At 43.5% G+C, this 822,500-nt stretch overlaps 1 protein-coding gene across 1 annotated transcript; it reads left to right on the forward strand.

Annotated features, from left to right (window-relative positions):
• Positions 1 to 3,554: 3,554 nt before the first annotated feature.
• Positions 3,555 to 515,155, forward strand: LOC147711877 (inactive heparanase-2-like). Its single transcript, XM_086919553.1, has 5 exons — positions 3,555 to 3,893; positions 5,614 to 5,771; positions 275,787 to 275,948; positions 514,853 to 514,930; positions 515,130 to 515,155. The coding sequence occupies exons 1-5, from the start codon at positions 3,631 to 3,633 to the stop codon at positions 515,153 to 515,155; spliced, it is 687 nt and encodes a 228-aa protein (XP_086775679.1). The 5' UTR covers positions 3,555 to 3,630.
• The last annotated feature ends 307,345 nt before the right edge of the window (positions 515,156 to 822,500 follow it).

The following is an 822,500-nucleotide window of genomic DNA, read 5'->3' on the forward strand; positions in this document are numbered from 1 at the left end:
TATGGTTTTTACTGTACTTAACATTCCACCATTAAAGGAGAGCAACTTAACCATCTCAAATTATGAACAAAGAGCTGAAAGAGAATATCAGTCACCTTGCATTATAGACACTGCTGAGCTCCAACTTCCTTGGGAACTCAATACTGTCCTCAGTCAGTTAATGCAACCTCCCTTTGAACTAATACAAAAGGTGCAATTAAGATTTGTTTCATGGAAAACAACACTTTTTTCAGCACTGATTTCAGCAAGGAGAGTAGGGGAAATGCAAGCATTCACTGTCAAAGAACCTTTTCTTCAGTTCAGTAAAAACAAAGTCATCCTGAAAACAAATCCTAAATTCATAACCAAGATCTCTACTGACTTTTATTTGAATGAAGCAGTCATTCTACGTTCCTTCTTCCCAAACCCAAGTATGTCAGCAGAAAGATCATTACATTCCTTAGACTTATGTTGATTACTCAGATTCTACATTCAGAACATAAATGACATTCTCTCTTTAAACCAGCTATTTGTGTCTTCTGGAAAGGCAGGAAGGTTGCCCCTATAAAAACAGGGGATAGCACATTGGCTCTCAGATTGCATTACTTTCTACCATAGTAAGGCTAAGTGTCCACTAAAGTGAAAAGGCAGGGCGCATTCCACCAGGAGCCTGGAGGCAACTGCTGCCCTCTATAATTATTATGATAGTTCTTCTGATTTAAGCATGTGAATTTACACAAGATTAAATGTTAGTGAGGAAATTCCTTACTTACTGGCGTCTCCAGTTCTCCAGCAATTGAATCTTCATATAGTCACATGCGACCCACCCTCCTCCCTGATCTGAGGCTTATTCTTTTCACACTTGCGCTTTTAAGTCTGAGATATAGTGGCCTCTAGGGGGAGCAGGAGAGCTGTCACTTGGTTTCAACTCATTGGCCGAAGATCGAGTTGCTTCAAATGAGGTGGGTGTGCTACTAAACAATGATTGTTGTTCAGGCCTATGGCCATTATAACACTTGCAGCTATTTAAGATTTCCATTTACTACCACTCTCTTGCAGTTACATTTGCTTATCCTCAATTAATGATACTTAATCTCATTCATTCTCACTCACTACCTGTCACTCACTCTCTCTGACTCACTTTCACTCACATGCTCAGACAAACAGAAAAACACTGACAAGCATACATTTTCTCGCTCACACAAACACTCACCCACACAACATGCATTTAAAAGTATTTTCTTTTACTTACCTCAGCCCCCAGCAGAGGTACCTTTCCAACTCATTGTGCTCTACCATTTTTTTACAGTAATAGTGAGCAATAGGCTATTATATGTACTGTTTCTTCTACCCTGGATAATGAGCAACAACTGCCACAGGAGTGGACAGGGTGTGCACTCCCTGCAACAGTATGCATGAGCTTACCTGTAGTGCATTAAATGTTGGATGAAATTAGGTATTTTGTGTTAGTAAACAGGAATGAGAGCAAAGAGCGGTCATACAGGTGAACAGGCAAAACAGAGGATTTTGTTGGTCCATCCGAAGGGTAACTATCTCTATACACAGTTCCTGGCTGTCAATGTAGTTCCGCTGTGAACTGAAAATGCGTTTGTAAATGTGTGCGTTGGATGACTTTTACGCTGCCTCATGCCAGCTGCTTGTGTCAAATTGCTAGTTTTGTACACGTTCGCTTTTTCCGGCTGAGGGGCTTTCAGTAAAATAACAAGTATAACTCGGTCAATCACCCTAAATAGTCTTATCGACTTGTCGGTGTCTTCGATTTATTCTAGCGATAGGGAAAATACGTGGTCTGTGGAGGGGGGGGGGGGAGATAGGAGTGAACGGAGTTACGGTTTTTTAAACAGTGAAGTTGCCACGGGGGAACTTGTCATATTGAATAATCATGAATCCGAAATATTATCTGAAAGTAGGCCATTCAAAAAAAAAAATTAGAACCAATGTTTTAGTGGTTGTCGTTAATGTGAAGTCCCAGGTGCAAATGTCAGCAATGTCTGGTGATGTAAATTACTCAGTTGGCACGCTATAAAGAGCTAGATGAAAGTGAAACGAGACCTCATTTATTTCTTGAATAGTTGTTATTCATTCTTTTGAATCTCACTTGTATGAATACTTACATCATATTAACTTTTCTAGTGTGTGTGTGTGTTTAATCACTTCGACCGACATAGCTGCCTTTGAGAACGCTTTTATGCTCAGATAAAATCTGCGAGTGACACCAATATGATATTTTCATTGGAAAACTTGACATCATTCAGTCCCATTTAACAGGAGGAGTAAAATTGGTCCTCGTTAGTGGTGATTGGGGGACACGTATATTTTGCAGCATGAGAAATTTAGAAAAACTGGTGTATATACTACTAGTGTGTGGCAAGTTCCAACGTGGCTGCTGGTCATAGTCCAACGCTAGAAAAAGACAATAAATAAACAAAATATGGTGGTTTTGTGGGTACGGTTGTAGCAGATACTGTAAGTGTTATTTAGAGACAAGGTTGAATCTTGGTAGAAAGGTGGTTTGCCAAGGTGAACAACTGATTGTACTTCTCATCATTAAAGGCGACAACAGCTATGCCCTTCACGTATCACATCACATATTGACAAAATATTAACGTCTGTTTATACCCAAGTATCTAAACAATGCATAATAGAGGTTGTCGCCTTTTATTATAGAGGCCAAGTTACCAAAACGTTAAGTATCTTTACTCAGTTGGGACCAGTAAACCCCGTAACAAGTACAGTTGGGCCCTTTTACTGGAAAACCACCCAGTGCCCTTCATGTTGGAGGAACTCGGTTAAGCAGGACATGAAAAGACAGACGTTTTCGCACAGTGCTTAAACAGAGCCGGTGGTTGCAGGTGGGGACCGTCAGAAGTAATCTTTGGGAACCTGCACTTATTGTCCTCATCTGACATTGACCTAGATAAAAAAAAAAAAGAGAAACACTAAATGGGGAAAGAAAGGGAGAGAGAAAGATGTAAAAAAAAAACTCTAACGAAAGGATAAACCAGGGATGAAAAAGAACCTGCAAGAGTGAGTTACAGAGGCTGGTGGGGCAGTAAAGAGGCATGAGCTGAAATCAAGCCTACGGAGCCTCGGTAATTAACACCCCTGTCTCTAATAGCTCAGACCGCCGGCTTCTGAGCAAAACAGTGCACCGCGGCAATAGTTCTTTTAAAATTAAGCGTTGGACGCTGCTGTGTGTGGTTCAACATGAAGGAAGGGGAACTGCTCTCTTTACATTTGTAAGTTTAATGCCGTCTGTTCCCTTCGATTCGGAGCCATCACTGCTCGAAGTTTATGTCTTCATTCTGGTGACCGTAAGAAGAGCCTGAATCAAAAAGTTTGGGCATGCCACTTCATCAACCTGTCAAAAGTACTATGCGGACGGGTTAAAGAACCACTGCTCCTTTAATAAGGAAAACTGTCTGCCGACAGGACATCTTAAAGGGGCGGCGCCGGGCGGGTAATTGGGACTTTTGGCACAAATTGCCGAGGGGGGTGGCTAGGGGCGTGAACTCCGTCCACTAGGACCACAACAGTGCATCACTTCAGACAAGGGCAATTACTTAGCAACTCCTGCGAGGACTAGCGCGAATTTCAGGGTGTTAAATTCGGGAGTGGACGCTGCACAACATGCCCGGGATCGGCCGCTGCACACCCAGATTCTCCACTCTGCTGGCTTCGGCGATACTTGCTTGGATGGCTTTTCACACCCTTGCGTCCCGAGCAGGGGAAAGGAGGACGCACTTCCCAGGCAAGCCTCAAGGTGTAAAGGGGAGGACGCTCATCCTGCTGGACGTGAACACCAAGAGCCCGATCAGGACGGTCCATGAAAACTTCTTGTCCATCCAACTGGACCCCTCAATCATTCATGATGGCTGGCTGGATTTCCTGAGGTAAGGCATGTCGCTTGAAGTTATTGCACAGAGAAAATCAGACCTTTTCCCGTCGGTAAACTGCGGCGTCCGTCTGGGATGCGAATCTATGCGATTGATTCACTAGGGGTTTCTGGCGAGGTTTGCTTTAAAAGGGAAATGTTTTCGATTAAGATGCACATGTTTGCAAAGCGGAAAACATTTCGGAAACGTATCAGTTCTGACTGGAGCATGCTGTGTTTATATATCCAGAGCAACGAGCCCTTCCTTTGGAATGGAGCGTGCATGTCAGCTACGAACTTTGCCTCCTGTAGCTGGGCTCTCATCTGGAAAAGGTGGGATTTTACAAAGCGGATTGTCCATTAACTCGTCGAAATACCCGAAACCTTTGGATGCTTCTTTTGATGGCTTTTGTAATACCCTCGCAATGTTTATGTTTCGGAAGCAATGTGATTGTCCTCTTCCTATCCGTGAAGGTGAAACAATTCCTTTGTGTTCACCTTTACAAACAGAAATCTGCAGCTGTCGAAGGTGACATTATCTTGAGCCTCACTGTGATATCTGGAAACAACTCCATTGATTTTGAAATGCTAGCTAGTTTGCTGCAGGCGTGTGCCCCTCAGCACTCCGTGCACACTTACAGACATGAAGTGTGGTTAGTGTTAGAGTCTAACTCAGAGAACTGCAGATTCCAGGCGGATGTGTGTGTGCCTTCACAGTGCAGACTTCCTTGAGTAGGATGGTGTACGCAATGCTTCAGGTCGTTCAGATCCTTGTCTTGGTGTCGCGCCCCAAGGAGGCGAGTGCTGTTCATTCACAACCCTCCCCTCCCAGTGTCAGCGGCTCACGGACCTCTCAAAACTGCCAGGGAGCTGATGTTTACAGAGCGTCCAATTAGCACGCGATTACAGCGCCGCTTCAATAGCTTTCTGCCATCGGGCTTTATTTACCATCTTGTCAGAAGGGTTGGCGTGCTTCGCCTAGAGAACAATTATTCGATCACGTGTGTGCAAAGGTACCGAGCACACCGGAGATCAGCGCAACGCAACCCCCGAGGTTGATCCACTCTTCCCGGCAGGTTACTGACATTCGAGACATCTTTAAGCAATCACTTGTAAAGAACCAATCCATTGTGAGCTAAATGCACATTTCACGAGAGCCGCCTGTGTCAAAAAGTTCTTACATCAAGTTCAGCTGTTGGCGTTTGAGTAAGTATATGTTTCTGTGGCTGCTCCGACTTTACGAGGCTTCTTTCTCACCATATCATGGTTTCTTGGTGGTGTGTGTGCCCTTGAGCGATCTTCCAGTTCATCGAGTTTTCTGTTTACTGCTATATTGCGTCCCGCAGTCACATTCGACTATTCCGAGGGCATATACTTATATATATATATATAAGGCACACCGAGCGCCCGAACGACCCACTTTATTCCCTTTTTCTTGTTCAGACCCTTTGCCAAATCTTTCTTAGAAATCAGCAAACATCATCACCGGATTAACCGCTCCACACACGCCAGTGTATAAAAGTTGTCTAAATGAATGGTTGAAATAGTTCTACTTAGCAAACTGGACGCTTATCAAAGGTGGGTGCAACTAGACGATGCAAGTCTTTCCCCGGGTTTATGAATGCCATGTGCTTGCTAGAGAATACTAAATGTTGCTTCGCTGTTAAAATAAAACAACCAGACTCTCACAAAGGTGATCTAACGCGAGTCTCCTGCTTTCCTCCCCTGCTTGTCTGTAGTTCCAAGCGTCTGGTGACATTGGCCAGGGGGTTGGCCCCGGCCTTCCTGAGATTCGGAGGGACAAGGACAGATTTCCTGCAATTCCAGAATCTTAAAAATCCCGCTAAGAGCCGAGGTGGCCCAGGGCCAGATTACTACCTGAAGAACTACGAAGACGGTAAGTCCCACTTCCAACCTACCCATTTGGGCAGTGCTTTCGCCATGGGCAGTGCACAGAACACGTGTAGATCTATAACTGTAAATATAGCTATTTACAGCACTCTCTCGGAGAGTGTGTTGATGTGTGTCCAGTTTGAGGTATTAGGAAAAAAAGACGGGTCTTCTCCCATCCATCAATTGCATACTTTACATTTATTGTACAACAGCTTTAACATCAGGTGTAGTAGCCAGTCAAACGAGAATAATACAGAAACAGGAATGAAAAAAGTGGCGAGCGAGCGAAACACAGCAACCACATCGAATGCCCGTGATGTGTAAATATCATCAAATGAAGCGTGGGACCGTTTGTAAGTTTTACACTACAGGGAGAATTTAGTTTCAGTATGAGAGTGATTGAGCAATGGAGGAGCGGGTTGCTCACCCACACGCCTGTAACTGCCCCAACAACCTGGCGTTTAAATAACATTACCTGTGTGTTCATAGCTCAGGGCCGGGGTGGATTCCTGTTAGCACAATAGTGATGCAGAAGACTTGAATGCCTGGCCTGCTGTCTATGTCCTATTAGCAGTTCCCAATGTTAGCGTCGCAGTTTTTTTCTGATCTCTGGTCATTGTCTAAAGTTTTGGCATTTCGTTGATGTCCTTTGGTGTGCCACAAAACAGTTGCCACGATTCCAGTGACAGTGAACGGATACCGTGCATGTTTCTAACGGTGCCACCAGACCAGAGGCCACCTCAGTTGTTTACAAGTGAAGTGCAAGTGTGCTAAGTATTGGGCAGGTGTAAAATATACAAACATGACTTATTGTGAGGCAGCGGATCTTGATGAATGTGAAAAATATTTATCTTATTGTTCGAGCTATATTTGCATTGCATTATACGCGAGTGAATGGTTGTGCAAATGTGCCAATAGCTTCTTTTAACTAGATACAGCTCTGTACTATTAGTCTCAGTTATACAGCTATTGGTGTCTACTTTAAATGAAGCATTTTAATGAAAGTTACAGTTGACAGCAGTGTTTTTTACCAGCGCAAGAATATTAGGCATTTAAAAACTATATCAAGGCCTGAGCTATGTTTGAGGCTTGTGTCTAGCTGGCCTCCACATCTGGGTCAACCCCTCGAGGCATCTAACCCTAGTGTACACGTCCCTCATGAATGAGAATGGATTCACTCTTTTATCATCCAAAACCAATGATTGTTTTAAATGTGCTTCGGGTTACGCTTAATAGAGTCTACACATGTCTAAACACATTGAAACGAGCAACTGCAGAGGGCACCAGCGGTTAGCAGCTTATAATACTGCCGCGGCGATTTCGCGTTATTATTTAATTTTTGCTCAAACAAAGGAGGCACGAGAACAATATTTTCGTCTACTGTTCTTGTTGTGTTAAGGGGGGGGGGGGGAGAGGTCACGGTAAAGGCGTGCTCCGCATAGTTTCTAAATCACTGTCTCTAATGTGATCAAGTTTACTTTTGGACAGCAATAGCCGACATTGTGCCTGTTATCTCAGCACTCTTTACTGTGACAAAGTTGCAAGGTCCGAACGCATCGCAGCGCTTTTTGCATCCATCACCGTTTCTTAACCAATGTTCTCAAGCGTATGGTGACGCAACTACGTTTTTACGACATGGCTTTCAGGCCCTCTCATTTCGCTTCTGTGGACTTCACAGACAAGCTACCTGAAGCGGCGTGCACAGCTTGTTTGAACTCACTCGATGGGTTACAGGCTCTGTGCGGAAAGCATGAGCGCAGCGCATGGAAGAAGCTGTAATGACAGATCTGACCCTTTACTGAAACAAAGAATGCATTGTGAAAAGGGACCCTTGTGGTTTATGATGCTAACCAGCTGCATCTCACCTGTTTTGTTTATGCTGGGCAAACAAAAGGTAAAATATTAACACTTTACACCTATGTATTTATTTATGGATCTGGAATTCTTCCATTTTATGTTTTGACTAGGGCTTGCAAATAGCACATGCGAGCAGTCAGTGCTGTCGACTGTCGGTCTCATGTTGAGTGATTAAGATCTATGCTGTATGTTGACAGATAATTCACATCCGCCAATTATTATCAATCTTTTAAGAACGTATTACATTTTGTAAATTAGGTTATGCTGAAGTGAGAAGAAAAAACTGAAATGAGCATGTTTCAATTCTGTGATGTGCATCACGCCGAGCAATTCAGGCTTTCTGCAGTGTAATTTTATGTATTTGATCTATTCTTACAAGACAGTATGCGTGGTGATTCATTCTGAATAGGACTTTAGTGTGTGCGCACCACACACTACGTTTTATTGGAAATTCATTCCTGTTCTTCAGTTAAGGGTCATATTTCATATTTCCACGACTTTTTACACTTTAGGACAGAGTATGGAGCATTTGTGGTTACAGAGAGCAGTTCTTGGTCTGTGATTCATCTCCACAAACTTTCTCCCCCGTGCTTCATACACAGTAAAGGTGCTCTGTTTCAAAAGCACAGATTATGAGCTACTCTGTAGTGACATTGCTTGATCGTCCACATTCTGTGCTGGGGGAACACCCCTTCCTACAAATGTGTCCTCTGTTCCTTGACCAAAGTATAATTGTATTGTATGCGGCACCGGGCTTTAACACTTGAATAAATACAACTATTGATCTTCTTGCTGGATTAGAAATTACTTTCTGTGGGTGCGTGTCCGGATATTTTAGGGGCGTGTGCGCCAGTTTCTCGCCTGATTAAACATTGAAACAAACTCTACCGTTTACCATTCCATTTATTGTTCGCCTTCCAGCAATTACCCGATGTAGTAGATGTGATTGGAAGAATCACGGTGAATATTCACATTCTCTTTATTAGACACACCCGAAAGGCGTTTACGGTAATGTTTCAAAGCCCATATGAACCAGAGCTTCAAGGGTCCTTAAGACATTTAAATAGTTAAGGCTACAAAGCACATTCTAAATAACAGTAGCACCCACCAAAAGTGGGCTATTGTACTGAGGACATTTCCCAACAGAAAATCTCAACTCTTGTTAAACTGTTTTCTCAAATTGCATGCTTCAAGCGTGTTCAGTGGTGTTCATAAAACGTAATGAGTTAAACGTTTCTAGGGGCTCAACCAACATCGCAGTAACTGAAATCTACTATGGCTTCTTTTGAGACCAGTTCGAAGCAGAAAAGCACGGACAATCGTATCTCCCCTACGGGGCTTTACAAAACAAACATTAATTTCCAGAGCATACCACGCAGGGAATGAACACGACAAAAGCTTGTCCAACCAAAGTGCAGTGAAAATATGTGTCACTTCTCACAAACGTGTACAATAAAAGAGGTCCGTTTTAGAGAGTTGTTCTGTCCTTACAAGAGTAAATGACGAAACTCTCAGCATTTAAATCATATTCCATCTGTGCAATAATTCATTATGCGTACCACTGCGAATCCCTTTAATAAAATTCATTGTGTTTCTTAGATCACACGAACATAGACAATGATACCCATTTTACTAGGGCTAATTACATAGATTTGCGCGAATGCATGCCAGTTTTGTACCAACATGTGAACTCATATAAATTCAAATTTTGCCAATCAGTTTGTGGAAATGCTTTTGTACAGGTTGGTCCCATGAATATCACAGGGTTGGGAGGGTCGGAGACAACTGTCGTGCTTGTCTTTGGTTCCCGCAGTTTCAAAGGGACTACAGGTCTGTAATTACTGTGTAGACAAGGGAAGCCAGGGGCCATCATAAACACAGTTTGCTTTAGAGGGCCTAGCTGCTGATGAGGAATTCCAATATGAAAGAACACTATCCTTTCTGAGTGGGACTCTGCTGCAACTGTCTCATTTAAGATCCATTTGTAACTCAACAATACTGAGAGACATATGGGCTGGTGTTTCTTTTCTCTTAAATATTAAAATCTTTGAACATAATAACCTGTTTATTTTTATTTTTTTGCTGCACCACTGATATTGACAGAGACACTCTTTAGTTTAAAGTTCATCCTTCACTTTTTGTATAATTTGTTTGTAATTCTAGCTAATTCATCAAACAAAATGCTCCAGCCTGGAAGTTATGTATACCTGCCTCAGTGAGCATCAATTGTATGGCATGCTGAGATTGTCTCTCCCTATAACATGCCTGAGACTGGGGATATTAACTACTGTTGTTTACCTATATCCTACGTGTGAAGCAAGGACATTTAGCAAACGGGGAGATTAGGCCTATTTGCCTATCTCTGTGGGAGAACAGTAGGGAAACGGATGCTAAATATTAACAAGCTATAGGTTTTTCGTAACTCCGCAGTTAGGACAGTAGTTAATATTGCTCCTGGGTAATATGCCTAACAGGCTTGGAGGGCCGTGATCTGGCTGCATTGTTCAAAGTTTGAACAATAATTCATAAGGTAGTGGTTCCCAATCTGTGCGCCATGGCTCCCTGGTGCACCATCAAAACTAGCCTGGGGAGCCGCGCACTAAGCACTTAAATGCATTTAATGTTGAAGGGTTTGATGGCTTCAGTTAAACTAATTAGACTTAAACATATGATGTTCATGATTTGTAAGTGACATGCCTTAAGCTGGATTTGTAGTGCTTAATTGATGGCATGTCGAGGGAGATGACCTCCATATTTCACTGGATCTCCATGTTTCAGCACTCCCAAAGTAAGCGGAAAATGCCTGATTAATTTTGTTAGACACGTTGAAAGTTTATTTTTTATCCTAATGCATTTTACACCAATGCAAGTTATCAGCAAAATAAAGTTGTCATGTCTCTCAAACACACTAAGGGGCATTTTCACAAGGAGCTATTGCCGAATTAACGTCACTTGACGCCTGTGCTGGCTGTGTGTGGGGTGCGTGTAAGACAGCCCACAGGGAGTAGCTGATGCTGGCAACTACACCGACAGTCATCAGGCACCCATAAATGCAATATCAGAACTACAAGGGGGGATGACACGAGTCGCACAGGGCTAATGGCCCCGGATGCACAGTGGGCGACATGGGCCCACCGCCATGGGACGCTGACTGGTGTGCAGTATCCGCGGGGGCACAAGTGGGGCATGTGTGTAGTCGATTGCCCCCAACACGGCCGGGAATCTGGCTATGGCGTAGAAGCCTTGCTTAGTCTCCAGCTGTTCTTGCGTAGTGTTGGGGAAGTGAAGGTACTGGGGTATGAAGCTGAGGATGGCATCCAGGACAGGTGTGATGAACTTTGATAGGGCTGGCTGTGAGACCCCTCCAACTCTGGCAGTTGTTAGTTGGAAGGTACCAGCGGACAACAGGTGCAGCACAGCCAGCAGCTTTGTCTGCAGAGGGATGTTGGTTCTCTGCTGCATTGGGACTGTCAGCCTGTGGTCACGATGCGCTGAATGGTTGTCCTTTTGAGTCTGTAGCGGGCAATGACTTCCTTGGGCATCAGGTCTGTGAGAGTGGTGCATTTTGGTAGGTCCGCTGTCTTACTCTGTGCTGCCTCTTTGATGGTCCGGGGGGTGCGGGTCCAGGTGGGTGTTGTGGCCCTGTTGGGGCTCCGAGCTGCATGATGAGTAACTCCATGGCGTTGTTTGTTCTTCGGGTGTGGCTGTGTGCGGGGCCTCGTTGCCCACTGCAGGTAGTTGTCCGTCTTTTCAACTGCTTGAGGTAGGTGTTAAATGTCTGTGGCTACAGTGGCTTATCGCCTGTTTTGAGTTCGCTTCGCGGATCTGTCAGTTTGTTGTGAAAGTGGTGTTGTTTTTTCGTGTGTTTCTGCACGGGAACGCCAACTCTGCATCTCATTAGCGTTAGTTGGTGGTGTCCGCCGTGGTGTTAGGTGTTGGGACGGGTATCGTGAGAATTCTGACGATGTCTGCTGTTAGCATCAGCTTGTGAATGGTGGGGTAAATTTATCACGACTTTGGCTGCGCTACTGGATTGGTGGACCAGCCATCACATTCTGCCGAACCAAGTATTGACTCTTTTCTCCCTGCACTGTCACAGGTGATCAAGGATATGCAGTCTGCCCTTGGATGATGACAACCCTCCGAGATCTGAACACACTCACCTAGAGGCAGTACAATGCCACCCACATACACACCAGGGGCATCGTGGAATGCACATTTGGAATGTTGAAGTCACATTTCAGGTGCCTGGACGGCAGAGGTGGGAAGCTCCTGTACAGCCGGACATCATGTGCATCATGTGCGTTGTTGCTCTCAGACTTCTCCATCTACCGCTGGGGGAAGCTAATGCTCTGCTAACCCGTTAAACCAGATTTTCAACCCCCGTGTGCACAGGACCTCTGCCCGTTGGTCTTTCGCTGCTCCTGGGGTGCTTTGGGCGGGCTCTGGCGGCTTCGGAAGTTGACGGAGTCTGACCCTCTGCGACGGAGCTCCGTGGGGCCGCAAGCCGTGAGCTGTGAGCTTCGTGTAGCCCTGAGCCGAGCAAGCCGAACGATCCGCCATTTCGGTATTAGAGCCACTGGGGGGAGCTCCTGCTTTACAAAACACTCTGCGGTTCTGTGACTTTTGGTTTTCTCTCTGGATATGCAGTGAGGAGACCCTACTGGAGTACCCTACTGAAGTAGCATTTTCGAAGCAAAAGTTTGGATCCTGGGACCCTGTATTGATTCAATATTGAACATTTTTGGGTGTGACTTTTGGTTCCCTGGATGTTTTGGTGCCCGGTTTCCGTGGAATTTGGCACAGTGACGGAACCTGCTAGAAACCTGAGATGGAGGTTGGGGGTAGTTGAGCGATTGCATCCCTTCTAGCCGTTTTATTGCGTTGAAGCGCGCAGATCACAAGCGCTTTTTAAATTTGTGCCGCATTGGTGTAAGCTGCGTTGATTTCTAGCGCCGGTAATATTCCCCCATCATTGCTGCTTTAATTTAATTTCGTTTTAGCTTGACTCTGCGCTGATTCCTAGCGCGTTAGTATTTCGCCACTCGCTGCCCTTACCTGTCCGTGTTTACGTGCTCTGTGCACCTTTTTCTCCTTTCATTTCCTACACCTGAGGCGGAAGCCGGGTGTTTTTTGGATCTATCGATTCCTGCTATCGATTCCTGCTGATCCTTCTTGCATTCCTCTGTCCGGTGGCATTGTATTGCGCTACACTACTTCCTGTTCCCATACCTGTACGGCAGACTAAGTGCCGCAGGGGCATTGTGGGACGTGTAGGCTTGTAGGCTGCATACACCATCAGCGGCCATCATGGAAGGAGCCAGGCACGCTGGTCGGCGGTCCAGTGGGGCAGGCTTCCTCACTTCCCCTGCCCAGCTATATAATTGAGCTGAAGTTCACCCCGGGCTGTTAATACATCCCTGCTAGAACCTGAGACGGAGGTTGGGGGTAGTTGAGCGAGTGCATCGCTTTTAGCCCTTTTTATTGCGTCGAAGCGCGCAGATCACAAGCGCTTTTTAACTTGTGCTACATTTGTGTAAGCTGCGTTGATTGCTAGCGCCGTTAATATTCCCCCATCATTGCTGCTTTAATTTAATTTTGTTTTAGCTTGACTCTGCGCTGATTGCTAGCACGTTAGTATTTCGCCACTCGCTGCCCTTACCTGTCAGTGTTTACGTGCTCTGTGCACCTTTCTCTCCTTTCATTTCCTACACCTGAGGCGGAAGCCGGCTGTTTTCTGGATCTATCGATTCCTGCTATCGATTCCTGCTGATCCTTCTTGCATTCCTCTGTCCGGTGGCATTGTATTGCGCTACACTACTTCCTGTTTACATACCTGTACGGCAGACTAAGTGCTGCAGGGGCATTGTGGGACGTGTAGGCTTGTAGGCTGCATACACCACCAGCGGCCATCATAGGAGGAGCTAGGCACGCTGGTCGGCGGTCCACTGGGGCGAGCTCCCTCACTTCCCCTGCTCAGCTATATAATTAGAGGCTTTCTTCTCCGCGCAGCGGACGCATAAGCGGGCGCCTTCATCGCAGCGAAGAGTTGCCTAAGAGAAGCCAGTCCGCGCCCAGCCGTGCCTATCGTGCCTATAACCAAGTTTTCTGGTAAAATGGCCTGGAATTTAATCACGTATAACTCCGTTGCTCTGCATAGGTTAAGAAAGATCCCTAACCCCAAATGCCTGCACCACACCCACCCCTTAGATGCTTCACTTAAGTGCGCATATTGTAATTGGAAACTACCAGGAAAAACCTTAAAGAGAATCCCCACCCACAGGACGTGGAAGATGTTCCTTCTCAATTGTAGATCACTACCCAAATATCACACCGAGCTGGCCCTTCTAATAGAGGAGTACAACCCTGATGTACTCTTCCTGACGGAGACTTGGCTCCATTTAGAAGCTGATCCAGCCACTGTATGGGCAACCCCACAAGGATACACAATCAAGAGACTTGATCATAATAAGGGTAGAGGAGGAGGTCTGGCCATCATTTACAGAGAAAGATTTAAATGCCGTCTGACACCTACATCTATGCCAACCTGCAAAAGCCTGTTGTTTTCATTAGAGCTATCTTCTACAGATTCCTTCACGGGTCTCTTGATCTACCGACCACCCGGATCGCCAGGTCAATTTACCTCAAACTTAGCAGACTTAGCTGCTAACTTAGCGATTACATCGGCTAACTTCACCGTCTTGGGTGAATTAAACCTTCATTTAGACGATCAACTTGACTCAGCAGGCAACAGCCTTCGGCTGAGCCTTCGAGCAACCGGCCTGATTCAAAAGGGGTTCCTCTCGACACACGTTAAAGGTCACCTCTTGGACCACGTGTTCAGTAATCTTGATGCCCTAAAAAGTGAACCCCCTATTCCTCTACCCTGGACAGATCACCACTTGTTACCCATTAACTTGGTCACTGGGAGCTCCCCCCCTGTACAAGAACCTAAAAGACACCTGGGTAGGAAGTGGTCAAAACTTCCCTCCATTAAGTGGGAATCCATGCTTTCAGCATGCGAGTTTCCGAGGTCCTCTAACCTTGATATAGCTAGTGCCAATTTTGATAATTGGATTGACAACTCCCTTGATTTAGCTCTTCCGAAGGAAGCTCTTCATTGTATAAAAAGGCAAAAAGTAGCTCCCTGGTAAACCCCCAGACTAAGGGATATGAAATTATCATGCCGCAAATTAGAAAGGATCTGGAGACAAGATCGGACACAGGGAAAAAAGGCAGATTATAAAGCCGCCATCAGACTCTATAAAACTGAAATTAAGGCAACTCAAGCCCAGTTTTATGAATCAAAACTAATTTTAGCCGCCAATGCCCCCAAGGAAATCTTTCGGATAGCGAAGTCTTTGATCACCCCCCCCCCCCCCCCCCCGGAGCAAATACCACTAGATGGGGCGCTTGCTCGCTGCAACAACCTAGCAACTTTCTTTTATCAAAAAATTCAGACCATTTATTCCTCTTTTATTTCTGATCTGACCGTCCTTTAGGCCGAGATAGTAGCAAGACCCAATACACCCCCTTCCTGTATTCTAGAAAAATTCACCCTTATAGACCCAGTCTTGCTAGACAAAATAATTTCTAAAGTCACCTCAGGCTCCCCCAAGGACCCTGCACCGCCACAAATCCTTACCTCAGCTATTGAGTTAATTCGCCCAGCCATTTTGGTCGTTTTATAATTCCTCTATCACCTCAAGCACCGTCCCAAAGTCCTGGAAATGTGCAGTGGTTAGGGCCTTACTAAAAAAACCTCATTTAGATCAGAGTAATTGAGCTAATTTTCGTCCCATCTCTCTGTTGCCATGAATGAGTAAGCTGCTGGAGAAGCACATTAATAACATCCTAGTGGAACATCTTGAATCCAATGATTTGTTATGCGCCTCTCAAACTGGATTCCGTCCTCAACATGGGACAGAGACAGCTCTATCAGCAGTGACTGAGGAGGCTAGAACAGTTTTGGTCCAGGGAGGAAAAGCGGCCATCATACGACTAGATCTCAGCGCCGCGTTCGACACGGTTAACCATGCCACTTTATCACACCGTCTTAGTGGCATGGGAGTGTCGGGCTCGGCACTGCTATGGCTCACCTCCGTCCTAGAGGAACGCTTCTCCCAAGTTTTTGAAGGGAAAGCTACCTCCGCCAAACAGCCACTCAGCTGTGGGGTGCCTCAGGGCTCGGCCCTGAGCCCCACACTTTTTAATGTCTATATGAGGCCCCTTGCACAGATCGTCCATCCATTTGGCGTCCGTATTGTCACCTATGCAGACGACACTCAGCTTGTGGTATCTTTGAACAATGCTGAGGGGTCGTCTAGCACTCTGAGTCCATGCCTTGAGGCTGTCGCCAGATGGATGGAAATTTCCTGTCTCAGATTAAACGGGGAAAAGACGGAAGTCATGCTGTTGGGTAAAACCTCACCTACCATCCTGACCCCCATCTGGCCTTCCTGTCTAGGTCCCCCTCCTCCCCCCAAACCCCAGATAAAGAACCTAGGCCCTTATTTATGAGGCCTTGCATCAGTTTTGCGTCGCCGGTGCATCACTTTTTGTGACGCACCAGCGTCGTAAAATATGCGCCTTGTTGCGCCATATTTAAAAAGTGACGCATCTAGGTAGATGCGTCACTTTTTAAACCCCTGCGCCACATTATACCTGCGTCAAGTATAATGTATGCAGAGGGGGCGTTCCCCCTCAAAAAGCCTCGTAATAGTGACGCAGTGAAATCTATGAGATTTCACTGCGTCACTTTTAGGATGCTGTTGCGTCAAAATCCTGCGCCTGCCTCACAGCACGCGTAAGACTGACGCAAGCCCTTTCACATGGGGCTTTCCCCATGTGAAAGGACGCATTGCTGGAGTTGCGTCACTTTTGTGACACACTCCAGCAATGCGTCAATTTTGTGCTTACAGATACGTCAGAAATACTGACGTATCTGTAAGTCCTTGCGACATGATGCGTCATACATTAAATATGACGCATCATTGGTGTTGCAAGGTGTGCGCAGTGAAAAGTGACGCATCGCTGTTTTCACGCAGCGATGCGTCACTTTTCATAAATGAGGCCCCTGGGAGTTTGGCTAGACAGTTCACTTGATTTCACTGTCCAGGCTACTAAGACTTCTGCCACGTGCTTCGGACTTATGAGAAGGCTCCAGAAGGTTCTCCCTCTATTGCAGTTCCAGGCAAGGAGAGTCATGGTCCAGGCCCTGATTCTCTCACACCTGGATTACGGCAATGCACTTTACCTTGGAGCCCCCCTTGCTACAATTACCAAACTCCAGGTTACTCAAAATTGTGCGGCCAGACTACTTTTTCAGATTCCTCACTGGCAGTCGGCCAAACCTGCCCTGAAGAAGTTGCATTGGCTCCCGGTAGCGTCCAGGATACAATTTAAATCTATGTGCCTGGTTCAGAAGGCTCTTTGTAAGTCAGGTCCATCCATCATGCTCCCTTTGGTCACTCCATATTTCCCTTCTAGAGCTCTCCGCTCCAGTGTGCTACATCTGGCCACCACCACAAAAGTAAAAAAATCCCCCTGGGGTGGTCGCTCTTTTTTGCACAATGCTGCAAGATTGTGGAATGCTCCCCTCCGTTGGTCTTGAGAGAAAATAACAACCTGACAGCTTTTAGAAAGCTATTAAAATGCATTTGTTTGCAAGAGCTTAGCGCCCTGCCCTGCCCTGCCTCCTGAATGGTTCTAGCTAAAGCGCTGCGAGGCATCAGGGTAGTTACGGGCTATATAAGTTTAATTTTCATTTCATTTCATTTCATTTCATTTCATTCAAGCTGATTGTGGCATATTGTGTGTTGCACAACATCTGTGATTGCACCAGCGCCCCATGGATCCCAGTCCCAGAGGTACCGGACAGTGATGGTGGTGATGGGGTAGGTGGGCCGCATCCCACTGCAGCAGTGGCCGGAATGGCCCGTAGGAATATCATCATTGACCCTTACTTCTCATGAGCACGTCACATTGTGACCATGCGTGGCAATCAAGCAACAGTAGTAAATGTCCAAATGCACTGCATGTTTCAGCTTGGACTTGTTCATTTTTAATGTTACTTTTCCCTGCGACTTCAAATGTGATTTGCCAGGTCGTGCACATTTGCAGAATCAGTTGTGTCCTGTGTTCAAATGTGGTGGGGTTGGTGTTTGTACCGGGATGTTGTCAATGTCGAGGTGCACTCCTGCCTATGTGCATATGCTGCACGGTGGGTGTGCCGCTCGTGCGGCTCTGATTTGTCTGCCACTGATCTCTTTCATGCGGTGTGCCTGTCGGTTCTGTTCTTCCATGGTGCTAGGTAGTTGTGGTGTACATGTAGTCCTCTGCAGTTGGCCAGGGTGCATCAGTGGTAATCCGCTGTTGTTGGATTTTGTTCAGTGGTATTTTCTGCATAGTGTTCTTGTCTTTTTACCGTATTTCGAGTGTGTATTGCTGCCCTCGCGCTGGTTGTCACTGTTTTCTTATTGCACTTTTGCCCATCGCAGGCTTTTTCGCGTTGGGGTTTGTGTTTTTATCTCTGTCGAGGTGGTTGTGTCACGGGTATTGGCCGCGGTGTCGGCAAACTATCGCATGCGACCGCCGTGTTGTGAATTCCACGTTGTCACAGAGTTGTTTTGCCGCGATGGGCTGCGATGTTGAAAGGTGAGCTACGCTACTCTTGCGGTAGTTATCACACTTTCTTGTGAATATACCCCTAAGTGTTATTAAGTACTGACATGTGTACTTGAACCATATGCACTTCTAGTACACATTTCTTCTAGTACACACACATTTCCAGACAGGCCTGCTCTTTCCATGAGCACAGGAAAGTAAAGGACCATATACAGCATAATGCCAGCATTTGGAAACAAGAAAGAGGAGTGTTAAAAAAAATCTGAGGAATTTATTTGGCGTGCATTGAATTGGTGGCAATTTTAGGGAAGAGACAGCTAAAATAATGCTGTATTTGGTTTAAAAAATAACACAGGTGTGTTGGCATGTGTGACATGGATAGAAATGGAAGTGAATGCAAATATTCTTAAAGTGCAGAAACACTTTGACAAAGAGGCCTACATGCATAGGGTGCTATTTAATATTGTAAGTGGGATAAAAAACATTTGAGAAGGTTCTCTGAAAAAGGCTTGGGCAAAGGAATGTAACTAGGAATATTTTATTAGAGATGCCACCTTAGTAAGAGGAAACACCCTGAGTTTATGATTATAATACCTTTATCAGCTTTATCCCAATTATTTTCAGGGAGAAAAATGGAAGTACTCCAGAGGCCCCCACTCCAAAAAAAAAGTATCATTGTTGGGAACAGCGGCCAACGGCAAATAGGTAAAGGGAGCCACGAATCCAAAAAGGTTGGGAACCACTGTCATAAGGCTACATTTGGTTAAGCACCAAAGTTTTTGAAGGATTGCCTGCCTCCATTCTGCCCAATCCGAAAACTGAGGTCAAACATCATAACCTTATTGTTCCTCCAAAAATCTGCAGAGAAATGGCAGGGAGATGGCGCTGTTCCAAATCGGGGCAAGCAGGCTTTGGATTGAGATGATAGGGCAAGTGCTTTGTGGGGACACCATCCAGATTTCAGAAATAGACTGAAAACATAGTTAATTATGTAGTCTACGTTGGAAAAGTGTCTACCCTTTTTACACACAAAGATTTTTGACTTAATAGTTTGATCAATATTTTATTGATGAGGATTGTTCTTTTATTCCCACTTAGATTTACAGGCCGGTGGAGAAATGTTACCTTCATTAATTAACTTTTAACAAAACTACAAACCCGCCCCCACAGCTATTCCAAAAGTGAGTGGCTTCTGCACTCTAACCATGTCGATGTTTGGCCGTAAACTGACGTTGGAGACCAAAATAAAATATGTTTTCATGGTTAATACCTACGTTCCCTCTAAGGCGCGCGCGCGCGCACCGCTCCTGACCTCACCGCGCACCACCTAGCGTGGAGCGCGCACATAGTCAGGAAGTCGCGCCGCCGGCCGCTTTGAAAGAAGCGAGCGGCGCGAATGCGGCGGAGCGGTCGTGAGGCGTGCAGGTAAGGAGGTGGGGGAGGGCTTGTGGCGCTAGAGGCTATGAGGGAGGGCGGGGTAGACTCTGGCCTTTTGTTTAAGTATTGCTGTTAATCAGAGCCCCTTCACGGGCTCCGATTAACAGTAATGCTTAAACAAAAGGCCAGAGTCTTCCCCGCGCTTTCCTAACAAAAGAGTAGACAGTTTCCAAACACACGCTGTGTTTGGAAACTGCCTACGCTTTTGTTAGGAAAGCTTGTCAACTGACTGCACCACAAGGGGCCTGTGATCTGATTCTGACGCGTCCACTAAGCTTGGTGCATGTTTAAAAACTCTCACTTATAATAATAACCTTAATTTGCTGGCTCGCCCATCTCTAGGGAATGTACGATGAAATGTAGCAACGGTTCGTGATCTGACACTGATTTTAGTGCTTGTGTATTTTACTGCACGATGTAATTGTGATCTGAAACTGGGCTTGTGGCTTTTGTACCACTTGTTTGTAATCTTGTGCCCTCCTGTCACTGGCTCGCTTCATGGGGTTATAACATATCTGAAGTAGGGAGGTGTGAACTCACAAGTTATTGGTGCTTTTAATTATGTACCAAATAAGGGTGCATAATTCCCATACGCAGTGCAGGGTTTGTAATTTGATAAAAAAAACACATCTTTATGGTTTTTTTTTACTCATAACGTGTAATCTTTTAGAGATTAGAGTAGACAGTTTCCAAACACACGCTGTGTTTGGAAACTGCCTACGCTTTTGTTAGGAAAGCGCGGGGAAGACTCTGCTGGCCTTTTGTTTAAGTATTACTGTTAATCGGAGCCCGTGAAGGGGCTCTGATTAACAGCAATACTTAAACAAATGGCCAGAGTCTACCCCGCCCTCCCTCATAGCCTCAAGCGCCACAAATTGCTATGTGTGCCATTTTCATAATTTCATTGTAATTTCGAGTGACATTTCAACAACTATGAGTGACACTTTATCGGAAGCATTCAATCCCTCGATAATTGATTGACAGCCCATACTGTCTGTTTGGGAACTGTGTCATTTTTTATCAATATATTTATTATTACTATTATTAATAATAATATAACCTATTTAAACATAGCTTTTTGTATAACATATCTACATCTTAAGGCGCTATATCAAATGCATTCTTCCAAGCACTGGTGTTGTTACAGATATATAAATCGCTCCAAGTTTGCCGACCTAGTAAAGATGGAAGGCTGAGCCTGCCTGCCTGGTGTGTCTGTTCCTGCGTGTGCATAGGCAGTGCCACTTTTTCTCGTGTTTATGTGTGTTGCTGCCACTGGCCTCTTAATCTTTATTTGGGAGTGTGTAGTTTCTTTCCACTGACGCACAGCAGGAGAAAAGCCTCTGTGGAGCAGTTATCAGAACCCTTTCCCAGCGTGAGAAGCTGGGTGGGGTAGGTGGGCAGTGGCGGGTAAGGCGGATAGAGGGGCCAGTTCCTAATAGCCGTTTGAAATGCTCTAGGGCACGGTGGGTTAGCTGATTCTCAGTGTTTATCTCGCTGTTTGTCTTTTTCCAATTTCGCGGGAGGGAGCTCGGGAGGGGGTCGAATCGCGGGCTTCCAACTCTGCCCGACATCCTTCAGAGTTTGTTCAAGTCAACTAACTGAACACGAGTCCATTGAGTAGTAATATTAAATGTTCTGCCGGTCTGTCGCCGGAGTTATCCGGTTGAAATGCGCTAACCAAAAGCAAGTGGGGCAGAGGGCAGGAGGGCACCAAAAGCGAGTGGGGCAGAGGACAGGAGGGCACCAAAAGCGAGTGGGGCAGAGGGCAGGAGGGCACCAAAAGCGAGTGGGACATAGGGCAGGAGGGCACCAAAAACGAGTGGGGCAGAGGGCAGAAGGGCACCAAAAGCGAGTGGGGCAGAGGGCAGGAGGGCACCAAAAGCAAGTGGGACAGAGGGCAGGAGGGCACCAAAAACGAGTGGCATTTGGCGCCGCAGACACGCGAGGTTCGGTTCCTGGCGCACATAGCCATGGTTGCAGCGCACAGAGACCCTCCACTGCCGCACACAGAGGAAAAAAATTAGAGGGAACATTGGTTAATACTATTACTAAGGTTATCGCAGTAGTCTGGGATGCCTTTAAACTAGGTCCGGGTGTGAAATTCAGCTCCGCTCGTGGAGTTTGCAGAGTTTATCCCACTCTGTGCTCCACAGAGATCCCAAAAACTCTGCAGAGCGGAGCTTTTTCCTTCCTTGCGCTAATCAAAGATTAGTTGACAGCGAGGAAAATCTAACTCCATGCCACCTCCCGGCGAGAGTTCTCAATGCGAGCGGTCGCGGATGGCCACTACCGTTCGCTTTGAGAAACCTTCTGTTCATATTGAATAAGTTGCTGCTGGAGTATCTACTCAAGCGACAGAAAGTAGCAGCACCCTCTTGCGCTGCGCGTGGTGTCATTCGCACTGGTTTTACAGTACAGGATAAACACCCAGCTCAAAAAATTAGCTGGAACGGCACAACGTAAAGCACACCTCTGCTTGTGAAACTGCACGTAGCGCGGTGTAGTTTTTTGGACACTTCGCCCAGGCCTACTTTAAACAATGTTGAGAGGTGTTTGCATCTCACTTACTGACATATCGAGAGCGAAGGAAAAAGGCAGACCTTTATACCATTCCAATAACCATAAGTAAAGCACTGGAAGATGCAAATCAAAATAACCCTTAGTGGTATTTTAAACATTGGCAGAAAAAGAGGTATGCATCAAAGGATTTAATCAAGGAAAAAGAGATTGTGATTAAAAAAAAAACCCAATTAATAATAAGGTGAATGAGGAGGGTGAACAGGTCAGCAGTTTTGTGGCATGTACATGAAAGGAGAGACAAAACCATAATTTGATTACTGAGTTCAGAGGTCCTCAAACTAACAAACTTACTAGAGAAGGTAGTGAAATACACATTTTGTACATTATTGTTCCTGACTATATGAAGATGCTATCGAGCAACCTGCTCCTTCAGAATTATATATTTTTTTAGATGAATTTAATCTTGCTGCTTGAGGCTCGAGATATTAGACTCTCTAGCTGCTCCGTTAATCAAGGGATCACACATCTCCCCTGTTCTAAATTTCCAGGGGGAAATAGTTTTTCATAAGGCTTATGGTAAGGACTTAAATAAAAACCTACATATGCTTTTTTATTCTGAACTACAAGGTAGAATGATCACGTCCTCCTTTAAAAAGGGATCGTTAATACATTTAAAAAAATGGGAAGGCAGAAATGGACCCAGCATCATATTGATCTATAACACTTCTAAATTCGGATTATAAAATCTTTACCATCATTTTACCAAAGAGAATAAATACAATTATGCACACGCTTATGTATCAGGACCAAATGGTTTTATTAAGGGAAGAACGCTAAGTCCTAATACCCATTTTTTAGCAGAAGCTATAGATATCGTCACTACAAACAATATTCTGGCAGCTGAATTATGCTTGATGCGGAGGAAGAGCTGGAGGGTCTTGTTTAAAATATTGGATATATTTCAGTTCCTTACCCAGCTCATAAGGTCAATCGCCATGTTATATCAGAGCACATCTGCTCAAGTGATTATCAATAAAAGCAGTGCAGGGATGACCTTGCCAAGCAGAGGAACAAGACAAGTTTGCCCACTTTCCCCTATTCTTTTTGTCCTTTTTGTACAAAACTTAGCCCATTTTTTTCAAATACATCCTTTGATTTTTCCTCCACGATTTAGTGGGGAAAAAATTTAACTGTTTACGCACAATGTTGCTCCATTCCTCTCACTGGTGACGGGCAATATCCAGATGGCCTTACAAGCCATAAAAAAGATACACTGCTCTTGAGGGCTACAAAAGTAATGACTCCGAGACAGAAACACTGGTATTTTATAGCTCCCCAGATATCCTACCTATTGTTCAGATCAATTAGTGGGCTCGTATACACTGAATTACAGACCCCTATTGGAAAAAGTTGAAATACTACTGTCCATTTGGAATTCTCTCCCTCTGTTTATGATAGACAAAATAGCTTCGCTTAAAATGTATATCCTGCCAAGATTTTTTGATCTATTTCATGTAAACGAAATTCGAATTCTTAAAATTTTTGGACCACATTCTTGTATCACTTGCCTGAAATTATAAAAAGCTCATTTTACAATAACATTTTTGCAGCTGATAAAAGAGAAGGTGGATTAGGAATGCCCAGTTTTAAACTGTATTGTACAGCGCTTCCCAATTTTTACAGGTACAACGATTTGCAAAGCTTACATTTCAATCTGATGATTAATTCATTTTAGTGATGTTAAAAAGTTTGGAAATAGTCATCTTATCTTGGGAAATCAAGGAACTCAATGTACCTAAAAAAGTTTCATATAAGCCTTTGCAATGTATATGAGCTTGTAGGCCACATTTCTTTCTTCAATAGAAGATTCCCATGATAAACGCTGAAACACCTCTCTAGACTGGAAACATCTTTCCTTCTGCTTATCGAATGATGTAATAAGAAAATGGCAGTTATTAAGATCACAAAAATAGCCGAATTTCTCACAGGTACTCAGGTAAAACGTTTTTCCAAATTATCGTTCATGGATACATCTCATAGATCTTTTTACAGCTTTTCTTTTAAACAAGTCTTTTCCGTTTTAAATACATTGGTGGCACCTGAAATGTTCTTTACAGCTGACCTTGTAAGAAAATTTGTCAACTTTCCCCTTCTAATCAATATTACCTTCTTCGATTCTGCAGCCTGGAATAAAAACAATGGAAGATAACTTGGCAATAGCAGATATTCTAAACGGGAGAGTCAAACGGGCACATTATTAGATAACAAAGATTGGCTTACATTTTTAATCTGGGTTACACTTCTTTGAGAGGGGCTTTTTTCATAGGATTTCTCTCTATGAAGTTTGGATGCTATATTACTCCCTCAAATCGGTTGAATAAAAGATATCATAATGCAAGCAGAAAAACATTTCCTGAATGTGGCCATAAAGGTGATCAGGTGCATATGGTTTTGTCATGTCCAGTGCAGTGCTCCTGGACTCCTCCCAATCCGTATTTTGAGCCAACCACGGAACCGAGACAGGCCTGATTGCAGCCACTGACGACATCAGGGCCCTGCTGGACCATGAACAAACAGCAGCCCTCATCCTCCTGGACCAGTCAGCTGTGTTTGACACCGTCTCCTATCACATCCTGCTCAACAGACTCCACTACATCAGGATCCAAGGAGATGCCGATTGCCTCATACCTCAGCGGTAGAACCCAGAAGATCCTTCACCTACCGTTCACCTCGGAGCCCAAGAAGATCATCTGCGGAGTCCCCCAAGGATTGTCCCTTAGCCCCATCTTCTTCAACCCCTACATGACCCCCCTGGCTGACACCATCAGATCACACAGACTCAACATCATCTCCTACGCATACAACACCCAGCTCATCCTCTCACGGTCCGAAGACCCCTCCACCACCAGAGCCAACTTCCACAGATGCTTGAGGAACGTCGCTGACTGGATGAAGGACAACTGTCTTAAACTCAACGCCGACAAAGTGGAAGTCCTCATCTTTGGGAACAATACCTTGCCATGGACCGCCGCATGGTTGCCCATGGAACTCAGCCCACACCCCCGACAGACCACGCCCACAACCCTGGCATCATCCTGGACAAAAAGCTATCTGTGAAGAAACAAGTCAATGCAGTCTCGTCTGCCTCCTTCCATATCCTTTACATTCTCCGAAAGATCTTCAGGTGGCTTCCAGTGAACACCAGAACGACCGTCAGGCAGGCCCTCATCACCAGCAGACTGGATTACAGAAACACATTCTATGAAGGAATCATTGCACGCCTCCATGAAGAGACTTTAGATTATGCATACCTCAGTGGCAACTCATCTTCGACCTCCCCAGAAGGACCCTCATCACACTTCACTTCAAGAAAGTACACTGGCTCCCGATCCAGAAGAGATGCAAGATCAAGATGCTGACCCACACTTACTAGGCCTTGCACAATGAAGGGCCAGCATACATGAACAAACGCCTGGCCCGGTACCAACAGATTAGACACCTTTGACTTGCTTTCCTTTCCCTCGCAGACACCTCATGGATCTGCCGAGCCAACAGCAGAGAACCCTCCTTCTCATACCAGAGCGGCCAAGGTGGGGAAAAACCTTCCCCTGAAAATCAGTAATGCACCATCACTCCAGCAATTCAGGAAAGAACTGAAGACCTGGATGTTTGAAAGAGCAACCCACCATGCAGCAGCCAACATTTCCAGCAGCTCAAGACCCTCTTGGGTGAGTTGCGACGCTCTATAAATGTTTGATTGATTGATTCATTAATTGTCCGACTTTTGGTAGGGATTTTTTGGGCAGTCAGTTCCAGAGATTGCACAACAATTATCCCCACAACCACCATCACATAGTTACATTTTACCCCTTTAGCCCAGGCTACGTCAGTGGTCAAGAATTTCAAAACTTTAATTTTTATCTTTATGATGATAGATCATTGTTTAATTATCCAGCATTGGAAGTCACCCTATTGCCACTTTTTTGCAATAGAAAACGAAAATGGTGAAGATCAGTAAGCTGGAATCTGATACCATGCCGGTATAAATACATTATTCATACATTACAAGATATGGGGCACCTAGGCATATAAAGACAAACTCTTAGCCGATTACTTGTTCGCCTTTTACCCCTTTAGCCTGTTACAATGCACTTAGCATGGCCACGTTGATGCCATTAAGAAGGTGAAAATTCATTTTAAGTATAAAATTGGAACCTGGCTGGATCACAAAGGGTCTTAATTGATGAACTACAATATTGTATTTTGCACTGTTATCTTTACAGTGTTCATTTATGTGTGGAATTATGTATTGACATATTATCTTTTTCATCTTGATCATGATTGTGCTTCACCCCGAGGCTGACTGAGATGTTTTATCGTCTTTGTTTAGCTGCCTTGCACACCAATTCTTTGCCTAATTTATATGTATTTTTATCAGTTGTAGAGTGGCTTTGTGAATTTACTGAGGAAGCAAAAATAAGAATTTATATTTAACTAGCTTACCCGTCGCGCGTTGCTACGATCTCAGAAGAAAGGACATTTAAGGAAACTTGTTATGATAACATTCAATTTACATTGTGTCATTTTTATTGAAACTTATTCATTTTAATATGGAAAACATTTTAAAGTGTTGTTTTAATTCTGTTTATTTATTCGAGTGCTTGTGGATACACAGTATTTTTTGTTTTTCCGTCTGGTGCGTACACAAATAAATCAGAATGTTTTCCGACGCGTGAGCTGACCACATACAGTTGTCCATGTGAGAAGCACGGATTCTCCAAATCTAGTCCACACACTTGCAGCGATTGTCCTGGTGCTTTGTTGGTGGTCATTGCAAAAGCGAGTCGCACTGTAAACGTTCAGTATTGGAAAGATTATGGGGGCCCTGGGGGGCCGGGGGCTGATATTTAACAAATCTTTCTTTTTTTTTTGCCAGAAACCTTCGCAGGAGTGTACTCAACAACTTCCCAAAGTTTCATGGCGATCGGATGATTGGTGTAGTAATGCATAAAGGACAAACAGCCATACTTTCATTTTTATATATATATAGATGAGGCTGTATATTTTTTCACTAAAAAACAAATGTTAGTGGTTAAGCAAGGGAAAGAAGGGAGTCCCTGTGCATCACCATTCCCCACAAACAGTGCCCCCATGCACTCACTATGTGCTGCAGCTAGTGGCCACCTGTGATGTTACCCTTGTATGTAATCTGTAGCTCTCTAAAATACCTGGGGCAAGTTAATGCCCTAAACTAGTCTGAGAGAAAGACTACAATATATTCACTGCACCAGTTTCATTGAAATCTTTTTTATGCTCAATAAATCCCATAAACCGTGTATCTAATTATTATGCTCCTGCATCCTATTTTGATCCCACAGTGCAGTAGTGGATTGCCTTGCGGCACACAACAACAGCTGGGGGACTGCATGTAAACCTGGGTGAGGTAAGCCCAAGAGAGGACAGTCATGCAGAAAATGGTAGACATGTACAAGAAAGTGCTGAGACCACTCAGCATTTGCAGTAGACGATAAACAATTTTAGTCCGTATTTATTACACATTCAACCAACATAAATCACAAAGTTCAACACATCCTCTTTTTACATATTGCACATACATTTTGATTACAGTTAACTATTATGGAATTGGCACCCAACTACACATTGAATCTCCTAATCAACATTTTACAAAGTCATGGTTGACTATTTTGCTGGCCCTTACAGCATCGGCTAATTGATTTCGGCCCAAATGAACCCCTGGACTCCCTAATAGGAAAGGGAGCATGAGTAAACATGTAAGCAGAGCCCATAAACAACCATGCTGGGGGCCAACCCAAAGGAGGCATTCCTCCTGGCATGCTTCAGAAATTGGGCTAGGCATCTGGACAATATGTTGGTCCCCTGACACAAGCACTAACTCCAAACATCCAAACGGCATGCAAAGGAGTATCCCAGAGGGCTAAGGGCAATCACTGTAGCACACATCCCTGGCCATACAGGCAGCAGTACCATTGTTCTGACTTAGGATAAGATTTAAAGCCTAGGCAGTATTGAATTCACCTGTTTTTTGTTCTTTTGCCACGGTGTACACCTGCTTTGCGGGCAAGCACAACTCTGCTCCTGCTGCTGGCTTGGAAGGGTAACTCACTATCTACTCCTTCCCCTCAACTTAGCCTCCTATGATTGTGAAAAATGGCGCAGCGCGAAAGCTAACAGAAATCCCATAAACATCTCACTGCCCAGAGCGACTGGATGAACGCCATCCCTGTGACAAAAGGCCTTGCCAGTCAGGAAACTGTGATGAATCGACCTTAGTAAAGTCATGTTAAGAAGCCTCCTCAAATTAGCTGTTCACATGCGTCACTCATTCATTAAGCACCCTTTAGGGATGACCAGACATACCTTCTGCAGGATAATATGTGACCATGTAATCACAGGCCCTGAGGGCTTCCTTGCTAACCAAGAGATCTCCGCCATCAATTTCTCAAAGAGGCCTTGTTAGAAATGGGATTTTTGGTAGGCTAGGGCGCGGGCCAAAGACAGGCAAGAACCACCACTCTAGTCAGGATAAGAGATTTACACGTCTAAAATAACCCCTGCTCACCCCCTTGGTAGCTTGGCATGAGCAGCCAGGCTTATATTAGATGCAGTGTGTAAAGCATTTGCACATAACCAACAGTAAGACAGTGTACGCACCAACAAAGGAACTCAAACCAGTTTAGAAAAATATCCAATATTTTTATATAATTAAAACAAGACCAAAAACGATGAAAATCCACAATACTATACTAAAAAGTTCACAGTTCAAAAATACTTTTGATTCAAAAGAGTTCCTTGTGTGGATAGCTCCGTCCGGGCTTCCACAGTGTCGTGGGCACACAAATCCAAAAATGGTTCTGGCTGACCGCGGGGTCCCAGTCCAGCTACTGTGTCGGGAAGACCCGCAAACATTACCTTTCAGAGATGCATGGCGATAGGGCCCTTGAAGTCACTCGCGTTGCAGGTCGAGCTCCTATTTGATGGGATCCAAAGTGTTGGCGCCAACAGGCGTCAGATGCTGCGGTGTGAAGCATAGCAGTGCAGCGTGCGATGCCCCCAGGTCGCTGTGCGAGCAGTGGCTCGGTGGCAGTATCAGATGGCGGCATGAGTGGGACCAGGGTTGTAGTGCAGGATGGAGGCGGTGCTCGTCACGGTGCTAGCAGGTCACGGTGCAAGCAGCGGCGTTGTCGTTGCTGAAGCGATGTCGTCGGCGGACAAACTAGAGCTGGTGACACCGGCGTCGCTAGGCCAAGGTTGTGGTGTGGGATAAGGGCGGTGCATCATGTAACTTACGAGCGGTGCCCCAAGCCACAGTGTAAGCAGAGGAGTCAATTTCGGCGGGAATTGGCAGCGTCGGGAAGGCCACGGCGTCGTCCGGTAGCGAAGGGGTGCAGAGTGCAGGCCCTCAGGTCATGGTGCGAGTAGCGGCTCGGTGATGGGGTCAGCAGGTGTCGTCGGTGAGACCAGGGTCCCGGTGCGGTGTTGTGGCGGTGCCCTCTGTGGTGCCTTCAGGACACAGAATCATCAGGGTCGTCGTAGATGTTGTCGAGTAGCCTTCTTCTGATTGCAGCACAAAACACACAGTCCCCTGTACTGCGGGTCGAAGAACCTTAAGTCTTTGCTGTTCCTGAGACTGTGTAAACAGGGGGCAAGCTCTACCCCAAGCCCTTGGAGAGTCTCACCAATTCAGTTGCAGAAAGTCCAGTCCAGGCCTTTCACTGCCCAAGACAGAAGCAGCCACTGCAGGTCAGACCAGCAAAGCATGCAGCAAAGCGGTTGTTCCATTTAGCAACTTCTCCGGCTCTTCTTCTGTACAGCCTTCTTGATCCAGATGAGTTCTAAAGTTCACGGTACACGGTACACAAAAATCCTTTGATCTGCCAGGCATAGGGTGTCAGTGTCCAGCCAGAACCAGTCGGGCCTTCTCTGTTGTGAATTCCTGGCAGGAGGTGGAGACAGCTTTGCCAGAGGCAGACCAGGCCCTTTGAGGTGCAAGGAAATCTCCTCCCTCTCACCCCCATCGTAACCCAGGTCTACTTAGCCCTTTCCTGACTTACCTAGCCTATCGGGAGCCAAACTGCTTCTTAGCCATCTGCCGTCCAAAAACCTGACAGGCAATCCACATTCCAGCAGAGGCACACAGGATGACCAAGCAAAATAAAACCCACTTTCTAAAAGTGGCCTCTACGAACTCCGAATGAAAAGGGCACCCTCGCTAAATGCTGCGTCTTTAGATGCAGAGTTCAGGCATACCAAACTTCATTAATTTATACCTTTTTCAGGCTACCTAAGTGGGTGGCACAATCTGTGCGGCTGGCCCATGAGTAGCGGTTGACTCACAAGCCCCAGCAACTGCAGTGCCCTTTACTGGGGACAGACAAGTAAGTCACACATCCAATCATAACACAATTTAACACAGGAGCACCAGCGCTTTACCACTGATCAGCAGTGCGAAAAGCGCACAGAAATGTTATACCAGCAAAAACAGAGTCAAAACCAGGAGGGCAGAAAGCAAAAACTCGGGAGAAACGCGTTAAAAGATGCCAAGTCTACCAGGCTTCTTCTCCCCAAGATCAGCAGATCGTTATCACCAATGTGGAGAATGGTGAGTGCAAGCTGCTGCAGCTCCTTGCATGCAACGTACTTAACAAATTGATGCAAGCCATCCAAATGAAGACAACTTCTCCCAGCCCAATGAATCTGCAACCCTGCCTTAACTGCTTGCCTTTGGAACCTGCCTTGCTTAAATACTGCTCCTTCCCACAAAGGAGTACAAGAGGAAACCATACACTGTCTTTTAGACTATGAGGTACATGTTTAGCATTAAACAGAATATTATTCTTTAAATAAACTTTGACTAATTATTTAAAAAAACAAGTACCTTTTTACATTTTGTACTGGAAATTAATGGATTCAACCACAGACATGCTATTTTACCAAAAGATTACTGATTGGTTGTGGAACTGATCAGTATAGATATGTAAGGCTATTACAATTGGAAATAGTTTTCGTACCTATTGGGGGTCTGGACTGGGCTTTAGGTTGTCAACGGAGCGTTTCATGATGGCACCAAAACCCCTGACTAGAAACGCGCAAAACTTGAAACAGACCGGAGCAAATAAAGCTGTGGATGATGTTGCAACACCGGCAGTAGCGTCAGCGAGAGCTACTATGGAAGGATTAGCACAAAAAATTCCAGACGGTGGGAGAAAGATAGGAAAACCGGAGAAAACTGGGTTGAATGTTAGTAAACCAACCCTGCCGCTTCTGGTAAAACCTAATTTGGCCCCCGAGAAGAGTGCTTTGAAGACAGCTGCTGGTGATTCTACAGTATTGTCAGACACTCCCGACTCCTCAGGTTCACAGTGCAATATTCTTGCCACCTCAATGAATGAAGAGAATAATATGACAATTACAGCATTACAAACGGATGCTGGTATTTCTAATGATACTGAGGAAATGAATGCTACACCATTAATCACACCATTAAAAGACTGTACTGCCAGCATAGACACTTATATTCAGGCAGAGGCAGAGGCTCAGTCAGAGACTTGTGATAACAGCATTCTCAACGTTAATCCAATATCACCTATAATGGCTTCAGTTGTGCTAACAGATGTGCTAATGGAGATATCAGAGGATCTTTGTGACAAAGAACTGACTGAAGATGAGCTGACAACAATGGAGGCTGGACAGGCAATAATAAGAGAGGAGATAATCAGGGAAGCTGATGGGGCAATGGAGACCACACATTTGGAGGGGACCGAAACGGATGAGGAATATAGCGACTCCCCTGACCTAGTTAATAATACATCTTCGTGTTCTGTTAAGGACAAAATCAACAGTGTTAAGAAAGGCAGAGGTAAAAGCAAGGCTAAGGTGAAGAAGATTATAAGTAGATCAAAATTCACTACGGCTAAAGTAATAGCAGAGAATAGCCATATAAGGAAATGGGTACAAGCTAAAGGCGGAGTTAAATCCATGGGACTGAGGCTCTCAGGGAACAGCCTCGCTGAAGCTGGTGTTTGGCCAGGGGGTATAAACTGCCTGGGAGATGTGACGACTCCTGTAGCTGTATTGGTAAATAGTGGTGATACCCCGACTACCATATTGGAAACAACGGAGACTTCTTCATCCTTTCCGTCTATCTCCCAAGTGGTGGTAAAGCGGATAACTCCTATTTCTAACTCAATACCCAAAACCTCAGGTGCAGTAGTATCGACAGATACAGACCCTACTCAGATGGGGACAGATAACATCAGTGATACACCTTCTTTAAACACTTCTAGTAATGATACACCTAACGATTGGAATCTTCAGGGGGAGGTATCCTCGTCATTCCAGATGATCCTCCAGCTACTTAGCGAGCAAAAACACGAAGCTCAGTCACACTATCAACAGATGCGGGAGGACGATCACAAGACTCAGTCAACGCTTCAGGAGATGTCGCGCAAATTAGGGGCTATGTCCCAGGAGATAGAAAAGCTACTACAGAGGGTGGTTGTAACAGAAGAGAAGTCAACTCATTCTGAGACTGTAGTGAATAAACATGAGTCTCAGATCTGTCAAATACAATCCAAATTGGAAGATTTGGAAAATCGACAACAAAGACAGAATCTCCGAATATTTGGTATAGCGGAAGGGGCTGAAGGAGCTGATCCCAGGGCATATATTGTTCACTTATTTCAGAAAGCATTCCCTGAGTTATCAGACTGGGATTGGGACTCACAAATACAATGAGCCCATCGACTTCCTCTGATCCAAAGAAATAAGGGCAGCCAATATCCGCGTCCCATGTTGATTTGTATCAGTAATTTTTTGCTCCGTCAAGCAATTTCATTGAAGGCAAGACCAAACACCCCTGTTACCATTGATTCAGTTACTTTTTTTGTTAGATCGGATTTAAGTAAACTTACAATGGAGCGCCGATGGAAACTTCGACAGTATATCGATCCAATAAAGGGATTAGGGGGGCAAGTCTTTTTGCAAGAACTAGCTAAGCTAAAGGTTTTAAAGAATGGTCATACATATTTTTTTTTTGGGAAGAAAGTGAGGTCGAGCAAATTATTCGCAAATGGAAAATGGAGAAAAATGGACAATGAATTATTTCATATGTCTAGACGGATGATGAACAATGATGAAGTATTTTTTATAAAGACTGAGTCATTTAAATTTGGTTTTTTTATGGTTTTTCTTTTCTCCTCTCCATCTCTTTTTCTTCTTGTTTTTCTCTTTTTGTATTTGTTCTTTTGCACGATACTGTAAAATGTGATACATGGTTATGAGCTTGTGGTATTGTACGGCCCGATCGTCATGGGCTGTGCCTTTGCTTTTTTTGCTGCCAATACAGCGGCAGCTGGATTAATGGGGGGACCTGCATGTAGGCACATAATTGGGAGGGGGTGGGGCAGAGAGCTGCAAGGTAGGGGTTGGGAGGGTGGGGAGGAGCAGGGTAAAAAATGCATCACAGGGACAAATAGTTGGATAAGAATAAGATATAGCAAGGCTGATCAGTTTTGGTATTTTGAGTTTAAGGACAGGAAAATGTATTTTATTAAATGTATCAATTAAAGTGTATGGTTTGGAATGTTGCGGATTTAAATAGTAGGATTAAAAGAAGTCTTGTGTTTGAGGAGCTGAAAATGTATAATCCTCAGATAGCAGTAATAACTGAGACTCATATAGCATTCAAAGATAGAAAATTACTTAAACAATTGGGTTATGACACTTTGGTCTGTACTGATTATAATGTTTCAATACAGGGGGTAGCAATCCTCAAACATAAGCAGTTTGAAATAGAAATTAACAAAACATTGTCTGATAAGATTGGCAGATGGGTAATTGCTCAGATAACAATAGAAGGGCGTAAATATACAATCTGCGGTATTTATGTGTCTAACTTGGATGAACCTAAAATTATTGATCAAATTAATTTGGAGCTGCTTAGTTGGGAAGGGGAGTTTATAGTATTGGGAGATTTTAATTGTTTATGGATTATAATTTAGATACAACGAGAAGGGGTTCATTTCAAAGAATGCGAAAGACTAGGGCGGCAATTAGAGATCTAGCAGCAATACATTTAATTAAAGATGCTTGGAGATACTTATATCCTAATATACCTGGCTACACCTATTATTCTGCTGCGCATAAATTATGCTCACACATAGATATGGCCTGGATTTCCGACGCCACTCTTGAAACTAGTACTATGGTGATATGTCCAAGAGTTACCTCTGATCATAATCCTGTTCTTTTATCATTTGATATAACCACTGAAAGACAAATCCCTCGCTCTTTTTCATTTCCCAGATATTTATTTCTGGGTTCTGTCTTTTTAAATTTATTAAAAGAACACATAAAAGAATTCATTGGTCTAAACATTCATTCAGCAGCACCAATGATAGTGTGGGATGCATGTAAAGCGAGCATTCGAGGACTTACGCAACAGTATATCTGGCGACAAAATAAGGAACGTAGGTGTGAGAATGAGAAAATGGTAGCTGATATACGTCATACTGAAAATGTATTGTCTGAAGCCCTGTTAAAAGGGGACAGGGTAGAAGAATTAAACTTTAAACTAATAGAACTAAAATCAGCTATAAAAAGCGTATTTAGGGAAAAAAGCATTATTAAACTTAAAAAATATCAACTAGATTAGTATGAAGGGGCTAATAGGATAGGTAAAATCTTAGCATACAAAGTGGCGGAAGATCGTGCTCAAATGGCTATTAGAGAAATTAAAGGGGCTAATAATCAAATATTCCAGGAGCCTAAATTAATACTACAGCAATTTGCTTATTATTATCAAGAGCTATATACCCCGGAATGTAAGGTCAGTGATGATAATATCAAAAGATATCTAAGGTTAAATAAAGTTACTACCATGAAGGAAGAACAATCGGATCAATTAATGTGTGATATTACATTGGCAGAAATCAGAATGGCTATTAACTCTTTGGCCTCTGGCAAAGCTGCTGGAGAAGATTAAATTCCTTTAGAATTATTTAAAACTTGTACGGAAGAATTGATACCGCTATTAGTTAAGGTCATTCAAACTATTGGTAAGGGGAACCAAGCGCTAAGGTCTTGGAATTCTACTCAAATAACTTTCTTTTTAAAGAAGGGCAAATCAGCCTATGAAAGAGGGTCATATAGACCTATTTCGCTTATAAACAATGATGCAAAAATATTTACAAAGATACTAGCAACCAGGCTGGCACCATTGATGTCACAATTAGTATCACCCCAGCAACATGGGTTTATCCCTAAGAGAGATACTACGGCGCATATTAATATGGCCATTATGGCTTTTGATGTTGCACGGATTGAGTCAACCCCACTCGGTATGATTTTATTAGATGCAGAAAAAGCATTTGACAGAGTGGGGTGGGACTTTCTCTGGGCCACATTATCTGCCTTTGGTATAAAAGGTCAATTTTTGAAATGGATCCAATCATTATATGATGAACCTATCGGTAAAGTCTGTTACATGGGCAAATGTTCTCCTACTTTTTCGATCAAACGTGGGACAAGACAGGGGTGCCCTCTGTTACCTCTGTTATTTGCCCTTATAATGGAACCCTTCTTGATTGCGCTGCAAAGCCAAGAGCAGATTTCCCCATTTGTAAATGGCGTAGATTCTCTTAAAATCACTGTTTATGCAGACGATGTTGCGGTTTACTCTTCTAATGTACCTGAAGCATTAAAGGGTATAATAACAGAGGCAAGGGAATTCGATCTGGTGTCGGGATACAAGCTTAACGCTGGCAAGACCCAAATTGTTATGAATTACAAATTACTAAAACCAGTGACAGGGGTTTGTGATGTAGCTACTTACCTGGGGGTTAAAATCTCCTCGAATATCAACTCAATACTTGCTCTTAATTATGAGTCGCTACTCAAAGAAACTACTGTATTATTTAAGAAATGGCACAAGTTACCCTTAAGTATTATTGGCCGAATAAATCTGGTTAAAATGAAGACACTGCCAAAATATTTATATCTTTTTCGATCTATCCCCTTACGGATTAATAATTCATACATCAATAGATTATATGGTATTATTAGCAGTTTTATTTGGGGGTATAAGAAAGCTCGTCGAGCTATTACACTGCTTAAACTCCCATTTAATCAAGGAGGATTATCTCTGCCGGACTTCAAATTTTATTACTGGTCTAATTTTTTGACTTGATTTCAAAGTCTGATCATTACTTTGAAACATTTGTATTTCCACAAATTTACGTTGGGCGAGGATGTAAATATGTTCCTTTATAGACTAAATGACCCTAATTACTCTAAACGCGTGAAATTTAAGACAATGCGAGATACTGTTAGTATTTGGCGCTCTATCCTTGTTAAGTGTAAAACCTCTCTCTTCCATTTTAGTACTCCCTTGTGGCTTAATCCGGGATTACCAGGAATTTTTCATGATACAGCTGGTCTAGCTTTGTCAGATTCTGGTATTAAAAAATTGGGTGACTTATATGACCATCAGGGGTTTTCTACATTTGAAAGGCTGAAGGTATGTTATAATCTCACAGAAGGGGCTCGATTTAAATATTATCAAATCAGAGATTATTTGGTGCGGAAATTAGGATTGACTAATATTTTGGACTCTGATCTATGGAATTGTATTTATAAAGAAGCTGACAAAGCATGGATTAGCATGGGATATAAAAAATGTTCTGGTTTTAGAAATGATGACTCTCCAAAATATCTGAGAAATGCAGTAGGAAGTTAGGTACTGATGTGACCCCTAACTTGATTACCTCATCTTTAAATAGTTTAAACCGTTCCGTTCATTCTTCTAGTTTAAAACTGCAGTTATTTAAAACTATTTGTCAACTTTACTACACGCCAGATAGGATTTTAAAATGGGCTAATAATAGTAGCACTAGCGATCGTACAAAATGTCCAAAATGCAATTTAAGTTCAGCTGATATTATTCATATGTTTTTCACGTGCCCGCAATTGAGTGACTTTTGGAATGGTATAACTAAAGTTATGTCTACAAAACTGCTATGTCCAATAGTACTGACATCTGTCGACGTGCTTATCGGCACCTCCAAAGTGAACCATTCCGTGTGTGATTCATTGAATATTTTAATTTCATGTGCTAGACTGATAATAGCTACGGTCTGGATTCAACATAACCCACCGACGGTTCAGGAATGGTGGAGTCTTGTAAAGGAAATTTATAATATGGAACGAGCCTTAGCAATAGCAAGAGGTATTCAAACAAAAAAGAAAGTGGAAAGGATTTGGGGAATGTTTATGTCATGATATGTCTGAAATGGCCAGGTGCCTGAGGTCAAGAGCAGGAAACTGTAGATTTGTGAGATTTTTAAACACTATTTTTTTTATGGACTCTTTCAGATGCCGGTTGAAAGTAGACTCTCTGGACAACAACTCTGTTCTGTAGATTGCCCCTGCATAACTCTGTGATCGCGTAGTCTACTCATGGCTGTATCATTTCTCAGTATTCTTTAGACAAGGCTCCTACTTGGGCTTTACTCTCTTTCATCGACTCCCTAGTTCTACGTTTGAGTACACATGTGCAGAGGTGGGTGTAAGTTTTGGTTTCTGGCATTCTTATTGACTGAAGTTAGCGTGGGCTATTGAGATTAGGGTTGGTTGTGTTTTGTACTGGTATTGGATACATTCTAGTGGGCAGTAAGACTAGGATAGATGAATGTATTCTTTCGTCATGAATTATTCTGAAAGTGGACAGCTTGATCCTATAGTGGCCCTGTGTGAGGAGCACTATGTTAATGAATGCATTTGCATAATAACATTACTATTAATTTCTTACAGCTTTGGTGAAAAGTGGTCCATTCCTTGGCTCAAGTGTTTATGTTTAAAGTGTGTGTGTATGTGTGTGCGGTATGTTTAAGATAACTTCTTTGGGATGGTTAATGTTGATGGGATGCAGATCTGTCCTTATAATTTGAATAATGTTTCAGTGTGGTGTCAAAGGCTTGGTTAATTAAAAAGTTTTGTGCTGTATTGTATGCATAATGCTGCTGATTGTTTATAATGTGTACTGTTAGTGTAGGGTCAGATGTTTGCATAACTTGATTAAGGACTGGCATTGAGGCATCAAACACTTAGCTGACTAGATAGCTATGATCTTTGTTGTGAGCACGATATTCCTGAAGTTGTGTCAGATGTATACAGCTGGTGTAGGGCTAAGAATGCATATGGTTTTAAAAGTGTGTGCAGTTGGGTCGCCTAGAGCCATGTAGTTCATGCGAGGGTGCTGGGTGTAATCCAACATGGACTGTTGCTTGGGAATCATGTGCTAGTAAAGCCTTCCTGAAGTGCTAATTGGATGGTTTGGAGCTGTGGTGAGCACATGCTAATTGTAGTGAAGGCACAGAGTCGGGAAAGCTGTGCTTAAGGTATTTCTTTATTAACAACCTCGTACTGCTTCGCCTTTACAGTTCCAGCAAGAGAGACATACAGCAACAACTCCTCAACATTCTACACACCTGTTTTATAGCTCTAGAACCTACCAATTTACATTCTAAATGACCTACTATAATTCTATAGTCCATATCTCACATAATATTCTTGCCCATTACTACACATCCTTTCCCTTTCATGAAAATAAAAGAACTAAACAAGTAGTTTTCGAAAATATAAAATAAACGTTTGCAGTAAGACAAGTTCTAAATAAAATTAAAACTAAAAAGCATAAAAAATATGTGTAGTGCACAACGGAAAACAGCACAATAGTTCTCTTCCAAGGGATCCTTACCAATTGTCATAAGCACTGAATGTTCCCGCCCATGTGCGAGGACCCCGTAGTACATAAAAAAATATATATGTATATATATATTATGAAAGTGAAAGTCCTGTACGCCCCTCACTTCGGCAAAACTCCAGGCACGGACCTCAATACTCCTTAGGAAATCACGAACTCCCACACAACATAGGTGAGTGAAGCAGTGTCAGTTTTATTTGTTATTTCAAAACCTCAATGATCACAGGAACAGTGCCTGCCATGACGCGTTTTCTCCTCACTGGATATATTAATATATCTATGTATATAGCTCTACAGATTTTTTTATTAATCTTTTTATTGCAAACAATATGCAGAGACATGTCTTTCTTACATCCAATTACATCATATACAATATCATTGTTGTCCTTGTAGAGTTAGTGCCACCTATCAAACCAATTCAGCACAATATTATACAATACACATCATAATGGTGCTGAAAACTGTCCAATGCTAAGCGTATTAATCTATAACTTCAGTACAAGCCTTGCAACTTTCCATGTCTACGATCACCACCCATACTCCAAATGACTTGTCCCAGCGCTATGTGTAATCTGTACATATCTATCCCTACTATTCTGATTGCCACTGCTCTTCAGGCTAATGCGTCAGGAGTCCCCTAGTGCCCGCCCTCAACCGCTCTGGCAGCCAAGTAAGCCTGGTATAGGCCCCAGAAGTTTTTATGTCAATTAAGGGGGTAAAGTAAGTCACTGTAATACTCCGTTTGTGTGCTACAGTACGTCATATCTTTGGACCAGCCTGGTGTAGTAGGGGTCGGACCTCTGGACCAGCATGTCGCTACTCTGCGTTTAGCCATCAATAGTCACATGACAACAAGCCGTCTAATCGCTTTGGGCAAGTGTAAGGAGTACTCCAGAAGGGCAAGCATAGGGTCTGGTTCTAGTGATGTGTCTGTAATGTCCCCCAAAGTTTTGAATATCGAAGCCCAGAATGCCGCAATGCCCGGACATACCCAGACTAGATGGAGAAAGTCAGTTGAGTCCACACCACAGTGGTCACGTTTTGCGGATTCTCTAAGACCATATCTGCAGAGCCTCTCTGGTGTGTAATAGACCCTGTTCAAAAATTTAAAATGTATCAACCTGTGTCGCCCATTTAAAGATATGTGTTTTGTGCTCTCACAGCAATATTTCCATTCTTTGTCTGTAATAGCTTTGCCCCAGACCGCCTGCCATGCTAACCTAGCTTTAGTATAGTGGTTCTCACGGTAACCTTGAGCCATATTATAAATCTTGGAGACATTTCATACAGGTGTGTCGGTTTTTATCAGGTGCGTAAGTGGAGTGACTTCAGGTGGCTCATCCAACTCACTGCCCTAGAGTTCTTTCAAAGCGTGCTTCACCCTGTGGAACCCACACAGTGGCTTACCCTCCGATTGTGTGGTCTCATAGTTAGCAATTTTATTGTTCCATTTAATTTTCTAAGTTCTTAACTTCGTTGCTATTATGCATTCCCCCTGTCTTAGCACACATGTACTGAACGTGCCCTTTTTCTTCGCTTTGTTCTCCACGCATCGCAATAAAGTTCCTTTCCCTCTCACGGGACCTCGCGCCCTTTTGCGTTAAGTGTCGCCTTGGTAACCATTAACACGGTCATACAAGGCTTCTGTTGGGCCCAACAGGAGTTTCTTCAGCTTCCTCAGCCCGGATTGGCTTCATGCCGGTGACGTCGGCATCTATGTGGCCACGCCCACAGTGATGCTGCGCTTTCACTCGCATGACCACTTTCGTCTCCTTTTTAGCACAAGCCGGTCCTCACGTCCGACTACCATCGGGGTCCGGTACAGAGGGTTTTTTGCAGGCACCAAGCAGGTGTGCTGCATTGAAGGCGTGAGTCCACTACCATCTCTGAATAAGATAAGTAATCTCTGCCCATGATACTTTGACCCAAATTTGATTACCTCTTGCTTTTTTACATTTCTAGGGTGTGCCACTGTTGCAACCCCCTCCCCTCCCGAGACCTATGACGTAGTTAGTGACTACATCCCATGTGAGATTTTCCTCGTTTTCTTTAAGTTAAGATCTATGCCCATTTTGCTCCATATCTAAATGCTTTGCTCATACCATTTTGCACACATTTTCGTGCTAGCAGGTATCATGCACTACAGGCATTTCATTGAATATTATGTTCTATTATACTCACCCAATAGAGTTCATTTTTAAGTGCACCCTTGATTCATTGCAGCACATAGGATCGAGTGCTATTGCTCATGTGCACTGCATGGTGCACCAGTTTTTAAATACGCGACATAGACATAGCAAAACAACCTTGCTTAACCATTGTGTGTTTGTCTTCTTTTTCCATGTTTGTCTATGTCTGTTACCAACTACCAGAATAAACTCGGTTCCTCTCAAAACACGAGGAATACCACATCATATATACATTTTTTATATACTGTTACCTTTTTACACCTACAACCTCTGGTTAGGGTGGGCCTTAGCGCGCCCATACCGCCGGGGTTACACATCACGGTCCTTACGAATGCCTGTTTAATACATAACACATAGGAAGAAACATGTTGACCACTTCCTAGTGGACTTCGCTGAACAATCTATTCAGCTTTATTTTCCCACACTTTGTTTTTAACCTTGTCCAATTGGCTTCTAATAAAATGTATTCTTTGACACAATTGTGACATTTTTAACACTCACTTGTCACTATTCACTGCACAAAAACTACCAGCTCCGCAGTAATTCTGGCATTGAAGCACACCAGGGTGGCATTCAGCCTCTCCTGGTGATGCCCGATGATGAAGCATGTCACCAACTAGGTTGGTGAGTGAGGGCTTTATAAAAAACCTATTTGGTCTTTCTCTGTGCTCTACCTTTATTGTATAAATAAAAGGCACACTCTTTTGCTGTTACGACAATATTTACTTTGGGGGACTGAGAGTGTGCCTATATTTACTCTTCCCTCCCTCTCTTGTTGTTTCCCAACAGCCCTGTAATACAAGTCTATATCTAGAGCTCCCAGACCACCCAAGCTAGTGTAGCGTAAGTACGTCCCATTTAACTCTAGCGTGTTTCCCAGCCCAGGCTAATCGTACTAATAGAGTAGTGAGCATCTGGAAAAAAGACCTTGGGAGGACCATGGGTATGTTGGCAAATAAGAACAAGAACCGCTGTAGAACCACAATTTTCATGATCCATACTCTACCCGCCAGAGATAAAGGTAAGCATATCCAGCGGTCTACATCGTCTTCCAATTTAGTTACTGCCCTCCCGTAATTTTCTTTAAAAATCACTTCTGAGTCTGTATGAACTTAAATTCTCAGGTATCGAACCGGTTTGGTCGTCCAGCTCAACGTGTACTCCGGTGTAAATGGTGTGGTAGCCGGGGTCAGTGGGAATATATTCGATTTCTTCCAAATACCCTTTAGTCCTGACACAGCACCAAATCTAATCACTTCACGCAATACTGGTGACAGAATCGGGTCAGGGTCCCTAACACATAACAAAGTGCCATCCGCATATGTAGATATAATCAGGTTATAGGTCGGAAAACGTATTCCCCTATGGCTGTGTTACTCGCGCAATGCACAGGCCAGAGGCTCCGCCACTAGTGAATATATCAACGGAGATAGCTGGAAACCTTGTTGTGTGCCTCTGGCCAATTTTGATTCTTGCAGTAGGGAAGTTGTAAAACACACCTATTAGTTGCAGGAACATGCCCCAACCCAGGTTTTGTCAGAACGTGCGTCATAAATGGAATTGAACGCTTTTTCCATGTCGAGGAGCACTGCAACTGTATATCTTTCCTGGTGTGTTGGTTGGCTCCAAACACAGTTCTCAGATTATAAGTTAGTGTGCGTACGGGAGGAATCCGGCTAGTTTCGGGGCCACAAGAAGCGGCACCAGGGGAGCTAGTCGATTAGCTAAAATGTTTGAAAATATTTTCGTGTCTACATTCAGAAGAGACAATGGGCGACACAATGAACATTCAGTCGGCGGTTAATCAGGTTTAAATATTGTGACAATTAGTGCTTCTCTCAAAAAAGGCGGCATCACCCCGCTTTTACTCATTTCCTCGTATAGTGTTAGAAGATGCGGTGTTAGTAAATCTCTAAACTCTTTGTAAAAGGAGACCATAAGACCGTCTACACCTGGTGCACTGCCTGATTTCATCCCTGCTTAGGCTGTGGGTATTTCTTCTGTCTCAAGAGGTCACATGAGATATTCCCTATACTCATTTGTCAGCCCGGGCAGTTTAATATGTGTCAGGTAATCTAGAAGGTCAGCGTCTTGGCACCCACCTCCAGAGCTATATATAGTGACAAGTGATATTGCTTAAATTGGGCATCTATACCCTGCGGTTCAGTAAGGGATTCCCCGTCCTCAGTGTGTAACTCTGCTACCTCTGCTATCGCTCTATGCTTCTTGAGGAGTGAAGCAAGGACTGAGCCTGGTCGCTCCTCTCCCCATACATGTGAGCTGTCGCATATTTGCCTAAGTGCTTGATTTTAGCATCAGCAGTCGAGTGGTACTCTTGTAGTGTGGTGTGGAATTATTCAGTAACTCTGTCAACTGCGCCTGAAAGCAATCTCTGTTCCAAAGCCTTTAGGGTGTTCTCCAAGTCTGAAAGGTGCTTGCGGAGGGCACAAAGTACCCCGAGTGTTTAGCCATGGCAATACCACGGATATACACTTCAAATGTTTCCCACACCATAGAGAAAGAGTCAACGGACCCAATATTAGTCTCAAAAAAGTTATGATGGTTTCCGAAAGTTCAGTCTTAAAGACGGTGTCAAGTAGTGACTATGGAGGGAATCTCCAAGTAAAAGGGGGGTATCCATATGTGGAGTATCCATGACGAGTAGCACCAGAGAATGGACGGAGTGTTGTAGACGAATCTAGGGCTCTAGTGTAATTTCCAGATGTATGCCCTTATATGGGTATAACTCATCATATCCTTATATAGGCATCAGAATCATAACCATATTTAGACACAGCCAATGTAGTTCGAATACGGCATGGCTACTTCCACAGATTCATAGAAATCACAATGAGTTCTTGGAGAGACCAAACCTCCAGCAGTCCTGGACTTTCCCCTGCTTCTGTATTGATTTGTCCTAGAACTCCTGGAGTCCCAAAAGAACTGCGAGTTCTCAGTGACGTATTATGTCCAACCTTACGTCAAACTCGGCACCTTCCGGTATAAATATACAAGCATCTGCCCTAGCAAAACACATGGTGATTTGGAGCAGATCGACTAACCACTTGCCCGACGCCCTACTGTAGTGAGTGCCGAAGGAAGTCGACCCTCTAGCTGACGCACTGAGAGAGACGCTGTCTTTTCTCTTGCCGAGAAATCCAGCTCCGGTGTTTCCCGGCTACCCTTGCGGGTTACTCGGAGATCGAGTCCTGAGAGAGAGATACAAGACCTCCTACATTCTATAAACAAGGTTCGGAGCCGATTAGATCCTTAGAGAATTCTTTGATAGATTCTTGGCAGAAACTATTGTAACTCAAGCTACATCTCACTTACTCCTTCCCATGTACTAGGCTTAGGTTAGGTACACCGTGTAGGCGTACCTTAGAAGCACCAGTTGAGTATGTTTAGTCATCTTTTATCATTCTATGTATTTTATCCATTTTAAGTATCTTATGGCTTAGAAACCATATAAATACTTTTACAGTATTTTTTCATAATACTCTTTTTACTGTACGCACTTTACTTTATGACAAGTATTGTGATTGTAGCAATTCACTTCTCTTGCATGAGAAAGAAGACTGCTCAATTAATAACCTTTTTTATTGAAAACGCCCGTCTCTCTATTTCTCTGCACTTCTGGTGAAACTAAGCATGCACGATTGACTGAGTGAAATAGCCATCTATTGTTTCTGCGACTCTGGAGATATATTCCTTATTCTTGGGGAACAGAGTGGTCCTGTTTTATGGTTGTCAGAAACGAATCCCTTCTTGTGTATTCGAGAAAGTTTCTAGTGACCTCTGAGCTAGCTGGCATTCACAAATTAAGTCTAACATATTCAATAGAGACCTAGTCGACTTCAGTCCTACGTGTAAACTATCGTTTATGTTATTCCAATGCGCAGAGCCTATTGGGAATATAGGAACTACACTACAGGAGAAGGTGCGTGGGAGTACCGTGCAATCTCAGACCTGAGTGTACAGAGCCCTTGAGACAAACAAGTAGTCGATTCTAGTGTGTGTATCGTGGTTTTGCTGAGTAGAGTGTGTACCCACCCTTCCCTGGCAAGCGTGTGCGCCATACATCACAAAGTTCCAGTTGGGTAGTCGCAGAAATATTAGATCGGGCCCCAGCTATGGGGCGGTGATCTGGGCCTCCCGATCTGTTGAGCTGAGGATCTAATACACAGTTGAAATCTCTGCCCCAGATCTGCAGTCAATTGCCAACCTCGCCCAACCTCCCAATTAAGTCTGCATAGAAGGATGGGTTATCATAGTTGGGACCATATAAATTAGCTAGTACAACATCCATCTGCTTTCCTCTGCAACGCGAAATGGCGAAACATCCCTCCAGGTCAATCTCTAGGGACTCAAGCTTAATTCGCGATCTCGGGTTCACCCAGGTGATCACCCCACGGGCATGGGACGTAAAACCCGCTGCATGTATATTGCCCTGCAGAGACCTGTGTTGAAGCATTTTACTAAGCAGGGGCAAGTGTGTCTCTTGTATTAGAACAATATCGATACCGCATCTAGTGAGAAATGCTATTACCTTCCTTAGTTTCCTGTGTTCTCTAAGACCGCGAACGTTCCATGCGATAAAGTTAGCCGCAACATAAACTTAGGTAAGTAACACCAATTTAGCTTGTACGCTGCGAGTGTGTATCTGTGGCCTATTTTCGCATAGGATATACTAAGCATTGTTAGAAAGGATATCACTGCACAAAAATAAACAAATAATTCAAGTCTCTGAACCTTCCCTCCCCCCACCCACATCATACATGACCCAACTTTGCATGAACGAAGCTCCCCCCGCACACTCTCCCTGTAAACAATAACATTACTAAAGGTGTGGTACACTTGGGGGCCAATGTTGCCATAATATTATTCTCCCTCCACCACCCTTGTACTACTCTTCAGCATATTTGAATTTTTGACGGAATGTCACTGTGCAGGGTTACCTCCCACAAGCCCTACTAACCTCTTGAGTATCTCTAGCAGTCCAGAGAACAATGTGAGGCCGCTCTACGGGACATCTGCAGCCAGGTTGTAAAAACTATAGGGACTGTCCCATGAACCTCTTCCAACCGTATTATAGTGTATCTGCAATACCACCTCGCCCTCTGTTTAAGCAGCCTGTAAGTAATCGAGGGACCCTTCCAATAGTCACTCTTCAGAGTCATTTTCTTCCAGAGCCCTCGGGAAGCCCTCCGTCCGTGCTTGAGGGGAACCTGAAGAACCTTGGCATTTGAGGCGCTGCTCCTTGTCTTTAATGAACCTCAGCAATGTTTTAGGGTCTGTGAAGTACTACATTTTGCCATCTATTTTGACTCTCAGCTTGGATGGGTAGAGCATGCTGTATTCCAGGTTTAAGTCACGTAGCTTCTTTTTTGCGGGAAGGAAGAGTGGTCGCGCCTCTTGCACTTGCATAGTGAAATCCGGGAACAGTGATAATTCCATACCTTCGTGACAAAGCGCACCTAGCTTTTCGCATGGCTGCATCTCTGTCTCTGTAATTTAGCAACCATGCTATTATGGGTCGGGGAGCCGCTCCTGGTACTGGTTTAGGAGCCAAGGAACGATGCGCACGCTCCACCACCAGTATGTCCGAGAAAGTTTGCCGGCCCAGTAGGTATACGAGTAGTTTTTCGACAAACTGCTCCATGTTTCCAATGTTGGATGACTCTGCAGCCCTCAAAATGCGAATGTTGTTATGACGGGATCTCGCTTCAAGGTCTTCAGCTTTGGACTGCAGTGCTAGCAAGATTTTATCCCTCATTTGTCTGTTTCTGCATCTGCCCGTATTATGTCCGCCACATCAGAGATACGCTGTTCCGTAGCGTCTAGTCTACCGCCATGTTTGTCCAATCTCTCTGACATCCTATCCATACAGAATGATAGTGCATCTATTTTACTGTCAATCTTAGACAGACTTTGTTGGATAGTACGAAATGCCTGCTTCATGTCAAGGTCTGCGCCAGCATCTGGGTCATCAGAGGCAGGATCCTGCTCAGCGAGTGTGGACTCTTTGGTTCTGGGAGTTTTTCGGAGGTTGAACTGAAGCTTGGGTTGAAGTTTATCTGTTTTGTCCATGGAGATGGTGCCAGAGTGACCCAGAGATAGTAATTAGGGCGTGACATCGACCCAGGTCAGATCTCGGTAGAATGCCCAGCACTACGCGTGAGTCAATCACAAAAATAGATAACCGGGAAAGTTGCCTGTGCCCTTTAATGCAGTTCTCTGGGCGTTTTGAGTAAGCGACGTTAGGAGGCCAAATGATTATGAGCAAATTGAGTCTGGTGCAAACTTCAGTATTGCCTCGCTCCCTGTCCAGACAAGTTAGCCACCTCGCACACCAGCACCTATGCGTTCTGCATTAGTTGCACTAGGATGTGCCTTATGTGTTCCAAATCAGCAAGGATCTCCAGTCACAACTCGCTTTCTCAATGAGGCCTACACGCCGCAGGGCTCAATTGTACTCCATGATGTTGAGCGACCCGCGGAGGTGCCAGGCCTAGCAATGCATGCGGTGTTCAGTCTTACTGCAATACTTGTCAAAAATATTGCCTCTTGCGGCCTTGCTCACTTCATAGCGGGTCATTTGGCAGTGTGTTCGGCTCTCCTCTCCTCAACTGAGCTTACCGCGGCCTTCAGTCTTATGGCCGCACGGGACCTGAGTCAGTCCCTGCGCTTCACCAGATCTAACACATGTGTTGTTAGGTTATGGCATGGGATTGTGTGACTGCGATCGCACCACCTCTGGGTTCCAAGAATATTTCCTCACCGCACTGCTATGGTCGTCAGTGCCCGGCAGGTGGAGCCGCTGCAGACTGCCTTGCAGCTAGGGCACCTCCCTTGCTCTGCCGCTTGAGGCGTGTTACAGGTTGTAGCTTCCAAATAACTGCAGCAATTCAGATGGGGCTTGGCTCAACTGGCAGCACAATTTCACCGCTGCAATATTCCCCCACACAGCAACATGTACTTGAGGATTATATGAAGGATAATGTTGGATAAGTGGTGGCGAGCGGGAGAGCGCTCCTAGGTCATGGCCATCTTGGTGCCAGGCAAGATCCGCCCCCTCCTATGTATCTCTACATATTTAACTTCCTATATATATATATATATATATATACTAGCAGCCCGCCCCAGCGGAAGGGGGCTGGAGGCAGCATCGCAGCAGGAGAGGCGCAGCATAGCGGCCGGGAGCAGCAGAGCATACTTAAAGTGTTTCCTTGCTCCGGTTTTGTTGCTACTGGCCGCTTCTGCCCACGCTCGTGTCCGCTGTTTCCCCGGATGTCCCAACTTTGAGGAAAAGGCTTCCGAGCACTTATGGCCCCCGCCCGTCCCTCCGCCCGTCCGTCGGTGCGCACCCGTGGCTGCTTCACTTACCTCAGCCGCCGCTCCTCCCCGCGCTACTGAGTTTACCGCTCCACTGCTCCTATGCTCCTCGCCGCTCCTCACCGCTTGTTCGCCGCTCCTCCCCACCTGTCCGCGCTCATGTCCGCCGCTCTTCCTCTTGCTCCTGAACGCCGCTCCTCCCCGCGCTCCCGATGTCATAACGCATGTCGCGGCCGACGCTACTTGCAAGGGACTACTTTTTTTTCTTCCTAAATTTTTTAAAGAACGTATGTATAGATTTTTTTATATAGCTTATGTCCTTCTGCTTGCCCTGAGGTTTTCAAAGATGTCTTGGGTTTTTGGATTGGTGGTGTACTTTTCGAGTTTACCTGGCTCAAAGGACACAGTTCTCTCTTTATAAAAGTAGTATATATATATATATATATATATATATATATATATATATATATATATATATACATATATATATATATATATTACCTACTGGCGGTCGCCAGTAGGTATATATAGTTAGGATTTTTTCTCTATGGGATTTTTGAAAATTCTATGTCTAATAACTTTGGCGTTTGTGGACGGAATTGGCTGAAATTTTCAGGAAAATGGAACATTTTCTTTCTGAGCAACCCCTGACAATTTGGGGGGGTTTCATCAAGGGGGGGCCGAGAAAAAAGGGGGGTCCCAAAACGCGTTTTTCCCATGTTAATTTCCATAGGGCGGTTGGCCTCACTTTTAGCTCGAACGGCTGAATGGATTTGCACGAAACTTGGCAAAATTGTAGGGACTGTTAGCCCGATGTGCCTTTGCTAGGTCTCAATATATGTGCTCCAGTGGATTTTGAGTAATTTAGGTTCAAACAAAGATATATATCTGGGCGGAGCCTAACCACACATCTGATCTGATTGGCTGTCAGCACTTCATCCAAGAAGTGTTGGCAGCCATCTTGGGATCAATATACATGATAGCACCTCATTAAAAAGCATTGTAGTTAATAGAGGGTTTTAGGACTTTAGTTACATTATAAATCATTTGTTGATGGTACCATACTCGTTTTAGGAATTGTGGTGGGTTCTAAGGTGATTTTACCATGTGAAAAAACCTTCTGCTGTGATATCATGAATATTGTTTGAAAGAAAACTAATATCTCATGATTTTCCCACAGTGGTTTGGAAGGGGATCTATAAGCTAAACTGAAAGCATATTTTCTGTAAATTCACATTATCTTTCTCAGTCATGTGAAAATGAAGTCTGACATTCTCAGTAAAACATGTACATCCAACAAGGACAGAGACTGTCAGTTGATTCCTTTGTGTTCTACTGCAGCCTCCTAGAGTGTTCTAAAGAACAACTAGAGCGCTAACAGTCCTACTTATTACAAAGGTATAGCACACCTGGAGCCATCGTGATGGGAATAAAGTGGTAACTCTTAAAACATTTAATTTAAAAAGGAACAAAATGAGGGGGTATATTATGCAATAGAAGGTATTATTAGTGCTGCAGAAAGAAAAATTAGGGCACATTTTGAGTGACTTTTCAAATCCTCTTCTATTTCATTAAAAAATTCGGACATGCAGTCTCCCAAAATGGCCACCACAGACAAAAGAGCCCAAATGTAGCCCAAATATCACCCAGATGTAGCCCAAGTATAGCCCAATGACAGAATGTCCCAGAGTGTTCTAAAGAACAACTAGAGCGCTAACAGTCCTACTTATTACAAAGGTATGGCACACCTGAAGCCATCTTGATTGGAGTAAAGTGGTAACTCTTAAAACATTTAATTTAAAAAGGAACAAAATGAGGGGGTATATTTTGCCATATGAATTATGATTAGTGCTGCAGAAAGAAAAATTAGGGCACATTTTGAGTGACTTCTCAAACCCTCTTCAATTTCATTAAAAAATTCTGACATACAGTCTCCCAAGATGGCCACCAGAGACAAAAGAGCCTAAATGTAGCCCAAATATCACCCAGATGTACCCCAAGTATACCCCAATGACAGAATGTCCCAGAGTGTTCTAAAGAACAACTAGAGCACTAACAGTCTTACTTATGACAAACGTATGGCACACCAGAAGCCATCTTGATTGGAATGAAGTGGTAAGTCTGAAAACACTCAATTTAAAAAGGAACAACATGAGGGGGTTAATTTTGCCATAGAAAGTATGATTAGTGCTTCAGAAAGAAAAATTAGGGATCATTTTGAGTGACTTCTCAAATCCTCTTCTATTTCATTAAAAAAATTCTGACATGCAGACTGAAACATGCACTTTGAATACCAGCAGCAGACGTCCCTGGTGAGCAGTAGCTTTACTACAGTGATCTAATGTGCAACTAGAGTGCTAACAGGCAGAATTTATGGCAAATGTGTGACACATCTGAATGCCTTCTTGATGGAACCAAAGTAAACAAGCATTGAAAATGCAATAGATCTCGCCCTCGTTTAAGTTAAAGCCATTCTGTTTGTAATGAGGTGGCTTTTTAGCTTTGCTTTTATTAGTGCTTTTTCAACTTTCATGTAAATAACATGCATCTGTATGCATATAAGTATATGTATGCATGCATTTATGTTTGTATTTATATAGATATACAGATGATATATGTTTATATATGTATGTATATATATATATTCACTGAAAAAACCATAGGCTATAGACCATATATAGTTAGGAATTAGCATTTACAAAACCTTGAAAATTCACTGAAAAAACCATAGGTTATAGACCATATATAGTTAGGAATTAGCATTTACAAAACCTTGAAAATTCACTGAAAAAAACATAGGTTATAGACCATATATAGTTAGGAATTCGCATTTACAAAACCTTATTTTACTCACACAAAACCATTGAAATTCCATATATAGTTAGTTGCACTAACTATATATCGCGCACCCGCAATCCACTGCTGATGATGTCACATATTACATCATTCATGACATGGTCAGTGACATCACTGATGACATCACTGATGACATCTCAAATGACATCACTGATGACATCACTGATGACAACATCCAGTGACTGTATGTTTCTGTAAAGTTAAAATATGTCTTACATATTGAAGAATGAGGGGATGTATAAGTGTCTGGATGAAGGATTTAGTAGGTGCATGACTGACTGTATGATTGAGTGATTAAATGTGTCTCACTGAGTGCATGGGTTAGTGACTAAACTGTCTTAATTTGTGCATCATTATATCTGTTGTTCTGTAAACTGTTGGATGTGTTGATAAGTAGCTATATGAGTAACTATATGGGTTATTGATTGGTTGCCCAAGTATTTGTATGGGAGACTGAGTGTGTGTGTGGGTGGCTGGGAGGTGTATGACTCTGTGCATAGATGTGTGAGCAGTTGATTCACTAGATGTATGGTTTCAAAAGTGCATGTGGAAACAGCTGTATGGGCGGTTGACTGTGTGCATGAGTGTATTGGTGAGTGAATGGATATCTCAGTGCTACATGTCAAAGTAAGTACATATGTAAAACACAGTACATGTGAGAGTTGACATATATAAATAACTGTGCATAAGAGCCAGTCAATGTGTGAGTGGCTGTATGGATCATTGTGAACTTGTATCAGGGATTGTATAAGAGAGTAAATATGTGTTAGTATATGTTTGAATAAGTAAAGTTTGTATAACTGTATAGTTGAGGAAATGGAGGTGTGATTGATTCTTTGCATGACTGACTAGGTGTGTGAGTAACTCCATGGATGAGTGACAGTCTGTGAGTGTCTGTTTACACTGATTGTATCTAAGGTTATATTAGAGTCTGAAGAGGTTCATCGTATTATCACATGAATGATAACATCAGTGATGTGATCAGTAATGTCAAATGAGATGTCATCAGTGATGTCATTTGAGATGTCATCAGTGATGTCATTTGAGATGTCATCAGTGATGTCATCAGTGATGTCACTGACCATGTCATGAATGATGTAATATGTGACATCATCAGCAGTGGATTGCGGGTGCGCGATATATAGTTAGTGCAACTAACTATATATGGAATTTCAATGGTTTTGTGTGAGTAAAATAAGGTTTTGTAAATGCGAATTCCTATCTATATATGGTCTATAACCTATGGTTTTTTCAGTGAATATATATATATATATATATATATATATATATATATATATATATATATATATATATATATATATGTTTCTCACCAAGCACAGCGGCCACTGTGCAAATGCACTCCCACTCCAGCCTTTCACAAAATCTCAACGAAAAAGCACATGTGCTCAAGTTGTTGTTTATTTCTTCATTTTGGTTCCAGCATGTCAATACACGGTAAACACGGAACGAAAACCCAACGCGTTTCGGCGATTCAACACTCGCCTTGCTCACGGGTAACTCGTGTAACGGAAATGAAGCATTTAAATAAAGTTCATACTTTCAAAGTGCACATGTGATGTCAGTGCGATAAATAAACATAAACAAAGGACGTGGAACCTATAACATTGGCGGACATCTTATAACGTTGTTATTCACATGTAGATCAAATCTGTTATGTACATTCCAAGTGGATTGTTTACTCTCTGATTTGTTACATTAATAAATCCAAAAGTTAACACATTACTATTGTGTTATGAGAAAATTCATAATCATATTCAACATCATTATGCCCTATTAATGCAATTATATCTCTCGTACCTAATGGGTCTGTCCTGACCAAATAAGAAATGCAAAATATGCAAAATATAAATCAGCAAACTGTTTCAAATTGAAGGCCAAGTGACCATAGTCCATTAAGCAATACATTATAATGCCTGTGCACAGCATGATAACCCATAAATAATTGAATGCGGGTCACTCCACCCGTAATGACTGGACCTATTTCTACAACTTATATGCTCGTCAGAGACTCAAAACGAATGCTTATCTCTTCCCCAGTGGGATATTATAGGGCAATTTCCAAGGAATCTCACGTGTTCTCACAAAACAGGAATTCAAAAGTTATTTTCTTTAGGTAACATATCTTCATGATCCTGTACATCAGCAGGAAAAAACAAAAAAGAGGGATACAGCCTGTCAGATTTGTATACTCCATGCCAATACATTGAGAAAATGCCAATGTTTGTCCCAAATAATTTGAATTATACATCCTCTATCAGTGTGCTAACAGTGTGATTCTATAAAGAAAAAAGTTAAAATACCTTGTATAACAGGAGTCCTAGAGTATGTAATGTGTATCAACACCGTGCAGTAGTACTAGCATACTCAAGAACAATATTAAAGAACCATATTAAAATTCATAAGAGGTAGTTACATAACAGATAAGGAAAGAAAAGAGAAGAAGAGTTTAAGGAAAGAGAAGTCTTTCTAACCCTTACTCTCCGAGGTGCCAAACCATTTCTTCCTCAGAGTTGAGGCCCCCCGGAATCAGGGTATCCAGATTTATAATGTACCTGTTCTCAAGCTGTCGCTGCTTGCGAATCTTATCTCCCCCTCTCTTCATTTGAGGTAGTTTGGCAACTACAAAAAAATTTACAAAAAATTTGAGAAGGTTACGATTGCTGCCGTGTAGTTCCTCGAAGTGTCGAGCAACAGGTGAATTTTGTTCTTTGTTCTGAATAGCCCTCATGTGTTGTAAAATCTGGGTTTTTGCAGGGAACATAGTGCTCCCTACGTACGTCTTAGGACAGGGGCACGTTAGTACATATACACAGTATTCCGATAGGCAAGTAAGATGTTTCTCAATATTTCTTTCTTTATCTTCTACCGGATAGTATACTCTTTTTACATTTGTGCTTTTTCTGCAGGCTTTGCACTTCATACAGGTGTAAAAGCCCTGAATATTAGAGGTAGTAGATTTTGTCATGCTAACCTCATTTTGGCTTACCTTTCTTCTAAGTGTATCTGCTCTGCGATAGGTAACACGCGGCCTCTCTTTCAAAACATCATTCAGAGTAGGTTCTGTCCTAAGAACTTTCCAATGTTTATTCAGGCTTCCACGATTTAGAGTGGAAGGTGGAAATGAATCTAATAGTTTCATTTTCTTCACTTCCACTTTTCTGTTCAGGGGTCAGTAGAGACAGATGGCTAATTTTACTTGCCTTCTCAAATGCATGGTCTATGACACTTTGTTTATAACCTCTCTCCCTGAAACGTTCTTTCATACATTCCCCTTCCTGGACAAAATCTGAGTCCCTGCTGCAATTCCTCCGAGCCCGGAGGAACTCGCCAAATGGAATGCTTTCGATCAGTGCCCTGGGATGACTGCTTTCCGCATGAAGAAGTGTATTTCCTGCGGTTTCCTTGCGGAACAACTTCATCGCAAGTTTACCCACAGAAACTTCCACAGTTAAATCCAGGAAAATTGCCTTTGATTCACTGATTTTGCCTTCTAGGGTTAGGTTGAGGTCATTTCTGTTGAGCTCTTTGATAAATAGTTCAGCAAGGTTGCTCGGACCATCCCAGATGATAAATAGGTCGTCTATGTACCGCAGCCATATTTTCACTTTGGAATGATAATTATTTGTTTATCACACTGGACGTGTGCAGTTTGTACACATCAATCAAACATAGCAATGGGGTCGAGGCATGTCGTATGTTCCTGAAGAGAAGGTCTATCTCATATTTGGACCATACGGAAATGATCATTCAAATGATGCAGTTTTGCCTCGAACAGAACTATTTTGTCTTTAATGAGACATACTACCGCCAGTGTCAAGGAACAGCAATGGGAACTTGTTTTGCTCCCGGCTTTGCTAATTTATTCATGGCGGGCTGGGAGCAACAAGTGGCCAGGACCAATGCTTTGTACCGCAGCCATGTGAAAATATGGCTGCGGTACATAGACGACCTATTTATCATCTGGGATGGTCCGAGCAACCTTGCTGAATATATGCTGAAAATATGATTATGAATTTTCTCATAACACAATAGTAATGTGTTAACTTTTGGATTTATTAATGTAACAAATCAGAGAGTAAACAATCCACTTGGAATGTACATAACAGATTTGATCTACATGTGACTAACAACGTTATAAGATGGCCGCCAATGTTATAGGTTCCACGTCCTTTGTTTATGTTTATTTATCGCACTGACATCACATGTGCACTTTGAAAGTATGAACTTTATTTAAATGCTTCATTTCCGTTACACGAGTTACCCGTGAGCAAGGCGAGCGTTGAATCGCCAAAACACGTTGGGTTTTCGTTCCGTGTTTTCCGTGTATTGACATGCTGAAACCATAATGAAGAAATAAACAACAACTTGAGCACATCTGCTTTTTCGTTGAGATTTTGTGAAAGGCTGGAGTGGGAGTGCATTTGCACAGCGGCTGCTGTGCTTGGTGAGAAACATAGTGTTTACAGGGCGACCTCTACCCCTGGCATGCACCGCAGCTATAGGTCCCGGTGAAACGGAGGAAGTGACTTTATATATATATAAGATCAACAAATACAGTCAAAGTGCAATTGATGCACTGAACAGATTAGACGGACTCCAATTACGCTGGTGCTGACATATCAAATTTATTTTAAGCTTGTGCTTCCCATGGCGCCTTTCGGCCATGTACTGTGGCCTTGATCACAGGACCACGCTGCGTCTTTACAATACATTTAAAGGAAACCTAACCACCATGTGACTAGTGATGACTATCATAGACATAAAAGACATACTACTCCATTTGTCAAGAAAATAACAATGTGTCATTAATTATAGCAACTCCTAAAAAGAAAATAATAATAACGATATCAATATTTTGCAGTAAGCAATTGCTGTGAGTAAAAATGTCATATATATATATTGCCACAATCTGTAAACATCTTGGTAAGTTGTATATATGAAAGCCAATATGGACGGTTCCTTATTGCGTCTCAACTCAGCCGATCATATGGAAAAGGCATAAACACACATGCAGCCAAATGGCACACAGCACCTGATATGTTGAATCTGAAATATTCTCAGTCTATATATTTATCTCGTTGTGGCACACAATAATACGGTAGACATTGTGCTAACTTCAATAATATTGAATACCGAGGTGGTCAAATATGCAAATATCAAGTGACAATACGCAATATACAATATTCAAATATTAATACATAAGTGCTGGAATGCTAAAACTTGGCATAATCTCTGTGTGCATATGGACCTTCTACTTCTAGAATTATTCCAATTAATTACATAATACGGTATGGTAATAAAATGCCTGCATAAAGTGCTGTAGTTGATGACATGTGCAAATACGCAGATAATTTGTGCAAAATTCGCAATACTGTGTTTACATACATAGAAATTACATAATCCAGTACGGTAATAAAATGCCTGCCTAAAGTGCTGTAGTTGTTAAGATGTGCAAATATGCAGATATATTGTGCAAAATGTGCCATACTGTATTTAAACACTAATTTCAATATAAATATAGAAAGATAGGACATATTCGCTAAAAATTGCAAGTGAGTGTAAAAATTATCCTTTGTGAAAGCTAAAAAATTATTTACATGTACAAAAAAAGTATAAAATGCAAAAGTGTGAATAAGCTAAAACTGCTGATAGATTGACTAAATTTAAATCTGTTGTCTGTTTGGGCGAATCTGATCTCCTGTTAGTGTGGAATGCTAGGACAAACAACCAACATTAGATGTTAATGTATAGTGCCTAATGAGACCCTAATTGCGTAAAGAAGGTCAAATACCTTTCACACCTAATTCCGAGGAAGTCACAAGAGCACTGAAGACAAACATTCAAACCCTAGTTCACTGGTACTAATGGACAGTGCATATGTATGAGAAGACATGGACCCCCAATTGAATCTTTACAGATAATTGTACAAATCCTCACCGATGTTAAGGCCCATTGGGGCCTTGGTATCAAGTTGCATAATGTATTTTGATTCCAACTGCCTTAGTGATTTCTGACATTTACCACCTCTATTAGATGCCTGAACCACATCTATAACAAAGTATTTGATGCAGTTTAGATCATTACTATGAACAGCTTTAAAATGGCACGCTACCGGATATGTAGGGTCAGAATTCACTATAGCTTGCAAATGCTGCAGAATTCTTATTTACACTTGCAGCTTAGTGCCCCCTATGTAGCATAATCCACACTTACACTGGAGCACAATCACAGCATGATCTGTTCTGCGGGTGTAGTGACCGTTGAGATTTATCCTGTTTTGAAAGAAGGCAGTGATTTACGAGGTGACATTGACTCCGAATTTACAGGCTCAACATGTGTTACACTTAAAGAATACCTTCTTAGATGTGAGCCAACTAGTGGTCTTGCTAGTTTCAGGGCTACCTTTAACTAGATCGTTTCAAATGGGAAATGCCTTATGAAACGCAAACGTAGGTTTGGCAGTACGTACTTTTTTAAGTGTGGCATCCATGAGGATAATGGGCCATCGTTGGTTTATTATTGTCCTTATTCTGGTGGCTTTGTCTACTGTAAGTGGTCACTAATCTGATGCACGTCCTTTTTGTTTCAGGTGTGGTTGTACTAGGGAATGTTTGCACTGTATACATATAAAATGTTCCCACAAGTAAGTCAATGCAGCCGTAAAGGAAACAAGGCTAGACACTGCATTCATAAAAAGCATTTGTATCACTAAACATATATCCTGTTTTTAATTCTCTTGAATACACTTATAGGAAAAAAAACAGGAAAGCAAAGAGACACTCATAACTCTTTATTAAAGTGTACAATCTACAATGTAATGGGATAGTCATTGTTAGCTCATAGGCTGCATTGGAAAAACACACAACAACATAAAAAATGAAAGAACTGACACCGTGCCTTTTGGGCAGCCACAACCCCTACCTTCCCATCATGCCTCAGGGGCGACAGTTGACAGTTAGGTCAGTTGTTCATTGCAGAGATCCAAAGATCAGGGCACAAAGAGATGAATTGTTGATTGATCATTTGTCTGGGGAGGTGGACTGGTTGCTTATGACTTTGATGAGGATACCCCTGGAAGAGAACTAGGAATACAGGTAACCAACACAAACCATGAAAAATCTGCTTTTAAAAAACTTTCTATTTTACGTTCCTGAAATTATGAATATGTATATGATGCACAATTAAATTGTTTCTCTCAGGTTTCTCTCCATATCCTACTAATCATCAGTCATACCCACAGTTGGCACTTTTATGTCTTCTTGCACCATATTAATTGCTATGGAGCATTGCACTTCACCAACCGTCTGAGGGTGGCTCCCCGTTAGGTTGAAAGTGACACTGTTTTCTATTAGGGCCATGGCACACATTGAAATAGAGCGGACCATATTCTAATGACTGCGGCAGGTATGGGCTCGGACACTATTACGAGTAGTAGGATCCTGGTCTATTATTTCTAATCTCCGTGTTTTAACATTGTTTCATCATTTGCCATCTGCTCCACTGTAAATGTCTATTGTGTGTTGATGATTTATAATGTTCTGTATATATTTGTTGCACCTTGAAGATATTTGTCTGACGAGATGGCAGTGTTCCCTTACCGAGCTGGAGATGAATTTCCCCTTTTGCCTGGGGCTGAAGTAAACCGTGGAGCATGTTTTATTTTTGCCCCCAGTACTTTCAACATAGGAGGGTTAGGTTCGTTCCTTGTCATAGCTTGGGGGTCAGGGACCATCAAACTGTCTTAAGAATGTTAAGATCTAACGCAACACACCATAGTTCTTTCAGTTTCTCAGTTTTTATTTTACATGTGGAGGTGTAGAATGAAATGAGATACCTCTCCACATACAGTATAGGTCATGTGACTAGTTTTTACCATCCTTTTTGGCCAGGAGATATGAAATTGGCTGAAATTGTATGACTGATTATCCTACTCAATTAGGGATAGAGGTCTTTCCTCGTGTGTACGTTTCATCTACTTCTCCTATCCTAATTTATTAGGATTATTGGGGTCCACTTGCTGCTTATATAGCTCTATCATATCATCCTTGTGGATCTCCATTCTTTTTATAACCATTGTGATTTTTATTCCATGTTCTGATGTATTTTTCTGTTTTAGAATGATAGTTACTGTTCATTTGCTGCTTCTTTTTACTCTGCTTATGTTTGAGCTGTTTTCATGTTTTAATTTGTATTTTATGATATGTGCTTTTATGGCCCTTCGCTGAAATGAAGTTGCTATTGATTGATTGATATTAGTCTGGGAGATTTTTGAACATTTAAAAAAATTAAAAACACATGCACTATAAAAAACAGAGACAGGTGTGAGATCTTGGGTGTTGGAGTAAAAGTCTTGCCTACCTCATTGATGTAAACTAACATCATCTTAATCTGTACAAATATATCAAATTATATTTTTATCAATGTCTGGCGGATTAAAAATATGCTCTGGGTCATTTGTTTCACATTCTTTTTACAGTGTCCGCTGCTCGATTATCATTCCTGTTCATAGGATTATAATATATATAATTATCTATATATTCATATGATATACATCAATTGTCGCCGTGAGTTCTTCCTGAAAATTCTTCTGTTTGTTATCTCTGAATTTAGACTTGTGTAGAAGTTAATGGACAACTAACAATATATGTGAGATGCAGATGATAATATATACAGATGTCAAACTTACTAATAACATTGTATATTTTACGTTTGAATTCCTCCAACGTGACATTCACAGCGTATCAAATATTAGCACTTTTATTGGGCTACTAGCAAATGGAAATTATTATGGGCAGCTAGATTGATCCTCCAGCTCATGAAATCAAAATAGAAATAATAAAACATGAGTTCCAAATGGCACTCTTCACCATTTCATGTTACCTGCTACCAGCGCTAGTCAGAAACGGATGTCAATTTGCATCATGTTGTTAATGTTATGTATTGTACCTGAATTTTTTTAAAATACTGGCAGATTGACAGAGTAGACGTGTCATACGGAAAGTGCATTTGGTTTTCCAGTACATAATTCAATAAAGTACTGTAATTTTGACTCTTAACCTTTGTCTAACAAAACATGAGCATCCATACAGTATGACTGCAAATATTAAAAACAATGTTAAAACGTGCATGCTGAAACATTATTCTGTGTATTTCTAACAAAACATGAGCATCCATACAGTATGACTGCAAATACTAAAAACAATGTTAAAACGTGCATGCTGAAACATTATTCTGTGTATGTAATTTGCAGGCTGTTGGATAGCAGTATCATTTTTAAAGGTCTGCGATAGAAAGTGTATTGACAGCCGCAAATAGTTTCAATTCTAATTCAGATTACTTGTGAAAACAATTCTATATTCAAATTCTGCTGTAGTCTCAAAAGGTCAATTTAATCACTTTTTTATTGATTTGCCCCAAATGCTACCACATATTAGGTTCGCTAATCCTAATAGTTTCAAGAAGGAAGAATATATTTCAGGTTTCGTTTTGACAAACCAGTTAAAGTATGGCAGTCATTCAAAAAGAAGTTTTTCATAAGAGTTGTAACTACAGGTCTTAACTTTTCATCACTAAAATGTATAACAGAATCATTGCGATCGTTCCTGGAGGAGAAAGAAGGGACACACATGCTGTGCATCAGGAGTACTTGTAAATCAAAAAAGTGTGTTCGCTTTTCTACTTTGGAATGCGTCGGTCCTGGATAAGATAGGGTTTTCTATCAAATGAGCATACGATTTAATATGTACTGTTACTGAGTGGAACGCCAAACACATTTTGAAAAATCGTAATTGTGCAATACAAAATGTGATTTCTAACTGAAAGCAAAGTCATGAAAATAACATTCACAAAAATAACAAAGATGAAAAGTATGATTACTAACCCACAACTAGATAAGGCCAAATGTGAAGCCAATAAACTTTCCTTCACACTCCAGTGTGACAAATGTCAGTGAAGAACGCATTTCTTGCTCATGCAAGTTTCATAAATATTTGCTGTTGGCATGTGCGCATTTCTAGGTCTCGACAATAAACAGCTTCAGCTGTGTGCTAGCAAACAGATCTATTATATCAAATAAAGGCTTACAACGGGCCTTATATGCGGCGCATGCTCATGATTCAATTACTTTATTGTCTATCTGGCTTCCTTCTCCTGAATCAATGGTTTTGCTCCCTATACTTGTGGTTGTCCCACCCAAGAACCATATTGGTCTAACTGTTCGAATGAATGAATGTATCCTTCCACCGTGGACGTTAGACCTTGAATTGCACAAGGGAATATTTTCTCTCCATCTCTTTATATTTAAATGAGGTCCTGTCAGCTGGCAGTTGTCCCTTGCACTCCTTGCCCCACCCACTGCTGTATTGGCAGGTGGCCATTTTAAAATGGGGTTATCACCATTCCAAGGTGACCCACGTGTGTGCATGTCCTGTGGCTATCTCTGAATAATGTTTCTTAAACAAAAAGTAAAAACAGTCCAAGAAGGCCCCCATCCATGCAAACATATGCACGGTAACCATATTGTAATGGCTTTTCTTTTAGTTTAAGAAAAATCATTACAATTCAGCTACCGCATGTGCACATTCAAGTGTGAGGTCTCTCTAGAAGTGCCTTTTCTTTTAGTTTAAAGAAAACGTATTACTAGATGGACACTGCACATGCACATGTATGTATGGCAGCCATTGTAAAATCATTTTTCTAATTCAAAACCACAGCGAGGAGGTCTGTCACACATGTATAATATGGGCCCTGTACCCAAAATTAAAGTTCAGGAAATAGGAGCCACTTAAAGGCTTCCTGATTTTCCAAACAGCAAGTGATGTACCTAATAGGCTGTATATCCACTAGATCACTCAAACGATTAATACTTGATCTAGAGAATTAAACCACCAAATGTATCATTAGTTTTACTGAGTACTGTTGTTTTAGCATGGAAAAGAATGAGCAATCTGAACACCAATCCAAGCATTATGATAAAGAAGAACCATATAGTGAATCTCCTCTAGAACTGACTTGAGTGTAGTGAGTAAGAAACTCTTAACATAAACCCCTTCAAAATAGCTGGACTGGCATCCAAAACAGACAAGCAAGTAGGATATCAATTCAAATTTTTCAAATTTCAAAGCTTTAGGATATCCTCCTTTAGAAAAAACCTTGTTAGAACCAAAAATGGAATTTAAAGGAATTATAATATTCAGGATTCCTGCCAAAGAGAACATTATTTATTTATTTATTTATTACTTTATTTCGGCCAATTTGGCCATAAAAGTCACATACATACATAGAAAATAAGCAATCAAGCAATATGCATGGCAACAATTAATTAAAAATGGTACTTGGAAAAAAAAATAGTTTTTGCATTTTCATTTTAAAAAACATTTCATTTTAAAATTTGAAGATTTTGTAAACATATACACCTGTCCAGCTCAAAGTACCTGTCCTTGTTTCTTACGGATTATATAAACAGAATAGAGGAATTTACTTATGCTAAATACAATGTACTGGGTTGAATTACTTTTCATGATCCTATAGGCTATAGAGCAGGATCTGGTTCCCAAGAGGTTACACATTGGTTTTAGCCATTTCTTTCTAGCATTCATGTATGCACTACAAACAAAAAACATATGAACCTCGTTCTCTATGCAGGCATCGGAACACATAGGGCAACACCCCGTTTTAGCATTCAATTCTCCCAGTCTTTTTTGTGCCCATCGTTCTGTATTGTGGTTCAACATAAGTATCCCGTATCTGAACTTTAAATAGAGGGTCTTTGCGATGGGTGGCTCTATTTCGTCCAGGAATGATTCAAAATGGAACTCATCCTTAAATGACAAAAAAACCTGAACTGCGGACCCAACACTACTTCCATCCACTATTTTTCCACTCATGTGAGTCCAGAAGGCTCGCTTGACTATTAGTTTGGAAGAGGTAGGCATTTTGTCAGGAGTCTCCCACATTGAATATAAGCCCAGGAGTGTAAACCATTTTTTAATGTGCACTAGCCATTGTATGGAATTAAGAGAATCAAGAATCAACAGTTCTTGTAAACCATTTCTGTATTCTATCAGCTCCGGGGAGGTCCAAAGCCTAACCCAGAATATTAGTGGTCTTAAAATAGCAAAATAATCTGTTCTCCTAAAATTCAGGTCAAGTTGGAGGGGTAAAAGAGGTGTACTATTTGGAACTCTTACAGTGGCACGCATGAACTTATTGTCCATGCTCTGAAAACTATTTTTTGCCCAAGGGCCCCATATCTCTGCTCCATATAGGACAGCAGATTGAATTTTAAATTTAAAAAGTTCTAAAACAGGGGTTACACTTTTGCTTGTGCTGGCATTCATTTTGCATACGATCGGTTTGACATTTTGGGCATATGATATCTTACTTTTCTCGATTTGGGCCTTCCAGCTTAGTTTCGAATCGAGTACAACACCCAAATAGGAAAAGTTTTCTACAGTACCTAGTTTTTGACTATTCAAGGTCAAGAGCCCTCTGTCTGGTATACTGGGATTTAATGACATGCATTTTGTTTGGTCAGCATTAATTTCCAAGCCCTTAGTCGAGCAGTAGCAGCTGAAGGAGTTAAGGAGTGCCTGGAGGCCCTTTTTTGTTTGAGATATAAGTATTGTGTCATCTGCGAAGAGCAACGCAGGCACCCTTTCTCCATTAAGCTGCGGGGAATCATTGACACAGGCATTCAAATATTCAGGGACATCATTAATAAACAGAGAGAACAAGGTAGGGGCCAGGACGCACCCCTGGCAAACCCCGCGTTCAATAGGAATATTGCGTGTAAACTCACCATTAGGGCCCCACCTAATGTTTGTAAAGTTTTCAGCATGCAGCTCAACTATTTGGGCTAAGAGGCATCCCGGTAGACCTGCTTCGCTTAGAGTTTTCCAAAGCAGACTGCGCGGGACAAGATCGAATGCTGCCCTCAGGTCAACGAAGGCTACATACAGGTGACCTTTTTTGATGTGCACATACTTCCAGATCAAACAACAGAATCGAAAAATTTGGTCTATAGTGCTGGTCTTGCTCCTAAACCCAGCTTGGAATTTGGAGATTATGTTCGAGTCTTCCAGCCAGTCGTTGATCCGGAATAGCAGGTGTTTGGCATACAGTTTTTGGAGCGTGTCCATAAGACTGATTGGTCTATAATTAGAAGGTATCAGTCTATCCCCCTTTTTAAATATTAACACAACCTCCGCTGCACGCCAACTATCTGGAAAGCTGCAGTTTGAGGATAAGACATTAAACAGGCGGTTCACATAAGGGGCCCAGACGTCAACATCGTGTTTGTATAGATCCCCCGGTATTTTATCAGGACCAGGGGCTTTGGAGTTTTTAAGTTCGTTGATCGCCCTTACTGTCTCCTCCAGTGTAAAGTTAAGGGGTTCAATAGGAGGAGGGGACCATATGCTCCTGTTGTTGTCACCATCGTATTGCTTATAGAGAGTTGTAAAGTGAGTTACCCAGGTCATCTCGTCCAGGAATACATCTTTCACAACTCTCCCAGCATGCCCCCCATTTGCCACCAGCCTCCAGAAGCCAACATTATCATTAGTTTTTGCAGCAGCTAACATTTCAGCCCAAATCGATTCCTCCCAGAGTTTTTTAGATGTTTTTTGTGCACGTTTGTATTCCACCCTTGCGAGTTTAACTTCTTCCTTTGCCTTGTTTTTGATGGCAAGCAATAAGTTTCTTTTAGCAATCCTGCATGAGTGGTCATACCATAATTTTCCGTGATTGGCCACTCTTATGTTTTGTTGCTTTTCTCTTGGCATTTTTGACAGATATGTTTTTAATTCTTGGAAGAAGACATTGTGGAGTTCAATGAAATGATCAAAGTGATCAGGTAAGAAGGTATGATCAACTATATGTGCAAACGTTTGCTCAAAAAGAGAGTACACCGACGCTAATGCCTTACCATCCGCCAAAACGCGGGGCCATTTTACTGCGCGTCTATTATTGTTTATATGGACGTCCTCACACATGCTTCCATGGGCGTTCTCAGCTGTTGTTGAGATGGTGTCACTAACCATATGCACATTGATGTAAAGTTCCAAAGGATAGTGATCACTTTCCCCCCTACTTGTCACTTTCAAGTCAATCAAAAAGTGCCAGATGCTAAGAGAAAAGAGTACAAAATCTAGGTTGCTTTTAGCTTTGGGGAAGGTTGGTTGTTTTTGCAAGTCCGACGGGAGGCGGCCATTACATGCTCTAAGACCATGATCTACAGTTAGTCTTAGTAGTTGGCCGGCCAAGGTAGAATATTTGACAAATTTTGTGGTCTCAAGCTGGGGAATTTTATACGCTTGGTCCTCGTCTTCAAAAACATCAGAGATGCCCGGAACAGGTTCGAAATTACAGTTTAAGTCTCCTCCCAAAATAACCGGGGTGTCTCCAACTACGTTTTTCAAGAGGAGATCCAAGGCTTCAAGTGTTGGCGAAACCTTGGAGTGGCCGATCGGTCTGTTGTAGACATTGATGATGTAACATTCATTTCCATTGGGTGGAATGACCCTTAGGGCCAGAATATCAGGGGTGCCTGTATCAATAAATTCAACCTGCATGACCAGAGTGATTTTTAGCCAAATAATTAGGCCCCCTGATGGTCTTCCTCTGTCAGACTGGACTGCCTCGGTTCCATAAGTTTTATATCCAACCCGGTGTGGAACTTCAGTCGCCCAGGTTTCTTGTAACAGACAAATGTCACAGGTGTCAATATAGTCTGCCCAGTCGGGGTCTTTTAAGTTCTTGCCAACACCTGCGATGTTCCACGATAAGATAAGTAAGCGAGGTGGTAGGCTCTGGTCGTCAGGGGAAGGCTTGGTTACACGCTGGTTAGGTACACTGTCTAACTGAAAGTTTGGCATGTCTTTCTCTACGTCATTGGCTCTTTCTCTAACTACAGTATCAAATCCCCCGTCCGGACCACCCCTAACTAGACTATAGCATGCATTTCCAGCTGTTGGAGATAATTCCATTTTCTTATGATTTGAGATGGTCCTATACATCCTATCCTCAGTGACCTGGTCATCATCATACAATTGTAGGACATTTGTAAGATGGGGATTACCTTTATCCATGTTACAAAAAGTGTCATACAACTTAGAGATACAGTCAGGCATAGTTCCAAGTCAATCAACTGCATCTAAACAACTGAATCTATTGAAGGTGGGGATGCCAGACCACATATTATGATCACCCTGTCTGGCCAAGTTAGGTGCGTAGCCATAATACTGATTGACAGGGTTCCACTTGGGGCCGTGTTGAATGGGTCTAGGTGGAGAGTAAAAGAATGATAAGGGCCTGGCTTCAATGGGAGGAGTTGCACCGTACGATTTCCAATTGCAGATCTGTTCAGCACTATGGGGTTCCTCAAAGGATATAACAATGCAATCACCCGTGATTGATTTGGCCATGGGCCCTACCCACGGTACCCTCCGAACCATAAGGATTTTGCTTTTCATCTGGTTCGGAATGGGTTTGTTTGTATTTAGCCAAAAAATCACTTTATTTTTTAGGGATTGGAAGTTCTCTTCATATTGGCTATCCAATTCAGGCACCCCTGTGAGAACAGCTACAAATGGACTGGCGTCAGGTGGCAGATCTATATACCCTCCTCTAAAGTTACTGTACGTATGGCTAGTCTGAAAGTTTGATTTATAAGTGGTATTTACAAAAGATCTATCAGGTAAGGATTGATTGCTTGCAGGGGTGATATAAGGGTGTACAGGCGGATTTGATGGGGTTTTTTTTGGGGCCGGTGCACTCTGGATAGAAGAGTGGCTAGTGGTGGGAATTGGCAGTTGTGATGTGTTATTATGTCCGTGACTTTTCTGCGAGGGTTTACTAGTGGTATTTACAGTTGTAGAGGTGGAGGGAGTTGGATTTAATTTATCATTAGTACTAGTTGGCTGTTTGATGTTTGTATTTCTTACTATCCCCTCCTTTTTTTGCTGAACATTCGATGGGTTTGTATTCATTGATAAAACCGGGGCGGGAACTGGAGCTTGTTGAGGGGCCCTAGACACTTCAGTACAGTTGAGGCTTAAACTTGACAGGGTGATGACACTTTTCTCAACTTCAAGTAGCTGGTTCTCAATGCCAGTTAGCCTGACTTCTAATGGTCTAAGTAATCTCTTAAGCGTCTCCCACACTATTTTTAGAAATTCTTCCCTTCCACCATCTTGTTCTGTCATATCAGACGAGACTCTTTGGCCCTCATAGACAGAATGGTCAGCCATTACAATAGAGATTTGTTCATCTACGCTGACATTAGTGCTTTCTACAGTTACCGGCGCTACATCGTGTATAGTGTTATCAATTGTTACACTAGGCATACTTGGAGTTCCCCCCTTTGATATTATGGCTAAGTGCTACTTTTGCCTTTTTCCTAGCGTAGGCTGTTAGATGTTTGCGCTTTCTCTTGTGCTTTGATGGTACCTTAGCGGATGACTGACTTTTATTAGTCTCTGTATCAACCGGTAGCTTACAGGTCGCCCCATTTGTGTTATCCTCAGTACTCTCCATTGGAGAATTCAATGGTGGAAGACTTTCGGATTCAGCACTAATGGAGGGCCCACTGGGATCATGATTAATAAGAGGGGTTGTTTCCTCTACTGTTGAATGAACCTCGGCCAAAGTGATGATTGGTTTTGGGCCAGTAATGCGTTCGGGAGTTTTGGAGGTTGCAATGCTGCCTAAAGAAGATTTTTTCCTGAGTGCAAGTTCGGTTGAGAGCCTCCTAGCACACTCTAATTCTATTGATACTTTGTGCTGAAGTTTGGTTATTTCATTATCAATAGAGAGGCTGGTCCTGGTGATAAAATCATCTAGAGTGCCTGTAGCTTTTTTGGAGGTCTTTGTAGCCTTACTCCTAGTTTCGCGAGAAGACATTGTGTGGAGGGGATATTAAAATACTCAAAGCAGGGAAGCCAACAAAAGAAACACACAGATAAAAACCAAGAGGACTGGCCCGGTCCGGTCTTAATCGGTCTCTAACGGCCTAAAACGGCCCTGTCTTTGCCCAGTCTTAGCCCGGGCTGCGTCCCGCGCTGCGGGAGTGAGATGGTGTTTTGTATGTGGCGGTTTGGGTGAGGGGCGGGCCAGCAGGGAGAGCGGACCGGAAGCTCTTCCTTGGTCTCGCAGGGACTTCTGGGAAATGAAGTCCCTGCACGCTCGCAGCCCCGCTGGTGCCTCGCGCCCCTTACCGCCTTTCCGCCAAGGACCTCACGTGTACACCCACAGAGTTGCTGGGACAGGGGCTCACCAGCGAAGCGGCACCCGCGGAGCGGGTGCGGCGAGGAGTCAGCTGGGAGCCTCGTGTGCCAATGCCAAAGTGCGCTGTGCAGTTGAATGCCTCTCTCTCCGATCCTTGGACCTTTTTCCAAAAGTAAGTGTCCCACAGAGCAAGGGTTGCAGGTGCGCTTTTGAATTCCTTTGATGGGCGGGGGGCGGGCCAGCAGGGAGAGCGGACCGGAAGCTCTTCCTTGGTCTCGCAGGGACTTCTGGGAAATGAAATCCCTGCACGCTCGCAGCCCCGCTGGTGCCTCGCGCCCCTTACCGCCTTTCCGCCAAGGACCTCACGTGTACACCCACAGAGTTGCTGGGACAGGGGCTCACCAGCGAAGCGGCACCCGCGGAGCGGGTGCGGCGAGGAGTCAGCTGGGAGCCTCATGTGCCGATGCCAAAGTGCGCTGTGCAGTTGAATGCCTCTCTCTCCGATCCTTGGACCTTTTTCCAAAAGTAAGTGTCCCACAGAGCAAGGGTTGCAGGTGCGCTTTTGAATTCCTTTGATGGGCGGGGGGCGGGCCAGCAGGGAGAGCGGACCGGAAGCTCTTCCTTGGTCTCGCAGGGACTTCTGGGAAATGAAGTCCCTGCACGCTCGCAGCCCCGCTGGTGCCTCGCGCCCCTTACCGCCTTTCCGCCAAGGACCTCACGTGTACACCCACAGAGTTGCTGGGACAGGGGCTCACCAGCGAAGCGGCACCCGCGGAGCGGGTGCGGCGAGGAGTCAGCTGGGAGCCTCGAGTGCCGATGCCAAAGTGCGCTGTGCAGTTGAATGCCTCTCTCTCCGATCCTTGGACCTTTTTCCAAAAGTAAGTGTCCCACAGAGCAAGGGTTGCAGGTGCGCTTTTGAATTCCTTTGATGGGCGGGGGGCGGGCCAGCAGGGAGAGCGGACCGGAAGCTCTTCCTTGGTCTCGCAGGGACTTCTGGGAAATGAAGTCCCTGCACGCTCGCAGCCCCGCTGGTGCCTCGCGCCCCTTACCGCCTTTCCGCCAAGGACCTCACGTGTACACCCACAGAGTTGCTGGGACAGGGGCTCACCGGCGAAGCGGCACCCGCGGAGCGGGTGCAGTGAGGAGTCAGCTGGGAGCCTCGTGTGCCGATGCCAAAGTGCGCTGTGCAGTTGAATGCCTCTCTCTCCGATCCTTGGACCTTTTTCCAAAAGTAAGTGTCCCACAGAGCAAGGGTTGCAGGTGCGCTTTTGAATTCCTTTGATGGGCGGGCCAGCAGGGAGAGCGGACCGGAAGCTCTTCCTTGGTCTTGCAGGGACTTCTGGGAAATGAAGTCCCTGCACGCTCGCAGCCCCGCTGGTGCCTCGCGCCCCTTACTACCTTTCCGCCAAGGACCTCACGTGTACACCCACAGAGTTGCTGGGACAGGGGCTCACCAGCGAAGCAGCACCCGCGGAGCGGGTGCGGTGAGGAGTCAGCTGGGAGCCTCGTGTGCCGATGCCAAAGTGCGCTGTGCAGTTGAATGCCTCTCTCTCCGATCCTTGGACCTTTTTCCAAAAGTAAGAGAACATTAAAAGGGGAAACTGTGAAAAACAGTAGAAAAGGATTTATAGCTATCTGATCCAGAAAGCTTGCAATATTGTAATATGTAACCTGAATGGATAAATGATAGACCTCAAGTTATTGACTGATCTTTGTGGCAAATCAATAATGTTCAGTTCTTGAAGCTTGATGGCTCATCTAATATGTTTTTGAGGTTGAAGTTTGTCTTTTCCTTACTCCAGTATAGGATCTTTCATAGATTCATATGCTTGAAGCATTCCCTATCATCAAAATAGGAGTACAATGTTAAAACTAGAAAGCAGAACAATGTTAAACATTAACATATCCCTATCAGTTAAAAAAAACGAACTATAACCAATCAGGTTGCAGCATCCTCTAGAACACTCCCCCTGAGGCATCTACCTCTGAAATTTTCTACTGTGCATCCTGCGAAGATAGTCTTCCCGAGCTCAATTCAGTTGAAGTTTATCCGTACTAAAATACAGAGGAATAAAACATTTCCTAGCTAGCGTAACGGAAAGTTTCAATTCTATTAAGGACTCAGAGGCGAGAAATATGCTTTTCTTTCTTCACTTTATTTACAGCAGACACTTCAAAGTCAAACAACTACTATACCCATGAACCAAAGGGAATAAGCATAAAAAAACAACAGTGTGTCCACATATAGAGTGTCCCATCCAATGCACCAACCAGGAGACCACAGGGTGCTGATAGTCCTCTGTCTACATCCATGCTTCCTCTTTCGTCGCTCAGTCAGCCAATAACTCCACATCATGAGTATTGTTTATTCCAATCCCCTGGAAAAGTAAGAGAAGGCGTAAGCGACTGGAGTGGTAAAGGTTTAAGCCTGATTAAAGAAAAAGCAACACATGAACATGATCACAATAGTCACTTAGCACAGTACAGCCTTGAAAATGAACACCTTACTTACCCTATTATGAGGGAGGGAAGGCGACAACCAAGTTGTACCCTGGGTGGGATAATCCTCGCCTCCGAGTCCTTAATAGAAATAAGCTAAATTTTTGATTCTATGTCAATACCGGAGGCGAGGATTACGCTTGTTTAAAGCTTGCTCACAACCAACTGAGTCATGTCATCAGCCGGTTTGAAGTAAAACTGCTTAAAGGTAGAGTCTGAAGACCAATCCACTGCATTCAGGATGTCTTCAAGGAGAGCTCCCAGGGTAAAAGCTTTGGAGGCCAGAGCCCCTCTGGTAGAATGGGCTCCAAAGGCTTGTAAATCAATGGCTGCTCCTGCATAACCCTACGAACCCAACGGGCAACAGTGGGGGAAGACACTACCTTATGCGGTTTCTTGAGTGCTACGAGCAACTAGCGTTCCCCCGGAGGTTTCAACTCCTCTGTCATCTCCTCGTAAACCTTGAGGCAGGCCGCTGCACACAATTTCAGAGAGTCCGGGAAAGCAGGATAGGAGACTGAAGTCATCCCACATTTGGTGCGTCGACGTATGGTAAGCGTGACACCCGTGGCCCGTCGAGGGCCCTAACGTCAGACACTCTTCTACAGGAAATAAGACACCGCATCATGGTTAGCTTTGATGATAACTCTTTCCTGGAAAGGAATCTATTCAGAAGCGAGAGCTGTAAACCTCGAAGGAGGCAGCAAACCAGAGGGTGTTCCCCTATAGGAATGCCATCAACCAAAACGTGACCAGAGGAAATGGCGGACCTGAATGTATTGACGGTCCAATAGGCAAGACCGTCCTCAGCCAGGGAGGCCAAAAATCCAAAATATTGGTCACATCTGTTGCCACTGTCTCCAAGTGGATCGATACCGTTTGAGAGTGCTGTTGGCCCATGCCTTGGACAAGAAAGTCTCAGCCGCTCCCGAAAGGTCCAGGACCGCCCATCGGCCATTGTAATCTGCCACGCCATGAGAGTCAGGGAACCCTGTTCTATCAATGGGTGAGGACGGCCTTTTGGACTGAGAAAAGGGGGAGTGGGATTGGAAAACCCCCAAAAAGTTCCAGAAGAACTGGAAACCAAACTTTAGACCTCCAGATTGGCGAGATGAGCACCACGGTCACTGTCTGGTGGCGAACCTGGGCCGGCACCCGAGTTATCATTGTAAACGAATGAAAGGCATAGCCCGCTTCGAACAGCCAATCCTGGAGGAATGCATCTGTCTGCTCCGCCAGAGGGTCCGGCCTCCAACTGTAAAACCTGGGAAGCTGATGATTAGTTCTACACAAAGGTAAGGGTTGAGGCAAAGAAATGATGCACCTGCTTTCACCTGTGGCTTGAGAGTAGTAGTGATGGTGCTTGTGAATCCAAGGAACACAACCCTGTCTGTTCCGTCAAGGGTAAAACCCAAATCGCAATGAAGAATAAGGAATCAGCACCCATCCAAGAAGTGTTTTTTTCATTAATTTCAAAGGTCCATAATGCATATAAGAGTCTTGTGATAAATGAATCCAGATTTCAGTAAGATTTTCTTTTCCAAAGTTCTTTATTTTAACAATACAAGTCAGGAAAAAATCCAAGAACACATATGGATTCCCTTCTTAGCCGACGCGTTTCGTCTCACACATTGAGACTTCTTCAGGGCTCCAATAACGAGTAATAGTCAGCCGTCAATACATCTTGCTGTTATTTCTTGAAAGCAGCAGATTAAGCTAATTTCTTGGAGGCAGCAGAATAATCTAGTTTCTTTAAATCTTGAAGATGCGAGTTAACAGAAATGTAGCTCATGCAGGTTCAGTAGTCCCTGTCTATAACCTCCTTGGGCCTGTGCTGTTCTTGTCGTACTCGATCTTGTTAAACAGAGAAGGGCATGGTGGCCAGCACAAGTTTACACATCACAGGTCGGACAGCATCTCGTAAAACCTGGGAAGCTGATGATCCAGGGGAAAGGCAAAGAGGTCCACAGAAAAAGGACCCCAAAGACTCTGGAGATCCGCAAAGACTCCCGGGTGTAGCTTCCAGAGGCTCAGGTCGTGGAAGTAACGGGAGTGGTAATCTGCCACCTCATTGTCCTGGCCAGAAAGATATTCCGCAGTGACGGAGATGTGATGGTCCAGGCAGTACTGCTAAAAGTTTGCCACTAGATCCGAAAGAGCTCTCAAGTGAGTGCCTCCCAAATGATTGATATACCGGACCGCAGAGACATTGTCCATTTTGAGAAGAACACAGGACTGAACCGAGTCCTTGGTCCAGCATCTGAACGCAAACGATCCCGCCAATAGTTCTAGACAGTTGATGTTTGAGTGTTGTTCTGAGGAAGAACACACACCCCCTGTGGTGAAAGCGCCGCAAGTCGCGCCCCACCCGATCTGCTAGGGCTGGATCTGATAACGATATCTGGCGCAGAATGGAAAATGGTGCGACCATTCCATGCCTCAATGTTTGAGAGCCACCACTGAAGCTCCTCCCTGGTCTCCGCTGACAGACTCGCCTTGTAGGAATAAGGGGGGCTCTTGCAAAGATGCGCCGCTTTGAGGCTCTGCAGCTCCCTGTAATGGAGCGGGGCGGGAAAAATCGCCTGGATAGAGGCCCACAATCCGAGCCAACGGTCTGAGGGAAATCTGAGCCATGGTTAATGCTCTCCGAATCTCGTGGCGAATCTTCATTGTTTTGCGTGAGGGAAGACTGAGCGTAGACTCCACTGAGTGTATTAAGAAACCCAAGAAAACTACTTTCTGGGAGGGAGACGGTGGATTTGGACTCGTTTATCACGAACCCCAGGTTCTGAAGGAGGTCCACCGCTGTTTGCAGTTGGTGAGAGAGGGTCCTGGAATCCTGCACCATCAGCAGGATGTCATTGAGATAGACGATGAGACGCATGCCCGATGCTCGAAGGCGCTCTATTACCGGCCTCAAAACCTTGGTGAAACACCAGGGAGCAGAGGAAAGCCCGAAAGGCAGGGTGGTGAACTCGTAGACTTTGTCCCACCAAGGAAACTGAAGAAACCGGCGATGTGGGGGAAAAATGTGAATGGACAGGTAAGTATCCTTGAGGTCGAGGCGCGCCATCCAGTTGCCCGGCCTGAGAATGTCCCGAAGGAGGTGAATCCCCTCCATCTTGAAGTGGCGGTAAACCAGCCACTCGTTGAACTCTTGCAAGTTGATCACAGGACGTTGACCCCCATCCACCTTGTCCACCAGGAAGAGGTTGCTGCGGAAACCTCTGGGATGGGGCCATGATTCTACAATCGCTCCCTTGAGGATAAGGGCCTGGACCTCTTGGTCGATCAAAGCAGTGTCTACCTTGGAAAAATAAAGTGTCCGGGTTGGGGTTACCTGCAAAGGAGTTCCCAGAAACTCTATATGAAAGCCCTGTACAGTCTGCAGAACCCAAGCGTCTCTCGTGACAGAAGTCCGCATTGGGAGAAAATGCACCAGACGGCCCCCCACTTTTAGAAGGGAAGAAGGGAGAACACTCACCCGAAGAATTAGAGCTGCCTCCTCCTCTGCCACTGCGGTTCTTGCCACTTCGTCCATGGGTGGGATAGAAATTTCCAAAACAGGCTTGATCTTGGTATTGTCCGTGGTTGGAGCCTTGCTCTCTGTTCTGATTTGGGCGGCCAGATGAGCGGCCCCTACCTCGTCCGGCCCCCCGGAAAACCTGAGGGCAAAACACTTTCCGAATGGAAGTTTGCGCCCTGTCCAGGGAGGTAAAAGTGAGTTCCTTGAGAAAGGGCTCGCCAAAGAGGCCTCCCTGGGCCACAGGGCCCCTTTCAGTGTACGATGGGTCCCCAAGCTTAGGGTCAACCTTGATGAGAAGGGATCTGCACCTCTCAGTAGAGAGCACGCAGTTGGCGTGTCCCAGGAATATCACAACCCATTGGGCCCATGAGGAGATGTGCTCGGGAGAAATGAGGGAACCCAAGACCTTCACTTCTTCCGCCATATACAAAATGTTGGTGGCCGGCCCCAAGACATATAATAACTTATCTTGATAGGCACACCAGGACCTGTCAATACCCTTCTTTGGGTCCTTGACAAACGTTTGTAAAAAGTAGCCATTCTAGGATCAATTTCAGGAGATTTGCGCAACTTTCGCTTCCAGGGAAGGGCGTTGACACTCTGCCCTGAGGCAATTCCTAGTGGCAGGTTCGAGTGGGTGGCGGATTCTGCTGGCCACATATTGGGCGACTTTCTCTGAAGGGGCCCAGTCAGAGGAGCGTGGATGAAGGACATTGTCCGAGTCTAGCATGTCCGCACACAAATTAGTGTCACTGGCGGCAGATGCCGAATTCGAAGGTGACCAGGGACGGGACTGTTCAGGAGAAGCCTCCAAGTCCCCCAGACCCCGGGGTTCCCACCCACTGAGGTGTAGGGCATGGTGATGGAGCCAAAGGAGGGGTGGTTGGTGGAACACAACTGGCCAAGGTAGCCTATTTAAGGCTGGAGAATGCGTAAGTACTTGTGCTAGCATCCCTAGCCCGTTTGGGCGGAGGTGGTTGCGGGTCAAGGGCAGAAGAACCGGAAGAGGGACCTGTGGATGGGTTCTGTGGGGCTTTGGCCAACCGCTCACACGTCTGGTCTATCTTGCGTGACAACCGCTCCTCCAGAGGAGTCATGGCCTGCTCCACAGCCTTGTGGATAGACTCGTCAACAGCATCATAGAAGTCGTCACCCCAGGAAAGGGCTGCTAAAGGGTCCACTTCCCACTGATTATCTTGATAGGTATCGTCATGGGAGGCCTCCATGTCAGATATAGGAAATAAAACCCAATAGATAGACCTCAAATACAAAAGGCTGCGTGTCAGCCAGGATGTGAATGAGCAGTACTCACAATAGAGGCTCGAGGCCTGGGACCCAAACAGCCCTGGTGCTCAAAATATACAGAAATATTAATAGGGCAGCCTGCTCTTAGATGGTCCCTTTAGCAAACGCCTACAGACTCTGCACAGAACGTTATTGGCCTAAACAAATACAGACCCCCCACAGCAGAAAGATTCTGTAGCTCTGCTTCACAGCAGGTACAGATCCGAAATCGGGTGTTCAAGGGGGCGTAAAATAAACGTTTAAAATAAACGTGCCTGATAAAATGTGCGCAGACCCGAGTTGGGCATCAGAGCAGGCAGGAAGACTCCAGCGGCATTGCAGCACTGGGTTCCATCTGTTGACTTGAAACGCGGAAACCCAGACCCGCTCGCCGCGTCAGAGCCGCCAATAGACGCCCTCTGGCGGTCACAAACAAGCACCGCAAGCTGGCACCGAGATGGCCACTAGGGAGCCAAAGTACACCACGGCCCGAGCGGATTGCCGAGTAGCGGCGCTCCGCCAGTAAAAACCAAGAAATAAACAATCTGCAAGAATACAGCAATAAGGAAATCATCAAAGGCGGGCGACGAGCTTCAGCAGAAAATGGCGCGCGCCCCCGTTAGAACTGCGCTGAGGAGACGGCAAACAGTGCCGATCTCTACCACAGTGTAGCAAACAGCAACAAGGAAAATTCCAAGTCCAACACCAATGCAATATTACCAATGCAATACTCAGAAGATTAACCAGTAAAATATACATAAAATCACCATTATTAACAGGATTAACCTCAGTAAAATATATATAAAATCATCAATAATAACAAGAGAATAAAAGAGGTGACTCATCTTGGCTGCAAGCAACAAAGAAAGAGGAAACATGGATGTAGACAGAGGACTATCAGCACCCTGGGTCTCCTGATTGGTGCATTGGATGGGACACTCTATATGTGGACACTCTGTTTTTTTTAATGCTTATTCCCTTTGGTTCATGGGAATAGTAGTTGTTTGACTTTGAAGTGGCTGCTGTTAATAAAGTGAAGAAAGAAAAGCATAATCCTCGCCTCCGATCCTGACATAGAATTACCAATATTACAATCTGTACGCCTAACAGCCCACCACCTGCTAGAGCAATGTGATTGCCTACAATGCCAAACTTGGCTACAAAAGAACTTTTTAGGCCAGGTGGAACCTGTGGGAAAAATAGACTACAACGTGAAGATCAGCATAAGGACTACATATACTGTCCGCACCATTCTCACAAGGTAAAGAATTGTAAAATTAGCCATACTTTTCCTCTGAAACCTTAAAAGACAGAGAGGGGAGATTGTTATTCTGGCTTCAGAAGCTAAGAGTCAAAGTAACCCCAGTTTCAGAGGAAGATAATGGGGATTCTTCTACATCTACCAAAAAGGTTCAGAAAAGAGAGAGGTCATAAAGTTAACTGCCTCTAGAACCTCTAAAAAAAGGCTTTGAAAAAGACCTACCATGGGTCTCCAAAGGAGCGAAGTACACCTGAAAAATGCTCTCATTTTTTTTTCTTTTTTCAAAACAATTTTTATTGGCATTTCATTATTTCACAATAAGTAGGCATACAAGAAAGGCAGTTAATCAAGACTTTAAAATCATATTTTGCTGTTCGGTAACTCAGGTGAGATCCTGAGATCACAAGCAAAAACAAGAGGAAATTGGAATTGAATCATACATATCTTGCGGCATTGTGTGTGTCTTGATAAGTTTCAATGATTACCTAACAGGAAGGTGTGTCGTGGGATATAAAGACGGTTTGTTAAAGGGGAGAATCTACCTGCATGTGTGCCTGACTGGGAATTAGAACTTGGGGAATTCGGTCAGGCAACCTGGTTTGTCTGCTTTGTCCTTTAAGGAAAAAATAATCTACTTTGTCGTGTATTTTCTTAAGCAGGGGGGCATTAGTGGCTCTGCCAGGAATGCGTAAGCCATTGGGAATGCTATTCAGCCACAGTGTTGTGTGCTGCCTCAGTGTTCCATTCGGGATGGGGGGTATCGTCTGATTATGACTCTTGGAGCCATTGGGACTCGCCGGCTCCTGCTTCAAGAAAGGACCTGGGTTGTGCGGCACTGAAAAATGGTCTCATAAGCATAAGAAACAAGAATTTTCCTCCGAAAACTCTAAATCTGGACCTACCACCATACCTTTCGCTCAGGTACTGTTGAAATCCAAAAAACCCTTTTCAGCAGCGTCATTTGAGAAATCAGGAAGCACACCTGCAATGAAAAAATAGTTTACGAAAATCTCATAGACAACATCGACTATGACGCCAGTGATCACAGCAGCTACCACCAGTTTGCTGACTATAGGCACCTCGTCGTCGATGATGACAAAATTGGTGTCAACATTGGCATGCACGGTAAAGGTAGTGACTATAGTGTTGAATGTGACATAAACAAAATGTATATCCTAAGCTAACACCAATAAACAGATATAAGCAAACAATTGACAAGTCATATATATCTTTCTTCTTCTTATTTATTTTGATTTTTTTGCAGTGAACCTTCTCACAACACTCTAGCCGTGCCAACACGTGTTTCGTCCTTGGTGCTATTGGACCACAGACTTTTTCAGGGCTAAGCTGTATCCCAGGTGTCTCACTTATTTTGTATATAGTGCCGTACTTGACTGGAAATTTCCAAACTTTCCAGTAACCTTATCGATCAGAAATATGAAACTCACTAAGGAGTGTGTGTTTCCCAGTTCCGTCACACCGCATTTATAAATAAGAGTCCAAGCTCCATATATAAGGAGCGATCATAAGATTCACCGAAGGACGGAGTGCCGTCTCCCACGGGAATAGAAAACTGGCGTATATGAATGTGACATAGTCAAAGACAAAACCGACAGTACCGTTGACAATAAAACCTATGAGGAAATCATTGACGACACCATAGAGGAGGAAAATAAAAGGGGTAGAAATGGAAAAACTCTCTCACTGATTCCAGAGAATACATTTTCAAAGTAAGGAATCACCCCAACCCCCTAGTCATATTCTTAATCATGATGACTCAGGCAATGATTGGCTGGTTGATGTAACTCATAGTCCATCAGAACTACATGCCAAACACCAACAAGATGATGAGGAAAGAGATGATTACCATGGAGTAAGCATGAGCGAATTTTGCGGATCTCGCGTTTGCGAATTTTGCGGATTTGCGGATTCGCAATCCGCAAAATCCGCGAATTCCCGCGAATTTGCGGATTTTTATTTTTTTTGTGTTCGCCCGTGTTTCTGCCAGTTCGCGAGGGTTTTTACAATTTCGCAATTTGCGAACTTACCTGTCGGGTCGCAAGTTTTGCGAACTTGTTGTTTCTACGTGTCCAGCCTGTTTGGGACACTCTTCTTCATCACTGCCACTCTCTGTCACCACTGCCACTCTCTGACTACTCATGCCACCCTCTGGCCCACCCATGCCACCCTCTGTTTCATCACTACACCCTCTGGTTGTCCAGTGTACATTATTTTCGGCAAAGCAAAGCACACCTTCCCTGCCTCAAGTGACCTGAATTAATTTGGGGCTGATTAATGTGTCACAGAATATTTTTTTAGCTGGCACCTGCTTCCTTAGTGCGCCCTGATTAGTGATCTTTTGCACTTGCTAAGTGCTTTCATTGTTGCAAAATTAGTTACAACACCTGCCCTGCCCCAACTGACAATAATGAATTAGGGGCTGATTAATGGATTTTAACTTCCAGCCTGGCTCCTGCTTGTCTCCCTTAGCTGTAATTCAGGACCTTTGTGGCATATGTGTAACTATTCTGAGGTTCAGAGCAGGGTCACATAATAGTTTCAACTGGCAACTGAACTCTGGAGGGGCCCCTCAGGAAGCACTACAGGAAATGGCTACTAATGATGTGCCTGAACTTTTGAACCTGGTAAGTAGTTACTTTCAGTTTTGCCAAGATCGTATTTCTGCAATTTTGCACTTATTCGCGGGGCGCGAACTCACGCGAACAGTGCGAGCAGTGCGAGCAAAATCCGCTGCTCGCGGATTTGCGGATTTTGCGGGAAATTCGCAAATCTCGCGGATTGCGGATTTCCCGAAAATCCGCAAAATCCGCGAGCGGAACGGATTTTCCGCCCACGCCTACCATGGAGAGGAATATTACTCCTCTCAACCAGAGGTCCATGGAGTACAATATACGGATGAATCTTGTTAGACCTGTCAGCCTAAGGGTGGTCTTCCCCCAAACATTTTGCCTACTTACCTCCATTTTCCAGCTCTAAAGTGCTTGGTTTACATCTGATTGGCATATTCAGTCTACTTATAAGCTGCTTGTAGAGTAGTTTGCCTTATACCACCTGAGTGGGACGGGTATGCTCAGACTTAAGTCCAGTCCTCTCCATGCCACTGGAGTCAAGCTATCCTGTCTGATGAGGACTGAAAGCCCAGAAACTGTCCTAGGGTGCTTGTTTCCAGTCCAGGGAGGACCTGGCCTAGCAGTTCGGGCTGGACTGTTCCCATTGTGCACAGGGTCAGCACTGATTTGCATATGGCTAGGTCCCAACTGGAATGGCATGGTGAGCAAACAAAGCGATGGATTTAGGCCCAGATCTGTATACTGGGGTGAATGTATGACATTGTGCTACATTTTGTCCATCAATTGTTCTTTTTGCATTATACCCAGGGCCGGTAAATTAAATGCCACTAGTGAGCCTGCAGCACATTCTATGCTCCTACCTTAAGTAGCCCTTTGAAACATGTCACATGTCTGCTATTGCAGCCTGATTGGAGTTCTGAACTGGCAATTCGATTTATAAACAATATAACAATATAACAGTGGAGGACCATGCAGGTAAGAGCAGAGGGGCAGTGGGGCCATGTGGGGGGGGGAGGGGGGGGGGGGGGTTGACAGACGATAACTAGGGAAAATCACTTTTTTATTTAATTTTCCCTCATGGTCGTCTGTCAAATCCCCCAACCCAGCCCCACCACTCTTACCTGCACTGGATACGGCTGAATATAAACCCCTTTGCCAGCCAAGCCTTAAACTCCCTTTTTATTGCATATAAGTCACCCCATCTATAGGCCCTAGGGAGCCCATTGGACAGACTAATTAAATGGTTGGATATGTACTTTTAAGTTTTACATGTTCTGGTAGTGAAAAACTCCTTAATTTGTTTTTACTGTCGTGAGGCCTATCTGTCACATAGGATAACATTGGTTTGTCTTATTACATTTAATAAGTTTCAACCTTTGATTGAGGACAGAGCGGAATTACATGTTTCGTATCTATGAAACTGTATTTAGAAATCCTATTTAATGGTAATGTCAGATTTTAAGTTGAAATTTGGAAAATGCCACTTTTGGAAATTGTGTCTTTTACTTTTGGAAAGTTGGCATTTTCCTGCCCTTAGCCTTTTGGTGCCTGCAACCTCTCCTGGGTCACACGACTAGGTGTAACTAACAGTTAGAGTTTGTGAATTCCTCCCATAAAGTCACACAATATAGGGATTAGGTGTGCCTGAGTCGGCCATCTTCTGGCAGGATGGGGGGCGAAACTGGGCGCAGTCCCACTTGCAACTGAATGGGCTGTCATATGCCTTCACACAAAAAGTGCTTGTCACCTCCACATTGTCTCTGTAGCCAGCTTGGAGCCAGGTCATGGGAGTTAGGAAATTCTAAGCACTTCAAATTGAAACCTCTAGAAACTTCTCCCAAATTGAGAGGAGGCACCAGATATAAATTATGGTCCTCATTCCCACTCTTCAGTTCACTTTCTGGATCTGTGGAAGGACTCTCAGAGCACTGGCAGCTGCTGCTGCTGTGGGTGCCCTGGAGCTGTGCACTCCACAAGGCTGCTTTGCTGCACCAGGAAGGACTGTTTTTTTTCCAAGTGCCTACCTTGAACCCTCAGAGGCTAGCCCTGATGTTGGAGTCCTGTATCTTCACCTGAACCCAGGATTACCAGAGTGACTCCAAGTGGTAGCTTGCTGGCCTTCTCTTCAGAGCCACAGGTAAATAAAAGGTTCCTTCAGTCTTGAACACACACCTGGACCCAGTCTGAGTCAGTGTTGAATCCCCATGTGGTGTCTCATCAGTCCATGACCCTTGTTTGTGCTGCTAATGGTGCCCAGATATCCAAAACATTCTTAACTTGGGACTTAGACATTTTTTGATTAAAAGCTACTCTGAGGGAAGACCAGGACTAACCTGCTTGTCGATCAGTCTAAGGTGCGTCGATGGGTGGCCTGACTCCGTGACTGATCTCGCAGGAAATACTGTATAGCGGTCCTTCGCCAAAAGGAGTATCTGATCTCCCGGAACCATCTTCAGCTACAGCCTCGTACCACTGGAGATTTTCAACTTTAAAAAAAGTGACCAAGTCCAAATGTAGAAATCTTCACCGCAACTTAATCCAGACGCTCTCCGATGATGATGCCTCCTCCTTGGACACCGCCTGCAGCCTTGCCCCACAGAACTTTACCTACTCAGAAAATGTTAATTTTAATTTCTCTAAGTCCAAAGGTAAGCACCGACTAGACCCAATACATTCTTCTATCCGAACCACGCTCCATCGTGGTTGGCCAGTCTTTTTTAGCCGCTCTCACGTGGGAAGATGTCCACGGTTTGCGCTTTGATCTTTAAGGTGCTAGGTTTTTACTTATAACTTCAACAATTCATAACTTCAGCTCTACTGATTGGATTTTTGTTGTTTTGGTGTTAAATTATTTATTAGAATGTACTCTATGTTTCTAAATTGGTGTGGGATTTGTATTTTGTTGTGTTTTCACTTCATTACTGTTTGTGCACTTACTGCATGAATACTTCACAGACTGCCTTTCGGTTAAGCCTGACTGCTTTTTGTGCCAAGCTACCCAGGGTCAAGCACAGAGTAATTTAGTGACTTTTTGTGGTTCACCCTGCAATAGATTGTGGCTGTTCCATGACTGTGGCTCAAACCCCAGTCAACCCACAACTCAATTTTTCTCAAGTATCAATCCTGTTCAAAGCTACACCAAAAGGACGTGTTATGTGTGCCAAATGCAGTAGTCACGTACTTAAGACTCATGCTTATGGATTATTACAAAATGTTCCCCTTCCTTTTGGCAACAGCTTCACATAGACAAGCTCCAGTACTTTCTCAATCTCTACAAAAGCACCCACCAACTCCACAATGCATCTGAATTTACCATCCGGTACTTCTCAAAGGCACATACCACAAGCTAAAGTTATTCCAGAAGATGATAATCTTTCTACGGATGAAGAGAGAGAGAGAAAGGAGAAATAACAGAAAGGTTAGGTGCTGCTGCTGAATGGGATGACTGTTTAATTCCTGTGCCATCACCATCAGTGCCACACCCTTTTTTTCTCCACTGGAGGATATAGAGGAGGTTTAATAACATTTTAGAGAGTAGCAAAGAGGTTTGAATTACCAATAACCACGAAGCAATCAGATCAGAGTACTAGTTATATGATTTCAAAGAAACCCCTCACAAAAGAGTTAGAGAAATTCCAATTGCGAATTATATATGGAAAGAATGCTTTTAAACGATGAAGAAGCTGGCAACAGTCACGAAAGTCCTGCCACGATTGAACAAAAAATATAAAGTGTCAGAGGATTCACCAATCTACTTATTTGGACACAGAAAGCCTGATTCAGTGGTGGCACCAGCAGCTCAACGTCGGTCAAATAACCCATCAACACCAATCTCTGCACCACCTGATAAGGCAGGCTCCTAGCTAATATTGAAAAGCATTTTTCCTCTGTGTCAGCGATCACAGTAAGAGGTGCTGAACTTTTGTGGAGCAAGGGGAAGAGTACTGTTCTCTCATATGGGAGGTTATCAGCCGTATAAGTATCACACAAACCAACCTACACAACAACAGGTATAACCTCAATACCCATAGATACAACCTCCACTAGCAGCTTACACAAGGCAAACCCAGAGAAGAAAGTAAGGCCCACAGAGTAAAGACTCAGAAGTTGACAGAGACGAGGTAAAGGCACCAGTTCCCAAAAAAAAAGGTTTTCCCCATTGTTTCTTGGGGAACCAATTTCAAAGTACCCAAGGGAATGGAAATCAATGACAACAGACCATTGAGTTTTAGATGTTATTATTTACAGTCACACGTTGGAATTCATTCAAAAACTGCCCGACTCCACCTCAAAAGGCATCTCAAAGGCATCTTCAGCTTTTGAATTTGGAAATCCTAACTATGCTCTGTAAAGGAGCCATATATAGAGTCCCTTGCTCCTGTTTCTTCTTGATAAGAAAAAAGATGGGGGAATGGAGACCCACCATAGATTTATGAAACCTAAACAAATATTTGAACTTAAAGAAACAGACATTTTGCATGGTTACAATTCAAGACATCCGTCAACTTCTAAACCACTGAGACTATATGACAAAAGTAGATCGCCAGGATGCCTATTTCCTTATTCCAATTAACCAAAACCATTGCAAATTTATAAGGTTTGTAGCAGATAGTAGCCATTACCAGGTTGCAGAGACAGAATATCGAATCACAAATATCGAGTTGCACAAATATCGAATTGCAAATATTGAGGGTCAGAAATATCGACACAAAGAATATCATGGTCAAGAATATCGACTTAAGGTAAGTAATATCGATTTTAAAAATATCTAAGTGTTTAATATTGTTTACAAAAATATAAAAATATTGTTTGTTTATTAATTTTATGTATTTTAGTGTATATTTTATATGTATTTTTTGTAAAATAATTGTTTGTATTTTTGATATATGTGTTAATTTTGTCTAGTTATTAAAAAAAATGTATTTAAATTTGGCATTTTTAGTTCTATAGCGGGTTGTGGGTTTATAGGGGAAGAGGGTGGGAAGCAATTTAATTATATTAAATGAATTGATTATTTATTAATATTTGTTTAATTGAGATGTTATAGTGTTAAATGTGTAAAGTAATAATTTATTATTAATTAATTAATAATTGGTTGTTAATTCATTTACATTAATTAATTGATTATCAATTATGGTAATTGTGTAATTAATTTTAGGTGTGTGTTGTGGTATGTTCTCGGCGTTAAGCTTGGGAAGTAATTTATTTTTAGTTGATGAATTAATAATTGGATGTTAATTCATATTAATTAATTAATGGGTAATTCATTGTGATAATTGTAATTAATTTTAGGTGTGTGTTTAGGAGGTTAGAGGAGTAAAGGGTGGGAGGTAATTTGTATTTAAGTAATTGATGTATAGTTGTTTGAGAATACTGTAGCTGTGCACTACCAGCTTAATACAGCGTCAATAAAGAAGCTTGATCAGTGTCTTCATGGCAAAAATATATCAATCTTAATTTAAACAATCCATAGGATTTGTGCAAAAGGTCAGCCAACGCGTTTCTTTCAAAGATTGAACTTCGTCAGGGCAAGCGTAGCGAAAGGTGTGTATGGCAAGTATGGTGTTTGTGAAAGGAGGTTTCTGCGGGTCCAATCTGGTCCTGGGCCCTGGTCTCAAAAAATTACAGGCCTCCTTGATAAGGGCCAATAAGATATTCCTGCAGTCTCCTAGAATGGCGTCGCTGAGTGAGAGTACACTTGTAATTTTTTTAGACCAGGGTCCAGGACCAAATTGGGCCCGCAGAAACCTCCTTTCACAAGCACCATATTTGCCATACACACCTTTCGCTACGCTTTCCCTGATGAAGTTCAACCTTTTAAACGAAACACGTTGGCTGATGGTTTGCCCAAATCCGATGGATTGTTTAAAATAAAGATTGATATATTTTTGCAACGAAGACACTGATCAAGCTTCTTTATTCACGCTGTATTAACTTGGTTGTGCACCACTCCAGTATTCTCAAAGTTCTGTATTTCTGCTTGGCAGTTGGCAATTCTACAACGGTGGGTGCAGGAGCAGAGTGTGCACACCGACTTCCACCATATAAATAATCTGTCACTAAGGGATCACACCAAGGAAGGGCAGCAAATGGAGTCCGCCGTTGGTTCGCTAATCTCAAATGTATAGTTGTTTATTAATGTTAATTATTTGATATGTATTTTGAGTACTTGTTTATTTTTTTGTCTTTACTTTTAAAGGGTAAAGGGTGGGTATTAATACATTTTATTTACTTTATTATTAGTTGTTAATAGTAATAGTTTTTACATGTATAAATACGTTTTAATTGTGTTTTATTATTTTAGAGTTTAATTGAGGTGTTTGTTGTGGATAGCATAGTGATAAAGTGTTTGTAGTCAATTAATGTTTATTATATTTTTTAATTAATAATATTTTTTAATTGATTATTAATTGTGTTAATTTTGGAAGAAAAAAAATGTTGCAGTGTTTTGTTACTGGTGTGGTGTTCTAGGGTAGGAAATATAATAAATACATTTATGTATTAACCCCTTGGTGCGTCGTACTGCAGGAGGCCGTCCGACGCACCGGTGCTCATTTGCGTCGGACTGCCCCCGGCCGTCCTCTGGTGCGGGCACCAGAGGGATTCCCTTTCACCCCCAACAGCCTCAGGTGCTGGGGAAAAGCTTCCCCAGCTCCGGAGGCTGCAGCTGTGGTTTCCCTGAAATGATGATCAGCGCGCAAATCGCTCTGACGTAATTTCAGAGAAACCGAAACTGAAATGAGCCAAGGGGCTCATTTCAGTTTCACTGTCTACGTGCCCAGTGGGCAATATCAGCCCCCTGAGCACGCAGAAAGACAAGAGAGGTATCATTGGAAAGGGGGAATCTCCTCTTTCCAAAGGTACCCCTCCCTAGTGGATCCCTGCTTGGGGTAACCCCAGGAGGGCAGTCCCCAAGCAGAGATCCGCCCACTAGACACCAGGGAGGGGGGAAGCGGCCCCTTGGGCAAGAGCCTTCACTCCCCCCATAAATAATGGGGTACATTCAGTCTTCTACTACCCCCATAACCCAGTAGAAACCAGGGATTTTTAATGGCCATTTCTAATAGGGGTAGGGGCTGCCCAAATAGGCATGCCGATGCCCCCACTCCTGCAAAAATAACAGGGCAGAAAGCCCACTAGAAACCAGGGATTTTTTATCGCAATTTAAATTAGGGGTGGGTGCTGCCCAAAACGGGCATGCCAATGCCTTCACCCCCCTCGCTCTGAAATTACAGTATTTCTGCCCCCCGAGGGCAGAAAGCCCATTAGATACCAGGGATTTGTTTCAAAGTTGAATTAGGGGTGGAGGTTTCCCAAGATGGGCATGCCAATGCCCACCCCTACTCCTCCCCATGTGGGGGCAGAAAGCACCCTAGATGCCAGGGATTATATTTTTTATAGGCCCAGGGTGGGGGCTGCCCAGAATGGGCATTGCAAATGCCCCCACCATACCCCCAAATGTACCCCCTGATCTGCCTCCAGGGGGGTGCAGAAAGCCCACTACCCGCACATTATTTTTTTATATAGGTAGGGGCTGCCCAGAATGGGCTTGTCAATGACCCCACCCCAAAAAAAGCTACAGTCTTTCAACCCCCCCCCTCCCCGGGAGGCAGATGCGGTAAAAGCCCCCTAGCCACCAGGGATTTTTTCCCTTCCAAGTTCAGGGAGGGAGCTGCCCAAGATGGGCATGCCAAGGCCCCCACACCCCCAAAAAAAGCCACAGGCTTCTACTCTTTAAAGGAGGCAGATGGAGGCAGTAACCCCTGATCTGCACCCTGGGAGGACAGAGAGCCCACTATGTGCCAGTGATTATGCTGGCTTTTTTATATGTAGGGGTGGTGGCTGCCCAGAATGGGTTTCCCAATGCCTCCACCCCCAAAAGAATAGCCACAGTCTTTCTGCCCCCTCAGGGGCATATCAGGGCAATAGCCCCTGATTTCCCCCCTGCCCAGGGTGGCAGAAAGGCCACAAGGCACTGACTTTTTTTCAGAATGTGTCTACCTGTCTATTTTGGGTCCTAGCGCAACCAGCACCAAGGGAAACGTAGCAAACTGTATATTTTTGAAAACTAGAAACCAAGGGGAATCCAGGATGGGGTGATTTGTGTGGCTCTCACTAGGGGGCTCATTGCCACCATAACGGGGATGGGACCGATCGTCAGGCGTGCAGCAGTCCCACCGGCCTAATGGCGGGTGCATTCTGCCCATTTACCATTGCCGACGGTGCTGCTGGTTGCAGCACCGTCTGCAATGGTAAAAGGGCATACACAGCATTTCCCTGCACCACGTGGCAGGTACCACGTGGTGCCTGCCACCTGGTGCAGGGAACTGCAGGGGAGTACCATGGGTACTCCCAAAGCTCACCTCCCACACTCCCACACCCGAGGGCTCGAAATGGGCCCACAAAGCCAATCCCCACCAGCCTTAAAAATACCCACATCATAATATGGCTGAAAGTGCCTGCTAGGCACCGCCACTATAATACTGGCCCAGCTCCACCCGGCCGCCAATCATGACAATTGCCAACTGGCGGAAGGACATTGCATCGACCGTGATACCCACTGCCATAATAATATGGCTGGGATATTTCTTGTTACAATGGCGTGAAAGTTGCCACCACCGGCTCTGCTGTGGCAATCATTATGCCATCTTAATGAGCCCCTAGGTTTCAAACTTTGCAAAAAAATCCCACATTTTCCTCACATTTCTGCGACAGAAAGTTCTGGAATCTGCGTGGGATCACAAACTTCCACCTACCCTCCATTCTCCAATGTCTCTTGATAAAAATGGTACCACACTTGTTTGGGTAGGCCTAGTGCCCGCGACAGAAAACGGCCCGAAACGCAACATGGACACACCACATTTTCACAGTGAAAATTTACCCTTTTTTCCAAAGTGCCTAGCTGTAGATTTTAAACCCTAACTCTGCAGGTACCTAGGGAAACCTAGCTAACCTATACATTTTTGAAAACTAGATACCCATGGGAATATATGATGAGGTGACTTGTCTGGCTCTCACCAGATTCTGTTAGCCAGAATCCCCTGCAACCCTCAAACTTTGTAAAAAAAACAATTTTCCTCACTTTTCTGTGATGGAAAGTGCTGGAATCTGCGTGGATCCACACAATTCCACCCACCCACAGGTCCCCAGGTCAACCAATAAAAATGGTACCTCACTCGCGTGGGTGGATTAAGCGACAGACAAGGGCCCAAAACTTATTGAGGAGACATCAAAATTACCTATCACAAAACAACCTGTTTTTTCCAAGGGGAGTCACCTGGGTGTTTGGCCCGAGCTTGAGGGCATCCTGGGAAACCTACAAAACTCACACATTTCTGAAAACTAGACACCCGGGGTAGTCCAGCGAGGTATGGCTTGCGTGGACCTCTCAATGTTTTCCTACCCAGAATCCCCTGCAAACCTCAAATTTAGCTGAAAAAATCAATTGTTTCTCAAATTTCTGTGTGGGACAGTTCTGGAATCTGCATGGATCCACACATGTCCTACCACCGAGCGATTCCCTAGGTCTCCCGATAAAAAATGGTACCTCACTCGCGTGGGTGGGTGAAGTACCTGCGACAGGCAAGGGCCCAAAACGCATAGAGGAGACATCAAAATGACCTATCACAAAACAACGTGGTTTTGCAAGGGGGTCACCTGGGGTTTTGTTCCCGGGCTCGGCAGCCATTTTGGGAAACTACCAAACCAACACATTTTTCAAAACTAGACACCCGGGGGTGTCCAGCAAGGTATGACTTGTGTGGATCCCATAACGTTTTCCTATCCAGAACCATTTTTCTCTGAAGACTTTGGGGAATGCGGTGTGGGTGGAATTTGGTGGAGCCACGCAGATTCCAAAACTTTCCACTACAGAAATGTGAGGAAAATTAGTTTCTTTTGACAAATTTTGAGGCTTACAAGGGATTCTGGGTAACAGAACCTGGGGGCATATTATCAACAAGTAGGGTTAGTGGCAATTTTTTTATCGCCGCACATCATGGGATTTTATCGCTGAGATAACGTGATATTAGCAACGTTTATCTCAAAAGCGATAAAATTCCCAGCGTTAGCGGCAAAATCCGTGAATATCGCTGAGAATACATTATCGCTAACAGGGTCCTAGCCATTATATCCACCTCCCATTGGATATAATGGCTAAGAACTGGTCTGAGCAGGTGTTAGTTTTTGGAGATATTCACGCTTAGCGCGAATATTTCCATCGCTACTCCTGTGTTGCTAATAGGCAATAGCGATGTAAGCGACTGCTTTCAGTCACTAACAGGTTGGGTACGCCCACTTTGCATGTCATTAGCGATAAATATCGCTGACATGCAAAGCGGGCCCCAAACCGCTCGCTCTAGCCTACAAGCTGTCACTAACTGCTGTTAGCGACAGCTTGCTAATAGGGCGATAGTATTATTGCCGCTTAGCGGCCAAAAACGGCTGCTAAAGAGGCAAAATTTGCCTATCCCCCTCCTTGATAATATGCTCCCTGTTGAGAGCCAGACAAGTCACCACATCCTTGATTCCCTTGGGTGTCTATTTTAAAAACATTTATAGGTTAGCTAGGTTTTCCTAGGTGCCGGCAGAGCTAGGGTTCAAAATCTACAGCTAGGCACTTTTCAAAAAAGGGTCTATGTTTACTGTGAACATGTAGTGTGTCCACATTGCGTTCTGGGCTGTTTCCTGTCATGGGCACAAGGCCTACCCACACAAGTAAGGTACCATTTACTCAAAAGACTTTAGGGAATGCTGTGTGGGTGGAATTTTGTGGATCCACGCAGATTCCAGAAATTTCCACCACAGAAAATATGAGGAAATGTGTTTTTTTTAAAATCAATTTTGAGTTTTGCAAGGGATTCTGCGCAACAAGTCACCACATCCTTGATTCCCCAGGGTAACTAGTTGTACAAAATGAATAGGTTTGCTAGGTTTCTCTATGTGCCGGCAGAGCTAGGGTTAAAAATCTACAGCTAGCTACTTTGCAAAAAAAGGGTCAGTTTTCACTGTGAAAATGTGGTGTGTGCACGTTGAGTTTTGCAACAAACACAAGATGGTGGAGGGAATGTTGCACAATGGCAAAACATTCACTCCCAGTCACAGATCTGGGTTTAATCCATCTTTATTTTGCTCACCAAGCCACCCCAGTTCAGACATGGCCATATGCTAATCAGTCTTGACCCTGTGCCTCATGGAAACAGTCCAGCCCGAACTGCCAAGCCATGTCTTCCCTGAACCGGAATCAAGCATCCTAGGACCGGTTTCTGGCTATCAGCCATCTTCAGCCAAGATAGCTTGACTCCAGTGGTGTATGTTCTGACTCTGATCAACTTTTACAACGCAGTAAATCAGAACGGTGAGTGTAACTTACTGCCCTTGTGTGACTACTTGAGAGAAAATGCGGGAATTTTGCCACACCAAATACTGATTGCAGGTGATTTCAACACCCACCCCTGTGGGAACCCAGGAGTGACTGTTATCGGACAATTAGGATGTAATAGCCTGAAAGGCTTTCATTCTGATCACTCACGGCGTGGAACACAACTAAATACCCTGATGAATGAAAATAATTTCATTACAGCTATGACTGTGGCGGCAGAGCACACCCTTTATCCCGTCCCTACGTATAAAGGACACACAAATGGGTCATACATAGATCACATTTTATTATCCGCTGATCTTGCCAACTTCGTTTTAGACTTCTCCATCCAAATGAACATTCATAGTGACCACAATCCTATCTGCATCAAACTGGGTGGGGGAAGTTTCGAACAGCGTAAGTCACGTGAAGCTCCTGGGACTATAAGTGTATAAATGGAAAGCGTCGCCTAAAATGGACAATGGTGAACTGTGAAAACTTGTACACCTCAATTAATAACCTGTGCAGCTCTGAACTTTCTCTCTGTATGTCACCTGCATCATCATCACAACAAACCCTGGCTGCATTTGAGGGCGTTGTATTAACAGTAGGGTCATTGCTAATGGTGCAAGTTAAAGGGAATTCCGGCAGTAACCCAAAATGGTTTGATAATTCCTGCTCCAAGGCCAGCCGAGACCTTAAGATGGCCCTGAAAACAAAACCCAGAGACCCGGTTCGTATTAAGGCCATGCACATCAGGTATAACAAGTCCCTTGCTATACGAAAGAAAGAGGTAAAGGCAAGTGTTTGGGAGACTCTTTTAGACACTAAAACCTTGGGAAATAGAGCCAAGTTTTGGGAAATTATAAATAAACCCCTTTTCGACCAACCAAGTAATTTTGTCCTTGGCACAAACATCCCAGAGGAGGAGTGGGTCAACCACTTTAGTTCGATTTTTTAAAGTAATGAATCTCATGCAGAATATAGTTTTGTTGCTCCCAAGGAGAACTTTTTGCTCTTTTCAATAAAAGAGGTTGAAAAAGGAATCCAAGGACTAACAAGTAATAAGGCCCCAGGTCCAGATGGCCTCCCTTCGGACCTTTTTAAATCTTGTACATCGCTATGGGCTCCAGTTCTTACTGCTGTACTGAATGCAGCAGCGGTCTCTGGTTGCCCAAAGTCGTGGGGGGTCTCTACCATAGTACCCGTGTTTAAGAAAGGAGACCGCAATAGCCCCCTCTGCTACAGACCAATATCCTTAATTAATTCTGTGGTCAAAGTAGTGGGGGGAGTAATTTTAAACAGGTTAGTAGCATGGGCAGATGAAAACAAAGTAATATCCCCAATCCAATATGGCTTCAGGCCCGGTCATTCTACGGTCACTCAGTGTTCGAACCTGTATATGATCATAGGGAAATACACCATGGCCCGGCAAGGTATAATTCACATGGCGTTCATGTGTGGTAAATTTAATTTTACCTAATCATTTTTCCATATAATTATCAATACAGGACAGCTCATTCAAATGAGAGGCAGAGTCCGTGGAATCTGAGTCATACGGGCTTTAATATAATGCTTCGAAGCATGGGACATCGGGTTCCATCACCACTCAGGTTCAGGAAGGGACATTCTCACTTTTTATTAACAGTACACATTATATATAGCAAAACGGTACAATTGGAGCCAAAACAGTAGGCGTAACAGGTGAAAAAAGAGAGATAAGAACACATGTACGTAACAGGAGGTGTGTAAGAAGGCGTACACATGGGCGTACACTGGACATGTCAGAGAAACGTCACATAAAACGTCACAAGTGGGTGGATGCTTAGTGAAAGTTGCAGAATCAGCAGAAACTTCTAACCTATATGCGCGCGCAGCTGAGCATGACGTGTAACCGGGGAGAACTGGGGGTTTTGACATTTGCACGAGTAGAGGAGACTGGTGTCTGGGGTGTCAAAACGACCTGTACCTATAGCATATCTGATATCGTATGTTTTGAGGATGTAGTGTCTGGAGTAAAAGGTCTCTCGGGCAGAGGCCGTTCAACACTGAATGCGAGTGCATGCAAAGGGATCTTCATGTAGAGTGCGGGGGCCATAGGCCTACCATGGTAACGGGAGCAGTAAATTACTTGCATGGAGACAGGAAGGCAGGGCCCTTTGCTCTGCAGCCGGGAATATGTTTACCTATTTCACTAGACTGGAATGTATTTTCGAGGAGGCTGGACAGATAACTTGTAGGTAAAACATTATCTTGGCAAGCGAACCAGGCCGAGCCGGGCACCGCTCGTCTGAGGCAGGAAGTAAGGCAAGGGTCAGGGATGCATACAGCTTTCAGAGACAGGAGAGATGAGACTCGGGGCCTCGTTTAAGGGCCTAACTCGACTGGGCCAGAAAACGTGGACGAAAACGTGAAAGTGTACCATGTAAAGACGTTGGCACCGTAGGTCTAGGAACCTAATTAACAGGATATTTATGCATGGCTGGATAGCTGACATGTTAACGTTGGACGCAAATGTATTTGCGTCTCTCTAGCATGAACAGAAAAGAAGTTACACGACATACAAGGAACATGGGTGCATGGATAGGGTGCGAGTAGAGGGACACTTTGGCTACCTAAAAATTTCTATTACCTCATTCCCTCGTTGGCCCCTACCTCACCCTTTAGGATATATCTATATTCATGAGACCATCTGTCTGTTCATATAACATCATTTGTTCATCTTTTATCATTCGGGAACGGGAACTTGGACCTGGAATACAGGCTGTGGCGCACAAGCCGCAAATCGCTGGCCCACATTGCAGACATAGACAACAACTGAATACTATGACCAATATTATACCTAGGAAAAAGCGGATATCACACTCCAGAGCCAACCGGACCAAGTCCAGGTGCCTGGATTCTGGTGAATCAGGTGAGCTATTTCATGAAGCCTAGTAATAGTCTTATACACGGATGGCGCGTTATTAGGAATAAACACGCAACAACTGGATCCGATGACTCTACAAGCCCCGCCCCTATCTGCCAGGATGACGTCAAGGACAAGGCGATTTTGAAGAACTACGAGTCTCATAGCAGATTGTTCTTCAGTTAGGTTACCTAAGGCAGAGGTAGTTTCATTCACTACCGCTTCAAGTGTTCTGGTTAATTTGCGTATTTCCTTACTATTCTGTACAGGACCTACAAAGAAAAAGAATCCTTTATTGAAATCCGTATATTGTTTCCACGTTGTTTCAGTCTGATCGACAATTGGGGTCTTGATCTCTCTTCTATGTCTTACATTCACAAGCCGTGAATTTCTATGATAATCAGGTGGGGCTAGAAAAACAGGTGGCAGGAGGAATGCAATATAACACGTCCCATCCCAATCAGGGGGCAGATGAACATAAGCTGTATGTCCACAAATAAAATAAGAATGGCATGAGGCTTTGAAAGTAGACTTTCCTTTGTCACTGAATTCGACCACAGTATTACAATCACTGTGTCCTAGATGTACTGAACCATTCTTTCTGACGCATAATTCACCTTTCACTGGTAAAACTGAAATAGACGGCAAGTCCGAATTAGTCTCAGACTGTACATTCAGGATCATGAGGTTAAGTGTAAAATTACCTAATCCATACACTTCATTTTCTAGATCGGTCCCTGTCCTTTGGGGAAGACCTTCTTGGTCTGGGAAACATATTCTATTCATGACTGTATTCAGGTTCCCCCATATCCAATTACCTTGGAAAACCTTGGACTTACTATCTAGGGAAGACATCAAAGCAAACCATGCACCACATGAACCATTATGTGTGAACGGGTAAGGAAAGAGAGGCAGAGCCCCCTTGTATTTCTGGTAAGGTGGGAGTCGGCCACATACCCAACAGTTAGTGGCATTGCTGGTCTGGTGAGTATGATGTAACATACGAATGAATGTATTGTTGCGCATTGCTAATCGATAGGAAAGTTCATGGGGAGGCAGGTCGCTGAAAGTGTGCTCCACAGTGTCATTAGAGGAAGCATGTACATGTGAATCAAGAGGGAAAAAGACATGTAACATTAAACTTATGCATATTATCGTAAGACTCAGAAGAAACATGGAGAATAAGGCGATTATGCATCCGCTGTGCAAAACTTTACAGTGCTTTTTTCTTTTCTCGTTACGCCTATCTCTCTGACTACTTGGGTCTATCTTGTTCATGTCAGAAACCTGTCTAACCGCTTCACCCGAGGGGGACTTAAACAATTAAACGCTGTCTGACTTACTAGACCTCAACTTTAAACGATACTCCTCTTGGGAGTTTTCTCTAGCAGGGGAAGTTTAGAGTTAATGTCCGGGAGGGGGCAGTCCTTAATCACAGTATCTGGACACAGTCCATGAATCTTCTTTATGTGGCTGGAATGCACCCAGCCTTTTCTTCCTTCCAGCTTGACCGCAGTCCTCGTCGTCATTAAAACCAACTTAGGCTGTTTCCACCTCGGCTCCAGCGGACTTTTCCTATCGAAATTCCTCACGAGGACGTGTTCGCCGGGGACCACTTCATGCGGTTTCACTTGGGTGTTGTCTGGGAAGGCAGCGGCGACCTGTGAACGACAAGATTGTAGTGCAGACATCAAGGAGGCCAAGTAATCTGTCAGCATAGAACTGTCAACATCTGTGATTTTCTTTGGCATAGGCGTACCCCACATATTGGGAGGCCGCCCAAAAATTATTTCATAAGGAGACAATCCTGTCCTAGAATGGGCTACCATACGCATATAAAAGAGTGCAACTGGCAACGCTACGATCCAATCTACACCTTTCTCTGCACATATTTTGGCTAATCGGGTTTTCAGGGTCTGATTGTGTCTTTCGACCAAACCAGCTGCTTCGGGTGTCGTACGCAGTGGAACTTCCACTGGTAACCCAACCGGAGTGTTACCTGTTTCATGAGCTCGGACGAGAATGGCTGTCCATTATCTGAGTAAACGGCACGGGGCAAGCCGTATCGCGGGAAAAATTCACGAACCAACTGCTTGGCAGTGGTCGCGGCAGTGTAATCTGGGACTGGATATGCTTCTGTCCATCGGGAAAGGGCACATACAACTACGAGGACATATTTAAATCCTCTACATCTGTCCATCTGGATATAATCCATCTGGAGGACTTCAAAAGGATGATCGGGAGGGTGGAAACCACCTTGTTCCACGGGAACACCTTTGCCTGGATTGAACTGACAACAGATCATGCAAGTTCGCACTTTCTGTTTTGCTGCTGCTCGTAAATGTTTGTTGAACCAGAGGTTTTGAATACTGTCTAACATAGCTTTTTCTCCTAAATGTGCAGGACTATGTGCTGTATTAATGATTACTTGAACCATAGAGTCGGGGAGGAACCATGTGGCTCTTCCCTTCGTCATCCATCCCTGATCTGTGTGGATCCCTCCTTGTTCAGTCCATTTCTTTATTTCATCTGGAGTAGCATGTGTCTGTATGTCGAGTACGTCTAGAATGGGATCCTTCACTGTCATACAATGTGTCTGTAATAATACGTCAGTCTTTGTCATGTCCGTTGGGATGTCTGTCTGAGCTGTGAGTTTGGCTGTTCGGTCTGCCAGGTCGTTACCCTGGGAAATAGTGTCAGTAACTTTAGTATGTGCTTTGCATTTCATAACGGCTATGGCTGTAGGCAAGTGTATTGCTTCTAACAGAGCTTGAATAAGGGGACCATGTTGGATCTTGGTACCGTGAGAAGTTAGAATACCTCTTTCTTCCCAAAGAACTCCGAAGTCGTGAACGACTCCGAATGCATACTGTGAATCTGTGTATATGTTTACTTTCTTGTTCTTGGCTAGTATACAGGCTTGGGTCAGAGCGATGAGCTCTGCTGCTTGGGCAGACAGTGTGTCAATGCGATGTGTTTCGAAGACTTCAGTTTCAGTGGTCACTGCATAGGCGGCCACTAACTCTCCTGTACTTGTTCTCATACATGAACCATCCACGTAAAGTGTCAGGTCTGGATCGGGTAATGCAATGTCTGTCAAGTCTTGTCTGGGCTTCGTTACTGTATTGATGACTTCTACGCAGTCATGTGGTGTCGGGTCAATCGTGCTTGAGGGTAACAATGTGGCAGGATTTAGTATGTTGCAGCGTCTGATTTCTATGTGTGGCTGAAACAATGTCAATTCGTATCCAGTCAGTCTTGCTATGGTCAGATGCTGAGTCTGGGTTCGGTTCAAAAGGACTTCCACGGAATGTGGAACTTGTACTGTCAGGGGATGTCCTAACACTATTGCATCGCTTTGTCTGATCGCTAGAGCTGTCGCTGCAACTGATTTTAGGCACGCAGGCAGAGCCTGGGCTACTGGATCCAATGTACTCGAAAAATAAGCACAAGGCTTATGGTGTCCTGCTTGATCTTGTGTGAGAACAGATAATGCTGTGCCATCGCGTTCTGTAACAAAAAGTGTAAAAGGCTTGCTGTAACATGGTGTCGCTAAAACAGGTGCTTGACATAAGGCTTTCTTTAACTCGTCAAAAGCTTGTGTGTGTTCCTGAGTCCAAGGGAGGATAGTCGAAGTCGCTGCCTCCTGTGTTGTCAACTGTATAAGTGGTTTGGCTAGAAATGCATATTGGGGAATCCATTGTCTGCAGTACGAGGTGAGGCCAATGAAGGCCTGTACCTCCTTCTGTGTCTTGGGTTGTGGCAGATGTGCAATTAACTGGATACGCTCTGGTGTCAGTTGTCTCCCCCATTTGGACAGCAAGTGCCCAAGGTATACCACTTGCTGGGCACAGAATTGTAGCTTCGAAGGGGACACTTTATGCCCCTTTTCGGCCAAGAAACATAGGACAGTCAGTGACGCGTGCTCGCAATCACGTTCGGTCCGTGCAGTTATCAATAAGTCATCTACATATTGGAGCAGAGCAGTGTCAGCAGGCATGTGAATACTGTCTAGTTGTCTTTTCAGGGCTTGACTGTAAATACTGGGACTTTCCGTGAACCCTTGGGATGCACGTGCAAATTTAAAACTTCGGCCATTTAATGAGAATCCGAACAAAAATTGGCTTTCCGGATGAATGGGGACACTAAAGAAGGCGTTCTTAAGATCAATTACAGTAAAGAACGCAGCTTCGGAATCAATGGCAGTCAACAAAGAAGATATGTCTGGCACTACTGGGTACTGGGGAACGATGCATTTATTTAGCTCGCGAAGATCGATCACCAGTCTGTAGACTGTTGGTGCATTTGGGTCTGTTCGTTTAAGAATCGGGATGATTGGAGAATTACATACATTGGAGTCAGTTTCTATAACTACTCCTTGGGCAATTAATTCGTCAATAATTTTCAGTAAGGCCACTACAGCCTCTGGGGGCAATTTGTATTGTCGGATTCGGGGCAGTACAACACCTTGCTTGAGAGTGACACGATAAGGTGTGATGTGCATACATCCTACATCAGTTGGACCTTTTGCCCATAAATGTGCTGGTACATTTTTCAATCTTGGATCAAAATCACGTAACACATAGTGACCCTTAAAGTCACGTAAGAACAATCTCACTCCTTCCGGAGAACAACATATGACAGCTCCTAAGGCTTTCAACGTTTTAATGCCAAGTAGATTTTCAGGGCATGCTTTCGTAAGTAACAGGTCAGTAGTTCGGGACAATGGACCAACTTCAAGAGAAACTGGCTTTGATACTTCATTAACAATAGGCTTTCCTGAAAAACCCAGGGAAATATTCTGTGAGCCTGAGAGGGGAGCCCCTGGAACCTCGTCATGACTAATGGTAGTTCTGCTCGCCCCTGTGTCAATCAAACATTTTCTGTCTTTCCCTAATACCTGACTATGTACATAGGGACCATCTTGATCTACAGGAACCTCAATAAGAGGCAAGCCAACCTCCCTGTCTAGGCTGTTTCATGTATACTGCTGGTAATCTGGGTAATCTGACTGTGCATACTGATACATTTGTTGCGTAACATGTTGAGTGGCAGCAATAGGCTGTGGTTGCGGTTGGGGTTGGGGTACAGCTACTGTCTGTGAAGCTTGTTGTGGTGACTGTTGTGTATTCTGTGCAACATGCTGTGGGACGTGTTCCTGTCTAAGAGGACGCGGTCTCTCTTTCGTTTTACCGGTAGAAATATTGTGCTTCAAAACCAAACATTCATTAATATAGTGACCTGGCTGTTTGCAGTAATTGCAATTCCCTTTTACGGGAGCTGCAGACTGACCTGGAGGTGCTGTACCCTTTCTTTGACCGTCTGCTGGAACAGTCTGGGCTACTAGTACTTTCATTTTCGTGTCTTTTATACGTCTCTGTTCATGTTCATGTTCCTCTCTAATTCGGTTCTGGTGGTACTGTAACATTTGTAACATTTGGGAAGGTGTATTTGCTTGCCATGTGCTCTCGACTTTCAGGACTCTATTCTTAACCTGGGGTAAGGAATTCTCAACTAATTTGGTCACAAAAAGATGTGGATATGACTCGCTACTTGTTTTCAGGCCACTATTAATAATAAAACATTTCTCAAATCTGGAATAAAAATCACTAGTGTCTTCGTCTTGTTTCTGTTTGCAGGCTGAGATTGCATCCCAGTCTTCCTTTTTGGTTGTCAATAACCTCGGCAAAACCTGTACTAATAATCCTGGTAATTCTTTGGTTTTGTCCCCAAGACCTAAACCTGGGGTACGTCTCGTTTCTTCGTCTTCTAATTCAGTCCAGTTAATCTTTTTATCTCCCACCTCCCATTCTTTTTCTTTGAGTTTCTCGTAAATACCTGCCGGTAACAATACCTTTAGCATTTTCATAATATCGGGATATGTGTAATCGCCCATGAGTAATATGTCTTTTAATTCACGGTGGAACCCTGCTGGATCTTTATCATGACAGGGCACTATTTTCTTCATTTCCAATAATTCCATTTTACTTAAGGGTGTGTATACAAATACGCGTTGAAGCGCACCCCCTGGAGTCGTCTGTACGGGATGAACTTCTCGTAAGGGATTCTGTCTGTCTATGTGAAAAGGATGGCTTACTGGGGGTGGAACGGGAACAAAATGTGGAGTCAAAAATGTTCTGTATTTATGACGTTGTTCAAGAATCACATTAATCAAATCAGTACCTAGGCCTCTCCATCTATTCAGGAGTAATTCATCCAATATATTGTATAGGGGACCTGGATCAGAATGCTGACTCTCATACAACATAATGATATGCTGGATCATGTATATACCAGCTAAACGTTGTTCAGTTGGAGTAAGACTCAAAAATGTTTGCGCTACTGAATCATCTTTATATACACTGCTATTATCAGCCCACTGTACTGCAGACCATGCTAGTTCTTGTTCACGCATTGTACTAAGTTCGTTGTAACCTATTCTTTCTTTTAGGATTTTATCAGTGGCTTGGAACAAATGTTCAAGAGAACATTGCTCTGCTATCGGGGAAAGGAAACGTTTCTTGTTTTCTAGACGAATGGTTCTGTCAAAAGGTCTATCCAAAGAATACTGTTTAGGGAGTTTCACTCTACCTACGTACGCTATCCTGTCTGGATTCTCTATTTCTTCCTCCTCCGAGGATTCATTCTTGTCTGACTCGGCTTCCTGTTCAGCCTTCTGTCTGTTATGTATTGCTACTATTTCTTTACGGATCTTTCTGGTCATGGCATCTATACAAGTTTGTTTATCATGTTTACAATCTGCAATATTTTGACTCCATTTAGTCAGTACCTCCATCTCTTCTTGAACTACACCTGGCCGATCGTGTTCCCTTATCAAACCATTAATTAAGAATCTTAATATTAACCCTTGTGTCTCAACTTTCTGATATGCCATGGCCTCACGAATACATTCTGGTCTCTCCCCAGTTCTAATAAAATGATATATTTTGTCTAGATGGTCTGGCATTTCTGGTAATAGCAACAAATAATCGGTAACACGTCGTAGACGTAACGAGGCTAACATCATGTCTCCTTTCTTGCCAGGTACTGGATCATATCTACAATCAGTAATATACTGTTTAAGCTTTTCATGTGGCATCGCTTTCTGAGTACGCTGCGTTGCTAATTCTCTGATTGCCATTCGTTGTACTTGGGGCGGGGTGTGAAGGTGGCCTCCTGCGGCACCTCCTGAAGCAGAAGCGTGGGCATGACCTGACGCCATGGCGGGTGGAAAAGGTACATGTGATGGGGTTGGACTCTGGGTTGCATCTGTCGAAAAAAGATTGTGAGGACCAATAGTAGGGGGGCAGTAGCAGCAGTAGCAGCAGAAAGGGAAGTGACAACAGGCGTGGGAAGCGAGTCTTGGCGTGGAGGGGTCGTGGCTTGAACAGCCGGAACAGGCTGCTGTGCATTATTAACGGGTGGTACGGGTACATTGGTATATGCTGGAGCTACATCATCCAAATAGGAAGAAAGGAAAATGTCCGCTGCGGTCTGTTTGTGACGGAGTTTAGTCGGAACCAATGGTGGCGGCAAGTTACGTGGTACTTCCGGGGTCGCCTTGGGCAGGCCCTCGGCTAGAACTGGATACAGTCCTGTAATAAGTGCATTTCTCTGTCTGTCTTGTTGTTCTATTCGGACTTGTTCTCCTTCTTCTAGTAACTCTTTCTCTCTAGCTTTTTCGGATTCTTCTCTACTTCTTTCTGCTTTTCTGATTTCCTTTTCATTTCGTCTATGAGCCTCTTTACGCCATAATTCTATGGCATCTTTCTGGGATTGTCTGGCTTTCTTTTTCCACAATACTTCTTCTACTCTCATGATGCAATCTGCATCCCATGTCCCTGAGACAGGCCATCTATACTTTTCTTCCAGACCCTTAGTATAGTCTGCCCATAATTCTAGGTACAGTATGGCATCTAAGCCATGTTTATTATACATAAAATGTCCAGGAGTGTCCCTAGGCGGGACAGGAACTGCTTCTTCTAATATCCCTTTCCTAGTACCTATATGACGTAATTTTGAGAACAGCGGCATGGTCGGATTACTTTAATCGTGGACACAGTAAAACACAGTAATGAACAGTAAAACAATCATTCATACCACAACATTAAAACACATTAAAAACATGTTACCTAATACATAGAGAACACATAAAAGTGAGACTGAAACTCGAGTTGCAACCCTAGAATACTGAATCACTGGTTTACTAGATGCACTGCTAAGACAGTACAGACCGGTCCCATAAAGAGACACGTCGGACCGTATCCACCTAAGTGAACACGTACGGACCAGGTCTGTGTACCCAGACCTGTCTTGACCGGGAACAAATTAATGAACCCGTCTAGATGCGTTCCCAATAACGGTACTCACCGGGAAGCAGAAACTGAAGGCCTCGGAAACTGGACTGGACTGGACTGCGTCAGGTGACGATTCTCCTACGCATGCGCTTCGGAACAGGTGGGCCTCTGGACACCTCGGACTTTGCTCTCTCGGCTAGGGGCTCTGGTTGGGATCCTCCGCATTCCTCACCACCTCGTCTGGACGCCGGACCGCAGTCTCCGTCTCCCTCGTGGGCCCGAGGGAAGATAGCAGGAAAACCTGCAAACATGCACGGTTTCCATCGGGGCTGTAGAAGGGGTCAAAGGCCGCGTGACTTCACCGGCGAGTGGGGAAGGGGGTCCCTATTCGGGCGCCAAATTATGTGGTAAATTTAATTTTACCTAATCATTTTTCCATATAATTATCAATACAGGACAGCTCATTCAAATGAGAGGCAGAGTCCGTGGAATCTGAGTCATACGGGCTTTAATATAATGCTTCGAAGCATGGGACATCGGGTTCCATCACCACTCAGGTTCAGGAAGGAACATTCTCACTTTTTATTAACAGTACACATTATATATAGCAAAACGGTACAATTGGAGCCAATACAGTAGGCGTAACAGGTGAAAAAAGAGAGATAAGAACACATGTACGTAACAGGAGGTGTGTAAGAAGGCGTACACATAGGCGTACACTGGACATGTCAGAGAAACGTCACATAAAACGTCACAAGTGGGTGGATGCTTAGTGAAAGTTGCAGAATCAGCAGAAACTTCTAACCTATATGCGCGCGCAGCTGAGCATGACGTGTAACCGGGGAGAACTGGGGGTTTTGACATTTGCACGAGTAGAGGAGACTGGTGTCTGGGGTGTCAAAACGACCTGTACCTATAGCATATCTGATATCGTATGTTTTGAGGATGTAGTGTCTGGAGTAAAAGGTCTCTCGGGCAGAGGCCGTTCAACACTGAATGCGAGTGCATGCAAAGGGATCTTCATGTAGAGTGCGGGGGCCATAGGCCTACCATGGTAACGGGAGCAGTAAATTACTTGCATGGAGACAGGAAGGCAGGGCCCTTTGCTCTGCAGCCGGGAATATGTTTACCTATTTCACTAGACTGGAATGTGTTTTCGAGGAGGCTGGACAGATAACTTGTAGGTAAAACATTATCTTGGCAAGCGAACCAGGCCGAGCCGGGCACCGCTCGTCTGAGGCAGGAAGTAAGGCAAGGGTCAGGGATGCATACAGCTTTCAGAGACAGGAGAGATGAGACTCGGGGCCTCGTTTAAGGGCCTAACTCGACTGGGCCAGAAAACGTGGACGAAAACGTGAAAGTGTACCATGTAAAGACGTTGGCACCGTAGGTCTAGGAACCTAATTAACAGGATATTTATGCATGGCTGGATAGCTGACATGTTAATGTTGGACGCAAATGTATTTGCGTCTCTCTAGCATGAACAGAAAAGAAGTTACACGACATACAAGGAACATGGGTGCATGGATAGGGTGCGAGTAGAGGGACACTTTGGCTACCTAAACATTTCTATTACCTCACATGGAACTATCGTCGGCTTTCGACTGTGTAAACCGTGGTAGGCTCTGGGACGCCATGGCCAAAATGGGTGTAGCGCAGAACCTAATTAACCTGTTAGCAAATATGCACTCCGAGACGAGAGCAAATGTCCGGTACACACAAGATCTAAAAGTAACGAGAGACTTTGGAGTGCATCGGGGTGTCCGGCAAGGGTGCGTTCTAGCCCCGTTCCTCTTCAATTTATATATAAATGAGTTGGAAGAGCATCTTCTAAATACGGGAGCAGACTACCCCTATGTCGGACGGAAAGGTCTGCCGGTTCTGCTCTATGCGGATGGCGCAGTCCTGTTATCCAGAACTGCAATTGGTCTTCAAACATTGTTAAACTCCTTCCTTGCGTTTATGAAGTCTTGAGATCTGAGCATTAATAACTCCAAATCCTACGTAATGAAGGTAGGCCTAGGTAATAAAAAGCCAAACTCCCTCAATGTTAATGGGGAAAAAATCCCAGTAACAAAAACATTTTCTAACCTCGGTGTCCTGATCGATCACAAACTGAACTGGGGACCCGCGGTACAAAAGAAAAAGGGGGAGGTAACCCGCCAAATGCAGCAATACTTGACTTTGCAAGAAAAATGGGAAACAGCCCGGTGGCTGCACTGCTTCAACTTTACCAGGCCAAGAGCGTTGCCATCGCATGTTATGGTAGCGAGTTATGGGGGTACGCCTCACTAGGAGACCTGGAGGTAGTAGAAAATAACTTTCTAAAACAGGTATTGAGGGTTCCAAGGGGAACAGCAAACTTTTCTGTACATGAAGAGTTGGGTATGCCCTACCTATGTGACAAGATAGCCGTAAACCCTTTACTTTGCTGGCTAAACTGCTGGTTAAACATTGACCTACCTCTTACCCAGCAAATCTTGAGGGAAGCATTAACATGGGAAAATAGGCTTAAAGTTCCCTGGATTAAGTACTTAAGTAACTGTTTTACTGAATTAGGGCGCCCGAACTCTTTTTAAACCCAGAATCCATTACGAAATTGGATGTTATGAATGTGAAGAATATCTTTATCACATCTAGGTAATTAGCTCGGGAGGATGGTGAATTAAAGAAAGGCAGTGTACGGAAACACGTGCTACTAAAAACCTCCTTGTTTATGGAACTGTACCTGTCATGGCCCATGTCAGGTTACGACCGTTTCCTGCTGACGAAGTTTCGCCTGGACCTATTCCACCTATTATTGGCTGTACCTAAGGGGACCCACCGTGGTCAAGTGTTGCCGGCTTGCGGCTGCGACGATAAGTCTCCGCAAGATCAGGCACACTTTCTTTTTATTTGCCCCTACTACACTGTACCACTGAGGCTATACTTAAAACCTTGCCTCAAAAAACTGAACTTTGCACAAATCAGACCCGCACTTTATTACCTTCAGCTGTTAAGTTGCGATTGCACTTTATTTGTATGCAGCTTTTTAAAACTAGCACTTAAATTTAGGAAAAGCATGGAGGGGTAACGGTGTTACTGATAGATATATTTGTAGCTAATAATAACTATTTATATTTTTATACTATATTCTGCTTGTGTCTTTTTCGCTTTACCTTGCTTTTAAAAACCTTTTAAAAATCTTTTCGACTGTATGTGCTAATGTATGTTTTATGAAATATGCTTTTATGGTTGTTATTACAAATAACCAAATAAAGTTATATGATGATGATGACTCTATCTTGTTGAACCATTGAGCTTCAAGGAATAAGGGGACTGCCCTGAAAAAATATAAAAACCTAGGGAGTATTAATATTTTAATAACGTTTGTAGACCGACCAGGGACAGACGAAGATTATTCATCTTTGCCAGATCCAAACTCACTTTATTCAATAATGGTGTCAAATTGCGCTCCACTACCGTGTCTAAATCTGACGTAATCTCCACACCCAAATATACTGCTGCGCTAACCACCCGTGGGTCATTGCAGACGGCATGTGGATTCTTCACAATTTGAGTCTTGTTACTGTTAAGCTTATACCCCGAGATTCTCCAAAACCTGTGTGCCTCAACCTCTATTTCTATTATTGCAGAGGAAGGGTTAGGGGTTATTATCGCAACATCGTCCGCGCATGCTAACAGCTTGACCTGCGTACCTATTGTAGTTAGAGCTGGAATATTTGGGTTGCCGGACAGTTTGCGCAAGAAAGGATCCAAATAAATTGCAAACAGAAGGGGAGATGAAGGGCACCCGTACCTCTTCTTATCTGCACTTCCGTGGTGAGCCCCCTATTAATCCTAATCTTGGCTGTAGGGGCTATATACAGAGCTTGAACCACTCTACTATATCCTTCCCCCCAGCCAAACCATCTCATCAACTCCCATAAATTGTCCCAGGAGACCCTATCGAACGCCTTCTCAGCATCCAAAAATAGAGCAGCTATAGGGTCTCCCGGGAACTCAGTGGCATCGAACAAAGCAATGACCTGCCTAATGTGCTCAGTGGTGCCCTTCCCTGGGATAAATATATGCTGCTCCGGGCTAACCAGTCCCTCTATTACCTTAGCTAATCTTTTCGCGAGAATTTTAGAGAAATGTTTAGCGTCTGAATTCATTAGAGTGATAGGCTTATATGACCCCGGGCTATAGGTGACTTGCCCTTTTTAACACCTTGCGTGCTGCCCCGATTTCCCCCGTGCTGGACATTCCATAACTGGGTGTGGTCGTGACGGAACCATTCCGTCATCAGCACAGCTCATCCGTGACTGATGACGGAATGGTTCCATCACAAGCATCGAAGGGGTTAAGTAACACAATAACTTCTGCACCTCCCCAGGATGCTGGAATTGAAAGACCTTGTTGTGCCTGAAGAATTGTGTCTAATAAATCTACCAACAGAACTTCCTGAAATGTTTAATAAAACTCCAGTGGGATCTGGTCTGGGCCTGCGGCTTTTGCTGAGGGGAGTTCCTCCAATGCCTCACACACTTCTTCGAGGTTAATAGGCAAATCTAATCTTTCCCTCTCCTCCGCGGGGAGTCCATCTACACTGACTTGATTAAGATAATCTTTAATGTCTGTACTTCTTCCTCCCTGCTCTATATCATACAAATCTGAGTAAAACTCCCTGAAAACCTCCCTAACGCCCACAGGATCAGCAATCAAACCCCCTTGCTTATCTTTAATGCACTTAATATCCCCTGCAGCTATTTTCTGTCTTGTCCTAACCTCCAAATTATGGCCCACCCTCTCACTCATCTCAAACATTTTCTCCTTTTTAGCCAGATATTTAGCCGCAGTTTTACTAGCTATACCCTCTAGTCCATCCGCCTTTAATACCATAATTTTCAGTAATTGCTGTTCCAAAGGCCTACCCGCTCGAATCAGTAAGGCCAGTTCCTCCTCTGCTTCCATTAAGGTCCTGATCATTTCCTCCACCCTCGTTTTTTCTTGCCCTTGTCTATGCAGCGAATAATTAAGTGTTTCCCCCTCGGACCCCCGCTTTAAACGCATCCCAAGCAATGCCCGATGATGTGCTCCCCCTATTGATCCTCCAAAAGTCTTTAATCCAATTGCTCATCTATCATACACATCCCTTATCTTTAAGAAGGGCGCTCTCATATGTCCAGCAATATGGGTTAACAGCTATCCCTCTTAATTCAATTGTCAACACCAGAGGGTTGTGGTCCGAGACTACACAGGGAAATTTCGTGATTTGTGATCTAGTGAGTAAAGAGTGGGATATCAAAAGTAATCCAACCTTACCGTAATTCTGTGTGGGGCTGAAAAATAAGTAGTGCCATCCATCTGTGGACATAAATTTGCCCACGGGTCTATTAAAGTATTTTGCTGTGCCATATCCACTCGGGCTCTGTGTGACCTTTTTTTCCTCCCGCTGTAGCCTTGTCTCTTCTGAATCTCAATGCCCGAGGGACTATTAAGATTAAAATCTCCACAACAAATAATTGGCTCGGGCCAATTCGCCATTTCTAAATCAAGAAATTCAAATACATCTGGGTCATCCCCTGTGGAGCCATAGACTGAAATCACAGTAAACTGTTCCCCCTTAAAAACGTATTCAACGATCACCCACCTCCCCCACTGATCCTTGGACTTTCTCCACACTATGCATTCCCTATCTCTGCCCAAAATAGCCACCCCTCTTGTCTTAACCCCTTGTTTGGTGTGGGCTAAAACGGAGAACCCTAGCTGCTCGAGTAGATAACCCTTCCCTCCATCAACATGTGTTTCCTACAGACACACCAGATCAGGTTTCATTATCTTTTAAAATGCTGAAACTCTGATCCTTTTTTGTGCATCATTCAACCCATAGACATTAAGAGAAGCAATTCTGCAATACATTAGAAAACTACGAAAGTTTGACCCAGCTTCCCAACCAATCGCACAAAATACACAATTCTAAATTGAAGGTGCTCCCGTGTGTGCAGTGTGTGCCCCTTTACTCCACCCCCCATTCCCCCCTTCTAGCCCACGCTCCCTATCCCTCCCCCCTACAGGCAAATAGGCCACCCATGGCCTATTTGTGGACGCTTGGAATGCAGCTGTCGCCTCCCCCTCACATACTAATTCCAGAAACTTATAGAAGGAATGTATACCCCCTAAGGATACAAAGTAGTATAGTGAAGAAATCACCCCTGACTGATCCCCGAGCCTCATCCTCCCTTAAAACCCGGTACATCCACCATGTACTCCTTGGCCTTAATCTCCGAAAAGAACATTTTCACCACCCCCTTAGTGATCACTTTCAACTTTGCTGGGTACAATAAATAAGCTTCCGACCCCAGAGCCTGTATGGGAGCAATAAGCTGTCTAAGACTCCATCTGCGCTCAACAGTGACGTGGCAGAAGTCGGGCCTGGCAAAAAGGTTATATTACAAAAGGAGCGCTCAGACTCTGGCTTGGCTTTTTCCAGAATTAACTGCCTCAACAAAAAGTTGCCAATGTACATCAAAATGGCTCTTGGTCTTCCCTCTTGAGTCCCTGCCTGCCCTTTCCTTATCGTAAATGGGAAACGGTGTGCCCTCTGGATTTCTACCTCCCTTTGCCATGACGATAGCTCCGAAAGGGCCCCCTTTAGTAGGTTCACTACAAAGAATCTAACGTCATCCCCTTCCAAACCCTCCGCCACTCCGAGCAGTCTAATGTTATGCCGCCACTGGCGATTTTTGTAGTCCTCCAGCTTCCATAGAACATCATCTGCCACTTTCTACTGATCCTGTTTGAGAGTCCTGAGACTATTAAGGTCGTTCTCCAGCTTCCCAGTCCTTTCCTCAACTTGGGTAACCCTCTCATCCACCTTGTCAAACCGCTTGTTCATCTTTCTCAGAGTGTTCTGAATTTTCCTTGACTCTTGCCTTGGCCTCCGACTCTCAACTCTCGCCTCGCTCTGCATGGCAATAATAACTCCAGAGAGACTGGCTGGGGCGATAAGTGAGGAGAGGCTTGAGCACCAGGCAGGGGAGTGACGCCATCCTGCTCCAGGTAAGTCTGTGAAGTGGCTGAATAGTCCCAATCTAATTTCTTTGAGGGGTCTGCGGGGCTATCTGCGGGGGTGGGTCTCCTCTTGGACAATCGCTTTTTTTTAGTACTTCTCTTAGCTGAGGTGCTACTCCCTGTGTCCGTGAGTTCCCCTGAACACTCCTCCTCACTGTCAAAAGATTGAGAGTCTTCATTGACTGAAAAGAACCGGTCCGGTGATGCAGCACCACTGCCCCCCCCACTCACTGAGGTTGCCCTGATATGCGCTTAAATGTGGGGCACTGGTTGCTAATACATTTGCCGTAGTCAGACTGTTTCCCCACTCTCCCGGTGCTCCAGTCTCTTGTTCTCCTCCTTCAGCCCCCTCGACCCCGTTGTGTCCTACTGTCTGCGGTGACTGTACTGCGGCCCCTCCTTCTGAGCCTTGTCCATCTTCTCCCCCACTGTTTGGACCACGGATCCTTCCCCCGGGGCCATGGGTACTCACGGAAATGCTGGTCTCTCTAACCTCTGCCGAGACCTCTGCTCGAGCCTCTGAGCTGCTCTCGGGTTCCTGCCTCTGCTCCCCTGCCGCCTTTGCCGGTTGCTTAGCAACGGCAGAGCTGGCGTCCTCGAGGACGTTCAGACCGTCCAAGTCCTCTCCACGCTTCAGCTTCCCGACAGCAGCAACTCCAGCAGGTACGCTAGCGAAACTTTCCACCATTGTGGGCTGGCGCAGGTTGTTTTCTTTAGTTATTTGTTTAGGCAGCTTGGATCTACTAAGAGCGTTATCGCGCTGTGCACTCGAGGTGGGCAGTGCCTCGCTGCCTGCTTTTCTGCCCAAATGTTTCCCGGCTGCGCCCTTCTGTGTACCGGCTCCAGCCAGTGCTTTCGGGTCATTTCTTTTTTTCTCCTTCTCATTCTCCTTCCCCGGCTCTTTCAGGCCTGCTGCCTCCTTGCACCCTTCTTTAGCTTCGCTGTTTTTTACCCCGCACGGCGGCATACTGCAGGTTACCTTGTTCACTAGCGCGAGACCAGCCGTAAGCTTCCTTTGGGCCCGGAGTAATATTTTCTGAATAATATCCCCAGTATATCTCCAACACAGTATGACTGTCCAGCGTCTGGCCTTGCTGACTTGTATCTCCTGACCCAAAGACCAGGCATCTACTATCATCTCCTGGGGGTCACACTCCGCTCATCTAAGGATTGAGAAGGGGAGGAGGAGTGAGATGCGACTGCTTACTGCAAACCTTCAGCGGCCATCTTGCCGAGCCAATGAAAGGTGTATGTTCTCAATGAAGGATTCTTTCCTGAAATATTACACAAAACAGATAGACTCATGCAAAAAAAAGACATATAATTTGCTTTTGTCTCATATGTGTAAATGATTCACTTAAGCATTTAAATTGAAATATTGCACGAAATCAAGTATTAGATAGTAACTCACCCAGCCTTTTGTGGGAGTATGCCTCACCTCGCCTGGCAACTGCTCAGGTGATGAGGCCCCGTTCTAGATAAGGAAAAATTGAGGGGGAAAAGGAGAACTATTACAATGACCCTCTGCCTGTGACCAAACCTAAAAAGCATTGGTGCATAAGAAGGTGCTTAAATGAGGCAATATGACATGGTCTCAAGAAAACCACAATTACTAATATCAGCCTTATAAGTAGAACCATGAGTTCTTTCTGTGATTAATGGTTACTGGGAAGGCTGTCTAATTTTAGTGAGCACGGGACCCACGTCTGGGCATACCCTTCCCACATAGGGTGAACAGCTAAACACCCAAGATGATGGACTGAATGTTGCACAATGGCAAAACATTCACCCCAGTCACAGATCTGGGTTTAATCCATCGTTATTTTGCTCACCAAGCCACCCCAGTTCAGACATGGCCATATGCAAATCAGTCTTGACCCTGTGCCTCATGGGAACAGTCCTGCCTGAACTGCCAAGCCATGTCTTCCCTGGACCGGAATCAAGCATCCTAGGATCGGTTTTTGGCTATCAGCCGTCTTCAGCCAAGATAGCTTGACTCCAGTGGTGTAGTGAGCACGGGACCCACATCTGGGCATACCCTCCCCACATGGGGTGAACAACAAATCCACGTTGTGTTTTGGGCCATTTCCTGTCGCGGGCACTAGGCAAACCCACACAAGTGAGGTACCATTTTTCTTTGAAGACTTTGGGGAATGCAGGGTGGTTAGAATCTTGTGGATCCAAGCAGATTCCAGAACTTTGCACCACAGAAATGTGAGGAAACTGTGGTCTTTTTGACAAATGTTGAGGTCCGCAAGGGAATCTGGGTAACTGAACCTAGTGTGAGCCAGACAAGTCAGCCCACCCTGGATTCCCCTAGGTGTCTAGTTTCCAAAAATATATAGGTTTCCTAGCTTTCCCTAGGTGCCGGCAGAGCTAAGGTCTGTTTTTACTGTGAAAATGTGGTGTGTCTACGTTGCGTTTTGGGACGTTTCCTGTCTCAGGCACTAGGCAAACCCACACAAGGGAGGTACCATTTTTCTCTGAAGACTTTGGGGAATGCGGGGTGGTTAGAATCTTGCGGATGCAAGCAGATTCCAGAACTTTCCACCACAGAAATGTGAGGAGAATGTGATTTGTTTTACAAATGTTGAGGTTTGCAAGAGATTCTCGGAAAACAGAACCTGGTGAGAGCCAGACAAGTCACCCCATCCTGGATTCTTCTGGGCATCTAGTTTGAACAAATGTATAGGTTAGCTAGGTTGCCCTAGGTGCCGGCAGGGTTAGGGTTCAAAATCTATAGCTAGGCACTTTGCAAAAAAAAAGTTCAGTTTTAACTGTGGAAATGTGGTGTGTCCACTTTGCATTTTGGTCCATTTCCTGTTGCGGGCACTAGGCCTACACACACTGCGCTATCATTTTTCGCTGAAGATTTTGGAGAATCCGAGGTGGATGGAATTTTGTGGATCCATGCAGATTCCAGAACTTTCCACCACAGAAAGTGAGAAAAATGTGTTTTATTTTTCAAAGTTTGATGTTTGCAAGGGATTCTGGGTAACAGAACCTGCTGAGAGCCAGACAGGTCATGCCTTCCTGGATTCCCTTGGGTGTCTAGTTTTCAAAAATGTATAGGTTTGCTGGGTTTCCCTAGATGCTGGCAGAGATACGGGTCAAAATCAACAGCTAGGCACTTTGCAAAAAAAGGGCCCGTTTTCACTCTGAAAATGTGGTGTGCCCACGTTGCGTTTTGGGCCATTTCGTGTCTTGGCACTACACCTACCCTCACAAGTGAGGTATAATTTTTATCGGCAGAGCTAGGGGAACACAACATTCTAGAACAACTATTATTATCCATTGACTTCAATGCAGTTCTGCCTTCCAAATGTAAGACAATGAGTAAAAAAGATGTCACTTTGAAAAATTACCTATAATTCTCATGCTGGTATGGGTACCCACAATTTCGGAGATGTGCAAATAGCTACTGTTTCTAAACTCTATATTTTGTTCCCATTGCAGAAATACCTAGGTGACTTTCATACCGATGTGTCCCTGTTTATATTTTTCCAAATGAATTGCTATATACCCTGTACATAATAAAAAACAATTGCAAGGCACTGCTCGTTATTGGCTCTAGGTTTCTCGGGTTCTTGGAGAAACTACAAGTCCTATATATCCCCACAATCAGAAAATGTAATGGTATATTGCTTTCAAACATTTGTCATACTTAGTAAAAGTTACAGGTGAAAACGCTGGCACTATTTATTAATTTTTAACTCATTTTCAATTTGTACTATTTTCAACTGTTAATTTCTATACACAAACCTTGAATGATCAACCCAAATGACCCCTTGCTGAATTCAAAGGTTTGTCTACATTTCATAAATATATAGCTTTCCAGGATCCATCATTGCTTTCATACCCATTTTTACCATTAACTAGAAGGAGGTTGAAAGCACAAACAAATAGCAAGAATAGGCTATGTCCAGAAAAAATGCCAAAAGTGTGTAAACATTTTGGTTTTATGACAACAGTCTGGTTGTCCCTGAAAGCTTGGAAGATGGTGATTTCAGCACCACAATCCCCTTTGTTGATACCATTTGCAGAGAAAAAACACAGATGCTTTCATCTGTATCCCTTTCCCGATTTTTCCCCCAAAAAACAAAATTTGCTGTATTTTGGCAAATTTCTGGGTCCCCTCCAGGGGACTCAACAAACCCTAGGTACCTTTAAATTTTTACTCATCCGCTATCCAACAGTTATTCTACTGTTGCATTCAGTGGAGTGGGAGTTGTCATTTTTACCCCTCCACTATCCAACACTTTCCCTACTGTTGGACTCTTTGGAGTGGGAATAGTAATTTTTCCCCTCCCCATACAAAACTTTCCTTACTGTTCTCTCACTGGAGTGGGAATAGTCATTTTTACAAGGCCTGGGCGTAGTTCGTGGACTTTTGCTACGCTAAACTCTGCGAAGTTACAAAAGAAATCCACAAAGTTCCTCAAGAAACAGAGTGCAGTGCGAACTGCAGTCTGTGCAGGTATTCCTGCTGCTCGGGTAGAAATTCTACCCGAGCGGCAGCTCGCGCTGCAAACTTACCGTTCGCAAACTTACCGTTCGTGATCCTGAGCGGGGAAAAAACTCCGCTGCACATGAAGCAGAGTTTTCTGCACTCCTCGAACTCCATGGAGTGCGAAGTGCAGAAATCTCTGCAAACTCCACAAATGGTGGGAAGTCCACTTCCCAGGCCTAATTTTTACCCCTCCGCTATCCAGTACTTTCCATACTGTTGCACTCTTTGGAGTGGAATTTTTTATTTTTACCCCTCTGCTATCGAACACTTTCTCTACTGTTGCACTCTTTGGAGTGGGAATAGTAATTTTTACTCCTCCGCTATCCAACACTTTCCCTACTGTTGCATTTTTTGGAGTGGAAATAGTAATTTTTTCCCCTCCGCTATCCAACATTTCCCTACTGGCTCTCACTGGAGTGGGAATAGTAATTTTTACCCCTCCGCTATCCAACACTTTCACTACTGTTGCTCTTACTGGAGTGGGAATAGTCATTTACACCCCTCCGCTATCCAACACTTTTCCTACTTTTGCACTCGGGAAATGTAAGTTTAAATATTTTTTAATAGTTTCATGGTTTAATTTATTGTAGATTTTTTTATATTTTAAATTATTGATTTATATATTTTTATTTTATTTTTATATAATTTTTAAGTTTTAAAGTAAATAAAAGATTATAGTTTATTCATTATTTTAAAGTATATATATATATATATATGTATATGTATACATTATTGTTTCTGTGTTTATCTTTAATTTATTTTGTTAAAATTAATATTAATATTTAAAATATGAAATATTTTTTTTTTTACATCAATATTTGTGTACTTACCTGTTTAGGTATGGGAGTCGATATTATTGTAGTCTCTATTTTGTTCTCAATATTTTGAACATTGATATTTATGTCATCGATATTCTATCAGTGAACCCAATACCAGTTCAAAGTTCTTCCATTTGGACTAAAAACAGCTCCCTGTAGTTTAAAAAAATGCCTTGCTCAGGTGGCTGCATTTATAAGACAGAGAGGACACAAAGTCTTTCCATACCTATCGATTGGTTAGTAAAGGCACCTTCTCACCAGTCTGCAAAGAAGTCAACCAAAGCATGTCTAAATCTTTTCAACAAATTAGGACTTACTCTGAACCCACAACAATCAGTCCTTCTCTATTAGGAATGTCCTTATGTCTTAGTTTAGTAACATTTTGTCGTCTTCGAATGCAACAATTTCAAGAGGAATTGGAAAGGCAATGGTTCCAACTCAATGGTCTTTTGACACTTTCATGATGGATCCAGGAGACTAATCTATCAACAGGCTTGACTTTCATGCTGCAGGTCCCCAATTTTATAAGTACAACAGATGCCTCTCTAGAAGGTTGGGGAGCTCATCTTCAAGATTTGGAAATCAGCAACAAATGGAAGTCGAATCAACTAAAGTCTGCATATCGAATGTCTGAAGCTCAAAACCGTAGCGTTAAGTTTGCATATGTTATGTTATGTTATGTTATTTTTACTTATACCGCGCACAGCTGCCCCAGCAAAGGGGCGTCCTGGCGCTTTGACAAGGCAAACACAACACAACACTAAAGAAACTCGGAAAAATAGACCACAGAAAAAAGCTAAACAAATAAAAAGGTCTTGATGGCCCGTCTGAACTGGAGAAGCTCATCGATTAGCCGGATATGCATGGGGAGAGAGTTCCACCAACTTGCTGCCAGAACTCGAAAAGAGCGGCCACCAGCTCTACTCAATCTAAAACGCGGGACCACTGCATACATTCCTCCCGAGAATAAAACCGGTCATTGCTGCTCATTTGAATGGACAATACTACAATTATGCATAACATCAAAACACACAGCAGCATCATGTCTCTAACACAGTCTCAGGAGGCCCCAAAAAAATGGGAATCGTCAATGCAGCATCAGATAATACTCAAAGCAGAACATGTACCTGAAAGACACAATACTCTAGCAGACACTTCAAGCAGAATAAGGAGGAGCTGCCACATATGGGAAATAAACATAGAGGTCCTGGACAACGTTTTTGTCCAGTGGGGCAAGTCAAATCTAGACCTTTTTGCAACTCCTCAAAATCGGAAATACTGGTTCTACGTAAACTGGCATCCACAACCAGGGTTGTGGGGGTATGCGTTTTCGATAGCATGGTCAGCTTTTAGACTGACATCTATACTGCTGAGGTTTCTCAGAAAAAATGAAGAAGGAACCATGCAAGATAATTCTTGTAGCTCCAAAATGGGGAAGGCAACATTGGTTCACAGAGCTTCTTCTCCTATCAGAGAAACATAACATTCAACTACAACCAGTTTCTCTTCTAACGATGAATCAAGGCCAAGTACTTTATTCGGATCCGGACTCCTTGCACTTGCTTGCTTGCTCCTGAAAACAATTAATTTTCACATTTAAACATCCCAAAGGATTGTAAAGAAATTCAATACAGATCCAGAGCGGATAGTATAAACAGAACTTATAGTTTCAAAGAGAAGTGTTCTTGTTTCTGGTGTTAAAAATCAAAAATTCATCCCATAATGTCTACACCAGAGGAGATCCTATCTTACCTGTTACAACTGGCACAGATAGCTCTTGCTTGTTCCTCTATTGAAGTTTATTTGGCGGCCATATCCCGTTTCAGAAGATCTTTAACAACACAGTTACTATGGTCTAACAGACTCATCAAAGAATTTCTCATGGGACTTTTTAAAGTTTATCCTCCAATACAGTAGTCTCTTCCTCTCGCGCAATTGAATACAGTACTCTAATAATTAATAAAAAGCCCATTTGATCCTACTGCTGAGGCAGGAATTATATTTCTTTATTGGAAGATGGTGCTTTTGTTAGCACTGACTCCAGCAGGGAAAGTAAGCAAAATATAAGTGTTCACCATTTAAGAACCTTTTATGCAATTCAGAAGTGACCGAGTAATCTTAAGAACAAATCCAAAATTAATTCTGAAAGTGCAGTCAGAATTTAATTTAAATGAACCAATCATTTTGAAAACATTCTTTCCAAATCCAAAAGATATAGCAGAAAGTATATTGCATTTTTTAAATGTTAAAAGATGTTTGAAGTTTTGCCAACAAAGTACAAAGCAATTTCACAAGTTAGACCATCTACTAGTGACATATGGAGCTCTTAGGAAAGGTTTTCTCCTTTCTGTCATCAGAAAGCAGGAGGACCCTTGCAAACTAAAGTAAGAGAACATTCTACTACAAGTGTGTCGACTTCCACAGCTTTGTTGGTTGTTGTGTCTGTACAGGAAATTTGCAGAGCTTCAACAAGGAAGAATAGAGACACATTTACGCTGTGCTATTGCTACTATTCCACAGGGCTCAAAGATGCAGCATTGTGACAAGCGGTATTACACCTTCTGATGGATACATCTGCCAGTGGATTCCTCACCTTGTGAATATCCCCCTGCGCAGCAGCCAATCGGAAACTTTTGTAGCTCTCCACGCCGGCAAGGTCATGAACGACGTCACAGAGGGTATGACTCCGCTCGCGACCCCGCTGACGTCACTGGATCCATAATAGGGCCTCGTCGGCGTGATGACGTCAGTTCACTTTTTTCCGCGCCGTGGTCGCCAACGGATTTTAGGAATTCTCCGTAGTTGCTTTGTATTTCTACCTGTTTTCCTCTGTTTCTCTTGTATCTTTCGACGATGTCTGTGAGGAAGTTTTAAGCCCTGCAGAGAGTGCGGAAAGCATATATCCATTACGGACCCACACGAAGACTGTGTTTGGTGCTTGTCTTCCGACCACGACATCGATGGATGTCCAAGCTGCAGGAAAATGAACCCGAAAGCGTTGAAGGAGAGACAGGTGAAGCTTTTTATGGCCAGGATGAGGAAGGATAAGAAGGCAAGTAGGAGACGGTCGAGATCGAGGTCGAGGTCTCGTTCTGAATCCAGGTCAGGCTCGAAGTCGGCGTCGGGACACTCAAAGCCGAAGAAACATACGAAGAAGAAGCACTCTTCAAGGCATCATTCTGATAAAGAGGAGGCGCCGAGATCGAGCACGCCTCGACATCACAGAAGAGATTATGTCTCTCCTTCGTTATCGAATCCGGTTTCGCCAGAGAAGTCGGCTTCACCTGAAGTCTCTCTGCATCGATCACCGACCCCGGCTCCATCACCGGATTCGGTCCATTCTCCGGCTTTAGATCAGGAACATTCCGTGCCGTAAGAGCAGGTAGAATCAGAAGAAGTTCCGTTATCGGCGCCGGCTGGCTCGAATACAGGAACGTGGAGTGCAAAAAAACGATGGATTTGGGCCCAGATCTCTGTACTGGGGTGAATGTATGACATTGTTCTGCATTCTGTCCATCAATTGTTGTTTTCGCATTTGTCACCCGAGTGGGAAGGGTATGCTAAGACGTGAGTCTCTTGCTCTCCACACCACTGGAGTCAAGCTATCCTGGCTGAAGACGGCTGATAGCCAGAAACCGGTCCTAGGATGCTTGATTCTGGTCCAGGGAAGACATGGCTTGGCAGTTCGTGCTGAACTGTTCCCATGAGGTACAGGGTCAAGGCTGATTTGCATATGGCCATGTCTGAACTGGGGTGGTGTGGAGTGCAAAAAAACGATGGATTTGGGCCCAGATCTCTGTACTGGGGTTAATGTATGACATTGTTCTGCATTCTGTCCATCAATTGTTGTTTTTACAGGGGAGATATACAGCAGCTTAACTCAATTAAGAAAAACCTCCCCAGCTCCCACCTTTCGCAAGCCCACCCACATATATTGCAAATCAGACATCAGACATGGAGCGTGCCAAAAATGTGACGCACTCCTAAGATTTTAAGCAGTACTGCGTTTAGGGATAAACCCTGCCTGATCTGGTGAATGACCCGCGACATCCGCGAAAGAAGCCGTGCAGCCATGATACCACTGAGGATTTTTATGTCTATATTTTATAAGTCGATTGGTCTGTAGGAGTTGGATAGCAATGGGTCCCTGTCCGGCTTGGGGATAACTGCAATTAGAGCTTCTCTCGTGGTGGGTGGAAGTTCCATTCATTCCATAGCCTCATTATAGACCTCCGCTAGGTGTTCCACCAACTGAGGGGAATATTTTTGGTATCATTGTGCCGGAAGGCCATCGGCACCTGGACTTTTTGCTGTATTCAGATGCTGAATGGTCGCCAAAACTTCCTCCCACCTCACCGGGGCATTCAGCTCCTCTATTATCTCATCCTCATGTCGAGGGATTTCAACCGAGTCCAGAAATGCTCAAATTGTCCCCATTGACGTGGAGGATGGCTGTTCATACATTTGCATACCCTCGCCCCTTTTGACACAACCTGCTCTAACCCAGCCTTGCTTTTCTGCTTCTGACACTTCTTCCTCAAGTGTCTTAATTTCCTCCCATGTATCAGCTGTGGTTAGCAAATGGTTGTAATCGGTTTAATCTGTTCCCTCATTTTGATATTCACCATTGAAAGTACAAGCATTTAAGGCACAATGTCTGGCAGTCTCATTAGCATACCTATTGCCCACAGTTACATGATCATTCCCTTTGATGTGTGCAGAACAATTCACAACCACGGTCTTGACAGGTAGCTGTAGTGGCTCTAACAAATATGCACACTTTCTCCTTTTCTTATGGGGGACCCTGAAGAGATCATAAATCCTCATTGTGACCATAAAGTTCTAAATTCATGGGCAAAACCATAGCCATTCTGATTATCAGTAAAAATTGTCATTTTCTGCAGGTCTGAAATGCAGCATGCTCTAGTAAGAGCAATGAATTTGGCCAGTTGTACAGAAAACACTCCTTGAAGCCAGGAGGCTTGACCACACCTGATCCTATTTGTAGAGAGGGGGACACTAGGAGCTGATTATTAGGTCCAGTGACCCTTGCTCCCGAAAAGTAACTAGTACACAAAGGGAGTCACTGTTCCTTGTGGAGAAAGGAGGGAAAGAAACTTTTGTTGTGTGCTACTCTGTCTGTTGGGGACAGTGTGTTCTCATCAGAATGCCCTCACACACCCCAAAGGATGTCATGCTTCATCATTTGGGCTTTGCTCCTCGTCAGGCCGTCACTCCAATGCCCTATGGGTCCCCTGAAGGGTCTCTTTACCGGAGATCTTTTAATGAGAAGCCATTTGGGTGTAAGTGGCAGTGAAGTCTGAAGTAGTGTGTTAAAAAAATGACTGGATGGAGTGTGTGCTATTTATTAGGTTGATCCCCCTGACATTTTTGAAAAAAGTGTGTGGTGCTCTTCTAGGGTTTTTTATGTGCCTCTGTAGCTGGGTATATGTCCCTACTGGACATATATAATGGTCAACATGTTTTTCACTGGATGTGGCCTCAGAAGGAGATCCAAAGCACTTCTTCAGGACCAAAGGAAGTTCAATTAGAGTATCAGTGGCGGCCTGAACTAACAAGTGACATACAATTTGTAGAAAGGAGTAGCATTTCTGAAAAGAGAATAAATATAGGACAAACTTATAGTGGCATTAATATCTTGTCATGGTTGGATGTATTGCCAGGTCATCCATTGGAGGGCCTGGTGCTCATTACCCTTAGCGTGAACATTACACTATAGATTGGCGTAGGTGCATGTATAATAAGAGTGAAATTAATAATTAAAACAATTTTTCTCAGCAAATTGACAGACATACATAAATAGGTATAAGATCAATGATCAGATTGTGCCAGGGTTCTTTATTCATAGATTTACTCTGTCGTTCATACAGTACCCATAGATAAAACTATCCAGGTTGACGTGACTCTATAAAAAAGGCTCATTTATAAGGTAAGTATATGAACCATAGCTGTCTAGGTAAATAATACCGCAAAATGGGACTCACCATTGATGGCAAACCTCAAGACACTGTTATATGGATTTTTGTAAAATACATCATGTTTCTCACCCCTTAATATTAGAGTCAGGACCTCATGAGCTCAGTGAGGGTATTCGGGAGCTGTGAATAAAAGGAGGCAAAGTAAATAGTGTTGAAAGACTTCATTGTTCACGGCTGTTGTAGTCAATACATTTTAATGTTAAAAATAAAACGGAATCGCATTTGTTTTGGAACTAAAAGGCCGTTATGTAGAGTCCGAGGGTGATCCCCGCATATTTGAGGACTAACCCTGTATAGTTAGCAGGAGCTGATAGAAGAAAATAATGAAATTACAGAAAGATATCAAGAACTTTGAGAGAGAGAAGATATATCCTTACACGAAGAAGGATTATGTGACTAACATCACTGACACTTCATCTGACGATGGATCAACTACTTACGCCAGATCAAAGAGATAAAACAGCAATTCCAGCAATGGGAGCTAGAAGAACCATCAAGGCGGTCTAGGAATTCTACCAACTCCACCGATGTTCAATTACCCTATGCCAGGCTACCCAGTAGCACCGCCACCATGGTATCCTGGCTACCGTGCTCCACCCTCACCTCACCCATTCTACCAACAACAACAATACCCTATTTTTGGGAATAGAGACAGGGGCAGAGGAAGAGGCAGGCGAAAGAATGAACAAACACAAGTACAGTGGTCAGAGGACAAGGAATAATGCAGGACAATGGAACCAAACCAAGAAAAATTAGTGGTTAACCTGTCTAACAGGACCCTAACACCAACCGAAGAATCAGTCTTACAGAGAGGACTAGGTTATGTCCCTACTCCCGAAGAGGATCCATTCAGACTCAGTGGTAAATTGCACGCATTTTTCCAGAAATTACGTCTGAGATCTTTCTTCCAGGCACAACACACGAACAAGACAGACACGACCACGACAGACATAGGACTAGGTAACCCATCAAAATTCACGCCTACCACAGCAATGACTAGCACTGAGATACTGACCTATGACAAGGCAGTACTACAAGACATAAATAGCTTACAACTGAAAAAGGTCTATAACAACCTAGCTACAAGGGAGAGGAAAGCCCTTCAAGACCACAACAGTGATCAGACGATTACAATAAAACCTGCAGACAAAGGCAGAGCCATCGTCATTCTTAACACTGATGACTACAACAATGAATGCCACAAACAATTGGCAGACATCAGATACTATAAAAAAAAGACACTGATCCCACAGACTTCCTCACGAGAAGAATCATGATCTCAGTGACTGAAACACAAGGAAATGGATGGATTAGAAAGAATGAAGCAGAATTTTAAGTGAACTCCAAACCTACGACCCCATACTTCTAAGTCTTGCCAAAAATCTATAAAAATATCATCCCCCACCTAGAAGACCAATAGTGTCTAGGATCAACTCCATCCTCGAACCACTCAGTCAATACAGTGACCACTTCTTATGACCATTAATACAAGCAACAACGTCTTACCTCAAAGACACAAAAGAAACCATCAACCTAATTGAGCACATAAGGGGACCAGAGGAAATCACCCTACTAGTAACTCTCGAAGTGGAAGCGTTATATACCAACATACCACAAGAAGCTACACTGAGAGTAGTTGAAGAAAGTCTAAGGAACCATGACTCAGCCACACCACAACCAGTAAATGTCATCCTGAAATGCGCAGAACTAGCCCTGAAGAATAACTTCTTCAAGTTCCAAGATCAACACTACCAACAAATCCAGGTAACCTGCATGGGCAGCACCTTCGCACCGAGCTTAGCATGCCTATACATGGCACATTTTGAGGCAGAACACATCCAACCAGCTTCCAACCTCATTCAAACTAGAAATGAAAGAGTGGAAACAGTATATATAGACGATGTACTCATGCTATGGACAGGCACAAAATAACGCTGCATGGAATTCTCAGTATCAGTTTTTCAGTTTTTTAACGTCTTTATTTCGAACATTTCTTCATAAAAGACACAAATAAAATATATACAATGATACAGCATAAGGAATACGATTCCTAAAAAAATACAATCCATTCATTTATTACTCACTAAAAGATCAATTAAATAGTATCAAAAGACGTTTCAAAAATCTTTAGGAAATTACAATTTACATTTCAGTCATAAAAACTACAATGTAGTATGGTACGTTCCTACACTTATCTCAATTTTCACCTAATAGGTGTCTGGCTCTGATGATCCAAGCCCATCCGAGGAATTTCGCCATACCTATGGACATCCACTCTGCAGTATTGGATATTAACACTAACAAAGCTTCCTCACACACCCGTATATTAATCCTTCTACAGATTGATTTTAGCCATTTCCGTCGTGGTGCACTGTACGCTGGACATGCAAAGAGAAGGTGGCCAATGGATTCCTTTTGCTCACTACACCAGGGACAATGCATGGACGATTGGTTACGCCATTTATGTGTAAACTCCCTTACTGGTAGTGTGCCCACTCTAAATTGATGGTAGAGTTTCCTATCAGCGCTTTTGGTGATATTGTCCCAATAGGTCTCAGTATGAGGGACCACCTTGTGGAGCAAAAATTGACCTGTCAGATTAGAAGTTTGTGAAAGCAAGACGAGATCTTCCTTTACAGTAGCCCAAAACAGTAGTTTAAATTCCTTTTTCGATGGGAATACCTGATTTCCGGGATCTAACCACTGCAGACGAAGACCCATTTTAAGAAGTGTGGCATTCACAGTTTTAAACCAAGATAGATTACCTAACCCTAATATTGATCTCACATCCAGAATCTCGTTTGCAAACATAAATATTTCCGGGGTGGACCAAATACGTCGCCACAAGGCTACCATCCTATATTGGGCCTGATTTTTGATAGAATGACATCCCATATCTAACAAAAGGGGGAGTGACGGTGTTGATTGTGGGAGTCCTACCAGGCTACGGAGAAACTTGTTTTGGATCTTATCTAATGGGGCGAGATCTACACTACCCCATAAGTCCGAGCCATAAACGATGGCTGAGGCTATTTTTGCATTATAGATCTTTAGGGCTGGAAGAACTCTTTTAGTTTGGGAGCATCGCTGTTCTTTAACTAGGCATCCAGATAAACGGGCACATTTTAGACAAAGTGCCTCGATCTGCTCCTTCCAGCGCAGCCTATAGTCTATAACCACCCCTAGGTAGGTCATCACCCCAACTTGCTCCAGGATGGTACCATTCATTGTTACTTGACCCCTTAGCGGTTTGTTCTTAGTCAGGACCATAAATTTGGTTTTTGATACATTAATTTCAAAGTCATTTATTTTACAAAACTCCACAAATTTATTTATCGCAGTCTGGAGTCCCACCTGTGTTTTTGCTAAGATCAGGGTGTCGTCAGCAAAGATTAGGAGGGGGAACCTTGTCCCACCCAGAACTGGCGCATCGGTCGGGGTAGATGAAAGGAACTGCACTACTTGATTTATAAAAAGTAAGAACAGAGTTGGTGCCAAGAAACAGCCCTGTCTTACACCACGAGTCACTGGGAAGGGTTCTGTCACCTGGCCCTGACTACCCCATCTAACTCTGGCAAAATTTTGGTCATGCAGCCTGATAGTTAGCTCAAGCAGTTCGGGCGGCATTCTCATTCTCCTTAGGGCCATCCACATCTTCTCTCTAGGGACCAGGTCGAAGGCAGATTTAAGATCCACGAACGCTGCGTATATAGTACCTTCACCAAGATGCACTATCTTCCAATATATCAGAATAAATCTGAGCACTTGGTCGACAGTGCTTGTACTTGCCCTGAAGCCAGCTTGCAGCGGGGACAGGATATTTTCTTCGCTCATCCAAATCTGAATTCGACCCAACAGCATTCTGGCAATAGCTTTCTGCAGGGCGTCTATTAGGCTTATAGGGCGATAGTTCCCCGCAAGGGTCTTATCACCTTTTTTATATACGGGAAGGATTTCAGCCCCTTTCCAGGAATCTGGTACCCTTGCACCTCTGGCAATAGCATTAGCCAAGGTGGTTATATAAGGAGCCCAATTATCCAGATCGTACTTAAAGAGATTCGCAGGGACGCAGTCCATACCGGGTGCTTTACCTGCTTGGATCAACCTTAATGCATTCACTGCCTCAATTTCTTTAAAAACTAGGGTCCCACTGATAGCTTCAGGGGTGGGAAGCAAATTACTCCCCCCACATTATTTCTTCCCGTCACCATGCCGCAGAACTGGGCCGAGAAATACTCAACCCAGTCCTCTGCAGAGACGTGGTTTGCTGGGGTTTGCAGATCCCATGACCCTCCCCATTTTACTACCTGCCAAAATTTAAGCTGGTTAGTGGACAAGCTGGCCTCATTAAGCTCCCACCAGCGACGATCATCCCAACATGTCTTCGCATGCTTTAAAACCTTCTTGTTTTTTGCCCTCTCCACTTGGATATCCGATGTTACCCTAGTTTTAATTGGTAGCAATCAAGGAACTATGGGCCTTACGGCAGGACTTGTCATACCAGTTGGCACCCAAGGATTTTCTACCGGTTTTCACCAAATTTCCTAATGTTGAAAAAAAGGATTTGAGTTTAACAAAAAGTGACTCATGGATTGTGCTAATTTGCTCTAGTGACCCCATTTCATCCAATAATGACTTAGCTTTTTCCGCCGCTGCTGATACTTCTAATGATATTTTTCCGATGGTGGCTGGGTCATCCAGGACTCTACCCCAGCGAACCCTACGACAATCATTTGTGAGTACTGCCTCGGCTGTAATGCAATTTGTTGCATTTTTTCTAAGCAAGCCACCATCAACTTTCAGACTGATTGACAGGGGGTTATGGTCACTTTCTGGTCTCCCAATTATCTCCATATCCCCATGTAGATTCCAAAACTCCATTTTAATTAAGAAATAATCAATGCGGCTAGTACTATAGCCGTTATCAAATGTGGCACTTCCCGCCAAGTCAGACTTCGACCTCCCATTTGCTGCTCTTAAGCCCCACTCCAGACACAAGCCAAGCCACTGCAAAACAGCCTCAGTAACCTTTTTGACTGGTGTTATAGCGAGGCTGGGGATATTCCATAACTGATCTACCTCACCATTACGCACTTGTCTCCGCCAATGTTGTTCATTAGGAGGTCTAAGTCCTCCATGATTGCGGGACTCTTTCCTCCTGGTAGCCCCCTTGCGTATATATTAATTATGTACAAATCCTGGTGATTTGCTCTGCTAAGTTTTAGCCCCTGTATATCAGCATTTTGGATTGGCAACTCAAGGGGCCTATAGCATAACGATTGTCTAATCCAAATAACAAGCCCACCTGAAGGTCGTCCTTTTGTCCCTTTCTGAGCAGGTTTAAAGAAATTTAAGTATCCAAGACGAAAAACTGGATCAGTTGCCAACTTTCTTGGAAAATTAAGATATCATATTGCTCTATGAAAGCCCCCCATTCTGCCCCATCCATTTTCCCTTTCAACCCCGCAATATTCCAGGATACAATCCTAAGGCTGTGTGCAAGGACTACTGGTTCATTTACAGTAGATACAACATGCTCCCCGCTACTCTCTTGTGGTAGGAAACGATTTTCCCATCCACCTGCCAGATCTGTACCAATCGGGCCGTCTCCTACCAAATCCCCCAATGGAATTTCTGCAACGATTCTTGGGCTTTGGGTGCTACTATCCTCCTCTAGTGTGTGTAGGGAATGGAGGGACATTTGTATGTGTGTCAATCTAGGCGCCCTGTTTTTGTGTTCCACTAACCCCCTATTGAGTCAGTCAACTCCATCCAACCCACTTAATGGTGCAAATCGATTCAAGAGGTGGGGCAAGAACATGGGGTAGGTAGCCACTTCGGGAGGATATCTTCCTCTAGAGCTATTGTTATGATGAGATTGGTTTCGGCTGGGATAGTCTCTCACTAGGTTGAGTTTGGGGTAGAAATAATGCAGGGGCAATGTTTGAACATCACCCACGCTTCCAAATCTTGGTTCCCTGCTGATAAAATCCACCACCCATGGCTCCCTGAAGCTAATGACTACGCAGTCCCCTCAAGATCTTTTTTACTATACCCCACCCAATCCACTCTCCTGACATTAAGGATTTCTATTTTGGACATTGGTGGAAGAGGTCGATTTTTATTTAGCCAGAAATGTACTTTATTATGTAAATCTCTATGGGTTTCCACCTTTCCCTCCCCTGAGGGGCCACTCCTGTTAAGATAATAGTATAGGGCAGTGACTCAGGAGGGATATTCACACATTGCTTTCTAGATGGGGCTATCTTCCTAGCCTGATTAATATGATATGTTGGACGGTTATGTTTAGGTGATCCTCTAGAGGTAGGCTGTGATTTATTAGCTAAGTCTGCCTTATGTGATATAGGCTTTGCAGGTATATGCTTAGTTTTATCAGTAGCTAGCTTCTGCTGGGGAACGCTCGGGAGTGAAGGTACAGATTTTGCCTTTTGCCCCTTACTCCCATTATTGGTTGGGTTTTGCTGTGCACACTGTAGTTTGGGCCCTGTAGGGGTCATAGATTGTTGTATCTTTTCAGAGTGCCGACATTTTCTCTTACTAATGCCTCCATGAGGTCCATTTTATCGTTTAATTATCCTAGTCCGTTCAAATAGAGGCAAAAGAAGAGATTTGATCAGCAACTCGATTTTATCCAAGAGAATACCTTCAGCATCATTTGTGGGGGATTTAGTATTCACTGGGGGGTTTAATAGCGGGGCTATTATGGTATTTGTAGAGAGAGCAGAATTATTTGCTCTCAAGACCTTTTTTGTGCCCCCCTTCTGTGGAGACTCTTCCCGTTTCCTTTTACTTGATATATGTGTGGTGGTATTCTCCAGTGTTGGAGATCGGGTTTTGGGCTCTGGGCTTTGTACAGTACTAGAACTAGCCGTAGTATCGGTCTCAATATTAACAAGATTTTAGTATAAGGAACTGCCTTCCGATGAGTCTAAAGCAATAGCTGTAGCGTCCCCCTCTAACTCTTGGTCTATTGGTACGGTATCTGAGTCCCTTGCATTACTATCTATACATACCATTTTGGTTAAAGGAACCGGGGAAACAGCCTCACGGATTTTCCCTAGTGAAGAGCGCTTGCCTGTGACCAAATCAATAGATAGGCGTTTTTCGGTGAGGGCTATTTATTTTTCCAGAATGCAGGTAGTTCGTTTAAAAAATTGATCGATGGCACCTGTAAATACCCCATTTGATGTAGATACCTGAACCTGCCTTTCCTTACCAGAACATAGGGTCATTATGTTAATATACACTTGGCCACCCTTGTGGCAGACACGTTCAACAATAATAGACAAAAAACAAACAAGCAAGCACTATTTACCCAGAAGTCAGACCAGTCCATAAGTCCAATGAGCCTGAGCCGGAAAGAAAGAGAGGTAGCCCAACCCAACCGCGATCGGCCTCGGACGGCCGCAGACGGCCCCGCCTTTGTCCCGGGCTTCTCCCGAGCGCTCCCGCGCAGCGGGACTGGCAGAATACTGTTATAGGGCTTGAGCCTGAGGGGAGGTGCAGGCAGGGAGAGCGGCCCAGGTGCTGCTAATTCGGGCTGGCGGGCGTTCCTGGGAGTTGTAGTCCCGGACCCGCTGCACGCTCGCAGCCCTGCCTACAATCCTTCTTCCCAGAGACAAGGTCCGACGTTCACCACTACCGGTAGCCTCAGAACCGGCAGAAGACCCCCCACGAAGCGGGAACCGCGAAGCGGGTTCCGCGAGCAGTTGCAGGAAGAATCCAAAGGTACAAGGTCCACGGCTATAGTGATGTAACTTACAGCAGAGCGTCCTACACTTTAACCATTAACAAACAGGATCCTTTCTTAAAATTTACACTGACCCCCTCAAGGGAAGAGATCCCCTTTCTGGACCTACTAATCATCCTACAAGATGGTAAACTTTTCACCAACACATACAAAAAACCTACAGACCTAAACAGTGTACTAACTTATGACAGTCATCACACAAAAGCCTTAAGACAGAATCTTCCAATTGGACAATTTCAGAGGCTCAGAAGAAACTACAGCAACACCACGGATTACGAAACACAAGCTGATCCAGGCAACAACCTGGAACAGAGAAACTACCCGTGGAGAATCATAAATAATGCACAGAAACGTGCATGCAACAATCACTGGGAAGCCTTACAAGAAACTCTTGAAAAACCAAAGGATCAGAAAATGACATGTATGACAACCTACACATTACAATCAAATCAAGGAAAGAAACTCCTACTAAAACACTGGAACATCCTACAGGCAGGAGGAATGCAATTGGGGCGCCCAAGATTAGCCTTCAGACGTACACAGAATATTAAAAATATGGTCGTGCACTCAAGACCACAGGGTAAACACCTGGACAATCAAAGGACACTGTGGTACCTCCCAAAAGTCAAAGGACATTACTATGAGGAACCTGCAATATCTGCACCTTAACAACACATACCACAAATTTGCGTTAAACAACCAGTAGTGTACACAGAAGAAACATACAAATTGTAATACAAAAAAATGTGTGTACATAGTAAAATGTCCTTGCAACCTCCTTTATATAGAAATGACATCCAGAGCTGTGAGGACGAGACTGAACGAACACAGAAGTAATTTTCGGTGCAAGAAAATACCACTAAAATGAGCAGACACTACATTGAAACATGGCATACAGCAGATCAAATGACCCAGACTGTCTTAGAATCCAATCCTTCATGGTCTAATAAGACACTATTTCAAAAAGAACAAAGATGGGTCTATTGCCTAGGGACAAATAGCCATGGTCTAAACGACGATATACCATGGATTGCGGTAGTATAGCCCAATGACCACCTCACCATTAACCTCTCCTCATCCCAACTCTGCTGACAAATTACCACAATGATGTGTAAATTATCAAGACACAAACATGCATATGTTGTTTGCTTCAGAACTCAGGCCATCACAGATACTCCTGTTGCAAATAAAACCATGCACGCTAATGGGGCTTGACTATTTACATCTTACAGTGACAGACAACACATTACAAAACTACTCATAAATGGTGCCCATGGTCAAACAATCGAACTACCATCTACACCACTCAAAGATGGTGCTCGCGGTCTAGAAATCTATTTGCCTAAGATCAACGAGTAAGCAACTACCACCTTAACCACCAACCATCACTCAATTAATAATAATAAAATTCATTATAGGACACCTACCATTAACAATATCTTGATAACAATCAATATTGAAACACCAAGCGACTTGAACACCGCACTACAAGATGGCTCCCATGCATTACCTTACACACTTTCCCATTAAGGTACAATTAACTAACTGAATAATAACGCACCTCCGCTAGATTAGGGGCAACCTTCCCAGTACTGGCGGAGACAGGGATAGGTAATACTACTACAGGAGAACCGTGAGTAAAACAAAAAGGGGAAACATCTCTCTGATTTTAAAGCACGTAGCCTTTGGAAAGTATTGTCTCTTAAAAAACAAATCTTTTCTAACATATGTATTGTTGTTTTCTGTGTAAAACCTTTATAACAAGCAAATAAGGTCCTGTTTTACTTACAGTTCACCAATTCACTTCGAACTGCTCTGACATGATTGGCAGGGCACTACGAAGCCTCACACCTCGTTGCAGAGATTTTTATTGCTATTCACAGGTCTCCAGTCTCAAAGAACCTATACAAAAGTAAAGCATTACGAAGATTTACAACCCTGGGGACTATCAACTCCTGCTAACTATACAGGGTTAATGCCGCCAATATGCGGAGATCACTCCTGGACTCTACATAACAGCCTTTTAGTTCCAAAACAAATGCTATTCCATTTTGTTTTTAACATCAAACTTTATTGACTACAACAGCGGTGAACAATGAAGTCTTTCAACACTATTTGCTTTGCCTTATTTTTTCACAGTTCCTGAATGCCCTCACTGATCTCATGAGGTCCTGACTCTAATATTAAGGGGTGAGAAACATGATGTATTTTACAAAAATCAATACAACAGTCTCTCAAGGTTTGCCATCAATGGTGAGTCTAATTTGCTGTATACTTTACCTAGACAGCTATGGTTAATATACTTACCGTATAAATGAGCCTTTTTTATAGAGTCACATCAACCTGGATATTTTTATCTATGGGTACTGAACGAACGACAGAGTAAATATATGAATAAAGAACAACACTGGCACAATCTAATCATGGATCTTATACCTATTTATGTATGTCTGTCACTATGCTGGAAAACCCGTTTTAATTATTCACGTAACTGTTATTATACATGCACCTACGCCAACCTATAGCGATAATGTTCACGCTAAGGGTAATGCGCACCAGGCCCTCCAATGGATGACCCAGACAATATATCCAACCATGACAAGATATTAATGCCACTACACTTTTGTCCTATATTTATTCTCTTTTCAGATATGCTACTCCCTTCTACAAATTCGAAAGCACTGGTTAGTTCAGGTCGCCACTAATACTAGAATTGAACTTCATTTTATCATGAAGAAGCGCTTTGGATCTCCTTCTGAGGCCACAGACAGTGCAAACCATGTTGACCATTATATAAGGCCATCAGGGACATATACCCTGCTACAGAGGGACATAATATCATCTAGAAGAGCACCACAAACGTTGTTTTAAAAATGATAGAGGGATCACCCTAATAAATAGCACCCGCTCCCTCCAGTTATTTTTTAACACACTACTTCAGACTTCAATGCCACTTACACCGACACACCCAAATGGCTTCTCATCAAAACATCTCAAATAAAGAGACCCTTCAGGAGACCCGTTGGGCATGGCAGTGCCAGCCAGATGAGGAGCAAAGCCCAAATGATGAAGCATGTCATCCTACAGGGGGTGTGAGGGCATTATGATGAGGACACACTATCCCCAACAGACAGAGTAGCACACAATGAAAGTTTCTTCCCCTTATTTCTCTATAAGAAACAGTGACTCCCTTTTTGTACATGACCACACCTGAGACAGTACAAACTGCATAGGCCTCTTTCAAGCTTCCTTCATGGTCTCGTAAACAGGAACCATCAACAAACATACATAATCTGATTCCAGTAGCTTGGTGCACAATTCAGTAACAGCGGGACAGTCATGCTCAACTTCACCATCAATAGCAGCATTTCCAGGAATGTGCAACCAGTTAGCAGGATTCAAAGTGGTACATCTCTTCCAAGTAATATTGCTAGTAGCAAGTATGACTTGAGTGAGATAGTGAGTTCTGGCAAGGGTTAACAATTTCTCAACGGAATGGGGTACACAAATCAGAGGATGACCCATAACAATGCTCTTGCACTGTTCCCTGCTGACCCTTGTTGAGGCCACAGCTTTCAGACAGCTAGGCAAAGCACCAGCTACTGGGTCAAGTGTAAAAGAAACGTAAGCAACAGGTCTGTAAGCATTCCTATGAATCTGGGTCAGCACTAAGAGAGCACAGCCTTCCCTCTTACTGCAAAACAAAGTGAAGCACTTATTGTAATCAGGCATTTCTAGTGCCGGGCACAACAAATACTTTTTTCAACTCTGAGAAGGCACACATGTAAACGTCTTCCCATGGTACTGGATCTGATATGTCCTTGTGTGTCATTCTCTGCAAAGGCTTGGTCACTAGGGAAAAGTTGGGAATCCACTGTCAAAAGTAGCTCACCATTCCTAAGAATTACTGTTTCTGAGCGGTTGGCAGATTAATTTGCAGAATCGTCCAGACTCTCTCTTGTGACACCTTTCTTGCTCCTTTCCCAATGTGATGTTCAAGGTACAGAACTTCTCTCTTACTGTACTGCAACTTAGTTGGAGAAACTTTATGTCCATTCACAGCTAAGTGGTTCACAAGCCAATGGTGACTTGTCTTCAAGCTTCCTGTGTATTTGCCACCACCAGCAGGACGTCACTATACTGGACAAAGACTGAGTGACAGGGCATTACCAGGGACTCCAGATTATTTTTAAGGATCTGGTTAAAGATTTACAGGGCCTCCGTACACCCTTGTGGGACACGGCACAATGCCAAAACACAGCTGCTGAACCGAAATGTGAAGAGGAATGGACTATCCTCATGCACCGGTATGGAGAAAATGCTTGACGAAGATCAATGATAGTGAACCACTTCCAATTGGACAATTTCAGAGGCTCAGAAGAAACTACAGCAACACCACGGATTACGAAACACAAGCTGATCCAGGCAACAACCTGGAACAGAGAAACTACCCGCGGAGAATCATAAATAATGCACAGAAACGTGCATGCAACAATCACTGGGAAGCCTTACAAGAAACTCTTGAAAAACTAAAGGATCAGAAAATGACATGTATGACAACCTACACATTACAATCAAATCAAGGAAAGAAACTCCTACTAAAACACTGGAACATCCTACAGGCAGGAGGAATGCAATTGGGGCACCCAAGATTAGCCTTCAGACGTACACAGAATATTAAAAATATGGTCGTGCACTCAAGACCACAGGGTAAACACCCGGACAATCAAAGGACACTGTGGTACCTCCCAAAAGTCAAAGGACATTACTATGAGGAACCTGCAATATCTGCACCTTAACAACACATACCACAAATTTGCATTAAACAACCAGTAGTGTACACAGAAGAAACATACAAATTGTAATACTACTATAAAAATGTGTGTACATAGTAAAATGTCCTTGCAACCTCCTTTATATAGAAATGACATCCAGAGCTGTGAGGACGAGACTGAACGAACACAGAAGTAATTTACGGTGCAAGAAAATACCACTAAAATGAGCAGACACTACATTGAAACATGGCATACAGCAGATCAAATGACCCAGACTGTCTTAGAATCCAATCCTTCATGGTCTAATAAGACACTATTTCAAAAAGAACAAAGATGGGTCTATTGCCTAGGGACAAATAGCCATGGTCTAAACGACGATATACCATGGATTGCGGTTTTATAGCCCTATGACCACCTCACCATTAACCTCTCCTCATCCCAACTCTGCTGACAAATTACCACAATTATGTGTAAATTATCAAGACACAAACATGCATATGTAGTTTGCTTCAGAACTCAGGCCATCACAGACACTCCTGTTGCAAATAAAACCATGCACGCTAATGGGGCTTGACTATTTACATCTTACAGTGACAGACAACACATTACAAAACTACTCATAAATGGTGCCCATGGTCAAACAATCGAACTACCATCTACACCACTCAAAGATGGTGCTCGCGGTCTAGAAATCTATTTGCCTAAGATCAACGAGTAAGCAACTACCACCTTAACCACCAACCATCACTCAATTAATAATAATAAAATTCATTATAGGACACCTACCATTAACAATATCTTGATAACAATCAATATTGAAACACCAAGCGACTTGAACACCGCACTACAAGGTGGCTCCCATGCATTACCTTACACACTTTCCCATTAAGGTACAATTAACTAACTGAATAATAACGCACCTCCGCTAGATTAGGGGCAACCTTCCCAGTACTGGCGGAGACAGGGATAGGTAATACTACTACAGGAGAACCGTGAGTAAAACAAAAAGGGGAAACATCTCTCTGATTTTAAAGCACGTAGCCTTTGGAAACTATTGTCTCTTAAAAAAACAAATCTTTTCTAACATATGTATTGTTGTTTTCTGTGTAAAACCTTTATAACAAGCAAATAAGGTCCTGTTTTACGTACAGTTCACCAATTCACTTCGAACTGCTCTGACCTGATTGGCAGGGCACTACGAAGCCTCACACCTCGTTGCAGAGATTTTTATTGCTATTCACAGGTCTCCAGTCTCAAAGAACCTATACAAAAGTAAAGCATTACGAAGATTTACAACCCTGGGGACTATCAACTCCTGCTAACTATACAGGGTTAATGCCGCCAATATGCGGAGATCACTCCTGGACTCTACATAACAGCCTTTTAGTTCCAAAACAAATGCTATTCCATTTTGTTTTTAATATCAAACTTTATTGACTACAACAGCGGTGAACAATGAAGTCTTTCAACACTATTTGCTTTGCCTTATTTTTTCACAGTTCCTGAATGCCCTCACTGATCTCATGAGGTCCTGACTCTAATATTAAGGGGTGAGAAACATGATGTATTTTACAAAAATCAATACAACAGTCTCTCGAGGTTTGCCATCAATGGTGAGTCTCATTTGCTGTATACTTTACCTAGACAGCTATGGTTAATATACTTACCGTATAAATGAGCCTTTTTTATAGAGTCACATCAACCTGGATATTTTTATCTATGGGTACTGAACGAACGACAGAGTAAATATATGAATAAAGAACAACACTGGCACAATCTAATCATGGATCTTATACCTATTTATGTATGTCTGTCACTATGCTGGAAAACCCATTTTAATTATTCACGTAACTGTTATTATACATGCACCTACGCCAACCTATAGTGACAATGTTCACGCTAAGGGTAATGCGCACCAGGCCCTCCAATGGATGACCCAGACAATATATCCAACCATGACAAGATATTAATGCCACTACACTTTTGTCCTATATTTATTCTCTTTTCAGATATGCTACTCCCTTCTACAAATTCGAAAGCACTGGTTAGTTCAGGTCGCCACTAATACTAGAATTGAACTTCATTTTATCATGAAGAAGCGCTTTGGATCTCCTTCTGAGGCCACAGACAGTGCAAAACATGTTGACCATTATATAAGGCCATTAGGGACATATACCCTGCTACAGAAGGACATAATATCATCTAGAAGAGCACCACAAACGTTGTTTTAAAAATGATAGAGGGATCACCCTAATAAATAGCACCCGCTCCCTCCAGTTATTTTTTAACACACTACTTCAGACTTCAATGCCACTTACACCGACACACCCAAATGGCTTCTCATCAAAACATCTCAGATAAAGAGACCCTTCAGGAGACCCGTTGGGCATGGCAGTGCCAGCCAGACGAGGAGCAAAGCCCAAATGATGAAGCATGTCATCCTACAGGGGGTGTGAGGGCATTATGATGAGGACACACTATCCCCAACAGACAGAGTAGCACACAATGAAAGTTTCTTCCCCTTATTTCTCTATAAGAAACAGTGACTCCCTTTTTGAGAGAGAGAGAGAAACTCTGTTTATTTAGACCGTAGTCTTTAAACAATGAGATCCAAAGTAGAGCTGCGTCACATCAATAAACAAACAAAACTGTACACAATTTTAAAAATTATAAAATCGTTAAAAAATAATTTAAAACACATGCTATACATAATAAAATTGGAGATTGTTACATTTAAAATAGACAATTTTGATATGCTGCTCATTACAGTACTATCTGATGTCTTATGGGCTTGCAATCCCTCATACTTTAGTTTTTAGCTTCCTGCGCTAAGCGATTTATCTCTTTCAGGTAGTTACCAAGAGCAATTGCTATTTCTAGATTTTCCATTCCTATCAACAAGTTTGTTGCTTGTACACGTTGTCTTATGCCATGTTTTATGACTCCCTTTTTGTACATGACCACACCTGAGACAGTACAAACTGCATAGGCCTCTTTCAAGCTTCCTTCATGGTCTCGTACACAGGAACCATCAACAAACATACATAATCTGATTCCAGTAGCTTGGTGCACAATTCAGCGGGACAGTCATGCTCAACTTCACCTTCAATAGCAGCATTTCCAGGAATGTGCAACCAGTTAGCAGGATTCAAAGTGGTACATCTCTTCCAAGTAATATTGCTAGTAGCAAGTATGACTTGAGTGAGATAGTGAGTTCTGGCAAGGGTTAACAATTTCTCAACGGAATGGGGTACACAAATCAGAGGATGACCCATAACAATGCTCTTGCACTGTTCCCTGCTGACCCTTGTTGAGGCCACAGCTTTCAGACAGCTAGGCAAAGCACCAGCTACTGGGTCAAGTGTAAAAGAAACGTAAGCAACAGGTCTGTAAGCATTCCTATGAATCTGGGTCAGCACTAAGAGAGCACAGCCTTCCCTCTTACTGCAAAACAAAGTGAAGCACTTATTGTAATCAGGCATTTCTAGTGCCGGGCACAACAAATACTTTTGTCAACTCTGAGAAGGCACACATGTAAACGTCTTCCCATGGTACTGGATCTGATATGTCCTTGTGTGTCATTCTCTGCAAAGGCTTGGTCACTAGGGAAAAGTTGGGAATCCACTGTCAAAAGTAGCTCACCATTCCTAAGAACATCCTTACTGTTTCTGAGCGGTTGGCAGATTAATTTGCAGAATCGTCCAGACTCTCTCTTGTGACACCTTTCTTGCTCCTTTCCCAATGTGATGTTCAAGGTACAGAACTTCTCTCTTAATGTACTGCAACTTAGTTGGAGAAACTTTATGTCCATTCACAGCTAAGTGGTTCACAAGCCAATGGTGACTTGTCTTCAAGCTTCCTGTGTATTTGCCACCACCAGCAGGACGTCACTATACTGGACAAAGACTGAGTGACAGGGCATTACCAGGGACTCCAGATTATTTTTAAGGATCTGGTTAAAGATTTACAGGGCCTCCGTACACCCTTGTGGGACACGGCACAATGCCAAAACACAGCTGCTGAACCGAAATGTGAAGAGGAATGGACTATCCTCATGCACCGGTATGGAGAAAATGCTTGACGAAGATCAATGATAGTGAACCACTTGGTCTCTCTTGCTTGGAATCTGAATTAAATCACAGCTAAATTTGGTACTACTGGACAACAAGGGACTACAATGTTATTGATCTTTCTCAGGTCCTGCACTATGCCATACTTGCCATTGGGCTTCTGCAATCCCATAATGGGTAAATTACAAGGACTCCCCATAATCTCTTTCAGAATGCCTTGTTGAATCATTGAGTCAATCATAGCAGTAATCTTTGTAGTGGGTTCAAGGGTCAGATTATACTACAGGATTCTCCAGTGCTGCTTCTTTTATAGAGTCACATGCTTGAATCGACATGGTGGGAGCCCCACAGTATTTAAAACAAGCAGTTGCATGTAAGTACAATAAAAGACATAGGGAAAGTAATTGACATTGTTTACCAATTCACATTTTTAATAGACCCAAAAACTAGCCAATCAGAGGCAAGACCCTGGACCACTCTTCCCTTGCAGAGCCAACATACCTCAGATTTCTAAGTGCAAGGGAGTCTCCCTGAGATCTCCTCAGTTGTTATAGTATGTGAACTTTTGACCCTGTTTTCTGCTCTTAAGGACAGAAATATTAATCTGTTCCATTTCTGAGGAACTGTGTTATCAGTATGTTTTCTATCACCATGCCTGAAGGATCTAAAACTACACTTTTCAGGACATGCAATTCTTGTAGAAAGTCTAGACTTTTTTTTGAAGATACTCATAAAGAGTGTCTATACTATATGCATCCCAACCATAACTGTAAGGATTTCAAACTCTGTAGACCTTTTTTGCAAAGACACTAAAGGACAGGGAAGCCAGACTTGAACTATAGCTCTAGAAGAAGAAGTCCAGATTCAAATCTGGCTGTGATGAAGAGGAAGACCCAAGTCACTCTCCTCTTGAAAGAAAATGCAAAAAAGAGGATTACCTCACATGCTAAAGACACTAAAATAGTGAAGGATACTGGGAAGACATCTGCCCCAGGCAAATCAGCCTCTAAGGACTCCACTTCAAGCCATTCACAGAAAAAATCTACTGCATCCTCTTCTGTTACAGTCAAGGCTAAGAAGGATTCATCATCAATGAAAAGCTGACCGTCAAAGACAGCAGCGTCAACAACAACATTGTCAATGGCAGGTTCATTGACCATTCCCGCAGTAGGAGCGACAACGATCATGGCAGCAACAGCGATGACTTCATCGATGAAAAGACTGACGACCATCCTGTCGAGGACATCACCAGTGGCCATCCCGTCGACGATGACTTTTAAATCCCCATCGACAAGTTTAGTGGTCCATAAGAAAGGAGATATTTTTGATAGATACATCTGCCTGTAGTTTCTACACCTTTTGAATTACCCCTTGCACAGCATTCCACATAAACTTTTCTCCATATTTCTCCCACATCAATGAGGACGTCACAATGGAACAGATCCGCTCGTGACGCTACACGGTGTCATCGGAGCCATGGGAAGACCTCGTCGGCGTGCTGATGTCAGTTTGCTTTTTTCCATGCCGTCTACACATAAACAATTTCTCCAGGGCTCTCCGTTCCCGAGAGTTTTATTGTTGCAGTTTCTTCCTCAAATTGTAGCAGTGACATGGCTGCTCAGAAGAAGTCCAGTTTCACGCCTTGTAGGGAATGTGGGGGTCATATGTATATCACTGACCCCCTTGATGATTGTCTTTGGTCCCTCTCGTCGGACCATGACGTTGAGGGGACTCCATCATGCCGACGCATGAATTCGAAGGCCCTTAAAGATAAGGAGGCCAAGTTGTTCATGGCCAGGGTGAAGAAGCAGAAGAAGAGGCCAGAAAAGGACGAGATTGAAGTCTAAGGGGCACGTTAGAATAGCGGTCAGGTTGCCACCGCCCATATGGCAGTGGCGATCAGCCCACCAAAAACCTCTGCCGCTACTGATTTCCCCCTGCCACATTACCATGGCGGGGGGGACCCCGACGGACCGGAAGACCGTCCGCCGGTAGGCAATCCGCCCGATTGCCTACCGGGCGGAAAAGCAGTTTATATGGTGGCGGTGTCTGGTAGACACTGCCATCCATATTACAATGCAGGTGGGAACAGGCAGGCGGTGTTTGACATCAGGGGCATGTTGCGGGCTCTCAGGTACTCTGGGGGGTGGGAGGTGCACATGGGGGGCACCTATGGTATCCCCCAGCAGTTCCATGCACAACATGCCTTCCTGGCATTGTGGCGGGTGGTGCTGAGTGCACCGCCCCGCCCACCACAATGACAGGAATGCAGGATGCGCTCACCACTGTGGCAGGCTGATCGTAATAGCATCAACGGGACCCCCACCGATGTCGGGCGGTCCCATTTTCCAATGGGATGGCGTGCGGACTAAGTCTTTGACTACACACACCTCGAAGTCTTTGAGGAAACACAGGAAAAAGTGATGCCATGATTCCAACCGTCATTCATCTAAAGGTAAGTCACCAAAGTCAGGGTCCCGCTTGCTCCGGCGTCACAGAAAGCAGGAAGTCTCACCTTCCCCTTCGTCTCAGGTGACTCTGGCACACTCTCCGGCTTTGAGAGGTTCTCCGGCATCCAGGGAAGTGATGCCTTCTCCTTCGGCCACTCAACCCCTGGCTCTAGTGTCTCCGGCGCCGCACACGGAAACAGTCTTACAGCCTCCTTGAGCTGTCCCTGAACCAGCAGTACCGGATTCGTATCCACCCTTTCCGGCTCCAGGCACAGATCCATCACCTTCCTTGAATGTGATGTTTGTGTTCGCCAAGGCTGCTAACCCTTCTTGGGTGCCTGTTGGCCCCATGGGACCCCTACGTACTCCCTAGAAGGTTACCATCTCACTTTGCACAGGCACCATTCATGCCTTTTATGCCAATGACTCTATGGAGTTGGACTCTCCCGATGACTAGGGTTTCGATGCTGGTGCAGTCCTTGGAAGGAAGAGGGCAGTTGGAGTATTCTCTGACGCCGTCTGGCTCAGGTCCGGTGCTGTCTCGGCCTAGACCAGCGCCTTCAGCTAACCCTGTGGAGCCTCCATTGACGTTGGTCCCGAAGTCACCAGCACTGCCTCTGGCGCCACCGACGCCGATACCCAGGATTAGATCCAGTTGGGAAGCACAGAGGCTGCTGTAGGAGGAAGCGTACCAGGAGCAGCAGGAAGAGGCAGAAAAAGGGAAGATTATTGACCCTATGCAAGAATTTGAGGGACTGCAGGAGGCTAGTTGTTTGGATACATCTACGGAGTGGAACTCTATTTTCCGGAAAGGCCTTTCATCACAGAAGGTCTCTTCTTACCACTCCATATTGAGTAAGGCAGCTGATCTGCAGGAATTGCAATTATCTACTGCAACGCTTAATCCCAACATCCTGACGGACGTTCTTCACTCTCCTTCATCTATAACGGAGCCTCTGCTTCCTTTTAATGAGGCTTTGAATGAGCCCATTTTAGAGGCATGGCAGAAGCATACCCCTGCTGTGTCCAGATTGGTTGCAAGAAGATACAAAGTAGCACCTGGGGATTCAGCTTTCCTATCTGCGCACCCATCTCCTGAGAGCTGAGTAGTTCAGGTATCATGCTCTGCTGAGCAGTCTGCTGGGTACCTTCCACTCCTGGAGATAGGGAATCTAATAGGATGGAAAAATCATCTAAAAAGGTGTTGAAATCTACAAATGCAACGTGTCTGCTGGGAAGTTACATTCATGCATTGATGGATTCTGCAAAGGATATGATCCCCAAACTTCTGGAGTATGCTCAGGGCCATTTTGCGGAGGTTCTGTCGGACACTCAAGCTGCAGCCTGTCAAGTCATACAATATGGGCTTGATACAGCGGATTCTGTGGCTAGAGTGATGCGTACCTCAGTGGAAACCAGAAGGCATGCCTGGCTAAGGGGGTCTGTTTTTTTTTCCAAATGTGCAGGCCACCCTTTCGACTTGCCTTTTGATGTCTCTTGCCTTTTGATGTCTCTTGCCTTTTGATGGCTCTTGCCTCTTTGTTACTAAAGCGGACTCAGCACTATAGTACTTTAAGGATAGTAGGGCCACAGCTATTTTTTTTTTGTGTCCTCATTTGTGCAAACCTTGTTAGTAAGGAGTTGTCGGGCCCTTTTTTTTCTTTGTCCTTTGCCTTCACTGCCATAGTGCTGGTTTGTTTACTGCAGATTTTGCAGGTTTGGCAAGTCTCCTTCCTTTTGGGCCCAGCAGCAGCAGCAACAGGCGAATCCTCTGTATAGCTTATACAGGGGGAAAGGTAGAGGTCGCCTGCAGGGCTCAGCTCATCAGCTAGTCTCCTCCTCTTCTCCCGTTCCACCAACTATTACCGAGGGAAGCAGCTCTAGATACCTCATGTTAGAACATGTTTGTCTCATGGGAGGTCGGGTAATCCATTTAGTACGAAATAGGAGATCTGTTACATCAGATCTTTGGGTTTTGGATCTTGTAGAAAATGGATACGCCCTTCCTTTCTGGGAGTTTCCCTCTCCTTTCCCCCTTGCCAGGGCTAGTGTTCAGAGGACTATCAGTTGCTCCTGCAACAAGAGGTTCTCTCTTTGCTAAAGAAAGTTGTGATAGAGGTTGTTCTGGAGCAGGAGAGGGGTCAGAGATGCTACTCCTATATTTCCTGATCCCAAAAAAGAAAGGCGATTGAGACCGATCCTAGACCCCAGGTTCTTGAATTTTTACCTCAAACAGGAGAAATTAAAGATGTTGACCATAGCTCAGGTTCTTCTGGCGCTGCAGCAGGAAGTCTGAATGGTGTTGATTGATTTACAGGATGCGTATTTTCTCATTCCCATCCTGAAGTCGCATCGGAAGTATCTCCGTTTTATGGTTGGATCTCAGCAGTACCAGTTTGCAGTCCTTCCGTTTGGTCTTACATCCATGAAGGTTATGGTGGTGGTAGAATCTCATCTCAGAAGATGGGGGATTCCTTATTTTTCCTATCTGGACAACTGGCTGCTCAAGGAAAAGTCACCAGGCATGGTGATACATCACCTGCAGGTACCAAGGCGACTGTAGTTCGACTTGTTTTTTTTTATAAATATGCCCAAATCTCACCTGATGCCCTCTCAGCACAACCTGTTTATAAGGGCAGTACTGGACACTACTGTAAGTCATGATTTCCTGCCTCTTCAGAGGATTCTAGATATCCAGTATTTGATTAAAATTTTTCAAGATGGAGTGGCTGTTCCAGTCCTGAAGATCTTATGTCTGCTTGGTCTGTTTGCTTTCTGCATACTGTTGGTCAACACTGCACGCTGGCACATGAGGGCACTCCAGTGGTGCCTCCTGTGGCAGTAGTTTCAGCACAATGGGGAGCTCAGGGAGGTAGTCAGAATCTCCAGAGACACTGCAGCAAAGCTGTTTTGATGGAGTGTTTCAGACAACTTGCCTCCAGGGAAGCCTCCTTCTCAGGTGGCCACAGCGATTACGGATGCCTCCACTCTAAAGTGGAGAGCTCATCTGAGGGTCTAGATGCAGGGGCTGCTCCTCCACTAGGGTGGGTGGTTGGGGCGAGGCAGGGGAGGAGTGGTGTGCCCACTCCTGAGTGCACAAAGACTGTTTGGTCGACCCTCTTGGACTGCCCAAACCAGTCATGCACACTCTGCCCTTCTCCATGCAGGCTGCAACCAGCCTGCAGGGAGAACAGGGCCTACCCAAAGGTTCCTGGCTGGACGTCGCCCTGACCAATCTCAACATTGCTTGCAGCGTTGAGATTGGCTTACGGGAGGGAGCCTGGCAGCCTGCTTTCTGTTCCTGCCGGAGGCCGGAGAGCAGGAGCAGAGAAGACATGGAACCGGCCGGCAGAAAGGTAAGTTTAACTTTTTTATTATTATTAATAAAATCCCCCCCACAACCTCCCTGTGTGCCCCCCCACAAGCAATGCCGGCCGCGACTGCCTGGAGGTCATGGGTCTTTGGTCTCCAGAGGAAAGATTTATTCACATCAATCTTCTAAAAATGCGGGCGATATGTTTGGCGCTCAAGGCCTTTCTTCCCTCCCTTCGAGGTTGGTCAGTTCGGCAATGAATGTGGTACATACACAAACAGAGTGGGGTAGGGTCATATCGTCTCTGCGGAGAGGCTCTGCGACTCTGGTCCTGGGCTCAGGGCTATCAGATTTGTGTGATTGCTAATCATCTGGCCGGAGAGCTGAATGTGCGTGCGGACAGTCTCATTTGGCAGTACTCGCCGATCACAAGTTCCGTCTCCATCCGGTGGTGGGCGATCACATTTTTCAGATGCGGGGGTTTCCTCAGTTGGACCTTTTTTCCACACATGTGAACGTGCATTCTCCATTGTTCTACAGTCTACAGTATCCAATGCGGGAGCGTTGGGGATGCATTGGGGTTAAGCTATACTGAGGATTACAGCTTCTTTACAGGTTTCCTCCCATACCCTTGATTCCTCGAGTTCTGAGGAAGATTCGCCAAGACCGGGCCCAAGTCATATTGATTGCTCTGGACTGGTCAAGAAGGGTGTGGTATACAGACCTGCTTTAACTCATCACACCCTCCACTCTGTCTCCCTCTCCGGGCAGACCTACTCTCACAGTCGCTGGGGCAGGTCTACACCTCCACCTCCAGAGCTTGCACCTTCATGCCTGGAGAATGAACGGGCAACGCACGCTCTTTCTCTCTCCCGCCGGATGTGGTGGATGTTGTTTTATCAGCCAGAAGACACTCCAAGAAATCTGTCTACTCTGGTAGGCGGGCCAGGTTTGAAAAATGGTGTGGAGAGAGAATAATTAATCCTTTACAAACCCATTTCTCTAATATTTTCAGTTTCTCTCGTTTGCTTGCACAACAGGGTTGTTCAGTAGCAATGGTCAAGGGATACTTGTCTGCCTTGTATGTTTTTCTTTGCTTATATGAGCAACCCTCTTTGTTTAAATCTTCTATAGTCATGAAATTTATTAAGTGTCTCACTAATAAGTTTCCTCCCACTCCCTTTATAATGCCTCAGTGGTATTTGAATTCAGGCCTTACTTTCATGATGGGGTCTCCCTTTGAACCCCTGCATAGTTGTCCATTGAGATTCTTTTCTTAGCATTTAAGACAATATTTCTGATTGCAATTACTTCTTCTAGGAGGGGTTGTGAGCTGCAGGTCCTTAGCTCTAAGCCCCACATTTACCTCAATTCATGTGGATAAGACCGTTCTTAGGACCAGGACTGTTTTCCTGCCTAAGGAGGTCACTCCCTCAGGGCCGGCTCTAGGCTCATGGTGGCCCTGTGCAGGGAGCGTAGGTGGAGGCCCCGGAAGAGGGGGTCCGGCCGGGGCGGCGCTCAGGAAGGTGTTTTAATAATACGTCCAGAAAAGTCATTAGATGACCAGTACCTGCAGCTGCTCCTACCCCTCCGAATTCGTCTCAGAACGATACAATTTCAGCTACTCATACCAGTGTAGGGTGTCAGAGCACTTAACATTACACAGAGACAATGAGTTATATGTGTGTAAAGCAGTGTATAGGAAATGTTACATACGAATGGTGTACAAAAGGAGTCATAGGTCATTTAAGCTGGGCATAGTATAAGAGTGCTTGATCTGGAGAAGCAGAATTTCAGAATTTTAAAATGTGCCACCATAGTTGGTTATTCTTTTTACTATTAAGAATTGATTTCTACCCAAATGAACCCCTTTGCAACATTATGATAATGAAAGACTGGGGAGAAATCAACTCTTAAACCTATACCTTGCATTTTGCATGCAGCTGTTTGATAATTGTTTATAGCTCACTGTGCTACATTACGATTTTCAACTATTAAAGGTATCTCTCCAACAAAAGCAGTAAGGCTCTGAACTATTTTAATTATATGCATTTCTGTGAGGTGCACAGTGCTCGTGGTTTGCAGCAGGCATATTAACCTTTACTCTGTGTAAAATTTCTACTAGACAAAACTCTTAACAATATCCAGGCGCTCCATTAATCACGAGAGTTGCTGGAATCTTGGCATTTTTATTTTTGCTTGAAACTTGCTGGGGGTAAGGAACCTGTCTGTGCCATTGGAATGTGGCAGATATATCGGTGAGCGTGGGATATTGGCTGACATGAGGTCTGTGCCCCTCACCAAGGCCAGCAAATGTGCAAACTGATGTGGGTACATTACCACCGATCTGCAAGAAGACCCGGGTGGCCTACGGGGATGAGTCTGCAAGGCATTGGTTAAAACTCCGGTCAAATCATAAGGAGCAATCAGGTGAGCACAGAACAGCTGTGCACTGGTCATGTGTGATAACGTCCGTGTTCAAGCCTGCTGACATCTTTACCAAACATTGCTCTATCTGCGTAATTTGGACTAGGGTCGTGTAAATGACACAACCCTGTGCGCTGCAGTGCGTTTGTTGCTGTGGTTAACTTATATAGATCTATACCCCAAGGAGGCAGACTAACTGCATCTTCAGTTTTCAGTGCTCAATGCTGCTTTCCCTGAGATCGACCAGGCCCAGCTCCCGCCCATCTTCTCAAAGAATGCCCTGCTGTCTAGCTAATGCTCCATCTACCACCTGCAGCGCCTCCGATCGACCTAAATTACAGCGGGGGTCGAGCCCCTGCACCCTTGGTGTCCATCTGAACGCGGATAGACTAAGTAAGGGTGTCTTTACTGTTGGGCCTCACAGCTTGGACCCCCTCCTACTTTTGTCCTTTCACTGAACTGCTGCACTCCAAACACACACTAGGCTCTGTCTGCCAGCGCCCCCTCCCCCTCCCCCCCCCTGTCAGGGACCCTGTGAGCCTATATGCATACAGCGGGTCAAGTCACTGCCTCTCTCTGCCATGATCCCTGCTGCTTGTGTGCCTCCCTAGTACATCGATCGCTTGGATAGAGTTACTCACTGTGCAAGGCGAGAGTGGCACAGCAATTAAGTAGGACCCGCCTCGTCGTGGCCACAACTCCTCCCGTGGCAAACGTCATCCGGACTCCGGCATGATTCAAAGTGACTCTCAGCAATAAATAAGAGTTCCCTTGGCCGCCGTGGTCCGCGGTCAGCTCCGGACAGTATCTCTGTATTTTCATTTCTTTCAAAATTTACCACATCGATTTGAGCTCTGCCTGCCATTATCAGTTCAACCTCACTCCGACAACCATCCGCTCGCGACGGCGCTCTCACTGTGTGATGTCATCCATCACGAAAGCCGCGGCGCGGGTAATATTGTTACATTGTTGCTCTCGTGCTCTGCTGCAAGCCAGTCCCAAAGCCTGCCCGAAGCAGCACTGTGCATGGTACACTGCTGCTTAGTGCTAAATTAAACTTTACTTGTCTCAGTGTGTGCGTCTGAAAGCGGCGTGGCGCCAGCCAGGCACGACAGGCTGCCGGGCAAATAGATTTGTTACACTTACATTGAAACACTCTCAGCCACCCCAGAGCTGAGAGCAGTCTTAACTATTAACATACTGAGCCTAGCTGCTGGCAGAAAGTCTGCGGGGAGAAGCAGCGCCCACAGCGCGGGCTGGCACCCTGCTGACCTAGAGTTTCAGAGTGGCATTAAATGCGTGACAATGCATTTCAGTGCGGTGATGCGGATCACCACACTGAAATGCTGGAGCGTCACACCTGATCATGCGTGATACTTGACAGGCGTGGTGGCGGCCCCTGGGGTTTGGCGGCCCTGTGCAGGTGCACACTTTGCACATGCCTGACTCCCTTTCACCTAGGACAATCTCACTTTACTCACTTTCTATCCCTCCCTCATCCTTCAAGAGAGACTTCACTGTCTGGACTCTAAGAGGGCGGTCAGCTTCTACCTGGACAGGGGACTATGGACTTCAGATTGGATGGCCAACTCTTCAGTGGATATCTGGGCAAGATGAAGGGCAAGGCTGTCCACAAGAGAATGCTGTCCAGGTGGATCATCATTTGGATCAAGATCTGCTACGCCTTTTCCAAGAAGGTGCCTCCTGAAGGTATTCAAGCTCAATCCACCCTAGCTAAGTCTTCTTCTTCGGCTTTAGCCAGAGGTGCCCCTGTTGTAGACATCTGCAAGGCGGCAACTTGGGCTTTCCTCCACACTTTAGCGAAGCATTATTGTTTAGACTCAGAGGTGAGGAGGGACGGCCACTTTGCCAGTTCTGTGCTGCTAAATGTTTTGGTAGATGATAGGAGGTCACCCTCTTTCGAAAGCGGGACTGCTTTGTGATTCAATTCAAAACATGAGTAATCCACAGGCAGATGTATCTATTAGAAGAACAAGTTACTTACCTTTCATAACGTTTTTTCTGGTGGATATATTATCTGCCTGTGGATTCCTCACTGACCCACCCGCCCCTCTGTTGTCTGCCTTTTTATACCAGAAAATAATGGACATGTGATTCATGCATTTTATTTTGAAATACTTAGAATGATGTAGTATTTGTCACTAGGAATTGTCTATGTTTTAGAATTTCCAGTTTCTTTCTTGATTTCTGTATACTGTGCATACTTGTGAAATGTTGTGGGTTCACCCGTTCACCTCGAAGTCACGGAAAAAATGGGTGGAACTGATGTCAGCACCACGATGACATCATGCAGGGTCGTGACGTCCTTGTCGACGTGGGAGAACTATGGAGAAAAGTTTCCATGGAATGATGCGCAAGGGGTAATTCAAAAGGTGAGGAATCCACAGGCAGATGCTGTATCCACCAGAAAAAACGTTATCAAAGGTAAGTAATTTGTTCTTCCGTCATCAACAGCAGAAAAAGACGGCCCTTTTTACTGGAGGTGCCCCAACGCAATTAATTCCAGGCATGACCTCTCCTAGTAAGGTCTCCCCGCTGCCTCCAGCTCATCTTTTAGACACAGAAGAGTCTGGTGATGATTGACTTTTCAGTTCAGCGTACAGCCCCTCTCAATTGCAGGTAAAATGACAGAACACAGAAAATGAAGAGGAACATGACAAAGACACTTCTTACCTGGAAGGAGATTTTTCATTCACAGCTCACCAGCCAGTCTTGCCCCACAGGTACAAAACTTTCCAGCAGCACTACCCTTTAGTTACAGATCTGAGGGACATTCTTAATGATTATTATAAGCACATTCCACAAACAGCAGAACCAGGTCCTCTTGCTTCGGGTCGCACAGATGTACAGGATGTGACACTGCTGCCCAAAAGTCCAGTGACTATTCGCACACAAGAGTCCAGATTAGTGCTTCCTCCCATCAACATTAGGGATGAATACATAGAGAGTGATCCTGATGATCAACCAGAAGGTGAATTCTTCATTGTTGTCTACATCTGGGAGGATGGCCGGAAGTTGATGAAGAGCACACCTTTGGTCACTGCTGTGGTTCCACACATGGACAAGAAGTGCACAGCACCAGATTCTTCACCAAACTGCTTGCTAGGGCATCCACATCCAGACTCTGTGGTGATGCAGGTGATGCAGGCTGCTCAAAGCTGCTCCAAGAATCCATCTGCCCCCGTTCGGTGCCTCCAGACAAGGAGGAAAGAAGGCTTGACAATATAGGCAAGCGTATTGCAGCTATTGCAGCTAACTCCATCAGGGCCTCAAATGCATTAGCCATCCTGGGTCGCTATGACCAACAGAGGTGGTCTGACCTTGTTTCTCTTCTAGATCATTCCCCAGAGGATAATTAAAGAGAAGCAAGAGGAGTTTTGCATGAGGGTGCCAAAGCGTCCCCGAGACCTTAGACATGGCTATGGACATCTCTTCCATAGCTTTCAGGCAGATGGTGAGTGCTGCTGTTCTATGCCAACAGGGCTGGTGGAAAGCCACCTCGTTCCACCCCAAGGCTCAAGCCAAAATTTTAGATATGCCCACAATGGGGAAAATCTATTCGGCAAACATGTAGCTGATGCTCTTCAGGCAATCAAGGCTGATTAGGAGACAGCGTGCGCTCTAAGAATGCTGCAACAGAGGTTATTTCAGCCCTTTCGTGGAGGAAGAGGAAGAGAGCAGTATATATAGAGACCCTCTAATCAAACATACAGGTATCAGCCTAGGTACCAGCAAGGACATCTACCCCAGTACAATGGGCAACAACAGTACAGGTCTTCCTCATCTGAATACTTGAGGCAGCCAATGCGAAGGTGACCCCCGGCTGGGGGAAAGACCCAAGACTGTGCAAGAAGTCAGTGAAGTTTCTCAGGCATTGCCACCTTGTACCGCCATCAAAGCTTGAACCACAATCTCTCTGTTTGTTCCAGCCAATGGGAGTCCATCACAACAGAGAGACGGGTGTTAGAGATTATACATCAGGGTCACACCCTGGAATTTGTTTTTAAAAAAATACACATCATCCGCCTTCCAAGAGGAAACATCAACAACTTTCTCTCCTGAAAAAGGAGATATATCTGCTTGGATCACTGACAAAATATAGAACACAAAAATATAGAATACTAAAAATATCGAAGTAAAAATATAGAAAGCAAAAATATTGAAGTCCTATCTACAAACAGGTAAGTACAAAAATATCAAACAAAAAATACTGTAGGATAGCGGGAGGGTAAAATTTACTATTACCACTCTAGTAACTGCAACAGTAGGGTAAACGTTGGATAGCGTAGGGGTAAAAATTACTATTCCCACGCCAGAGAGTGCAACAGTAGGGAAAGCGTTGGATAGCGTAGGAGTAAAAATTACTATTCCCACTCGAGACAGTGAACAGTAGGGAAAGCGTTGGATAGCGTAGGGGTAAAAATTACTATTCCCACTTCAGAGAATGCAACAGTAGGGAAAGCGTGGAATAGCGTAGGGGTAAAAATGACTATTCCCACTCCAGAGAGCGCAACAGTAGGGAAAGCGTTGGATAGCGTAAGGGTAAAAATTACTATTCCCACTCCAGAGAGTGCAACAGTAGGGAAAGGGTTGGATAATGGGAGGGTAAAAATTACTATTCCCACTCCAGAGAGTGCAACAGTAGGGAAAGCGTTGGATAGCGTATGGGTAAAAATTACTATTCCCACTCCGGAGGGTGCAACAGTAGGGAAAGCGTTGGATAGCGAACGGGTAAATATTACTATTCCCACTCCAGAGAGTGTAACAGTAGGGAAAGCGTTGGATAGTGTAGGGGTAAAAATTACTATTCCCACTCCAGTGAGTGCAACAGTAGGGAAAGCATTGGATAGCGTAGGGGTAAACATTACTATTCCCACTCCAGAGAGCGCAACAGTAGGGAAAGCGTTGGATAGCGTAAGGGTAAATATTACTATTCCCACTCCAGAGAGTGCAACAGTAGGGAAAGGGTTGGATAATGGGAGGGTAAAAATTACTATTCCCACTCCAGAGAGTGCAACAGTAGGGAAAGCGTTGGATAGCGTAGGGGTAAAAATTACTATTCCCACTCCGGAGGCTGCAACAGTAGGGAAAGCGTTGGATAGCGAACGGGTAAATATTACTATTCCCACTCCAGAGAGTGTAACAGTAGGGAAAGCGTTGGATAGTGTAGGGGTAAAAATTACTATTCCCACTCCAGTGAGTGCAACAGTAGGGAAATCATTGGATAGCATAGGGGTAAACATAACTATTCCCACTCCAGAGAGTGCAACAGTAGGGAAAGCGTTGGATAGCATAGGGGAAAAAATATTACTATTCCCACTCCAGTGAGTGCAACAGTAGGGAAAGTAAATACTTCATATATTAATAAAAATAAATTAAATATTAATACTAATAAAAAATAATTAAAAGTAATTACCAATTTAATATAATATAATAATTAATCAATTAAAAATACAAATACAAATTAATTATTAAAATTCATTACCTAATTATACAAATTAATTACCAATCAACAATCAATTAATTAGCAATTAAAAATTAATTAACAATTAATTCAAAATAAATACCAGTAAATAAATTAAAATATTTAATCAATTACAATTAAATTACTTCCCATCCTATTCCCCTATAAACCCACAACCCGCTACGGGAAATAAATTTATAAAATTAACAAAATTATCAATTAATCAATTAATAAAAATTAATTACCAATTAAAATGTAATTAATTACCAATTAAAAATTATTTAACGATTCATAAGACATAAACACCAATAAATAAATTAAAATATTTCATTATTTATAATTAAATTACTTCCCACCCTATTCCCCTATAAACCCACAACCGGCTATAGAAAATAAATATTACAATTAAAATAATTAGCAATTAATCAATTAAGTAAAATTAATTGCCAATTAAAATGTAATTAATTACCAATTAAAAATTAATTAACAATTAATTCAAAATAAATACCAATAAATAATGTCAAAATTTAATTAATTATAATTAAATGACTTCCCACCCTATTCCCCTATAAACCCACAACCCACTACGGATTTAAATTATGCAAAAATTAAATAACATAAAAATCATTATTTGAAATAAATTATAAAATAAATATACACTTTTTACACATACACTAACATATAAAACACTTAAAAAAATGTGATATTATTAAAAATTCGATATATTTAAGACCTATATTATATACTTCGATATTTTGACTTTCTATATTTATGAAAATCGATATTAAATTACTTACCTTAAATTTGATATTTTTGTTGACTATATTCTGTCCTTTCGATATTTTGCCCATTCTATATTTTAACTTCGATATTATTGCTATTCTATAATTTTGATTCGATATTTTGTCTGTATACCATCATCTTCCCTTGAAGGTCCTTTCCAACAGCATGGCAAAGATTTTGATTCAAACTTCTTCCTCATAAAGAAAAAGTCTGGGAAATGGAGGCAGACTAAGGACCTCGAGCAGCTGAACAAAAACATAAAGAAGCATCTTTTCAGAATGCTGTCTCTGCAAGAAATTCTGTTGTTGCTCAACAAAGGGGATTTCATGACATCTCTTGTTATCTTAGACGTATATTTTCACATCCCCATTCACATAAAGCATCGACAGTTCCTGAGGTTTGAGGTGGCAGGGTGCCACTACCAGTTCAAGACCCTCTCTTTTGCCCTGCGATCGGCTCCCAGAGTTTTCACAAAGTGCATGGCATAGGTATTTGATTTCCTGAGAAGAAATGGGCACCAGGTATATCCTTACCTGGACGGCTGGTTAGTCAAGGGAATGCATGTTTGGCTCTGCAGAGGATTCTACAATGGCTTGTCAGCAGCTGTTCAATTCTCTATGGCTAAAATTAAATATGGAACAAACATCTCTCATACCAACAAGATTGTTGATGTATCTAGGGGCCATTCTGGACACCATAGTTGCCAAAGCCTACCCGACTACAGAAAGAGTCCACAAGATAATGGACGCTGCTACTTCTCTGGCAAAATGAAGGTCCATTTCAGTGACAATGTTCTAATCAATATTGGGGATGCTATCCTCATGTATATCATTAATTCTTAACTGTCACCCACAGCTGAGGCCAGTGCAGGAACAGCTGGATGCCCAATGGGTTCAAATTCACTGTTCGCTCCAAGATATAATCGACATCACCCCTACAATGAAGCAAGCATTGTCACAGTGGGAAAAGAAAGACAACGTCTCTCCAGGTTTCTCTTTCGAAGCAGCATAACCATGCTTTATAATGATCACAGACGCCTCCTTGGAGTGTTGGGGAGCGCATCTCCACAGATGCATATAAATCTTCTATAGCTAAAGGCTGTATTCCTGGGACTCCAAACGTTCCTACTCAGAATTCGCAATTCATCTGTCCTGGGAAGAACGGACAATACCACCACCATGTTCTACCTAGCCAAGCAAGAGGGGACAAGATCAAAAAGCCTCTCATCTCAAGCCCAACAAATATGGAAATGGTACTTGTAGCAAACATTTCACAGCCAGTCGAACATGTTCCAGGCATAGAAAATGAATGGGCGGACTTTCTCAGCAGAAAATCAAGTCAATGTCATGAATGGGAAATTAACGATAAACAGTTATCTGAGATCTTCAAGAAATGGGGTATCCTGAATCTCAATCTCTTTGCAATGCGTCGCAACAAAAAATGCTAAATATTTCCAAGCAGACTCCCTCAGAAAGGTTCTTGGGGGAATGCTCTTCAGATACAATGGACAGGAATATTCGCTAATGCTTTTCCACCCTTTCCTCTCATTCCCAGAGTGTTATTCATGCTATCTCATACTCATAGCCCCAGCGTGGCTGAGGCAATACTGGTACACAGAGCTTCTCCTGATGTATGTGTCTCCACCCATTCAATTGCAGCTGCTGGAGAACCTGCTTTCCATGAACAATAGGCAAACAATGCACTCTCAAAATAAGTCTCTCAATTTATTGGCATGACACCTCATGAGCATGAGTATGGATCTCTAACTATTCCAGCAGAATGCAAATCAGTCCTGGAACAGTCATAAGCCTTTTCCACTAGTAAATCGTAAGTGGCAAAATGGAGAGAGATTTTGCTTCTGGTGTTTCAAAAACAATAGACATCCTTTTCGCTCTTCCCCAGAGTAGTTGTTGCCATATCTCCTTCATCTGGTGAAGCCATGCTCAGCACACACTTCAATGAAGATGCAATTAGCTGCAATTTCAAGATTCAGGAGAAGAACGAGGACATTTCGCTGTAGTCCACTAGACTGATAAAGGAGTTCATCAAAGGCCTATTCACTGCTTTCCCACCACATCACCCTGCAATGTCCTGGCCGCTGAGTACGGTTCTTCCCAATATATTAAATTGCCTTTTGAACCACTAGGCAGAGATTGAATGTGGCTCATGAAAAATATCCCTTCTCTTGACCCTCACTTCTGCCAGAAAGATCAGTGAAATACAAGTTTTTACTGTCACAGAGCCTTTTCTACAGTTCAGAGACAATAAAGTGTTGTTAAGAACCAACCCTAAATTCACTCAGAAGATTCTGACTTCTTTTCACTTGAATGAACCCATTATTCTGCGAACATACTTTTAGAATCCTTCTGCGGTTGCAGAGAGGGCTTCCCATTCTTTGGATATAAACTTTTCTTCAAATGTATTATTCACTAAAGACTTTCAGAAAATCAGACCAGCTATTCATCTCTTTCACACCTCTGAGAACGGACTGCGCACTTGCAAGAAACATTATAGCCCATTGGGTATTGTCGGCGATTTACCTTTTTACCAGGAAGACTGCTATTCAAGAATGTTGCTGCACATTCAACAAAAAAGATGTCGACGTCCACAGCCTTGTTTGCTGGAGTATCGCTTCCAGATATCTGCAGAGCAGCAACATGGTTGAGCTCCCATACCTTTACAAAACACTACTGTTTGGATTCGGCATGGAAATCAGATGCTGCTGTTACACACAAGGTATTTTGTTTTTTAGAGAGTGTTTTTTGCCTAACCCTCCTCTATGTGTTCTTTTCTTCCTGCTAGCTACACTGATTCAAGAATGTGAATATATGAAATATTCAATTCTGGAGAAAGAACAAGTTACTTACCTGTACACTGTGCATTATACAATTCTCTTCCTGAGCAGTTACCAAAGCATTATCTTAGAATTAATCCACAAGAAACATCCAGATTATATCTAAACAAATCAGAAGAAATGAATCCAGTATATTTCAAAAACTTCTTCTTTATTTTTCTTCTTTCCAGTCACTCAGTCCCAGACTTCAGGTAGGACTGTGTCCCTCAGCTCTGGGATCAGATCATTGCATGTCAACATAGGGTACAGTCTGACATCTAAACTCTGATGTACAAGTTTGAAGACAGCATTTTCTTCATGAATTTGGAACTGAAAGCCCTTCCGCTATAGTAAGTTGAACAATTTAGCTTCCACTAAAGATCACATTCAACAAAACTTACAGAACTTGAATCACACACCACAAATTGGTGATGCCCCTCAAAAGACCATATTTTAACATGTATAGTTTCAGTAACAGGGCTGGTCAATTGTTTGTTGGCAACTCCTGCAACTTGGATTTGTTTTCCTGAGAGGGGTAGGTAGGGAACCTCTGCTGTTCTAATGGTAGAGCGGGTAGCACCAGTATCATTCAAGAATGATCCACAAATGGACCACTCTGGTATACCTTTAAGGTTGCCCAAGCATGCAGTTCTCCTCCCCCTCCGGCATTGTCATTGTGACAGGTCTGAACTGTAATCCTCATCTCCTTGTATCATCAGGTACTGTTGAGCAATACCCTGATTTAGAAAAGAGTTGCCATTTGCATTGGAGAACTGATTCAAATTATATCTGGAAGCATTTTCATTCAATTGTGGCATTGGGGCTTGTAGAACCTGCATTAACTGAGATTGGGGAACATGAAAGTTTTGTATCCTCTGCCACTGTACATGCTGTGTCTGAAGTGGGTTAGTATTTTAGGGTTAGATAAAGCTATCATTCTGATTTCTGAACCTGATTCCCAACATTTAGACGACATTCCGACTTCCAATGCCCCAGCTTGCCACAAACGTGACAAGGATTCCACATCTTCAAAGTTGCCACATCGGTCCCAATACTCGGATCAATTGGAACACCATGACCCCTACCCTGTTGTTGAAACCCCTTACCACCTTGCATTGTCGGAACTCCCTGTTAATACACTCCCTGCATAGAACCAACAATCTCACCAAACTGTACATTTTGACATCATTGTACAGCTTTCATCTGTGCTACCAACATATTTGCATTCAATTTATTCTGCTTTGTCTCCTATTCATCACTACACTATTTTGCATACCTCAAGATTTCATCAATTGATTTACTCTGCCAACAAATTAAATGCTGCTTAATCACCATACTAATTTCCGATCTCAATCCATGGACAAACCTTAAATATCTCATATCTTTGGTCTTAATGATCTCCAACCCACTGTACTGCTTAAATGCCTGCAGCAATGTCTATCAATAGGAGTGTATTGACTCTTTGGAATCTTGGGTCATTCTGTTAATCTTGACCCAATAAATGTCTTTAGGCAATATCATTGATGTCAAAAATGTAATCACCCGAAGATACTTTCTCATCACTACTTGTGACAGACCCTTTAAAATTGGATGTCTCATAGGTTCCTTCTCAGGCTAGTCCACAGCTATTTTGTATTCAACCCACAAATCACTTGGAACCACAGTCTCCCAATCTATCCAGAGTATCTTTGATAGTTTCCTAAACCGGTCAACCTGTATGTACCATTCCACAGTTTTGTTTTCAATTTCAGAAAATCATTTGTGAATGATGCAAGATCATTTCTATTTCAGGGCAGGTAGACATAGCTTCGACTACGCATTTCTCTCATCGGAAGGATTTGTACATCTTCCTCTGATCCAGACCGAGGCAATTCTAACCCTACTTTCTTTGGCTCTTTCTTCTTTGCCCACCTTCCTGCCCATCTATACAGCACACCCCACTTTTGGATATAGGTAATTAAGTCCCTGATCTGCATTTCATTCCTAATGGTCTCATACTAGTGAGGGCATGGTGATTAAAACTTAAAAGATAACGTCTCTGTAAGGCTTTGAATCTTTTCAAATCAATTTCACATTTAAAGCTAATTCAGGAAATCTTTCATGAGCCTTTCCAGCTTATCTTGTAATATTTTTACACATGAACAAGAACTCATTGTGTTGGTAGATAACTTATTGGGACATTTCAAGATTTCCAAGTATCATTTCATTTAATTCTAGTTTTTACTTAGCCACATCTACTGTCTATTCCCTCACCGAGGTTTGAACTGTGTTTCTACTTGTTCCCGACCCTTCACTTTCATTTGGGATGTCTATACCTTTAAACTAATGAGCAAATTCCGGGGAACTAAGACCAGGTTGCTCTGCGGGGTATTAATTATGATTTCTCCTCCAGAGATAACAGGATTTGCATTGGCTGGTGAATTTGGAAAGGACATGTCGGAATTTGGCGAACCCAAAAGTATTCATGTGCTGGGGGTACTTCAATTAGCACTTGGAGGTTACTTTGTGTTGGGCATGAAAAAGGATGGCGATCTTTGGGGAAACCTTCCATGCAAGGAAAGCCCTGTCTGATTTAATGTTGAATCTGCACTTGCAGCATGTGGAGTATTCACTTGTGTCGGGGCCAAAGGGATTTTTCTCACTGTCAAGCTCACAGGATTGTTACCTGAGGTGTCCATCTCAGTACAAACAGCCAAAGTATGTGTATTATTTCCTGCCAATCCAAGTTTCTACAAAAGATAATACAGGAGCAATTGTGACAGTAACGATCAATGCCTCTGGGGCATTTAAGACAGAGACATTTGGAGGGAATGTCATCCCTGAACCCTCTCCAATTAAATTCAAATTTTTATCTACTGTTGCTGTAGGCACAGTCAACTTCTCACTGGTTTTTGCATTACTCACTCTTCCACCTTGGGTCACATTGTATGGGAGTGGACTGTTTAACAACAATTACTTTATGAAATCCTCGTCTGAATCATTATCACTGTCCTCACCACCATTCTCACATCCCATCTATCTCTTCCATTTTTTTCTTTCCTTTTCATTTGCCTTTCCCATCTTCCTCACTCAGCAATGTAGGGTACAGTCTAGCTCCTTCGGTCATATCATTTCTCCATGTCTTCTGTACCGCATCGTAACCACCATCCGCACAAGTGCATATTGCTTTTTTGACCCTTCATTCATATCTTTCCTTATGTCTGAGGTGAGCTATGTGTTCCCCGAGCATTAAATGTTCAAAATTGTGCAGGCCTTGGAGGCAGTTTCATGACATACAGCTTCCTCCTTAATTGTTCAATGATTCTCAACTTATGTGTGCAATAGCAGGGAACCATCAGTGCACCCTCTTTTTCAGCAATGTTATGCCAAACACATGTGTGAAGATCCACGTTCACCAGAAAAAGCGTTACCGAAGTAACTTGTTCTTCCGTCATCTTCGGCATAAAAAGAAAGCACTTTTTGATGAAGGTGCCTCAAAACAATTAAGACCAGGCATGACCTCTCCAAGTAAGGCCTCTCTGCTGCCTCCAGCTCATCTTCTAGACACAGAAAAGTCTGGCGATTAAGGACTTTTCGGTTAAGCGTACAGCCCTTCTCAATTGCAGGTAAAATTCCAGGACACAGAGAATGAGGAGGACCATGCCAAAGACACTTCTTACCTGGAAGGAGATTTTTTATTCATGGCTCACTAGCCAGTCATGTCCCACTGGTACAATACTTTCCAGCAGCACCAACCATATGAAGAACCAGATGACGAAAAACAGAGCTTGCCATATAAGGACCTGGTGTCTTTGGGCGGTGCTTGTTCTCCCTTTCTAACAGGTATCACATCTCCCTTTATTATATTTTTTAGTGCTTTAAAGAATTTCATTTTCAGTTGAGATATACAAAATTCACAAATGACTTTTCGTTTGAACCAGGAAATTATTCTTCACCCACAAATCTCTGTCTGATGTCCACAACCAATACCAGCGTGGCTCTCTATGACAGCCATCTATTTCCAGTGTGGCTCTACACCAACCAGCCAATGCCAGCGCAACACCCTGTGTCGTCAATCTCCTTCCTTGCATTGGCTCAACCTTCTTTACAATTTTTCACGAGTGCCTTTTCTCAGAAATTCTTGTGCAAAAACAAGGGCAAGGCAACTTCAACTACTAACTTTGTCTGCTCCTCTGAAGAAATCAAAGTATTCATACACATGAAAAATGGTCCTGGTAACATTTTCCGACCTACCCTGAGGCACACTTGAACAGAACCCCGACCAGCTGGGTTTCACTCTGATTGCTACAGTTTGTCCCTGTGCACTGAGATTCACTATACCAACCATACCTCACAATCACGCAAAGCTAAAAGTCTGTATCTCAATTGTGCTGGTGATTACGTCTCATGATTTGCATTGCAACTCAGCAGACAACTACAATATTGTGTATTCTAAACTTTTTAATACCATCTTAGCCCACGTCAGACCTGATAACCACTTCAACTTCTCTGCAATACGCGTCATATTCACATAACAACTTAAAACATGTCAGCAGAACACCACACAATCACTGCAAAAAAAACAACAAGCTAAGTTTAAGCAATTACAACGTGCAACCCTATTAATACTCACACCTCTGCTGTTACAACTCGCTTCCAAAACACTGGAACAGCATCAATCTTCCTAACAAACCATGTGCTTTAGGGGTTTGGGCAATTTTTGAATGGAACATCCTAAGTCCCTCACTACAGTGACAAACCAGTGACAAACCATCCAACAAGCTAGGTTGAGCCAACGCTTGTCCAACCTCTTATCATTGATTATCTGATGGGTGTTTTCTTTGTTGACTGAGACGTGAAGGGAGTTAGCATTAGTCAAACACATCTAATTAACAGAGCAGCCCATTTGGCTACACAATAAGGGCCAGGAATCAATAAATAAAGTCAATAAATGTTATCACAAGTTAGCAGTTAGGTTAATGCAAATTAATCACGATGCCATGTTGTAAAGATACAGAATAAAAACGGAATGGCAGAACCTCCTAAAGAAGTTCAGGCGCATCAGCTTGGGACAAACAAGAAGTTCAGTCACAGCAGGATTAACAATAGAATCTGATGCTCAGAAAATAGTCTTCGATCCTCTCCCTTAAACATGAGTAATGTTTAAAGTAATTTAATTTAGAGCCTAAACCATCAAAGGTGAATAAATCAAAAGGGGTCTCAAAATGTTTGGGACAGGAAGAAAAAGAGGAAAATGTGGGAAGTTGTCAGCATTGCAGAAGCTCGGTGAAGAGTCTTCTATGGATAGGGTAATAAGTGTTAGCCTAAGCCACACTCAAAGAATCAAAAGGGAAAGCACAGAGGTCTGTACCTCCCAAGGTCCAAAGGTAAAGTTGCCAAAATCAACCTGTGAGAACACCAATTAATACCACACAAATAATCTGGGTACCTTGTTCACACCATTAGCGACTCCTGTGAATGATATCAACTTTGGGTATCTGCAACTCCTCGATACATTTCTGAATAGGGACTGTCAATTAACGCTCTGGCTCTCAATGTTCTTTTTAAAGGTCCTTTTCTATGATTCTCTATCACTAATACAGTGTTACATCTATTCCCAACTAACAGGCCATGTAAACATGCCTGTAAGGAAAAAGACACACAAGGAGAAATGGAAAAGCAGTATTTTATGCAGAATTAAATACAGGCCTACTAAGGTCAACTCTGACTGTATGCTTCGATAGTGCATGTTCAATAGGTGCTCATAGGTGCACGTACAGCTACAAATAAATGACGTCACAACATAAATTCAGCATTAGATTCAGGTTGTACTTTAAATAAATGCAATATAACTGGAAATACATGAATATGGGAGTATGTGAGAAGTACATTATGAATACAAATGTGGAAACATTAGTGCACATGTTTACATAAATCTTTCTTGTTTCTAGTAAACACCTTCTAATAGTGTGAGGATGGTTTTATCCAATCTCCAAAGGCTACAATCCCTTTTAATAAGGTTAAGGCACACAGTGTAAATGATTTTTTTGTTCTATAGTGAATGCACTTCAGTACTTGATTTAAGTGCAACACTTTATATTAATAACATTAGGACACACAATGTATGTAGTGCTAAGTGCATTATATATTGCGTATTTGTGATGTGCAAGGGTGGAGCCTAACTTACGCTGCTTTATCTCCAACAATGCTCCAGATATAACTTGAACCAGAAACATTTCTTTGCAGCAGCAACAAGCAGAGCAATTCGACCATGTGTCGCTGCTGTGACTGGGCATATGAAGTGCTACACTACAGAAGCGGCCAGTGTTTGACTGTTGGCATAAAGGAATGCTATGTTACGCAAAGCAAACGATTATATGCATGGCAAGGTAGTTTCTGTGACATTTATCTTAAAAAAAGCATTTTACTTTCTCGGTGCGTGGCCATTTTGAAAAGGGTTTGCCTATGTTCTCTAAGAAACCACAAAACAACAAAGATATTGCATATATAACATGATCTGTATATTGTCAATTGGTTTCTTTTTTATATACAAAGCTACGCCTGGTATCCAGGGTACAAATGTGTCAATCGGAACTTATTAAACCTTGTGTTTGAGTTTAGAGCTCATATTTCTTCATAAATCAGACAGTGGATGTACTGGGGTGTTCTTACAATTCTTTTCTGAATGTATGTGTGATTATAGAGGGATAATAAAATGTGCAGCGTAGAATTGTTGCCCTGTTTGACTAAAAAATATTCAAAGATGACTGCCAGTTGACAAACATGGATAGTGGCTTTGAAATGGTTAGGGACAATATTAAGTGAATTATGTATTAATAGAATATCAATTTGAGGGCCTCTTAACTCTGCATGGGGAACTGCTAGGTTTTTGCCAAACAAAAATGAAATAATTAAAAAAGAAACGTTTGTTCCAAGATCCCCAAAATTAAAGTGTTCTAGTTTCTGTGTGGATGACTACTTTTAGTAGAAAGCTACCACTCACACAGAAGTGAACCAATGACTGAAGTGGGCTGATCCATTCATTGCCCAATGCTGTATGCAGTGGGGCCGGAAGCAAAATATGAAAGACACCATATTAGACCAATGAATGACAAGATCTGACTAGAAATCCCTGATTGAATGTATGTACATGTTCGTTTTTGTTTTACATTTTTTATGATTATTAAAAAAAATGCAAAAATAAAATTTCTTTTCCAAAGGCAGCTTAATCCCAATATACATATTGGCAATGTTTTGACTTCCAATATTTTTCCAAAAACAATATTGTTCCCTTTATCAAAGAAAAAACTTTCCTCCAGTCCTGCATCGTGTCTCCTCTCTCTGCGCCTTACAGGAAGCAGACAGCCTCCCTCTCCTCCCCTAAGCCAATCACAATGCTGCAATGGCAGTGTTGTGATTGGCTGGGACGCCGATCCCACAGCCATCAATGGGGAAGCCATTTTCTAGCCTACATAGAGAAAATGCAGAGTGTGCATGACTGGTTTGGTTGGTCCTGAGGCCGAACAAGCAGTCAGAGCCCACAACAGTGGGCAAGTCACTCCTCCCCTGCCTGGAGCAGGAAAACCCAAATGCCTGCCCCCATCCAAACCCTGCATTCTGAAACATAAAATGGTATTCATAATACCATTTTATGTATCTGCTTCTCGGTCTGGGAGAAAGCAGTGGGGCGACGCTCCTCCGCCCACATGTAGGAGCAGCTCCAGGGAGGCAAACTAACTGACTTATTAAAGGCAAAATGCAAACCCATTCCCGGTCACAAACGGTTTCTAATATTTATTACATGACTAAACTCTCACCATGAATTATAACAGGAGTTCAGGAGAGAGCTGGTATATTACTTTCAAAAGTAACAGCAATGTAAACATTTTCAGCTTAGCTAGCTAATCTGCAAAAATCGTGTCTCAAATGTCATGGTACATTTCGCACTATCTCGAAGCCAGGCACATCTGATAAGGAGAGTGAGCGTGAGTAGAAAACATTGCCATTACAAGTATGTAAGTCATCAAACAACTTAATGTTTATCGAATACAACCCTCCCTGCTCTTCACAATCTTCTCTACTTTCCAAGATATCAAAATCAAACTCATAATCATCATAAGCCACTAAGGGGGAAATTGGGAAAGTTCCCTAGCCTTAGGGAAAACCTTTTATCAGGCAATAATCAAAAGAATATCATAGTTTTAATACTATGGTGCCAGCATATCATAGTGTGAAATTAAACACATGTATGCTTTACTATGGAAACGTATAACCCCCACGTTATCTGTTCATGCTAAATCTGCTTGCAGGATGTGACATCTATGAGGTGATGTGAGGTACGCCTTGGTGCGCGAGACATACATTATGCAAATTCGCATGCTCAGCTGAAATCTTTAACATTGTTTTACTTTTGAAGGCCACCTACCAGCTCTCTCATGATGCCCATCCTGGGATTCCTAGCATACTGAAACGGCCATATTAGCTAGATAAAGACACACATTTCAACTTTTGTTTCACAAGCTCATCAAAAGGCCTCCACAGCCAATACCTCATGTAGAAATATACGTGAGGGGCTAATATTTGTCCTGGTAGAGTTGGGATTCTAAAGAGACTCAATATCAAACCCAGTATTCCCAACTCATCCGACAAAATGGTAAGGGGTACCTTACCATGCCCAATTCAGACTCACATTGATCAAACTGATTGAATTGCTCTTTTTAATTCAAAGCCAATTCACCCTTGCAGATTTGCTACCTGTGGCTCTACCATGAACCTTTAGACTGAAACTACTCTAGAGACCTATTTGCAACCTGAAGGTCAGCAGAGGTGTGCAGCCACTGTCATTCTGGCAGGTGATCTTAGCACTGAGCCTGTGACTCCAACTTTACAGTGAACCAAGTTGTCATACTTATCTTTGAATTCCACACTTTGGGTGTAGTCCAATTTAACACTGCAGCCATTATTTTGCAAAAACGTCTTCCTGAACATCAGAGTCTCCTTTTAAAATGTCCACCAAGAGGAATCCAGCCCAGTGGGGCTGCCTCACCTATTATCAGCAGAGGGGACAAAGTGGAAATGAGTGGTTTACTGATTTAATGATTTTTGCAAAACCTTGGTCACAAAATTCATAGAGGAAAGCCCTCTTCCTTCACTAAATTAGATATTAAGGTATACATGAATCTTGAACATTTTGCTCAAGAAGCATCTTTTATTTTAACTCTTTGGAGGCCAGAAACACTTGTGCCTCACCATTCAGTGGCATATCAACACAATATTTAGAAAAGCTCAGCTAAAGACAAAACAGCCTTCTGGCAATCAAACCCAACAAAGCCTGTGACCAAGAAGTGGGCTTAAGCTATACAAATGCATTCCCAGTTTCAGGTTAAACACCCATGGCAATACAAACTTCAAAGTAAAATCTTCCTGCAGGTGTAGGCCCCAACCACAAGCTCCGTATGGCTGACTAACAGGGCTAGCTGAAGAGCTGATGATACTTCTCCCCTCCACCAAACTCTAATATGCTCATAGTGGAAATTTACATGCACATGTGCTCCATCAAGAACTCCACTTATAGGATTCAACGGTGCAAAATTCTGGTGGCTTGTACAACAGTGCCCACATATATGGAGCTCTTTTTCAGACTTTAGTACTATTCATCTTCTGACAAAGTGAGATATGGGCGGGTGCCAAGTACTTCAGTTGGCGACTATGGGTTGACAAAATCACTGGATGATGCTATTAAACTGTCAGCGCCGTGTCTCAAATTCTCATCTAATTGTGTTTCATATTTAAAGGTACAAAAGATACAACTTAAGATTGTCAAGGCCTGAAATGTCACCTTATAGGAGCAATAGACCATCACAATAAATTATACCGCCTTTTAAACTCAAATGGCTTGCAGCAGCACTGAACTTTATTTGAATTTATATAGCACTTTTCATACGCAGTCACTTTCACAAAGAATATATGTTCAATTGTAGATTCAGATCAAGACGCTCTCCTCTCTTGAAAACAGTTCTTAATTTGTGCCGGTGTTTTCCAGTGGTCAGCATTGGCATTCATTTCTAAACACTGGCACCGATCATGTGATTACACCATATGGTGGCACTGTGTGTCTATTCTACTGCTGAGTTTGTCAGTGCATTGTTAGTTTAAAACTGATAAATCTAGCACATAGGTGCTGCTGGTTCTGGCATTCGGCAGCAGTTGCAGGACTGTTGGTGTTGCCAGCTGCAATGAACTCCTTTGAAGTGCCTTGGGCCCTGGTTTTTAATGTTTTACAAATTAAGCAATGCGTGGAAGAATATGTATACATTGAATGCTAATTGGTTGTAGTAAATGTATGACTTTAAGTGTAGGCTATGCAATATTTCTCGGGAATCGTGGTTTCATTTGTTATGTTGTTGCCCGGCCCTAGATCAACATAGGAGACTCCTCCTAAAACCTATCTTGCTATAACTGGTGAATGTCAGTGTTTTTTAGTTTAAAACATTATGTTTTAACTGACATTATCACATAACTGTACTGTCACCTTAACCTTTGCTTTTTTCAGTAAATTCCTGGTTTGTTTTAAAGTAATTAACATATTATTACCAGACCTAACTATAAAATCACTGAAAAAATTTTTAAGGTGAATTTCTGAGTTTTTTTTTAACATAAAGTAACAATATAAAGGGGTGTGATTATAAGCAAAGCAGATCTACGGGCTTTGCCAAAGGGTCAGATTATCAACATATAAAATCATAGGAAAAATGACTATATGGCCAGCATCAATTGTGTATGCCAATTTGTTCTAGATGAAAAAATTCAACAAGCGTAACCACATCTAATAATTTATTGATAGACCAAAACTATGATTTAGTTATAAAGATATATTTATATTTTTCAATGATAGTTATAACTCATTTTCTTTTATACATATTCATAAATTTCTTTTTTTGATCCTTTTCATTTTTTAAAAAATTGAAAATAGTACAGTGTCAATCAATATAAACAAACAAAGGAAATACTAAATCATGTATATCCTTCACCATCATTACATAACATATTATCAAATCCATATATAAATTCAGTGGTTTCCGTCAAACGGCAAAAATTATGAATATACGGTTGATGTATCATTGATGGAAGCAATGCGGTAGATGGAAGCTACGCGCGTTTCAGCAAGCCTGCCTTCATCAGGGGACCGTCTATTGCAATAAAAACTATGTGAAACATAAAAAATGACATGAAAACACGGGTTACTATTCTATGTTATATACATAAATATACACACCTAGACAATTGGTCAAAACATTGTAGATCATCCAAATTTGATAGTAGTTATATTCAATAATTTAATTAAAGGCTAATTTCTCATTACACTTGAAACACTCAAATTCATTATCAAATAGACATATCTTATCATATCTTGCAATAATTCCTCATATCAGACTTGAGCCAATCTATACAGCCTATTAAAAAACGTTACATACTCATAGACCTCTATATATCTATTTCCTTATATAAATGTACTTAGCTGATAATTTCAGACATTTTTACAAACTCATATATCATTCATAAAAATGTGCAACTGAACAAATGATCACAAAATATTTGCCATCAAAAACATAAAGAGAAAAATAAAATAAAAAGCATCTGAATTCAGAGAGATTTTTGTTCAAGAAAAAAGGGAGGAAAAGAGCTAGGCCCAATTTTGGAATCCAATCATAGACGTAAAGATGTATTTCTATTAAAATATGCATTTAGATGTTAGCTATTGTTATAATTAATTGACCAAAGTTTAAATCAGGGTGAGCGACATGGCATCCTATGAGGAAGAGACCATCGGTCTTTACTATGAAATTAGATATTATACCAAATTCAAACTTACGGTTATTTCTGCAACTGCGATTTAAATGACTGATGGTAACGAAAAATCTTTTTCGACATTGGAGAAACAACTAAAAGGGAATGAACCTAAGATGTAAATTGCGATTATTTCAATATTTTATATATGAATATTGGTCTTGACTGTTTATAAGTAATAACAATACTTACTCAAGCAACTTTTACATATGTGTCCTTCTCCAGTATAGCTAATACAAGATGCTCGACATCAGGTTACAACCTTTGCCAGAATAGTGTCACTAACTTTAAAGTATTCTCTCTATGGGAAAATGATAAATAAGTGTAATTTGAGCAGCCAAACCTAGATGAGATCTTGTTTTGATCCTAGACTAATAAACAGCATACACACCAGTGCTAAACGCTAAATTATTCAATGCCAACATTTCCTACTTAATCAATGTTTTCAGCAACTAGAAATAGGTAGATATCTCGAGTTATCAATTGCTCATCGAGCTTTTATTAAGTTTATAAATGTTGCCAAGAGAGAACGCCCTTCTAACATAGGGGAAGGCTTTATATTTGAATGTGCTAGACCAGCCCACATAAAGCCTGTACATAAGCTGCTTATTTGATTATATGCACACGTTGTTAATAGTATTCTTTCATTCAATGCATTCTTTAAAATACCTTCAATGTTCTTGGAGCTCTAATTAAGACGAAGAGCATATAAATAATATTGTTAGCTACTGAACCAGCTAACTAGATCTATTGTCTATTGTTGCATTGAAAACAAAAGTTTTTTTGTAAATTCAAAATCACTTACACAAGCTCACTGCAGCTTCTTAAAAGGGCGTTCCATACTTCGACTCTTCTTCTTTACAATTCTTAAATTCTATAAGAAGAGCATATATACAAAATAAAATGGTTATCTAGAGGCCTCTAAATCTGTCTAAAAAAAGGGGGATCCTACAGATTTCCACCATCATATTTACTCTATCTAACAGAGCGCCGTACCTTCATTATGGTGGGGACCGCCATGAAAGAGCTGCCGCCGTCAGGTGTATCGCAATCTCACTGAACCCGCATAGCTCCCCGGACCCTATATTTATACCGATTTTGCGTGCCTAATTAAGTCAATTAACCAGATGAAACCGGTGAGTCCCGATGTTTATTGCCAGTCGCGCCATTTTAAGATTCGGTCGCAAGTCCATAGAAATGGAAAGCGGACTGTCTCCTTTTTCGAGGTAATTTCCCCTACGTTGCTTTTCGCTTTCTAGAATACCTAAACTACACAAAACTCGGGCGCCATCTTTGAGAAGGAACAGAGATGTCTCCGGACCAAAGACAGAAAAAAGGACACAAAATATTGCTAGATATTATTATAGACAATAATATTATAGAGTCCTCTGTCTATATATTGTATTCATAGATAATACAATGATCCGAATTTTGGTTGATTATATCAAATAGGCCTAATGCGTAATTGCAGACAAACATTAAGCTGTAAATTGAGTTGAATTTATGTATGATAGCAATGCAATTGGTCCTTCTTCTTTTAAATCACAAAATTACAATGGAGGCATAAAGTTGGTATTGTTCAATCCATACATAAAGACCAGTAGGATATTTTCAAAAAGTAAACACATCTTGTAATGTTTACTTAATTCAATAATTCATAGAGCTAGTCAATCACAGCTCACTATTCCGCGGGAACCACAGTAAAGGTAACCAGATAGGGCACTATTAAATTATTAAGATAGTATTGACAATTCAAGGGTTCTTTTATATAAAAATGAAGAACCGATCAACTCAATATTAAACAGACAACAAAACCCGTATTCAAAATTAAATAATGGCCTGTTTCCAGGGTATCTCTAAATTCAACCCTTTGTTTACTGTATCCAATGAAAACATCCAAAAAACTTCACATTTCTTCCTTATCTTGTCTGGACAGTAACCTTCTTTTGCATGAATTCGCTCTAAAATAAACCAGCAAATGTCTTCAGGAATATGGTTATTCTCAACACAATGAGATACCATAGGTGCAGCCATTTTTCTTGTCCTTATGGCTGATTTATCTTCAGTCAATCTAACATTGAGTGAACGTGATGTCTCTCCTACATAGCCTTTATTGCAAGGGCAAAAGAGCAAGTAAATGATATTCTTAGTTTTACAATTGCTCATGCCCTTCACAAAAATAGTTTATCCATTAAATTGCATTTCCTTGGTCTCTATTGCTTGTAGGCACACCTTATAGGTACCGCATTTGAAATTGCCTTCTATCGGATCCATGCCGTCAATACTTCTCTGTATTGGCTCTTTATATGTAGGCATGCTTGATCGGACCACCAGATCTTTCATATTTTTGTTTTTGCAATAGGCAAAAAGCGGTCTCGTTATTTTGTCATGCTCTGATCTGTTTACATTCAAAAGATGCCAGTTAAAGTACACAATAAGCCAAATTTGTTCATTCAGTAATGAATGACGAGTAACAAAAAACAATTTTGTGTCTTGTTTTTGATGTGAACCTTGCAGAAGATGTTGTCGATCGAAAAACCTTGCTCGTTTATACGATTCTCTAATTAACCTATGAGGATATCCTCGATTCTCAAACTTCTTCTTTTATCATAATCTTGCAACTTCGTACAATTTCGTCTTAGACGTAAAAACTGACTGAAGGGAATGCTGTTTTTTTTTGTTGTGGGGTGAAAGCTGTTATAATATAAGAGAGTGTTACGGGCAGTATAAGGAAGGCTTTTTAGCATTATCAGGTGGTCTGCACATCAACATTTTTAGCAGACCTATTTGCTTTGTCTGAAAAATAATACTTTACCAATAACCAAAATCCAATTTATTCCTCATAAGTACGCGTGACAATAAATAATTAGTGACACCATTAAAAAAAAAACATTAAAGCATAGATTTGTATTGAGTGTTTTATAACACTCTTTAGGCCACAGCATACAACCCTTGGCCCAGACAGAAGGGGTCTATACTGCTTCAGGTTAGGATGCTTAGGATGCTTTAAAAAACAGATGGTAAGCTGTCCTGGGGTCATATACGCAGAAGGCTTAATCTAATGTTTTTAAAATGTTGTTAGGGGGTTGCTACACTCCCTGCAGCCCCAAGAAAATTTTAAGAAAATGGTCGGTGGTGCCCCTTTTTGCTCCACCATGAGAAACAAAGAAAAAGTAATGATTAAAAGCCCTTGCAGGTCATTATGGGGCACTCCCGGACGGACCAGTGAACACGAAGTGAGCACCTACTCTTCTCATACTATATTCTTACCTTGTTGAATTTTTAATTTTTTTTAATCTGGGTGCCTTATGTCCACCTGGCAGGGGGAGGGGGGGCCCATGGCTTCCCAGCCACCACCCTTGTTGGTGTGCCTGTGCGTAGTCCAACTGCACTTTCTGATGCATCCATCCTGTGTACTGGCGGGAGCCATCATTTCTTTTTTTCCTGGGTCGGTACTCTGGTCTCATTCGGGGCACCCACAACATTTGCAGTCATTAGGGGCCCCAGGGGAGGCTCATGGCCCCCACAGACCCAATGGCTCTCCTTCCAGCACCCATTTTTTATGCCGGTCTGAGCAGGCTTTTCTCCCACGTTGCTGGGAGCAGCTTTTCTTTTCATTTCCGCCGGGCACAGGCAATCCTGTGTTTATCTGAGTACGCAGGGAGATACATTGGTGGTTCCACCCAGCAGGAACTTTTCTGCTCCCGCCGAGTGGTTAATGACGTCTTCTGTGTCCTTGGTCTTGTAGGCAGAGAATAGCATTGTCCTGGGGAATGGGTTCCTAGGGCCAATATATCGCTTGGGGAGGGGAGGCACATGCCCTCTTTCCCAAACAATTTCTAAGTTCAGCATACTCCAGGGGATACGGTCCCGGAGACCATAAAATGTCTCAGGAAGGGGGCACACACCAGCCACGTCCCCTTTTTTCCTGTTATTCGTGAATGCCGCACCGCCTGAGCATGAAATGTACCTTTAAAAAAACAAACTTTTTGGCCCACCAGATCTAGGGAGTCATCAACACGAATGACTAAACTGTTGTTGTCAACAGAGAAACAGTCAACAGCAGGTGGTCAACAAAAATCTTGCTGACGTAGTCGGTATTGCTTACGTCAGTTACAGTAGCAGTGACAACATCAATGACGCAACCACTGCAGCAACAGTCACCCCATCGATGATCACTTCCATTTTACAAACAATGATGGTAACTTGGCGAAGAAGCTTTTGATAGCACTGTCAACATCACTTTAGTATCAGAAAAAGGCATTTCTATGCCAGAACAGAACATACCTTGACTAGTAAGGTGTCACCTCCACCAACGAGTCCTTTATTGGATGTGAAGGATTTGGTTGATGATGGCCCCTTTGGCCAAGCCTATGGGTTAACAAATCTTCATGTTAATGTACCAAGAGGAAGATGACAATTACTGGTAGGCAAATATTTTCCTCCTCAGATCAAAACCATAAAAACATGCAAGGTTAGGCCTATACAGTACCTAAAACAAAATGAGCCATTTGAGCAAGGTGTTCAGTGCCAGAAGGAGAAGATGCAAGTGGCAAGAACTTTGATTAAAGACCTGATGTTTATGTTGGCGGATTATTACAAAATGTTCCCAGAGACATCATCGCCAAAATGACCATGCCTACATCCAACATCACCAGCTGTACAACATCCTACTCTGTGTACTCCTCAGGCTGTTCCTTCTTTTCCAAGTTCTGGATCACAACTCTCACAAACTCCATAAGCAAAGGCTGTATTATCAGTAGCTAGTGAAGACATCTATTCTGATGATGAAAGTCAAGAAGCTGATTCACCACTGAACAACATTGGTGACTTCCATGTATGTTAGAAAGAGCATCAAAATGGCCTGACTTCCCGTTCCCAGTCAAACAATCAAATTGTTCTCATTATGATTTAAGGAGCCTTCTCAGAGGTCTGTCAAAGTAATTACAATTGTTGACTTTACCTGGAATGTTGGTGTTAAAGTAATAAAGAATCCAGTAACAGTTACTGCTATTATTGTTCATCTGGATAAGAAATATAAAGCTCATAATGACTTGCCTTCTTATCTGGTTGGTCATCTTGTAGCAGACTCTGTGGTAATGCAAGCTGCCCATCATTGATTGAGGAATCTATCCATGCCAAGCTCAACTACGCCAGATGGAGAAGGAAGGCATTTTGGCAACATATGGAAAACCATGGCGGTAATCACTGTGAGAGTGCCCATATCAATTGCTATGATAGATAGATGTGGTCAGACCTAGTCTGCTGGAAGACAACAATGCTGAGGCAAAGAAAGACTTAATTAAGGGGAACAATCATCATGAGAGATGACTTATTGCTCAATCGATGTTGCGTGCACTGGTTTTCAGATTTTGGCCGGTGCAGCTGTTCATCAGAGGCAAGGATGGTTGAAATCCACATCTTTAAGGTCTTAAGTCCAAAGTAAAATTTAGACATGCCATTTGATGGAGAGGTGCCCTTCAGTAAGTACGGAGATGATGCCCACCTTCCGAAGAAGACTGAAATTGCAAGATCTGTCAATTTTTACAGCAAAGACGCCAGCCCTTTTGAAGATCAAAAGACGGAGGGCAATTCACTTTTAAATGGATATCAATCCTTTCAATATCAACCCTCAACAGGCATATCAGATACAATACCCTCAGCAGCAATACAGACCTCTGCCTTCACCTGCTAACACAAATCAAGCTTCTTGGAGGAAACAGGCCTCAGAATATGCCACTAGCGGAAGACAGTGACATAATAAAGGCACCAGTCCCAAAACACCCTTCCCAAATGCTGTTGGAGGTCTAGTTAGTGTACAGAGTGGGACATAATAACTACAGACAGTTGGGCGCTAGAGCTTATATCATAGAGTTACACTTTGAATTTCATTTTAAAACATCCCACTGCTCCACGTCATAGGAGGTCCCTTCTCCACCTCCATTTGTTACAATTGGAAATGTTTACCATGCTAAATAAAGGAGCAGTAGAAACAGTACATTTATCTCAGAGATATATGGGTTTCCATTGCCCCCTCTTTCTAGTAAAGAAAAGGTCTGGAGAATGGAAACACATTCTAGATCTGGGAAAATTTAACAAATATCTCAAGAAAGAATAATTTTGTATTGTCACACTTAAAGCATCCTTCAACTACTGAGTCGCAGAGATTATATAACATCATTAGATATCCAGGATGACTTATTTCATATCCCCATTCACTCAAAACATTCTAAATACCTAAACTTTGAAGTGGCCGACAGCCATTACCAGTTCAAAGTTCTTCCTTTTGTCCTACAATCAGCTCCTCGCATCTACACAAAGTGTCTCTTTCCAGTAGCAGAGTGTTTAGTATAGGAAGGTCATCAGGTATTTCCATACCGTGATGACTCACCGGTAAAATCTCCACAGTCAAGAGGTCAACAAAATCTTGTCTGCAATGCCTCATTTATTTTGGCCTTATTCTCAACAATCACAAATCTTCCCTCCAGCCATTCAGGAAAATGTAATTTGTGGGTGCCATTGTGGTCACTACATAAGGCACACCTTATCTGACTTTGGAAAGGTGTTCCAAATTAATACACCCACCAAAAAGATTGTTAAAAAGACAGTCAGTTTCAGTGGGCCTTTTCAAAACACTTTTGGGAATGATGTCATCATGCATTCATTAGTTCCATTTTCCTACCTACAAATGAGGCACCTTCCTGATGACCTGGACAAACAATGAATACAAACCCATGCTAATTTGATTATACAGTACATCACTCCACAAATGGAAACTGTTCTCCCATGGTGCTTTCATGAGATAAATATGTCAACAGGTATAACATTTTTAGCTCAGATCCCACAGTTTGTAAAAATAACAGATGCTTTTGTAGAAGTTTGTAGAGCTTACTTGCAGGATCTGGAAATCAGTGGAAAATGGACTCAACAAGAATGTAATCTCCACATAAAACTTTTAGAATTGAAAGCTGTGGCACTGAGTCTTCAAGCTTTTCTTCCTCGGATAACAATTCTTCGGTGCGGGGTAAACCAAAGATGGATATGTTTGAGGCTACTCAGAATCAGAAGTGCAGATTTCATGTAAGTTAGCATCAACAACCAGGTTCATGGGGAATGCGTTTTTGATATCATATTCAGGAATCTTTGCCTATGCTTTTCCCCCACTACCCTTGGTTCCAAAAGGCCTAAACAATAGGAAAGTGAACAATGTTGCTTACTATTATCTCCAAAAGGGCCCAGGCAATATTGGTTCACAACATAACTTCTATTGGAGAAGCATATACAACTAAAACAGATATCTGAAAGAAACAGATAGTGATAGATTCTTTTCCTTACAATTACCCCCAGGCTTCAGACTGGATCTGGAAAGTTTTTTGTCAGCAGTACCCCTGCGCGTCGGAAGGTGGCGTACTGTGGCTCTGTGTCCGTCATTGGCGTCGTGGTTTCCGAGATGGCGTAGGGGCAGCTACTTAGATGCCGTCCTCGCGGCCTGATGTCAGTTCTTTCTTTTTCCGCACCAGCAAGCGCAGATCCGGAGAGAATGGTACCCCCAGTCATTTTTTGACTGTGTTTTTGGAGGCTTTTGTCTCTGTTTTTTCGAGTCGATCGACTCCTGGTATTGCAGTAATGCACCGTTTCAAGTCTTGTGGGGACTGTCATCGGATGATGTCGATGACGGACCAGCACTGCTTGTGTCTCTACTGCCTGGGGCGCGAACACGATCCCAAGTCGTGCCCGACTGCCGGGCCATGGTGCCGAAGACTTTGCGGGAGCAGTCCCGAAAGTTGTTTGAGGTCGGGCAGTCGGCTCCATGCTGGTCAGGGTCCCGGTCCGATGGGAGGTCGAGGGACTGGTCGCAGAACCATCACCATCGTTCTTCAGGATCAAAGTCTTCGCACTCGTGGTCAGATAAGATGAAGCACAAGAAGTCGAAGAAGCATCATCTCTCGACCCCTTGCCCGTGGTGCGACGTGGCTGAGGGTTGCGTGTGGTACCTCCCCACGTGGCTCATGGGGGAGCCTATGGTGTTGCTGTCAGCCTACCAGCCCATCCAGGGTCCGTCAGCGACTCCAGCCCAGTGGCAGGAATTTCTGTCATCCATGGCCCACCTCTTAGGGCCGTCGGGCCTCGCGGGCCTGAATGGGGGCCCTCGCCCTTCACTGTCGGCGGTTCCTGCTCCGGCATTGCTGTTGCCTCTGGCCCCGGCCCCGGCGCTGCAGGGCCCCCAAGGTTCCAGGCCAGGATGACGGTTGATGCTGGTTGACCTTGTTACACCTCCACTGACGTCGACCCCACCGGCACCACCTCCGACGTTGCCCGTGGCACCAGACAACGTTGCCCCCGGTTTCAGCCCCGAAATAGCAAAGGAGCCGGAACGGTGTCGCTCGATGCCGATTCCGATGTCGATGGGGCCTTTCTACCCATATTTCCAGCCTCCTTCTTTTCAGCCTGTACATCAGCCTTCGGAGGAAGGGGGAACTGGGAGGGGTCCGAGGACCTTCTCTCATCTCAGTGTGAGTATGAGCCAGACTGGGCAGAGGAACTGAGGGATGCCAGTGGTCTGGACACCTCCCCTGACCTTGGCATGCTCACTCCTCCTACCGTGGCTACGGAGGAGGGTGCAAGTTATGCAGTGGTGTTGTGTAGGGCGGCAGAGGCTCTCAACCTCCATCTCCCTACAGTATTCGTCAGGACTAACCTCCTGACAGAAGTGCTTCAGCCAGTGGCTACCTCAGAGGAGCCACTGCTGCCCTTTAATGAGGCACTTTCTGAAGTTCTTTTGGGCACCTGGTCCAGGCCCAACACAGGAGCTCCTGTGTAAAGGAACGTGGCCCAACACCATCGCTCGGCCCCGGGTGACCCCATTTATCTCTCAAAACACCCCACTCCTGAGAGCTTAGTTGTCCAAGCCTCGACGTCCCACAGCGCATTCCCTACCGCACCCACGGACAGCGAATCCAAGAGACTAGAACAATTTGGGAAGAAGATTTTTTCTTCACCAGTTCAGGGCTGCGGTCTGTGAACACTGCATGCCTCTTGGGCTGTTATTCCCACTCTGTGTGGGATACGGTGGTGCAAGTGCTGCCCCAGTGTCTGGAAGAGGTGCAGACAGTGCTCTCTAAGGCTATTGCTGAGGGGAGAGATGCAGCCAAGTTCACAATATGATGTGGCCTTGACAACCCCGACTCACTGGGCAGGGCGAATTCCATGACAGTGGCTCTCCGCCGCCACCCCTGGCTGAGGACTACTGGCTTTTCGGGGATGTCCAGAACACCCTGATGGGCATGCTCTTTGATGGCATTTGCCTTTTTGGCAATAAGGCAGATAGTATGTTGGAGCGTTTTAAGGACTCGCGGGCTACGGACAAGTCCTCGGGCCTTTCGGCAACTCGCCCTCTCCCTTCTCCACATTCTGCTTTTCGTTCCTTTCATGGCCAAGGAAGGGGCACCCCAACAGGTTCGCTTCAGAGGCACAGGCCGCAGCAGCAGCTGTCTCAGTGTGGCCGCGGATGTGGGACCCTCAGAGGCAGTCAGGGGGCCAGCGAGCGGGTCAGTCCACTTCCACCCCGGCCACCACTGCCCAAAAACCTTCCTAGTCCTGTCTTTCAGGCCCATCAAATGCCAGTGGGCGGCAGGATTCCCCATCGCCTCCCCCAATGGTGCACCAACACTTCGGACAGGTGGATTTTACAAATAGTCTGAAGGGGTTCCTCCCTCCCCTTTAAGACTACCCCTCCAGCCATGCCACCCCAGTACCACTGCATGTCGGGGATCACTTGGCACTTCTTCAACAGGAAGTCGTGGCCCTCTTGGACATGGGGGCCAGCGAGCATGTTCCTGCACCAGAAGTAGGACATGGTTGTTATTCCCACTACTTTCTGGTGCCCAAAATGGACAAGGGCCTGCGTTACTATCTTAGACCTCAGGAACGCCAATCGCTTCCTCCGGAAGGAGAAGTTCAAGATGCTAACTCTGGCTCGAATTTTGTTTGCTTTCGACCCTGGAGACTGGATGGTAGCGTTGGACTTGCAAGATGCATATTTCCATATTCCCGTCCTGCCTGCCCACCAGCGTTACCTGCAGTTCCCGGTAGGCCACGAGCATTTTCAGTTTACCGTGCTCCCCTTTAGCCTTGCCAGCGCCCCTCGGGTGTTCACGAAAGTGATGGTGGTGGTTGCAGCACATCTGCGCAGATCAGGGGTTCCAGTCTTCTCCTATCTTGACGATGATTGACTACAGCCGACCTCCTGCATTTGCTGTGGTTCTCCATCAATGTGCCAAAGTGGCACCTGATTTCCTCTCAGAAGCTCCTCTTCATCGGAGATCTGGAGATCTGGATACGTTTTTGACCTATCCCCCCGAACGGCGAGTCCAGGATATTCAGGCCATGATTCTGATCTTTCGGCCTCTATCCTAGGTTACGGTCAGGATAACCCTGAGGCTGCTGGGCCTCATGGCCTCCTGGATCCTGCTGGTCAATCATGCCAGATGGCATATGCTGGCTATGCAGAGGGACCTGAATTTCTAGTGGGCGCAGCATCAGGGAACCTGTCCGATTACGTCCAGATCTTGTAGTGAACTGCACAGCAGCTGCAGTGGTGGCTCATTAACAGACATTGGGTCCAGGGCAGATACCTTTCCCTTCCCCAACCGAAGCACACAGTGGTGACGGACTGGTCCCTCCTGGGATGGGGGGGCCACATGGGAAAGGCGGAGATCAGAGGCCTCTGGTCTCAGGCGGAGTCCAGGCTCCATATCAGCCTTCTGGAGCTTTGGGCGATCCGACTTGCACTAAAAGTATTTCGGAAAGTGATGCAGGTGTTGCACCACCGCCATGTGGTACTGCAACAAACAGGGCGGGGTGGGGATGTGGACCCTATGTCAGGAGGCTCTGCGCCTCTGGACATGGCTGGAACAGCAGGGCATTTCCCTCGTGGTTCAACACCTGGCAGGTTCATTGAATGCCAGGTCGGACAAACTCAGCCGCAGGTGCATAATAGATCATGAATGGCGTTTTCACTCAGACGTGGCGCAAGGTCTCTTTCGACAGTGGGGGGAGCCTTGGTTAGATCTATTTGCCACCGAAGAGAACGCGCAATATCAGCAATTCTGCATCTTGGAATTTTTAAGGCGGCACTCGCTAGGCAATGCTTTTCGTCGCGAGTGGAGTTGCAGTCTGTTGTACACCTTTCTGCCTATGCCACTTCTGCCCAGAGTGCTGAAGAAGATCAGGCGCGACCATGCCCAAGTCATTCTTGTGGCGCCAGACTGGGTTAGAAGAGTTTGGTATCCCAAGGTACTCAGCATGGCGATCGATCTCCCGAGCCGACTTCCTCCTCGGGAGGATCTTCTGTCGCATCAGCAGGGGACGGTCCTCGACCCGATCCTGTCCTGTCTCCACCTCTTTGCGTGGAGATTAAGCGGTGGCAGTTGATTCTTTTTGACTTGCCTCCTGAAGTCTGTGATGTCATTCTGGCAGCCAGGCGTCCCTCCACTAAGTTGGTATACGCCTGTAGGTGGAACAAATTTGTGGCAGGCTGTGGATCCCTTTCTGCCCCTCTTTCAGACAGAAGTTCTTCTGTTTCTTCTTTCCTTGGCCCAGCAGGGCTCTGCTCTGGGCAATATCAAGGGTTACCTTTCAGGCTCCCTGATCAGCCCTCTCTTTTCAAGTCCCCTTGTTGTAAATAGATTTCTCAAAGGCATTACTCATCTTTTCCATCCTATTCCTTTCGTAATGCCAGAGTGGGACTTGAATTTGGTTCTTATGTATCTAATGTGAGCTCCTATTGAGCCTCTGCACAATTGTCCTCTTTGTCTGCTGACCTTGAAGACTGCTTTTCTGGTTGCCATCACCTCTACCAGAAGAGTGAGTGAGCTCCAGGCACTTTCTTGTAAGCCTCCTTTTCTATCTGTCCATCCGGACAAGGATGTTCCAGGACACGTCCATCCTTTCTGCCAAAGGTTGTCACTGCCTTTCACATTGGGCAGACCATCACTTTGCCCACCTTCTTTCCTCCTCCGCATCCTTCTACAGAAGAAGAGAGGCTCCACTGTCTGGACCCAAAACGTGCGCTATCGTTTTACTTGAACTGCACACAACAGTTCTGGGTGGATGACCAGCTCTTTGTTGTCTACGTTGGCGCCAAAAAAGGTCAGCTGTACGTAAGCAAACTATCTCCTGATGGATCGTCTTGTGTGGATCGTCTTGTGTATTGAAGCCTGTTTTTCTCTGGCTACACAGGAAGCTCCGATGGGGATGCGCGCCAATTCCACCAGGGCGACTGCCGCCACTACAGCATTGGGATGTGGTCCCCCTCTGCAAGACATCTGTCAGGCAGCTACGTGGGCCTCGCTGCACACTTTTACTAAGCACTAGTGCCTGGACAGCCAAGTCCGGAGAGACAGCTTCTTTGGCCGTTCTGTTCTCTGAGACTTTCTGGTGTGATCTTGGTTCACAGATCCACCACCAGGGTTGGTATTGCTGAGGTATCTATTCTAAGGTAAGGAACCTATCACTATGTGTTTCTTTCAGATGAACAAGTTACTCCCTTTGGTAACGATATATCTATAAGAAACATTAGTAGTGACAGATTCCTTACCGACCCACCCATCCTCCCCGTTCTGCGAACTGATTTCTATGGTTAAGGTCATCCCTTTCAGGGCCCTGGTTTCAAGGCACCAGTGGTCAGTATCTTGCATGGTTCTGCGTTTTCTGGCGCGGAAAGTCATGTACAGAATTGACGTCAGCGCACGAGGGCGGCGTCTAAGTAGTTGCCGTGACATCATCTCGGTGACCACAACGCCAATGACGGACGCAGAGCCGCACAACGCCACCTTCCGATGCGCAGGGGTTCTGTTGACAAAAACTTCCTGCATCCAGTCTCATGCCTGGGGGGAATTTTAAGGTAAGGAATCTATCACTACTAATGTTTCATACAGATATATCGTTACCGAAAGTGAGCAACTTGTTCTTCCAAACCGCTGACCCTACACAACAGACAAGTACTTCATCTGAATTTGAAGTCCTTACACTTGTCAGCTTTGCTCCTGAGCACAATGAATTCTCACATTCAGATATCCCAGAGGTCTGTAACAAATTCCTAGCTAAGGCCAGAGCAGAAATCACAAACAAAACATACAAATTTAAATGGAAGCCTTCTGTTTTTCTAGCGTTCATCCTAGATCATCTGCACCAGAACAACTATTGTTCTGGCTACTACATCTGGCATGAGCAGGCCTTTCTGATACATTGGTTAAAGGACATTTAGCGAAAGTATGACGCTTTGGGAGAACTTCCATTTACATCATCCTTGTGGTCATAAATGGACAGCTTAGAGCTAACAACCTCCAATACCCCTCACCCCTCCCCCAGGTAAAGCATCTCCTGACTCCATGGCTATTAAAAACAGTCACTTTGCAGTTGACGAAGACTTACTTTTGAACCCACTGACAAATTCCAAACTAAATTATCTTTTTCTGGAAACTGGCATTACTGTTGATAATAACATTACCCAAAAGAGAAAGTGGAATTTAAGCGTTCACCATCAAAGAACCTAATCTGCAGTTTAGGAATGATCTGAACATTCCAAAAGTCCCTTCAGTTTTTCAGTTAAATGTACTTCTTGTTTTGAAGACATTCTTCCAGAATCCATAAGATGTAGCAGAAAAAGCACTTCATACACTTGATGTTAGAAGATACCTTACATTTTGTATTGATAAATCCAATACATTCTAAAGACAGATCAGCTGCTAGTAGAATATGGAACCTCTTATAAAGGTTTTCCCTTTCAAAACAAAGCATAGCATGCTGGATTTCTGCCGCCATATTGTTCTTTCGTCCTAAAGCAGGAAAACCTTTGGGCATGAAAGGTAGAGCACATTCTATAAGAAGTTTTTCCAATTCTACAGCTTTGTTTTGGAGAGGGTTTGTGCAAGGCGCCTGCAGAATATCAACATGGAAGAATAGACACACATTTACTCAGAATTATTGTTTGCACTCAACAGTACAAAAGGACGCAGGAGTGGTACAAACAGTGTCATGAAATATATTCCAAGAAGGTGAGCCTCATCTTAATCTACTGTACCCACCATCCACAATAAACATACTTATCATGTTTCTATTGTTTAACTGCTCACTATTCTGATCCAAGCATGAGACTGATAAACTTTAAGCTTTTCTCTGTATTTTTCATTTGGCGAGCTCCTCTCTGATTGCGTAGGTCCCCAAAATATGCAGGACGTCAAATATAGTCATACATTGACTGCTAGTGTTAAATTAAAATATATGATATTTTTGCTGACTCCACACCCTTTTTAAAGGGTTGGGGATGTGTACATCAGCACTTCTAAGTAACTATTCACTTGTATTTTGTGAATAACCCCTAGTAGTAAATTTACCTTTGTGAATTGGCTTCATTTTGACCTCCATTCACAAAAATAAACCTAAACGTACATGCAGACATTTACATCTCTGGTTGAACATACATTTCCTTCTTTTCAGTTCACAAACATTCCCACTAGTATGCCTGGAAAGCTAAGCAAGGTAGTTTTTTAGACCTACTGCTGGTGTTGCCATGTGATCTCCAGGGGGATACTATTCCTCTTATGAGGAAATCTACTTAGCATAGTTTTAAGCACATATGGAATGGGGCGCTCTGTGATTTTTTTTTTTTCTGCGGGGGAAACATATTTTCCAGTGTAGGAAGGTCTTCCCCTTTACCCTTAGGAAAATCTGTGGGTGATCTGCACTCCTTGGATACCGAGCGTGCACAACATTTTAATTCATGATGAAGAGGGCAGAGGCTTGCTGAGTGAGGGGGCCCCTGGAGCGCAGAGCCCCCCCACCCCGCAACGCGGGGGCTGCAGGGGCCTGTGTTACGCCCCTGACTCCTTGCCATCCTAGAAACCCATGGCTGGAGTAAAATTCTGACCATTTCCAAGGTGGAAATGTGTTTGATCGGAGTATGTGAATATTGACGAACTTAACAAGGCAAGCGTGGCTTGTAGCACTCCCCCTGCTTGGGATTTTACTATTAAGTATAACTCTGTACTTGTGATGGAGAAACTTGCAGTATTTAATCAATTTTCACCCGCAGGAATCCTTTTGTTAATTCCTGGTTGGCAAACATTCGCATTTCACCAAAAATACCTTGGAGAATCGGTTTCAGTGTTTTTTCTTTGCTCTAGACAACCCTGTGACTTCTTTTTCAGTGGACCAAGTGGTCTTGGATGACCACTCAAAACAGTTTTCTCTCAATATTTTTCCAGAGTGCATAATCATGTCTATGCCATAATAATTGGACAGGACGAACCAGTTCGTGAAGATGTGTAACGATTTAAACGCTAGATATGCCACGGATTGCTATGAAAGAGGCATACAAGAGAACAACTGGAAAACATTTCATATAGACCTATTATTGTGAAATATTGTCTTACATGTTGAATAATGGAGCACATCATAGGTCATAAAAAGATAAGTGTTTTGAGAGCTTTGATTGTTGGTGAATTGAAACTCGTTTTGGAAAGTGTTTTGAACAGCCTTTTAGTGAAGCATGTTTGTAAGCCAGCAAACTTAATAGGCTTTTTAGATTTTGCTGTTGGCAGAGTGAACACAACCTAAGGGCTCATATCTTTGGAATACATATCTGCTGTATAATCGAGACACAGAAAATGTGTTGTTCATTCTCTCATTTTCTTGTTGAAAGCATATGCCAACTTTCTGCTGGTTTAAAGTAAAATGTGTATTTTTGATACCATCTTCAAGAGTTTATATCTTGTGGCTGGCTATATGTGATTATTTTTTGCAATGAATATTCAACCATTCATTCAAGTAATTACATTGTTTAATAAGTACTTTTATTCCTTTGATGCTTTGCTAAATGTACTATTTCCAGTATCAGTGCCATACATCTGTTTCATGAGAGATGAAGAAACTGTTGCTTACACATGAGATGCTTTTAATGGTAAGTACCGTTTCTTTCAACAATTTATCGCTTTTCTAATTCCTTTAACAAGTACAGATACCCTGTTGCTAAACATAGCTGTAAATTAGTCGCAGATTGTTCCATTGCATATTGTACAATTCTCTTATTAAGCGTGTGTTTTTAACATTTTGAGTACATATTTCCATCCAGTGAACGGTATTCTATTTTGCTTTTGAAATGTTCGAGTTCAAAAGCTTTTTTAAGGGCGATCGATATTTTTAAGAGGGCTATTTTAAACATTTTACACTTTTTCGTGGGAGAAAATACTTTCATTTATTTCCGCACTCCATAAGCTTTTAAGTTTAAACAGAACACCAGTTCATGTGCACCTTTTAACTTTGCTATCCACAGTTAAATCCTAAACTGCAGCAGAATAATAGTTACATTAATTTGGAGCCGAGTTTATTTTTTCTTGAATATTATATCATATTAAATATTTGAATTGTATATTTAGAGAGGATTTTTCAGCTGGTAATACAAATTTAATACATGGAAGCCTACAATCCCAGTATAAAACTTTCTTTAATTTCCTCGTTAAAGTCGAGTTGTGATGTCTCGAGTCAACTGTAATACAAAAAATGAGGCAGCTCAACCTCAGAATGCCTGCTGCCAGAAAGATTTATGGCAACATGTTTATTATTTGCACACAGTTCAGTACAAGAAAGAAATGATATCGCTGCATGCTACTGCTCATCTGATTACATTGTATAGAATCAATGGAAAGTCACTTTATTTATAATTTAATAACATTATTGTTACATTATGTATATGTGTAATAATTAAAAAACATGAATTTCCTATTATTTATTTCCCATGAGGTGTTGTTTTAAATCCCTATCTTTTATGGTAGTGGCTACGTCTTTTGGAATATACACACCACACATATCATTTCTAGTTTTATTTAAACCATTTAGGGGGTTACTTTGGCACTGCCCCTTATGTGCCAATGGGCGACAATTGCTCTCCCTAGACCCTTATGCTACTTCTCAGTTCTATGCCATAGGTTTCAGGGTTGACCCCTGCTTCCTCCAATGGCATTTACAACAGATAGGTGTCTGTTGTTGCAAGCCAATCAGAGCCCTCAATCCCCAGACCCATCTTTAGCACTATTGAACCCGACATGTACAATGGGTTCAAAAAGTCCTCTTGTCTAATGAGGAGCTCTTAATTTTTTGTAGTTTAGTTCTGCAGGCAGTCCACAAACCTGTGTTGAAGAACTGTCCATTGGCTAACTATTCAGATAGCTCTAGCTTTTTACCTTTTTAAATGATCAGTTTCATGCCAAGTTCATTGTATTTCAGTAGCAGAGGGCAAAGTTTCCTTTTGAAGTTAAATCAGAAGTGCTGTTTTTACCACTCCACCCCTGTTCCCCCTGATGGATTTACATGAAACTGAAAATATCAACAGTAAGTTAAACATATTATTTTTCTGCTATGTGCTGTGCAGATCCACACAACTGTGCCAAAGTTGTTATGAAAACCTTAGCTCTCCTCCCCTCACATTGGATCAGCATGATACCTGAGATTACTGTAATGGGCTGAACTTTCTAACAGGCAGCTGTATTTGATGCTTATTCACTAAACAACACTATTCTTATTAGGCCATGACAATTCTTTGGCCCCACTTTTCATCTTTTCTCCCCATGATGGATCTGTATGAATCTTACCATGCCCCCATATGACTAAACATGATACCTGTTGGCCAAATTCCACCCCTAGATGAATCTGCACAACTTTAAAGATATCTAAAGTAAGCTAATCATGCTAAGCAGCTGCTAGATTTTCTGCACATTTGTCAAAGGCCTCTAAAGTTATAGGCAAATATATACATATTTTTAACTGCAATGAATTTGTTGGGCACGTTATTGTTTTTAATCAATCAATCAATACATTTGTAGAGCGCGCTACTCACCTGTGATGGTCTCAAGGCGCTGAAGGGAGGGGGTGGGGGGGTGCCGCTATTGCTCGAATAACCCGGTCTTGAGGTGTTTCCTGAAGGTGAGATGGTCCTGGGCCAGTCGTAGGTGTGCGGGGAGGGAGTTCCATGTTTTGGCTGCCAGGTAGAATGATCTTCCTCCGGTGGTGGTTCTGCAAATCCTTGGGATGGTGGCGAGGGTGAGTCTGGTGGAGCGGAGCTGGCGGGTGGGGGTGTAGAATGAGAGGCGGTTGTTGAGGTATTCGGGGCCCATGTTGTGGAGCGCTTTGTGTGCGTGGGTGAGCAGCCTGAATGTGATCCTCTTGCTGACGGGGAGCCAGTGCAGGTTTCTCAAGTGGGCGGATATGTGGCTGTGGCAAGGCGTGTCAAGGATTAGTCGTGCGGAAGCGTTCTGTATGCGTTGAAGGCGTTTCTGAAGTTTGGCTGTGGTTCCTGCGTATAGGGCGTTCCCATAGTCCAGTCGGCTGGTGACGAGGGCCTGGGTGACCGTCTTTCTGGTTTCGGTGGGGATCCATCCGAAGACCTTTAGGAGCATGCGCAGGGTGTTGAAACATGAGGATGAGACTGCGTTGACTTGCTTGGTCATCGTGAGGGAGGAGTCCAGGATGAAACCCAGGTTGCGTGCGTGGTCCGTGGGTGTTGGTGCGGTGTCCAGTGTCGTGGGCCACCAGGAGTTGTCCCAGGTGGATGGGGATTGCCCAAGGTAGAGGACCTCCGTCTTGTCCGAGTTGAGCTTCAGATGGCTGTGCTTCATCCATTTTGCGACATCTTTCATTCCGTCCTGGAAGTTGGCTTTGGCGGTGAGAGTGTCTTTGGTGAGGGAGAGTATCAGTTGGGTGTCATCGGCGTAGGAGGTGATGTTGATGTTTTAATGTCAGAAGAATGAGAAATGACTACCTGATGAGTTATGTGCAGTGCCTGAGCACAGGACAAGAGGTCCTGTTCCCAACAATGTGGATAGTTAAGCACTGCTGCATACAACCTTCCTATGTGTGCAGCAGGAAGTGGCCATTGGATTCGAGCTACAGCAGAGGTATACACTTAGGGCCTTATTAAGAAATAGTACGAGTTGGGCAGTCGAACAGCCAGAGGATCTCCGCGGACCTAGTATCCAGCAGCGGTCGCTCAGCGGTCAGGGAGCTGCAGGATGCTAGAGGTGCAGCTATGGCACTGCTGAGCATATTACTAGTTACCTGTTCACCGCCCCTTTCCTGGCAGTGAGCCGGTCATGAAAAGGGTGGTGGAGAGGCAACAAAGGGGGCACTAACATGGCCCTCGTGCCACTCCTGGGCCTGGGGCTGCATGCAGGAGGGCACTTGTTGTGCCCCTCTGGAACTGCACCCTTGTTCCTCCATGATGTGGCAACGCGCTGCAGTCTCTGTCACAGCAGCTCTCCAATGAGCACCAGCGGACGGCGTGGTGGTGGCACCACTGGAGCAGTGGCGTAACACAGGCCTCCGCGGTGCGGGGGACCCAAGCTCTAGAAAGCCCCCTCCTCCAGTACTCTGGCCAGAGAGCTCCTGATTGCGTTCGGAGGGGGGCCTCCGTGTACCTTGCAGGGGAGCACCCTCAAGTTTCGATACGACAGTGCGCTGTAGGACCACTAAAGTCATAATAAGGCCCTTAGGATTGATTGCTTGTTCACCTATTACATATTGAATTCATTTGTTTACCAGTGTTAAAAAAAGAATAGATGGCTGGCAATAGTATGATGTTTATGAAATATGAAAATAGTTGCGTATTTAGATAAAGGCAACAGGTTATACAGCAATAATGACTTCACTAAGGATCAGTCTACAATTATAGGTATAACCCTGGAATTTCCTATCACAATATATGCCTGCGAAAGAGTCTTCTATTGCTATCTCTGTAAAATATAGTATACAATACAATTTGTCTACAGATGTTCAATTATGCTGTGAACCTAACACAAGTGAAATTAGCATAATTATATTAAAACGACTACTGAGGATGTTATACAGAAGAAATCACCTATTCTAAGACATACTCGAAATGTAAGCTTCTCTGATTATATAGCTCTTATGTGGCTCTTGCTCTTCAATTAGATAATGCAGAAAGAACAAGTGAAGTAGGTGCTGTAGGTCGAACTTCAGAGCTGATAAATCATAGCACCTCGACTCTAGATAGCACAATGAAGCAGTATAGACACACGGGTAAAGTGTTGAGTTCAGATGGTCCAGAGACTGAAGAGCTGGAGCCTGAATAGGTCGTGCTGCCTTCTGTTCAGAAGTCTCAAAGGCAAGCATAGAATTCCAGGCTGTGTCTAGCTTTTATGTAGAGTTACACCCAAGATCTAGAGCCACATCCTAGAGCTTCAGCCAGAGGAAATCTCACAGTCAAGCAACACATTTTATTGTAGATGTCGATTTAAAACTCAGTAACACCAAAGACCCATATGGATAAGAACATGACAGAGCTGCCTAAAATTGGTTGAGGCGTTAATCACTCTACTCTCAATTCCTGAAAGTTACGCCCCGCCCTCCCAACTAGAGGTTGGAAGAACAAGGTTTTTCCTCCACCTGAAACTCTGTCATCAGGGGAACTGTTACATGGCCAGCTAGAACGGTGTCCCCTCCAAGGCCATTCCTATTAGAGATTTTCTTTTCATGGGACACCATGTCCACCATGCTGGTTCCAGACATGGGAGACCATGTCCACAAATGTTACCTAGCAGCTGACAAAAACTCCCAATGTGTGAAATATTAATGTTGCTCCTCACACCATTATGCCTCTGTTTTTGGAAAGCAACACCTACTGAGAAGTACACCATGTCAGCACTGGGGGTCCCACAGTCACTGTTTCTTCTTCCCAAAACACCCACTGTCATGGAGATATGATACACTGTGGGGGGAAAAGGGCAACCAGCTTGTTTGCAAATTCTAGATGCAAGGGGTTGACTGCAGCTGGACTGGCGGAAATGGTATCCTGTGTTTTTACTAGGAAAAACAACATACCCATAAAAGCAATCTCCCCAGAACATCAAATGTGCTATGATAAAAGCTTAAGAACGATGGGAGATGGTGGGTTTTCCAGACATAAGCATTGTTGTTAAGATGCAGGATAAAGTGGCTGTTTTATTAATAACAGTGTGATGTAAGACCCCCAACATTGGAAAGGCCCACTAAAAAGGAAGCAGCTGCAGAGTGGACACTAACAACTGTGAACAAAGAAGGAAGGAATACAAAATGATATTAGATATTTATTTTTGCACCATTTGTATACCACTTGCAACCAATGACCCCTCAAGACTACCAGCATGGGGAAGAAAAACTTGACACTTTTAACAGGTTAGGGATGCTGATGAATATGGAGAAGATCTACTTAAAAATGACAGGATAAATCAGCTTTATTAGAAAGCAACTAACATAATTTGAGAGGCATCACAAATAAACTGAAATCTTTGGCCATTTACTAGCAGACTTTGAATAGAGAATCAAAGCACAGAAATATTTAGAAATTTAACAAGACAACAATAATAAATTCAGTATTAGTGTCTTCATTTCTGCCATAAAGTTTAATAATTACATTTATAATTTAGTGGCCACAGGCAGTTTATCAACTCTCAGCATTACCGTTGTAATCTCCTATTTTGTGGTGGTGGGCAAGGCCTGGTTAGATTTCTTTAGCCCCAAGTGGTAATGAGTGTCGCATCTCATTTAGAGAAAAGAAGATCGAATGGGGGTCTCCACTCTTTCAGAGTGTTAAGTTAGACAACCTGTTTTCATAGAAACTGTATGAACCCTCACTGAGGCCCCTGAAAACAGTAGACACGCATTTGTTGGTATTTTATCATAAGAGACTATTTATTATTGACAGTTAGCAAATAGATCTTGTGTATCAGATTTATGGAAATTATTATTGTAATCTCGATAGCCACTGTGTACAAAAGATAAACATTAGAAACCCAAAGTATTTTTCATTACATTTCTTTACCACCTGTAACTAACTGGTTTAATCTCATGATTATTATATTAACTGAAGGATTAGTATTTACTCATACAAATTATGACAAGCCGTGTACTTATTCTCCCACTGTAGAATGTTTTGGACCAGCAGTCAGATACTAGCTCTTTAGCATCCCCCACAAGCAGTCAGTCCTCATGTCTCTGCCCCTCCCAAAATCTCAAAACTTTATGCCCTTCTCCCCAGTGATCCTTTATGGAGAAGGAAAGTGAATTTCAATCCAGTCTATCGTATCTTTACTGTACAGAATGAAGAGTGTCTCAGTCAGAGATGTGTTTGAAAAGCTATAAATGTATTCAACTATCCTTCCTTCTTCCTTTTAGATTTGATCTATGGCCTTGTAATGCTAATAACTACATGTTGCTTTCCAAGTATCAGAATGGAATATTCCTCTATGCTACCTTTCTGTCATTTTTGTTAGCGCACCTAATGTCAAGCTGCTGCTAAAATGAAACAGCAATCTTGCACACTCTATTAGCTACCATTACCATCAAAGTGTTAGTTCTATAGGCCCTAGTCCTTGCATATACACACTCAAAAGAATTAGTGTGTCTCAAGTTTCTCATACAATTAGGCCTGATTTTGATGTAACATGAATGTGTTATCAGAAAGCCTGCTACATATGTCTTTACATCAAAAATAGATTAATTGGGTATCAATACAGAAGAGATGAATAATACAGCCAAACCAGCAAATAATTTAGCAAAAGCAATGCACCGCCTGGATTTCCAACAAATATCAATCAAGTAAATAACGTAGGATATGCCAATCCAACCATATGAGGAAAGAAGTGTGTGAACACATGCAGTATCAATAAGCACAGTGAAACAAGCAAAAAAAGAAAACAAGATGTAAATACCAACATATACAAGAACCCTCATTCTCTCCATTCTGACTAACGAGGAATTAGGTGTACAGAAAAGTCTGTCTTTCTGCCCAAACAGTTACCTTGGTTATTAAGAATACAGAATAAGACATCTTCAAATCCACTCAAAAATGAAACCTGAAAATATTTTCTGCTTCACGACCACCAGGGCCAGGCAAAAGAACACGTCTCTTTTACACAAATAAGAGTGTACACGATTTAAGTTTGTACCTCACTCTGAAACAATCCCACCAGTCTGAATATGTAGATTACGGTATTTGAATTAAACATAGAGCTATACTATGCTTGTATTACAAATTGATGTTGACAAAAGTGCTATCTGTAGACAATTTGTTTGACCTGTGTCATAGGCAGGCAAGGAAGAAACTGTAAACATTTTTGAGAGTATCTGGTCTTCAACAAGAACCAGTATAAGATCTATCTGACCAGCAATAGCAGCCCAACTAACATAATCATAATGATTCTAGGCCTTGACTATCATGTAAAAAATGTTATTCAACAATCAAATATTTTTCATAGACAAACAACCTGCAATATTATTTTAGAAGGCAGCAGCAGCCCCCTATTCCATAAATTAAAAAAGATACCCAAAGGCTAATCTCTAATGATCAGAAGTAACTGCACGAAGGATGATGTCTAATTAAATGGTTAAACTCTTTAAAAGAAAAGGATAAGATGGCAAGGCCATAAGAAAGTCTTTTGACACTATCAACAGAAGAATTGAGATTTTTAATCACCTTCCCAGAGGTGCATCATCATATTTTCTGAGTAATGAACACATACTGGCACATCCTCAAATCATATAACATACTAGGCATTCATCTTCCTAAAAGAATGGTTAATCACAACAGGGGCAGCCCGACTGACCCAGAACCAGGGACAATGACATTTGTAGGAATAGCAATGGTTCTAGGAAAAGGGTAACTTTTTCACAGACAATACATATAAATGCATTTGATTTGGGACACTCGGCGTCCCCATTGTTTGATTCCATAGCGAGCAATTTTTCTATCTCTATGGTGATTAGTGCCACTTAAAATGTCCTTCTTTTGGAATGGTCGGCGTGTGCATTGTTTGATCCCATAGCTAGTTGGAGACAAGAGGAATATACTGGATAGCATATTGCAGCTACCAGGTAAGTGCTGGACCCTATTCGGGGGTCATCGGCCATTCCAACACGGAACTGTGTGAAGCTGCGTGACAGCCGTTGTAATGCTTTTAAGGGTGTTCACTGGGTAATTAGCAGTTATGATCTCCGTAGCTAATTATGCATGACGTAACAGTGATTTAACAATGATGGTAGTTTACTGCTTGACATTATTTCTCATTGATTTGACTCAATGGTGTTGGTTCCTATTGGTGGGGAAAGAACTTTGCTCTGCCAGTAGAGTTTTGCACACTCCACGCTCCTTGCGGAGATCCGAAAAACCCAGCGAAGCGCCGCACAGTTTTTTCTCTTGCACAACTCGCCAATGCTAAGTTAAATTGGCGAGTGAGAGGAATCGTGTGCTAGGCCAACTCCCGGCGGGATTTCTGAACGTGGGCGGTTGTGGCAGGTTGCTACCGCTTGAATTGAGAAAGCTGCTGCTCACTCTGAGGAAGCTGCCACTCCAGTAGGAAATTTACACAGGTTGCTGAAAGAAGAGGTAGCCCTCTGGTGCTTCATGTGATGCTGGGATTTTACCGTGCAGGAGAAACTCTTGGCGCTAAAAATCAGTGCGAACAGGGCAACGCACCAGACTCCACCGCTCTTGGAACTCCACGAAGCACGGCAGACTTTTTTTTAGCACTTCGCGGAGTTCCGCATACCGCGACTCTGTGAAGTCCACTCAGGCCTAATTGGTTCATCGTTTCCATTTTTGTTTACCTTGCAAAGAAGTAATGTATTTTGGATTATGCATCAGATGCATGGTCGCATCAGCTGAAACACGTTGGTCGTTGTTTTTTTTAAAACTTTTTATTTGGAATTTTGCATATATTCAACATTGTTACATTAACAGTACACATGTCCCAATTGTCTTACATTCGCCGCAAACATTAACATTATGGCATCAATGTATGTCACGTGTGGTTAAATATTCAAGCGTATACATCAGATAGCGTTAGATACATAACAGTTTTTCCTCCTCATCTCAGCTCTTATCCAATATTCAACCACATACCTGGGTGTCTACTTATATTATTCTATATCAAGACACATCTTTCATTTCGAGGTAGGAATTATCTTTCCAATTCCACAGCTTATGCTTTGATCTTATTTGAATGATTTTCATCTAAACCTATGTTAGGCTTTATTTAACATCCAGAGGATGAGATAGTAAATTAGTTTTCAATGGGTCCTATATATCTTTTGGTCGTGATGTTGGTGGGAGCAGTTCCGCATATGTCAACGTTTGCTCCTGCCAGAATATCAGATCTCGGAACCAGTCCTTAAATTTAGGGGCTCGTCCCCATTCCCATTTGCAGACCGCCTTACGTTTAGCTAACAGTAGCCCAAGTGCTACATACTTCCTGTATTCTACAGTTATTTTTCAATGTGTCCCAGAAGAGCCAATATAGGGTCTGCAGGTATTAAAGTTGCTGTCATCTGTGTCGGCACTGTTAATACTTGCTGCCAGTATTGATTTATGGTATTACCGTTCCAGGCTAGGTGCAAGAAATCCGCCATTTCAGCCCCACATCCGTCGCATCAGTCATTATCTATAATTCGGAATTAATGCATTTTGGCCGGTGTATAAGATATGCAATGCAGAAATTTAAAATTAATGATGCGTAAGCGGCTACTTGCAGATATTTGCCCGGTTTGTGCACAAAAGTACTCCAACTGTTTTTCTGTCATTTCAAATCCTAGTACTCTTTCCCATTGTCCTTGTGCAGTGCAATGACCTGCCGCATGGGTAGTGTGAATGTTATGGTATAGTAGGGAGACCATATGTTTAGGTGCCTCTAATTGCAGTAGTATGGGAATGGGGGTAGAAGCACTGGTTCTAAGGGGAAGGATGTGTATTCGCTCTAATACTCTGCCTCAATCTTATATAGAGGAATATATCCATGGGCGTGGGGTGTACAATGTTAAAAAATTGTTCCATTGTGCGGAAATGTCCGACTATGTATAAGTCACCCCAGTTCTTTATGTTTGTCTTTCGTTGAATCTGTTTAAAGCCGGTTTCCTGTAACACTTGCATATGTGGGTGATAAAGGAGCAGTAATAAGGGAGAATATATCACTGGAGCTTTAAGCATCTCAGTAAAATGTTTTCATGCAACAACAGTGCTCGCCACAGTTGTGGGGTCTTTTTCCCGAGCTTTGGGAGTAGTGATTATGGCCCCTGCAAGAGGGATCGGATTGGTGTATCCCTGTTCCACTGTTATGTGTGGCATGTATGGAGGTGGATTAAACCAGTATGTCGCGTAATGGGCCTGCGCACATATATAATAAAGGTCTAAATTGGGAAATTCAAAGCCTCCTTGTGCATAAGGCCTGGTGAGCACATCCAATTTCAATCTCGGTTGCTTGCTTCCCCCCCCCCCCCCAAGTCAAATGTATCAGCTCCTTCTTTAGTGCGGCAAATAAGTGCTTACCAGGATAATATGGTATATCCATGAATAAAAATAATGACTGAGGGAGAATTGTCATTTTGATAATGGATGTTCTTCCCGCCAGAGACAGAGGCAGTGATACCCAACGTGTAACCCAAGTTGCTATTGAGGTTAGGTCCGTACCGTAATCAAGCCTCATTAGCTCTGTATGGTCTGCTGTAATGTGTATCCCAGGTATTTCACCTCTGATTCACACCACAATATTGGGTAGTCCATCAGGAATGGTGCTTTAGCCGCTGTCAATGGATAGATTTGTGATTTTTCCCAATTGATATGTACGCCTGAGATTTCCCCAAAGATAATAATTTCTCTTAGTATGGGGTTCAAATTTTGTTGTGGCTCTCTGATGTATAGAGTGACATCATCTGCATAGAGGAAGAGGAGTACTTGCCTCATGGAATGACGTAAAGCTCTGTCCCAGTGTTGCTGTCTTAGTTTGGATGCCAGGGGCTCAATAGCCAGGGCAAATAGTAGGGGAGACAGCGAGCAACCCTGCCTTGTCCCCCTAGTAATTGAAAACGGTGGTGATCTCTGCCCGTTAAGCAATATTCTAGCTGTTGGAGAGCTATATAGCAGTTTTATCCTTGAAAGAAAACCTATTGGCATTTCCATACGTTGCAATATCCCATATACATAATCCCACTCCACAGAGTCAAATGCTTTTGTGGCATCAAGAATAAACGCAGTCACCGCCAGTTCGGGGTCAATGTATTGCATAATAGAAATCAGGGTGCGAAGGTTATGAGATGTCACCCTCCCAGGGATAAAACCTGCCTGGTCTGGCAATACCAATTTCTCTATTAATATAGTTAGTCTGTTAGCCAGTACTTTGGCTAGGAGTTTTGCATTGTTATTGATAAGGGACAGCAGCCTATATGAATAACACTGGTCTGCTAGTTTGCCGGCTTTAAGAGCGAAGTTATCAACACCTCCCTCAGAGACTGAGGAAGAACCCCATTTTCGTATGCTTCTTGAAACACTTTTTTAATGTAGGTGCACGTTGGTCTATACAAGCTATATAGAAATCTATCCGGAGGCCATCTAGTCCTGGTGCCTTACCAGATTGCATCTGTATTATTGCAGCGCAAATGTCATCTTCCAATGGCGCTGCTAAAAACTCTTGCTGTGTGTTACCTAACCATCCCAGGGCTACGTCATCTAGATATGAAACTAGATCTATCTGTGCTGGTCTTTTACTAGAGTATAATGTGGAGTAGTGTGTTGTGAACACCTGGAGTATTGCAGCACTATCTCTGTGGGTGTTGCCTTCATTATCTGTGACTTCCAATACATAATTGGAGAAGCGAGGTCTCCGAATTTCTTCTTCAAGCGCTTTTCTGGGCAGTTCACCCTCTCTATAGTTTCAGGCTCTAAAGTATTTTCCCGAAATAGGCTCTCCCTATCTGCTGTTTCTTTATACTCCGTCAGCTAATACCTCAGCTCCTTTTGAAGGATACCATTTACCCTACTATTCAAATCTTGTTCCATTCTTTTCAGGTCTGTTACATCGTATGCAGTGTCTTACGAATGTCTCGAAGGACTCCGAACCCTTTAGCAATGCAGAATCCTCTTCTACAAAGGCGGTCTCTGCATCAACTGCTCTATTTGCTGGTGTACCTATCCAGGACATCTGCAGAGCTCTGACCTGGAAGAGTATCTACACCTTTACCAAGCATTACTACTTGGATACCCCAGTTCATAGTGACGCAGCAGTGGGCCAAGAGGTGCTGAGGAATCTGTTTTAGTGATGTTAAGCTCTCTCTTTTCACCCCTCCTTCCTTTTTACTTTAGGATTCTGCACATTTTTCATTTATAGCTTATATTCTTCTTTTTCCTTATGTTGCCTGTTACTTAGACTATGTTACATTGTACAATTCTTCTGAATACAATTAGTAGTTATATTTTTGCCATTACATGCCAAGTATAAAGACTAGGATTTAAAGTGTATCTTCTACTAGAAATACTTATAATATGGATTCTACACACTTCTCTTTAGACCAGAAAATGTGCTTCTAACTGCTAGCTACTCCTATTCAAGCATGTGAATCTATGAAAGTTCCAATACTGGAGTAAGAAATAAGTTACTTACCTGTAACTACAGTTCTCCGGTATTGGAATCTTTCATAGACTCGCATGCAACCCACCCTCCTCCCCTTAGAGACTCACCTTTCAGAATTTGCAGGTTTAGCGCTTGTAGAAGTGCTGTGAAAATCTGAGAGTCTGCACGTTCTCTCAGGAGTGTGCTAGAGGGGGAGAGGTTCTGAATGGTTGGTGGCCTGTGTTTGGTCTCTTTTACAAAACAATGGAGATTATTTACAAAACTGAAATGGGGCGAGCCCTGGTTTCAGTTTGTATTAGCTTTGCATTGCTATTTTGATGTACTGGGGACTCCCATCTCGACAACATGTTCAATGATTCAAGCATGTGAATCTATGAAAGATTCCAATACTGGAGAACAACAGTTACAGATAAGTAACTTACTTTTTAGTGTGCACATTGACTTAGACCTGGTCTTCTAACTATGACAGGTCTGGACATAGTCCTGTACTAGGAGGGCACACCAAGCACACCCTTATAATGAAAGGGGAGTACTGTCTCTATCGTGGTTTTAATGTGTAGAGAGTGGTGGTGGCAGCATACCATGGTTGGTGTATTATAGTTACAGGTTTTTCCGGCGAGACATGAATGCAAACTTACAGGCACAGTCATTTAAAGTTTCACTACTAATAAACCCGGAATCCCGAATGTGAGATTGCATGTGTTATATCTGTGCATGTATGCTAGACGTGATAGTGTGCAGTGTATGAATGATACAGCCATGTGGGTTCCATTTTGGAAGCCCACAGCTTGGACCAGAGTACAAGATGGTGGAGGGGTTGCTTTCTCCAGACAGCACATGTGCATTTCTGGCATCTCCTATATGGGAGAGTGTAGCACCAGACGCGTTTGTGAGAACAGAGGAGACAGGCTTTCCTTAGAAGTGTTAGGGCCCTTCCTGATACATTGGGCTGTAAGTAACTCTGACTGTGGCAGCCATTAAAGAGATGGCAGGGATAAAGGTTGATGCCTTCAGTATCTGTTGATAGGGAAAAGAGCCCTTTGAAGGGGGAAAGTGGCTTGTCTCTCTTATGATCTCTGTGTGGAGAGGTTATAAATAATAGAGTCCAGGCTGTTCCCACTTCTTTAAACGTTTGTGGTGGGCACTCCACCTGGAGACTGTCTGGCTAGGCAGGGCACCCTTGCAGATAGAGGAAGGACTGGATGGTGGCCGGGCTAGGACACATGAAAGAGAAAATTACCTAAACTGGTTTCAAGAAAGCAGACCTGGAATACACATCCTCCAGCTGCAAAACTGGTATAAACATGAAGAGGTCAAGACCAATTGTTGTTTTTTGTTGTTTCTTCTACTGAGGAGGGTGTACTCTATAGAGAACTTAGGGACAACTATATAGTCAATGGTTGCAATGACCGCAAACTCCCCTGAGGCAAGATAGCATCCACTGTAGTTTGACCTGAAGGAGGAACTACTGGAGTCTCCTGAGTGACAAGATATCCTACCTGTAAGCGAAGAAAGGAAGCACCAACCCAGCAATAAGGAGTGGATTGTGAAAGGGATTGCTCTAATTGACCCTGCTAAAGGGTCTGTCCAGCAGAGACTCGCTAATCAGGTGAGTCAAAGGACTTCCCGTACTGCTGGATCGGGCAGTGCGACCATCGTCATTTAGCCCCATTGTAGCCCCCAGGCATCTGGAGCCGTGTGCCAATGAGTGAGCCCTACCTAAACCGGGATATGCACCGGCTGGTGGGCTTGTGCCCACAAGTAGTCTGCTTGTCCATTGTACTGCTAGGTGTGTCATTAAGTTGGAGCTAGTTTGAAACATTAGGTGACTCGAGAGGTGACCTGGGAACGCCTCCGTAGGAATCATGTTTGTCACCTGGAGGCACTCTGTGCTGACAATAGCACCTGATGTTCGTCACACAGAGGAATCGTCATCTGTGCGAGTGTGGCTGTTGCGCTCAAGAAGAACCACCAACTATTCATTGAAGTGCTGGAAGGAGTTGTGTCATGAATCAAGTAACCACAGGAGTATCAGATCCAATCTGAGCTGGAGGAGGAAGCAATCGAAGACAGGATTTGACCTAATTGACCACTTCACTCGAGAGCAGTGTAGATGGAGGGATTGGGATGTGACCTGAGTAATTGCCAATGGCTGAGAATAATTCAAGCATTCCATCCATCAATTGTTTATATTCTTTATATTTGTGATGGAGCCAAACTCTAAATAAGGCCCTTGGTTTCTTAATGGAAACTGAAGAAGGTCACAGTGCTGTTTGGGGGAGGAGACAAGATGGCGGATTGACGCTGTCTCTGAGCACCAGCACACAGAGGAGCTCCTGAGGTTATGGAGTCAGAGCCTGATCTGTGATATGGAAAACGAGGAAAAGAGGAGAGATTTGGAAAAAAGTGGGGTGGTACAAATCCTGCTTATACGCTGGAAGCGGTCTGCTATTATGGCATTTTGCTACAAAATCACAGACTGGGAAGACTTACCTCTCCGGAGCTGGGAACCACTGGGAGCTGCCAAGCCTCCACACTGAATGCAGGCGATACCGCGAATTGGCCTGAAACGCCAGCCGTCCACGTGGGTTGATGTGTGTTTGGTGGCTCGGCGTTCTTTATTGAGGCTGTATCCTCGGCTCATACTGTGCTCCCAGGTACACACCACATTCAGTGTATTTTAGATTATGGCCCACCAAAGAGCACTGTGAGGAACACACGGGCAAGCAGCCGCCTGCCGGTAAGAGTCACAGGCGATGTGGGGGGCGATCAAGGCCCGGAGGCTCCGAGAGGTGAAAGTAGATCTGGCCAAGCTGCTGAGAAGCTTGGGCAACTGTTGCTGCAATTTCTACAATCAAAGCACTCAGTAGAGTTACTTTCGTCAGAGGTTGGAATGGAGCCATGCCCTGGTAACAGACTTAAGAGGATTCTGACACACGCTACAGACGTGCAACAAAGTAACACAGCACCGGAATCCCCAGGTTTGAGTATGATAAATGACACAGTAAAGACTTATTCAATCCAACACCAAGCTGCTGAAATAGACTGTCAAGATAGCAGTGGGGATTATATCAGGATGTCTGAGGATATGGTAGATATGGAGATCCAAGCATTTAGCCAAGCTGTTAATAGTCTTAAAAATCCCGAAAACTATGGAGGGAAACCGGATGGTGCTCTTAAGGCTGGGGACCAATCTGCTGAAAGCATAGAAATAGAACTAGAATCGGACTATGAATGTGGTGTGAAAGAGAAACAAAAGGCGGTGCCCTTAGATGCTAATATTATGGGGCTGGATAAGACAGGAAAGCTGCTGCTGGTGATTAGCACTATAATAACAGAGCCGACAGCTGTGTCTACCCTTGAGATAGAAACCTCAATAGAATTGAAGCCAATAGAGGGTAGCGGTCACTGCATTGAAGGAGGTACCCCAACACTGAATAGGCTACCTGAAAGCTTTTTATGCACCTCAGAAGAGAATGGCTCTTATTACTACCACTACTAGTAACTCTGCATTGGGTAATCATAATGTGCATAATAAACTTGGGAACCTGAGGGCGATCCAGGGCAGAAGGGACCAATTAATACTGTGTTGCAGAATGTAACAGGGGCAAGGCAAAAGCAAACCCCACGATCATGGGGTGGTAAAAAGAAAAACACCAAACATAAATCACCGAAGGATACAGGGGAGAAAACAAAGAAGGCCACAGTGGGTCAGTCATCTGGTAAGCAGAGATTGACGCAATTGAAAAATGCGGAGGTAGTCAGCCACATACGCTGATGGGTATAAGCTAAAGAGGGGTTAAAACCCTGATATCGAGACTTTTCGGATGCTGGACTGGTGAATGATGTTTGTGGGGCACTAAGATTCTTGGTGGGAGGGACGCCTGAAGGGACACCGGAGGAAGCATGTTTTCATCAAGCTGCTTGCACCCCCTGCGAAGAAGAAAACACCCAAGGCAAAAATACTCAAAGTGACGAAGTGTCGCTACTCTCATTAATCATGCAATCTCTCAATGATCAAAGGGAGGAAACATGGGAATTGTTCGCCCAGGTAAGATTAGATAATCATGAAATCCACCAATCATTAAAGGAAGTAACATCGAAAGTTGGAAGTCTCACAAATGATATAACAGAATTACAGTCAAGAGTAGTTAGTACGGAAGAAACAACTTCTAAGATAACAAATACGGTTCAGCAACATGATGACTTGCTCGCGATAATGGCGTTAAAAATTGAGGACATGAAAAATCGCCAGAGGAGGCATAATCTGAAAATTATTGGCATCCCGGAAGGGCAAGAAGGGTCATACCCTAGGGCAAAAAAAGGGAAAGTCAAAGGGAGTGTAATAAGATATAAACAGGTTAATACGGCAGTTGAAAACAATATTAAAGCAATCAAAATAGAGGTTATGGCTGATAGAGTGTTATATTTTATATGGATTGGCTAAAGTGCTTATCATGGAATGTGGCAGGATTGAGTAGTAAGATTAAAAGGCAATTAGTTGCAGAGAAATTAAAAATGTATAATCCCCATATAGTTATGTTGATGGAAACGCATCTCTTTCATAGGGATCGCGGACTATTAAAGCAGTCAGGCTTTGAAGTAATAGTGTGCACAGCACAAAGTGCCTCTATACGGGGGGTTGCCACATTAAAGCAGAAATGGTTTGCGGGAGTAACCTGCAAGACAATTGCAGATAAAAGCGGGAGGTGGGCTATGGCACAAATGCTGATAAATGGAAGGAAATATGTATTTTGTGAAGTTTATGGTCCTAACACAGATGACCCTACTATATCTGATGTTGTAAATGTAGAAATGTTAAGCTGGGAGGGTGAATGGGTTATGATGGGTGCTTTTAACTGTGTTATGGACTATGGAATTGACACAACACGATGGGGTGTATTCCAGAGACTGCGGAGGACACTGCCTGCAATTTGGGAACTAGGGTGGTTACAGGCCCTTAGGGATGTGTGGAGAACTTTATACTCTAATATACCTGGCCATACTTATTATACCACTCCACACAAGTTATATTCTCAGATAGACATGGTTTGGACTACAAATCCTATCGTATGTTCAATAGATATGGAAATCTGTCTGAAAGTTACCTCTGATCACAACCCTATTCTCCTTACAATTAAGACTCAAGATAAGAATAAGGTACCCAGACCCTTCTCGTTTCCTAGGTATTTACTGACTGATCAGGAGTATATGGGCAGGCTTAGGGGTCAATTGGAGACTTTTTAAAAAAGAAAATGTAGGATCCGATTATTCTATAGTAGTATGGGACACATGTAAGGCTGTTATTAGAGGGTACACACAACAATTTATCTGGCATCAAAATAAGGATCGAGTAAATGCAACCAAAGAGACTACACTAGCGATACAGGTGGCAGAAGACCCACATGCAGAGGCAGTCATGATGGGCACTGAGGATAAGGAACAATTGGGTTTAGCTTTAATTGATTTACGTTCAACACTGAAGAATATATTTAGGGAGAAAAGTGTGGCAAGGTATAGTAAATACCGTTTGTTACAATATGAATTTGGGGAGAAAATAGGAATGGTTCTTGCCTTTAAAGTGGCAGACGATCGGGCTACGGCTCATATAAAAGAAATTAAGGGGCCAAATTATATATTATAAGAACACCCACAACAGATACTCGAACAGTTTGCTCTTTATTATGAAACGTTGTATACCCCAACGATTCAGTCAAAACAGGAAGATATCTGTAGCTATATTCAGAATAGTTCTTTAATAAATATAGGAAATGAGGTATCTGATTCTCTCGATGAGCGTATCTCAATCTATGAGATAGAATTAGCAGTTGGTGCTTTGCCCTCTGGCAAGGCAGCGGTGAAAGACTCTATTCCTCTAGAATTTTATAACATTTTTAAAGATGTCCTCCTGAAACCATCTAATCAGGCAATATAGTTTGTTGGAATTAACGGTACAACATCAATTTAGATAAAATGTGAGGCCATAAGAGTTTATCGGGGATGGTGGGTGCATATGCATTAAAAATTAGTTAGAGGAATTTTATTAACAAGTAACAAAACTTAAGCCCATCTGCCGTCAAAATCTGCAACTTGGTGTAAGAATTGAATATCTAAACATTTGTGACAACATTTAGCTACACCATTTTGTTTGCCTGAAGCTGGGGATGCATAAACATGACCCACCCATTGATGTTGAAGTTTAGAAATGTGTTTTTGTCTGTTACATGAATTTCTTGAAGTAAAACTATGTCACCTTTTAATCCAGCAATGTGTGATAAAACTCCGCTTTTGATGGGGGGAACCCAAACCTTTAACATTCCAGGATATAACTTTTAATAACATTTACATAAGCAAACATTTTGAATAAAACTTAATATAAAATGCAAAAAGTAAAATATCAAAACATCTCATAGATTTATACCTAGGAAAAGAAACCAAGAAGAAAAATATTATTTATAAGGAGGATACAAAGAAGGTAGGAACATCATAGAGAAGCCAGAGAATAGTAATAGTAAGAAAAGAAGGAGAAAACCAACAATAAGTATTGAGAGGAAAAATGGATGAGAAGTAGAGTATAGCAATTGTATGAAAGGCAAAAGATAAAAACAAAGGGTTGAAAAGGAAGGATGAAGGAAGAACAAAACAATAGGGAAAGAACCAGAAATTGAGAATATAATCAAGAGAAGAAATCAGAAATGGATAGGAAGGTGAAAAAGTAAAGAAAAAGTAAAAAGACATACCACGTACATACAATGAGAGATGGAAGTGGTGGAGCCACATAAAGAAGACGGAACAGCCACTCGAAAAAGTCCAGGACGAAGACAGGAAAAGGAGGCGAACAACCAGACTGGGGAACGGTCATAAAATCAGGGGTCCATGGAAATCTTACCTATTTATAAAAAGAAAGAGAACACATAATACAATCATACGAACCAAAAAAACTAACAGTTAACATTTAACAATTTACAATTAGAAGGGAACAGATAACCAATTGAAACTAGAAAAAGATGAAAAAGGATGAGAAAAATAGGAAGTAACATTATCAACACAATAATCAATTAAACGAAGAATGAGGAATGTCCATATCTTCATCTCTGCAGGTATCCAGGAAGCTTTGTAGTAGAGCAGGGTCTTCATAGTTAGTAGTTTTGTTTTTGTATGTCGCTTTAAAGAGGCAAGGATGAAGCAAACCATATCTGGCATTTAGATTCTGAAGCGCAGGTCTCATATCTAGAAATTGTTTCCAATGGTCCGCAGTCATTTTTGCATAATCTTGTGCAAAAAACAGATTAGAACCTTGCCAAGACATGTTTCCTTTACATTTTGCTGCCTGTAACACCTTAAGTAAATCAGTATATTGCAAAAAGTACAAAATGACGCCTCTTGGTTTGGCTGTTGAGGAAGAAGCCTGCAGGTCGTGTCCCAAACGTTGTGCTCTTTGAATATTCAAAGGTGGAGAGTTTGGAATGTTCAGAACTTTTGGAAGAAAAGTTTGGAAGAAAGTAAGAGTGTCAAAACCCTCAAGACCTCCCACAAGGCCATAAATGCGTAAATTGTTTTGTTTCTATTTTCCAAATTCTCCACTTGAAGCTTTAAGCAAGAGATTTCCTGATGCATGGAAGGTACTTGATTAACAATCCCTTGAACAGAGTTCACTCTACTCTCCAAATGAAGGACTTTTTGATTGGTTTGAGACCAATTATCTTTGAGATTTTGAAGACGAGCATTTTTTTCTGCCATGTAAGGTTTGAGAGCACGAGTCTCTTCAAGAAGTTTTTCTATAGATATAGATGTTGAAGAACCAGAAGGGGAAGGAGGGTCTTTATTTACACGCTTTCCTCTTGTTGAAGTGGATGCAGAGGGCACCTTAGAGGCAGGCTTCAGCGCATTACGTGTAGTGACAGGGTGAGTAGATCCACTTGTAACAGAGGGAGCGGAGTTGTGATCATTTGCTTCCATGTTCTCTTGTAGAACATGGAAAGGATTATAGTCTACTAGAGTTGTAGGGCCAGTAGGAGAGAGTGCGTCACAGGTACCTTGTGCTTTCGCCATTAAACCTCACAGCAATAATATTCGCTCCTTCAGGAAATACCGTAAAAAATTTACTTATTGCAAAATTTGACTTATAGTATTGAGAATCTTGAAGAAGTATTGGTTAGTGACAGAGGGGAAAGGCAGTGAAAGGGAATATGTTGAGCACACCAACGGAAGTGCTAGGATATCAAAATTAGGTGAAACCAGCTTGACATGGTACACCAGTGGTGAGCAGAGAAACGGCAATTAAATAATCGCATCCCAATTAGGTAAAGTGAAACCACTACATGAACAGTCAACAATATAATGCCCCAAAGCTGCCATATAGCAAGGTATCAGACGAAAGGTTAATGGACCTCCTCCTCAAGAGAAAGACATGAATTTCAGTATTGCCAGTAGGATTCGCCATTAATAAAGTAAGGCATATGAGGCTGAGGAAAATATTTCCAGGATTCCAGAAACATATTGGCTGCAAAACAAATATAAAACATGACCAAAAAATTGTTACAAAGAGAAAAGGGAATATCAGTCAGTCATGAAACAGGGGGAGCGTACCTTTTTCTTTGGTGTTAGTGCGACCGCCAAACAAATGAAGTCAAAGACGAGCATTAGCGTCAGACAAATGATAATTAAGATGGCGGCCACAAGCGGAGCTGACTGGAACACAATCTGCGAGCAAAAGAAAGGAAAACACTCACCCCGACAGATTTAAGTGCCGCAAGGACAGCTTCATTTCAACTCGCTGTCACTGGGGCACTGTGAAAACATTGAGCGGCTGCATCTAAAAAACACCTCCGTTCGCGGCACAGCCACAGAGCCTCAGGGAGCAGCGGCCATCTTCAAAGGCGCCGAAGCCACGCCCCCAATGAAAGATACTATCTACAGTTAGAAAAAGGACAAAGCTCATTACATTGCATAAAGAGGTATTCTGAACTCCCTGTTTAAGTTCAAGCATCTTTTTGAAAGCTCAACATTCACCTAAGAAGGTTTCTTGTTGCTGAATGAAAGAACTATCTGGGCCTGTATGTTAACAGTTAAACAGATTAAGGTATTTCTCAATTGTACAATGAAGGGTTGATTATGAAGGTTGACAGACAGAGCATTACAGATTTTAGTTGTAATCAATGAATAGGCTCTTTCACCATATCTGAAGTTACAGGTTTTGGAAATCTGTAGGAGGTGTTGCTGATTAGATCTGATATTCCTGTAAGACTTATGCCAAGAAGTTTCTTTGCCATAAAATCCAGACAGTGTGAATACATTATGTTAGGTACTATAGTCACAGCTTTGAAAATGACTCTGAGTGGCTTGGGAGCCATTGTAAAGCTCTACTAGCTTGTATAACCTGGCTAAATGTTTTTACACAATGATATGATGTGCTGCTTTGTTCTAGACTGGCTGCAGTTTGCTATACGTATTGTTTGGGGCTGCCACAGGGATGCCATAATCCAATCTAGATCGGATGACTGCATTCACAGTTAGGACCCTAAAATGAGGTTCTATGCAAATAAATATTTGGCATAAGGATTTTAAATTAAAAAAGCATGACATTCAGAAACTGGCCACGTGAGTCTTGAGACCAAGGTCACAACGACATATACATCCCCACATTAAGGATGGATTTGGGTAGCGTAGGGGGACCCATCCATTACAGCCAATATAGGTCTAGCACACTAGTAATGGAGGAGGTTAGCAGAAGCTCTGTCTTGTCGGGGTTCAATTTAAGTTGTTTTTCAACATTCACTAGCAAGTGACTGTAAGGCTGTCAAACAAAAGATTTGTAGATGATCAAAGGCTCCTCTACATGAAAGATCATTTGTGTGTTAGAACTTTGTACCAATATGGTGAAGCAGATGTGCTTGTGGCCGCAAATAAATTTTGCAAAGGAGTGGTGCAAGCACAAAACGTTGCGACATACCAAACTCATTTGGAGTTGAAAAAATCAGTTGGTGTGAGTATCTTTTGTTTCCGATTGGATAAAAGTTACAGAATTGAGACAGTCAAGTTAGTGCAATGTCACTGTTGCCTATGTCAGATAGCCTATTGAGTGGAATACCATCATCTATAGTACTGAATGATGCTGAGTGGTCCAGGAGCGTCAAGGCTCCTGGGCCGCTGACATCCATCATCTTATGGAGAACACGAACAACCGAAACTACAACCAGCTCTGTATTCCTGCTAGGGTGGAATCCGGTTTGTTGGCTGGCTAAAAGAGCATTTGTTACAGCATACTTTTGTAGTTGCGAAAACACTATTCTTTCAAGAACATTTGAAAGAAAAGCTAGTAGTGCGATGGGGCAGTAGTTACATAGCACTGTCAAGTTTAAAGAAAGTTGTTTTAACTGGGCTCTTAAAATTGCTTCTTTCCAGCATGAAGGAACTCTGCCTTAAGCAAGTGAGAGAGAAAGAAAAAACTCATTGTCTGTCATGTGTGGAATCATTTGTTGAAAATATTTGGCAGAACAAATATCTACTGGGGAGCCTGATAGATGACTATGAAAAATAACAGTAATGAGAGCAGGCTCTAGGATGGAAAATAATCAATCCAATTTAGGGATTGTTTGTTGAAAGTGAATGGAGTTATTGCATACTCAAGTGGGTTTAGGCAAGACTGATGACATATGGTCGTATTTTCAATCCCTTTTTCTAATTTTCATATTTCATCTCTAAAGAAACAAGAAAAATGTTCACTTGGGCTTCATTCACCAAGGTAAAATTACACTTTCATGTAAGTTTACGATTTTTGGGTGATTCACAAAGGGATTTACGCGTAGTGTCTTTATGAGTACTAAGTTTCTGCAGACAAAAAAGGCTATCATTTTATGTTCAGAGGCTTCTCACTTGTAAAGGTCCTACTTGGAAATACCTTTGTAAATAGCAAACAATCGTAAACGTACAGGAAGTTTAAGTTTACCTTTGTGGATTGGACCCTTAGTGGTGGTAGAAGAGTCATTTTTGGTACAAATGAGTCAGGTTCATGGAGTTTATAATTTTAAAAGCTCTTTGTCATATTAAAAGCAGTAAGAAGCTGATTTGAAAATAATGTCTTTTTACTTCTCTTTTTTATGGTATACTAGCAGCCCGTCCAGACCTTGTCCGGGAGCTTTCAGGCTTCCCCCTACCCCCGCCTGCCCCGACATTGCCCAGCAGCCTGTGCCCCGCCCGCCCCGTCCCCCGCCTGCCGCCTGCCGCCTGCCGCCTGGCCCGACCCTAGCCTGGCCTGAGTCAATGGAGGTGTTAGTACTCGTCCCCCGCCTTCCTGGACCCCCGCCTGCCCCGACATTGCCTTTTGTAACTCCCCGTCCCCCGCTTGGCCCGACACCTGCCTGCTTACCTCAGCCGCCGCTCCTGAGTTGACAGCTCCTCGCTGCTCTGCTCCTCACCGACTGTCCGCCGCCGCTCCTCCCCCGGGCCATGCCCGCCTCTCTGCTGGTCGCACCGCCGCTGGCCTGTCCGCTGCTCCTCACGTGACCGCTCCTCCCTCGCGCCATGTCCGCCGCTCCTCTGACGCCGCTCTGACGCCGCTCCTCGACGTGAGCACGCACGTCGCGGCCGGCGCTACTTTGGGGGGACTACTTTGTTTTTAAAATCCATTTTTTAAATAAGGTTTATTTTTTAACTTTATAATGCCTATAACCATCTACACACCCTGACGATTTCTACGGTGTATCGGTTGTGTAGAATGGCGCAGTGGTTCCGCAGTTTACCAGCCTCAAAGCCTGAAAGTTTCTACTTTATTATAGTAGTATAGATTTTTGCTTGTGAAGGTATTACATTTTAACCTTTGGAGCATATGCCCTATGCCAAGATCTTTTTGCTCATCATAAGTTCTTCAGTGAACAATGGGTTTATCTTTTTATGGTAAGATTATTTTTCTTTAAATAGTTGAGGTAAGTCATTGAAAGTTTGATTGACTACCACATTAGGAGTAGTCTGAAGAACATCAAGTGTCAGTGTGGAAACTTCTACAGGATTCTTCGCAAATTGTGTGCAAATTGAACGGCCAATCATATTGCTGCGAAAGACTTTCCATGAACAACCGATGATAATATTGGTCCCTATCTTTGTCACAGGAAGAGAGGTTAATCCAAAACAATGGAATGGAATTGGGAATTGTGGAATGTTCTGCCCAGGCCATTGCAATTGGTTCTTTGATCTCTATATTGTTCCAATATGAAACAATTAGGTCAAGTAGATATCCAACTAGAGTAAAGGGGTAAGAACAAATAGGTTTAAATCAAAGGAATCAAGAGAATCCTTTATGTCTTTAGTAGGACTAATACGGGTCTCAGGCAAAGGTTAAGGCCACTCAGTGCTATCAAAGAGAAGTCTAAGTTCCTTTAAGATTAATCACTTAATGTTGAAATGGCATGTGAGGAGCAATGGATTAAAAGGAAGACAAATCATGAGCTATTGATCTCTAGGGTTACCACGAGGTATTGTATGTGAGCTGTTCTTTTTTTACCACAAAAGAGGGATAGATCAGGATTACTCATTCGATGCACCTCTCTTCGGGGTGCATATGTGATATTTATAACCCAGTGGGAGCCATGTCATCTATTGTGGGATGGCAGTGTAAGATGAGACATGTTTCAGTTAGTAAGAGAAGATGCAGGTCAAATTGTTCAATCAAATTATACATTTCCGATCGGTGGGCTCAAGCTGACAGCACATTGCATAGCATGGTGTTTGGAAATCAAGGGCAACATATACATAGGTTTTATTTTGCAAATTTCTGTGATTCGCAATAAGGAAATCACAAACACATATGTACAAATGTATCCTTGACACATTTAGCAATTCCTAATGGAATCGCAATTGACCTAACTCATTAATATTCATGACAGCAGACCACCATGTCTGTGTTTACTTTTAAATAAAGCAACAATTGTTTTTAAATGGCACCCGTTTTCCTTAAAAGAAAATTATGCGCGTTTCGCCCCAAACATTTTTACGTTTCAGTTTTGTTTTTTAAGAGTAGGCAGTGATCCATGGGACCACTGCGTGCTCCTAAAAAACTTTTTCGGAAGCATTCACAAGGGGGAAGGGGTCTCCTGGGGATCCATTCCTGTTTGGGACTGGGTTGCCACCTACTTGAAGTAGGTGGTAAAATGCAAATGTTTTGCAACCGCCTTTTGACTACATATTATTTGCACATAGTACTGTGAGTCGCTATTAGGAAGGGACACCCTTAACACACGGCATCCTAATACTCAATCACTAACCCATTTTGCAATTCTGTAATAGATTACTGAAGCACAAAATAGGATTCTGTATATACAAAAGGCTTTTTTGCAGTCACAAACGGCCCGATTCTGCGAATTGGACTGTGTGTGACAACAAAAAAGCATCCTACATGTGGCCCTAATTATTAACTGGACTGGGAATTGATTTGTTTCAGCACTCATGGAGGTGGCAGTGAAAGAGATGGTGGTAATTTCTGAGGCCTTCATGGTCAAAAGTCATTTGTTCAAGTAGGCCTGAGTCATGTGATGTGGGGAGTAAGGTCTACATGCTCTAATGTTGTTGCAACGTTATATGGAATTAATGGTTCAATCCTTGAAGCCAAAATCCCTGGTAGAGGCATGAAAAACTTGTAGAGCAGTCCATATTAAGTATCTGCTGACATCACTTTAAAATAAATAGTGATGTTTTTATAATTTCATATTATTTGTTCTGTATTATTCACTATGATGTTTTGGTGTGTTTAAACTTTATAAACTGATTTAAAGGTCTCCCCAGGACTGTTGGAGAGTACATTGCTGTTCATTGGGGGGAAAGCTGTTAAACCCCTTGGTGAAAGCAGTAATCTGTACATTTGTGAAAAGAAGACAACATTCAGAATTCAGCAGCGGATCTCTGGTGTAGATTGCTCATGGTTTTCTCAAAAAAATGTTGAATTTAAATACTACGATTAAGTTGGAAAAAATAGAAATAGGTGTCAATGTGTTCATCTATATTTTTTGTATCATTGCTTGATCTACAAAATGTTTATATAAATATCTATTTCAGACTCTTCTAGTCACAGGGATGTAAAGTGCTTGTTGGTTGTCCAAAAACACTCTAAACATAAAGTCATCAATCAAGTTGTAGTTTATAATTTTTCAGTGTGTAGTAACCATGCACTAATTCATAAGGTAAAGTCTTCTGAATAAAAAATGGGTATAAAAAGAAAAGCTATGTATGTTTTAAATGTGCCCAAGAATCTAAGTTTAGGAGTGATTATTCCTATGACTCTGATTTGCTCTGAGTTAGCCATAACATCATATGACTCAGAGGGAGTTTTGCAAAATGTGTTCCTTTTTGCTCAGTAACTTAAATTTGGAAACCAAAAATGGAGCATAATCATACATATAATAACAAACATTCTAATATTAGTGTTCTCACTCTTCGTTCAACAAAACAGGTCCTATCATCCGTGACATGAAAGTCCTCTAAAGCAACATGGCGACATCAAGATTTTTCTATTGATGTGGGTAGCTGCAGTATTGGGCCCAGGGTTGGGCGACATAGAGGGAAACCTATAGACCCTCGAGATTACTGAAAAGTAGGCACCTTGAAGGGTCCAGTGTGGTGTGGCCTGTATGGATCCCACTACATTTTCTGACCCAAAATGGCCTGCAAACAGCAAACTTCGGCTATAATTGTAGAATGTTTTACCTTTTTGTGGGGAAAAGTTAATAAATCTGTGGGGATCAACAAAGGTCCTACCACCCAGCATTCCTACTCTTCTCCCGTTAGAATGGGTACCCCACTTTGGTAGGTTGACCTATTACTGGTGAGTGTAAGGTCTACTAAATGCATCAAGGAACCATCAAGATCGCTCAGGAGATATGGGTAGCTGTTGTACTTGGGGATAAGTTCAGGTAGCACCCAGAGAATCCTTCAAACACCAGACACTTCAGAAAGATCGACACATTGGGGAGTCCGGGGTGGTGTGGCTTCCCACTACTTTTTCTTAACCAAATTGCCATTGAAATATCAAGCTTTTTCTAAAATCCCTGAATTTTCTCCCTTTTTCTGTGAGGGAAGAATTCCTACATCTCTGGATATCAACAAAAGTTCTGCCACTCAGCGTTCCCACACTTCTAGATATAAAAACGTTACTCCACCTGTGTGGATGGGCCTTCCATCGCCGACTTACAAGCCAACAAAACACAACAATAAAACATATACATTTTTCCACTGAAGTTCAATCTTTTGGGCGATGCAGGTAGCAACAGTATTTGGAGCCAGGGTTAGTCGTAACCAAGGGAAAACTATGAACCCTGGGCAGTCCATGGTGGTGTGGCTAGTGTGTATCCCACAACTTTTCTTACTCAGAATGCCCTGCAAATATCAAACATTTGTTAAAGTCACAGACCTTACTTATATTTTTGTGAGAAAAATTTCAGAATCTGCAGAAATTGGTAAAACTCTTACCAACCAGCCTTTCCACAGTTTGGGCCAGATGTATGACCGTTTTTTCCAGTCACAAATTGGCAATCGTCCCGTTTGTGACAGCAAAATAGGTCTGCCCTATGTACAAACCCTATTTTGCGAGTCAGTAACTTATTACCGACTCGCAAAATTGGGTTTGCAACTCCCTATTAGGAAGGGGTCGTACCAAGGGTGTCCCTTCCTAATAGCGAGTCACACTTCCAAGTACACATGTTTTGCAACCTCAATTGCTGTTTACCACTCATTTCCAAAGGGTGATAAGTCCCTTGCAAATGGCAAGGGGTCCTTAAAAAATGAAACGGAAACGTTTAATTTTTCTTTTTTAAATGCATCAAACTTTCCTTTAAGGGAAATGGGCTGCATTTTTAAAAAAACGCTTTATTTTAAAAGCAGTCACAGACATGGTGGTCTGCTGACCCCAGAGGGCAACCATCCCTGGGAGTGCTAGCCATTTCCAATGGGGTTGCAAATTGCACCTGCCTCATGAATATTAATGAGGCAGGCAATTTGTGACCCCATTGGGAATCGTAAAGAGTGACTAAGACACTGTTGTAAAGTCTGTTTTGTATGTTGGAAATTGCGAGTCCCAAACCTAATCAATTTGCAAGTCGCAAATTGGATGGGTTGACATTGGCCCTGAAAACAGTATACCCCACTTGTGTGTGTGGCCTTTTGCTCGCGACAGGAATTGTCAAAATGTAGACTGTGTGAAGCCAATGTAGTGTTAGTTCAGTTCAAAATGCTTTATTCAGTTTGTCGAATACAACCATATAAGCAGAACAATAAAAACACTACAGGTTTATCAGTATTAATAATTAAAACCATCATAATTCAATCAAAAATCTTTATTTCAATCATAAAAGATCATAAAAGATATATACAAAATAAATTGATCGTTAAAAATGCGTGTAAGACACAATAAAAGCAGTGTACAAATATACTATATAGAGTACAGTTTTAGAAAAATAGCTGTGCCAAATACTATATATAGTACAGTTTAAAAAAAGAAAAACAAATAGCTATGCCAAATACAAGGGAGGTGGAAGAGGTGTTTCACGAAATTGTAGTGTCCTTGATTATTCGTGCTCGTGCCCGCCACATTGCAGTCAGAAATTTTGCCATAGCAAACACTGTTGGCGATGATAAATACGTCTTTAGGACTCTATAAGCCGGAGCATATGTTCTGAAGCCCAAGTTTTTTAGATGAGGAACCAGCCAATGTCTCCTAATTCTGGTATAGGCTCCAAAAAACAGAACCACATGCAAGTCGCTCTCCAGTTTATATGCACAAGCCGGGCACGCCCCTGTCTCTGATCCACATACCCAAGCCTTTGTAAAGGACCTTAGGGGGAGAGACCCATACCTCCATTGCAGGAAGATCTTCCGTGTGAACACCGGTGTCATGCCATCCAGAACACATTCATGACTGTATGAGTCTTTGATTTTTATGTAGAGATCAGTTAAAGACCCTTCCCGGGTGGTATCCAGTGTTTTTTGAAGCATAAAGTTGTAAAACAAAGTGGACAGTGCTTTTCTGGAGATCCTTGCGGACGCACTTTCCGGATCTGACCATAACTCAGGCACTCCGAGAGTCACACACATTCTCCTTATGTACTTTAGCCAAGGAATTTTAGTGGCGTTGGGAAACTTGAGAAATTCCTGAAGCTCCACTCTATAGTTGACAAGGTCCTGGCTACTCCACAGGCGACGCCAGTAGGTCAGGGGTTTGAGGCCCAATATTTCCGTAATAGGTCTGAGAGCCAGGTCTAGTCTTAATGGGAGAAGTGGAGTACTTGGGGGGAGGGCAACCAGCTGTCTAATGAATTTGTTTTCTGTGGTTTGAATAATGTGTGTCGAGGTGTGACCCCACAGCTCGCTACCATAAATGATTCCCCCCCGAGCCTGAGCTTTGTAAATATGGATGGCAGGTGCCAACGGGCGAAGTGGGGATTTCCTAGCAATTCTCGTGATGCCTCCCACCCTCTGAGCTAATTTCGTGCTAGCTTGTTATGTGGGCCGACCATGTTAAATTCTGGTTTAGGGTTATTCCAAGATATTCTATTGTGTAAACCCTTTCCAGACATGTTGTGCCCAGGCGGGGATTTGGGTGATTGTTGGCCTTAGGGTTAAGAATCATAAATTTTCTCTTTACAGGGTTGATTTCAAGCCCCCTTTCATTACAGAAACCTAAGAAGCCATCTAGGACCCTCTGTAACCCCATTGGTGATTTGGACAGCAGCAGGGTGTCATCCCCAAACATAATCGCGGGCACCCTGCTGCCGTTCAATTTTGGTCATCGATGTTGGCAATCCTCCTCAGATGTTCTATCACCCTGTTCACAAAGAGAAAAAACAGGGTCGGGACTAGAACACAACCCTGCCTTACCCCTCTGCGAACGGGGAACCTGTCAGTCAGATTGCCACCTTTCCCGCATCTAACTCGGGCGTAGTTATCTTTGTGGAGTCTGATTAGGATTTCAAGCATGTCTCCCGGGACGCCAAGCTCGGCCATTACCTCCCACAGTTTTGGCCTGGGGACCAAATCGAAGGCGGCACGTAGGTCCACGAAGACCGCGTAGAGAGTGCCGCCCTCGATCAGTGCTGTCTTCCAATAAATGATATTTAATCGAAATATTTGGTCGACTGTGGAGACTCCTTTTCTAAATCCTGCTTGTAGTGGACTAAGGGTGTCGGTCTCGTCCAACCAGGTTTGTAGCCTATTCAGTATTAGCCTGCCAAATAGCTTCTGCGATACATCAATGAGACTTATTGGGTGATAGTTGGCTGGAAGCAGGGGAGATCCTTTTTTGAAAATCGGAACCACCTCCGCCCCCAGCCAAGTGTCAGGTAGTTCCATCCCCTCAAGAACTGCATTGAACATAATTAGAAGGTAGGGCGCCCAGATGCCTGGTTCCTGTTTAAATAAATCTCCCGGCACCCCATCCAGCCCCGGTGCCTTTCCAGAGGATAACCCTGCAATTGCCACCCTTACCTCTTTTTCAGTGAAAGGCTCCGGTGTCTGGCTACTTTGCATGATATGGGGTGGGGATTCCAACATTCCAGCCTCCGGGGCTTATAAAGACTGGTAGTGGTTTTGCCACACGCTCGGGGCAATGTTTGGTTCGATTGCCGATGGAAGATTTTCAGAACCATGATTAACTACACGCCAAAATTTGCGGGAGTCTCTAATTGCTAGTAGCTCAGAGAGGTTCTCCCAGTGTTGGAGATCCCACTCTATCTTGGCGTTTGCCACGAGTGTCTTGTACGCCTGCCTTCTAGCACAAATCTCCTCCAGCGATCCTCCCGCTTTGATAGTAAGCACAAGGTCGCGTTTGGCGTTTCGGCATGAGTTGTTAAACCAGGTATCTTTATGTGTTCCCCTGGTCCTAGAGGGTCCACTACTGAACAGATCCATCTCTAAAGTTTTAATTAATTGTTCATGTAAGCTCCGGAGGTGCTCTCTATTTTCCTGCGTACTCAATGGCGCCCACGAGGCGAATGCCTCAGCTAAAATCGGTGTGATCCTAGCATAGAGGATAGTCAAGTCAAGTCAAGTCAAAACACTTATATAGCGCACTACATACCCAGAGGGTTTCAAGGCGCTTAGGAAGGGGAGGTGGATTATTTGTCAAATATCCACGTTTTAAGCTGCTTTCTGAACGCTAGGTGATTCTGGGTGAGGCGAAGGTAAGCGGGGAGTGAGTTCCATGTTTTGGCAGCCAGGTATGAGAAGGATCTGCCTCCCATGGTGGTCTTGTTGATGCGAGGTACAGTGGCGAAGGCTTGGCTGGAAGAGCGCAGTTGGCGGGGGGGGGGTGTAGAAGGACAGTCGAGAGTTGAGGCAATCTGGTCCGATGTCGTAGAGTGATTTGTGTGCGTGGGTAAGCAGTCGGAAAGTAATCCTCTTATTGACGGGTAGCCAGTGGAGGTCTTTAAGGTGACCAGAGATGTGTTCGTTGCGTGGGATGTCTAATATGAGCCTGGCTGAGGCGTTTTGGATTCGTTGTAATTTCTTCTGGAGTTTAGCGGTGGTACCTGCGTAGAGGGTGTTTCCGTAGTCCAGTCGGCTCGTGACTAGCGCGTGGGTGACTGTTTTCCTTGTTTCGGAGGGGATCCAGCGAAATGTTTTTCTGAGCATGCGAAGAATGTTAAAGCAGGAAGAGGATACGGCGTTGACTTGTCTGTTCATTGAGAGTGAAGAATCCAGGATGACGCCAAGGTTCCGTGCGTGGTCTGTCGGGATGGGTGCATTTCCGAGGGCTTCCGGCCACCAGGAGTCGTCCCATGCAGAGGGGGATTTACCTAAGATGAGGACTTCTGTTTTGTCTGAGTTCAGTTTCAGACGGCTTTCTTTCATCCATTCGGCGACTTCTTTCATTCCTTCGTGTAGGTTAGTTTTGGCGGTGCTGGGGTCCTTGGTGAGAGATAGGATCAGTTGAGTGTCATCCGCGTAAGAGATGATGTTGAGGTTGTGTTGGCGGGCGATGGCCGCGAGGGGGCTCATGTATACGTTGAAGAGGGTGGGACTGAGTGAGGATCCTTGTGGTACGCCGCAGATGATTTCAGAGGCCTCGGACTTGAATGGTGGGAGGCGGACTCTCTGGGTTCTTCCGGTGAGGAACGAGGTGATCCATTCCAGTGCTCTTCCTTGGATACCGATGTTTCTGAGGCGTTGTAAAAGGGTGCTGTGGCAGACTGTGTCGAAGGCTGCAGAGAGGTCGAGGAGGATGAGGGCGACTGTGTCTCCATTGTCCAGTAGAGTTCGAATGTCGTCTGTTGCTGCGATGAGTGCGGTCTCAGTGCTGTGTTTGGCTCGGAAGCCGGATTGTGAGGGGTCGAGTGATTTGTTGGCTTCGAGGAAGGCGGAGAGCTGGTTGTTGACAGCTTTCTCGATGACTTTGGCCGGGAATGGGAGAAGTGAGATGGGGCGGTAGTTTTTGAGTTCGGTGGGGTCTGCTGTTGGTTTTTTCAGAAGGGCGGTGAGTTCAGCGTGTTTCCAGTCTTCTGGGAAGGTAGCGGAGTTGAAGGAGCAGTTGATGACGTCTCGGAGGTGCGGAGCTATGACGGAGTCTGCTTTGTTGAAGATGTGGTGGGGGCATGGGTCTGTGGGGGATCCAGAGTGGATGGAATTCATCAGGCGGATGGTGTCCTCAGTGGAGATTGGGTTCCAGGCGTTAAGGGTGTTAACGGGGGGAGGATGGTCAGCTGATGGTAGGGTGGGTTGCCTTCCGGGTTGGTTGTCAAAGCTGTTGTGGATGTCAGCAATCTTGTTGTGGAAAAAAGAGGCTAGGGAATCGCAGAGGGTTTGAGAGGGGGTGATGTCGTTGGAGTTGGCCGAGGGGTTGGAAAATTCCTTGACGATGTTGAAAAGTTCTTTGCTGTTGTGGGAGTTGTTGTCAAGTCGATCTTTGAATGCCGTTTTCTTGGCTTTTCGGATCAGTTGGTGATGAGTACGGATGGCGCTTTTGAAGGCGTCCTTGTTGCTGGTGGATGGGTCTTTTTTCCAGGCCTTTTCAAGGGAGCGGCACAGTTTCTTGGATTTCTTGAGGTCGTCGTTGAACCATGAGGCCTTCTTGAAGCCAAGTTTGTGTTGACGTTTTTTCAGTGGTGCTAAGGTGTCGGCAGTGTTGGATAACCAAACGGTGAGGTTGGAGGCGGCTTCGTTGGCGTTAGAAGAGAGGGCTGGGGAGGATTGAAGGAGTGATGTGGAGATCTGCTCTGTGGTGATTTTGTTCCAGTTTCTTTGCAGAGTTGGTTGGGGGTGGTTGATGGGTTTCGGCTTGTTGTAGATGAAGTGAACGCAGCTGTGGTCAGTCCAGAGGAGATCCGTAGTGTGGCTGAATGAGACATGGTTGCTGGAGGTGAAGATGGGGTCGAGAGTGTGACCTGCGATGTGGGTGGGGGAAGTGACCAGTTGTTTAAGTCCGAGGTTGGCGAGGTTGTCTAAGAGGGTGGCTGTGTTGCGGTCGTTGATCTTTTCAAGGTGGAAGTTGAGGTCTCCCAGAAGGATGTAGTCTTTGGAGGGGAGCGCGTGTGGAGTGATGAAGTCCGTGATGTCTTCACTGAATTTTGCGCGTGGTCCAGGTGGTCTGTAGAGGAGGGTGCCTCTGAGTGTGGTCTTGGGGTCGATGTGGATCTGGAAGTGAAGGTGTTCGGAGTTGGCGAGGTTGGCATCAGAGCTGGTTGAGATGCGGATTGTTTTCTTATGGACGATAGCGATTCCACCTCCTGTATGGTCGGTGCGGTCCTTGCGTGTGATCTTATAGTCATCAGGGATGGCGATGGTGATGTCAGGGGCGGAGGAAGCGTTCATCCATGTTTCCGTTAGGAAGGCGACGTCAGGAGAGATGGTGTCTAGTAGGTTCCAAAGGTCAATGGCGTGCCTGTGGACCGAGCGGGTGTTGAGAAGGATGCATTCTAGGTGGTTGGGGTCGGGAATCTGTGGTGAGGTCGTAGCGGAGATGTCGGTGCCGCTAAATTTGCAGGAGAAGCAGGAGAACGGTCCATGGGTGCGTCCAGGAGCGGCTTGGACGCAGTTGGGGGCGCGACCGGGGTCAAGGGCTAGGAGGGTGACGGCATCATAGGTAATGCGGGAGGGCTGTGGAGCGCGAGGGGCAGGGGGTCTGGCGTTGGGCGCGGTCCAGGCGCGGACGGGCGTAGACGGGCTTACCTTTGGCGCACCTTCGGCGCGGACGGGCGTAGACGGGCTTACCTTTGGCGCACCTTCGGCGCGGACGGGCGTAGACGGGCTTACCTTTGGCGCACCTTCGGCGCGGACGGGCGTAGACGGGCTTACCTTTGGCGCACCTTCGGCGCGGACGGGCGTAGACGGGCTTACCTTTGGCGCACCTTCGGCGCGGATTGGGCGCGGAAGCTGCGCGTGAACGCTGCGCGCGGGAACTACTGTCATATATGGATGGTGGAGGGGGAGGGGCGAGGGAGGGTCCGATGGGAGGCGGGTGCGTGGTGGAGGGGGCGGGCTCAGGGCAAGACAACAACAACAGCACAGCAAATGGCGGCTGCAACGCGAGGGCAGACCGGGTTAGGTGAGATGCGGAGGTAATTGGCAGAGGTATATTTAAACACAAACACACAGTGAACAAATACACACAGTGAACAAATATAATAACAGTTGAGCGCACAAGCAGGCAGGCAGGCACGTTAAAGCGCTAAGTGAGGCCAGCGGCGCTATGCAGGCTAGCGTGCAGATGTAATGGAGCAAGCAGTTTCAGGTGATAGGAAAGCTCACCAGCGTAGAGCACACGATAGCAGGCACCTGTGAGAAGGAGGCAGCGAGGGCAGAAGGGAGCGACCGTTCCCAACGAAGTTGAGGCGGTCACAGCGCTAGAGTGGACAGGGGTGCGCCAATACTCTAAGTGGGAGGGAGGGTCCGATGGGAGGCGGGTGCGTGGTGGAGGGGGCGGGCTCAGGGCAAGACAACAACAACAGCACAGCAAATGGCGGCTGCAACGCGAGGGCAGACCGGGTTAGGTGAGATGCGGAGGTAATTGGCAGAGGTATATTTAAACACAAACACACAGTGAACAAATACACACAGTGAACAAATATAATAACAGTTGAGCGCACAAGCAGGCAGGCAGGCACGTTAAAGCGCTAAGTGAGGCCAGCGGCGCTATGCAGGCTAGCGTGCAGATGTAATGGAGCAAGCAGTTTCAGGTGATAGGAAAGCTCACCAGCGTAGAGCACACGATAGCAGGCACCTGTGAGAAGGAGGCAGCGAGGGCAGAAGGGAGCGACCGTTCCCAACGAAGTTGAGGATAGCTACCTTATCGTCTCTAGTAGACAGCTTCTCCCATCTTATTCTCCTTCTGTTATTTTCTAGGAGATTTCCTTCCCTGGGCTTTTGTTCGTTTGATACCCTGTCCTCAGTACGGGGGATGACGTATTCCAGTTCTTGGGCATTGTGGTCGCTGTCTTCTCTGGGTATTACTCTAAAGTCTATAACCCTTTTCCAAGCGGATAATTCTACCAGGGATAATCTAATCTTGATTCTCTCCCTGTTTTTTTGTATGTATATTTACTCGGGATATCGGATTTGGCGTGGCCATTGCAAGCACTGAGGCCATGGGTAAGGGTGAGCATGTTTATCTGCACGGCTAGATGTGTCCATGCTCTCAAAGGGGGGCCTCTGTGGGAGGAACCTGCCAACTTGAATCCTCCTCTAGGGAGGGTCCATCAAGTAGGCCCGGTAATGGCTCGGAATGCGAATTGAAATCCCCCCCACTACATATGATATACCATCCGGAACGGCCTCCAGAAAAGAGGACAATTCTTCTATGGTTTTTGAGATTCTGGATATAGGGAGTGATCTGGAATAGACATTTATTATAAGTAGTTTAAGTGATCTGGGCCATTCCAGGAGGACGGCCAATATGTCTTCTGAATCCACACTTTGGCGTGTGGCTAGGCAACCCAAGTGCGATGCCACCCAGATTGCAAGACCTCCCGATGGACGGCCTCTCCCTCCCCATTTTGCCGGTATTGTAAATATCTCAAAGCCCCGGGAGGTGTGCTCCTCCCTTGCCCAAGTATCTTGAAAGAGACATACACTTTTAGAATCGGTTAGGTCAGCCCACGATTGGGAATCTATTTTATTGGCCAATCCAGCGACGTTCCATGACAGCAGCTTTAGCGTGTGATACTCTCTTGTTTGGGCGGCATGCTGGCTGCACTCTAGTGCACCTGGGTATATCGTTGAGTTGTTATGGTCTTTTGGGGATGTCCCCCATATGGGCCCTTTTCCCCTATGGTCATCCACTGGTTCTGGTGCCCTTTCTGCTCTCTTTGGGGAATCTCCTAGGTTTGTACAGGCATCCTGCTCTTCCCCCTGGTTAGTATTGCATAATATAGCACACGACTTGTACCCGCCGCCCCCGGTAATAATGTGTGCGGCTTGCCCGGGGAAGTGGGAATGTGCCCTACCTTCCAACTCGTACTGTCAATCCACCATTTCAAGGCAATCAAAGCGGTTGAAAATTGGAAGAAATGGGAGCTGATAGTATCTAGGGGGCCAGGGTGCTCCTCACTCTCGTCCGCCCATTCCCAACCCTCTCCTGGTGACAGTTTCCCAGCCCTCAGCCTCATCGTGTATCAAAGCATGGCCGAATGCCATTCGCCTTTGATGGTATGGGTTCCTCCTCCCTCCTTGATTGTCCCCCCAGTTTCCCAGTGGATCCTGTGGGTATCCCCATCTCTGTTCATTAGCTATATGGGTGTTTGATGGATAGAAGAATGAGAGGGGGAGCGGCTGGATATTATTCCCCTCATCATCCGGAAAGCAACCACAAATATAGGAGACTGTTCCTGGTTCTTTGAAACTAACCAGTATACAGTCGCCGCTAATTGTTTTGGGCCTCTTCCCTACCCATGAGACTCTTCTCACCATGCGAATATCGCTAGTCATGCCTCTATGGAGTGGCCTGAATGTAGATAGCCAGGTTATGACCTTGTTTTTTAACGAGGCACCTGTTTCGATGGTTGCTGGTTTTAGTTCCGGTACCCCGGCCAAAATTACAGTGTATGCAGCTACCTCTGGTGGGAGATTTACTGTTACTGTTTTTTGTGTCTTCTGTAATGTGGTATTGGGGTTTTGGGGATTAATTTGTGAAGGTTTAGGTAGTGGAGTGGCTGATGGCTGTGAGTGTGCTGTATTGGTGGATATTACTAGTTGCTGTGGGCAGGGGGAGGGGTTACTGGCGTTTAGACTAGGCACCTGCTGGGTAGCAGATTTTAGCTTTGGATTTGAGTTTAGGGATTTGGAGGTTTCTGTCCCCTTTTTCTTGATCAGGTTCTGGGACTCCACACCCTTCTTAGGCTTTGGGTCTACGCTTACTGTGGGGCGGTTATTCTCGGTTTTCCAACTATCCATAAACTGAGTGGTAGATTTCTCAAAGTTGGTCAGCCTTGATTCTATCTTGATCAGGCGAGCTTCTATGGGACTGAGCAATGACCTGAATTAGTTTCCTATATCTGCGAGTGTGATATCCTCTCCAACTGCCTCCAAGGTGTCATCTGTTGTGAGAGGTGGAGGTTCGATGGAAGCGTTAGCTAGTGGAGGAGGTTCAGTTCTGTCTAATATAGAAGTCTCCGCTCTAGTGTTATCAGGGCTGCCCTTATCTTGTGTGGTGCCTAATCTCGGTATTTTGGCCTTCCTTTCTCTATTGCATGGTCCCCCCATCTTCCTTTTTTGTATAGCCCCTTCCCTTACTCCCCTATCTCTACTTGGTGGATCTGCTGTATCTAAGATGTGCATTACCAGCGGGAGTTCCTCCCTGGGTGAATTAAGGGTTTGTTGAGGGGCTTCCTCAATGATAATAGAGGTTGAGGGTTGTGCGATTTGGGTCAATGGGAGGTTCAGTAGGCTTATGTCTTCGAGGTCGCTTAAGGTTTCCTCGGAGAGATCCAAGTTAGCGGGTGGCTGGTCGCCCCCACAAGCTCCAGCCAGTGATCCATTAACATTCAACCTTTCCTCAGGGGTCTTGGGTAACGCTAATATGCCCATAGATGACCTCCTGACCCACTCGATTTCCTGGGTGATGCGTCTTTCTAGGACAGTAATATCGTCGATCAACAAGGATCCCGCCTTTAGGAAGTAATTGTCTATTTTACCTTGGGCGGTTCCAGCCGTGACGGGTCCAGCCGCAGCCAAGTTTGTTTTGCTCCTGGTCTCCATTTTACTCATTGTGGAGGGGCTATTTATACAGGCTGGGTAAGTCCTAATGGCAGTATGCGGGCAAAGAGAGACTGGCCTCAAAGAGGGAGGGCCCGGTCCGGTCTCTGCCGTCCTCGAACGGCCTCAAACGGCCCGCTCTTTGCCCGGTCTTCGCCCCGCGCTTTGGCCCGTGCGCGTCCTGCGATGGGCATCCAATGTCCCTCTGTTATTGGTAGAGAGGAGGTGTGGCACCAAGGGGGCGGGAGGCGTGGTCAGGCGGAAGAGCCCCAGGTGCGGCTCCAAGAACGCCGCGGCTCCTGGGACTCGCAGTCCGCCTGTAGGTCTGCACGCCCGATGGTGATTAGCCCTAGCTACTCCGTTGGTGTGGAGAGTGTTCCGTATCCCGTAATATAACTGGAAGCAGTTCTGTATGTCCTCTAACAGCGACTCCGAGCGGCCCCCGCGAAGCGGGTGCCGCGAGTCGTGAAGTAGCACCCAGGGGGCGGGAGGCGTGGTCAGGCGGAAGAGCCCCAGGTGCGGGTCCAAGAAAGCCGCGGCTCCTGGGACTCGCAGTCCACCTGTAGTTCTGCACGCCCGATGGTGATTAGCCCCAGCTACTCCGTTGGTGTGGAGAGTGTTCCGTATCCCGTAATAGCAGGCAGCAGTTCTGTATGTCCTCTAACAGCGACTTTAAAAGCTGTCACAGACATGGTGGTCTGCTGACCCCAGAGGGCAACCATCCCTGGGAGTGCTAGCCATTTCCAATGGGGTTGCAAATTGCACCTGCCTCATGAATAATAATGAGGCAGGCAATTTGTGACCCCATTGGGAATCATAAAGAGTGAATAATTGCAACTCATAAGAGGAAGCATCAATAAGTATCGAGACAAAAACGTTCTTAAAACAAAATGCGATGCACTCCTTTCAGGCTGCACGTATATTCCAAATAGATACCCCCATTAAAATGTCTACCGTAGTATTACATTTTGTTATATTATGAGCACATTTTTGCAATAAAGTGTCAAGTGCAGAAAGTTTTGTGCAAATCTTGCTGCGTGCAGAATATATCATAAAAATGTAATATACAATATGCGTCCAAAATTGCATGCTGATCTAGATGGTGCAGTAATTAAAATAATTCTTCTATGGCAAACATTTGATACATAATTTGTGGGTGGTATAGAATCAATAAATTAAGTGCAAATTTAGAAATAGGGTGGAATATGCTATACAAATTCTAGACAAATTTGCTAAAGTGCAAGGGCATAAAAGTGCTTAGTACTCCTACGATTATACATATACAGACAGGAATAAGTTAGGCGCACCTTCTGCCATTGTGTGTTTAACCATAGGCAGTTGCATCAAAGAACTATTGATTTCCTGGCAGCTGTACATTTCAATATATATGAAGCAACATAAAAGCAAATATATGGACCTTTTAAGGATGATACTAACTTCATAGCCATCTTTGTGGATCAAACTTTATATATTAAAAAGATAGGTTTTATATCAAATTTTCTAAATGAGTGATAACATTTACAAAACAATAAAAAGTGGCGGCAACTTTGTCTTGAAATATTATCAAACAGGCATACAGAATTAGTACTAGTTTTCATGTGCGGTAATGCCACCAGGTGGTGTACAATTCCCAGCCTAAGACGAGTTAAAACAAATCAATGAGAATTCCGTGTAACAATAGATAAGTAAGCCTGGAAGCCATTATTAAAATTTAAATCCCGATAAAAAACAACGGTTGGTAGCTTCCTAGACAACCTTTCTCTAGTCTCCTTCTTGTACAATAAAAACCTTACTTTTAGCTCCTTCTTCGAAATTGATGCTGCAAACTCGGGTTCAGAGAGAATATTACATTCAAATAAGAGATTGTACCAATGATGAATATATTTAAGCCACGGAATACGGGAGAAATGATCAAGCCTCAGGCAGTCTCTGATGATCGCTTGTGTAAATAGTGTTTCAGTCTTCGACCAGAAGGAACGCCAGAGTGTCAGAGGACGTAACGCAGCGAAATCTGATATGCATTCAATTCTTACTTCCTTATGAACTAGTTCTGTTGACGCTGAGGGTGGGACACACAATAATTTCTTAAGGAATTTATTTTCATCGTGCTGCAGTGTTTTGCCACACTTGTGGCCCCAAACTCCCGCCCCATATAATGCAGATGAGACACATCTTACGTTATAAATAGCCATCATGTCTCTCAATCGTCTTGCCCTTAATTTGGTTGAAAATCTGAATATACTGTTGATATTCCTGCTCAATTTGAGGATAACATTGTCATGTTCATATGTCCATTTCCCATCCCCTGCAAATGTTATTCCAAGGTAGCAGAATGTTTTAACTGTTTGCATCTTAACATTTTCTATAAAGAAGTAGGGACTAGCTGACTTAGTTTTCTTCCCTCAAATCATCACAAAGGTCTTAGTTTTGTTTATTATAAGTTTTCTACTTTCTATAAATATTGTGAACTTGTTGATAAGTCGTTGCAGACCAATCTGTGTGCGTGACAATAGAACAGTGTCGTCCGCATATAGTAATATTGGGACGCTTTCCCATCTGTAAGCGGGGCATCTGCAGAAATCTGGCCTAGGGTTGAGTCGACTTGATTAATAGATAATGAAAATAAAAGAGGTGCCAAAACACAGCCCTGGCAGATGCCTCTTGTAACCTTAAAGAAAGGGGTACATTGACCAGATGGTCCATAGCGTACTTTGCATGTTAATTTCTCGTATAGCCTCACTAGAAAATGTACAATTTCCTTGGGCGCTCCTAAATCAAGTAAAATACGCCATAATATGGAATGATCTACAAGGTCGAAGGCACTGCTCAAATCCGCGAAGCAAAGGAACAAATTTCCCTCTTTGACGGTGGTGTATTTATTGATAAGAAGATCAAGATTAATACACTGTTCTAGTGTCCCCAACCCTTTTCTAAAACCATATTGTGCTTTTGATAAAATTCCATTCTCTGTCGCCCAGGTATCCAATCTCTTTAACATGATTCTACTCAATATTTTAATGGATGCATCTAATAAAGAGATAGGACGGTAGTTGCACGCCTCAAATTTTGATCCTTTCTTAAAAAGAGGGATAATTACCGACTGACCCCATGATGTCGGGAGGTGCCCTTCAATGGCCACATTAAAAAATCTTACTCAGATGGGGGCCCAGAGGTTCATTTCAGTTTTATATAGATTCACCGGCACCACATCTGGGCCAGGTGCTTTACCTCCTTTGCTGTTAATTAAACCCTCATATACCTCATCTAAACTTACTAACAGAGGTAGTGGTAGCGATAAAGAATCATTACACAAAGTTAAATCTAAAATGGACCTATGTGGGTAAAAAATACTTGTAAAATGTTCAATCCATGCATTACATTCTACGTATGAAGTTATTTCAGTCACGCTGTCATTCTTTAAAAAGGGGCTATTTATAGTCTCCCAGTACAGTTTGCTATTGTTCGTGTCTGCCGCTAAATTAAGATTGTTCCAAGCCTCGTCTTGGAGATCTTTCTTCCTGTTAGAGAGTGCCATTTTATAATTAGTACATAGCGTTTTGATAATTAGGTTGTCACGTGGTCTATTACTGAGGGCTTGTTTTAAATCATGTAAGGCCATGGTACAATTTTTGTCAAACCAACCTGAATTTGCTACCCTTTTTCCACGAATTCTTTTAGTAAATAAATCTTCTATAATTTCATTTATCTTAACGAAGCTATGGAACAGAGTTCTAGGGGTGGCTTCATCGCTAAGGCAGCAGTCTATCTCTATGCTACATTTCTTTACCACCTTGTTCATTTTCTGGGGATCAATGCCGGCCCATTTAATCCTCATACCATTTGGTCTGGTGGCAACCACATCATTAATACAGTCGTTATCATTATATCGCTTGTTTCCCCAGCACAATAGCGATATAGAAATACTATTGTGGTCACTTAATGCTTGTTCTTCGACCCACAGGTTGGAGTGTTCAGTGTTTCTAGAGAGCAGGATGTGATCGATATTAGTATTCGCATTCCTGCCTGTAAAAGTTGGGCAGTTTATATTATCCTTATTCTTGGTACAGCTTAATAGATCCAGGTCGAATTTTACTATCCATTTATTTAATGCTGTACCATAATTGCAATGGGGGAAATGTAAGTGGTCAGCGCCCTCATCGTTGCCGATCTCCTTCCTGAAACCACATGAATTACTCATGGCCAATGGACAGGATTGAATGTTAAAATCACCTGCCCAGAGGATAATGACCTGTTTACGCGATGATACCAGAGCCCTTTTGATTTCATTTTCAAGTGGATTTAAAATTGTTTACCTGGCGGCATCAAAGACATTATTATAGTAGGTCACCAGTATTAAATCTTTGCCTTTAGTAAATTCTAACCGCAACACTTGGCTGTAAGTGTCTACTGGGGTATAACTTTTGATTTTACAAGTAAACAATTTATTTGATATTAAGAGGAGGAGACCACCCTTCGCTCTTCCGGCTATAGATGTAGTGGCATTTAACCAATGTGAAGTATATCCTTCTATATAAATGGGCTCCTTGCACCAGGTTTCTTGGAGGCAGATAATGTCATGGCCTGCGCTAATGAAGTCCCTCCAGAATGGTGTATCCAGTTTCCTATGAAGACCTGCTATGTTCCATGTTACTAGACTATATCCTGCTTCTATAACTAGATTAGCTACTACTGGTTCATGTTGGGATACTACTGATGGATTATTTGGGACGATTGTCGGCACCATTACTAAGTTAGATTGTATTGATGTGGGTGTAGCCCTGTTAACTATACTAAGTGTATCGTTCGTAGCAGTAGTATAAATAGGTGGTTTGCGTGCTTCCAATACTGCTATTGATGGTACAAAAGATAGTTGAGGACAGTATGTCAATACCTCTATGCCTACGTTGTCTCAAATTTTCTGTTTAACCCCAGTGCTAACTTTTACCAGTGTTTTATCCCCGGTCAACGTAAGTCAATCGTTGTCCTCTAGGGAATCAAAGGCCTGGAATCTATTATAAGTTGGAATTGTAAAGCAGGGACGAGGCATTGGGATTGTTATCAGTTTGCCTATAGCAGGGTTATTGTTATCATTGAATTTAGGGTCCAATAGGTGCCTATAAAAATAACCTAAAGGAAGAAGGGCCGTATTAAACTCCCAAACTGATGGAGGTGGCGCATTGGCGAGGGTATTCTGAGCCCAGTAGGGGGATCTAAAATGTATAATTATACAGTCCCCCTCAACGTTTTTCCTAAGCGGACCCACCCATCCCACCCTTTGTGTTAGTATAATCTGGTTAGCACTCTCCATTGGAAAATTGCATTTGGTAGATAACCAGTGGAGGGTTTTATTTTTAAGTGTGTCATGGGTTTCCACTTGGTCCTTCCTTAGCTTGGGGATATTTACGAGTACCGCAACATAGGCACCACATTCTGGAGGTAAGTTGATAAAAGCAGGAATCTATCTTTCATTATCTGCTGTAGGATCTCTATTACCTCTACTGGTTTGTTCAACAGGTGCTGTTTTTTCTTTCCTGCACATGCCCTGAAGTAAAAGAGGAATTATGTTCTTTCAGTAGTTGGAAGGTTTTTTTTTAACTGTTTCTTGGCAGGTTGTTCATTTGCGGGAACTTTACTCAGACTTATTGCCTTGGGGGGGCTTTTATTAGAGGTAACTGTAGCTCTGTTAATTTTGTTATTTTTGCCTTTGTTTCCATCATTCGCTTCTAGGCTTGATTTTCTTTCTTGGTAGTGCCCCGTGCCAATATATCTCTAAATTGCCACTTAATTTGTGGACCTCTCTTGCCAGATTGTCCACTTTCTCGTCTAGGGTCTAATCAGCTCGATCAGTTTATCAAAAACCTTTTCAATGCTATAGCTACCAATGGGTGTGTCTGCATTTTGCTTTGCCCTTTTGCGTGTGGTAACCATAGCTCCAGCTATATTAGTTCTTTTTTCTCTTTTCGCCTTTAGACTGCCCTGTCCTGATGTTTTCTTTTGCCGGCCTACTGATTTGACCGGGGGGGAAGGTGACAGACTGGGGCTGATGTCTGCAGTAGGCAGTCTTGGTGAATTAGAAGGTGAATTAGAAATACCGTCATTACTATTTGTACCTTCAAGTAAATCTATCACCTGTTCAACTTCACTAGTGTGGCTGGGTGTTCTGCTTGTATTAACCTGTTCATCCATAAAGGCACTTGACCCCATAGAAAGTCGCCTTTCGGTACGGTCAATTTCTTCAGTGAGGACATTGACGGCTTTTACCAAGTAAGTATCAATGGTATTACGCGCATTTTCTAATAGTGGTTTGGCACGGCGTCTCGCCATAGCCACTTAGCCATCCAGCGCAACCCCTCAGCAAATTACACTATAAAACTAATATGGCACAAATTTCAAAACCACAAAGTCAAATGGAGAGTCAAATCGTAAATAGCACTCGTATAGTGGTCCAGACCTGGTTAGGGGGGTGGCCCAGCCCAGCCTCCTTCAGCCTCTGACGGCTTAAGACGGCCCCGCCCTTGTCCCGGGATTCGGGTGGCGTTCCCCGTTCTTAAAGCGCCTCCGGGCGCGTCAGGACCATCACTGGTGCGCCGGGGCAGCTGGGAGATGTAGTTTCCCGCTGTTGCTGGTGCATCCGGCGTGTGATGGAACTGCTGCTGTTGCCCTCACGGCATGGAACACAAAGAAGATGATGCCGTTGCCCTCATGGCGGGAATGTACGTGAGTCTATGCCATTGCCCTCACGGCGTGGAATGTACTGCGGCTTATGACTCCCATTGTAGTGTCAATGTGGCCTTTAAATGATTACTGCTTTAGTCCTTTCCGATGAGATTCATACTGACATACCGGGCCTGCGTTTTTGACAAGAGAAGTGTGGGAACGTAGATTGGTAAACCTTTGATCATTTTGTTGAAGTTTGAAATGCTTTCTGGGCAGAAGATGTGCTGGTATACAAACAAGCATCAACATCCTGTTTCCCCCTGGATTGCTAGGCTTCAGAAATGCCTATGGTTGATAGGGTTCCCGGTGTGCCGGTTGACTCAGAGGCTGAATGCTGCAGCCATTCTCCAGAGTAAGTGATAGGAAATTGGGATTTTTTGCGTGTAGGGTTGACATGTTAGCAGGCAGAGAAGTGGTAAACCTCACATCTGGCTCCTCCTGGTGGCAGAAATACTGTCTGGCGGCTGGGGAGTGGGAACCATAGCCAAGACAGTCCATCGCCGTACCCTATTCTCCTTTTTTTCCATGGCAATCTGGGGGCTTTATGCCTCCATGAGTTGGCAGATTACAGTGTTTCCAAACTATCTGCCCTTGCCCAGGAAGTGGGGGAGGGAGGCAGAAAGTCCACCAGCCCATCAAAAAGAAAATAAAGCGAACATTGAAGGAGGTGCAGGGCTTTCTAACCCTGGCACTGGACTGCAGTCCCCACCGCTGGCACCAATCTTTCTGTTCCCTTTAGGGTAGAATTTGACTGTTTGTCTTATATTGTTCTGCCCCAGGGGCAAAAAGACTACTAGAAAATAGGGGCTAGTCTGTCCTGGGGTACCAGATATTCTTTTTGCCAGCCAGGGGAGCCAGAATTGGGGGTTTCAACCTCTCTCTGCTGTTCTCTTGCATGCCATAGGGATAGCTGCTTTACCTAGGTTCTAGGCCTAAGAGGGGGCAGAACGGAAGCATTTTTCCATACAAGCGAGGTAACTCCCCCTTGAGACTGCACCCGTGAAAGATGTGCTCAAGCATCTTTCATATTGTAAAAAAGGCTGTGCAAGATTTGTTGCCCCTGCTAAAATATAAAATGTCTGGGGAGGGAGTAGAATTGAGCAGGTATAAATGCCCGGTTTATCCAACCCTGTGACACTTTCTATAACATGGCTGCAGGTGGAATCTGGAAAGACTTTTGATGCTAAGGAGTGGAAGGTGGGAGCCTAATTCCAGGACAGACCGTTTTTTTAAAAAACTCTGACCCTGATATCTAATGGGATTCCTGTCCCCCAAGGAATGGCAGATTGGGGGTAAAGCTCACAATCTACCAGCAGAAATACTGGTGAGTCTTTAGAAGTGGGTGCTACGGCCCGATGCCAGGCTCTTGCGCCATTCTTTTATTTTTAACCTGTGATATCTAGTAGGCTTTCTGTCTTCAGGAGGGATCTACCTCTCCCAATTTATCCCTGGGGTTTAACCCTTTCGATGCTCATGACGAGCTCAGCTCGTCATGATGCACAGCTGAGCTGTGCTGATGACGAGCTGAGATCGTCATGACACCAGCAAAATGGCAATTTCCAGCACAGGAGGGGAAAACACCTAGCAGCCAAGGTGTTAAAAAGACTGCTGGGCTTTTGGAGCTGAAATTACGGTCGGCTGCCAGGCCCCAACCGATTTTGTTTAAAATCTATACCTGGTATATAGTGGTCTCCCCGCTCCCCACTGCCTAGGAGGGCCGTTTGTGGATAAATCTGCCAAATCTCACCTGCAGGATGGACTGTTGGGAGGTACAGCCAAAAGCCAAGATGAGCCAGACCGACCTCCACCCGTTATTCTGTTAAAACATTTATCTATGGAGCCTGCTGTGCTATTTGCACCCACTTTGGGGGGCACAGATTGGCAGAACTGTTTGTCCGTTGTGGGTGGAGGTAGGGCACTATGCCAGGTCAGACCGGACCCCATACCTTTAACTTCACACCTAACAAAAAAAAAACATCTCGGGCTGGGAGGAAAGTTTTTCCTTCGAAGCTCGAATTTGGTGCTCTAAAAGTAAATCCCACCTTTATTTGGAGGACGTGATGTTTACTTTCTCCACACTGGAGAAGTAGTGAGGTGAAGGTCAACATCAGGTCCTCCACACTAAAGGGGTTAAGAGAGTACTGTTCCCAGTCAGTCCAGTAGTTTCTGGTGTTTTAGGTGCTCATATATGCCATTTCGGTGGATAATGTGCTTTTCATAAATTACAGTACCGCTAATATTAACCATATATTTGGGAAAATACTTTCATTTCCATGGCTGCAACTGCTTTAATTCACAAGCAGTGGGAGACAACGGAATAGTGCTTTTTTATTTCTGTATTCACCCGCGGAAATAATATGGTTATTCTTTTACATCGTTAACTTTACCATTTGTTGTATTTCCATGAATCATATTGTAAATAAAAAAGGAAGTAGTTTTTCTTCCTGGATCGCCCAATGTTGAGCTGGTAGGACAGCTCTGGAGAGAGGAAAGCAAGGCCCGACCCCCAGACCTGCACTTTCTGCACACTCACCCTCCTGAAAAAATGTGTGGACTAGAAAAACATTTTCAACAATTTAACCACTTCCTATTACTTTGGCTGAGTTGACATAGATGGCCAGCACCCACACTCTGAACATTGTTCCAGTACCACTGATGATAAACCATTTATTTTTCAAGTACGAAAAACAAATGAATATGTCCATTACCTGATTAACAATATCCTATATTTCATGCCTTAGTATTAAATTCAAAGCCCACTTCACTTCTTTAAATTCTTCATAACACCAAGTACTTATTTACCATCAGCAAGTAAACTATTTCGCTGCCAAAATATGCTGATCGGACTATACAGAAAGCGCAACATCATTCTCAAGATGGTGAAGCTTTTTAACATGAAGACAAAGGCAGACATGCCGGTTTAGTTAGCGCTTGTTAATCTGAACTCTTTTAAAGGAGTAGTGGGCTTTCAAGGGCATACAAATTATTGACATCTGATTGTCTTTACTGTCTTTGCCATGTCATATAGGGTTCTTTATTGGGGCTGTTGGCTTGTTTACTGCAGGAAATATTTCCTTGGCCTTTGAAACGTCAGGAAGCCACAAGGAACAATGTGCAGCATTCCAATAATTTAGCTGTTTTATACAAACAAATATACAAAGGTCTTTGGGGGCCTTAACTCATATGTTTCTTTTCTAGTTTTGAAAACATAACAAGTATGTATTAAACTAGCAATGTGAAACTTTATTAAATTACACACTCCATAATAATCTTCGTACAAGCATTTTTTCCAGCTGCACAGATTCATCACTTTTATCAGGAAATCAAAATGAAAACATTCCAAGAAAAAAATACATTGATAAAAGAAGGATGGTTTGATTACGAGCACAAAACTGTGAATTAGTAACAGTGAGAAAACTATACTTCAGAAGCACCCACTCTTTGATGAAGGATGATTTATAAAAAGATGATCTACGTTCAGAAGTGTACTTTCATTGCTATTACATTTATACAAGGTTTTGCTGCCAATATTTGGGATCTGAATCACTGCTATCTTGTACTTGGAAGAATGTAGGTGCATAGGTATATCGATGAGAAGGAGAGCCTATTTGCGTTAGGGTGTTGTGTTTTGAGGTTCTGAAAAAGAGCTCAATTTACACCCTTGTGCGGATTTAAATGCATAATCTGTGACTTGGATGCTAGGTACAAGTATATAGAGGCACTTCAGGAAATAATGATAGTGTTTGGACTCTAGTGAGGAGGCTTTTGATGGCTGAGTGCAGTGATGAAACGTTGGGCTAACTATCTCTACAGGTATAGTGCTTGAGCATCAAAGACATGCTCCTGTCTTTGCGTAAGGACTGCTAATTCAATCTGTATAATGGAAGCATGCATTTACCGATTAATATAAGTCACGTAAATATCACAGGTATATTTTCTAAAAAGATTTGTAGAATACAGAATATAAGTAACATTGTGCGATTTAAGTCAAAACAGAAACTTTTATTGTAGAATTTATATTTGTTGCAAGATAAAAGCCAAATTTAAAGGCATTCATCATCTAAACTCCAGCATGTCTATTTTGGAGATGCTGCAGCTCTCCTTGCACCCCTACTTCCTTCGCCTTTGGAAGGGTGCTTTCAATGTGAGTAAGCCCACTCCATATATAGAAAATATGCATATTCTGTTTTACAACAAGAATATGCATTTGGTCTACCGTGGTAGATTCTGTGTAAGCACCCAAGTGTGAGGTACGTTTGGCATAAGTAACTAAATTAGATATATTTGAAGCAAGCTTGTCTGGACACTCTGAAGGCAAACCCTTTTACTCTTTTCCAGTCATTGTTGGAAAGTCTTGTATATAAGCTACTTTTCTTTTGAGACTTGACATCGTCTAGTATTTTGGAATTATTCCCACTATAGACGTTGTTCCTCTATAGTGATGGTCTTCCGGTCCAACACTAAATCTAGGGGCTGATTATGATATTGGTCGGAAAGGCTCTGAATGGCATTGGGTTCATCGGAATCCGATTCGAACCCGTTTTTCGGACTGAATTGGAAAGCCTTCCACCGACAGATTACGGTAGTAAGAAACCGTTCTGACTTTCCGTCTCGGTTCCGAACAGCATTCGGGGTAACCAAGTAGTTCGGAGCCGACTCGTACAGGTCTATGGACCACGTTTCTGACCAACATATTACGATGTCCGATTCGGACAGCCATTTCAAACCAATTGCTCCAACAGGAATCAGCTGTCGGATTCTGACTTTGGTGGCCGGTAGTGGGCCCCCTTCACCTTCTGAATGGAGCCTTCTGAATGGAGCCTGTCGGGGTTCCCATGGGACCCCTCTTTAATACCATGCACAGTGTGGCGGGCACCATGGGGTGCCCGCGACAGGGTAACCAAGTTTCTCTACCCACCCCTTTCTTCAATTGGAGCCTGTGTAGTTGGTCAGAACACAGGTTCCCATTGAAGTCAATGGGAGTCCGACTGAACGGTGTTCGAAAACATCATAATCGGTCGGTCAAATTCCCTGAATCCGATTCAGCCGGAAACCATTCTGAGACTGAGTTGGTCAGAATGCTTTCTGACCAACATCTCAATGAGGCCCTAAGTGTCTGTATTATATGATGAAGGTGGGGGGGGGGTCTGATCTGATTTGTAGTCCCACCTACTTCTAGTTATAGACATAAGTCAATACTGATTTAGAAACTGTACAGCTGTTGCGGGCTATGCCTGTTGTAGATCAGCATTTGATATGAGCGTCCCAGATTTGAAGACGAGAGATATACTACTAATGTCTGTCCTTTCAGTATCAGTGACGCTTTATTCTTCCAGTCTTATCAAACTCAGAAAAGCACAAGAGTCAGGCGTTCTTGGCTCTCCCATCTGTCTTGCAACCATCTGCATTTTGTGTAGCTAAATAATAATATTCTATATCTGGAATTCAAAAATCACCCTCTTCCATGAGTAGCATCTTTTTTTCAAAGTACACTCTTCCTGTCAGGCCACCATATTATCTCAGAGAACAGGGTGATTCTCTCCCTAAAACGTTTATGGAGCAGTGATATTTGCAATCTAATAAAGGAGTCAATGAAGGGCAATCATTTTCGTCAAAGCTACTCTACCCATTATAGCAGATGTTAGGGTGTAACTTGGTAGAGTGGATGTAGGCCCGCCTAAATGGGAGAACACATGAGTCAGGGCCAGACTGGCCGTAGCAGGCACCAGGCAGTTTCCCTGTGGGCAGTATGGGCGGGGGGCGGTTTTTCAGCGGTACTACAAAATCGTCCCCTGTCGCAAAAGCGGCAGTTGTGCCCTAGACCCTGCCTCACCCCCCAGGCCCAGATCTTCTCAGTAGCACCCCAGCTGCCACACTCCTCCCCCTCCCTGGGCCGATCGAGCGGAGGTCCCAGGGCTGGTTTCAGTTCCCGTGACAAGAGTCTTGGTAAACTGGATACAGCAATGGGAAGCCCACAAATAGTAATGTCCTCTTGTGTGATTCACATGTTATAAGTTTTGTCTTTCCAGCATTCAGTTTCAGATGCATTCGGATCATGCAGTCAAGGATGGTGGAGAGGCAAGATGTGCATGACAGAGTGTATCCTAATGTTTCAGCACAATCTGTGTGCCATCTTCATAGTCCACAGTGAGCAAGCCACCCATGTCTGGGCATACCGGTTGCACTTATGATGTTGCAATGGAAAACAGTATATGACAGAATATTGTGAACAACAATATCAGCTGTTATAAAAATTGTGTTAAAATTATCAAAATATTGTGTTTCTATAATTATAATGTAAATATGGAAAAATATGATGACAACAATAATATGGAAGAGAAAGTCGCTAAAAAAAAGCAATAATATTATTTTGTTTCTTAAATTATAAGTAATGTTTTAATAATATGAAGTCAGTAAAAGATAATTTAAAATAAACACTCTTGATAACATATATATATATATAAGAACAGGACCCGCCTGCACTTGCCTGGTAAGCAGCACGGAGTATACCAGCAAGCACGGAGTTTTCCAGCGATCACTGAGCCCCAGTGCAAGTTGTGGGCGTGGGAAGGTGGAGCACTAGCGTGCAACACATTCAGCATCAATTCAAAGGCACAGGTTCACACTGGCTGAAGGCAGACGAGCGTTTTTTCCAACAAGGATGCAAGCGTGAAATGGATGCAAATTTCAGAACATTGGTCGACATGCAGCAAGACAGGCTTTAATTTCGAACCACTGGGTGTTGAAATGAGACATTGGCTAGAGTTCGACGTAATAACTGTGAGTGTGACTGACCCTGCACTACAGGTCCCAAGATGCAATGTGCCACGCCCACCTTGGGGCAGGACCTTTAAAGTGAATGGGTGGGAACACGAACTCTAGTCAGCACAAACGCCATTGAGAAAGAGAACAGGAGTTCTTGAAACGCGTCTGGACATTGTGCCTCAGATCCTTTATGAAGTATTTGCATTGCAGACCAAAGCCCAAAGGAGTGGATTTGACTTTTGCATACAGTGCTGCCACTTTGCCTGAATAAACCAGTACCTTGAATTTTGATGCCTGGTCGGCGTGCTTCTTTCCATCTGGTAAAGAAGGAGTGTGTGTATATATATATATATATATATATATATATATATATATAGATACTTACAAAACTTCAATAATTTACTTGTTTAAAAACATTAAATGTAAAATATTTACAATAATATAAAAGTAAAAATGAATAAACAAATATGTAAGGAAAAAATATATAAACCATATTAGAATTATTATAATTAACAATTAAAAATAGGTTTATAGCAATTAATTCAATATACAGAATTTAACAAACATACTTTTATATAACATTGTTTATATATTATTATATAAACATTAAAAAACAAACAATGATAGCCACAGTAAATAATGTAAATACAATTAAAGCAACAATCTGAATATTATTATTGTCCTGATCCTAAAGGAGCTGGGCCTGAAACAATGCCCTCCTGCATTGCTTGTGCTGCAGCACCTGGACAATGTACACATAGTCTGGAGGATAGGCATGTTTTTTAAAAAAAAGTACTTAGCCACAGGAAAACTATCATTTTATAATCATAGAAACTACTATGATTGTTTGTAAAGTTAAACTTTTGAAATCAATAACATTATGTTAAAAAAAATGATTGTTTGTAAAGTTGAGATTTTAATGTAATTATGCACTGTTTATAATATTTTATAGTTTTATTGAATACATTGTTTATATGTACTTTTTATGATTGTCTCAAAAAGCAATTGAATAAAGTCTCTTTGATTTGAATTGAATTGAATATTATTACACATGCCTAAAATTATATTTTGCATCCCCACGCCAATCTAAAGAGCAGTAGGGAAAGAGTTGGACTTCGGAGAAGTTACATTTACTATTCCCACTGTAATTAAAGCAATATTAAGGAGAGTGTTAGATTTCAGAGGGTTTAGTGTTACTATTCCCACTCTAATATAAACAGCAGGGAAGGTGTTGAACTTTGGAGAGGTTAGATTTACTATTCCCACTCCAATCTAAGTAACAGTAGCAGCATTGTTGGACGTCAAACAGGTTACATCCATCATTCCAAAACATATTCACTTTTTATAACAAATTTAAATATGAAGCAAAAGGTGACTAATACATAGTTACATTGAAATATAAATACAATATAGATTACAAAATAACACTTTCATTTTAAAAATCTCAAATATCTTAAAAAATAAATACTGTTATGTGAAACTTCTCTTCCTAATACGAAAAAACGTCTTAATAAAGAAAAATCACATCTCAATAAAACAATATTAACATTAAATTACTACTTAAATAAACAACAAATACAATTAAAAAGAATAATACATATCATATACATTTTAGAAAAATTATTATTCAATACACTTCTCAATCATTAATAATCATTCAATTAAAAAGTAATTACCATCCTAATAATGAATTACTTCATGATAATATTAACATTTATTTACCTTAAAATGTATTTAAAAAAAATATAATTTAACTTCCCACCCTATTCCCCTACACACTCATTAATCCACTTCTAAAATCTAAATGACTAAATAAATATTTAAGAAAAATACATTAAAGATCATTATTTATTCTGATTATTCTGTTGTTAATTTAAAAATAATAACACATTAATATTAATCCAATAAATATTTACATTACATTAATCAATCAATCTTTTAATCTTAATTCAATTATATATCAAAATCATTAAAGATAAAAACATATACATAAAAGCCACATTAAAACCTTAAAAAGCCTTATTAGACACAATACAGTACAATTCATTCTGAAAAACAATGTGTGAGCATTTAGGAACCTTGTAAATTTAGCAACCCAGCCTAACCTAAACAACATCATTTACTAAGCACACATTATTTTATTCCAGTGTTAGGCACCTATTAAATAACCAGTGACAGTTCAGTACATTAACAAATTAATAAACCTTAAATATATATATATATATATATATATGTAGTTTTGACACACAGACAAAAAACGTGTGCAGCAGGGGTCTTGTGCTTGCAGCAGGTTGGGCACATGGCATGGTTGTACACAAGGCGACCAAGCCGCACTGCGCACGGTCGAAGGCCATGGGCAGCAAGGCGTTGAAAATTTAGTTCACCATGGAAAAATAATGAAAATTAGTGAACAAAATTCAGTTAAAAACTAAGTTATAATTGTGGCTCTAACACTTAAAACCAGTGGCATTCACCAATTAATGTTATCAAAACATACATCAATCAATCAGGGAATTTGTATAGAGCGCTACTCACCCATTAGGGTCTCAAGGCACTGGGGGGGGGGTGGTTGCTACTGCTCGAACAGCCAGGTCTTGAGTTGCTTCCTGAAGGCGAGATGGTCCTGTGTCAGCCGGAGGTGGTGGGGAGGGAGTTCCATGTCTTGGCTGCCAGGTAGGAGAAGGATCTTCCTCCGGTGGACGCTTTGCGGACCCGTGGGACGGTGGCAAGGGCGAGGCTGGCGGAGCAGAGCTGGCGGGTTGGTGTGTAGAAAGCGAGGCGGTTGTTGAGGTACCTGGGGCCCGCGTCGTGGAGAGCCTTGTGTGCGTGGGTGAGGAGTCGGAATTTGATTCTCTTGCTAACGGGGAGCCAGTGCAGATTCTTCAGTTGGGCGGAGATGTGGCTGTGGCCGGGGACGTCCAGGATGAGTCTTGCCGAGGCGTTCTGTATGCGCTGTAGTCTATTCTGGAGCTTGACTGTGGTTCCGGCGTAGAGGGTGTTTCCGGAGTCTAGGCGACTGGTGACGAGGGCCTGGGTGACCGTCTTCCTGGTTGCGGTGGGGATCCATCGGTAGATTTTACGGAGCATGCGTAGGGTGTTGAAGCAGGACGATGAGACGGCGGTGACTTGCTTGGTCATCATGAGGGAGGAGTCCAGGATGAAGCCCAGGTTGCGTGCATGGTCTGTGGGTTTGGGGGCGGTGCCCAGGGCAGGTGGCCACCAGGAGTCGTTCAAGGCAAGGGGAACGGTCCCAAGATGAGGACTTCTGTCTTGTCTGAATGCAGTTTCAGGCGGCTGAGCTTTATCGATTCCGCGACGTCCTTCATTCCTTCCTGGCGGCTGGCTCTGGCGGTGTCCGGGTCATTGGTGAGGGAGAGGATCAGCTGTGTGTCGTCGGCGTAGGAGATGATGTTGAGGTTGTGTTTGCGTGCGATGGCCGTGAGGGGGCTCATGTAGACGTTGAAGAGGGTGGGGCTTAGCGAGGATCGTCACGTCGAACATGCTCAAAAATATCAATTTAACAACAGCTTAAGAACATAAAAACAGTTATCAGGGGAACAACATGGCTGGTGCTCTGAGTAATTGCACTTGTGTGTTTGCATAAGTGGACAATTTTCCCATCACTTACTCTTGCTAAAAAATCAGCTGTCACAGAATAAACACTAATTTTGGCTGTGCTGGATCCTGCTAGGGTGAAGTTCTTTCACCCACCTTCTTCTGTCTACACTTGTTCACAAATATGTGTTAGACATCAACACACAAAAGGAGGAAATATGATGGGATAAGAGTGACAAGAGATGCGTTGCCTTCATGGATTTATTGTTCTATATTCCACAAGTAGTCATTCTGAACTTATTCTATATGTCTGCGCTCTCAATAAATCAATAATGAAAATAAGCATCACAATGAATTATATTAACATTCTCAGTTATTTTGTGAAGAGAATTCTATCATTGATGCCACTGAAGTAGGCTTTCTTCCCTAAGTAGCCAAATAGGACTTTTGATAATTTGTTATTTTTTCAGAGAGAATTCAAAATAACAAGTGAGTGGCTAATTTCAATGGTTTAATATTGGACCCACATTTTATCTTAGTTTATACTAAACATCAGTTATCTGCACAGACTCGAGAATCCTCTAACTTGTAGTGTTTGAAACACCAAAAGCTGAAATGTAAACTTGTCAAATATTTCTAGCAATAAATTAATTTGTTAGTAATAATTGATGGAAACTAAACGAGATATATGTGTAGCACGTTTTTTCAGAAACAATTCCACAATCTTTTTTTGACTTTCACAAATTAGGAGACAATGTAGTTCAGTGAAAATGCCAATATACAGCTGCAGTTAGTATGGGAAAATGGTTTGCTTTTAAATACCAGGCAAGGATCTCAACAGTTGCCTACGTTCAGAAAGAAAAAAGCATTTTATACACAATATCAAAGGTCGAGATTTCCATCCGTATGTGCGGGATTGGCATGACGAATGCTGAGCTGATTTCAGAGAAGTCTTCAAGACACATGAAGATTCAGAAATTTGGAATTTATAGAATGTCAAGCATCATGCTGCTGCCGTAGGAATACTTCCTTATCGTGCTTCCGCTCATGGTGTTGAACTAGTCCCTTATCGAGGAGGACTGCAGATGCCTTAATACCAGAACATCCTGAAGGATTACAGCGAGGCTGCTGAAATTTCCATAGAGTCAACATAGTTGATAGAATTATCCAATTCGTAACAGATTCATCAGGACATACACATCGGAGGCAGTTAAAATGTTGCTTGACATTAATGTCGTTGTTAAAATAGAACTGCTGATAAGACCATAACACTACACTATTCCCAAAAACCTCCTCAAAGGTTTAGGTTTATCAGAAAATCTCTCAGGGAACTGGCAAACCAAATGTGGAGTGTGGACATTTCCGTTGATTTCTGTTGGACTTGGCCCTTTATGCAGGGTCATCCCTGAACTTTTTGCCTTCCTCAAAGCCTTTTTTCATACATGGTGTTGGTGGTTCTAGGACTCCGGGCACTTTAGCACTGCTCCCCAGTGTAAAGTGTGTGTGCTCTCTGTGGTAAACATGGTAATTAAGTATGGGCGGAAAATCCGTTCCGATCGCGGATTTTGCAGATTTTCGGTAAATTCGCAATCCGCGAGATTCGCGAATTTCCCGCGAAATCCGCAAATCCGCGAGCAGCGGATTTTATGGCTTGCTCGCACTGTTCGCGTGAGTTCGCTGATTCCCAGTTCAACTTCGCGCCCCGCGAATAAGCGCTAAATTGCAGAAATACGATCTTAGCAAAACTGAAACTACTTACCAGGTTCAAAAGTTCAAGCTCATCATTAGCAGCCATTTCCTGTAGTGCTTCCTGAGGGGCCCCTCCAGAGTTCAGTTGCCTACTTGCAACTATTATGTGACCCTGCTCTGACCCTCAGAATAGTTACACATATGCCACAAAGGTCCTGAATTACAGCTAAGGGAGACAAGCAGGAGCCAGGCTGGAAGTTCAAATCCAACAGTGACACATTAATCAGCCCCTAATTCATTATTGTCAGTTGGGGCAGGGCAGGTGTTGTAACTAATTTTGCAACAATGAAAGCACTTAGCAAGTGCAAAAGATCACTAATCAGGAAGCACTAAGGAAGCAGGTGCCAGCTAAAAAAATATTCTGTGACACATTAATCAGCCCCAAATTAATTCAGGTCACTTGAGGCAGGTAAGGTTTGCTTTGCTTTGCCACAATAATGTACACTGGACAACCAGAGGGTGCTGTGATGAAACAGAGTGTGGCATGGGTGGGCCAGAGGGTGGCATGAGTAGTCAGAGAGTGGCAGTGGTGACAGAGGGTGGCAGTGATGAAGAAGAGTGTCCCAAACAGGCTGGACACGTAGAAACAACAAGTTCGCAAAACTTGCGACCCGACAGGTAAGTTCGCGTTTGCGAAATTGTACAAAACCCTCGCGAACTGGCAGAAACCCGCGCGAACACAAAAAAAAAAATCCGCAAATTCGCGAGAATTCGCGGATTTTTGCGGATTGCGAGTTCGCAAATCCGCAAAATTCGCGAACGCGAGATTCGCAAAATTCGCCCATGCTTAATGGTAATATTGATATACACGTGTTTGCCATATTTAATTTAACAGTCAGTCCCTTGTAAAGTGTTAGCTCAGATACCGAGGGGCCAGTAAATTAAATGCTACTGGTGGGCTTGCAGTGCTGATTGTGCCACCCTCCAAAGTAGCCTTTCAAATCTATCTCAGGCCTCTGCCATTACAGGGCCTGTGCCCGCAGTGTTACTGCCATGGTGACGTGGCACCTAAAGTGTGTGCCACGCCTGTGACCCCCCCTTTTACTGCATGTCAGTCACCCCTAAGGTAGGCCCTAGCTAGCCCAATGGGCAGGGTACATTGTAGGTAGAAGGTAGGACATGTACCTTAAGTGTGTGACATGTCCTGGTTGGTTTCTCACTGCTGTGAGGCTGCCCTGGAATAGCACTGGGGATTCCCTGATAAGTGTTTCTATGGTAATTCCTGATATGAGAGGAGCAGCGTGGTCAAGCTTGGTATGGTTGGAATAGGAATAATAAATGCTGCACAATGGTGTGCGCAGATTTATTATCACTATTTTACAAATTCCACTTTTAGAAGTTTGCATTTCTGTGGGCTGTGTCTGCCTGCCTGATGTGTATTGCAAGTCTGGCACTGGAGTGACAGGGACTGGTGAGGTGTGTGTGGCTCCAAGGAGGGCGGGGTGAGTCAGTGCTTGGCTGAATTGGGGATCTGCATCTGGAGTGGCGGGAGGAGTAGTCCCCTGACCCTGAATAGGTCTGTGCCTGCCTGACCGAGGGCCCACCTGACAAAGGGGAAGAGGAGCCCTGTAAACAGAGTGCTCCAAAAAACCCCAGAACCAACTGAGGCTGGTTCCCCTAGCCCTGTACTTGGGGCATTGTGGAACCAAGAGGAGGCACCCGGAGTGCCCCCGAGGAGGGGGCTCACGGGGCATGTTGTAGTGAAGTCCCAGAGTGGGGTTTCAAACACACAGTGGTGCTGAGTGGTGGACACAGCCGCACTGCGAAAGAGCGGGCAACTGCAACGAAGTTGGCATTTTTTTGAGCTAGAGGAGCCCCGGGAAGGAGGGTCTCCCCAGGCACTTTTGGGTGCCGGTTTCTCCAGCTGCACTGCGAGAGCACGAGCAGCTGCACCGAGGGGGCAATATTTTTTTCATGATGAGGAAGGGGTGAGTTGCACCCCACACCCCCAGCGCATTGGGCACAGTGAGTTTGCTGCTTTTGGCAGCCAGAGGGCCACTTGGAGGATCCTACAGTTACGCCCTGATATTTTGGACAAATGGCATTTGAGCCCCAGAGAAGGCCAGTTGACCTGGGGTCAGTTTGGTGATATAGGCAGAGCGCCAGGCTCTACAAAACTGCATAATATGTTTATGCCCAATAAAATGGTTGCCAAATGTGATTTCTGCCCATGGTCTTTATGCATAATGTGTTTATGCTAATGTGATGCCTACAGAGAGTGCTTATGAAGCTTGGGCCTAATGTGTTTTATGCCTGCTGTGATACAGACATAATGCGTTTATGTTGCTAGATACAATGTTGAGGTCATTATTGTACCAGTAGTAACTGGTTGTGTTTTATTTCTACTGCTTTTGCTTGTGATGGTTCTGACAGTGGCCCAATTGGCCCTGTCATGTATATAATACCCCGTGAATATTTCCTAGTGCCAGGTGGCACAGTGTATATATGTGATTATGATTCTAATGTTTTTGATAATACAAAGGCTATTTTTTTATATAACCTTGTGTGGAGTGTCTTTTGCAGTGTGCCTGTGTGTTGCTGCTGTGTGTGTTGTGCAAACGCTTTACACATTCCCTAGCAAACCAGAAATCCCATTTCTAACAATTTCCATGACCTTTCCTCTGGCCAATGCCCTGTCTTTCTGGGAGATATATACAGTTCCCATTAACTCTTTTGAGTCAAAGAGATTTCTGACTTCATATTCTGGTGTTCCATCTATTAAAATAAGTAGTGGCACAGGTATCGGCTTGGTTCGTTTTACAACAGTGTGAGAAAGTGGCATTTAAAAAAAAAAGAAGAAGTGTTTATTGGCATTTCTTACTATATACATTGTATAACAAAACATAAATAACAGAACTATTTCAAAGCTAGTGGGTTGTGGAATGTGGGGGCCGACTCTGAGTGTCCATTGGATGGTTGCCAATTTGCCCTGCCTGATAGGGTCTCCAGGAGCCAAGGCTTGTGAGGTAGAACCTAAACCATTGTGTGGATGGAGTGGGGGGGTGTTGTAAGGGGAGTAAGGGGTGCCTCAGGATATTGGGCATTGATTGTCATGAAAGAGGAACTGGCTAATGGGTAGGGCCATTTCCAAGAAGAGGGCTGGGCAGTCCTTTTGGATGATGGGGGCACAATGGAGGGATTGAGTGCGACGGATTGAGGGACTTGAAAGGGCAGCAGGCGGTCTCAGCCACCAAGTCACTCTGTTCAGGGGTGCCCGTCTGCTTGGATAATAGTGCCTCACAGACCTGGGGAATCGGGCAGCGGCGTAGTCCATGCACCTCCTCTCTATGGAGAGATGTGGTCTTGGCTCTTGCCCACCGACATAGTGCCTGAACTAGGTTTCGACCGATGGAGGCACTGAGAGTTCTCACCTTAGGGTTATAGTACTTTTAGTAATAATAAGAGCGAGGTCAAAGAAATTATTTTAAGTCAACAAGGCCTATTGTATATCCCAAGAAGTACTGCCTCCCAGGACCACACCCCCTGTGCACCCATAGCCTTTCCCAGTTTGGCCAGGACATGGCCCCAGAAGGGGTGAAAGTGTGGGAAATCCCACAGCACATGCTTCATTTCCGCTGCTGGAGGGCCTAATCAAAGTCAAATGTTTGGAGAGAAAGAGGTTCTGTGAAACGTGTAAAACTGGACCAACTGGATCAATTGAAGCTGTGCATTCTGTGATATTTTCCTAGTATGCCAGTGCTCTGTCCCTCTCTCTTTCATGAAAGGAATGCTCAAACTCTGCCTCCCAGATGTCCCACAGGGGTCACAGTGCAGTATGCATCTAAGACAGCCGGGCTCCTGAAAGCCAGCTGATCAATCTGTGGCCACTGCCTAGCGTGTGAAGAATTTGCAGCAACTGATGGGTGGGCCAGTTTTGAGTTAGAATAACCACTACAGTTGGGTTGCCATGTAATAATATTCAAAGTTGGTGCTCCCAGGCCACTTTTAGTCAGCTGGAGCTACAATTTCAAAAAAGCCACTCTCCTACTAGAGTTGTCCCTAATTAGGTTACAAAGAAAGGGATATAGGTCCTGAGGACGACTTGGAGTTTAGGAAAGTAGGTCAAGAGGCAGGGGAGCATCACCATCTTGGAGACGGTATGCAGCTTATCACAGACAATTGACTGGACTGCCAGAAGGTCACCTGAGAACAGAGAGATGAGACCACTCCAGTCAGGTTCCCATCGAGCAGGTTCTGTGCCACATGGTAGATCCGGTTGCCGCGATAAAGGAAGGAGGTGATCTTCCAGTGGATTGGGCCATGATTTTTCCCAGCTAACCTGGAATCCAAAGACTGTGATGAATTCAGCTAGTAAGTCTGCAATAGGAGAATGGTTGGATGCTAAGTCCTTGAGACAGAAAATGACATTGTCCGCATATAGTGGTATTGGCTGGTGCTGTCTGGTAAAGGGATGCCCCACTCATGCCTGCCCTGGTCTAGCCCGCGTCGCAAGGGGCTTTGTTGTTAGAGCAAAGGGAAGGGACAAATGGGCAACTCTGCTGTTCTGCCCTACCCACTACGATGAAAACGTAAAGGAGTCCCCCAAATTTAACATGGATTTTGGTATATATTATTGAATTGAATAATACGTGAAGTAGACGGACAATGCACTCACCAAGGCTGAAGAGGGACAGGACGCAAAAAGGTAATCTAATGTAAGGGATTAAATGCCTTTTGGAAATCCAGCACAGGAGTGGTTTCTCCGGGCCATCGTCTTTGTGCCACTTTCATGATTCGGAAGAAATGCCGGTTGTTTAAAGATGTAATTCTGGTGGGGATAAAACCATTTTGGTCTGTGTGCTCTAATTGAGGAAGTGCTCACTGAATACAGGCAGCTAATAACTTGCTGATCATGTTATAATCCACGTTCAATATGGCGATAGGGCAAGTTGATGCTAGATCAGTCGGGTCCTTCCCAGAAGCAGGCCTAGCGAGACCTTCCAGATTGTAGCCGGGAGGAACCCAGCCTCTAACACAATTTCATACAACTTGGTCAATGTGGGCACCAATGAGGTCAGATCGGTCTGATAAAATGAAGCCTGGAAACCATCTGTTCAATGCAATTTGCCTATAGCTAGTCCCGATTTAGCCTCCCTACTTCCTGAATGGTGATTGGCGCATTTAGGTCCAATTGGTCTTCCTGGGTAAAGAAAGCGAGTTGTACCATTGCTAAGTACACCCATTTTGCCTTGGTTTGGGTTACAGGTGGAGGGTGATATAAGGTCTTGTAGTAGGTGGCAAAGGCCTCTTGTGTGTCTAGTTGAGAATGCAGGAGAGTTCCATCCATGTCTAGGATGGATATCACTGGAAGTTGTTGGATTTACCGGTTGGTCAACCACACCAACAAGTGACCAGGTATGTCTCCCTCTGCATATGTTTTGGGTCATGTTGGGTGTATAGTCTAAACAGCTGAGCTGTTCCATGAGCTGGACCTCCATCTCACAGAGTTGTGCTAAGGATAGAGGTCCTTGGTTGCCCTCTTTTTCAGTTCCCAAAAGATTGATTTGCTCACTCCTATGGCCGTGCCAGTGCATGCCCCACGGCTGACCACTTTGAAGGCTTTCCACTTGACTGCTGGTATGGAGACTGTGCCGTTTCTGTGCTCAAAGTAATTAGAGATTTGGTCTAGGATTAATTCTCTGAAAGGCAGGTCTTCCGGGGCAGAGGCCTGTAGGTGACATGTGGGAATTGGTGAGGGGATTCCGCCCCAACTGAGGCTCCTTTCTCAAGGAGCTGTTGCTAGTCTGCAAAGGAAATGGAGTGGCAAAGGGTAGTGGAGCAAATTAGCCCATCAAGTCTAGTGTAGACATTATGTACTGGTAAATAGTAGGAGTAAAGTTTAATACCTGGCTTCAGATGGTGCCACACATCAGTCAGAAATCACTGGTGAAGCCAAGCTGTCAGAGGTTCTGTACTTTGGGTGCAGTTGTGGCAGTCAGTAGCGGGGGTAGAGGACAAAGATGGGGCCCATTCACAATTTAAGTCCCCACTAAGGCACCAAACGATATGTGTCCACCTTAATAATCTATGAAAAAAGTTTGTCTGGTCGGATTTGGGGTGTAAATGCCGCAAATGAGGATAAGGGAGCTGCTAAGAGGAGTCTCCAAGAAGACTAAACAACCCTCTGGGTCAATCTTGTGGGATTGGACACTGTGGGAAGAAGGTGCCCAGGCATAGGCAGAGTAGTTTGTGGAGTAGACCTGTCTTCTCCAACGTTTCTAGAGTTTCACCCCCTCAGGCTGCAATATTTGTGAATCTTGTATCAAGGCTATGTACTCTTTTGTTTGAGGTAGTAGTGCATTCAATAATGCTTAGAAGGGGTTTGCATACCCCGAATATGCCAAGAGAATATATTGTAAAGTTGTGTGTGTCATCCCTCCTGGTGGTTATTCCCCTGTGTTTCCCGTGAGTTGGGTTGATGTGTGGATGCCTGGGCTGGCCAGGAGGGGTCCGTTAGGGTCAGGAAGGGGGAGGGGTGGGATAGGAGGACAGAGGAAAATGGAAGGAGGAGAACACAACTCATGAAGCCCAAGTGGATGTGAGTGTAACATTCAAAGAAAGTAAACTAGGAAACCTAGAATACTGTGGACAGAAGGCTAAGTGCCAAATATCCAAAACTGATAAAACAACCTTCCACCCAGTGACAGGGGATTGCAAAGTAAGACTGTTCTGGGCTGTGTGGTATGGCTTGTACAGATTGTGAATCTGCAGGCGGCGACCTGTGGCACAATGTAGATTATAGTAGGATAAAGGCTGGCGCTGTTGACGCGATCGATCTCTTTCCAGATGGGATTGTGTCAGCTCAATTAAATGACCGGCTCTGATCAAGCCTTTCAGCAAGCAGTTACTCAATGGGGGAGACCCGTTGTCACAGGAGTTTGTACCCTGTTTGGGGAGTCACCTGGGGGGTGAGCCCCAGTCAAGGCAGGAAGTGGAGACAGAGGTGTTGGCTTCTGAGATGTCTGAGGGGTCCTTCTGCCAGCCTAGAATGGCCGCCACCACTGTCGGGGCCAAGCACTGCTAAATCTTTATTTGTCCCAGAGAGGGTCCTGTCAGTGTTGCAGAGGTTCCAGTGGAACTTCTCCACACATGTCAATGGCAGCGAGAGCCCTTCTCATGGACCAATTTCCCAAGTGTGCAGCCGTGAGCTGCAGGCAGTGGGCCATGGCTCTCAGCCCAGTTTCAGACTTCTGAGGGATCTGTGAAGAAGGGTGCTTTGCTGTCCAGGATGGCTTTCAGCTTCTCTGGGAATGAGAGGGCATACCTAACCCCCAGCTCTCTTAGTTTTAGCTTGACACCCAGGAATGAGGTGCTCTGGCATTGAACCGCAAATGTGTAGTTGAAGAAATTAGAATGTGTTGACTGTCCCTAAGTAGCATACTATACTGCCTTGCCATCCTCAGGATAGCATCCCGATCTTTGAAATGTAGGATTTTGGCAACAATGGGTTGAGGGGGCGTCCCTACCGGGGGCACTAGGTGGGGAGGCTGTTCGGGGAGGATGGCAGGGCTTGGGATGCGAGATCCTGCATTGTCATTCAGAATGCTGCAGATGAAGGCTTGTGATGTGAGGTCCTGACCCAGGGATGCAGTGCGCAGTGAAAGTTCCAAAGAGCTGTGGTGTCCTATGTTGGAGGTGCATCACGCAGCAGCAGTTCCAATGGGGAGCTGGGAGGAGATGCTCCACTCTGCATTCTCCAAAGGAGATGAATGATGGGCTGGCAGAGCAACTTCAGGCCGATGTCTAAGGGTCCAGGATTGCTTGGGGTGCAAGACTCACAGCAGACAGAATCCAGGTGTAGTGTTCAAGGTGGCTGGAGCCTTTTCTGTCCCTGATGCTCTGATTGGGAAGTCAGCCAATGAGCCCTTGAGTCACTCTGGTGATCCTGGGTTCAAGATGCAGGTCCAGTCCTTTTCACTCAGGGATTGGGGCAGCAGAGTAGCAGTCTTTCTTGCGTCAGAGCAGCACAACAGTCCTTCTGAGTCTTCCACAAATCCAAAGGTGTACTGAAGAGTTAGGTCTGAGGGTCTAATATTTGTTCTTGATGCCAGCTTTGAAGTAGGAGAAGGTTTGAAAGGTTCTCACCCCCAGAGGTGTATTGAATTTCCTATCTCCCTGTCATGGCCTCACATTTTGTGGGGCACAAATACTAGTGTGAAACCCTTTGTTAGTGTGCTGAGGCAGAGCCTTTGTGATGTGCAAGTGTGGTAGGTAACAGCTCCTTCATATATCAAGTCAGAGATGGCCCATCCTGGCAACACCTTTCTCACCTTTGTCTCCCTGTCTGGGAGCAATGCACAAAGACCGACTGCCAGCTACACCTTCTCATGTGACCCAGGATACAGGCTACAGGCACCAGTTGATACGGATAAAAAAATGCTAACTTTCTAAAAGTTTTTTTTTTTTCAAAAAAGAATTACCTGGCCACCAGTTTTGGAACTGCTAGTTAATCATGCAGATTTGGAAATACAACGCATCACATCATTGCATTTTACTTTCACAGTTGTATTAATTCAACTTAATTTCAAACATCCTTTCATTTTTTTGAAGCATGAAAAGAATACACATTTCATTCATTTATACATTACTCATGAATAAATGTTATTAAACACATACAAAACTGGACAATTCAAAAACTTAAACATAACGACAATAAATTCAAATTTAACGATTAATTCAAACAATTACACCAGTCGGTGATTCAAACAATGCCTGTAGGTGCTATGACATTGAGTATTGTTCAGTTCGTTAAGCGCTTCAAACAGGAATACTGTGGGGACAACTTTCTCTGGAAGTGATTCGCAATTCCAATCCCCCTCTGCCTCAGGGGATTATATTCAGGGCTTAGACCACGGTGTAATCTAAATTAACAAATAATGAGATGTATAAATAACACACTGCATCACCCTTTCTTTCTATGCAATTAATAGGTAAAGTGGCCACTAAGTTTATCTGGTACCTTATCTTCTTTGCTGAAATTCAATCTCCTAATAGTATCCTCTTAGACACCTAAACATGGGTAAATAAATTGTGTAAGTGTGAGGTATTGAGTCTGATCATTTTCAGCAGGTATGATTCATTTTTGTCTAAATATATGAGACTTACTGGAGTCTTCGTGCTTACTTGCGATGACTCCCACCTTGTATCCTTATTTGTGATTTAAATTGAGCCAAAATACTTCATTGAGGGCTTTACATTCCACCCTAAAACACAATTAAATCGTGGTCATTTGGACAACCATTATGAACCAATGTTAAAAGCACAGGACAAGCTTAATTTGGCCTCTCCCTTACTTGTGAATGTTGTAATACTTTTTCAGGGGATTTCTGGCTCTTCTTAACAAGTTATGACTTCCTGATGGAACTGGAAGAATGGTAAGAAAGTCTGAGTTACTTCGCGGTATGTCACATTTTCAAGCTTTTGGTGTTTCTATTCCTTCCTTCGCATGTGCAAATATTTTCAGATTATATATTTAGCAATACCCCTCCTGGCCAAATGTTTTGGACTTGCGCTTTTAGTTTGTAGTTACATCTTTTTTGCAGGTCATTAACCTCAAACAGTTCATCACGTGGCTGCTTTTTTGCACTGGATTAAATTGTGCTTAAATGCTGCGCACATGTTTGCCATAAACCTTAAAGCCAAACATTTGGAGCAGTTCTCCACACTTACATTTGGGCGATATTCTTCAAGCTTTACTTAGCAAATGGCATTTCTACACAAACATTCATCACACGGCACTTGTGCTGACTCTGCTTATATGTTCTTCTTCCTGTTCCTTGTAGCAGGGTTTCTGGGACACGTAGTTTGATGAAGTTGTGATGAAACAATACCTGGTTTTTGGAATCTTCAAACGGTGCGCTTGTTCAGAATTAATTTAGTTCTGTCAGGTCATTCAGCCCATTAGTTTTGCAATGGAATTTAAGTATTAAATACGCTTCTTTTTTGGCCAACATGTTTTCCATATTGCCTCCACGCGGTGGTGGCTTAACGCAGGATAAAACAGTCCATTCAAATTCTTTTTCTGAATGGTTATGGTTCACAAAGTGTTGGACCATTGGGGCAGTCAGTACTTTATTTTTTATGCGCGATCAATGTTGCACAATCCTCTGATTGGCCTGTTGCATGGTTTTCCCAATGTACAGTTTGGGACATGGACATTTGATGGCATACACAATGTTTCTCATTTTACAATTTGTAAATTCACAGTGGGTCCATTTGATGTGGTCATGTGTAAACTCTTGCCCTTCAATAGTTATGCTGCAAACTGAACAATTTCCACACTTGCGATGGCCTTGTATGGGAGATAGATTCCACTGTGTCCGCAAGTCTTTAACTTTGGAACTCGTTGTCTCCATGTCTGCTCGAATTATTTTCTGGCCTATGCTTTTGTTTTTTCGCATGGCGAACAAGAGTTTCCCAATTGGACACTCCAACTGTGACAGGAGCTGCCAATTTGATGTAATGATTTTCTTGTACTTATTGGTGTGAGGGCCAAAGGTGGATACACAAACACGCTTTTCCATTGGTGGTTTTACCCTTTTGGTTAACAAAGTCTCTCGTGGGGTATACCACACTCTTTTTACAGCATGTTTCAGCAATTTGCGTGGGTAATCTCGATCCCTGAGTTGATCACAAAACATCAAAGCATGGGCCCTGGAGTCCTCTTTACGTGCAAATTGCGTCGGATTCTTAATAGTTGCCCGTAAGGGAGATTATTTTTTAGATTGTTGGGGTGGGAACTCTGATAGTGCAGTATAGTGTTCCTATCAGTCGACTTACGGTGTAGTGTTGTGGCCAATCTTTGATTTTCTTCAAAAACTTCAACATCATGAAATGTGAGTGTTGAGCGACTCTTTGTCATCGTGAACTTGATGTCTGGGTGTCTCGTGTTCAACCATTCGTAAAACTGTGATAATTGGTTCTCTCATCCACTCCAGACACACCAGTTACTCATGCAGATTTGGAAATACAACGTATCAGGTCATTGCATTTTACTTTCATAGTTGTATTAATTCAACTTAATTTCAAACATCCTTTCATTTTTTTTGAAGCATCAAAAGAATACACATTTCATTCATTTATACATTCCTCATGAATAAATGTTAATAAACACATAATAAACCTGGACAATTAAAAAAACTTAAACATAACGACAATAAATTCAAATTTGACGATTAATTCAAACAATTACACCAGTTGGTGATTCAAACAATGCCTGTAGGCGCTATGACATTGAGTATTGTTCAGATTGTTAAACGCTTCAAACAGGTATTGTAGTGTAGTTCCTATATTCCCAATAGGCTCTGCGCATTGGAATAATATAAACAGCAGTGTAGACGTAGGACTGAGGTCGACTAGGTCTCTACTGACTATATTAGACTTAATTAGTTTTGCCAGCTAGCTTAGAGGTCACTAGAAACTTTCTCGAATGTTCAGGAATGAGTTAACTCTCCGGAATTAGACAAGAAGGGATTAGCTTCTGACAACCATACAAACATGACAACTTTGCTCCCTCAGAAAACAGTGTATCTCTAGAGTTATGTGAAAACAATAGGCAGCTATTTCACTCAGTCAACCGTGCATACTTAGTTTCACCAGAGTGCGGAGAAATAGAGAGACGGACGTTTTCAATAAAAGGTGGTATTTATTGAGCAGTCTTCTTTCTCATGCAAGAGAAATGATTTGCCACAATTGCAATACTTATCATGAAGTAAAGTGCCTACAGTAAAAGTAGTATTATGTAATAAAACTGTAAAAGCATAGATGTGGTTTCTTAGCCATATGATACTTTAAAATAGATAAAATATATACATACATAAAAACATTGACTAACGTACTCAACTGGTGCTTCTAACTACGCCTACCCCGGTGTACTTGACCTAAGCCTAATACTTGGGAAGGAGTAAGTAAGTAGCAGTTTAAGTTAAGTTGGTTAAGATTGTTTTTGTCAAGGATCTGAATCAAGAATTCTCTTAAGGGTTTAGTCAGCTCCGTACCTTGGTAATAGAATGTGGGAGGGCTGGTATCTCTTTCTTCAGGACTCGATCTCTCAGGAACACCGGAGCTGGATTTTCTCGGCGTGAGAAAAAGTAGCTTCTCCAGCGCGTCAAAGGGGAAGGGTGGCTTCCGTGGGCTCTCGCATCAGCTGGGCTCTCGGGCAAGTAGCTAGCCGCTCTACTCCAAACCACTGTGTGTTTGCTTAAGGCAACTGTTGGTATATTTATACCTGAAAGGTGCCGTGTTTGACGTAAGGTTGGACATAAGACGTCACTAAGACTCCAGGAGTTCTTGTTCAAATCAAAACAAAAGCTGAGGGAGATTTCCCAGGCTGCTGGAGGCTTGGTTGTTTAAAGAATGCGTTGTGCTTTCTAGGAGTCAATGGGAGTAGCAGTGCTGTGCTTTGGACTGCATGGGCTATTACTGAATATGGATATGATTCTTATGCCTTTATAAGGATATCATTAATTATAACCACATAAGGGCATGAATCGGGAATATCGAATTAGGGTCCTAGATAGAAATACAACACCCACTCCACGGAATAATGTCCATCATTACTAAAAAACTAAGCAATAGTAAACATATAACAATGCATGTGTGTTTTCCAACCCACCCCAAAATACATATTTTGCATTTGAAATGGTATATGGTAAATACACGAAAATGAGTGTTGGTACTGTACGTTTTTCAAGCAGTGTCATCATTCAGTTAAATGCATATATATATCAGCTGAATGAATTGCGAAAATTACACATGAAATGGCTCTGAGTACAGAAAAGAAGGTCGAGACCATTCCATCACATATATATACAAAATGCTGTATATGTGTTAGAGGCTGAGGTAAAATATTGTCTCTAGTATCCTAAAAATATAAGCTCTGTTCTTTAAGAATACTTCTACTTCAAGCAGAGTACCATGTGCCCAAAACAAAAAAGGTAAATATTTTGGAAAAATTGAAAAAATAATTTCGCTTTCAGGGGAAAAAATAGTTCCAAATGTTTTCAGTAGCTTTGTTTATCAAAACTGAAGGCCGAATTCAGAGTTCAGGGAACGCTGTGTGATCATTGTTTTTAAATGTTATTCTCGTTGTTTATTTATTTTCGAAATTTTTATAGCGCAAACAAATACCCTGAGGTGTCTCGGCGCTTGTGGAGCTACTAGAAATCAGCCATTAATTTACTGGTTGAACAACCATGTTTTTAAAAGCCTGCGAAAACTCATCAGGTTCGGGGCAGTTTTAATAGCCAGTGGCAAAAGATTCCAAAGCTTTGGAGTGGCCACCAGAAAACGCCTGTCTCCCCAGGTGGCAGTTCTTGTACGAGGTACAGGGAGGAGATAGATGTTAGCCGATCTTAGTTGTTAGGAGAGAACATCATATCAGTCAGACTCGCAAAAAATTGGTCTACAACATCAGGTGAAAGTTCGACCAAGTTCGAAAATGCTGCAACTGTGCAGTTTGGAGCGTGATTGCTATCATCGATGTTTGGATCAGCAATGCTCACAGAAGGTTGTACCTGTTTGGTGCTGCTTTCCTCTTGTACCTCTTGTACCTACTCGTAGTGGTGAAGTTTCAACGAATGCCGTCATCAGAATAGGTAGCCGCTGGGGACAACACGATGCATGAGTCGTTACAGGACCTAGCAAAGTATCAATATCCTTTGGTACTGCTGATGGTAGTGTAAGACAGACGTCCAACACGCATTCTTCTCCGCATAGCAGACATCGAAGCATCGGTAAGATGCAATCCTGCCAGATTGGTCTGAATGAAAGAAACCAGGTTGTACTCAGATCTCTTAGCAGGGCCAATCCGAGGAGCTTAGTGATACGGTCTTGGTATCGTATTGCTAGGATCGTTTCTTCCATCGTTGCTGGAGTCTTGTCTGTGGATTGGCTTGCCATATCAGAGCAGAAGGAACAAAAATAAAATTCCTGCCACGAGTCCCAAGATGAAGGGTAGGCCGCCAAAGACAGAATGGACAAAATTCGGGAAGATGCCCTGAACTGTTTCAAAGGGTGCTAACAGTCCCGAAAAAACTGTCTTAAAGTCATGTGCGATGCCACTGGTATCAGACATGTTTAAGATTTGGCGTAACATTTCTACGAAATGCACGGGGCAGTTTGTAGATAAAAGAGAATGTATCTCTGCCGATGTCCTTGCCACTTGCAGATCATACGTGTCTTTGGATGATGTTAAAGGCACAGTTGTCTGTAAAAGAATAGACTTCATTCTGCTTAAAGTATCAATTCGAATAGAAGAGATATTCAAAGAAGGCCATAACGCAGCCCCCATATCTGGATTGCTGTGTGGATACAATACTTGCATACAGCAAACGACCCTGGAAGTTACGGTCACGAGATAAGCTTTCCCTGGCCCCATTCCACAACAGCTGTGGTCACTTATTAAAACGTAACTCCCGTTACAAAGTTGTCTAAAAAACGTCTCTATCTGTTTTGCAGGCGTGCCATGCAGGTGACATGAAAGGTTATTTGAAGACCCTTCGCAGGCTCGATGCAAGTTAATACCTTGACACAGAAGTGTACCTCTTAGTGATTTTTTACAATTGTTACCACTAAGGAATACCTCCTTTTTCCCTTCACTATAACATCTGTGTGTATAAGGTAAACCCCCGGTTGATTTGATGTATTCTTTACCCAACCTTTCATATTGGACCACAGGTATATATTCTTGGCAGTATTTAAACTGGAAAGTTGTTATCGGAATTGAGTTTTGTTCAGTGTATTATCCATTCAATGACAGGTCTCTCTGATATTGTCAATGGTAATCTCTCAAGTCTTTCAATGCTCAGAATCGTATAGTCTGCTCCTTTTTGTGCCAAACTGATTTGTTTATCAGTAAGGTTAAAGATACCGAATAATGACGTTGTGTTGATTAAACGCCATGGTACGTAGCCTGAACGCAGATTTTGCAACGTCCAACCAAGCTGTACAATAGAACGTAATTGAGACTGACCATGTTGTAACATTAGTAAGGCATTCTCTATTATATCAATAGCAGATGATACAAGCTGTCCAATAAATATATTCTGGAAGACAGAGTCGTTAACCCATTGTCCACCACAGAAAGTGATTTTTCCAAATGTATATGATCAATTTCTTGTATTTTTTCTGCTGTTTCAATTTGCATTACTTTCCAAGCTTTGTTGTACACAGCGTATATACCGGCCACCCTGAAACGTTTTTTTATGAAATCACGCAAGTCAGCACCGTCTTTAAGTAAAGTCAAGTGTTGCTTAATTTCAGCCAGTGAGGATTTCTGTAGCCACTCAAGGAATTGTTTCCCTACACTGTATGTTGTAACTATCCCTGGATGTTGTCTCTGGGAGTATCTTGGGTCCGGCCTGGTCATTTTGAACCCCTGTGTTTTGTTCAGGAATCTATCTTGACAGTTATTTGTGTCTGTTGGCCAGATCAACCACTTTTTCCAATCAAGATGTGTTCTGTTTTGGTGTAAAATATGGGATACGTCTATCTCCATATCTGTAGTGCTATCACTATCAGTTATGGGTTTCGGAATAGACTGTGTATTTAAGTCTTTTATCTTAGCTAGGCCAAGACAAGTAGTTTGTTGAATTGTGTCATTCAAGAATATCATTTGTTCTGGGATCATGCAGGCCCTAAATAATGCTTCTAGGCCTTGTACTTGCCAATCTTTGGTACCCCAGATCGTTTTTGTTTCAATGTTGTTTTTCCAAAATTCGAAAGCAAATGTAGACATTTTGTCATAAAAATTTTCTGAATAAATCAATTTAGTGTTTGTCAACATTGTTTTCATTCCTGTCCTAGTTAACATTTTAAAATAAAACGTTTCTGGATCACTGTTGTTAAACCCTGAGAAGTACTGGAATTTCTCATAAAATGTTTTCGAGCTGCTTTTGGCGGTGTTGGACAGTGTTCCCATTGGTTATAAGATAAAACATTTCTAGGCTGTGCAGTTTTATGCAAATAGTGATCACCAAAATGATTATAACAGTATAACTCTTCATAATTCGATGAACCCTGTAAGTAATCATGTTCAGTAAATTTGGCTGACATTACTAAATCTGACATCATATTATTAATGTTTTCAAAGTCCCAATCATCAGAGAAAGTACTTGGTGTCACAAAGTCACTTAATGAAACCTTGAACTGGTGTGGATATTTCAAGAGCTCAACCGGGCCAAAAATGTCATAATCAGTTCTGTCCCATGCTACCCCACCTGGTATTGGACTGGCTGAGATGTTTACTGATGACAGTTCTCTTTTCTCGATGTGGGAGGATGTGTGAGGCTTTAGGACCAAGTTGATGTTCTGACTTGCTGTGTCCATTGTACTATATTTTCCATCAATGAATTTTACCAAACATAGAACCATGCTGAGCCAAAGCAGGAGAGTAAGTACACCTAACACAATCCAAAATTCAATCCATGGTGAAATCAGATATGTTTCTTTTAGTTGGAGAGAAAGTTCAATTACTTTGTCTTTGAAAGTTTTTGTTGCAGGCGTTTCTTCATTCTCGCTCGGATCTTCAGAAAGGTCGTCGAAATTGATGAAGTAGCCAGATGCAGTTGTGTCAATTGTTGGAATTATTTCCGGATTTTCATTTGCTTTTGCATTTTTCTTTGTTTCATTAGCATTCTCTGAGGCTACATCATTGTAGACTGGTGTTTCTTGGCAAACTGTTGCAATTTGGGTTTCAAGAGGCACAAGTTCCATGGCATTATTGCATAGTCCTTTTTTATTCACTGAAGGTTTATCAAATGTGACTAGTCTCTCAGTATGAGCCTCTTGGATTGTAGCAAATTTCGGTATTCTGCTATTTCTTGGGAGTCCACTGGGCCTTCTACTTATTATTGGCCACATGATTGTGGTTTTACCTGGTCGATGGAAACAACTCGGTTCTCCTTTTTACCAGCAAGGGGCGGTAGTACAACTGATCTCGTTCCGCTGACAGCTAAGACAGGTACTGCTTTTCTGTAAGAAGGCTCAAATTCCTTCTTCACCGCGATCTTCTCTCTGACCAGATCCCCAATCTTTGGAATCCAGACAGGTCTTGCTGGGACAGATGGTTTTTCTTCAGTGGTTGTCGCCTGATGTTTCAACTTTATGTTACTCAGGCTTTTTCTTGTTTCATTTAAATCCTGTACAACAGCCAAACAGACTTTGATATCAAAGGATTTTTCTTCTACCACTGAAGTGTGACAATCAAGATCCTAAATGTGCATTCTAGTACCGAACAATAGTTCGTATGGAGTGAGACCTTTTAGAGAATTTCTTGGCAGATTATTAAGACTACGTTGGGCACTTGTTAAATGTTTGACCCACCCATAACCCGAACCTAATACCCTCGCCGTTATAGATTGCTTTATTTCCTGTTTTTATTCTTTCTACTACTGCATTTCCCTCAGGATGGAAGGGAGAAGAGTACCGCAATGCAATGCCCATGCTGTTCATGGCCTCTTTGTAAGCTCGAGAGCTAAACGCAGGACCCTGATCAGAATGTAGCATGCCAATTGCGTATATGCCGATAAAGACTCGCAAATCTTTTATAAAAGTTCTGGCATCAGCCGCGTGCTGCTGGTCTACATTTTTAAGTTAATTTTGTCCTAATAATCATGGGGACGCATTTCTCCGGTTGGATTTCTGCATTATAGATAGCCTGAAGCTTTCTAACAAAGATGTCCTGGCAATAGTCTGGTCCGGTTCAAAGCTGCGATCTCTGTTGCAGTCTGGACAATCCATTGCAAATTTGTAAATTTGCACGCTCATTCCCGGCCACCAGTACTCTGATTGTAATTCTATTAAAGATTTCAAGATCTGTTGGTGCCTCGGACCCAGTCCCATGTGTGCGCTTTCAATCAAGAAAACTCTTCGGTTCATGTTTGGAATTACTCTATCCCCCACTCCAGGGATTTGAGCAAAAGGAACGGAGTTTGCATTAATTATGTATGTACTACTGAGTGGATAGTTGAGAGGTAATGCTGCATAATCGCCTTTTAATGAGGCTTTCACCGCCAGCATGGTTTCCCCATCTATGTCTTTTTCTGAGTGTTTTTCAGTGGCTACGGTAGCAGGTTGAACCGCTTCCGCTGTGGCTGTGTTAGCCAATGAATGCCCTTCAAACGTAAACGCCATCATGTTGATGACTCAGTGCGTGTATCACGTGAGTCTTCTGTAGTTCTTTCTTTAAAAGAACTACTTGTTCCCAAAGCGTTTTATGCTTTATTGTGGCACCTGTGTCATCTTTGTAACCGTTTTTACTCCATGTCTGCATGTCCCTGTTGTAAGACTTGATGCAGAAAAGCGAATTGCACACTATTAGTGTTGGGAATTCATGATCAAACACACCAAAAGAGTGCCTCACCACCTACATTACAATCCACACTTGAGGAAAGTTAACCACGCAAATTGTCGTGATCAGCTGGGTATTTTTATTTATACCAACGTTTTTTTATCAATTAATCAAAGTTTGTCTAAAAAATCATGAATGAGAAAACACACAAAGACAGTTATCAACAATACATATTTACATTTTTGGGATGGTAGACACTAGACCCTATTTTTGTGACACTTCGTTATTTATAATAAACCTACCAGTGTAGGGGTTGAAGCGAATTCGAAAAAGAGCACGTTGAGTCTGTGAGTGCAGAAAAGGACTTGTCCTTATGTAGTCACAGTTAGGGCGGGGGCCACCTGGAAAATGAAAGAGCCATTAGACTGCTGGCCCCAAATTATTGTGGTCAATCGGTGGGTGGAGAAAGGTAGAAGCCTACCGTCAGCTGGAAAGCTTTAAGGAAAGCTGGCGACTGGCACTGTGTTCAGATAGTTTTCCATGGCGGAATTAGGAAAAGCCGTGCAGGGCGGGCACTGTAGGGGCAAGAAGGCATTTACATCAGGGACACGTTCAGGAGTCACTAAAATACGTTTGGCAACTCTCGATTGGAAACGTACCTGAGAAAATCAGTCCCGGTACTGAGTGGCCTCGTATTTTTCTATGTGTTCTTATCTTCGTGAATTCGGGAAATTCCACGGTAACCGCTGCAAAAATTAGCGGAGTGGTTTGGTGAAAAGCTAAGCCAAGCCGTGAATTTGAATGGCACGATAGGAGTAAGGAAGAGAGTATCGTACCTGTGTCTGCCTCGGTCCTGGTGAACGGCGTTCTGCGCTGGTTTCAGAGTGAAAGTGGGTGTGTTTGCCTAATACAAGCCCTCAGATGGAGAGCTAGGCCTTGTGGGAGACGTAGTTCTATGTACATCGGCACAAGGCAAGTGAATGATTCACCACAAATGCAGAATGCTTTGCATCGATAAAAGGGGTAGCGCCCCGTGTGTACAGATTTTATGGAAATTATTTTTTAATGAGGGACGAGGCAAGGCGATCAGCGGGGGCTGCTGCAAACAGCTCAGGCACTATGGAATTAAAGTCTTGCAATTTCTGATAGGCTGTTGAGGCCTTTTTGTACACTATTAAACTTAAGGATAAGATATGCCTCCTTTTTGAGGAGCATTCTGTCCACGTCTGCGTTACGGTGTAAGGATCGGAATGTGTGTAACACCGTCCATTTGAGGTCATTTTCGTCATGTTTGGCTTCCAAAAAATGTTCAACCATCGGGGCATTCAGGATTTTGTTTTTGATCCGGGACCTATGCTGGCAGATGCGAGTGTTGACTTGTTGTCTTGTTTTCCCTATATAGATTTTTTCACAGGGACATGAGACCAGATAGACAACATTCTTGGTCTTGCAGTTGGAGAATTCGGTGTGTTTCCATCTGGTCTCTCCATATTGGAACGCATCGCCTTCAATGGTATTGGGGCAAACAACACAAGTACCGCACTTGTGGTGCCCTGTGACTGGTTTGAGATTCCACTGGGTTAATAAATAATTTTTCTTTTTAGGTAGTGAAACATCTGCCCTCATGATTTGTTGTCCCAGGTTTTGATTTCTCCTGTATGCAAACAACGGACGAGGAAATGGACATTCCAGGTTGCCCAACAGGTGCCAATTCTTCAACACAGTTTTCCTCAATTTGTGGGTGTCTGGTCCAAAAGTGGTAACGCAGACTAGCCTGTCAAGTGCTGGGTTTGGACGCACTTGTAGCAGGGTTTCTCGAGGGGTAAAGCGCGCTCTTTTAAGAGAGTGCTTCAATAGTTGCTTAGGATACCCCCTTTCTTTCATTTCTTGACAGAATCTCTCAGCATGGGACGAGAAGTCTTCCAAGTGCAAGCAGTTTCTCCTGATGCGCAATAACTACCCATATGGGATATTTGATTTTAGGTTTCGAGGGTGGGCACTCTTGTGGTGCAAAATAGTATTTCTATCCGTATCCTTTCTGTAGAGGGATGATTTAAGTTCGCCATTCATACATGTTATTTCAACATCAAGGAATGTCATCCTTTCGTTGCTGTGTGCGATAGAGAATTTGATGTCCTCATGCCTATTATTCAGCCAATCGTGGAACGCCACCAGATGGGTCTGGCTCCCCTGCCACAGGTGCCAGACATCATCTATGTAACGAAACCACTGCGTGACATGTTGTTCAAAAGGGTTGTTATTGTAGATGAATTTTTGCTCGTATTGCGCCATATACAATACGGCCATTTCTGGGGCATAAGGGCACCCCATCGCGGTGCCCTTAACCTGCATGAAGAATTCCCCATTGAATGAGAAATAGTTCTTCTTGAGGGCGATTTCTGCAAGCTTGAGAATAAAGGCAGTAGGCACACAGTGTGGCCTTTCTCTCATCTCGAGGTATATCTCCATCACCTCTAACGCTTCTTCCTGTGGAATCTGCGTGTAGAGTGAGGTGACATCCATTGTCACCATGAGTTGGGTGTCTGGGTCGAATTGGGTACCCTCTACTTTAAGAAGAAAGTCCATAGTATCACTTAAGTAGGATTGAACCCTGGTCAAGAATGGTTTTAAAAAGAAGTCTACATATTGGGAAAGTGGTTCAAGGCAGGAGTCGCATCCGGAAACAATTGGACGTCCTGGGGGGTCGTGGAGGCTCTTGTGAATTTTGGGCAAGAGGTAGAGAACTGGAGTTCTGGGGCATTTTTTAAGGAGATAATCATGTTCCTTTTTGCTCAAAAAGCCTTCATCTAGCCCTTTTTGTAAAGTGTCAGAGATGAGCCGTTGGATTTCATTTAAGGGGTCATCTTGTAGGCGTCTATACCAGACTTGATTGTTGACTTGTTTACTCCCTTCTGCCAAATATTTCTCACGTGCCCAGACTACCACTGCCCCGCCTTTATCGGCCTGTTTGATCACAACAGAGGTGTCTTCCTTCAATGCTTTTATGGCTGCGCGTTGTCTTAGGCCCATATTTTGTTGCACAAAATGCTTGCTTTTTTCAAGTTTGTCAATAGATGACAATAGGACTTGCTCAAACGCAAGAACCTCTTTAGGGATGTTTTGATGAGGAACAAAATTGGACTTATTTCTTAAACCCGTTACTTCTGTATTAGGTAGTGGAGGATGGTTCCAGAAGAAAGGGAATTCATGATCGGCATTTTCAAGTGCCATCTTTAAAGATCTTATTTCAGCTCGCTGAGCTGAACAGCTTCTGAGTGATTCAGTTTTGGTAATCATCGGTTTGAATTTACCAGAGCGCCAGCGACCTTTAACAATCGCGCACGCTGCATTGTAGGATTTTTCCTCTACATCGTAGTGTTGTGCAAATCTGTCCATGTAGATTACACATGTGTACTGTTCGAGAGGCAGAATTTCGATTGGCAGAGGATATTCTTGTTCGTATTCTAGATCATCTAGTTTTTTCAGTTTCGGGTCAAAAAATAGTATTTCACGTCTTCTGTAGCAAGAGAATTTTCCCATTGTATCGATTTTGGATCTAATGCCACGGTATTCAGATTGCGTGGACTCGTTAATGCTTCAAGGGCTGATTCTGCAGTATAGACAGTTATTCTCTTGCCTTGAGCCAGGGCTCTTTCTTTTGCTACAGCAGTTTGAACCGCAGTCAGAATTTTTTCAGTAGAACTGAATTTTATTTCAGCTTGAGTGTACAAATGTGATTTGTAAGCTATAGGTACCTCCCTCATTAGAGGTCAGGTATGTGAATCCGCATCTTCCTGGGATGACTCGGATTACAAGATTGCGCATGTTTTCGCGAGTTTGTAGTTTTGTTTTAGCTAACATGTCTGTTTGCAATGATCTCAAAATCTCTGTGTGTTTCTGAGTCCAATTGATTGGTTTGAAATCTGGTTTTATTAATTCATAGAGAGGTTTAACCCTCGTCGGCATAATTTAGAATGTATGTTCTTCCGAAATTCAGGAAACCTAGTATTGATTGTAAATTCTTCAGCGTTTTTGGTGCTTGGAGTACAGAACATTTCTCTAAGAAATTGTCAGCTAGGCTCTTGCCTTCACTTGATAATTCATATCCTAAATACACAACAGTTAGATGGGCAATTTGTGACTTTTTAAAGTTGAATTTGTAACCCTCTGATGCAAACCCAAGTATTATGGTGATCACTCTTTTTAAGTGAGTCTCCAGGTCATCATCTGTGAGATAGATGTCATCGACATAGGATAATGCCTCATCGTCATATATTTTTAGTAACTCTGTTACCCTTGCTGAGAATAATCCTGGGCTATTCTTGAATTCCTTTGGGAGTCTGCAACATTGTTTTTGTGACCCCATTATTGAGAAAGCGGTCAAATACCTGCTTTCAGGTGCAATGTTTTGACAGAAGAATCCATTAGAGATATCTAATGTTGTTTTATATTTTTTGCGCACAATGTTATTCATTAGTGCTGAACTGTGTGAGTTTTGTACTGCAAATAATTTACAACAGGCGTTAAGGTGTCTGTAGTCCAAAACTAGAAGATATCAATCGTCTGGCTTGGAGACAGGAAACAAAGGATTGTTCATTTGTGAGGTGCATGTTTCAATCACCCCTTGATATTCAAGTTGATCTAAGATCTCCCTGACTTGCTTTTTAGCTTCTTGTTTAACTGGGTACTGCCTTTGTGCAGTGGGCTGATTTTTTAACTGGATTTTGTGGTGAGGTGAATCCTCATCCCATCCTACATAATTTTTATATAATGCAGGAGCTTGGGCTACTGCCCATTTTCTTGCAAGTGTATATTTTTTTATGAAATGGTATATGATTAGAGAAGGCAGGCATAATCATTTCTTCGCCATGAGGGCACTCCCTGACAAACTCTGGTGGCCAGTCTTTTTCAGCTAACAGGATGTCATAGCCTTTTGAAAGGTTATCCCAAAAGAGACCCTTTACTTTCCTTGTGTTGTCCCCCTCTATACGCAATGTTATTTTGTATATTTTATGAGGTTTGCTAACCCTGGTATCTACAGTTTCCACCTGAATGTATTCATTTGTGTCCACTGTCTCCAGATGATTCATCAGAATCTTGCGAGCTATGCTCACTTCTGCTGCGCTGTCTAGCATTGTCTGGGCCCACTCTCCGTTTTTCAGTTGTGTCCTCAGAATCCTTGGCATGTTTAATCTTAATACTTGCTACCTTCTTTCTGGGAAATTGTGATTTATTACTTTGATGAGCAGGTTCTTTGTCTTTGGACTTGACGTGCTCTTCTCTGTGTTCTGACCGTCCTCTTCTACCCGATTTCTGTGAGGAAGTCTGAAAAGATCGAGAGGGACGTGTATCAACATCTTGATATCTATCAGGTTTTATCAAATTATCCCTATTTCTAAGGTTGTATCTTTTCTCAGAGAGCTCCCTTTGGGGAGACTTGATTCCTCGTCTGGAGATTTTTCTCTCCATTGAGGAGACTTTCCTCTGGACTGGAATCGTTTTTCTCTGGGAGTGGACTGTTTATTACCATCCCAACTCCTTTTTGGAGTATTCAGATTATTTTTAATAAAGGTTTTTTCAGGATTTTCAGTTAGTTGGGGTTTTACCGGTTTCCCACCCAAACTATCTCTTCCTAGTTCTTCGTAGGATTTTTCTATGATTCTGGCAAGTTCAAATGGTTGGTCTGCTTTATCTGTCTCCTTCAATTTCTGGCGGATCGCCACAGATGCTGCTTCTCCTTTTATGTTGGCTAACAATATAGCTGAGACCTGCTTGAAGTCTTTCAATAATTTCATACCCAGAGTTAAAGCAGGTTCTGGACTGTATTCATTTTGAATCTGTCTTAGTACATCTGGTATAACCGCCATAAACGGAACACTATGTGTTTTTGTGTATATTGAAGCAAAGACTGTGCCCCTAGTGTCACAGTCTTCCACATGTGGTGCGATACCCATTGGAAGACAGATAGTCAGAATTCTGTGTTTCTCAGTAGGAGTAGTATCTGGAAATACTGCTTCTATTTGAGTAATTTTCTGTGCCAACTAGAATGGAATTTGTTCCCGTTTTGTGGGTACTTTACCAAGACATGATTGTATGTTCTGTGGTGTGATTTTGTTTGTGTTCCCCTGATGAGGGGTCAGCTGTGGAATATTAATTGTGGGTTGGACTGTTGAAGTCCGCATGACATATTGGACCAATTATCTATGTATTTTAATTAATAGTTTTAGCTGAGCTAAAAGTTCCCGGGCTGGCATTTTATCAATGTCTGGATGTGGTGTGTAGCTGGCTAGAACCGGCCACGTTGCTCCTGGTCTACCTAGTGGACCGGGCCTGGTGATGTGATTTTGATGTTTTAGGGCGCCATTAAACCAGAGCAGGTGCTCTTGGTAATTTAATGGGATTTCAACGTCCTCGAAAGGAGTGTATATATCCGGAGGTTCCTCTATTTTGTAATAGTGGATTTCTTTTGTTATAGCGTGTGCTGCTGGAAAATGTATCCATGAATAGAATACCTCTGTCTGTCGATATTCATGGGCCTCTACCACGAATATGACTGTACCACCTCTTGGTGATAGTCAATTCTCTATAAGTTTAAGAGTTATAGTTCGTCTTACATTTACCGGAATGATTATAGAATTTGGGTCATTGTCTTGGATGGTTGTGTCATCCTCTACGAGCTGAGCCGCTATTCTAGCTCTCTCTGCTTCATCGTCACTTTCCACCATTTTTACTGACAGAAAGCTCTTTGTTGCAGATCAAGTTTCAAGGAAACAAAGATTAGGTGCACAATATTTTGGAACACTGTATCCTTTAACGTTGACTACACCAAAAACTAATACATAGGAATCTCTTCCTACTAAGTTCCGGCGGATATTAACCTTTCACCCACTCCAGACGTCTTTTGGAGTTTTTACAGAAAAAGGGTTCTGTGTGAAAAAGCACGACTGAGATACTCTAGTGTCTTGCGTTAGATTATCGCCTTACCAAACGTTGGGCGCCATGTAGTGAAGTTCCTATATTCCCAATAGGCTCTGCGCATTGGAATAATATAAACAGCAGTGTAGACGTAGGACTGAGGTCGACTAGGTCTCTACTGACTATATTAGACTTAATTAGTTTAGACAGCTAGCTCAGAGGTCACTAGAAACTTTCTTGAATGTTCAGGAAGGAGTTAACTCTCTGGATTTAGACAAGAAGGGATTAGCTTCTGACAACCATACAAACATGACAACTTTGCTCCCTCAGAAAAGAGTGTATCTCTAGAGTCGTGTGAAAACAATAGGCAGCTATTTCACACAGTCAATCGTGCATACTTAGTTTCACCAGAGTGCAGAGAAACAGAGACACGGGCGTTTTCAATAAAAGGTGGTATTTATTGAGCATACTTCTTTCTCATGCAAGAGAAATGAATTGCCACAATTGCAATACTTATCATGAAGTAAAGTGCGTACAGTAAAAGTAGTATTATGAAATAATACTGTAAAAGCATAGATATGGTTTTTAGCCACATGATACTTTAAAATAGATAAAATATATACATACATAAAAACATTGACTAACAAACTCAACTGGTGCTTCTAACTACGCCTACCCCGGTGTACCTGACCTAAGCCTAATACTTGGGAAGGAGTAAGTAAGTAGCAGTTTAAGTTAAGTTGGTTAAGATTGTTTTTGCCAAGGATCTGAATCAAGAATTCTCTTAAGGGTTTAGTCAGCTCCTTCCCTTGGTAATAGAATGTGGGAGGTCTGGTATCTCTTTCTTCAGGACTCGATCTCCCAGCAACCCGCAAGGGTGACTCGGGAACACCGAAGCTGGATTTTCTCGGCGTGGGAAAAAGTAGCTTCTCCAGCGCATCAAAGGGGTTGGGGCAGCTTCCGTGGGCTCTCGCATCAGCTGGGCTCTCGGGCAAGTAGATAGCCGCTCTGCTCCAAACCACTGTATGTTTTCTTAAGGCAACTGTTGGTATATTTATACCTGAAAGGTGCCGTGTTTGACGTAAGGTTGGACATAAGACGTCACTAAGAACTAACAGTTCTTTCTGGACTCTAGGAGTTCTTGTTCAAATCAAAACAAAAGCAGGGGGGATTTCCCGGGCTGTTGGAGGCTTGGTTTGTTTAAAGAACGCGTTGTGCTTTCTAGGAGTCGATGGGAGTAGCCGTGCTGTGCTTTGGACTGCATGGGCTATTACTGAATATGTCTTATGCCTTTATAAGGATATTATTAATTATAACCACATAAAGGCATGAATCGGGAATATCGAATTAGGGTCCTAGATAGAAATACAACAGTATACTGCAGGGACAACTTTCTCTGGAAGTGATTTGCTCTCGGGGTATATTTCATGTAGTGGCACCCTCTCTAGAGCTTCAATTAATGTGGGTCACTCGCAGGCAAAATATTAGCGTGCTGATGCATTTCCAATCCCCCTCTGCCTCAGGGGATTATCATCAGGGCTTAGACCATGGTGTAATCTAAATTAACAAATAATGAGATGTATAAATAACACACTGCATCACCCTTTCTTTCTCTGCAATTAGTAGGTAAACTGGGCACTAAGTTTATCTGGTACCTTATCTTCTTTGCTGAAATTCAATCTCCTAATAGTATCCTCTTAGACACCTAAACATGGGTAAATAAATTGTGTAAGTGTGAGGTTTGAGTCTGATCATTTTCAGCAGGTATGATTCATTTGTGTCTAAATATATGAGACTTACTGTAGTCTTTGCCCATACCACTAGGATTCCGCCCTTATCGGCAGGTTTTATAATTACTGAATCTTCTTCCTGTAAACTCTTAATTGCTTCATTTTGTTGTTTTGAAATGTTCATTCTGGTAAACTATTTTTGTTTCTCTAGATGACAAATTGAGGACATAACGGCTTGTTCGAACGCCATTACATGTTTAGGCATCAGATGTGGTGGAGGGGTAAATGTTGATTTATTTTGCAAACTAGATGCTTCTTGATTTCCTTGGTATTCTTTTCCTGCAAAGAATAACTTCCATCTGATCTTTTTTTAAACAGATCCAGTGTCTCTATTTTTGAATTTGCGAAGTCTGTCCGTGTTGATGGAACAAATTTGATACCCAGCTCAAGTACCGATTTCTCTGCTTCTGTCAATGTTTCTCGTTGATAAATTCACTATGGAAGTGTTTTTTAGCTCTTGTAGTAATTCTTCTGCGCTCTCATCTCCCATTGTGGTTGGGGTGGTTTGAAGCGTACTCTGTTTCTCGGGTCACCTTGTTCTAATAAAAGGACCCTGTCTCTTTTATGTCCCCTCTCGTGGATTTGTGTCACCAGACGAGTCTGAGGATGATGGCTCAGAAAAGGTAGTGAACTGATTCTTTGATCTTCCTTGATACTGAGTTAATGCTCTACATGCTTCCACCTCTGAATAGTAGTCTTCCTAGTAGTCTTAAACACATGGTCACCCCATACAAAGCCTCAAGACCCCTTCGCTCCGACGCCAAACACCTTGCTACGGTGCCTAAATTTAGGAAGGCCCGCACCGGCGGTCGCCGCTTTTCGGTCAAAGCCTCCACAGCGTGGAACTCACTCCCTCTCAGTCTTCGCCTGGAACCCTCCCACATGGTGTTCCGCAGGAAACTTAAAACCCTCCTTAAAAAACCCCAAATAAAGCACCCCCCCCTACCCCCCTCTGTATCTTCACAGGTTGAATAGCGCGGGGATGCCTACGGGTCACCAGGCGCTTTAGAAATCGCAAAAAAAAAAAAAAGAAAAAAAGATAAGGATAGACAGTTTCTATGTTGAAATTTTTGGTGTCTTTTTCGAATTTGTTTGTCTTGAAGTTAATTGTATTATCTTTAAATGTCAGTATTTCTTTTTCAATTTTTTCCAACAACGCTTTGGCCACAACTGATACCCTCCACAGACACCTCAACAAGTCTAGATAGAGCGTCAGCAACCTTATTCCGCACACCTGGCAAGTACTTTATTGTCAAAATCCTACTCCTGTAAGGACACTCCCCACCTAGTGATTCTACCGGACACCGTGTCAATTCCTTTCTTTTTGAAGATTTGACATACAGGTTCGAATTTCTTTCCTATTGCCCTGCAACAATTTCCTCAACTTCCTGGTAGCCTAATGAATGGCAAGCGTCCTTCTCTTGATGACAGAATAACACATCTCAACACCTCAAAGACTGCGAGAGAGGAATAAGATTACCCTCTCAGCACCTTGGACCTCTTGGAGAAGGAGAGCACCCATTCCCTTGACGCTGGCGTCCGTAATCAACCCTGCCCTCCCTTGTCGATCAAATGCCCACAACTTGGGAGTTTTACTCAGTTCATCCTTCAACTGTTTGAACTCTAACTCGCAAGCTTCTGTTCAGACAAACTTCAGCCCTTTCCTGAGTAGTGTTCTCATGTTGTCACACAAACCAGCAAAACCTCTGACAAACTTGAGGTAATACTCGGCCATGCAGAGAAACCTAATTTATTCATCCCTATTACATGGGTTCTTCAAATTCTGTATGGTGTTCACCAACTCTTTTTAGGCATCACATCCTCCCCTGTAACAGTATGGCCTAAGTAGTCAATAGAGCTTCTACGAAACTTGCACTAATCCAACCCGATGGTGAGATTAGAGCCATCCAACCTTCTCAAGACCTGATGCCCCTCGCATCATGTTCTTCATTGTCCTTGCCAAAAACTAACACATCATCCTGGTATATCCTCACTCTGTCAAGTCCCTTTAAAACCTTTTCCAAGGCCCTCTGAAAAACAGAGGTGGCAGATACCGACTCAAAAGGCAACCTGACAAATTTGAAGTTACTGAACGGCGTTGTGAACGCAGTGAGATCCTTGGTTGACTCATCCAGTCTTATCTGATGGTACACAGACCTGAGATCTATGCTGGAGAAAAGTTTGGCTCCCTGCAAACAACATAAGCATGTCTGAAATCTTGGGCAAAGGGTACCTGTCTACAATTATACTTTTGTTTAACTCCCTCAAATCCACACATAAATGCAGACTGCCTTCCGCCTTGCCAGTAGCCACAACTAGAGCAAACTATTGTGTCCCCTAAATCTCTTCAATGACCCTGTCACTTTCTAATTTATCCAATTCTGCCATCATCTCATCTCTGACTGCCACAGGGACAGTGTGTATCTTCCATGCAAATGGCTTGGCCCCATCGTCCAACTTAATGTGGTGAACATAGTTCCATAGACAGCCAAGCTCCCCTCTAAACACTTGTGGAAATCTGGATCCAAGATCCAGCCTGAAATTTTCTCCTGCCTGTAGGTCAATCTCCTTAACTAGAACATCTTCATCAACACTATAGGTGGAACACTGTTGTGATCTAGCAAGACACCCAAGTCTCTCTGGTTAAACCAGCTTAGAATGATGTCACCCTTCTGTGATACATAGACTTTAGCATTAGTTAACCTGTCCTTATACTCCAAAAGACCCCAGAAGTATCCAAACAGTTTTATGGGCTCGCCTCCGTAGGCACATGGTCTAATGTCAGGCTTCTATATCTTAACTTTACCCAAAAGGTTGTTCATGTGAAATTATTTAGTGACAATGGTGATTTCAGCACCAGAATCAAATAACACATTTGTACTGCCACCTTCGATTACAACTTCATCCACAGGAGTGTTAGTATTGCACCCATAACTTGTACCACAATTTGCCAACAATCAAAATCCTCACCCACTTCGTCGTTGTCACCACACCTGTCACAAACTTTGTTGACTCCCTTCTTGCCCAACTTGGCTTCACAAACAGTTGCAAAATGCCCCCTTTTCATGCAGATGTTGCACACTGCTTTGCCGGCTGGACAAGACCTATCATTGGCTAAATGTCCAGCCTTCCCACATCTATAGCATTTGGCATGAAGCACAGTTTTAACCGGAGCACTGCTTACCTTTTTGTTTCTTGTCTTTCTCATTGGGTTCTTGTGTCACCACATGAACAGACTCAAACTGAACCTCATCTTTCTTAATGATCTCAACACACTTGAGAGAGTGTTCAATTTGTTTGGCAATGACCAATACCTCATCCAAGGAAGGATCATCCTTCTGCCATAGTTCGTCTCTTACTTTTTCAATGTTGTACCCTAGCATAAATTGATCCTTTCTTCCACCAACCCACCAAACTTACAAGAGGGTGCCAATTTCCACAACGTAGATACATAGTTCTCGACTATTTCACCTTCTCTTTGATTTCTGCACCCAAAATGGAATTGTTCTAATATGGTGCTAACCTATGGCAGATAGGGTCTATCTAGCTTCATAATGCACAAATCATACTCATTGAAGTCTTGACCTACAATCTCTGGTAGATGGTCGAAAACCTCTTGCACCTCTGTGACTAAGCAATGCAAAAGAAGTATGGTTTGGAGTTCAGCACTAATTGAGGTTGCACAGACCGTGTGCCATTTCTGCCAGGTAATTGGATGATCTCCAGGCGTAGTTTAAAAGATAGGGGGAGCTGGTACATTTTGCATGTTGATTACTTGTGAAGGTTAGTGCTGTGGGGAAATAGTTACTAATGAGTATAAAGATTGCACAATATGAGCAGCACAATGGAGGTTAAAATGCCGGAAGAGATGTAAACAGGAAGATATCAAATATTCATCCCAAAGTATCAACCAGTGTGAGCATCACTGTCAAAGTGTTGAACAATGCGCAGAAATAAAAAACGTGGGCATTACGGTTAAATATGCATATGGAAAAGCAAACATGTAGGACAAATCAAAATAGAGTAGAAAAAGGTCGAAAAATGAGTATCCCAAATCATGAAATAGTTTGCGCTTCACTGATGAGGTATTGAACAATGCACAGAAATAAATAGTGTGTCCATCACTGTAGGAGAGGCCACAATGAATGAAATGAGCTGTATCCAATGCTGCAGGAAACCTGAAATGTGCTGTTTCTGGTGCCCCCAAATCCACTCTTACCGCTAGGCGAAGTGAAGATGCACAGGTGCAGAGAGCGAATCATGAAGTTTGGCATGCGTATCACCGTAAACAAGAACACGCACGGTGAGAAACAATGGTAGGTAGGAACGTAAGAAGTATGATGAGCGTATCAATGAAACAGGTGTACGCACAGAAGGGTTGCGTAGCTTGCCTATCAATATTCAAGTGATCTGGTGTATGTATCATCGCAGATGGTTGCACCACCCAAAACAGGACAGTGACAAGAATCGGGTGAACGTTTCCCCTCATCGTGCTGAGGAATGCTGCAGGATATGTGTAAAACCACAAGATGGAGTCGGTGTCAACGTCGACTTCATGTAGAAAGCTTGGTGTAGTGCGTCACCATTGAGCACAAGTGCAGAGAAGTAACAATGCCCTGACTGACAGCACTAGATGACGTGCAGGATCGCAAGAATGAGGTGAGAAGCGCTTCGGCAATCTCTTCCCAAGTTGGAGTAACATCAAGTTGATTGCGATTTTCCAGACAAGGGGCCTCATTAGGATGGCGGACGGACCTGCGTCCGTCCGCCACCCCGAGGTGGAGGGACCGTCCGCAGGGGCAGCAGCGGTCCATCCGGTGCAATTAGGATGTGACCGCCACTCTGGCGGTCATATCCTGTATCTTTAACCTTGTGGCGGGAGCTGATTGAAGCAGCAGTCGCCGCAAGGTTAAAAATGCATGTTTAACATTTACATGCACAAAGCGGCAGGAACCGCGCGGTACCTGCCACTTTGTGCATGTAAATGCTGGAGGGTACCATAGGTAGCCCCCATGTGCACCCCTGACACCCTGGGGGCCCACAACGGGCCCCCAAACACCAAAGACCACATGCTTTTCCACGGCGGAAAAGCCGCCGTGGAAAAGCATGTGACGATGCACATCCTAATTTGGCTGACGGTATCTTGCAGACACCGCCACCAAATGGCGCTCCACACCCCGCGGATCAGTGGCGGACGGACCTGCCGTCCGCCGCTGGTCCCACCGCAATCCCACCGCCATCCTAATCTGGCGGTGGGGGATTCTGTGGCCGCGGTGGTGAATCCGCATCCTCCGTGCCGGCTGTGGCTTCCGCCGGCCCGAAGGATGCGGATTCACCGCCATCATAATGAGGCCCTAAGTTGGGTTAAAGTCACTTCTTCTAAGTATTTAGTGATCTTGTCCTCTCTTTCATCTACTGAGCTACTAATCTTCTCTGAATATAAATTAACAAAGAACTCTCAGAAGCCCTCTTGTATTTTCCTGGGGTCATTAGTCTCCTCTCCCGTTGCAAGTTGGATCAACGGTATTTCACTGCCAGCAACCTGCTGCCTGCTGGTTTTATTAGCCAAGTGATGGCCAATAAGGTCACTACATTTGTAGTTTTTTTTCTGCGTCGAGGCCCACTTAGCTGCAACCTTCTCTGCAAATACTGACCCAATTTCGGCTTTAATGAGTGTCAATTCATTTTGGGTAGACTCAGTATTCCCCCCTGCTTGAACAGTTTGAATTAGTTTCTCCTCTGCCTTTATCAAGTTTTCCGGGAGTTCACAGATCAGTAATTTTTCTTTCTTATTTTTCCTAATTGAAAACCTAAGTGTCTCTCCCTGAATACCTGCTTTTAATGTGTCCCATACAGTCATAATTGAGGCCGATCTCATGTTTATCTCAAGAAATTCTTGGACCCATGCTTGCATCTATGCCCTATATCCTGCGTCATGTAATAGCGCTTTCTCGAAAGTCCATTTCGGGGTTTCCCTCCAGTTCCCGAGTCTCCCAATGTTTAAAATAAGCGGATTGTGGTTTGACATAAAATGGGGAGCAATATCTATGGAGCATTCGCGGAGTAGAGAGGACGACACCCTGCTACAGACTCTATGACTAACCCTGCACCTCACACATCTCCCCCCCGAGAGAGTGCCCCCGAGGACTCGCTAATTGATGAGCCAACTACGCTGATAACTCAGCAAGGAATGTCCTCAGCTAAGGGAAACCCTGTAGGGGTGCAACACGCAGACATGGGGACAATGAGTAGACTGCAAAAAGCGGGGGACAATTCGACCACCCCTCCCTGTCTTCATGTAGGAAATGCTGGGCGACTGACTGCACAGGGGAACCTGGTATCCTTAACTCTTGTAGCCCAAAAAAACTGAGGTGATCCCGACCCCACGATAGGTACCATGGAAAATACATCCAAAACTCCTGAAGCAGGTATTATCAATTATATCCAGGGCCTAGAACCCACCTCTTACCCTCAAGTCTCATGGACACCGGAGACAGGTACTGAAAACTTTTATTCGGTATCGGATGGCACTGGGACCTCCTCGGACGAGGGTGGGTTTAACACAAGCGAAGACAAAAGTGAGGAGTCATTTAAATACACAGGAACAGTACAACTCCCTAGGAAGGCAAGAAGCAAGGCTAAAAAACGCAGCCAGCTCAAGTGGGACTATTCAGACTCACAAATGTCCTACCCTCTTGTAGAAGATGACTCTCACACAACGCTGTGGGAAAACACAAAGAGCGCACCAGAAGACACTACCGAACCCTCACTAGCTTCGATCTTAGCCTCTAAAAAAGAATTAGAAGAAGAGGTTTGGGTGGATAACCGCACAGCGAAAGGGGCTGCTAAAAAATTACAAGGGGGCATGAGACGACTGAATAAAATCTGCACTGACATAAGCTACTGTGTCACCATGGTTGAAGGGTCACTGAGTGTTTGGAAACAGAGGTCTCATCCTGGTGTCCTCCTCTCGGAGCTTTAATTTTAAAGCACATTCACAGCAGCTCCCCAGGAACTCTGAGGCATTTTTCATTATGTGATGTGGCCTCAAGCAACCCCAAGGTGTTGGAGCGCTGTGCATGAGTGCTGGTAACATTACACAATGGCAGATACATTTTTGGGGGCATTTTTATAGAGCGCAAACTTGACTGACCCAAAGATTTTAAAGTGCTTTACAAAAGCCACAGTTAAAGTACACAAGGTCAGGATCATTTTTTGTTTTCAGGTGCGTGGAGAATAATTAAGTGAGGTCCATGATGCCCCTGTTTATTCATTAGTTTGTCTCTACCTGACAAATGGGAGCAGCATTCTTCTCTTACACCACCTCCCATGTCACTGCATTCCCTCCCTGCTGTCTCTTCCTGTTGCCGTTCTTTTCTCAGTGCTCTAATCTCAAAGCACATTCACGGCTGCGCCTCAGAGACTGTGAGACATTTTTTATTTCATAATGTGAAGTCGAGCGACCCGAAGGTGTAGGAGAGATTTACAAGAGTGCTAGTTACATTACACAAGGTCAGATTAATTTTTGTGGTCATTATGATAGAGCTCACACCCGACGAACCTGCGGTATGGAACACTTTACAAAGGGCCAGTTACATTACATAAGGTTAGGTTAATATTGTTTTTTTTAGGTGTATGTAGTTTGAGTGATGCCAGCGCAATCCCTGTTTATCCATTATTTCTCCTCTACCTGACAAATGGGAGCATGGTGTTGTTGCTATGTCCAGGGCTTTTATACCCCATTGCCTGTGATTCTATTTCTGTTCTCAGATGAGCACTACAGTGTTTCTAAATGTGATGGCCATCTTGGAATTTTACATCACAGATATACTGTAGATGGCTGCCTGTTGCTCTTGCCCCATGAACTCCACCCCGCCTTTTATCCAAATGCCTTTAAAAAACATAAAAATGAAGACAGATGGCTTTGCCAAGGCTTGCTATCTTCGCATTATAGTATTTCTGACAGCTGCCTAGTTTACCACGGCACTTTAAAAATGGTTTAGAGTTGATGAATGGAATAATGACACCGATTGGATCATGCATGCAGGACCTTTTTACTGAGACTTCACCTGTTGGCAGTAGAATTACATTGGTAGACTGTATGTCGGCTACTGCAATTTTCTAAAAAACACAATAGATCCAAGTGAAGGGCTAAAAAATGCGAGGTATAAAGAGAAGCATATTTTTTTCTAACTCATGTTGATAAAATTATAGGGCCAGATGTATCAAGCGTTTTCCCGTTTGCAAACGGGCCAAATCGCAGATTCGGCACGTTTGCAAATGGGAAAACGCCTTTTGGGATGTATCATCTCAAAAGGCATTCGCAAAATAGGGAATCACAATTTTTGCGATTACCTATTTTGCAAATGCATTTAAGGAATCACAATTCCTTAAATGCAATGCAAGAAGCAAAAAAAAATGCGACCTGGCTTTAAGGAATTGCAAATTACCACCAACTTCAAGTTGGTAGTAATTTGCGAATTTCTCCCAAAAATTCACTTTTTTGCATTTTTCTAGGTGCCGTGTGGCGTACATACATGCCCTTATAGGACATGTATGTGCGCCATATATGCACACATGCATATTTCAGGAGTGCAACAAGGTGTCCATTTGGCACCCTTTCACCCTTGAAATTGCATGCACAATTTGCGAATACCTATTGGGTACTCGCAAATTGCACATGCAATTCTATTCATTTCTTTCTGCCTCCAGGCTCATAGGAATGGATGGGAAGCCCCATAGTTTTTGCAAGCTTTCAGCGGAGGTTACATGTAAAATGTTATTGACTCTACATATTTCTGTGTTTAAGTAATCTTTAACTCTTACAAGATGTATTAGAACAATATGTTGATCAGAAAAGACTGCTACTACTGGAGTGTTCAAATAAATTAATTTTAAATGTCATTATTTCTCCCTTAGATATTGTACGTAGTGACATATCTCTGGACAAGCAAAAAGGATGCAATATTGCTCAACATCCTGATACAATGCTGGAATTACAAAGGGAGAAAGCAGCTCAGATTCATTTGATTCTTCTAAAAGAACAGTTTTCAAACACCTATAGCAATCTGACATTAACAGGTAGGACTGCAAGGCCAGCTGAATATTGTCTGGTAGTTCACAAAGCTGTTGTTAAATAACAATTCTTCACTTAGCGTGAAGTACAAACTTATGTACACATACTGTTTTAAGTACACTGAAATGCTTTATACATACGTTGTGAACGTCGTGATGCTAGTTATAAGAGTTTATGCAAAATATCAGAACTTTTACGGAAACAAAAAAACTAAATGTGTCTAACTTTAATACATTGTGTGGATTAATTATTGAAAAATGATTTGCAATGCATTTTAAAACAGCACAGAGAAATGTAATTATATCTATATAATTATTTAAAAGTGAACTGTGGTTGTGGTCTATAAATTGATAAAACGCACAATATATCAAATAAAGGTACTCAGTGCAATGCTGTTACATTTTCAGGATGGTGTCCTATTGTTCCACTGGATGCAAAAGAATTAGTTACGTTTGTTTAGCTCTAACTACATTTGCTTTATCAGCACTTGCACTTTGTACAAATCTAATAATTATGTACGAGATAACCGTAAAATACCCGCTTCAGATCATGTTTTGAACTGGGGGTGATGTTTGATTTAGCAGGTTAGTATAGAGAAATAGTTTGAAATAGCTGATATATCATATATATATATATATATATATATATATATATATATATATATATATATATATATATATATATATATATATATATACAAATACATCAACACGTTTCACCCGCGTCCTCCTTCTACCAGTATCAGAAAGAACGACACAGGAGCCGTGGCCTCAGTAAATGGTGCAGTTTAAGGCTGATACAACGTCCGACGCGTTTCGGAGTAAGCCTACTCCTTCATCACATATACATATACATATACATACACATATACATATATATATAGTATATATTTAAGCAATGAAGGATCAGAGTTGATTGACAGATTGAAAATATTTCTTGTCATTTTTTGTCTTACTTGTAATCGTAGCTGTTATCATACCATATGTGATCACCAGAAGAACTTTCTGAAGCCGTACTGAAAGAGGGGCTGAGTCTCTTCCCACATGTTGACCTTCCTCTCTACCAGCTTTTTATTGTACAGAAGGTGTGTGCTTCTGCTTAAAAATAGTGCTTGTATTTCTCTTTTTGCCATGTGGGAAAGCTTGTGTTCAATACAGTAGGCCAGAGCTGTTATGATAACAAGCCAATGCAATGGATTCGGACCACAAGAATGACTGGTTCTTTGCAAACAGTTGTGTCTGATGCCATAGGTGTGATCAGTTTATTAGTAAAAGTTGCAACACAGGTAGTAGGCCTGATTTATTCGAAAAGCCTATTTTAAAAGCAAGAGCCCATCAAGGATGGATTTTTATTACACTCATTTTAATGACTGTAGAGAGGTATTTTGTTTCATGGAAGCACACAGAGTACTGTGATAGGTGAGGACTTTGATGTTGGTTACTCCTTCTATGACAAAGACTGTGGGTAGATTTGCAATGTCCTAATCCTTTCTTGACCTTTTTAGAAGAAGTTGTAAATCATTTTGTCAACTGTAATAGTTTACTTGTTTTATTTTGATGAATGTGCCTGGTGTTTGCCTCTTGGGAAACCTAAAGCTCAGTACACCATAACCTAAGTTGGTTGTGATGATCAGTCAATGGTAAAGACCAGAGCAGGGGTCTGCAACAATAGCTCGGAAGCTACTGGCAACTCACCAGTACCTTCAAAGTAGCTCTCTGAGGTGAAGTCAAGCCCAGTATCAAATTCAGAGAGTAGGTGCCTATTAAAGAAGGCAGCACTGATCATCTCAAGACCCTTAGGGTGACAGCCAGCCAAATGTATGACAGTGGCTCATACTAACACTAAAAAAATACTGTATCGGCTTATAGGACCTGCTACATGGCAGTCTGTATCCAATCTCAATATAATTGAGCCACACAGAGATTGACCATGTTGTAGTCCCTCCTTTATCAGTCACAACATGTGTGTGAACAGTACACCATCAAAAAATTATGGCAGCAGTAGCCTGAGCTGTAATCCTGTAATCAGTGCTTACCCACCAAAGTGCGGGACTGCAGGAGTCAGAGTGAAAATGTCTCACTTAGATGCATGAACAGCTCAAGACCTGAGGAGAACAGGGTATGGTCCAGACCAGAGAAATTTAAGAGATTCATCAACATTTATGTGTGTGTCCAAAATAAACACTATTGCTTCCTGAATCTATGGCTGGTGCCAAGAACTGCCACTTATATATGCTAGCCCCCATCATAAGAGTGTTGTCTTTGGCATAACTGTGTGAATTCCTGGCATAATAGTGCCAATGGCATAATATTGGTCATCCTTGACTATTTTAGTATTTGTGGTCTAGTTGTGGTATACTGGCAGCCATCTTAGACCTACTGAGAGCATGACTTCCCTATATGTACCTATTCCTGGCATATTAATGTCATGACTGATATATGATCTCATCCCTAATCCTTATGGGTTCCAGACTTGGCACAACTGTGGCCCTAGGCCTAGTATAATGGTGGTCATTACTGGCATAATCCAGGCATCCATGGTGCTATGGTGAGCATCCATGGCATGTGACTGTAATACCTGGGAATTCAAAGTAGTCTGTCTATACGAGACATTTGTACATGGGAGTGCATGATCAAAATGACATGCTGATGTTTTGAGACTCTGCATTTCTCAAAAACTGAAAACGGATATTTTAGAGGCAGTTTTAATTTTCAAAAATGGGGGTTCTTCTGGAAAATGTAGTTTGTTGTCCCACAGTGGAAAATTGTATTATTTAGAAAAATGTGCTTTTCAGAAACTGGTGAATGATAATTCGAGCTGAGCTGGGGTGACGTACTACTGTGCTTATGTCCTTTGTGCCACTGGGCATGTCAAGATTTGAATGTTACTTCATAAGTCAAGGGGAAGCATTTAATATTGATGACATTTTTCTCAGCATTTTTGCTGGTAACCGCACTTTGTATACTTGGGTGGTAACTACTGAAAATCTTGCTTTGGGTGGTCATAGGGTAGTCAATATTTTACAGTTATAAAAGTTGCTAGTAGCTCGGGAAGACTTTCCTTGAGCAGAAGTAGAAAAGGTTGGAGACCCCTGGACTAGAGGCTCAGTTTCTCATTTGGGGAAAAAAAAGTTATGCCAGGGGCCACAGGTCTGATCTATTTACTATGAAATGCTATGACAAAGGCAGTAGCTCTAAGTTATTTATTTTAAAAAGCATATTTTAATGGCACTATGCCTTTAACAGTGGATTGTTATTAAACTGTTTTAATTAATTAATTGAATCACCAACATTTTTCTCTTAGGCAAAGGTTTTGATATTGAGTAACCCCTCTGACAAACTCCAGGCTTAGACATTTTGTACTGAAATAATCCTTGTTAGGATTTCGTAGGAGATGTATATTGTTCAGGCAGCTGTAATTTTGTAAATATGTGTAAATTATTACTGTATGCCTGCTAATTGTCTTGCGGGAAAGTCTATTCTCAATATAGTATACCTGATGTGCTTATGATGGCAGACAAATGTTAAAGGCTGTAGGTCTGATTGATTCATTAGGAAAAGAAATGCCAAAGCCAAAGGACTGATCTATTTATTACGTAAAGTCATGATAAAGTCAGAAGTCTTGATTTATTTGAGAAATGCATGTTAAAGGTAATAGGCCTTTAAGGATGAATTGTTATTACACTGCGTTAAAGCCTATGCAGAGGTTTTATACTACATGTAATATCACGGATTTCCATATATGGCAGACTGTTTGATATATATAAACCTCCAATGTTGCGGTTAATGAATGAGATTGAGTCTGCTTATTGAATCTCAGTATGGCTTTCGATCTTTGGTCTGTAAGCAAATAGCTTTTACAGAGCTGTGATTCCCAGGCCAATTTTTTTGTCAGTCTGATGCCAAAATATTCATAGATATGCACCTTCTCAAGTTCTTTATCAGTGACTTCAACAATACTAGTTCTAGATTTGCCCTTCGCAAATATTATACATTTTGTTTTGGATGTGTTAATTTAAGTTCTAATTCCCGGAAGCACAGAAAGACAAAAACTTATCTACCAGGTTCTGGAGATGTATTGGAGTCTTAGAGGTGAGTAAGGAGCTGCCACGGCCTGTGGAGGGAGTTCGGTGGGGCACAGAGGCGCTATTAAATAAAACGAATTTCGTAGCGCGCACTGCATCGCCTTTTGCAATGCAGCTCGCGCTACGAAATTCGTTTTATTTAATAAATTGTTTACTTACCTCCAATTATCCATATTCCGGTGTTTAGTACCCCCCACCCTGCCCCTCCCCTTCCCAGCCTCTGTGCCCCACTGAACTCCCTCCACGGGCCGCGGCTGGTAAGGAGGCATCAGGGGAGAGCAGTATTGGAATTTGCTTTCCCATTTAGGACAGGAGAGCCATTGATGCAGTCGTCGAGTACACTAACCACGTTGTTGATGTATAAGGAGACAGTACTACTTTGGAGAAAAAGTTTGTATGAAAACCAAAGGTGCACTCCATGTACAAGCTTTTATTAATTAGGCAAACACAAGTAGAACTGTTCTGTACTGCTGGGCCCATCATGCTTCAAAAGTGAGAAACTATTGGCGAGACCTAACAGAGGGCATAATTCACCAATGTGCTAAGAGATCAGTGACCTGTGGCAGTTTGGAACCAGCCAATCAATTTCCTATGGACAAGGACTATGGTTAGTCCAAAACGTGTAAGGAACAATGTACATCATTTAAATGTAGCACCAGATTTCTGTTTGCCTAATTAATACATTTATATGGAACACTCTACAACTCCACCGGCACTCTAAAACTGCTCACCTTAAATGATTAGCATAGTGCCACCCACGCCAAGCTAGAAAAGTATTAAAGCCCTTGCCCATCTTTGCAGCAATCTTTAAGCATAGGATTAGCTAGTGCCATCCATGCCAGGCTGAAAATGCGAAAAGCCTTTTACCACTCCATGTACGGTATTACAGCTTTGGATTGGTAACATATCATCCAGTCCAAGCTGCAACAATTAAAAGCAGTCTCTGACTTGTGTTTCACTCTAATTAGAGCTTGTCAGAGAAACATAGCATTGTCCAGACACAAGGGAGCACCCAGTATATGTCAAAGCAATATTCTTTCTGGTTTGGAGTGCTACATAAATTATGCACAAAAGGAAGTAGGGAACCCTGAGTAGTTCCCTGTTTTAAGTGCAGAGTAGCTCCTTTATATGGAACACTCTACAACACCACGGGCACTGTAAAACTGCTCACCACAGATGTGTATTTTCTTACAGAGTTTTTAAGCATAGTATTAGCTTAGCAACATCCATGCCAAGTTGAAAAATGACAAAGCCCTTTGCCATTTTTGCTACAAAATCTTCAAGCACAGGTTTAGCTAGAAGCCAGCGAGGCTGAGCTCAACAATTGGCAAACACCTTTTACCACTCCAAAGCTATAATACTGTACTACCCAGAGTGCCCTACTTCGATTTTTGCATAATTTATGCAACATTCTAAGCCTGAAAGGGTGTTGTGTATACACACCCACACACACACATATATAGTATTACTGAAAAGCACTTTCTACCAGAAGCAGAACATATGTTTTATATTTATATATGTCTATATTTATATATGCTTTATATTTCATGTTTTCTACCATTGGAATATAGACTTAGTAAATTAAAGGAAGTGCAAAATAAATTGTTGTTTCCTGTTTCTTTTCATGGATTTTTTTTTTCTCCCTAAAAATATGTTCATGCTAAATTTACCCTTCTGTGAAAATCAAACATTCTAGTGTACTCAACCACACTTACAGCGTTACTTTCTTCTGTTTCATTAACATATAAAAAGTGAATATTTGTGCAGGAATAGCATTGGAAATGTTTGTAAATACAATAAAGTTGTAACTTTGTAAGTGTTGCAAGGACCACTCAGGTAACACTCACATTAGAAAAGCACATACTACTATGGGATTCCTGCACGATTAGCAAAAATATCAGTCATCACTGCTCATACAGTTATGCTGATTCTGATTTTGTAGATCAGGAATTTAAAAGCATACAGGGTCTGATTGTTAAAAGTATCTTCATCTTTTGAGTAGTTGACACTTTTGAGTATGTTTACAGGTTTTTGCTTATTCACAAAATTCGAGTGTTTAAGTTGCTACTGAAAAAACACAGCAGTAAGTTCAGCACAACACAACATGAATTTAGATTAATAGTTAATATAAAAACATTTTTAAATTTGCGTAAGATAATTTAAAAAAAATACTGTACTTTACCATAGGAATAATCCAAAGAAGAGGCGAAGATCTCTGCGTGGTAAAGTATATGAAAAAAATAAAAAGGTTTATTTAACTTTAAAATAAATATTTAAAAAATATTTTATGTTAAACCTTAGTGTAAATTAGTCTTGTATATTTATTTTTAAATGTATAACAAAATACAAAAATGCTACAGCACTATTAACTTTATTTTGAATTAAATCTTTAGTGAATTGAAATATATTAAATGAAATTGATTTTATTTTCTGAAGTTTAAATTAAAAAATAAATTTCCACTTAGAGAAAAAGATGCTTTTTAAATTATGTATTAGAAATTGTTAAAAGTAATGCTAGAATTAACTTAAATTAATTAAGTTATATTTTAGTAAAAATTATTGTTAAATTTTTCAAATAATCTCAAGGTTAGAAATCAAAGACTTTTTTGGAAGTCCACCATTAAGAGTGCTGGTGTTGGCCCTAGCTGTGCAGCAACTTTTTGAAGCTCCTGACCTGACCTCCAGCCCCCTAGTCATCACCTCCAGCAGACCTTATTTACATTCTGACATGGTTGATGCCTAATATCCTGGTTATAGAAAATTATACTTGCTATGCTGGCCGTCTGACTCTGTGGGATAGATAAGAGGACTTCTTTGGCAGATCTTTCACTGGGAAGGAGTGAGAGAAGCCACTAGTATGCCCATATACTTTCACCCACAATATGTGTTTTAAATTTACAGTTTGACTACTTGCACTGCAAACACCTTACACCTGACAGTTTCAATGTTATGTTGCACACTAGAGATCTGAGATGCCATAGATGCACTTTTGCTGATGCTGAAATCCTACAAATGCTGTGGGGCTGCCCGTTGGTGACAAACATATGGATACAGGCCACAGCTGACTTATGGCACACCCTGAATAGACACCAGTTGCACTGGGTGGATATCTGCCTGCTGGACGTTGATGCTCGGATGTTCCCAGCATTCCCAGGATCCCAGGATATGTTACTGGGTCTCCCAAATGTCCATGCCTATCCACTGCACTCAGCCAGGTGTAAACAAATGTTGCAATCCTGATGTGCCTTTAAAGCATTGTTACCCAGTGGGAGTAAATCCAAGTGCCCGATGTAGGAGGCTGGCTCCTTCAGCTATGGGAACTACTGGGCTTGAACAAGTTTTCAAGATCCCTGGAATGTGAGGTCGAACATTTGACAGACTGAACACCAGTTTCTCAGTCAACTTTTGTGAACTCTCATGTCCCATGTATCTGTGAGTATATTATGCCACAGATGCTTCGAAATTGAGGTGGTCTGTGCTTTTTCCAAGACATTTAGCGTAAAACAGGAAGAAAAGGTGTAGGCAAGGTAATGTCTTGGGACTAGATATAACTCTATCGAGCCAAGTCTAGGTGTTGGGAGGAGATTCATGAAGAGTTTTTGTTGGAGTTTGTTAGTTGAAACTGTGGGGCACATGCATCAAAATCAGAATTAGCGATTCCTAATTAGCAAAAATTAAGAATGAGCAATTTAGGACTTGCAGTCTGCAATGCATGACCCTCATAGCGAATAATTACCGAATTGGTAAAATTTGCAATCGCAATTAGCGAACATACAATAGAGACGCGCAAATTCCGATTAAGCTATTTAGCGATTTTGCAAATAGCAAAATTGCTATTAGCGAAATCGCAATTTAAGAAATCACAAATAGAGCATCGCATAGGAAGCATGATGATGACATCACAACCAGGAAGTCACCCAACCCATGCTTCAATCAGTACCCAGAGTCAGTGAGAGGAGGAAGCTGAGTGCAGGAGCAGAGCAGACTAGCACCAATTTGGCTTGCAGACCTTTCTAGTGCTCAATAATGGATCCACCAGCCTCAGTGAGCAGGAAAAATAAATTTAAGTTCAGTGAGAGGGAACTGTAAAACCTCATAGAGGAAGTGGCCAAGAGCCTTGACAAGCTCTTTGGCAAACAGTCACTAAAAGTGCCTGAGGCTGTATAAAGGAAAATATGACTTCGGATCAGGAGCAAAGTCAAAGGAGTGGGGGTCATAGACGAACTGAAGAAACGGTATGACCTGCGCAGCCGTGCCAAGGAGGGGATTGCAGACAGGCTGAATGAGGCCAAGAGAACTGGAGGGGGCCCATCAACAGTGCCTGGATACATCCGAAGCGGCCAGTACTTCACAAGGTAAGATGCATGTAACTGTACAATACAAAGCAAATATGCACACCCCCTCAGTTCAACCCCAGTGTACAGATACAAACTCCAGTCCACCTTTTCCCTCCAAACCCAAATGCATTATGGGGGTTACAGGCAAGTCAGGCAAGTGGGTAGTCAAACACAACATTGGAAAGTAAAACATGTAAACAATGCATGGTAGTCAGTGATTAACCCCTTTACTGCTAAGGCCATTTTACTATTCTCCTCTAATTTCCATTGAAATCAATGAAAAGTGCATGACGAGTTACCCTTGTCATTAGCAGCCAAGAGGTTAAAGTCAGTGATTTAATGAGACCCAAGTATGCTTAATGTGACACAACATTACACTCACCACAAATTATCATTTCACCATTTCACATCAAAGATTCAGCAGAAGGAGACACTGAGAACAGTGAATGTGGAGACATCCAGGATACTCCTGCAGAGGCTGTCATGGAGACACCTGTGGCACCACCAAGCATAGCCCCCGCACCCACAAAATGCAAGGCCCCAGTTGCGTCACTGCAGCCCATGGAACCTGACCTGGAGCCTGAACCAGCTCCTGAGACAAGCCAGCCTTATGTTAGCCCCACAACTACACCCCAGTCACTGGTCCTGCAAAGACGGAGGTGCAGGTGAAGGACCGGCATTACATTACAAGATAACCAAACTCCAAATGTGTGGGGTGGAGTGGATGCCCAGATGTTGAGGGTGCAGTGCCTGCAAGCGAGACATATGGGTCAATACAGCTGCAAATGAGCAAATTGGCAAGGAACATCACAGTCATGACTGATTGTGTGTGAGAACTCATTACAGCTGTGGTGGAGGGAAACAGGCAGACAAACGCAACGATGCAGGATCTGAACCAGGTGATGCAGGAGGGCCTGGACACACAGACAAGAAGGCATCGGCAGTTGATGGTGTGCTTGACTGGCTATACCAAGTCTAACCATCGCAGGTCTGTTTAAACATGATGTGTTGTGTCTCATCATTACATACCAAAGAAATAATGTGTGGTGTCTACACATCTCCTTTGCCCTTCTGCTGTGCTTGCCCTATGCGCTTGTCGTAGTTGTGCCGGTAGCTGGTTGTCCCCCTTAGACTCACAGTCGGACAGTTCAATGGGTATGCCTCTCCTGGTTGCAATTTTGTGCAACATGGCACATGCAGCCACAATCCTGCAGCAGGTCTCTGGCCGGTACTGCAACGCTCCGCCAGTTTTGTGGAGGCGTGAAAGCAACTTTTCATCAGTCCAAATGTGCGTTCAATTACATTCCGTGTGCTAATGTGTGCTGCATTGTACCTCTGCTCATGTGGGGTGGCTGAGTTGAGGTATGGTGTCAATATGTAGTTCGACACGGTGTACGGGCTGTCACCTACAGGATAGTAAGCACAGGGTTAGCAACAGTTATGCATTGCCATTTGGCCATTTAGGGGCTGATTAGGATGCGGAAAATCCTCTGCGGACCCACCAAGACCTACCGCCACATTAGGATGGCTGGTGGGCCCTGGTTTCCGTCTGCAGCTTTTCCTCTGCGGTTGGCTTACAACCGCGGTGGAAAAGCACTAATAGGGTGACGGTGTCTCTCAGACACCGTCAGCCAGATTAGGATGTGCTTGGAAACATGCTTTTCCGCGGCGGCTTTTCCACCGAGGAAAAGCATGTGTAACTTCACTGCGGGGGCCTGTTGCGGGCCCCCTAGGTGAAGGGGGGGTGGGGGGTGCACATGGGGGGTACCTATGGTACCCCCCTGCATTTGTATGCAGTAAGCGGCAGGCACTGCGCGGTGCCTGCCACTTTCTGCATACAAATGCAATGCGTGCATTTTTAACATTGCTGCGGGTGCAGCTTGAAGCTCCACCCACCGCAATGTTAAAAATAGAGGATTTGACCGCCACCCTTGCGGTCACATCCTAATCTGCACAGAGGGAACGCCGCAGCCCATGCGGACGTTCCCTCCTACTCAGGGGTCGCGGACGGACTCAAGTCCGTCTGCGATCCTAATGACCCCCTTAGTGTGGGGAATGAGTCTATGTGTTTACCAAGCAGATGTCCTTCGCCAAAATCAGCCCTGAGCAGACGGGTGTGTATGCCACTGTGTCGAAATATATAGGAGTCATGTGTGCTTCCAGGGAATTTCACCACCATGTCGGTTATGATATACTTAGCATTGCACACTACTTGTACATTGATGGAATGATAGGATTTCCGGTTCCTGAAAACGTATTAAGTGTCTGCAGGGGAGAAATGGCAACATGTGTACAATCAATGCAACCAATCACATGAGGGATCTGTGCTACCTGGTAGAAGTCCAGTTTGGTCTCGTTCAATTTCTGTGGGGTTGTGGGGAAGGTGATGTGGGTGTGGATCCTTGTCATCATGGCGTTCAGGAAGTACTTGAAGAAAAGGGAAAGGGAGCTTTGTTACACCCCTCCATCTACAACTACTACCTCCTGGAAACTGCCTGACGCATGTAGGTGCAGAGAACATAGGACCTGAACATGAGTGGGGATGGCATGGGTCTTACAGGTCTGGTGGGACATTAGGGGTTCCAATTCAGAAGTTAGGTCAAAGATCATTGCACCATTCAGCCTGTACTTGTCGTGGATTTCATCAGGTGTTTGTCCCAACTATGTGATGCACACTCCTGGATTCTCCTCCTACACTGAGCTGCAGCATGGATCCTCATCCTCCCCGCCATCACGAAGAGTGCTGCCATTGTGGAAAGGTTCAGAGGCCTCCTGGGGCTGTTTAAATAGGTTTCTGTGGGATTGCACCTGTGTGATTTTTTTAACTCATGTTTACCACCAGATTGTGATTCCCCTTAATTTGCAATCAATAAAATGTGATTTTTTTGGCGATATGCCATTTGCGATTTTACATGCATTGCTTTGCGAATCTTTGTGAGTGATTCGCTATTTGGTATCGCTATTAAGGAACTCACTAATATGGAATTGATAAATTGGCCTTTATTTTAGCGATTGCTTATATTAGCGATTTCCTCTTTTTATCGCTTTTTGAGTTCCTGCATCGGGAATGGCTAAATTACGCTCGCAAACTGGCTTTTTCAGCGTTTCACTATTTGCGAGCGCAATTTAGCTTGATGCATGTGCCTGCAAATTCCAATGTAATGCACTTGACAAGTTTCCTGGCCGGCCAATGGTTGTAGGGGAAGTTCCTGTATGAGTCCCAAAAAAATAAGATTTGATAGAAATAAAACATTGTTGGTGAAAGGGCCTAGCATTGAGGGACTTCTTTCTTAGGGCTAACCTCAGAATTAAAAGGTTGCAATCCCACAATCTGTATTGTATTGGATACCAAATACTTCACTCAAAGAAATGTGTGCCATATTAAAGGTTCTGTAGCAAGATCACTTTTCCACAATATCAATTTCTGCACCAAGGTCTAAGATAATAGGTAAAGCTGCATACTTAGCATCTTTCTTTTAATATGATAACTCAAAATAGCTGTGATACTTGAATTGAGCTTTCTCAATAGTCTGAAATATGCCTGCAGTGGGTACATTGTGTTGCTTGACTCTATGTAAGGCCTAACGTTGCTACACTGCCATCATCTATAATAGTTTAGATAATTAGGACACATTTCAATGAGATATGAGTTACCCATATCAGTTTGATCTGGTTCTGTTTTTTTCTGAAGGGCACACCTATATTGGCCAGGAACGAGGTTGATCTGAAGGAGAAATTAACGGATTATGCTATAAAAATTGGAACTAGTCTGGAGGAAGGTTAAAGACTTACAGATTGCGACTGGGCAAAGATCAAGAGCCCATTAGGATGGCGGGCGGATCGCCCCTGCCAGGCTGTCGGTAGCCACCGCCGGCCTGGTGGGGGCGATCCGCCCGCCATCCTACCCTGAATGACCCCCCCGCCATATTAGCATGGCGGGGGTACCGCGGCGAACAGAAAGACCATTCGCCGCTATCCCGCCCTGGTTGCCTTGCGGCCGGGGTGGAAAAGGGTTTATATGATGGCGGTGTCTATTAAACACCGCCAGCCATATTATGATGGGCATTTGTGAATGACTTTCCGTGGCAGCAATGCTGCCACTGAAAGGCATGCGGAGTCCCCCTGCGGGGGCCCATTGCAGGCCCCCAGGGACTCCGGGGCTGGGGGTTGCACATGGGGGGTACCTATGGTACCCCCTGCATTTCAATGCAAAACATGACAGACACCTCGCAGTGCCAGTCATGTTGTGCATTGAAATGCACAACGTGCAGTTTTTAGCAATGCAGCGGGCGGTGCTTTCAGCACCGCCCGCCGTAATGCTAAAAATGCGGGAAGCACCCACCACTGTGCCGGGCGCATCCTAATATGTACAATGGGACCCCTGCCCTTATGGCGGGTGGTCCCATTCACCAGTAGGATGACGGGCGGACAAAGTCAACCCGTCATCCTAATGGGGGCCCAAGTGTCATGCCAGCAATTTTACATTATTTAACCATTCTTGTAAATCGATTTTCTAAATCAGTCTTCTAGACAGTGTAAGAAACTGTGCAGTGTAGTGAGAGTTAGATTTAAGTAATCCTGTTCTAAAGCTTTAAAATCATGTCTATTTTTTGGGTCAAGGCCTTTATAATTATCAAGAGGATTCTGAGAAGGAGGAACAAACCTTCATGTCACAGCCATACTGTAAATTTCAATGAGATCTAAACAACTCTTACTGAGAAAAAATTGCAGACTTCTTTTGAGGAGTGGTTTATTGGTAGACTGGTGCATGATTCTTATTTCCTATCAAAGTGTTAAGATTGTTATGTGTAGCACTGAAATTTTGATTTCATTTTTGGGGGATTTGTCTCTGCACAGCTCTGAAAGGCTATTAGAAGTTTATATTGCATCAATACACTCCATGTTTGTACTGTTACATACCTTTGGCTGGACAATATTTACTCCTGCCATTAAGTGGACCTCAGAATCAGAAACATACATAGCAATCATTGGCAAAGCCAATAGTTAGCGATTATCACTGAAAGTGCCTGGATGCTTCTATTCACGCAGGACTGGTTCATCAGTACTAGACTTCTATCACTCATCATCTATGCGTGCAGTCACACATCCTCACACTCATGCACCTATTCATCCACACATTGACTCATTCTTGCCATCAGCAATTCCCCATCCACAATACCATACACACACACACACGATACAAACACACGATACAAACACACACAATCACCAATCAATATAAAGGCCCTTTCAGGTATCAGCCAGACCTAGTGACTTTGCTGCTAGTTTGTAAAGGGTGTGAGAGGGTGCAGAGATAGAGTATGAGTACAAAATATTGAGTTGCACAAATATCGAGTCAGCAAGAATATCGTGGTTAAGAATACTGATTTAAGGTAAGTGATATCGATTTTAAAAATATCGAAGTGTTTGACTTCGTTTGCGAAAATATAGTTGTTAAAAATATTGTTTTTTATTATTGTTATGTATATTACATTATATATTATATGTATGTGATGTATGTTTTTTTGTATAAAAATCGTTTGTATTTTTAATATATGTGTTATGTTTGTTTATTTGTTTATTTCGCGCTTATTTCATAGCGCGGGGACACGCCGAGATGGCGTCACCAGGCGCTCTATAAAGCTCTTTATTATTATTATTATTATTATTTGAATTGTGCGCTTTTAGTTCCTTGGAGGGTTATCAATTAATTAATAATTGGTTGTTAATTAATCTTAACTATTAATTGTTTATTAATATTGGTAATTGTGTAATTACATTTAGGTGTGTGTTGTGGTATTTATGGGTGTATAGGGTGGGAAATAATGTATTTTTAATTTATGGATTCATAATAGGGTTGTTAATTACTTTTAATTAATTCATTTGTAATGAATGTTGGTAATTTTGTAATTAATTTTAGGTGTGTGATGTGGTGTTTATAGGTGTAAAGAGTGAAAAGTAATTTATTTTTAATTTATGAATTAATAATTGGTTGTTAATCAATTTTAATTAATTAATGTTGTAATTGTGTAATTACTTTTAGGTGTGTGTTGTGGTTATTATAGGTGTAAAGGGTGGGAAACAATGTATTTTTAGTTAATGAATTATTATTTGGCTGTTAATTAATTGGTAATTAATTATGGAAATTGTGTAATTCATTTTAGGTGTGTATCGTGGTGTTTATAGGAGTAAAGGGTGGGAAGTAATTTGTGTTTAATTAATTCATATATAGTTGTTAATCAATGTTAAATATTTGATATTTATTTTGTGTAATTGTTTATTTTTGTGTGTGTTGTTTTTTACTTTTAAAGGGGTAAAGGGTGGGTATTAAATATATTTTAATTATGTTATTATTAGTTGTCAATACTCAATTTTATAGTTTAATGTACGTGTGTGTTATGGATATTATAGTGTTAAAGTTTGTGTAGTCAATTAATGTTTACTATTTTTTTATTAATCATATTTTTATTGATTAATAATTATGTTATTTATGTGAATAATTTTAATATTTTTTTAAAATGTTTTGGTATTGGTGTGGTATTATAGGGTAGGAAATAAAATAAATACATGTATGTTTTAAATGATGGTTTTGTTTGTAGATATTTTGTAGTTTAAAATAATTATTTTTATGTAAATGTATTTATTTAATTTTTTATAATATTTGTTGGGTTTTGTTATATGTAATTAATATTATAATATGTGTTCTTTTTATATGTTTAATATTTTCTATTTTTTATTGTTTAAATATTTTTATTATTTTTTTAATTTTTTATATATTTGTTTTTTAAGTGTTTGAGTGTGAATATTCATTTTTTATGCTATCCAACACTTTCCCTACTGTTGCATTTTTTGGAGTGGGATTACTACTTTTTACCCCCCCCGCTATCCAACACTTTCCCTTCTATTACACTCAGTGGAGTGGTAATAGTCATTTTTACCACTCCACTATCCAACACCGTCCCTACTGTTGCACTCCTTGGAGTGGGAATAGTAACTTTTACCCCTCCACTATCCAACACTTTCCCTACTTTATTTCTCAGTGGAGTGGTAATAGTCATTTTTACCCCTCCGCTATCCAAGACTGTCCCTAATTTTGCACTCTTTGAAGTGGGAATACTAATTTTTACCTCTCTGCTATCCAACACTTTCCCCACTGTTTTTCTCAGTGGAGTGGTAATAGTAATTTTAACCCCTCCGCTATCCAGCACTTTCCCTACTGTTGCACTCACTGGTGTGGGAATGGTAATTTGTACCCCTCCACTGTCCAACACTTTCCCTACTGTTGTTCTTACTGAAGTGGGAATAGTAATGTTTGCTCCTCCGCTATCCAACACTTTCCCTGCTGTTGCACTCACTGGAGTGGGAATAGTAATTTTTTCCTCTCCGCTATCCAACACTATCCCTACTGTTGCACTCTTTCGAGTGGAATAGTAAATTTTACCTCTCCGCTATCCAACACTTTCCCTACTGTTGCACTCACTGGAGTTGGAATAGTAATTGTAATTATTTTGCTATCCAAGACTTTCCCTACGGCTGCACTTATTTTATTGGGCAATTTGAGTTTAAATAATTTTTTTATAGTTTAATGTTTTAACTTATTCTGGAATGTTTTTGTATATTTTAAATTATATATAAATATATATATATATATATATATATATATATATATATATATATATATATATATATATATATATATATATATATATATATATATATATATATATATATATATATATATATATATATATATAAGGGAGGACCGCCTGAGAAGCCTCAGGTCATGGCAACCTCGCCAGGAATACAACAAGAAAAGCAAATACCAAGATGCAGAAAACGCAAGAACAGAAGATGGGGCAAACAAAAAAAACAAACAACAAAAAAACAAACTTACAGAGCGAACAGAAGACGATGAATGATATCATAGAACAGAACAACACAATAATTAATCTTTCAGATATGGCTCTTACACCAAAAGAAGAAGAGACACTCACATTACGTCTATCGTTCTGCAAAAGAACAAACTTTGACCATATACAAATCCGTATAGACCTATATCAATTCATCAGAAATCTAAAATTGCGCAAGAGTTTTATTAACACCCAAGAGAAAAGTATGAATCGAGACAAAGATCAAACCTCTGATAATGTTCGAGGCAATTGGACAGTGGCTGATATGGACTTTATACAAGAGATGGCGGAACTGGATAGGGATGGAGAAGAAGAGGGACACAATTGGAATGCAGACATTGCAGCACAACATGCTGGCATCAGCATCCACGAATCCTCAAGACCCCATTCAGACCGAGATCCACTTTTTGTCCGTTAATGCCAAAAGACAATCTAGAATTTTTTTGGGACAAAGTGATAAAAGATCTGAAACAATTGTCTCTGGAGAGTAGCAATAACTTTTTGCAAACAAGAAACAACGAGAGAGTCGAATTTGACAAAGTAATGGAAAAAATCAAGAAGAGAAAGGACATTATGATACGAATATCGGACAAGGGAGGTAATGTGGTTCTGTGGCCGCAGGACATGTACAACAAAGATGCTCTAATGCAACTATCTAACAGGGACTGTTATGTCAGTATCAGTGCAACCAATGTAGCAAATATACAAGAGAGATACCATCAGAGCTTATACACTTGGAGGACTGCGGGTCTGATTAACAAACATGAATTTGATTATTTAAAGAACAATTACCCAGTGACACCACATCTCTATCTCATTCCCAAAATCCACAAAAATGAACATTTTCCCCCAGGAAGTTCCATATTATCAGCAATTGGGGGACTTTTTGAGAATACCAGCAAGTTCATTGGCTATTTTTTGCAACCCTACGTACAGAAATTGTTTTCTTATATCAAGGATAGTGAGGACTTTTTAGCAAAAATGTATGATGTCAACTGGCAACCAAATTTTGTCTTTGTAACACTTGATGTGCAAAGTTTGTACACCAGCATTCGACACAGGGAAGGTTTACAAGCCATCAAACATTTCCTAGGAACCAGAGATATTGACCTACATCAGCACACTTCTATGTTACTGCAAATGATAGAGTGGTGCCTCGAAAATAACACGTTCATGTTCAATAAACTTCTCTACAGGCAAATACAGTGGACTGCCATGGGTACTTGCTTCGCCCCCAGTTATGCTAATTTGCATATGGGCTGGTGGAAGGAGCAAGTACTCATGGCAGAACACAGCACACAGATGTCAACAAATGTGGTGCAGTACAGTCGCTACATAGATAACATTTTCTTAATATGGAAGGCCAGTGAAGTGAGTGCAGTGGAATTTGCTGAAAAACTAAATGAAAACACTCTGAACTTGAAGTTCACATGCACCACTAGCAAAACATCTATTGTGTTCTTAGACTTGGAATTATTTGTTTCCAATGATAAGATCCAAACGAGGACGCATCGAAAACCCACTTCCGGCAAAACTATTTTACGTGCCGGGAGTTTTCACCCTCCAAGCCTGATTACTAGTATCCCCTATGCTGAGTGCCTCAGAATGAAGTGCAATTGCAGTAAACAAGACAGTTTTGAGGCATCTAAACAACAATTATTTAAAAGATTGAGCACCAGGGGATACTCTGAGAAGACTCTCAAAACAGCAGAGGTTAAGAGCAGGACCAGGAGTAGAGAAAGTCTTCTTTTCAAAGACACTACATTTATAACATCTATCAAGAAAACAGAGACACCACGCATCATTACAGGGTACAATGCCTATCACGCACAAGTACGCAGAATTTTGTACAGGCACTGGCCCGTAGTACGTAGTGACCCCACAATAGGAACATCATGTGCCAAATTGCCGCAGATAACATACAGAAGGGCCAAGTCGATGAAGCAGGAATTGGTATCCAACATTCCGAGCCAAGTTAGCAATACCAACTGGCTGCAAAGCAAAAAGTGATTCTTTAAGTGCACTAAGTGCAAAGCTTGCAAATATGGCACAAACACTAGCAAAGTGCAGCCACCACTCAGGAAGACACCATTAGAAATAAGAGAAAATTTCAATTGTAAAACAGACCATGCCATTTATGTTTTACAATGCACATGTAAAAAGCGTTATGTTGGTAGTATAATACATCCAGTGCATGTAAGGATTCTAAAGCACTTAAGAGCAATCGCTAATGACGATCAGACCTAACTGGCGGCTCGCCACATTAATGCTTATCACGGTGGGAGAACAGAAGACCTGCAATACTTTGTCATCGACAGTGTTAACAAAAATATAAGAGGGGGCAATAGACTCTTAGCACTCAGAAGGCTGGAGTGGAGATATATCATCATGATCGACACCAAGACTCCTAATGGCCTAAATTCAGATGAAGCTTTGAGTGTACATTTGTAATATAACACAAAAGAAGGTCCTATATCCGGAATCTTAAGGACATTATTGCTCCTTTTGATGCTCCTAAACCCACTCCTCTGAAAACTTTGTAACAAAGGTGCTTGTATAATTAGAACAGCACTATTAATTTGATTTTATTTTTAATTTATCACATTTAAGAACATCACCATTCGGAGCTTGTAGGTTAATCGGCACCATTAACTTGCACACATAAGTATATTAGCTGCAGCACTGAGACATATAACATTATGTATATAGGGCCAATAGATGGGACAATGTATTGTTAAATAGGAATGAGAGGACAAAAGTAGTCCATAGTCGGTTCATGATTCGTCCACGTGACAACCAAAGCCCACTGGGGCAGAACACACGAACCATAATTATGGAATGCGGTCTACTGAAGGCGATCCATCTTTGCCATGTAAAGTGCACAGTCTAATTCAGTACTGCAGTGTTTCTCACGTCTTTCACATTTCATTTGTTGTGCACATTTCATGAGTTTTCATTATGGTTCACCACTGGTCGCCTCCCCTAAAGAGAACAGGCAGATTTGCATAGAATATATTTGCAATCTGGAGGCAAGATGGCGTCCACGCTGGACGCGTGAGCAAGCCGCTCTGTCGGACCTCTTGGAGTATGTGCTGACCGTGATGAAAGACCAGAGCAGTTAGACCGGACAAACTAGATGGATGCGGGCTGCTGGCTGATGTTAGTTTACCTCAGTTGAGCCAAGCTGAGACGAGGGAGAGCCGAGGGAGAGAAGGAGCACGCTGAGGGCTTCCCGCTGGAGGTAGTTTATTTGAAACACCTGGAGCGCGGTATTCCGCGCTGTGCCGTATCAAGGGAGAGCCGAGGGGGAAAAGGAGTGAGGAAATGCTTGCAGCCGAAGGCGTTTCTTTTCGGACCCGCATGACTGATCTACGAACGGCGGCGGCGCCGGGAGCTTCGAGCACACTGAGGGCGTCCCGTTGGAAGCAGTTTACCCAAAGCACCTGGAGCGCGATATTCTGCGCTGTGTTGAATTGGAAGGGTGTGCAAGATGCTCTTTTGCGGCAGCGACAGGACACGGTTGTTCGGAGGATGGGGCCAAAGGGGCGAAGAGGTCGTGCTCAAGGAGCTCAGAGACCTGCTACCGAAACGCCGGAAGAGGCAGATGGTATAAGAGAGGCACCCCCAACAAGTAAAGCCATCGAGGGTGGGACAGTAACGGCTGCAGTACAAGCCAAGGAGGGGGAGGTTGCTAGCTCAAGGAAGAAAATACCTGAGATGTTTTCCGTTACTAAAATTAAGGGTGTTGGAAAGTTGCAGCATAGCAAAGAGACTGAGACTAGGTTAATGATTTCTGGAGACCAGGGGGTGGTTGCAGAAGGTATAGAGGAGACTGCTTCTATTCAAGCTACCATTGTTGTGACACCCCCTGTACGTGCACTTGAAATTAACTGTGAAAGAGTGAATGCTGAGGAGAACTTGAATATTTTGAGCAATGCCCCTTCCCTGGATGCCGCTGCCGTGGCTGCTACGGCACCCTCTATGGTAGATTCCAATGTTTCATTGATCGCCACGGAGGGTAATGATGGCAATTTGGCCACTGCATTAAATTTACTAAACAGTGATGGTACAATGTCAGCTGTTGGCGTTGAAACGGACTCTGCTGATTTTTATTCCTTATCTGACCAATCTATGTCATCTTCGAAGGATTTCGCTGAACTGTACGCCACTCGCATGAGCAAGGAGGATGGTAGATTGGATGAGGGTAGTGACCACAGCAACATGAATGCTGACTTACTGGAAGGCCCAGAGCCAGGTACTGTACGTAAACTACAACTGGGCGCAAAAGACAGGGTCAATGGTGCTCAAGAGGAAATTGAAGGCATTGAGGGTGCAGCGGCAGCGACGCAGCTGCTTCTGACTCCGAGTGGGAGGACATATCATTGGGTCTGATTTATCAGACGATGATGCAACATAGAGACGAGACCCGAGAGGATAGTTTGAGAGTACAGAACTCATGTAAAAAGTTACATAACTCAGTAAGACGCTTGGTGAAGTCACATTCAGAGTTTTTGGCGAGGGCAACGGAAGCAGAAGCGCAGATCTCGACTTTAGAAGATGAAGTTGCTCAACATAAGAAGACTATTGACATGCATATGGCCACTAAGGAGGATATTATTTGGAAACTGGTGGACATAGAGAATCGCTCTCGTAGAAACAATCTGAGGTTTTTGCAGATTCCTGAGGGAAAGAGGGGTCTGATACTCGAGGGTTTATTGTCACGCTTCTAAAAAAAAGCAATGCTAGGCGTTACTAAATGGGATTGGGATCAGGAGGTGGAGCGGGCCCACAGATTCCCATTTAAGGTTAACCAGCGTGATAAAAAACCAAGGGCCATACTAGTGGCTTTTAACAGCTTCCAGGCTCGAGAGGAGCTATTTATGAAGGCCCGACCGGACAAAAAATGTTATGCCTTAGATTGTGAATTTTTTGTAAGACCCGATCTGGGTAAACAATCTGTTGAAGCACGCTGGCAGCTACAGCAGTTAATAACAGAGTTTCAAGCTAAAGGGGTGCAGGCGTATTTGATGTTCCCAGCTAAATTGAAAGTTATACACAGGGAACGCACGAGATTTTTTACAACTGCCAGCGCTGCAAAGGAATTTTTGGGGTAATTGTAAGCTTTGAGAGATAAAAAACTATGACTGGTAATAGAAGGCGGAATGTAGTACAGGGTCAGTAGTAGGTGTATATCTTATATACTTTTTCAGGTATTTGCTTTTGGTCATCACCTGGAGTGGTGGGATTGAGTATGGTGCAGAAATGATGAGTGGTAGTTTGAGGGGGATGACAGAGGGATGGGGGGCACGCTCACATCACAGGACCATAAGTCCTAAAGCCTCTACAAGGGGAGAAGGGAAGGGAGGGGGTGGTTGGGTGGGCATGGAGGGTGGGACAGGGAGGGAGTGGGGGGCACTGGGGGGTGTACGTGGGGTAAAAATATGGGGAAAAAGAGTTCACAGTAATCTGCATGGGGAAAACTTGAAGGAAAACCAAAATAAAAAGAATGTTTTAGCATCCTTAACATTACTTTTGATTTTTTTGGATGAGCTGTACATAGACGGGGGGCAGGCCATGGATTGGGACAATGGTAATGGCAATGGCAAGTAAAGGGGTAAGAATTTGTTCGATGAATGTGTCAGGGCTGAATAATTATATGAAAAGACAAAAATTAGCCGTGGAATTGAGACATATCCGACCTGACATACTGTGTATACAGGAAACACACATACCTTGGTCAAAAAGGGGAATGCTAAAGGAATTAGGTTTCACATTAGTAGCCGCATCTGGCCAGACTAGCATGACAAGGGGAGTAGCTATTCTAATTTTGCAAATATTGGTCGGAAATTAGCGGATAAAAATGGACAGTGGGCTATTGTAGAGTGTAAAGTTGAAGGTAGACAGTTTACGCTCTGCGCAGTATATGGAGCTAATATGGACGACCCTGCTGCCTTGAATGAAATAATCTAGAATTGGCTAATTTTTCTCAACCAATAGTGCTTTGTGGGGATGTTAATATAAATTTAATGAACAGTGCAATACAGGATGGCTTTGGAAATTATAAAGGACGTAAACCAAAAGTGTATAAAGCTCTTGTGAACTTAGTAACGGATCAAGATCTAGTTGATGTATGGGGACTACTTAGGCAGACTGATAATGTGTTTACATTTTATTCACATCCACACAAGAAGCTGGTCAGGCTGGATTACTTTTTCGCACCAGAGAGCATATTGGAAAAGGCAACAACTGTAACCTACCCCAGGATTACATCTGCTCATTCTCCCATTGTTATGGAAATACAGGGGAGTGCTAAGAACATTAAACGTTCCAACTTTTCGTATGACCGAAAGCTGGGTCTTAATGAGGAATTTAAAGAATATATGGATAGTTGGATTACATCCTTTTTTAGTTATAACAAGGGGACTGCAAGTGTAGGCACAGTTTGGGATACATTTAAAGCGGGATTCCGGGGTGAGTGTATAAGCTTTTCGATTTGGCAGCAAAAAACATTTTAAAAAGAGTTTGATATACTGTATGATCAGATAGCTCAGGCTGAGACTTTATTAACAAGGGATGTAGTTAGTGGTAAGAAGAGCTATGGGCGGCTGAGAATAAGGTAGCAAAGGCTAGAGCTAACATTCTTGGATATTGGAGCGAAGAGATTGCAAGGAAATTTTTAACATCTAAAATGCAAAGCTATGAATTTGGGGAAAAAATTGGGAGAAGGCTTGCGGTCAGACTGCGGATGAAGGAATCAGCCAGGAATATTCATGCAATGAGGGACAGTCAGGGGGTCTCTCACTCGGAGCCTCAACAGATTCTTAATATATTTCAGAAGTTCTATTCTGATATATATACTCAGGAAGGCGGATCTGCTGAGGCTAACGAATGGAGTGAAAGACTGGAAGTGGGCCTGAAAGTTTTAGACCCAATGATTGCTGATCAATTGGACCTACCGATAACGATGTCTGAGTTAGAATTGGCAGTAAAAAGCCTGGCAATTGGTAAGGCGGCAGGGCCTGATAGAATTCCTGCTGAAGTTTACAAACTGTTTTTTAATAAAATCAAAGAAGAATTATTGGTTGCAATGCAGATGGCACAGCAGGGAAGCTCTCCTAGTACTTGGTCGGAAGCGGCCATAGCGGGATTTTGTAAGAAAGGCAAAGCCCCGGATTTGGTGGGCTCTTATCGGCCTATATCTTTATTAAACACCGATAATAAAATTTACTGAAAGATTTTGGCTAATCGTTTGTCCAAAGTCATAACACCTTTAGTTTCTCGACAACAACACAGCTTTATACCAAAAAGGGGTACGGTAGAACATATTAATAAAGTCAGCACGCTATTTGACATCGCGCCTGTGAATAATAGGGAACTTGCGCTTTTTCTCTTGGACGCAGAAAAAGCGTTTGATCGGGAGCTTTGGGGTTATTTATGGAGGCTCATGGCTAAAATGGGATTTGGTCAGAAATTTATGATTTCAATTAAATCTCTTTATTCTACACCAAAGGCCAGGATATCAGCTATGGGCTTACTTTCAGATTCTTTAAACATTACTAAAGGGACCCGCCAAGGATGTCCATGCTCTCCGTTACTGTTTGCTTTGTATATTAACCCCTCCATAGAACAATTAAATCAAAATATTCTTATCCCCCCTTTTTTTGTTTCTGAATATGTGTTTTCTGTATTCACATATGCGGATGATATTGCTGTGGTAACAGATAATCCAGGAACTGCCATTGTAGAAATTAAGAGGCTTGCAAGGGAGTTTGGAAGTGTAACGGGGTACAAACTTAACAAATCAAAGACTCGGATTCTTTGTGCAGAGGCTTTAAAATGGCAAGAGGAAAGAGTGGTTAAAGAAGTTACTTATCTGGGGATTTTGATTAAAGCCAATATGACGGAATTGGTTGACTCCAATTGGAATGATGTGTATGCAAAAATCAAGGGTTCTTTGGAGAGGTGGGAACGATTATACTTCACCATCATTGGGCGCACTAATATCATAAAAATGAATGTCTTGCCTAAAGTCTTATATTTGTTTAGGTCAATACCTTTGGAATTCCCCAAACAAAGGATACATGCTCTGCAATCCTTATGTGGAAAATGTATTTGGAGTCCTGGAAAGCCAAGGCGGGCTATGAAGCATATGATGTTACCTACTGAGAGGGGAGGGCTAGGGGTTCCGGACTTTTTTCTGTATTATGTAGTTTGCTTTCTTTTGAAAATGAGGATATTAATAACAGGGGGGGCAACTGAGCATATGTACAATTATCCATCAATTTTTTAAATCTTGTTAGGGCCCTGTGCAAAGCAGAGCCTGTTTATTGAAATTAATGGCAGTTATTATAAGCGCACTCGATTTAAGGTGCTATTGGGTGCTTATAAAGTTTGGAGATGGTTTGGAAGAACAATGGCTATTGAGATGTTTTCATATTATACACCTTTTAGAGCATTGAGGATATTGCCCATGATATTTTCGGACGGAATGTTACAAAATTGGCAGAAGAAAGGGGTGAGACGGTTGGGCGATATCTGCTCGGAAGATGGCTCATGTAAATCCTTTGAGGAGCTAAGAGAACAGTTTCTTCTCCACAGATCTTATTTTTTTACATTTTTGCAAATACAGGATTTTCTTTTAAAGCAGAAGCTAAGTTTACAAATGAATCAAGCTATAGAATGGATTGATAAGCAGGTGAAAATAGGGCCTTGTATCAAATACTATTGGGGGGGGAAATAGATGATCTTGAGAAAGTGAGGGCAAAGTGGGCTGATAACTTAGGAGATTCGGAAATAGTGGTTGAGGATATTCTTCTATTGTCAAAAGAGGCACTAATGTCTGCTAACTTAAAAGCCCAATTTTTTAAAACTTTCTTTGATTTATATTACACTCCCGCACATATGGCTAAATGGGGTAAGGGATTTGATGGCAAATGCTTTCGGTGTAAAGCTGATCATGCTGATAGTACCCATATTTTTTTCTCTTGCCCTAGGTTACATGATTTTATAGGAGGAATCGAAAAATTTATTTCTTTAGTTCTTAATATTCCAGTAACAATAACCCCCGCTATGCTGCTTTTGGGGAAAATCCCTATAGATAGTCCTTCTGAGAGGCTATATCCTTATCGTCATTTAATTTTTTTTTCAATGACAGTGGCACGATTGTGTATTGCTACTGAGCGGCTTCAGGAAAAGCCGCCTCTATATCAACAATGGAGATCTAGGATGTATAATTTATATAAATTGGAGTGGGGGCTTTTCTCAATTAGTGGATCAAGGAGGAAAAAGAGAATGGGTTTAAAAATCTGGGGTGCTTTCTCTGATTATTATGAGGATTAAGAATGTATATAAACATTAAATGTATTCTGTTAATAAAGAATTTATACGGACTTCCTACGATTATTTATTTGTCAAATGTACAGCTCGGATAACCCCTTCTTTTGATGAATTATACATTATTGTAAATACTGCCTATATAAAGTCTTGTACTTTTTTTTGTTGTACTCATGTATACCTGTGAACTTAATAAAAAAAAAAAGAATATATTTGCAATAGCGTCATTTTAAATGCAATTGTTTGAAAAGATCTTTCATAAAATGTTTTTTAATTGTGAAAGGAACTGCATACTTATGGGTCACATAAATTATTTTTCAAATGTCGTCTTTAATTTGATAGAAAGACTGTATGTAATGCAATAGATCACACGCTGAATCCAACATACCTTTTCTATGACTGTTTAAGGGAGGAGGCTCACCATATCAACCAAATCACGGCACAAACAAGCTCCAAAACTTTGTATATATTACACGTAGCACCCAATGTTAAGATGTTGTGAACAAGGCGGGTTCCCTGCCGAAACGCGTCGAGCCATTTGGTTCAAACAATAAAATAACTCCTCTTTGACAAGATTCCCACGGTGTCAGCGCCTTATTTCCAACAAAGAGATCAAGGATTGGACGATATATATATATATATATAATATATATATATATATATATATATATATATATATATATATATATATATATATATATATATATATATATATATATATATATATAATTTATATGTAATTTAAAAAAAAAAAATTAAAGATACTAGTTTATTAATTATTTTAAAGTAAATAGATATATGTATAAATTATTGTTTCTGTGTTCATTTTTTTAAATAAAGGTTATTTGTTATATTTAAAAAAATATATATTAAATGTAATTTATTTTGTTAAAGTGAATAATATTATTTAACATATTAAATATATATTATTATTTTTTTATATATAGGTAAATGAATATTTTTTACATCAATATTTTTTATTCAATATGTTTGTACTTGCCTTTTTAAGTATAGGAGTCAATATTTTTGTTGTCTATATTTTTTTATCGATATTTTTTACATCGATATTTTGTACATCGATGTTATGTCAGTAACCCGCGTGACAGTGCTTCTGCTAGTGTGTGACTTCTAGTCAAAGTGTTCTAGGTAGTGTGTATCTGTTAATTAGTGAAGGATGTGAGAGGGCATCTGGCAGTGACTTACAGCTAGTCTGTGAACGATATGAGAGTGCTGTTGGTAGTGTTAGATTGTGATAGGTATAAGAGTGCTATCAGTAATGTCAGACTCCTCTCTAAGGGCATTGAATGCTAGTCTCTGATGGGTATAATGAGGCTTCTGGTATTGTCTGACTGATGAATGTGGTAGTGCTGTTGGTAGAATGAGACTGCTAGAAAAGTAAGGGGTGTAAGAAGGCTTAATAATGGACAAGTGTTTGTCTTGAAAAAGTACTATAACAATGGACCTTAAGCTGAGTTGTTCCTAAGCTAAGTTCTCTTCCTACTTGTGACCCTTGATGGTCTCCCCTTCCAAGTGAGGCTGCATGAATATTGAAGGGGCATTAATAACCCAGTTTGGAGAACAGGTCCTGTGCACACGCACGTGTGGTGAAAAGTCCGGGTGTACGGACTAAGGATTCTACTGAGACAATGTACTTGCTTTAAAAAAGAATGTAGGATATCGAGATTTGTGTGAATAAAGTTTTTTATAAGTCATATAGTGAACAGTACAGTAAGATAGTAGCCAGCCGACACGTGTTTTGTCACACCGTGTGGGTGGTGTAACTCATCAGGGCGGTAAGGCACGGAGCGGCGGAATAATAATCCCCGTCCGTGTGTTTACTGAAAGCGAAAACGCTACGCGTGTCTGGGGTGCGCGGCATCCGGGTAGATTCCACCACCCGGATGCCGCTCGCCCCCAGACGCAAGTATCGTGTGCGCTCCTCCTCTGCTGCAGGTACCGGTCGAAGAACAGGACGCCACCCACCCTGTACTCTTCACCTCCTGCCTTAGACCAACGGGGGACCGAAACGTCGATTCACTACGCCGTTTTTGCACAAATGTTAAATCAATTGAAGTTCAATTCACCTAATGCATTGTGTTAACTCACGTAAATGTGGTTGAATCAACTGTCCATATTATATGAAAAAGGCGTTTTTCTTTACTATCATTGTATATGTATTCATCATAACGAATAGGTAGTATTTTGTTGCCAGACTTTTTTTTATGAGAAAAGCCAGTGTGTATACTGAGGATTAAAATCTATTTTTGATACAATAACAGTATCGTGCATGTAATCCCTATGATGTCAATGAATTAAGTGTTCATACCTATGATACCATTAGAATAAGTGATTGTATAATTGAATGTTTCCTTCCTGGACATTTTGCTTTTGAGATTAATTGAAGCACTCCATCCATCAATTTTTTGTATATCTCAAGCCCCGCAGAATCATTCCATTTGCTTTCTGTATTTATTATTTTATTATGTAATTGTGAGGAAGTATGCTTTTATTTGGGGGTCCAATTAAATTGTTTTACACAAGGAAGGACAGCACTAAAATGTTTGAAGATCATTGCCCTATGAGAATGTGTGGGACCTGAATGTTGCTTAACGGATGAGGAGCATATGGTAGTGCAGAGGTGCATTTAAAAAGAAAATAGAAGTGGTCATTGGTTGTAGAGTCCTGAACGCAGTGGCTTTCTTCTAATCTCGGTCTTGGTACCAAGACCAAATTTCATTCATGTTCTTTTTGGTTAGAGTGCATACGCTGGAAACCTCCAGGGAAAATATATGTGGTCGATGTTCGAAGCAAGATTTGTTGCCTTTTGACCTATAATGCAGGGAGGGTTTCGTCCAGGTCAGGGCACCGACATCGCCCTCCTGACAGCAGTGGAGAGGGCCAGAAGCATTCTGGATACGGGAGGATCAGTGGCAGTGATCCTCCTAGACCTCAGTGCGGCCTTCGACACTGTAGACCATCCCACCCTAATCCATCGACTGGGAGAGATCGGACTAAAGGGTCTGGCCCTGAAATGGCTAGAATCCTTTTTGACTGGACGCTCCTTCCAGGTGCGGGAAAACGACAGCTGTTCATCCATCATCCCCCTCCGGTGTGGAGTGCCACAGGGCTCATCCTTGAGCCCTACACTTTTCAACGTGTACATGGCCCCACTGGAGAAGAGGGTCAGTTCGTACGGCGTGTCAGTCATCAACTACGCAGACGACACTCAGCTGGTAGTTACCCTCTCCCACCCTCACCACGCCCCATCCGACCTCCACAGCTGCCTCTCTGAAGTCCACCGATGGATGAACCTCTCTTCATTAAAATTGAACGGGTCCAAGACTGAGATCCTCCTGATGGGCCACAATGGGCCCTCCTTACCATCTCACCACTGGCCCAGGTGCCTTGGGGAACCTCCCACACCTAAGGAAGAAGTCAAGAGCCTGGGTGTGTGGATTGAGAAGTACATGAGTTTCAGAACTCAGGCCAAAAGAACTGCTGGAACATGCTTTGGACTACTTAGAGCCTGCAGGAAGATCTTTCCCTTGCTCCCAAAGACCGCAAGGAGGCTCCTCATCCAGGGTCTAATCCTGGCAAGATTAGACTACTGCAACGCTATATACTTGGGAGCTCCTGAAGCCACCCTGAATTCACTGCAGAAAGTCCAAAATGCCGCAGCCCGCCTACTTACGGGCACACCTGGAAGATCTTCCGCCAGGCCAGCCCTCAACTCTCTCCACTGGCTCCCAGTCAGAGAAAGGGTCTTGTTCAAAGCCCTCTGTCTGGCCCACAAAACACTCAACAATAACGGTCCCCCCCTTCTGAGAGAACTTTTAATTCCATACAAAGCAGAGAGGGATCTCCGGTCTAATTCTGAAAATCTCATCGTAGTCCCTAGAGTGAGAAAAGCTAAGACCGGTGGCCGTCGTTTCTCGGTTCACACGGCGAAGAGATGGAACCAGCTACCTCGGAAACTTAGGACTGAACTGAACTATCTTCAGTTCAGAAAGACCTTAAAGACCTTCCTTTTCCCGCAAATATAATCCCATTAGTTGGCCAAAACTCCTGGAGAAGCAGATCAGCGCTGGGATGCTCTTCGGAGTTACTATGCGCTTTACAAAACCATTAAATAATAATAAATAATAATGATGCGGTACTAAGTTAAAGCATCAGAGAACATTTTCCCATGGGACTGCTTTAATCTTCTCAAGATCCAGATCTGTTCTAAAATACTTTCTGTGCTTCCAGTTGGCTTTGCCCTACAGGTCGAGAGTGCTCTGGATCGATTTATATTTATTTTTTGTAATTCACCTTTCACACCGAAACTCAAGTCTCACATTCAAATTGATGAGTATCTCCAGCTTTTATATCTCAATGTAGGATGATACACAATAACGTTTGAGGCTGATAGAAGTGTTCTTTCAAGAGTGTATGGAATTTCCTATACAAAAATTATACCAGGGTCAATAAGTAGCATTTGTAGATTAAAGACCAATTTAAGCGTAAATCCTTTTTTTCTGCCGCCAATGAAGCAGGCACAATTTTGAGAACACTTGGTCAAACGTCTTTCAACCATGTATCGTACAATCGTGAAATTTTTAAAGCATTAATAGGTATTTGCAGAAGACAATAATTGCTAGTAAGACACGGATTTTTGATATTCATCAGGTTCTGTGTGTAAAGCAGGAATCGAGCAGCAATCTTAGTTCTTCAAGCATGTGAGTGAGCCAGAACTACCAGAGAATAAAAAGAAGAGGAGCCCTGGGAGAGGCCCCAAGAAATAGGTTTACCTTCAGAAGAGCATGATACCACTTGCATGTGATTTTACAAAAATAATTCTAGCTAATGGAGCAATGTCTTGAATGGAGTCATCTAAGCGCTATTGGAGTAGGTATGGTCAACGGTGTTGAATACAGCTAACAAATATGGCAATATCAGTGCCCAACTCAGCCTCCATCCATTGCATTGATGACAACATGTAAAACTGAGGTTGTTACCATATTGGTACCCACACCTGGTGAACATCTAAGAGGACCTTTTCCTTAACAGAGTTCTAGACCAGCTAGTTCACCATGCAACTCTATAGACTGCAGTCATTGTGCAGGCCTTAGGTCATGCACAATTGTACAATAGGGGTTGGACACCGGCAGTGGGTTGCGCAGAGGGCCAACCCACTGCTGTGCACAGCGATCGCTATGGCAATTGACAGGGTTTAACACCCTTGAAAGGTTGGCCACCACTGGAATTTTGGTGCCCAGAGGGGGTTGGATGTTGGACCTTGCTGGAGGCCAGGCCCTGCAGCTAACCCCGAGCTGTGAATGGCCAACGGCCGTGTCCTGCAAGGGATTTGACCACAGGTTGCCTGAGGGGGATGATAAAATAAACAATAGAAGTCCACTGAAAACAAAGGTTAGAGTGACATTATAAGTAGATATTATGATAACTTCATAGCTTATGTTAAAAAAACAGAAATTCACTGAAACAGTCTAGGGTTAAAGTTATGTTATAGTTGGTTTTTGAAATGAGATAACCATTATCTTTAAAAACCACAGAACTAATGAAATGCACGAGTTATATTTTACTGGGCTGACTATAGCTTGTGCTTCTTCTTGTGCTTATTATTGTGCCGTTCTTATAAGCTCACATATTGCATCATTTATGACATGCTAAATGACATCATTTTCAGTAAATTTCTAAAGATTTTATAACATAAGCTAACATCTTATTACCGTACATAACTTTATATGATCACAGCAACCTTTGGGTTTTTCAGTGATTTTCTGTTTTTTTTTTGTAAGGCAAGATCTTATTAACATAATCAACTCTAATCTTAGTTGTTTTCAGTGAGTTTCTGTTTTTTTATTAATCATATTCAGCCAACTCCTCTGCTGCATGCAGCCTTCGGCGTGCGTATCACAGGTTTTGCCGCAGGGCCTGACTTCAGATCAAGCTCTGTACACAACCCCTCCATGACGCCCAACCACCCAGCAGGCACCGAACCTCCACTGCACACTGCCTTTGCCCAAGCTCTGCACCCAACCTCCCACAGACAGCCATCACCCACAGTTTTTATTTTTTGTATTTTGTGCGGGTATCACAGTTCAGTTCAGTTCAGTTCTTTATTTGTTTCGAAGGTTAAAAACCATCATAAAAATACATATTAATACATGATCACATAAAAACATACTGAACATCATAGTTTTGAAAAAGAGACAAATTAAAAAGAGTTTTGTAGATAATATAAACAGAGTGTAGGTGTGACAGGGGGCGCCACATGTCCTTTTAGTTTCATCCCCTTTCATCCGACTTTATCAGCCCCTTGTGTTTCTTAGTTTAAAAACAATTTTTAGAAAACTCATGGTAGCAAACAAAGTACGCATTTCAGTTGCTCTTTGCAAGAATAATAAGGCAGATTTAGCATGGATAATGTTTGAGTCCTTTAAAATGTCCACCAGGAATCTTTGACGCGGTATTTTATAAAAAGGACACAGTAATACAAAATGAAGGGTGTCCTGCGGAGACCTATTGTCGCAGCCGCAGGCACCCTTCTGCTCAATTGTTTGCGTGAATCCAGCCGGATAAGCTAAAATATTGTGCAACAAATTGAGCCTAAAACGAGTCATTAAAAACCTCTCGTGTTGGCTGTACATTAAAAAGAGATACGGTTCCATGCCCACTTCATTACACACAAGCGAATGAGCAACTACCGAGGGTTTAATAGAATCAAACTCCCTCCCCTACAATCATATTTTTCCAGTAGTTGCTTTTGTACAAAATGTCTGCTATATATGTCCACAGTTGAGGGGTCCAGAAATAACCTTTGCTGGCCAATATCCCCTAATGTTTCTTTAATATATTTCAGCCAGGGTATTTGGAGCCATCTATCTTTCCGTAGGCAATCCTGGATGATCTGTCTGGATAATACCGCATTGGGGTTTGACCAAATCTTAAGCCAGGACAGTATTGGTCTCAGTCTGATCAGGTCGGATATGTATGGGGTACCCAGCTCTTCGTGTATTATTGCTGCTGGGATGCTCAGCGGAAGCTTTAACAGTTTTTTAAAAAATGTATCTTCCTCTCCTTGTATCTGTTGTGCATCCCTAAAACCCCACACTTCCGCTCCATAGATAGCCTTCGAAATGCTAACCGATCTGTACAATGTCATCACCTGCTCAGGGGACCAGCGTCCCATTCGTCGGGCAAAGTTTAATATGGCCCCATTTGCTGAGACTAGTCTCCTAGACCGCTCCTCTATCAAAGGGGCAAACTTGATCTTTTCGTCAAATAGAAGACCCAAATACGGAAATGTGGTGACAGTGTCCAAGACATGATCCCCTAGTTTGAACAAAAATTTCTTATGAGGTTTCTTCCCAACTACCATAATGAAAGATTTTGTCAGGTTGACGGAGAGGTCCAAATTCCTCATAAAATCAGAGAAACCTTTAATTAGGAGCTGGAGACCGACTGCTGTTCACGCAAGGAGGACCGCGTCATCAGCGTGCAAAAGTACCGGCAGATGACGCGAACCTACCTTTGGACAGTCAGTCCCCAGTGCTATCAGGGCACACTCCAGGCCGTTTATGTAGAGGGAGAACAAGAAGGCGCCAGGATACACCCCTGCCTCACCCCGCCAGAGCACGGGAAGGGATCGGTACTCACCCCCCCGTACTATAGCGGACCTTGGCAGTGGTGTTCCAGTGCAGCTCCCTAAGAATGTTAATGAGATCTGGGTCAATCCCCAAGTTATACATAAGTGTCCAAAGTTTGGCTCTATTAACATTATCAAAAGCCGCTGCTAAGTCCATGAATCCCATGTACATGGTCCCATCAGTCGTCTTGGTGTATTTAGCCGTGAGGAGGTATAGGTTGAGGCATTGGTCACTAGTTGACCTGCCTGTTCGGAATCCGTACTGGGTATCCACCAGGATGTTATGAGTGTCAGTCCATTCTATTAAGCGGTTGAGCAGAGCCCTCCCGAGTACTTTAGCAGAGACATCAATCAACGAGATAGGTCTGTAACACTGCGGGCTGTCCCTACAGCCTTTCTTATATATAGGGACAATCACCACGGTGGACCACGATCTCGGAAGGCCCAATTTGATTGCTGCATTAAGTACTCTCGTTACTACTGGTGCCCATAGATCAGTGTTACTGAGAGATAAGTCTGGTGGGGTACCATCTGGGCCCGGGGCTTTGTTTCGTGTCAGCCCTAGGATTGCTTTTAGGACTTCCTCCAGAGATAATTCTAGTTGTTCTGCCCTGGGCCCCATCCATATTCCATCTCCAATGTCTACCTCCTGCTGGTTGTACAAGGATTTAAAATGGTTGATCCATTGTTCTGGTAATATGTTAGAACTAATGACTGGGGAGCTTGAATCATGAAAGCATGGTCTGTTTATGATTCTCCAAAACTGTGCATAATCCCTATTTTCACCTGCCTCCCTCAGGTCTGCCCAAACTTATTTTTGAAGGCACTCTTTCTTCTCTTTACCTGGGTTTTATAGTTCTGTCTGCAACAGGCAATTTCAATCTTGTCCCTTGGGGCCTTTTTTAAACTCTGCTTTAGTTCTCTTAGAGCCCTTGAGCATCTTGGGAAAGATGACTGTTTAACAGGCTTCTTGGTTTTCAATAACCCTTCTACAATTTTAGTTAAAGATTCGAAAGCCACAACCACTCCTCTGCCCTCTATTGAGAGATCTAAGCAGGTCTCTATATGATCTTTCCCTTCAACCACTAGTTTAGAATAAAAATCGTGCGGGTTGATCATTGACCACCTTATGCGTCTCCCTTGATCTATTGCTTGGATTTGGGTTTCATTGGCCACCACTGGATTTTTTCTAAGTAAGTCTTTATAATTGATTTCTATTGACAGGGGATTGTGATCACTGAAGGGGCTCCACTCTGTTCTTGTTTTTAGAATCTGCTCTCTAGAGCAGGCAGAGATCATTATATAATCTATTATGGACCCACCACCTCTCCCTTTAAATGTGGGTATAGGAGATTCCCCTGCTTTAAGTGCAGCTAAATCCATAACATGGGTGAGCGCGAAGTTATCTAAGAGCTTCATCAGGGCTGTGCCCTCTTTATTATGTACAAAATGGGGACCCTTTTCTAATGGGCAGTATGACCAATCGGCAGATAAAGGAAATAGCTTAGGGCATAGGTGGCAATTAAAGTCCCCCATCAGCAGGACAATTGGTTCTGGCCCCTTCAGCCTTAAATCCAATTCCTCATTTAATCTACTCTCCAGCTCTGCTAGTATGGGAAAATTCCCATCAACCGGCCCAGAATTATAAAAATTTAGAAAAAGTAGTCTCTCCCCCTGGTGTTGCAGTGAAACTACTTGTATAGTGTCTGACATCCAGTCTGGGTGTGACCAGGTGCCCTTCAGGTCTAAATCTACATATATTGCTAGACCTCCTTTTGCTCTCCCAGAATTCGTCCCTTGGGCAGGTCTAAAAAAACCACTTATAGCCTTCCAATTGACAGAGGTCCGAGTCACGCGCCCATGTTTCTTGGAGAGCTATAACATGAAAGCGCCTTATGAATTCTTTCCACTCCTTACTTTTTAGTTTGGCTTTCAGGCCTGCAATATTCCAGGATAACACGGTCAATCCAGCCCTATTCTCTTTACCACTAGCAGTGATAGATTCATTTGTTCTAACCTTATCCACTATTGGTGCATCTATGATGTCTACATTTTTGTCCCCCTGGCTCAGGTGTGGTTCTGACCTCCAGATTTGTACATTCCCCGCACTCCCGCATTTACCCCCTATTTCTGGGCATGAACTTTCACTGGTTACTAGGCTTGATCCAGAATTATTTTCTAGCGGAATGAGTCAATCAATGTCCTCAAGTGATTGAAAAGGGGCAAATCTGTTTCTCCACTGGGAGTAGTCTCGTGGAGGAAAGAACTGGTCGGGATGGCTTACCGGTCTTGGTCTATGTGTGCGTTGTGGTTTTCCAAGGATCCACCCGCCCTCATCATCAGCACGATTAATGTTCCGACTCCTTGGGTAAAAATACCCGAGTGGGAGTGCACAAATTGTGCTGGTTTGATTCCTATTAGGATTCTTCAGGATGTAATCAACCAATCTGGTGTCCCTAAAATTTGCGACTATACAGTCCCCTCTTATGTCTTTTTTTTCTCCCACCAAGCCAATTTACTCGTCTTACGTGCACTATCTCTCCTCTGTTCCCATTATTTAAGGGTCTGTGTATATTCAGCCACTTGGAGATTTTAGCGAGTAATTGATAATGTGATTCTCTCTCTGTAGGCCTAATTTCTGGTACCCCTGCAAAAACTATTACAAATGGGCTGGCCTCTGGAGGGAGATCTATGTGTGGGACGGGGCTGTTAGTAATATAGAAGGGGTCGGAGTCTGTGTGACAAAGATCGTAATCCCCGTCCCTCTGGGGGTGGTCTTCCTGTCTCCATTGCATTAGTGGTTGTAAAGGGGGTTTTTCCATATTTTTGGGGTTCGTGCTATGAGTGTGTCCCCCTCTTGGTTTGTCATTGGAGCCCCCTCTTTGGTTTTGGGAAGTTTTTGGAGCCTTGTGTATCTGGGCAATTGTGTGTTGAGTGTGACTAACACAGTTGTTGTTTTGCACTCTGTTTTTGTTTACATTGTCATTAGTGACCACCTCATTTGGTTGAGTTAAATCAGTAGAAGGTTTTGTAAGTGTATGTTCTAATGCCTTACTTTGTTTAGAGAGCTCACACATTATTTTGTCCACCTTGCTTATAATAGGTTTTAGTTGTGCCGCAATAAAGGATTCTAGCTGTTTTTTAAGATCTACTAATATTGTCTCAACCCATCCTGGTGGAATTGTTTCTGCTTGGGAATTATTTTCTACTAGTATATATTCTTGTCTACTTGTTGAGCGATTGCCTCTTACTGGTGCTTTCCTTTGTCTCTGTGGCCCCTTGGTCCTCCCCTGTCGCTTCATTTTTTCTGGTGGGTCGTTTCATTCCACCCAGAGATTTCTTGGCCCGGGGTTTGTGCACAAGGGACATCCTCAGTATCATTATTTGAGTGGGTCACGTTTCCATGCATACTTGGGCTATCTGCAATTGGTGGGTCTCTAGGGGGTGTTATGGTGATTGCATTAAGGTTGGGTGAGGAGGATAAACTCCGTTCCATACGTTCTATTTCCCCTGTGACCTTTTTTAACATTAAGTCAATTGCTGTGAGTTTGTTCCCTTTTGAAAGGGCACACTCCTTCGTTGCCGCTCGTGTTTGCTTAGGGGTCTCTCTCTTGTTAGTTTTACTCACAGCCGAACGTTAGTTGGGATGATTGGACATTTTTCCTTTTGGGTCTCCAACTTAGTCACTCAAGTGACCACAGAAACAGGTTTAGTTATCCTACATTAAGTTGGAAGTCCCACAATTGACAGATAACAAGCCAACTTGGTTCTCGGTTCTCTAGCACCCCTCTTCTTGCAGCCGTTAAATTAGTCAAGTTATTTGTCAAGTTATTTTGTAAAGGGCTTCGATGGGATTTAATTACTCCAGAAACTCAATGTGCAATACCTGGCTCAGTTGTTAGGAGTCCACTGGGGCCAAGGGGGGTGGCCCGTCCCGTCCCTCGTCGTCCCCGGATGGCCGCAGATGCCCCCGCCCTTGTCCCGGGCTTCTCCCGGTCGCTCCCGCGCGCGACTCGCGGGGGCGAGAGGCGTTCTGTCCTTTTACTCGCCTCCGGGCGCTCCCTTGTCGTCACTCCCGTGCCACCGGGGCACCTGGGAAATGCAGTCCCAGCCCTCGCGGCGGCGTCGGTGATGCTGGCGCTGGCGTTTGGTCCGCAGGAGCCGTTCCCCTCACGGCGGTGCTGAGGCACACAGGACTGGCAACACAAGCCGTTCCCCTCACGGCAACAGGTGGGTCCCAATGGGCGCTCAGCGCTCTGTCCTTTTACTCGCCTCCGGGCACTCCCTTGCCGTCACTCCCGCGCCGCCGGGGCACCTGGGAAATGCAGTCCCAGCCCTCGCGGCGGCGGCGGTGATGCTGGCGCTGGCGTTTGGTCCGCAGGAGCCGTTCCCCTCACGGCGGTGCTGAGGCACACAGGACTGGCAACACAAGCCGTTCCCCTCACGGCAACAGGTGGGTCCCAATGAGCGCTCGGCGCTCTGTCTTTTTACTCGCCTCCGGGCGCTCCCTTGTCGTCACTCCCGCGCCGCCGGGGCCCCTGGGAAATGCAGTCCCAGCCCTCGCGGCAGCGTTGGTGATGCTGGCGCTGGCGTTTTGTCCGCAGGAGCCGTTCCCCTCACGGCGGTGCTGAGGCACACAGGACTGGCAACACAAGCCGTTCCCCTCACGGGCACAGGTGGGTATCACAGTCCTCTTGCAGTACCTGCTGCTCACGCTTCTAGCTCATGGTACCATGGTAACGTTCAAGCTCCCACAAGGAAACCTGCACAGTACTGCAGTACTAAGGGGGTGAATTGAACCTTCTGTGGCTGCTCTCGTTGGTGTACCCTGGTACCTTACTAGAAGGTAACAATAGGTCCTGCAGGAATACCGCAGTACCTACTGCACAAATTTATTTTTTATTTTGCCGGTTGCGGTCCCCTTTATTTTATTTATTTATAAAGTTTAATATAGCGCGAACATGATCCCGAAGGATATCAGAGCGCTTTACAATTTGAGGGCGAGGAAGGTAATAGTTGCAGTACAATCATCAGAAGGAATACCAACCCAAACAAATATTACATATGCATATCAAATAAAAGGTTACAATCCAAAGGGATATATAGATAACCTTTGTTTACAGTCTCGTGCCACATAACAGAAGCGCTGAATCTAGTACATAAATACATGAAAAAGAGTTTTCATGTACCCATGAGCAGTCTGAATTATTACTACAAGCTGTGCAATTCCAGCTTCAAAATGCAAAGTTGTCACAGATCTACTATTTGTGTTGAAACAAAAAGCTGAAGAAAGGATTGCAATTTCTCTTTTTGCCCGCTCCAACATTGCTAAATAACTATTCATGCTGAATGTAATCAATGCTCAACTTCTGTAACATTCAATATGCGAGCGTGGACACAGGATGGACGTCTTATCAAAGGGCTAAATAAAACAATGGTTTACAGCAAATGATGGAATGGGGTGAGGGAAATGTATTTTGTGATGTAGAAAATGCGAGCTTAGACGATGTTGACAACCAAAAACATACAGATCTCAAACTGTGCAGTCAGCTACACACCGTTGCTCGTGTTTACGATAATTTACATAATAGCGGTTTGCATTATTGTCATCTTTCTGAGGTCATACATCTAGATCCATTACATTGCGTAATAGTAACACCTTTTATTTACCAAAGTTGTGAATGGCAGATGTGGCCTATAAACCAATATATAACAAATAATTCTTTTAATTACGATTCATTTAGGGATCGTCACTACTTGGCTAACATTTTAATACACTTTTTATATTGATCACTCATACTTACTCTGCGGTGGTTCCATGTTCACTTCTGGAGAAAGCTTTCATTTTGAAATCATGCCATTGTAACTAAACAAAAAGACCAACATAACATTTCAAAGTCTAAAACGCCATATTTTTTTGGGTAGGAATTCAAAATTTATTAAAGATATTGGATATAAAAATCGATTTTTATATAACACATGAAATCACTCACAAACACACACATATATGAAAGTATTTATTTGAGTACCCTCCAAAAGTGCCTATGTGTCGGGTGTTTCTACCCTCGTCTCATATACCCTATTTTTTAAACATGTCCAGGACAAGGGGTCCAAATCCCAGGATCCTTTAATGGCAGCATCAACATTGTCATCTCAGTTGGGACAGCCAATCAGATTGTTTGGCACAGCTAGACTGGTCCATCTCCTATAGTACACACATATCCATGGGTTTCATTTAAGGGTTAAAGGTTAAGAGTATATGGTTAAGATTTCAAAGTTGAGGGTTAAGGGTACAGGGTTCAGGAAAGAGCGCGATGAGTAAAGAGCTATGGGTAAAAATGTAATGGTGGAGAGTTTTGGTATAGGTATTAAGGTACAGGGTTAAGGGTACATCATTTAGGGTACATAATTTAGGCTACACTGTTGAAGGACCAGAGCACATGGTTATGAGAATAGGGTTCATGTTTAGGGATACAAAGTTCTAGGTTGATGGTGAATGTATAGGCTCAAAAGTAAAGGGAGAAGGGTTCAACATGAAGTGTACAGGGTTTTGGTAACAGGGTTAATGGTATGAGTACCAGTTTAATTATAAAGGGTATTGGGATAATAGTACGAGGCTAAGAGTTCTGGACTAATAGTATATGGTGAAAGCTACAAGGTGAAGGCTGCAGGGATAAGAGAACGGTCAGAAGGATACAGTGTGTATGGTATTGAGTAAAGAGTACAAGGTGACTTCTAGAGGTGTGCAGGGTAATAGGTACTTCTTAAGAATTTAGGTTACACAGTTTAAGATACAGGATAAAGGGCACAGGGTACAAGGCTAAGGTTACAGGGTGAAGGTTACAGTTTATATGGTGATGGGTACAGGGATAGGAAGACTGGGTTGCAATGCATGGGTTTAGGGTTCAGGGTAGTGGATTTTTTCGGTTAACAGTTTAAAGTTAATGATAGAATATGGCATGAAAGTAGAGCTTTATTCAAAGGGTTGTTTTGTTAGGTTGGAATAAATCCATTTAGTAGTTGAAATAAGCTTGTGCTAAAGGGTAACTACTTTAATATATTTCTGCTATTTAAAGCCACAATTCAGTGGATCAAAACTCCTGTCAATCACATTTGAAATTTTTGACAAATGTAAGTGACTGCTGAATGTCTCTGCAAAAAGCTTTTTTTCCACTTTGAAAACAGTTTTCGAATTGAAAGTTTTCAGTCTGGGGAAAAAATCCACAGAAAAATAAAGGCACAATAACAAGTGCTTGATACTTGACAGCGGTAGTGGGTACCCAGAGGCTTGTGAAATTTGAGTAACAGACTAAGAAAGAAAAATGTAAAGGTGCATATGACTTGCGACTGAAAATGAAAAGGCAATCACGAGAGATGCCATTTTAAATACTGAACTCGACAAACAATTTGTGAAAAATTGTGAATCAGATTCAATTGGCAACTTTTACAACAGGATATATAAAAAGAGAGAAGGGGAATGAGAGGGCGAGATAGAGAGAAAGAGGGGCAGAGAAAAAATGACAGACAAGGGGAGAGCCAAGGCTAACCAAAATTTGGGCTCTACTCAGGGTTTCCTACTTCCTTTTTGTGCATAATTTATGTGCCACTCTAAGACTGAAAGAGTATTTTTTTGCTATAGTCAATGAAAAAACATAGGTTAAAGTGACATTATAGATAGGTGAAATTGTCAGTTAAAACATGGGGGGATATTCTCAAGAACTTGTGATAACCATCGCAAAATTAACTAAATGCAACTTTCAACATCGCAGTCAAACACAGGAAAATAACGCAGTGTTAAATCAATATTCACAACACAGAGGCACCATGCGATAGGCCCCCAACAACGCATCAAATGTCCGCAGTAAAGTCAACCTGAAGCCTAAAAAATGCGAGACACGAAAGCAAAAAAAGTTGCGGTGAAGCCAATCGCAATACAAAAAGCAGAGAAAACCAGCGGCAGGCCTGCAAATCCCACGCGTCTGGCGGGAAAATGCACTATAAAAGCAACCAAAAATACACACAAAGAACATTTCAAAGTGCGTAGCACCATGGATGCACCCTGACCGAGTGCAGAGGTGAACGCGAATCACACAAGCCCCACTGACCACCAGCAAGGAACAACGGGCTCGGGGAAAGCCAAGGAGAAGAGGGAGAGGTACGGGGTGCAGTCCGCAGGAAAACAAGGAGGTGACAGAACACTACCATTGACTGATCCACAATTGAACTACCATGAATGCTGTCGGAGTGTCGAGGAGGTCAATGTAGGAGGCCAAGAGGCGTTGGCAGGATGTGAAAAGTTAAACCAAGCACAAACCCGCTGCCAACAGGAAGGCAGAAACAGTGACAGGAGGTGGGAGTCCTACCCCACAGGAGTAGCAGGAGTAGCTGGAGGAAATGGAGGCCACAGTCATCAGTGTGGAGACGGTGCAAGGAGGTGGGAGTACGGACACAGCTCAAGAGGACCTGACACAACATCAACAGGGTGAGTAACCACCAGGGACTTAGGGAATGGGGAGATGGGCACCATGACATACATGCCCAGCGATTTGTAGCACACTGCACACCCACAATGACCCAGGATTATGTCCCTGAACCCTGTGACACACTGCAGAAGACACACATAGCAATCACAGCACATCCCCCGACAATGTGGTACAAAGTGCAACATCGAGACTGCAGAACAGGGGACACAACTGGGTCCGCTCATGTGAAGAAACAGGCCAATCACATTGAAGAGAGAAGGAAACTGTGAGATGCATATATACGTGTACAACTTCACATCTGTCACATATTCCAAACTTCCACTGTCCCCCATGAAATTGCCAGCACTGCCCAAACATTCACAATGTACACAGTCTGCATGTCAACAAGAGCAATGTGCCAACATAAATGTCACCACAATGTCAATATGCATTTCCCCTTCACATTGCAGAGGGACAAACAAAACCTCCAGCAGGTCAGACCAGGCAACCCATCAGTGATGCTGTAGACGACCACCACACCTTCGAGACCAACTCACTACAACGGCTCATGGACATCTCAGGCAACCCACCCCCAGGAGCAGGGCAGCCAAGCTACATAGAGGAGACCCCAGCTCCTGCACAGACCACACAGCAGGAAGCACCCACCAGCATGGCTGACTCCCAGCACGTCACTGAGGCACACATCACATTCCAATGCCAGGTGTCAGAATGCCAAAAAGAGGTGTCTGAACAGGTGCGGGTGGGGTCAGAGCTCATGGAGGCCGAACTACATCACATACAGGAGTGTTTAAGTCCCATCAGGGACCACCTACACCCAGCAAAGGAGACCCACACTGCGACAGAGACACATGGATTTGCACCTTTCCTTTACTGAACCACGCCCAGAGCCCCACAATTACCATTCACACACCCACGCTGGTCTTGATTACGACGGCCCAGTACACCCCTCTTACATATTGAGTGGCTGACTTTTGTGATCAGTCATATCATCTGGCTCCAACCCGCTGCCTGCGATGACATGGTTTGCGTCCGCTGTACACAGCACAATGTAATGATGTAGGGCCCGGGACCCTCATGCACACATCATGACCACACGGACACATGCAGATAGTTTGTGGAACTGGCTACAGGCACATGCACCCAGCCCCTTTTTTGGCAGGCTCACATGAACAGTGACACCTGTGCTGCATGTGTGTGGGGGCCCGGATGCACAGTGACCGACATAGGCACCCCGGACGGGACGGTGACTTGCGGTGCACTGAGGTAGGGCCATGCGGACTGAGCGGGTCCTCATCGATGTCTGCGGTGAATGTGGCAGAGGGCTGCGGGGGACAGTGGAGGTTGTCCTCCAGAGCATGATGCAAAGGGCAGAAGCTGTCCAGAAGCAGCAACTGGAGGAGTAGAATGCTGCAGCCTTGTTTTCACCACCATTTAGGTATCAGCTACATGAGGATGATGACAATCCCCTGCCCATAAACTCACCCGCCACCAAAGCACAGAGTTAGTGCACCAGGGCAGTTGTCGGTAGTGTCCGATCACCTCCGTAACGATGATTCTTTTTCCCTCCTGACTCCAACGTGTCATCCTCTTACACCTCTCCTTGCGTGCAATGATATGTACTTTGCCATTGAAGAATCGATGCTCAGTTCCAATTGTGTGACCTACTCAAGCGTGGTGTACTCCAAGGGCAGTAGTTTGCGTGGGCACCCAGACATGTGTGGTTGTAATGCTATGCACAGACTTAGTGGCACCACATCAAAGGGAGTATAGTGACATAAAATGTACCATAAATAATGGTCTGTGCCATAGTGTAATCACGACTCAGTTCCAAATGTGTGACCTAATAGTCCGCTGTGTATGCCGGTAGAGTACGTCAACGAGAAAGGAGTACTGCGGGCTTTGCTTGCGGAGGCAGTACTGGTCATAGCAGGTTGCCAGGTTTGCCTGCCTCGGGCTTGGAGCTTGCACAGGGTGGGCCCACTTCCACAAATGCCGGTGTCAGCAGGTGAGCAGTGTGACCTGGGAGAATAGGGGCGGGCAAGTAGAGTTCGGAAATCAGCGGCTTGGGGTGCAGCCGGCACACAGGATCGCAGGCAACAACACTCTCGGTGATGGCGGCGTCCTCGCGGCATGCTGAGGGGCGCCACCCTGGCAGAGACATTCTGGAAGAGGACCACGCCCAGAGTTTCATGCTTTTTATTCACACCCCTACGCTTGCCTGGCGTGCACCAAGCCAGCCCACTCCGCTCATGCTTACAGGAGGACGTAACAAGCTACATTTCCACAATCTTCCCTAGTGGCTCGGTGACTTGGTGGCGTCCACTACACTTCATACACTAGCAGTGTATGTCATTATGGATATGTGTGTGGTCTACATACTGGAGTCTGGCCGGCACATCCACGCCACACTTGGCATTGTGTACATTCTCATTCATGGGTCAGTTGCCTCCTTCGCACATGCCTGGGTCCCACCTCTCCCCACATTCAGCTATTGTGTGGCTGGGGTGTCATGCCATTTGATGGCTTATGTACATGGCTGGCCCAGGTTCCCAAGGTAAGTTGTGCTGTTGTGTCTGGTGGGTGGGCATGTTGTTTGGCATGTTGTATGTGAGTTTGTAACGTGTGCATTCCCAGTGTTGTGTGTTGCGTAATTGTGGAGGTGAGGCGTGTGTTGTGTTAATTTGGTACTTGCCAATGAGCAGTGTATTTCCTTAGGTGCCATCCTGGTAGTGCTGGTTGCTGATGGACCGTCGGGAGATGTAGGAATCACGCACACTGCCAGGGTGGTTGTCGTTGACGTTAGTGGAGATTTCCTGGGGACCGCTATTGCCTGCACATTGATGAAATGCGTGTGCTTTCTGTTGAGGTTAGTGTGTTCAGTGTTGCCAAGGGGCATCAGTATGACATGTGTGCAGTCAATTGCACCCAAAACATGCGGGAAGCCAGCTATGGCGTATACGCCTTGCTTAGTCTCCAGGTGTTCTTGCGCAGTGTGGGAGAAGTATAGGTAGTGGGGTACCAAGCTGATGATGTCATCCACAACCGTTGTGAGGAACTTGGATTGGGCTGGCTGTGAGACTCCTCAGACTCTGGCAGTTGTTGGTTGGTAGGTATCAGAGGCCAACAGGTGCAGCACGGCCAGCAGCTTTGTCTGAGGTGGGATGTTGGTTGTCCCTTTGAGCCTGTGGTGTGTAATGTCATTCTCTAAAGTTGGGTCTGTGAGGTTGGTGCGTTTTTAGGGGTCGCTGTCATTGCCTGCGCTGCCTCAGTGTTGGTTGGGAGGGGGTTCAGGGGGGGTGGGGTTTGTTCCTGGGGGTGGTGACGGTGGGTGTTGTGGCCCTCTTGAGTGTCCGGGCTGCATGATCAGTGGCTCCATGTCATCTGTTGCCCTTCAGGTGTATCTCTGGGCTGGTCGCCTTTTTTATGGTGCAGGCTGTCCTCCGACTTTACACCAGGTCGGAGCAGGTGTTAATTTCCTGTTGCTAACGTGCCTTAACGTGCCTTAAAGCCTGTTTTGTGATCTTATCGCCGATCTGGTTGGTTGTTGAGAACGCCTACTCTGCATCTCATTAGCTATAGTTGCGGGTGTCATCTGTGGCAATATTTTTTGCGGCTGCTATTGCGGGTAAACAGGTGATATGGGCTGTTATCGCCAGCTTGTGAATAGGGCGTTCGTTTTATCGCAACTGTGGCTGCGATAAAGTGCCAACAATGTGGCGATAGTTCCTTGAGAATATGCCCCCATATGTTTTAAACTCAAAACAACACTGAAATTCACTAGTTATAGTTACCTGAATTAGCTATAACTTGCGTCCCTGCCATGCACTGTGTTGTCAACAGTGATGTTATTTCAGATGTTGGATTGATGTTACCAATAATGTCATAGAACATGTAATGAGTCATGTAAAATGTGAGGTAATAAGCACTGCATAGCAAGGGTGTAAGTTATAGTTACTTCAATTCCATAACCTGCACTGTTTTAGTTGTTTTTTAAAGCACTGGAACTGAGTCCTTGAGTCCTAAAATAACTGTTAAACATCTTAGTTGAGGAGTGGCAGCAAATTTGATCCTATCTTTTGACCTGCCAGTCTCACAGTAATCCCACATCTCTAGATATCTAACAATTTTGAACCTTAATTTCACAAAAAGCTACTTAAAATATTTATATCAAATCACAAAAAGAAAGGCTTCCAGGAAAAATCTAGCTGTCCGCCACTTTTGGTGCAATTCCGTTCAGCTGTTTCGGCTGTTGCGTGTTGAAAGTTACTATGGGAAATTGCAATGAGGAAAAGAAGTATTAAGAACCCCTCTTTTTTCTTAGCCTACTCCTTAATCGATCACCCCGCTTGACGGGTCACCCCGAAAGTTCCCAGGAAGGTGACAAGGTAGATGAACCTTTGTTCTGGAAAGTTTAGTGAAGGTTCATCAAGCAGCACCAAAAATGTATTTGTTATAGAAACTTGTTCCTCACTATAACTACACAGTGGTGACTGCCATATCTGAAATCCTGTACTGGTTTGTAGAGTAATTTGAACAGCAGTAGGTTTGATGATGTCAGCAGTGATGTAATTTGAAATCTCATCACTAATATCATCAATAATGTAATTGAACATGTCACGAGTGCTGTGATATGTGGGGTCAAAGGCGGGACATTGTGGGGTTGCAAGTTATAGTTAGCTCAGTAAACTATAACAGCTTTTTTTGCAATCAAAACGTGATGTTATGACTGACATTTTCACCTAACTGCCAGGTCACTTTAACCTTTTGTTTTACTGAATATCTAGGGATTAGTTTAACGTAAGTCCGATATTACCATTAGGTCTGGGCAGTGAACTTCGTTCCATTCACAAAGTTTGCAGAATTTTCTGAACTCCGCTCTCCAGGGAGCTCGCGGAGTGCAGAAAACTTCGCTGAGCGTAGTGCAGCTGAGTTTTTTCCCTGCTCGAGCTCGCGAATGGTAAGTTGGCAACCACGATCTGCCGCTCGGGAAGAGCAAAACTCTGCGAACTATGCCCAGGCCTGATTACCATACCTACCTATAATGTCACTGTAACCTTTTTTTACCATGGGTCTCTGCGACCTCCACAAGATTGACAACACATCCTATATCTTCTGGACCCCTTTTTCCCTTTAATGAGGCCTTAACATACACCTTGTTGGGGGCATCCACCCAATTGTGCAACACCATTGTCTTGTCCTGGATGATCCCACTTTTCTATCCCAGCACTTTTCCCCTAAAAGTTTGGTGGTGCAATCGTCAACAAGTTTGACCAATCCCAACATGTTCCCAATTACTCGCCTAGACAGAAAGTCAAAATGGCATTCAGGCCAGTCAATGCCAGCTGCCTGCCTTTGGAAATCAGATGTTCAAGTGGTTCAATAGCCCCTTTGGCCAAAATAGCCCCAGGTGTCCAAGAAGATCCCCAACCAATCCTTGCCATGGCCATTCAGGACGGACAGGATTCTGCCAAGTTCACGATTTTCTGTAGTTTGGACACCACCGATTCCATCAAATAAGCCAACGGCACCAGTGCTGCAATTCGCCATGACACTTGGCGGCTGTACACCAGTTTTCCAGATGATGTCCTGTCATCCCTCATGGATATGCCATTTGATAGAACTTGTAAATACACCAACTTCTCAAAAGGGGGGGGGGTCCAAGGGATATAGAGTTTAAAGACCCACACCTGGTTTTATCCCCAGCTCCAAATAGATATACACCATAAGAAACACAGGGGGTCTATTAGCTAACTATTAGAGCTATGCTATCACTACGGAGTCACCTAGATCTCAATGTGTGTGCAAAAGAATAAGGACCAAGTAAGAAAACAAGTGGATACAAAGGTGAAAAAGAGATCAATACATTATAGACTATTCATCAGTGGCTGACCAGTCCAAAAGAGTGATGTAGGGTTTCCATCAAAAAAGACTTTTGTGATCAGTCATATCATCTGGCCAAACCCTGGAGTGTGAACGGCTAGTCCCCTGATCAATGGGACTGAACCACACAGTGTTGATATCTTAGGATTTGGTCCACCAGTACTGATGAAACATCCGCAATGACTGCTCTATTGATGGTTTTGAAAAAGGTGCAACAAAACAGAAAATGTGACTTAAAATAGGATGGAATGTCCTCCTTTACGCAACTTTATTCTATGGACAAGACATGCCTCCTAATTAAAAACAGAACAGTGCAAGATGACAGTAACAAATATCTGTCTGTAAAGGGGCCAACATGTTTCTGCCTATTGGGTGTCTAATCCCACGGCATTCATCAGGGCCTCTGTTCTTATACTCGTTGCACTCTTACAAGTGAAAAAAGTTCACCTCCACCATAAGAAGAAATGGGAAAACTGAAAAGAGATGGTTCACTACGGTACAACCTGTAATAACCATATGTTGTCACTTTCCGACTCACTCGTACTCTAGTGAATCCATCGAAGGAAAACACATCAAACAATAACTATATATCTGATTGTATCGGTTCTCAATACACCCTATCCACCCAACATTAATGTGTGAAAAAAGTAGTAAATTCAATGCTCACCCCGACTGATGGGTGAAGCTACCTCACCTCGCCTGGACACTGCTCAGGTATAGGAGGCACCGCACTGGTATAGGGAAGAAAGGAGGAAATGTTGCATAATAAAGCTAAAAACATATAAGCCTATCACTATGTGTCAAACTCCTTCCTGTATTGCCCTATTTCCCAGAGTTTAAAACTGAAGTAGGTCCATAGCACTGGAGCTGCTATGGTTTTTTCCGCGAATGGTGAGAACTTTGGATTGATCTGGTTACCACTCATGAGAACGCGCAATGTCAGAGTGGAACTCAGGACTCCTGTATGCGTTTCCGCAGACACCAGTCCTGCCTTAAGATCTCAAGAAGATCAGGACTTTCTGGGCCTAAGTCAGCCCTAAGGGTATGATGTCCAGAACACCTGAGCCTCAGCATCTATCCGTCAATTAGGCTGCCCCTTTGGGCTGTCACAGCAACAGGGTAGAGTTTTGCACCCAGGCCATTGCAATCTCCACCTTTATGCCTGAAGCTTGAGTGTTGACCTCTGAATCCCTTTGACCTTTAATCAGAGGTGGTTGATGTCATCTTGTTAGCCAGGTAGCCAGGTAGCCTCGGCTGAAACTGTACACACCTGTTGTTGGGACAAATTTGTGACTTGGAGCAATACTTGGCAGATTGACACCCTTCAGACCAAGTACCCTTTGGTTTTTTCAGCTTTTTTGCGGTTGCCGGATCAGCCCTCTTTGTTTAAGTCTTCTTTTGTTATGAGATTTTTTAAACGTTTACATTTGTTTTCTCCCTCTCACTTCGTTATGCCACAGTGGAACCTTAACTTGGCCCTGATCTCTCTAATGTGCATCCCATTTGAGCTGCTTTACAGCTTTCCCTTGTGACTCCTCACCCTTGAGACAGTGTTCCTCATAGCCATAAAATCAGCATGATGAGAGTGAGCTTCAAGCCTTCCATGTCAACCCACTGTACACCATTTGTTTCCCAGATGCCCTGGTTCTGCAAACTCCGGCATCTTCTGCCAACATTGTGACACTGTTCGACATTGGTCAAACCATCACCTTGCCAGTGTTGTATCTCTAAGGAGAGGAGAGACTGCCTTGCTTGGAACTAAGAGAGTACTGAGCTTCAATATAGATAATAACAAAAAAAACAGGTGGACAATCAATTCTTTGTGGGGTTTGCTGGACTGAAAAAGGCGTTTCTGTGTATAACAGAATCATTTCCCATTGAATCTTCCCCTGCATTAAGATCTTCTATGCTGAAAACACAGCCTCTAGAAGGAATGAATGCTTACTCTACTAAGGCCAAAGCTGCTACCAGTGCATTATATTACTGTCTCAACAGTCAGGTTTAACGAGAGAGGTATTTAGCCTGCTAGGTCCTGCAGAACTTTCTGGTTTGAGTGCATTCACAGACCCACCTCCAATTAGGTATTGCTTTGGTATCTATTCAGAAGGTGAGCGATCTGCGGCTAGAAGTGTCTGTCAGAAGAGCAAGTTACTTACCTTTGGTAACACTATGGTAGAGACTCCATCTAGCTACAGTTACATTACCGATCCTCCAATCCGCCCATTGTAATTGGACTCTAACCATTGATAATATCCCATGTCTAGGAACCTGCACATTGGTTACACCAATTTGCTTTTGGGGCTCTGGTCTGGGGGCATGGACAGTCTCGAAAGCAACTGATGGCAACGCGTTGGAGTGGCACCTATATGAGCTCTGCGCGTAATTTCTGGAGAGGAACAAACTTGGTTCAGAGCCGCATAGTGCCATCTACCGCCACTCAGAGGTAACGCTGAAAAGTTTCCAGATCCAGTCTGACGCTTGGCCAATATTCGAAAGGTGATGAATCTGCAGCTAGAAAAAGTATCCATCAGAAGGGAAGTGAGTTTATGCTGCAGTTGATTGCTGAGTAAACTGACATACTGCTGCTGGTGTTGAAAATACATGTTTCACTCTGCATGTCACAATGTTTTACTAAAATGGACGAGGAAGATTTTTGAGAATATATAGAGAATGTGACCTTATTGTAGCGCTCTAAAACACTAACCATGATTTAATGACAAAAAGAAAACCCCTCATTTCTTCATTTACTGCAGTATCCTCTATAGTAAATGCTTTCAGTTTTGCAGCTGCTTTGATTCCATCTAAATGACATTCAGGTGTGCAATACATTTGTCAGAAATAGAGAATATTAGCACTCTAGTTGTTCATTAGAATATTGTGGGAAGCTGCATGAAAACGCTGAGGAGCTGTCTGATCGACTGCTTCTAGATTTTGAAAGTACGTTTCTGTGTTCATATCAGAATCTTTTACTTGAATGGATGAAAAAAGACTGTTTAGAACTCATAGAAAAAGTGTCCTCATTTTACTTTTGTAGACCACTAACCATAGTATGTGTGACAAAAAGAACCACCACATGTTCATTTCTAAAGGAAGTGCTTTAGGTTTTACAGCTCGGAGCTTCAGGTGTGCCACACATTTAACTACAGAATTTTAGCGCTCTCCCTGCTTAGTAGAACACTGGAAAGCCTCTGTAGAATACTGGGGATTCAACTGAAAGGCTTCTGCTGCTGTTGGAAGTACATGTAAACATAATATCATACTTCATTCTCATATCGCTGAGAAAGATAGTGTGAACTTCTAGAAAATGTGCTGTTATTTTTTTCTTCTGGAGCAACTTCCGTAACCTCTATGAGAAAATCACAAGAGAAAACCTTTTTACAACAAACGTGTTCATGAAATTCCAGCACAGGGTCAGCAGTTTTCACTGGGCAAAATTACCTGAGAACTCACCAGAATTGCTAAAATAAATGCAAAACCATTAACAGATGATTTGTATTGTAACTAAAACCTGTGATCACCCTTTATGTGTGCTCCTTTTTTTGACCTGCAAAACCTGACATTGAGTGCAATGCATTTCATTGAGTACAATGATCCTCAAGTCCTGTGATGGCTGCTACAACATTTTGTCCATGTTGTGGCCAGCCAGTGAAGGAGGATGTTAATTTGGAACCCCCCACATGACCGCGGGGTCAGCTGGCTCCTTATATGTTTTTTTTTTAATTTGTCCTCCTTATATGTTTTTTTTAATCTTCAGGACACATGGACCATGCCCCTGAGTCCTGTAAATGCTGCTACAACATGTTGTTCATGTTATTGCCAACCAATCAGACTTGACTAGTCCCCGTTAAAGTGGTCAACCAGAACATATCTGGGCACAAACAGATATACACATTTTACTAACCTGGTGCACCTTTTTGAATGCAAATTTCTTTAACACCTTGGCTGCTAGAGGTTTTCCCCTCCTGTGCTGAGCCTCATCAAACCCCATTGTTCATGACGAGTTCAGCTCGTCATAAGCACAGCTCAACCGTGCCTCATGACGAGCTGAGCTCATCATGAGCATCGAAGGGGTTAAAGGATTTATACAAACCCTGAAAAAGCACAGTATGAATAAAGTTCTAACTTTGCCAAATTTCATGTAATTCTGTTGAGCCTTGTTTTTCTGTATCTGTGACAGAGGTTTCCCATGGGAATTAACATGAGAAAACAAAGTTTTGGGACACCCGCTTTTTTCTTGGTCTCCATTTGATGGATAGTCATGAAACTTTCCATAAAGAAGTTGAGGTGGATAACCATTCTATTGGAAAGTTTTGCGCAGATTCGTCAAACGGTAACAAAGTTATTACTAAAACAAAATATGCTCTTCCTATAGAAACTCTGACATAACTAGAACTACACTCTGGCGACTACCACTGTGTACTATATAGACTTTTGTAGTTCGCGTAGCACAAAAACCGTCAGTCTGATTTTTACGAAATTTGAAAGGATTATATATCATGGTGGGCAGATGATTCTATGCAGTACTGCTTATTAGAAGGGTAATTATTCCATATGTATTAAATGTTTTTAATTTAGGTATATATGTGGCTGTGGAAGTACCACGCTACTCCCGAGGTATATAGCGATGACAATTCATTCGGTGATTGGCTAATGACTGCCCTTACAAAAGTGAAAGGTAGCCATCTAGTTTTCAGCTCAAGCTTCCCTGTGTTCTGCGTTGCACCATTCAATGTAGGTAAGTATTAGGTCTGGTGCTTTTCTCATACCTATTACCACTTTATTAAAATGGTAATAGGTAGGGAAAAATACTTAAAGTTTATATTTATTCAAAGAAATCAGGAGTACCGCTGTCACAGATAAATAAATACATTGGAAATACACTATAAGATGATGTATTTTAATAGTATAATATGCTAAATTATATATTTAATTATTTACATATTTAAATCTGCACATAAAAGTGTTTAGAGTAGCACAGTAATTACTTTTTTTTAAAAAGTGTGTAAAAACACACTTAACTGTACAGTGGTATAAAAATGTAGAAAAATGTATAAATGAAAATGTTAACCTTTGAAAACATGTTTTGGGCCATGCAGTACTCCCACACTACTCCATGGATTTTTCAAAAACTATATAGAAATGTATAACTATTTTGCTCTACCTATTAGCACTTTACTAAAGTGCTAATAGTTAGGACAAAAATACCAGACCTAATACTTACCTACATTGGAAGGCATTAAGCAGAACACGGGGAAAGTGCACCTACAAACAACATGTCTGCCTTTAACTTTTCTAAAGCTAATGACTTGTGATAACTATGTGCCGTAGTACTACAGCGAAATGCCCCCACATTCTGCAAAAATACCCCTATTACAAATATTGCAAACTTTCAATACATTAAAATTTAGAACATTATTGCATAACTTTCCTACACTACACAAAATAAACATGTGCCGTAACATGTAATCCTGCCAAATTTAAACAAAATACAATTTCCGGTTTTTGCACCACACATAATGTAATATTGTATTTTAAATATTCAATGTAAGCATATTTTGGGAACCCCATGTTTTCTTTACACCACCTTCTGCCAACCTTGCAAAACCTTTACTGTTCCAGAAATTAAACAGTGGAGGAAGTCTGCTAAAATGTACCCATTCCTCAAATGGGTGCAAATTTATTGAGGTATAAATGTTTTTTAAAACCATAGGTCGATAATAATAAATTGACTTTTCAAAGCAAAAAAGTTCACTGATTGCTACTTTGTAAAAATGTTAATAGGGTGCTAACAGCAATACATGTAATAATTAAGTATATGTTACACCCTAACCCAACAGTCAGGGAAACACTGACTGAACAGAACTCAAAATTGTAATAAAAAATGCATGACTGATTTCTACCTTTGGTAAACACAGCCATCAACCAAGCCCCATGTACTGCGGTATACTGTGAACTTTGCATGGTATTCTGTAGCACAGCATATAACTATGTTTGATACAACATATACGTTTACAATTACTTACACTATTTATATGTACAGCCAGAAATTTCACATTTATATATTAAATTTTATATTTTTGAGATATAGCATTCACATGTTTTCTCATCACTTTATGCTACCTTTCATATGAATTACACACTCCACTTTACACTGCAGTATACGCCAATAAATTGTACGCTAATCCACTTTACATTACTCCACCCACTTCCATTATATACCACTCCAGTCTACACCACTATACTATATGCTATTATACTATTCTCCACTGTATTCTGTTATACTTTCCTACATGCCAGTTTACTGGTCGACCCTATACTGTACTGCTCACAACTGTATGCTATTCCACTGTACGCAACTCCACCTTACGTTATAACGCTATATGGTATTCCTCTGTACCCCACTATATAGTACACTACTGGAGCGTACAGTATCCAAGTGCACGCTGCTCCACTCTAAGGCACTCCTTTCCTCTAATATGCAGTTTACGCCACTGCAGTGAACCACAATGTACTGTATGCTATTTCACCTACAAAACTACATTCTGCCCCACTCCACTAAACAACACTTCAGTGTACGCCACCAGAATCTGCGCTTCTATGATTAACCATATTGACTTCTATGACCCTCTAATGTATGTTACTCCACTATTTACCACTCCAATGTACGTCGCAAGACTTAACGCTAGTAAACTCTACATTATTACAGTAAACACTACCTAATTGCACTCTACTACACTTTAGGCTACTATAATATATGCCATTGCACTGTACCCAATTACACTGTACACCATTGTAGTGCACGATGTTTCGCTCTGCACCACTGACCTGTACGGCACTCCAATATGCGTTGCTGGATTTTACACAACTGTACTATACAACTCTACACTGTACGACACTCAAATTTACTTAAGCCCACCGTACCCCACTCCAGTGTACACTGTCCAGTTTACTCCATTCCAGTGTACTACACTTCACTGTACACCACTCAAGTGTACCCTGTTTTAGTATACAATATTTCTATTCATGCCCCTACTCTATACAACACTCTATAGCACTCCACTGTTCATCACTACAGTCTATGTGAATGAACTCTAAAATATTTAAAGGACGTAACTTCACTTTACCACACTCCCCACTATTCTATCCCAACGTATACTTCTGCAGTGTATGCCACTACATTTTATTCCACTGTAATATACGCCACTCTACTGTATCCGACTTCAATGTACGCCAATCCAGTGTATGCAACTACACTGTACTCCACTCCGCTGTATGCCATTACAGTGTATGCCACTCCAAAATACCTCATCCCACTTTATTCCACTGCAGTATACTAAAATGTACTGTACCACAGTTCACTTTACAACACCATCACCCACTTTATTCTACCACACTCCACTTAATAGCACTCCTCTCCACATCAGTAAACTGTACCAATATTACATATTTGTTACTAACATTATAATAACCATTGAAATTCACACAAAAAAACAAGGGTAAAGATAAGTTATAGTTAAGAAACGTTATTTATGTTTGGTATAGTAACCCAGTGTAGACTACACCAACAATATTCTACAGTTAGAGTTAAATCTTTAAATTATAATGTAATTACCATTTTCAAAGTAATACTTATAATTCCCATTTATATTTATGCACCACCTTAAAGATAACTTGCGCATCTCCATACACACACTTCTCACCTCACTCACCACACTGCATTAACTATAATTCACCCCTTCTCCATGCACTGTTTACACCCTTGCATATTACAGAACTTAGATCATGTGAAAATCACTGTATTATTAACAACACTTATGACATCTCAAATTACATGATTTTCCTGAACACAATACATGGTACAGTGGCGAGTTATAGTTAATGTAGTGTGGTGAGAGAGGTGTGAAGACTGTGTATGGAGGTGTGTGAGTTATCAGAATTCTAGGGTGGAGCGTAAGTATAAATGTGAGTTATAAGTATGACAAATAACGTTGTAAGTGGTGCTTAAATGACAAATTAAAGATATAACTATAACTGTAGAGTTTCTAATGTTTGTGTAAGAGAAGGGCTGTATAAGTGACTGAGTGTGTCGGTTAATGAGTGGATGTGTCAGTGGTATATGGTTGAGTAAGTGGATATATGAAAGTCAGTATAGGTGAGTGTTGGAGTATATGAGTGACTGTATGTGTGAGTGAGGGACTGTGATAGTGGCTGTATGGGTGTGTGAGTATGTGAGTATGTGTATGAATAAGTAAGTGATTGTGTGTATAACTGTATAGTAGAGTAAATGGCTGTCTGATTGACTAAATGAGAGAGTATGTATGTGAATAGCTCATTGAGTGGCGGATAGTGTGTAAGTAGCGGTATATCTGTATGAGTGGATTTATCAGTAGCTGTATTACTGAGTGAGTTGGTGTATGAGTGGCTGCATGGGTAACTGAGTGGATGTGTTTGTTGACCTATGAATCAGCGAGTGGGTGTGTAAGCACTGGTATGGGTATGTCAATGGTTTGAGAATGGTAGCATGAACGTTGGAGTGGATAAATGAAAGGTTATATTGGGGTGTGAGTGAGTACGTCAGAGATTCTGTGGATGATGTCACCAGTGATGTCATAAGTGCTGTCATTTGAGCTGTCATCCGTGATGTAATCGGAGATGTCTCTTACCATGTTATGTGTGATGTAATATGTGAGGTCATAAGCAGTGCATTGCGGTGGCGTGGGTTATAGTTAGCTCAGCTAAACTGCTGAATTTCTCCGGTTTTATATGAGTGCAATGTCCACCTAACTATAAAGTCCCTGTAACCTTTGTTTATTTCAGTATATTTCTTGTTTTTTTTTTTTATAATTCTATATCCTAACTGTAACGGCCCTGTAACCTTTGATATTTTCAGTGAATTTTAAAGTTTTTTAAATGCTTATTCCAAAATGTAACGTCCCTTCAACATTTGTTTTTTTCAGTGAACTTCTAAGGTTTTTTTTAATTCTATTTCTTAATTGTAACGTACTTTTTTTTAAAGTGAGCCTCTAAGATGTTTGTAATTTCTTTCTATAATTCGATATTGTATATTATACTTATATTATATACCACAATTTTTTTTATTTTGTATGTGTTTATCAGAATATACATTAATAACTGGTTTTATTTATAAGGATTTTTTGAGTCGGCACAACACTGTCGCATTTACCGTGGAGAATCAGTGGTCTGCAAATGTATTTCACATACTGAAAAATACACTTAATGACATTCTTTAAATAAAGTTTAAGTCTAAATATTTAGTAAGATAAAGGTTTTAACCTTTCTTTCTCTGATGAATTGAGGAAAAAACCATCTGTACAAAAATGTTTCATATTCCCAAATACTGACTTTGTTGCGGTGACGTCGGTAGTCATGAAGAGCGCTTGGTTTGTACAAAGTATAAAACATATATATAGACACATTTTACAGTATATTTAACAGCAGAGCTTTATTAGTGTACTTTTCAAACTCATATTTGTGTAGTGAGTTTCCGTAAAACTCGTCTTCAAATACTATTTTCCATTTTTGTGGTGACGCCTGGCAGCGCAATGACGTCAGTAGTCACGGGCATCGCATGTTTTTAGGAAACTCTAAAGCACATATATACAGATATTTTAATTAATGTTTGACACTAGTCCCAAACATGGGGAAAACATGGTGCCCGTATGATGAGCGGTAGCGCGCGTCCTCAGTGAAGCTCTCCTCTCCCACTCTTCGCCCTCTCTCATTGATGCAGGGCGGGTCGCGGTTTCCATTGAGCGGAAAGGAGCCGCCTCTCTAAATCTGTCCAGCGGATGTGTTTTGGGGCTTCGGACCGGGCCCCCGCCCTTGTTTCCGTTCCTAGGTTCTCCCTGCCGCAGTGCTGGGAGGCTGCAGCCGTGGAGCTTAGGCGTGGCCGCAGCGCAGCAGCTCGAGGACTTCTTCGGGGAAGTGCAGCACAGGCGAGCAGCAGTAAGGTGACGGGGGGAAGGGATTGGCATTTTCTTTCCCCTGGTGACTTCCCTATCGAAACCTTCTGTCCCTGCTTTGGAGCCCCCAAATACGACGGCGCCTTGTGAAGGTGAGCTGGCTGTTGTCTGTGTAGGTAACGGTCAGAGTGTTTACAGGGGAGGCTCGGGTGGGGCTGTTCCTGTGAGCTCTAAGAGTCCTAGCTCCGGTAAAAAGAAGAAAGGAGCCAAGTGTAAATCACGAAAAGGCAGAGGCGGTGGTAGGGGTAGGGGGTCAAAGGATAGTCACAGTACCCAAGCACTTCTATCGGACTGCGGCAGTGAAAGTGATTTGGAGGAGGGGAACTCTGTTGAACCGAAGGGACTCAGAGACCTGCAGTTAAAGGGAGACAAGGTGAGCTTAAACCCTCTCGCATTATTCCCTCCCTGCGCTCATTTTTTAAAGTTTTGCCCCAAGGTTTGACCATTCAGAACCCCCACATACCTGAGCAAGGCTGCCATTCTGTCCGCCCAGGCTTTCAAGAGAAAATGGCCTCTCATGCGGCAGGTCTTCCACCAATAGATACAAGCACGGCAGTAGATGGGTCAGGCAGTGATGACCAGACGGCAGAAGAAGTCAGGAGCGTGGTATTGGAATCTAACGGACCTGTCAGTTTACAACTTGTCCAAGACACTCAAGACAGTCCATCGCTAAAAAATTTAATATCTTCTGAGGTAGCCGTGAAACAGACATCGAGAATCAATCAGCCTCCGGTGCGAGTAGAAGAGGGAGAGTCTGGTGGTGGAGTCTTTGCTAAATTCTCTGAAAGCAGACATAAACCAGGAATTTGCGATCTCTGCCGAGAATCAAACAGAGATTAGGGCTGCCTGTGATGTTTTGGAGCGAAAAGTAGATCGCCTGAATGAGAGGACAGAAACCCTTGAAGGCTCGGTAGAAGAACTTAAAGCCAATTTAGGCTCTGTCCATGCAAAAATCCATAACTTGCAAAAAGAGGGAGACGCGATTCGCGAGAGGGTTGAGTCTTTGGAGAACTTTTCAAGAAGAAATAATCTCCGACTTTTGAAGATTCCTGAGGGAAGAGAGGGGAGCGACATAAAAACCTTCATCGTAAACCTGCTTAAAGACTCACTCAAGATAGAAGAGTCATCAGATATTTTGGGGAGAGATATCCAAAGGATTCATAGGGACCCTTTCCGTCTGAAACCTGGCAGAAAAAAGCCTAGGAAAATTCTGGTCAATTTTCTCACTTATTCGATTAAAGAAAAAATCCTGAATTTAGACTTAAAAGATAAGACTTTAAATGGTCCTGACTTTCCTTTTGAGATTCGTTCTGACCTGTCAAAAACCACCTTAGATCGGCAGTGGGAGCTAGGTCAGAGGATGGAAAAATTTCGTGCCCTAGGTGCAACAGTGCAGATGAGATTTCCTGCTTTTTTGCGCGTTATGTTTAACAAAATGCACAATATGAGATCTTCTTTTGAGGCGGACGCAATGTTGGAATCATTAAGGGATCGTTCCCGGGGAGGAGCAGGGATCTCTTAAAAAAAAAAAAGAGTTTAGATTGGCCTCCCCTTGTCATATTTGGGTCGTATGGCAGAAGAGACAGTAATCTCCCAGCCATTTAAGAAATTTAAATTGAATTTAATTAGAAATATATAAGGGGGCAAAGGAAATAAATTGCTCAGTAAAAATTTTTTAAAAACAAAAAATATATAAACAAAAAAGAAAAAAGAGGCTGGAAGTTTTCAAATTGGGTTTGTTTTAGAGTCACTGAAAGGTTTTTTCTTTTCTTTTGTATATTCTTTAAGAGGAAATACCCATGCCCCACCTACTATGCAGCTTGGGAGTGGAGGGAGGGGGGAGGAGGGGGGAGGAGGTAGAGGGTGAAAAACTGGCAATACATCTGTCCAGTATAGATAGGGTAGGGTTTTCCGGGGGGATGGTGTTGCACAGGGTGGTAGGGGTAAAAATAAAAAAAATCCTCAAATGTCTGAGCCCAAAGGGTACTTGTTTGTAAATAGCCTAGCCTATTGTCGAATATTTTTTGTCTCATGCCCCACAAAAATCAGAGCAAGATATGACAATAAGGTTGTAGGGAATTTGGAAGAGGTAGGGGGTGATGACTGCTTGAGGTAAGGACTCAGTTACATTTTTTATCCTGGAATGTCAATGGCCTGCGCACTAGGGGTAGGAGAGTAAAGATTTTTCAATACTTGAGAGACTCCCCGGCACAGGTCATAGCCATTCAGGAGTCACAACTCCTCAAGGCTGAAACAATAGAGTTTCTAAAAAAGGAAAAATGGGTAAACAATTTTACTTGCACAGACCAATCAGCAAACATTAGGGGGTGCTTTTTATTTTCAAAAAACAAGCAAAAGCACAATTTGTGGAATATAGGGAGGATAGGAGTGGCAGGTGGCTTATTGTAAGGGTTATGCTATATGGCCTTCCTTTCACCCTGGTCGGGTATTATGGCCCTAACCAGGACGACCCCTCCTATTTGAACATCCTACGAGATAACCTATTGGCTCTTCATGACCCAGTTATCTCATCGAGCCATTAATGATCGCGGACCAAACTATCTAAAAAAACGTGTTTCAATATCCCGGTCCATCAGATCTTTGAGATCCAATGACCTATGCCTTCTGATCTCTCCCCGCTTTAGACTGTCCAGAATGGGTGGCAGAGGGTTCAGTGTCATTGCTGCAAAACTATGGAACTCCCTGCCAGTCGATCTCAGATTCTGCCCTTCTGAATCTGTCTTCCGGGCCAGACTCAAAACCTGGCTCTTTTCTAGACTTTGATTTATCATGTCACTTCCCCTGTCCGTTCCTTCTTTCCCCTCTAGGATTCAGGTTCCAGCGCCGGGACACCCCTCCGGGGGTAGCTGTGCGCTTTATAAGCTACATAAAATAAATCTGGATGGGTGACTTTAACATCGTTTTAGACCCAAAATTAGATAAGTCTGCTAAATCTAGAGCCTGTGTTCTCTCCAGATCTAGACAGGATCTCCTAACAGTAATGTCACAATTGGGTCTTGCAGATGTCTGGAGGGAAAGGGCAGGGGATACGTTGGGGGTTTATTTTTGAAACTTTAAATACAAACACGTGTCTAGGATAGACTATGCTTTGTTTAGTTAATGTCTGAAAGACCTATTGATATATATTGCCTACCTTCCTTCACATCTCTCTGATCATTCGGCCATCTCATTTATATTGAAACTAGGACACAAACACAGTCATACTTCTTGGTCATTTGATCGCACCATTCTTTTAGAAAATGAGGAGGTCAATTTTCTTCGATCTGAGACCCGATATTTCTTGGAAGCAAATATAGATTCTACGGAAATCCACGTTATGTGGGATGCTTTAAAAGCCTTCTGGAGGGGGTGTATTACGAGCAGATCTTCTTATAGAAGGAAGAAATACAGAGAAAGTATTGAAAAGCTGGAGGGGGAAATGAAATCTATTGAAAGCATCTTGGGTGCCCAAATTAGATCAGGTGCAGACCACGAAAGATTTGAAGAGCTAATGTTACAACTAGAAAATATATTACAAGCTAGGGTCTCTAGAAGGTGGGAGGCGAGCAGAATCTCTCATTTTGAGTTTGGCGAGGTGGCTGGTAAAATCCTCTCTTGGAAAACTAAATCCGACCAAGCTCGAAACTACATCAGGGAGATTAGGGTGGAGGGAGAAGTTGCTCCTCGGATTACAAAGGACGAAATAGGAGGTGCTTTCCGGGATTTCTTCCTGGACATCTATAAAGAAGACACCCGGGAGGATAAGGTAGGAAGATAGGCCTGGCTAGACCAAATTTCCGTTCCAAATCTATCACCAGGGCAAAGCAGGTCGTTGGAAGAAGGGATTTCTGATGAAGAAATTAGGAAGGTTTTGGGGCAAGGAAAGTGGGGGATGGCAGCAGGCCCTGACGGGTTACCAGAGGAATTTTACAGGGCTCTTAAAGAAGAGATTGCCCCGGTAATGGCTTCTGTTTTCAATACCATCCTTTTGGAGGGGAGGGACCCTCCAAAGTCTTGGAACGATGCCACGGTGGTCTTAATACCTAAACCAGGGAAAGATCTGAAAGAATGTGGGTCATATCGTCCGATCTCGCTCCTCAACAGCGATTATAACATCTTTGCTGCTATTATGGCAACTAGGTTGGGGAGGGTGGCAAGCTCTTCAACTCACGAAGACCAAAAGGGCTTTATTAAGGGCAGACATTTAGCTGACCTCACGCAAGATCTGGTTGGGGTGATTGATATCGCTACCACTTTTTCTTTGCCTTTGGCTGTTTTTACGCTGGACGCGACTAAGGCCTTTGATAGCTTCAATTGGTCCTATTTGGCTGCAGTCATGGAGAAATTCAATCTGCCCGAAAATTTCTGCCGTATGATTTCACTTCATAATTCCCTAACAGAGCCTTTTGAAATTTCAAGAGGCACAAGGCAAGGCTGCCCGCTTTCTCCCCTCCTTTTCAACCTCTATATTGAACCTCTTGTATAGGAGGAGGCTACTATACCATCATTTAGCTTTGGAGGGTGGGATAAGCGGGAAGCCTTATATGCCGATGACATCCGCATTATGACATCAAATTTAGATCTGGTCCTTCCCTCAGTGATCAGGAGGGCTGAGGAGTTCGGCAAAATTTCCGGATATAACATAAATTCAGAGAAAACAGAAATTATGGTTTGGAATATCCTTAATACTCCGGTGGACGTAGTGTCCTCTATGCGCTATCTCGGCATTAGAATAACACAAGACATAAGTAAAATCTCCACTCACAATCTCGAGCGAGTACATAAGGAATCTCGAAAACAACTAAAGGCATGGAATCATCTCCCGTTATCTATCTTTGGAGGACAAACCTTATAAAAATGTCTATCCTGCCTAAATACACCTTTTTGTTTAAGTCTATCCCTATGGCCTTTGATGTCAAACAAATATCTAAATGTCAACAAGAAATTAACTCTTTTATTTGGAGGAATGGAGCCACGAGATTGGCTTGGAAAAAGCTGAGAAGAAGCAGAGAAAAAGGAGGGTTAACGTCACCAGACATCCAATATTATGCTTGGGCATTCCAACTATCCTATTCAAGAATGCTTCTAAAAACACCAGTGGATAACCCTAGGGAGAGGATGTTTCGAGCTATGTTGGAGGGGTCTGATCTTCCATCTGATGGCTTCCTTTTTAAGTTTGGGGACCAGAAATAAAAAAATTAAAAAATTAAAAACTCTTTAATCGTTGGCCAGTAGTTGGTCCACAATTAGGAAATGAATAGGGATGACCTATTTTTCCAACTTAGCACCCATGTGGGACTCGCCAGGCACTCCTTTGTGTCTTAAAGACAGACTGGCATGTCCAATAAAGGAAGCCGGAATTTCTAACTGGGGAGAGCTGATAGCTGGAGGCTCAATGATACCTTGGGAGGCTTTGCGGGAGAAATTTGGGCTAAGCTTATCTAGCTTTAAATATATACAGCTGACCAGTTGGGCTCAGGCATTGACAAGCAAAGGAGTCCCCCTGGGAAATTATAGTAATTTAGAAAATTTACTGGTGACAAGGCCAGGGAGGGAAAAGGAGGTTGCATGTTGGTACTGGGCGATCCTGGAGGAGATAGATGATGACACCAATCTCCCGGAGGTGTTATGGGGTAGTAATGTGGGTGAACAGTGCCAGTATCTGTGGCTAAACTCCTTTAGCCTACTGTATAAAATTGTGAAGCCAGCTTGGCTGAGGCGAAACCATCTATATACTTTACATCGAGCATATCTGTCTCCCTAAAAGCTAGCCAAATTCCAGAAAGAGAAAAAATGTAACAAATGTGATCTTGCAGGAGCCTCAGATGTGCACATGTTTAAAGAGCGCCCAGCCATTAGTCGTTTTTGGGAAGAGGTGATGGATGCCCTATCCTCTATTTTAAACACCACTTTGAGCAGTACTCTCCCTTTGATTATCTTTGGGATTGATGAAAACATCTTAGGACATGCCAGATCCTTCCTGTTTTTTGCAATTCTAATGGCAAAGAGACAGATCTGTAGATTTTGGGTGGATACAGCCCCTCCAACATATAAAGGATGGTTATCGTCCCTATATGAAGTTTCGAAAGTAGACTTGGCCAGATCCTGCAGCAGGAAAAAAGTAGCTTTTTGGGAATATTTGATACAGTGGAAGCAGGTTTCCGGGGTTTTCTTTTTCCCCCCGGGTCCTATGATTATGCCAGCTTCCCTGCTCCATGGACCTATAGCAAGGGTCTTCTCCGAATTTCTGGTCCAACAGGCTGAAATATGCCTAGATGGAGTTTTCTGAAGGTCACCCTCTCTGTGTGTGGTTTCTCCTTCTTCCGCCAATTTGTTACTCGGCTCTTGTGCAATTGTCCGCTGTACACTACCGGTTTTGGTGGGCAGGACAAGGTAGCACAAAATGGTGGTTAGCGGCTTCTCTTAGCACACTTAAGGGTTCGGCAAATGAGGACAAAAAAAATGTTTGACACTAGTTGTTTACTGATCTCCTGTATAAAGTTGTCTATCTATAATAATTATTTAACTAAATCACTTTTACTTTGCTTTTCCCATGTTCGCAATGACAACAGAAGTCCTGATGATGTTTTTCATCGCGGATACCGTGTGCTTTACAGAAACTCTAAAACAGATATATACACCTATTAAAATTCATATTTGACACTAGATGTTTACTGCTCTCTTGTTTAAAAGTGTCTGTCTATGGTAATTTAAAAAAAAAAAATCATTTTTATTAAGTGCCCGTGTTCCCGAAGACTGCAGAAGTTGTGATGACATCGGTAATTGCGGATACCGCATGTTTTATAACAACTTTAAAACATACATGTAGAGATATTGTGAACAGGTTGCAGTATAGCTGTTCACTATTATGATATTGAAAGTGATGCTTTTGTTTCAATTTATATCGAAAACCACTTTAAACTTGTATTTTGAATTTCCACTTTTGTCTGGTAACCGCAAAAATGTTGTTAACTGCAATTTTTTTTTTTTTTTTTTTGCATGTTCTTATATAGCGCTCGACTACCCGGAGGCATCTCGGCGCTTGCCTTGGGAACCCATCCTGGCTTTTCCCTGTGAGATAGCCCATAACGGGCATCCCCAAGGTGAAAGCCAGGCATCCCGCCGCGGGGGCCGTTGTGGAGATTAAGCAAGCTTAATGCCCAGAGTTGCAGAGTGTGAACCCATGATAAGGTCAGGCACCGAAGCGAGAATTATCGAGTCCGTGGACATTTGAGCTCAAGACCCTGCCGCGTCGGGAATTGAACCCTGGTCCCGGGTCTGACCTCTGCTTCAGGGTCTGCCTGCTCTAACCAGTGAGCCACACTTCTCCAATTATGTAAGTCACCGCGAATATCACATGACTAGGAAAGCAAGGAATACCATTGGATAATATAGTTTCAGCCAAATGAATAGGAAGTACATACCCACTCATCCTTCTTGAATCTTCTTTTCTACAACTTTATTGTGAGAAGGTGGTTGATTTTGCCTGGAGACTTTTTTTGGTACCAAAAATGGCAACACCGCAAGGAGATGGGGATCAGCTCCAAGAACAGCAGGAGCAGGATGTGGAGGAGGACGACACACAAGATATTGAAGATGAGGGACTTACCCAGAAGAGGGCAAGTGTGGCTTGGGATTTTTTGTAAATCCCATTTGGGGAAATACAAATTTCTGCAAAACTAGAGCAATGCACAATGTGTGACAAGACCCTCTCTAGAGGGATGAACAAAATGTATTCATGTGGAAAAACGCCCATGTTATATCATCTAAAAACCTATCATAGAAAATGGCTCCAACTGGTGATCAAGTAGAGGGAAGCTGGAGGACCACCTACATCAGTGGCAGCAGCAACAATTCCTGGCCAGAAAGTCCCTTCAGAGTTGCAGACTACTACAACATATATGGCTCCAGAGTTTTCAAGAATGGCCACTTATTGCACAGACTGTAGTTTTGTTATAAGTGCTGGTGAGCAGTTGGCAAAGCTGCAAAAAATACATTTTTGGCACATTTCTCAGTGCACATTTTTCAAATTCCTCCTGTCTCAGTTGCCATTTTTGTTACCCAAAAAAAGAACATTTAAAAAAAACTTAACAAAACCACTAAAAAAATCAAATAAAAGCAAAAGCAAAAAACAAAAGGTTTCTATTGGAACCACCTTTTACACATGTTTTCAAGTATGTTGGAATGAGTGCATGAATGGTGTATGGATGATTGAATGAGTGCATGACGAATGCGTGGGTGTTACAATAAGTGCAGGAGTCGTGCCTGGGTGAATCTATGAGTGCATGGGTAGTGCCTGGGTAATTGTATGACTGCATGGGTTGTACCTAGATGATTGAATGAGTGCATAGGAACTGCCAGGTTAATTAGATGAGTGCCTTAGTAGTGTCTGGGTGATTGGGTGAGTGCATGGGTAGGGCCTGGGTGATTGGAAGATTGCCTGGGTAGTACCTATGTGACTGTACGGGTGTATGGGTAGTGCCTATGTCATTGTATGTGTGTACAGGTAGAGCCATGGTGATTGATTGAGTGCATGGGTAGGGCATGGGTAATTGTATGACTGTATGGCTAGTGGCTAGGTAATGGGATGATTGTATGGGTAGTGCCAGGTGATTTGATTACTGCATAGGTAGTGAATTGTGAATGGATGACTGGAAGTGTAGTGACTGGATGATTTGATGTGTGTATGAGTAGTACCTGGTTGATTCCATGAGTGCATTGGTAGTGGTTGGGTAAATGAATGAGTGCATGGGTAGGGCGGGTGATTGGATAAGTGTATGGGTAGTGCGTGGGTGATGGAATGAGTGTATGGGTAGTGCCTCGGTGATTATATAGGTGCAGGTGTAGTGCCAAGGTGATTGGATGAGTGCATGGGTAGTGCCTGGGTGATTAAATGAGTGCATGAGTAGTGCCTAGGGGATTAGATGAATGTATGGGTAGTGACTGGGTGATTGGATGAGCGCATGGGTAGTGCTTGGGTTACTGCATGACTGAATTGATAATACCTGAGTGAATGTATGAGTGCAGTGCCTACATGATTGCACAACTGCAACATCCTGGATCATTGGATGAGTGCAAGTGCAGTTCCTGGGTGAATGAGTGCAAGTGCTGTACCTACATGACTGCATGAGTGCAAGTACAGTACCTGGATCATTGGATTAGTACAGGTACAGTGCCTGGGTGAACGAATCAGTGCATGGGTTGTGCCAGGGTGATTGTATGAGCAAGTACAGTGCCTGGCTGATTGAATGACTGCAAGTACAGGGCCTGAGTGAATGGATGAGTGTACATGTAGTGCCTGGGTGAATGGATAAGTGCAACTGTAATGCTTGGGTAATTAGATGAGTACAAGTGTAATACCAGGCTGAATGGATGAGTCCAAGTGAAGGGCCTGGGTGAATGGTTCAGTACAGGTGTAGTGCCTGGGTGATTGCATGACTACATGGGTAGTACCTGAGTGTATGGATGTCTCCATGGCTACTTCCTGGGTGACTGGATACGTGCCTGAGTAGTGTCTGTTTGAGAGATAGGATGAGTGTGAGTGCAGTACCAGGATAATTGGATGAGTGCATGTGCAGTGCCTGAGTGAATTGATAAGTGCTAGTGTAGTACATGGGTGAATGTATAACTACATTTGTAGTGTCTGGATGATTTTATGAGTGCATGTGCACTACCTGTTTGATTGTATGAGTGCAAGTGCATTGCCTGGATGATTTCATGACTGCATGGGTAGTGCCTGAGTAAACAGATGGGTGAATGGATGAGTGCATGTGCAGTGCATAGGTGATTGCATCAGTGCAAGTGCAGTGCCTGGATGAATGGATAAGTGCAACTGCAGTGCCTTGGTGATTGCATCAGTGCAAGTGCAGTGCCTGAATGAATGGATAAGTGCAGTGCCTGTGTGAATGAATGAGTACAAGTGCAGTGAATGGAAAAATGTCATGACTGCATGGGTAGTGCCTGAGTGATTGTATGAGTACAATTTTAGTGCCTGGGTGGATGGATGATTGCAGGTATAGTGCCTGACTGACTCTTTGTAGTCAAGGTTTTCCCAAATGTTTACATTTCCAGTACTTCCTGGTGAATTCCTAGTTTTGTACGGTAGTAGTGTCTTGAAGACAGGTTATCCTTTGACTGAAGTTAGTTGTAGCAGGTCTCCAAAGGCTATTAAGTGTTTTCCTCCAAAAAGGACGTCGTAGACAGCCTTTGATATTTGCTGCATTCTTAAATGTACAAAAGCTAGCATTAAGTTAGATCCATGCTGACTTCAAAAATAATTAGTAGCTTTATTTACTTTAATAATGTTCCCCCTTCATAACAAGCATCACCTGATAATTTGTTGTATTCTAATTTGTTATTGTGTTCAACTGGCAACATTAATAATCGATGATGGGTAACTCCTTTAACATTATGTGCAGCTAAACCTGTTGTCTTCTGTAAAGAACTTGTCAGTACTTTAATCAAAAAGCTTAGGTACAGTACAACTGATTTACATGTAGAATAAGCACATTCTTTTTTATCTGATACAGAAATCCATGTTCTATTTTACCTTTTACTTAATAAAAAATGACTTTCTGATCTGTATTCAATTGCTGTATTAGTTGTTCTAGATCCAGAGTTTCCTGTCTTGCTTGCTGCATTGCATTCTGCATTCTCAACTTCATTCATGGCTATTGCAGCTTCATTTTGAATGATTGGCTGTCCAAGAGGATCTCGACTTCCAGGTGCTGAACTTTGACTGCTCTGAGAACTCTCTCTTGCTATCTCAGCAGCAATTGTTTCTTCTTGTTCAATCAGTCAACATTTGAAGATACACTGGAAACTCCGAGCACTCAATGCTGTCTTTCACAGCGTTGCATGAGTTTTCATAACAGTCAAATTCTCCAAGTAGCTCGCTTCCAATTCTCCAAGGTTTGAACAACTGTAACAAGGCAAAATAAAAAAACTCTCTTTTGTCTGCAGTTTGGCAACTTAGCTTTCGATGGTTGATTAAGCTTCCTTTGTTATGTCTGACCAAACATCCTTCACATCCATTAACAGCAAATTTTCCTTCTTGTATGTTTTCACTGACATTATTTCTATATGTATAATATTGAAGTCTTTCATACAGACACATCCTTTCTAGATGAGGACTCCTTCTTGGATAGTACATATCCAAGCATGTTAGTCTTCAGTATATCTGTACTGTGTGGCTAAATTCCAAAAGATATTGCATTTCAGGAAAATATTTCAGTACTCTGATACGAGTATTAGCAAGCCCAAACTCACCCATAGAACTCCTCTAGATTTAGAAAACAAGCTGGCTGAGCTTAACTGGTCTGCAAATTCATAAGAGTCAATCTCTCTCTGAGAAAGCATATTCAAACTAAAACTGTACAATTTCTTTGTAAGACTCTTTTCTGCTTAAATCTCTTCCCACATCTCCTTCAAATCGGTTTTCTATGACTTTGTTATAAAAGATATGACATACCGAGCAACAGCCATTGAGTTATTTGCAACAAACTATAGATCTATATGTTCACATTCTACATCTTCAAAAATCACAGGATTATAGTCATTGATGTATTTTGAGGCTTCTGTTCTTATGAGGTTGTATGTGTTCTTTGGTGATTTCTTTGTGAGTGTGTGTCTGACTGCAGACAAAAAGCCATTAAATCTTCCTTCTGAGATCACAGGTCATGAAAATCCAAAATGAAGTCTTATATCAATTTTTCCTTGATATCTATATTTTCTATGACAGTATTTTCCACACCTACAGTTTTGGAATCTTAGAAATTGTTGTCTTAATATTTTATCAACACTCTCATTTGGAATGATGCAAGTGCAATACTGCTCTATGAGCGACAACACAGACTCATCAGTGTTCCAAACTTTGGAGCATCTTTTACCCACAGTATGTGGAGCACCTCTTGTTTGGTATTGTATGCACCCAAAAAAATCAATAATTTCACCAAGAGGTGGATTACGCTTGTTGCAGATAAAAGCCATAATTTCTTGGAATTTGTGGTTAAAATATCTGCAAACATTTGCACTGAGCAGAGTTCTCCTGGAGCCTTTAGATCAATGACTTCTATCTTTGAATTTGCCTCTCACAAGAATTAAAGCAGGTCGTACCATGCACAACTGAGTGTTAATCAACCATGTAGGCGCTCCTAAATTTCTCAACATGCATTTTAGTTCACCATGATGACGATACCAATATTCATTGGTCCTATGTTTACATGCCATGAGATTAATCAAGTTGTATTCCAATTGTTCATCTTTTCCATGGATTTTCTCAACAAATTCTCTTGCAGATAGGTTTTAAAGATTTACACCTGTTTTCAAAATGTTGTTTACATAAAAGAAAGCCTCAGTGCTTGAAGTCTGTATCCATTCACCACTGAAACCTTGTGAAAATGTATTCTATTAATACTTTTATTTTGGCTCTGTCTCTTCATAGACAACACTATTTTGTTCAGTGTCTTCATTCGATTTAAAACCAAGATAAATAGTTTCCTCTTCAGAGCAAACCCCTTATCAACTACACCTTCAACATATTCCTTTTGTCTGATTGCTTGTGTTCTTCTTGTATACTTTTTCATAGAAGCTAACAAGTTGCAAATTACTCTAGTTTGGAACATTCTACCTCTGATTTCCATGAACTGCCTCTGCCTTCTGCTTAGAGCCTCTCCTTTTTTTAACGACTTCTTACTTTTTACATCAGGACTTTTTGTCCTTTAGTACTCAGCGTTATAGTTTTCATCTTTACTTCTTTTCCAGTTGTGCACAAACAATTTTATATAATGTCTTTATCCTCTTACTAGCAAACCTTTTCTCTTAGACCATCTTTTCTGTATTTTGCCCCTTTTGTTTTGTAATTTTAAGGAGACTCTCTATTTGCTGCTGCTTCTTTCTTCTCTGACTTTTTGCTAGCATGGCAATTCTGTGTAGATAACTAGATATTGATTTCTGAAAACAAAAATAGAAAAGTACATTCATCACTTAATTATGTTGTGTCACATTACATATTTTGACTACTTAAACATTTAGTTTACATGAAGATGTATAACTTAGGAAATCTTCAGACTACATGTGTTCACTTTTAAGTATTAAGCACCCATCCTATTAACTACCAACAGCCTCCCTTACAGCTCAGTTATATGTATAGGAGAGTGAAAGATTGCTCATACATCTACTCACACACACACTTACTCACCCATAGAGTTACTCTCACACCCTCTCACTCACCCATACACCTACTTACACAGACATTAACTTAAAGGAGCATACCCTATTGACTAACTACAGCCTACCTCAGGGGATAGTCATATGTTGTAAAAGAGTACATTAAACTTTGACAAGAGCTTTACATATAAGACTTGAATGTGTCCGTTTTTCCACTTGTGTGAATAACCGTGTGAGTCCCTAACAGGAACTGATATTCCATGAGTATGTAACTTTTCCCATAAATAGATGTCTGTCTTTGCAATATCCGTGGTCCTCTGAATGTGACTGTAAAATATTGGGTTATTTAAGTATATGAACTGCCTTTATTAGGACAACCTACACCTCAGTTGTGCCTGTCTGTGTGAGATAATCTTTACATGCTTATTTAACTAACTCCCTGGGTGTTTCAGTCTCTGTCTCCTTTTCTACTTAGGTATGTCAGATTTAAGTCTAGGTGTAGGCTGGATGTATAATGGGCAGATACGTTTTTTTATGAGTGCACTTAGCTGTTTGAAACTTCAAAGTACAGCTCCCCGAGCTATGTTCTAGCTACAGCCTACCTTAGTGTTGACTTATATCAGATACAAGAACAGTTTACACATCTCTAACAGTAAAACTACATGCCCAAGCTCAAGTATACCAGGCCTGAAACATAATGCGAAGGCTAATTGTCTGCATGGTAAACTTGAAAGTGTCAGTTATTTAGCAGATATCCAAATAAGTTTTTTCAGTTTCTATCCGTGGCTGCGATTCCAGATGTATGTAAATCTTTTACTAAATCACTACCTCTCTTCATTGGATATGTGTGAGTGAATCTTTGCGTGCTTCTCTAACTACCTCACTAGGTGTTTCAGTGTCTGTCTACATTTGCACTTAGTCATCTCAGATTTAACTCTGGGTGTAGGCTGGATATATAATTGGGCACATATGTTTGTATGAGTGCATATAGCTCACTGAAACAACCAAGTGCATCTGTTAACTTTTAAGCAAATAGCTCCCTGCTTCATCATGGCCTAGCTACATTCTACCTTAGTGTTGACTTATATCTGGGACAAGAACAGTTTAAGCCATGTGTAGCATTTTTAAGTGATAAGACAACTGTACCAGTAAAACTACCTGCCCAAGCTCAAGGATACCAGGCCTGAAACATAATGCAAGGTCTACTTGTCTGCATGGTAAACTTGAAAGTGTCAGTTCTTTAGCAGACATCTGAATGTGTGTTTCAGTTCCTATCTGGGTCTGTGATTCCATGTATATGTAAATCTTTTACTAAATCACTGCCTCTCTTTATATGATATGTGATTATCTGAATGTGTCTGTAAGGGCCTGCATTGATTGCCTCCTGGGGGTACTAGTGAATATTGGGTTAGTGTGTGAGAAACTGCCTTTGTTACCACAAAATACATATGAGTTGTGCCTGTCATTGTGAGTAAATATTTGCCCTCTTCTCTAACTATCTCACTTGGTATTTCAGTGTCTGGCTGCTTTTCTACTTAGGTATCTCAGATTTGAGTCTGGGTGTAGGCTGGCTGAATAATTGGGCACATAGGTTTCTATGAGTGCATATAGCTCACTGAAACATCAGCAAAGCAAATAGCTACCTGCACTTTGGCCTTGCTACAGCCTACCTCACTCTTCAGTTATATATGGTTTAGGAAACCTTGTATACTTAGTGAAGTAGTTTTAAGTAATAAGATAACCCTACCAATAACCTTACATGCAAAGATCAATTCAGATTCATAATTCATATACAGCTGTAGTGCATACATTCCACTTTCAAAACTGAGTGTTGTATTCATCCTTTATAATGGAAGAAATAAGATTACGACTCCCAGAATTTGAATAAAAACATTAGCTATAAGCAACACATATCATATATATACATATAAAACTTTGATAGTATATACTACAAGATAATATAAAGGTTTAATCTAGCCCTGGGCGTAGTGTGCGTAGTGGGGATTCGCGGAGCTACGCGAAGTGGGCGAGAAACTACGCTCACCTCCGCACTCCGCGTAGCCCCACTACGCAAACACCACTGGCCGCCAGTCCCGCCACCCGCCTCCCTACCGCCCTCCCTAAATACTTTCAATTAAAGGAGTAAAATAATTAAAACGCACTTACCTTGCCCGCCGCTGCCCGCCGCGTCCCCGGAGCTCGCTATCTTCCGTCTTCCGTCTTGTTTACTAATGCGCATGCGCGGGCGGCCGCGCATGCGCATTTCTCACGAGAAAATGCGCATGCCCGGCCGCCCGCGCATGCGCATTAGTAAACAAGACGGAAGACGGAAGATAGCGAGCCCCGGGGACGCGGCGGGCAGCGGCGGGCAAGGTAAGTGCGTTTTAATTATTTTACTCCTTTAATTGAAAGTATTTAGGGAGGGAGGGCGGGAGGGAGGCGGGTGGCGGCCAGCTACGCTCCGTCTGCGGAGCGTGCGTAGTGCCGCCTGGCTACACCCGCTCCGCAAAATGCGGAGTAGGCAGCACTACGCACACTCCGTGCACGGAGCGTAGCTGGCCGCCCACCCCTAGTTTAATCCATTAGTGTGCAGAGTTTTTCCTCTTACCATTTCCAGAATGCAGTAAAGCAATACAAGTACAAAATTGACCTCAATGGAAACATATTTTAAACTAACCCCTTGACAGACATCTGATCTGCACCTGAGACAAACTATGTCTTACTTACTTATCAATAGATATACAAAAACTCACAATTTGATTTAGATATCATCCTTTCTTTTTTAAATAATTACATATGTATACATATATATTGCAAGATCTTTTTATTACAATATGACATATTTATATAACTTATTAATACTTTTTTGACCCACATAAAAATGTAATTAACATACCATAAGATTGACTTTGTTGATAAAATCTCTTTTTTTGCTCTTATTAGGTAGATGCAATATTCTCAGGGTTTGTAAACACTTAGAACAAGATTGGCACACCACTCTCATACAAAGGAATCATTAATGGCAACCTTTTGAAATTTACATTGCCAGATACTGCAAAAGTTAACAAATAAAAACATTGCTTTCATATTTCAGTCTTGTAACTGCATTTCTGAATACTTACTGTCTATGAACTCTTTGTGTCAAAACTTGCGGAGTAAATGCGATGTTCTGAGTGACTTTTCACAGCGACGCCGGGTGTCGCAGTGATATCAGTTGCAGTGACTTTGATTGAAAAAACGGGAGCCGGAAAACCTACTTACCTTAAAACATTTATATTTCCATCACAATACTACACTTTCTTGTATTATCCTCACTAGGGAATCTTACCTATCTTATAAAACAATGAACCTAAACCTCTCCAATTTTAAAAAAAATTGTACCTGTTTCTTTAACCCCCTTGCCCCAATACACCCTCTGCAGATTCTCCATAGAAACCCACTACAACCAGTAGGTTACAAGTTCACAACACATTCCAAAAGGACCATACTAGTTACAAAATGTACAACAGCAGGTGTGGTTTACTGCACATACTGTAAAGCATATCCAACTCTGTATTCAATATTGTTATATTTACGAGAGCCAGTTAAACATATATTTACTAATCATTTCAAAGTGCAACCTACTTTTATTCACCTGCATAATCCCTTCATCAGATAAAATTTTGATTTTTTTCAAACCACCAGCACACATGCATTTTCACTTTCTTTCATAGTACCAACCGTGATATTGAGCTGCAGACATGTCTTGTGTGCTACTTCTCTTTCCTACAAAATGCTTAGAGTGTGGATTGTGGGCCACAGCTATAGGTTGTATGATATTACCACGCCTTACTTCACCACGCACATCTTTACATAGCCAATTTTACAACACATGCCACTACCACACACTTACATTCACTCACATTAGAACACCTTCACCACGCATTCCACTACCACGCATACTTTTACCACGCTTCTACCAAAATTCTATCATTGTCTAACACCTAGTGTTAAAAAATTATACATTAAATCTTAATATATTTGATTAATTGGCCTTTCTCATTTACAGGTTTAGTACTATATTTAAAATGTTATATTTTTGGAGGGAATACCCCATAAACCACCTTTTTTAAATTGCCTTCAAATGCGTGGTTTTGTCTTGCGTTGTAAAGACTTGCGTGCCAACAGTCTTTACAATGCAAAAAAATTGTGTAAAATGTAATACGAAGTAAAAGCTTTGTAGTAAGAGCTGTTTCACCAGCTATGTCTATTGGGCTGCAGAGGGTGCAAAAAAAACAAAGGTATTGACAGGTTCTTGGGTTTGCCAAATGTGGAGATTAGTTAGGTTGGCCAGAGAGGGTTAAAGTTATCATTAGCTGCTGCCTTTGGTTAAAACCATTGTGGATTTCCAAGCTCCAAGCCTCATGATTGTGCACTGTGGTGGCAATAACCTAGGCACATTGACCTGGGTAGGGCTGGAAATGCTAATGAAGGATACCTTTGCAGAACAGATTTCTCTTTTCCCTCTCACTATCTTGGTATGCTCTAATACATACCAAAGACATAAGTGGAAGTGGTCAAATCAAATTCTGTCCACAGATTGGCAAAGCCAAGTAACATGTTAATAAAACTGTTTCTGCTTTCTTCAGAGATCTATCTATATCAACAATCTGCGTTTTGAAATGCATGAAATATATAAAGGTAATGGAGTTCACTCTACAGATGAAGGGAACAGGGTGTTTCTAGGCAACCGGAACCTTTGCATACAGTCTTATATGTAGCTGTCTTACACACACTCTCAACACAAAGGTTCTTCTCAGAGCCACACAATTATTATTATTTTTATTTAAATCACGTTGCGAAATTGCAAAACTAATGCAAACATTCAACTACCACATTCAAAAATTATAACTTAAAAAATTCATTCTAACTATTATAATACACACATTACTAACCACATCGAAGCTTTAAAAACACATTTGTACACATATTTTTATATTAGGTTTTAAGAAACTATTTAAACCCTACTTCCTGTTTTTGCGATTACACCGAGAGTCGCGATGACTCCAGTACCCGCAACAATCGCAGCTTTTTTAGGGGTGCAACTCACATATACGCACACATTTTACATTATTTTAGACACTAGGGCTTTATTACTGCACTGTATGAAGTCATATTTTCGTAGGAAGTTTTTATAAAAACAACCATTTAAACCAATTTTCCATTTTCGCGGTGACGCCGGGTGTCGCATTGATATCAGTTGCCGCAGTCACGGCGAATACATCGAGAAATTATAAAACAAATGCAGGCATTCAATAGCCACAACCACATTTAAACTGAAAAATGGATTATAACCAACAGGTTTAACACATTACTATTGAAATGACTGTTTAATAGCATGCACAACTCCCTTAATATCTCTATAACACAGTGCATAACTGTTTCAGTGTACTCTATGACTGCATGCATCACTGTATCAGTAAGTCTCTCATTCACTGTATAAGTATTTGACTGGATAGGTGAGACGGTGCATCAGTCAATCAATACTTCTATAACTAACTGGGTTTGTGGGTCTATGAGTACAACTGTGAGTGGGTACATGTGTCTCTGAGTGTATAACTGACTGGATGCATAAGTCTCTCATAAGTATGGGCGAAATTTGCAAATTCACGTTCCGCAAATTCGCAATCCGCAAAATCTGCAAATTTGCAGATTTTTGGTTTTTTGCACAGCACCCTCTGGTTCACCACTGCCACCCTCTAGTTCATCACTGCCACCCTCTGGTTCACCCCTGCCACCCTCTTGTTCACACCTGCCACCCCCTGGTTCAGTACTGCCACTCTATGGTTCACCCCTGCCACCTTCTGGTTCAGCACTGTCACCCTCTGGTTCACCACTGTCACCCTCTGGTTCAGGACTGCCACCCTCTGGTTCATCACAGCACCTCTGGTTCACCACTGCCACCCTCTGGTTCACCCCTGACACCCGCTGGTTCACCACTGCCACCCTCTGGTTCATCACAGCACCCTCTGGTTCACCCCAGCCACCCTCTGGTACAGTACTGTCACTTCTGGTTCACCACTGCCACCCTCTGGTTCATGACTGCCACCCTCTGGTTCATCACAGCACCTCTGGTTCACCCCTGCCACCCTCTGGTACAGCACTGTCAACCTCTGGTTCACCACTGCCACCCTCTGGTTCATGACTGCCACCCTCAGGTTCATCACAGCACCTCTGGTTCGCCACTGCCACCCTCTGGTTAACCACTGTAACCCTCTGGTTCAGCACTGCCACCCTCTGGTTCACCACTGCCACCCTCTGGTTCACCCCTGCCACCCTCTGGTTCACCACTGCCACCCTCTGGTTCATCACAGCACCCTCTGGTTCACCCCTGCCACCCTCTGGTACAGCACTGTTACCCTCTGGTTCACCACTGCCACCCTCTGGTTCACGACTGCCACCCTCTGGTTCATCAAGCACCTCTGCTTCACCACTGCCACCCTCTGATTAACCACTGTCACCCTCTGGTTCAGCACTGCCACCCTCTGGTTCACCACTGCGTCTCTCTGGTTCACCACTGCCACCCTCTGGTTCACCCATGCCACCCTCTGGTTCACCACTGCCACCCTCTGGTTCACCCCTGCCACCATCTGGTTCATCACTGCCACCCTCTGTTCACCCCTGCCATCCTCTGGTTCAGCACTGCCACCCTCTGGTTCAGCACTGTCACCCTCTGGTTCACCCCTGCCACCCTCTGGTTCATCACTGTCACCCTCTGGTTCATCACTGCCACCCTCTGGTTCACCACTCCCACCCTCTACCGAGACTGTTTGTGATGCAGTGGCAGCACAAAAGATACGCCATGGTGCTGGGTATTGACAACGTGATGCATCTGAGAGATGCGTCACGTTGTAAAGCCCTGCGCCATCAGGCGGCGTTCCGGCGCAGGGCAGGGCGTTCCTGCGCAGGAACGCCTCCTAAAAGTGGCTGAGTGAAATCTACAAGAATTCACTCAGTCACTTTTAGGCCAATGCTGCGTCATAACCCTGCGCCTGCTTGAAGCAGGCGCAAGGCTTGATGCAGCATTGGGGAGATAGGGCCCCCCAGCTCTATGCAGCTCCAGCAATGCGCTGCTTTTACGGCACAGATGCATGACGCATCTGTGCCGTTTTTGCCACAGATGCGCCGCATTGAAAATGCAGCGCACCATGGGTGGCGGAGGTGCGGCACACAATAACTGGCGCATCTATGGGGATGCGCCAGTTATTGTAAATCGGCCCCTATACATTTAGCCAACGAGGGAGCACTTACTGATTAGACATTAGAAAGTACTCCAGTTCAGTAGAAGTATTGCACAAAAAGGTGGCATCTTCTTGGACAAACACGCAGGGCGGGATTAATTCTGCCCCCTGTTAGACTCGTTTTTTGTGCCCTTCTGCCCTCTGTTAGACTCGTTTTTCCCTTGTTTTTCTGCCCTTCTGCCCTCTGTTAGACTCATTTTTCCCTTGTTTTTCTGCCCTTCTGCCCCCTGTTAGACTCGTTTTTTCGCCCTTCTGCCCTCTGTTAGGCTCATTTTTCCCTTGTTCTTCTGCCCTTCTGCCCTCTGTTATTCCCTTGTTTTTGTGCCCTTCAGCCCTCTGTTAGACTTTTTTTGTGCCCTTCTGCCCTCAGTTAGACTCGTTTTTGTGCCTTTCTGCCCCGTTAGACTAGTTTTTTGTGCCCTTCTGCCCTCTGTTAGACTCGTTTTTCCCTTGTTTTTCTGCCCTTCTGTCCTCTGTTAGACTGGTTTTTTGTGCCCTTCTTGCCTCTGTTAAACTCGTTTTTCCCTTGTTTTTCTGCCCTTCTGCCCTTTGTTAGACTGCTTTTTGTCATTTCTGCCCTCTACATCACGACATCATCACTCAGCGCTTCCCCAGCATCACTCAGCACCACCACATTATCACTCAGCACCACCACATTATCACTCAGCACCACCACAGCACCACTCAGCGCCACCACAGCATCACTCAGCGCCATCACAGCATCACTCAGTGCCACCACATTATCACTCAGCACTACCACAGCACTACTCAGCACCACCACAGCATCACTCAGCACCACCACAGCATCACTCAGCACCACCACAGCACCAATCAGCACCACCACAGCACCACTCAGCGCCACCACAGCATCACTCAGCACCACCACATCATCACTCAGCACCACCACATTATCACTCAGCACCACCACAGCACCACTCAGCAGCTCCACAGCATCCCTCAGCACCACCACAGCATCACTCAGCACCACCACAGCACCACTCAGAACCACCACAGCATCACTCAGCACCATCCCAGTATCACTCAGCACCACCACAGCACTACTCAGCATCACCGCAGCACCACTCAGCACCTCCACAACACCACTCAGCGCAACCCCAGCATCAATCTGCGCAACCATTCAACAACTGGTTCAAATATGTTCTCTCAATGTTTCAAACTTTATTACAAATGTCACAAAAATGTTAAAATTTCACTTCTGTTCTTGGATTTTCGTCACAATAAAATACACTGAACATAATCTTCACAAAAGTTATTTACAAAAGTTTAAGCTATTGCCATTATAAATTAAAATCACTTTTATTTAAGTATTAATTATTTTAAAAAATTGAAAGCCATTGTAATTTGTAATATCAATACAGCTAAGTCACGTAAATACAAAACATGTTGCATTACAAATGCTATAGGTGTCACATTTGCGAAAGTTATAACTATTGCTATTATAAATGACAAAGCTATTAATTTAGCTATTTTCAAAACCAACACATAAATAAAAAAATTGTCATTTACAAGACCAATAGCTCAAACTTTCCTAATGCGAGACCTATTGCATTGCAAATGCTTGTTTCTACATCTGTCAGTGCTTCCCGTTGAGGTTAATTTTCGTGACAGGCGCCTCATTGACTACTTGTAACTATTCTCTGACCCTGCTTCAAGGGTCAGAGCAGGGTCAGAGAATAGTTGCAAGTAGGCAATGAGGCGCCAGGAAGCACTTACAGGCTTACAGCAGCAGGTGCCCAAGTTGAAGTTAATTTCTTTGTAACACTTTTGTAAAAGGTTACAAAAAATTAGCTTCAACTTTTGCACCTGCTGCTGTAACCCTGTAAGTGCTTGGCTGAAAATTCGTCCCCGCTGATTTGCGGATTTTACCGCGATTTCGCAAGATTCGCGGATCGCAAAATTGTGGAAAATCCGCAAATTCCGCGAGCGGAACGAATTTTCAGCCCATGCTTAGTCTCTCAGTTAGTCTATGAGTGGCTGTGTGAGTGACTGTATGGGTGTGCGAGTGTCTGAGTAGGTCTGTGAGTGGATGTATGAGTGGATCTGTGAGTGGGTGTATGAGTGTCTGAGTGGGTCAGTGAGTGAGAGCATATGTCTCTGTGTGTGGGTGAGTGAATGGGTGTGTGTCTGAGTGGGTCTCTGACTGGGAGGGCGAGAACCTGGGTGGGTCTGTAAGTGGATGCATGAGCCTTGACTGGGTGAGTGAGTGGGTGCATGTATATCTGAGTGACTTTGTGAGTGGGTGTGTAAGTTTCTGAGTGTATGAATGACTGAGTCCATACGTCTCCGAGAGGGTCTGTGACTCAGTGTGGGAGTGACTGTATAGGTGTGTGAATGGGTGTATGAGTGTCTGAGTTGCTCTGTAAGTGGGCATATGAGTGTCTCAGTAGGTCTGTACATGGGTGTGTTACTTTCTGAGTGAGTCTGTAACTGGGCGCATGAGTATCTGAGTGGGTCTGTTAATGGGTGCATTAGTGCCCAGGTAGGTCTGTGAGTGGGTGTAAGAGTCTCTAAGTGAGTATGAGTCAATGTGAAGTCATGAAAAAGCAACCTGCTGACCTGAACCCTGTGCCCACTGGGACCTCAAAGCCGAGAGCTTCGAGGATACAGAGGCTGATAATCCGAGCGTATTGGGCCATCTCCAAAATGGCACCACCCTGCCCCTGTTGGACCTTGTAGCCGAGAGGGTGACGGAATGCGGGCCCCATACACATTGGTTTGGACCCCTCAAGTGGGGTGCCTGTCCTCCATGGTCTGTTGTGCTGCCACTCCCCCTACTGCCTGCCCAGTTATGTCATATTGTTGCCTCTGCACCCTCTTTGATGAAAGGATCTTATTCCCATATCTATTATGGTTAGTGCTCTAAACAACTAAAATGAGGACACATTTTCTAAGTTCTCAAATAGCAACAAGGCACATTTAAATAATTTGCTACCTTTATGTTTATTTTTATCCAGTTTATCACTTGATTATATGTTACATGTAAGGGAGAGGATGTGGCATTACATCCAGAGCTGCAGACTATGCAGACTTTGAAACTGGGGACCAAGTTTGAGCTTCAGCTTTAGCTCGAAATCCTGTGATTCTGGGCAAATCACTCAATCTCCTCATGCATAAAACTGAACTGAATGTGTCCATGTGTAATGCAACTGATGCTCATGTAAAGCATTCTAATACCTTTGGGTCAAATCTGCTCTATATAAAACTAAAACAAAAAAATTAAGTGTTTTGCATATTTCTGTCATTAGGCTATATTTGGGCAACATTTGGGTGAAATTTAGGCTTTTATTTCTGATGGCTATCTTGGGAGAGTTATTTGTTATAAAAGAGAAAATGTTTTCAGTTTTCTACTTCGATTCCATCAAGATGGCGTTTAGATGTGCAACACTTTTGGCATACATTCAGAAGGTTAGCACACTAGTTGCTCATTAGAAGACTGTTTTAATGCTGCGGATCGCCAGCAGTTAAGTAGCAGTGTTGAAAGTGCAGGCTTCAGTCTCCATGTTAGAATGTTTTAATAAAATAGAAGAGGAAGATATTTGAGAACTCACTTAAAATGTGTTGTAATTTTTCTTTCTACAGCACTAATCATAATTTCTATGACAAAATGAACCTAAGTCTAGGATAAGGCAGGTGGCGTGAGGAAACTGACCCCTCACCTCATCCTGAACTTGGAAAAGACTGCGGATATTTTGGGAGGTGCTTCGGCCGGGGACAGAGTGATTCTGATCTGAATGCACAAGCTCTGGGAGGACTTGAGCACAGGTATCAGCTAGTATTTTGCTTATAATTTTGTAGTCAGCCCTTAGTATAGCAATTGGTCTATTGGAGGCTAGCTGGGTGGGATCTCTGTGTGGTTTTGGGATCAAGATCAAAAGGGACTCGCGAAGAAAGTGGAGAAGTTCGCCTTCCTTCAGTGCAATTTATACATTGCTACCAGCAGAGGCACCGGGAGAGCTGAAAAAGTGTTATAGTATTCTAGAGGCAAGCCATTCAGACCTGGGGTTTTGGCCAGATCAAGAATTGCCTGCTTCATATCGGTTGGGGGGATCTCTACGTCTAGGAAACTCGATGTGAGAATGGGGATCTGGGTCAGATGAGGTCAGCTAGAAACTTGTCTATTAATTTTGGCTGGTCATTCAGCGGTGCCCACTATATTATGAAATAATTGTCACTGACATTTTGTAAAATGTCAGTTTGGGTACGGATTCTGACACCGGAGGGGGCGATCACTTCTGTAATGGAGTGGAACACTGAGACCTGGCAGATGAGCCATGGCAAGAGTATGCCAAGTCTATCGCCCTCTAATTCATCTTGGTGACATGGGCCTTAAAATTGTAACACCTCAGGTTTTTGAGGAGCGCAGCGTAGGCAGCCTTTGCCTCCGCCAACTGGGATGCAGATGCAGGAGTAGAGTCCGCTGCCTTGCTCAGGGTATGCAAGTTGTGCTCAGCTGCCTTCAAGTCTCTCTCAAGCGTTCTGTGGACCCCTCTATCTGTTGAATGCAGGTTCCCCTAGTAGCAATGTTAAAGGAGTCCCATTACAGCATTCTGGTGGATGCTGTGTTGTGATTTTCAGAAAATTAACGACAGATGCTGATCTCCAGCTCCTTGTGGAACCCCTGATCCTTGAGATCCTTGAGGCAATCACGTGACAGCCTCCAGACCGGTATAGGATGCAAAGGGGGGTCTCCACTTAAGGGTAGTAAAGTGCACATTGTAGTTAGAAATTACCCCACATAAATTGTCTGTATACTGGATCAGGAGGACAATCATGGGAGAGCAGAGAAAGTGGTCAAACGCACATAAAGGTTATGCGGAATGGAATGGAAAGAGTATAGTTTAGATGTGGGATGACGGGATCTCCAAGCATCCGTAAGTGACCAGTGGTGTATTCAGGTGCGGAAGTATTCTGTCTGCGTGTAGGTCAGGAAGTGGGGAAGGGGAGGGTAGGTAGTGTCTTTGGAGATGTCAATCATGCAACTGTAGTAAACAAGCAATTGGAAACCCCACCCCCTAGTATCCATTTTGTCACAGTATAGTGGGCCAATGTTCAAGAGAGGGATCTTCAGAATTTTCCCTTGTCTGTGTTGGGTGCATAGATACTATCTAGATGTACAGGCTGGCCATCCAAATGTTCCCCAAGGAGAGTGTACAGACAATCTGTGCCAACCATCTTGCGAGTGTCCTGGAAAGGGACCACGGGACGAGTCTACACCAAAGCCACTTGTGCCTTTTGCCGAATAGGTAGTGGCGCAAAAATACCTCTCCAGTGCTTATGTAGTTGGCCAAGTGCCCCCACAATTAGGTGTGTCTCCTACAGAGCTGGCGCTTGATGTAGGAATAGCCTGCATAGCTTTTGTCAATCAGTATGCATGCCTCAAGTGTTGAGAGTGAGAAGACGGGTGTCAGCGGAAGAAGCAATAGTGAGGTGATGGGAATGTAAGGAAGACATGCAAGGGAGCCCTTTCCCAATGGTGATGCACCTGTCCCTAGAGCCTGGTGTCACCCGACTGCCATAGTGCTGAGAATGGATGGATGAGAAGGGTAAGGAGAGCCAGTGGTAATTGGAGAGGGATTCATTCCCAGTACTGGGGGTCTACTGCAACTGGCGGTATGCCCAAACAGAACATGATGCCTATGCTCTATTGTATCGTGGGGGAGAGCTAAACATGCACCCAAAACAGAGAAGGTGACCTGCCCTTGAATTTCCAGTGTGAAAGGGAGCCGGTGGAATCGGGGATTCACAGAATCAATGCTACAATATTGCTTAAACTTCGGAGTAAGTGGGATATCCTGGATCAGTTATATGAGAGTATCTGCCGTCTGAGGAGTCACTACAGTAGGTGTTGGCGAATCATCCCGGGAGTTGCCAAATAGCTGGGGTTCTCCTCGGAAGTGAGGATGTGTGGACCCTTCTTGTCACACGTGGCCGCAGAGCTTGTATGGCTCACCTGCAGTCCACAATGTTTTGTTCCAGATTGGAGGAGCTAGTCAAGGACCCTCAAGGCAAGGACTTCATGCATAATTGGGTCCCCTCCTGCATTGTCACTTGATCCAGGGTCCTTAAGCTGGCAGGGTATGGTCTGTGTCCAACGACCTAATTTATTTTGAGTGCTGGTCATTCCAATCCCACGCCTCAGTGGAGTCAGTGAAGAAGAGAGTAGTACTCTTTGAGATTATCTCAAGGCGTGCTGGAAACAGCAGTGAGTATTGTATTCCACTCTGGCAGAGGAGGCATTTCACCTCCAAGAATAATGACCTTGGCGATGCATGTCGGGTATATAATTGGGGAATAGAATGATATGCCTGTTCTCCACTTGCAAGGGTCCTGCCTGCCTGGCGGGGCAAAGCTCTGAATTCCTGACCTTGAAGTGTAGAAGTTTCTCCAGAGTTGGATGAGGGGGGTGCCAGGAGGTGGGTGACATGCAGTGATGCAATGTACTCTCTCAAGGGAGGAAAAGGGTGTGTTTCTCTAGGTAAGCAATTGGGTCAGTGCCCTCGATTCCCTCCGGAAGTCCCAAAATTCAGATATTGCTCCTCCGGGAGTGACACTCCAAGTCATCTGCTCTACAGTCCAGTTGTGTAACACAGCCCTGAATGTCACAGATCTCTGCCTGATGATCCTTCATAAGTGGTTGCATGGCATAAAGGGTTTCTCACCATTCGCAACCCTATCAGGGAGCTTGCAATGGTAATCCTGGCGAAAGTTAAGGTTTAAGGTCAGTGGCCAAAGCTCCAAACCTGTCCTCTATGGTGACAATGGAGTGCCCTATGGCCTCCAGCACTCTGTCCAACTTGTTGGATGTAATGAGGGCCTGTGCACCCTTCTCCCCTCCCTGAAGGGTGCTTGAGGCCAGCTCCATAGGTCCAACAGGAGTCTCCCCCTACGGGGGTCAGGGCCGGTCAGGTAGAATCAGGGGAGTGTCATAGGAGAGGCAGGGAGGTGCAGGACCCCAAATCTCTGTGACAATCCTTGTGCCACGATTATGATGTGGATTCAGGGGCCAGGTCTCATAGGGGCTTCATTCAGTGGGCCAGAAGGAGCTCCCTCGCCACAGGGCCAGGGTCAGACAAATAGGGACCAAGAGAACACTGGGAGGAGGTAGCATAAAGCAGGGTCTCAGCTTTCCGTTAGTGATCCCGCACCTGCGCCTCAGTTATGGTGCTGAATCTGGGGCCAGGTGGAGGGCCAAAACTGCCAACCTCCTGCCGAGTTGCGCCATGGCACTCCTCACCTGTCGTAGCTTAGTTTATGGTGCCCCGAGGAATCACACTTACAGGATGGCCTCCCTGCAGTCCACCCCACTTCGGGCATCACTGTCAATGTTGGGGGATGATACAGCACTTTGAATTTCTCTGATGTGACTGAAGTTAGAGGAGGCAAACCGAGGATCCTGCAACATCATGGGGCCTTCATGAACTACCTCCACTGCAGCGCCTCATGCAGCTCCGAAGCTATCACCCTGTCCCCGGATCAGCATGTAGGCGATTCTCAGTGAGACAGCCATTCATAGTCCTCCACCGTACCTCAATCAAAGGTGCCGAAGCAGGGGCCTAAGGTGAGATTCTTGTCGCCAGCCCCCACACCCAATTTCTCCACACTTTGGGCCAAGAGCCCGATGCCGCCAATATCAGCGCCTCCCTGTGCTGGAATTACGGGGCAGGTAATGCACGGCAATGCACAGCGCAATTCCTGGATCTCCCAACTCAAAGCTGAGACCTCCCTCCGCTTCAGATGTAGCACTCTGGAGGGTAGCGCTGGCTAGTAGGGGCCCCTCCACACACTCAGAGCCCCCACAGAGGATTCAGGTTTGTTGTCTCAGCCCCCCACCGGGAAGAGCACTCCTCATCTACGCAGGCCAGTGGGAGCTGGCCACCACCATTTTAAAAACAGTCATGGGGCCCCGGAATGTCGGTCTCCTCTGCTGTGCAGATGCCAGGCTCAGTGCATAAGCGAGAGAGCAGTGTTTTGTGGCGAGCTCCCTGTGATGTTGTGTTGCCCCTGCAGTGTACCACTGGCCAGAAAGGGTGCTGATGGTCAGGCTCATTCACGGAGCATTAGGAAGCCATGTCTGCCATCTTGGCTGGCTCGGCCATGCCCCTCAAATGACATCACTGATGACATCATCCAGTGATGATGAGTGTTTTCTAAATGTTTATGATTGTTAAAGATATTTAATAAGATACGACAAAAGATAAATCACTCTACTTTGTGTACTGCTACTGAGTGATACTATTTCTAACATATATAATATGAGTGGCTGTGTGACTGTGTGTATCACTGTGTGGTGGATGTCTGAGTGACTGTATAAGTGTGTAAGTGGGTATGTGAGTGGCTGTATGGGTGAATTAATTATGTGTGTGTAAGTAACTGTATGGGTGTGGGAGTGGCTATGTGACTGGCTGCATTGGTGAGTGAATGGGTGTGTTAGTGGCTGTATGTGTGAATGAGTGGCTGCATGAGTGGCTGTATGGATCAGTGTGCAGATGTGTGAGTGGCTCTATGGATGAGGCAGTGGGTATATGAGTATCTGTAATGGTTAGTGTGTGGGTGTATGAGTGACTGTATGGGTGAGTAAGATGCTATATGGGAATGTGAATGGACATGAGAGTAGCTGTATGGGTGCTTATGTGGCTATGTGAGTGGCTGTATGGGTGTGTGACTGAGTATCTGTTTGAATGGGTGATTGCTTGATTGATTGGTTGTAAGATTGGGTGTGTTATAGAGTGAGTGTCTATGTGAATGTCTCTATGGGTGATAGAGTACACATGTGAGTTCTTGTATGGGTGTGTGTGTGGCTATATGGGTGGGTGAGTGGGTATGTGAGTGAGTGGGAATATGAATAGCTGTATGAGCGAGTGACTGGGTATCTAAGTGGCTGTATTGGTGAGTGAGTGGGTGTTTGGTTATGTGAGTTGATGTGAGTGGTTGTTTTGGAGAGTGAGTGTCTGTGTGAATGGCTTTATGGATGTGTGAGCAGATGCATCAGTTCTTGTATAGATGTGTTAATGTGTATGTAACTGGTTGTGTGGTACTGTGAGTGAGTGTGTGAATGGTTGTATGGGTGAGTGAGTGGCTGTGTTGAGAGGCTGTATGGGTGAGTGAGTGGGTATGAGGGTGGCTGTATAGATGAATAGGCGGATGTGGGTGTAGCTGTATGGGGTTGGGTATGGCTGTGTGAGTGACTGCATGTGTGGTTGACTGGTTGTTTGAGTAGCTGTATGGGAGAGTGGTCATGTGACTGGTTGTATGAGTGAGTGAGTGGGTGAGTGGGTGTATAAGTGGCTCTATGGATGAGCGAACAGTTGTGTGAGTACTTGTATGGGTCTGTGAATGGGAATCTGAGTGGTTGTGAGGGTGTGTGAGTGGGTGAATAGGAGGTTGTGTAGGGGTGTGAGTATGTGTGTGAGGTGCTCTGTAGATGATGTCATGAGTTATGTAATCCGCGATGCCACTAACCATGTCATGAGTGATGTAAATGTGAGGTGAGAAATCTGAGCCTAACCATAATATTCCTGTAAACTTTGTTTTTTAAGTGAATACATATATGCATATATACATATATACATATATATAATATATATATATATATATATTATATATATATTATATATATATATATATTATATATATATAGATATATATTTACATAGATGGGGAACAGTGTTTACAACACTGTAATTACATTGCGGTACTAGTACAACGCGGTCGTTACAACGATGTTGCTAGTACGTAATGCATTTACATTGCAAGCCATTACAACAACTTGCACTAAGGGGCGCTGAGGTATTGGAAATGAATTCCAACACCTTCCCTACTGTTGCGCAAACTGGTGTAGGAATAGTAAAGAATACTATTCTTAAGTCCAGCCCGCCCCCTAGTGCAAGTCGTTGTAATGACTTGAGATGTAAATGTATCACATACTAACAACGCAATCATTGTAACGACTGTGCTGTAAAAGCAAATGATGTAATGCATCGTGTTGTAATTTACCATATTCATATAGATAAATATATATATATATTTACAATAGACATTGTCACCCTCCGTGACTCACAATGTGGCGGAACCTGAACACCACAGACGCCGGTCTTTGCATGTTGACTATTCACCTTTATTTAGTTTTTCTTCATTTTGCATTTAATTTTTCATAAACAGTTCAGCCTTCATTGACTGCTCCCAAGATTCGGCATAACAATATTTCCATCCCAGGTTGACACTAACCGTAGGCGGAGAACTCTGCTCTGCCCACAGAGTGTGCGAAGATTTGCCTACTCCACATTATGTGGAGTACGCGGAGTAGGCAAATCTCCGCACACTCCGCGACGGAGAAGAGTTGGCCAGACCCCGCCTCCCACCCCCTATTAAAAATTGATAAACAATTAAATAAAATAACTTTAAAGTAAATTCACGCCACAGGGCATGTTTGCACACATGGAGAAGTGTGGCTCAATGGTTAGAGCGGCAGACCCTGATGCAGAGGTCTGGCCCGGGACCAGGGTTCAATTTCCGCCTTGGCGGGTCTCGGGCTCAATTTCCTCCGATCTGATAATTCCCGCCTCGGTGCCTATTCTAATCACTGGTCCCACTCTGCAACTCTGGTCAATAGCTTGCTTAATCTCCACAACGGCCCCAACAGCGTTGGGATGCCTGGCTTCACCTTGGGGTGCCCAGGAGTGGGCATTTCACAGGGAAAAGCCAGGAAGGGTTCCACAGCGGTATGCGTACAGTGCCAAGACACCTCAGGGTATAAGTGCTCTATACAAGTACGAATTCATTTAATTTCAAACCACTCCTGAGAAATGCACATGTGCAGGCGAGTGCGCATTAAATGCGCATGCGATGGCACCTGCACATGCGCAATTTTCCCAGAAACAACCATGGTGAGGTGCAGGGAAGCCCGGGACATGACAGGCAAGGTAAGTGGTTTAAATTTACTTTAAAGGAATTTTATTTCATTATCAATTGTTAATAAGGGGGTGGGAGGTGGGTGGCGTAGCTGAGCTTCACAGTGTGCCCCAGAGTTTGTTTCTGACTCCGCGGCACTCTGCATAGCCCTGCTACACACACTACACCCAGGCTTAGCCGACACATTTACTATTTACTTCACCTAAACTATTTTCTCAAAACATCTGAACTAAAACAACATGCTTTGTGTGCATTATCACTTCTTTTATTTGTTTTGTATTTTATTTTTATATTCACCAATTTGGTATATCAATTTGCCAAATTCACATTTTTAAGACCTTATGTACACAAAGATAAACAACATTCATATTTACATTAACAAAAATACAGTTTAAATATACAATTCAAAAAAGTGAAAGATTCAAACCACCATTCATTCATCTGACATACCACAACAAACAACAAATGGACCGGTGAAGGCAAATTCAGTGTCCTGTATCTTCGGCCATATCTAGTTGTGTGGTATGAGTATAGTGAAATTCTAAGACTGCAGTTGTATTTTGCATTACAGTTTAAACATTTCTGAAAGTTCATTCAATCCATCCAGAGCTGTGTTAAATTTTACTATTAACATAGCTTCACGTTTCGAAAGCTTTGATTCCAAGGACACTGAATTTGCCTTCACCGGTCCATTTGACCTCTCAGCCTCAGCGAACTACACGATCAACATAAAAAAAACCAACTTCTTTCAATCACAGCAGCAATTAAGATTGCTAAATGCCAGCATGGCCCGATACAAACAGCATTTAGCGGACCTTACTACGATTCATCTTGCCCGGAGTCATGTCAAAACTACATTTCCCAAGAATATCCCATATACTGTGTTTTTAAACTGGAGGATAAGTTTGGTATAAAGCAATATAAATAATTATTCCATCTGTAAATCCTCACTACAATCGGATTTTACGACTTCTGTCACATAATAATGGAATAGAATTTACATGCATATCGAGACCGCAAAAAACGTTTATATTTCGGGAAGAACCACAAACCACAACTCCCTTGATCCTTTGCGGACCCGCAAGTCAATGCGGTAGCAACGCGGCGTCTTCGAGATTGAAGGAGACCGGCAGCAAGCCCCGTGCCCCGTTTTTCTAAGGTACGCAATGTGTGACATCGGTAATTGTAGAGGCAAACTGGCAGATAGGTCTTACATTGATAGGAACCGGGAAATCGCTGACATCTCGTCTTTTTGTTCATTTGTTCCAGGCGTAGGCACAGGAAACCCGGACATAGACGCCTGTGCCCTCCCCGCAGGTAAGACCTTTCGTGTCTTGAGAGCCCCCCTTTTTAAACAAAATCCCACTCCACCGGTATTCATGTATTTTTCCCTTCTTTTAGGGAGTGGAGAGGCAGGGAACGGTGTAAATTAACACAACATGGACATATAAAATAAAGTAAGTTGTGAGCATGCGATTTCTGAAAGTGGCGTTACACATGAAGTATGGCAGGTTATGTCACTGTACGATTCTTTCCCCAGATAACTTGTACACGTCGGGGCTTTTCTGATTCCGTCCACATTCTGAAACATAAGAGGTAAGATAAGGAGAGTAATGGAGTAGGTAGCATCCCCCAGCAATCTTGCTTTACCTAAAGAAAGTTTTTCTCTTTCTTCAGAGACAACGGTCCTGATGAGAACTCCAAAATAATGCGAGTTTGAAACGCGTCGACCTTTCAATAAGCCAAAAAAAAGATTAAGGGTTCCAAGAATTGCAAAAATAGATCCCCTTTGAGAATACTAACTGTAGATGGCTTAACTGTGAATAATTTTATTCCAGCGCTCATTTAAAAAGCATATTGTTTTTGCTGTTTGTTGTGGTATGTCAGATGAATGAATGGTGGCTTGAATGTTTCACTTTTTTTAATTGTATATTTAAACTGTATTTTTGTTAATGTAAATATGAATGTTGTTTTTCTTTTTGTACAAAAGGTCTTAAAAATGTAATTTTGGCAAATTGATATACCAAATTGGTGAATATAAAAATAAAATACAAAATAAATAAAAGAAGTGATAATACACACAAAGCATGTTGTTTTAGTTCAGATGTTTTGAGAAAATAGTTTAGGCGAAGTAAATAGCGGCAGGTGCATCTCTTTTGTTCATTATAAATTAAATTATGAGTCTTTATTTAATTTAGCAGTGTTCATGCAAACACCAACTTCGTGTTTACATGATCTTTACAGTGTGTAGGTCAACTCTCTTGGCCTCCCCACCAGGCTCCTGATGACAGGAGGAGGAGGAGGAGGAGGAGGAGGAAGCCAAGGGGCCTGAGCGACGATCCAGCTACAGAATGTTGTTTACAAACACAACACTCTGTAGATGGATGTCTGGATTACACATGGGAGGGGCGTAGTTCAACTACGATCCTCAAACACGTGTGCAATCCTTTTCATTTAGCAGACATTCTGCGCCTGTCTCAGACAGCACAGTATGGTATATCTGCAAAATGTTTACTGTCTGGTGCACATCAGTGCATCCTTGAGGCAAATGAAGAGTCACACAGAGCAGCAGGATCCCCAGCACTGTCCCATTTTCTGATAGGGCTGTGCTTCCAGTCCTATTAAAGAGCTGGGAGAGGGCTTGAGGTGGGTCTTCCTCTTAAACCTGGCTCTGCTGCTCTGTCTGGCTCCTCGTTAGGAATCATGGCTTGCTTGTTCCAGTGTCCAGTGGTGGATTCCTGCTCTACTGCTGCCATGGAGTCTCTAAGTTGACAGCAATAAAGAAAGCTAAGTACAAAAATATAATAATTCAGTATTGTTTCTCTGTACATGTGGGAGTGAAAGTGTATATGTGAGTGATTGAGGGAGAATGAGATTGAGTGAGAGTGTGTGTTAGTTTGATGTTTTTGAGAGTATCAATGTGAGTGAAAGAGTGAAACTCAATGGGCCTGATTCACAAAGGGCCTTTGCACTCCTGTCAGATGCCACACACAGTCATGCGAGAGTCTCCACACTCGGGCGGAATCTTCGCAATGAGAATTCTCACTGCGGAGATTCCGCCCTGAGTGAGGAGGCCCTTTGGAATCAGGCCCAATGAGTGAGCATAAATAAAGGCAAGCAAGGGAGTGAGTAAATCACTGTGTTTTAGAATAAGTGAGTGAGCGGACGACTGTGAAAGGGAGCGGGAGTGAGTCTGGTGTGCTTGTATCAATATATTCAGTTGCACCAGGACACAAGGGCACTGGTGCAACTGCACCTGTTGCACTATTAAAGCTGAATATCTGTATTGCAGGAGTTCAAATCCGAACCCCTGTATGCCAGTAGTGATTGTGAAAGTGTGAGTTTGTGGAAGTGCATTTGTAAGAGAAACAATGAGTGTAAGTGAACGAGTACATTTGTGTGTGAGGGCACCCAAGATAAATTTTGAAACCAATGAGGTGAACCTCTTGCAAGTATTACGCCTCACCACTTTCAGGAATCACTAGGCATCACTGGTCTTGGTTCATAAATTCCTGACCTGATTCACAATATCTGGGTCTGCATACATTTACGAGCAGGGATATGAGTTATAGGTGGATAATTTCCACAATGGAGCCATTTAAAGTCGTATTTTAATGGGACATAGATGAATGTTAGACTGTTTCAGCAGGACTGATCGGCTGCTCACAAACTATAAAACTAGTCTCTTCGGATAGGTTGTGAATGGCTGCAGTGATGTTTTTCAGAACTGCACAATCCCAGTCCTCTCACAGCCAACACCTAATCTCGGATGGTCCATGACGGAAATGTTTCGTGGACAAAGATACACAATCATTGTTTTCTCTGTATCCGAGTACTGAAGCAAATCTGATAAACACCCTCAACGATTTGTTTTTACATCCAATAGACAGAGAACAAAATAATTACTTTCACTTACATGGGATGATTATGATGGCTAAACTATATTAATTTATTTGCATAGTTGTTGGTCCCCTTGCATTTTCCGCGTTTGACAGCCCCTCACACGGTTTTTAGATCATTATATGGCCACTATACGCAGTTACAGTGTAAAATATGTTAGCATCCAGTCTTCATAATTTTAAGTTGTAAACCTAGAGTAAAAGGGCTTTAGAAACGTACTGCCGATGTTAACACCATAGCAAGGAAGGAGTTAAAGCTTGAGTATCTTTAGTAGTTTAAGTTACGCTGCATTTCAGGTTTGCTTTCTATTTTTTGGTAACATAATCCTCTCGGATGTTTATCCCTAAGTCAAACAATTGGAGCTGCTTTGGAATCAACATTGTCAATTATTACCCTGACAACTTGTTTACGTTCTGCTAAATAAACGTCCTTCATATAGTAAAAGCTTGCCTCATCTCTGCTTGAGCAGATTTCTTCAAAGAGAACTCGGGCATTTTTCACATATTTAGCAAACTCGCTAAGTAGAGGTGGCAGATGTGATCACTTTTGTTGAATAACCTTTTTTCTTATTTCCAATATCTTTACTCTAGAGATAAAATGATCAAGGTCCCAGGTGTTCAAAAGTGTACAGCAGTATCGATTAATGTCAATGACGAAAATATTGATCTTTATTTTGAATTCGCTTTAATTTGTTACATGGTATTTTGTAGCTAGGAAAGAAAAATATAAACATGCCTTTTGCATATTTTTTTTAAAATAGGCACAATGGGGTTGCAATTTAAAACATGGAAACTATTGTATATTCAATTTGAGGATAAATCATATTATTGTAAGATTAAAATTAAAATGTCCCCGTTCTGTACTTCTTAGCGTTCTGGACTTGGGCACCGCGGATTAAGAGTATTTCTAACATCATGGTACACTGAACCACCATGGAAGTCAATTCAATACAAAGCCAGGGGTAGCAGAAGTTACATCATATGTGATTTAACTTTTACTTTCACGCACGCACACACAATAACTCACACACACACTTTCTCTCACGTAAACACACTCTCACCGCAAGCAAGCACACAACATACATTTAAAGGTATTTTTCGCTCACGTCAACTGGCAATTAGGGTCCTATTCCAGCTAACTGTACTTACTCCATTTTGTGTTACACTAATAATGAATGATATATTATTCACTATTATTGTAATAAAAAATGACTGAAAATCCGGAAAGTGGAGACCCAACTGACATCCATAAGGAAGAGCTGCCCCTGTGTTCCTGGGACTGACTTTGGTTCCTCTGAGGCCAGGGGTCACAGGGGTCAAGCCAGGGATCAGCTGCGACCCATGGAGACACATACATCACGTCCATGCCAACCACAAGCCAAATGTGAAGGCGCACCGAAGCCAATACTGCAAAGAAAGATTTTGACCTATACTTATGACGCTAATTCACTAAAAGCCATTCGGAAACCTCCTATGTCCGCTTGTGCTAGAGCCCATAACATCTTGGATCCTTTACTTTGCAATCATTGCAGTTTCTCTTTAAATTTAAAAGAAAGTGTGAATATATCTCACATGAACAAATGTAACACACTGACTACATACAAGATGATAAGTATCAACTGGCGCTCACTCCCTAAACATAAAACAAATATGTTTGATCTTCTGCTTAGTGACCAGCCTGATGTGGTCTTTCTTACGAAAACTTGGCTCCAAGAGAGCTCTGGACCAGATATAGCAGTAGCCCTACCCACCAACTACGCTATTATAAGAGTGGACAGAGCCAAAAAGATTGGGGGGGGGGGGGAATTGCGATAATTAAAAAAAAAAATGATTTGCACTCTAGACCAAATCCCGTTTACAGCATGTGAAGCGGCTCTTTTTAAACTTACTCTCTTTCCAAATTTTTGTCTCTCAGGGATACTTATGTATCGACCCCCAGACCAGACGGCTAATTGGATTCCTGTCTTAATGGAAGAAATCTCATTCCAGATAACTAATACGGCTAATTTCACCGTTCTTGGAGACTTAAATCTCCATTTAGAAGATGATACTTGTAAAAATAGTACTAGACTCATTTTGGATATGGCTTCACAAAACCTTAAGCTGGTCAATGCAGGACCAACGCACAGAGCCGGGCATTTTCTAGCTCCCATTTTCTCTAATCTAGACACTATTACCTGCTTATCAGCCGCACCAGTGATCTGGTCCGATCATTGCCAGATAAACTTCTCTCTGACGTCACCTCATGATAGAAATACATTAAGCACTACTAATAGTGCCAAGATTACACAAAGAAATTGGAAAAGGTTAGACATAGAAAAATTCAACAAATATCTGGAGGATCGTATACCATCCTCTGAGTTAGAGGTAGATCCCCTTGCAAATGCAGTACAAAGCTGGCTCATGGAAGCTGTTGACGTCTGTCTCCCCACCTCAAAATTTAAAAAAAACTTACATCATCCTCCAGCACCATGGTATAATGATTCCCTGAAGACGTCCAAAACTAGTTGTAAAATCTTAGAGAGAAACTGGAGGAGAAAGTATGACCATACAGATAAACTAGCCTATAAAACAGCTTTGAGCAAATACCACAAAGAATGTAGGCAGGCGCGTGCCTCTTTCGTGAACCTAACTATCTCCAAAGCATCAAATTGTGCAAAAACATTATTTAATACAGTGAAAACCTTGGCAGGCTCGGATGCAATAGCCAAACCTCCTATCCTGTCCCAAACGAAATGCGAAGACCTAGCAACCTTCTTTATGGATAAAGTGGAAGGTATCTACCAAGAAATTATTTCTCAAAACTCCGACCATGGAAACCCCTCGAACCTGATTACATCCAGGCCCGAGGTCTCCCTACCGCATCTGGTACAGGAACCTAGCCAAATAAAGGCCGTAAATGCATTAAGGGGTTGGCCCCTGTTAACAATGGATATTGTAGGACAGCTACTAGAATCTGTTAAATCAGGATCACCGAAGGACCCCATCCCAGCAAATATCCTTAAACAACTTAATCACCCAGTCATGTCAACCATAACCCATGTACTCAATGTATCCATTAAAGAATCCAAAATTCCATCTTCTTGGAAACACGCTATGATTCACCCACTTTTAAAAAAAACCAATGCAGACAAATCTGATATTAAAATCTATCGACCTATTTCACTGCTTCCAATTCTATCAAAGATCTTAGAAAAACACATTCACAAACATCTTACACAATATGTTATAATACATCAACTGCTTCATCCTTCACAGTCAGGCTTTAGGGCGGGTTTCTCAACGGAAACCACTCTCCTAGGGGGACTGAAGCTATCCACCAGAAATTAGATCAAGGGGAAACAGTGGCGCTCATCCGATTGGATTTGAGCGCTGCCTTTGATACTATATCACACAGGGGGCTTCTAAACACACTGAGTTACATAGGAATGGGCGGAGCAGCTCTCAAATGGATTCAGGCCTTTCTTTCTAACAGAGCTTTTCAAGTTTTATCCCAAAATGCCAGTTCAAAAATCCACGCTTTTACACATGGTGGTCCACAGGGGTCTATCCTGAGTCCACTTCTAATCACCCTCTATGTCAAACCTTTGGCAGAGTTGGCAGAAGAGTCTGAACTCTCGATTTATTCTTATGCTGATGATTCGCAAATTATGTTTTCACTCACGGCTCAAAATCCCAATGACACTTCTAAGATCAAATTAGGACTAACTAACATTGCAACTTGGATGAAAGTAAATTTCCTAAAATTAAACGGAGAAAAAACAGAGATAATAATTCTAGGGAAACAGAAACATCTGTGGAACCCACAACACTGGCCAGAAAAAATGGGCAACCTCCCTGTCCCGGTATCTCAAGTATGCAATCTAGGCATACTCCTTGATGATAATCTAAGTATGCATGCACAATCAGTTAAAGTTGCAGCCACCTGATTTTCTATCATTAGGTGGCTGTGGAAAATCTGCTGTATGCTCCCGGAGTCTACAAAAAAAACGGTAGTCAATGCCTTGATTACGTCCCGTTTAGACTATGGAAATGTCCTATATATGGGATCAAATAAATCAAATCTCCATCGTCTACAGATGGCCCAAAATGCGGCAATAAGACTACTATGCAAAGTACCAAAAAGGGAATCTGTCTCTGCTTTTCGACGCAAATTACATTGGCTAAACGTAAAAAACCGAATTAAATTTAAAGCACTTACTTATATATACAAAATAAAAGCCAACACAGCCCCCAAGTACCTTTGCACTCTGGCCAAAGCACACATTCCATCTAAAAATCTTAGATCAGCTACCCATGGCCGTTTCATGATCCCTAACGTTAAGTGAGCACGCATTGAAGCCAAATTTTTTGCCTACCTAGGCCCATTGTACTGGAACTCTTTCCCGATCTCATTGAGAGATGAACAAGCTACTCCAGTTTCCGCAAGTTGCTAAAAACCTGGCTGTTTGACAAATAAGCCATTCTTTTTTTCCATCTTTTCAACTGACTGCTCTGCGCCGGGAAACCCTTTCTGGGTAGCTGTTGCGCAATATAAATGCAAAAAACAAATAAAAATAAATAATATCATAGATCTTTATACAAGTCACATTCGGTGCTGATAGAGCTTGGTAGTGGTTTTGCCAGCATTGACGAAGTGCTATTTTGCTCCACGTCCTTCCCGAACCACTCATATCTCTTCGTGACCCTTGACAGGTAGAAAATGAAAGAGGAGATGGTTTGAATATTGTCTTACCCAGTAGTTTAAAAATAGGTGGACAAAACTGCAAGTCCTAATTTAAAAAATAAACAGCTGATTGCATCAAATGTAACCCTTTACTCGTTTTACACTGAATGCCATGGACTACATTAACTAATGATCTTGGAGGGCTCCAAGTTTCAAAATGTGCGGTATACGGTGAACCAAAAACAGCAGTTGCAACAATCTTTATACCAACGTCTCGCTGTACTGAGCTTACCAGGGTGGCAAAGAATGTCGACACTCAATAGGGAAGTGTGAAGGAGCCTGATTAGGACTGAATACCACGTCAGTGTTCCGATCCTCAGAAGTACTGTCCCCTGGGTATCCCTAATTGTGGTAGTTCCAAATTCGAAACGGAGAATCCCATTTGTTAGAAATGTGGGAAGTGAGCACTCACTCTTGTATGCATTTTACCGTTTTAACTAATTTCTTGTCCAATAGTAGGTGAAATGCCTTGGGTGAAAATATTAGGCATGTTTCTAGATCACTTTGAATCCTGATTTGGTCGATATCCGGAGTTACCAAATCTGAGTCAAGAGCAGAGCGGCTGATTAATTAGATGAGTATGGGGTAGCACAACCATTCACAAGCACGCACATGCTCACATACTCATATTCACAGTCTTCCATTCACAAGCACAGACGTGCACACATACACCGGTCAATTTAGAAGTTCACAGTCATGCACATACTTATACTCACCCATTCACAATCACATACATGCACCCCCGTTCACAGCACAAATGCACACATACACATAAATTCATGTATACACACACACCCATTCACTAAGACACCTACTGGGCCACGACGTGGAAAGTAGATTCATTGGGTGGCTGGAGGGAAAATCACATCTGCCCAAGAAAGAACTGTAGGTTTCTGGGAGGGAAGAAAATAACAAGCATTATTAATGGCATTAGGTTACGCCTATGTGATTAATGATAAGCTTTTTTGTTGTAAGTTGTAGCTTGCTGAGTAGTTGTACAATATAAGTTACAGACAGTCTGTTAAACTTTTGTTTATGTACAAAAATGCAATATATTGTGCTGTTACTAGTGGTACAGTGGGGGTAAGCAATAGTAACATTTTGAAAAATTAAATTAAAGAGGGAACTAATACAATTAATTGATGTAATAGCAACATTATGTGCTTAGATGAGTTCTTAGAAACGTTTGGCTCTGGTGCCCCTGCACCTGCAGCACAATTGAAATCATGGCCCCAGTGCCTGCTAGATAACTGCACTTGTGACTGTCTATTTTGTAGTAAAATTTAGCAATGTTATGCGTTTAGTGGGGTCCTTAGAGATTTTGGGCCCGGTGCCATGCACCTGCTGCACCGTTCAAATCAAGCCCCTTTTAACTGAAAGATAACTGCAATTGTGCCGGCCTGTATAGTAGTAAATTATAGGAGTAATAGGTGTTTAGAGGAATTCTGACAACTTTTGGGCCCGGTGTCACTACACCTGTTGCACCATTCAAATCATGACCCTGCTGTCTGCAAGGTGACTGCACTTGTGACTGCCTGATTAGTATTAAAATATAGCAATCTTAGTTGTTTAATGGGGTGCCTAGAGCTTTTGGTCCTGGTGCTTCTGCACCTTCTGCACCATTCAAATCATGACCCTATTCCCTGCTAGATAAATGCACTTGAGACTGTCTTGCTTAGTAGTAAAGTTTTGCAATTATTCTAGTATAGTGGGGTCCCCAGAGATGTTGGCCCTAGTGCCACTCCACCTGTTGCACCGTTCAAATCAAGTGTCTTTTAACTGCAAGGTAACTGCAATTATGACTGCCTGTTTAGTAGTCAAATATAGCAATATTATGTGTTTAGAGAAGTTCTGACAACTTTTTTGGTCGGTGCCACTGCACCTGCTGTACCATTCAAATCCTGAATCTAGTGCATGAAAGATAACTGCACTTGTGACTGCCTGTTTAGTTGTAAAATATAGCAAAAATCTGTGTTTAGTGGGTGGCCTGAGGCTTTTGGTCCCAGTGCCACTGCACCTGCTGCACTACTGAAATCATGAACTTAGCACTTGCTAGATAACTGCACTTGTGACTGCCTGTTTAGTAGTAGAATTTAGCAATTTTAGATGTTTAGAGGAGGTCTTGGGCACAGTGGAACTGCACAAGCTTCACCATTCAAATAATGAACCTGTTGCCTGCTAAATAACTGCGCTTGTGACTGACTGTTTATTAGTAAAATATAGCAATATGTGGTGTTTAGTGGAGTTATGACAACTTTTGACCCTGGTGCCACTGCACCTGCTGCATCATTTAAATCAAGCTCCTTTAAATTGCAAGATAACTGCACTTATGACTGCCTGTATAGTTGTACAATATAGCAATATTAGTGTCACGACTAACCTTGAGAACCGGTACAGCAGGAGCGATGTTGTAGCTAAGTTTTCTCCTCCCTAGATACGGTACCACAGACGAGTATAAGGCAAACACTCGCCTATGAGGACCCCACCCAGGGAAGGGGAAAAGTGGAGAAATAAAACAAAAAGGAGTGGCAGCCAGAAACCATCTACAGGGTTCGACAACAGGAGAACGGCCAGTGTGGATCTGTATGTAGATACCTGCACAGAGACACAAGAACATAGGAGTCACACTCTCATTCTAGGTACACTACCACTTCCCAATTATGGAATAGAAAGACTTCCACTTACATCATATGGCTCCCACAGTCATCCTGATAGAAAAGGGCAAAAATAGAAAAAATAAAGTAAAGTAAAGAAAACAGGGAACTGCCCAGGATCCCTACTTGTAGGAAAAAGGCCAGAAGCGTCTCTAGCTGTAATTATAGTCCAAGTGAGCTTGCCTCAACTCACGTGAAAAGAGTACTAGTTCTCCATATATATCTTTATCCAAGACCAAAAAGGATAACAGTTCTTTAATCCGAGCCTCTCAACGGCTCCCAAGAAACAAAAAATGTTCTGCAACTCCCATGTGCCAAAAAACATCCACCAAGGCAAGTCTGAAACAAAAACAGGAGGAGTACCACAAGAACACTCTTCCTTTGCTAGCACTCCGCTAGCCAAGTCAAAATGAGGAAACTTAGAAATGTGCTTTAAGGGCTGACATGATAACATTGGCCGTGAGCCCCGTGTACCTTGATGTTTGAGTCCAAGCGCAGCTTTCCTGCAGCGTCAGCACGGCTCCCAGCGCGATGTACCTTTCCGTTTCCAGCGCGGCTCTCCTCACAGCTGTTAGCGCGGCTCTCAGCGTGGCTCCCATACAGCATGAAACTCAGGACTTGCACAGCTAGCACGCTGTGTATTAACGGACAGAGAACGCCGAAAGTAAATGCGGCGAGGACAAAATGAAACCTCCGAGGTCCTTTGGTGAAATGAAGTAACCACAAGGGAATCAGCAGGAATCAGGATAGATTGGCTTCAAGTATTGACAGGCGGCATGAATACAGGTGACAAGCACCGCGTAAGGCATTCAGAGGACTGATATAGAGTAGTGAGGAAAAGAAGGTAGGAGACAGTGAAGAGAGACTACAAACTAGCATTCTGGGACCTGTAGTCACCCTCTCTGTGGCTGAATCGTGACAGAACCCCCTCTCAATGACCGACGTCCCGGCGGTCCTCCAGGCTTCGACGGGTATCTAGCATAGAAACGCCTCAACAACCCAGGACAATGCAGATTCCTGAGAGGTTCCCAGGAACGTTCCTCAGGGCCATACCCTTTCCAGTCTATCAGATACTGTAAAACCCCTCTCACCCTTCTGGAGTCTAGCACCGCTCGTACTTCATACTCTACATCCCCTTCTATTTCCAAAGGCTGGGGTCTTGCTACAACTCTGGTTCCCTGCAGATACGGTTTCAGTAAGGAGACATGGAATACGGGATGAATGTGCCAGGAGGAAGGCAACTTCAATTTCATGGCTACCGGATTAATCACAGCCAAAATGGGATAGGGGCCCACAAACTTGGGTTGCAATCGTGTGTTACCCTTCAACTTTAGATGTTTGGTGCTCAACCATACCCTGTCACCCACTGAATAAACTGGTTCAGGAGTTCTCTTCCTGTCAGCCTGTGTCTTGTCATGGTTTCTGGCTGACTCCAGATGCTCTTTGGCATCATGTAATACAGACTGGAGATGTGCATGATGTTGTTGTATGGTAGGATGAGATGAGGGGCTTAGCTGGTCAAATGGTAAAGAATTGGGGTGATACCCAGTAAGACAAAAGAATGGTGAGCATCCTAGCGAAGAATGCGTCGTGTTATTGTAAGCAAACTCAGCCAACCATAACAACGTTCTCCATTCCTCCTCATGCTGAAGAGTAAAGCATCTCAAATACTGCTCCAACGTCTGATTGAGTCTTTCCGTCTTACCATCCGTCTGCGGATGATAACTCGTTGAGAGCCGAGCATCTATCCTCATCACCTTACAGAGGGCCTTCCAGAATTTGGACGTGAACTGGGTTCCTCTGTCGGTGATGAGAACAGAAGGAATCCCATGTAACTGTACCACATTCTGTAAAAAGACCATAGCCAATTCTCCTGACGTGGGCAACTTAGTTAGTGCAATGAAATGACCCATTTTGGTGAGATGATCTACCACCACCAAAATAGTGTTGTTGCCGAAACTGAGAGGCATCTCCACTATAAAGTCCATCGATACTGTATGCCACGGAGAGGGAGGTGTTGGTATGGGACGTAGCAGTCCACTGCTTCTCTGATGCTGGGCTTTAGCTTGAATACATATAGGACATTTGGCCACATATTCTTCAATGTCCTTCCTCATCGTTTCCCACCAAAAGTGCCTGGAGGTAGTCTGTAGCGTCTTGAGCATTCCTGGATGTCCACTCAAAGAGGAATCATGGGTCCATTGAAGAACCGAGCTCTGAACTTCATGGTCTGGAAGGTACAACTGGTTATTTCTGAAAAGGAGTTTGCCTTTCTTCTTTCTAAGCATCGGTTCTTTAGCTAACCAATTTTGCATGTCTACTTGAGTGCTCTTTTCCTCCACTTGTTTCATGAAATCTGCAGGACAAGTGATGACTGAAACAGACTGCTCAAACATTGCTTCGTGAAGTATTGAGGGGGGATTCTCGGTTTCATTGTGTTCTTTCAATGCCGCTTCAGGTCTTGATAAGGCGTCTGCTTTGCCGTTCTGGGGACCTGGACGGTATTTGATTACGAAGTCGAAATCCGAGAAAAACAATGACCATCGTAACTGACGAGGTGTTAACGCCTTCGCACTCTTCAGAAAGAGGAGATTTCGATGGTCCGTAAAGATTTCGACGGTGTGTCTAGCCCCCAGAAGATGATGTCTCCATTCTTCGCAGGCTCGTTTAATGGCCAACAACTCCTTGTCTGATATGCTGTAATTAATCTCACTGGAGGACAGTTTTCTGGAGAAGTAGGCTACTGGGTGAAGTTGACCTGTATCCGGATTCCTTTGTGATAGAACGCCTCCTATGGCGAAATGAGAGGCATCAGTCTCTAGTACGAATGGCTGACTGGCATCTGGATGGCGTAAAATAGGTGCAGTAATGAAACAGGTTTTTAAGGCTTGAAAAGCCTGCTCCGCAGCGTCCGTCCACCTGAAGGTAGTTCCTTTCTTCAAGAGACCTGTTAAAGGCTGGATGATTCTCGAGAATCCTTGTATAAAACGGCGATAAAAGTTTGCAAAGCCTATGAAACTCTGCAAAGCCTTTACACTAGCTGGTGATTCCCATTGTGTTATAGCTTGAATCTTCTTGTGGTCCATCTGTAATCCATTCGGACCTATCACATATCCAAGGAACTCTACTTCTGTGGTATGGAAGAGGCATTTCTCCAGCTTGGCATATAGTTCGTGTTGTTGCAGCCGTTCCAATACTTCCATCACATGCTTAACATGCTCTTCTTGCGTAGCAGAGTAGATGAGAATGTCATCTATATAGACTATACATGACACATCCAATAATCCTCTTAACACCTCGTCCATAAAAAATTGAAATGCCGCCGGGGCGTTACACAGGCCAAAAGGCATGACTTGATACTCGTAAAGCCCATATTTAGTGCGGAAGGCAGTCTTCCATTCGTCTCCGCGACGAACCCTCACCAAATGATAAGCCCCTCTCAAATCAAGTTTAGTAAATATTGTTGCGTCTTTCAACTGATCCAGAAGCACTCGTATTTGGAGTAGTGGGTTCCGGTTCTTTCGGGTTACTCTATTGATGGCGCGGTAGTCAATACAAGTTCGCAAACCTCCTTCCTTTTTCAGGATGAAGAACAGAGGAGACGAGGCCGGAGACGTAGAGGGACGTATGAATCCCGAAGCTAGGAGCTTCTCCAAATACTTCTGAAGGTAGATGTTTTCTGCCTCTGTGAGGGCGTATATTCTGCTACAGGGAATGCTGGCCCCAGGTTCTAGTTCTATCACACAGTCATACTCCCTGTGTGGGGGCAACTTGCTGGCTTCTTTCTCATCGAAGACATCTTGGTATTTACTATACACCTCAGGAAGGGTGGAGATGGCGTTCACTTCCAGGAGTTTTCCTACTTGTGCCAGTGAGCCTGCTGGGGTTTCCATCCGTATAGTCTCATGGAGGCAGGGAAGGGTACAATGTTCAGCGCAGTACTTTGAGCTTAAAGTGATGGTACGAGCAGCCCATTGTACTACAGGATCATGTAGCGTTAACCAAGGCATTCCCAATATTAGTTTAAACTGAGGAGCGTCTATTAAGTCAAATGATATGTATTCGTGATGATTTTGGCCAACTTGCATAACCAACTGGCTAGTGTGAAAGCACACAGGTCCAGAGGTTAAATCAGATCCATCCACCGCCTTTACCGCTTCAGGGGTTTCTTTCTGAATACACGGGACTCCCAATCTTTTGGCGTATTGCAGATCTATGAAATTTCCCGTTGCTCCACTATCCATCATTGCATGTACCATCACAGGTTGTTCCCCTGGCCATTGTATGGTAATGCATAAGTTCATGTGGGGCACAGCAGGCTGCATTGTATTAGCTACAGCATGGTAGACCTCTTTTTCTGACTCTGGGCTCAAGCAAGGGGTCTGGGACTCACTTGAGCATTCTCGTTTCCCGAGACATTGAGAGGATAATCCACAGCAGACAGAGATCGAGCGCCTTTGGTTTTTGCTCGGCAATCTCTAATGAAATGTCCGGATTTACCGCAATACATGCAGAGTTTCTGATTGCGTCGTCGGGTTCGCTCCTCTGGAGTTAAGGGACCCCTTATCCCTCCTATTTGCATAGGTTCAGAGGTGTCGGGGGTAGTTGCACTTTCTGCTGCTTTAGGTTTGGATGTGGGAAACCGAAATTCATACCGGTGTTTATCTCCTCTTCGTTCTTGCAATCTATGATCCAGCTGCACAGTAAGGTCTATTAATTCTTCACACGTGGTAGGCAAAGTCACCACTTGAGCCAGCACATCCTTCAACTCTCCCCTTAATCCTTGATAAAACAAGGAGATTCTCTTTTTGGACGGCCAATCAGTTTCGACAACAAGACGATTGAAATTGGTTATGTAAGACAACAGGTCTTGTGTTCCTTGTTTCAATGTAATCAGTTCCCTGTCTAACGATAACATGTGTGCCTTGCGATCAAAGAGTTTACGCACTTCCTCACAAAACCCCTCAAAGTCATCCAATACGGGATCCTTTCTTTCAATGAGCGGAAACGACCAACTAGCGGCGTTCCCCCCTAAATAAGACAACATAAAAGCGGTTTTGGAATGATCGTCAGGAAAGACAGTAGGCTTGCACATAAAATGTAATCTGCACTGACCCAGGAATGTACTAAATTTCTTAGGATCCCCCAAGAACCTTTCTGGAGGTGCCAATGGTAACTGGATTGGCTGTACTACTTGAATAGTAGAAGGACCTGGCCCTCCCTGAGTAATGGGGGACTGAGTCTGCATCGGAGGAGGCAATGTAGCTTCCCTGATGTAATGGGCTCCCCTAGAACCAGTGGGACTGGATCGTGCTATTCCCGCTACTTCTTGTCGTAGAGTGCCCATTTCCTTCCTCATCTCATGATTTTCCCCTCTAACGGCATCTACTTCTACTCGCAAAGCGTTGAGGGCTTCTAACATAGACGACAGGATATTCTCGGTCTCCATCGCTCAGACTGTAGTAGACCTTGGGCTTGTCACTCTGTCACGACTAACCTTGAGATCTGGTACAGCAGGAGCGATGTTGTAGCTAAGTTTTCTCCTCCCTAGATACGGTACCACAGACGAGTATAAGGCAAACACTCGCCTATGAGGACCCCACCCAGGGAAGGGGAAAAGTGGAGAAATAAAACAAAAAGGAGTGGCAGCCAGAAACCATCTACAGGGTTCGACAACAGGAGAACGACCAGTGTGGATCTGTATGTAGATACCTGCACAGAGACACAAGAACATAGGAGTCACACTCTCATTCTAGGTACACTACCACTTCCCAATTATGGAATAGAAAGACTTCCACTTACATCATATGGCTCCCACAGTCATCCTGATAGAAAAGGGCAAAAATAGAAAAAATAAAGTAAAGTAAAGAAAACAGGGAACTGCCCAGGATCCCTACTTGTAGGAAAAAGGCCAGAAGCGTCTCTAGCTGTAATTATAGTCCAAGTGAGCTTGCCTCAACTCACGTGAAAAGAGTACTAGTTCTCCATATATATCTTTATCCAAGACCAAAAAGGATAACAGTTCTTTAATCCGAGCCTCTCAACGGCTCCCAAGAAACAAAAAATGTTCTGCAACTCCCATGTGCCAAAAAACATCCACTAAGGCAAGTCTGAAACAAAAACAGGAGGAGTACCACAAGAACACTCTTCCTTTGCTAGCACTCCGCTAGCCAAGTCAAAATGAGGAAACTTAGAAATGTGCTTTAAGGGCTGACATGATAACATTGGCCGTGAGCCCCGTGTACCTTGATGTTTGAGTCCAAGCGCGGCTCTCCTGCAGCGTCAGCACGGCTCCCAGCGCGATGTACCTTTCAGTTTCCAGCGCTGCTCCCAGCGCGATGTACCTTTCCGTTTCCAGCGCGGCTCTCCTCACAGCTGTTAGCGCGGCTCTCAGCGCGGCTCCCATACAGCATGAAACTCAGGACTTGCACAGCTAGCACGCTGTGTATTAACGGACAGAGAACGCCGAAAGTAAATGCAGCGAGGACAAAATGAAACCTCCGAGGTCCTTTGGTGAAATGAAGTAACCACAAGGGAATCAGCAGGAATCAGGATAGATTGGCTTCAAGTATTGACAGGCGGCATGAATACAGGTGACAAGCACCGCGTAAGGCATTCAGAGGACTGATATAGAGTAGTGAGGAAAAGAAGGTAGGAGACAGTGAAGAGAGACTACAAACTAGCATTCTGGGACCTGTAGTCACCCTCTCTGTGGCTGAATCGTGACAATTAGGTGTTTAGAGGTGTTCTGACAACTTTTGGGCCCTGTGTCACTGCACCTGCTGTACCATTGAAATCATGACCCTATTGTCTGCAAGGTAACTGCACTTGTGGCTGTCCGTTCAGTAGTAAAATATAGCATGGTTCTATTTTTAACATGCAATGCTTATTACAACATTTAGAATTTGATCATAATGACCAAATAGATCAGTTGAAAAAATCAATCTGATAATGCCTATAATTTGCAAAAAGAGGTACTGAGGCATGAACAGGAAATGCCACAAATGTTTTAAGGCTATAGTATCTGCTTTACACTACTAAGTAATAAAAAACTAGCATTCCAACATACTGTTAGAAGCTGTCTGCCTTTTCTGTGGGAAGAGATCTTATCTTGACAGTGGATGGGCTTAAACAGTGTGACCAGCTTTATTAGAAGTATCGTAAATGTGTGCAGGTAGGGTAAGTTAACCCAAAAATGTTCCAAACAAAAGTGTATGAACACAGTAATTCAGCTGTGGAAACTGATAAGTGACTCCTTTTAAGAGATATTAACATCAATAGATTTCACAAGCACAAAGCAAGCGATATAGAGCCAAACCTAAAAAGGAAGTTCCCACTGCCTCCTTTCATTTGCTAACCTTGTCATGGGCTAGGCAATGAGAGGAACACCTTCCCCAATTCATCATAGAGTGTGGTCGGGTCAGTAAGATTTGCTGACCCCAAACCAGTTTGTGACAAGTTGAGAAAGGGTGGTGTGAGGAGTCACCCTGATCATGAGGAGGAGGATCCTCATAGGGTTTTGCTGGGCTGATGATGTCAATGCTCTTAGGGCTGTAAGATCTTAAGCCCGGCAACCCTTGGCTCAAGCTGCCAGGTGCCTGTGCATTAGTGCATTTTAAACACCAGGCACCCTGACCATGTGTTCATGAGAGTCTGTCAGGCCAAACTTTGCTCAGGGTCACAGATGCATATTTTGCTTTAGAAAAGAGTTGGGGTGTGGAGCACTTGCATCATTACACCTTTTCCCAGGACATTCTAAATCATATTTTATGAATTAAAATATACTTGGAAGACAGAGGCTGAGAGAATTTAATACAAAGCTTACATCCTCCGGCCACAGAAAGCAGAGTTAGAAATATCTTATAGACTAAGCAGTTCTATTTATTCATAAGGTTACAGACACTTTACAGGTTCAGACAGCAGACAGGTTCCTTGGACAAGATAGTGTAACAACATGAAAAGCTTTGACAATATAAATGAGAAATAAATTCGGCATGAGCCACAAAAAAGACAATCTTAGTTGGATTAAGGGCAATCCATTAGGGCAAACATCATTAACAATGGGTTTCCTGAGATCAACATGCATTTTCAATTAAATATCAGCTTTAAATATATTTTAAAATGCAATGATTTTGTTCCCCAGGTATCATCAGCATGTACATTTCTGAAAATGTTGCTTTCAAACACAAGTTTTCATTTTCGAAAGATAAACTACATTTCTTAAACAAAAGCTTGTCATTGCCATCAAATCCTATTTTGGCCCCAAAATATCAGCCTTTCTATTTTATTTTGAGTAAATACGCATTTGGTCAGCAAATGTCAGCTTTTCATTTTCATCAAGTACTCACACTGCCACAAACTAATAGATTCTGCTTTACATGACCAAGTATCATGAGCACATGCCAGAAATGCCCATCATTTGAAATATATTGTCACCATTAAGCCAGGGACGACTACAGTGTGCCAGAAATGACAGATTCAACCACGGCCTTTATTCCAGGGATACGCTCCCAAGTGCCAAAGATACCCATAGGAGAACAAACATGAGAATCATTATATCAGGGAAGGGTACCATCATACCAAAAAGTGCCTCGCTATGCCAAGCGAAACCACCATTATGCCAGAGCATTGGTTATGTCAGGAGCTCGCACCATCATGACAAATTATGCTCAAAATAGCAACCATTATGTCATTATGCTACGTATTTTCTGTTATTGGTGGACTGCAGATGGTACAGGTGTCCTAGAGATGTGAGACGTGAGGTTTCTCTACAGTGAGTATCAGTTCCAGGCAAGGGGGACATCATATCAAACGCTGGAAATCACATTCACCCACATACACTTCTGCACATTCTCACACAAAAAGTATAAGGACACCCAGTACACATATCAATCAGCCTATGAAAAGAACCTGCCTGCTCTGGTAATTTGGGGTACGTGCTCATGATTTCCAATCCTATTCTGCTTTACTTTGGACACTGGATACTGTGGTGCACTACCTCTGTTCCACTTTTTTGTTATTTATGTTACCCCTTTCCTTAATGTCCATTGCCCTAATGACAACTTCCCATTAGCCTGAAGATTAGCAGCCATATGAGTATTAGTCAATGGTGTCAGCATTCTCCATAGCACGTGATGTTGAAAACGCCACAAGATTTGAGTCCTGGAGCTTAGTGTGACAGTCTACTGGCAAATGATTCAAACTTAAAGCGACCAAGACAGTTTGAATAGTTTAAGGGCATGGTGCCACTAATACCTGCAGAATTGAGACTAGCCTCTAGGCCTCTTGAGGGATTGCCTTGCTGCCCAGTATGCCATTTGACTGGTACTCAAAGCATGCCACAGGTTGAACGTGACGTTTTAGCCATGATACAAACAGGAAAACGGAGTCATAGACACCAGTCCTGATTGCCTGCTTCTTATTTCATCATGCTTCTTAAGTGGTAATTGTTTCTACGAACAGAAAAATAACATAACAGTCTGACAAAAGCCCAGCATCTTCAATGTTAGTTAAGTTGGGATTTTTTTTTCAATTTTTGCGGGTATTTTCACCTTGAACCGAACCGTTAAGCGTGATTTCTTAAAGCAAAATAGGCCTGTTGTTTTGAAATACTCTGTTGTTGAAGCTTGGGCAAACTGTGGAGGCTGACCACACGTTTGTGGCTGAATATGTTAACTGTGATAAGTTAGAGTGATAGATGCTGATTATTTATTAATAAAATTCTGTTGCTTTCTCAAGAAAACAACCTGTAAACTAAAATTACGCCATTCCTTGATGGGCAAGAAGTCAGTATTTCTTCCAGATCAGCAGTTTGCTGCCGAACTCAAATCATGTGCTAGAAAATTTGTTATGTAGGAAATGCAATTGTGACAACTACATTTAGGCAGTTTGTAGAATAATTCTTTGTCATGGCGGGGATATTGTGGTAAAGGCAGTTTTTTATTGCACTGAGGGTGAATACTTTGTATGTGTAGATGACAACTGTGCGAGTTTCGGCTGTTGGTAAGCTGTAGTTTAGGAAACTGTAGCATGGTACTGCATTGTTGTATGACTGGATGAATTGAGCATTAGGCTTGGAAATCCCTAGCTGACTGGCAAGGGCTTTAAACCTACATTTATTCCATCATATCACTGACTCTGCTACAGGCTCAGTGAAATGCGGAGGGGGTGCCTTGTTGTTTTCACCTGCCTGGCATTTCTGTTTGCTTTACACAAAACAGATTTTCTTCTTAGGCGTGGAGACCATTGATGGATTTCACCATCCAGAAAAGCCATGCCTCGCATGGTGACCCAGAGTGGGAAAGCTGGTCAAAATGGACTTGCTCAACAAAAAACACTGCTGGGCCAATGCTGACCCAGGTCAGGGGTTCCAATGGTGGAGTCAGCCGAACCTCTGCCTGTTTAAAATATTGCATCCACGTACTCTGAGGCAGACGAACAGCAAGTTTAGTGGGGCAGGATTTACAACAGGAATCTGTTCCGAGCACTAAATGACCCCTATTAATGTTGTGATGAAAGTTGTGAGACAACTTGACACTAGTGCTGTTTAATGGTTGCAATGTCTGGCTCTTGGACAAAGGATTAGTAGACAACCTTTGGCTCATCGGGTAAGGCATTTGATTCCTCATACAAGCAGTAAAGTTTGTTCCAGTACCGTTTAGCGGGGTGATGCGGAAGCAAAGCGTGTCCTTGTTTAGAGTGTCAGAAAATATGACACTGACCATGAGGATTGGTTACAAAGAGTACCATACACGCGTTAAATGGATGGTAGTTTGGAGTCAAATAGTGATATTCAAAAGAGAAATGAGAGACAATGTTGGAGAAGTAAATTACATGGCATGGCCAGTAATGGGCTGTTTGAGACTAAACAATCTGTATTGGGATTGGTTTTTAGATTCCTACCATAACAGTGTAAGCAAATGTATTAATTTAGGTCACCTCTAGAAGCTTCTTCCAAATATTTGATTTTAGCTTTTCAAGAAATTATCCAATTTTGGCTTCTCTTTAATTTGTGGCTATCCATGCCTACTTTACTTTTTCCATGTGGCATTGTGCATAGTTGTGTAGCTACGGCTGTGATATATGTTTCCTCGACTAACCATACACTTTTGTCTCCCATATGAAAAATTTGACCTCCTCATTTTCTTCTTCCAAGAATATACCTTGGTGTCAACGAAAAATAGGATTTTTTGTAGTGGCGTGAAACAAAATAATAATTGAAGCATAAATTACCTAAAGATAAACTTTGTAATAATTCAAATTGAGAGCATTAGAATCTTTTTTAATACTAACACATATTTAGGAGCAAAAAAGTAAATCACACCACTCACGTAAGTGGCAAAGTTTATAAGGAAGTTTTTAAATGTTTATAATTGGAATTTATATTTTTATTTGTAGTAAAACATTTGTTAGAATACAATCTCCCGAACAGTAAATTATTTCCGTACTTTTTACAAGTCTTTTTCGAACGCCATATCATGCTACCCAGCATCGCATAGCTTTTTTCTTTAATGCTCCAGGCACGTTTGGTTAACAATTGAAAATTAACATTCAATGTTTGCTAACCTCAACAAAATTCTTACAACTTCACCTCTGGTATATATCATGGCCCTCAGAAAAAACTCTTTTAAGACATTTCTAGGTCAAATGAGCTCATAATTGGCACAGTATAATACAGCGCATAATATTTTACATCCCCACCCCACTGCACCGCTAGAAGTAGTAGAACATGCTTTCATTATTGATCTGCTTGTCCCTTTATATTCAAACCTCTGTTTCCAAACAAAATAACAATGAATACAATCTAAATAAAATGTATCCATGAGGTGAGGTAATACGGTGCAGAGTTTCAACTATGCATAAGGATTTTATTTTCCTGGAGGTATTTGATGAAACGTTGTCATTTTATAAATAAATAGACACATCGTTACACGTATTAAATTATTACTGCCAAATCAGAGTGTCATAAGGATAAATAAACCAATAAACATTTCCAGCATCAGACTACCATGTCCCTTGACAGCATGCCACCGCCTATGACTTCAGCACTAGTAAAAGCAAGCTTTTTATGATGTTCTTTTTGCCACCCTGATAGAATAATTTGCTGAAAACCTGTTATTTTGAATATAGGAGTTGCTCCGATGTCCGCCAGTAAGCCTTATGAGCATAAAATATCCTCCAAAATAACTTCCCACACTACAAGGAAATGAGTAATGCCTCATTTGAGAGAATCTTAAAACATGCAACAGTTGCTTCGGTGGGATAATTTTGCATTTGTTTTTTTGCAATTACGACTTTCAATGAAGTCCTTCCTAGAATGTTTTCATTCCAATGCTCTTCCAAAAGACTTGGGGCCATATGTATCAAAAAAGAGTTTTGCGATTCTCAAATTGAGATTTTTAGCAAATCGCAATTAGAGAATCGCGAAATGCAATGTATGTAGGATTTGCTAAAAATGTTGCAGATCTTACATATTCTTTCTTTGTGAATCGCAAATTGAGATTCGCAAATAACGAATATCTTCCCATTCATTCCCACGGGCTAGGATGCCCTTAGAAATGAATGGGAAGACATTCTCAATTTGGGATTACCAATTAGAGATTCGCAAATTGAGAATGCCATTTTAAGGTAGCAAGGGTGCCAAAAGGACACCCTGTTGCACCCCTGAAATATGCATGTGAGCACATTTTTCGCACATACAGGCATGTATGTGGGCCAAATGGCACTTAGAAAAAAGCAAATAGGCGTTTTTTTCTAGTAATTAGCAAATTATTACCAACTTGAAGTTGGTGGTAATTTGCGATTCCTTAAGGCCAAATAGCAAATTTCTGGTGCTTCCAGAATTGCATTTAAGGAATCACAATTTGCAATTCCTCAAAATGGCTTTTTCCCATTTGCAGATGGGGGGATTCTGAGAATCGGCCCGTTTGTGAACGGGAAAAAGGCTTGATACATATGGCCCCTGATCATTGTACAAGTTTAGAGCCTATATATGTTAACACACAATATGGACAAAATCCTCAGATTCAACAATACATGACTGAAAAAGGGTGGAAACACAAGCCCAGTGGCCCTCTTTAGAGCCAGTATAGTACCAACCACTTCAACGACAGAAACTCTTACAGAACGAGCACCAAATAAAAAGCACAGCAATAATTTCCTGGACATTTCAGCCAAGGAAGCTAGAGGAACGACACTGTGAGGTCAGACATGATTTATGAAGATGTTATTTACCCTTAAACGCTAAGCATGGGTGGAAAATCCATTCCGCTTGCGGATTTTGCGGATTTTCGGTAAATTCGCAATCCGTGAGATTCGCGAATGTCCCGCAAAATCTGCGAGCGGAACGGATTGGGTCAAAAGTTCAAGCTGACTTTTGTAACTCTTTTAGAATGGCGCCGGCAAGCTGCCAGAGCCATTCTAAAATAGTTACAAAAGTCAGCTTCAACAGGAAGCTCTAATAGATAAAGTAAAGCAGGTGCTGCTCATATTCAGTTACACAATCATTAATCACCCCAAACTTGGGGTGATTAATGATTGTGTAACTTAATTTGACCTTCAACTCCAGCACCTGCTTTACTTTATCTATTAGTGGTTCCTGTTGAAGCTATTTGCAGCTATTTTAGAATGGCACTGGCAGCTTGTCAGCGCCATTCTAAGTGGGGCTGAGGGCAGAAGGGCACAAAAGTGGGACAGAGGGCAGAAGGGGACAAAAAATTAGTGGGGAAGAGGGCAGAAGGGCACAGAAACGAGTGCTACAGAGGGCAGATGGGCATAAAAAACGAGAGGGTGGCAGTGTTTAACCAGCAAAAAAAAAAAACAGCAAAAACGCAAAGCGCCTCGCGAACACCCACGAACACGCAAAGTGCCCCGCGAACACCCGCGAACTTGCAAAAATAAAAAAATCAGCAAATTCGCGCAAATTCGTGAATTTTGCGGATTGCGAATTCGCAAATCCGCAAATTCGCGGATTACGAATTCGCAAAATTCGCCCGGATGGCATTTGTCTGGTGGTGTGGCCTTCACAACAGGATTAGGAGGGTTTAAAGTAGGGACACATTTTTTTAATCATTTTTATTTTAGTTTTTTAGCCATTGGTATGAACCCTTACAAAACAATAAAGGAAAACATTAGCTTTTTCTTAACACTTAGTAAGATTGATACAATAATTAGTAAGAGAAAAAAACTGGAGGTATAGGGCACAGAAGCGTTACAACAACTAATAATGCTACATGAAAAGGTACAAAAAATTATAATAAGTATATGACTAAACCCATTGCAGGCTAGGCCAAACCCTATAAAACCTGCGGCATTCGCGAGGGCCTCTAACCTTAGCTAAGGCAAACTCGAATTCAAATACTTTATTTTATTTATCTTATTTTAAAGGTTTTATATAGCGCTGGCTAGACCCGGTGGTATCAGAGCGCTTTACATGAGCATCAGATCATAGTTACAGGTTACATCGTTACAAAGGTTACATAGTTACTAGAGCATGGCAACATAGTTACTTGTATGGTCGAGATAAACAATAAGCGAAAATGCAAAAGAGGAAAAGCAGGCAGGGGGAAAGATTCAGGGGAGGGGCAAGGAGCTGGGGAAGTAGACAGGTAATGAAGGTGGGAAAGAGGAGGGGAGGGTGAAGGACACCGCATGGAAAGAGGAGGGGAAGGGCGACGGGGACACAAATCAGTGGACGAGTCAAAGCAACGTCTAAAGTCCAGTAAGCTGTGATCCCAGGGGAAGTGGTATCACTTCCCTATCTCAGTCGCGGGAGGCTCCCTTTGCGCAGTGGACTCTCTCAGAGGGGTCTCTGAGACTCCAAGGCCTACATACTGGATCCTTCCCCAAAAAGGGGAGAGGGAGTGCTTTGGCAAGGGGTGCCATACCATACCTCAGCTGTGAGTGGCTCCCTTGGCACAGTAGACTCTCTCAGACTAGCAAGCAAGATGAGAGATTCAGAGGAGAGGGGATAGGAGCTAGGAGCTAGGGAGGTAGAGAAAGAGTACTAAATGGGAACAAATTTAATTAATGAGTTATTATATTGCGCTGGCTAGACCCGAGGGAATCAGAGCGCCTTACAAGGGGAACAATAATGTTGCAATTTACATCAGTTAAAAGTTACATAATTATCGAAAAAAGAATTTAAAGAACATAGGGGACAAGGTGAATGGAGCAAGGAAGGGTAAGGGGGCGATGGTAATGGGGTAGGAGGAAGATAGGACGTAGAGACGAGGGGAAAATCTGCCCAAGGACCGGCTGGGTAGGTGACGGCAGGGGGGAGTCCACAACCCATCTCCTCTTTAGCTATATGGTAGCTCCACCGAGCATCCGCCAAATCGCTAGCCTCCACAGTCTGGGGTAAGTTCCTTAACATTTGGACTGATAGGGTTTATCCATGAGCTAGCAATGCAAAGACGTACACAGACTATAACAATAGAGGATAATGCCCTCTCAGATTTAATGGCCTCATGCTTGAGCCCGAGGATGATTTCCTTTTCAGTAGGCTAGAACTGGCGACCAACTTGTGCAGCTAATGTTATGCAAAAACTTTCCAAAATAACCTAAGCATAGGGCAATCCAAAAACACATGCTTTAGATCTGCTGGAAAGAAACTATATTTTGGGCAGTACGACCTACTGAAAGATCGGGATCTTGCCCACTTTGAGATGAGGTTGGTGTGTAGTACAACATAAAAACCATCTTATGTTGTTGCAACTTTAAATTAATGGAGGAAACTGCTCTATCTAAAATATCTAATGACTCCTGCACTACCTCTGCCGTGATATTGGTGTTCAAGAGCCAACTTAATTTTGCTGATATGCGCAGGTTATAGTCATGAGCAGATGAAATGAGTTTCTGATACACTGCACCAATAACGCCCCTACCAGAGTTCCTGTATATTCCCACCAGTATTTAAAGTGGTTATTGTGCAGTTAATACTCTTCTTCCATTAAAAAAAAGAACCTCTTATCTGAAGATATTTAAAAAAGGAGCGATGTGGGAGCCCCAAACTCAACTTTAAGTGCTATAAATGAACGAAAACCCTGATTATCGTAGCCTGCTAATGCCCGAAGACTGCCAAATTCATCCAACAGAATCCTGGAATATATCGGGCAAACTTGGATTTCCCTATAAAACAGTATGACAGTGCAGCAAAGGACAAGAACATTTCTTGCAAATCTCGCGCCAGATCCTGGTTATATCCCTAATCACCTTGCATTTGACTCGCTTGTAGAAGTTGGGGTCAGAGGTCTTATAAAGGGTGAATCCTATAGATGCCCACAAGCTAATTGGTATGCCAGTGAAGATAGCCCTGCTTTCACCCCATTCAACAAGCTCCGCGCTGCCCAGCCAACACAGCCAGAAATAGAACTGGAAGCCTAAAGCCACTTTGTTTATATGGCAAATTAATGAGGTTGAGAGCCCTTCTGTCACGTCTATAACCCCAAATAAAGCAGCCTATCACGTTTTCTAGATGCTTAAAAAAGAGTTTGGGACCAAAAGAGGAATTGAGCGAAAAAGTCATAAGAAATTAGGCAAAATATTCATTTTTATTAGAATACACCTACCGATAATACTGAGAGGGAGTCAATGCCAACTGCGCAGTTTGGCCATGACAGATTTTAGCTCCTCTACACGACTTCTAAGACAAATACCTAAATATATAGCTGTGTTGGTAACTCCCAAAGATGTTGGCAATATGTCAGACTGAAAGTTAAGGTTTGTCTGTGTTTTTGCTGAACTCAGCTTATAACCGGAGAAGGAGCTCTGCCTTGTCTGTTATATGATTTAGCGCTTCAACAGGATTAACAGAATAGACAGCAATGTCGACTGCATATGCGGTAAACTGTATTTCTATACTATTCAGCCTGACAGGGGAGATCCCCGTATTCGGCAAGAGGTGTCTTATAAAAGGCTCGATGTGAAGTGCAAAAAGAAGGGGTGAGAGTGGACAGCCCTGGCGAGTGCTCCTTTGGACGGGGAATTGAGTAGATGACAAGCTGTTCAACTTAACAACTGCAACCGGATTCTTATACAATTTCTGAACTAGAGAAATGAACTGGGTCCGAATTCTGACATTGTTCCCTAAAGTGCCTCTCAGGCTACCCTGTCAAAAGCCTTCTCATACCGATCTGTGTTTTAATTTCCCGGATATGTTGAGGGATACTATGGAAGTATTAATGTGAGATGCAGTGTCTCTGCCAGGAACAAACCTGTGTTGTTGCACAGAAACTAGCTGATGTATGTTAGGGGCCAGATGCGCAGCCAAGGTTTTAGAAAATATTTTGGCGTCAGAATTAATTAAAGAAATTGGATAATAGGAGCATCTATTATCCAAAGGTTTTCCCTTCTTGGGAAACACAATGATTGTAGTCAAACTCCAAGAAGCTGGAACTTGCCCTCCATTAGAAATATGGGTGGTTAATTGTGTAAACTCTGGTACCACAATATCCCCCAAAACTACCTAAAGGCAGGGCCTTATTGCACCCTCCACCTTGGCTGACAATATGTCTCCTTGTAGTATCACTAATTCATCGGCGTAGAGTCGTGTAAGATGACTCTCTTGCAGATATATTGAAGCCTACTCTCATTTGAAACTGACTCTCCTTAAAGATTAGCATAAAAGACTCTGAATTGCTCTACTATGTCAGGCAGCTGAGTATGAAGCAGCCCACCCTCCGCCTTTATCGATTTACTATTCGATTTGGCCTCCCTGTCTGATATCTGTAAAGCCAATTGCCGACCAACCCTCACCCCATAATCGTACTGCATTGCCTTATATATATGAATATTAACAGCTATTTTCTCAGTAAGCCTTCTATTCAACACAGACCGTTTATCTAGAAGCTGTTAGTTGATCCTCTGTTCTTTTTGTATCCCTGGCCATGACTGCCTGCGCATGCAGTCCCTCTAATTTAAAATAATCCTGGCGATTTTGTTCCGTCTCTTGGGATAAATGCCTATTCTGGGCCAAAATAAACTGCAGAGTTGTCCCTCTAATGAAAGCTTTCATACAGTCCCAAACTATGTGAGCCGGTGCGGTGCCCTTATTATTTCCTAAATATTCACCCAACTTTGCTATATGGTGGGTACGATGCTCGAGGTTGTTAAGTAGATGCCAAGGGAATGAAAATACTGGTGAGCACCCCATACAATCTGCTGCTTCCATAATGTTAGTGCCAGGGGATTATGATCAGATGTTACTTTCAGAACAGATTTCAATGTGTGCGTTCTCCAAGATTGATCTCTTGACGAGTATCACATCAATGCAAGAATAATGTTTATGTGGGTTGGAGTACAACGTGAACCCTGGCAGCGCAGCGAAGAGTGTCCTCCAAACATCGTCAAGTTGATGAATATGCATAAGCTGGAGAATAGCTGCTTGGGTTCAATGCAATCTACCCAGTGTTTTTCTATTTGTAGTGTCTACCTTCTGATTAATAAGGCAGTTAAAATCCCACATAACAATCAGATTTCCATCCCACCCCAATAGTTCAGTACATAAAAAAATAAAAAATGTCGGGCTATCAGTGTTGGGACCATACACCAGACAAACAGTGAAGGTATGCCCAGAGGTCAACAGCTGGACTATGGCCCATCTCCCTTTGGAATCTGTCAGAGTTTGCAGTACTGAAACATGCAGATTCTTGGACTTCAACAAGGCAACCCCATGTATCGAGACTGACTGGGAAGGGCAAACTAAGACATCAAACCCTAATTGGTTAAACATAGACCTATGTTTATAGGCCAGGTGAGTTTCGGTTAGACCAAGTATCTGTGGCTTGAAGGCGAAGAGTTCCTCACAAACTAATCGCCGCTTCCTTCCTTGGTCTAGTCCCACAATGTTCCAACACATAAACTTTAACTGAGACATAATATAATCTTCTGTCCGCCACCTCCCATCTTTGGTCTGCCCTTTTGCCACGTCTCATCTAAATATAAAATTCCTACTATTCTCTGGCTATTTACCCTCACCTACCCACCCCCATACATACCAGATAAAATAACTTAATGCTAACATCTAGTGATGGCTCCCCAAACCCAACCCAGCTAGGCCCACCCACTAGATCCAACAGAAAAAGATCATCCCCTTACCAAGCTGCTGTTTACCGACAGCATACAGAGAGCCACCTCCCGAGGTCCAAGCTTTTCCGACCCCTCTACTCCTGACCCCACAGCCACCCCCAAACCCCAAATTAAACCGCCACTGTATAAAAAAAGAAAAAGATTTTGAAGTTCTCAAAAAAGGAGGACTATGGAAAAGAAGTCCATACAAGTCCATGTAGTCCCCCAAAATGCCTCCTAAAAAAAACTCCTCTCATTGCTATTGCTCCCGGTCGGGAAACCGAGAGCCCCCCCCCCGCCTCCCCTAGACCGGCCCACGAGACTCCCATCGAATAAGAGTTTGCTTTGTGTCTATCTCTGTATAAAAAAAAAAAAGACCGGACATTTTAAAATAATTTTAGTTGGGCAGGCTCCTGCAAGAATACTTGTGTACATATTATTTTGAATGAGTCTGTCAGCTGGCAAAGCCGCCAATGCCGGTCCATTGTGGCCTTGCAGAGATCCGACCAGCAAAATATAGACATTGAGTCCAGTTCAACAAGGGTAGTGGGAGGGGCTGCCGGTTTTCATGTCCTTGACCTTAGCCTGCAGGACCGTTATCTGATCCTCTTGATTTTTAACAGATCCAGCAGTAAAAGTGCTAGATTCTCCCACAGCCGTGAACTGCTACTGCAGATCAGAGATGTCTGATGAGAGTGAGGTAACCTTAGTGGTGCGGTCCATTAAAGCCTGTTTGAAATTGCAGTTGTCAGCAGTGGCTTTGTGATAGAATTCTTGAGCCTTCACTCTTTGGGTAGTTAATGTCTGCAGGATTTTAGTTAAAGAGGGTTCCTCATAGTTATCGGGTCTCATATTGTGGGCTGGCAACCCAGCCATACCGTCCGATTGATCCACAGATGCTAGAATAGGAGACGAAGGAGCATGGCTGGATGCATTGGGAGACCCACCCTAATTTCCTTTGTTGCCTTCTGATTGAGTCGGGCCTAACCTTGCAGTCTCATAATCAGTTCGGGAGAGTCCAGGTAACTCCCCCTCCTCTGGGGAGTGGACCGGGGTGTCTAATCGGCCATGAACAGACAAACTGGAAACTATGGTTTTAACCTTGCCCTTAGAAGACACCAATTTACGTAGGGGGCTAGCAGCACAACCATCCTTAGCTCTAGTTGGAGCCATGTTCATAGGACGCTCCGGGATAAGGAGACCAGATGTAGAGCCTCCCCGTCTTCACCCTCCTTTCCTTCCTCCTTTAGCCCCCTAGCTCCTTTAAGTCCTTTAACTCTTAAGGAGTTGTCTCCTGCAGGAGAGCTGCCTGGTGCTGTTTTTAACTTAGTTGCAACAATAGGCTTAGTTGATTCCACCAATAGATCTATTCGTTCTAGATCAAATTCATTAGGAGCATTCTGAGAGGCAGTCAATGTCAGGGTTGTACCCCTGGGACAAAATTCGAAATTATAACAGGCTTGAATGCTTTTGGATCTGGTGAACTTTGACACTCAGAAAGGACCAGTATATCAACTGCCTGGTTAAAGTTCATTCTGGCCAAACCATTATTACCGCCCTGTGACATTGAGCTTATACAACTTGGCTCTAATTGGGAGTATATAGCAGGTAGAGCTCTTGCCAGCAGGGGACCCCCGGCGATAGCAGGAAGTAAGTTAAAACTCACAGTCCTCTTGGGGGCAACATGCGCAGTACCTAATAAGCCAGTATAGTTGTGGCTTAACCCCTCTGTGGGCCTCTGGTCCTGATACTCAATGTATGCGGTAGCATCACCAATAGCAGGACTGGTTGGCAAATCAACAGAGGTACTCCAATCCCCCAGTGCTGCTGCTGGATTCAGTGCCTCAACCAGCTCATCTCCCGGAGTGGAGTTCGCGATCCCGATGGACTGGAGTAGCCTGTCGGCTTTCCCCGAACGCAGCAGCCATTGGATTGGTCTCCCTAGCTGAGAGTCCAGAGCTACCTCGGGTGCTTTTCCTGCGAGGTCAGCATCGTACTAAGCTGTTGCTTAAACCTCTCCACACGTTGTCATGGCCACAGGATCACCGGCTCGGCTGCATCCCTTCTGCGATACCAGCCGCTGAGAAGCCATGCCATGAGCAGGTGCGGCCGAAGCAAAATCTTGATGTGAGGCAAAGCCCCGATTGAAGCCGTGGAAGCTGCTGTAAACGAACCAAGTCGTGAAGCCCCACCTCGCCGCTCTACCAAGGTGGATATAGCTGCAGACAGGCGCAGAGCATAAACGGCACATCAGTGTTCAAGAAGTAAGTAAGAACAGCATTCACGCAAGCACTGTCTCCCGTGCAGAGGTGATATTATGTAATTGCTCGCCATCTGAGGGCCAGAGGTAGGGGGCCGGAGGGCCTGCAGGAGATGGTCCAGGTGGCACTGTCCCTGGTGAAATCAATCCGCCATCTTCCTTTCCCACTTTGTACATCCACGGTAGGCACAATCTATCCTGCTGATGGCCTCCTGTATGTGATCAAATCGTGGTTGGGTTGCAAAGAATGCTTGATGCCTATGCATTTTTGCACAAGGGTAAACATAAAAGATTAGTCTGTCCAAAAGTGAAACAATCTTCTTCAATAGAAGTAGTTTTATAAAGGTGATTTGGGTTTTTGGTGACACTGGATAAATAAAACCTTGGTATTATATTTTTTATTACATATTATATTTGATGATGCACTGACGTGAACATCATTTTTTAAGGCCAATAATCAGTCTATGGCTATTCGTACTAGTGCTTTATGTTGTTTAAACCATCTTTATAGTGGGTAGTTGCTGCAACCATTATCTATTGCCTATCATGCCAATACCACTGTAATGTTAACATATGTGACCCCTATATCGCTCACAACAACAAGCTTTTCAATTGATTCCTTAGAATGCTCAGTTTGGAGAACGTTATTAGGTTAGATATGGACCTTAATCCAGTTGGGTATACACACTAATGCAGATATTATCTTGGATGTTTAAGCACTCTCGGTTTTTTATTTTCATGGACATTTAGATTTTTACAATGCATAGGCCTTAGTTATACTAAAAAGGGCTGATCAAAGTCTCATGTGCTTTTTGTATGGTGTGCCTAACACATGAATTTGTTGGGCATCATTTTGATCCTACGGTAATGGTGAATCCTTTTGAATTGATGCTTAAAAGCTTAGGGGGTATATTCACAAGAACGTTTGATAACTACCGCAAGAGTAGCGTAACGTAACTTTCAACATCACCGCCTATCGCTGGAAAATAACCCCATGGCAACGTGAAATTCACAACACGGCGGTAGCATGCTTTAGACACCAAACAACACGGTAAATGTCCACGTGAAAATCAACATCACGCCGCAAAAATGCGATACGCGAACGCAAAAAAACATGCGATGAGGCCAACCGTGGCACAAAAAGTAGAGAAAACCAGCCACAGGCCTACAAATCCCACGCGTCTGGCGGAACAATGCACCATATAAACTACAGAGAAAATACACCAGAAACATGCCAAAGCACATAGCAACATGGATGCACCCTGACCCAGCGCAGAGGCTAACTCGAACCCCACAGCCCGCAAAGATCACCAACAAGGGACAACGGAGTCAGGGAAGGCCAAGGAGAAGAGGAAGAGGAAGACGGGGTGCAGACAGCAGGAAAACAAGACCAGCGTCACGTAGGTGATAGAACACTACCAGCAACTGACCCACGAGCAGACCACCTGGATTGCAGTCGGAGTGCCGAGGAGGCCAATACAGGAGGCCAATAGGCACCGGCATGACGTGCCTACCTAAACCAGGCACCAACCTGCTGCTAACAAGAAGGTAGCAAAGGTGACATTAGGTGGCAGTCCAGCAACACCGGCGGAGCTGGAGGAAACTCTGGCCACAGTCATCAGTGTGGAGATGAGGTAAAGAGTAGGCAGTACGGACACAGCTCAAGAGGCCCTGACACAACATCAACAGGGAGTGCAATGAACAGGGACTGGGCGGACGGGGGAGATGGGAACAATGGCATACATGCACAATGAGACGTAGCACACTGCACACCCACAAACACCCAGGATCATGTCGCAGATCTCCTTTGCACACTGCAACACACACACACAGCACGAATAGCACACCCACATTGGCGACACTGCCAAACAGAGGACACAACTGTCTCCGCACATGCACAGAAACATGCCCATTACATCTGACAGAGTCAGAAACTGTGAAATGGAAATGTACGCATACGTCCTCACATCCGTTACGTAGACCAAATGTACACTGTCCCGCAGGAGAATCCTGCACCTCCCAAACAGTCACAATGTGCATTGCCATACAGTCTGCATGCAAACCAGCACAATGCGCCAACATATATGTCAACACAAAGTCAAAATGCACCTCCCCTTTGCATCGCAGAGGGGCACACAACACCTTCAGCAGAGCACCGAATACAACACATCAGTGATGCCGGAGAGGACCACCACACCGTCGACACCGACGCCCTACAGCAGTCCATGGATATCTCACGCAACCATCCACCAGGACCCGGCCAGCCAAGCTACTCAGGGGGAACACCAAACCAGCAACAGACCACACAGCAGGAAGCACCTGCAAGCACAGCTGGCTCACAACACTACACCCACCCACACATGGCACCCCAATACTATGTGTCAGCACGACAAAAGGAGGTGGCCCAACAGGTGTGGGTGAGGGCCAAACCCATGGAATGTGAACCAGGACACATACGTAGGGGTCCATCACCCTTCAGGGTCCACCCATACCCCACTAAGCAGACCCACACTGCCATAGAGACACATGCAGATGCACATTCACAGCACATAACCACACCCAGAGGCGCTCAAATAGCAGTCACACACCCATGATGGCTCTGCGTACGATGTCCCTGGCCACTCCCCTAACGAATTGAGCGGGTTACTACTAAGCTACATGTCCAAGCTCCAACCCGCTGCCAGCGGTGACATGCCTGCATCCGATGTACACAGCACAATGTAATGTTGTAGGGCCCAGGGCCCACATGCATACTACAAGACCACAGGGGCACACACAGATATCACGTAGAACTGGCTATAGGCACATGCCCCCGGCCCCTTTATTGGCAGGGTCACATGTACTGTGACACCTGTGCTGGATGTGTGTGGGGTGAGTGTAAGCCATTCCGCACAGAATATCTGGTGCTGGCAACCACTTGAACATCGGACACCAGTGCAACAGAAACAGAAAACAAACGCAATACAGAGTCAACTGTTGAGCAACATGGAGGGAGCCAGAGAAAGTCCAGAGGACAGCCAACATGCAAACAGAAATGTCAGAGAGTTGCAGTGCACTGGGGTTTGGACACTAGAGATAAGCGCGCTCATGTGAAGAAATAGTCTTGGATTGTGTCCCTTTGACATATTCCTGATGCAGATGCAGTGGTATGTGTTAGACCTGCATCATCTTTCCCATCAATGTCTCAGGGCCCCCACACTGTTCCAGCTGAATTACCTGCACAACCGCTCCACAGCACAAAACGCAATCCGCAACGGACAATGGCCTGCAGTGCACTGAGTCACTGGCACTTGGAGTGCTGAGCTTGGTATCAGGCCGATAATGGTATCCAATACAGGCCTCAGCAACTCCGTCAGTCCGTCAGGACCACCGTTTCAACTCTGGCAGATGGCAGTTGGCGGTGGTCCTTGCGGTGGTGGCGTGTGCCTCCTGCGGTGATGCATCGTCCGGGCCGGTCTGGACTCGCTTTGGTGTGTGAGCCCTGGTGTGATGCATTTGGGCCCTGAGGCTGCGTACAGCACAAGGCCACAGAGGAATAGCATTGATGACCCCAAGGCCTATGCCTCAGGGGCCAGCCAATGTCTCCGGAGATGGGGTCCCGGACCTGACCAGCACAGAGTTAATGGCCCTAGTTTCTCTGTGGCCGGCACAGACACCCAGCCACGGGAAGGTGTCTTATGGTGCAGTCAGATGGGGCATGTGACCTGAGCGGGTCACCATCAATGTCCGAGGTGTATGTTGCGGAGGGTTTCGGGGGACAGTGGAGGTGTCCTCTAGAGCAAAACGCTGAAAGGTTTGATTTTATCCAGAAGCAACAAATAAAGGAGTGGAATGCAACAGCCTTGTTGCCACCACCAATTCAGTATCAGCTACATGAGGATGTAAACTGCCCCCTAATCCATAGACTCAGACACCACCAAAGTTTGACCAGAGAGTGTCCATGAATGTTGGGTAATAGACTTAGTGGCACCGGGGCTGAGTGGGGATGCAGTCTGCGATGATGCCGGTACACTGATATGTACTCCGCCATTGCAGAATCATGACTCTGTGACCTACTGGACTGCAGTGTAGGCTGGAGGTAGCATTCAGCACGGGCCAGTCACAGAGTGTCGCCGGCATAGGTTGGTGGCCAGGCCGGCCTGCGTAGTTCAGGGTCAGTGGTATCACGTGTTTGGTCAACTCTGTGACTGTGACCCAGCTTTCGTCGGGGCTAGCCGCAGCTTCCTCTTATTCCTCTACGTGCGTCCACTGGTGTGGACTCTACCATTCGTGAATGGCGACTAGATGCTGGATGTGAGACCTACTGGTACGCATGGTAGTCCTGGTCCCTCATCCATGTGTCGTCCAGCTGGCGTTGCACAGGGTTTGTGGCAGCACATGTCGCCTGCTGGCGTAGAACAGGGTTTGTGGCAGCATGTGTCACTGGCTGACGTGAACAGGGTTTGTGGCAGCATGTGTCGCCGGCTGGCGTTGAATAGGGTTAGTGGCACCACGTGCCGCAAGATGCCCATATTGAACTATGCCTCACTGATCGGGGGTCTAGTGATGTGGCCGCTGGGCTGGATTTGGGGTCACTACCATTCAGGAGCTAGGACACAGTTACACATATGTGACTCACTGGGCAGCGGAGGAGGCTGGTAGAATATGTCAATGAGGAAGGAGTAATGTGGGCCTGCGTCAGGGGGCTTGCAAGGGTCTGAGAGGCTGGCAGGGTCACAAGCCTCGGGCTTGGATCTTACACAAGAATGTGGTGGGCCCTCCATGACACACGCCGGTGTCGGATGCAGATCAGTGTGGCCTGGCTGCATAGGCTCGGGCCTGATGAGTTCATGGCCAGCGGACCGGGGTATGGCAGGCACACAGGATCTCAGGCAACTCCGCAAACGAGGAAGGTGTCGGACTCCTTGGGCTTTCCGGAAGAGGTCCATGCCCAGGGCTATGTGCTTTTTATTCACACCCCTATGCTGACCTGGCGTACGCCCGGCCATCCCACTCTGCTGACCCTTACGGGGGCATAACAGGCAACATTTCCGTGAGGACCCACAATGACTGGGGTAACATGATGGTGTCCACTGCGCTCCATACACCAGAGGTGCATGTCGCCGTGGATATGGGTGTGTTCTACATACGGCGGTCTGTCCAGCACTTTGCCGCCACTCTTGGCATTGTGTACTTTCCCAATCATGGTTCTACTGCATCCTTCACACATGCCTGGTTGCCACCTCTCCCCACATTCGGCTATTGTGTGGCTAAGGTGCCATGCCCTTGATTGCTCATGTTCACGGCTTGCCTAGGTTGCCATTGTAAGTTGTTGTATCGTGTGTGGGCATGTTTTTGTGCATGTTGGTGGTGAATTTGTGACGTGTGCATTGCCAAAGTTGTGGTTTGAATGGTTGTGGAGTTGAGGTGAGTGCGGTGTTCATTGGGAACTTGCCAAGGGGCTGTGCATTTCCCCTGGTGCCATACTGGGAAGTCTGGTTGCTGATGGACTTTCGAAGGGTGAAGGTATCATGCACACTGGCTGTGTATTTGGAGGCGACATTGGTGAAGGTCCCACGGTCAGGGCCAGACTGGGAACTGAAACCAGCCCTGGCAAAATTTGCCAGACCAGCCCCCGTCCGGTTCGTAGTGAGCGAGCGCAGCGAGCGAGCCCAACCACCACTAGGGGGGAACATTTTGGAAAACGACAGACCAAAATGGTGAATTTTACAGCACATTTTTCATTACGTATTCAAATTGTATCAACTTTCAAAGCACAGTAAATAGAAGATGATGACCTTAAAGAACATCAGGTTACCCACCCAGTCATATGTACCCATTTGCATTCTTTCAGAGAGCACCAAAAATAGACACAAGTAGGGAATCAGAGACAACAAAGTAAAAGTCAGACCAGCCCCCACATGGTGTGTAGCGAGCAAGCGCAGTGAGCAACAACTACTAGGGGGAGTTTGGGGAGTTGAACTTCTCCCCCCCAAGAAAATTTGGGAGACAGAAAGGCCAAAACAAAGCATTTTTCAACACATTTTTCATTACATATTAGATTGTATTAACTTTTAAAGCACAGTAAATGATTACCTTATAGAGCACCAGGATACCCAGTCATAAATCACAGACATTCAAGGAAGGGGAGAGAGAGAGGAAGACAGAAGAAGAAGAGAAAGGGAGAAGTAGAGGGAGAAAAAGAAGAAGAGAATGAGAGAGAGGAATGAGAGAAATATGGGGAGAGGGATGGAAAGAGAGAGAGGGAGCGATAGAGAGAGGGAAGAGAGAGAGGGTAGGGAGAGAGAGAGAGGGAGAGAGAGAAAAGGATAGAGAGAAAGGGATAGAGAGTGAGAGGAAACAAGAGAGATATGGGGAGAGGGAGAGAGAGAGAGAGGGGGGATAGAGGGAGGTAGAGCGTGAGAGAAGGATAGGTTTAGAGAGAGTGAGAGGGATAAATAGAGAGCTCGTGAGGGAGCGAGAGAGAGGGATAGAGCGATAGAGAGGGGAGAGAGAGGGAGGGAGAGATAGAGGGAGAGGGAGAGAGAGAAATACAGGGAGAGAAAAGAGAGAGGGCGGGATAGAGAGAGGGAGAGAGAGAAAAGGATATAGAGAAAGGGATAGAGAGTGAGAGAGGAGCCGAGAGAGATATGGGGCTAGAGGGGGATAGAGGGAGAGGGGGAGCGAGTGAGCAAGAGATAGGGCGGGAGGGCACAAGAGAGGGAGAGAGAAAGGGAAAGAGAGGGGGCGAGAGAAAGAAAGAGTGGGAGGGAGGGAGAAGGAGGGAGAAAGAGAGGGGGCGGGAGAGAGAAATAGAGAGATGGAGAGAGAGAAAGATAGAGAGAGATAAAGAGATATAGAGAGAGATAAAGTGAGAGAGATAAAGAGATAGAGAGAGATCACACTGTTTCCTTTTCTGTCCCCATTTATCTTTTCTTCTTCCTTTCATCTCTACACCCCCGACTGGCTCCGCTTCAGCCACCTATGGGGCAACATGCATGCCAGACAGAGCACAACTGTGCTACCTGTACGTCCCAATATTGACAGCAGGCAACACTTAAACCAAAAGTTCCATAGTCATAGAGACGTTTTAAGGTTACGGACATGAGATAAATCGGATGAATAATGAGTGCCCGCCGAACGCCGAACGGGAATACTAGGCTCTGGCAGTCTGTAGTGCTTGAGTTTCATAGTTCCTTGCACCGTAAATCTCTGTCCTTTACTATCCTTCGACGTGCAGACCTGCTTCAAGGTGAGTTTTCAAGGAGAAACAAACGGAGCCGTGCTGTACTCTGAGACATAGCCGCAAACCCAATCCCGGCCGAACTTCTGCTGGCGCTGTTATCTTTGGGCGGTAAAAGCTCTTAGAACTCCAAGCCGAAAGGGTTCAGAGCACGGAACTGGCTGACATCAGGCTGAGCGTGAGGTATCAGAAAAGAGGAATCAGCCTCTCTTTTGCCTCTCCCATTCCTGCCCACTGCCACAAACTCCACCGGCTGCATCCTGCATGCACCCCTGGAGGTACAAGGGTCTTGGGGGCAACGCCACTTTACCTGCACCGCAACAACACTCGGGGGGAACTGCATACCCCAGAGTGCACCACCCGCATACCAGCTGCCGTGAGTGAGGGGGAGGCGTGGTCAGTTTTAGCTTTTAGCGCAACCTCTCCTACCGTGGGACGGAAGCCTCTCTTTTTTGCCTGTCCCATCTCTGCCACAAACCTCACAAGCTGCATCCTGCACTCACCCCTGGTGGGACGAGGATCCCAGGGGCAACGCCACTTTACCTGCACCACCGACTTTAATCTGTACTGAGCTGAGTATGTTTCAAGCGAACTGTGACTGTATTCGCTTAAATAAATAGTCGCAAAGTGGTGGTGGGCTCAGGGGTGGCGGGGACCCTAGATGTGTTCCTTGTGCATGCTGAGTCTGCTCTGATGCACGAGATTGCATTAACCGAACGGAGGCTATCTCTGGACCCGCAGTCTCTTTTTGCACATCAACCTGATAATTATACTGTCAACGTTTTAAGTAACGGCCCGAAAACACCCATCGTCCCTCTACATACTGATACCACTGCTTGCTCATCAGGCTCCATTAGTAGTAAGAACCCTAATTTGTCGGCCCAGGACATGAGTCTCAATATCGAGCAAGAGCAAGACCCAGAGACACAGAGTATTAGTGTTAGTACTAGAGGTCAGAAAGCAACGAAAAACCAGGGGGGGTAAGAAGGGACTGGATCAGGGAACTAGAAAGAAAAGATGTGTGGCACAGAAACAAAACCAATGAGCAACACATCAAGCTGTTCCCAGAATAACCTCCCTGGTAACGAACAAGAAAGCCTGCTCTTCTATGGCATCATTCACTAGTAACGCCGCAGCGAAACATGGCAGGACTTGTAATGCTGCTTGGTCAAGTGAAGATGATCTTTGTAAACATTTGGAGATATTGATTACTGACCTCCTTGCCCCTGTGATACAAAAGTTGGGCAGCATTGAAGAAAGAATAATCTCACTTGAAAGGCTAGCAGACCTACAACAATTAGCTAGCTCTGTTGTCGGTGATGATAATAATAGCAAGGGTGCAGGGCCTATGCTCTCTAGAGGGAACGGTGCTAGGGATAAGAGTATAGCCACTACAACTTATTGCCCATATTCTAAATGTAGTCAGGCCTGTAGCCAAGCCCCGACAACCAAATTGCCCTCTAACTCAAGCATTGATCCTTTTATAAGTCCCCACACTCAGCAAACTCAGACAGACCAAGGACATAATATCCCATTGATTCGGCCTGGAACATCACAAAATGCTGTCACACACAATATGGGGGGGTGACCTCAGGGGAACTCGAAAGTAGATCTAGGTTCTATTCCACACAAGCAGTGCAGGGTGTATGAAGCCCCGCCCAATATGGTCCTAAATCTCCCCCCTGAAGTGACCCCGTATACAGTGGTCTTAGCAAATGTCCCTCCTGTGCTTGGCAAGGGTTTTGAACACTGGTCAACTTTACGCAATAAAGCTTGTCACTTTCTCAATACCAGAACAGGGCTAAATAATGCTCTTTTTAGGAAATTCAAAATGGCCAGAAGAGTCTCTTGGGTAGGTAAGTCAAATAAACGATTGCAAGGAGACTGCATCGCCCTATCATTTAGATCTCCAAATTTAGTACGGCACATTCTCGATAGAGCAGGAACCAGTGAGATTAATGTAAATGGTATTAATATCCTCCCTCTAAGTTTTTTTTATAACCCCATGACTAATGAACAGTCCTATTTCCAATAGCCTTTATTTTCTAATAGCAGTTCTTCTCGCTACCTCGTGCCAACCAGCAATCGTTTTGAAGTATTTGAGTCCTTAGACGCAATAGATTGACTGACTGATCAAGATTTTAGTGCATTGAATAAAGAGTACTTGCCCTCCCCAGCCCAAGGATTTATACGCAGTACGCTCAAACCATCTATCACTGATGACAATGTTAATCCTCCTAATGTAGAGAGTGGGCTTAACTGTGACACCATTCTCAGTCATGGAGCATCTCGGCAACGGCCATTAGACAGTGACCACAATCATTTATTACAGCCCTGTCACAACCATTTAACTATATTAGGAGTCACAAGCGTAAAAGGTATGCAACCTGTAATTTGCATTGATAACTTCTCTGCTTCGTCAAAATTACCAACATATATCAAAGACAACATAGGAGAGGAAACCCTCTGCAAACTTGTCTCATGGAACAAAGCAGGATTACACCAAAAATTGATGAATCCAATTTGGTGTGATTTCATCCAAAGTTATGATATTCTCTGCCTCCAAGAGACATGGGCTAGAGATCCACTACATATTGACGGGCATAGAACCGTACACACTGAGGCAAGAGATAGTAAAGGAGGTAGACTAAAGGGAGGCCTCTATACATATATTGCAAACACTTTGAATTTTAGTAAAATTTAACCCAGGTTAGATAACGCCTTTTTCCAAATAATTAATATTAAGATAGATAGCAAGCGATCAATAATTCTGATTAATTTGTACAATGACATTCCAATGTTTGAAGAAGAAGCAGTTTTTAATGAGTTAATAACTGACGTTCAATCTCTATGGCATAAAAGTGTCTCTGACACTAGGATCCTTTTCTTAGGAGATTTTTTTTTTCACATCCCTCCGGAACCTAGCCAGTGGGAGCACCAGGCTAGTATCATATTGTACCTTGGGATCCATTGAAACAAATATGCCCAGGTACCGGAACCCCACCGACTCCAACCTCACCGGGCAGTTTGCGGGGATATCTGGGGGAGCATGCTCAAAACAAAAAGGACTGACTTCAACCAGTTAATGGCAAAAGCCAGAATACCTCCCGAATATGGCCAGGACATCCAGAAATGCAATCAAAGAGTTCCGGGGGGTGGTCATGTACAGAAAGATGTCATCCGCATACAACGATATTTTATCTACCCACTCTGACGTCCACCTCAACCCCCTAATCGACTTATCCCAACGGACCCACGCAGCGAGTGGCTCTAGCGCCAGCGCAAACAACAGTGGGGATAGAGGACATCCCTGCCTAGTGCCCCTCCCCAAAGGAAAGTCTGCAGACCTGTGATTATTCACCACAACTCTGGCTAGAGGAACAGAATACAGGAGGCGGACCCAATTGATTAATTCCGGTCCAATGCCCCTCTTGCCCAGGACCGCGAAGAGAAAAGGCCACTCAACTCTATCGAAGGCCATGGTAGCATCTAATGATAATAGAACCGTTGGCTCATGTATTTTTGACGATCCACCCAGGATCCCATGCAATCGGCGTATATTAAGCACGGTATTACGGCGTGGCATAAAGCCGGACTGATCGGGATGGATCAGTGTCGTGATGACTTTTACCAGTCGGGTCGCCAGTAGCTTGGCTAACACCTTTGGTTCGGCATTCAAGAGTGAGATCGGCCGATAAGAGGAACACTCTACCCTCGGCTTGCCTTTCTTGTGAATTACAATTATATTAGCTACTCTCTGATCATATGGGAGCTGACCCTCCTCCCTTCTCTCGATAAACATTTCTCTGAGAAATAGAGCCAATTTGTTAGCGTGCACTTTACATAGCTCAATGGGGAGCCTATTCGGACTAGGTAGTTCCTATCATCATCTGATAGAGTGGGCATCGGACTTTCACGTATCATGTCCGCATTATCAATCTCAGTGTAGCCCCCTTCCGCTGTGTACCCTGCCTTATAATAGCTGGCGAATTCTTCCGCTATTTGTTGTGGATCTGTTATTCTACCCAAACATACTGTCAATAACGCAATCAATTTCCCGGCCTTGTCACCATGCTCATATACCCTACTCTGAGTATTTGCATGATTAATCTTAGCCCTATCTCTAGCTAGACTCCTGTACTCATCCCTAAGGAGTCGGAGGCGGTGTAGTCCCTCCGAGGTGGCGTCAACCGAGCAACTCTACTTCCACCTTATCGACCTCGGCCCGACTCTTCCTCTTTTTCCCAGAGATAATCGACAGTACTTCCCCTCTAATAACAGTCTTATATGCTTCCCATAGGGAGCAGCTTGAGTCCACTGTGCCGACATTATCCTGCAAATATCCATCCGTAATTCGTACAATCTCCTTCTTACTATCAGGGTCCCTCAGTCGCCAAGCGCTAATTGAAGCAACTCTAGCTACATCCCACTGCCCCAGCTAAACTCCAAGCCAGACTGGTGAATGATCAAATACTCCTCTAACCAAATGTCGCACCTCGTGGATCAATGCCGCTTGCGACGCCGGCACCAATATGTAATCTATCCTCGAGAGGGAATTATGTGCCGCCGAGGCATGTGTATATTGATGTTCACCAGGGTTTTTCAGTCTCCACCCATCCACCAGTCCAATAGTTTCCACAAAATCTGACAACCATCTACTGGATGGCAGCAAAGCCCGGGCTGGGTGTCTATCCGCTTCACCATCCATCACTGCATTAAACCCCCCCCCACAATTAATATCCCAACAGGCAATGTCAAAAAGATTTTGCACAGGTCTCGAAAGGTGTCGGACTGCAGGGCTGGTGGGACATATACAGACAAAAATGTGACAGTTCTCCCTTCCCACAACCCCGGGATCCCAATGTATCTGCCTCTATTGTCAGCCCATGTGGCCTGGATAGTTAGCGAAAAGGAGTTCTTCACCAATATCCCCACCCCCTTTGAGCCATTGGTGAACCCTGCGTGTGCCACTAGCTTTTATCCTCCTCTATGCAGCGCCATACAAAGCTTACCCATGAGATGTGTCTCCTGCAACAATACCATATCCGGCGAGTGCCTTCTGATCATCTGACCAACCATTCCTCTTATCTCCAAGCCCATTCACATTCCAACTGAGTGTGGAAATCCCTAATCCCCATCTACCGGAAGACACTATGGTAATACATCAATACTGAAGCAATCCGTGACACCCAATGCAAAAGAAAAAAACGAACATCAACAACAACAGAACATTCCCAACAACTCTTCATTACATGTGTTCCTCTACCCCCCTCCCTGCACGTCTGCATGTAGGTTGCGCTCATCCCCAACTCGCAGTGTGCCTGTCGCCCCCAATCTAATCTACAAATAACTAAAAGTAGAAAACAGAGGAGGACCAACTAACAGGTCCGCCACTGCATTTTGAAGCCAAAACGGAACTAGTTTAGCTCTATTAGGCAGGGGATGAGAATATATGCCCCCCTCAAACCTACAGCTACTTAATACAAATAGTCACCCCCTACGGCCTCATAGTTACAATGTCATTGTTCATCAGCCTCTGCCTGCTCACGGGTCCCGGAGCCCGGCCTCTAACTATGATCCAGCCAGTCCGCAGCCACCTCAGGATTGTCGAAGAACCAGGTCCTGCTGTCAATCTCCACTCGAAGGTGGGCTGGGTACATCATGGCGCATTTAATGCCCTTGACCGCCAGAAAGCCCTGCCACTGCTTTTGCACCAGTTGGGTGAAGTCCGGGAAGAACAAGAGGGAGGCGTTCTCAAATGCCAACAGGGCCGTCGCCCGGGCCGCCTGAAGGATCACATCCCTGTCTCGGAAATTACGGACCCTGGCAATCATAGTGCGGGGGTTTTCCCCCGGCTTAGGTCTACCGCCCAGGACTCTATGTGCTCGCTCAACCGGAAAGAAGTGGCTCAGGCCTTTAGGTTTAAGATAATTGAGAATGAGATTTTCTACAAACAGATCCAGCGCTGAACACTTCGACTTCTTCGGCACTCCCAATATGCGTATGGTATTGCGTCTTGCTCGCCCTTCATAGTCGTCAAGCTTCCGATCCGTGAGTTCCCTGGACGCCTTAAGATCACGCACCTCCTGCTGCAGCAGATTAACATGAGGCTGGTCGTCTTAACCTCCAGGGATTTGACTTTCTCGCTTGTCTTCGTGAGATCTGCCCTTATCAGACCCATTTCTATAGTGACGGTGTCCAGCTTACTGTCCATAACCTCCATTTTCTGACCCAGGGATGTCTGAACTCCTGTTATTGCGGCCATGAGATCCGTCAATGTAGGCTCATCTCTTACAGGATAGTGTTCCGAGCCTCCCGCGGGCCCCCTCTGCCCCTCAATCGGAGACCCTTTAGGTAGGGTATAGCGTTCCAATTTATTGGTTTGAACCTGACTGGCTCTCCTCGTGGACTTGGTGAGGGTTTATTCTGTTTCTGCTCTCGCCGCCATCTTACCCCTGAAGGACCTGTACGCTGTCCCACTTCCTTCGTTAAGGTCATGGTGTCACTGCCAACCCCAGCAGCGGCAACAGGTTGTCTCCCGAGTCACCACCCTCGTCCCTGTCCGTTCCGCACCCCGAAATCACTTCAGATCACCGCTCAGGCTCCGTCTTAACAGGAGAAGCTCCATCCACACCCAGGGCCAGACACCCTCACCAGCACTCCCCCAGCTGTGTATTAAGGTGCGCAGCACAGGGACGCAACCACTGACACCATCTGCTCCACAGGAATGGTGGCGCCCGCTTCTCTCCTCAATTCAGGCACTCATGGTGTAGCTCCACGGACTCCCGGGCGTGGAGAGTGTTGCAGCGAGTGACCCCCAGGCAGTCCCAACGAGTAGTGGGCCACACGCTCTGTGCCACCGTGCACCAGCCACCAACCACACTGCAGGGCCCGCTTGATCCCAGGCAACAGTGGCACCAATTCACTTCCACTAGGCCGTCCCACGCCCCGCTCAGGGGACCGAATCAATGGGGCGCGGTATCTCCGCTACTCGCCTGTGCCTTAGTCCAAGAATGTCAAGGAGTCTGCGCAAAAATCGGGGCCTCCGCCGCACCTCCAACCACGAAGGCACAATCTTCCAAACCTCTCCCGTCTGCGAGCGGCCAAAGTATTTCCACCGTAGGGCTTCGTCGCAGTGGCGCGTCGGACCCGCAGTCTGTTGAACTTGCAGGCCGACCTCCAGTAATCAATCCATCCCCGGGTGACAGCAGGGCGCCTCCCGGTGCACGCCTTCTCTCCTCCGGTGCCCCCAAGCCGCGGCATCTCACAACAACTGCAGAGCCCCCCCAGGGACTCGCTGCTAATTTCTGGGCCAACCTCTGACCGGACCGGCCTCACCCGACCCCGGCATTCGATGTTGTTAAACTCCGGGGCGGGCAGGCCGTCACTCGATGTCCCGGTCTCCCAGGCAGCTAGGCCGCAATCTTCCGGGCGGCTTTTCAGGGCGCCCAACCGTGGAGGAAGTCCTTAAGCGGCCATCTTGGTCGCTGGTGCAGCTCCTCCTCCTTCTTAGGAGATTTTCATTGTGGTTTATGTCCTATCGTTGATTCAAATGTGTGTGGATTTGATGTGGAGGAAGGGCTCATTGCACGCAATTTACTCAAAAGTCAGAGAGCGGTTAAATGAGATGTTATCAATCAATCAATCAATCAAGGCATTTATAGAGAGCCCTACTCACCCGGAGGGTCTCAAGGCGCTTGGGGGGGGGGGGGGTGCTGCTACTGCTCGAACAGCCAGGTCTTGAGCTTCTTCCTGAAGGAGAGGTGGTCTTGGGTCAGGCGAAGGTCGGGAGGGAGGGTGTTCCAGGTCTTGGCGGCCAGGTAGGAGAAGGACCTTCCTCCTGTTGTCGCTCTTCGGATGCGGGGGACGGCGGCGAGGGCGTGGTTGGTCGATCGGAGGTGGCGTTTGGGAGCGTAGAAGTTGAGGCGGTTGTTGAGGTAGCTCGGGCCTTGGCCGTGTAGGGCTTTGTGTGCGTGGGTGAGGAGAAGGAAGGTGATTCTCTTGTTGACGGGGAGCCAGTGCAGGTCTCTCAGATGTCCGGAGATGTGGCTTCGTCGGGGGATGTCGAGGATGAGTCTGGCTGAGGAGTTCTGGATCCGCTGGAGTCTCTTCTGGAGCTTGGGGGTGGTTCCGGCGTAGAGGGCGTTGCCGTAGTCCAGTCGGCTGGTGACGAGGGCCTGGGTGACCGTCTTCCTGGTCTCGGTGGGGATCCACCGGAAGATCTTCCGTAGCATGCGCAGGATGTTGAAACAGGACGCGGAGACGGCGTTGACTTGTCTGGTCATGGAGAGGGAGGAGTCCAGGATGAAGCCCAGGTTGCGTGCGTGGTCTGTCGGTTTGGGTGCGGTGCCCAGGGCGGGGGGCCACCAGGAGTCGTCCCAGGCGGAGGGCGAGGAGCCCAGGATGAGGACTTCCGTCTTGTCTGAGTTCAGCTTCAGGCGGCTGGTCGTCATCCACTCGGCGACGTCTTTCATCCCTTCGTGGAAGTTGGTTCTGGCGGCGGCGGGGTCGTTGGTCAGGGAGAGGATCAGCTGGGTGTCGTCGGCGTAGGAGTTGATGTTGAGGTTGTGTTGGCGTGCGATGGCCGCAAGGGGACTCATGTAGACGTTGAAGAGGGTGGGGCTGAGTGAGGAGCCCTGAGGAACGCCGCAGATGACTTCCGTGGCTGCAGATCTGAACGGTGGTAGGCGTACTCTCTGTGTCCTTCCAGCGAGGAAGGAGATGATCCACTCCAGGGCCTTTTCCTGGATTCCGATGTTGCTGAGGCGCTGCACTAGGGTGCGGTGGCAAACAGTGTCGAACGCCGCGCAGAGGTCTAGGAGGACGAGGGCCGCTGTTTCACCGTTGTCCAGCAGGGCTCGGATGTCATCGGTGGCAGCGATGAGGGCGGTCTCGGTGCTGTGGTTGGCTCGGAAGCCAGACTGTGTGGGGTCGAGGGATCCATTTGTCTCGAGGAAGGCGGCCAGCTGCTTGTTGACGGTCTTCTCGATGACTTTGGCTGGAAACGGGAGGAGCGAGATGGGGCGGTAATTCTTGAGTTCGGTGGGGTCCGCTGTTGGTTTCTTTAGTAGAGCGCTGAGTTCGGCGTGCTTCCAGCTCTCAGGGAAGGTGGCGATGTCAAAGGAGGTGTTGATGATGTCCCGCAGGTGGGGTGCGATGACAGCGTCAGCCTTGTTGAAGATGTGGTAAGGGCAGGGGTCGGTCGGAGATCCGGAGTGGATAGAGTTGGTCGTGCAGATGGTGTCTTCTGTGTTGATCTGGGTCCAGGCGCTGAGGGTGGTGGTAGGGGGCATTGGTGCGGTCGTGGGGAGCGTTGTTTGTGGGCTGAAGCTGTTGTGTATGTCAGCGATCTTGTTGTGGAAGTAGGAGGCGAGGGAGTTGCAGAGGTCTTGCGACGGGGTGATGTCGTTGATTCCGGCGTTGGGGTTGGAGAGCTCTTTCACGATGTTGAAGAGTTCCTTGCAGTTGTGTGCGTTGTTGTCCAGCCGGTCCTTGAATGCTGTTTTCTTGGTGGCGCGGATCAGTTGATGGTGCTTCGGGGTGGCGAGCTTGAGGGTGGTCATGTTGTCCGGTGTTGGCTCCCTTCTCCAGGCTTTCTCAAGGGCTTGGCAGTTCTTCTTGGAGCTCTTGAGTTCGTCGGTGAACCATGGGGCCTTCTTGCTGCCGGGTCTGCTAGGCGGGGTCCTCAGTGGGGCGAGGTCGTCTGCACAGTTGCTGATCCACTTCGTGAGGTTGTCGGCGGCCTGGCTGGGGTTCGCTGAGCTGGCGGGAGGGTGCTGGCTCAGGGAAGCGGCGAGCTGGTCTGCTGTGATCTTGTTCCAGTTTCTTCGAGCAACCTGTTGCTGGTGGTGGTGGATCGTGGATCTTCTGAAGGTGAAGTGGACGCAGCTGTGGTCCGTCCAGTGGAGTCCGATGGCGTGGCTGAAGACGATGTCCTTGCTGGATGAGAAGACAGCGTCGAGTGTGTGTCCGGCGAGGTGGGTGGGGGTGGTCACCAGCTGCTTGAGTCCGAGGATGGCGAGGTTGTCAAGCAGGGTGGTGGTGTTGCGGTCGTTGTTGTTCTCCAGGTGGAAGTTGATGTCCCCCAGGAGGATAAAGTCAGCGGAGGGGAGGGCGTGCGGGCTGATGAAGTCGGCGATGTCTTCGCTGAATTGTGTGCGTGGTCCCGGGGGTCGGTAGATGAGGGTGCCTCTGAGGGTGGTTTTGGGGTCCGTGTGGATCTGGAAGTGCAGGTGTTCGGCGGTTATCAGGGTGTCGTCAGTGTTGGTCGCGATGCGGATGGTGTCTCTGTAGATGATGGCAATGCCTCCTCCAGTCTGGTTGCCGCGGTCTCTTCGGGTGATCTTGTAGCCCTCTGGGATGGCGATGGCGATGTCGGGCGCTGAGGAGTCGTTCATCCAGGTTTCCGTGAGGAAGGCGACGTCAGGAGCTGTGGTGTCAAGGAGGTTCCAGAGTTCGATGGCGTGTCTGTGGACGGAGCGGGTGTTGAGCAGGATGCACTTGAGGTGGTTGCTGCTGGTGTTCGGCTTGGCGGGTGCTGGTGCGGGGCAGGTCCGGATGCAGGTGAACTTGCAGGCGTGGCAGCTGAAGGGTCCGTGGGTTCGTCTCGGGGTGGCTCGGTAGCATCCCGGGATTCGGCCGGTGTTGAGTGCGTTGTGATCATAAAATTACCTCCAAAGTGAGTGTTAGCTGTCAAATGTTCTAAAATATTTCTCAAAGTTCTGAATCATTTTTTTTCCAGAAAATCCCTCACCATTGAACTTTTTCCCAATTTGCTTCAGACTGTCATGCTTTGCTGATCAAATATATGTACTTGGCTCGCCAGCCATCCTAGCACAGTCTCAAAATTCATTCTCGAGCATGAATTGGTATTGAACATACGTTGTCTGTCACTTAAGGCTACTATAAAGAACTAGTGTTCACCGTCTTAAAATAGCTTTGTTTTCTAAAGTTTTGTACTAAATAATTATTTGGGCATTAAAACAGAAAAGTCTATTTGTAGCACAGGCTACCTATTCCAAATATGTTCAATCACATGGACTACATTTTTGGTATCATTTGGGGTTATCGTTTTAAGTTATCCAACAAAACGATCTCTTAAAGATATTTTCACCACATTTGTTTTAGAAAAATTACCTTTAATGAACATTCCATGATATTTAAAGAAGTGAAATTGGACAATTCCTATGCAAAGACGTTATTTATGTACATTTTGTTAATTTACAGTTATTGGCATATTTAAGCAAGCTCTTAATCACATGTGCAATGTAGCTGGATTTTCAAACAATATAAACTTGTATCTGTATTCCGACGTTTGTCAGAGGAATTCAGAAAAAGCATATGTTTCCACATAGTTGTAGTGACGACTGTTGAACTGATTCACAAAACTGTCCATCCTCACCATGTGTTCTTTCGATATCCTATACAAGAGACGTCTGGGCACAGAATAGTTTGCACATGCCCTGAATTCCCACTCACTGCACCTACATTGTTCATGTCCCCCCTACTGGCTCTCTCTTGTAGCAGGGATTCCATTCTCCTACAGAACTGTGCATAGAGATTTGGAACCTCAGTGAATTAGGATGGCCCAAAACTCACCTTAGTACCCAAAATCCCCTTACCGAGCTAGCTACAGTGTCTCATTGGTCATAACAAACTCCCAATGTTTAGACAAACCAGAACATGATCTTAGAATACCTCAGGTCACGTGGAACACATAGACACTCTTTCATTATATAATCATTTCAAACGAGAACCTGGAGTAAATGAGGACTCGTGCATATTTGAAATATTTATTTACTAATGCCGGGTTCTCAAACGCAGTATCTTAGATAATACAAGCAAACATATTATAAAAAGCAAACTTATTAGCATAGTTACTATTCCATAAAATGCAAAAGGTGACAACATGCTAAAATGTTGAAATGAATAGGAGTTAACAACACCTAATTCTCACCCTCCCTAACTACCATATTATATTATATCTAAGAAGGTCTCTTTGGGCTTTAGCAGGGCGACCCCATACCTCAATCTCTCAGTGGCAGAGGATCACATCATCTTCCACCCGCTCTCTGCATGCGAAGCACCATCAAGTGTGTTTTTGTGTTCTTAGCAAAGCAACACACCTAAAGCCAAATTTGGCAGCAGCTGCATTTATGTTATGTCTAGGGAAGTGCGAAGATCAGACCTTACAATAACACCGTGTTTACTTATCCTTCAAGGCTTCAGCACTCACTGTACAGACACCGTTATGCTAAGCAATGTTATCAGAGCAATAACATATTATTCTCGTGTAAATCACAACGCTCTTCTAGGCTGAAAGCTAAAGCAACAATTATGTGTGGTGTGCGGAAGCAGCAAAAGGTAAAATGGCGTTTAAACATTTAATAAACTCATGTTAACTTATCACGGTATATAGGAAAGCAGTAACTATATGACATCCCCCCATGATCCGAGCATGGATAAGATAAGATAAGATAAGATAAGATAAGATAAGATAAGATAAGATAAGATAAGATAAGATAAGATAAGATAAGATAAGGCACGGGGCACATCAAGAAGACAGAGTTCAAGAACAATGAGCCAGGCCAAATTATAACGTTTGATTGACAAAAATTTCGCATTTGGAAGTCAATTTAGAAATTTTTCATGTTTGCTCAAGTCAATAGGTCTGGGTAATGAAAAAACATGCATAATGTTCAAAAAAATTATTGCAAACAAGAACGGAAAATCATTCAAAAGAGTCGAAAACCTACAGGACAGGACTGAATATGCAAAATAAGCAGCAACAGCCTCCAGCATGAAGTCACTGTCATCATCCGAAAACAGTTCAGCCATCCAATTTAATAGTGGGAAAGAACATACGTGCTCTTCAAGCACCGGAGCCTCTAGCATCATCAGAGGACAACTCGGTTGGTTCTCAAGAAAACTACGTGCCAAGAAATTTTGTGCTGCTGCGAGTATGTTCCAACGACCCATTAGTCCATGCATCGCTGCCATGGCCATAATCCTTCCGCCACAACAAACCACCTCGTGAGTAATTATGGGACTCATCAGATGATTAAAATCGATGTCAGGAGACAGCGTGTTGCAGAGCCACAAATCAAGGGCCCAGTCAAAATCGCAGCTCAGGTAATGAAACACAGGCTGGAGTCGGACACATGTGAAATAGGAAAATCGAAACGATAATCCATATGCCGTGCTTAAGGTCGCAAGCGGCAGCGTGCCATAATATTCAAGCATCCTGTTGCGGAACAGTGCCAGGTGGGGCTGTGCGGCGTGTAAAACAGGATGGGCATCCATGTTTAATAAAACAAAATATAACCAGAACGCCTGCAGCCAGCGCCAGCAAAACAGGAAATCCACCAAATAAGCTTGAGAATATTGAATGGAAGAAAGCAGGAATGACTCCAAATATCTTCTGAAATGAAGTCACTAGACCACTGCTAACTAATTAAAAAAATTGCGCAAGGCCAGAAGTGGAGGACGCATTAAAGATTGAATGAATCAACTCGCTGAAATGCAATGGTAAGTCAGTATTCAGAAGGGCATGCACCGCTGTGCGGGTGTTGGCGATGTGAAGGACAAATGTTTCACGAGACGGACTCAGGGCCACTTGTTTTTGAGACAAAAGGGCTCTTATTCTACTCATTCCATTGAACTCTGCCTTCAAGGTTGGGATTCGCGGCCAGATGGAAACATCTGAATTCCCATGCGGAGGAGAATATAGAACCTTTTTGCAACACACCACCCGTTCAGATACAGTTACCCCATAAGCAATGCCTTTAATGAACCCACAACACTCTTCATTATCCAAAATTAAATAACTACCGTTTGCCAGTAAAGTGAAAGTAGGGACGATTGCGGGAACCGGTGTACCTTTTAAAACACAGGCTAAATTTGGACGTTCCTGGTTACAGGAACCATGTAATTGGATATGTCTACACATTAATGAGTGATCTGGTGTTTCGGTGCACTCCTCCCCTTTAAGATAAACCTCTTTCCCATCTGTTAGACATCTGTATGTAAAGGGAAGGGACCATGCCTTGTGCAGAAATGCACTACCAAGGTGTTCGTATCGGCCTATCGCAATATATCGCATACAATTTGTAAACTTAAATAAAGCAAATGGTAGTGTGATTAACCCGTGGATAAGCCGCGTTGCGGCAGTGTCTTCTGCTACAGAAAACGGTAAGGACTCCAGCCTTTCAATGTGTAACATAGAAAAAGACGCATCCCTCATTGAAAGTAAGCGTTGCTTCTCAGTTAAATTAAACGGGAAACCAGGGAGGACACGTTCATGTGATTCCAAGGCACTTTTCCAGACTTAAGTGTCTGCAGGGTCCATGCAAATTGCATAATGGAACGCAATTTATTTTGTCCATGGTATAACACAGATAATTCATCTTGCACAATATCAACAACAGAAGACACAATATTATCTAAAGTGTAAATGCGGGAAGAGAGCAAATTAATGCTATTATCTAACACTGCAAGCACTTTTTCTAGATTAGCCTGATCAATGGCCCTAAGGCGTTTTGTCGCCTCAATCTGTGAAGTTTTCCAGATTTCATTATAAATCACATATATCCATCTTTTTGATCTGCCACCACCCGGACCTTTTATAAAATCATTCAAATCCAATTCATCTATTAGCTTGGATAGATGCAGTTTAACCGATGCCAAAGTAGAATGTTTGAGCCAATTCTGACATAATTTGCTAACTGAATAAGTGGTGACAGAATGGTCAGTCTCAAAACGAGGATCGGGCCTGACCTGAGTAAAGCCATCAGCTAAACCCAGAAAACGACGTTGGCAGGAATCTGCACTTCTGTGCCACACCAGCCAACCCTTAGGGTTAAAATTTGATATATTGAATGATGAATTTTGCAAAAGAGTTTATAATTCTCTAATAGCAAAGTCAGTAGTATTACTCCAACCAGAATATTCTTCCAAATCAGGTATGGTAGGAGAATTTATTTTTTTAGAAGTAGCCAATCCAAAGCATGTGGTTTGAAAAATGTTAGAATTTAAAAACATATTATTTAGGATGAGACATGCACGGTGCAAAGCCTCAGTGCCTTGTACCTGCCAACTTTTAGAACCCCAAACTGATTTAAGGTCAATGGTTCCCTTTCACAACTCGTAGCCTTCTACAGCCAACTTGTCTAGAAAGGACTTCGAATATAATAATTTTGTATTGGTAAGTCGAACCTTGGACATGGACTTCTGTGTCATTTTGAAATAAAAAGACCCGGGATTGGACTGATTAAAGTCAGTAAAATAAGTGTACTTTTTCAAAAAAGTATCCGAACTACCTTGTAAAGGAGCCCGGCAATGCTCCCACTGTGTATAATTAACAGAACTTCTTCTGGAACTCGTTTTATGCAAAAAATGGTTACCAAAATGTTGGAAGCAAAATAAATCACCATAATTAGCGGATTCTAAGTATAGATCTTCAGCGTCAAAAGCAGCATACTATTTCAAATCAGAAAACAATGCCTCTACGGCCTGAATATCCCAATCATCAGAACGTATGTTTTGTTTAACTACATCCCCCATGTTCACTCTGAGCACATTAGGAACATTAACCACTTCAGTTGGGCCATGGATTTGAAATGTAACCGCATCCCATACAATCCCATCAAGGACAGGCCAAGCTGTGATGTTAACAAAAGTTAAGTCTCTCTTCAGTCTGTGAGCTGAATGCAATGAGGAAAGGGGGGCCAAAGTTCCATTTAGATGCCGAATCCATGTTCTCTCCTCGACATATTGTCCATTGACAATTCGAAAAAAATAAAACACAAAACCAATTGACATAAAAAGGTAAATTGAAAAAAGTACCAGCCAAATATATGTCCAAGGAGGGATTAAAAAATGTTTTTTAAATAGGGTTGCATTAATCGCAAAACGTGAGGGCTTGTTCAAATTATGTGAAACACTGTCAAATGAAAATCTGGATTCTGTGGCCAAACGTGTTTGCAAATCAGGCATAGATAAGTCAGTTGGGTATGTGTAATCAAGTTAATCAACGTTACTATGAGGCAAAGTACTTAATAAAGGACTGGAAATTGTAGGCATCTCAATGGCCACCTCTGGCTCAGGATTAGAAGCAGTGGCCAAAACAGAATTTCTCACAATCGAAGGACAGGAGATCGCCGGTGTCACGCTAAGAAGTATCGGCCATTCTGTGTATATTGACATTGTCAATTGAGATAAACCTGTTTTACTTGCGACCTAAAAGTGGTGGTAAAATGACTGTTCTTGTGCCCTTCACTCCAAGCACTGGAACCGGAGCTCGATAGGAAGGACCAAATTCTTTCTTGTTATCGATCTTCTCTCGAACCAGTTCTCCAACTTGGGGTAGCCAGCCAACTACTGGGATCTGCAACGCATCATCCGATGTGGAGGGCAAATGTTCCTTTGCAAGACTGTCTCTTGTCTTTTTTAGATCCTGTAAAACATTGCAATGTTCGTCTACGTCAAAGGCTGTGGCTTGGGCCACGCAATCTAGATTGTCAAGGTCCGGGACATACATCTTGATACCAAAGAGCATCTCGTATGGGGTCCGCCCACCCAGAGACCTTCTAGGGAGATTATTAAGAGCACGCTGCACGCCATTGAGATGGGCCAGCCAGTTTCTGCCAGTGCCTATAACTCGAGCTGTCAATGATTGCTTTAAGTCACGGTTCATTCATTCCACTACACTATTACCCACAGGTCTATATGGAGACGAAAACTTGACTTGGACCCCCATCGAAATCATGGCATCCTTGTACGCCTTAGAGGCGAAAGCCGGACCCTGATCCGAATGGAAGGTACCGCAGGCAAAAATCCCTACAAAGACACGCAAATCTCTTATGACAGTCCGTGAATCAGCGCTGCGATGGGGCCAGACCCACACAAAGCGTGTGCATGAATCAACTGCTACTAAGATGTACTTATACGCAGTATCAGAAGAAAAAGGACCACAGTGATCTAAATAAACGCAACCTAGCGGTTTATTAGATATGTACAACTGTGTCTGTGGCGGACGCTCAGCAGTCGAATGCATGATCTGCTGGCAAATGTCACATTGAGGGACATAATCGCGCATCTGTTTGTACAGTCCCCGCCACCAGAAATGTTGTTGCAACTGAGACACAGTGGCCGAGACGCCCGCATGCGCAGACGCCACACTTTCATGTGCTGCTGTAATCAATGTATTCCTGCGGTCAGAGTTAGGAATCAACCGATCCTCGACTCCAGGAAGTTTCCCATAAGGAACCTTTTCGGGACTTAAGTGGTATGTGTACTCCGAAGGGAAACCCGTAGGACATTTACCTCCCTTCTCGGTGGCAGCCACCGCCGCCAAGATGTCATCATCTATCTTACTTTTGGACCTTGTAACTGCCGCAACTAAATATGTAGATACCGCTGATTTTGCCGCTTCATCAGCAAGCGAGTTACCCACAGCGTGAACTCCAAAACGCTGGTGGCCAAAATTATGAATTACAAACACAAGTGGCAACCGGTCTTTAAGCTCAGCCACTCGAACCCATATCATTTTATGTTTTATTGTGCTACCTTTGGAATCACGAAAGTCATTTTGCATCCAAAAGAACAAGTTCTCATTGTAAGACTGGACACAGTAATAGGAATCACTCACAATAAGAGTCGTCACACTAGGATCCGCGTACTCCAATGCAAGCAAAAGAGCCCGTAGTTCCGCCAATTGTGCAGCGCAATCCCCTAGAGTCTGCGTATGCACGACTCTGGACTTGAACTCATCGTTCACCATGGCACCGACCACAATGGCGCATGCGGAAACGTAGGCATGTTTAGAGCTGCGCCGAACCATCAGTGTAAATGATGTAATGGAAATCCTCCAAAGGCCGCATAGCTAACGGAGCTGGATGAACGAATTCATACTGTAAATACTCCTGCGACCGTAATGAGGCGTCAAAAATAAACGTGACATCCGAGGACGTCAAGGAAGCAGCCCATTGTATCCACCGAGGGTGCAAAGCTTTTGAATTTGGTACACTGGCTTTTCATAACTGCCTCCAAGGCAGGACACGGGGTATTCTCAGATGTGAGACCCTTGCTCATTGCACCATCAGGATTCAAGCAAACCGGGCCGAAGACGGCTGTAATGCCAGAAACCGGTCCCCGGGAGCTTGTTTCCTTCCCAGTGTAAGAATTGGCTTCTGTAGTTTGGTTTGTCCTGTTCCCATCATGCACTGGGACAGGAACAGACTAATTTGCATACAGCCAGGTTCTGAAACTGGGATGGTGCAGTGAGCTAAAAAACGGTGTTGGATCTAGCCCTGATCTTTTGACTGGGTGAGAGCTTTCTGCTTAATTCAGAGACTCTGTCCCTCACCACCCCTTTTTGTAAATATTTTTGTCCACCCTAAGCGTGGAAGGGTATTCTCAGATGTGAGACCCTTGCTTATTGCACCATCAGGATTCAAGCAAACCGGGCCGAAGACGGCTGTAATGCCAGAAACCGGTCCCCGGGAGCTTGTTTCCTTCCCAGTGTAAGAATTGGCTTCTGTAGTTTGGTTTGTCCTGTTCCCATCATGCACTGGGACAGGAACAGACTAATTTGCATACAGCCAGGTTCTGAAACTGGGATGGTGCAGTGAGCTAAAAAACGGTGTTGGATCTAGCCCTGATCTTTTGACTGGGTGAGAGCTTTCTGCTTAATTCAGAGACTCTGTCTCTCACCACCCCTTTTTGTAAATATTTTTGTCCACCCTAAGCGTGGAAGGGTATTCTCAGATGTGAGACCCTTGCTCATTGCACCATCAGGATTCAAGCAAACCGGGCCGAAGACGGCTGTAATGCCAGAAACCGGTCCCCGGGAGCTTGTTTCCTTCCCAGTGTAAGAATTGGCTTCTGTAGTTTGGTTTGTCCTGTTCCCATCATGCACTGGGACAGGAACAGACTAATTTGCATACAGCCAGGTTCTGAAACTGGGATGGTGCAATGAGCTAAAAAACGGTGTTGGATCTAGCCCTGATCTTTTGACTGGGTGAGAGCTTTCTGCTTAATTCAGAGACTCTGTCCCTCACCACCCCTTTTTGTAAATATTTTTGTCCACCCTAAGCGTGGAAGGGTATTCTCAGATGTGAGACCCTTGCTCATTGCACCATCAGGATTCAAGCAAACCGGGCCGAAGACGGCTGTAATGCCAGAAACCGGTCCCCGGGAGCTTGTTTCCTTCCCAGTGTAAGAATTGGCTTCTGTAGTTTGGTTTGTCCTGTTCCCATCATGCACTGGGACAGGAACAGACTAATTTGCATACAGCCAGGTTCTGAAACTGGGATGGTGCAGTGAGCTAAAAAACGGTGTTGGATCTAGCCCTGATCTTTTGACTGGGTGAGAGCTTTCTGCTTAATTCAGAGACTCTGTCCCTCACCACCCCTTTTTGTAAATATTTTTGTCCACCCTAAGCGTGGAAGGGTATTCTCAGATGTGAGACCCTTGCTCATTGCACCATCAGGATTCAAGCAAACCGGGCCGAAGACGGCTGTAATGCCGGAAACCGGTCCCCGGGAGCTTGTTTCCTTCCCAGTGTAAGAATTGGCTTCTGTAGTTTGGTTTGTCCTGTTCCCATCATGCACTGGGACAGGAACAGACTAATTTGCATACAGCCAGGTTCTGAAACTGGGATGGTGCAGTGAGCTAAAAAACGGTGTTGGATCTAGCCCTGATCTTTTGACTGGGTGAGAGCTTTCTGCTTAATTCAGAGACTCTGTCCCTCACCACCCCTTTTTGTAAATATTTTTGTCCACCCTAAGCGTGGAAGGGTATTCTCAGATGTGAGACCCTTGCTCATTGCACCATCAGGATTCAAGCAAACCGGGCCGAAGACGGCTGTAATGCCAGAAACCGGTCCCCGGGAGCTTGTTTCCTTCCCAGTGTAAGAATTGGCTTCTGTAGTTTGGTTTGTCCTGTTCCCATCATGCACTGGGACAGGAACAGACTAATTTGCATACAGCCAGGTTCTGAAACTGGGATGGTGCAGTGAGCTAAAAAACGGTGTTGGATCTAGCCCTGATCTTTTGACTGGGTGAGAGCTTTCTGCTTAATTCAGAGACTCTGTCCCTCACCACCCCTTTTTGTAAATATTTTTGTCCACCCTAAGCGTGGAAGGGTATTCTCAGATGTGAGACCCTTGCTCATTGCACCATCAGGATTCAAGCAAACCGGGCCGAAGACGGCTGTAATGCCAGAAACCGGTCCCCGGGAGCTTGTTTCCTTCCCAGTGTAAGAATTGGCTTCTGTAGTTTGGTTTGTCCTGTTCCCATCATGCACTGGGACAGGAACAGACTAATTTGCATACAGCCAGGTTCTGAAACTGGGATGGTGCAGTGAGCTAAAAAACGGTGTTGGATCTAGCCCTGATCTTTTGACTGGGTGAGAGCTTTCTGCTTAATTCAGAGACTCTGTCCCTCACCACCCCTTTTTGTAAATATTTTTGTCCACCCTAAGCGTGGAAGGGTATTCTCAGATGTGAGACCCTTGCTCATTGCACCATCAGGATTCAAGCAAACCGGGCCGAAGACGGCTGTAATGCCAGAAACCGGTCCCTGGGAGCTTGTTTCCTTCCCAGTGTAAGAATTGGCTTCTGTAGTTTGGTTTGTCCTGTTCCCATCATGCACTGGGACAGGAACAGACTAATTTGCATACAGCCAGGTTCTGAAACTGGGATAGTGCAGTGAGCTAAAAAACGGTGTTGGATCTAGCCCTGATCTTTTGACTGGGTGAGAGCTTTCTGCTTAATTCAGAGACTCTGTCCCTCACCACCCCTTTTTGTAAATATTTTTGTCCACCCTAAGCGTGGAAGGGTATTCTCAGATGTGAGACCCTTGCTCATTGCACCATCAGGATTCAAGCAAACCGGGCCGAAGACGGCTGTAATGCCAGAAACCGGTCCCCGGGAGCTTGTTTCCTTCCCAGTGTAAGAATTGGCTTCTGTAGTTTGGTTTGTCCTGTTCCCATCATGCACTGGGACAGGAACAGACTAATTTGCATACAGCCAGGTTCTGAAACTGGGATGGTGCAGTGAGCTAAAAAACGGTGTTGGATCTAGCCCTGATCTTTTGACTGGGTGAGAGCTTTCTGCTTAATTCAGAGACTCTGTCCCTCACCACCCCTTTTTGTAAATATTTTTGTCCACCCTAAGCGTGGAAGGGTATTCTCAGATGTGAAACCCTTGCTCATTGCACCATCAGGATTCAAGCAAACCGGGCCGAAGACGGCTGTAATGCCAGAAACCGGTCCCCGGGAGCTTGTTTCCTTCCCAGTGTAAGAATTGGCTTCTGTAGTTTGGTTTGTCCTGTTCCCATCATGCACTGGGACAGGAACAGACTAATTTGCATACAGCCAGGTTCTGAAACTGGGATGGTGCAGTGAGCTAAAAAACGGTGTTGGATCTAGCCCTGATCTTTTGACTGGGTGAGAGCTTTCTGCTTAATTCAGAGACTCTGTCCCTCACCACCCCTTTTTGTAAATATTTTTGTCCACCCTAAGCGTGGAAGGGTATTCTCAGATGTGAGACCCTTGCTCATTGCACCATCAGGATTCAAGCAAACCGGGCCGAAGACGGCTGTAATGCCAGAAACCGGTCCCCGGGAGCTTGTTTCCTTCCCAGTGTAAGAATTGGCTTCTGTAGTTTGGTTTGTCCTGTTCCCATCATGCACTGGGACAGGAACAGACTAATTTGCATACAGCCAGGTTCTGAAACTGGGATGGTGCAGTGAGCTAAAAAACGGTGTTGGATCTAGCCCTGATCTTTTGACTGGGTGAGAGCTTTCTGCTTAATTCAGAGACTCTGTCCCTCACCACCCCTTTTTGTAAATATTTTTGTCCACCCTAAGCGTGGAAGGGTATTCTCAGATGTGAGACCCTTGCTCATTGCACCATCAGGATTCAAGCAAACCGGGCCGAAGACGGCTGTAATGCCAGAAACCGGTCCCCGGGAGCTTGTTTCCTTCCCAGTGTAAGAATTGGCTTCTGTAGTTTGGTTTGTCCTGTTCCCATCATGCACTGGGACAGGAACAGACTAATTTGCATACAGCCAGGTTCTGAAACTGGGATGGTGCAGTGAGCTAAAAAACGGTGTTGGATCTAGTCCTGATCTTTTGACTGGGTGAGAGCTTTCTGCTTAATTCAGAGACTCTGTCCCTCACCACCCCTTTTTGTAAATATTTTTGTCCACCCTAAGCGTGGAAGGGTATTCTCAGATGTGAGACCCTTGCTCATTGCACCATCAGGATTCAAGCAAACCGGGCCGAAGACGGCTGTAATGCCAGAAACCGGTCCCCGGGAGCTTGTTTCCTTCCCAGTGTAAGAATTGGCTTCTGTAGTTTGGTTTGTCCTGTTCCCATCATGCACTGGGACAGGAACAGACTAATTTGCATACAGCCAGGTTCTGAAACTGGGATGGTGCAGTGAGCTAAAAAACGGTGTTGGATCTAGCCCTGATCTTTTGACTGGGTGAGAGCTTTCTGCTTAATTCAGAGACTCTGTCCCTCACCACCCCTTTTTGTAAATATTTTTGTCCACCCTAAGCGTGGAAGGGTATTCTCAGATGTGAGACCCTTGCTCATTGCACCATCAGGATTCAAGCAAACCGGGCCGAAGACGGCTGTAATGCCAGAAACCGGTCCCTGGGAGCTTGTTTCCTTCCCAGTGTAAGAATTGGCTTCTGTAGTTTGGTTTGTCCTGTTCCCATCATGCACTGGGACAGGAACAGACTAATTTGCATACAGCCAGGTTCTGAAACTGGGATGGTGCAGTGAGCTAAAAAACGGTGTTGGATCTAGCCCTAATCTTTTGACTGGGTGAGAGCTTTCTGCTTAATTCAGAGACTCTGTCCCTCACCACCCCTTTTTGTAAATATTTTTGTCCACCCTAAGCGTGGAAGGGTATTCTCAGATGTGAGACCCTTGCTCATTGCACCATCAGGATTCAAGCAAACCGGGCCGAAGACGGCTGTAATGCCAGAAACCGGTCCCCGGGAGCTTGTTTCCTTCCCAGTGTAAGAATTGGCTTCTGTAGTTTGGTTTGTCCTGTTCCCATCATGCACTGGGACAGGAACAGACTAATTTGCATACAGCCAGGTTCTGAAACTGGGATGGTGCAGTGAGCTAAAAAACGGTGTTGGATCTAGCCCTGATCTTTTGACTGGGTGAGAGCTTTCTGCTTAATTCAGAGACTCTGTCCCTCACCACCCCTTTTTGTAAATATTTTTGTCCACCCTAAGCGTGGAAGGGTATTCTCAGATGTGAGACCCTTGCTCATTGCACCATCAGGATTCAAGCAAACCGGGCCGAAGACGGCTGTAATGCCAGAAACCGGTCCCCGGGAGCTTGTTTCCTTCCCAGTGTAAGAATTGGCTTCTGTAGTTTGGTTTGTCCTGTTCCCATCATGCACTGGGACAGGAACAGACTAATTTGCATACAGCCAGGTTCTGAAACTGGGATGGTGCAGTGAGCTAAAAAACGGTGTTGGATCTAGCCCTGATCTTTTGACTGGGTGAGAGCTTTCTGCTTAATTCAGAGACTCTGTCCCTCACCACCCCTTTTTGTAAATATTTTTGTCCACCCTAAGCGTGGAAGGGTATTCTCAGATGTGAGACCCTTGCTCATTGCACCATCAGGATTCAAGCAAACCGGGCCGAAGACGGCTGTAATGCCAGAAACCGGTCCCCGGGAGCTTGTTTCCTTCCCAGTGTAAGAATTGGCTTCTGTAGTTTGGTTTGTCCTGTTCCCATCATGCACTGGGACAGGAACAGACTAATTTGCATACAGCCAGGTTCTGAAACTGGGATGGTGCAGTGAGCTAAAAAACGGTGTTGGATCTAGCCCTGATCTTTTGACTGGGTGAGAGCTTTCTGCTTAATTCAGAGACTCTGTCCCTCACCACCCCTTTTTGTAAATATTTTTGTCCACCCTAAGCGTGGGAGGGTATTCTCAGATGTGAGACCCTTGCTCATTGCACCATCAGGATTCAAGCAAACCGGGCCGAAGACGGCTGTAATGCCAGAAACCGGTCCCCGGGAGCTTGTTTCCTTCCCAGTGTAAGAATTGGCTTCTGTAGTTTGGTTTGTCCTGTTCCCATCATGCACTGGGACAGGAACAGACTAATTTGCATACAGCCAGGTTCTGAAACTGGGATGGTGCAGTGAGCTAAAAAACGGTGTTGGATCTAGCCCTGATCTTTTGACTGGGTGAGAGCTTTCTGCTTAATTCAGAGACTCTGTCCCTCACCACCCCTTTTTGTAAATATTTTTGTCCACCCTAAGCGTGGGAGGGTATTCTCAGATGTGAGACCCTTGCTCATTGCACCATCAGGATTCAAGCAAACCGGGCCGAAGACGGCTGTAATGCCAGAAACCGGTCCCCGGGAGCTTGTTTCCTTCCCAGTGTAAGAATTGGCTTCTGTAGTTTGGTTTGTCCTGTTCCCATCATGCACTGGGACAGGAACATACTAATTTGCATACAGCCAGGTTCTGAAACTGGGATGGTGCAGTGAGCTAAAAAACGGTGTTGGATCTAGCCCTGATCTTTTGACTGGGTGAGAGCTTTCTGCTTAATTCAGAGACTCTGTCCCTCACCACCCCTTTTTGTAAATATTTTTGTCCACCCTAAGCGTGGAAGGGTATTCTCAGATGTGAGACCCTTGCTCATTGCACCATCAGGATTCAAGCAAACCGGGCCGAAGACGGCTGTAATGCCAGAAACCGGTCCCCGGGAGCTTGTTTCCTTCCCAGTGTAAGAATTGGCTTCTGTAGTTTGGTTTGTCCTGTTCCCATCATGCACTGGGACACGAACAGACTAATTTGCATACAGCCAGGTTCTGAAACTGGGATGGTGCAGTGAGCTAAAAAACGGTGTTGGATCTAGTACTGATCTTTTGACTGGGTGAGACCTTTCTGCTTAATTCAGAGACTCTGTCCCTCACCACCCCTTTTTGTAAATATTTTTGTCCACCCTAAGCGTGGAAGGGTATTCTCAGATGTGAGACCCTTGCTCATTGCACCATCAGGATTCAAGCAAACCGGGCCGAAGACGGCTGTAATGCCAGGAACCGGTCCCCGGGAGCTTGTTTCCTTCCCAGTGTAAGAATTGGCTTCTGTAGTTTGGTTTGTCCTGTTCCCATCATGCACTGGGACAGGAACAGACTAATTTGCATACAGCCAGGTTCTGAAACTGGGATGGTGCAGTGAGCTAAAAAACGGTGTTGGATCTAGCCCTGATCTTTTGACTGGGTGAGAGCTTTCTGCTTAATTCAGAGACTCTGTCCCTCACCACCCCTTTTTGTAAATATTTTTGTCCACCCTAAGCGTGGAAGGGTATTCTCAGATGTGAGACCCTTGCTCATTGCACCATCAGGATTCAAGCAAACCGGGCCGAAGACGGCTGTAATGCCAGAAACCGGTCCCCGGGAGCTTGTTTCCTTCCCAGTGTAAGAATTGGCTTCTGTAGTTTGGTTTGTCCTGTTCCCATCATGCACTGGGACAGGAACAGACTAATTTGCATACAGCCAGGTTCTGAAACTGGGATGGTGCAGTGAGCTAAAAAACGGTGTTGGGTCTAGCCCTGATCTTTTGACTGGGTGAGAGCTTTCTGCTTAATTCAGAGACTCTGTCCCTCACCACCCCTTTTTGTAAATATTTTTGTCCACCCTAAGCGTGGAAGGGTATTCTTAGATGTGAGACCCTTGCTCATTGCACCATCAGGATTCAAGCAAACCGGGCCGAAGACGGCTGTAATGCCAGAAACCGGTCCCCGGGAGCTTGTTTCCTTCCCAGTGTAAGAATTGGCTTCTGTAGTTTGGTTTGTCCTGTTCCCATCATGCACTGGGACAGGAACAGACTAATTTGCATACAGCCAGGTTCTGAAACTGGGATGGTGCAGTGAGCTAAAAAACGGTGTTGGGTCTAGCCCTGATCTTTTGACTGGGTGAGAGCTTTCTGCTTAATTCAGAGACTCTGTCCCTCACCACCCCTTTTTGTAAATATTTTTGTCCACCCTAAGCGTGGAAGGGTATTCTCAGATGTGAGACCCTTGCTCATTGCACCATCAGGATTCAAGCAAACCGGGCCGAAGACGGCTGTAATGCCAGAAACCGGTCCCCGGGAGCTTGTTTCCTTCCCAGTGTAAGAATTGGCTTCTGTAGTTTGGTTTGTCCTGTTCCCATCATGCACTGGGACAGGAACAGACTAATTTGCATACAGCCAGGTTCTGAAACTGGGATGGTGCAGTGAGCTAAAAAACGGTGTTGGATCTAGCCCTGATCTTTTGACTGGGTGAGAGCTTTCTGCTTAATTCAGAGACTCTGTCCCTCACCACCCCTTTTTGTAAATATTTTTGTCCACCCTAAGCGTGGAAGGGTATTCTCAGATGTGAGACCCTTGCTCATTGCACCATCAGGATTCAAGCAAACCGGGCCGAAGACGGCTGTAATGCCAGAAACCGGTCCCCGGGAGCTTGTTTCCTTCCCAGTGTAAGAATTGGCTTCTGTAGTTTGGTTTGTCCTGTTCCCATCATGCACTGGGACAGGAACAGACTAATTTGCATACAGCCAGGTTCTGAAACTGGGATGGTGCAGTGAGCTAAAAAACGGTGTTGGATCTAGCCCTGATCTTTTGACTGGGTGAGAGCTTTCTGCTTAATTCAGAGACTCTGTCCCTCACCACCCCTTTTTGTAAATACGGGGTAACAACCAACATGGCTTTCCCTGTGACAGAGCACGTTCCTTTAGAATCGCCATCTGTACAGCCGTCAAAACTTTTTCCACAGTGGAAAATTGCATTTCAGCCGAAATGTACAAGTGTGACTTGTAAGCAATAGGTACTGTGGCTCCTTCATTAAAAGTAAGGTACGTGAAACCCACCGTCCAAGGGATGATTCTTATCACCAGGTTGGTGTGGTTGTCAAGAGTCAGTAAAAATTTAGAAGCAAGCAGATCAGCCTGCAAAGACTGCAGAATAGCTGAGTTCTCAGGCAGCCAGCATGATTTAGTAAAATTTGGTTGTATCAAAGCATACAAAGGCTTGATACGCTGGGCATATTCCGGAATGTATGTCCTCCCGAAATTAAAAAAACCCAGTAAAGACTGTAATTTTTTCAGAGTTGATGGAGCGCGCAGTTGTGCGCATTTCTCCAGGAAGTGAGGAGCCAAACCTCTACCTTCATCATTGAGCTCATAGCCCAAGAACAACACCTTATATTCTGCAATGTGCGATTTTGCAAAATTTAATTTGTAACCCATGTCTGCAAAGCTACAAATTAAGCGATCAAAGCGACACAGATGCTCCCAAAGTTTGTCGTCAGTTCGTCGTCTGTGAGATAAATGTCATCCACATACGAGCATGCATCCGGGTCTACACTCTCTAGAAGAGAGACTATACGGGCAGTAAAAATCCCAGGACTATTCTTATAGCCCATAGGCAAACGGCGAAACTGTTCCGCACACCACCGCAAGTAAAGGAGGTCCATTGGGAACTTAGACCATCTAATCGATGGGCATAAAAACCATTGGAAATGTCAAGCGTGGTCTTAAAATGCTTACGCACAAGACTGTCCACCAAAGCAGAGCCGTGAGTATTCTGTACTGCACAAGTACGGCAATGCAAGTTTAAATGCCAGTAATCCAATACCAAACGATATGAACCGTCTGGCTTTGTTACAGTAAAAAGAGGGTTATTCATAGGTGACACACATGTTTCAATTGCACCTTGATATTCCAATTGTTCAAGGATTGCCGCGACGGAAGCCTTTGCTTCACGTCGAATGGGATATTGTAGTTGAGGCTGAGGCTGAGACCGTAAAGGAATCTCGTGGTTTGGGGAAAATTTATCCCAACCACAATGTGTACGGTACAGAGCCGGCGCTAGTGCCTTAGCCCACTCTTCTGCAAAATTCAGCGCATGCTCCTTCGAGACTGTGTGCGCGAAACTGGGGAGGATCACCTCCTCCCCTCGCGGAGCTGCGAGAACAAAAGGTGGGGGCCAGTCAGCCTCCGAAAGCAAAATGTCATAAGTAGACGAAAGATTTTCCCAAAATACCCCTTGTATGGTACGTTGAATGTCACTTTCAATAAGCAGGACTATTTCATAAAGTCTGTCAGGGGGAGCAACTCTAGTATCAGCTGTTTCTATTACAACATATCGATCAGTCGCTTTCACCTTCAGTAGTGGACGCAGGGCCTCCCGCACTATGGTAATCTCCGCTGCGCTGTCCAGCAAGGTCAGAGCCCATGTAAGATTCCGAAGCCGCATTCTCACTATCTGTGGCATATCTCGCTGTTAAGGCGGCGACTCTCATCTTCTGAAACTGCGGTCTTTTAGGCGTAGAGCCGTCCTGCTTTCCTGCACCTTCTTTCGGGTGGGGCTGGTCACGTCCTTGTTGGCCACCCCGACCCCTTCCGCCTCCTCCTCCACTGGTTGTTGAGGCCGATGAGTCCTGAAAGGAATGAGGAGAGCGTTGATCAGAAACCTGAAATCGATCAGGTGTTTTAATCGTCGCACGATCGTGCAAGTCATAGACACGTTCTGTAGGCGCAGGCAATGGAGACGCAGGACGAGACTCCTGTTTCTGTTGCTGTTGCTTTCCCTGTTTCTCTTTTTTAGGCCAATTTTGTTTTTTGGACTTGGGCTGACCGTCCGTTTCAGACTTCTGCCCTTGGGGTTGCGTTTTCTCCTTAGTTGAAAAAGGTTTGAGTCCCCTACTATTGCGATCTATGGTTTTATAAGCCGCCACAATAATCCTCGCTAACTGACGGGGTTTCTCGGCATCGGGAAGCGCCGCCAAAGCATTGGCCACCTGAAAGTTCACTGCATCCCCCTTGACATTAGCAAGAATGAGATCGCAAACCACATCAAAGGTGCCACACAGGCGCATACCCAATTCAACCGCAGCCTCAGGTCCGTGGTCATGTTGAACACGCTTAATGACCGTAGGCAGGACAGCCATAGACGGAGTGCCGTAACACCTCGCATAGACCGCCACAAATGTTTTACCCCAGGATTCACAGTCACCGATTTCAGGGGCCAAGTCTTTGGGCAAACTAATTGTTATAATCCTGTGTTTTTCACCAGGAGACGTATTAGGAAATACTGCTTCCAGATGATCAAACTTCTCGGCAAGCCAGAAAGGAAAATCATCCTTCTCCTTGGGACGCTTGCCCATCACAGCGTTGACCATTACGGGACTGAGCTTCATACCACCCTGTCCAGCCGGAAGTGCCGCACCCCCCGGTGGCCCACCTGGAAGGTTGCGGGTTATGTACTGCACCAAAGCTCGAATAACGCTAATGGAGACAATATGTAGTCGTCTTAACTCTGCCACGTTACATGCTCCGTGCAGAGGATGAGGAGTAAATCCAGCCAAAACAGGCCAACTAGCGCCTGGAATGGGCAAAGGACCTAACCTCGGAGCGGTTAAAGAATGGGGGAGGGCGCCACCAAACCAAACTCCATGCTGCCAAACATCTATAGGTACTTCCTGTGCCCTGTACGGTGTATATTCATTCGGTACAGGAGAGGGAGTGTAAGTGTGTAACACACCAGAAGTGCCGTCCACAGCCAGAAATGTCACCCACGAATAAAAGATTTCGTATGGGTAAGCTGTCTCCGCACTCACCACCATTATCACGGCCCTATTCATCCCCTGTGACATTGTAATTCAGCAAATGATTGCGCACCGCAATGCGACTATGCTGCGGAATGTCCACAGCAGCCATGACGGCACAGAAATACTGAAAGACAAAGTAAACTTCGTAGCACAACTGGGTAGTAATTCAAGGAAACCGTTTAGTAAGAATCAAGCTTGAAAAAGACCTATTTCGCAAACAGGTAGGTTTTTCCGACACCACCGTTTTCCAGAAACGACAGTGAAGGGGTTAAGGAATGAATGATATACTACTCAAGTGCCATGATATAAGACCACAAACGTACGTGCGCCATGTAGCAGGGATTCCATTCTCCTACAGAACTGTGCATAGAGATTTGTAACCTCAGTGAATTAGGATGGCCCAAAACTCACTTTAGTACCCAAAATCCCCTTACCGAGCTAGCTACAGTGTCTCATTGGTCATAACAAACTCCCAATGTTTAGACAAACCAGAACATGATCTTAGAATACCTCAGGTCACGTGGAACACATTTCGTTATATAATCATTTCAAACCACAACGTGGAGTAAATGCATATTTGAAATATTTATTTACTAATGCCGGGTTCTCAAACGCAGTATCTTAGATAATACAAGCAAACATATTATAAGAAGCAAAGTTATCAGCATAGTTACTAGTCCATAAAATGCAAAAGGTGACAACATGCTAAAATGTTGAAATGAATAGGAGTTAACAACACCTAATTCTCACCCTCCCTAACTAGCATATTATATTATATCTAAGAAGGTCTCTTTGGGCTTTAGCAGGGCGACCCCATACCTCAATCTATCAGTGGCAGAGGATCACATCATCTTCCACCCGCTCTCTGCATGCGAAGCACCATTAAGTGTGTTTTTGTGTTCTTAGCAAAGCAATATAAAACACGCCTAAAGCCAGATTTGGCAGCAGCTGCATTTATGTTATGTCTAGGGAAGTGCGAAGATCAGACCTTACAATAACACTGTGTTTACTTATCCTTCAAGGCTTCAGCACTCACTGTACACCCACCGTTATGCTAAGCAATGTTATGAAATGAAATTTGATTTGTAGAGCGCATGGCTGCCCGAAAGCGTCCCAGCACTTGCTTAAGGAACCCGTCCTGGTATTCCCCTGCGAGATAACCCATTACTGGGCATCGCCAAGGTGAAAGCCAGGTATCCTACTGCGAGGGGCCCTTGTGGAGATTAAGCAAGCTATTGCCCAGAGTTACAGAGTGGGACTCCATGATTGGAATAGGCACCGAGGCGAGAATTGTCAGGTCCGGGGAGATTTTGAGCCCAAGACCCGCCGAGGCGGGGAATTGAACCCTGGTCCGGGCCAGACCTCTGCATCAGGGTCTGCCGCTCCAACCACTTGAGCCACACTTCTCCACAACATATTATTCTCGTGTAAATCACAATGGTCTTCTAGGCTGAAAGCTAAAGTAACAATTATGTGTTGTGTGCAGAAGCAGCAAAAGGAAAAATGGCGTTTAAACATTTAATAAACTCATGCTAACTTAACACGGTATATAGGTAAGCAGTAACTATATGAGACTCTCTTCTGTTCATGTTCACCCCACCTGCTCTTCCTTCATTGTCCATGCTGCGCCTATCCACCCTCCCTCCCTCAGTTGTCTGTGTTGCCCTCCACCCACCACCCCCTTGTTCTCCGTATTGACCCCCTACACACCCTCCACTCTGATGGTTGTGTTGCCTATCCATTTTCTGTGTTGCCACTGCACTCTGTTGTCCATGTCTCACCCCTCACCTGCCCACTCTCTGTTGCACATGTTTTCCATAACCCCTCCGCTCTACCTCCATTGTCCATGTTGTGCCTGCTCCTCCGTTGTCTGTTTTTCTCCTCCACCCACAATAACAAAAAAAGCACTATAATGCTGGCGCTACTGGCTGCATCATATCACTTTTTTCTCACACCCTACATTGTCTGTACTGCCCTCCATGCCTGTCCTTCCTCCCTCATGTCTCTCTTCCTGCCCTACCTCTCACAAAAAAAGCACAATGTTGTATTGCTTTATTTTCTTTTTACTTTCAATCATGCTACCTTGCAGCCACGCTGCTGTGTGACATGGTTAAACAACGTTGCCAAAGCCAATACCTCTCACAGGCGAGATTGTCTCCATATTTCTCCATCTTGGATACGTTTAGTGAAGATGTAGATAGTGTCACTTAAATTGCCAGGTGTCATGTCAGGTATCATCAAGGGAGGTCGAGGCAGCGGCCTTGTCGGAATTATGATCATTTCGATATATTTAGCAAACTGGTTGATGTAGTGACCGTCGAGGTAGCAACACAGAACCATTGTAGGATGTTGTTTTAAACGTAGTATCTCAACAGTTCTACACATTAGGCTGTCTTCAGCTGTAAGTCAGATTGGTAGCATGAGCCCCGTCAAGAAGCGCCGCAGCCCCGAGCCCGCATCATGCTGGTTCAGAGGATCATCATGAAGGAGGCTGGCGCAGTGAGTGCAGGGGATGGGACAGGTGGGAAATAATAGTGAATACTGATGGCGATGGTTGGCACAGATGTAAGGGGTTGTGTTGTGCGAGTGGCGATATGTATCTGAGGGTGACTATTTTGTGTGTTTGTGCTACATTCATTATCAAGCGCTCAGATGCAAGCATGTCCTAAAAAAAATGTCTACTGTTTATGGAGCGGAGAACCATACTTCATCAGGCTGGGTAAGACCATGGCGGCCAGGTGAAGATAATGGGATCATTGCCTGATCCAGAGGATGTGCGGTCAGCTTAGGAACGGGTAGGGTAATTAAGCTCATTGAAGCAACCAAGGCTGAACAAGGCTCTAGCAGGCGTCGGCGAGAGGCCTCACATGTAACATACATGATACAGAGCTGCTGTGCTGTGCATATACGGTCAGTGGTAACGGTCGGATTGGAATCTCCAGACCACCACCACTGCGCGACGCCCGCAACACTGTTTGTGGCAATCGTCATTAAATTATTTGGTGCCTCCTGTTGTTGTTGACAGACACAGGGGGGCTATGTCGACGGGATAGCCAGGATAATTAAATTATGGCCACTCGGGTCTCTGTTCCTCTCGTCACCACAGTCATGCGCAGTTTTAATTGCCCAATGCGCATGCGGTAATTACATCAGCCGCACAATAGAGAGGCGCGCAGACGTGGCGGAGGAGGAGACAGGGCATAATTCTGCGCGCTGTGCACAGGCACTTCCCTCCTCCTCCTCCTGAAACGTTTGTTTAGGTTGCACGCACTTGCAGTGCACACGGGTCAGTCAGGCTTTCTGCTGGCGCTAGTAGTATAGCATTCAGGCCTACTACTTGGAAATCTGAGACTGAGAGTCTCTCAGACATGAGTCACACGACACCTGTGACTTCTCTCTGACTGAAGTGAGAGATGCTGTGACGGTTGGACTGAAAATCGGCCCCCCAGCCCATCCAGCCTACCGCAGGATTGCCCGGTGCCCGAAAGCACCAGTCCGGCCCGGGATACGCAGTTCAGGTATATAATATCTTTTGTGAATACCCAATGTTTAAGCAAATTTAAGGGGGTGATCAAAAATATATTGTGATTTTCTAATACCTTTGACATCGTTTGATGCAACTGCAAAACGTTTGGCATGTATTTAGCGCATTTAACCTTCTTTTAGTATTTGTAAGTTAGTGCACATCCACTGGCAGGAACGAGTTAAAAAGGGAGTAGGCCAAAAGGCATTAATTTGCTATTAAAATTTTCAATTTCTGCATGAATGTAATCTGCACATAATTTGATGCAAGCTAGGAAGTTTTGGGTGTTTTTTTATTTTTTATTTTTTATTTTTTTATTTATTTATTTATTTATTTATTTTTATCCTCATATTGCGGGTTATGCAAAAAGAAAGAAAGGCGTTTGGGAGACCAACAGTATCCGAACAAGATGTTTCACAAAGGCTGCCCCTGATCGTCTATCGGGGGGTACAAGGGGTATGCCTCATTCTTGATCTGATCAGTTCTCCTCCGCACACCTCCATCTACTCAATAATTCCTTTGTTTCGGGAGATCTCTGACCCTTTGGATGTTTGACAGACTTCAAGTCATGCCAGGAATTATTGTCCGCTTAATCATTGGAATCAAAAGAAAAAGAAAAAAGAAAAGAAAAAGAAAAAATAGGCAAAGGGACCTCTGACAAGGAGAGATTTTAAATTATTGTCTAGATTCGATGTAATTTTCCCGGATCTCCCAGCAATTCATCTTTTTGATTTGTTTCCCTTTTCTATCTAATCTACTAATTCTTATTACAGCATTTAACCAGCTTTCATGTGTTGGAGGCACTGGTTTTGTCCAATTAATACATATCTCTCTACGTGCTAAAAGGATCATAACAAATAGTAAGTTTTCTTGATGTTTATCTAACTTTATCTGATTAGGTTGAGTAGTACAGTGTATCCCAAAAATAATTAAAATAATACTCACAGTTATCGGTGTTGCCAGTATTGCAGTTAGAGTCTTACCAATTTCTTGCCAGTATTGTGTGAGCGAAGGGCACCCACCAAACATATGTATATCATCCGCTTTTTCCTCTCCACATTTGCTGCACGATTTTACTGTAGCTCCTTTGAATTTTGATAATTTTTTAGGGGTCCAGTACGCTCTATGTATAGAAAAGGTGATTCCTTTTTAATGGAGCGGCCTTTATACATAACCAACATTTTTCTACTGATTTTTTCCAGATTTGACAAAGGTCTGAAACTTCATTTTGTAAGTCTTTCTTCCATATTTTTTCAGCAATTGTTGGGTCTTCTTTTTCTGCTTCAATTAGTACCCAATACCATTTTGATACTTCTTTTTTTAATACCGTTTCACTCATCATCTCTGGTTCTAGGTTCTCCGGATCTGAGGCTCCCTTTGGAATGGTACTTACCCAGCTGCTCAGTTGATAATATTTAAACTTCGAGATTTTACGATCTGTAATTATTTGCAAATGATCCCATGATAACAAGGAATTTTCAGATAGAAGTTGTCCCCATTTTTCAATTCCAGCTTGTCTAAGTGGGTTTGATAAAGAGTCTTTTAAGCAGTCAGGGGTGCCTGGGGAATCCCATATTGGAGCCATGTTACTGTAATATGGAATCTGTGTGACAGATCTTATTTGATTCCAGATCTTAACGGCATTATTCAGAACCTTTAATTTAACTTTTTTGAAAAATTTCGGATGACCGAACTTGAAGAGGAAGTGATCTTCACCATTTGTCAAGTGTTGCAAGTATATTGGATATGCTTGATGTGCTTTTAGTAAAGCTCTGACATTTTTAAATTGGAAGGATCTATAGTATTCATATATATCCGGACTTGCTATACCCCCTTGTTCCTTCTTTCTCCTGAGTTTATTCCATGAGATTCTTGTACTCTTTGATGACCAAATAAAGCTAGATATTTCTCCTTGTATTTTTTTCAGGGCTTCCTTTTTAAATTCTAATGGAATGTTATTGAAAAGATAAGTGAATTTTGGAATAATTGACATTTTAATTATATTGGATTTACCTAAGAAGCTTAATGGCAGGCCTGACCAGATTTTAAGGAGCTTTTTCGTTTTGTTCGTAACTAGGTTAAGATTTATTTCTGCTAGTTTTCCAAGGTCTTGTGTTATGGTGATTCCTAAGTATTTTATTTTATCCTTCAAGAGAGGTGAAGTTAATTGTGAGTTCCAACTCATTACCTCCGTTTTGTCAATATTTATTAGGTAGCCTGAAACTTTACCGAATTTGTTCATTTCCTCATCAATCGCCAGCTTGGAGAAATTATAGTTGTCCGTGAACACCATTAGGTCATCTACGTAGAGCGCTACTTTTCTTGTCCAATTTGAATATCTGAAAGGTGTAATGTTAGTATTATTTCTGATAGAGCATGCCAGGGGTTCAATATATAAATTAAAAAGTAGTGGAGATAAGGGACATCCCTGTCGTGTGCCTCTCTGGATCTCAATATTTTCCGTAAGATTGCCATTAACAGCTACCTTCGCTCTTGGGCTCGAATATATTTCACTTACCATGTGAATAAAGTTAATCCCAAGCTTACTTTTCTCTATGCTTTTAGTTAGAAAAGCCCAGTTGACACGGTCGAAAGCTTTAGCAGCGTCATATGTGATAATTGTAAGAGGAAGCTTTTCATGTACAGCTATGTCAATTGTTGCTATTAATTCATGTGTGATTTCCTGTATCTGTCTGCCCTTTATAAAACCCTTTTGGTCCATATCAATTAATTTGGCCATAACCTTAGACACTCTTTTCGCTATTATGTTCATAAAAATCTTATAATCGCAATTTAGGAGCGATATTGGCCTATATGATGCGCAGTTCTTTGGATTTTTTCCTGGTTTTAGTAATATGCTTATCGTCGCGTCATTCCATGAGTCTGGGATCTTTTCATGTTCCAGGTATGTCTTGTTCATCGTTTCAGTTAAATGTTCAATTAGTGTTTCTTTCAATGCGATATAAAATTCATTGGGCAACGTATCTGGACCTGCAGCTTTTCCTTTCTTTAGATGACTTATAGCGCTCCTTACTTCTTCCGCTGTTATTTCGGAGTTCACAGATTTCGCTTCTTCCTCTGTCACTCGGGAGTTGGATCTTTTCGAGATAATTTTTAATTTCTTCTTCTGTTGGGTTTGTGTCTTCCTTATATATTGAAGTAAAAAATTTAAAGAATTCCTTCCTTATTGAGGCATCATCTGCGAAAATGGTTGATTGATCTTGGCTGTATATGTTTAATATATTGTTTCTGGACTGATCTGTTTTCATTTTCCAGGCTAGGAGTTTTCCACATCCTTTACCATACTCATGGTTTGCTAGTTTACTGCTCTCCCATTTCTCTTTGACTATATTCTCTAGATAAATTGTCAGATTCTCTTTTGAGTTACGAAGTCTTTCTTCCAGTTTTTCCTTTTGTTCTTGCGGAATATCACTTTCTAAGTGTAATTCATCTTCTTTGATTTCTGTTTCCATTTTCATGATTTCCTGTTTTTTTGTTTTGTGTTTATAAGCACCCAGGCTAAACAGTTTTCCTCTTATTACCGCTTTGTGAGCATCCCATGTCATTCTTTTTGATGTACTAGCTGCATTTTCTTGAAAATATTGTCGGGTAGTTGTTATAAGTTCCTCCACACATCGCTCGTCCCTAAGAGTTGTACGGTCAACTGTCCACCTGCTAGGCATTTGAGGTTGCGGAAGTGTTATATTTAACTGGACTGCAGAGTGGTCCGATAGGTGTGCGGGTAAGTGTTCAATACTTTTAACTTTATCTCGCAAATTTTTGTTTAATAGAAAGAAATCTATTCTTGATTTATGTCCTAATTTTTTATTGTGTAAGGTATATGGATAGTTTTTTATTCCTTTTAATTTCCACGTGTCTTCTAGCATTAAATCTTTTTTATAGATCCCTAGCCACTTCCTCATCTTCGGTAGATTCCATTGTTTTGTTGGTGGGAATCTATCTATTTTAGGATCTTCTATGAGATTAAAATCCCCTCCCATAATGATTGGAGCTGGGTATGTTAAAAGTTCAGAATATAGTTTTTTGAGTGGCTCAGCGTCGTCCCTATTGGGGCCATAGTATCCCACAATTGTGAGAATACGCTCTTCAATTCTGACTTTGGCAATTGCCCATCTGCCTTTGCTATCCACTTTGTCGACTTCTATTTTAGCGTTGAGAGATTTCTTTATGATAATTACTACCCCCTTTGTATTAAACTCTTGCGTTGTATGTGTGCTTGCTCCAATCCAGTTTAGGTTTTTTGCTAATTGAGACCATTCTGCATTTGTTAAATGAGTTTCTTGAAGGATAATAATTTCACTTTCTATTTCTTTCAGATATTCCATGATTCTTCTTCTTCTTGAAGGAGTTCTAAGCCCGTTAACATTCCATGTTAGAATTTTTATTGATCTCTCTTTTGCCATTTTAAGTTGTTTTTTTCTTTTGAGGCAGCACTGAACTCCCTTGCCAATCTTTTTATATTCCAATTTTGAGGATTTTTTTTTTGTTTTTCCCTACTTTGCTCCCTACCCGTGTGTATTTACAGTCTTGCATTTTGTGAGTTACTTTGGGTTCCCTCCCAGGGGAAGCCTCCTCTTTTCTTTTTTCAGGTGTTATTTCACCCGGTTTCGTGCTCCGTTTTCTCCAGGTAGTTTCTTCTTTTGGTTTAATTTAGTAATTGCTTTTCCCAATATATGTTCTGTTGTCTGTGTTCTTTGCCTCTGAGAACTTTTTGATTCATTCTTGTTTATAATATATCAAGTGTATCAAGTTTTATTCCTTCAGCTCTTGTTTTGATAGCTTATTCCTTATTTAGTTTATCAATTTCAATTTGGTCTTTTATTAACTGAATGAGGTTTTCTACCTCCTTTGGATCCCTTAGGTTATGCATTTTATTTCGCCACATTATTCTAAGGGAGGCGGGGAATTTTAGTTGTACGCTTGCTCCAAGTGTTTTTAGCTCCTGTTTTGGGTGTTGATTGGTATGTTAAAGATGAGCAATATTAAAGAGGGGGTGTCAAGAACATTTTCATTTGCTTACAACTTAAGCATTGTTTGATGTAGATACATCACATGTGGCAAGTAGCAGGTATTTTAGGCTTTGTGCAGATCCAAAAAGGTGATCAGAACATTTTTGTTTTACTAACTTGGCACTGTCTGATGGATTGACATGACATTTGGTAGAGATGTAACATGTTTATCCTACTCTCAATTTCATGCAGGGCCATTAGGGGAAAATATTCAAAGGGCACGGATGAAAGAAGTATCCAGCTGTTAATAAATGTGGCACTGTTTGATGAATCCACACAAAATTCGAAAGACATTTAGCAGGTTTGGAATATAGTTGACTAAGTTACGTTTTGAGCAGATCCGTGATTACATGTAAAGGCAATTAGAGTACGATTAATTGATAACTTTGGCTCTGTTCAACGAATCTGCATGAAATTTGGAATCTAGCAAATTAAGCCCGGTGCAAGGCCAGGCATGTCCTCTGATCAACTCCCACTGCACACAGACAAAGGTGGTTAGGTACATGGTCTGGCTGAAGCCTGTGCACAGTACAGAATGGGTATATGGTAGGTCATGCACAGTGAAGGTTGGGTGGCCGCTGGGGTTTGGACACAGGGCCTGGCCCTGAAGCCAACCCACATAGCACACAGACAAAAGACACACATACCATCCACTCAGCGGCCACAGTGGGTTGGAAGCAGGGTTTGGCCCGACCCTGCTGCGCAAGGCCAGAGGCCATGTACAGCAGGAGTTGAAAATTAACACCATCAATGCTGATGGTATTCCCCTCCTGTGCTGACCTTTGATGTTTCCCATTGTTCATGACGAGCTCAGCTCGTCATGAGTGTACGAGAGGTGTACCTCATGACAAGCTGAGCTCGTCATGAGCATCGAAGGTGTTGTATATCATAAAAAATTATGTTCATTGAAAATAACACAATTATGGTTCTGACTTCGAGTTATCAGGCCGCTGAAATTCTCCAGTATTATTTGATAAAGCACACCACGTGTTCCACCCGCCATGCTCAAACCACAACACACGTGCACATGCATGCACACACGTGTCCATGCATGCGTGCGCACACACACACACAAATATTCACTGAGAAACCCACATGTTAAAGTGACGCTACAGTTAGATGAAAATGTGAGTTAAAATGTAACATTTTTAACAACAAAAACACTAATATTCAGCAGTTATAGTTTACTGAGCTAACTAAACCTTGTGCATCTTTCTGGGTATAGATCTAGCTGTCTACCAAATTTGGTGTGATTCTATTCAGCCATTTTGACTGTAGCACTGCCTAAAAGTCCCTATAGAATTTGCATTTAAAGCTCTCCTTTTTATTGGCTTTTGCTTGACACATCACACCAAAACTGTCCAGGATCGAGTTGAGGTGGATGAATTTTTGTTTTGAGTCAGTGATGTCACTGACCATGTCATGAATGATGTAATATGTGACGTCATTAGCAGTGCATTGCGTGGGCTCGAGTTATAGTTAGCTCAACTAACTATGACAGGGGAATTTCTGTGGTTTTCTATGAGTGAAATGTCCAACTAATTTTAACGTCTCTGAAACCTATGGTGTTTTCAGTGAATTTTTAAGATTTTTAAAATGATAATTCCTAACTATAACGTCTGTAAAACCTAGGTCTTTTCAGGGAATTTTGAAGGTTTTTTAAATGTTAATTCTATATTTTAATATTTATTAAACCTATATTTTTCTAATTTTTAAAAATAATATTTTGGAACTCTATTATCCTTTTTTGTTACTTTAAAAATTATGTAATGTTTTATATCTTAAAAGAAAATATGTATATTTATTTTTTGTTGACAAAAGTAGGGCCCCGTACCGCTGGTCTACTAAGCTCCATCAGCACGCAAATCCTATCCGCCATATTGAAATGATGCGCATTTCATATCCAATGGGCTTGTGGCACCACGTCCAGCATAAGAATATATACGTATGAAGTCGCGCCAGCTGCTACTTTGGTATGCGACGGGTACGCAGTACCAACCCGCGTGTTACGTCATGTACATATGGGGTCGCTCCCGCTGCGCGTTGCGTATGCGACGAGAGTACGCTGCCAGGCCCTGTGTTACGTCATAGACATATGGTGGGGCATGGGTACGCCATTCTCTCATTTTTTTGGGATGTCTCAAAACTATATCTACATAACTTTAAAGTGTATATGAGAGCAAGCGATAATCTAAAATAATTTAAACATTTGTATATTTCCAAATGTAATAAACTTATATTATAGTGAATACATTTTCTCAAAATCGCGTCGGGTGTGGTCTCCTTGCGCGCTGGATACGCAATTGCCATGTGACCTTACAAAAAAGCATTTGATTGGTTCATAACATTTCCCATTGTACCAGTTGGAAAACACCACCCATTTCAGTCATTCTCTCTACAGCATTTGATGAAACACACCTTTTCTGCTTAGAGAGCTTTTTTGAAACCTTTTTGCTATGTACACATATCTTACAGTACACATAACATGCAACCATCATCTTCATCAATATTCATAGTCTGTAAAGTAGCCTTCCACCTGTGATAGGCACACACCTAAAAGTTACATAACTAAAGTTTTCCCCACTGCCAGAGGCAACATGGTTGCATACACTGTCCACAGCACAATGGAATGTGGTACGGCTCACAGGCAGTATCATGCATAGATAATGAACACATGGACACAGATAGATAGTGCAGGTGGGTACGGGCACGTGCGCTCGACACCTTTTTATTACCAGTGTAACATATCCAGTGACGTCTGTGCTGGATGCATGTGGGGTGAGTGTAAACTAGCCCTCAGGAAATGGTTGCTGCTAGCGTCAGCCGTAACAGTAATCATTGGAACACACACAGAGATTGAATAATAAAAGAGTCAATAGTTTGTGCTGCAGTAAGGTTGGGACAGTAGATGTAAAATAATACAGAAAAAATTCTATCATAAAAAGACCCATAACTTGTGCTATACTGAGACACAGGCAATAGTTCTGAAATAATACACAAAAAGATTGTATCATAAAGGTCCAGCATTTCTAGTGCACTCAGATGGCCACATCAAAAGCATTCAGCATGTGCACAACCAGCGATGATGTGTGCTGCGGGCGGGCCGTACTAGGAGCAATGTCTTTTGCCATCAAGACTGCATCATCTGCAATAGCGACTCAATCTGATTTGTGAACACTGCTGTCTGCAGTGTAGGCCAGAGAGAGCGGTCAGCAAGGACCCACAGCTACATAACGTGGACTTGAGCTGCCCAGTTTGTCATACATGAAGCAACAAGAAACGTGTGCGGAGCCGCGATGATGCGTATGCGTGGTGTGGACAGAGCGCACTGGAGCAATGTCATTTCATGCATCATCTACAATAACGACTCGATCTGAATTGTGAACACTGCTGTCTGCATTGTAAATTGAAGGCAGAGGCAGTAGTCACACAGACATCCAGGAATACTTTTTCTCACTTCCTCATCACAACATACAACAACATAAATTACAGAAAACTCTGCTATAAATAAATCAAAACAATTCGAATTACGATTTCTGCTGTCCACAGTGTAGACTATTGAGTGTTCCTTTGAACTTGCAAGATGAATTTCATCATTGTAGTAAACCTATAACTCATCTAGAAAAAGACCTTCAAGCAAGTATACTAAAAGGACATTTGGTAGATTTCAATAGACGTTGTAGTTAGTTGCGTACTGGATTCTGTAATTAAACAATCATCACTCAATCTGAATTGTGAGCCCTGCTGACCGCAGTGTAGGCCAGAGGCAGTGGTCAGTAATTCTTCACAGCCACGTGCTGTTGGATTCGGAAGCACGGACTTGGTTGCACCTGATCACAGGCGGTACACAGAAATCATCACAGACTTTAACTTCTGACATCCTTAATCATAGAATCAAGACCCCTTTTCACTGTTCGGACCTGCTGTACCACGGTGTAGTCCAGCAACTACAGTAAACAAAGCCCAATAATCCTGTACAGCAGTTAGCTACGGAAGCACAGAGTCTGATGAACCTCAATGGAGGGAGTTCTATGAAAACAAAGCAACAGGTAATATCGGACATCGCCCATTGTGGCATCAAGACACCATTCCCCTGTTGGGACCTAGAATAGGTTGCACCTGGTCGAAGGGTGTACCTTCATCTCCTTTCTCAGATGCAGTTCTAACATCGTCCATTGTGTGATCAAGACACCATCCCACCGTTGGGACCTAGAGTTGGTTGCACCTGGTCGAAGGGAGTACCTTCATCTCCACTCTCAGATGTAGTTCTAACATCTTCTATTGTACGATCAAGACACCGTTCCACTATTGGGACCTAGAGTTGGTTGCACCTGGTCGGAGGGGGTACACAGAAATCACCACAGACTTTAACTTCTGACATCCTAAATCAAGAATCAAGACCCCGTTTCACTGTTCGGGCCTGCTGTCCCAAGGTGTAGTCCAGCGACTACAGTCAACCAAGCCCAATAATTCTGTACAGCAGTTAGCTACAGAAGCACAGAGTCTGATGCACCTAAACGGAGGGAGTTCTATGAAAACCAAGCAGCAGGAAATATCGGACATCATCCTTTGTGGGATCAACACACCGTTCCATTGTTGGGACCTAGAGTTGGTTGCAGCTGGTTGAAGGCAGTACCTTCTTCTCCACTCTCAGATGCAGTTCTAACTTCGTCCATTGTACGATCAAGACACAGTTCCACTGTTGGTACCTGTCTAACGACTGTGTTAGTAGTATACAGAGCACTCCACATTGCTGGGCCTCAAGCTTGGTGTTGTGTACCTATGTCGGGGTAGGCAACGTTGATCTCAGGAGCCTTCTGAGCTCGCAGACCTGGGCCCAGCAGCTTCAGCTGGCACGTGGTGAGACCTGTTTCACATACGGCGGTGTTGAAAGATTAACTGTGCGGCATATATGCGTTGCAGGGGCAATGATGGTTTCTCGGTACCAGCACGTTGAGAGCATCATTCATGCAGCCACCTTTGCTCATGGGGTCAACCTCATGGCGGTGTAAGCTGCGCAGACCTGGCAGACATGTTGGCCATACCTGAAGAGAACCCCACCCAGAGAAACGTGCCTTTTATTCATACCCCTACACTAGCCTTGCGTACACTGAGCCAGCCCACTATGCTAAACTTTTGGGGGGAGGGGGTACATACGCGCTACGTTTCCGTAATCATCCCGTAATCATTCATTACTATGCAAGAATGTCAAACTACACAATGCGTCTATGCTTACAGTCCCCAATTGTGTGTGCTTCCTTGAAAGCACGCTAACTCCCACAATCAGACCAACATTCACACAGCTTTCTAATGGTAGTTATCTGCTTCCCAATAACATGCACTCTTATGGAATGTAAGCTGGCATTCCGCATGTCCTTACTGTTTCAAACCGAGTAACTTCCTGTGGCAATGTCTATTCCCACCGACACAAAGTAACTCCCAAATTTCAACTTGGCCTTCAATTCCTACTTTGAAAACAGATTTCATTAAAGTAACCAAACTAAAGTGCTTTTTTCAGAACAGAAGCGTCCCTCACTTCTGCAAAAGAAATTTATCGACTGCAGATAGCATGAACGTCCAGTAAAATATAGTCCCTTTTAAATTCAAACCTCCCATTACACTTTGTGAATTGTTACACAATTTTCAACACATCTCACACTCAAGGTCTGGCACACTTTTTTAACATGGTCTCCTCCGGCCTTCTCACAGGCTTTCAAACTGTTTTTGGTATAATACAAGACTTCATTAATTTGATCATCTCTGGAATAACAGGAACAGTGCCCATAATTCTCGCTCTCTTTGCGGCCATCCTACTACTTTTTTTGCTAGTAAAAAATGGCTGCACTCCCTGTGGTAACAAGCATGTCCGACAGAATACACCTCAACGCGAAGCTACATCAATACCGTGAAAAAATAGAACTACTTTACGGCTGCCTGCCCCTATCTATTATTGGAGCCAGCTAAAACATTTATTTACACATATGCAATCTGGGTGCAACCATCTTTTTATGCAAAACTTGCCCATTCGACTGGTGAATGGATCTATGCCTTGCCAACATCCCAACAATTGCTCCCGATATCCAGCAGGTAATGCAGTATCTTGAAAACCATTAACTTGATTATTCGGGCAGTAGAGCAATGGCGGATGCCAGGCAAAAAAGTATTGTGGCATATGGAATTTCTGCGCAGCCGCGAAAGATCTCCTGCAATGTGTGACCTTTGACAACAACGCAGATTGCCTGCCAATTCAAATTGCCACTCCAACATTTGAAGAACATTACTGTCCCTTTGAGGATATGAATTGGATCGCTTCGCTTTTCTCACACAATGGCAACAATGACCTCTTGGAACATTACGCATCTGAAGCCGCAGAAGAACTTCCGCACTGCAATCTCCCAGACTTGTAAGGTACTCCCCTTATTCTTGGATTGATTGTTTCCATCTTTTCAACTATTTCCTTTAAAAAAATGTAATACACTTCAATTGTACTACTTTTATATAATAACTTTATAAGCATGCTCACGCATTTGAACTCTGTTTTCATTATTGCTCCTTACGTCTCCACTCTAATCAGAGATCGGTGATGTATGGCCTATACAAATACGCTATTTACTTGCTAAATTAGCCTAAACCCGACATCCATTTTGAAACCATATCTATTGTTTGTCCACACGTCTCTCTGCCTGCCTGTTATCCACAAAGCCCTTTACACAAATTTACTCATCCTCAACCTCTGCTCACAAGTTGGCGATCAATATAAAAAAAAACGACATTGCTTAGGAACTAGTTGGCACAGTGTGGTAATCGTATGCTACCTTTTTTTTTCATTACAGAATTTACTCATTCATGTCTAATAGCTATTGTTTATGAAACATGGAAGAGTAACATGTAATACGGAATTCACTGTTGCAGGAGCTTCGAATTGAATACAGCAGAAGTGGTTGTAGTTTGCCTTACCTCTCTGCACAATAATGTTTTTTGAAACAGCTAAAGACAATAATGTATGGTTTGACGAGAAGGGTACCAAATGTGCTTCTCAGGAGCGCAATGTTTGTGTTCCTTCTCAAAGTTCTGATGTAAAACTATTACCAATTCTGACATGCACCAGATTGAATCTACTGTACAAGAGATTGCTGACTGTTCTAATGTTGATAATTTTGTGTTACAAAAAAGGAGTACCAGGGTACCTAAGAAGTTTGATGATTACATTTTGCAAATTCTTTTTGTTTGTTTTCTTAAAGTATACATGTGGTAATGGTATCCTACCTTTATTTTCATTATAGAATTTAGAGTAATTCAAGTGTAATAGATATTGTTTATGTCACATGGAACTGTAACATGTAATGTGGAATTCACTGATGCACCAGCTTACGTTTAAATACAGCAAAAAGCGATTGGAGTTTACCCCAGCTCCATGCCTTACCTCTTGCACCAGTGGGTCCATTTATGGCACTTAAATAAACACACATTTTATATAACTTTCAAACTCCATCCCTTTATTACACACAGCCACTTTCTTAGACACACCTGATTTCACCAATCACCTCCCGACTTAGACTCAGTTTCTTCCCGAGTCTTCAGAGCGGTGCCAGTGAGTAGTTTGCTTCAGACTCCCTCTATAGTTGAAACGTATACTAACACCACCTGCACAGCTATGCTATTTCAGCAAGTGTGCTACAGCCCCCAAAGCACATCAGTTTATAGCACTCAGCTCACGGTTTAGGCGCACACTTTCATCCCTGAGTTTACCAACACCTCACCTCACCACCATCTCACTCTGGGCAAAACAACACTTTCACACAGGTAGGGGTAAATACTTTGCTTCGGCCAGTATGCTACAGCGCTCAAAGCACATCAGTTTAAGCACTCAGCTCACGCTTTCGGCGCACGCTTTCATCCCCAAGTGTACCAGCACCTCACCTCAGCACCATCTCTCTGTCAGCAAAACAACACTTTCACACCGTTAGGGTAAATACTTTGCTTCAGCCAGTATGTTACAACACCCAGAGCACATCAGTTTACAGCACTCAGCTTACAGTTTAGGCGCCCGGACTTTGGGCAAAGCAGCACTTTCACACCGGTAAGGATGAATACTTCCCTTCGCACCCACTCTATAGTACACCCTAACCACCACACAGAGCTCACAACGCTCCTACCATCCTCTTTCCTAGTTTTTTTGCCCTTTTTTCCCCTTACTCACTTCAACAGAGACACAAAATGGCTGCCAAAACTTCCTAGTTGCAAACTTTCGCAGCGAATAAGCAACGCCTCTGCCAATCAGATGGCAGAATTCTCAAATATCGATATCTGTAAATTTCTATATTTCTCAAAAACTACTGAACGAACCAAAATAAACAAAAGCGTGCTTTCTAGACCAAGACCTTTTTCCCTGCCAAATTTGGGGTAATTCCGTTCACCCGTTCGACCTGTAGCCTTGTCTAAAGTTTCCTATGGAAATTAACATGGAGAAAACACGTTTGGGACCACCCTTTTTTCTCAGCCCCCCTTGACAAATTACCCCCAAACTTTCAACATAGGACCTGATGTGAACAAAGAATTAGTTTTGAGAATTTCATGGAGATTCATCATACGACGCCAAAGTTATAAGCAAAACAAAAATTGTTATTCCTATGGAAACCTGGTCCTAACTATAACTGCCTACTGGCGACCGCCAGTAGATAATATGTATATATATATATATAGACACACATATAAATATATATAAAACATACTGAAAACATACCTGCGATGTGAAGACCCTTGATGTAATGGCCATAATGTAATAATATCTGAAGTTACTCCTTCATTGTAATTGCAATATACACACTCTACATGTCAACAGATGTGTTAGATGAATGGTTTACATTTTCATCTATTTCAGAATTTCAATGGTAAACTGATATATGGTGTCACCCTTGATGTCACAGAAATGAGTTCATGTGTTAATTAATGAGCAGTATATAACAGGAGTAATTGATGAGATTAACAATGACTATTTTTTAGGTATGGGCGAATTTTGCGAATCTCGCGTTCGCGAATTTTGCGGATTTGCGAATTCGCAATCCGCAAAATCCGCGAATTCCCGCAAATTTGCGGATTTTTTTTTATGTTCGCATGGGTTTCTGCAAGTTCGCAAGGGTTTTGTACAATTTCGCAAATTGCGAAATTGTACAAAACGCGTGCGAACTTGCAGAAACCCGAGCGAACACAATGTGCCCAGCAGGGTATGTCCCTCGTCTTGTGTGAATAAAAGGTCAGAGAAAGATCAGTTCAGCAGATGAAGAGAAAGAAGCTCCTGGTCACAGGAACAGCACGGGTATTGCGCTCGTGAAAGTCAAGGATGCAAAGCCTATCCAGCATCACAGCTGATTTTCCACGGTAAATTTGGGAAGAAGGCACACCTGTCCAGCCTCGACGACGCTCACGATTGTTTTTGGGCTAATGAATGAGTCACTGAATTTGAGCATCAACTAGTTTGAGCGTCCATGTGTGTGTTACTATGCAATCGTCCCGAAGGGCGCAGGGGTCCCTTGAGTGAGCTGTGAGCTGTAACTATTTTACAATGGCGCCAGCAAGCTGCCAGCGCCGTTGTAAAATAGTTACAAAGTTAGCTTGCACAGGAAGCACTTAGATAAAATAAAGCAGCACCTGCTTTGTTTTATCTAGTGGTTCCTGTGCAAGCTAACTTTGTAACTATTTTACAATGGCGCTGGCAGCTTGCTGGCGCCATTGTAAAATAGTTGCATGAGTGGGGGTTCAACTTTTGAACCCGTTACGTTCGCGGATTTTTTTTTGCGGATTTTGCGGGAAATCCGCAAAATTCGCAGATTGCGAATTTCCCAAAAATCCGCAACATCCGCGAGCGTAACGGATTTCCCGCTCACACTTACTATTTTTTCAGATGTTTCTAGATTTTGACATCTGTCATAAGATCTCTTCAACTAAACTATTGAATGAGAATTTCATTTTTTAATAACAAATTATATTTTTTGCAATGTGAGCAATGAACTATAACTTCCTTCTAACAATTTTTTTTAGTGAATTGTTTTGGTTTAGTTGTGTTAATAGTTGTCTCTTTATCAGGGTATCCATGGTGGCTAGGAGATGGGTTTGGCTTTTGCCACACAAACTGCATACACTGGCTCTACCCAGAGAGTCCACTGGGCATAGGATAAAGCCTTGTTCTTTGAGCTCAGGACATACAGCCATGCCATAAGGCTGGTGGCCATTCCCCAGACTGCACTGTGGGTTACCTAAGGCTATGACAATCAGCTCTGAGCAGAGAGCAAGGCTCATTGACAGTTCCAATACCCAGCCATACAGTCCATTATGTATAATCTATGACTTTGCATAGTGGGCTCTGGGCACAGTGTACGGCCTTTGGACACACCCTATATCCAGCGGGAAATATCCTTAACATCGCAGTCAGTACACCGCGATGCTGCTACATCGCAGTCGTTACAACAAACGCGATGTAACCATGTTATGCCATTACAACGCAAGTCTTTACATCGACTTGCGCTAGATGGCGTGCTAACATTACAAATAGTGCGATTTACTATCCCAACACCTTCCCTACTGTTAAGTGGACTGGAGTTAGAAGAGTAAATTACACTTTTCTAATGTTACCAGTCCCTCCTGTTCTAGTCTTGTAGATGCATGGGATGGTGGTCAGAGAGAGGTCAGATGATCGGAGGTGTCTCTTGAGTTCATGGAAAGAGAGTCGGTTGTTAAAGTATGCTGGTCCACTGTTGCGGAGGGCTATGTGAGCATGGATGATGAGCTTGAAGGTTATTCTTCTTTTGATGGGGAGCCAGTGGAGATCACAGAGGTGTTGGGTGATGTGGTGGGGGATGTCTAGGACTAATCTGGCTGCGGCGTTCGGGATGGTCTGGAGCTTGTAAAGTAGTTTGTTGTTGATTCCAGTTCTGGATTCAGGTGAGATCCATCTGAACGTTTTCAGAGTATGTGGAGCATGTTGAAGCAGGCAGAGGATACAGCATTGATATGGCAGTTCATCATGAGTGCTGAGTCTAGTATGATGCTGAGGTTTTGTGCATGGTCCATCGGGGTGGGAGAGCTTCCGAGGGCAGGGGCCACCAGGGGTCATCCCAGGCAGCTGGGGTAGAGTCAAGGGTGAGGACTTCTGTTTTCAAAGAGTTGAGTTTCAGGCAGCTCATCTTCAGCCAGGTGGCAACGGCTTTCATCCCTTCTTGGAAGTTGTGCCTGGTGATGTTGGGTTCCTTGGTTAGGGAGAGGATGAGCTTGATGTCGTCAGCATAGAAGACTTTGTTGAGCCAATGGTTTCTGATGATGGTTAAGAGGGGGGACATGTAGATGTTGAAGAGGGTGGGGCTGAGGGAGGATCACTGGGCCTCCACATCTGGTCTCTGTTGGTTCCGAGAGGAAAGGCGGGAGTCTGACTCACGGAGTTCTGCCTGTGAGAAATGAATATATCCAGTCAAGGGCCTTTCAGCGGAAGCCGGCATCATTTAGTCTGTTGGCTAGTGTGCAGTTGGAGCACTGTAAGTATACAACAGTCTAAGACCAAATTATGAGACAGGTTTGACTAAATTATACGACACAAAATTGTAAATTGTGTGACACATTCTGTGGCAGTATTATCTTGCTGTGTGGAAAATCAGAAGCATTGTTCCTGCTCTATAAAGCAGTGTCCTGACCCCATTGGAAAATCATATGCTTATAGACGGGATGTCTATAAAAAGGAGTAGTCCATGTTGTGGATAACAAAGACTGTGCAGTTTTCAGGTTTTGCCTGTGAGAAATCTATTGTTTTTAATATAAACTTAAAGAAATACATCCTACCCCTCTCTTTCCTGGCTTTTCATTGGTTCCTGTACTTGCCCCTAATATTTCCTCCATTTCTATTGGCTCTAGCACATTTTCCAGCATTTACCAATGCTTGTTCCTCCTCTGCTTCTCTTATCAGTCTCCCTTAGCCGAAACACTGTTAACATCCACTTTGACGGAACTATTTTTTATAAAGTATTGCCTCTTTCTACTTGCAGCAGATTTATATTAACTCTGGGCGGAGTTCGCAGAGTTGCACTACGCAGAACTCCACAAAGTGCAAGCGGTGGAGTACGATAGAAAAATGCTGTCCGTGGTGATTACACAGTGCAGATTCTTGTCTGCCCTGTGCAATCATTGCGAACGGCACCATGCACAGTGCAAGCGGTCCCTGCTTTTCTTTTCTGCCGCTCGAGTAGATTTTTACTCGAGCTGCAGCTTTCTCAACGTGAACGGGCAGTTTCTCAATATAAGCTGTCACGAGCATGTGTGACCACTCGCAATCAGAAACCTGACACCCCCCACGTTGAGAAATCTCGCCGGGAGGTTGATTTTCCATGTTTGCGCTCGCCAACTTGATGTTGACGATCGGGAACGAGGAAAAATATCGCCGGAAGGTTGATTTTCCTCACTTGCTCTCGCCAACTTGACGTTGACGAACTCGAACAAGGAAAAAAACTGAACTCCGCGTAACATGGAGTTCAGAAAACTCAGCGAGCGGAGAGAAGTTCATCACCCAGGGTTAATATATAGGCAACTTATCACCCAGAAAGTTTAAGGCCCTAATTAGGATGACGGTTGAAATTGCCTCCGACCGGCATCCATGCAATTTCGAAACCGACTGACCTCAGGTCGGCGGTCCAAAACCGCTTTTACGATCCGAGCGCACATGGTGCGGTGGCAAAATTCAATTTCTTAATTGGAGCTTGTGCGGTGGTTGGAAACGGCCGCAGCACAAGCTCCCATAGAGAAATGGTAGTCACTGTAAATCCCTGCACTCTGTGCCAGGCTACCACATGGTGCAGGGATTGACAGGGAAATGCCCCCTCGGCCCCCAACCAGATGCCGCTGAAGATGAGGGGCCCTGCTAGGGGCCGCCAAAGTCACTTTCCAACAGGCTTTCCATGTTGCAAAGCCTGACATGGAAAGTCTGACGGAAACCCACATCATAATCATGATGATATGTTCAGAGGTGATACACCCATCTTTGCCCTTTGACCAAATGTCTCTGAATAATGTTTGGTTGATTATTGTTGATTTTCTCTAAAATGGTCATTTCAACGCAATGTAAACCAGGTGGACATGTGAGAAGGTAGACAGCATTGTAACTATTATAGTATGGAAATGTCTTTATAGGGTCTGTTGGTGCCTTAGGGGGGTGTCAGTGAATGGACATACAAAACATTTCCCTCAAGGAAATGATCCACAACAGTGAGTAGCTGCCAGAGTGTGGTGGTGGGGCTATTAAGAATTCTTCAGTATTTGATAATTGTTAGAAATTGGGGTGTTGGTTGACTGGGTTATGAGCCCTGGTCATGCAGCAACCACAATGGTAGTCACGGTAAGAGGCAGGCAACCCTAAATTAACCTGTGCTCACGGCCGAGTGACAGGGCGGTGTGTAGGGGGAATCAATGATGAAAATACATGAATTTTTTTAAATAACTTACTTGCAGTCCACCACATCACCATTCCTCTGCTCCTCTCTGGCCCCACACAGGCTCCCAGACTCCCCTACAGCCAATCCTGAGTCTGCTCTCAGCCTGAACACAGCTTCAGGATGGGACTGAGCAGCCTGTATGTACACTCCCAGAGACCCTGGGAGCCTGTGCCTGCTGTCTCCAACCCAGCAATGCAGCTCAGGTTGGAGACAGCACAGTGCGCATGTCGGTTTGGTCACCCTAACATGGCAGGCCAAACCCACAAGTGCACTGACAGCAGTGCAACAACGTCTAGACTGGCATCCCAATGTTTCCCTAAGACTCGGTTCTTAGAACTTGGAAAATAAAATTAAATTAAAAGTTTATCATCCTTTTATTTTCAACGTTTGAGGCTGCTGGCAGGGAGCCATGCTTCTTGGCCATAGCGGAAGAGCTACCACTGTGTGCTCACTCTCTGGTTGCTTGGCCTGGAGCAATCAAGCTTAACTTTAGAGGCTGTGTTTTAAAGTGTTTGTGCAACACTTCAAACAGTTAAACTGTGAAAATGTCACACAAAATGATTCCACACCAGTTTAGAAAAATAACTGATTTTAATGAATACAACCAGACCAAAATGACAAAAATCCAATTAGTTCAACTGGAGATATTGATTTTGAAAGTATATAGGAAAAAATAGCACTACAAAGCAGAAAGCTCTATTGGGGATATCTGGTTGTGCTGGATCAGGATAAAATCATAAGTTCAGGCCAACCATGATGGAGCACGTGGGTACAGGGGCCCAGTTAGGTACGCTGAACAAAGTACCTTAAATCCAGCCTGGGGTGTGTTTTGTGGATCCACTTCGAAGATGTATCACACAGCATAGGCAATGTGTCGGTTCTGAAATGCAACAAGGCTGTGGTGCAAGGTCCTCTTGCGTCAACGTCAAGGATGCTAATGACGGGGCTTGTGATGCGAAGTCCAGTATCGAGGATCCAAGGTGCAGCAGAGGTGATGTGTTGGTTCTGATGAGCGGTGAAGCTGTGATGCAGAGTTTCATCGTTGAGGCTGTTGTCAATGTGCGATGCGAGGAGCTTGCTCTGGGAAAAGCATTGCGCAGCAGCGGTACCTAAGGTAATTCATCAGTACGTTGCCCCTTTGGCAGAGATTATTAGATCATATGGGTTCTTTCCAATCTCTTACGCTGACGACACTCAGCTGTTGTTCCCCTTTCAGACCATAACACCTGCAGTTTTGAAATCCTTCCAAGACGGAATGAGAGCGGTGGCGGGTTGGATGGCCCGAAACTTCCTCCAATGCAATGTGTCCAAGACGGAAGTCATGTTGTTTGGAGGGGCCACCAGGCTCTGGTCGCCGGATTGGTGGCCACTCGAGCTAGGACCTGTCCCAGCGCCCAAACTAACCATTAAAAATCTGGGAGTGCGCCTGGACCAAGCCCTGATCATGAAAGATCATGTCAGTCAGGTTACGGGAACATGCTTCCGTACAATAGGTCTTCTACGGCGTATCTTCCCTTTCCTACCCAACACCCATAGGAAAACACTGGTACAGGCACTAGTTCTTGGACGAGTGGACTATTGTAATAGTCTACTCATTTCCGCCAACCAGGAACAACTACGCAAACTGCAGGTAGTGCAGAATACTGCAGCAAGACTCATCCTGAATGCCCCTCCCCGCACCCCCTCTCGTCCCCTTCTTTCCCACCTTCATTGGCTCCCGGTGCAACAACGAATAGACTTCAAAATCTGCTGTATCATGCACAAGTGCATATATGGGTCGGGTCCTAAATACCTAAAAGAGATTTTTCTTCCCTATTCCCCTGGACGTGCTCTGCGTTCCAGCAACACTATGCTGCTGCAAGTACCCAAAGTCACTAAAGCTAGGCAGGGGGGGCGAGCACCCTCCCTCAAAGGCCCCATGCTGTGGAACTCTCTTCCACCCCAACTGAGGCTGATCAATAACCTCTTTTCCTTCAGGAAAAAACTAAAGACTCACTTGTTCGCACAATAATAACCCGGCCATTCTCTCTCCCTATCTCACCATCACTACAATTTGGCCTATTCTTGCAGAAGCTACGCGCAGAGATACCCCTTCGGGGCTGATTCAGGCACGCTACAAGACCATAAATAAATAAATAAATACCAAGATGCAGGGGTCCAATCCACGCAGCAGCGGCGATGCGTCACTTCTTTTCGTGGATGTAGCCCAGCAAAGTGGAAGTTCTTCAGCTAGTTCTTCTTCCTGGCAGAGTATCCTCCAGTCCAGAAGTGTACTGAAGTGGTTGTGTCATAGATCCAGTACTTATAGCCACTGGTGCCTTTGAAGTGGAGGAGTCTTCAAAGACATGCCTTTGAAGTGCACAGAGGTCCTCCCTTCCTGGCTCCAGACTCACTACAGGGGTGGTATGCAGCCCTTTGTTTGTGGACAGGATAGAGCCTAATCAGGTATCAGTGAGGCTCGGCCCTGCTCCCCCTCCCATCCTGATGGAGACACCCCTAAGGTCCCATTGTGTATGGTGGTCTATGAGAAATACACAAAGCTCAACTGCCAACTTCACCCAGTCATGTGATCAGAGACAGACTTCAGGCACCAAATGGCTACAGCAAGAACATTTAAACTTTCTTAAAGTGGCATTTTCAGAATTGTAATTTAACCCCTTTGATGCTTGTGACGGAGCCCAGCCATCATGAGCCACGGGTGGCCTGTGGGCATGACGGCTGGGTTTCGTCACGACCCCGCCCGCGATTGGAATGTCCAGCACCGGACTGGAAATGCTGCCGCAAGCAACGTGTTAAAATGCGACTTTACCATAAATTAGGATTTAAAATTAGAAATTCCGGAGACACCAAACTTAAATCACCTATATCTTCTCATTTGGAAATTACACTTATAATATGTAATAAGATTGTCCCAATATTATCGTATGGGAGATATAGACCTTGCAGTAGTGAAAAACAAAGTTTCAGAGTTTTTTCACTACCAGGACATGTAAAACCTAAAAGTATATGTCCTGCTCTTTAGACATAGTGTACCCTGCCCTCTGGGTTGTCCTAGACCTACCTTAGGGGTGACTTATATGTATAAAAAGGGAAGGTATGGGGCCTGGTAAAGTTTTTTTTTGCGAGGTCGACATGGCTATGTAAACTGCACAGGCAGACTTTGTACTGGAAGGCCTGAGACATGGTTAAAGGGCTATTTAAGTGGGTGGCACAATCAGTGCTGCAGGCCCACTAGTACGATTTAATGTACAGGTCTTGGGTACTTATATTACCATTTTACTAGGGACTTAGATGTAAGTTAAATGTGCCAATTGGAGATGAACCAATACTACCAAATTTAGGGGAGAGAGCCCAAGCACTTTAGCACTGGTTAGCAGTGGAAAATGCGCAGACTCCTATACCCAGCAAAAACAAGATCAGAATAGTGGAGGAGAAAGGTAGACAGTTGGGGGGCAAACCACCCTAAGGCTGTCAGGTCTAACAACAATGATTTCTTTGAAATGATCGGAGGCAGGGGAGAATGTTGTTACACATATGTTCTTAACTGATTCTTGTTTAGTTACTGCCTCCCTGTTGTTGTTCCTAGTTTATTGTCTTGCTTTCTTTATAAACTTTTTTCAGTAGTTGCTGTCTTCTAACTTTGTGGTGAGGTTAGATTAGAGGTCTTCAAACATTTTTGCTTTCAATCTCCCTAATGAAAAGGTTTTGAAGTCAGCCCCTCTCCAAAACCTTATAGCAAGACTTAGGAGAGTAGGAGTGGTAAAAGTGAGCGCAGGGGGCTGGGAGTATAAGACCATTTCTGGGGTAAATTTCTGTAATTCAAATTCTGCACAAAATGTGAGCAGTATAAAAGGGCAAAAACGTCAGACAAAAACAATAATTGACCCAAAAACTCTGCCCACATAATTTGGCAGTTGTGAGCCTCTCACACTCCTGGTCCTCAATGCAACAGTAGTTGCTGCACTAATGATAGCTTCAGCCTTGAGTGACCTCTGCCTTTTCTCCATACCTGGCCATCATTCCCCGCCTGAAATAGACTCTCTGTCCCTTTCATAAACAATTGAGCCCCCGAATGTTGCTCCCACTTTGCAGCGGTTTGCTCAGCTCTAATGCTAGCAAGGACCTATGTTTCTTTTGGAAAGTAAGGTAATCATGTTTGTGAATCAAAGTGTCTCCCAACCCCGGGAATTCTGTGCGACTATACCTGCTTCAATAATCATAGCTACTTTCTTGTGAAACAGGTAGTCTTCTGAGCTTTTTAAAAAAAAAACACAGATCCTGATCTTAGGTCATACCCCTTCATCTCTCTGAGGCCCAAGCTAAGTTGTCTCCTCTGTATCAATATTCACCTCCCTTAGGCCATTGGTATGAGGCTAAAAGTACTGGCACAGCAAGGGTGCAGCGGGGACTAATGCAAACAAGGAAGGATAGTAAATTATAGTTTAGATGGCCTCACACACCAACAGGCATCAGTGCCATTGCACCTGCAGCACCAATGATACTTACAGTCCCACAAAACTGGATTTGTCCTCTGCCCACTACACAGAACTATTACAATTAGGCCTGTAGGCTATTTGCCCATTTGAGTAATAAATAAAAAAAGGAAACAAAGTCCCACATCTCACAACTCCTCCTTTCCCCATGTGCTGGGACTCTGTTCCCTGTGCAACATGGGATTTGGACCCTAGTTCTAGTAAAGGAAATTGAGGTGTAGTGGCCACTGCACACTCTTGGTCCCAGTGCCACTGCACCTGCCTCATTATTGGTAGTGCTGGTCCTTTCCTAAAAAAATAGCCCCAATATATTTGCCATATGCCTGTCCATTTGTAGATTGCAAAGTTTGACCACAAATAGCACCCCTCTTATAGGCCTCGGGCCTCATTTATGAGAAATGACGCATCGCTGCGTGAAAGCTGTTTCTTTTGGAAAGTAAGGTAATCATGTTTGTGAATCAAAGTGTCTCCCAACCCCGGGAATTCTGTGCGACTATACCTGCTTCAATAATCATAGCTACTTTCTTGTGAAACAGGTAGTCTTCTGAGCTTTTTAAAAAAAAAACACAGATCCTGATCTTAGGTCATACCCCTTCATCTCTCTGAGGCCCAAGCTAAGTTGTCTCCTCTGTATCAATATTCACCTCCCTTAGGCCATTGGTATGAGGCTAAAAGTACTGGCACAGCAAGGGTGCAGCGGGGACTAATGCAAACAAGGAAGGATAGTAAATTATAGTTTAGATGGCCTCACACACCAACAGGCATCAGTGCCATTGCACCTGCAGCACCAATGATACTTACAGTCCCACAAAACTGGATTTGTCCTCTGCCCACTACACAGAACTATTACAATTAGGCCTGTAGGCTATTTGCCCATTTGAGTAATAAATAAAAAAAGGAAACAAAGTCCCACATCTCACAACTCCTCCTTTCCCCATGTGCTGGGACTCTGTTCCCTGTGCAACATGGGATTTGGACCCTAGTTCTAGTAAAGGAAATTGAGGTGTAGTGGCCACTGCACACTCTTGGTCCCAGTGCCACTGCACCTGCCTCATTATTGGTAGTGCTGGTCCTTTCCTAAAAAAATAGCCCCAATATATTTGCCATATGCCTGTCCATTTGTAGATTGCAAAGTTTGACCACAAATAGCACCCCTCTTATAGGCCTCGGGCCTCATTTATGAGAAATGACGCATCGCTGCGTGAAAGCTGCGATGCGTCACTTCTCAGTGCGCACTCCTTGTGACATTCCTGATGCGTCATATTTAATATATGACACATCATGTCGCAAGGAGTTATAGATACGTCAGTATTTCTGACGTATCTGTAAGCGCAAAAGTGACGCATTGCTGAAGTGTGTAACAAAAGTGACGCAACTCCAGCAATGCCCCATGTGAAAGGGCCTGCGTCAGTCTTACGCCTGCTGTGAGGCAGGCGCAAGATTTTAACGCAACAGTGTCCTAAAAGTAACGCAGTGAAATCTCATAGATTTCACTGCGTCACTTCTACGGCCCTTCCTTGCGTCAATACGCCCCCCTTGCATATATTATACCTGGCGCAGGGGTTTACAAAATGACGCATCTACCTAGATGCGTCACTTTGTAAATATGGCGCAACAAGGCGCATTTTTTACACCACTGGTGTCTTTAATGTTATCCATTGATCTCGGTCTTTTCATAATTCTCCTGGGCCATTGACTTGAAACCCCGGGGTCTAGATAATCAGGGCTCTATTTCTAAAAGCGACCCTCTAGGCCTCCCTTCAACTTACCTGAAAGGACATCTGCATGACAAAGTGGGCAAGATTTGTGGGGAACGATGTGCCTATACTTTTTTCATTTCACAAAACCATTTCCCATACTGTTTGTTAAACAAAAAAGAAACAGCCATCCATGAATGGTTAATGTGGACCTTGCGGTGCGCCCAGAGTGAAAGGGAAAGGCGTGGGGCTCTAATGTGTTGTGAGGAAATAGGCCTTCCCACCAAGGTGCCTGCTACCCAAAAAAAATGTAAGGGCTCCTTGGGACGCAGTATAAGCCTTAATTGATGGAGTCACTGGAAGTTTAAAAGTGACGTAGGAGTGTTGAGTTCTGGAAAGTGTCTTTTTTATGGATACCTATAAAAATGCTTGTACTAGATACAGTCTGATTACCTTAACACATACAAGAATGGTGGCAGGGTATATCTTGCTGCACCAACTACCAGTGTTTGTCCAAAAGTGATCACAGCAGTATTAATATTTCATAGTACAGTTGCTTACAAGAATGCCCACTTCTCAAATCCAGCCCCCAACTATGGTCTCAAATACAATCTATGAGCACAAAAGATGAGAGAGGCATTATTGTAATAACAACACTCATGTGGTGTAATCCCAAAAACACAAAAAGAAGGCGATGACAGAAATAAACGTATTTTCTCTAGATGGTTTAGCAGATCCTTTTATTCATTATTTTATACTTAACAGCCAACACATTTCACCCTTACGGGCTTCTTCAGGGCAAATAAACGATCCACAGAACAGAAAAAGACATCAACAGGGTATTAGCCAGATTAGTAAACAGATTACTAAATTGATTCCTGATCACAGGATCTGAGAAAGAGTATTCTGTAAAATCCTGGAGGCACTGTTCACGCTAGTCCCAGTCATGAACCATGCCGCATAATGTATTGCACTAAGCCGTTAAGTGGCCATCAAAGAGACTCCTGTCAAATCGGTTATTGCTAGTAAAATTACATGGTTACCTATTAAAAAATGTATGTTTCAAAAGCACTTGTTTTATCTTAAACTGTAAAACCAGAGCCAATGGAATTATGCAATTGTATGGCTTTTTTCGCATCATTTTGGATCTCCTACACAATCCATCATCTGGTGCATCAATAGCAGAATTTAGACAAAAAAAAATTCTAACTCAAACTGATCAAATGTTACTACAATGTGGCGACATGTTCCCATGCAGTGGAAAGCCTTTCACAAAGGTTAACTGGTCACCTTTCATTAGCTTATTTCTGTGTTTGGTTATTTAGCTGGTACTAATGAGATAAAAGCCTAGCCCAAACAGTATTACCATGTGTGAAAAGAGCAAAATAATGAAGTGATAGCATCAAAAGTATAAGAACAGGGAGATACAGAGGTTCTAAACGAGGGATAGTCCCACACTGGGAAAATATAGAGAGGGGGGAATTCTCCCTTTCGGAACTAGGGCTCTCACACACCTAGCAAGCTAGGTGTCATTTTTCACCAAGGATGTACGTGTGTTTGGTGTATTGTATCATCACACACACATGCTCCACACCGTGTTTGGGGTGAGACTAGGATTTAAAAACTCATGCACAAGTGTTTATATTAAAAATCCCAAATGCTCAGGATCCATAAGGTGATCAATAAAATAACAGATAAGGCAGAAACAATATGGCCGGGATGCCCGTCACCCCCTCCCAACACAATCCCCAAGGATGGGAAGTCAGACGCAGTCTTGAACTTTTGGAAGGCGGGAGGGAGTCACCCTCCCGGCCGTATTTATTAAAATATGAAACAAAATTTAAAACATTAAATAAAAGTTTCATAATCATGTACAATTTTACATTTATTACATTTCGATGAAGACATGTTCTTTGGCTAACCTTAACAGATCTCTAATACAAAGGTTTCCTAGCCGAGTCTAACATCCTGCAAATGCATACATTCTAAATTAAAATTGTACATCCTAGCATTAAGGGCCAACGGCAAGGTCTTAACCGGTGTCAGATCCCTACTACCAAAACTCTCGCCCTCACCGTGTGAGTGGCGCATGCGCAGAGGACTGTACCCTCATTGCCAACTGTAATTTCCCTTGTCTTAGTGGGGGCCCCCCCTTTCCACTCGACGCCATCTTAAAGGTCGTCCAAGTTCCCGTGTGAGGTATCTGTAGGAAGGACAGCGTGGACTCCCCCCATCCCCACACTCTCTATCCGCCGTCGTGGATATCCGGCCCCCAGGAAATTAGTAGGAGGGGCATATAGCCGCATCTTCCCCTGGAAGAGACCTATGGCCGTCTCCCCTTAGGCGACCCATCCTTAGTGGGTGCCGCCTCCCCGTGGGAGGGGCCAATGACCGCCTCCCCCGGGTGCTCCCATCCATACTGGGTGGCGCCCCCCTCTAGGGACCTTGAAATTACTGCTCACCGATCATGACCTTACCGCCACAGGCCGGATAGTTGACCGGCTATCCGGCCCCCCAAACTCCTCCTAAAGGTCATGCTTCCTCAAACCCCTTAGCCATGCTATGAAGTCTCCTATGAGTAAAACATTCCCCTCCCGGGACAGGTGAACCCCATCATTCAGATACATGTGATCACCCCGAATACACCCATGAGGAATGCTATGCAACTGCGCAGAGCGAAAGAATCTACCAATTTTATTGTTTACCTTCTTCACCGAATGGTTCAGTGCTGACACCGAAAGGCCCCCCGCCATACTTTCCTGGGAATCATGTGGGACCAGGCAATCGTGCACCCCGGGATTCTTTTTGCCAACCAGCTAACAGCAGACAAAACTTGCTCAAGCAACACTCGTCTACCCAGTGTCACCAAGTCATTGCCCCCCAGGTGTACTATGACTACAGATGGCGGTGACCTTTGCCGCCCTAAGAGACCCTCAACAAATGACTCCAATTGGTCAAAACAGAGCCCGCCCTTCCCATGGAAGGTCACTCTGTACCCGTATTCCCCAGCTGCGCGAGTCGCGTCACCTGCTTTGAATACGTCTCCGGCGCGCCTCACGTATGAGTGGCCCACGACCCATACCTCTCTCTCTCTAGACGGTGATCCATGACCGCTGGTCTCCTGGTACTGGGTCGACTGCAAATTCCGCCCCGCGTGACAGGCTCGCGAAACTGTAATTCAAACAAAAGACAAGAAGCGTGAGTGCATGTCAATTGACTTACAACATGTGCAATCGCACATACCTTCTGAAGCAATTCGAGGGCCATCGTCCCAACTGTTTCACTTCATCTGCACTCTGACCCCTGGCTGTAGCCTCAGTAGCAGCCCCTATCCTAAAGGAGTGGGTCCCAAAATCGCACGGGTCCATGCCTGCGGCAGCGATTGTCAGTGCTAGCACCCTCTGGAACTGAAACCTCATCAGAGGGTGCCATCCTTGTGCCTCAGCAAACTCCCCCCCCATGTAGCCGCCCTCAGTGCCAAGTATTCCTCTATACACATTATCGGGCACGTGGGGGACCCGCGCATGCGCTGCACAATAGCAAAAAGAAAACTACGACCAATTCAAATGTATAGTAATAGCAGTATAATGGCAATTCACATGTAGGACCTAGGAGGAATTAGGTATGTGTGTTTCAGCCAGAAAATTAATGCATGTATCCCATGCAGTGAACTGCGTGATGAATCAAAGGTTAAGTCATCAATGTCAGCAAAGTAGCAAGAGGCAGTCTGTGCAAAAACGAACCTCATGGGCTGAAGTGGAACTGGTCGATACCTCCAAAGGTAGTTGATAATAAAAAACGTTGCTGTCAAGAGTACCAGTCAAAGACTGTGAGTTCACATATGGTGTGTTTACGCTGTTAGCAGTAATAACAGGAAGTAGTAGAACTTCAGCATGTGACATCCTCTGCCGGGGAGTAGCAATTTCTGTTTTATTTAATGATTGTACAATTTCCTGTATGGGGGTGAGCGGAAAAATGTAACTTCCCAAGAGCCCTTGTGGCCTACTCTGTAGGACTGGCCACATTTGGTTTGATTAGGCCAATGGTCACAAACCGTTTCTTTCTACAACCAACAAGCAGTGGTATGATCACGATTCTGCTACCTACAATACCAAGGACTGGCACCAGTGCACTGTATAATGTGTCAAACTCCTTTTTTTCAAAAATCTTCTCTCAACCTAGTTCTCCAACTTTAGGAATACAGACAGGAGTTGTAGGTTGCACCTTTACTTCTTCATTGGCAGAACGTTTAGTAGTTGAATTAGAGCGGTCATCTCGGCAGTGTTGTTCTTCCAGTAAGACAGCCAAATGTTCATTGATGTCAAAAGGTGTATCTGCTGCCACTGTGCCAGGATTATCAAGTTCTGGAACGTGCAGTTGGACACCGAACAGTACTTCATAGGAAGTCGGGCCGTGCAAGGATCTTGTAGCCAGATTATTTAAAGCTCCCTGAACTCCATAAAAGGGATGGATCCAAGTATGACCTGAGCCTAATACTGTCACTTCTAAAGACTTCTTTTAGGTCATGGTTCTTCCTTTTCACCATCAAATTTCTCACAGGATGATAGGAGGGGGAATAATGCACACCCAGGGTTCCCACAGTGTTCCATTAAGCCTGAGAGGCAAACAGTGGTCCATGGTCAGAGTGGAATGCCGATACTGCATATGTCCTGATACAGAATTGCAGAGCTTTTATAACAGTTTGATCATCAACAGATTGTGTGGCCACACCCATATCAATCAATCAATCAATCAGTGGTTTCTAAAGCGTGCTACTCACCCGTGAGGGTCTCAAGGCGTTAGGGGGGGCTGCTCCAGATCAGCCAAAGAGAAAGGTCTTGAGGTCCTTCCTTAACCTGTGCATGGGTCGGGGAGCATCTGATGTTCACAGGGAGCTTGTTCCAGGTCTTGGCTGCGATATAGGTGAAGGCTCTCTCGCCTGTCTTGTTTCTGCGGATGGGGGGACCTCAGCCAGGGCGAGGTCGGTGGAGCGGAGGTTCCTCTTGGGTACGTGGAAGGATACTCTCTTGTTGAGGTATTTGGGCCTGATGTTGTTGAAGGATTTGTAGGTGTGAGTGAAGAGTTTGAAGGTGACCCTCTTCACGACCGGGAGCCAGTGGAGGTCTCGCAAGTGTTGGGTCATGTGTTTTTGATGCGGTGTCCAAAGGGCGAGTCTGGCTGCGGTGTTCAGGATAGTCTGGAGCCTGTGTAGGAGAGTTCTGTTGATTGTGGCGTATAGGTGTTGCCATAGTCCAGTCTTTCTGGTTATGAGTGCGTGGGTGATGGTCCTTCTGCAGTTGGGGGGGGGTCCATTTAAAGGACTTGCGGAGGATGCACAGGCAGTTGAAACTAGTGGAAGCGACATCGTTGATTTGGTGGTTCATGGAGAGGGAGGAGTTGAGGATGATGCAGAGGATTCGTGCGTGGTCTGTAAGGGTGTGTGGATTCCTGAGGGGGGAGGGACACCGGGTGTTACCCAGGCTGAGGTGCCGGTTCCGAGGATAAGGACCTCGATCTTCTCTGAATTGAGCTTCAAACAGCGTCTTTCATCCAGGCTTCCACGTTCTTCATTCGTGAGTGAGAGGATGAGCTGGGTGTCATTGGCGTAGGATACGTTGCTGAGCCCATGCTGTCTGACGATGGCAGCGAGGGGGGCCATGTAGATGTTGAAGAGCGAGGGGGTGAGCGATGATCCTCGGGGTACTCCACAGATGATATCGGTGGGTTTGGAGAGGAAGGGAGGGAGTCTGATCCTCTGTGTTCTGCCGGAGAGGAAGGATTGGATCCAGTCGAGGGCGGCTCCTTGTATCCCCACGTCATGAAGTCTGGTTGCGAGTGTTCGATGTGAAATGGTGTTGAAGGCTGCAGAGAGGATAGAAATCTAGAACTTGAATCCACTGCCAATAAAATAAATTTAAATGACCTATCCGAATTTAGAGGTCCACAGTGGTGTAGAGAGACCCTTGCCAATGGTTTATTTAAGACTAACAGAGTTGTCTGCGGAAGGCGAGCTGCAGTGGAACTTTTAACTTGCTGACAAATGTCTCAGTTAAGGACATATTGTTTTGTCTGTTTGTGGAGACCATGCCACTAATAGCATTTCTGTAGTAAGGAAACAGTAGCTGCCATACTTGCATGGACAGACAGAAGCTAACCCCTCATGAGCAGCTATTAATAATTCTGGTCTGCAGTCTTGATTTGGTATCACTCAATTCACCACTCTAGGAATGCGAGCAAAAGGTATGTTTTGGGCACTCAGTAGTATTTTGTTGGAAAGTTTTTTAGCTAATGGTGAGCCAGAGCGTGCAGCATTGGCAGCAACCATGATGTCGCCATCCATTCTTGTATGTGAACAAGTATTTACAGCTACTACATCAGTCTGGACTGCTGCCTTTGTGGATTCATCAGCCTGTGAATTCCCTGCAACATTTGTTTCAACACGTTGGTGAATTACATGAGCCCATGCCAAACATTCTTTAAGATGTGCCACCTTTCCCAAAGCAATTAATGTTTGATAGTGGTCTCTTTTGAGGTTCTGAACAAGTGTCAATAATGTAAATGGTCATTGAAGGATGGGACACAGAAATATCAATCACACACCATGAGTGTGGGGAATTCAGGATTGGTATTTTCTAATGCCAGAATTAGATCTTTGAGTTCAGCCAACTGGGCAGGACAATCAACTAGAGATTGTATAAAGGTTTTTTGAGGGTGGAATTCTCAATTCCACATGGCTCCATGTACTGCTGCACAAGCGAGGAAGCATTGCTGTTTAGTTCCAAAAGCCGGCTGGGCTGAACCATCAGTATAGACAATAACGTCATACTGGTCATGAGACAAAATGTCACTGGACACAGGGTAATCTTGTTCATATTGGAGGAATTTGTGTGTTTGTAAAGTGGGGTCAAAGACATAGTCTACATCAGCAGCTGTTTAGGAGGTGGCCTACTGTATACATCTAGGATGTAAGGCTTTTGCATTAAGAATGCTGGCCTTTCTGATAGCTTCTAAGGGTGGAATGGAAGTAACCACAATTATGCATTTTCCTTGAGCCAAAGATCTTTCCTTTTAATAGCTTCCTAAACTGCAGATGGTATTTTTTCTGTAGGTGAAAAACGCATTTCAGCATTTGAGTATAAATGTGATTCATATGCATTTGGTACAGTATCACCTTAGTTGAAAGTGTCATATGTGTAGCCAGTGGCTCCCATAATTATGCAGATCACCATATTTGTTATGTTGTCACGTGTATGTAAGTATCTGGATGCAAGCATGTCTGCAGTTTCCTCAGAATTTGTGTATGGTCTGTGCTTGAAAAGGCTGGATGAATTAGTTCATAAACCAGTTTGCCCTGTTGGGCATAATCTGGTATGTATGTTCTATCAAAGTTGAGAAAGCCTAAAAGTAATTGTAATTTTTTTATTGTGTTTGGTGGTTGCTGGATTTCACACTTCTCTAGGAAATGTAATGCAAGACGTTTGCCTTCATTTGACAACTCTTATCCCGAAAATAGGACATTGAGATGAGCAATTTTTATTTTTGGGTAGTTGAATTTGTAACCATGTGCAGCAAATCTTAAAACTATGGAATATATTCTGGCTTGGCTTGTGTTTAATCCATTATCCATAAGATATACGTCATTGATTGTGGACAATGATTCTGAGTCAATTTCATGTAAAATTGATGTTACTTAAGCAGAGAACAGACCAGGGCTGTTCTTATACCCCTGAGGAAGTCAACAAAATAGTTCTGACTCCCTAAAGAGGTAAATGTGTTTAAATCCCTCCTTTGAGATGCTATGTTTTGGCAGAAAAAGCCACAGGAAATGTTCAAAGTTGTTTTGTATTTTCTGCGCACTGTGTTACTTATTTGTGCTGCACTGTGTGAATTTTGTCCTGCAAATGTACGTGTATGACTGCTTAAATATCTGCTGTCTAAGACTAGATGATTTGAATGATCTGGTTCCACTAGAAACAAAGGATTGTTCATTGGAGAGATACAATGCTCAATGATGCCTTGATGTTCTAGGTCTGTTAGAATTTCTCTAACTGGGCGTTTAGCGTCATGCTTAATTGGGTATTGTGGTTACACTTGCGGGCTGGGCCTTATAGGTGTGATGTGATAATGTGAGTATTGATTCCAGACTACATGACTGAGGTATAATGCTGGGGCATGTGCAAGAGCCCACCCCGTGGCATACTCTTGTTTGAAGGCTTCAGAACTAGATGGAGAAAGATGGTATTATTACATCATCTCCTTGTGGGACTTTCCGAACAATCTTTATTTTTTGGTTTAGCCCCGCTATAAGACTAGGATGCGAGTTTGGTTTTATACTTTTCAGATGTACCCTTGGGATGTGGCTTATTTGGTCTGCTCCTAAATTATCTTGACTTATATAGGTATAGGTTTCAGCAATAATTCTGGGTAATTCATGCTCTTGGTCCACTAAGGGAACATGTACTAGTTGTTGGCATACTGCCAATGCTGCTGCTTCTCATTTTATGTTACTTAAAATGATAGAGGTGACTGTGGCATAATTGGCAATTAGTTACATTCCCAAATCCAGTACGGGCAGCCAAGTATTCTTTATGAATTTGTTTTCCACCACAGGCAAAACAGCTATAAATGGTGCACCATGTGTTATATGGTATATATTGCAGCAAAAACTGACTGTGCTCCAAGTGCACATTCATCCGATGGGAGAACCATACCTAGTGGTAGGAACATCATGGAAATTCTCTGTTTGTCTTGCGGTCCCAAATAGGGGAGCTTCAGTGTGCTTTTAATATTCATAAATATGGTAATATTTATCACGGCAGGTCCAGACATGAAGGACTGCACCACTCGAAGAAAGCAATGCGGGCGCAGGATTTCAGAACTTTTCATTTGCAGCAAGCAGCGCAGCAGTAAACAAATTAAGAATCTGTGCAGTTCGCATTCTGGAGCGAAAAGCACACTGAAAGTTCACAGAACCCACTGGAGGGTAAAAATCGGCGCAAAATAAACCACAAGTTCCAGCATGCAACTTAATTGGACTCAATGGAAAGGCACAGCAGAGGCCTATAAAATGTAAAGCATGCAGGGAATGCTATGAGCAAACATTACTGTGACCTTCAGTGTTCATTGCCTATGTATAAGGGGCCTGGATGCTCCGAAACGCGTCAGGCAAAGGCAGAAAAAAAAGAATGGAATGGCACTTTCTTTTTCAATAAAAGGATTTTTACAATCACCTGCTGCAAAGTACGTCCTCATTTAAGGGTGAAATATGGTAATAGTTATCATGGCAGATCCAGCCATGGAGGACTGCACCAATCGGAGAAAGCCATGCAGGGTTTCAGGATTTCAGAACTTTTTATTATCAGCAAGCGGCGTAGTAGTGAACAAATTAAGAATCTGTGCAGTTCACATTCTGGAGACAATTGGGGGGCTTTTTATGAATATTAAAAGCACACTGAAAGTTCACAGTACCCACTGGAGGGTAAAAATCGGCGCAAAAGAAAGCACAAGTTCCAACATGCAACTTAATTGGGCTCAATTGAGAGGCACACCTGAGGCCTATAAAATGAAAAGCATTCAGGGAATGCTGGGAGCAAACATAACTGTGACCTTCAGTGTTCGTTGCCTATGATTAAGGGGCCTGGAAGCTACAAAACGCGTCAAGCAAAGGCAGAAAAGAAGAATGGAATGCCAGTTTCTTTTTCAATAAAAGGATTTTTACAATCACCTGCTGCGGAGTGCGTCCTCATTTAAGGGCGGGAGAAATATATATATACATGATCAAGGCCTCTGGGCAGGCCGAAACGTCATGCTGGCAGGGTGCGCTTTTGTGTAATAAACACCGAAATTGCTCACCTGCATTCCTGGGTCTACTCTAGTTTCTTGTCTTCGAAACGCTCCTTGCACTGGGGGGGCTCGGTGATTTGGATTGAGTCTGCGGCATATATATATATATATATATATATATATATATATATATATATATATATATACCCCTACTCCTTGCCAGGACTTACAGCATTCATCACAAGAACTTACTCTATGGCTCCACACACGGTACTTACCGGCATACTGCATCATGGGAACTGCAGTCCTACAAACTGCAGTCGCATCCTTCAAGTAGGTGGAGCCAGCTGACCTCCTCTGATTGGGAGGGCCTGTGAATATCAAGGTGTAAGGAGGAGTGTTCCCAGCCAAAGCTTGCGGCATCCGAGGAAGGCAAAGCGCCGAAATGCATCATGCCATTCAAACAAGCTGTCATTAAAAGCGTTCCCGAAAACTCCCTGCTGTGTCCTCTGGCTTTCTTCACGGAGAGGTCGTCTGTTTCATTGTTTGCGTGCCTGCCGGCAGCACGGAAAGAGGACCCGTTCTTCAAAGTGTCCTGCGAATGCTGGCGATTTGCTGCTAATTACCCGAGGTTCGGACTTTGCAGGACCGCCTCACGTTCAAATTCAGGCATGTGGCTTTCTGTACTATTCAGCCCGTGACTTCACGAGGGAAGCAGGATCACTGTATCCTATGTTTCAAGGCTCGGTCGGAGTTTGGAAATGAGGTATGAACGCGTGGGGACCCGAGGAACTGCTTGGACTCTTATTCACGGAAGCACTCCGCTTCGACTCTACCCCTACTCCTTGCCAGGACTTACAGCATTCATCACAAGAACTTACTCTATGGCTCCACACACGGTACTTACCGGCATACTGCATCATGGGAACTGCAGTCCTACAAACTGCAGTCGCATCCTTCAAGTAGGTGGAGCCAGCTGACCTCCTCTGATTGGGAGGGCCTGTGAATATCAAGGTGTAAGGAGGAGTGTTCCCAGCCAAAGCTTGCGGCATCCGAGGAAGGCAAAGCGCCGAAATGCATCATGCCATTCAAACAAGCTGTCATTAAAAGCGTTCCCGAAAACTCCCTGCTGTGTCCTCTGGCTTTCTTCACGGAGAGGTCGTCTGTTTCATATATATATATATATATATATATATATATATATATATATATATATATATATATATATTACCTACTGGCGGTCGCCAGTAGGTAGATATAGTTAGGACCTAGTTTCCATAGGAAATCCGCAACATTCTATTTGGATTAACTTTGGCGCCGGTGGACGAATCTTTGCGAATTTCTCAAAGAAGATGGCTCGGTCTGCTGCGCTCCTTCCCTGAAAGTTTTGGGGGGATTCGTCAAGTGGGGGCTGAGATAAAAGGGGAGTCCCAAAACGTGTTTTCCCATAGATATATATATATATATATATATATATATATTACCAACCGGCGGTCGCCAGTAGGTATATATAGTTAGGACCTAGTTACCATAGGAAATTCCAAACATTCTATTGGGAATAATTTTGGCGCTGATTGAGGGATCTGCCTGTAATTTTCCTTAAATTTGCCTCGCTGCGCTCCGCTCCTTCCCTGAAAGTTTCGTGGGGATTCGTCAAGCGGGGGCCAAAAAAAAGGGGGGGGTCCCAAAACGTGTTTTCCCCATGTTAATTTCCATAGGGACATTCTGACAAGGCTACAGCTCGAACGGCTGAACGGAATTACACCAGATTTGACAAAATGGTAGAGACTGGTATGCAGCAGTGCCTTTTGTATACTTGGTGTAAATCCCTCCAGTAGTTTTTGAAAAAATTGAATGTGAAATGTAGCCCAATGCAATTTTCCATAGGACATTTAGACACGGCTACAGCCCGAACGGCTGAATGGAATTACACCAAACTTGGTAAAATGGTAGGAACTGGTATGCAGTAGTGCTTTTTTATATTTGGTGAAAATCGCTCCGGAAGTTATTGAGAAAATTGAATTTTCCCAAATTATATATCTATGAGTGGGACACCATGAGTGCACGTAAGCTTACTGTACTCTGTACCTTCCCGAGTATGAGCTGCATGCTGATTGGCTGCCACTGTCTGTCAACACTCCAAAACAGAAATTGTTGGCAGCCATCTTGTGCCTCGGTAGACTGAGGCACAGGAAAGCAGAAAAACAAACGTGTAGAACTCAAAAAGGAGGCAGGGTAGAAGCACCCTGACCCCCTAGGCCTGCTCAGTGGGTCCCACAAGGCCCCCCAGACCCCCCCATTTCGTTTTTTTCCCAGAAAATCGTGGGGGTACGCGCACCGTACAGAGTACAGTAAGCTTACAGTAAGCTTTCTGTAAGCTTACTTTACTCTGTATGGTACGTGTACCCGGCGATTTAAAAAAAAAAGAAAAAATAATTTTGGGCCTGGGGGTCCTTTTGGGAACCCCTGAGCAGGCCTAGGGGGTCAGGGTGCTTCTACCCTGCCCCCTTTGCGTGTTGTGCACCTTTGTTTCACTGCTTTCTTGTGCCTTGGTTCTACCGAGGCACAAGATGGCTGCCAACACTTCCTGGTTTGGAGTGTTGACAGACAGTGGCAGCCAATCAGCATGCCTTTCACAGGAAAGCAGCATGCTCATTGGCTGTCAACACTTCTAACCAGGACGTGTTGGCATTCATCTTGTGCTAGGTAGACCGAGGCACAAAAGAAGCAGAAAAACAAACGTGTAGAATGCAAAAAGGGGGCAGGGTAGAAACACCCTGACCCCCTAGGGCTGCTCAGGTGGTCCCACAAGGATATTAACATATTAAACATTATGCGGTAATAGAATTAGCATTTAAAAAACCTTGCAAATTCACTTAAAAAACCATAGGTTTCAGGTCATATATAGTTAGGAATTAGTATTTAAAAAACCTTGTAAATTCACTGAAAAAAACCATAGGTTTCAGGTCATATATAGTTATGAATTAGCATTTAAAAAACAATTGAAATTGCTCCTATATGGTTAGTTGCACTAACTATATTTCGCGCACCCGCAATCCACTGCTGATGATGTCACATATTACATAATTCATGACATGGCCAGTGTTATCACTGATGACATCACTGATGACTTTAGCACAACTAACTATATAGGAGCAATTTCAATGGTTTTTTACATGCTAATTCATAACTATATATGACCTGAAACCTATGGTTTTTACAGTGAATTTGCACGTTTTTTTAAATGCTAATACCTAACTATATATGACCTGAAACCTATGGTTTTTTCAGTGAATTTGCAAGGTTTTTTAAATGCTAATTCCTAACTATGTATGACCTGAAACCTATGGTTTTTTAAGTGAATATATATATATATATCTATACTAATATAATAAAGGGAGAGCCCAAACCTTTGAGGCGGGTAATCTCAGGAACCACAGCACCAATCACACCACCCAATACAGCGTGGGAAAGGACAGTTGCAGCAGAAGGACATAGGCTATGCAGACGCCCACCATATACATTTAAAAGGTAAAAGAACCGTGCCAGCAAAGTAGTCCGTTGTGGGCGTGTCTGCGTTGTGCTGTGGGTGTGTGCTGGGGGCGTGACAAATGCTGGGGGTGTGTGGTACGTTCTGCCCTTCAGGCCATGTCTGATATCGTGTGCTGTGGGCGTGTGCTGGGGGCGTGGGAGTGTGCGGGGCGTGGGATAATGGAGAAAAAAAAGCAAGCGTTGTGCCCAATATTTCATTATTTTTTCTTCCCATGTTCTGTACATTCCAGCTCCGGGTTTACACCCTGCTACCTTTAAATACCCCTGCACCCCATAATCATAACCCACCCTTACTCCTTAAAATATCCCAACACCCTTAAACACTGACCCATCTTAACCCTAAAAATACCCTGGTACTCCAAAACCCAAACCTAGCCCTGAACGCTAAAATACCCCTGTACCCCAAAACCCAAACCTACCCCTGAACCTTAAAAATACCCCTGTACTCCAAAACCCAAACCTAGCCCTGAACGCTAAAATACCCCTGTACCCCAAAACCCAAACCTACCCCTGAACCCTTAAATACCCCTGTACCCCAAAACCCAAACCTACCACTGAACCCTAAAAATACCCCTGTACCCCAAAACCAAATCTAGCCCCAAACCATAAAAATAACCCTGTACCCCAAAACCCAAACCTACCCCTGAACCTCAAAATACCCCTGTACCCCAAAACCCAAACCTAGCCCTGAACCCTTAAAATACACCTGTACCCCAAAACCCAAACCTAGCCCTGAACCCTTAAAATACCCCTGTACCCCAAAACCCAAAACTATATCTGAACCCTTAAAATACCCAAACACCCCAAAACAATACCTCAGTACCCCAAAACATATACCCATATAACCATACTTACCTTATCCAAACATAAAATAAAAACCATGCTTTTACCATTCATGCATTTACAACAAATTTCGTTGTAAATGTATGCGTGGTAAAAGCATATCAAATGTAATGCCATGCGTTATAATGGCATTGCGGAGTCATGGTACTTTCGTAATGAAAGTATGCGGAGTGATGGTATGCGGAAAGAAAGTTGCGGAATAATGGGTGTTTACCCTCCCCCAGTAAGTACATTGGTGGCACGGCGGCCCACATCTCCAGCAACATACTCATATTTTTTCACCACTGATTTGAAAAATGCACAGGTCTCTCTCATTGATGGCCAGCACCGACATACACATTTAGACACACCTCCTGCCACAAGTTCTAGAATTGCGAACTTTAGAGCTGGGGAGCTACGCTCGAATCTCGGCATCAGCTCAACATCCTGTGATTCCAGACAGATCACTTTGTCTCTCCGTGCCTACCACAAATGAATGTGTTCTTCTGTAATGTAAATTGTGCTCAAGCCATGTTGTTGAGTTTGCGCTATATAATATTGCAAGGAAAAAAAAAGTAGGGAAACTCGATTTCACACACTACTGAACGCGCACTCTTAAGTGCATCAGCAGTGCACTGTGAATCGGAGCGTTTCACAGGCCCGTCACAGATAAGAAATGCTATCAAAACGAAATCCTACAAAACAATATACTACTGGCCGGCAGCAATTCATACCCGGACAACGTCGGGACGGGCTGCTAGTATATATATACTAGCTGTACCCTGCCACGCGTTGTTGTGGCTCGGGCTGGTTAAATGGAAGAGAAAGAAAAGAGTAAGCACACGTTTCTAATATGTTTAATCTCACAATGCTTGTGGGCACACAATATGTTTTTGTGACTATTGTCACGTTGTGTATATATAAACACGCACTAATGTTGCAAAGTGAACCAACTCCTCCCCGCTCCCTCCACCCACTTCCAGGTCTGCCATCCTGACACCAACTGTTCATACTAATATATGTAGACTATTGTCTCTATGCATCCTTTCTTAATGTTACAAAGTGAACCAATTCCTCCCCCCTCCCTTCACCCACTTCCCGGTCTGCCATCCTGACACAAACTGTCCATCTTAATATATGTAGACTATTGTCTATATGCGTCCCTTGTAGTTGTTGTGCAGCAACAAAATCGAAAGGGTCTGTACGGCCTTTTGATTAAAAACATGCGCGTATTGGACACGCGCGTATTCGAATCCAACGTTGTGTGTATATATAAACACCCGCTAATGTTGCAAAGTAAACCAAATCCTACCCCCTCCCTCCACCCACTTCCTGGTCTGCCATCCTGAGACCAACTATCCATCCTAATATATGTAGACTATTGTCTCTATGCGTCCATTCTTAATGTTGCAAAGTGAACCAACTCCTCCCCCTCCCTCCACCCACTTCCCGGTCTGCTATCCTGACACGAACTGTCCATCCTAATATATGTAGACTATTGTCTCTATGCGTCCCTTGTAGTTTTCAATTAAAAACACGGGCGTATTGGACACGCACGTATTCTAATCCCACGTTGTGTATATATTCAAATCAATCGGTGAAGAACTTTTGAAGATTTAAGATTTTGAACAAACGAACATTGACATTTTTATGTGTCTGTTCGGCTTTTCGATTAAAAACACGCGTGTATTCGAAATGAGTGTATTGGAATACAATGTTGTATATATAAAAACACGCCCATATTCGAATCCAACGTTGTGTCAAAATTTCAAAGCAATCGGTGAAGAACTTTCGAAGATGCGCGATTTTGTACAAACAAACATTTACAATTTTATATATATATATATGCTCTTTTTGCCATTTCAACCAACAGCCCGTGAACAAGGAGCGCAGGGCTCCGAAACGCGTAGGGCGGAACATAAATACCTGATGTCGAGCCGGTTCAGCCTAATAAAGACTTTGAGGTGGTCACAGAGTCTGCCTGTTCCTGTGTGCATTCTTGAAATTGGGACGCTCGTAATTGGATTGAACACCGGCCTGTCCAGGTCGGGAGGGTGCACCGCCACATTAACAAAGTGGACTGTTACGGCAGATATATGGCAACCGTTAACAGAGGGACAGGAGGCAGTACATGAACTGAGGACACTGTCGGGGGCCCAAAAAGAAAGGGTTTTAAATGTTGAAATAATGTGGTGATTTGGCGAAATTCATTATGGATTTAATTTGGAGCACTACAAGTATGTATATATATATATTACCTACTGGCGGTCGCCAGTAGGTAGTTATAGTTAGGATTTTTTTCAATGTTAAATCTCAAAATTCTATTTAGAATAACTTTGGCGCCAGTTGACAAATCAGACTGAAAATTTCCTCAAAATGGCCTCGCGGCGTTCCGGTCCTTCCCTGAAAGTTTGGGGGGGATTCGTCAAGCGGGGGCCGAGATAAAAGGGGGGTCCCAAAACACGTTTTCCCCATGTTAATTTCCATAGGGCGGTCGATTTCACTTTTAGCCCGAACGGCTGAATGGATTTCAACCAAATTTGGCAAAATTGTAGGGACTGGTAGCCCGATGTGCCTTTGCTATGTCTCAAGATATGTGCTCCAGTGGATTTTGAGTAATTTAGGTCGGGCGCGACACGCGAGGTGCGCACGGAAATCTGATTGGCTCTTGGGTGTCTGTAAACATTCGAAACAGTCCGGAGCGGCCGCCATTTTGTGTCTCGGTAGTATCGAGACACAAGAGGTGGCCAAAACAAAGGGGGAAATGACCATACGGGGGCAGGGTAGATTCCCCCCTGACCCCCTAGGTTTGATGCGGGGGCTTAAAAAGGGCCCCGCGGGGCAAAAAAAATTTTTTTTTTTTGTTTGGCACGGGGGGCGTGCCCGGTACGCGCACCGGGGAGCGGACCGGGGAGCGTACCATGAGGAAAAATGAATGATAGTTTTTTAAAAATGTTGCCTTTTTTTAGAAATTGGAGGTAGTTCTAAAAAGAACTGGTTTTTTTCTTCTTTTTGTTGTTTTATATTGTTTTTTGAACATTTTGTACTTTTTTTGGATTTTCTGAACAGTTTTAGATTTTTTTTGTATTTTTCATGGGGAAAAACGAAAAAACAGGGAATTGAAAATGGCTGAACTGGAGCAAAAAACTAAAAGAAAAGAAAAAATTTGGGTTGATTGGGGCATTTATGTTTGTCCCCAGCAAGGACGATGAGCTTTACGCTCTGTTCTCCGTAGGAGATGGTCTTCCCACAAAATTTACAGATAATTCTGAAATCTGCAAATCGGGGCTGAATGCACAGCATCGTCTCACTTTCCTCTGGTGCAGACGCAGTGGGGTGTTTCCTTTTTGAGCTGGTTATTGTTGATCGGGGAGGGTTGCTGGCCAGTTCCCTCATTTCTGCAGCAGAATAGTTTATAGGATGTTTGCGCTGCATGTGGCGTATCATTGTGTAGTTCCCAAATGAATATTTTTTATTTGGGTTTCCCCTGGAAAGTTCAATGCCACAAATTTTGCAACTGACCTTGGGTGCATTTACTTTTTTTTCCCCTCTGGGATAGTAAAAAACTCCCAAATAATGTGTGGTCTTGGCTGGTATGGGGTATTGTGTTCTTCCAGCCATCTTGAAGTCCCCTCCTCCTCCTCCTCCTCTTCCTCTTCTTGAAGACCACCAATGATATCTTGAGGAGGTCCTTTTGGTGGTTGTGGTGGTGGTGGTGGTGGTGCAGATGCACCAGCTGCTGCTACTACTGAAGCCATAATTTTGAGCAAAAAAGAAGAGAGAGCTACAAACAGGTCTTCCTAAGTCAAAGGACAAAGTCAAAATAAGGAAAAAAGGTGGGGTCTTTCATCCTTTTGAAAAAAAATGTATTGAACCAATGAAAAGTGTTATTTTCAGGTCACATGACCAGGGGCTTCATCATTATGAAACCAAAACTGTTATGAACCAATGAAAATTGTTATTTTCAGATCACATGACCCGACGCGATTACGCTACGCGCCCCGGGGCACATCGCGTTAGCGCGTCGGATGTTTACGTTGCGCGATCGTATTCGCTCGAGTGCTTCTGGGTGCGTTTACGCCGTGCGTATCACGCGGACGCGGCTACGCGATACGTCACGATCATGTTTTCGTTCGCGATATTGCCGCTTACGGGACGCTCCCCGGAGCGCGCCCCGGGGCGCTTTAAAAAAGTACGCTTTTCGGGGCGCTCCCCGGGGCGCGCACCGGGAGCGCTCCAAAGCAAAAAATTAAAAAAATTAAAAAATTAAAAAATTGGGAAAATTGTAGGGACTGGTAGCCCTATTCTTAAGTGGTTTTTACGAAAATTAACTTTGAAAAAATATATATTGTGCTACATTGGGCTATATATATGTTAGAGCCAAAATGTAGCCCAAATGTAGCCCAATGTAGCCCAATGTAGCCCAAAGATGGCCACCAGAGACAAAAAAAAATATAGCCCAAATATCAGCCAGATGTAGCCCAACTGTAGCCCAATGACAGAATGTACCAGAGTGTTCTAAACAACTAGAGCGCTAACAGTCTTACTTATAAAGTGAGACTTATAGTTAGGAATTAGCATTAAAAAAACCTATGAAATTCACTGAAAAAAGCATAGGTTTCACACCAGTTATAGTTAGGAATTAGCATTTAAAAAACCTATGAAATTCACTGAAAAAACCATAGGTTTCACACCAGTTATAGTTAGGAATTAGCATTTAAAAAACCTATTAAATTCAATAAAAAAAACCATAGGTTTCACATCAGTTATAGTTAGCTGGAAATTTTACTGGCATAAAACCATTGAAATTCCACGTTATAGTTAGTTGGACTCAATATAACTTGCGCGTATAATGCACTGCTGATGACGTCACATATTACATCACTCATGACATGGTCAGTGACATCACTCATGACATCACTGATGACACCATCCAGTGAATGTGTGCCTTTCTGAAAAATAAATATGTTTTATGTCATGAGTGATGTAATATGTGACGTCATCAGCAGTGCATTACACGCGCAAGTTATAGTGAGTCCAACTAACCATAACGTGGAATTTCAATGGTTTTATGTCAGTAAAATTTCCAGCTAACTATAACTGATGTGAAACCTATGTTTTTTTTAGTGAATATATATATCAAGGGCATCCGCCCGAAACGCGTCAGTCCGCTGCGCACTTCCTGAGACTAGTGCAATAAAAAACATCTTTGCCTTATTTTGGGACTCGCTGGTCTTTGTTCGCCACTGGTTGGAGGTTCGAGATCGTGCTATTGGATTTATATATATATATATATATATATATATATATATATATTCAAAGAACTTCGCTGCATCCTCTGCTGTCTTCAGGAAAAACGAAACCGGACCCAATCAGGTAGTTTTATTTGTGCAACACAACCACCGCCATGATGCGTTTCGGGCCCTTGAGCCCTTGATCACATGTCGTAGTTAAACATACCACCACCTTTTAAAGTGCACTCACGAGTCATCTCACCACTGGGCCTAAGAACATAAACAACAGACTACCGCCTGATTTCAGTAACATTCCGAGGAGGAATAAGAACAATGTTTACGGAAACAGGGTTGCCTGTAAAAAGATTTACCACCCTACAAAAAAAACGCTTTTACAAACCGCATAATGTCACTTCTGCTATGCATGGCACTATGAATTCCCTTTGCAGTACATCCTAATAATATGTGCAAATATCCGCAAATGAATAAATATATATATATATATATACATACATATTAACTACTGGTGGTAGCCAGTATATAGTTATAGTTAGGCTCTAGTTTCTACATAGGAAAAGCGTTTTTTGTTTCCCCAATAACTTTGGCACCATGGACAAAACTTTGCGAATTTTTTAAAACTAGTGGCTTGCTCCGGTCAGCTCCTGTCTTAGAAGTTTCGTGGTGATTCTTCAAACAGGGGCCGATAAAAAAGGGGGGTCCCATTGGAATTTTCCATAGGAAACTTTAAACAAACCTACAGCCCGAACTGCTTAACGGAATTACACCAAATTTGGCAGAAAGGTAGCCCTTGGTTCAGAAAGATGGTGTAAATTCGTTTAGTGGTACCTGAGTAATTAGCAAAAGAAAAAATATTGATATCTAGGGCAGCGGTGGGTACGCAAACACACCCGACCATGAGCTTCATTCTAATTGGCTGCCAACACTCCAAACCAGGATGTGTTGGCAGCTATCTTGTAGAATTGAGTCACAAGAAAACTTTAAAACAAACATACAAAAAGAAAAGGGGGCAGGGTAGAAACACCCTGACCTCCTAGGCCTGTTCAGGAGGTCCCACAAGACCCCCAGGGCCAAAAAAAAGCATTGAAAAAAATTGTCCGAAATCGTGCTGGGGTCATGAATCCGGCTGAGAAAATAAAAAAGAATGAAGCGTGGGTTCCCGCGCTTTGTTGTGTTTAGGACCCCTAGAGACCAGGTCCCAGGTGCACTGAAATAAATAAGTGGGGGGTCCTAATCCCCCCATGCTGCCCTGGTGACCGCCACCTCCCCAGGGATTCAATTATGAGTTGCCGGGGGCACGCAGCCCCCCTGCAGCCCAGGGCCCACCACCTCCATAGGGCTCTTTATTTAACTAGTAACAAATATGTGTGGGGAGGGCATGAGCCCCTGTACACACCCTGGAGACCACCACCTCCCCGGGGAACTGTATATTTAGATTTGGAGACCCCCAAGCCTTGGGGACCACCACCTCCCCGGGGCATTGAATGTTAAGGGAGGGGGGCTGTGCAGCCACCCCTCTAGGTGCTCTTGATGGCCCTGGGAACTGCCACCCCCCAGGGCCGGCTCCTGCAGTGTCCCGGGGTGCCCATACCCAGGACACTGTTGTTTACTATGACTAAGCCACCAGGTACGTCCCGTAAGCGTAAGGGGCTTGGCCTCAGACAACCTCCCTGCAACGCAGCTCTGTAGCGGTTACTGTAGGTACCTGGTGGGCTAGTTGGCCCCCAGGGACCCTCAGGATTCAAGGGGAATTAATCCCCCAACTTATATTTCTGCCAAGGGGCGCATTTGCACAGTGGTAAAGGGAGGGGGCTGGGCCTGATGTGACATGTGTGTACTTATGCAATCACTTCGTCAAAACCCAAACACTTATAAATTCACCATGCACTCTTCTTTCAGCACTCTAATCATCCAGTCACTACCCATGCACTCCTGGAATGACCCATGCACTAACTCATGCACTGCTACAATACCCTGATCACTACCCATGCAGTCCAGCCATCGCCTTGTCCCTATTCATGCACTCCTCCAATCACTCAGCGAACACCATGTACGTATCCAATCACTCTGCCAAAACCCATGCACTTATAAATTCACCATGCACTCTCCTTGCAGTACTCTAATAATCCAATCAGTACCCATGTACTCATGCAATGACCCAGGCACTAACATATGCACTGGTATAATCCCATGAGCACAAACTATGCAATCCAGCAATCCCCCGTCACTACCCATGCACTCCTCCAAACACCCATTCTGCATCACGTACTTATCCAATCACTCCGCCAAAACCCAAGCACTCTCCTTGCAGTACTCTAATCATCCAGTCACTACGCATATACTCATGCAATGGCCAAGGCACTAACTCATGCAGTGCTAAAATCTCCAGAACACTACCCATGCAGTCCAGCAATCCCCCTGTCACTCCCTGTGCACTCTTCCAATCACTTCACCAGCACCATATACTTATCTAATCACTTTGCCAAAACCAAAGCAGTTATAAATTCATCATGTACTGTCTTTGAAGTACTCTAATCATGCAGTCACTATCCGTGCAGTCATGCAATGGAATAGGCACTAACACACGCACTGCTACAATCCACAGAGCATTACCAATGCACTCCAGCAATCCCTCTGTCACTCCCTGAGCACTCTTCCAATCACTCTGCCCGCACCATATACTTATCCAATCACTGTGCCAACACCCAAACACTTATAAATTCACCATGTACTATCTTTGCAGCACTCTAATCATCCAGTCACTAACCATGTACTTATGCAATGACCTAGGTACTAACAGAGGTAGTGCTACAATCCCCAGTGCACTACCAATGCAGACCTCTAACCACCTACACACTACTGATTCACTCCTGCAATTACCCAGGTAGTAGCCATGCACTCCAGCAAGCCTACTGTCACTACCCATACACTCCTCCAATCACCCAGCCAGCACTATGTACTTATCCAATCTGTCTGCCAAAACCCAAGCACTTATAAATTCGCCATGCTCTATCCTTGCAGTACTCTCATCATCCAGTCAGTACCCATGTACTTATCCAATCAGTCCGCCAAAACCCAAGCACTTACAAATTCACCATAGACTCTCTTTGCAGCACTCTAATCATCCTGTCAATACCCATGCACTCATGCAATGACCCAGGCACTAACTCACGCACTGCTGCAATCCCCTGAGCACTACCCATGCAGTCCAGCTATTGCCCTGTCACTACCCATGCACTCCTCCAATCACCCAGCCAGCACCATGTACCTATGCAATGGCCCAGGCACTAACACATGCACTGCTACAATCCCCTGAGCACTTCCCATGCAGACCTCTAACCACCTACACACTACTGATTCACTCATCCAATTACCCAGGTAGTACCCATGCAATCCAGAAATCCCTCTGTCACTGCCCATGCACTCCTCTAATCATCCATCCAGCATCATGTACTTATCCAAACACTCCTCTTAAACCCAAGCAGTTATAAAATCACCATGCACTGTTCTTGCAGCACTCTAATCATCCAGTTACTACCCATGTACTCATGCAATGACTAAGGCACTAACTCATGGCAAAACAGAGGAGGTCATGCTAATCACTGGGGTACCCCCCAACACATAGTGTTCCCTAGTGTATGTAGTTGTTTTCACTGTATTATAAGTGTCTTTTAGCATAGCACTGACTCTAGGCCTGGTTAGTCAGAGTCAGTTACCAACAGTACCCGTCAGCAAAACGTTTGGGGCACAGGAGGACTTTCTGCTCCTCTGTTGGTTCTTCCTGCAAATCTCTTGCTTCTTCATGCACTTTTCTTCATCTTTATGGACCTCTGTTGTCTCTTTCTGCACTTGTCTTGTTTCTTTCTGCACTTTTCTCCCTCTTTCTTCACATGTCCTACCTTTGTAGGCATAGTTAGAAATTAGCATCTAAAAACCCTTGAAATTCACTGAAAAACCATAGGTTTCAGGGACGTTATAGTTAGAAATTACCATTTAAAAAACCATAGGAATTCACTGAAAAAAACCACAGGTTTCAGGGACGTTATAGTTAGTTGGACATTTCACTCGTATAAAACCAGAGAAATTCGGTTCAGCTAACTATAACTCGCGCCCCTACAATGCACTGCTGATGACGTCACATATTACATCATTCATGACATGGTCAGTGACATCACTGATGACATCAGTGATGACATCTCAAATTACATCACTGATGACTTCACTGCTGACATCATCCACATGATGATCTGATGCACCTCCTCATACTATAATATAACCTTTGATACCCCCACTCTAAAATACAGATTACCATTTACGAAACCATAGACACACCAATACCAGTTAGTACATACCCACTCACTAATTCCTAGGTCTACACACACATCCATTCATTCACCCATACAGTCACTCATACATGCAGTCAACCATCAATACAGCATTATCATATGCACTCACATATCTATACAGACACTCACACATGGCCACTGATCCATAGAGTTACTCACACACCTAGTCAGTCATGCAAAGAATCAATCACACTCTCATTTACTCACCTACAGAGTTATACATACACCACCTCACTTATTCAACCATATACTAACACATACTTACACTCTCATACGATAATTAATACAAGCACGCACTGATCCATGCAGCCACGCTCACATCACTCACTCTCAAATAGATAAAACAAAGTATAGAGAGGCACACAACAAATCGCATATAATATGCCAAGAATGATGAATATTCACAATCTTCGATGTGGAGACTTCTTTATTTTTTCAAAAGGATGAGGGATACCCACAGCCAATATGTTTCACCCCAACGGGCTTCCTCAGGGCTAAATCCAAAACAAATTGCACAATAGATCACGGACTGGTTTTCGTTCTTCTATCTTTTATTCAGTACTTTTACTTCAAGAATAAGTACCAGGTCTTAGGCAAATTAATAATCCCATTAACGAGACAAAACTGTGCTTGATGAGCTTGGAATGCACAAACGTAAACACCAAGCTCAGGCTGTCGTTACCGAGTAAAGCAAAATGCCGGACTAACGAGTAATCAGGTCCTTCCCAAATATAGTCATTTATACACTCCAACACTCACATATACTGCCTTTCACATATGCAGTTACTCACACATGTACCACTGATCCATCCATTCACTCACCAACACACCCATACACACACTCACCCACCCATACAGCCCTTCACAGATGCACTACTGAACCCATACACCCAGTGAATCATCTACTCACACATCTATGCACAGAGTCACACCACCACCCACCCACACAGACACTCAGGCACCCATACAGATACTCGGACAACCAATCAATAACCCATATAGATCCTCATTTAGCTACTCACCAACCCATGCAACTGCTTACACACCAACTGACAAACTAAACTGTGTGAATGTCTGTATCAGTCCCTAACCCATGCATTCAGTAAATCACATTTAATCAAACACTTATACAGTCAGTCACACACCTACTAAATCTTCCTTCCATACACTTATAAACCCACTCATTCTTCACTACACCTTGGCATATATAAATCATATTTAAACTTTATAGAAACACACAGCCACTGGATGATGTCATCAGTGAGGTCATTTGAGATGTCATCAGTGATGTCACTGACCATGTCATAAATTATGTGACTTCATCAGCAGTGCATTGCAGGGGCGCAAGTTATAGTTATCTGATCTAACTATAATGGCAGCATTTCTCTGGTGTTGTACAAGTGAAATGCCCAACTAACAATAACGTCCCTGAAACCTGTGTTTTTTTCAGTGAAATCCTATGGTTTTTTAAATGCTAATTTCTAACTATAACGTCACTGAAACCTATGGTTTTTTTAGTGAATTTTAAAGTTTTTTTTAAATGCGAGTTTCTAACTATAATGACCCTGAAACCTATGGGTTTTTCATTGACTATATATGTAGAGCTGGCATACATCATGGAATTTATTTTGGCACTTTCCAGATATGTGAATGTTGGTGGGTTAGGCATTTGCCTTATCAAATTTGATTTGCAATCTAGAAGCGCGGGTGCACAGTAAGAGTATTAAGACACTTGTCGTAGATTATTTACCATTACTTTATGTATTTTGCACCTTATCACTGGGTACAATGTATCCATGGGAGCATTGCGACCTAACGAATCAGGGCAGCAATATCAGCACGCCACAATGTTTCAGCACATAATGACATAAAAATGATGGAGGAAAAAAGTAATGAGCACCTCTTGAGCACAGATCAACAATACATAAAATATCCATCTACCCTACCTCGAGTGATTATTTAACTCGATAGGACGCATTAGTTATATTTTTTTAAACAATAATATTGAAAAAGAAAAATACAGTAAAACTTTCGTAAGTATGTCATCCATGCCATTTGAGCACATGATGTAAAAGAGCCACTAACAGAGATGCAGTAAATCTGTGTGACCAAGGCTGCTGTGCTGGCTGAAACGTGTAATGGCTGCATCCTAAGAAAAATACAACAAGGAACTTTGAATCGCATTTGTTGTTGGCTCTGTTTGTCTTTGGAGAACTTCTCAAGTGCCTGTTCAATATATATATATATATATATATATATATATATATATATATATATATATATATATATATATATAAATATATATATATATATATATATATATATATATATATATATATATATATATATATATATATATATATATATATATATATATTCACAGAAAAAACCATAGGTTATAGTGGATATATAGTTAGGAATTTGCATTTACAAAACCTTGAAAATTCAATGAAAAAACCATAGGTTATAGGCCATATATAGTTAGGAATTAGCATTTACAAAACCTTATTTTACTCGCATAAAACCATTGAAATTCCATATATAGTTAGAAGCGCTAACTATATATCGCGCACCCGCAATCCACTGCTGATGATGTCACATATTACATCATTCATGACATGGTCAGTGACATCACTGATGACATCACTGATGACATCTCAAATGACATCACTGATGACATCACTGATGACAACACCCAGTGACTGTATGTTTCTGTAAAGTTAAAATATGTTTCACATATTGAAGAATGAGTGGATGTATAAGTGTCTGGATGAAGAATTTAGTAGGTGCATGACTGACTGTATGAGTGAGTGATTAAATGTGTCTCACTGAGTGCATGGGTTAGTGACTAAACTGTCTTAATTTGTGCATCAGTATGTTTGTTGTTGTGTAAGCTGCTGCATGTGTTGATCAGTAGCTATAAGAGTGGCCATATGGGTTATTGATTGGTTGCCCAAGTATTTGAATGGGAGGCTGAGTGTGTGTGTGGGTGGCTGGGAGGTGCGTGACTCTGTGCATAGATGTGTAAGCAGTTGATTCACTAGGAGTATGAGTTCAAGAGTGCATGTGGAAACAGCTATATGGGCGGTTGACTATGCATGGGTGTGTTGGTGAGTGAATGGATTTCTCATTGCTACATGAGCAAGTAAGTACGTATGTAAAACACAATACATGTGAGAGTTGACAGATATAAATAACTGAACATAAGAGCCAGTGAATGTGTGAGTGGCTGTATCGATCACTGTGAGCTTGTATCAGGGATTATATAAGAGAATAAATATGTGTTATTATATTTTTGAATAAGTAAGATGTGTATAACTTTATAGTTGAGGAAATGGAGGTGTGATTGATTCTTTGCATGACTGAGTAGGTGTGTGAGTAACTCCATGGATGAGTGACAGTCTGTGAGTGTCTGTTTATACTGAGTGTATGTAAGGTTATATTAGAGTCTGAAGAGGTTCATTGTATTATCACATAAGTGATGTGATCAGTGATGACAAATGAGATGTCATCAGTGATGTCATTTGAGTTGTCATCAGTGATGTCATCAGTGATGTCATTTGAGATGTCATCAGTGATGTCATTTGAGTTGTCATCAGTGATGTCATTTGAGATGTCATCAGTGATGTCATCAGTGATGTCACTGACCATGTCATGAATGATGTAATATGTGACATCATCAGCAGTGGATTGCGGGTGCGCGATATATAGTTAGCGCTTCTCACTATATATGGAATTTCAATGGTTTTATGCGAGTAAAATAAGGTTTTGTAAATGCTAATTCCTAACTATATATGGCCTATAACCTATGGTTTTTTCATTGAATTTTCAAGGTTTTGTAAATGCAAATTCCTAACTATATATCCACTATAACCTATGGTTTTTTCTGTGAATTTCATTGGTTTTTTAATAGCAAATATGAAAAGCTTTAAAATGTCAAGTACGTGATAGATAAAAACATTTTCGTATTTATGCACGCTGATGTGCTTTGAACGCTGCAACCCCCCCCCCCCCCTCCCCTCTTTTGCCTTAGTAGTACTCTCTCTTTGCAGATACTGAAGGGTAGTTAACGCAGGCCTTTACCCCCGTTGTAATCCGTCGTGCCTCCTTGTCTCTCCATTTGATTGATTGTTGTCCAAGCATTTACTGTTTTAGAATTGGTTCTCTTTGGATCATTCTCTATTTACAAACAAGCACAAAGTCGCAATACTTTGTTTAGTCTTTGCAGATAGTGAAAAATCGTGTAAAAAAATAAAAGTAATCGAGCAAAATCAGTAGGCCACTAATTGGTTCTCTTTTTGACCTCGCTAAAATAGAAATATTAGGAACAACCCTTCTTGAGAAATACGAAAATAGTGAGATGAACTGAGCTCCACACCATGAGGGCTGCAAGACAGCTCGGCTCCATCACCCATCCCGCACAAAATAACGACAAACCCTATGCAAATATTAAAAATATAGACAACACACCAGCAAAGAAACAGGGTAAAACATTTTAATAAAAAACTATTTACATAACGTTGGTTTATAAGATGATGTCAGTAGTGGACCGATGTGTGAATAGATCGAAAACAGCACAAGGCTCCAAGATCCAGATAGCAAGCTCCTGGATGTTGGGTGCCATAGTTTAGAGTTCTGAATTTCAGCCTTTTTCAATGCCTGTGCTTTGTTGAATCAAAATGGCGGCTTGACACAAAGCTGACTCAAGCGTTGTTACTGATGCTATGCAGACCAAAACTGGTTTTCAGTTTGTACATTTTTCTAGATTTTTCAATCCAAGTTTGGTTGACTTTGTAGAACGATGGCTTCAGATTTTCAACATACGGTGTGGTGGCGCTGACTGGGAGGGGGCGCTTCGCTCCTGCCCCCTCCCCAAGTAAGATTTTCATACGTGAAAGTACGTTAATGGTTTTGGTCCCTGAGATGCTTCGATGTTACTACCATTCTCAAATAGCATAAGTTCTGGATGTTGGGTACCATAGTTAAGAGTTCTGAGCAGTGCTTGTAACACTGTCTGAAGCTTATTTCCACCTACTGCAGCTTCACTATTCTCAAAGTAAGTGAGTGTCGTTTGTGGACCTGACTGCATTAGAAAACAATGTGATATGTTACCTTCCTAAACAGCTTGACGGAGGCCCCTGAGGGGCGGTGTGATGGCCATGGACTCGGAGAAGACGCTTGGCTCCGACACCCTCCCCAAGTCTTATAGCACTGGTGTAGCCTGAGATCGCCCCCGACATAGGCGGCCGGCTCCCGGGGTCCGGCGGAACTTTTTGCCTTTTGATGACTCTTCAATTCTGGACCTTGTCCCACAATCCGTTTGACCTGAAGACAAGCTGTAGTGGGGCGCCCCTTTATCGTTTTAGTTGCCATTCCGCCCGCTTTTGCTACACTGTGCCTCTTCCGCCATTCAGCTGTTTACCGCCCGCTCTTGCGACTACAGCGTCTCGCTCACCATGTAGTTGAGATGCGCCCGCTCTTGCGGTGCAGCGATAGGCGGCTGCCACAGGACTCTCAAAATGGCTGCCGGCTCTTCGGTTTTGGGCCTGGTCCACTAAAATGTCCCTGGGACACCTTGGAACTCGGACGCTTGTCTGCTAGGGCTTGGGTCCCATTCTCGAAAAGCGTCCCCTCAGCCGTGAAGATTCTACAAAAGTCTTGGGGGCCTCCGACTCCCGCAGGCTTCTGGTGGGGAGCGGCTGCCATGTCTGCTCGTGGAATGGCCACGACGCAGTTACGAGATGGTAGTGGTCTCATGCTGACGCCAGCTTTAGTCTGAAACATCCAGAAACACTGTAGACTACCAATTCGATCAGTTCCGGTAGCGCCCCAACATGACCCGGAAGAGAAGAACTTGCCCTCCCCTCTTTGACTGATGGTTCTTGTTGCCTGTCCCCTCTGTTGTCATTTAACAGAACTTTTTGGACTGCTGAAAGGGGTTGTGTTCTGAACGCTGGTTGGTGGAGACATTTAGACTATATTCTTGACCTACGTTGTCGCGTAATGCGTTTTATGACACGCCGCGTTAGCGCACCCGGAAGTGATCCGAGGCGCGGCGCGCAGCGCGTAACGTAAGCATAACAGGTCATGTGACTTGTTAATAAAACTTTTCATTGGTTCATTTTACTTTTGTTAATTTAATGATGAAAAGCTTGGTCATATGACCTAAAAATTACGCTTTTTATTATTTTCGAACAATATTTTTTTTTCAAACATATGTTATAATATTCCAGGCTAATGTACTTTCCCGGAAAATTTACAACTGTCTTGCAAGTAAAATATATTCCTTTTTCGAGAAAAAGGGCGTTTCTTCCTTCCATGACGGAGCCGTTGAGTAAAAGAGATTCGGCCTGCTGTCTTAGTCGCCGATACGCCTGATTATCAGATTCTTATCGATCACTTTATGTTGCAGACATGAAAAACACAACTGCCCTTGACCATTTATCTTTACTGCGTTCCTACATATTATACCTTTTATCCGTCATGTAATTGGACTGCTTTATTTCACTTGCCTTTTACTGATTCGAAAACAGTCACTAAAAGTAAAAACTTTACAAATGAAAATACTACTACCGTGTTTTGTTTTAAAAACCTTTATTGTGAAAATGTCAGTATACAAATACGGGCCTATAACCACGTGGGCCGGCCACGGAGCAAACTGAAATCGTATATGATGAGGAGACATTTACACTGTAGAAGAACGTAACGAGCGGGCCATTAGGTGACAAGAACAAAGGTGTCTAACAGTTGCGGAATCGGTGGACGTACATTTTGTAATTAAAATACGACAGGGCCACTTACAATAACATTTTCTAGATATACATTTGCGGGCAAGGAGTTACGAGTCCCATTTATACCGGCGCCATTTTGGGCGAGGCCGGGCAGGTCCAAGATATAGTCAAAATGTCTCCACCAACCATCGGCCAGACCAGAACCCCTTTCGGCCCTTTATGCTACAAGATGGTGTCTTCCATTCAGAAAATATTGGTGGCAGCATTTTGAAAGGAAACAGAAACAGCCGTTCTCGAGTTTCACATTGTTACATTTAGGAAGAATGTTGAAGAGTAGTATGTGGAAAATCTGAAGCCATTTTTCTACAAACTCTCAATCAGACTTGGATGGAAAAAAAAAACCTGAAGAATGTACAAACTGAAAACCAATTTTTGTCTGTATAGCACCAACAGTAACGCTTGAGTCAGCTTTGTGTCAAGCCGCCATTTTCATTCAATCAATAGCGTCCCCCTGCACACATTCAGGGACCTGGTCGTGTCTTCAGATGAAACGCATTGTAGGAAAAGAAGCAGAAAAGAAAAGGCAAAAAGTTCCGCCGGACCTAGTGAAGCTGCAGCAGGTGCAAATAAGCTTCAGACAGTCTTCAACTTACTCTGATTCTTATAATAAACTTCAGATAGTCTTACAAGCACTGCTCAGAACTCTCAACTGAGGCACTCAACATCCAGGACTTGCCATTCGGATCTTAGCGCCTTGTATTTTTGTTTTGTTCTTGATGGAGGGGAAACAACAAAAAACAGGCATTGAAAACGGCTCAACTGGAGCAAAAAAAAAATTACTTCTTGGGTGCATTAGGGCATTTATGATTTTCGAATGCCGTATTCATCAGGTTGATGCTCATGTTGCCATAGGACAGCATAGCATTCACCTTCTTTGATCCAGGAGGGATGGAGAAAAACTGCCAGATGAAACTTGAAACTTGGCCATCCAGATCTCGGCGCGTTCGACTCACTGTACCGCAACAGTGACCGCAACTCAGCTGGACACGCCGTCTTTCGGCGCAGCATTGTAGGATGGCCACACCAGTGCGGCAATTTGCTAGACACCACCTCGGTGCCATCCGGATCTCGGCGCGTTCGAGTCACTGTACCGCAACAGTGACCGCAATTCAGCTGGACACGCCGTCTTTCGGCGCAGCATTGTAGGATGGCCACACCAGTGCGGCAATTTGCTGGACACCACCTCGGTGCCATCCGGATCTCGGCGCGTTCGAGTCACTGTACCGCAACAGTGACCGCAACTCAGCTGGACACGCCGTCTTTCGGCGCAGCATTGTAGGATGGCCACACCAGTGCGGCAATTTGCTGGACACCACCTCGGTGCCATCCGGATCTCGGCGCGTTCGAGTCACTGTACCGCAACAGTGACCGCAACTCAGCTGGACACGCCGTCTTTCGGCGCAGCATTGTAGGATGGCCACACCAGTGCGGCAATTTGCTGGACACCACCTCGGTGCCATCCGGATCTCGACGCGTTGTGCTGCCTTCGGCCTATTCGCACATCGGTCCGCTACTGACAGTGACCGCAACTCAGCTGGACACGCCGTCTTTCGGCGCAGCATTGTAGGATGGCCACACCAGTGCGGCAATTTGCTGGACACCACCTCGGTGCCATCCGGATCTCGACGCGTTGTGCTGCCTTCGGCCTATTCGCACATCGGTCCGCTACTGACGCCGCCTCACGTGCCAACGGATTTTCTACGCTTTTTGTAGCCCTATGCCGCAGAACAAGTCATGTGACTTGTTTATAAAACTTTTCATTGGTTCATTTTACTTTTGGTTTCCTAAAGATGGAAGGCTTGGTCATATGACCTAAAAATAACACTTTTCATTGGTTTAGAACATTTTTTTTCCCAAACGATGAAAGCCCCACCTTGTTTCTGGATCATTCAGACTGAAGCTGGCGTCAGCATGAGAGCACCACCATCTCGTGGCTCCGTCGTGGTCATTCCGCGAGCAATCATGGCAGCCGCTCTCCACCGGAAGACTGCGGGAGTCGGGGGCCCCCAAGACTTTTATACAATCTTCACGGCTGAGGGGACGCTTTTCGAGAATGGAGCCCAAGCCCTAGCAGGCAAGCGTCCGAGTTCCAAGGTGTCCCAGGGCCATTTCAGTGGACCAGGCCCAAAACCGAGGAGCCGTCCGCCATTTTGACAGCCATGTGGCAGCCGCCTATCGCTGCACTGCAAGAGTGGGAGCAACTCCACAACATGGTGAGCGAGACGCTGTGGCCGCAAGAGCGAGCGCAACTCAGCTAGATGGCCGCCACCTGGGGAGGCCCGTTCACGCCGCCTCCCCCCCCCCCCCCCCCCGGGCCGCCGCACGCCAATTTTCGGAGCAGCATTGTAGGATACCAAAACCAGTGCGGCAGTTTACTGGACATCACCTGGGTGCCTGTCGTACATGTTGTGTCAGCCATGTGACACTGGACACAGACCGCTACTGACGAGGCCTCCCCCCGCACCACCCGGGACGCCCCACGCTGTTTTTCTGTGCTGCATTGTAGGATCCCTAAACCAGTGCGGCACCCAGGCGACATCACCTGGGTGCCGTCCAGAACTCTGCACGTTGTGCTGCCTTGGGACTATTCGCACAACAGACCGCTACTGACGAGGCCTCCCCCCGCCCCACCCGGGACGCCCCACGCCAATTTTCGGAGCAGCATTGTAGGATCCCTAAACCAGTGCGGCACCCAGGCGACATCACCTGGGTGCCGTCCAGAACTCTGCACGTTGTGCTGCCTTGGGACTATTCGCACAAAAGACAGCTTCTAACCATTGTTGCTTTTTGTGTTAAGAAATGTTTAAATGTTTTTAGTTTTTGTTCTGTTCATTATCGTTAAAAGTTAATAAAGTTTTATAACCTTAATTTGTTGGAGTGTTATCTATTTTTTGAAAAACGGGTGAATGGGGCCTTGAATCGGGTTATTGTCATGTGTGGGCTTTGGAAGTGTGCTGCTGCAGGATCGGACATTTCAAACTCAAATGCACGTTCTTTTTCTTACCTTTCCGAAGCATGGAGCGCAATAGCAGGCAGAGAAAGGGTGATGCACGTGTTGAACACTACCTGACCTGGCAAGTTGCTGGCAGTGCCCCCCCGCCCGCTCCTGAAAGAGGGCACACACACACCGCCGCCCCGAGTACTTCACAAATCTTTAAAAGACCATGCGCTTGTTCATGAGGCTTAAATGGTTTATCACCTCTTCTAGAACCCCTGCATCGACCCTCTGACGTTTCATGGAAAAATTACCATGTAACACAATAGCAAGCCCTGTCGGCTGAAACCCCCAAGGAATCGTGGGGCATATTATCAAGGGGGTTTATCTCCGCTTTTTTGGCTTTAAAAGCCATGAAAGCGGAGATAAAATTATCTCCCTATTACCAAGCTGTCGCTAACACCAGTTAGTGACAGCTAAAAGGAGATAGCGACCATCTTGGGCCCCGCTTTGCATGTCAGTGATATTTATCACTAATGACATGCAAAGTGGCGTGCCAAGATGTTAGCGACTGGAAACAGTCCCTAACATCGCTACCTTCTATTACCAACTTTTGGAGATATTCGCGCTAAGCGCGAATATCTCCAAAATCTAACACCTGCCCTGAGCAGTTCTTAGCCATGTTATCCAATGGGAGGTGGATAACATGGCTAAGAGCATTAGGTCAATAATACATGAATATCGCTGACTTTTCTGCGATAATAGCAAGGTTTATCTGCGATAAAAATCGCCGATGTGCGGCGATAATTTTTGTCTCTAAACAAGTTAGAGACAAAAATTATCGCTAGTTGTTCGTAATATGCCCCCGGGTTTTTGCTTGCAGAAATCGGGAGGCGGGAGACTAGCACTGAAATCAGTAGTCACACGCCTAAATCAGGAGGATTGGCATGTCTGAATTCTCTACAGCTGGGGCCATAAACTACATCCGCAGGGTTAGGTGATATCCTGGGACCAGCCTGGCATCTAAAATGGCTGCCGTGCACGACAAAATTGTGCCATTCGAAAAAAAGGCAAGATGGCGCAGCCGCTGGAAGAGATGTATCAACATATATCAGCCTCCTCAGCCACCCTCAGGAAACATAGGGGATTAGGATACGTCTCCCGCACCCCCTTATACCTAGTAATTTAATTAACGAAGCACAAAATGGCGAATTCCCGTTTCGCTACCAGTTTGCGGCCCAGTTCGCGGCCCGTGAAGCGCTTCTACCGTGAAAAATCATTTTTTTTTTTATGTTCCCCACGGGACCCTTTAATAACCCCAACAACATTCCTAGGGGGTGAAGAGGGGGATACCTTGCCCCCTTTCATTAAATTCCCCCTTAGTTTTTCACCTTTTCTTCTCTCTCGATCCTACCGAGAGACAAGATGGCGGCCGCTCCGGACTGTCACGCAGCAAAAAAAAAAAAAGCTCACGCACAGCCGCTGGAAGAGATGTATCAACATATATCAGCCTCCTCAGCCACCCTCAGGAAACATAGGGGATTAGGATACGTCTCCCGCACCCACTTATAACTAGTAAGGGGATTAGGATACGTCTCCCGCACCCCCTTATACCTAGTAATTTAATTAACGAAGCACAAAATGGCGAATTCCCGTTTCGCTACCAGTTTGCGGCCCAGTTCGCGGCCCGTGAAGCGCTTCTACCGTGAAAAATCATTTTTTTTTTTATTTTCCCCACGGGACCCTTTAATAACCCCAACAACATTCCTAGGGGGTCAAGAGGGGGATACCTTGCCCCCTTTCATTAAATTCCCCTTTCGTTTTCCACCTCTTCTTCTCTCTCGATCCTACCGAGAGACAAGATGGCGTCCGCTCCGGACTGTTTAGAATGTTGACAGACACCGGAGAGCCAATCAGCTTTCTGCGCGCAAAGTTCCGATAAGCGAAAAGTAAGCGGACCGGATCGCTGCCCAGAGCGCTGTTACAGATATATATCTTGGTTTGAACGTTAATTTCTCAAAAACTACTGGAGCACATATATTGAGACCTAGCAAAGGCACATCGGGCTAACAGTCCCTACAATTTTGCCAAGTTTCGTGCAAATCCATTCAGCCGTTCGAGCTAAAAGTGAGTCCAACCGCCCTATGGAAAACTCAATGCAAAAAACGCGTTTTGGGACCCCCCTTTTTTCTCGGCACCCCCTTGACGAAACCCCCCCAAATTTTCAGGGGCTGCTCAGAATCAAAATGTGCCATTTGCCTGAAAATTTCAGCCGATTCCGTCCACAAACGCCAAAGTTATTAGACATAGAATTTTCAAAAGTCCCATAGAGAAAAAATTCTAACTATATATACCTACTGGCGATAGCCAGTAGGTAATATATATATATATATATATATATATATATATATATATATATATATCTATAGTAGGAGCAAGACGCCTTTGTGCACGTTTCGGGGCCAGAACGCCGCTTCCTCATGGACAGCCACACAAACAGGCTAAGGAACACCTTCAGAATTCAAACTTAATTTATTTGAACTTTGACACCCTGAGTGGGTGTGCTTTAGCATAGGTGAGCTCACTGGGAACTCTGGTCCTTGTAGTCTTTGAAGGTGAGCAGGGATTAAAACCTTGAGTAGGCAGCATGATTTGTGACCATATTGAAGTCCTGATTACACCCTTAAGTAGGGATGGAAACTGGCTGCAGGAATTGCAAACTTGCTTGGGGGTGTCACGCTGATGAGGCACGAGAGGGTAATCGCACCAAAGCCTCCGCGTGTCGAGACATCCTGTCATCCGCCAATTTACTCAGTGGTCTGTCCAGGCCGCGGAAAGGGCTTCACTTCCCTACTTAAGGGACTTACACCCTTCAAAGGAACTGCGAAGGAGTGGGGCCCACCATCCAACCTGGTTTGGGGCATCACCTGTAGCCTGAGGGGGTGGAGTGCGAGATGTCCTGCAACCCCGTAGGTGGAGGAGGGGCAAGTAACCACCTGACTGGGCGTGGCCACAATAGCAGCTTAAACATCAGCAGACCCCCAGGACATTGTTTTAACTTTGAAACGGGCACTGAGTAAGCTATTTATGCGAAACACGTCTGCCTTGCATTTCAAGGTTGCTGTGCACAGAGCGCTGAAACTAATAAAAGTCAGCAGCAGTTTATCCCGGAGATGTCTCGTTCTTTTGTCCTTACCTGGAGAAAGACTAGCTGTCGTGTTTTGCGAGCTTGCAGGTGCTGGCTTTAGCGAGACGCCCTCTCGTTCTGGCAGTATCGTGGGACACCTGCAACCCTTGGTTGAAGTATTGTCTACACCGCGATACCCCCCGACGCTCTACATTTCCAAACGGAGGTTACCGGCACAACGGGAGAGAGGAGGCAAAGCTTTTGCCTGAAAAGGGAGACTGGAACTGACTTACACCCCTCAAAGGAACTGCGAAGGAGTGGGGCCCACCATCCAACCTAGTTTGGGGCATCACCTGTTGCCTGAGAGACCCTATTACTGTATGGGCACTCATGGAGGACTCCAACTCCTAAGATGCAGCAGCCGGGGGGTGGAGTGTGAGATGTCCTGCAACACCATAGGTGGAGGAGGGGCAAGTAACCACCTGACTGGGCGTGGCCACAATATCAGCTTAAACATCAGCAGACCCCCAGGACATTGTTTTAACTTTGAAACGGGCACTGAGGAAGCTATTTATGCGAAACGCGTCTGCCTTGCGTTTCAAGGTTGCTGTACACAGAGCGCTGGAACTAATAAAAGTCAGCAGCAGTTTATCCCGGAGATGTCTTGTTCTTTTGTCTTTACCTGGAGAAAGACTAGCTGTTGTGTTTTGCCAGCTTGCAGGTGCTGGCTTTAGCGAGACGCCCTCTCGTTCTGGCAGTATCGTGGGAAACCTGCAACCCTTGGTTGAAGTACTGTCTACACCGCGATACCCCCCCGACGCTCTACATTTCCAAACGGAGGTTACCGGCACAAGGGGAGAGAGGAGACAAAGCTTTTGCCTGAAAGGGAGACTGGAACTGACTTACACCCCTCAAAGGAACTACGAAGGAGTGGGGCCCACCATCCAACCTGGTTTGGGGCATCACCTGTTGCCTGAAAGACCCTATCACTGTATGGGCACTCATGGAGGACTCCAACTCCCAAGATGCAGCAGCTGGGGGGTGGAGTGCGAGATGTCCTGCAACCCCGTAGGTGGAGGAGGGGCAAGTAACCACCTGACTGGGCGTGGCCACAATATCAGCTTAAACATCAGCAGACACCCAGGACATTGTTTTAACTTTGAAACGGGCACTGAGGAAGCTATTTAAGCGAAACGCGTCTGCCTTGCGTTTCAAGGTTGCAGTACACAGAGCGCTGGACCTAATAAAAGTCAGCAGCAGTTTATCCCGGAGATGTCTCGTTCTTTTGTCCTTACCTGGAGAAAGACTAGCTGTCGTGTTTGCCAGCTTGCAGGTACTGGCTTTAGCGAGACGCCCTCTCGTTCTGGCAGTATTGTGGGACACCTGCAACCCTTGGTTGAAGTATTGTCTACACCGCGATACCCCCCGATTCTCTACATTTCCAAACGGAGGTTACCGGCACAAGGGGAGAGAGGAGGCAAAGCTTTTGCCTGAAAAGGGAGACTGGAACTGACTTACACCCCTCAAAGGAATTGCGAAGGAGTGGGGCCCACTATCCAACCTGGTTTGGGGCATCACCTGTTGCCTGAGAGACCCTATCACTGTATGGGCACTCATGGAGGACTCCAACTCCCAAGATGCATCAGCCGGGGGGTGGAGTGCGAGATGTCCTGCAACCCCGTAGGTGGAGGAGGGGCAAGTAACCACCTGACTGGGCGTGGCCACTATATCAGCTTAAACATCAGCAGACCCCAGGACATTGTTTTAACTTTGAAACGGGCACTGAGGAAGCTATTTATGCGAAACGCGTCTGCCTTGCGTTTCAAGGTTGCTGTACACAGAGCGCTGGAACTAATAAAAGTCAGCAGCAGTTTATCCCGGAGATGTCTCGTTCTTTTGTCCTTACCTGGAGAAAGACTAGCTGTTGTGTTTTGCCAGCTTGCAGGTGCTGGCTTTAGTGAGATGCCCTCTCGTTCTGGCAGTATCGTGGGACACCTGCAACCCTTGGTTGAAGTATTGTCTACACCGCGATACCCCCTGACGCTCTACATTTCCAAACGGAGGTTACCGGCACAAGGGGAGAGAGGAGGCAAAGCTTTTGCCTGAAAAGTGAGACTGGAACTGACTTACACCCCTCAAAGGAATTGCGAAGGAGTGGGGCCCACCATCCAACCTGGTTTGGGGCATCACCTGTTGCCTGAGAGACCCTATCACTGTATGGGCACTCATGGAGGACTCCAACTCCCTAGATGCAGCAGCAGGGGGGAGTGCGAGATGTCCTGCAACCCCGTATGTGGAGGAGGGGCAAGTAACCACCGGATGGGCGTGGCCACAATATCAGCTTAAACATCAGCAGGCACCCAGGACATTGTTTTAACTTTGAAACGGGCACTGAGGAAGCTATTTAAGCGAAACGCGTCTGCTTTGCGTTTCAAGGTTGCAGTACACAGAGCGCTGGACCTAATAAAAGTCAGCAGCAGTTTATCCCGGAGATGTCTCGTTCTTTTGTCCTTACCTGGAGAAAGACTAGCTGTCGTGTTTTGCGAGCTTGCAGGTGCTGGCTTTAGCGAGATGCCCTCTCGTTCTGGCAGTATCGTGGGACACCTGCAACCCTTGGTTGAAGTATTGTCTACACCGCGATACCCCCCGACGCTCTACATTTCCAAATGGAGGTTACCGGCACAAGGGGAGAGAGGAGGCAAAGCTTTTGCCTGAAAAGGGAGACTGGAACTGACTTACACCCCTCAAAGGAACTGCGAAGGAGTGGGGCCCACCATCCAACCTAGTTTGGGGCATCACCTGTTGCCTGAGAGACCCTATCACTGTATGGGCACTCATGGAGGACTCCAACTCCTAAGATGCAGCAGCCGGGGGGTGGAGTGTGAGATGTCCTGCAACACCATAGGTGGAGGAGGGGCAAGTAACCACCTGACTGGGCGTGGCCACAATATCAGCTTAAACATCAGCAGACCCCCAGGACATTGTTTTAACTTTGAAACGGGCACTGAGGAAGCTATTTATGCGAAACGTGTCTGCCTTGCGTTTCAAGGTTGCTGTACACAGAGCGCTGGAACTAATAAAAGTCAGCAGCAGTTTATCCCGGTGATGTCTCGTTCTTTTGTCCTTACCTGGAGAAAGACTAGCTATCGTGTTTTGCCAGCTTGCAGGTGCTGGCTTTAGCGAGACGCCCTCTCATTCTGGCAGTATCGTGGGATACCTGCAACCCTTGGTTGAAGTATTGTCTACACCGCGATACCCCCCGACGCTCTACATTTCCAAATGGAGGTTACCGGCACAAGGGGAGAGAGGAGGCAAAGCTTTTGCCTGAAAAGGGAGACTGGAACTGACTTACACCCCTCAAAGGAATTGCGAAGGAGTGGGGCCCACCATCCAACCTGGTTTGGGGCATCACCTGTTGCCTGAGAGACCCTATCACTGTATGGGCACTCATGGAGGACTCCAACTCCCAAGATGCAGCAGCAGGGGGGAGTGCGAGATGTCCTGCAACCCCGTATGTGGAGGAGGGGCAAGTAACCACCTGACTTGGCGTGGCCACAATATCAGCTTAAACACCAGCAGACCCCCAGGACATTGTTTGAACTTTGAAACGGGCACTGAGGAAGCTATTTATGCAAAACGCGTCTGCCTTGCGTTTCAAGGTTGCTGTACACAGAGCGCTGGAACTAATAAAAGTCAGCAGCAGTTTATCCTGGATATGTCTCGTTCTTTTGTCCTTACCTGGAGAAAGACTAGCTGTCATGTTTTGCCAGCTTGCAGGTGCTGGCTTTAGCGAGAAGCCCTCTCGTTCTGGCAGTATCGTGGGACACCTGCAACCCTTGGTTGAAATATATATATATATATATATATATATATATATATATATATATATATATATATATATATATATATATATATATATATATATATATATATATATAACAATTCCAAAGACGACTGCGGACCCAAGATTTAAGGTGCATTTTTGTTTATTTGTGCTTCAAAACCCCGCACCTAGCCATGATGCGTTTCGGGCCTCCCTGGCCCTTGATCACATGACGCGCTACGTTGTTCATTCACCATATTTAAAGTGCAAGTGCATATTACCAATGACAGCGTCATAATGGACATAGAGGTAATACTATGATATAGCAGTGTGAATACAAGGTTATAAGTAAAATCATCAGTAAAATACTTTTATAACCTGAAAACACTTGATAATCAAATATAAACGATATATATAAAATCATTTATAAAATCAGTAATTTAAGACCATAAAATCCATATAGCTAAAATAGCATATCACTATTTGGTTATAAATATTCAAATACAAAAAACAATAATTGTAAAATACATTTAAATTTCTTTAGGAAAACAAGCAAAGGGTTTTTTTTACCAATTATTTGTTGACTTGTCTTCAAAACATTTGATTATCTAGCAGTACTGTAATGTTTAAAACCTCAATAAAGAATGACGCAAATGTACCAAACTTTGATGTTAAAGATGTTATATGGAGTCCGTGGTAATCTGCAAAATTGTGCATAATCAGAAAAGTGCAAGAAAACCTATATATATTCCAGCTCCGATTCCAACCTTAATGCGCGGTTTACAGCACTTCATGACGGGTGCGGTACAACGTGGTGGCGGGACCACGTAAATAATGCTGCTCACACTCCTTTCACAAAAAAGAAGTTACCGCACTCACGGGTCCATCAAACATCTGTTTTATTCACAAATGTAAATGCTCTGGTTGGGACGTTTTTCGGCTAACGCCGTCCTTGGCCACAGTTTGTTTATCGGCGATGCGCACCATTTTAACATTTTATCATACATGATAAACTTCCTTGACCTGAAAGTATTTTATAGCTGATGGGACTATCTGTACTTCCCTTTATCACAAACCAATAGCGGGAAACTCTATTTTGGATGCCAGTAGCATTCATCCAACCCCTCTAATCAGAAGTTTCCCCTATGGGGAATTTCTGAGATTAAAAAGGAATCGTAGCAGACAAATAGATTTTGAACATTCTGCCCAACAAGCCTGTCAGAGATTTTGAAAAAGAGGGTACTCAGATGAGTTGATTAATTCTGCCCTAGAAAAAGTGGAGAAACTCCCAAGCAAGTCACTCCTTACAAAACGAAAAGATAGATCACAGGTATCAGACAACTGAGAACCTCGTTTGATTATGACTTTCAATGAAAAGACTCAGGATGTGGCTAGAATGATCAAACACAACTGGCATATTTTAAAAACAGATCAGATAATAGGTGACGATTTATCTACTTTTCCTAAGATTACCTACAGTAGAAGCAGGTCATTGAAAGACAGTATTGTGCAAAGCCTCTTAGAAATTAATAAAAAGAATGCTTGATTAAGTGATGTAATGGGTTTCTACCCATGCACAAAATGCAAAGCTTGCAAAATCTGCAAAAAATACTGTCCTTTGCAGTACCACGCTTGAATACAGAAAGAAAAATCAACAAATTTATGACATGCAATATTCCATATTGTGTATACTGCCTCTCCAGTCCCTGTAACCTGTTGTATATAGGGAGCACAATTCACCCGACTAAGAAGCGTATTTTAGAACATGCATGCGCCATAGAGAAGAAAGACCCCACACACCCAATTGCACGACATTTTGCTGAATCTCATGCCAGCAATAGAAATCTCTTGAGATTCTTTTGCATTGATCATGCTTTCCCCAGTGACAGAGGAGGAAATAGGGAACTCTGTTTATGGAGGTTAGAATCAAGATACATAATCGATTTGCGAAGGAGAACCCCAGGAGGGTTAAATATAAAAGAAGAACTGTCTATACATGTAGGTTAATCCTATTTGCCTCTCCATGCACTGTCATTATTGTACAGAATTCTGGTTTTCATTTCTAATATACTTTTTTTTGTTTGAAGTGCTAAAAAGCTCATCCAGAGCTTTATGAGTTGAGGGTTCAGTATCTGTTTATAATGTTGATGAGAATAAGAGAGGATGAATTGTTTGCTCATCTAGAGCTTAATCACGATTGTCACCGTACATTTTATGTTTGCGTAATTTGATGCAAAATTAGTTCAAACGTTTGTTTATATACAGTGACACAATCGTAGCAATTGATGTGAAATTGTATGCTGACTGAACCTCATTGTAGTAATCTAAAAATGGCGCCCGCAATGTATTGCTGCAAGCAGGCTCTGGGAAGCCGCTTTCTGTGTTGATGGAAACATGCAGACTGCACATGTATGATAAAATGTAAAAAATGGAGCACCTCGCCGATAAACAAACTGTGGCTGAGGAAGGCGTTAGCCGAAACGCGTCCCAAACAGAGCATTTACATTTGTGAATAAAACAGATGTTTGATGGGCCCATGAGTGCAGTAACTTCTTTTTTGTGAAAGGAGTGTGAGCAGCAGTATTTACGTGGTCCCGCCGCCACGTTGTACCGCACCCGTCATGAAGTGCTGTAAACCGCGCATTAAGGTTGGAATCGGAGCTGGAATATATATGTATATATATATATATATATATATATATATATATATATATATATATATATATATATATATATATATATATATATATATATATATATATATATATATATATATATATATATATAAAGCATCTGTTGGTCACCAGTAGGTAGGCATAGTTAGGACCAAAGTTTCTATTGTTTTGCCAATAACTTTGGCGCCGCTTGATGTATCTTCAATAATTTTTTTTAAAACTTCCCTTTTTTGGTTTAGCTTTTCTGTTGATAGTTTCAGGGTGGACCACCAAGCAAGGGCTGAGAAAAAAGGGTGGTCTCAAAATGCGCTTTCCCCATGTAATGTCTGTGGGGACTTTACATTTTTTAACACAACCCCTGCCCGAACCGCTGATTGAAATGTAAACGCAAGTGAGAAGTTGGACCTGTGCTTTTTGTGATTTGGTGTAAATCTGGTCAGTAGGTTCAGAGATATTTAAGTTGAAAAAAATATAGATATCTGGAACGCGAGTCCTTGCAGTGGTCTCGTGGATCCAATCGAAAGTAAGCTTGAAGCTGAGTCCCACAAAAAAGTCAAAAATAAAGTAAAGGGGGAAGGGTAGAAATTACCTGAGCTTCTAGATATGGTGGGGGTCCCTCAGGGACCCAGTCGGGGGTTAAATGTAGCTTTTTATTTAATTTTGCTGCAGATTCACAGGTGGACCCATGGATCTGCAGCAACATTTTACAAAAAGATTTACAGGCTCCAGCTGGTCTTTTTTATGAAGCCCCCAGGTGGGCCAAATCCCAGTGGGAGTGTTTATTAATTAGTAGGTGTGCTCTGCTGGTGGAGTTTGCAGAGTTTAGGCCCTCCAACGCTCTGCTTGAAAAGTGGAGTTTGGTCAACACCGCCTTCTGCCAGCAAAGTTTTACTGGCGCATGCTGCTAACTTGACCCTATGTGCCTCAGGTCCCATAATGCCTCTGCTACACAGAGGAGCCAAAGACTTCGCTTAAAGATTAAGGAACTGGACTGCTGACCTCTATCAGACTGTCTCTGTTGGCCTGCTGGAGGTGAGAGAGATTTTTTTTAATAGGAACTTTTGGAGCACAGGGCGGAAGTGAGGGCATCATAGGGCACCGGAAACGGGGAATAAAGTAGTGCGTGTCGCGTCCTGTGCAAAGCGGGAGCAAAATGGGCCTTCCCCTGAGCCCTCAGGTGCCAACTTCCAAAGAGCACGATTGCTGTGTGACAGAAGTTGCATTTGCAGCATGGTGTAAAGAGGGAAGTGGCCTCAGAACACCTCTCAGCAAACCCAGCTCTGTGGCGCTTACTGAAGGTACCTGGCGGGCTTGTTGGCTCCCAGGGACCCTCAGGATTGAAGTGAAATTAATCCCCAATTTACAATGCACTGGGGGCGTGTTTGCACACTTGTTATATCAGGCCCCACCCCTTCCCTGCAACACAGTGCAAACACACCCCCTGCATTGTAATTTGGGGGATTAAGTCCCCTTGAATCCTAAGGGTCCCTGGGGGCCAAATAGCCCAACAGGTACCTCCAATAAGCGCCACAGAGCTGAGTTACAGAGTGGTGTAAAAGGGGCATGGCATCGGACCACCTCTCTGTTACGCAGCTTTGTGGTGCAAACTGGAGGTACCTGGTGGGGTAGTTGGCCCCCAGGGCCCCTCAGGATTCAAGGGGACTTGATAGGGACATTATAGTTAGAAATTAGCATTTCAATAAACCTTAGAAATTCACTAATAAAACATAGGTTTTATGGACGTTATAGTTAAAACTTAGCATTTAAAAAACCTTTGAAATTCACTGAAAAAACCATAGGTTTCAGGGTTGTTATAGTTAGAAATTAGCATTAAAAACCTTTGACATCCACTGAAAAAACCATAGGTTTCAGGCATGTTACAGTTAGAAGATAGCATTAGAAAAACCTTAGAAATTCACAGAAAAAACCAGAGGTTTCAGGGACGTTATAATTAATTGGATATTTCACTTGTGCAAAACTAGAGAAATTCGGCCGTTATAGTTAGTAGAGCTAACTATAACTTGCGCCCCCGCAATGCACTGCTGATGACGTCACATATTACATCACTAATGACATGGTCAGTGACATCACCGATGACATCACTGATAACATCTAAAATTACATCACTGCATTGCTAACAATCCTACTGACATCTCAAATTAAATAATTAATAACATCACTGTTCATGTGTTTAAACGTTCTCTAAGTGATTTTAAGCAACTTTAATATGTATGCTTTTGCTTACGTGATTTTAAGAAGCTTTGAGCAAGTGAGGATGAGCAGTTCCAAATAGTTTAAATGTCCTGCAGATGTTTTCTGTATTTTTTACATGCACTTTCTCAAATCTCAAACCATTTGCAAAGATTTTTTGTGTTATTCAGTCAGATTTGATTTTTTTTATTTAGTTCCTTGGACTAGTACAAGACAGCTTAGACAGCTTAGACAATATTTAATGTATCTTTGATTACGCTATCTATCTTGAACAATCTGAGGTTTGTAACTACTATACATTTATTTTCGTAGGAGGCTACTGTAATTTCATGAATACATTAAATATTCATACAATTCTCATAAGCTTTAATTCATTCTAATTTATTTAGTGATACAGATTATTGCTTTTTAATCTTTTTCTAAGATTGCATGATATCTAATTTACAACCACAGTAACATTGTATTGCATTAACCCAACACATGTTTCGCTGCAAAATGGGCTGCTTCTTTAGGGCTGAAATAAAGAACATCACTTACTTTCTCTCAGATTTATCCTCATCTTATTTTTATTACAACCAATTATATTTGCTTATAACATTGTTTGTTTGTTTCATTGTTTGTTTCGCCTCATTTGTAGTTACAACAGAATGAGATCACTAAACATGCAAGGCTTAAATAATTTCAACATGCACTGTAAACCCAACACTGAATTATTGTCAATCCCTGTGCAATCATGTAAAAATTTAATTGAATAGAATTTGAAAATACAGAAATTGACAGAACTATGGGAAATCTTCCTCATAAACTAAGGGAAACAGAGGATCATGTGAATTGTCTAATTCAATTTTTGCAGTTTTAGCTGCAGGCAGTTTGCGGAGAAAAGAGGTATGAAAGTGATTGATGAACCCAGAAAACTGTACATTTCTGATAAGAAGACATAATTCTGGATTCCACAATGGGTAATTGGTGTGTATCTCCTGTGGTTTTTCCAAAGAAACAAGCTATTAAAATGAAAAACTAATGAATGCAAGTAGGAAAAATTGTGGGTAACAATGTTTCATCTCTACTTTTTTTGCACTAAAGGACAAGCTATACATTGAATATGCTGTTACATCTATGAGACTGTTCCAGTCAGAGTGATTGATAGTGTTTAATGGTTGCCCAAAAACACACAGTACCCAGAACGATGATCTGATCTGCCGTTTAAAATGATTTATAGTTATCTACCGACCACATATTATTTCATAAGGTAAACTCTTATAAATGAAAAACATGTATGAAGGAACATTATGTATTTTTAAATGTGCTCAAGGTTGTGAGTTTAGGAATAATGATTATTCGTACAACTCTAAATTTGGAGTTACCCATAACATCATGTGATTCAGAGGGCATTTTGCAAAATTTCAGTTTTTATTTGCTCACTAATTTACACTGGAAAGCCAAAAATGGAGAAAATTCTATAGATGACATCACATGTTCTACTAGTCAATATTTGGACATTTCTTCTAGTAAAAAGAGTGCCCCAGTTGTGTGGGTGGGTGTATCATCTGCAATAGGAAAAGCCACAAAATGCAACATTGAGATCTTTCTGGGTATGTGGGTAGCTGCTGTATTTGAGTCCCAAACTTGCTGATTCGCAGGGAAACTTAGCAACCTCAGACATTTTTGAAAACTAGACAATTGAGGGAATCCAAGGTTTGTGGCTTGTATGAGGGGCACCTTCTTTACATACCCAGGGTGCACAGCAAATGTACAATTTGGGCTAAAATCTTTGGGTTTTCCTCACATTTCTAAGAGGGAAAGTTCTGGTATGTGTAGGGATCAAAAAACATCTTACCACTCAGCATTCAAACGCTTCTCCGGATAAAAACTGTACCCCACTTTTGTGGTATAGCATATCACCCATGACAGGCAAGGCCAAAAATGCAACGTGTATACATCAAGATTGTTCTATTCAATTTAAATTTTTTGGGAGATTTGGGTAGCTCTGGTATTTGGGCCCAAGGTCTGTGAGCAGCCAGGAAAGCTACCAACTTCAGACATTTCTGAAAGCTAGACACCTGATTGTATTATAGGGTGGCGTGACTTGCAAGGATCCCACTACTATTTGTTAACCAGAATGCCATGCAAACATAAAACTTTGGTTTATATCACAAATACTTCTCATTTTGTGAGATGCAACTCTGACAAAGGTCCTACCTCTCAACATTTTCCACACTTTTCCTGATTAGATTTGTACCTCACTTGTGTGTGTATGGGCTTATCACCACCGACACAAAAGCATTGTGAAGACATCAATATTTTTAAATTTCAATCTTTATGGAGATGTGTTTAGCTGTCACATTTGGGCCATGGGTCAACCGGCACACAGGGAAACCTACCAACCCAGACAGTTGTGAAAACCTGACACCTGGGGCAGTCAAGGGTGGTATTACTGTTCGTGGATCCCCTGAAAAAATCCTACCACTCAGTCTTTCTACATATCTGATAAAAACAGTACCCACCTTGTGTGGGTGAGCCTATCTCCGCTGATAGGAACCAGTCATAACTTGCACTTTGTCAGCCAGGGGTATTTCCAACTGTAGAGCCGGTAGAGACTTTGCTATTAGGAAGGCCACTCCTCCCATGCCCTAACAGGCAAAGATGGATGGACAGGGCTTCTGATTTTTTGGCAGATATGGATTTAGCACAAACGTCTAAATCAGGTCCTTAATCTTCTCACACTTTATACCTATCTCCTCAGGCTGCAACAGTTTCCTTCAGGGCAAACTCTATGAAAAAAAATTCTGTATTTCCTTTAAACCTTTAAACTGTATTTTGTGTTCTGCATCGTAGGATCTTCATTGATAGGCATAAATGCTTGGATAATACCCTGCTATTTGCGCAGACTCTGGAACACTATTAAAAAGTTCATTCTAATGGAAGATTCATCAAATAATTTCTTGATCCATGAATCTTTGAAGTATATCTGTTGAATTGAAGACTGTAAGCAGGTGTAGTTTTTCATTAATGTTCAGTTAAAAAAACTCTCATTACAAATATAGCGCTACATTGTAGCATCTTTCAAAATAAAATATGCTACAATGGCAATATGTGGTGAAGAAATTAAATGTAAAAATCCAGCCTGTAGGCTTACATTTTAAAGAGACTGACAAAAGGAGCCTATCACTTTAAAAACATGGGATGCACCCTTTACAGCATGCCTTGTTCTGGCAGCTGCCTCTCTCACTCAGTTATTTTTCCTGGTCTGTGGGAGAATCTTTAGTATAGACTTTTTTTACATTTTTTTTACCTTCACTCGAAGTTTATACACCTCTTCTGTTGAGTGAACCATTTTCCCAGCAATTTCGGATAAAATATTCAGTCACAATGCCATTGCTTTTTTCAAAATCTCCTTCTTGTGGGAGGAAGCTGTGATAGACGCACATAGAGTGAGTATATTTGTCTACATCCCTTTCACGCTGTCACAAATTGTGATATTTGTAAACAAAAATACCCAAAAGGACCCTAGAGGACAGAGAAGGCCTTCACCTAAGAGGTGTGCTTGAAGACATGAGGAAGGGAGAAAAAAATAAAAAGGCAAAGAGACTAGAAAGATATGTCTCTCAACCTATTTCCTCTAAAAAAATATCATCACAGAGGAAGATCACAAGAAAAAAAGACTAAATCATTCCCGAAGGCACAGATCAACGATGTCAAGATTTACGACAACGCAGTCAAAGCCATCTGCGATGACCTGTTCATCATCAAATGAGGAATTCACATTGTCACATCACCGACATTGAAACTACGACTCCATTCATTGTAGATAGCAAAAAAAACATGATGAGTCCACAGCACAGAAATAAGTAGGCTCCACTTGCTTACGCTCCAAGCACAGTTGCATAGAAATGAGTTACAAAGCACCCTATCCACAGAAATTTATAGTGATTAAGAACTCCACTTGAATCACTATAGAAGTCACATATAGCAGCGACAAAAGGCTAACTGGTCCTCAAGTCGAACAAAGGCTGCTCCGACTACGAGCAAGTGTACGCGGCGGGCCAAACATTAATTAAACGGCCCCACCAGTAGAACCAATCTGCTCTAACTTCGAGCCAATCTCTACAAAGTGCACCATACCAGTCGAGTCACTTAGGAGCATTCATAGATAGAAAATCAGAAAAAGTGTATCCTTTACAGGAGAGAATATTACCTACCTGCCATAAATGTCTCTCCCTTAAGAGTGCCTCCTCACTAGTGCCCATGGCAACATGCATCTACCTAGTCTTGAATGTGAGACTACTTATGTGGCCTCTCCAACAGTGTTTAGAAGACCAATGGCCACCGAAGAAACAATTGGGAAAACCATATTCTTCTAATGATTCAAGCAAAACAATAAATAACTTAGTGGTGCAGCAGAATGAATCTCATGGAGGGGGTATCCTTTCACTTGAAAATCCCAAACACTGTGAGAGTAACATATGCCTCTGGAACAGGCTGGGGAGCACATCTACGCACTCTTAAGACTCAAGTCAGTTGCTCTCCAAGTGAACAAACTCATCAACTCAACCTGTAAGAATAGAAATCAGTCCATCTTGCCCTTATAGCTTTCCTGCCATCTTTAAGATCAAACAACATAATGATTCAAGCAAACAATACCACCACCATGCATTATGTAGACAAACAGGTACCAGATCAAGACACCTGTCCCTCCAAGCACAAAGGATATGGTGCTGGGCTATAACAAGACTAATTGACCTATCAGTGATTCATATTCCTGGAAAATGAACCAAGTAACAAGTTTTCTCAGACACCACAAAGAATATCACAAATGGGTCTTAAACGATGAAGAACTATCATCTATTTTTCACAAATGGGGATTTCCAACGTTAGATTTATTCACCACAAAACAAAACAAAAAATGTCAAGATTTTGCATCCAGGGCTTCAGAACACAATTCATTGGGAAATGCTATTTTGATAGACTGGTAGACATCATTCGTCTAAGCTTTTCCTCCAATCCTACTAATTCCAAAGCTTATTTTAAATTGTACAGAATCCAACATCAAGATGATATTAATAGCTCTTGATTGGCTACGACAATGGTAGAACCAGGATCTTATGGACCTTTCATTAATGAAACACTGAAGATTGCCGTACGTACCAGATTTCTTGTTCGGATTTCAAGATCATATCTACTACCCAAACTTTCAATCATTGAATTTGCCTGTATCGGTTATGAAGTCAGGCAATATTGGCACTTAACTCTTCCACAAGAATGCATGCACATTTTAAAAGAAGCAAAATGCCCTTCAACAAAATCCTGTTAAGTGTTGAAATGGAAAATATTCTGTATATGGTGTTAATCTAATGTCCATGACCTGATTTTGTGTCAACAGGAAGTTCTTATTCTATATTTTCTTCATTTAGCAAAATCAAAACTCTAATTTTCTTTGCAAAAGGTTAATCTAGCTGCTATAACGGCACATGTGAAATCACCTCATCAAAATTATTTTTTTTAACATTTCCTGTTGTCATAGACTATCTGGAGGGAGTCAAAAAAGTATTCCTCCCTTGAGAAGTCCATCTCCTTTATGGAAGCTAAATCTAGTTCTTTAGAGATGTGTGAATCCTGCTTTTGAACCAATTCCAAAGAGTTCATTACAACATCTTTCATGGAAAACTACATTCTTAATTGCTGTCACATCAGCAAGAAGAGTTAGTGAACTCCAAGTTTCATTTTCAAGAGAACCTTTTGGGGTTTTTCATTCCACATAGGGTTGTTCTTAGAACTCACCCTGCTTTTCTATCAAAAGTAGAATAATCAATCCATTACACTTCCAACTTTTGGCCTAATCCATCATTCCCTGCTGAAAGTTCATTACACTCTCTAGACAGGAGGCGTGTATTGCATTTCTATCCAGATAAGACAAAAGAGATGACAAAAACTTAAAAGCTCTTTGTCAATTATAACCACATCAGACAATGTGTAGCCACTTCAAACAGTTTACCGCTAGCTTGTATTACGGTATGTTATCAACTTTCAAGCAGATCTTTCCCAGGGAAATCAAACACTCTTTCTACAAGAGGGAAATCAGCTACCACAGCATGGATTAGCAATGTTGCAGATAGTTGTAAAGCTGCAAATTGGAACATAACTCACACTTTCACTAGACATTCTTGTCTAGAAACTGATACCCTAACTCAAGCTGCAGTTTGGCAATAGTCTTTCAGGAATCTCTTTAATGAACCTATTCTGGATTTGCTTTTTGTTTTATCTTCATGAATATTTGCCTTTTTTTCAGCTGTCTATACTTGTTCTTTGTGTCTTCCAGAAGCTGTGTTTTCTATATACTAAGTTTGCTACTCTATTCAAGCATTTATGACTATCAATGAATATCCTACAATGCAGAGGAAAAGGTTACATACCTGTATTCCTGCATTGTAGGAATCTTCATAGAAGTCACAAACAACCTAAAGTTCTCCATGGTTGCTGGTATATACTGACATATAGCGATACGAAAGGTTAGATACATCCTCTCTTCACTTTCACCCTGAACAAACAACTGAGTGAGAGAGGCAACAGCCAGTATAAGGCATTCTGGGTAGAGGTACCTCCCAGGTTCTTAAAGGGATAAGCTCCTTTTTCAGTCTCTGTTAGAGGGAGGCCTTCAGGCAGCATTTTACATTCATGTCCTTCACCTTATGGTGCCATTGTACTATGTTTTCTAATGAAAAATGCTACAGTGCAGTTTTATATCTGTAATGGGAGTTTTTAACTGAACATTCATAAAAAATGACACCTGTTTACAGTCTTCCATTCAACAGATATACTTCAAAGATTCATGGATATAGACATACTTTGATGCTGTTTCCATGAGAATGAACTTTTTAATGGTGTTCCAGGGTCCACGCAGATGGCGGGAATTAATCAAGCGTTTATGACTTCAATGAAGATTCCTATGATGCAGAACCAAGGTACAGGTATGTAACCATTTCTTTTCCTGCCAATATTGTGAAATCCCTATGGGCTAATGCTTAAAGATCCGTAAAGGTCAACCTTTTACTTTGTACTTGAGGCAATTGATTTTATTCTCATTATTTCACCTTTATATTTGTACATTTTCTCATGTTTTGAGGATAAGCTTATTATTTGAGTCAGTTTTTGTAAATTATAAAACAGATGAAGGTGAAGGCAGACACCCGTAAGTATCCTCTTGGAGATGACTGTGGTATGGTTGGCAATGTGGTAAGTAAATAGATTTGTTAAGGAACATTGTGATGATAGGTATATATAAGAAGAAGCAGTGGTTGGGGTGCAAGGTGTACATTTAAAGCAGGGTGAAAATTAAAAATTTTAGAGAAGGGTGAAAATGAGCACTTGGTGAAGGCATAATAAATAGCTACTCTTGCTCTTCTTGGAACTAGTGCATTAAATCAGTGGCTCACCACCTACATTTCTCTCCTTTGATTCTCTACTTTGAAAGAGAGTGTACAAGCACTTCTCAAAAGGAAAGCAGCACACTTGGCAATTACAGGCACATCTCAGGTGCTCTGGGATAGTGATTACTAGCACTTGGATGTTTCCATTTCAATAATCTTTGTTGCAGAGCAGGGTAAGGTCTGGGGTCAAGAGTACTTGTATTGCTTCTGAGATTAATGTTTCATAGGACATTTGTGGGATAAGTGATCAAAGATTGCAATTAGGTGGTCAAGCTCTTCAAAATAAATGCAGGCATTCGCCACAGGAACTGGCTGAGGACCATGTTGAGGTTGGAGGGGTACTAGAGGAAAAGGGCCAGGTGCTCTAATGATGAGGGAATGATGTCAGAGTTTAATAGTTAGTAATAGAGAAGCACGATTTCACAACAAGGGTCCCTTGTTTTTTTTGAGTTATGCAATGTGGATATAGTTGACCCTGAGGTTTGGGGGACTGCCGGATTGTCAGGATGATGGGCCTAAACTAAACGGTTTAAGAAGAGAGCAGATTCTTTGAGACAAGTACTTCATTTTCGGGAGGTCGACTGGTGTTACTGGAGCAGTAAGTGGTGGGTGGAGTAGGGGAGGTAGAAGTTCTGAGGAGCTGCAATAATATGGGAATATGGGAATATTAACGAATCTGAATGCATGCTGATGTTACTAATGACATGATAGTGTGAAGAGACATATGGGAGATTTAGATGGAAGAATGGGGTTCTAGAATAATAATGTTTTAGTGCTATAGTAAGGAGTGGAAATAACCACTGAGGTTACTTGGGACAGAAGACTACATTACAATGCATTAACCATCCACAGCCCTGCTTCCTCTCCTCTTACTCATTGACTTTAAGATTGTCTTTGGCCATGCACACCACTCCATTGTCTTTTGGCTAGGGTTGCACTATAGAAATACAATATACATACATACGTATCATATGCATGCAGGTTTTTGGCAGAAAAGGCAGCTTATGTAAAGTGTTGAAAGTGGGAATGTTGGGAGCCACTGTGGCAACCTGGCTAAATGGGTAAAAGTCAAGAGATTTTGAGCAGAGCCATAAACACCAATGGCAACAAATGGAAAGTTCTCCATCATTCGATTTTCATTGATAGTCATAAAGAATGAAGTAGTCCCATCCGGGTGTGGGATCCCAGAACAATTTTTTAATTTATGTTCATGTTCTACTTATAAAAAGGTGGGTATTTTAAATTCAAATAAATACTGTGGCCTATCTCATGCTACTTGGCTTCCTTTAAAAATGTAGCCAATTAATAAAAAAAAAATACTATTAAGTAAACAACACATTCTAGAAATTAACATGCTGCTGTTTATATGAAAAGATGAGAACAAATGAGGGAAATAGAGGGCCCTGAGTACAAGTATAAGTGTTATTTATCTCACCTGGTAAATAACAATACCACTGGGTTTATTAGTTATCAGGTGTGATAAAAATGACCTATTATGAGTTTCTGGGGAATAAGATCCATATTTTGGTGTTTAATGTGCCAAACTCTGCATGAAACAGTAAATACTGAATGCCATTCCCCAATAACATTTGACTGGTTTGACCTGCCTAAATTTACTGAATGTTGGGTTATTTAATACATCTGATAGTTATAGGATGCGCTAAATAAAACCAAACTCATAATTCAGATCCATTCCTAAAACATGGGTCATAATTTAACAAGCATCTCGTAATCAGGGTCAGAGTGTTCAAGTACTTAAAATTATCTTGCAAGATCTCATGTTGGAGATGGAAATGTTGATACACAGAGGAATTCTTTGGTACATATAGGAACTCAGGCTAACGAAATGCCACTGTAAGCAACTTGATACCAAACAATGGGGTTTGCCCTAATCATCCTACCACATCTTTGACCTTAAATGTCAGAAAAAAGTTGGGGTGATGTGGAGGAATCAATAAAGGACTTTGAGGAGATAAAACTTGAATCAGTCCTTTCTCCTCAGTAAAAAGTCCCAGAAATTAATACAACTGTATTTTTTACATACCACCTTCAAACCCAACTGAAACATTTTTTCAATATTCTTTTATGATTTCTTTACTTCATTATCTTTTTAAACAACATATACAATACAAAATCACAAAACTACAACATAAATGAATACCCATTCCTATAACAATTGGATGCTACATAATTTTAAGCAATTAAACTATGAGGTAGCCCAATACACACAAGAGGGGGACAATCGACCCTCTACTCCATTCAAACAGTGTGTTACCAATTTCTTTATTGGTAGTCAAGTTACGTCGGACTCCTCGCTTCTCTGGGGTCAACGTGTTATGTCCCCAGTGTTCGGGCCTCATCAGGACATGGGAAGAAAACACCTACAAAATAAAATATAGTAGTGTAAACTTACACCAAAACAAAGCTGTTGCCTTATCCAAAATGTACAAAAATGTGCTCACTATGCAAAATGTGTAAGCAGCAGATTTGCAGACATGCTCGGAACCACCATGCACTAAGTAGAAACCCACCAAAGTGTACAACATGACTAAAAAGCTGTGCAAGAAAGGGACATCTGAATCAGGAATACCCCACACTGAAAAACAAACTGAAAAACAGCAAAGACCTTCACTGCTCATGCATGGAAAACTATATGGCAAAACCAAAGGGGATGATGGACGGAGTGTTGAACATTGCAAGCACTCACCCCCAGTAAACTGGAAGGATGCTTGTTTCCGGTCCAGGGAAGACATGGCTTGGCAGTTCGGGCTGGAATGTTCCCATGAGGCACAGGGTTAGACTGATTTGCATATGGCCATGTCTGAACTGGGGTGGCGGAGTGAACTAAAGAATGATGATGGATTAAACCCAGATCAGTTGACTGGGGGTGAGTGCTTGCAATGTTCAACACTCTGTCCATCATCCCCTTTGGTTTTGCTTTGTTAGCCCTAAGTTGGCAGGGTATGCCCAGACGTGGATCCCTTGCTCACTTTGCCACTGGATTCCAGCTAGCCTGGCTGATGATGGCAGATTAGCCAGAAACCGGTCCCAATATGCTTGTTTCCGGTCCAGGGAAGAAATGGCTTGGCAGTTCGGGCTGGACTGTTCCCATGAGGCACTAGGTAAGACTGATTTGCATATGGCCATGTCTGAACTGGGGTGGCAGAGTTAGCTAAAGAATGGTGATGGATTAAACACAGATCAGTTGACTGGGGGTGAGTGCTTGCAATGTTCAACACTCCATCCATCATTCTCTTTGGTTTTGCTTTGTTCGCCCTAAGTTGGCAGGGTTTGAATGGACGTGGATCCCTTGCTCACTTTGCCACTGGATTCAAGCTAACCTGGCTGATGACGGCTTATTAGCCAGAAACCAGTCCTAGGATGCTAGTTTCCGGTCCAGGAAAGACATGGCTTGGCAGTTTGGGCTGGTCTGTTCCCATGAGGCACAGGATCAGACAGATTTGCATATGGCCATGTCTGAACTGGGGTGGCGGAATGAGCTAAAGAATGATGATGGATTAAACCCAGATCAGTTGACTGGGGGTGAGTGCTTGCAATGTTTAACACTCCGTCCATCATCCCCTATGGTGTTGCTTTGTTCGCCCTAAGTTGGCACTGTATGCCCAGACGTGGGTCCCTTGCTCACTTTGCCACTGGATTCAAGCTAGCCTGGCTGATGTTGGCTGATTAGCCAGAAACCTGCCCCAGGATGCTTGTTTCTAGTCCAGGGAAGACATGGCTTGGCAGTTCAGGCTGGACTGTTCCCATGAGGCACAGGGTCAGACTGATTTGCATATGGCCATATCTGAACTGGGGTTGCGGAGTGAGCTAAAGAATGATGATGGATTAAACCCAGATCAGTTGACTGGGGGTTAGTGCTTGCAATGCAACACTCCGTCCATCATCCCCTTTGGTTTTGCTTCGGAAAACTATATGAGCGTGAATCCATAGGCGGAAAAAGCGAAAATGAGAGGAAGATCTCTGATCCATGTGGAAAACCAGGGAGGGGATAAAAAGTAATATACACCTCCAGGTGGAGAAAATTATTTTTCATGTGGAGCCTGGGGATAGCAAACTGGTTGTCTAAAGAAGAGAGCAACATATACACCGCTAGACTGTACACTGTAAGAAATTGGAGCACAAATGGAGAGCAAGACAAAGATAAAGTCATCTTCAAATAAGTCCTAAGACTCTACCAATAAAAGATAATGAACACAAAGCACACAGCTTTTGAAGATTGTATAGACGCTGGCACTTATAAGAGCAAGGAAATCTTCGCCATCTTCAAAGATTTCACTGCACCTCCTGCCGTCTCTAGCAACATCTCAGAAGACCTTTGCAAAAAACCCTCAGAATTCTTATGAAAGAAAATCATGTCCATAATACAGCAACCTTGACCCTTAACCAAACCCTGTCACCATTGCAGCTAAAACTTCCCATCACAGCCGTTGAACAAACCCTGACCTCGTGGCCCACCATCACCACCATCAGGGTATGGGATTCCAGAACACTTTTGTAATTTATATAAATGTTCTACTTATATAAAAAAGTGGGCATGCATGGGCCGGAATTTAACTAGCAACTCATAATCAGGGCCAAAGTGCACAAGTGCTTCTAATTATCAAGCAGGATCCATTTTTGGAGAAGGAAATTTTGGTACAAAGAAGAACTCAGGCTGACAAAATGCCACTGTAGGCAACTAGAGCGCAAATGGAGAACAAATCAAGACACCACAGATAAAGACATCTTCAGATCAGCCCTAATTCACTACCACCAGCAGATAAGAAACACCAAGCATACCACTCCTGCAGATCACATCCATGCAAGTACTAACAGCAGCAAGGAAATCTTCGCCGTCATCAAAGATTTCACTGCACCTACTGACGTCTTTAGCTACATCACCCCCTTTGCACCAACCTTTCGGATTTCTTCTGTAACAAAATCCACTCCATTATACAGCAACTTTGACCCTTAACCGAACCTTGTCACCATTGTAACACCATCACAACCAATGAATGAACCCTGACCTTGTGGCCCATTGTCACCAATGCGAAAGTTCTGCTACCATTAAGAACATCCTCTCGAGGGCCCCAACTCACACTTACCCCACCACTCCTTCACCAAAAGACTCCTTCCTATCAGAGAATCCCTAATAGCCATCTTCAAGACTTCCATTGACTCAGCCACAATCCTGGACACCTGGAAACCTACCACCATCATGCCCCTGCTCAAGAAACCCTCTTCTGACCTCACTATGCCTTCCAATTACAGACACATCCTTGACTGCACAATGCTTGACAGAGGAGACATGGCAGCCCTTACTCTCCTGGACCTCTCTGCAGCATTTGACACATTCTCATAACCCATCCTCATAAGGTAGCTGTGTGAGATTGCCACCATGGACCCGCTGTCTGCTGGATCTACTCCTTCTTAACGGATAGAATACAAGCTGTCAGGCTGATTCCTTACTCATAGAAAGCCTACCAACTCATCTGTAAAGTGCCTCAAGGTTCATCACTTAGCCCAGCTTTCTTCAACACATACATGATCCCCCTGGCCAATGCCAACCACACATACAAAATCAACATCCTCTCCTGAACTGACAACATGAAACTCATATTTTCCCTCTCGGACAACACCCCCAATACAAGAAACAAGTTTACCTTCTTTATGACCAAATTCTATAACTGGATGAAAGCAAATTGTCTCAAGCTCATCACTGACAATACAGTAGTGATCTTCAGCAAACACACCTCACCATGGGACTCCAAAGAGCTGCTGGCCAAACTCAGTCCCACACCCACACACAACACACATGCCAGCAACCTCAGAATACTTATCGTCTGCAAACTGGACATTACACCACACGTCAACACTGTCACTGCATCCTACTTCCACAACCTGAAGATTCTGAGGAAGATATTTAAATGGCGTCCGAGCAACACTAGAAAAATGTCAGTTATGCCCTAGTCACCAGCAAGTTGGACTATGGGAACACCCTCTATACTGAGATCACCAAGCAACCCATTTGAAAACTACAAACCATCCAGATCTTGGTAGCCAAACTCATCCTCCCACAAAGAACTCACATCCCACCACACCTCAGACTGCGCCACTGGCTCTCGATACACAAAAACCTAAATTTCAAACTTCTCACATACACACTTTGGAGCTGATTTACAGAACTAACTTAAGACAAAATCCTAAACTTACTACTTTTGGTATTCACAGAAGGCATTCAGTAGTAGTAAAGTTAGGATTTTGTCTTAAGTTTGACTTAAGACAACCTTAAGATAGACTTAAGACAGACTTAAGACAAACTTAAGACAAAATCCTAACTTAAGTCTGTCTTAAGTCTGTCTTAAGTCTGTCTTAAGTTTGCCTTAAGTCTGTCTTAAGTCTGTCTTAAGTCTGTCTTAAGTTTGTCCTAAGTCAAACTTAAACAAAATCCTAACATTACTACTACTAAATGCCTTCTGTGAATACCAAAAGTAGTAAGTTTAGGATTTTGTCTTAAGTTAGTTCTGTGAATCTGGCCCATTAAAAGCACTACCCAACGTAGGCCCCATATCTCCTCTCAAGAGGACTGCCACTCGCACACATTTCGACGCATAGACAGAGCCAGATGAGGAGAAGGGTCTTTCTCTTACATTGCTCCAAAAGCATAGAACAGCCTCCCACTCCACATCAGAGCCTTTTCCTCTCTTTTTGAATTTCGCAAGAAGCTGAAGACTAGGATTTTCAATTAACCAACTTACTAGAGGTATTGCTCAGCACACACACCTGCTCAGGGGATAACCTTGTGTGTAATAGTGCACTTTACAAATGCACATAAAATAATGTAACACAACGTAACAATTTTACTGACTTGTAATCCTAATTCTCCAATGCAGGCATCTTCCTTGAACCCATACATTACCCATTCTCCTCCTCAGCAACCCCTTTAGTATGGCAGGCCAGGACAAGGTATTATGGTGCTTGGAAGCTGTTGGGCCCCTTATTTGGACTGTGTAAAAAGTCTAATTCCTTCAACTCATGCCTCTCTGGCAACTTTACCTTTGTTTCTTCGTTTTTTTTCATAGAAGGATCAGTCCTTTTAAGGCTGCTCTGTTTGCTGTAGGTTAATTGGACATGTTTCTAAAGAAAAACCAATGGAATTCAGCATATTTGTTTGCATTTAATAAAGATCTATAGGAATGTAAGGTTTGTATCACTTTGTATCACTGAAGTGTTCTGGGGACTCGCAAATATTCTTTCAATGCGGGTATACATTTATAAATAAATAACTTTACTATTTGCCTCGTCTGTGTGCAGACTCACAGGAGCACAGCAGTCTTAGTTCACACATTTGTGATATCCAACTAGTCCGTACATGGGCAACAGGCTTGGTGAAACTGATCAACTGCTTGGTCAGTGTAAAAAGGGATTAGCTATATTCTTCTGTCAGTTTCGCACCTGCTTCCCACTCTATTCCTTTCTGGAGTTTTAGGGAAGGTAGGGAGCTTAAGAGTGTATATTGGTTCGAAGTGTGAGGTCCAGATTTAGGAAATAACTACAGAGACATTTCGACTTATTTAATAAATTGTTTATTAAAGTTGTTTGTAATGCACTGTTAAGCTAAGCAATCCGTTTTACAATCCTACTCATGCTTTGATGCCTGTGTGAAGCCTAATTTAGTACAGCCATCTACAGTTTCCCACTGAGTGGCTTCAAAGGTGTGCCCAGTAATAACATGAGACATATTAATTAGAAGTAGCACTCTGATACTGTTATGTATCATTTCAGGACCCTATTGTAAGTTTCCAGATTAATGCCCTTATATAGGTATAAATCACTATATCCTTATAAAGGCATAAAAATCATAACCATATTCAGGCATAGCTCATGCAGTCCAAATACGGCAGGGCTACTTCCACTAGGTCCGAAAATCCACAACGATTTCTTGGAAAACTCCAGCAGCCGAGGACTTCCCCTTGCTTGAATATTGATTTGTCCAAGTATTCATGGAGTTTTCAAAGAACTGAGACTCTTTGATGACGTCAATATGTCCAGCTGTACGTCAAACTCTACACCTTCAAGGTATAAATATGCCCATACTCGCCCAAGCAAACACACAGTGGTTTAGAGCAGTTCGACTATCTACTTGCCCAATGCGCCCTGCTACAGCAAGTGCCGAAGGAAGCCGACCCTCCAGCAGATGCACTGAGAGAGACGCTGACTTTTCTCCTGCCGAGAAATCCAGCTCCAGTGTTTCCAAGCTACCCTTGCGGGTTGTTGGGAAATCGAGTCCTGAGACTGACCTTCTCCATTCTAAACTAAGGTACGGAGCTGATTTGACCCTTAGAGAAATCTTGAGCAGATTCTTGGCAAAAGAATACTACATTTATGCTACACCTCACTTACTTCTTCCCTCGTACTAAGCTTAGGTTAGGTACACCGGGGTAGGAGTTTTTTAGAAGCACCAGTTGAGTACTCTTAGCCTCTGTTATTTATGTATGTATTTATATATGGTTTAGGAACCATACAATGCTCTCACAGTATTATTTTATTCTGCTATTTATACTGTACGCATTATATTTTACAAACAGTGGTACGATTGTAGCAGTTCATTTCTTAAGCTTGAGAAAGAAGACTGTTCAATAAAACCTTTTATTGAAAACGCCCGTCTTTCTACTTTCTCTGCACCTCTAGTGAAACGAAGCATGCACGATTGACTGAGTGAAATATCTATCTATTGTTTCCACGACTCTAAAGATACGTTTTATCTTGGGGAAACAAAGTTGTCATGTTTATGCGGTATCAGAGACTAATCCCTTCTTGTGAATTCGATGAAGTTTCTAGTGACCTCTGAGCTAGCTGGCACACACAATTAAGTCTAGTATTTTCTATAGAGACCTAGTCGACCTCAGTCGACCTAGTCAACTTTATCGGCAGGAAACTGCTGATAAAGTGGCGATAAAGGGCTTGATAATATTCTCTATAGAATTCCAATAGAAACCCAGGTTAGACATTTAACCTGGGTTTCTATGGGAACTCTCTAGGGCATATTATCAAGCCCCTTATCGCCACTTTAGCTGCAGTTTCCTGCCGATAAAGCAGCAATAATTTTAACGCCACTCTTGATAATATGTCCCTTAGTTTTTAAGAGTGAGCATGAAGATTACCATGTGAGTCAAGATCACAAAACATGTTTGACTGGCGCTATTTGATTTTTGTGAGAAATTGGGTGGTTGGTTTATTGGGGTGTGAGCCCTGGTCAAGCAACAGCCACAATCCCTGGCAAGGTGAACCACAATAAGTCACCAAAAACCTGTGCTTAACCATGGGTAGCATAGCACAAAAAAGCAGTCATACTTAACTTAGACAAAATGTGTAAAGTATTTATGCAGCACACAAACAGTAATAAAGTAAATACACAACAAAAGAAAAGCCCCACACAAGTTTAGAAAGATAGAATCAATTTTAATAAATAGTTTGATACCAAAATGACAAATATCTAATCAGTAGAACCGGTGTTATGAAAAACCAGCATCAGAAGATTGCAAGAACCTTTGGCTTTGAAATTATATTGTATGCAGATGACACACAGCTTAAAATCTCCGTTGAGAAAGATTTATCCAGAGCTTAACAAAGCTTTTTAGCCGGGATGACAGCAATTGGCACATGGATGACAGAAACCTGTCTCCAGTTGAATGCGGAAAAAACAGAGATTATGCTGCTTGGCAAGGCACAACAACTATGGACTGCTGACTGGTGTCCTGCAGAACTTGGTATTGCACCCACACCCAAGCGGGTGGTTAAGCACTTGGGAGTCCGCCTTGACCAACTTCTTACCATGAAAGACCAGGTGATGTCAACATCTGGCTCCTGTTTCCAAATCATCTACCTATTTAGAAGAATATTCCCCTTCCTTCCACTCTCAGCAAGGAAAACGGTGGTCCAGGCTCGGCAAATGAGATTTTATTATCAAAATTACAGGTGATACAGAACAATGCAGCATGCCTCATTTGCAATCTGCCGGCAGGGGCTGCCTCTGCTCCCCTTCTGCATACCTTGCATTGGCTCCTGGTATGGAAGAGAATCATTTTTAAAATGTGTTGTCTTTCACATAAAGCCTTAACTGGAAATGGCCCTTATTAGTTAGCAACGAAACGTAGATGCTCCGCCTGCTGAGATTCCTGAGATCAAGTGATAAAGCATAGTTAATCATTCCTCAAGTCAAAAAGGACTGTTCTTGCAGCAGGTTTTTTTCTTACCTGGCTCCTTATTACTGGAACAAATTGCCACACTATATTCAAATCTGTTCAGATCACTTTTGTTTTAAGAAAGTTCTTGTTCTGATCTAGCTGCTCTTGATGCTTTGTCTCTTGGTTGTGTCGAGATACCCCTCGGGGTGATTTGAGTGCATTACAAAATTAAATTAACATAACAAAATTAAATTAACATAACAAATCATCAAAGCACCAAAAGCGTACAGCTTGTCGCATGAGCGTGAGGCAAAGGCAAAAAATATGGCCGAACGAGATGGAGCGGGTTGAGCCCGGTCAGCGCTTACCTTTGGACTTAAAAGAATTTTCAAGATTTATTTTTTGAGAAAGTCAAGTTTCACGTGTCAAGGCTGAAGGTGGTGTCCGAGTAGGGAGCGAGGTCATAGCGGAGCCTCTGGACGAAGTTGGTGTGAAGATTTCTAGTTGTTAGTCACTTTTTGGGGAAGTTGAAAATCTCCAGTGGGACAAGCAGGAGGCTACAGCCGAAGAGAGTTCCGGAAGGTTGGACACCCATTTGGCATGTTCCAAGTCCCACATTTGGGATTTTGGCTTTAAAGGAACCCTTTAGCATGGCCATCATGCACCCTGGACTGGTGGAACACCAGTTTGGGGTTCAGGGCACATTCAGGTTGGGTTCAGGTTTGGGTTTGGGTATGTCCCCGTGGCTCTCAGGAATCAAGCAAATTAGCCCTAGGAGTCACTCTAATAGTACTGGGGTCATGTGAAGATGCAAGGCTCAAACAGCAGGGCAGGCCCTGAGGGTTCCAGGCAGGCTCCGCACAGCAAAGTAGTCCTTCCAGGTGCAGCAAAGCAGTCTTGTGGAGTACACAGCAGGTCACAGCAGCAGGCAGCTCTCTATGAGTCCTTCTGCAGGTCCATAAATTAACTAACAGTGGGTCTGAAGGCCCTTTTTAATACCTGGTGCCTCATTTGAAGTTAAGAAAAGTTTCTAGAAGCTTATTGAAGTGCTTGAAATTTCCCGAATCCAGTGCCCCGGCTCCAAGCTGGCTTCAGAGACAATGGAGAGGTGACAAGTGTAAAGACAGAGCACAGCCTATTCAGTTGCAAGTGGCGGTGTGCTCAGCTCTGCCCCCATCCTGCTGGCAGATGACCCTTTCAGGCACACCTAATCTCTTTCCTGTGTGACTGTCTGGAAGGAATTTACAAAGTATGCCAGTTATACCCAGTCATGTGACCCGGGGAGGCTACAGGCACAAAGTGGCTAATGCCAGAGAAGTTTCAACTTTCTAAAAGTACCATTCAAAAAACAAATCATAGAAACCAATCATAAAATGCTTATCTATCCTCAATCAAATGCTAGACATAATAAGGCAGCCCAATGTTACCCTATGGGACAGTAGTGAGCAACAAATTTAGGAGTTTTTCAGTACCAGGACATGTAAAACTTAAAGTACATGATCAACATTTTATTTACAATGCACCCTGCCCTATGGGCCACCTAGGGCCAACCTTGGGGATTGTTTATATATTAAAAAAAAGGGATCTTAAGGCTTGCCAAAAGGGTTATATTGGCAGGTCAAACTGGCAGTTTAAAACTGCATTCAGGCTGCAGTGGCAGACCTGGGACACGTTTTAAGGGGCTACATAAGTGGGTAGCCCAATATGTGCTACAGGGCCACTAGAAGCATTTAATTTACAGACCCTCAGTATATGGTATATTACTCTGCAACTGAATTATAAGTAAACTAAACATGCCAATGAGGTGTAAAACAATGTAAACATGTTTAGGGAAATGAGCACAAACACTTTAGCACTGGTCAGCAGTGGTAAAGTGCACCGAGTCCTACGGCCAACATAAAAGAAATTTCAGGAACAAAAATGGAGGTAAGTAGGCAAAAGTATGGGGAAAGACCACCCTGAGGCTGCCAGGTATAACAATATCCTTGGTGGTAAATTAATGCAGTGCTTGGGGCAAACACCTTTTATCACTGTATTATGAAATCAGGTTTCTGGCTGTGGTAATGTGTGATCAGAATGTTTTGTACATTAGTTGTATTACTTTTTATTGTGCCATGGATGGCCTGTGTTGTTCTTTGTACTGTTGTGTTTCTGTTCTGCATTATTATAATGGGTAGTGTTTTACTGTGGTTGTTGTGTTGCTTACACATTTTGACTGTTTTGGAGTATTGTGCTTCTCATATTTTAATGATTTTGCTTTGTATGTGTCATTGTGTTTAACCCTGGGAGAAGCACATCGCTACACTCGAGTAGTTTGCGCTACTTCGCACTACGCTAATTGCAAGTAGCACAGTGCAAACATGCGTAGAGTAGCGGTCTTTTTTTGTTTGCTCACGGTCCTTAACCTCAAGCTGGCGACCGCGAGCGAGCATAATGACATCCCGGCGAGACTTTTTCCTGGTTCGCGATCAGCAACATCAAGTTGCCGATCACGAGCGTGGAAAATAAACCTCCCGGCGAGATTCTCAATGCGAGGAGGTCAGGTTTCTCATTGCGAGTGGTCGCATATGCTTGTGACCGCTTGCGATGAGAAACCACCAGTCCGTGTAGAGAAAGCTGCCGCTGGAGTAGAAATCTACTCAAACAGCAGAAAACGACTGCTTGCACTGTGCAAGATGCTGATTGCACTGATTGCACAGTGCGGACCAGCATCCATCACTGTGCAATCAGTGCGAACAGCATTTTGCACAGTGCACTACGCAGTTTACTTAGCTACGCGTAGCTCGCATAGTGCGAAGTGCACTTCGCGTAGCTGCGCGTAGCGCTACTACGCAAACTACGCCCAGGGTTAATTGTGTTGTGTTCTTTTTTTACCTTAGAAATGTAACTTAATGTGTATACATTTCCAGCTAAATGCAACTCAAGTTTTTAAAGTTCCGTTGACAAGCAACCATTTCCAATTGTCTTTTTTTTAAACTATTGTATCTGTAACTAGTACAAAGGTCCTATCACATCCATCATTTTTAAGCACAGCTTGTAGATATTCAATTCTGTTCTACAATATATTAAACAAATGATATTATACACTAGAGAATGGCTACAGGTTATATAGAACCTAGTTCTGCTGCAGCAGAGCATCTGTCCTCCTAGTTCAATAAATATATACGCAGGGTTTCCCAAAAGTCTTGAGATTTTTCTGTGGGGTGAGATATTGCAGTATAATTTTCAACCATATTATTGAATATATTCAGTCCTTAAGCCACGTGTTGTGATTGGGTGGAATGGCGCCCATTTGTACACGTGTCTTATAGTGATCAACATGCCATGGAAGTGAATTTACATAATGTTTTGGGTAATTCCTGTATATATGCCAGTAAGGTCTTCAGTTGGTGCATTTCTGTGTGGATATTTTTCATAGAAACACATACCTCACGCCAACAACATGCACTGAAGGACAGAGCCAAGCCACATGCATGAACAACATATTTACTTCCTTGCATTGTTTACGCTGTATTTGGCCATGTGAAGCAAATGTAACCATTTGTTCTCCAGCATTTGATCTTACAGATATACACATTCTTGAGACATTCCCTGTCATCAGGCCGGGAATCCCTTGCAAATTTAAATAGTATTGGACAATATTAAAGATAGTCATATGCCCCAACAACACTGTATTAGTAGCACATCCACCTCATTTGAAATAATCCAAACTTCAACCAATGAAGTGGAAGTGGGAAACTGTCACTAAAGGCTACCGTAGCTCAGATTTCTACAGCACTTAGTGTGAGAGGGAGTTCCCAAGAAGAGATCTGCTCTAAACTCTCAGTGAACTTATCCTGTTACTTTCCGTGTCTACCTTGGATTGGACCAATCTTATCATAGGCTTTCAGACTAATTTTTGGGACGATCTCCATTTTCTGGGTTAGGGAGTTCTCTGATCTGTCGCCATCTGCCTACATGACTAACAGAGATAATCAACCACTTCAAATCCTGGTCAACCTGTGGACAGAAAAAGACCTATACTGATGAGATGATCCACTTGGGCAATGTATTTCTAGCCTTTATCCACACACAAGGCTTCACAGTGCAACATTTATAAATGTTTTCCATCTGATTGCCCAGGTCACAGAGGTGTCGCAACCTCTACACTTCCCCAATCCCCAGAGTTACTCTCTTGACTTGGGACTTACTTTCTCGATATAGTTGTGAATTCATCTCCCCAGAGTCTGATACATGGAAATAGAGACTCCTCCCCCTGGGGTCTGGAGAGATCACATTTACAGTAATTGATCACAAACGGCTGGTATCAACTTTGAGATAAATATCATAAGGGTGTATTTGTTCATTTGAAGACATCAAACTGACATACCATGTGCCAAATTACTATTTGCAGATCAGGCACTAGTCAGGATGTCAATGTATGTACTAGGGAAAAAGAAATAACTTCCTTCTACTGTGGATGCTGTCCTCATCTGGGGATGATTTTGTGAAAAGTGCTCTGACAAGCAATTCCAAAGCTGAACTTACAAGCTAAAGCACTAGCATCCATCTCCTTACAGGAAAAAACTGGAATTTCCTCAGGAAAACTCAGCAGAAAGGACGAACACTAACCTGAACGAAAAGCAGTGCAAAAAGACTGCTACCTTGACCACCTGTCTGAACCGCTCTTCTCAATGGTAACTTTAAAGTCATCCATGTCAATGATGAAGAAAAAGTTACCGTCATCAACGACCCCGTCAATGGCGTTCCCATTCTCACCTATAAGACAGGTCTTGTGAATCCCCATGACGAGATCATGGTTGACGATTTTGCAATCAGTAATCAGGCTGTTGTCGACAACAACAGCTCCTTCAAGAGCAAGACCATCCTCAACAACCACATCACCCTAAGGATGCCTCTCCTTCTGCTGTCAACAACAACCCCCCCTCGACGATGTCTCATCTTTCACAGTCAAAGGCAAATCCAGGAATGATGTCTACTAACTCATCGATGACACTGACCATGACCTCATCAATGGCATGTTTTCTACCTTTTAAGCCATAAAGGTGACAGCAAGATGACCCACCCAGATTCTGGACTCTGATCAAGAGGCAGATCTCAGCTACCAGGAGTCCTGGGAGGTTTCCTACATTCCAATGCAGAGGAATGTGGATTATGCACCTGAGCTTGAGGAAGAAGCCTTAGATGAAGGTGCAGCCTACCAGGAGTATGACAGCCAACCACAGACATGTGTAGTTGTAAAGCCTCCTCAATCTTATTGACCTCATTGTTACAATTAGTAACCAGGGGTCCTTCTGGTGCCTGTTGAGATTTTGTCAACTTTGCAGCAGATGAGGGATACCTTTGAAAGATTATTTCCTCAGCAACCTGACAGACAGCCCAAGCCCATCCTGTTTCTGCCTTCAAATCCACCACATATGCCTCCTCATTCCCCCCACCTCCTTCATCTTCTATAGGCACACCTTCCAGAGCTGTCACACAACCACTGGTACCGCCAACTCCTAGGAACATGTGGATCGAAGACTTATCGGATTCTGTGTATTTGGATTTGGAATAAGAAGGTGAACTCCCACTAGGCGACAACTAAGGTAATGATAAAATGGATGACTAAAACATACCCAAGGAAGGTCACAAATTCCCCATCCAACAAGAAATGCCTCCAGGAGACATTGCCTGCTGTTATGCTCGGATGGAGGGAACAGTTCAGAAGTTCAATCTTCTAGTCTTTGGTGGAACAAATCAGTTTTTGGGGGAAGGGGAAAAGCTTGGAGCATTCTTGTTCTTTTAAAAGAAATCTGAATGATCATTTAGTTTGTGCATATTTTTTAAATGTGTTGGGGTTTTAGGTTTTTAAATCTGTTGGGGGCTAAAGTCATTCTTCAAGGGGATTTTTTTTATAGTACTTGTACTCTGGTGCCTTTTTGCACTTTTTTCAGTGGCATCTTGAGTTCAGACGCGCACTAGTGCTCCTGCTGGTCCCTACAAATGTAGGACGCAGCGCGGATGCGCGTTTTTAACAAGTCAGTTCTTGGGGGGAAGGAGAAGTATTTGGAGCATTCTTGTTCTCTTAAAAAAGAATCTGAATTATTGTTTATTTTGTGTACTATTTTTAAATGTGATAGGGTTTTAGGTTTTTAAATGCTGTTAGGGGCTGAAGTCATTGGAGGGAATCTTGTATTAGTACTTGTACAATGGGTGCCTTTTTACACTTTTATTGGCGCCATCTTGAGTTCAGACATGCACTAGTTCTCCGGCTGGTACCTACAAATGGAGGATGCATCATGGACGCGCTACTCAACGCACTAAAGACAAGCCAGTCTGTGCCAATAGGCATCCTTCTGGGGCCAGGGACCATGCCCCTTCCATCCAAAAAAAGGTAACATTTACAGCTACTCAGCTATGGGCAGTGCAAGTCCCCATGGATGAGTCGTGTTCTCACTCTCTTGACCCAATTTCCCCCTTAATCTGTGATCACTGTGGTTTTTCGTCCCGCCCAGACTCTGTTCGGCCGTGATATCCTCCTCAACCTCTGCATATAACAGGTTCTTGGTGAATTGTCATTCCTTGACGGCTCATAAACTTGATATTTATAACTTTTTATTTACGGAACATTGGCTACACAATAGTTCTTCCCCAGATGTAGCCAAGCTCTACCTCCAGGCTATCGTATTTTTATGCTAGATCGATCTGATAAGGGCAGAGAAGGTATAGCCGTTATACATAGGGACATGTTAGAGGGTACGTTCTGACCCCTTATGACTAAGAACTGTGAAAGCCTCCTATTTTCGAAATACCAAGCTCTTTTGGGGATATTATTATTATGCAGACTGCCTACCCCTACTCCATTTTTCACAGAATTTCCCTGATCTGGACGTACGTTTGTCCATACATAGGGCTAATTTTACAGTGCTAGGTGGCTTTAATTTACACAACGATGACTCTTTCTGCGCAGCTTCCAAGAATCTGCTATCAGACCTAGCATCACTCGATTTGACGCAGTTACTCATGGGACCTATTCAGGGGAAAGATAACACTATTGATCTAGTCTTTAGTAAATTAAATAGATTCCAGGTACATAATACAATTCTTCTGACCTAGTCAGATCACTTTATGCTCCCTTTGGTGCTAACAGTGCTCACTTCTCCCATCAACACACCTTTGGTCAGCCGGTTTGAAAGATGTTGGTCGAAGCTAAATATGGAGGATTGGTCTGCCACCTTACAGATTATGAGACCAGGTTTGGGAGATGATATTATTTCCTCCACATTTAGCTTTAATGAATGGATTACTAACTCTTTAGACTCAGTTCTACCTGTGAAATGGATCTCCCAACTAGAGAAAAAGTAACATTGATTTAATACTAAACTGCTGGCTTTAAAAAAGAACTATAAACATCTTGAAAGGTGCTGGAGAAAAACGTACAATGTAGCCCATAAAGCAACTTACAAGAATGTAGTTAGACTTTACCACATGGAAATAAAAGCCATTCAATCAGCTTACTTCTCCTCAAAAATTGAGGAATCCCCTAATTCCCCTAAGGAGATTTTCTAGATCCTTAAGGACAGAACCTAAATCTCCCAACCCTACCACCATCTCGCCACACATAAAGCTCATTCCTGATGAGAAAAGAGAAACTGCAAAGGCAAACAACGAGAAGGGGGAATAATATTTGTAGCCTTTGTTGATACTGCAATGGACATATGCAAAACGGGCTTCCATCAGTGGGTAGGAACAGCTGTTTTGAGAAGGTGGGAATGACTGTGGTCTAAAGCTTGTGTTCAGAGGTGCAAACAAAGATCCTGGACATGCCATTTGACGGACTCACCCTGTATGGAAAATACTTGGTTGATGCCCATACAAAACATTTGAACAAATATTGATTGAACCTTGGGAGTTCTGCAATATAGATGTGCTGGCTCAGCGACTTTTCAAGGTTTGCAAAGATCTCGCACAGGTGAGGTTTCAGTCAGTATGAGGTCAAGACAAACCATATTATCCCCTACAGCAGTTGGTATAAAACCAAAAATATATATTCGGAAGACAGGAGTATGGCAGATCGTTCGGCCGGAGAAGAGAAGTGCCTCTCAAAAGTGATTGCAGAACAATCAAAAGAGAGCTTGACTCCACGCAGCTGCCTCCTCCACCATTTTCATCCCAGCAGGTCGGGGGAAAAAATTCCTTTTTGCCCCTACATGGCAGTCCTTAACATCAGATCAATGGGTGTGGCAGATTGTACACTGAGGACATATATTGGGGTTTGGACAAATATCACCGGCCTTTACATCCACTACAAGAAGGAACATTATTTTTCCTTGGGGGAGCTAAAACGTGAAAATGTTATTCTGAAGGGAGCAAAACAGATGATTTGGAGATCCCAGAGAAACAAGGCATTTTATTCCAAATTATGTTTGATAAAAACAGAAAGTGAAACAATGGAGGCTGATTCTAAAGATCAGGGAGTGGAACAAGTTCCTAGAAAAACAGTCTTTTGCATATTTATGCTCCAAGAAATTCTCCTGATACTCCAAGGGGGAGATTACTTGACCTCTCTGGATCTTCAGAATACATAGGGGCATAATAACAAGGGCTTTATCTCCACTTTTTTGGCTTTAAAAGCCAAAGAAGCGGAGATAAAAATATTGCCCTATCGACAACAGGGTGCTAACATGCAAAATCGCATGTTAGCACCCTTTTTCCTTACGCTTCCCTTTGCATCTCTAATGAGATGCAAAGTGGGTGTTCCAGAGCAAAATAATAGGAGAAATGTCGCTAAGCAACATTTCTCATATTATCAAGCTTCACGCTAACCCTGTTAGAGACAAAAAGAGTAGCGCTAACCACGGTTAACTCTGCTTTTTTACATCTGCTAATTTTCAGACTTATCGATTATAGATAATGGGGTAACCCAGTAAGTCAACCGGAAATTTTCAGACTTTGCCATGTAATCCAATGGGAGGTGGGTTACATGGCTAACTCCACCATGGGCTATCAACAAGGATATCACTATCCTTTTAGTTTTATCGCTGCATTACCAGCGATAACCTCCCAAAATGCCGCCATCACTGGATTTTTTTATCATCTATGCGGTTAGCGTTGTTAATAGCGCGATAAGCAGGCGATATTATCCAGCGATAGCGGACATTAAAAACATGAACGATAAGCGCCCTTAGCGTTAATTTTCCCTGTTCCTTGTTAATATGCCCCATAGTTCCACATCCTTATACACCAAAAACACTGGAAATACTTTTGCGCTCAGTGGTGGGGCAGCACAATCAATTGAAATCACCATCTCAGATATTCAACAAGTGCCTAGTGCAAGATGCTGCCTTCCTTACACAATGTTGTGTGAGGAAGGCAGCATCACCAAAGCATGCAGTGCATCTCATCTTCCTAAGAAATTCTAGACTGCAAGTTGCTCTGTCTTCCATGCTCTCTTAGTGTAGCGCATAGAAGTAGATAATAGGGAGTTAGGTTCTAGACGTGATTTTTACCAGTGTTGGAAATGTTAATTTTTTTTCCCATTATTTAAAACATGCCTTCTTGCTGTTTTTATAATATTCTGTGTAGTTGTTTTACACATACTGAGAAACAGATTGTTCTTGTAGTAATAAATATTTTTACTTTAAAGTGCTCCTTTTTCTTAGTGCGGTGTGTGTGTGTGATATTGTGAATAACCCAAATGCAATAACTCTTTTTCAACAATACATTGAGGATCACCACATGTACCCATACTTGGATGACTGGTTCGTCGAGGTTCCATCAAGGGAAGAGGCAAAGGGTTCCTCAGCTGCCTTCTTCAATTCGTTTCACAGGTTAAGACTGACTCTAAACATTGAAAAGTCCTCTATGTAACCAAAGAAGAAGCTTACATTTTTTGTAGCAATACTGGGCATGCAGTTGGGAAAGGCATTTATTTTAGTGGACAGAACAATAAGCTCCAGCTACAGCAAAGATCCACTCTGCCAAGAAATCTGTCACAGTCAGGCAATACAAGTTTCTGCAGGGCCTGAGGTCATCCTGAATAGACCTTATATCCTTTGTTAGTGTCTCAATGGAAGCAAATTAACATCTCATGGACTGACAGTACAAGTCACAAGACAGCTGAAACAGACTATGCTATGGTAGGGATTCCATGCAAATATAAATGCAAGTCTCCCTTTCCATCCTTCATCAAACAGAGTAGTACTATAAATGGATGCATCCATGGATGGCTGGAGAGTTTATATGCAGGAAATGTTGACCAGAGACCTCTGGACAGATGTGAAACGATGTTCCTTATCAATTTCATGAAGCTACGTGCCAGAAGACTGGGCCTACAATAGTTCCTCAAGAGACTGGGAGATCAAGTGATCCTCATCTGATGTAAAGCCGCTAAGGTCTGACTCCTTTTTATGAAGGGCCTGAATCCATCCTAGATAATGGAGGTCGCAATCTTTCATGATTTATGCAGACTCAGTGTCATGTCTGCCATTTGACACATATGTCATCTGACCGCATCTTTCTAAAAACTGTGAAAGTTATGTCATTCCATTTGAATAATGACATAGATATAACACTTGATGCGACGTTAGTCTGGGACAAGTGTCTACTTTTCACCATGTCAAGGTTAAATAAAAACAAATACAGACATATAGCCGAAACCTTATGCGTTTATAAGAAACGTCTGGAATACACACCTTGATGCACATAATCTATGTCAGAGATTCCTAAACTTGTGTCAGAAATTCCAACTTCTGATAAGTTTTAATACATATGGACCGCCACTTAACAACTCGTCAGGAGAGGTCCTTCACCCAGATTATCACACGAGATTCTGCCAGAGACAGTATCACCTACTGCCAGCACACTTGCACTTTGTATATGCTACATCTGTCCTGAAGCTGATAAAGCTGAATCACGGAGGAAAACTGTTACTTCAGTGCGTGTTTGCTGTTAGCAGGGAACACTGTCTTCATGCCTCTGCTGATGAAGATAGATTTGTTGTTAACAAAGCATGCAGTGCATCTCTTCTTCCTAAGAAAATCTAGACTGCAAGTTGCTCTGCCTTCCATGCTCTCTTAGTGTAGCACATAGAAGTAGATAGTAGGGTGTTAGGTTCTAGACATCATTTTAACAGTGTTGGAAATGTTAATCGTTTCCCCATTATTTAAAACGTGCCTTCTTGCTGTTTTTATAACATTCTGTGTAGTTGTTTTATAAATACTGAGAAACAGATTCTTCTTGTAGTAATAAATATGTTTACTTTAAAGTGCTCCTTTTTCTTAGTGTGGTGTGTGTGATATTGTGAATAACCCAAAAGTAATAACTCTATTTCTAACAACACATTGCGTAGTGTTCTGTTTGGCAACAATAACCTGTCTTTCTCATTTATGGTTGGTACATTGAAAAAGTTCACCTACGTCACCAATTGGTCGGAAAGGAAACCTTGTAGAACTACGCCAACTTCATAGTTTATGTAACATATCAAGACAGACAATACAACAAAGATGTTTCACATTGCCAGGAGGGAGGGAAAGAGGTCCTAACCTTTGTTGTAAGCGGCTCAACTCTTTTGGGTTTGAGTCATCTCGTACCAGGTCCGCATCACTGTGGAACATCACAAAGACACCAAAACCATCAAATGGAAGCACTCAGTCAAACAATATTAGACTGCTATTAGTAGGAGCTTCACTAGGATCAAACAAATTACATCTTCTACATGTGGGCTCATCCTACATGGGACTTCTTTGCTACCCAAAGCAACAAGAAATGCTCCTTGCTACACCAGCAGGGTTTGGCCGCCAGAATTCCTTTTTGGTCAAATGGTCCGACGTCTTTACATACGCCTTTCCTCATTTCTCCTGATTCTTAGGGTACCAAGGAAGACGAAGGCAGATCACTGTACCCTGTTTATCTTTTCCCCAGTATGGTGGTGTCAGCACTGGTACAGTGAGCTCCTGAAGCTATTTTCACTCCCAGTGATGCCTTTGAGAATACACTCCAGACTTCTCTCCAGACACAATGGGGAGATACTCAAGTCACTGAGCATGACAGCATGATACCTGACCCCTAAGAGTTTGATCATTTGGATTGGTTGGCAGAAGGAAAGAACATCCTAGCACAGGCACTAGCGTCAATAACTACGAAGACATATAACACCAAGTGGATGCATTTCTGCCTTAGGGACAGAAGCAAAGGATTTTAATCAGTGTCTATACAGCTCCCCCATATACTTCCATACTGGCTCGACCTAGTTGAGAGTGGTCCTAAATGCCCATCAGTATGAGTCTATCTAGCTGCAATATCTGGATGTAAAAGAATAGAAGACACTTTGTTAACTCTATTCTCACAAACAATCATGAAACAGTTTATGAAGGGACTTTTCAGAGCACTTCCACCTGAACGGCACCCTCCGGTGCCCTGGGAGCTCAACACTGTCTTTAGCCAGCTTATGCTGCCTCCCTTTGGGCCAATCCAGAAAGCACATCTAGAGTTAATCTTTTGAAAAATGTAATTTCGCCATTAGGGTAGGAGAGATGCAACCATTTATTGTGAAAGAACTCTTTTTCTGTTTAACAGAATACAAAGTCCTCTTAAGGACCAACTCTAAATTCATGCTTAAAGCCCCTACTGACTTCCACCTGACAGAACCTGTCATTCTATGCTCATTCTTCCCAAATCCCATGTCACCAGACTAGATAGATGTACATAGGTATGTAAGGTTTTATATGGACGAGACAAAAGACATATGTTCATCAGACCAAGTGTTTGTGTCTTTCAGACAGCCAAGAAGGGGGCAACACCTTTTCAAGCATGGAATAGCACATTGGCTGTAAGCCTGCATCGCCATCTGCAAAAGTAAAGTGAAGCATCCGCTCCAAGGAAGAATGCATACCATGAGGAGCATGGCAACGACTGCTGCACTGTAACCTGGTGTGCATTCACAAGACATCTGCTGTGTAGCTACCTGGAAGAGCATGAGCATTCACAAAAGCACTACTGCCTATACGTGAACGCTGCACACAACTCAGCAGTGAGCAAGTTGCTTTTCCACATTTATGGTAAAGGTGAGCCTGGTTCCTGCTTTATTCTAAACTATGTAACGCTTACTATGGTGATTCAAGCATGTGAATATATGAAAGAACCAATGCTGGAGAAGAAATAGTTCCTTACCTGGAGCTCCAGTTTTCCAGTATTGGTATCTTTCATATATTCACATAAGTCCCTCACTCCTCCACAGTCAGAGGCTTATTTTATATTAACTAATCTGCTCAAACTTTCGCTATGAAATCTGAGATGTGGTGGCCTCTAGTAGGAGTAGAAGAGCTTAGCACTTTCTCTTCCTTGGCTGAAGTTTGAGTTGTTTCAAATGATGTTGATGTGCTACTAAATAGACACTGTTGTTGAGGACTATGGCCATTTTAACACTGTTTATTGCTATTTAAAGTTACCAGGGATTTCCAGTCTGATGACTTAGAATTATTCAATCATGAGAATATATGAAAGTACCAATGCTGGAGAACAGGAGTTACAGGCAACTAACTAATTTATTATTGTGTAATGTACAGCTGGTATCACAATTTAACATGTATGAGTTTATTTCTTTAGTTAAACAATATCTCACTGACATTTCGTAATATTATTCTAACACCTACCTGAGAGTGGACATCCCAATTCTACCTTTAATTTGCCACATACTCTTTTTTTATTGTAGATCTGATGATATCTGCATTTAGAAAGGAGATAATTTAGCCCCCCCCCCCCGCCCCCAATAAATCATTTTAGTGAAAGGGACAATTATGATGGCAGTAGTGGGAATATCAGCCATAAAGTTTTAGCAGCTAACCACACTTAAAAATGTAGCAGAATTGCCAATGGGGTTCTAGGAAATGACCATCCCTTGCATAATATTCTCCAGAATTTTGCCTTGACTGTTTTTGTTGGCACTAGAACTCTGCACACTATTTCCCCTTTCTAACCAGGGGTAAAGTGCCTGTGCTCCCCCTTTGAACATGATGAAATTGGTATACAGCTGATTGTCACTAGTGGGCTGCAGCCCCCATTGTGCAACCCACTACGGTGACATAGCAAACCTAACCCCAGGCCTACCATTGTAGCATAAAAGTGTGGTTTAAAGCTGTCAAGTCGACCTGTTAAAATAAAACCTTTTGACAGGCTTAAACATTCCTTTTTAATAGCTATGTCACCTACGGTAGGCTTTAGTACCAATAATGTAAATGTTTAATGTTACACGTGCCCTTATAGTGAAAAAGCCTAAGCTATTTTCACTGTAGCAAGGCTAGCTGCTTCCATGTGCAACCATAAATTATATCATTCTGTTGTATAATGCTAATTTTAGGTTGGTAAACACTAAATAAAATTTCAATGACTTTTTTTAATAGTTTGACACAATCCAACGTAATGGTAAAGTTTAATTTAATATAACTATTTACAGCTGTGGCCAGTGCAGGTAAGAGAGGTGGGGAAAATGAGGGGGGATTTCAACAGACGACAACGAGGGAAAATCATTTATTTAATTTTCCCTCGTGGTCGACTGTCCAACCTGGCTTCATTGCCCCACGGCTCTTACCTGCACGGGTACCGGCTAACTATTTAGGAGAAGTTTTTTTTTTTAGAAAATTACTGTTTTCCAGTATCTAAGACCTTTCTGTATTTTAACTATCACCTGGCAGCAGACAACTCCCCTTTAGTGAGATGTGAATTCCTCCCAGGACAGGGACAATGGGCCTTAGGTGTGGGGAAGTGTTGCCCTTGCCTTGACGAGATGGCCAGGGGGCTGTGCTCAAGACCTTGATTAACTTCTAAGGATGCCTACCCAGTCACAGTAGATATATCCGACACTTGGGCCTGCCCCATCAAGTGTCATTTTAGGCAAACCTGCACTAATCCCTGTTGGAGGGGGAGCTGCCCCTGAACTGGTTTAAAGTGACCTAAGTTGGACAAATCGCCCATTTCCATAGACACACCTCTTGGGGGGCACAATGAGCTTTGTTGAGGGAAGGAAAGGTTCTGCCATGTTGGAGTGAGGGAGAGAGGGGCTCTGTGAGATAGTTTACAGTAAATAAAACTGGAAGGGCTGCAAAAGTGGGAAGCGTCACTCACATTCATGCAGATCAAACAGGCTTCACGCCGGAATGCAACACAGCCCTAAACATCCGGAGGGTCACAGCACTCTTGCTAGAAGTGCAGTACTTGAATCCAGAAGCGGTAGTTATGTCATTAGACATAGACAAAGCCTTCAATAGCCTGAATTTAGAGTATCTGTATGGGAATGATGGGCCTGGGCACTGGCTTTATTAACTGAGCAAGACTGTTGTATTCATCTCCCATAGAACAGGTGAAACTAGTGGACTGATATACGATGCCTATTGTGTGGAGTAGCGGATGAGACCGGGGTGTCCCTTGTACCTGCTACTTTTTACCATCACGGTAGAATCTTTAGTGTGTGCAGCTAGGCAGGGGATTCATTATACCAGAATTGCAGCACTGGGAGTCGTACATCCTATAGCACTGTATGCCGATTACATGCTTTTGCTTTTCCTCAACAATAAACAGGATGATATTGCTGCAGTTTCCCGATTTTAGACGACTTTGATGCACTATCGACATTATGGGTGAACTGGATTAAAACCTGCTTTTTCCCATTGCGGCCTACAGATGAGAACAACACAGACACCGGGAATCCCAGATGGGAGCAGTCCTCATTTTGTTACCTGGGAGTTCAACTCTATAGAAAGAAAACGTATATCCTGGAGGGCTACATAGGAAAGGCGCTTACAGCTCTCTGGACCAGTATAGGGTTCTGAAAGTCACTTCCTCTTAATATGATGGGTATGGTCACAGTGGTGAAGATAGTGGCTTAACCCTGGGTTTTGCATTTGTGTGCCACTCTCCCCACAGTTATCCCCGGTTGCAAATTCAGGGAACTCCGCACCCTTCTGACTAATCTAATAAGGGTAGATGTATGGTAGTGCTCACGATACTCCACTGCCCTATCCTTGATGGTGGCCTTGTGGTAACAGATTTTGAATTCTATTATTTTGGTGGTGCAGATGCAATGAGTGACACAATGGGTAGCGGCTAGGGTTCAGAATAGGGAAGGGTTTGGGGCAGATACCCCATCTTCCCGTGGTTGGCCCAACTGCTTTTAAACACTAGGAAACGTAGGACTCACCCTGGTAGTCTACAAAGACTTGCTAAATACTACTGAACGTGCTGCCTTCAGAAAACTAAAACCGTGACCCCCCACTCATGGGCGCAAGGCATAGCTGGCTATTGGTCTTCTTGTCGATAGATGCACAGCCATACTTAGTGAACTAGGCAGAGCCTGGCATCAAGACGCTCGGTGACCTCTACATTGGTGGGCAATTACAAACAGTTGAAGAGCTGCAACTTACATATGACCTACCTGCAGGCAGTTTTTGCTTTTGGGTCCCTTTCAGCAACAATCTGTAAAGTATGGAGAGAGGAACAGGATGAGCCCAAAGCACACATGAGCTGTCACATACTATGCAAGGCCTTGAGCAAATGCAAGGCCATCACATGCCTTTATAACACACTACAGGAAGACACAACTGCTCCCCTCCATGGTTTTCAGGACAAATGGTCAACGGATAGTGAAACCCAGTTCACAGAAAGGGATTGATCAAAGGTGCTCACCACCGCTCCCCGGGTATCAAGTAATGCCTGTTTTAAATTGATAAATTTCAAATACCTATGCAGAGCATATCTCATACTGCCTAGGATTAACAAATACTTCCACTCTACTCAGGCAGTGTGCCCCAAATGATGTGTGGTTTGCACTGAAGTATTACATATGGTCTGGGACTGCCCCCATCCCAGTGAATTCTGAATCGAAGTAATGGCGTTCCTTGGACAGAATATGAGAGCATGAACCTTCAGTGGGATGCCAAGTGGGGTAAGGTCCAATTGGAGATGGCCTGAGCTTGGGAGGGCCTATTGGACAACTTTAAGCAGGAAGATGCCCATGTCTACGAGAGTTTTCACACTGTCTCGTTTACAGTACCCCAACATTACACACATTGCCCTGGATGAGCGTGCTGCCTGGCTCACCTCTGTCCCCAATAGGGCTACTGCATTAGGGCTACTGCATACCGCTCTGAACTGTCTACGTCTTCTGCCATAGAGCACTCCACTCCCTCCTCTATTTTACACGCTGTGGATGGGGTATGACCTTATTTTGTATAGCTCCTGTTGGGTGATAACTGGACTGGGTTTTAGGATTGAAATGTTGGGATTGTTCTTTTGACTCCTTATGAGCCCAGTGGTAATGATGGCACAGAGTGCTTATGTTGTACTTACAAACATGCAGTGCTGAGTGGAAGGTACCGAACCCTGTGTGCTTTTTCTGTCATCTGCTTTGTAATTGTGGTATTGCCACCTATGTTATGCTCATTGTACGCCACGTGTTACCGCCTACAGCATTGTATTTAAAATACCAATTAAATATGTTTTTTAAAAAGTGGGTAGGGTCAACCATGGGAACTTTTACCCCATTTCTAGGGAGTAGCCAGGAGGTGCCCAAACCCACAGGTTAGCACTGTGCATACTTGTTGTATCATCAGTATGCTCTTCAAAACACTGCTAGGCCTGAGAATGAGGAAGATTAAGAAGAGGACTAAGAGCAGAGAAGACCAGACCTGATCCCCTTGTACCAAGGACTCCAGAGGTGACTCCAAGGGTCAGAAGGCTGACTTCCTGTTTGAGCTACAGGGACATATCAAGCCTCAACAGGCCTTTTTCCTGTATTTACAGCAACTGGACCCGCTCTGGGCCCTGCTGCTGGCCACTGCTGGAGTGAGCATTGACCCCCAAGTGCTGTACCCCAGGTCCTAGGTCATTGGCGGTGATCAAAGTGTACTCCTCCAGACCTAACTCTAAAACCTGGGGCTTAGAAACGTTTTGACTACTCTTTACTTGGAGAACCATTGGTAAACCAGAACCAACCTGCCCAGCTAATCCAACAAGGGTGCATCACCACTGGGCTTGACTTAGCTCCTGCTACATTTTTCCCTCGATCACGGAACCTGTCAACACCAAGCCCTCTTTAGCTCCAGCTTGCGGCCTTGCCCCGTTGAGGAAATCCACACTCCTGAATAATTTCCAAGACATAGAAAGCCTCACCGGAGCTGAAGGGAATTCAATCAGTGCCTGAGGCCATGGGGTGACAAACTTGAACTTTTCCTGCTTAGAGATTTTCCAGCATCGCTTCACAGAGACTCCGTCTGAATGCCGGAATCCATCAATGTCCAGCCCCTTATCTCTGCTCCAACCTACTGCCTGGCCCCACTGAAGTCTTTCACCATCCATAAAGTTTATAAGTGTGAAGGTAACTTTTTGACCAGGACAATCCCCATCCTTGTATCCAATCTACATTCCATTGCGGTCGACCTTAAAACTCACCCTCTGTCCGGTCTCATACAACCAGGTGACCCCCGTGGGCACTTAACACTTTTCAGCGCTAATATTTTCCGTAAAATTTAAACAATTCATAGCTCCTCTTCTACTGATTGGATTTTTGTCATTTTAGTTAATAAAAGATACTCTAGTTTTCTAAATTGGCGTGAGATTTTTCTTGTGTTGTGTTTTTAATTTATTCCTGTTTGAGTGCTACATAAATACTTTACACATTGCCTCTAAGGTTTTTTGTGTTGTAGTTTAACTTTATTCCTGTTGAGGACTGCATAAATGCTTCCAAATTTTTCACTAAAGTTAAACCTGTCTGCTAGGTGCCATAGTTACTAGAGGGCTGAGCTCTGGTTTATTTAGTGACCTTTGTGATTCACCCTGATAAGGAATGTGACTATTATTTGAGTCCGTCTCTCACTCCTTTCACTAATAACCTCAGTCTCTTACAAAGGCATTCCCTCACCTTCATATATAGTCAGCCAGTTCAATAATGGACCCCTTCTGGGAAAAGGTCACACATAACAGTGAAAGTCAAGGCCTGTGGTATTTCTGCATTTACCTTTTACAATAAATGTTTCAAACAGGTGTGACAATTCAATGACATTAAAGGTGAATAAGGACAGTTCAACCCCAACCCTTCAGACAGCCTTCGCCAGGCCAGACAAATAGCTCCACATGTATCTGTGGTGGTTCTAACAGAGATGGACTTCTTATTAAGGACCGTTGGAAAGGAGAAGGGGTTGAGCCTGTTAGGCTAAATAATACAGATATGGATTGAGGACTTGGAGTTCTCCATCTTCCATGGGTTTCCCTAGAGCCTCACATTTGATGCAAACATGTTTGCCTTTCCATAGTAACTCAGCAGTAGCTGTTGGAGTTTACAGAAAAACTCCATGAGGACAGCTGCTTATAAACGTTGCATTAAAGGAACTTAGATACAATAGTCAGTTTGACAACCGAGATTCAGCCCTTCATAGAAGTAGGAAGTGAGATCCATCTATCAATCTGTGTTCTCATTTTTTCTAGTGCAACAATTTCTGTTGTATTTCTGGTACGTTTCTAGATACATGTATGCCAACGCATTTTACACATTCTGGAAGGGAATCGAGGAGATACACTCCACTGTATTCTTTGGTGCTATCAATTATTTGTGGGGCAGAACAATCACCAAGTCTGATGACGTCCAGGATAATGTGAACCATATTTACTTCTGAAATTTGAACGTATAAAATAATATTGCCCACATATAAGGATATTAGGAGTTATTTGCCCTTTATCAACGGGCCCATTGGGATTGAAATTTCCTCAACCGGCACGCCAGGTGTTTAGTGGATAGAGCAAAGCAGAAATTTGTCTAGAAAGGGGAGCACCCTTGCTGAGTGCCTTTCTCAATATGCATGCTTCAGAAAACAGATTGTTTACTTTAACTGATGTCATAAAGCATACATGTAGCAGGCTAATCATATTAATAAAATATTTACAGTATCTCGTGCCTTAGGGCACTAATGAAGTAGGCTAACCTTATTAATAAAATATTTTTTTAAGCTACTACATCGGACGAGTTTCGTTAGAAAAGGCCATTCTAGAAAATCGAACACCTTTTTGGCATCTAAAAGAATGAGCCGGTCAAGCCTACCTGATACTGAATGGCCATCATGGTACACAGATTACACAATGTTGATCTTCGAGGAATATACCCTGATTGATCCAACATAACTAAATGGGTCCACATTGAAATGAGGCAACAACAGGTATGAAGAGTACTGCTGTGGATCCTTTCCAAGTTTTGGCAGCCCCCCTATAACATCAATAGGAAGTATGGGTAGAAGTTGACCCAACTCCATGTCCGCATTATAAAGGTCTAATAGTCACGAATCCTAGAGGTGAGAACATTCTTCATAAAACTCCACTGGTAGGCCATCTCCTCCGGGTGCATTACCACTCGTTAGTTCACCTATGGCTGCAGTGATTGTTGTAAGCAAAACCTCAGCTAGGCCTACTTAGTGCAAGGGGTTCGCCCTTCTCTGCACGGAGTCCTCAGACCTTAGGAAGAAGTTGGCAATGAAACTTGAAAATACAAAAGCAAAGTTTATTAAACCTTTAAAGGTGGTACTACAGTCCACACAACACTCTTCAGTATTGTATCGAGTAGCACACCGAACTAAAGCACATGGCCCCTTTTATACACAATGAAGGGGCTCAAAGAAGGCGGTACAGAAGACAAGAGCAGTTTCATGAACATACAAGGACATATTGGAAGGCACAATCGATAAGTGGGCGGAGTTAACAGTCTTAGGAAACTAGTAAACACATTCCTATCTGGAACTAATTAGTAAAGGTCATAGACCCTACTGCGCATGTCTGGACATGCTGGAAGCGGGGAATGCTAAATATAGCCTGTTGCCGGGCAGACTTATGGCGCAGTTAACAAGGAGGTAGGACAAAGCACATGACGAGCTCATGGCGATGTATGCCATACTAAATGGCTGTTGCAAATGCAAAATGGAGTCGGTACATTTATCACGATAATGGTCAAACACAGCATGTCTTCTGCTAATGCTTAACCTAATCGCTGTTGATTTACAACATGATATCTTCAAGTGACAGGGAACTGTTTAGCAACTCCCACATATAACCCATAGTATCATTAAGGTAATCGGTTATATGTTGGGACAAATACAAAGAAAAAGGTGTGTGTAGTTATTTACAGTATTATGGGAAAGCATCTAAGATCTTCACCAGGGAGGAAATCATTCTCCAGTTGTCAGTGAACATGCTCACCACTTGGGTATTGCTTAATAACCCATATAGACCCAAGCTAGTATCCCATCGAGTCTGTCACCATCCCCGAATACTCTAGACGGGCCATTTTTTCCCAGATATAAAGTCTTCTGATCCCCAACCTCCCTAAACGTTTTGAGTGTAACATGTATTTTAGTGAGTATGAGCTACTCTAACCGTGCCTAACCTTTTTTTGCCAACTCCTAAGGCTCTGGTGAGGAGGGGAAGCACTATTTGTTAACATTACCGGGGAATGATCAGATAACATTCTGGGTAAGATAGTATTATTTTAGACGTTACGCATCGTAGCATGTAATAACAACTATAGGTCTATTCAGAAACTTGTATTGTGTACTGAGGACTAGTACATGTATTATCTATCATTAGGATGAAGGACTCTCAAAGCATTCACTAACCCGCACATTTAGATGACATGTTTCAGTGAGAGGCTCACTTTTGAAGTCTGCCTATCTCTTTGTGTAGCTCTGTCTAGGTGGGAATCCAGTGCGATATAAAAATCCTTCACACTGTGTAGCCATATCTGTACAACAATTACATTTGTTCGTAATAGTGTTGAAATTTTGGTGAGTTAATATTGGGTCATGCAATGTACAGAATTAGCATTGACAAGAAACTATTTTGAATACAAAAACCAGTTGTATCTTCAGGTGTCTAGGCCTTCTATGGGGGCCACATTGGCTCCGAGCCTGGCCTGCATTTATGTGGGCCAGTTTGAGGTGAATGTGATCCATCATCTAGGCAATCCATTCAGGGAGTATATTTCCCTGTGGCGGAGGTACATAGACAAAGTCCTCTGTATCTTGTCAGGTACTGAGGACCATCTTCTTAGCTTTTTGACTTGGCTTTACCAAGCTGATCATTGCCTCAGGTTCACGTGGTCAATCAGCAACACGTCGGCTGTATATCTTGATGTGGATATCACAGCAGTAGACGGGAGACTGGCCACTAATGTCCACCATAGGACAACTGATAGGAATTTGTTGCTCCACTACCGGACTTTTCATCCCCGAGCTTTAAGGGATAATCTCCATGTAGGCCAATTATTGCGCTATCGGTGCAATTGTTCGACCACTGAATCCTTTATGGAACAATCTGAGGAACTGGTGAACAAACTGGTAGAGAGAGCTTACCCGATGAGAGTAGTTAAACAAGCCCGCAAGCGAGCATTTAACACTCCCCGTGAAGCACTCCTGGAAAGGAATACCAAGGTAAAGCAAGATTGCATACCAGTGGTGACGACCTTTTACCCCCTTTCGACCAAGATGAGGCAAATTGTAAGGAAACACTGGCCCATTCTTGAAACTGCCACCAGCAAGATGCCACCACCACGTTTTGCGTTTAAAAGAGCCCCCAACTTGAAGGATAAGCTAGTCCATACCCGGACACCTACAGCTCCTTATGTGAGTTCCCTGCCAGTTGGGCACCATCCGTGTACTAGCTGTTCAGTATGCAGTCTGACTCAGACAACTAAAGAGGTTACTTTGAGAGATGGGAGAACTTGGTACCTTACTAAATTTAGTAATTGCAACACAGTAAATGTAATTTACAAATTGACTTGCAGCTGCGGACTTCATTATATCGGTCTGACTTCAAGAAAGGTGAAGGTCTGAATACAGGAACACCTCAGCACCATAAAAGCTAAAAAAACTCTCTACACGCTTGGTACAACACTTTAGCGATAAGGGACATGACCCTAGGGATCTTAAGTGGGTGGTCCTGGAGAGGTTGCTGGGTGAAACCCATAACATTGAAAACATACTGGCCAGGAAAGAGGCAAGATGGATCTATCAAGAACAAGTTGACAGGGATGGATTGAATGATTCCATTGAATGGAACAAGATCAGTAAGCGCTGAATTCGATAGACAATCCAGTTTATGAACAACACTGTATCACCCTTTTGTGGTGAGTGATGGGCAGGCCTCTTTATACCTTTCCTCTTGGGCGTGTGGAGTAGGTCACTTAGGTACGTGAGAAGCACGGAGGGGCATAGTTGATAGAGGTTCTGTCATCCCCTATCACTTTTTACATACATCATGCTGGGGGTGACAATCTATTGGACCTAAAAGAACGAGTGAACTACTCAATTGTCTGTAAATAAGGGAAGGTACAAATCAAGATATATCCACCCTTAGGTGGAGTGTGTAATGGACCGAGATCAGGGTCTACTTGTTAAGCTGTTGTGCATGCTATAAATTTAAAAAAACTTTATTGATGTTGTGATCCTGTCCCAATATGGCCGATAAAACCATGTGACAAGCTTGAGGTGCACAGCAGGAAAGGTCTCACACACTAAATATGAGTGCACATGTGCACATTTATGGGCGTGTGGTGTGGTATTGTTTAAGAAATATGTTGTGGCGAGCGATGTGGTGTTTGCGGCCGTATATATCCCGCTGATTTATGATAAAGAGATTGACTCATGACACGAACATTGGTTTATCTATCAAGTATAGGATAATAATAACTACCTTGTGCGGGCACTTCCACGTGCATTGCAGAGATTATGGAATTTCAAGTAATGGAAGCAGCAGGGTTTTGCAACATTTAAAGATGGCCGCCACACCCGTCCACCGCTGGGCACAGTGTGCGATGTGGTGCCTGCCGTCTTTGTTTCTTTTTTTCTCCCGCTGATTTCCGATAAAGAGATTGACATATGATACTTATACTTGGATAACCACCAAGTACTAGGCCGTAATAACTATTGCGTGTGGGCTTTTTAGGTGTATTACATAGATTATGGAATCTCAAGAGATGGGCGTAACAGGTTTTTGCTCCATTTCCATATGGCCGCCACACGCGTTCGCCGCTCCTGATGCCTAGTACCATGTGACCAGGCGCACGCTTGTGGTGGGCGTACTACATGGAAAGTTAAAAACACGAGTCACCGGGAGCTCCGAGTCAGAGTTTTCTAACAACGCCGGTGGGACTCGGCATTGGTAAGCGGCTCTATACTGGTTGGTAAGAGATTTTAGTAAATTGGGATTCTGTGAAGGTGAGCCTGCGGAGCAGGTTGAATGGTTGTTGGCCCCCTTCTTTCGCCGTAGCATAAGATTTGAAAAACACGCCATATGCCGTGTGTTACTATGAGTGCACGTTGTGGTTTTAGCAGACTAAAGAGACTGAGAATAGATACGACATTGTGGCGTTTCAGCACATAATAAAAGGCAATTATATGCATAGTTGTGAAGGATGCATTTTACACGTAATACTCAAACACTGTCTCTGTGTACATCTACAGAAGACCAAACTGCAGTTGATTTTCATAGGGACACGTGATCGATTGACACGTTTGACCCAAGGAAAAGGTGTGCAGGTATGCTGTAACATCGCAACCCATAGGTAATTATACCTTAAATGATCTAAGTGCCACTTTATTGCATTTCCATTTATTAAGCCGGGGCTGTTGGCACAGGATGGTTTAAATAAACTGGTTCAGTTACGTTTTTATGTCATTTTTTTACCATCACAGGTGTTGTAACTAAATATAAAAGTGAAAGAATGAGAAGATGAACCCCTGTTAGCCCTGATGAAGTTGCGCAAAATACAGCAACGAAACATGTTGGCAGTGGCAATAAAACACTAGATATGGTTTAGTATGAACCATTTTTAATTTGGAGAGCTTGCAGCCCAGAATAAAGTGTGAGTGGCCAGTAAGCCCTGCAATTTTAATGGTGAGAATCACACTTATTATTTCTCACTGGGGTTCCGTTGGTATATGTATATATACAATTGTAAGTGTTGTCTGTCTTGGCTTACACGAGCGACCATCACTAATTGTGGTTTTCGTGAAGGAGAAAAAGCACTGTTGTATTGTCTTTTTCTTTCCTTTTCTCTCATTTCCTTTTTCACTATAAGAGAGAGAGTTACCTATGATGAGAAGTGGGTACACTGGTAATTGTCAGCCAGCAACCCCGTTAACGGTTCTACCGTGAGGGACTCTCTCTCTTCTCCCACATATTTTTACTGGATGAAAGGTGGGGTGTCAGGATGGTAGTTAGCATTTTTTACATTTTCAATGAAAAAGTGACACTGTTACTTAAGTAAACAGTTGGACCGCATACACGTAAGGGTATTGTGAAAGTTTCTGCAAACCCTAATTTTCATCACAAATAATAAAGAATCAGTGTCTAGAGGGTGGGGCCATATTTTGTATATTATGTTTTGAGTGGGGTGCGGCCTCTATCCTCTATTCCCCTTGGCTTCTACCACATTGACGAGTTAATGTTGTGCCCATATATGCAGACTAATATCATTGAATCTATGATACGGTATATTGCCACAAGCCAATCCTGTGTGTTGCATGAACAGTCATGCAATCTGAAATCAATTAATTTACAGATCAATGTAACTACACTTCTGGCATAAAATGAGTAAAATAAGTTTCTATGTGGACCCAAGGAAGCTACTAAGATATAGTAATCACTGGATTTAGATGTTTTTCATATAGCAATGCTACATCAATCCCATGAAGAGCTAAACAGGCCAGAATCTGCTGTCCTTTAAGGGGGTTAAAAAGTCCTTGTATGTTCCATGTTATAATTTTCACTGGGTAATTGCTTAGGGTAATAACACCTTTTTAAAACTAAAATGAGGTGAATATAGTCATGCACTTTTAAGTGTATTTTCAAACTGACTAATGTATTCTCAAACTGACTAATTTCCCTGCCTGGGTGCCATTATGAAAAAAGCATAAAAATCAGAAAAATATACCCAATCCTTACACCCAGCCAACTCGACCTGAATTCTTAGAGACAAGTCTGTCCGAACTGAAATTAATATTGTCAACCACCCATCCTACTATAAATCCTGCACAACTGTGCCTACATTTCCCTCTACATTGGCACTATTGTGTTTTGACTGAGATTTTCAAACCATATATAACTTCTATTATATTAGACAAGTATCTTTACAATGGCACTCCTAACCAAATGGCTCAGTATTTGACTTTGTCATTAGATATATGCCATTGTTACTTCTGACATTTAATACAAACATTTCAAGTAAGGTAATCATTCATTATCACTTAGAGTAGCAGTATTTTGTGGGGATGCTGCATGATTAGATCTGGGGCAGTTAGAGCCGGAGCTCATGTCCCTACTGTGCATAAGAAGGACCTCATTGTCATTGACTGTAGGAAAAAGTGGGCTATTCCATTGTATTTCAGCTTTAGTTTTACAGGGAGCCTCACTGCATATTTGATAGCCTTCAAGCCCGGCATGTTTTCGACTTTAACAAAGACCTTCTAGCCTCCTGTATGACAGATGTGATGTCATTATAAAATGATGTAGGGGATCCTTCATGGTGCAAGTTGGGATTCACTATTCAGCCAGAGGATGGTGTCTCTATTCCTATAATTTAGATTTGCAATCAATTATTTTTGTTCTTGGACTGGGTCTTGGTCGCTGACCCAGCAATTTTTCTGCACACTCATCATCGAACGATGTAAAAAATTAATCACAGGTAAACATTTTCTCCAGTAATTGATCACAATGCCATTTCAATTATCCTTACATTATTTTGTCGTGACTGTCCTTTCAGATCTTCCTTCTTTGCTTTTATCGCTTTGAGCTCTCTTTCAACTTTGATAAGTGCACCTGTTGTTCTTCTCTTTGAGTCCTCAATGTCAGAGATTTTGGACTCTGCTCTATTTAGCTGCATGACATGTTTGTTAATTTACTCTTCCGTTGATCCAATCTGATAGTTATGCTGTCCATGATGCCATCTATAGTTGCCAGACAACCTTTCATATCTTTTCAGTGTATGACCTACTCTTGTGTGGAATATGATGTTTGAGTTGTCCTCTTCTTTAGATCAAAATGAAGTTTCTTCTGCTTGGATTCCCAGTTGCCCATTGTAGCGTATGTGCAAAGCTTGTTGACAGTTATGAGGCACCCAGGCAAAGCATCTTCTTTGGACAAATTAACTCCCTCTCTGTGTCTTTGATGGGCTCACGCTGTAAAGTTTTGGCTGCAAGCCATGTTGAATTCCACTATGTCTGAATCCTTGGAGGGCTTGGTATCAGGGCAGCATTCAAAACCATGTGTACTGGTGTTTGTAAGCAGCTATTATCATAGTGGTGCTGGTGAAATCACAGTGGCTGTCTGCAAACATTTACTTGGCGTTGGTGTTCTCTTGCATCCAACTGCTGCAAGGAAGACTATGGGTGAAAAGCAAAGCCTAGCTCCCACATACCTCGGTACCGCACTGCCACTACTTCCCATGTCAGGTGCATTCTATCACCATTGGCACCATGGACAAGCACCAGGCCAGGACCACTTTGTCCTTGCTGACACTCTCAGTGCAATCATCTGCCCGACAGCAGACCCAGGCCTGAGAGGCGGCAGCTCTCTTCCATTCAACCACTTAATGCTCCACACCACTCAATTCATTATGTGTATATCTGCCACTGAGGCCAGTTTTTTCTCTCTGTCTCTGGCTTCCCTGTATGATGAGCAAGTTTTAACCACCAAGCCATTAGATTTCTGGGATAAGCATGGGCCAAGCCTGGTGAGCATGCTCAGATGAAATAGTGAACTACGATTACTCTTTCAGCAGCTACTTTGGCCATAAATCACATGGCATACTCCTGTATACACTCCCACTTCCATGAATATACTGGCTGCTGTCAGATAGGTGGTGTAGTAGTAGTGATCCAGCTGAAGAGGTGGGAATTTTTTTATACACCTTCACAATTATCTCCACTATCATGTAATGAAACTTTTATTACATCATAGAGTTCGAACCCATATAAACTCAATAACCACTTACTCAAGTCCTCCGATAGATCTTTGGTAGAGCTAATAGGGACTTGATAATAAGAGACGGATGCTATTTCCATCATTAGGACCAATAATGAAGGAAAAGCCTGTCCAGCAACAGTAGCCAAAATATACATATGTCTAGTTATTCATAAATAATGATAAACTATGATTACTTCTGAAGTTACTTTTATCTAATATTTCAAAATATAAATGGTCAATACACAAGTACATAGAAATACCAATTCTTCATTATTTTGTTATTACACGTAAAGTCACATTAAGAAAACAAGGTTTAGTGACAATTACATCATATAATTAATAACAGCATGTGAAAGGAATGAGAAAGAGTAAGAAAAATAATCATTGCAAATCAGTATGCAAATCAGAATTTCATACAAACCTAGATCAGAGAGATAGCTAACACTTCTGCTGAAAAGGTATAGCTTGAGGAACATCTCCAGCCGATAAAGTGCAAGAAAATCAGGTTAGTCCCACTCAGGAATTGCAAGGATAATACCCAGCCAGAATAGCATAGAGAGTGCAGCAGCAAAAGCTCTCTTCTCGTAGAAACAGCTACTGCTAAGTTCTTTTCTCATGGTAATATTTTCCACCAAATGTTCAAGTTAAAATTTCCTTAAAGTTTATATTCCATAGTTTCACGCGAATATCACCTCAGTCAGTTCATCTGGATTTTCTCTGTTAAAGTTCTTTTTCAGAATAGGTGTCATCATCGTTCTTCGGAAGTAGGAAGAACATTAGATAGTTTCTTGTCCTTTCACTCACTTCCACATCAGCTTGCAACATTAGTTGACACAGTTATTCATTGTAAGAAATACTGTAACTGTTGGAAGAGGAAAACCTAGTTATACGCTAAGCACAACTAAACAAATAAATCAGCTTTTTAGAAATAATCAAAGACAAAATACATTATTCTGTGGCCTACTTAAGGAAAGGACAAATATTGCAGCAGAGTTTGAGGCATTAATAGAGAAAGCAGTAAAAGTATTACCTTTTCTGAAAAATAAAACGCATTTCCGTTGAAGGGAAACATAAAGAGAATAGAGAAGAAAATCAAATTGAAAGTACATTATTCTATTAATTATAATTGTTTTAAAGAAAGGATAAACATCTTACGAAACATTTTCTAAAAGTGTTTCTATTATTTCTATTTTTTATTTCTACGTGTAAGTCTTTAAATGCATATTTTTATTATAGTCTCTCTCCCATCACATGTAAGAGCATTTTCATAAACTTTTTCATGCTTTCAGCATGTAAGAACATAGCAACTTCTATTTTATGAAACATGTCGTGATTGCACATTTTCATGTTGTACTTTCATATATTCTCCATGTACATAAATGTTACAAATCACACCATTAGTCATTTGTTTTGTTAATAACACAGTTATGAGCAGATCTGATCAAGCAAGATTAATTCGCAAAAACCATGCTTCATCAATCCCCAATTTGATGGCGATTCAAGCCATCACACAATCTACAAAAATCTGATTACGATCTGATTTGCTTCAATACGTAGTTGTTCTCATTTGTTTCAATGTAACACCCTCTATATCTTTCAGTACTTCATAGTGAGCACCCTATTTATCTTCTGAATCTATTTAATCTCTTTTCCTTTTTCTTGCTCTCTGTTGTGTGTCTTGTGCTTTACATTTGCATTTACAACATTTATATATTAATATTACTATTAATATGCCAGCAGCAATAGCAATTATTGTTGTTAGTCTTCTCCCTAATAAGCTATAACTTACTATTTAAATGTGTAATGTGACTAATATGTCCCTCCAGGTCTTTGCTTTTGTCAGGGATATAAGTGCAACATTGTTGAATTTTCAGCATACTACAGACCCTGCTCTCTTATGACGATAATACGTAAAAAGCATGTGTATTTTGCAAAACCATTGATTTCATCCCAACCTTTTCAGTGTCAATTATCAACAACTCACCAGCAGTGTTTTTGTTGATAAACGATCAACCACTGTAGACAATTTTTTAATCCTATATGTGTTCATAACCACTCCCACTGAAGGTATTATTGGACTAAACATATCTCCCAATATCTCTGCAGCACTAATTACTCTTTTACTCCATGTTAGTTTCTGTTCATTGGTTTCATGTTTTTCATACACATGGTAGATTTTGAAGAAAACTATACCCATGTAACAACACCCATACCAATGTTGTGGAAATCTATAATAAGCTTTTTTACCACACTAATAATAAACTCCTAGATAAACTGGATCAGCACCACCTCTTAGTCCCCAACCCCATGTAATTAGGAAGGTATGTTCACATTCACTAGAACCAATTAGGTAATTGTTATATTCAGTCTTTTGCCTTAGTAAGCAACGCCCCCCCTTGTAATGCCAGTCCAGAGTCATTGCAGCATATGACTCACCTTTCTTGTAATCACCCTCCCTATGAGCCCATGGAGGAATATTAGTATTTTGTTCTGCAGCTTTTCTCTTACACTCTTGTTGCCTATCTTCTACATTATTTATATCTATATATAAGTCAAATTAATGTGATGTGCATACACAGTATCTATAGATTTAGTAGTATGGAAAAAATCTCCCATGTAGTCTGCATTTTTTGCATTGTTTATTCTTCTTAATAGGAACTTCTGAAAAACAAAGTCATAATTAGAATAAAAACATTGGAATTGCTCTTTGCCTTAGAATAAACATGTTAAAACACTACACGAAATTCCATATATTAAGGGAAGGAGATGATAAGTCACCCCTTCTGACACAGACAAGGGTAATTGCATGCACATAATAGCAATCTCTTTCATCCATAGTATCCACATACTCGTAGAGAAGTTTTGTAAAAACATTTAACGAAAAATCATTAATAGAATTATCTTGATGTAAATCACTCCCTGTTAGTTTTTTTAATATTAGTCTCTGGATCTTCTTTTAGAACCTTCTTTTCATCGATTAATGTATTTACATCATTATTAGTAGAATTTACATTAATAGGGTACATAAAATAAGGCACTACCAAAATTAGTATTAACCAGACAAACAACATTTCAAGAACACATATAAAGCAAGTGTTAAAACACCTTTGCCTAAATAAACCTTGGTTTCGATTACCAGTCTCAGTTTTATCCATTTTATATATTTTTTTAAACTAAAAAAAATCTGTTTACAAAATTTGTTTTAGCAAGACAAGATCTATGTACCAAATTTAGCAAGACAAAATCTGTGTACCACACAGTTTCTAAGCTTCTGAGCCCCTGATCACGGCCTTATTTTCAAATCTACTCTCTCTTTTTCTGCACCCCTTTTCTTATGCACAGTTCATTTAGGGTGTCTCATATGATGAGTTATCCTTTTTTATATCAACAAAAGGAGGAGTATTACCATTGGATCAAGGGATTGGTCCTAACGGGGTGCAGGGAGATGGAGAGAACAAAAGAAAATCATTCTTTTGTTAGAAGACCCCTCACTCACCAACCTGGTTGGTGACATGCTTCATCATCGGGGTCCCAACCGGACAGCCCAGTGCCATCCGGGTGTGCTGCGACACCTGACTATAGTGGAGCGGGTAGCTTTTTGTGAATGTGGTGCAAAAAAGAAAGTGAGTTTAAAAATTGGCCATGTATAACATCTAGGAAAAGTTATACTTGGCCAATTTTTAACCTCACTTTCTTTCTCGGCTGTCTGGGTGGGACCCCGAGGATGAAACATGTCACCAACCAGGTTGGCGAGTGAGGGGTCTTCTAACAAAAGAATAATTTTCTTTTGTTCTCTCCATCTCCCTACACCCCATTAGGACCAATCCCTTGGTCCAATGGTAATACTCCTCCTTTTGTTTATATAGATTAGGGTTCAGGGGACCAGGAGTACCTCCCTCCACTATGTGGAAAATCCCTTACTCTCTTTTTTGGTACTATATATGTTATCCTTTTTCCTATTCATTTGTTGCAGCAGCCAAATATGTCCATTCAGGTGCTGTGCACTTCTTAATTGGTATTTGTGCTCTTTTTTCTGTGTACTATATTTTCTTCTCCTTCAGTATTGCTTTGTTCAGATTAGCTAGAAATTTCAATTATAATGTGTGGAATTTTTCCATTCAAAGTATATTTCACTTTTTTTACATTTTGTTTTATATTTTTATTATTTTATGATACAACATCAAACAATTCAGCAGGTACATCTCAATCAGTGTCCATTAATTACAAAAGACAAGGCTTACAGTTAGTAAGGATACAGAATTTACAGCTTTATGATTGTCTTCCATGACCCCGTAATGTCGCCCACTCCTTTTGTTAGACACCCCTCTAGTCCCTTCAATAGATGTGCGCCTAGTATATTTCACTCTTTTAACACCTCTAGGCCACTTATCACTTTTTCTTGTTCATTTTTCAAGAACTGTGCCTACTTCATTCGACAGGAATCACTTGATATGGCCCACGCCAACGAGGTTCCAAACAAGACTCTCTCACATGCTTCTAGATGAGCACCCACTCTCCAGGGCTCAAATCATGTGTTTGTTCTTGTTAAACTGTAGTTGCAACATCTCCAACCTGGTGATACACAGAACGTACTACATCAGCCAATCCTGTGCAATAATCGGACACTAAATCATCAGTTGTGTTCACAAGATGATTTGCTGGGACTGTTGGCTGCCTCGTAGCCCCTCCCATTACAATTTCGTGTGGGGACAGTCCAGTTCTTCTCTCTGGAATACTTGTCAAACTCATCAACACCCATGGTAATGCATCAGACCATTTGAGAGTTGTAGATGCACAGACTTAAGCAAGTCTCAACTTTATTCTGTCCTTGACCTACTCAACCACTCCAGATGCCTCAGGCCGATAAGCACAGTGCAATTTCTGCTCGTTTTGTTTTGTCATCTTTATTCGGTTAAAAAATATTAGACCATAAAAGCACATTACAGCTAGACATACAAATAGCATAAAAATAAAAACCTTATCAATCCTGTTGCATGCCACATTAACTCGTCAGTGTAGTACAAAATACCAAGAACCATATATCTTAAAATAATTCATACCAAATCAGTTTAAAAACCGTTTGAGCAAATATATTTACATATGACCGCTTAGAAAAAGATGAACAACGTCTATATATAAGATCATAGAGCAGTGTACAGAAGGGTAAGAACCTTAATTAGTGTCCGCCATTTAATCTTGTGCTGCTTGCCCAGTCCAAAGCATGTTTGTTAAAATTAGCTATACAGCGACGTTTAATTAACTTGTTCATTAGATTAGAGGACCCTTCTTCCTAGCATAAAAAACACTCCATAAAAAGGATGACATTCGTACATAGATGTCGATTGTCGGTAGAGACTGTTAAAGCAAATAAGCCAAGCAGCATTGATCGAAATCTACATGCTTAAATAATTTAGTATATAAAGTTTCCTCCACTTTTTGTATAATTTGCAAAAAAGTATGGTGTGCAATGTCATCTGTTTTGAGGCATTATCACAAGGACAATATGGTAGATTAGGAGACCAATCGTTTGGTTCCGGGAAGGTACCCATATGGTGGAAAATGTCCATCCCAACAGAATTTTGTAACAGTTCAGCAGACATCCTAATGTTCTCAAGATGAGTCAAACATTCGGCCTTTAGGTCTTTCCTGTTTAGTTCGACTAAGAAATAAGGATTCGTAAAATATTCTGGGTGCCCCAGATCCTGGCAAAAGCTATCTAGGTATGTTAACCATGGGATTTGTGCTTACTGAGTTGAGTTTAGATGGTCCCCGATGACAAGCCGATTTAAAGGGGTGTGGTCCGATGACCATATTTTGTGCCTGAGCAGGATCGGTTGGGTCTTAATAAGGTCTGCCAGAAAAGGAACTCCCAGCTCCGTATGGCAGACAAAAGTTGAAGTGGAGTTAGGGGTGGCAAGTAAGAATCTTAGGAATTCATTTTCCACTAGTTGTATAGCCATACAATTTTCATGACCCCATATGCCTGCCCCATATAATGCTTTGCTGACACATTTTGCCTTATAAATGGTGAGCGTTTCCCGCGATGGGTTAGTACCCAATATAATGGCAGATTTGCGTAGGGCCATGCAGGCATTTCTAAAGAGCAGCAACCTTGTTTTAATAGCATTACTCCATTTGCCATCTTTGTCGAAAATTACACCAAGATGTGAAAAAGTGTTGGTCTGTTCAATGTTGGAGTACTTGATTCTCATTGCCTGCCAATTACCTGATTTCCTCCCACACTTCATTATAAATGTCTTGGCCTGATTCACATGTAAGTTGAGATCCTGGATATAGTTAACAAAATCATTAAATACCAACTACATGGAGTTTGGAGTGCGTGCCAGCAAAATGGCGTTGTCAGCATAGAGTAGGATGGGCGGTGTCCCACCTGTGCCAGATCTTTCAATTGTAAAGTCAGGGCAGTCCCTACGTTGTTGGTGTAGAAGGAGAATAGAAAAGGTGCAAGGACACAGCCCTGCCTCACCCCACTTTCTATGCTGAACGGCTGGGTGCATATACCGTTTATTGCATACCTGATTCTAGCCTTGGCTCCTGAATACAAGTCCCTCAAAAAGGAGATTATCGAGGGGTCCACTCCCATCTGACTCATGATTACCCAGAACTTTGAGTGGTTAACATAGTCAAAAGCAGAAGAGAGATCTACAAAACCCAGCTACAGGTTACCGTCTTTGATCCTTGTGTATTTCCCTACCAGGATGCGCAATTTGAGGCACTGTTTGATGGATCTCACCCTGGAGCGAAAACCATATTGTAAGTCGTTCAACACCCCCTTGGACTTAGCCCACTCTTGAAATCCGCATAGAATTATTCTGCCGGCTATTTTAACTAACAAGTCAAGAAGTGAGATCGGCCTGTAACAGGCAGGGTTGTGCCTATCCCCTTTTTTGTAATTGGGTACTATTGTAGATTCTGCCCATGTCGGAAGAAATTCTGACGTCCAACAGGCTTTTAATACAATTGTTAGAATGGGCCCCATAACGGGATGTTAATTTGGATAGGTTCACAGGAATATCATCAGGGTCGGGTGCTTTACCCCCTTTACTAGCACTTATTGCATCAATCACTTCCTCTAAGGTAAATGGGGCAATACTACTTGACTGTTCTAGATTTAGAGTGCTGTCAGTGGCATCGGGTTTGGGGGGCTGTGCTGCATAGATTGCAGAGAAATGTTTGACCGAGTCAACCTCAGGATTTGCGACCACAATCCCAGGTCCGCTATTTTCTCTCAACGGGGCAAAGTTTACTATCCTCCAAAATGTGTTATTGTCATTCATACTACTTGCTTCCTTCAGTGCTGCCCAGGCCTCATCTCTTAGCCTTGATTTCCGCTGGCACAAGGCCTGCCTATATTCAGATCTACACTGCTGAACCTCGAGTCTACTCCTGGGGTTTCTGTGAAGTGCTTCTTTAATCCTCTTGTTTGCCTTGGTGCAGTATGTATCAAAACAGCCTTTCCTAGTCTTGTTCATTTTTGGTGTGAATTGCAGATTCACTTTCACAGTCTTGGTAATAACCAGGAAGGAGTTTATAATCTCCTTTGGATGTGCATTATCATCCAGACAAGTCTTGTAGGCATCACCTGCATCTCGGATTAATTTTCCAAGGAAGCCCTCTGGAGTAATCATATGCCAACGCAGTGAGAAGCCGTTAAGGGTGGCCAATTCTATGTCACCACTACAAGCCTCAACAGGCACATTAGGGTATTTACTTACTGGGGACTTTTCTATTTGTACCGATTGTGTGTAGTGATCACTTAATGGTATGGAGTGAGTTTTAAAAAGAAAAACCTGAGAACTCAAATTGTTAGAATTTAAAACGTAATCAATAGTACTGGAGTTATTACACCCATTAAAAGTACATTTATAAAGAGCACAAGGTAATGAAATTTCATTAGAAAAGGATAAATCCAACATATGTCAATTTATTTAACTTATCACCGTAGCTGTTATGAGTAAAGTGTGATTTACTTGAACCATCCAGACTATTCAAACCGCAAACTTTCTCAGCATAGGAGCTAGACAGTTGAAGATTAAAATCACCACCCCACACAATCGACAACTTTTTCTTATAGCTATTATCCAATTTTTCCAAGTACTTAAATAAGTTATTCAGATGAGTTACCATGTCACAATTTTGGGTGTTGGTAAATAGATTTACCAGTGCCATCCTGGTCGGACCTGATCCTTCGCACATAATCACTTGGTAGTAGGGATTTATACATTCTGTGAGTGATTCAACAGATGGTAAACCATTGGAGCCGAAAATAAATAAATCACCTTTGGGTCTACCATGACTCAATGGGACAGCAAGGACAAAGAATGTGCTAAAGCCGATCGTGTGAACCGGTTTTAATAAAGTTGTGGTCTACTACTAAATCTACCCAGTCTTGGTTGTAATTTTGTTCCTGAGCCCTGCTACATTCCAGAACATGAATCCAATATGTTAGTTAGTGGGGTAGGGGGATCCCCTGTAGCTGGGTATTGTCTTGAATCTTTGGTGGTCCTAACCATTGCCATGCGGGGTCGGTGCCCGGTAGTTTAGTCGTATTAATAGTAGCTAGGCTTTGCCCCAACCCTCCTTTCAGAGTAATTTGGAACATTTGTCCCCGGGCATCTCTGTTCAGTTCCCTCACAGTTCATCCCTGATGGTCAATCTATATCCTGTAGATTTCCTAGTCCCTGAAATCTGTTAGAAGTTGGAACATTATAAGGCCAATAAGTAGCAGGGGGCTGGATGCATGGGGGTGTAGACCAGTGGATTGGCTCTGTTGTGCCTGGTTATAAATATCCCAGTGGAAGTGCTGAGATCAAGTTTGGGGTGATATGGGCCTTGTTCTATTTAGCACATTCTGCACAAGTTTCGGTGTTTTAAAAGAAAGTACAATACAATCACCTGGTAGAGTTTTTCTTGATCTGCCTACCCATTTAATACATTTAGCCATCTTAAAGTTGGCAAATAGATGTTCAGTCGGTGCTGATCTTACCCCCAGCAAATTTAAAGACTTATTTTTGAGGGAGGATTCTGTGGTGTTTTGATTTAGAGGCGGTACATTGGATAACACTATTACGTATGGGGTGGCAGCAGGTGGAAGATCTAGAAACTGTGTTGTGTGTAATAATGGATCAGCTGCAGGAGTAATGTTGACCTGAGGAGGCAGTGAGCTGACAGGCATAGTAACTTCTTTTGCTGGCAGGCATAATTGATCTTGTGTGGTTGTGCATAATGGGCTGTGTGTGTGTAGGTTATTTAATTGCCTCTCTGTGTTAGTTGTAGTTAAGTCACTGTCAGCTTTCCCGTTCCCAATGGGCTTGCTTACTTGTCCGGGATTCAATTTGTCCAGGCAGATCGAACATTTGCCTTCTATTTCTGTTAATTGGATGTTAATACTTTCTAGGCTATTTTTCAAAAATAGCTCTAGAGATTTAACAGCTACACACAGTGTATCCAGTTTTTCGTTATTTAGGTCACCACTTTGCTTGGATTGTATGATGTTAGGTGTTGTGAGTCTCTTCACGGTCTTACTCTGGAGTTTGGCCTTTTTACTGTTGGGGATTTCTTTACTAAGGGAACCAATTGTAGTGGTAGTTGTAGTACACATGTGCTGTTTTTTTGGCCGTTTAGCGGAAAGTGGCTAGTCTGATTTAGAAGATTTAACGGGTTAGTGGGTGTCTGGTTTTGTTCTCCAGAGACAAGTAATGACTCCTTAACATTAGTAATCTGCTTTTCTATTGCTCCCATAGCCTCTGATATAAACTTCAGTAATGAAGTTTGTGTTTGTCTGAATCTGTTCTGGTGAGTTTGGCCTTGCTTGATCTGGACGTAGTTTCCTTTTCCCCATGATTGGTTCCAATGGCCCAAAAGTATAGAGTATACAATATTACAGTACATATATATGTATATATATATATATATATATAGATCTACCTCTATTGGTCCCTGTCGTGGGCACGAATACTGCATCAGTAGCAACCACCTTTAAACCCAAGTCTAAATTGTGTCCCATGATGCTTAAAGACAATGTTGACCTCTTTCATGAAAAAGTTTCCCAGGAACTGAAAACATTGTTTTTGAAAAGAGGTACTTTTTCCCCAAAACATTATTATCGGAATCTTGAGTACCATCAACTCATGAAAAAATTGCACACAAATCCGAAAATTGTAATTCGGCAATCCAATAAAGGAGGAAACGTTTTTCTTTGGCCCCTGAAAATGTACATGGAAGTTGCACTGGAACAACTGAATGATCGAGCATGCTATCAACGAACAGATGCCAACCAAGTTCAACAAGATAAGGGAGATATTTATTCCAAATTGATGTCATGGGGCAGTACAGGTATTATTTCAATGGACAAATACAAGTTCATGAAAAAGGAAAACCCTGTAACACCTGTTGTGTATTTCATTCCCAAGATCCACAAAAACTGTGTACTTCTACCTGGTCGGCCTATCATCTCTGCATGCAATAGTATTTTAGAAAACGTGAGCAAATACGTTGACTTTTTTTTGCAGGAGTTTATTAGGGCCTTACCCTCATTTGTATTTGATACAGGGGACTTTCTGATTAAGATAAAAGATGTTGAATGGAAACAGAGCTACTTGTTAATTTCACTTGATGTAACCTCCCTATACAGCAGCATTTTTCACAGGGATGGCTTGAGAGCAGTCTAACACTTTCAAGACTCAAGACCAAGTGGCTTAACTGAGCATACACGCATGATTATTTCTATGATTACCATGTACTTGGAGAACAACTTTTTCTTATTCGGCAAGCAATTATTCCAACAGATGAGGGGTGTCGCAAGGGGGCCTGCTTCTCTCCCAGTTATGCCTGTTTGCATATGGGTTACAGGGAGGAGCAGGTCCTCATACCAAGTTACACTGCAATTATGCACACTAAAGTTGTAAGGTGGTTAAGGTACATTGATGACCTCTTTATAATCTGGGATGGGTCAGCAAATGAGGCCAATGCTTTCATTTCACAGCTCAATGTAAATAATTTAAACCTACAGTTCACTGCACAGATAAGCGAGACAACCGTGTGTTTCCTGGATGTAGAGGTTTTTCCCAGAGGGGGGAAACTAGAAACTAAGCTATACCGGAAACCAACTGCTGGCAACAGTATCCTCCATGCAGGTAGCCATTATCCTGCTCATCTCATCAGGAGCATCCCCTATGGGGAAATGCTCCGTATAAGAAGGATATGCAGTGCAGAAAGAGATTGTAGGTCAGCACAACTAGCCTGTAAAGCTAGATTTTTGAAAAGAGGATACACAAATGATTGCATAGACAAGGCCATGAGTAGAGCATATTCCAGAGAGAGAACATCATTGGTGTATAGTGTGACTCAGAACAGAACCATACCTTCTCCAATTGCCAACAATGAGACCCGACTTATCTTAACATTCAACAACCAACACTTGGTCATTAGAAGCATAATTAAACGCAACTGGACACTAATTTCTAGTGACCCGGTGTTAGGTAGTCAAGTTAAGGAAAGTCCCAATATCACTTATAAACGAGCCAGAAGTATGGGTGATTGCCTAGTCTCTAGCATCCCAGAAATCAGAACCACAACATCATGGCTAGATTCTAGTAGAGGTTTCCGCAAGTGTGCCTCTTGTAAAGCTTGCAAAAATTGAGTCAGTAGGAAGGAATATTCTACTCCATTTAGTGACAAGCCTACTGCCATCAAATGTCAATTAACATGTCGTACAGAATATGTGGTGTACGTGCTGTAATGCCCGTGCGGTCTGCGATATGTTGGCATTACGAGACCGCACGTATACAAACGCATTCTGCAGCCCCTCAGGGCCATAACTAACGGTGACACTGCTTACCCTGTGGCTAGGCATTTTGAAGAGGTGCACAGCAAGAATCCCTCAGAACTAAGATATTTTGTAATTGATACGGTGCCCCCTCAGAGGAGGGGAGGAGACCGTGAGGCCATGTTGCGCAGATTGCAGACTAGACACATTATCTTCCTCGACACCAAGACCCCCAATGGTCTGAATGCAGGGGAAGACTGTCACACTTATTTGTGAACATGATTTTTTCACATTAATTGTAAATTGTAAACATACTAATAGCCCATTTTTATTCCTAAATTTTCTATCAAACAGCATTGTTTTTAAACACATATTTTTTAGCTAGTCGCACTAGTTTACACTTAGTAGCACTTAACTTTTATGCCAATATTTATTGCTAATTTTTGCACATATGCCTGTTTTAGCTCATGATATGTCAGTTGTTGTCTCATTACTTGGGGCAACTGAAAGGAGGTAAAATCTGAGTTTATATCAGAAATGGTGGAGCAACATTGATTTTATTATGGCTCAGTATAAGAATGTTGTTACTCTTATGATTGCTGCTATATTTATATTTATATTTATATTTATGCTCAAAATTCATATTTATTTTAATATTTATATTTATAATTATTTATTTATATATTTATAAATGTATTTATATGAGTGGCCGCCATTGTTTACCACTGTATTCATACAGTAATGCCTTTCGGGTTCTCATGAGTTATTTCTAGAATTGACAGGCTCGTGGTTAATTGCATTCAAGCATTAACAAGTCAAGACAGTATGTTGTTTATGTCTACTACTAGCAAGGTTTTTTTCATTGGCACTAGCACTTTAAATTGAGCACATACACCCCTACACGTTGTCATGTGATCAAGGCCGTGGTCGGCCGAAACGCGTAAAGGTGGTGTAGTGAAGAGCAGAATAAAATAACCAGAACCAATTCCTGGGTTCGCCTCGTCATTTTTCTGCGTGACTGCTGAGACGTTTGTATGCCAAAAATATATATTATATATATATATATATATATATATATATATATATATATATATATATATATATATATATATATATATATATATATATATATATATATATATATATATATATATATATATATATATACATATATATATATATATATATGTATATATATCTATATATATATATATGGATATATTTTTAACAGAACAATGAAACATAATGTTTTTTTAAAACAGATCCTAAAACTTATTTGAAGCCTAAAATACAATTGTATAATCCTGGAAGCTAAATGGGACGTCCAGCCCAGCAGTTTAACCTGACAGTATCAAAGTTGATCTTTTCAAAGGTCTGGGAATAAGGCACTGAATAGTTCCTTTTTGGCGCTTTTCTACTATTCTACTTTTAGTATCAATCACACGCAGACTAACCTGTGCGGCACCTCTGTTGTCCCATGCTGATCATTTGTTCCAGCTGCAAACTACTAAGCAAAGGCTGGTTGCTTTCTCAAAGCCCACGTTTAGCTAGTTGGTAGTCGCCTCTTCTAGCATTTCCTTTCACCCGTGAGACGGCTATCACTTGGAAGCTTCTTGAGGCGTCCTGACAGAGAACCAAGAGGCGTGGCCCTACCCTGCCTCCTCCAGCCTCTGACAGGCGCCGAAGGGCCTACCTTGGCCCGGGCTTTGCCCGGGTGCGTCCCAGGCACGCATCCCGCGCTGCGGGAGACCCACGCCAAATTTGAATGCCTCCTGGCCGCAAAGGGAACTGAGGGTTGTGGTCTCTCTCCCCCTCCATGCAGCTCGTGATCACTGATGATGCTGGTGCTGCAAATCAAGCTCCTGCGCTGCGGGAGACCCGTGTGGAACTTCAATGCCTCCTGGCAGCAAAGGGAATTGGGGTGTGTGATTTCTCTTCCCCTCTGAGCTGCTGGTGATCACTGGCGATGCTGGCGCTGCAAACCAGGCTCCAGCACTGTGGGAGACCCATGCCAAATTTAAATGCTTCCTGGCCGCAAAGGGTACTGGGGGTAGTGGTTTCTCCCTCCTCAAGCCGCTGGTGATCAATGGTGATGCTGGTGCTGCAAACCGGGCACCCGGGCTGCGAGAGACCGGCACCGAATTTGAATGCCTCCTGGCCTCAAAGGGACCTGGGGGTTGTGGCTTCTCTCCCCCTCCGAGCTGCACGTGATCACTGTTGATGCTGGCGCTGCAAACCGGGTAATTTCTGCTCAATTTGTAATGCTGCACAAATCATTCAAATTATCTCATTGTTAAAATTAGTTCCTCTATCAGATTCAAACAAGACTAGAAATCCAAACCTTGGAATTGTCTCTCTAAGAAGCAGTTTAGCAACTGTTAGGCACGTCTTGTTGGATATGCCTCGACCCAATGAGAAAACAGAGACGCAATCACTAGTACAAGTTTCAGACCATGACAAGGAGGCATGTCAATAAAGTCGACCTGCATGCGTGTAAATGGACCTGCTGCTTTTCCAATTCAACCCAAATTAACAACTGCTTTCCTCCCTGCATTCTGTTGTTGACAAGTTATGAATTTTTATCAAAGACTTTCTGCAATGACTCTAAACTTGGGATTAAACCATGTCTGTTTCAAAAGTCTAATCATAGCATCTCTACCCACATGTGTAGGACCATAGTAGACTCGTGCCATTTGAGATAACAGACTATCTGGCAATATTGGTCTACCATCGGTGTAAATAATCTGCCCTGCGTGCACATCCTGCTTTGATCCACCCTTCCCTTTCTGCACCACTAGCTGCATCCTGTATTTCTCTAATTTCTTCCCATGTTTCAACAGATGAGAACATTAACCTGCATTTTGCTTGATCAGATCTTTCTTTCAAATGTTCCCCATTGATCGCATGTTTATTTAGAATACAAAATCATGCTATTTTATCTGCATATCTGTTTCCCACAGTGACATAGTCACATCCAGATTTGTGTGCTGAACGGGGAACATCACTTACAACGCATTTTTTACAACGCACTACCATTACATCGCAACCATTACAACGCATACCATTACAACGCATTGCGCTGGGGGCGCTCTAGGATAGGGAATATATTTAATTTACTATCCAACACCTTCCCTGCTATCCACGGGGACTAGAGTTGGAATAGTAAATTAAATAATTCACTATCCAGCGCCTAAAAGCATTATGCGTTGTAATGGACTGCGTGGTAAAAACCGTGTTGTAAAGGCATGCGATGTAAAAGCATGCGTTGTAGTGACACCAATCCGTGCTGAACATTTCACCACCCCAATTTGTGCTGGCAATTGTAGTGCCATCAATAGATCTTTTACCCACTCTTCGTTTTGTATTGTGGAACCCGAAGAGGTCAAAAATCCATTTTGAGACCACAACTGCCCAAAATCATGGACAACCCCAAAAACATATTGACTATCAGTAAATATGGTTACTCTCATTCGTTTTGTAAGGTAGCATGCTAACTGAGCTGAACTCGCTCCTTTCAACCATGATGCTTCAATGACACTTGCCACTGTGCAAATCACATATGAAGCTCGCAAGGTACCTTCTATAGCTCACAAGTTTGACCCATCCACAAACAACACAAGGTCAGATTTAGGTAATGGTATATCTTGTATGTGAGGCCCTGGTTTTGTACACAACTTTGTAATATCCACACAATTATGATCTGATTCATCCACCAACACTTCACAGCTTGGACTCAGCAACAGAGTAGCTGGATTTAGATTTGTACATCTTGCCACTGGCACTTTTTCAGGTCCCAATATCACTCAATCATATTTTGTTAATCGACAGCTGGTAAGATGCTGTGTACGAGTCCGTGTTAACAAAATTTCAACTGAATGTTGCACATACACTTTCAATGGATTACCCATTACAATCGATTCACTCTGTTCCAGACTCATACAAGTAGCATCAATCCCTTTGAAACAACCTGGTAAAGCTGCAGCCACAGGATCAAGTGTGGCTGTAAAATATGCCACTAGACGGCGTCTTGTTCGATGCATTTGTGTTAGAACTGAAAGTGCACATTCGTCACGTTCACTGCAGAATAATGTAAAATCTTTATTGAAATCTGGCATTTCTAATGCAGCTGCTCGACATAAACTGTCTCGCAAATCGAGAAATGCTTTCATGCATTCATCATCAAGATGTATTGGATCTGACATGTCTTCAAGCTTCAGTCTTTGTAATGGCTTGGCTATCAGTGAAAAACCAATGATCCACTGCCTGCAATATCCAACCATTCCCAGAAATATTCAAACTTCTTTATGTGTTCTTGGCGCATTCATTTGCATAATAGCATTGATCCTGTCTTGAGACACTTTTCTCATTCCTTTCTCAATTTGGTGACCAAAGTAAAGAACTTCCTTTTGATTTTTTTAAAAATTTTGCTGGTGACATTTATGCACACCTTCTCCCAAATGTTTCGGTAGAGAAATTGTATCTATCACACAAGCCTCTTTTGTCTTTGACGCAACCTATAGATCATCTTTACATTGTACAAGGACCAAATTATTAGGCATTACTAGTGATTCCAAACAATTCTTCAATATCTGATTGAAGATTGAGGGGCTCACTGTATACCCTTGAGGAACTCAGCACCATGCCAAAACACAGTTTCCGAACCGGAATGCAAGCAAATATTGGCTATCCAGGTGCAAAGGTATTGAGAAAAATGCTTGACATAAATCAATCACCGAAAACCATTCTGCTTTACAAGGAATTTGATAGAGAATCACAGCGGGATTTGGCACTATTGGACAACAAGTTATTACTATTTGATTTATTTTACGTAAATCCTAAACTATCCTGTATTCACAGTTAGGTTTGCGAATTACCATAATAGGTGAATTGCATAGACTCCCTAGAATCATTTTTAGGAGACCTTGTTCAATCAGTATTTCAATCACAGGTGTTACTCATGCAATTGTCTCAGGACTCATTTTGTAAGCTGGTGTAATCCTCAACTGCCCTCGGGATTGGGTTATGGTTCCTAGACCATAAGTAAGCACAGAACAACCCAGATTAGTTAAATGTATTTATTAAAGAAAGTCGAGCTCCGGCAATTGACCAAGTCTTGAACAAATAATAAGTGGGTTAAGTCACCCCAGATTGCGAAGCAACCTACTGCATCGTCCTCCGCATGAATGCCAGTCCTGGCATTCCCCAACCGAGGGCACTCGAATTGAACAGTCTATGAAACCGGAGAGCAATAAAGTAACAGGCAGACCCGTTGAAGGACTGGGTTCTGTAGGACCCAGCGGTGCCAGGGCACAACACCTGAAACCTTCGTGGGTAACCTGCTCCGGCGTACGAATGACAGAGACACGGGACACTTCCTTCGGCGTCAAAGATTCAAGGTTTATTTGCTGCAGGGAACACAGTAGTCACGACAAGCAACACACGTGCAACTTGGGGAGACTGCTTCAAATTGGTTCTGTGGATCGCTCCTTTTATACAGTTTTTACCCATAAGACAACATGGCACACAAAAGTTTACAACCCGGTTCCCACCATCATCCCCCAGAGGGGTCGCTTTGGTCACTTTAAAACACACAAGGTCCGGATCATAAGTGCGGAAACATTTGGCGGTTCCCAACTGTAAAATCCCATCTTCCCAACATTAGTACATTCCAATTGGCAGTAAAACAGATCGGAATAGGAACAAAGACAGGTGCAGAGGAAGACGGAGACAGTGGGGAGATCGGAAAGGGTGTAAAAGGGGAGGTATCGGGAAACACGAGATACAGGCATCAAAGGGACGAGCCTAATGAGATGCACGGCTGAGACAATAAGTCCGTGCAGCAAGATGAGCCTTGAGCGGCGCCATCTGCCTTACAGTAACATCCCCCTCGTCATAAAGACACTTACAAAGGACATGTGTCTTCCGCAAATATCTTGGGAGCCCCAGGGTCGCGAAGCGGACAGCGTCCGTTCGCTGGCTACTTGAGGGCAAGAGACAAAATGGATGCTGTATCTAAGATGGAACCCGTGGGTACAGATGAAAAACCCACATAACAAACGAACGGTTTAAGTTAGCACAGCGAAACTGCGCACACTTACTAAACTCGTCATTTGCGGTTCATAGATACCAGACTCGACCATATTCGTGCGAGTCAAAAACACCACTTACAATTGTCACGGAACCTCAGACGCTCCTTTTGCCCTCATGTAGGCAAGCACTAGTCGGAATCATAATCGATATTCATCAGACCATCGAGATGTTGCTGTAGCATAGCTCTGTCCAATCGAGTCCCCTTGGTAACAGGTGGCTGTCTCATACACGTTGTAGCACAGAGGCCACATAAGGCAGGACCGCACTGTACACAAAGGCAACACGTGAACAGGAACACCACAACGACTCCGATGATCATCAGAATCTTCCAACCCCAAGTCGACATCAGGCCCCAAAACCATCCAAGTAACGTCCAATCCCCTACATCCACGTGTATGGATTCGGAGATCTTATGCAACCTCGAGATGGCTTGATAAACAGTCGGAGCATTATCTGGAATGAAAATGCAGCAGCTCGAATGGATCACCTTACATACCCCACCTCGATCTGCTAAGATGACATCTAATACCATTCGGTTTTGCAACGTCATAAGTCTCTCCGCCTGAAGTTCAGTGGTGATATTACCAAGGGCACTGGCAGTAATATTAGCTGTTGATTCTACCACTCGAGTCAACTGTCTCAGGTTCCTACTATTAACCATAGGTCCCCAAAACGGGAGGAAACCCTTGAAAAAGTCTCCTGCCTCTTGACCGGCAGTATCCTCTTCGCTGATTACGCCTCTCACAACTCTAGTCTTGTGATAATCGGCATCTACAGTGAACGTCGGAGGCAACAGATTTGCAATGAAGCATGAGCCCATGAAGTCAGCGGGCAACCATGCGTATGCACGATCATAGCAGATAAAGTACGTACCCTTGGCAGCCAGAAACACAGGGGACGAGAACATTGGCAGAATGTAATTTTCAGTGCAAGCACTTACTCCAAGTCGGGCTTGTGATCTTCGGCCACGACCCATAAGACAAAAATTACCAGTGTGGGGTACGACCCATATTGGAGGCGAGCTTTTAAGCTGCTTTTCGCTCGTGAACGCACTATATTCACCTCTACTTAGGACCCTATAGGCTTGTACCTCTTCTTCGGGAATAAGCGAAGGATCATAGATATCGCTATCTAAATCCTCTATTGCTATTGACAAAGGTTTTTGATACGAGGTAGGACCAGAGTAGGGAGAACGTGGTTCTCGAATGGGGTGGAAACCCAGTGCGCTTCGAAACATTGTTTGAAATGCTCGAGCAGACCCTTGGGAACTATACGGTAACACCAGATATGGAATTCCCTTATCCGTAGTATGTGGCATCAACCCACACACCCAACAATTAGTAGTGTTAACCACTAACTGATGTTGATGAAGGAGCTGAATAAAGGAATTGTTGCGGAATTCTACACGTCTAGCCTGCTCATGTTCCGGTAACATATGAAAGGAATGAGGAGAAACAGTAGAGGTAAGGTTAGGGTCAGAAGTAGGAGTAGGTGTAGCAGAAGGTAAAAAGGAGGACATCGTGTAATACACCCCACCCGCCAAAAGTGCAGAAGCAGTCAAAAACAATACAAACAGTTGGAATATAAAACATTTGGTACGACTGAGTTGTTGCAGCTTGAATCTATGAGCTTGTGCTCCTTTCAAATCGTTCAGCTTCGAGAATGCCATACCCTACGACCGTCCGCAACGTTTCTTGACGCACTTCGTTCTGTGTAGCAATAGTCAATCCCTAGGAGTTCCCAGGAACCGACGGCCCTTAACCTAGCGTCAAGACCTGCTATCCAGAAGGAAGTACGCGCGCGGCCCTACGGCCTTCAATGCACAATATGTATGCAAAAACAAAGTCTCTCAGCTGTGGAAGCAAAAAGTATAAGGAATGAAGCTTAATATATATATATATAGGAATAATTACAGTAATATAAATGTTCAAAACTGATCACGGAAAATGGGATAATGCAGCTGTCAATACAACAAAGCAGGATCTTTTATTAGTTCTTAGTACGAGATCGCAGAAAGTATCAGGTTTTCCCAGGACGTGTCTGCTCGTCGAACAAAGGATCCGTTGAAGAGACAGCGTCCTGCTGATCAGTTGAGTGTTCTGGTCTTGAGTCCTTTGATGACAATTGTTCAACAGAGTCTTTCTGCTGCGCTGAGGATTCTCCAACGGGCTGCGCGTCGCTGAAAGGTACAAACGCTGGCAATGCTTCGGTTTCAGTTGATGCAATGCCTTCCCTTACCCACGGGTCTGCCGGCAAAGGGATAGGGACCTTTTTGGTGTGGGTGGCATGCACCCAATTCTTACGTCCCTCGAGACGAACGGCAGTCCTCGTGGCCAGGAGCACCTGATAGGGTCCAGTAAACCTCGGGTCCAGGTTATTTTTGCGTGAAAAATTCCTTGTCACCACCCAATCTCCGGGCTGGAGCTGGTGGCCTGGACCCTCCGTCTGCGTCGGCAATGCGTCGTAAACCTGTTGGTGAATTAACCTCAGTTTAGCAGTCAAGTCATGTAGATAATCGATCAACATTGGATACTCAAGATCAGAGAACATTCCTGGCCTAGGAACCCCCCACACATTCGCAGGACGGCCAAACACTATTTCATAGGGACTAAGCCCTACTCGGGAGTGTACAGTCGCCCTAGTTGACAGTAATGCTAAAGGTAAAGCGTCAGGCCACGAAAGACCAGTCGTAGCCTGAATCTTCGCTAGCTTTAGTTTAAGGGTGCCGTTGTACCCTTCAACCAAACCAGCTGACTGGGGATGATTGGCGCTATGGAATTTCTGATTAATTCCAAGGCCCTTACACACACTCTTCATCACACTACCCACGAACTCACTTCCGTTATCTGACCACACGACTCTAGGCATTCCGTACCGAGGAAAATATTCCTTCAGTAGGATTTTCGCAGTAGACAAGGCAGTATTGTCTTTGAGAGGATAGGCCTCGATCCATCGGGAGAATGCGCAAACCACGACTAAAACGTATTTCAGGTTATTGCATCGCTCCATATGGATGAAGTCCAATTGTATCACCTCAAAGGGACATGAAGGGGGAGCAAAACTGCCAGGAGGAGTTGGGGTTCCTTTGCCAGGATTGTACATCATGCACACCATACAATTCTTCACCAGACGTTCAGCACATTTCGTGATACCATCATTCTTCCATACAGGGGACAGCAACTTACAAATACCTTTCGCGCTAATATGTGTTAACCCATGCGCCATTGTCACAACGGCCAGCACATACGCATCGGGCAACAACCATCTTTTCTGATCCGACAAATCAATCCAACAACCATTCGTATCCAACTTTCCCGTGCTTTCTTTCCACTTCGCCTTTTCAGTCTCGGTGGCCTCATTCTGAATTTCTTTCACACTCTCAATAGTGTCTTCACACATACTCGATTCTGTAGGCCACCTAACCGAACTCGTCACATACATTCGAGTGCTAAGGTTCCGGGCAGTCTCCTTGGCAATCTCGTCTGCAAACGCATTACCACGACCAACATCATCCATCACCTTACGGTGCGCACTACATTTAACAACCGCTACTTGCTTAGGCAACGTCAGTGCATCCAAAAGATCATTCACAAGCTGTCCATGCTGAATCTTCGTACCGTGCGACGTCAAGAAACCTCTCTCTCTCCACAATCGTCCAAAACTGTGTGCGACGCCAAATGCGTATTGGCTGTCGGTAAACACATTCACACGTTTCCCTTTTGCTAACACACATGCTCTAGTGAGAGCAATCAATTCTGCAGCTTGGGCAGAATTCTGATTCAACCTTGCAGTCTCAACAACAGTATTCAACGTTACAATAGCATAAGCAGTAGTCACATCACCATTTGGCAACTTAAAACATGACCCATCCACATACAATGTACCATCCGGATCATCCAATGGGGTGTTTTTAAGGTCCACTCGACCTTTTGTTTCTTCTTCGGTCCTCAAGTAGCAATCATGTTCTGCTACTTCATCTGACTCTGTGCTAATTGGTAACAAAGTTGCCGGGTTCAGAACATTACAACGTTTTATCTGAATGTGGCTTGCCAACAACGTCAACTCGTACCCAGACAACCTCGCACTCGTCAAATGCTGAGTTTTCGTACGATTCAAAAGAGTATCGACTGCATGCGGAACCATCACCGTAAGCATATTATCCATGACCAATCCTGCTGATTGTCGGATGGAGACCGCAGCTGCCGCAGTTGCTCTCAAACAACTCGGCAATGCTCTAGCTACTGGGTCCAAGGTCGAGGAAAAATATGCACATGGACGTTGCTTACCACCAAAAGGTTGCGTCAAAACACTCAAAGCACAGCCTTCTCTCTCGTGAACATATAATGTAAACGGCTTGCTATAGTCAGGAGTACCTAACACAGGAGCCGAACACAATGAATCACGCAGTTCAGAAAAACTTTTCTGACATTCTTCCGTCCATGGTAAAGGAGTTGAAACATCCTGCAATGGTTTCGCTAGCAATGAAAAATTAGGAATCCATTGCCTGCAGTACGACGTGATACCTAGAAAGGCACGTACATCTCTTTGGGTTTTTGGCACAGCCATTCGCGCAATCGCTGCAATTCTCTCTGGGGTCAACCTCCTTCCCTCCTTTGACAATAAGTGACCTAGATAGGTTACTTCTTGACAACAATATTGGAGTTTAGTAGGTGACACCTTGTGATTTAACTCACAGAGATGTTGCAGCAACGACACTGTAGCAATTTTGCAAATGTCCTGAGTATCAGCGGCCACCAATAAATCGTCGACGTATTGGATTAAGGCCGCACCAACCGGCAACCTAAACGCATCCAGTTGACCCTTCAAGGCTTTACTGTAAATTGATGGACTCTCACAGTAGCCCTGAGGAGCGCGTTTGAACCGGAAGCTGCGTCCACCGAGAGAGAAACCGAAAAGGTCCCTGCTCTCTTCGGCAATCGGGATGCTGAAAAACGCATTTTTCAAGTCAATCACCGAAAACCACGATGCAGAAGCTGGAATCAGAGTCAGTAGCGCCGTGATGTCAGGCACAACAGGGAATTGAGGAACCACAATTTTATTCACTTCCCGTAAATCGATAACAAAACGATAAACAGGCGGTTTGGAAGGATCCGTACGTTTAAGAATGGGCAGCACAGGGCTGTTGCACACGTTTCCCCGAGTCTCTTCAATAACATCTTTCTCGATCAGATCATAAATGATCGCTAACAATGCTCGTTCACCATCAAGGGAGATACGATACTGGGGAATACGTGGCAAACGCACATTAGATTTCAACTGAACAACATAGGGCGAGATATCAAGTAGGCCCACGTCATTCGGACCCGCTGCCCACAAAGACGCAGGAAGAGAACTCAATTCCGGTGGGAGCTTGTCGAGAGACAAGTACATGGGAGAGACAACCCTTTCTCCTAACGTAAGCTTTACACCCGCCGGAGAACAATACAGAGTTGCATACAAACGTTTAAGCAAATCCAGGCCCAAAAGGTTTTCACCACAACCAGTAGTCAAAATTAACGGAGCCTGAAACTCACGTGGCCCAATTGTAAGGGGCAAAGGGCGCGAAACTGGATTGCTAACGGGGGCGCCAGAGAATCCAACGGAAACATTTTTTAAGCCAGACAAAGGTGCGCCAGGGAGTTTCGAATGCTGAATGGAACTTTTAGCTGCACCAGTGTCCAACAGAAAAGGCTCAACGACGCCCGATGTAGCAACTGCGACGTAAGGCCCTCTCTGATCAACCGGAACTGATACCACTCCCTCTCCTTGTCTTTGGCTGTCCTAGTAATTACTGTCGTCAGTTCCCTGATCGACGTAATAATCGTCTACATTGTACTGCGCAGATCGTCCTTGCGATGATCCACGTTGATCGAAACAATTATTAGAATTAGAGGAGTTATCGGAACGATCATTCTGAGCTCCACGACCTCTACCACGTGATGCCTGCTGCAAACCACCACGACCTCCTCTAGATGAGTTACCACTATTACGTTCATTCAAAACAGGGCAATTGAATTTAATGTGTCCCTCCTGTCTGCAATAAGCACATTGATTGTACCCTAACGATGACCTTTGGGAGGAGGAATCATTACGTGGCTGTGATCGATTCGATTGCGACTGCGACCTATTCTGTTGGGATGCATTCTGATTTGAACGCGGAGGATATGCTTGTTGAAGCAACACTTTAGTTTTCAGTTCTTTCGTCTTTTTATCAGCACGGTCGTTCTCCTCTTTCTCTCTATTCTCATAATATTGTGCTGTAGCCAATATCTGAGCTGAGGTAGAAACGGCCCATGCACTTTCCGAATTCTTTAATTTATTGCTCAAATCGGGCAATAAGTTTGAAACAAATTTATCCACAAACAATCGCTGACCACCCTCGGTACCCATATCCTGTCCACTATGGTCAATGAATGCTTCCTCGAACCTCGTAAAGAAGTCGGAAACACTCTCGTCCTTCTTTTGCTTACAAGCTGACAATTTATCCCAATTTACCCTCATAGCTGGCATAAGAGTTTTCATTAATGTTATTATTCGTTGAGGAAGAGCAGTAATCATCTGCTCAGGTTTAGCCCCACCAGTTTGTAACCCATCCGCCGCCACTATGGCAGCCCAATCACCACCTAATTCATTCGGATGATTTTCCTGCCGAATCTTAGCCCAAACAGGTTGCGGTACGACATTGCCGAACAACATATCAATATCGGCAAGATTCATTATCGTAGCGTCTACAAGCTGCGATAATTCCTTGTAATACCCTGTAGGATTTTTGCGAGGGTCAGGCAAAGATTGCTTCACCTGTAACACTTCTGAGCGTTTCCATGGGAGATGTATCCACACTCTCTGGAAATGTGGCAGAATCGGCGGTGCTCGGGTGGCATCACCTGGCATCCATACCGGTGGCACTTCGCGCATGGGAAACTGACCAGATTCATCTGGCAGTCTTTCAATATCCTCGATAAACAATGCATGAGGGATCGGAGCGGGGCGAAAGGATAGCAACCGCTCAACAGCGCGTCGAACATTAGTATCCACTATCAGTCCATTTGAGAACTGAAGCTGAAGATCAGACAAAGCGGCCAGCACCTCGTCAGACGCATCAGCCGATATCTGATCGCGAAGGAATTTACACATTTCATCAAACACGTATCTTTGGGTTGGTATATTGAATTGACAAAATGTTTCGAGTACAACACGGGGCGGATTTCTAAGAGGGTTTACCATCCAACCCATCGCCATATTATATAGCGCAACACGTTCTCTGTTTCCAGGAAGCTGACTACGTCTCTGAGGACCATCGGAGCTAGCGGACCCATGAACAGGTCCAAGCGAATGAAAGAAGCTAGCCGCTAGAGGAGTAGTACGAGAACGAGTCGAGGGAGAAGTATAGGACACAGGACTAACAAGTGAAGGAGTAGAAACAGTAGCAACAGCAGGAGTTAACAAAACAGGAGCAGCAGCGGGAGCAGGAGTATGTGGGAGTGGGGGAGCAGTAGGGATAGAAACAGGCAAAGGAGCAGGAACAGTCGGAAGAGCGGGTGCAGGCTGAGGAACAGGCTGAGGAACAGGCGGGGGAAGAATAGGCGGAAGAATAGGTACGGCAGGAACCACAGGAGCTGCAGCTGCGGTACCCTGTACGTACGGAGGTGGCGACTTCATGAGATAAGACATTAAAGGATCCTCAACTGGCTCTTCCTTCTTTTCCGACTCCGTAGGCAACGCGGGATAACATTTATCTATGGTCATACGCTGTAGTCTGTCAAACACTTCCTTGTCCTTATCCTCCTTATCACGCTGAAACTGCTCTGCTTTCTTCACTATAGTAGCAACATTATCTCGCTGACTACGTTTATTCTGTCTGATCTCCTTCTGTCGGGCTTCTTTGCGCCACAACCGAAAGGCATCAAACATGGCCGGCCTTGATTTTCTTTCGAACAGTTTAATCTCTAAATTATCTAAGATCGGGGCCTCGAAGCTACCATGAGGTGGCCAACGAAGGTCACCGTCCTTCTTCGTGTATTTAATCCAATAATCATTAAAGGTAATCGGGCCTAGCCCATGCTTACTATATAGTTCATAAGTGGGAGTTCCAACCGGAGGTATCGGACACGAGTCCTCCAGTCGGGAATCCGTACCACAAGGTCTGAAACAACTAAACAAAGTACTACGACCAGGCATCTTGCACACTAGCCGAGTTTCACAAACTTCAAGGGTTACGGGATTTACCAAGTCCCAGCAAAGAACAAAAACCCTCGGTTTTTGGCGGCTGCAGTCGTCAAACAACACAACAAAGTACGCTAGATAAGTGTCACCGACAAAAACACTCACACAGCGTTAACAACAAAAACACTCGCTAAAGTGTCAACAACCAAGAACTCTGGGAGCGACCCACAAATACTTAACTCAAAGATCAATGGCGTCACCAGGAAGGCCCGTCTATCGTCTCGCTCTACCAAGGTCTACGCCAGGCGCCAAAACAGGTCTACAGTCAGGGCAGCAGTCCGTCGCAGCCGTCAGGAGGCGGGAATCTTCGCGGGAAAAGTCTTCGGGCCACTTATTTCGACAACAGGATCGATGAAGCGGGGTGCACCTTCCCTCGGAGATTTCACACGAAGTTCCTCACGATCGTCGGGCTTGGACCGGTACCACTGATGCAGCCCCACGTTGGGGGCCAACTGAAGGACTGGGTTCTGTAGGACCCAGCGGTGCCAGGGCACAACACCTGAAACCTTCGTGGGTAACCTGCTCCGGCGTACGAATGACAGAGACACGGGACACTTCCTTCGGCGTCAAAGATTCAAGGTTTATTTGCTGCAGGGAACACAGTAGTCACGACAAGCAACACACGTGCAACTTGGGGAGACTGCTTCAAATTGGTTCTGTGGATCGCTCCTTTTATACAGTTTTTACCCATAAGACAACATGGCACACAAAAGTTTACAACCCGGTTCCCACCATCATCCCCCAGAGGGGTCGCTTTGGTCACTTTAAAACACACAAGGTCCGGATCATAAGTGCGGAAACATTTGGCGGTTCCCAACTGTAAAATCCCATCTTCCCAACATTAGTACATTCCAATTGGCAGTAAAACAGATCGGAATAGGAACAAAGACAGGTGCAGAGGAAGACGGAGACAGTGGGGAGATCGGAAAGGGTGTAAAAGGGGAGGTATCGGGAAACACGAGATACAGGCATCAAAGGGACGAGCCTAATGAGATGCACGGCTGAGACAATAAGTCCGTGCAGCAAGATGAGCCTTGAGCGGCGCCATCTGCCTTACAGTAACATCCCCCTCGTCATAAAGACACTTACAAAGGACATGTGTCTTCCGCAAATATCTTGGGAGCCCCAGGGTCGTGAAGCGGACAGCGTCCGTTCGCTGGCTACTTGAGGGCAAGAGACAAAATGGATGCCGTATCTAAGATGGAACCCGTGGGTACAGATGAAAAATCCACATAACAAACGAACGGTTTAAGTTAGCACAGCGAAACTGCGCACACTTACTAAACTCGTCATTTGCGGTTCATAGATACCAGACTCGACCATATTCGTGCGAGTCAAAAACACCACTTACAATTGTCACGGAACCTCACCGTCCCCCGCAAGAATGCCTGTCCAGGCACTCGCCAACGTGGGGTACAGTAGATGCGCAGTTGAAGGCACTGCCACTGGGGAAGAACACTGTCTTCACAGGATAGAGCTGAGCCCAGCTCCGCATCAAATAACAACCTCGGGTCTTGTACAGAGTACGTGGTTTCTTGGGACAAGTGGAATGCGGCTTGAAAGGTAGGAATCCACTGTCACGGGCAAGCGCTCGTTAGGGAAGCCTCAAGGAAACAAGCGCTATGGCAGAGACTTGTTAGTGCTAGCACCCAGCAATACTAGGCAGAGCGTAGGAAGGGTACAGATCGGGTCGCGTAGAGCAGCCGCTCTTGCACAGAACACCTGTACCACAAATGTCAGGACAGGAAGCAATACTGGAACGCTATTACCTACCTCGTTGAGGAGACTGGAATCGTCGGCTCTCGAATCGAAATATCTGACGCTGTCCCTGTCGGCTGCCATCTTTTTAAGTTCCGCGCATGATCGTGCACAGCCTCACAGGAGTTGTAGTTTTTCCTGCTGCCTCTGCTGGGACATGTAGTTCGTGTCCGCGCTCTGCGAGGTTCCTTTGCGCTGCTGATGCGTTCCGTATTCCGGGTGACACATGACAGCTGGTGTCCTTGGACATTCTGCATTTGGTTTAACTGTAATCTCAATTGGAGCTACTTCTTTCATCAACCCAATGTCTTTTCCTGAAAAATCCCACACATCAGTCAACACTGTATCTCCCAACTTAACAGGCAAATCACTCACTGTAAATAGAGGATATAAATCATTCACCTCTGTTCCCTGCCTCGCCCTTTTAAAAATGGCATCCTTATTTTTTGTATAAAATGCTATTCTATCTGGTGTACAATAGATAGAGCAATTCATCTTACACAACAATTCTCTTCCTAATAGATTAACTGGACTTGTTTCACACACCACAAATTGGTGTATATCTTGAAATCCTCCAATTTGTACATTCATTGGTTTAATTACTGGTGTCTTAATCAATTTGTTTCAAACTCCTACAACTTGGATATTTTCCCCAGAGAGGGGTAGGTTGGGAATTTCCACAGTTCTCACACTAGAAAGGGTAGCATCAGAATCTACGATGAACTTAATTGCATTTCCGTCAACCTCACCACCCACATAAGGACCAGACTGATTTACCGTCTAAGAATGTGCCAAGAACGCACTCCTCCTCCCCCCTCAGGCACCATCATTAAGATGTATCTGAATCATTTTCTTCCCACTCTATCAAATATTGTGAAGACACCGGTACATTTGAATTCACTTGATCATTTGTATGAAAACCCACATTGGCATTGTATTTGTGTACTTGACCATTCACATTCTGAATTTGCATGGGAGCTTGAGGTATCTGCAAATTTTGTCCTCCACCAACTGTCATTTGCTGGGCTTGATTCTGTTAATTCATATGTATTTTATTCAGGCCATTTACTCTATATCACCTGTGTTTACCTGTAGACTTCTACACTCGTGCTTCCAATTCCCCACTTTTCCGCACACATGACAAGGAAACTTCTTTTTTAATTCGTCTCTATTACCTACCGAATCCTTGTGAGATCGGTATCATTTGAGTCACTGTTTTTCCATTTGACACTACACCTCTCATACCAGTAGTGGTCTGTCCATTTCCTTGATAAGCTTCTGTAAAATCTATATTTAAAAATCCTCTTTTCTTTACTGCTTTTATCTGAGCTAACATTAATTTCTGCTTTATCTTTCTGTTTCATTTTAATATCATCACCACAATACTTTGCATAACGCAGAGTTTCATCAATCGTCTTACTTTGCCAACAAATTAAATGCTGCTGAATCATAGCACTAACTTCTGGTCTTAATCCATACCAAAATCGATGCACAAAATGTCCCATATCTTTCTCAGTAATATTTTCAATGCCACTATAGTGTTTAAACACCTGCAAAAGCAATTTTATAATAAGCACGTTCTGATTCGTTCAACTCTTGAGTAGTCTTGTCTATCCTTACCCAATCTGTTTCTTTTGTTGAAATTTTCCCTTTCAAATACGTGTCAACCTGGTTGTATTTTTTCATAACCTCTTCAGATGGTGCTCCTTTTTTTTGATCTCTTGGATATTTTTTTGGGGCCAATCTATGGCAATTGTACACTCAACCCACAAGTCAGCTGGAACTACAATATTAAACAAGCCATACAAATCCTTTCACAAAACCTTCACAAACCTTGCTACTTGTTTGTACCATTCCACTGGTTTTTCTCTCAATCTCGGGAAATCCTTTTTAAATGATAACATATCCTGCCTTGACCATGGAATGTGGACATATCCACCTCCTGGTACTTCTCTCATGGGATATATCATTGCATCAGCTATTTCTGCTCCTGTCTTCCTCACAGGATATAACAGCAAAGCCACTGAAGTCTCTGCTGTATCTTCTTTCTTTTTAGCTCATTTTCCTTTCCATCGATCTAATGCACCCCATCATTTTAATGTGCTAATTAACTCTTTAATCTGCAAACGTTTTCCTGAAACACTCAAACTCTCTAAATCCTTATCACTAAAATCAAATCTATATGTTTTTTAAAGGGCTTTAGACTTCTCTACATCAATTCCATATGTTTGTGGAATTTCACCAAATTCTTCACGTAGGTTTCTCGCTTTCCTTGCAAAACTTTTTACACAAAAAAGAAATTCTTCTTCTTGATATTTTCCTAATCTATCTGGGCCGATTGTACCAAGAGAAATGTCTTCCAAATCTGCTTTTAACCTACTTACATCTACACTTGAAGTATTATTCTGCGCTCTACAACCAGGTGCTATTTCTTGTATCCACTCATCTAATTCCTTCGGAGAAGGACCTAATGAATTCTGAATATCTTCTCTCATCTCACCATTTGACCCTTCTGATGTAAGCGTCACTCTTCTCTCATTCTGCAACAATCTCTTTGGATCCATGTATATACCTCGCTTTGGAATTTCAACAACTCTTTCTGGAATATTAATCAGTCGTTCTATTTCTCCCGTACCTACACTCACATTTCTACCATTAGCAATCAATCCTTGATTAGTCTCATTTATTTTCCTATAGACTGTCTGAACCCCATTCATATTTTTATCTTGCATCGTTAGAGCATGTACTCGAGAAACTCCTTGTACGTCATTGTATAATGGAAAATTCGGACCAATAGTCACTGGAACTGACAAAACCTCTGGATTCATTGGTGTCATTATTCTTGACAATTCTTCTCTAAATACATTTTGATTTTTGCTTATGCTTTCAGTATTGTTCTCGTTAGGCACTTCTATTTGAATTAATGGAGCGCTTGGTAATGTATTCGTCTCTACTCTATTCAGTTCTCCTTGATAAGGCAGAGGTTTATTCAACAATAATTCATTGAATAATTCATCACCTTTATAATCAAATTCCTCAGTATTTTCAGTATTTCTCGATTTTGGAACCTCCACACTTTTCTTTTTCACTTTACATGTTTCTCCTTCTTTTGTCTCAGGTACTATACCTGGAAACATTTTCACTCCTTCTGTCATGGTTCTTCTCCATATTTTCTTTTGGGCATCCCATTTTGCTTCTGAATATCTACTGTAAGTATTCTTGTATCTAGTCTGATACCTATCTCTTTCTCTCTTGTTTCCATCATGTTCCCATTCTTCAAGAGCTTCATACTGCATAGGTCTAGGATTAGGTACTGAAATTATTCATTTGTCTCCTTAAATTCTCAAAAATATTGGTATTAAAAGTACCATTCTCTGGAAATGCTAAAGTACCATCTTGCTCGGTGTATTTCATCTAGTTTTCTAACCAGGTACACGTATGATAACCTCTTTCTAATTACATATAACCAGCAGGTTTTCCTTCAGGAGCTCCAGGAATTCCTTCTCTAATGGGTATCGGCTCATCTTTACTAAATAAACTTTTCAACAATTTTAATAACTTCATGATTTTCTACACTAATTACTAAACTATGTAAGTACCAATCTTCAATAGTTCCTCTTCCGTATAATGATTTTCTGCTACCAATCTAAAGTAGTCAGTCTGTCCAATCCCAACGTGACTCACATCAACCAACATATACCAGCACAGCACTTTCTGTGGCGATTTCTCATCAACTGATCAATACCAGTGCGGTATTCGGTGACGTAAGTTTAACTCCTGCGACTGACCCTCTCTTTACAAAATCTGCGTCACAGTCTTTTTCAAAGTCTTTACAAAAATCAAAACTACACAACAAATCTGCTCCACTAAAAGAATATATCGATAGAATGCTATACTCTGAGCATTCCCTTCACTTCCAGCAAAATCTCGACCAATGCAATTTTACCCACATTCAAGTGAAACTCTCGGGACTTCCCCGGATGAGCTTTCTCAAGTTTCCCAAATAAATCTCCTCTGTTCACTCTTTTAAGATTCCCTGTCCAAGTACCAACAATACAACCATTGCTCAGCACTGCATCAACTGCAGACAACGGAGACTTGCTTAGTGTATGCCACACTAAGACTGCCTTTGGGCTTATCCCGGGACCTTAGGCCAATGACGGCCTGTTACTTCCATTAAGGTCAACGACCGACCAAAACATAAAACATAAAGGTACATAGTCAATACAATATCTGTCCTTAATTCCCTCTCTTTATTATCTAATATATTTAGTCTAAATTAACCAGCCAATGGCGCTACCAGAAACTGATCCAGCGGAAGCAGTGGGAAACTTTTTATACACCTTCACAATTATCTTCAACATCACATAATGAAACTTTTATTACATCAAAGAGTTCAGCCAATATAAACTCAATAACCACTTACATATATCTGGTCCTCTGATAGATCTTTGGGAGAACTAATAGGGACTTGATAATAAGAGACAGAAGCTATTTCCCTCATTAGGACCTATAATTAAGGAAAAGCCTGTCCAGCCACAGTGACGAACATAAACATATGTCTGGTTATTCATAAATAATGACAAATTTGAATTACTTCTCAAGTTACTTTGATCTAATATTTCAAAGTATGAATGGTCAATACACAAGTACATAGACATGTCAAATCTCCATTATTCTATTATTACAGGTAAATTCACAATAAGAAAATACAGTTCAGTGACAAATACATGATATATAAATATGCGCATGAGAAAGGGCGGAGAGAGACAAAGAAAAATAATCATTGCAAATCAGTATGCAAACCAGAATTTCATGCGGACCTAGATCAGAGAATACTAATGCACAGCGTGCAGAAGACAGAAATAGCTAACACTTTGAAAAGGTATAGCTTGAGCAACATCACTAGCCGATGAAGTGCAAGATAATCAGGTTAGTCTTGCTCAGGAATTGCAAGGGTAATAGCCAGCCAGAGTAGTATAGAGAGTACAGCAGCAAAGGCTCTCTTCTCATAGAAACAGCTACTACTAAGTTATTTTTTCTCAGTACTATTTATACCCCAAATGCTAAAGTTCCAATTTCCTTAAAGTTTCAGTTCCATAGTGTGAGAAGTTGAAATTGAATTGAATTGAATTGAAAACTAATTTATAGTGCGCAGAACAATAACCCCCAGGTGTCAAGGCGCCTAACAGAAGATCAGAGGAAGATCAAGAAAAACTTAGGACCTTAGGCATAGGCTTGCCTGAAGAGAAGGGTTTTTAAGGCAGTACGAAAATTCTGAAGGGATGGGAGAGATCTCAAGTCCAGGGGGAGTTCGTTCCACCATTTAGGGGCAAGGGTGGAAAAGGCTCTACCTCCCCACTTGGCTCTTCGTACACGAGGGGCTATCAAAAGCAGTTTACCAGAGGAGCGCAAGTTCCTTTGGGGCGCATAGAGGGAGATGATGGATCCTATTCCAGTGTCACTCTTTTTAGCGATGGCTCTATAGGTCATACAAAGGACCTTGAAGCGGATTCGATGCTCCATCGGCAGCCAGTGCAATGTTTTCCTGGCTGCAGTAGCCGAAGAGCGTCTGGGTAAATCCAGGACAAATCTAGCTATGGCGTTTTGGACTACCTGTAAGCGCTGCAGCTGACCTTTATTAAGTCCAGCATACAGCGCATTACAATAGTCCAAACGCGAGCTGATGAGAGCCACAGATATCTGTTTTCTTGCCTGGAGAGAGAGATATTTCCTAACCCTACGCAGAGTGTGGATCCGGCCCCAGCAGGTGGAGACAGTTCTGCTCACCTGATTGCCTAGGTCGAGGGCGGGATCTATTAACACCCCGAGATTTTTAGCAGAGGATGTGGGGGAAGGACAAGTTCCTAGGGAGTCAGGCCACCAGTTGGCTGACCAGATGTTTTCTTTCCCCCCAAACACCATCACCTCTGTCTTCTCCCCATTCAGTTTCAGAGAGTTCTGGATCATCCATTGACCAACCGCCTCCATACAAGATCTAAACTTGGAGGCGATTAGGTCATCTGAGCGGGGAAGAGAGACGAGGATTTGAGTGTCGTCTGCGTACGAGACTACCTCCATCCCAAATGATCTTATAAGTTTGGCTAGTGGGGTAACATAGATATTAAAGAGGGTCGGGCTAAGTGCCGACCCTTGAGGAACCCCACATAGCAAAGGATGGGATGGAGATAGAAACTCCCCAAGCTTGACTCTTTGTTCCCTCCCCGTGAGGAAGGAGGTCAAGAGATCCAGAGCTGCGTTCTTCACCCCGACCTCCCTCAGCCGAGATGTAAGTACTGAGGGGGAGAGGGTGTCGAAAGCCGCAGTTAGATCTAGCAGGACCAGGAGAGAGGTCTGGCCCTCATCTACTGAAGTGCGGATCTTATCAAGCACGATGGTGAGGGCTGACTCGGTGCTAAATTCTTTCCTGAATCCGTGCTGGGAGGAGTCTAAACATCCCGAACTTTCGACAAAGGCAGCAAGATGCTTGTTAAGATAGGTTTCAAGCATCTTAGCAGGAGCAGGGAGCAGGGAAATGGGCCGGAAGTTTTTTAGGACCCCCGGATCCAAAGAGGCCTTTTTCAGAAGGGGTTTCACTACCGCCTTCTTCCACTCTGCGGGGAAAACGCCATCTCTAATAGCTAGATTCGTTATCTCTAGCAGCGGTGGTAAAAGGGTTTCCCTACACAATTTAATGACCTTCAGTGGGCAAGTATCCATAGGTGAACCAGATTTAGTCTTGGCTAACAAAAGCTCTAGGTCTTGCAAGGCCAGCGGGGGAAAGGTGTCCAGAGTGCAAGAAGGGGAGAGTTCATTGATGGTCGGACACGTCTCTACGCTAGGCATAGGCACTATTCTAGTGGGCATCCTGTATCAGTCCAAACAACCCTTATGGTGATGGTTGCAAAGTCAACCTTATAGACCAGCTATCCTAGTGGTAGCATGGACACAGCAGTCTTAGGCTAATACTTCAGAGAGCATGTGAAGCCAATTGTTTTACCAATAATAACCCCTTGAATACCAAATGAAAGGACACCACACAAGGTATATATCAAATATATATGTATTTATTACTAACACAACCCCTCTGCACTCTTTATGAGGTCAGAGTTCGAGATACAGCACAAGTGACTCAATAAGCATACTATACGTTGCACAAATACAATTCTGCCCTAGGGGCCTCACGAACCATATACTAAATAAGTGGTATAAGAACCACTTCAGGAAAAGTGAAAAGGCCTAGGGCCTAGGGAATCGCTGGGACTACACTGAGTAACCAAAGGTTAGGAAGCAGGAGTCCTACTGGATGCGTGTGCAGTGTCTAAATACACACGCAGGTTCTCATAGACTTTCAATGGGAACGTAAAGTTAACAAAGTAGTTGATTTCGGCCAAATCCGGGTGGACTACGGGAAAACCCAGTTAAAGTAGGACACTTGGATAGTTATTACCCACGGGAGCACCGGAGTAATCGAGTTTACCTCACCCAGGGAAGCCGTGTGCATAGGTGTTCTTTCGTGTCGGGTTTCGTCGTCGAGTCCTATGGAGAGCTGCACAAAGATGCTGCAGGCGACCAGGAGGAAGATGTCCGGTTGGATCCAAGGGTGGATCGGAGCAGTGAAGAACCTGAAAGCAGAGGGGACAGAGTCTGGGTCACTAGCCAGTGACCAGGAAGGAACCAGGCGATGTTGAGCTGCGAACAGGTGAAGAAGTGAAGCTTGTCTCTGCAGCCACGTGGACCAGGAGGTGTCGACGATGACCAGGAGCTGGATATGGACTGACCCACAAAGGATCTCGCTGTTGGCGGTGTTGGCTTCCGGATTGGAGACAACAAGCCTTGGAAAAGGCAACCCACGCAGGAAGGGAACATCGGCTTCTGTTCAGACCAGCAAGGTCTGGGGAGCTTCCCCTTTACAGGAAAGCAGGAGCAAACCCGGAGCAACCAGGCAAGCAGTGTTGATTTGTAAAGATGTCTTCAGGAGGGCCACTAGCCAGCGGGCTAGCAACCGTAAAGACGCATCAAGGAGAAATGCAGGAGCAGGCCCCACGCGGCACTCGTGGAGCGTGGAGGGCTGAGCTTCAATGTCCTTATGGCTCAGGGTTGGGGCTTCTCAAGTCCCAATGCACAACTTCGAGGACGCCTCAGAAGATGCACAGTTAGCAAAAAGCAGGTACTGCAGGTAGTCCGGTCCCACGTCTTTCGTGTCCGCCACGGGTCTCAGCTTTGCTGTAGATGTGGGTTGGGGTCAGAGAAGTCTGAAAGTCTAGAGGCTGTGTCGCTAAGTCTCTGGGCTCCAGCGGGAGCGTCGACAATGCAAACTGGCAAGTCACTGATGGTGCCTGTTTGCACAGGGTGGTCACTCCTTGACCACAAGGGAGATTCTTCAGTCTTCTAGTTGCAGTAGAATGTCGATGGTCCAGAGTTTCATTTCAGAGTTTCAGTTCAGGAAAATCTAAAGTTCTAGACTCAGCTCCTATCTTCATATTAATCTAAGGGGCTGGATTACCTGCTAGGTCCCGCTTATGGGTGGAACCTGGGAAGGGGGTGGTTACACCACTTTCCCTTTGTCCAGTTTCGCGCCAGAGCTGGGGCTCGTGTGCCTCAGCAACTGGTTTGAACCGGGTTATGCATGGAGCACCATGTGTGCCCAGGCAGTGTCTCATTTCATTGAACCCACCCTGCCCCAATACACTATAGCCTGTCTGGGGAGGTGCTAGCACCCCCCAAGGCAGGAAATCTATTGTCCAGGCCTCCCTCGCTGGAAGGGCTTCCAGCTGCAGGAGGTCAGACTTGTGTCTGTGTGCACCAGCATCCATTTTGTGATGCTGAGGCTCTGTTTAACGTTAACCGGGTAAAGCTACAACTACATGTCTTCTCCCTCTAGAAGGGTGGAATGCTACCCCCGCCGCCAGGACTGCTGGGGGGGGGGGGGTAGTATTCCAAAGTGTATGACACCTTACACAACATGTTTTGATAAAGCCAAACCAAAGTTAGCATTCACCGCGAGGATTATAATGCACTTAAGAGTATATGGTATGGCTATATCATAGAACCTCCGGGTGGACGGCTTTCCCGATGAGAAGGTTCGAAGGCGGGGAGTCGCGAGTGTGACAGACTGGACACCGCGTGAATAATGCCCGAGCCGTCCTGTCCCCAGGAAGTGATTTTCCTTCCGTTTGTTTGTATCCTTGGCTGCTGTAACTCACAGCGAGCCTACACGGGCAATATACGTGAGTAATTGCACCTTAAAATATTTTTTGCTTGATTTTTCACACTAAGTGCCTCACGGGAGGGTGTGCCTTAGCGAGCACATACCACCGGAGAGCAATTCTTTATTTGGTCCTGACGAATGCTGTGCGATCCTGCTTCCTAACAGCAGAAACATGTTGACCTTTTTCTATTAATTAAGGACACAGGTCTCCTAATACAGAACCTAGGATTGTCCGCAGTTCACGTTTTTAACCTCAATAAAGGTTGGCCCGCATTAAATATTCTGGTTGGGTTCAAACTGTATTTTTTAATTCTACACTCACATATTTTTTACTGTTTTGAGTTATACCACTGTTACACTCACCACCAACCCGCTCCGCTGTAAATCAGGCGTTGTAGCACGCTGGGGGGGCATTCGGCCACCCCAGCGCGGACCCAATGATGAAGCATGTCACCAACTAGTGGTGAGTGAGGGTCCTTTTCAACACAGAGGTTGACTTGCCCTTCCCTGCTGGTTGTGATTTCTCTGCCATCTGGGTTGCAAATCTCCTGGTTAATGAGATTATTGTTATGCATAATCTGTAATTTATCTATACCGGATGGGGGCTTTTTTGCTAAACCTGACACTCTCACTTTTATTTTTTTCACTGTATGATTCTTTTGCATTTCATTGAATCACTCCTAAGTTGTTTATGACACAGGAGTGGTTACTCTCGCCCTTTCTCACTTGTTGATTTTGCTCTATATCATAGAACAGCTATAAGGACGTGGTTCCGAAAGCTACAGACAGGCTCAGCTCGTGCTAGAGCACCATCTCACATAAAACCAAGCACTCTGCCTTCAGGATTGTCACGGCCTGCCATAGGAGTGACTTATAGGTATATATGTGTCAATATGTAATGGTAGGTATAGGGATACTATACCTAAGCAAGGGGTGATTACACAACCTTGCCCCTAACTGAGTGATCAGCCAGTTGTGTCAATGTGGATGGCCAGCCAGGGGTGGCATAATACATGCTGCAGCCTCTGGTAGGCCTTGAATGCACCTATGCCCTGGGTACCTATGGTACACTGTACAGGGGCTCATAAGGTGACCCAATATCCAATTGGAGATGTACCTAAAGTACATGGAGTCCATTTTACAGTGAGAGCAGATAGCCTGTTGCCCTGATTAGCAGGATCCCAGGCCAACTAAGTCAAAAACCAGCTAAACACTAGGCAAAAAGTTGGGGTAACCACATAGTCAGATATCCACCTTCCTACACATAGTTTTACGCAACTTCATTGGTCCAAATTATGAGGTGATCGTCGCCTCAGTCAGTTCATTCGGATTTTCTCTGTTAAAGTTCTTTGTTAGAATGGATGGCATGATCGTTCTTCGGAAGTAGGAAGAAAATCAGATAGTTTCTTGTCCTTTCACTAACTTCCTCAACAGCTTGCAACATTATTTGACACAATTATTCATAGTAAGAAATACTATAACCGTAGGAAGAGGAAAACCTAGTAATACGCTAAGTACAACTAAACAAATAAATTAGCTTTTTAGAAATAATCAAGGGCAAAATACATTCTTCTGTGGTCTACATTAAGGAAAGAAAAATTACTCCAGCAGAGTTGAGGCCTTCATAGAGAAAGCAGGTAAACCATTACTTTTTCTGAAGATAAAACACATTTCAGTTAAAGGGAAACATAAAGAGAATACAGAAGAAAATCAATTATTCAAAGTACATTATTCTATTAATCATAAATGTTTTACAAAAAGGATAAACATTTAACGAAACATTATCTAAAAGTGTTTCTATTATTTCTATGTGTGTCTTTAAATGCATATTTCTATTATAGTCTCTCTCCCAGCACATGTTTTCATAAAATTGTTTATGCTTTCAGCATGTAAGAACATGGCAGCTTCTATTTTACTGAACATGTCATGATTCCACATTTTCACGTTGTACCTTCGAATATTCTCCATTTACATAAATGTTAAAAAAACACACCATTAGTCATTTGTTTTGTTAATAACACAGTTATGAGCAGATCTGATCAAGCAAGATTATTTCGCAAAAATCCTGCTTCATCAGTAGGATTCAGTCAGATGTGTATCTGGGCTGGCGGATCACAGCCATTAGGCGGCCATCTTAATGTGCAGCTCACTGGCATTTGCCACTGTCTAATTGATAAAATAGTGCTGCTGCTCTCTGGCTCGTCTACTTGAGACACCAAATAGCCCAAACTGTGCCAGAGATCGGTCTAAAATTAGCACTTGCAGTACTCTCTTTTTTATGTGGTCTCAGGAGTACTACTCTCTGATCGGCATAGAATGCAAGCAGAGTTGTAGCATATTTACCCCTCATTCTTACTACAGCTGGTGGTGCTGGAATATTACACAAACTTTGAGTCTGAAATTAACTACAATGCATAATGGTATTACTTTAGGGCTGTTGAACTCTTATCTCAAATGAGAGAAATGTTGACAAATTGCTTGGCTTCATACCTGACGATAGTTGGAGTTTGTTGACACTTGAGGCTATTGCATTGACATTAATTATGACAGGTGATATAATCTTGCAGCATTGTCAACAATAGTAGTTATATTACACTTGAAATAATACTTGTAACCATCAAGCCAGTGTTAGCCCTTCACTGTTACTTGTTAAATGCATTGCTGTGTCTTTTTGACATCAACAGGTTATAAGAACAGAGAAGGGGTTAACATTAAAACCAGAGGACTTGCAAGGTCGTTTCTCTCTAGCCTTGTAAAGTACAAAACATATGGAGTTAGCTAACTCTGAGTAGCTCACCTGTGTGCAGCCCAGCCTACTAAATTAGAAAGATTTTGCTTGGTTGAAATAATATACATATAAAGAAATTGAAATTATACTGCACTAATAATATTATTAGCTGTTAATGTGTTTTATTGAACATAAGTAGCTCTCAGGACAGAAAAGGTTGGAGACCCCTGAGTTAGACTAACACATTTTAGTGATGGTGTCTGCCTCACTGCACTAATTTACTAACATCACACAAACGAGCTCCTAATATACAGTGGAGTAGCTAGGAACTCTGCTGCCCGTGGTGGTACCTGCCTTTCTGGCCCCGTGGTGGCTGTAAGCGTGGGGGGTGTAGGTGCGATATTCCTGCAATTGCCACCCGCGGCGGGCGGCAAACACATGGAAGAGCAGGGGAGGGAGGTACTACTGCCCCCTAAACTTGTGCACCCTCGGGCGGATCACCCCCCCACCCCTCCCCCCCTTGCTACGCCACTGCTAATACATGACAAGGCACTGCAGTCAGCTGTGAGGAGATGGATACATAAATAAAGCAGAAATCGTGCTTTGGCGTATTATGCACAGCTGCTCCAGGCAATAATAAGCTTTCCCATTTCAAAGCCACTTATTTTTACTTTCCAATTTTCTTCACAATACCAAACAAATTAAACTGTAACCAGGGTTGGATTGGGATTGAAAATCGGCCCGGACATGCCCAAAAAAAAAAATCGGCCCACATTTGCATAATCACTCCTCAAATCACTGCTATGGCGTAATCATATAAAAAAAACTTTAGGAGGGGCGGGGGGGGTAAAAAAAAATGCACGCGTTAGTTTACAGTGGCGAAACCAGTTAGGCCACTTCTACTCAGGCCCCCTGCCCTCACTCAGTATGTGCACACATTAATGGGCTGGCCAGCGAGACAAAGGGAGTAACACTTCTTGACTGTTGCTAAACGGAGGTAATGAGCGCCCATATGCCTCTAGAAAGGCCACTCAGACACCTACTGGGCCGCTGGCTGTATTCAAACAATGGAGACAGCGCCCAAATGGCCACCCCAGACTGCTAAAAAAAGAGGCCCACATCAGCACTCGGACACCGGCCCCTCGGGCATTGCCCGAATGCCCGTGTTACCAATCCGACGCTGCCTGTTACCTTCCCCGTATGGTGCCTTTTGTTCTACTCTGGGCCCAAGGTTGTTGATTGGGCAGTACTAAATTGTTTTTTTTCCTACTATTCCCCTCCCAGTGGTCTGCCGGGAATCACTCCTCCTTAACCCCTAGGTCCCTTCAGCTGCCTGGACATTTACTCTGATTCAAGTTGAATCAACTGTCTTAGTCGCATATACATTTCTCTGGTCACCTGGCACGTGTGCAGTGGAGTCCCCTTGTCCGGTCTGAACAGCCGCACACTTTGGAAGCACTGCACCAGCGGCAGCCTGAGTATCGGACTCAGAAAGAGGCAGCTCGGGTCCCAGTAATCACAGTCAGTAAGCAAGTCTGATCATGAAGCGGCACTAACAGCTGGAGCACCGTCCGAGGGCAGTCACATGTCAGGTCTTCCCTGCAATTTTCAGCACCTCCTGGTGGCCCCGACCCTGGCCAGAGACACCCTGTGGCTCGGCTAGGCAGTCACTGGGATGGCAATTCTTGGCATAGCAGGCGAGTTCAGAACTGCAACACTGGGAAGCTTTAGAACTTTTAATACTCAATGATCTATTTTTTTTCTTTTATTACATACTTTTTTATTGAGGTTTTCAATTGCGGCTGTATAGTGGAGAAGTGTGGCTCACTGGTTAGAGCAGGCAGACCCTGAAGCAGAGGTCAGACCCTGGACCAGGGTTCAATTCCCGACGTGGCAGGGTCTTGAGCTCAAATGTCCATGGACTCGATAATTCTCGCTTCGGTGCCTGACCTAATCATGGGTTCACACTCTGCAACTCTGGGCACTAAGCTTGCTTAATCTCCACAACGCCCCCCCCGCGGCGGGATGGCTGGCTTTCACCTTGGGGATGCCCTGTAGGGGCTATCTCACAGGGAAAAACCAGGACGGGTTCCCAAGGCAAGCGCGGAGATACCCTTTCGGGGGTCGATTCTGGTGCTATATAAGAAATATAATAATAATAATAATAATAAATAATAATAATTGCAAGCAGCTTAGCGGGGTACATATGACATTTGTAGAGGCCCACTCAATTTCGACTTACTGTAAGTGCACTTATTTCAAAACATTTTCAGATAAATACAGAAAACAAGAAGAGTAACGAGGAGCTGTTGCCCGTTTTGAATATAGGCACATCTTAGGAACGTGGGAGAATAACAGGTCTTGTCATGAGCAAAAGAACGAGCAGAAAGGAGCAAATACTGTGTGAAGTCGTTAAGATGCGGGTTGTGGGGTGGTGAGAACAGGCTAGTAGCATCAGAGCAAGTTGCAGTTGTTAGCAAGTTTTATTGGCCGAATGGTTGGTTAAGAGATGGGGTGATTGCCTAGATGGGGATAGAATATGGGCGACCTAAAGTTGAGACAGCCCGGGTGGGGGGAGGGTGGTATGAATCCAGCGGAAGGGGGAGATGCCTGAAGGGTGCCAGGAGGGATAGTGGCATGTCAGCAGACTAAAGGTGTCTTAAAGATTCTGATTTATTCATTGAGAGAAGCGATCATCACTGTGGGCGTTTTTGAAGGTGGTCCAACTTTCACCAGAAGGTAACAAGCAGGTGCTTTATTGCCCCCTAGTTTCTTCCCTGGCTGCGAGGGCTTTACTTTCAGCTTGAACCCATTGCATGAGCGTGCGCCTGCAAGTCATTTTCGAGAAATAAATTGAACATATTCAGATGAAGCGATTGTGAGAGGTTATCTTCAAAACGTATTGGTCTGTATTGATTTCGCAGTCAGACAAAGTCTCGATTTTCTTACACCTCAAATTTTCTTTTTTAAATGAAGCACTTCGAATTTGAAAAGGTTTCTGAGTTATATATTGGTTAACAAAGTATTCAATACATAAAAGCTTCTAAGAACAGTAAAGTAACCCCCCATGTAAATATGTATCACAGCCTATGGGACACTGGAACAGAAGTATGATCCGTGTTGGAGTGGTGATACCTGAACGATGCCTCTGCTTCTTAGTGTTGTAGGTGCAGAATCACGAGATCATCAGGCTTACCTGTTGTACCAAGCCTGAAGAGAGCAGCAGTGACATGCATGACATTGAGGCTTGTTGGTCAGTAGACAGTGGGCATTTGATGGAGACAAGTCAGTGATTTCAACACTACTTGAGAGAATTCATGGTAAATGGGACTAGATTAATGTCGGTAGGTTAGTGGCCTTCCATTTTCGTGATTTTACAAAAGATTCAAGCCTTTTTAGAGTTTTTCGATGTTCAAAAGCGGATACTTTTTGATATGTCTCCCTTTCCATGGATTTCATTGCTTGATTGTACTTGCAAGAAAGCATCTCTCGTATGTTACACGTTTGGCAATCGAACATTGAGAGGAAATATGGGTTATTATACGATGTGGTTGGCGACCTCGCCGTGTAATAATTTCACAAACTCGTACAAGGTTTAGTCAAAGTAGTTGGTAAAATCTTATTAGCTCAGTCCTGGATAACTGACTCAGACCAGTCAGACTTTATCAAAGGAACACGTGTAAAGAAGAAGTACCTAAACGGTTTAGTAAGGAAAAAGCACAACACAGTACAAATCTGACACCAATTTATAAAATAAGGTTGTATTTTGATCTTTAAACAGACACATACAAAAAAAATACTCCAGAGAGTTCCAGAAATATGAATTGTCAAAGAAACAATAACTCACTACTTTTCACTGGATGCAGTTAATCATTGCAATCTACCATGATTTTTGTTTTTGGGTTAGCCACAACAAGCAACTTGAAAACAGCGATATAGGGCAACAATAAACACATTTTGAGATTGTGCCATTGCAGATCCTTCAACTTTAAAATCCTTGGGGCCTGATTTAAATGTTGTCCTATGGTGTTAGCATCGTTGCCATGGCCGAGTACTTTATTTCCGCCATTTCGAGGGTACTCTGTTTGCCACATTTAGAGATGTTCGCTGGCCCAGCGGACATCTCTTGCATTTTACATGAACCACCATCATGCAATGCAATGGAAGGGCACCTTACTACTCTGTTAGCATGATGGCGCCGCATGGCAGACTCATTTTCTTTTTTCTTTTCAAAAACAAAATCACACAGAGGAATTTTGTTTTTGAAAATAAAAGAAGCAACGTCCCTCTCACCATGGGAGTGGTCTCCCATGGTGTGGGTGGTCATTGCAAAGTTTTTACTTTTACATACTGCCACGTTTTAGGTGACAGTTTTTCAAACCTGGCTATTTGTCCACCCACTCTAAATTGGGTGGGCAGGCACATGGCCAAACCTCCAATCGCCCTTACTCTGTCAGGCCGTCGGAGTGGTACGTAGGTGGAGGAGACAGAATAGTCTCCTCTGTCCACATACTGAAGGTCCGCCTGAGAGAAAATCAAGGGAGCGAACCTCAGGTTGGCAAAAAGGTAACAAAGTACCATTTCCACCAACATCTGAATCAGGCCCTGCATTATTTCAGAACTAAAAACAAATTCACGCAAAAGTGTAGAATGAAACCTATCATAAATTACAGAATTCAAGCTACCAGCAATAGAAACACTGTTTAAAATGAGTCGCATTATCCAGAAAGATTTAATGAGGGAAGCAGTGATAATGACTTATGAATTTGCTGTATGAATCTAATTCGTCAGTAAATCAAGAATACATTGAATGAAATTTCACGGGGAAACCAAGATGGCGGGCTGAGAACGCCACTGAGCGGCAGCAAAATCGGAGGCTCCCTGCTCCCTGATTAGAAGGAGAAAAACTTCGGGAGTTCTCTTTGCGGGGATGCGCTAAAAAAGAAAAAAAAGAAAAAAGTAAAACTGCCAAGAAGGGATCCTCTACCTACGACACACGAGCAGATCGGGGAAAAAAGCTGCATTACTGCATTACTGCTCCTATGTTACTACCTTCTGGAGGATAATCTGGATGGCAGCTGCTAGCCGTTCGACTCTCTCCTACCTATCCGTGGAGCAGCTGCTCTGGGCTCCCGCTGCTGGCCGCTCTGTCAGTCGTCCAGAGCAATTGGAAGACTACCACCACCAGCCTCTATCAGACCCCCCTTTCTGCTATACTCCATGGCGCCCAAGAACGCCCCACGATCAACGCAAACCGGGAAGGGAGCCTTGACGGATAGTCTCGCAGTCACAGACGAAGGAAAAGCTTTACTCAGTGCGGCGTCCGCGCTGAATACAGCGGCGAAGGTTTCAACAAAAGCCGTACCTCTACCTCCATCTGAGCTATGTGAACAGTGCGAGCAATTGAGGGGTAAGAAACTAGTCCGCGCTCCATTATTTACCATGGACAAAACGCCAACACTTAAAAACCGGCTGGGTAATACTGCTGTTGTTCTTAATAAAGATCCCTTGCTGCCAACGTACCCAGAAGCAGAAGCTGGTGATATGGCTGACGGCAAGGGGAGCACTGCAACAAACCCAAAAGCAGATAAAATCTGTGTTAATCTTGTGAATAAGGAGAATAAGGAGGATTTTGCTCTCCCTTTAGAGGATTTGCCTAATAATGGTGTGCACAGCAATGAAGAGACTCCATCAAAAACATTGAGAAATCAAGCCACCATTGGCGACATGAATATAAAGGCAAATGCAACAAAACCAATAGCAAATAATGTTTTGCAAATAACTGGAGCTGCTGAAGGTACCAATATGTCCTACTCACGAGAGAAGGATCTTACTGAAGAAGACGCCCCAGATTTTTTTTTTTCAAAAACCTTTATTGCACCTTTAAGTTTACACAGCTGCTGGCCTACAACCTGTGGGGCTGGCCGCCATCACAATACGGTAAACACAACGCATTAGTGTCAAGATGTAGTCAAATGTCACTTTTTCATAATCCTTATTACTATATCAAAGAAAAGGTACAGTTCAATCATGATTCGCAAATTAAGCCATGTTTTTGTTTTTTTTGTTTCCCCCCCCCACAAAACCATAACAAAAACACAAGAAGTGTAAGGATTCACAGTGCGGTCTTTCAGTTTGGTCATTGGTCACATTGATTGGGTGACTACTAATCCCCTCCGTGTAGCTTCAATCTAGCTCCTACCTAACTGTGCTATGTTGTGGAAGTGTGAATGCTCAGGCCCTCCCAGTCTCTGTCCCCCCGACAGCCCCCCAAGCGTCCCCCCGGGGTCCACCCCCACTGTCGGTCTATCTTATGTCATGGCTATCCTTCTGTACGGGACCTGTGAAATCTGTTAATCCTCCTCCCTTTCCTCATCTGACACATCTTGATCGTCTTCCGGCAAGGGTTCACAGATCTCCCCCCTGTATATGTTCCACTTGGTCCATATTTTATTCCATTTCCCCAGGCACGCTCGGTTAGAGTATACCGCCCTTTCTGTCACCATTATTTTGTCCATGTTGAGGCACCATTGGGTATTCGTTGGTACTTCCGCCACTCCCCAACGCTGCGCGATGTCGCATTTTGCAACTATCATGCCCAGCGTGACCCATAGCTGACCGTGTCTGGACAAATCAGTAGCTTCCCACACATTTAAGAGGCACCTCTGTGGTTCAGGTAGCAGAGAGATATCTAACGTCTGTGATATTGTTCGTAATATTTTTTTCCAATATTCCTGGATACGGGGGCAGTCCCGTATAGTGTGAAAGAACTTGCCTTCTTCCCCACACCCCCGTAGGCAGTAAGGGTGTTGTGCTCTGTTAATGCGGTGTAGTGTAGTCCTAGTGTAATAAACCCTATGTAAAATTTTCAGTTGGACGAGCCTTAGTCTGGCGGAGATGCTGACTTCCTTAGGCGACGCCATCGCCTCATTCCAATCTTGCTTGTCCATTTCATGAGTATCGTTCTCCCATTTCTCCTTCAATGGAGCCATTGGGTCCGGCAAGTTGTGCAGTAGTTTGCGGTATGTGAGTGACGTCGCCCATTCTACCATAAAATCTGTAAGAAGGCGGTCTTCAAGCGGGGCCGATTCCGGCAAGTCAGTGTCAGGGGGTATGGCAGCGAGCAATGCATGCCGTATCTGAATATATCTATATAACTCCCTCTCTCCCAGGTCATATAGTTCTCTAAGCCTTTCAAAAGGCACCACGTCTCCCCGTTCCCATAGATCCCCCACTGTAGATATCCCTATTGCATCCCAGTGCGAGAAGCCTCTGCTGTTCCTCATGTTACCTAGGGCTCTTGAGTCCCATAATGGTGTAAGCTTGGTTATTCTTCCCTTCCATCCTAGTGCCGTTGTCGCTGCATGCCATATCGTCACAGTGAGTTTGGTGGGTCCTTCCAGTTTATGCAATTTCCGTCTGTCATACAACGGAAGACGCCCCAGATTTGAATATGAAATTGACTTTGGTGCCTGAACTTGTGTGTCATTCTGTGGAGATTGTGGACCTAGCCGGTGCAGAGGATAAGGTGGATCTAGCTGCATCGGTCCGCCACACGAAACATCCTTTTGTTGGCACTAATGAGCAGGAAGATTACCAGGGGTTGGGGGCTCGGTAGCAGGCCAAGAGGGGTAGGGTTCGGGGTGGGGTTCAACTGTTGTGGGGTTAAAAAGGGTAACATTTCAGCGCGAGATTCAAAAATGCTAGAAATGGCAAAAAAGACTATTACAATTATCTACACTATTCTACAGAGAAGACAATGTACTCTCTACTAAGTTATGTATTTTTTTAGGTGTCTTACCTGGAACTTGGCCGGTCTGAATAATAAGACTAAGAGGAGGCTGGTTCAGGAAGAACTTAATATGTACAAACCCCATTTTGTATTACTTTCTGAAACCCATATCAAATTTCAAGATAAGAAAATATTAGGGCAACTGGGTTATGAACTTATCGTATGCTCTTCTTTAAATGCCTCTATTAGGGGAGTCGCAATACTGAAGCAGAAATATTTAAATCTTAAAATAAACCGTACCGCTGCCGATAAGGCGGGTCGATGGGCAATAGCACAAGCAGAAGTAGAATCTTGTAAATTGGTACTATGTGCAGTATACGGACCCAATATCGACGAATCATCAATCTATGATCAGCTAAATATTGAACTATTAGATTGGGAAGGAGAGATACTAGTTATGGGCGATTTCAACTGTGTCATGAACTATGATATAGACACCACTAGATGCGGTACCTTCCAGCGAATGCGTAAAACTCGCGCTGCGATACTAGAACTTAGTCATTTGCATAATTTAAAAGATGCTTGGCGTACTATACATCCTAATCTTGCCGGGTTTACTTATTATTCGGCACCACACAAACTATGCTCTAGAATAGACTTGGTATGGGCTACAGAGAATATCTTGAATTCTAGTAGTGTTGAACTGTGCCCAAGAGTAACATCAGATCACAATCCCATTCTCCTAGAATTTTGTCTTTCTACCAGGAAACAGGGCTTCAGGCATTTTACGTTTCCAAGATATCTATTATCTGATGCAGCTTTTATCTCTCAACTCAAACCTCATATTTCGGAGTTTATAGAGATTAATTTAAACTCGGCTGCAATAACAACTGTGTGGGACGCTTGCAAGGCTAGCATAAGGGGTTTTGCCCAGCAATTTGATTTTAGAAAGAATTCAGAACAAAGGAAAGAAATGAAGCTTATGACTTCAACAGCTTTGTCTTTGGAAACTAAACTGGCAGAAGCACTTCAAAATGGTGGATCAAGCATTGATAATTTAAAAATGGAATTAGTGAATCTCCGGACTGCTAATAAAAAAATCTTAAGGGAGAAACATAGTGTGAAACTACATACATTTCATCTTATACAATATGAGAGCGGAGATAGAATCGGTAAAATGTTAGCTTACAAAACAGCTGACAAAAAGGCTAGGACTCTAATTAAGATTATAAAAGGAACTAACTCTGTAACTTATAGCCAACCAGATCAAATTTTAGACCAATTTGTTAAATACTATAGGCCTATATATACTCCAGAAACTACTCCTACTAATCAAAACATACTATCCTACATCAATACTAATATGACCGAACAACGAGAGATAGAAGGAATTGATCAACTTGATGAAAGTATCACATCTACTAAGATCCAGTCAGCAATTGCTTCTCTCCCATCGGGTAAGGCAGCGGGAGAAGATATGCTTCTTATTGAAATCTATAAAATATGTATTCAGGAATTTCTTCCTCTCTTTAGTGTAGTTGTAGAATCGATTTGAAAAACAGGCAAAGCCCCAACATCGTGGAATACAGCCAAAATTGTTTTTTTTCTTAAAAAACATAAACCTGCAGACAAGTGTGGGTCGTACAGACCCATCTCGTTAATAAACACGGATGCGAAGGTTTTTGCAAAGATCTTGGCTAACCGACTCGCCCCCTTTATGCCAGAATTGGTCAATTTACAGCAACACGGATTCGTGCTAGGGAGGGACACGACTCCCCATGTAAATACAGCTATAACTACTTTTGATGTTGCCTCCCGTTGCTCCTCTCCACTCGGAATGGTCATGCTAGATGCTGAGAAAGCATTTGACCGAGTTGGATGGGGCTACTTATGGGCTGTTTTGAAGGCATTCGGATTTCGGGGGCAATTTCTTGGATGGATTCAGTCCCTTTACAATCAACCTACTGCTAAAATTAGTTATGCTGGTATGGACTCATTAAAGTGTCCTATAGCTAGGGGCACTCGGTCAAGGGTGTCCTTTATCACCCTAGTTGTTTGCCCTTTCCTTGGAACCGTTTTTAAATGCTCTACAGAACTAAGCTGATATTATTCCTTTCCAACATGGGGTAAATGTTCTAAAAATAACCGCGCATGCTGACGATATCGCGATTTTTACCACAGATGCGGCTAAAGCCCTCTCAGGGATAATTAAGGAAGCAAATACATATGGGGATGTCTCTGCCTATAAATTAAACCTAAACAAAACTCAGGTCATAGTTAATTATAAGCCAGATAATACACTCCAAGGTATATGTAAATCTGCTATATATCTGGGGGTGAAAATCTCTGCGAATATAGGAGAACTAATAGTGCTCAATTATGATCCTTTGTTAAAGGAGGTAGCATCTTTACTTAAAAAATTGCATAAGATCCCACTCAGTCTAGTCGGACGGATTAATCTAATTAAGATGAAAGTCTTACCAAAATTTTTGTATTTATTTCGATCAATTCCCATATGGCTCAATAATGTTTTTTTCAAAAAGCTGGATAGTATTTGTAGCAGTTACATTTGGGGCTACAAGAAACCCCGTAGGTCGAAACAAGTACTTAAACTTTCAATTGAAAAAGGAGGGCTAAATTTCCCGGACTTTAAGCTATATTTTTTTGCAACCTTCTTCAGGCGTTTCCGAAGTTTGCTTAAAACCGGCAGTCCGCTATTTTCTTTTCAAGTTATGTTGGGCACAGATAGTAATCAGTTCTTGGCTAGAGTACACGACCCAAACTACTTTAAAAGGGTTAAGTTCAAGATCGCTAGGGAGATGGTAAAAATTTGGAATTCGATTGTTAGACCTGGCACCTTGGCGTGAGTTTCCCTTCCACTTTTTGCTGATGTGCCTCAGATGTTTTGCTGGTGTTTGATGCTCAGGGCACTGCGCCACGGCCAATCCGTGCCGCAGTGCAAGTGCTTCCAATGTAAAGTATATGTGTAATTGATTTCCCCAATTGGAATATTTGGTTTACTGTTAGTCCCCAGTAAAGGGCACGAGGCGTGCCGGGGCTTGTAGATACAAATGCTGCTAGTGGGCCTGCAGCGCTGGTTGCGCCACCCACAGAAGCGGCCTCGGAAGATATGTCTCGGGTGCGCCATCGCTGATCCCGCGTACGGTCTCGTACTGTCACACTGACTGTGCAAGTGTCCACACTTATCAGTCCCAGAACCTTCCCTCACCTTCATATCAGTCACCCCTATGGTAGGCCTACGGGCAGGGTGCATTGGAAGCGTAAGGTAGGACAAGCCTAGAGTGTGGCATGTCCTAGTAGTGAATTACCGCCCTTTCTCGTTCTTCACTATTGAAGGGCTACCTGTTCTCCTAGGCCAGATGAGCTGTCGGAGCTATTACACGCTATAGTCCTGGCAGGCTCAGGGAACACGGTAGCAAGTCGAGTTTAGTATGCCTGAACTCATAATAATAAAATACTTCCTTTAGTAAGGTTTATTTTAATATCCTGTGTTTGCAAATGCTACTTTTAGAAAGTTAGCCTTCGCACGCCTAACTGTTAAGCCCGCCTCTGCGAGGATGTGTATCTGCTGTCTGGGTTTGTGTGAGTGACAGGGCTGGGAGATTCCCGGGGATAGTCGGGTGCTCCAGGTGGTGAATGGGGTGCTTACACCAGGATGGGTTGGTGGAATAGTCCTTGACTCTGAATAGGGTTGTGCTCCACCACCACCATGCTAGCTCCACCTCCTGCGAAGCCTCTGATGTCTCTGCCCTACACCCTGAAAGAAGACGGCAGCGTCCTGTCAACAAAGTACTTCAGAACCGGGTTGAACCAGACTCAGGCCCCCTGGCCTGCAAAGACAAAAGAAATGCAGTATAAATATAGGAGCTCCGCTCCCTACAAATCAGATCCAGTTTTGACCACGACAAACCTCTGCCTGACTAGAAGGACCAAGAGAAACTGAAGGACGGAAACCAGTCTGTCTCCTGTTGGACTGGCCTGTAGTGGTGCCTTGCTGAGAACGGAGAGGAAAGGACCAGAAAGGACTTTGTAGACTTGTGCCTGAAACAATCTCCAAGGGCTTGATCAAGAGCTTGCCCCCTGAACGGAACCCCAGGACTATTGGGTTCTATCTGCTTGTGCCCGTCTGCTGTTCGGCCTCAGTTCTTATTCCCTCGCCAGAGTTGTGACTCAGGTGCCTTCGACCCCTCCCAGGTCGTGAAAGCTCAGAGCTTGGCTGCCCCGCCGTAGAGAGCCCCGCTCATCCCTGAGTCGCTCTCCGCTTCAGTGCCGGGCCGCCTGCTCTCCTGTCATCTCGCCGCTTACGGAGCGCACTGTGTACCTCTCATCTTCTCCAGCCGGAATCTGCACGGAGTGCATTTCATAGCCTCAGACGGTCCATATGTCGTAACGTACCCGACTGTCTCGCTTTGCGCTCCTGCATATCCAAGGCTCGTGCCGCACCTCAAGAAAGGCCTCCCCGTACCGTGGTACCCGTCTGCCCGAGAACTCAACGCCTCTCAAAGATCCATGAGTACGACCCGGCGTGCTAAGAGGTAGTACGTCCCACAGGCCTGAACGGCGCCTCGCCCCGTGAGCTGCATCGATCCCGGATCGCCGCAACCCTCCACAGTCTAGCTCCTTCACCTCGCTCCTCGAGGGGGATTGGGCCGGAGAGATCCTCTGGAGAACCGTCAGCCTCGTTCGGGGTCCGCCCTCACAAGTAGCCGCGCCTGAAACCCCTCGGACTTCCACCTGCAAGGTACACTTGAACTCCGTCCCGAGTTCATATCGGATCCAGGGTCCGCAACGTTCTTATTTCCCTGTCATCGTACCTTGCTAAACAACGAACATTGAAAGACTAAGTTTGCCTATTGTAATCTGGTGACCTCAATTTACTAATCGTTATTTGGTCTTGTGATAATCCTGCTTGAATCTATCTTTTATATAAAGTATACGTATTTTTGATACAACCATACGACTGGTGTCCATTTGTGGTGGGTCAGTGGGTTTTCTGTGTGTGATCATGAATGCCTAACTTACTATCGCCCTGAGCATTAGCCTTGTCTGCTCGCGCCACACTACCTAGAGGGTGAGCAGGGGTTATTCGAAGGAGTAGTTCCCTTGCCCTGACGTGGAGCTGAGGGTCCTTGCTTGTCACAAGTGCATACCTGTGCCAACCAGAGACCTCCGGTTCCAACATTGGTACCAGCGGTGAGGATTTCGGATTTGCATTTATGATTCATATACAGTGAATTACTGATCACCACGTAGTGAGAGCAGACCAATAACGCGACCAGGTTACATTCTTGCCGAGAGATCTCCAATCTCCAAAACCAGGCCTGGTTCACTTCCTTCAAGAGCACTCTCTGTTATCTCTGGAATCGACGATGTTGACTGGGAAGGGCTGGAAAAGTGCAAAGCCGAGCACTTGAGAGCCCTATGCGAAAAGTTCTGAGTTTCTCAAGCAAACTGCAAAACCCAGCTCATCACGGCACTGAAAGCCTGGAAAGAGTCCAGAGAGCCTGAAAATCAGGTGGTAGTTGATCCACCCGATAGCCTCATCGAAGTGCAGGGAGGCCCGTCGGCAGAAGATCTGGCAGACAGGGCCGCAACCAGAGCGCATGAAGTGGAGATGGCCAGATTGAAAGGTCAGATGGCCATGGAGGAGAAAAGGCTCCAGCTGGAGCACGAGATACGCTTGAAAGAATTGGAGCTGAAAGCAAAGAGCTTGGACGCAGCTCCTGGTGGCAGCACAACGCCAGCCCAGGTAGAGTCAAGGGTCTATGTACCGAAAGATGTGGTGAAGGAGTATTTTAAGGGAGATGATATAGGGCAGTGGTTCCGGGCCTACGAGGTAGCCATGTCTTCCCACCGGGTCCCTGAGAAAGACTGGGGAGCGGGGTTGTGGGGACGGTTCCTGACCGAGGGGCGGGATACCCTGCTAGATCTTCCTTCTGAAGAATCCATTTTCTATCCCCACATGAAAGATGAACTGATGAATCGATTTGGGTTAACGCCTGAAATGTACCGACAACGGTTTAGAAAGTGTGTGAAGATTCAAGGGGGTACGTATGTGGAGTATGTGACCTTTTTCTGCAGAGCACTGGATGGTTGGGTGAAGGGCAGTAAGGTAAATGATTTTCAAGGGCTGCTTGATTTGATGGCATGGGAGCACTTGTCGGATAATTGTTTTCCTGAGTTACGCCAGCACCTGATCGATAGCAAGCTGTCCAACCCGAGGAAGCTTGCTGAGGAAGCGGACTGCTGGATCTGCACCAGGGTCCACAAGGGTCCAGTGGGAGACTCAGCCAAAGGTGGGCAGGGTCCCCAGCAGAAGAGTGGGGGGACAAGAGAAAACAGAAAGGATTTTACAAAGGTCCCCAAAGTAATCCCCAAGGGAACCAAGGGAAAGATTCTCAGCCTCCCCACCCCCGAAATCAACCGGGGCCCCGACAGGTAAACCTGTTCCAAAGGGGCTCATCACCTGCTTTAGGTGTGGCGACATAGGTCACGTTGCCTCTGACCCTAAGTGTCGCTTGTTTGCAAAACCCGCACCCACTGGTGATCCACCCCGGCAACTAGCTAATGTTAACTTTGGGGAGGAAGTAGCCGTCCCAATGGGTGGGGATCCCGTGCAGATGACCCTAGTCTCGCTAGGAGATAGTGAGATGGTTCCTGAGAACTACCTACCCAGTAACACTAAGAAATATGGGCAGGTAGTAACCATCAACGGTAAGAAGGCGGAGGCTCTTCGAGCTACAGGAGCCAGTGTGACTGCAGTGAGGCAGCACCTGGTGTCTCAAGAGCAGGTAGTGCCGCACGCCTACTGTAAGGTTGTCAATGCTGACAATTCTGAGAGCCAGTGCCCGATGGCTCATGTTCCCTTTGAGTGGGGGGGGGGTCTCAGGTACTCTTCAAGTTGTTGTGAGGACCTCCATGCCTGTAGATTGTCTGCTAGGGAACGATTTGGAGAACTCCCCTTGGGAAAAGGTGGAGAAAATGGCCCATCTGCGGATGGTGGGTCTACCCGATTGAGCGTGCGTGACCACGTGGTCCATGGCAGCCAGTAGGGGTGTCGAAGAGGTCCTGGAGCCTGAAGGAGAGGCCCAGGAACCAGCCTTAAAGAGGAGGCACCGGGGCGCGGACAGCCGGTCCCCGAAGTTCCCATGGCCCAGGAGGAGGCAGACCTCAAGGGGGATGCCCTGGAGCCTACTGGGGAACAGATCGCCGAACTGGGAGACTTGCCTGAGCTGACCCATTGGCAGCAAGAAGGAGGCCCCTCCAGGGAGGAATTCTGTGAGGAGCAGAAAACGTGCCCTTCTCTCGTAGGTACGCGGCAGCAGGCTGCAGACCAGGCCAATGGCGTTCGGCCCAGAAAACACTTGGTCTACTGGGAGAACGATCTCCTGTATTCAGAGCCTAAGGCTGCTGAACCTGGGTCAGCCCGTGTGCTGGTGGTACCCCAGAGGTTCAGAGCCTTCCTACTGGGTTTGGCTCACGATGTGCCTTTAGCAGGACATCTGGGGATGGACAAGACCTATGACAGGCTTGTCACCCACTTCTACTGGCCCCAGATTCACCGGAGCTCAGACGCTCACTGCAGGACTTGCCAGGCAAGTGGTAAGTGTGGAGGGAAGAACAAGGCTCCTCTCCAACCATTCTCCATCGTCAGTACACCTTTCCAGCAAGTGGGAATTGACATTGTGGGGCCTCTGGACCCCAAGACAGCCATGGGCAACAGGTTCATCCTGGTCTTGGTGGACCATGCCACCCGGTACCCTGAAGCCATCCCTCTGAGGACAGTGACGGCCCCCGTGGTGGGACGAGCACTGATGGGAATTTTCTCACGAGTAGGATTCCCTCTAGAGGTGGTGTCTGACAGGGGCACCAATTTTATATCGAAATATATGAAGTCCCTTTGGGAAGAGTGTGGTGTAACGTACAAGCTCACCACCCCTTACCACCCCCAAGGAAACAGGTTGGTTGAGAGATTCAACCGAACCCTGAAAGGCATGATTATGGGCCTAGACGGACCAATGAGGCGTAAGTGGGACGTCCTCTTACCATGTCCACTGTTTGCGTACCGAGAGGTGCCGCAGAAGTCGCTCGGATTCAGTCCCTTCGAGCTTCTGTACGGTCCCCCGGTCCGAGGACCTCTGAGTCTGGTTAGGGAAGGCTGGGAGCAATCTCCCAGGAAACCTCCCCAGAATGTGTATAGCTACAAGCTGGCCTTCCGAAACCAGACCAGGGGATTCAGGCAACTTGCTGAGGCAAACCTGGAAGCCAGCCAGGAGGAGGAGATGAAGGAGGAGATGAAGCGGTGGTATGACCAGAATGCCACTCTGGTAGAGCTTCAGCCTGGACAAAAGGTGTGGGTCATGGCCCCAGTGGAGCCCTGTGCACTTCAGGATAAGTGGATGGGTCCATTTGAGGTTGTGGAGCGCAAGAGTCCTGTCACCTTCCTTGTGAACTTGCAAACTCCCAGGAACCCTTTGAGGGTCCTACATGTTAACCGCCTTAAGCCCCACTTGGAGAGGTCCGAAGTGGGCATGCTGTTGGCAACCGATGATGGAATGGAGGAGGAGACCGAACCTCTTCCGGACCTCTTGGTGGCCTTCGAGCGAGATGGGTCAGTGGATGGAGTTAACCTCTCACCCTCCCTGACCCCTGAGCAGCAGAGTGATTGCCGCCAGCTGCTGGGGCAATTCTCTGACTTGTTCTCCCTGGTTCCTGGTGTCACAGATTGGTGCGTCCATGATGTGGACACGGGAGACAGCTTACCGGTGAAGCATAAGGCTTACCGCGTGACTTACAGGGTACGAGCCTGCATCAAGGAGGAAGTCTCGAAGATGTTTGCTCTTGGGGTGATTAAGTCCTCCAGCAGTCCTTGGGCCAGCCCAGTGGTCTTGGTCCCAAAGGCTGCGACGCCGGGAGCCACACCTGAACTCCGGTTCTGTGTGGACTATCAAGGACTCAATTCGGTCACGAAGACTGATGCACACCCCATCCCCAGAGCTGATGAGCTCAATCATCGGTTGGGAGCTGCTCGGTACCTCAGTATGTTTGACTTAACGTATGGGTACTGGCAAATTGCCTTAACTGAAGGGGCCAAAGAGAGGTCAGCGTTTTCAACCCCAGATGGGCACTACCAATTCCGGGTCATGCCCTTCGGGATGAAAAACGCCCCTGCCACCTTCCAGAGGTTGGTAAACCAGGTGTTGGTCGGACTGGACGCGTTCAGTGCTGCCTACCAGGACGACATCACAGTGTTCAGTGGAACGTGGAAGGAACACTTGCGGCACCTTTGGGAAGCGGCTCTGCGCAAGGCAGGCCTCACTATCAAGGCAAGCAAGTGCCAGATCGGGCAGGGTTCGGTGGTGTATTTGGGACACCAAGATGGGAGCGGCCAGGTGGCGCCCCTTCAACCCAAAATTCAGACCATCCTGGCTTGGGACGCGCCCAAGACCCAAACGGAGGTGAGTGCCTTCCTCGGACTCACCGGGTAATACAGGAGGTTCGTCAAGGGATACGGCACCATCGTTGCCCCCTTGACGGAGCTGACTTCGAAGAAGCAGCCCCGGAAAGTGATCTGGACCGACGCCTGTCAGGAAGCATTCAACACCCTGAAGAAGGCCATGTGCACGGCGCCCGTGCTCCTGGCTCCTGATTTCTCCAAAGAGTTCTTAGTGCAGACAGACGATTCAGAGCATGGGATAGGGGCTGTCCTGTCACAGACGACTGAGGAGGGCTGGGATCATCCTGTGGCCTTCATCAGTCAAAGGGTACTTCCATGGGAACAGAAGTGGAGTGCGATTGAGCGAGAAGCTTTTGCTGTGGTCTGGGCCCTGAAGAAGCTAAGACCCTACTTTTTTAGGTCTCAATTCCGAGTTCAGACGGACCACAGGCCCCTCAGATGGTTGATGCAAATTGAGGGGTGAGAACCCGAAACTGTTGAGGTGGTCCATTTCTCTACAGAGTATGGACTTTACGGTGGAACACCGCCCTGGCATAGACCACGCCAATTCTGACGGTCTGTCAAGGTTTTTCCGCCTTAGTGATGAGGAACTCCCTGGGGTAGGGAGTTCTCCTCACCTTTCAGCTGGAGGGGACACGTGTTAGACCTGGCACCTTGGCGTGAGTTTCCCTTCACTTTTTGCTGATGTGCCTCAGATGTTTTGCTGGTGTTCGATGCGCAAGTGCTCCCAATGTAAAGTATATGTGTAATTGATTTCCCCAATTGGATTATTTGGTTTACTGTTAGTCCCCAGTAAAGGGCACGAGGCGTGCCGGGGCTTGTAGATACAAATGCTGCTAGTGGGCCTGCAGCGCTCGTTGCGCCACCCACAGAAGCGGCCTTGTAAGATATGCCTCGGGTCCGCCATCGCTGACCCCGCGTACGGTCTCGTACTGTCACGCTGACTGTGCAAGTGTCCACACTTACCAGTCCCAGAACCTTCCCTCACCTTCATATCAGTCACCCCTATGGTAGGCCTACGGGCAGGGTGCATTGGAAGCATAAGGTAGGACAAGCCTAGAGTATGGCGTGTCCTAGTAGTGAATTACCGCCCTTTCTTGTTCTTCACTATTGAAGGGCTACCTGTTCTCTTAGGCCAGATGAGCTGTCGGAGCTATTACACGCTATAGTCCCGGCAGGCTCAGGGAACACGGTAGCAAGTCGAGTTTAGTATCCCTGAACTCAGAATAATAAAATACTTCCTTTAGTAAGGTTTATTTTAATATCCTGTGTTTGCAAATGCTACTTTTAGAAAGTTAGCCTTTACTCGCCTAATTGTTCAGCCCGCCTCTACCAGGATGTGTATCTGCTGTCTGGGTTTGTGTGAGTGGCAGGGCTGGGAGATTCCCGGGGATAGTCAGGTGCTCCAGGTGGTGAATGGGGTGCTTACACCAGGATGGGTGGGCGGAGTAGTCCTTGACTCTGAATAGGGTTGTGCTCCACCACCACAATGCTGGCTCCAGCTCCTGCGGAGCGTCTGATGTCTCTGCCCTGCACCCTGAAAGAAGACGGCAGCGTCCTGTCAACAAAGTACTTCAGAACCGGGTTGAACCAGGCTCAGGCTCCCTGGCCTGCAAAGACAAAAGAAATGCAGTATAAATATAGGAGCTCCGCTCCTTACAAATCAGATCCAGTTTTGACCACGACAAACCTCTACCTGACTAGAAGGACCAAGAGAAGCTGAAGGACGGAAACCAGTCTGTCTCCTGGTGGACTGGCCTGCAGTGGTGCCTTGCTGAGAACGGAGAGGAAAGGACCAGAAAGGACTTTGTAGACTTGTTCCTGAAACGATCTCCAAGGGCTTGATCGAGAGCTTGCCCCCTGAATGGAACCCCAGGACCATTGGGTTCTATCTGCTTGTGCCCGTCTGCTGTTGTGCCTCAGTTCTTATTCCCTCGCCAGAGTTGTGACTCGGGTGCCTTCGCCCCCTCCCAGGTCGTGACAGCTCGGAGCTTGGCCGCCCCGCCGTAGAGAGCCGCGCTCATCCCTGAGTCGTTCTCCACTTCAGTGCCGGGCCGCCTGCTCTCCTGTCACCTCGCCGCTTACGGAGGGCGCTGTGTACCTCTCATCTTCTCCAGCCGGAATCTGCATGGAGAGCATTTCATAGCTTCGGACAGTCCGTACGTCGTAACGTACCCGACTGTCTCGCTTTGCGCTCCTGCATACCAAGGCTCGTGCCGCACCTCAAGAAAGGCCTCCCCGTACCGTGGTACCGGAAGCCTGGTGCTGCACCCAGACGACCCGGAGTGCTAAGAAGTAGTACGTCCCGCAGGCCTGAACGGCGCCTCGCCCCGTGAGCTGCATCGATCCTGGATCGCCGCAACCCTCCACAGTCTAGCTCCTTCACCTCGCTCCTCGAGGGGGATTGGGCCGGAGAGATCCTCTGGAGAACCGTCGGCCTCGTTCGGGGTCCGCCCTCACAAGTAGCCGCGCCTGAAGCGCCTCAGACTTCCACCAGCAAGGTACACTTGAACCAGGGTCCGCAACGTTCTTATTTCCCTGTCATCGTACCTTGCTAAACAACGAACATTGAAAGACTAAGTTTGCCTATTGTAATCTGGTGACCTCAATTTACTAAACGTTATTTTGTCTTGTGATAATCCTGCTTGAATCTATCTTTTATATAAAATATATGTATTTTTGATACAACCATACGACTGGTGTCCATTTAGTGGTGGGTCAGTGGGTTTACTGTGTGTGATCATGAATGCTTAACTTACTATCGCCCTGAGGATTAGCCTTGTCTGCTCGCGCCACACTACCTAGAGGGTGAGCAGGGGTTATTCAAAGGAGTAGTTCCCTTGCCCTGACGTGGAGTTGAGGGTCCTTGCTTGTCACAAGTGCATACCTGTGCCAACCAGAGACCTCCGGTTCCAACATCGATGATGGACTTCAGTAACATCTCCTTTTTTCATTCTAAATTGCAGCGTTGGGGTAACCCGGGACTACCTGGGATTTTTTCGGATGGTGCCGGGCAACTATGGGCTAGCTGTGGTATCAATACCTTAGGTGACTTATATGGCTCAACTGGGTTCCTTGAATTTACAACACTTAAATTCCTGTATCAACTGAACGATTCTATGCATTTTAAATATATGCAAATTCAGGATTTTCTAGTCCAAAAAATGAAAATCAATGAGGCTGTAGACTCTGACATTATGACATGTCTCTATTCTAGTAAAACTAAATCACTTATCAGTGATGGATACAAATACTTAAATCAATCTAAAACTGATGACTGTATTAAACTAGCCCGCCAGAATGGGTGTCATATAGTCCCAAACCAGATATCAGCCTCTTTGTGTAGAATTCATCAGTCTTCTAGTCTAAGACTCCAGACATATAGAACTATCTGCCAACTTTATTATACCCCTCAAAGTACCTCACGTTGGACACCGAATAATTTATATAATCTCCATTCCAAATGCCCCAAGTGTGATCTGTTTGCAGCAGATCTGGAGCATATGCTCTTCTCTTGCCCCGCACTATCCGAGTTTTGGAAGGGAATAGAACGTATTCTGAACGAAAAGCAGATCATTTTCTTTCCCCTTTCCTCTAACATGGGTCTGTTAGATCTGCAGGATATCAGTGGACCTCATAAAGATCTATATACTATTCTAACTGCTTGTGCAAGATTGACAATTGCAAGGGCTTGGATCCCTACGAAACCTCCACATGTCATGGAGTGGTGGTCTCTAGTCAGTGAAATATATACGATGGAATCTGCTTTAGCTCAAATAAGGGGCCTGCGCTCTATGAAAAAGCTGGAGAGAATTTGGGGTGTCCTATTCCATTCTGAGAATTAACTTTACTTTCGCTTAAGTTCTTGTTAAAGCTACTAGAATCATACATCTATGGGACATCTGTATACTATATGAACTGTTTTATTATAATTTATATCTCTGTATTTATGCTTGATAATGAACTCTTCTTTTTTACCGTGCCTGAATTGAATGGTTCTATGTCTTTATACTCTGTTTCTGTCTCTCGCAATGTTAATAAAAATGTTTAAAACATTTTTTTTAAAAAGAAAGAAATTTACAAGTTGCACTAAAAAAGAAATATTTAAGATTCAGGCAACTTTATATGCCAATGTTTGAGTCTGAGGGAAGCTGGAATCCGAAACGCAAAGGGAAGAGTGTTTATTGCCTCTGTCTACATTGTATCTATCCAAAAATGCTGACACCATGGAGACTGGTTGGTTAACTACCGTTTTACAACTAAATCTCATTTATATCAATAAATATTACATTTTTTAGATTAAATTTACTGCATGCTGGAAACTTTTTACTAGTCTGTTTAATATTTTTAACCACCAAGGCTGTTTTAACAAATGTGTATTGTTGTTTTAGATGTAATGTGTTTATTGTTATCAGTTTGATCAATACAATATATTTAATGCTACTGCTACTTTATGGGCACTCTAAGTCGATGGAGAGATCCGATAGGAGCCAGTGACAGGAACTAGTCAGGGCCAGGGGGATAGTTACCACTTGGTTTAAGCATTCTCCAGTCCAGTTTTGAGTCCTGTGGGTGAACTGATATACGTCAGTGGAGTAGTCCTAATGTAAAGAATGCAGGATGCTGAAGATGCTGAGCCAGTGTCGAGGATCATCCTGTGGCCACCTCTCTTTCCATGAACTTGTATGGGCGACTTTGACCTCAGGGGTTAATGTCCCACAAAGTCTGGTGATTGTCAGCACAAGACTAGTTGCTAATGGGTTCCCATTGAAGCAAAACTAACAGTTCCCTTTAATATGCAGTAACTTCTGTGCTAGGCAACCAAACTGCACTCTGACAACTCTCCTTGGTCCAGCAGACCCTTGTGCAATTTTTGAGGGTCAGGTCTTGGTTACCCAGGCTGCACATCGGCATTCAGTGGTGACCAGGCTTCTTTCCTCTGTGATCTGAAGGGTGCAGGCTTCTCAGATGTTATGTCTCTGTGGCTGTAACAGAGATCAGCCAACTGACCCTGAAAGTCACCTTCTTTGTCTGGGGCTCATTGGGAGTTTTTCCATAAGAAGGGCACCGCAGACCAGTCTTTCTTGAAACCTCCCTATGCTGGGTTCAGGGAACAGCAGGGCAGTCCTTCTTCTACCCTCTCTCCAGTATAGATGTGATCTGAGGCCTGGGTGTCAGGGTTGTGACTGGTGACTAAATAGGTAGTGGGCCACCAGGTCCCTTCCCACTTCATGATAGCTTCCTTGGAAGTGTTGAATCTATCTAGGCATGAATGCACTTTTCTGCCCACTTCCAACGTAGCAGAACTCTTCTCTTTGTGTGTGACGCCCCCTAGCCCAACCCAGAGGTGTGGCTACCTGTAGGCAAAACACCATTTGAAAAAGTGGTTTGGCAATGGCTTTTCCCTCTCTGCCCGAGATTCCAGGCTGCCTGCGAAAACCAAAGAGCAGCCCTTTGTTGACTACAATGTGCCATTCAAAGGCAGCTTCATCTTTAAACCACACCTTTTGGGCTCACATCCACTCTAGCCATCTTGTCAGGAGGAGGTCACACCTCTTCCCTTTGCAGAACCTTTGTTCCTGAGTATCATTCTCCTCTCTTCCCAGAAAGGCAGCAGGATGTCTCAAGGACAGCAGCTTGTGTGTAACTTTAAACAGCTATTGAAAACTTTGGGCACCAAAGTGCCAACTATCGATAGTTGCCATTTGTATAAACATTGCATTAAGCTTGATTTGAGCGATAGTCTGGTGTAATGCAAAGATTTGTTTGATACCTTGAAGTATCATATTTAATAAAACACATGCTCTTCCTTTTAGTATGATGCATCCTGCTTTAGGGATCAGAAGGCCTGCCTAAGTGGTAACTTACAGATACTAAATAGCAAGGTTTGGGTACTACCCGTCGTTTAGATGGCAAAGATGAGTTAGCAATTTAAATACTGCTGTGCCAGCCTGCAGCGGCAGGTCGTCAATTATGCTTTGCTAAATTTGTGGTGGTACAGTTAGTGCTGCAGTGTACAAGGGACACTTAACGTACAGGCCCTGGGTAGTCCTGGTACCATGTACTACAAACTGATAAGTAAGTTAACTTATGCCAATTGAGAGTAAACCAATTAGACATATACCATTTTAAGGTCTGGATGCACTGACACTAGGGTCTGTTTGGCAGGACCCCCAGTGCACCTTCAGTGTTGAAAAACCAGCAGTGTCAGTTCTAATGTTTGGGGTTGATCATGCGATGATTGGCATTTCCTAATCACTGAAAACGTAGCAGTTATGTCTATCTGTATCAAAAAGGTATTTAGAGGTTGTGAAAATGTAATAAATTGAAGACGCCAACTCCGTAGATGTGCTTCACACTATTTATTAGTATCAGAGATAGAAAGACCCCACACCGCCAGCCAGGTATATCCAACAACCACAACTGCCATCTGGCTCCTCACCTCCTTGAAATCTTCACGTCATAAACAGAATGTTGCAATGTCACAGTAGTCTCAACCTAGCTGACACTACCTAAGTACAGTATGACAGTCATTTGCTTTCTTCTACAGGGTAACAAGCTCCAGAAGTCTTATGAACTTATTTCTGATGATTAATCACACTGTATTATCATGACTAGATGGGGCAGTTTAGGAGCTGACATATTAGTGAAGTACTGAGGCCTATAGCAGGAGATCAGGTGTAGCAGGGAAGAGGCTTGTAGTGCATGGGTGACATGATAGACATGTGTATTGTTCCCTTGTCATTCCTGTTCTACTAACTAAGCAGTCAATAAGAATATGTGGCACATTGGTGAAGCATTAGAGTTGTGCACATCACTTGCAAAGCACAGCACATGCATTGGCAGTGGGCAGTCAGACCAGAAGGTCTAGGGAGCGGTGATCTGAGGCCTTCCATTTACAGTCACCCAGAGTATTTTACATTTCTTTACCCTTCGAAAAGCTTATATGGAGTTTTCTATACTGATGTGGAGAGTTTGAAAGGAACACTTCAGTCATGATGACTATTGACGATTTCGAATAGTTGACCCATGATATGAAGCCGTTGAAATAAAAAAGGTTGTCACTTCTTCTAACCTGAAGTAAATGGTTAGGCAAAACCAAAGGGGTTGAAGGACGGAGTGTTGAACAATGCAAGCACTCACCCCCAGTCCACTGATCTGGGTTTAATCCATCATCATTCTTTAGCTCACTCCGCCACTCCAGTTCAGACATGGCCATATGCAAATCAGTCTGACCCTGTGTCTCATGGGAACAGTCCAGCCCGAACTGCCAAGCCGTGTCTTCCCTGGACCGGAAACAAGCATCCTGGGACCGGTTTCTGGCTAATCAGCCATCATCAGCCAGGCTAGCTTTAATCCAGTGGCAAAGTGAGCAAGGGACCCACGTTTTGGCATACCCTGCCAATTTAGGGCAAACAAAGCTAAACCAAAGGGGATGATGGACGTAGCAAAACCAAAGGGGATGATGGACGGAGTGTTGAACAATGCAAGCACTCACCCCAGGTCAACTGATCTGGGTTTAATCCATCATCATTATTTATCTCACTCAGCCACCCCAGTTCAGACATCGCCATATGCAAATCAGTCTGACCCTGTGCCTCATAGGAACATTCCAGCCCAAACTGCCAAGCCTTGTCTTCCCTGGACCGGAAACAAGCATCTTGGGACCGGTTTCTGGCTAGTCAGCCGTCATCAGCCAGGCTATTGAATCCAGTGACAAAGTGAGCAAGGGACCCACGTCTGGGCATATCCTACCAATTTAGGGCGACCAAAGCACAACCAAAGGGGATGATGGACAGAGTGTTGAACAATTCAAGCACTCATCCCCAGTCAACTGGGTTTAATCCATCATCATTCTTTAGTTCACTCCAGTTAGGCTACAGGTTACGGAAGAGGAAAAGACATTTATATTTATTGACACACTGCCTCCACTAACTTGCCTGCATTTGAAGAGAAGTGTGGGACAGTGAGTGAGGACTAACCAGAGGAACACTTTATGCTAGGGTATTTGCAATACTATAGAAGGGCAGTTATGATTTGTCTCTCATAATATGCTCGAATGAGACATTTCATAGATTGTTTCTGATTGCATATTTTGCCTTTCCAGTGGTTTCTGTGTAAACACTCAGGTCTTCATTACCGGTGGCTGTTTAATTCCGATGAGCTACTTGCTCTAGCATGATTATCCATGGGGAGTACAAATCCTATAGGAACACAATTGATAGGGAACTGTGGAGTAACTACAGGAATCAGGTGCAGTGTTCCACATTCCCCCAGTATTTGTCATCCAGCAGTATTTCCCCTTCCCCATAATTACCGATTCCTGTGGTATCAGTAACTCTGGGTGCATATAGCTAACAGTCGCGGCCGGTACAGGTAAGTGCGGTGGAGTGATAGGACTATGGCGCGGGGAGTCGCAGGGGTAGTCTAGAGATGACAGAATAGGTTTTATTTATTTACTTAGACTTATTCCGTCACATGTCGACATTCCCCCCTCCAGCCCCACCCCACCGCGCTTGCCTGCAGTGGCCGCTGCTGGTAGCTATACCAGGTTGTTTCATGTACATGGGGTATCATGGGTTTTCAGAACACTTGTGATTCAATAGAGAATTGGAATGTACAATAGTAAGACCAGGATAGGTCATTCTTGTTTTCTCCAGTAATTTTGTGAGGTGTCTGTTGTAATTATCTAGGTTAGCTATAGAGTGTGGAGTGCTGTGTTTGGTGCATTCCACATTCCTAGAAGGTTTGCGGGTTCTACTTTGTGGCAGTTGCAGACGGACCAGCCAGAGGGACAGCCACATATTAAAGAAAGGGATTAGCTTTAACTGAAGTGTCAGTCATCAATTGTGCTTTGAAAACATCAAAAAAAATATTTGTGATGCAGAGATTTTAACACCCTTTGGCACAAGACTACAGTCTGTACTCACTGTTGATGCAAGTGCAACAGGCTTTGGAGCAGTCTTAGCCCAAATTCATAATGGCAAAGAGAAAACTGTAGCATTTGCATCAAGAACACTAACGAGTTCTGAAAGAAACTATTCAGTAATAGAACGGGAGATGCTAGCGGCTGCTTGAGCATGTGAGTACTTTAGGACCTATCTGTGGGAGATAAAATTTACATTGAAAACAGATCATGAACCTCTCATAAGAGCGTTGTTACCTGGTGGTGATGCAAAATGCTCAGCCAGATTGGCTAGATTGGCCTCTCGCCTTCAGGAATTCTGTTACAATGTAGAATATATTCAAGGGTGGAGAAATATCCAAGCAGACTGTCTCTCAAGATTGTCACTTGATTGGGAAACAGTGGACAAGGCTGCAGTGTTGAAAAACAGAATGAAGGGGCAGTTCCTTTTGTACAAGACGTTTTGAGTGTGTATGAGCCTCAAGCTATTACTAGAAATGAATGGGTCAGTGCTATGTCTGATGACAAGTCTATGCTAGAACTTAAAGAATTGATAAAGAAAGGTTGTAAAAGAGAGAGCACAGTTTCTATCACTAATAGACCATTTGTTAAAATGTTAGACGAACTATCAGTGTGTGAGGATATAGTTATCATGAGAGGAGATATGTTTATTCCTCCAATTTCTTTGAGGGAAAAATTGATCAAACTAGCCCATGAAGGACATTTGGGTCAGACTCGCACTAAACAAAGATTGAGAACGAACTGGTGGTGGCCAGGCATGGATACCGAAGTAATATTGTATGTGACAAATTGTGAAGTTTGCAAAGAGAGTGATAAACGTTTGAAAACTGGTTTACAAGCATCTTCTGAGCATATTACTGATCCAGGATTACCGTGGCACACTGTATGTATGGACTTCATTGGCCCAATGAATAGTCTTAAAGAAAACTCACGGTTTGGAATAGTCTTTGTTGATGTTCACACAAGATGGTTAGTGAACAAATTTACTAAAGATATTACAACTGCAACAACTATCAAGGCTATGAGGAATATTTGGAGAGATGAAGGCATACCCTCACTATTGTTAACTGATAATGGTACTCAACTAACATCTCTTAAAATGAAGAACTTTTTGTCTAATTGTGGCATTAGGCACAGCCATACTTCTCTATACAATCCACAAGGAAATGGAATTGTGGAAAGGTCTAACTGAATGATCAAAGGAGTTATTCAAATGGCCATCTCCAATGGTTAAGAAGCAGACTCAATGGTATCACAGATGGTATGGGCATATGGCTAAAGTGTACATAATGTCACTAATAGAACACCTTTTGAGATGATGCGTGGGAGACCAACAAACACGAAGTTGGTCCCTACTTGGATTAAAGACATTGTCACAAGAGAAGTAATTCCTACTAACAGTACCTAAGTCATTCAACGTGGAAGTGGGAACTATAAAAAACAGTCTGGAAAGAGAATTTGTTCTGGAGACTGGGTAAAGGTACGTTCAGGTAAAATAGAATCTTCATTTAGAAAATATTTTGGTCCTTTCAGAGTCAAACCTACCTTTCCATATTGTGTGGATCTGGACAATGGCGAAAAATGGAATTATAAGAGGGTAGCTTTATACCAGAAAGGTGGTGTGAATACAGATGTTGTACTTAAGAACAATAGTAGTGATAACTTAAGATAAAATTGTTGAACAATTCTTAAACAAAATCAGGTATTGTAAAATTGAGAGAAATAAGATTTTTTTTTACAACAATTGAATACTGGATATCTTATCAACATACATAAATTTGACAAAGAATAAATTATTGAATGGAAAGAACAAAGTGAATTATTTGCAAGAATAATCCTTTAGATATTCTGGGGGACAAAGTTCCACAGGAATCCATTTGCAAATAATTCACTTTGTTCTTTCCATTCAATAATTTATTCTTTGTCAACTTTATGTATGTTGATAAGATATCCAGTGTTCAATTGTTGTAAAAAATATCTTCTTTGTCTCAATTTTACCATACCTGATTTTGTTTAGGAATTGTGTAACATTTTTATCTTACATCTTTTGTTTATTTAAGGGAAGAAGATATGTTGTAATTATCTAGGTTAGCTATAGAATGTGGAGTGCTGTGTTTGGTGCATTCCCCATTCCTAGAAGGTTTGCGGGTTCTACTCTGTGGCAGTTTCAGACGGACCAGCCAGAGGGACAGCCACAGATTTCTACCCGACGTATGAAAAAATATTTAACTCTTGTTTAAACAACTACTTTCTTTGGAGCATTATTAGTTTACCACAGTGTCCTACAATCTTCTGTTTTCTTCTCTCATTTAAACACATTTAGTACTAAGCAAAAAGATGTCAAACATGTTGAAAAAAGTTAATTATACCACATGGGCAATTTCTTCGTTTACCCAGATACCAGCGCATCTGGTTCTGGTATGTGTTCAATGCTTTACAACTTCAAATGGTGACTCAAGCCATGGATGAATGGTGTTCCAAATCTCACAACAGGTCACAAAAGGCACAATGCAAATCAGAAAGACTTTTCTGGCTTTTAAAGTACCATTAGTACATTGTGTCTCATGATTCTGTGTTCACAAAGCCTGATATTTTGTGAATCAATGATTCTGCAACCGCAATATTAATTCCTGCTGAGGCAGAAAATTCCAAAGCAAAATCTTTGGTGCGATAGATAAAGCTTACCAGGCCCACGACTCCATCATGTTTGACTTACAATAGTATCCATTTTCCATGCTCCATCAAACATTGGCACTAACTAGCAATTTCAATGTCTTGGCACTTTTTCCTTAAACCTTTTAAAATCCATATCTTTAATTTCCTTAATACATTTGTAACCCTATTTTGTGAAATTTAGCTTATATTTTCATATTTTTCTAAACAGGTTTACAAAAAAAAATTTCTAATGTTATTTGCTACTGTTTATACCCATGATTAATTTCTCTGGGGGAAGGTTTGCCGTGTGCTACAGAGGCTTGAATAGTGTTTGCTCACTGAGCTGTCTTGTAACCTAGCAAAATACTGCCTTGTTACTTTGGTGGGATCAACCCTCCCAAATTAAAAATTCACTTTCTAACAGGATAGCATTGTTGATCACTAATGCATTTTATTAAAACTATATGCCTACCAATGGTTCTAGCAATTGTACGAGGTTCAAAGGGAAAACAGGCATGGTTATTTAAGCTAATTTATTTGTAACTGCTCTCAGTGTGTGCACTGGATAATAGAGCACAAAACTCGTTATCCTCCAAACATTTTATTTGGAGCAAGTTGAGATCACAGCTATGATAACCTTACTTCAACCTAGGCTGCACAATATAAATGTCCCTACAGATGCATTAACAACTAACCTGCCCCCACCCCCACGCTAATATCTTCCCATCAATTAGGATTCTAAAGCTCTTCTTCCCTTAACTTCAACTTCAATTATCTCTACACATCCTATTTTCTATTATTGCTGGTTTTATAGCTTTATTTTAATCTTCAACACTGAGAATATTTTCATCCAGCCTGCCTACACTTGCTGAAGACTGACACTTATTACCCCATTTGAATCTTTCTCACCTCTGCATTCCCAATCCAAAAATCGTCCCTGCTACCACTTCAACTAATCAGAGCTCTCTCTTAAACACCATACAATTCCTTTAAATAGGCGTTCTTTCTCTTCCATTTAATAATCTCTTGCTCCATAAATCTTCCAGAACCTCTATCAGCTTTACTACATACAGCTTGTTAACCAACAAGGAAAAATACACCCTGAATGCACAGAAAGCACTGTTAAATTATAAACCATATCTACCCGCTTGACCACCCCTAAATTTCTTGAGTTACAAAAGCCACAACCATCCCTATTCACCTCCTTGTTTGCTCTTCTTTTGGTAGCTGGACTCCTGGCCCCATGCCTTACCCATCTTGGCAGAACCTAAGTTAAAAAAAATCTCTGCTCTTTCCCATTTGTTCTGTACCACCTTTAAGTCACGTTAAACCATCGTAATGAGTTCCACCACAAGCTCTGAAGAAGGTCATTTTACTCAACACAAATATTTATGACATCTGGTCTTGACCTTGCTTCACATAGCACATAGAATGGCTGCAAGATTTGTCCACCTCTCAAAACCCCTTTTCCAAACCAAATCATCCATATTTTCTCATTGTCTAATCAGTATGGCCCTGATTTAAACTTTGGTAAACGTCTGGACGGATCCTCTACCTGCCAACATTTTAGATTTTCGCCCAGTGGACATATCTAGCATTGGCAGAAACTGCTCTCACAGCAGTTCCTTTCAACGTATTGTAAGTTTGACAGACGGTTCTGTCAACATGACAATGTATTTTTTTTTCATTTTCCAAAGCATTACCTAAAGTGGGATTTTTCCTCATATTTACTTTGAGCTCTACTGCCAATGCCTTTAAGCTTGTCCTCACTTATCCCCAGCATAAATGCAACACATGGCTGTGATCTTTCTGAAGGAATGTGCACAATATTGACTGGCCACTCTACCTCTCCCCCTTTAAAAGTATTTTTGCATGACACCCAATGTTTGTCTGTCGTAAGTCACTTTTCTGCGGACCTCATGTTGAAATAAATATGTATCTCTGTCCCTACTCTATGCATAGTTTCAAAATACCCTAACCGGGCATACCTCTTTATGCCCTGAGTTCCTCAACATCATCCAGACCCATACTCTTCACTGTCACACACAGATTGCGCATGTGTTTGTGACTCCATCCGCCAGAGCAGTGGCTCTGGTAGATGTGTTGAGCGCCATCATGCTACTGCTCTGTGATCTCCAACCTCCCTGGACCTGGGAACCCAGTGCCTGTTGCCCCGTTTTGAATATTAAAGTACATTTTTCTCTTAGGATGCATTATTGAAAAATGAAAGTGGGCCAAAGGGGCACTGAGTACATATACCCTTGTACTGTGATTAATAAAGTTTTCTTTCTTCAGTAAAAAAGGGTCAGTATGGTAGATTAATTTTAGGTATGCCTATTTTCATTGGAATGTTTTTAGCATTGGGTATTATTTGCATATGTGTATATTTTAGATATGTATTTGCATGTTAGCTGATTTTGACTTTATATATTTGAATATCATGTTTAAATCGCATCAAATGTCTCCTTGTTATGTTGATACTATTTATATAAATGTGTAGTTGCTGTCAAAGCACAGGGCATCAAGCATAGGCAAAATTATTTGTCTCACGGTGAAGCACAGCATCTTACAGAATATGAGATTTAATTGTAGAACTCTAATAGGTGTTACATCCAAATGTGAATAATCATAAACGCTACACTGATCATTCGACACAACTTGGACTTACGTTTCTGGGTTGACTTTAGTCCAAATAAAAAGTATGCATGTTTTTGTCTTTGTCAATCGATGTCTAAGTTCCATGAACTTTCTTTGATTTTTCTAGCAAGGCTTATCTGTTGGGTACATTCAGTAGCTCATAGTTTACTTTTATGACCTTACTATTTAGTTTATCAAGTGTTGCTGAACTAATATGTTAACTGAGCCCCTTCCCATTTGAGATTTTCCAATCAGTCAGTGAACTCATATACATTGCTTTTTTCCTCATTATTGATGCGGAGGATGGCTTTCTGTTGCTGCTTGCTCTGTTTAGATAAAGGCTATCTCACATATACTGCAATCTTCCGGTACTTGAATTCTGACAGGGGTGACAAGGGCAATGAGAAACTCAGGCCCCCTTCTCTGTCTCTTCCAACAGGCAGAGGCTCTCCATGAGGGCAGAGATGCTGATTGGGGGCTTTGTGGCTTATCTCCACGGTGGAAGCCCTTTCACAAAGATGTCTGGCAAGCTCTACTGAGAGGCATACGGTAAGCAGGGCCTGGGAGACAAGTGGGCATAATCCAGAAATGTTAGTCCCAGGAAATTGGGCGTAAATTCTACATGAAACGTTGCATAGGAAGGAATAATGTGCATGCCCTTTTCTGAGGATGTTATGTACGAGTTGCTATTGGAATGTAAAGTAAGCGTACCGGGAATTGATGTCCTTAATTTACTAGTTGTGGAGTTCAGACACTGCTGTAATATCAGTTCTTGTTAGGATTGCCTACTCGACTTTAAACTAGAGTCAAACGTTCTGGATATTTCCCAATTTTGAAATTTTGGATGAGGCCAGAATGCCGCTTTTTGATCACGACCCAAGAATGTAGGGCTTTTGCTCATGCCGGATGAGCTGATCGTTTTTTTATGCATAGTTTTAGCCTTTACTCCAGTACCTGCATGCCTGCAATAAGAGGACAGCCACATGGACACCATAATGACCTACTCAATCTGAAAGCAGCAGTATGTTGAAACCCCTCCACCCCTCTTTAGCATTACAGCTGCTGTTATCTTGGCCAAATTCCGTGATGTCAATAAGTCGCTCTTCTTACAAAGGTCCAGACTGAGGCAGGCAGTGTGCAATAATGCTTTGAACAATGACCTTGTAGGATAATGGTCCTTCTAAATGGTACAACGGCTGTTGACTAAATTTCGTGTCTTCTAGTGCGTGCTGTTCTCTGTTGGCTTCTATAAGTCAGTCATTGGTTTCCTTATTATTTGTATGCACCCTGAATACCAAAGCCAGTATATCAAAGGAGGCAAATTTGGAGGACAAAATGTTGAAAGGTAGGTAAGTGTAGATTTCCTATACCTAATTCCATATATGTGCACCATGGTTAATACATATCTTCTAGGTACATTCGTGTGGAATTAGGAATAATATTTCTATACTTCTATATGCAATCACCTTTCGATATTTTGGAATTCGTTATTTTCTCCATAATATTCTTTTGCCGCGATATTCATTGCCTCGATATTCAGGAGTACAGTCCTTATTATCTGGGTCAGCATAATAATCTAGGGGATTTGTTTTAGTGCAGTCACACTCCTTATATATTTTTAATAGAGTTTATTGCTTAAAATTTTCTTTTTGTTGTAACAGCATATGTTTAATGATCTAAAATCTTTAATTTCACACCTTTCGGCTATTGCACATTAGTATCTCTGAACATGGATTGCTGCTGACTTTGTGAGTGATTACTTAAGGGGAGTTGGTGATTAAGAACTACATTCGCTATACTGGATTCATTTGATGTGGACCGCTGACTCCAGACTTTTGGAATACAGTGTATTCATAACTTCTTCCCATGTATTACCACAGCCTGGTGGCGACATGATATAACCTATTCTTAGTCAACCTTTCTGGTCTCTCCAACCATTGACCTGATTGGACACTTACCTATTTTTTTCAATTTATTTGAGGTATTTTATAAATAGAATGGACCTAGTCACAAGGGACAAGGTAGCGCTTTACAGATACCATGTTTCTGTAGGAGCATCTAAAACATTTGCTGCTGTTAATAGAAGGGTATGGTTACATGAAGCCATCTATGCCAGATTTTTCGCTAATATATATTGAAAAAGAAGGTGAGATTTAGCAATGTGGACAATACTTTGTCACTAAATATTTATATTCCAGTCATTACCATTTCAAGGACCTCAGTTGTCTCGGGTAGGTACATGCCTTTTCCCCACTAACAAGGCTTTGGTGTCTGAACCATATAAAGTAATTGCAAGGAGAAATACTGACACCCACCTGCAGAATCTATCAAAGTAGCTTTTTTGAATCGGATTGGGGTTAAAAAGGTAGACACTAAAAAAGTAACAAGTATCAGAAAAAGGGTACAAAGTTCCCAATAGGAATGCAAGGATAGAGTGAGTGTGCAAAGTAGAAGAAGGAAAAAAAAGAAAAAAAAGGGAAATTCCCTTTTTGGAACTAAAACCCTCACACACCCAGCGAGCTAGGTGTCATGCTTCATCATATGGGTTCTGCTCCTCGTCAGACTGGCGCTGCAATGTCTGACGGGCACCCATAAAGGGGCTCTTTATCGGAGATCTTTTGTTCCAGCCATATGGTGCATGCGTGTGAGAGGGCAAGGGAAAGTGTAGTCGTGAGGTGAAGGTGAGTTAAAAAAGATGAGTCAATCCACAATATACTTTATCAAGGTGGTAGACTCCCTTGATTAAAAGGGTGGGAGGGAAAATATAAACTATAGGTGAACATGTTTCTTGCCGTCATGGCAATTCTTCAGGACCTAAGTGTTACGTACTACACAGTGTGAAATATGAAAAAGAAATTACAACCTCATCCAGTGGGTCAGTAAAGGGCAGGCCAAAAGGTCCTACTATAATCAAGCGACCTAAAAAAATGTAAAAGCAATAGAAGAATTCGGTCAGTGTGAGGCGCTATTGCTTATTAGATCGCAATTACTTCTACATGTAACACACACACAATTAAAAACAACAATGCATAAGGCATCGTAAGAGTAAAAACAAGCTCAATTGAGACTCAGGACGAAGACATTAAAGAGACACGGAGCTCGATCCTTACCCTGAGGGGTGTCCTAGGGTGCCCCGCAGTCTGCTCCCGTGGGACCTGCACAGAGTTTAGTAAGGTACCTAGGGAAAAGAATACGCCAGGTAGGAGGCCAGTCATGAGGACGGTTGAAAGGGCAAATACAGTGGAGCTGATCTCAAGGGGCTCGTTGGCAACAACACAGGCAGATGACCGCCTCGTAGATACTCCCAAACCAGCTCTGCGTAAATAAGGTAGTTGCCCCGTAGGCGCACTGTGATAGTTGAGGCCATGTGTACTGATAGACACCGCCAACCCACCGATCGAAGCGGCCCGCGAACACCGGACCCCCGTCAGAGGAAACCTGCGGAGGGAAAGGCGGACGCGGAACGACCAACCCCACAGGCCAGCAGCACCCACCGGTAGACATCCGTGTGCTTTACGCAGACAGAGGCGTCAATGCAGTACTGCTCACGACAGTGGAGGCACTGGCGCAATCAGGGAGGGAATGGTACATGCTGCCAGAGCGTTAGCAGCGTGATCCAAGGAGCGGCGAATTGGGCCACCAACACACAGCTTACCTCAATGGCGTGCGGTCATTACCGTCTACACCTACCCCCACGAACAGCGCCGGGTCAAAGCGTGGGGCAGCTGGTGGCGTACTCCATACCGGTACAGAGAATATGAAGTCCACTTTCTCCCGCCATGTCAGCGCTGCGGGTGGGCGTGGCGGATAGAGCATCTGACTGCGCATGCGCCAAATCAGCTACTGAATGCGGGATAACCACTAGACCGTGCGAAAGGTCTGAGGGGTAAATGTGGTGGCCATCTTGGGTCTTATAATGGTCTGGGGAGTGAAGGTGGACACCCATAAAGGGAGAGAGAAAGCCAAGCCACTGTCAAAAAAGTACGGGCAGAGTTGAATTAAAGATAAAGATTAAAGCCCGAAAGTCAAATGTGAGATAAGCTTAATATATTGATTAAATATATTGATTAAATAGCCCGCGTCAAAAATAACCGAACCAACAGTCTGGAGCGGTTAACTCTGTGGTAGGCACTAGAGTAATTGACAAAATTAGTAAAGGACTGTTCAAGGAGAACGCGGGGTTATCTAATTGGATGTTGACGTTATAACGTTACAGCCAAGATCTAATGGACGCTAACATTCCCTGCGGGTATGGGACTAAAAAAGTAACAACAAACAAGTTCTTCCTCTGGTCAGAAACAAGGGTAGCAAATGAAGGCGGTCATGCTGGCATAGCAATCTTGATGATCTTCTAGGATGCTTGACTGAGGTGCCAGAAGGAACCAGAGCACAAAGCAGCTTTTTAAGACTAGATTGCTTCTGTTACTGTAACAGTTCATAAAAACCTCTAGAGCATAAAATGAAATCTGGGGAAACTAAATGTCCATAGAACACTGAACACCCCAGGAACACAATAGGACCAACAGTTGGTTATAAGGACCCGGAGCTCCACTACAAATGTAACAATATAATAATCCAAAGTTAAGAGAAATAGTGCAGGACTGTTATGCAAATGTGCTGTCACAGCTTCTCTGATGACCAAAGATGTTTCCTCATTTTAGCACTTAAGGTCTGTTTCACAAAGGTATTTGCAATGTTATAAATGGGATTTCAGGTTGGCTAGGGCAGGCGCCTAAGCCAGGCAGAAACCACCACTCTAGCCAGGGCATGGGAGTTACACGGTGAAGATAACCCCTGCTCACCCCCTTGGTAACTTGGAAAGAGCAGTCAGGCTTATCCCAGAGACAATGTGTAAAGCGTTTGTGCAACACACAAGCACACAGCAGCAACATACTAGGTACACCACAAAAGAAACTCCACACAATGTTATATAAAAAAATAGCCTTTGTATTATCCAAAACACATTAGCATCATAATCACACATATACACTGTGCCAACTGGCACCAGGTAATAATTCAATGGGATTATATACATGACAGGGCCAATCGTGCCACTGTTAGAACCATCACAAAATGAAATACCAGCAAGCAAAGTAGTAAAAATAAAACACTACCAGTAATTACTGGTACAATACTGTACTTAGCATTATCACCTGTAAGATAAGATAAACACATTATGTCTGCATCATCTTAGGCATAAAACACATTATGCATAAACATCCTGAGCATAAACACATTATGCAATCTTTGTAGGCAAAACAAATTATGCAATATCTGTAGGCATAAACACATTATGCAATATCACATTAGTAATGCACCACAGTACACTAACACGGTGCATTCATCCTCTTTGCGCTCCCACCAGAACACAAAATGACCAAACATGACCCCAGACCAACTGGCCTTCCTCAGGGACCCAATCTCTTCTGTCCAAAATGCCAGGGCGGTAAGCAGCCACTCGCAGCAAAGACAATGTGTACAATGCACTGGGGGCAGGGGAGTGTATCACACTCCTTCCTCATCAGAACAGAATATGCTACACTTTGCAGCTGCCCGCACTCTCACGGTGCAGCTGTGGCAGCAGCGCTGGCACCACTGTAATGTAATGTAATGTAAAAATTATTTATATAGCGCACGGACACCAAGCGGTTTCATGGCGCTGGGAACGGATGAGCAAGAGTGGGAAACGACGTGCAGATGTTATTCATAGGCTTGGCGGAACAGATGAGTTTTCAAAGTTTTCCTGAAGGAGGTGTAACAGGAAGTAGACCTGAGTCCATATGGAAGAGAATTCCACAGTTAGGTTGCCAGAAATGAAAACCTCGGCCACCGTTTAAAAAGAGGGACGGAGAGAAGGTTGTGGTGTGAGGAATGGAGGTTACGAGATGGGACGTACCGATGAATCCTAGATGCAAGAAAGGCAGGGCCATGACCAGATAATGACTTGAAGATGGTGCAGCCAAGTTTGAAAATACAGCGTTTTGTCACCGGTAGCCAATGAAGCCTCTTCAGCAAAGGAGAGACATGTTGATGTTTAGGTTGATGGAATATAAGTCTCGCCGCTTGGTTCTGAACCAGTTGTAGTTGGTGGAGCTGGTAAGCTGGAATTCCGACATAAAGGATGTTGGCGTTCGCGAGACGGGAGGTAACCAATGCCATGATGACTAATGTGAGGGCCTCAGTGGTCAGGAACCTGCAAATTTTTCGGATTCTCCGGAGATGGAAGAAGATTGAGGAAGTGACTGCATTAATCTGGGGTTTTAAAGAGAGGTCCTTGCTGATGATAAACCTTAGACTCTTCACGGAGTCTGCCGGGGAGGAAGAGGAGCCCCAGGAAGGTGGCCAGAAGTTGGGGTTCCATGGATTGAGAGACCCTCCAGTTAAGACAAGCTCTGTCTTATCGGGGTTAAGTTTCAATTGGCTTTGACATATCCATTCACCAATGAAGAGCATGGTGGACTGAAAATTGGTGATGGATGTAGGAGAGGAATCAAAGTTAAAAACCATTTGGATATCATCAGCATAGTTGAAGATGGTGGTTGGGCTATTACATAAAGAGCGGTTCAGAGGTTGCATATACAAATTAAATAAGAGTGGCGATAGGGCAGATCCTTGGGGTCAGTTTCATGGGGGTGGCTGAAAAGGTGGACAAATGAACGGCCTGGGAGCGATGATGTAAGAAGGATCTGATCCACTTAAGGGCCACGCCTTGGATGCCGGCGCTGTTGACACGGTCAATCAAGAGATCATGATCGACCGTGTCAAAAGCAGCCGGCAAATCCAAAAGAACAAGTGCCTGGGCGATGTTATTGTCGGCTCCCCTCCTGAGCTCGTCCATGACGGTATGCACCTGTTACAACGCATTTTTTACAACGCACTACCACTACAACGCAGGCATTACAACGCATACCATTACAACGCATAGCGCTGGGGGGCGCTCTAGGATAAGAGGTAAGTTTAATTTACTATCCAACACCTTCCCTAGGGTCCACGGGGACTGGAGTTAGAATAGTAAATTATACTTACCACTATCCAGGACCCCAAAGCGCTATGCGTTGTAACGGTATGCGTTGTAAATACCGCGTTGTAATGGTATGCGGAGTAAAAGTATACGTTGTAACGTCATACATCCGTCCATGACAGCCACAATAACAGTTTCAGTGGAGTGTGCCGGGTTTGGCCAGTACCCGATCTGGTTGTGTGAGCTCATTAACGATAGAGAAAACATCTTTGGACTTGGACGATGAATTAATGATTTTGTGACAGAAATATGCCGTTTTAGTTTGAAGAATTTGAATTTTTATAGTGTTTTAACAGGGTAACATAAGTACTTTTCTCCTCAGAGGTGTACTGACGCCGCCAATGGCGCTCAGCCTGCCGAAGGGCCAGTTTTTCCTTTTTTAATTCTTCAGAAAACCAACGCTGGGCATCGTGGAGGCGTTTGGTTTTGATTTTTTTCAGAGGGGCGACCTTATCGCTAGCTGATTCCAACCAGCTAGTTATACTGGACGCTTGATCTGAAATGGAAGCCTGTACCTTAGGAGCAGAGGAGGTCAGGAGCCTATGAAATTCGTCCTGGTCAGCCTGCTTCCAATTTCGGACTAGAAGATTATTAACAGGGGTCGGTGGAACATAAGGGGTCTGATAATGGCAAAAGAAATGAAAGAGTGATCAGACCAAGAACAGGGGGAAATTATGGGGGGGGGTAATTGCAGTGTTGGCAGTCCAAACTTGATCCAGAATGTGTCCCTTAATGTGGGTGGCTTTATTGATAAGTTGAGAGAAATTCAAGCCGGTTAGAAGGCCTGAAAATTCTACCGACAGGTTACTTTCACATGGGTCTAAAGGCCAATAGTTAAAATCGCCAATGATGATTATCCTGGCATAATTAATGACGAGTTGAGAAATCAATTCTCCAAAAAGCTGGGAGAATAAAGGCATGTATGTGGTCAGGGGGACGGTAAAAAAGGGCACAAATAAAGGAAAACTTTGGGGAGGAGAATTTCAAGATGAGGCTATCGACTCGAGGGAGGCTAACCCTTTCTAGGATGGTAAATATATGCTTTTGATGAATGATAGCTGTAACTCTGCCGCCTATTTTACCCTGGGTTCGGTTGGATTGAAGTATATAGTATCCAACAGATATCGCGGCTAAAATAGCGGGTGCTGAGTCATCCATTAACCAGGTTTCTGACAGGAGAAGAATGTCAATATTATTGGCGTCAAGTAATTGGAAGATCTCCAGTTGATGTTTCACCATCGAGCGTGTATTTAAATAAGTGATGGCCAGAGGGGCTTTGACAGAAGGTGTCGGTCTAAGAGGACAGTAGGAGATCTCAGGGGCCGTAACAGATGTCAGTCGCGTGTGTTGACCAGAACAGGTAGGTCTGGAGACAAGAATACCTGAGTTAAGTGCTGCCAGCCAAGCCTGAGGATTAATAGATTCCTCATCTTGCAGCTTATGGAGATCAGACGAGGTATAGGTTATATACTGGGCATTATGACTGGCCCCTGGTCCCGGCCTGGCGCGGACGGGCCCAGATGGGCTTGCCTTTGGCATGCCCGCTGCGCACGTCCACTGCGTGTCCTTCTAAACTCCATATTAAATAGCCCACAAGGGGGAGGAGGAGGAGCGTTAACCCCTGGAAGTGAGGGAGGAGGCCGGAAGTAGTGTTGCTCGTGAGGCAACCATCCGCTCAATCGGCACATTGCCGCGGCGGAACGGGATCTAGAGCAAGCAGGAAGCAGTTGAAAGGTAAGTTAAAAGCACAATCAGTACAGCAAATGTTAAAAAATCACTGGTTCCTTAATTGCACACAAAGTAATGTCAGGAGCGCAATGCGCGTCTAACGGCCACAATCGCTGCGTCCGCTGCCAGACCGCCTACCAGGTCCTCTAGATATAGCCTGGGCTCTGTGGAATCTAGAGCGCTAACCCCCGGAAGTGAGGGAGGAGGCCGGAAGTAGTGTTGCTAGTGAGGCGACCCTCCGCTCAATCGGCACTTTTCCGGGCGGAACGGGGTCTAGAGCAAGCAGGAAGCAGTTGAAAGGTAAGTTAAAAGCACAATCAGTACAGCAAACGCTAAAAAATCACTGGTTCCTCAATTGCACACAAAGTAATGTCAGGAGCGCAATGCGCGTCTAACGGCCACAATCGCTGCGTCCGCCTGGGGAGCCCCTCCTTCCCGGGGCCCTACTCGCAATCAAAATCAGCCCTGGGATCAACAGTGCTGGAGGAGCCCTGTTCACCGGACTCCTTATCTTGCAAGCACTCAGCCCCCTCTGGCTGCGGTCTCAGCCCCACTCACTGGGGCTACTCAGGAGTATTCTCTCTCTTACACAAGATGGGGGGCGGAGATGGAGCCCGCAAGGCCAGTATGGGAGCCCCGTCTTACCTCAGGCACCGGGGTGCCTGACTTCTCTGGCCGTGCTGCGATTGGCGGCCTTGGCAGCTTCCTCTTCCTGGCCCAATTCTATTAGTGGGCTGCAAAATAGCCCTGCCCACAACCAAGCACAGGCTTCTGCCTCGCTTCCGGGCGCCGATTTTGTCGGCAGCTTCACTTCTCAGTGGTGATTTCCAATGGAGGGTGGGCTCCCCCTTTTAAATAACCACCACAGTGTGGGGTAGGCTCCTGCCCCATGAGCACACAAATGCGGGGTGGGCTCCCGCTCAGACGCACCAATGCGGGTGGGCTTCAGCTTCCAAGGCATCACTGTGGGGGAATCCCCCCATGGGGATTCCTTCCAAATGTATTGCAACTCAGTGCTGCAAAGTCCCAGCACTCTCCCCACCCTGGGAGAGATATATCACGCTACCTAGGCGCTCAGCAAAGTCTCAGGGGCACAAGGCTGGGCCCAGGCAGGCCAGCTCACAGGGACCTCCGGCAGCAGCAAGTCCCCCCCAAGTAACAAGGAAGAACAAGCACACAAACCTGGGGTCACAGCCGGAGTACTTATAATACATTTTCCTTTGTTCTGCCCTGGTATAGGGCTGGGGGAACCAGCCTCAACTAGTTCTGGGGGGTATTGGAACACTTTGTTTACAGGGCTCCTCTTCCCCTTGGTCAGGTGGGGGCTGGGTCATCAGACCACCACAAGGGGCGGAGCCAGCATTCACCAAGGCAGGCACAGACCAACTCAGGGTCAGGGGACTACTCCTCCCACTACTTCAAATGCAGATCTCCCATTCAGCCTAGATCTGACTCACCCTGCCCTCCCTGGAGCCACACACAGTTCACCAGCCCCTGTCACTCCAGAGCCAGACATGCAATACACATCAGGCAGGCAGACACATAGCATACAGAAATGCCAACATCTAAAAGTGGCTTTTTTGAAATAGTGATAATAAACATGCGCACACCATTGCGCAGCATTTATTGTTACTATTCCAAACATACCAAAATTGACCACGTTGCTCCTCTTATATCCGGAATTACCATTGAAACAATTGTCAAGGCATCCCCAATGCATTCCTATGAGAGGGCAGCCTCACAGCCCTGAGAAACCAAAATGGCTGGTTGTCACTATCAGGACATGTCACACCCTTAAGGTACATGTCCTACCTTTCACCGAAAATGCACCCTGCCCATAGGGCTAGCTAGGGCCTACATTAGGGGTGACTGACATGCAGTAAAAGGGGGGTCACAGACATGGCACACATTTTAGGTGCCACGTTACAGCGGCAGTAACACTGAGCGCACAGGCCCTGCAATGGCAGAGACCTGAGACAGGTTTGAAAGGCTACTTTGGTGGGTGCCGCAATCAGCGCTGCAAGCCCACCAGCAGCATTTAATTTACTGGCCCTGGTTATTTGAGATACCACTTTACAAGGGACTGACGGTTAAACTAAATATGCCAAACAGGGGTAGACCAGCCTTACCATGTTTACCACAGAGAGCACTCACACTTTACACAGCACAGCAGTGCTAAAGTGACCAGAGTCCTAAAACTACCAACACCATGTCATAAAAAAGGCTAGGAGGCAGGCAAAACGTTCAGGGATGACCCTGCAAAAAGGGCCAAGTCCAACATGCATATTAAAGTTGCACTTAAAGTAATTTACTAATAAGTGCATTGTACTATTATCATAGAGTATTATATGTGAGCACATATTCTCACAGAGTTGATTCTGTTCCTTCCAGACAATGTTGCATGAGCAAGATGGTGAGTACTCATTTCCTTCCTGGATATGTTTGGAAATGTATTCCTGCAAAGAGGAGAGATATAGCCATACACAGGGAACACATGGGGAGGCTTTGCCACAAAGATTGAAGGGGTATACTTTCTGGAGCCTAACCAGACACAGAACAATCTAGCTTTATTAGCCTGTGCAAGTATTGGTAGAAGAGTTACTAGAACAACAGAGCAACAATGTTTGACAGGGTAGACTGTTATCTCAAGTCTACGTTCTCTAAAATAGATGTTCACATTCTTGGGCTTTGTATTCAAAGGGGCACCCCCAATGCGAGGTATGCCAGTCTTATGTACACCACAATAATTTTAAATACATACATACAACACTTACTCATAAACACATGAGAGTTCCCAAGATTGGCCATGTGGATTTACTAGTAAGGATTATTAGGCAGGGTTCACAATTTTGTGAAAGTATATAACTCACAGTTTTTAACGAGCTGTCACCAACTGTTTCTCCTGTAATGCCTAAATATCCTGTAATGTATTAAAATGGGTACTGAATACCAGTATAAGTGAGTCCCATATCCAGCAGAGTGAATGATATACATGCCCGGTATGACGCCCTGCAGATTAGATCTCACTCCTAATGCTTACTATGCACAGCCTTGGTAGTCATTTTTCGTGTCCATGAGTACTGGGAACATTAGATTATAATTCTAGTATAATGTGATGAACTGTGTACTTTTACTTGACATCAAGATGTGTGTATGATTGTGTTCATGACTCCACGGCCTATTTTCACAGTCAATAAATTGATTTGTACTTAATTTCCAAATTGTTCTGGGCGTATTTTTCATCTTGAGAAATGTTTATATGAAGCACAAACACGTCGTTTTTTAGAGGGCACAATAAATGGCATTACCCAGTCTGAAGTAATGGGGTTTCATTAAGGGGTACATGATAAAAAATAGGATGAGGCCCACAAGCTGCCGCACCAACACCAGTGGTTGATGTAATCTGTGTAAATTGTGGCAGCTTTAGAATATAAACTCAGTACAGGGAGATAGTTTCATATTAGATAATTAATACAATAAAGTGGACTAGATAATCAGATAATGAATAAAGACAATAAAGTGGACTAGATAATCAGATAATTCAGAAAATGAATAATTTAAATGCAAATGTACTGTTTTCCAATGAATTCCTAGTACAAGATACTATTGGTCATCAAGGAGGACTTTTCTTGTCTTTATGTACCTTTGGTAACAAATAGAATGTTAGTACAATGGGAAATCATATATCAGAAATGTATATTCTTCAAAATCTAGTGAAACAATTCTCAACAGATACAAAAGCATAGTCATAAGTAGGTATTTTGTGCAGTTTTATATTTTCACTAAAGTCCTATATTTCTTTGTACATTTTGATAAAAGAACAAAAAGTGAAAGCATAAACAGCGTGAACAAAACTCCTGTTCACAGCGTGAAGGCTCTGCGCTCTACTCGAATAGGCACACATATTTATTGCAAGGGAGCCAGAAGTATAAAGTGACGATACAGAAAGGTATGGTAATACTATATTAGCTTCATGTTAAACCCCCCCCAGAAATTCACTGAAAAAAACATGTTACAATTAGCTCTCTCAGTATTTTTTGGTATTTAAACTTCAGTCGTTATCTCATTTCAACAACTAACTATATCTTTACTTAACCGTTTATTTTGTCAGTGAAGTTCTACTTTTTCACATAAGCTAAAACCTTATGCCTTTCCTAAACTATAACTTGCACAACACAGTCGTTCACTCTGGGAATTAATCACAATAGAGAAGGAAAAGTTGCCTTAATAATTTGCAAGACCAGACTCTTATCAATCTACCAGGACAAGCAAGAACAGGCAGATAAACAACACTGTGTTGCAAATAATTTATTCATTGCATATTTTTAAAGTATCTCAAACTTTTTTTTGGGAGTATAGTCAAGATCCAGAGCTCACATATGAGTGAACAGAAGTGCAGTAATTAGTATGTGATAAGAAAAAAGTGCATTATATAAAAAAAAAGACATTTGACTCCTTTAGTTAGTCTTATATATTAGAAATGGAATCGGTCTATGTCTGCAGTATACAGCATTTTGACCCCTAGAAATGTGAGGTCATCATTTGGACGGGGTGTGGCGGCACCCAATATCCGGTAGGAGAATGGGAATGAATCCGGCAAAAAGGTACTCCCAATTTAGGAGAAGGCAGTGGAATGTGCAATCAATTGGCCCAGTGTATGTGTGAGTATGCACATAGAGGGTGTTATGATTGTCTCTTGTCCGCTTACGGACACTGTACCTCTGCCTTCCTACGTCACCAGTTGTCATCTCTGGAATGTTGACAGTTGACAGCTGGTGGGTGACTGAGTGAAGGCGTTTGTTGCGCTCTGATCTTCACGGAGCCTGTGTTGGTGCATTACTGATTAAAATAAGTTATTTCCATCATCCTTGTGTACTGAAATTCTTTACAGAATTTGGCGACGAGGCACCAACACCCGAACCCACAGAAGAAGCATTCGCAATAGTAAGAAAAGCTGAAATTAATAAAAAGAATTTCTAAGCGAAGCATCTACTATGAACAATAATATTTGAATTTAAAGAATATTAATACGGATGACCAATAATTAATGGGAAATACATCTTAAGCAGATATCGGTGAGTATCCGTCGTGTGTGAGAAAAGAAGACTTTGTTTTGCCAGTTCACTGAGAATGACAGATTAAAATTGAAGAACAAATTACAGCGTTAGAGAGTGTCTAGCGTAACTGATCCTAAGAGGTGTGTCATGTGAAATCGAGTGGGCACAGTAATTTGAGGAGGGAACAGTGACAAGCATCAAAATGTATTGTCCAACGGAAATAACTGAAAAGTGCAACTGTCATCTGTGCACGCGTCATTAGCAACCGGCACTCTCTGCAAGTGAAAGAATCTACGTGCCTACGTCACGCGCTGGCGGCCATCTTAGGACATCCAAGATCAGCATTTCAGCCTACATGATGATGCCGCATCGGGTCAGTCTGCCCCCATCTTGTTACCAATAAGGTACTACGGAAAATAAAAGAGCTCATCACTGTACTCAACAGAAGCAAGGTACAGGCTGCAAGCTCAGATCAACATCTTGCAATAAAACGAACGAACTTTAAAAACAGTAAGCCTTATTTAAAAACAAATTAACAGGATGTTAAAGAAAATAATTCACGCATGATAGAGAATATCAGCAAAAATACAACAAATAAAAACACGTGGAGCTTAAATACATAATAGTCTATAACTAAAGAAACAACAGTTAAGAAAAAATAACTGGAAAAAATGGCTTCAGGGTACCTGTGGAACCTAACACCTCCACAACCTTTCCTTCCAGGTAAGGGTGAACCTGAAATAAAGTGGGAGGAACGGAGGGAATATTTTATGAACTTTATATCCAATTTTGAAGATGATGATGAATTTAAAGCAGACAAAAAGTACAAAATATTGTTACATAGTTTGGGTGCAGGAGGTATAAAAGTATACATTAGCATTAATAAAAAGACTAGAGGAGAAGGTGAAGGAGACGTGTTTGTAAATGCTATTGATGACCTAAACACCTATTACAAACCAACAGTCTGCATAGGAATGGATAGATATAAATTCTCCCACAGAAAACAAGGAAAGGAGGAGACAATAGACGACTATGAGTTAGAGTTGAAAAACTTAGCACTCAACTGCCGCTTCAGGGATTTACATGCCGAGTTCATGAGGGACCAGATTGTAATGCAAGGGTCCAACAGTAACATCCAAGATAATTTGTGGGCAAAGGTTGAGTAGCCACTACAAAATATAATAGACATTGAGAAGAAGGCAGAACTTACAAGGACGATGCGCAAAAGCTGTCATTGCTGAAAGCAATGAAAAGAAAGAAGGAGGAACGGTAAACAAGGTGACAGACTCTAAAAAAATAAGTAAACAGAACACTAATGACAGGAGTTACAAACCCATGCAGGGAAGAACACAGTACATCGACGGACGGCGCTGTTATAGGTGCGGGAGTACAAATCACAGGGCTGATGACAAAAAGTGCCCAGCACGGAATGTGAAATGTACATATTGTGGTGTAGTTGGTCACTTCCAAAAAGTGTGCCACATTAGAGGCCCTGGCTCAGTAAAAATGGTAGAATGCGAGGAAAAATACAATCTAGACACATCTGATGACGAAGATGTAAACATGTTCGTGTTAAATGTTGATGATGAATGCGTCTCAAGTGTCGATGTGGCAAAGAAATCTAGGACCAAAAAACCTGTTTGTGAAATGACAATCGGAGGAATTGAGATCAGTATTGTGGGAGACTCTGGCTCCCCGTACACAATAGTGAACAATGACGTATGGAAGGAGATATTTGCTCCTCAACTAGGGGAACAGTTGGATAAAGCAGACATCTCGATCAAGACGTTCACTGGGGACCCCATCGAGGTATGTGGATTCGGAAAATTAAATTTTGCCTTCAAAGGAAGAGAGTCTGTCTGCAAGCTCTATGTGTCGGCAGTGGGACCCTCCGTATTGGGGTGGATGGACTAAGGGGATCTGGGAATAAAGCTTGAACCTAGTAGGTCAGACCCAGTCCTTGTCATACATGACAGTGATAATTACAGCAAGACCTTGTTAAATAAATTTCCTAGTGTCTTCAACAGAGAAATAGGAGTACTTGAGGGGTACACACACAAAATACTAGTCAAGAGTGATGCCCTGCCAGCAGTGCATAAAGGGCGCAACTTGCCATTTTCAGTGAAGGGAGAGGTGAAGGCACAACTAGACAAGCTTCTCCAGGATGGAATTATGGAACGCATCAAAGCATCCGAATGGGTAGCACCATTGGTCGTGGCCAAACGACCAATGGCAGTTTAAGACTGTGCATCGAGTTGCGAGATCTAAATAGAAATATAGTGGTTGAACAATACCTATTGCAGAGGATCAACAAAATGCTAGCTAAAACAAAAGGGTTGAAATGGTTTTCGACAATTGATTTGAAATCCACCTATCACCAGGTCCCCCTGCATCGGGAGAGCAAGAAACTGACCACGTTTATAGCGCCTTTCGGATGTTACCAGTTCAACAGAGTCCCCATTTGGATTGGCGTCTGCGGCCTCAATGTTTCAGAGACTAATACAAAACATCTTTGCGGGCATTCCGGACTTATTGACGTTTTAAGACAACATCCTCGTCATGGGAAAGTCTAGGCAAGAGGATGATGAAAAGGTAAACCAAGTTCTTGACATACTTGCAGCAGAAGGCTTGACAGCTGAATACAAGAAGTGCGGATTTGCTTGCCGCAAAGTTAACCATCTGGGGCATGAAATAACAGGAGAGGGAATTTGTCCCTAGAAGGAACTTTTGGAAGCCATCAACAAAGCGCCTGTGCCAAATAACAAAGAGGAGTTACGATCCTTCCTAGGATTGGTAGAATTTTATGGCAAATTCGTAAAGAACTTCTCTCACAAAACATACTCACTTAGACAATTGTTAAAATTGAAGAACACATTTATATGGGATGAGGATTGCCAGAGCACTTTCAATTCTTTAAAGTGTGATTTGTGTTAAACTGTTCCTTTGCAAGGTTTTGACCCTCTACTTGAGAACATAATTACAATGGACGCTAGTTGTAGAGGATTGGGTGCTGTCTTAACCCAGAGAGATGCTAAAGGTAATGAGTGTACCATAGCCTTTCCCTCATGTTCCTTGACTCCGAGTGAAGAAAGATTTTCAGTCATTGAGGGTGAGGCACTGGCATGCTTATGGGCCCTTGAACACTTCAGTTTGTCTGGGGTGGCAAGGTTGTTCTACGCAGCGACCATAAGTCGTTGACAAAAGTGTTTACCACTAAGGGATTATACGCTGCATCACCTAGGCTGGCACGCAATCTGTGTGATTGTTTGAATACAATTATGTTATAGAATATGTCCCAGGGGTAAAGAATGTAGTTGCAGACTTTTTAAGCCGCATGCCCTTACCAAAACGTGAAAAACATGATGAGAGTGAGGAACTGTGTATTGCTAGTGTAAGTGAAGCGCTAGAGGGAATTTCTATAAATGAGTGGATCTCAGAACAAAACAAAGATAGACACTGTGTGAAGTGATTGAGATGGTAAAAAAGGGCTGGAGTCCAAAGAAAAACTTGCCTGAGAGATTGAAACACTGGGAGGTGAAACATGAACTCTCGCAGGAAAACGGATTGCTGTTAAGGAGGGGCAAAGTAGTTCCACCCAACACACTAAGAAGAAAAATGCTTGACATCTGCCACTAGGGGCATCTGGGCATCTCTAAAAAAGTCAAGAACAGTTATTCGTGGTCCGGAGTAAGTCTAGAAGTTGAAAGAGTAGTCAGGGACTGCACCTTATGTCTTAACTCAGACAAATCGCAAGTAACTTTTAGGCCACCGTTACAACCCATTCCCTGCCCATCCATGCCTTGGGAGAGGGTAGAGGTGGACATTATGGGGCCCATAATGGAAAATGGAGAACATGTGTATGTAATTGTCCTTATCGACCATTTCTCCAAATAGCCCGAGATTAAGTTTGTCACTCAGTCGGATTCTTTAATCGTGGTGAAATTTGTTGATGAAGTCTTTACAAGCAAAGGACTGCCCAAAACCATAATCAGTGATAACAGGCCTCAATTCACGTCAGACACCTTCAAGAGCTACACCCAGAAAAAACTAAGTCTGTCACAAAACTACCTCGGTATACCACCCCGCTGGAAACGGTGCCGTAGAGAGGTTTAACAGAGTCATCAAGGGCATTGTACAAATGGCTAAAAGCAATAGAAAGGAATGGAAACAGGAAAAACGCAAAACTGTGTGGGCGTACCGCATCACACCATGCGTTACTACTGGCCACAGCCCTTTTGGGCTGATGAAAGGCAGGACTCTTTTGTGCAAGGATAATGTAGGTTGGGTCAAGGCAGCCAAAAGGGTCAATTGATCAACAGAGCAAGTTAAGGAAAAGTTGAAAGCAGCACAAGCTAGCTGCAAGGAAAAATATGAATTGAAACATGGGTGCAAACCAGTCAAGCTTGAGATTGGGGACTCTGTCAAGGTCAAGAGAAGCGGTCATGTTAGCAAGGGCAGTGACAGATACACAGAGCCCCTTTCTGTATGCAAGGTGTACTGCAATTCAGCCTTGCTCAGTGATGGCAAGGTGTGGCACTTCTCAGTCCTTTCACAGTTCAAAAACCCCCCAGTTGACCTTGACAGTGGCACCCAAACACATACCCATGTCTTTGGTAGATCATTTACCGGATTGTCAGACGAGGAAATGGACTGTGAACCTCAAACAAGCAACACAGCAGGGCATTCCACTCAAGAGCTAAACAATGCCTTTTCCATCCACAGAGTGCTGTGTGCTATAAGCATGACTAGAACTAGTAGAAGGTTACCTCCCACACCTGCTTGCAACACTGCCTCAAACCTTGTCACCAGTAGGGTGGGGAGGAGGTTATTGCCACCTGTGAAATTGTCAGACTATTTTTGTGAGTAACATATTGTTAAAATACCCTCACCAATTATTTCCTTGTTATGCCTCACTCTATCTTTTCTGGAGGATGTGTTATGATTGTTTCGTGTCAGCTTGCGGATACCGTACCTCTGTCTTCCAACGTTATCAGCTGTCATCTCTGGAATGTTGACAGTTGGTGGCCGGCTGAGTGTAGGCATTTGTTGCGCTCCGATCTCCATGGAGCCGGTGTTGGTGCATTATTGATTAAAAGAAGTTATTTCCATCACCCTCGTGAACGGAAATTCTTTACAGTGAGTATGCACGTAGAGAGTGAAGGGGTGTAAGTTGAATAAAACCAGCCCATCGGAATGTGAATCTTCGTGGTCGTGTGACCAGGAGAGGCTGGGTCCATTTAGTTCTTGCCCAGAAAGTGTAACAGTGTGGTATTGTCACTCAAAGACAATGTGGGGTACACAGGAAGGTTTATTCCTTGAGCACAACACGGAGCATGAACGCCACCTTCACCAGCAGCAGACCTCAGCCGCAGACCAACTGCTGTCCGTGTAATCTTGGTGCACGGGGTAGAACGTTGGCAAGGAGAAGAACAAGCACTGCTGTAAGCAAGGGCACCTTACAACAAACAGCAGTTACACTAACTGAGGGTCCATTTCATGTGGAGTGCCCCCAAGGGTGCAACTAGAGTCCAATTTGGGGGAGGGGGGGTGTAATAAAAATTTCGGGGGTGGGGCTCATTCTTCAGCAATGGTAGAGTGAAGATGCAGGGGCTCTAAGAAGGCATGAAAGAACAAAAAAGCCTTGTTAACAAGTAAATGGTCTTTTTAAGACCTGTGAAGTACTCAGGTGCGGCAGTAGTATGACGGACGCCAGACCGCAACAGCTCAAAAACTGTTGGTGTGTATGCCCGAGAAGCTGTCTCAGCACGGGCTGACACACACGAGAGGGGCGATCTGAAGCCCTTTGAGCCCAATGGGTGTTGAACGCCTGAGTGCCTCCTACTCCTAGTGCGCCCAATGGACGGGTCAAATCTGGAATTATGCATGGAGGCCACTGAATCCAGAATCTGCTGTGAGTGGCTGAAGTTCATTCACGGTTTTCTCTGGGTAGTTGAGATTCTGGGCATAGGGAAAGATAGGAGACGATATCCGGCACCCGGAGCCCAAATATAATTTAAAAAGGGGACAAAATATAGAACAGACTCAAACAATTCAGTGAATGGTCTAAACTAAAGTGATCTTATTATTTTTTATTAAAAAAATGGAAAATCATAACAACTGCCATAAACATATTTTTTTGAAAGGCTATTATTGTTATGAGACATTTGAAATTCACCAGGTATTGTTTGTTGATTAAACGTAACTCTTTGAAGTCGCTGACATGTTGGCACAGATGACCTCACAAATCACATCATGGGAGATATCACTTGTGACATATATCACATCATCATTGATATCATTGATTGCAACATTTAAGTGACAAAATATTGTTCTTTTATGTATTTTTGACAGAAAAAACAAGAATAGCACTGTTGCTAAAGGCATATTTTAAAATCACTAAAATGCCAGACAGTGGCCATGCTCACTAGGCTATGGAGCACATGTGTGCAGCCCATGTTTCTCCCACAAAAATCAATGTTTTCTATTTTGCATTTTTAACATAATGCTGTATTTCGATATACATGGCTTACATTTTTAATAACTGTGAGAATGTACACATTTCTGACTTCTAGCCGCATATTCCTTAGCTTTTCAAGGGAACAGACTGGATCCGGAAAATTTTCAACAGTACCCTGGGGCGCCATCAGGTGGTGCTATGCAGCTCCAGACTGATACCTTCATCTCCGGAAATAATGTGCAAAGCAATATATGCAACACCCTTGACATCATTTACTTTCTTTTAGCACCACCAGAAAGCTCCCTTTGTGTCTGTGAGAGACCTTTACCTAAAAATTCTTTCTGTGTTGTAAGACATATCATCTGCTAAAACGACAGCTTTCAAGCCTTATAGGGACTGATACAAACAATTGTCTGTAACGGATCTCCACGAGATATGCCTGTGGTATCTGGAGTCGGTCTACCACTTCATGCATCATGTCTATAGTATGGTTCCGTTCCTACTCCTTGAGGCGCCAGATTAGCTCGAGAGGCTGTTCTTCATCATTATCCAAATCCCTAGGTAAAATAAAAAAGAAGCAGAAGAAATCAAAGCAGGATTACGCTCACTCGAGCCCCTCACATTTTTCTGAGAGGGGGCGGTGCCATTCTTCTCAAGCTTGCTTTAGAGGTTGGCTCACTTTGGAGCCAATCCTACAACTAGTGCTGACACAACCTGAGTTTCGGTATCTGTCGGCCACCCCTCATCAGATTGAAGTGTTCTGCACAGGCATGCTCCAGTTCTTTTGATCCGTATTGACTCCCTCTGGTGCTCCTTTGGGCCCCAAGGAGCCTAGAGGCTTCACATCTAGAGTTCCGCCAGAGGATTTACCATTGACGCAAAGTAAGCCCTTCAAGCCCATCTTGCCTCTAGCTCTAGTTCCGAGCCCTCTTCCAGCCTCATGACCTACACCGGGCCCTTGTGCTTCGATGTCATTGCTGACTCCATCGACAGAAGAGGAGGAAGAGGAGGAACTGATGGTTCTCTTTGACCTAAGTTGCTCCCATATCTGCCCGAGGCTCCATTTACCCCATTGGATGTACCACCTCTACAATGGAGGCAAGACACTCTGCCTTCCCTTTTTGGAACAGACTCTGACAATGAGTATGACCTAGGTGATTAGTTCGCTTAACCCTATCAGAATAATCATTGGTATGACGACTTACAAGATGCTAGTGGCTGATTCCTCACTGGAAACATGTCTGCTCTCACCCCATGGAGAAGCTACAGAGCAAGCCACTTCTTAAATCACTGTAGTTCATAGGGCAGCCAAAGTACTTGATCTCTGACTCCCCAGATAAGAGGCTAGAACAAATGTATTGACAGAAGCCCTCCAACCAGAATAAACATCTTCCCAGCCCAGTGTTGCCGTTCACTGCCATGCGTGGCTGCAATCAACTTGCTTCTTAGGTGATGCCCAGGCCTCCCTGATGGACATGCCCTTCGACTCACCTGTTCAGGGGGCAAGGCTGATTCTGCTCTAGAGTGATTTAGGGAGGAGCAAGGCTACCACTTGCTCACTGGGAATTTCCGTCCCACCCCATCAACTGCAAAAGTTCCACCAGTGATTTTGCAGATTTCACCGAGGTACCTCATAACCCCAGCCAAGTAAGCATCCGCAAGGAACCCAGCAGGTATGTGGTGGAGTTGCCCACTGCCCATACGGCTAAGGTAAAGGAGCTGACTAGTCTACTGCTCCACCTGCAGCCCCACCTGCCAAACCTCCTTAGCATGCCATTAAGGGAGCACAGCCACCCAGTGGGAAGCAGAATCCACTGATTCTACTGAGGATGTCAGACAATAACTTCGGACGGGTGGGTTCTGCAGATCATCTGCAGAGTTACGCATTACCCTTCCTTGCTTCCCCACTGCACCTGCCGTCATCTCCCCAGCCACTAACGGAGGACCATCTCTCCAATTTGCAGCAGGAAGTGCAAGCCCTTTTGGCCAAACGGTCTATAGAGAAGGTGCCTGTACCAGAAGTGGGTTGTAGGTGCTCTTCCCTCTAATTTCTGATGCTCTAGAAAGATGGAGGCCTGAGACTTATTTTAGACATGCACCCTGTCAATGCCTTCCTCAAGATACCCTTCCTACCATCTCATCAGCTAGCTGGCATATGTGTAGGGACTTCATGAGCACTACCTGCGTTTTGTGGTGAGCAGGAGCATTTACAGTTTGGGTTCCTCCCCTTTGATCTCACCATGGGGTCCTCCCCTTTGATCTCACCATGCCCCTTGGGTGCTCACAAAAGTGATGGCAGTAGTGGCAGATCACCTTCTGAGGTCAGTGTGGCGAGTCTTTCCCATGTAGATGACTGACTGTTGAAGTCAGGTTCGCCCCATGCATTTGTCATGGGCCTCTAGGCTACATCAAACCTCTTGTCATTTTCGGGGGTCACTATCAATAGGCTGAAGTCACGCCTGACTCCTTCTCAGATGCTCCCTTTCATTGGTGTCATTCTGGACATGGTCCGGTTTTGTGGCTTTCCCCCTATGAAAGAGATTCCAGGGAATTCAGCCTTGGGCCTGGAATTCAGTGAGGTTGGCTCTGCGGCTACTGGGGCTGGTAACCTCCTGCATCCTGGTGGTCGAGCATGTGGGTTAGTATATGATTACTCTGCAGTGGGATCTAAAGTCCCAGGGGCCCAACATCAAGCAGAACTCTTCAACGCAGTCACATTTCAACTGCAAAAGACCTGCGGTGATGGTTGCTGGACTGCGAGTGGGTGAGCAGAAGACACCTTTCCATTCCCTACCCGGAAATGACTTTAGTAACCAATTTTTCACTTCTGGGCTGGGAGGGCAACTTGGGAAAGGTGTCGATTAGAGGTCTCTGGTGGAATCCGGACTCAATATCACCCTGCTGGAGCTGAGAACCAACCACTTGGTATTGAAAGCCTTACTGCCCTCCATCAAAGGGAGGCTAGTGCAGGTGCTCATAGACATCTCCGCCTCGATGTGGTTCTGTAACAAACAGGGTGGGGTGGAATTTCTGGAGGTTTTCCACCTCCAGAAATGACTGGACCATCAGGGAATTTTCTATGTCAAGACCCACTTGTCAGAATAATAAGTGCCAGGGAGGACGAGCTTAGCCATTGAGGCCTAGGAGATAATGAGTGGGAGCTATACCCGGAGGTAGCGCAAGGTCTCTTCCGTGAATGGGGAGAACTATGGTTAGATCTGTTTGCCACCACAGACCACACAAAATGTCAGTACTTCTGAGCATTGAAGTTTTCAAGATGTCTCTCGCTCTGACTCAAACCCAGGACTCCTGTATGCCTTTGCGCCATTATCACTCCTCTCTCAGGTTCTCAAGTAGATCAGGGTCCACCAAGCCCATACCATCCAAGTGGATCCAGATTGGGCACAGAGTGTATGGTAACCAGAACTCGTGGGCTTGAGCACCTGTTCTGCAATCAGGCTGCCCCTCACTGAGGACCTGCTGTAGCATCAACAGGTCAAGATTCTGCACCTAGGCCTTTGCAATCTCCAATGTCATGCACTGAGATTAAGCAGCAATAGCTGACCACATTCGATCTTCCTCCAGAGGTGGTTAATGTCATTTTGGCTGTAAATGCCTTTTGGGACAAATTTGTGGTTTGGTGGGGCACACACCAGATTGCCCCCCACAGGGCCAGTTATCTGATGTTCTATTGTTTTTTTGTCCCTTACTTGGCAAGACTTTGCTTTAACCCCTTGCATGCTTGTGACAGCCAGGAGCTGTCACACGTCACAGTGGGCGTGTGCACAGGATGGACCCCGGCCGTCAGTATTCCGCCCACTTAGTAAAACCCCTGTGCAGCTCAAAAACTCGTGCCGCACGCTAGGGGTTAAGCACAGTTAAAGGTTATCTTTCAACCCTTTCGGCCTTCTTGTGATTGCCAGCCCTCCTTGTTTAAGTAACCAGTTGTGATTCAAATTTTGAAGGGGCTCCAAAATATTGTTCTCCTTCTTCTTTTGTTATGCCTCAATGGGACCTCAAACTGATCCTTACTTATATGATGTACACTCTATTCGAGACGTTTGACAACTGCTCCTTATAGCTTCTTATCATCAAGAAGATGGTCGTTTTCTCCATCACCTCAGCATGGCGCATCAGTGAGCTTCAGGCTCTTTGAGTTGATCTACCATACATCACGTTCTTCATGGCTGAGTTCCTACATAGATTATATCAAAGCACACCAGGATGACGAGCAGCTCTCTGTGAAGTTTTCCGGAGCAAAAATAGACAAGGCCATGTAGAAGAGAACCATCACCCGCTGAATCGTGCTCTGCATGAACATATGATATGCAATGGGTAAAAAGCAGCTTCTAGAAGGGCTGTGTTCTCATTCTACCAGGGCCAAAACTGCTACCACTGCATTAGCACGTGAAGTCCAAACACAAATGTCAGCCAGGTGTGTGAGCATCTCTCCATAAGTTCATGAACCTGGATAGCCAGGTTTGCTGAGAAGGGTACTTTGCCTGCTCTGTCCGGAGACTTTCAGCTTGAGTACATTCAGAGACCCACTTCCAATAGGTACTGCTTGGGTATCTTTGAAAATGGTTAGGAACCTGCGGCTAAAAATATCCATCAGAAGAACAAGTTACTTACCTTTGGTAATGCTGTTTCTGGTAGAGACTCTATCTAGCTACAGATTATTCACCGACCCTCCCATCCTCCCCGTTCTGTGATTGGACTCTACACATTAATGTGATCACAAGTCTAGGGGCCCGATTCACAGAATGAACTTACTACTTTTGGCATTCACAGAATGAACTTACTACTTTTGGCATTCACAGAATGCACTTACTACTTTTGGTATTCACAGAATGAACTTACTCATTTCGGTATTCACAGAAGTTAGGACTACTAACTTTAGGACTCCTAAATGCCTTCTGTGAATACCGAAAGTCTTAAAATTAGGATTTTTCTCAATTTAGTAGTAGTAAAGTTAGGACTACTAACTTTAGGACGCCTAAATGCCTTCTGTGAATACCGAAAGTCTTAAAATTAGGATTTTTCTCAATTTAGTAGTAGTAAAGTTAGGACTACTAACTTTAGGACGCCTAAATGCCTTCTGTGAATACGAAAGTCTTAAAATTAGGATTTTTCTCAATTTAGTAGTAGTAAAGTTAGGAGTCCTAACTTTACTACTACTAAATTGAGAAAAATCCTAATTTTAAGACTTTCGGTATTCACAGAAGGCATTTAGGAGTCCTAAAGTTAGTAGTCCTAACTTCTGTGAATACCGAAATGAGTAAGTTCATTCTGTGAATACCAAAAGTAGTAAGTGCATTCTGTGAATGCCAAAAGTAGTAAGTTCATTCTATGAATCGGGCCCTAGGAATCTGCATGCTGCTCACAACCAATTCGCTATTCAGGCTCTGCGTCTGGGGACGCAGACAGTATTGAAATCAACTGACTTCAGCTTGCAGGGATGGCGCCTATATGGACCCACATATCATTTCTGGAGCAGAATGGTTTTGGTGTAGAGCTGCACCATCTGGCAGCTGTGAGGTACTGCTGAAAAGTCTTTGGATCTAGTCTGAAGCCTGAAGAATTCTCAAAATGTGAGGAATATGCAACTAACTAAGTAGAGTCTCCACCAGAAAGAACGTTGCAGAATATGAGTAACTTATTTGTTTGTTCCAAAGTACCGACCATGCCCAACACGTTACCCTTAATAGAACATAATGCAACGTTCATGTTGCTGTAAGTTAATAATGTTTAATATTTTCCATATAAGGCTTCAAGCATTTTAAAATACAATAAATAATCTCTATATTTTTCCAAAATATGTCTCAATAATATTGTCTCTCTGAGCCTGACCTAGATGAGTGAAATTAATACTTTCTCCACAGAGGAATGAATGCCTTAACTAGGTCCTAGACATCAATGTACAGGTCTCTCTTTATTGTATTGTGTAATGTGCATGTAAAGCATGGCACTCACCATTATGACTTTACAACAGGTTGTTGGATTGTATATCAGTGTACCAACTGACTGATGGATTCATTTGAATCTGGAAAATAGTCTCCCAAAGACATGTTCAATCACTGTCTTGGTTCTGAATAGGGGTGGGCGCAATACTTTATTTTGCCTGTGGAATTATGGTCACTCCACGTTACTCTTTAAGCGTCATTCCAGCCAAATTTCTGTAATTGCCACATGGCAGAATTTTCCTCCCTACAGGCATCAGTAGATGTGAAGTTACGAGGGTGAGTGAGATTTGGTGTCCCCTAGCATGACTTTCTAACACAGGTTGTCACAAGCGGTTGCAGTCAGAGAGTTGGCACTCGAGTAGATTTGCTGCCGCTTTAAGTAGATTTTCTACTTGAAGGGCAGCAAAATCAACTTGAATGGAATCGAACGCTTTCAGCGCTGCTCCTCTTAATTTGCAGCACGAGCTGCATATTTCCTGCCCGTTGACAGAATTCTGCAAAATCTCATGGAGTTTTTATGTAACTCTGTGGAGTCAATCTCTGTGAGTTCCTCCTACCCCTAGTTCTGATACATGCTGCTTTGCAAAGTTTGTCCATCTCTGTCTTGGTGTGCTGTATGAAGCAATGTTTTTAATTAAAATGTTAGCAAATTTAAAGTGCATATTCATTTTCACCTGAGAAGTAAAAACCTGTATTTACTGGTGGCATACACCACATTCCATATTTGTTCACAGCATATGGCATGTATGTTTACCATTACACTTAGTCCCTCATTAAGAGTTTGACAGATGTGTCCATCTACCAAAAATGACTGATGCCCAAACTGCCAAAGTTGCAATTCCTCAGTTCATATTTAGAAATGGAGAAAATACACGGTTTCCAATGCTGAGCCTCAGCTGGCTTTTCTACCAGAAACAATAGATCTGATAGTCAGTCTGCTACTAGGTAGCCAGGTCATAGTGGCTGTCACCCCACCCTTTTACACTGAGGCGACCATCACTAGATTTCTCTGAATGGACCCACCAATTGATGCATGGGAGTCCCAGGTAGAGAAATTACCCAAAGTCCTCCATGGCCAGGGAGAACACTCCCTGCATGGCAGTGGAATTGATAGTTGGTTTTCAAGAAGAAATCCCACTTTATTCTTGAAAAAACTATATATATTGTCCAGTGGGTACAACAAACATTGTGATTTTGCAGCACAGTTCTCAGAGCAACGGTTATATTGGCCTTAGCTCTGGAGCCTAGAGAGCACCGGCAGGCACTCAGGGATCTCTAAACCTGGCAAGAGGTCCTCCATCAGGTGAACTGAGGCTATGGCCTGCTGACCTCATGGCTCAATGAGATATTCACCACTCTTCAACTGAGTCCTAATCACTATCTACCAATTTCTGTAAGTTACATATGTTCACTCTGCACAGAGGTTATATTTCATAAACATAAAGGAGTGTTGATCGTTCCCTGGGTTATAATGTTTCTTTCAAGACCCATCATTCTAGTGATTATGGAAGTATGCATTCTTTGATTTGTGTATAACTATCTGATTTCAACAGAAGTCTCTTGGATGTGGGACCAATACACCTCACTAGTTACATTAGGGAAACCAACAATACTGTGAAGACTCTGATTGATCTTAGAAGGCTTGCTTGTGTGTGTGGAAATGTAGTATTGTTATTGATCGATTGTAACACTGTGTTCATCTTAACATTGTGTTCAGGGATTTATTTTTTTTAAAAGGTTTCATGTAGCGCTGCTGGACCCAAGAGTATCAGAGCGCTTTACAAGCATGTGATTGGGTCTTTTTACATTTTAGTCTAGGGGGGATCAGGACAAGGGAGTTAGTGCTCCTCAGGGACCTGGAGCACCCTGCTTTTTGTAGTTTGCATGAAAGGTAAGAGGGGGGTGTTTTGGTGAAGAGCTTTGTGTGTGATACAAGCTATCTTGTAGTTGGATCGTCCTTCAATTGGGAGCCAGTTGAGATTTTTGAGGACGGGAGAGATGTGGTCAAATCTTTAACAATCAGAAATAAGTCTGGCAGCTAGGTTGCAGCTAGGTTGAGAACAGATTTAATCGGTGAAAGATGGACTTTAGGGGTGCCAGCAAGTGTGGCGTTACCATAGTCAATCCTGGAAAGTACAAGAGATTGGACAATGATTTTGAAATCATCAGCTGGAATGAAAGGTTTAATTTTTTTGAGTTGGTGAAGGGTGAAAAGAGCACTTTTGGCTGCATTTTTAAGTGGGGGATGAGATTAATATTCTGATCAATGCTGATGCCTAGGGATTTGACAGAGTTAAAGGTGGAGAGGGAGCAATTAAGTGCTTTAATATTGTTGATCCAGAGTTTAATGGGAAGGGAATTGTTTTGGGAATGAAAATTATGATTTCAGTTGTTTTAGGATTCAGTTTGAGATGATTAAGATGGAACCAGGCTTGGACTTTAATCAAGGTATCATTGAGGTGAAGGATGTCTTTGTGGGATTTGGTCTTGTAGTATAGTTGAGTGTTGTCAGCATAGAGGTGGTAACTGATTTTAGCTTGTTTGAGAATGAGGGTGAGTGGTTCCATGAAGAGATTGAATAGGGTTGGGGAGGGGATAGATCCTTGAGGGACACCGAGAGAGACAGGTTGAGGTTTAGAGAGGCAATGACTGAGCTTAATTTGTTGTGATCTATTTTGGAGGAATGAGGAGAACCATTTGAGTACAGTGCCTTCACAACCAAAGCGATCTTTGAGAGTGTTAAGAAGGGTGGGATGGTGGACAGTATCAAATGCAGCCGAGTGGTCAAGGAGGATTAGTAGTGAGGATTCCCCTTTATCTAAAGAGCGATGAATGTCATCTGTAATTTTGAGCATAGCAGTTTCGGTACTGCATCCCTTTCTAAAACCGGATTGGAAAATGTCAAGGAGATTGAAGGAGACGATATGGTTATCTAATTGAGGCAGGACACATTTTTCAAAAGCTTTAGAGAGGAGGAGAAGGTTAGAGATAGGGCAAAGATTGTTAAGGTCATACGGTCTGCAGGGGTGTTTTTATGAATAGGGGAAATTTGACCTAGTTGAAGGGAGGCAGGAACACAGCCAGTGGAAAGAAAGGAGTTTATGATATGGGTCCATATTGGGGCAATGATGTGTTTGAGTTCTTGAACTAAATGCCGGGAAGAGGATCTTTGGAGTATGAGGATGGTTTAAGTTTAGAAATGATGTTGATGATAGTGGTTTCTGATACTGGACTAAATTTGCTCCATGAAGCACTGTTTTTAGCAAGGTGACCCGTGAGGGAGGAGTCAGGTTGGGGGAGAGCAGGGATGGTTTGAGAGGGGTTGAGATGTGGGTGGAAAGAGGACAAAAGTGGATTAGGAATGTTAGGGGGTGTTGGCTGAAGAGAGGTTGGAGAGAGAGAGGGGGCGAGAGAAGGATAGTTCGATTATGTTGACTTTATTTGTAAAGAATCTGGCAATTTCTTCGCATCTTTCCACAGAGGCTACTAATTTAGGAGGGCCAGAGGAAGTTTGTTTTTTAATGATGCTAAAGAGTTCTCAGGGGCGGTTTCTAGCCTGGTCAAGTTGTGACCGGAGAAAGGAGACCTTTTCATTAAAGATATGTTTTTTGTACTGGGCTCTGTTAATTCTCAGGAGAGCCAGGTTATCAGCAGTGGGATGAATCCTCCAAGCACGTTCTGATTGCCTGAGGGCCCGTCTTTCAATATTGAGTTCGGAGTTGAACCAGGACTTGGGAGGGATGTTTTTTTGTTTTTTGAGTTTGATTGGGGCAATAAGGTCGAGGGCTTCAAGAATAGATTTATTGTAATGATCAGTAAGTTTGTTGGTGTTGTGAGAGGAAGGGGGGAGAAGTAAGCGAGTTTTAATTGTGGATTCCAATTTGCCAGGTGGAATCAGGTGAAGGTTGAGAGTAGGTTTCATAGGTAAAGTGCTGATAGGGGGTGGCGAGCAATTGGGCTATTCAAGGTGAAGAGGATAAGGTGGTAATTAGACCAGTCAACGGGAAGTATGTTAGAGAGAGAGGCCAGATCCTTGTTCGTCAAAATAGCATCTAGGGTGGCACCTTTGTTGTGAGTGGGGGCATGGCAGAGTTGGGTTAGGTCAGTGATGTCCAACGCATCTTTAAATAGGATGACAGCAGGGTCATCATTTTTGTTCCAGTGGATGTTATAATCACAGAGGAAGAGATTCTTGGAGTGGGAGAGTGATGCTTGAATAATAAGATCAGACATCTCTTCAGTACAGGCAAGACAATTTCCAGGGGGGTGGTAGATAGTGTGAAGCCGCATGGTGGGAGAGCCAGGAATAGTGAGATTGGCGCAAAGGTATTCAAAGGATGAAGGGTCTTGGGGATGGACAAGTGAGATGTCAAGTTCATCTTTAAAGATAAGGGCAAGGCCTCCTCCTATTTGCTTGATTCTATCGTTCTTAATGATAGAATAGCCTGGGGGAATGAGCAAGTTAAGGATAGGAGTGGAGTGGGCGTTGAGCCAGGTTTCAATTAGGGATGCGATGTCTATGCTTTCACTGAGAATGGTTTCGGCGATCTTAGTTGCGTGGCGGTAGGCGGATCTGCAGTTTATCAGCATGTAACAAAGGGGAGGGGGTCAGGTAATTGAGTGGGAGGACAAGGCGGGATAGGTCTAAGTAGTTGGGAGGGTCTAGGTGCTATCGGAAGAGGGGGGGAGTCTGTTCGTTCCTAAGAGAACTGGGATAGTAGATTGCCAGATAGGGGGGTAGTGGACGAGGATGATGAGGGAGAGACAGGGGAACTCCTAGAAAAGTTAGCTCTCAAGGTTAAAGGGGGTCAGGTAATTGGGTGGAGGGACAGGGGGGACAGGTCTAAGTTGTTGGGGGAGTCTAGGTGATGTCGGAAGAGGGGGGAGTCTGTTCGTTCCTAAGAGAACTGGGATAGTAGATTGCCAGATAGGGGGGATAGTGGGCAAGGATGATGAGGGAGAGACAGGGGAGTTCCTAGACAAGTTAGCTCTCAAGGCTATGGGGCAAGTATCAAGTTGTGGAGGGGAGGATGTGTTGTCATTGCAAGGTGGGACAATTAAGGAAGGTTCAGCGTGTTTGGATTGGGTAGTGTCGTTACAAGGGGGGGAGGAGTGCAACGATGCGGTGTATTGTGATGAGATCGATGTGTGGGCATGATCTGGGGAGTGGGTTTTTACAAGGAGTGAGATATCACTTCTGAGTGAGGAGAGTTCAAAAGCGAGGGACGAGAGCAGAAGTTCAACCTTAAGGAGAGATTGTGTAAGAATTGAGGAGTAAAGTGGATCAGTAGTTTTAAGGATGTTGGTAAGGTTAGAGTTATCTAGTGGGGGGAAAGTCTGGGGCAGAAGGGGGGGAAACCTGGAGGAGGGAGGCGGGGGAATTGGAATGTGGGGGAGGATCATTATTGGGGAGAGGGGGTAAACCGGAGGTAGGTGTAGGAATGGCATTCGTTTTAGTCGAACAGATAGGTGACTGAGGCGGAGGGATAGTAAGGGTTGGTGCACCTGGTGTATTGTGGGTTATTAGATCGAAAAAGGGAGTGTGAGAAAGGGGTGTCGATGGAGGATATGAGGGAGCTGTTGGGGGTTGTGGGGGATGGATAAGCGAGGGTGGAGTGGGTGAAGTGTATTGGAGGGTGAGGGGCCAAAGGGAGGGAGGTGAATAGAGGAGAGAGCATTATTGGAATGGGGGGAAATGAGGGGATAAGTGGGGGAGGCTGGAGGCATCGCTGAGGAGTAGAATAAGGTGGAGGATGAGGGGAGATTGTTCAAGAGGTGATCAAAAGGAGGGGAGCGTTTAGTCAAGCATAGGGAATTAGGGGTTAAAGAGGGAGCCAGAGAGGGCATGAGGGTAGCAGGGAATTAGGCAGTTGAGGGGAATCATGAGGGGTGGGAGAGTCATAGGTAGAGGAGGATGGAAGGGAGACATGTGTATTAGGGGACTGGGATACATTAGGGGACTGGGAGAGAAGGGTGTCACAACAGGTTGTAATGTTGAGAGAGAGGGTGGTAAGTAGAGATTGAGAATAATCAACTTGATTGGTAGAAGAGGAGTGGGAAATAGTGAGAGGGGATAATGGTGGTAGGAGGTGAAGGGAATCAGAATTTGAAATAGTGCTGGAGATCGGGGAGGTCAATTGCGGTTGGGAGAGGATAACAGTGTTAGGTGTAAGAGAGGAGGAAGGTAATTCAGGGAGAAGAGATAGGGGGTGGGAGACCCGATGGGTGATGAAGGAACAAAGATTTGGGGTACATCTGATAGAAAAGACAGAGGGGCCGGGGACAGGATGGGAGGAGTTGTGTTCTAGGGGTTGAGGGGGTGAGAGGGAAGGGATCAAGGATTGTGCTAGGGATTAGGATAGAGCGCTGAAGTGGTATTCAAAGATGAGGACGTGGTTTTCAGACGCTTGGATGAGAATGGTTCCCGATTTGAAGATGGAGATGTCTATTTCACGCAGAAAGGAAGGGGAGGGAGTGGTGGAGAGTTTCAGACCGTAAGGGATATTGCGGGAATTAGTGATAGGGAGGTGTCAGAGAAATAGGCTTTTCCATTTAGATGTGCGTTTGGTGAAGAATATGTAGTTGGTGACAATGGAGGAGTTAAGGCTATTGTGGTGATCAGCAAATAAGGTTTCTGGGAGGAGAGAGAGAAGTTTGTGCTTGAAATTTTTCTTACCATGTTTGGAGAGATGGGAGGGGTAAAGGATAGACCAAGAGTTAGTGCAGAGTTTAGAGATGGGTGAAGCTGAGATAGAGGGGGGAAAGTGAGGGGAGGCATGATTAGGAGAGTAGGGAGCAAAAGTAGGAGCAAACAGGTTAGACCGTACAAACCCAGAAAACAAGAATATAGAAAGCGGAAATGGGGGAAGAAGGAGTCAGGTAGTGTATAACCAAGAAAGACTCAAACCGTGAGTGGTGTGGGTGAAGCCAAACTGAAGGACATCATGAGGTGGGGCAGCATAATCAAATAAAATATACAGCACAATCTAAAAATTAACAAACCAAAGAGAATAGAAGGAGGAGCTAGGAAAAGGGGGAGTGGAGTTACGTTAAGCCAAACGCAGGTAACAGGGACAAGATAAGAGAGTGAACCAAACAGAGGAACATCAAATGGAAGTAAACAGATACAAAATACACAGTAAAATACAAAGTACAAAACGAAAAAGGGACAGATTATAAAGTACATTAAAGAATTAAAATTAAAAATGAGAAGGATGTAAAACAAATTAATAATGAGAAATATGTGAATCCGAAAAAAAGGGAATAAACGCCGAAGAAATAAGATACAAGCTGCGAAGTTAGCGCAGTGTAGTAAACATATGTAGAAGCAAACAATATGAAAAATAAAGGGGAGGTATGCAAAATTAGACCACAGGGTATATTAAAATAACAAAATGTGTTGGGCACGACAAAAAGAGGGGGAGTAAAAGTATGTATAGCCAAGGAAAAATTACGAAAATAAGAACTGGGGTTGCGCCATGTAAAACGACAACATAAAGGGGGAGAATATTGTCTGACAAAGAGCACAACAGTAAATAGCAAATCAAAAAAAAAATTATAAAGTGCACAGAATAACGTAATACAGTGTAGGACTAGGTCGATGGGCAGCCAAGATGGGGGTATAGTTAAAAAGTAGCATAAAGTGTAAGGCAATAGTCAATAAGGAAGGGGGTAGAGTTGAGAGGTAACATAGAATAGGGCATAAGTGGGAAGGAGTAGTAAGCAAGTAGTAGTAAGAAGGCAAGTGCAGTAAAAATTAGGTGAAAATGGATAAAAAAGATATAGAAAAGTGATGGGGAAAAGAAGTAGAGGGAAAAATGTAATTTAAAGTGACGAGATAACAGGCTGGAGCTACATAAGGCAAATTGTAATCAGTGCTCCCATTCAAAGATGGCCGCCGATTTAGTGGAGGAGGAGCGAGTCCTTTCTTAATGTCTATTTTCCAGCAAGGCAAGGGGACAAAAACACCAAAATAAAGAAAGGCAAAATGGACGCTCATTAAAAATTGTCTGTGATTTAGAGTCTCAATGGGCACCACAAGTTCAAAACCACGAGGAGAACCAGCCCCAGACCACATAAAGCCATGAGGAGAAACAAGCAGAAAGAAAGACAATCCCAGAGAGCAGCAACATAAAGAGTCCAAGAAAATCGAGCAAAAGAAAAAAATAGCACATCACCATCGTGTCAGGCTGCAAAAAGTCACCTCCAGTTCAGTGCAGGGTTGGGTGATTAACAGCCGAGTGAGGGGCGACCTGCCGGGACAAATCCGATCTCCGTGAAGTCTGCAGGAATAAAGAGGATCGGTGAGCTTAAGCATCAGTTGATGCAGTGGCAGAAGCATGAGGGACCCGAGGGACTGGTCCGTACCATGTTAAAGCAGCCTCAGGAGTTAAATGGATGTAGAGAGCATCGCAGGGCAGCGGGGACCTCGGAGCTTACACAGGCCCTCAACCCGAAGTGCCGTTGTGTGCGCGATATCGAGTCCGTGCTGGAGCACTCGGACTCGTGTCCTTGGTGGACGCCATCTTGGAGTCAGGCACCGCCGATTTATCAAACCGGATCAGTTTAAGTAAACTGCTAATTCCAAGGAAGCGATCCTCACTGGAAGGAAACAGCTTTTAAAGCTGCTGCTGCTGCTGGAGAGCCATTTCAGGCCTGTTTATTGAGGGGTTGTGAATATCCCCGATATGTGCCATGTCAGCATAAATGGCGGCGATCGAGCGACCCGCAATTGCACCCAATTTCCTCACCAAATCACCGGACGGAACTCACGCCTCAGGCCACCCAGGGGGAAGGGCTGCTCCGAGCTGGGGTCTCTGGACTGGCATCAGATTGTTCAAAGATCGGAATTCCACCACCCTTGTCCTCGGACCAGTCTCTGTTCAGGTCTGCCGGGTCTAGCGGGGGAAAGCCACCCACCTGCATCCACGGCCCTCCAGGGTCGAGATCACCAGGAGTGAGGTTCACCAGGATGAAAGCAATAGTGAGGCTAAGGTGAACTAAGGTGAAGCACTGCCTCCTTTCCGGACTCGTCTTGTCTCCGTCACCGGCTGACCAGGAAGGGACGTTGGCCTGACCATCAGGTTTCAGGTGGGGATTATTTTCCGATCGATCTTCGTTGTGGTTGCCTTGAAGGAGTCTATGCGTTGCTGCGAAGTTCACCCGTGCAGGGATGTCTGGCAGGAGGATGGATTAGGGGCATAGCCAGGGATTTTCACAACCTTGTGATCCCAAGCCCCGGAGCTCCTTAGCAGAGCTCTTGCCCAGCGGCCATCTTTTGAATGATCGATTGTAACACTGTGTTCATCTTAACATTGTGTTCAGGGATGCCCTGATAGAATTGCACAGAGTACCATTGTTCATTCCCTCAGCCGCTGCAAGCAAGATGCCTGATGGTCTATTAAGCACAGGAACTTGATATGCATTGGAACTTAATTGCTCCTGAGGGAGTGAGACACAGGCATGGTGTTAGTTCCATAATGAGATCTAAGATGGACTCTGTTTTGAATCAGTATGTATGGTAGAGTGCTTCCTCTGTCAGAATATGGTTATCAAGGTACATAGAGTGCTCCCTCCTTTGTACTCTCAGGACGCCCTCTGACTCCAATCTTCTTTTTTCCTCAAGCTGTCCTGTCATGATGTTGAGGGACTGAGATTTCAACATTAGGCCAGAATTTTAAATGTTTTGCACAACGAGAGCTTATTGGGAGGTGGATTATTTGGGCTTAATGATATTTTTTCAAACATTTTCATAAATGTGGATATTTAATACAGACTATTTAGTATATTTTCCTAATGACCTGAGCAACATGGCTGATACCTGATGGAGTTGCTAGACAACTATTGAGGAGATTGGCCCTGGTTTCGCCCTCGACCGTACCCAGCCGGACATTGGACACAGTTCTTCCTCGTCTCCCTGCTATGGCTCCTTCCTTCCCTCCTTTCCTATACATTCTCTCAACCTCGTTGTGTGTTTACTGTACCTTACTACGCTATTGTAACTGGTGTAATTTGTAACGCAGTGTTCCTCTGTTATAGCGCTCTGATACCTACAGGTAAAGCCACACTTTATAATCCTTTTGATGTACCTTCTAATGCAACGTTCCCCTGGTTTTGCGCTCTGATATCTCGGTGTCTAGATAGCGCTATATACCCTTCGCAAATCAAATAAACTAAAACCTGATTTTTCCTGAACACTGAGACCTGAGCAACATGGCGGATGACCGGTGGAGCTGCTTGACAGCTAATGAGGAGATTGGCCCTGTTTTTCCCCTTTACCGTCACCTACCTAGCCGGACAGTGGGGATTGTTCCTCCTTGTCTCCCCGCTATTACTCCTTCCTCCCCGCCCTACTTCGAATTATTGAAACATTGTTTATGTGTACTGTACCTTACTATGCTCTTGTATCTGATGTAACTTGTAACGCACTGATTGTAAATGTAAAGCGCTCTGATACCCTCTTGGGTCAAGTTTGTGCTATATAAAACTTTATAAATAAATAAATGTATCGCAGTGTAGAGATTTTTCACTGCAAAATACATTTGGTGAGCAGGGCTGAGCATTGTGTATATTCCTACACATATACTGCTAAGATTCCGCAAAGGTGCCACATTTCAACAATTGCATTTGCACCATTTGTACATCCACTTTGAGGTTCTCTGTAATTATATCACAATCTACGCACTTAATCATTCCCAAATTCATCAACCTATAATATGGGTAGTACAAGATGCAAAAAAAATTTAAATGTGACATAAACATAGAGTTGATATTATGCTTTAAATAGCCACAAATCCCTTTAGGCACACATGTATGCTGCATTTTCCTTGTAGTTTTTTCGATTTCGAAGTTCAAACTATTGTTTATTAAAGTGGTCAGAGTAGGGAAATGCCAATTTTTTGCTGGATTTTGTTTCTGTTTTTCTTTTTGCTCTACACACCGAGACACTGCTGTCCAGTGCCCAGTATGTGTGTTCTGACATCTAAAACATGTCAAATATGTATTCGCCTGATTGGCATATTTAACTTACCTCTAGGTCTCTGGTATATGGTACAAAGGTGTAACTAGGGCCTGTGAGTTAAATGACACTAATGGACTGCAGCACATGTTGTGCCACCACCTACTGACAGTGCAAAGCATGTCTCTAGGCTTGCCCCTGCAACCTGGGTATGCAGTTTTGTAAAGTAAACATTTTTACCAGTCCTAAGCTTTCCTTTTTAATACATCTAAATATCCCCAACGTTGGTCTTAAAATGTCCATAGGGCATACAATTAGGACTCGTATATTTTAACTTCCACATGTCCTGGCAGTGAAAATCCTACAGTGTTATTTTTCACTGTGGCAAGGCTGGCTCACAAATAGAAAACACTGGGTTACATTATAACAATTTATAATACCTATCTTTACTTTGGGAGTAGTCAGAATAATGATTCAAGGACTCATTTAAATAGTAATTTAAAATCCAACGTAGTAGTCCCGTTGAATTTTATATTGGTATTTTGATAATAACTTTTTTAGAAAGTTGTCATTTTCCGACCAGAGCCTTTCTGCCAGTGTTCACTGTCACCCAGGAGCTGAATGGCTCCTTAATTAGTTGTGAAGTGGCTTCCAGAGCGGAGGCAAAGTGTGTGCAGCTAACCCTTCCCTTGACGGAATGGCCATCTGAGCTGTGCCCATGAGCCTAATTACCTTCAACCGCTTGTGAGTGATCACAAGGGAGAGTTTGCCCATTATCATAGCCACACCTCGGGGTGGACTCAGGGAGCTCTGCATAGTGGACGAAAGGTTCTGCCATGTTGGTTTTAGGTAGAGAGGGGTATTGTGGGATAGTTTACTGTAAAACGCATAGGAAGTGCTGCAAAAGTGTGTAGGATCAGCCCTGGGATCTTTTATCCCAATGGTTAGAGAGTGAACAGGGGTTTCCTCACCCACACGCTGACACTAAGCATAAATGTGGCACCCTCAGTACCCCTTTCAGAACACTCCTGGACCTGAGGGTGAGATATAAGAAAGACTTCACCTGCTGTTGTGACCTGTTAGGAGAACCCTAAGGGTTGGACCTGCTCCCACTTGTATCCATAACCAAAAAGTAGACTCCAAGGGCAAGTTGGCTAGTGTTTGAGCAAAGGGAGCACAAGTGTCAGAATGTACTTCTGAAGCCTAACTCTAAAAACTAGGACTTATACAATTTGTAAAGAATTTTGTCCATGGAAAACCAACAGAAGACCAGGGCACACCTGCTAAGTGAACCCAACGAAAGCACATTGTTGGTTGGCCAAAGATTCAGGTTGCTCCCACTAAGAGGTTCTCCGCAGTAGCAAATTAGTTTCAGCAGGATGTCACAGAGAAGGTATCTGGCCTTGCGGAGCCCTGTTTGGCTACAGCTTGCAACTTTTACCTGCTGAATGAATCCATGCTCCAAAAAAGTGACTAAGACCGACAGTAGGAATCTTCAACAGGTGAAGGCACCATAAGTATCTGGTAGTGAAGGACCTTCTTTGACTGCAAATGTTCACTTTCTCCCACTTCAAGCTTTCCCGCCACAGTCATTGGCTTCACCTGGACTTCATCCAGAGGCTATTCAGCCTCTAGGAACCCATCTTGCCCACAGACTGCTGTCTCGTTCCGAGGACGATTTTTTTACTTCCTTTTCCAGGACTAAGGGACCGATTCATTTCCTGGCAGACAGGCCGTTGTTCCACTAGGGTGATGGAGTAAATTACTCTGTTGCCCTAGTTGCTGTCACTAATAAATCATTTGCAGAAACCGTTGTCACAGCAGTTCCTGTCAATGGATTTTGCTTGTTTGTTTCAAGGCTCCATTAACATCACGGAGGCTTGAACCCAACTGATTATTTATAGTTTCAAAAAGAAAATCCAGAAGCGAGATTTTCTTTTTGAAATTAAAAAAGGTAATGCCCCCCTTGCCATGGAAATGATTCAGAAAAGGGGGTGGTGATGAACAGAGTGTCTGAATTAAGCAGACCACTCTTACCCAGTCCAAAGATCAGGGCTTGATCCATCACCGTTTTTTAGCTCACTGCACCATCCCAGCTCAGAACTTGGCTATATGCAAATTAGTCTGACCCTGGCCCAGTGCATCATGGGAACAGGGTAGACCAAACTACCAAGCCAATTCTTATACTGGGAAGGAAACAAGCTACCGGGGACCGGTTTCTGGCATTTCAGCCGTCTTCGGCCCGGCTTGCTTGAATCCTGATGGTGCAATGAGCTAGGGACTCACATCTGAGTATACCCTTCCACGCTTATGGTGGACAAAAATGATTCAGAAAAGGGGGTGGTGATCAACAGAGTGTCTGAATTAAGCAGACCACTCTTACCCAGTCCAAAGATCAGGGCTTGATCCATCACCGTTTTTTAGCTCACTGCACCATCCCTTTTCCATGGAGTCATCTCATATGGTGAGAGGGGCATTATTTCTTTCTTATTGTCCCTCAACGACACGGTTTCCCTGACGTAGGCGTATAGTAAAAAAACTGGTATATATCCGCCCATCCTAATTGGGAGGACGGACATATAGCCAATTCTCTGACAGCTTGGCCATGACGGTGTTGGAGTAATGGCCTGCATCAAAATCAGGTGGGCGGATCACTCTTTTGAAAGGGAAGGAACTCTGCAGCTGTTGTGACAGAGATCTCTCTCCGCCAACACATAAATCACTCCTTAAGTCAGAAAGTGAAATGTGCAACTGGGGCAATGTGGTCCCTGTATCCGACCCAAGGTCCATAACAGTCAACCATAACCTTAACCATTTCCTGGTCTAGAGCAACCTGTTCCATGTGAAGGATGCTTTGCACTTTTTTCTGCAGATTTTATGTAAAACTAACTAAAAATTGCTAAGAAAATCTCCAAGGACTGGAAGAGTGCCAGTCTCCTGCTGAAGTCACAGGGCTAAAGGACTTCATCTGCTTAAAGTGCTACTTGCTGGAACCTGTGAATCCAGCACCTCTGAAAGAGCCAGCAACCTCGACGCCGACGGACGTCGCCGAATCCAGCTCGACGTAGTGGGTAACGGCCCCAGTGTCCCGCTTCCTCGACGACCGGCCGCCAGGCCCGACCGACGCCAGCAGCAACGCCAGTGAGTGGGAGTACGGCTCCAGCTCCAAGGGACCTCGTGTCTGCACCGCTGCTGATCGCATCGCCCTCATGACCTCTCGACGCCGTGAGCGCTGCTCACTCTGTGCAACCGCATCATCAACGACGACGCCTGCGGAGGCCTGATCGACACCGAAGACGCGACGCCGGATTGCTCGACGCCGCTGATCATCGTGTGCTTCATTATCCAAAGGTACTGTGCTGTTGGGGGTCCGTGTGACTCCGGGCTCGACGTAGCGCTCCTCGCGGTCGACACCGAACCTTTGGATTAACTTTGCCTCGACGTCGTGTAGCCCCCGTGTGGGTTACCCTGTTGCTAAGAACTGTATTGCCAAGAAGAAGATTTGCTTTGATACTAAAGACTTTTGTGCTAAAGAAGAAACTACCGTTGAACTATCCTTTTTCCCTCCCCAGAGTATTTATTAAGATTGTGTACATTTATGTCGATTATTTGGTCTTGTGCTAAGCCTTATATAAAAATACTTATTTTTATAATACTACGGTGTCGTGTCCATTTGTAGTGTATTCACTTTATTACTGTATGTGGTCATAAATGCTTAACACACAGCCTCTGAGATAAGCCTGTCTGCTCTGCCAAGCTACCAAGGGGGTGAGCAGGGGTTATCGAAGGGTGTGATCCCCTTGCCCTGACTAGAAAAGGTGTGTCCCTATTTGTCAGAAGTGTATACCTCTGCCAACTAGAGACAGCCGGTTCTACCAGCCTTCCATAAATGTAAGAAACCCTGAGTTCTGTCCTATCTTTTTATGTGCAGAGTTCTCTGCCCCGTGTGCAGAGTGTTTACAGTCACAAAGTTACTTTTAATTTGTTTCTTTGTGAATATCGAAAAAGAGTAAATGTACTCAAAAGTGTAAGCTTAGCTTTTTCAATGGAGCCTTATGTGCCAGTTGCACAACTATTAAGATATCCTCTGGTGGGAATAATTTATCATAAATAATATGATATTCTTTACAGGTCATAGGAAGAAATATTAAAGGGCTGAGGTAGATACACAAAAAGCTTGAAGCTATAGTACAATTCTGAGCTCCAACTGACTAAGATGTGGCTATTCTGGAAAGCCTGGATGTCTTAGAGCCTGATTAGGATGTCAGTTGGAAGGTCTCCGACCACAGTTCGGAGGCTTTCTGACTGACATCCATGATTTAAAGTCCGACCGCCCAATTACAATGTAGGTGGTAGGAGTTTAAACTGACCATTTAGACCGACTGGCATCCGACGGGCTCAAGGAGCCCGTCGACCAGTCGAAGGCCGCACATAATCCCCTAGAGACAGCGTTTCCTCCGTGGGGATTATGATGTTGGCTTCAGATAGACTTCTCATGTCGGGCTTTCCGACATGAAAAGCCTGTCAGAAAGTGACTTTGTGGGGCCCTAGCAGAACCTCCATACCTCTGCAGCCTCCGGTTAGGGGCCTGGGTAAATCCCTACACAATGTGCGGTGCAGGGATTTACAGAAACTCCCATTTTTCTATGGGAGCTTGTGCTCCTGCCAGTTTCTCCCTTATGGAAATGGGAGTTTGCGGCCGCACATATTACATTGTAATACGGTGTTCGGAACCACCGGCATATGGTTGGTCGGTTCCCACACGAGACGTGTTGGTTGGAGGGAACTCCGACCGGCATCGTAATTAGGGCCTTAGTGTTTAATGTACAGCCCTGACAAATATATCATATCCACTACTAAGTAAGTTAAAAAAGTAAATGCATACTTACCCATATAATTTAATGATAGGCGATGTAGTGGATTTAATGTTTTATAAGTAATTATTGGTGACCTCAATATAGTGACATACAACCGTCAAGTAGATATGGAGGCAACGCTCTATTACTTCCTGTGAACAGATAACACACACAATATGTAGATCTTACTAACCGTATTACAATGTAACATGTGCCATATTAGAGTGATTTGGGTATATGCTAACTAATGATTTTCCTACAAAACCTTAATCGTTCAACATCATTAAAGATAACTGGATACTACTGGAATGGCAATAGCTGTACCTTTGATTAACAGAAGTGTTTTAGATGTAGGCTAACCCCTTCGCTTTCCGAAGAACTTTTTGAGAGTTGGAAAGATGATTTGGGAGTGGACTTAGATAATTCAAAAGGCATCTGTAAGGCTATTGATTCTGCTAAAATAGTCCTGCCTTTCAAATACATTCAGCAGAATCTAGTGTTTTAGCGTTATTGGACTCCTTAAGGATCGGGTGTCATTGTGGCATTTAACATTGAAATCAACTTGCTGTGCCATTTTGTGGTAACATAGCAGGGTGAACGTTTTGCTCTGATATACTATACTTGCCCTATTCTAAATTAAGGCCCCTTCTCTTGTATTATTTGCTGTGGCACCCCATTCTCGCTGCAGTTATCTACTGGACAAAAACTGGGGGGTTAAGTTAAAATCTGGGTATTAAAAAATCAGTTCGGATTTGAACTGAATATGCATTGTAAATTGTGTGGCATTCTGTGGTGTTTACTGTGGTTCCACATGCATGACCCTTTACAGCTGATTTTGCTCTACAAGAAAAAATAAAATAATTCACAGGTACAAAGTCAGTGCAGGCCCAGTTTTCCTGCAAACAAAATCATGGGATTGAGGTGCATTATAGCATTCAATTTCACATCAACTTGTCCTAGGCCTCCCATATTCCAGGATAAAAAAGTGCCCCTGGGATTACCTTTGCCTCACTGTATGCATTGGATTACTGCTGAAGCCATTCAGTGCTTCTGCTACCCATCTCCATTTGTATAACTCATCTCCCTGCCCAGGTCCCCGAGGACACAACTCTACCGACTCTAAGATATTCATAACTCTCCTCCTGCAACCTAGTGAAACAGTTATATCCTTAAATTTACAAAGAGGGAATAATTTAGTGTGCCCCAGCGATACTGAATCTAGAACCTTTTCCTGACTGCTCACCTTAGCCGTGTTACGATCAAACTCTACCTCATGCTCTACACAGGTTACATCGATACCCCTTTTAAGGAAATAGTCAACATTTTCCAAAATTAGCTTTACAATAATATTTGAGCTAAACGTTATTCTAGAGCTAGGCAGCAAAGCAGATGGGTGCATATAAACATTTTAAATGTTGCTACTTGTCACCATTTTCAGCGCCTCAATTTCAGTTTAAGATTGCAGGATAAAGTGTTTATTGAGAGGACCCAATTCCTGATTAAACAAAATAATGAAATCCAACATGTTCGATTTTTGGATCTGTTTCTGGACCTACTTGGCCTCCTTTCCGATTATTTAACTTTAATTCACTTCTACACTCAAGGTAATGTGATATAGAGCAAAAAGGATTTGCATTCTCATTTAGGGGTCTTTGAGGCCTTTGATGGTTTTCATTTGGGACTGCTACTGCTATTGATAACCTCTCTTCCATACCCCACCCCTTCAAAGGGACCCAGTGGGGATCAGCAGCAGCCCCTATATCACCAGTGCTTTTACCCCCTGTTTTACAACTGCCATCGGGATTCACAACACTTTACTGACGACCAGGGCAGGATCGCTAATGATGCAGTGTAACAACAACCCCCTTTTTGGGCACCTCACTCTTATTCCAAACTCTTCCACCTTATGGAGCAACACCTGCAGAACAGTATTTTTGAGCAACCAGGCGCTGTACCCAATAAGATGGAGGCATGGACCAGCGTATTACTAAGCATTATCTGAATCAGATGCACTTGCAAATTGCAATTTTTTAGATCTGGATTTCATAATTCGGTGTTTCTTTTTTGCTTTCCCCTCATGCTTATTAACCCCTGGACCCTTTGAGTTTGGGTTAGAATTCCCCACCCCTATGTATCATTAACTGACCCAGACGAGGAAACTGGTGCAGACCCTGAAGAAGAATCCCACCTGTATGAGTTACTGCTTTTCTGAAAATTGGGAAGGTATTTACCGCTGCCTAATCCTCTGAGACATCTAAATTGCTCCCCCTGAAGAGAGATTTTAGGGAATATTCCTGCCTCTTCATGTGTTCTGATTCTTTCAGTAGTTTTCTTACACGAAGGACCTTCTATCCAGCTTGGCTTTCCAGTTTGTATACTAACATATTTAACCACACGGTTAGCTTGAATTGCTTGCAATTTTAACTCTTTCCAATTTTAAACTATCGTTTGACACACCCCGGGGGAAGTAAGACTTTGAGCCCCCGATAAAATGTAAGACAACACATCCAAACATGATCATAATTACACATAGATCTTTCAAACAAAGATAAAATAGACGATAGAACTTTCATCAATACAAAACCTTTCTGTCTGCCTTGCAGCTGAAGCCCGTGCTGCCATTATCGGTGTGGAAACAGCCTGGGGAGATTTCCGAACCCTGTGGAATCTTTACAGCTTGTCTCCCGCAGCCCAACGCTCTGTGGTCATCTGAGCGGGGCTGCCGAGCGGAGACAAGCGAGGACTGCACCACAACCCCCAGAAGCCCCAGCGCTCTGACGCGTCACCTGCTAGCGCCAGGAGGCGCTCAAAAGCGGCATCATCTCCATCGAGTGGGGGAAACCTTTCTGTCTGCCTTGCAGCTGAAGCCTGTGCTGCCATTATCAGTGTGGAAACAGCCTGGGGAGATTTCCGAACCCTGTGGAATCTTTACCGCTTATCTCCCGCAGCCCAACGCTCTCTGGTCATCGGATCGGGGCTGCCGAGCGGAGGCGAGCAAGGACTGCACCACAACCCCCAGAAGCCCCAGCGCTCTGACGCGTCACCTGCTAGCGCCAGGAGGCGCTCAAAAGCGGCATCATCTCCGTCTCGCGGGATGCAAGCGGGACGCCCGGGGCGAAGCCCGGGCAAAGGGCGGGCCCTCTACGGCCCTTAGAGGCCGGAGGAGGCTGGGCTGGGCCATAGCCCTAACATACACTACAAGAGGTGAGCGGGGGGATAATCCAGCATGGGGAAGCGAAACAACACGCCTACGGTGCCTGCTCCAACGTCTTCCCCCAACCCACCTCCCTCCTTTGAATGTCTACTTGAAAATGCACTAATACTGGTCCAGGAGGAAATAGCCAACACAGAAAGGAGGATGTCTTTGGGCTACAACAACACTGTCTTGCATTCACCCCAAGCAAGCCCTCCTAACAACCTACCGATTTCTCCTGTAATTACCATCATGAAACCCTCCACCACACTGACATCATGGAACGGCAGCCTGGGGAGAGCAGTCCGGTCATAACTATTGACTCACAGCCTGACTGTGCCGTACAGCTCATAATTTCACCCCCGCCCACGAACAACAAAGTTGGTGAGGGTAAAAGGAAAAGGGGCCCCTTGAAATCGATTGTTAATAAAAGGAAGCAACTTGTCCGTAATAAGAACCAGCCAACCCCGCAAAGTATGTGGACCAGAGGGAAACAACAACAAACTGGGGATCAAATCGACAACATTGATACACCACAAACTGATGTACTAGCCCCCCCATAACCATTTCTAGTGATGATCACAATTCCCTAGGCACACAGACTGAGTTTTAGACTGACAGTATTATTCAACCCAAGCCCAATGGGAACCTCATTGAGACAATCGTAGATACTGTTTTTGAACAATTGGAATGTCAAATGATAAAGCAATTTAATATTGTTTTTAAAAGGCTAGATAAATTAGAAAATTTAATTAAAAAGGAAGAGGTTAAAAGGAAAGGGGTGATTAGCCTTGACCAGCTTAGGGGCGACCGCCTTTTGAAGGACCTGGAGTCTGTTAGTAAGGTTATTCAGTGCAGTGCGCCCAGTACCAGCAGTAGCAGCACGAATGAGGTTCCCAAACCTGCTAGCAGCACCCCAACAGTCAATAACACGCCGGGCAGACTAAACCTGCTACTAAAGCGAAGTCAACCCCTCCTGTAGTCGTAGGATCTTCTAACCCTACTATCACCTCTAACAGCACAAGACAGGAGGGTCATAACACAAGTATCCCCTCTGTAAATCATGTGGTACAAAACAGCAATAATGCCAGGAACGCCCAACCAATAGCTAATAGACCCAGAAAATCTCAAGAATCCACCCTCCATTTACCACCTGACGCCTGCCCTTACGTTTTAGTATTGGCTGGCGTCCCACCTCTTAAAGAAGGACAGGGGGAATCCTGGGTCCAGTTGAACAACAAGTGTATTGATTGGCTGACCAAACACAAGGGGGTAGGCTATGACATCAGGAATGAAATTCTGTCTGCCCGTCGTGTGAGTTGGATTGGTCCCTTACGCAAAGATTTCAATGGGGACTGTATCGTCCTAAACTTCAGGCACCCTGGCACTGGTAAATACATACTTAACCATACTAGCACCAACACTGGACCTTCAACTGTTGTCACTCTCTTGCCTTTGGGTTATTTTTATAGGCCCCCACCTATGCAAGCCTTTTCTGCCCCTCATCCCTTCCAACCTTTTCCAGCGCAGTTGCCTTTCCCACTTTTAACAGATTCTCCGCACTGGCAGACACATGGAGTTTGGACTGACCATTAGATACCCTTTCTTACACCTCAGCTAATGATCACACCAACAATGAGGCCCTTGCTGGCAACTTCTCCATCTGTCCTACTGCAACATTGTTGAATTCCCCAGATAGGTGTAGGATGTCACCTTGCCCCAAAAAAGGAGTCCCTGGCCAAACCCCTATTACGGACCTTGATGAATTTTCCGTTCTGAGTTGGAACATTGCCGGCCTTAATGCCAAAATGAACATAAAATCTTGGATTGATTGGGTAACAAGCTTTGATGTTCTAATGTTGCAGGAAACTTGGTGTACAAGATCTTTACTCCTTGAGGGTTATAGCTGCCATAATTTGATTGTTCCATCTCCCCCCACTGGTCGTCCAAGTGGAGGCTTATCAATTTGGGTCAAAATTACTGCTGGTGTTAAAACTGAACTACTGCCAACCACTAACAAAAATTTTATGGCCTTGAAATATTATGGACGGTTAAAGTTATGCTTTATTAATTTTTATAATAATGATTTTGCAACCCATCCTAATATAAATTTTCTGGATTTGTTTACATTTATTGATGAAGTAGCCGATGGTCAAAAATATGGTAGTTTTGATGGCATTTGCCTAGGAGGCGATTTGAACGCACACATTTACCATAGTTCCATGCCTTGCAGGAGAGGTGAGGAACTATTAGACCTGTTAGCAACACGTGACTTAGTTGATGCTATGGAGAAACTGGATATGGATGTGATCTACGCACCCGCCCCTACGTACACCGGCCGTGGGAGCTCCACCACTATTGATTATGTTTTCATTTCATCTCTCCTTGAGGATCTCCTTTTGAAATCTGAGGTCATTACGTCTCCATATAGCGACCACTATCCAATTTTAATTTGCCTCAAATCAATTAAAACATCAAAAAACAAAATAGAAATTGGGGCAAAAAACTTAACAGTATCAACAGACAGGTTAAGGGTGGCTTGGAGGGGGATAGACAACCAAGGAGTCTTGGCTAGTGTCATTAAAAAACATCCTACTCTAGTTTCAGTATGCCTATCAACCACCAACACGGGACCGGACATTGTTAACTCTTTTTGTGAGCTATGCAAGGTAATAAAAGAAGAAATTTCTAAACCAGTTCCAGCCCACACTAATGCTAATCCTAGGTGGTTCGACACCGCTTGCTCCAAAGCCAACCGGGAACTCAGGGCTGCCCTTACTGCAGTACCACGAGACCCGTCTCTGGTAAGGACCTTGAGACTCAGATATAAACTTTGTCTAAAAACTAGATCAGACGAACTATTAAAAGATCACTGGGATTCCCTTGTTCGTACTGCAGCCCTACGAGACACTGGAGGATTCTGGAGGGCTGTCAAGAATCTCAGGTCACTGGGCTCTAACATCTATCCCATTAATTGTAACATCACAGGGGATGCGTGGGTTGACCATTTTTCTAAGATCTATGACGCCTCTGCGACTGGCAACCCAATTAAAACTATCCCTACCACACAGCCTTTAAATATTCTGTTATCTGAAGTCGAAGATGCAATCACTGAAAGCGCTGGTAACAAAGCTCCTGGCCCAAATGGCTTATCCATCGATCAAATTAAATGCGAACCTGACTTCTGGGCACCCTTGTTATGCAATGTCTTCAATAATTTAACTACCACTGCTGTCCCGAAAACATGGTCTTGTAGCACCATCGTGCCCATATTTAAAAAAGGCAACAGACTTGACCCTGGCTGTTATCGCCCAATATTATTAATTGATAATACTTTAAAAGTTTTAGGCAGGGTTCTTTTTAATAGAATTAGCACTTGGGCAGAAGAACATACCATCTTACATCCCTGCCAGCTAGGGTTCAGGAATAAAGTGGGCACGGTGGAACAGTGTTTGAACCTTAACCTACTTATGGCTAAATATACAATTGCCAAAAAATCACCCATATATTTTGGTTTTATGGATTTAAGTTCTGCGTTTGATTTCGTTAATCGCTCCCGTTTATGGTCAGTTCTGTTAACTTATGGTTTAGATGAATCCTTAGATTATTTTCTGGCATACCTTCATAGCGATTTGAACGCTTGTGTTCGTATAAATAATGATGGTGAAGTCTCTAATGATATTTTAATTGGTAGGGGGGTCAGACAAGGGTGTGGTCTGGCCCCCCTACTTTTTATTCTGTATATAAATGATCTGAGCATTTGTCTGAGCAAATTAACTAATGATGTTCCGCAAGTTAACGGAAATTCAGTTCCGGCATTGCTCTACGCAGATGATGCGGTCCTTATGGGCCGCACCCCTAATGCCTTGCGAATTTTAATTTCTGGCTTTGTTAAATTCATGGCAGACTTGGGCCTTTGTACCAACTTTAAAAAATCATTTATAATGTCTTGTGGCCCTAAAAGTTACAAAATAAGCCATATTCAATCAGGGATGATATTTTAAAATGCACTTGCACTTTCCCTTATCTCGGTCTGTTATTTTCCAACACTGGCTCTTGGCAACCCCATGTAGCCCTGGGTAGGAATAAAATCAGCAAGGCTATCAATTCTTTAACCTCCCTTTGCCAACCCAAACAAGCAGACGTGATTGTGTCACTTTTACAAATCTATAGAACACAATGTCTGCCTGTGGGCACCTATGGTGCCGAGATATGGGGTTATTCCAACAGCACACAATTACAGTCCGAAGAAAACAGATTTTGTCTGAAGATTCTAGGGGGGGTCATAAGTGCACCAACTTACATTTGTCATAGGGAACTAAACCTCCCTTATTTTGAAGATTTTATAAGATCTAGACCCGCACTGTTTTGGATAAAAATTTGGTGTAATTCCGCCGCTTCCCTGTCACGTGATATCATCAGGGATTGGTTTAGGGCTGTAGAAAACAGTTTATCAAGTGTAGGCCTGAGTCACCTTTTTACATCCCCACAATTGATCGATCAAACTCATAAGAACTTGACAAAAAGGGCCCTCTACGAATGTTATCGCAAGGAGAGGCTAAGGCGTGACCTGACAAAATCTTCTACAATTAGATATACCGCCTTTATGGAGTCATGTGAAAAACCATCTGCCCCGCCTCAGAGTTATTTACGCTTAAAACTAGGCAGATGGAATAGGAGTTTGCTATTCCGATTCAGAGACGGAAGTATTATAAATTTACTTTGTTTTCCGTTAGGTTTTAACAAACGTGTGGAAAGCATAAAATGTCCCTGTAATCTCGGTGGTACACAAAGTCTGCTCCATTTCATTTTCTTTTGCGGTTTTTACAGAATGCACACTTTGCACTTTATAATGCCGTATTGTAAGAAAAATGCTCTGACTGATTTTAATCTAGCTTTTAAAGATATTTTAATGTTAAAGACTGATGAGGCCATCCTCAGAGTGAGCAGCTTTCTTAAAGCAGCTGTACGATCACGTGCTTCTCTGCTAATTGATTGAAATATTTGCACTATGCTTATTCTTTGCACATTTGCTTATTGACAATGCATATTTTTGCACTAAGAATTGTACTTTTGCACATGATTACATTGTATGTTGTTATGTGTCTGTATATGTGGGATGGAACTTGTGTTTTATATTATTGCTGAATTTTAGGCTGTACTTTTATGGATGTTTTACAATCCGAATAAAGATCATTTTTGACTTGACTTGAAAACAATATTTTGGATGAAGCTTTTCCTCCTCAAGTTTTTAATTGAGCACTAGAAGAAATAAGTGATTCACAATTCAATAGTCCAAGGATGGCCTCATGGAAGGCAGACTATCAGACAGGCAGGGACAGATGACTAATCAGACTTTGCCAGAACTGACCCATCCCGCACTGACCAGGAGCATCAGAGGACTTTGAACATGCCTTCAACAGCTGATTCCTTCTAGACAGTTCTATGTCCAGCAAAGTAAAATTCTCCATCATGACCACCCCCTTACTAGCATCCTTTATAGATTTTGCCAAGGGAATCGCAACACTTGACATTAGTGCTACTGCCTTCGAATAGAGATGGGGGCTTCTATACCTTTTCACATCAGGACTTTATCCCTGCCCTATGACACGGCAATGATAGACGTTGAGGTGTCATTCTCCTCCAGAAAGGAGCCATCTGTTGCTCAGCGATACACCCTGATGGATTTCTCAGCAACCTCTTCTTAGTTGACAAGGCCGATGGGGCCGAAACCAGTGATCAACCTCGCCACTTCAAGATGGAGGGTATCCATCTCCTTAGGGACGTGCAGTGGCGTCCGATTGGATGGTTGGCCTAGGCCTGAAAGATGCGTACCTGACGGTCCTGATTTCTCCCCATCACCATCAATTTCTCCAATTCATCTAGTGTGGCCAAGAGGGCGTCTTTCGGAGCTCGACTTAGCTTGTCAACCCAGAGCAGACATGGCCAATGCAACACCTAAACCCAGCAGAGCAGACTCTGTATAATTTCTTTCCAATTTGGAGAACACAGCTGATTGCCAACATCTCTGACATCTCCCCAATCCTCTTTTAGACCGGACGACCTTCTTAACACACTGTCTTGACAAGAAGATTTGGGAAAGCTTAGGCCCCCAAACTTGATGAAGCCAAAGCGGAGCCCCAAATTCTTTATGCTCTCTAAAACTTAAGTCCATATCCATATCTTTAGCCAATTATTTACCAAAAGCAGAGAAAACGTTCAAGATTGGAGGATAAGACTCAAAGTTCAGTAGCTGTGGTCTTTTCCCAGAAATAGATTTTTTAAATGTAATATTGTTTGAAGCAATTAAGCAGCCAGAGCGCAATCTTACCAATGTCATCTTATCCAAGCTGTCCAGGGAAGGTTTGGAATGTTCCACAACAATGTTAGGCATGCACAACTCCTACTGACTGGTAGGCAGCCTGCGGGCAGACTTGGTGCTTATAGTTGATCAATAGTAGATATCACCAGCTGGTGTCAATATATAATGAAAGATTGTTACTTTGTGCAGTGGTGTATGCAATAGCACTCAGTTGGATAAAAATATTACAAGTTTTCTTAGAGGAGGTGCAAGCCACACCATGTCCAGCTGCCCCCCTCTTCATCAGTTTGACCAGTTAATGTAAGAAAGACTGAAAAAGAGGGCTTCCTATCCCACTCACAACTCTCCACACATTGCTGATAGCTCACTTATTGGAGGCAGTAGGCCAGAACACATAGTATTGTACTGTGGTGTGGTTTTGATGGATCCTTTATGTCTCTATACCACAATATGAAGGCAGCAGCCAAGAGAAGCAGGGAGGCTCAGGGGAGTACGAGACAGCGTGAAGGAGGCTGTAAGAGGAGTAAGGGCGGACCAGGTAAGGCTGTGCGTCCGCACATGCTGACAGCCCTAGAACTCAGTGCAAGCCGCATCAGCCACTAGGCTGGCACTTCTGCCCTCTAAGGTTAGGGCTGGTATGCCTAGTGCACTGCAGATTGCTGGGTGCTCGCTCCCTTTGATTCCACTTTGGACATGCCCTTATGCTGCCTTGCACGGCTCTGCACCACACCAACACTGCTATGCTACCACGACTGCCGCCATGCCCACCTCCCTGACCAGAGCTATGCCAGTGGCAGGAGAAGTCAAGTACCAAGTCACCTCTTCTTCAACGGCGTAGCAAAGGGGCTGCAGTGGCAGAGGTGGAGATTGCAGTGGCATGACGCAGGTGGAAGGTGGCTGTCAGACGGGTGGGTGAAAATCCCGTGGTTAATGACATCACTCCGACAGCTCTGGCTACTGACTGACTGACTCCTCCTCCTGCATCGCACATAAGTAGCGTCATCCCAAGGTTCCACGCTCACAGCAGTCTGTAGATCAGTACTAGAAGGAATCCTCATAAAGATACAAAGAAGCTGCAGAAAGTTATGCATCTTGGAAAGCAAGAAGGAAAGAGGTTCTGGTTAAATCCTCATCGCAGAAAAAGGAATTCATATATGTATCTTGACAAGAAAGCGATATAGGAAAATAGTAGATAGGAAAAAAACATAAGAAAGGAACCTTGAGAATAAAGGATTTACCGTACTCGAGCTCCGTTCGGGAAAATGACCTATAAAAGAGAAGACAAAGGGAAGAAACCATTACTATACCGTTATACTAACTGCACTGCCAACTCTAAAAGGAACTGGGAAAAAGAGACAGATAAGTGAAGAAGACTAGTGTTTTACTCATACAATAAAGGACATTGAAACTAACCCTGGGTGAAGCACTACGCTACGCTCGCGGAGTTTGCGAAGTTTGCGCAACTTCGCACTACGCGAGCTGCACGTAGCACAGTGCGAACACGCATAGTGCAGCGTAGCGTAGTGCAGCGCTCATTTTTTGCTTGTTCGCGGTCCTGAACGTCATGTTCACGACCGCGAGCAAGCAAAATTACATCCCAGCGAGATTCTCAACGCAGGGAGGTAAGGTTTCTCATTGTGAGCGGTTGCGCATGCTCGCGACCGCTCTCAATGAGAAACTACCAGTTTGCGTTGAGAAAGCTGCAGCTCGAGTAATAATCTACTCGAGCAGCTGAAAACTACAGCTCGCACTGTGCAAGATGCCGTTTTCAATGATTGCACAGTGCCGGATGCTTGTCCGCACTGTGCAATCATTGAAAACACATCTTGCACAGTGCGAACATGCTACTACGCAGCTCGCGTAGTGCTTCGTGAAGTTCGCGTAGTGCGAAGTGCACTTCGCGTAGCTTCGCGTAGCGCTACTTCACGAACTACGCCCACCCTTAATGAAACTTGATACACATTGTAGTGGGGCTTCGGTTCTCACTCAACTACCTCAGGCGACCCATTTCATTGGATTTTAGTCTCCCATAATTCAGGGCTGGGGAAAGAGATAATGTGAAATTTCTTGAAGAAACTTACAGCAGTAGGGTACTGCCCTTAACTACTGGCAATCTTCTACCAATAGAGTGGTGTGCACATTTAATTGAATTTGCTAACATATTAAATGGCCCTCCTCCTTATGCGGGCAAATATATTGTATGACAAGTGCTAACACTAACAGCCCTAAAGTGATATTTCTGCCCTGAAGGAATCTGCTTTTGCAGCAAGCATTTAGGGCATTACTTTGCAGTTGTTATTTTCAATATTTTCAATTTGCAACATTTGCCAAGGATTTAACTTTTAGACCCAGTTCACCATAAACAAGCACAGAAAACTAAAACAAGCAGAAATTACTGTGAGCATAAAGTAGACAAACATAGATATAAAATGTGCAATATTGACAGCATGGAGTACAGCACGTATGATATGTTTTCAGTGTCACTAGATCTTGCGTGGCCCCAAGAAACACCTGCAAGATTGTGGAGAGGTCCAACCTGCTCTCCTCAGAGTGAGGCCAACATAGAGAGACTTCGATAAGAACTGGTCCCCCAGGTACTCTTCTCACTTGAATCATATATTGCTGGAGCTTTAGTCTTGCTTATGCTAATACTAGGCTAATTAAAATGGAGAGCAAAATCTGATAGCAGCAAAGTGGACACATGAGCTTCGTCACCGTGGACCGTGGTAAAGAAGAATAACAATGTGAATTGTAGGCTAGTGAAGGGTAATACAGCCCAGAAGTCAATTCGAGCTCGTGGAGAACCACTTATCGCTTGCCTACCTGAGTATCATTGGGTTTTCATCAGGCGCAGAAGAAATAGAAATAATATAATTTTAGATGGATGGTTAGAGGAACAAATTGCTTTGAACAGGAAATATTCTACTTGGAGATTGTCAATAAATCAAAGTGAAAATGAGGGCAACGCAAAGGGGCCCTGTGGTTTCACATTCCCAGTTCTGCTCAGCTATGAGTCTACAATGGAACATGTTTTGAGCAGGGTTTGAAGAACGGGGAGGTTCACAATCAATGCCACTTAGGTCCTAAATTTCCACGATGTGAGCAGCAGCAGTAAGAAAATTATTTCTAGTATGTGGAGCAAAGGCGGTAATATGGTGTCCTGCTGAACAGAGTCTTCAGAATCGGCTAACAAAAGTAAGTATTTTGGTTTCTGGACATAGCTGAAGACCTGTTGCAGAAATGGCGGAAAAATTGAACGGGCTCTTACCAGGAAGGTGTGTGGGGTGGGGAGTACCCGATATAGTGAGTTGTGGAGATGTGTTTGATTGGAGTTGCCCACGGCTGAAGTTAGCTAGATACAGTGCTTAATTTGAGCAGGTGCTTTCAGGTGCTCAGCACCAGCACTTATTTCACTGGGCCTGGCTACAATTTCTGACCCTGCAGGTGGTGGTCTCAATATTAATTGCTTAAATTCAAAATAAAAAGAATACCATACATTGCATGGTGACTGGCTGGTTAATTTTCATAGACAGGCCAGCATACTCCTGTCCAGGCAGGCATGATTGTGTATCACCATGTTAGTGATGAAGTCATCACGCCGATCACAAATCCAAGAAGTCATCAACAAACTATGGCTTGCATTCTATTCCCCGAGTCTGCTGCACCCTGCCACTTCCTGCGCCTAAGCCTCCCATTGGATAATTGTAGCTGGGGGCTGGCTCATGATGGAGTTGAGGCAAGGACGCTGTGAGAGCCCATTTGGAACTTGGAAGTAAGGGCTATTGAGAAAGACTAAACAAAAGTAAGTGTTGGCTTTTCACTTGCTGCGTAGCCAGAGTAGCATATCCTGCAGCCCTGCATTGCTGCTATCCTCAATGTGCTCGATGCGGCTGGGGACCTACCCAACTTTTGTGCGCCATGGTGCCACCTGTAGAATCTGTGCACTGCACCGCAGCATGGTAATTGCTGCATGTACGTGAGCCCAGTAGGCCATACTTACCGGCATTGGCAGCATTACGGCTGGGGACAATGCCTGTGCTGTAGCAGGCAGGGTCACAGCAAGCTGAGCAGTGGATGTGGATGCCGTCGCCATCCTTAGACCTAGTAATTACAGGCAGCACAAGCAGTGACATCACTTGCTGTGCTCGAGCAGCCGTCTGTTCTGCAATAAACCCAGTCATACCGCACTGATTAATATATGCAAAAGAAGCATTTTCATTTGATGTACATTTTGTTTTTGCCCTCTGTGTAGGTAAGAAAGTAAAACACGCCATCTTCGACTTCTTTAGGAATGACAACAGTAAAACGCAGAGTTCAAAATAGCAGGGACATGTACAAGCTGACGACAGGGGTCACAGGCAGCAGCAGTGTTATAGATAAAAGAGAGAGCAGGAGTAAAGAAGAGGAAGAAACAACAGGAGAGGAGAGAGATAAGACGGAGCTAAGTAGAGGAAAAGGAGAGCAAATCAGATACAAAGAGAAAGGAGCCATGATGTGAAGAAGAGAGCATTAAGAAGAGATTCAGATATAATGAAAGGATGTATAGGACAGGACAGAAGAAAAAAAATAAGACACATGATAAAACGGAGACACAGCTAATCACTGCTAGAAGAGTGATAGTAAAGAGCCAAGATCGAGGGGAGAGAGAGCAGAGCATGGATAAAAGTGGAGAGGAAAAAGGGCAGGGCTAGAATGAATAGGGGGCAAATCAGAAATACAGGGAATAAGGTAACACACCAGGTGTGACAAAGATGATAGAAAACAGTTAGAGAGGTGCGAGGATAGACTCTTAGAGCAAAGACTTAGGGGACAGACAACAGATTAAGGTGCCCGATTCACAGAACTAACATAAGACAAAATCCTAAACTTTCTACTTTTGGTATTCACAGAAGTCATTTAGTAGTCTTAAGTCGGGATTTTATCGTAAGTTAGTTCTGTAAATCGTCCCCAAAGTTAGAAGATAGAGACTGAGGCACTGAGAGTGTTGAGAGTGGGGCTCCCCAGAGGAAGGAGTGAGCAGTGGCCTCCTTAGCAAAAATTTTAGCACCTGCACTTCCTTTTTTACAAAGTAAGCACTGGCTAGATAGCTTGCTACGCTGCCAGTTCTTATGTCATTTTCAGTTGTAGATGACAGTCCGAGTTTCTAGATAAACAGTTTAGATGTGAAGTGAATTCCAGCCAGAAGTGTACAAGCGTACAAGCTGAGCTTTTTGAAGTGATGTAGTTCGGTGTTCCCTTCGTGAACTTTTGTCTTTGGGGGATTATCTCACCTATTGAGGTATTTGCTTATTTTCAAAACGCGATGTATTAACAAACATGGGAAATCGAAAAACATCTGTATTTTCTAATACATTCATTTGATCCTTTTCTGTTGCCATCTTACAATGAATGCCGATGTGTAACTTTGAACAGGTACAAATCAAATGTATAGCAAAATAGTTAGAATTATGAATGAAAATGTTAGTTACAGAACAGCGCAAAACAAATGAGTATATGAAACGGATCACTGACAAAATATCGACCTACAAAATATCGTCCTACAGGAATATCGATGCAAAAATATCGAAGGCAAGAATATCGACATCCTATCTACAACATGGTAAGTACAAAAATGTCAAAAATATAATATAGATCTAAAAAATATCGATGTTAAAAATATCGTTTTTTTTCTGTAAAAATATAAATCTAAAATAAAGTAAATGACACAAATAAATAAAATCAACATAGTTAAAAATATCTAATAATGTTTAAAATTAATAAATAATACATATATAATAATAATACATTAATTAAATATATACAGAAAATATATAATATATATGTACTTAACAATAAGTTGTAATAATTATTTTACTAATTTATAAATTAATAAAAAATATTATAAATTACAAATACATTTACAAACATAAAACAAAAAAATAAATAAAAAGTAAAAAATAAAAAAATTAAATATACTTTTCATATTTTTAAAATTAATTATATAAAACGTTGGATAGCGTAAGGGTAAAAATTACTATTCCAACTCCAAAAAGTGCAACAGTAGGGAAAGCGTTGGATAGCGTAGAGGTAAAAATTACTATTCCAACTCCAGAGAGTGCAACACTAGGAAAACCGTTGGATAGCGTAGGGGTAATAATTACTATTCCAACTCCAAACAGTGCAACAGTAGGGAAAGCATTGGATAGCGTAGGAGTAAAAATTACTATTCCCACTCCAGAAAGTGCAACAGTAAGGAAAGTGTTGGATAGAGTAGGGGTAAAAATTACTATTCCCACTCCAGAGAGTGCAACAGTAGGGAAAACGTTGGATAGCGTAGGGGTAAAATTACTATTCCCACTCCAGAGAGTGCAACAGTAGGGAAAGCTTTGGATAACGTAGGGGTAAAAATTACTATTCCCACTCCAGAGAATGCAACAGTATGGAAAGCGTTGGATAGAGTAGGGGTAAAAATTACTATTCCCACTCCAGAGAGTGCAACAGTAGGGAAAGCGTTGGATAGCGTAGAGGTAAATATTACTATTCACTCCAGAGAGTGCAACAGTAGGGAAAGCGTTGGCTAGCATAGGGGTAAAAATTATTATTCCCACTCCAGAAAGTGCAACAGTAAAGAAAGCGTTGGATAGCGTAGGGGTAAAAATTACTATTCCCACTCCAGAGAGTCCAAAAGTAGGGAAAGCGTTGAATAGCATAGGGGTAAAAATTACTATTCCAACTCCAGAGAGTGCAACAGTAGGAAAAACATTGGATTAGCGTAGGAGTAAAAATTACTATTCCCACTCCTGAGAGTGCAACAGTAGGGAAAGCGTTGGATAGCTTAGGAGTAAAAATTACTATTCCCACTCCAGAGAGTCCAACAGTAGGGAAAGCCTTGGATAGCGTAGGGGTAAAAATTACTATTCCCACTCCAGAGAGTGCAACAGTAGGGAAAACATTGGATAGCGTAGGAGTAAAAATTACTATTCCCACTCCAGAGAGTGCAACAGTAGGGAAAGCATTGGATAGCGTAGGAGTAAAAATTACTATTCCCACTCCAGAGAGTGCAACAGTAGGGAAAGCGTTGGAAAGCGTAGGGGTAAAAATTACTATTCCCACTCCAGAGAGTGCAACAGTAGGGAAAGCGTTGGATAGCGTAGGGGTAAAAATTACTATTCCCACTCCAGAGAGTGCAACAGTAGGGAAAGCGTTGGATATCGTAGGGGTAAAAATTACTATTCCCACTCCAGAGGGTGCAACAGTAGGGAAAGCGTTGGATATCGTAGGGGTAAAAATTACTATTCCCACTCCAGAGAGGAACAGTAGGGAAAGCATTGGAGAAATTAAATATAACAAACTTATAAATAATTGTTCTAAATAAAATAATTAAAATATTTACTTTTAAATAACTACATCATTTGCTAATCCCCATTGATAATTACTAAAAACATAATTACAATTAAATAATTATTTAATAATAATAATAATACAGAGTTTTGTATAGCGCGAACAGCTACCTCACGAGGAGGTGTCCCGGCGCTGTGAGAACAAGATGTTAAGACCGCGGAAGCTAGAGAGGGTAGCATCTAGCGTGGCTGGGCAAACAGCCAGGTTTTCAGCAACTGTTTGAAGCAGGCTTCATATGGGGCCTGTTGGAGAGTAGGGGGCAGTGAGTTCCATAGTGTCGCCACATTGGCCGATAAAGTTCGTCCGCCCAGCCGGGCTCTTTTTGCTCTAGGGACTGCAAGTCGGACATGGTTATTGGATCTGAGAGAGCGGGATTGAGAGTACCTTGGTAGTCAAACTTTCAGGTAATTTGGGCAGTTTCCGTATATAGATCTGAAGGCCAGAGTAAGTGCTTTAAATTTTATTCTGCTAGCAACTGGTAACCAGTGAAGGGAAAGGAGGTACGTAGAGACTGAGTGCTTGAAGGGAATCCTCATTAAAAGTCTCGCAGCCGCATTTTGGACCAGTTGCAGTTGCTGTATAAGGTACTTTGGTAGGCTCATATACAGACCGTTAGCGTAATCCAGCCTAGATGTAACTGTGGTGTGGATTACAGTTTTTCGGCAGCTAACTGGTAAAAGTCGAAGGATCTTACGTAGATTCCTCAACTTGCTCATACAGCAGCCAGCAACTTGCTGTATGTGTGATACAAAGGACAACTTATCATCCCATCGCACCCCTAGATTTCTTGCTGAATGGCTAGGCGAGGGGGCTTGACCCATCTCTGCCGGCCACCACAAATCAGATGGTGGGGGGGGGTCTTTGCCGAAGAAGATCACCTCTGTTTTACTAGTATTGAGTTTTAGTTTTATTAGTGTTCATCCAACAGGCTACGTCTTGTAGGCACCCCTTGAAACTCAAGAAGTATGCCTCTGACACTTCTGAATATGGGAACACCAATTGGGTATCATCGGCGTATGAGATTGCCTTGATCCCCCAATTGGCGATCAGCGTGAAGAGTGGAGCAGGTAAACATTAAATAAGAGTGGGCTCAGAGCCGAGCCCTGTGGGACGCCACAGCTCAGAGCTTTAGGTGTAGAAGAGACGTCCCTTAATGCCACCTTCTGAGTTCTTTGGGTCAGATAAGACTGTAACCACTCCAGTGCCTGATCCTGGATACCTATCTCCCCCAGTCGAGACAGTAGTATAGCGTGGTCGACCGTATCAAAGGCGGCCGACAGATCCAGGAGCACCAGCATCGCTGAGTCTCCCGAATCCATCGACCACCTCACTGACTCTGCCACCTCAATTAAAGCTGTTTCGGTGCTGAATCCGGGTCTAAAGCCTGATTGCGTCTCGTGTAGAGTTTTATTGCGTTCAATGAATTGATTTAATTGCAGCTGGATAACTTTCTCAAGCTTTTTGCCTGGTGCTGCAAGGAGAGAGATCGGACGGAGATTATTGAGATCCTTAGGGTCCCCATTAGGTTTTTTCCTTAAGGGGAGGAGAGTGGCATGTTTCCAAATATTCGGAAACACCCCCGATGAGATGGACAGATTCCATATACGCTGAATAGCGGGGGCCACAAAGTCAGCTATGCGACTCCAGAGTTTAGGAGGGCAAGGGTCGTCTGGCGAGCCCGATTTGCAACGACTTAGTTCTCGCTTGACCATATTTAGGTCTATTAAATCAAATTGTGTCAAGGTAGCACGGTCCGGTATTAAACCCGCTAAATCGGATTTTACCGTGGTCTTCACTGGCCCAAAAGACTCATATACTTTCTTAATTTTAGAGTCAAAAAAGTCAGAGATGCTGTTGCAAAACGAGATTGATGGGGGAACTTCCCTCTCGATGCACATAGGTTTGAAGAATGACTGAACTATTTTAAAGGTTTCTTTACTTGAATGTTCAGCTTGATGAATCGAGTTCGCATAGTACTGTTTTTTTGCTTTTCTAATGGCTTTATGCAGTTTTTTCGATGCTTCCTTATAGCAGGCCTTCTCTACAGGATCATAATTTTGCCTCCAAAGTCGCTCTAACCTTTTGCAGTGCGATTTTTGCAATCTGAGCTCCTGAGAAAACCAGGGGGCAGATGGGGAGTCTCGTTTGGATATTGCGGCTGTTGCTGGGGCAATAGATGTTATCATATTCCTGATCCAGTCATTAAGAAGCTGAGCATCGGTGTCAGCATTGGAGGTAAAGGTCTGCAGGGTCTCAGCTAGAGATGGACCCATAGTAGCTGGGACCAGCTTACTCCATTGTCTCTTCATAAAAGAGCACTTGCTGGTCACAGGTTTGTCAGCCGTTACTTTAAGTTGAAATGGTATCAGAGAATGGTCAGACCATATCAAAGGTAGTGGGGTGTTTGCCATCACATTAGTGATGTTGGAAAATATTAGGTTGAGCGTGTGGCCCGCTCTGTGTGTAGGGCCCTCATTAATAAGTTTAAGGTTGGCTGAGTTCAGTGTAGATCTCAGTAAATCCGCTGAGGAACAATCTTCCCTGTCCATGTGAATATTAAAGTCACCGACAACAAGAAACTGAGGGTGAGAGAGGGAGCTCTGGATGATGATATCCATCAGAGTGGTCAGGATGGGCTCTTCCCCCCCCCCGGGGGGCGGTAAATAACTAATCCCGCTAGAGATAGCTGAGCTCCTACCTGAAAACAAAAGTGTAGTCCCTCCAGACCCTGAATGGCCGTGGGGGCAGAGGAGGTGAGTGTGAGCTGTTCTTTAAATATGACAGCCACTCCCCCTCCTCTTTTTTCACCAAGCCTGTTAGAGAAACACATTTTGTACCCAGGGGGGATAGCCAGTGCAATGGCTGTCATGTTATCATCGTTGAGCCAAGTTTCTGTTAGAAACAACACATCCCACTGGTGCTCTTCCAAAAGCAACCAGATGTCAACTGCATGTTTTGCGAGGGATCTGCAATTCAGTAGTCCCGCTCTAATGTCTGATCGGTGGAGTAATGAAACTATCAGCCCTCCTGCCGACCGGAGTGCCCAGTAGTAACCCACAGGTCTTACAGACATAGGGAAGATTGGAGGACCCAAGGTCAATGTTGTGAGCGCAGGTGTCGGCCAGAGTATTTAGAGACCATAAGTTTTCACGCGTCCAAACAATCCTATCGATGTGTTCAGTCTTACCGGCAACATGCCCGGCCCCGGTAGCGGTCTGGTCGCGGACGGGCGCAGACGGGCTTGCCTTAGGCGCGCAAACGGCGCGACCGCTGCGCTCGTCCGCTGCACTTCCGGAAAATACACATATTAAGTAGGGGTGAGTAATAGGGAGGGGGCGTGGCCTGATGTTAGTGGGCGTGGCCTCAGTGTCCCGGGAATGGCGGCAACACAAATATCCCGCAGCTGCCTCTGAACTGCAGCGCGGTAAAAGCCCGGGGGAAGGTGTAAGTTTTGTTTTAAAATCACAAAGTACACAGATCAAATGTTAAAAACACAGCGCAGTAACCCTCCCGGCTTCCGCCTCAAGAGGTCTGATGTTCAGGGATCGCGCTAGCAATAAATACCAATAAATATTAATTAATAAATATAAATAATCAAATAATATTGAACACTAAAATATTTTTCTAAACAAAAAACATATTAATCATGAAAAATGGATTAACAATTAAAAAATGGTAAACAGTACATTTATTTTTGAATAAAAATATTTTTTATTTAAAAATATTTACCAAATAATTAAATAAATTTCTAATTAATAAAAATTAAATAACAATAAAAATATTATTTACCAATTACAAAAAAATTAATTACCAATTAAAAAAATTAATTGCCAATTAAAAATTGTAATTACCAATGACAAACCTTAATTATCGATTAAAAAAATTAATGCCAAATTAAAAAATGTAATTACCAATTACAAACCTTAATTACCAATTAAAAAAATGAATTGCCAATTATAAAATGTAATTACCAATTACAAACCTTAATAACCAATTAAATAAATTAATTACCAAATAAAAAATGTAATTAAAAATTACAAACCTTAATTACCAATTAATAAAAGTAAATACCAATTAAAATATTTAATTACCAATTAACAATTAATTAGAAAAAAATATTTATCAATACCAATCAAAAATAAATATTTACTTAATTACAATTAAATTACTTCCCACCCTATTCCCCTAAAAAACCCACAACCCGCTCCAGTACTAAAACATAAAATTAAATTAAAAATAACATTTTTAATATATAATAAATAGTACACATATAATTTAAAACAAATAAACTACTTAACAAAAACATATAACACTTACATATAAAATACATAACAACAAACAAATATCGATATTAGTAACATCGAAATTAGTGACATCGATATAATTGATATTGATATTACTAACTTCGGTATTACTTACATCGATATAAAAAAAATCGATATTACTTACCTTAGGGTCGATATTCTGTCCAACGATATTCTTGACCTCGATACTCTTCACCTTCGATATTTACAACTCGATATTATTGTAGGTCGATATTAGGGAATCAATATTTTGACTGTGCACTATATGAAACATGTACAACTATGCTTTATAATTTGCTTCTTACAGATATACATCCTAGTACCAATACTCTCAGAGGGCAGCTCCACTTTTTGTGTTAGGTTAGCACTACGTAATGCACCATTCGTACATCTATGATGCCAATCAATTTATCAAATTGATGCAGTCTTTTTATTTTTGCTGCTTGCGCTGGTATTTTGTGAACTGTGTGCCTAGAAGTGGTTCAATAGGGGCTAGATTTTATTTACAGTCAGTTCAGTTCCCATCTTTTTATGAGTAAGTCAACTTTACTTTGTCATTAATGTGTTAGAAACTGAGGTAAAAAGCATTACTTGCTTAATTTTCCTATCTACCATAACTGGGGATCTGTTACCTTTTACTATGTAGTACATCCATGGACTAAGGCCCTGTGTTCTGGAGAGGAACATTGCAAGAATAATTTCCTGGTTCTACATTCAACCTAACCAAGTACATTGTTTTGCACTGGAGTTGAATCAGACCATTTTATAATAAAGTGATAAACCCGAACTGTAGAATTCTCTTCCAGTGCATCTGACAGGCAACAAAGTTCTAGTGTAGTTCACAAAAAGAGAAATACCTGGCTTCAATTACCTAAAACACCATGCGGTTATAGTACTCTGAATATTGTTTGTAAAGTTTGATGCATATTTCTATTTTTTAGTGGTTTTGATGTAACTATTATAATTTGCTTTCATATATATGTCTTCAGAAGTGTTTTTCGGTCTTTGTAAAAACCATTAACCAATGCTTAATAAATATCAATTTTAATCAATGAGAGCTCCTAAAAATTGCTATCCGGAGCCTTTGCCTATAGGTTCAGTACCACTCAGTGTAAAGCTTTACTGTAAGTTGCTTGGACCTCAAGAGCTCTGTAACTAGAAAGATAACACCTCTGCAATAGACCCTATTTGTAAAATCTGTGTGGCCTAAGACAGGATTGCTGGAGATGTGTAACCTTAGAAATAGCTCTGCTGCCATAGGACTGAGCTTGTAAGATTTACTAACATGAGAGGTAGCTTTGCTTTGAGAAGTCTGACCCTATAGAACCTTTAAAGCCTGGCTGATAGCTGTTCTCTTAGAAGTCTGGCTATTTAAGGTTGTGTAATCTTAGGGACATATATGCTGCCATTTGTGAGCCGGTAATAGCTCTTTAGCAGGAGGGAAATTTCTGCTGCTAGAGTCCTAGTCTTCTATGATCCCTGTTAATTGAAGACTGTCACCATCATCATAGGTTTGAACTGCAGCCTGAATACTAACCTTGCCTTTAGATGCCTAACACTATAAGATATTTGTATCCCAACTGATGGATCTTCTGTCTGACTCATTTGTAGCTTTGTACTATGAGGTCTGCTGTCAGACATGAGAATCTATAAGATCTGTGTAACCTGAGAACATCTTCACTGTCAGGTGCCTCATCTTGCAAGAAACACATGATTTAATTTATAGCTTAGCTCTCCCAGCGATGTCTGTAGGATCATTGTGAACTGGTGAATAGTTCTGGGACATTAGGCTGGAAGGTCTTCGTAACAGATGTCTGAGTCTATAGGATCTCTGTAAACAAAGTAATGATTTTACTGGTAGATGCTTGAGCCTGTAAGTGATATGTTACACGAAAGACAAGTAAGATATGTATTAGAAGGGGGGAGTTTTTCTGACAAATGTCTGAATTTAAGTTCTCTGAAACCTGAGAGACAGCTCTGTTGTCTTAAGAAGGTGCCTATAAAATCTGTAAATCTCACAGGGCAGCTTTGTTGTCAGATGCCTGAGGCTGAAAGATCTCTCTACCCTCGCTGAAGGATTTGTTGCAACATTCCTGCACCTGCCTAGGTGATTGAGCTTGTAGAACATATGTTACCTAAGAACTATATTTGCTGATAAAAGCCAATGCATATAACCTAGAAGCAGCTCTATGGCATTAGGTTATAAGACATCTGTAAAGAAGGCCTACTGCCTGAGTCTGTAAGATATGTATAATCTTAGGAGTAGCTTAATGTCCCAGACCTACATTTTTGAGATTGGCATAATTTGTATTGCCGACTATTCATAGCAGAAATACTGTGCGTCATAAATATCTTGGCCTAAATCATTTATGAAATTATACTGCTTCATTACTTGTAGATTTTCCTTTATTATCTCCAGTGGGAAAATATTTTCCCAAAATTATATTTAGGATACAATGTTTTCGTCAAATGATATTTAGGCCACGATTTTCTGGTACCATAGCTTTTGTCACTCAAGTAACCTGAATAAAAAGGTTTGCTGTATGAACCAGGCTGTGTATAGCATGTGGTAGCTCTATTTTCAGAAGTCTCAGGATGTATACTTTATGTAGTCAGATAGACAGGTCTGAAGGCCGTAGTCTATAGAAACTCTGTAACCTGAAGAATCATGACATGAACCTATATGGTTTGTCTTCCCCAAGAAATAGATTTGCTGTTTATGGTTCAAATATTTTTTTATTGAACTTTAGCATTTAACAATGTCGCTCACCTACAATCGGGACGCCGGTGAGGAGGTGAGTGAGTGCAGGTTGCTGGGGATGTGGATGAAAGTAGGGGTTGGGATTGGGGAAAAATTGGGGAGGGAATTTGGCCCGGGTGTGGGGGAGTAATGGAATATCTTTATGTACGTTGCCACATACGAGCGTTAAAGGTGGCCAGTTGCGTCAGTTCTTAGGTCTCAGCGCCTGGTGACATTCAAGTCTATTTTGAAGCCTTCGGGGTCTTGGAAGAAGGGATGTCGTAACTACAAACGACTTGTGAGCTACCTGAACACGTTCAATATTTGCAGGGCTCTCAGGTCTTGTTGACCTGTTCTCGAGAGACCTTTAGTTTTTCCTTTGCCCCAGTTGGTTAGAAGGACCTGTTTGTCTATATAAAGGGCCAGTGTGATGACCTTTCCTTTGAGGGAGCGTAAAGTGTACATCAGTCCACTAGACAGGCCTAGAAAAATGAAGGTGGGGAGACTTGGGAGGTTGGTGTCACAGATGTCATCAATCTCCCTTAAGGCCTCATCTCAGTAGTGTTTCAATTTAGGCCAGCACCAAAGGAGATGAGTTAATGTCCCATTTTAGCCACATTTAGGCCAGCATTTATCAGAAGAGCCAGCCCTTTGCATCACCACATTGATGGAAGTCTAGCACCAGTAGTGGTTGATTTGAGGGTCTCCTTTACAGATGCACTGATTGCAGAGGTATGGGTGCCCCAGAGGATGTCCAATCACTCTTTGTTAGTGAATGGGTGGTTCATCTCCAATTCCCATCACCTTTGTGCTGCCAACTTGGTCAGAAGCAAGGCCATGTTCAGGAAGCCGTAGATGTCTGATAAGAGCTGCTTATTTTCTGAGCGTGTGATGATCCATTTCTCAAACGATGTCAGGTGCCTACTGCTGTGGCGGCAGACACCTGGGTCAATAGCCTAGTGCACTATGTTGAGTTTCTTCATTCCTCGCTGTCTGGGAGGCCATTAGAGGTTTTCAGCTGGGCGTATGACTGAGTCCATTATGGTCTAACAGGACCTCTAGTCTTTTAAAGTTCACCCCCATCCATGCCTCGTAGTCTCTACCCTTGTGTGCTGGTGGTCAGGTCAGGTTGCCCAGGATCGGCGTGAGTGGAGATGGGTATGAAGATAGTTGTTTTTTGTTGATTACTGCATCCCAGGCTTCCACTGTTGCTCTCACTACCGGGGATATACATAGCCTCAGAGGTCTATTTTTTTTGGGAAGCCATGAAATTTTCCAAATATGGATCCCGGCTACTGATTGATCAATGTAGCACCAATGCTTCTCTGTGAGGGATCTCGAACATTCCACCATACAATATAGCTGCGCCACTAAATAGTAGTTCTATATATGTGGAATGCCCAGGCTAACTGTGTTCTCTTCTTCTCCATCTGTGGTTTCTTGCCCTACCAGATGAAGCCCTCTATGAGATATAATTTGGCTAGGACAGTGGAGTGTGGGGTGTGGCCGCAGTGGCTGTGTTTGCATTACATATAAGATTTGAGGATGGAGTGCCATTTTGACAGCCGCTATTTTCCCTGATCACAAGAGCTCACCGCTCCACCAGGACTGTAGCTCTATCCAGGCTGTGGCCAGGGAGTCTGAGTAGTTACGTTTGACAGCTCATGTTAAGGAGCGGTAGATCTTGAAGCCCAGGTACTGCACCCAGTTCTGAGCCCATGGTAGGTGGTATGATTGCTCCAGGTAAGACCTGCCTTTAATAGGATGGAAAGGTTCTGGATCTTGGACTTGAAGCCCGACACCTGACCTCATGCTTCCAAATACCCAAGGAGAGTGTGGACTGATGTTCGGTGGATCATTAGGGTCACCATGGCATCATTCACACATAGTGCAAGCTTATGCTCTTAGCCTCCCATCAGGATACCAGTGATATGTGGTTGTACTTGAATACTTTCAGCCAGAGACTCTGTGTATAGAGCAAAGAGTAGCCAAGACAGGGGGCAGCCCTGCCTCATTCCTATATGGATATTGAAGGTGCAAGATGTGGTGCTTTTGACCTGTTTGCAGGCATTTGGCTGGTGGTAGCTGCTCTCTATCCATTTCTTATAACGGGGATCTATGCCCAGCCTGTCCAAGATGTGAAGCAGGAATGGCCAGTGGAACCGGTCGAATGCCTTGTCCCCATTAATTGATACTAAAATGGCAGGTGTGTGTATACATGATATTTTGTCCATTAAGTGCAGAAGGCATTTTGTGTTGTCCGTTCAGGTATCAGCCCTGTTTGGTCTGTGTCAATGAGGAGTGCATATGCAGGCAGAGCTGGGCAGCCAGCATGCCAGTGAAAAGCTTGGCATCTATGTTGAGGAGGGAGAACGTTTGCTTGGTACCAACAAGTGTGTATTCAGCTGTATCCACATATAGTGCCCTGAGTTGTTTCCTGACCAGATTCAGCCCTCTGAAAACCCTGCTTGCCCCTATTCGCTTATGCACCTCTTCTAATGCTGCCACCTGGTTCTTGAGAGTTGGGACTTGTTCGCTTTGCTTTCCTATCCTGGTAATATTGAGCAGCAATGGTTATATTAGTTCCTATAATCCGTGCTTTAGAGCATCTCAGAGTAGCGAGGCTCGCACCTCTGGAGTGTTGGTTGAAAATATTGCTGTTTGCCCGAATCTCCTTTCTGATGGAAACATATATGAGGAGTTTGTTGTTTAGTCTCCACATCGGTGAGGGCCTGGCGGTTCGGGGTATCTTAAAGGAGATTTCTATCAGTGCATGCGGTGACAGTACCTAGACTCTGACCTCCATCTGCATGATTGCATCCTTCATCTGTGAGGATGCTAGAAGTAGTCGAGTCTGGCCTGTGTCTGATGGGAGGCAGATAAGAAGATATACGTTTTAGTCATGGGGTGGAAGGAGTGTCAGATGCCAATGAGTCTTATGTTTTGTAGCCACTGGCCTTTGGGTGAGGAAGCCCTCAATTGCCATGGTTTTTGGACGGACATGTCAAATTTCAGATGTCGTACAAGATTGAAGTCCCCCAACCATGAGAAGGTCTTTGAGGAAACGAGAATCTGTCCACTGGCTACTGTAATGAATTGCTCCTGATGTGGTGGGGTCATATGGTGGTCATATGGTGTAGCCAAAGTGAATGTATAGCCTCCCAGGACAACCTGCAAGGAAGGAAGCCAACCTTGGATCTCAGCAAGGTTTACTGTGAGGTGGCCCCTCAGTTTGTTGGCTACTAGGATGGCCACTCCCTCCTTATTGTTGGGGCTGGTTGGCAGGTATTGGCAAGGGAACCATTTGGATTGCATTCTCCCACAGTCCTTCTTCAGCAGATAGGTTTTTTGTAGAAGGGCAAGATCACAGCCTTTCAGCATGGCTAGTACTGCGAGACATTTGCTGGTGCATTCAGTCCTCGAACGTTATGGCTCACTACTTTGATCATGAAGTCAGAAAGGTCTCTTAAGTACTGAGCTAGTATCCAGTGGCTCAGGATGCACCATCATTGTGTGGAGGTCTGGCAAGCTGTGGTGTGAAGGGTAGTCAGCAAGGTCGCTAGGGAAGGAGAGGTTATTTAAGAGGATGTTAATGAATAACTTAGGGGCTCCCAATTTGGGGACCGATGCATCCATCATGGTAAGGCCTGGAGTACTGAAATCTGTAGCCTACTCCATCTCATATGCTGGCCCTCATCAGGATCCAGGGTTAGATATGTAGTGAGGTTTGGCGGTCCCGGCATCTGTGTTTATCGAGTCTTTCTGGGGAGGGCCCGGGTATGGCCCATGCAACAGCACACCAGTTACTAATTCAGTGTTCCTGTTCCCAGAGTGTCTCCCTTTGTATGTGTTGCAACATTCCAGTGTGCTCCCAATGGCTCTCCGCTGCAGTTGGTTTGTGGGTTCTTGATTTGTTGGCTCTTCGGGCTGTCAGTTTAGGACCCCTCGTGGGTCCAATACTGGTGAGGTGTGAGACGGGCCCTTCTCATTTCTTGGTGGGGTCAGACCTAGTATGGATCGAGCTTCTTCCATTGTGCAGCTGATTCATGTTTTATTCCCCCACACATACAAGAGTCGAAAGGAGTATGCCCATTTATACTTGGCTCCCTTGTCCTGCAGGAATGTGGTGGCATTTCTAAAGGCATCTTTGGAGCGTGATAGGGGAAAGATCTTGAAAAATCTTCACTTTGACACCTTCAAATAGTATGGGACCTTGGTTGTGTTCAGCCAATATGAGTGCCTCTTTCTAGTTATAGTAATGTAGGGAGGTCAGTATGTCATGCGGCATGATCGGTGCGCTGGCAGGGCAGCCTGCTCTATGTGTGCATTCAAGAAAAATGGTTGCATCTGCAAGGCTTGGGAGGATCCGTTTGAAGAGGCAAGTGACCAAGTCTCCAAGTCTCCAAGTCTCCATTTTTGTCATTGAGAGGCCCTCCTTTAATCCTAATATTGGAGCTGTGTGATCTGTTCTCCAGATCCTTTAGCTGGGTGTAGAGGTCGAGGTTTTGATCTTGTAGGTCCAGGAGAGCACGCCAGTGATTGTCCAGTTCCTCTCACTTGGCATCACCACTGTCTTCCAGTGCCACAATTCATTGGCCTTTGTCTGTCACATCTCGCTTGACTTCTTTAAATTCCTCTGCCACCTCTTCCCTCAGGGCAGCAAAGTTGTCTCACAGAGTATGAAAGAGACCTTTCACAAAGGAGCATGTAAGGGGTGCTTCGGGGCAGTCATGTTCCATGACTTACAAATCAGCCGTCCATGGCAGGGACTCCCACAAGCCTGTGTCCGCCTTTTTAGCCAATGCCTTTGAGAGCATGTCCCTCAATGTAGAGTCTGTTTCTGCTTATTGTTGGCACCAAAGTTCCTTCCGTGGCCAAACCGGTGATGGGGAGGTTGGGCAGAGGACACACTGCTCTTGTGGTTCTTCTCGCAGGACACCAGTAGCTGTGTAGCTATGAAATGGGGTCCCCGTAATGGTGGAGCACAGACACTGGTGTGGGCTGCTGTGTTTCTCTCCCCAGGTTCTGTAGGCCACCTGCACCATGTGCTTGCCGCCCCTAGTGAATTCACTTAGCCGTTGGCTTTGGTGAAGTGGTGGGGGTGAGCCCCTTTGTCCATCTGGTCCTGTAGATGTAGGGAAGAGTGGCTCTTTTCCCCACCCCAACACTCAGGGCTTCCCTGAGAGCCTTCCACTCACCCCGAACCCCCCCCCCCCACTGTTGCGCATGTAGCAGCTGGTCCCAGATGCCTCCAGTGTCTCAAGCAGTGTCCCAAGCAGTGTCCCTACTCTTCCTTTTAGGGCATCTATGCACAATTCTAGTGACAAATGTGCTGTTTTTTGAACATGCAGACATGATTAAATGTGTTCAAATGTGAATAAACATTAATTGTAATTGATTTAACAGGTAATGTTGATGTTAATGTCATAGTTTGTTTCCACTGGGACACTCCCTTTCTGTACCTTCCCACACTCTGGCTGCCTCTGTGGCCCTGCCTCAGCGTCCCCCTAACAGTCAGACACTGATGTGTGAGAGAGGTGTTCTGCATGGGCCCCTACAGGCCGACTAGTGTCTGATGCTTTGCGGCATCTCCGACTGGCCTTTCTCCAGCCTTGCTATGCAGTCATGCTTCATGATGTGGGGTCTATCATTGCCCGGGGCTGACTGTCACAGTGTCTGGTGAGGTCCGGAATTTGGACACCCCTTCACCGCTCTGCCCTGTTGGACCACCAGCACCTTGGAAGTCTAACCTTCGGTGTCCTTCACTGCGGCTGCCATTTTGCATATGCAGGTCGCAACTCCAGCAGCGGGCAGAATCTCTTGAGAAAGCAGTAGCCGGCAGCTGCTCGGGATCTAAAGCCATCTTCCCTGGTGTCCAGGAGTGAATCTGGGCCGCCATCTTCGACACCCCCCTCCCAGATGTGCTGTTTAAAGCCTTGCTGTGATGTGTTTCTTATGTTCTTTTGTCGTCCCTACCGAATCTGAGATGGCCATGAGCTAGCAATAGTATGCTGTGGATGTAATTTGTGGGGAAAAACTCAGATGGAAAATGTAAGCTGAACGTAATCAGGGATGTTGATCCCAAACCTGCTGGGCTAAAATTTTTGGTGTGCGACTTTCTACAAGATTCTGAAGTGCCCCATTATACCTGTGATAGCTTTGCTATCCTTGTTACCCGAGGTACAATTCTGAAGAGTGCGTCATTAACCTCTTTGTAACATAAAGGACTTAGACTGTAAACTATATTCAACCAATTGAACAGGTTTTCTCGTTGACCTTTCACTCTTAGTCAAATGTGCTCAATTTAAGAAGTTGCTGTAATGTCTAAAGATTATCTCTATTTTATTTACATATTTTCGGCGACTGCACTATTTTCTAAAGTCAAAGCTTATTTTAACTCCATAAAACTAAAACTAAAACCCCAGCTTAGAGATGGGAACTGTAGACCAGAGCTATACAAGTTACTACTACAATTCAATTGTTGAAAACCATCTCACTCCTTGTCTGTATGTCTGCCTTTTAATTATTGTTTACATTAAAAGCAGAGGGCATCAATTAGAGTTTTGCATGAAATGACATGCTTCCACCACGCAAGCCTCATGGTTCCCCAACTTGAATCAGAGTAAAGGGAACTTCAGGATTTCTTATAGTCGAGCCTCTATTGGCTCCACTTCCAGAAACCCTTAACCTGATGGCCTGTCCACCGCTTGACTTCTGGGTCATAGTGGTGGAAGCCAAATCTATTTAGGGCTGGGAAAATCTTGACTAATGTTTTCCATGCTCAGGATCGCAATGAGAAGCATGGCAGACCTGGAAAGCGAATAATGTGTACCCAAATGAAAACGGGGAGTTCGGTTTTCCAATCAGTGTTTTTTTTTATTGTAAATTCAATTTATGTATCTAAACTGAAGCGGATTTTGTGCAGTTTTTGATTTGTAATTTGGTAGTGGTTTGCTATGCTCAGCAACTTCATTCAGTTTTTCTGATGATTCCCTGTTTGTTAGGACGAGCTACAGTGTGCATGCGCTGTCTGCAAGACCTATTGCAATCAATAATATGACTTTTTTTCCCGCCTGCCTCTTACCACTGGCACACTGTACTGTCACTCATCTTTGCTGCCTCCTGACTTGTTTGCTTTGGCCATACGTCACTTCCCTTCAAGGCCGAGGGTCACCGGTAAAGTACAGTTTCCTTCCACTTCCATTGTTGATATGTGGTTAGGAGAACTCTTTTTTTCTGTTTCCGGTACCACGACTTTGGGTGCAGCCATCCCTGCATCCAGCCTCCATCTTGCTTCGGTGGGAGGTGGTGGGATCCCTCTGCTTCACCAAGCCATTTCTAGCCAGTAGGAAGTGGATCCTGTAGAAATAATTTCTAACTATCTAAATGCAATTTTCAACAGTGATGTTGGACCTATAAAGGTGCACCGTTTTTTTTTAACCTTATGCGTATGCTTCAGTGCCAAACAACTTCAAATACTAGCGCGATAACATTTCTGTATTCAATGGATAATGCGCATGCACAAGGGATCAGGAGCCACCTTAAATGCAAGTACATTATAGGAGAGCATGTCTGATTGCCCAAAACTCTGCAAGTTCACAGTACCAGGCTCGCAAGCAGGGAGTTGGGGGAGGGTCAGAGCGGTGTCCGCACCCTTCTCAGAGACCTGGCACTGGTGATATGTTGCGCTAGATAACTGCATACTATAAACACACGGGCAGGGGTTGCTACTTTCGTGAAGTGCACCATCTGTTTTTTTTGCAATCTTAACCGATATTGCTTATACTTGTTTATGCTGCATGAAAATGAATTCCAATTGCTTGCTCTTAATCGCATGTGCTGTTTCCTCATTCGATTCCCTGCATTCCACACATTTTCTGTGTTCCTCCCCCGCTGTCCACCCTATATTTTACTCTCCCACACTACTCCACAATCAAACTTTTTTTGTAATAGCAACTGCCACCAACCACGGTTCCTCCATTGCTTTCCCCGCCCTTCCCTTCCCTGTCCAGCTTTTGCTTTTTCCCCCACTTCTATTACCCTCAAACCACCAGGGCACAAGTCGTAAAAAAAGAAGTGGGGGGACGCTGTCACCAGCGTGACGTCATGACAGGAAGTGACGTCACGAAAGGTGGTGTTTTCGCTTTGCACCTTCAAAAGCAAATGAGTCATTATGTGAGTAGCAAGATCCAAAGGTATCACGAGTGGACTGTGCAGGGGTATTAGACGTTTATGTGTACTGTTATCGGGTACAATCTTAAGGCACCTCAATCTGAAAGCTAATTTTATATGTTCCATTTCTTTTCGGCTGCCTTTTCACTGAGTAACACTTCTCAGCCGAACAAAACCTGCCCAACATCCGTCGAGTCTCCGAGGCAGCAGGAGGCCTGTGCCAGCATCGCGCTCGAGACACATGGCGTCCTCCCCCTCATCCCTGGAGCTGCCTTGGCGCTGTGAGCTCCGATCTCATCCCTGAGAGGCCAGAGTGAAGTCCAGCTGTTTGCCAGGGGGGACGGCATTCATCCGGTAAAATAAGTGGGGGGACGCCGTCCACCCGCATGGTACCCCGCCTCGAGCCCTGCAAACCACCAAGTTTTTCTGTTTCTCCCATCTTGCTCTGGTAATTTTTCCCAGCCCGCTTTGCCATTTCTTTCTTACCCCTTTTTAGAAGGGTCTGACACCTGCAATTTTCTCCCGACTGTACCTTACTTAAAATGTGCTTTCGAAAACGTTGTATTTGTTTTACCACGTAAATATGGGTTTCTACCATCTTGCAATAGTAATTAAATGAAATCATCAACTAGGTCATGCCATAAGCGTGTGTGTACATGATAACACAAGTGTGCATATATGTCATAATGCATCACGCCACATACATTCACATGTGTGATGATGCTTGCACTCATACTATAATAACACCACTGGGTTTGGGCTCCCAACAGCAAGGCAAAGCCTCTAAAAACTAAATAACAAAATAACTGCCAGTACTGTACAATGGTTTGTTTTCTTAATGGCTGTACACTAAATGACACCAAACAAAAAGTGACATAGACTCCTTTTTCTGTCTGCATTTATCAAAATGAAATTATTATTTATTCAAGTATCATACTTTTCTTGTTCAATTTTTGGTATTTTTCAATTTTTAACAAAATTGCAACATTAAAAACACATAAATCTACAAATTCAAAACAGTCAATACATTTGCATACACTCCAAGGTCCGGATTTTTCACACCTTCAATCAAACCCACTCAACACATTCACCACATACAACAACCAATATATTTACAATAGTCAGACTTTTTTCAAAAAATACATCTTATTATAAAGCCATAGAAAAATAATCAATCCAACAAAATTTGGTTTTCAAAAATCTTTTTGAATTTCAAGTTTTTCCACTCTTATGGCTGAAGAAAGACTGGTCTACGCGTTTCGAACTCTAGCTGGGGAAATAGAGTTCTCATCAGGACCGAAAGGACAAGCTGTGGGAAGAGGGAATAGTGATCTAATTAGAATCAATGCCCATATGAGCCTTCTCACCCTCTCTTCTAGTCTAAGACATCTCTTACCTGTCTACATTTGTGTATGTCTGAAAAGATTCCGTTGCAGAACACTGCAAGGGAAGTACAATCAATGCATTAGCACTTAATGCTCAAGAAGCCCAACATTGCTCTCATTCACTCACAACAACCCACGAAACAACTAGAGGTTGAACTTACATATAATTTGGAAGGACCGGGCCTTTATCTGAATGGGGGAGTGATCGGGGTCTTGTACACCTGTGATATAATGAAATCTCAGTTGTAGTATATGCTCGAATATCCGGGTTGCATTTCTCAGCGACATAAAATCAAGGAAAAAGCACTTACTCTAAAACGTGCCCGATGTGAGCCTCTAATGGACTTCTTCGTGATACCAACGCTCTGTAAAAATTGGAGGATTGGATATTAACTGGTGTTCAAGTGATGCAGTGTATTTAGCATAAGAACATGACCTTCTGGATGTCAGTGTAGAACGTGAACCGTACCTGAAATAATTAGCGGATCAATCGTCTCTGTTTGTTTCACTCCAAATGAGAAAGCAGCCTCCGTGTAGATGCAGCTTCCGGGTTGCGAGTGTCCACGGTGGTTTACTGCAATGACTAAACAACGTCCAAAAGGATCATGGGAATTGTAGTTGAACCGCAGAGAGTCAAGAGGATGGTAGTTTATAAGCATTGCTGGAAGTGATATATCTGATCTCGAGCTGGCTATCTGAACAAATGAAAGAATTATTCCAATCGTACCCATTTTGATTCTGGCTAGGAAAAGTCACCGGGGATATAAGATGGTTGTTTGGTAGTATTTTCCAGGTCCTTCTCGTAAGTTCACTTAGATTCATTCAGGACCCCGTTATAAGAATTTCTTCATAAGGCGATGTATGGGAGGTTATTGAAGGTGGGATACACTATGTTGCTAAAGCATTTAATCAGTATATCACCAGCAGATAATATTGAGTGACGGGGATTCCGTTGTTCATTCAGATTCATATGAGATTATAGATCTCGGATAGTTCATTGAGTCCATCTACTGCAGTATTGTACTTCACGATTAACATGGCCTCTCTTCTTGATCATTTTTGATCTAAGTCGCCTCCATGTTGGTGTTTCTCAACTTTTGAGATGACAGTCCACGCCAAGTCTTTTTCTTTATGATCATTCAGGCGCCAGTGATTGACCAACGGTGCTGTTTGAACGTTATTTTTAATCCTTGACTTATGCTGTATGATGCGTGACCGAACTTCTTGGTTGGTTTTACAGCATCTTGCAGGGGCATATGATCCCATATACCACATATCTCGATTTGCAGTTGGTGAACGTGTCGTGTTTCCTTTGATGTTCAAAGATATTCCCTTCTTTTGTAGAGGGACAACACGAACACGTTCCACATTTTTGATGTCCTTGGATTGGTGGTAGTCCGGCAAATGATCTCACTGTCAAAGGGCTTATTTGAGGTAGTCCAGCTCGGACTAAATGATTAGCTAGGCTGCAGTCTTTTTGAAAGCAAAAAGGGGGGCTTTATTCAGAGTTGAGTCTAAGTTTTTTACCAGATGCCAGTTTTGCATTATGACTTTTTTCAGCATATTGGAATTTGGGCCGAATGTTGAAACACAAACAATCCTGTCAGTTTCTTTTTTGGGGCTCTTTTCCATAAGGCATTCGCGTGGTGTCCATCATGCACGTTTCATAGCTTTCTTCATCAGTTTTCTTGGGGTAGCCACGGTCTTGTAGATTTTTTGAGAGTTGTTTTGCATGAAATAAATATTTGTCTTTAAAGAGCCTTATTCCGATCTGTCTTTTTCTTATACAACGTAGTGACTAAACCACCATCTGATGGACACACCTCCACATCAAGAAAAGGCATTCTCCTTTTGGAGTAATTCAAGGTGAACTGTATCTCCAGTGTCCGGTTGTTTAACCATTGATGAAATAAGATTAAGTCTTCTTCAGTGCCCGTCCACACTAGAAAAACGTCGTCAATATAACGACACCAATTTTTTATAAATTGTCCAAACGGGTTGTTCTGATATATGAACTTTTCTTCATATTTTGCCATAAACAGTATAGCCAGCTCCGGGGCAAAAGGACAGCCCATGGCTACTCCGCCAACCTGAAAATAATAGTCGCCATTGAAATTAAAATAATTCTTCCTCAATGCGAATTTAGCCAGGCTCACAATGAAGTCTGTGGGCACCCTCATTGGTTTATCACGTGTCTCCAGAAAGGATTCAATCACCTGTATTCCTTCGTCTTGGGGTATCTTGCAGTGGCAGACTGAGAACCATGTTTTACCTTGTCGTGGATATAGGGGCAGAACTAGTTCTGCAGTACACAAGAAACACCTCAACCTACAGGCCCTAGGTACCCTTGGTACCATTTCTAGGAACTTACAAGTAAGTCGGTTACACCAATTGTTGATGCAAAAATTGACTTCAAGGGTGCTACTGAGTAAACTGCAACAGTTGAAGCTTGCCTGACATTCTACAGGAAATCTTTGTATATTCCCATAAATCTTCTCTAAATATTGGTGAAAAATGATAAGGCCTACTAAAAAAGTAGTACTTCTGTAGTACCACTCCACCTACTAACAAATATAGTTCATAAAGGGACTGGTGGAGACCTCTGCATACACCTGTCCTACCTCCTATGTGCAGAGATCTCTACAATGAATGAGGAAAACTATGCACATCTAGGCATACATTTTTTTGTTGTTGAAGGAGTTGCAAGGGAAAGCGAAAGCCTCTGTAAAATGGGGAAAATTATAACAAAATATAATTAGTAAACTGGAAAATAAAGATAGACCAATAAAGGAGAAAGTCAATTTCTATTCACCAACGTTGTACCCACATCTACTAAACTAGTATTATAGCCTAAACAGGCCCATATATATGTTAATCAAGCCTTGAAGTAACTCATACAGTACTCATGGCCACTCATAATTACTACAAGGGAACTACTCTTAAACCAATGCAGGCAGGGAATAATACTCCCGGCATAAAAAGAAAAGGAAATGTAAAAACTTTAGAAACCACATTTATTACTTGTACACGACTTAAGAAATAGCAATATAGCTAAAGTAAATCACAATTGGCAAAGGCACACAGATGCAAACATCATTCAACGTAGACAGAGTATAAGCCCTTAACTGAGTGGACTATTCCTACAACTCACAGTCACAACACCTTCCAATGCAAAGAGGACCGAGGTAGGTGAACATCATTCATGACTTCACTGCACACATGATCATATTAAACTGCTCATAAATAGCCTGGCCACATGAGAAGGCAAGCCACATACAAAACAGTTTATTCACCATGTTGATGACTATCTGTGTCACCTTGCCCTTCATTTTAAGAAAAAAATATTTGAGGAAAAGAAAGGATATTCAGGCAGAAGATTGCTATGTTTGGTATGTCTATGGAAGTAGAACTGGCAGGATATCCATTCTCTCCTGTGATCCTTGGCTCACTTCACCTAAAACCTGGTCCCTAAACATTCCTACACATGTTAAAATAGTGGGTATACTCCACTTATTGGTCATTGGACCTTTCCAGAAGACCACTGGGCACATAGTAGGAATCTCAAAGCAAGCCAACCCTAATGAAGGCACCAGGTACTGAGATGCATTACAAGGCAAGTGCAGCAATGTATTGTCAAGCCATAAGCAATGATGAAACCTCAACAAATGGCTAAATAAATTCAATGTCAGCATCAGGCGGTGAAGATTATGCTATTCTTTCTTCAATTTACGTTTTTTAAAGCAGCTATAAAACAGAATAATAAAAACGATCTTTCCCATGAACACTTAAAAAAGGAAGAAGAAAAAGTCATGGACACATGGGCCAATCATGATCCAGAATGACCTTAATTGTCTGCTGTCCACTGTTATGCCCCTTTTTCCTTTGCTGCTCCAGCAGCCACTCCGAAAAGTTCCACTAATTCTCTAACCTGTGGGAATAGAGCGAAGGGTAAGATATTGCTATTGTGATAGAGTTTCTCACCTTTTTTGAGTTATATTGAATTGAATAGTTCTCTTAAATTCTATTCAGTTAAATGTGTTCTCAGAGGTTAAATGCACTCATTGCTCCTTACGCTTCACTGACTCAGCAGGACCATGCCTGTGCATTGAATCCGCCGACCACGTAAGGATGGTTTCACCATCCTGGAGGAAGCAATGATACTCTCTTGATTTCTGATCCCAGTGGATGGTGCACAGCTGTGCGCTTTTGTTGTAGACACCGCTAGAATCAGTGTGCCGCCAGCAGATGCCTGGCCTGACTGCCGCTTGGAGAAAGACACCTTCTGTATCAGGTCTGGAGTCCACCTCCCCATTGTTAGCCTGTGTGACACCCAATCGGGTCGATAATAAAGCACACAGTGCGCAGTGTATATTTGCTGTGACAGGCTATATTGGACACAGCCCAAACAAGTTTACCCCAGAAAGTGCAGTGGTGATTTGGTGTCCCAGAGCACTGGCCTACCGCAACAGTCCTCTGGGCTCTAATATTTTTACTGGCCCTCAGTATCCTGTGAACTAAATTGCATAGGTCCAATACCTCCTATACAGAGGAAGAGTCAGTCTTTTTCCTCCCCTGGGAGAATGAGTTCTGCAAGGTGGTCGACATCTCCATATATCAGGCAGTAGCCTTTGCCATGGGCCCCCTTTAGCAGTAGATCATGTAACCGGCCTATGGTCATCTCGAACCAGTTCCTCAGAGGAAAGACACTCTTGGTCCCTCTGGAGCCCCTCAAACTCTGGGGCAGTCTGACAAAATTCCCTCAAAAGTGAGGGAAAAAATGAAACCAGGGAGTTGACCTAGATGCTGATTGGGTTAAAAGAACCTTCTTGTCACATATACTACCTGCATCTGATGACCCACAGCTTAGCTTCCTCCTTCCAGAGGACGAGGTTCTTTGGGCACTCCACCCAGCAGACAACCCCATAGCCTTTATATGTGGATGACTCCCATGGGGATTTAGATGGGGACATGGGTTCCTCTTGCCCCTAGGGCCCTTCAGTGGGGACAGAGTCTCTGTTCCGGACTCTACGAGCACTAACACCACTAACCATGTGTCAAAAATGCAAGATTCAGATGACACACTACATCCCTGCTCATCTGAGTGAACCTTGGCCAATTAAGTAACCACCTACGTGGCTGAGTGTATTAGGAAGCCACTGGAGAAAGAAGCCCTCTTCTCTTCTCTTCTTAGACAGGAAAGTAGTCATGAGTCGGACTCGTGACCCCAGTGATAAAAACTTGAATGGCTATATCGCTAGAAAGTTTTGTCCACAGTCCTAAGAGAGATATTGATCACTTCTAGCAGCCATGCCAAGATAAATTGCTAGATGTCACATGCCCCCTAATCATCATGGCTGGGGAGGCCAAAGAATTGGGTCCCCGTTATCTCCCACCACATTGTATCAGGCTGGGACCAGAGTGCAGTAATGTTGTTGGGTAATACTATTCCTGCCCTCTCAACTGAGAGGTGCCAGTCTCTATTGATTAAGGTTGACCCCAAACCAGGGGACTTGGCCTTCACAGAAGTGGGGTCTATCCCCCAGTCAGGCTTGTCTGGGTACCTGTCTTTAAAAGAGTTGGGAATATTTTTTTCCATATTTTCTTCCCTTACAAAGGCTTAGACCTCTATGAAAAACATTTTTTGCGCCTACATTTTTTCTCCATGGCTGATTGTGGCATAGAACGCTCCATCAGCCACTTTCATTCACACGCCCCATCCAGAGGCCAAGCTTCCAGCATGATCAATGGCAAGACCACTTCAGATTTGGGGGTTTCTTCACAGCCAGAAGCTGTCAGCGACACCGCGGTTCACAGGCCAGCAACTGTAGAATAAACCCACAAGGTAAATGTTACCTCTTCTTCCGTACTAAAAGTGAGAGTGTGTTTGGGAAAATGTACCCAAAATTGTCCAAAGAGCACCTCAGACACCTAGGTATTGTGAACGGCCCAGGGCTTTCACATAGACTACTACGGAATGCCAAGTCTACTTCAAAGACCACTTTCCCTTAACTTTTCAGAGCCTGAGGCCTCCGTCATAGTTTTGGAGGTAACCTAATTGCTTACGAAAGGCACGATTGCTGCAACCATCAATCATCCCAAGGGATTTAAGGAAAGCAACCTATTCCTTGGGGAAAAGCGAGACGGGCCAATAACCCATCATCAGTCTCAAGGAGTTTCCTGAGTGAATGGTTTTCTTCCACTTCAAGATGGAGGGAATGTATCTACTACGTGACATTCTTAGACCACGTGATTGGATGGTGAGATCTGACCAGAAGGATGTGTACCTCACGGTACCCATCTTCCCTCCTTACCATCAATTCCTGCAGTTCTCTTGGTGGTCTCAGACTTTTAAGTTCTCTGATCTACCTTTCTGCCTGTCCTTAACACCTTGGAGTTTTACAAAGGTGCTGAGGCCAGCCATGGAGATCTTGAGGTCCACCGGGGTTTGCCTTATAGTGTATTTGAACGTCATCCTGCTGAAGCAACACCAACTGAAGCTGTCAGAACAACTACAAACAACAGTGAATTTATTGGAAGCCTCGATTTCATTATCAACAAGCAGAAGTCCATCCTAGCACCAGCGCAAAGAACAACCTTTCTGGGGTTTATAGTAGACGAAAAAGAGACTATGCTGAGCCCTCTGTTGAGGAAGAAAATGACAAAAATAAGGTAGAAACTTCAGAAACACTGTCACATTAGAACACTTCACTGTGCCAAATTGCTTGCATTGTGGGCCTTCCCTCATATTCAATTCAGGTGATCTTCCTGGGGCCATTGCACTACCGGACTCTCCAAAGGCTAAACACCCACCACTTTCGCAAAGGTTTGACCTCTTTGGAGATCATACTGCTGACAGAAGACGTGAAAGAGGAAATGCTGTGGTTGCTGGTACACATGAATGATTAGAACAGAGAGCAATTTTTGGCTCCAACTCGGACATTATTATTGAGTCGGATGCTAAAAAAAAGTTGCTGGGGCACTAGGTGTGGAGAATTGTCCGCAGGTGAACTCAAGAATATCCAGCAGATATGAATGGCCTATAGCTTCTAGCAGGCAGAGAAAGGTTGGACCAAGGAAAAGGTGAAATCTTGCATGTTAAACATCTTTGCAGTGCATTACATCAGCCACTATGGGGGATCAAAATCCAAGGCTCTGTCATATCTGGCCAAGAAATGTTTGTACTTTTGCCTGTACAATTAAATCTCAGTCATGGTGGAATCTCTTCCAGGAACCACTTACAATTTAGAGTACTGGCACTCGCTAGGCATGAGCCTGTGGAAGCAATGTATTTAGGGCAATATCAAGCAGATAGGGTCCCTTCTCGGTGGAAATGTTCACCTCATAACTGGATCATTAGCTGGACAAAAACTTTGGCTGGGGTTCGGACTCGAATACAACCCCAACGGGTGCCTTCCTTGAGGATTGGGGCCAGGAACAAGGTTACTCCTTTCCCCCCATTGAAAAATATCCTGAAGTTGTCAGCTTAGAAAAGGTGTCAGAAAGCGTACGTGGTGGTCATGACACTGACGTGGGGACCTCAGCCCAGGTATTCAGTACTGATGGAACTTTTTTGGGATTCTTCAATCCTCCTTACCCTGTTTTAGATGATACTTCTAGATCTGTCAGGAAATCCACATCATATGGTGATGAGAGGCAAACTACATCTAATGGTATGGAGGTTTACAGGGAAGGGTGGAAATTCACTGCTCTATTCCAAGAATCTGAAATGCAAAGGACTGGACAGAAGGAACACTTAAATGTTTCAGATCAACCTGGATGAGATGGATGGGGTGGTGCATGTAAAGAGACATGGATCCAGTGGATTCTGACGTTGTACCTATCATAAACTTTTCTGTCTGAACTGGCATTAGACGGCATGGAATACATGTCAGTAAATATCTTTACGGTAGAACATAGCGAGTCAGACTCCCCCCATTCCTCTCTGAACCTATACAGATCAACTGCGATTGCCCCAGGGCCCCTTCCTGGGCCCCACCGTCTTCAATGTCTACATGGCCCCCCTCACAGATATTGTCACAGACAATAACATTGTCTCCTACACTGACGACACCCAGCTGATCCTCTCCATCACCAACGAACCCACAGCCACCAGAATCAACTTTCACAGTTGAATGAAGGCTCTTGCCACTTGGATGAAAGACAGCTGCCTCAAGCTCAACTCAGACAAGACCCAAGTACTCATCCTGGGACCCACCCCCTCAGCCTGAGATGACTCCTGGTGGCCCGCTGCACTAGAAACCCCTCCCACCCCATGGACCATGCACCAAACCTCGCCATCATACTGGACTCCTCGCTCACAATGAAACGCCAAATTAATGCAGTCTCCTCCTCCTGCTTCCACGCACACAAGTAGACTTGACTACGGCAACACACTCTACACCGGCGTCACCCAGAAACAGCTCAGGAATCAATAGAATGTCCAAAACACCACAGACAGACTGGCCGTCAACATCACTTCTGATACCTCAACTGGCTCCCAATCAACAAGAGAATAGCTGTCAAGCTCCTCACACATGCCTACAAAGCTCTCCATGACGCAGGACCAGAATATCTGAACTACCACCTTGCAGTCCACACACCCGCCAGACAACTCCGCTCCACCAAACTTGCCCTGGCCTACGTCCCATGGATCCACAAGACTAGAACAGAAGGAAGATCCTTCTCTTACCTTGCCGCCAAGACCTGAAACACCCTGCCCCCACCTCAGGCAATCCGCGTTGGTGACCCAAGTCAAGAAGGACCTCAAGACCTGGCTCTTCAACTGAACCTTCACACCCAGAATGATCAGCAGCCCCTCAGCACCTTGAAACCCTCACTTGTGAGTAACCGCACTATACAAATCCCTGATTGATTGATCTTTAGATCGACCATTTCAGCCAGCCACAGCCCTTGCCAAGGATCTCTAGGGTTGAAACACCCACTGATCTGGGATCTCTAGAGGGGAATATGCTTATCCCATTCTCCCGAATCTAGTTATTTGTCTCCGGGGGATGTTAACAAGTTTCTTAATCTGCTCCTATCTTGGCAAAGTAACAAATATCTCTCCAGGAAGTATATATCTTGGAAAAAGGCTATTCTGTTATGTCTCAGACACTGCAGAAAAGTGGCTGATGTCAGAGCATGGGATATTACAAGTAGGATACTTACCACAAATGGGGTCTTTTTATCTGCAGAAGAACCAAGTGTAATTCTAGGATTGTTTTGTATCCAGCATGCAATGATAATCCTAAATTGTGTGTGGTCAGGTGCATAAAAGCCTATGAAAGTATAAATTAAGAAATCTGTCCTCTTGGCAAATATCAATTACTAATTTCTATTTGCAGACTTTACAGGGCTGCTTCCTCTTCCACAATAGCAAGGTGGGTAAGATGGTTCATGTAGGAGGTGAGGATAAACATCAAAAGTTTTTTGGGCTCACTCCGTCAGAGGGGCCATGACTTTAAAAGCTTTTATACTTGGTGCTGTCTTAGAGGACATTTTGGATGCTTCAGGCTGGTCCTAAGATTCTACCTTTAAAAAAGTTTTATTTTGAACCAGTGACAGACATGGCGACACTGGTTGTTAATAAGCTTTGAATTAGTATTGTCCTTGACTTTGGCCCTGCTAAAAAGTTTACAATTTCCTAGATAGCGTAATGGAAAGTTTCAATTCTATTGAGGACATGGAGGTGAGGAGAGTCCCACACAACCGATCAAGATGATCCCTCTTGCCACATCCTGCATGAGAGAATGTCCAAACGGATATAAGATACTGAGAAAAGTTGCCAGGTGTTGTAAGAGATAAATACATGCTTTGTTTTTGGATATGTTATATGTTGACTGGCATGTAACTGATGGAACAAGACTTTAATAAAATGTTTTTAAGCAGTGGAATTTTGTGAAGTACTGGTGTAGTTGTGTTATGCTTTATTGCAGGGAACAAATCTTTCAAGCAGGAATAAACAGATATTGGAATGGCATCTGTCACATGAAGAAATAGGGAGCATGGTAGTGGACAAGAGAATATGAAGGGCATTCTGATTATGATTGTCCCATGAGTGTTTCTTTTTCCTTTCGTGTTCATGGGCAAGATATTTTTTATTGTTCTGTTTTGGCTGCTGTTAAAAAATAAGGTGAAGAAAGGAGAACATACAGCTTGCCTCCCTGCCCATAATAGAATGAAAACTTTCTGTTACAATAGGTAGGACATTTTATTCCAGTGCTCACTTGTGAATGAAGTTTATTTGCCTAAGTTAATTAAAACCATTGCATTTTAATAAAATAACATTATTAAAAAAAGGAAGCCATAGTAGTGAACAAATAAAAGTAGACTAGAATCTTAGGTACATTAAAGGATACTAGTTAGTTTCTCTCAGGTCCAATTAGAGAAAATTGTTTTTTTGCGTCGAGCAATGCACTTAGCCCTTGCGTCAAGGTTTGAAATTGGCAAGATGACTTCTGGCTAGGTGCAAGAAAGCGCGCATTTCTCGTCGGACTGTGCCCAGTAAACTGAGAAGACTGTTTTCTGACCGGTCAGTTCTCCATCTCTGCAACCCTCTCCATTCAACAGCACATATTTTACCCATGAACCTGACTCTCTAATATAGTGCAAGTGCTATGTGCCATTGTGTAGTCCATAACTTGAGTTTCGTGTTTGCAACTGCCCCATACTCTACGGAACGGCCTAGATGAAACTTATCGCCCATCTGTGACTCATCAGTTTTCCGGTTCTTCCGCCCTTTCCCTTTACCTTTAACGCTATGTGTTTTGTCCTTGATCCTAGTTTTCTGGTACAGTGCTTGTGCTCTACGCCTTCGTAGAGTATAAAACAGGCTTTTGTTGAGTGAGATAGTTGGAAATTCCCTGTCACTAGTGTACTTGATTCGAAGGTGAATGCAAATCCTGTTGAAATGCTATAGGCTCTGTCCGCTGATGTATGTTTTGTTGTGTTCTAATCTAGGACCCCGATCAATACTGTGACCTTATGCCCCTATACGGCTATAATCCATTTATATCCCTATAATGGCATGAACGATCAAGAGTGATATTTCAGAAACTTGTCTCTGGCCTAACACGATCAGAGCCACATTTCAGAATCTCTTCCTCTGCAGCTCATTAGAGCAAATGACACAGCAGAAGCCACTATCTAAGATTCCTAGATTACACTCCGAGTTCTTCAACAAGATAAAACTCAGCAACCTGGGAAAGCCCCGCTTGCTATGTTTTGATTAGTAATAGAACTCTAATGAGCACTGAGAGACGATTACTTCCTAGTGACATCTTTATTGACGTCTTATGTCCAAAAACATTTGTCAAACAAGGCACCTTTCAGGTGTAAATATTACCAACGTTGCCTTAAGCAAACGCTGCCTCAACGACATCGATGATAGCGATGGTGTGGTGAACACAGGAGCATATCAGCTGTCCCCTGCAGAGCCCAGCAGATGCAAGCTGCCCACGGACGCTGCCCCTCCTCTTCCTTGACGCGCTGAGAGAGACGCTGTCTTTTCTCCTGCCGAGAAAATCCAGCTCTGGCGTTTCCAGCCTACTCTTGCGAGTAACTGGGATATCGAGTCCTGGAAGGAGATACAAGACCTCCAACATTCTATTTCAGAGGTATGGTGTTGACTAAACCCTTAGAGAGAATTCTTGAAGCAAACCTTGGCAAAACCAACTTAACTAAAACTGCTACTTACTTACTCCCTCCCAAGTATTAGGCTTAGGTCAGGTACACTGGGGTAGGCGTAGTTAGAAGCACCAGTTGAGTACGTTAGCTGAATGTATATATGAATGTATATATTTTATTCATTTTAACCATTGTATGGCTAAGAAACCATATCAATGCTTTTACAGTATTATTTTGCAATCCTCATTTTACTGTACGCACTTTTTATAATAACAAGTTTTGCAATTGTGGCAATTCATTTCTCTTGCATGAGAAGAAAGACTGTTCAATAAATAATACCTTTTATTGAAAACGCCCGTCTCTCTATTCTCTGCATCTTGGTGAAAGTAATCTGCACAACTGACTGAGTAAAATAACTGTCTATTGTTTCACACGACTCTAGAGATTGACTCTTATTGTAAGGAGCAAAGTTGTCATGTTTATGCGGTTGTTGGAAAACTGAATCCCTTCTTGTCTGTGCCAGGGAAGCTGATCACTTCCTATTCAGTCAAGAAAGTTTCCAGTGACCTCTGAGCTAGTTGGTAACAAACCCAATTAAGTTTAGCATAGTCAGTAGAGACCTGGAAGACCGCACTTCTACGTCTTTACTGCTGTTTATGTTATTCCAATGCGCAGGGCCTATTGGGAAAATAGGAACTACACTACAGTTTAATGATATGTGAAAGTAACCTCATGATTTCATTTCTGTTTGGCGAGATATCTATCTCTTGGCTTCCGTTGAAAGTAATCGGGAATCAGCTTTTGGACTATATGTGGGCATGGTAGGGGATCACAACGGGACTGGAGACTGTCCATAAGGGTTAGTATAAATCTTCCACAATGGGCCTGGATGGAAGGCTCCTTTTGTGAAAAACATATTGCCGAAGTCTCTTGACAGGTGCTTGCTTTGACTTTCAGATATAGATCCCTGAGTAAGATTCTCCTTTCGTACGCTATGGCGGGACATCAGAACAAATGGTGCAACCATGTTTCACGTTTGTACTTGCATAGTCTGCAGGCTCCTCCAATTTTTTGGTTTGCGCAAGCCCGGCTGAAATCCACTATTGGTAGGGTCAGCAGTCGCATGTACATGATCTCTCTTCTGGTTTTAGGGTTGAGAGAAGCTGAGAGGTAAGGATGGGTTTTAGTTTCCAAGTATGAGGCATTTAGCGGGACCAAGAAAGGTGGTGTTTTTAATGTGGCCTGGTCTTGCTGGAATGAAGCTGATTGCACTTGTTTGTTTATGGTCTTTTTACAGATTGCATATGAGATAGAGGGCAGGCGATTGCTGATTGATTTATGTCTGTGGTGACAAGGCTCTCTTAAGCTGGATGTTCAGTGGAGAGCCTTTTTTTTCCAATGTGTCCCTGAAGCAGCTCTTTAGAGATTTTTCCACAGATTTCAGAATACAAATGTAATATTTGAGGAAGTTGGCCTCAATGGTTAATGCCTGTTCAACAATGTCCAAGTTTCAGCCTGAGTCTTGCCCTAAAGAGATGTTTTGGTAGTTGAAATTATTTTTGTAGTCCACACACTGTGCTCGCTCCAGGATTTCTGAGCATGCACCAGGGAATGCTTGGTGTCCGTTTGAAAGTGCTGGAAGGAGGGATGCTTGAATGACTGCTGATGGACTTTTTAGATTGTTATTGAGTTTGAATAAACCATAAGTACTGGCTTTCAGTTACTTCCTAAAAGCTTTTTTGTGAGTGGATGATTGGGCAGATTCAGTGAACCGGACCCCCGGGTACTTATCATTCAAGGCTGACATGATGATCATTGAGCCTATGGAGCATGCGATTAGTTTTTTGTTCTTTTGCCGTCCAAGTAAAAGGATTTTTGTTTTGTCTGGTTTGATGGTAATGTGGTTAATTGCAATGTATTTATGTAAGCTGGTCAAGGTGCGTTGGAGTCCCACTTTAGTGCAGTCCATGATGACTATAACGTCCGTGTATTGAAGGATGTGAAGGGGATGATGGCCTAGGCGTGGCAGAACCAGATAGCTGTTTGACAGGGCTTTTCCCAGATCTGCTGTGTACAGATTAAACAGTAAAGGTGCCACAACACAGCCTTGTTTCAGACCTTTGGTGGTACAGATGTTAACTGACAGAGATGTTGGGCCTGTTCTCACTCGTACCCAGGTCTCATAGTAGAGGGGCATTATGCATTAGGAGAAGGGATGGAATGCCCCAGTTTGCTAGTTTCTTCCAGAGGGTCTGTCTGTCGACCTTATCACTCACATTCCTCAGGTCATCATTGCCATTGACTTCACCCATGTGGTACTTCACCTAACCTGCCAAAGAGAAGAGCATTTTTGCAACAGGCACCTCTGGAACCACATCAATGTGCAGGTGTCTGAGACGTACTGCTGTGTATTATGCTTTGTCTGGGAATTCACATGACAACTGCATTTCCTGACGCTTTACTATTGCATGACACTTTGTAGTTGAGGATTTCAGGCGATAAGGCAACTAGGTAAGGTTACCTAAATCATACCGGAACTACGTTTCTACCTGGGGAATTGCTTTACAAAGAAATTCAGTCATATCTTAAGAAGGCAGTAGTTTGTATTACAGGTACTACAATGTAGTTTTGGGAAAATTTTCAACTCCTTGCAAAATACAAATCTCTTTCTCAAAACTGTTTGTAGCACTTAAATGAGTGCCTGTCTCACCCTCAACCTTGACAAGTCTTCATACTGTGTAGAAATGTTGTGCGTATTCCTTCATTTCACAGATCTTACATTGCACAGAAGACTGTTGTTCAAACAACACTTCCTTCCAGAGGGCTGGTCTTGCCAGTACAAACTCCCCCCATGTGTATCCTTATGAGATGGCCAGCTTTTTATTTTCCACAGTGAGAGATGATTTGATACCCGGGAGGTTGTGGGTGACGATTGCTGAATGGTGGTGGTGGGGGGTTGCTCGGACTCATCTGGGATTTTCTGTCAGTGAAAAATGAAAAGAAGACTAGAGTTGCATCTGAGTGGCAGGGCGCACTATGAGAGTTACTTGAGGTACCTACCACCTGAGGGGTGATTGGAGGTGAGTCCTGCATAGGCAAGTCAATGGCTTTTTAGCTGGTGTTGGTACTTGCAAACTGGAAGAGTACCCTAGAAATTAGACTGCTGGTCCGGAGTGAGGTGGCATTTGAGGTACAATTTTGTGTGAGATGAACAGTCTCCACTCGCTATGCAGTGGAGCAGGCTGCAGAGTGGCAGTTTGCAAGAGGATAAGACTTTCTCCAGGGATTGCATGCCCCATTCATTCATTGATGGATTGGCATTATCATCCCTAGGTACTGCAAGGGAAGAGACATCACAGAAGTTTGACATTTGAGAGTGTCCACGGACATAGTCTCAAACAATAATGCATCTTGTGTAGTAAATTTAATGCAGAAAAAATACTTTATCAAAGCAGATCAGGCATAAAAGTGACATATATCAGTATCGGTTGCTTGATCAATGTCCGTGGACATCGCATAGGGTAGTGTCTTAGCTGGCAGCGTCAAAAATGCTTGCTGTGTCGACAGACTCTGTGATGCAGCGTCTCACCAATGTTGCCCCAGCATGAAAGTGGACTTGTGTCTCTTGTTGTAGCATCTGAAGAAAAGTGTATTGAAAAACTTTGGAATTCTGACATTGTACCTGAGGACAACTGTGAAGGGTGTTACATTTTGTTTCAATGCTGATAAAAGTCAAAACAATGATGTCATATTTCTTTCACTTGAACAAAATGAGATATGGACAAACATTTTTTAGAAATGTAAAAGGAGTTGAATGAGATGCATATATATGTAGCTAGCAGGTGTGAGCAGTGGTATAAATTATGGACAATTGGTGCAACAACAAGAAAAAGATGAGGGTGACAGGTACTAAGACTATGGCATCAGAAACAATCATTGATGTGACATGAAATAGTTCCAGGTACTGTGGCAAGGGACATTTCACTTAATAGTTTGGCTGCAATGGGTACATGGGTGAATTGAATGTGTAACAGGAGAAACATGTACACACTTGCTGATGGGGATTTTAAAATGAACAAATGCATTTTGTGAAATAAGGGTACAGACATCAGGCCTGTAACTTCTCCCTTTATACCTTTTAGTTATACATGCTGATTAAGGAGTGCTTATTGTGTTATAGAATAATATTGTCACTATATTCACACTCATGTAGAGGGAGAGATGCCTAGACCATTATCAACTGACACGGATTTTGACCGCTTAGGCTCTGTCATATGCCGGGTGTCTGATACTAGTCCACATTGTAGGTTAGGAAGGGCTGCAGCAATAGAGGTGGGGGCAGGTGGCAGAGGGGCTGCAACACAGGATTGGCAAAATAGAACATGTTGGGGATGACCATATTGTAATCCTAATCACATACAATTTCCTCATGTGAGATAAGTAGAATGTCTTGACATATGAAGATGAGATATTTTTATGGGAGTGTTGAGCAATAAAAATCAAAAGTGGACACATCTCAAGAGTGTGGTTGTGACAGTTGTAGGTATGAAGCATATGTAAAGGATACATTATGTTACTGCTCCAGCTTTTACCTCCAGTATAACCGACATGGGAACTGTAGAAACTTAAATTAGAATGCATAAAGATTAATATAATCTTCAGTCTAGTGAGGTGGAGTAAGAGACTGTGTAAGTGACAAATATGTACCTATATAAGAAGGGGAGATATGTTCTGATGGAGCACAGTGTGACATGAGTGGGAATTCAGAATCTAGTCGAAAAATAGAGGTTTTGTTTGTTGTTAATTGGCTTGACATTGGGATTTTCCAGATACAGCAGGCCATACAGCTGGTCAGGGTGCATGGTGTAGAAGAGATGTTCATCGAGGACTGCGAGTTGGAGAGAGGATTTTGATCTGCCAAGAGGCAGAAGTTTTGCCACCTGTACCTTGGAAAACACCTCCTTTCATCCAACTCATTTCACCTGCCATTACTTTTTGAGACCCTCTATGTGCATACATCCACACCCAATGCATTCACAGAGTCTATTACCTCCTTCCACATGGACACCTTCGCTGCTCCATTGAAGATATGTGAAGGTAGACCATGCAGTTTACTGTAGAGATCGTCTAAAAAGTTAACTACAAGCTTTGTCTCTTCTTCAGTGAATTTCTTCTTCCACGAGTAGGGTCGTCTAGATCCTGGATGTTGCAGCTGGACTGTATCATTCACAGTGTCACACAGTACAAGAGGAAGAGGGCAGAGCTCAGGGTGGCTGTTTCCCTCTTGTATTCCATTTGTAGTTCTTTGTAGCATAGGCGGAGATATCGGCCTATGCTAGGTAGAACTAAGCTTCTATGTAGAACTACGCTTGTTGGAGTACACCTACAAAGTGGTTGTAATGTTACTCCAGTCCCCGTGGACACTAGGGAAGGTGTTGGATAGTAAATTAAAACTATTCCTTATCCTAGAGCGCCCCCCAGTGTAATGCGTTGTAATGGTTTTCGTTGTAATACATGCGTTGTAACAGCACTGCGTGGTAAAAGTTGCGTTGTAAAGGTTGCATACCGCACCATGCACTACGTGGTGCATGGCACATGGTTCTCAGAGATGAGTGGGGACATTACATGTGCCTCAAGGGCCACTGTTTAGTGGCCCACAACAGACTGGGGCACAGGTTGGGGCTCCTGATATCCTTTTCCGACAACCTTTTCATGGCGATGTTCCTGCCATAAAAAGGCTGTTGGAAAGGGATATTGTAATCCCAACGGCGGTGCCTGCCTTGTCACAGCCGCCATGCTGGACGATGCTCTGACCATTGCTCCTTGTGGAGTCGGCGGTCTGTCATCCAACAGCTTTGGGTCTGACTGCCAGCATCGTAATGCGGCAGTCAAACTGAAGGGATGTCAGCAGTTGGACCACCACCTAACAGCCTGTCGGTGACCTGACGGCCCAACATCATAATGAGGGCTTAATTGTTTCTGTAGAAAGTGTGCAGGGTATGTAGGGGTGTGTCTGCTGGGTGTGTTTGTGTATGTCTGCAGGTTTAGTGAGTGCTTCTGCCAGGTCAATGGAGGGTGTGTGTCTGTGTCCTCAGGTTATGCAAGGTTCTCTGAACAGTATGCATGAATAAAGTTTGTGTGTGGGCATTCACCTAACGTGTGTGAGTCTGTGCATTGTGTGAGAATCTCTCCAGTGTGTGAATCTTGAATATGTATGTGATATGCTAGCAGGATGTATCACTGAGATGGACACTTGGTGTTGAAATGTGTGGTGATCATCAGGTCACTGGTTCAACTGAACCTTTCTTCCTTCCAAGGTTGTTAAATTAATACCATGAAATTGTATAATAGGAAAATGTTATTTGCCTCAAATTTGCTGAAATTCTGTATTATGTGCTATTAAAAAAAGGTATTGTGTCTGCAGGGTGTGTGGCTATCTAACTGCAGGGTGTATACATGTCAGCAGATTATATGTGTATGTCTGCAGTGTGTGTAAGTGTCTCTGTGGTGGCTTGTGCAGGGGGCTTGTGTGTCTGGGTAGTAAGGATGTGTGTCTGTGTAAGTCGAAGTGCATATGTGTAGTGGGTAACATGCCTAGCTGAGGTGTGTTTGTGTTTATTTAATTCTCCAAAGGTGTGTCTGCAGTAAGTATGCACGCCTGTTCATAATTTCTGAGTGCCTGTGCACAGGAGCCCAGTATTTCACAAAGTAATAGCTAAGATGCACTTCCCTGCATTACGATCTGCTATGCATTGATGAAGAAGCTGTCCCGGAAAGACCTGCAAGCATGTTCCACTGAGGCCAAGACCCCTACCACTACATTGATGCGAGGGGCATCGTGACATTTGCCAGGCTGCAACGTGTGCATTGGTCAGCACATTCATGAAACACTGCTATCTTGTCAGCCATATTCAGAGGAAAGGTCTTTGTGACCGCTTGGTTTTCCAAGATCTTTTGGGCTAAGCCCGCTCCACAGACCCTCCAACTTGATAAGGTACTGGAATCTGCAGTTAGAAGTATCCATCATAAGAACAAGTACTTACCTTCAATAACGGTCTTGCTGGAGGATAATCTATCTAACTGCAAATTTGCTGTCCGATACTTATCATCTTCAAATAAAATGGGAAAATGAAAGCTGTATGAAGCAGAATGAAAAATAAATATGACAGTGTTTGAGGGGTGTCTTAAACAAGAGGAACCAGGAGCTATATTTAAGCAGGTCCTGCACACGTGCTCCAGGGCAATATTGAGAAACAAAGGAGGTGTGCAGTTCTTAAGGGTAGGAGGGGAAAGAAGATATTTTCTACAAAGTGCCCTCACACACCCCGAAGGATGTCAGGCTTCATCATTGAGCCTGCTCCTCTTCAGGCTGCTGCTGCAATGACCAACTGCCACCCACAAAGGGGCTCTTTCGAGGAGATTTTTTTGTAGATGAAGCCGTACGGTGAATGCGGGTGTGTGGGCTGGGTAGTGTGGTGAGTGTGCGGGTTAAAATAGGTTTAAGGCAGTCCAAGCCAAATATGTTTACTACCAGGGGGCACTAGCCTAAATAAAAGTAATAGGCCCTAGCTGGATGTAATGATCCTATAGGGCTAGTATGGTGCATAGGGTCATTTCATGCCAAATTAGCCCCTAACGGGTCTGGTGGCTCTTCATCAGGACCAAGATGGTGATAAAAAGGTGCTTGGCACTACCTCAAACCTGGTTCAGCGATTCATAACTGATAACCAGAAGCAGTTGAACGCCACAGGTTGAATAATCCCGAGGTGAAGGACCTAAGGGAAAGGGGGAGGGAGATAAATAGGAGAGAGTCAAGGTCTGGTTTAGAATAGTTAAAAACCGCTAACAAGCACACAGTCGTTGTACTACAAATGGCAAAGTTTGAGAGTAGGTGAAAATGGCAGTAGTTATAGTAGTGGCTATATAGTGCATCAGGTGCTAATGTTAGTGCATATACCACCACTGATTAGATGGGTGTTGTCGATAACAAACTTGATTAAATATTTGCAGTGGCTAAGGCCCTGAGCGAGACTAGATTCGACAGCTTGTACCAACATTTGATGATGCATTTTGGCATTGGGAGATAATGTCATAGGCATTGTTTTAAATATGCATGGCACACATTGAGAGTAGTCATTACAATCACTCCAACACAAGCATTCATGCGGCATATACAGTGGATGTCAATATCATGGAAATGCGGCTGGTGCTGCCAGCTGGGAATTCACACACCAGAGTTAGCGTCTATTCAAAGTCAATAGAGATGGTCCCACTACGGGTGTTCTGAAAATTAAAACATGGTGGTAATCAATCAATCAATCATCGTATTTATATAGCGCACTACTTACCCAGAGGGTCTCAAGGCGCTGGGGGGGGGGGATCTGCTACTGCTCGAACAACCAGGTCTTGAGTTGCTTCCTGAAGGCGAGGTGGTCCTGGGTCAGGAGGAGGTGGGTGGGGAGGGAATTCCATGTCTTGGCGGCGAGGTAGGAGAAGGACCGTCCCCCTGTGGTGGCTCTGCGGATGCGGGGGACGGCGGCGAGGGCGTGGCTGGTCGAACGAAGCTGGCATTTGGGAGCGTTGAAGTTGAGGCGGCTGTTGAGGTATCCTGGGCCTTGGCTGTGTAGGGCTTTGTGTGCGTGGGTGAGGAGACGGAAGGTGATTCTCTTGTTGACCGGGAGCCAATGCAGATCTCTCAGGTGTCCGGAGATGTGGCTGCGACGGGGGATGTCCAGGATGAGTCGTGCTGAGGCGTTCTGGATACGCTGGAGTCTCTTCTGGAGTTTGGCGGTGGTTCCGGCGTAGAGGGTGTTGCCGTAGTCCAGACGGCTGGTGACGAGGGCCTGGGTGACCGTCTTCCTGGTCTCGGTGGGGATCCACCGGAAGATCTTACGTAGCATGCGCAGGATATTGAAGCACGACGAGGAGACAGGGTTGACTTGTCTGGTCATGGAGATGGAGGGGTCCAGGATGAAGCCCAGGTTGCGTGCGTGGTCTGTTGGTTTGGGTGCGCTGCCTACGGCGGGGGGCCACCAGGTGTCGTCCCAGGCGGAGGGTGAGGATCCCAGGATGAGGACTTCCGTCTTGTCCGAGTTCAGTTTCAGGCGGCTGTTCTTCATCCATTCGGCTACCTCTTTCATCCCTTCGTGAAGGTTGGCTCTGGCGGGGTCGTTGGTAAGGGAGAGGATCAGCTGGGTATCGTCGGCGTAGGAGATGATGTTGAGGTTGTGCTGGCTTGCGATGTCTGCGAGGGGGCTCATGTAGATGTTGAAGAGGGTTGGACTGAGCGAGGAGCCTTGAGGGACGCCGCAGATGACTTCGGTGGCTTCAGATCTGAACGGGGGGAGGCGGACTCTCTGTGTTCTTCCGGCGAGGAAGGAGATGATCCACTCCAGTGCCTTCTCCTGGACTCCGACGTTGCTGAGGCGTTGTACTAGGGTACGATGGCAGACAGTGTCGAAGGCCGCGGAGAGGTCGAGGAGGATGAGGGCCGCTGTTTCTCCGTTGTCGAGCAGCGCTCGGATGTCATCGGTGACTGCGATCAGGGCGGTCTCGGTGCTGTGGTTGGCCCGGAAGCCAGACTGCGAGGGGTCGAGGGATCCGTTCGTCTCGAGGAAGGCGGCCAGCTGCTTGTTGACGGTCTTTTCGATGACTTTTGCAGGAAACGGGAGCAGCGAGATGGGGCGGTAGTTCTTGAGGTCGGTGGGGTCAGCCGATGGCTTCTTGAGTAGAGCGCTGAGTTCGGAGTGCTTCCAGCTCTCCGGGAAGGTAGCGGTGTCGAAGGAGGTGTTGATGATGTCCCGCAGGTGGGGTGCGATGATAGCGTCGGCCTTGTTGAAAACGTGGTGAGGGCAGGGGTCGGTCGGAGATCCGGAGTGGATGGAGTTCATCGTGCGGACGGTGTCTTCAGTGCTGATCGGAGTCCAGGCGCGGAGGGTGGTGGTGGGGGGCGGTGGTTCGGTCGTGGTGCTCGTCGGTTGAGTGCTGAAGCTGTTGTGTATGTCCGCGATCTTGTTGTGGAAGTAGGAGGCGAGGGAGTTGCAGAGGTCTTGCGAAGGGGTGATGTCGTTGTTTCCGGCGTTGGGGTTGGAGAGCTCTTTGACGATGTTGAAGAGTTCTTTGCTGTTGTGTGCGTTGTTGTCCAGTCGTTCCTTGAATGCAGTTTTCTTGGTGGCGCGGATGAGTTGGTGGTGTTTCCGGGTGGCGAGCTTGAGGGCAGTCATGTTGTCCGGTGTTGGGTCTCTGCGCCAGGTTCTCTCGAGGGCTCGGCAGTTCTTCTTGGAGCTCTTGAGTTCGTCGGTGAACCATGGGGCTTTCTTGCTGCCGGGTCTGCTGGGCGGGGTCCTCAGGGGGGCGAGCTCATCTGCGCAGTACACGTGGGGATGATGCCGGACGTGCTGTCGGGCACCGTGTGCGCATTTGGGAACTCACCCCCAAAGATTGGGTCAAGTTAGGGTGACCAACCGTCCGTAAATTTCACGAACCATCCGTAAAATGGACCTCACGCCCGTTGTCCCTGAGGATCCCTTTTATGGATGCCTTTTGTCCTTAATTTTAGGCCTTTTCAGGGATCAGAGCTATTCCCCTGCAAAAGGCCTCATCTCCCTTACTGTGATGGGGCGCCTCGCACTTCTGTGAGCACAAGAGCAGCCCCACTCTGCCCATTGTCATTCTAAATGCAGCTCATTGCCCCATACAGAATGACAATGGGTCAGTCTGGGTTGGTACTGCATGTGGCTGCCCCTCCTGCCTCCATCTAGGGCAGGGCATCCTGTCATTCGGACCATGCTGCTGCTAAGTGAGAATCCAGTTCATCAAAGGAAGGTGTGAAAGAAGTTCAAAGGAAAGAATTATAGTTCTTTCAGTCTCTCTTCATTTTAGAACTCTCGCATTTTCAATATTATATTCAAAGAAGCCCTGGTTGCTGCTTTTTCATTTCATGCAACTAACAATCATTGACAAAGCCAGGGCACCAGTCCTAAAAAAAGAAGTGGGGGGACGCTGATGTCACAACAGGAAGTGACGTCACGAAAGGTGGCTTGCACCATCAGACTCATTGTCTCCCCTCGCTCACCCCTTAGATGCCATTGCATCAGAGAAGGCAGCGCGTGAGCAGCATTCTAAATGAGCTCCGATCTCACCCCAGAGAGGCCAAGGAGTGAATATGTGGCACCATTTGCTCCAGTTATCGAGCTCCTGGTAAAATAAGTGGGGGAATGCCGTCCACCCGCATGGTACCCCGACTCGAGCCCTGGACAAAGCCAATAGGTCTGGCTTGTTGCAGGTGTAACGTTACTTGTTCTAAGTGTAACGCTACTTGTATTATATAACTGGATGCAAAGACAGAAGCAACAAAGATACCAGTCGGGCGGCACATTATGCTAAGCACAGATTTTTAGCTTAGGGGTTTTAAGCCACACCCTTAATTACATCGAAAACCTCCTTTGGAGAGACCCCCCTGGTTTTTTAATTCCACTTAAAGCTCTGGAAACAACACCATGTCACAGTCGCCTCATGTTCAGGCACTGTGCATCATGCATGACTCATGCCTTCCACTTTTTCAGATTGCCTATGTGCAGGGGCATAGTGAACCCTCCCCCACCCCTTGCTTTAGGAACTACAGCGAGGGTGGAGTTCTCGATGGGTGTTTTCTGTCTGCAACTCTGCAGACAAAGGCTCAGCTCATAACTAATGTGAAAAGGTGACTACGTAAGTGAAGGGATGGGTGGGTGGATGGATGAGTGAAATGATGGATGGATGAGTGAAAGGTTCGATGATGGGTGAGTGAAGGGGTGGATGAATGAGTGAAATGATGGATGGATTGATGAATTGATAAGTGAAAGGGTGAATGGATGGACGGATGGGTAAAAGGGTGGATGTAAGGCAGGAAGATTGAGTGAAAGGGCGGGTAGATGGACAAAAGGATGGATAGATGAGTGAAAGGGTGGATGGGTGAGAGAAAGGATGGATGGATGGGTGAAAGGATAGATGAGTGATAGGTTCACTGGATGGATTAATGAGTGGATGAGTAGATGGATGGGTGGGTGGATGGAAGGAAGGCTGGCTAAGTGAAAGGGGGTGGAGAGAGAAAGGAAGGATGGGTGAATGGATGACTGAACAGGTGAAAGGATGAGTGACTGGATGGATGAATGAGTAAGTGAAAGGATGGCTGGATAGGTAAATGGCTGGATGGATGAGTGAATGGATGGATGGGTGGAAGAGTGAATGGATGAGTGTACGGATGGATAGGGTGAAAGGGTGGATGGATAGATGGATTATGGATGGATGAGTACAAGGGGGATTGATGAATGGATGAGTGAAATCATGGATGGAAGGATACGTGATGGATAGGTTTGTAAATGGTGGAATATGGACACGGATGGGCACATAGATGGAAGGACAGAATGAATGGTGAAAGACTGACTGATGGATGAAAGCATGATTACACATTGCAAAGCCCCATTATCTTAAGCAACATTTCCTATACATTGACTTTCACATTTATATGAGTCATTGTCTCTATATAATATGTGTGTGTTGTAACGCACTCCGACACTCTGCCCTACATACTTGGAATGAGTAGCACTATGAAAGAAATTAAATACACATGAGAGAGGCTCTATGTGAAGATGAGGGGCACCATTGGAGGGTGGTAGCAAAGCCTGACTGGCCATAACGGGCATCGGGCGTTTTCTCTGGGAGCCGGAAAAGTGGGGTGGGGCGGTTTTGTTACCACAAAAATACCTGCACATTTGCTTAAAGCTGCGCGCATAGTGAAAAACCATGAAGTGCACAATTGTGTCAACCTAATATAAACTTATTTTCACTTGTACTTAAGTGGATGTCTATTTACTTACTTATATAATATTGCACAACCTCCTCTGATGTGTCTGTAAAACTTACCTTTTGTCCTGAATTTTGACCTCCTGTCCTGAATTAGTGTCCTGAATTTTGACCCTGTGTCCTGAGTTTTTACACTCACTGTCCTGAATTTGCACCCACGCCAGTTGGTCACCCTAGGTCAAGTGCTGACGGGGATGACAGAGCCCTTCGTTGCTCTGATGCTGAGGAGGAGGAAGTACAATTCCCAATTACAATCTGAAGAGTAAAGTTCTTACCAGGGTCTTGACGTGGCATATCCACAGGCAGATAAGGGCATTCATACTCACACAGGGAGGCAGTACACCTAACCTCCGTCTTACCCCGACTCCATGGCCCCGTAATGCTCGCTTCCAGGTTTTCGGCTCATGAGAGAGACACGTGTTGCATTGTTGCGTGGTAGACTAGACTGTAAACCACAGCGGCCATATTGGATGCAAACTTTATTAGTTATGCAGTGTACCTGAACACGGGTGAGCATGGAGGTGCAGGGGCATCACCTAAATGACAATATGATATTCAGTGGCCTATAACAGTGGCCCGCTTTAATCTGGACAATAACAAGAATGCTAGAATTGGTGATATATCTTAAAAGACAAACTGATATTTGAGAGTGGGCTGCTAGGGTCTACACAATTAAGGGATTACTAAAGTGGCTGGCAGTGGCAATAGGATGTTAGGAACAGTTAATAAAACAGGAGTTGGGCACGCAGTCTAACCACTCATAAGTGGCAGGAGTGATGTACTGTAGGTTAATTGTACCTATATACCTATATGTGAGGAAGTGCAGAAAAATAGATTACGGGTCCATGAGTGGATAAGAGGAATTGATATCCAGGCGGGGGCAGAGCAGTGGTGATGCAGCCTCGCCTATATATCCATATCGAAGCTAAACCTCAAAGTGTAACCCACTCAGGGGGTTGTGTGGGAATGGGTTGGGGTCAACCAGGCATGAGAAAATGACGAGGCTTTGGGGTATTAAGTCATAGGCGGTTCAACTCAGCCCAAGGAATATCGTCATTCAGACCCTGTATATGTGAGGAAAGTTTGAAGACACAATTCTGTTCTTTCCTAAAAAGGACCTCTTTTGATATCTGTGGGAATGCTTCCAAAATGCTTCCAAAATGGTCCAGTTGTGGTCATTAGCGGTGTGATTGAGTTCAACTTTTTATTGTTTTTTTTGCACCTAATATTGCTTCTGTGCTTTGTCATTCTAGTTTTTACTGGGTGAGTGGTCATGCCTATGTATTGCAGCTGGCAGGGGCAGGTGATAAGTTAAATACAGTTGCGTGTGTGGCAGTTTGTGTGTTTGTTTTGCCGCCATGTTAAGGTATTGGTAAGTGTGATGGTTTTGGTGGCCTACGTCAGAGGCCAAACTATACACTGTCCACAAGGGAAATGCCCGTTACAGGGGGTATGTTCCACAGGGTATTCTGTGGTGGTGGTGTAGTCTTTTTTAGTCCGCTGCTTATCAGCAAGTCTTTCAGATTTGCTGTGCGTTTGAACGCAAATCTTGGTGTGTTCAGGGCATGGTCACCTACATGGAGGATATTCCAGTGCTCTTTTATAACCCGCCTGATCATGTTGGATTCCGTTGTGAAGGTCGTTACCCATGTTGTTTGATCTGTGTTGCTTATAGGTTGTATTTCAAGCAATGCTTCTTTTTTGGTGTTACGTGCTCTCTTCTGAGCAGTTCTTATTTTGGTAAATGAGTACTGTCTCTGAACTAGGTGATTAGTTAGTTCAGATGCCTGTGATCTAAAATCCTCCAACTTACTGCAATTGCATCTTATTCATAAAAACTTCCCATAGGGAAAGTTTTCCCTCAGGGCCTTCGGTGTAAGCTACTGAATGGGGAACAACCATAACAACGCAACTTTTACGACGCAGTACCATCACAATGCAACTATTACAACGCAGGTGCCATTACAACGCATGGCATCACAATGCATGCCATTACAACGCAGGTGCTATTATAACGCATGCCATTACAACATAAGTATAGATAAGTATTTAATTTTATTATTATTAATTTAATTTTAATTTCTTTTAATTTTATAAAATATATTTTTTTTATATGTATATTTTTAATGTAACTTTTTTGTATTATAAATTAATTAATTTATAATAATTATAACCTTTTAAATACATTTACTATATTTTTAAATTATAATTTAATTCATTTAATGCGTTTTTAATTTTTTTATTACATTTATTTTAGAATAGTAATTTTTACCCCAATACTATTCAACACTTACCCTACTATTGCACCCCCTAAAATTAGAATAGTAATTTTTACCCCTGCACTATCCAACACATACCCTACTATTACACCCCCCTGGAGTTAGAATAGTAATTTTTACCCCTATACTATCCAACACTTACCCTACTATTACAACCCCCTGGAGTTAGAATAGTAAATGTAACCCCTACACTATCCAACACTTACCCTACTAATACACCCCCCTGGAGTTAGAATAGTAAATTTAACCCCTACACTATCCAACACTTATCCTACTATTACACCCCCTGGAGTTAGAATAGTAATTTTTAGCCCTAAACTATCCAACACTTACCCTACTATTACACCCCCTGGAGTTAGAATAGTAAATTTAACCACTACACTATCCAACACTTACCCTACTATTACACCCCCCTCGAGTTAAAATAGTACATTTAACCCCTACACTATCCAACACTTACCCTACTATTACACACCCAATGAGTTAGATTTGTAAAAAATAATGTTTAAATAAATTAAAATTATTTAATAAACAATTTAAATCTATTTAAAATTAAAAAAATATTAATACAAATAAATACTTATCTATACTTACGTTGTAATGGCATGCGTTGTAATGCCATGTGTTGTAATGGCACCTGCGTTGTAATAGTTGCGTTGTGATTGCATGCCTTGTGAATGTATGCGTTGTAACGTCATACATCCCTACTGAATAGTAATGGGCTATGGCTATCAGTAGGTTTTTTTAAAGTGATAGTGTTAAGTCTGTCGTTCTTCCGACTGATCATTAAGTCAAGGAAAGGTAATTCAAGGTCAGAGGTGTTGGCCGTAACCATAAGGTAGGGATTGACGCTATAGTGTTTGAGGGATGCCTTTGGCACTGTTTGGAATCAATAGAAGAATTGAAAATAACACACATGTTCTGTAAAAATCGCCTGCCTTTATCTCTGTTCAGACTCTGCCAAAGAGGCACTTTTCTGCTTTGAAATAAAGTAAAATTCACTGCACGCCCTACCTGCATCCACATGCACGTTAATTCCTCTACTGTCAACGTGATCTCCAGGTTATTTCTCCACCAAGAGTTGACCAGTGTGCCTGAGCATAGAGTCCTTGAGAAAAGTTTTACCTGGTACTGGTTTGTTTTTTGGGGGACCTACACCTTGTGATCTGTTTTTGGTCCATTTAAGCTTGTCAGTTTGTTGGCCATATATTTCTTTTCAGTACCCTGACCTGACAGATTTTATGTGCTACTTGGTACCCTATCCGAATCTTAGCAAAGCTCTCTTTAAAATCCAGAACAAGTTTCCCTGTGAAAATAGTGTTTCCTGTTAATGAACCCTTTTCCGCACATTCCATTACAAAATGTTTTTCTCCTTCTCATATCCCATCTCATAAATGTTCATTCTGGCCCACCGTGAATCTGAAAAAACACTCCTGATCTTAACATGAGTGCGTTTTGAGTGCTTCCAGTGAAACAACCTAACCAACATTCGTATGCTAATACTCGCACCCATGCATGTTTGTGCATGTTTTCCTCTTTTTGCAAGTACAGCCTACTAGAATGCCCATAAACCTGTCTCTAATCCATAACCTGTAATTGCAGAAACGTTATGGTACTGTCAGAGTTTTTGCATTTTCAAATGTAATTTTTCAAAGACATTTGAAAGAGATGTCTCCAGCAACAAGTTCCTGCTGCAGAAAGAGTTTGAGAATGTTGGGTGGAAACAATGGGCAGATGTACAGCAGGTTTTTACATTCACAGACCATCTGATTCAGTAAATCAGACAGTTTGCGAACACCTAAAACTTTTTAAAATATACTACACCCATTAAATGAGTCAGAAAAGATTTTACCAATCCTTAAATGGGTTTAGGAAACCATTTTGAATCGGCAATTGGATGTGAAATGTTTAAAGCATCCCTTCCAAATAAAGATCCCTTATGGCATGTAGTAATGTTTTGTGACCAAAGTCTGGTCACAAAATATTAATATTTTACCAACGCCTCAAAGGAAGTGGTGTTAGACCTGTCATCATTAAGGTGGTGTTCCCCAGACTTTTTGCCTGCTTATCTCCTCTTTTTGCTGATTCTTTTTGCTGGCCTTAGGACACTGCTGACCAATGCTAAAGTGAAGATGCTTCTCCCATAAACATGGTAACATTGGTGTATACACAATTGCGATATTTAGTTTACGTGTAAGTCCCTTGTAATGTGGTATACCTTATACCCAGGGCCTGTAACCTAAATGCCACTAGTGGGCCTGCAGCACTAATTGGGCAACACACACAAGTCAAATTAAAGCAAATCAATCAGGACGTGTAGAGTGTGACTTATTACTTGTGAGGGTATCCAAGCGCTGGGCTGCTGGGCTTATTCGAAGAACCAGGGCTTGAGTCTCTTCCGGAAATCTGTCAGCGAGGGTGATGTTCGGAGGTGGAGGGGTAGCGCGTTGCAGGACTTGGCAATGAGGTGGGAGAAGTAGCATCCTCCCTTATGTCTACAGCTGATGCGCAGTGTCTGTGCAAAGGTGAAGTCGGCGGAGCAAAGGTTTCTGGATGGTTGGCGGAAGTTCAGGCGGTGGTTCAAGTATGCTGGTCCTTGATCATGGAGGGCTGGTAGGCATGTTTTAGTAGTTTGAAGTGGCATCCTTCCTAGATGGGGAGCCAATTGAGGTTTCTCAGGTACTAGGTGATGTGGGTCCATTTGGGCAGGTTGAGGAACAGTCTGGTCGCTGAGGTCTGCTTCACCTGGAGCCTTCTAATGAGTTTGATGGTGGTACCTGCATACAGTGTGTTGCCATGGTCCAGATGGCTGGTAAATAGGGCTTACATGAATGTTTTCTGGTGCTTGAAGGGAGCCATTTGAAGATTCTTCTGAGCATGTGGAGAGTGTGGAAACAGGCTAAGGAGATCTGTCATTTCATGGTGGGTTTGTTGTACAGGATGATGCAGGCGTGGTCTTTTGGTGTAGGGTTTGGTCCTAGATCTGCGAGCCACCAGATGTCATTCCAGAGGGAGGTATGGTTGACAAAGATCAACACTTCGTTCTTGCCCATGTTGAGTCCCGGCAGTTGCCCTTCATCGAGACTGCAACATTCTTCATGCAGTTGTGGAAGTTGGTCTTCATTGTAGTGGAGTCGGCTGAGAGTGAGAGGATGAGCTGGGTGTCGTTGGCATAGGAAATGATGTTGATGTTCATATAAACGGTAAAGAGGTTGGGGCTGAGAAATGTGCCTTAGTGGATGCTGCAGATGGTGACCTTGGGTTGTGAGTGAAGGAGTGTGATGGATTCTCTGCGTGCGTCCTGTGAGGAATCAAGCCATTCATCTGAGTGCATCTTCTTTGATTCCAATCTGGTGCAGTCTCTTGATGAGTGTGTGAGTGGGCGGCAGTGGCGAAAGCTGCCGAGAGGTCTAGAAGGATCAGGGCGGTCGATTCTGCTCTGTCGAGTAGGGTGCTTATGTCATCTGTGGCGGCGATTAGGGCAGTATCAGTGTTGTTGTTTGCTCAGAAACCTGATTAGGAGGTGTCTAGCAGGTCTGAATGTAGCCTTTTAAACCAGTGTCAGGTCTTACAATGCATAGCCTGTGTTTGCAGTTTACTGCCACTACGACTTGGCATTTAAAACGACATAAGAAAAACCAAAGAAAATGATGGACGGAGCGTTGACAATACAAGCACTCACCCCCAGTCAACTGATCTGGGTTTAATCCACCACTGTTCTTTAGCCCACTCTGCCACCCTAGTTCAGACATGGCCATATGCAAATCAGTCTGACCCTGTGCCTCATGGGAACAGTCCAGCCCCAACTGCCAAGCCATGCATTCCCTAGACCGGAAACAAGCTACCGAGGACCGGTTTCTGGCATTTCAGCCGTCTTCAGCCCGGCTTGCTTGAATCCAGTGGCAAAGTGAGCAAGGGACTCACGTCTGAGCATACCCTGCCAACTTATGGCGAACAAAGAAAAAACAAAGGAAATGATGGACGGAGCGTTGACAATACAAGCAGTCACCCCCAGTCAACTGATCTGGGTTTATTCCATCACCGTTCTTTAGCCCACTCTGCCACCCCAGTTCTTCCCAAAAAACTTTTACCAGGGCCACACCTTTCTTTTTAATGCACATAACCCATGCCTAGAGTAGGACCTGGACATTTCAGAGGGCATTGTACAGTATATTTAAAAGGCTGGGAATGTACTTACATGCCGTGGTCATGAAAGAAAATCTTAAATCCATTACACTACTGCAGGGCTTACCTCTCCTATAGATTAACATTGGAGTTGCCTTATTACATTTATTAAGATGCAACCTCCAAATGGGAACAGGTTATCAGTTCATGTTTGATGTCTTTGGAATTATATTGAAAACTCTCTTATGGTAAAGTCAGATTTTAAATTACAAGTTGGAAAATGTCAAGTTGGCATTTAAGTGCCTTAGCCATTTAGTGCCTGCAGCCTGTCTCAGGATCACATGACTGGTGTAGTTGACAGTGGAATTTTATGCATGCCTCCTAGTCATCCACACACAATATAGGGCTTAGGTGCGCCTAGCTGTGCAGAAGTGTTGCTCAATGGTTAGAAAGGAAGACCCTGAAGCAGAGATCAGGGCCGGGACCAGGGTTCAATTCCCGACAGGGTCTTGGGCTCGATAATTCTCTCGCCTCAGCGCCTACTCTAATCATGGGTCCCAAGCTGCAACTCTAGGAAATAGCTTGATTAATCTCCACAATGGCCCCTACAACGCTGGGATGCCTGGCTTCACCTTGGGGGTGCCCAGGATGGGCATCTCACAGGGAGAGCCAGGAAGGGTTCCACAGCGTTATACAGCGCCGGGGCGCCCCGTAGTTGGGGCAGCTGTGTGCTTTACAAGTGTACTACATTTACATTTAGACGGACCATCACTGGCATGGTAAGAGGATGTAGCTGGGCACAGCCCCACTTACACTTTAATAGGCTGTGTTCTGCCTTCACACAAAAGGCTGCATACCCTTTGTGGTTAATCTGAAGCCAGGGCAGGGGACGCAGGAATCTTGTGCACTCCAAAGGGGAACCTCTAGAAGCTTCTTCCACTTCAAAGAAGGCGCCAGGAAGAAGGACTGCTGTCCTTCTAAAAGAACTGCCACTCTCCTTGACTGCTGCCCTGTTGGACTAGTGCCTTTCTAGACTACCGCCTTTCTGGATTGTTGTCCTGCAGCCTTCCTGCCTGAGTCAGATGGATTGGACCTGCACCTGAACACAGGACTCCTGTTCAGAGTCAAAGGGACATAACGTGCTCTCAACCACCTAGAAAATCACCCATATCTAGTTGGAGTAAGGCCCTGGCCACCAAGTGGTGCCTTTCAGGTACTGGGCCCTTGGGTGTGGCCTTAGTGGACATGACATTTTTTGGGTTCTTCGCAAATGCAAATGGGCCTGCTGGTGCCAAAACCTTGTTACTTGCACAACTCGCCAGCCAGAAGTTCAGTCAGCCTGACCCTTCCTGCTACAGCATTGACTGCTCGCTCGGAAAGCCATTGCAAAGCTCTGGCACCACCAACCACAACCTGATTTCGCACTACAGCAACGACCGTCTGAGACGACAGACCTGATCTTCCTGTTACATTAGTGACCATTCACGACACTTCCCTGCTCCTCTCAGCCCCCTCCACTGTGAGCAGGACTCTTTGTGCTGGATTGAAAAGGCAACTTTTCAGTAGGAGTAAGTTGATCCCTGTATCCAACCCACACTTCTTTGCGGTCAGCCTGACCTTGTGATTTTCTCCTGATCTCGCACGACCAGATATCTGCTAGTGATGCTTTATGGTTAGTTTTTGGTGCTATTGCATATCCCTGGTTCTATTGATTGGATGTATTGATTAAATGTTGCTCTTTTTTTCTAAATTGGTGTGGGATTTGTTCTTGTGTTGTACTTTACACTTTGCCACTAAGTTTTTTTTGCGGAGTTTTACATAGTGTGAACTTGACTCCAAGGTACTGGAGCGCTTTACATGAGCACCAGGTCCATTAGATAATGACACATAACATTTTGTAGGCACATCTCACAGGTCACATATCTTTGTGACACTCTTGCTTTACATGCTTTCTGCACAATCACTCACGCTGTTAATCTCAGTTGAATTACTGAATCAAATTACTTTTATCCTCATTGGTTAAAGTCAACCATTCATTTAAGGCATATCCTTGTAATCAGTGCTTACATTATAAAAAAAAAGGTGCCATGGCACATGATATTTCTCTGGCAGTCACTCACTGCATTTGGCACTACCCCGAGCTGTGCTGCCAAATACCAGTATTAACGACACCTACTTACCATGACAGTCCTACAAATGTGACAGTTAGGGTTACAGTAAGTAACTTAAAGCTGTAAGAATAGTTTGAGAACCCAGGTATTACTACCTTTGTGATGGTTTATTCAGGGCCTCTGGAATTATGCGGCTGGAGAGCCCCAAATTATGTGGCATGGTTGACTAAATTCTATTGCAACAAAATGAAAATTATAGACGGGAGCACAACTCCCATTACTTGTTCCTAACGTTTAACATTACACAATGGGTAGCCTGTGTTTCTTTCAACTCTCTAGCGTGGAACTACGGGCGGTCAGTGAATTGATTCATTCCACATGTCCAAAGGAATCCAGTACACTGAAGAACACGAGTGGCACTACGAAATCCATCAGGGCAGCTTATCCGGTTTTTAACACCAACTTGAGCGTATTGATCCCTCTCTTCCCGTTCATAATTAGACTTCAAATGCAGCCGGATGGAGGACAGATTCAGTCCCCAATTTGCGAAGAAAACATTTCAGCCAAATGAAGAAGGTGGGTGGCTCTCGTAAACCTAGCGGGTTAGCTAATCCTGATTTAGCCATTAATTTGTGGTAATGATGTTCTGTTCAACCAAATTGATCTCACAGCTACATGCTCATTGAACCATCTTGTGACAGGTCGATGGTAGTCCCTCGGCTCTTTTACACAGTGTTGGCGGGCTGACAAATAATCACTGAGCATCAGGAGGTATGCCTGTTCACCATAGGTGTGAATTCAGGAGTTTCCAGGTGATTAAAATATGAACTGTTTCAGTTTGCCAGCAACTCTCTTAGGCCCATACACCAGATGAGTGAATATTTTAATTGTTTTACACTCTTCCTAAAAACATTTGCAAACACATACCCCTCTAGGCTGAACGATGCTTTGCGCTTTTTTTGTAGGACATCTTCAACAGCCTTAATTTGTCCTGATGAGACTTTCAAAGATAAGCGATCGAAGCGCGTTCATTTTCCAAGGGGCTCAAGGAAATTGATATTAATCTTTTTTTGAAGAATTCCAATTGGAGCTAGTGTCAAAACTAAGGAGGCCCTGGTATGTGTAGTGATGCACACCGTGGTCACACATCAGTTAAAGTGGGAGACTTAATCAATTGAAAAATCTGTCTCCCTCAGGCATGCAAAATGAATGACTAGTGATTGAGTGGTAACAATTTCTGCAATTATTTCAATCCGTTTGAGTTTGTTTGCGTAACAAATTATTTGATTTACTTTCTATTAATGTTGTGATTGGTTACGATGTATCTATTCCGAATTACTTTGGTGTAAATTCATGCATTATAGATGGTTGGTGGTATATAACAAGTTTACTGTTGTTCATAACATAGGCATTACAGAATAAGTATTTTCTATATATGTACTCTGTTTAATGGTTTTGCCAAATATAAAATAGGTTGGATGCATGAACTGCATAAGCTGTATTGACATTGATTTGCATGATATGACTGATGACTTTGAAGTCTTTATCTTTAAATATTTTAATGAAGGATCACTGTAGAGGCACTTTTTTTTGTATTTTTTTTTTAAACTACACTGAGTGTGCCCCAATGTGGTGGATTGTCATAAATATGTGTTTAAATAACACCAGAACATTTAAAGTACTGCTTTCAACCAAAGTCACTGGGAATTGTTTTGCTTTACGAGTCTGGTCACCTTGTATGTTTGAAGGTATCCAGATATTTATTACACAAACCTAGCAAAGCAGGCTATGTGGCAAGGCCGGACTGGCTGTACTGGGTATTGGGTGTGTCCCCCGGAGGCTGGAATGGTGTGGGGGGCTGGTGGTTTTGTTACTAAGAGACCGTTTTTTAGCAGCGCAGCAGCTTTAAAAGCACTGCAAGGTTCCTTCTATATCCAGAAGTGTCGGTGCAACAATAAACGTGTTAACATATCTATGGTGATTAATGCACTTGCTGGAGAGAGATGGGAGATTTGTCTAGGGGCAGTTTTGACTCATCTAAGGTAGCACAGAGGGTTAGCGTGCCTGCATGTCGAAGAACAATATTTTATGTGAATTTTTTTATGTACATAGCTCAGTGGGTTACAGCTTTTGTCACAGAGATTCTTTTTTACTTTGCAGTTCATATATTACAACCGTAATCTAGCACAGTGAGCTATGAACTGCTATCAAAGAGCTGCATGCAAACTGCATGGTACAGGTTAGAAAGTTATGTTTCTCAGTCTCATTATCCTGATGTTGCTAAAAAAAAGGTTTGTTTGGATAGAAATAGATTCTTATTATTAAAGTCAACCCTAAGCACTCTTATGTTCTGAGTCCTGAGTTTGTGCTTCTCTAGACCAAGCACCCTTAGGAAATGCCTACCAGCATGGATGACATGTGAATTCAACACCTTGTAGTCCCCTTAGCCTAACGTAACATTTTCTATACACTGATTACACATGTATGTTTCATTTTCTCTGTATGTGTGTGTGATGTAAAGTGTTCCAAAACCCTACACTGGTATGAGAGGTGCTATAAAACAAATGATATACATGTGTGAGAGAGAGGCTGTGGAGAGATGAGAGGCACTGCTGGAGGGTGATAGTGATAGTGAGGGAATCATTGAAGAGCCACAACAAAGATTGTTGTATTCTGGTGCACAGTAAGGTAATCTTTTACTATGCTTTAAAAGCTAATACAGTTGAATATATAATGACAAAAGTATTGTAGAATACATAATTTTTCCTAAATTCTCTTGGGGGAAAACCCCCCAAAGCCCCCCTTTGTAGTGATTTGGCTTGCTCACTACACTCACTATACACATTATGGGGGTTGTTCTGATAAAGTTTGCAGGGCTGCTTTGGGTTCCCAGTCCGGCCCTTCTATGTAGGGACTCGAACAACATAGAATGTTTTAACCCTACAATATGAGGGGAGTTATTTGAAATTGTAAAGCATGCTGCAGGAGCAAGAAGAGTGATACTCCTGATGACTCATGGATGGTGAAGCTGTGAGGATCCTTATCAAGTTGAACTGAGATACTCCTTGAGGAGGTTATCTATAGCTCCCTTTTAAACAGGAGTGACAATTCTAGTGTGATGCAAGGACCAGTGCTGTTCCAGATAGCAGGCTAGGCACATTTATTTTGCAGTTCAACCATTATACCTTATGATTTGAACATTTGATTGTCTGTGAGATAATAATATACCAGGAAAACATAAGTCTTCATTTAATATATCAGGTATGGGATCTGCAAGCAGTTCTCTCATTTCACCTTACAAAACTTTCCATTTCCAAACGTGAAGTCCTATACTTAAGACCTGAAATGAACCGTACAAGTACCAGTATCTGTAAGGTACTGTGAGCTAAAAACCCAGGATTGCTGATTGCCTCCGACTGGTCCTGCTGAGATCCTAGATACAATATATGTTGGGTCACTTCATATATTACTTGTCTCTGATAGTGCGGATTGGTTCACGTCGCCGGTTTAAATCTAGACATTTCTGCAAATTAAGCTGTGGTTCCAGACGTGACTAAATATTTTCATCAGACACTGTTTTTAGTCAACGGACAAATCTATCGAATTATTGAATTATCATGAAAAACACGAGTGCCTGAAATTCTGTTTCCTAGCTTGGTAAATGCTAACGTTTCTAAATATAAGACTTAGATCTTAAAATCCATTCAGGAAGTTCAGACTTCAAATTATTGTTTTTGTAAATCCCCTTGGTTGCTAGTGTAATTCTAAAAGGATTTGACCCAATTTGTGTTAATGACACTTCTTAAAACTATAACGTTTTGTTATTGCCCTTTCCCCTTACTTGGCGTGCCCTATTAAAGCTGAAGTTCCACACATGGAAAACCACAACTCCCAAACGTGGTAATTGCAGCGTTTTACTATATATATAAAGTCAGAAAAAGGCACATTTTGAAAAAGCTTTCCACTGTATGGGAAAATTATGGCTCTTTAAAAGAATTATATAGGCATTTATTGCAAGCAAAAAGATAATGAGTTACACCTGTGTGGAAGAAATACTCTTTTAGACATTTTGAATGTGTTTTAATAATTTCAGCTTAACATGTCTGACTAAATGAATTATAAAGTTTCAAAATAATACACTATTAATATATGTCTACTGTTAGTTTTCTTCTTTTTTAAGATACGCAATTAGAAACACATGTTTCAGTAGAATGATTAGTTTCTAAGCTGAGCTCAGTATTCTAGAAAGTTTAAAAGACAAGGACATAGAATGATTAGTTTCTAAGCTGAGCTCAGTATTCTAGAAAGTTTAAAAGACAAGGACAGTTCAGAAAACTATTTGCACGTATTAACCGTTCTCACATTTGCGGAAAATTGCCATTTCTGATTGTAATTGGGCCCTTTAAAGTATTCCGTTCGCAGGTAGATCAAACAATCAAAGAATAATGCACCAGGTTGATGGATTTTATTCAGACTTATGTGTATGGTGGAGTCAGTGAAATGGGAGTTGCCAGAGTCTTGTGTTGGTATTTCCTACGTGGTGAAAGCTAATGACGCTTTTATTTTATTTTTTATTTTATTTAATGCGATTTTCAATAGCGCGAACATTACCCGAAGGTGTCAGTGCGCTTTACAAAAGAACCAGTTGCGATACATAAGGACTTAGGACAACAGGAGAGGGTCCAAAAATGGCACGCGCACACAAGTTCCAGTCCAAACGTTACGATGGCCAAGTCCAAAGAAAACCAGGGAGCCGGCCCAACGGAGGAAGAACAAGAGGGGAAAAGGAGCCAGACAGTCAAAAGGAGGAGAATCTTTAGTATTTGCACCTCCTTTCACCACTGCTGCACACACATGATTCCTGGTCTAAATGCTCCCACGCTCCTGTACTGGGCACCACAGTCCATCTGTGTCATTAGCTGGAGGGATGTTAAAACAAATCCCCAGGTCTCCACCCAGCTTTCATGCTCAACAAAAAGCTGATGTCTATCTTGGCTCTCCCAGGGGGGCGTTAGCGGCTTCGTCATATACAGGGGGTGAGCGCTGTAATTAAAATTCTCTCCCGTCGTGTAACCTGTGCATATACCTTCTAAACCTATACATATTTCATGTATGCAGAGGTTTTGCAGTCAATATTGGGAAAGTGCCCAGAGCGCCCAATTGTTTAAAGGGATGCAGGGGAAGATTTTTCTTTTACATGGAAACAAGATTTTGATGTAAAGAGAAAAAGAACATAAAAGTAAATATGCTAAAAGCATTGTTAAAAAACGGACCGTTAGTTGTGTAGCCTACATAAGTAATGTGCCCACATTTTTCCTTCACTGGGAACCAAACACTCCGTTGTAGCACTTGACTCTCGGAGGGTAGTGAAGCAGAGCAATCCAAGGCCTTCTCAAGGGAGGTGGTGTGGGCTAGTAATCATCATTAGCTACCATACAATAATAAATCCAGTCCGTGCTTTTTCTTTTGAAAAAGGAAAAGTGCATTTATTACACACTCCACTACTCAATACTATGCAGTAATTAACAAATATACACAAGACTGATGGAAATTCCTTTTGATGACATTGCAGTGTAACATTTGACCAAAAGGGGTCTAGTTACACAACCCACATGTCTACACATTAACATGTACATAAATGCAATGATTGCAAACCTTTACAAGAAAAGTATAGATTCATGTCTTAAGGGGTTGTGTATTCTTAATATGTTGGATCACAGAAAATGCAATTATACACATAATCCCTAGATGGCATCACATAATGATCACAAACACCTGCAGCCATTACATTTCACTCACAGAGGGTGTGGGGCTACATATACATTCCTTTTAACCTCTTTCAGGCCACAATACCTGTAGTCATACACTGAGCCCCTAAAGGGTGCAGCGCTTTCAGCTGTAAAGCAAAATCTCCAACCTTGGAAGTGCTTGAAATACCAAAGAAAACCTGAGGGGTCTATTCTTTTGGAGTCTACCCCAACTTAGAATAGGGATTCCTAAACTGTTTTTGGCAGGCTGTGCTGTTCCTGCATCTCTACCCACACTCATTGACCTTGTAGGTGGTGACCCCCTCATCTTCCCAAAACAGGCCAAAGCAGACAAGTCTCGCAGGGCATTATGGGGCGTTCTACACACGTGCAGTGAATATTTAAGTGCTGGGGAGAGGAACGCCTTTTTATCATTGTTCCCTTTCTTCCTGGTTTCGGGGTGCTCAGTTCCACCTGTGCCCACTGCACATCCTCATTTTTGGGGAATACCCCAGGCAACCCACCCTTTTCTGTCCCCATTGGCTCCCGGCACAACAGTACTCCAATGTGTTGCCTTGTGGCTGGTACGTCCATTCACCCACTTCTGCAGGAAGAGCGCAACACTTGTGGTGGCCCTCCACTCTCCCAGGCACTGGGAATGGGGCATCAAGACACACCTGGCCGCCCTTTCCCCACCTTCCGCCATACCGTGGCCCAAGGATGGAGTCCTGGGCCCCACTTCTTCTTGCTCCTTGTGCCCAGAAGCGCAACAGCACTTCCCTGCCCTTTCCTGCTAGCCTAAGGGATGGGGTCCCCTGGCCCTTGAAACGTTGGGGCGGGGGCCCCATGCATGCCCCCTTCAGGAGACAGTTTCTGGGATTTTTCCCAGGCCCACCCCGGGGGATAGAAATGCTCTAGCAGCCAAGCTTCAACATGCGTTTGGCTCACTGGTGGTCAAAGGTCACCCAAACTTAAAACTGCCATATCTCTGGCCCCGTTTGGCCGATTCCGACAATTTTTATCTCGTTTTGCTCCCGGTGGTGCGCCCTACCCAGCTTTTCTCCTTATTTTTCTTCTGAGTCTTTCTCCTCCTTGCACAAAAGTCTAGTCTTCCCCCAACTAGCTCTCGGGGGTAAGGGGACCAGCTTCTCTAGTCCTGGGAAGAGGCCCACTGGTCTTGGGGTCAATTAAAGTCAGAGTCCTTTGTCCAGAGGGCCTTCAAGGGGTTCTTCCTTCCTGTTGTTCATGGCATCTTTCTCCAGTCTCAATGTCCAGCTAAAAAAGCATCTTCTCATGAGCTGAGTGAAGCACTGTGAATAGAAATGTGCCTAGCCTACAAGAAGGTAAGTTTCAATTCTATTAAGGACGCAGAGGCGAGAATTATGCTCTGTCTTTGTTCACATTTATTAACAATTTTTCAACAGCAGCTCATCACTATTTTAAACAAACTATATTTCCCATAAAACCAGGGAAAAGAAAAAACAGTCTTTGTATAGTCCATTCACTATTTCTATAACTCTCAGCCAATAAATCCTTATGCCACTTCCTGCACTTCCTCTTTCTTCGCTGAAGGACCTCTCCCATGTCTGCGCATTCTATTTCATATTTTTGTTTCCTGAAAGAAAGCAACGGCAATTAATCACAGTCTCATTGCCACAGAAAACCATGTAAGAATATAAGAATATTACAACTTTGATTCAACAGTTTTGAGTCATAATCGATAACATTCATTTCATAAAACCCGCCATACTTATTCCATGATTCTCAAAAGATTGAAAAACCATTACTTACATCCATACGGGGCAGGACAGCAACCAACGTGCTTGCTGGGAGGGATAATCCTCACCTCCGCGTCCTTAATAGAATTGAAATTTACCTTCTCGTAGGCTAGGCAAATTTCTATTCTATTTCAGGACCAGAGGCGAGGTTTATGCTCCTTTAAAGCTTGTCCACGACCACTTGGGCCATATACAGCAGCGGTTTAAAGTAGAAACTTTTAAAGGTAGAATCCGATGACCAATCCGCTGCCCTCGTTAAATCTTCCAAGCGCACTCCAGACTGAACGCTTTTGAGGCCATTTCACCTCGAGCGAAGTGCGCACTGAAAGCTCTTGTATTAATGCCCGCCTCTTGCATAATCCACCGCACCCAACGGGCTATAGTGGGAGAGGAAACTGCTCTGAAAGGCTTTTTGAGGTCTATCAGGAGTTGTTGCTTGCCCGGAGGACGAACTTCCTCCGTGGCAACCTCATAGACTTTTAAGCATTGCACCACACAGAGCTTTGGATACTCCACAAAAGCAGGATAAGAAATCGTGTGAGTATTGGACTTAGTGCGTCGACTAACCGTGAAGGTAACTCTCTCGGGGGAAAAAACCCTTGCCGTAATGTCCAAGGCTCGGACATCAGAAACTCTCCTGCAGGACACCAAGCATAACAACATCGTCAATTTGGCTGACAACTCCTTCCTAGAAAGGTAAGAATTTGGCTGCCAGGATAACAAGAGGTTCGAAACCTGATTCACGTCCCAAAGAACGGAATAGCGGAGTTACAGTGGCAGCGATAAGCAAATGCCCCGTAGCAATTTACAGACAAAAGGATACTCCCCCAATGGGGCTCCCTCCACTGGTGCATGTCCCGGTGAAATGGCCGAGGGAACCTATACGCCAGACCTTTCTGAGCCAACTACGCCAGGTAATTTAGAACCTGCGTCAGACTTGCGACCATGGGATCCTCTTCCCGTCCCAAACACCAACATACCCATCGCGTCCAGGCCGACCCGTAACGCTTTGACGTGCTGTCTGCTCATTAGGTGTGAGCGGGAAATCCGTTACGCTCGCGGATTTTTGGGAAATCCGCGAATTTTGCGGTTTTCCCGCAAAATCCGCAAAAAAAAATCCGCGAACGTAACGGGTTCAAAAGTTGAACCCCCACTCATGCAACTATTTTACAATGGCGCCAGCAAGCTGCCAGCGCCGTTGTAAAATAGTTACAAAGTTAGCTTGCACAGGAACCACTAGATAAAACGAAGCAGGTGCTGCTTTATTTTATCTCAGTGCTTCCTGTGCAAGCTAACTTTGTAACTATTTTACAACGGCGCTGGCAGCTTGCTGGCGCCATTGTAAAATAGTTGCATGGCTGGGCATAGGCCAGGTCTGCAGCTCACTCAAGGGACCCCTGCGCCCTTCGGGGCGATTGCATAGTAACACACACATGGTCGCTCAAACTAGTTGATGCTCAAATTCAGTGACTCATTCATTAGCCCAAAAACAATCGTGAGCGTCGTCGAGGCTGGACAATTGTGCCTTCTTCCCAAATCTACCGTGGAAAATCAGCTGTGATGCTGGATAGGCTTTGCATCCTTGACTTTCACGAGCGCAATACCCGAGCTTCTTTCTCTTCATCTGCTGAACTGATCTTTCTCTGGCTTTTATTCACACAAGAGGCACATACCCTACTGGGCACATTGTGTTCGCACGGGTTTCTGCAAGTTCGCACGCGTTTTGTACAATTTCGCAATTTGCGAAATTGTACAAAACCCTCGCGAACTTGCAGAAACCCGTGCGAACATAAAAAAAAAATCCGCAAATTCGCGGGAATTCGCGGATTTTGCGGATTGCGAGTTTGCAAATCCGCAAAATTCGCGAACGCGAGATTCGCAAAATTCGCCCATACCTACTGCTCATGCTCTGGACAATAAGAGCTCAGTGTGCCTTGAAAGACCCGGCAATCTCCAGTGTTGCCTGTAATCCCCCAGGCCATCAGCTGGAGTGAGCCTTCCTCCACCAACCGGTGAGGAGCCCCCTTCGGACTCAACAAGAGATGGGGAGTTGGGAGGGGTGGGATTGGAGAATCCCAAGAAAGTTCCAGAAGAACTGGAAACCACACTTGCGACCTCCAATACTGTGTTACCAGAACCACGGAAGCTCCCTGCCGGCGAACCTGAACCGCCACCGAAGTGATCATGGAGAAAGGCTAAAACGCATATCCACTCTCCTGACTCCAGTCCTGGCTGAATGCATTTGCTAGTGGATCCGGCCTCCAACTGAAGAACCGGGGAAGTTGGCGATCCAGGCGGCAAGCAAAGAGGTCGATGGAGAAAGTACCCCAACGATCCTGCAGGTACCGAAAAATCTCTGGGTCCAGTTTCCACACAATGGCATCCCGGAGGTGGCGGGAGTGCCAATCCGCCACCAAGTTCTCCTTCCCCAGGAGGTACTCCGCTGTGACTGAAATGTGATTGGAGAGACAAAACCGGGTGCCTCCCAGGTGATTGATATACCTGACTGCTGACACATTGTCCATTTTCAGAAGGACCGAAGCTTGCACACGGTCTTTGGTCCAGCATATGACAGCAAAAGATCCTGCCAGGAGTCCGAGGCAGTTGATATGAAGTTGCTGTTCTTGAGGAGACCAACTGCCTCCGGTGGAGAATTCCCTACACCGCGATCCCCCGCCTGCCCAGCTTGCATCCGACTCTATCACCAAGTTTGGGGCAGAACCGAAGATCGCTCTCCCGTTTCAGGCCTCCATGTGGGAAAGCCACCACTCCAACTCCTCATGTACCTCGCCCATCAGCGGAACCACTTGAGAATATGTCAGGCCTCTCCTCAGATGGTGGGCCTTTAAGCGTTGCAGGGCCCGGTAATGTAGTGGGCCCGGAAAAAAAGCTTGAATAGAGGCCAAGACAAACCCTACCAGACAGGCTATCTGTCTCAAGGAAGTCCCTTGCTTGGCCAGAGTCTGACGGATTTCGTAGTGGATCTTCGTCGCCTTTCCAGAGGGCAGACTGAGCGTACCAGGGGTAGAATCTATCACAAACCCTAGAAAAGACGCCTTCTGAGACGGGATTAGGAGGGATTTCTGTTTGTTGATTACAAACCCCAACCCCTGCAGTAAGGACACCGCCATCTGCAGGTGAGCTTGCAACTGTACGGGGTACTGGGCTAGGATGAGAATATCGTCCAAGTAGACGATCAAGCAGACTCCGTGCGCTCTCAAGTATTCCACCGCCGGCTTGAGGACCTTGGTCAAACACCACGGGACTAAGGAAAGCCCGAACGGAAGGCACCGGAATTCGTAAGCGTGTCCTCACCAAAGAAATGTGCGGAGGAAAGATTGGTACCACCAGGTTTGCGTCCTTCAGGTCCAGCCTCACCATCCAATTGAGTGGCAGGAGTACGTCCCGAAGCAGATGGATACCTTCCATCTTGAAATGCCTGCATACCAGCCACTCGTTGAATTCCTAAAGGTTGATGACAGGCCTCCGACCCCGTCGGCCTTGTCCGTGGGATGAATCTCCGTACGACACACCGCCCTTTTGCGGAGCAACTCGTTCACCTCCTCGTCCACCCTGTCCGCATCTGCCACACAGAAAACTATTGGCCGGGGAAGGACGTCTTTACGGGGGCAACCGTAGAATTCTATCTGGAATCCCTTTACTGTTTGCAGTACCAAGGCATCCCCTGTCACAGCTTGCCAAGCGGGGAAAAAACTGCGCCAGTAGGCCCCCGACTTGCAAGTGCGCTGCGCACAAAATACTCACCGTTGGCTTTGCCGTCATTGCCTCTGTAACCTCCCCAGCCACAGAAGCGCTGCCCTCTGGTCGGGTTTGTGAATCGCTGGTCACTATGATACTGTCTGCGTCCGGAGCCTTTTCCCCTGCCCTGGGGATGTTGGGCCTGAGCACGGCCGGGCGGGCAGCTCCTGCCCCGACCGGCCCCGCGGAAAACCCGAGGGGTAAAGTCCCTCTTGATGTTTGCCTGACCCTTATCCAAGGATGTGAACGTGGCTGACAAAACCTCCGGGTCAATTAGGGAACCCCGAGCTACGGGCCTCCTCTGCCATGTCCAATATTTTAGTAATTGCAACAATGGCATCTAATAATTTGTCCTGGCATGCGCGCCATGAATGATCTAGCCCTTTCTTGGGATCCTTTATGAACTTCGCCAAAAAGGTAGCCATCTTCCCCTCAATCTCGGGCGTGACTGACACCTTACCATCTAGTGTCGGCCGGGGACACTCTGCCTTCAATAAATTTCCAGCCTCATTCTCCAAGGGCTTCCTAAGGCGAGACACCACACACAAAGCTTTCTTCTCTGAGGGGACCCATTCCGCTGACCTTGGGTGCACAATCTCATCTGGGTTCAACATATCAGCAATTCCCGCCTTCGGAGGGTCAGTAGACCCCGAAGGTCTCCAAGACCTTCAGGAGCCCGCCTCATCGTCTGAACCGTCCAGGGTGTTCCCTTGTTGTGTTTGGGGTGACGCCGGCTAGGGCTCTTCACTCTGATGGGGGGGATCCTGGGGAAGAACAATAGGAGCTGTATGCTCTAGTAAAGCCTGCTTTAACCTTTTGAACGCATCAGTATCCAACCCCAAGAAGCACCCTCATGCGTGGCGCGAGGAAATATAAGCTGAGGGTCTCTCAGAAATCTTTTAAGGTTAAAGGCACCACTTTTAGCGGGGAGCCAACCCCTAGGACACCTATGCTCCCGCTAATACACCGGGATCTCACTGCCTGCTACCGGTGTCCTCGTGAGAAAAACAGCCTGAGGCCCCCAACTGTGCAATACCTACCTGTGTCCCCGGGCGTTAGGAGCTAAACTCCAACGGTGCACCGCACCACTACCGACCCGCGATTCAGGCGTGTAACAACTTGGGGAAATACAGACCCAGGTAACTGGGTGATTGAACCAGGCAGAAATTGGGCACGGACAGTGTGTGATGACCGAGCGCGCTGTCACTGATTTGTGACTGAAACGTGCTCCGGGCTCACCGAGTCGCTTCACCCACACAGTGCCCTCTAGCGGGCGGAGGACCGCACCGCGGTCATAACGGGGGAAAAACTACCGCGTAAGGAGCGCACCAGCGTTCCTGCGGTTGCACAGCGAATCTGTGAAGGAAAAGACGTTCCCACCACACACAACCCCCGTGAAGGCACAATTTTACACCATTAAACACAGTACAAGGGGAACAAGAAAAAAACACTTAACTTTAGCTGCCGAGCAGCGAAGAAAGAGGCAGTGCAGATAGTGGCATAAGGATTTATTGGCTGAGAGTCATGGAAATAGGGAATGGACTATGCAAAGACTGTTTTCTCTTTTCCCTGGTTTATTGTGAAATATAGTTTGATTAAAATAGTGATGAACTGCAGTTGAAAAATTGTTAATAAATACGAAGAAAGACAGAGCATAATCCTCACCTCCGGTCCTGACATAGAATTGCTCCCAGTGGCGAGGCCTGTGCTCCTGCAACTGGAGAGAAATGTAATGAACTTAGCCCTGCAGAATGAGAAAAGGCCGGAACTCTGATCCTGAGCTGAGCCAGAGAAATTTAACATTCCTAGATGACCCGTAAGCTCTACAAATATATTTGTGGGCTTTGCAGAATTGATTTTTTCATGCAGGTTACATCCTAAATCGGTATGACACTGGTGTCTGTAGGTCAAGGGGAAGTGAAATTGCACTCTAAGTCAGCCCTTCCCATAGGTGTACAATGGATTGTCACTGCAGACAAGACAGCAAACCACACTGACTTTGATTATGAGGGTACACTAGCATTATGAGGCCTAACCCAAGTTCTGCAGAGTCACCTCTGCGCCAGGCTACCTGTGCCCAGTTACCGGGCTGTGCAAGAATCTCCCATGTGCAGCCATCATATGTGTGCACACATGCTCACGTGTACCCAGCTAAGTGTCCCTTACACTTGCTGTATCACTGCAGCCTTATCTTAAAAAGCAGACACGGATGGTAAACACTTGCAGTCTATTTACTATGAGTTTACCCTAGGTGAGTCACGACTATGATGCTCGCAGACAGTAAAAGGTCAAAAGCCATTGATCAATAATTGGAAAATATGGGCAGACAAGATGTGCCGAACAACCTTCTCACAATAATTTATGCAGGTAAAGATATCATACTCTACAGCCATGTCAATATTATTAATGATAAGGTAATAGGTCATGTCTCTAGTGAGTTCACATATGTAATTTATGAAGTCATCTGTGACATTAAGAGTGAGGTCATGAACATTACATTGTGTGTGTAAGTTATGGTTTGCATGGGAGCTGGGTTTTACCTGAGTATCTGTCGCCTATTTATTTTTTGAGTGTGCGGGTTGGTTGTCGTCATTTACTTATTCTGTGGTGGTGATATATTTTAATGATTGCAATCCTTAAGCGGATTTTGGTTTAGCTTCATCACAGCTTCAACTTATTGCTCATTACTTGGCTAAACAGCAGTTAGTTTGTTCTCTTTCTGGTTCTATATTTACTTCTCCTATTACCATTACTTGGGCTTCCTGCGTTTTTAAAGCTTATTTTCAGCAACATTTCTTCAGTCGAGAATGCATGCATTTTTTCCTGGGGTAATTATTTCATTTCACCCCTGCAATGAGTACTTTGTATTATTTAATGCTGTCTACAATGTAGTATTTTACATTTTTGAGCTGTGGAAGGGCACAACTTTCTGGACATTCAACGTATATTCTTTTTTCTAACTTCAACTTCAAAAAGACCAGAATTCTTAGTATACATTAATTCCTTTCGGGACAGCTGTTCATTGTCTCTTGATAAATTGTGAAACTGATGGGTGTTCATACAACCTTATGCCTTGAGGTCGTATAGAGGCAGGCAAAGAAGTCCTGCTGAGTTGGGGTGACCTAAAGGAAATACATAACAGAAAAAGCATCGTGGTGGTTCTGTTTATGTTACCAGGTCACACAAACAAAACATTCAAAGACATACTCGTGGGTGAAAAGCAACAGTGACTGCACGGATAATGGCAGGTGCCTTCTCAAGGGGAAACAGTGGTTAACGATGCACGGTTAAAATTTTTAAAAAGGACTTCTTTGCCTGCCTCTATACGACCTCAAGGCATAAGGTTGTATGAACACCCATTTTCTCACTGTGTAGTACGTCTCACTAAGGTCCAGACAAATTGCCATCCGGGCAAGAAACATGTTGACCTGTTCAGGGGGTTGTAGGTATACAGCTTAAATACAAGGTCAACATGTTTCTTGCCCGGATGGCAATTAAAAAAGGTGGGTCAGTCCACAATGAAATTTATTAGCGTGGCTGGCGCTCTTGGTTAGCATATATCTCCCCTCCCACCATTTTAACCAAGAGCGCCAGCCACGCTAATAAATTTCATTGTGGACTGACCCACCTTTTTTAATCTTCACCACTTTTTTCACGACCACACCCCTTTTCTTCCCGCACACCCGCATGCACCATATGGCCGGAACAAAAGATCTCCGATAAAGAGCCCCTTTACGGGTGCCCGTCAGACATTGCAGCGCCAGTCTGACGAGGAGCAGAACCCATATGATGAAGCATGACATCTAGCTTGCTAGGTGTGTGAGGGTTTGAGTTCCAACAAGGGTATTCCCCTTCTTTGGCTTTTCTCTCCCTCTCTTTTCACGCTTCACTTGACATACTCTAGTTTTCCACCACTCCACCTCGGGGAACTTTGTACATTGCTTTGTGACTATTCTCTCGGACACGTACACTGGACCCCGTTAAAAATTGTCCTTTTACGGTTCCTTCTGTTGTCATAAAACCTATGACTCTGCCTGGTGAAACTTGAGATGGGCTGGTAGAACCAACTGTAGGAGTACCTGCCACTGGAGAGGGAAGTAGTGTTCACTGGAATGTGGGACTAGGAGAGGGCATAGCGGCTTCCCAATTGTAGAACTAGAGGAAAGCGCAGCAAGCGATATCAATCGTATAATTACAAAACCCCACCAAAGTCAACTAAGAATTCAGGTTTGGAATGTAGCAGGGATTGCTAAACTCCTCCTAGATGATCCCGGATGGGGGTCTTTTGTGGACTCACATGATATAATCCTTTTTCAAGAGACATGGAGCCTGCACACCCCATATAGGAACAGGTTCTTTAACTATGGGCAAAATGCCATTAGGAGTGAGAGGGGGAGGCCATCGGGAGGCTTAGCAGTCTGGGTCACAAACACTCTTGGTCTAAAAATAAAATTGGTGCATATAGACTCCCCTGACATATTAGCTGTAAATCTAAGTATTAGTAGTGACTTAAAAATCAGGATCTATAAAGTTTACAATAGAGTTAAACGGGGCTCCGAGGATACTAATACTATTAAACTCTTAGAACATACGCTATTGGAAACCATTGATGGCGTGAGAGTCTTGGTAGCAGGGGACCTAAATTGTAGTTTTGAACCCATAACATCGATCCTTAGAGATCTGACCAAGGAATTGGATACGGTCTGGCAGATCCCTCAGCTAGATCTGCTCCCAGTTAGGTGGGCTAAGAGAGGTAGTCAGATGTTGGCCCTCTTGTAAACCACAACCTAAGAGCCACTAACGGAAGAACAAAATCAGATCAAAAAGGGAAGGTAACCTATAATAGACCTGGCCATGCCAGCAGGATTGATTACTGCCTGGTTGCACCTAGCCTTGGTCTCTTAGTGCATGATATGGTACGGGTCAAGCTTTTAGATAATGACCACAAAGCATTAACCTTGTTGGTTAGAAGGATCTGGGAGTACTTTCTATCACAAATACCATAGGCACTATTATATGTGATTGGGTGGAGAAACACCCAGAGGCCCTTGAACTAGTGAAAGTTATAGTACGCCAGAATGTGGAAGAGTTGTCCAATTCCCCCAAAGAGAGGCTAATTAAGGAGCTGCCTATTAGGCATGAAACCACTTTTAACAAAACTAGGGACCTTCTGGCTAAACCACGTGGGGAGCAGAAGCTGGAACACAGGCAGAGTCAGGCAGTGTGATATGACCAGGGCAGTAGGAAAGCAAAGGCTTACCTTGTACGGGCAGCACAATCAGATTCCCACTCAGAGCTAGTGATGTAAAGAGTGTCCTGCGCACACATATATGTGTAATATTGTTCTCAAGTGAGAACTCAAAGATAATTGGTGGAAGTTCAATATATGAGGTCGGAGTCCAGTAGCGTAGAGTATACAAATATTTAATGTTTCAGTGTTGATCAGTACATATGAGAACAATTAGCCGACACGTGTTTCGTCACACTGACCTGATATATTGAACTTCCACCAATTATCTTTGAGTTCTCACTTGAGAACAACATTACACATATACGTGTGCGCAGGACACTCTTTGCATTTGTTTAGTAGGGGATTTGTTCTCTATTTTGGCAGGGGCTGTTTTTCTGCTGGGTTTGTTCCCCTGACCGGCTTGCACCGTAGCTACTCCATCTACAAAGACTACCCACATACCAGGTACCCGCTGAGCGCTACTTCTTCCTGACTCCCTTCCAAACCCAACCTCTCCTCGTGCACCAGAGCTAGTGATATGTAGAAGAAATTACAAGAAAGCCCTAGAGTCAGATAGGAAGAGATGCTTTACCTCTCTGTGGTCCACGCTTCAAGGATTCTAAGTCCTTTTGGAAACAAGTGGCCTATTGGCTTACTGGTAGGGAACCGAAACTGGAATACACAGTCCAACCAGGGAAATGGGTGACTCACTTTGGGAGGCTTTAAGCCCAAGGTGACTGTGAGCAGAAGATATCTATAGGAGGTTTGGGGAAAAATGAGGGAGAAGCTGTGGAGGACCTGGTGTTCTCCACAGAAGAAACAAGGGTGGCAATTTGCTCTAGTATTGCAGCTAGAGCCCCAGGCCCTGATCGTATCTCAAATCATTTGTATAAAGAGAATCTAACTGCCTGGGTCCCCTATATTAACATGATTGCAAATGCAATAACAGCAGGAATAGATATTCCTCCCTCATGGAAAGTAGTGGAGATTGTTAAAAAAAATTTAAAAGGGTAATAGAGCAAGCCTGGCCAGAGACAGGCCTATAAGTCTAATCGATTCACTGCAGAACTGTATTTATAAGCTGGTGTTGCAACGAGTACAGGAATGGATCACTGAGCATCACATCTTGAGCGATCTACAAGCAGGTTTTCATGCTAATATCAGCACATTAGATCAGGTCTTTCGCTTCCTGTGTGTCTATTGGCGGGAGGTTAACATTAGACGGGGCAAACTATATGTAGCTATTGTGGATTTACGAACTGCATTTGACCTGGTACCACGTGCAAAGCTGTGGAGAGTGTTGGCCAAAATGGGGTTGCCATACAATCTATTGGAAATTTTAATTCAGCTTCACTCTTCCAACACCACACAGGTTAGGTGGGGGGTAATAACCAGCTCCAAGAGCAATTCCCTGTCAATCGTGGCATGAGACAATGGTGCATTCCATCGCCCACCCTATTTTCCCTTTTTATTATTGGTATGATTGATTACCTAGACCAAGATGGATGCGACGCCCCAAAGGTAGGGGCGCAAAGAGTACCAGCTCTACTTTTCGTGGGTGATACTCTTTTAATCTCCAAATCCCCCTTTGGTTTGCAAAAACTACTGAATAATTTTACTAAATTCTGTAAGGTGTTATGGCCTGGTGCTAAACGACCAAAAAACAAAAATATGCTTTTTCCGATGGGGAACCCCAAGCAACCCAAGAGGCAGATGTATGTAGGAGTTACCCCCATCGAACAAGTTATTGCATTTGATTATTTGGGTATCCACCTAACGTCAAATTTATGTTGGGCACCACAAATCGAAAAAGCCTGATTATGATTAATCCACAAACTGCCCACCTAGGCAAGTTACACAAAACAAACAGGGTCCAGGAGAGTGGCCCCTCGTTAGAAATCTACAACACCAAAATATTGGGAGAACACTCTATGGGGCTGAATTGTGGAGCACTGGAAATACTAACTCCCTTACTTGGGTAGAAAATAGTCTAATTCGATCAATGTTAAACCTCCCCATTAGCACACCCCAGAAAATGTTACAGCATCTGTTTTGGCACCGCCTGTGGTCAGTAGATGAACGTCCTCCAACCAGAGCAGAGACAATTGATCTACTAAAGCAACCCCAGGCTAACTCTATCCCATGGTTTACCTGTCTGAAAAATTTATTGAAGAGCCTTGGGATGGAGGAATACTGGTCTACCCCAGATAACCGGAGCAACATCCCAAAATGTAGACTTAAAAAGATATGCTGGGATACTATTATGGAGAAGGAGGCAACCAAACGGGTGTGTTCCCTGACCCAAGATTTTACTAATTTTAAACTGGTTCTTTTTTATGAGGAAACTATTGATAAAATCGTACCTCTGCTGGCTCGTAAATTATTTATTGAATACCATTTTAAAACTTTGCCAACAAAAGCATTTAGCAAAAAGTGGTGTAGTAATCTCTTAGCTGACAATGAGTGGCCTGCATGAAATACTTGCCCAGAGTCAATAGTCCACTTGCTGTTTTTGTTGCTCTTAGTATAAAAACCTGCGTATTAAGTGGATTGTGCCACTATGTAGATTGGTAGGACCTGGGCATTAATTGGAGGTCATGAGAATCCTAGCCACCGACACGCGCATGGTGGTGGCCTTTGGACTGGCCAGATTCTGGCATGCATTATGGATCAAGCGTTCCAAATGTATTACACAATCCTCCTAAATGTTTGTATCGGGCTACTTGTATTAACTTTGTACAGTTTTTTTACTATTTTTGTATATTGCTCCGTCTAGATTACTTTTATGGCGTGTACTATCATTATTCTGTATGGCACTTTGCGCGTTATAAGATCGCTGCAATCGAAAATAAAGTATTTGATGATTATGATGATGGAAATGTTTTACTTTTGTATACCATTGGCAATAGTGCTATGAACATATATTAACTCCACTACAAATAAAAAAAGTAAAAAAACATTATTATTTTCAATGTCAACAGCTCTAACTTTAAGAAATATGAGACCATTGCATGGCAAGTGCTTGTTCTATTGTGGCTTGTGGGACATTTGAAGATCATCCTCAGCAGGATAAAGTGACGGCTCTGACTTATGCAGTGATGTCCAATTTGCTGTCAATGATTATTCCGAGGTTCCTGGCGCAGATGTGGGTGTAGTTTTGCTGGCTACCAGATTGAGTCGCATGGTAAGGTGTTCTTGCAGAAGATCCCTCCTTCGGTTTTGTCAGTGTTACGCTTGAGACAGTTGGCTTTCATCCACTTAGAAACTTTGGTCATAAAGGTGGTAAACTTGTTTCTTTTGTTAGGGGTCTTGTTCGAAAGGAAGATTATAAGCTCTGTGTCATCAGAATTGAAGAGGATGTTGTTTTTGTGTGCATGGATGATGTTGGCCAGCGGGATTAACAGAAGTATTCTCAAATAGTTATCCACAAGAGGAAATTATTGATCTTACTGTTAATATATTCTGACATTTGTGCAATTTTGGGAGAAAGTAAATCAGTATAATACCAAGCATTCAGGGAAATTGACATTAGAAGAACATTGCTTATTGCCTTTATAGATTGAATGTCCCAGTGAATTAACAAAGGGAAACAACTGTCAAGTGAAAAGGCCTTATTTTATTATTTATTTATTTTTGCAATTTTATATAGCACGGACGTGGCTCAAAGGCATCAGAGCCCCTTACGACTAGCAGGATACAAGAGTTACAGCAGGTTACAAAATTAGTAATTCATCTTGTACTTTAACAATGGTTGGTGTGTGCAGGAGTTACCACAAGAAATAGTTATAGTAAATGAGCAGGGGAGAGGAACAGTAAAAGCATAGATTTAGGTGGTGGGTCGTAAAACGAGGGCAGGTCAGACCGTAGTGGGGGGAGTACATAAGTCAGATCAAGGATTAATTTAACCAAGATGGAACTTCCAGAGAAAGTCTGGTTCATTTATGAGTCTCAATTGAAGGTGGGGGGTTCCCGAAGCAGAGGTTGGGCATTTCTGGAGTCCCTGTTTGCTCCTGATGTTTTCAGTTTCTCGGTTAGGTAGGAGGGTGAGGAGCAGTGCAGTGTTTGTGGGTAATTCAAGCAATTATGAACCGGGCTCGCACTTCAATGGGGTGCCAATGGAGGGTTAGAAGGGCAGGGGAAATTTGGTCAAAGCGCTTGAGACCTAAGATGAAGCATGCTGCAGCATGTAGTGTTGGTCTCAGTGAGCCTAGGTGAACCTTGGTAATGCCTGAGAGAAGGGCAGTTCAATAGTCTAGTCTAGAGAGAACAAGAGACTGCACCACTATTTTGAGGTCTTGTTTCAGAACCAATTGTCTGATGCCCCAAAACTGCACTGTTGACCATGGGTGCAATGTGGCTGTGGATATTGAGATGATTATAAAGGGTGATGCTGAATGATCAGGCACTCTGGACAATTGGTGATGCAAGCATGCAGGGTGTGAAGTTTGGCCATCCATTCCTGTACTGGCTTCTTTGCTTTTGGAAGTGAGATTAAAAGAAATCCTGTTTTAGTTGGGTTGAGTTTTAAATGGTGGCTGGACATCTAGTTTTGAATCTTAAAGAGTATTTTTTAAAGCAGGGCAATGTCTTTCTGGGATGAGATTTTGAAATATATTTGGGTGTCATCAGCGTAAAGCTGGAAGAGAATCCCAGAGTTTCTGAGAATCACACAAAGAGGTTCTAGGTAGAGGTTAAAGAGGGTTGGGGAGAGGATTGAGTCTTGAGGGACCCCTTAGAGAACACTGACTGGTCTCGAGAGCGAGTTGCCCAATTTCACAATTTGGGAGTAGTTGGATAGGTAGGAGGAGAACCAGCAGAGGACAGTTCCTCCAAATCCTATGCAAAGTTTAAGAGTACAAAGGAGGTCCAGATGGCTGACGTTGTTGCAGATAAATCCAGGAGGACCAGGAGGCAGAAGTTGCAAGAGATGAGGATTATGAGGGAGGCATTGACTGTTTGGAGGATCACAGCTTCCGTACTGAGACCCTGGCAATAACCTGATTGGAGAATGTCATGGATGTTATTTGTGTGTGTCATAATGTTTTATTTGAGATCAAAGATAGGCAATTTCATAGGATACAAATCAATATAGTAAATCATAAATCAGTTTGTGACAAATAATATACATCTGTAATATTTTACAGAAGAGGAAAAAAGGAGGAAAAGGAAAAAGGAGAAGGAAAAAAGCTATATATAGGGAGGGAAAGTAAAGAGAATTAGAATTTCAGGAATTGTGAAGAAAGGAGGTCCACACCTGCTGGAATATTTGTTCTTGCACCCTATAAATTACCTGTTCATAGGACGCTGCTTGTATCATCGCAACCATCCAGTCTTCTTTGGAGGGAGGGCTAGGTAATTGGATGTTGTTTGTTTGAATGTGTGAAGTGAGTTAAGAATGGGAGTGTGGAGACTGGCCATTAGTTCTTCAATGTGAATTTAACTTACTGCACAAATGTATTTATCATGTCTCCTGGTTTTGTTTTAATACATTTTTAAACAAGTACACAAGACAACATGTCATAATATAGACATATACGTAGATGCACACAGTGAGGGGGTAGGGACATCATGATCCATTTAAGGCTTCACCTCTTGTGACTCATGGCCCCTCTTCAGACTCAGGCTCTGTACTCAAACTGCAGTGGGCACCCAACATACACTGCGTGCAGTATTTAGGGGTTTGTTACAGGTGTTGGGTGCAGGGCTTGCCTGCGGCGAGGTCCTGCACCCAACCTGCAGCAGATATTGTGCAGTGGGGGTTGAGAACCGGGTCTTGCCTGGAGCCAGGTCTTGTGCCCTAACTCCTTCCTTCCAAGCAAAGCTAGCCAGTCAGTTTCGTTTTTTGGCTTTGTTTGTGCTTTTTTTTACAGAGCCTGAAACTCAAAACTAAGAAGTGACTCGCAATCCAGGTGAAAAATGACACTCGAATTGAGCACCTAAAATGCCCACTGTTGAGCTCAGGGATTAGATCTAACTTTTGAATTGCACGCTATTTTAGGACCTTTTTGCTTTGGAGTTTTATTTTTCCATATGTATAGGAACCCCTGACTACTGCCCAGTTGTCAGCCACCTTTGGAGTTGTGCTCCCATGACTGTGGAAAATATTAACAGCACAAACTTGAGAGTCGAAGCCGCCTCATGAATTTTAAGATGGAGCAAAAATAATCGGCCCTAATCCAGCCAAACACCTTCTATAGAAAACTGCAAAATGTGATTGACAGGATTCATAAATAAATCATAGCTCCTGAGTTAAAGCAGCAGTGATATGGAAGAGCGATGTCTCTTTTAAGCCCCCTGAGCAACTATTTCCAATGCAGATATCTCAGAAACTACTGGATGGGTCTACACAACAAAAAACAAAGGGGCATATTATCAAGCAGGGCGATAGGCAATTATCGCTGCTTTAGCATCTGTTTTCGGCCACTAAGCGGCGATAATTCTATTGTCCTATTAGCAAGCTGTCGCTAACTGATGTTAGCTACAGCTTTTAGGCGATAGCGAGTGGTTTGGGGCCCGCTTTGCATGTCAGCGATGTTTATCGCTAATGTCATGCAAAGTGGGCGTACCCAACCAGTGAGCGACTGAAAGCAGTCGCTAACGTCGCTATCACCTATTAGCAAGGCAGGCGTAGTGATGGAAATATTAACGCTAAGAGCGAATATTTCCAAATGCTAACACCTGTCCAGACCAGTTCTTAGCCATGTTATCCAATGGGAGGTGAATAACATGGCTAAGAACATTTTGTTGCTAATGTGTGAATATCGCTGTATTCTCAGCGATATTCACGCATTTCGCCACTATCGCTGGATATTTTATCACAATGGATAAAAACGTTGTTTCCTCCGCTAACATATCCAGCGATCGGCAGCGATTAAAAAAAAAATGCGCTACGCGCATTTTGCGATAAATATCGTTATTCCTTGGTAATATGCCCCAAAATTCCCATTCTATGTAAAGTTCTACTTTCATGCTAAGTTTGGTGTACATTCGTTTAACAGTTCGGGCTGTAGATGTGATCAACATTTCCTATGGAAAATAAAATGTTTAATTACCACCGTTAACTTTTTTTCCTATTTACCAATTTTTACGAAACTTGGCATGTCGAAAATTAGGTGAGTAAGTAAGATGAGCAACTTTCATGCAAATTGGGGCAAATGAAAAAATGCCTTTTTAATGGGCCACTGTCTAAACCATAACTACACAGTGGCAACTGCTAGTTTGTAGTACATATCTATCTATCTATCTATCTATCTATCTATCTATCTATCTATCTATCTATCTATCTATCTATCTATCTATCTATCTATCTATCTATCTATCTATATATCTATCTATATATCTATCTAACTATCTCCTCCATATATATATATATATATATATATATATATATATATATATATATATATATATATATATATATATATATATATATCCAACACGAAAAGGTAACCCTTGTAAGAAGAGCCACAAACAGGAAGGTTTGTATTTCTTGTGTTTAATTTCGAGGAAGCTGCAAAACAAACAAAGGAATTCTTTTCCCAAAAGTTCAGGTGCCTGACGCGTTTCATGTGCTCTCGCATTTCCTCAGAGGCACAGACTAATCACTGCGTGCAGCCTCCAACAGTCATTAAATATGCACACACCTGCCCCAGTGGGCGTTGGCCAACGCTGAGCCTGCTGGTCTAGGTAGTGCCAAAATTAATCTTCAGTGAGTGGCTTGCAGCGCCTTGAAAATGTTCATAATAAAGCCACAGTGGGTTGGAAGGTGTGTGCAGCTTCCTCGAAATTAAACGCAAGAAATACAAACCTTCCTGTTTGTGGCTCTTCTTACAAGGGTAACCTTTTCGTGTTGGATTTATACCGGCTGTCCCGGTCGGTGAAGAGCCCTACCAGAACTGAATGGACCTGTGCTGTACTCAACGTGAAACAGCATTTAAAGGGCAGGAAGGTCGTTTTCGTGGAAGAAACACAGTGCAAGACGGTAAAAACAGAGACTCTCTTCCAACCCACTGTGGCTTTATTATGAACATTTTCACGGCGCTGCAAGCCACTCACTGAAGATTAATTTTGGCACTACCTAGACCAGCAGGCTCAGCATGCAGGGTGCAAAGCCTCGTCAAACGCGTTTCGGGCACCGGCTGTGCCCTTGCTCACTGACAATTAGCCATAGTTACTCCACCATTTTAAATACAAACAGTGAAACAAATGCGCGCCAACTTCGCTGTTTGTTAATCAACATAAACAACGGACTTATACTGTTGAATGCTCCACTGAGTACATAGAAAGGTCCCGCCATATTGGAACGATATATAAAGCATTGCCCAATATAAACATAATGTAAACATAACACATACTATCAACTTGGATATACCTAAATAAACGTAGGAAGATCATAGATCACACAAACGTTAAAAACTGCTTTGTATACATAGCATTGGTCAGGTAATTGATAGTGTGTGCAGAAATGCAAATAAATGTATGTAAAATGTTTGTCGGACGATGGGAATAATAACAAAGTGCATTGAGAACAAGGTTTCATTGTCCGTTCACTGGCATAAATAAAAAAGCCCATGTCTTGAAATTAGTCCCATTCAAAATATATAAAAACAATTACACTGTATAAATACGTTATGTTGACATAGCGCTATGCGTGGAAAATGAGTGATGTCACTGACCATGTCATGAGTGATGTAATATGTGATGTCATCAGCAGTGAATTGCAGGCTTGCAAGTCATAGTGAGTCCAACTAACTATAACGTGGGAATTTCAATGGTTTTATGTCAGTAAAATTTCCAGCTAACTATAACTGGTGTGAAACCTATGGTTTTTTCTGTGAATTTAATAGGTTTTTTAAATGCTAATTCCTAACTATAACTGGTGTGAAACCTATGCTTTTTTCAGTGAATTTCAAAGGTTTTTTAAATGCTAATTCCTAACTATAACTAGTGTGAAACCTATGGTTTTTTCAGTGAATTTCATAGGTTTTTTAAATGCTAATTCCTAACTATATATAGGGCCTCAAATCTATGTTTTTTTCAGTGAATTTCAAAGGTTTTTTAATAGCAAATTTTTATAGCTATGAAATGTAATATTTTTTAAAATGAATCATATATTGTATATTTATGTAATACTATTTTCTTTATGTATATTGTTCATTTTTTTAATTTTTTAATTTTTGCCCTGGAGCGCTCCCGGTGAGTGCACCGGTAAGCTCAGTCTTGCGGCGCGCCCCGGTGCGCGTAACGGTGAGCGTCCAGTTAGCGCTATTGCCACGAACGAAAACATCATCGTGACGTATCGCGTAGCCACGTCCGCATGATACGCATGGCGTAAGCGCACCCGGAAGCACTCGAGCGCATACAATCACGCTACGTAAGCGCCCCAGGGCACGCCCCGGGGCGCGTAGCATAAGCGCGTTGGGTCATGTGACCTGAAAATAACACTTTTCATTGGTTCAGGACAGTTTTGGTTTCCAAATGATAAAGCCGGTGTCATGTGCCCTGAAAATAACACTTTTCATTGGTTCAGGACAGTTTTGGTTTCCAAATGATAAAGCCAGTGTCATGTGACCTGAAAATAACACTTTTCATTGGTTCAGGACAGTTTTGTTTTCCAAAAGATGAAAGCCCCCACCTTTTTTCCTCATTCTCACTTTTTACTTTGACTGAGGAATACCTGTTTGCAGACCTATTTGTACCTATTTGTACTGAGAAATGGCTACAGTAGCAGCAGCAGCAGGAGCATCTCAACCACCACCACCACTACCACCACAAGGACCACCACAACACCACAGTGGTGGAGAAGAAGAGGGGGAGGAGGAGATGGAGGAGGAGAGGCAGTACCTGCCTGAGGATACTACCACCTATAAGCCAAAGGAGCACATAGTCTGGGAGTTTTTTAAAATCCCAAGGGCCCAAAAAAAAGTTAATGCACCAAAGGTGACTTGTATGATCTGTGGCACTGTACTTTCAAGGGGGAACCCTGCCAAAAAGTATTCTTTTGGCAACAACACCATGATTTGCCAAATGCAACGCCGGCACCCGAACAACTATGCTGCGGCAGAGGTCAGAGAACTGACCAGAAACCCTCCCCAATCTTCTCCCAGCACCTCCTAAAGTAAGCAACCCACTCCATCGGGTCCAGAGACAAGGGAGATGGTCCCAAACATCCAAACCCAGTTTGGACAATACAAAATAGTTTGCATATTTTGTGGAAGGACAATTAGCTGTGGTGAGCAAAGCATCAAACTCATCAACCGTGCTGGTGACAACCACAATTGCCCAAAAAAACTTAATTTTTTCCTTATTTTTTTTGCTCCAGTTGAGCCGTTTACAATTCCCTGTTTTTTGTTTGTCCCCATAAAAATAACAAAAAAATATAAAATTGTTCATAAAAGCCAAAAAAAGTAAAAAATGTTCCAAAAAACAATAAAAAAAATATAAAATAACAAAAAGAAGAAAAAAACTGTTCTTTTTAGAACTACCTCCAATTTATAAAAAAATGCTACTTTTTAAAAAAAATCTGTCATTCTTTATTCCTATGGTACGCTCCCCGGTACATCAAACCTAGGGGGTCAGAGGGGGTCTACCCTGCCCCTTTTTGATCATTTCCCCCTTTGTTTTTGCCACCTCTTGTGTCTCGATCCTACCGAGACACAAGATGCCGGCCGCTCCGGACTGTTTGGAATGTTGACAGACACCCGAGAGCCAATCAGCTTTCCGCTCGCGAACTCGCGTAGCGCGCTGGTGCGCACCCGGGTGTGCGTACCGGGGCGCGCTTATAGATATACATATTTTTTTGAACCTAAATTACTCAAAATCCACTGGAGCACATATCTTGAGACATAGCAAAGGCACATCGGGCTACCAGTCCCTACAATTTTGCCAAGTTTGGTGGAAATCCATTCAGCCGTTCGGGCTAAAAGTGAGTCCAACCGCCCTATGGAAATTAACATGGGGAAAACATGTTTTGGGACCCCCCTTTTATCTCGGCCCCCGCTTGACGAATCCCCCCAAACTTTCAGGGAAGGAGCGGAGCGCAGCGAGGCAAATTTCAGGAAAACTTCAGGCAGATTCCTCAACCGGCGCCAAAGTTATTCCAAATAGAATGTTGCGGATTCCCTATGGAAAAAAATCCTAACTATAACTACCTACTGGCGACCGCCAGTAGGTAATATAGATATATACGTATGTATATGTGTATACATTTCATATATATATATATATATATAGGAAGAGGATGTAACAGCAGAAATTGAAAGGATGTTCGGTCGATTCCTGGAAAGAGGGTATCCAATGGAGGTTCTATTAACAGCGAAATCCCGAATGAACATGAAGAATAGATCTGATCTTCTAATTCCAGTGGAACAACAAGAACATAGATTGCCGGATGTAGGAACCAAAAATGCACAACAGGAAGACTCAGAAAACAAAACGCGTCTCATTTTGGATTTCAACAACCAGAGTTAGGTGTCAAAGGGTGTCTTTAAGAGAAACTGGGAGATCCTTTTGTTGGATCAAACTTTATGTGAACACTTAACACCATATCTCAGTATCATTTATAGAAAAACATCCTCTTTAAGGGACATCCTAACCCAAAGTCATCTGGAGCTCAAACAACAAAAAGACATCGCGGCTGAACACCCCAGGATTTTGGAAGTGTGTGAAATGTAAGGACTGTGAACATGCTCAAAACATCATGGAGTATAAATTACAGAATCGAAAGATTGAAAAAATCATGGATCACATCACCTGTGAGTCAAAACATGTAGTCTATAGACATAAGTGTCCGTGTGAAAAGTACTATGTGGGAAGCACAATTAACAAACTGAAGTTACATATTCTCCAACATCTACGTGCCATAAAGAACAAGGATCCAAACTACCCTATGGCAAAACATTTTAATGAACATCACCAAGGAGATTGCTCTCAATTAACATACTCTGGGATAAGACTTGTGAAAAAATCTGAAAGGGGGGATCTAACCTTGAAGTTGCGGAGAATGGAAAGCCGAATGATCCTTGGAATTGGCACAGAATATGGTGAGAAACTGTTTAATTGACTTTCCCGCTTTTGACTTTTCTGCCGCTTGCCGCTTGTGTGATTGAAACACGAGCGATATGCTACAGGGGGTAGTATATTTTACCAGGAACACGAGAGCCCCTGACTCACTCATCCACTTACTTGGGCTTATTCAGAAGGACCTGGTTTTCTCACGTCTTCCATCAAACGGAGCACAAGCTCCGCTCCGCGCTCTGCCCGAGACGATTCAGCTGAGGAGGGCGTGTCAAGCAGCGCTGCAGCCGGCATCTCTGAGAGACCCCATGTTCCTGTTCCTGCTTACTACCGGCAGCTTGTACAAGGATCAATACAGTGAAAGGCAAAGGAAAGAGAAGTTGAGAACTCGGAAAACAGCAAAGATGCCCCCGAAAAGTGCCTCAGCAGCTGCTACCAGAAATCGAGTGGCAAAGGCAGCGAGAGCACTACGCAGGGAAATCGAGAGACAGCAACAAGAAGGCTTGCAGGATGGAGGAGAATCTGATGGTGCCCCTGCTAGAGCAGCAAGATCAAAATCCAAGAGACAACAACCTACAGTGTCTACATCTATCACCCCCAGACAGGAAGCCCTTGCTGCACGCAGAAAGATAAGTACTTCTGGGGGGAACTCAGTGCTTCATTTACTCTTTAAAAAACATACTGCTCAACCTAGTCCTCAGGTTGAGACTGAACCACCATTGCCTCTACCCCTTATCGATGACCAATGTAGTAGTCATGCGGCAGCCCCCCCTGCTTTACTTGTTATACAGACAGATGATCCCCTGGGTGTTAACAATGCAGTAACAGAACCTCTAAGCGCTCCCCCTGTTCTTCAACCTTTTGGGAATGTACCAGACAACCTGACCGTTCTGGAAAATGGGTTACTTTCTGAATCAGCAAAAACTTCTGAACCCATACAAACTAGCAAGATTGTAGATGGGCTTGAAACTAACAGTAAGCAGATAGAGGAGGGACGCTCTATGTCCTTAACCGGCCCAGGTGGAAACATTTTAGGAAACATTTTAGGAGTGCAGAGTGAGCTGCCCAACTGTTCTGGGGGGACAGCCATAAATCAGACCTTACTAACAACACCGTCTTGTCTGGTAAATGCCCCTGAAGAATTAATACCTGGATCTCTACTCCCTGGGCAATCTGCAGTAAACTTAAATGTATTACATGATATTGTTGATCCGACAACCCACTCAGATGCACCTCAGATTTTGGAGACTGAGAAGGATCCTAGTGGGTTCTACTCATTTTCAGATGAAACTGGAGAGGTCGGGGAGGTCGGGGCAGATGTAGTAGGGGAATGGTCAGAAAGCTTTGTTTCTACGGAAGAAGAACAGGAAGATGATGAACTGGGATCTCACCCCTACTCCTCAGAAGACAGTTACGGGGGTGAAAGTAGGAACATTAATACAGTTAAATCTAAAACAGGCATTAGAACTATGCATAATACCTTAGCTAAAGAATGCTCTGATAGTAATTTTGGTGCCAATCCTGCTTCCTCTGAGATTCCTCCTACTGCGATTGAGACTATACTACAAGCAATTGCCGCTCATAGGGAAGAGACAGCGCTAGATAGTAATAGATCCCAGGCAGCCCTTCGTAAAATGCAGGGGGTCGTCAAGAAACTCTCTAAAGCATGCAGTAATATTGGCGAGAGAGTTACTGAAGTCGAAACAAGGGTTATGATAGCAGAAAAAGAGTCCACCGAGAATTCAGAGAAAATAAAGTTACAGGAAGCAGAGCTAATGGATATAAAATGGAAGCTCGAGGATTTTGAAAATAGGCAGCGTCGCAACAACCTACGCATCCTAGGAGTGCCTGAGAAATTGGAGGGGGAGAATATGCGAGCCTTCATTGTTAAACTCCTTAGCGCTTCCATGCCTGAAGTTCAAAATTGGAATTGGGAATCAGAAATACAGAGGGCCCATCGAGTTCCATTCAATCCACCACCCAAGCCAGGGCTGTACCCACGAGCCATATTAGTATATTTTGGGAACTTTTTGCTCCGACAAGTGGTGGCCGAGAAAGCGAGACCCGATCATAAACTTTCTTTCAACGATGTCTCTTTTTTTTCAAGGCCTGACTATTGTCATGCAACGGTGGAAAGACGCTGGCGGCTCCGTCTCCTAATTAAACCTTTCCAAGAAAAGGGAGCCCTGGCTTACCTGAACAACCCTGCTAAACTTAAAATCGTTCATGGTGGCACGACAAGGTTTTTTCAATCAGAAATTAAGGCAAAAGCTTTTCTTGATGAAATATCGTAGATGGACCCTAGACAATCTGTAGTCAATTTTGGAGAATAATCCTAATCGCTTAATTAAGAACATTCTGTTCGTATGAAGGAATCCTCTTTTGTAATTAATAACGAATTGATGGGATGTAGAGGATTTATGTAGGATTTATTTGACTTAAATGAGTAAGGTCATGGGACATATTGGCTTGTATTCAGTGTTCAGTATTCAGTATTCAGTACTCAGCGTTCTTTTTTTTTTCTCAGAGAAATTTCCTATTCATGTTTATTTTCTAATTTAGGAAGCGGTAGCTCAGCAGAAGTGCAGCGCTCCATCACACAGACTCCAAGTGGAGTCTGAACGCCTACGGAAAGGGGAAAGGGGAGGGGGGCAGCTGGGGGGGTCCAGGGGAGGGATTGTAGGGGTCGTGGGGAGGGGAACGGCAAAGGGGGGAGCGGGGGAAGGGGGCAAAAAAATAAAAAATGAAACAGGATCAGGAACAGGAGCATTGTTAATTTTCGTATTAAAGAGAGAGGTGATATTACAGGGCAAAAAAAAAGAAAAAAAAGAGGAATTGGCACAGAATATCCACATGGACACAATTTGGACGCCGAACTACATGTACATCTCTAAAAACTGGACAATGTAAATAAAATGAAAAATGAAATATTAATCAGAATCCGAACAATCATCTCTGTATAAATAAAATGTAAATAATGTAATGGAAGAAAAACCCTCTCAAATTGTGAAATCGAATCCCATCGTCATGAAAACAGTATCATTTGGGCATAAGGAAATATAGAAAAATAGAAAAACAAAGATAGGGATCAAGAAGGGTAGATGGAGGATATGAACTAAAACTGTACATAAGGGAAATGAATGTAAAATGATATAGAAATGGGGCTTGATAGGAATTTTCAAGGGATATGATAGAGTACTTTACAGACACACCCTTTGAAATGAGCAACAGAAGAACACAGGACTACATTATAAAAACTAAAAATGAAAGTATTAATGTACTTCAATGACTGTTTAACTCCTGTTTATGAAGTTGTTATTTTTGCTCTCATCCTCTACTCTGCCCTCTTTTCTCTGCTCCCCCCTTTCTTCTAAAACAATGTTCAGTTTTCTATAAAACCTCCTCCCCAAGACATCCCTACCCTTCCTTGTGAATTGATTTGGCACTTTGCACTTTATTAATGTAGCCACATGCATAAAAAAGAGAAAAAAGTACTTTACATGTATAGTAAAAATGCAAACGAAGTGAAAGCTATGTAAAAAAATGGCGATTAGTTGGTGCCTAAAATTGTGAATGAAGTCGGCAGTCTAGTTGTTTTTAACTATGGAAACAAATGATGGTTTGAGCACTGAGCACTTTTAAAAAACATTCTAGACAGCCAGGACTCTATGGTCCAGTTGAAGACTGATTGCAGTCGAAACAGTCAAAACGCGTAGGCCGTCCATTTTGCACTATTTGCACATGGTGTACTTAAAATAAACTAAGTTAAACTATCTTACTGTTGTGGTGCCGTGACTTCCGTCGAGAAATCCAAGAACGTGAAGATTCGAAGATTAATATATATATATATATATATATATATATATATATATATATATATATATATATATATATATATATATATATATATATATATATATATATATATATATATACATATATATATATATATATATATATATAAAGCAAAATGTCCCTTTCGGGGGAAGCGACAATTAGCTGGTGCTGGCGGCGGGCTTGGGACCAAACCAGCAAACAATTGTTTTAGCAAACCTTTGAACAAAGGACGCCGCACTCTTTCTGGATATATTCAACAGTCAAGTTTATTGGACAAAGTGCCAAAAAAGTGCATAGTGTCAAATTAAAAACCTGTCTAAAATCTGTTAGGTTTGTTATATTTAGTACTTCTTTACTGCTATCCCTTTAGTACATGTTACTCTCTTTTTTGGGATTTTTATTTATATTTCTGTTTATCACATTCCAACCCCACAGTTTGGATCATGAACAGCACCTATTACTGATGGTACTTGATCATGTCCTATTATGTACATTAATCTCTATTTTGGAATACCTAATGCTAAAACTCATACAGCTAGTTCTCTCCCATAAGAAAATTCTAAATTCTAATACTGTAATCCATACATGCCATGTGTCGTGTTAAGGGAGGGCCGCAGTTGTGTTAAATGGACGAAAAGTAAAAACTTTGCACAGAAAATATAATTTCTCATTCATGTTCCAATACTAGTTTGGAGAGACAGGATGGTGTTGTATCTAGCTAGTCGTCTTCCAGCTCGTTACTCACTCAAATACCATGCAGTTATAAATAGGATAAAATTAATTTAAAATCCCTAGTACAGATGTAATAAATATTACAAATATAAATAATTATTATGAAGGTATATAGATCCTAGTGTGTTACTTCTCCTATACAGCATGTGTCGTGTGAAGTTCTTTAAGATAAGCAAGTGTGTAAATCTTCAGTGATATTCAAACCGCCGGGACTTTTGGAATCTAATTGTATAATGTACTTAGTTTCCAATTTACACAACTTAGACTCCCTGTCCCCGCCTCTTCTACTAGCAGTGACCATGTCGATCACAAAGTACTTTAAACCAGAGTTGTCACTGCAATGCCTCTCTTTGACATGACTCACCACAGGATAGGTGTTATCCTGGTACACTATGGCTCGGAGATGCTGTAAAATACGTTTGTGTACTGCTAGTTAAGTACTGCCGACGTACTTTAAGCCACATGGGCATAATAAAACATATACAGCAAATTCGGTTTTGCAAGTGATTACTTTGTTGATCTGGTGTTCCTTGTCGCTAAATGCATCTTTGTATGTTTTAACATTGATGCCATGTGTGCAGGATTTACATGTCTTGCATTTGTAGAAGCCACTGTTTGTTTAAAGCAATGTTGTTTTTTCAATGACTTCAGGGCTAGTATTTACCAAGCAGTCTTTCATGGATGGTGCTCTACTGAAAGTTAGAGGTGCTTTGCGGGGTAACGTAGGGCCTATCATTGGGTCATTTAAGACCGTCGACCAGTTTTGATTGATGATTCTATATATCTCAGAATGTTGTTTTGTTATAGCCCGTAATGATTCTACATGGGCCAGGTTGTGTATTTACTGGAATTTGTCATGACTGCAGTATTGTCTATAGCCCTCTCTTCATCCTGTCTGTATGTACTGAGGAATTCATGTCTGCTTGATTTCATTGATTTAATTATAGCATTATCAATAGTTTTTCTTGAGTAACCTCTCTCGAGGAGTCTGCTCTCATGTTTTGCCACCTTAACACCTTGAATGCTAAAGGTAATCCTCCAGGATGCTGACTTTTTTGATTCCCATTGTTCATGACGAGCTCTGCTCGTCATGAGTGTATGGAGGTGTACATCATGACGAGCTGAGCTCGTCATGAGTGTCCAAGGAGTTAAGATCCCGCTCATCGCTGCACACCCTCCTAAGACGAAGCATCTCCCCATAGGGGATGCTTGCTATTAAATGGGCAGGGTGTGCACTGCCAGCATGCAAAATCGTTTTCCCAGAGGTACTTTTCATATATAATATGGTTTCCATCTTGTTGTTACTAATATATACCTCGGTGTCAAGAAATGGAACTGTTGACTGGCGTATGGTTACTGTAAATCGCTGGTTTATACCTTGTTGCCATCAAGCCGTCCTCATGTTATATGCTCATATAGAGCGCAGTGACATCTAATGCCATCATCCAATACCCCTCCTCACAAGTGACCTGTTGTATTTTATGTAGAAAGTCACCTGTGTCTTGAACATACGTTTCCAAAGTTTTTACATGAGGTTGCAAGAAGAAATCAATGTACACAGATGTCCTTTCCAAAACTCCCCCACTAGCGAATATAATAGGCCTGCCAGGTGCTATGTCCTTATTTTTGTGGACTTTGGGGATGAAGTATAATGAGGGTGTCACTGGATTATCATTCTTGAGGTATTGATATTCATTCTCTAACAGCATTTTTCTACTCCGCCATTTGGCCAATTTCAGATAGTATTCTTTGTATGCCATCTTCGTTGTTGCCACAATAATGCGCTCGTAGCATTGCCTATCGTTAAGTTGAGAATAGGCCTCTTTGTCATAATTTGTGCTGGTAAGTAACACGATATTTCCACCTTTGTCACTACCCCTAATGACAATGTCCTTCTCTTGACTTATTTTGGTTATTAGAGCCTCATACTGTTATACTATATATATATATATATATATATATATATATATATATATATATATATATATATATATATATATATATATATATAAAATCTTGAAGTTTCCTCAAGCTGCATCAAAGTTATTACCAAAATATATATAAATATATATAATATATATATATATATATATATATATATATATATATATATACTACTATTATAAAGAGAGAACTTGCACCTTTTGGCAAGGTAAACTCGGGATCCACAGCGCCAATCTACACACCCGATACACCGTTGAAATCGGCAGGGTGTGTAGATGGCCATAGGCTTTAAAAATGTAAAACATAAACGTTATATAAAAAGTTAAATTTTTACAAAAAGTAGTTCCCCCAAAGTAGCGCCGGCCGCGACGTGCGTCGTCACGTCAGGAGCAGGGGAGGAGCAGCGTCCCAGGCTGGCCGCGCTCAGAGGTAGGTGGGGGAGTTATCAGAGTCCAGATAACGCCTGTGTCCCTGCATCAAGATTTCCTTAAGCTAGGACCTAAGAGCAGGAGAGAGGGCAAAACTTGGAAAATAGTGAAGCACGTACAGACGTAGCCCAATGCGTTGTCAGCGGAACCCAAAGTGCCCTGCATTTTGTTTTGCGTTCCCCATAGCAGCCAGCCACCACTGCAAATTATGTCAATTATGCAGGGTCAGATCGCCAACACTCCGGTCTGGGAGCGGTCAAAGCCGAGGAGCAGCTCCGTATTAAAATACACGGAGAGACGCTTCAGCACAGCAGAGCCTATGTATAAAATATGCGAGGGCAGTGCGTTGTTTGGTGAGTTTCAGGCCACACCACACCTCCCAGCCGTCAGCAGGAAATGGATGCGACAATATCTGTAGCAGCCGTCCCCTGTTGTGTGACAGTGAGTGTATGGGGTAGGGAAGAGCCACGATCTACAGGCGAGCACAGGCGCTCCCCGATTCAGAGCCCCGCACCATGCTGTGGCACAGCAGACATGAATGGGGGGACCCCCAGGTCGTCATCAGGATCAGGATCAGCTGGGAACAACCAGCCTCATGGCTAAGCACACTGCACCGGACAGTCATCCCGGATCTCAGGCGATTGTAGGCTGGGATGCAGTTAGGAGACACTGCGCACGGAGCGCAGTTGGTATTATAATTCCCATAATGCAAAGTAAAAAAGCCGAACAGTAGGAAATACTCACGCATTGAAACTTTATAATTAGTCTTGCTTATCTTTGGTCTGACTGAACGGTTTTCCAAATATTGCATGACTGTTGGCGTTACAGATATGACGAAGTACAACACCTAGAGCCAAGAAACTCTTCTCAGGTTAAAACTCGCTTTTAATGTCTAATCCGTGCAGGCCTCCCAAGTGAAGATATGGGCTTTAAAAATGAATAATAAGGATAACTTTATTTTTTATTTTTCAGAATCGGGTAGATCTCTTCATGACTGTCTTCCTTTCGATCAGCACATCATTAGGCGCTACAAGTAACAAACTTGATTAAAAACAAACCAAAACATGTCTCACCTGATAAGTCACTGGCGCCTGGTTACTGCAGCAACCTCCAGCCCTTGGCAACCAAACACAACGCCCTTAGCAACGGCTGCTGCAAAACCTGCCAGAAAGCGTTCTCGGGTGGCTGTGTCACTGCATGTCAGTGGAAGGGAAAAGATGTACTTCGGACTAGGGCTGCATCAGCACAATCTTTTTTCCCATTACAGGACACATACAAATGAGGCAGCAGCAGTGCAAGGTTTGCTTCGTCACAGAACACCTACAGCAAGGCAGTAGCAAAGCATGCCTTCCTGTCTCTCAGAAGGCAGCAACTTTAATCTTCCAATTAGCAAGGAAAAAGATCAAACACAGTAGACTAGCACAAGCTTCCCTCTCTCACAGAACATGTGCAAATAAGGCCTGAGTGAAATGTAGGTGAAAAACAGCTTTCTGAAGCGGGTGTTTAACTCACTAAGAAGAATGTATTGGTGGAAGAGTGAGCAAATATGTGAGTTCTGACAGCATTCTCACTTATGTGATAATCCACATCAGCATTCTGAAAGCCCTGCTACAGCCACTTGGTGACCAGATGTATGTAATTATTCTTTGGTTTTCGACATATTGAGAAACAGCCAAATCCTTGTAGATCACTGTTATTTGGAGCAGCTCAGCCACAGGTTAAAGGGGCGGCTCTAGGCTCATGGCGGCCCTGGGCAGGGAGAGTAGGTGGGAGCCCCTGGAAGAGGGGGTCCGGGCGGGGTGGAGCGCAGAGGCCAGTGAAGAGGGGGGGGCGGGAGGGGGGCGCGAGTGAGTCGGGCGGGAGACGGGCGGTGCGGGAGGGGCTCGGGGCGGGAGCGGGTGTACTGCCCCCAGCCCCTTCTGCCCCAGGCAAGGCTGGGGCGGGCTGCTAGTATATATATATATATATATATATATATACATATATATATATATATATATTTACATACATACTAGGAGCCCGTCCCGACGTTGTCCGGGTATGAATTGCTGCCGGCCAGTAGTATATTGTTTTGTAGGATTTCGTTTTGATAGCATTTCTTATCTGTGACATGCCTGTGAAACGCTCCGATTCACAGTGCACTGCTGATGCACTTAAGAGTGCGCGTTCAGTAGTGTGTGAGCTCGAGTTTCCCTACTTTATTTTTCCTTGCAATATTATATAGCGCAAACTCGACAACATGGCATGAGCACAATTTACATTACAGAAGAACACATTAATTTGCGGTAGGCACGGGGAGACAACACGATTTGCCTGGAATCACAGGATGTTGAGCTGATGCCGAGATTCGAACGTAGCTCCCCGGCTCTAAAGTTCGCAATTCTAGAACTTGTGGCGGAAGGTGTGTCTAAAAGTGTATGTCGGTGCTGGCCATCAATAAGAGAGACCTGTGCATTTTTCAAATGGGTGATTAAAAAATATGAATATGTTGCTAGAGATGTGGACCGCGGTGCCACCAATGTACTTACTGGGGGAAGGTAAACACTCAGTATTCCGCAACTTTCTTTCCACATACCATCACTCCGCATACTTTCATTACGAAAGTACCATGACTCCACAATGCCATTATAACGCATGGTATTACATTTTATATGCTTTTACCACACATACATTTACAACGAAATTCGTTGTAAATGCATGAATGGTAAAAGCATGTTTTTTTAAAATGTTTGGATGAGGTAAGTATGTGAATAGGGATATATGTTTTGGGGTACTGAGGTATATGTTTTGGGGTGTTTGGGTATTTTAAGGGTTTCAGATATATTTTTGGGTTATGGGGTACAGGGGTAGTTTTAGGGTTTAGGGCTAGGTATGGGTTTTGGGGTACAGGGGTATTTTTAGGGTTCAGGGCTAGGTTTGGGTGTTGGGGTACAGAGGTATTTTAAGGGTTCAGGGGTAGGTTTGGGTTTTGGGCTACAGGGTTATTTTTAGGGTTCAGGGCTAGGTTTGGGTTTGGGGGTACAGGGGTATTTTTAGGGTTCAGGGGTAGGTTTGGGTTTTGGGGTACAGGGGTGTTTTAAGGGTTCAGGGCTAGGATTGGGTTTTGGAGTACAGGGGTATTTTAGGGTTCAGGGATAGGTTTGGGTTTTGGGGTACAGGGTTATTTTTAAGTTTCAGGGCTAGGTTTGGGTTTGAAGGTACAAGGGTATTTTTAGGGTTCAGGGGTATGTTTGGGTTTGGGGTACAGGGGTATTTTCAGGGTTCAGGGCTAGGTTTGGGTTTTGGGGTACATGGGTATTTTATGGTTCAGGGGTAGGTTTGGGTTTTGGGGTACAGTGGTATTTTAGGGTTAAGGGCTAGGTTTGGGTTTTGGGGTACAGGGGTATTTTTAGGGTTCAGGGGTAGGTTTGGGTTTTCTCTTTATTTCATTAGTATGGCTAGTATGGATATATATATATTACCTACTGGCGGTCGCCCGTAGGTAGTTATAGTTAGGATTGTTTTCCATAGGAAATCCGCAACATTCAATTGGGAATAACTTTGGCGCCGATTTAGGGATCTGCCTGTAATTTTCCTTAAATTTGCCTCGCTGCGCTCCGCTCCTTCCCTGACAGTTTGGGGGGGGTTCGTCAATCAGGGGCCGAGATAAAAGGGGGGTCCCAAAACGTTTTCCCCATGTTAATTTCCATAGGTTGGTTGGACTCACTTTTAGCCCGAACGGCTGAATGGATTTCCACCAAACTTTGCAAACCTGTAGGGACTGGGAGCCCGATGTGCCTTTGCTATGTCTCAAGATATGTGCTCCAGTGGATTTTGAGTAATTTTGGTTCAAAAAAATATATATATCTATAAGCGCGCCCCGGTACGCGCACCGGGGCGATCTCCAGCGCGCTACGCGAGTTCGAAAGCGGAAAGCTGATTGGCTCTCGGGTGTCTGGCAACATTCCAAACAGTCCGGAGCGGCCACCATCTTGTGTCTCGGTAGGATCGAGACACAAGAGGTGGCAAAAACAAAGGGGGAAATGACCAAAAGGGGGCAGGGTAGACCCCCTTGACCCCTAGGTTTGATGTGAGGGTCATAAAAGGGCCCCGCGGGGAAAATGTTTGTTTTTTTTTCGATTTGCCCGGGGGAGCGCCTGGTACGCCACCGACACCAGTGAATGTGTGTCTTTCTGAAAAATAAATATGTTTTATATATGTATTTGTAAAGGTTGATGGAAGAATACATTTTTAAATAAGTGTCTATATATGTATCAGTGTGTCACTTTGTGTATAAGTGGCTGCATGTGTTGGTGAGTAGCTATGTGTGTGTGTATTTGGGTTATTAGATGTTTGGTTTAGTATCAGTATGAATGTCTGTATGGTTTGGTGGGGGTATTACGTAGCACATAGATGCATCAATGACTGACTCACTGTTTGTATGTGTTTTGAAGACAGCATATGTGCAGGACTGTATGGGTGGATGAGTGTGTATATGTGTGTGTTAGTGAGTGAATGACTGTCTCACTAGTGTCTTTATCAGTAACTACATATGTTTTAATCTAGTATCTGTGAGTATTGATGTATATAAGTGAGTATATGTGAGAGTGAGAGATTGTAAGAGTTCCTACTCTAGCTGCTACTGTAGCCATTTCTCAGGTCGCATACGTAGCGTGATCGTATGCGCTCGGGTGCTTCCAGGTGCGCTTACGCCGTGCGTATCACACGGATGCGGCTACGCGATATGTCACGATGATGTTTTCGTTCGCGGCAATAACGCAAACGGGACGCTCACCGGTACGCGCACCGGGAGCGCTCCAGGGCAAAAAAAAAAAAAATATATATATATATATATAAAAAATAGTATTACATAAATATATAATATAGGATTCATTATAAAAAATATTATATTTGATAGCAATAGAAATTTGCTATTAAAAAACCTTTGAAATTCACTGAAAAAAACATAGGTTTGAGGCCCTATATATAGTTAGGAATTAGCATTTAAAAAAACTATGACATTCACTGAAAAAACCATAGGTTTCACACCAGTTATAGTTAGGAATTAGCATTTAAAAAAACTATTAAATTCACTGAAACAACCATAGGTTTGACACCAGTTATAGTTAGCTGGAAATTTTACTGACATAAAACCATTGAAATTCCCACGTTATAGTTAGTTGAACTCACTATAAATTGCGCGCCTGCAATGCACTGCTGATGACGTCACATATTACATCACTCATGACATGGTCAGTGACATCACTGATTACATCACTGATGACACCATCCTTGTGACAGAGTGACAGACCTCCTTTCAGTGTAATGTAACCCTTGAAACACATATTCAAAGATAGAAACTAACATTTTCAAAACAAATTGAGATACCCATACCAGTTACAACAACCAATTCAGTAATTCCACCATCTATATACACATCCACTCATTCACCAACAGTTCTATATAGTCACTCATACATATACTCACTCATCATATGTAGTGATAAACCTATACATCCTGTTACACACTGACAGTCATCCAAAAGTTACTCACACACATACTCACACATGCAAATAAACTATTGAACATCCATTTATTTGCATATACAGCTATACACACACTACCACCTTACTTCTAAGGAAACTTACACATACTTACTCTCTTAAACAATCACTTATAGAAACACATACTTATTTAAACAGGAACTCTTATAATCTCTCACTCTCACATATACTCACTTATATACATCAATACTCACATATACTAGATTAAAACATATGTAGTTACTGATAAAGACACTAAATCCTGCACTCCACTTTTGGAGAATTTACTTTTTACTGGTCATTAGGAATTGAAAAAAACTTCCATATGAAGCCATGGTAATCCAAGATATTATTCCAACAAAGATCCGACAGCAAAAAGGCAGGTCTTGCAGTCACAAAAGTGAAAGAAGAAGTGAAGGAAATGAGTGGGGATTCTTTGTAAAAAAAAATGTTAGCAACCAATGAAAAGAGTTAAGAGTTTAAGGTCACATGACTTGACGCGCTTACACTGCGTGCACCGAAGAGCTTCCGGGGGCGCTCAGGCGGCGTGAACGTAGGCGCTTCCAGGGGCGCTTACGCAGCGCGAACGTAGGCACTTCCGGGGGCGCTTACGCGGCGCGCCTAAGTGATGTTTCGATAGCTTGACGGAAATGCAAAATCATTTTCATTCGTAAATCAAAAATACTGCTTTTATAAGTATGGTACTAAATGTCTTGCGTTATTATTTACTTTTCATACTTTTTTGTAACGAACACAGAAATAGCGCTCTCGGTGCGCTCTCGGGAGAGCTTACCGGTGCGCGCACCCTGAGCGCCCCAGAAAAAAATGATTAAAAAAAAATGGAAAAATATTATTTCAAAAATAAATTATTAATAATTAATACTTACACAAAACAGCAAATAAAAAAAATAAAAATCGTATGTAACAAGAAATTCAGTGAAAAAACCAGAGGTTTCACAATCGTTATAGTTCAGAATTAGCATTTAAAAAACCATTGAAATTAGTTTTAACTCTAGTTATAGTTAGCTGGACATTTTACTCATACAAAACCATTGAAATTCCCACATTATAGTTAGTTGGACTCACTATAACTCGCGCACCCGCAATCCACTGCTGATGATGTCACATATTACATCATTCATGACATGGTCAGTGACATCACTGATGACATCACTGATGACATCTCAAATGACATCACTGATGACATCAATGGTTTTTCAGTGAATATATATATATATATATATATATATATATATATATATTCACTGAAAAAACCATAGGTTTCACACCAGTTATAGTTAGGAATTAGCATTTAAAAAACCTATTAAATTCACTGAAAAAACCATAGGTTTCACACCAGTTATAGTTAGCTGGAAATTTTACTGATATAAAACCATTGAAATTCCCACGTTATAGTTAGTCGGACTCACTATAACTTGCGCGTGCAATGCACTGCTGATGACATCACATATTACATCACTCATGACATGGTCAGTGACATCACTCATGACACCATCCTTGTGACATAGTGACAGACCTCCTTTCACTATAATGTAACCCTTGAGACACATATTCAAAAATAGAATATTTTGTACTATAAAATGGCTTCATTAGTAGCATCAGCTGGTGCATCTGCCCCACCACCACCACCACAACCACCAAGAGGACCAGCTCCAAATTATGTTGGTGGTCAAGAACAGGAGGAGGAAGAGGAAGAGGAAGAGGAGGAGGGGAGAAGAAGATGGCTGCCTGAAGAAAACACACCTTATAAACCCAAACCACACTTCATTTGGCAATTTTTTTCAATTCCAGAGGGGAAAAAAAAGGTGAATGCGCCCAAAGTCACTTGCCTCATCTGCAATGATGAACTTTCACGGGGCAACCCAAATAAGAAATATTCTTTTGGTAACTATACCATGATTCGGCACATGACAAGAAAGCATCCAAACAACTACTCTCGTGCAGAGTTCCGGGAAATGGCCAGTAACCTCCCCCATTCATCAAGGACCCCCTCCCAAAGAAACCAACCCACTTCCTCGCAACCAGAAACATCCGAGGTGATGCCTTGCATTCAGCCGAGATTTGCTGATTTTAAAATTACTTGCACTGCTTGTGGCAAACTTATCTCCTATGGGGAAAAAAGTGTGAAACTCATCGTCCTTGCAGGTGATAATCACAAGTGCCCCAAAAAGAAGTAATTTTTTGGGTTTTTTGTTTTTTTGCTCCAGTTGAGCCAGTTTCAATTCCCTTTTTTTGTTTCTCCCCCCAAAAAAATACAAAAAAATATATAAAACTGTTTTGAAAAGCCAAAAAAAGTTCAAAAAGTTCAAAAAACACAAAAAAATATAAAACAACAAAAAGAAGAAAAAAAAAAGTTCTTTTTAGAACTACCTCCAATTTCTAAATCAAAACTTCATTTTTTAAACACTCTGTCACCTTTTTTCATCATAGTGCGCTCCCAGGGCCGCTCCCCGGTGCGCGCACCGTGCGCTTCCCCCGCGCAAAACGAAAAAAAAAAATATATTTTAAATGCCCCGCGGGGCCCTTTTATAGCCCCCACATCAAACCTAGGGGGTCAAAGGGGTCTATCCCTGACGCCTTATGGTCAGTTCCCACTTTGTTTTAGCCACCTCTTATGTCTCGATTTTACCGAGACACAAGATGGCGACCGCTCTGGACTGTTTCGAATGTTTACAGACACCCGAGAGCCAATCAGCTTTCCATGCGCACCTCGCGTGGCGCGCCTGGAGCGCTCTCCGGTGCGCGCACCGGAGCGCTGCTATAGATATATATATTTTTTTGAACCTAAATTACTCAAAATCCACTGGAGCACATATCTTGAGACATAGCAAAGGCACATCGGGCTACCAGTCCCTACAATTTTGCCAAGTTTGGTGTAAATCCATTCAGCCGTTCGGGCTAAAAGTGAAATCGACCGCCCTATGGAAATTAACATGGGGAAAACGCGTTTTGGGACCCCCCTTTTATCTCGGCCCCCGCTTGACGAATCCCCCCCAAACTTTCAAGGAAGGACCGGAGCTCGACGAGGCCATTTTCAGGAAATTTTCAGGCAGATTCGTCAACCGGTGCCAAAGTTATTCCAAATAGAATTTTGAGATTTAACATTGAAAAAAATCCTAACTATAACTACCTACTGGCGACCGCCAGTAGGTAATATATATATATATATATATATATATATATATATATATATATATATATATATATATATATATATATATATATATATATATATATATATATATATATATATATATATAACGCACCAGCAACTTGAGAAGCCACACACAGTCGTGTATTATACCTTTTATGTGCTAGGGCAGCAGGGGAGCAAGTCCATCATCACAGCCAAAGTTTAAGCCAAACATGTTTCGGGGCATCCTTGCCCCTTGGTTGCTGGCATCTTAATGGGAAAAGCGGCAGCAAGAATCTTTCGCCGCACTCGCGGAGTCTCCACTTAAAGTCCCGCCCTTGTGGCCGTGTCGGGCTGACTGCATTCTGGTAAATGTTGTTTAAACAGTTTTAAAGCCATCGTGCAATTGAGCTTTGTTCTCCCAATCAATATTTTATTCCTTCCGTAGGTTGCCGCACCTGACAGGACTTGGTCCCTGCTTGTATTCACCTCCCAAAGTGGTCACGCCGTTCCTCGCATGTCTTTGAGGGATATATATATATATATATATTTTTTTTTTAGGGTTTGAGCAGTGATCCGGATTCTATTCACTTTGTAAATTGATGTAAGAACTCTTGCATGGATTTTGATTGACAATTCCGTTGATGGGGATTCTGGACCTTGTAGATCTACTAGCCAGTAGAGACTGCCCAGAGGCTGACATTCAGGTCACAAGTGCACTCAGTTGGTGCAATTCGAGCCCCATGCACTCATTACAAAACCGTTATCTCCCAAATGTGTTTCAGATGATTCATGTTAACAGCAATGACATCAGTTTTCTGCTATATTCGCTGCTTCTGTTAACTAGGGAAATGTGTTCCTTCTAATCAGTGACTAGATGTGTGTTTCCGACCTTCATGACAGCAATAACGAGCATGTCTTTTAAAGTTGCTTTAATTTTATAGATATATTGGATGGGCTGCATATTTTGAGAGCTTTGGTACCGTATTTGCATTAATTACTAACTCATTTAGGAATGTTATTTTTTATATGCCACTCTCCCAGTCTGATAATGCGCTGACATAATGTATATGATAGGACATAATTCACATAATAGGATGGCTTTGCATTATGCGGCTTTTGTTTTTATTAACTTGCATTATGCACTTTACCTATCTAACATGCTATGTATGTTTTTCCAAACAGGAATTTACCTATGTAGTCTGTTTTTCATGTTTATCAGTGCCTGCAGTGCCTGCATTAGAGGGGAGGGCTATATATACTTTTAAAATTTAGTCGCCAAATGGGATTGACCAAGCCTGCTGCACAGGCGAAACGCGTCTCTTGTGGGGTCTTGGGAGACCTGAACCAATAAATTTGCCCTATTCCTACCGATCATGAGTACATGCCATTTACGTCGGATGGATGTTTGGGATATATATATACAATATATACAACATTACCTACTGGCTGTCGCCAGTAGGTAGTTATAGTTAGGACCTAGTTTCCACAGGAAATCCGCAACATTCTATTTGGAATAACTTTGGCACCGGCTGTCAAATCTTCACGAAATTCTCAAAGAAGATGGGGCGCTCCGCTCCTTCCCTGAAAGTTTCGGGGTGATTCATGAAGCGGGGGCCGAGAAAAAAGGGGGTCCCAAAATGTGTTTCCCCATGCATTTTTTTATAGGGACCTTTAGACACGGCTACAGCCTGAACTGCTGAAAGGAGTTTTCGAACTTTAAAATATTCCTCTAAAATCAGCCAAACTATGAATTCTGATTTACTCACCTGTTATCAGGAGAGACCTCAGTGCTGCATTTTTCAGCCCAGTAGTGATCCTGAAAAGTAATTTTAACAGTACCTACCAGTAACTTGAATTTACTTCCAGGATGTATGACGTTACAACGCATGCTTTTACCACGCATGCCTTTACAACGTGGTTTTTACAACGCATAGTGCTTTGGGGTCCTCGATAGTGAATAGTTTAATTTACTATTCCAACTCCAGTCCCCGTGGATAGTAGGGAAGGTGTTGGATAGTACATTAAACCTATTCCCTATCCTAGAACACCCCCCAGCGCAATGGGTTGTAATGGTTTGCGTTGTAAAAGTTGCATCGTAATGGTAGTGCGTTGTAAAAGTTTTGTTGTAAAGGTTGTTTACCTCCTTCCATAGGATATCATTGCCTGCTATATAAAATATATATAAATTTAAAAAAACTAATATTAAAATTTCAATATTTCTAAAAACATTTTTTTCAATGTATATTAAAAATAAGTAATGTAATTTAAAAAATAAAATATCTAAAAATAAATACTTTAAAACAATGTAGTAAATCAGTATAAAAAAATATAACAAGTAATACTAAATGTGGGCCGAAAATTAATTCCACTCGCAGAATTTGTGGCTTTTCGTCAAATTCGCGATCCGCAAATCTCGCAAAATTGCAGAAAAATCTGTGAATCCGCGAGCGGGAGGAATTTTCCATGAAGCACTTACAGGGTTACAGCAGGTGCCCAAGTTGAAGCTAATTTCTTTGAAACCATTTACAAAATGGCTACAAAGAAATTAACTATATAAGATATAAATAAAGCAGGTGCCGAGTTGAAGCTCAAATTCAGTAATGTTTTAATCAGCTCAAAACATTAGTGAGCACGGTCGAGGCTGGCCAAGTGTGCTTTAACTTCATATCTGCCGTAAAACATTAGCTGTAATACTCGAGGGAGGTCTTTGCATCCATGAGTTTCTCGAACGTGATGCCGTTTCTCGAGCGTGATCCCCGGTGTAGTTCCTGTGGCCAGGAAGCTGCGTTCTCCTCACCTGCTGCCCAACTCGCTCTCAAACCCTTTATACACAAGAGGCATGTGAACACGCATAGCAGCCCCGCCCGTTCGGCCCTGCACCACACACTAGCGGTATCAAACGTCTTCCCGCCCTTTCCCAACTATGATGGACAGCTCACTCACGAGACCTCTGCGCCTTTTGTCGCGGTGGCAAAGTGACAGGCACACATGGTCAGTGGCGACAAATCTTCTGGCCCTTTACGCAGCTGCAGTGTAGGAAAAGCACTGTACATTTACCCAACGAGGTAGCACTTACTGATTAGCCAGTAAAAGTACTCCAGTTGACTAGAGGTATTGCACAAAACGATGGCATCTTCGTGGATAACTATGCAGGGCAGGATTCATTCTGGCACGAGGCTCCTGTCACAAAAATTAAACCTCAACAGGAAGCACTTCATATAAATAAAGCAGGTGCCCGAGTTTCTCAAGCGCAATCCCCTTTCTGGAGCGTGATCCCTGTGTAGTTCCTGTGACCAGGAGACTGCTATCTCCTCACCTGCTGTCCTGCTCACTCTCTGTCCCTTTATACACAAGAGTCATTGACATGCATAGAAGACTCGCACCACACTCTAGCGGTATCAAACGTCTTCCCGCCCTTTCCCAACTATGGTGGACAGCTCACTCAAGGGACCTCGGCGCCTTTTGGCGCGGTGGCAAAGTTACAGGCACACATGGTCAGTGGAGATGAATCTTCTGGCCCTCTACGCAGCTGCAATGTAGGAAAAGCACTTTACATTTACCCAATGAGGTAACACTTACTGATTAGCCAGTACTCCTGTTGAGTAGATGTATTGCACAAAACTGTGGCATCTTCGTGGATAACAATGCAGGTCAGGATTCATTCTGGCACGAAGCTCCTGTCACAAAAATTAAACCTCAACCGGAAGCACTTACAGATATAGCAGGTCCCGGAGTTGAAGTTCAAATTCAGTAACATTTTTAATCAGCCCAAAACATTAGTGAGCACGGTCGAGGCTAGGCAAGTGTGCTTTAACCCCATATCTGCCATCTATAATTAGCTGTAATACCCGAGGGAGGTCTTTGCATTCCCTGAGTTTCTCGAGTGCAATCCCCGTGTAGTTCCTGTGACCAGGAGGCTGCTTTCTCCTCACCTGCTGCCCTGCTCGCTCTCCGACCCTTTATACACAAGAGGCATTGACACGCATAGAAGCCTCGCATCACACACTAGCGGTATCAAACGTCTTCCCACCCTTTCCCAACTATGATGGACAGCTCACTCAAGGGTACTCGGCGCCTTTTGGCGTGATGGCAAAGTTACAGGCACACACGGTCAGTGGAGACAAATCCTCTGGCCCTTTACACAGCTGCAGTGTAGGACAAGCACTATACATTAGTGAGCACGGTCGAGGCTGGGCAAGTGTGCTTTAACCCCATATTTGCTGTCGAAAATTAGCTATTATACTCAAGGGAGGTCTTTGCATCCATGAGTTTTTCGAGCGTGATCACTGTGTAGTTCCTGTGGCCAGGAGGCTGCTTTCTCCTCACCTGCTGCCCTGCTCGCTCTCTGACCCTTTATACACAAGAGGCATGTTGACATGCATAGAAGCCCCGCTCGGTTGGCCCCGCACCACACACTAAGGTATCAAACGTCTTCCCGCCCTTTCCCAACCATGATGGACAGCTCACTCAAGGGACTTCGGCGCCTTTTGGCGCGGTGGCAAAGTTACAGGCACACATGGTCAGTGGAGACAAAACTTCTGGCCCTTTACGCAGCTGCAGTGTAGGAAAAGCACTATACATTTACCCAACGAGGTAGCACTTACTGATTAGCCAGTAGAAAGTACTCCAGTTAAGTATAGTGCAAATCGCAAAAAAATCCGCTATTTTGCTGGAAAATCTGCGAATTCGCTGATTTTTTTGCAATTTTGCGCGAATTCGCGGACCGCAGATCCACAAAATTCACCCATACTTAATTAATACATTTAAAAATTATCATTTACAAAACCTTTGGAATTCACAGAAAAAACCATAGGTTTTGCACATGTTATAGTTAGCTGGACATTTCACTCATACAAAACCATTGAAATTCACCCGTTATAGTTAGTTCAGCTAACTATAACTTGCGCGCCCGCAATGCACTGCTGATGACATCACATATTACATCACTCATGACATGGTCAGTGACATCACTCATGACATCACTGATGACATCTCAAATGACATCACTGGAGTAGTGCCTTGTTATGGTACTGGTCAGTTCCCCCGCTGGGAGTAGGTCATCTATTCAGTGTGGGATGCATATGACAGATAGTGTCATGGAACAGCATGGATGACCTCAAAAGAGAAGGAGCGTCCTTGTTGTATAAATGTCTATGTGAATGTGAATGTGAATGTGTGACATTGATCCACATTCGGTCCATCACCTGTTTTGTTTGCAAATTCCGCCATAAGTGCGCTGGGGATGCTCAGACGTGGGTCCCAGGCACTCCACACCACTGGAGTCAAGCTAGCCGGGCTGATGAGAGGTGTTACCTCGAAACCGGTCCGGTCCTCGGATGCTTGATTTCGTTCTGGGAAGGACATGGCTTTTGTAGTTCGGACTGGACTGATCCATTGGGGCACAGGGTCAGAGCTGATTTGCATATCGCCATTGTCTATCCCAGGGTGGTGTGGAGTGCAAAAAAACGATGGATTTGGGCCCAGATCTTTGGACTGGGGTGAATGTGTGACATTGATCCACATTCGGTCCATCACCTGTTTTGTTTGCAAATTCCGCCATAAGTGCACTGGGGATGCTCAGACGTGGGTCCCAGGCACTCCACACCACTGGAGTCAAGCTAGCCGGGCTGATGAGAGGTGTTACCTCGAAACCGGTCCGGTCCTCGGATGCTTGATTCCGTTCTGGGAAGGACATGGCTTTTGTAGTTCGGACTGGACTGTTCCCATGGGCCACAGGGTCAGAGCTGATTTGCATATCGCCATTGTCTAACCCAGGGTGGTGTGGAGTGCAAAAAAACGATGGATTTGGGCCCAGATCTTTGGACTGGGGTGAATGTGTGACATTGATCCACATTCGGTCCATCACCTGTTTTGTTTGTATAAGTGTCTAGAGTCATGTGTGCGAGTAACAAGTGGCCCCATGTGTTGTTGTGTCTCACCCTTAATGAACCTCTAGAGAGCTTGTGCATGAAGCTATACTCAGCAGCTGCCTGAAAGTTGCAATGTTAGCTCAGACATAAATCAGAAGAAGGAAAAAACTTTAGAAGACTATGAGACAGCACATCGCTGTACTTGTCCCCCCACAAGCCCACACACAGTGCTCAAAGTGTAGGAACAATATAAACGTTAAAAAGCGTGAGAGTCTCTTATCAGAGAGATACGATGCATCGCAAGGATGTCATGAAGAAAAGCAGTTGGTAACCCCATGTTGCCACCAGATCAGGTCCCTTCCTTTCCTCTAGCCAAAGAGAGACAAGACCGAGGTGCCACTGTCTGATTACTCAAGGGTAGAGCAAAAATCAGTAAATCAAACCATGGGAATATGGGAAAGAAAATATGGGAAAGAAAAAAGAAAAGAGCAAAAACGAAAAAAGAGAAAAAAGAAGAAAAGAAATGGAAAATGTCGAAGAAGTGGGGGAGAGAGGGAGGGGTAAAAGGAGGGGAGGGAGAGGGTTGGGTTAAAAGAAAGGAAACAGAGAAGCCAAAATGTCAAGAGAAATGCAATGACACCTATGCGCTATTCCTCTTGTGGGTGTACAGCAATCTTCTCTTCCATATTGTGTACTTCTGGATATCGGGTATCTGGGCTTATGATATATATGGACTCCCTTTTCCTAAGTTGGAGTACCCTGTTACACCCTCTGGCCTTAGTGTTCACTTGTTCAATGGCATAGTAGCTCAGTTTGGTGCTGTCAGAGTGATGATGGGTTTTGAAGTGCCAGGCAATGGGGTAATGCTGATCCTTGTTTGTGATGGCCCTCATGTGCTCCAAAATTCTCTTCTTGGCCATATGTGTAGTGCTGCCCACGTATCTGAGTTTGCAGGAGCATTCTAGTACATATACCACAAAGGTGGAAGCAGGTGAAGAATTGTTCAGTGGGAACTGTGAGAAGGTGGCTTGGTATATGCTGTCCACTAGTTAAAGTGGGCACCCTGTACCAATTCACACTACCCTTATGATGTATGTGGTCAAAGATAACCTTCATGAAAGCTATCCTAGTGGTAGCTATGGAGAACAGCCTTCTGGCTTAATCTTGAAGGAATGTAAAGCAGCTTGTTTAACCAGAATGTCACCCCCGGATTGACTAAATGAAGGAGAACCACGAAGTAGTTGTATAAAAATATGTATTTATTAATATAACACTCTCTACTACCCTTTACACGAGGTTAGAACACAAAGCACACAATACTGGAGCAATAGAACAGTTGTAAGTAGCACTCACCGCGAGGTTATATTGCACCTCCACCTATATGTCCGGCTGAGTCACAGACAACCCGGGAGAATGGTCTCGGAAGGTTACAGAGAGGCTCTGCTCATACAGGGGCACCCTCTCACATAAAACTCAGCCTCCTGCCTTCAGGATTGATAAGGCCTGCTATAGGGGTGACTTATAAGTTTTAAGTGTAGTGACAATTAGATATAGTGAATATATATCTAAAGTAAGTGGAGCAAGCACCATCTTACACAGGCTGCAGTAGAAGACCTAGAGTTCTATTTTGCATGGTCTCTCATGGGTGGCATAATACATGCTTCAGCCCATGGGAGGTCTCTAGGGTACCTATGCCCTGGGTTCATAGTGTAGCATATACTGGGCATAATAAGGTCACCCCAGTATCCAATATGGAGTGTACCAAAGTACATGTATGTCAGTTTAAGGGAGAAAGCAGATAGGCTGGGTTCCTGATTAGCAGGAGCCCAGCCAGACTAGCCACAAACAGTGAGACATCAAGCAAAAAAGAGAGGGTAACCATAAGAAGCAGATCCTACTTTCTACAGGAACCATCACGTTACTACTAGTGTTATGATACTCTTTCTTCATGTGGCTACAGCCACATGCTTTCAGGTTGGGCAGGGAAAGAAGCCCTGTAGATTGATGCCTCTGCTCTCCTCTGTTGTGGTGATATCGCTGTGTAATAGAAAGTCCCAGGAAGTTTGGCCCCTTCTTAAGGTGATTCTGGGCCTTTCTGCGATCGTATTCCTATAATGGGATCCTTGGTAAGCATACCCCAATTCTTGGATATGATTCTCGGATGTCATTGGAGTTTCCATTGAAGGCCAATTTCATTCTGGTTTGGTTGTCATTGCTCAAGTGTTTCGTCTCGTCGGTGTCGTTATCCAGTGTCTTGCTTCTGTGTACCTCACTTGCCTTGTTTACTGCTCTTTTCAAGACTCAGTTGGGGTACGCTCTTTTTCTAAACCTGGCACTCATCATGGTTTGTCCTGCCTCAAAGGCAGTGTCAGAGCTGCAGTTGCTTTTAGCTCTTAGGAGTTCCCCGAAGTGGATCCTCCACTTCAAATTGTCCGGCTGACTGCTCATGAGGTGTAACAGTGTGTTGCCTGTGGTGCTCTTCCTGAAGAGATTGGTGTGGATTTTGTTCTCAATGATTTTTATCTTGGTGTCGAAATACTCCACCTCCTTGTAGCTCACAATACTGGTGAGTTTCAGGTTGTGTGAATTGAATTGAGTCTCTGCACAAAATCATTGCCTTCCCAGACAACATACAGGTTGTCAATGTATCTGAACCAAAGAGTTGAGTCTCAGTTCTTTGGTTTGGGAGTCGTCCTCGTGGTCTGCTGGCCCCTGCCCATGAGCCGGTATTTGTCTAAAAACGTCTTTGGTCTAGTAATGGCATCGCTGTCCGAAGTGGAACTTTCCAATGTTCTTGATCTCATGGATAGGTCCCTGTTTGAATCACTTGAGCTTGCTTGCTCCTCTTCCTGGCACCCATGTGCTGATGAGCCGCCAGATGGCATATCATAGGTGTTATCATATAGGTAATCATACTTGTGACAGTAGGTAAGGATGTAGTGTTCACAGTCGCGGTGCAGTTTTCTTTGTTTTCTGGCTGGCTTTGATGCCTTTTTCCAAATTCTTCAGTCTCTGTTTCATCTCACTTAGAAATTTGGTGATGCTGTCGTATTCACTGCTTTTGTTGAGTTCTTCATTGATGCGATTATTTTCGTTCTTGACCGCGTCCCAGTCTCACCATGCGTATTTCACTAGTGTGTCTAGCATTGTCCTTGAGCTTTTGGCTGTATTAGCCATCCATTCCTATAGCATGCAAGGATTGGGATAGTCGTAGGAAGGAGTGATGTAGATTCTCAACCCCCTCGGGACCATGTTCTTGTCTATGTAATCCTGGAAGGAGATGGCTTCCCACCACTTGGAGAACTCAGTTTTATGTAATTTTTCAAATGTCATTAATAAGTCTTTAATGGTGGACTCCTTCTCTCCTGTACATACTAAGTTGCATCCCTTGCCTGGTGCGCGTTCAAGGAACACTAGTGCCGCCACTCGTCTGTCGCTGTCGTCATCCATCAAAATGCGTTCAGGCTGTTCCTGTATCTTTCGAAAGTTGCCCCTCTCCCAAAGTCTGGCCCCTCTGTACAATGCAGACTTCCTTCTGCCATCTGGTAGAATATGCCGTGCTGTACTGTGCTGCTGGTGCCCTGCGTAGTTTTGTGCTGATGGAGGAGCAAAATGCACGTTCTTAATAGTAGATTAAATGTCCAGCCCCAGGATTATTCATGGGAGCCAGGTAGTTGCTCTTACCCTGTAAAAAGGCCCCTGCACAAACATTCTACCTTCAGAAATGGAAGAAATCTAGCCACCTTGATAGGTCTATCATGCAAAGGTATTTTTACTCGGCTCAATCAAAGATAACACGTTTTGACCTACATTGGTCATATGACCTCAGTTTCCCAGCAAGACATAGATAAAAGGAATTGAAAACAGGCTTCCGCTCTACAATTCTTTCAGCAGTGTGTTTTAACATATTGACACACAAACAAGTCAAAATAAATATAAATTCAAAATAATAACAAGTAATGTCAATTCTGATACATAGCATCACCATCAGTTTTCAAACAGCCCTGTTTATTTATTTTTTATTTTTTTATTTGTCAAAAAGGGAGCGAACATTACGCTTTAAGCATTATCATGAAGCATTACATTAATATAATAGTAATACATATATATCCCATGAATTACATGAAATAATAATACTGGTACCAACTTAGCATCCATGACAGCTTGCTCTCCTACCCCTATCTACCCATTATCTATTCAGGCCCCTGATCTAACCTGGTGTTCTTATGTGTGTGTAAATCGACCCCAAGTGGAATTGAAGTTCTTCAGAGTCCGAATTCCTCCAGCGCTAGCCAGAGCCTTCTCCCTTTTATAAGGTTTCCTCACTATTGCCCTCCATTCTGTCTCATAGGGGGGTTTTGGAGAAATCCAGGCCCCAGCTATGGCGAGTCGAGCAGACACAAGAATAATTGAGAACAGGGATCTTATAATCCAGCATACTTTCTTTCACTGATGGAGAGTATTCTAAACCCAAGTATAAGTTCATGATGTGCCTTATCTAATGTCAAAATGTCCCAAACGTAGGGCATGTAGCAAACAGATATGTGCAGCATTCAATCTGCATTTTGGACATTTGTCCCATTCTCTGCAAAGGCTTTCCTTTTATGGGCCCTGCTAGCAATCCTCTTTGAAGTGTAATATAGCATGCATATCATGTGGAACTGTTGCAAGTTTAAGTTGACAAAGTGTGTTGATCTGTCTAAAGTTTCTAGTGCACTATTAACTACTGTAGGGGTAATGTCTGACCCCAAGGTCTTGCTCCATTTTGAAGCCAGTTTTTCACAACTGTCCAACCTAAATTGACACAAACATTGATTCATAGTGCTGATTACTGATTTCTGAGTATCCCCGTGCAAACATGTCCATACCTTGGATTTTGCCACTGTTTTTAATGCTTACTTTCCCAGGAAATAATTCCTAATGTGTAGGTATTTAAAACACATCTGGCATGGAAGTTCAAGTGAGAGTTGTAAGCTTTCGAATGACTGGAAACCATTGTGATCATATAAGTCTCTCAAGTGATCAATCCCATAACTAGCTCATAGTCTGCCAGTCAGATCCTGAAATACCTCCGGAAACATCAGGTTACCCCATAAAGGAATGTTGTCATGAATAAGAGACAGAGAGCATTTGGTTAAGATTTCACACCATATGTATACAGTATCCTTGATAGTCTTAAAGCAGACTTGTTAAACAGCCCTGTTTATTATCGGTGACATTTCAACTGGGTGTGAACTACAATTACCAAGGTCCTTCTGTGTTCATTTGTTTCTTCAGCAAAACTAATCTTTCAGGCCTCTATATCAGATCAAAATGATTGTGAATCCGGGTACAGTACCCTAGGACTCCTAAGTCTTATATGTGGAAACAAAATTCTACCTAGATCGTCTTTCTTAGATGAGAGGGGAGTGAAGAGTGGGTAGATAAACAAAAGAAGTTTAAAAAATAAATAAATGAAATTGGGAAGACACATTCTATTTCATGGCTATAGTAGCCTACAAACCTAATGTCCCCACATACTCAAATTTGAACTTAATTTTGGTTGAGTTTGGTTGAGGTCACTTATTCCTACCGTTCCTCCAGTCTAGAGATGATATCTAAAGTAAAAAGGTCCCTACATGTGGGGGAAATTTCTTCATACAAATGAACACCCAAGGTGCAATTCTCCAAGAGGCTTCACACATTCTCGTCCGTCAGGCATTCTGTAAAAATAGATAACAAAATTAATTCATCTGTAATCCGTATGAGCCTCCCCTGATTTCAGTATGTAAACCCCGCTAGTAAGACAGTATAACCCACTTGAAATCAGTACTTTACAACTACAGTATTCAATACAGTCTACTTGATGTTCAGGAAACAGAGGTTTAAATGAAAATGAAAGAAAGAAAAGTTAATAACGTTAATACTAAAAATTGAAATGTTAAAAACAGTCTGGGACTGTGTAGGGTGGGAAGGCTGCCTATATATTCCTATAAATGTGAGTGTAGTTCCTCATCATTAATCATTCTTAGTGGGATTAAACAGCCAGCCTGCTTAATCAAACAGGATTCTAATCTGTGTAAAGCAGAAAGTCTGTTTCCATCTCTTGGGTGTCTGGGAATCGTGCCAATGCCAAAATATTTGACCTTGGTCCAATCTCCATCATGTCTTTCTTGGAAATGTCTAGCTCTACTGTAGCTCAAGTCTCTGTTGGTTGTGCTACGGCAATGTTCTAAAATGCATTTGTGGACCAGGAAAATGGTGGAACCAAGATACCACTTGCCACAAGGACACATGATGACATAGACTACACAGTCAGTTTTGCAGGTAATTAGTTTTGGAATGTGGCAGTTCTTCTTCACTCTATCCAGGGTGACTTCTTGTACATTTTCATTGTATGTGCATGCTTTACAATGTCCACAGCGTTTGAAAGCCTTGCCTTGTCTCAGCCAATTGGAAGTTTCTGTTCCCAGATGACTATGGACTAGTATTTACTTGAAGGACAGATTGCATTGAAATGTGATACTAGGGGTGTGTCCTATTTTATCTCTAGCATATTATCCTGTGAAAGGATTGCCCACCTTGTTTTGAGTATCTTTCTCAATTGGGCAGCATGGTTGCCAAATTTAGTAATGAAACAAATGGGTTCACTATCTGGTGTCGTGTTAGGTTTTAGCCTCTGGTTTAGGGTCTACTCCCTAGCAACAGCATTGGTTATTGAGGTAGCTATTTGCAGAGCTTTACATGGATACTTCCTGGCTTGAAGTCTCTACGTCATTTCCTTCTTAGTATTCTAATCACGAAGTTCTGAGCTGCAGTTTCTTTTAGCTCTCAGGAATTCATTCTATGGGGCACTCCAGGGAAAGCTGTGAAGGTAGCAGCTATCAGAGTGTAAAATAGAGTTGCCAGTTATGGTTTTCTTGATTAAGTCAGTGTCTAGAATGCCATTCTTAATAATCAGCCTAATGTATTGGACGTTAATGGTGTTCTGGCTGTACTGCATTGTAATTCTCAGTTTTACTTTGTTCTTGTTTAACTTTTCTGAAGAAAATATTCAAATCCATTTAATTGTCATCCCAAACAAAGAAGATGCAATCAATATAATGGAGCCAAACATTGACATGAAGTGTCCAGGTGTTGAGCTCATTACTGCAGAGCACCTGCTCCTCCCACCAGCCCACCATCAGACTGGCATAACTGGGGGCGAAGCAGGTGCCCATCACAATGCCTTGTATCTGTTTGTACAGGTCCTTCTCAAACATAAAAACATTTTTCTTTAGACAGATCTCGAGCATTTTCAATAACATATGTGTATGCTCTAGGACATTTACATTTCTAGCACCTAGAAAATATTTGCACTCATTCAGGCCATCTTCATGTCTTATGCTGGTTTGGAGACTTTCTACATCCAAACATACTAGTCAGCTGTCATTACCCCAGCAAAGATTTAGTGTTTTCTGTATAAAATCATTAGTGTCTTTAATATAGGAATTCCGTTTTTTTACAAAGAAAAAAACGAAATGATTTACAAAGATGGAAGTATTTTCATAAAGACTGGTTTTCGAAGAGGCAATAGGTCGCCCTGGTGGATTAGCTAGGTCCTTATGTACCTTCAGGAGTAGCTATAGTATGGGGATTGTAGGTGCTTTTTTCAAAAATTGTAATTCGTCCCAATTTAACAACAGGTTGTCATACCAACACTGTAGCAACTCTGTGCACATCACTTGTAGGTTTTTCACATATTCTCTATCTACTTTGGTGTAGCATGCTCTGTTCCTAAGTTATCTGAGTGGCTCTTTGACATAGTCTTCTCTGTCTATGAGGACTATGTTATCTCCTTTATCAGAGGGTTTGATGATAATGGAGTGATCTTTTTGTGGCAAACCTATTGCTTCCCCTTGTTCCTTACATATATTCTGTTACTTTTTTGTTTCCCTGCTTAGAGTTAGGATGTCACTGTCTTCAACATCAACAAAGACATCAATGTTGTCTCTCAGGGTCTGGAGTACAAACCTGGAGGGTAGCTTGTAATCAGTTGTGCATGTAGCCCCAATTTCAGTGCTGTATTTTTTAGGTAATTCCTCTAAATAGGCAGGATTGAAAGGATCAATTCAATCTGTAATGTTTCACCCTCTGTGTTCCCCAAGCTGTGTAGAATATGTAGGATCTCAATGTCACTGATAGCCAGATTGCATGAAACAGGGGGGTTTGCTGATATCATGGTTCTACAGGAATCGTTCTGTTTAAAACAATGTATTTGATATAATTTCAATTTTCTAGCAAACTTATAAAGATCGACTCTTATTTGTGCATAGTCTATACCCATGTTAGGGCAAAATGAAAGTCCCAATTTTAAAGTCTCACAATCTATTTCAGATAATTCCAGTTTAGACATGTTAATTATTGTAAGTTGCACTGTTTGTGCTCTCATTATTCATTCCTCTGTCCCTGGCCCATTGTTCCCATGCCAGTGCTCTTTTCTCTGCCTGAGTTCTCGTCGTTTTTGGATATGGCTTTCCCACCTTTTCCTTGTCCTTTTGGCTTTTCCTTTGAACGATTGTTTGTGTTCTTTTTGCATCATCCGAAACTCCCCGGAAAAAGAAATCTTGGCTCCTTTGTTGCTGGTCAGATCCTCTATTGATTCCAAATCTGAGATTAGATTGATGCTGGACTCTGCTCTTCCCTTATCTAAGGCTCCCAGAGGTTTGTCTTTAGGCAGTTTCTGTCTGGCCTTTTCGAACTTTCTTGCAAAAGTTAGAATACTTCCTGTCGAGTAGTCTCATTCGTCCCTCTCTAACTTGCGTTGTTTTCTCAGAATGATTTCTTTCTCACGTACCTTGATTCTCTCATCCACCAACTTCATTGTGTCCGCCACTAGTCCTTGGTTCTATTCTGACCTGAGTATCGGAAGCATTACCCTGGAGCAGGAGTTGGTATTTCCTACCTACTCTTTCAATAGTTGGGGTTTGGGATTGGTAAGTGTAGGTATAATGATGATTCCCAGGCCACGCGCGACTCTTCCTTTATCCACATACTTTTGCAGCGAGGTTGCCTTCCACCAACGGCTGGCTTTCTTCTTTCGTAATCTCTCCAGAAGATTTCCTTTTTGTCTAAGGTCGGTCGTTGTCCTACTGGTACTCAACGTATCCGCGGTTAATTGGTTTGCTCCTGCACTGTTTGGTTTATAAATCAGAATGGCTGAGGCGTCCCGTCCCTTCAGAATCGCTTCTGCCATCTGTACTATCGGTTAGCGCCTGCCGCACCGAGTTCAGTACTTGCGTCTACCCCAGTCACTCAAGAAAGTTCTAACTGTAAAAATCTTTCCCACTGTAAATCATGTGAAAATACATACACGATACTCACTGGTCCCTGCATGCCGACATGATGTCCCAGGCTGCGGGTCCGATAGGGAAAACAGTTCACGTTGTCTTTTGTCTGGCCGGCGGGCATCCTTCCAGGTAAGTTTCCATACCTTGTTTGATGTTCACAGGACGCCTTGCCAGGTGGGTAGAGGCTGGGACCAGTGGTTGCCACCGCCAATCAATGCACATAAATTCTCCCTTCACGAATGAAAGAAATCCAGCCACACTGATATTGTCCTATCTGACAAAGGTATTTTTATTTGGCACAACAAAAGATAATGCATTTCGGGAAACATCAGTCTTGGTCGCATGACCACAGTTTGCCAGCAACAGGAATAAATAAGGCGTCAATCAGGACACGTCAAAAAATAAATTAAAGGAATAGAAAACAGACGTCCACTCTAAAATTCTGCGAGCAGTGTGTTCTAACGTATTGAGACACATAGGTCAAAATAAATATCAATTAAGAATAATAACAAGTAATGTACAAATATGATACATAGTGTCACCATCATTTGTTAAAAGGCCCTGTTTATTTCATAAATCGGATGGCATTTGAACTGGGTGTGAACTACAATAACCAAGGTTCAGTGTTTGTTTATTTCTTCAGCAAAACTAATCTTTAAGGCTGCATGAGGCTCCTCGTTGGGAGATATATAATGGTGTCTATATCAGACCAAAGTCTTTGTGAAAAAAAAATATATATATATATATTCACAAACACTTTGGTCTGATATAGACACCATTATAGATCTCCCAACGAGGAGCCTCATGCAGCCTTAAAGATTAGTTTTGCTGGAGTAATAAAAAAACACCGAAAAATAAATCTCTTAAATCTTGAGTGTATATATATATATATATATATATATATATATATATATATATATATATATATATATCAAAACAAAACCCTTTCAAGCATAGAGTGACGCATAAATTATGCAAAAAAGGAGAGAACTCTGGGTAGTTCTCCAGTTTAGGTGGAAAGCAGCTCCTGAAAAAAACAAAGGTTGCAGGGACATTATAGTTAGGGTCAGATTTCACTTGTGCAAAACCAGAAAAATGTGCAACCCCGCAATGCACTGCTTGCGACCTCACATATTATGTCACTCATGAGATCGTCCGTGAGGTGGCAGACCTGGGGGCTGCGGAGAGGGCCATGTGCCCCTGCATTACTATTATGTGTACCCCGGGGCGATGGCGGCCCTGGGGCTTTGAACAGCCTTTATAATGCCCCCGGGACCTGGTGCACCCAGGGGCCTAAATGAAAGGAAGCCTTGCAGTCTGGGCTTCGTATTCTTATAATTTTCGGTATGAGTTGCAAATCCAATGTGACTCCCACTGAATTTGCTTTAAAAAAAAGGCTTTTTGGCCCTGAGAGTTTCTTGTGGAACCCCTACAAGAGGCCTGGAGGGTCATGGTATTTCTACCCTGCCCTCTTTTCTCTTCTTTAAAACGTTTTTCTTGGGAATTAGTTAAACCAATGCACAAGATAGCTGCCAACACTTTCTGGTTTGAAGTGTTGGTAGCCAATCAGATCTTAGGCACGAGATTGATTGGGAGGAGTCACAGATCCAAAATGGCCTCAGTTATATATCAGTTATATATTAAATTTCTCACCAATTACTGAATGTATTTACACCATTTAACAAAAATTTAGCTTTCTGGACCAGGAGCTACCTTTCTACCAAATTTGGTGTAATTCTGTTCGGCAGTTCGGATTATAGCTGTCTCTAAAGTTTACTATAGAAATTAACATGGAGAAAAAACATTTTGGGACACCACCTTTTTCTCGGCTCCTGCTTGATAGATTACCCCGAGTTTTCAAGACAGCAGCTGAAGTGACTGGTGTACTAGTATTGAAAGTTTTGCAAGGATTTGTCGAACGGCACCAAAGTTATTGGCGAATGAAAAAACATTCTTCCTATGGAAACTACATCCTGAATATAACTACCACATTGGCGTATATATACATATATTTATATGCAAGAAAGAACTCCTCAAGCTACCTTTCAATCAAGTTAATTGGCGAAGCAAACAAAGGAGACGGACCACAGGATCTGGCCTCAGATGTATTTAATGGCGCAGGTGAGCAGCAACAGCAATGACGCGTTTCGGGCCTGTAGGCCCTTGATCACATACAAAGTAGTTACATATTTTTTATATTTTTATATGCTGTGAGATAATGGCCACTCCCCCAGTTTGACCAGACCTACTTGGTCACATGACAGTAGACATAGTAGACACACTTACATTGTGACTGACTACGGTGTAAACACATGTCTCTTGCAAAATAAAGTGCATGAATGCTTATATATATATATATATATATATATATATATATATATATATATATATATATATATATATATATATATATATATATATATATATATATATATATACACACAACGGGTTGTTGAAAAATTCCTGGTGGCCAATATCTGTTAAGAAGTGTTTTACATATTTGAACCACTCTATTTGTTATAGTCAAAGTCAAAAGTAGCTTTATTCGGTTTAACTTTAGGAATCCGTAAAAGCACACAAGAGATACAATAAAAACATTTCATTTTTTACATTGTCATCATCATATCCTTTATAAAAACGAAATGCAGAACCAAAAATCAGTTGCTTCCAGATATAAAATTAAGATTCAATTAATTGTCAACCTAAATCTCAATGCACTTTTTAAAAACAGAGAAACAATATATATAGTAGACTCATCCTCTAGCATTTGTAGTCTTAATAGAGTAGGTCTGCATTGTCTCAAGCCCCACTTCTTGAATAATACAAATAAGTACTTTCTCCTAATCCAGCTATAACATTTACAAAGCAAAATGCAGTGTGACATTGATTGTTGGGATACATCGTCACAGGGGCAGGGGATCAGTGAATTTGACCAGATGTTAACCTCAGGAAAGGTCATTAGTCTGTAAAAGCCCCCCCCCTGAAACGGGTTAAGAACATCCGCGTAAAACTACCTGGTGGGAGCATTAAATATTTCTGTAGGCCGGGGCCATCTAGGATTAGTTGATTTTGCATTACCGAAGGCTTCTTGCCCTCCAACTGCCATCTAGTATTTTCCAGGTGGGTAAGACAGATTTCCTTCAACTTTTTCCTCGAGATTACAGAGATACACAACGGGTTGTTGAAAAATTCCTGGTGGCCAATATCTGTTAAGAAGTGTTTTACATATTTGAACCACTCTATTTGTGCGCTACCCTGAAGGTTCATACAATCCCGAATGGTGTCCCTGTTCAATTCTGTCTCCTTAGAAACCCATACCTTATGCCATATTTAACAACAAGGGGTGGTGATGGACAGAGTTTCTGAATTAAGCAGCATACTCTCACCCAGTCAAGAGATCAGGGCTATATCCAACACCGTTTTTTAGCTCACTGCACCATCCCAGCACAGAACCTGGCTATATGCAAATTAGTCTGTTCCTGACCCAGTGCATGATGGGAACAGGGCAAACCAAACTACCAAGCCAATTCTTACACTGGGAAGGAAACAAGCTTCCGGGGACCGGTTTCTGGCATTTCAGCAGTCGTCGGCCCGGCTTGCTTGAATCCTGATGGTGCAATGAGCAAGGGACTCACATCTGAGTATACCCTTCCACGCTTATGGTGGAGAAAATATTTAACAACAAGGGGTGGTGATGGACAGAGTTTCTGAATTAAGCAGAATACTCTCACCTAGTCAAGAGATCAGGGCTATATCCAACACCGTTTTTTAGCTCACTGCACCATCCCAGCACAGAACCTGGCTATATGCAAATTAGTCTGTTCCTGTCCCAGTGCATGATGGGAACAGGGCAAACCAAACTACCAAGCCAATTCTTACACTGGGAAGGAAACAAGCTTCCGGGGACCGGTTTCTGGCATTTCAGCCGTCGTCGGCCCGGCTTGCTTGAATCCTGATGGTGCAATGAGCAAGGGACTCACATCTGAGTATACCCTTCCAAGCTTATGGTGGACAAAATATTTAACAACAAGGGGTGGTGATGGACGGAGTTTCTGAATTAAGCAGAATACTCTCACCCAGTCAAGAGATCAGGGCTATATCCAACACTGTCCAGGGACAGACTGATTTGCATATAGCCAGGTTCTGAGCTGGGATGGTGCAGTGAGATAAATAACGGTGATGGATCAAGCCCTCATCTTTGGACTGGGTAAGAGTGGTCTGCTTAATTCAGACACTCTGTTCATCACCACCCCCTTTTCTGAATCATTTTGGCCACTATAGGTGTGGCAGGGTATACTCAGACATGAGTCCCTTTCTCACTGCACCATCAGGATTCAAGCAAGCCGGGCCGAAGACAGCTGAAATGCCAGAAACCGGTCCCCGGTAGCTTGTCTCCTTTCTGGTGAAGAATTGGCTTGGTAGTTTAGTCTGCCCTGTTCCCATGATGCACTGGGCCAGGGACAGACTGATTTGCATATAGCCAGGTTCTGAGCTGGGATGGTGCAGTGAGATAAATAACGGTGATGGATCAAGCCCTGATCTTTGGACTGGGTAAGAGTGGTCTGCTTAATTCAGACACTCTGTTCATCACCACCCCCTTTTCTGAATCGTTTTGGCCACTATAGGTGTGGCAGGGTATACTCAGACATGAGTCCCTTTCTCACTGCACCATCAGGATTCAAGCAAGCCGGGCCGAAGACAGCTGAAATGCCAGAAACCGGTCCCCGGTAGCTTGTCTCCTTTCTGGTGAAGAATTGGCTTGGTAGTTTTGTCTGCCCTGTTCCCATGATGCACTGGGCCAGGGACAGACTGATTTGCATATAGCCAGGTTCTGAGCTGGGATGGTGCAGTGAGATAAATAACGGTGATGGATCAAGCCCTGATCTTTGGACTGGGTAAGAGTGGTCTGCTTAATTCAGACACTCTGTTCATCACCACCCCCTTTTCTGAATCGTTTTGGCCACTATAGGTGTGGCAGGGTATACTCAGACATGAGTCCCTTTCTCACTGCACCATCAGGATTCAAGCAAGCCGGGCCGAAGACGGCTGAAATGCCAGAAACCGGTCCCCGGTAGCTTGTCTCCTTTCTGGTGAAGAATTGGCTTGGTAGTTTAGTCTGCCCTGTTCCCATGATGCACTGGGCCAGGGACAGACTGATTTGCATATAGCCAGGTTCTGAGCTGGGATGGTGCAGTGAGATAAATAACGGTGATGGATCAAGCCCTGATCTTTGGACTGGGTAAGAGTGGTCTGCTTAATTCAGACACTCTGTTCATCACCACCCCCTTTTCTGAATCGTTTTGGCCACTATAGGTGTGGCAGGGTATACTCAGACATGAGTCCCTTTCTCACTGCACCATCAGGATTCAAGCAAGCCGGGCCGAAGACGGCTGAAATGCCAGAAACCGGTCCCCGGTAGCTTGTCTCCTTTCTGGTGAAGAATTGGCTTGGTAGTTTAGTCTGCCCTGTTCCCATGATGCACTGGGCCAGGGACAGACTGATTTGCATATAGCCAGGTTCTGAGCTGGGATGGTGCAGTGAGATAAATAACGGTGATGGATCAAGCCCTGATCTTTGGACTGGGTAAGAGTGGTCTGCTTAATTCAGACACTCTGTTCATCACCACCCCCTTTTCTGAATCGTTTTGGCCACTATAGGTGTGGCAGGGTATACTCAGACATGAGTCCCTTTCTCACTGCACCATCAGGATTCAAGCAAGCCGGGCCGAAGACGGCTGAAATGCCAGAAACCGGTCCCCGGTAGCTTGTCTCCTTTCTGGTGAAGAATTGGCTTGGTAGTTTAGTCTGCCCTGTTCCCATGATGCACTGGGCCAGGGACAGACTGATTTGCATATAGCCAGGTTCTGAGCTGGGATGGTGCAGTGAGATAAATAACGGTGATGGATCAAGCCCTGATCTTTGGACTGGGTAAGAGTGGTCTGCTTAATTCAGATACTCTGTTCATCACCACCCCCTTTTCTGAATCGTTTTGGCCACTATAGGTGTGGCAGGGTATACTCAGACATGAGTCCCTTTCTCACTGCACCATCAGGATTCAAGCAAGCCGGGCCGAAGACGGCTGAAATGCCAGAAACCGGTCCCCGGTAGCTTGTCTCCTTTCAGGTGAAGAATTGGCTTGGTAGTTTAGTCTGCCCTGTTCCCATGATGCACTGGGCCAGGGACAGACTGATTTGCATATAGCCAGGTTCTGAGCTGGGATGGTGCAGTGAGATAAATAACGGTGATGGATCAAGCCCTGATCTTTGGACTGGGTAAGAGTGGTCTGCTTAATTCAGACACTCTGTTCATCACCACCCCCTTTTCTGAATCGTTTTGGCCACTATAGGTGTGGCAGGGTATACTCAGACATGAGTCCCTTTCTCACTGCACCATCAGGATTCAAGCAAGCCGGGCCGAAGACGGCTGAAATGCCAGAAACCGGTCCCCGGTAGCTTGTCTCCTTTCTGGTGAAGAATTGGCTTGGTAGTTTAGTCTGCCCTGTTCCCATGATGCACTGGGCCAGGGACAGACTGATTTGCATATAGCCAGGTTCTGAGCTGGGATGGTGCAGTGAGATAAATAGCGGTGATGGATCAAGCCCTGATCTTTGGACTGGGTAAGAGTGGTCTGCTTAATTCAGACACTCTGTTCATCACCACCCCCTTTTCTGAATCGTTTTGGCCACTATAGGTGTGGCAGGGTATACTCAGACATGAGTCCCTTTCTCACTGCACCATCAGGATTCAAGCAAGCCGGGCCGAAGACGGCTGAAATGCCAGAAACCGGTCCCCGGTAGCTTGTCTCCTTTCTGGTGAAGAATTGGCTTGGTAGTTTAGTCTGCCCTGTTCCCATGATGCACTGGGCCAGGGACAGACTGATTTGCATATAGCCAGGTTCTGAGCTGGGATGGTGCAGTGAGATAAATAACGGTGATGGATCAAGCCCTGATCTTTGGACTGGGTAAGAGTGGTCTGCTTAATTCAGACACTCTGTTCATTACCACCCCCTTTTCTGAATCGTTTTGGCCACTATAGGTGTGGCAGGGTATACTCAGACATGAGTCCCTTTCTCACTGCACCATCAGAATTCAAGCAAGCCGGGCCGAAGACGGCTGAAATGCCAGAAACCGGTCCCCGGTAGCTTGTCTCCTTTCTGGTGAAGAATTGGCTTGGTAGTTTAGTCTGCCCTGTTCCCATGATTCACTGGGCCAGGGACAGACTGATTTGCATATAGCCAGGTTCTGAGCTGGGATGGTGCAGTGAGATAAATAACGGTGATGGATCAAGCCCTGATCTTTGGACTGGGTAAGAGTGGTCTGCTTAATTCAGACACTCTGTTCATCACCACCCCCTTTTCTGAATCGTTTTGGCCACTATAGGTGTGGCAGGGTATACTCAGACATGAGTCCCTTTCTCACTGCACCATCAGGATTCAAGCAAGCCGGGCCGAAGACGGCTGAAATGCCAGAAACCGGTCCCCGGTAGCTTGTCTCCTTTCTGGTGAAGAATTGGCTTGGTAGTTTAGTCTGCCCTGTTCCCATGATGCACTGGGCCAGGGACAGACTGATTTGCATATAGCCAGGTTCTGAGCTGGGATGGTGCAGTGAGATAAATAACGGTGATGGATCAAGCCCTGATCTTTGGACTGGGTAAGAGTGGTCTGCTTAATTCAGACACTCTGTTCATCACCACCCCCTTTTCTGAATCGTTTTGGCCACTATAGGTGTGGCAGGGTATACTCAGACATGAGTCCCTTTCTCACTGCACCATCAGGATTCAAGCAAGCCGGGCCGAAGACGGCTGAAATGCCAGAAACCGGTCCCCGGTAGCTTGTCTCCTTTCTGGTGAAGAATTGGCTTGGTAGTTTAGTCTGCCCTGTCCCCATGATGCACTGGGCCAGGGACAGACCCCCTTTTCTGAATCATACCTTATGCCACAGCAGAATTGGGCTCACCTTAATAAGGTCTGATATATAGACAATGCCTAACTCTTTGTGGCAAACAAAAGTTGAAGTAGACTTAGGAACCGCCAATCAATAGCGGAGGAAAGCGTTTTCAAACTTCTGTATCTCAGTAGTGTTCGTGATCCCCCAAATCCCGGCTCCATAAATCACCGTGGACACGCACTTAGCCTTATAGATGTCCAACAGGATTTTCATCGGTCGACCCCCCAAGCTTAATTGCAAAATTACGCACAGCACCAATAGCACGGGAGAATGCTAGTTTTCTCGTATTCTCTGCTGCATCCCAAGTCCCTTTATGATCAAAGTTTATCCCTAAATAGGAAAAAGTTTTAGTGGAGTCAATTTTAAAACCAGACAAAAAAAATTACAGTTGACCTTCCTTTTTTTGGAGCAAGACATACTAAAGGTTTTACTGATATTGATTTTTAGGCCTCTCGCCCTCATGTAATCTGCAAAGGAATTAAGAGATCTCTGGAGCCCCAGTTGAGTCCGTGCCATGATGACCGCGTCATCCGCGTGCAGCAGAATTGGTGCTGACCTTCCTTTTATTTGTGGGTAGTCCTGCCTATTTTGTATTAAGTGAGATGCAATGCTATTGATATATAAATTAAATAAAAAGGGTGCAAGTATGCCTCCCTGGCAGACTCCTTTTTTATGGGAAGTTTGGAAGTCACCCTTACTGCCAAAGCGGACCTTTACACCCGCCCCGATATAATTCCTTAATAAAATTGAGAAGACCCATGTCTATGCCTAACTGAAAAAGTGTGTCCCATAATATTTCATAGCTTACGCAGTCGAAAGCAGAGCTTAAGTCCACGAAAGTGAGGAATAATTTATCTCCCTTTGCCACCACATATTTACCAATAATAACAGCTAGATTTAGGCCTTGCTCTACAGTGCCTAGCCCCTCTTTAAATCCATACTGATATTTCGAAAGAACGCCTATATCTTCCGCCCACATCTGGAGTCTGTTTAAAATGACCCTTCCGGCCACCTTCATCAGCGAATCTAATAATAAAATGGGCCTATACCATTTGGGGTCATTGCGATCCCCCTTTTTAAAGATGAGCATCACAATTGCTTCTTGCCATGTTGGAATGAACCCTGTTTTATTGCAGCAATTTAGAACATTGATCAGGAGGGGAGCCCATAATTTAGGATTGATTTAAAAATATCCACGGGTCCCCCGTCAGGGCCCGCAGCCTTTCCCCCCGAGCTCTCTAATATAGCCACTTCGACCTCACGTAATCCAATGGAAATCGGTCCAAATTGCTATTATCCTCCTCCCCCCTTGACTCCGCCTTTGTGTATCCCCTATTAAGTAATCCTTATTATATAATCCAGTAAAATAATTAACCCAAGTGGATTCCTCTATTGCCAATTCTTTGCTGTCTACTTTCCTACCTGCGAAGAAAGAGGCGTTCACCACCTTCCAGAAGCTGATGGTATCCTTCCGGATGGCAGCTTCAAGTAAGGTGTCCCATGCCTTCTGCTTTATATCCTTCTTTCTTTTCTTTAAAGCAGCATAGTAAAGCCTCCTAGCGTTTTGTATCTCAGCGCTGCTTTTGGGGACTCCTTTAAGTGCTGTTTTTAAAGTTGCATGCGCTTTGCTACATTCCGAATTGAACCATCCCTCAACTTTATCTCCCTGTTGTTTCTTTTCCGATCCCGTCAGGGATTGTTTAATCTCCTCCATAATATTAATGAAAGCCGGCATAACGGCGTCCAGATTACATGATTCTGAGAGGTAAATCATGAAATCCTCAAACTTACATGTTGTTAATTTCTCTAGGAAGAGTATAGGCTCAATTTTACTCCATTTTATGGCGTATCCATTTCTTTTCGCTAGGTTTAACCTGTAGCAGTACAAATTGTTTACTAATGCCTCCTTATCATTATTATACTTCTTACATTTTAGGGAGAAACTATTGGGATAATGGTCGCTAATTGCAATTTCACCCGTTCTGAAATTAGCCAGATTTTGAGAAAAACTATTTGAAACCATGAAAAAATCAATTAACGAATTACACCCCCTGCCATTGTAAGTAGGTTTAAAATTGAGCTGTGGCGTACTTAGTTCATTTCCAAAACCCAGGTCCATTTCAAACAACAAGTTATTTACAAAATTCCCAACTGGTGTATGTGAAACATGGGTACAGGGTTCTCCTTTAATGTTAACTAGGCCACACCTACTAGTGTAGGCATTGGACACACAATTAAAATCCCAAACCCACAGAACACGATTTCCTGAAAAACAATCCCTGCTAGATTTTTGCATTGCATTTAAAAGACCCTCAAAAACACCAGGCATTTCACATTTGGGGATATTATTATAAAAATTTACAACATTAAGAGTCTCATTTCCCTCCACTGTGAGCTCCAGCATCTGATAATATTTTGAAACCGCAGTGAATTTTCCCACCATTACATTTGAGGTGTTCGAGATGTAAGTACACAAACCCCCTTTGTTTCTACCCCTTGTCGACAAATCAGCAGGAGAATGGAAAGTGCGAGATCCATTTAAATGAACTGCCTCCCTCTCCCAGGTCTCCTGTAGGCAAACAATAGAAAATTCCTTTACAAAAGACATAAAGGATGGGTCATTTAACTAATTCGACAGGCCAGCAATTATTTCAGGATAAGAACTTTCCCATCTCTCCTACCTCTGGAGCAGAGAGGGGTTGGATGCAAGCGCCTTCTAATCCTATGTGCGGTGAAGTGTGGGGTGCTAATAAGTTTACTGCCAGGTCTTCTAAAACCCCCTTAGCAGGTTCTTCGCTAAAGGCATTGTTCCTTAGTGCCAAATTTGCAACTGTAGGTGGTGGACTGTTACCACTCGAGGAACACTCCAAGTTGTTATGGGTCAATTGCAAAGGGGCCTCTGGTTATTTTTCAGTACGCCACCCCGTGTTTCCGATAGTGGTCTTAATTGAACCCATTTTATGTCAATCGACCATTTCTAGAGTACTAAACCTATTTTGTAAGGGCAAGTCATTTTGAACATTTGGAGGAGCGTGTCTATAGGTTCCCGCCCTGTTCTGACAGTGGTGCGCTACAAGTGTCCATGTTCCTGTGTTATCTGGTTGATTCGGTGGAGGAAAAAAGAACGAGAGTTGTTAGGTTTCTATCGTTGCTCCTAGCTCTTGGTTATAATATAGTTGTCCCAGGATCAAATATACTCCACTGTGAGGTGGTTTTTGAAGTTAACCAATGCACAATCCCCCGCACATGCTTTCGGTGTATAACCCAACCAGGATAACCTATGCACCATCATAATTTCACTTCTTACGTGTGGTGGTAGCGGTCTATTAACATTGAGCTACTGTACTACTTTATTTTTTAAGCAAGTAAATGGCTCTGGACTGGTATTTTTCAATTCAGGCACTCCCATTAGCACTACCACATAGGGGTTTGATTGAGCGGGTAGGTTAATAGGACGTGCCTGCCTGGGTGCTTCATCTAATATTTCCCCTACACCGTCTGTCTGTATTTTTTCAGAAGTGTAGATGCCTTGCCCAAAATACAAGGGGTTTGTAACAAAGCTGGGGCACTTACTGCTCCCTGAACATTTGAACAGTTTGAGCAAGATTGCTTTGTTGTATTTGGTTGTTGTAGGGTGGGCTGAGCAACAGGCACCATTGTTACTTTAGATATGCTCAGAGCGTCACATTTAGATTTCCCGCTAACCTTGCTATCCTTCACCTCCTGCTCTAGCTTAACTAGTTGTTTTTCGATACCTTTAAGTCTTGCTTCCAGGGGGGCAAAGATAGATCTCATTAAAGAACCCAATTTATTTAATAGGGAGTTCTCATCCATTATAACGCCACCTAAGGATTTATTCAAATTCATTTTTTCGCCAGCTGCGGATACCGCAGCCTGGCTTAAGGCTTCCGAAGATGTATAATCAGAGCCAAATTGCTGTTTACAATGATCACCCCTTTCATATGTAAGTGGTATTGTATGGTTACTATTGCCCTTTGTGAGCTTAGGTTTTTTATTTCTTCCGCCAGCGGTCATTGACGGCTTCCTTTTTGGTATGGCGCCTTCCCTTCTCCCACGTAACTGTCTAGTGTTCCCTTCCCTTGGAGGAGTCTCCTCAGTTACCACCTGTACATCAACTGTGTCTACTGGTGTTTGCGTGTTAGACATTGGTAATGAACAAAAAGAACCCTGAGAACTGGGGGGACTGTGTATAAGAACCTCAGTATCTACAGTATTATCTCTGTTAATGGGTTCGGGTGTGCGTGCGTTTGCAAATTGGCCCATTGACGATCTCTTGGCTAAAACAAAATCTTGCAAAACCCGCCTTTCCATCAAGGTTATCCCTTGGTCTATTACTGAATTTGTTCTTATAATAAAATCGTCTAAAGTCCCCATTAGCAAAGACCCCTCCGCAGTCTTGTTCCTCCTTTCCCGTGCAGGCATTACTGTGTTCTATGAATCAGGAAGTATACACTTACTCAAGTTCCAAGAGCCCTGGTTTCTGAAAGGGGGGGATGACAGGAGTAAGAGGGGTAGCCCAGTCCAGTCTCACCCAGTCTCAAACGGGCTACAACGGGCCCACCCTTGGCCCGGGCTTTGCCCGGCATACGCCCACGCGCGTCCCGCGAACGCGGAAGTGGGCGTGACTAAGTAGGGAGGCGGGGCGGGAAGAGGACCCGGTGTGGACGGTTACTCGTCGCTAGGAACCCTGGTCCTCGCAGTCCCGCAGGTCCGGTGTTCAGCCCCAAATCGGCGTGGAAACCGCTTTCAAAAGGTGGCAGGTAAACCAGAGTTCTGGCAGCAAAAGGTCAGTGAGTTCGAGCGGCTCCCGCGGAGCGGGGGCCACGAGGCGCTTTAAAGTGCAGGGAGGCGGGGCGGGAAGAGGATCCAGGTGCGGCAGGTCACTCGCCGCTAGGAACCCTGGTCCTCGCAGTCCCGAAGGTCCAGTGTTCAGTCCCAAATCGGCTTGGAAACCGCGTTCAAAAGGTGGCAGGTAAACCAGAAGGTCTGGCAGCAAAAGGTATGTGAGTTCGAGCGGCATATATATATATGTATATGCAAACCTAAACTCCAGCACTTCCAGATGGCGAACGGAAGAAAACAGACCACCAGGACCATTAAATGGCAGAATTCTTTATTTCTTTTACCTCCTCATTCCATGACTCTTTTCGGGCGTCAAGTGCCCTTGATCACATACAAGGTAAGCAGTACACCATGTTTTTTTTATACGTTTTTTTCTTTCTCAAATGCAAAACCGCGTGACCTATGAACAGTGAAGAAACACTATATTGTTTACATAGAGACGTTTTTCCATGCACTAAAACGTTATTCAGCAATGTTACACATTTGCTAAGCACATTGATTTTACGAGACATCATACATCATGTATTTTATGTTGCAGAAAAAACATGAAATGCTCGCTTTTATAAATATTGTGTGATTTTAAATAAATAAATAAAATAAATATATTCAATATTTAAAATTACAATAAATATGTATACATAATCTAAAATATGCATATAGCCACACAATAATATATATTGATGTGAATTTAAAAACCAATGTGTAAATAACGCAATAATCATATTACTGCTTGAATGCTTGTTAATCCTGTAACAATAGATGAATTAATATCTGCAAAATACATTACCAATTTAAGTTAAGTGCATAGTGCCATTGTATACGTCAATTGTGTATATATATGTTTCATAAAGTGAACTGTGCCTAAATTTCAATATTTATGTTTTCTTTTAAAGTGCATAGTGCAATTGACTTGCATATCCATGAAAAAAAAATATATATATATATATATGCAGTGGTGATTCTTAAAAAAAGTAATACAGAAAATGTCTTACAACAAGAGGCAGATTGTCTACACCCTAATAATTCCTGGTGGACAACAGAAGAGCCTAAAAACATCAAAAATCTCAGTTTGCCCAATAAGCCTGCCGGGCATATTAGCTATAAACGTGGTAATCCGATTTGGGCAAGTCAAAGAATAAGTGTTCAATATGTGCAAAGATACTATGTGTTAAAATATGTCCAGGCTGTCTCAACCTCACAAGGCTAAAATGTCCTAAAATAACACATAAAAAATTGGTAAAACACAGAAAAGGCATACATCTAGACAGTTATAAATACGGCAACAAACTAGGCAACTATAGAAAAGTGTGCATGTCCTCTGTATTGTTGAGCCCGTTCAGGAATTTGCTATCAAGTTTTAATATAAACCTCGTTTCTCTTTGTCTTAGCAATTTTTACCGATTGCCACCTCTACGAGGGGCCGGTACAGAGTGAATGACAAAGTATGTTCGACAGTTAACATCATTGTTGTGTGCTTCTTTGAAATGTCGAGCGACAGGGTAAGTCGGATCACTGTTCACAATTGCACATAGATGTTGCAGTATTCTCATGTGCACCTGCAGCTTCGTACTTCCCACGTACCTAAGCCCACAGATGCATGTGAGAACATAGACTGCGTGATCCGTTCGGCAATTGTAATTGCCTTTGATCTTTACCTCATTTTCTCTAAATGGAGTTTTATACTCTGATGTACTTACTCCAAATTTACACGCACAACAAGATGTACATTTAAAAAAGCCTTGTCCGGGTTTAAGCCACGTTTCCCTTACTGCTACCTCAAGACCATTCTTTGTCAGCATTGCCCCCATGCTTTGTGTTTTTCTAAACGTAACGGTCTGTTTAGATGGGAGTCTACTGCTCAAAAATTGTCAGTAAGCACTATAGGCCAGTTTGTGTTAATTATGGACTGTTTATTTCTTTCTTGTCGACTATATGATGTAATTAGTCTAGGTGTGTCATCAGTGATGTTATGAGGGTTGGCCTCACCCTCTTTGTGGCAACAACCATTCCCTTGATCTCCCCTCAGATTTATTGACAGCATCAGCCAGCATTTTATTGGTGTATCCTCTCTTTCTTAGTCTGGCTAGGGTATCCTGTTTGCAGTTTTCAAATTCCTCCTCTGTATTGCAAATTCGTTTCAACCTTAAGATTTCATCAAACGGGATACTAGCAATTAACCCCTTCCATGCTCATGACAAGGTCAGCTCTTCATGGGTGTTACCTGTGCTGTGCTTATGACGAGTTGACCTTGTCATGAACAATGGTAAATCCCACTTTGCAGCACAGGAGGGGAAAACCTCCTAGCAGCCAAGGTGTTAAATGCTTTGAATGGGCACTAGTAGCATGCAATGTTACATTCCCTGCTGTTGGCTTTCTATAGGCAGTGATGGCAAGTCTACCATTATGTATAAAAATGCTAACATCTAAAAATTCCATTCAGGTCTGACTAAAGTGTGATGTGAAGTGCAGATTCATACATTTAGTGTTGATACATTTCACAAATTCCTTCGCACTTTCAATTCCGTCATTCCAAACAATAAAAACATCATCGATGTAGCGTAACCAATGTACAATTTTCTGTGAGAAAATTTCCGGTGTTGAAACATGAGGACCCACTCCTCCCAATAGCCCACGTGCAAACATGTGTAGCTAGGAGAGAAGCAGACCCCCATGGCCACACCCTGTATCTGCCGGTAGACATCCTTGCCAAATGAGAAAAAATTATTGTTTAAACACTATTCAATCAAAGCCAATAACAATTTGTTGTGTTGGTAATAGTCACATGACCTTGACTCCAGGAAGTGTTTAACAGCAATTATACCCATCTTGTGATTGATGCTGGTAAACAGCGACTCTATATCTAATGTTATTAGAGTCAGGTTGTCTGTCATTGAATGTCCCCAATTTTGTTGAGAAAATCCCCTGTATCTATTACATATGAGGGCAATGATTTAACTAGATCTTGTAGAAAGTAATCCACATATGCTCCCACATGCTCAGTCATGCTCTTGATGGCTGAAATTATAGGGCGACCCAGGATTGGAGTAACATTTTTGTGGACTTTAGGCAACAAGTAGAGAAATGGCAGAACTGGATGTTCATCAGACATATATTGGAATTCACCAGTGGTGATCAGACCTTCTTGTTTCCAATGCTGCAACTCCTTTTTTATAGAGTCTTTTGCTTTGCTGTATTCCTTCATAGTTGTTTTTTCATAGCAGCATTTGTTGTTAAGCGGTCTTATTGCTTCCTGTGCATAGTCCTTCCTCGGCCACAGCACTATATTCCCGCCTTTGTCTGATTTTTTAATGACGACTTCCACATCTTTACTCAATCTGTTCATTAGATTTTGTAGTTGTACTTGATTATATTCTATCTTACCTTTTTTGTAGTTTACTTTGCTGTATAGCTTTTTGATTTCATCTGTGACACATTCATGAGAACTGTCGACTGCGTCTTTGGGCATTAGCGGTAGAAATGTCGATTTAGGTTTATATGGGCTTTCTCTAGATCTGCTCACCTCAAATGTCTGTTTTTCTATCAAAGTCTTTAAGCATAGGATTAGCACAGTGCCATCCATGCCAAGAAAGAAAAGGACAAAGTCTTTTTCCATTTCTACAGCAAAGTCTTTAAGTATAGGACTAGCACAGAGCTGTCATTGCCGAGCTGTAAAATGACAAAAACCATTTATCACTCCCGGCACAGAATTACAGCTTTGAATTGGTAAAATACCAACTCAAGCCAACCTGAAATGATTAAAAGCAACCCCTGACACAGTGTTTCGCTCTAATTCGAGCTCTTCAGATATATATATATATATATATTCACTGAAAAAACCATAGGTTATAGACCATATATAGTTAGGAATTCGCATTTACAAAACCTTATTTTACTCACACAAAACCATTGAAATTCCATATATAGTTAGTTGCACTAACTATATATCGCGCACCCGCAATCCACTGCTGATGATGTCACATATTACATCATTCATGACATGGTCAGTGACATCACTGATGACATCACTGATGACATCTCAAATGACATCACTGATGACATCACTGATGGCAACATCCAGTGACTGTATGTTTCTGTAAAGTTAAAATATGTCTTACATATTGAAGAATGAGTGGATGTATAAGTGTCTGGATGAAGGATTTAGTAGGTGCATGACTGACTGTATGAGTGAGTGATTAAATGTGTCTCACTGAGTGCCTGGGTTAGTGACTAAACTGTCTTAATTTGTGCATCATTATGTCTGTTGTTCTGTAAACTGTTGCATGTGTTGATAAGTAGCTATATGAGTAACTATATGGGTTATTGATTGGTTGCCCAAGTATTTGTATGGGAGACTGAGTGTGTGTGTGGGTGGCTGGGAGGTGTATGACTCTGTGCATAGATGTGTGAGCAGTTGATTCACTAGATGTATGGTTTCAAAAGTGCATGTGGAAACAGCTGTATGGGCGGTTGACTGTATGCATGAGTGTATTGGTGAGTGAATGGATATCTCAGTGCTACATGTCAAAGTAAGTACATATGTAAAACACAGTACATGTGAGAGTTGACATATATAAATAACTGTGCATAAGAGCCAGTGAATGTGTGAGTGGCTGTATGGATCATTGTGAACTTGTATCAGGGATTGTATAAGAGAGTAAATATGTGTTAGTATATGTTTGAATAAGTAAAGTTTGTATATCTGTATAGTTGAGGAAATGGAGGTGTGATTGATTCTTTGCATGACTGACTAGGTGTGTGAGTAACTCCATGGATGAGTGACAGTCTGTGAGTGTCTGTTTACACTGATTGTATCTCAGGTTATATTAGAGTCTGAAGAGGTTCATCGTATTATCACATGAATGATATCATCAGTGATGTGATCAGTAATGTCAAATGAGATGTCATCAGTGATGTCATCAGTGATGTCATTTGAGATGTCATCAGTGATGTCATTTGAGATGTCATCAGTGATGTCATCAGTGATGTCACTGACCATGTCATGAATGATGTAATATGTGACATCATCAGCAGTGGATTGCGGGTGCGCGATATATAGTTAGTGCAACTAACTATATATGGAATTTCAATGGTTTTGTGTGAGTAAAATAAGGTTTTGTAAATGCGAATTCCTAACTATATATGGTCTATAACCTATGTTTTTTTCAGTGAATTTTCAAGGTTTTGTAAATGCTAATTCCTAACTATATATGGTCTATAACCTATGGTTTTTTCAGTGAATTTTCAAGGTTTTGTAAATGCTAATTCCTAACTATATATGGTCTATAGCCTATGGTTTTTTCAGTGAATATATATATATACATACATATATAAACATATATCATCTGTATATATATATAAATACAAACATAAATGCATGCATACATATACTTATATGCATACAGATGCATGTTATTTACATGAAAGTTGAAAAAATACTAATAAAAGCAAAGCTAAAAAGCCACCTCATTACAAACAGAATGGCTTTAACTTAAACGAGGGCGAGATCTATTGCATTTTCAATGCTTGTTTACTTTGGTTCCATCAAGAAGGCATTCAGATGTGTCACACATTTGCCATAAATTCTGAATGTTAGCACTCTAGTTGCACATTAGATCACTGTAGTAAAGCTACTGCTCACCAGGGACGTCTGCTGCTGGTATTCAAAGTGCATGTTTCAGTCTGCATGTCAGAATTTTTTTAATGAAATAGAAGAGGATTTGAGAAGTCACTCAAAATGATCCCTAATTTTTCTTTCTGAAGCACTAATCATACTTTCTATGGCAAAATTAACCCCCTCATGTTGTTCTTTTTTAAATTGAGTGTTTTCAGACTTACCACTTCATTCCAATCAAGATGACTTCAGGTGTGCCATACTTTTGTCATAAGTAAGACTGTTAGCGCTCTAGTTGTTCTTTAGAACACTCTGGGACATTCTGTCATTGGGCTATACTTGGGGTACATCTGGGTGATATTTGGGCTACATTTAGGCTCTTTTGTCTCTGGTGGCCATCTTGGGAGACTGTATGTCAGAATTTTTTAATGAAATTGAAGAGGGTTTGAGAAGTCACTCAAAATGTGCCCTAATTTTTCTTTCTGCAGCACTAATCATAATTCATATGGCAAAATATACCCCCTCATTTTGTTCCTTTTTAAATTAAATGTTTTAAGAGTTACCACTTTATTCCAATCAAGATGGCTTCAGGTGTGCCATACCTTTGTAATAAGTAGGACTGTTAGCGCTCTAGTTGTTCTTTAGAACACTCTGGGACATTCTGTCATTGGGCTATACTTGGGCTACATCTGGGTGATATTTGGGCTACATTTGGGCTCTTTTGTCTCTGGTGGCCATTTTGGGAGACTGCATGTCAGATTTTTTTAATGAAATAGAAGAGGATTTGAAAAGTCACTCAAAATGTGCCCTCATTTTTTTTTCTGCAGCACTAATAATACCTTCTATTGCATAATATGCCCCCTCATTTTGTTCCTTTTTAAATTAAATGTTTTAAGAGTTACCACTTTATTCCCATCACGATGGCTCCAGGTGTGCTATTCCTTTGTAATAAGTAGGACTGTTAGCGCTCTAGTTGTTCTTTAGAACACTCTGGGACATTCTGTCATTGGGCTATACTTGGGCTACATCTGGGTGATATTTGGGCTACATTTGGGCTCTTTTGTCTCTGGTGGCCATTTTGGGAGACTGCATGTCAGAATGTTTTAATGAAATAGAAAAGGATTTGAGAAGTCACTCAAAATGTGCCCTAATTTTTCATTCTGCAGCACTAATCATACTTTCTATGGCAAAATATACCCCCTCATGTTGTTTCTTTTTAAATTAAATGTTTTAAGAGTTACCACTTTATTCCAATCAAGATGGCTTCAGGTGTGCCATACCTTTGTAATAAGTAGGACTGTTAGCGCTCTAGTTGTTCTTTAGAACACTCTAGGAGGCTGCAGTAGAACACAAAGGAATCAACTGACAGGCTCTGCCCTTGTTAGATGTACATGTTTTACTGAGAATGTCAGACTTCATTTTCACATGACCAAGAAAGATAATGAGAATTTACAGAAAATATGCTTTCAGTTTAGCTTATAGATCCCCTTCCAAACCACTGTGGGAAAATCATGAGATATTAGTTTTCTTTCAAACAATATTCATGATATCACAGCAGAAGGTTTTTTCACATGGTAAAATCACCTTAGAACCCACCACAATTCCTAAAACGAGTATGGTACCATCAACAAATGATTTATAATGTAACTAAAGTCCTAAAACCCTCTATTAACTACAATGCTTTTTAATGAGGTGCTATCATGTATATTGGTCCCAAGATGGCTGCCAACACTTCTTGGATGAAGTGCTGACAGCCAATCAGATCAGATGTGTGGTTAGGCTCCGCCCAGATATATATCTTTTTTTGAACCTAAATTACTCAAAATCCACTGGAGCACATATATTGAGACCTAGCAAAGGCACATCGGGCTAACAGTCCCTACAATTTTGCCAAGTTTCGTGCAAATCCATTCAGCCGTTCGAGCTAAAAGTGAGGCCAACCGCCCTATGGAAATTAACATGGGAAAAACGTGTTTTGGGACCCCCCTTTTTTCTCGGCCCCCCCTTGATGAAACCCCCCCCCAAATTATCAGGGGCTGCTCAGAAACAAAATGTTCCATTTTCCTGAAAATTTCAGCCAATTCCGTCCACAAACGCCAAAGTTATTAGACATAGAATTTTCAAAAATCCCATAGAGAAAAAATCCTAACTATATATACCTACTGGCGACCGCCAGTAGGTAATATATATATATATATATATATTCACTGAAAAAACCATAGGTTTCACACCAGTTATAGTTAGGAATTAGCATTTAAAAAACCTATTAAATTCACTAAAAAAACCATAGGTTTCACATCAGTTATAGTTAGCTGGAAATTTTACTGACATAAAACCATTGAAATTCCACGTTATAGTTAGTTGGACTCACTATAACTTGCGCGTATAATGCACTGCTGATGAGGTCACATATTACATCACTCATGACATGGTCAGTGACATCACTCATGACATCACTGATGACACCATCCAGTGAATATGTGCCTTTTTTTTATGAAAAATAAATATGTTTTATATATGTATATGTAAAGGTCGATGGAAGAATAAATGTTTAAATAGGTGTGTAAATGGATGTTTTTAAAAAAAAAATGATTGGTTAACTGGCTTATTAAGTGTATCTTAGTGAATACATATATTAACGAGTAATGTTTAAATATTTAAATATATGTATCAGTGTTTCACTTTGTGTATAAATGGCTGCATGGGTTGGTGAGTAGCTACATGTGTGTGTATATGGGTTATTAGATGTTTTTTTAGTATCAGTATGAGTGTCTGTATGGTTTGGTGGGAGTGTTACTTAGCACATAGATGCATCAATGACTGACTCACTGTTTGTATGTGTTTTGAAGACGGCATATGTGCAGGACTGTATGGGTGGATGAGTGTGTATATGCGTGTGTTAGTGAGTGAATGACTGTCTCATTAGTGTCTTTATCAGTAACTACATATGTTTTAATCTAGTATATGTGAGTATTGATGTATATGAGTGAGTATATGTGAGAGTGAGAGATTGAAAGAGTTCTTGTTTAAATAAGTATGTGTTTCTATAAGTGATTGTTTAAGAGAGTAAGTATGTGTAAGTTTCCTTAGAAGTAAGGTGGTAGTGTGTGTATAGCTGTATATGCAAATAAATGGATGTTCAATAGTTTATTTGCATGTGTGAGTATGTGTGTGAGTAACTTTTGGATGACTGTTGGTGTGTAACAGGATGTATAGGTGTATCACTACATATGATGAGTGTATATATGTATGAGTGACTATTTAGAACTGTTGGTGAATGAGTGAATGTGTATATAGATGGTGGCATTATTGAATTAGTTGTTGTAACTGGTATGGGTATCTCCATTTTTAAACAATATGTGTTTCATGGGTAACATTACAGTGAAAGGAGGTCTGTCACTCTGTCACAAGGATGATGTCATGAGTGATGTCATGAGTGATGTCACTGACCATGTCATGAGTGATGTAATATGTAACGTCATCAGTAGTGCATTACACGCGCAAGTTATAGTGAGTCCAACTAACTATAACGTGGAATTTCAATGGTTTTATGTCAGTAAAATTTCCAGCTAACTATAACTGATGTGAAACCTATGGTTTTTTTAGTGAATTTAATAGGTTTTTTAAATGCTAATTCCTAACTATAACTGGTGTGAAACCTATGGTTTTTTCAGTGAATTTCATAGGTTTTTTAAATGCTAATTCCTAACTATAACTGGTCTGAAACCTATGGTTCTTTCAGTGAATTTCATAGGTTTTTTTAATGCTAATTCCTAACTATAAGTCTCACTTTATAAGTAAGACTGTTAGCGCTCTAGTTGTTTAGAACACTCTGGTACATTCTATCATTGGGCTACAGTTGGGCTATATTTGAGCTATATATTTTTTTTTGTCTCTGGTGGCCATCTTTGGGCTACATTGGGCTACATTGGGCTACATTTGGGCTCCATTTTGGCTCTAACATATATATAGCCCAATGTAGCACAATACATATTTTTTCAAAGTTCATTTTCGTAAAAACCACTTAAGAATAGGGCTACCAGTCCCTACAATTTTTCCCCTTTTTTTTTTTTGGAGCGCTCCCGGTGCGCGCCCCGGGGAGCGCCCCGAAAAACGTACTTCTATAAAGCGCCCTGGGACGCGCTCCGGGGAGCGTCCCGTAAGCACCAATATCGCGAACGAAAACATGATCGTGACGTATCGCGTAGCCGCGTCCGCGTGATACGCACGGCGTAAGCGCACCCGGAAGTACTCGAGCGAATACAATCGCGCAACGTAAACATCCGACGCGCTTACGCGACCCGGGGTGCGCCCCTGGGTGCGCCCGGGGGCGCCTAGCGTAAGTGCGTCGGGTCATGTGACCTGAAAATAACACTTTTCATTGGTTCATAACAGTTTTGGTTTCATAATGATGAAGCCCCTGGTCTTGTGACCTGAAAATAACACTTCTCATTGGTTCAGGACAGTTTTTTTCCAAATGATGACAGACCCCACCTTTTTTCCTTATTCTGACTTTGTCCTTTGACTTAGGAAGACCGGTTTGTACCTCTCTGTACCTTTTTGATCTTTATAATGGCTTCAGTAGCAGCAGCAGCTGGTGCATCTGCCACACCACCACCACCACAACAACCAAGAGGACCAGCTCAAGATTACATTGGTGGTCAACAAGAGGAGGAGGAGGAAGAGGAAGAGGAGGATGGTGGAAGATGGCTGCCTGAACAAAATACCCCATACAAGCCCAAGTCACACTTTGTATGGGAGTTTTTTTCACTCCCAGAGGGCAAGAAAAAAGTGAATGCAGCCAAGGTAACTTGCCTAATCTGTAAGGAAGAACTCTCAAGGGGCAACCCAAACAAAAAATATTCCTTTGGTAACAATACCATGATTCGACATATGACCAGTAAGCACCCTAACAACTATTCCCGTGCAGAGCTCAGGGAACTGGCCAGTAACCTCCCCCAGTCTTCAAGGACCACCTCCCAAAGAAACGAACCCACTTCATCGGGACCAGAAACATCAGAGATGATGCCTTGTATTCAGCCACGATTTGCTGATTTTAAAATCACTTGTACTGCATGTGGCAAGCTTATCGCCTATGGTGAAAAGAGCGTAAAGCTCATCGTCCTTGCAGGTGACAATCATAAGTGCCCCAAAAAGAAGTAATTTTTTGGGTTTTTTGTTTTTTTGCTCCAGTTGAGCCAGTTTCTATTCCCTTTTTTTTGTTTCTCCCCCTAAAAAAATACAAACAAAATATAAAACTGTTTTGAAAAGCCAAAAAAAGTACAAAATGTTCAAAAAACACAAAAAATAAAAAACAACAAAAAGAAGAAAAAAAAAGTTCTTTTTAGAACTACCTCCAATTTCTAAAAAAAGGCTTCATTTTTTAAAAACTCTGTAATTCTTTTTTCCTCATAGTACGCTCCCCGGTGCGCGTACCGGGCGCTCCCCCCGCGCAAAACGAAAAAGAAAAACCAATGTAAATGCCCCGCGGGGCCCTTTTATAGCCCCCACATCAAACCTAGGGGGTCAGAGGGGGTCTATCCCTGACGCCTTATGGTAATTTACCCCTTTGTTTTAGCCACCTCTTGTGGCTCGATTTTACCGAGACACAAGATGGCGGCCGCTCCGGACTGTTTCGAATGTTTACAGACACCCGAGAGCCAATCAGCTTTCCGTGCGCACCTCGTACCGGGGCGCTGCCATAGATATGTATATTTTTTTTTACCTAAATTACTCAAAATCCACTGGAGCACATATCTTGAGACATAGCAAAGGCACATCGGGCTACCAGTCCCTACAATTTTGCCAAATTTGGTGGAAATCCATTCAGCCGTTCTGGCTAAAAGTGAAATCGACGCCCTATGGAAATTAACATGGGGAAAACGCGTTTTGGGACCCTCCTTTTATCTCGGCCCCCGCTTGACGAATCCCCCCCAAACTTTCAGGGAAGGACCGGAACGCCGCGAGGCCATTTTGAGGACATTTTCTGTCAGATTCGTCAACTGGCGCCAAAGTTATATATATATATATATAAGCAAATCTTCAATCAGCACACTCCTGCCAGAAATGAAGACACGGACCACGAAGGCTGCAGAAAGGGAGATTTTAATTCAAACCTCTCAGGTGACGCGTTCCGAGCAACTTGTGCTCTTGTTCACACACCGCGCACCTGGTCAGCAAACATATTTATACACATTTTTTTGGTTACGTGATGCTCCACCTACTCAGTGAGTCACATGGTGTATAGACATAAAAAACAAACTATAGTTGTTTTAAATAAGTGCACACCGACATAGAATGAAACAGTGAAAAAGGCACTGAAACAAAATAGCTGCATGAATGCAAGAACACTAACTGTGACATCCTATACTCAAATTGTGTAAAGTCATGATCAAATTAATTATGTTGAGGCAAAACTCCAACAGATATTGGCCACCAGGAATTTTTCAACAATCCGTTGTGTGTGTATATATATATATATATATATATATATATATATATATATATTCACTGAAAAAAACCATAGGTTATAGACCATATATAGTTAGGAATTTGCATTTACAAAACCTTGAAAATTCACTGAAAAAACCATAGGTTAGAGACCATATATAGTTAGCTGGACATTTTATTGACAAAAAACCAATGAAATTCCATATATAGTTAGTTGCACTAACTATATATCGCGCACCCGCAATCCACTGCTGATGATGTCACATATTACATCATTCATGACATGGTCAGTGACATCACTGATGACATCACTGATGACATCTCAAATGACATCACTGATGACATCACTGATGACATCTCAAATGACATCACTGATGACATCATCTAGTGTCTGTGTGTTTTTGTAAAGTTTAAATATGTTTTACATATTGAAGAATGAGTGGATGTATGGAAGACTGAGTGTGTGTGTGGCTGGCTGGGAGGTGTGTGACTCTGTGCATATCAATGTGTACTTGTATCAGTGATTGTATAAGAGAGTAAGTATGTGTTAGTATATGTGTGAAAAGTATGGTGTTCTGTGTTTAACTGTATAGATGAGGAAATCGAAGTGTGATTGATTCTTCACAGGACTGACTAGGTGTATGAGTGCATATGATAGTGTTGTAATAATGAGTGACTGTATGTATGAGTGATTGTATGGGTGAATGAGTGAATGTGTGTGTAGACGTAGGAATCAGTGAGTGCGTATGTAGTAACTGGTATTGGTGTGTCATGATGTCATCAGTGATGTCATTTGAGATGTCATCAGTGATGTCATTTGAGATGTCATCAGTGATGTCATCAGTGATGTCACTGAAGTATGGTGTTCTGTGTTTAACTGTATAGATGAGGAAATGGAAGTGTGATTGATTCTTTACAGGACTGACTAGGTGTGTGAGTAACTCCATGGATGAGTGGCAGTGTGTGAGTGTCTGCATAGGTGTGTGAGTGCATATGATAGTGTAATAATGAGTGACTGTTTGTATGAGTGATTGTATGGGTGAATGAGTGAATGTGTGTGTAGACGTAGGAATCAGCGAGTGCGTATGTAGTAACTGGTATTGGTGTGTCATGATGTCATCACTGATGTCATTTGAGATGTCATCAGTGATGTCATCAGTGATGTCATTTGAGATGTCATCAGTGATGTCATCAGTGATGTCACTGACCATGCCATGAATGATGTAATATGTGACATCATCAGCAGTGGATTGCGGGTGCGCGATATATAGTTAGTGCAACTAACTATATATGGAATTTCATTGGTTTTTTGTCAATAAAATGTCCAGCTAACTATATATGGTCTCTAACCTATGGTTTTTTCAGTGAATTTTCAAGGTTTTGTAAATGCAAATTCCTAACTATATATGGTCTATAACCTATGGTTTTTTTCAGTGAATTTCATTGGTTTTTTAAAAGCTAATATCTATAGCTGTAAAATATATTCTTTATTACGTGACGTATCACGTAGCCACGTGAGACGCCTCATGACGCGTCGCATAACCGTGACGTATCGGTTCTGCAGCGCAAACAAAACCCGTAACGTAAGCGTGCCGGAGCACGCTTACAGATATATATATTTTTTTTAACCTTAATTAGACAAAATCCACACGTGCACATATCTTGAGGCCTTGCAAAGGCACATCAAACAAACAGTCCCTACAATTTTGCCAAGTTTGCTGGAAATCTATTCCCTTAATTTTTTTTTTACTGTTTCTCTTGGTTTTCCCCTTGTTACGCTTACCGGGACGCTACCCGGTACGCGAACCGGACGCTCCAAAAACACAAGATGGCGGACTCCCGTTACGCTGCCGGTTAGCTGCCCGGTTCGCGTACCGGGAAGCGCCTCTACCGCGAAAAATCGCGGGGGACTTTAATATCCCCCTCATAAATCCTAGGGGGTCAGGAGGGGTTTACCTTGCCCCCTTTCCTTCATTTCCGCCTTCTTTTTTCACCACATCTTGTCTCTCGAACCTACCGAGAGACAAGATGGCGGCCGCTCCGGACTGTTTACAATGTTGACAGCTACGCTGCCGGTTAGCTGCCCGGTTAGCTGCCCGGTGAGCTGCCCGGTTCGCGTACCGGGACGCGCCTCTACGGCGTAAAATCGCAAAATTTTTTGCCCCGCGGGGCACTTTAATATCCCCCTCATCAATCCTAGGGGGTCAGGAGTGGTCTACCTTGCCCCCTTTCCTTCATTTCCCCCTTCGTTTTTCACCACATCTTGTCTCTCGATCGTACCGAGAGACAAGATGGCGGCCGCTCCGGTTTGTTTAGAATGTTGACAGACACCGGAGAGCCAATCAGATTCGCTTCGCGAAGTTCCGTTACGCGTCAGGTACGCGAACCGGGGCGCTAACCGGAGCGCTGTCACAGATATATATATTTTTTTAAACGTTAATTTCTCAAAATCCACTGGAGCACATATATTGAGACATAGCAAAGGCACGTCGGGCAAACCATATCTACAATTTTGCCAAGTTTCATGTAAATCTATTCAGCCGTTCGAGCTAAAAGTGAGTCCAACCGCCCTATGGAAAAATGAATGGGAAAAACGCGTTTTGGGACCCCCCTTTGTTCTCGGCCCCCCCTTGACGAAACCCCACCAAATTTTCAGGGGCTGCTCAGAATAAAAATGTGCCATTTTCCTGAAAATTTCAGCCAATTCCGTCCACAAACGCCAAAGTTATTAGACATAGAATTTTCAGAAATCCCATAGAGAAAAAATCCTAACTATATATACCCACTGGCTATCGCCAGTAGGTAATATACATATATAAACATATGTAATCTGCATATCTATATAAATATAAATGCATGCATACATATACATATATGCATACATATGCATGTTATTTACATGAAAGTTTTAAAAACACTAATAAAAGCAAAGCTAAAAAGCCACCTCATTACAAACAGAATGGCTTTAACTTAAACGAGGGCGAGATCTATTGCATTTTCAATGCTTGTTTACTTTGGTTCTATCAAGAAGGCATTCAGATGTGTCACACATTTGCCATAAATTCTGAATGTTAGCACTCTAGTTGCTCATTAGATCACTGTAGTAAAGCTAGTGCTCACCAGGGAAGTCTGCTGCTAATCATGGTTTGCAGCCATTTTCCCGCATTTTTTATCCCGCAGACTTTCAGTCCGCATACCATTATCCCGCAAGGTCATTGAGCTCGCATACCATTATCCCGCATTTTTTCAAAACGCATGTGCATTTATCGCGCATGCCTTTACAAAGAATTACGTTTTAAAGGCATGTATGGTAAATGCATTTGCGTTGTGAAAACCACGATGACGAGAGAGGTAAGTGGGTTTGTGTTAATTTTTTCGTGGGTTAGTGATTGTGTAGTGTAGTGTAGTGTTGTGTAGTGTAGTGTTGTGTTAGTGTAGTGTAGAGTTGTGGTGGTTGTTTAGTGTAGGGTCATGCTGGGGGTAGTGTTTTAGGGTTTAGGGTTGTGTTGTAGTGTTTGCGTAGTGTAGGGTCATGCTGGGGGTAGTGTTTTAGGGTTCAGGGTAGTGTTGTAGTGTTTGCGTAGTGTAGGGTCATGCTGGGGGTAGTGTTTTAGGGTTTAGGGTTGTGTTGTAGTGTTTGCGTAGTGTAGGGTCATGCTGGGGCTAGTGTTTTAGGGTTTAGGGTAGTGTTGTAGTGTTTGCGTAGTGTAGGGTCATGCTGGGCGTAGTGTTTTAGGGTTTAGGATAGTGTTGTAGTGTTTGCGTAGTGTAGGGTCATGCTGGGGGTAGTGTTTTAGGGTTTAGGGTAGTGTTGTAGTGTTTGCGTAGTGTAGGGTCATGCTGGGTGTAGTGTTTTAGGGTTTTGGGTAGTGTTGTAGTGTTTGCGTAGTGTAGGGTCATGCTGGGGGTAGTGTTTTAGGGTTTTGGGTAGTGTTGTAGTGTTTGCGTAGTGTAGGGTCATGCTGGGGTGTAGTGTTTTAGGGTTTTGGGTAGTGTTGTAGTGTTTGCGTAGTGTAGGGTCATGCTGGGGGTAGTGTTTTAGGGTTTTGGGTAGTGTTGTAGTGTTTGCGTAGTGTAGGGTCATGCTGGGGGGTAGTGTTAGGGTTTTGGGTAGTGTTGTAGTGTTTGCGTAGTGTAGGGTCATGCTGGGGGTAGTGTTTTAGGGTTTTGGGTAGTGTTGTAGTGTTTGCGTAGTGTAGGGTCATGCTGAGGGTAGTGTTTTAGGGTTTTGGGTAGTGTTGTAGTGTTTGTGTAGTGTAGGGTCATGCTGAGGGTAGTGTTTTAGGGTTTAGGGTAGTGTTGTAGTGTTTGCGTAGTGTAGGGTCATGCTGGGGGTAGTGTTTTAGGGTTTAGGGTAGTGTTGTAGTGTTTGCGTAGTGTAGGGTCATGCTGGGGGTAGTGTTTTAGGGTTTAGGGTAGTGTTGTAGTGTTTGCGTAGTGTAGGGTCATGCTGGGGTGTAGTGTTTTAGGGTTTTGGGTAGTGTTGTAGTGTTTGCGTAGTGTAGGGTCATGCTGGGGGTAGTGTTTTAGGATTTAGGGTAGTGTTGTAGTGTTTGCGTAGTGTAGGGTCATGCTGGGGGTAGTGTTTTAGGGTTTTGGGTAGTGTTGTAGTGTTTGCGTAGTGTAGGGTCATGCTGGGGGGTAGTGTTTTAGGGTTTTGGGTAGTGTTGTAGTGTTTGCGTAGTGTAGGGTCATGCTGAGGGTAGTGTTTTAGGGTTTAGGGTAGTGTTGTAGTGTTTGCGTAGTGTAGGGTCATGCTGGGGGTAGTGTTTTAGGGTTTAGGGTAGTGTTGTAGTGTTTGCGTAGTGTATGGTCATGCTGGGGGTAGTGTTTTAGGGTTTAGGGTAGTGTTGTAGTGTTTGCGTAGTGTAGGGTCATGCTGGGGGTAGTGTTTTAGGGTTTAGGGTAGTGTTGTAGTGTTTGCGTAGTGTAGGATCATGCTGGGGGTAGTGTTTTAGGGTTTAGGGTAGTGTTGTAGTGTTTGCGTAGTGTAGGGTCATGCTGGGGTGTAGTG

Source organism: Lissotriton vulgaris, chromosome 5, assembly GCF_964263255.1.
Source record: "Lissotriton vulgaris chromosome 5, aLisVul1.2, whole genome shotgun sequence".
Taxonomy (NCBI): domain Eukaryota; kingdom Metazoa; phylum Chordata; class Amphibia; order Caudata; family Salamandridae; genus Lissotriton; species Lissotriton vulgaris.

Coding starts and splice junctions, on each gene's coding strand:
- LOC147711877 (XM_086919553.1), top strand. CDS start 3,631: ATGCCCGGGATCGGCCGCTGCACACCCAGATTCTCCACTCTGCTGGCT. Junction 3,894..5,613: donor GGCTGGCTGGATTTCCTGAG/GTAAGGCATGTC, acceptor GCTTGTCTGTAG/TTCCAAGCGTCTGGTGACAT. Junction 514,931..515,129: donor GATGCAGAACCAAGGTACAG/GTATGTAACCAT, acceptor ATTATAAAACAG/ATGAAGGTGAAGGCAGACAC.